This window comes from Ostrinia nubilalis, chromosome 26, assembly GCF_963855985.1.
Source record: "Ostrinia nubilalis chromosome 26, ilOstNubi1.1, whole genome shotgun sequence".
Taxonomy (NCBI): Eukaryota; Metazoa; Arthropoda; class Insecta; order Lepidoptera; family Crambidae; genus Ostrinia; species Ostrinia nubilalis.
Window position 1 is genome coordinate 3,816,299 of NC_087113.1, and position 924,390 is coordinate 4,740,688.

Consider the following 924,390-nt stretch of genomic DNA (forward strand, 5'->3'; position numbering starts at 1 on the left):
AAATCAAAATATTATACGTAGGTACGTACCTAGATAGACTCACATTATTTCTTATGAATATTTCAGGTAAGTAATATCGTCAATTTCACATAATTATTTTATTCTAAATTTATATTATTGTTTTAAAATTTATTAAACCCTCAATCATTGTTAAAATATCCTAACTGGATGCATAAAACTTTGTCCCGAAATAGGGGACATGAGTTCACGAACTTAGAAACAGAGCAAAATTTTGTCACGAAACAGGATCCAAACAAGAGGTCCGCAGAACAATTAATATAAAAAAAAGTTCAAACTATATAACTATAAATTATGTATTAACTTACTGTCAAAAGACCAAAGTTTAGCATACAAAAGCTTTCATACTGATATCATGCTTGGTTATTTTTAAATAAAATGTTAAAGTCGTAAGATCCTTAATATACCGAAGTAGGGGGCACTTACTCATCAATAATCAAATTCAGAACTTGAATATTCAACTGCAATGTCTGCTCATGAACGCTTCAAACTCGGTACTTCTTTCCCAATTCCATAAAATTCAACACTTAGAAAGTGACAAAAAACTTTAAAATAGGTAGTTGAAACAAACCACAGCTAATTTTCATAGTGGACTGTACTATACGATAAACATGTCAGTCAATTTGACAACCTTTGTCGAAAACATTATTCAATGCAAATATTGTCCGAACCTCAGATCATAGAAGGGAATAGATGTGAAACGGGGGCGTGGCGCGTGTCTCCGCGATATGCCCAGAAACGAACATCGGCCGCGTAGCTAGGTTAGTCGCGATTTAGTCGTACTAAGGATATGTTCTCCGATATTTTGGATAATGCGTCGTTACGTGCAATAAAACAAGTGAAACGAAGAAATACAGGAACAATGGAGTCATTTACTACATGTAAGTATTGCAAATCCATTGGTATTTTGCTTATAAATAAAAAAAACTAAACATTTTTACGAACGAATTCAGTGCCGTAACAGTTACTGCGATATCGAAATCAGTGGTGATAAAAATTCTAACACACTTGTACATTGACGATTTAGTTAGCAACCACTTTATGTCATGCTCAACTACTGCGCAATGTATTTAATTTCTTCCGATATCCACTGTCGTGTGAAAATACACAGTACGGCCGCATGTGCCGGTCGTAACATAGTGCCGCACAGTAGTTTGATTTTAAAAAAAGGTGGACATACGATCGAAAGTCATAATTTCACCGAAACAAAAATTGTTTTGGATAGCATTTTGAATGCTGATCAACATTTCGCACCCTTAATAATATAGGGGCACAACTCAAAATTTTTGGTTTTTTACTTTTTGTACTAGAGAGGCACATTTTCGTCAGTTCTACAAGATGGCTTTCACAGAAATCGAAAACAATGATCAGATAAACGATTTCTACATTTTGTGCCCCTTCCATACTTTCGTCTATCTTCCCGCTAGAAGGGCTGAATCAGAGACATGCCGATATTTGTCGAATCCGGCCCCCGCGACTGTGGTCCAATTTGGAGTTGTGCCTTTGTATGACAAACTTTTAAGTAAGTGTTAGTGAGCTAAGACTAATTAATTCCATATATTTCTAATAATATGTTACATTTTCATTTTTATTACATTGATAAAGTCCCGTTAATCATATAAAATTATAAAATATAACTTTAACTTTAGTTAGGCGGACCATGGATGGGTGTTTGTAGTTAAATTTACAACTCTCCTATAAAAGTAATTTGCTTCTTGGTATTAATTTTCATATCTATTGGTTGATTAGGAGCCTATAGAATGTTTTATCGCGATGCTAAGAAATAAAGCGGTGGTTATGAAATACTTCCCGACAAATAAACTAATGATTAATAAAATAAGAGACATACCTACGTACGTGTTAAGGCTATTAACGTTCGCTCGGGGCTCGGGTTGGCTTTTTTCTTTGTTTATTTTATGAATAAACGCACTAGTCAGCCAAAAGGTGAATTACTTTAATATGATAGTGTTATAATTTTTAATTATATTATTTATTAATTTATTACGGTCACATAAATTGATGCTAATTAATCTCTCAGATTCTGAGGACTGAGGATACATCGAATTTATTTTAAAATTATCTTTTCACGTATTAAGTTACTACAATTTTACTGATCAGCTATTAGACCTTGAAATTTTCAGTTTGTCTAAATTTAAGTTCTAAAGTGCTCTTTGTCTTAAAAAATATGAGTTCGTAATGAAATCTTGTGTTAACACCACTAACAGTTTTTATTAATATGTGGCAAATATTGTACACAAAAGCAAAGAAAAAAGATCACGGAGTTTGTGATAACAAACCAAACATACTTTGGGATAAAAATTGTACAAAATAATAAATATTGGGTGTCCAATATCGTCGTAAACCGTGTGTACCTAGACTCTTTGCAATACTGAAGTCAAGCAGGACGTAAAGGGCTTCTATTTGGAGGGCCAAAGATATGTATTGAGCTTTCTAATCACTAAAATGATCAAAAGCAAAATGATGATGAGTACGGAAAAATTAAAAGCAGCTATCTTCGATGGACTGCAAATCCGTGCTCTTATAAAAGACTGTATTTGTAAACCATATAACACAAATTGAATCTGAAGCATGGCTAAGGTGCTTTAGTAGTAAAATATTTTTTGGGGAATGTTAGAACACCAGAATGGATATTCTTGTATTCAAAATTGGTTGCTAAATCCTTCAAAAATTACACACGCCAATTTGAGTATTAAATTGTATTTTTTACAATAGCCATTTGAACTGATTCCCACATAATGTGGGTGATTATAGTAAGGGACAAGGAGAACGGTTCCTTCCACCAGAACAGCAGGATAGTGGAAAAAAGATACCAAGGTACTGGCTGTTGGACTTTAATAAGTGATTATCCTGAACAAATCCATAACAGAAAACCTTACAGAAAAAGTTTTTGTAGGTTTTTTCTTTATTTGATGAAAAGCATATTTTTTATAGGGTAAGAGTCCCTATCTTTCTAAGTAAAAATATTTTGAATGCATAAAATTAGTATTTTCATGTCGGTTTTCTCAGAGAAATAGCTAATAGTCTTTATTTTAATCTAATTCGACATATCTAATAATTTTCTAGTATTCAACACCCTACTCTTATACTGAATTGGCTATAAGCTACTATACCGCACAATAACTGTCCCCAATGTTATTGGGCGTAAATCAATATAAAAATCGAATAATACACTTATTTTTAAATATTAGAGAGCAATATTAGGGAATATGCCATATAAAACAATTCAGCCTAAGGATTAGATGGGCACAAGTACAAGTAATACCCAAAATCACAACAACAGAAATAGTAAAATAAAGGCCTAACTTTGAAATATTTTTTTAAACAATTTTTTTGAATACTCATAATCAATATTTTCAAAAATGTCTTATGTCAAATTATATAACAGATACCAGTGATGAAGTATGCTTAATTTGAAAGTTGTAGCTGATAAAATAAAGATTTTAGAGCCAATTATGTAAAAAACCGCGATCCGCCGATTGGTTTTTTGGCTTTTCCCAAAAAACGGAATTTTGGAGTTGTGCCCATTCATTATTAAGGGTGCGATTTGTCATTATGCATTTTTCGATAAAACGAGCCTTTCATGCTTAAAAAAAATATGACAAGAAAATTTGTATGGAGAAAAATCTTTTTTATTTTTTTTCTGGCTACTGTTGCAAACTGTAGCGGTCAAACCTTATGTAGTCGTAAGTACCTATGGTGCCTAACATTACTACATAAATACTTTTTGCGGGCACGCGCGGCCAAGCGAGTAATGGACATGCAAAATTTTAAATATTTTTATTTATTCATTATTGATTTTAATGCACTTAAAGTAATTATTAATAGATAAATATACTTAGTCTAACTTACTACAGCCCCCTATTACCTCATTTCACGCTAAAACCTTTCAAACTAGAACCTAAGTTTGTAGGTACTAGGTAGTCTAAGTTGTTTTTATTGTCATTATAATATTCACTACTGGTCTACTGGTTATCGTGTAAGATAGATTAGGTAGATATCAACCCTTTACCTAGGTATATATGTTACGGTCAAAGTGATAAATGTGAAAATTATGAATAATCGCCGGTTATTATGAATAATTACCGCATGATTTGGTAAATGTGATTAATATGAGGTCATTTATGTGTGTATAAAACTAAATAGGCGGCTTAGGGGTGGCCCAAGGGCCACCCCCGCCGCACCTTAACCTATTTTTCACTTTAAATCAAAACATTATGTTATAGGCATCATGAAAAAGTAATATTATGCAAAAAACATCTCAAACTTATTATGCCAAATTATATTAATATATGATATCAAAACGTTCAAAAGTTTGGCTGTACAGGAGCATGTACACAAGATGTTGTTCTCTTTTATGAAATTTGTTAGTACTAAGGTTGAATTATTAAATAATCACTGTTAAATGTGATTAATTTATCACTTTTACCGCGACCGTCGGTAATTATTCATAATAACCGGTTATTATTAATAATTTTCAATTTATCACATTAACCGTAACATATATATACCTACTTCTTGGCACTTATAATACCGACATACATGATTAAAAAAAGTCTTCAAGCAAGAACCCTTGACTTCAATGGTTATGAAAGATTTTTTAACTTTCTAGAGTAGTCCTGAATAGATCCTTAAATCATTTTGACTGTCATAATCGATTACAGTAGGTAGCGGGATAGTTTCAATTTTGATAGAACTGTAATTTCCAGTTCTTCTGTTGAATAGTCTTATACTTTCGCAAAAGTATTCTTTTTTTTTTGTAAGTTTCTTTCCCTTCGTCTAAAAAGATAACGTACAAAAGCATGTAATAACACCTTTATAAGTAGCCTCAAACATAAAGCATAAAGCATACCTTTACCCAATCATCGAACTGAGAAAAATCTGAAATCCGACATTAATCACCTTCTTCCATTCATGTCTTCAATTATTATCTTCGTTCGAAAAACAATCAAAAAAAGATATTTTAGGCTTTTAGCCTATTCACTTATCTTGATCAGAGTGTTCAAAATAATCAAAGTCACTCACATACTTACTTTTTCCGAAAGAATCCAATAGGCAGGTTTGCAGTACACCAAAATGTTATCACATTATCTGCACCATGTATCAGCAGTTTTTGTGTACGTTAGCTGGCATATAAAACTATAGGTAGAGGTGTACATAATGGATCTGCAATAATGTGTGGCAATACGGCTCGGAAACATGGCCTCTCAACATAGGCCTTATAAATAAGCTCAAAATTGCACATTGCAATTGCATGGGTTGAAACCCTTACTGAACCCACTACCTACTGTAATCGATTATGACAGTCAAAATGATTTAAGGATCTATTCAGGACTACTCTAGAAAGTTAAAAAATCTTTCATAACCATTGAAGTCAAGGGTTCTTGCTTGAAGACTTTTATTAATCATGTATGTCGGTATTATAAGTGCCAAGAAGTAGGTATATACCTAGGTAAAGGGTTGATATCTACCTAATCTATCTTACACGATAACCAGTAGACCAGTAGTGAATATTATAATGACAATAAAAACAACTTAGACTACCTAGTACCTACAAACTTAGGTTCTAGTTTGAAAGGTTTTAGCGTGAAATGAGGTAATAGGGGGCTGTAGTAAGTTAGACTAAGTATATTTATCTATTAATAATTACTTTAAGTGCATTAAAATCAATAATGAATAAATAAAAATATTTAAAATTTTGCATGTCCATTACTCGCTTGGCCGCGCGTGCCCGCAAAAAGTATTTATGTAGTAATGTTAGGCACCATAGGTACTTACGACTACATAAGGTTTGACCGCTACAGTTTGCAACAGTAGCCAGAAAAAAAATAAAAAAGATTTTTCTCCATACAAATTTTCTTGTCATATTTTTTTTAAGCATGAAAGGCTCGTTTTATCGAAAAATGCATAATGACTAGGGGTTGCAAGTCCCGGTACTAAGGAGTGTTACTGAATTCCCGGTACCAGGTCTAAGCCAGTACCGGGAAAACCGGGAAATTCGGGAATTTCGGTACCCACGTGAATGGTTATTATTTATTAAAACAAATTACCTAATTTGTACGTAATTTTAATAAAAACGTAAATAGGTTAACAAAAATACTAAACTTTTTCTGTTCAGTTCAATTGGTTTGTTACCTTAATAATAAATCAGTCCAAACAGTTACACAACACGACAAAACTAGTTATAAATGCCTATTAAAAATCATAACCGCCATATTCATAAAAAGCAACAATCGTTTAATCAACCTATTTTAGTTAAAATATGTTTTCTCACTTTCTATCAATGTCAAATACTGGCAGCGACAAGAGTTAGAGTAGGCGCACACCGTTGATTTTTAGTTGGCCGATAGTTGTGCCCGATTTTAATTTGTATGAAGAATCGGCCAAATCGAATCGGCGCGGCGTAGTGTGCGCACTCCCATACATGCCCATACTGATCAACTGCCCGACTAAACTATCGGCCGATGAAAAAACAACGGTGTGCGCCTACTCTTAGGGACAAAACATAAATTAACTAAATTAGGTTTATAAAAAAACACGCTGTTGAAAGAAATAATAAGTAGTATCTAAGTACAATCAGATAAAACAATCAGTCTTAAAAGGATAGTAGGTAATGAATTAGGAACATTATTAATATTTTTTCATTTGTTGATAGTGTGTACGTAAAAAGATGATGGCATCTAGTCAAAAAATTGATATTAAAAATAAATTATTGAAGTCCCGAAAGTACCGAAAGTCCCGGGAATTGCATCGTCAGTACCGGAACTAGATAAAGGATTAGATTATCGGGAATTCCCGGGAAAAATGAGTACCGGGATTTCCCGGGAGCAAACCCTAATAATGACAAATGTTGATCAGCATTCAAAATGCTATCCAAAACAATTTTTGTTTCGGTGAAATTATGACTTTCGATCGTATGTCCACCTTTTTTAAAAATCAAACTACTGTGTGCCGTGCTCGTGTTCTAATGCGGTTTCCTATTATCGATAAATAGAAGTAAATTATAATTTTCTATTTTGTAATTTTAAATAAAAAAATGATGTGTTACTTGCGATTATAAGATTTTACAAAAAAAAATAACAGTCGAAGTAATTAGTAACTGTCAACTATGTAATTACTATAAGAGCTAGTTGAAAGCCTAATATAGGCATTATATTTGATAAACATATGCGGTACGCAGATCGCCATAATTAAAAAGTAAATGCGTGATAGTAATTAATAATAACGTATAATAATAAAAAGGTAAAGGTAAATACATAAGCATTTTGTGAAACCAGTTTCGAGCCTTGCCCCTAGCGATTTAAAGTATCGATATCTTGTCGACTCCATTTTATCTTTGTTCTCTCACTAGCGTTTTCCAAGTGTGCGTAACGTCACGCGGCCATTGATTGGCCATAAGGCACGCCTTCTGGCCAATCACAGCACTTTTAAGCCGGTTGCACATGTTGTCGTAGACTCTCAGTCGCTTTGTTTTTACACAGTTGAATGTGTGTGTGGGAGCTGTGGTGGGGGAAATGTGGGGACACTGGTTCTCGTTGTAGTTACGCGCGACTTCATATCTATTCTCTTTCTATGATCTGAGGTCCGAACCCTTAGTATTTCTCTTCGACAAATACTTTAACACATTGTGAACCACTTTTCTTTCACGACTATAAAAAGATTTTAGCAATTTAATTCACAAAATCAATTGCGCACGTTTAAAATAAAGTTTGTTTATACTTTGACAGCAATAGACTGACATGGAAAGCATTGGGGGAGGCCTATGTTCAGCAGTGGACGTCCTATGGCTGAAATGATGATGATGATGATGAATAGACTGACATGCAAGGTGACATGTCAATGAAGTTTTCAGTTACTGTTGCCATTAAAAGAAATTAGTACCATTGTTTTCCGCAACATGGCGAGGTTTTTTATGTTCCTGGTCAGGCTATAATCAGTTTTACGATATCATGTGTAGTTTTTAAAATAATGTGACTTTACGAAATGTATGGAAGCCGGAAACATTGTATTTAAGGATAGATCCAGTTTATTCTGTAACATATTATTAATACCGTTTGATAGAGCTCATGAAGCACTTTCAGGATCAGTAACTAGTTTTTTGATATCTTGTATAGTTTAGAAATAATCGAGTGAGATCACTTAACGTTTCCACCCTGTATGTAAAAGCTTAACTGTAACAAAGGTTTCAAGTGATTTTTCACACCTAGTAACATTCTCAATTAATGAAAGTCTACTCTCCTAACAATGACAAAAGCGAAAGGTGTAAAATAAAACTCTCGATTACTTATACCGAGTGTATTTCAGAATATTGGGTATAAAATACTTAATCAACGTTCGCCGCGCGTGGTACAAGCTTACGTTAGCAAGTTGAAGTACAAACGAAAAACTAGGCGTATGTATAAATCCGTACCATTTATATTACAATCTAAACAGTATAAAAAGCCGTCCGGCACTGTATTTATAGACGAGAACGCTCGCGCGCCTTTAAATTTAGTTTGAGCTTAACTTACTCTTTAGTTATTTATAGGAAAAAAAAATATAGATATAATTAGTATAATTTAAATTATTATAAATCCTTAATAGCTATGTGCCGCCGGTGTGTGGGTCCCGATCTGTACAGGGTCCCGGGCGGCCGTTGACTGAAGCTAAGGAGTGATATATGCCTGCGACCTGGAATTAGCGCACTACTGGCGGTCGGTTGCGCGCAACTTCTCTTCGACGGCCTCCTGGGACGCCTCGGACAGGTCGGTGGCTTGGATGTACTTCTGCACGCCAACCAGCGACTTCTTCAACGCGTCGAATGAGCTGCAACAAATGTTTCGAGGTCATTGCTTTGATATTCAAACCACTTTTTAATCAAAAGGGTGAGACGATTGATAATAAAAACATTTTGGACAAATACTTTTAATTTTTTTTCATAATCGAATAATTACAGTAATTATATTGAGTTGAAATGTCGGATGACGCCACTTTTGAGTAAAACATCTACTCTAGCACTGTTATTATTTAATTATGAAAGAAAATAAAAAATAGGAGTCTAATATTTTGTAATTATTTGTCCGACGGACAAATAATTGAAATTTTTTATTAATTTTTTAGCGTTAAGAGTCGCATCTCAAACTAATTTGAAAATTATAAATAACTTGAAAAAATCGAACTGCCTAAGGCGGGAATTGAACCCACGACCTTCCACGGCCGCGTTCATCGACCGCAGCCAAGTGGCGTTTTGTTTTGTTTTTGTTTTATTTCATTAATAATAATTATTATTTATTACATTTGTCTAATTTAAATTATTATTGTCCTGTCTGTGTCGTTAATTTGGTATTTTATTTTTTAGTGTGAATTTTAATTTATTTTGACATGTTTATTTGAAATTAATTGTATTGTTTTTTGTTTTTTTTTTTGTTGTTAATTTTTATTTTATTGTGAATTTTAATTTTTATATTTTTTTGGACATGTTTATTTAAAATTTTAGTAATTGTATTGTTTATTTTTTTTTAATTTTATTGTAATTGTTATTTTTTATTTTAATGTGAATTTTAATTAATTTGAATTTATTTTATTATATTTTTTTGCCCCTGCGTACAAGGCACCCACTGAAAACCAGTGTCTTGGCTCTTGGCAGTAAAATGTCAACTGTCAAGATAATACTGAGTGGGTGACCTCTTTGGCAACATTTTTGTTTTCTCCGCCTCATTGTTTTTGTGCTTTTTAGTTGTCAAATAAATAATTTTTCTTTCTTTCTTTCCGCTTGCCGGGCGACTATTATTAGGCAGTTCGATTTTCAAGTTATTTATAATTTTCAAATTGAAATTTTGTCATCTAGCCTATTCTCGTAGTTTCTCCGAATCCGAATCGGAGTGGATATCCGTAAAAAAGAATGTAATAGGCATAGTAAAGTGGATTCTTGGATGGCTCAAACTTGGAGTGCAAGTGTGGTCTTGTTCCCCAGTCGATGAAGCACATGATGTCGTGCCCTGCGTGCCCAAACAACTGCGCGCAGGAAGATTTAATGAAGGCTACAAACAACGTCACTCTTGTAGCGGAGTTTTGGGCTGACACTGTATAGGTTTGTTGTGCGACAAGAAGAAGTACAGCGGCTTATCACAATTATGGATGTCTCAACATAATAGGATACTGAACAGCCACACCCAGGATGTTTTCATTATCCCCCACTGGAGGATAACGGGAAAAAAGTAGCAATATCCGCCACTGAGAGTAAAAAAGGACATCATCCACGTTTCATATATTTTTGGTCCAAAATCAAAAGTGCCGGCCAACAAAAAAAAGTGCTGTATTCTGACAGAATACGTCTACCTTAGCATTTGTTACTATGGCACCAAAGCCGTAACTCCACTGTGCGTCGAGTATTTGAGATCTAAAAGTCATCGACTATTCATACATTTTTTGTTCAAAATCAAAAGTGTCGGCCAATAAAAAATAATGTGCTGTATTCTGACAGAATACGTCCGCCTTAGCATTTGTTACTATGGCACCAAAGCTGTAGCACCACTATGCGTCGAGTATTTGAGATCTAAAATTCATCGACGATTCATACATTTTTTGTTCAAAATCAAAAGTGTCGGCCAATAAAAAAAAGTGCTGTCTTCTGACAGAATACGTCCGCCTTAGCATTTGTTACTATGGCACCAAAGCTGTAGCACCACTGTGCGTCGAGTATTTGAGATCTAAAATTCATCGACGATTCATACATTTTTTGTTCAAAATCAAAAATGTCGGCCAATAAAAAAAAAAGTGCTGTATTCTGACAGAATACGTCCGCCTTAGCATTTGTTACTATGACACCAAAGCTGTAGCACCACTGTACGTCGTAGTATTTGAGATCAAAGTCAGTCGTTTCATATATTTTTAGAACTCAAATACTACGATGCACAGTGGTGCTACAGCTTTGGTGCCATAGTAATAAATGCTAAGGCGGACATATTCTGTCAGAATACAGCACTTTTATTTTTTGGCCGGCACTTTTGATTTTGGACCAAAATGGATGATGTCCTTTGCTTTGGCTTTGTGCCTTAGGTTGATATCAAAACAAAACTATTTACTAACAACTACATAATGGTTTCGATTTCGACAAAGGTGCCAATTCGAAGTTAGATGACATGTCAGAGATAACAACTGGGGTATTTTTCAAGCTAACTGTAATAGCACAATGGTGCAGTTGAATATGCTGTTTGATGGACACGCCTCATTGTATGTGATGTAAAGACTAAGATTATGGCAAATCAGAGGTGGAATTGTGTAAAGCAATCGTTATGATTTGACAGTTCATAACGTACGATTATTCTGTCAAACGCTTTGTTTAACTGACTTTATCGTACGTTATGAACTGTCAAATGATTACGATTGCTTTACACAATTCCACCTCTGAATGAAACCAAAATACCCAAAGGATGTAGGAAATATTGAAATAACTACAACATGACGGCATCAATGTAAATGTCATTAACACTAATCTCAATCCATTTGATAAGCATTTCTGTTTACCGAACGATATAGTATCAGTTTAGAGATAAACATAAAATGGCAAGATATTACGTGAAAATATGTTTAGTTATGATGAGTTTTACAAACATTTTAAAGTGACGAGAGCATTATTTACAAACTACATAATTCGTATCGAAATAATGATCGATTCAATCATATTTCTCTTTGAGCAAATCATAAATGATGATAATTCGCGAATGGGTTCTTTCGTTATGCATAATTATTGTTGACTTTATGTTGAAGTAACAAGTTAAAAATGGCGTCCACAGACTGCCAACGCGAATGAAAGATCCGCTAGATGGCGGGACGTGGATGTGGGGTCTGACTGCTGCGTGATTGGTGGATTTTGACATATCTGTCAATGTCATGTCAAAAATAACCAATCATGCAGCATTTGGACCTCGCGTCTACGTATTGCCATCTGGCGGATTTTTCATTCGCGAAAACCCTCATTGAATAAGAATTGTGATCTGTCATGTAGCCTAGGATGCACGCCATATCGTTTTATCGAGGCGTTTTGTCGATTTTTCACGATAAGCCCATAGGTTTGTCATCTAAAATTTAAGTCCCTTTGTTCTTTTTTTTAATTTTCTTTTTGTGTCAAATTAATTAAGTCCCTTTGTTTTTCTTATCTTAAAATCGACTAAGATTATTATATCGCATCGCCCATGCTAGGCCGCGCTGTCGTGGGTTAATAACAGAGTAAATACAAAATATGAGTAGGTCATCTTCATAGGCGCAATTCGACGCAACACCCCGCCACAGAATAAGTAATAGTACAGGTACAGAAGGATTACTCCGCAAGACGATTTAAATAAATGCGAGTCTTGCTACGACGCGATACAGTGGAATTCAGCTCGCACAGCACTACGTACTTACAATTTTATTCACCTACAAGTTTTGTCTCTTTCTATCGCGTGCCTCTGAACTCTTCTTACGCTGTTAGGGTTGCTGTCTAGTGAAAAAATAATTAATCTGCTTATTTGTAATGAGGTACGTATGTAGGTAAGTACGCATTCATTATGGAAAACCTTGGGAGAGGCCTTTGTCCAGCAGTGGACGTCATTTGGCTGAAACGAACGAACGTATTCTGAGCAGTAGTCATGGTAGGTTAAGGTTCCATACTATCCTAAGAATTATTGATTACCTACATGGCCAACATACCTTTCAGCATCTTTGAGAAGCGAAAAAAAAAGATAAATCCGGTAGATTTCTTTCCGAATTTAAACACCCGAACGCTGCACAATATTTTTTTCTCTTTATGTCCATTTTTAAATAATACTTCGATTATAGAATTAGGTATCTACTACAACGCACGCCAGCGTCCTGACGAGCGCGCGCGTGACACTCGACTGATATAATACCCGCCGGCGGGGCGCTTCGCTGTAGGTAATTATCGGATGTACCGCGCGGAGTGAGCCAGGCCTGACCCCGCTAATCCACGCTAAATTTTGTCAGTGTGTGCGTGCGCGCCGCATACGTATTGGCGCACTCGGTGCGTTTCTATGAAGATGACCTACTCATTTGTATTTACTCTGGTTAACAACAAGCAAAAATGACTACATACCTGGAGTACAACATCTTCTTCTTGACCTTAGCGGTGTCTGGGCACCACGACATGAGGAAAAGCTTCTGTTTCTTGCTGGCCTCCGATGTGCCCTGGCATTGGTGCGTGTATTCAAAGTCGAACAGGCCATATCTGGAAGCAATAAAGTTGAAATTGTAGTGACACACAGTGGTCGGCTTTGTATGGGAGAGCGGAAATAATTACATTTTTCAGTGTTGTCATGTTTCTTTTCATAATATTGCTTTAAAATGATAAAAAAATGTTATATAGTGCAATGTCTATGTTTTAATACATAACAGAAATTACTAACAAATAATGTCACTTTTTTATCAGGTCTAAAACTTCTTGGTTTGGAACTAAACATTTTTTGCTGAATTTACTTCTAAATTTATTGATCAATGGATCAGACGAAGCCAGAAGAATGTTCATAATATCCTCATTTGCACCGAGAGTACCTACTCTCTCATCCCCGTCTCGTCATATCCAATCACTTAACCTCATTAGATAAATGAATCGTATGTCAAGGGTAGCAGATATTAGCAGCTAATTTATAATAGGCTAGTTACTAGAAGGACTAAGGAATCTTTTGATACATACATCTCCACTAGGATCGACAAGGCAAAAAAGTTATGGTCCAAGAAAAGCAATAATTTCGAATATAAAAGAGTGTCTTTTATATAGGTCAAGTAGGACATGACGACAGCAGTTATTTGCAAAATATAGTTTAAATGTAAATACATAATGCTTCCTAAAAGACAATTAAAAAGAAATATTGTTGATATCATCAATGTCTTAAGAAATACATTCGTAGACATCCGAGCGTAGAAACTACGCTTAAATAAATATTTCGTGTTTGATCAACTTATGACGCATAATTTTCCTTTAAAATAACGTTTAATTGATATATTTTTTTGTGATTATGATCCCATAACTATTCTACAATAAGGCTACTATGCTAATTTTAATGAATTAGAACCTTCCAATTTTGGACTTTTTTCCGCTTGCCGACTACTGTGTGACACCATCGTTTGTTTTTTGTCATTGCTGCCCGTATTCAAACATTACTATGAGGTGCGCGCGGACGCACAGGGTGACACACGAAACCAAACCAAAATTGCTGCTTCACTTAAGCAAGCATCGTTTGTGAATACGGGCGTTAGTCATGCTTCAGGAATACAGAAATAAGACCCTATCCAATTTAGCAATGGCATATGGAGGATGGCTAGACGGGTTGGGGAAGCCTGATAATTATTATACTTCCCTAGTCGTCTCGTACGACATCTACAGGAAGAATTGGGGGTGATCTTATTTAACTGTGCTGGAATCACGCGGCTGTTACCTCATTTATGGCGCTAAGTTACTCGCACTGATAAGAATAATTATTATGCCAAAAACATTTAAATTTTTCCCCAGGACGAACTTGGCCTACACTGGTTGGGTACATTGGCGGTCAAGCTGTTAGATCCTGGCTAAACAGGACTTGCAGCAATGTGAATGTTTAGTTGGGAATAGTACCTTAAAAATAAATAATCATCGTCATTTCAGCCACAGGTAGGGTTGCCAGGCGTCCGGCTTTAGCCGGACATGTTAGGCTTTTTAGGGACTTGTCCGGCTTTTTATTTGGTTGCCGCGCCAGGCGAAAGTCGAGCCACAGAATCATATAAAGCGCACGCATCAGGATGTTGGTTAGCAACCGATGATGATAGTACTCAGTCATGACCTGACACTAATTACTGAAGCACAAAGTCCGGCTTTTGTGATTTTGGACCTGGCAACCCTAGCCACAGGACGTCTACTCCTGAACATAGGCCTAAATCCAATGATTTCCAGATCGGCCGATTGGTAGCGGCCTGCATACAGCGCCTTCCTGCTACCTTTATGAGGTCGTTCGGGACAAATGCCCTCGCTGGTCGGGTATATTGGCGATCAAACTGTAGATCCTGGCTCTGAAGTGGTAACGGTGTGAAGCCTGAGACGGAGCCGCAGACGAATCTTCAAGTTAGTAACTCTTTGCGGCTCGGTTTCTTTGGACACTGAAGGACACCGTCGGGTTTTAGTGGGTAAAGCCCGGTCTCTGAGCACGTAGAATTTTGTCCAATGACCCCAAGCTACGCATCCATATCGCTCGCGCGGAATATGTTGCTGTTGCGCTCGCACTCACTGCGGGCGCCCGTCGCACAGTCGCGCTCGCGACAGCAATATAATCGCGAGCGATAAGGATGGGTAGCTTGGGGGCATTGGACAAAATTCTACGTGCTCGGCGACCAGACTATAGGCCTATTTAATATGGTGAAGTTACCTGCATTCGCCGGTGCCGCCTTTCTGCAGATCCTCGATGAACTGGTCGTACTCGGCGTTGCGCTCGCCGACGGTCTCAACATCGATCTGCTTCTCGTCTCTGATATAGAACACCACGTAACGGTGTTTCTTGTCCTTTTTGATCTCTTCGTACGTCGTTTTGCAAGCGTCCGAGACTGTTACACCAGACGCCTGGAATGAAGAGAAAGGGGGATTAATATGACAAAGGTGACTGAGTTTCTTCCGCCACTTTTCAGCACCAGGGTCGTTCTTCTTTTTTACATACAATAAGTTGTCCCCATAACACGAATGTATAATTATAAAAACAAAAATATGAGTACCTACTTCAAACTACGAAAATATTCCTGATGTAATAATTACATCATACTATGATAGATTAGGAATTATGTATCATGTCGTAGGTACTTCTCTTAATTATTTAACTTACGAAAAAAGTTACATTGCGTGACGGAGGTGTAAGTGGTACTATTTTTGAAGACCGTGACGGAGGTGTACATTTTGATGGATATTGTTTGCTTATAAATTAATTTGACATCGTAAGATAGACCATCTGAAAAATTATATCTCACTCAAAAATTTAGGCAATATTACATGTCCATTGTAGGTAAAAAAGAAAAACGACCCACCACCACAATATGTTTTCCCGAAGTGGTAGTAGGGCAAGCTATATTTGGGACGTGAGTGCCCTGAAAAGGGCCTATGTACTGAATTAGCAATTTCATTCCATTGATTAACAGTGACTTATATTTTTCCACCTCTTCTTTAGCTGATTATGTTGCCCCGAAATGGTAGGGCCCAAAGACATTGCCATCTCTTAAGTTCGTATTCACAAACGATGCTTGCTTAAGTGATTGGTTCGTGTGTCACCCTGTGAGTCCACGCGCACTGTGAGACCACATAGTAATGTTTGTGAATATAAGTGTTAAACGTAAATGAGCGATGCTTGGATAAAGGAGACGGTAAAAATACGGATCTCCAGTGAAGTCAAGTTAGAATTTTCAGTGAAAGTTAATACAGAGAAAGAAAGGTATTTGATTGAAGAGGATGTGACAGTTTACTCGTAACAAGCAAAGCTACAAGTAAACCTTTTTAACTAAGTATGAAATTCACATAGCAGCTTCACAGAAGTTTTCGTTCTTCATTGCAAAAAATACAAGAGGCTTTGCGTTTTCATAAATCACTGCAGTTTCATAACCATAACAGATAAGAAATAAAAACTTTTATGTGGTGCAATAAACTGCGTTAATGATTGCAAAGTTATAAAAAACTCAACAGCCTCGATATCAAAAAAAGTTATAGCAAATTTTTTGTGCTTATTTATTTATCTAATTACAAAAAAAATAACGCTAGGTTTTAGTTGAGTCAGAGTGGTGCAATAGAATCTTTGACGATGTATTTTACTATGCATTATTTAACAACTGCGGATTCGGTGCAATTAGCACTCATACATACTTGACCTGGAAACGTATCATTACTTTTGTTACCAGGAAAACTCTTTTCAACCGACTTCAAAAAAGGAGGAGGTTCTCAATTCGACCCGTATGTTTTTTTTTTTTCTATGTTTGTTACGCGATAACTCCGCCAATTATGAACCGATTTGAACAAATCTTTTTTCGGCGTATAGGTAATACCTCAAGGGTGGTCCCATTTAAATTTAATAATAGAAAAAAAACCCCGAAGGGTGGAAAATTGGGGATGAACTTTTTTATACGCAATATCTCCGCCGATTATAAATCAATTTGAACGATTATTTTTTTGTTGAATAGGTATTATCAAAAGGGTGGTTTCATGCGAATTTGAAGAAAATATTTCACCCCCAAGGGTGGAAAATTGGGGATGAACTTTTTTATACGCAATATTTTTAATTTTTAGTTTTTTTTGTGTTCACGCATTTGAAGTCGGTTTTATTTTTTTAAAAAGTTAATTATTAAACCTATAGCTCTAGGCCTGCATCTCATCTGACCTAGTGATGATCAGACTTAAAGGTGGAAGAGAGCTTCACCCGTAATCCTAAACCACAGAGAAACTGGCTATCTTCCCTCTTATGTTTTTGATATTAAACGAATCATCATCATTTCAGCCACAGGACGTCCACTGCTGAACATGAGCCTCCCCAATGATTTCCACATCGCCCGGTTGCCATCGGCCTGCATCCAGCGCCTTCTTACCTTTATGAGGTCGTCGGTCCGTGATATACGAATTACGACCCAAATTCTAAAGCGCTAAAGTTGTATGCCGAAAATGAATTCTAAGAATGCGAGTTGAACTTGAAGGTGACCCATAACATTTGCGGCTATTGCTGCAGCTAGATCGATAACGCCTAGTTTCAACGCCCCTTTCAGACAATGGAATTTCAAAAATGGTCTGGTCAAGTGCGAGTCGGATTGACGCACTGGGATTTCTCATTTTACCTGTCACTATTCTGTACCCTAGATATCGTATTTATTTTCCTAGATCATATAAATTTCTCTAAAAAATTAAGTAGAATTCAATACAAACTTGACCAAATAATGATGTTGTAGAATATTAACATTACAATGAGTCGACAAGAACTAGACAAAACGATATACGATATTTGGGAATGCTAAAGTGACTGTGGCTTAAGACTTCCCAGTCAATGGTCTAGGCTTCTACGATTCATAAATACGAAGAAATAAGGAGTCACAATTCTGAAAATATCGTAGAAGAATTTCAATTCCCATAGCCATAGTTAGACAAATCTTACTAGCAATCGTAGCTCACGATGCTAACCTATTTTTTATAACGCCATTTTTTGCATTCGCCAAATATCACGACATCTTCCTACACTCGTCAAATCATTCTCCGCGGGAGGAGTGACCGGTAAAAAACCGGTACGGTAATTAGCTTACACAATCTGTGAAACAAAAATAGCATCCACGTAACTAAGTACCATAAAAGGATTAACTGCGACCGCTTACGAACAAGTGAAAGGGCTTAGACAGTTTTAACCTTTAGCAGACACGACTTGTCCTACAAATGCTCTTATGGAAATGTAATAAATAACAAATTGACAGTTCAGGAATTTCACTAATCTAGTAACTGAAAATCAGATTTAACTTTTAAAAAAGAGAAAGGCACTGTCTTTCACACAGCTGTGGGCAAAATATCTTGAAGTAGGTAGAGGAGAGGAATCAAATCACTGATTATCACATAAAATAGATCGTGTCATCCACGAAGACGCGCCACACCAATATTTTGTTGAGGGAAGCAACAATGTCTTCAATAATGTCTCCTAAATTCGTCGATCGTTCAAGAGTAGAAGAAGCAATCAAGCTATGAACGTCAGTAATGGTACCAAGACCCATTTCATTAAAATGTATTATCTGGAACATTTCTGTGCCAGAGTTAATATTCAAGACATTAATATCGGATTATACGCGACGCTAAACGTTTAGGCAGAATAAATTACGACTGTAAAGCAAAACGAAAGCATGTCATACGTTACGCTCGAATTCTATGACCACCGCGTGTAATTTCGCAGATTTGACGCTAAAATCTGTCACATATTTTATGTTCCCCACAATAGAAACAAGGAAAGGACAAACAAGAAATCAAAGGCTATATTGTAACATCAGCCAGTTACTTTTCTATTTTGTGAGCCAGTCTTTTGGTTCAAGGATAATACAAGTTTTACCTATCTGAGAAGAATGGCATATCCTTACGAAAAGAAATATGCGCTGTTTAGTTACCACGGGTTACTGGGACCGGTATAGATGAATCTAGTATCCGAAAGAAGGATCTCTTTTTCTTTGACGTTTACAGCTGGCGATTAATGTCAAAAATCATATGACCACGTGGAGAAATGGATCAGGAATGCCTCGTAAACTACCCACGGTATCGTCCATCAGCCAAGCTGTAGCCGTGTCGGCGTTGTAGAGAAATAACTCCTAGTCGCCCGTTCTAAAAGCGACGGTGCCGTAACGCGGGCAGCTGACGTTGTATTTCAATTTTGCGCTATTTTAGACGACTCCATGGTCAGCGTAATATTTACGCGATCAGAAATTCAGAAGCCGGTGTTTTTTGAAGTTTCAGAGACTGTGATGCTGCTTATTGGTGTTCTTATGGGGAACCCTATCCACTACCTCACAAACCAAAGGCTTATTTGGATGGGCCAGATGCTTGAAGAGTTAAGAGGATATTACGCAATCATTTTTTTCGAAATTAACCTAATACAATATAGATTTTATCTCCCATCCATATCTATAATTTGTAGAAGAAGCATGCTTGAATAAATCTGTTAGGCCAAAATGATTTCAAGATTTCGTTCTGGCTGGAATGTAAGGCAATTAGACGCACCACGAAGTCTGATACCAGTTACTTTTTATCCACAACGAGGAAGCTCTTGGCCTGTATCTCACCTGATGGTAAGTGATGATCAGACCGAAGGTGGAAGCGAGCTTCACCCGGCATCCTCAACCACGGAGGAACTGGCTTACCTCTAACTGCCGGAACACTGCTGTTGTTGTGACCACAATAGCTACAGTAGGAGAAGAAGACTAATGGTAACTTAACAGATGGACACATTATCGCTTGACCTGTGAGTCACGTTTATCTCTGTCAACCAAGTGGAACCTTGATTCGAGTTTGCAAAAGTGGCAGACATTCGTAAATGTCAAATAATGATTCAACAGAGGTCGCCATTATCAATGTTATCCTGGGTCACGAACGGCGTTGTTTGTGTACACTGATAATTGTTTTGTTTTATCAGGTGGTGTCTGTTTGTACAAATATTTGTATTCGGATATTATTTTGGAGGTTTTAATGTTTTTTTCTTAAAAATAAGACTTTCAAGCTTCCCGTTGATTGACTTGAGCAGGAAAAAGGAGTTTTTAAGGTAATGGGATGGGACGAAACAGCGTTTTCTTAAAACTTCTTGCTAAACGGTTGTAGATTTTATGAACGAGGTGTCAAAGTAGGAAGTCGAAAATCCTGCAACATAGTGACGTTCGAGAGTGAAAGTAAAAGGTGACAGAAAACTTGACAAAACTCCCGTGTGGGAAATAAAAATAGATTAGTATCAGACATTGGCCGCGGGATGGAAATAGCACATGCGTGAACCCAACACACGTGCGCTCATTATACCAACCTTTGGGGGGTTGAACGAGATTTTTATTGTGCTCTTTCTTTTTTATTGAGCTAGGGTCAGCGAAAGGGAGTGTTGATGGTGGGATGCCTATTCCAATTGAGTCCTAAACATCAAGGTACCTAATATGAATGGGGCAGCTGTTTTTTCTGGTAAAGTTGCGTCTTGTTCGAGTCTACAAAGATAGCACGAAATTAATTTTGACACAAACATTTAGTTGATTCGATCTGAAGCAGTTTTAGTCAGTCTTGGAAATATGCTCGACTCATGATGATGATGCATCTAAGCATACATGGATTTGGATGCTTCTCAGCAATACATTTATAAAAATCTAAAATAATCTGACTAACTGAATCGATGTTAATCTTCAAAAGAGGCAATCAATATCTTCAATATACAAAGAAGTGTTTATCACATTAGTTAATGTAACAGGACATAATAGAAGTACCACGGCTTTCCAAGCCTACCTACAGCGAGCCCTCCATTACTCTTACTAAACAATAATCAGTAGTCGAACAACAAATAATGTAGCATTTCCAAAGACGCTAAGAAAGTCGAAAACGCTGAGTCACACTTCCGTCCTTGCCGGAACATTCACCGAATCCATTCATTATGCTCTCTGACGTAATAAAACCTTATTAGAATTAGTAATGTTCTTAGAGCAGACTCGCAAGCCATACAAATCTTCAGTGTGACTCACAATCATATGCCGCCTATTTATAACGAGATTATAATAGAGGTTTTATTTAAATCTCGCTTCTAGATCAACGGTTTTACGGCCGGCGTTTTAGAATAGCTGAAAAATCAGTTTTGTTACAAGAACAAAATGATGGATGAATTACAAGACGTACGTGGGCCACGAAATGCTTTGCCAAAAGTAAGGAAGTGGTCAAAATACGATGCAAAACTGTTGCTAAACCTACTGGCAATTTGTAACAGAACATTAAATAAAAAAAAAACGATTAATTAGCATGTTTGCGGCAACATCAAGAAGTTTTAACACTACATGGAGATGCAAAACAGTTTTTTCTAACACTATCAAAGTGGATTAACATGTTTCTTTCATAAAAAATAAGTTGAAAGTATGCACGAGCTAAAGAATGTGCTAATAAGCAGTAGTTATTGCACATTTATTTATATCTCAGTGGTTAGTGAACCTAGAAAGTAGTGCCAAGAGATAGTGTAGATTAGCGCAAGGTCAGTTTTAATAAACGTGTGTAAGAGGCCTAATGAATGGGCGGCAAAGTTTATAGCGACGATGGTGCCAAACGCTAACGCTGCGACAAATAAAGTGGAAAGCTTTGGTAAAGTGCTCCTCGCTGAGAAACGAAGTCTAGTCCTCCGATTCAGATGATTCTAGTAAGGTGGACTCGGTACGTTTTGACTTTAACCATGTTGTTTCAGCACCACCATATTTTTCCAATGGACGTCGTAAAAGGCGACTATGGATGGAACTATTAAGCGAATAGTTCTCCAATCCATCGGGACACCGAGCGAGGGGAATGAAGATCAAAATGCGCTACGTGCCTCTGGTATATTGGAGTCCGAATAGATAAGAGGGATGAGCAGAGGAGGGCGTCGTCCTGCAGATTATATGACCTTTTCATGTTTATAGGCCACGTCCACGTCCGAAAACTTTGCTGCCAAGCTGGATATAGTGAGCAGATAATGCATTTTTTTTTGCATATTTGCTTTCATCACAACTGCATAAATAAGATGGGATTATATTCAGCTTATTGTGCTGTTGTTTGTCTGTACACGGTTGACTTGGAAGACGAATCAAGAAGGTATCTCGTGGGTAAAGGGATTCTCTGGATAATCCCATATTGATGTCCTCTTGTCTTTGACGATTCTTATGATTCTCGTAGCAAGACAGACAACCATAGAACTCTTGGTTATAGTAAAACTATGCGTTACTAAGTAACAGTATTTTTTAACTGTCTACTAGATGAGTCATATGCATATCTGACTCACGGCAGACGATTTTGACACTTTTTACGACCGTTTCATCTGGGAGCACGGCAGTGCCCCCACCAAGTCGAGCAAAAAAGCGGCACGGCCGTACCATCCTTTTCTCGAAGCAATTCAGGCAATTTTCGACCGCCTGTAACTTCGTTGTGGATAAAACTAGAAGGCTGAATTTTCATTAGCTATGCAGGCATTGTAAAGACACGGTATATTTAAAATTTCATTCAATTTGAACCAGTAGTTTAGGAATTTTAACGGGTCAAAGTTACTTAATTTTGTCACTCACTGACTGACTCACTGACTCACCGATCATCAAAATTCTAAGGCACTTCTAGCAGACCTAGAAGCTTCAAATTTGGAATATAAGTAGTGTTTGGTGTATGAATCAAGGAAAAACTAAAATATTTAGGGGCACGGTAGTGCAACCGCCAAGTCGAGTAAAATTTTTCAATTTCGGTCCAGTTTTCTAGATACATAACTGCTGTCTACAAAATACAAAAAGAAATGAGATCCCATCAAAAACAATACTTGTCAAAAAAACCAAGTCTCGCAACTCAGTTGTTCTACGGTAAAAAGTTGTGAGATCCATGTAATACCAAGTCCAGGCCAGGAAATCTTTAACGTTTTACATAAATATATTGACTTGGCCATCGCATGAAAACACGTGTAAATTAAATTATTTAGTGCGATGGCCAAGTCAATAATTTATGTAAAACGTTAAAGATTTCCTGGCCTGGACTTGGTATTACATGGATCTCACAACTTTTTACCGTAGAACAACTGAGTTGCGAGACTTGGTTTTTTTGACAAGTATTGTTTTTGATGGGTTTTTTTTACTCGTACCTGATATCAGATAGTTCAGTGTCGATCTACGTCATCCATTATGAAGAACTATTGGAAATAATATTAGAATAGTGTAACAGGAAACACATTTTCAGTGCGAGATAAATAAATAAGGACAAATGCCATATTTAGCCATAAACTAACTACCTATTACAAGTTTCTAACAAACTTCACGCCAGGTTACCAATCTTGGTGTTTAATTTCGCCATGTGATATCATTTTTAATGACATCAATTTATGTATTAGCAACCTTGGATTAATGAGTAACAGTCCAACAGTCAATATCTTATTCATTAAATCGTGGTCTCTAATTAATCAAAACACATTGGTATAAACCGGTTTCGTAGTTTCGTCTCATAGTTTGTTCCTGAAATTAAGGTTTTTGAGCAAAATACGGCAAAAAATCACGTTTGTTGTATCTGTATGGGAGTCCCGTTAAAATAGTTATTTTATTCCGATTTTACTATTTGTTGTTATAGATCGGTACGATACGATACGATACGATAGTGCTCACCCAGCCAGGACGAGGCCTGCTCCGGTCAAACCGGCATACCAGGAGGCACGATTTTAAGGAAAGACACGCTCTGGGATGGGAGAGGACGGCCGACTAGCCGCTGCGTCTTTAAACCGCAACCGGTCGACCACAACCAAGTAGATATGCATCCTGAGCCTGGTCTAGGAAAATAGGTAAAGACGGGTTATCGTTGATAGGACTGAGCGTTGATGCGATGAGATGGGCGGTCTGGCCTTTGATGAGATGGCTTTGGTTGTTCTTGGTTCATGTACTGCTGCTAGACTAGCCTCGTTGTTCTCTTGATATCTGCGGTACTACGTTTTTGTCGTCTCTGTATCTTCCAGATTAAATATTTCTTCTACTTCTTTTCTTAATGTCGTTGGAAGGACTAAACGCGTGGTGCGATGAGATGGGCGGTCTGGCCTTTGATAAGATGGCTTTGGTTGTTCTTGGTTCATGTACTGCTGCTAGACTAGCCTCGTTGTTCTCTTGATATCTGCGGTACTACGTTTTTGTCGTCTCTGTATCTTCCAGATTAAATATTTCTTCTACTTCTTTTCTTAATGTCGTTGGAAGGACTAAACGCGTGGTGCGATGAGATGGGCGGTCTAGCCTTTGGTGAGGGAGGTGGCTTGTTTATTCTTGGTTCTCGTACTACTGTTTGACTAGCTTCATTGTTCTCCCAATTGTATCGTCTTATAGGTTTTCTGCCTATATATTCCTCCAAGTCAGGTTTCTTGTATTTATTTTCTTTAGTTTAATCTGGCTTTTAGTGAGATGGCTTGGTTATTCTTAGTTCTTGTACTGCTACAAGACTTGCTTCATTGTTCTTCCGATTTTATGCTTCTTTTCTTCATATCGTTGTTCGGACTGAGCGTTGATGCAATGAGATGGGCGGTCTGGCTTTTGGTGAGGCGGCTTGGTTTTCCTTAGTTCTACTGCTACAAGACTGGCTTCATTTTTTTTTTTCAATTTTATGCTACTTTTCTTGATATAGTTGGTAGGACTGAGCGTTGCTGTGATGAGACGGGCGGTCTGGCCTTTGGTGAGATGCCTTGGTTCTTGTACTGCTGCTAGAATATCTTCATTTTTCTCCTAAGGTCTGTGTTAGGTAGGTACTGAGTTTTTGAAGTCTTCTTCTTTGTTTACATGTTCCGGGTCAGATATTTGTTATGCTTCATTTCTTATTTCTTTGTGTCATGATTGAGTTTGTTCACTCTTTTCTATTTCTTGGATAGTAGATGTTTAAATTTTAGTTCCATTTATCCACAACCTCTTAAAAACTTGACTCTTTTGTTTTTTTTATACTAATTACTACGGTGATAACTGTGGTTTTGGGATTTTGTCTTCTTTGTTGTCTTTTTTCCCTTGGTCAAATATTTCTTAAATCTATTTTTTTTGTCTTGGGCTAAATAAATCTTCTCTCTTCGATTATTTGATTTGTTTGCACTTTTGACTATTCCGTCGATATATATGTGGTTCTGGGTTTTTGTCGTCTTTTTCGCTGTCTTTTGATATTATTTTTCAATATCTAATGTTTCTTGTGCTGCTTTTCTTATTTCTTTTTATTGTGGGTTAATTTAGTCTTCTCTCTTTCGTTTCTTGGATAGTGCTTGATGCGGTAAGCGGACGGCGGGCCACTAGAAACGGCATTTTAGGAGCGCGTTCATATTTTCCTAACATTAAACGATTCGCCTTGGTGTAATCTAGTATGATTTCTTTTTAGTTCAATGATCTTTATGCAGGGTGATTGTTACATTGAGTTTCTTCCTTCCTTTCCATCAGGTTTTTATTTCTTCACTGTTTCGTGGATATTTTTTTTTCCGTGGATATTTTTAATTTCTTTCACTAATTAAGTTATTTTCCGATGTCTTCAAGATATCCATGAATTGTCTTCTTGAGGTAAAATACAGTGCTGTCTCGTTGGATTAGGTTTTTATGCTCTTGGTGAAATAATGTATTCTCATTGAAAAGATCTTATTAGATTAAATTTTTCTGGTTGAAATCCGTTTTCCGACGAGGTTATAGAGCAGAGCTTGTTGAGCTGTATGTGTACACTGTAGGTTCACCTTAAATTGTTTGCAATCTGTAGTTTCTTATTGGAATACGTAGTTTCTGCAATCGATTTGAATATTTTGTGGTTCCTATAGGATTTCTTCATTAAATAGTCAATGGCAAGGTTTTGGTTCCAGTTTTTGAGTTTTCTTGCTATCAAATAAGTTTTTTAGGCGGAGTATCTTTCTTCTGTCTATGATGAAGACCTTTTCCAAAATTCCTTGACCTTCTCTGTGCATTTAAGTCTCTTAAAACTGTACTATGTTCGGTTACTCTTTCAATTTTCCGATTCCGGTAAGCTGATGTTCTGTTGATAGTATTTGTCTACGCATGTGTAAATATGGCAGTAATCCTGATTCTTTTAGGCTCAAGATTTTTTGATGATTTTCCAGGTACCTAGTCTGCTATTTGATTGCTGATTCACTTGTTTCACCGCTAGGTTTATACCTCTCGTTAAAATGTACAAGATCTTGTCTGGTCGCTTTTTGATCAAGTCTGGGATACATAGGTTCGTTGATGTGGTAAGCTCTTTCTCAAAGTAGATATTTTCCATCGCCAGGTAGTTTGAAAGTGTATGCCTTCGTTTTTTAGCTGTAGAAAGGGGCTTATAACTAGAGGGTTAGTGAATTATGACTACGGTGTTATTGTATTTTGCATTGTCAAAGCGTCAAGTCTTTTGTTTTTAACATGCTTTCAACAAAATGTTAGTCGGGCCACCTCTTTTTTGTATGGGTTGTACTTTTGAATGGTTTACGACATGCACATGTGACTATTAGTTGTTTTTGCAAAGCAAAGGATCTCTGTTGTTTCAATTTTTTTTTGTGTATTTTGGCAAATGTGTTTAGTGTCCATCTACTAATGTTAGTGCAATAGTGAAGTTAAATTTTATTGCTTTTGGAAACTTTTTATGGCGACCAGATGTTGACCTTTCTTGGTATTCGCTTTGAAATTTTGTGCAATAGATGTCTTTTATAGAATGTGTTTGGTGAAAGTTTTGTAGGGATCTTTCTTTGTTATCGATTATTATTTATACCTACTATAATGACATGCAGGAAGCAGAATACATGTAGATAATAATATGTAGAGTACAGTAGAATCTGTATGTATCAAAATTATTAATAAAAAAGTAAAGTTTATGGACCAAAAGTTAGAGCTTTTCATTTGACAAACTATACGATCTATGTTACGTATTTTTAAGTGAAAATACTAGATCATAATTATGCGTTCGCTTTGGTGCTTTTTGGCAAGGTAATTGACACAAAATATTTATAAACAAAGAAAGATAAGGAAAGATCTCACCGGGTTTCGTCGGATTAGTTTTCTAGGCTTTTAGCTTAGGCGCTGTGCTGGTCACTGTCACCTCGATGCTTTTTTCTCACCTACAGTTTTTCTCACACAAAAAATTTATCTATAACCACTATTTTTTTGCACATCTGACTTTAATAGTTAATCACGACACTGATTTCGGGTAATTCACTGTTAGAACATTTGGGTTTCACCGTCGCGTCGGCGTCAAACGCCATAGGGCTTTGTAAGTGCCTTTTAGGGTCGGACCGTCTGGAGCGCACGTGTTGCGCACGTCCACTCCCGAAGGCTGTCCAAAACGAACTCCCTACTATTTGTTGTTATAGATCGGCAACAGAAATACATAATCCGTGAAAATTCCAACTGTCTAGTTATAAGTTCATGAAATACAGCTGTGACAGACAGACAGCGAAGTTTTAGCAATATGGCCCGTTTTACCCTTTGGGTACGGAACCCTAAAACGAAATAAGGTATAAACATGTCAATGAACTCGTCTAACAAGATCTCCAAGGGCATAGTTCACTAGTTAAAAGTTAGGATATTCCGACCCGCATCTCGTTACGATGCGATTTTGGCGAGGGATGAGGAGGGTGGGGTGAATGACCCGGCGATGCGTCACGTCACCTCTGTTAGCAGGTATGATGACGGATATAAAGGGCAATGGTTTGGTGATAGTGGGACTTGTTAATGCTGATAACGTCACTGGTGACGCTTTTTCAAGTTGGTTCTCACTTCTCACAGAATATCAGCGTTATGTGGTTATGTCCTGGACTCTACGGTACTTTCATGCTCTACGGTAGACCGTAGAGCATGAAACACGCTGAGTGGGTGATGTTTTTGTTCACAAATTATTCTGTATCCAATTTGGTATCGGCCGATTCCTCGTAGAAGTTAGAAGCCGACCAAACGTCGCACAGTGGTCCCGATTTAATAAAACATGGACATTGATGCTAGAGGCACGAAAATTTTTTTGATGGTTACTGCTATGATAACTAATAAGGCAAAAAAATATTACAATCCTACGACGTCTATTTCGTAGTAAAAAAAAATATATACAAATTTTTTGTATGGAAGAAATTACGTTTCTGTCAATTTTTCGAAATTCTTTAACGATGTCAAGATGCCGATCACACATGTTATAAAACAAGTGATTCTGAGTATTTCATGCGAAGATACTTGTCACTTATCTCTGCGTACTTTTGAGTTATCGAGGGTTGAAAAATCGATTTTTTTATATTAAATATTTCCACGAAAAATTGCCAGAATTACAATATGGTGTATAAGGGACACCTTTGGTGACACATAACAACGACTCGCACTCGCGCGCGCTCGTATGCATCAACTTTTACTAAAATAAAAAAAAAATTAAGGGAAATACTTAATACAACGTTGTATGTATAGGTCCGCTGGCCGTCAAAAAGTAACTTATACGAGAGGTTGCCCAATTTACAATATGTCCATCATTGATAACTCACACAAATATCGTCTCTCTCTGAAGGATAACAATTTTTTTTTGTTTCCAGAAGCTCTTGATAGGATGGAAGCCCATAAATACTCTCTGAAGCGAGAATGAATCTCAAATTGCGATATTGCCATTTTGACAAATTACATGATGTAACTAGCGCTAACGTTTATCTTCAGGTAGAGACAGTTTTAAGTTAAAAGATTGTCTACTATTTCACACTGTTCTTCGTTTTGGAACAGTTCTTTGATTATAGGTAGTCGCTAATTTCGTTTTGTTAGACTCTTTTAGTTTAGCACATAAAGCGTAAACTAATTCCTCCTCAGAATGATCTAAAAGTGTTAGAGAGCGCCTCTTCTTCTGCAGAAGAAGAATTTTGCATAAATCTTCAAAAGGTTTTTTATTTATACTAAAAGTCGATGGTTGCACATCTACTTCCGCAGTCTCATCAACTGGAGCGTCTTCCTCAGTATTAACGTTGTCTATGCGTTGTGTTAACTCGGTAAAAAACATTGTTTAAATCTATATTTTTACAATTCGGCCAGACAATTTCAGAGTCTAGCCAATGCGAATTCTGGTGCAAAAATGTCTTTTGGGCTGTGCTGGAAGCAGACCATATCTTCTTTGATATATTTCTTGTAAAATTACGACTTAATGATTTGATAATTACTCAAATCTTCGGAAGACAATTCAATGCCAATACGTTCGTCATTTTAGTCTGAAATTTCTTACAAAACTTGCGCGCAAAAAGCAAATCTAGTATGAAAATCATCAAACTTCTAATGCTCGTAACTCAGTTCAGACTGAGTTTAGAGGTATGCATGCCATAGTAAGTTTGGTTTATTACACTATTTTGTAATCAAAAAACAAAGTTTGGTCGATGGCCGCGCGAAAAAAAAAAGACGCCACCTTCCATACAAAATCTGGCATTGCCATTTGGCAACCTCTCATATAAGCTACTTTTTGACGGCCAGCGGACCTATACATACAACGTTGTATTAAGTATTTTCCTTATTTTTTTTTATTTTAGTAAAAGTTGATGCATACGAGCGCGCGCGAGTGCGAGTCGTTGTTATGTGTCATCAAAGGTGTCCCTTATACACCATATTGTAATTTTGGCAATTTTTCGTGGAAATATTTAATATAAAAAAATCGATTTTTCAACCCTCGATAACTCAAAAGTACGCAGAGATAAGTGACAAGTATCTTCGCATGAAATACTCAGAATCACTTGTTTTATAACATGTGTGATCGGCATCTTGACATCGTTAAAGAATTTCGAAAAATTGACAGAAACGTAATTTCTTCCATACAAAAAATATGTATATATTTTTTTTTACTACGAAATAGACGTCGTAGGATTGTAATATTTTTTTGCCTTATTAGTTATCATAGCAGTAACCATCAAAAAAAATTTCGTGCTTCTAGCATCAATGTCCATGTTTTATTAAATCGGGACCACCGTGCGTCGCCCGCAAATATCGCAAAGGCCGCTACCAACCGGTCAATATGGGAGGAGGAAATCATTGGGGGAGCCTATGTTCAGCAGTAGACTGAACTGAAATGATGATGATGACTAAGTCTAAAATGATGATAAAATTATCAATAGAACTGTAGTCTGCAGGGTGTCTAAGATCAGTCTTTTGTTGGTGTCAGTAAAACTTGTAGGTAATTAGGATAAAATTGTCCTATTTTGTATGATGAATCAAAGAATCTCCATTTGTGTACAGTCACATGAAAAGCCGATGAAGTTTTGAAAAAACATAACCCTCCTTCTAGCACAGTCGGGTAAATAATGAATTTATTTTCAGGACTTTTCAAATGAGAAGTATGATTTACTTCAGCAGATGACATTCTATTGCAGAATTCGCAGATATCATATCCTATTGGCAAAACCAGTGTGCTTCAAATTCACACCATTGAAGCCATTAGACAGAATAATTAACCAAATCGCAGAAGATGGGTTCACTCAATACACCATAAACACACTAACTATGAATGTATGTCAATACTTTTGAAAGAGCGGTAACCTCCTACTACAGGTATTCTTATACTTAAAAGGATGGTTACCAAAATATTTTGTTAATCAACTTTATTTATAAAATAAAACATTTTCATTTTCATGGGTCACACATTACTTGAACCGTTTTGTCAATTTTTATTTGCTAGAACACCGAAGTTCATCAGAAATAATTTGAGTCCGATGTCAAGTTAAATAATTATTCTAATGGCTAAGTTAGACTGAAAATATTCTAAAACTTCTCTATAAGCTCTTTTTAAACTGAAGTCAATAAATTGTACCGTACCACAGTAAGGAGGTAGATTGAAATTAAAGCAAAATTGAATTTAACTTCTTTGATCTGAAGATTCAAAAATCACTCAAGTGACAAAACTGCTTACATTAAATTTTTCAATCATGTAGGTACCTACCTACTATGTTAACTTGTCATTCCAGTTGGAACAGCTGCTTTATTTGGCTTACAAATACTTAACCCTTGCCTTCATAAAGGATTTTTCATCTTATTCATCCCCAAACTAGTTTACCCTACCACTGGGGACAGTTGGGTACTTATTTAGGGGAGTTTTTATGAAAGTCCCAAAGGTTGACATTGAAATTATCAGATTAAACTAAAATTGTAACCAATTTTGCAAGTTGATTTTAGATTAGCTATTGGGATTGTGATACCTTATCAGGCACATTAGAACCAATTGTAAAACATACAACTGAAATGAATTCATGATTGTTTGAATTCCATTTTATTAATTATGTAGTTAATCAAACTCTGAACATACAAAACAAGTGATAAATTGTTTCATAGTTAGGTTATGAGGATATTGACAGATTCATTACCTGTTTTATGTAGGTACCTATGTGATCATTTCTGAATCCATTTATATGATTCATTGCTAGCCATTAAGGCGTGTGATTCATGCTGAAATGAGTTGCACTTTTCAACCATCAGTAAGTCATATTAACAGCCTCTCCTTAACGACTCGAAAGCAAGGATGTGGTGAGTCAGAATTAACATTTCTGATAAGAAAAATTCATCGGAATCGACGCGTCAAAGTGGTCACTATAATCAAGTGGATAAGAGCTACATTTACCGGATGGTTTATGGCTAAACTATCGCAGGTGTGTATGCTAAACAGATGACCTTGACATTGACGCTGGGAGCAATAGCCGAATTCGTTTCATCAAGCCAGCCTCGGCGAGACGCGGCAAGCCCGCAGCGCCTATTCACCCCAAAATAGACTACGTATGGCAGTGGCAGTCACCGCGCCACAGCTATACCTTATATGGTCAAACACAAATGCGATTGCGCGTCGGTCCTCAGCCTGCAAGTTCGATGGCCTCCGCAACGCTGATAATGGTGACCGACAAAACACGCCAGACCCCCCAAATTGCACCTCGGATGCTGGGGCTCGTCAAAAAAGGCGTTGCACGAAATAACCTTTCGAACTAAGTGAAATTCAACACCACATACTGACCCCGACGAATCTACATTCACTCGGCACGTCATCGCAGACCAACACCTCGGGGTAACGCTGGGAGCACAACACGTGGCATAAAATCACTGGACGGTGACAACTATTTTTACGAAAAGGCGTGCGAACTCAACGGAGGGTTGTGCGAAATATGGCGGCACCGGCCGCTGGACAACCGTTTTTCGTGTAATTTCGTCTTCCAGATACATATTGCACCACTCAAAAAATAGCAATTCACATCGCGTCCATGAAACACTGCAATTTATTTTCTTCACTTACCATTTTTTGATGTTACACACGTAAAAATTCCACCACTAAACTTCACCGACACACGACAACGCCGACCGGAACGACACTGTTCGGAATGTTGGCTACGCGTACTTTGATGGCACCAATCAGCGCATGTGTCAAAAATATGGTAGGGACTCAAAACACTTTCTCACTAAAAATAATTTGCCCAATTTAATGTCGTAATTAAAACCACAACAAAAATAGTCTCAATTATTTAAAACAAAATAATTGTGATAATTAATTTGGGTCAGAATATTGAAAATGAATTCGAAATAAGAAAAGGTGTTGTACTGAACGGATGAGCAGTGTCGACAACGTTATGGAATAAAACACTGCTAGCTTCGTTGCATTACTAGATAATTTCACGGAGGAAAATACTTTTCATTTATATGAGAGCTACTTCGGATTTGTACCGATAAGATAAGAAAATACAATCAACCTTTTCAACGCTGCAGATAAAACTAATTTTAAATGGATGGCACTCGTAAAGTGACTCAGTGTTGCGATGACGGGATGTGTGAGCCAATCAGACCGCACTATTCAATAAATGCCCATATATGGGCTGACGGAAGCAGGCGGAAAAAATGTCAATACTGATTTGAAATTCTGGCGCGTAATTGCGCAAGTTTTACGAAGTTTTTTGCAAATTATTCAATTCCTGAAACTTATCAAGGTTATTTTTTTCCCAAGCAATTTTTGAAAGTTCATTGTGGGCTGAACTGGGCGTGCTTTACAAAGTTTCTAGAGGATTTTTTTATGAAGGGAATATTATTAAAAACACTTCAATTAAAACTTTTATGAAAAAGTTGTGCTTTTTTATAATAAAGACTTAATATTATGATCGTGGAAATACTTTATTTATTTCGTTAGAGAAATTAAAAACTCTAGGCTAGGTTTTATTTATGTTATTATCCTAAGATGGGCAGCCCTGTAACATTTTATTTTAGAACTAGCTTTCCGCCCGCGTGGAATTTCGTTTGTTAAATTTTCCTGAATTTTCTTTGCTATAAACCTCACGGAGCCCGAGACCTTTCCAACGAATGCAAAACCGTGGAAATCGGTTCGTGCGTTCTGGAGTTATAGCGTCAGGGAGGAAAACCCGACTTATTTTTATATAGTAGATTTAAAATTACACCGTCGCATTGTAGTCTAGAATCCCAAAAAGACTAATTATTAATTTTTAAGAAAAGGTGGGACTGAGAGAACTGATTTGGTTTCTAAGGGCAGTGTGAAATAAAGAACAATATTGAATAAAAATCTTTATTAAGCTTATAACAAATAAAATCTAAGCATTCCCAACATACTTATGGTATCTTTTATACATAGTGTACATGTTAGTCATGGTCATTTGTCCTGGGCTTCCAGTTAGGGCTCGCCTCAGGAACGCCATGGCATGCGCCGTGTCCGATGCTTGTATGAGCAGGGAGACCGAGTTTTCTAGATGTTGGCGGACTGTTCTAGAAGGAACGCAGCGTTCTATAGCAGAACACAGGTCGCCGACGGTGTACGCTGCTATTTTGGATACGTGAGTTTTCCTCTTGCAGATCGCTTGGGTCAATCTGTGGAAAAAAAAGAAAATACATAAGTATATTGTAAGTATTTGTATTTATATTAGGTAATTTTAGGGTTTTACATGTCTACCTATTACCTAAGGCTGGTTTTAGTGACACGCGGACTGTCAGTGCGGATCGCTCCACACAGCCGATCAGTATGAACTGCTAGGGATCGAGCGGTTCCTCCGGACCGCATTACTCTAAAACGCTCCCTAAAAGTTCATACAGATTGGCCGTGCGGAGCGGGTTCGCACCGGACGGTCCGCGTGACATTAAAACCAGCCTAAGTATTTTTTTTAGTGGTAAGTATATCACTACTTGAGTGAGTGCACAAAGGACTTACTGACCCCAGGGGTTGCCGTATTTCAATGAGAGCAAAATTTCAGTTTTATTGTGTAGAAGAAGTTTTTCTATTCCCTTTTTCTGCAGGATATCCCAAAAATAGTTATCTTTTCTTTAAAACTTTTTTAAAATAATCATAACTCGAAAACTATCGACTATCGAAAAAATCGCGGTACATACATGATGCATGAGGGTGATTCGGTTAACCCTATCGGCCTAATGATTATCTTTGTCTAGGCTTTGGCTTGACACTATTTTGTGGGATACAGCTCTATTTACATCGTTTCATCCACAAAGACGCGCCCCACCAATTTTTGGTCTCGGTCGCGCGGGGTGCGGGGAGTTTGATCCGAGCAATCCGAGCGTCATTATTGTAGTGTGCGTGTGCACTCATGGGCCGATAACAATCAAACATTCGCGGAAGAATGGTGGAGCGCGTCTTCGTGGATGACACGATCTATACATACTTCTATCCCGATATCGACTTTAGGGGATCTAAAGGGACCTTTGCCCAGCCCAGATAAAGCCTGGTCCGCGAGCACGTAGAATTCTGTCCAATGATCCCAAGCTACCCATCCTTATCGCTCGCGCGTAATTATGTTGCTGTCGCGCTCGCACACTCACTGCGGGCGCCCGTCGCACAGTCGCGACAGCAATATAATTACGCGCGAGCGATAAGGATAGGTAGCTTGGGGTCATTGGACAAAATTCTACGTGCTCACGGACCAGGCTTTAGACTAGGTTATAAAACAAATGTACATACTTCTCAAGCGAGTGCGCGAGCGGTCCAAGCGAAAGCTGCGCCGGCGATTCCGCGGCGCATAGGCGGACGCCCAGCGAACGGTAGCACTGCATGAAGCATGGCCACCTGGGAATTAGAAAAGACATAAATAAGTATCCTTGATTTCACCCTGGACTACTATTGAGTATTTATTTATTTATTACATATAAATTTAACCGTTACATCTTTCATTAAATAGTGTCTTAAATCCTCTTGAGGTTTGTCCAGACACTATTGTTCTCTATACGTATATGTATGTGATCATGCTTCTGCATGAAACTCTCCTGTATGAAACAAACTGAAGAACTGAATGCAACATCAAATTCTCAAATACTTTTAAATAAAAAATAATAAGTAGATTGCTGTACCCAACCGGGTGTGCATAGTTACATAAAGTTACCTAGTTTTAAGTTTCTTAGTGTACAATGTATTTTATTGCAAAAAATAAATAAATAAAAAAGAGTCCACCTGAATATAGTGTAAAGTGGTACATATTTATTGAATCTAAAGGAACTTGAAGTCATCTATCTTTCGTTAACATTACTTAAACAAAAAAAAACGGTTTGACATAGTTTTAATGCCAAAATTGAAACTGAAATAGCAAAATTAATAAAATATAAACAGTGAAATCACCTCGTTTTATTTATCAGAACGAAACTTAGAGGAAAAAGCATTAATATAGAAGAACGGGACTATTCCCACCTCTCGTTCCCACCGCTGCAACTCCTGTGTAGCCAGGATCTACAGCTTGACCGCCAATAAAAACCCAACCAGTGAAGGTCAAGTTTGTCCCGGGGGAAAGTTAAACTGTCATTGGACCCGCAACCAAATTAATCAGAAGAACATAGGAGGAGTTTGAAGTTAAGTTCTTAATTTAGAAGAAGTCTTCATACCTGTCTTCCAACAGCTCTTCTCTCGACACCAGCAATCCGTTCAGCACAGCTATGGACCCCTCGAACAGCCGGTGGAACCCTGCCCAAGGCACGCTCAGGCTTAGCACGTGGTCTACACAGTGCAGCAACTCAAATATGGCGTCGAGGGATTTGTAGTCCAACGACACCTGGAATGAGAAAGATGGAATTAGCATTGAAAATGTTCTTAAACTTAAATGATTCTTATACTTTAACTACTCATTTGGCACTTATTTTTTAGAAAGTATCTAAGAGGTACTGGCATCATAAAATAATAGATAGCTTTTTTTGGAAGGTTTAAAATATATCGTAACGAGGGAAACTCCATAAGAATATGTCTGATCTGAAATCTCGTAATACTGGCAGATTTTTTCCTTCAATCTCACACGATCTTTAATAGTTCATAATAAATAAATTTTTTTTTTATACTTATTGAATTCTAATTGGATTTTAAAGTTGGATAACTTTAACAATCTAGCTAATGAGAAAAATAATCACTATTTCCAATCTAATTAGATTTTAGAGCTATACTCCTTTTTCTATTAGTAACTTCTTATTAATAGTTCTCAGCATTTAGAAATTATTATCAATATTACCTTTTTAGCAGACAACGCAGCCTCAGAAAGAATTTCCAAATAAATATTTATCATTTCACAAATCTTGTCATCTACTTTCACAGTTTTAAGCACAGCATCTTCATTTTGGAATTCCACTGTCATCTTCTTTTTCTTACTTTTGATGACTACCCCACTTTGATCAGCATCGTAATGTTGTTGTATGTAACTTTTCAAATTTCTACTAATTTGGTAGATTGACTTCGATATGGCAACACATTTTGGTCCCACTATGTTCGCTTTTAAGATCTGTACCCACAAATATTTGGATACTTTGTGGGATGTTAAAATGGTTTTGATCTGTTCTTCGTTCTTCAGAAGTTTTGAAGGATTCTGGAAAATGCAATCGTAAGATGTTAAGCGCAATAATATAAATAGCTTTAGGGAGTAAATCTTAGAAATAAATATCGTAACGAGATTCACTTGTCACAAATAAACAAAAAAGAGCAGGCTTACGTAGTAAGCGTTAAATAGTTGGTACGTGCAAAAGTGACCAAAAAGATGACAACACAAGCTTATTCCATTGTACAGTCACGGAATGAAAAGGTTCGTCAGTTTTCAAATTGATTCCTTCAACGAATCGCGAGCACATATTACTTTTTGAAACTATGTTACAGAATAATCTCGAGTTAGAGAAAATAATCTTTAACTGTTCGTCAGTAAAGTTCAAAATTATTCAGATCAAAGTTGTTTGACGATTTATCTTGTCAAGAAGATTATTATGATTGATAAACTAAAACCTTCTTGTTGGTTCAAACTGCCATTATTTTTTCTATTAAATAAAAAAAAACTATTGTCAATTGGTCAATGTCATCATTGCATTGCACATGTGATAGAAAAATAAACAAGCAAAACCTTATTCGTTAGCAAACGTCATATTTATTTAAATGTTAGCAGCACTGTTTCTTGCACTGTTATGTTGGCAGGTTTGACTCTTACAGTACCTAGTGCAAGCGAAATCCGACACTAAGGTGACGAACCTTTTCATTCCGCGACTGTACAAAGACGTGTTGCGAAATTTTTGGTCACTTTGGGTGTTACGAACTATTTGACAGACTGTACTTTGAAGTATGCCATCTAAGGAATATTTACAACCCGATCGAGCTCACTGCGCACCCAGCTGGAATGCGACTCCCTCCCACTGCACACCTCGTCCATGTGACGTCACGGTCGCCAGGTGCGCAGTAACTCAACCGGTTATAATTAAAAAAGAAGAGACTGTCAAAAGCTTTCAAAAATTCATTACTTATATTGTAAATAAACTAAAAGAATTTAACAACCTTTGCATTTATTGTTAACATTATGCTAAAGCCTCGCGCGTAATAGACATGTTGACACCACCAATCAATTGACGTACTTTTTAAAACTGTCAAAACGAAACTCTCCCATAGATTTTGTATGGCACTACAAGCAAGTGACGTCACTATTTTTTCAACTCAAACTACTTTTTTCAATCATAATGCGAACAAAAATCGCAATTTACAGGTAATTTAAAATTAATTAAGTTTTTAAATCAGAATGAAGGGTCTTTTTAAAAATGTTGTAGTTTTGAATTATTGCGGTATGGTGTCAAACTGTCTATTATGTTGCTGTCGCGCTCGCACACTCGCAAAGTTGCGACAGACATAATTACGCGCGAGCGATAAGAATGGGTAGCTTAAGGGTCATTGGACAAAATTCTACGTGCTCACAGACCAGACTATACTAACCTCATACTGTGCCAACTTATTCAAATCGCCCACAAAATTCACTGTAAATACTTCCACGGACACTAACTCACAAATGTATCTCAAATTCACTGATATATCTTCCAAAAATGCAACGTTGACGTGTGTCGACGAATCCTGACTTAGTACCATAGACAACCTAGTTTTTATGCTGTTCCAGATCTGCAGAAACAGTTTGTCTTTGGTCTGGAAGATGTCGTGAGCTTCTAGTTTTTTTATGTAGCGCAAAACGACGTTTAGAAGTTGTATCGAAGATTCAACGTGTTGATGTTTTGAATCAGGATTTTGGAGCGCATTTATCTGTAAATTAAATTATATTTAGATTGGGATTAAACTAATATTATCGTATAGTCTGGTCCGTGAGCACGTAGAATTTTGTCCAATAACCCATAGCTATCCACCCTTATCGCTCGCGCGTAATTATGTTGCTATCGCGCTCGCACACTCACTGCGGGCACCCGTCGCACAGTCGCGACAGCAATATAATTACGCGCGAGCGATAAGGATGGGTAGCTAGGGGTCATTGGACAAAATTCTACGTGCTCATGGACCGGGCTTTAGTAAAATACTTAAATGCATGTCACTTAACATCAGAGGGCTTAGTGTGAGTTTACATCAAACGCGTAAAAAAATACATTTAATGTATGACGGATTGTACAGCGCCCCTAGCGGAAACTTTCAAGAATTACACTTTTCATATATTTTTTTAACGCGCCCACTTTCACTTCACACCGTTTGATGTAAACTCATACTCAGCCCTCTGGTGTGATTGCAGTCAAGTACCTGCTTTAATATTAAATTCTGCATAAAAAAGGAAATAATATAACTTTATACTTACAGCATTTTGCACAAAGAACTCCAATCCTGGCCACAAATAATCCAAATTCTTCATTTCTTCCTTATCTGTTGTCTCACAGTACTTCGATAGTGTGAGCGAGTACGCTGCAATCGCATTCAGTGTCGCTGCAGTGTTCTCAGAAACTACCACGCTCTCATCAATGTTGCCAGTTTTATCCATAGAAATATTACTAATGTCATTAAAATTTATATTTTTAAAACATTCCAGAAGAGATTTGTGGATTTTCTCTTGAAAGTCTGCTAGGATCGTTCTTGGCGCGCTTTGTTTGAAAATTCGTTTTTGTTTGACGAGAGATGGCAATAAAGCACAGCTTATTTGGAACGCGGGATCACTAAAGAATTCTATGCCTTTGTCTGAGGATTTTGATTGTTTCTTCAGAAGTAACTCCACAATTTTTGTTATAATTTCTTTCTCCATACGCACCCTTTTTACAGCAGAATCTACAAGACTTTTTATCACACACATGTTATTCGACACTTTGATTTTCAATGTCAGCAAATCTAACAAAAGTCTGTCTTTGAATGAAAATATGTAGTCGACTGGGAACATTTTGTACAAATCTGGTGAACATTCGCTCAACTCGAATATACTTTGCAATAAATGGTCTATGCTTCGCCTTAGCTTTTTCTGCTTTTTCTGAGCGTTATTTTTTGCTGCCAGCAACATTAATAATGTTACCAATTGGTACGATTCTTCTAAATAGTAGATTTTTAAATGTTTTAAGATCTCTACGCAATTTGGAAGGGTGTTTTCATCATTGCATTCTCCTGATATTGTTAGTTGATTGAAAAACTCCTTCATGTCTCTTTCTTTTGCGAATGAACCCATATCAAAGTCAGTTTTGTTCAGGACTTTGGTTAAATCTTCTGTATTATCAAAACATTTGCACATTTGTTTCACAGTTTCTACAACTAAAGCATTCATTAATGGCCTGCTATTTGAAACGGTTTCATTATTGAATATTTCAAAATCTGAATTTTTCAACGATAACTTCACAACAATTTTGGCTACTTGTTTTGCTTGATTCTTGTCCAAATTGCTAAATAGAACTTTTGAAATGTATTCACTGGTTTCACAATTTGGTAGATTTTTGGAGAGTTGTTTGATTAGGTGGGTTTTGGTCGGTAATATTAATTCTTGGCTGGTCTCAGCATTTCTTTGCACTGTTTGTATGACCATGGTTTTGATGAGAAGTAGTTCTTCCTGAAATAATAAGCAAAGTAATTTTTCTAAAAACATTCAAATACCTTTTATGCTCCAAACTAAGCAAACTCAATCTTTAAACTTAGAAAATACCTATTGTATTATTATTATCAGTTTGACCCTAAGGTTAACTGGAGGAGAATGCCGAATGGCATTAAGTTCGCTTTATGTATTATGATTTATGTGCATATAAGTTTTACATTAATCAATACTTAGCGGAACAAGAAAATAAGCATTAAGTAGATGTGATAAATAAGATTCATTTTTATATGAGTTTGATTTCAAGCTTTTTATTATGTGCTATATTTTTAGGCTGGGTTGCTGCACCATCTTACTTTAACTTTAATAAACGTTAAAAGTCTGTCAAACTCCATACAAAAACAACGGTTATGGTTATATTTAGAGTTAAAGTAAGGTGGTACAACTCAGCCTCAAGGACGAAAGCACACTTATCAACCCGGAAACGGATCGTAACCGTATCCACTCGAGGCGGTCAGTATTCTTTGTATGAAAATCCGTACTGCAACGCACACGTCTTATCCGCACCGTAACGTGAACGCCTCGCCTCGCAGCGAAAGGCGATACTGTGTTGATCCCTTTCCGGATTGATAAGTTTTTTTTTGTCCACAACGAGGAAGCTCTTGGCCTGTATCTCACTGGATGGTAAGTGATGATCAGGCCGAAAGTGGAAGCGAGCTTCACCCGGAATCCTCAACCACGGAGGAACTGACTATCTTACTTAACTGCCTGAACACAACAATGCTGTTAACTTTGTTGTTATGGCGACAGACTTAGGTAAGATGGTGGTAGCTAGCCAGGCGAACATAGAACAAGCCCTACCACCAACCAAACTGAACAGAAAAATCTACCCCCACTGGGAATCGAACCCGAGACCTCTGCGTCTGAAGCAGGTGTTCTTACCACCAAACCACAGAGGCGGTTAAAAATGTGCTATGATCTTTAGTAATGTAATAATTAACTTACCAATAGCAATGTTCCTTCATCATCTACATTCGAAGAAAGAACTGTCCACTGCTCTGCATTTAAACAAGGCAGCATAGCAGATAAGTTAAACACCTCATTTGTGAAGTCTGATAGTTCAGTTTTGACATTGCTATACTTTATGTTGAACAGCTTCAATTGGGAGCAAGATATGCACAGTTTTAGAAATGATTGCGTTAGTTGTGGCTCCTAAAAATAGTATTAAAAGGAAGTTTTAGTGTAAATTGTTATGATGAGATAAACAGATATTTTATTTAGCATCTTTAGATAACTTTCGCATTTATAGTGCCTATTTAACAAATCAATGAATATTTACAGAGATAAAGCGCGCCATAACTCAAAAGTGGAGCCTCGTGACGTCACTGCGTGCAACACCGCGTGACGTCACGCGGAACTTTAACGCAATTCTTTTTGATAATGACGGGAACATTTATTTTTTTAAGAAACTACCCTATTATACTTACATTATTAAATTCAAGAACACATTCTCCAAATCTTTTTAAAATATCAGTTTCGAAATGTTTGAACGCCGCCCAGAAATCTTGCGCGATATTCAGCGGCACAGTGTGGTCCGCCATCTTGTTGTGTCGCAAGAAGCTGCACAAAATGGCCGACATGACTTCCGTGAGCGTTATAGTTGATGGACCTGGAAGCAGTTGGCAAAGTTTAGACATCTAAATCAGTTGAATGTTTTACTTGGATTCTTAGTTTTTAATTTTTAGTTACAGTTGAGTTGAGGCTTGTGCCCCACAGTGGGCATACATAATAGGATTTATCATTACTTATCAGGAGAAGTGTTGGGCAAACGAATTTTTTTACAGCATTTGACAGCGGCGGCGACGTGGAAATAATCTGATTGGTTATTTAAAACACTTTATTTAAAACACCGCTCCGCCTTGGTGGAGCCGAGCCTTAGTCTCCACTCCAGGAGTACAACTCTCTCTGATTTATTACTGCAACTGGCAAATGGAAGATTTGGCCCTTATATTCCACATGCTGGCTAAATGAGTAGTTTTATACTTATTTGGAGTACTTACTGATAGTTTTGTCTTCTAGTGTTGCCAAGCAATGGTCTTCAAAGTCTTTCTGTAGAGATGCTAGCAAATCTTTATTCTGCCTGAACATAAGTTCACAAGTTAACTTTCCATACAGTTCTATGCTTTCCTTGGGAAATACATCAGATCCATTTATAATTTTGTTCTTTGTTTTCTCATTTTCTGTGCCATTTCTTAGTTTCTGGATCAAATCTGTCTGCTCAGTGTTGCTAGCTTCTAAATGACTTTTTACCATTGGTAGAATTTGATTTACAAAAGTAGTGCCTCTGCTCAACTTAAACAATATTTCTAAAAGGCAGTTTAACATCTCTGTGTAAGATTCCAAGTTGCTTGTATTACTTTTTTTAGCTGTCATTATTGGTGGAAGAATTTCCTTCATTTTGGGTTCGATTAACGCTGGGTCCAATTTCAGAGCAGTTTTTATAATTTGGAAGGTAGCTTTGTCCGGTTTTTTGTCCATTTTCAACTGACCTAGCATGACTGCCTCCAGAAAAACAAGAAACGTCTTTTGCGTTTCAACTTTCGGTATTTTCACACCTAATGTGTCAGATAATCTAACGTTTATATCAACTTCATTCCTCAGGACAGTTTCAAGCATATTCAGGAAAATATTTCTTACAGTCTTTTCACTGTTCTCTTCAAACGCAATAGGGGTCATAGTCATAGCAGGAGTCAAATAATTTTGTTCCATCTTCAGAGAATTTGCAACCATAATGTAAAACGCAAAGATGAGCTGTGCTTCTGTGTAGTAACAGCTAACAAATATATCAATAAAATCAGTTAGAAACTTTTGATCATTCCCTTTGGGGAACGAAAAGAATGCATCCATGATTTTTATTACCGATTGTATGTTATCGCCTTTCTCAGCTAAGAGATCACTGATATTGTCTTTACGTACCAGAGTTTGAAGGTAACTTCCAAAGAAAGACTTTTTGTTCATCGGAAACAAAATACTTCCACAAACAGCGATAACTGTACTTCTGTCCGAGTCTAAATAACTAAAAATCGTTTGTAAGTTTTGTTCGTCTAGGAGTTTTAGAATAAATTCAAGTTTCTTTTTCGACTCCTTGTAAAACTTCACAATGTTGTTGAAAACTCTTTGACTCAGTAATAAACTGGATTCAGAATCTTCTACCTTGAAATACTCTAATAGAGTCATGGCAATGCTCAGCCACTCTTCTGTGTGGAAACCAAGCTGGGACGATAACTTTGGGTTCTCCAAAAATGACAGTAGACTTTGCACATCTTCCTTTTGTATGGGATTGCAATTGAAGTATTGCGATACAATCTGGAAAAAATAATAATTTAAAGTTTATGTGAATAAGTGTTAATCACTCTTTTGGAGTCAGCATGGAAATCATCAATCATAAAAAACTCATAACTCATTTATTTTTGCAAATAGGCTTTTTTGAAAGCACTTTTACACGTCCCAATATTAACCCTACCACTGCTTCGGGACAATAAATGGGCCAGTGCTGAGAAGAAGCCATCTCTCCTTCAAATCACTTGGTTGACACTTCATTAAATTATTGTTGTAGTAATATTAAAGTGAAGAAAATCTTCCATATTGTTTTAACATGTAACCTATGTAAAGTGCAGTGAACAAGTGATTATTTTACAGTGGTCCTATATTTAAAGTTTTTAACTGCAAGAATAGACAAATGATTTTCAATGTAAATAAATTATAGGTACCTGTATTATTTTGCTTTTTAGTTCACTGGTGACATCATCAACTACATTTAGCCAGTCTATTACATTTCTTAGGTCTTCTCGGCTGAGTTCATTTTTCTGCATCAACATGTGGAGCCAATCGGCTACAATACGCTCCTTCGGTGCTGACGGGAAGTGATGGGACTTTATCAAGTTTCTAGCGAGACACAGCCGCTTGGGCAGAGGTGTTTCGTGGTCATCCAAGCGACGTTTGAGTTCTGAAAAATTATACACCAAAATTTTTGTCAGTCCAAAAAGACAGAACCATTGACCAGCATGTGATTTTTTAAATTACTTCCAGATTGCCTAGGCTAAGTGAATGAGAAAAGGAAGTTCGTATTCGTCAAATTATTTAGCACAGTATTTCAATATTACTTTATAAATATCTTAGAACTCGGTATTTTCACTTATAGGTTAGGTTACAAGAACATGTGTAATATTGTACTATTTATTGAACGCTCACCATTTAAAGGATTTAAAGACATCTTAAATGTTTTATAAAACTTATTACAAACTAAAACACAAGGAATTAATGGTCAAAATATGAAAAAATCACACAATAATCACATCACATCACATGGTGTTTGTTGTTAATACGCGTTTTGTTTATCTGTCATCAATGACATTTGAATTTCTGCGAGAATTACACAGATTTGGATTTTGCATTTGTTAGACTTAATGTGTATGCTTTTCAATTTAATTTCATAGAAAACTTAATAAATTTATTAAGAGTACATTTATTTACTTTTATTAGTGAAGAAAATAAATTAAATAATTTTCTTCAAATAAGCACAATAAGGAACTAAACGCAATTGACAGCTGTATGTTGCCATATAAATAAATATTTATACACTTGTGTGCAATTTGCATACCTTTTTGGGTGCAACAATTTTGCTTTAATTCGATTTGCATTGTTCATCTGGATCAATAAACAATTTTTCTTTGTTTCTTTCTTTCAAATAATTATTACGAGTGACCCAAAAAGACCTTGTCAAACTTGAGGAGAAGATAGTCAATGTCTTAGAAAAAGTATCGCCGTTTCAGAGATATGGTTTCTTTGAATTTTTTTTAAATCCCCTTTCTGGGCCCTTCTTATGACCTTTTACCTCTAATCTCAGTGTGACGTGCTAGCTTTGGGACACCCTAATGACAAAGCAAGGGAAACAGCGACAAATCGACAAATAGTAGGTAAGTATTTGTCGCTTGTTTCCTTTTTTCATTTTGTCACTCTCACCCACTTCTGGCCAGCGTGGGTAGTGTAGGTTCTTTATGAGACTCAACGATTACTTATGATGATGTTACGTTTTTACAACATGAATTGATTGGGCCGACGGGTTAGGTAACATCTTCTGGAGCACGGAATCTTTAAATTCTTTTTCAGAAAGCAGGTTGATTCAAGCCTGCAATATTTTGTTATTACAACATGATTAAATTATTGTTTTCAAGACAATTATAAATTAAGCAAATTAAGTAGGTAAGCTTATTTCTTTCTATATGTGAACGACGGCATATCAAACGAAACTAAACTCTGTAACATCTTACATAGGAAAATGTAGAGCCCACTTACCTACCTACTTTTGTCGACTGTACCTAGTCCTACTTCAATTTCAATAATCATAACAATGTAATAAGTATTTTACCTACAAATAATTCAATGTTTCTCATAGATTTTGAATTGTATTCCCAAAAAAGCAGCGACAGCGAAATGTAAAACCTGAAATATGTTTGCTTTGATTTCATACAACCTTGCTTAAGCAAACGCAGCGGCCTTCTTTATAGATTCAGGGTCGATTGATGCTCAAGGTTCCTCTGAAACTGAAATTCTGAATTTATAAATTGTAAGATGAATTTCAGAGATAAACATAGTACAAGAAAAAAAGTAGGTACTACCTACTTCAATAAATTAGCTGAGGCGCCAGCCAAAACATGTTTTATCTTATACTCCAATCTGTCGCGCCTATAAAGAACCCGAGCTTACACAAAATAAAAAGCTCTTGCATGTAAATTACACGAGGTTTCAGGGGAAACATTTTAAGCAACCATAAAATAACACATCAATGAATGGGCCCAATATGTTCATTCATAAAAAACATCTGCCATTTTGAGAAGGTTATAAAATGAAATGAAGGCTCATGGCCGCAGCCCGAGCCATGAAATAGGCCAAGGAGAAGGCTGCGCGTGCGCGAAAGAATTGATTTTCCCACACATGACGTCACAAGATGTCCGCGGCGCGGAGACGCTCAGTATCAAATGTAAAATAAGTCAGAACCCCGGCTTACCCTAAAGACTAGTAGTTGAAAAGTTTATGCCAAAACCGGTGACTGATATAAAATAAAAATTCCTATAACATTTATGGTATAAAAGTTTTTGGGTCGTGTTTTTCCATTCAGTGTCGGACGGTAGCTAAGGCGACTGCGATGCTGTATCGTGTAGTTCAAAAGATTTTTCTGACTATGTTCGACACCAGAACGGCGATGTTGCTGAGATTCCTGTGTTTATGTAAGTCATTTTATCTTTCTTATTTTAAATACAACGTAATTTAGAAGATTTTTATGAAATACCTAACACTGGTTGCTTCGATTTGTCATTAACATTAGCAGATGATCCTTTATTCCAAATTAGTATCTGTAAAGTAGATACAAGTAAAGAAAGTCCATTTTGATTCAGTAAAAAGACAAATATAATCAGCTTGCTCATTAGTTTCCCTAATTAAAACTTTCAATAATAGTTTTTCATTTAATTTTTCTTCTTTCGTAAGGAAAATTCATTTGTGTAAGGAAAAATTAATTAAATACATTCAAGTATCAGTGTAAAAGCATAAGGGTGTCATTAGAAACGATTTTAATAGCAATTAATGGAAGGTGTATGTTTAACGTTAATTAAAATTTCATTTGAAGGACCCGAAACAATCTATTAGAGGTATAAAATGTCTGGGATCGGTTTTTATCAAATTACACATTACATTAGCTGTAATGGGTATGTGTGGGGATATCTGGTCAATTTATCGGTTATTTACATAAAATACTGGCTATCTGATGTTTATTGTATACGAATGTAGAGTTATTGCGACGTTAGTGCTATCTTTAATTATAATTAAACGCATCATTCATTTTAATATCATTATGGGATGAGACCTTGAATCAGTTGATACTGCATTGCGTAGGATGAGACATAGATAGTGTTTGGATGTTTTGGTTAAACAATAAATACGTGTAATTTACTTACAAATTAAATAATAAATTAAATAATAATAAATTAAATATTACTTATAAAATAACGTAATCGATCTAACAGCATTGCAAAAATATGTATGCGATTCGTCTCCTTGATTAATGATTTCTATGAGATTGTGAACAATGAATGAAGGAGACAGAAGGCTTTTGTCCCCTAAATAGCGTCGTTTCTTTGCTAGCTAAGGCGAAAATAGACCAATTATACCTATATTTACCCGAATGCGCCAGAAGGAGGGTTATGTTTTTTTTAAACATGACAACAGTTTTAAAGTTGGCAAGTGTCTTTTACAAAAATAGTAACATTTTTGTTTGTTTATCGATTTTTTAAAAATCTTATGGTTAGAGTTTAGAGTTTAGAGTCATTCCACCATTTCATAGATCGTAGTAAAGGGTCGTCCAATCAATGTAGAGTCGCAAGAAAAATAAGAATACCTACACTTCGAAAAACCCTATTTCCTGGCCTATATTTGTGAATAAATAACACCGAGATGAAAGAAGAACGCTTCTATTAATCCGTGAAAGAGGAGCGATTGTGTGTGCAGGGTTGCCAGCTTCTAAATCACCTTTTACAAAATTATTTTCTCAATGGACTGGATGAAGACTAACACCCGTATTCACAAACGATGCTTGCTTAAGTGAAGCAGCAAATCGAACGCACAGTTGAATAGAGCTCTGCGATTGATTCGTGTGTCACCCTGTGCGTCCACGCGCACTTTGAGACCTCATAGTAATGTTTGTGAATACGGGCGTACCTAATACCAAATTGAAAAACGAATAAAAATAATTGCACCACTTTTCATATTGGAAGAAGTTACGTACTTAAACTTTAATTAAACTTCTTATAAAAACGGTAACTGTTATGTTGAGAGAAGTGATTATTATTTAATACTTATACTGTGGTAATTGGTGACTACTCTAAATAAGTATTTATAATTTTGTATCTATTGTAAAGTTATTTTATACCTTAGAAAATTTAATTGACAATATTAAGCTAATGTATGCCCTTCATTATACATATATATTGGTAGCAATGTGTCATTGTAATTTTCAGACAAGGGAGCGACCGTAAGCGACATTTTACTTAAATGAAGTTCACCTACAATAATTTTAATTATAATTACACAAACGTCCGTTTTATTAATTACACAAAATCTTTAAACATAGCGCAAACATAATTAAAGTTATAAAAGAGATAGATATTATGTAATATTAGCAACACTACGAAATATTACAACAGTAAAAAGTTTTCAAAAAGAAACAATGATTTTGAACACAATAACTCAAAACCAGCCAGTTTGTTTTGGCAGCCAAAATTAATGTATTTTGGGGAGACAAAACTTGGCAACCCTAACAGTTCGGGCGGTAGTTGCGGATGCTAGAACGCCCCAGTTACTATGAATAATTGTAGTTGCAAACCTTTCCCCCCTCCCCCTATTTTCATTAAGCTGACCAGAATATAACAGCACTGCAAGCTGTCCGTAAAGATAACTAATACCTATACCTACATAGAGTTTTCTAGAACAGTGTAGGTACTGTACAGTTATTTCATGATTTACCTACCTTATTTTGAGTATAGGCTGACAAAGTGACGGAGTATCTTCTACTAATACCTATCAACAATTCAAATGTCATAATTTCTCGAAACCCTTAATTTTAGTCCTGAAACCCCCAATTACTTTTAAATTATCTGTACAATTTTGATTTAATGGCTTTGAAAGCTAAAAACAACCTATTCAATATAATTCTCAAGTCTATCATACGGAACTATTCTCACCTCTCGTTCCCACTGCTGTAACTCCTGTGTAGCCAGGATCTACAGCTTGATATAGCCAATAAAAACCCAACCATTGAAGGACAAGTTTGTCCCGGGGGAAAGTTAAACTGTCTTTGGACCCGCAACGAAATTAATCATAAGAACATAGGAGGAGTTCGAAGTTAAGGCACAGGTTAAGGTTCGACTTCCCTCCATTGATTGCAAAGCGGATGGCTTTTGAAATATATGTATTTGCTAAAGAGTGGAATTCCCTGCCACAGTGTCTGAAATCATAAATCAAAATAAAGACTTACTTATGTGTTTAAAAATTTAAAATAAAGGTTCAGTTTTTTCATGGAACCCTAAAGGTTAGTATTACCAAAAAACATTTAAAAGTTAACTACGCGAAATGTCACATCAGTAGCGTGCGGCAAGTTTTAATTCGCCGAAGAAAAACAATTTCGGAAGAAGATTAGGTTACTGTAATTGGATCTGTCCACGGAGTCTAACATTTAAAAGACAATTTGATACACCTACGATTACAGTGACGTCGAGGCAATTTAGATAACTTGCTTTAACGGTTAATTATAAGAAAGAATAAAAATAAAGAACGAAAAGTTAACAGTTATATTTTAAAAGATAAATAAACTTTTAGTTGTACACCACACAATATACATATACAAGTAGGAAAGAAATACAAAAGAGACGGTACAATTTAGGCAGTATTATCAGTATAAAGCTATCTCTCCCAGATAACTTACCCAGAGGATAGTTGCTTAAAATTAGTAAAAGGGAAGGCGGCGACCATTTCTACATTGGTATAACCTTTTAAAAAAGTAAAAGTTATTTTAATACGGTGGAACAATTTCCGTATTTTATAACTTTTTGGTCTCGTGCCTCTACATATTTAAAGTAACCGTAACGAAATATTTGAACCCAAAACATGGCAAGATTAGTATTGTATGTTCAGATTGTATCTTGTTCACTAAAACATTTAGAGCTAATAACCTTTTATTGCTTTATTACGCAAACCTTGTCGTAATGGTTATGTAATAATTGTTAGCGTTATTTTTGACTTTACCAGGAAAAATGTTGAGGTTTTTTCGTGAAAATACCCTCGTGACAGGAAGTTTCGTTGTCGATAGTGTTTGCTGGCCGATAAGGCCTGTTGGTGGCGAAGTAAAATGTTTGCTTTTATTTATGAAACCGCTTATTTTTTCATTGTAGAGTTTATTAATAGTCTGCTAAAATTCAGCCTATTTATTACGGACTCGTAGTCTGTAGAAATTATGTCCTTTGATAACGAAGTTTCTCTCGTAATGCAAAAGAACTGAAAATAACTCCACAGACTTTTGTAAGTTATTTTCAGTTTGGTAAGAATTTGGAAGCTAGCGAAAACCTGAGCGTGATATATTGTGTTTTTAAGCTGATTCACCAAATTTCTTTTGTCTGACTGATCACTCTAAACACCATCTTTGTCATTTTCCACAGAAATCCTTCCTTCATTTTGGAGCCAGACCTTTCTTGGGAGCGAAGCTTTTAGTTCAGATCTAAGTTACATTGTCTAGCTCTACAAATACTAAACTAAACCTAAACTTAGTAATGAACAGGAAACTATCCTCCATTTGCTTCTGGTTCCTACTAAATGTTTCAGACCCGATTATCCCGTTTCATTTATTATTTTATTTTATTTATTTCATTATTGAGCAATTACATATTTGATCCAAATAGCGTCCTAAATCCTCTTTAGGTTTGTCTAGACACTATTGTTCTCTATACAAATAAAAACAAACGTTTTAGTAAGTATAAGCATTCACAACACTTTCAGATATACAAAACCCATCAAAAACAATACTTGTCAAAAAAACCAAGTCTCGCAACTCAGTTGTTCTACGGTAAAAAGTTGTGAGATCCATGTAATACCAAGTCCAGGCCAGGAAATCTTTAACGTTTTACATAAATTATTGACTTGGCCATCGCACTAAATAATTTTATTTACACGTGTTTTCATGCGATGACCAAGTCAATATATTTATGTAAAACGTTAAAGATTTCCTGGCCTGGACTTGGTATTACATGGATCTCACAACTTTTTACCGTAGAACAACTGAGTTGCGAGACTTGGTTTTTTTGACAAGTATTGTTTTTGATGGGATCTCATTTCTTTTTGTATTTTGTAGACAGCAGTTATGTATCTAGAAAACTGGACCGAAATTGAAAAATTTTACTCGACTTGGCGGTTGCACTACCGTGCCCCCAAATATCATTTCTTTTTGTATTTTGTATACAGCAGTTATGTATCTAGAAAACTGGACCGAAATTGAAAAATTTTACTCGACTTGGCGGTTGCACTACCGTGCCCCCAAATATTTTAGTTTTTCCTTGATTCATACACCAAACACTACTTATATTCCAAATTTGAAGCTTCTAGGTCTGCTAGAAGTGCCTTAGAGTTTTGATGATCGGTGAGTCAGTGAGTCAGTGAGTCAGTGAGTCAGTGAGTCAGTGAGTCAGTGAGTCAGTGAGTCAGTGAGTCAGTCAGTGAGTGACAAAATTAAGTAACTTTGACCCGTTATAATTCTTAAACTACTGGTTCAAATTGAATGAAATTTTAAATATACCGTGTCTTTACAATGCCTGCATAGCTAATGAAAATTCAGCCTTCTAGTTTTATCCACAACGAAGTTACAGGCGGTCGAAAATGGCCTGAATTGCTTCGAGAAAAGGATGGTACGGCCGTGCCGCTTTTTTGCTCGACTTGGTGGGGGCACTGCCGTGCCCCCAGATATTATTTCAGCGAGTGCGCACTACGATGACGAAAGACTCGACGTTCGATCGCGATCGCAGACCAGTGGGAGTAATATTTTATGCTGTTTTTGTTTGGTGGTATTTCTGTTCTAAGTTCACCTTGCTACTACTACTTCTTCTTCTTCCTCGGTCCCTCACTGATGAGGATCGTGACCACAGATAGTGTTCCTCCACAGACTGCGGTCATAAGCTGTGTGGACCGCACGATGCAAACTTCCGCCCACCGTCTTCCTCACCGCGTCTGACCATCTCGTCGGTGCCCTGCCCCAAGCACGTCTGCCTTCCATTTGTCTATTTGCTACTACTAGTTTAACTCTCTCCGGGAAAGACTTGACTTTCACTGGTTGGGTTATTGGCGGTCAAGCTGTAGATCCTGGCTACTCAGGAGTCGCAGCGGTGGGAATAGTCTCGTGGCTAGCTCATACCAACCACCTCAACCACCATCATACCTAAGTCTGTGGCCATAATAATAATGTTAACAGCATTGTTGTGTTGCAGTTGGAAATGATAACCAGTTCTTCTGTGGTTGAGGATTCTGGGTGAAGCTCGCTTCCACCTTCACCCTGATCACTTTGCATCAGGCAAGAGCTTCCGTTGTGGTAAAAAAATGTACATTTCTATGACTGACTGTAATTATTCAATGATGATGATGATGATGACATCATTCTGACCTGCTTCCATGGCTTGGAAGGTCTCGTGACCTAAATTTTCTCCACAAACATTACAAAAGCCTATTCAGCCTATCCATTTAACGCACATTCTCTGGCTGAATTTCAATCGACCATCCCTTTGTGAGGTATGACGTGGCGAAAACGAAAAAGGGTTTGTTTAAGGTACAATGTGTTATACAGGGTGGAATTTTGTAATGCCACCTGGAGGGAAAGTACCCTTAATACTGTAGATAGAAAATTTTACTCAAAGAAAACATTACTTTATTTTTGAAAAGAAAGACAACTGCATTCAAAGATTTTCGAAATTTTTTCAAAAATTTACCACCATACCATACAATTTTCTGTAAATAATTACAATAATTTAAGATTTCATGCTTTTCCTTTCATTTGATTTATCAAGTTTGTTTGAGAGATTTCATCCTTATACTTAACCCTAACGATCGATGTAATAAAAATACAGAGTGTAATTTTTAACAGATTTTAGTTGGTTCAATTCCCGAGATAGCAAGCAAATTTTTGGAAATCGTTGAATGCAGTTCTATTTCTTTTCAAAAATAAAGGAATGTTTTCTTTGAGTAAAATTTTCTATCTACAGTATTAAGAGTACTTTCCCTTCAGGTGGCATTACAAAATTCCACCCTGTATACATTAGATTCTTCTCTGTAATGTAAAAAATACTGTAGTTTATGAGATGCGTCAAACATGGCTAAAGGCACTCTAAAGGTACGGTAACATGTTTTAAAAGAAAATAATAAGGTTGATTCAAGCTTCTTATAATTATTAAACTGGACAAAAAAGCTTACGGATTGAATAAGTGCAATTATCACCTTAATAGAAATCATCTTGGTAATGTGTCATCATCATTGTGAGAAACGAAACGTTTTCAGCTTCGGTCTTGCCCTCCCCTCTCCCCTCTCGCTCTGCGGTATACGCGTCGTTTGCTTAAAGATAATGTGATTGTTTGTAATGGTGTTAAAGGTAATAAAAAGCCGTACCACTAAATGTGGGTTTTATTGAAATACGTCAATGGCGACGAGGCCCAGAACCAGATCACAAAATCGAGAGAATAAAATCAAAGAAGTTAAAGAATCTTCCAAAATCACGGAGCACAAAATGGCAATCAATCTATCAATCATCATCATTATTTCAGCCACAGGACGTCCATACTGCTGAACTAGGCCTCCCCCAATGATTTCCATATTGCCCGGTTGGTAGCGGCCTGCATCGCCTTCCTGCTACTTTTAATAGGTTGTTGGTCCACCTTCTGGGTGATAATGTGGCTAGTTCCTAAAGACGGTAATGTTGAGATGAAATTCAACCTGAAAAATTTGGGGAGGCCTGATATTAGCGTGTTTGTCCCGTCTTCTTGCCAGAGGGGAGTGTAGTCCAAATCCTTCATTTGCCTCTGGTAAATTAGAGAGGGTCCTGCTCCTGCAGTGGAGACTAACCCCCGTATTCACAAACACTACTAACTATGAGGTCTCACAGTGCGCGTGGACGCACAGGGTGACACACGAACCAATCCAAGAATCGTTTGTGAATACGGGCGTAAATGACCTATTGAGTGTAAAGTACTAAGTAGATCTTACATCGGACACTGAAAGATATGATAATTATAGGTACTCCAACTTAGCAGAAACTACCTACCTACTTTTATAAAATTCCCCGAGTGATTGATGATAGTTCGCCTTTATTGAAAGCTGCACGTAAAGTTGAACTGGAAAGCCTTCTCAAAGTTTATCGCTTATCTCTCGCACCAAAGCTGGGGATTCTAAAACACTGAACATTAGATAGTATTGATATTTGGCAAACTTCATAAAGGTTTTTGATATTGGATATTAAACTTGATACTTTCACACTTTGGTGAGAAAAAAGGTCTTGTTGTTTGACAAACAGAAAGACGCACATAAGTTTGAAATGCTGAATACTTATCTTAATATACTTGTAATCTAATAGAGATTTTGCTATTATGATCATGTATAATGTAGTATGATTTGCTATCTATAGATTGAAAAAAGAAGTGCTCTTTTTTAAATAAATTCCGGATAACGCAGCATGGGACGTCCACCCACAAGGTGAACCGACCTCATAAAGGTAGCAAGAAGGCGCTGGATCCAAGCTGCTGCCAAGCGGGCAATATGGTAATTATTGGAGGAGGCCTATGTTCAGCAGTGGACGTCCTGTGGCTGAAATGATGATGATGATAATACTTAATTATTTTTTTATATATTACCAGAGATATACATTAGAAATGAAGCTAGAAATACAATTAATAACGCCAGACCTACCTACGTTTCCACAATTTGAATATTGTGTGGGTCTACAACGCTCGAGAATAATTTTCCGCGCCATATTTCACGGGCAAATTATAGTTGAATAACCTTTAAGGCTGTTCCGATAAATCTCCTCGCGTGGGAAGCTTGCATGGGGGTAGTGACGTCATCGTTGTAATAAAATGGTCATAAACGAAAAGAGAGAGAGTAATTGTTGATTTGAAAGAAAGAAGGTTTATGCACTAAAATCCTCATAAATACAGATCAGATCTGTGATCTATATCCGGCTCGAAGGATCAACAAACGGTGTAGGTAGTTACATGCCACACCATTTGTTATTTATGTCTGTGGGTTAGTTGGCAGTAAAAATACAATAACTAGGGTTAGGGATCTTCTTACTTGAGCAGGGGCACAGGATAGGTTATGGGAGCATCTCCTAGTTTTAGTGAAGGGCCTAACAACTAAAATATTAATGGGAAAAACCATGCATAGCCTTCGCAAAACCTCCGCTGTATGTACCCTTCCTGCAGAGGGTAAAACTTTGGTAATTTTAAAACACAAACTGTAGCTTTACTTTTTTTTGTACATGGACCTCTATAATTTAATACTCACTTAACATACATTTTAAGGTTCCTAAAATGAATTATAAAAAATGTGATTAAGGTACCTATAGTCAGCGTCAAATTAATATTAGTTGACATTCAAAGTTGCCAAAAGTTGAAAAAGGCAACACAACCTTATTCCAATTTTAACAAAAACGTGTTGTAAATTGACTACTTTGGATGTCACGAACTATGTATTTGATAAACTGTACTATACCTACTACCTACATACAGTTTAACGCTTTCGTAAAGGTCATGGTGTAGAATCCCCAAGTTGCTTATTCCATCCCTCATTTCATAAGCAAATTGCAGTCGTCCCACAAATCCGACTTAGCGTAGGTTTCGCTTGCTACGTCATAAGTGACGTCATCCACCAAAATAGTGGTCTATTATTAGACAGAGGCCACGAGGGGTCGCCAATACCGTCCATTCATAGTCAGGGGATGACACTTCGGGTGGATAATGGATATAGATTAGGGCAGGGATGGCGGACCTTTATGTTAACGTGCTGATTTTCTAAAAAATGTTTGATGGAGTCATAGACGTGCCATCAAACACATCAATGAGGGGTTTCATACAAGCCACCACTGGCGAGTGACACGACCTTATTCTACAGTGACGCTAACTGATGAGGGCAGATACGTCAAAATACGTCCGTCAATAATGGCAAGCGTGACTGACAATAGTGACTGAGTTTCTTGCGCTGCTTCTTCTCAGCACTGGCCCATTTATGGTCCCGAAGCAGTGGTAGGGTTAATACTGGGACGTGTAAAAGTGCTTTTTAAAAGCCTATTTTCAAAAATAAATGAGTTTTATGAGTTTGTTTACTTGGATCGCCATCAGACTTACCTTGCAGTAATTCATTTCGATTGTGGCAATCGATAGAAAATCGGTTCGTCTTTCAGAAGTTGAATGAAACTGTCAGTTACAATGATTGATGGCGATCGCTATGATGTACGAGTATTGTTTTTATGAGTTTTTAAAGAGCGTTGAATTGATACGGAAGTGATCGGATCATTTCCCTGAACTAGTCAAAACTACTTAAAAAAAGGAGGATGGAGGAGGTTCTTCAAATCATCAAATCTTGCAAAATAATTTTGGTAGAGTCACCAGTTCACCACTATAATAATAACTCAATAATAAAATGCCTATAAATGATGAGATTTGAATTGGACCATTTTGGGGATATAAGCTCTTTTCTAGTGCTTAAAATAGGTCTATAGCTTTTGATTACAAATACCATAGAAGCGCAATCAACTGGCATTTAATTATCTTCTATATTCCATTCTAATTCTATAAACCATGGAAATGTAGCTAAAGACGTACCTTATTTTATAAGTCATTCAGTTCATAGTGATTTCACAAGTTTAGAAATAAAAAAATCTGAAGTAAGTCACTAAATATTAAGCTGCTAGCTTTTTAAACTTTTAACTTATATGTATATGTTTACATACACTGTATACACAAGAGAAAATTCTTATCCAAAGCACCTATAACTTTGACGCTTACCGTAACTTTCTTAGCTAATTTAAAGTGGTCTCGGATTTCTGAGTTAATCAAGTGCCGAAGTTGAGCGTGTGAAGCAGTTTGCTGCTTGTTTCGTTAATTTGCGGGAACACTGTGCCAAAGGGGTGGGATATGCTTTAAAATAATGTGTTCTGATTTATGTCTTTTTGGGACCCAAACTTCTTCGTAAAATTTTTAGTTTTTGTCTTATTTATAAATTACCGTGTCTACCTACAGGTCTACTCTCTAAGACTTAGAGGTCTAAGTCAAGATGATTTAATTTCTTTGGATAAAATGACTGTTTCTTACAAAAATGTATAAGTAGTGAGACGCGGACGATCCCAATAACCAATTTTCAAAAAATAACTAAATAAATACCTAGGTAATAAATACATTAACTTAAAATGACTTAAAAACTAAAATTTAAAAATTACTAATGATAAAAACTATTTACAAAATAAAAAATACTTCACCCCCAGCGCCGCAGTCAGGAATGGTGCCCAAAAGGCTGGCAGCATTGCCACGTTGAATGGCCAGGCTAATTTTCTGACCAAAATAGCTGCCAGCCTTTTGATCACCGGTCACCTCGGTGAGCCTCTTTGCCAGTTCCTTATAAAAGGAACGAGCGCTTGGACCCCATGGTCCCATAGTCTCAACCCCAAACGGCACAAATATATAACTCTCATTGAGAGCTGCATATTTGCGCCGCTTGGAGCACTCAGCCGAGGCCGCCGCCGCGCCTGCGGCAAGGGAGGTACCTCCTGTATGAGACGGAGCAAGCGTATCCGCGCATGTTGCGTCCCACACAAGAGGACGTCCCTGCTTCCAGGGAATGAGCGTCATGCCGTCAGGTGTCTTTCCAATTAATCCCTGAAGATTCGAATTCAAGCTGTGAAATTTTATGTATGTAGCTTTGAAGTCTAAAATTTTCAGTTTATTAATTTTGCAATCTGTTGACGTACACGTTTCCATCTCTTTGCGATACGATGTGAGAGTCGCGTTTTGACAGTTTATAAAAAGAACCTAAAATATTTATTGACTAGCGCGTAGTACCGCGTAGCACGCTACAACTCTTTAGTGCTACACGCTACGTTGACTACGCGCTACGGTAAATGTTCGTTCGTTTCAATCACAGATCACAGAAAACTAAAGGGAGATGTGAAAGGGGGCGGGGCCGGTGTCGCAGCAATATGCCCAAAAGCAGACGCGCGCTAACGTCATAATGTAAACAGCTTACATTGCTTGCGTAGTACTAAAGATTATTCCAACGTTGAGTAAATACCGCAGTGGACAATGAGCACATAGGTATTTTGATTTCTTTGTGTGTGTGAATTTCTAATGCGACACTGAGTTTTGAACTCAGCACATTAGTTGGCATCTCTCTATATCTCTATGGTTTCAACCAAACACTACGGATTTCCACGCCAAGTGTAAAAGGATGTAACTGCAAATATTTTTTCACTCGCTGGGTTCTCACAACTACTAAGTCTGTTAGGGCATTTCTACGGGGACGACCGATCGACCTACTGGGGCGAAAAAAGTACCTTTAAAATTGAAGTACGGACTTGAAAAAAATGACACGTATTTATAGGACTCTTGACTTGATGGAGAGCATATTTAGAAGACCGCCAGGTTTTACATCTCGCCTTGAAAAAATCCGAAAGTTCAAAAACGGGCGAAATTTGGCCTAAAATGGAGTGTCCGATTTCCAGAATTTACTCGTTTTTGCTTCATAACTTTTGAAATAATAACTTCCCCATTATGAAACCCACATTCACAGAACAAGGGATAGTTAATAAAGCTATATAAATGAGTTTCTTTAATGCAAGTCCTTGGGTTTTAATACAGTAACACATTTAAATTTTGTCCGACGTGTGTGCCTCAATTCCGTGATTTTTACTTTTGTGCTCCTATATCACTAACAACGCACAATACGAACACCCACGCCTGATTCCCATAAACTAGCAGTTGCACTCGAGTGGTCGAGCAGTATAAAAGAGGGATCAGTCGCTTTGAGGAGCATTTTTCAGAGGTTTGAAATCACTCAGAATTTTTGGTCACTGGTCATTTCTCAAACCGGTGTGCGACATTAATAATGTTCATGAAGTATTTAATGAGATTACTGCTGAATTAATTAAGTATTTAACTGATATCTGCCATTACGTTTGGTAGAAATCGTCGTAATTTATAATATTTTCGAAAAATTTGATGAAATGTGATTTTTCCTCAATTCCATGGATCTCAATTCCGCGGAATATGGGGCATCGAATTGAGAAAACACGTACACCGAATTGATATTAAATGAAAATAGATACTTTTATTGTGCTATAAATTGTTTGTGTAACTTAAAATAATAATGAAATCAATAGAGCATAAATAGAGTGAACTACCAATCATTGGACCGTACCAGTCATTGGACAGAAGACAATAAAACCATTTGTTTGAGGTTTCATTAAAAAAATACACTGCTATTGCTATCTTATTAAAATAATTTTCCGGGTTCTTCCCTCGACCTTCACCAGATCGTCAGTCTACCTAGTTGGGGCCTGCTCACTGGTCCGTGGTTTCCACTCGACAACTTTTCAGTCCCAACAGACATTATCTGTACGAGCTATGTGCCTATATGTGATTTATGTAATTTTACGGGCTATGCCGGTCACTTTGGTTCTCTTGCCGATATTCACATTTCTGATTCTTATTAGGCTCATAGTAAGCGACCAAGTTTCACATCCATACACCATCACTGGCAACACACACTGGTTGAAGACTTTTGTCTTAAGACGCTGAGGTATTTCAGACGTAATAGCGAAGCTTCCCGATCGATGCTTAGCTGTATTGAATTTAGCAATACCTAGACCTCTTTCTCAAAGTTGGACCTAGGTATAAACAATTGTCAACAACTTCGAGTGTAGTCTCCAACCTTCAGAGGAGTGGGTGCAACACGAATATTTGACATGATTTTTGTCTTGTCCATGTTTATTTTGAGAACCACTTGTTGAAAGGCTCTACGGAGGCCATGACTCCGATATCATCCCCGATATCGCGACTCCTTGGTCTTCTTAAAGCCTTTTCGGAAACAAGCTTGTTCGGAATACTGGAAGTCGTCGAGTCTGCGAGCGAGATGATTTGTAAGGACTCTCGAAAACAGCTTGTAAACACGCCTCATAAGTGAGATGACTATAATGCTATCACCACACTTCTGTGCCATGCCGGAGGCGTTTTTTCTACGAGAACGACGGAATTGAACTACTTCTGTAGAGCCTTTAGTACCGCCGAAGCTCAGCTATATTTATTTAAACTTTAGCACACAAAGAGACAATGCTATAATGTCGTAACACCTGGTGCCTTGTTGTATTTCAGCTATTTGAGTGCCATTTTAATCGTGTACAAACTGACGTCCGATATAATATCTTCGGTATAGTGTCAGGTCAATCTAGCTCTTGTGTTTTGCAATATTTGTTTATGTTTAAGGTTAAGAATAAATAAACAAAGAGACCCTGTGTTATGTATTTTTTTTTATTTAAATAAAATTAAAATAATATATGAAAATTAAGAATTTATTGTAGTTCCTTATTAAAAAATTAAACATATTGATTAGGATTTTTGTTTTATTCCATTGGTATTTCAGACACATAAACCTAAAATGAACCATCTAACTAATAGACCAGCAATCAGATATCAAAACGTTTTAAGTATTTATTATATTAATTATTGAAATACATTAGGTATTTCTTCATAATGTGATCAATTCTAAGTTTGCGGAGCGATTTTTATATTTGGAGATTCATTTCTCAATTCCGTGACTCATTTTCTCAATTCGGTGCTCTCTCAATTCGATGCTTAACATTTCTCACAAACCACTTCACAATATTTAGTGACAATGCTAGTTTTACATTCAGAATGGAGTAACATTTATTTTTTTGTATTGAAAGTACTTAAAAAACTAAATATAAATTTTAGCACCGAATTGAGAAAAAATACACCGTACAGTAGAAATGCCCGTTAGCTTTTCATTTGGGCGAAACGTAACTCGGGTGTTTTTATTCAATTCAATTTGCGCCATTTTCCGGCACTGTCGGCGACTTGGACGAAGAGTTAGTTTAACTTTTAATTAGTTGGATGTAGGTCAAGTCGTAGTGAAGGAAGATTGGGCGAAATTGCGAAACAAACATTATTGTGTCTCAAAGAGTTACTAACACATTACACACATAAAAGTCAACACATCTTACTAAAATTTTATTACGAAATCTGTTTTAAATCGCCAAAATGTATGTACGCGAATAACTTCCGAACCACTGCACCCAATTGGATATCCTTTTTTTGTATTTGTTACTGTTAGGATATATTTTTTGGCTGTACGTAATTTGCTGGCTGGAATAGCTAGTAATAAAAGTTTTGCCAGTTGTGTTTTTAAGTCCCTTCTGGCCAGGAAAGCCCCATATACTTAGTGGTGAGTGAGTGAGAGAGAAATGCTTTATTTAGTCGAAAATTATTGAAAAAACAAAAAAGAACTAAAAAGATAAAAACAAGGCAACTTGGTGTTCACAAATGCAGACGTAAAAAAATTTTTTTTTAAGACATTATGGCGTCTAAACTCCGCTATTTTCACGATTAAGATGAATCTAACAACCCCTCTCACGCTAAAATCGGTCAAGCCGTTTAGGCTGTAGGCCGTGCCGAAGAAATATACATACATACACTCGAAAAACATAACCCTCCTTCTGGCGCAGTCGGGTAAAAAGTATTTTCTGTGCACCCAAGAAGAGCGCCCTCGCACCGCCATAGTTTCAGCATTGAAAGTCGAAAAAAATAAGGCTGAGTTGCACCACCTAACTTTAACGGTAACTATGACGGTAACCGGTGCTTTTTATAAATGGAGTTTGACAGATTTTTGACGTTTGTCAACGTTAAAGTATGGTGCAACCCAGCCTAAGAGTTGTGGGTAGATAAAGTTAGTGCGTAGGTCTAGGTCTAGACTATGTAGGCAGTTTGCGTCATAATGTCAGACAATATCAACAATGTAATGCGTCAGAAAACTTTGGAACAATAATGAATAATGTTTTGTAATATCGAAAAATATACTACGTTAAAAAATAGCGAGCGCGCCGTAGCATTAAAGAAAAACTTCTGAAAAACAATAAGCGTGCTGTAATGGGAAAATTGAATATGATTTGATTTGAAGTTGATGAAGTAAGATGTGAATTACGTAATTGCGAAGTGGCTACCTAGACAAAGAGACTTTCGAGACAGTTTTGTTTTCAAAATCGCTTTACGAAGTAACTAAAGAACTACATACAAAAACGTCGCTACGAAACGATTTCAGAATCACAACTGTCACGTTTGTAAGTTTGTCTAGGAGAGCTGAAGTAACAAGTAGTTTATTTATCAAGAACGTAACGTATCTTTATGATTTTTATTTTAAGAATACCTATACTATAGGTGTACCAGAATCTCATGGCAAACAAAAATATTGGAAAAGTGTGTTTTTCATATGGCAATTGTCTATGGTTTAATTGTCACCTGTCAAAGAAAATTATGAAATCTGTCAGTCGCTGCAAAAATTTTGTAATCTCTTCTTGACTATTTGTTATTTTTGTGAAAAAGTAGAAAAAGCTCAAGCAAGTCATATTGTTTTCAATGTGAATTGTAAAATAAGGCATAATTCAAAGTCAATCTTTGATTCTAAACGCGCCGACGAGTTGACAGTGAGTTGGACTGAAATGTTTGATACATTTAGCTTATTACCCAACTGCGTCAGAAGGAGGGTTATGTTTTTTATTCTTACTTAATAGCTGCTTTATCGATGTTTTCAGGTATATCTCACAAATTGGTGCAGAGGAATGGTCAAAATGTTATGACCATGTAAAGAAAATTGAAAAAGATTTCATCAAGCAAGATTGAATACTTAATGGAGAAGTTTCCAATTTTTTTCTTTTAAATAAACTTGAAATAAATATAAGTAAAACTAATAATAATTGTGAAAGAATCATGAAAATATATTTTATATACAAATAAATAAGTTACAGGGCCCTAAAGTTGCGCATAACTATTCACGCCGTTTTGATAGGTGTATTCACGCACGACAGTCATTCGGGGTACAAACAGTAAATCACCCCTGATCCAGTGCTGTTGACAGATCCATATTTTTTAAATCTATTTCTATTTTTTTAAGTCACTCAAGATTCTTTCTTAGTAAAATTTTGTAACCTTTTTTTTAATATACCAGACCTGGCCATTTATACAAAAAGAACGGCACCGCCTGTTCCAATTCCACGCCAAAATAAGTATGTAGGTAATTGAAATCAAATTTCCCAGACATTTCTAGATCGATTTTAAAAAAAAACTTCACCGTCTTTTTAGTTTTGGTATATATTTTAATCCCATTCAGAGAAATATAGTTTTTTTAACATCAGGAAACTTCTCCATTGAAATGTTGGAAGAACAATTTATTTACAACACCTCTTTATCTTGATCATCTATTGAAGAACAAGAAATGCAAGTGGAGTTCTTAGAATCGTTTTCTAGTTCTGAATGAAGTGATAAGTTAAAAGTATGGTGCATAATAAAATTAGTTACTTTAAGTAATATACGATTTATTCATAACAACATTCTTCATACACATACCTACCTAAAATGTATATTCGTACTTCATGTTCATTAATATTAAAGTCATAAAAGTAAAAAAATAAATAGTATCAAGATCGTTTATTCCAATTTCCCCAGTATTGCTCTCAACAAAGTTTATTTTCCCTATTTGCCATGAGATTCTGGTACACCTATAGTTTCCTTCGAGGCAACACAAGGAGTTTATAGCTCTTACGTAATATAAACTATAAATCCTTCTTCTTTTCCTTGGCCTTTTTTCCCCCATTTTATGAAGTTGGCTCTCTTTATTCTGAGGCGCCAGGACAGTCTGTCCTGGGTTCTCGAAATATTTGTCTGGGTAAGCTCAAACCCCCGTCGTATTCACAACCAATGCTTGCTTAAGTGAAGCAGTAACGCTATGCGAAGGCGACCGCACAGCGTTGAATAGAGCTCTGTGATTGGTTCGTGTATGTCACTAAGCCACTCAAGTATTGTCTATGAATAGGTTTTTGGGACCCTGTGCGTCCATGCGCACTGTGAGATCTCATAGTAATGTTTGCGAATACTGGTGTTACGTCCTTGGCCACCGTAAACTATAAAGCCTATAGGCATAAAGCCTTCTTGCCTTCAAACTTCTGAGTGAAGTTACATAAACAGTTCGATGTAGGTAGTTAGACTCCAGTTAGTTGAGGGTAGTTAGGTGTCGTGCTCGTTACGGAGTTAATGCTGACTCGCCGGTTGGTTTCAATTTAGGATAGTCTTATTATAGAACTAATAGATTCTGCTCCAGAAAGCAGTTAAAAGTGCTTGCTGAAATTTATTTTAGGATGCCTTTGCTAAGAAATCAACTGAATTGTGTAGTAGATGATATTTACCAAAAACTCATAAAACTCATTTATTTTTGCAAATAGGCGTTTAAAAAGCACTTTTACCCTACCACTGCTTCGGGACAATAAATGGGCCAGTGCTGAGAAGAAGCAGCGCAAGAAACTCAGTCACTAGTCTGCCTCCTTTTCAAGGGTTTACAGTCTTTACAAGACACAAATCCTCAAAAAATCTGTCCGTTTTAGCTTGGAAATGCTAAGGCTGAGTTGCACCACCTATCTTTGACCGTAACTATAACGATAACTGGTGTTTTTTGTATGGATACATATTTTTGACGTTTGTCAAAGTTAAAGTAAGATGGTGCAACCCAGCCTTAGTTTTCAGTTTACTGTTTTGCCTATTTGGTTCCTTTTACTAAAAAAATCTACGTTAAAATTGTGTTTTGACCTTTTGTAAACTTAAGCCAAAATTATATTTTCTTTTTTTCTTTCTTTCAAAATTTTTCTTAAGTTTCTTTCTTTCTTATTTTGTTTCTAATAAAACTATAAAATGTGTGATAATTGTACACTGGGAAAAGAAAGATGTCGCAGTGAGATACTAATCCCATGCTAATGAGCTTTCTACGTGCCTAAGCTGGGTTTCAGTCTGTCTAGTTAGAACGGGTAATTTTAGGTTGCTATGCTTGGATTATGTCTTTATAACAAATGTAAACGTTCTCAGAGGTGTGTCTACATGTTTATACAAATGTTTTTAATGTTAGTAGTCTTTGGAGACTGACCCGTATTCACAAACGATGCTTGCTTGTGTGAAGAAGCAAATCGAACGCACAGCATTGAATAGAGCGCTGTGATTGGTTCATGTGTCACTCTGTGCGTCCACGCGCACTGTGAGACCTCATAATAATGTTTGTGAATACGGGCGTGAAACTAACTCGTTACAATTAGAACAAAACGCCCGCTCTCCAGCGCGTGTTTTGCTCTACACAATCAACAACATCTCAACATTCAACAAAATTTCCTACAAAAATGTTGACATCATGTTGTTGTTGATTCTGTAGAGCTAAACACGAGCTGGAGTGGCTTTACTCTATAACCATAGAGCCACACAAGTGAGTGATTAAGTTTTTAATATCTGGTTTTCAAATTGACACATAAAATATGAATAATATTGTAACTTAAGTTACACGTTTGTTCAACTTTCAACAGACAAGTCTAGTTGATACGACAAGTTGTTTAAACGTGTAACTTTCAATATTGGGTTTTTGATCTATTGGAAAGAAGACAAGACAAGTAATAAAATCCATTAATTTCACTACATTATGTCAACCCCTTAAAATAATTAACTATTAAAACGATTGAATATTCCAAAACAATCGCACCATTAAATATAAATTACGGTTCTTTCCATAATAACTTCAATGATATGCTTATTTTTAGAATGTATTTGACCTCTACTATTTTTGTAATAACTTGAGTAATATTTCTAAATTTTTGATTGATTCTATTTTGGTTGGTATTGATTATAACTACCCTTTGTTAACCTTAACCACAACGGCTTCCAATAATTTGAGGTCGGGGAATTAGTTAATTATTCTAAGTCAGAAGTTGGTTACTTAGTTGAAGTGGAGAGCGTATTTTGATTTTTTTACAAAAAATATTCTTTTAATTTTTTGTTCCAAGTTATTTTTACTAAAATATTTTTAGCGTCAAAAACTAACAACTTTTTTTTTTTAGTTTATTTTGGAACAACAAACAATCCCAACTAATATTATAAATGCGAAAGTAACTCTGTCTGTCTGTCTGTCTGTTACGCTTTCCCGCTTAAACCTCGCAACCGATTTTGATGAAATTTGGCATAGAGATAGTTTGAGTCCCGGGAAAGAACATAGGATAGTTTTTATCCCGGTTTTTGAAACAGGGACGCGCGCGATAAAGTTTTTCTGTGACAGACAAAATTCCACGCGGGCGAAGCCGCGGGCGGAAAGTTAGTTACACTTATAAATGAAGTATAAAACATGGACATAGAACACATATTAAGGTAAAAGCGTAATCAGCCCCGTTGTCCACAGATAGAGTAACAAAATATGTGGAAAAGATATCGGTATAAACTAAAATTTGTGTACTTAGTGCACAAATTATAATAGCCTAAATGGCGCTCTGGTGTAATATAAATAGTTTCATCAAAATCTGTTCGGCAGCTTTCCATTCTTTTTTCTTTCCATTCGGCAGCTTGACTTATTGCCAATTTGCCACAAAATCAACTAGTCACAAGAAAAATTATGTGTAAGTTCGTCACACGTCATAATAATATACATCGTGACAAATTGACTTGAATGAGAATTTATGTCGAATTTTTATTTTTTTTATCCACAACGAGGAAGCTCTTGGCTTGATTTCACCTGATGGTAAGTGATGATCAGGCCGAAGGTCAAAGCGAGCTTCACCCGGAATCCTCAACCACGGAGGAACTGGCTAGCTTACCTCTAACTAAATTACTTTTAATGTAAATTCGTCACACGTCATATTACATCGTGACAAATTAACGTTCTCATTTATGACGAATTTAGGTACTTTCAATGCATAAAATTTTCAAATGTGTGACAAATAAAGTGTAACTTTGTGGCAAATTGACAATAACCGATGTAACTAAGACAGCTTTCACATTAGGGCGTCAGAAGCGCGACTGTAGCGCGGCAGCGGCGTTTTTATAATGCAAAGGCAAGCATCCGCTGTCATATCACCATCATCGTCACCATTTCACCCATAGGACGTCCACTGCTGAACATAGGCCTCCCCCAATGATTTCCACAATGGCCGGTTGGTGGCGGCCTGCAACCAGCACCTTCCTGCTGCCTTTATGAGATCGTCGGTCCACCTTGTGGGTGGACATCCTGCGCTGCGCTGTCATATACATAGTATGGAATTATCGAGCGCGTTTGTCGCGCTGCTAAAGTCGCCTGAATGTGAAACCCAACTCATCAGTGGGACGAAATTGAAATCCCATTTTAAAGTTCATATCGGGAGGTTATATGCGGAACCCATTCGTGGTTCACTGGAGATAATTGACAGTTTAAATTGGTTTGCAGTCGACTGAGTTATTGAAAAAACTCTACCTTCTGCCCGTGACTTTGCTTGCGTTGATTTAGTTAGGTAAAGTCGTATCGAAGCTTAAGACCTTTTCTGATTTTAGCTATAATATTGTAAAATTTCTTTAAAATTAATTCAGTAGGTATGCGTGATGAAGTTTCTTAGGATATTGTTTATGGATCATTTTAAAAAATGTAGTATTGGAACTTGTAAAAGCGCTATTTAAAAGCTCGTTTGCAGAAAAATAGACGAATTAGTAGGTACTAGGTACTCGTAGATAGTAGGTAGTCTAGGTAGTAGGTAGATTAGTAGGTGCTAGCTAGGTATCGATAGATCATATTGCAATACCATTATAGCTATGTTGTTGTTGTTGTTGTTGTTGTTTCAGCCAAATGACGTCCACTGCTGGACAAAGGCCTCCCCCAAGGTTTTCCACAATGAACATCAATTATTATAGCTATAACAGCTATCAAATGCTGAAGTTATAAATCGCGTGCATTGAAGCTGTTATACCTGCCATGCCAGACGTTATCAAACACCATTGGTGACTGATAAGGCTCGGAATAGACTCCTAAGTCCTAGAATACCTATAGACAACCTGCCGTGTGATCGAAATTGTATAATACCTATGTTCCTGACCTGTGTACGTCGCAATTATTTTGCCCGCGGCTTCGCCTGCGTTAATTCCGGACTGATATTTTATTTCGCACAAAAACCAGGATAGATGCCATCTGTGACATTTGCTGTGTCTGTTTCTAATCTCTCTTTATATACGAGTAAATAAAATATATTTCATAAGGTACAGAGTTACTATCTATCTATATGTATGTATATAAATAAAAATGAATTGATGTTCGTTAGTCTGATTAAAACTCGAGAACGGCTGGGCCGATTGAGCTGATTTTGGTGTTAAAATGTTTGTCGTAGTCCAGGGTAGGTCTAAACGGTGAGCAAATAAGGAAAGATTGCCTTTAAGGCGGAACAGAGTTCGCCGGGTCAGCTAGTTAGTAATAATTATGTAGGAAAGTAGATCTTGAACAATATGAGATGGAATTTTTCTTGTAGGTATCCAATAAAATACTGGAAAAGAGCTGAGTTTGAATGGTGATTGCAAAATAAGGTTAAGCCACCAGCTCATCACACTGTACACTTTTAATGAAAAATAACCCCTATTACAAATGCTTAAGAGTGTATAGCTTAACCTGCTGCAGAATCTACTCCACAATAATCTTGTAAACAGATTAAGGAAAGTCGAGGGACAAAGCAAAGTCAATTCACTTGTAGGTATATAAGGCAGCAAATCCAATAACAGGAATATCATCTGGATCCAGTGCACAGATTGCGCCACAATTTTCCATTCATAACGAACCCAGTGAGGGGACGATGTCGATGGAATAGTATCGATAAAATATGCACGGAATGCATTATTATAAGTCGTCCTATAATTATTTTAAGAATTAATTAAATACTTTTGATTAGTAGTGAAATGTTTACTGGTATTATTATTTACTGATGACTTGAACTTAAAATTTTAGCAGTGAATTTTTACTTCAGTATCTAAACAAAAATCATGAGTATGTAGAACGAAGATCCGATTATTTATAATGAACAAATAAAATTGGAAGCAGTTGGTACCCAATATCAATTAAAGTAATTTAAAATAATAAAAGTGACTCTCTTGTAGCGGAGTTTTGGGCTGACACTATGTAGGTTTGTTGTCGACACGATAAGAAGAAGAAGTGATAATGATACAGAAAACAAATCCCATTGCGCTCTATTCAGAGCTAGCTAGATTGTTAGCTCCGCGCTAAGAATATATTCCTATTGTCTGCTCTCTGACTCTTGAAGTTACAATAGGAATCCATGACCTACATTTCATCGATAAGTCGACGAATACACAGACATCTCTAATCGAATCAGTCCACTTATTGCATACAATAAGACTGTAGAGATAGAAATTTTGAAAGTTGTTGTAAAATTAGGGCATCTATATATTTTATACTCTACATTCGTATACATGATTTGAATCGTATATAATGTGTATAATACGTATATTTGAAGAATATTTAATGCTGTGTTCAGGATTATAGAGTTTATATTGTGTTTTTGTCGGCTTTGTATTGTGAAACTGAAATATATAAAATATATTTAAAGTATATTCAGTGCTCTATAAAGAATTCTAGCGTATATTTGTGTTTATGTTGGTTTTTATATTGTGCAAGTGAAGTCAGTGGTTCTGAATGTAATTCTCTATGTTGTTTGCCGTGGCAGTGGTGGTGATGTGGTCGGTGGACTGCCTGCAGCTCGACAGCATGGCTTCGACCAGGAGGCCCAGGGTCACGAAGTACAGCAAAACTACGCTGGCGCCTGGTGGTTCCACAGTAAGTATAATAGTGCTACCAAAATTAAAGATAGAGAAATATGAAAGATATTAATATCTTTGTTTGTCATCTATCCGTTTTGCACTGGAGAACGTCCATCCTTAACTTATTATAACTTTTTTTTGGTTGGTCATGCTATCTACTTTCAACTGGAGGATGTTTGAAGTTCGAACTCTTCATTCTCTTGTTAATTTCGTTGTGGGTCCAAAGATCGTTTATCTTTCTCCTGGGACCAACTTGGCCTTCGCTAGTTTGGTTTATTGGCGATCCAGATCTGGATCCGTGCATATCCTCCATTTGATTCTGGCAAATTAATTAAAGAGGGTCGTGCTCTTACAGCGGTAACTAAATGACATACTGATGATGATGTTGACGACTATACTGACCTTGAATATATGGTTTTTCCAGGAGCCAGCAACAGAGAGGAGCCTCATGACAGCCACATACCGACTCCAGGACCAAGGGGGGGACACGTGTATCCTGCTCACTGTGGACGCCCTGGTCGACATATCTTATATGACGAAACTCAACGAACGCGCTGTGAGTATAGAAAATTCTTATTTTTCTCAGAAGATATCAGTAATTCTGCTGCAGCTAAAATGCTGTATGTATCTCGTAGATTTTGATTTTTTGTGGACTGTCCACACGAGATAGGACAGGACAGGCTATGGAGCTCGCTAATTCAATCTCTACGGAGAGTCCCGTTTTGATTGCTAAAAGTAACTAGATACAGTGGGACATAGAACCACCTCCTTTTTTGAAGTCGATTAAAAAAAGGATGTCAATTGACTAAAGTAGTCTTCTAGCCTATTTAGGAAGAAAGACTGAAGTATGAACTAAACGGCTCTAGTGTCAGATACTACGAGGCCGAGCTTCTATAGGAATCTGTCACACTCAATTAATGTGCAGGACGACTACTAATCAGCCGAGCGGAACCCTAAAAATATCAAAAGAAACCGCAGCAAATACCTATACGTACCTATAGGTATGTAATAAATCATCGGCGCTCGGCAAGTACATCAAAAGACAGAGACAGCGCGAGCGCGCAAAGGACAGCGATAGCACGCGCGCCCGCGATAACCGCCCTTAGTGCATACGCAATAAGGCTCATATCCGGACGCCTTATAGTTTGTTTACGACTCCCGCGAGTTCGAGTAAGTACTTGCGTATTCCCGAATACGGGCGGACCGCGAATTGTTCTAGAAAATAGGCGGGATTTAGCGATATAAAAACAGGCTGCCGGGCCGAACCAAGTATAGTCTTCTCTAAACAATCGAAGAGAATAGTCTTCTCTAATCAACCGAAGTGAATAGTCTCAAGACATTCTACGAAGAACAGTCTACTCTCGCCGACAGCATAGTGAAGATAGTGAATAGAATAACGACTACAGCATAGCGACTTCGGATACCGTATAGACCGGACTCCTACAGCGTGTGACATCGACCGCACCGTGTTCACCGTATAGAACGTCACATCGCACATAGTATAGAAGCCACGAGGTACGAAGACGTGGCAACGATCCACCACCGATCATAGTATAGTAGTGCAGCGATTGGAGACACCGTCCAGCGGAGCTTCTACAGTCTACAGTCCACCGCTCTCCGTTTCACCGCATCCGTACAGCCCACTCCGCTCATTCACTCCAGTCGTCAGTTATCTGGCCTCCGACAGTTCCGTACAGTTTTCTAGCCGGATAATAAACAGTCCTGCACATTTTTCTGGTCCTTCGAGCCGGATCGTTGTCTACCGATCCCGAAGTTATAGAACCTTCGAGAACACCGAAGCGGCCTTCGTGAAGTGGCATACTACAGCGCCGATAGAAGATGCCTGTGACACGTTCCAAGAAAGGCAAGGCGAAATCATCGCAACCCGCCACACCGCCTATGACGTCATCACCGGAGCCGACAGCGCAAGACATGACGTCATCACAGTTAACCGCACAGGAGGACTTAATTCAACTGGAACCTCCATCCGACGTCACAGTACAGCACTCGACGAGTTCACCGCGAGCACCACTCGCGCATACCGACTGCGCCCGTCGACTAGCCGAGGCGGAGGCTAAGATAGCCCGCCTTGAGTTAGAGCTTGCCATCGCCCGCCGCAAGCTTATAGAGATGGAGTCCGATGATGAGGATGACTCGGCGTCTTTGAAAGGAGATGGCGACTTACAACCGCCATCCCCTGTAACCGTCACCGTAACGCAGCCGACGTCATCGAAGATAGACATTACAGAACTCGCAACAGCAATCGCAACCGCAGCGCGCGCCGGTCAGCAGCTTCAATACACGGGAGAGTTACCGTACTTTAGTGGCGCGCACTATGATTGGCTCGCGTTCAAAGCAGCCTACACCGAAACCGCGAGTTCCTTCAGCGAGTTAGAAAACATCGCACGACTCCGGCGGTCCCTCATAGGAAAAGCCAAGGAAGCCGTGACCTCCTTGCTAATAGTGAACGCGAAGGCGCAAGAAATTATGCGCACATTAGAAATGCGCTTTGGCCGCCCGGACTCCATAGCTCTGTCTGAGATAGAAAATCTGAGGAGACTACAAAGACTCACCGATTCGCCAGAACAGATTTGTGTGTTCGCCAGCAGAATACAAAACAGCGTAGCGACTCTTCGTGCACTTGGGCGGACACACTACTTATACAATCCCGAAATAGTTCACAGTCTCACAGAGAAACTTACACCAGCGCTTCGTTACCGCTGGTATGACTTCGCCTGGGAGCATACCGAGGAGGAACCGGACCTCATCAAGTTCAGCCGCTTCATCGAGCTCGAGGCCGAGAAGTGTGCCAAATTCGCCGCTCCCGAACCGATGTACAGAGAAGACAGTCACCGACACAGCAAACCGCAGAACACCCAGCGTGTATTCCACATAGAAGAGAAGAGAGTACAGCAGAGATCGTCGTGCCCAGTGTGCGACGGCAACCATTCCGTTACCGACTGTGGCAAGCTGAGAAAAGCCATCAGCAGTGAACGCTGGGATATCGCAAGACAGAAACGTCTATGCTACCGTTGTCTTCGTCCCTGGACAAGAGCACACAGATGCCCAGGGATACTGTGCAAAGTAAATAGGTGCAGAAAAACCCACCATAAATTACTGCACCACGAAACAGTTGCGCCTACAGAAAAAGTGAATGCAGTAGTTTCACTTACGCACGTCGATGAAATTGCGGATAAAAATCGATCAGGCGCTAATAGAAATCGAAGCTCATCGCATAACCGGCGGGAGTTGTCGCAAGATAGAAACCGGCGGGAGTCATCGCCGCTTCCATACCAGCGGGAGGCTCCATGGCGTGGAAATACAGAAGAGAAGGAACAGCGCAGAAACTCCGAGCACCGCACATCGTCCGTATCACGCCAAACACCGCGAAGTAAAGACAGACGGCGTTCAACAGCAGACTTCTATAGACAACGCCAAACTACAGTAACAAATTGGAGAACGAAGACTCCAGTACCGGCGGGAGATACAGAACCGCAACACCGTCACCGTGATAGTCACCTCCGCCACCGTTTCACCGAGCAGAAACAGCAGTCGTCCTGCTAGCTGTTTTTCTGCATCGACGAGTCCGTCGCTGCACGGCGGGAGTATGTGCAGGACGACTACTAATCAGCCGAGCGGAACCCTAAAAATATCAAAAGAAACCGCAGCAAATACCTATACGTACCTATAGGTATGTAATAAATCATCGGCGCTCGGCAAGTACATCAAAAGACAGAGACAGCGCGAGCGCGCAAAGGACAGCGATAGCACGCGCGCCCGCGATAACCGCCCTTAGTGCATACGCAATAAGGCTCATATCCGGACGCCTTATAGTTTGTTTACGACTCCCGCGAGTTCGAGTAAGTACTTGCGTATTCCCGAATACGGGCGGACCGCGAATTGTTCTAGAAAATAGGCGGGATTTAGCGATATAAAAACAGGCTGCCGGGCCGAACCAAGTATAGTCTTCTCTAAACAATCGAAGAGAATAGTCTTCTCTAATCAACCGAAGTGAATAGTCTCAAGACATTCTACGAAGAACAGTCTACTCTCGCCGACAGCATAGTGAAGATAGTGAATAGAATAACGACTACAGCATAGCGACTTCGGATACCGTATAGACCGGACTCCTACAGCGTGTGACATCGACCGCACCGTGTTCACCGTATAGAACGTCACATCGCACATAGTATAGAAGCCACGAGGTACGAAGACGTGGCAACGATCCACCACCGATCATAGTATAGTAGTGCAGCGATTGGAGACACCGTCCAGCGGAGCTTCTACAGTCTACAGTCCACCGCTCTCCGTTTCACCGCATCCGTACAGCCCACTCCGCTCATTCACTCCAGTCGTCAGTTATCTGGCCTCCGACAGTTCCGTACAGTTTTCTAGCCGGATAATAAACAGTCCTGCACAATTAGACCGTATGCATTACGTATTCTGTGAGAAAGCTTACTGTCTCCTTAACTTGATAAGCTTCATGGTATGCAAATTTACAAAATTATAACGCAAACATTGTTTTATCAGAAGGGTGTTTAACCTTTGCGTACTTTAATTCAAAAGCCAGAGTGCCGCCATTTCAGTTTTATGCATAATTAATTAATTTTCGTAGCTTTGGAGCGTAAAAGGTAACTCTGGTTTGATAAATACGCGTGGAATGGAAGGGAGTGTGATATTTTGACTGTTTTAAGAAAATAAACAGATTTAAGCTTCAATATTAATTTGGGATTGATTAAAAAATACATTTTGGATTGCCGCACTTGGGAACCAGATTCTCTATAAAGACTGAAATGGATATTCTCACTAAGTTTTATAAGCAGGTAAATCTGCTTCGCGAAGCGATCACAAAATGGAACTCATCATCATCATCAACCCTTTACAGTCCACTGCTGGACTATGAGCCTCCTCCATTTTAGTGAAGGGTTTTCCCATAATCTCCACTAAAATGGAACTAATTGTCACAAATGTAACTCTGTCTAGGGGGGAAAACCAATCTATGATTATACATGCTTAGCGGCATACAAACCGAATCTTCCAAGTACGTAGGACGTAGGTAGTGTTCAAGGCTTATACATCGCTCTGTACTGCCTAGGCTTTAGACTCTAGGGACTCTGGACGATTTTTGTGATGGTTCTTATAACCAACTAAAATTAAAAACCTTAATGTTACAGGACGCTAACACATTCGTGCCGAACAACGCGAACGTGGCCGGCGCGTGCAAGGAGGCTGATGCGGAGACCCTGGTGCTCTCCTTCAAGGAGTTCGCGCTGGAGTGGGCTTTCGCGAAGGTATGTAATACCTTGAAACCTTACCAAAAGGGTTCTCTATGCCGAAACTACACGTCTTAGCAAATGGAAGTTTTGGTCTACACTCGTGAGCTGACCAGGCGGTTTAATTCCTTTTCCATCGATGTCGTAAACGGTGACTAAGGGACAAAATATGCGAACATAGTGTAGGGAGTTTGAGAATCATCCATTTGCCTCTAGTAAATCGCAGAGAGTCGTATTCCTGCATTGCATACAAAATGATCTATGAATTATGTAGTTTGTATGTATATTGCTGTTGTCTTCAGTGCCTGATTTTGTCACCTATAAAATATTAGTTTTTAGCATGTAACCAATTTATAGTTAGAATATTCTTGATGTAACCTTTTTGCTGCTGTAAATAAATTACAAATATTAAGCGACTGCATACCCTAATTCCAGACACCAGGCGGCGAGCGCTGGTACGTGGAAAGCATCAGGCTGACATACAACTCCAGCGCCAGGATCTTAGAGCACGCAGCGAAGCAGGGCAGGAAGGTGACCCTCAGCACCGATGTGAGATCCTTGCTGTTCCCCACTCCGGTCGGCAAGTCCTTCTACTGTCCTGAGGAGACGGTCATAGACCTGATGGAAGGAGATGCAAGGTTAGTTCTTACCAAGCTTTGGACTGCTGAAACTTAGTAACACGTACAAATTCTGGAGGCCACTGGTACTATAACATACTCCCAAAGTCTCAACTTTTTTTTAATGCAGAACTAAGCAGGTATTTCACCGCACCTGATGTTAAGTGAGATGCTGTCTAGGATATAATGATTCATATGACTTCTGGGGTCGTTAGGTTTTTAGTGGGTAGGTCCCTCCATTTTAGCAGGTAGAGCCCTAGATAACGCACTAGCCTGCACCCTTTCTAGGGAGCAATTCATTTTTCTGTCATGAAAAAACTTAATCGTGTAAATCTTCTTCTGTTTTTTGGAAGACACAAAGTTAGTCGTGCAAGCTTTAACATGGTTATGAATATCTGAATATTCTTATAGGTAAATATAATAAATTAATGAATGGATGATAATGAATTAATAAAAAAATTACCTTTTACAGCGCAACCACAGCTCACCGGGCAAAGCTGTACCTCCGCCAGATGAGACTCCAGGCATTTATGTACAAACACGACGGGGAGTTTGGCCCGCCCTGGCACTGTTCGGACTCTGCCCGGGCAAGGTCAGAAACCGCTCCAGTGGCAGTTGGAGCTGCTCTAGCGATCGCAACTGCCGGCACCCTCGTTGGATACGCGATCTGGCGCTATCTCAAGGTAAAGAAGGTTCAATATGATACAATGGAGTGAGCCGGTTAAAACGCGTTCTGAACTTTGCATTTTTATATTTTGTTGTTTTTTTTATTTATCGTAATCCTGTGTTACTTTTTGAATATTTTTTTAAGCTACAAGGTCAAGTTTATTGTCGTATTTTATTGAAATAAAAGTTATTGTGGTTGTTTTAGTTTTTATTTGTAGTTCAGAACGCAATTATTGTTAAAAATCTAGTGAGATCTCAAAATATCAAAGTTTATTGCCAATGTCGATAGGATCATAGTGAGGTAGACCAACTTGTTGTTACAAACCAATGCATAATTAATACAAGTAAGATTCGCGTTAAAATATTGGTTACATAAATGATACAATGTTATATTTATTTTATAACTATGAGAAAAGAGTCATTATTACAATGTTTAGACAAAAGATAAGAGAATTATGAAATGGAATAGAATACTGCAGTTATTATTTATTTCGGGTAAAGTTAGTACGCTCTGCGCGCTTCGGTAGTCAAAGCTGACTTTAGATTAACATACCAGTTTTTCCTTTTATAGGCGAAAGTAAAAAAAATCCTGCGCAGAATGAGAAAAGCGAGGAAAACAGACCTATTAATATTTTAAATGTTAAAACAGAATCACAGGGCAAGCGGTAAGTCGACACTTTAATAAACTATGAATATTCTTACTGCACTTTTCCCAAAATTCCTTACACATTTTTATTTGGAATTATATCCTAACCTACTTTTTTTGATTACATTAAAATAAGCGTACTTTACCCGGTAAAAGCCTTCAATAAATCTGAAATATAAGAAAGTTTATCTAATTATTATAATGTAAGAGAAAATGAATAAGTACATCACTGTTAGAAAGTGCTCTAAAAGAAAAAATGTGCGGGCACGGGGAAACTAATGTGTAATTGTTTAAAATAATGTTGTTGACGTTTGATTACAATGTAAAAAATGTATTTAATCCCATATAACCCCAAGTACCCCATAGGTTAGATATTTTGTATTTTCTCTTGGAATTGTATTAAGAAAATTGGCTTACAGTTACTGAAATAGATGTCATTGGGATAGGTAAAGTTTGTGGTTATGTTTCTATGTAAGTGTAGGGTATTATTGTCGGGTTATGTTGTGCTGAGGTCCCTTTAATAAGTAGCATAATAAATAAGTTTATTAAACAACAATAACACAATATGTTTTGAGTGAAATTACGCATTATAGTCGTCCCCATAGTTGGATCGGTCGTTGATTATTATAAAATAGGTAGAGTTGCAATACTTGTAATGTGTGCAATTTATCATTATTAAGGATTTGTATAAATAAAAATTATTCAAACATTTTTTACAAACAGACAGAAGCATTTTTACATTCGATTTTAAGCAATAGTGATATTAAACTGGCCTCCTAATTTTTAATTACAGAATAGGAATTTTGACACGGAATTAATGTCGAACTCGTCACAGAGAAAATCATGTGGAGATTCGTCACACTTCATATACCTACATCTTAATCGTGACAAAAATATTATGCGTAGGTATTCACGGTTATGACGAATTTACTTTCAATGTATAAAAATTATAATAAAGTGGGACTAATCGACTTTTTGTCTAATTCAAATTGTTCTTATGTTTCCAAATCTACAGATTTTTTATTTATAAAACTTATTAAAGCGACCGAAGCATTTCTATAATTATACATATCAGATGATAATAAATATAATTTATAGATTAATGAATATTATATTATTTGAGATCGTTTGCGGTGTAGCGGACATTATCGGAATACGTGTATAAGCAATAATACGTTCTATCGATGCAGTTGTAAGAGTTATGCCAATGTATATGAAAAGGACTCGGCGAACAAAGCAAGCATTGACCAACATACTTCTACAGTTTCCATACGCACATTTTCCCAATAAGTTTTGAACACTAATTACTTTTACAAAAGGTTTAAAATCGATTGCGGAAATTCGACATTTTGTGGTAGGTTGATGTGCTGTTGCCGTTTGCTTGCTTGTTATCTCTGATGCGACATAGACTATAGTTTTTGGAAACTTTCTACAAATATGGGATAATTAACCCGGAATATTGGGGGAAAATACCAGGAGGTTTAGAAAATACAATACTTTTCACGCATAAAACATGGAGGTATAATATAAAATGTTATTTAAAATTGGTGTAATTATAGCACTTTATCAGTGTGCGTGTGTTATAATAATATTTTATGAAGCGTTTTCAGCATAGTTTAAGTGTCAATTCTTGCTCGGGCGTTTCGAGTCCCTTTTTTATACATATGCGCATGCTAACTTGATGTTGTATAGTGCGCAAAACTTGGTTCAACTAGTGTTGGCGTAGTTTAAGTGTATATGAATATTTTGATACATATAAGAGATGTACTTTCGCATAGCGGTCTACTTTACTGTGTCTTTCTTATTTGCTGGATTCTGTTCTTTTTTAATTATATTTAAGCAATAGAGACCTTTATTGAATGAAATACTGCTACAGCGGTGATGTCAATTAGTGAACAAAAAAATTAGGCCAACTCTATTTTTGTGATATAATTACTTTTTCAAAACAACACGTACGAAATTAATATGTTTCAAAATAGAGCTGGCGTATTTTTATCCATCAGTGTTAAATTACACTGCTTAACTTTGTATTTTAAAATAAACAGAAAAAGTTACCTAAGCCTCAAGAAAAATATATTTTATTATACCTACAACTGACATCGTGAACGCTTGTGAAATTATATATGTTTTATGTACTTATTATAATGGTATATTTAGCATTATAAATGCAAAAAAGAAGTAAAAACTGAAATTCCTTACCTTTTTCGATCTACCTCCTCTGGCTTCCAAAATGTATATGTAGCATATTTTTGTATATTTCTTATGTACGATCGCCCGCAAATTCTTGCCAATAAATGACAACGTTCCTCAATCGTTATTGAATCTTAGTGATATAAAAGTAAAGTATAAAATCCATTGTGGTCTTTGTCATTTTGTGGGCAGTTCTGCTGGCAGTTGTACGTTACTCCAACTCAATAGGTAACGAAAATGTAGCAGATAGAGGAATAAAATACAGGGTGTAAGGTACAGTTTGATAAAAACTTTAATAAAGTGTGGACTTGTATAAGTTTTTGTCAACTTGTCTCTTACGCCTTGTATGATGATAATGTTTTTATTGGAATATATAAATTATCTATTTTAATGACACTAGTACCCAAGTTTTGCTAGTTAAGATGCTGTGTGTTATCGCTTCAAAAAGTCCAGTAGTGGTGGGTTTCTATGAATGAGCTATAAAGAAACATAGTATTTTTCCCATTAAACAAGCAACTACATAATATTATTATATGATTTAAGAAATAGTAAAAGGGGATTGTTGTTAGATAGATGGGCTAATTTATCGCTCTGTTCAAGACAATCTCTCAAATATATTTTTGAGTTTTGTTCAATAAGTTATCGATAAAATCTATCCAGCTCATTCACATTAGCACACCACTACTTGCTCCTTTATTTATGTACTAATACTCATCAATTACTAATTAATGAACATATCGTTTAATTAAGTTATGCGTGAAATGCGTTTTGTGATCATTATTAGTGTAAGTTTGTATCTTATTTAAATGAGGTTAGAGTTGGATTTAGGTTAAGTTAGTATAGAGTCCTTTACTGGCTTTCAGCTGTAAATAGTTAGCTTTGTTTTAGCCCGTTTGTACTTACTTTCTGTGTTTTTTGACGTTTAATGATTAGGAAAAGATTATCATTATCTTCTTTGTAAAACAAAAAAAAGTTGAGAGTACACCCATATCTCTAAGCTTATATTTTTTGTTTTAATATGATATTTAGCAATCAAAACTACTTACTCTCCTTCAAGTGGATTGGTTGCTGGAGTTTTCTTCTTTATTTTGAAAGCCATAATTTATGTCTTTTTATAGTCGGTGAAAAAAAAACAAATGAAAAAAAGACACCCAATAGTATTTTTTTAAATGATGCCTACTAATAATATTGTGTATTTTTTAATCAATTAATTCAGGCAGCAATATTTACGTCAAAAAATACAGAAGACACTAGGGTTTGCTACATTTGTCCGAAATGTTTTCTTATGTAAAAGATAATTTTCCTTTGTATTAATATAGGGTGATCACTTCTAAGGTTTTTGAGAACTTACGCATATCCAGTGGCTGCCAGCGACTTTTCCCGTGTTAATATTCTATTTTTAATCTTTCAAATCCTCTACTTATCAAAGGTTTGAATTAATTGAAAAATATTATTCATATCAAAATAAAATTAAGTGAAACAAGCTTGCTAAAACCGTTCAGCATTAAATGAAATGTCTTTCTGACTTTAAACATTTGTTTTCAAAAATAAATAGTCAGGTATTTTTTTTGTATTTTCCAAAAGCTGGACAAAAAGCAACCCTACGGTTTCTCACTCTGACTCAAGCTTGTTTTATGTATTTTATATTATGTACTTTTCGACATATTTATCATACGATAACATAATGGCACTCTTACTGTAAATAACTAAATGTAAGCCACTTTTCAAATTTTACATATTTTTGCACTATTGTTTCCATTTCCAAATTCTATCTCTAATATAATGATAATATCGTTTTAAAGACTATGATATTTCAGATACTTTTTCTACTAGTTGAGATTATATTCTATTTTCCTATATTTTGTATGAATCTCTTGTAGTTTCTTTCCTGAATAGGTTTTTAGCAATTATGTACTCATACACTTGGTGCATACGTATTAAATAATGTACTAATATTATTATATGCCATACGATTTGTCTTCCAGATTGATCTTAATACAATAGCGTAAAGTATTGTAGCTTATTATTATACATAATTATGGATATAACTAAAGGTGGTGATGTTATGGTGTTTTGTAGGTTAACGTTTAATGTTCAGTCAGGTTTGTTAATATGTCAACTTAAAATATTCACACAATTATTTAAAAATCTATTTGTCTTACTATTGAATCTTGGGTAGAAGCAAGGTAAAAATATCGAAAAATAATTTAGGAGTGTTTCTTAACGAGAATAGAGCTACCTACAGTTAACGTTACGGCTTTGGACTTTTTAAAAGCTTGATGTGATTTTCATTTACAAACTTTATTAAAATAACAAGGAAAAAATAATCATTATGTAATAACATTATTTGATTTCCAATGGAAAAATTTGTGAATTCATTAAGAATGAAATATTATTATGAAATTAAGTTGACGTATCAGTGAATCTGTCATAATTAGTAGATAGTTTCTCTGAAATATGTAATTGATGTTTGTGTATTTAAACTATATTATACAATAACGTCCCAGATATAGCCCTGTTACAAATATTACTTATACAATAACACCAATCGATGGGAAAAACATTATAATGATCACCACCGAGTAGCATAAGAGACATATCTCAGATTATTGTAATTTAGTGCGTTCATTTATTGAATTGTCTTTATGAATAAATGACGTCAAAATCAATATTGAATTTTTATTGCCACCCTGTGTACAGTGTTTTTGTTTTAACATAATTTGTTGTAAGATAGATGTCTATCTATGAAGAAATTCGTCGTAAACAAGTAGGTAAGTAAAACGAGAAAAAAGAATAATAAAAGTGTGACGAATTTACACGTTTTTTTCGTGACGAATCGACTTTGTAGGAAATCGACAATAAACCCTGAGAACTTACCTGAAACCGGCAAATCTATCAACCAAGAGCTTATAAAACACCTATTACATAAAGCAAGGAATTTTCCGCGGCATGCTTACATATCTGAGCTACTAACTACTTATATTTGAAGAAATCCGTAAATAAAAGCAATAAAATATCACAGATTACTTTAAGTTGTTACTAGCAATACTAGCTAGCTTCAACCAAGAGCTATAATATCACCTATTACATAAAACAAGGAAATTTCTGCGGCATAATAATATGCTTACATCTGAGCTAACTACGTCCAATTTGTAACCAGTTAATTAGCTCGTAATTTTGGCGTAGCAATTTATTCATTGCATGGGCAGGGCACATAGTACCAGAACTGACGGCCGATGGGGCAGCAAGGGACGTCCACCCAGGTGAATCGACGACATCATAAAGGTAGCAAGAAGGAGCTGGACGCAGGCCGCTACCAACCGGGCAACATGGAAAGCATCGGGGGAGGCCTACGTTCAGCAGTGGACGTCCTATGGCTGAGATGATGATGATGATTTTATTTATTTTTTAATTTATTTAAAGATCACAGATAACTTTAGTTATTAGCAATACTAGCTCCAACCAAGAGCTATAATAACCCCTATTACATAAAACAAGGAATATTCCGCGGCATATGCTTACATGAGCTAACTACGTCCAATTTGTAACCAGAGCTTCGCTCGTAATTCGGCGCAGCAATTTGAAGGGTTGGCAAATGAATTTAATTGACTCCCCTGGGTGTCCGCTGATATATTGGGATGTTAAATTGTTAGTTTGATGACTGGGTGATTACGCGAAATAATAGATCGTACAGATTGGTGTTTAGAATAAATAAATAAATACCTGAATACATTTGTGACAAACAAATAAATAAATAAAGTTTGTTATCTCATCATGAAGAACGTAGGAGTATGAAGGAGTCGTCGTTTCAGCCAAATGACGTCCACTGCTGGACAAAGGCCTCCCCCAAGGTTTTCCACAATGAACGGTCCTGCGCTGAGTATTTTTTTAAATTTTATTTCTAGCATTCTCTAAATTTCTTAAAAAGTGAAAGTGAATAATCTTTATTGCAAGAATGGGAATACTAATGACGGACTTAATGCCAACTAGTCAGCCATTTTTAGCCAGATAAATAAATTGATATTATTATCTTATTTCATAGTATCACATTTCACAAAACATTAACATTTTTAATTAGGTACGCCCATTGCATAAGTATAATGAGCTTTTTAGGTTTTTAAAACTCAGTTTATTATACCTAACTTTTAAAATATCTATAATCTGTGTTACAAGTTTTAAAAAGAGACAGTCAATAAACATTTATCCCTTTCAATTGTTACAGCAGATCAATCCGGACACCCCAAAAAACATAATAAAGTAATTGTGAATAATTTTCCGCTTAATTTCCAATGACAGCCCTTAGTGAGCAGTAGGTACCTTTGTTTTTGTTAGGGTTGTTGATAAGTGTGTGTTTTATGTTTTTTTTTATTTTATTTTAATTAAAAAAAATATTTTATATTCTAGAAGTTTTAAGGTAGGTAGGTACTCTACATTTAGCCAAACATAACCATTTAAATGTTTTCTTCCCATTAAGAAACCAGGAAAGATTATCATCGTTGCGTATAATTTCTGTTACCCATTTATTAGACTATTATTTGATATTAAATAAAATATACTATAAAGAAAACAAATACATAAATATTAACAAATTAGACAATATTAAAGCTTGTACATATTTTAATTGTTACTTTTTTTTTAATTTAGGTATAGTTTAGTTAAGTAGTATATTAATATTATTATAATGAGATCAATTTGAAATTTCTTGATTATTAAATAGCCAACAATATCAATGCCAACCCTGGAATCCCCAAGCAACCTGACCCTTGGATGCGCCGTGACAAATTACCCGCGCGATAATTGTAGCTCATTGTGCGAGCTCATCCCCGTAGCAGTCCGGCAGGAGTGGCATGTTGTCGTTTAATTTACCTACTTTTGATTTAAATATTGATTTTTTACCATTATAGTTACTGTCATCTCCCTGCTGAAATTAACTAGCGCAGGAGCCCAGTGCTGTGGTTTCGTAATTTTCTGTGTTATGTTTTTTTTTAAACATTTCAATACGTTAATTGCAGCTCATTGTGTCGAGCTCATCCCCGTAGCAGTCAGTCAGACAGGAGCTATGACGTGTTTCATTCAGGCAGAATCCTCCTGTCACATAAAAAAAGGCAGGAGCTATGCCACGTGTTTCGTCGTGACTACATTTGTTTTAATGATTTAAAACACTTTATCACTCTAACATTTTCCAAACCTTGACCAAAATATTACACATCTGTACATTTTTTGCACGACTCTATTTAAAGTAAAACCCTCTTAAAATGAAATGTTTGAAGATTGTCTTCCAGGCTTGTTTTAATTTAGAGTCATCATCATCACCATAATTATCAGGGCAAATGGAGAATTTGGCCTACACTTCCAATGACCAATGCTGGCCAGTTAGGTTGGGGAGGCCTAATGTTCACATAGATGCCTTGTCCCTTTGTCGCCTCTTACACCTCTTTACGACATCCACAGGAAGAGTGTCAGTGGTCCTATTCACTCTGCCGGAACCACATGACTACAGCCATCCATGACTACAGCACGGTTATAAGAGTAACTTTGTATAAATAAGTGCTAGAACACACCTACTAATTGTCGTGTCGTTGCATCCAAGATAGGCCATATTTTCACAAGATATCTTTCTCAAAGGAAGTACATATTATTTAACCACTAACATTCTTTATAATTAAAAGTGTACGTGTAACGTGTAAAAACAGCAGTTAACCTCTAATTAGTGCGGTACGTGGCGTGTGGCGTGGCGACACCTACGACAGATTTATTGCCATAAAAAGTGTCTGACACCGGGATCGCACTTTCGTGCGAGGAAATATTAGTATGGACATAATGTCCCTCGTCAGAATTTAAATATTTAACACTCAATTCAATCAAATTCAATAAAAAAAATTAGGCAGGCATAATAATATGATGATTTTCAATCGTTCGTTTCAGCCGAATGACATCCACTGCTGGACAAATGCCTCAGTTATTTAATTTTTAGCGTTGAGAGTTGCATCTCAAAATAATTTGAAAATTATAAATAACTTAAAAAAATCTAACTGCCTAAGGCGGGAATTCAACGCACGATTCCACGACCCAGAGTCGCCCGTCAAGCGAAAGGTTGTAAGTTCATATTTTCAGGCAGGCAGTTCGATATTGTCAAGTTATTTATAATTAAAAAAAAGCCGTCGGTGTCACAGGTTGCATATGCCTGGAGGATGCGCTAAGATTGGCTTTATTTCTCATAAACTTTAATGGTTTTAGATTATTCTAAACCGTTACCAATAGCCTTTACTGTATTATTGGCTACTACGAAAAATTACTCATTCAACCAACCGTATCCATAATAATCCAACATCTACCCCTGCTTAAAAAAACATAGTCAGATTCCATATTGAGGGGTCGGGTGTCCGTAAAAAATAACCGAAGATGCACACCCCTAGTTTAAACTTTTTACTTTTCATTCACAAAACATGCACCAAGGAATTTGGACATGGCCTGTATTTTTTTTGCCAATTTGTCATTTTCGCAGCAAAAAGTTTTAACGCTTCTGAATTTTTGACATCTCGGAATTGTTATTATAGACTGCAAAAAAAATCTGTCACTTTTAACACTTTTTATTTCTTTTTTTTTTTTTAAACGTGTTGTTTGTATGATTATTTTATAATGAGCAAATTTTTTGCGAGTCTTTTTAGTTTAGGTAGGTGTATGGTAACCCTGTTGAGTTTAAACCAATCAATGGGAATCAAAAATCATTATAATTTTTTTTAAGAGGAAGCTCTTGGTCTGTATTTCACCTGATAGTATTAGTAATTATTCAATTTTAACTAATATTTTGGCACTTTTATACCTACGTAAAAAATATAAATAAAAAAAGGTAGGCCATAAGGGGCACTTTTTCTTATTTTTTATGGCAAGTGCTTTTTTAATTTTAAATATTTTTAAAAGTATTATCGATCAAAAAGCGACATGCGTTTTTAGATTACCTACTAATTTCAGTGAATATGAAGGCAACACAATAAAACTAGCTCACACACGTGAAATTAAATTTCAACTTGTCACCTAATAAAGTGGTCGAATCCATCACTGACAAAACAATACGAGAATAGCAACGTGTCGAATTCGTTTCTGTTTATTGTGACAGACAGACATTCATATTTCACGCGCCGTCTACGGCAAGCGGCGCGGAGAGCCGGTGCCCGTGACTAGTTTTGTTATGATGGATTCGGAGTCTTAAAATAATGAGATGACTCAGTATTGTATCGATTTTACATAAAAAGATTGTGTTCTATTACGAGACCGCGACTGCAGCGCGGCAGCGGCGTTTTTCTAATGTGAAGGCATGCATCCGCTGTCAATAGTATGAAATTTTCGGCAGCGCGTCTGTCGCGATGCTAAATCGCCTAAAGGTTCGGCCAAACCAACGCGATCACACGTGATCAGCCGGCGTGCAGCGATGGCGATCAATGCATTTAAGTCTGGTCGCCATCGCTGCACGCCGGTTGATCGCGTGTGATCGCGAACCTTTAATGTGAAAGCGCTCTGAAGCTTCTTTATTGAACTCTCTCCAGAACAAAGCAGGTATTTGACTGCGATCACACCTGCAGATCATCCTTAACCTGGTTCTGGTTAAATAGAGCCCACATCAATTAGAACTTTATGCTGTGTAGATACGGTTGAAAACCAATGACTTTTTTTTAGGTTATATGAGATGCAGTTTCTAGGATGGTACATCTACCCTGTAAGCCACGATAGCCGAACGGTGAAGGGGTCGGACTGGCCGCCTCGTGATCCGGGGAACGCGGGTTCGGTCCCCGCCGCCGCTCGACTATTGTGGTGAGCTCACTCGTGGCACAAGCATACTCGTATTTAGCTTAGTACGAGGGGCTAACGGGAGTATTAGTAATTTGTGAAAATACAAATTATTAATATTTTTTTTTCGTATTATAAAAAAAAGTGCCTATTCATCGAAGGCCCGAATTCTTGAAGAGGCCCGGTTTATAGTGTTCGGGAAACACAGCAACAGGCAGCGAATTCCAGTCCTTAGCTGTTCGCATTATACACGTACAATCTAATTATGTAAGCATCTTGTTTTTGGGGATGGAATAAACCAATCGACAATCGACAATCATCATCATCATCAAGTTTAGTCTCCACAGCAGGAGCACGCCTTCTGTGCAAATTATTAGGTAATTGCCTCTGGCAAATGAAGAATCTGCCCTACAGTACCGACGCTGTCCAGACGGGTTGAGGATGCCTGAAATTCCTTTAGCTGCCTTTTAAGACATCCACAGGAAAAGTCGGAGTGATCCTATTCGACTCTACAAATGCTACTTTTATCTTCTTCATCATCATCATCATTTCAGCCATAGGACGTCCACTGCTGATCATAGGCCTCCCCCAATGATTTCCATAATGACCGGTTGGAAGCGGCCTGCATCCAGCGCCTTCCTGTTACTTTTATGAGGTTGATTATATCTATACTTATAATAAATCTGTAGAGAGGCCAATTCTGTACATGAAATATATTTTTAAAATAACTATCAGGGGGTGATTAGTGATCGAAACTAATGCCAAAAATGCAATCAGTAAATCTGTCTGTCTGTCGTGTCTGTATGTTCCTTATAGAAACAAAAACTACTTGACGGATTTTAACGAAACTTGGTACAATTATTCTTCATACTCCTGGGCAGGTTATAGTATACTTAGGAATTCCCACGGGAACGGGAATCAGCGGGAAAATCCTTTTGTATGAAAAATCTAAACCGCTTAAGTTAGACGCTTGAAATTTGGCATGCAGGTTCCTTAGTAAACATAAAGCTTAGTTACAACAGGATATTGCAAAATTCCCACGGGAACGGGAGTTAGCGGGATAAAACATTTGTATGAAAAAATCTAAACCGCGTAAGATAGATGAAGGGGGTAAAACGGGATCCACGCGTACGAAGTCGCGGGCGGCCGCTAGTTACTATTAAAAATTTATCTTCGTACTAGCGGCCGCTCGCGACTTCTTACGCGTGGATCCCGTTTTACCCCCTTAGGGGTCGAATTTTGCAAAATCCCGTCTTAGTGACCCGTAGGTGGTCACTAAAAGGAACCTCCATGCGAATCTGAAACTTCGTGATGAGTGAGTCAGTGACCTTTTGCTTTTATTTTAATAGATTTAACTAGATATTAACTGATATTTGTCCCAGTCCAAAGTCTGCCGATTACGTAAGGATGTACAGTAACGCGACACTTCACATAACAAGGCTCGGGTGTCGCCGTAACGAGTCCCGGGTAGGGCGAACCATGCAACAAGACCTATGGCATGCCATTTGTGATATAATTGAGAGTCGTGGCGTTGCTTACATCTGACTTCATTTTTAATGTTTGATTGCAAAAACAAACAAAAAACATCTAATGTCCTACTTACTAAACTTACTCAAATTCAGGCTAACTACTCTATTTGACAATTAATTGATTCTGTCAAATCTTTGTTCAAAAAAGTAGTGAAAAATGAAGAAAAACCTCATTTTTCACTACTTTTAGTGCACTAATTACACCAGTATTTTGCCAACAAAATTTAAAAGCCCCAGGACTGACGAAAACCACGTGATTTCTTAAACTAGTGTGCCGAAACTGTGCTTTATTTAGATGTATCTAATTAAAATGATTCGTATTTAAACTCAAGTGTGTATCTTCTATTAGCTATCTTAGGTAAGAGCACACACTCGATTTGACAACACAATAGATTAATGCACTTTTATCGAATGATCTCCACTCGACTACGTTCAAAAGCCACATTCTACGCTCCATCCCAACTAATATTATAAATGCGAAAGTAACTCTGTCTGTCTGTCTGTCTGTCTGTCTGTTACGCTTTCCCGCTTAAACCTCGCAACCGATTTTGATGAAATTTGGCATAGAGATAGTTTGAGTCCCGGGAAAGAACATAGGATAGTTTTTATCCCGGTTTTTGAAACAGGGACGCGCGCGATAAAGTTTTTCTGTGACAGACAAAATTCCACGCGGGCGAAGCCGCGGGCGGAAAGCTAGTTTCAAATAAAGACATTCTTTTGCTACTACATCACACATTTTTCGATCACTATCGAATTGTATGAATAGCGCAAATGTGCGTTAATCCATCTAAATATTGTAAACAAAATTTTGACAAACCATTTTGCAGTTAAAATCTGTGGAATCATTTCCAAAATAGTTCAAAAGACTGGCTGCCAAACGAGAATACTTGAAAAAGAAAAAAAAAGATCTGCAAACTTAATTTTGTAGCCGCGTAAATTTTAAAATTGGAACGTTCTTTCATTTATCCACTTTAAATTTTATCACACAAGAATAGAGCCCTATTTCGAGTGACGGGTTCCGTTTATTTATTTTTTCTGGGATTACTATAATAGGCAAAGGCGTGACACTGTTAATCCGCAGTTACGAGTATTTGAACAAAGGCCCTCAGTTTGGGGAGAGAAGTGAACAGCCTTTGTAGTTTGACACACAACACGCAATAGTCGGTTTTTGGAATGCACTTGGGCAAATGAGTGCCCTTGAGTTGTAACTTTAATTGAAATTATTTATGAGTACTTCTTATGTGGTTGGGTCAAAAATATCAATAAGGCTACTTGTAGAGTTACTTTTAGAAGTTAAGTTTACTTCGTTAAGATTGCCTCAGCCTGCCTGCTTACTTTATTATTTAGTCAATCATAGACTAAATAATTAAGATATTTTAGAATTGTGAGGTACCAATCAGAGAAGAATTACTAATATTAATAAAACTGTACTTTATGAAGTTAGTTTTTCTGACATGGTGTTAACGAGAAACGAATTTAGCTTTTAGGTTTCATATTTAGATAAATTGGAGTTTTTTTTTAATTAAAGCTTTTTAAAGATCTGAGTAGTAGTAATAGTAGTAGGTCATTGTTATCAGGAGCAATTTATCGCTAATGGTAAATAAATCGCTATTTATTGACTAAATAATTATCTGCAATAGTAGATAGATACCCTGTCTCCAGCTGATATCATTAATAATAGAATAGAAAAAAAGTAGAGTCTATCAATGACGACAATAGTAGGTAGGTACTTAACCTTTCTTCAGCTGATAACAAATATTTTAGCGAAAAGAAAGAAAAAATAAAATGTAATCTATCAACAAATTGCACAACGAGCTGCAACCGCATTCATGTCAACCCAAAAATGGCGTCGTCTCCCGCCCAATTTGTCTCAAACAACAATAAGTTGCGCATTTGCCCCCGCGGGTGTTCAAGCGAGTAAACTATTATGCCCGTTGACGCGTTAGAAGAAAGGATATCAATCGGCATTTATAGGATTTTTGCGGGAGACTGTGGGATGTTCGTATGAATGTTAAATATTAAATTAAAACAATTATACTAGGTACCTACCTACTACCACGAGCTGGAAGACGTAGTGTGGGCAGGCCTCCTAGGTCGACCGACGATTTGGTGAAGGTCGCGGGAGGTGCCTGGATGAAGGCGGCGCAGGACCAGTCATTGTGGAAATCCTTGTGGGAGGCCTTTGTCCAGCAGTGGACGTCATTTGGCTGAAACGACGACTAGGTACTAAACGGGATCCTGCCAAAAACGGGATGTCTCTGTGAATATTTTGCTTTCACCTTAACAAAGGCAATGCTTATTTTGTTTCTTTAATTCCTAAAAAGAAACTACGGCAGTTTAAAGACATCAAATCATCATCATAATTTCAGCCTAAAGCAAAACGTTCACTGCTGAACATGTCTCCCCCAATTATTTCCATATCAATTGCTCGGTTGGTAGTGGCCTGCATCCAGCGCCTTCCTGCTACCTTTATGAGGTCGTCAGTCCTCCTTGTGGGTGGACGTCCCGAATTATTTACTTAGTCGCTTCATTAATATTTGTTTATATCACACAAAACGTTATCTTCTAATCCGATCTATGAGCGAACTGCATCTGGATCTGATATAGGATTATCCTCACTCAGGCGTGCTGATAAGAAATATGTGGGACCGATTTTGATAATGTTGAGCGAATAATCGGAAATGGTTTGTGGAAATGCAAAAAATGCAGATTTGTGTCGAGTTCGCGTGGGAAAGTAGAAGTTAGCTCTGTAACTCAGTCAGTAAGTTTTTATCAACAATTTGACCTTAGTATCTGTAAACTTTGGTCTTTCGTCTATGATATAACTATAATTATTTTAGTTTAAGTTATACCGATTCTGAGTAAATACCATTTTAATTGACCTCTAAAAAGTGGGATAGACGCCTAATGTGGGGGATAGAAGACTCACTGCATGATTGCTTCAAAGGATAGATGCCTGATGCAGGGATAGATGACTCGTTAATACAGTTTTTGAATTCTAAGGATCAAATGCATTTTGAAATCAAACAAGCCAAGTATTATTATTTAAGATGTATGTATTAAAAATGAAATTTAATATTTTTTTATTAAAAATAGTACATAGTACATCCACCCGAAGTCGGGTAAAAAGGTAATTCGATCAGAAGGGCACCCTATTTATTACTTTCCTAAGGTTAGCCGTACTACATTCTTTTTTTCTTCTTACTTGCTACTTGTGACAAAAAGAGCAGGTTAGGATAGATGCCCCTAGGTTCATGGGACATGGCCCTAAGGGCATCTATCCCCAAAAAAAATTTGGCAACTATCCTTTTAGCATAGGATAGGTGCCTTTTTTATAAAAAATATAATAACACTAAAAATCGAATTAAACATAGCTATCCCGTCTAATTTATAAGATAGTCTATCAAATTATATAAAAATCTGCTTCATTTTACAGCTGACAAAAAAATTATCCATTGAAAGATACTTACCAATTTTATTTCGACGCTCGCTAAGGTTTGGCCGCGGAAGATTTTTGCTCTCACTGGCTAAACGAACGCACTCTTTGAGGGTTTGCGAGGCGAAAAATGGTACGGGGAGGTCCCTTTTTATTATACGTACTATAACTTTAGGCTAAATTGCTTGTAACATAGTGTACTTAAAATCGCGGCACCTATCCCACTGGGGCATGTATCCTGGAATTACCCTATTAATAGATTTAATTTAGTAAGTAATTATCTTATTTAATTTGGTAATTATCTTATCTTCATGAAATGGCTCTCAGTTAATTGTGTGTGACTCTACCATAGCAAAAATAAAAATATTTGAATAAAAACAGTAACATACTTCTTTATTTTGCAATATTTATGACGCGAATTTCATAAAAGTTACACAGTGCACATTGTTAAAATATAAAAAAAAATCATCAACAACAATAAATTCTTTGACCGTAGAAAAGATTCAATGCTTTATGCCTTTGCATCATTTCATTCATTAAAACTGGCCAAAAAATACTCTATGGTAATAAAAAATAAACGTAACTTTTTAAGCATCCGCTGACTGTAATACAAAACCGAAGCACACCTGACTAATGGGGCTCTCTGATTGGCCAACAAACTGGTAGGGTGAGCGGGAAGCGCTGTGATTGGTCGGCTGGAGACGGGGGTGGATCTACAACTGGTTTCGAGTTACAAGGCTTAATGGGAGATTCCAGTGATTTTCTCGATGCAAGGATTTGCGATTTGGTTTAATTAAATTGTTTGATCTGAGACAAATTGAGGTGTGAGTCAAATCTGTAGATGGTAACTCTGTTTGTTACCTTTTCAAGCTCAAATCATTTAACCGATTTAGATGAAATTCCGTGCGTAGTTTGAGATCAAGAGGTATAGTATAGTTTTTAAAAAGTTTTTGAAAGTGGACACTCGCGACAATGACTTTATGTGACAAAAAATATGCACACGGGCGAAGCTGCGGGAAAAAGCTTGTAGAACACTTAAGTCTGGAACTTTTCTTACTGTAATTTCTGCTTGAATCAAAGTATAGAAGGTAATAAATGATTCACCTCTTCAGTAAAAAATAAAATGACTATGCTACCTAAAATTACCTACCAGATGAGGTCGTGGAAGCAGGTATGTATTTTGTTTCACGGTTTTTAACGTGAATACAAGACCTGTAGAAAGTAAGCACACTTCTTGCTATTGATAATTGAAAACTAACTCAATATATTAATCGAAACTTAATCTGCAAATCAAGCATACCTACCTAATCAGTAAATCAATATGGCGCCTAACACTAGACCCCCCAGAGTGGTCGGTGTTCCTTTAAAGTCGCATTGTTAATAATGTTTGTGTAAACAAAAATTATATATGGGGCGGTGTCGATGTGTCAAAGAAACCAAGTGCCTTGCATTTGTTTGTTGCAAGTTTCGTGCAAGTTTGCATTATTATATTGAGTTCTGAATTAAAATAAGTGCCATATAACAGTATCAGAGAATCATATTAACTTCTAATATTGGTCTATTAAAAGTTGTTGATAACTAACAACTCATTTAGGCAATATTGCGAGCGATAGCTGCCTTGGCAAAGTAACATTCGTGATAGATTTTAAGAAATTATTGCAAAAAAGAAGTCATGGCGAATAGGAATCTGTTACAAATTTTATTGTAATTAAATAAATAAACACTTTGATTAAAGGGGCAGTTAGTTAGGTAAACAATACACTCACATATACCTACCTACCTGCACTCTACCTGCAAGGTCGTAGTGGACAAATTAAATTAAACTATCCTTTAAATGAGACCCTTATAACATACCTGTAATGAAGCCAACCTATTTTGTTCATGTAATTGCATCATCATCATCATCATCATCTCAGCCATAGGACGTCCACTGCTGAACATAGGCCTCCCCCAATGCTTTCCATGTTGCCCGGTTGGTAGCGGCACGTCCACTGTTGAACATAGGCCTCCCCCAATGCTTTTCATGTTACCCGGTTGGGAGCGGCCTGCGTCCAGCGCTTTCCTGCTACCTTTATGACCCTAATTGCATATAATTTAGATAACCGGTATTATCGAGCTATGACACAAAATTCAGCAGAACCAGCTTGTGTAATAAAATTATAAGTGGCACAGATAGTAGCACCTATCAGAAGTGTTTAGCCTCAATGAGTTCGTTAATCCCTTGTTCTACAAAAACGTGTATGGCACAATCGCATAATAGACAGATGAACGAGCAAAATTTTTGCTTACAGTTCAATTTCTGATAATAGTCAAAACAAGACCTTCCTACACTCGCAAAATGCGCATTCAATGAACTTTATTTAGGTGTTAATTTGTAATATTTGGTATCTTACATAACTTTTGTCAAATATGCAAATTAGTTTGTGTGTTTCAGCCAAATGACGTTCACTGCTGGACAAAGGCCTTCTTCTTCTTCTTATTTGTTACGCTCTTGGCAGAGCGGTCGTGGTCACGTTGAGGCGTTGTTCACATCGGTTGTAGAGGCGGATACAACTCTCCGCACGATCTCCCTCCATCTCTCTCTGTTGGCAGACTGTCTGGTGCAGTCACATACGCCGTCTCCCACTGCTGATTTCACTTGGTCGGTCCAGCGCATTGGTGACCTGCCACGCGATCGGGTTCCTTCGACTTTTCCTTGGACGACGGGACAAAGGCCTCCTTTTTTTGTCCTCGCCTTTTTGACACAAAAATATGCGTGTATAGTTTTAAGTCCCTTTGTTCTATTTTTTATTTTTGTGTCAAATAAAGTTTTTCTTATCTTATCTTATCTTATCAAGGATTTCCACAACGACCGGTCCTGCGCTTCCCGCATCCAGGTGCTTCCCGAAACCTTCACCAGATCGTCGGTTCAACTAGTGGGACGCCTGATTATAATGCCCAAATAAATATGAAAATACAGTTATATTATTCAGGAAGTTACGTTATTGATTCAAATAATCTATTGAAATACTAAATGAAATGTTGATGTTTGTTATGGTTTTTAAAATGGATACCTTATTTATTGCATGTTGATCACAGTAAACTTTACACTATCGTGGGAAATTAACTGACCGGTCATTTGTGTGTTTCGTAATGTCATAAAGGAGATACTTGCAGTGGGCTCTCTAGATATTTTAAGCTATGCCCGCGACTTCGTACGAGTGCGAGTAGGAATGAAAATAGTTTGAATAATTTTTCGCAACATTTTTCATTGATACGCTGTTCCTATTGGCCGTAGCGTGATGGTAGCTCTCGTAAATGGGCTATCCAACGCAAAAATATTTTATCAAATTATTAGACCCGTAGTAAATTATAAGACCAGTAGTCTTCTTCCTGAGATTAGCGTGTTCATCCAAACAAACAAATTACAGTCTTACCGCAATAAAAGCAAGTAGGTACAGGATTTTGTGGTACAGGGGACCTAGAAAAGGTAACATACGTCAAAGATTTCATTTCAAAATCGCTTCATAGAGCGAAGTAACTTTACATACAAAAATATATTTTACACGTCCAGCCAATAAAAAGAATAGCTTATGTTCATCAGGGATACCTAATTATGACTCTAATGCTGAACGAATTTCAAATGAACTTAGAGCATTTTTCCGAGGTGAGTAGTTTTGGAGCCTATTCAAAATCTTTATTCTTTATTTAGTGTAGAAAACCATGACAAATTAGACAACTGAACTAACTAGACTGAGCTCTCTGCATCATTTTCCACTGTGGCAATATCGAATTCGTACAACCCAAGCGTTTTCATGAATGATTAGCACTTATTAGGCAGAATGCAGGAAGCCGGATTACGTTATCAAGGAATACTTACTCGTGTGAAACCGCCTTTTGTTTTGATTACACGATGTAACACCTTTTAAAATTGTATTAAAATTATCAAACAAGATTGCGAGCTAGCATTTAGTATGAGAGCCTGTTTCACAATTTGCTGATTAAGATTTTAGGTCTGTTATGAACTTATCTGTCAGGTAAAGTATAATTTTTGATTTCACAGGTAAAATGCTAGCGGTGACTTTATCTGCCAGATATGTGACTTTTATTTGTCAGAAAGTGTTAATATTGAAAACTTTGTTAGTAACCATTAAAACTGTCACCAAAAGAAGTATTTGTGTAGAGCTAGAGCATAGTTTGATTCTAATGTGACTAGAGCTTTCGAATAATTGGTTTGGAGTCAGGGTCAATATTTTGAAAAACCCGGCCAAGTGCGAGTCGGACTCGAGCACCGAGGGTTTCGTACATACTTGTAGATATTTTTTTCATTAATCATAAATAAAGGTAATAAAAAAATATTTTTAATCTTATACCAATGAAGCCCTTTATACGATACCCCAAGTGACACGGTTAACTCTATTCAAAATTTGGACCATCTTCCTTGCATAAAGACCCACCCTGTTTTTGAGTAAACATAGAAATTTACAACTAACTAATTAATAAATACAACTAGCTTCATACCTAAGTTCATTAGAAATAATGCAAGATTCTAATTGTGAAAGAATTTTTCAACTCCGTCCAGTAGTTTTGGGGCCTATTTTACACAAATATACAATCAACCGTGCGATGTGGAAGTCATTGGGGGAGGCCTATGTTCAGCAGTGGACGTCCTGTGGCTGAAATGATGATGATGATGATGATACAGTCAAATCTTTCCTCTTTAACATTAGTGAAGACAAATAGGATTAGTGTAGTTATAAATACATGAAACAAAGATCAATTTTCCATGCATTTTATGTAACAATAGCTACCTACATGTCAGATATGAGTAAATTTCCCCGGATCGTGTGTCTGACACCACTACTAGGAATCGCGTGGGAACAACAAAGTTCAATGGAAAGGCGCCATTTTGAATTCAGATATACCTGAAGGGGTAATAAAACCCTTAGGTTTTAGACTTAACATTAGATGTTTTCATAGAATTAAAGTAAGACAGCAAATTGCATTAAAAATCGCAAATTAAATCAATGTAATAAATAGCGCTCTGTGATAACGCTACAAATCACCTTCAACTTTGATTTTCTTGAAAACTGATCTTCTGATTTTGCAAAAGCAAATCAATTTTCCATTAACGTAAATAAATATGTAACGTAAGTGCGCCTATTAACGACCCCCCAAAATTTGTATTCTATTACCGCCCTATTTTTCTTTCTTTCATAAAATACATAATAATAGGTTCCAGAAAACACGTTACCTAAAAAATATCTAGATATGTTTCTTGACTATCAAAACGATTAAAGTTTGTGTTCGTAAATAACCAGTAAACGGAGTTATTTGACATTAAATGGGACGCGCCCGCAACAGACGCACTTTTCATACTGACGCGCTCCCAGCTACTTAAGGTGCACCTTGTTATTAATTAGCGATTTTAACACATTTCAAATGAGTATACCAACATGTTTTTGCATAACAATATTAATTCGTACTTTAGTTTCCTTAATAAACCCTCAATATAGCCCTCTCGCTGTATTTTTGTAGCTTAAATACAATTTTAAATAAGGGCGGTAATAGAAACACTTTTCATAATTTGGTTCCTAATAACGACCCATGGCGTTGTTAGAATTTTGATTAAGGTTTTTATTTCAGTATTTATATCTTTAACTACACATTTAACCTCCATTTTGTTGTCTTGATCGATTCATAAGAATATTTCACATAATTAAATCAATTAACGCCATACGTTAATTGTCATAGGTTTGGCATAAAACTGCAATGAATATTAAAGAATATCTCTAATAATGTATGACAATAGATTTTATAAATACCTGTTAAATTCTAATTAGTACCTATTTGATATAAAATAAAACCTAATAAAAATGATACTTCACTGATCACGTCTTCATTAAAGTAGATATTTTAGCTGGTTACTGTTTTTTTTTACGGTCGCTAATAGAATAAAGTAATGTTCATACTTAATTCTATTACCGCCTCATAACTATAACGCCACCTGCGAAGACTTATAAGCCTGTATTTTGTATATAACTAACATTTATGACATGACACCAAACCAATCATGCGTTATCACAACTACTATGTAACTTTTTAAGATATTTTGAATAATAAAAAAATATTTAAAATAATTATACAGACCGTGTCCATTGTCCATAGTTTAAATTAAAATACACAATTACACACAATTAAAATCAAAAACATAAGTCAAAAAGTAACTGAAAATTATAGTCAAATTAAAAATAAAAATAAAATATCAAATGAATATTTAATTTTATTGAAACTCAAATATAGTTTAAATAATGACCCCCACTACTCACTAGAACACCGGGTACCGCGTAATCAAGTATAATAGAGGAATTTATTATTCTATTATTTTTGCTTGATATATTTATTTATTTTCGAGAAGCGTGTCTTTTTTCTTTTAATAATAAAAAAAAAAAATAAAAAAATTACTTGAAAAAAAAAAATTTAACAAACTAAAAGCAAAACAAATTTAACGTCAAAAAATCAAGTGGTTCCCGAGCCTCTGAGCGGGAATCGAACCCGTGCCTCTTGGAATATACCCAATTAAAGAGCAATATTCTTAGCGGTCGGTAATAGAAACAGAAAAAACGTTAATAGAAACACACCTCGTCTATAGGTCGGTAATAGAAACAACTGCTTTTTCAGATTAAATTGCTATTTATTAATTATTGTGTGATTGAATACTAATTTTTACTACTTGAATTCAAAGATTACTTCATCATTGTTATAAATAAATTAAAGTGTCTTTTCTATCACCACGTCTTATATCAAATTTTCTAACGTTTATCCGAAGTGAGCTTAAACTGGCGGTAATAGGCGCATTTACGTTATAACCATGTAAAAAATGAAACGCGAAAGTTTAAAATCTTACATGTAAAAATAACTATTAAAATTATGTATTACTAGCTTTCCGCCCGCGGCTTCGCCCGCGTGGAATTTTGTCTGTCACAGAAAAACTTTATCGCGCGCGTCCCTGTTTCAAAAACCGGGATAAAAACTATCCTATGTTCTTTCCCGGGACTCAAACTATCTCTATGCCAAATTTCATCAAAATCGGTTGCGAGGTTTAAGCGGGAAAGCGTAACAGACAGACAGACAGACAGACAGACAGACAGAGTTACTTTCGCATTTATAATATTAGTTGGGATAGTTGGGATACTCGTAGCGTAGCATTGTTTTTCTGAAAAAATAGAGGTCTAAAGCTTATTAATTGACTCTACATAAAGTACATTAAAAATATAGGCCGACAAGATGGACCGACGACCTGATAAAGGTAGCAGGAAGGCGCTGGATGCAGGCCGCTAGTCGCTACCAACCGTGCGATGTGGAAATCATTGGAGGAGGCCTATGTTCAGCAGTGGACGTCCTTGAAATGATGATGATGGTAATAAATTATTAGATGTTTAAAATTTTGGTATTATTATACTCCCCACAGACATTACCAATATTGTTACAAAATAGGATAGGTAGGTACCGAAATTAAAACAAACTATACTGTGCGAGTAAGAAGCTACTTTCTAGATTAATTTTAGATCCCCAGGAGCTTAAACAATCAGTTATCACCATTAATTTTACGAAAGCTCAGTTTTCAGCAACATTTTTCATACACTCATTTTATGAATGACTTTCTAGACCTCCTTTACTGGGAGGTCCACCAACCGGTTCCAAAAAGGCCGGGTACCTTAAAAAAGACATTAAAAATTAAAAATTCTACTTGCGTAAGCCCCGCCCATCTTGCGTCTCTCTCGTAAGCTGTCCCGCTCGCAGCTTTGTAACGAAACGCCTTGTTATTTGACGCCAAGCCTTGCCGTTGCGAGGGTGTGTGATTTTAATTTTGAATTGACAATTTTTTTCGGTACGGTTGTGAATGTGAGATGTGATTTTGTGATGGTGATTGGATTTTTGGGTGAGTGATTTTTTTTATATTCAGTTATTTTATAATTAATTCAAATATTAACTATACCTACTTAATATATCGGATTTTTTTCAATTAATGATATTTTTTAAAATCATATAGAGCCGCTTTTAGATTTTTACGAGGATAAAAAATCACGTCTAATAATTACGTAGGTATTTAAATGTTTTCCTTTTTAATATGAATGTAACAGTTTTATCTTGGATAATTTCGAAACTTATTTATTTTATAGTCTGTTTTAAAAAAATTAATACATAACAATTATGTGGTTTTCCTAAATTAATTTAGTGTAGGTATATTAAAACTTTCTAGCTCTTGCTAAGCAAGTGTTTAAAATAGATAGGTACTTATTTGAATTCTAATCTATTAGATTTGTAATAAAAAATAGGCTTTCTTGGTAGTTCTGTCGTTTGCTACTTATTAGTTCGATAATTATCATTAAAATACCCGTAATTTGCCGTTCTTAGCAAAATAATAGTTAGGATCTTGGGAAGCTTCTTGCTATTTAAATCCTAACTTTTGAAATTTCAGGCAAATGATAATAACTCTACGATGTACCTAGCTGGTTTATTGTAAGATTTTTAGTAGGCTTTGTTACATAAGTTTAAAGTTTTAAAGCTATCGAATATTATGAAACATTATATCCTTAGTAAGTAATCAAATATAATGGAAGATTCTCTATCCGAGATCTGTGAATACAAAAGAAATTTAACGATTTTTTTTCTGCTTAACCAGAAGTTACCTTCAGGTAACCAGAAGTTACCTTCAGGTAACCAGAAGTTACCTTCTGGTTAAGCAGAGAGAGTTTCTGGTCGATAATGCCTTATGGAAGTAAGTTCGCCTTATGTTCCATTTAATTTGGCATTAACATTAAATAAATAAAAGATAAATCTGTCAGATAAACGGCCATTAAGTTATCAAAGACGTAAGTAAGTACCTTCTGAGCCGCCAATCCGCCTTAGCCGTCTTACATGGCTCAATCGAGCCGACGGCTTATATTGTGTTGTAAAAATAAACAACAATTAAAAGTTAAACTACGTAATATAAGGATCATTCTCTCACAAATTTTTTATCTAATTTACTTCCAGCGAGATCCGAATCCGTAACCTCAGGATATTGAGCATGTGAATTGCGAACCTTATGCCCGTTTTCACCATCAATCCCTAATTTTTAAGTGAGCCCCTTGGTAACACATAACAGGGATTTTGTTTTCATAGGGGTCACTTAAAAATTAGGAATTGATGGGGAAAACGGGCAATAAACTAATAGGTCACTGCTCTCTTTTAATTACCTGGCTATTTCTCAGTATTCAAGAAAGATTTATGAATAATGAAGAAGGTTATTAATAAAACTTATGAAAATATAATCATAACAAAAATAAGGTTTTAGGCCACAAATAGCTCCATGGTGTTGGCGCCGCCGCACGGTGGTCCCGATTTAATAAAACATGGACATTGATGCTAGAAGCACGAAATTTTTTTTGATGGTTACTGCTATGATAACTAATAAGGCAAAAAAATATTACAATCCTACGACGTCTATTTCGTAGTAAAAAAAAATATGTAGATATTTTTTGTATGGAAGAAATTACGTTTCTGTAAATTTTTCGAAATTCTTAAACGATGTCAAAATGCCGATCACACATGTTATAAAACAAGTGATTCTGAGTATTTCATGCGAAGATACTTGTCACTTATCTCTGCGTACTTTTGAGTTATCGAGGGTTGAAAAATCGATTTTTTTATATTAAATATTTCCACGAAAAATTGCCAAAATTACAATATGGTGTATAAGGGACACCTTTGATGACACATAACACGACTCACACTCGCGCGCGCTCGTATGCATCAGCTTTTAATAAAATAAAATAAAAAATTAAGGGAAATACTTAATACAACATTGTATGTATAGGTCCGCTGGCCGTCAAAAAGTAGCTTATACGAGAGGTTGCCCAATTTACAATATGTCCATCATTGATAACTCACACAAATATCATCTCTCTCTGAAGGATAACAAGTTTTTTTTGTTTCCAGAAGCTTTTGATAGGATGGAAGCTCATAAATACTCTCTGAAGTGAGAATGAATCTCAATTTGCGATATTGCCATTTTGACAAATTACATGATGTAACTAGCGCTAACGTTTATCTTCAGGTAGACACAGTTTTAAGTTAAAAGATTGTCTACTATTTCACACTGTTTTTCGTTTTGGAACAGTTCTTTGATTATAGGTAGTCGCTAATTTCGTTTTGTTAGACTCTTTCGGTTTAGCAAATAAAGCGTAAACTAATTCCTCCTCAGAATGATCTAAAAGTGTTAGAGAGCGCCTCTTCTTCTGCAGAAGAAGAATTTTGCATAAATCTTCAAAAGGTTTTTTATTTATAACAGAAGTCGATGGTTGCACATCTACTTCCGCAGTCTCATCAACTGGAGCGTCTTCCTCGGTGTTAACGTTGTCTATGCGTTGTGTTAACTCGGTAAAAGAACATTTTTTAAATCTAATTTTTACATTTCGGCCAGACCATTTCAGACTAAAATGAGGAACGTATTGGCATTGAATTGTCTTCCGAAGATTTGAGTAATTATCAAATCATTAAGTCGTAATTTTACAAGAAATATATCAAAGAAGATATGGTCTGCTTCCAGTAGAGCCCAAAAGACATTTTTGCACCAGAATTCGCATTGGCTAGACTCTGAAATTGTCTGGCCGAATTGTAAAAATATGTTTTTTACCGAGTTAACACAACGCATAGACAACGTTAATACTGAGGAAGACGCTCCAGTTGATGAGACTGCGGAAGTAGATGTGCAACCATCGACTTTTAGTCCCTTGAAGACCTTGCAGAAGAAGAATTTTACATAGACCTTTTGAAGATTTATGCAAAATTCTTCTTCTGCAGAAGAAGAGGCGCTCTCTAACACTTTTAGATCATTCTGAGTAGGAATTAGTTTACGCTTTATGTGCTAAATTGAAAGAGTCTAACAATACGAAATTAGCGACTACCTATAATCAAAGAACTGTTCCAAAACGAAGAACAGTGTGAAATAGTAGACAATCTTTTAACTTAAAACTGTGTCTACCTGAAGATAAACGTTAGCGCTAGTTACATCATGTAATTTGTCAAAATGGCAATATCGCAATTTGAGATTCATTCTCGCTTCAGAGAGTATTTATGGGCTTCCATCCTATCAAGAGCTTCTGGAAACAAAAAAAACTTGTTATCCTTCAGAGAAAGACGATATTTGTGTGAGTTATCAATGATGGACATATTGTAAATTGGGCAACCTCTCGTATAAGCTACTTTTTGACGACCAGCGGACCTATACATACAACTTTGTATTTAGTATTTCCCTTAATTTTTTTTTATTTTAGTAAAAGTTGATGCATACGAGCGCGCGCGAGTTCGAGTCGTTGTTATGTGTCATCAAAAGTGTCCCTTATACACCATATTGTAATTCTGGCAATTTTTCGTGGAAATATTTAATATAAAAAAATCGATTTTTCAACCCTCGATAACTCAAAAGTACGCAGAGATAAGTGACAAGTATCTTCGCATGAAATACTCAGAATCACTTGTTTTATAACATGTGTGATCGGCATCTTGACATCGTTAAAGAATTTCGAAAAATTTACAGAAACGTAATTTCTTCCATACAAAAAATATGTATATATTTTTTTTTACTACGAAATAGACGTCGTAGGATTGTAATATTTTTTTGCCTTATTAGTTATCATAGCAGTAACCATCAAAAAAAATTTCGTGCCTCTAGCATCAATGTCCATGTTTTATTAAATCGGGACCACTGTGCGCCGTTTCTTCTTAGCACTGTCCAATGTCCATAATTATAATTTAGTATCCCAAAGTAGTGGTTGGGACGTGTTAAAGTTCTCTTTAAGCCTACTTACAATGAGAACCTCCTCCTTTTTTGAAGTCGGTTTAAAATAAATAAGTTTTTGGCCTCATTATTGAGCCAGAGACCAATTTGGTGCGTTAATTTTGTTATTTTTAACTAGCCTTGTATTGCTCTTTTTATGGTACCAAATAATCATTATTTGAAAGAAATTACAATGGACATCACACAAATACAGGCAATTACATAGACATGACAGTGGCACATAATAAAGGAAGAAAAAATAACGAGTAAACTGAGCAGTGCCACTCATTCACAAACAAGATGCCCACTGCAACGGGACCCCACTCAGCATATGCCGTGGCCCACGGTAACGAAGGCCACGGCGCTGGTTTTCAGTGTGCCCCATGCCGAGTGAGGGTCACCATATTTCTGTTTTTTCAATAGTTTTTCACTCGAAAAGGATATAAAAATGTAAATTTTCTAGGAAACATGTTTGTTTTCGCAACATGTCCGGCGCGGTGTTATTGTAATGATGTTTGTATTTTTACGGAGCGACGACGGATTTTAAAACGTTATTATCAAACTTTCTGTCGGTTCACCATTTCTGTGACATTCGAGTGCAGGTTACTTAATTATTACCTAATAATTTTCTAGAATCAATTTAATATTGTGTTAGTAGAATAGGTTATAGACAAAATTAAGTAGGTATACAAATAAATAGGTATGTTGCTAAGTGCTAAGCTTGAATAAACATTTCTTTGACGACTTTTCTGGAGAGAAACTGAAAATTTTCTTGGAAATATTTCAAATTCTGAAAAAATCTGAGTCCTTATTTCTTTGGGATTTGGATTTTGAGATGAACTCTTCCACCTTCAGCCTGATCATCATTTTCTATTACCTGAGATGCAGGCCAATTTAAAAATTTACATGAAATCTGAAGCGTATTTTGATGACAATTAACAATAAAATTACACGTCTTCTACAATTTCAAATAAGTTAAAATATAAATAATATAGGTTCTAGGTATGTAAAATAAAACTTTCCAGGTATTTCTATAAAGAAATATACGACATTTGAATCTGATTGCGTGCGCTTTAATATATTTTTTCCGTAACTCGGCATTTTTTTTTATAAATAATAGATTTGACGTAAGTTAATTCGCTTTTGTAAACAATGATTTCGTAATTTGCTATTGACACTAATGCTAGGTCATTAACTCCTTTTCACTCGGTCTAGAATTTTCATGTTGGCGAAAAATATTCAGGTTATTTTTTCTATTACATAATACCTACCTATAGAGTACCATTCAACATAATAATGGTTGTGTATGCTTTGTTTTAGGATACAGCAATTAAATAATCATTTGTGATGAAATCCACCAATATGGATACTTGCTCAGACCGCTTGAGTCCCTCCAGTGACTCTACTAGTGAGTCAGAAACGTCTCTACCCCCGTTCCCGTACGAGAACCAAAACAACTTCTATCAACCAGACGTACAGGAAAAACAGTTCTTTTCTTGCAAACAGAAATCACCGAGAAACGACGAACGAAAAGAACTCTACCTGCAAGAGAACAACAAATTCGAGAACTACCTAACGCCGCAGAGAAACAAAAAGTTTTTGAATTTCGAACTCAAACTGTCACAGAATGACAGTTTCTTCAATCAAATAGAAGACGATCGGAATATGCGGTCGGCTTATTTTAACGACGTTCCAAATTTGAAAAGCTGCGCGAACGAGAATTCAAATTTGACAGACGTTAAAATAATGAATCAGCAGGTGGCGTTCGAAAATGGCGTTGGGAGTGAGAGAGAGAGGGTTCCGCAGACTTTTTTTAATGAGAATGAGAACGCGAACATTCGTAGATGCCTGAATTTTAATTCGGAGCAGGTTCAGTGCGTTTGTGAGGCATTGCAGCAGAAGGGGGATATAGAGAAACTGGCTGCTTTTCTTTGGAGTTTGCCGCAGAGTGAGCTCATGAGAGGGAATGAGACTGTTTTGAGGTAATTTTGCATTGTTAATTGACTTGAAGTATACCCTTTTTATATGCGTGCATAGTAGACAACACATAGATAAGACTCCTAGAATTTTGTTACAATATGGCAGCAGATATTAGAATTTCTGTAGTAACTTAAAATGTTGTCGATATTAACAACTTCAAAACCCAGTTCAAGCCTATTGTCTTAAAAGAGATACATGATTCTATTCTATCTACGCTAGTTTTAAAACTATGCCCATAACTTTTACTTTTGTACTTAGCTGAGGCTTTATTATAGGGTGATTAGCAGTAGCAGTTTTTGCACTATTTGAAATATAGCCCAAGTTTTTTCCGCAAATATATCAGATTTTTACAAGGTTGAACTTTTCAGGGCCCGAGCACTAGTAGCGTACCACCGAGGGGTCTTCCAAGAGCTGTACGCGATTCTGGAAGCACACACGTTTCCTCCAAGGCACCATACGGCGCTGCAGGATCTGTGGTTCAAGGCACACTATGATGAAGCACAGAAGGTCCGGGGAAGGCCCTTGGGTGAGTCAAAATTCTACCACATTTTAGAGCAGTGTTCCGCAAACTTTTTGTGTTCAAGGTACATCTAGAAAAACTAAATTTTAGAAGGTACCTATGAAAAATGAAAAATCAGTTTTTAAGTAATTACTTACCAATACCTACCCTAGGCCTATGTTCAGCAGTCGACGTCCTATGGCTGAAGTGATGATGATATCATTTTTAGTTTCCATTGTGTCCTTGTCATACCTACTAAGTATATAGGAAGAAACATTAGTCTTACAATTAAGAATCACGAAAAGTCCTTTTCTATGTTCTAAGTACTTACTTGTCGTAGAATTTGATAAAATTGGCTAGTTCTAAAAAAAGTAAACAATCTTTTTTTAGGAGCCGTAGACAAGTATAGACTAAGGAAGAAGTATCCGCTCCCCAAGACGATATGGGATGGAGAGGAGACAGTGTACTGCTTCAAGGAGAAGAGCAGGAACGCCCTGAAAGACTGCTACTTTAGGAATAGGTGAGTTGATATTATGTGCTCTTTTAGGCTAAGAACTTATGGCGCGATTTTCACCCGCGCCCGCGGCGTGAGTTTTTATAACCGCGCAATAACCGCTCCCGTGAGTTTTGAAATAAAACCGCAATTCCACAACCGCCGCGGGTGAAAATCGCGCCGTGAGTTCTTAGCGTTAGTCAACTGGCAATACCAGCAGTTGTTTGATCACAATTTCTGTCTTTGTATTCGGTAGGTACCTTAAAATTATGTAGCTTTATGATAAAAAACGAAAATCTGAAAACATGTCCCTTACTAGGTTCTTAAATGGTTCAGCCGAGCGGCACAGACTACATAACAGCCAGCGTCAATTTTAGTTAAATTCTTATTCCTATATTTGGGTCTAGAACCAAAAAAATGTCTTTCCATGGTTTCTTTTCTGTAGTTACTTCGCGCGCCACTCATGTAAAAAAATTAGCTTATTTCAGCAGCCTGAATACGACTGGAGTTTAGTTAAAATTATTTTTAATCCAGTAACAATTTTAAAAGCAGAAATATAATTTCTCCTTCTTTTTATCTACCAGTGAAAACCTGTATATCTATCTATTTAACTAGCTAGTTTAAACTTGAAAAGAAAGAAAGAAAAAGTGTCAGTAGGCATCCCAAGTCCTCCAAAAGCCTTTAGTAGAGTGTCATGCTCCTGCATTGGAGACTTTACCTTCTGATGATGACGATGATCAGCTTTTAATACAAAACAGTTATTCCTTTTAGATACCCCACCCCCGACGAAAAACGGGCTCTAGCCAAGAAGACCGGCCTGACCCTCACTCAGGTGTCCAACTGGTTCAAGAACCGACGGCAGAGGGACCGGACCCCCCAACAACCTAATCGACCGTAAGTAACCACATTTTTTAAAAGTAAAAAGTAAAAAATGTTTTATTTGACAAAAACAGCGACATCACATTTACATAAATTACAAAAAGAAAAACATTGTGCCCTTCTGTCAAATAGGGCCTTCTTAGCATTAATCAGGGCATGCCGTGTGCATGCCTCGACACCGATTTTCAGCGGGTCCCTTAACGTTGCTGCGCCCTACCGCCGAAGGAGAAGCACTCCGTAAAGTGCCTGTACGTCGGCGGGAACACGCAATAAGGGGGCGGCAAAATTATGTATCCATAAAAACAAACACAAAAATCAAATAAGAAGTAATAAAAACAAAACAACAAATCAACAAAACCAATTGGACTGGACTTATGGTCTAGGTCTTATTAACTATAGGTGCGCTTAACTCAGTGCCTGAGCCCCGATTACGGTAACTTTTAACGTCTACAATCCAGACGCGCTTCATCGATTCTGCGATACGATTGGTCAAAACAGCTGACGTACGCTGTTTTGATCATTACGCTGACCAATCGTATCGCAGAATCGATGAAACGCGTCTGGATTGGAAACGTTAAAAATTACCGTAATCGGGGCTCTGAGGTATGGGAGCGGCACTCACAGGAGTGGTGACATTGACATAATATGATGTGACAGAGCATAAATTTGAAAGAGATCCCAATAGAGCAATGCATGACCATTTTCAAGAACTGGCACCGGTAATATGGCGACTTTTTTTTTTTTTTTTTTTTATGTGATAGGAGGCAAACGAGCAAACGGATCACCTGATGGTAAGTGATTACCGTCGCCCATAGACACCCGCAGACCCAGGGGCGTTACAGGTGCGTTGCCGGCCTTTAAGGTAAAGATACGCTCTCCTCTTGAAAGCTTGCAGGTCGTATCCGTCCGGAAACATCGCAGACGACAGTCCATTCCACAGTTTGGTTGTACGGGGCAGAAAGTTTCTAGAGAAACGTACTGTTGTGGATTGCCAACCATCTAAGTGATGGGGGTGGAGTGACTCGGATTCAAGAAGGCCGTAACTACTGAAGAGCAAGTTGCTGATGGATGATTCTGGCTACTAGGTGTAATGTATAGTCTCGTTGACTTTTGATGTTACAAAACACTCTCTCGTGCCGCTTCTAAGTATACCTCAGATACTGAGTTAACCGCTAGACCTATGTAGATTTTAAAGCGGCTTCGCCCGCGTGATTTTCGGTATGTCACAGAAAGATGTTTGCGCGCGTGTCTTCCTTTTAAAAACACGTTTAAAAACTAGCCTATGTTTTCCCTGGGTCTCAAACTACAATTTAAAATTTTACTAAGCCTTTACGTGGACTTCTTGAAAGTATTGAAAGTGATGTTATTTAATTTGTCTACATACACTCATGCACAGTTACGAACATAGTGGTTAAATTATCTAACATTGATTCACTTTGATTTGGATGAACACATTTTTTTTTCGAAAATAAAACAGACTGCTAAACTTGACGCTTCAGTTTCCCCTCAAGAAATGCTTATGTTTTTTCTTCTTTATGGCTCTCGCGAAAATATTTAGTTTCGAACAAGATAAGATAGATGAAAAGAAAGACTTACGTACGACGTTGTTCTTGATGAGCGATGAATACTTTTCCGAAAGACTCGCGCGCCGTTTGGCTGGTCTGAAAAAAATTCTTCGTTATCAAGACTGAAATCAACACCACAAGAAGGTAGGTACTTATGGATACAAACAAAAGTTAACCTTGAGACAGGTCGCCCATAATTTTAAAACAATGCGGCTACAGACACAACTTTTTGATGTTTTGTTTTGAAGTTGAACTGTAAGAATTAATAACGCCGTAGCTGAAATTTACAAGTGGTTTAATAATAAATTGTCAATGAAGAATGTTCACTAATTTTGTATTTTAGCTTTCTGTATTCTCTGTTAAAAATAAAAAATACACGTGAAAGAATTATTTCGATACGTCAATTAGTTTCCAAGATATTGAATTTTAAAAGTGCGGGCGGCGGCCGGCCCGCCATTTTATGCGCGTGACGTCATATTACAGTGACTGGCTCATATTTGTATGGGTGGAATCTTGCAAGCTGAATTAAGACCCACTTCCAGGCAACCGATTAAGCTGAAATTTCGCAAACACATGTGATTTGGATGACCATGCAATATTATGATGACATGGAGCTGATCTGATGATGGAGCTGGAAGGTGGCCATAGGAACTCTATAATAAAACGACTTAAATCCATCGAGTTTGGGTTCGTTCGTTTTGTATTGACGAGTACTTTAATTCTATATAGTAATCAGGGTCTAATGATGGAGCTGGAAGGTAATTCGCAATAAAACGACACAATCGCATCAAGTTTGGGTTTGGTTCAATTTTAATTTCTGTGATGGGTCTGGGTTTTAATATGTATAATAAGTTTGTATTTACAAAAAAAAATGTATTTAAGTATGTTTATATCCGTTTTCTAGTGAGCGGATACTGTGAATGTACGTCACGCGGGGTCACGTGACCGTCGGCGGCACTCAATATTTAAGCGAACTTTGAATGCCTATAAAATCATAACTACTGGGTATTTTTGAATGAAATAAAAACTAATGTATTTGTAAATGTAAAAGCCTAACTGTAACATAGGTTTCAAGTGATTTTGCATACCTAGTAACATTCTCAATTAATAAACTACGCGCTTTTTTGCTCAGAAATTACTTAGGTTACTTAACTACGATTCTCACAAATAAAAATAATTATATTAATTAGTTATTACCTAACTAATAGTGGTTACACGAAAGCTAATAGGCTCTGAAACTTCTGGACAGATTTTAAAAATTCTTTCACCACTAATCCTGCATTATTTCTGGTGAACATAGACGGTACGAAGTTCGCCGGGTCAGCTAGTATAAAACAATGTGAATAGTTTAAGAAATTAGCCAAAATGCCCGCCCATTGAACCATGTGCTACTGTTTTTTGCCAGCTTTTAATAATTGATGAGCATTAATGTCTTTTGGTAACAATAGGCTAAAGACAATAGACGAAGCCGGGGCTCAAACATGTGCGTAACATGCTACCTTGCCAGTAAAGTAGTGATTTATGATGCTTTTAAATTACTTTTGGGTTTATGTCGTTGAAAAATCTAATGGTATTTTTTTTTAATCCTTATTATTCGTCCCATGCAGGATCCGACCTTACTGACACAGCAGTGCACCGCTTTAAACAATAGGTACGCGAGCAACTAATCCATAGGTACAACTATCTTAATACACTACAAATTATGACCAACTTATTCCTGTTGCCTTCTAACTAAGAATTATAGCATGTAGGGTAATTAAAAACATACCTAGGTGTATGTTATTGTGTTAGGGGTAGGTGCACTAACAATAGACGTTGGGCGGTTGGTGTCGTTCGTTCGTTTCAGCCGAAAGACGTCCACTGCTGGACAAAGGCCTCCCCAAGGATTTCCACAAAGACCAGTCCTGCACCGCTCGCATCCAGGCGCCTCCCGCGACCTTCACTAGATCGTCGGTCCACCTAGTGGGAGGCATGCCCACGCTACGTCTTCAGGCTCGTGTGGTGTCGACGGCAATCGAATTAGCGACCCTCCAATCGGCACTCAGACTGACACCGCTGGGATATCGTCACCAGTTGTAAATCAAATCAAATATTTTTAATTAAGAAAATGTGGTTTAAACCTCAGCTCAGGTTTAAACTATAGTTACAGTAGGCAGGCAGTTGTTACAGGTTTTTTTTAACCTTTAACTATGGACGTCGGGTCTCAGAGGCCCACCCCCCTTTCCGATTTCTCGGTTTAAACACCTTCCCGCCACGTGTTGCTCTCGACCATCTCAGTAGCTTCAGTTTTAACTGTGTTTGGACCGAGGAGGCATAAAATAGCGTCTTCCAGCACTTATTACGTGAGTAATAACCATTCAAAATTTTGTCCGGGTCTGGCAGACCCGATGACTATAATTTCCATACAAACATACTTGTATGGATGTGACATGTCAACTATATTTTTTTTATATTATATTATTATAATCTTAAGTAAATTGTTCTAGTTTAAGAATACATAATGGCAGAAAGTATCTGAGTACATCAGCTATATTATTAGGCCAACTATCTGAAGAACATTTCAGGAGTAAGGTATTACTTGTAGACGATTCTGATTTTGAGTTTAGATGTCTTAGAATTCACCATTGCTGCAGATTCCGATTCTGAATGGTGTACATTTTGCATACTAAAGCTCTCAAAGAAAAATAACACATGCCTGTAGAAATAATTTGTCTTTAGTGTTCTAGGCCACTGTGTATAATTTTAGTAACTTTAACCCTTGTCAAAATTTTTATTTTATGTCCTTCAGAAATTTTGTTCATGTTTTTATCTTACATGGTTATTAATTATGATGGAAAAAAATATTACTTTCATTTATTAATGATCGACTGTAATCAAGGAGCTTATATGTGATGGCAAGTCAATTTAGACTGAAAAATGTCTAAATTTTTTAAATTTGCAAAAAAATTATTAAATGATGGTTAAAATTTTATTACATTTACTACTAAATCCTTTATTAATAGTTATTAGATACATATCAACTCTTTAATAAATTCAAATTGATTCAGATATGAAAATAAGAAGAATTTTAGATAGGGGTCTGTGAGACCCGACGTCCATGGGAGTGTGATTATTTTTTCACGTCCATAGTTAAAGGTTAAGATTCGTTGGTCCTTTGTTTGGATTTCGATTTGCATCGCCGAATCTCGCAAAAAACCGGGACTTTTTCTTCGACATTAACTAAATACATTCCGTTACGGCTGTAGCTCGGAACCACAGAACGTGCCAATTTCAAATTTCGAAAACAATGGGTGCCATTTTGAGTCCACTTCGATTTTTAATGCAACGACTTTCGGGTCCAATTTCATGACGGATTTTAGGATTCCTTAATGTCTGGCGCCTTTTAAAATGTTCTAAGCGGAGCTTGTATCAAAGATAGACCACCTCTGTGGTGTAGTGATAAGACCACTTGCTTTAGATCCAGAGATCCCGGGTTCGATCCCCAATCGGGACAAACATTTCTGCGTGTTCATAGGTGGACGTCTATTGCTAAACATAGGCCTCCCCCAAGCTTTCCATGTTGCCCGGTCGGTAGCGGCCTGCGTCCAACGCCTTTCTGCTACCTTTACGATGTCGTCTGCCCATCCCATAAAATCAGGTACTAAAGACGTAATATTTTTTCTTTCTTTACAGAGAAATGCTCGTACCTGCCCAGTATGCAGGCCCTCAAGGAAGCCTGGCCCAAGCATTGATACCAAACGCCTACTACCACCACCAGCTCCAGAATCCAAACCATTACCTGCACGGAAACACCCCTTAAATAAGTGTTGCCATAACATTAATACGTAAATAGTTACAAATTTGTGATTTTATATTTTAAGGTACCTAAATATTTTATTCGAGATTCTTTTTTAAATATGAACATAAAATTTAAGCTCATGGCTTTATTTACCTCATAAAAATAGCCTCTTTTTCAGTATCTGAGCTTAATGTAGGATTTAAAAGTTTTGCCCTTCAGACATTAGATTTTAAAGTATTTTCTATATTTATTTCCCCCAAGATTTTTGTATTGTCGCTATAGATTGCCACACATACTTTAAACATTATATTTTATCATTTTATGACGAAACTTAGATTAATGTGATGATTATCAACATGAATAATTTTATGATTATTTTTCCTCATGATTCCTGTTTATAATTATTGTAATTATAATAAGTAGTAGACAGTAAACTTTTAAGTTACTTATGTCAAGCGTTGTGTTAACTATTGTTCCTATTTGATGGTAGATTCGTTTATAATATTGTTTTAATACAGACTATTATTCTTTGAGTAGGCTAGATGCTTATAACTATTTTAAGGACTACTCAACATTAGTTATGACTCAGTAACTTATGAACCAGAGTTACTATAGTATTTTAAACAGAGACTGTAATAAATAGGCTTTCAAACCGTGTAAATATAAATTAAGGTGCTGTTTCAGTTTAATCATTGTATCTAGTCTACAAATTAAATAAAATTCTTTAAGAATACATCGTAACTTTTATTTTCTTTTAAATAGATAGGATAAATAGTACAAAAAAGTGTTTTTTTCTAAAATGATACCTACTCACAAAACTTGATTCAATATCAAGCATTACGAGTAGGGTCAAGGAGGCAACAGTGACTCGGTCGGCTACAGTGGCTCAGTCATGTTTCGACCTGAAGGCATAGGAATATATATTTGTCTCTTTTACCGATTCAAAGGTCTTGGTACCCGAACACATTTAAACCAGTTTGCTCGCCGGTCAAGTGCCGTGCGGAAGGGTGAGGGAATGTTTTTTGTTTTCGCGCCCACTAAATTACATTCTAAGGTGAGTTTCGATTGTTTTCATATCTTTGTTTGTTGCTATAGGTAATAGCCGTTATATTTATCGGATAGTAGGTCTTGTATCAATTGTCTTTAATCCGAATTTTGACTAATTTGTTTTACATCTTGGTTTTTTTGATCAAATATTTACAAAATGGCGTAGAAGTACACAGTGACTCAATTTTAATACTTTATACGAATTCAATATTTTATAACTTTAAATCGAATTTTGTTTTTTATTTACAGAATGCCACGGAAAAAAATCGACAGAAAAATAGGGAAGAAATAAATAACGAAGAGATTGAGATGACTTAAGATCTTATAGGTAGCAATAAAAGTACTAAGAGTCGTGTTGAATTGTTGATTATAATAAGAATAGCTTGTGCAGTTTTGTTATTATTTCTAATAAAAAACTACGCGGAATGGGCATTTTCTTTTCATATAAATACTGCCGTACCACGTTAATACTGTGTACCACGGTAGTGAGTCAGTGTGTACACCTAGTAGTCCACAGTGGCTCAATTATCATTTTTTTGTTTTAGGTTCCTACTTTGACATAAGTAGTAAATAATGTAGAATCATGAGTGCTCAGTTACAGTTCAATAGTGTATCTAAAATGTGAGCAAATTTTAGGCCAATATTAAAGCGATATCTATTTTTATTAAGCTTCGAAAAAAAAGTGAGTCACTGTTGCCTCCCTGACCCTACTCGCAGATAGCTATCTAGATTGAATGAATTTTAAAATCTAATCATACCCTTCAAACTACATACCTATTTTTGAGTGCACTTAGAAAACAAACAAAATGATTTTTCCTTTTTAAATCAATGTTTAAATAGTGAACTCTAGTTTTAATTTTTTCTTTACATAATACTCTCGTATGCTTATCTCAATTTAGTAAACTAAAAAGACTTGAGATATAGATTTGCCCAAACTTTTAGGCAACAAGGCAATGAAATGCATGGTGGCGTTTATTAGTACAATTTTTGATTTACGCCTGGCAACCCTAATTTTATGTTTGACACAAGTTGACACTGACAGATCGAACAAAAAAAAAATATTGCGTCGTCGTGCTGAACTTCTGTTCTTTGTTTGTTATTTTATTTTTACTGTTATCTACGTGTTAATAATTATAATTAAATAAGTGCTTACACATCAGTATTATATTTCGAGCATTAAACTAGTGGAATATAAAATTAGTGCGAGGGATCGTGGTAAATGACGTAATTACGGAGGGTGTTTCACAATCAACATGACTGATTCGAAATCCTTCATCAGTTTTTCCTGCCAGAGGTGTCTCCAGCCTCTGAAGTTGGACGAGTCCCTCAACAACTTAGGCGAGCACACTATAGCGGACCTGACCCTCCAGATTCGGCGGAATAATGAAGCAGATTTGGATTTGCAGTCGTCGAGTTTGGAGCACTACGTGCCTCCATTCCGAATGTCAGAGTCAGGTAATGGAGCGAACGGGTTTATGGTCATCTCTGACGGATGGGAAACTACATCTTTAGGTCACCAGCTGCATGTTAAAGCCACTCTCTTCGACTTACTGTCAAATAATTCTGATGTCGACCATCCTTTGTGTGATGAGTGCACAGATACGTTATTGGAACTGATGGATAATCAGTTACGGCAGACTGAGGCTGAATGGAAGGACTACAATGACTATTTAAAAAAGCTGGAAGATGATAAGGAGGATTTGAATTTGGAAGGGCTGGAAAAGGAGTTAGATGATTGGAAACAAGAACAAACGAGGTTGCTACAAGAGTTGTCTTCTTTGCAAAAGGAAGAAAGAGCTATGAAGGAGGAGATAGAGGTGCAAGAAAGAGACAAGGAGAGGCTAGAGAAAGAGCAGGATGTATATTGGAGAGAGTACACGCGCCATCGCAAAGATTTGATGACAACCGAGGATCAAATGAAATTCTACGATTGCCAACTTGCATATACACAGTCACAGTTGGAGAAGCTGAAGAAAATGAACGTATTCAAAGCCACTTTCCATATATCAGATTCAGGGCAGTTCGGAATCATAAACAACTTCAGACTGGGCCGATTACCGACCGCTCCAGTTGATTGGTCTGAAATAAACGCTGCGTGGGGTCAAACCGTTCTGCTTCTGTCCTCGTTGGCACGGAAAATTAATTTTGCATTCCAGAGATATCGCTTAGTGCCATACGGCAATCATTCATACATAGAGGTCTTAGAAGACCAGAAAGTCTTACCGTTGTACGGTTCCGGTGGTTTCCGCTTCCTCTGGGACACGAAGTTTGATGCAGCGATGGTAGCATTTTTGGATTGTCTCCAGCAGTTTAAAGAGCAAGTGGAGATGGGAAATACTGGTTTTTGCTTGCCGTACAGGATTGATAAGGGAAAAATTGAGGACACAGCGTCCCCCCCTCATGCATATTCCATTAAAATCCAATTCAATTCCGAAGAACACTGGACTAAAGCCCTGAAGTATATGCTGACTAACCTAAAGTGGGCTCTCACTTGGATCTCATCTCAGTTTACTGAAGATAGAATTATTGATAATAATTAGCCTATTTCCTTCTGTGATATACAAATAGTTCGTTAAACTTGTACCTAATTTGTATTATTAAAGTCTTTGATTATCACTTATCTTTAATTTTAGGTCAAAATATCTTTAATACTTCATAATTGGGTTGTATTACTGTAAAAGAATATTTTTTCTTATCCTGTTTACGTACCTAATCTTCCTTTTAGACTGATGTGTTCATTTTGTGATATTAGGAATGGTTTGCTGTAAGTTGTCCTCTAAATGTAATTCCGAAGTTTTTAATGTATCTTGTGTGAGATTAATTAATAAAGCTATATTTAAAAGTAAGGGCTTTTTTTTTAAACCAAATAGTTTTTTTCAAGTTGATCAATGTTACGTTTACGTTCAGTACGAGTAGCGACATCTGTTATAGCTTGCGCAAAACTACAAGATCTTGCTAATTTTAGCGTTCGTCGCAAAGCGGCATGGCAAAACATTTCTGCACTGCTCACTAGATGGCAGAAATTACAAGATTACTTTCATTGCTTTTTTCCTACCAAATGAAATAAAAATTATTATGCTCACAGCTTTTTTTGAATAAAATTGTTGTAGTGTAGGTATAAAATATATATTATGCAAATAAATGATAAATAAATAAAGATGCACACACGAATGAAATAACTGCAATAATTATTGGTAGTGATCCAATTACCTAAATAAAAACAAACATAAACAAAAGATGTAGGTTAGTCCTTGACATAAAAATTTACTATTTATTTTATTATCAAACCAACTAAATAGCACAATATTTGAAGCTCGTTAAAGTTTTAAAGACGATTATGGACACAATTTTGCATGGTGTCCCTTAGTTTCCCAAGTCCTTGTTAATGCAGCTTCAAAGTTTTGGGAACATTAACTACTAATTAATACTTTAGTTACTTAGTAGTTCGCTACAGAAATTCGGGCCTGTTTAATACTCGTTAGAAAATAATATTTAGGCTAAGTTTTAAAACCACTTAAGTTCTAATTTGAAACTTTACTGTAGAAGAAAACTTGTAGTTAATTTTGCATTAATAATAGTTACGTTTTGTGATTGAAATTAAAACGTGGTGTCAGTCCATGTCATGTTAGTAGGGTAATTGTGCCGGTTTTCCGTCCAGCTCCTGTTTTCGTCCATTTGACCGACTTGCCACAAACAAATACGGAAAATTAGAATACAAACCTAACTTTCCGTGCAAGTTTGGACTTGTTACAATCTATAATATCTAAGTAACAGTTCTGCCTGCATGAAAATGTAATTTGACAAGGTAATAACTCCAAAAAAATCTACGGAAGTTGCTGCTGCACACAGGTGAATGGAAAACGTCGTCAAGTTAGAAAAAAAACGTGCCGGTAGGGAACTTTCATGGTATGTTTAATTACTGTTTAGGCTACTTTACGTAATGTTTTTGGCACGTATGTCTAATTATTAGCATAATAAACACTATTTTAAGGGTTTATTAAAGTTTTTGTACAGAAATCTTAGATAATTAAGTGGACTAATACTAGCATAACAATTTTGCAAGATTTTGGTTTTCGTCCACGTGGACGGAAACCCTGAAACCTAGTTAATATTTTTAATAATCATTTTACTTCAATGGACCTACCAAATACAATGTTTTTTCTTCCAATATGATCTTTATTGCTATTACATTAAACATTTTAGTTTACGACCACTTTTTAACAGTGATAAACCCATAAAAACCGTTAAAAAGATGTGGACGAAAACAAAAAACAGCTTTAAACGTTGTTGTGTTTTCGTCCATGACGTCATGAGCAAGCACTGGGGTGGACGAAAAACAAAATTAGCTATTCCTGTAGATTAGTTTTCGTCCATTTGTCCTTCGACCTATTGAAATATTTTCCTAAATTTAGGTAAGAAACTTATTTAAATCTTTTTGATATCATTTGAAAGCTAACAAAATTACCTTTCAAATGATATACCACAATCCATAGTTACTGTATTGTAGAATTGGTTTTAAGTTAATAATTCAACTGCACCCTTTTTTCTACACAGTGGTCGAAAACTAGCGTACACTAGGACGAAAACTGATTTTTTTGGACGAAAACTAGTGAAATCGCCTCTTTTGCATAAAATATTTTTATTAAAAAAACCCGTGGTATTTACTTATTGTCATATAATATTAACGAAAAGTAGACTATATAAGGACTAAAATGACATATGATACATATGAGTAAGGGTATTTTAAGATATTCATTTCGCATCACAAAGTTGGGAATTCCGATAATTGGACGAAAACTAGCGCACTTACCCTACTTAGTTCACGAGATTTCCCAGGATCTATTCCTGGACCGGGTAGGGTAATTACGCCGGTTTTCCGTCCAGCTCCTGTTTTCGTCCATTTGACCGACTTGCCACAAACAAATGCGGAAAATTACAATACAAACCTAACTTTCCGTGCAAGTTTGGACTTGTTACAATCTATAATATCTAAGTAACAGTTCTGCCTGCATGAAAATGTAATTTGACAAGTAATAACTCCAAAAAAATCTACAGAAGTTGCTGCTGCACACAGGTGAATGGAAAACGTCGTCAAGTTAGAAAAAAAACGTGCCGGTAGGGAACTTTCATGGTTTGTTTAATTACTGTTTTAGCTACTTTACGTAATGTTTTTGGCACGTATGTCTAATTATTGGCATAATGAACACTATTTTAAGGGTTTATTAAAGTTTTTGTATAGAAATCTTAGATAATTAAGTGGACTGATACTAGCATAACAATTTTGCAAGATTTTGGTTTTCGTCCACGTGGACGGAAACCCTGACACCTAGTTAATATTTTTAATAATCATTTTACTTTAATGGACCTACAAAACACAATGTTTTTTCTTCTAATATGATCTTTATTGCTATTACATTAAACATTTTAGTTTACGTCCACTTTTTAACAGTGATAAACCCATAAAAACCGTTAAAAAGATGTGGACGAAAACAAAAAACAGCTTTAAACGTTGTTGTGTTTTCGTCCATGACGTCATGAGCAAGCACTGGGGTGGACGAAAACCAAAATTAGCTATTCCTGTAGATTAGTTTTCGTCCATTTGTCCTTCGACCTATTGAAATATTTTCCTAAATTTAGGTAAGAAACTTATTTAAATCTTTTTGATATCATTTGAAAGCTAACAAAATTACCTTTCAAATGATATACCACAATCCATAGTTACTGTATTGTATAATTGGTTTTAAGTTAATAATTCAACTGCACCCTTTTTTCTACACAGTGGTCGAAAACTAGCGTACACTAGGACGAAAACTGATTTTTTTGGACGAAAACTAGTGAAATCGCCTCTTTTGCATAAAATATTTTTTATAAAAAAACCCGTGGTATTTACTTATTGTCATATAATATTAACGTAAAGTAGACTATATAAGGACTAAAATGACATATGATACATATGAGTAAGGGTATTTGAAGATATTCATTTCGCATCACAAAGTTGGCAACTCCGATAATTGGACGAAAACTAGCGCACTTACCCTACTTACTTACTTATGTTTAGAACTTTTTTAGGCCATCTTATCCAGAACAGAAGGGCCAGGAAGATATCTGTCTGATGTAGACTCTGCCTATCGTTCATTCGTTCGTTCGTTTCAGCCAAATAACGTTCACTGCTGGACAAAAGCCTCCCCCAAGAATTTCCATAACGACCGGTCCAGCGTTACCCGCATCCAGGTTCTTCCCGCAACCTTCACCAGATCGTCAGTCCACCTAGTGGGAGGCTTGCCCACGCTATGTCTTCCGACCCGCGGTCGCCACTCGAGAACTTTTCTGCGCCAACGGCCATCGTCTCTACGAGCTATGTGCCCAGTGCCACTTGATTTTAGCAATTCTGCGAGCTATGTCGGTCACTTTGGTTAATAGTTACTGGTATGCGAACTTATTCACAAACTTTTGATATAACACATCTTTGATACAAAGCTACGAAAGCGAATTTTACAGCAAATTGAAAAAACTGATTTTTCAGGGCTACAAAATAAATTAAAAGCGCCCTAAAAATTTCACACTTCTTTTCCAGTGTTCCTTCCAAACGGCAGTAATTAACTTGTAGAAGAGGTACAACTACAAAGGTTTTTTGTCAAACGATGCGTCACTGTGACGTACGAGTTAAATAAAGCGACTGAAAACCGTGATAACATTTTTGCTGCAATATAGCTCTTATCACAACTGCATAACAATGTAGTGTGTAGAACTTGATGTGCAGTTGTATATCAACCGCCGTTTCGCCTTTGTAGCCTTTCCTGTGCTTTACCTTGCGGCCTTGGCGCGAGTGGTCGGGCATAGTGGTGTAGGTATTGTATCCGATGTGAATATGTCCGATGGGAAGGATGTTATCCGAAAAAAATGCCTGCCAGTACGTACTTGAGCCTTAGAGCTGTTAAATTAAAAAAATAGATTAAGAAATAAATATTGTAATGTCATATTCAATTTGTGATTGCTTACAGATTACCCAAAATCGACGATGATGACTGATCGATCAGACTCTACTGTCGAAAACTTTCTGTCGGACCATAATTGAAACGGGTGAAACTTGTTTTCATAAATCCAAATCTCATAGGTTTTTCTTTCGGATACTTTCGTACCTCTGGGGTTACAACCCCACCCTAATTACAGCAAACACAAAGGCAAAAGCTCGCGTCACGCACAGCTGCCCACCTGAAGTCACAACTGCATCGCTGTTTCAAAACCTTCATAATTTCGTGTTAAAGGTTAAGTCGTATGAATTTCACTTTGTCCTATGTCCTCACTACACTCCACACTAAGACTATTGTCCTCCTAACACAAAGTTAAATCTGCCTTACACAGATGTAGGTAAGTAGGTAGATTTTTCCTTAACTTATCTTTTTAATTTTTGTGATGGATACTTAAGTTAAGACCAATTTAAGAGATTTCTCGTCCACGCTTAGATATTTAAACTTTAGAAAATAATAGAGATAGGTATCAATAGGTATTTCCATCAGATACTATAGTTACCTACTTGGGGTAGGTCTTCGTTCAGCTGTGGACGTCATTTGCCTGAAACCAACGAACTATAGGTATGTACCAAAGCTTACATAAGTAGGCACTAACAATTTTTTTCAGGTTATCCATAAAATATCTATGCTACTTTTCACAATTAGTGTCTTCTAAAGTCTTTGTTATTTAAGCACAAGAATCACTCTACCAAATCAATAAGCTAGTAAAAATAGGCTACATTATAGGACACTGGTCAGCCATAGCCTGATTTCCCCAAGAATTTACGTCTTTGTTTTAAATAGCAATGTTCTTGGCGTTTCGCATGCCGCCGCTTCTATTGGTACAATATTGGCAATAAAAATTCCAGAGAGACACGGCTATAATTCCAGGGATGCCAGTATTCACCTACCTATAGTGTGCTATAGTTGTATGTTGAGACATTCTTTGTGTAGGGCCAGTGGTTCTCAAACTTTGCGGAGACGCCCAATTTTGTGAAACTGTAGGCAGTTTTGCCCCCAAAATGCTATCCAGCTAATGATAGTTGACATTCCATTATTTGTAATATTATGATGATGATATTTTGCTTTCAATATCATCATAATCATAATTTCAGTCACAACAGGACGTCTACTGCTGATTAAAGGCCTCCTCCAATGAATGCCACCCAATAATTAGGTAGGCCTAGCTCCCACTCGGTGGACCGACGATCTGGTGAAGGTCGCCTGGACCGTTCGTGGTTAAATCCTCGGGGAAGACCTTAGCCCAGCTGTGGACGTGTTTTAGATATCAATAGAATTTGAAGACTTCACCTTCATCTATCTACATGAGTGTGTCTTTACTGCCATAAAAATAAATTTATTAACTTAACTAATACTTAATACATTTATTTCGATTGGGGGTAGATTAAAATCTCATTTGAGAACCATTTGCTTAGATAAATAACGGATAGCACCGCGTCATTTTAATGAAGCAGGGAAAAATCCAGCCTCTGGTGTATTTTAAGAGTAAGACTAACATAATTATATTAATATGTACATGACTGTATGTTGCCTTAAATAAATTAAAAAAAAATAAATATGGTTTTATAATTTTAAAGAAAGAAGCTAGATAAATATAAAAAATATAATAAAATATAGCTCTACATTTAACATAACTCGACTTAACGACTCCTTAAAACGTTCAATTTGGTTGACTTTTTTATTTAGGTAGGTCCTACTTTGTTTTCTATTCACTCTATGTTGTCTATCAAATGGAAACTTTCGTCTCTTTAACGTGGAAAAATTGCCCAGTCTCGTATTATAAGCAAAAAAGCGGCACGGCCTTACCATCCTTTTCTCGAAGCAATTCAGGCCATTTTCGACCGCCTGTAACTTCGTTGTGGATAAAACTAGAAGGCTGAATTTTCATTAGCTATGCAGGCATTGTAAAGACACGGTATATTTAAAATTTCATTTAATTTGAACTAGTAGTTTAAGAATTATAACGGGTCAAAGTTACTTAATTTTGTCACTCACTGACTCACTGACTCACTGACTCACTGACTCACTGACTCACTGACTGACTCACCGATCATCAAAATTTTAAGGCACTTCTAGCAGACCTAGAAGCTTCAAATTTGGAATATAAGTAGTGTTTGGTGTATGAATCAAGGAAAAACTAAAATATTTGGGGGCACGGTAGTGCAACCGCCAAGTCGAGTAAAATTTTTCAATTTCGGTCCAGTTTTCTAGATACATAACTGCTGTCTACAAAATACAAAAAGAAATGAGATTTGGGGGCACGGTAGTGCAACCGCCAAGTCGAGTAAAATTTTTCAATTTCGGTCCAGTTTTCTAGATACATAACTGCTGTCTACAAAATACAAAAAGAAATGAGATCCCATCAAAAACAATACTTGTCAAAAAAACCAAGTCTCGCAACTCAGTTGTTCTACGGTAAAAAGTTGTGAGATCCATGTAATACCAAGTCCAGGCCAGGAAATCTTAAACGTTTTACATAAATATATTGACTTGGCCATCGCATGAAAACACGTGTAAATTTAATTATTTAGTGCGATGGCCAAGTCAATAATTTATGTAAAACGTTAAAGATTTCCTGGCCTGGACTTGGTATTACATGGATCTCACAACTTTTTACCGTAGAACAACTGAGTTGCGAGACTTGGTTTTTTTGACAAGTATTGTTTTTGATGGGATAAGTATTACTCGAGATAAAATATGGAGTTACCTATGTGATACATTTTGTTTATAAGTTATTGTTTCTTATTTACTAGTTGTAATAAAAAGTCAAAGAACTATAAGTTTAGAAGTTGTGTGCATACCTATTAACTAGCTAATACTAGAGAGTGTAGAATTATGTAACTAGTTGGTTGTTCACCAATTGATTGATATATTCAAATCAGGTCAGTCAGTCATAGATTCTGTCATCTGACTGGTCATAATATTGAAACCTCTCCTCATACATAGTGATGCTCACTGATGCCCCTTTGCTCGATGGACTGACGACTCCAATATGACTGGCAGTAGGTATTAATCATTCTACTGGATGAAAGTGCTCCTTTGAGAAACGGGACTATTCCCAGCTCTCGTTCCCTCCGCTGCAGCTTCTGTGTAGCCAGGATCTACAGCTTGACCGCCAATAAAAACCAAACCAGTGAAGGTCAAGTTTGTCCCGGGGGAAAGTTAAACTGTCATTGGACCTGCAACGAAATTAATCAAGAACATAACCAGGAGTTCAAAGTTAAAGCTCCTAAGAGCATGAACAAGAGAAATGTATACATTCTGTGGTGGACTCCTTTACATAATTGGATTCTACTTTCCACCCTGAACTGCTGCATGTAGTCCTTTACTCCATCAAGTTATGCATGCAGTCAACTTACCTAGCTCTGAAGATACGACACTTTTAACACGTTTTCGCAAAACTCCTAAGTGCAAGGAAATCCCGCGCGTGATCCCGGCACTATGCACGGGATTAGCACACCTCGCGGAACTTCCCGGGATTACCAGCACAGGGATGGCTTTGTGGTTAGAAGTTCGATTGGAAGGGGTTTCTTGAAGTTTTATAAAACTGGTGTTTTGTTTATTTAATATTGTAAAGAGGAAAGATTTGTTAGTTTGGACGGAATAGGCTCCGAAACTACTGGAAAGATTTGAAAAAAAAAATTCACAATTAGAATCCAAAAAAAATTTTGCTGAAAACCTAGGCTTAAAAAGTTGGTCACAAAAAACTTAAAAACGGGAAATGCCCACAGTCCCTAGCTACGAATAAACAACCAGTTTAAAAACCACCTCTGTGGTCTATTGGTATGACTACTTGCTTAAGAAGTAGAGGTTCCGGGTTGGTTTCTTTTTGTTGCAAAATACTTAGCTCATCTAAATATTTATAACTCAAAGGTGACTGACTGACACATAGTGATCTATCAATGCAAAGCCCAAACCACTGGACGGATCGGGCTGAAAATATTTGGCATGCAAGTAGATGTTATGACGTAGGCATCCGCTAAGAAAGGATTTTACGAAACTCCACCCCTAAGGGGTAAAACGGGATCCACGCGTACGAAGTCGCGGGCGGCCGCTAGTTATTATACCTACAGGGTGTTTGGCGGAAGGTTAGATAGACAAACTTCGTGGGTGTATATAAGGTCATTTTTGGAATACAAGTTCGCCCATTTGACCCTAAGTGAGCTACTTTTTTAAGCATTAAGCAGAGCTTTTGCTTTAACTTGAATTTATGCTTGAGTTTGTATTATGCTTTGGGCATCGTTTCAGGATTTATTATGCATCATTTGAGAATATTTCAGGCTTGTTGAGATATTCCTCTCACTAATAAATTATTTATTCTTAAAACACAGTTTACAGGCGATGATCTCTAGAATGAGCTGCTAAAAAAGATATTAAACAAGTTGTAAAGATGGAGACGGAAAATTCTAAGGTTTTAAGCACGTAGCACACTTATCAACCCGGAAAGGGATCGTAACCGTATCAACTCGAGGCGGTCAGTATTTTTTGTATGAAACTCCATACTGCAACGCACAGAGGTATCCGCACTGTAACGTAAACGCCTCACCTCGCGTTTGACAGCGCGCGAAGGACGATTACAGCTCGCGAAAGGCGATTATTATGGTGTTTGATTCCTTTCCGAGTTGATAAGTCTGCTATATAGGTAGTAAGTAAGTGTGGTTTTGTTCCCCAGTCGACGAAGCAAATGATGTCGACTGTCGTGCCCTGCGTGCCCAAAAAAACTGCACGCAGGAAGATTGAATGAAGGCTACTGACAACGCCATTCTTGTAGCGGAGTTTTGGGCTGACGCTGTGTAGGTTTGTTGTCGACACGACAAGCAAAAGAAATCTGCTATGACCTTTACCCAGTTCTACCTCGTTTCAAAAACATAAACCCACTCTTTCGCGAAACACAAACTAGGTTTTACAGAAGCATAATGTTTACGGCTTTTGTAACGACCCTCCTTTAATGACTACAAAATGGCCGACGGATGTGACGTCACGCAAGTCACTTCAAGCTTTTATTGCTTCGTTTAGGTTGGAGTGAAAAATAAAGATAATAAATTTTTCAAACAAGCGTTTCAGCCAAATGACGTTCAATTCTGGACAAAGGCCTCCTCCCAAGGATTTCCACAAAGACCGGTCATGCGCTGCCTTTATCCAGATACTTCCCGCGATCTTCACCAGATCGTCAGTCCACCTAGAGGGAGGCCTGCCCTCACTAGGTCTTCAGCCCCATGGTCGCTATTCGAGAACTTTTCTTTTAAACAAACTGTAGAAACCTACATTACCGAATGAACTTCATTCTCTTTTATTAAAAAAATAAATGCGCACGGATGTGACGTCACATCGATAGCGCAGGCCTTAGCGGGTGAGACCGGATATTGTTTTTTCAATTGAACATTGGAAATACATATGTGGAACAAATCAATACATTTTCTGTAACATAAATGTATCAGCCCGTCTGGCTGGAGAGTATAGACTAAAATCTTCATTCTTCTTCTTCTTTTGGTGTCGACAACAAACCTATACAGTATCTGCCCAAAACTCCGCCACAAGAGTGGCGTTGTCAGCAGCACTCATCAAATCCTCCAATCAAATCTGCATTTATAATACTTCTGGTCAAGTAACAGATAATTTAATTACTAGCTTCTGCCCGCGACATCGCCCGCGTGAAACTTTGACTGCCACAGAAAAATTAAAAACCGGAATAACAACTATCCTATGTCCTTTCCCGGGGCTCTAAACTATCTCTATAACTTTTATCAAAATCGGTTCAGTGGTTTAAGCGTGAAAGTGTAACAGACATAAATACTAAAATTAGTAGGAATAGGGATTTAACTTAGTAAGAATATCCATCAAGTATTATGCTACACGCCAGCTTTAAATCAATCGCTTTATATTTTACTAGCTTCCGTCCTCGGCTTCGCGCGCGTGGAATTTTGTCTGTCACAAAAACTTTATCGCGCGCGTCCCTCTTTCAAAAACCGGGATAAAAACTATCCTATGTCCTTTCCCGGGACTCTATGTCCCTGCCAAATTTCATTAAAATTGGTTCAGTGGTTTAGGCGTAAAAGAGAGACAGACAGACAGACAGAGTTACTTTCGCATTTATAATATTAGTATAGATTCAAACAATCTTTACAGAGTGTAATATGAAATGAAAATCTTTCATTTCTGTCTACGTTTCCAACGTAGAAACTTATTTCAATGTCAATGTTGAATCTACAATGTTCTCCGAAAGCAATATTTCGCTTAGGGCTATATTTGACCGGGACACCATGGCGGCGCAACCAGTCGCCGCTACCAACAAAATGTATGCAGCTTTGCGCAACCAAACGGACACCAGTGTGCTTACCATGAGTTTGCTCGCTAGCGACTGCGTAAAAAATGACATTAATTGTATGACATATTGTGCAGCGCCCCTAACGGCTATTTTCAAGAAACAAAATCTTCATAGAGATTTTTGAAGTAGGTACTCGCTAGCAAGCACACCTAACGTAAACTCATGGTAAGCACACAGGTGAGTAACTCTCTATAGAGCTGTATACATTTTGTTGGTAGCCGGCGACTGGTTGCGCCGCCATGGTGTCCCGGTGAAATATAGGGCACATTTCGCCGTTTTACATATTTTCCAAATGCCATGGAATACAATAACTCGAGGCACAAAAGAGTGTTGTGACGTCATAGCATAGTGAAAAATGTTTATCGAAAAGTGCTGTTTTGTGAATGATTTTACGTTAAGAAGGCTGAGTTGCACCATCTAAATTTGACCATAACTTTAACGATAACCGGTGTTTTTTGTATGGAGTTTGACAGATTTTGGACGTTTGTCAAAGTTAAAGTAAAATGGTGCCAGTACCCTGCCTAAGTGTTTTAAATAACAAGCCGCTTTCATCTGGTCAGTCTGGAAATCATTGGGAGAGGCTAGTTTGGAGGGCTTAGTGTGAGTTTACATCAAACGACGGCACTAGTGAGCGGGTTAAAAATAAATTTTAGTTCATGGAAGTTTCCGCTAGGGGCGCTGTAGAATCCGTCATACATTTAATGTCACTTTTTACGCAGTTGACATCGAATATAACTCCTGAATTTATAGCCCCCTGCAGTGGACGTCCTAGTAACTGAAATGATGATGATGAACTACTTTATTTCCAAAAGATTACCTAGGTACGTAAGTTGAAAGTATTTTTTTTTAATAAATATCCTTGGACATTTTACACTACGCTTCTAGTCCCAAACTAAGCAAAGCTTGTACTATGGGTACTAGACAACGGATATAAACATACTTAAATACTTTTTTTTTGTATATACATACTTATTATGGATCAATTATAGATCAAGCGAGAAGCTCAAGACCGAACGAGATGGAGGACTGTTGTGGACGCCCTCTGCCCCATCCAGAGGACATAGGACCATAAGTCAAGTAAGTCATACTTATTATACATAGAATACAAACCCAGTCCAATACAAACAAATATGTTTATGCACACAAAATTAAATGTTTGTACTGTGCGGGAATCGAACCCGCTACTCCCGGAATAGTAGTCCGTTTCGAGTTCAATGACTTCATACCTACTTTCTAGTATAAAACACATTCAGTCTAACTTTATGACTTCACATTACATCTTGGAACGCAGGTAATTCTGGAAATATCTGCCTGAATTCTCGACTGGAATACAAAGATTCACTTTATAACCTTTATTATTCTCCTTTTATGGTCTTTTAATGAATACCTACCAAGTGTTCTATAATATTTTAATTGGGTATTGACACCACTGAATAATTTTTTTTAAGTTCCATTTTGTGGGTGTACATCCCTCGCTGCGTTTTTCGGTACATGGCCTCCACTCCAGAACCTTGTTGCCCCATCGGCCGTCAGTTCTGCGTCCTATGTGCCCTGCCCCTGGCCACTTCAGCTTGCTAATCCGCCGGGCTATGTGAGAGACTATTAGGAAGGCGCTGGATGCAGGCCGCTACCAGTCGATTAATATGGAAATCATTGGGGAGGCCTATGTTCAGCAGTGGACAGTCTTACGGCTGAAATTATGATGATGATGATGTTTTAGAGTCAATTGTCCAATTTTGTTTGTTCAAATACTATCTGAATTACTACTTTTTCAGTCACACAATAACTGAAAACGAGAAGTCCGTAACAAATACGTCGTTAATTTAAATTTCACCATACTATTGTCTTCGAAATTGGCATATCTTCGACTCGATAAAACATTAGTTACGATAGTGTGACAAACTCAGTAGTTAGTTATACTTTATTCATTAGTTATGTTTGTGAATTTTGTGATAATTTCAATGACTATAAACCTGACTATAGGCGGTCGATATCCAAAGGTAAAATTGTAATTAATATTTCATAACATCCTGTAATTAGTATATTTTAAAGTCTTGGTTCAGAATTGATGCTGGAATGCAGGAACACTTAAAAACATTGGCCGTTGGGGTAGAAAAGTTCTCGTGTAAAAAGGCAAGGTGGACAGGTTTTTCACTTGGTGAAAGGATCTGGAAAAGGACGCAGGAAACGCCTGGACGCAGGCAGCGGAAACCTTTGGCAAAAACAATGTATGTGAATGTCCAAGGATATTTATTACTAGCGGCCGCCCGCGACTTCGTACGCGTGGATCCCGTTTTACCCCCTTCATCTATCTTACGCGGTTTAGATTTTTTCATACAAATGTTTTTTCCCGCTAACTCCCGTTCCCGTTGGAATTTCGCAATATCCTGTTTAACTAAGCTTTAAGTTTACTAAGGGACCTGCATGCCAAATTTCAAGCGTCTAACTTAAGCGGTTTAGATTTTTCATACAAAAGGATTTTCCCGGTAATTCCTGTTCCTGTGGGAATTTCGGGAATTCCTTTCTTAGTGCACCTCTACGGTACCTAAGCTACGTCCCTTATAAATTTCAAGTGCCTACGTTTAGCCGTTTAGGCTGTGCGTGGGTATGTCAGTGAGTCAGTCATACAAAAGGAATTTCCCGCTAATTCCAGTTCCCGTGGAAATTTTGCAATATCCGGTTGTAACTAAGCTTTAAGTTTACTAAGGTACCTGCATGCCAAATTTTAAGCGTCTAACTTACGCGGTTTAGATTTTTTCATACAAATGTTTTTTCCCGCTAACTCCCGTTCCCGTGAGAATTTTGCAATATCCTGTTGTGATGAATGAATGATGATGAATGAATGAATGTAACTAAGCTTTAAATTTACTAAGGTACCTGCATGCCAAATTTCAAGCGTCTATCTTACGTGGCTTAGATTTTTTCATACAAATGTTTTTTCTCGCTAATTCCCGTTCCCGTAGGAATTTTGCAATATCCTGTTATAACTAAGCTTTAAGTTTACTAAGGTACCTGCTTGCCAAATTTCAAGCGTCTAACTTAAGCGGTTTAGATTTTTCATACAAAAGGATTTTCCCGCTAATGCCCGTTCCCGTGGGAATTCCTAAGTATCCTATAACCTGCCCAGGAGTATGAAGAATAATTGTACCAAGTTTCGTTAACATCCGTCGAGTAGTTTTTGTTTCTATAAGGAACATACAGACAGACAGACAGACAGACAGACAGACAAAAATTTTACTGATTTCATTTTTGGCATCAGTATCGATCACTAATCACCCCCTGATAGTTATTTTGAAAATATATTTCATGTACAGAATTGACCTCTCTACAGATTTATTATAAGTATAGATTATTATTTTGTATCTCTCCTGTGGATAAGCACGGCGCGGAGGGTCCTTTTGGAAGGCGTTCATGGGGATACAGATCCAACACGAAGATGCCCCTCCGAGATACGATAATGTGTTGGGATGTGTTGGGATGTGTACACCTAGCGGATACTAGGTATCTCTGCCTGCACTAACTAATATTATAGATTCAAGAGTCCACTAAAATGATATTATTTATCTCGAGTATCGTCCATGTACGTACAGTCATTTTCCTGGAGTCTTAGGGGCATTGCAGCTACTCTTTATTCAATGGTATTAGCTGACTTTGAGTTATCATTAAACTTTCCAACGGATAAGTTTAAGAGGTATTGTTCTTCATTACTTTTCTGTACAATCCCACCACCGTAGCTCCACCCAATCCCAATGTGTGCTGCAAGCCTATCTTTGCATTGGGGACCTGAAAAAAAGTATAAAAATATGTTAAAAAACCATGGTATTTGTTACATATTTGCACGTTCATCATACGGACAGTAGTTACTAGGGAATTTCAAAATTTTTTGACTCAGGAATATAGCCTATTAGCTTCCCGCCCGCGGCTTCGCCCGCGTTGAATTTTGTGTCACAGAAAAGCTTTATCGCGCGCGTCCCTGTCTCAAAAACCGGGATAAAAACTATCCTATTTCCTTTCCCGGGACTCAAACTATCTCTGTACCAAATTTCATCAAAATTGGTTCAGTATTGGTATAATATTATAGTATAGATACCTGCCGTCGTGCGAGTGTGTAATATTATGTACTTGTGGGACTCAACTAAAAACCATTTTAAATTACAAAAACTTCGTGTCTATAGGTAGGTAACTAACAAAAACCAAAAAACTATTAACGAAACGCAAAAGAAAAATGGAAGGAAATTGATTTCTCATAGTTAACAATTGCGATGTTTGTCTGGGCGAGCAAATATTTCTGCTATTTGCCCTTTTTGCTTTTAGGTTAATGTTTTTTAGTTTTGTGAGTACTTAGATATACTTAGTCATTTATAAAGTTATAGGAAAATAAAAATTATGCGTTGCTTAACTTACATATTTTATGTAAATAATATGCGCACGTAATATCTTTTTTTATTTTTCATACGTATAGGTTTTTTCAGTCCCTATAACAATACGTGTGTTTTTGTCAGCTACGACCTTTTACCTTTTTTTTTATCCACAACGAGGAAGCTCTTGGCCTGTATCTCACCTGATGGTAAGTGATGATCAGGCCGAAGGTGGAAGCGAGCTTCACCCGGAATCCTCAACCACGGAGGAACTGGCTATCTTACCTCTAACTGCCGGAACACAATAATGCTGTTAACATTGTTGTTATGGCGACAGACTTAGGTAAGATGGTGGTAGCTAGCCAGGCGGACTTAGAACAAGCCCTACCACCAACCAAACCGAACAGAAAAATCTGCCCCCACTGGGAATCGAACCCGGGACCTCTGCGTCTGAAGCAGGTGGTCTTACCACTAGACCACAGAGGCGGTTACCTAACGTATTCATGGTGAAACTGCTTCTCTTGCCTCTTTTGAAGCTTAATAAGTCACAATCAAACTAGTAGGGAAGCCTCCTCCCATTCGGTGGACCGACGATCTGGTGAAGGTCGCAGGAAGCGCCTGGATGCGGGCAGCGCAGGACCGGTCCTTGTGGAAATCCATGGGGTGGGGACGGCCTTTGTCCAGCAGTGGACGGCATTAGATTGTAGGAAAGAACAAAGGAAAGTATGTCAATAGATTATTAAAATTACATTCTTTCTATTAAGAAAGAAAGTCTTCGATTTTCCTGGAACAATATTCAAAGAGAACAAAAATATTTCCTGGAATCTTCTTTCATCCAGAAAAAGCGGCGACCTCAGTATATAGCATCGCATAAACAAGAAAAATATGTGCCATGTCGTTAGAAGCGTTTTTCCCTACAAATGAAAAGGACAAATGCGTGTTTTTTCGTCGTAACATGTAAAGGTGCAACTAGACTTGAGCATACAAGCGAACAATATTCGCAAGGCGGTAAGCATTCTAGTTTTATTTGGTTTACGCTGCTTTGCCAGGTTTGATTGAACTAGAATAACTTTAGCCAATGCCCGGTATTGTGTTAAAATTCTGTCACTCTTTTTTATTTGCTACTTTGCTAATTTCCTGAAAGTAGCTATTATCATCATTCATCATCATCTTTATCATAACTTTATATACAAAGTCTAATGATAAATTCGCGCTTGGACAGCCCATAAAAGTAAGCAAAGGTTACTTACCTTATCAGATTTATCAGAAACCTTTTGTGCAGTAACGAATCCATATAAGTGCTCATTACTAGCACGAGAGCATGCCACTATTGAGAAATTGCTACTTAGTGTTAGTAGCCAAATTCAATGCTACTATTGTCGAAACATATTGCTAATTAGCATGCTCATTTCGAGTGGTTTGAGCATGTTGTTTTAAGCATGACATTTTATGAGAATGTGTTGCAACACCTTGTTATTACTTAAACTTTGCATGTTCGCTATCTCTAGTCAGTTGCACCTTTACATATGAGGGAATGTTGCTGGAAGCCACCAAAATAATTAGGTACTTTTCTTGGCTTTTCCTGGATTTGAACATGTTAAGTATAGCCACATGTTATGACCAGTTGTGTTGTCTTAAACATGTTAAGAAATATAAAGGGAAACCACAGATTTCCATAAAAATGGTTTGGAAAAAATCATGATCATAAGATGTAACAAACATAAAAAAATAATTAAGGCGATTTGAAAATGTAATCATGTTGGAGTTTTACCTGATTTTGTTTGACATAAAAATATTTTCTTTTTATTAACGTAACATTTTCGTAACTTTTAACATAACGTTTATGGTATTTTATTATTGTGTTATGAGTTTTCAGTTGCAAGCTGACGTTATGACCTAACTAAGGTAGCATAATGCAATGTTAATAAATAATACCTAAATAAAAATTCTATAATCTTTATTTTAGATAAACAACTTGAAAAAATCGAACTGCCTAAAGCGGGAATCGAACCCACAACCTTTCACTTGCCGGGCTTGATTTCTTCAAGTTTATTTAAAGGACATTGTCAGAAACCGCCTTAGATTCCTGGGCACAGCAGTAAAGTATCAAAATTAATCTCTTACTTTTTGAATACTTAAATATTAATTAGATTGTAACGGACACTTGAGGATTAGAAAATGAAATAATAAAAGTCTTTTATATGTATTCCATAATACTATGACGACATCCGGACATTTTAGGGCGTGGCCTGCTCCATATCCTATGAAGTTCCATAATTTGTGTCGATAAAATCTATGTAAAATCGGCACAAGGCAATGCCGTACTTCATTGTTAGGAATCCATGTAATAGTGATGTTGACTGCGGTCATCATAGACAATAAGATACCGATCTTGTAAATAAAATAAATCGTCCATATTGCTACAGTATGACTAGATTTTAATTAAAAGTTAAAAATATATTGCACGATACTACAAGAAGCTATCTAATGTGTCCAACTGGTCGAAGGTTATGAATAAAATAAAAAGAATTGTGATCATAACACTGATATAGACAATGACAACAATATGGGATCATCTTTAATATATCTGTAACAGTTTCAAAATCCGATGAAAAATCCAATGCCGCTTAAAGTGAGAGAAATGTCTAAAGTTCTAATAGAATTGAAAGTTTTATTCGCTCAAAATGCTTATAACAATAATTGGTAATACATTTCAAATATTAAGTACCTTTATAATGTATCGATAGAACCAAAATGATGTCCTCTCAGCTTGGAAAGGGAAAACCCAGGATTGGGGGAGCGCTCCAGGCAATGTTCAGAACATTTCATAGGTAGTAGTAAATAATATTTATTTTATTATTAAAATTGAATATTTTGATATTGATAAAATTGAATATATCTTTCGATTCAAATACCGAATATTTTTCAATCGATAATAATTATCGAGAATTGTTAATAATATTCAATTAAAAGTAGTTCAATCCCTAGTCATGCATAGACTAAGACGGTAACCATGGAGATAGTTAGTTTGGTAAGTCACGTGTTAAATGTCAAGAGTGGAAAGTAAACATAGGATTCATGTTATTTATTTACGTGCAAAATGTAAGTAATAAATCATAAAAGTGGAACGCCGAGCTATTTCCAAAACCCGTCCAATATTATAATACAATTTGGCTGCGACAACTACAATACAGAACATCTCCCAAATCGATGTGCATAAAATAATATAATACAATACTAGTAAGTAAGAGGTTATGATAACAATATTGCTATCAATAAGTTTATAGAATTGGTCCGCCAGGTATAATTGTTCTTACATAAAGATTTGTGTCATTTAGAACCTAGAAAGTATTTTTTCGGCACTGTTGATCTAACGGCGAACAATGTATGGAGAACGAACATTGTCCTTTAGTTAGAGAAGAAACGCTAAACGCTAAGGTTTAATTCTTCTACAATACTAACCTGTCTTGCTCCAGCATCTCCTCTCAACTGCCACACCAGCTCAGCACATTGGGCCACACCAGACGCTGCAATTGGGTGCCCCTTCCCAATCAGCCCACCGCTGGGATTCACCACCACTTTCCCCCCATAGGTATTATCCCCAGCATCAATAAACTTCCCAGCTTCCCCCTCCTTACACAGCTGAAGACCTTCATAAGTTATCAGCTCGTTTGGAGCAAAGCAATCGTGGAGTTCCACTACATCAATGTCGTTTGGAGATACTCCTGTCTTCTGATACAAGCGTTGAGCAGCTAGACAAGTCATTCCATACCCAGCTACCTTCATCAGGCTGTTATCAGTGAAGACATCAGCCGTATCAGTAGCAAGCTCCATACCAACAATTTCCACTGCTTTATCCAAAAGATTATATTTATTGACAGCGTTTTCTGACATGATTACCACTGCGCCCGCTCCATCACTATTCCTGCAGCATTGCAGTAACGTCACTGGTCCGTGTATTTTCTTGGATTCCAGAATTTCTTGAACAGTATACTCCTTGTCACTGATAGCTCTAGGGTTCCTTGCTGCATGCTTATAGTTTTTCGCTGCGATTTTCGCCAGATGTACTTCAGTAGTGCCGTACTTTTGCATATGCTCGATACCTGCATTTGCGAAGAATTGGACAGGGACCGGAGCATTGGATAGTTCAGTGAGCTCCATCATTTTTTGGGCTTGTAATATTCCTGGCAGACTTCTATCAGTGTATTTAGACTTGAGAGCTCCAGGCGTCATCTTCTCAAATCCTAGCGCCAATGCTACATCTATAATCCCTCCTTGTATTAGTTGGGCAGCTAAGAATATAGCCGTTGCTCCTGTAGCACCATTATTATTTACGTTGTGGATGGGTATGGCTGTCATACCGATTTCGTAGCATATCCTCTGGCCATAACAGGAATCGGCACTGCATGGGCTTGTGGTATACCCAACGAATACTTGCTCTAGGTCTTCGTAAGTGATCCTCGCATCTGCAAGAGCGTCCACAATAGCTTCCTTTGAATACACCAAGCAAGAAGTACTGCTAGGCTTAGTAAATTTACTAACACCAACTCCGACGATGTACACTTTGTTTTTCATGTTCACACGTTTGCTGTCTTGAAGCAACCGATACGAAGTGGCAAATAAGGTGTTTACGATAACAATAATAATAGTAATAGACGACGTATTTTTATTTCGTTCGTGGCTCGATAACAATGTAACAGTAAACATTAATCTTATTAATTATAGTCGTGATTACACTCGTAAGAAATGCTAAAAGTGAAGATATTTGAGTAGCTTATACCAAGAACAAATAAGATATAAAAAACTATGTATTTACTTGCATATTTTTTTCTGGTCAAATTTTTTATCTACAACTTCAAAGTGTTTTTTGTCTACAAAACAATGGCAAAATGGCTGATGAAAGATATTAATAAATATTTATAATTAGCACTAAAATAATGTCAGCTATGTTTTCGTGTGTAAATAATTATGTACTAGGTTAATCTTAACCTTAACCCTAGTTGACGACTCCAAAAATGTTATGCTGAATTAATTGGGTGTTTAACTGATATCTGCCATTACGTTTTATTGAAATTGTTGTAATTTATTATGTTTTCGAATAATTTGATGTCCTGATAAATTAATATAGCCACCACTCGGTGGACCGACGAACTGACGAGGATAGCGGGAAGCACCTAGATGTGGGCAGTTCAGGACCGGTCATTGTGGAAATCCAAAGGGGAGGTTTTTGTCCAGCAGTGGATGTCTTTTGACGAATGACCCATGTTTTTCTTAATAATTTCGTTGCGGGTCCAATGACAGTTTAACTTTCCCCGGGACAAACTTGACCTTCACTGGTTGGGTTTTTATTGGTGGTCAAGCTGTAGATCCTGGATACCCAGGAGTTGCAGCGATGGGAACGAGAGGTGGGAATAGTCCAGTTTTGAAACGAAAGAAAAAGAATGAATATTCTTCTTCCATAAGAGTTTTTTTAAGTTACTTATATTTTGTTACACGTTTATTTGAGATGTGTGACAACGGAGGGTTATATTAAAAATGGCCTTTTTAAGTATGAATATATTTATTAAACGGTCTTGATCAAATACTCTTTGTACAGGAATTTCCGATTATTAAAACGTAGGAAACTTTTTTAACCTAATTTTATATGTTGTTTACAATTGAGTAGCTTATAATTACATTTAAGTTTTGGTTAAATTTAAATCGTATTAAATCCAAGTACCTATTGTTATGTTAGTAGTATAAGGTCGAGTTTTAAGGTAGTAAAAGTAGTTGACACTTTTACAATTTCGATTTTTCCGTAACTTTTCTGGGTTGAATGTTTGAAAATCCTTTCTTGTACATGGTGATGACTACAGCGCCACCTAGACCAAGGTTGTGTTGGAGAGCGATGCGGGCATCTTTCACCTGAAACAAACAATCATCATCATCATCATCATCATCATCATCATCATCATCAGCATCATCAGGTAATTTAGTATCCACTGCAGGAGTACTCTCTTGATTTACCACAGGCTGATCGCCAATGACAGGTCGCGCGACCCATCACAGTCCGCGCGACCTGTCATTGGCCTATGATCGCGCCGTGATCGCACCGGTGATGGCGATCTGCACGCGTTTGTATGGTTGAAGCTTTTGCTTTCAAAACTTATCCTTTGCGCATGTATCCAGTCTGATAGAATTTTTTTTTAGTTCCAGGACTTTAGGGATCAGAGTTTTAACAATATTAGTTTCTAAGTGATTTAGTATCAGGAGCTGAAATTGGAATCTATGTGCTTATTTACGGTGGTAACCAATATTTTAATATTCGAGTGACTGCTATTGTACGCGTCTGCTTCGTGCAAAAAATATTAAAATGTAAACAATTAAAATTGTATAAACTTTAAATAATCTATAGATTTAAGGTTAATTTTGTATTTCTCTTGTAAGTGAATGTAATTCTTTTAGAGAAATAAATGTCTTAAACCATAACCAATACGTACTATCGGCAACAGTGTTAACTGCCCACTGCCGGTCATGTCGTCTCGTTCTATCGCAAAGAATCACCATTTTTGATGAGAGCGAGAGCAAAAACGGAAATGGATAGTTAACATTGTGACCAATGGTACATGTAGAAACTCAGATCATAGAAGGGAATAGATGTGAAACGGGGGCGTGGCGCGTGTCTCCGCGATATGCCCAGAAACGAACATCGGCCGCGTAGCTAGGTTAGTCGCGATTCAGTCGTACTAAGGAAATGTTCTCCGATATTTTGGATAATGCGTCGTTACGTGCAATAAAACAAGTGAAACGAAGAACTACAGGAACAATGGAGTCATTTACTACATGTAAGTATTGCAAATCCATTGGTATTTTGCTTATAAATAAAAAAAACTAAACATTTTTACGAACGAATTCAGTGCCGTAACAGTTGCGATATCGAAATCAGTGGTGATAAAAATTCTAACACACTTGTACATTGACGATTTAGTTAGCAACTACTTTATGTCATGCTCAACTACTGCGCAATGTATTTAATTTCTTCCGATATCCACTGTCGTGTGAAAATACACAGTACGGCCGCATGTGCCGGTCGTAACATAGTGCCGTGCTCGTGTTCTAATGCGGTTTCCTATTATCGATAAATAGAAGTAAATTATAATTTTCTATTTTGTAATTTTAAATAAAAAAATGATGTGTTACTTGCGATTATAAGATTTTACAAAAAAAAATAATAACAGTAGAAGTAATTAGTAACTGTCAACTATGTAATTACTATAAGAGCTAGTTGAAAGCCTAATATAGGCATTATTTTTGATAAACATATGCGGTACGCAGATCGCCATAATTAAAAAGTTAATGCGTGATAGTAGTTAATAATAACGTATAATAATAAAAAGGTTTTCATACATAAGCATTTTGTGAAACCAGTTTCGAGCCTTGCCCCTAGCGATTTAAAGTATCGATATCTTGTCGACTCCATTTTATCTTTGTTCTCTCACTAGCATTTTCTTAGTGTGCGTCACGTAACGCGGCCATTGATTGGCCATAAGGCACGCCTTCTGGCCAATCACAGCACTTTTAAGCCGGTTGCACATGTTGTCGTAGACTCACAGTCGCTTTGTTTTTACACAGTTGAATGTGTGTGTGGGAGCTGTGGTGGGGGAAATGTGGGGATACTGGTTCTCGTTGTAGTTACGCGCGACTTCATATCTATTCTCTTTCTATGATCTGAGTGTAGAAACGTGTTATCTACTTACATTTTTGGCAGACTGACGACTATACAATTATACCACCCGCTGGGTATCAACAAAATAGATAAGTATCCATCACTCACGCTGAAAACCAGCTTCGTGACTTGACGACTTGTGTCATGTCACGATTTTCGCTTAGCGGGGCGCCTTTTCAGCATGGCTCAGTAATTTAACCTCGTAGGTACATGTATGCACATAAATGTAATGCTGAATAAAGGTATTCTATTCTATTCTATTTATCATACAATGATAAAAATAATCAAACAAAATAATGTTGATCATCAAAGTTTTTATCTCTTGCCACCTACCTACTTATAAAGATAACCTATCTCATAAGTTACGTTATAAAAAACTTCATGATATCTAAATATTTTATCAAACAAATAATACGCCATTTAAATGCCTCGAGAAAAGAAGATTGCAGAACCTAAGTAGGTATATTAAAAGAAAGCTTCCTCATTGTGGATAAAATAAAATAGGAATATTGCAAATCAACAACACGAGTAAATACTCATAATTATTATCAGGCCATTTTAGGCCCAATATACACAGTATTCACATTAATTTTATCAGATAAAAATGCTTTACTATACATAGATACCAAATATAATCTTTAAAATAGATATCCTATAATCTATTTAATCTACAGTTGAAGATCCACCAGATTAGGCGGTCATAAAACCTTAACAAGAGTAATAAAATATATAGAAAAAAGCTGACTAACCTGTCGATCACCAGCTTCACCCCGAAGTTGCCAAACCAGCTCCGCACATTGAGCAAGACCGGTAGCCCCCAAAGGATGTCCCTTAGCTATCAGTCCCCCACTGGGATTGACCACCACTTGACCCCCGTACGTGTTGTCACCAGCATCAATGAACTTCCCAGCTTCACCGACCCCACACAGCTGCAAACCCTCGTAAGTGATCATTTCGTTTGCAGCAAAACAGTCATGTAATTCCACCACATCCACCTGCTTCGGAGAAATACCAGTCTTCTCATAAATACGCTTCGCAGCCAAAGCAGTCATGTCTGTCCCCGCAACTTTCATCAGACTCTTTTCAGCGAATAAAGCAGCAGTATCAGTGGCCATTTCTTGACCTATGATTTCCACAGCTTTGTCCTGTAAACCGTACTTGATGACTGCATCTTCAGACATCAGGACAGCTGCTCCGGCACCGTCACTAGTAGGACAGCACTCTAGTTTGGTCAACGGACCGTAAATCCTCCTTGAATTCAGAACCTCTTCAACCGTATACTCCCTCTTACTTTGAGCTCTAGGATTCTTCACTCCATGACGGTGGTTTTTCGCTGCAATCTTAGCCAAATGAACTTCAGTTGTTCCGTACTTCTGCATATGTTCAAGACCGGCGTTACCGAAATACTGCGGAGTTAAAGGTCCGGGTAGGACTTTAGTCATTTCTCCCATCTTTTCGATGTGTTTTCCCAAAGGATTGGTTCTGTCTGTGAACTCACCGTTTCCTAAAGCACCGGGGCGCATTTTTTCGAAGCCGAGGGCTAAGGCGACGTCGATGATGCCTCCTTCTATGAGCTGCTTGGAGAGGAACAAAGCGTTGGATCCGGTGGAGCAGTTGTTGTTGACGTTGTAGATTGGGATCCCGGTCATGCCGATTTGGTATAAGACACGTTGTCCACATGTGGAGTCCCCGAAGACGTATCCACAGACGGCTTGCTGGATATCATCGTATTTGATCTTGGCATCAGCTAGGGCGTCTACAACGGCTATTTTCGCGTAGTCAGGGTAGTCTCCAGCTGTGCCAGGCTTGACGAACTTCGTCATGCCCACTCCGACAACGTAGACTTTTTTCGGCATTTTGACGTGTGTTCCTCTCCGTGCCTTGACGCAAACTGGACGGCGCTCTACAGTGTCAACATTTTAACGCTTGATAACGTTATCTGTGATAAATTAACCGGTTAAAGTACAGTGTCGGTATTTGTTTTTATAAAACATTTAGCGTGAAGAAAGTTTCTTTTGTTATCTATTAGGTATTTTATTGCTAGTACGCGTGTAAATAATCTTATTTGTACGGAATTATTGCATAGATACCTACTCGTATAAGAGGTTTAAGCTCAATTGAATATGAAATTTACAACGAATTCGTTCGAATAAAAATAACAAGCACTCTATGTAAGTTAGGTAGTTTTGTCATCAAAAAATTACAATGGAAATCCTTCACTTTGTAAAAATACAATAGATTTCGTAACGCTGGGTGACACCATCTTTTTTTTCTTTATTTTTTCAATTAGGTACGTACTTCAACCACAGCTTCAACTATAACAAAGTACAAACGTCAAAAATCTGTCCAACTCCATACAAAGAGACCGGTTAAAGTTATAGTTACGGTTAAAGTTAGGGTGATGCCAGTACTTGCAATTGTTATCATGGTTAAATATTACCCAATGTAAATTATGTAATTTAAACATTGTCACCGTGTGGGGTGACGTATTTTATGATAGTATTAGTTTTATCAAAAATGATAACTTTATGTCCTGCTTTTGACTTGCCTCTTGTCACGAGTATCGTTTGTGATTGTAATATCAGATTACAACGGCATTTCGGGTTCGAATCTTGATGGGGACAAATTTTAGAGTTATGAGCATTGAGTTAGCATTATTTATACTTGGAATGTAGAGAATAATAATTTAAGTAACAACGCATACAAATAGTTTTCCTGTAATTTTTTTTAAAGATTATTAGCAATTTATATTGCACAAATTACTAATAGTCCCGTTAGCCCTGTCATGTTAAGCTAAATAGGCTTGTAGACTAAGAGCTAGTGAACGCCAGACCTACGTTATTTTATAAAGTTCTCGCGTTCGCACTTTCAGCCACCCTAAAAGCTGTCTGGTAAGGCGAAGGAACCATCAGAAGTGTCTGGCTGATGAGGAAACTTCATCAAATGATAGTTCAAATATTTTATGTAAATATCAGCTTTTATAGTATGACGTAAGTAGGACTATATTTTCATGAACTTTAAGGTGTCTGGCTAAGGGCTGCCACCATGGTAGGTGTCTGTCAATTAATGACGTCATTTCTAATAACATTTTGAAGGAAATATCAAAAAATCAGCCTTTATACTTTGACGTAATTAAGTTGGTATTTTACACACCTTTAGTACCGTCTGTCTGCCAAAGCCACCATGACCCAAACTTCATGTTTGGCCATGGTTTTTAGCTATGTTGGGAGCATGCGCTGACAAACTTTCAGCCTTTATAAAATAACGTAGGTCTGGCGTTCACTAGCTCTTAATCTATTGTGTTACGAGTGGGCTCACCACAACTATTGTGCGGCGGTGGGATTCGAACCCGCGTTCCTCGGATCTCGAGTCGGTCAGTCCGACCCATTCACCGTTCGGCTATCGTAGTCCAAAAAATATTTACTGTTCATGCATTCAGCGCCTTCATGCTACCTTTATGAGGTCAACCTTGTGGGTGGACGTCCTACGCTGCGTTTTCTGGTACGTGGCTTCCACTCCAGAACCTTGCTGCCCTACCAACCGGTCAGTTCTACACTACCAACTAAGCGATGTGGAAATCATTGGGGGAGGCCTATGTTCAGCAGTGGATGTCCTATGGTCGCAATGATGATGATGATGGTCACATAAATCTTTGTATTGTGCTGGGATCAAACCTGCGACCATTGGTATAGTAGCAGAATCCAATAAACTGCAATCACCTATTGAGTTGTATTTGTTTATTTTCAGGGCATGGGGCCTTTAAATACTTTTGGTGAAGATGACGATGATGATTACCCCACTGGACAGAAACAGTACGGCTTACAGGTAATTAACTATACAAAATTATTAATTGGGACCTGGATGCAGGCAGCGCAGTACCGGTCCTTATGGAAATCCTTGGGGGAGGCCTTTGTCCAGCAGTGGACGTCATTTGGCTGAAACGAATGAACGAATACGCAAAAACAATAAAATATTAATTATTTAATGTAGGTACATACGTCGGTACATCAATCTAAATAATGTGGCATTTTGTGCTATTGTGATAAGATAATTTAGTACCTATCTGATGTACTATCAACTGCACTGACGTCTTTGCCACAAAATATGGAGTTACGTAATGTAATAACAAATAAAAATGGAACGCATGTTTATACCATTAGGTATCCACCTCATTTTACCATGGAAAGCACTGAGAAATAAACAGCTTTATTTTTATACTAGCTTTTGCCCGCGGCTTCACCCGCGTGAAATTTAGTTTGTCACTGATCGTCATAAATTATAGCCTTTATGTTATTCTGGGTTATAAACAATAATACTGTAAAGTTGTATCAAAATCCGTTCAGTAGTTTTTGCGTGAAAGAGTAACAAACATCCACACAAACTTTCGCGTTTATAATATTAGTAGGATATCAATTTAGATAATGTGGCATTTTGTGTTATTGTGATAAGATAATTTAGTATCTGATGTACTGTCAACTGCAATGATGACTATGCTATAAAATATGAAGCTACGTAATGTAATAACAAATAAAAATGGAACGCATGTTTATACCATTAGGTATCCACCTTAGTTTACCATGGAAAGCACTGAGAAATAAACAGCTTTATTCTTATACTAGAGGCCGCCTGCGACTTCCTGTGTGCTGTCCACTGCTGGGCAAAGACCTCCTCAAAGTTTTCCACAATGACCGGTTCTGTCCTGCTCGCATCCATGTCCTTCCCGTGGCCTTTACCAGATCGTCGGTCTACAAAAGGGGAAATATTTTTGTTTATAGTATATGTCCCAGACTTAGTCTTTTATTTGTTTGTTTCTTTCAAGGCACCAAAGTACTACCACCCGGTTTTCAGAGGAGCTGGAGCGCCTTCTGGTGGGGTAAGAGCATGATAGTTAATACTTGTATTATACCTACATTATATATTTTTTTAAACTTTCTGTGGAAATGTCCAAAATTAATGAAAATTTGATGAATTAGGGGATGTCTGCCGATCTGGGAGGAATGCCACCAAGATCTGGACCATATTTCAAGGTAATACTTATAATGATTTGTATAGTAAGTATTGTACAATGTTTTAAAGAAATAAAGTAAAATAATTATTCAGTATCAACATTACATAAATTACAACTACACATGATGTGACATGATATCTCAATAACTACATTATATCTTAGCTTTAGTTTTATAACATAACGTCACAGGTATTTAGATCTAATTTTATTTTGCAAACAAGTGTGTAGGTAGTTCAATGTGCTGTCAACTATACTTGCACCAAGGGTGGTCCCAAAAACTAGTTCACAGACAATTTTGTGGATCGCAAAGAAATGGGTCAGATTTCTAATTTCGAACAAACCATTGTTCTTCCGACTCCAATTTCTGTACTATCTTTTATACACTCACCCAGTTTGCTTAATATTTGGGGTGTTGGAAAATTGCCCTAGTTAATTCTGGTTTTTATTTTTTAGAGGCCTAATGGAGGAGCTATGGTAAGTTTTGCAAATGGATACAATTTATACAGGGTGGAATTTTGTAATGCCAACTGGAGGGAAAGTACTCTTAATACTGCAGATAGATCATTTTACTCAAAGAAAACATTCCTTTATTTTTGAAAAGAAAGAGAACTGCATTCAAAGATTTTCTGAAATTTTTCGAAAATTCACCACCATAGGTACCATACAATTTTCTGTAAATAATTAAAATAATTTAAGATTTCATGGTTTTCCTTTCATTTGATTTATCAAGTTTATTAGAGAGATTTCATCCTTATACTTAACCCTAACGATCGATGCAATAAAAATACAGGGTATAATTTTTAACAAATGGTTCGATTCTCGAGTGTGGCAAGCAAATTTTTAGAAATCTTTGAATGCAGTTCTCTTTCATTTCAAAAATAAAGGAATGTTTTCTTTGAGTAAAATTTTCTATCTACAGTATTAAGAGTACTTTCCCTCCAAGTGGCATTACAAAATTCCATCCTGTGTAACTCTAAGGTTGAGTTGCACCATTTTACTTTAACAAACGTCAAAAATCTGTCAAACTCCATACAAAAAACATCGGTTATCGTTATAGTTACCGTTAAAGTTAAGTGATGCAACTAAGCCTAACCATTTGTTAATATCATAAGGTTTTGGTCAAAACGAAATACAATCATGAAAAAGAATCTCAAAGTCATTTTTGATTGCATTTTTGATTGCTTTTTAGGTTGATTTAGTCTTGAATTTTATGCTAGCCTGTCTCCTCTATGTACAGTTAGCGTCAAATAGATGGTGACATCCAAAGTGACCAAAAAGTTGATAACACAACCTATAGTCCAGTAGAATTAGATTTTAAATCGGAAATAATTCCTACAAAAGATTTTATTGCTTTAATGGCTAAATTGGTTGCCAATTAAGACTCTCCTAGGTTTTCGACTTCGACGGAGTTGTGCTTAAGTGGTGGGGGCCCCCGAAAGGGGCGCTTTTTCGGTTTTCCGTTTATACCGCGTAAAGGAGTTACCCTATCGAAAAGTGGTGTTCCTGACGGTTGAAGGGCATTTAATCCTGCATTAAATAAGACCAAATTCATATGTTTTGGACAAACCGTTCTCGTGCAAATGTTCGGCAAAGTAGAAAATATGTCTATAATTAATGACCCTCTCCACGTCCAATAGCTCGTCACCCGTGGGCTCCCAAGCCTTGTAAAGGGTCGCCTTAACCAGCGTATCCCTGTCAAGGCTCACGAGTTGGATTCGCTTATCCTTGTTCGTCCCAGCCGTTCCTTAACTGCGGTTGCTGCACCTCTCCCTGGCAGTCTCCTGAACGACTCTGTGTTACCTAATGTGGCTGCCCCTCTTCTTTGTACCCTCCTTTACGACTGCATTGCTTAGCCGTATGCCTGGTCCAGGATTAAATGCCCTTCAACCGTCAGGAAGACCACTTTTCGATAGGGTAACTCCTTTACGCAGTGTAACCGGAAAACCGAAAAAGCGCCCCTTTCGGGGGCCCCCACCACTTAAGCACAACTCCGTCGAAGTCGAAAACCTAGGAGAGTCTTTATGGGCAACTAATGAAGCTATTAAAGCACTAAAATCTTGAGTAGGAATTATTTCCGATTTAATTCATTTTTGTGTTTAATTCTACTGGCCTACTAAGACGTGTTGCTAACTTTTTGGCAACTTTGGGTGTCACAAACAATTGGTCAAAATAGCATCTTTTAGACATAAATTACATAATAGCACAGTACATTACCTTGATGTCCCGTCAGACATAATGGCATAAAAAATAGTATCCACATTTTTGGCTTTAATCCCAGCTTCATTAAAAGCGCCTGAAAAAGGCCTGTACACGATTTTTGCGGTGAGCGAAATATAAATTTACCTCAACTGTAATGTAAGTTGAAGTCATTAATTTCCGCCGCCATATTTTATTTTTTAATCCTCGCCCGAAAAGTAATAAACACTGACCTGCCTTTGGCCAGAGCCACGTTTATCAGATTACACAAAGTTGTGTTGCCAGCTTTTTAACGCAGAATTTTTATCAAAATTAAAAAGGCAAGAGTTTTCGTTCCATCGTTTCAACCAAAGGACGCTGGACAAAGGCACTAAATAGATAGGAGCAGAAGACAATCTACATACAAAGTGCGCTCGGGCAACACACACATAGACAATGGTCATGGACACTATCCCCCTTACTAATAAAACTTACACGCTCGTTGAACAGTGTTTTAAAGTGACGTTTAGTATGGAAATGTCATTTTAAAACAGTGTTCAACAACTGTGTAACTTTTTATTAGTAAGGGGGTATATCGCCAATAATCGCAAACCAGTCTAAACCAGTGCGAGCGCCAATGCCGCCCGTTTGAGACGCGTCTGAGTACGTACCTATGCAAAATGAAGTACATCATCATCATTTTTTCATCATTTCAGCCATAGGACGTTCGTCCACTGCTGAACATAGGCCTCCCCCAATCCTTTCCATATTGATCGATTGGTAGCGGCCTGCGTCCAGGGCTTCCCTGCTACCTTTACGATGTCGTCGATCCACCTTGAGGGTGGACGTCACACGCTGCGTTTCCCGGTACCTACGCGGCCTCCATTTCAGAACCTTACTGCCCCAAAAATGAAGTACATTCTTCTGTTACTAATCTATTTGTGACAAATACCTCTTTCAAGGATTTCCACATCGACTAATCCCGTGCTACTCGCATCCAGGCGTTTCCCGCGCCCTTTTCCGTGACCTGATCGTCGGTTCATTTAGCGGGAGGTATGCCTACACTAGTCTTCTGGTCCATGGTCGCCACTTGAGAACTTTTCTATCGCAACGGCCGTAGCTCGTAGTTCTACGAGCTATCTTGCCCAATGTGACTTAAGTTTAGCGATTAAAAATTATTTAGTTACTTTTATTATTATTTTTACTGAATTATAATGTGGGTTTAATTTTATACATAGTTCTATTCGTCCATGCCTCATTTTCATCTTCTAGTTTCGCAATAAAAGAATAACATCTGTATTCACAAACGATGCTTGCCCACCGTTGAATAGAGCTCTGTGATTGGTTTGTGTGTCACCCTGTGCGTTCACGCGCACTGTTAGACCTCATAATAACGTTTGTGAATACGGGCATAAGAACTTAGGTTCACATCATAAAATACGCAAAAGAAGAGAGCGTAATAAGTTGGCAACACTGAAAAAATGTCATCAACGCACACGAATTTTAATTCCAGGGCGGCGGCCCACCACGATTCGATTATGACGTCGTCGGTGAAGTTGTAAGTATTTATATTTATTAATATAATTTCCAATTAATTCACCGACTGCAGAAAACGGGGTGGTGTTTAAGAAAGTATACAATTTTAGCGACCACCACGTATCGGTAAAAAATTGTCTTGATGGGAAAAAAAGTTGTAATGATGTATTTTTTGTTTTTTGTCAATCCTATGTAAAAATCATGTTTATAAATGACCAGTAGTTAATAATTTTGTGTTTTTTGTTGCCTTTATGAATGTTCTGTTTCAGTCAAAAAAGTATAAAGATAAACCATTTACCGAAGGATCTGGTAATACCGATGTAATATGTTGTTCTTATTTTATTTTTACACTATTAAATACCTACATCATCACTACAATGGTATTCTATGGGTTAAGTGATTGACTGATGCTATTGATTTCGAATTAAAAAATAATATGTATTATTTTACAAAACTATAAGTACATAAAAGCGTCTGTAAAACACACAAAACTGATTTATCATAGGAAACAATAATTTGAAACAGTATTAAGAACAGTTGGTGACCTCTTCCAGACAATACAGGGACAGGACAAAAGAGAAAAAAAGAAAAGGCAGAAAATAGGAAGGGAAAGGTGACAAAATTTCATCGTCATCATCATTATTTCAGCCATAGGACGTCCACTCCTCAACATGCATAGGTCTCTCCCAATAATTTTCATATACCGGTTAGTAGCGGTCTGCATCCAGCGCCTCCCTGCTACCTAGCTCAGGCTACAAAATACTATGAACTATAAATGTAAACTCTAGCATAATAAGTTCTGATAATGCTCATATTTTGATGAATAAACATTTTTTTAATTTTTTTATTCCTATTTATTTATGAGGTCGTCGGTCGGTATTTTATTTCTACGTTCTCATGTCCAAGATGGCACGAACGCTTTAACAAGGTTAAAAAAATATTGTCCAGTGTTGGGGACGACTCGCCGAGAAGGAGGAAATCGGCGAAATAGTGGCGCGAACGAATGCGTACACCGTTGCGCGTAAACTGTAAATGTGTATGTTTTGTATGTTAATTATTGAATATTTAAGGTTTTAACATGTATTTGATGGTCTCTGTAATAATATTAAATAGATTAATGTATAATTTATGGAAATAATAACCGTTTATGTAAGTTACGTAAGTAAAGATGGTAAATGATGAATAATTCTTTATAGAAGATGTAATTTATTAAGGACTAAGTTAAATTGTAATATATAAGGAAAGACGAAACCTATGTACTACTTTTTACATGAAAATAATAAAGAGGACACATATTAATTAAGGAAAACAGATAATTAAGAATAAGAAGATAGGGAATCGCTTAGGAGTGAGCGAGATAGGCATGTGAGCGCTCACGGACGCGTCTGTCTGAGAGGGAGGGTTTGAAAGAGAGATAGCCTACATTCTGGCATGGCGATTGGTGTAGATTATGGGCGATTGCCGCGACTAAACCCTCGCTCTCAGACAAGACATAAGAAGCGCGCCTCGAGCCCAAAAGTTGAGTTCGTTCCTGAGTTAGTTCGCAGTTCGTTCCTGAGTTAGTTCGCAGTCAGTTCAGTTCGTGAATCCAGTCAGTCCAGTGCAGAGAAATCGGAATAAGTGCGAGTTGAGCTGAGCTCCTCCTAAACGCGACGCGGTTGCCCTATTCGAACGGGCAAAGTGTAGTGTAGTTCTAGACTTAAGGACAGGACCTACATAGTGTTAAGTGAAGATTTGTGAATTTGTGAAGTGATTAAAGAAGCTATACAGTCCATTGCGTTTTTATTTATCAAGAACTATCGATGAACGGTTGGCGGTTCGAGCTCCGCCGATCAGACCCAGTGCACGCACCGACACACCGAGCGGCTACTTCAGATCCCAACAGTGGGCGGTCGTGCACAGTTTGGTCCTTCGAGCCGGATCTACGGAACCCCTGGATCTACGGCACCCTGGAATACGGAACCCTGGGGTAGGGAACCCCTGGTCTACGGAACCCCGGACTACGGAACCCCTGGTCTACGGAACCCCAACTAAGGAACCCGAGCTACGGAACCCGGACTTTGGAAACCGGAACGTAAGGAAGCGGGTCATAGTTGGAACCCTACGGACGACAAGCACTTAGAACCCGATCATCAACTGGAACTATGGTGGTTACCCGGAGCCAAGACGGCAGGGAACCCGCGGAGGAGCAGCCGAGAACGCGACAAGCCACGCTGAGGCGAACGTTCGCGGAGCCGCCGCAATCACCTTCGACTGGACCACTACGAGAAGAGGGTCAAGAAATGGAACCCCCGAGAGGAGAGGGGCAAGAAAGAGAACCCTCACGAACAGAGGTGCCAAGAACTGTGACCATACGTGCGCCATCAGTGAGGTCAACCTCAAGTGCGACCGCCAGAATAAGAGCAGCGGAGATCGCGGCAGCGGAACGATTGGCTGCGATTAGAAAGAAGGAACTTGAACTCGAAGCGGACCTTATAAAGAAACGTTTGGCCGCCGAGATCGAAGACATTCAAGAAGAAGAGAGAGTTGCGAGCGAAACCGGCGACCACGCACACGAGCGGGTCGAAGGCTGGCTACGCGAGCAGCCGATTGCGACCGCGACAACAACGACGCGTGTTGAGGATACGGGTGCGCCACGGGGGGAGCCCCCCGATGAGGGGCGCTACTCAAGATCGCCGATGCGGACGCCTGCGCGGGAACGTCAAAGAAGCAGCGGGCGCGCTATCGAACAACTAGCAGAAGCCATCAGAGATATGGCATATCGGCCGGGCAGACAGGAATTGCCAATATTCAGCGGAGCAGCAACGGAGTGGCTTCCGTTTAGAGCGGCAATCCGTGATTCCGGGATTTTAACGAAGGGAACACCGGCCGACAATCTAGCAAAACTGCGGTCAAGTTTAAGGGGAGAGGCCAGAGAGGTCGTCGCGGCTCTACTTTACACTGCAGCAGATCCAGTATTGATAGTGAGAACGCTAGACCAGTACTATGGAAGGCCAGAGCACATAATAGATCGTGCGCTGCAAGAGATCAAACATCTGCCGAAACCAGGAGCCGCAGCAATGGATCTCAACAAGTTCGCCATCAGGCTCCAGAATATCGTATCGATTATTCAAAATATCGATAACAGTGGATATTTGATGAACCCTATGTTGGCGAGGGATGTCATTGAGAAGCTCAATCCTCACACACGGACGAGGTGGTGTGACTTCGCAGCGGACAGGAAGCGGCCGGGGGAACCAGACATCGTAGCACTGTCTCGCTTTCTAATGGAAGAGGCGGACAAAGCGATGATGTACTCCTATACGCCGATGGCCTCCAGTTCCGGAACGCAAGCCTCAACTTCGAAGCCGCCAGTGAAGAAAAGTGCGCGAATATATAACGCGAGTGAAACGACCGCACGCAATGACAATAATGGACAAGTTAGTGACAATAAAAGACAAATAAAGTGCGTGTGTTGTGGTGGAGATCACGTAGTGCCAGACTGTGATCGGTTCAAAGACAAAAGTGAATCGGATCGGTGGGAACTGATAAAGAAGTGCCGATTGTGTTTCCTGTGCCTAGTGTCCACTCATAGACGGCAAAACTGCAAAGCCCGTGCTTGTGATTGTTGTGCTAGACCTCATCACCACCTGCTGCACGCGGACCGGAGAACTACGCCTGTGCAGGAGACCGTCGTGACTGCGACCGCAACTACGGATCGGCAGGTACTTTTAAAGATGTGTCCGGTGACCCTGCGAGGCCCTCTAGGAGAGGTAAGGACCTACGCCCTTCTGGACGAAGGCGCTACGCTCTCACTGATAGACGCTGACCTAGCGAAGTCGCTAACCAAGGGCGGGACGCCGAGGCCCATAACCATCAAGGGGGTCAATGCGACAACGAAAGAAGAGGCCAGCCGCGAGGTACAGTTAAACATAAAGGGCCGGTTCGAGAATGAGGAGCACGAGCTGGTGTTGAGAACAATAAAGAACTTCGAGCTAACACCTCAGACAGTACCAGGCCGTGTATCGAACTACCCGCACTTAAAAGACATTGAAGGTCTGACTTATGGAAAGGCGAAGCCACAGGTCCTAATAGGGGCCGATCATTGGGACTTGCTCGTGGCCACCGACGTGAGACGAAGAGCAAAGCACGAGCCAGCGGCAACTAGGACTCCGCTGGGATGGGTGGTCCATGGGATCCTGCCGTTCAGGATGATAAAGAAGAACGGTGGAACGGTGCTCCACATCGTGGACAACCTAGAGAAGATAGTGGCTTGGAATTTTGAAATGGAGGCGCTCGGTGTGGGTGTGAGGAATGCCACCAAGCCCGCCGAGGAGAAGGCCGAATCAACGTTTAGAGAGACAGTGCGCAGAACGCCAGACGGGCGCATCGAGGTAGGGTTAACCTGGAAAGAAGGAAATGTTACCCTACCTCCAAGCTACAAGGAGGCGCTGAAGAGACTCGTGAACCTCGAACGGCGGATGGACCGGAATCCGACATTTAAATCAAGTTACGAGCTGCAAATAAGAAGATTAATAGAGAAAGGATATGTGGAACCCGTGACACGACTAGAAGAAGAAAAGAGGTGGTTCCTTCCGCATTTCGCGACGACAAATTTGAACAAACCAGAGAAGATACGCCTGGTTTTTGACGCTGCAGCTCAAAGCGACGGACGCTGCTTGAACGACTATTTACTGGAGGGGCCTAACCGTCTAAAGGACTTACCCGGCGTCTTGTACCGCTTCCGAGAGGAAGAAGTGGCAGTTTCCGCTGACATCGCAGAAATGTTCTTACAAGTGCAGGTTCGAAAGGAAGACCGGCCTGCGCTGACTTTCCTGTGGCGGGGGGAGGATCGAACGAACCCGCCACAGCGATATCAGTTCAAGAGGTTAATATTTGGCGCAAACTGCTCCCCCTTTTTAGCACACAGTGCGCGAGACTATAACGCCGAATCTTTTAGAAAGGAGCACCCCAGAGCATATCGGGCCATCACCCACTGTCACTACATGGATGACTATATAGATAGTTTTAAAACAGAAGAAGAGGCGAGTGAAGTCGCTGAAGAAGTCAACTCGGTACACGAAAGAGCGGGTTTCAACCTCAGGTGTTGGAGCAGCAATGCCACAGGAGTGCTAAAAACATTGCCGGTCGAAAAGCTAGCTCGAGAAGAGGATGTCATCTTAACAAATAGACCAGAGGCCCCCGACAAAACACTGGGCATGATCTGGCACCCTGCTACAGACCAGATAGGGTTCAACACAAGGATGGCACGGGTGCCAGCCGAGATCAAGGACGGGATGAAGATACCAACCAAGCGACAAACACTAAGTCTGGTAATATCTCTCTATGACCCACTGGGACTAATTAGTCCGCACATACTGACTGGAAGAATTATATTAAAAGATGTGTGGAAGTCAGAAATTGATTGGGACCAAGAACTGGATGCGCCTGAAGCCCAAGAAATAAAGATTTGGCTCGGCAGGCTCGACCAATTGGCGGAGATTAAAATCCAAAGGAAGTACGATAAATTGCGGGAAACGGAAGAGGGCGAACTACATATGTTTTGCGACGCGAGCGAGCAGGGTTATGCAGCAGTGGCATACGCGCGCTTCCCAAAGAAGAACGGAGGCGCCGGGGTGAGCCTGCTCGCCTCCAAGGCGAGAGTGTCGCCAAAGAAGACCCAGACTATCCCAAGGCTGGAGTTGCAGGCAGCAGTGATCGCCACCAGACTCGCGGTCTCCCTGAAGCGGGAACATCGGTTGCGGTTCAGCCGGACCTTTTACTGGACCGACTCCAGCACCGTCCTGCATTGGATAAAGAATGGCGCCAAGCTGGAGCGACAGTACGTGCAAGTAAGGTTGGGAGAGATCCAAGAAGACTCCGAACCCCAAGAATGGCGCTGGGTCCCCACAGAAATGAACGTCGCCGACGAGGCGACCAGGAAGAAACTGGACGGGGAGGTCATAACGACGACTTGGCTCAACGGTCCCGAGTTTTTGAAAGACCCGGAGGCCTCATGGCCTGAACTGGAGGAGCGAGCGGTGCACACGGCGCAAGAGGAGCCACATGACACCCTCATAGACATGAGCAGATTCTCCAGCTATGAGAAACTTGTGAGGACGTTGGCGTATGTATTGCTCTTCATCCAAAGAGTGAAGACGAAGAGCAAAAGAGAACTGGACGTGCAGCACCTGGAAGGCGCGGAGAAGATCCTAACCATCATGGCGCAACAAGAGAGTTTCCCCAAGGAAGTAAAAGAATTGAGGACTGGAAAGCCGATTCCAAAGGAAAGTCGACTGTTCGCGTTGGACCCTGCGATGCACGAGGGCATCATCAGGATGAGGGGTCGCATACAAAGAGCAGCAGTCGACGAGGATGTGAAAAGGCCGATCATCCTAGACAGAAGGCATCAGCTGACGAAGTTGCTGGTGAAACATTACCACGAGCGGGCTCTCCATGCAAACAATGAGAGAGTCGTGAACGAGTTGCGGCAAAAGTACGCAATACTGGGGCTGAGAACGGCGGTTCGCTCAGCGGCACACTCGTGCCAGCTTTGTCGAATAAGGAAGGCGACACCGCAGCAGCCAATAACTGGAGACCTACCTGATTCCCGACTGAAAGACTTTCAGCATGCCTTCACTCACTGCGGAGTGGACTACTTCGGCCCGATGCTAGTGAAGATCGGGCGCCGTCGAGAGAAGAGGTGGGGTGCACTCTTCACGTGCCTCACCACGCGAGCAGTGCACATTGAGTTGGTACCTTCCCTGAGCACCGACTCTGCAATCATGGCGTTGCGCCGGATGGCGGCGCGACGAGGATGGCCGGCAGTGATCTGGTCCGACAATGGGACCAACTTCAAGGGCGCGGACCAGGAACTGCGAGCAGCGTTCAAGGAGTGGCTGCCGGAGCTGAAGGATGCGGCTCTCACACAGAGGGTCCGATGGCAGTTCATCCCACCAGGCGCTCCGCACCAGGGCGGTGCGTGGGAGCGTCTGGTCAGGAGCATCAAGGTGGCATTGGCCGCCACGCTGCGCGAGCGGGTACCGAGCGAAGAGGTACTCGCCACATTGCTGAGTGAGGCTGAGCATTCAGTCAATTCTCGCCCACTCACCCACGTCTCGGTTGATCCGCGAGATCCCGAGGCCCTCACCCCTAACCACTTTCTGTTGAGGACATCATCGGGTCTACCCCTAACGGGCCCGACAAGCGCTGACGAGAAGAGGCTTTGGCGCGCGACGCAAGCGCTTGCCGACGCCTTCTGGAGGAGATGGTTGCGCGAGTACCTCCCTACCCTGGTACCGCGCGGCCAATCGCAGAACCAGCAGCGACAACTAGCCCCTGGCGACCTTGTGGTCGTTGTGGACCACGCCCTACCCCGAAACACGTGGCCGCGAGGCGTCGTGGAGCGAGTTTGGCCGGGGCCTGACGGAGCAGTACGAGTGGCGGAGATCCGGACCAAGGGCGGCGTCTTCCGACGCCCCGTGACTCGGCTCGCCGTGCTGAGGATGGAGTAGGCGGCGCCGGGAGCTTCGCCGGGGGGAGAACTGTTGGGGACGACTCGCCGAGAAGGAGGAAATCGGCGAAATAGTGGCGCGAACGAATGCGTACACCGTTGCGCGTAAACTGTAAATGTGTATGTTTTGTATGTTAATTATTGAATATTTAAAGTTTTAACATGTATTTGATGGTCTCTGTAATAATATTAAATAGATTAATGTATAATTTATGGAAATAATAACCGTTTATGTAAGTTACGTAAGTAAAGATGGTAAATGATGAATAATTCTTTATAGAAGATGTAATTTATTAAGGACTAAGTTAAATTGTAATATATAAGGAAAGACGAAACCTATGTACTACTTTTTACATGAAAATAATAAAGAGGACACATATTAATTAAGGAAAACAGATAATTAAGAATAAGAAGATAGGGAATCGCTTAGGAGTGAGCGAGATAGGCATGTGAGCGCTCACGGACGCGTCTGTCTGAGAGGGAGGGTTTGAAAGAGAGATAGCCTACATTCTGGCATGGCGATTGGTGTAGATTATGGGCGATTGCCGCGACTAAACCCTCGCTCTCAGACAAGACATAAGAAGCGCGCCTCGAGCCCAAAAGTTGAGTTCGTTCCTGAGTTAGTTCGTAGGGATGGGCAAACGGAAAAAAAATATCGATATTTATCGTATCGATATTTTTCAAATATATCGATATGTATCGCCCAAGAAATATCGATATTTCGATGTATCGATATTTTATGCCCAATTTGCAATTATTTATAAACATGGCCAAAATTATCTAAATTTTAAAGAAAACACATGTCGCTGTTTCAACTCAAGTTGTAATATTTCAATTTATTTTTTCGAATGAGCAATTAAACATTGACAAAAAAACATTATTCAAACCAGTATTTGTCTGATATTGACATCAGGAGCACTCTTTGTTTGATGTGTTCTCCTGTAAGTCTGCTCCTATCATTTGGCACAGCCAAATTTATCGCTGAAGCTACCCTTTCAGATGACAAATATATCGATTTTGATATCTGAAAATAAATATCGAAAATTGATATATCGCCGGAAAAAATATCGCTAATTTATATCGATATTTTTCTGAAAAAATATCGATATTTTGATATATCGATATTTTTTACCCAATCCTATTAGTTCGCAGTTCGTTCCTGAGTTAGTTCGCAGTCAGTTCAGTTCGTGAATCCAGTCAGTCCAGTGCAGAGAAATCGGAATAAGTGCGAGTCGAGCTGAGCTCCTCCTAAACGCGACGCGGTTGCCCTATTCGAACGGGCAAAGTGTAGTGTAGTTCTAGACTTAAGGACAGGACCTACATAGTGTTAAGTGAAGATTTGTGAATTTGTGAAGTGATTAAAGAAGCTATACAGTCCATTGCGTTTTTATTTATCAAGAACTATCGATGAACGGTTGGCGGTTCGAGCTCCGCCGATCAGACCCAGTGCACGCACCGACACACCGAGCGGCTACTTCAGATCCCAACAGTGGGCGGTCGTGCACATCCAGCATCCCAACTGTTTATAATTAATCTTCTTGCCATTATTGTAAAATAAACAACATATTATGAGAAAACCTTTTAAGTACTAGAGCAAACTTCTAGTGAAAAAACATCCAAGATTACTGGACCATAGATCTAGGTTTATGTTTAAGTATCTAAATTAGTTAAAAAAAATTAAAGTAGTAAAAGTATGTAAGAATAACTAATAATTAGAAAACCAAACACTTTACTAACATTACTTTTAAGATTATAAATTGTATCCTACTAACCACTATGAACTGTAAAATTGTTTGAAATAAACGTCATTATTATTATTATTAATATATTTTAGCACATATTATGTGCTGAGAAATCCCAGTGGCAACATCCATATTCTGGAATCTCTACAATCTAAAAAATGAGGTTGTATGTTTCATTTTTTATTTACATTTATTTGATACAAAAATGACCAAGTTATCAACTTGATTTGTTTTTCGACCTTTCTTACCATTAATTTCGTCTAAGGCTCGGTTGCACCATCTTACTTTAACTTTGACAAACGTCAAAAATTTGTCAAAGTCCATACAAAAAGCACCGGTTATCGTCATAGTTACGGTCAAAGTTAGGTGGTGCAACTCAGCCTAAGAATTCATCCACTTAGTTGTGAAAAATTACACTTCATTTACCTTTTTTCTTGCGTTTTTTGTTACGACACAAAAGAAAGCCTAAACGAGTAATATTTTTCCTCATATTTGATATTTCTGCACTAGTTTGTGGACATGGCTTTGCCCGCGTGAAGTTTAGTTGGTTAAAAAAAAAATATTTCGTTTTTTCGTTCGTTTCAGCCGAAAGACGTCCACTGCTGGAAAAGGGCCTCCCCCAAGGATTTCCACAAAGACCGGTCCTGCGCCGCTCGCATCCAGGTACCTCCCGCGACCTTCACCAGATCGTCGGTCCACCTAGTGGGAGGCCTGCCCACGCTACGTCTTCCAGCTCGTGGTCGCCACTCAAGAACTTTCCTTCCTTTGTATACCAATTTTGTATACCCATTATAAGATACACTATACAAGAATGCATGGTAAATTCAGTGAACTGCTCCTGAATCGAATGTACCTACTACTGCTATTTCTATTTATTTATATTAACCGGCAGACAGTGGTGACTGAGTTTGTTGCGGCGCTTCTTCTCAGCACTTGCCAAATGTTGGTCTCGAAGCGCTGGTAGGGTAAAAAGATTATGAGACATGTAGAGGCTCCTTAAGAGCAAAATGACGATTTGTAAGAACTATTTATTAGTCTAAACTAATAAAGAAATTTTGACTTTGACTTTGACTTTGACCTGCCCTGAAAATATAATATTTAATCGAATAAAATAACTCATTTTAACTTTAAACTAGGACTCGCGAAATTTTCTCGTATTTTTATTTATTTTTTTAAATTGTATAAAAAACTCGTTCAGCTATATTATTTACACCGGTATTACCATATCCTTCTGTATAAACATAGCAAAATAACATCCCAACTAATATTATAAATGCGAAAGTAACTCTGTCTGTCTGTCTGTCTGTTACGCTTTCCCGCTTAAACCTCGCAACCGATTTTGATGAAAAGACAATGCCGGAAATTAGCGTCTTTTTTTTTCGCGCGGCCATCGACCAAACTTTGTTTTTTGATTACAAAATAGTGTAATAAACCAAACTTACTATGATATGTATACCTCTAAACTCAGTCTGAACTGAGTTACAAGCATTAGAAGTTTGATGATTTTCATACTAAATTTGCTTTTTGCGCGCAAAGTTTTGTAAGAAATTGCAACAAAATAGTGAGATTGTATGTGTAAACAAACAATACCATCCATTAAAGGCTCCAGACATCAATATGGAGCAGAATCAGCGCAATAAAAAAATAGCGCAATATTTTGTTGCAATTTCTTACAAAACTTGCGCACAAAAAGCAAATCTAGTATGAAAATCATCAAACTTCTAATGCTCGTAACTCAGTTCAGACTGAGTTTAGAGGTATACATGCCATATTAAGTTTGGTTTATTACACTATTTTGTAATGAAAAAACAAAGTTTGGTCGACGGCCGCGCGAAAAAAAAAAGACGCCACTTTCCATACTAAATCTGGCATTGCCATTTGGCATAGAGATAGTTTGAGTCCCGGGAAAGAACATAGGATAGTTTTTATCCCGGTTTTTGAAACAGGGACGCGCGCGATAAAGTTTTTCTGTGACAGACAAAATTCCACGCGGGCGAAGCCGCGGGCGGAAAGCTAGTAACTTTATAACTTAAAAAAAAAGTCAATTTCCTAATTAAATAACTTAAATTATATTATTGTTTCAGTCAAAAAACATTGATAAAAATAAACCTTACGGGGCAGCTGTTGATACCGGTGTAAACGAACTATATGACTTTGTAAGTTTATTTATTGTTGTAATTTTTATTTTATTTTAGGCATTACTAAGGCTGTGTTGCACCACCTTACTTTAATCGTAACTACATTCAACATCAAATAAACCGCACCTTCCGCGACGCGAACTTTAAAGATTTTCTTCTGACACAATCATGGTACCCCAACAATATTGGTGTTATTTGAAAGCCCAATAAATATCCTAAAAGAAAAACAGATTTCATTTCTAAATACATCTTAAAAACATATACCATAAATGTGACTTGAAAAAAGACCTCACTTTGGGCTCTTTTTGGTTTGATCCCACGTGTCTAACACCTCTTTAACAGATGGATAGCGATTAATCCCAACTTAACAGTTTTATAGCCATAAAAATTGGCTCAAGCGTAACTACCTATTTTTTGAAGAAGTGACTCAAGATCCTTCTAAAGATACATTTTTGGGGCCTTTTTGGGTTATTGGGTTAACCTTTCCTTTAATGAAATGAAGTTTAGAACTAGGCTTTTAAATGGTGCCAATATTGGTGGGAAGTGGGGATGCATACGTTTGAAAGTGCTTGTCGCGGGAGGTTCGATTTATTTGATGTCGAGTGTATAATCATGACCGGTGTTTTGTGTATGGAGTTTGACAGACGTTTGATATTTGTTCTTGTTAAAGTTAGATAGTGCAACCCAGCCTTAGGGTGGATTTCACCAATCGCATAAACTAGTTTAATTAAACCAAGTTTAAGAGATGTCATTGTGATGACAGTTAAGCATTATTTGTTGTCCCCTATCAGAATAGACAATAGTTTTGTTATTACATATAAGTAACCCTCAACTGAGTCAGTGCTAGTGGGAGCACGGGAGAGTTTTTTCATTGACATATTATGATGACGTGACAGAGTATACAAATCTGAAGTCTCACTGACGTTTGGCTGTCAAAAACACCCTCCCGTGCCGCTCTCATACCTCTGGCACTGAGTCAGCTAAGCTCTAGCTCATTAATTCCCAAACTTATTAGAGACGCGCCCCCTTTCGACCATACAAAAAATTCCGCGCCCCCCCTCCTCCAGTCAAGATTATTTATTAGTCGTATCGAGCAGTCTGGAACGCATTCTCTCAGCGCTGCAGCGGTCGCAGCAGAGTAAATACAAATGGGTAGGTCATCTTCATAGAAACGCCCGAGCGTGGTTTGTATGTGAGCGCGCGCCAATACGTATTGGCGCGCTCACATACAATGCGCTTACATACTCACATGCTGGTCGCAGGTCGCGGGCCATCTGTGTACTTAAGTGCGCAGATGGCCCGCGCCCCCCTTTAAACGTCTTTTCGCCTCCCCTGGGGGGCGCGCCCCCCACTTTGGGAACCAATGCTCTCGAGTCTCGCTAGACCTATAATTTTGTGTAAATAATAAAGAAGCGATAAACCTCATCAGTCTCTACATAAATCCTCTACTAATATAATTTTGTGAATATTTTACGAGGAGAGTTTTTAAAATATAATTGTTTCATTTTTTCCTTTGTAATCAATTTAATTACTTTTTTATTCGAGCCGTAATCAAAAAGTAAACGGATCCCTATCCCGGTAAAATAAGGGCTGCCACAATAGATCAAACCTGGTCGAGTTGGCGCAAATAAAGGCCCAAAAACCAATAATAATAATATCCCGGTAAAAGAAACGGAGCAAAGTAAATTACCAATTTATCGTATTCTTGAACACGTGTGGTTAGATCGTTGTATTGGGGTGATGAGCTAATTGGAACCACGTTTAATTGGCTCCAGGATTACATAATTGGGTGTAACTCCAGTTCCAGGAAAGCATAATATCTGAAGCTCGTGCTACGATTTCCTGCGAAAGCTAAATTCAGTTTACTCATCAATGAGAAAAGTTTACAAGCGTTAACTACTAATAATAGAAAGCCAAATCAATATTGTTCAAATTATCTCTTAGGCTGGGTTCCACCATCTTACTTTAACTTCAATAAAAATTATGTCAAACTCCATACAAAAAACGCTCGTTATGGTCATAGTTCGTTCGTTCGTGTCAGCTGAATGACGGTCCACTGCTGGACAAAGGATTTCCACAAAGACCGGTCCTGCGCTGCTCGTATCCAGGCACCTCCCGCGATCTTCACCAGATCGTCGGTCCACCTAGTGGGAGGCCTGCCCACACTACGTCTTCCAGATCGTTATAATGGTTGTTGGTTGTGTAATTCAGCCTTAATATTCATCTTTGGGTTATTTTTAGTTACGATACGACAAACATGTGTTAGGGAAAAATAAAATAAAAGATACATGACACAAAAGCAACAAAATAGTAGGTACTGAATAGATCTTATTATTTTCCCTCATCCCTTCTTTGCCAAAAATAAGATTTTTCATCTAAAATTAAATGGGTTTTAGGAAGAAAAACTTACACAGTCTGGAAAAGTAAGTGAAATCAAATTTAAATGGTGATCTTGAAAAATGATTTAGCTGAAGTTTAAATTTAAATTACAAGTTTGAAACTAAGCCTGACTTGATTTTAAATAATTTATCTTTAGAGATTATAACAGGCTGGAAGTTTTGATAAAGATTTGGAAGTTTTGCAATTTATCATTTTAGTGGGATGCATTTTTAGAAGAAATGAAGTACAGAAAGGTAAAAAGAAAAGAACTTTTCAATCATTTTCTCATTAATTTGATATTTTTAGAACTAGGTAGTAAACTTTGTTCTAATAGAAAGTTCGAATAGAAAGGCCAATATCAGTCTAAAGTCTAAAGAATCATACACCCGTATTCACAAACATTACTATGAGGTCACGCAGTGCGCGTGGACGCACAGGGTCCCAAAAATCTATTCATAAAAACAACACATTAACCAAACACAGAGCTCTATTCCACGCTGTGCGTTTGACTTCGCATAGCGTTGTTGCTTCACTTAAGCAAGCATCTTTTGTGAATACGGGTGATAAGTATTCATTCATTTCTGAGGTGGAATTGTGTAAAGCAATCGTAATCATTTGACAGTTCATAACGTACGATAAAGTCAGTTAAACAAAGCGTTTGACAGAATAATCGTACGTTATGAACTGTCAAATGATAACGACTGCTTTACACAATTCCACATCTGAACTGGATCGTTCGTTCGTTCGTTCGTTTCAGCCAAATGACGTCCACTGCTGGACATAGGCCTCCCCCAAGGTTTTCCACAATAAATGGTCCTGCGCTGCCCGCATCCAGGTTCTTCCCGTGAACTGAATGTATTTATTTATTTATTAGGTATATAATACAGTTAAAAATCGAGTTTTGTTAGTAATTACACAAATATTGCACAAAGTATAGATATTTTTAAGTTAAACTTTATAGGAAACCGGTGATTACCCTAAGGACGTGAGTAACGGACATAATCTACGTAATTTGTGTTCTTTATGCCGTTTTCTCCATCAATCCCTAATTTTTATGTGACACCATTCCTGTTATGTGTTACTATAGGGGTCACTTAAAAATTAGGGAGTGATGGTGAAAACGGGCATTAGTCCGTTTAATAGATAAATGATATGTTATTTTACAATACAGTGGCAACAAGATGTGCAATACTGGGGTGTAAGTAGGAAAACGTGATTTGGTTTTATATTATCTTTCTTCGTCGTTACGGGTGATTTAAAAAAAAAAATCATAATGTAATTTGAATTTCCTTTCTTTATTAAAGACATTCAAATCAATTTTATGTCGACTGTACAAAGATTAAGTCAGATTTTTTTTTTTTTTTTTTTTTTTTTAATTTATTTAAGGCATCAAACAGTCATGTATAGTTACAAGTTTTACATAAATAATAAGTTTTTACAATAGACCAAACAGTGCCTGTAATTGTACATTATTGTTAAAAAAATAGTTCAACAGACGCGTATCAGTTTGCTAAACAAATAAAAATACAGATAGAAACAAGAGAACAGAAGAATAAAACAACATTAATATAAATGGGGTGAATTTAAGCAGGTACCCACATTTACCAATCAAAAACAAATCCTTAATTATGTATTAAATACAAGTTCAAAATATACAAGTTCAATATATTTCCAAAAAAAAAAAAAGTATTTATGTGCTATCAAAACTTTGCGCTAGAGTAAATTTCAATTTGTGTAGGGATATATTAAGTATATCTATATTGGTGTATTCCTTATTGTAAGTGTTAGTGGAACGAAAAATAAATGAGTTACCTGTATATTTTTTACGATAAAGCGGAGGAACAAAAAGTGGTAGGGAACGTGAGGAGCGCACCGGCAATCGAACACGCGATACGAAGGGTAGTTTACTAAGCAGCAACGAAGAATCGACATAGTTGTTAAGTATTTTGTAAAGCAAGACAATGTCAAACATCTTCCGCCTGTCTCGCAAAGATAGTATATTGTATGCTTTTAATGAAGCTGTATATGAATCATATGAAGTGTGCTGGCGAAAATTAAGAGATTTCACAAATTTTTTTTGGACCCTTTCTATTCTTTTTATGTGAGATTTTGTAAAACTAAAGTATTTTCTAGCAATGGATCAAAAATGCTGTTAGTGAAAAGGTGATATTATAATTTTATCAGATTTTAAACAATTTAAACAAGCAAAACATATAAAATCAGATATTTTAACCCTTTTTAGAAAGATGAAGACCGTAAAAAGGTAAAAAATAACCATTTAAAAGACTCACATTTGAACGGCTAATGCTTAAGGCCGGGTAGCAGAGAAAATGGCGAAAATGAGGTTTTCATTTTTCATTTTTGAGATACTAAACAGTAAAATTAAAGGCTAAGATTTTTATTGGGCATAGTTGAGGATATTTTCTAGGGCTATTAACGGATGGAAACACGATTTGATGAAGTTGACTCGATAGAATAAATTCCCAAAGTTACCTCTATTCGTTTTCTATTTATGGTTTTATTTTTAAAATAAGCGATTTGAGATTCTAAATCTTTTACTAAACTAAAGTTCAGAAATAACTTGAGGGCTTTTAACGGATGAAATTTTTATATTGCGTCTTATTTAGTTACTATGTTAAAAAATGTGGAAAAAATCGTCCATGACGGCTTGGACAATCTCAATCAGTCGCGCGGTGGCGCTTACGGAGGACGGACGCGTGTCAGTTTTTTGGCCGTGACAGTTCGCGATTTGTCAATATTTTTGACAATGATGACTTTGATGAGTCACAGTATGATAATATCAGTGTTACCGGAGAAAGCTTAAATTCAATTCAATTTTGTCTACCTATTGAAATTTAAATCGTTCGCATCCTTTTAAACGAAGACTCTACTCATGATACATAGTACATTCCTCAAATATGAGACAAAACCAATGAGTTAAAATTACATTTTAATAGTAGGTACCTACATACAATCGTCTTACACTCTTTAGAAGAGCACACTGACACAAATAAATAATAAAAAATACTGTCTAAGGTCTGTAGCTAAAGGTCTAAGCTGTAAGATAGAAGAATCTTCTAGCCAAAAAGATGGCAGATGCAGCAGATGTCAACGGATTTAAAACTGGAGTTCATGTGACTCCTTGTAGACTTGAGTCTCTAGAGCGTCCCTTCCTCCACCATGCGTAAGAATTTTCACAAAAATACTGTCTAAGGTCTGTAGCTAAAGGTCTAAGCCGTAAGACAGAAGAATCTTATAGCCAAAAACATGGCAGATGCAGCAGATATCAACGGATTTAAAACTGGAGTTCATGTGTATCCTTGTAGTTTTGAGTCTCTAGAGCAGTGGTTCTTAACCTTTAAGTCATGAGGGACCATTTTACCAAATTTTTGTCTTGTCAGGGACCACCTCATAATCGGTCAAAACCAGTTTGACTGCAAAAATCAGTTAAAAGTGGTTTTGACCAAGGTGTGCAAGTGCACATCGTGGACCACTTGGAATGCAGAACCACTGCTCTAGAGCGTCCCTTCCTCCACCATGCGTAAGACTGTTTCAAAAATACTGTCTAAGGTCTGTAGCTAAAGGTCTAAGCTGCAAGATAGAAGAATCTTCTAGCCAAAAAGATGGCAGATGCAGCAGATGTCAACGGATTTAAAACTTGGAGTTCATGTGACTCCTTTTAGACTTGAGTCTATAGAGCGTCCCTTCCTCCACCATGCGTAAAAGTTTTCCAAAAATACTGTCTGAGGTCTGTAATAAAAGTCTAAACTGCAAGATAGAAGAATCTTTTAGCCAAAAACATGGCAGATGCAGCATATATCAACGGATTTAAGACTGGACTGGCACCACCTTGCAATGTCATCCTCTCATTGTTATCTGTAATGTAAATTATTTTTAAAATGTATTTAAAAAATAAAATGTTCGTTTTATTATTTCAATAATCTGACCTCTCACCTCAACTACACTACACAAACACCTACACTAGATATTATACCGTTCATTTAAGATGGCAAGCTTTTTGCTGCGGTAATGCACTCCAGGTAACCGTGTGTGATGCTTATTGCTCATAGTGATTTTCGATACAGAGCCCCGTACATACGTTATACATAAATTATGGAAAGAAAACACCCAGACCAATACAAACAAATATGTATGCAATTTTAGTATGATATTTTTATTTATTAATAAACAAAAAGACTGAACAAAATTGATGCGTGTACTGATTAATGTAATTAACCACATGCAAAGCTTTGTGAATTGCAACAACTATAATTTATTATCCAAGCTCTAAATAATCGCTACTACGAGTAACTGATCATAAAATGTTTTTCCAATCGCTCAAGCTCCCGAGGATCTACCGATAGGTCGGGTGACGTAATCTTGAAATTCTTTTAGCCGGCGCGGAGCTTCCGGAAGGTCGGGTGACGCCACGCCTCTTTGAACCGTATTTACTTTGGCAGTTATTCTTCTTCTCAGTCGGTACACTCTTGTCAGAGTGGTCGTGGTCATCATTTTGAATCACGATTCAGAGTGATGCTCCTCGTAATACGGCGCCATTCCTCGCGGACTGCAGCTTTCCGGGTACTTTCGCTAACCAAGCACTTAGTTGCGGCCTTGATCTGGTCCGTCCATCTCATTGGTGATCTACCACGTGGTCTGGTGCCCTCAACTTTTCCCTGCACTACGAGACGCTCTAGGCAGTTATATTCTATGTTTATTCGATTCTAAAATATATTCCCAAAAATTTTGAAAGTTGTTTTAATTTGTATCACTTGGATATGATTTGTATTAGAAAGTGCTGTGAGTGTGACGCTTGAACGGAAGGAAGTCAACCTAACCTAACCAACTGCGTATTTCCAAACTGCGTATTTCTATACTGTGTAGCCGCGAGAGCTCTTTGGCGCGCTGTCTTCGGCGAAGTATTGCGCGCGCAGATTTTGACAGCGCGAAATACCTACTTTAGCAGAAATACCAAGCCTTAACTTTTTTTTATAGAAATAGAAAAGGTATTGAGAATAATAAGTATACTTTTTTAGGATTCCGTATCTCAAAAAGAGAAAAAACAAATCTGTTTTATTGTGTTTTCTGTAATTATCAGTTTTGTGTGTTCTTAATTAGAACATTTTTGTATACATTAATAGTCCGTGTAAGTTTAGAATAAATAATCTAAATCATTTAGGTAAACTAACATTTTTATAAGTAAGACACATCTACGCCATGTTCCCAAAATATTAATAGGTAATATTTGTATGATGCACTTAGAAATATTTGGGAAAATGCATTACTTGAGAAAGATTAACTGTGTAATATTAATTAGTAATAGATTGATTTGGGTTTAGATAGAGAATAGTTTACGTCAACGGCGACCAACCGCAGAAGCAGCATCGGCCGGTGTAAGTACATTATACATATTTAATTAATTTTAATAAGTACCTACATAAAACTCATAAAAAACTTATGAGTTGTATGAAACACATTTTAATTTTGCAAGTAGGTTTTTTAAAAGCACTTTTACACGTCTCAGTACTAACCCTACCACTGCTTCAGGACAATAAATAATTGGCTACTGCTGAAAAGAAGCTGCGTAAAAAGAAGAACTCAGTCACTATTGTTAGCCATACAATAAAAATTATCTTTGATTTCTTTTTATTAGTTATCGCGATTAGCTTTGCAGAACAGACTGAAAGTTTTTAGCCCGAATATTGCTCTAAATTGAGATTACTATTCTCTTGTAAAAACTGTAAGAAAATCCGTTCAGGTTTAAAGAAAAATTAAATGTTCTCTGTTACTATTAGCACAATATTAGGCTTTTTTGATTTTGTTTTGATTATACAATTCGCGGCCTACTTTGATTTATTTGTATAAAAGATTATTTAAAGATGAGCGCTTTCAAGAAGGCACAGCCCTCGAATTGTGCCTCAAACTCCATTATGACACCCCAAAAAGTACCAGAATCTACGAAGAAAACTTTATAATATTTTTTTATACATAAAAAAACATATTTCGGTGCTAAGTGTCGTAGCGTTTGATAAATAGAGCATTAAAGGATTCCAAGGCACAAGGTGGAGTGGTCTGTCAAATACTGCCTCCGAAACTTGATAGATTACTGCAATTACCCCCAACATAGCTCCGTATGATGTCGATTTAATATAGGTGTTAAAATTGTGGTTCAGAATTGACATTATTCGTTATAATTTATTAGGTACTAGCTATGTAGATTAAGCTAGCTTGATTAAAATAATAAAGTTTTCTACTGGTGCGAGAATTTTCATATTCCCTTTAGTAGCTTATTTTTGTGTTGAGCTATTCTACATAGTTCAATAAAGTCCTAGGATCACTGCGACCGGTATCGATCTATTGTGATCGCCACTATTTTCCTTACAGTTCGCCTCTGAGTCTTGTATGTTTTCTTACTTTTCAGGTGGCTATAACGTTCGTTTCGTACACACAGACAAAACACTACACAAATAATGGTGATTTCTACAATTTTCGGTACGGAAGTGTCCAGGTGCTTCCCGCGACCTTATTCTGATCGTCGGTGTACTGGAAGACCTGCCCACACTACGTCTTTCGGCCCATGGTCGCACCTCGAGAACTTTTCTGTCCCAACCGCCATCAGTGTGCTTAGTGCGAGTTTGCATTGAAATTCGTCGCTAGCGAGTACGTCAAAAAATCTATGAAGATTTTAGTTCTTGTAAGTATCCGCTAGAGACGCTATACAATGTCTTTTTTTTACTCAGTCGCTAGCGAATACCTTTGATGTAAACTCGCACTAAGCCACGTTCTACGATTTTTAAAGCTGATTTTCTAGAAAAAACAAACACATTTTTTTCAGATGTCGCCATATTGGAGTCCTACTGTAGAGGTCAGTCAGTGCATTTCAGAGTTGTCACTAGTTTTTGTATAATTTAACAAAATGTAGGTAAGTGAAGAGTTTAGTATGTAAGCACACTGTGTTACTTCAATCACTTAATCCATAGATACCCAGTCAGTATACGATGTACCTTTTAAGTTAATTTAAAAGTAATAGACATTTAATAGCACATGAAGTAAATCTTTATGCATTTCTAATACAAGTAATTTTGCAACAAAGACATTTATAGCTTGATTTACAATTGATTTATGTATATTTTACAGGACACTAAGAAAGCAGTAATAACAAGTCCTATTAAGAAGGACGGGATGGTAAGACTTATTATACAGGGTGTCGCTTTAAGATGGATCAAATGAAAAGGATTGATTCTATGCATTAGCTTTACTCAGAGGAAGTTCAAATCTTAAAAAAAAAACATTCCATACAAATTGTCATCAGTATACGGCCATTTTTTTTGAGAATTTTGATATTATTTCTTGTTCTTGCATTTGAGTAGAGCAATCTTTCTTGTTTTAAGTGACACGTCCTGTATAGGGTTACTGTTAAATCCTCCACTTCCATGGAAATAATTCGAACCTCTTAACAGTCTTGAGTTTCTTTCCACAGTGGGTCAAATTACTATAATAATATTGAGTTTAAAATTTCATACAATATTTTAAACTACATCTATTTTGTAGGTTTCGGGAAAAGCACTGTTGAACAGAGCCATCGCTAGAATTAAGGTAAGTGGTTTAAGAATTATAAAACAGTCCATGTAAAGTCCGGTCGCCGAGCACGTAGAATTTCGTCCAATGATCCCAAGCTACTCATCCTTATCGCTCGCGCGTAATTATATTGCTGTCGCGTTGGATGGGTAGCTCGGGGTCATTGGACGAAATTTTTCGTGCTCGGGACCGGACTTTAGTAGGCGACAATAGTTGTATTTTGTTCGATCTCTAAACTTTTCAATAGAATTTTTATTTCTACCTTCTTTCTTGAATAATCTTAGATTTTCACAATTTTCCAGAGCTTGGCCGAGTCTGGGAGTGGCGGCATTCCTCCACAAATGCCAGAGGATGGCAGTTTTCTGGATGACACGGCTATATCAGGACCCCCGGACTTTACGGTACTATCATGAAACAAACACTGTCACTCAAAGGGAAGAAAAAATGTGGCATTGAGTAACAGTGTTACTAATGGGTAATATTTTTACCAATGGGTAACAGTGTTACACAAAATGGTGTGAGTGACTCAACGGGAACAAACGAGTACTATCAGTATTCCATTTAATTTTAGGGTTCCATACAACTTTCAGTTCAACTTGTAAGATAGTTGATGTCTATATCTTGATGATGATAAACTTATCAGTTACTGGTTATTAGATTTTTAGTAAATTTTTATTTTTGATAAACTTTCAATTTCAACTAAGTACCTACTTACCTATAAAGTTACCTTGATTTACATAATACTTTTCTGATTAAAGGGGGGAATGAAAGATCACGAAGATCCATCAGAATATTCAGAAGGGCCAGAAAACCCATATCAGGTGGGTAATTACGTGGTCAGTTAAAGGTAGGTTAACTAAAATTATCAATCAACTAAGTAGGAATAGGCTGGGTTGCACCATCTTACTTTAACTTTGACAAACGTCAAAAATCTTTCAAACTCCATACAAAAACACCGGTTATTGTTATCATCATCAGCATTTCAGCCATCATAGGACGTCCACTGCTGAACATAGGCCTCCCCCACATATTGATCGATTGGTAGCGGCCTGCGTCCAGCGCTTCCCTGCTACCTTTATGATGTCATTGGTCCACCTTGTAAGTGGACGTCGCACGCTGCGTTTTCCGGTACGCGGCCTCCATTCCAGAACCTTGCTGCCACATCGGCCGTCAGTTCTGCGTACTATGTGCCCTGCCCATTGCAACTTCAGCTTGCTAATCCGTCGGGCTATGTAAGCGACTTTAATTTGTTTATGGATTGTTATAGTTACGGTCAAAGTTAGGTGGTGGAACTCAACCTTAGTCTCGATTAAGTTTAAAACTTACTTATCAGTTTAAAAATTTGTTTCCCAGATGGCCGGTATGCAAGGACCGAATGGGCCCGTTCCCGGGAACATGCCTTGGCAAGGAAATAATCAACAGGTTAAATCATCTCGATATTTATTTAAGAAAACATTTACTGCCCAGTCTAGGTCTAAACCAGCGGTTCCCAAACTTGTTTTGTCTACTGCCCACTTTGAGAATAAATTCTTTTTAGCGCCCCCATTTGTAGTCGAGAGTCGAGTGCTCAGTCGGTGTCTAAGAAACCTCCTAGAAAATAACGCCTCCCAAGCCTCTACACAACGTCCCGATTTTTTTTCTGGGTCTCTTACCGCCCCCCTTTAAGCCTGCAGCGCCCACAAGGGGGCGTTATCGCCCACTTTGGGAAAGACTGGTTTAAACAATGTCTAGATTTACATATTAAATACTGGAGATTTTTCAGCCCTAAGACTTTTAAGACTTTAACTATTGTCATATAAGTTTTCAGGGGTTGGGGGTATAATTTTTTATTGGATTGGAATTCGCTGTCTGCTGCTGTCTTTCCCGAACATTTTAATCCGGGCCTTTGTAAGGCGAGAGTGAAAAGGCACTTACAGGGCAGATATGTACCATCCTAGACTGCAATGCATCTCAATTTCCATCAACTGCAATTGCGGTCAAATACTTGCCTTGTTATGCATAAAAAAATAAGTTTCTACTTTTAGGCACTACAAATTGCCCCCGGTTTGAGGCGTCCACCACCAAACACACAATGGCCACGTCAGGTAAAAATGCATTATTGTAATTATTTTTAAAGAATATTAGAAATTTGTAAAAACAAATTACTAGTTATCCCGTTAACCCCTCGTGGTAAGCTAACCGGCGGGGATCGAACCCGCATTTCTCGGATCACGAGTCGGCCAGTCCGACACCTTCACCGTTCGGCTATCGTAGCTTTTTTGATGGCACTGTTCATAATAAATTTAAATTAAATTAGAATTAAACAAATTCCTTTTGTTTTAAGCCAGAACTGCCAGGTTTTGGAGGGGGCAATGTGCCGCAACCAGGAGGTTCAGGAGCGCCTGATAACTCATATCAGGTGAGTTGTTTGTTGGACATAGATATGTTGAAAAACTCATAAAAATCATTTAGGATTTTAAAAAGTCCCAGTATATTAACCCTGCCACTGCTTCGGGACAATAAATGGGCCAGTGCTGAGAAGAAGCAGCGCAAAAAATTCAGTCACTGTTGTCAGCCTTTTATTCAAGGCTTTAAAAAGTCTTTTAAATATAAAAGCCTGATCAATATAAACATTATGATAGAAAAAATAGTTCGATCAAATTAAAGGTCGTCGCACATTTATCAACCCGGAAAGGGATTGTAACCATATCAACTCCAGGCTTCTTTGTATGAAACTCCATACTGCAACGCACACTTATCCACACCGCACAACGAAAGCTGACAGCTCGCGAAAGGATACGTTGTTGATCCCTTTCCGAGTTGATAAGTCTGCTATGAACTTAAATCTGCGTACATTTCTTATACGGAATAAAATTATAATACTTAAGTACCTATTACAAATTTTGCAGCAAGGGCCGGAATTTTCAGGGTCGTCTGGACCGGTATCCGGAAATGCCCCGCCATGGCTTCCTTCACAGGTACTTCACAAGTGCTATTATTACTGCTTTTATTATTAAATTAAATTGAATACTTAAAGACATTTTAGAGCTCTAAAATTCTATTATAGATGAACTACACTGAACTGTCCCACCAAATGCATTGACAAGGGGGCGCCACCATCGTTCAACTATAAGTTTCCAACATGGCAAAAATCGGAACCAGCGATCCGGTATTGACAGTGGCGCCCCCCTGTCAATGTCACGGGTGGGACAATTCGTTGTAGTTCATCTATAATTTTCCCGGGGACAAACTTGACCTTCACTAGTTGGGTTAGTTCGGTCAAGCTGTAGATCCTGGCTACACATTAGTTGCAGTAGTGGGAATAGTCCCGTTATAGATACAGTCACTATTGTACCCACTAAGATAAGAGTATAAGTAAATATTTGCACTAACTTTTTATCTAGTCTAAAGATATAGTGCCTTTTACAGATGTCCAGTATGAGAGGATCAGATTATGGACAATTCGACCAGGACATGCCAACTCTACCAGGGGCTGAATCCGGGTTCGGGAGTATGCCGTCCTTGAAGTACGATTGGCGAGGCAATGCTGTACAGGTTTGTTTGTCCAACGACAGTTTACTTACCCGCAGGACAAACTTGTTCTTCACTGGTTGGGTTTTTATTGGCGGTCAAGCTGTAGATCCTGGCTACACAGGAGTTGCAGCGGTGGGAACGAGAGGTGGGAATAGTCCCGTGTACGTTTTTTTGCAGATTTGTCAAAGTGTTTGTGATTTTCCAGTAAACTTTGCTAAGGATTTATAAGTACAGATAAATTACTATGTTTTTTAAATTGAACGCTTTCTGGTTCATTAGTCGATGCATGGCGCAGCGATGAATTTTTGTGGTTAAAATAATTTATTGCATCCATAATATTTCGATAATTAGTAATAGAAAAGTATACTCTATTGGTTTTTGACATCATCATTAGTCATCAAGTCATTGTTTCCACTGCAGGAGGATGATCATAATTTTAACTGACTTTTTACCAGAGGAAAATGGAGGATTTGTTCTACACTTCCTTCCCACGCTGCTCAGAGGAGTTGGGGAGGCTATTAATTTGTTACTTATTAATTGATTCTTATTTTCTTACAGAATCCCAGCATGCGTGGCCCAGCACCGCCAGGATTTGATGCTGGAAACGGAAATGGATATTACTCTCCTAATTCGCAGAATCCTTCACAGGTTAATTTAACGAAAGATAAAATATTATGTCAATAGCCGGTAAATGTTAGTGATATTGTTTATTAATATTGTAGTTTTCTTGAGCTGTTTATGCCAACTTCAGGCAGGCCGCTACCAACCGGGTAACATGGAAAGCATTGGGGGAGGCCTATGTTCAGCAGTGGACGTCCTACGGCTGAGATGATGATGATGATGATGATGAACGAAATGATGACTTCAGACATCTACTGCTGAACATTATGCTGCATTCCCAATGATTTCCATAGTGCACGTTTGGTAGCGGTCTGCATCCAGCGCCTTCCTGAGGTCGGACCTTTATGAGGTCGTCGGTCAACCTTGCGAGTAAGTAGTCGTCCTATGCTGCCAATACTATTAAGAATTATGTTATGAAGGTAAGTACATGTAGGCCGCTACCAACCGGCAAGTCTGGAACTCATTTGGAAAGGTCTATGTTCAACTGTGAACGTACTGTGGCTGAAATGATGCTGAAGTGAAGTTATTTTATATTTTTACAGATGCCTGGTATGCAAGGATCGCTAGGACCGAATCCATATGGATATGGACCATCTGCTTCTATGGGGGCTATGCCCATGGGTCAAAACTATCCCTCACAGGTTGACCCAAATTATTAAACACTATCAACTTTAAATATACTTTTATTTATTAAACATGATTTTAAATTATATTTTTACTACTACATATTTTAGCTACTGTCAGTAGCGCATTCATTTTAGATTTTGTATATAGTTATTTATTTTGTATATTGGTAAGTGTACCTAAAATGATCGTTAAAACAATTTCTTTTTATAATTTCCTTTTTTGCAGCATTTTAGACAATTAAATAATTTATGGGATTTTTTAACTAGACAGTTGTTTTTATTATTACAGTTACCTAACTTTGGAACCGGTGCCATGGCTTCGGCTCCAGAAGAGGAAAATCACCCTGATGTTATTATTTTATTACAATAAAATAGAAAAAATATGTTATGTTACATGCATCCACAAATAGACATATTTTATGCATTTCTTTTCAGTTTTCTACTATCAATGACGGTAATGTCCGAGATGTGATGGCGTATTTAGAGGTAAGTAGCTAAAATTAGCTTATTTTCAACGAGTCACACCTAAACTAGTAACACTGTTACTCTTTGGGATAAAAATTCCCATTCAGTCACACCGTTACTCAATGGGACATCTCTTTAAAATGTTTTATCATCGGCTGCACTGTTAGTGAGCTACCAAACTGGCGGATTACAAGTGGTTTCTAGCTGGTTTCAAATTAGCTTGTTCCCGAGGAGTCACTAGTTAGTAGTAGAACGAGTCACTAGTACTGATCACACACAATAATTAAGTATTTATTAGGATGTAAGAGATTTAGTTAATTATAAAGAAACAAGGTACAAATTACATTAAAATCTAAATAATTAAGTAATTTAAAGCTTACAGTAACAAAATACAGGTTAACGAGTAAGGGTGTGACCGGATGGGTTTTTTTAGCAACGAGTAACAGTGTTACTCGGTTAGGTGTGACACGTTGGGAACAAGCTCTCTAAAATTATAAACAAGTGGTTTTAATTGGTGGTGGTGCTGGTGGTGCTTCCTAATAAATAGTGTTATGAAAAATAGGCTTTTCGGAAATAAATACCTAGTGACAAAAGTAAATGCTAATTCTAAATTTTTACAGAAAAATATGTTAAGCAGGCAACAAAAGAAATTGAAAATGGAATCAAACTATCATAATACAATTTTCAAGGTAAATACCCATTTTTAATCATCATCATCATGATCACCAAGTCGTTCAGTAGAGCTTAGTCGCCTCTTATCTTTGGGAAAAATGGGTTATTATCTACTCCTACTTTTTAATAACATAACCATTTCCATGCCATTTCGGCCCAAAATGAATGACAAATTTTGGTATATTAATTATGTCATTTTGTAGGTGCCATATACCACAAAAGTTAATGAAACAAAGCAACAACAACAAAAACAACAGCAACAACCTTACGCAATATTGCCTCGTAGCCAAGTTGTAAGTAAAATAAAGCACCTAGTTATACAAATAATGGTTTCTGAGAAAATATTTAATTTACTTAAGATAAGATGAACAAAGACTTGGTTTTCAGAATACCAACGGAGCAAACACAGAAGTAGCAATTTCTAACTGGCCTAAAGCTATAGAATTTCGCGTAAGTAATCAATTTTACTTTAAGATATTATAATTATCCAGCCGCCAAAAGGATCTAGAACATTTATGTGTAACTTAATAACGCTATGAAATGATCTAGTGTCAGTGTCACCCTTTCACGACGAACCATTAAACATTCGTACATTTTACATGGAAACCTCTAGTCCATTGGTTCCCAAACTTATTTGAGACGCGCCCCCTTTCGACCATACAAAAAATCCGCGTATTCCGAGCAGTCTGGAATGCATTCTCTCAGCGGTCGCAGGTTTTTTATACTTAAGGACACAGATGGCCCGCGCTCCCCTTTACAGGTCTTTGCGCCTCCCCTGGGGGGCGCGCCCCCCACTTTGGGAACCAATGCTCTAGTCTATTCTCACCTTAATGATATACTTTATCTTAAGTACACTCAGCGTCAATAGTTCGTGACAATAAAAGTGGCCAAAAAGTAACAAAGACGTGTTGCGAACTTTTTGGCTAATAGTATTTGACGCTGACTGTACTTCATTATGTTTTTTTCTTATAAAGGTACCTCCGCCACCCTCAAATAACTCTAAGAACAACACAAAGAAAGAGAAGGTAATTCATTATAAATTTTTCTAAGACAATAAATTAAAGTCTACTATGCATAAAATTCTCGTGTCACAGTGTTTGCAACAAAACTCCCCGAAACGGCTTGACCGATTCTTATAACGTGTATATTCATTCAGTAGGACATAAACTATCTTTCATACCCCTATATGCAAAACAAAGTTTTCTAGGTCAACTAGTTTACATTAATATTCCAATCAGTCAATACCACGTTTTTCAGTAACTTGTCATGCAATATTTAAAGTGTTAAATATTTATGAACAGTATTCAATTCAACATACAAAAATCAACATGAAGATTGTGAGAAAAATCAACATGCATAAACATCGGACAATGAAAATGACATGTATAAAATATTCGTTGATGAAAAATGAAAAAGAAATGTAACTTTTTTTATGCATAACAAGGCAGGTATTTTACCACAATCGCACCTGGTGTTAAGTGGGATGCAGTCTAGGATGGTACCAGAGTAAATACAAATGAGTAGGTCATGTTCATAGAAACGCACCGAGGCGAGCGCGGTTTGTGTGTGAGCGCGCCAATATACGTAAAATTCGGCGCAACCACGACTGGCTCCCCGCTAATCCCCGCTAAATTTTGTCAGTGTGTGCGTGCGCGCCGCATACGTATATTGGCGCGCTCACATACAAACCGCGCTCGGTGCGTTTCTATGAAGATGACCTACTCATTTGTATTTACTCTGATGGTACATAAAATATCTGCCCTGTAAGTGCCTATTCACTCTCGCCTTGAAAAGGCCCGGATCTTCGGAAAATCCAGTCCCTAGCTATTTATTCATCATTTTAATTTTGGTTTTACAATGAACGTTCGTAGCGCACACCGTTGATTTTTCGTCGGCCGATAGTTTAATCGGGCTGTTGAATAGTATGGGCATGAATGGGAGTGCGCGCACTACGCCGATTCGATTTGGCCGATTCTTCATACAATTTGAAATCGGGCATAACTATCGGCCAACTAAAAATCAACGGTGTGCGCCTACTCTTAGAAAGCAATTGCCTATATTATTTTTCTAGACTAGACTAAAACTTGTTATTACAGATAAAAACTAAGGAAGAAATTCTAAGTGCTCTGCCTAAAGTGGTACGTAATTAAATTGTTATCTTAGGGAATATGAAGTTTTTTAAATGGTTAATTAGTATTATTAGGACTAAATAAATATAGCCTGCAGAATTTTGATCCTGGATAATGTTATTTCAGTGTTGATTAGGTTTTAGATTAAACATAATACCTAATTATTCAATACTAGCGGCCGCCCGCGACTTCGTACGCGTGGATCCCGTTTTACCCCCTTCATCTATTATATCTTACGCGGTTAAGATTTTTTCATACAAATGTTTTTTCCCGCTAACTCCCGTTCCCGTAGGAATTTTGCAATATCCTGTTGTAACTACGCTTTAAGTTTACTATGGTACCTGCATGCCAAATTTCAAGCGTCTAACTTAAGCGGTTTAGATTTTTCATACAAAAGGATTTTCCCGCTATTTCCCGTTCCCGTGGGAATTTTGCAATATCCTGTTGTTACTAAACTTTAAGTTTACTAAGATACCTGCATGTCAAATTTCAAGCGTCTTACTAAAGCGGTTTAGATTTTTCATACAAAAGGATTTTCCCGCTAATTCCCGTTCCCGTGGGAATTCCTAAGTATACTATAACCTGCCCAGGAGTACGAAGAATAATTGTACCAAGTTTAGTTAAAATCCGTCGAGTAGTTTTTGTTTCTATAAGGAACATACAGACGGACAGACAGACAGACAGACAGACAGACAGACAAAAATTTTACTGATTGCATTTTTGGCATCAGTATCGATCACTAATCACCCCCTGATAGTTATTTTGAGAATATATTTCATGTACAGATTGATCTCTAATCTCTATACAGATTTATTATAAGTATAGATTCATTATCCTAGGTAACATAATTAAAGAAAATTTAGATGTTACTTGATCTTCCTGTCTATTATCTGTCGTTATACGTTTTTGTTTTTCAGGATGATTTTCGCTCACCAATTCGATGGGTTAACTTTAACTCGGTAAGTTTATTAATAACAGCGAAACTTTGGTAATTATAATACTTTTCTCTAACAGTTAGTAAATAAGACTGGATGCGGGCGGTGAAGGACCGGCCTTTGTGGAAATCCTTGGGGGAGGCCTTTGTCCAGCAGAGGACGTCATTCGGCTGAAACGAACGAAATAAGACTGCGTAGCCGTGTCGTTCCCGTAGACTAGACTGACCCGACTTTTCTTAAGAGGCGTCTAAGGGATACATACTTGTGAAAATAAGGGCTACTTAACCAATTTTTCTGGCCAGTTTTTGGAGTGTAGGCCAAATGTCTGATTTGCTTCTGTAAATTAGAGAGTCGTGCTCGATAACCTCTAGCTAGAGGTAATAATAAGTTTATATGTTTAAAATATATATTTAAATAAGTGATGCCCGTTTTCACCATCAATCCTTAATTAATTTTTAAGTGACCCCTATGGTAACAAAATTCGAATTTTGTTACCATTCGAATGATGGTGAAAACTTACATTAGACACTTAACTAGAACCTAACAGGAGGGTTGCATATTCATTATTAAATTTTTTTTCATACCTTAGGCTGGGTTGCACCATCATACTTTAACTTTGATAAACGTCAAAAATCTGTCAAACTCCATACAAAAAGCACCGGTTATCGTCATAGTTACGTTCAAAGTTAGGTGGTGCAACTCAGCCTTAGACTTTATTTTCATGTGAATGTAATTTTTGCTAGTTAAAATAAACGACAAGTACGAGTATACGATTAATACCATTAATAGCATTCAACAGCTCTATGAGAAGCGGAGTGGTCCATCAATTCCAAAGCCTGATGAAATATTTACGCAAATTAGTTTTCAATATCCCCGCCAGATGGCGTTGGAATCAAAGTGCAGGAATTTAATAGCTCCTGCATTGTTGGCACGATCAGAGCTGGATTTGTAGTTTAGATCTGATTACTAAAATGCACATAAAATGGAAAGATATTTTTAAGTGAAATAAGTGAAAGAAATACGAAAATAAAAACACATAAAAACATAAGATGCATGAGGAATGAGAAAGTAAAAAGTATTATTTTAAAAATAAGTAAAGAAAATGAAGTCTGTTTTACTTAATTAAATATTTACTTCATCCAGGACATTCATGAAAACATAATGCTATAATTAAATCACAGAAATGAAAATATTAATCCTGCAGTAAATGTTAGAAATTATTTTAATATTTTCTAATTTAATGTTTTTGGTTCTAGCGTGATACACGAGATGGTTTAGCCAGTGTGATGGTAAGGAACTAAATATAATTGATTTAATCTATTCTAGAGATGAAGAAGCCATGTTTTAGTTGGCATTTAAATTTTTTTTTTTCCATGCTGAAGGATCCCAAAACGGGCAAAAATCGTGAGGTGACCATAAATGTGAGCTTCTTTTTATCTAATTTAAATAAATTTACTATCCATCTTTTATGATACGATTGCTCTATCAAACGATAACGTTTTATGAATTTTGGACTACGTAAATATGTTTTTTTCTTTCTTTCTTTCAAACTGCTACAATTTTCTTAAGTTTGACCCCACTGGGAATGGAACCCCGGGTTCTTTGGATTTGAAACTAGACCACAAAGGCGCTTAAATAATTACTATTGTTTCTGTAGGGATCGGTGTATGTCCCTGTGATTGACTACGCCAACAAACAACGCCTTTTAGGTGCAGTATTAACCGTAAGTTTTTGACAAATATCTTCTGTATTTCTTCTTCTTGTATTCTGGAATTTATTAATGGAATAATACTTAAACGTAAGTACCAACTTTCAATGAGCACCCACTGGCATGCATGGACGGACCTTTAAGACAAGTGGCCCATACAAATCTCGAACGCCCCGCTTACTCCCCGCACATGTTTTCTCCTATATTTACGAATGACCCAACAGCCAGTGGGCGTCCATTACCTTTCAGCTGTAAGCAAAAATCGAATGCCCCGCGTACGCCCCATTTGAAAATAACTTAATTGTCTATGGTTTTTACAAGACAAAACCACCACCGACAACGACGCCCATCCCTGCGCGTGAGCAGGCCATCTTGAAGACTCTGAAGTCAAACGTGGACATAGACAAGATAGACCAGCGGGACTGGCTGGCTGTCGAGTCGTCTTTGGGAGGAAGATACGACCCGGATGAGGTGAGCTTTTAATTTATTTATTTTACTAATTTGCCTAAAGCGAGGCCTTTGTCCAGCTGTGGACGTCATTTGGCTGAAACGAAAGGATTTAACTAATGAAAGCTTTATTAGGTTTGCGTTCCCTACGAGTCACCGTTACGTTACAAACGCGTAACACATGTTACTAAAAACTTTCATCGTGTCATTATGATTTGAAGGAAGTTTTTAAAGAAATAAGATTTTACTCGTTAGGACATTTTTCATTATTCATCTTCCCAACGGGTCACACATTTAATAGGTACTTACCTCGCATTCATCTTTTTATTTATTTCAAGTAATTTCAACTATAATGCCACATTAAAAGAATGTAATTCCTTAGAAAAGGCAGTAAATTTTTGGGCTAAGCCGCGAAGATTAGTTTGCGGTGCTTTTTAATACAAAAATGTATTTCTACATTTAACTTTATATTTTACAGTGTGACGGCGAAACTTGTCAATCAAGAGTGAGTTTCAATTTTTAATTATGTTGCGTAGTTCATTATCAAATTATATTTTACCGTCACATCAATAACCTAACCTAACTATCGCCATTACACAACTTTTATAAGTGCAAGTTTTTTGCAAAAAAATCTACAAAAAAGTTAAAATAATTGCAATAATGTTTGTTAACCTTAAAGAAGCCCAAGTCAACAATGAGACGACCCAGGACAGAGTCGACTAGAGACGCATGATACGGAGGGGGCCGACCCCAAATAAATTGGGAATGGGCCAGGCAAAGAAGAAGAAGAGTGTTTGGTTACCTAGATTTTGTTTTCTGTATTTAGTAATCAAAAAGTAATCTATTTATTTACAGTGCCACACCTTAGGGTGCCAGACAAAGGTATGTTTTAATTACAATTTAAAGTAGATTTCAATTTGCATCTACAAAATAATTACGTTACTTCGTTAACTTGTGAGATAATCTGTCGTTAAAAAGTTATGGCTTTCAATTATAATAAAATTTCCATTCCATAACAAACAGGCTTAGAAAGTTGTGCCGATTTTCAGCACTACTTACGTTACTGATAAGCCTTCGTTATCAGAACAATGGTTTCTATTACCTTTTAGAACCATTGTTAAACTTCAACCCACTTAAATTTGAAAACCTAACCTTCTAAGTTTCTGTAACATTGTTTTAAACTTTTGGTGATAAGGGGGTTAGTATTTTAAAGTTGTAATTACGCTATATAATGTAAAAGAAAAGGGTCAAAAGTTCGTGTATTACACACGGGGCTGCTCGCAAGTTCTATTACTTGAACTTGGCTGGACTCGCTGCCGCGTGTCTAGATAATTTCAAATCTTGTTCGTGAAAATCCATCAATCAAGCTAAAGAACAACGATGAAAAAGAAAATAGCGGGACTCATTTTTATCAAAAATAAATACATGTATGAAGGACTCAATTTATCAACATTATTGTGGCTTAGTTTTTTTTACCTTTATCTTTTTGGACGTTGCCTTTGTCAAATGCAGGACCGATTAATGGATTGTCTCATTGAATTAGTACTGATTACTATTTGTCGAACTTCGTCGAACTCGTCCTATGTTCTTCTGATTAATTTCGTTGCGGGTCCAATGACAGTTTAACTTTCCCCCGGGACAAACTTGACCTTCACTGGTTGGCTTTTTTTGGCGGTCAAGCTGTAGATCCTGGCTACACAGAAGTTGCAACGGTGGGAACGAGAGGTGGGAATAGTCCGTTACCTATTGGCTACCAAATCTTCAATTATCAAACCAAATACTCATTTGCCTTTGGTTTAATAGGAGAGAGTCGTCCTGCAGTGGAGGCTAAATAAACTGAAGATTATGATATGATCTATAACGTAATACACGCGAATTTTTTTAAGTTAGTTTTTATTAAAAAAAAATTAGTTAAATATTATTTAATAGTTTAATATTATTCTTAATTAATTTAGCTATAACAGAAATGATTTTGTTTCAGTGTTCAGGCGATTCGTGTGCCTCGGGGGTGAGTTCTATCAAATTATACTTTTAATCAACAAAAACAGAAAGACGACTCAGTGGTAATTATCATTTGTCTTAATCAATTACTTTTATTAATTGTTTTTGTGTGCTAGAAAATTCACAAGTTTTAGATGAAAATTAAATGAAAAGCTTAAAACTTCGTTTCACAAATTATTTTCAGTGTGTGGCAGATTCTTGTACTGCTTACGTAAGTAATTATAAATGATGATTTTGTAACTTCTTCATAATTCAATTGCCCAAGTTTTCTGCTACAAATGGCAGTAAATATACAGGGTGTTAGGTAAATGGGTATATGATCCGACACTAGCCCATGTTAACATATGCATATAAATGGTACGGTGAAGTCAGAAAATTGATATCATCATTTTAATTATTTTAATTTTCATACAAATCTGATTTTATAAATTTTATTTTGTATGAACATTTAAAAAAATAAAATGATGATATCAAATTTCTGACTTCACCATACCATTTATATGCATATGTTAACATGGGCTGGTCTCGGCTCATATACCCATTTACCTAACACCCTGTATATAGGTTAATAAACACATTACTCTCCACTTTGCTGTGTTGTCGGGTAAAATAGAAACGTTTGTGTATTTATAATCTTGTAATATTAATATATAAAATAATTTGTATTTATGATTACAGTGCAAGGGACCGGGTTGCTTCGCTATGGTAAGTGAACAATTTGTTTAAAAATAATTTCAATAGTTTCAATCAAAATAATAACATAGAACATGTCCAATACCTATCTGGTTTTTTGGTCAATCGCATAATAAAATTATTTTAAGTAATATAATATATTTTTACGAATTTAATAGTGTATTGGAAAGGACTGCAACGCTCGGGTATGTTATATGATTATAATTAATGATATAGTTTAGTGAATGAATGTACACTCTACCACAAACTCTACTCTACACAAATATTATAAAGAGGAAAGATTTTTTATTAGAATAGGCTCCTTCCGAAAATATAATTATCTACTCTACTGATTTCAAAAATTCTTTCACTATTAAAATTCTACATTACTGACGAACATACGCGGTACGAAGTTCGCGCGGGTCAGCTAGTGGTAAATAATTTCGACTATTACTACCTGAAGTGACCTAACCCGTAAAAATGTTATATTTCTCAAAACCTTTAGGAAAATCACGTTTCTCTTTACATTTCTTTCTGGCATAGTATAGAAAGGATCCGTAGCTCTAAACGAGAAAATTTAACGTCCTACAGCTTAAGTTTTGACATATTTTTTTTGTACTTGCCTAACCTGCGAATGTCGAGCCTCCCCAACCCATCTAGCCAGGTGTTGGGAGTATAGGAAAAAATCTTCGTTTGCCTTTGGTGAATTAGAGCATAGAAAAACAAAATTAGATGGTCGTGCAGTGGAGACTTAGGCTGGGTTGCACCATCTTACTTTGACTTTAACAAACGTCAAAAATCTGTCAAACTCCATACGGTAAGATTTATCGTGGCGCGCATCCGACTGGCTGATATGCGCACAATTTGTCAATTAGTCGCCTCTTAAGACATCCATGGGAAGAGTGGTCATCCCATTCTACTCTGTGAGAACTACATGTGTATACTGTACCCTATTTACACTGTGCCACTAGTTTATTTTGCAAAGTGGAACGTACATATCACTTGAGAAGATCTCTGAATTTGAATTTTAATGCAATTTTGCAGTGCGACGGGCAATCCTGCGATAGTCGGGTATGTTTTGATTTATTCTATTTTTATTCTTGTTTATTTGAGTGTCTTTTGTAAATAAGTGTGAATATTTGTGTTGTAAATATAACATTTGGAAGATATACAGTGTGTTTGGGATAAGATTAGCGATAATTTAAGGAGATGTTGTGATGTACATTTTATCGACAAAAATGCCCCCATTTGTGGGACCACTCCCCTCCTCTTGGAATGGGGGGGGGGGGCTTAATTTTTTATGTGACTCTACATAAAAATCGTTTGTATTTCTTATGTGCCCGTTTTACAGAAAAATGCATTTGTAAGCCAATACGTGTCATAAAAAAACACAAAAATGAAAAATAATGACCAAAAAACTTAAAAAAAAAATGAATTTAGTTTTTGTCAAAAAATTCAGTTATGACGGGCACGTTTTTGGGGGCTTTTTTGTCGATAAAATTGACATAATAACATCGCCTTAAATTATCGCTAGTCCTATCCCAAACACACTGTATAAAGAAGGTTCTTGTTTCTTAGATAAAAACTGTACCACAAAGTTACTTGTTATAAAACAGTCATCGTTAATTCAACCTATGGCTAAACGAGTCTAGTTTTTTTTCATTTGCGAGTTTAATTATTCATAACCTTACTTTCAAATGTCGGCTTTTACCCGTGGTCCCCCCAACATGTCCCCTCTATAATATTATAAACAAATCTATAATTAATTATAGAAAATAATTATAGGTAGGTACGGCACCATAGATTTATAAGACTTAATTACTACTTACTTAATTACCTTTAATTATTTTCTATAATTAATTATAGATTTTTTATAATATTATAGATACCTAGGTGAAATGCAATGTTTGCCACTTAGTGCGGTGGGACCATGGTTAAAATAAATTACCCTTAGACCCACTGGCAAACACTGTTCAGAACGGTGGGACAACGGGTAAAAGAAATTACCCGTGGACCCACCAGGGGGACATGTTGGGGGGACCACGGGTAAAAGCCGTCAAAATTCCTTGGGGATTTTGACTGTACAAAAAATTGCTAAATAAAGGTAAATTTGAAATTCTTGTTCTTGCAGTGTCGCGGTAAAGAATGTGAAGCAAAAGTAAGTTTAAATCTTAGTTTTAAGCTTAAGTCCTCCCCATGGATATACGTCCCAAATATAGCTTGCCCTACCACCACTTCGGGACATGGGCTGGTGCTGAGAAGAAGTGGCGGAAGAAACTCAGTCATAGATGATGATAATGATGATGATGGAAATAGAGATACCCTTATTTTAAGGGTAATGGAACGTGATAGTTTAAAATCTTAGACGACGATTGATGTTGAAGTTGATGATGATGATGATGATGATTTATCTTTCAGTGCCGCAGGTTCTCTTGTCATCACACTACAAACGGGGAGTTAGGCATCGGAGGCGGTACATGGGAGCAGAACTACCCTCAGTACGACGTAAAGCATCTACCTATGATTGGAGATTAAATGGTTTAATAATAAATAGTATTTTATTAATTCTTTGTTTATTGATATTTATTGCTAAACAAAATTGTGTTTTTAACATTTAACAAGTGTGTCTACATTCTTTGTTGGCTCTTATCGTTTCATTCACGAAGACGCGCCCCACCATTCTTCCGCTAATGTTTGAGTGTTATCGGTACACGCTAAATCATCCATGAGTGCACACGCACACTACAATAATGACGCTCGGATTGCTCGGATTAAACTCTCCGCACCCCGCGCTTCCCTCGACCAAACATTAGTGGGGCGCGTCTTCGTGGATGAAACGATCTATACTGACGAGTAAGGTCATATCGCTTCACTGGTGTCGCTCTTCGAATTAAATTCTTTGTGGGTTCGAGACAAGTCAGTCTTCACTGATCGGTCATTCGAAGTCAATCTGTAGATACAGTAGTTGCAATGGCGGGAAGGTGCTTTTCGTGCAGGTGCTATTTGGGCGGGTGCTCTAAGTGGAATACGACCAAAATCGAAGTTAATAATAATTTACCAAAGATAGACCTACAAACTTTCGTTTAAGCTCCTGAATTAATAATCCCAAATCCAGGGCATTACATCTTAATGTGATTCCGTTTGCCTAAACCTCTTCCCGGCCATATTTTATTCACCACTACTTCACTGTCTTAATATTGATAAGGACTTTTTGAAAGTTTTTCTGAGAGCTTTCGTTAGAAAACCAAAGCTTCTTTGATTTGATCCATTAGCCGTCAGATTATTGGGGTCAAAAGATATACGTCCGTATTCACAAACGATGTTTAAGCGAAGCAGCAAATCTAACGCACAGCGTTGAATAGAGCTCTGTGATTGGTTCGTGTGTGACCCCGTGCGTCCACGCGCACTGTGAGACCCATAGTAAAGTTTGTGAATACGGGCGAAAGCTTCGTTATTCTGTATTTAAACGTAAAAATAATGTGTTCTGGGAATTGTAATCATCTTTAGCAGACTTCAAAAGACTTTTTTGGGAGTAGTAAATTGGGGCAGGCCTTTGTCCAGCTGTGGACGTTATTTGGCTGAAACGAATGAATAAACAATTTCTACTCTTTATGCTTCTTTAAAGGTAAAAAGTAGAGTTGAAATATATCCTAACTAGCTTTCCGCCCGCGGCTTCGCCCGCGTACAACTTTGTCTGTCACAGAAAAACTTTATCGCGCGCGTCCCTGTTTCAAAAACCGGGATAAAAACTATCCTATGTCCTTTCCCGGGACTTAAACTATCTCTATGCCTTTCATCAAAATCGGTTCAGTGGTTTAGGCGTGAAAGAGAGACAGACAGACAAACTTTCGCATTTATAATATTAGTAGACTAGCTGTGCCCGCGACTTCGTCCGCGTGGAATAATGACTTTGGGTAGGCACTTTTAATAATTTAGTCTATAAATAATAAATAAATTTTACAAATAGCTTTTGCCCGCGACTTCGTCCGCGGAGAAGTCGAAAACGTTCTCATACGATTTTTAAATGTTTTTAACGTTATTATCTAAATGTTTGAATACTTATAAAAAATAAAAATCTTAAAGGTTAAATAAACATGAAAATAAAATTTTCTTATATTTTATGAATATGCAGCTCGGCCTTTGATCGGTGGTATTATCTTTTTACAACGAAATCGAAAACTACACCTACCGCAGTATTATTGGTAAACTTTTTTTTTATTTTCCTACGGGTGCTAGAATCACCAAGCTTCTAGCATGCCACTGGCCGTGTGAGAAGGAGCTCTTCCTCAAGACTACTCCCACTACCTCAAGGGCCTCCGCCAAAACTCTCGCGCGAAAATGAGTTTATGTACAGTCACGGAATGAAAAGGTTCGTCAGTTTTCAAATTGATTCCTTCAACGAATCGCGAGCACATATTACCTTTTGAAACTATGTTACAGAATAAGCTCGAGTTAGAGAAAATGATCTTTAACTGTTCGTCAGTAAAGTTCAAAATTATTCAGATCAAAGTTGTTTGACGATTTAACTTGTCAAGAAGATTATTATGATTGATAAACTAAAACCTTCTTGTTGGTTCAACCTGCCATTATCTATTAAATTAAAAAAACTACATTTTGTAACATTCCACTGATGGGATAGAAAAATAAACAAGCAAAACCTTATTCGTTAGCAAACGTCATATTTATTTAAATGTTAGCAGCACTGTTTCTTGCACGGTTATGTTGGCAGGTTTGACTCTTACAGTACCGAGTGCAAGCGAAAACCGACACTAAGGTGACGAACCTTTTCATTCCGCGACTGTACACAGCGCAAGCAGGTGCCCGCGGCATGAATTGACCGTCATGCATTACTATGCATTGTTAGGCGAGCGCACGCAGCGGGCACCCACTCCGAGGTTAAGCCCCTAGAGTATGATAGTCTTTAACATGACATGATTGTAAAAAAAATGCACTAATGAGTAATTAATATCAACTTTGAAGCAAATCACCACTAAAATAACTTTCTACCCCTTTTTAACATAGTTAGGGGGTGCATTTCACTAAAATACGAAATACATCTTCCATTAATTCTGTTATAGAATGCTTATGAATTGAACGAAGGAATCTCGTTATCCCATACAAACTTTGCCCCCCCCTTTTTACCTCCTTAGGGGTAGAATTTTGGAAAATCCTTTCTTATCAGATGCTTACGTCTTACAAAGAACACACCGTCCAAGTTTCAGGTCTCTACGATCAGCGGTTTAGGCTGTGCATTGATCCATCAGTGGCGCGCGCAGTACTTGATCATTATTTTGCTGCGATGATATTTTAAAACTGCGATATCTCCTGAGATATTTATTGAAATCGAATGGTGTAAAGGGCAAGTATGTTTAAAATTAAATACTTGTGATGAATAACTTATTTATTTGGATAAGGATTAATATCATGTTTATGAAAAAACCTCCGCAAATAATGCATTAATATAAAACAGATTTCTTTTTGCATAAAAAGGGTTACTATGAGCCAACCTTAAAAGATAGACATATACTATCGCGGACTTTTTTTTAGAACTTTTAAAGGGGAACAATCCTGTCATACATGATTTTAGCGAAACTTTAACCGTTTACGCAGCGTCAGCTCTCAAAAGGAAAAAAATCACTGATTTGAAACATTATTCATTGGTGCTCCGCTCCTATTGGTCTTAGCGTGATGATATATAGCCTAAAAAGCCTTCAGGAACTAACGGGCTATCCAACACAAAAAGAATTTTTCAAATCGGTCCAGTAGTTCCTGAGATTAGCGCGTTCAACCAAACAAACAAACAAACAAACAAACAAACAAACAAACAAACAAACAAACTCTTCAGCTTTATAATATTAGTATAGATATAGATGCTACAGTTAGCATCAAATAGTTCGTGACACCTGAAGTAGCCAAAAAGTTCGCAACACGTCTTTGTTACAATTAATAAATAGAAGGTTGTTTTGTTAACTTTTTGACCACTTTGGGTGTCACCACAGATCACAGAAACTAAAGAGAGATGTGACAAGGGGTCGGGGCCGGTGTCGCAGCAATATGCCCAAAAACAGAACACATTGCTTGTGACAGCAATGATTATAGCAGCGACGTCATAATGTTAACAGTTTACATTGCTTGCGTAGTACTAAAGATTATTCGAACGATTAGTACTGATACCACAGAATAATAATAAGTACTACGTGCAGAAGTTTTACTTCGCGAAGGTATTTAAAAAATGTATGCTCAATGTCATTAACAATATGGTGTAATTTAGCCTGTCTCAAGAGTCAAGCGCCATTTTGTTGACAAACGTCAGTGATCGGCACTGCGCCGAAGCTATAGGGCTGACTTCGGTAAAATGATGTGACGTGAGGTGCCAAACTGCGGAAAATGGCGGAGGAAATACATGATTTAGCATGAATTATCATGAATAATATTAACTACTTATTTACCTCTCAGTGTCTTGAGGCAACTTAAAAAAGTACATTCTGTGTTTTTATTATTATTTAGGCAGTTAAATACTGCACAGTATTTAGTACACCATTTTCTTTATTTTCTTCCATCATACACAAGAATACGCGTGCGTGAGTCAATGTTCGCTCGTATGTGAGGCTTTGTCGAATAGTATCCTGTAGGTGGGCCATCGTGCGTGTTTTGTTTTCGATGTAAACTCGAGGAGATGAACAGGCCTGCTGATACTTACCGCAGTGGATAATGAGCACATAATATTTTTTGATTACTTTGTGCGTGTGAATTTCTAATGCGACACTGAGTTTCGAACTCAGCGCATTAGTTGGCATCTCTCTATATCTCTATGGGTGTCACGAACTATATGTCGCTGACTGTTAAATAAAATTTTGCACGCCATTTCTAGTTCAATATTCAGTTAAATTCCTCTAGCTTTGTTCTATCCTTGAAACTTATAAAAGGTCGACAATAAAAATAGGTTTGCTGTGAAAACGTAATTTATTTTCGTTTACAAAACGTAATATTAATAGTCCAGCCCAGCCTCCAAATGAAGTGAAAATGAGCTACCAAAGCCAGCCGGGTTGAGTCGCAAAGCGCCATGATTGTGAGACTTTTGGCAGCGAGGACCGGAGCACTGTAAAGTAATTTATTTAAACACCACTAGCCAATAAATAAATTGATAATTTTATTGTCAAAAATGTTAACGTTAAAATATCGGTATCGTTGTAACCAATGAGCTGCTGTCAGTTAAAATAAGTAATGTCAATGTCACTCTAGAAACGTCAGAATAACGGAAAGCGGACTTATGTATTAACCCCCTTACTAATAAAACTTTCACGCTCGATGGAAATGTCATTTTAAAAGTGTTTAACAGCTGTGTAACTATTTATTAGTAAGGGGGTAAGTGTTTTATTTAAGAAAGTATCTACCGGCCTTTAAGTAACGGGACTATTCCCACAAAATAAAATTTGTAAAATCAGATTTTGTATGAAATTTAAAATAATTAAAACGATGATATCAATTTTCTGTCTTCACCATAAGTACCGTTTATACTTATGCATATGTTAACATGGACTCGTGTCGGCTCATAACCCATTTACCTAACACCCTGTATACAAAACAAAATCTTTCTTCTTTATAATATTAGTTTTTTTAATCCAACACAAAATTCAATACAATAAAATGTGGGTAATATATTATTTTTATTATCTTACCCAACCACCCTATATTTGTGGACCTTCGGTTCATTCAAATTTCAGTAAACAAACCCATAAGATTAGCTTGTGAATCGTTTCGATACAGTGAGCCAAATAAATATGTAACGTTCGCGTGTGTGTGCACAATAAACTTGATATCCACTTTGGTATACAAGAGAATACAAGAACATGGCCTCTAAAGGAATAACTTAAGAGGTACTTGAATAAGTAGGTAAGCATGTCTGGCTGGTTATGTGGACACATTTAATCGCTAAACAATTTCCATTATTTTTGGTGTTGACTGTAAATATGTATGAACTTAAGATAAAACATGCGGTCATAGGAGACTGAGGAAAGAAAGAAAGAAGAAATATAACAGAGGTGAGTTGTGACAAAGACAACTTCTCTGAACCTATCATACTTTAAAAAGCAAGCATTTTCGCGAATTCGTTAAAAGAAAAGAAAGGAAATCCCTTCAATCAATTGTACTCACCGTAGCAACGCATTCAGCCCCTGTGCACTGAAAATGTGAAGAAGCAAATGTGAAAGGCAAGTTTTTCATATTATTCAATTGGTAGGGACATTAGTATGGATAACTGTACATAATGAACTAAAAGTGGAGGCATCATTACATAGTGTAATGTAATAAATAAGAGTGATTCTACAACAAAAATGAGCTACAGTGTGATGCTACACCTTCCATAAATAAATAAATTAAATTATGCGAAAGTTTAAAAATAAATACAGGTATTAAACTTACTGATGATATACAATCTTCTCCTGCACACTGTGGTAGATGATTTTCAATTAACATTTTATAATAATAATAATAAGTATTTTAAATTAAAAAGAAATCTAGAAATATTTTGTTCTTACATTAGCCACGCAGGATTTTCCGATACACTGAAAAATATATAAAAATGGTGATTCCAATTGAATGATTGAATATACGAGTACGTGTCAAATAATATACATTCATTATTATTTTATTATTATAATTTATGAAAATTAAAGATAATACTTTCAATAACTTACACTGACTATACACGCTTCTCCTTCACACTATAAATAAATTCCAATATTTTTCTTTTGTAATCAAATATTAAAACCACTAATAGATAGTATAAACACTTCAGCAAAAGATGTGCACGCTCAAGCTTAAAAACTCAATTCGGAAACTGCTCGTATGTTCGTAATTTTTTTTTGCTTTGTGCGGGAATCGAACACATAGTCTATGCCATAGTTTCCCCGTATTCAAATAGTCAGTTAATTAATAGAGATTTAAACAAACCTCAGCGTTGGTTCTGTCGCCTGTCGTCTGCAGTAGGTATGAAAAGAAACAATACAATAAGTATTTACATAAATAAGAAACACATTTGATACGTTTTTAACCTTCCATCTCAATATAGTTAATAATATTGTAGCAATAGTAATAGCACTACTAACACGTATATTAATAAAACACCTACGTGTTATATATTAGAGAGGTGTTAGTACCTACTAGTTATTATAATTGGGGCAGAAAAGTTTTCGAGTGGCGACCACGGGCTGGAAGACGTAGCGTAGGCAGGCCTCCTACTATTTACGATCTGGTAAAGGTCGCGGGAAGAGCTGATCTCAGGCTCTTCCCAGACTCTCTTCTATATTTACCAAGTTACTTATAAAAGAAATAAATAAATAGGTACTAGGATATTATGTAAAAGTTCTTACTTCAGAGGAGCAAGCTCCGGCTGAGCACTGAAAAAAAAGAAAATGACGTCAGGAAGTACTGGTCCGAATTGAAAAAAAAAAAAAAATGTTGGATAGCCCATTTATCGAGGAAGGCTTTAGGCTAGATACGGGCGGAGCACTAAAGAAAAATGTTGCAAAAACGGGGAATATTATTGTATTTTCCTTTTTTGCAACATTTTTACCTACAAAGTGGCGGGCACAGCTAGTAGGTAAATGTATTAAGTAACTAATAAGTTAAATCCGAGTTGCACCACCTAACTTTGACCGTGACTATAACGATAACCGATGCTTTTCGTATGGAGGTTGACAGATTTTTGACGTTTATTAAAGTTAAAGTAAGAGCAACCCAGCCTAAAAGTAAATACGTGTTTTCTTAAACTGAAATTCACCTTAAACTGCTTATTACAGACAATCAATCGTTTTCCAAGATGACAGGTGGGGCGAAAACATTTTAACGGGGCAAAAACATGATCTATTACTAACCACTGACTTGCAGCTTACTCCGTCACACTGGAAAAACAATTTACTTAATCTTAAGTATTAGTTGAGTCATCGTTGCTATACAAAGTTTTAAGCCTTTAAATTAAATTACATTAGAAACTTAGGTAGAGTTTTCTTGTTTGACCTACCTACCTAATTCTTATGAGCTGTCAAAGCTCTTTTTAGTTTTGTATGGCAATAGGTACTTGATAATGACGTCATTATTATACCAACTCATTTTCAGAGCAACAATCGTTGATAGAAAACGAATTATTAAGTTTTCGAAATCTTCTTTTAGTAATATTATATTTTTGGAATTATTTGTAGATAGAAGTTTATGGCTGGGTTGCACCATCTAACTTTTACCGTAACTTTAACGATAACCGATATTTTTTGTATAGAGTTTGACAGATTTTTGACGTTTGTCAAAGTTAAAATAAGTTGGTGCAACCCAACGTTAGTCTTTTTTGATTTTCAATATTCAGATTTCAGACCAATCACAAAATTGAAGAAAAATTTATTTTTAGTGTAGATTCAAACTTAAAAGGTAAAATAATACAAAATGAAACATGTTCCTTTTTGAAGTCGGTTAAAATAGTTACCTTGGATTGGCACACGCCGCCTCGACACTGCAAACGATAAATTGGTTACTTTTGTCCAAATTTGCGGTTTTGTAATAAATTGTCATTAATTCGCTCTTTATGCATGAATAAACTTTAATTAATGGATGTGGCATGTCGATATCGATATTCTGACCTTTATCAAATAGGGCAATAAATGTAACGTTTTAAACTTTCCCGTTCAATTTCAACTAAAATAGAGTCTGTAACTCATAAAAAGAATAGCAATAAAATGTCGCGTTGATACTCGTGTTTCTCTATTTTAGGGCAATAAATGTATTTTTCTCTAGCTAAACTAAATAAGAAGAGCTTGTCACATTCACATCAGTCTATAGGTACCGCGAGATTTGATGCCGCAACGACTACCTACAAATACGCATACCTACTTACTGCAAGTAGGTTTAAAATACAAATTTTTTAATTGAACGTTTTGGGCGTTATGTAAATTGTTTTGAGTTCGTTATAGCTATCGATTTTTGTAGATCACTATCATTATCACATCACTATAGCTTACGTGAGAGAAACACGAGGCCCCGGAGCACTGCAACAAAATAATATGTGTGTTAAATGTATTTTGCGAATTCTTATACATATTTATTATACAGGGCGGGCCAAACTTTTCTGCAAATAGCGTGCAGTGTGCCACAGCGTGCTTTTTGTGTATTATTTTTGTACCCTGTATAGGTCTTTCCTATCAAGGACAGTCCTTGAAGGACTCAACTGCACCGGCAAGATAATTAAAAAAAAAAAAACTTACTGCCGATTGGCAGATCCCTCCTTCGCACTGAAACGAAACCATTCATAATTACTATTGACTACTATTTATAATTAATTACTATTGACTACTATTTATAATTTATTACTATTTACTAGTATTTTCTCTCTTATTTTCTTAGTTACTAAATAAGTATGAGCTTTTCCTTCACCCTGAGGTATTGTTGTATGATTTTTCTGGTTTATGTACTTCTCCTAAATCAGATGGTAAATTAATAACTTACCTTTGAAGTGCAGTTACTGTCAAAACACTGAAAACAATGTGATATTACAGTTCTGAGTTGTTTCGTAATTTACAATTATCAAAATAATTAATGCTTAAAAAGTCTCTAAAGACCGTAAAATAAATAAATAAGTCCTGTAAGTTACGCTCCCAGTGTGTAGTCTTACAGCAACTTGGTCCACTTTTAGCTTGGTCCATGGGCCAAGTCACTGGATTGAATTTTTAAATATCTTTTCTTCCGTCAATCAACAAAAATTTAGTCTAGAATCTTAGAGTGGGTCCAGTTGCCTGAAGAAAATTTATTTAAAAAGTTCAATCCGGCGACTTGGCCCGTGGACCAAGCTGAAGTGGGCCAAGTCGCTGGAAGACTCCCAGTGTGTCTAGCCCCCGATAGGATAGGTTACAAAGAGCTTCTAAAAGCTTTGCAGTTCAAACACAACATTCGGAAAGCTTTCAATATCAACACCGTCCACGATTGATAGAGGGAAACTAACATTTGCTTTTAAATCGGCCAGTTTCATATTAATTTCAGCTAGGCCAGCGTTAAAAGTCCGGGGAAAATAAAACACAAGAAATCTGGGGGCGTAGTGTGAGTTTAAGGCGTTTTACGCCTTCGATATTGACTGCTTTAAAAAAATATGAAATTTTAGTTCTTGAAAGTTTCCGCTAGGGGCGCTGTACAATCCGTCATACATTTAATGTCACTTTTTTACGCAGTCGATATAGAATGCGTTTGATGTATACTCACACTACGCCTCCTGAAGTAGCAGTGTATAGCTTAGTTGACTTATTATGCCCGTTTTTACCATCAATCCCTAATTTTTAAGTGAACCCTACGTAAACAAAATTTCTGTTATGTGTTATGGGTCACTTAAAAATTAGGGATTGATGGTGAAAATGGGTAAAGTCAACTAAGCTATGCACTGCTAGGTCGAATTTCTTAGATGGGGTCAATAAGGGGTGAAAACTGGCTTTAGCATTATATTTTTGGAAGGCTATCTCTTTCCTTATATCACATCTTTCTTACTCCGCTATGAAGAAGTTTATTTTAATTGAAACTTAGAGGAGAAAAGTACTTTTTTTTTCATCACGACAAGCACTGAAGAACCAAAAACGGCAAAAACCTACCCAGTCTATTTCTAATTTTGTTTAGTAATATTGCCAAATTCTATAAACAAAGTCTTTCTGTATAAGTCTTGCCAAGGATCTAACATCCGTAGTCACAAACGATACTTGCTAAAGTGAAGCAACAGATCGAACGCACAGCCTGTGCGTCCACGCGCACTGTGAGACCTCATAGTAATGTTTGTGAATACGGGCGTAAGACGACAAATCAAGTTGCATGGTACTCCAAACACATAACACACATAATTTAAACCTGAACTGCTGTCTATCAGGCTACAGCGGGAAACAAAGGGCACAGCAAATTGTAATCTTGCTTTCAATGTAAATATGTCAACTACATGCGATAGTTCACAGATGTACTTAAACTAGAAGTGTACTCTAGATTACACACATTAATTAACCAAAAAGTCCACTGCTGGACAAAGGGCTCCCCAAGGATTTCTACAACGACCGGTCCTGAGCTGCCTGCATCCAGGCGCTTTCCGTGACCTTCACTAGATCGTCGGTTTACCGGAAGATGTAGGCAAGCCTCTCCTCCCTGATGTAGGCAGGTCCTGTCCTTTATATTCCTTAGTAATATTTCTATAATTTTCAAATCAAACATATTTTATTCAATTTAGACCACAAGTGGCAATTATGAACGTCAAAATATAGTAATTAAAATAAAGGTAGCCCTTTTCTTTTTATATTGTCTGTCTCTTATTATAATAATTGAATTCACAATTGGATTTTATTTACTTAAGAAGAAAGGAAGAAGAAGTGAACTGCTTGAAAAGTATTCTTGAGGAGACCCGCCAAGGATTATTACTGTTACAACCGAGCCTGCGGTGCCCGCAAGAATTTAAAACAAAAAATATTTCTTTTTTTTTCTTTTCTTGTCTTGCCTGGTGTACAATAAAGTGTGTCAGTATCACCCCAGAGAATCGAACTCAGAACTTCGTACAGAGAGTCCGACTCTACCACTGGACCACGCAGGCTTTCATATGACACTTCTAGAAATCTAACAATCATGGGACAGCAACAACTAACAACACAATTCAGTACTGCACCTCCCAATCGAATTAGGGTTGGTGCAAACGTGTTAAAACCGACTATAACTGGATACAACTCGCGTAAACCGGTTATGAAGGTGCGCTCGCGACAAACTCTATTAATGTTTCAGTTAGGCGTTTGATTTTAGATTTTTTGGGCTAGATTTTAGTGAAAAAGTTTGTTCATTCGCGGAAAGCACCAGTACCTGCACGAAAAAGTTTCGTCTTCAAATCGTTTGCGTATTCGATAAAATTCGATACCTACCCAGCCTTAGAATTCAACGATAACATGACGATCTCGATTGTCAAAATTACTTTCGTGCTACTATTTCACAGAGGTGCTGTTTAAGTTTTCATATTAAATCTTTTGATGGCGATTCGAATACGCAAACGATTCGAAGTCGAAAGTTTTATATAGAGGTACATGATGTAGGTAGCGCAGGACTGGTCGTTATGGAAATCTTTGGGGTAGGAATTTGTCCAACAGTGGAGATTTTTAGTGATAAATGTTAAAAACTAAAAAACTACTCACCATTGAGTTGCATTTTCCTCCGTGACACTAAAATATTTAGAAGTTAAGTGAAATTAAAATTAATTTGACGAAAAATAAGAACTTATTTAATAAAGTAAATAACTATGTATTTTTGGAAATGAATTAAAAATTACCGATGATTGTGATAGTTGTCCTCTACTCTGAAAAATGGAAAATTATAGGTAGGTATGTTATTAAATCGACATTACACCCCTGTAATTAAAATATTTTACTTTTAAATAAATAAATAAATACCGCAGATGTGCAATAAGCTCCGTGACACTGTAAAGAAAATAATGTTTTATAAAAGTTGTAATGTTGGCCCTTATTTTAATTTTTAATCTATGATCAAACCGTTCCGAGGTGAGTTTTCCTTGAGTTTGGATTCAATTTTGAGCATGGTTTTGTAATACGGGTCTCATTAATCTCTTAATTTAGGTAGGTACTGGATGTTTAGACAACCTCCTTGCGCCTGAAATTGGCAACATTGGCAAATAGTAGTGAAATAGGAAACATTAGCTTAACTTTACAATAAAAATCATACCTACCTCTGCGAGGCCTTCATATCCAATACACTGAAACAAAAGATTAAATAATAAATAATAGTAATTCTATCTGCATTCATAATTATTATCATTAATTTATATCAATTAATTAATGTTGCTGCGACATGGGTTCGATGGCAACAACGGACCGGAAGACGTAGTGCAAAATTCGGTGCACGGATCGGAAGACTTTAGTGCGGAGGACCGAAAGAAGAGTCTTCTAGCGACTTGACCCACTTGTAGCTTGGTCCACGAGCCAAGTCACAAGGTTTGAATTTTTTAAAATTTTCACTTCCGTCAACTGGGCCCACCTTCAATGTTTTATTAATAAATTAAACACCAAATCAACAAAAGTTTGCTGTAGAATCTTAGAGTGGGCCCAGCTGTCTTGGCCCTTGGACCAAGCTAAAAGTGGGTCAAGTCACTAGAAGACTCCGAAAGATCAGGGTGAAGCACCTAAGCTGCTGGATACGGGCAATGCTGAATCGGTCATTGTGCAAAATCCTATTAATATCTATGACACAATAACTTTTGTACTTACCTTAAAATATTTAAACAGTTGCTTACCTCTGCATTGCAATTAGGAGCACGGCACTGATGAATAATAAATAAAAACATTAATATTTTCTGTTCTACAATTTTTTTTTTTTTAAACCAGGTTACTTGAGTTTATTAGAGAATAAATTTTATAATAATACATTAACTTAAAATGACTTAAAAACTAAAAATTTAAAATTACTAATGATAAAAACTATTTACAAAATAAAAAATACTTCACCCCCGGCGCCGCAGTCAGGAATGGTGCCCAAAAGGCTGGCAGCATTGCCACGTTGAATGGCCAGGCTAATTCTCTGGCCGAAATAGCTGCCAGCCTTTTGATCACCGGTCACCTCGGTGAGCCTCTTTCTAAAATTATTGTCAGTTGCATGGCATATTTTGCCTAATCTTACAAGCAATTCCCAATTCGAAATCACAACTTTTTTAAAAAGACACTTAATTTTTGGTCTTAAACTTAATTTAAAATTACCTGTAGAGTAAGATTTTTGGTTACATTGAAGAAAAAAGTAGTTTAATTGAGTTAACAAAATAGTGACGTCACAGGCTTGTATTGCCATACATTTAAGGGTGTCTCGTTTTGAAAAATTTAAAAAGTTGGTGTCTAATAGTCTTTTTATATGGGAAGAAATTTTTAGCGTTTCGCTCTTTGAATTTTTTATATTATAGGTTCGTCATGTCTGTCTGTCTGTCCGTCTGTCCGTCTGTCCGTCTGTCTGTCTGTCCGTCTGTCCGTCTGTCCGTCTGTCTGTCCGTATTATGGTTTTAAACAACTCAAGATGGATCTAGACTTACTTGATTAGTACATTTCTTTTGATCCGTCTGCTGTCTAGACATCCGCTATAGAAGGAAACATTCTGAACTTAGGATTTGTCTTGCCTACGTTATAATCGTAAAAAATACATTATAGGCCTAGTGCTAAACTCAGTCAGTGCCTGAGGCATGGGAGCGGCACGGGAGGGGTGACATTAAATAAATAAATAAAATAAAATAAAAAAAAAAAAACAAAAAAAAATCTTTGGACAATTTCACACAGCGCCAGCTAGCCCCAAAGTAAGCAACTTAATGCTTGTGTTATGGGTGCTAGCTTAACGGATATACTACTTATACCTTTTTTTTTAAATACATACATATTATACATAGTCACACCCAGACCCGTCACAGAAATTAAAATTCATCATTTCAATTTCTGCCCGGCCGGGAATCGAACCCGGGACCTCTCGGCATAGTAGTCCGTTCTGAACCACTACACCAAACGGCCGACAAAATTGACATATAATGACGTGACAGAGCATATTTGAAGTCTCGCTGACGTTTCATCGTCATCATCATCATCATCATTTCAGCCACAGGACGTCCACTGCTGAACATAGGCCTCCCCCAATGCTTTCCATGTTGATCGATTGGTAGCGGCCTGCGTCCAGCGCTTCCCTGCTACCTTTACGATGTCGTCGGTCCACCTTGTAGGTGACGTTTGACGTCTCAAAAAACCCTCCCGTGCCGCCCTCATACCTCAGGCACTGACTATAGACCAATGAGGGCTATCGTTTTTATACTTAACAGTTGGCACCCCTGGCGATTAACAGGACCTTACTCTACAGTGGCGCCATCTTGATGAGTGCAAATGCGATAGTCCTCCTACCACTTTAGCGCTCACCAGTTGGTGCCACTTCGCTACTAGCAAGTGACAGGACCTTACTCTACAGTGGCGCTAACTGGTGAGCGCTAAAACGATAGCCCTCATTATAACACTATATTATATTTTTTAAATTAAACTTACATTTTTATGGTATGTTCTAAGACGAGACTGTAAAACAAAAAAGAGATACATAAGCGGTTTCTAAAAATGATTTTTCTTCGTTCAACCAAAGGATGTCCACTGCTGGACAAAGGCTTCCCCAAGGATTTTCACAAGGACCGGTCCTGCGCTGCCCGCATCCAGGTGCTTCCCGCGACCCTCACCAGATCGTCTGTCCACCGAGCAAAAGGCTAAATTCTTCTACGTCTTCCGGTCTTTCCGTCTAAATATAAAATAAAAAACTCACGTAAGCAATTTCCAAGAATATAATAAAAATAATGATAGATGCGAATGCCTTCATCGTTGCTATGATCTTCGCGAAATGACTTTCATGTCGAAAAAATCAATTAAAAGCATGAAATCACTTTTCTAGATGTCATTCTTTCACGTTATTTTGTCACGTGATACATTTTTCTGTGATTAACTTATCTGTGAGATAAACTACAACTTATGGATTCACATCTCGGATATAGTCAACGGTGATTAAATCCTTTTAAATTCAAATTCTTTTTTCAGGTCTCAACGGAATTACCAACATGACGAAAGTTCGGGAAGCTTCGCGATATTCTCACGTCCGGATTACTGCAGTGTCTCAAGACAATGATGGTATACAGATCTGAGACGAGGTCGCTTACTATGGGCCTCATAAGAAGGCTCACCCAAAGGGCGATGGAGCTATGCTCGGAATTGAGAATGTTACTAGGTATGCAAAATCACTTGAAACCTATGTTACAGTTAAGCTTTTACATTTACAAATACATTAGTTTTTATTTCATTCAAAAATACCCAGTAGTTATGATTTTATAGGCATTCAAAGTTCGCTTAAATATTGAGTCCCGCCGACGGTCACGTGACCCCGTGTGACGTACATTCACAGCGTCCGCTCACTAGAAAACGGATATAAACATACTTAATTTTTTTTTTTTTGTAAATACAAACTTATTATACATATTAACACCCAGACCCATCACAGAAATTAAAATTGAACCAAACCCAAACTTGATGCGATTGTGTCGTTTTATTGCGAATTACCTTCCAGCTCCATCATTAGACCCCGATTACTATATAGAATTAAAATACTCATCAATACAAAACGAACGAGCCCAAACTCGATGCATTTAAGTCGTTTTATTATAGAGTACCTATGGCCACCTTCCAGCTCCATCATCAGATCAGCTCCATGTCATCATAATATTGCATGGTCATCCAAATCACATGTGTTTGCGAAATTTCAGCTTAATCGGTTGCCTGGAAGTGGGTCTTAATTCAGTTTGCAAGTTTCCACCCATACAAATATGAGCCAGTCGTTGTAATATGACGTCACGCGCATAAAATGGCGGACCGGCCGCCGCCTGCACTTTTAGAATTCAATATCTTGGAAACTAATTGACGTATCGAAATAATTCTTTCACGTGTATTTTTTATTTTTAACAGAGAATACAGAAAGCTAAAAAACAAAATTAGTGAACATTCTTCCTGCGTGATCGAATCAGAAATGAGGAGATCCGTAGGAGAATCAAAGTGATTGACATAGCCCGCAGAATCGCTAAAATCAAGGTGCAGTTGGCGGGGCACATAGCTCGTAGAGCTGATGGCCGCTGGGACAGGAAAGTTCTTGAGTGGCGACCACGAGCCGGAAGACGTAGCGTGGGCAGGGCTCCCATTAGGTGGACCGACGATCTGGTGAAAGACGCGGGAGGTGCTTGGATGTGAGCGGCGCAAGACCTGTCTTTGTGGAAATCCTTGGGGAGGCCTTTGTCCAGTGGACGTCTTTCCGCTGAAACGGACGGACGAACGAACCACATAGATTTCGCCGTATCGCACGATGCGGCGGCGCACCACTCGTGTGTCCGCCACAGATATTTCTTTAAGACGACGTAGCGACACCGCTGCAGCTTCGCACCGCCGCCGCAACCGATTGCCCTTACTTATCTGAAACTTCAGAATACATTGGTGTGCAAGCTATGAAGCCTTGTCTTGTCTAGTTCAAACGACTAACAACCCAATTTGAGCCTTATGCCCTGTATGCAGTATAGTTACGCGGTCTAAATCCTGTAAAAGGCGCCGCATTGTGCGCCAGTTTGACGAGGCGGCGAGCGACGCGCACTTTGAGGCTTTGACGGAAGGTGGAAATAAATAGGGGATTTACACGACACGACGGCAATGCAATGTCATATTTTTGATCTGTGAGCTTTAAGGAATCAACGAATATCCTTTTCAGCTTCATAAGCATGTGAACACGCGTCGAGTGTTGTGTTGACACTCGTCACAGGCTGGGTTGCACCATCTTCCTTTAATTTTATCAAACGTCAAAAATCTGTCAAACTCCATACAAAAAGCACTGGTTAGCACCAGTTATTGTTATAGCTACGGTTAAAACTAGGTGGTGCAACTCAGCGTTAAGAGTGATAATCAAAAGTTCGAATTTGATCGAAAAGTCATCACCGACCGTTCGTTTTATTCGACCCTAAGTTTACATTTCTGAGCGACCGAGTGATCATTCTCATCATAGCAATCCTCTGCTCATATTATATTGGAAATACAATATTCCCGATGGGTCCGAATTTACGTTATTTTACTCTGTCTTCGGCTTGTCGCATCCAATTTCTGATGTCAATTAAGGAAAAATTAGGATGGGGTCTCAATTTTTTTATGCATAACAAGGCAGGTATTTGACCACAATCGCACCTGATGTTAAAAGTGGGATGCAGTCTAGGATGTTACATAAGTATCTGCCCTGTAAGTGCCTATTCACTCTCGCCTTGAAAAGGCCCGGATTTATAGTCCTCGGGAAAGACAGCAGCAGGCAACGAATTCCAGCCCCTAGCTGTTCTGTTAAATCTCTCGTGTTTGGACTATTATTATGCTTTGAGAGTAAATAAAGTGTTTTAATTCAGAGTTCATGCGCACTTGAAGTTTTATGAAAACCATAATAGGCACAATCGCACCGTGTAAATCCCTTCAATGTAACGGTTTAATTTCCTCACAGCCAAACGAGTGGACCGTTTTCGGCCAATTGTCAGCTGGTCGCTCGCTGGATGGAGCTGACGCATTACTGCGAGCAGAGATGAATGGGAGGTGATGTTGAATTATACAGGGTGTCAGAAATACGTAGAAAGATACTTTCACAGCAATCTCCGATCGCTTTCTTCTAATATAAGACAGATCTAACATAGTACGCAGAACTGACGGCTGAAGGGCAGCAAGGTTCTGGAGTGGAGGCCGCGTACCGGAAAACGCAGCGTGGGACGTCCACCCACAAGGTGGACCGACGACATCATAAAGGTACGATACGATATACGATAGCGCTGGACGCAGGCCACTACCAACCGGGCAACATGGAAAGCATTGGGGGAGGCATATGTTCAGCAGTGGACGTCCTATGGCTGAGATGATGATGATGATGATGAACAGATCTAAGGCAGATGAATATAAAACGAACCATTTTGCTTATCCGAAAGGTAGACTAAAGAGTGGCCTCATACGTAGTAATTTTATTTTGGTCTTGTGTTGGTATTATGTAGATAAGGTTTATGGCCAATTGTCAGCTGGTCGCTCGCTGGATGGAGCTGACACATTACTGCGAGAGCAGAGATGAATGGAAGGTGATGTTGTCTTATACAGGGTGTCAAATATATTAAACGGGACTATTCCAACCTCTCGTTCTCCGCTGCAACTCCTGTGTAACCAGGACAGCTTGACCGCCAATAAAACCCAACCTGTGAAGGTCAAGTTTGTCCCGGGGGAAAGTTAAATTGAACCCGCAGCGAAATTAATCTGTAGAGTTTTATTTATTTCTAAGCAGGTGCAGACAGTGGTACAGTCATCATAGCAAGTGGGTTTGTTTTTTTGCCCAAAAATAATGAGACAGGTGCCCAAAGGGTCTTAAAAGAGCAAGGTATGTTGATTTTTTAAGTGCTGTATGATTTATAAATCGTTAGGACATATTTTGCTTAGTCTTACACCCTGTATAGAGGGTTTTGGAATCGCAATCTGCTAGATTTCAGCCAGTCGGGTCTAACTGCTGAAAGAGCTGGAAACTGAAGCATTAATTTCGCTTTTCAAGGGATGAATGGGGTAGTTGGAAATGTATGATATTCTTGCATTATTTGTATTATTAGTGGAATACTCGTATTTACATAGCGTTGAATATTCACATAGCGTTGGCGTGTGTAAGCTATGTAGGTACATGTGTTTGATACTAGAAATGCGACAAAGTTCATAATAAATGAGAAGCTGTGTACAAATTGTAATTTAAGGTGATCATTGGTAGTTCGAACCTAAAATGACCGTATTTACAAACAATTAAATAGGTTTTGTAAGATTATACCGTTTGTGTGAACTAAAAGACACACAGCGCCATCTATTATCTGAATTGGCAAACAATAACTAGACACTTATTTTGTGATGGCAGATAGTTCAAACTTAAATTAACATCACCAGAATGCATTAAGGCTTGACCTGCAAATAAATCAATGGTGTCACTTTTTCTTCAACAAAATACTTGATGACTTTATCTTCTTCAACAAAATATTAAAGGGATGTCGTCTGTAAAAAAAAATGAAATAAAAATACAAAGGTGACTTTTTTTGGGCTAATAGGAATAAATCTATTAAACAAATACTTCGACGAGAAACTACGAGACCCTTCTTTGAATTTGCTTACCTATTTCTTTCAATCCATTTTCCGCCCTGAATATCCTACTAAAACCAGATTTCCGTACCATAATACCTTTAGGCCACAGTGCAAGAGATAAGCAGTAGGTTCAAGAGAATATGGGTCCTTTTAGTGACTTATATGTATAGCTATTTATTAGACTAGAGTTACTAATAAGTACAGTCACATATTTTGAAATATATTAAATTGGTTGAGCCGGGTGAAGCTCGCTTCCACCTTCGGCCTGATCATCACTTACCATCAGCCTAGGTGAGATGCAGCCCAAGAGCTTCCTCGTTGTGGATAAAAAAAATCCAAATAATGAACAGCAGCATATTAATAACTTAACTGTATAAAAAGAAGAAAAAGCAAGAAAAGTAAATGCCTCGTATAGTTACTTTAGATATTTTGGTGATAGAATGCAACATTTTATTTATTAGATCAACATCGAAACCTCAAAAAAAAAAAGACACGTCGTCTATTAATTTCAGTACAAACGCTCATGCTCATGATTACCAAGTCATTAAGTCTTCAATTCGGGGAGATAAACTACTCCAGTTTACCAGAGAATTAAGAGCTCATTCTCATCACACTAAAAGTGCCCCTACTACTAACAAATCAATGGTATTTAGACTCACAGTCCTAGCTCTTGAAGTCTAGCACTTGATAAACTTAGACTTGTTTAACCGCCTTTGTGGTCTAGTGGTAAGACCACCTGCTTCAGACGCAGAGGTCCCGGGTTCGATCCCCAGTGGGGGCAGATTTTTCTGTTCGGTTTGGTTGGTGGTAGGGCTTGTTCTAAGTCCGCCTGGCAAGCTACCACCATCTTACCTAAGTCTGTCGCCATAACAACAATGTTAACAGCATTGTTGTGTTCCGGCAGTTCCTCCGTGGTTGAGGATTCCGGGTGAAGCTCGCTTCCACTTTCAGCCTGATCGTCACTTACCATCAGGTGAGATACAGACCAAGAGCTTCCTCGTTGTGGAAAAAAAAATAAAAGCTTGTACAAACTTATCCTTCTGCCCCAACCACACTTCGACTGTGTACAGGTGGGCAATTCACAATATTTACATAAATCCCGTGCCCAGAGCGGTGTAACCGAATCCAATTTAACTTGAGGATGTCCCTATTGACACGCAAATGCCGTCAAGTCTACCGAGTGATGTCTGGCTTTAGCATGCACGCGAGGATAAATAAATATTTGCATATTAGGATACTAAGAACTAGGACTTTGAACTTTATTATTAGTTAGAATATAACTTTATTATTAAAGGAATATTTACATAGATCCGATACTTACTTTTTAGGGTTCCGTAGCCAAATGGCAAAAAAAGGAAAGTCTGTCCGTCCGTATGTCACAGCCATTTTTTCCGAAACTATAAGAGCTATACTGTTGAAACTTGGTAAGTAGATGTATTCTGTGAACCGCATTAAGATTTTGATGCAAAAATAATATTAATATTGGGGGCTCCCCATTCTTAGAACTGAAACTCAAAAATTTTATTTTCGTCAAACACATACGTGTGGGGTATCTATGGATAGGTATTCAAAAATGATATCGAGGTTTCTAAAATACTTTTTTTCTAAACCGAATAGTTTGCGTGACAGACGCTTCCAAATTGGAAAAAAAGTTCTAAAATAAGAAAATGAAAAATCTAAAAAAAACATATGATGTACATTACTATAAAAACTACCAACGAAAATTGTTTTGAACGAGATCTAGTAAGTAGTTTTTTTTTAATACCTCGTAAATCGTAAACCGCTTATTACCGCGTAATCTTTCATACAAATGACTTAAATTAAAAAAAAATATTTTAATTTCATAATTCAATGGTACTGAACTCTTTGTGCGTGAGTCCGACACGCACTTGGCCGGTTTTTATTTTAACTTACCTCATATCTTACTCACCTAATCTCTAGTGTTCTCGTCACTTTGGCCTATGATTTGCCATTAGAAAAAGAGTGAGAAAAAGGTGACAGAGTTTCTTCCGCCACTTCTTCTCAGCACCAGCCCAATATTTTGTCCCGAATTTGTGGTACGTGTATAAGTGCCCTGGAAAGGGCCTATGTACTGAATAAACATTTCATTTCAAAGGTGTAAAGTTTGCTAGCTTTTAACCTATAGGTAAACAAACCAAGTTTAATGTACTATAAAATAGTTTACCACAATCAAAGTTAGTTAGTACCTAACCTCTAGTTCGCAAGTCACTTTTTTGTGCGAGCAGAAACTAAACTAGTTTTTTCAGTGGATGTATGCGTATGCGTTATACTAATTGTTAAAGTGAACGCAGCCTGTGTCACGTCTGCGGTCCTGGCAATACCTAGTATGAGGATGGACTGATGGATGTTCGTAAAACTTTCACACAAAAGCTCCTGAAAGGATGATACGTCTTTATTCATTCCAGTTTCGTCTGTAAATACATAATTCTATTAACATATAAAATAAATCAAAGTACAGAAAATCAACACGTCTCCCGGTTTATTTTTATACATTTTAGGCAATATTTGGCACCTTTAACCTTTAACAGCCTTCCACAAGTATCATTTTTCAATCGCTCCACCCTGGTTTAGATATCAAACATATAGATTTCAAATAGGAACGAAACATCAAACATCTTGTTAGAAAGGTATAATACGAATACTGAAAATTTCAAAATACTTTGGTTGATTTTAATTATTAAAATTATGCAAGGTCGAACAAAGAAGCTTCTATTTTTTGAAGTCGGTTAAAAAGTTAAGAAAAATCTGTCTATACTTACCTTACTGTAAACTAGCTTTCCGCCCGCGGCTTCGCCCGCGTGGAATTTTGTCTGTCACAGAAAAACTCTATCGCGTGCGTCCCTGTTTCAAAAATCGGGATAAAAACTATCCTATGTTCTTTCCCGGGACTCAAACAACTTATCTCTTTGCCTTTCATCAATCGGTTCAGTGGTTTAGGCGTGAAAGCGTGACAGACAGACAGACAGAGTTACTTTCGCATTTATAATATTACATTATAGTATAGATATTAGTATACATAGTTTCTTACGCTGATTCTTCGCAGCACTACTTAGCTGACCCGGCGAACTTCGTACCGCCTATTTTCATCAGAAGTAATGTAGGATTCTAGTGGTGAAAGAATTTTTCAAATTGGTCCAGTAGTTTTAGAGCCTATTCAATACAAATAAACAATCATTTCCTTAATATGTATAGTAATAAAACAATTAGCTACTTAGGCATGTGTACATAACTTCATGTAGTAAGTACCTATCTGTTTTGTAAATTATAAAGTATTTACCCTCCTTGTATACAGCGAGACATAGAATAGTGTAGTGAATAGCAGTGCTGCTCTAAAACACATCTAAAATGTGCAGTGACTACCCGCCATATTTCCAAAGTGAACAGCGTCTAATCCGTCGTCAGCAACGCGCGTACTTCATTAATTTACGAGTACATCCCTTGCAGTTGCTAGCTTGATTAAACACTCGTTCGTTCTCTTTCACGTTGTACGAATAAAAAGAAGACAGCTAGTTCGTGGATGGAGCTAGATTCGATTACAGAATTCTGTGCTGAAATTTGGGGTAAAGCGAGGTCACCTTTTAGTGCTTGATTACAAAAAGCGCTGGTTTATTACTATAGACTACCCAAGTAGCATCAGATTATCTTCATAAGGCATTGAAGATATCTTGAAGACTAATAGACTAATTCCAGCCGTTGTCTTGGCCAAGACAATAGTCGCACCCAAGAAATCTTGAAGTTATCCCCCAAGACAATGGTAAGCAAAAAAGGGCACAATCCTTTGGAAATCACTGAGACAGAGTTAAGACAACGCTTAAGGCAGACTTAAGGCCGGGTAGCAGAGAAAATGGCGAAAATGAGGTTTTCATTTTTTATTTTTGAGGTACTAAACAGTAAAATTAAAGGCTAAGATTTTTATTGGGCATAGTTGAGGATATTTTCTAGGGCTATTAACGGATGGAAACACGATTTGATGAAGTTGACTCGATAGAATAAATTCCCAAAGTTACCTCTATTCGTTTTCTATTTATGGTTTTATTTTTAAAATAAGCGATTTGAGATTCTAAATCTTTTACTAAACTAAAGTTCAGAAATAACTTGAGGGCTTTTAACGGATGAAATTTTTATATTGCGTCTTATTTAGTTACTATGTTAAAAAATGTGGAAAAAATCGTCCATGACGGCTTGGACAATCTCAATCAGTCGCGCGGTGGCGCTTACGGAGGACGGACGCGTGTCAGTTTTTTGGTCGTGACAGTTCGCGATTTGTCAATATTTTTGACAATGATGACTTTGATGAGTCACAGTATAATAATATCAGTGTTACTGGAGAAAGCTTAAATTCAATTCAATTTTGTCTACCTATTGAAATTTAAATCTTTCGCATCGTTTTAAACGAAGACTCGACTCATGATACATAGTACAGTCACGGAATGAAAAGGTTCGTCAGTTTTCAAATTGATTCCTTCAACGAATCGCGAGCACATATTACCTTTTGAAACTATGTTACAGAACAATCTCGAGTTAGAGAAAATAATCTTTAACTGTTCGTCAGTAAAGTTCAAAATTATTCAGTTGTTTGACGATTTAACTTGTCAAGAAGATTATTATGATTGACAAACTAAAACCTTCTTGTTGGTTCAACCTGCCATTATCTATTTAAAAAAAACTACATTTTGTAACATTGCACTGATGGGATAGAAAATTAAACAAGCAAAACCTTATTCGTTAGCAAACGTCATATTTATTTAAATGTTAGCAGCACTGTTTCTTGCACGGTTATGTTGGCAGGTTTGACTTTTACAGTACCTAGTGCAAGCGAAAACCGACACTAAGGTGACGAACCTTTTCATTCCGCGACTGTACATTCCTCAAATATGAGACAAAACCAATGAGTTAAAATTACATTTTAATAGTACCTACATACAATACTCTTTAGAAGAGCACACTGACACAAATAAATAATAAAAAATACTGTCTAAGGTCTGTAGCTAAAGGTCTAAGCTGTAAGATAGAAGAATCTTCTAGCCAAAAAGATGGCAGATGCAGCAGATCTCAACGGATTTAAAACTGGAGTTCATATGACTCCTTGTAGACTTGAGTCTCTAGAGCGTCCCTTTCTCAACCATGCGTAAGAATTTTCACAAAAATACTGTCTAAGGTCTGTAGCTAAAGGTCTACGCTGCAAGATGGAAGAATCTTCTAACCAAAAAGATGGCAGATGCAGCAGATGTCAACGGATTTAAAACTGGAGTTAATGTGACTCCTTGTAGACGTGAGTGTCTAGAGCGTCCCTTCCTCCACCATGCGTAAGAATTTTCACAAAAATACTGTCTAAGGTCTGTAGCTAAAGGTCTAAGCCGTAAGATAGAAGAATCTTATAGCCAAAAACATGGCAGATGCAGCATATATCAACGGATTTAAAACTGGAGTTCATGTGTATCCTTGTAGTTTTGAGTCTCTAGAGCAGTGGTTCTTAACCTTTAAGTCATGAGGGACCATTTTACCAAATTTCTGTCTTGTCAAGGACCACCTCATAATCGGTCAAAACCAGTTTGACTGCAAAAATCAGTTAATGGTGGTTTTGACCAAGGTGTGCAAGTGCACATCGCGGACCACTTGGAATACCTCCAGGGACCACCAGTGGTCCGCGGACCACCGGTTAAGAACCACTGCTCTAGAGCGTCCCTTCCTCCACCATGCGTAAGAATGTTTCAAAAATACTGTCTAAGGTCTGTAGCTAAAGGTCTAAGCTGCAAGATAGAAGAATCTTGTAGCCAAAAAGATGGCAGATGCAGCAGATGTCAACGGATTTAAAACTTGGAGTTCATGTGACTAGTTCTAGACTTGAGTCTCTAGAGCGTCCCTTCCTCCACCATGCGTAAAAGTTTTCCAAAAATACTGTCTGAGGTCTGTAATAAAAGTCTAAACTGCAAGATAGAAGATTCTTTTAGCCAAAAACATAGCAGATGCAGCATATATCAACGGATTTAAGACTGGACTGGCACCACCTTGCAATGTCATCCTCTCATTATTTAAAATGTATTTAAAAAATAAAATGTTCGTTTTATTATTTCAATAATCTGACCTCTCAACTCAACTACACTACACAAACACCTTTGTTCGCAACTGTACTGACGAAACCTCGATATTATACCGTTCATTTAAGATGGCAAGCTTTTTGCTGCATTAATGCACTCCAGGTAACTGTGTGTGATGCTTATTGCTCATAGTGATTTTCGATACAGAGCCCCGTACATACGTTATACATAAATTATGGAAAGAAAACACCCAGACCAATACAAACAAATATATATGCAATTTTAGTATGATATTTTTATTTATTAATAAACAAAAAGACTGAACAAAATTGATGCGTGTACTGATTAATGTAATTAACCACATGCAAAGCTTTGTGAATTGCAACACCTATATTTATTATCCAAGCTCTAAATAATCGCTACTACGAGTAACTGATCATAAAATGTTTTTCCAATCGCTTAAGCTCCCGATGATCTACCGATAGGTCGGGTGACGTAATCTTGAAATTCTTTTAGCCGGCGCGGAACTTCCGGAAGGTCGGGTGACGCCACGCCTCTTTGAACCGTGTTTACTTTGGCAGTTATATTCTATGTTTATTCGATTCTAAAATATATTCCCAAAAATTTTGAAAGTTGTTTAAATTTGTATCACTTGGATATGATTTGTATTAGAAAGTGCTGTGAGTGTGACGCTTGAACGGAAGGAAGTCAACCTAACCTAACCAACTGCGTATTTCTATACTGTGTAGCTGGAAATTGTGGCAGGAGCTCTTTGGCGCGCTGTCTTTGGCGAAGAATTGCGCGCGCAGATTTTGACAGCGCGAAATACCTACTTTAGCAGAAATACCAAGCCTTAAACCCTAATTAAGAGTGTAGTTTTAAGAATTTCTAAACAATTACTATAATATATCTTGTAGTATGACTGTAGACAAGGAAATAGAGTTGAAGATATCTTGAATACTTATTTAAAACTAATAATTATTTTTAGAGCTAAGGTTTATTTAACTTCATGAAGAACTATGTAAGACACTTTTTATTAAAGAGGAACTTTAATTTAGAAAACATTGTGATCTTTAAACACTAAATCAACTTTAGATAAAGGTTAATGAAAATGGCGATTACATTATTTTAATAACTAATTTATATTATGTCTAGAAAAGACCGTGGATTTCATTTTTGCATAGGAAATATAAAACGCAATGTGGTTTCTCGTGTAAAATCAATGGATAATGTTATAAAACAGGAGGGCCTTGAAAAAAACCTAATAAGATCATTAAAATATTACGAAATTGTATTGTATAAATAAAACTGAGGTTATAAAATAATATTTTATTTTATGCAAACATTCTTAGACATTTATGCAACTAGAAAAAGTGTAACAAAGACGTACTTCAGTTTAAATGTCCTCTTGTTATGATATTATTGGTTAATTTCTGATTTATTTTTTGTTACACATAGCTCATAATGGCGGTAATTCTAATTTGTCTTAATGTAGCAAGAGTATAGAAGATTTTGAATTTGTAAGTTTAGTGAAGAAAGAGTTGAGTCAAGTTATACTTTACATAGTATTAGTTAAGAAACATTAGATTTAACTTACACTTAAAATTCACTTGATGAAGTATTACTTAAGTGCATGTGGTATCAAGTAGATCTTTAGTTTTAATTAGTTAAAACTAAATAGTTTTCATTCTGTCTTAGTCTTGCTAAATTATTGGTGCTGCTATACATTAAAGAACAATTCATTTACTAAGTTATTTATTAATTACAATAATTTTCCCTCGACTTTGTCCGTGTAGAATTCGAAAATGGTTCTAATGGGACTAATTGGTTTTTACGTTTTTAGTTTTATTATGACATATAGGGGAAAGTTCGGTATATTGTACTGGTGGGTAAATTGCACCACCCTCATATTTCGTAAAGTATTCTTTGAACTCTGTAATTGCTACACTCAGCGATAAGCAATTAAATTAATTGAATATCGGCCATATGATTTTTGCCGTGTTAATGAACACATGACGTATTTTATTGTGAAAAGTTTTTATTTAATCGTTTTTATGGTTTTTTTTTTATCCACAACGATGAAGCTCTTGGCCTGTATCTCACCTGATGGTAAGTGACGATCAGGCCGAAGGTGGAAGCGAGCTTCGCCCGGAATCCTCAAACACGGAGGAACTGGCTATCTTACCTCTAACTGCCGGAACACAATAATGATGTTAACATTGTTGTTATGGCGACAGACTTAGGTAAGATGGTTGTAGCTGGCCAGGCGGACTTAGAACAAGCCAAAAGCCAAGCCAAGCAAATCACTCTGCGTCTGAAGCAGGTGGTCTTACCACTAGACCACAGAGGCGGTTAAAGAGGAAAGAGAGGAACTATTAACAATTTGTAATTTTGTTAAATTTAATCACACAGTGCTTCTAATTTATTAAATGAGAAGATTGAGAATCGTAAATTAGTGTGGATTACAATTATTACAAATATTTTTCGGTAGTTATTATGTTAAGATTTTTTAAAAGTACCTACTGTCACCTAGTTAGTTAAATTGTATAATATCATTGTTGCACTCAACTTTACCATACAATTTCGAAAATATTTTAGACAATATTTTAGTAAATCAAATTTTATATTTACTTATAATAGCATAATTTAGTTCGCGGGCGACCACACGCATTTTGTATCAAAAATTAATGCACGCAGGTACCCGCGGCGGGCGCACGCCGCGGGCGTGCATTACGTGATCCTGTTTTATCGAAATCGTCCCGTTAAGTGTATTTTTTCTCAAAATGTACTAATTCTAGTAAAAAGATAATTAACTTAATCTTCAGAAAACTATTTCTAGGACAATGGTCTTTAAAAAGTCCTAAGTAAATCTACGAATACTTTATTTACTTTGCAACACTTAAATAATACTTCATCTATACTATTTAGTATTAAGTGAGCATACAAAAAATCTTAATTTAGTAAAATAAGATTTTTTTTAACTTAAGCTAAGAATAACTTAAGACCAAATTATCTAAAGAATACTTAACTTGGTTTTGGGTATTCTTAATTTGCTTAAGTAGCGCTTGATGAAGAATATAGTCTTAAAGAAAAAAATCTCTACTCTAAGTGTATTTGGTTTTAGCTTAAGTGTAAATTTAGATAGAGTTAAGATAAGTAAGATTTTGCCATTAATACCAATTGCTACTTGGGTAGTGGCCGCCCGCGACTTCGTACGCGTGGATCCCGTTTTACACACTTAAGTAGGGGTTGAATTTTGCAAAATGCCGCCATAGTGAGCACCTACGTTCTAAAAGGAACCCCCATTCAAAATTTGAGCGCATACCTATAGCTGCATCGGGTATCATGCATCGCATCAAATAACTGTAGGAAATTTTATTTTTTCGCATTATTTCCTGAGTCTGAGTGATTCTATTTAACATATTCTTCATTTGAGGAACCTTAATGTAATTTTAGGCTGGGTTGCACCACTTTGCTTCAACTTTGACAAACGTCAAAATCTGTCAAACTCCATGCAAAATACACCGGTTATCGTTATGGTTACGGTCAAAGTTAGGTGGTGCTCAGCCTTAGTAATGTCAACCTACCATTTAGGAATATTCTAGATCCAAAACTAAATAACATTAATGCCGCATGGTTGACCATCATAGTTGGAATCTATACAATTTATTACTACCCACATCTCGCTTTGTATTCAATGGGACGCTCTGTGACTGAATTAATTCAATTATCTATTGCCTTAGGCATGGATAACCCAATTGATGTACAAAGGCACATAAATAAACCTCTATGGTAAAATAAACTTTACGTCCAAAGCATAAAGTAGTTAATTACATAAATGTGACAGATCTAGCCTAGTTAACTTGCTATTGCCATCAGCTCATCATCATCAGGTCAATGAATTTCTTCTGAAGAAGAAAGCTGAAGAGGCAATGGGCAGGGCACATAGTACGCAGAACTGACGGCCGATGGAGCAAGGTTCTGGAGTGGAGGCTGCGTACCGGAAAACGCAGTGTGAGACGTCGACCTACAAGGTGGACCAAAGACATCATAAAGGTAGCAGGAAGGCGCTGGATGCAGGCCGCTACCAATCGATCAACATGGAAATCATTGGGGGAGGCCTATGTTCAGCAGTGGACGTCCTATGGCTGAAATGATGATGATGAAGAAGTATGACTCTCTCTAATTTACCCGAGAATTTGGTATTCACTTCCCACGCTGACCGGTTGGGGAGGCCTGATGTTCGCATGTTTGTCCTAACTTTCCACATGGCAAATTATTATTCTAACTTAGACATAGCAGGTATGTCTCTTCCTTTGCTCAGTCCTCTTTTTAACTTTTTTTGTTACTGCCCTTCGTGGTAAGCTAAGCAATTATTAAGCTTGTGTCACAAGTGGGTTCACCACACTACCAACTATAGTTGGGATGGGATCGAACCCACGTCCCTCGGATCACGAGTAGGCCAGTCTGACACCTTCACCGTTCGGCTATCGTCTCGCTTCAATTCCTAGCTTTATATTCCTAGTTAGGTAGTTCATTCATAATACTATCAATAAGTCTAACCTAAGCGCTATCACTGGAAGTTTAGGCTATCATACAAAGCATTGCATTAGCCGCTCCCGAGGGAATAATGGGAGTCTGGCCCAGGCCTTACACGATCAAATTCTAGTGTGGTCCAATTTATTAACAAGTTGATTTATGATTATAATATAAACATTACATATAAACAAGGAAAGCAAGCAAGGAACTACTGACAGGCCTGGCTCACTCCGCGCGGTACATCCGATAATTACCTACAGCGAAGCGCCCCGCCGGCGGGTATTATATCAGTCGAGTGTCACGCGCGCACCGGTCAGGACGCTGGCGTGCGTTGTAAGTATGATTATAATTCTATGATCGAAGTATTATTTAAAAATGGACATAAAGAGAAAGAAATATTGTGCGGCGTTCGGGTGTTTAAATTCGAAAAGAAATCTACCGGATTTATCTTTTTTTCGCTTCCCAAAGATGCTGAAAGGTATGTTGGCCATGTAGGTAATCAATAATTCTTAGGATAGTATAGGAACCTAACCTACCATGACTACTGCTCAGAATGCGTTCGTTAGTTACAGCCAAAAATGACGTCCACTGCTGGACAAAGCCCTCTCCCAAGGTTTTCCATAATCAATGCGTACTTACCTACATACTCGTACGTACCTCATTACAAATAAGTAGATTAATTATTTTTTTACTAGACACTACTAGACAGCAACCCTAACAGCGTAAGAAGAGTTCAGAGGCACGCGATAGAAAGAGACAAAACTTGTAGGTGAATAAAATTGTAGGTACTTAGTGCTGTGCGAGCTGAATTCCACTGTATCGCGTCGTAGCAAGACTCGCATTTATTTAAATCGTCTTGCGGAGTAATCCTTCTGTACCTGTACTATTACTTATTCTGTGCTACTGATTAGAGCCACATGCTATTTTTAATCGGCAACGGCAATCGCTTTAGCCGCTTTTTAGAAATTTCAGCGATCACTTAAAACACCAAACGCGGTGATTGAGTTGCTTTTCGAAAGAACAGCAGAAGCAGTCGCTAAAACGCATTGTATGCTTTTTGAGAAACAGCCTTCGAAGAAGTAAAGTCGTGGTCGAATAAAAAGAGAAAAGTCCCAGATGGGACAATACAAAACGCATGTAAAATCGTCTTTTAGTTTACTGAGAATAAATTTTATAATAATACTTACATTAACTTAAAATGACTTAAAAACTAAATTCCCTGGAAGCAGGGACGTCCTCTTGTGTGGGACGCAACATGCGCGGATACGCTTGCTCCGTCTCATACAGGAGGTACCTCCCTTGCCGCAGGCGCGGCGGCGGCCTCGGCTGAGTGCTCCAAGCGGCGCAAATATGCAGCTCTCAATGAGAGTTATATATTTGTGCCGTTTGGGGTTGAGACTATGGGACCATGGGGTCCAAGCGCTCGTTCCTTTTATAAGGAACTGGCAAAGAGGCTCACCGAGGTGACCGGTGATCAAAAGGCTGGCAGCTATTTTGGTCAGAGAATTAGCCTGGCCATTCAACGTGGCAATGCTGCCAGCCTTTTGGGCACCATTCCTGACTGCGGCGCTGGGGGTGAAGTATTTTTTATTTTGTAAATAGTCTTTTAGTTAATTTAATAACATTTTGTTGAAAAATAGCAACTATTAACTAATTGCCTCCAAAGCCTCTAAAGCAACATAATTACGCGCGAGCGATAAGGACGGGTAGCTTGGGGTCATTGGTAAAATTCTACGTGCTCGCAGACCAGACTATAGCAATTCTCACTGCAAGCTTGTAACTCGGGCCGCACTTCGTTGAGTGCACCAATAGATTGCAACAGCGTATTGCCATTGTCTACGGATCGTTCAAATTAATAACCGTAATACGCATCCAGTTTTCCCGTGAAATGAGATACGTGAAACGTGATAGCCTTATTCCGAAGTATTAAGGCAGATATTTCCATAGGAGCTACGTCAAAAAGATTTTAAACTTACGTGGAACTGTAAGTGCTTTTTTTTCGAACAGATTTCGGCACGCCGTGCGGATGGTCCGCATGCGAGCAGCCTCTCAGCAGAATATTTGGGCAATAATTAGAAGTAACTCATCAGCCAGACAATTTTGACCGTTCCAACTCCTTGCCAGACAGTTTTTTTACAGGGGGGTACGTGACGCTGCCGTCACGTTCGTATCGTGCTCCGTGTATTTACTCAATTTAAAAATACAAAACATCATTTTTATTCTCCGAAACCCATATTAATTGAATACAGTGAATAACTAAGACACATTAGTGAAAGTATTATCTCCGTGAAAAACTAAGAAATAACTGTGTAAAACTATAATTGTGATCAGACCAAAAGCTGTGAAGTGATAGGTGCAAACATCTGTTTTGTGTTTTGTGTCGGGTACATCGAACTCAACAGCTGACCGGCTCAACGACCTTTCGTGCCACTATTTACATAGATGTCAAATTGGACCGACAGCGTAAGTGACACGGTGGCGCGGTTGGATAGCGGTTGGACTAGCGAACTATAACGCAGGAACTGTGGGTTCAAATCTCAACATCAAAATATTTTTTTTTTTTTTTTTTACTAAATTTTTTTTCTCTCTTGCAAAATGTCGCCCAAGGGAAAGAAGAACATTAAAAACTGCAGTGGCTGTTTAAAGAAAATTGAGGACCGGAGGTTCTTGGTGTGCAGCCTATGCCGGGACTCTTATGACCTGGAATGCGCCGGAGTTTCGGAGCAGCGCTTCTATAATACGCTGACCGGGGACCACCGTGCTAACTGGAGGTGCGTCTCGTGTAAAAGCAAGCAGCCCAAGACCGACAACACTAACACGCCGGTCCGAATTTCGCCTGAGTACGTCACGCAGCGACGCGGCGCCTCTGATCTCAGCCCCATGCAGCTGGACACCACCTTGCCGGAGCAGGGGCTCGACGACCAAAATGACACCGCGCTAAATATGACCGTCGAGGTGTTGGACATCCAGGCGCTCACACTGGAGATCAGGCACTTCAGGGAGGTCTTCACATCCGAGCTTCAAGCGTTGAGGGAGCAGATGGGCGCGCTCAAAGATGAGGTGTCGGCGCTGTCCGGCAGATTAGACCGCTGCGAGAGCCGTACGAGCGCTCTGGACAAGCGGATGGACACCATCGAGGTCTGCCTCACGGGCGTCGGGCACGCGAACGCGGAGCGCCTGGACGAGGTCGAGAAGAGGCTGGAGGCGGTGGGGCGCGTGCAGACGGAGGCGGGCACCGGCGCCGGGTCGGGAGTCGTCGCGGCGCTGGAGCGGACCGTCGCCGAGCTCAAGCTGGAGCTCAACGACCGCGACCAGGACGCGCTCCTCGCGGACCTGGAGATCGGCGGCCTCCCGGACGAGAAGGGCGGGAACGTCTTTCACGACGTCGCCGTGCTCGCCGGCCGCCTCGGGGTGACCCTGGAGGAGCGGGACGTCGTGTTCGCGGAGCGCGTGGGTGCGCCCCCGGCCGAGACCGGCGGGGCCCGCCCGCGCCGCGTGGTGGTGCGCCTGGCGCGCCGCCAGCTGCGCGACGACCTGCTGCGGGCCGCGCGCGTGCGTCGCGACTCTACGGGCGAGGGCGGCGGCCGGGTGTACATCAACGAGCGCCTGACTCGCTCCAATCGGCAGCTGTTCTACCGGGTGCGTGAGGAGTGTCGCAAGCAGCAGTGGAGATACTCTTGGACGAGACGGGGACGTGTGTTCGTTCGTAAGAGTGACGGATCGCAGGTCTTCCATCTTCGATCCTTAGATGATTTCGCCAGAGTGTTTGGACCTCTTGTTTTTTGACTTTTAGATTTCTGGAAGGTGAAATTAGGGCTCATGTATTTTATGCATATTTGTCATGTATTCTATACGATGCACAATGTAATTATTGTATATTATTGCTGTGTAATATCGATTGGTAACTGTAATGATAATCTGTTTAAAATAGCTTATAATAATAATTATTATTGTTATTGTATCTTGGCTGTCGGCACAGTGCAAACTTGTTTATTCAAATTCATTGCCTTGAACACCTTTATAAACTGGCGTCATGTCTCATTAGTAAAATTATATTTAATTAATTCTAAATTCATTCTAATATCATTTGCTTTTACATTTCAATTTGATAAGTGTAAATATCTTACATTTGGTTTCTTGAACCCCGGATCACTTGGAACGCGGCATGAGGAGTTTCTGGCTGCGCTGGAGAGTCATTCTGTCGATATCATGGCCCTGAACGAGACGTGGTTAAGACATGGTGAGGAAGGGCGAGCGCCGCTGCCGGCCGGTTATAGGCTTCGCCATGTACCGCGTCCCGCGGGTGTCCGTGCGCGTGGCGGAGGAGTGGGCTTTTATATCCGCAACGGTATCTATGCCAGGCAAATACAGCTTCCACAGGGATCCACTGTTGAGCAGATGTGGCTGAGCGTCACATTGAACGGGGTCAAGCTGGCCATTGGTACCGCGTATCGTCCACCTTGGTTGTGCGTGGATACCTTTATTGATGCGTTGGCCGAATCTGTGAGTTCACTTGCCACGTTTGAACATGTTATACTTATGGGAGATTTTAACATTAATTTACTTGCTTCTAATGACCCCAGCACCGCGAAATTAACATCTTTCCTTCAATCCTTGAGTCTCGATCAGTACGTTACCCAGCCCACCCACTTCACTAATCACTCTGAAACCTTGCTGGATATAGTTTGTAGCACCACTAGAGTTTTCGAGGTATCTGTTGATTATATACCTGAACTGAGTAGTCACGCTTTTATATCATTCAAGTTGCGTTTAAATAAGCCTAAATCGGCCCCAAAGTGGATTTCTTATAGACCGCTCAAAGACATTGATTTCGTAGAGTTTGACGCTCTTGTCAACACTATCTTATGGGATCGGCTACTGGGTGAAGATGTAAATGAGGCAGTTCCTTCTTTTAATGCATATATATTACACATTTTCAATATTCGCGCCTGTTATCAAATCGTGTATTAAAAATCGTAGTTATCCTTGGATAACCCCGACAATCCGAGAAATGATAAAATTAAGAAATAAAGCCCATGCTAAAAGTCGCAATACTGGGCTCGAGAGTGACATTAAATATTATAAAGAAATGAAATCAGTGGTAAACAAAGCTCTGCATTCTGAAAAGTCCGCATTCTTCAAATTTGCAATTAGCCAAAAATCTAATAATCCAAAGGAATTATGGAAGAACATCAAAACGCATATTGCTGATTTCAATAATAGATCGTTCTCCTTGCCCTCTGGTATCGGTGGTCCAGATGAAATTAATCAGCATTTTCTGAATATTCCTGGCAGCAAAAATGTTCCTCTTTCTGAACTTACCTATTATGAGTTCCATCGTTTCGGACCTGCGTCCTTCAGACTCTCTCCCGTTGACGAATCCTGCGTCTCCAAAATAATTATGAGTATCTCGTCTAATGCGGAAGGTGCAGATGGTATTACACGCGATATGATACTATTGACTTTGCCAAAAACACTTAAAGTTATTACCGCACTTGTCAATAAATCTATTCAATCTTGTGTTTTCCCTGATGTATGGAAAGAGGCCATAGTGAAACCTATACCTAAAAACAACACCCCTAATGAGGTAAAAGACCTCAGACCAATTAGCATTCTTCCTTTCATGTCAAAGATTATAGAAAAAATTGTGTGCCAGCAGCTAACGGAGTATCTTGACAGCAGCAATATTTTGCCTCAAAAGCAGTCTGGGTTTAGAAGCGGCCGTAGCACAGCCACTGCTCTGTTGGATGTTGTCGACGATGTCCTGGCTGCGGAGGATAGAGGTAATGGGTCTATACTTGCCCTTTTAGATTTTTCTCGCGCATTCGACTCAATAGACCATAAACTCCTTGTTTCTAAAATGGCATATTATGGGTTCCACCGAAACACTATTGAATGGTTCTCCAGCTACCTCACTAATCGTTCGCAACGGGTTGAGATCTGCAGCGAAACCGGTATCAGATCGCGGTCCGAGGCTGCCCTACTCACCCGCGGCGTTCCTCAGGGATCTATTTTGGGGCCAATTCTTTTTATATTGTACAGTGCGGATTTGGTGAACTGTATAAGGCATTGTAATTATCATCTTTATGCCGATGATTTACAGATTTACCACTCTTTCCATCCAGATGGGACTCTTAATGCACTAAGCATTATTAATGAGGACTTGACAAGAATCAGCAACTGGGCAAACAATAATTCTTTGCTTCTAAACCCTTGTAAGTCTCAGTTTCTGGTGCTGGGCTCTAAGAACCAAATAAATAAAATTAACACGTTTCCTCTTGAGGTCAGGATTGGAGAAACTGTTATCAAACAAGTAACAGAGGCCCGAAATCTTGGAGTTCTTATGGACAGTCGTCTAAAATTTCACAATCACGTTTTGGTGACAGTCAAAAACTGTTTTTATAGACTTAAAGTTCTGTATAGGATTCGTAATTATTTAGATATCGACATAAGAGTTAAACTTTGTGAAGCATTAATACTTTCCAAATTAAATTACGCGGATACGGTCATGGGCGAGTGAATTTTCGGATATACGAGGAAACTTATTCAGCGCGTCCAGAACTCATGTGCTAGATTCTGTTTTCACGTTCCGCCAAGGGCTCACATCACCCCATTTCTTAACCAAGGAAACCTATTGAACATGACGTCTAGGCGCTCACTTCACTTTGCATGTATGTTATTTGGTATTGTACAAAGGAAATCGCCGCCCTACTTGTATGAAAAGCTTTCATTTTCTCAACGTAGAATCAGACTTGCTTCTCGGATGGTTTGTCCCAGTCACAGCAGTGCGGCATTTCGTGGCAGTTCGTGGCACCTATAAGGTGTTGTCCTAGTATCGGATCTTTTCGTGTTAGATTTAAGGGTTACTTGCTAAATTTACAAAAGGAATCTTAAATTATAAAAAAAAAAAAGAAAAAAGGTATTTAGTTCAGTATATCATATTATCACCATTATTATTTTTTCTGGGACCTACCATTTATTATTATTTTATTCTTACGCATGAATATTTTGATTATTCTTTCGCTTGGTGTGCGGACGAAGGTGCATCGTGTTAAACGCTTTGACATCATAATTACTTTCTTGTGATGGGAGCTGTTTTGCAATCGGAGTGTGTAGCCTGATGTGCTGTCGACTGTACCTACCTAGTCTTTGTTCATTAAGTAACAGTGTTGTATTCTTCGCCTACCAGTAAGGAAATCGGTGTGTTTTTTTAGTGATAACTGTGTTACTTGTACTGCAACCGGAGTAGTATTGCTGTGTTATAGCAGTGCCTCTTGCCCTCCGAGTATCCACGGAAGACCAGCGTCGTGGTGTCCCTTACGACACCTCGACATGATGCTGAGTGGATACCGTTTCGGTGACACGCACATTACCTACTCTCTTTACTTTTGAAATATTTTTGATTTGTGTCGCTGAATAAAATATTTCATTTTCATTTTTCATTTTCATTTTCATTTTTAGCCAACATTCTAACCTATATTGGGAGCATACGCTGAAAAGCTTTCAGCTTTTTTAAAATGACGTAGGTCTGGTTCACTTAGCTCTTAGTCTAAAACTGAAATGTCCTAGACATGACTAAAGACATTAGCAGAAGGGCGCTATAGTCAATACTCGGTTATTAGTTCCGATTTTTGCCACGTTGGCAACCCGTGTTGCAATAAAGGGTGTCTCTGACACCCGATAATAAAACACGGCACCGGAAGTGTCCCAGAATGACATTGACAGGAGAGAGATATTAACCCAGTAATGATAGTAGCCATTACTAGTTTATTACTTCCGATTTTGTCACGTTGGGCAGCACTGCAGGGTCACATAATTAAGTCATTTACAGGAGGGCGCTACTATAAATATGGGTTTATTAGATCCGATTTTTGCCACTTGACGTTTCAGAATCTTTGGACTTTACTATCGCAGCCTGCCTAGGCGCAGACCACCGATTTTTAGTTGGCCGATCATCTCCGTACTGATTAACAGTCCGATCGAACTATCGGCTAACTAAAAGTTGGAAGTCTGGGCCTAGGTTTAATTAAAATACCCTAGAGCAAAAAAATATTTATCTATTTTAATTAAAATAATATTTTTTTATGATTGTAGGTAGATTAACTCCGAGTATTTCTAAAAATTTCACCTCTACTGCCATTACTTCAACTGATATTTTAATGTGAAAAAATATGATTTGTATTTATTCTTTAAGTCCTTAGTAACAACAGTATTTTTCCTTATTTCCTTGTTCCCTTGCCACCAATCAATTGGCATACTTTTATAAGCTGTCAAAACGTGATCCCCGTCGATCCGTCTTGAAATAACATCTTTTAACATTTCAATATTTTTAAGCCAGTAACAAAATAATTAGCTTTTTACTTAATTGAAAACTAATTGGTTTTTTGGAGCAAATGGAGTGTATTTTTTAGAATAGTTGTACCTAAAGGCAGTTAATTTATAGGTTGATGGAGTCAATAACCTTGATTGTGAAACTTTAAAAGCAGCTGTAAGATTGTCGAAAACCAAAAGGTTAATAACTAACTTCTTTTGGTTTCTTAGATCACTAGTACGACAATCAATAATTCAATTTGTTAATTGAAAACTTCGAAAATGTGGCAAAAAACGATTTGAAAAATAATGCAGTTAGAAATACAGAAAATCCTTATTTTTTCATGAATTTTCAGAATATTTTGTACGGTTGGTTGGCGACATTAAAATATCCATAATAAAACCCTGTATTCAATTACAAAATTCATTCTCTATTCTCAAATCAAATTAAATCAAATCAAATGTCTTTATTTGCGTAATTCCAGATAGGTACTTAAGTGGTCTTACATAGATTTGGTAGGTTTCACTGAAATTTGCTCGAACTAGGAAGCGTGCAAATATCAAAAAGAGTTGTGGACTTCATAAAATCAAAAATACCAACATAATCTATATCTAATAATATCTATATACCTACACTCCCCAAAAATTGATCTACATTACCCTGACGAGAGACAAGGTACAGAAAACGCCGTTGAGTTCATCAATTGCGTGCGATGAAATTTTTCCGAGACACGTCACTAGGGGCGGGGCTTCAGTACCGCTCAGTTCTCGACCGACCGTCGCCGCGTGACGACGTCCGGAAAACCGAAGCGCGCCGGAAAATCGGGAAAACGCGTGTGCACAGTGAAGTGTTTACTTTGCCATTTTTTTCCGTAATTCAACACGTTTTGATAATCTGAGTGTGATTGTGGTGGTTGTTTTGTGCTGATATTGCTGGTTAAATACAGGTGAGTTGTTAGGGTGATTTTTTGTGTTTTGTAAGATTTTGTTGATGGTAAGGGAATACGAATTTCTTTATTATCGTCTTTATTACAGTGTCGCTATTAAAATAAATGAGACGGGTACACAAATAAAGATGTTTTTATAAAAGCTTTTGCTAAGCTAAGCAACAAGCAGAATATGTGTAGATTACCCCATACGCTCTACCATCTTTAGCATTATCCTCACGATTCTCACACAAGATACATTTTTCCTTAAGACATCGTACACCTGGAATTTCTTTTCCAGAAAGATGTCATAATAAAGAGAAAAGTTTCGGCGGATTCTTATTTAATTACTTACCTGCTAATAAATTAGGAAGCTTGTTCATTTCGTATTCTTTTCGTTGTGTTTATACGGTTTCTTTTTACGAGTAATTTACAAGAGCAAACGTCTATGAGAGTAAACAAAAGGTCCTCTGGTGCGTTGGTTCTTTAGTTTATTGTGAGAATAATTTGGGTCAATTCGGTTTAATTAATTTTTATGCTCGCTTTGGAAGTTTATTCATAATATTTTTTTACAAAAACGCTACGTGATTTTTTGAGATGAGTTTTATGTATAAACGGCAGGGTAGTGGGTCTTAATTTAACATGTTGACAGCACGTCACTGTGGGTCACGGAAATTGTTTTGGTTTTGTTTCTCGCGTGACTCCAGTGAAAGGGTTAAAAAGTAGAACAACATATTTTTAGGGAAAAACAAATTCCAAATATGAGTAGTAGGGTGGTCCTTATTTTTCGACTTTTGAATTATCCCCGGGGCACTTTCTCATTCGATTATATACCTCTAAATATGAAATTAGCTTTTTTTGTTTTTTTTTTTGTTAAGATTTAGAGGTCGCTACCAGCTGTCAAAATATTTACAAAAAGCTTTGAAGATCTTAAATCATGATTTCATAAATGTTTTATTTAAGTGTTTATATCACATTTTAGGTACAAATGAACATCGCATAGATAGAATAGACAATCACTTCTTGTCCCCTTCTCCCCTCAACCCCTCTTCTGTACCGACCATGGTACCGACGCGTCGAGATACTAACAAGTCAACTCTTATTTAAAAATAATTGATTCAAATATGTACATTGTACATAATATCTTAGTTCATAGCAACAACAATAATTTTGTAACATTTTTATTTGGCTTTGGCTAAAAATAAATGAATCTAACAAATACAGATTTTATGTTTTTACTTAAAATTCAAACCTTGGTAGCGACCCCTAAATGTCTTTTAAAAATTAAAAAAATAATAATGAAATACTTTCATATGGTATATATTCAAATTACGTGGTGCCCCGCAAAATATAAGAAAAAAATTTTTTTTTGTAGGAATAAGGACCACCCTAATGAGTAGGTACCTATTAAAAACAATTTTTAATTTCCCGGAAAAAATAAAAATATCGAAAAATAGAGATCGCTCTTTAAGTGTTTCAAAGTTATTACTAAGAAGGAAAATAAAAAACCGTACATTTCTTAGTTTTATTTCTCGCAATATTTTCTCTTTACTTCAAAACAATCAATTCGAAATTGAATTAAACAACTTCAAATAAAAGAATTTCCATCAGCAATAATACCCGTATGAATGCTTATTTCAAACCGCGTATTTATTTTTCCAATTTGCTCCTGATTAATTTCGCTGCGGGTCCCAAGACGGCGAATTTCCTCCGGGACTTGCAACTTGTTGGGTTTTATTGGCGTCCATGTGAGTCAGGCAGTTGCATTGGTGGAAATGCGAACGGGGAATTGTGGGTAATGAGTTGCTGTGGCTGTGAACGTGTTATTTTGTAAACATTTTATAGTATCCTACTAATATTCAAATGTGAATGTTTGTTATTTTTACACTCAAAATCTACTGATCGGATTTTGATTGAACTTAACGGTAATATTATTTAATAACATACAGCCTATAATTTATAAAGATCTATGACAAACTGAATTACACGCGGGCGAAGCTACGGGCAGAAGTTAGATGTATAAATACTTTCTCAAATAGATTACGGGATGGATAATATATCAGAATTTAAACGTTAAAAACCCAGAAAGAAACAAAGCACCACAGGAATACTTGTACCATAACTACCTGTTACTTATAGTGAACTAAAATACACTCGGCATCAAATAAATCGCACCTCCCGCGACAAGCACTTATCAAACGTATGCATCCCCACTTCCCACCAACATTGGCACCATTTGAAAGCCTAGTTCTAAGCTTCATTTCATTAAAGTTAATTTAATTTATATATTTTCATTTCATAAAAGTTAATTTATATATTTAAGACCATCAGACACTTGGTCGACCAGGAAACCATCAAAATTATATATCTTGCTTTATGCCAATCTTTACTGTCTTACTGCATCCCGGTCTGGGGAGGTGCTGGCAGTACCCTGATGCTGAATTTGGAGCGGGCCCAAAGAGCCATCTTAAAGGTAATGACTCACAACCGCATTAGATATTCTACCAACCTGTTATACTTGGACTGCCAGGTCCTCACAGTTCGGCAACTTTTCATTCTTCGAAGTATTTTGCGAAGACACGCCTCTCTTCCTCTTGATAAGAATGTCCTTAATCACCGACGAGCCTCAACTCACGTGTGTCCCACGATAAAATGCCGTACAGCCTTAGCTAGACGTCAATATGCAGCCCTCTCCTCAATTATATACAACAGGATACATAAGTCTACACATATCTATACTCTCAATAGATTCGAGGTAAAAAAGAAAACTACAGCTTGCCTATTGAAGATGTCATATGCTGATACTGAAAATCTGTTAAAATAGTTGCTTACCCATTAAAGTTTGCTACACACACTCACACAAACACACACACACACACACACACACACACACACACACACACACACACACACACACATGATCATAAAATGTTCTGTAAAATCGCTCCTATTCATATCACCTTAATGTTATTTTAAGTTACCAGCTGAAATTTCCATGTTATAGTCCTAGCATGTAAAACTTAAATATTTCTATGTTAGCTCACAAATGTCGAGGAATCACTGACACTGAAAATACAGTATTTTTTACTAGTTTCGGTGTCAGGGTTCACCCCTTGTTAGATCCAAATGTTTAACTGAATAAATTTATTTATTATTATTATTATTATTATTATAAAGGAAAGGTTTTTACCCCACAAATTAATGTGTCTTTAGAAGCATCCAGAGTCACTTCTTCAAAAAATAGGTAGTTACGCTTGAGCCAACTTTTATGGATATAAAACTGTTAAATTGGGAATAATTGCTATCCATCTGTTAAAAAGGACACGTAAGATCATTATTTGGATTTATAACCACAAAAATTGGTCTACTTGGGCCCATAGGTGAGCCCCAAGTGAGGCATTTTTTCAAGTCACATTTATGGTACCTGTTATTTGATTATAAAAAAATAAATGTGTTTTTCTTTAAGTTTATTTATTGGGCTTTCAAATAACACCAATATTGTTGGGGCACCATGATTGTGTCAGAAGAAAATCTTTAAAGTTCCCGTCGCGGAAGGTGCGATTTGTTTGATGTTGAGTGTATTATAGCTCTTATAAACTCTTATTAGTAGTAGTTACATTTATTATTGTCTTGGTATTAACAACCTAATACCTAGTAGGTACATAATGGATCTTTAACTATGCATATTCTGAACTTTGCTAAGATGCTTTATAGTAACAACTTAGGAAAATTATTTTCGTCTACACCAGTTAAAAGGTTAAGATCTAGCCCTTAGATAACTATCCCTAATTATAGTATTTAACCTTTGACGAACTAAAATAACTCGAACAAAGTCACCAAACAATGCTAGTATCGTTTATTTTCGTGTCCAATTTTGTCCAATTACCGCGCTTTTTATCGTCCTGTGTCCAGTGACCTTCATATTGCCTTTTAACCTTTAATTACGCTAGGAAACCCTTTATAAGCTGGGTCTAATAGACCAAGGGAAAATTGTTTAAAACTGAAAACTTATAGTGATGGATGAAATTAGTATAATTTATTAAGTTTTATTACTGTGGGCTTTAGAAAGGTAGAGTCTGGAATAAGTTAGATAAATTAAATTGTTTTAAGCTTTCATAGTCACTATAAGAGTAGGCGCACACCGTTGATTTTCAGTTGGCCGATAGTTGTGCCCGATTTTAAATTGTATGAAGAATCGGCCAAATCGAATCGGCGTAGTGTGCGCACTCCCATACATGCCCATACTGATCAACTGCCCGACTAAACTATCGGCCGACGAAAAATCAACGGTGTGCGCCTACTCTAAATGGCTATAGACAGATATAAATGGCTTCCCCCAGAGTCTGCTCTATCTGGAAATCTATGGATCTAGTACAGCGGTTCCCAAACTTGTTTTGTCTACTGCCCACTTTGAGAATAAATTCTTTTTAACGCCCCCATTCGTAGTCGAGAGTCGAGCTCAGTTGATGTCTAAGAGTCCTCCTAGTAGATGACGCCTCCCAAGCCTCTACACAACGTCCCGATTTTTTTCTGGCCTCTCTCTTACCGCCCCCCTTTAAGCCTGCAGCGCCCACAAGGGGGCGTTATCGCCCACTTTGGGAAAGACTGATCTAGTACATTACCCACTCAGTGCCTGTGGTACCTTTAGGAGCAGCACGGGACGGGTGATTTTGACATTTATGACGTGAAAGAGCACACAAATCTGAAAACTCGCTGACATTTGACGTTACAAAAAACACTCGTGCCGCTTCCATACCTCAGATAGTGACTGAGAAATCTGCTATATCTATAGATTCCCAGATAGAGCAGATACTGGAGGAAGCCATTTATATCTGTCTAAAAATGAAAAAACTTAAAGTTTAAGGTTTTTCAGAATTCATCCCCTAAAAGGGAAAATATGGTGACAAAGTCTGAAAATCGTCAATTCTTATTACAACGAATTGTGAACCTCCTCTTTTTTTAAGTCGGTTTATATCTGATTGTTAATACGTAACGACAATAAAGCATAGGAACAATTTTATTATCGTAACTCATGATAGTTGTTGCAATTAGATTCAAACAATACAAAGTTTGTTGCGGCGCTTCTTCTCAGCACTTGCCAAATGTTGGTCTCGAAGCGCTGGTAGGGTAAAAAGATTATGAGACATGTAAAGGCTCCTTAAGAGCAAAATATTTGACGATTTGTAAGAACTATTTAATAGTCTATACAAATAAAGAAATGTTGACTTTGACTTTGAATTCACGAAGGCGATTGAGCTTTACATGTGTGGTGGTTCGCTACTGTTCGTTTTTCAATAGTTTTGATAGACATTGGTCTATCGTTATGTGCATATACATGTACTTACACAAGTAAAACTCACTCACCTTCGTGAGTTGCAAGAACTATAAGGCTGGGTTGCACCATCTTACTTTAACTGTGACAAACGTCAAAAATCTGTCAAACTCCATACAAAATACACCGGTTATCGTTATAGTTACGGTCAAAGTTAGGTGGTGCAACTCAGCCTAAATGTATTTATCATAATAAGAGAAAGATAGTCAAATAAACCCGGAAACTTGATTGTTTGAATCTAAAGGTTCAAAGGGCGGCCATATTGGATCGATCGTTACCATTCTAATTTGGATTTACATTTGTAAATCGGAAGGCGCTTCACGTGAACTATCTTGTCCCGGAATATAGCTAAAATTGAACAGTAATAACAACATGATCTAAATTGTATACGAGTATAGATCGTTTAATCGACGAAGACGCGCCTCACCATTCTTTCGCTTCTGTTTGAGTGTTATCGGTACACGCTAAATCATCAATGAGAGCACACGTACACTACAATAATGACGCTCGCTCGGATTGCTCGAATCAAACTACCCGCACCCCGCGCTTCCCTCGATCAAAAATTGGCGGGGCGCGTCTTGCAAGGTAATGTTCTTATTGAAATTATCCTGAAAAGTAGGTAGTATGTTTAAGGAAAACAATTATTTTGAAAATCTAGCTAAGTACATGGTCTGTTTGTTCTATCTTTGCTTTGATCCTTTGAAGTATCAGCACTACAGTCGAGTAATTCAAGTTGCTAATTATCAGATTTAAAGGGCAAGACGGCGCCATAAATTATTTATTATAGCTGTGAACGTTCCAGAATGTTGATGTCGGCCTTTATTGTTAGTTGTGACTTGTGACTAGCTTTTGTCCCCGACTGCGGTCGTGAATTTCGTTTGGTCATCGAAAGATTTTAAGGTGCCCCTCTTCCAAAATTACAGCGTGTCTCTTTTCCAAAATGTATTGTGTGCCGTGTGTAAAATGCAAGGTGGACCGACGACCTGATAAAGGTAGCAGGAAGGCGCTGGATGCAGGCCGCTATCAACCGTGCGATGTGGAAGTCATTGGGGGAGGCCTATGTTCAGCAGTGGACGTCCTGTGGCGGAAATGATGATGATGATGATGATTGTGTGCCAAATAAAGATATCCTTTCTTTCCAACAAAGTTTTGAATAAATCGGTTCAGTGGTTTAAGCGTATCCACGCGTATGAAGTCGCGGGCGGCCGCTAGTCATAATATAATAACATCTTGAGAAAAGGTTCATCTTTTAAACCTTTATTCTCAACCTCACTACCATCAATAATCCTTTTCATCCCGCAAATTATCTATAATTTTCCAGAATTGGGGTTATAATAAAAAAATTAACGGCCCGGTCTTTTTGACCCCACTTCACAATGGGGTTCAAGTGAGGGCTCCATGGGCTGTGAAGAACTGAAATCATCTCTTTTGTAGTTTATAAAACGGATTTTATATGAAGGCTGACCGGGAATTGATGCTCATAAAAGGGGAAGCCATAAATTTGGGGGAATACAAATTGATCTTATGATGCCCCGATTTTGTAGACCGTAAAAAGAGTTTTAATCTTATATAGGGTGAAAAAATCATTGGCATCCTTTTGTTATAAGACTCTACCCATGATGTACATTCCCCAAATATGGGATAGCAAATACAATGAGTTTTTTTTTGTCTTTATTATTACGATTTATTTGTATTAATGTGCTCTTTAAAAAAATCAAATCGATCGTACAGTCAACAACACATCACATTAGACATTTTTGTTCAAAAATAACACCTTTTACATCGAAATAAGATGCCACAGTGTAAAGCTTGATGTGCTGTCATTTGTACTAGGTATTTATTATTGCAATTTTAACTCATTGGATTTGTCTCATATTTGGGTAATGTACTATACCTACTAAAATATCACATTATTTTAAGACACCCCACAGACTACAGATTTTTGTTCGGCTGATAGTTTGGTCGGGAGTACACACTTTTCGATTCCTCATACAAGTTAGAAGACGACCAAACTATCGGCCAACTAAAAATCTGTAGTCTGCTGGCTGAGTCTCTATAAAGATGCCAACGATTTATATTTCACCCTGTATAGATTTTACCCTCGGCTTAGTCAATTTCGGTCAGTCAAGAATGACTTATGGTGGGCGTGTTTCGTTTTCACAAACACTTCTTTATTGTTACCAATATCTATTCTTATTTTGCACAATGCTTGATACTCGTGAAAAATCGTCTACTGCTGGACAAAGACCTCCTCAAAAGATTACTACGACCAGTAGCTTTATAGATCGTTTCACCAACGAAGACGCGCCCCACCATTCTTCCGTTAATGTTTCAGTGTTATCGGTACACGCTAAATCATCCATAAGTGCACACGCACACTACAATAATGACGCTCGGATTGCTCGGATCAAACTCCCCGCACCCTGCGCTTCCCTCGACCAAAAAGTGGTGGGGCGCGTCTTCGTGGATGAAACGATCTATGCAATGAGTTTACATAAACGTCATCGCTAGCGATCTATAAAGATTTTCGTTCTTGAAAGTTATCGCTAGGGGCGCTGTACAATCTGTCGTACATTTTCATTTTCTTACGCAGTCGCCAGCAAGCACACCTAATGTAAACTCATGGTAAGCAGACAGATCGTCGGTGCACCTAGTGAGGGCTCAATATTATACGTCTTCCGTGGTCGGCACTCGAGAATATTCCTACCCCAACGGCCATCAGTTTCTAAAAACAATCTAATAAATAAAAATCTCGCGTCATATAGTGTTTTAAAAAACCTCTCCCAAACGGCTTGACTGTTTCTTATGAAATGTGTGTATATTGAATAGGTCTGAGGTATTCCATAGAACGGGAACTATTTTTCTTTCTGGGTGGAAAGAGTTTTTCACGCGTAGGAAGTCGCAGGCACAGCTGGTAATTTTATAATTACTTACTGCTTACTTAAGTCTCTTACGAATCGTATAAAACATTAAGTCAATAAACTTAATTTACAATCAGATCTCAAAGTTTTAAACCACTCGTCAAATCGTAAGATTTTTCCGATTCAACTTGGATAATTTTAATCTCTAAAAACATCTTGAGGTCTTAAAACTTTCTTGGGTAATCGAATTAGATATTGAGCTGGGATTCTTACATCGCAACTTTGTAATATACTCAATTATGTAATACATAAGTTTGAAACTTCGTAGAAATTGTTTTCTAGGATGTTAAGGTTCGAAAACAAGTAGGAATTTTGTTAGATTACAGTTTTACATGAACTATGCAAAACGGGATGTTCGTGTGAACGTTAAATATATAAAATACTAGCGGCCGCCCGCGACTTCGTACGCGTGGATCCCGTTTTACCCCCATAGGGGTGGAGTTTCGTAAAATCCGTTCTTAGTGAGCACTTACGTTCTAAAAGGAACCCCCATTCAAAATTTGAGACTTCTAGCACTTGTAGTTTCTGAGATTTCGTGATGAGTGAGTCAGTCAATCAGTGACCTTTCGCTTTTATAGATATAGACTACTAAACGGAGGATCCCGCAAAAATAAGTTCCAGCAAAAAACGAGTTGACTCCGCTAACTAGAAATCAAACCAGCTACCCACTTAGTGGTCAGCAAATCAATTAACCAGTGTCCACAATCCACTGGAACATCGGGTTAATCTACTTCCGGTCTGCCTTCCGGTTTAGTTCCAAGCCTTAAAGTGATGATTTGCCTGTAAAATAGTATGAAAATTAGTTTGGTAAGCTTGTTACTATATAAAGATAGCTCTATTTGACACGAAATTAATATACTTGTATGTTTGTATATTAAAGGTAGTATTATTATAGGCCTGTAGCTGTAGATTTATTTTCATAAATTAAACACTTGAAACTTAACACTTAACTTTCACATTATTATTGCCTCATTTTAAAAACATTAATAACTTTTGATCACTAACCTTTTTTTAGTGTGACATTGTGACAGAAGCTCATTGGATTTAACGATACCGTTATTTTAACATTTTCGATTTTTCACAATTAATAGTAGGTAAGTTATTAGGAAGTAGTGGCATTAGGGCTTCGCCGGCGTTAATTTTGTCCGTGTCCCCTAAGCCCTAAAACTACTCAAGTAGCAACAGATTATCTTCATAAGGCATAGAAGATATCTTGAAGACTAGTAGCCTAATTCCAGCCGTTGTCTTGGCCAAGACAATAGTCGCACTCAAGAAATCTTGAAGTTATGCCCCAAGACAATGGTAAGCAAAAAAGGGCACAATCCTTTGGAAATCACTGAGACAGAGTTAAGACAACGCTTAAGGCAGACTTAAACCCTAATTAAGAGTGTAGTTTTAAGAATTTCTAAACAAGTACTATAATATAACTTGTAGTAAGACTGTAGACAAGGAAATAGAGTTGAAGATAAAATATCTTGAATACTTATTTAAGAGTAATAATTATTTTTGCAGCTAAGGTTTATTTAACTTCATGAAGAACTATGTAAGACACTTTTTATTAAAGAGGAACTTTAATTTAGTAAACATTGTGATCTTTAACACTAAAACAACTTTAGATAAAGGTTAATGAAAATGGCGATTAAATTATTTTAATAACTAATTTATATTATGTCTAGAATAGACCGTGAATGTCATTTTTGCATAGGAAATATAAAACGCATTGTGGTTTCTCGTGTAAAATCAATGGATAATGTTATAAAACAGGAGGGCCTTGAAAAAGACCTAATAAGATAAATAAAATATTACGAAAATGTATTGTATAAAGAAAACTTTGAGGTTATAAAATAATATTTTATTTTATGCAAACGTTCTTAGACATTTATGCAACTAGAAAAAGTGTAACAAAGACGTACTTCAATTTAAATGTCCTCTTGATATAATATTATAGGTTAATTTCAGATTTATTTTTTTTACACATAGCTCATAATGGCGGTTATTCTAATTCGTCTTAATGTAGCAAGAGTATAGAAGATTTTGAATTTGTAAGTTTAGTTTAGAAAGAGTTGAATCAAGTTATACTTTACATAGTATTAGTTTAGAAAGGCATGTATTTAAATGATCTTTTTAAATTAGCAAAAACGGCAAATAAAAAAATCTAAATGGTCATCTATTTTAATGATTGATCCTCTTTCTTTGAGACATAAAATAAATGAAATCGATCGATATTTTAACCTCTTTTGAACTACGCAAAAAATTTTTGAGATGTAAAAATTATATCTGATCGTTACTTGTTGGTCCTCAAAAATAAAAGAAATGAGCACCAAATATTCAATATTGTGATACTTTTTTAAATAATTCGATTTGTATAAATTATTTTTTGTCTATATCAAATAATCTTCAAAATAATTATGTTATGGTACTTATTTTTATTAAGTTGTAGTCAAAGAATGTAAACTATTTAAAGGCACTTGATGTTCAAAGATTTATTTTTTATTAAAAAAGCATACTTAACACGTTCACACTGCGTTATCGGGTCGAATTGACCTTAGGTGCTGGATGCGTTGGTGCGGGATGGATAAATATTCGGTCTTTTCAGTAGTATGAAAGATAAATAAATTGTTTTGCAATTGTTTCGTCAAACACAGTAAATATTTTGTAAAAAAAAAACTTATGATACTAGACCCGATGTCGCACTAAAAGTAAACAAATATCGTTTAGTGCTTTTATCGTGTCTTATCGACCCGTTGACAGATGACTTTATGGTCACTGATCACGGTCGATATCGGTATACTAAGAGAAAATCAACCTTGCGATTTGAAAAAAAAATAAAGAGGTAAAAATTATGATGTCGGGTTCAGGGATATCAGAAGTAAGAAATTATCCCACCAAAAACATTCTGTAAAAAACTAGCCAAGTCTCGATGGAGCTGCCTGTTTATCTCTAAAAAGTAATGAAATCTAGACAAAGTCGTGCCAAGTCTATGGTTCCTTACTGCGATTTCTTTATTATTATAGTTAATGTTGTGTGACTTGGCCGTTGAAGGGTGACAAAACCAGATGCTCCATGACACCATTGCACCAATCTGTCGCCAGAACCGCTACCCATTGACGATGGAAAATTGCTACTTGGAAAACGTTGATTCAACAATAACCAGTCAATTGTAGGTTTAATAAAGCTGCGTATTTCAATAATACTTATGTATGATTATCTTAATAAAGATTGTTCAACGGCCAAGTCACACAACATTAACTATAATAATAAAGAAATCGCAGTAAGGAACCATAGACTTGGCACGACTTTGTCTAGATTTCATTACTTTTTAGAGATAAACAGGCAGCTCCATCGAGACTTGGCTAGTTTTTTACAGAATGTTTTTGGTGGGATTTCACTTATTTTTGTAGAAAGTGGCAAAATTATTTAACGTCGTCGTTTTATCGATTTTTTTTACGATATTAAACACAAATAAACTCAACGACCTTTAAAATGGACAACGAATCAGAATTGTTTTAATAACATAACCTTAGCGAACCTTACAATATAATAAACGAAATCAACGAAACGCAAATTACACAACATTCAACTTAATCGACGGGGGGCTCTAGAAAGGAAAAAAATCTGGACACCGCTTGTTAGTGCTAGCGCCATCTAGCGGTGAGTGATACAGGCGAACACCACGGTGCCGGAGTAGTATTGATTATGAATGTGGTGTTACTCCAGATCTTCAATTTTCCTAGTTTTTATAGTTTTCCCTTTATGTGGCCATTAAACCCTAACTCTGTACCAAATTTCAGCTCTCTGAGTTTATGGGAAGTACTAGTTCTATTTTGATGATCATCAGTGAGTGAGTGAGTGAGTGTCGTAAATGCGAAACTTTGCTTTCGCTTAACTTCGGAACTAAATGACCTACAGACTTGAAATTTTGGATTTTAAGTATGTGATTATAGCTTACTAGATGACGAAAATTTCTGCGTTCTGGTCTTATCCAGAGGTTCTCAAATAGGGGCCTGAAAATGCGGCGAAATGGTTCCAGTAAAGGATGGTACGGCAGTGTTTGCTTCGCGCTCGACTTGGCGGGGGCACTGCCGTGCCCCCAGATTTTACATAGCGCCTCTAGTCCCAAACTAAGCAAAGCTTGTAATTTAAACAAACATGGCAATCTACCATTCTGTTTGCTTATTGGCCGCTAAGCCCTTGGCCAACTCAGTAACCAATGACGGACGATTGTCACTCAACCACAAAGTACCGCGTAAATTAAAAGATATTTTTTAATTAAAAATATTAACCAATAACATTTTTAGTTAGATCAAATATATTTTAAAGTTAAGTTATACATAGATCGAAATGTATTTATTAGGTGATCAATATTAAAAGGCAAACTTGATATAAAAATCATCAAATTAACAAAATTAAAGATCAATAACTAAAAAAGAGGATCAAATATTATTTTTGTTTACCAAATATTAAAAGAGTATGTTAAACATAAATATTATGTTACCTTAAATGAATATCATTCATAATTTATCCGTAGATCAACTAATATAGACCCAATAATTAATATAAAGATAAAATATAATAAAATACATCATTTATTTTTAAAAGTGCAAATACAAAAAAGATCAATTAGTTTTTAGAGGATCAAATAATATTGTCCCGTTTAGAAACATTAGATTTAACTTACACTTAAAATTCACTTGATGAAGTATTACTTAAGTGCATATGGTATCAAGTAGATCTTTAGTTTTATTTAGTTAAAACTAGATAGTTTTCATTCTGTCTTAGTCTTGCTAAATTATTGGTGCTGCTATACATTAAAGAACAATTCATTTACTAAATAATTTATTAATTACATGATTTCTCCCTCGGATTGTCCGTGTGGAAGTCGAAAATGGTTCTAATAGGATTTTAATTGGTTTTTACGTTTTTAGTTTTGTTATAACATACACCCGCATATTTCGTAAAGTATTCTTTGAACTCTGTAATTGCAACACTCAGCGATAAGCAATTAAATTTATTGAATATCTATCTAATATATGATTTTTGCCGTATTTATTGTGAAAAGTTTGTATTTAATTGTTTTTATGGAACTTTTAACAATTTGTGATTTTGTTAAATTTAATCACACAGTGTTTCTAATTTATTAAATGAGAAGATTGAGAAGCGTAAATAAGTAACATTTTTCGGTAGTTATTATGTTAAGATTTTTTAAAGGTCACAGGCCTACTGTCACCTTTAGTTAAATTGTATAATATCATGTTGTACCCAACTTTACCATACAATTTCGAAAATATTTTAGACAATACTTAATTAGTAAATCATATTTTAAGTTTACTTATAATAGTATTGGAACTGAAGAGACCCCTGGCGGCGCTGCTGTCGGCGCTGCGCGTCACGACCTGTATATAAAGGCGGGAGCGACCGTCTCTCTGCACTGTGCTTTAGTCGATCCCCCTTCTCTCTCTAACCTAGAAGTCTCACTCTGTCGGCTAGCCATGACTGGACACGAGCCCATCCTCATCGGCTCGGTTTACCTCTCCCCGAACAAGACTCCCTTAAGGAGCGACTTTCAGGCCCTCTTTGCTATGAATAGTGCAGTCATTCTTGGCGGCGACTTTAATAGCAAACACACTCATTGGGGTTGCGTAACATCCACTGCCAATGGCAACATGTTAAGCGAACTCTCTGAGGAACTCATCTTTGACATCTTAGTCCCTATGACGCCCACTCACTATCCTTACAATGTCGAGCATCGGCCCGACATTCTGGACATGGCAATTCTAAAGAATATAGGCCTCCGCCTACACTCTATAGAAACCATGCACGCGCTCACTTCTGACCATCGCCCGGTCGTACTACAACTAGGCTCTCCTGAGTCTACACCCACTATGAAAACAGTTGTGGACTGGGACAAACTCAAGGTAAAACTTGGGAACTGTCAGAGCCCACAACTGTCCTCAATCCCCGACGATATAGTTTCGCCTCACGAAACCATTCACGCGATCGATGCGCTTACTAGTCACATCTCGGTCGCCATCGGCGACTCGTCTAGGCAAGTGCCTGCGATGGCTAACCACCGTCTCAGGTTGCCGGACGATGCGCGAGAACTATTGAGGGCAAAGAACGCAGCCACTCGCGATTATGACGCTTATCCAACCGAGGAAAACAGAGTCCGCCTACGTTCCTTACAGCGCGCTGTCAAGGCTCGTATCGCGGAACTCCGTAACAATCAGTGGGATGATCTACTTAAAGAAATCTCGCCATCTCACCAAGCCTATTGGAAGTTGACGAGAGCCTTTAAGTCCGACACCGTAGCATCCACGCCACCGCTTTTACGTCCCGATCAAACGCTTGCGTTTGACGACGACGCCAAAGCCGAATGTCTAGCCGACAGTCTAGAAGCACAGTGCTCCCCCAGTACCCTCCCAGTAGACTCTGCCCACCTCCGCATGGTGGACAGCGAAGTCGAACGTAGAGCCGCCCTCCCTCCGACCACAACCCTAGACCCGACCAACGTCGACGAGGTGCGAACGATAATCAAAGGTTTCCGTCCCAACAAAGCCCCCGGCCCGGACCGTATCTCTAATAGAGTCTTACGCGCCCTGCCCGCCCCCCTAGTATACCTCTTGGTTGCTATTTTCAACGCGGCCATGTCTCACTGCATCTTTCCCGACGCGTGGAAAGAGGCAGAAGTCATTGGCATCCCGAAGCCCGGTAAGAAACTGGCTGACCCCACAAGCTACAGACCCATCAGTCTCTTAAAGACCATGGGTAAGTTATACGAACGTATAATTGTCTCTCGATTAAGAGATTATGTTTTTTCTAATAATCTCTTAATAAACGAACAGTTTGGCTTCCGCGCCTCACATTCCTGCGTACAACAGGTGCACCGCTTAACGGAGCACATACTTAGCGGCCTCACTGCTAAGCCACCCGTAGGGACAGGAGTGCTATTCTTCGACGTAGCGAAGGCATTCGATAAAGTCTGGCACAATGGCTTGATTTACAAGCTTTACGAACTCGGTGTGCCGGACAGTCTCGTGCACATCTTACGTGACTTTTTATCGAATCGCACCTTTCGTTACCGAGTAGATGGCTCCCTCTCCTCCCCCCGCCCCATAAGAGCCGGAGTCCCCCAGGGCTCCGTGCTCTCGCCCATCCTCTTTTCATTGTACGTCAATGACATCCCCAAATATCCGAATACGGATTTAGCCCTCTTTGCGGACGACACCGCACTCTACAAGTCCGGACGTAATCGGAATTACGTCATCTTGGCGCTCCAACGCGCAGTCACACAATTAGGCGATTGGTTCAGGAAGTGGCGTATCGAGGTAAATCCCGAAAAAAGTGCAGCAGTGTACTTTTCTAGGGCTTTGTCTGCGAAACGTCCTCCGGTTCGCACTCGTCCTAATGTCCCCACCCATCTCACCTTATTTGACCAAACTATTCCTTGGAAAAGTGAGGCCAAGTACTTAGGTGTCACCCTCGACCAGAGATTATCGTTCGCTCCGCACCTCAGACGCGTCTTGAGCCGTGCGAACCACTACATCCACCGACTCTACCACCTAGTTGGAAGGAAAAGTAAATTGTCACTTAGAAATAAGTTGACAATTTACAAAACCTGCATCCGTCCAGTGTTGACTTACGCCAGTCCGGTGTTTGCTCACACTTCCTGCACAGACCTTAAAAAATTCCAGACCCTCCAAAACAAATTCTTACGCCGAGCCGCGGACGCCCCGTGGTTCGTGCGTAATACGAATCTCCATAGAGATTTCGAGATCCCATCGATTGATCACTTTATGAAAGAAGCCTCTCGCCGCTACTTTGATAAAGCGATCAACCACAAGAACCCTCTTATCGTTAGCGCCGCCACGTATACACCCCAGAAAGATGTCGCTGCCCAATACCGACGACCTAGGCATGTCCTAGACGACCCGGACGATCCTATTACCGAATTTCTGAACACAGACATCACTGCCTTAAGCACGCCAACTACTCCACAACACAGTAGCTCGTTACACCGTACTCGCCGGCGAGTACGAGGCCCTGCTTTCCATTTCGGACGGTACAGACATGTACCGGGCCGGTTCTCCCCTATCCGTCCCCCGGACACGGCCTGAGCCGAGGTCCGAGCCTACCGTGGCGCCCTCAGGCCGCGTCCGTAGTCCCCTCGATCGGGCCCACTAGAGTGAGCCCGCCGTAGGCTGGACTTTGGTCCAACACCGCGGTGGGCAACCCTCTAGTTGGGTTCGCCACTGATCGGGCGCCTTATGCGCTCGATACGGCCCGATCGCGAACGTCGGTCTGCGACCGACGCGGACGAGCCTGGGCTTCGCTTCGCGAAGCCCACACTCGGCCTCGTCGGCACGCGCACCGACGATCGCCAAACGGCTAGAGTACCTTCTGTACTCGCCACTCTGCCCGGTGAAGCTGGAAAAGCTCCTCAAGCTACCAGCGCGCGTCCCTTCAAAAAAAAAAAAAAAAAAAAAAAAAAAAAACTCTCGTCCATTTGCCCATCAGCCGCCGGAGAAGAAACATCAAGCCAGAAGCTCTGCCCGATTTACTTCCGATTTATTTTCGATTATTTTTGCAATAATTGTTTTTTTTAGTTTGGTTCGAATAAATTATTTTTTTAAAGTAAAAGTTGCGTTATTTATAAGATCAGAAGTGGGATCGAAGGCTTTCTGCCGCTGGTGCCATATCTGGTGTTATAAACTTTTTCTGCCGCGTAGGGTAGTTTGTTAATTTTACAATCGGGCAGAGTTGCGTTTCATCATGCCGTCGGACAACGGCCGGCGCAGCAAGCAAAAAGGAAAGCGCCGCACGAAGTCACCGTCTCCTACCCGCACTGCGATGGAGGCAATTTTGAAGCGGCTCGAGGCCTTGGAAGAGGGTACTCGTGCCGATGCCGGTCACCAACTTGTCGCTGCGGGCCACGAACAAGCGATTGTTCGGGTGCCCAGCGCGACGCCACAACATCCTGCGTCTTCCGTGACATCAGAACCGTCGCTGGAAGCAACGAACTTGATGCTGCCGGTGGAGCCAGCCTTGGGCGAGCGCGTTCCCGCCGCCGTGCCTGCATCAAAGCCGAGTACTTCGTCGTCGGGCGACGCGAGGGACGCTGCGGAGCGACTACTGGCAGCGCTGACGTCTTTCCCGGTGAGATCAAACCAATATTTTGTCTCTGATTTTGACCCTAGTGTTCATGATGTCGATACGTGGTGCAACGAAGTAGATAAAGCTCGTGTTTTGAATCGTTGGGACGACGCGGAATGTTTAGCTCGCGTTGGTCATTGTTTAAAGGGTGAATCTCGCACCTGGCTCAGCCAGTGGACAAGCACTACGCGTACTTGGTCCAATTTTAAATTAGAATTGAAAGCGTTGTGCCCACGTAATATCGACGTCGCGAACATACTTTATGATGTAATGCGAACAGAGTCTGACAAATTCTCCACGTACGCAGAGTATGCTCGCAGATCGTTGTTACGGTTACGTGTAGTTAAAGGCCTCAGTAGTGAATTGTTAACAGCTATTATAATTCGTGGCATATCAGATCCACAAATACGGGCTCATGCTACAAACGCAAAGTTAACACCTGAAAATATAGTGGAGTTCTTGTCAAACTTTGTTAAGCCAACTGCTTCTCAATATGTTGCGCCTAAGAAAACCTACCCTCACATGCCCAATCGTAATAACAAGTTTTCAACTCAACGATCTTTTGCTCAGAAACGTCAATATCCTGATGCGAAATATAATGTTAAATGTTACGAATGTCAGAATTTTGGTCATAAAAGTATAGATTGCCCAAAGAAATCGAAGTTACATTCGGACAATAATATTTCTACCCCAACTGTGACTTCTTCGCCGCAAGTAGAAAAGTGTAATTTTTGCAAGAAATTAGGTCATACCGAGAGTGTGTGTTTTGCTAAGGAGAGGGCCAACTCTAGAAATAAAAACGGTGTTAATTTCTGTCGCGAAATTGAGGGTGCGTCGAAAAATAGCGATGTTGTTACCGCGGTAATTTCGGGCATACCAGTGGATGTTTTAATAATTGACAGCGGTTCTTGCGTTTCATTACTGTCCTCGGACCTAGTTAAGCATTTTTCGGCCCATTTAAAACCAACTTATCAGTTATTACGAGGCTTGGGAGGCACAGAAATAGCAACAAAAAGTTTTGTCACCTTGCCTATTGAATTGAACGGTATTACGTTAGAGGTTGATTTTTATGTTGTGGACAGTTGTCATTTAAACGTCCCTGTGATTATCGGTACCGATGTGTTGAACAGAAAAGGCGTTGCTTATATTAGGACCGGTGGTTCTCAACGTATTGTTCATAGCGATGTGGTAGATATCATGCAAATAGATACGGGATCTTTTTTTGAAAATATCAATACCCCTGTGACCGGTGAGGATAAACAAAATCTATCCTCTATTCTTGAGAAGTATTCGAACCATTTTTTAAGCGGTACGGCTACTACTACTGTCAAAGATAGTGAGATGAAAATTGACTTAACCACTGATATACCTGTTTATTATCGTCCGTATAAAATGTCACATGATGAGAAGTTACGCGTCCGGTCTATAGTAAACGATTTGCTTGAAAAGGGATTCAAACTCAGCGTACGCCAGTCCCGTCCTCCTCGTAAAAAAGAAGGATGGTTCCGATAGGATGGTAGTTGACTATAGAGCGCTTAACCAAATAACCGTTAAAGTTAGACATCCTCTTCCTTTGATAAACGATCATGTCGATAGGCTAGGTAAGGCTAAAGTATTTAGTGCGCTAGATATGGTAGCCGGGTTCCATCAATTAAAGGTCAGTGAGGAGTCAATTCACAAAACCGCGTTCGTAACGCCCGAAGGGCATTACGAATATTGTAAAATGCCTTACGGACTCGCTAATGCCCCGATTATTTATCAAAAAACCATCTCAAAAACGTTAAAACCCTTCATCGAAGCGGGAAAAGTGCTGGTTTATATAGATGATGTGTTATTGCTGTCTGAAACAGTCGCTGAAAACCTTAATTTACTTGATTCCGTGTTAAAAACCTTAACGGAGGCGGGTTTCTCGATCAATTTAAAGAAATGCACTTTTCTCACTAATGAAGTGGAATATCTTGGTAGGATTATTGGCCAAGGTCAGGTACGACCGAGCGACCATAAAATCGAGGCACTAGCAAAATCACCGCGACCATCGACGGTCAAACAAGTTCGTCAGTTTTTGGGCTTGGCTGGATATTTCCGTCGCTACATACCAGATTACGCGTTTAAAACGGCATGTATAGCCGCCTTAACTAAGAAGGGTGTAAATTTTCATTGGGGTGACGAGCAAGAAAAGGCCCGTCAAGAAATTATAGCCCGACTGACTGACGAGCCTGTATTGGCTATTTTTGACCCTGAGTTGGAAACCGAGTTACACACGGATGCTAGCTCAGTTGGTTACGGTGGTATTCTACTGCAAAAACAAAAAGACGGCCAAAAGAAAGTTATTGCATATTTTAGTAAATTGACGGTAGGCGCGGAATCTAAATATCACAGCTATGAGCTGGAGACCTTGGCTGTTGTCAGGTCACTACAACATTTTCGTCAGTATTTAATTGGAAAAGATTTTAAGATAATAACTGATTGCAATGCATTAAAAATGACACAGCGTAAAAAGGATCTCCAGCCCAGAGTTGCTAGATGGTGGATCTATATGCAGGATTTTAATTTCACCTTAGAGTATCGTAAAGGAGTTTTAATGTCTCACGTAGACTATTTGAGTAGAAACCCGGTTAACGTGATAGATGCAGTCGAGAGGCCACAAAATTGGGCACAGGTAGCTCAGGCAGGTGACGAGGAAACCCTAACGTTGCTTGAAAAATTGAACAATGGCGAGTTAGACAGTTCGCGTTATGTTAAACGTAACGACCTGTTGTATTACAAGTATGAAAAGCTAGGCGAAGATACGCGATATTTGTGCTATGTTCCAAAGGCGTTCCGTTTGAGCTTGTTGCGTGTCTTTCATGACGAACATGAGCACTTAGGGATAGACAAAACTATTGAGTTGATTCTCTGTCACTTTTGGTTCCCGGGTTTGAGACAGTTTGTCACTAAGTATGTGACACATTGCGTTGTCTGCATCTCGCATAAACATGTCCCTCGCGCACCACTACAACCTATCACATCTTGGCGAAAGGCCCCGGCGCCGTTTGACACTATACACGCCGACGTCCTTGGCCCGTTAGCAGAGTGCGAAGGCTACAAGTATGTGCTTCTGATAGTTGATGCATACACGAAGTATTGTCTACTGTACGGTCTATATACACAAGACCGCGCTGAACTTAAACGTGTCATGACTCAGACCATCTCTTTATTCGGTACCCCTAAGCGCTTGGTCTGCGATCGGAGTCGAATGTTTGACAACCGAGAATTTCTTGATTGGATAACCGGATTTGGTGTAGAAGTGCATTTTATCACTCCTGAAATGCACCAGGAAAACGGCCAAGTCGAGAGATATTGTCGTACGGTCTTGAATATGGTTCGGTTAGAAGTTAATTACAATAAAAACGAATGGCCTAAAGTTTTGTGGAAATTACAATTAGTTTTGAATATAACGAAACACAAAACAACGCAATGTTCGGCTCTCAATTTGCTGGTTGGTTCAGATAATACTACTCCGTCTATAAACGCCCTTGTTAGAGACATCACGTGTGAAGGTACCAACCCAAATAGGCAGGCTATGCGAGAGTTACGTCGTCAACGCGCTGACAGGCTTATTAACGAGAATAGAGAGAGGCAGGATGCATACGTAAATAAAAATAGGAGTCAACCTAAGAAGTTCCACATTAATGATCTTGTTTATGTGATAAAGAGTTCGCAAAGTACCGGCAAACTCGATTGTGGCATGCGAGGTCCATATAAAGTCATAGCAGTTTTGCCGAATGATAGATATGAACTTAGACTGTTGACTGGTTCTTATGGGAAGACCAGCCAGGCAGCGGCTGGGTATATGGTTTTATGGCGTGGCGAGTGGACGCCTGACACCTGTGCTGGATTTTTTGAAAGTTAGTACTGATTGTTACAATCATTTTGTGTTTATAGATTGTTTATTCTTGTGTTGAACCCCAGCGTTTGCCAGTAACTTTAGACATGTACCAAACTGTTTGTGTTTATTAAGATGTGATGATCTAATGGAACAGACCCATGTAAGACCTTGTGCACAAGGGGTTGGGGTGACCATGCACTTTGTTGCCATACTCGTCTGTGTGAGAGTATAGAATGAAGGTACTAGGTTGCGTTAGTGGGGGCCCACACTAACTAGAGACCTGTGTAAATCCTTTGTGTTTTGTGTGAAGGTATTGGTGTTGACCTGTTAGAGACCGATGTAATTCCTGTAGCGTGCACATAGTAAAAGGTATTCGGTTGCGCAGGAAGAGACCCGTGTAAATCCTTCAGTGTTCATAGGTATCGGGCTGACCAGTTAGAGACCGGTGTAAACCCTCCTGTATGTACACACGGTTGAGGTATCTGGTTGCGCTGGAATAGGCCTGAGTAAACCCTATGTGTGTGCGATATTATCGAATTTGTTTGGTACATGGTCAGTTTGTTTTACTTTCAGTAACGATTCATCAGACTGTTATGAGCTTTCTGTCCTAAAATTGATGTGGTTGTTTCAGTTTACGATGAGAGTACTGAAGTTGAAGACCTTGCTGATGATGCGGGAGCTGGTCCCTCTTCAGCAAGCTCGTGAGGGCTGCGAGGACGCTGCCCCGTCAGGAGAGGCCGTATTGGAACTGAAGAGACCCCTGGCGGCGCTGCTGTCGGCGCTGCGCGTCACGACCTGTATATAAAGGCGGGAGCGACCGTCTCTCGTCCATTTGCCCATCAGCCGCCGGAGAAGAAACATCAAGCCAGAAGCTCTGCCCGATTTACTTCCGATTTATTTTCGATTATTTTTGCAATAATTGTTTTTTTTAGTTTGGTTCGAATAAATTATTTTTTTAAAGTAAAAGTTGCGTTATTTATAAGAATAGCATAATTTAGTTTGCGGGCGACCGCACGCATTTTGTATCAATAATTAAGGTGCTCGTGCATTACCTTGAATTAATAGGCGTGATCCTGTTTTATCGAAATCGTCCCGTTAAGTGTATTTTTTCTTAAAATGTACTAAATCTAGTAAAAAAGTAACTAACTTAATCTTCAGAAAACTATTTCTAAGACAATGGTCTTTAAAAAGTCCTAAGTAAATCTACGAATACTTTATTTACTTTGCAACACTTAAATAATACTTTATCTATACTATTTAGTATTAAGTGAGCATACAAAAAAACTTAATTAGTAAAATAAGACTTTTTTTAACTTAAGCTTAGAATAACTTAAGACCAAATTATCTAAAGAATACTTAACTTGGTTTTGGGTATTCTTAATTTGCTTAAGTAGCGCTCGATGAAGAATATAAAGTCTTAAAGAAAAAAATCTCTATTCTAAGTTAATTTGGTTTTAGCTTAAGTGTAAATTTAGATAGAGTTAAGACAAATAAGATTTTGCCATTAATACCAATTGCTACTTGGGTAGCATATGTTTTTTCGTGGGTCACAAATTACCTCAATACCCATTTTAAGGTTAAGCCAAACCAACGCGAGCAGCCCGCGTGCGAGATGGCTATGGCAATGACGATCAGTAGAAATCAGTAGGATCGCCATCGCCATCGCGAACGCGGACTGCACGCGTTGTTTGGTCGAACCTTATCGCGTGAGTGTCCTCTTTTGCAAAAGCCGGGTTAATAACTATGCTAGGATTCTCAATGGGTCTCAAACGAACTCTACACAAAATTTTATTAAAATCGGTTCAGAGGTTCAGCCGTGAAAGAGTAACATCCATCCACAAACATTTATAAATACTAGGAAGATTTATAAATACATCATCATCATCATCTCAGCCACAGGACGTCCACTGCTGAACAAAGGCCTCCCCCAATGCTTTCCATGTTGCCCGGTTGGTAGCGGCCTGCGTCCAGCGCCTTCCTGCTACCTTTATGATGTCGTTGGTCCACCTTGTGGGTGGACGTCCTACGCTGCGTTTTCCGGTACAGAATCTTGCTGCCCCATCGGCCATCAGTTCTGCTTACTATGTGCCCTGTCTGCGTACTGTCTCTCTGTCCTACTAGGAAGTAGGATCTTTTATCTTTGATCAATATCTCCACTTTGTAAGTTTATCAATTCCTAAGAAGCACAAATCACTGTGGAATTCAGGGCGATTCTACTTTGTCCTCCCAATTGAGCTGACCTAGACAGAACATTACAATAATAAAGGACTAGGCTAGAGGTCATAGCAGACTTATCAACTCGGAAAGGGATCGACAAGGTATTGCCTTTTGCGAGCTTTCATCACCTTTCGCGCGCTGTGAACCGTGAGTCGAGACGTTTACGTTCGTTCGTTCATCATCATCATCATTTCAGCCATAGGATGTCCACTGCTGAACATAGGCCTCCCCCAATGATTTCCATGTTGATCGATTGGTAGCGACCTGCGTCCAGCGCCTTCCTGCTACTTTTATGATGTCGTCGGTCCACCTTGTTGGTCGTCCCACGTTCCTATCGTTCGTTCGTTTCAGCCCAATGACGTCCACTGCTTGGTAAGGGCCTTCCCCAAGGACATCCAAAACAACTGGTCGCGGTCCGGCGTTGCCCGCATCCAGGTTCTTCCCGCGTTAGAGTAGGCGCACACCGTTGATTTTTAGTTGGCCGATAGTTGTGCCCGATTTTAATTTGTATGAAGAATCGGCCAAATCGAATCGGCGTAGTGTGCGCACTCCCATACATGCCCGTACTGATCAACTGCCCGACTAAACTATCGGCTGACCTAAAATCAACGTGTGTGCCTACTCTTAACGTTTACGTTACGGTACAGATAAGTGTGCGTTGCAGTATGGAGTTTCATACAGAGAAAACTGACCGCCTCGAGTTGATAATTACGATCCCTTTCCGGGTTGATAAGTGTGCTACGTCCTTTATAAAGGACTAGAATAATAAAGGACTAGGGACCACAGACCGGGCCTCTAGAGATATGGCAGGCTGTAAATAAATGAGTAGATGGAATTAAACTTTTATACAGAATGTCCCTAAAAGATTGGGCCGAACTAAAATAGGTTGAGATCTGCCTGATAAGTTAGACTAAGTATTAAAGCCTCTTTTGAGATCATTAATAATTAAAATGATTGAGTATTGCCAAGGGTTTTGTAACAAAATTCATCAAAATGTTATATTAATACCTACAGCAATTCGAGATCCTTCGAGAGTATTAATCTATAGGTAGAAAATGCCAAATAATTGTTTCATCACAATAATCATCTCGAAAGTGAAATAAGTTACGTTTAACAGAGTATTTTTGGTTAATTTCACTTGTTTAAAAAAAAGCTATTTTAATTTTAATGTAGGTACAAATTAATCATGATCATCATTTCAGCCACAGGAAGTCCACTGCTGAACGAAGGCCTTCCCCAATGACTTCCACATCGCACGGTTGGTAGCGGCCTGCATCCAGCGCCTTCCTGCTACATCAGGTCGTCGGTACGCCTTGTAGGAGGGCGTCTTACGCTGCGGTTTCCGGTACAAATAAAACTTGGAAAAAATGTGTGACCTACTTTGTCGTTCAGAATAGGTTCCTAATATGTACTCGTATCCGTATACTTACTTATATCAATAGGTTTTACTTTTCGATTTCAGTGTTATTCGGCAACATTGCCAAACTGTACTTAATAAAATACTAAACTTAACTAACCGTAATCCTCATGGAATAGTTAACTTCCTTTTTACCGTCTATTTCGAGATTATTGATGTTATTCGGGAACCACATAGATTTTTATTCGGCTGTAAAACAGTTTTTTGGCCATCTGCCCACTGCTCGTTGTAGGTACGCGGTAGATATTGCACAACTCCCAGCCTCTGGTGGTAGTTTTTAATTGGGTTGATGGGATAACTACATAAAGCTGGGGTTAAAAGTGAAATTAACCTCTTATGTGCAGAAAAGGGTCAGATTTAATCAATTCGTTATTAAACAACTACACGCAGGAGGATTTAATGAATGCTGCTGACGACGCCACTCTTGTAGCGGAGTTTTGGGCTGACACTGTGTAGGTTTGTTGTCGACACGATAAGAAGAAGAAGATTGCCTTATATTTTTTTTAGCCCATAACTTCGTACGCGCGAAAAACTCTAGTCCAGTCTTTGGTACAAAATAATGAGGTTACCTGGAAAGTTTTCCGGGAGTTTTGTAAATTGGTATTTCTATAGATTCTATAGGCAACGCACCTGTAACGCCCCTGGGTCTGCGGGTGTCTATGGGCGACGGTAATCACTTACCATCAGGTGATCCGTTTGCTCGTAACATTTCGATGCGCTCTTTACGAATTTCCACTTTGCGACTTCGTGTCGTTGCCGCGAGCGCCGCCATATTCGAAAAGTAAAGTACATTAAAGTAATAACTAAATTGAAATAATACTTTTATTACGAACGGGAAAGTCACATGACCTTCAACATCAAAAGGACTTTATCATTATACATATTTCCGACGATTCCAGAATTCGGGTTCAACAGAAGTATTTATTACTATGCCCTAAGTGCCCTAAAAAGCTATTTCCAAAAATATACATGTGGAATCCATTTGTCAATGAAGAATGTGTATTATGTTAAAGGTTATGTGACGTACTTTCGTTATCGTAAAAAGTTATTAATTAACTATCCTACTTTCTGTGTCTAGTTTCTACCCGGTCATTTTGTCCATGACTTATTTAAAAGCAATTTGTTAGAAAGACCTATGTTCTTCTAATTAAATTCGTTGGGGGTCCAATGACAGTTTAACTTTCCCCCGGGACAAACTTGACCTTCACTGGTTGGGTTATTGGCGTTCAAGCTGTAGATCCTGGCTACACAGGAGTTGCAGCGGTGGAACGAGAGGCGGGACTAGTCCCGTGCTGACAGTTTCTTCCGCCACTTCTTCTCAGCACCAGCCCATAATGTTGTCCTGAAATGGTGGTAGGGCAAGCTATATTTGGGAAGTGTATAAGCGCCCTAGAAAGAGCTTAGTTACTGAATAAAAGCTTTGACTTTGACTATTCTCAGATTCATAATTGAGTATCGTTTCATACGATCGTTTAGGCTAGCAGCTTACATAATAGAACAGGTGTTTAATATTTATCTAACCGAAGCCAGAGCTATGATATACGCCTGTATACAAGATCCGAACCAAACTACCTACAAATATTCACAAACGATATGGACTAAGTGATTCTGCTCAGGGCTGTCGCTTTGATATTTTGTGTTTAAGTTAATTTATTTTGTATGATTTTCTTAAAGCTCTTAACAGTAGCAAAAACCAATGGAAATATGAACGGAAGTCCTTCGTATGAAACCTGACAAGAAACTTTAACCTATATCAGTTATACCTATAGGTTTTACAAAAATGCATTCTGTATCAAACACCGGTTTCAGTAGGTATTATGTTTTTTTTTGGTCACAGACACATTATTCAAACATCACCCTCTTGTTACATCACATCATAGGCATTTTAACATAACTGTTGACTGAAATATATTTGAAAGAGTCAAATAATTAGTCCTACTTTAATGATAATGTGGAATGGTTATTTTGCCTTGTTAAATCTGTTATACGGGACTATTCCCACTTCTCGTTCCCACCGCTGCAACTCCTGTGTAGCCAGGATCTACAGCTTGACCGCCAATAAAAACCCAATCAGTGAAGGTCAAGTTTGTCCGTGAAATTTGCTATAGCTATAAAATAGGTGACAAACAGCTATCCCTGAAACTAATTTGGACAGGCCAACCATTAGTTCACCGTAGAATATTAATCTTACGCCGACCTTTGGCTGGTATCAGATGGTAAAACTCCATCGAGTAGATGAAACATTATCGAGCGCTCGAAATTAACGGTTTTTGTCCGTCAAACGTCACGTGATATATTAATGTTAAGGAGCAAAGATGTTCCGATAAGGTTCGGAACTTCCGGTAAGCTCTTTTATTTTGTACTTTCGATCCCGATTTCAGTTAAATTTATACCGGAAGTTATATCGTAGGTCTTACCATAGCAACACAGTGGCGGCGGTAGCCTTTGATCAGCGCAAATAGACTACAGACAGGTGTAGTCTTACCCAGGTATAACCACCTACCTGTATTTTTTTAAGCTGAAGAATAAAATATAAGTGACAATTAAAATGTGTGTAATTCTCTTAAATTTGCTCTTAAAACATTTTTCTTCTGCCTCCGCGTCCGATTTCGGTTCCGACTAACCAAAAATTCCGTTTCCAAATTCGCTTCCGAATTCCGATAAAACCACTTCCGTAACACCCCTGATGAATTCACTGACAACCCTAGCGCCATCTTGACTATTAGCGGAGTGACCCATTTCTGCGCCAATACAGTCGTCACACTGTACCTCAGTCTTTAAGGTGAAGTATTAGGGTCTGATTTTGAGTGTTGGGTTTGGGATGACTGTCAAACCCGAATCGCTCACAAAAGGGTGTGAAGCAGGGCTGACAAATTGACGTATTATTCATGAGGAATGTCATGTGGTTGACAAGTCAAATTATTTTAATTTTATTAGGAAAGAGTTTGAGGTTTGTTCTCTAATTTTGAAGGTCGAAAATTTTGACCCATTTTCAGGGAATTAATTATTCAAATTGAGAAACATAATGGGACTCTTTTTCACCACCGCGAACACTCATTTTTGATAGGTATAAGGTATTCTTAGTATGAAGTAGGCAGTAGGATTATTTGACTACATAACTAGGGGTACATAGTACGCAGAACTGACGGCCGATAGGGCAGCAAGGTACTGGAGTGGAGGCCACGTACCAGAAAGCGCCTCATGAGTAGCAGGAAGGCGCTGGACGCAGGCCGCTACCAACCGGGCGATGTGGAAATCATTGGGGGAGGCCTATGTTCAGCAGTGGACGTCCTGTGGCTGAAATGATGATGATGATTAAGAGGCATACTTAGTATGAGGCATACTAACTACTTAGTATGAGGACGCAGATTGGCCGTAGTAAGGACAATCTGGTCAGGTGGGGATTCTTGGATGGCTTAAACATGGAGTGCAGGTGCGGTTTTGTTCCCCAGTCGATGAAATACCTGATGTCGTGCCCTGAGTGCCCAAGCAACTGCACTCAGGAGGACTTGATGAGTGCTGCTGACAACGCCACTCTTGTGGCGGAGTTTTGGGCTGACACTGTGTAGGTTTGTTGTCGACACGAAAAGAAGAAGAAGTATGAGGTAGGCAGTAGGAATAATCGACTTATTTACCTAGTTGCAATAATTTTGTCAAATGTCAACTTTTCACTCTGTCGAGTATCTCATAAATTTCAAGCCATTTTTTTTTCAGCAAAAACGTTTTCCCTGTAGGCACTGGCTCATTGTATGCAACTCACGCCTCGTAAAACACGAAAGTGCTTATCTACAACTTTTTAAAATAATTACCGTAGATAACCTTCCTTAGGTACCATAATAGAGTGACAAATGGGCCATCTCAAAATATAAAGATCTTTTCATAAACACGGAAATGGAAGAAAAACTCCCAACAATTGTTCTTTAGAAAGAACATTTTCACGCAAACTTTTAATTATGATTAAAATGCGAGCCTCGGGAGTACTTCTTAGCTTTTTAATAAAGTTCAATTATTTTTTTATTAAAGAACAAATGGTTTTAGCGCGTCGAAATTTTGATTCTTTTGTTTTTGACCGACTTCAAAATAGGAAGTTCTCTCCGGTGGCGGTCACTTGGAAGATTTTCCCATCTTCCCCGGTCTTCCAATTGGGAAAATTCCCATTTTTCGCCATAAGGGGGAAGCCTGTCGTGGGAATATGGGAATGCCCCATATTTTATAATCCCTATGGATTATTCGGGCTTACACCTACCTGATATTACCCCATTTCCTCTACATACTTGTTTACTCCCTCGATTGATATGTTTATGTGAAAAAAACGGGATTGACACGTACGCAGTCGCGGGCGGCCGCTAGTCATATATTATAATCTGACGGAATATACAATTTTACGGTGACTTATTGAACTTTCCTATACTTTTAAGACACTGCAAATTGCAATGCACTTTTGATCAACGCGTTCAAAAATAGCTTTCAAGTCGCGCTCATAAAACTTACGATCATAAAGTATCTTGTGGTCCCATAAAGTGCATTTATGGCATTCTTTATGGGAGTGCAGGTAACACTGACCCACTTCTTAGGTGTCAATTTAGCCCGGCGAAGTTTATGCGGTCAATAGGGCGTAATATGGCTGACTTATGGGTTACGTGGACTCTACAAATGCGATTATAGCTCTTATGAATTAAAAACAGTACTTACACTTAAGCTGGGTTGCACCATCTTACTTTAACTTTAACAAACGTCAAAAATCTGTCTAACTCCATACAAATAACAAAAGTTTCTAAAAGCACAACAAAGTTGCTAAAATAAGGATTTTACATTGCTTAAACTGAAATTAATATAGTGTAATAATATGAAAGCCTGTGAGGATGGATGGATGTTCATGTTTGTTTCATGCACCATCTGCCGAACGGATTATGAAGAAACTTAATATTTCAGTATTAACATAAAAGTTTATACATCAGTGTGCCTACCATGAGTTTACGTTAGGTGAGCTCGCTAGCGAATACGTCAAAAATTTCTATGAAGATTTTATTTCTTGAAAGTAGCCGCTAGGGGCGCTGCACAATATGTCATACATTTAAATGTCATTTTTTTACGCAGTCGCTAGCGAGCACACCTAACGTAAACTCATGGTAGGCACACAGAATAACATAATTAGACTTTAGTTTCTAATGATATTGAGTAAATTGGCAAATAACAACAATAAGTGTGAAGCAATTCGGTTTTATAGTGATAAACTATTTTTACGCGGGCAAAACCGCGGGTAAAAACTAGTGAAATAGTTTTCTCGCAAAATCGTCACACATTTATCAAGCTCATGTCATATATCCATGTCATATAACTGTCGAATAGCATCGGTTGGATGACACACGAGGCGTGTCACTCTGACCCGAGTGGTATGCTATACAGGGTGGAGTTTTGTAATGCCACCTGGAGGGAAAGTACTCTTAATACAGTAGATAGAAAATTTTACTCAAAGAGACATTCCTTTATTTTTGAAAAGAAAAAGAACTGCATTCAAAGATTTCAAAAAATTTGCTTGCCACACCCGGGAATCGAACCAACTGAAATCTGTTAAAAATTACACCCTGTATTTTATTGCATCGATCGTTAGGGTTAAGTATAAGGATGAAATCTCTTTTACAAACTTAATAAATTAAATGAAAGGAAAACCATGAAATCTAAAATTATTTTAATTATTTACAGAAAATGTTAAGCTACATAATGTTGGTGAATTTTCGAAAAAAATTCGGAAATCTTTGAATGCAGTTCTTTTTCTTTTCAAAAATGAAGGAATGTTTTCTGTGAGTAAAATTTTCTTTTTACAGTATTAAGGGTACTTCCCTTCAGGTGGCATTACAAAATTCCACCCTGTATATTGATAGATGGAGCTTACTTTTGTACCCGATCCGTCAATGCTTAAAATTCTTACACTCTCATCCCAAACGATACTTGCTTAAGTGAAGCAGCAAATCGAACGCACAGCGTTGAATAGAGCTATGTGGTTGGTTGGTGTGTCACCCTGTGCGTCCACGCGCACTGTGAGACCTCATAGTAATGTTTGTGAATACGGGCGTTAGGGTTTGTTAGCACTCACTTTGGATAACAGGGTTTTCTTCATGTAATATGATGTTTGTAATTCGTTCATTAGTCTGCCCGCATCTAGGTGCTTCCCTCGACCTTTATCAGATCGTCAGTCCACCGAGTTGGAGAACTACCTACCTACACAACGGCTTTTTATTTTATTCTTTAACATAAAACCTCAAAGTTGCAAAAAAATATTTTTCAATTTCTGGAGCCGTACTTATTTTTAATTACACACATTTATAGCTTTTTACATCGATTCAATTGGCAATAAAAAAGGTATTGAGGAAATGAACAAACAAACCCGCGGTGAATTTTTCAAATTACAAATCCATTTAAGCTTTAAACGATCGCTAAATGATTATAAATTACAAAATAATCACCTTTAAGAGCATAAGGGATAATTACGTTATATATTTCGCAAAATTCATTACAATTTCAGTTTTCAGACACAACTGAAGTTGTATTAGGTAGTATTTTCTGTAATGACGGCTAATATGTAGACTTCCAAATGAGTAGAATAGAACCACCCCCATACTTCTTGTGAATGTCGTAAAATACACTTAGGGACAAAATATGTGAACATCAAGCCTTTTTCAACCCGTCTGGCCAGTGGGGAGGGAAGGTCAAATTTAAATAGCTTCTTTACGATATCGAATCAGAAATGAGAAGATCCGTAGATAAACGTATTAAAGTCGCTGACATAGCCCCAAGGATTACAGCAAACTGTAGTGGCGATGAGCAGGGCACGTAGCACGCACAAAAGACCGATGGAGTAGCAGGATTCAGGAATGTCACGTACCGGCAAGCGCAGCTTGGGATGTTCACCCATAGACAACCTCATAAAGGTTGCAGAAAGGAACTGGATGTAGGTAGGTACCAATCGGTCAATCTGGCAAGGACAATATTTAGCAGTAACGCCTATGGCTGAAATGTTTACGATGATGACCCCCTAGGGAACTATACGAGCTCCTAAGTGCCTCATAAGCTCATATCATCGATATTTCTTTTTTGTGTAGAGTGAGCATTCTCCAACCAGCTACACTGTGTACATAATCACCTAAATGTGGTTATGTAACATTTCAGCGCCGGCTTCTACACGATGTCATTTGCATATTAATCGCAACAGTAATTAACGTTTGAATTTGTTTCTCTTTTATATTCGTTGAGCTTTCCCGAAGTCAGTCGTTAGGCGTCGTTCCAAAGTGGAAAAATCGTTCCAAAGTGGTGTGGAAAAGGTGCTTGAAAGGCTTTCTTTTAGGGTTCCTTAAACAGAGTGCCAATAAGACCCTTTAGGTTTGGAACATTATTACAATTTCTTTGTCTTTGCGTCCGTCTATCATAAGCAGACTATCAGTAATTATGTTATCAATCTTATTGTAATTTCTTCCTTCACCAATGACATTCTAAATCTCTCCAATATACGAATTGTCTTGTACTTATTGTCACTATCACTACATACAAAGTCGCTTTCCGCTGTCTGTCCGTATGTATGCTTAGATCTTTAGAACTACGCAACGGATTATGATGCATTTTTTTAAATAGATAGATTGACTCATGAGAAAGGTTTATAGGTATAAAACATGCATATTATAGAAGAGAAAAGCCGGATAATTCCATTGCAACCGTGCGAAGCCAGAGCGGGCTGCTAGTTTATAATAAATAGAAACAAAAACGATTACATTAGATCACCTTTTCCAGAATTTCCCGTAACAAAACACTGCAATTATAAATGTTAACTGTTATAATGAAGGGAACCCTTTTTGTCATTCAAGAATGACTCTAATGACTAGATAGTTTTAAGGGTCTTCCCACAACTCCCGGAAAACTAGGAAATTGTGATGTGAAATCATTAGACGAAAGAAACTGCGGGTTGGCTTTTGTGGCGTGGTGTAAATGATATCATTTTCACTTTAAAAACACTGTGACAGGTATAGTTTTTTATAATGCGAACAGCTAGGGACTGGAATTCGCTGCCTGCTGCTGTATTTCCTGAACACTATAATCCGGGAGTTTTCAAGGCGAGAGTGAATAGGCATTTACAGGGCAGATATGTACCATCCTAGACTGCATCTCACTTAACACCAGGTGCGATTGCGGTCAAATACCTGCCTTGTCTTGCATAAAAAAAAAGTTTAAATTGTGAATTCTCTTCGCTGTTGCGTTGTTTTGTATGTAGTAATGTAGATCGCTTCGCTCCGTGAAGTGATTTAGAAATCACGACACTTGTCACGAATGTTACTGTCTAGGAAGCCTTGATATATGAGATGAATAAGAATTTACACAGATAAAGTTGATTTGAGCGTAAACCACAAGTGCATAGGGGTTCCTTTTAGAATATAGGTGCTTACTAAGACGGGATTTTGCAAAATTTAACCCCTAAGGGGGTAAAATAGGATCCACGCGTACGAAGTCCCGGGCGGCCGCTAATATAATGAAAAATCTAGTTTTTAACATTTTCTTCTCTTCTCGCTTAAAGCTTCTGACTTGAGCCAGCTTGAATGAACCCTCATCCCGGGTCAAACTTCGTCACAGAACTCTGTCCCTGTTTGTTTAATTAAAATAACTCCTTTATGGAAGTTATGCTTTATTAAACAGGGGTTAAATACTTATGGGGATAACGTAAAGATTACGTCAACATTGTAATGCAGTTAACAGTTATAATTTTATTTACATAAAGCGGCCGCCCGCGGCTTCGTACGCGTGGATCCCGTTTTACCCCCTTAGGGGTAGAGTTCCGTAAAATCCTTTCTTAGCGGATGCCTACGTCATAACATCTATCTGCATGCCAAATTTCAGCCCGATCCGTCCAGTGGATAGATCACTATGTCAGTCAGTCACCATTAAGTTATATACAATTTAGAATAGATAACTTTTGCCTGTGTCTTCGTCCGTGTTTTCGGGCTGTATGGATTTTGCGATTTTGCGACTGTATCGATGCAGCATCACGATTTCGCGACTTCATGCGTTCGGAAGCGGTATCGGATCGCGCGTTTTAACGACTCTATTGATGCAGCATCGCATTTCATGCGTTCGGACGCGGTATCAGAATCGTGCGTTTTAGAGACTACTGTCACTAAGTAAAAAGCTTCTGAAAAGCGACTCAATCGCCTCGTTTGGCGTTTGGTGTGCGGTGTGGAACGTGTCGGTGACAAAGGTGACTGAGTTTCTTCCGCCACTTCTTCTCAGCACCAACCCATATGTTGTCCCGAAGTGGTGGTAGGGGAAGTTTTATTTGGGACGTGTATAAGCGCTCTGGAATGGGTCTAAGTACTGAATAAAATCATAGCTCGCAGAATTGCTAAAATCAAGTGGCAGTGGGCGGGTCACATAGCTCGTAGGGACGATGGCCGTTGGGACAGGAAAGTTCTCAAGTGGCGACCACGGGCTGGAAGACGTAGCGTGGGCAGGCCTCCTACTAGGTGGACCGACGATTTGGGGAAGAACCTGGATGCGGGCAGCGCAGGACACCGTTCATTGTGGAAAACTTTGGGGGAGGCCTTTGTCCAGCAGTGGACGTCATTTGGGTGAAACGAACGAACGAATGAACGAACGAACTGAATACAAGCTTTGACTTTGACTTTGCTGCCTAAAAAGCATATGTGCTGTGGCTCTTACACATTGCCCCCCACAGTATCTTTTTGCATCACATCGGACGTTAATATCTGTTCAAAGTCGCGTGTCAAGATAAGCGAGATAACGGTTAGCCGGAATTTTGATAGCAGCTGTACTGTTGTGTACATAAGTGTTGTACCTAATTGATTGTTGAAAAAAAGGTGCTCTTTTTCCCAAAATAACGTTTTTTTTTTCGCTTTTGTTTACATCAGCCTAACCTACATAAACTATTTATTATAATGTTAATTAAGTTATGTTCCCCGATTCAAACGTCAACGTCGAATGAGTTATAAAAACTGTTTGTTAAAACATTTTTAAGTATGAGTAGAATACGGGCCAAATCCTCCATTTACCTTTAGAAAATTAGAGAGGATAATTGGAGAGAGATTCGCGGAGAAGAATAAATGGTCTGACAAAACGATAATAACGTTGTCTCTCAAAGTGGTCCCAATAACATCAAGAAAAGATCTAATCCCATCAAAAACAACCTACTTGTCAAAAAAACCAAGTCTCGCAACTCAGGTTATTGTTCTACGGTAAAAAGTTGTGAGATCCATGTAATACCAAGTCCAGGCCAGGAAATCTTTAACGTTTTACATAAATTATTGACTTGGCCATCGCACTAAATAATTTAATTTACACGTGTTTTCATGCAATGACCAAGTCAATATATTTATGTAAAACGTTAAAGATTTCCTGGCCTGGACTTGGTATTACATGGCTCTCACAACTTTTTACCTGTAGAACAACTGAGTTGCGAGACTTGGTTTTTTTGACAAGTATTGTTTTTGATGGGATCTCATTTCTTTTTGTATTTTGTAGACAGCAGTTATGTATCTAGAAAACTGGACCGAAATTGAAAAATTTTGCTAGACTTGGCGGTTGCACTACCGTGCCCCCAAATATTTTAGTTTTTCCTTGATTCATACACCAAACACTACTTATATTCCAAATTTGAAGCTTCTTGGTCTGCTAGAAGTGCCTTAGAATTTTGATGATCGGTGAGTCAGTCAGTCAGTCAGTCAGTCAGTGAGTGACAAAATTAAGTAACTTTGACCCGTTATAATTCTTAAACTACTGGTTCAAATTGAATGAAATATTAAATATACCGTGTCTTTACAATGCCTGCATAGCTAATGAAAATTAAGCCTTCTAGTTTTATCCACAACGAAGTTACAGGCGGTCGAAAATGGCCTGAATTGCTTCGAAAAAAGGATGGTACGGCCGTGCCGCTTTTTTGCTCGACTTGGTGGGGGCACTGCCGTGCCCCCAGATGAGGGACTATCAGGAAAATCAGTCCTCACTATAGGGTGTGAAAGAATTTAAAAATCAGACAAGGCATGATTATTATAAGTCATGCAATAGAAGTACAAGGCAGTGGATCATTATTATATGATCCAAAGCAAAGTAATTACTTAAGTATTGTGCCAAGTTAATTTCAGAGTGCGCTGACGTTGCCACAAAATTTAGGGAGACCCATGTGCGAGTATTTTAATTGCTTTCTACAATGACAGCTAATTTGGGCACAAAAGTTTGTTTTTACTTGGTTCAGGTTAAAAATAGATTTTAATCTGTATACTGTTTGCCTCACTGGATAAACCTTGGACAGTTAAAGTACAGTGAGGTACAAAAGTGAAATCAAATTTTTACTTCGAAAATTGTTGCTTATTAAACACAAACTTCCTCATTCTTTTTGTTTCATCGTCATCATCATCATTCAGCCAAAGGACGTCTACTGCTGAAAATATTTCTTCCCCAATGATTTTCACATCGTCCGGATAGCGGCCTGCGTCCAGCGCATTCCTGCTACCTTTATGAGGTCGTCGGGTGGACGTCCCACGCTGCGTTTCCCGATACGTTCACATTGTTTATCGTTTACAAAAATAAGAAATGATTTATTACATAAAATAAAATATTCCCAAAATTAATCCTTTTCAAAAAATTCGTAACAGAAACATCGCCCTTATTCTTCTGCCTGAAAGTCCCAGTCATTTATTTTTTGCAAGTTAGGCTTTTACAAAAGACTTGGTAATGATCATCTACCTCTATACCAAATTTCATTGAAATTGGCTCAGTGGTTTAGAAAAGACTAAAGGCAGACAGTTACCACAGTAGATATATGAGCTAAAGCAGTACGGAAACTTAGCCCTTTCGGCGAGTTAAATACCTACACTTCAACTGAGTGTTAGGGTTGGCACTCTTAATCTTTATAAAATTAATAAGGTTCTGACTTACTTATTTGTTAAAACGTTTATTTAGGTTTTTTAATTATCAAATAATTAGGTTCTATAATGATTGAATACATAATCGAATAAATTGATTAAGTACTATTAGAGGCCGGTAGAAGATATTCTATTCTCATAAATAAAATACCGGATACTTACTTTCACATAGCTATTGACTCATTTTAAATACAGTTCATCACTTAGTTAGTACAAAGGCGCGCGGAGCAAATTAGTTTATCAAATAGAACACATTAATTGTTAAAAAGCGTAATTACGTAATTTAAAAAGAACTATTACAAAATCAGATGTAAGCACTTTATTTAAAAAGTAATATTTATTCATTTTTACAATTCAGAGTTATTACGAAGTTTAAAAATTAAAGTTCTGGTTTTGAAGATGCCGAGTTAAAGTAGCCGTATACTACGCAATACACTCGTGGCATGTTTTTTGAAAATACAGCGGACAGTGCATGCAATAAAATTATTATTAGAAACACAACGCGCGCGACACTCGCGACGGATGGACTGCGAGGTTCGCTTAGAGCTCGTGTAAAGCGTGCGTCTGTGTGCGTGAGTCTGATTTCGAGCGTTTGTATGAAGCTTCCGTACTGTTTGATTTATCTACTGTGCAGTTACCTTCACAGTTACAATTTGGATTAACCAATTCTTCGAAGGGCTGCCTTCAAAGTACGTATACATAATTATTTCATTCATAGTTTGACAGTGACGTGTGTTGAATAGTTGATTTCAATTTATATTCAGCCACAGACAATACCTAAACAAAACAATTATCTAATTGAACTACGTTGTGTATGTGATACATACATAGTTACATAAAGTCGTGTGACGTATATTAATTAAATTTCAATGTAGATTAGAAACTCCATAGTTTAATAATACGTAATCTTGTTTACTTATTGAACAACTAGCTTTTGCCCGCGGCTTCTCCCGTGTGAAATTAGTTGTCACAGATCGTTATAACTTATAGCCTATATGTTATTCTGGGTTATAAACAATAATACTCATTAACAAACTCATTAAAACTCATTTATTTCTGTAAATAGGCTTAAAAAAGCACTTTTACACGTCCCAGTATTAACCCTACCACTGCTTCAGGACAATAAATGGGCCAGTGCTGAGAAGAAGCAGCGCAAGAAACTCAGTCACTATTGTCAGCCTCTTTTTCAAAGGTTTACATGCTTTAAAATGTACAAAGTTATAAATGTTTATGCGAGCTAGGCAGTAACGTATCCCAAACATTTTTATCTTTTACTGTAAGGTTTCATGAAAATCCGTTCAGCAGTTTTTGCGTGAAAGAGTAACAAACATCCAGACATCCAGATATCCAAACTTTCCCATTTATTAGGATTTATAATATTAGTAGGATACCAAACTTTATAATATTATACCAAAAGAAAGAATTAGAGTGACAGTTAACCTTTGAACCTAGCAAATAAATTTTTCATCTTTTTCCAAATCTTTTGACCGTTTCCAGGCAGGAAAAATCCAATGAGAACTATCAAAGAAAAAAGGAATCATGTTATCAATTACCTCTAGTTTTTTAATAACAAACAACTTGTAGAAACCTGATTTTGGTAAAAAAGGAAATATTTGAAATGTCAGTAGATATTTCTATTAACCATTTCAGGGCTTGTCGGGTACCATCTTCAGTATTCCGTTTTATTTGAGAAGAGAAACATCAAAGGTACTGTCTATTTCACGAAAAGGTCGTTTTAATCAAAATTTCATTCGCCGTTTTGCGTCCCTAAATACTTACTATGAATATTAGAAACATTCCTAGAGGAATTTTTGAAACTTCAGAAGACTATTGTAAGCTAAATATGTCGTAGTCATGATGATTTTTTTAAAGTTTATAATTGCGTAGTTGAATATTGAAGTAAGACGAAAGTATCTACCATCTCTTTGGTCTAGCGGTAAACCCTTTTGTTTCAAATTCAGAGGTTTTGGACTCGATTCCCAATGAGATCTAAATTTTTAGTTCGGTTTCCTTGTTCTAGGTTTTCTACCACAATTAACCTAAAAGTTTGTGGCCATTTACCTATTATGTTTTATCCGCTATTTTCATATCGGTAAAACGAGAATAAAATTCTTTTCATTTATTTTTGTAACTAAGTATTTTGAGTTGTTCTCCTTTTAGCTCCAAGTGTAATGAAATTAAACTTAATATTTGAACTGAAACTGAAAATATTATCATCAAAACTCTGCAATGTGTAGCCAAGAGCCTAATAGAGTTTATAACTAATTATGTGGGCCATAAGCGCCATGGTGTAGGGTTTTATGGGCCATACGCCATCATGGGGCCAATTAACTCCCTTGAATGTAAACGAACGTGCTAATTTGTGTTTATTTCGACTAAAAATAAAGTTCCTGCTTACTAATTGAGCCTAGTTTTGATAATTTTAAAATTATCACCATTTTTACTACACTTACCATCAGGTGATCCGTCTGTTCGTTTGTCTCCTATCACATAAAAAAAAAAAAAAACTAATATTCGAAACCTTTTAAAGAAGACATTTAGGTGGGAATCGAACGCCCGACCTTTCGCTTGCCAGGTGACTGCTCTCTCTCTTTAAAACCATTTTTCACAATTTCAAGATGTACACTGTACAGTAATGTAGGTATCATCTCATCATCATCACCAGGATGTTTATTCTCTACCATAGGATGATCTTCTCTTATTTACCAGAGACTAATGGAGGGTTTGACCTATATTCCTTACACTTTCAAGAAGAGAGCGTATCTTCACCTTAAAGGCCGGCAACGCACCTGTAACGCCCCTGGGTGGTGATCCGTCTGCTCGTTTGCCTCCTGTCACATAAAAAACGGCCAGACGGGTTGTAGAGACAAATGAGACTTATGTAAAACTTTACTAAGTCTGTAACAGTTAATTTATAAGCACATAACGCTTTTGTGCGCGACTGTACCGCGTTCACAAACATCCATATCTAGATTAATTACACCGTTCGCTGAACTTTGAGGACTAATTTATAGTCTAAAACGTTAGACGTACAGTTGATTACAAAAGTGGCTTGACTAATATCCTTCCATCTGAAAGGATGTAGTAAATAAGGTACAAAATATCTTTCGTATTAATAGGGACTGTAGTAACTGAGGCACAAAATGTTTTTGTTGAATTTTGCAACTCACGAAGGCGAGTGAGCTTTACTTGTGTGCACGACGTACGTGTACAAACATGCACATAACAATAGTGTAATGTCTATCAAAACTTTTGAAAAACTAACAGTAGCGAGCCACCACACATGTAAAGCTCACTCGCCTTCGTGAATTGCAACAACTATAATGCACAAAACATCTTGTAAAAAGTGGGTACAACAAAAAATTTATGAAATTATACAATGATGACTTTTATTTAGTGTTCCCATCTGGAGGCATTCTGCAGAATCAACTACCATTGTATTAAATATACAGAAACTCGTAAGCATTGTCTCCACGATTGTACCGTCGAGCGACTAAGATACTGTTAAAGACTCTATGTCATGTCATTGGAGCAAAAATTACTTTGAACATTTTGGGTAATACAATTTGTAATTAAGGACATTCTTTATTAGAGATGTTATAGTATTTTTATCATCAACACGTCTCTAGAGAGTTTAGGGCCATGAGTGTGTCGTAAATAGTGTCTTCAAAACTTTCGGCCGAAAAAATAATTTCGTTAAAATTTTCGGCTTCGGCCAAAATGGTCCGAAGTTTGGCCGAAACTAAAGTTTCTAACAAGCAAGGCCCATGAGAGGCCCTGGAGAAGAGAGATGTGTTTTGAATAACCAATCAGAGGGCTTAGTGTGAGTTTACATTAAACGTCGTCACGAACGAGCGCGTTAAAAAAATATATGAAGATTTTAGTTTTTGAAAATTTCCGCTAGAAGCGCTGTACAATCCGTCATACATTTAATGTCACTTTATTACGCAGTTGACGTAAACTCACACTACGCCCCCAATCCAGACGCGCTTCATCGGTTCTGCGATACGATTGTTCAAAATAGCTGACGTGGACGTGGCTTGTACGCTGTTTTGACTAATCGTATCGCAGAATCGAAGAAGCGCGTCTGGATCGGAGACGTTAAAATTTCCGTAATCGGGGCTCTGATGTACCAATCAAAGCTGAGCGGAGAGGTGTTGTGGAAATAAAGAAATCTGATAGTTTTTCAAGACACCATCTCCCCTCGTCTCCTATTTCTCTGCTTTGGTGGAAACCGTGCCCTACGAACAAACTGTAATAATCATTTAACTTTAGATGTACAGTCACGGAATGAAAAGGTTCGTCAGTTTTCAAATTGATTCCTTCAACGAATCGCTAGCACATATTACCTTTTGAAACTATGTTACAGAATAATCTCGAGTTAGAGAAAATAATCTTTAACTGTTCGTCAGTAAAGTTCAAAATTATACAGATCAAAGTTGTTTGACGATTTAACTTGTCAAGAAGATTATTATGATTGAACTAAAACCTTGTTGGTTCAACCTGCCATTAACTATTAAATAAAAAAAACTACGTTTGGTAACATTGCACTGATGGAATAGAAAAATAAACAAGCAAAACCTTATTCGTTAGCAAACGTCATATTTATTTAAATGTTAGCAGCAATGTTTCTTGCACGGTTATGTTGGCAGGTTTGACTCTTACAGTGCAAGCGAAAACCGACACTAAGGTGACGAACCTTTTCATTCCGCGACTGTACATAAAAATCTTATTGCAACTAGGGAAGATGTTGTTTGTCTTATTTAGTTACTTGTGACGTCGTCTGAAGGAAGATGCTTTATACCTATTCACCATTAACCTATTCGTAAGTTGTTACAAATGTGATTTTTCTCAAGATTTTGAAGAAGTTTCGGCTTCAGTTTCGGCCGAAGATTTCTTCCAACCGGCTATGATTTTTGGCCGAAAGACATGGGCAGGCACTAGTCGTAAAACGTATACAATAAAGGCGTCTAGCTCTTATGAAAGCCCCTTGGCGTAGTGGTTCCGTGAACGCTAGCTGAGGTTCCGGGATCGAATCCTGTAGGGGGCAAGCATGTTTATTGTTTAGTTATATCCATAGAGATATAGAGAGATGCCAATTAATGCGCTGAGTTCGAAACACAGTGTCGCATTAGAAATTCACACACACAAAGAAATCAAAATATGTGCTCATTATCCACTGCGGTACTCAACTTTCGAATAATCTTTAGTACTACAGTACTTATTATTATTCTGTGGTACTACGCAAGCAATGTAAGCTGTTTACATTATGACGTCGTGCTGTCATGATTGTTTTCAAGAGTAATGTGTTCTGTTTTTGGGCATATTGCTGCGACACCGGCCCCGCCCCCTTGTCATTGTCTTTCTGTGATAATTTATGTTTATCACTCTTTTTTTCTTATCGTCTGCTTCTTTCTTTACGAAAAGCAGCGAACAGGCTTCTCGCTGAGTCCTTAAAAGGAGGAGGTTCTATGTTCGACTGTATGTATTTTTTTCTATATGTATGTTCATCGATTTTCAAAATTATTTTTTTGTTCGATAGAGTACATTTCTGAGGTGGCCCCATTGTCACCAAGTCAGGATGTGATGATAGGATCCTAGCGAAATCGAGGGCAATCCTCAAATTTTTTAGGCACGTAGTACGTTTTTCAAATTTTTTCTAAGTTGTTTAAGCTGTTTTATGGTCTTGATAAGTATAGTCTTGGGTTTATTGATTATTTTATTTTTATCTCATCTGTAAGAGATAATATTTCCTCAATTTTCCGAGGTCCTTCGAACTTTCTAGCCAAAACGTTCAATGTATTTTGTCTGCCGGAAACAGAATGAAACAAAACAGTCTTCCGTTAGCTGAAAATGAAAACAAATATTGTTTTAACCACGATCTTCCTCATGATTTATTGTTGTATTTTTAATGATCGGATCGCATAAAGGACGTAGCACACTTAGGTATAAACTTGGAAAGGGGTCAACACCGTCTCGCATTTCGCGAGCTGTCATCGCTTGTCGCGCGCTGTCAACTGTCAGGCGATTATGTAACGGTGCGGATAAGTGTGCGCTTGCAGTATGGAGTTTCATACAAAGAATACTAACCGCCTCAAGTTGATACGGTTATCCCTTTCTGGGTTGATAAGTGTGCTCCGTACTTTAACCGGCCGGGGTGCTTTATTGAAAATGTGAAGCGGTGTTTACAATTGCCAATTTTGACTCAGTAATAATAAACACAATTTTGACGTAAATTAAAATTGACTTGGAGGTCGTGGATTCTGTTCACTGAAAAACTAAGTTAGAAAAATATTTCTACAGGGATCGGTCTATTTTTTGCTAAATAATGAAAATAAACAGTAAGAGGAAAATAAACAGAATGAGGAGATCTGCAGGAGAACAAGTAACCGACATAGCTCGCAGAATTGCTAAAATCAAGTGGCAGTGGGCGGGGCACATAGCTCGTAGAGACGATGGCCGTTGGGGCAGGGAAGTTTCTAAGTGGCGACCACGGGCTAGAAGACGTAGCGTGGGCAGATCTCCTACTAGGTGGACCGACGATCAGGTAAAGGTCGCGGGAAGAGCATTGATGCGGGTAGCGCAGGACCGTTCATTGTGGAAAACCTTGAGGGAGGCCTTTGTCCAGCAGTAGACGTCATTTGGCTGAAACGAGCGAACGAAAATAAACAACAATTTGGGAAATAAAACAAGATTCATTGTTTTAAAGGCTTATTATTGTAATTTATTTTAAGCAATCAGTGCCGAGAAATCTTACGAAAAAATTTCTTTCAGCATTATAAAGTAAGGAAAAGAAATAAGGTGGAAGATTTTTTTTTCTATAATTTACCAGATAAGATATGAACTAAGGACCAACTGTTTTCTACGTTAATCATGCCACTAAGTCCAGCCGTTTTTCAATATCCTTTTCATATAGTCATATACGGGAATATTCCCACCTCTCATTCCTACCGCTGCAACTCCTGTGTAGCCAGGATCTACAGCTTGACCGCCAATAAAAACCCAACCAGTGAAGGTCAAGTTTCTCCCGGGGAAAGTTAATCTAGTCGTATAGTGTAAACGCCATTTAACAGCCCCAGGTGGTCTAGTATGATGTACAATACAATCCACAGAATCATGTTTTTCCAGTGCAACGTGGGTGTTTTATTATTTTCCTTTCAGCCGTGTAAAGCCTTCTATTATTGTATTGTTCGGAAAAAAATTAAAGCAAAAAGTGTAGCGAATTTTTTATCTGATCACCTTTTTGTGTCAGGAAATACCACTGACTTTTCAGTGGGTTTTAAAGTGGCCAATATTTATATCAGATTGTACAGCGCCCCCATAATTAAAATCTTCATAGATTGTTTGACGAATTCTTTATGGATGATTTATAATGTATGTAGAGTACTTTCCCTCCAGGTGGCATTACAAAATTCCACCCTGTATATTGTTTCATCGACGAAGACGCGCTCCACTATTCTTGCGCTAATGTTTGAGTCATCATCATCATCTTAGCCATAGGACGTCCACTGCGGAACATAGGCCTCCCTTAGGCCTCAGCCTCGAACTTAGCGGGCAGCGGGGCGGGAGCGGCGGCGGCGCGGCAGCGGCAGGATCTTATGCGTGAAATCAAATAGACCGGTTATCGAAAACAGCGGCGCGGCAGCGGCGCCGGAGCGGGCAACGAGCGGGCAGCGGCGAGGGAGCGGGTAACGAGCGGGCAGCGCACTCCTTCTTTTGCCCACAATAAATCGAGCGTTAGGAATAAATTTGAATCGAAATAAAATTGTCGCCGTTGTTCAGACATTTCGTTTGCGAATAAAAACAAATATCTCGACAACACAACCCCGAACACAACACTTCGCCGCTAAAGCACCGCCCGCTTGTTTCGAGAACGGGTCTGCGTTGCCCGCCCCGCTCCCGCGCCGCCGCCGCCGCCGCCCCGCTGCCCGCTAAGTTCGAGGCTGAGGCCTTAATGCTTTCCATGTTACCCGGTTGGTAGCGGCCTGCGTCCAGCGCCTTCCTGCTACCTTTATATTATGATGTCGTCGGTCCACCTTGTGGGTGGACGTCCCACACTGCGTTTTCCGGTACGCGGCCTCCACTCTCAATGTTTGAGTGTTATCTACAATAATTCTTCCGCTAATGTTTGATGTTATCTGCAATAATGACGCTCGGATTGCTCGGATCACCCCGCGCTTCCTTCGACCAAAAATTGGTGGGGCGCGTCTTCGTGGATGAAACGATCTATAAAGCTACTAGCATACCGGCCGCGGCTTCGCCCGCGTGGAATTTTGTCTGTCACAGAAAAACTTTATCGCGCGCGTCCCTGTTTCAAAAACCCGGATAAAAACTATCCTATGTCCTTTCCCGGGACTCAAGCTATCTCTATGCCAAATTTCATCAAAATCGGTCAGTGGTTTAGGCGTGAAAGCGAGACAGACAGACAGAGTTACTTTCGCATTTATAATATTAGTATAGATTAATACTAGAGATGAAACGGATAGTTGTTTGGCCGGATACCGGATACCGGATATCCGGCGAGCTGCTAGGCCGGATAGCCGGATATCCGGCGGCCGGATAGTTGTCCCATTGTCATGTTGCATGTCGTAACGAGTTTAGCGCCGCACAGGTGCTTCAAACGCGATCAGTAGTCCAGTCATTATAGGAAGTTCAGCTCGGAATTCGAGATACCCAGCTGTAAGTCTGTAAATACGTGTATATTGACACCCTAAAAATTGGCTCAAAACCTACATATGGTAGGGTGTAAGCAACTATTAAATTTCAAGGTCATCGGTCACAAAAATCAGTTTTTTGCGCTTTTTTTAGAAATATCTCATTTCCTATGGGTTTTTTGCTATTTGTATTTATTATCAATATTGTAGAATACTACATTCTCTACAAATTTTGTTTAAAAAATGTTTTTATACGGTGAACCGTTTTCGAGATAGAGGGCGGAGAGCGCGCGGTCACTGCATCACTTCAGGTCAACTTAAGCGGTTTAGATTTTTCATACAAAAGGATTTTCCCGCTAATTCCCGTGGGAATTTCGGGAATTCCTTGTTGTAACTAAGCTTTAAGTTTACTAAGGTACCTACATGCCAAATTTCAAGCGTCTAACTTCCGTTAAGCGTTTAGATTTTTCATACAAAAGGATTTTCCCGCTAATTCCTGTTCCCGTGGGAATTCCTAGGTATACTATAACCTGCCCAGGAGTATGAAGAATAATTATACCAAGTTTCATTAAAATCCATCGAGTAGTTTTTGTTTCTATAAGAAACATACAGACGGACAGACAGACAGACAAAAATTTTACTGATTGCATTTTTGGCATCAGTATCGATCACTAATCACCCCCTGATAGTTATTTTGAAAATATATTTCATGTACAGAATTGACCTCTCTACAGATTTATTATAAGTACTAGCGGCCGCCCTCTATCCCGAAAACGGTTCACCGATAAAAAAATTTTTTTGAACAAAATTTGTAGAGAATTTTGTTTTCTACAATATTGATAATAAATACAAATAGCAAAAAACCCATAGGAAATGAGATATTTCCAAAAAAAGCGCAAAAAACCGATTTTTGTGACCTTTGACCTTAAAATTTAATAGTTGCTTACACCCTACCATATGTAGGTTTTGAGACAACTTTTAGGGTGTCAATATACAAGTATTTACAGACTTACAGCTGGGTATCTCGAATTTCGAGATTCTTACCTAATTTAAGCTTAAATGACTGGACTACAGTGGGTCTAGTAGACTAAACAAGTAACACTTTTCGAAAATCGAATCTGTTCGAATAGAATGTCAGATTTTGCCACTCGTCTAAGGGGCAGATCAATTCGGGCGATTTCGGTTGCCATCGTGAGTATGTGATTGAATAGCGAAAATTCAATTAGTTTACTTGCTGCGTAATCTGACTGAACTGCATTATACAGGGTGACTCTGAAATCGTTGACATTCTTTCTAAAATAAGACTACTCATGATTCCCCAAATATGAGTCATATCAAATTAATTAAAATTTCAATATTTGAAATCTTGTACAGACGACAGCACATCAATCTTCATTCTGTGGCATCTTATTTCAATATATTAAGTGTTATTTTGCAACAAAATGTATAGGATGATGTGCTGTTGACTGTACAATAGTTTTAAACTCTTTTTAAGAGCACACTAATACAAATACATAGTTTATTTTATTTATTAGGACAACCAAAAAGACAAACACGCATGTATGCGTATTTGCCATGTATACATGGAATTACTATAACTAGAAGTGCTTAGAACTAAGTAGTTAAAATAATGACAAAAAATCTCATTGGATTTGTCTGATATTTGGGGAATGCACTATGTATTATGAGTAGTCTTGTATTAAAAGGATGCCAACGATTTCAAAGTCACCCTGTTTGTCATCAGACCATCAGTGAAAAAAAGATCGCCTATTTTATTTGGCAATATTTCGACATTAAAATATATTTACTATTTATTTATGTATTCGTCATTAGAGTGGATAGCCCAGAAAGGAAATTAGTTTTTTGTAAGGCCTTAAATATGGCTTTTTTGTAACTTTTTGGACTTTAGATAAAAACCGTCATTATTATAAGCAATTTTATTGATATTTAACTCAAAGATTAATGTGTTTCATTTTATTATAGGAAATTTTCGTAGTTTTTTAATATCCGGTATCCGGCCGGATAGCAAATTTAGGCCGTATATCCGGCCTACCGGATAGTTGCCGGATATCCGTTTCATCTCTAATTAATACGCTGTCGACTGTAGAACTCTACACTATTTTCACATTAATACAAAAAAAGAAACTCAAACAAAAAGCCTAGTATAAAACCTATTTTCTTTTATGACACGATAAGTGTATTCCCGTGCACATTTGCCCTGTCAAATATCTTTTTCCAGGCCATTCGTAGCGACCATTTTAATAATAAATCCGAGAAAAAATTTCACGGGAGCTTTACGAACTTATTTATTATTAAATAAGAAAAGGAAGCATTGTTTTCTAGAACGGAAGATGATTTTTACTTGACCTTCTTTCATTTTTTCTTTTGCAATCCCGTAATAAAATTTTCATAAGTTATTTATACTTTTTAAAGTATGATTCTTAAATAATTGGTTTAACAACTTGGCATAATATTATGCATTAATGGACGTTTCAAAAAAATTTTTCTTGAAAAGATTTTTTTGTTGTTGATTTTATCTCAATTTTTTTCAAGGATATATTTTTGTCTAAGACACTAAGCAGACTTTAGTTGTAGTTGGTCAAACCTTGGTTTAAAATTACTTCACAAAAATATTATTATAATATCTCATACAAAAAACTTGACCTTTGTCCTAATACTCAAAAATTTTTTGTTGGGTTTCTTAGGTTTAAAAAAAATACAGATACCTAAATAGTTCAGTGGTTTATATCTGTGAAAATAATAAAAGCGTATTCTTTTTAAAGCTCTTGTATAGAAATATATTTACATTGCAAGTCACTTTTTTGTAAGCATGAATTTTTTTTTCATTGGAACTATGTCACTTTTTCAGCACCGAACATTTTCAACTGTACCAAAAAGACAGCTGTTCTAAAGTTAATATTGAATTTTACACGGAGCAACTGATTTTCTATTAATCCTCGTAAATCCTAAAAATCCAATATCTCCCGTTGCGTTAATCCTAATATTTAATCTGCAAAAGCGCAAACTCCATTCAGGTGTTAAATTGTATTAAATTGTATTAAATTTACACATTTTCTCAACCTGTGAAAAGATATTGCTTTATACAGCCGGTAAGTAATATTTATTGTCATTATTAAAATCTGTGTAGATATTTTGTCACTGTGATTTTGGTCACTTGTTTCTTTTGGTGATTTTTTGTTGCTGCAATTTTTATAACTGATCTGTGGATGGGCAACTTAATATCTAACCTGAAGTTTTTTTTAGAACTTATTACTCAATTTATGTAACAATTTAAAAAATTAAACCTGAAGTAATTTACATCAATTTGTAACTATGACATTTTCATACTATATTCTCGTAATTCAAACTTCTTGCTACTTTATTACGTTTTATTAAAAGCATTTCCCATTTTTGCTAGCAACCCTGTCATTAATTTGTACTTTATCAACCAAATCTACTTTAAAAACAGCGAAAAAGTGACAAGAAAACGTGAAAAAGTTTCCCGCGTTAAAATGGCGAAATAAGTCATGTATTTTCTTCGCTAACTGCACAGCTCCGATTATGACACCGTCTGAACAACAAGAGTTATGCGAAAAGTTGCGAATAATATATCTGAATTTACAAAGCGACGACACAAGAGACTTTTAAGGGGAGCGGATGATATCGAGTGTTTTTGTAATCGATACTTTTTGTTTTAGAATTACGAAAGAATCGGTTTTTATCCAGGCTTTACATTTACTATAAATATGACCATACAAATACATACACACACTCAAATCTCTACTAAATCTAGAGCGCTACTTTCTAGTACCTATCCCAATTATTAAGTTACTAGCTTTTGCCCGCGGCTTCACCCGCGTGAAATTTAGTTTGACACGGATCGTCATAAATTATAGCCTATTTATGTTATTCCGGGTTATAAACAATAATACTGTAAATTTTCATCAAAATCCGTTCAGTAGTTTTTGCGTGAAAGAGTAACAAACATCTAGACATCCACACAAACTTTCGCATTTATAATATTAGTAGGATTTCTAATTTATATTATTAGTGAATTAGACATTCACCTAAGTTTTAAGCCATTAATGGATTCACTAGTGAACCAACTAAATCTCTTCAAATATCTGACTTATAAATAAATAGGTAGACATTGAAAATTATATTCGAACGATGTAAGAAAACATATCGATAAGTTTCTATCAAAACATCCCTAAACTTTACGCGCCTTTTAACTTTTATTTTTAAAATCTTTCGAGGTCAGCTCTCACCAGCTGGCCAACCTATCAAATAATTATACTTTGCCAAAAAAAAATCAAGCTTTGTACCTTTCAGAATAAGGTTTAAATTGACAAAATAAAGTCATTCTTTTTTGATAAATTTAGCTTTTTTTGTGAAAATTACTTTTTCTTCAACAATTTTGTCGATCAAAAACTCGAGTTTTAACATGATTACCTTTGAATTGGAATATTTTTAACTTTTTTCGTAATTTTCATCCATAAATTCAACCTAGTTTTTGTTCTGTGATTTAATTTTTGTTAAGTCAAACGATTCTGAAATGTCAAGTAGAAAAATAATGGAACTAATAACCCAGTATGAATACTGGCTTACTATCAATAGTACCTAATAACCCGGTATCAATACAGGGTTACTATCAATAGTAGTAGGACTGTCAATGTCATAGCTGGGTTGATTCAGTGTTGGAAGTATAGTCACTTTTTTCTAAAAATATCAACTTTTAATTCAAAACACATTAATTTTTTTCTTGATTCTTTAGTTTTTTTGATATTTGTTTCTGTTTACATTTAAGCTTGCACACAGCTTAGAGGGTTAAAATTGGAATCTCAATAATGCTTCAACCACACCAACGCGTGCAGATTGCCATCGCCGGCGCGATCAAAGGCCAATGACAGGTCGCGTGGACTGTCATGGATCGCGCGACCTGTCATTGGCCTATGATCGCGCCGGCGATGGCGATCTGCACGCGTTGGTGTGGTTGAAGTTTAAAGGGTCTTCTGTTCAAATCCCAGTTGAGTTGAATAGTACTTGAATGTACTTGTCATTACCTCTCGCTCACTCGTCCTAAAATCTGAGGACGTGCGAAAGAGACGGAATGATTATCACATTTTCTAAGATTTCGGTTCTCCAACAACCAATTAGCTTTAATTAATCAAACGAAGTTTTAACCCTCAAGAATTTCCAAGAAATATTCCTTCAGCTTTGAAGTAATTTGGGTTTTTAAATGGAATTCGAGTAAGTTATCAATGTTGGGTTCGCCAAATGTTTTGGGGGCTTTGATCATAGGAAAAAAGTTTGGAACATTCTTCTAAGAAGGGTTTATTTTAATGCAAGTCAAGTTAGTTTAATTTAGCCATGTCAAATGCAAAATTCATTTATACAAAAAAAAAAGACTTATAAAAAAACTTTAAAGTTTTGCTCTTAAGGAGCCTTCACATGTCTCATAATCTTTTTGCCCTACCAGCCCTTCACTGTCTGCCGGCTCGTTCGTTCATTTCAGCCAAATGACGTCCACTGCTGGACAAAGGCCTCTCCCAAGGATATATACCCCATACTATAGAGGTAGACCTACAGATAAAATGTTTCATGCTTTAACTTCTTTGAAAGTATCTTAGAGTAGGCGCACACCGTTGATTTTTAGTTGGCCGATAGTTGTGCCCGATTTTAAATTGTATGAAGAATCGGCCAAATCGAATCGGCGTAGTGTGTGCACTCCCATACATGCCCATGCTGATCAACTGCCCGACTAAACTATCGGCTGACGAAAAATCAACGGTGTGCGCCTACTCTTAAAAGTATTTTTAAAACTGTCAAACAATAGTAAAGTACGTCAACATGTGTGTAATAAATAATAAGAAACATGTCTAGCGAACTTTGAGAGGTCAAAGTAATATTTTCTGCAAGTTTGAAAATAAATCTTAAATAAAATACAATAGCTTTCTAACTTGAAAGTATTTTCACATTATTATTATATCTTTTCACTCATAAGTAAGTTCATTTCATTTTACATTTGAGAACATATTAAAGTTGAGAGCTAATAAATCATTTAATTTAATATACTCGCAAATCATTTAAAAGTTAAGTACCTACGAGTACCTTACTTAGGCTGGGTTTCACCATCTTACTTTAACTTTAACAAACGTCAAAAATCTGTCAAACTCCATACAAAAAGCACCGGTTTTCGTTAAAATTACGGTCAAAGCTAGGTCGTGTAACTCAGCCTTAATGTTTCAAAGGATCAAGAAATACTGAAAATGTTTTGACTACTAAGTAAATGAGTTAAATAAAAACATGGCACTATCTAATCTGTCTTTTGTTATGTTATTAATATTCATAACCAGAATGTATTTTAACTAAGCTCTAAGCTGAAATATTTATCCGAAGCACAGATCACAGAAACTAAAGGGAAATGTGACCCCTTGTCACGGGGCCGGTGTCGCAGCAATATGCCCAAAAACAGAACACATGCTCGTGACAGCAATGATGACAGCAGCGACGTCAGAGATATTCAGAGTTTACATTGCTTGCGTAGTACCAGGCCTGTTCATCTCCGCGAGTTTACATCGAAAACAAAACACGCACGATGGGCAACTACAGGATTACTATTCGACAAGGCCTCACATACGAGCGAACATTGACTCACGCGCGATGATGATATGAAGGAAAAAATAAAGAAAATTGTGTACTAAATACTGTGCAGTATTTAACTGCGTAAATAATAATAAAAACACAGAATGTACTTTTTTAAGTTGCCTGAAGACACTGAGAGGCAAATAAGTGGTTAATATTATTCATGACAATTCATGCTTAATCACGTATTTCCTCCGCCATTTTCTGCAGTTTGGCACCTCACGTCACACATCATTTTACCACAGTCAGCCCTATGGCTTCGGCGCAGTACCGATCACGACGTTTGTCAACAAAATGATGCTTGACTCTTGAGACAAGCTAAATTACACCATATTGTTAATGACATTTAGCATATTTTTTTTAAATACCTTCGCGAAGTAAACCTTCTGTACGTAGTACTTATTATTATTCTGTGGTAGTACTAAAGATTATTCGAACGTTGAGTACTGATACCGCAGTGGATAATGAGCACATATTTTGATTACTTTGCGTGCGTGAATTTCTAATGCGACACCGAGTTTCGAAGTCAGCGCATTAGTTGGCATCTCTCTATATCTCTATGATCCTAAGTAAGTCTGTTTAGTGTAATGTAACAATATCACGCTGCCTTGAAGTTTGTATCCTTCCTATTCTGTAGAATTTAATATAACGTGGTAAACTAAGGAGGTTTAAAATGATTACGCCTCAGTCTGTTTCTAGATTATATGTCTAGCCCTTAACTCAGTAAGTCCAAGGTAAGGAAGCGACACGGTAGGGTGTTTTTGAGACAGCTCGCTTAGTCTACTTTAGCTACTTTCATAGCCTAATGTCATATGGAATCATGCTATGGGGCAAAGCTGCAGATTTTGAAACAATATTTATTTTGCAAAAACGTGCGATAAGATACTTGTATAAAATGAAAGCAAGAGCGTCCCTTAGAGAATTGTTTAAAGAAATTGGCATTGTCACGGCCGCTTCACAATACATCTTAAACTGTATTCTATTTATTCAACAAAATATTAACGAATTCAAAAAGCAAAGTGATATTCACCAAATTAACACTAGAAATAAAAATAAATTGGCTATACCCGCTTTTAGACTTAATAAAGTGTTTGCCACTTTTATGGGACAAGGTATCCATTTTTATAACAAAGTCCCTGATAAATATAAAGAGCTACCGTATAATAAATTTAAAGGTATAGTTAAATAATAAATAAATATAATAAATATCTTTGGACAATTTCACACAGCGCCATCTAGCCCCAAAGTAAGCAATTAATATGCTTGTGTTATGGGTGCTAGTTTTACGGATATACTACTTATATACTTTTTTTTTAAATACATACATATTATACATAGTAACACCCAGACCCGTCACAGAAATTAAAATTCATCATTTCAATTTCTGCCCGGCCGGGAATCGAACCCGGGACCTCTCGGCATAGTAGTCCGTTCTGAACCACTACACCAAACGGCCGACAACGTTAAAGATCACATGCTTAAAAAAGCCTATTATACAACTCGAGATTTTCTTAATGATAAGTCATCCTGGGAGTAGGATTATGGTCCTCTCGACATGCTCGCACTAAAAAGAATTAAAATGAAAAGTAATATTGTATAAACTAATAATAATTTTTCAAATGTTATAGTGTCATGCTTCTCAATCTGGACTGTTACTTAGCTTTATTATTAGTTTTTTTTTAAAGAGATAACTTGGCATTGTCATTCTCACTAAAATGTCTCTGGGGTGGTGGCGTAGTGAGGCGGGTCGTTACATTCCCTCTATTATGGTCGAGTGAAGCGATGGCTGGTTCACTCGTCATGTCTGTGAACAGGCGCTGCTTTCGGGGACTGGTCAATCCAAGTTATAAAATGTATGAAACTTGTGTCTGCTTTCTTCTTCTACTAATAGATAATTTTACTGACTATCGCATGATATAAAATATTTGCCTATTAATGTTAAGCTACCCACGCTTTCACTTGATTTTTAAAGAAGAGGTTAACTAAAAATTAAAAAACTTAAATTGATATAATTTTTCGAGAAATGGGTCAGGCCCCAAATTTGAAGTATTTTCATCGATAAAATTGTCCATAGATTACGCCCTTAAAGTTTGATCATTACATGCCCGGACACACTGTATATGCTTCAGATTTGTCACGTCATAATATGGCTTACTATGGGCCTCATACAAAGGCTCAAGGTCACCCAAAGGGCGTTGGAGCGTGCTATGCTCAGAGTTTCCCTGCGTGATCGAATCAGAAATGAGGAGATCCGTAGGAGAACCAGAGTGACTGACATAGCGAATAGCAGTGGGCGGGGCACATAGCTCGTAGAGCTGACGGCCGCTGGGGCAGGAAAGTTCTTGAGTGGCGACCACGAGCGGAAGACGTAGCGTGGGCAGGCCTCCCACTAGGTGGACCGACGATCTGGTGAAGGTAGCGGGTGCCTGGATGCGAGCGGCGCAGGACCGGTCTTTGTGGAAATCCTTGGGGGAGGCCTTTGTCCAGCAGTGGACGTCTTTCGGCTGAAACGAACGAACGAACGAATATGTCAAATGTTCCCGAGCCTCTCCCATACCTCAGGCACGCACTGAGTTAAGGACTAGACTTGTACATAGATATTAATGGTTTTACATAGTTTCTAACTGTAATTAATCAGGCCTTTGGGAAAGGACGAAAAGTGTCTGGGACTCATCCTATTTAGAGAATCCTATCTAATAAGTTCAAGAAACTTTGTTCTTATACAAGCTTTTGACCGCGGCTTTGCCCGCGTGATTTTTGGCCTTTATCGCAGATCCTTTTAAAAATGAACTTTCCTCATAATATTACTTACCCGTATTCACAAACTATACTTAATTAAGTGAAGCAGCAAATCAGCAAAGCAGTTAAATAGAGCTCTGTGATCGGTTCGTATGTCACCCTGTGCGTCCACACGCACTGTGAGACCTCATAGTAATGTTTGTGAATACGGGCGACAGTCTCTTACTTTTCTATAAAGGATAGTCGATAATTTTATAATGAACTACTAATATTAACATACACATTTCTTTTGAAATAGTTCAATCAATATAAAGACTAAGGCTGAGTTGCACCACCTAACTTTGACCGTAACTATAACGATAACCGGTATATTTTGTATGGAGTTTGACAGATTATCGACGTTTGTTAAAGTCAAAGTGAGATGGTGCAACCCAGCCTTAGTAATGGACAGTCAACACCATTATGCTAGTTTAATAAATGAACATTCGTTCGTTCGTTCGTTTCAGCCAAATGACGTCCACTGCTGGACAAAGGCCTCCTCCAAGGTTTTCCACAATGCACGGTCCTGCCAATGAAAATTATTTTGGTTAAATTCGTTGCGAGTTCCAAGAAAGTGTGCTATCCCCGGGACTACTCAACTTTCAGAGGTTTCATTCACCTGTATAATATACATTGCAGCGGTGAGAGCGAGAGTTGGACAACTTACATAGTTTCTGGAATAACCGCAAAATAGTTTAACCATAGTTCACCTTAACTGGAAGTTAAGAACATTACAATAACAAAAGAAATGTAGTTTGTGAGAATAAAATTATAGGTTTACGTATTCAGTGCTCGAGGTATGAGTACGGCATGGAAGGGTTTTAATCAGGGATGTTATGGATATCCGTAACCGTAACCGAAACTTTCGGATACTTTTTTTATTTCGGATATCCGAAAGTTTCGGTTACGGATATCTGTGCTTTAGGGTGCAATTTGCAATAGTTGTCCAACACGGTTCATTCATGGCCGCACACATAAAAAGTAATAAAAAAATAAAAAGCGTAAAGGTAAATCAGGCTGTTATGCCTTTACATATTATAATGCTATACAAAAAACAATTTAAACTGCCTACATACGAAACTATCCGAATCGGTTACGGTTACGGTTTCGGATATTTTTTTATTTCGGATATCCGAAAGTTTCGGTTACGGTTACGGAAATCTATAACATCCCTGCTTCAGATCTCCTTCAGACTTAATATACGCTCTGTTACGTCATAAATGTCAATGTCACCCCTCCCGTGACTGAGTTAAGTGCTCGACCTATGGTCAACAACAACAATGGTAATGGTAACAAGCATAACTGTGGGCGTCATAGTATTTGGCTTCCCGGTATTTCAAATTATATTCCTCCCGTAATAGATCCGAACCAAATCACAGGGGATGCGAAATGAGTTCCAAGTAAGGCGTCTTGACACAGAAACCCCATTCATACGAATACAGGGTGTTTAACGAAATACCAAACTAGAGTGACTCAAACTTTTGTTTGGTGAAGGTGAAATTTTTTTATGCATAACAAGGCATTTGACCACAATCGCACCTGGTGTTAAGTGAGATGCAGTCTAGGATGGTACATATCTGCCCTGTAAGTGCCTATTCACTCTCGCCTTGAACCAGTTCTATAGGTATATTCGACGGGAATTTTCTAATGTATAATCTTGATAATAAACAACAGAAGTCACAAAAATATAAGTTCCTATATACTTGTCTGAATTTCTATTTACTTTGAATTTGTTCATTTTTAATATCAATAAATACGTAACATTCAATAAAAATTGGCTTTTCCACTCAATAGACAGACAGAAAGAACTATGATAACGTGTGCTAACGAATGCTTATAATAATTTTGAATTGATGTACATTTTTAGTTTTTTTTTGTGGATTCGACGATACGTCAAGCACTAATGGTTTTTAATAATATACTTAGTTGTAATAGGCGCAATCTTACAACAAAGATAGAAACCTCTGTTGTCTGTAAAGTGAAAAGTATTTAAACTAAGTAGGTAATCCATTCTGAATCACACCATAAAAGGTAAAGTATTAGTTTCGCTGAAAAATTGTTTTTGTTGTATTGTGAACACCCTGTATGGATGAATGTCTCGATAATACTCGAGATGTTCTTATACGGTTACGTAAAGCCTTTACAAGCGATTTTTAAGAGACATATTTGATAAGATGTATCGGGTTTACGCGGTATAAATACATAGGTATATACCTTCGACAATAATGAGGGTTTTCGCGTATGAAAAATCCGCCAGATGGCAATACGTAGACGCAAGGTCCAAATGCTGCATGATTGGTTATATTTGACATGACATTGACAGATATGTCAAAATCCACCACTCACGCAGCAGTCAGACCCCACATCCACATCCCGCCATCTAGCGGATCTTTCATACGCGAAAACCCTCATTGCTACCCCACGATACCACAACATAATATTAGATACTATGATACCTATTTAGCTTTAAGACGCACTATAAAAGCACTTGATCTCCTCTGAAACCCTGATAAGATAGATTTTGCACCGCCTACTCAAATTCTCTGTTTTGCCTAAGGTTAGCTAGGAGAGAATGCCACATTGCATTAAGTTCGCCTTTTGTACTTCTTTTTTTGTGTGTACAATAAAGTTTTAAATAAATAATATTATTAAGAATTCACTTTTGACACATTATCAGCCAACCTGTTGGATTTAGCTTGCAAAATGCGAAACAAACGAAGAACGATTAATGTAAAACTAGCTCTTGCCCGCGATTTCACCGGCGTGGATTTCAGTCTTTACCAATTAGTTACCAATAAGTTACTTCCACAGGCTTATTATTATTAGTTACGAATTATTTCTTTTAATTTATAACCCATTTAGGAATCAAACCCAGATCTCTATTAAGAGAGTCCAACTCTCCAACCACAAGACATTTCATTTCACAAACTCGTCTTTACAAAGTCCCCAACAAAACTCGGAAAGCAACATTTCTTTACCACCGGACACCTGTTCACCAGACTTCGAAAACACCATTAACAGGGAAACTTCGAAGTTGCCATCCAAGTCAATAGCGAACTTAGGGCCACAGCAGACGAGCTACTTTCAGATTAATAGTGATTTGTTATTTTACAAGTTACTATTAGTCCCGTTAGCCCCTCATACTAAGCTAAATATGCTTGTGTCATGAGTGAGCTCACCACTCACTTTATTTATTTTATTATTTATTGATGCAGTATCGCATTTCGCGACTTCACACGTTCGGACGCAGTATTGGAATCGCACATTTTAGCGACTCCATCGATGCAGCGTCGCGATTTCGCGACTTCATGCGTTCGGACGCGGTATCGAAATTGCACATTTTAGCAACTCTATCGATGTAGCATCGTGATTTCGCGACGGCATGCGTTCGGACGTAGTATCGGAATTTGCGCGTTTTAGCGACTTGCACCGCAATTTCGCGACTTCAAGCGTTGGACGCGGTATTGGAATCGCACGTTTTAGCGAATGCTGTCTATGCGTCGAGTTTTCAACTCAATCGTTTTGCGTTTTAAATGTGCGGTATGGAATATGTGGTTGCTGCATTCAGCTTCTAAAAAGCAGCTAAATCGCCGATTGCCGATGCTAAAAGCTAAAAGTAGCATGTGTACTGTGGCTCCTAAAGAACAAACTTCCGAATGAATCGTTAGCGATACGACTGGGGGCAATGTTGTTGTTATGGTGGGCAGAAGATACACCGCAATAGCATACAAAGATAGCTGAATAACTGCCATCATGACTTTGTTGATGTTATGGATGATATCAGAATGTGAAATTGACTCGCAAATATCAAATAAGTTTAACAACTAAAGGGCTGTATGTGTTACTTTGGTTCTTTAAATCATTATTGCTTAGCATACATCTCATATTTTGGCTTTTCGCTCAAATAGGTGCAAACAAAGTTAGAATGACTACGTAGTATAAATTGATGATGATTTGATGATGATCATCATCATCATCATTCCAGCCACTACACACACAGTTCACTGCTCTTAGCCTATGTTCATAGGCCTCCCCAAATGAATTCCAATTTAGCCGGCCTTTTTTTCCAATTTAGCTCATCTGTCCACCTTGTGGTGTCTGCTAAATTAGCTAGACCTTATGTCAATCAAAAATTCCGTAACAAACGAAAATTGTGCTCACCAAATTTTGCAATATTTTCCACGATGTTACATACTTTTACCTGTAAAAGGCATTTCAGTACTTTCAAAATGGCAAACGGAGTTCTCCAGAACAATTTCCCCTTCTGACAAGGAATCAGCCCAATATCTGAAGCACGAGTCGAGGGTACTCGACGTTTAAAGCCGGACTGTGATAAATTCGACGTTATTCACTTGAGGCCACAGCCGAGAGAGAACAGACAGGTCATTTTAGAAAAGAAGAAAGAAAGCAAAACGTTTGTTTCACAAAAAATTGTACATTTGAGATTTTAACAGTACATCAGTTTTTTTTAGTAACTCCTTCTGATTTTCGTAAACTTCAGCTACAGTTTTTTCATTAACAAAACTCAAAGAAAATTTACTCGTGAAAGCAATATAAAAATGCCTTACTGTACTATGAATTTATGAACATAGTAGTCCATAGACGTCCATTTTCCATTGTCCATCCATAGTTTTTAGGGAAACGTTTGACTGTTTGATTAATTAGTGATATTAGGTATACCTACTCAAAAAATTGAAGGGATCCGGTTTTGACCTATAGGTCAAAACCGGATCCCTTCAATTTTTTGAGTTCTTTTTTGTTTTTCTAAAAACGTTGTTATTTTTTATACACAGCGCTATAAAAATGTATATGCCTCTCTGTGGCACCGTAGCTATTACACGGGTAGAAATATTTGGATGTGGTGTTTTTTATTTGAAAGAACGTTTTCTAATTTCACATAATCGATGGCCTGTCTGATTAGTCCGGGCATTGTTTGAATGTCGAAACGCTAAAATCTTCGGCATTCGGGCGTCTCCACTCGATGTACAGGTTTCCCCGGTCTTGTCCTCATCAATTTTCAGTATTTTGATGCTCCAAGTACTTATTGGTATTTAATTAACTACGGTGTTTTGTTTATTGGTTATTTTTAGCGGGCTTTTCTGTTACAGTACGGTACATATTTCTTTTTTCGTTGTTTGAGGTACTTATGCTTGCTTATGAGCATAAAATAAGTAATAAGATATACTTAATTGATGATGATCATGATGATAATAATGCTTTATTGAAAGGGTTCATGAATATGTACGACTAATAAGCATAAGTAGTTTATGGAAAAAAGGACCTTCAGTTTGGTTTCCAAACTTTTATAAGAGGTCTAAAATGAACAAAGTAACCACCTCTTAATTTTGTTAGTAAAGATAAGTAACTTATTAAATTAAGTTTTCTTTAAATTTTCAGGTACCAACTGCAGAGCTGAGTTTGTCTGCCAGTTCATAAGGTAAGTCCAATACGAATATTCTTAACAAATTAAGGAAATACGAACCAACAAAAGTTCCGGAAATGGAGGGTAGCCATTCTTTTCCAAATAATCGCACGTGACAATGGTATTGTCACGTGCGATTATTTGGAAAATAAATGGTAAATGGTAGTAAACACGCTGGACATGTCAACACGCTAGCGTGTATGTCACAACAGCTTAATTTGTTCCATAATTAATGACAAATGAGAACTTTTCAACATTAACTTAATGTAGATTTGTGGTCACGCCACGGTTAATTAGAATTAAGGACGTAGCACATTTATCAACCCGGAAAGGGATCGTAAGGCGGTTATCACACTGCGCCGCGCTCCGCCGCGGTACGCGGGACGACAGATTTAATCATTGTATGCAAGTACCTCAGTTTGTATAGAAAACACGCGCGGTACACCACACTGACAACGCGTCTGCGCGCGTGATTTTTTATATGAAATCACGCGGACCGTGGCGGAGCGCGGCGCAGTATGATAATCGCATAACCGTATCAACTCGAGGCGGTCAGTATTCTTTGTATGAAACTCCATACTGCAACGCACACTTATCCGCACCGACGTAACCACCTCGGCGATGACAGCTTGCGAAAGGCGATAGGTGTTGATCCCTTTCCGAGTTGATAAGTCTGCTATGAGCTTTAATTTTTCTCGTAACATTATGTAAGTCACCTGTGCGTGTCCACTATGGTGTTTCATGGCGTTTACATAGTGTCCCTTTCTAACTGGGTTAATGGTGCTACGTTTGTGTAAGGCCAGTCATCCACTAAGGATAGAGGAGAGGAGTGTTATCAGCTACTAGCGGCCGCCCGCGACTTCGTACGCGTGGATCCCGTTTTACCTCCTTAGGGGTTGATTTTTGCAGAGCAACCACGCCCTAAAAGGAACCCCCATGCAAAATTTCAGACTCCTAGTACTTGTAGTTTCTGAGATTTTGTGATGAGTGAGTGAGTCAGTGACTTTTCGCTTTTATAGATAGGTAGTAAGAGTACCTACTCGTAGTATTAAGTAGAGCGGAGAAGAGATGTGCGGTATTACAAATACAAAATATGTCGCACTGAGCGGAGTGAGAACGAGAAATTTCAAAAAGAGATTAAGGCCCAGAACAGACAGTGAAACGCAATTGCAACGAAACTGCAACTTTCTGATCATTCTGATGAATGAAACTGAAACTGAAAGTTTCAAATCATGTGTGGTCGCGTCATGTGTGGTCTCTCAACGGACGCTATGGCAGAAACTTAGATGCAACTCAAAAGTAACTAGCAGTTGCAGTTTCGTTGCAGTTGCGTTTCACCGTCTGTTCTGAGCCTTAGTCTCATCATCTCCGCTCCGCTTTGGTTTAAATAACCTAATCTTCATGTCCTTTAATATCGTCTTTTTAGTGGAAAATGGCCAGAAAGAGAAAAAATCTCCGCATTTTTCCACTCCGCTTTGGTGAAAGCAACCTGCTCACTGCGCCCGCTCCGCACATCTCCCATCGCTGCCGCTTCTGTGGAAGACAGTCCTAACCCTTACGTATACAGGGTGAGTGACTATCGAGCAATCAATAACATTTTAATGGATATTGAAAACGTGAGTAGCAGAAACGGTCTTATTCGTCTTCTTTTAAGCATAACGACATGCGCGATGGAAGGAAAATATTTTCTGGAACTGGTATGTTTGACAGGTCTTTAGTATTATTTGTGAAGGCTTATGAAATAAGGATAATATCTAAAGATAATAGATCGGACTTATGAAATACCTAAGGATAATAATAGAGCAAGAAATGATATTTATTTTTAACACGCTTTTACTAAGTCGACTTGTTAGTCAATAAATTATAAATAGTTGAAATAATTATGAATAAAGCCTGCAATTTTCTTAACAAACATGGAAATAAACGGTGACTATTTTTATGAATATCCAACACGCAAACTTCGAGTCGAAAAAATCCATTAAAGTAATTTTTCTGCAAATATGCTTTTATAAAGCGCTTTCACACGTCATCGTATAACTTTTATCCTACCACTGCTTAGGGACAATAACTGTACCTACTGGTGTACACTATCTTGTAAATACATATAACTCAAAGGTGACCGACTGACTGACATAGTGATCTATCAACGCACAGCCCAAACCACTGGACTGTCGTTTCAGCCGAAAGACGTCCACTGCTGGACAAAGGCCTCCCCCAAGGATTTCCACAAAGACCGGTCCTGCGCCGCTTGCATCCAGGTACTTCCCGCGACCTTCACCAGATCGTCGGTCCACCTAGTGGGAGGCCTGCCCACGCTACGTCTTCCAGCTCGTGGTCGCCACTCAAGAACTTTCCTGCCCCAGCGGCCATCAGCTCTTCGAGCTATGTGCTATATGTCAGTCACTCTGGTTCTCCTACGGATCTCCTCATTTCTGATTCGATCACGCAGGGAAACTCCGAGCATAGCACGCTCCATCGCTCTTTGGGTGACCTTGAGCCTTCTTATGAGGCCCATAGTAAGCGACCACGTCTCAGAGCCGCACACCATCACTGGCAACACACACTGGTCAAATACTTTTGACTTGACTGATCGAGCTGAAATTTTTCATGCAGGTAGATGTTATGACGTAGGCATCCGCTAAGAAAGGATTTTACGAAACTCCACCCCTAAGGGGGTAAAACGGGATCCAGTTCTATTAAAATCAAATTGCCTAAGGTGGGAACACAACCAATAAACTACGGACACATTTATATTTTGTAAAATAACCGCTCACAAATTACTTTAAATAAGTTTCCCAGCTGTATCCAACCCATTCTAAAAACCGATTATTAATTGCTAATCACAGCTCTTTGAAGCCGAAGTATTTAAAACTTTACCCATCGTGTCCTGTGATGCGGTATAGACAAGTTTAATTGAGTTCAGAAAACAGGCAAGGCATCTAAAACATTGTATCTTATATAGTGGTAATAGAAGTCATATTGCTACAAAAATGTAGTGTGATGTGCTGTCAACTGTTAGGGCTCGTACACATAAACATGAGACGACGTCGTATCGTATTACGACGCGGCAATGTTTCACACTGCGACGTCGTATCATGTGAATCTACAACGAGCAAGTGATACAGCATCCACGTCTTAAAATTGCTCTCGTTATTAAAAAATTAAAAGAAGTGGAATAGATCCAGTTTCCTTTTATAATACTAGATTTTGCCCGCGGCTTCACCCGTGTGAAATTTAGTTTGTCACAGATCGTCATAAATTATAGCCTATATACACCACTATTTTTTTATCACCGGAAAATTTTTAACAGGTTATGTAGAAATGTGTGAAAATTATAAAGTAAAAAAAAAAAAAATTGAAATTTTTATAAAGTTAATTTTTTTATTTAATTTTCTTTAGTCCCTATTTTACGCGTCACAGCTGGGCCACTCCGCTGCTCGTTCATTCAGTAGAGTAGTCGTACGCGCTCGCACATTGATCTGTCTGTCTCGCTCACGCCTTGACCACGCTTCCAGTGTTATTATTACTAATGTAGACCATTATAATGCAACATTTCAAGTAATTTTGAGTTCTAATAAGTGTTTCATTACACTTACGTACTTCTTTACGTGGTATTCTGACTGTTAACACTAATTGTAAGTTAATAATACAATGAAATACTTACCTACTGTGAATACGTTACGAATACACACCAATGTGTCGTTACGAGGCTACTACGACTTTAAAAGAAATATGTAATTCAAAGATCTGCCAAAACAGCGGCTTTCAGTGTTATCATCACACAATAATAATAATGTATTACTTAGCTACCTATCTTAGGCTATTTTTATTGCAACATTTCAAGTAGGTAATTAGAATTGTAATTGAACGCAGGGCAAAGGACGAAAACAGTAATTTAGTAATTACGTAATACGTCACGTTGTATTTCTGTGAGTTTTTAACACTAGTTAATAATAATACCTACTGTGTAACTCCAATTTTGAGATCGCGCGTCGTTTGTAGTTCGTGAATTTAAGATCCGCCATAACAGCTGTGTGGTGCGAACAGTTTTAGATGGTGGTTTTAGTAGGCGCTTAGGTAAAATAATAAAAATAATTCAACTTTCCCTTCATACGTACCCGGGCTTAGGATCGGCCTTAGGACCGGCAAAATTCAATGCTTTGATAAGCACCCTGCATCGTGCTGAAGTGTGGCTGTCCCGGTACAGTCGCAAAACTGCACTACACAATTTCTCCGGCCAAGAATAATAATGCACGTATCATTAACACGTATTCACGTGAGGTGAATTGGTAAGACAACGTAATAATTGCACGACACTATTGACTTGATTGATACAATGTTAACAAGACAGTTCACGACCGATCAAGAGCTCGCGCGCGCGCAACTGACCGACCGCGGCCGACGGCCGGGCGAGCGAGAGGGCGGCGCGGGGCCGCGGGCACCCGCCCGATAATGGCCGCACAACAAACGTACACCGCCGCCTTTAGGAAGCGTCGGGCCGGCAACGTCGCATCTCTCTCCATAGTAACGGGCAGCCTTGCGTTGAGCGTAAATAGTGCTAGCGACGCGTGTGTCCAAATATTACCAATTTTGGGATGAAATTTTGAGTAGCTTTATTTAACTTTTTTTTTGCATAAATAGGATCAGTATCAATAACTCATTACCCAGAATTTTTTTTTTTCGGTGATAAAAATGTAGTGGTGTATTATTCTGGGTTGTAAACAATAATGCTGCAAAGTTTCATGAAAATCCGTTCAGTAGTTTTTGCGTGAAAGAGTAACAAACATCCAGAAATCTGGACATCCATACAAACTTTCGCGTTTATATTAGTAGGATAGTAGGGTAGAATGGTTCCTCTTTATTCCTCACTTTAATATTAGCATGAGGAGAACACGTCTAGTGCGGTCAATTTTCGAAATTAACTGCGACCGACTACACGACGAAATCATGACACGTCCCACGATACAACGTCGCATCGTGAAATGATGCCGCGTCGTAGCATGATGCGACGTCGTATCGTGTTTATGTGTACGAGCCCTTAAGCTTCAACCACACGAACGAGTGTCGCCATCGCCGGCGCGATCATAGGCTAATGGCAGGTTCAAAGGCCATTTTATCAGTAAGAAAAGAGGCCTTGGAGTGGGTTGCACCATCTTACTTTAACTTTAACAAACGCCAAGGGTCTGTCAAACTCCATATAGAAGGGACCGGTTGTTGTGGTCGCGATTGGGGTGGGGTGGTGCAATTCAACCAAAGTGTTTTACTTGGCGTGCCGTCGTCTGTACCTATAACGTATAATGTTATTTAGAGGCTATATAATAACAGTATTGTGAGAACTGCTGCCGAGAAAATATTAATGTTTACTGTGTGTATTTATATGGAAAATAAATAAATAAAAAAATAAAGGTCGCGCGACCCATGACAGTCCGCGCGACATGTCATTGGCCTATGATCGCGCCGGCAATGGCGATCTGCACGCGTTGGTGTGGTTGAAGCATTACAAATACAAAACGGCAGGCCAAGCTATTATGCAGTCGTAGTACATGCTATTTTCCAACACGTATAGCTTAATAAGCTATTACTACAATGTCAATAGATGTTAATGCTGAAACTTTTGCGATTGAACCGCAACGTCATGGTAATTAACAACTGCGCTTTGTTGTTGGTTTAGTTTGCCTACACAGGGCAGCTATGAAATGTTCAATGTTGTCGTGCTGAGGATAGCAATTTAAAGTTGCGGCCGATAGTATGTGGATGCAAGTTAATCTATAGTTCTATACTAATATTATAAATGCGAAAGTAATTCTGTCTGTCTGTCTTGCTTTCACGCCTAAACCAATGAAGCGATTTTGATGAACTTTGGTATAGAGATAGTTTGAGTCCCGGGAAAGGACATAGGATAGTTTTTATCCTGGTTTTTGAAATAGGGACGCGCGCGATAAAGTTTTTCTGTGACAGACAAAATTCCATGCGGGCGAAGCCGCGGGCGGAAAGCTAGTATACCTACAAGTGAGTATATACTAGAGCATTTGTTTGTAAAAGAATAACGAGCTGTTGTATGATGTTATGAATTAAACCTTTCATGAACTGAACCATTTCGGCATTCGTCCTACAGTAACAGTTATAAGATTTGAGCAATGAAATCACCCCAAAGAATGTTTTTTTTATCTACAACGAGGAAGCTCTTGGCCTGTATCTCATCTGATGGTAAGTGATAATTAGGCCGAAGGTGGAAGCGAGCTTCACCCGGTATCCTCAACCACGGAGGAACTTACCTCTAACTGTCGGAACACATTGATAAGGCGACAGACTTAGGTAAGATGGTGGTAGCTAGCGAGGCGCACTTAGAACAAAACCTACCACCAACCTCGACAGACTTAGGTAAGATGGTAGTAGCTAGCCAGGCGGAATTAGAACCAGCCCTACCACTAACCGATTACATTACGATTTTATTACGAATTAGAATTTACGTTTAGTCTATTGCACCTATCTTTCAATAATGGTACATCTCATCTTACACAACACGATAGAGCACTGGTAAAAATAAAAATATTTAATTATATATGTTACGGCTAAAGATAGGTATGAACATAAACTTAAGATTAGCCGGCTAAACTTAAGTTTATCTTCGAGAAGCAGCTAAAGTTCGATAACATGTTAGTTTGCGTCGTGATATTCCATCTTTAGCCGGCTAATGTGCACATTAGCCAAAACGAAACGGCTAAAAATGTATTCGATGGGCGCGCCAGGCCGGCGGAGGGCTTGAGGGGGCGGTGGGGAGACAACGAATAGCTCCATATTATTTAACAATTGTAATTAGATATTGTTTTAAGTAATTAACATTGAAGAAGTTTTATTTTGTTTTATTTTGTAATTTTAAATACGTACCTACAGAAGATTCTGTAATGACCAAAATGGTTCCTTATTATTTTATTTTAATGATAGGTACCTAGATATTGTTTCAAGTAATTAATATTTTGTTAAAGTTTTCGTGTCCAAATAGTAAATAATATTACATTGTTTCCTTTTCCATTTCCTTCTACATTTTTAGCCAAGGGCATGCGGTTACACTTAAGTTTAGCCGGCTAAAGATAGAAGAAACTAACATTAACACCTCGTCGAAGATAAACTTAAGTTTAGCCGGCTAATCTTAAGTTTATGTTCGCACCTATCTTTAGCCGTAACATATATACGTGACAGGACTTATTTATGACTGAGATTCATTTGAATTGAGCGTTATTTTGTAAGAAATATTAAATATTTTGTAAGTACCGGAATCCATACGAGACATAAATGACATTAACATATTTAAATTAAAGCTTATGGAATATTTAATTGACAAATGCTATTATTCGATCACTGAGATTTTGACTGAAAAAATATGTTAATGAATTTTATTGGAATCAATATAAATATAATAATTATTATGTAATCAATCGACATTATTTTATGATCAATTGTACTTTGCATGCTAACTGATATTAGCTAAATAGGAATGCACTTTTAATAAAATACCAACACCACTTATGTATTTATCCTATTTTTTTTAGCAAATAAAGAAATTGAATTTAAATTTGAATTTGATCTCAAATACCATTATAACTCTTCAGAACCAAAGCACCATCAAATTACGAAAATTTCGAGTGTTCATCAAACAGCCCCATTATTTTTCCCTTGAAAGGCCCGGTATTAGTACCATTTATTATTAGTACCTTATAAACGCTTGTTAGAGAGAGGACCAAATCTTATTATGAGGGAATCCACTCGAATTTCCGATAATGTTCCTTAAAATGTTAGGAGGGTAGGGTGACCAAGAGGTCGCGTGAAGCCGAACAGTTCAATAAAAAAAAAATCCACAATCGGCTAAAGCTAGTATACTTAGGCTGGGTTGCACCATCTTACTTTAACTTCTACGGTCAAAGTCAGGTGGTGCAACTCACCCTTAATTTAATAGTGCTTTTACTTGTTTTGAGAATCTTTTTTTAATTTTTTTTGTGAATTTGTCTTTTATAGCCAAAGAGTTACTATTATAAAAGACACAGAGTAATTTAATTTTAAAATCCTAGTGTATTTTAACCCTACCACTGCTTTGGGACAAAAAGATAAATGCCCATTTCTCTCAATCAGACAATACCTACTACGTATTACTGTAATCTTTAAATTGTATTTTTGCCATCCCTTTATCTTTACGTAATTCATTGTAGATTATTTAATAAATTGGTTAGATGACAAAAACAAAACTCGGAACCAAAACAGTAAAATGAAAAGTGCTTTTAACTAACCAATTTCCGTGGTTTTTTTTAACATGGCCACCCTAAACGTCGATGTGTTAGGAAATCAGCTGTTGAATTTAAGTATTTTCCTTCGTAGCCATATAACGCTGTCAATCAATGTTGCCGGATTTGCAAACCTATTATGGATAATATGTACAAACAAACACCATGTATCTTATACAGTCGTAATAGGAACTACTTTGCATCAAAACCTGTAGCTTACGCCCGTATTCACAAACATTACTATGAGGTCTCACAGTGCGCGTGGACGCACATGGTGTCACACGAACCAATCACAGAGCTCTATTCAACGCTGTGCATTCGATTTGCTGCCTAACTTAAGCAAGCATCGTTTGTGAATACGGACGTTAATGTGCTGTCAACTGCAGCCTTTTAAAGAATGACACAATCGGGATGTTTCCTGGGTAAAAAAGCATGAGTTTAAATTAGTCCGTCAGTTAGCATATCAAAAACTACTCAACACGTATTTTTCACTTTGAAAACTAATGAAAATGTAAAGATATAAAGCGTGCCAAAGTTCTAAAGAAAAGGCCCGTGACGTCAGTGAGTGCGTAAAAGTGCAGCACTTTGTGACGTCGCGCGGAACTTCAACGCACTATAACTTTGTAATTATTTGTTTGATCGACAATTAAAAATATACGAGTCCAATATTTTTTTATACTAAAATTGACGGACTAAAAAATTTTTTTTAGGAAACTAGCCTATTTGATTATTAGCTTATATTTCCCTTTGAAGATATTGATTGTTATTGATAAAGCTATAGCCATATTTTCTACCCTTTTAGGGTTCCGTAGTCAAAGGATATATAAACTCGAAGCTATTACTAAGATTTCACGGTCTGTCTGTCACTAGACTGTATCTCATGAACCGTGACAGCTAGACAGTTGAAATGTTCACAGATGATGTATTTCTGTTGTCTCTATAACAACAAAATAATAATAATACTCCCAAGCCGCTTTCGGCTACGATAACTACGACAAAATTTCTTTAGTCCGCAATAAGAGGGCTACGCTGGACTGCCCTATCATGAGCCCTCACATGGCTACAGTAGCCAATCTTGTTGGTGAACGAGCGCGAACAATGTCGACACGTTAGGACAAAATACTAAAAACATAACCTTCTTTCTGGCGCAGTCGGGTAAAAACCGAATAAAATGAAGGGGGACTCTATGTTTTTTGATCGATTTTATCTCAGGAACTAGGTACTAGTCCAATTTGAAAAAATATTTTGTGGTGGATAGCCCATTTATCAAGGAAGGCTTTGGGGCTATGTACCATCAATGATAATTTAAATTGATTGAAAAAGAGGCTGGCAAAGATGACTGAGTTTCCCGTTGTGTTGTTGTCCCGTGGTGGTAGGGCAAGCTATATTTGGGACGTATAATAGCGCCCTGAAAAGGGCCTATGTACTGAGTAAACTTATTGATTTGATCTGATATAATCATAAAATAAGCGGAAAGCAGTAAAGAAAATGTAGTGAAAGTTTTCCAACGATTTTCACGCGTACGAAGTCGCGGGCAGCGCTAGTTTATAATTATTAGTAGTAGTATTCCCATTTCAAGGCACTTACGTTGTATTGGTATATTAAGGCTGAGTTGCACCACCTAACTTTGACCGTAACTTTAACGATAACCGGTGCTTTTTGTATGGAGTTTGGCAGATTTTTGACGTTTGTTAAAGTTAAAGTAAGATGGTGCAACCCAGCCTAAGTGAAGTCCGTTTAGTCACACGTCTGCCGACTTAATTAATTAATTATCTAATGGGTCGAAAATAGTGCAACGGTTTTGGCAACGAGCTGCCAAATGTCGATATAAGGTCGGTAGTTCAATATCCGTCTGGCGATGGAGTATTTTAGTGAATCTGTTCAATCAATATATTGTTTATGGTCACTAACATGGCGCTTTCAACAGTGCCGAAATATCGGAAACTCAAAATTAAGGTACATGGTAGCAATTCTGCTCAATCATGTAGATAACAAACTTGAAGAGAGTAAAATTATCTTGATTGCTGCATGTTGGTATACAAAAGATTTATCGTTCGTTCGTTCGTTTCAGCCAAATGACGTACACTGCTGGACAAAGGCCTCCTCCAAGGTTTTCCACAATGCACGGTCCTGCGCTGCCCGCATCCAGGCTCTTCCCGCGACCTTTACCAGATCGTCGGTCCACCTAGTAGGAGGCCTGCCCACGTTCGTAGCAAATAGCTCGCAGAGACGATGGCCGTTGGGGCAGAAAAGTTCTCGAGTGGCGACCACGGGCTGGAAGACGTAGCGTGGGCAGGCCTCCTACAAAAGATTTATAATTACTTACAAATAATTTAAAAGAAATATCTAATCCAACAAAAACGGGATTATTCCCACTCTCATTCCCATCTATGCAACTCTAGGCTCGGCCGCAGCTTGACCGCCAATATTTAAACCCAACCAGTGAAGGCCAAGTTTGTCCCGGGGGAAAAATTAAATGTCATTGAACATATACATACATACATAGTACATACACTCGAAAAACATAACCCTCCTTCTGGCGCAGTCGAGTAAAAATAGGATCTAATTCAACATTTAACTTGCATGTGTTTTAGGCCTAAAATTATTCTTTAAAATTATGGACTAACTGATTCAATCCACCAAATCAAAACAAACTGGATTATTAAAATTTAACATAACAGCTAAATTACCTATACACACCTGTATTTTCACACTCAAAACCACATATCAATAATATCTATATTTTCAACACTATAAGAAATGGTAGTTCAATGAATCGTTCTTCTTTTTGAGTGATCACGAAATATTGTCAACATCGTGAGTCGTCAATATTGAGCCAACCTTGGCCCACCGTCTGGCCACTGTTTTAGACAATTAGCAACTTTCAAAATTGGTAGCATCCTGCGTGAAAAAGAAGTAAGATCAGCGTTAAACAGTTCGTGACACCCAATGTTGCCAAAAAGTTCACAGCACGCCTGTGTTACAATGAGAATAAGGTTGTGTTTCACTTTTTTAGCCATTTTGGGTGTTACGATCTAAATGCGAAAGTAAATCTGTCAGTCTGTTACATTTTCATGCTTAAACAATTTTGAAGTGCTAAGTTCTAAATGACCTTGATAAGTGAAAACAATGTCACAAGCTTTTTCATTCGGTAGGAAACACCAGTGCTACTAGGTTACAAAACAATTTTTGATAAGAATTTTCGTGTAGCTCGAAAATCGCTCGTCATGAATATGATATAATTTACTACTTTTGTATTAATTTCGAATATCTGCATCTACTACACTAATAATTATTATAAAGAGGAAAGATTTAATTGCTTGTTTGTTTGTAACTGAATAGGCTCCGAAACTACTAAACAAATTTGAAAAAATCTTTTACCAAAGCCCTAAGGCGGGTTTTAGAATCGCGCTGACCGCTCGCTGATCGTCGGCGCGCTGACAGTTCTGTTTACAGAGATGATGAAACATTATGAAACATTGTTTATAAACAGTGTTTATCAACAAATGTTGCCTAATGAATACATGGCTTTAGAATCCCACTTTATTTTTGACGAAAATATACATATTTTAGGCGGTATGAAGTTCGCCGGGCCTGGTAGTAGGTATGCTAATCAAAATCAAAATCAAAATCAAAATCAAAATCAAAAATATTTATTCAGTTTAGACCACAAGTGGCACTTATGAACGCTAATTTACCTACCTTTATAAACTATATAGGAAATACAAGTATTTTTTTCAATCTGATTACTTTAATACTGGCGGCATAGGGACTAATCAAAGTCCGTCGACTCTGTCAAACAACACGTCAAGGCTTTGTCTTATGAGAGGGAGGTAATTTCGTACCCTAATAGGCGTCGGGTGAAACGGGTACAGCTGACGGACGGGCATCTGATCCTGCGACTTGATATTTGCCATGTAAATAACTAAAGTCCTTTCCTTTTTAGACTAAATAGGAGCCACCACGAAAACACGGTAATACTATCTATATAAGGAAGAGGCGACCACTAACTATAGACAGAATAGCTTTATATGGTGTGCTGGCGACAGATTTAACAGACTGAGTAATACCAGCGCTTAGGCGGCTGCTGAGCGGCGTCTTTCCGTTCTATACATGGCCAGAACGCACCCATAGGAAACTGCTCGTGTATATTTTGGAGTGCTCCTTTGTAAATCTGTTCCTACAAACTATACACGAATTTTGCGTACTGGCTGTGTATAGTTCGCATTGTGGATGCTTGCGGCTTCGATCCAAACTATACTACACTACTTACACTTGACATAAATAATATTATGAATTTACCTAAAATATGGAATTCTATTTAAAGTGAAATGTATTTCATGTAACACATTATTATTTTACTGAATCAATATGAAACTATTTTTTTAACACTTGTAAGTAGTTTTTAACCAACTTAAAAAAAAGGTTTTCAATTCGATTTTTCTGTATGTACCTACCTACGTTACCGCAGAACTCCGTCAATTATGAACCGACTTTCAAAAATTTTTTTTTGTTCGATAGCATATACTCTTGAGGTGGTCCCATTGTCACCAAGTCAGGGTCTGATAATAGGATCCTAGGGAAATCGAGGGCAACCCTCAAATTTTATAGGCACGTATATCATTTTTCATGTTTTATCTTAAGTCCTGAAAATCATCATCTCATATTGATGAGCTTCACTTATATTTACCACTTTTTATAAAATTAATTATGCAGAAACCACAGCAGAGAAGAACACTTAGATTATTGTCTGTCATTCGTTGCACTGGTCTGGCCTTTCGAAAGAGCGCATGTCACAAATCAATTGAAATCCAACCTTATCAAAAGGCAATATGATTTAAAGCTAAAATCTCGTTTTACTTACATTATTGTACTGCTACTCATCACTAGGTGACACTAAACACATGATTCAGTGTATACAACATCTAATGCAAAGTAATAAGGACCATAGTTGAAAATCACTGGGCAAATTACAAATTCCGAAGTAATAATTCCGCTACTCTACAGTAGATGTCACTAAAAATTTAATAGATTAAATTGATTATCTATTACAAATGGTTTAAGGTTCATAATTCAATGATCTCGGCGATAGAATGAATGTTGGGGTAATACACTTTATAAAAGGAGTATCGATATTTTACAAATACTATTTTGTTTGCTATTTTAGATAAGTATTGAGCTCTGTCTAAAAGAGTTTTCCATTTCCTTTAAAATTATGTTAAATAATAGGCCTGAAATTATTACTGCAATTTAATTGTCTGGATCTACGTATGGTCGAAAAATCGTTTGCAAGTTTTGAAAATTTACATTTATACGTACAAACGAATAGTGAAAGTTAAATAAAAGCTATTAATAAAAAACTTAACATAAAAAAGTTCAACGTAATAGGAAATGATTTGAATATATTTATAAGACACAAAAATTGAACTAGGAAAATTTATCTTTTAAGTCTGTCGTTACATTCTGAATTCTTATTCCTCGCTCATTTTGCTACTGCACCATAATAATTAAAATACATCACTTAATCGATAATTTGACGGGATCTACTTTAGGACATCCCTGGCTGAGTAGCGTAGCGAACGAAGCAGAAGTAAAAAAAATTTACATGCTTATCACATTTTTTAAGATAGTCTATTTCTAGTGAGTTAAGAGAAGATTATTTTTTAAACGTGTGTGTAACACACTATTTGTCGTGCTTCCTTTACTAATTTTAATAAAACAATAAATTTATTATGTTCATTTATTTTTTACATTTATTTTATTTTATTACTACCTACTTATATTTATTTTAAACTTGTATGCACATAAAACAGTGTACATAAGGCGGACTTAATGCCTTTCGGCATTTTTAACTAAAAACCCTCTATCAAAATAACGGCACGTGCCGAAAGATGATTCAGTGTTTAAAGAAGATACGCGGATATTAATTACCATGTAATAGAAAGAGAGGTCAATAAATCAAAATGTCGAATAATACAACTACATACTCACATATTGTAATAGCACACTCATTCCAACATTTTACGTCACGCATGATCAGTCCGTATGCGTACTGGCTATGTATATTACGGAATACGATCATTTACCTACGTCACTACAAACTATACACGGGTTTTTGCGTACTGGCAGTGTATAGTTTGGAGGAGCTTAGTAAAAAAAGTATATTCCAAACTATACTCGATTAGTTTCACACCCTTGCGTTCTGGCTATGTATAGATTGGAAAGACGCTGCTGAGCGAGCGTTTTTTCAAGCCTATCATGTAGGTTTTTTTTTTTTATATCGTGTTGTTTATTATAAATATGAGGCGGGAAGTCCTAATATGGTTAAATTACTATCTCTTTAATACAACATTAGGTGTATCGTGTATCATATTAATTTTATCTGTAATATAATTTCTTTAAATATCCACCACAATTTTATCTGTGGGGACCTATTAGTGGTTATCAAGTGTAATTAATTGTAAAATAATCAATTATGTAAACCCTGGTCTTCCTAATATGAATAAATAAATAAATAAATAAATATTAGTATTACCGTGACGAAAATCTTTCTGATCCCTGTGTAAGCGACAATGGGTTTTTGATTTTTTGTTTTATGACAGTTATGTGTTTAAGGACTGATTTTTCAATCGTCGGATAACTTTTAACTGAAGAATAAATTTGGCATATTGACAGTTTCAGTATGGGAAATATTATGTCAAAATGAAAATCAGCCCTGATCTTCGGCGCGCTGACACAGTTCAATATGTATGTAATTGAAGGGAACGTTTCTGAGTGACGCTGATCGCTCGGCGCCGACGCTTCATACATTTCGACTGTTAGCGCTGACGGTCAGCGTGCGTCAGCGTGACTCTAAAACCAGCCTAAGAGGTTTAAATAGAGTGAAAATTGGTTTTGTACGATAAGTTAATTGTCGCTGACATGCTTCTTATGAGCTCTCAAAGCGCTCTCCCGTTAATATTGTGACGTGATTAGTTTGCCAACTAAATTAACTAAGTTTGTTTATTTCAAAGCTAGCGCTAAATTTTGTCAACATTATTGTTATGGCAACAGACTTAGATAAGATGGCAGCCAGCTGCTGAGAAGAAAAGTTCAAAATGATTCAACTAAGTCTTACCTAAGTGAAAAATATTTCGTGCGTTGAGTGCGCTCAGTTGGTATTAACGCATAAATTAAATTCTCTAGATAATCCTATACACACTATCAAAAGGTAAGTTAATCTACCTTACCTAATACCTTGAGAAAAAAACGAAAGGTAACAAAATCCAAAAGTGTATTTTTACTCAAAGATATCGGCTCAAGCCTGGGTCTAACAAAAACACTCATGCCCAAATCGCCTTACGATCCCGTCTGCCGTATCACTTTCGTCCTATTTGCAGGAAAGGTTTTTCCAAAGAAACCCGCAAATTATTTTGTTAAAATTTGGACTTGAGCCTAATCCCTGGATCCATCACTTTGGAGATTAAAACTTAAGGTTTGTCCTTACCTGGTTTTATTCTAGAGTCCTTCCATGAACTAGTTCTTACGCCCGTATTCACAAACATTACTATGAGGTCTCACAGTGCGTGTGGACGCACAGGGTGACACACGAACCAATCACAGAGAATCCAGTCCATCGAGAAACCAAGAACTTACCTACTTAGGCTTAAGAATAGCGCCCGTATTCACAAACGGTGCTTGCTTAAGTGAACTGGCAAATCGAACGCAGAGCGTTGAATAGAGCTCTGTGATTGGTTCGTATGTCACCCTGTGCACCCTTGCACACTGTGAGACCTCATACCTAGTAATGTTTGTGAATACGGGCGTGAGTTAAAGGTAGGCCTATGTAAGAATCATCTGATGACCAAGGCGTCCTACAATGTTTGTTTTAAAAGGATTAAATTAAGGTTCCTAATTGGATCCCATCATATCAAACCTGTCCAATGTTACGGATTTACAAAATACAAATTCAGCAACAAAACCCCTCTCAAAGGGCATTTCAACAAGCTGTCGTGTATCTTTTTTATTATCTCACATCACGCACTGTTAACGATAACTGGAGCCCATTGTCATCACTTCCTTCATAATGGAAGAGGAGATAGTAGGTCTATAACGTAGGTTAAAACAATTTTAATGTGACAAAATAATGACGTGTAAGATTGAACTCCTCTACAGTCTTTAAACGAGCGCTTCGTCTTACGAGTAAGTGACCCAAAAATCATATTATGTCATCCAGTGTTAACTTACATACGTTTTAACTTGTGTTTAACTTTGTCTACTGTCAGAATGTATGGGAAAAACTAAGCCAGGTCTAGTTAGAAGTGCCTCGCTTTTCATGTACTTATTCGGTTTCCGGGTGTTATAAGTAAATTTATATGTCTTAGAGTCTGAACTCAATGGGAAGTTCCGATTCAGAACTCGTGACATTCATTTTAAATTCACATTCAAAAAATACTATTTATTCAGTAACTCATATGCATCATTTTTTGTGACAATGTTCAAAGTGAACCTACCGTGTTAACCCTTACACTGCACCCAAATCTCTTTCCTCAAATGTATCACAATCAAATGTACCGCGTTGTAAATGTTTATTATAGCAATTTTATTTACGTTAGGGTTAAATCTAGTTCATTGGCGAAAAGCTCAGCTGCTATCACAACATTTTTTGTTGCAATATCAACCGTGTTATTACGTCATAAGGTGCGACGGCGTTTATTTTCATGAGCTGTCTTTCGTACATCAACCGGTAACGGCATCGTAAATTTTACGAACGTTACACCTGTGTTGGGATGTTAAGGCCTATGAAAGGAATACTTATATTTTACTTTCTTTTAATAATTCCATGACTTTTTTTCTACACGACTGATCGAGGCAGATTTTTTTGACTTTTTGACGTTTCAGTTCGAACCTAAGTAATTTTAAGGACATGCTGTTAGCTAGAGAAGAAAAATTCGCATCGTTTGGAAACGTCAAATGGTAAAATACTAAAGTAATAACCCAGTATTGATGGTAGCGCCCTCCTGTAAATGTCATTTATTAGGTCACTTCAGTGTTGTCGAACGTGGCAAAAATCGGAACTAATAACCGAGTATTGATAGAATAGTAGCGCCCTCCTGTCAATGACATACCTATCTGTCGCCTGTACAAATGCTTTTCTAAACAAGTCTCGGTTTAATCGATCGAAAGCCAGTCAAAGTGTATTATACCAAATAATGTAATAGTAAATAGATTAGGTTGAATAGACCTCGTGCTACCATTTAGGGTTAAAGGGCTTGTCAAAACAGGCTGTTGTGTTGATTAATTGAGTTTACTTTATCCATTATCTAGGTACATTTTCCATTTGGCCAACAGCATTTTTTGTAATGTTTTCTTAATTTAATTGCGTGCAGTCATTTCAGGAATTTTACAAATTTTCATTTTTTCACAGCGACGGATTTATTTTAATAAAATAAATACTGAGCCTATGTACGAAAACTTACTCCTATATTTCCATAGTTATTTTCGTTTAAAAATAACCTATGCAATGATCGCTGACGTATCCTGATAAAACTGTCGTCTGTCATTAGCAAATTGACATTTTATACTTAACAAAACAAAAATTAAAAAAAATCCTTTGATTTAAGAACTATACCGTTTCAATTCAAACAGACATTTCAATTTCATTTTTATGTAGTTTAGTAAGTATATTTTTGAAACCGCAAAAGTACTTTCAGCTTCACATCCTTTTCTATCATGGGTCTTCACTTCATCTTATGCCAATATGTGTCTCCACACCTACGACTTATGGCCGTGTTTCGTGTAACAAGTCAACATGTCCCCACCTGTCAATATATGAGCTAGGGTAAAAAGCGTGACCTTGCCCCTCAATCAGCAATATCCAGTGTTGACAGTGAACAAATGGTGGCGGGACCGCGGCACGTTTTGCCTCGGAACGGCCTTTGCAATGACATTAAGGGCTTTTTCCACTAAGCGCAAAATAAAGCCACAGTGGTAAAAAGTAGTGATGCAACGAATACGAATACGAATATTAAATCTGCTATTCGGCGAATACGAATACGAACATAGTCATGAAATACTCATAAATTGAACTCTTTATATTATGGTTAATGTTTTAGTAATTAAAATTTACAAATAGCATTTTTTTTGTTAATGTATCACTTTACCTGGTAACTAATCACTAAACAAAATAATACTTGTACAATCGACCTGTCAAATTCCGGAAGAGAACTTACTAGTTTGTTACACACTGTCCAGAGTTTTCCCGTCATGTCGTTGTGGCTATAGTGTTCGGAGACACACACGTGTGTGACAAAATTTAAAAAAGTAGGTATTCGTATTCGTAATTATTATTTTACCGAATACGAATATTCGGTAAATGTCTACTATTCGGCGAATACGAATATTCGTATTCGTTGCATCACTAGTTAAAAGGTTAACAGCTTTTTTAATAATCCATTTTTTTGGCTTATTGTATCCTGTAGCTTAGGAATTTGTAATGAAATTAAAGGATTTTTACACTTACGGCAAAATAACGTAGCCACAGCGGTTAAAAGGTTAATAGCTTTTTTTGAATATTTTTTTTTGGCATGTACGGTAAAGTAATAAACCTTTTTGATCTACTTTTTTCTTTGGCTTATTGAATCAAGATTTTCAAATTTCAGAATCCAGAATTTCCAAAGATCCATTGTGTAGAAAATTAAATACCTTTCCAGATTGAATCATCTTTATTGTAAGAAAAGAAATTACATATTTCGGAAGACAATTGAGCCAAATTGTCAAACTTAAACTATTAAGACTTTGCCTATAAAATGACGATTTTTTCTTTCACTTTAGAGTTTTTTAGTTCCAGTACGAAGTACTTATTATTATTCTGTGGTTCCAGTACTAATTTTTTTATCCCCATCATCATCTTTCTTTACGTCATTTAGTTCCACCACTGCAGGAAGAGAACCCCTTATAATTTGTTTTGAATTAATTGTAATTAATTTAATATTCACTAACACAGAATACTGTAACGAAAATTGCACTCAATTCATAAAGGTATGCCGTTAGTAGTCGAAATAACGGCATACCTACCTCTTTATAATGATATAAACATCCGATCATTTATATTAAAAATTGAATTTTTGTTTGAATATCAAAATAACACCTGTTATTGGAAAACCCTATATCATAGAAATATCTTACTACTACTGCACTCTATTAATTTTCTTCTTGGAGCTCTCTTGCTTGGAGTTTCCCTACGTGATCGAATCCAAAATGAGGAGATCCGTAGGAGAACCAAAGTGACTGACATAAGTAGCCTGCAGAATCACTAAAATCAAGTTGTAGTAAGCGGGACAGGAAAGTTCTTGAGTGGCGACCACGAGCCGGAAGAGGTAGCGTGGACAGGCCTCCCACCAGGTGGACCAACGATCTGGTGGTGCCTGGATGCGAGCGGCGCAGGACCGGCCTTTGTGGAAATCCTTGGGGGAGGCCTTTGTCCAGCAGTGGACATCTTTCGGCAGAAACGAACGAATTTACTTCATTTAGAGTGTAGGCCAAATCCTACATTATGCCTTTCGTAAATAAGATTCAGTTTTCCTCTTTCTTCTTTCTTCTTATTCGTTACGCTCTTGGCAGAGCGGTCGTGGTTACGTTTTCCTCTTGCGTGGACGCTAAAGACTTCGGCTTCAATGACGAATCTTCCACTTGATTCCACTACAACCAAATCAAATTATATCTCACAACTCAATCGGCGATGTGGACAGAGGCCCTAACTGTATCCAATTATAAAGTAGTCGCTTGTTATAATCAACCGAGGGCCGTCAATATTAGCTTATTGGATGCGGTGGACTAAACAAATAATAACTGAAGTACCAAATAATCTTATATAATATCTACTAGCGACCTGCCCCGGCTTCGCATGGGAGCCAAAAGAACCTACTTAAAAACCTTCCTCTTATGACACTACGAGAGATTTATTATTGATTGAAAGGCTTGCACCAACAAACTTTGGCCGTAACTATTACTATAACAGGGGATTTTTGTATGGAGTTTGACAGATTTTTGACGTTTGTGACAGTCAAAGTAAGATGGTGCAACCCAGCCTTAGGCCCTTTTCACAATATGTCCCGGTTGCCGGCTAACCGGCGCCGGGTACCCGGTGGTGAAGTGTATGGGCATGCCGGATTAATTACGCCGGTACATGTGAAAGCTACGTATCATGCCCATACACTTCACCACCGGGTAGCCGGCGCCGGTTAGGCGGCAACCGGGACATGTGAAAAGGGCCTTACTGGTGTAAAGTAAAATTATTTGTAAAAAAAACCACGTTACATTGCTTTTAGTTCAGAATAGAAAAGGTCAAGAGAAGAGAAAAAAATGACAATCGAAAAAACACAGAAAATAAAAAGAAGTTTCTCGCCAGCCAGGCGAGCGGCCATGGAGTTGGTCGCACATAAGCGACCTTTACAATTTTTCTTAGGCCGTCTAAGCATACTTATTATGGACAGACAGAGAAAAGCGACTTTGTTTTATAAGTGATGATGATTATTTTAATATTATTTTAGCTGAAGAGTGTTTGCTTGAATGCGCTAATCTCAGGAACTACCGGTCCGATTTGAAAAAATATGTTTGTGTTTTATAGCCCATTTATTGAGGAAGGTTACGCTATACCATATCACCCTAATACGGGCCGAGCAGTAAAGAAAAATGTTGTACAAAAGTGCGGGCACAGCTAGAATTGTATATTTCACTTCCCTTCTTCGAATGATCTTGTTGCAGATTAAATTCTTTAAGAGATCGTATGAGTAAAAGGGACCTAGCCATTGTAATCTTAGATTTTAGGCACATATCAGTTGACTTTTCTAGTATAGATCTCGTTTATTCATAGAAATCCTACCTCTATTTCCCAACGTAAAGGAAAATTGACTCCGTCTTTTCTTCAAGTTTCATTATGACAAATTCCACGGTGTTCCCAAGGTTGTCTGAATGCCGTTGATTATTCTCAAACTTCACCAACTTGTAATATATTCCAGAAGTCTCTACATGAGCAAGAAAGTTGATACTTTCGACAAACATATTAATCAAAAGGTGACGGTAGATAATGTTGTACTCCACTTTCGATCAGTAGGTTTTTAGAAGAAACTCTAATTTATAAAATTCTTGTGTCACAGTGTTTGTAACAAAACTCCTCCGAAATATCTTGATTGATGCTTATGAAACGTTGCGTATATATTCAGTAGGTTTGAGAAGAGGTCATAAACTATTTTTTATACTCCTAGGTGATAAGGGTTTTTCACTCGTACCTACGAAGTCGCGGGCAAAGCTAACAGTAAGTATTATAAATATGAAATAAACATTAGGTACAATAAAACAAACCTAGCTTTTGCTCGCAGCTTCACCCACGTGAACATTGGTTTACACAAACATTATTATCATGCGCTTGTCCCTCTTTCAGAAACCATGCTAGCACTAAGGCTGAGTTGCACCACCTAACTTTGACCGTAAATATAACGATAACCGGTGCTTTTTGTATGAAGTTTGACAGATATTAGACGTTTGTCAAAGTTAGAGTAAGATGGTGCAACCCAGCCTAAGTGTCCTAACCTATGTCAATTTCATGGAAATTGCTTCAGTGATTCAACCGTTTAAAATAGCCAGCAAAAATATAAAAAAAATATATCAAAAACCTTTTCACCAATCGTGATCAATTACATCATTCTGTTTTCAATTGCCCAATCATTTTTGACTGTCAGATGCTGAGCAGTGAATGTTCAGCCTTTTCAGTCAGAATTCAGCTGACTACACACTGTACAGCTGTTCAATTAGTGTACGCGCAAACTATTCTTTTGACTCGTTAGTTTTTACGATTGATTCGATGAAAATGTAATTGTTTTGATGGAGTGAAAATATGGAAAAAAGGAGTAGGCTCGTTGATTTATACAAATCAAGGAATAAAAGCTTATCATCATGATCAGGGTGATGGAGACTTCATGACTTGATAATGATAATCAAATGGATGATGTGGAAAGACGACCCTCTCTAATTTAACAGAGGCAAGTGGAGGATTGGGCGTACACTTTGACTTTGGCCAGAATGGAGGATTTGTTCTACCTTCCCACGCTATCCAGACGGGTTGGGGAGATCTGATGGTCGCATTATCCATTATGGCTTCTAATGATATCCACGGTAAGAGTGGGCCTCAGCCCACTGCTGTACATAGGCCTCCCCCACTGATTTTAATATTTTGTGTTTGGTAGCAGCCTGCACCCAACGCCTTGTGGACAGATGATGGATGGACGACTACGTCCACTTTGTGGACAGACGACATCGTAAAGGTGGCAGGCAATCAATAGGCAATCAATTTATTTCTTTGATTATTTCTTTCTTTCTACAATTCAGTACAAAAGCAGTCCTTCCGAGTCTTTCTACTTTATGCGCCAATCAAACATAATATTTTTTGCAAACAAAATGGCCGACGTGTCTAATTAGGCGTCCACACTAATTATGGCTACAATGACGTGAGCAAACATTACTTTCTGAATCATTAGCTTTATACAGCCCGAAGAAACAATGGAAGTAGAAATGGGTAGTAGGTCTACTGAAGATACGGGACTATTCCCACCGATCGTTCCCACCGCTGCAACTCCTGTGTAGCCAGGATCTACAGCTTGACCGCCAATAAAAACCCAACCAATGAAGGCCAAGTTTATCCCGGGAGAAGTTAAATTGTTATTGGACTCACAACGAAATTAATCAGAAGAGTCGTTCTCTGTATATATTTATGGCAAAATACCATGTGCCTTTGTCTGAAAAATCGACAGCATATCAGCAGTAGATTGTAAAATAGCATGTATTTATTACTACATAAAGCTTTATTTATCTTTTTCAGTGCCATGTGAACCTACTGAATACCTATTTCTTATTCGGTGGTAAATTGAGTAGAAACAGCTGATAACGGTAACTTTTTTGGCACCGAACACATACGAGTATACGTTTATGATTGACTGACATAAACATAGTTCACACTCTATCTTGGTTATCAATTTATATGTATTATGACGTGGCATGTCGTGTACACGTACCTATATTTAACCTGGCTGAAATATTTGATACACCGACAGTCATACTGAGCTATCTTTTAAGAATATAAAGGGTTGTACGTAGACATAACCAAAGCCACAACTTCTTAAAAACACTTACCTATTTCATGCATGGAAATTCAATTAATTTTCGTTCACCTGTAAAATCAAAGTTTGAATGACTTTCAAATAAATAGACAATTTATTGGGATGCAAGAGACAAAATAGAAGATGTTTAGTACTATTAAGATAATCCTAGCTTTTTCCGCGGCTTTGCTTGCGTGAAATTCAGTTTGTAACAGAAAGACCAACAATGTAATCGTATGAAGGAGTCTTTATGAATACCTTGAAAAATTACGTACTTATAAGTACTAGCTATCTACCAAACTATCGAGGAAAACTGCATGAAAATCTGTTTAATAATTTTTTGAGTTTATTGCTAACAGAGACAAATACGGCGGTGGATTTTGTTTTACTTTTATCGGCTAATGTTTAATTGGAACTGAAATAAACATCCTCTAAAATAAAGAAACATTAAATTTGCTGGAAAATGGAGTTAAAATGTTTAATACCAAAATCTAGGTGGACAAAGTTTCCCCTAGCAAAGCCCACCCTGAGGTGAAACTTTCGTGAAATAGAGCTTCTGCAAGCCTAGATTATGTCCGAGCTTAATTCTGAAAACACGTCATTTTTAAAACTTAGATTAGTTCCGTATTACGGAAAAATAGTCGGAGAATTATGTGTTGTTTATCCGTTGTGGTCGAGTAATATTATTTAACTAGCGACCCGCCCTGGCTTCGCTCGGGTGCTACTTATATGTATACTTTTTTTTTTTTTTTTTTTTTAAAGATTATTACCAATTTGTATTGCCCAAATTACTAATAGTCCCATTAGCCCCTCGTGGTAAGCTAAATATATAAGCTTGTGTTACGAGTGGGCTCACCACAATAGTCGAGCGTCGGTGGGATTCGAACCCGCGTTCCTCGTATCTCGAGTCGGCCACACCGACCCCTTCACCGTTCGGCTATCGTGGTTATACTTCATTTCACTCTATCTATTGCTGAAAACTGCATTGAAATCTGTTGCGTAAAAAATTAGGCCATAGCAGAATTATTACTAGGGATCAACAACGTGTATTGCCTTGCGCGAGCTGTCATCGTCTTTCGCGTGCTGTCAACTGCGAGGCGAGGCGTTTACGTTACGGTGCAGATAATGTGTGCGTTGCAGTATGGAGTTTTATACAAATAATACTGACCGCCTCGAGTTGATACGGTTACGATCCGTTTCCGGGTTGATAAGTATCCTTTAACTAAGCGATCAGACAGCGGGGGGTGACTTTGTTTTATACTATGTAAAAAAATTCTCTCTCTCTATCTCTGATGGAAAATAATGATCAAGCCCAAGGCAGAATCTTTACCCAGAATAGGGATGATGACTGGGTAATTAAATCGAAATTCTATTTAGTCCGTCGGACAGATAATTAGAAAATATTACTCATAATAATAATAATAATAAGGTTCCTCAGCCTGTGACCCTGACCACCGGTAGCTTGGGCCCTGCTCCGCTACCAGCGGATTAACTATTTTTAAGAATTTTTCTTATAATGTATTTTTAGTTTTTTTTTATAATTTACATTGTAAAAAAAATATTAAAAATAAGAAGGAAATTGAATAAAGAGATAATAATAATAAATACACTTTATTGCACACCAAAGATAAGAACAGTAAGAAAAGGAACACGTAAGGTACAACTAGGCGGTCTTATCGCTATGAAGCTCATATTTTTTATTTTTTTCCATAATCCAATAATTATAGTATTATATTGAGTTGAAATGCCGCGTGACGTCACTTTTGAGTAAAAATTCTACTCAAGTGTGACGTATCGCGCCATTTCAACTCGATATAGCACTGTTATTATTTAATTATGAAAGAAAATAAAAAATATGAGTCTAATATTTTCTAATTATCTGTCTGACGGACAAATAATTGAAATTTTGTCATCTAGCCTATTCACAACCGTACAGAAACTAGATATTTTACTACCATCTGCCGAAACCCATTATGTGATTTAATCTTGTTGACACAACTTGCTTGTACTACTCGTTAGTACCTGATAACAGTACAAACAAGCCTGTGTGCTTACTATGAGTTTACGTTAAATCTACTTGCTAGCGAGTGCATCAAAAAATCTATGAAGATTTGAGTTGCTGAAAGTAGCCGCTAGGGGCACTATACAATGCCATACATTTAGGGTGAGTTGCACCACCTAACTTTGACGGTAACTATGACCATAACCGGTGCTTTTTGTATGGAGTTTGACAGATTTTTGACGTTTGTCAAAGTTAAAGTAAGATGGTGCAAACCAGCCTTATCGTTTTTTTTACGTACTCGCTAGCAAGCACACCTAAAGTAAGCTCATGGTAAGCACACTGTAGACATAATATTTTCATTTAAAGTAAGAAAGAGAAGCAGCTATTTCAGTGTTATTTTCTCACACGAGAAAATTTCACGGAGTTTAAAAATAGTGATGACACGGTAATACGAGTGAGTCGATGTGCCTGGGACACAAGTGGGACATCATAATAGAGCAATTATGTGACCTACTAAGGGCTGTATGTGAACGCATAATAGGATGCATGGCATTCTCCTATACAGGGTGACTTTGTAATTAAAATCCCATTGTTTTAATACGCTCTACAGGGTGGAATTTTGTAATGCCACCTGGAGGGAAAGTACATACTCTTAATTTTGTAGATAGAAAATTATTTTCAAAGAAAACATTCCTTTATTTTTGAAAAGAAATAGAACTGCATTTAAAGAACCAACTAAAATCTGTTAAAAATTACACCCTGTATTTTTATTACATCCATCGTTAGGGTTAAGTATAAAGATGAAATCTCTCTAACAAACTTGATAAATCAAATGAAAGGAAAACTATGAAATCTTAAATTATTTTAATTATGTACAGAAAATTGTATGGTATGGTAGTGAATTTTCGAAAAAATTTTGAAAATCTTTGAATGCAGTTAGTTCTCTTTCTTTTCAAAAATAAAGGAATGTTTTTTTTCAGTAAAATTTTCTATCTACAGTATTAAGAAGACTTTCCCTCCAGGTGGCATTACAAAATTCCACCCTGTATAGAACAATTTAACAAAACAACTTTTTTTTTATTAAATTTAATCGTGGTATTTTTCGCAAAAAATAATAATAATATTGAAAGTCTAATTCGCATCTTATTTTTTAAAGGTTAGGCTTATTTTCGTATTGTCCTGAGTCGAACCCATTGTGACACACATTTTGACCCATTGGTCAACTGGGACTCTACATTTACAGTCAGCGTCAAATAGTTCGTTCGCAACACATCTTTGTTACATTGGAATAAGGTTGTGTTGTCAACTTTTTGACCACTTTGGGTGTCACCAGAGTAAATACAAATGAGTAGGTCATCTTCATAGAAACGCCCGAGTGCGGTTTGTATGTGAGCGCGCCAATACGTATGCGGCGCGCACGCACACAATGACAAAATTTAGCGTGGATTATCGTGTACGTATCGTTACGTGGAGATTATCTACTCATTTGTATTTACTCTGGTGTCGCGAACTATTTGACGCAGACTGTACACATGTTCTTCTGTAACGAGCCAACTTTGTAGCAAATCGTAATTTGCTAAACTTTTAGAAGGCACAAAGTCGTACCAATAATTGGTTAGTGCCCAATCAAGGCTCAACCTTTTTAAAACTTAGTCTTCAATCCAATTTAGTTTTCAATTAACTGCCAAAATTGACTTTAGTTCGACGTCAACAAAAACTTCATTACGTTGGTAAAAAATATACGTCAAACGATTCTGTTGATGTATAAATTCTTTGAGAAGCTCAATTTGATATTTGACGCCATTAACCAATAAATTCAATACACAAAACTTACTCAATTATTTATTTCATGACAAGGCATGACTTAACAAAGCCTAGAAAAACCAATTACTTAGTTAGTTCTCAATTAAGTACTTACCCTATATTTATTTAGTTTTTTTACCTTTGAAATCAATAAGTCTTTGCTTATTAGCTCGCTTTTACCAAACAAATCTTTCCTCTAGTGTATTTATTTATACTTCGAGCTACGCGGATCGCTCGCTTATCAAGTCGGATAGCCTACAGAAGGAAGCCACGTAAAGTAGGTAGTGTAATTATGTATTTTTCTTTGACTAACTTAAGTTAAAGTTCGTTTTTTCGAAGTCAATTTTTTTACTGGTTCGTGATCAGAATAAGTTATTTAATTAACTCCCTAAATATGGCGAAGATTGAAATCAACACCCTGTATGTATTAATTACCTGTGGTGTAGATGTAGAAAAAAAAAACTGCTAAATTATGACGATCTCTTTATTGCTTAGAAGTCCTACTATGTTAATGAGTTAACCACTAAAACGTCCTAAACAGGATTTAGCACTAAAATTAAGTCGGATATAAAAATGTAAAGTGCGATGGTAAAATCCGACAATTCCAGAAACATTATGACAAGGGTGGAATAGTAAACCATACATTTGCAAGTCAAATTGGACGATTCTGCCTGATATCGTTTTTCAGATACGACTTTGTTCTGATACCGCGTTTTTAGGTTTTCACGTTACTACCTTTTCTTTTACATGCTGATTTGGAATGAAAATGAATTTTGATTTTATTTATTTCAGCATTAATATAGAGGACAACTTTTCACATATTATGTAAAAGAATAAGCGTTTGATTTTTGTCTCTTTCTACAAATACATTTATTTTTGTAGTTTTGTAAAGTTTTTGTGGACTCAATAACGTCTTAATTAGTTTTTATTAATATTAATAAAATAAATTCATTTTTGCAGTGTTTTCAGTGAAAAGTTAATAAGCATTGCTCAGCGTTGAATTTAGTCCAAAACAGGTTAGCGTACTATCCTTACATTGTCGACATTCTATCAGCTCACACTAAGCGTTTCGATGATTCTTTTATAATGCGAACAGCTAGGGACTGGTACTCGCTGTCTGCTGCTGTCTTTCCTGAACACTATAATCCAGGCCTTTTCAAGGCTAGAGTGAATAGGCACTTACAGGGCAGATATGTACTTACACCAGGTACGATTGCGGTCAAATACCTGCCTTGTCCTGCATAAAAAATATCGATGTCGATGAAATATAAAACCTTACCTATTTCTTGTAAGTATTGATTTTGTCCCCATTTGACTATAACTCTAATTCTACTGTAATAACATACGAAACCAATCATCTGCATGCATTATTTCGCAGCGCTTGTAAGAGCAAAAATCTTTTTAGGTCTACTATCAAACCAAACACAGCCTTATGTGTTGTAACAATAGATGCTACTTTTCAACAAAATCTCTGATGTTCTGGCGACTATACAATCAATACAACATACATTTTGCAAAATCGCTTTTATTGCAACTGCATAAGACTTGAACTTGATGTGTAGACTGTACAATGTTCAAGAGCCATTTTTCCTCTAATTACCCATTTCAGGGTAAGCTGAGTGGGGACAGGTAGTGTAGTGCGAGTTAGGCAGAAAATGAGGTTATAGGTCAAAATTGGATGCTTAAAAAGATGCTAGTAATGTTTGTACTTTTTATTTATGATAGAACGCGTATTTTGAGATGGAGTAGGGATTGGTTGTTTTTTTTTGTTTATAGGATGTTCCAAAATGACCATCTGACTCCGGTGTCAGTGTGACGTAATAAGTTTGGAACAACCTTTAAACGTGTTTTTTATAGAAACGTTTTCAGGAGACTATGTAAAATATGAGAGCTTGAGTGACTATAGATAGCCGTTGCTACAGTCATTAATTAATTTCATTATTGATTTATTGACTTCAGATATAAATCGTAAATTCTAGTTTTAAGATCATTATGTTTACCCAAAATTGTGCAAATAGATATTTGAATTTGAAAAACAAAGTGGTTAGCTATGAACTTTAAATTACACAAAAAACTGCAATACGACAAAATCGTTTAAGAGATTTCTTCAGTCTGTTTAATTTTAACTGAGATACATCACTCTTTCGTATCAACCCAACCAATAAAACAATTTGAGTAGATTTTCTCAAAACTGTACCTTCTGCCCAACACTTTATTCTTTGCCCCATCAGGTATTTTAAAGCCCACACACGGACAACGTGGCTCGACGTAACCTAATTTCGCTCATCCAAGCTGAAAGAACGCACGTTGTTTTGTAAAGCAATTGTACGTCAAAGCTTCTGTGCTGGATTTTAAAACAGAGGGTGCACTTCTTTGAAATGGGACACTAACATAATGACTGCTAGACTTTTTATTAGGTTAAAAGTGGCCCGCTCTTTTGTCTTACTTATTTATAGTGAAAAGCAGTGTGTATCTTTAAGTAAATGATTTTTTGTTTGTATAATATTTGTGTCATGCTGTTTTATTTACCAAAAGTAAGTAGGTACCACTTAGCAACCCCCATCAACCACTAAAAATAAAAATACTGATGAAAAATGAAAAAGTTGGAGTATCAAAAATATCTAATGGTTCAAAAAATGACGTAATGTTGCGTTTTTACAAAATCTAGTATAAGTTTTGGTATGGTCACTCTGAGCTGACAGCCCTCCCTTCCAAGCCTCCAAAATGGCCAGTTTACGATTTACTAATGGTCTTTTGATTAGGATTTTGTCCAGCAGTGTATGTCATTTGGCTGAAAAAAAAATCAAATGACCGGCAAAAAGTTAGCACATAAACTGTACCGATCACAATACATTTTTAACCGAGCGACAACGATGGATCGATATCTTTAATATTCTATGCAATAGTAGTTAAATTATACCCACAGTTGCAAAGTCCATTCGCAAACAGGTCACAGAATCGATTGTAGCCTACACCGACGTCGATATGCATCTACAAAGGAATCGTTATTGCTCAAAGCGACGGTAGATTCTTTCACCTTTGAAATCTAAAGTGAGACCCACGGATATTTAAATTGCGGACTCAATTTTATTACTCGAGAAAATGTCTTTTGACTACACTCCTGGACACGGGAACTGAGCTGGGGAGAAACTAATTAATTAAATACGATTATTTTGTTGTAACTGTTAGATAAAACTTTAGAAAAACTTATTTACCCAAAACGTCTGTTACATAATTACCTACATATATGTATCAGTAAAGTCAGAAAACGAAACGGTTTTTTTTAGAGTTTGTTTGGTTGAATGCTTTAATAACAGGAACTACAAGTCCGATTTAAAAAAAAAATGTGTTGAGCCTTACCATCGCTACGACCAAATAGGAGCAGAACATCAATGAAAAATGTTGTGAAAACCGGAAAAAATCTTTCAACGATTTTGTACGAAGTCGCATAGCTTAGAACCATATAAATCTCATTCAGCTATGGATATAGACATATTTTAACCTTAACTTGCTTGTAACCGTAATAGTTACGTAAATAACGTCCCAAAATACCTTGAACCTGAATTCTCAACAAATCTAGGGTCTAAGAGACCCGAATTAGATCATAATGGGCCAGCGAAGAGCCTATTGTCTTTATCTAGCTTAACCCGTGCCTTCTCCAAGTTTGTTTAGTTAGGGACCTCACAGACGAGCGACAATACGCGACTGCTTGCGACTTTATTCGGCGACTTGACTTACTTAATGTCCTATGTCCCCTAAATGCTAGGGTGTTCACAACAGTCCTCTATCGCTTCGGTCTTCGGTTCGGTCTTGAGCTTCGCGTTTGATCTCGCTCCAAGTCTTGCCGATCTTCTTCGCTTCGTCTGCTACAGTCGCCGATAATCGCCGATGACAGTTATTTAAATAAGACGACGGTCGCCGACGCATCCCGAATATCGCCGTCACGCCGATTCATCGCGACGGGCAGTCACTAACGTATATTCTGAGTATAAATGTCATTACAGCGAAAGCTGCGATTCGGAGACTGTCGCCGAAAGTCGTTGACCATCGCCTACTTCATCGCAAGCAGTCGCCGACATAAGTCGCTCGTCTGTGAGCTCTCTAAAATTTACTTATCTGATGTCGTAATTTTGTTCGCAATCTGGTATCGTTTGAGATTAGTTGTTCTAGCTAGAGAACTGTGCCTTGTTATTTGGGTATAAAATAAAAGGTAGGCAATGATTGTACCTACTTAGCTATGTCGTTGTAATAGAGTAGTCCTTATTTGTCCTACTATCCTACTTTTGCTTATATTATGTGGTAAACGCGAAAGTTTGTATTTGTTTCAAAAACTATAGAACGGATTTTGATGAAACTTTACAGTAGGTATGTATATTGATTTACCTATAATTGTGTAGCCTTAAAGACGAATCGAGACACAATAAAAATCAATTGTTACCGCGGTCTCATGTGACCATTTAGGGTTCCACGAGTTATGTATCGGAATAAAGATGTCTGTGACAAACTGAAATTCAAGCGGACGAAGCCACGGCCAAAAGCTACTGTTTCATAGGTATACATTTATGTCGTTAGGTAACGCCCGTATTCACAAACATTACTATGAGGTCTCACAGTGCGCGTGGACGCACAGGGTGACACATGAACTAATCATAGAGCTCTATTCAACGCTGTGCGTTCGATTTGCTGCTTCACTTAAACAAGCATCGTTTGTGAATACAGGTGTAAATGTGTTTTCAAGCCACTTGAAATTCTTGTAAATATGCCGTGACCCTGATATTAAGTGACATTTGCTAAATATCGACCAAGGCCGTGCAACGGTGATCCACCGTCGAAATAGGGTAAATGCGCCGGTTACCGTCAACTGCTCTATTTGCGTCCAAACTACGGATCTCTTAAAACAGTGAACGATGACTCTAGCGAATTGAAAGCCTTGTATAAATACTAGCGGCCGCCCGCGACTTCGTACGCGTGGATCCCGTTTTACCCCCTTAGGAGTGGAGATTCGTAAAATCCATTTTTAGTGAGCACTCTACGTTCTAAAAGGAACCCTCATGCAAAATTTGAGACTCTTGCAATTATTATTTGGTGATTAGTGAGTCAGTCAATGAGTAACCTTTCGCTTTTATAGCTATAGATTATGACACATCTGTGACAGATGATGATTTTGCACTGTGTTTAGTGTTTCATCGAATGTACACGATTTGGGCAGTGGACGTGAACAGGTGATATGACCATCATACCTATATTTAACTGTCAAATGCTTATGCAAACATGAGAAGGCGACAATAATATATTATTTAGACGTGTTTGGGTACATACGAATATAAATAAACGAAAACCTTCAGGAGAGTTGTTCTTAATATTTCTTAAAAAAAGACTTGTAACATTTATAATTTGAGTAAGGGTGGATTCGACCAAACAAGAGTAAATATTAATCTCAGAATAAATCGACAGTTTTGACATATTTCCCATACTGAAACAGGCAATGTGCCAGTTAAACCAGGAGTTATTCTCGGATAAAAGTTTGGTTGAATCGAAACCCAATTTGTTTTAATATTATGACCAACCAATAGATTTAACATACTTGCACAGCTACGAGCTACGAGCCGGAAGACGTAGCGTGGGCAGGCCTCCCACTAGGTGGACCGACGATCTGGTGAAGGTCGCGGGAGGTGCCTGGATGCGAGCGGCGCAGGATCGGTCTTCGTGGAAATCCTTGGGGGAGGCCTTTGTCCAGCAGTGGACGACTTTCGGCTGAAACGAACGAACGAACTTGCACAGGCGAACGATATCACTAAGGCTGAGTTGCACCACTTAACTTTTACCGTTACTATAAAGATAACCGGTGTTTTTTGTATGGAGTTTGACAGATTTTTGACGATTGTATTGTTAAAGTAAGAACGACAACAAGCCAGCCTAAGCTAAAAATTGTAATTGTAATTCATAAGTGAGAATTTGCAACGAAATTGTTAGTCTTTCACGTTATATCAAAAAAAAGCTTTAACAAAGAATCAAAAGTAACGTTCGCATTAAAAATGTATGTAAAATCATAAAATGTGACAGCTTTATGAAAATAAAACGTCAAAATATGACAAGTGCTTTAATTAGCGTGTGCTTAAATTGTAGACCCCTCGGTTGGTTATAATTGAGTTATGTTCAGAAAGCTTACAGCAGATACGGGAATATTCTCACATCTCATTTCCACGGCCGCAACTTCTGAGTACCCAGGATCGTTTTTTAAAGAGTAATTTGTGCAATGCAAAGTTAGTCCCGTAAATCCCTCTTACTAAGCTAAAATATGGTTGTGTTACAAGTGGGTTAATCACAATAGTCGAACGGCGGCGGGATTCGAACCCGCATTCTTCCGGATGTCAAGTCTCCTAGTCCGACCCCTTCACGACTATCGTGGCTTACACATAGGATTTCGTTGCGGATCCAATGACAGTTTAACTTTCCCCGGGACAAACTTGACCTTCACTGGTTGAGTTTTTATTGACGGTCAAGCTGTAGATCCTGGCTACACAGAAGTTGCAGCGGTGGGAACGAGAGGTGGGAATAGTCCATAAGCCTTCTGTGTGCTTACCATGAATTTACGTTACGTGTGCTCGCTAGCGAGTACGTCAAAAAAGTCTATGAAGACTTTAGTTCTTGAAAGTAGCCGCTAGGGGCGCTGTACAATCTGTCAGACATTAATGTCATTTTTTTACGCAGTGGCTAGCTAGCACACGTAACGTAAACTCATGGTAAGCACACTGTATCTTATCTCATTATGCCCAAAGTAAATGACAATATAATTTCAAAACGCTTAAATTACTCATAAATCCTTCGGGAAAAAGGCCTGTTGCCGACGCAAAGAAACGACCCACAGATAAAATTATAATAGCTTCAAAAATTTATGATGAACAAAACGAACGAAGTTTAATTAAAATTTTCGGGCTGACTGTACTTACCTGAAGGCTCGAATTCCAAAAGCCTATAAAGTTGTTTAATTACTGTATTTAATTAGTACAATGCAAATAAGATGTTTACGGTTAAATATTTCCTTTAAAAGGCGAGTTTCAATTTAAAATTGTTGGCCAAAATTATTATTTACTGACATTTTTTATGAAAAAATCTGTTACTAGCTTAGATGCTATTCTGACGGGACCACACAAAGAACAATGATACTAACCCTTTTGTTATTTTATTTTTATTTAAATAAAAATCAAATAAATCAAACACTCAATACCTATGTGATGGGGTTCCCTACGATATCCAGAAAGTCAAATCATTGATTTTCATTTCAATTACTTTTGTTTGATCGATGCCTTGTTAGTACTAAGTACTTTATGAAGTTTATTTCGTCGAATGTAACATTTCACTCAAGTAGGTGATCTCCCAATGATTTCCTTAATTACCGGTTGGTAGCGGCCTGCATCCAGCCTCTTCCTGCTACTTTTATGAGTTCGTTGGTCCACCTTTTCGGTGGACGTCCTACGCTGCGCTTTTCAGTACGTGTTCTCCACTCCAGAACCTTGCTGTCCCATCGGCGTACTAAGTGCCCTGCCCATTGCCACTTTATAGGCTTAATCCTTCGTGACATGTCAGCGACTTGTTCGTATATGTTCTTTATATTATACTCTTGTACACGAGAGTACATATTTACATCAAAATACAAAGCGCTCTACCTTGGTTATACAAAAGGAATACATAATAACTTGAGTACTACAGGTAAAGTGCACTGTAACGCAACGTCGTGGATGTCGTGAGTCGTGACATCAGGCCACGATTTTACGCACAATTAAACCAGGCTAGTTGATAGGGCTGCCACGACGGTGAGCGAAAATTTAAGATACATTTTGGTAACATTTTTGCGATTTCACAAATGTACTTCATAGAGCAACTTATGTATTTGAGATAGTGAGATTAGGCTTGTTATTCAAGACTGATTTTATAGCAATTATTCAAAAAACAAAAAGTAAAATGAAATACTAAGCCTTTGCGCTTAGAAAAAGCCAGCATTCTTGATAAAGGAAAAATCGTCCGAAAAAAGTACTATTTTTAGCCTTCTATCGAGGCCTATGTAAGTTCTACCCTATATCTACTAAATAATGAACGAACTTCAATTTCTTTTGTGGATACCAGAATTCATCCAAATTGATTCGACTCTATAAAGTAAATATATTTAGTTATTTTAAAATTACTCTATTATGTGGAATATTGTAGCAAAGTACCCATTTCCCTTATTTAAAATGTGTCTTTATATTTCTCACATAAGTGACGGGTCTCGTTTAAGGCTCTTCTGTGAATTGTTGCTAATTAAGTAAAATATTTAAACGATGTGTCGCGCGTGTTATACACGTTTTTAATATACAGGCTGTGCAAAAAAATCAGAGTCGAATATCGTTGTTTCAGCCAAAGGGCGTCTACTGCTGGACAAAGGCCTCCCCCAAGGATGTTCACAATGACCGGTCCTGCGCTGCCCGCATCCAGGTGTTTCCCGCGACCTTCACTAGATTGTCGGTCGACCGAGTGTAAGACTTACTCTACGTTTTTCGGCCCGTAGTCACCACTCGAAAACTTTTCTGCCCCAGCGGCTATAAGTTGTTCTACGAGCTAGAGTCTAGTAGGATAATACAGCAAAAATAATCCCTACTAATATTTTAAATGCGAAAGTAACTCTGTCAGTCTGTCTGTGTCTATTTCATGCCTAAACCACTGAACCGTTTTTGAAATTTGGCATTGAGATAGTTTGAGTCCCGGGAAAAGACATAGGATAGTTTTTATCCCGCTTTTTGAAAGCAAAATTTGGCGAAGCCGCGGGCGGAAAGATAGTACACAATTAAAGGTGTTTGAAAAAGTATTTTAGTATGTACTAATTAATTAGATAAAAGGAACCTATATCGACGCTCGTATTAAGTTAGTAAGTTAGTCAGAGTAGGAGAATACAGAAAAAATAGGCTAATAATAATATAAAACAATTTTTTTAGTAGGTACATACTAAATTAGAAATGATAAAAGGTACCCATTGAAATCTATAAGGTATACGAGTACCTCTGGTAATTATAAGGATTTATTACACGAGTAGGACTTGACTCTGACCCACCCCCTTTTAACTCGCACTTTATTACACCCTGTATGACTAAAAGTGTGTAGGAAACCCAATATCCAAGACACGTGTATCGTGTAACCTTTAACTTGACTATTTTATATTATTACTAGCTTTTTCCCGTGGTTTCGCCCACGTGAACTTTGGTCTATCATAAAAAGGCTTTATTGTGCACGTGTACTTGTAAAAACCGGGATAAAAACTATGCTGAGTTTCGGGTTTCAAGTTTCAAACAATTCTTTCCAAATTTCATCAATATTGGTTCAGTGGTTTAAGCATGAAAAGGTAACAAACAGATAGAGTTACTTTTGCATTTAAACAGTTAGTAGGTATCTTCTTACCATAGCTCTATTTTTTTTAAGTATTTAAGTTAAAACTACTTTTAAAAACTTAAAAGCACTTCGCATACTTATTAAGTATTATTAATATGCTACGTATGTTTACTTAAAAGTAATATTAAAATAATGTAATAAATAAAATTCAATTATTTTTATTGGTGCTTAATGTTTATCTTGACTTATAGCCACGGGAGAGCAAGGTATACTAATGACATTACTTTTACTAAAAGGATTTTTTAAAATAGGTTCATAAACGAATTTAGGTGATTAAGAACCTCAAGGTGGACCGACGACATCATAAATGTAGCAGGAAGGCGCTGGACGTAGGCCGCTACCAACCTGGCAACATGGAAAGCCTTGGGGGAGGCCTATGTTCAGCAGTGGACGTCCTATGGCTGAGATGATGATGCAACGAATTTAATTACAATTAATTATTTAGGGTTCCGCACCGTCTGTCGGTTAGCTGTACCTTATGAACCATGATAGCTACACTGTTGAAATTTTCAGATATTATGTTATGAGTATTTCTGTTGCCAATTTATAGCTTTATTAAAAATCTAAGCCACGTTTTATTCTTTTTCAGGTTGGTAACCGTTGATACAGCTTGGTCCTCTCCATACCGTAAGTACAAACCTTTAAACAATGAGTAGTTAGACCATTTGAAAAATGCTCATTACTTATAACACTGTTTTAGACAATGTTTTGATAGTCAAAAACTTTTTTGATTGTTTTATTTGTGCTTGGTTTCTAGGTATCCATGGGCTTAAAAAGGTTTACAAACACTGGTAGTAGATTACAATAGGCTAGTTTCTTAAAAACATTTTTAGTCCGTCAATTTTAATATAAAAAATATTGGACACGTATATTTTGAATTGTCATTCTAACAAATAATTACAAAGTTATAGGGCGTTGAAGTTCCGCGCGATGTCACGAAGTGCTGCACTTTTACGCACTGACGTCACGGGCCTTTACCTTAGAACTTTGGCACGCTTTATCTCTTTACATTTTCATTCGTTTTAAAAGTGAAAAATACGTGTCGAGTAGTTTTTGATAAGCTAACTGACGGACTAATTAAAACTAGCTTTTTTACCCAGTAAACATCCCTATTTAGGTTCCGGATTAAAGCCCGGCTGCCATCAAGGCGGAGCGGATCTGAGAAATGTTTTGAACAACCAATCAGATGTCATTTAGATTGAATGAAATCTGAATGGTTATTCAAAAAAATTCTCCGCTTCGCTTTGGTGGAAACCGGGCCTAATTCTATAATTAGTAGGTACTTCTAACACATCGTATAATTGATGGTTCATAATGTAATTTAGGCCCAAATTAAACGTAATATCAATGGAAATGCTAATCAAAGGACAAATTCAAAGCTTAGTCTTATTATCAGATCAGATCATTAATCAGAGGGAGTTTCTGTTGAACCCAATTAAAATTAGGCGTCGTGTCGCTTTGACAGTTGACGGACGATAAATTTTGACATTATGTACTTTATTGCTCTTATCAGCTGAAAAATATCATGGGAAGACTAAATTATGCCCGCTTTGCACGTGAGTAGAACACTGATTTTTTTACTCACCTATACCCAACTTATTTCTTTTTACTCAAACGTCCACCCACAAGGTGGACCGACGACCTCATAAAGGTAGCGGGGAGGCGCTGGATGCTGAATGTGGAAATCATTGGACGTCGTTGGATCAATGGACGTCCTGCGGCTGAAATGATGAATCGTTCGTTTCAGCCAAATGACGTTCAACGCTGGACAAAGGCCTCCTCCAATGCTTTGCATAGCGACCGGTCCTGCGCTGCCCGCATCCAGGTTCTTCCCGCCACCTTCACCAGATCGTCGGTCCACCTAGTAGGAGGCCTGCTACGCTACGTCTTCCGGCCCGTGTTTGCCACTCGAGAACTTTTCTGCCCCAACCGCAAATGATGAATCATTTGACTGTAATTGCTCTTTCCCGGTTTGCCCGTGTGGATTTTATGCGTAGTAGGGTAATTGTGCCGGTTTTCCGTCCAGCTCCTGTTTTCGTCCATTTGACCGACTTGCCACAAACAAATACGGAAAATTAGAATACAAACCTAACTTTCCGTGCAAGTTTGGACTTGTTACAATCTATAATATCTAAGTAACAGTTCTGCCTGCATGAAAATGTAATTTGACAAGTAATAACCCCAAAAAAATCTACGGAATTTGCTGCTGCACACAGGTGAATGGAAAGCGTCGTCAAGTTAGAAAAAAAACGTGCCGGTAGGGAACTTTCATGGTATGTTCAATTACTGTTTTAGCTACTTTACGTAATGTTTTTGGCACGTATGTCTAATTATTAGCATAATAAACAATATTTTAAGGGTTTATTTAAGTTTTTGTAAAGAAATCTTAGATAATTAAGTGGACTAATACTAGCATAACAATTTTGCAAGATTTTGGTTTTCGTCCACGTGGACGGAAACCCTGACACCTAGTTAATATTTTTAATAATTATTTTACTTCAATGGACCTACAAAATACAATGTTTTTTCTTCCAATATGATCTTTATTGCTATTACATTAAAAATTTTAGTTTACGTCCAGTATTTAACAGTAATAAACCCATAAAAACCGTTAAAAAGATGTGGACGAAAACAAAAAACAGCTTTAAACGTAGTTGTGTTTTCGTCCATGACGTCATAAGCAAGCACTGGGGTGGACGAAAACCAAAATTAGCTATTCCTGTAGATTAGTTTTCGTCCATTTGTCCTTCGACCTATTGCAATATTTTCCTAAATTTAGGTAAGAAACTTATTTAAATCTTTTTGATATCATTTGAAAGCTAACAAAATTACCTTTCAAATGATATACCACAATCCATAGTTACTGTATTGTAGAATTGGTTTAAAGTTAATAATTCAACTGCACCTTTTTTTCTACACAGTGGTCGAAAACTAGCGTACACTAGGACGAAAACTGATTTTTTTGGACGAAAACTAGTGAAATCGCCTCTTTTGCATAAAATATTTTTTATAAAAAAACCCGTGGTATTTACTTATTGTCATATAATATTAACGTAAAGTAGACTATATAAGGATTAAAATGACATATGATACATATGAGTAAGGGTATTTTAAGATATTCATTTCGCATCTCAAAGTTGGCAACTCCGATAATTGGACGAAAACTAGCGCACTTACCCTACTTACCCTAATTTTAACTTTTACATTACCCTAATTCACCACTCTGTATTTTATCTCTTGCATCAGCTTTACTAAAAATCCTGATAAACTTGGTCGAGCCGTTTCGGTTTTTCAACAGAACGAACAGATTTTTTTTATTTTACTTAGGTACCTACATATTTAAATCTGACGTAGAGTGTAATTTTATAGCACAAAATCAAATTCACCGTGAAAAAATGGAGCAAACGCAAAAAAAAAATTACTAACTAAACATTGTCCAGTATGTCCAGTCCAGCCTTCCAAGCGGTGGAAAACATAGTGACAGCTTAGGTCATAAAATATGTCAGTAGTTTGGTATTGTCAAAATGTCAATTTTATTGTGACACCCCTAAACGTTGAACACTGCAATTCAAGTGCCCCAGTTTCGTGTGTGGTGACCATAAGTAATATAGCCTTTAGGAAAGGGTCTTTATGTCACATTTGTGTCCGTATTATTTTAATTTGTTTCGTCTTACTACTGAAAGAAAGGTCTACCTTTATATCACTGTTTCAGGGTAGATAGTAAAAATTTCATTTAGTTATTCAGTACTTTTAATATTTTTTATTTTATTAAATTCACCGTGTAATTTATATGACGCATGAAATTTTCTTTTATTCAATGTAATTTTAAAGAATTCACGAACACGTTATTATTTACAAAACAACTTCATTAAACTGCAAAAAATAAATGGAATATTGTTTATTTTACCAAACGCAAATAGAGGTTTGTGTCTACAGTTAAAGAAAAAGAATATCATAGAGCCAAACCAAACGCAAATATTTAGATGTTTCTGTACAGATTAAAAATAGAGAAATGTGTACAGATTCAAAATGACATTTCATTTTCAAACTCTAAAATATTGCTTCATCAAAAACACATTTCCGTACTTTATTATACGTATTTTAAATGTATTCCTTTATTCAATTAAATAATTCTGAAAAGGGAAATACGGGGTGTTATCTAAGCCAATAACGCGTTTAATGTCCAAAGGATAGGGTTGTGAGAATATAAAACATTTTTATCTGGAAACACCCCGGCTATCGCCGGATAACATCAAAGGTAACTGCGCTGGGGTGACCATACTTATTTAAAAATAACTGGACAATTTTTGTTGGATAAATATTAAACGTTTTCATTATTTTTGAGAATTATAATTTACGGAATACGAATTACTATTATGTGTTCCCGTGCTAAGAAATATTTTCATACCTCATTCTTTAAGTTTGATTTAAGATGTACTATCAATACAACAATAATGTAGTCGACGGGGATTAACTAATAAGTAACCTCTCCATCGGTAACAGCACTAACACAGTTATTAGTCTGGTAGGGTAAAAAGATTATGACACATGTAGAGGCTCCTTAAGAGCAAAATATTTGACGATTTGTAAGAACTATTTAATAGTCTATACAAATAAAGAAATTTTGACTTTGACTTTGATTATTCAAGCAATTTATACTTGAATTAAATGAAATTTGTACTTGGCATGTATCACGTTAATCATGCCGTAGGTTCAAGTATCACCTGATACAGTACCTAATAATTGTATTTGTTTGAGCTAGCGCTTTGAATATGCTTTTAGTGTCAAATGTTAATTTCCTTTGTTGTAAACTAGATGGCACTGTTCTTACTTAGCTCACGATATCAAAGTATTTTTTCCGGCTTATAAGTACTTCAATCTGATTTTTTAATAAACTGTCTATGCTCTGGAACTGGCGTTTTGTTCTTTGCCTAACTCGGCATACCCTCGGACAGGGTCCTTACGAGGCGGAGCATTTTTGAAGAAAGCAAACTACGAGGTGTGTCGAAGTTGGTGCATTTGGTTTTGGACAGTGGCGCTGCTGGCTGGATACAGACGAAGACCGATGAAGTTTTAAAAAGAAAAACAGTAGTGACAGTGCTGACATTTGGTGAAGTGACGGAAAACTGGACGAGTCGATACATTGAAATTGAAAAATGGTGTGGAAGTGAAAATGTGGAAAATATTAAAATACAAGTTAAAACTGTAAGTACGTTGGAAGTTTAAGTGTTTAGGACTTAGAATAGTTTCGCAAAAAGTGGAACTACGGGGAACCTATGCCCGATTTTGGAGCGAAATTGTGAGTTCAAACACTTAGAAAAATTTAATCGGCAATTTGGGGACTTGGAAAATTTGCGAAAATGGATGCAGAACTCAGAGTAATGTATGACTTGAAAAGGCAAATAGAAAAAGGAAGAATAAACTTCAAGAAATCACCCAAGGATCGGATTACCGAAACATACGTCACGGCGAGACTGGAGGCTTTGGAGGCGTTGATGAACAAGTTCATGGAACGGCATGAATCGATTATAGCGTCATATGAGAAGACGGACTTGGACGAAAGTACTTATATCGAGGACGATGTGTTTGGAGTCGGCTATGAAATGTACTTAGTATATAAAAGTGAATTAAAAGCTACACTTATGTCATTGAATCCTGTAAGTACCGATTGTTCAGATTCGCCTTATTTTAATTCGAAAATCAGAGATAACAATGTCAATCTGCCTAAAATATGTATTCCGGTTTTTAATGGTAATTATTCTGATTGGTCATCGTTCAAAGATTTATTTACTTCCTTGGTTCACAACAATCCAACTCTTGAGGATGTCCAACGTTTGCATTATTTGAAAACACAATTAACAGGCGAAGCTGAACAATTGATTAAACATATACCTATAACTACTCTAAATTATAAAAAATGCTGGGATTTGTTACAAAAAAGATACGATAACAAAAGGTTTATGTCTAATTGCATCCTTAAACGTTTGTTTAGTCAACGCACTATGAATTGTGAGTCCGCGCAAGCTCTAAAAGAGCTGGTAGATACTACTTCCGATTGTATTCATGAACTGTCAAATGTAGGAATTAATACGGAATCCTGGGACATTATCATTATATACATTGTCAGTTTGAAGTTGGATACTGAAAGTAGGAAACAGTGGGAATTGCACGTAAATAATTGCTGTGAAGAGTTACCATCGTATTTTCTATTCAAAGAGTTTTTGGAAGCCCGGTTTCGTGCATTGGAATTTTTAGAACCTAATCAAATGAAAGGTCTCCCTACCGCCGCTGATAATATTTGTCCACACTGTAATGATAACCACAGGTTATATTTCTGTAGTCAATTTGCCAAAGAGGATGTATCAACTCGTTATGAAATAGTAAAGTCACTGGGTCTTTGTTTTAATTGTCTTGGGAAAGGTCATTCTGGAAAGTCGTGTCAAATTCTCACTAAATGCCGCATTTGTACAGGTAAGCATCACACGCTTCTTCATGGTAGAACAACTTCACTAACGCCAGCAGTAACCACTGAATTGTCTGATGATGAATCAGAAATCGAGCAAAGTCAGCCAGAATCGTCTTGTGAGACGAATGAGACCGCGGATATTTAAGCCATTTTGTGACAGGAAAGGTTTCTAACCAGACCTTATTAGCCACAGCTTTTCTCAAAGCTGAGTCCAAAACTGGCTATCCTCTGATATTGAGAGCGTTGCTTGATCAAGGGTCGCAAGCATCGTTCATATCAGAAGCAGCCGTACAGTTGTTACGGCTAAGGAAAATTGCAGCTAAGAGCAGCATATCTGGATTGGGTGGTGGACAGAGCGGCTTAACCTCGAGGTATGAGGTTATGGTAAATATTCGGTCGCTCAATGACCCCACATTCAAGGTGCAGGTTAGGGCACATGTATTTAACACAGTTACGTCAGTTTTACCGCAAAAAAAAGTTTGTACTACCTAACTGGCACGTATTAGGTAGAATCAATTTGGCTGACCCGCAATTCAATTCGCCAAACAAAATAGATGTTTTGTTAGGTTCCGATGTTTATGGTACTATTCTGAAAGAAGGGTTATTCAAGAGCCCTTCAGGTCTAATTATTGCGCAGAATACGTACCTGGGATGGGTGTTGTCGGGTCAGGTGGGCGGGAATGACGAGGAGCAAAATTGCGATAATGTTATTTTGAATTTACATGTCAAACTGGAAGAAGATGAACTATTGAAAGGGTTTTGAAGCTTGAATCGAAACCCGTCTTAGTAAAGAAGAGAGTAGGCCAGAAGAAGAAATAGTTCCGGTCGTTATACTGTAGAGTTGCATTTTCGTACAAATATGTCACAAGAGTATGATGATAAGCGTTCAAAGACTATTGTCTTGTCTTTAGAAACAGCGGAGCAAAAACCCAGAAAGTAAAAAAGGTTTTTCTGAGGTATTGCAAGAGTTTGTTTCATATGGAAGAAGTCACGGAGGAGACGAATACAGTTCAGAAAGGGGTGCGGTTGCCACATCAAGCGGTTATTCTAATGGACAGAAGAACTACTAAAACAAGAGTAGTTATCAACGCGTTCGATAGAAGTGCAAACGGACTATTCAATGTTACATTGATGGTGGGTTCAACATTGCAACTGGAGTTACGGCATACAACTATGCGATGGCGACTACATCCTCTCTGTCTTACGGTTGACATCTTTAAAATATATAGATAAGTCAAGATTGTAGAAAACGACGTTGACTATCAAAGGATAGTAGTATGGAGAGAAAACGAAGGTGATCAAATTCAAGATTATCGACTGTTAGCTGGAATCTTCGGGACGCCCTGCGATTCATACTTAGCCGCTGTTGACTGTTGCGGATGTTAGTTGTGGTAATCTGCAAGTGGGTAGTTTAAAGTCATTGGCAACTTGTCATAGTACGAGAGGATAATTTAACTCCCGCGAAATGGTTTTACGGGCGGGGGTAAGACTTCATTCATGACAATCTTACGCTAGTTGTAACATCGCGTTATAAAGATTCTAATATTCAGCTTCCAGCTTCAAACCTTTGTTCGCTATCGACTACTGATGTTTCAGAGAATTAAACTTTTGACTTTCTTTGGAATACTATTTATCTATGTTTTGTAAATTTTTATTATTATATTATATTGAGAGCTCAGTGAAAGGTTTGTGACAAAGTAGTTTAAAATTGATTTGTTTCGAACGGTTGATTACTTTTTGGAGCTGTTCGATGTACTTGGGTTTTGGGATCTAGTGTTGTTTATGGTATTTTTAAGCAATGTAGGTCAGAGTTAAAGATTGCTTTGATTGTTATTACTTATTTAGGAAGGACTAATAAGTCCTTGGTGGGCGGTATGTTTGAGCTAGCGCTTTGAATATGCTTTTAGTGTCAAATGTTAATTTCCTTTGTTGTAAACTAGATGGCACTGTTCTTACTTAGCTCACGATATCAAAGTATTTTTTCCGGCTTATAAGTACTTCAATCTGATTTTTTAATAAACTGTCTATGCTCTGGAACTGGCGTTTTGTTCTTTGCCTAACTCGGCATACCCTCGGACAGTATTAAAGTTTCAAACAACAATAGAAATACTCTACTTGTTAAGTGTCTCGCAATATCCTGTGCAATATTCAAGCGTGGTCACCCTACGCAGCAGTTAAAGTGTACGACCGTCGCGATTCGAATCCCGTGTTATTGGGGATTAGCATACGGAATCCAGTAAACGTCCGTTTTATTGCACTCGAGCGTTAAACTGACGTGAGGGTGGCCACACGAGGCGCTGTGAAAATAAATAGTTTCAGGAACGGCAACTGGATTTTGAGAATTCAAATTGCAACTTCTTCTTTTCGTGTCGACAACAAACCTACACAGTGTCAGCCCAAAACTCAGCCACTAGAGTGGCGTTGTCAGCAGCATTCATCAAATCCTCCTGAGTGCAGTTGCTCGGGCATTAAGGACACGACATCAGGTGCTTCATCGACTGGGGAAAAAAACCACACCTGCACTCCATGTTTAAGCCAATTGCAACTTAACCTAAGTCTGTCGCCATAAAACAATGTTAACAGCATTATTGCGTTCTGGCAGTTGGAGGTAAGATAGCCAGTTCCTCTGTGGTTATAGATTCCGGGTGAGGCACGCTTCTACCTTAGGCCTGATCATCACTTTCCATCAGGTGAGATGCATGCCAGAGCTTCCTTGTTGTATGTTCTTGGATACAACAAATTATTGAGGAAGATAATTTGTGAAATAACTTCTCTATCGATTGGTGAAAACCCCATGAAATTCCGTCCAATTGTTGTAGACAGACAGACGCGGCGAAGGACTTTATTTAATTATCAAGTATTGACGATCGATTTCTTATACAAATCATCGTCATCATCAGTTCATTTAGTCTCCACTGCAGGAGCACGACCCTCTCTAATTTAAAGTATTTATGAGGCATATTGTATAAATTATTATGTATTCTTAATATAAATGCATTCATGATTCATAAGCAATTGTTGTGCTCAGTAGTGCTCTCCCTATTTGGGTGTCCACGGAAGACCAGCGTCGTGGCATTATCTACTGAGATGCTACGACACCATGCTGAGTGGATGCTGACCTTTTCAGTATCATTGTAATTACCTTCTCATTAAATAATAATAAGTATTGTAAGTGTATTGTCGATGATACTGAATAAACATTTTTTCTTTCTTTCTTTCTTCTTCTTTCTAATTTACCAAAGGCAGAGGAGGATTTAATGGAGAATTCAGCCTACACTTCCCACGCTCTGGCCAGACGGGTTGAGTAGTCATGTAAATATTAGAGAACAAAGGGCAGAATTCAATAAGAATATGTAAGCCACAATAGAAGCGTATCAGCTAAATATTCCACATTTCGTTATCCAATAAATCTACCGCAGTAATTCTAAATCCTATTCAAGATTTGGCGTTCAAACCGATACAGTATTTACTCGATGGGAACTTGGATTGTGGCTTTAACATGCAAATACTATGTTCATAATCTTATTAAACCCTCTCATGTCATTGTTTAGTGTTGAGTATTGAAATTGTGTTATTCTGTTTTATGAACTTCTAAACTAGAAAGTCCATTTTGGTGTGGTTATTCAAAAAGCAGGATAAAATTACTGCTTAAGATATATTCGTTCGTTCGTTTCAGCCAAATGACGTCCACTGCTGAACAAAGGCCTCCTCCAAGGTTTTCCACAATGCACGGTCCTGCGCTGCCCGCATCCAGGCTCTTCCCGCGACCTTTACCAGATCGTCGGTCCACCTAGTAGGAGGCCAGCCCACGCTACGTAAGATATATACTCATATATTTAAATCCTACTTTTGAAAGGCTGGATGGGATAAAAACTGTCCTCTATTTTTTCCTGAGTACCTGTCTCTACACGTGAAAGAGTCACAATCATGCCTCTACAATCCTCATTCCTCAAAAAATTTTCTAATTTAAAATATTAAGCAGGATTTAGAACAATATAAGCTAGAGGTAATTATTCTACTGGGACAAAATCGTAGGGATCAGTTCTCAGAACCGAATCTTGGACCAACATTGTTTCAGGTTATCGCGGTCAAAGCTTTAACTTATTCCGAAGCTTAATTTCATTAAGTCTGAGATATTCTCAGGTAAAGCTCCGTTTACGTATTCACAGCAGTATCTAATATTATTTGCTTTGTTTATTACTACAAATCTAAACTTCTATACTTAATATTAAAAATGCGAAAGTAACTCTGTCTGTCTGTCTGTCTTGTTTTCACACCTAAACCACTGAAACGATTTTGATGAAATTTGGCATAGAGATAGTTTGAGTCATGAGAAATTTTATTTATGGGCGCGATAAAGTTTTTCTGTGACAGACAAAATTCCACGCAGGCGAAGCCGCGGGCGAAAAGCTAGTAAGTACTATAAAAGGTTACAATCAGACTGTGTTTGCTTATGCAGTAGCGTAAACCATCAAATTTGTAACTATAGTTTTATCGTGAGTACACACTGTGTATTTAAGCTAAGATGTCTACCTACCAGTGTAAAACTTTAGCACACTAAACTTGCTAAAACATCTCAGGCTGACAAATGTGACTGAGTTTCTTCCGCCACTTCTTATCAGCACTATACGTTGTCCCGAAGTGGTGGTAGGGCAAGCTATATTTGGGATGTGTAACTAGTATGTACTGAATAAACTAATTGAATTTGAATCACTAATTAGGTATACATTTTATTTCTAAAATCGCACTTACTTATTCCAATAGGATAAGTGTTAACACGTTGAGTGCGAAACCAGGTCTATAGACCTTGTGTACGTCTCGCTTACCGTGCGGCTAAGAAAATTATAGTCTTCCTTGTCGTGCGAAAGGCATAACTTCAATTGGGTCCGGTGTAGGAAAGTGATGAATATATATCTATGATGTATTCTTAAAATAGAATCCAATGATGTACCTACCTTAATACCAGGTTTTTAGACCTGGTACCGCACTGAAGTAATAAAATGTCTTCACAATGCGAAACCAGGTCGAAGCACCTTGTACCCTGCGCACCTGGTACCGCACCCCACGCTAGCTTCGTGCAGCCAGTGCTGCCTCGCATTCGTAAGAAACGCACATGTCGACATGGCGTCAAGAGAAACAAACAAAATCAAAACTGCAAATTGATTATAATTTAGTTTGCTACACGATTTATTGCTAATTTAAATAATGTTTTTCGTGACAAACATTTGAAGTTGTAACTAAATGTTATTAAATAATATGTTTTCTTTAAATATAGCTTATTTAAGTATTTATGCACGTATGTCTTATTTGTAAAATATTTAGACTAAATTATTAAAACATCTTTGTTTGTTACTTTTTTAAATTTTTATTAAAACTTAATTTAAACTATCGATATTTGTATTTCACATCACTAGAATACCCACCAGACTTCCCTACTTCAGTGCGGCACAAGGTGCATAAGCCTTGTATTTTGAATATAGCTATAATTTTCATACTAAACAAGTTATTCACGAACGCCTTCAGGTGTATGTCAATAAATGCATTATTATTAATATTCAAAGAAAAAAAACACAATATCTATTAACATGAAGCCAAAAATAAAATTAATATATCCTAAATATTACAAGGTCTTTAAGCCTTGTGCCGCCACAATGTAAGTTTTAATACCAGGTTTATTGACCTTGTACCGAAGGAATGGAAAGTATTAGAAAGTTACTGCCGCAGCAAAGGTGTTAAGAAGTCATAGTGTTAAGCTTTCATTGCAGAGCCCTCTCTAATTTACCAGAGGCAAATTGAGAATTTGGCCTTCACTCCCTACGCTGGCCAGACGAGTTGGAGAGGCCTGATGTTCCCACAGGAAGACACTCCCACTCTCCCACGAAAATATAATTTTCTAAATTGACTCGATCAGCATCGAATCTTCACCCATTGAGCATCACCACTACACTATCAGGTCACATTCTAAACCGGTGTAATCTCACGTGTTTTGTAAAGTTTCAAAACATAAGCCAACGTCAGATGAAGTTAAACATTATAGCATCTTATTCAGTGGTATTAAGTCCGATTTTCCAACAAATATGTATAACCTGATGTGCTTTTACAGTACTTTTGCACAAGCAGTTGGATCAGCTTGTTTATTGTGTTTGTTGTTGCTGGCATTCGTAGCACGTACTCCGCTCGTTGCAGCAACGTACGGATCGCTAGGTGTTGTGGTAGAGGAAGAGCCAAGTTGTGCTTACATAATCTATCATATTATTATAAACAGGAAAGATTTGTAACGAATAAACTCAAAAACTACTGGATAGATTTGAAAAATTCTTTCTCCATTAGATTCCTATTCGTTTTTTCTATGGAACATAGGCATTTTTTTTAATTCAATATTATTAAACAGTTTGTTAGCTATCTACTTGTGCGAAGCCAGGACGGATTGCTGGTATTATTATAAAAGTTTTGATTTTCACTGGCTAGTAACTCCTATTGCTCCCCCTGCTGCGTTCTCCCTGCTGCCGGACTTGTGGACTCCTTTCTCCTCTTGCATCTCCGTCAGCAGGGGTACGCCGTGACGACAGAGGGCCCCCGCTGAAAATCAGTTTCAAGACTAGCCCTGGCGGTCTTGATGTACGCTGAGCCTTTTTGTCAGAGGGGCACAAGCAGTTAATTGTCCACTTGTTTATTTCTCTCTGTTTTAATCTATGTCTTACCTGCTTGTATACCTTTCTTGCAAATAAAAAGTTTTCTATTCTATTCTATTCCACTGGGTTAGGCTTAGTTGAACCACCTAACTTTAACAGTAACTGTAACAATAACCGGTGTGTTTTGTATAGATTTGACAGATTTCTGATGTTTGTTTTAAAGTCAAAGTGAGATGGTGCAACCGAGCCTTAGTGGTTTAATTGGATAATATTGTATTACATAGATAAAATCAGACTCCCTGTAGGGAATATGGAAATAAAATCTAGGGTTCAAAAAGAATTGAAGTTATTTCAAGTAGCCCCCGCACTTGGTGCACAGTTTCTCTAGAAGTCTTTCCGCGTCTGTATTGCTCTGCTCTGAAATATTGAAATTAGTTCGGAACTTGGCGCGTTTCTACCGAACCTCTTCACAAATTGTACTGTACATAAACAGAACTGTGCAGTGCCATTCCGTTACGTTTCGAATTAACTTTCGACCGTAAGGCGATTGGATTAGAATAACAATTTCAATGCACTGCTTTAATTTAAGAGATAGTACTGTACATCAAAGCTATAGTAGAGGTAAATGGACAAACGCTGCGGTATTCATAAACATTACTATGAGGTCTCACAGTGCGCGTGGACGCACAGGGTCACACACGAACCAATCACAGAGCTTTATTCAACGATGTGCGTTCGATTTGCTGCTTCACTTAAGCAAGCATCGTTTGTGAATACGGGCGTAAGTCAAATTATTAGGAACTCTTAAGTTTGTAACTATATTCAGTCCAATAGCTTTTTTTATCAATATTTATTATTGTGTTGTGTCTGAAAGGTCAAAACCCTTACCAATAAATTGTTTTTTCAATTGTTTCATTTGCCAATTTTCTCTCGCAATATTTTTCACGTCTCGGTCAAAGACCTCTAAGGTAAGTACTTACTGTTACACAAGGCTTGCTACACTGAGAAATCACTCCATAACTAATATTAGAGCTGAAGCTGAAAAATCCTATTTGAAAAAATGTTTCTGTTGTATAGCCATATCAAGGAAGGCTTTATCGTTTCAGCCGAAAGACGTCCACTGCTGGACAAAGGCCTCCCCCAAGAATTTCCACAAAGATCGGTCCTACGCCGCTCGCATCCAGGCACCTCCCGCGACCTTCAGCAGATCGTCGGTCCACCTAGTGGGAGGCCTGCCCACGCCACGTCTTCCGGCTCGACACTCCAGAACTTTCCTGCCCCAGCTTTTATTCAAACTATTTCCATGAGTATGAAGTCCGGTTACCCCTAGTTGTTGATAAGTTATCAAGTAATCATCAGTCAATTGCGAGCGAGATTATCGATCAAAAATGCACGATTACTTAATGATAAAAACTAAACTATTGTAGGTATTACTTTCAGATTTAACAGTAACAATTGAGGTGTACCTATTCAAAGAATAACATTAAAATTGAAAGAATATTAGAATTTAAGACTGTATTTTATTACTAAACAACTTCTAAATACTATCGTTAAATTAAAACTCGGTGCACTCCACATTAATGTGTATCAAGAAACACGCAAATTACTGGATCTAAATACGATTGTGTTGAATACTAATTACCCAGCTTAAATACAGATTAAAACACTCATACAAATGAATCTCAACTGTAACTCTTATTGGTAAGTTCGCATTTTCTTTGACAAATCTCAATGTGTATACAGGGTGGAGAGAATAAGTAATCTCACTCGATCATTTCTAAATTATACAAGATAACGAAAAACTGGTTACTGATCCTAAAAGTGATTTACAAGCTCTATCAAACTGTATGAATAAAAAGATTATAGGTTTTAGACTTTATTTGCTATGGTATTATCAAGAGATGAGTGAAATGAGGCTGGAAACATTGGATTTACGGATAGTCAGACGTTTGATAGTGATTTACCAGTAACCAGTTTTTAGTTGTCCTATAATAATATAGTTTAGAAATAACTGAGTGAGATCACTTATCGTTTCAACCTTGTATAATATGACCCTAAAGCCAATAGGGATGGAGCAGTACAGAAAAATATTGCAAAAACGGGAAATATTATTCAAATTATTTACACGCTACCCATACGAAGTCGCGGGCACAGCTAGGAAATAATCGAGTGAGATCACTTACCGTTTGCACCCTGTATACTCTGTATATTGCAAGTACAGAACAATAGAATAATACAGTCTGTGAAGTAAAATGAATGTAGCTCAAGGGCATTTGAACCTTGAAACAACAAGCTTGGAATACGAAATCCTTTGATTAATTAACACGAAGAATGTGAAGATATTGTGAATTTTAATTGGATTGATGTATCACAAATACCTCTTAATTAAATAAAATTAACAGTAATGAATAAAAGAGACACGGCTCGTAGAACTGATGTCCGTTTTTCGAGTGGCAATCACGGATCGGAAAACAAGCATTTTACTGTCCCACATACGTATTCCACACATTACAATAAGCTTTTTAATAAGCTCTATAGAACAACTTAACTATACAACTTTATCTTATTTATTTTTTATAGTATTATTCGCAAAAAAATTGAAAATCTAATTCGCTAAGGCATATTTTCGCACACTATTATGTCTATTAAGCTTTGCAGTTACTTGTGTGTACCTATTTTTCTATGAACGAAGTAAATTAGTCATTTGTGCCAATTTCAAAACCGCACGTAGCGGATAAAAATAATTGAATTTTTTTTTTGTTCTTTTTACGTAAATCGATTACCTAAGTAACTGATCCTGAGTCGCTCCTAATTTGGACACTGATTTCAAATACACCCTGTATAAGTAGGTACATCGAAACATCCATTCTGTCACTCATCCTAACATCAAAGAGCTAGAAAACAAGACAAATATGTATATCATAATGCGCAGAAGCGTCTCCAGCCTCCATTACGCCAAAGTTTCCGATCGTAATTTGTTTTGAGCAAGCTCAAACGAGTTAAAATTAAATGTACTCAAAATTGACTTTATGACAGTTTGACTAATTTCCAGACGTTCTTTGCTCAGCATCTTCTTAACAATTTGTTTCGAATTAATACAATATCCGGAGAAAAGTTTGATACAAATACTTTATTAATTTCGTTCGTTACAGCTGCTTTTTAAACATGACAGAACAAGAAAGATGTCACTGATAAATAAAGATGATATTAACGCCCATATTCACAAACGATGCTTGCTTAAGTGAAGCAGAAAATCGAACGCACAGCGTTGGATAGAGCTCCGCGATTGGTTCGTGTGTCACCCTGTGCGTCCACGCGCACTGTGAAACCTCATTAATGTTTGTGAATACGGGCGTGAGTGTATTGGGAGAGATGATTCGGGTAAAAATGTTCTAACAGAGTTTATATACATTTTTTATGTCTTTCAAACTGAAGGTAGCATAAATGCCCGCTAAATTCTACCTACCTCAATATCAAAATAATTTAAATACTAGCTTTCCGCCCGCGGCTTCGCCCGCGTGGAATTTTGTCTGTCACAGAAAAACTTTATCGCGCGCGTTCCTGTTTCAAAAACCGACATAAAAACTATCCTATGTCCTTTCCCGGGATTCAAACTATCTCTATGCCAAATTTCATCAAAATCGGTTCAGTAGTTTAGGCGTGAAAGCAAGACAGACAGAGAGACAGAGTTACTTTCGAATTTATAATATTAGTATAGAAGTATATGTTACGGTCAAAGTGATAAATGTGAAAATTATGAATAATCGCCGGTTATTATGAATAATTACCGCATGATTTGGTTAATGTGATTAATATGAGGTCATTTATGTGTGTATAAAACTAAATAGGCGGCTTAGGGGTGGCCCAAGGGCCACCCCCGCCGCACCTTAACCTATTTTTCACTTTAAATCAAAACATTATGTTATAGGCATCATGGAAAAGTAATATTATGCAAGAAACATTCCAAACTCATTATGCCAAATTATATTAATATATGATATCAAAACGTTCAAAAGTTTGGCTGTGCACGAGCACGTACACAAGATGTTGTTCTCTTTTAAGAAATTTGTTAGTACTAAGGTTGAATTATTAAATAATCACTGTTAAATGTGATTAATTTATCACTTTTACCGCGACTGTCGGTAATTATTCATAATAACCGGTTATTATTAATAATTTTCAATTTATCACATTAACCGTAACATATACATAATTTAGTATTTTAGGCATAAAAACAGACAGAATTAGACTTGCCTCCATATAGTTTTATTAGTTTATTTTCTTCGAATAAACCTTTTACTCGTAATTAGAATTATTTTCTAGCCTCTATAATTTTAGCACTAAATTAAATTCAAGTAGATCTAGGTCCTCATATTTGGTTAATTTACTATAGAACGGAGGTAGCGTGGGCAGTCCTCCTACTAGGTGGACTGACGATCTGGTAAAGGTCGCGGGAAGAGCCTGGATGCGGGCAGCGCAGGACCGTTTATTGTGGAAAACCTTGGGGGAGGCCTTTGTCCAGCAGTAGACGTCATTTGGCTAAAACGAACGAACGAACGATCGAACTCTAGAATATTAATCAAAACCTATGTAGCATAAAGTGAAAATATTTATCCTTATTTATATCTCTCTTATACTCGACGTTCTCTAGCTAAGTAAATAAATGATGATGAAGCATTTATTAAACCACTTTCCCAATTTATTGTTTAAAACTTTCATAGTCATTAACAAAGTAATTATCGAACTCAAGAGTCGAAATTAAGGTACATGGTAACAATTGCGTCCAATAATCACTTTCCCAATACTAACTATACAACTTTTGAGTCTAAATAGGTCCCGTTTCGTTTATTTGGATCAGCCTCCATTTGGGTCCAGCAAAACGGTTACAGTTGTTCTGATACAAACTTTGGGATTGCCAAAGGGTCAAATGCCTACTTATTAGCACCTGGAGTGTTTGTAAATGTACGAAAACTTTGCTTGTTTGCTCTAGAAATGGAATCAAGACCTATGTTGTTATTAGTGTTTGTATGAGACATACAGGATGTCCCAAGTAGTAGTGTTAAGCCAAATCCCAGAGGCAGAGCATCACTAGAGCTACCCGAATCACTCCCATGTATGTTTCGCGATTTTTGATAGTATTCGAGTTATTTTTTAAATTTATACTCTTAGGTACTTTTTTGGTTACTTGACGCGATTTTTTATTATTATTATTAGATGAATAGCCTAGCTGATTCAGAAGTATTTACATCCATAACAATAAAAAAATCCTGAAAGTTGTAAAAAAAAATTACTTGAAAACTATCAAAAGTCGCGGTGATTGGGGTAGCCCTAGTGATGCTCTACCTCTGGGCTTCGGCTTGACACAATTTTTGGGACACCCTGTATAAAGATAACACCTTATTGTGTGCCTACACAAAACAAGAAAAGAAAGATAAACACAAAAGAGCTAGGACGGCACTTTAGGTGTTCTTATCGCTATAAAGAGATCTCTTCCAGACAACCTAGAGGACATATTGGTGATAGTCGTGGGTTTTTGTTGATTTCAATTGCGAAATCAAGCATTGATTTTGCTTGCTTCTTGATCAAATCATATTGTACTTAGTAACTGATCCTACGTATAACGAAGTTATACGTTTTTTTATCGATTATTATCAACAGTTATTTTAGTTTTCATTGCATGGACACGGTTTTCAATTTGCCAGGAGACCAAAGCTAAAATCAGGCCTCCTTAACCCCGTATGGAGTTTGGAGAGCGTGGAGAGTGTAAGATATTTTTTTCATTTAGCTCTAGTTTGGATATTTATCTAGTACACCACACAAGACAAGAAAAAAATTAAATACACAAAAGATGCGGCACAACTTAGGTGGTCTTATAGACAACCTTTATGATCGTAATGATCGAATGATGATGATGATGAATGATGACAAAATATGTTTACTTTAAAACTAAGTTAAGGGCTCTTATTTATGTTTTTAATTGAGTTAGGAAAAACCGGTTCTTTCGCTAATTAATTATTTATCTAGTCTGTGACTGGAATAAACTACTAATTAAACAAAACAATAGAATTCGGATCACGATCTGCAATGCCAAGTTAGTTTCGTGAACTAGGTAGGTGTAATTTATTCAGACCATGGCCCCTGGGCAACCCGAAATCATACCTGAAAAGATAATTAGTAGGGATGTGACACGGTTTTTCGTATAAGTACCTATCCGATAGACGATTTAATATCGTTCTATCCGATACATAAATGTGTGAAAATGCTGGAGTGCTTAATAGGTGAAAAAATATGTAGAGACGATAGCAAATCAAGCTGAATATTGTGGCATCTTATTATTTTGGAACAAAAATGTATAGTCTGACTCTGAAGTGCTATCGACTATAAAACCCTATGGTGCGGAGCCCTTTAAACAAAGGTAAAGGTATACGTGACAGATTCAATTTCGTGTTATTCACAGAATTAAGTAACTAGTTAAAAACAAAAAAAGATCGATATAGAATAAGATCGATAGGGATTATACGGTTCTAAATCTCATGTACGGACTGAAGTCGACTCTCTAATACGATTATGAAATCTTTTTTCGGACTGTTAGCTTGATTTTAGCCTTGATTTCACGATGTCATAAACGAACTGGAAATTTTGCACACAAATTTTAAATTTCTCTGTTCCTCTAATAAAATGCAATCCAGAGTTTTCAGATCAACAGATGATCTCAATGAATTGCATACAAATAATCTCACGATATTTTTATCCCAACCCGCCCATCCCTAGTACCCTAATAATTAGATTCTGGAGCAAACGGTCCATAACCGCGTGTATCGGGGTCGAGTTAACTTTAGACATGATAGAACTAAAGCATTCATATCGTATCGCTACTTTGTAATTTATCGCTTATTACTCGTTAAGGTTATAAATGAAAGTGCACGATATGAGATGATGCATAGGTATCCGAGAAATATGAGTAAATTATCTTCTTTTAGTTTTTATAGATCGTTTCATCCACGAACACGCGCCCCACCAATTTTTGGTCGAGGGAAGCGCGGAGTGCGGAGTTTGATTCGAGCAATCCGAGCGTCATTATTGTAGTGAGTGTGTGCACTCATGGATAATTAAGCGTGTACCGATAACACTCAAACATTAGCGGAAGAATGGTGGGGCGCGTCTTCGTGGATGAAACGATCTATAATTGCCTGTAACTTTCGATTGATACAGTTTTTCCTATCCCGCACTCAAAACACTGTATTCCTTACTAAATAAACAGGGATACCCTGTATTATTGTACACTAACTGACTCGGCGAAATTCGTACCGCCTATATGTTCATCAAAAATAATGTAGATTTCTAATGGTGATAGATTTTCTCAAATTGATCCAGCAGTTTCGGAGCCTTTTCAATTGAAACGACAATCAATCTTTATAATACCTATTAGTGTAGAAGTTATAGGTATTTACTTATTTTAAGCAGATAATTTTGTAGTCAATTTTGATAATAATTATTAACGAGTGCTTGTGGCAAAAGGTGTCTAAATTATAATATTACTAGCTTTCCGCCCGCGGCTTCGCCCGCGTGGAATTTTGTCTGTCACAGAAAAACTTTATCGCGCGCGTCCCTGTTTCAAAAACCGGGATAAAAACTATCCTATGTTCTTTCCCGGGACTAAACTATCTCTATGCCAAATTTCATCAAAATCGGTTGCGAGGTTTAAGCGGGAAAGCGTAACAGACAGACAGACAGACAGAGTTACTTTCGCATTTATAATATTAGTTGGGATTTTATTCATGGAAAATGCCAAGGCAATTTAAAATGTAACATCTAATTTGTGATGCTCACAGCGTAATCCAAAAGTAATCAGCGTCTTACAAGTCTAACTTAAGGCGAATACCTACCAGGGCAAAAGTCCCTCCAGCACGTTTTATTTATTTACTAGCAGCCGCCCGCGACTTCGTACGCGTGGATCCCGTTTTACTCCCGTAGGGGTAGAGTTTCGTAAAATCCTTTCTTAGCGGACGCCTACGTCATAACATCTACCTGCATGCCAAATTTCAGCCCGATCCGTCCAGTGGTTTGGGCTGTGCGTTGATAGATCACTGTGTCAGTCAGTCACCTTTGAGTAATATAATTTAGATATTAGGAAGACCAGGGTTTAAATAATTACTTATTCTGCAATTTTACTTATTTTGGTCTGATTTACACAATAATAATGCTTGTGTGCATGCAAGTGGAGACGACATTTGGATTCAAATGTCTTTTCACCTGTGTAGAATGATAATAATGTCCCATTCATAAATGGCGTTAGATACCTGAAACAGTTGTTGTGGAGTGAAAAAAAATCATCAGTAGTAGGTAAATTCTACTCGTACTTTCTTAAAAACTAATAATAATAAGTACTAAGCATACAAATTTGATTCACTTACTGAGAAACTAGCATTTTAATAATTTTTTACGACATGAGCTTCGCTAAGTGATATTTTTAGATCAATATTTTATAAAAGTCGGTAAGTAGTCTTAAAAAACGGTTTCGGTTGATAAAAATAAAGCCCATCGCATGAGACCGCGGTAACATATCATTTCTAATTTGAAGCCACGATAGCCGAACGGTGAAGGGGTCGGACTGGCCGACTCGTGATCCGAGAACGCGGGTTCGGTCCCCGTCGCCGCTGGACTATTGTGGTGAGCTCACTCGTGACACAAGCATAATTAGCTTAGTACGAGGGGCTAACGGGACTAGTCATTTGTGCAATAACAAAAAATAATGCATAGTAATGCATGACAGTCATGCCACGAGCACCTGCTTGCGTTGTTTAACGCCCCGAGTTTTAGCGGAGGCCCTTGAGGTAGCGGGAGTAGTCTTGAGGAAAAGTAAAAATAAAGAAAACAAGATGCTGTTACACGCGCCTTAATAAAGCTACTAAAACGGTACACCCTTCAGAGATCATTCACGAAGATTGGTAGCAATTCAAAACAAATAAAGGACAGGGCAAACGTCGTGAAACGATAATGAAACGTCATTGACAACCGACTGAACAGTTCAATTTGTAGATAATTTATACCTAAGATTAAGCAGCAATACGATAAGACATAAAGTGGAAAAACATTATGACTTCTTATTTTTGCTTTGTAAAAAATAAGGACTAATATTCAATTTTTTTCCATTCTTTAAAGTCAAGACAACAATTCTTCTGCCATCGTCAAGGTATTTCTAAAGTACTCGTACCTAATATGTATCTACTGAGTAATAATGAAAAATCTTTAGCTTTTATAAATTCTCCAAATTGTACCAAACCAATTATAATTTTTTTTATTAAAAAAATGTATTAACAGTCGCAACTCAAATGAAATTTTAAGAATCTTGAAAAAATCGTATTGCCTAAGGTGAGAATCGAACCCAAATTGAATCGAATTATTTGTTAGCCTTATATCGTTTTTGTGATTGCATTGCATGTAACCGTTTGTTAATTTTTGCAAAAAAAAAAAACAAATAATTTTGTAAAAAGGTACACATACCGCACCTTTAAATTTAAACCGTTACTAAACGAAATTATGAAATTTTGCAGGAGAGCCAAAATAAGAAAAAAGTCAATGTTTTTTTCAATACAGTCAAAGGAAATAGTAATTTAAGGCTTCTTAATGAGTTATATGATAGATATGTGCTAACGCTATGTATTACAAAAATAAAATATTTTATGTATAGTATTATTTATTTTGATTTATATAATTATAGTAACACTTTACCATTTACTATTTTTTCATTTTTAAATAAATTACTATTCAAATTGCAGTCCAAATAATGTTACTATATTGAAAACTCTTTAAATTTCAATGATAATGGTGATATTATTATACATTTAAATTTTATATCATAGAGTAGGTATTTGTGATGATGTTACAATATTAAGAAAATAACAAACATTCGAAATCAACAATATTTTATTACAAATTAAAGATATCCATACAAGCATTTAGCCTAGTTATTTATTAATCAGTCTTAAGACATTTTGTACCTTTAAATCATAGGAAGTATAACTGATAACGAATAAGAAAAAAACACACCTAGCAATTACAAAAAATACATAAAAAATATATTAAACTCAAGTAACAATCTCAGCATTATTTCCCTACCCTCGAAAGGTTGTTCACATACCTACCTTAAATCACTTAATAATAAAAATAATGAACAATATTTTGTGGCCACTGCTCAGAATGGATGTAAGGTTGAGTCTCGTGGTACTAAAGAGCTCCTCCTCATAGACATAACCATTAGCCAACAAGTTCGGCGGAGCAGCAAAGCTCTCCCTGCTGCCTGGATTGACTATAAGAAGGCCTATGATTCGGTGCCTCAATCATGGCGGGAGAGGATCTTAGAGTTGTATAAGGTAGATGCAATGAGATTATTTTTACGCTCATGCTCATGCATAGGGCAGTGGACTACAGTCCTTCGGCAGCCAGGTGGTGGTGAGAGGTCTCCTGATCCATTGAACTTCATAAGGATTGAGCGAGGCATTTCCAGGGTGACAGTTTGAGTCCCTTGTGGTTCTGCCTAGCATTGAATCCTCTTCGCACTCTGTTAAAGGATTCAGGGCTTAGTTATCAGCTACGAAGAGGGGGTGAGGTCATTAGTCACCTGCTCTACATGGATGATCTCAAGTTGTTCGCAACAAAACGACAAGACCTGGTGAATAGGGTGGAGCGTCATTGTATGGTTAAAAAAAAAAGTTACGTAAACGAACTTGAATACCTGCTAAAAGTTGCATGAGAGCAAGATAATAACAAGGATATTTTTATTTTATTTTTAAAATGTATTTTTTAGCCCTCTACCGTCGTTTTAATTTAATTATTTTTTATTGTATGGCAATTTTCTAAAATCTTTGTATTATTAAACAGAACAATGAAAATAGAATTAATTTAAAGGTGTTTTGTAAATAGAAAATAAATTTTATGAATAAAAAAGTTTAATTCGAAAAATCACTATTAGAAATAATTGAAAAAATATATGGAAAAATCACAAATTTTGATTTTTTTTTAAATTTTATTTAGAACATTGCAATTCTATTGGTATTGAAAGATCTCATAATATTGCTCATTCAATTGTTTCTAAATTTATTTTTTGCTTTAGAAACATTCACTATTTTAAAATTAATTCATATCAATGAAAGGTTAAATTCGGATTTTTGAATGCTCTAATACTCCAGGTACTTTGTTGTCTTTTCTTGCTGCCATTATTTGTCTCAAGCTCTCTGATATACATAATTGTTTTTCATAGTACATCAAAGCTAACAAAAGATGCTTAGGGTGTGCAAAAAACGTGACTCTTTGAATAGCTCGTTTAATAATTTTCTTAACATTTGATTCCAAAGACTTTAATAATGTAATCAATTTCAGTCTTGCTTTGCTTGATCTGATCTAAATCTCCTGTTGATATTTTTCTATAACGTTTCTGATCATGGACCTATAAAAAAAGTCGGACGGATTCTCATCAACAAAATACTGTGACATTAGGATACACCAGCTTGCCTGTACGAACAGGCCGGCACGCACACATTCACACCCTGATACACCACTTCGAGTGCAAACTTCACACAGTTGACACATTTAAACAGCGAAAAAACAACACGAATACGACATGTCTTGTGTGATGAAATTGTGTAAAAACCGTTCTGTTCGAACAAACAAAAATTAAGGAATCACATTTCACAGGCAAAATAATAATCCAATCACTTATTTCCCGACATTAAAATATTGAAATCAAACGTCATTCACTCGAAAAAATAATACGTCAAAGACCAGTGTTCTCAGTTATTTACGTGGGAAAATTACCCGAAATATGGGAAATTAAAATAATAATAATTTTAGGACTTTTTAGTTATTTATTACGCATACTATGGAAATAAAATAATTTATCATAATAATTGTGTTTTAATGGGATATATTTTCATAGGCAAATTTGATCCTTCCCAAAAATGTGGAACTGCGAAATTCAAATTTTCTTACATTGATTGCAAGTCAGTGTCAGGTTGTATGTTTAAAAAAATCTATCAGATATAATAATAATAATATTGATGATGCATAAGATTATGATTATAATGTACACAAGATTCGTAATTTGTAACTGCGTGAATCATTTTTGATCAACATTATGTACATAACCTGACACACTGACTTGCAAACAATGTAAGAAAATTTGAACATTGAAAATTTCGCGCCTACCTCAACGCATTCACCTTTCATCCTTTTAACCCGGCGAGGCTGTGGTGGGGTGTGACATACCCCACGCTTTACTTCAACCATCGTTTTGTTTTAAATTTTTGCTGTAACGCATTTGCGCATAGCTGGAGCTAAAGAGCTGCGGGAGGGGATAGTGGCGTGATCGCAGTGTTGCGCTATCCGGCGCTTGAGATATACGTGCGCAAACTCCTGTTGGGTACGTAATACCCCGCCACATAGTTGGTGTGTGGTATTTCGGTAAAATTGAAAATTGTTTTTTTTAGTTTATTAGCTTATTATTTGTTTTTTGTTTTAGTTTTTGAACGAAAATGAGTTTCGAAAGAGATCAAAGGCATCTTGAGTCCATGATAGAGGAGGTTTTTAAAGAATGTTCAGTCGAGTCAAGCTCCGAACTAGGGCATGAATATCGGAATCTCGGAATCTCGTAATATCGGAATCTCGGAGTACGAGATCCGATATTACAATTCCGATATTGAATGACCCAATATCGTAATATCGGAATCAGATAAAGGTTTTAATTTAGATTTTAAACAAAGCGTTTAAACGCGCCACAACCAGCCACAAAGCCCAAAGTACATAATTGGCAAAGACCAATGATTTTCTCATGTCTCTCACCATCACTTTTTGTCCCACTGCAAATATTTATGGTTAATTTAACTTGTTCTAAAACAATTTTAGCACTTGCCGTACTTGGTCTTAGCAATGAAAAACGACATGTCAACTACCTTCCAAACATTAATTGGACTATGGCCCATTAGTTCTGCGTACATGTGCCCTGCCCATTGTCACTTCAGCTTGCTAGTCCGTCAGTCTATGTCAGCGGCTTTAGTTCGTTTACGGAGCTTCTCATTTCTCGTCGATCTCGTAAATAAACACCAAGCACAGCCCTCTTCATAGCATGCTGTGCAACTTTGAGAGGGCACCTTTCCGAGCCGTATATCATGACTGGTAACACACACTGATTGAAGACTTTCGTCTTTAAGCACTGAGGTATTTTGGACGAAAGATGTTGTGTAGTTTCCCGAAAGCGGCCCAGCCGAGTAAGTTTCGACGATTTACCGCTTTCTCGAAATTGCATCTACCTAGCTGAATCGTTTGTCCGAGGTAGCATACCTGTCAACAATCTCGAGAATCGAGCTCCCAACCGAAAATAGGTAGGGTGCAACATGATCACAAGCTTCGTTTTGTCCATCTTCATCCGAAGGCCTGCCTGTTGGGAGACTCGATTAAGGTATTCGAGCATTGTGCCGAGGTGTTCTAGCGATTCCGCCCTTGTATGCAAAATTGACGGCCAATGGGGCAGCAAGGTTCTGGAGTGGAGGCCACGTACCGGAAAGCGCAGCATAGGACTGCCATCCACAAGGTGGACCGACGACCTCATAAAGGTAGCAGGAAGGCGATGGATGCAGGCCGCCACCAACCGGCCATTGTGGAAATTATTGGGGGAGGCCTATGTTCAGCAGTGGACGTCCTATGGCTGAAATGATGATGATGAGGATGGCCCGTGGTTTTGTGAGTTGTACATCGATAATCAAAAAGAAACAAATTACAAGCATACTCAAGTTTTTTACCACTACCTAAAATTTTTGTAACATGTAACTTAAATGACTTTACAAATCGTTCTGCCAGTGTTGGTTGAAGGAGTAAAAGTTTGTTTGATACTTGTTTTACAAAAGCACTTAAATTATTTGCTAGTCCATATTGGCTCATTATCAGTAACCAAATGCAATGGATACCCATAACATACAAAAATGGTTTTAAATACTTCAATTTTATCATTTTAAGCAGTGCTGTTTCGTACGAAATTAAAGATTTTGATGAAAATCATTATTTTACTGTATACAATCGAGAAATGTTACGAATATAACCAAATATTCAATTTATAACACATAAACTCAATTCCGATATTAATATCGGAATTCCGATATTGAGATCTAATATCGGAAACCAATATCGGAATTGAAAACCTTCCGATATTACATGCCCTACTCCGAACCCGAATCTGATCATTGCAGCGAACATAGCCTAGGATCTGAGACAGCACAGGAGATTAGCGATCAAGAACAAGACGTCAGTGAACTTGCACTAGATTTTGATGATTCTGACGAAGATATCCCGCTGTCAGTTTTGAGGAATCGACGTTGTTCTTCTGTTCAAGTTCCTTATTATGAGTCCAAAGATGGTCAGAAATGGCTCAAAAAACCACCGTGGACTAATTTACGTACTCGCAGTGAGAACATAATTTTCGAACGGCCTGGCGTAAAAGGAATTGCAAAGTTAGCTAAAACGGAAGTTGAATGTTGGAATGTAAACATAAAGCGAACAGAGTTTATCCGTAATCTAGTTAGCTCTGGTGTATGAACATTTACGATTACGGAAAGACCAAAAAAATTCCAGTCTATATTCGGAAGAGGATCTGTTCGCAAATTAATGAAGAACCAAGTCGTTCACTCCAAAATACTACTTGGCGATATACGAGATGTGCTGATTGTCCAAGGAAAAAAGATAGAAAGACAAAGCACTCTTGCTCAACATGTGGGAAGGCCATATTATGTACAGTCTGTCTATAAAGTCGTGACATGAATGTTTGAGGAACTAACATTATTCATGTGTCTGGCAACACCAAAGATCACCAAACATATGTACATCAGCTGTCATCGAGAACAAGTTGTGGAACAATTTTCATTTCGTGGTTTTTATTGTTTGACTAATCTCCTGTAAATTATTACTCAGCTACGAAGAAAAGTATAAACAATGAGTAAAGTAAATTGGAGTGCCACGCGGAAAGTGATTTTTAAAGTTTTCCAGCAATGTTCCGCGGAGTACCAAGCTTGTCAAATTTTGTGGGATTTTGATGTTTTTTATGGGCGAACAGCATCTTTGACGGGTACGTAATCGTGTTACTGCTTGTTTATAATCTACCTAAAGTAACATTTACTGCATTTTGCGATTTGGTGACCAAAACAGGCATTGTTTACATAGGACATTTTTAGGTTAAATTTTCATTGTAAGTACGTAATATTGTAGTACGACCATTTCTTTTGATATATTAATTCAGTCAAGTTTTCTACGAATTTTGAATTTGAATTAATTGCTTCATATCTATATTACCCGTTCGCTTTGGCCATTGATAACTGTATGACATCACTTTCACATCAAGTTGTCAGTCTACAAAAATAATAATTTGTTGAAATATTTTGTTATGATTATGATTTAGCTCTTATTATTTAAATGCATGTGAAATGATATCTTGTTGGTAAATCTTTAACAATGAATAATATTAGTTAGGTATTGTAGTTATTCTTTCCATCCCTTTAAACTTTGAACTTTTTTTTTTCAGGAAAATCAGAGAGTACTGTTAAGCGCATAGTCAATGAAGGTTTTCAGAATAATGGAAAATTTAGAACTCCTGGGAAACACAGGCAAGGCCGACCAAAGAAAGAAATGGATAATTTTAATATTTGTGCTCTGCGCCCAAAATATAATTTTTTACACGGTACAAAAAGAGGTAGGTAAATAACATTTTTCATCTTTTGCATGTTTTTTGTTTGATGTGAGCTATATTCATTATTCATACAAGGTAACCTATATAATATTATAGCCTATGTTAAGCAGTTTTTTTTAGATTGTAATGATGAAATAATTTTAATTGCACCCTCCCCCTCCCTCTTATACACCCTTAAACCCCCATCCAAACAAACCAACAATGAAATCTTTCTTCTTAATAATATGAGTATAGATGTATAATATTATAAAATTTTCACTAACAAGAATCTATTTATTTTTCCACCAGGTCACAAAATGTTCGCAATCTCTAAACATCAAAGGCATCACAAAAGACATTTTCAAAGGAAAGCGTTACATCATAGTCCATGCTGGAAGCGAAAAGGGGTTTGTGCCAAACTGCCTCCTCATATTCACTGGCAGAAATAATTTGGAAGACTACCATTCAGAAATGAATGCGCATAACTTCACGAAGTGGATTAAAGAAAAACTAATACCAAATCTTCATGAGCCTTCCATTATATTTATGGACCTGTAATAAGACAATTGGTTATTTGCTTAGGCGATAATAACAGCAGCGAAGATGATGATGTGAATGATGACAGCGCTGCTTATGAAAGTGGCAACGAAACTTTTCTTAACATCGAAAATTTGGAATCCGATGATGAAAGTGATTAATAAATGTCCTTATTAACTATGTATAATGCGTTTTTTATTATGCTGATTCAACAAAAATGCTTGGTAAAACCTCTCATAAGCATAGGTACCTACTGTATAAAAACAAAAACAAAATATCGTCGTCTAAATTGGTTAAGGGCTGATTTTTCAATCGTCGGATAACTTTTAACTGAAGAATAAGATTGGCACATTGACAGTTTCAGTATGGAAAATATGTCAAAATGACAAGTTTATTCATCAGTCAAAAGATATCTAAGGATAGAAAAATCTACCCCTAACTAAATTGCCCTAGTATCAAACTCATTTGGTCAAATTGTATAGGGTTGCTACATGAAGAAAAAAAGCGCCCTCATTTTATGTCACGACTTTATAGACAAACTGTATAGAGCATGCAATATTTTCCTGCAAAAATTGTTGTGATGATGACCCTAGTTCCTAAGCTGTTCCAAAGTATTATGATAGTTTTTTATTTCTAATTCAAAGCCTGATGTTTATTACTTAATTTAGTACTTGTTGTTTAAAGTAAAATTTTGTTTTTGTTTATTTTAGAGGTTTGTCAAGATAATGCCTATTTTTGTTTAAAAAAATCAGTTTCTTTTATTTTTCTAAATAATAATAATAAAAAAATTAAATTATGAAAGATTTTTCATTAAAATCTGTTTATTGTTTATATTAATATCACAAAACATAAGATTAGAACTTAATTTATCGATATTATGATCTTTATGGCCAATTTGAAAAGTGGGTATGTGAAACCCCACCACATACTCATTGTTACATTTTGCCACCACAGCCTCGCCGGGTTAAAATGGCACGAAATAATTCTGTGTACATTTCCAAGTAATATCTGCCGATCTATGTTTTTCTTAAAATAAATGGGTAAAATGTTTTGGCTAACATGGCATCCCTAAATTCACTCACACAATAGACAAACGCCAAAATTTTGCGTCACAGTTTTGTTGTAGCGCGAGTTCCGTCCGCCTTTTTTTATAGGTCCATGTTTCTGATCTAGTGAAAACGCTCTTACTAATAATGTTACTTCTCATCTTTTGGACAATTACAAGTGCTCAAATTACTAGATTTGTAAGAAAACTATATAATAGTTCTTGTATGCATTTTTTCCATTGCTGTAGTTTAGCGTTGAAGTTATCTGATTATTTTAGTTATGGAAAGCGAATGAAATGTGAATACTTATTAGAACAACACTTTAACAATTGTTTTATTCGTTGTATCGTAACAACAGGCTAAGAAGTTTTCCTCTTAGTTTCGACTAAATTTGAGAAATACAACGGGCTGTTTACCTTTTTTTATTTTATTTCCGATTAGCGACCCCGCCCCTGCTTCGCATAGGTACAATGTAATGTATTATACTTAAAAACCTTCCTCTTGAATCACTCTATCTAATTAAAAAAAACAGGTGTCAGTTGTAACACTGATTAAGGTACAAAACAAATAAGGAGATCCTAAAATCTAATAAAAATAAGGTCACTACGAGTGCTTAATTTCGATTTTATTTTGACTTTGGAACAATAAAATTAGACAACGCAATTACGAACTATCTACTTGATTAATATCAGTTAACTAAAGATAAAGACATAAGACAAAGATAGAAAGAAGAAAATAGGTAACTGGACTAATTCTGATGTTAACAGTTCAAGTGGCAAAGTTAAGCGCTGACTGTGAGTTTAGCTTATAATCGGCGCTTTTAATAACGTATTGTTTTAAGTTTATGACAAGCCTATAATGTTATACAATTATTTTTTAAGATGTATATTATATTTAAAGTTACAAAAATATATTATTTATCAAATAAAAACTATTCTAAGGTAATTTATGATTTTTGCAATAAAGTCCTATTTTTTCATTTTTATGAAATATTCAAAAGCCAGTAGAGGGCTAAAAAATGGTCTCAATATTTTTTTATTTATTTTTCTCGTAACCGTGGCAACAATATGCAACTTTTAACAGGTATTCACAAACGCAAATGTAAAAAAAAATTTTTCGCTCCACCCTACTGGTGAAGTTGCTAAAAACCACACAGGTATTTAGCAACGTCATCAGGATGGAGTTTGGTGTAGACAAGTGTGCGGTCTTACATGTAGACCGGGAAAAGTTGTGAATTCTCCGAATTTACAACTTTCTGAGACAATGACACTCAAATCTCTGTCCGAAACTGAGACCTATAAGTATCTTGGTATGTCAGAATCGTTAGGTATATCGGTAGAAGATATAAAAAAATCGGTGAAAGAACGCTTTTGTAGCCGACTGACAAAAGTTCTTAATAGCCTTTTGTCTGGCGGCAACAAAGCAAGAGCTTTCAACGGTTGGGTGATGCCTCTACTAATATACTCCTTCGGCATACCAAGATGGACTCTGACTGAGCTTAACGCCCTGGATAGGAAGGTACGTCAGCAGCTCACACAACATCGCATGTTACATCCGCGCTCATCTGTAATGAGACTGTATATTCCACGGAAGTGGGGAGGTCGAGGCTTTTTAAATGCCAAGAACCTCCACAACCGTGAAGTGTGCAGTCTCAGGGATTATTTCCTTACCAATGAGTGCGGAATGCATCGTGATGTTGCGGCAGTTGACAAAAGCCTCACGCCGCTCTCCTTCGCGAACGAGAACTGGCGCAAGCCGCGGATCGGAATGACGTATCGGATTTGCATCTTGTGTAAAATTATAGTTAAAATTATATTAAGTTCGTCCATAGATGTTTGCTTGGGTTCTTCGAAACATGAGGAATCTTTTTCAGCGTCCACAGCTTCCATAATGCGAGCCAAACGTGGTTTCCGGAAATACGACATCACCTGGAGCAAATAAATGCTTTTAATCTATATTTTATTATAGACTAAAAAAAATGTTTCACTATTGTAACTAGGCATACCTATTATAAAATTTACTCATTGCTTATTGAAAAACTGTAATTAACGAAATAGGCACCCTTTAGTGATAAATATTATTAGATAAGTACCTAAAAAAATAAAGGCAAACTGTGACTATACCAACTGTTACCGTTTACCAAAGAAATTTTATAATGAATTGTGTATTTTTTTTAAACAAAAACTGTGTTTAAACATATATTCACACTTTACTCATTAAAAAAACTAAACAACTTACCTTTTTTGTGACGAACGGCCGTTACTATCCAAATAATCACACTATGAATTTAAACTTTCGTCATCACTCCGCAACAAACACGTTCTTACTTGTATAGACCCGTTATTGTATTTAGCGAGCCGTTCAAAGTTTGGCTTAGTAACGTTATGCTTTAACGCTAGATGGCGTTAGAAGGCAATTTTGAAGAAGTGGTCTATTTTATCTTGTAGTTTACGTGTCCTTTAGTAAGATGGCGTTGATAACTCATTTTTGCGAAAAATTCGTTTAGTAACGGTTTAACTTTAAAGGTGCGAACGTAAAAAAGATCAATGTATAATTCTAGTAGTATTAAAAATTATACGTAGAAGAAAATAGGTTAAAGTAAAGGGTCGACAACTATGTAATACCGCCATTGCACGCGCCTTAATACCACCACCGATGTTACCCCTTAACAGCCATCATTCCGAAGATTGGTAGCAATTCAAAACAAATAAAACAAAATGGCAGACGGAACGATAATGAAACGTCATCGACGATCGAATGAACAAATCCCCAATTTGTAGCATATCGAATAATATCGAATTATATCGAAAAATACGTTGAATATAAGCACAGCGAATCGCAAGATATTATAATTTGACAGAATTGCCAATTGGAATAAGATATCATGGAAATCTACTGGGAGAAAAGTTGGAATATGTGATTTTATATTTTATTTTTTCTATGAATAATTGAGCCGCAATAGGATTCAAAATCAAAATGTATGGCCGCAATAATAAAAATAATTAAGGTACAGTTACATAATGCTCATCACTATAGGTCTGGTGCTTAACTCACTTTACTTTGCGAACAATGTTATTGGTTACATAATTAGTAATATTAATAATATTCATTACTACTGGTATAAGCTATATTATGTAATTGTTTGTTGTTCTGAATAAAAAAAAAAAAAAAACTCAGTCAGTGTCTAAGGTATAAGAACGGCACGGGGAGGGGTGACATCGACATTTATGACGTGAGAGAGCATATAAATCTTTATTTATTTATTTATTTAAGGACAACCAACAAAACATACACCATACATTCACAGTTTCCTTAAAAATAAATTAAGCTAAGGTGTTGCCTTAATTAAAGGTTGCCACGACATGCACAGAATGTTGGATAACAATGAAGTTGCCAAAGTGACAGGATGCAACAACTAAATTAACTAACTGACGGAGTATACAATTCAGAAAGTTTTTTGAATTTACGTAGCGAAGATGACATATCGACGCTGGTGCCGGATGAGCGTGACAGGTTACTAAATTGTGACTGAATCCTGTTGATAGAGGAGAAATGACCTAGGTTCGTCCTAAAACTATTTGCTTTAAATTTGAAGTCTCGCTGACGTTAGACGTCCCAAAAACACCCTCCTGTGCCGCTCCCATACCTCAGGCACTGACTGAGTTAGCGGTAGGCCTATAGAACGAAAGCATGCCACTATTGAGCAATAGGGATGTTTCCTGGGTCAAAAAGCAAGAGTTTTAATTAGTCCGTCAGTTAACTTATCAAAAAATACTCTACACGTATTTTTCACTTTTCAAACTAATGAAAATTTAAAGAGATAAAGCGCGCCAAAGTTCATAAGAAGAGGCCCGTGACGTCAATGCGTGCATAAAAGTGCCGCACGTTGTGACGTCGTGCGGAACTTCAACGCACCATAACTATGTAATTATTTGTTAGATTGACATAAAAATATATGTGTCCAATATTTTTTGATATTAAACATTACGGATTAAAAAAATTTTTTTAGGAAACTAGCCTATTGCAGTAGCAATTGTAGTAGTAGTTGTACTAAGTATAGTAGCATGTGTGGCGAAACTGCTATTAATAAGCATTACACTCATTTCGAGTGGTTCGAGCACGCTTTTTATTAAACTTGCTAATAATCATGGTCACCAGTGAAGGTCAAGTTTGTCCTGGGGGAAAGTTAAGCTGTCATTGGACCCGCAACGAAATTAATCAGAAAAACACGGCTGAACCATTTAAGAACCTAGTAAGGGACATGTTTTCAGATTTTCGTTTTTTATCATAAAGCTACATAATATTAAGGTATCTACCGAATACAAAGACAGAAATTGCGATCAAACAACTAGAAGCCTAAAAGGCAAGGAACTCTAAACCTAGTAACTCACCACAAACCCAATTTGACCATTTTAAAAAACCAGTAAGTAACATAAACCATTTCGAAACCTAGTAAGTGCATGAACATACTAGGTTTTATAATGGTCAATGTGCCTTACCACAGAATAATAATAAGTACTACGTACAGAAGTTTTTCTTCGCGAAGGTATTCAAAAAAATGTATGCTCAATGTCATCAACAATATGGTGTAATTTAGCTTGTCTTAAGAGTCGAGCACCGTTTTGTTGACATACGTCAGTGATCGGTACTGTCTTGATGCCATAGGGCTGACTGCTACAAGAAGCTACTGTGTCGCCATCTAGCGCACCACACTTGCATTCACTGCTCTTCGCGGCAACGCGCAGCTACATGCGGCCGCCAGTTATATAGTGTAAGAGCTAGCACCTAAATATTTTATAACACACATAACTGTGACAATTTATTTCACGTGGGCGAAGCCAAAAAGCTAGTAAGAAATAAAAATTAAACATTTACCTCTGGATTTTTTTATAAAAGTTTAATATGACCGTGTTTTACAATAAAATTCCTATAAAATCACAAAGGTATCATGTTTGCCTCTTTGATTTCCTGGCTGTTTTAGATTTCAAAAACCTAAATATATTAATTTATTAACTTTCTGATAAAAATGTGAATGGCTCTTACGATGTCCCCCCCTTAAATCAAAATGTCTTTATTTGGTCTATATGCCCATCATCACTACGTAATAATTATAAAAAAAGTCGCTTTCCTGTCTGTCTGTCCCTATGTATGCTTAGATCTTTAAAACTATGCAACAGATTTTGATACGGTATTTAGGGTTCCGTAGCCAAATGGCAAAAACGGAACCCTTATAGATTCGTCAATTCGTCATATAGTCTGTCTGAACATAGAACGTTTTTGTGCACTTTTTAAAATGAGTTAACCAAGTATATGGCTATTAGACTTGCACACGTCCGTCCGTTTTTTGTAGGATTAATATAATTAAATTAAGTAACATTTATTTTTTGCATTCGGCTCTTGGTCTAACCCAAACGAAACACGAACAACTAATGAACTAACAATGAACAAAGTTGATAAATTAGTAATATGTAAATAATGAATTTGTTTTACGAGCTGTCCCGGCGTACTTCGTACCGCAAATTAATATAAAGTTGTTTAAGTGATTTATAAAATCGCAATATTAATTTTTGAAAGTAGGGTCATTGTGCTGGTTTTCTATCTAACTTCGGTTTTCGTCCATTTCACTGAGCTGCCATAAACACATGCGTAAAATTTGAATACAAAGTATTGTATTCACAGAAGGCAGTAGCCATCCCGCGCTAGTTTTGTTGCAATCTATAATGCCTAAGCAACAGTTCTACCTAAATGAAAATGTCATTTAAAAAGTAGTGAGTTCCAAAAAATTACGTTACCGGTCACCGGTACATTGCAGAAATCATCGCGCTAGAAAAAAAACGTGCTGACAGGAAAAGTTTTTGGCACGTATGTCTAATTGGTAGCATTATAAACACAATTTTAAGTGTTTATTAAACTTCTTCATACAAAATTAAATCTTAGATGACTAAGGGTCATTTTTTTAAAGCATAGCTCAGGTCATATAGCAGGCAAATCAACTCGGAAAGGGATCAACAACGTATCGCCTTTTGTGGCATGGAGGTAATAGTGGAGAGGAAATATAGATCTATACAAAAATTAATGACAAACAGCTGTTTATCTCTTTCTAACTTACCCCTGGTGATGTATAAAAAAAAGAAATAGATAATGTTTGGTCAGTACTCATTCTGGCAACATTTTCATGTGACGTCACTAACTACCTGACTTGTGCCGAGTAGGTACCTACATACAAGATTTAAGAAAAAAACATATTTATAGGCAATCAGCTGACAACTACACGCACACACACACACAAATACACTGATTGCCTATATTGCGGCCATGTTGTTTTCTTAAATCGTGTATGTATTTATAATGCGTGTAAATGTGTGCGTAATGTACCGAGTACGTTTATTTTAAAGTTACGCCAAGTCCATGAGACATTGATATACGTCAGTGTTTTGCGAGCTGTCATTGCCCTTCGCGCACTGTCATCGGCGAGGCAAGGCGTTTACGTTACGGTGCGGATTGTGTGTGCGTTGCAGTATGGACTTTAGTTGACTGCCTTTATGAGCACTCGAACGACATAAAATAATATGATACATTTATGTAAGGGTATTTGAAGATCACAAAGTTGGCAACTCCGATAGTTGGACGAAAACCAGCGCAAAGACCCTATCCTGTTTGACACCTATAATAATTGACAATAGCTGGCTCGGCGAACTTCGGCAAACTAATGTGTGACGTGAAGTGCCAAATCGCGGAAAATGTCGGAAGAAATACATGAATTTGCATGAATTATCATGAATAACAATAACCACTTATTTACCTCTCAGTGTCTTCAGGCAACTTAAAAAAAGTACATTGTGTGTTTTTATTATTATTTAGGCAGTTAAATACTGCACAGTATTTTTTACACAGTATTTTTTTATTTTTTTGCATAATACAAGAGTACGCGTGCGTGTGTCAATGCTCGCTCGTATCTCGTATGTGACGCCTTGTCGAATCGCCTCCTGTAGGTGGGCTATCGTGCGTATTTTGTTTTCGATGTGAACTCGCGGAGATGAACAGGCCTGGCCTTACTGGGAAATGAAAATACGTGTCCACCCCCCTCCCGACCATCACAAACCTAGCATCACTGGCAACACACACTGATCAAAGACTTTTGTCTTGAGACACTGCGGTATTTCGGACGTGAGAATATCGCGAAGCTTCCCGAACGCTACCCAGCCGAGTTGGATTCGACGATTGACCTCTTTCTCGAAGTTGGACCTACCTAACTGGACTATTTGTGCCAGGTATATACATAATTGTCCACAACTTCGAGTACAGTGTCTCCAACCTTCAGAGGAGTGGGTACAACACGGGCATTTGACATAATTTTTATCTTGTCCATGTTCATTTTAAGACCCACTTGTTGAGAGGCTCTACTAAGGCCATCGAGCATTGTGCTTAGATCCTCCACGGTCTCAGCCATGACTACGATATCGTCCGCGAAACGAAGGTGGGTGATATACTCGCCGTTGATATTTATAAATGCCTTATCCGCTCCAGTCCAGAAGCTTGAAAACATCTTCCAGGGCGGTGGTGAACTAGTTTCGGACGTAGTAGACATGGCTCAAAAGTGAGATGGGTCTATAGTTTTTAACAAGATTTTGTCGTCTTTTTTGAAGAAGAGTACCTATCACCACACTTCTGTGCCATGCCGTAGGCGTTTTTCCCTTGAGTATGACGGAATCGAACAGCCTCTGAAGATCCTTTTACCGGCGTTCCGCCTGCTTTCAGAAGCTCAGCCGTGATTCCATCATCACCCGGTGCCTTGTTGTTTTTCAGCTGTTTGAGAGCCATTCTAATCTTGTACAGACTGACGTCCGGGATATCTTCGATGTAGTGTCGGGTCAATCTAGCTCTTGGCTCTCCGGCTAGATTTGTGACAGGTGTACATACACTTGTAGTTGTCCGTAGAACTTCTCAACCTCTTCCAATAACTCAGGCCCCAACGAGATGTCTCTGCCATCCTCGGTCTTCAGCTTGGTCAGTTGGCTTTGGCCAACAGACAGATCCCTTGCGAATACTTTAGAGCCTTTGGTACGCTCAATCGCCTCTTTAATACGATCTGTATTAAACTGGCGTAGGTCGTGAGTCAAAGACTTGGAGATCTGTCTGTTAAGATGCCGATACTGAGCAACATCTTTAGAGGACTGCAGAACCAAGTTTCGTCTCTCTTCCAGGTTTATTGGTGAGGTCAGAGATCTTTTTGGTTCCTTTTGAACGACGGGTTTTAAAGAAATTAGACCCAGTCGTTTGAACAATTTCCACGAACCTGTCATTGTATTCGTCCACATTTTCACAGTCTCCTAGGCATTCGAAACAATTTTGCAACTCGAGCTGAAAGGTTTCGGGGTTTTGGAGTTGGATGGGCGCTGGGTGGAGCGTAAACTTCATCAGTCGACGCCTCTCCAGCTTGGGTCTGATATTCAATGTGCCTCTTACCATTCGGTGATCACTTCCTGTTTTGACCGACCTATGGTAAGATTGAAATGGACCCTGACCCCAATAACCATTTTAAAACCTAGGAAGTACGCTCATACTAGGTTTGGAGTCTGGTTTTTTCGAAGTAAAAAAAAAAGAAAACCATTTGAGTGTTAGTAAGGGCCATAAAACTTGCTATTCAAAAGTTAATTAATTAATTAATTGTAAAATATATAGTTAAATTATTAAGCTTCAAAATAAACATCAAAAAGTTTTCAAAAGTTTGAGTATACCAGTATGGTAAACGAAAATGTGTTTTTTCGCGCTCCTGTAAAATGTACTCCACTGCTCTTACTAGGTTCTTAAATGGTTCAGCCGAACATGGGTGGAGATCTAAGTTAAGATTCGACTTCTTTCCATAGAAAAGCAGATGACAGGTGAAGATATACACCACGGACAGTAGACATCAAATTATTCTATGAGCATGTGTAATTGCCACGAAAGATGCCACGATAACCGAACGGTGAAGGGGTCGGACTGGCCGACTCGTGATCCGGGGAACGCGGGTTCGGTCCTCGCCGCCGCTCGACTATTGTGGTGAGCTCACTTGCGTAGTAACAAATTACTAAAATCTTTAAAAAAAATTGTACCTTTAGGAAACGATATAGAATAAATTATTCTGCGTCTGTAAATAAATGTATGTACTTGATAAAGCATACCCTGATATTGGCAAATTCCTTCCTTCCTCATACCAATAACTTGGAGTATCCAAATTGATCCGAGCGGAAGTCGATCCGGAACCCTTAGCTTGCTGTAGCATCCGTTCGTACATTGTTACATTGTCATGGTAATAAATATAAAATGGAGTGCCTGTAGATATTTTTAACTTGGTAAATTCCTTTGAAGAACTCTTGTCGTAACAATAAGAGAGAGATAAAATTTTGCCCTCGCTGAAAACCGAACTCGACGCCTCTTCTATCGGTATAGACCGGGACTATTCCCACCTCTCGTTCCCACCACTGCAACTCCTGTGTAGCCAGGATCTACAGCTTGACCGCCACAAAAACCCAACCAATGAAGGTCAAGTTTGTCCCGGGGGAAAGTTAAACTGTCATTGGACCCGCAACGAAATTAATCAGAAGAACATAGGAGGAGTTCGAAATCGGTACAGACCGTATTCACAAACGATGCTTGCTTAAGTGAAGCAGCAAATCGAAGGCACAGCGTTGAATAGAGCTCTGTGATTGGTTCGTGTGTGACCCTGTGCGTCCACGCGCACTGTGAGACCTCATATTATTTCTGAATACGGGCGTGTGTTTTGAAGTGAATATAGAGCACTAGCGGCCGCCCGCGACTTCGTACGCGTGGACCCCTTTTTAGTCCCTTAGGGAATGAATTTTGCAAAATTCTGTTTTAGTGAGCAATGAGCATCTACGTTTTAAAAGGAACCCCCATGCCAAATTTGAGACTCCTAGCACTTGTAGTTTCTATTAACATTGTTATTATGGCGACAGACTTAGGTAAGATGATTTTACTCGTACCTGTGTTGTACCATTCGTAAGAACGTTACATAAAAATGCACCAGTCTATACTCACCTATAACTTCGAGTTCGTGTATAAACGTCGCACTTAAAAATGTTTCTTCAACAAACGAATTAAGGCTCTTTTTCCTTAATGAATGCCTAAATCCGTAATTTCTGTAAATATGACAGTTGCCACCCATCTAGCTCTCCAGAGAATAATACTGACATGTATAAACACCACTTCAAACAGATGTCAGTCATTTTTCAGATTCCGGTCTGAAGTAAATATTTAGACTGCTTGTGGTGTAGACAAAGTAACCGCATAGAATCCTCATAGGTCTTCGTAAAATCAGCGGTAGTCATACATACTCGTAAAATTGCTATTGAATGATAAAAATTTTTGGAATAGTTTTTTTTCTTGCTGTTAGCAATGTTCTAATAGTAAATGTTGTGAGTGAGCAGAGCCTAAGAATTTGGTAATTTTAAGAAAAACCTTATTATTGGGATTTAGAACAACGCCATTTGTTATAGCAATTTACTTTGAAAGCTTATGCTTTATAACTTTTTAATATTTAAATCTGTGATTGACCTAATGTATTTAGGCATACTTTTGTGACTTGTTTTTTTTCTTTTTTTATGAAAAAAGACACATGAAAAAAATAACTTGTACAGTCTCGTTTTGTGATAAAATCGCATTTATTGATACTACTTAAGCTGCAGTTTTAAAAGTGGCCGCGTGGCATGAATAAATGCCATATCTGACGTAGGTAACGTACGGTACATTAACATAACATTAACGAAGTCTACAATTCCAAGTTATCTATGGAACCGGGTAAACACAAAATGCGAGCTCGTTATGAAAATGAAATTGCGTGTGTTCTTGGAGGAGCCTAAAAATGTTCATTAAAACAGTATCTATGCAAGGAATGCCGAAATAAAGGATGAAGCACACTTATCAATTCGTAACCGGTATCAACTCAAGTGCCCGAGTGCCCGAGCAACTGCACGCAGGAGGATTTAATGAATGCTGCTGACAACGCCACTCTTGTAGCGGAGTTTTGGGCTGACACAGTGTAGGTTTGTTGTCGACACTACAAGAATAGAAGAACTCGAGGCGGTCAGTATTATATGTATGAAACTCCGTATTGCAACGCAAACCTATCCTGTCCACACCGTAACGTAAACGCCTCGCCTCGAGGCTAAAGGCGAGTATGCTAAGGTTAATCAGCTTGTTGGCTTGAAAAATCTGGGAAAATTTGTAATAATTCTGCTTTTCATGATCTTTCAAGGAAAAGTATAACGGTTAAGATACATATGTTAGTTTAAGAGTAATAGTCATTTGACTCATGTATTATAACATTTCTTAACCAGAAAAATTCCTTAGAAGAAAATATGAAAAGTAACTTTAGATGAAATAATTGCTTGCTTCTGAAATATATTGTGGTAACGACGGACAACTACGGAACCCTACACTGCGCGTGCCACGACACGCACTTGGCCAATTTTTATATTATACAAGATAGGTACATGGATACAGTCAGCGTCAAATAGTTCGTGTCAGTCAAAGTGGCCAATAAATTGACAACACAACCTTAATAATATTCCAATTGTGACAAAGACGTGTTGCGAACTTTTGGCTACTTTGGGTGACACGAACTATTTGACGATGACTGTACGTGTATACAGGGTGTTAGGTAAATGGGTATATGAGCCGACACTAGCCCATGTTAACATGGTCATATAAATGGTATGGTAAAGTCAGAAATTTGATATCATCATTTTAATTTTTTTAATTTTCATACAAAATTAATTTTATAAAATCCGATTTGTATGAAAAATAAAATAATTAAAATGAAGATATCAATTTTCTGACTTCACCATACCATTTACATGACCATGTTAACATGGGCTAGTGTCGACTCATATACCCTTTTACCTAACACCCTGTATACATTTTTGTAAACTTTCAGAATGCTATTTTCCCACAGTGCTGGAATAGAAATACTCGTTATGTGAACCGACGATCTAGTGAAGGTCGCGGGAAGTACTTTGATGGGGGCAGTGCGGGACTGGTCGCTATGGAAATCCTTGGGGGAGGCCTTTGTCCAGCAGTGGACATCATTTGAGGTCGCTTGTTAAGTTATTTCAGGGTTTTCAGTCAACTTTGTAAAAAAATAGCCACAAACAAAACATCTTACGGCGAAACTCATTTCATTCTCATAACCCTTGTGATAAGAATAAAACAACATCAAAACAAACAAAAGAATGATCAGCAATCCCTCGAGATATACAGAAGATATCTTATCAGACTTCAATGTTTGTTGCGAAATCGCCTTTATTACTTAGTACATAAGAGGCCACTGTGTTAGCTTGAAACGCCGTTTGTACCTTCGGGTTAAACTGACCCCACGAATAATTGACTAGAAATCCTTCGAAGGCTTATATCAGAGGTTCTCAATCTTATTATGTCCCCACTTTGAAAATGAATTATTTTTCAGCTTCCCTCAATATTTAAACCATCATCAATATGAATCGGTGTTGTTTCAATTCAATACTACAATCCGGGCCTTTTCAACGCGAGAGTGAATAGGTCAATCAATCAATCTCAATCTTTAAGCCGTACTTGCGTCTAAAAGCACTTTTATAAGCCTTGACATTATGATAAATTGCAAAAAAGACAATGACCATTTAACTTTTATATTACTTGTATTAATGAAATTAGAATATTATTGTTATTCTTATTAATAAATAAACTGATTAAAGTAAATTATTCATATTCATAATTATTTGTATCTGGGACATGTGGGTAGTTATCCATTATAAAACCGATAACAACACGGCCTACCACGTGGTTCCCTTGGGAACACTTCTCATCCTGTTTAATATGACCAGTGTTTCTCAAAGTGTAATATAACACCCTCTTATTGGCACTGGTAAACTACGTACATAGATCGCAGAATTGCTAAAATCAAGTGGCAGTGGGCGGGGCACAAGCACATAGCTCGTAGAGACGATGGCCGTTGGGGCAGAAAAGTTCTCGAGTGGCGACCACGGGCTGGAAGACGTAGCGTGGGCAGGCCTCCTACTAGGTGGACCGACGATCTGGTGAAGGTCGCAGGAAGAGCCTGGATGCGGGCAGCGCAGGACCGTTCATTGTGGAAAACCTTGGAGGAGGCCTTTGTCCAGCAGTGGACGTCATTCGGCTGAAACGAAACTATGGAACAACGACAATAGCCCAATAGTGTCGGTGTCGGACTGGGTGAATTGAGATTTGAACGCGGGTTCGAACCTCGTCACCGCTCGTTTATTGTGGTGCTGTGGTAAATAGATCAGACCCTGTATATTATTCAAGATCTGAGTATTAGTCAGGACAAATCAAAAGAGCCTAAATTCGACAGAATCTAATCGTTTCTTTACAGAATTCCCATAGCCTTCTTCCAGCTCCATAATCAGATCAGCTCCATGGCATCATTATAATATTGCATTGCCATCTAAATTACATGTGTGTGCAAAATTTCAGTTCAATTGCTTGTTAGGAAGTGGGTCTAAAAGACGTAGCACATTTATCAACCCGGAAAGGGGTCGTAATCGTAACCGTATCAACTCGAGGCGGTCAGTATTCTTTGTACGAAACTCCATACTGCAACGCACACTTATCCGCACCTTGACGTAAAAGCCTCGTCTCCCGGTTGACAGCGCGCGAAAGACTATACAGTGTTGAGGTTGACCCCTTTCCGAGTTGATTACTCTGCTTTGACCTTAATTCAGCTTGCATTTGATCCAAAAATACCCTATGTTTGGATCAAATGCAAGCTGAATTAAGGTCAAACATAGGGTATTTTTGGATCAAACTGACTGACCCTACACAATGAAGTTTAACTGCCCCGATTTGTAGCTTTAATTTCATCTACTCAATATTTTAAAAGTCTGATTTTTTTAATGCAAATTGCAAAACAAGACAAGACAAGAATTTTACCGCAATCGCACCTGATGTTAAGTGAGATGCAGTCTAGGATGGTATAACTGCCCTGTGAGTGCCTATTCACTCTCGCGTTGAAAAGGCCCGGATTGTAGTATTGAATTGAAACAACACCGATTCATATTGATGATGTAAGATTTGTAAGAACTATTTATTAGTCTAAACAAATAAAGAAATTTTGACTTTGACTTTGACTTTGATGGTTTAAATATTGAGGGAAGCTGAAAAATAATTCATTTTCTTTCAAAGTGGGGACATAATAAGATTGAGAACCTCTGATATAAGCCTTCGAAGGATTTCTAGTCAATTATTCGTGGGGTCAGTTTAACCCGAAGGTACAAACGGCGTTTCAAGCTAACACAGTGGCCTCTTATATACTAAGTAATAGAGGCGATTTTGGAACAAACATTGAAGTCTGATAAGATATCTTCTGTATATCTCGAGGGATTCCTGATCATTGTTTTGTTTGTTTTGATGTTGTTTTATTCTTATCACAAGGGTTATGAGAATGAAATGAGTTTCGCTGTAAGATGTTTTGTTTGTGGCTATTTTTTTTACAAAGTTGACTGAAAATCCTGAAATAACTTAACAAGCGACCTCAAATGATGTCCACTGCTGGACAAAGGCCTCCCCCAAGGATTTCCACAGCGACTAGTCCTGCACTGCCCCCATCAAGGTACTTCCCGCGACCTTCACTAGATCGTCGGTTTACATAACGAGTATTTCTATTCCAGCACTATGGGAAAATAGCATTCTGAAAGTTTACAAAAATGTATATATGTTACGGTCAAAGTGATAAATGTGAAAATTATGAATAATCGCCGGTTATTATGAATAATTACCGCATGAGTTGGTAAATGTGATTAATATAAGATCATTTATGTGTGTATAAAACTAAATAGGCGGCTTAGGGGTGGCCCAAGGGCCACCCCCGCCGCACCTTAACCTATTTTTCACTTTAAATCAAAACAATGTGTTATAGGCATTATGGCAAAGTAATGTTATGCAAAAAACATTCCAAACTCATTTTGCCAAATAATATTAATATATGATATCAAAACGTTCAAAATGTGAGGCTGTACATGAGCGCTGTACACGAGCCGGTGTTCTCTTTTATGATATTTGTTAGTATTAAGGTTACATTATGAAATAATCACTGATAAATGTGATTAATTTATCACTTTTACCAAGCCTGTCGGTAATTATTCATAATAACCGGCGATTATTCATAATTTTCAATTTATCACATTAACCGTAACATATACACGTACAGTCATCGTCAAATAGTTCGTGTCACCCAAAGTAGCCAAAAGTTCGCAACACGTCTTTGTTACAATGAGGGCTATCGTTTTAGCGCTCACCAGTTAGCGCCACTGTAGAGTAAGGTCCTGTCACTTGCTAGTAGCGAAGACAGTGGCACCAACTGATGAGCGCGAAAGTGGTAGGAGGACTATCGTATTTGCACTCATCAAGATGGCGCCACTGTAGAGTAAAGTCCTGTCAATCGCCAGGGGTGCCAACTGTTAAGTATAAAAACGATAGCCCTCATTGGAATATTATTAAGGTTGTGTTGTCATTGTCAACTTATTGTCCACTTTGGCTGACACGAACTATTTGATGCTGACTGTATCTATGTACCTATCTTCTATAATATAAAAATTGGCCAAGTGCGTGTCGTGGCACACGCAGTGTAGTTGTCTGTCGTTACCACAATATATTTCAGAAGCAAGCAATTACTTCATCTAAAGTTACTTTTCATATTTTCTTCTAAGGAATTTTTACTGGTATAATACATGAGTCAAATGACTATTACTCTTAAACTAACATATGTATCTTAACCGTTATAGTTTTTCTTGAAAGATCATGAAAAGCAGTATTATTACAAATTTTCCCAGATTTTTCAAGCCAACAGTTTAGTTTTTAGCCCTACCTGTATCTATGACCTATGTACCTGTCTTCTATAATATAAAAATGAATCGCAAATTGTGTTGGTAAGCGCATAACTCAACAACGCTTGGACCAATTTCATTAATGTTTTTTTTAATGTCCATTAAAGTCCAAGGATGGTTTTTACGCCGAGAAAAATGCGAAGCCGCGGGCGGAAAGCTAGTTTAGAATATTTTTAAAACCTATTTCGTTTTGCGTGCCACTGATGTAGAGCGTAGCTAACTGAAATGAACTTTGACAAAAAGTCTGATTCTAGTGCCGATACGGCACGCAAGGTTAATCAGCTTGTAAAATCTTTGTACAAAGGTGGAATGAGCCCATAGTGATGTAGAAATGTCGATAGTTTGAGTTGTCGATGACCTCAAAAAAAAAAAGAAACCAAAGGGACAAAAATGCCATTTAACAGATTAGGCACCTTGTACAGTTGTAATAAGCTCTACTTTCTAAATAAAGGTGTAACCTCTTCCCATTCCCACCTCTCTTTCCCACCGCTGCAATTCCTGAGTAGCCAGGATCTACAGCCTGATCGCCAATATCAAAACCCAACTCGTAAGTTGGTCGAGCAACGAAATTAACCAGAAGAACAAAGGAAGACTTTAAAGTTAAGGATCGACTTTCCTCCAGTGCAAAGATGACAGGTGACAAAACAAAGGTTTAAGTAACCTTTAAGAAAAGATAACTCACCAATTCACCATACAGGGTGTCCCAAAAAGAACGTGCAAAACTTAAGGTGATAGAAGAAAGAGAGAAAGGAGGCTTTCAAGACGAATTAGAAGAAAAATAATAAGAAAACCGCCTCTGTGGTCTAGTGGTAAGACCGTCTGCTTCAGACGCAGAGGTCCTGGGTTCGATTCCCAGTGGGGGCAGATTTTTCTGTTCGGTTTGGTTGGTGGTAGGGCTTGTTTTAAGTCCGCCTGGCTAGCTACCACCATCTTACCTAAGTCTGTCGCCATAAAAACAATGTTAATAGCATTGTTCTGTTCCGACAGTTAGAGGTAAGATAGCCAGTTCCTCCGTGGTTGAGGATTCCGGGTGAAGCTCGCTTTCACCTTCGGCCTGATCATCACTTACCATCAGGTGAGATACAGGCCAAGAACTTCCTCGTTGTGGATAAAAAAAATATCTGCTCATTTGTATACACAGCTACAAGAGATAGGCTAGACTAAAAAACATGAAAAAAATTGTACTCATTTGAAATGTATATCATATCCTCAAGTTTGGAACGCTCTTTTTGGGACAGCCTGTATAAAGGTGTAGTCAGATCTACATTATGGTTCAGCAATAAGCCATAGATTATTGAAAACCCCGAAGTAAAATAATCCCTCCTGACGCCTGAAGCCTTTCAATCTAAACATGATTAAGATATTAGATGACAATACTTATCGGATATTTGGAATTTCGATTTTCTTGTCTTTGTAGATGGCGTGGGTGTTGATTAGATTTCTACTTTGTCCTCGGTTGGGATCAGATGAGATGAGATTTTTTGGTAAAGAAAATTGGTTGACGCGACCTAAAGGATTCTATTTATAGGAGTACCTATAGAATAGGGCATTTACTTGTAGCAGAACAACGAGCCGCGCTCTACATTTTCTAGTGGGTATGACCCTAGTTTCACGTACCAAACGTCGTACATTTTACCTGTCCTGTACCATTTATACATTTGTTTCACTTATACACACATAAAATTATCACTTCACGGGATTTATTGCAACAATATCTATTTTAACGGTAAATAATATTTACCCTCCCGACGTTTGTTTAGTCTGCCCGCGACCATGACTCGTGCAACCGAGCCGAAACGTCGGGAGGGTAAATATTATTTACCGTTAAAATAGATATTGTTGCAATAAATCCCGTGAAGTGATAATTTTATAGTAAAAAATGCAACATAATAGTTTAAAATTTTATACACACATCACATAAGAAGAGAAGATTTTATGTTATTAGATAGGGGATTTCACAATAAAAATTCATACAAAAAGTTTTTCTACAATTTCACTGTCACTCACAGTTACACATTTTGATAGTGGCGCTACCACATATCACAGAAACTAAAGGGAGATGTGAAAAGGGGGCGGGGCCGGTGTCGCAGCAATATGCCCAAAAACAGAACACATTGCTCGCGACAGCAATGATGACAGCAACAACGTTATAATTGTTATGTGTCAACAGTTTACATTGCTTGCGTAGTACTAAAGATTATTCGAACGTTGAGAATTGATACCGCAGTGGATAATCAGCACAGTCAAACTAATAGAATACATTCAATCGCACGTCACTACCTATGTAGTGGTGCTGTATGTACATTACACTGAATACAATGTGTGCATGACACACACTGTTCGTGACGTATTGTTTCTATTTTGATTATTTTGTGTGTGTGAATTTCTGCGACACTGAGTTTTGAACTCAGTGCATTAGTTGGCATCTCTCTAGATTGCACTTATAGAAATTTTACAGGTTCTGCTCTAGTCTACACTCACCTTTAAACTGCCCACACTGACCAGGCGTTCAATATATAAATGTAACCTCATCCAAAACTTCTGTGTCTTCGTTACTGCTAAAGGAACTCGATAGGAACCCATAAGGTACGCACGCCTGCCGAATAGACCTCTTGGGCCTACTTCACGTGGTGTTACTTATCAACCCTTGCCACAGCTAAAAGAAACCAGCCAGTGACCAAATTACAGCCTCCAGTTATATACTATTTTAGTATTAAGTTGTTTTTTTTATGCATAACAAGGCTGGTATTAGAACGCAATCGCACCTGGTGTTAAGTGAGATGCAGTCTAGGATCGTATATGGTATATCTGCCATGTAAGTGCCTATTCACTCTGGCCTTAAAAAAGGCTGTTTTCTAACCAAATCTTCTTTATATAAAACAAAGTATTAGGCTGCGTTTTCACCAGAGATATGCAAGGATGCGTAGCAAGGGATGTGTTTGTAAAGAACCAATAGAAACGCTTCATTTACCTCGCCTTAGTAAGTGGAGGGGAGAGTCGCATTCCATGAACAGTTCGAGAAATCAGTTTCTTTAGATTGTATTAACTGTTTCTTTGTTGGCCGCTCTATTTACTCTGTGCCAGGGTTCCAATGCGTTTGCTTTAGATAAGCTCGCACATTTAAGTATGTGTAATTCGATCGAGGGCGAAATAGGGAACCCTTCCAAGGATTTCGGTTGCTAACATCTCAATAGATAGCTTCTTTCCTTGAGATAAATACAACCAACGTGATGCCTTTTGCGAAGGGTTATTTACTAAATAAGGTTCTGTCCCTCTAGCACGAAAAAGTTTCGACTTCGAATCGTTTGCGTATTCGAATCGTCATCAAAAGATTTAGTACGAAAACTACAACAGCGCCCTTGTGAACGTGTCGTAAAGTGAACTTAATATGAGAAATGGTTGCACGAAACTTATTTTGAGAATCAAAATTGTCACGTTATATATTTAATTCGAAGGTTGAGTATCGAATTTTGTCGAATACGCAAACGATTCGAAGACAAAAGTTGTTCATGCTAGAGGTACTGGCTGAAATGACAAACATATAAATATAAAAAACAACTGAATATAGAACTACCTTTTTGAAGTTTGTTAATTATTAATTATTTATTTATTTGCACAGAAACATGGTACAATATTAGTACCTAGTTTGAAAAATTCGTTGGATATTTTAGTCAGAAACTATGTGATTACAAGCCATAACATAATATACATAAGTATGCCAAGATAGCAAGATCTTAAACATTGCTGTATGCGTTTCATTTTACAAAGAAAACAGCTGATATTGACAGAAGGGGATCATAATAATAGCCCGAGGGTTGTGGCAGGAAAACTCACAAAGCAAAAAACACAATATTTTGGTTATTCAGCATTTTTTTGCTTACTCGACAGTTAGGGGTGATATTGTTGGTGGTTGATAGTTGGTGAAGCAATGTTAAGCAGTTGTTTTCTATACAGGGTGGCAACGATAAGTGATCTCACTCGATTATTTCTAAACTATACAAGATATCGAAAAACTGGTTAATGATTCTGAAAGTGCTTAACGAGCCCTATCAAACTACAGAGGTTACAGAATAAACTGGATCTATCCGAAAATATAATGTTTGCAGCTTTAATACATTTAGTAAAGCCACACAATATTATTAGAAATAAGACAAGATATCTAAAAACAGTAAAAACTGGTTACTGATCCTGAAAGTGCTTCACGAGCTCCATCAAACGGTAATACTAATAAGTTACAGAATAAACTGGATCTATCCAAAAAATATATGTTTTCAGCTTCCATTGATTGGTATTGATAGAGCTTGTGGAGCACTTTCAGGATCAGTATAACCACTTTTTCAATATCTTGTATATTTAAGAAATAATGTAATGAGATCACTTATCGTTTCCACCCTGTATAAAATAGACCAGTAAACTCGCAACTCCACTGCTGGACAAAGGCCCCGCAATCCCAAAAAAAACTTTTTAACCCATAATGCCCAGAACTATGTATTTAAATCTCTGATTTTTATGGAATTCGGCATATTTACAGTTTCTTTTATAGGCATCGCAAGAGAACTTGTACCATTCGCTCATTTTCGTGCCTCTGGGCATATGTGAGTGCATCTCAAAATTTTCACCAGATCGTCGGTCCACCTAGTGTGAGGTCTGTCCACACTACGTTTTCTGGCCAGTGGTTGCCACTCGAGAACTTTTCTTCTTCTCAATAATAGTTATGGCCTCCGTAATACAGATACTTCATCATCATCATCATTTCAGCCATAGGGCGTCCACTGCTGAACATAGACCTCCCCCAATGCTTTCCATGTTGATCGGTTGGTAGCGGCCTGCGTCCAGCGCTTCCCTGCTACCTTTATGATGTCATCGGTCCACTACTACTATGTACTAGAAACTTATGTAACTAATTTTAAATTGGATTAAATACAATTAACTAAATTCAATTTAAACCTGTCTGCGAGGGACAAAGCGACTACGGAATCTGACATAATGAGAAGTGCTTGGGAAAATCCTACACAAAATGAATTGAAACTAAAATATACTAGCACGAAACAAACGGACAAAACAATACCTTCCACTGAGTGTGTGGGCACCTTTTGTTCGACGAATGTTCGTGACAGAAAATCGTGCAATGTAGAACTCGGAATTTACACGCTTGAGTGAGACAATCATTTTGTAAAGGTTTTTAGGTAAAGTCAGCATCAAATAAATGTAATTCGTGACACCAAAAGTGATTAAACAACACAACCTATTCCAATAAAATTGTGACAAAGACGTGTTGCGAACTTTTTGGCTACTTTTGTGTCACGAATTATTTGACGCTGACTGTACCTATAGTTTAGATATAGGCCATAGACTTTTAAATGGATATTTAATACTCAATACTCAATATTTTAATATATAATATGAAAGTATTTTATACGTTAACATATTAAAGTTATCTATGCAACTATTTCTTGTCTACAAAGTGTGTCTTTTTTAAAACTTAACTTGAAAAAAGCAAAGGCAAGCGGAAGGACCACGACCTTCCACGTGAGTTCTATTCCCACTTTAGGTAGTTCGATTTTTTTAAAGATATTTTAAGTTTAGATCGAGTGGCGAGTCTTAAGGCCCGAAAATTTTAATAACTAATTATGCCTTATCTTTGAATTGGCTTGACTGAGTGTAATGGAACTTTATTTGACAGAAGACTGACATTTACACTTTAAATAAAGAATGAGATTTCCGCGAAACATCTTGAACAGAGCGAAATAAGACATTACATTCAGACAATTTAGGGATCCAGTGCTTAGCTCAGTGAGTGCCTGGGGTATGGGAGCAGCACAGGGGTGTGGCATTGTTATATTATGACGTGACAGAGCATAAACATCTGAAGTCTCGCTGACATTTGACGTAACAAAATACAGGGTGGAAAAGATAAGTGATCTGGGTGGAAACGACAAGTGATCTCACTCAATTATTTCGAAACGGTACCAATAATAGTTACATAATAAACTGGAATTTTCCGAAAATTCAATGTTTTCAGCTTCCATACTAAATGTATGCCAACCACACTATAATATTGAAAGAGTAATTAAAAAAAAATATACAAAATAAACTCGTAAATTGAATTTATGGATGGATCCCGTTTATTCTGTAACCTATTATTGATACCGTTGGATAGAGCTCGTGAAGCACTTTTAGGAGCAATAACCAGTTTTACGATATCTTGTGTAGTTTTTTATTATGTGACTTTACCAATTGTATGGAAGCTGGAAACATTGAATTTTTGGATAGATACAGTTAACCCTTAACACCACTCGTGGGGGACCTAGCTCCCCCACCGCCTACTTTTTTGCAAATAAAATAATTATTTAAAATGCGACGCGGTTGCGGTCCGGTGTATTCCCAGTGATGCCCGAGAGCTAGCAGGGGACGGACGTGTGCGCTGTTTACGTTTGTGGTTTATGAGGTACATGCCGTTGCGGGACCTAAGTCCCCCACGAGTGTAGTTATGTAGGTATTTTTCCATATTAGATTTTTTATAAATTAGTATTTTTCATAGGTTTTGCTGCAATATGGCTAAAGATTTGAATCCCCAGCAGATGTGTTGACTTACCTGAAGATCTACCAACAAAAGGACCTAGTCAAAATAAAAAAAAGAAAGAAAGATGTCATGTGCCCTCCCAGAGTTTGCTCCAAATGTATGAAAAATGTCTGTCATATCCACTCTATTGATGTGAAAATATATACCAAATATCAACAATAAGTTTATTTTAGATTATAATCATAATGTTGAGACTAATTATTATGGAGACTGCTAAGACATTTTTAGAATAAGTTAAAAAAATATGGGCCAACTATTCCTATTGTGATTTTTCAAGTTCTTAAACTTATTGAAAAGTTTATGTTTGTTTTTGTTCATAGGTATATTGGTTTATTAGAAAAAAGTTTTTTTTTGTTTTGATATTCTAATTTCCAATATTATTTGGGGTTGTCAAGAAAACACTATAAATGTAACTAGTTTTTTGGTAACTTTTTTGTTTGTAGCTAGAAATAATATTTTTTTATGTTTAAAATACGATTAAACCTGTTTTTTCACTTAAATATATGTTTCTTGTTTATTTTATGAAAAATTATCCTAAGATATTTCATACTAAATTACTTAAATATTGAATACAAATAGTGGGGACTTAGGTCCCCCACGAGTGTAGATGTGTAAGCTGAAAATACCAAGTGGTGTTAAGGGTTAATTCTGAAACCTGTTATTGATACCGTTTGATAAAGCTCATGGAGTACGGATCAGTAACAAGTTTTTCATATCACGTATAGTTTAGAAATAATCGAGTGAGATCACTTATCGGCCTAATTGTCGGCCGTTTGGTGTAGTGGTTCAGAACGGACTACTATGCCGAGAGGTCCCGGGTTCGATTCCCGGCCAGAAATTGAAATGATGAATTTTAATTTCTGTGACGGGTCTGGGTGTGACTATGTATAATATTTATGTATTAAAAAAAAAAGTATATAAGTAGTATATCCGTTAAGCTAGCACCCATAACACAAGCATTAAGTTGCTTACTTTGGGGCTAGCTGGCGCTGTGTGAAATTGTCCAAAGATTTATTATTTATTTATTTACTTATCGTTTCCACCCTGTATACCCTTCCGTGCCGCTGCCATACGTCACGCACTGACTGTCCTATGCGCTAGATCTTTAGCTAGCTAGTCCATCGATATCTACACTATCTCAACCAGTCTGTATCCAGTGGCCTAATTCACGTATTTTGACAGTCAAGATCTCGCTGACGTTCAGAAGTCGTCCCATTGAAAAACAGTTCTAAACCCGTATTCACAAGGGTCATTTTTATAGAACGATTACTCGATAGGATCGCAAGTCGCAACTCAGCGATTTGTTGTCATTGACGTTTAGTTACGTCGACCCATCGAAAAACAGCTCTAAATCCGTATTAAAGGTCATTTCGTTAGTACGATTACTCGATAGGATCGCATTCAGCGATTTGTTGTCGTTGAAGTTTTGTTACGTGAATGAGGCTACAGGTGCTTATACTCCGACTATTAAGTGAACTGTAGTCCTGATTCCTCATAATTCATCATTCGGGAAAACCCCCGAATTCGCCCAATTAGCGCTTTTTGTGAGCTCCCTAATGAACACCTGGGATTGTAAGACAATCTGGACCAGGTAAATTGGAAAAGGTATCGCAATTTCAGTTTTGAAGGTACTACGCTAAGGTATATTTTATCTTACATAGATTACATACCATAGGAATGTTTCCTGGGTAAAAAAGCAAGAGTTTTAATTAGTCCGTCAGTTAGCTTATCAAAAACTACTCGACACTTATTTTTCACTTTTTAAAACTAATGAAAATGTAAAGAGATAAAGCGTGCCAAAGTTCTAAAGAAAAGGCCGGTGACGTCAGTGAGTGCGTAAAAGTGCAGCACTTTGTGACGTCGCGCGGAACTTCAATGCACTATAACTTTATAATTATTTGTTTGATTGACAATTAAAAATATACGTGTCCAATATTTTTTTATATTAAAATTGACGGACTAAAAATTTTTTTTTAGGAAACTAGCCTATTGTATTAGTTAGAGAATAGAAAGATAGACAAACTCTTTGTAATATAAGGTCATAGCAGACATATCAACTCGGAAAGGGATCAACACCGTATCGCGGTATCGCCTTTGCGAGCTGTCATCTCCTTTCGCGCGCTGTCAACCGCGAGGCAAGGCGTTTATAGATGACCCACGCTGAACTGTCCCACCAAACTCAACGACAGAGGGGCGCTACCATCGTTCAACTATATGGTTTCCAACATGGCAAAAATCGGAACCAGCGATCTGGTATAGACGGTGGCGCCCCGCTGTCAATGTCATGGATAGGACAGTTCAGTATTTTGGAACTATAATTACGTTACGATGCGGATAAGTGTGCGTTGAAGTATGGTGTTTCATGCAAAGAATACTGACCGCCTCGAGTTGATACGGTTACGTTACGATCCCTTTCCGGGTTGATAAATGTGTTACGGCCTTTATTCAGCAGTACAACAGACTATACTTTTTATTGCAAAATATCACTTTTTTACAAGTATTTAAGGTGCATTTTGATGTACCGCTGTCTGAAGATACATCACACTATATTTCAGTACTGCTTCAATACTAGCCCACTTATTTTAAATTATAATAACATGAAAAAATCTAACTGCCTAAGGCGGGAATCGAACCCACGACCCTTCGCTTGCCGGGCGACTGCTCTTCCAACTGAGCTACTTAGACACTGGATGAACTTATCGTCCCACTTATTGTCCCGAAGCAAGTAGAGTTCAAACTACACTGGGACATAAAAGCGTTTTACACAAACCTATTTGCATTAAATAAATTACTTTCATGACTTTAACACATCGCTAGAGTAAATTAAACTCGTCTTAAACGACTCTGCAATCTTTAAATCTAAACAAAACTTCGCAAAAGTATGCAAATCAAATTAAACTTCGACTTCACACCATGCCTAAATAAATATTATTTAAACGTGAAACTTCGGATGGAATAGTTCAATAATCTGACAGTTCTAAATTGAATCACACCTCAAGGGTTGTTTGTATGAACCACAGAAAAGGTATGGCAATAGACGCCTCAATTCAGAAATATACAGGGTGTCCCAAAATTAGCGTCACACTGACACCGAGGTAGTTAGGTCTCAGATGCACCGAACAAACTTAACATGTCCATAAAAGTTTCATGGCTTTTGAGCCTGTAGTATAAGTATACCTATAAAAAAAACCTTTTCTTATCGGATACTCCCGTCATAATAATGAACTGCATATCCGTGAAGCCACAGTTTATTTATTTATTTATATAATTCACTGTGGACTTACAGTTTTACCCAAAACGTCCATCAGCCATCAGTCATCAGTTCCGTCAACTTGTTCGCTCAGTAACGCTCAGTCCAGCCAGTATCAGTGATTCAGTACATGGAGTTTCAGTGACAGTCCGTGACTGCCGCTGTCGGACTGACACTGACATCTGTAGATGGGTTCGCAGAGAATGTATGAAAGAATATTTCGCACTGTGCCGGTTCTGTTTAATTTAAATTACCAAATGTCGTCCACTGCTGGACAAAGGCCTCCCCCAAGGTGAAGCTTTTCCACAATGAACGGTCCTGTGCTGCCCGCATCTAGGTTCTTCCCGCGATCTTTGCCAGATCGTCAGTCCACCTAGTAGGAAGCCTGCCCACGCTACGTATTCCAGCCCGTGGTCGTACCAGTATGAGTAAAGTAAATTACAGTATGTGTCTATAGATCAATGCGTCAGTAACGGTTTTATATTTTATATTTAATTTCTAGGCGGTCTTATCAATTTGTGGTGTCTACAAGCCTAAGTGGTCTAAACCATAAGTAAAGGTCCATCAAAGTTTGCCAACGATCGATTAAACTCAAACCGAACTTCGGGAGGTAGTTTGATAACTTGAATATTAAAACGCATTTGATTTGGTGGGTAATGTGTAGTAGTAGTCCCAAAGTATAGTAAACTAAACTAAAGCTTATTGTTTGGAGTTAATTAAACACACATAAGGTGTAGGAGGTAGGAGGGTGTGTTGGGGCTTTAAGGCCATCTTGACTAAAGAGGGTTGACTTGGAACGAAGATATGGGTATTTCTCATCGCCACGGTTCTCATCGTCACCTTCGTGGCAAATTTTATTTCTAACTTATTTCAACTTTTTGTAAACAAAAATTGTAGCGCTTGATGTGAAGAGTGTATTCTCAGTAAATCAGTCAAATAGTGAGTCTCGTTTGGAAGCTTTAACGTTTTGAATTTTTTGATGCCACGAAAGTGATTCTGTACTTCACAGCAATATTTTTTTCAAACTTTACTACCGTAAATGACTCTTAAGTGTTTATAAAACATATATTTTGTCTTATTTTCATAGATAAATAGCAATAACATAATATAAATAGGTACCTACTTAAATACAAGATAAACTTTTACCGATAACGTCACCTACTAAGTTACAAGATTCTACGCAATTGGTTTTAAGGGTGATACTGGTGGCATTCTGAAATGCTAAAGAAGCAAAAAAGGATTATACCTCAATAAAAAGGAACTCTAACTGATTAATTATTCAGTCCTCAACAAAAATATATTTTTTATTGAGGCCACAGGGCCTCGTATTTTTGTTGTACAACTTTTAACTGAAATTTCAGATTAAATTTATCTTACAAACATATACACAGTCACTTAGACAGACATACATACAGTCATAAAGACAGACAGACAACAAAAATACGAGGCCCTTATTTTTTATTGATGTACCTACTGAACTCTACTTACCACGTATAATTTATTAGTTATTAAAATATTTTAAAAACATAAACACCAGTCACTATATTTTAAAATAAACCAAAGCAAGAAATCACTTTCGTGGTCTAAAATCACCTTCGTGTATAAAACACCACGAAGGTGATGCCACGAAGGTGACGAAAATTTTAGTTTTTTATGAATTATCCTTAAATTTGAATTTAACGGTTCAAGTCGAATACTACACAAATAAGCCTAACATGTTAAGTTTTCAATAGCCTAAGTTTCAATTAAATTGTTTAAATTTTAGAGGTAGAAAATATTGTTCAAGCAAGCGACGGTATGTCTATGGAAAATTACAAAAAGTTACGTATTTTTTTCGCGGAGCGACGATCGACTTATCTCACCTCCCCAATGGCCGGAGCACGACAGACGTTAACCGAATAGAACGCTGTGATTGGTTGCTGGTGTTCGGTTTAACGGCAATCTTGTACTATTACTCAAAATTTTAGGTACCTAAAATCGTGTGACCAACGTATTTCGCTCTCTCAATTCGAAATAATTATAAGAAGATATTTTTTTGACTATTGTGTGGAAAGTATATTTAATTACGATGATTTTAGTATATGCTACACACAAATTGAATGAAAATTGTGAATGCAGTAACCAAATGTTTCATTGCAACCGAAGGTGTGACACGATGAGAACGCGAAAAATTACCCCGTTTTGTATCGTTTCATGTGATGTTTTCGTATTATTTTTGCTTCTATTACGATAAAATTTATTTTGTATGTAGCTAAATAGATGTTTTATTATCTGATATCAAAGTTATTGTTCTAACTTATACCGTTTATGAACTATTATTGAGTGACCATCAAATTTGAGTGAAAATGAGAAGTACCCATATACCAAGCTGGTAGGGTAAAAAGATTATGAGACATGTAGTGTGTAGAGGTTCCTTAATAGCAAAATGACGATTTGTAAGAACTATTTATTAGTCTAACAAATAAAGAAATTTTGACTTTGACTTTGACTTTGACTTGAGAGGTAGGAATAATCCTCAGCTCTCATTCATATTGCAAAAACAGAAAATATTATTCAAACTATTTTCAGGCGTGTGAAGTCGCGGGCACAACTAGTTTTACATAAATACGTATCGCAGTCCTGCAGGAAAGTGCATAGAAGAGGTACCCCAACTTGTAGAAATTACTATTTGTAGCAATTACTTCCGATATCAATTCTAATTGTACTGGCTCAGTTTGTCTCGGATAAAATAGCGTCTAACTATACAATATGACTTTAACAAAAATGTCATGTTGGCAGTTATTTTCAAAACTTTATACTGTAATGTTAAAATTTTGAGAAAGACTCGATTTTCTTCATTGACAAAGTCCCTATTTCAAAGTAAACTGATATTACTTGACTCTTCAGCCAAGTATAAAAAGGATTTACTAAATATTATCTAGCCAAAGACCTAAGCTTGTTAGAATTTTCCATATTATTATACCTGAATTACCAAGAAAAACTAAAAAACTCTACCAACAAGTGTAACCAACTCTTTGCTAACGAGTTAAAAGTTAACCTAACCAAAGGACCCTTGAGACACATATTCTCTGTTCGTACAAATCATAAGTACACCGACAGTCCTTTACCAAATTTAATGTACAATGTTGACAGAGGACCGCCCAAAATCCAATTGCTGGCTTGTTTTATGTCTGTTTTAAATACTTAAGGGTCCGACGTATGGAGATACCACGCTGGACTAAGGCTGGGTACCATCTTACTTTGACTTTAACAAACGTCAAAAACCTGTCGAATTTTATACAAAAAACACTGATTTTCGTTACAGTTACGGTTAAAGTTAGATGGTGTAACTCAGCCTAAGTGGCACGACACGTGCGACACAAATTTGAATAACAGGATTTATATCAGGACTATTCTCACCTCTCGTTCCCACTGCTGCAACTCCTATGTAGCCAGGATCTACAGCTTGACCGCCAATAAAAACCCAACCAGTGAAGGTCAAGTTTGTTCCGGGGAAAGTTAAACTGTCATTGGACTTGCAACGAAATTAATCAGAAGATTAGAGGAGTTCGAACAGGATTTACAGTGAGCATTATTTTAATGAATTCCAGTAAGTCTCCCGCTTTGCAGTACCATGTTGCCGTACCGTACAGTACCAATAATGTCCGTGCCAAATAGTGAAAAGGTTTCCATAGGGAGAATTGTAAAATAGTTCAAGAGTGGGACTATAAGAAAGGAATTAAAAGAAAAAAAATGCAGGTGTGTGAATTAATATATTTTTTTACGAACGCTTTTTTTTCTTATTATGAATTACCGTACGTAGGAACCTTAATGTACTTTAAAGGGCAGAAAATGTTTGCGAAGGCCTGTACAGAAACAGGATAATCCATTTTATGCCTTTCTTTATTTCTTCCCTTCGTTTGTTTTGTTTAATTAGGTTCTATTGGTATTCAGTAATTACTTTTGGCAAATAATACATAGATAAGTTCTTGATTTCGTAATTAATTTTAGGAATAAAATAAAAAGACACGGGTCTTTACGCGACGTTTATGAATGAGTTACATTATGTACTTACGGCTTGACGTTTCGGCTGCGATGCTGCAGCCGCGTTTAAAAGTGGTCGCGTTAAGACCCGTGTCTTAAGGGAGAGTCCGCTAATTTGGACCAGTTTTTTTCAATCCCATTTTACACCTAGTTTTCTTTTGTTTTTGCTAATGTCCATGGTATATAATAAAATATACATTATTCAACTTACTATTTCATAAGTATTAATTAACATGATTGTTGTATATTTAGTACAAATCAACAAAGTACGAGTTCAGAGCTTCGGTCCAATTTAGCCAACCGGTTCGATAATTTGTACCACAGGGTTACTAAATTGGATTTCAATAAATTTCAAGCCTATAAAAAAACTATGGCAAAATATTATACGATACATTCTTAACAAATTAGGAAACGAAAAGGAACATTAGTTAATAACATAGACAATCGATATTGTTTTACACGTTATCACGATTTTGAGTACAAGTTTTGTAATTCCAATTATCGTAACGCACACTTGTACCTAATCTACTTTGCCAGTCTTTTGCTTTCATTTATTGTTAGTCAAACATAACTATGCAGTTATAACTTCAAAATATGATTTACAAAAAAAAATTCAAAATTCTTTGGTAAAGTTCCATACAACTTGATGTGGTACAATTTAGCCGACTAGGTGATAGTGATTTTAAAAAATCGGTATAAAATATAGCTTATAAATACCGAAAAATGTTTCAAATAATTGTAATCCACACTAATTTACGCTTCTAAATAATATATTAGAAACACCCTGTGATTAAATTTAACAAAATTACAAACTAAACATGTATTGTCAAAAGTTACTTGAAAACAATGAAAAAATACTTTTCAAAATAAAACACACGTGTTTGTTGTCACGGCAAAAACCACATGGCCGATATTAATTGATTTTAGTTGTGTATCGCTGAGTGTTGCAATTACAGACATTCAATAAATACTTTACGAAATATGAGGGTGGTACAATTTACCCGGCGGTACAATATACCGAACTCTCCCCTACTATTTCAGTTGTTGAAATGGAACGCGAAAGTTTAAAATCTTATAATTTTAGGAATAAAAAGATTCCTAGATAATGTATATTAATCACCTAATCTATCATAGGTATTTTGTTAGTATACTTATTCTAAACAAATATTTGGGTTTCCTTGGGTTTAAAAACGAAACACACTTTCACAAAGTTTTATAATTAGATAATAACAAAAAACTTTTCTTTGACTTTATATTTAATTCTAGTCTAGAAAATGAAATGTTCAAATTCAATGTGAATATACCAAATTTTGGCTTCCATGCCTACAAATTAATTATAAACTTGCGAGCAAACATTGAAAGGTACCAAGTTGTAACTTGGTTGTAACCAAATAACTTTCAGCGTAGGCTTCCGTTTTAATTGGTCATTAGCAAGTTGGACTTGTGAACAAAGCCTCTGTTTGACCATGTAACAGTTGATTAACTTGGCTTGATATGTTGGTAATGAGTTAGGACATGACACGTTTCTGAGAGACTAATGCCTGAATTAGCAAGCTGAAGTGGCAATAGCAGAGTAAATACAAATGAGTAGGTTATCTTCATAGAAACGCACCGAGCGCGGTTTGTATGTGAGCGCGCCAATACGTATACACGCACACACTGACAAAATTTAGCGTGGATTAGCGGGGAGTTGCGCCGAATTTTGTCAGTGTGTGATACGTATTGGCGCGCTCACATACAAACCGCGCTCGGTGCGTTTCTGTGAAGTTGACCTACTCATTTGTACTTAATCTGGCAATAGGCAGGGCAGTGCCAGTATAGGTCGTGTCATCCACGAAAACGCGCCCCACCATTCTTCCGCTAATGTTTGAGGGTTATCGGTACACGCTAAATCATCCATGAGTGCACACGCACACTACAATAATGTCGATCGGATTGCTCGGATCAAACTCCCCACACCCCACGCTTCCCTTGACCAAAAATTGCCCTGCGTTTTCATGGATGACTACAATTTATGGATCTGTGAAGTGGTCGCTTACTATGGGCCTCATAAGAAGGCTCAAAGTAACCCAAAGGGCGATGGAGCGTGCTATGCTCGGAGTTTCCCTGCGTGATCGAATCAGAAATGAGGAGATCCGCAAGAGAACCAAAGTCGGCCACATAGCCCATAGAATTGTAAAATCAAGTGGCAGTGGGTGGGGCATATAGTACGTAGAACTGACGGCCGATGGGGCAGCAAGGTTTTGAAGTGGAGGCCACCATACAGACCTCATAAAGGTAGCAGGAAGGCGCTGGATGCAGGCCGCTAACAATCGGTCAATATGGAAATCATTGGGGAGGCCTATGTTCAGTAGTGGACGTCTTAGAAATTATTGTACGTACTTACATTTTTCTTTCTTTCAATAATGAGAAAATCTATTTCCAAAAGGTCATCTTAAAAAATATAGCCCAAACTTGACCTTCAACGTTTCTCACGGTTATTTAACCCACACTTCCCCGACATTTCACATTCAGTGCGTAGACTGGTTAAATCGATCAAGTGTCAAGGCGTGAGTCCCCACTTTATTATCATAAATTTCCCGTATTTTCCGGGAATTTCCCAACCCCTTATTAAGTTTGCCGTCTCCCCATTTAAATAAGTATTCTTTTGCATTCCCAAAATTCCGGTTTTATTGCAATAAATTATGGATGGCGGGTGTGGGAATATTGGTATTTTTTGGGATGACGGGATCAAAATATTGACATCACGTCCGCCATTTTTGTTGAGTAGCTTCGAGGAATATTTGATAAACGCAATTGATTGTTGAATACGGTGTAATTTTTGTTTCTGGAATATTTTACTATATGATTTTTTTTAAATTGGTTATTTTAAATAATTTAAACCATGTCTTAAATGGGATTCCAACTTACGATCTTCCGCTTTATTAATATGGCTTCTTACCACTGAGCAGATTGTTACAGTAATGTTCATTTGTTACTAAATAGGCCTTGTCCAACAGTGGACTGCTCTATTATGATGATGATTAAAAATTACAAGAAAAATGCAAATGTAAACTCACTACATCTACCCAGTCTTTCTATGATATACCCATACAAAAAGGTTCCAAAATTGTCCATACTTCAGCTTTTGGGTGTAGGGTCTAATTTACAGTTTCTAAGCAGCCTATTTGGACCTTCAGGATTACGATATTTAAGACATTCAACCTCGGACTAGGCAGTAAAGTTGTTCCTATTTTATTTTAGGCATTGGAAGTCTGCTGGTTATTGAAATTACTTTTTATGTACCTACAATATTGGCTGTATTGAAGTTATAGTATTTACTAATAAAGAATATTATTTTTTGTTTCAGGTAAACCAAACTACATTTATAACTTCGCTGCTGCACCATCAAGGTAAAACTATAGTATTTCATAATGTATAAAACTCATTGATTTTCTGCTAATAGGCTTTTAAAAAACGCTTTTACACTAATCAATAGCATAGCATTTCGTTGCGGGTTTAATGACAGCCTAACTTTCCCCCGGGAGAAAGTTGACCTTCACTGGTTTTTACTGGTGGTCAAGCTGTAGATCCTGGCTTCACAGGAGTTGCAGCAGTGAGAACCAGAGCACAAAGAGGTGGGAATATGCCCGTCATCAGTAGCATTCATATAGTATTTATTTAGGTATTCATTTTATTTCAAGACTTTATTGCACACACATAAGAATGTTCCGTACAAAGTGGTGGGAATTATGCCCGTCACCAGTAGCATTCATTAGTATTATTACACAAGCAATAAGTTTTTTTAATTCCAAAGCGTCGGCCGTTTGGTGTAGTGGCTCAGAACGGACTACTATGCCGAGAGGTCCCGTGTTCGATTCCCGGTCGGGCAGAATTTGAAATGATGAATTTTAATTTCTGTGACGGGTCTGGCTGTTTTCTATGTATAATATGTATGTATTTACAAAAAAAAAGTATTTAAGTATGTTTATATCCAAGTACCCATAGTACAAGCTTTGCTTAGTTTGGAACTAGCGGCGCAGTGTGAAATGTCCAATGATATTTATTTATTATTTACTTATAAAAATATTATTTTTTCGCTTTCTCCTGTATTTTAAAGCAAAACCATTTTACTACAGCTGCGGCTAGATAAAACGCGCCGAATGTTGTCCTTGTCTGTGGCAGAACGATAAAACTGAAAACTTATAGTGTCGCTTTTGAGAACCGCTTATAGCTCATAGCACACTTATCAACCCGGAAAGGGATCAACACTAAATCGCCTTTCGCCGCAAACGTAACGACGTTACGGTGCGGATAAGTGTGCGTTGCAGACGGAGTTTCATACAAAGAATACTGACCGCCTCGAGTTGATATGGTTACGATCCATTTCTGGGTAGATAATGAGTGTGCTCCTCTTTAATACTGTCGTTTCATAAAAAAAATCGATTCAATAGTTTTTAAGTGAAATAATGATAAACATCTATCCACCTATCCATTCATACTTACAACTTTCACACATTTATAGTAAGAAGGATAGTAGAATTTTAAAACTCGTAAATCTTTTTTTTTTCGCTTTCTCCTGTATTTTAAAGCAAAACCATTTAACAACAGCTGCGGCTAGATAAAACGCGCCGAATGTTGTCCTTGTCTGTGGCAGAACGATAAAACTGAAAACTTATAGTGAACTTTGATATTGAACTAGTTTAAAACACAGCCTAGTGGTTACTTAATATAAAAGTCATAAAGTTATAAAAAACTAGCGGCTGCCCGCGACTTCGTTACGCGTGGACCCCGTTTTACTCGCTTAGGGGTTGAATTTTGCAAAATCCCGTCTTAGTGAGCACCTTCGTCCTAAAAGGAACCCCCATTCAAAATTTGAGACTCCTAGCACTTGTAGTTTCTGAGATTTCGTGATGAGTGTGTGAGTCAGTCAGTCAGTCAATGTTAAGAACATTGTTTGTAATAGTAAAAATACAGTATATTGAGATAGTTGACAGAATTTGTCTACAATTTGAAATAAATTACCTAAGTCAAAAATCATGTTTGTTCTAAACACATAATATAATATTTTGGAATTTTATTAAGAGAAAACATCCCAATAACGATTATGTTTTTATTTAAGGAAAAACATCAACTAAAATGTGTTTACTACCTACTTTCTTTTGCCATAGAATGTTCCAAAGGATTCTTCGACGTCACAGTGCAGTGCTGAAAGGTGCAGTAGGTTAAATCGAATAAAAATTTAATTAAGATTAGTTAAAATTAAATGTTACCGAAATGGGCGCATAGATAAAGTACAAAATTCTAAATCTATTTATATAAAACGCAAAGGTGACTGACTGACTGACCGCACATCCTAAACTACTGGACGGATCGTTGTGACCTAGGCATCCGCTAAGTAAGGATTTTACGAAATTCCACCGTTAAGGGGGTAAAACGGGATCCACGCGTACGAAGTAGTGGGCGGCCGCAAGTGAAAAATAAAATTGTTTGTTTAAAGTAAATAAATTCGTAAATATTTATAAAAACAGTCAAAGCTCTTTACATGTTTCATGATTTTTACCCTACAAGAGCTTCAAGACAAAAATTTGGGAAATGCTAAGAAGAAGTGCCGAAGCAATCTGACCCTATAAGAAATTAGGTACCTAGAGTCTAGAGTTCAATTTGTGAGATATAAAACTAAAAGCATAGAAGTATTCTAGCAACTTACTAAACATTTTTGCACTGTGGCACTGCCCAAAGCATTTCTTATTTTATACAACACCCCGCGGTGATTCCGCCCGATTGTGTCTGCCGGCCAAGATTTTCCTCTTCACACTACTAAGGCGAGATAAAATTGTATAGAATCGAATAGATAGCACATGAAGCTTTACAGTCTAGGCTCTCATGTAGTTGTAATAAAAGCGACTTTACAACATGTAGTCTGATTAGTTCCGCGGCTTCATCATCACCATCTCAGCCATAGGACGTCCACTGCTGAACATAGGCCTCCCCCAATGCTTTCCATGTTGCCCGGTTGGTAGCGGCCTGCATCCAGCGCCTTCCTGCTACCTTTATGATGTCGTCGGTCTACCTTGTGGGTGAACGTCCCACGCTGCGTTTTCCAGTACGCGGCTCCGACGCGACTTCGTACTCGTGAAAATGATTTGAATATTTTTTTCCCGTTTTCGCCACATTTTTAATTGTAGCATGATAGTACTTAGCCTATTCCTTTCCTCGATAAATAGGCTATCTGCCACAAAAAGTTTTTTTTTCAAATCAGACCTATTCCTGAGATTAGCACGTTCAAGCAAACAAAGAAAAATAATAAAGTTCAGGTGTGCTGTTAAAGTTTTAACTGTACACATAATCACAAGCCTTCAGACTGATTTTTGTTGCAAAATCGGTTACTTTATTAGGTTTTTTTTTGTCCACAACGAAGAACGAAGAAGCTTTTTGCCTGTATCTCACCTGATGGTAAGTGATGATCAGGCCGAAGGTGGAAGCGAGCTTCACCCGGAATCCTCAACCACGGAGGCACTGGCTATCTTACCTCTAACTGCCGGAACAAAAAACTGTTGTTATGGCGACAGGCTTAGGTAAGATGGTGGAAGCTAGCCAGGCGGACTTAAAGACAAGCCCTACCACCAACCAAACCGAACAGAAAAATCTGCCCCCACTGGGAATCGGACCCGGGACCTCAGCGTCCGAAGCAGATGGTCTTACCACTAGACCACAGAGGCGGTTAGGTGCTACATTTTTCCTTGATTGAGTACAACTTCCTTACTTAAAAAGTATCAGAGATTTAAATTCTCCCAATCCATTTCTTTCCTAAAGTTTCTACTTAGGTTTTAAAGAGCACTTAAGTCTGCCGATTTATAGCTTTAAGTACTTTTACTTGACGAAGCCATTGAGAATTGAGAAAAAAATATCCTAACTTTAGTACTTAAACTAGACCTTGTTGATTATTCCTGTAGATATAATAAGTGGTCCATAATAAGGTTATATTTAGTTTTATAATGTTAAGATTTATAATTTTATTCTACACCTTTTTTTTTGTTTTTATTGAACTAACTGTCTGGCTTCGCTCGCGTGAAATTGTGTCTGCCACAGAAAAACTTTAACGTGCGCGTCCCTGTTTTAAAAAACCGGGATAAAAACTATCCTATGTCCTTTCCCGGGACTCAAACTATCTCTATGCCAAATTTCATCAAAATCGGTTCTGTGCTTTAGGCGTGAAAGCAAGACAGACAGACAGAGTTACTTTCGCATTTATAATATTAGTAAGTATTAGTATAGATAGGCTCCGAAACTACTGGACCGACTTGAAAAAATCAATCATCATTAGAATTCTACATTATTTCTAATGCGCATAGGCGGTACTAAGTTCGCATAATACAAAGTTTTAGTGAAACTTTCTCAACAGTCATTTAGCCTTAATGTTACTTAATGATTCTTTACAAAACTAAAGAACGAGTAAAATTCCCAAAGTCGAAAAGGGCAATCCATTTTGATATTGAAACTTCTCTTTGTCTATAACACGCGTAGAGTTCGACAGAGCACAATAACGGATATGAAAGGTGAGTACAGACTAGAGCCACAGAATAATAAGTACTTCGTACAGAAGATTTTCTTCGCGAATGTATTTAAAAAAATGTATGCTCAATGTCGTTAACAATATGGTGTAATTTAGCTTGTCTCAAGAGTCGAGCGCCATTTTGTTGACAAACGTCAGTGATCGGTACTGCGCCGAAGCCATAGGGCTGACTTCGGTAAAATTATGTGTGACGTGAGGTGCCAAACTGCAGACATTAACCACTTAATTACCTCTCAGTGTCTTCAGTCAGATAACTTAAAAAAGTGATTCTGTGTTTTAATTATTATTTAGGCAGTTAAATACTGCGCAGTATTTAGTACACCATTTTCTTTATATTTTTCCATCATACACAAGAATACGCGTGCGTGAGTCAATGCTCGCTCGTATGTGAGGCCTTGTCGAATAGTAATCCTGTAGGGTGCCATCGTGCTTGTTTTGTTTTCGATGTAAACTCGCGGAGATGAACAGGCCTGCTAAAGCATTTACTTGAAACCGAACAACGAACCGCTCTATGAAATGTTAGTCAGTGTCAGCCTTTCACGAAACAAACGCCGTTCAATTGTATTCGTCAGAACATTACATTGCATAAAAATGCTGTAGTCTATACCCACCTTATGGCGTTTCATCATCATTATCTCTATAATGTAAACGTAATTGTAAACCCACTTACAGTTATTGAGACACAGGTCTGCGAGCCTAGTGCAATAACCACTGCTGGTCCTTGTATTGTACCTAGTTTTTCATGAAAATAAATACTTTATTTTAAATAAAAAATAAAATTTATTACCTTAGAACATTCGTACACGTGTGGAATAGCAATAAAGAATTGAATTGAATTATAATCATTTCAGTCGCATGACGTTCACTGCTAAACATAGGCCTCCCCCAATGATTTCCACATTGCCCGGTCACGCTGCGTTCTCCGTTAATTTCCGGTAATGACAATTCATGACAATTTGATACACTAGATATTTCATTTGTCGGCCGTTTGGTGTAGTGGTTCCGAACGGACTACTATGCCGAGAGGTCCCGGGTTCGATTCCCGGCCGGGCAGAAATTGAAATGATGAATTTTAATTTCTGTGATGGGTCTGGGTGTTAACATGTATAATATGTATGTATTTACAAAAAAAAAAGTATTTAAGTAGGTATGTTTATATCCGTTGTCTAGTACCCATAGTACAAGCTTTGCTTAGTTTGGGACTAGAAGCGTAGTGTAAAAATGTCTAGGGATATTTATTTATTTATTCATAGAGCGGCTCGTTGTTCTGTTACAAGTAAATGCTCTAGTGTATAGTCCCCTTTACAAACAGGAAGACTGAGAGGAAAAGCAATTAATTATAAAAGTTATTTATGTTCTTATTTATTACGGAACTTCCATTGATCTATTCGAGAACTTTCGCTTTATGGCGTGTATTCAAATTACATGAAAGATCTTAGATTTGAAGTAACGTTACTTGATAAGAGTGAGACTCCCAGTTCGGAAGGTTATTATTATTATTTGATTCCCAAATGGCACTGGTGTAGGGTAAAATTACTCTGTTTTGTGTATTTGTTCTAACATTCAAAATCAAAACCTTCTGAAACGGCAAGTGGCAAAAATCTGAAATAATAACCCAGTAATGATAGTAGCGCCCTCCTCTAAATAAAACTCATAAAAATCCTTTATTTATGCAAGTTGGCTTTTAAAAAGTACTTTCACACGTCCCAGTATTAACCCTACCACTGCTTAGGGACAATAAATGGGTCAGTACTGAGAAGAAGCAGCGCAAAATGTCACAATTTATGACTGTCCAACGTGGCAAAAATCGGAACTAATAATTCAGTATTGATATCGCGCGCCCTCTTGACAATGTCATAACTGGCGTGAACCGTTCACGCCCGTATTCAAACATTACTATGAGGTCTCACAGTGCGCGTGGACGCACAGGGTGACACACGAACCAATCACAGAGCTCTATTCGACGCTGTGCGTTCGATTTGCTGCTTCACTTAAGCAAGCATCGTTTGTGAATACGGGCGTCAGTGTTGGACAACTATATTCTTCAGTAGTAGCAGGCCTGTTCATCTCCGCGAGTTTACATCGAAAACAAAACACGCACGATGGCCCCCTACAGGATTACTATTCGACAAGGCCTCACATACGAGCGAGCATTGACTCACGCACGCGTATTCTTGTGTATGATGGAAAAAAATAAAGAAAATGGTGTACTAAATACTGTGCAGTATTTAACTGCCTAAATAATAATAAAAACACAGAATGTACTTTTTTAAGTTGCCTGAAGACACTGAGAGGTAAATAAGTAGTTAATAATATTCATGATAATTCATGCTAAATCATGTATGTATTTCCTCCTCCATTTTCTGCAGTTTGGCACCTCACGTCACATCATTTAATTTTTACCGAAGTCAGCCCTATAGCTTTGGCGCAGTACCGATCACTGACGTTTGTCAACAAAATGGTGCTTGACTCTTGAGACAGGCTAAATTACACCATATTGTTAATGACATTGAGCATACATTTTTTTAAATACCTTCGCGAAGTAAAACTTCTGTACGTAGTACCCGGCCTGTTCATCTCCGTGAGTTTACATCGAAAACAAAACACGCACGATGGCCCACCTACAGGATACTATTCGACAAGGCCTCACATACGAGCGAAATTGACTCACGCAAGCGTATTCATGTGTATGATGGAAGAAAATAAAGAAAATGGTGTACTAAATACTGTGCAGTATTTAACTGCCTAAATAATAATAAAAACACAGAATGTACTTTTTTAAGTTGCCTCAAGACACTGAGAGGTAAATAAGTAGTTAATATAATTCATGCTAAATCATGTATTTCCTCCGCCATTTTCCGCAGTTTGGCACCTCACGTCACATCATTTTACCGAAGTCAGCCCTATAGCTTCGGCGCAGTGCCGATCACTGACGTTTGTCAACAAAATGGTGCATGACTCTTGAGACAGGCTAAATTACACCATATTGTTAATGACATTGAGAATACATTTGATTCCGTGGAGGGTAGTTGAACGGGAAGCATGGTTGATCTATTTTAATGGTTTCAATTTATTATTTAATGGACTTTAGTGTACAAATTTGGTGTTATTTTGTGTTCTAAAGTGCAGTGAAGTGATAAATTATAAAAAACATTGAAATACTTCGAATTTGAGCGCGCATCGAGTGTCGAGTGGGTTGTCGTATGAACAACCCGCTTTGGACCCGGTGGCGTCTCGAAACCTGCTTACGGGCATACTTTACTCCACGGAATCCATGAAAAATCAATAGAACTGAAACACCCACGTTCTATTGATAACTTTGTCAATTATTTTTCACTCGACATTGGCAGAAATAAACCTCCCAGAGAGGTTTGGTTGCCATTAAAAAAAAAATAAAAAAATAAAATAAAAAAGAGAATACATTTTTTTAAATACCTTCGCGAAGTAAAACTTCTGTACGTAGTACTTATTATTATTCTGTGGTAGTACTTATTATTTTCTGTGGTAGTAGTAGTAGTAGTTGTAGTTAAAACTCAGACAATTCACAGGTTTCACTCGACTGTGCCCGATAATAAGTTTCCCGTCAAACCCGTAGCTGAAGTCTACAACTTCTCAGTCTGGTTTCAACTTGTCCACAAGTTTGTTCTCGAGTTGATTTTAGGAGAATCAGTTAACCGGAGTTGTGGTATTGTCTCTTTACTTATTCAACGTTAATTTGTCTTGAAATTTAGTAAGGATCTGAGACGAACAGACTACATTCAAACATAGAACCTCATTCTTTTTTGAAGTCGGTTAATAATAATATCCCTACCCTCGGACATTAAAAATATTGACTTGGGGCAATATTTTCGTCCACACGGTCGTCTACCCACAAGGTGGACCAACGACCTGATAAAGGTAGCAGGAAGGCGCTGGATACAGGCCGCTACCAACTGTGCGATGTGGAAGAAATTGGGGGTGGCCTATGTTCAGCAGTGGACGTCCTGTGGCTGAAATGATGATGATTCCCACGTTGCTTTAGTTTTGTTCAACCATATATTAAGTCTGTTATGGCTCAAAAAATGTAACATCAGTGTTGTGACTTCATATATTTCCCCCACACGAAAATGAAGATGAATGTAGAATGTATTTCAGTTGACGTCTCTACATACATATTTTCCATAAAAGTTTACGTAAGTGCCTTTTTCCTGTAGAATCATGCTGCGGTTGCAGGCAGGACAAAGAATTCGTATTGTATGCGCGCAGCCAATCAATGTTCCGCGTGCGTGTAGCCCGCGTATAGTTCTTGCAACTCACAAAGGCGGTGAGTTTTACCACAGGCTTTACTGTGTGTACGTGTAGTACATGCACATATCGATAGTGTAATGACTATCAAAACTTTTGAAAAACGAACAGTAGCAAGCCACAACACATATAAAGCTCACTCGCCTTCGTGAATTGCAACAACTATAATAAGAAAAACATGTATGAAATAATGAAACCCGCATGCGGACGAAATACGCACCCGTGCCGAAATCCGCATCAAGGGAAAAAGGCACTAACTAAGGCTGGGTTGCACCATCTTACTTTGACTTTAACAAACGTCAAAACTCTGTCAACTTACGAAAACGCCGGTTTTCGTCAAAGTTACGGTCAAAGTTAGGTGGTGCAACTCAGCCTTACACTTCATAACAAAATGGCTTGGAACCGAGCGTCACAGGTAAATTTCCCCACGGTAATGGAAAAATCATGGACCCCATAATAGTAATACAATTCTATTATGGCTATTAGAGGAAAAATACCTCCATTTTGAAGCTGAATCGCGCAGTATTATTGGCTCATAACTTTCTGAAAGTAACCCAGTATGGGAAATGAAGATGTGTGACACTATTTTTTATACAATATTGGTGTAATGTGCGCACTTTCTTTCATGTGTTCATACTATAGCTGTTATACTATACTGTTCTAGCGCTTGAGGTTTGGAAGCGGCACGGGATGGTGTTTTTCGTTTCAGCCAAATGACGTCCACTGCTGGACAAAGGCCTCCCTCAAGGTTTTCCACAATACACGGTCCTGCGCTGCCCGTATCCAGGCTCTTCCCGCGACCTTTACCAGATCGTCGGTCCACCTAGTAGGAGGCCTGCCCACGCTACGTCTTCCAGCCCGGAGTTTCCCTGCGTGATCGAATCAGAAATGAGGAGATCCGCAGGAGAACCAAAGTAACCGACATAGCTCGCAGAATTGCTAAAATCAAGTGGCAATGGGCGGGGCACATAGCTCGTAGAGACGATGGCCGTTGGGGCAGGAAAGTTCTCGAGTGGGATGGTGTTTATTTAACGTCAAACTTCAGCGAGACTTCAGAATTTCTTCAGATGTTCTGTCACGTAAATGTCAATGCCACCCCTCCCGTGCCTCCCATACCTCAGGCACTGACTGATATAAGCGCTAGAGCTATAATTAACAGCCCAACTAAACTATCGGCCGACAAAAAGTCTACAGGGAGTAATCTGCAGGGAGTCTAATAAATGCTTAGTTAATAGGGGAGACCGGGGTAAGTAGTAACAAAGGAGAGTTGTGACATTGTCGATTTTTGGAATCCTATTAACTCGGCGAGCACGCAAATGCGCGCATTTGGTAGTTTGAGATTTGAACTAAAAAAACGCCTACTGAGCTCGCTAGTCTGACTGACTAACTGACTGACATAGTGATCTATCAACGCACAGCCCGGACCACTGGATGGATCGGGCTGTTTGACGTGCAGATAGATGTTACGACGTAGGCATCCGCTAAGAAAGGATTTTTCATTGCTACAAACGGGATCCACGCGTATGAAGTCGCGGGCGGCTAACTTAATAAGTTCCAATAACTCGACAATGTCACAACTCTCCTCTGTTACAACTCACCACGATCTCCCCTACAGACTTACTATGGTGGCAGTAAATAAAGTCCCTCCCTTCCCTCCCAAAGCTCCCCTGCAAACTAGAGCGAGAAAATTTTCTTGTATTTAATATAACCGGCTTGCAATCTTGTACCTGGGTTAATCTAGCTGAAGATGTTTTTGCTCTGGAAATCCCTTCAGGCGCCATTTTAAATAATTATGAAGGCTTTGCCATAGAGCAGGGAGATACGACAGTTCTGACTGAGTCCATAATCCTTATAATATTTTTAAATGAAAAATATTGTGTTTTTCACTCTTTCACGCAAAACTGCTGAAGGGATTTTGATGAAACTTTACGTTAATTATAAATGTGAAACTATGTCATAGTTACATAAAACACAGAATCGAATTACATGACATTTGGTAGATAAAAATGTTGAGACCAGGGAAAAGTTTTATCCTGGTTTTCAGAAGGGACATGTACCGTAATACACTCGTATACTTACTTAACATACAAAAATACTGCACAGTCTGTAATTGATCTTGATTTTATCACTTTAATTGAAAAACTTTTAACTGACAAAAAAATGGCAACGCTTTTTTAACTTTATGGAAATGGACTGGCCTTTCTTTATGTGCTGTTGCGACCTAAAGAACCGAATTAACTTGTCCAAGTTACAAGTAGCGGCGATTATTTTATTTTAAACGTTACAAATGGCATGCGTTTTTCTTCCCGGATTTAAACCAGTTTCGTGAGCAAAGATTTTAGCTCTTAAATTCTAATATAATTTGTACTCCCATTTGTGTGCTTTTCAGAAGTATTTGTAGGATTGCTAGCTTCTGCCCGCAGCTTTGCTCGCATGGATTTTAGTTTGACTTAGAAAGTATTTATATCTTTTTTTACGTCAGAAAATGTTTTGCGTATACCCACTGGCCAATGGATCAACGTGGAAAGCATTAGGGGAGGCCTATGTTCAGCAGTGGACGTCCTATGGCTGAAATGATGATGATGATGATGATGACTGGTCAATGGGGAGGACCATGTAGTGTGTTATGTGGACTTTCCCCATCAGAATACCATTATAAGTCGACGGTGTCCACCGGAAACGAAGCCGTGAGCTATTGTTCTGACAGACATTCGTCTACTGCTCTGTCTTAGGCTTGGTTCGCTCTGGAGCTGGTCTTTATACTTCATCATCATCATCTCAGCCATAGGACGTCCACTGCTGAACATAGGCCTCCCCCAATGTTTTCCATGTTACCCGGTTGGTAGCGGCCTGCGTCCAGCGCTTTCCTGCTACCCTTATGATTTCGTCGGTCCACCTTGTCCCACGTCCCACGCTGCGTTTTCCGGTACGCGGCCTCCACTCCAGAACCTTGCTGCCCCATCGGCCGTCAGTTCTGCGTACTATGTGCCCTGCCCATTGCCACTTCAGCTTGCTAATCCGTCGGGCTATGTCAGCGACTTTAGTTCGTTTACGGATCTCCTCATTTCTGATTCCATCTCGTAAAGAAACACCGAGCATAGCCCTCTCCATAGCACTCTGTGCAACTTTGAGCTTATGTATAAGGCCTATAATGAGAGGCCACGTTTCCGAACTGTGTACTTCGCTTATCAGTTTCAAACAATAAGTAGACTTCCACTGTTAGAAAAAACCTATCCCAATTATTTCCACAACGACCGGTCCGGCGCTGCCCGCATTCACGCATTTTCCGCTACCTTCAGCAAATCAACGTTTCGAGTTTCCTAAAAAAATTTTTTTAGTCCGTCATGTTTAATATCAAAAAATATTGGACACATATTATATTTTTATTTGTCAATCTAACAAATAATTACATAGTTATGGTGCGTTGAAGTTCCGCACGACGTCACAACGTGCGGAACTTTTATGCACGCATTGACGTCACGGGCCTCTTCTAATGAACTTTGGCGCGCTTTAACTCTTTAAACTTTCATTAGTTTGAAAAAGTGAAAAATACGTGTAGAGTATTTTTTGATAAGTTAACTGACGGACTAATTAAAACTCTTGCTTTTTGACCCAGGAAACATCCCTATTCTTGGGCGATGTATTGGTCCAGCAGTGGACGTCTTTTAGTTGGAAGAATCTTCAAATCTAGGCTACTACTGTGGATCCTGGCTATAAATACAAGTTCTTTTGATGCAAACGAAAGGTGGGAATAGTCCCGTATCTTCTTCTTTTTTTCGTGTCGACAACAAACCTACACAGTGTCAGCCCAAAACTCCGTCACAAGAGTGGCGTTGTCAGCAGCACTCATCAAATCCTCCTGAGTGCAGTTGCTTGGGCACTCAGGGCACGACATCAGGTGCTTCGTCGACTGGGGAACAAAACCGCACCTGCACTCCATGTTCAAGCCATCCAAGAATCTCCACCTGACCAGATTGACCTTACTACGTCCCGTATAATCTCTTGACAATATGACATAGGCCACAATAAATTATATCAACTGTGAAGTGCTAAAGTAAACTATTCACTTACTGACAGTTACTTCGCTCTCAATTGACAAGTTTCACGAATTACTAATTACAGCATTAATCCTGGAAACATGTAAATGATAGCTATATCACTTCAGCCAACTGGGAATAGTGAACATTTGCCAACTATATGGTTAACTAGCTTTCCGCCCGCGGCTTCGCCCGCGTGGAAATTTGTCTGTCACAGAAAAACTTAATCGCGCGCGCTACTGTTTCAAAAACCGGGATAAATGCTAATCCTATGTCCTTTCCCGGGACTCAAACTATCTCTATGCCCATAATAATTATCGGTTCGGTGGTTAGGCGTGAAAGCAAGACAGACAGAGTTACTTCCGCATTTATAATATTAGTATAGATTACTAGCGGCCCGCCCTGGCTTCGCACACACTGTTGCAATGGAATTTCCCGGCTTTTCTCTTCTATAATATGCATGTTTTATAGCTATAAACATTCCTCTTGAGTCACTCTATCTTTTAAAAAAATGCATCAAAATCCGTTGCGTAGTTAAAGATCTAAGCATACATAGGGACAGACAGAGAAAGCGATTTTGTTTTATACTATGTAGTGATTATTTCTTGGTTATCATAGGGTACATACAATACAAACTACTAATACTAATAGGGATGTTATGGATAATGAAGTTTCGGTTATGGATACGGTTACAAATATTAGAATAATATTATACCGGTTTCGGTTACGGTTACAGTTATGAAATCATTTCGGATTATTCGAAATTTTCGGGTAATTTCGGTTACGGATATTAGAATTTTAAAAATGATAATTTCAAGTAGCAAGATTCTGCGCGATCCATATACCCACTTTATGTTCTATGATGGACCTTTGAGAATGGTAAAACAGGTGTGGATATCAGATTGTGCCAGGGAACGCCAGACAAGCAACAAATATTAAAATTTGACTCCGCCTTTATCCGAAACTATCCGAAACTTTTGAAACGGTTTCGGTTACGGTTACAGTTAGCTGTTAAATACTACTCACGGATCCATTAATATTAATAAGAAGCACTCTACAAATTATACTCATCAAAACACACATTCGCTCTAAATTGCGGAGTTCGTCAAATCCCTAATTACTTTAAAGGATTATCCCCAGAAGACGCACTGTATCAATAACTATGATACCTTATATGGGTATGCTGGTTCCAAAGTTCGGCCTACTGGGGCCTACACGAAGTTTGCCAATTTTGTAGGAAATTGCGGATCGACTGCGATGCCTACTAATGACGGATTAGGGTGAGAACTCGTTGCGCTATTTATGTACTATAGTTGTAATATATTCACATAGGTTTTTATTACAAAAACACCTATAAAGATTCAGTCAAACCAACGCGATCACACGCGATTCTACTGTCTATAAGTCTGTCGCCATAACAATAATGTTAACAGCATTGTTGTGTTCCGGCAGTTAGAGGTAAGATAGCCAGTTCCTCCGTGGTTGAGGATTCCGGGTGAAGCTCACTTCCACCTTTGGCCTGATCATCACTTACTATATCAGGTGAGATACAGGCCAAGAGCTTCCTCGTTGTGGATAAAAAAAAAGTATAAACACATCATACCTAATACTGAACATAAACTATAATTTATAATGATATAAAGTTAAGTTTCCAAGATAACTATCAAGTAAATTGGTCTTTTAACAAACTGAATTTCACAAGCAAAGTCACGGGTTAAACCTTGTTTCAAAATCCCGCCAAAGAAATATGGCGTACATCCCACGAGACGAACTAGGCGGTTTCACAAAATGGCCGCCAGGGCTGGTTTATGATCGCAATTTGTCAAGGACGCTATTGACTGCGGATTTCACGGTTCCGTAGAGGTAGAGTTTCATATTAAGAGCGTTTACGCGAAGCGCGGCGTTTCAAGGGGCATCATTGGAAATGATTCGCGCGCGGCGTTTTTTAATAGTTTCCAAATGTTTATAGCAAAACAATAACAATGAATTATATATCTTTTCAAAGTAAATATTTTTAAAAAGATGTTATTTTATTATATTAAGCTATTTTTATGTTGAATTAAAGAAGAATAATGGTGTAAAAATCACTTTGATTTTTGGGTATTTCACGTTTTTTTAATTTGTGATTTCTTATTGTAAAATGCTTAAATCTAAAAATTTTCTCAGATAACTATTTGCCCAAGGATCTATGCTATAGGATATAAATGTTTGTTAAATCGTTTTAACAGTATTTTTATAAAAATTTCAGCTTGTAAACTGACGCTAAAGTGGAAATTTACAAAACCTGTGTGGACTTATCTTGATAGAATTCTTAAATACTAAACTAATCGCAATATTTTCTCAATTAACTATTTAGACGACGAAATTGCCTAACTATTTATGCCTATAACATATTTGTAATATTACTGGTTAATGATTGTAACGAGTTGAAAAAGTACTGTTTTTGCGCCAATCGGCGTAAACGCTCTTAATAGTTTTGGTTCAGAGACAATGGGTAGTTGACCTATAGCTGTGAAGCGAATTGTCTAACTCCCGTATTCACAAAATAATGATATACTTGCTTAAGTAAAGCAGAAAATCGAATACACAGCGTTGAGTAGAGCTCTGTGATTGGTTCGTGTGTCACCCAGTGCGTCCACGCGCACTGTGAGACCTCATAGTAACGTGAATACGGGCGTAAGTTACAATCATAATTTATTATTAAGCCTAGAAGGATAATCTTCATACAAACGCTTCGTCATAAGTGAGGCCAAAATCAAAACGCTTTAAATATGTTTAAGTTAAGTCGCAAATTACCTCAGTTTTCGTGCGCTTGCTATCTATCTAGGCCATTGGTTCCCAAACTTATTTGAGACGCGCCCCCTTTCAGCCAAACAAAAAATTCCTCAAGATTATAATATATTGGTCGCATCGAGCTGTCTGGAATGCATTCTCTCAGCGGTCGCAGGTTTCTTACAGATGGCCCGCGCCCCCCTTTAAAGGGGCGCCCCCCACAATGGGAACCAATGATCTAGGCTTTATTAATCTTAGGTTACAATAGCATTGCACTAGGGAATAATATCTCTTAACTAACGTGAACTTAGAGATGTTTATTGGATAGAAACAGAATTTGGGAGTAATAACAATGCCTAGACACTGCTAATTTAGTCACTATTTTCTTATCAGATCACTATTTCAATCACTATTTTCTTACCCTAGCTGTTCGCATTATAAAAGAGTCATCGAAACGCTTAATGCGAGCTGGTGGAATGTCAACAAATATAGGATCGTCCGCCTCTATTGACTGTAGGGTGATGTTAGGTATACCTATAGCCTAAAGCCTTTCATGGGTGTATTTGACATTTTTGTTACCAAATCACGATTTATTACAGTGACATAAGGGCCCAATTCGACTTTTCGTAGTGATACTGTCGCGCGTTTCGTAATCGAGCGACAGCATCGCTACTAACGCGCGTTAGTAGCATTTGCAACGCACTACAGCAGCGATGCCAACGCGCTACTAACGCGCTACAGCGGCGCGACTGTATCGATGCAAACGCGCGACCGTGTCGGACGACATCGGGCAGAGTACGGAGGGAGGGTTACTGAATCGCGTTTGCATCGCGACAGAAGCGCGACATTATTGCGTTTGCATCACGACAGAAGCGCGTTTATGACGAGGTCGCGTGGGCGAGAGCACACAGCTAAAGCCCGATCTGTGAGCACGTAGAATTTTGTCCAATGACCCCAAGCTACCCATCCTTATCGCTCGCGCGTAATTATATTGCTGTCGCGCAGTGAGTGTGCGAGCGCGACAGCAACATAATTTTAACGATTGCATTGCGTTGCAACTGTATTGATTCGAACGCGCGACAGAATCGCAATTGCATCGCTACAAAAAGTCACCTTGGGCGAGGGGCCACAGTGTTTAGCTTCATCTGCTGTCGTCTGCAAAGTTGTACATTAAACCCAGAGTGTGGTTTACCAGCACGACTCCAAGACTCGTCGCATGTTGTTTGGAAGGCTTGCGGTCATTAGTTAAACTTGAATTGTAATTAATTAAAGTTACAGTTCGGGTGACAGATAATGAGGGTAGACGCAGTAAGTTTACATCAACAGCTTATCTTGTAAAAGATAATAAGTTAGTCTTGTTGGGTCGTTAAAAATTTCGTTTCGTTTCAGCCAAATTACATCCACTGATGGACATAGGCCTCCCTATGGATTCCTACAAGGAAAGTAATAGCATTAATAAAAGTAATGGGTATCTTGCAGACAAATTATTTGAAAAGGCTTTAGAAATTTATGACCTACAATTTTCACCAAAGTGACGATCAAGCTGAAAGTGGGAGTTAGTTACAACCGCTTTTATCAACAGAGCTATCTTTCCTTCAACAGATGGAATACAGTGTAATTCTGTTAATATTGTTGTTATGACAGATTGTGGTAGTAGTCAGATTGCCTTAGAAGTAGAAAATCAACCTAACACAGAAGAATACTTTTTTTTCCAAGAACTTGTGGATCTGAAGCAGGTGTTCTTACCACTAGATTACCTAACCAGTAAACCACCAATAGACAATCTAAATATACATATACATATAACTCAAAGGTGACTGACTGACTGACTGACATAGTGATCTATCAACGCACAGCCCAAACCACTGGATGGATCAAGCTGAAATTTGGCATGTAGGTAGATGTTATGACGCAGGCATCCGCTAAGAAAGGATTTAACGAAACTCCACCCCTTAGGGGGTAAAACGGGATCCACGCGTACGAAGTCGCGGGCGGCCGCTAGTTAATTATAAAAAATATTCCTCTTTTTAGTCCTAGGTCTTTACTCAGTGGACCTGCTTCTTCGTTCTCTAGTGTGGTGTACAACACCATAGTTTTAAACCAGGATAAGATGAGCTATTACAGAAGTTGGGATCGGGAGATAATCGCACCGTGAACAGTTATGGAACTTGTTCTAGTGTAACTTGTGTTTGAACGTGAGAGATTCCATGCGTAATGGGGCTTGCTTGCAACTAAACTAATGGATGGGAATTTGATGGGGCTTACATGAAACTAGAAGAGATGGGGATTTAGAAGGACGAAATGTTAATGTAAAGAAAAAACCATTACGGTGAAGGTGTAGGAGATAATAAAAATAAACTTTAATGTTGTTTCTATAATTTTACGGGTTTGTGTTATATAGAATGCATAAGTAGTTTAGTTTGTTTCAATGGAAAATGTAGTAATGTTTAAAGTAATTTTAATTTTTACAGAGCTACACGTGTTTATTTTGCCTCTAAGAAAAAGTTCATTATATTACTTAGTTCACACACACACACACACCTTGAGTTAATGCCTTTTTTCAACAGGCAAATCATCTAAATATGTTAGAAGACTCATCATCATTACCATTTTTTTGCCCCATGCCCCCCCCCCCCCCCCCAACGATTTCCAGTTTCATGATTTTATATTTACAGATAATGAAAGTCTTAGAGAGCAACTACTTTTAATGAAACCTAAATAAAAGGACTATAAGTCTAGGCTAATAAAAAAAAAGTAAAGGCTAGCCTTATCCTATACTTATCAAAGAATTTGCTTTGTGGTCCTATATTTGATTTACCTTTTTGAATCTTACCTTGGCGTCGTGCAGAATATCCCCAGAGAATATTTTATCAGGCCCTTTAAATCGTATTCCGATGATTGCCTTAAAAAGGTTCTGTAAAACCATGGTGTTTCCATGGAGAAGGGACGGGGATTATCGTATCCTGCACAAACTTGGATGGTACTGGACCAAACAGTTATAGAGAAGTAACAATACTTTGAAAGTATTGCACGTGTTAAACGTTGTTAGGTTCGATTCTGTAACAAACACCCCGTCGTTTTTTCGTCGGGGGTTAAAAAATCATACTACGACTAGCGGCCGCCCGCGACTTCGTACGCGTGGATCCTTCATCTATCGTACCTACGCAGTTTAGATTTTTTCATACAAATGTTTTTTCCCGCTAACTCCCGTTCCCGTTGTAATTTTGCAATATGCTGTTGTAACTACCTGCATGCCTTTCAAGCGTCTAACTTAAGCGGTTTAGATTTTTCATACAAAAGGATTTTCCCGCTAATTCCCGTTCCCGTGGGAATTTCGGAAATTCCTTTCTTAGTGCACCTCTACGGTACCTAAGCTATGTCTCTTCCAAATTTCAAGTGCCTACGTTTAGCCGTTTAGGCTGTGCGTTGATATGTCAGTCAGTCAGTCAGTCAGTCAGTTTCTCCTTTTATATATTTAGATATATGCTGCCTGATTCTCAGACTATAGAGTACCTATCTAATACCACAAAATAGATAGCAGCAGCTGAAGACACTCTACATCTTTCCATATTGTGTGCCCATGCGGCGGAACAAATCTGATCTATTACAAATCTTTATGACCTGACTTATGTACCGATTTCACAATAACACAATATGAATTTGAATTACGCACACATAGACATCGCTCACGGATACGACATTCGCGAAGTGTCACAAACCAATCTAAACCAGTGCGAGTGCGTATACCGCCCGCTTGAGACATGTCTATGTGTGCGTATGTAAAATGAAGTACATGCAGGTGCTTATCTTCGTTACTATCTATTTACCACATTGCTACAAAAAGACTTACTGTTCACTTTTCCTATGGTATTGGTTTAACCACCTCAGCGGCTCGATTCCCAGGGTATTAATAACCGGTATTTCTTTATTCATAAATATATTCCCGGTAAGAAGCTTTCAAAAGGGAATACCGAAAATAGACCGTTTGATAAAGCCCAATTGTGTTAAGCTTTGCGGATTGGAAAGGCTTTGAAGCGATTCCGATACAAAAAAATGGGTAGGAATTCCCGGTATACGTCATTGTCAATAAAAATGAATGTCATAAAAGTGGTATCTACCTATATTATTTGCATTTATGCCCGTTTTCACCATCAATCCCTAATTGTTAAATGTCCCCTATGAAAACAAATTCCTGTTTTAAGTTACTTTAACATTTTCCTTATCCTAAAACTACTTCGTTAAGAAAATTTGGTCAATTTCGTTGCAAGAAACGCAGTCACTCAAAAATAATTAAGTATTTAATTAATTAAGTGAAAAATCACTGGTTTGTAACTTGGATTTACTTGGATTTATATTTATACTAGCGGCCGCTCGCGACTTCGTACGGAGTATACCTTTTTATCCCGTTACTTATAGGGGTTGAATTTTGCAATATCCCGTCTTAGTGAGCACCTATGTTCTAAAAGGAACCCCCATTCAAAATTTGAGACTCCTAGCACTTGCAGTTTCTGAGATTTCGTGATGAGTGAGTGTGTTGACCTTTCGCTTTTTTAATAAAAGATTAATAACTGTAGACACTGTAGACCTTGACTAGAACATTATTCTCAGATAGGGAAGGAACATTTTTGGCAGTCATAAGTTCCTAGTCCAAAACAGACAAAAAAACCAAAATAAAGCTTCAGTTCTGAACATCGTTTCATAAAACTATCCTTCAAACTCTCACCAAAATGAAAGCTCGTTGCAAAGTTTCGGAGCTTTTTTAATCTAGCTACAGGCTGACATGTGCCATGTATCGATCATTACCGAGATATGGGACCGACGGATTCTTATCAAGAAATCCGATCGATTCGTGCCATCTAACGTGACCATACGTCCCGCTTTGGGCGGGACTGTCCCGCTTTCAGACTGTCTGTCCCGCTGTCCCCCGCAAGACCAAAAACGTCCCGATTTAGCTTTAAGAAGAGATTTTTCTCAAATGAACAAAATGTGGACGAGTGATAAAACCCAGCTAAGTGTAGCAGTAATAAAAGCTATGTTGATTACGAAAATAAATATAAATAAATAATGCAGTGAGTTCCATAGTTATCTAAAAACAAGATATCTACGATATTCTTAAACAAATTTGTTCCGCCGACAAATACAAAAATACGACTTAGAAGTCACCCCACTACTTAACTGTTTTGTGTTTAGTGCTTTGATTTGTATTACTCAATCTTCTATAAACTTGTAAAACTCTCAAAACTTTGTTTTATTTTATAATTCCGCAGGTTCTTTTTTAGAACTATTCCTCAGTTGTCCCGCTCTGGCACAGAAAATAAATGGTCACGTTGCCCATGCCCTAACCAAACTGTGAACCTTGCTATTCTTGTTAAAAAGAAGTTCGAACGAGGATGAAACGAACGATCTATCGTTTCATCCACGAAGACGCGCCCCACCATTCCTCCGCTAATGTTTGAGTGTTATCGGTACACGCTAAATTATCCATGAGTGCACACGCACACTACAATAATGACGCTCGAATTGCTCGGATCTAACTCCCCGCACCCCGCGCTTTCCGCGACCAAAATTTGGTGGGGCGCGTCTTCGTGGATGAAACGATCTATTACCAGTTGTATGACCTAATTGTTATACCTGTAAGGGTTCGTTCCCACAGCAATATGGTTTTGCGGGGTCCAGTTATGCAGGATCCCGCAAATCTGGACTGTCGTGTGATCGTCGATCAAATCTGAAGCACAACTGAAGCACATTTGAAGTCTGGCTGTTTGACGTCCCAAAAACCCTCTCCTCTATTGATCCCATACCTCAGGCACTATCATGAAAGTTGGTTACCTACAGCCACGAGCGATACACATGTGTAAAAATATCTTCAAAGTTTGTTTGTTTGTTACCAACGTTTGGTTTGGCTAAAAACCGCACACATTCTGGCTCTGCCTTTAGCTAAAAATACATCTAGCAGAGGTTTTTTATTGACCATGATTCAATGACATTTATGGGTTTACGTATTTTCAGTAAACAAACAAGAGTTTTGGGATGTTCGTAGAAACGGGTATTTACTTCCACCCACGTGATAGTGATTATCTATGTAGTGAATGAGATTTCAACTAAATGTGGTTTACGGGACTATTCCCACCTCTCGTTCCCACCGCTGCAACTCCTGTGTAGCCAGGATCTACAGTCCTATGTTTTTGGTTAATTTCGTTGCGGGTCCAATGACAGTTTAACTTTCTCCCGGGACCAACTTGACCTTCACTGGTTGGGTTACTGACCGTCAAGCTGTAGATCCTGGCTACACAGGAGTTGCAGCGGTGGGAACGAGAGGTGGGAATAGTCCTGTACAGACGAATATGCTTCTAATTTATTCCACTAGCTTCAGGAACCTAAAATAAATGTACAAAACTGACAATCTGGTATTTTCGGAGTCTCATACAAGGTTATTTGATAACACACATTGTGATGTAATTTATCTTTGCTAATTGTATTGGCACGCAGTATCGTTTGGCGTATCAGTATTATTGATTTAACGATGTGATACCCACTTGACAAATCAAAATTAAGTAAATACATGCATATCTATAATGTTGTACCTTCTCATAGATAGTAAGAGTAAGTATTTGTGTACCTACTTTGTATGAGTCAAGTGTGGGGCAACATTTTTTAGGTTCAACGAAATTGTTTCTTGATTCCTATTATAACAATAGTTGCTAAAATCTAGTCTATAACAACAGACAATATTCTTCTATAGCCGCGATAGGTAATAGAAGCAGGACTGGAAACCAAAGTAAAATAGTTAATAGACAAACGGTCGTAGGGAAATTAGTCTTTATTGGTCCTAAACTATTTTTATACTAGCTAGAATCTAGGGCTATACTTTAAAGCCTTTATGAAGCCTATGGGAGACCTCGTTTCAGTTCTATAGGTCATACTTACTCGTCTTCAGTAGTTGCTGAAATGATGATGATTATGATGATTTAGATCCAATATTCTGAAATCTCCCTGAAAAATTCTTTCTTAGCGGATGCAGGTAGATGTTATGACGTATAACATCTACCTGCATGCTAAATTTCAGCCCGATCCGTCCAGTGGTTTGGGCTGGGCGTTGATAGATCACTGTGTCAGTCAGTCAGTCAGTCAGTCAGTCAGTCAGTCAGTCAGTCAGTCACCTTTGAGTTTGAGTCACATTTAACCAATCACAGGCCTAAACTAAATAGTATTTCGTTTGATACGTTTCAATACCAATCTGGAAAATACCAAACTAATCTAAAGTCAACGACGCTATCGCATATTCACATACATTATCTTTGTCTCCTTTTGTAGAGAAAAAGAAATATTTTTGCTGTAGCAAATGCTTCTTTAATGCTTTTTCCTTTGGGCTTTCCGCAGATGATTGTTGGTTTTCGCAAAAAAGAGAAGATACAATATTATATGTTTTTTTCGTAATGGAATGGGATATTAGATTCCATTTCTGAATGCTTTCATCTTATTTAATAAACTAGCGGCCGCCCGCGACTTCGTACGCGTGGATCTCGTTTTACCCCCCCTTCATCTATCTTACGCGGTTCAGATTTTTTCATACAATTTTTTTTTTCCGCTAACTCCCGTTCCCGTGGGAATTTTGCAATATCCTGTTGTAACTAAGCTTTAAGTTTACTAAGGTACATGCATGCCAAATTTCAAGCGTTTATCTTACGCGGTTTAGATTTTTTCATACAAATGTTTTTTCCCGCTAACTCCCGTTCCCGTGGGAATTTTGCAATATCCTGTTGTAACTAAGCTTTAAGTTTACTAAGGTACCTGCATGCCAAATTTCAAGAGTCTATCTTACGCGGTTTAGATTTTTTCATACAAATGTTTTTTCCCGCTAACTCCCGTTCCCGTGGGAATTTTGCAATATCCTGTTGTAACTAAGCTTTAAGTTTACTAAGATACCTGCATGACAAATTTCAAGAGTCTATCTTACGCGGTTTAGATTTTTACATACAAATGTTTTTTCCCGCTAAGTCCCGTTCCCGTTGGAATTTTGCAATATCCTGTTGTAACTAAGCTTTAAGTTTACTAAGGTACCTGCATGCCAAATTTCAAGCGTCTAACTTAAGCGGTTTAGATTTTTCATGCAAAATGATTTTCCCGCTAATTCCCGTTCGCGTGGGAATTCCTAAGTATCCTATAACCTGCCCAGGAGTATGAAGAATAATTGTACCAAGTTTCGTTAAAATCCGTCTAGTAGTTTTTGTTTCTATAAGGAACATACAGACAGACAGACAGACAGACAGACAGACAGACAGACAGACAGACAGACAAAAATTTTACTGATTGCATTTTTGGCATCAGTATCGATCACTAATCACCCCCTGATAGTTATTTTGAAAATATATTTCATGTACAGAATTGACCTCTCTACAGATTTATTATAAGTATAGATTAGGCTGACCAAGTAATTACGTTACAGACAAAATTGTATAAAAAAGTTAATAAAGTTGGCCCTATGAATCTGTTCTGAAGTATTTTATTCTGTTTGGTAACCACTCAGTTGCTTTATGTAACTATTAGCTTTCCGCCCGCAGCTTCGCCCGCGTGGAATTTTCTTTATTGTCTACGACTAATGATAGAATCTTTACTAAGGGCTAAATCCCACATGAACAAAAGTCCTGAAAATCTTCAAACATAAGCCAAGTGAATTCTTCACAAATTATTCTTCACAAATTAACATTAATAATCAACCCAAAAATTTAGATTAAAAATTTTAAGGTATAATAACCACCTGTACTGTCGTTAGTACAAATTATAAAGCCTTAAGGACAAAGCCACAATAAAATAATAACTTCCCAAGAGCTTCGTGAATTAGACGAAGATATTTTTGGAAGGCTATAATAATATTATTTTGTGCGAGACTACATTAACGAAACACGGTATTTTTATTAAGTTTGACATTGGACCAGATTTTTTCTTAACTAAATATTTTACCGCCTTTTCGAGAGTAAATGAAAGTGAAACTAAAATGCTTTCTCATTTTATATTGGAGCTAGCAGACGCGCGAATTTCGTTTGCATGAATTTGAACATATTAAGTCCGTATTCTAATGTAAAATTCTTCTTTCAATAAAACAATCATGTATGAATCTGTATATAAAAGTGTAGATTGGTATTCTGAAACATCTTTTAGGACTCTTTCTAGTGCACACTAACTGTTGGCAAAGTGTAATTTTTATTCCAAAGCAGTTGTCAAGATGGACCGACGACCTCATAATGATAGCAGGAAGGTGATGGATACAGGCCGCTGCCAACCGGTTATTATGTTCAGCAGTGGACGTCCTATGGCTGAAATGATGATGATGATGATGAGTGGTCATACAATTTATTGTGTGCGGTCCTGCTAACTTAAACTAATTAAACTTAAAAGAACAATTCTTTCACGATAGATTTACCTTCGAACTAATCATCAGATTTTTGTTGATTAAGCATCTCTATCGCATTGGGGTAACCTGTAATGTTAGAGCTAAGATTGTTATTAAATAAATAAATACATAAATTTTCATAATACGAGTCATAACATTTTTCGGTTCCAGAATAAGTGTACACGCAATAAACTCGTTATTTTAAAGCTTTTCTATGTTTTTAATTAATTCATTTGTTTTTCTCCCATCAACCGTTCCATTTTCCTGATATTCCTTTGTTTTTTCGTCCACTTGCCTATGTTCATTTGTTTTTTGTCATTCATTTGTCCCTTGATATCCAATTCACTGGTTATCTCTAAGATTAATTTGTTTTCCCGATTGTTGTTATTTATAGTTCCGCTCTTGATGTACTGTTGTTTTTTGCAGTAAATATGCGACAGAATTCCAAAAGGCTATTGAAGTCGGCTTATGTAAAAATATTGCTTTTATGAATGCCTTTTCTTGACATATTTTGGTCCTAATGGCAGAATAGAGAGCATTAGTGTCTGTAATAGTCGAAGATCAGGCGTCTGTGATGTTAAGTACTTTAAATTTCCACTAAATTAATATTTGATGGCTTTCATCTTTTCAATGGGATTGTCTGATTTTCTTTTTTATCGAGTATTAACGACAAATGTCTTTATACTAGTCTTTATTGCCAGTACTTGCCAATTTGAGAACATTGATCTTATAAAAAAGAGTTATTTAAAATCTTAGCGTGTGAAACAAGTAAATATTTACTAAAGCTAGATTGCACCATCTTAATTTAACAGCAACTTTAACCGGTGTTTTTTTTATGGAATTTGACAGATTGTTGAAGTTTGTTAAAGTCAAATAAGATGGCGCAACTCAGCCTAATAGTCCCGTTAGCCCCTTATCTCATACTAAATATGCTTGCGTCACGATTTGAAGCAAAATATAAGTTTGCATTTAATGATAATGATTTAAATTGTTACAGGTAAGCCTTGGAAATGAGTACTTCATCTCGAGTAAGTACCCTTAAGATGTCAATAAAGTACACAAAGGCTCTTAATTCGTGAGAGTTTATTATGCGAAATTGAAATATAAACTTCGAATTAAGTAGAAAACGTTTTTCATCTAAGGCCCAGAACAGACGGTGAAACGCAACTGCAACGAAACTGCAACTTTCTGATGATTTTGATGAATGAAACTGAAAGTTTCAAACTGGTCACGTCATGTGTGGTCTCTCAACGGACGCTATGGCAGAAACTTAGATGCAACTCAAAAGTAACTAGCAGTTGCAGTTTCGTTGCAGTTGCGTTTCACCGTCTGTTCTGGGCCTAAGATGTTAAATTAGATTCTTTATTCGATTCATGGTTATAAGTACTTAATGACTTTTATTCTATATAGTTTAAAAACCTTTGTAAGTCGTATAAAATCAAAAAACTTGTTAACAACCTTTTTAAATTATGTTTGACTGTTTTTTTCATACAAAGAGAGCTACTTTAAAGCAATATATTATCTCAAAATGACTTCTTCTATAAAGTTCCTAAAACTTCAATTGTACCCTACCAAAAGTGGTACTTATGTATAAGATACATACAGACAGCAAATAAGGCACATAGTGATTCCCGTTTGCACCTTTTTAAGTACACAACTCTAAGAACAGTCCATAGATAAAATACGTTCCTAACATCGATTGCTAGAAAAATAGGTACGATTCTTTGAAAATTATTCTTCAATAACATAATATACAATGGAGAGTCGGTTCTGCACTGTGGTATCTATTCTGTGCTATATTGGTTTTTGCATCGACACTCGTTTGCTGTTCAATCATTCCGGAGACATAAAATTGTTCTACAAAACAGAGCTAACAAAACGTTATTTATAAAGAAACTGGTAAGAGCGAGCTGTTTTTGTGAGACGGTTCTGTACGTTTCAGCTCTGCTAGATATTTAATACATGGTAGGGTTTTCTTCCTTACTGCACACTGGCCTGGAGGCAGGAGTGAGGAGAGTGATAATTACACTGTAGTCTGGTCTCCAAGCACGTAGAATTTTGTCCAATGACCCCAAGCTACCCATCCTTATCGCTCGCGCGTAATTATGTAGCTATAGTATATTTATTTATTCTTCAATGCCATACAAAAGGCAATCTTAATGCCATTGGGCATTCTCTGCCAGTAAACCTTTGGGCTAAACAGTGTAGAGTAGACACAGAAAAGAGTCTTTATGAATAATCTGTTGAAACTTAAATGGATGAAATAAGTTACAGGCATGAGTACCAGAATAAATAAATAAGGGATTGTAGTTTTAATGTACACATACGTAAAATACCAACCCAGCACTGTAGGATATTTTTACCGTTAGAATGTGTTGGCGAAAGCGAAAGGACACTGACTGACTCACTCACTCACCACGAAATCTCAGACACTACAAGTGCTAGGAGTCCCAAATTTTGCATGAGTTCCTTTTAGAACGTAGGTGCTCGCTCACTAAGACGGGTTTTTGTAAAACGGGGTCCACGTGTACGAAGTCGCGGGCGGCTATTAGTAACATTAAATATCAAACGATATTCGACGTCTATTAGCGATGTATTGCTTACATTAACCGTTTACGTAAAAATATTTCCCCAATACCTTTTGTTCCCGAACCCAACACGGGAATAAACAAGCCTTAGTTTACTTTAGAGAAGTTGATTAAATTTTAAATTGAAGTTTATTGTTGAACGAGTAAGTTCCCTGAGTGTTTGCGAACAAATAATAAAAAAACGGTTAAGTGCGAGTTGGATCCGCGCACCTAGGGTTCCGCACAAACTTTTTCGTTCGTTTCAGCCAAATGACAAAGGCCTCCCCCAAGGATTTCCACAATGATCCGCCCTGTACTGCCCGCATCGTCAGTCAACCTAGTGGACTTTTGACAAACTTATTAATGAATGTACGAGTAAATATTATCTCTATACATCGAATTAGAAAGCGATTCGTTTAGTTGGAATAAAACATTACATCGATTTTCCGATTTTTCTCTTTACTTGTGCTGTTAAGGCCGATTCACACAGTCATATCAGTGAAGTCACAGTTCAGGCTCAGTACCGGCACAGTGCGAAATATTCTTTCATATAGTTTCTATGAACGCATCTCCACTTGTCAGTGTCAGTGACAACACAGTGCTCTCAGTGTCAGTGCCGACACCGGCAATCACGGACGTATTCGTTGACGACGATATTTTTGTCGGATCACGGACGCCGCCGCGGCATCAAAAACAAAATAACTTACTTCATGGTTTCTGAACAAGAATATTGAAACAGCTCTCTGACATTATAAAATATTCAAAATATTTTACTGACGCAACACTGTAGCGCTGATACTGAACTGAGCGGATACTGCACTGTGACGGAACTGTGGCTTCACTGATATGACTGTGAATCGAGCTTAAGAGCTTTCTTCTTGCCAAATTTCAATATGACCGTAACTTTGGATTGCGTTAACTAAGATTTTTTTACAACTTCAAAAAACCACAGATATGATCATTCTTTAACAGAAATTAATGGAAGACGTGTTTCGTATTTTATTGAAATGCATTCCCTAACTATGTATGTTAAAAAGGGGTACAAAGTTATTTTAGTGGTGTGATTTGCTTCAAAGTTGATGTCAATTACTCTTTATTTTATGTTTATTTCATTTTGATGCCTCCACGCGTTTTTTGGACGGGTGACAGATGGACAAAAAGTGTTTATTTCCTTTTGAATTACGGAACCCTAAAAATGAGAATGGAGATGTAATAATGTCGTTGTAACCAAGTTTTGAGAACAATGATACTGAAGTACCTAGTCTAATAACAGTTTTATAGTCTTCAGCTGTGTTGCTTTAGTGTTAGGTAAAGTGTTTCTTTATTTGAACTTTTAGTTTTAGCTAAAAATGGTCAAGTGTGAGTCGGAGTAGAGCACTGAGGGTTCTGTATCCTCATTTATCTACATCTTTCAACTCACTCTGGCGTCACTTAAATATCGTAGAAAATATAACCTCTTATAATAATTCCTCTTAGAAAATGATTTTTAAATAAGCAGGTACATTATTTTAGAGCATTAGCGTATCGCATTTATTTAAAGCATACCTAGAGGGGTTAATGGATATGTTAGTTTTTGGGAGACCAAGGTACTTATTTTGAAACGGAGATGAGCTGAAACACAACCGAGATTTCAGAACTTAAAGGTGCCTTCAGTCACAAACGCGAATTGAGGGGTCAGCGAGAAGCAAGTAAATTGTGACGTTGCAGTTTAATAACGGTTTTATGATCTGGAAGGATTTAGGATCTAAGAAACTGGTGGAGTTTCACAATTCAACCTCTGTTTCAAAACACCTCGGTTTCCCTTATACCACAAAAGCACATAACTTTTATAAAAAAAAACTGGACAACAAAGTCACTCTACTTATTATATTCTAAAGTGATCCTGATTCTATCCTAAAAGTCTCTTTTCATTCTGAGGTACCCTAAAAAGATCCTACCCTAAAAGATTCTTTTCTGAGGTACCCTAAAAAGGGTTTTTGATAATAAAAAGCAACTTAAAACCACTGGACTGGACTCCAATCCATCAAACCAATACACACTCCACTATAATATTTTAACAAAATATTCTTTGCAAAGACCCATTGGAACGAAAAGATAATCCCATTTCAACGTACGGGGACGGCCATTATACATAGACCTCTATATTATGTAAAACCTGTAAATAGACCAAAAATTAAGCAGCTCATGTTAAAATGGCGGCTGAAACCAAATAGGTTGTGATCACCGAGTTTGAAACGATTTCAGACAAAATTTGATATTTTTGATCGGTGAGAATGATGATTTTCAATGAGATTATCTGAATGGGTTTTATTTCCGTATCAAAAAAAGGATATTTTTTTATAATCCTGAAGGGATATTTTAAGGAAAAAACTGATTGAAACACTTTGTATGGGACACATGTATTTTTCTTGCTGTAAAAGTCACATATTACTCAAAGTCAAAATTTCTTTATTTGTATAGACTTTTAAAATAGTAGGATAAATCATCAAATATTTTGCTCATAAGGAACCTCTACAAAATACTAAAAGCTGTTCCTGAAAAATTTGACAACCGCTTTAAAAATAGGCCTGTTTCTACGTCTAGCAATACCAGCTAGCAGAACTTCTTCAGGCTTCGTTCGTTCGTTTCTCTAGAAACTTCCTGCCGCGTACAAAAAAACTGTGGAATGGACTGTCGTCTGCGGTGTTTCCGGACGGACACGACCTGGAAGCTTTCAAGAAGAGAGCGTATTCTATACCTTAAAGGCCGGTAACGCACCTGTAACGCCCCTGGGTCTGGTGATCCGTCTGCTCGTTTGCCTCCTGTCACATAGAAAAAGATGATTCTAAAAATAAAATAAAACTTATCTGAAACCATGAAAACCATTACTCTTTTGTCTGCAGTCGGGTGAACGCCCCCGTTTATTTTCGACCCAAAACTTTCTCGACTGGAAAAGCTAAGTTAAGTCTTATGAAACATTATCAATCGCTTTTAACTAATTAGTTAATTACCCTCTCTCATGCTGTGTCACGCGTCCCGAGTTAATTTTAACTGAGGGATTGTTAATTGATCCTTAAACTTTAACGTTTGCGACTTCGATAGCAGGTCAACGTAAACAGGCGAATCATCAACGGATTGTGGACTTAGTTTCTTTATTATTAAGCTTCAAAATAAATTCAGGACAAAACATTTTGGTAGGCTGTTTTGGTAATGATTGTTTAGATTTATAGGAATTATTTAAACAACAAGAATCAGATCAGTTAAAGATTTTTTATTGAATTTGTTTTAACTATTTATATTAGTCTAGCGCTGAATTCAGTCAGTTCCTGAGGTATGGAAGCGGCAAATTCAAATTGTCAAATTATTTCACCTGTCATCTGCTTTGCAATGGAGGGAAGTCGAACCTTAACATCGAACTCCTCCTATGTTCTTCTGATTAATTTCGTTCCGGATCCAATGACAGTTTAACTTTCCCCCGGGACAAACTTGACCTTCACTGGTTGGGTTTTTATTGGTGGTCAAGCTGTAGATCTTGGCTACACAGGAGTTGCAGCGGTGGGAACGAGAGGTGGGAATAGTCCCGTACTACTTAAGGTTCCTCTTTCCACAGTGTGCCACAGAAGATAACAACAAGGTACAATAGTGGTCCTTTACAGTCAGTTTCAAATAGTGACACCGAAAGTGGTCAAAAAGTTGACCACACAACCTTAGTCCAATAACAAAGGCATGTTGCGAACTTTTACCTACTTTGGGTGTCACGAATTATTTGACGCTGACTGTACGTGAAATAAAGAAAGAAAAATTATTTATTTGACAACTAAAAAAAAAGTACAAAGACAATGAAGAGAAAAGAGAAAAAAGAAATGTTGCCAAAGAGGTCACCCACTCAGTATCATCTTGACAGTTGACATTTTACTGCCAAGTGCCAAGACACTGGACGTACCTACGTGCTTTTGAATATTTAGTATAAAATTTACTTAAGGACTAAAATGAGTTTATTGTACTGAATTTGCATACATTTTATTAAACCCATAACTTAGATACACTATCTTTTGCAAACTTACAATTTGTCGTTTAAAAACTTTTCTAAAACTTAACATTTAAACCCACAATTTATAACTGTCTTATAAAGGAAACAGTATAAACTTTTAAAAGTCAAAGTCAAAGTTTTAGATACGGCCAGAGCTTTTGCCTCAAAGAAAAAGCTCTTAGCTCACTCAAGCTTTCATATTAACTGATTGAGAGGGAAAATCCAATCAAAAGACAGAAGATGGACTTTATCGGGTTTAAAGATCAAAGATATGGAAAGATAAAAATATCATTCTTCATTTGAGTTTTAATTGGAAGAAGTTAGGAAGGAATATCTGACACTATAGCAGCTTATTAAGCTTTACACCAACTTGTACCTTTCACAAACATTACTATGAGGTCTCTCAGTGCGCGTGAACGCACAGGGGACACACGAACCAATCACAGAGCTCTATTCAATGCTGTGCGTTCGATTCGCTGCTTCAATTAAGCAAGCATCGTTTGTAAATACGGGCGTAAGTATCAGTGTTTGCTCGCGGCTTCCGTCGCTTTAAACTTTCACCTGCTTATGGGATGACTTTTGGAAAATCAAAGTCAAAGTCAATGACAGTTGCTGCCTCATATACCTTATTTAGATTCAATACAATAATAATACACTTACTTATTTATACCGTAAACGAACTACAGTCGCTGACATAGCCCGACGGATTAGCAAGCTGAAGTAGCAATGGGCAGGGCTAATAGTACGCATAACTGACGGCCGATGGGGCAGCAAGGTTCTGGAGTGGAGGCCGCGTACCGGAAAACGCAGCGTGAGACGTCCACCCACAAGGTGGACCGACGACATCATAAAGGTAGCAGGAAAGCGCTGGACGAGGGCCGCTACCAACCGGGTAATATGGAAAGCATTGGGGGAGGCCTATGTTCAGCAGTGAACGTCCTATGGCTGAGATGATGATGATGATTATTTTATACTTGCGTGATTTCGTACGCGTGGAGTTTCGTAAAACCCGCTTTAGTGAGTACCTACGATCTAAAAAGAACCCCTATGCAAAATTTGAGACTCCTAGCACTTGTAGTTTCTGAGATTTCGTGATGAGTGAGTCAGTCAGTCAGTGACCTTTGGCTTAATAGATGTAAGCGATAAATGAGTTAACCACTCAGCAGGTAAATAGTAATGAAGATCTGAAAATAACATCTTATCTAGAACAATATAAATGTGGAACGTTACAAATGTGTTTATACAGTTCTAAGCTTTTGTACATGAATATTCAAAGGAATTTTGGGGTAGGGTCTTATTAACAGCGATTTTATATCCTTTCCTTGCTTATGATGATATTTGAAACGTGGGAAAATGTAAATTTTTAAAATCCGCACGATATTAAAAACACCGATGAAAGATTCGGACCATGGTCTGAATCAGAAAGAACTTTTTGCAATGGGTCGATTTAAACTATGATAGGTAGTAAAAAAAACAGTTCTCTATATCTATCTATACTAATATTATAAATACGAAAGTAACTCTGTCTGTCTGTCTGTCTGTCTCGCTTTCACGCCTAAACCACTGAACCGATTTTCATGAAATTTGGCATAGAGATAGTTTGAGTCCCGGGAAAGGACATAGAATAGTTTTTATCCCGGTTTATGAAACAGGGACGCGCGCGATAAAGTTTTTCTGTGACAGACAAAATTCCACGCGGGCGAAGCCGCGGGCGGAAAACTAGTAAGTAATAAAGATAAAAAGTAGAGTATATTGTAGGGAAAAAAATATTATCAGAACATACTATTCCTGTATCAGTTTGAATCGACCCATTACAAATAAATTTTCATTTACTAGAGCCCCTTTTACAGAGCCATTCGCATCGCTCCAAGTCCACAGCGCTAAAAGCCCCATTCACTGCTCTTGGGCGTTTCGCACCGCGGTCCGAATTCCTCGTGGAGTGAAACGTAAAGACCCGGAAAATCGCTGCAACTGAGCCCCCACCCTCTGAATAAGCCGGCCTTATCACGCATTCCGCCACTCGAGCTATTCAGGGCGCTTCTCATTAGCGGGATTAGATCCGATGGGTTATGTTGTTACTTAATAATAATTCCGTAAATATGGCCGAGGTGAGGACGGTTTATTACCTGTTATCAGCTTTGGCCACCTAATCACGAACGTAGTTAAAAGAGGTGCGCATTTTCTTACATAACTTTGCAATTCCTATCATTGGAGGTCCGAAAATATTTCTCATACCATTTGATACCATAATGATCATTCTTCATAAAAAAATAAAAACACAGTTAAAAGAACTCCACCTTCTACTCAAATAATAGTAAATAAGTACTAGTATAGATAAGCTGGGGCAGACAGGTTCTGGAGTATTTGTAAGTACTATTGAAATAGTCTTCAAATAAAGAAATTGTGAGTTTGACTTGACTTTGAAAATTGCTAAGCTCAAGTAGCCAGGGCATATAGCTCGTAGAGCTGATGGCCGTTGGGGCAAAAAAATTCTCAAGCGGCGACCACGGGTCGGAAGACGTAGTGTGGGCAGGCCTCCCACTAGGTAGACCGACGATCTGGTGAAGGTCGCGGGAAGTACCTGGAACCTGGTACAGGCAGCGTAGGACCGGTCGTTATAGAAACCGTGGGGGAGGCCTTTACCCAGCAGTGGACGTCATTTGGCTGAAACGAACGAACGAATTTAGCAACAAGTGATGTAGCGCAGTTTAGCATAGCCTATCCAGTTAAATCCTTTCGGAGGCTGTTGTTTGTAGTTGGGGGCGTAGTGTGCATTTAGGTTAAACGCATTTGATATTATTTAACTGCGTTAAAAATATAATGAAGATTTTAGTTCTTGAAATGTTTCCACTAGGGGCGCTGTATAAACCGTCATTCATCTTATGTCACTTTTTTACGCGGTCGATATCGAATGCTTTTGACATAAACACACACTACACTCCCTGAAATAATCGCATAAAATACTCTTTGAACTTACGGTGCAATACCGAGTCTATCGTTTGATCGATATTGATATCAAACACGATAGTTAATAACATGCTCATCGGAAATTTGTACCTCAGTTAAAATTTGATTGTTTATCGCAAAATGGGCGATTAAACCACTAATCCACCTGATCGGTATTTAACATAATAGTTATTTAATCTGTGTTATTACGGGGTTGCCAGGCCAATGTGATAACCATCGCAATGAATTATTTCGTTGTCGTTTCAGCAGCGAATTACTCAATTGAGATTTTATCAAACGAAATTTAATGTTACGGAGGCGATTTCTTTTTGTATTTACAAGAATTACAAGAAATTTATTTCCGCTTGCGTGAAATTAATGAGATTGGCAATAATTTTTGACGTTTACGATGGTATAGCGCCCCTTGCGGTTAGTTTCAAAAACTATAAATTCTTACAGATTAAGGCTGCGTTGCACCATCTTACTTTAACTTGGACAAACGTCAAAAATCTGTCAAACTCCATACAAAAAGCACCGGTTATCGTTATATTTACCGTTAAAGTTAGGTGGTGCAACTCACGATCGTCACGATCCCTTTCCGGGTTGATAAGTGTGCTACGTCCTTTAGTCTCAGTCTTGTAGAGATATCAAGTTTCTTTTAGCTTCCTATGTATTTCTGAGGATATGAGAGCTACAGTTACATACCCTTAGATATCAAGTTACATGCTTTCCAGTTCCGTATCGAATTATTTCTGAGAATATTGGGAGCTTTATAAGAGCTTTTTCAGTATGCGCGCCGTGATAAAATTATATCGATAATTTTAGACACAATTAAGTACGTACAATCGATAAAACCTTGATAGTATAGTTACTTTGCTTAAACGTACATCTTATTGGAATTTACTAAGATTTCTCTACCTAGAAGTAGGTAGAAAGAGAATTAGTAGTGATTGTGAATGCGTGACGCAGGCCGCTACCAATCGATCAACATGGAAAGCATTGGGAGAGGCCTATGTTCAGCAGTGGACGTCCTATGGCTAAAATGATGATGATGATGTGAATGCGTTTCTCCTATAGGGCTAGCGCGCGTGTGGGCGGCACGGAAGGATGTTTTTGTGACGGTCAATCATTAGCGAGACTTAAAATTTTTATGCTCAGTCTCATCATAATAAATAATCAATTTCGCCCTCTTACCTCAGGCACTAACTCCTTTAAGTGCTATACCGATAACATAACGACATTTTCAGGTAAACATAAAAGCCAATTAAAATCCTTACCAAATAGAAATTCCATATTAAAAAGACCACAAAAGATTCGAAATTTCACGACAGTCTAAGACGCCGGCATGCATTTAAACGACCTAATATAACCCAACCTATATAACCTTATACATAACCCTAATATAAATTGCGATACTTTCTGCGTAGAGTATGCAGAGTGAGTAACCAAATAATAATATTTGAATTCGTGCGAGTATTTGCTTGACACCGTTTCAACACAAAATACGTGTAAGTAGTAGGCCCACTTCAATTCAGTAGTTGTCACTGTTAAAGATCGTTTCATCCACGAAGACGCACCCACCATTCTTCCGCTCATGTTTGAGTGTTATAGGTACACGCTAAATCATCCATGAGTGCACACGCACACTACAATAATGACGCTCGGATTGCTCGGATCAAACTCCCCGCACCCCGCGCTTCCTTCGGCCAAAAATTGGTAGGGCGCGTCTTTGTGGATAAAAACGATCTAAATTGGTAATTCTTGTGTACAACTTCTCTGAAAATGTTTCATTTTCACCCTGTAAAGCCTAAATTAATAGACGATTAAACAAATTCTAAGTTGTAAATATTTTCCAAGTTATATTTTAACTAACTGTAAATGCATTATTCTATGCATATCAATATTATTAAACTGAAGATTTTGTTTGTTTTTGTTTCGTTGAATAATTTCAGGAACTACTGGTCTGATTTCAAATAATATTTTTGTTAGACTAGCGGCCGCCCGCGACTTCGTACGCGTGAGTCGCGGTTTACCCCCTTCATCTATCTTACGCGGTTTAGATTTTTTCATACAAATGTTTTTTCCCGCTAACTCCCGTTCCCGTGGGAATTTTGCAATATCCTATTGTAACTAAGCTTTAAGTTTACTAAGGTACCTGCATGTCAAATTTCAAGCGTCTAACTTAAGCGGTTTAGATTTTTCATACAAAAGGATTTTCCCGCTAATTTCCGTTCCCGTAGGAATTCCTAAGTATACTATTATAACCTGCCCAGGAGTATGAAGAATAACTGTACCAAGTTTCGTTAAAATCCGTCTAGTAGTTTTTGTTTCTATAAGGAACATACAGACAGACAGACAAAAATTTTACTGATTGCATTATTGGCATCAGTATCGATCACTAATCACCCCCTGATAATTATTTTGAAAATATATTTCATATACAGAATTGACCTCTCTACAGATTTATTATAAGTATAGATAGCCATATTATATTAGAGAGGAGCGCTCTATAAACTTGATATTACGCTACGAGTTGATGATGAGTACAAAAATCTAATTTACTTGTAAAAGCTTTACTTTCATTTATTTTAGGATGAGCTTACTGAACCTCTATAATTTTGTATTTCGGAAAGAAGCTTCGGTGTGGCACATAGATTCTATCAACTTAACGCGTATTCGTTCATATTTCCTTGTTTATAAAGTGCAAAATTGCGTAAATAGTCAATGTCAGAACCACCAAAAACGCAAATATAGGGAAGCCTCCTGAAATATGATAATATGTTGTTCTTGTGTAAAGTTTGGTTTCCAGGTCTTTAAGTCTTTGTACCTCCTTCTACACGTGTAGCCTGTGGGTTAGATACACTCAAAAAACCTTCAATGCCCTAAGGGTGCAGTACAATAATGCATTCAGGGTGCTGTTGGGACTGCCCCGCTTCTGCAGTGCGTCAGGGATGTTTGCAGAGGCACGGGTCAACTGCTTTTTTACCACAATGCGCAAAAAATGTGCATCCCTGGTGCGCAGGGTCCGGAGTAGTGGCAACAGCATCCTGACCATGATTGCGAGCAGGTTGGATTGTGTGTACGTGAGGCATTGCTGTGACACAGCCTATGGAGTGAAGCGGGGATGACTCATGTATGCATAACCTCACACTTGTGGATTTGGAATTGAAATGAGTATAATTTATTATAATACTTATTTCAATTCTAAATCTAAATCTAAATTCAATTTTACATCTGTTTCAACTCAACTGTTTAAGTATTACAGTACTACAGTACCACAAACCGGAAGATGTAGTGTGAGCTACTCCCGCTAGATGGACCGACGATCTGGTGAAGTCGCGTGAAGTACAGTTAGCGTCACATAGTTCGTGACACCCAAATTGGCCAATAGAAATCAGAGTAAAATAAGACCAGGATTAAGGGAAAAATATCAGACTGTTCAAGTGGGGATTCTTGGATGGCTGGAAAATTAATTATGTACCCAGTGGAAGTTCCCCAGTCGATGAAGCACACGATGTCGTGCCCTGCATGACCAAACAACTGCACGCAGGAACATTTAATGAATGCTTCATGCTACTGACAACGCCACTCTTGTAGCGGAGTTTCTGGGCTCACACTGTAGGTTTGTTGTCGACACGACAAGAAGAAGGGAAAAAATAGGGCATTTCCCAACCCAACTCAATTTATTTAAGTAACTTTTACTTCACAAATAAGTTGAAAATATGTTTTTTCTTAGAAAAATCATTTAATGTAGACTCAACGCGACTCTTGCTGTCAATTTGGATGATGGACGTCGTAGTTCACAGACACAACATCGTGTTATTACAACGCGCGTCGTGACACAAATTGACACGATGACACAATGTTGTGTTGATTGAATTTGCATCTGACATGTTTGGGTGTAGCTATTGAATTACGTTGAATTCTTATTACTGGAAAAGACTTAAGTCTGAGCACAGACTTTTATGATATTATACTCTCGTTCCCACTGCTGCAACTCCTGTGTAGCCAGGATCTACAGCTTGACCGCCAATAAAAACCCAACTAGTGAAAATGAAGTTTGTCCCGGTTAAAAGTTAAACTGTCGTTGAACTCGCAACGAAATTAATCAGAAGAATATAGGAGCTCGAAGTTAAGGTTTAACTTAGCAAAATCTACATTTCCTAAGCTCCACTTCTATATAACAAGTACTTATATCTACTGAAAGCCTTGAAATGTGTGTAACCCGAGATAGAAAACACATCAATTGAAGACTAACATTTGCCCACACGACTTGGGCTCTGATTTGGGTGCCCAAGTGACGAGGGTCCGCGGTGTACTTAGAAACTAGACTTGGTATGTTTGGAGATTAGTTCTTTTATGAATAACAAAATAACAATGACATAACTTTGTGATCAAAACTAGGAGAAATAAGGAAAATATGTACTCAAGTAAAAAACCTAAAACTAACTCCAGAAATAGTGCTTCGGAGTTGGTGCCAAAAATGACGTCCACTGCTGGACAAAGGCCTCCCCCAAGGATTTCCACAATGAACGTTGCCCGCATCCAGGCTCTTCCCGCGACCTTCACCAGATCGTCGGTCCACCTAGTAGGAGGCCTGCCCACAGTGCCCACGCTACGTCTTTTAGCCCGTGGTCGCCACTCGAGAATTTTCTGCCCCAACGGCCATCGTCTCTACGAGCTATGTGCCCCGCCCACTGCCACTACTTGTTTTTAGCAATTCTGCGAGCTGTGTCGGTCACTTTGGATCTTCTGCGGATTTCCTCATTTCTGATTCAATCACGCAGGGAAACTCCAAGCATAGCCCGCTCAATTGCCCTTTGGGTGACCTTGAGCCTTCTTATGAGGCCCATAGTGAGTCCTTGGTTCAGCAAGCAGTTGGGCCCGCGTTGTTTTTTGGAACATTACATTATAGACGACTTCATTCACTCAATTTTAGTTAATCTTCGTAGAAGTAAAGTCCTCGCTCTCTTTCTTACCTTACACTGCAGAAAAGGACGGGTTGAATAGAACGCTGTAAGCACTCTGCACAATTGTGAATGAGGTTACATTTAATTATAGCCTCAAGGAAATTCTTACACGAGTTACAGTCTCCATGTAAAGGAAGGGATAAAGGACTGGGATATTCAAAAACATGTTGACTAGCTTCAGGGCGCGGTTTCGCTTGAGATGTATAAAATTACCTTGATAAAATAAAGGACAATTTATTACATTTGTTGTTAAATAAAAAAATTGCCAAGTGCTCTCTAGTGCTAATAGTTTCCAAGCAAAACCTCGGACAGACAGACAGACAGACATATCGAAACTATAAATGTTCCTTGTCAGGATTACGGAACCCTAAAAATGTAGCAGGAAGGCGCTGGATGCAGGCCGCTACCAACCGACCAGTACTGAAATCGTTGGGGGAGGCATTATGTTCAGCAGAAGACGTCCTATGGCTGAAATGATGATGATGATGATGAATGTACAAATGAACCTTTCAAATGATTAAACACTTTCAAATAAATACACAAACTCACCAAAATTCTCAGTCTCTATCTTTTTTAACATTAAATAATTAGTAATTATAATACACAGTCTGGGGTTTCATAATTGATACTGAATATAATAAATTAAGTAGCTAATTGAAAATAATCGTTTTTCAAAGTACGAGTAGATTCTTATTTCAGCCCTAAAATTAAATTAACAACCACAAAAAAGTCTCAAAATCTTTAAAAGTTCCTAATCGTCTTTTAATTTAACCGGGACAATAAATTACAAAGCAAGAAACACAATTAATATTGTAAAAAAGATTTTGTATAGGACCTAACAATGAAAGTTCAGGAATAAGAGCTTATACAATAAGCCTATTAAATTAAAATACCGCGTAATTGGTCTAAATTATTACGGTCACGTTGAGATATTTTTAATTTTCTTATAGGGTTTCCTTTTATTGTTTAAGTCTTTTCTAAGTATCTTTTTCTCGTTAAAGCCTGTTTAAATTATGTAACGCAAAAGTTTAAAATTAATTTATAACTGTAATTTCTTTTTATTTGAGGATTTACTTTAGTTAATTTACTTTAGAAGTATGTTTTAACCGTTGTCTGGTACCCATAGGACGAGCTTTGCTTAGTTTTGGATTCGATAACTCAGTGTGAAATATCCAATAATATATTTTTACTAGCGGCCGCCGGCGACTTCGTACGCGTGGATCCCGTTTTACCCCCTTAGGGGTGGAGTTTCGTAAAATCCTTTCTTAGCGGATGCCTACGTCATAACATCTACCTGCATGCCAAATTTGAGCCCGATCCGTCCAGTGGTTTGGCTGTGCGTTGATAGATCACTATGTCAGTCAGTCAGTCAGTCAGTCTCCTTTGAGTTATTTGTATAATATATAGATTATAATTATTTATCATCCTACCTAAGTCCACTGGATAAGTCAAGCAAGCTACACATTTTAGCATCTTAAATAGTACGTAAAATAGCAAAAAAGTTTCTATTACAATACATAAATTGTCACTGTGTTTACATAAATATCTAGCTAACGATATTCATATAAATAGCTCATTTTACAACCGCCAAACTAAAGAACTGAAATAATTTAAAGAACTGCACATTGTTTAAAATTTCCACCAAATAAATTTTCCACAATGATACAGGTAACCAGACATTTTCCACAAACAAAACTACGTACATTAATCAAGATTTATGCTCTCAACAAACTTTTATGTCTTTTAAACTGGACTATTTTTAAACAATCCCTAGCAGACTAGAAATAGAATAGTCGTAAATTACAAAAATGGAGTTCTTTTAGTGATGTCGAACTGTCGGTAATGTATAATAATATCGATAGATCATGTTCTATAACACTCATCTGTAGATAAAACAGAAAATAAATGTACATCTCACGGAACTTAGTGAACGCGACACTTATTTTTGTGCATTGTAGACGTAGTTTTGTGCATTGTATATTATTTTGAGAAGACTTGAAAATTATCGATAGTTACATGGCATTTTGCTCGCCCTTCAAATTATAGTCAACACACAACACTTGTATTTGAACAATTATTAGAAAACTGAAAGTAAAAGAAAAACTTGGTACGATCGTAGTTAAAATCCTACTATAGTATTATAAATGCGAATGTTTGTATGGATGTCTGGATGTTTGTTACTCTTTCACGCAAAACTACTGAACGGATTTTGATGAAACTTTACAGTATAATTGTTTATAGCCCAGCATAACATATAGGCTATAATTTATGACGATCTGTGACAAACTAAATTTCATGCGGGTGAAGCCGCGGGCAAAAGCTAGTATGCTATACAGCTGGTAATTAAGTGCATAATGCATCAAATGATTATGCCCAATTTCACTTTACAAATTGCAAAAAATCATCTACCTACGCAATTATCGATATCGCCATCCCACATCACTATTCCCGCTTTTTCGCAGTAACCACACCATTCAGTATTTTGCGGAGTTACTTACCCTATAAATCTCACTTTGGGTATGCTTGCTCGGACTCCGTTCTTTTACATTATTCATTGTGGGCTGTTAACGTACGAATTCACTGATTTTATGGTCCGAAGCGCTGGACGAAGTATGATCTTACGTTAGTTAACCACCAAGTGACTTCTACTTGCATTTTTACACTTAATTTTTGAGAATTTCGAGGTACAAGGGAAAGAAAACTCGTGAAATATAGGGTACGCACTGCCATCACAGTTAAATGCACTCATTGGTGGGTGTCTCCCAAAATTCACCCCCTAGGAAAGAAACGGGGAGGAGCAAAACACGAACGACGCCGCATGTAAAAGCTACTAGTATTGTAAAAAAAAAACAAATACGTAAAGGACGTCCACTGCTGAACAAACCCCCCTCCCCTAATGTTTTCCATATCGCCCGTTTGGTAGCGGCCTGCATCCAGCGCCTTCCTGCTACCTTCGTGAGGTCGTCGGTCCACCTTGTGGGTGGACGTCCCACGCTGCGGTTTCAGGTACGTGGCCTCCACTCCAGAACCTTGCTGCAAAAAAATCAAATATTCAAATATACTTCAAACAATGAAGGTGATTATTCGTATACCTAGTATTATAAAAGCACCTCGTATTAAAGACTGTCATTTCTATGTACACGTGGCTAAAATCTTTTTCAGAAACAAAGCATGTAGTTTTATCAGATTTTTCTTTGTAATGTCACGACATTCCTTTTGTATATTTTCGCTTTTTAAGACCCAACGCCACTGTAAGCGAGGCTAAAGATACTAAAATGATTGTAATAGTTTTTGGTGCCTTTTGATTTTAAATTACAGTCACTATCAGCATTTCAGCCATAGGACGTCCACTGCTAAACATAGGCCTCTCCCAATGACTTCCATAATGACCGGTTGGTCATAATGAGCGGTCTGCATCAGCGCCTTCCTGCTATCTTGATGAGGTCTTCAGTCCACCATAAGGGTGGATGTCCTATACTGCTCACTTCTTCTTAGTCGGGCAATCTTGTCAGAGTGGTCGTGGTTGAGCTGACGAGGCACCGGTTTTTGGCATCAATGAAAAATATTGCAAAGACGGGAAAAAATATTCAAACCATTATCACGCATAGGTTCGCGGCAAAACTAGCTTCCAAATAAAAGACAATAATATCTTCACTTTAAGTGTAGTTCCGGGTTTACATTTCCTCTAGTTTCCACATTTCGAAGATGTTCCTTTGAGGTTGTCAGTTTCGAGACACAGAAAAGGATAAGGTTTCCAGTGAATTCATATTTGGACGTTAAAAGAGGTTATTATTGTGTATACTAGCCTTTTCCCGCTGTTTCACTTGGGCTTTGGAAGGTTTTTTTTATCCACAACGAGGAAGATAAAGGCCTGCATCTCACAAAGTAGCCGCTAGGGGCGCTACACAATATGTCATACAATTAATATCATTTTTTACGCAGTCGCTAGCGAGCACACGTAACGTAAACTCATGTTAAGCACACTGATGGAAAGTGACGATCAGGCCGAAGGTAAAACCTGGAATCCTCAACCAAAGACTGGCAATCATACCTCACAACTGCCGGATCATAACAATACTGTAACGTTATTATGGCGACAGACTTAGACAAGATGGTGGTAGCTAGCCAGGTGGACTACCATCAACCGAACCGAGCAGAAAATGTTGCCCCCATTGGGAATCTATCCCAGAATCTCTGGGTCTGAAGCAGGTGGTCTTACCAGTAGACCACAGAGGGGAAAAAGATCAAAGCCGTATCATGGTTGTGCCGTGGATGTAAACGTGGCCAGCTAAGTCCTCAATTTGCCTTAGTAATTAAGAGAGGGTCATGCTCTTGCTTGGTTTTCATAAATAAAATATAAAGCTAGTGTTTGTATATTACTATGTCTTTAGTAACATATTAGACGCATATTTATTAAAGAAAATATTTTAACTAGAAACTCATTCTGGAATATTCGTTGATGGTATTGCCAGACGTCTAGACGGAATGTTAGTTAATTGAAAGTTTCTTTTTTCCAGATTAAACCATTTTTCTTCTTCGAATACCAAATTAAATTAACGACTGCTTGAGATAGACTTTATGTCAATGGATTTGGTCAATTTTAGGCAACTGTAGAAAAAAAATGGATTTAATAAAGACTGAACTCTCATCATTAATGAATGAATAAATTTTGTTTCTAAAAAAGGCGTTTCAGTGTGCTCACCATAATTTACATTAGTGTGCTTGCTAGCGAGTGCGTCAAAAAAATGTCTGAAAATTTTAGTTCTTGAAAACTATTCAAATTGTCAAACATTTAAATGTCATTTTTTTATGCTTCAACCACACCAACGCGTGCAGATCGCCATCGCCGGCGCGATCACGGCGCGATCACGGCGCGATCACGGCGCGATCATAGGCCAGTGACAGGTCGCGCGGACTGTCATGGGTCGCGTGACCTGTCATTGGCCTTTGATCGCGCCAATGATGGCGATCTGCACGCGTTGGTCTGGTTGAAGCTTTACGTAGTCGCTAGTGAGCACACCTGATGTAAACTCATGGTAAGCACACTGGTCCTATATGTACAGTTCCCAAATATAACTTGCGCTTCCAAAACTATTGATTTTCAATAAGAACACTACAACCTTTCTATCCAAAGTATACGTAGATAATCCTATAGTCAATTTTATTGCATCAGTTCATGCATACCAGTTGTGGCATGACTGACTGATGGTAATTCAGGAAAGATTTACAGCTTCATGATTTTCATGAGTCATAAATCAGCTGTATTTACTGAAGCTCGTTTATCATCAACTAAATCCTAGATAACTTTGGATTTACCCTTCAGTTTCGACTTAGTTCAGTCAAATTTTATTATTCAAAACAAATGAAAGGAAGTCATTAATAACTTATTTTATTCTTAAATAGCTTTTGCCCACAGCTTCGCTCGTTTCCACAGCAATCCAGTGTGTTTCCAACACACATCATGACGTGTTTGAAATTAGAATTAAAGTTTTTTGCGGGATACTGAAAACGGGATGTTCGAGTGAGTTTAATTAAAACACGTATCTAAACTTGATCCTATAAAAACCGGAATGTATCCGTGGAAACAAGCTCTTTGGGCTGTTTACCCCATCAAACCCCAAGCGGTCGCATAAGACCGCGTAACTATTGATTAAGTACCTACCTATTGTGTCTTGATTCAAAGGGCTTCAAGATGTAACCGAAGTATCAAATTCAAATTAGTTTATTCAGTACATAATAATAGGCCCTTTGTAGGGCACTATACACGTCCCAAATATAGCTTGCCCTACCACCACTTCGGGACAACATAAATGGGCTGGTGCTGAAAAGTGGCGGAAGAAACTCAGTCACCTTTGTCTATTTGTCACCGTCGCTCAAGCTGGCGTCTTGCTTTGTGTGAGAGGGATGGCAAGATTCGAAACTTTAGATAACGTTTCGGAGTAAGTAACCCCGCTGATGCAAGGACCAAAGGAACGCATAACCAGCTATGTACATGAAAAACTTCGCTTCTAATCGTGGTACAAAAAAGTAATATCGAAAGTTTGAACAAATTCCAAACGGTCATAGTTCCATAAAAAGGTTCATACACGTCCCTAAGTTTTCCACGATTTCCTAGTTACTTCCGCTTCTTCTGGCAGAATCACTTCGGGCTAGTGTTGTTTATTGATAGACGATAGTAACGGAAAAACTAACAGTATCGATAGTTTTTCCACGAGTCAATGTATCAAGACTAGAAATAAATAAAAAGATTTTGGTTTAATAAATTATTTTTGACAGCTTTTGTTGCAATAATATACTTATCTAAACGTAACTTAAAATATCGATAATATTGCCACTAACCCTAAGCGTAGCCCCTAAGACCGCGGTGAAGCACCTGTAACGCCCCTGTGACTACGGGTGTCTATGGGCGGCGGTAATCACTTACTGCTCGTTTGCCTTCAGTCACATACAAAAAAAAAAGATGACTTGAACCCTTCAAATCTCATGCGATCGCTTGGGGTCCACAGGTTACCGAATAATATTGATCCTAAAGCGCTCACGATACTTAACGGCTAGTGTGAATAAACCATTACGACTAGTGACTTATTGTATGCCAACCAGGGGAAACATAGTGAGACTATCACAACGTAATATCTGTAAACACCTTTGTTTCACAATAAATAATTTTGAATTTAAATTTGATACTGTTCACAGTTTCACACTCATGTCGTTACTGTCGACATGCTCAATACTTCTCGAGGTTAGTTACTATCGATAATTGCGCAACACTATTTCTGGTATTATTAAGTTCGGTGATAAAGATACGGGAATATTGGGATAAGAAACTTGGGATTTATGTAACGTTAAAGGATAGTAATAAAGGGAACTATGGAAGAAAGATGGGATGAACGGAGTCATTTCGGATGACGGAAGCAATTTGAGATAAAAGTGTTTTATCGATAAGGGCACGTGAAACACACGTTTTTTGTTAGGGTCAATGTACACATACTTGACTGTATTTTGAATTATTTTAGTACACAATCTAAATATATACAGGGTGGAATTTTGAAATGCAACCTGGAGGGAGAGTACTCTTAATACTGTAGATAGAAAATTTTACTCAAAGAAAACATTCCTTTATTTTTGAAAAGAAATAGAATTCAAAGATTTCCAAAAATATGCTTGCCACGCCACGCCCGGGAATCGAACCAACTAAAATCTGTTAAAAATTACACCCTGTATTTTTATTGCATCGACCGTTAGGGTTAAGTATAAGGATGAAATCTCTCTAACAAACTTAATAATTTAAATGAAAGGAAAACCATAAAATCGCAAATTATTTTAATTGTTTACAGAAAATTATATGCTATGGTGGTAAATTTTCGAAAAAAAAATCAGAAATCTTTGAATGCAGTTCTTTTTCTTTTCAAAAATAAAGGAATGTTTTCTTTGAGTAAAATTTTCCATCTACAGTATTAAGAGTACTTTCCCTCCAGGTGGCATTACAAAATTCTATCCTGTATAACTCAAAGGTGACTGACTGACTGACATAGTGATCTATCACCGCACAGCCCAAACCACTAGACAGATCGGGCTGAAATTTGGCATGCAGGTAGATGTTATGACGTAAGCATCCGCTAAGAAAGGATTTTAAGAAACTCCACCCCAAAGGGGGTAAAACGGGATCCACGCGTACGAAGTCGCGGGCGGCCGCTAGTTTTAATATAATCTCATAGAGCAAAAGCAATGTATAGTGGCAGTAAGTGGGGCACATAGCTCGTAGAGACGACGGCCGTTGGGGCAGAAAAGTTCTCGAGTGGCGACCACTGGCCGGAAAACGTAGCGTGGGCAGGCCTCCCACTAGGTGGACTGATGATATGGTGAAGGTCGCGGGAAGAACTTGGATGCGGGCAGCCCAGGACCGGTCGTTGTGGAAAATCTTGCGGGAGGCCTTTGTCCAGCAGTGGAGGTCCTGTGGCTGAAATGATGATGATGAAGGGAATCAAATATAAAACGTTTTTATTTATGTGATCATTTTGTCCGGGTTTTTTTTTTCAATAATTCCATTATTATTCTGTTATCCGGGGCGAAGACGAGACAAAAAAATCTGAGATCATTAAAATCGGTCCATCAGTCAAGCAGTTCTTGATTTATAAACGGTATCTATAAACAAGAAAAACAGACAAGACAAAATACAAAGCGAATCAATTATTTGACTTGTCTCCATTTGATTAATGCATAGCTCATTGGATTTCAAATAACAATTTAATCAAAATATTTCCCCTTTCGGAGTTCTAAATATTAATATTCACGGAATGTCTCAACAGAGACTTACAATATTTCTGCGAATATTTTCAAATCAAGAAGCCTTTAGTGTTGTGAAAGCATCGATACAGGATATCGACATTATTGCCATGTGTGATATGAGATATTGTAATAGTATTCGATAGCCCTTTAACTATAATAATAGTATAACGAGGAAAGGTTTGCATTTTTGTATGTTTGTAAGTGTATTGAATAGGCTCCGTAACTATTGAACCGCTTTGAAAACTTCTTTCACACACATTTAACAACCCGGAAAGGGATCGTAACCGTATCAACTCGAAGCGGTCAGTATCTATATTATTTCTTTGTATGAAACTCCATACTTCAACGCACACTAACCGTAACATAACGCCTCGCCTCGTAAGTCGCAATTGACAGCGCACGAAAGGCGATGACAGCTTGCGAAAGGCAAGACGGTGTTGATCCCTTTCAGAGTTGATAGTCTGCTATGAGCTTTATAGAGCTTTTTTTTCTATGAACATTATTTTAATTTATAAATCAAAATACCTATCTGTGTGAAGACGGGGTGGGCCACTATTAATATTACTGTTAATGGCAATACTATCAATTTTTTCTACATCCAATAGATCGATGGTATCGGACGAATGTAACTTATAGATGCTTATCTAATTCAATTACTACTGTCGTCATCAATAGCATTGATCAAAATACTTTATCGATAGTATCGATACTAAGTTAAACAACACTAGGCCGATGGCTCACTCCCCGGGGAACCCAGTTGGTGTCATTTGAATGTAACAGGAGTTGGAAAAAGGATTTTTATGCGTGAAAGGCAATGTTTGGGTAATTGGACGCGTTCAAGTTTGAACACGATGTTTTGGAAACTTTGGAAAGGACTACTTTAGTCTAGGGTATGTCCACATTGACTGAAGACTAGAGGCTTATGTATAAAATTAGAGATATTTTTAACCAAATAGCCCAAGGCCGCTACCAACCGGGCGATATTGAAATCAGGGATGTTATGGATATCCGTAACCGTAACCGAAACTTTCGGATAACCGAAATAAATAATATCCGAAACCGTAACCGTAACCGATTTAAAAGTTTCGGATAGTTTCGTATGTAGGCAGTTTTAATTGTTTTTTGTAAATGTAAAGGCATAACAGCCTGAATTACCTTTATAATGCCATCTAGTATCAATTTTTATTTTTTTATTACTTTATATTTGATGTAAAGTGTGCGGCCATGAATGAACCGTGTTGGAAAACTATTGCAAATTACATTCTAAAACACAGATATCCGTAACAGTAGCCGAAACTTTCGGATATCCAAAATTAAAAAATATCCGTAACCGTAACCGAAACCGGTATAATGTTATTTCTATATCCGTAACCGTATCCATAACTGAAACTACATATCCATAACATCCCTAATTGAAATTTCCCATTTTCCATATTTTGCAAAATTCAAATCCTAAGGGGGTAAAATGGGACCACGCGTACGAAGTCGCGGGCGGCCGCTATTAAGAATAATAAACTTCTAATCATATTAATTTCATACAACAATACTCATCTCTCATCCAAAACCAACAATTAGACGGCTTATTATAATTTACGAAGATTTATTCCTCCCAAATTACAGCAACGGCATAATAATTAATGCGATTAATTAATACCTACTTAACATTAACGCGATATTAATTACCATTTATTGTTTCAGGTTATCTTCGTTTCATCCCATCTTTACGTGAATTGTAAGTATAATACCTATTTATTTTGTTAACCCATAGAGTTTTTATTTTTAGGATCCCTTTCATTAGCATAATATTGTATTTTGCCTATTAATAATACACTTTAGCATAACGAGTTTAGCATAATATTAATTTGCCATAATTAACCAATATTACTCGAATAATACGAGTCAAATTTAGTGTCAAAATAGCTCAAGGTACGGCGGGGATTTTTACCCCCTTAATAATAAAAGTTACACAATAGTTGAACCATTAAAACAGAGTTCAACTAGGGTGTAACTTTTAATGTTTCACAAAATATAGGTAGTAATATAGAGGTGGTAATAAATAATATGTAGGTATCTAGTAAGTAATTTATTATAGATAGATAAATAAATAAATAAATAAATTATAGCTTAATGTGCAAATAGCTAGGAACCATTATTTTGTAGTTTATACTCGTAAACCGATGAAACCGTTACCTATTATAAAATCCTTCATAGTTTTGATTTTATGGTTTTCATAATGTTTAACGGTTTAAAGCATACATTATAAAATGGTGGTAAAATTAGTTAATGTTTACTATAGTTAATTTACCATCACACGCGGTTACCATTAAATACCTATTTTATGCTTACCATGGCGTTCATGGTCCCATAAAAAGCACGTGGCGACCCATAACATCGGATATTTCATGATTCTCCGGTGCTACTTAATTAAAATATCTTTGGTTAGGATAAACAATGTTTTTTACCATCATTCTTGGATTTTATAAGACCTGAGTACATGATCCTGGTGTCAGGTAGGTTCAAGTGAACAAAGCAAGTAATGGATTAAAATTAAAAGCATAAATAAACTGAACAACAAAAAAAGATAATTAAAAATTACAAATAAGACGTTGTTAAGGACTAAGTCAAAACACTAATATTGCTTTGAAGACTAAAATTAAATATAGAGTCCAAAATACCATTTAAACTTCCAAAAATAAAATATAGATCAGATAAAACATGACCAATTTTCTCATAAAAAATATTGAATTTTTAATTAACTGGAAGACAGATTTTTATTCAATGTTCGACCTTCTTTATCTTAATGAAATGATGTTTTTATAACTTACTTACTTAATTAATAAAGACAGACAAAGCATTATTTTAGTAGCTATAAGAAGAGAAAACATCGTGGTATTTCCATAAAATTAACTTATAATCCACCTCCCTTAAAATTATTCTCTCACAATACATCTAGCCATTCTTTACCCTGTCCCAAATTCAGCAATATAGAAATGTAACCTACTTTCCTTGGCAAATACTCTTAGTCCTGTCAAGAGGTCACCCGTCAATCTTACTGGGGCAGGCCGAGACATGTCCTGGCGACAGGATTAGAGAGTTAGTACGCCGGGCATCCCGCGATATCCACCCTTGATTAATACCTAGAGACCGCCCTTTGAGCACTTGTCAGAGTTCGGGTGGACGCGGTATTTTAATTCACAATCTGTGTGGTACAGACAGGGTCTGTATTATGTGGGTTTTGAGACAGTTAATGCGCTAAGTGACTGCTCGCGAGCATAATATTCGTTCGCTGACGTTCGCCGATCAAATTAGATTGGTAATGTTTTCGTTGGTCTATCGTTAAGATTGTCAAGATACAGATATGTTTATATTCATTTATGTTAGATACTTTTTTATTTATTTATTTATTAAGGTAGGTATTTGACCGCAATCGCACCTGGTCGCAATCACACTTATTAGCGATTGCTTTTTGACCGTCAATCTCGCTGGGGCAGGCCGAGACATGTCCTGGCGACAGGATTAGAGAGTTAGTACGCCGGGCATGTCCGCGATATCCACCCTTGATTAATACCTAGAGACCTTCGAACCTTTAAGGGTGGACGTGGTATTTTTATTTTTATTTTCCTCCAGACTGTAATAGAACCCTTATACTCTAGTATAGTCTAAGTAGCTGATGCGCTTAGTGACTGCTCGCGAGCATAATGTTGCTCGCATTCGTTCGCTGACGTTCGCCGATCACTTATTTTGTTTATTCAAATTAGATTGGCAATGTTGTCATTGGTCTATCGTTAAATATGAAAAAAAAACATAACTTATGTTTATATTCATTTATTTTAGATAATAATTGCTTCAAAATCGTCAATCTCGCTGGGGCAGGCCGAGACATGTCCTGGCGACAGGATTAGAGAGTTAGTACGCCGGGCATGCCCGCGATATCCACCCTTGATTAATACCTACAGACTGCTCTTTGAGCACTTGTGAAAGTTCGGGTGGACGCGGTATTTTTATTTAGTTTTCCTTCTATAGTCTGGTCTGTGAGCACGTAGAATTTTGTCCAATGACCCCTTGCTACCCATCCTTATCGCTCGCGCATAATTATATTGATTGTGCGACTGGCACCCGCAGTGAGCGTGCGAGCCCGATAGCAACATTATTACGCGCGAGCGATAAGGATGGGTAGCTAGGGGTCATTGGACAAAATTCTACGTGCTCACGGACCGGGCTTTATACCTACTATAATATAGGGGTTTCTAGGCGCTAATGCGCTAAATGCTCGCGAGCATAATATTGCTCGCATTTGTTCGCTGACGTTCGCCGATCACTCGTTCTGTTTGTAATAGATCCAATATAGATTGGTGATGTATGTACTCGTTGGCTTTTCTTTTAGGACTTTCAAGATACGATTTATGTTTATTTATTTTAAGTTCTTAATAAAACTGTATTTTTTGGTTGGTATTCTGTCTGACCAATACTGCTAAGGCTCATTTACTGTTAAATTTTCTTCAAGACCGTCAATCTCACTAGGGCAGCTTGAGTCATGTCCTGGCAACAAGATTTTTATCGCAAAAAGTAGGTTCCTAATACGGTCTTAAGTAATTAAATTGATCAGCTACATTTAGCCTTTATGGTACGCAACAGTAAAACATGAATTTCCCCAAGTCCACCCACAAGGTGAACCGACGACCTGATAAAGATACCAGGAAGGCGCTGGATGCAGGCCGCTACCAACCGTGCGATGTGGAAGTCATTGGGGGAGGCCTATATTCTGCAGTGGACGTCCTGTGGCTGAAATTAATGATGATAAAATTATCATGATGATGAATTTCCCCAAACTTATTCCAAATACTGCATGATGCGTCAATCCTGCTCCAATTCCTGAGATGTTTTGGCAACAGGATTACATTGTTAGTACGCGAGACATGAACGATTCCTGTTGATTAATACCTAGAGACCGACGTGCACTGCCATTTGTAGTTCCCAAGGGATGAAGAGTGGAGGTGCTAGTTTATTAAGGAAATTAAGGAAAACACCGTGCAATCACGATTGATTGTCTTAAGAAAGTGAAAATGAATTGTTCGTTCGTTTCAGCCAATGACTTCCACTGCTGGATGAAGACATCCCCCAAGGATTTCCACAACCGGTCCTGTGGGCATGGAAAATGAATTGTTTTGGTAATTAGTGCAATTGAAATTCATCAGTTAGGTGCTATCCATTTTGAATGTTGATTTTTTGTTTTATTTTTTTTAATTCTTTTTTTTTTAGTGTTTGTTGCTACTCCTGCGAAGCGGAGGCGGTACGCTAGTGTAGGGTAGACTGGGTACGGTTGTAACAACTCGAATGTTATCGGTAGGTGAGGGGTTCAAGGGGAAAGTGTACGGGCTTGTCGCCCGCATACAATCGTTTCAGCCGAAAGACGTCCACAGCTGGACAAAGGCCTCCCCAAAGGATTTCCACAAAGACCGGTCCTGCGCCGCTCGCATCCAGGCACCTCCCGCGACCTTCACCAGATCGTCGGTCCACCTAGTAGGAGGCTTGCCCACGCTCCGTCTTACGGCTCGTGGTCACCACTCAATAACTTTCCTGCCCCAGCGGCCATCAGCTCTTCGAGGCTCGAGCTATGTGCCCCGCCCACTGCTACTTGATTTTAGCGATTCTGCGGGCTATGTCAGTCACTTTGGTTCTCCTCCGCATACAATCTATCTATCTTCTATATGAATAAAAATGAATTGATCTTCGTTAGTCAGATTAAAACTCGAGAACGGCTGGGCCGATTGAGCTGATTTTGGTTTTAAAATGTTTGTCGCAGTCCAGGGTAGGTCTAAACGGTGAGCAAATACGCGCGCGATATTGTTTTTCTGTGACAGACAAAATTCCACGCGGGCAAAGCCGCGGGCGGAAAGCTAGTATGGCATAAAAATATGTCACGTCCATCTTCTCTTCGTTCCGTGTGCCGCCATCTTGAAGACGGTCGGTTCGTCACCGCATCGAAGCCATCGCCAGTTTATTACCGTGGCGGTTTATTGTGGCCCAATAAATAGCAATAAGGCGTTTAATTAATATGCTATTCCGTGCTTATGACAACGTTAATGGTTATGTTGATAGTGCTGTAATACTTCATTCTTTATAGTTTGTGTAACTGTTTTCTTTATAATGCTCTCATACTATTTATCTAGTTAACGTCGCGGGAAGAGCCTGGATGCGGGCAGCAAAGGACTGTGTATTGTGGAAAACCTTGGAGGAGGCCTTTGTCCAGGTGGACGTCATTTGGCTGAAACGAACGAACGAACGAACTTACAATGTCTCATAATGATAGTAAAGTTATCTGTCAGATTCAAGTTCTAGCCCTTTTTAGGGCATATAATTATAGGTACGTTCCAAATACAGATTGCCGCCGCTTCTTCACGAGTGCTGAGAAGAAATGGCGGAAGAAACGCGGTCACCTTTGTCAGCCTTTTATTTTTATCGGTACGAGTTTACCATTTGGGAAAGAAAAGTTCTCACCTACCAGAAGTCGTAGTGTGGGCAGACCTCCTACTTGATGGTCAGACGATCTGGTAAAGGTCGCAAGAAGCGCCTAGATACTGGCAGCGTAGGACTGACCGTTATGGAAATCGTTGTGGAAATGTCTGCTTGTGACCACGGCTGCAGCATAGCAACCGAAACGTCAAGCCGTGAGAACATAATGTAACTCAATCATAAATGTCGCGTTAAAACCCGTGTCTTTCTATTTTTTAGTATCCATATGAGCGGCCTTTATCCTGCATGGGACGGCTTTTAATTAAAACGAACGAACGAATTTTCTCTTATAATATCTTACAAACAAGAATGGCTCACAAAAATAGGCCCATTCTCGCGTAATACGGCTATTCTCCATCGTCGATTTCCATCATTGTATCTTCGAATTCATCACACCATGCTATTTAACGATTTGTATACAAACCAGGAATATTCACGCGTAAACACACGCCAAAAATAATTCATAGATTTTCCATAGTTGAAGTGTATCTAGTAGGTATACCTACTAAAATAAAGTTTTGTGCTTAGTTTTGTATTTTAATGTCACTTGACTGAAAAAACTGGTTACTTATGTTAATACTAGATAGACAAAATATAATAAATACTACACTAAACAACGCTGGTAGGGCCCAAAAGATAAGAAGACATGTAAAGTGCCCCATAAGGGATACCTTTTCTTTTTTTATTATTTTCTATAATAATATTTTGACGATCATAAGTGCCACTAGTGGTCTAAACTGAATATTTATTTTTGATTTTGATTTTGAACAAAATTATATCACTCACAGTCTCAGTGAATTGGCTAGTACCTAAATATCTGTAAGAGTACAGTAACAAATAAAGACCAATAATGTAATTATTTTATTTTTCCCTGGGATGGGTTGCATAAAATAAAACACATTATTTTTGTAAAATTTTTACCCGTCTTGCTTCTACAGTGGAGTTACATGATCTGATGATCATGATTATGTTATTTTTGTGGTGGGATCGAGCCTACTAACTCTATCTATCTTTAGATGTGGCGTTAGCTAATCATGTTTACATAGAAGGGAATCGTTTTCTTAGAAACTTGGCTTACAAGACCTACGCTTGCGGGCCTTATCTGTACTTACATACTTTACTCGTAAGATATGGTTCATTTGTTTGTTCATTTCAGCCAAATGACGTCCACTGCTGGACAAAGGCCTCCCCCAAGTTTTCCACAATGAACGATCCTGTGCTGCCCGCATCCAGGTTCTTCCCGCGACCTTTACCAGATCGTCGGTCCACCTAGTAGGAGGCCTGCCCACGATACGTCTTCCAGCCATGGCAAGCGTAGGTTTTAAGCGTACTTTTATATACCAACATTGGAGCAATAAAGAATTTGAATTTGAATTTGAATTTAAGCAGTGCAGCAGCAGTAGTTTTTGGGTAAAATTATTAGTCATCTGTAAAATCCATAAAAAACTGTTGAATCCACATTTCAAAAGTACACTGAGCTCGTATTCACAAATGATGCTTGCTTAAGTGAAGCAGTAAATCGAACGCACAGCGTTGAATAAAGCTTTGTGACTGGTTCGTGTCTTATCCTGTGCATCCACGCGCACTGTGTGACCTCATAGTAATGTTTGTGAATACGGGTGATACTCGCTTGAACTATTCGAAGCGCAATGAAAAGCGTTCCACGGAACTAGTACAAGTATCTTCTCCGTACTAGGTGCCAGTAACCGTTGCATTCCAGCGTAATCCGATGGCAGATGATGGATGACACAATATCACGTGACTATGCGCATCTAGCTATGAAAATGAACGAGTATATTCAGGTCTTTACACGTTCAGTATGAATTTATGAAATAGATTGATTGATAGATAAATATTATTTAAACACAAGCTTAAGCCTACGGCTTTATCCGCGAGAGTTTCGGATCAAAATCAAAAATATTTATTTAGTTTAGACCACAAGTGGCACTTATGAACGTCAAAATGTAGTAAAAAATAGAAAAGAAAGGTAGCCCTTATGGGGCACTTTACAGGTCTCCTTATCTTTTGGGCCCTACCAGCGCTTCGAGACAAACATAATTATGGCAAGTGCTGAGAAGAAACGCCGGAACAAACTCAGTCACCGGTTCGTCACAGGAAAAGTACTAAAGCCTGGTCCGTGAGCACGTAGAATCCCGTCCAAACCCCAAGCTACCCATCCCTATCGCTCGCGCGTAATTATGTTGCTGTCGCGACTGTGCGACGGGCGCCCTCAGTGAGTGTGCGAGCGCGACAGCAACATAATTACGCGCGAGCGATAGGGATGGGTAGCTTGGGGTCATTGGACGGGATTCTACGTGCTCACGGACCAGGCTTTAGCGGGTTGGCGATCGACCGCGTGATCTCTGGCCCTGAACTACCAGTCTCTCCATCGAAGTCTCTCCATACAGACGCCATCAAAGGCTACTGAGTCCACCATGGTCCAGTGTACTCGCGACGCCTCTAACCGTCAGAAATGGAAGCACATCGCCAGGAGAGCTACCCTCGGAGATGACATCACCCCACCATGTACCTCGTCAGCGCAACCACGACCACTCTGATAAGAGCGCCCGACTAAGAAGAAGACGAAAAGTACTGCACCCGTTTAAAAACAGGGTTAAAAACTATCCTGTTTTTCTTTGGGCCTAAAAAAATGTCTACACCAAGTTTCATCTGAATCGGTTTATTGGTTTAAGAATGAAAAGGTTACAGACAGACTTACTTTTGCATTTATTACGAGTAGGTTCATTAGTTTGGGTCTAGTGATTAATAATAGTATCAGTTGTTACAGATACTTCGTGGAAATCAAGATAAAAACGAAAATTGATTGTTCGCGTGGAGAAAATTGTTTTTGGTAGTAATTAGGTAGGTATTATGTTTCTGGAAAAGGTTTGCTTGAAAAAGGGTCTTAGTAAATGTATAACTTTTTATGCAACACCTTTTATTCTAATCAAGCAAAGTTTCTTTCACGGACTTTTGTCCTTAATACAACGAAATAAAGTAGCAAGGTAATTGCTTATACTTGGTAAACCGTCATCTACCATACCATACGATAGCCCATATCTAATAATATAAGTACTCACGTAAAACCTTTAAAAAATTTATTAAACCAGCAGAAATTTGACCGTATTTGTAATTTTGCTCATCATAAAATCGTAGGCGTTCAAATTTTTCTTAAGTACTCTGTTACGCTTTCAAGCCTAAAAACCACTCAATCGAGTTTAATGAAATTTGACATAGATGGTTTGAGTCCCAAGAAAAGTCATAAGATAGCAATTATCCCGGTTTTAAAACAGGAACGCGAAAGTTTTTCTGTGACAGACTTTCACGCGGGCGAGGCCGCGGGCAAAAGCTAGTATTCTATATTAAAGTTCCATCTAAAAGCATACATTACTCGTACATACATCTGCTCGTTTGCCTCCTATCACATAAAAAAAAAAAAAAAAAAAAAAAAAAAACATTAGGTACTGATAACAGTCATTAAAGTTTGTAGAACAGACCCGAAGATTTTAAACTTTCAAATCGTTTTCACTGAAAAACCTATTCCCGAACGATGTAAAGTTCTTACTCAACTTGTACACTTTGAACGTTATGGAGAAAGTGCTGACTAGAGCAATCCATCTTAAAAACTCGAGAAACGAGTTTAGTGGGCATCAGAGCGTTATAAAGGTTTCAGTGTGGCTTTAAAACGGTGTTATAATGGCTTGTTAAGTAACTAGAGGCTGCTTAAGAGAGAATTGCAGCGTGGTTATGTTCTCTTTATATCAGGCGTTTAAAAATGTTATTAGTGCTAAAAATGGTTCGTTCTTATACTATAATTGACTGCTGCGGGTTGGAGGATTCTTTTTTTTATTTTCTATTTAAATGAGTTATAAAGCGGTATTATGAATCACTTTACTGACATTATTTGTACTTATTATTAAAGGGTGCAACAAAGTTTTTCACAAAGTAACATTCAATTTCGTGATCACTTCACAAGTCATGAATAATTTTAGGTTAAGAATAACATGCTACGACTTTGTCAGTCCGAATTCTAATGTCATATTGTCTACAGGTACAGAAGACAATTGTAAAAGTCGGTTCCATATTACATTAACTCACTCGAAACAAACGAGAGGTCTTGTGTCGAAAGCATCAGATTCTGCAGTTGACAATGATTAATTGGAAACTACGAGTAGCTTGCTACAAAAAACACCGGATATTAGTCACCTTTTAACTACTTCCCTCTATTACTCAACTTTAACAAATCAAATAATAAACTTGTGTCTCTTAGTAAGTTTTGTTGGAGTATCAGACCATGTATTTCTGTGTGCTCATTAATTTATAGATACCACAAGTTTTCCCTAAATACCGCCTTATTTATGATATTTCGTTCTTCATTCGTTCGTTTCAGCCAAATGATGTCCATTGCTGGAAAAAGGCCTCCCAAGCATTTCCTGCGCTGCCCAGCCATCCAGGCTCTTCCCGCGACCTTCACCAGATCGACGGTCCACCTAGTAGGAGACCTGCCCACGCTACGTCTTCCGGCCCGTAGTCCCCACTCGAGAACTTTTCTGCCCGGCCACGAATATTTCGTTATGATACTGTAACAAAAATTAAACACAACCTCATAAACTCTTAACAGTCTAAAGAGTAAGTAATGCCCGTTTTCACCATCAATCCCTATTTTTTAGGTGACCCCTATAGTAACAAATAACAGGAATTTTGTTGTCATAGGGGTCACTTAAAAATTAGGGATTGATATGAAAACGGGCGTAAGTCAATTAATTTCAACCTTATCAAAGTAACGACAAAGAATAAAAAAACAGAATGTCAATTCGCACAATCTATTATACCTACATCACCCCATAATAAGACGTATCATTGATACCATTATAACGGGTCTTTGTCGCGAAATTCACACATGGATAGTTCCATAAAGGCTCTAAAGGTGGATATACACTAGAGCACTTTCTCGAGCATTTCTATGCAATATGACTGTAGCGGACAGCCGCGTGCGGAAATAAGAAAATATCTTAGGTTTAAAATAAAGATGTATTTCTGGGTTAAATGCCCAGACGGCTATCAAAAAAACATACACTTCCAAACCAAAAACAAAAGGTAAAAAAAGTATAAAAACATAGACAAAAATATCAAAAGAGGTTGGTCCATCTACCGGTTCCCAACCCAACAATGACGTTCTTACGAATGGTACAATACAGGTAAAGTTTCTATAGGATTTTCATGTAATGTAATTTATTAGTTTGTACAAGTAGGTTGTAACAAAACAGCGAGCGTGGTCGACGTTTAATTCGTGAAAGGGTAGTACACTAAAACATATCTTAGTGCGACTCGTTGTTCTATTTCAAGTAAATCTAGTGATCTTTGCCTCCTGTATAAAAAAAAGTAAATCTAGTTCAGCATTCAGCAACCCGATAGACGCGAGCGTATTAATTACGGCGTATGATTTTTTTGTAAATAAGTTATAAATAAATATAAATATAATTATCATTTTACACTGCGCTTTTAGTCCCAAACTAAGCAAAGCTTGTACTATGGGTACTAGACAACGGATATAAACATACTTAAATACTTTTTTTTTGTAAATACATACATATTATACATAGAAAACACCAATTTATAGGTAAGCGCGCGGTATTTATATTGCCACCTTGTGGCCCTTGCCTGTCAAAAGTTTGCTGACCGCTGTTATAGTCTATACTCACCTTAACATTTCGGGTTGCCCCTCACATTGGGTTCTATTGCTGTAAGTTTCGGCTATAGTTTTTCCCCAATATCATTCGGGATGTATAATAATAAAATTGTTGTTTGGATGACTGGGTTTCCATTTTCCGCATATAAACGGTATAATGCAAGATTGAGCGGGAAGAATCTGTTTTGTCTTTTGTCCTTTTCTCTTGTTTTTCCTTTTTTTGTATTTCTGTGTTTTATTTTGACGGCTACATAATATTAGGATTATGAAACTGTTACATAACGTAGGAGAACGAAAGTGACTGATAAAGCCCGCAGAATCGCTAAAATCAAGTGGCAGTGAGCGGGGCACATAGCTCGTAGAGCTGATGACCGCTGGGGCAGGAAAGTTCTTGAGTGGCGACTAAGAGCCGGAAGACGTAGCGTGGGCAGGCCTCCCACTAGGTGGACCGACGATCTGGTGAAGGTCGCGGGAGGTGCCTGGCTTGAATGCAAGCGGCACAGGACCGGTCTTTGTGGAAATTCTTGGGGGAGCCCTTAGTCCAGCAGTGGACGTCTTTCGGCTGAAACGAACATAATGTTAGGGCTCTTTCCCACGGCAATCCAGCAATGCAGGATCCGTTAAACAACCGTTTAACATACAATCTCATTGATTACTTGTATTTGACTGTATTGGAAACATTGCTACAACAATACAGCTCAGAAATGAATTCACGTATCACAAAAACTGTGAAATGATCAATGGGTATTATTCGTATTAAACAAAACATCTCTGAAGATAAATGGTTCGAGAAATAGTCAGACATAAACAAAAGCCAATAATAACACTTAACCAACTTAACTCGATAAACAGAGAGCTTCAAACAACTGACGTAGAATGCGCACTTCAAAAAGTTAGGTCAAAATAATAATCCGACTCAAAATTAGATTTTCGCAAATTAAATGTGCATTTCACAAAACGAGCACATTATAAAATGTGCATTTCACAAAACGAGCACTTTACAAATTGTGCATTTCACAAAACGAGCAATTTACAAAATAAATGTGCATCTCACAAATTGTGCATTTCGAAAACACAGTCAACGCCACAACAAACTACACAAACTTATTTGTTTAAAAATCGCACTTACTAACACAATTTATTTACTTAAAAGATGTCACTGTGTCATTTGATCTGTAGCCATAAGTGCTTACATTATTTACCTCGTTTTCAAACAGGTTTCAACCCTTGTCCATTGAACAGTCTGGCCGAATTGGGCCATCTATTCGGCCACCAATATTCTCGACTCTCTCTCGACCGAAAGCTGTCAGTGTAATAGATCGTAGTAAAGCCTATTTTTCAGTGCCTTTCACGCGGCCAAGAGTGACGGTATCATTTATTTGAAGATCTAGAACATTTTATACTTCAATGCTGACATCTTGGTACTTTACAAGGAGGGACACCAATAAAGGACATTGTCAGAAACCGCCTTAGATTCCTGGGCACAGCAGTAAAGTATCAAAATTAATCTCTTACTTTTTGAATACTTAAATATTAATTAGATTGTAACGGACACTTGAGGATTAAAAAATGAAATAATAAAAGTATTTTATATGTATTCCATAATACTATGACGACATCCGGACATTTTAGGGCGTGGCCTGCTCCATATCCTATGAAGTTCCATAATTTGTGTCGATAAAATCTATGTAAAATCGGCACAAGGCAATGCCGTACTTCATTGTTAGGAATCCATGTAATAGTGATGTTGACTGCGGTCATCATAGACAATAAGATACCGATCTTGTAAATAAAATAAATCGTCCAAATTGCTACAGTATGACTAGATTTTAATTAAAAGTTAAAAATATATTGCACGATACTACAAGAAGCTATCTAATGTGTCCAACTGGTCGAAGGTCATGAATAAAATAAAAAGAATTGTGATCATAACACTGATATAGACAATGACAACAATATGGGATCATCTTTAATATATCTGTTACAGTTTCAAAATTCGATGAAAAATCCAATGCCGCTTAAAGTGAGAGAAATGTCTAAAGTTCTAATAGAATTGAAAGTTTTATTCGCTCAAAATGCTTATAACAATAATCTATAATATAAAAATGAATCGCAAAATGTGTTGGTAAGCGCATAACTCAACAACGCCTGGACCAATTTTACCAATTCTTTTTTTTAAATGTTTGTTGAAGTCCAAGGATGGTTTTTACAGCGAGAAAAGTTTGAATAATTTCCGGGTAAACCCTAAAAAACTCGAAACTTCACCCCTAAGGGTAAAACGGGGTCCACGCGTACGAAGTCGCGGGCGGCCGCTAGTTGGTAATACATTTCAAATATTAAAAGTACCTTTATAATGTATCGATAGAACCAAAATGATATCCTCTCAGCTTGGAAAGGGAAAACCCAGGATTGGGGGAGCGCTCCAGGCAATTTTTAGAACATTTCATAGGTGGTAGTAAATAATATTTATTTTATTATTAAAATTGAATATTTTGATATTGATAAAATTGAATATATCTTTCGATTCAAATACCGAATATTTTTCAATCGATAATAATTATCGAGAATTGTTAATAATATTCAATTAAAAGTTGTTCAATCCCTAGTCATGCATAGACTAAGACGGTAACCATGGAGATAGTTAGTTTGGTAAGTCACGTGTTAAATGTCAAGAGTGGAAAGTAAACATAGGATTCATGTTATTTATTTACGTGCAAAATGTAAGTAAGTAAATCATAAAAGTGGAACGCCGAGCTATTTCCAAAACCCGTCCAATATTATAATACAATTTGGCTGCGACAACTACAATACAGAACATCTCCCAAATCGATGTGCATAAAATAATATAATACAATACTAGTAAGTAAGAGGTTATGATAACAATATTGCTATCAATAAGTTTATAGAATTGGTCCGCCAGGAATAATTGTTCTTACATAAAGATTTGTGTCATTTAGAACCTAGAAAGTATTATTTCGGCACTGTTGATCTAACGGCGAACAATGTATGGAGAACGAACATTGTCCTTTGGTATATCGGAAAAAGTACGATGATTTAAAAAACATTATTATCAACCATATAAGAACGATTCATTCTTCTTCGAACCATCAGATGATACACAAATCCATCAAGTGCTTCATGACTATCTCTGTCTGATCAAATGTTAATCAGATGATGCCGTGGACGTCCATTGCTGAACATTTGCCTCCCCTAATGACTTCCATGATGTCCTATGGCTAAAATGATGATGATGATGATGATGAGGCCGTGGGCAAAAGCTAGTTAATCACAAGGATATGCGCCGCGATAAGCTTTTATCGCGCCATTATCGATTTTTCGTGACGTTTGTCGTCTAAACCATTGATAAAATTTTATCACAACGCGCGTCCTAGCCCGGCATGTCTATTAGTTTCCACTACAGGAGCACAACCCTCTAATTTACCAAAGCAAAGGACCATTTACCTCTGTATATTAGACATCCACAAATTAAAATCTTCAGACCTATAAACTTACCAAGAACCACCTCGATAAAGTGTTCCAAAGTTTCCAAAGATTAACTCCTAGGTGACAGAAGGTCACCCTTTTGACTTCAACTCTCAGGTAGCCCCACTAATCTCTGCCTAACGTGGGTCATTCTAACGAAAGGGCTTGGATTAATAGCGGAAAAGGGCAAGTAATTTGTTAATTGAGAACATGTGGACCTGTCTCGTCTTGCCGAACATGTGACCCGAAATTTGAGGGGTCTTATGTGACAAGGGGGTCATGAGAACGGATTGATGGATTGGAAATGTTGGGATTAATAACTGTTCATAACTATTTCTATGACTTTCTGAAACTCAAGCCCATATTCACAAACGATGCTTGATTAAGTAAAGCAGCAAATCGAACGCACAGCGTTGAATAGAGCTCTGTGATTGGTTCGTGTGTGACCCTGTGCGTCCACGTGCACTCTAAGACCTCATAGTAATGTTTGTGTATACGGGCGTTAGTTGCTTTCCAGTGATTTTGACGTGCCTATTGTGGCAAATATTCCGAGGCTTTTGGGGTTTTTGCGCCTTTTTCTGGCAGATGTTGTTAACATCACAGTGGTCCACGTAGTTTTATATGGCACATAAATTAGTCCGTGACGTGTACCTTAGAAAAATAACATCTTTTCAGTTATCTGTCTACCCCTTTGCAATGTAGGAAAGTAGATATTATTATATTGCAAAGTGGAATATAAATTCTTCTGATTACTTTTTCCTTGCAGGGTCCACCGGTACAACTCAATCTTTTCTGGTCAGGTTTCAAATAAATCCTGGCTATACATGAGTTGCGATGGTGGTTATGAGATGTGGTATGAGTCTACTCAAATAGCATCTTTTCTTAACCCACCACCATGATCTTTTTTTAGTGTAGAGATCTAATCTGAAATCTTTCTGAGGGAAGTTGAGTTCTCAACCACTGCATCATATCGTAATGAGGCCTGAGAACTCTCAAACATTTTCCACTATTACGTAGACGCAAGTTCCTTTACATTTCCAGTTAGTGCATTCATTTGGTTCAAAGAACGCATGTTCATTTGAATCCGTGCGTAAAAATACATTTACGGCGGAGTAAAAAGCTAAAACCGTTTTTATTTATTCCACGAAACAAGGTAACAGCTGGAAATAGACTGGTTTAATTCACTGTCTTATTAGATTCTTTATTTGATTTGTTTGATTATTTCCTTGATTAAACTAAGGTGAAGTACGCAGTCTTGTAAAATTGTAAGCTGTTTATTTATTTATTGAGAACTCATCATACAGCGATACAAAGTGGAATTTCAATAACGTGGTAGGTGTGGCCAATAACAGAATTCCTCGTAACTACAAAATGATAAAATTACAAGCTTAAAATGTATTAAGAATATACAAACTGCGTAAAAAATGGTGTAATTCTCTAATGGCATTAGTTCCAATGGATTAAAAAAAAATACTAATTTGTTATTACACAAATTACTAATAGTCCCGTTAGCCCCGCGTACTAAGCTAAATATTATGCTTGTGTCACGAGTGAGCTCACCACTACACTATAACAATAGTCGAGCGGCGGCGGGGACCACACCCGCGTTCCCTGGATCACGAGCATTGGGGGAGGCCTATGTTCAGCAGTGGACGTCCTATGGCTGAAATGAAACCTACCAATTTATTTTTCTTCTAATGTTCCCTATAGGATTTCTATTAGTTGTACCTACACGTGTTTTAATATGAACGTTGGGCTGTCTCCCCATTTTGACCTTTTGCCACTGACTTATAAAATTAAATAACCCTTTATCTGACAAAGGTACCAAAATGGATTTTCAAAGCTAAATTACATTTACTTATTGTTTACCCAAACAAATGGGGCGACATCCACTCGTATTCAAAGTTCAGGTTCTACGCAAATGTGGGGAAATTTTCCATTAAAATTCACGTTATGACAATATTTGCATTTGGGTAACTCTTACAATACAAGCGAAATAATTTTTTGGAGTATAACTTGACACAAGGTATACGAACTTAGGGCTCATTCCCATTTATGCAGGTACTGTATTTTTTGCAGGACCCCATTTAGTAATACGTGTTTTGATACGCAAGCATCCCGTTTGCAGTGTCCCGCAAAAAGCCGATCTATTCAAATTTCGAACTTGGTCTTGTCATTAAACTGGACCAGTAAAAAATAGGATCCAGTTTAATAGACATGTTTCCACTAGCAACTTGCTAGATTTTTGCAAACACCCGTACCGCAAAAAAAACATACCTGCAAAAAACGGAATACTGCCCTTATGAACAATCAAGTCCAGTTTTGAGGGATACAGTAATTATTCAGGATCCCGCAAACTGGGTAGCTGTGGGTAAGGGCCCTTACGCCCGTATTCACAAACATTACTATGAGGTCTCACAGTGCGCGTCGACACACAGGGTGAACACAAACCAATCACAGAGCTCTATTCAACGCTGTGCGGTCGATTTGCTGCTTCACTTAAGCAAGCATCGTTTGTGAATCCCGTATTTAGATAATTATTTGGGCAAAGAATCAGGCGCCACAAAAATGATATCTTTAAAAACGAGTAAAGTAAGAAAGTTCTTTTATGAACAGCAGTAAAACCTTTCTTTTAGAAAATAGGAATGAAAAAGTAGATAAGTCAAACAAAGGTACGGTTATTTTAATTCAGTAATTACCCTCTGAATTTGTCAGGTGTCGCCTCGCTCAGAAAAATACTTAGGTACCTACTTACTTTCTTGATATTCTCTTCGTTGAAGTTAGTAGTAATTCAGAGCTAATTTCTATTTTTGTTTCATTGGAATACGTAAAAACGACAGCAGAGCAAAGTTATTTGTGGAAAAATGGAGATGCATTTTTCATACTCGTCGTTGTCATCGAACAACGTCTCATGTCTACATCCGCCAACTTCTGTTTTTAGGCATTAAACTACTCTAAAGTAGCTCCTTTATATAAAACTAGCTTTCCGCCCGCGGCTTCGCCCGCGTGGAATTTTGTCTGTCACAGAAAAACTTTATCGCGCGCGTCCCTGTTTCAAAAACCGGGATAAAAACTATCCTATGTTCTTTTCCGGGACTCAAACTATCTCTATGCCAAATTTCATCAAAATCGGTTGCGAGGTTTAAGCGGGAAAGCGTAACAGACAGACAGACAGACAGACAGACAGACAGAGTTACTTTCGCATTTATAATATTAGTTGGGATTATTCTTATTTTTCAAAGTTCACAAACATACCGAAGCTACAGAATCAAACATAGATGGATGTGATTATTCTAACGCAGTAGGTACAGAGACGTGTTTGTGCAAGATAACACTTTATAGATACGTCGTTGTTCGACGACGGCGACGACTATAATGTTGGTAGAATTAAACCTAATTTTAAATGAGAATTCCAACAGAGGCAAAAGTTAGTGTGATGAAAGTTTATACTGATAATCATGGATTTTCTAGGTATAGGTCAAGCGCACTCAGTCATTGCCTGAGGTAAGGAAGCGGCACGGGGGATGGCATTGACATAATATTAAGACGCAACAGAGCACATAAATCTGAAGATTTGAAATCTCGCTAAAGTTTGACGTTAAAAAACCGGCCAAGTGCGAGTCGGACTCGCGCACCGAGGGTTCCGTACCATTGATTTATGAAATTAAAATTATTATTTTTTATTTAAGTTATTAGTATGAAAGATTACGCGGTAATAAGCGGTTTACGATTTACGAGGTATTAAAAAAAAACTACTTACTAGATCTCGTTCAAAACAATTTTCGTTGGTAGTTTTTATAGTAATGTACATCATATGTTTTTTTTAGATTTTTCATTTTCTTATTTTAGAAGTTAGAGGGGGGGGACCAACTTTTTTCCACTTTGGAAGCGTCTGTCACGCAAACTATTCGGTTTAGAAAAAAATGTTTTAGTAACCTCTATATCATTTTTGAAGACCTACCCATAGATACCCCACACGTATGTGTTTGATGAAAAAAATTTTTTTTAGTTTCAGTTCTAAGTATGGGGAGCCCCCAATATTTATTATTATTTTTGCATCAAAATCTTAATGCGGTTCACCGAATACATCTACCTACCAAGTTTCAACAGTATAGCTTTTATAGTTTCGGAAAAAATGGCTGTGACATACGGACGGACAGACGGACGGACAGACAGACAGACATGACGAATCTATAAGGGTTCCTTTTTTTGCCATTTGGCTACGGAACCCTAAAAAGCACCCTCCCGTACTGCTCCCATACCTCAGGCACTGACTAAGTTAAGCCCTAATCCTATAGAAGGTATATTTATGAGTCAGCCAAATTGTAAAATCTGCCGTATTACATACAATAGCTAGTGTGTAGATATAATCTGTATATTTGACATCAACTTATGCATTAACTTTCGACATTGTAGCCGTATTCCCATAGACCCAAATCAAATCAAATAAAAAGTAGGTAATTTTATTCCATTTCGACTAGTATTTTGGAACTTATGACAAACTCCTGACCTACAACTACCAGACTTGCTTCTTATCGCGTCGACAACAAACCTACTCAATGACAGCCCAAAACAGTGATGAATTTGGTTTCAGGAACAGAATTTTTAAATTCTTTCTGCTCTGTGAACCAGCGTTTGATATTTTTTCCAGGAAAGTAATTTCACGTTTCCTGGTATCCTCTCGGTCCTCAGTTTTCATCGCCAAATACAAATACAGGAATCATTCGTTGCTGTTGACAAAAAAACTAAAATACTGCAGATTCTTCATGTTACATAAATTTTTTTTGTTCTTTGTTTACTAATATCAACTCATTTTAAATAAACCGCCCCGTCAAGTCTAAAAACACATTATTGCAACTCAAAATTTTCATTTTCATTTTACAAAATTACAGCAATTCCTATTTAAGACTAATAAATGACCCAACTGGGAATCAAACTCAAGACCCGACTCGTTTCCTACGAGATTAATGTTAACACTAAAATGATTTTAACAAAGTTTCCTCTCTCATTTAGTATGGAGTACCTAACTAAGGGAAGTTTTTAAGTATCTTCTATAAGGATCCTTTTTCATCCCTCGACAAACAATGGGGTCGATTCTTAGGATTTTCAAAGGAATGAAATAAAATGAATTCGTTATAGAAATCCTTGGGGGTGGCCTTTGTCCAGCAGTGGATGTCATTTAATTTTGGCTGAAATGAACGAATGAACGAAATAAAATAGTTTATTCAGTATATAGGCACTCATACACGTCCCAAAACTCCCAAATATAGCTTACCATCACCACTTCGGGACAAAATAGGCTGGTGCTGAGAAGAAGTGGCGAAAGAAACTCAGTCACCTTTGTCAGCCTCTTTTTCAATCGATTAAAGTAATTTACATTCATGTCTAGTGTAAAATAATATTCCCTACAAAATACAGGTTACCATATAGGAAACCTAAAAAGACCTTAAACCGTCAGCCCACCTTAAAAACATGAAAGAAGTCTATTTGTACTTATAATATTTAAATAATTATCCTCCAACTCCTAAGCATTAAGGAGTTGTACCTACTATGACCAGTTCATCATGATGAGATGATTTAGAAACTATACTTATCTATAAAATTAAAAGAATTATCCTCCAACCCCTAAGCATTAAGGAGTTTTACCTTCTATCATCAGCTCATCAATATGAGATGATGATTTCCAGGAGCAAATACTTGAATAACTTAAGAAAAAGTTTGAAAAACGATTTAGGTACCTGGGTCGAATATGGCCAGCCGAAAAATATGGCCACATGCCATTATTTCAAATACGAAATATTATAATAACCTGAACGCGACCATAAATTGTCGCTAGTGTAGCGTGTATCCGAACGGCGTACCTGTCACTCCTCCCGCGCGCTCGCTAGTCGCCCAGTGTTTATTAAATGGAAAAGAGTTTTAAGGTTATAAAAACATCAAGTAAGTATTGTCCTGTATTTTGTTAGTTTGAATTTAAGAATCTTTGTAAATCACATTATGATTTTGTGTGGCGATTGTAATTTGATATTTCTTTGTTTAATTACCAAAGTAATAATGAGTTTTTCATTCCTGATATAAAAACGTAAAAAATGAATGACTGCAAATATGGCCACCATGTGGTAAGCCTAAGTAGTAACCTTTTTTTTTGTTTTAGATCATGGCACGCTATAAATCTAAAGGGATTAGAGGTAATTGGTCAGAAGCATCAATGAAATACCCAAATAATATTGAATAATGATACAATTGAGCTTGTGGATACGACGATATTTTTGGGACTTACACTGGACTCTAAACTTCAGTGGGGACCCCATATAACAGCTCTAGCAAGTAGGCTTAGCTCAGCTGCTTTTGCAATTAAGAAAATAAGATTTCTAACTGATATTCCAACAGCTCGCTTAGTTTACTTTAGTTACTTTCATAGCCTGCTATCATATGGAATCTTGCTATGGGGAAAGGCAGCTGATTTTGAAACTATATTCATCCTACAAAAAAGAGCTATTAGGTCCATTTATAAATTGAAACTAAGAGCATCCCTCAGGGAGAAGTTTAAAGAAATTGGTATTCTCACGGCCGCCTCACAATACATCTTAAATTGTATTATATTTGTTCACCAAAATATAAATAAATACTTGAAAAATAGCGACGTTCACAACTTTAACACGAGAAACAAAAATAAATTAGCTATACCTAATCTTAGACTTCAAAAAGTATATGGTACTTTTATGGGACAGAGTATTCACTGTTATAACAAAGTTCCTGAAGACTATAAAAAACTACCCATTAATAAATTTAAAAGTATAGTTAAAGAACACTTACTAAAAAAAGCTTATTACACTACAAATGATTACCTTAATGATAAATTACCTTGGAAATAAGTCTCTCAGGCTCTCACAATATACCTAATTAATTGTATAGTACATTAGTTGCCATCTCTTTCTATTATATTATGGTGCCTTGCTTTTCTGTCTGGAGTTTTCATACCTTGTCTACTAAATAGTTTTATATCTGGCACTTAGTCAAAAGGGTATCTTGGACTTGTCATGCTCACTAAAATGTCTTTGGGGTAGTGGCCTGTGAGGCGGGTCGCTACATTCCCTACAATATGGTCGAGTGAAGCGATGGCTGGTTCACACGTCATGTCTGTGAACAGGCGCTGCCTTCGGGGACTGGTCAAGACAAGATATACCTACCTTAAATTTTTTAACATAACAATTAACAATCAACTTAGACAGTGGCACGGCACTAAATATAAGTATATACAATTTATTTAAAACTACTACACGGTTTTGTTATGGTGCCTTGCTTTTCTCTCTAGAGTTTTCTTGCCTTGTCTCCTAAATAGTTTTATATCTGGCACTTAGCCAGAAGGATATCTTAGACTTGTCATGCTCACTAAAATGTCTCTGGGGTAGTGGCGTGTGAGGCGGGTCGTTACATTCCCTATAATATGGTCGAGTGAAGCGATGGCTGGTTCACACGTCATGTCTGTGAACAGGCGCTGCCTTCGGGGACTGGTCAAGGAAAGATATACCTGACATAAAATATATGTATCAAAACGCAACAATTAACCTAGAAATTAGCACGGCACTAAAGAAATATATTCAAAACTGCCACGCGGTCTCGTGCTAGATGGGCGTCTTAAAGGCCACCTTCTATCAACGGGAGCGCGTGGTAAGTAACTTGCTTCTGAATGTATGTAACTTCCTACTTTTTTATATTTTTAAACCGGCAGACAGTGGTGACTGAGTTTGTTGCGGCGCTTCTTCTCAGCACTTGCCAAATGTTTGTCTCGAAGCGCTGGTAGGGCAAAAAAAGAATGAGACATGTATAGGCTCCTTAAGAGCATTTGACGATTTGCAAGAACTAATTTAATTAGTCTAAACAAATAAAGATAATTTTGATTTTTTGATTTTTGAAACAAGCATTAACTGCAATCAAAAGCGGTAAGATGAAAATATATACGGCTTCAAAGCACTATAATGTGCCAAGACGTACTTTGAGGCGTTATTTACTAGAGAAAAAGGAGACAAAATCTACATTGGGTCGGAAACCGCTTCTTAACCCTGAACAAGAGAAGATTTTAGCATACTTAGCATTTTAAGTTTAAAATTAAGAAAGACTTGTTGAGTCTCATTGTTGACTTTATCTTTTAATTTAAATTTTTGTAAAGGTACTTAGTTCCTTATTTGTAATGATTATCGCCCAAAGAATATCTTTTAAATAAATCTTCTATTAAAATATAATAACTATTTTTATTTCATTTTATTTAGAAGTTTTTTAAACTAACTAATTCATACAGTAGGTAAATATGGCCAATTTCTATATTTTTAAAAATGTTGCAAATACTTTTTTATCATTTGAAGTCTTTACATTTCTTTGCCTTTTTTGTAAAGATAAATAACCATTCTTTAGAAATGAGTGCTTAAACTTTCTTGTTTTAGCTTTATTATTATTAAAAAAGCATACCAAACCTTAAGGTGGCCATATTTGACCCAGGTACCTTATGTGCCTATAAAATTTGAGGGTTGCCCTCGATTTCCCTAGGATCCCATCATCAGATCCTGACTTGGTGACAATGGAACCACCTTAGAAGTGTACCCTATCGAACAAAAAAAGAATTTTGAAAATCGGTCCACAATTGACGAAGTAATCAGTGAACATACATAGAAAAAAAAATACAGTCGAACATAATATAACCTCCTCCTTTTTTGAAGTCGGTTAATGAAGTCGATATGTCATTGTGAAATTGTGAACTCTGTCAGTTTACAATATAACGCGTAAGATTGTAAACTAACAGTGGGTTAGGTTAGGTTAGATTGTAATTTAACTACGTCACATTATAATCTGACGGAATTCACAATTTTACGGTGACAGATACAACACTAACGTTCGTAGTGTGCATGAATCGAAAATAAAATCAAATAAATAGCAGAATCGGGCCCCATTCTCGAACAGCGACCGGGTTATAAATACGTCTTTTTCATTGCTCCCAGAATGTCAGCGGCAGACGACAGACTTTTTTCAGCTCAAGAATATTGTTCCAGTTTTTATAGTAAACGCTGTTTAAAGAGACGCTTTTTGCGTGCAGTCTTTCAAGACTTTCATGTTTTCAACTGTCATGTCCATACTCTTCAGAGAATAAAAATTAATAGTTAAAAAAAACTAAAAACACGCTTTTAGTTACTCCACTAAAATCATCTAGCACTAAAGCAACAAAGCACTAGTGCTTGAAAAGACAAATCCGTTAAACCCAAACTCGATGCGATTCCGCCGTTTCGTTTAGGAATTCCTATGGTCACCTTACAGTTCCATCATCAGATCAGCTCGATGGTACCATAATACTTATGGTATTGTCATCGAATCTACCTATAATTGCCAAGTTTCATGATGATACAAGAATTAGAAATGTGTGTTATTCAGATTCTTAGATTCCATTACATTGTAACATACACGACGACCTAATAAAAGCGTGTTAAAAACATAACACTTTTCATCATCATCATCATCACTTCAGCCATTAGGGTCCACTGCTGAACATAGGCCTTCCCCAATGCTTTCCATGTTGCTCGGTTGGTAGCGACCTGCGTCCAGCGCCTTCCTGCTACCTTTATGATGTTGTCGGTCCTGGAAGAAATTGCTTCTAGATATAAGACCGTTTCAATCTTTATTTGTTTCATTTGCCAGTTTTGTTTAGTGTGTAATAAAACGCTATAATCTATCTATCTATCAATTTATACACGTAATAAAAATCAACAATGTCAAAATGTAGCCTATTTCACCTTGACGTACTTATACCACTTAAAGCACCCGCCTAAATAGCACCAGCCTAAATAGCACCTGACCTATAATATTTCACCTAGAGCTCCTATCGATATAAAAAATAATATGAATAGCACCTGCCCAAAATATTGTTTGTGCTCAAGTGGAATAGGCCAGGTGCAATAGCACCTGAATGAATCAACCTGAACGCATGAATACATGCAAGTGCTATTTGGGAGGGTGCTCTAAGTGGAATACGTTTCACCTTTACGTAATTCACCTATAATATCTTATTACGTAAGCATCCATGTTACAAAATAATATCGGATATCAAAGTATTAATTCGCATGGAATTGGAACAGGTACCGACCAGGGATGTTATGGATATCAGTAACCGTAACCGATTCAAATGTTTCGGATAGTTTCGGATGTAGGCAGTTTAAATTGTTTTTTGTATAGCATTATATGTAAAGGCATAACAGCCAGATTTACCTTTACAATGCCATCTAGTATCAATTTTTTTTTTTTATTACTTTTTATTCGATGAATAGTGTGCGGCCATGAATGAACCGTGTTATACAACTATTGAAAATTACATTCTAAAGCACAGATATCCGTAACCGTAACCGAAACTTTCGGATATACGAAATAAAAAAATATCCGTAACCGTAACTGAAACCGGTTAATATATTCCTATATCCGTAACCGTATCCATAACCGAAACTACATATCCATAACATCCCTAGTACCGACCCAATACCTAGCACGGGTCACTAGATATCTTCAGTGATAAATGATACTCGTGACAAAACTGAAATATTGGCTTTGATCTGCCCTTTTTGGGATTCTTTACAATACCTTCCCGTAATTGACGAAATGATGCTTTTAATGATAGATTGCCCGGAGTCCTGCAAGCAGGACTTAAAGTACTTCCGGTAGGACGCAAAATTAAAAGATTACAGTTTCGTAATATTAAAGGCCGGTAGATCTATTCTCATAAATAAAACACTGGATACTTAACTTTCACATTATATTGCCTTATTTTAGATACAATTAATCACTTAGTACAAAAGCGCGCGGAGTCGTCTCCGCGCGTCCCTCTATTCTGACGTTTGATCCTAGTGTGACATTGACAATACGTTAATGTCACTATGACAGCAGCTCATTGGCTATAACGATACCGCTATTTTAACGTTTTAGATTTTTCATAATTAACAGTTCGGCCTTCCTGCAATTCCTTCGCCCTCGAAGGTCTTCTCTACCCAAGGCACACTTGACGCCTCGTATTGGGATCCGCTGTGCACCTTGCTAGGTCCACTCTGCCATCTCCACCATTCGCGTACCACACGCGCGCCCTGCTGCTCCACCACGCGCGCACCGGCTCCGCCCGCGCGTTCTTGCTGCACGCGCGGCACCTGCTGGACTCCTGCTGCGCCGACCGCGCCGCGCACCACGCAGCGCTCGCCGCGCTGGCGCCGCTCGTGACGCGCCGACTCGCCCGGCTGCATCGCCTGCCCGCGCACTCGCTGGCCGAGCGCGAGCCGTTGCCGCTGCTGGCGCTGGCCGCGCTGCTGCCCGAAGCACCAGCGCTGACCGCGCTGCTGCTGCCCGAAGCACGCGCGCTGACCGCGCTGCTGCTGCCCGAAGCACGCGCGCGGCCGCGCTGCTGCTGCCCGATGCACGCGCGCTGACCGCGCTGCTGCTGCCCGAAGCACGCGCGCTGACCGCGCTGCTGCCCGAAGCGCGCGCGCAGAACGCGCTGCTGCCCGAAGCGCGCGCGCAGAACGCGCTGCTGCCCGAAGCGTCCGCGCTGAACGCGCTGCTGCGCGAAGCACCAGCGCTGACCGCGCTGCTGCCCGAAGCGCCCGCGCTGACCGCGCTGCTGCCCGAAGCGCGCGCGCGCAGAACGCGCTGCTGCCCGAAGCGCCCGCGCTGAACGCGCTGCTGCCCGAAGCGCGCGCGCAGAACGCGCTGCTGCCCGAAGCGCCCGCGCTGAACGCGCTGCTGCGCGAAGCACCAGCGCTAACCGCGCCAGACATAGTTCATGATGTCACACAGACATCCCACACAGAATGACAATATCCACATAGTTTCATGACAATACCACATGTCAATAGTTCATGATGTCTCCCACACAAGGCATGGCATCTTCACAATTCCTGATGTCACACAGACATCCCACACAGCTTGTCATGACATGTCTCACATAGCTTGTCATAACATGTTACACACAGCTGGTGGCACCCGGTGGACACGCGGCAGGAGCAGCCGCATGCCGACCGCGCCGCGCGCCACGCCGCACTGCACCGAGCTGGCTGTCGCGCCGCTGCGGCCCGCCGCGCTTGAGCCGCCACCGCCGCCCACGCGTGGGCACCTGCAGCTGGCGCCGCTAGGCGCGCTGCACTCCACGCTGACTACTTTCGGCTCTGCTGACACAAGAAATCATCATACAGTACATCTATACACCATCATCATCATCCTTAATGATTTATGGGATTAGTTAGGGTTCTTTGAACATTTTCACTTTAACCCCACACAGCTTAGGCCATTCCACATAGCTTGTCATGTCATGCCACATGTCCTCCTCACACAGATATCAGGACATCTCACGCAGAATGACAATGTCCGCCCAGCTTCATGACAATGTCCACTGGTGTATGATCAACAAGTACATCATATACATTATTATTATTATTTTCAAACCATTCCCATAACCACAACATTATCAAAATATTAAGATGAATAACACAACTACATAAATCATCACTGACAACAAAACAATGCAAGTGAAACATATTGATGCTTAACATTGTATTTGGGTGAACACCAAGTTGCTCCACACACAAATGCAACTTTATCAAAATAAACTTCTTGTTATTATCTTAGGTAACAGCACAATTGCAAATACTTCAATGAAGTTACCATCCTCAAAGCATTCACAAGAAATACCCAAGTACTTTATATAACTTTTTGCTTAAGGCTGCTAGCGGCAGTTGGGTAGTTCTAAAGTCTAGCAGTAGACTGTAGCTAATTAATTATTAAAATCTGTTCACACTCAAGTTAATTGTATGCAATTTCATGCCAATGACAAGAATGAGCACAGTTAAACAACCAAGCCGCAGTGGCACTGCTAGTCTCAGCCCAACCCTTGCAATAAAACATTAATTCAACTCACCAAATATCACAGCTGATTCCTTTTGTATTGCATTTTCACTCACCAAATATCACAGCTGATGCCTTTTGTATTGCATTACCTTCTGTCCAATCCAACTCCAAATTACTTATGTGGAGTACCCTTGCTAAGTGTTCAGCTTCACTCTGGTATTGTGCTTGACTGATTTGCTCACCACAGGGCCAACCCGCAGAAAGTTAAGTCACCACATCTAAAACTCAAGTCAAATCTAAAAATATGCACACTCAGCATTCTACAACCAGTAACCTTTTTATTAATCAGCTAATAAATAACCTCAAGATTAAAATCATTTTCACCATATAAGAATAACCAACAATAATGACTGGTACACAAGAATACCCTTTAAGTTAAATGTACCACATTCTATGTCTTTTTTTTTTTGTAATAATTATTATAATTGGATAAATTTTAATCACCCACACTAAGTTAAAATTTTAGTAATACAACCCAAATGACTACTGGCAGTAGAAATTAATTGATAAGTTGGAGAAATTCAATATTAACATTATCTTTACTCAAATAAAGCATCATGTAACATAATGTGTCTTGCATATACAGTTACCAGGAGTACACAATAATTATGTTTAACAATTGAAGTATCAATCATTATAAGAATACCAAAAATATACCACATATTCAACAGCATAACAGGCTGCTTTACTTAATTTCAATTTACAAATTAAGATAATTAATAGATGTTATCTCATCTTATAGTACTCAAAATCAAGAAAGAAACATCATGATACTAAAACTGATTTACACAACACAGATCTTAGCTTCAATTTACTTTATTAAAACTAATTATTAATTCTTCTCCAAAATAATGCCAAGAGGTTACTCGGGCATGATCACCAAGCTTATTTAATTTATGTGACCATATTCTATCTATTCTTTGTAGATTTTAAATCTCAACAGGTTATTCTTCGCAGAATGTAAACATGAACAAATTAACACCGTTCAATTTAATTTGATTTACTAAAATAGTTTATTAGGCATTGCAATTAAAGTGAGCACATACCATAGCTTTCACACACATTCCTGGCATTATCAGTAAAGACTGATAATACCTATAACATTTGATGCATCATTCACTTACATGCATTATTTTGCTCAAAAAGGAAATGTGTTAATATTGTTGCTGTTGGAATAATCGATAATAATAATAAATCGTACCTGCTCTGGGGCCATCGTTAGTCAAATTGTTCACCACTTACGTGACCACAAGCCAAGTTACGGAGGGAGTATCTTCATAATTTGCGTCCATCATTTCTCGTACTTAAATACTTTTCTGCATCTCACACCTTTGTCAGCGTGGTTTCCATGCCATTCTCTCTTCATCATATTCAATTAGAACCATAGAATCGTGGGCGTTTTGTGATAACATTCGTGACAAATAACACGAAACATTGGTCACCTGGAACACTTTGAAATCACGTTACTATCATAGGTTTCAGATCTCACTTCTGAACTATTAAAGGCCGGTAGATCTATTCTCATAAATAAAACACTGGATACTTAACTTTCACATTATATTGCCTTATTTTAGATACAATTAATCACTTAGTACAAAAGCGCGCGGAGTCGTCTCCGCGCGTCCATCTATTCTGACGTTTGATCACAGATAAAGATAGATGCAGCATGTGAAAAAATTTGTATGAAGCCGAGCGTGCCACTTTTTAAACGTCATTAGTGTCATTTTAGCGAATTTTAGTGATTGCCGCAACGTAAAAATAATCGTATCATCGTACTGCATTCGCAAAGTCATCGAAAGATATCGTGTGACTCGATTCGACAATTAATTAATTCCGATAAAACTGATAATTTCTTAAATACAAAACCAAAAACATCTTTATTTGGGACGTGTAAAAGCGCTTTTTTAAAGCCTATTTGCAAAAATAAATGAATTTTTATGAATTTTACCTTTTTAAATAAATTAATTCTTATAAATCGTCAAATCTCGTTATTTTTTTTACCCTACCAGCATTTCAAGACAAAAATTGGTCAAGTGCATGAATACATGGATCAGTGTGTGTCTTATTGTTATAAAAGTAAGTACGGTTCCTTGTGATCGGTATGAGTGCACCACATACACAGACCATGGTTTTAGCTTTTAGAGTACATCGCAGGATATGTATTAAAAACAATGCTACTTTATACTTCTTCTACTGCTACTTTATTCTAATTAATTATTTGTTACTTGTGCTGTTAATTACAATTCTCAATCCGTAAATAATTTCTTCTTTCTACCGTGTTCGTACTACTGTCCTCGTAAAATCATCGTAACCGATTGTTGTAATCGGATTACATGAACATCACTCGACCATGTATGTCCATTTGGACATATCGGAATGGCACGCTTTGACGATCAACTTGCTGCATCTACTCTAATCCATATCTGTGCGTTTGATCCTAGTGTGACATTGACAATACGTTAATGTCACTATGACAGCAGCTCATTGGCTATAACGATACCGCTATTTTAACGTTTTAGATTTTTCATAATTAACAGTAAGTATACATTGTACAAAGTTCAAATTTACACGAAAAAATAGAGTGTTTCTTTCTCTTTCACCTAATAGTGCCCAAGATCGAAAAACGCGACTAACCATTAGTCGAAGCCCGATGGCGCATGAGTATACACGGGGGCAGCGCGTTCGCGCTCGCGCGACACATTTTGACGCGCCGGGCCTGGAGTCGGCAACATTTTGGCGATAATATTATAATGAATGTGAAGTATTCCAGCCTAATCAAACATTTATAATTTATTTCTTGTTTTTGTTTTTAATTTGTAGTGTATTTGTAAGTGATAGGTGTAATTTCTAATACAAAGTGACGTACCAAAGTAATTAATTTAAAGTTCCTTATTATAGTTCCTATTAGTTAAGTTAAAAGAAGATAAACAAGTTTATAATATATTAAGGAAAGTAAAAGACTGATTTAACGAAATGATTCTACGACATTACTTTTTATTTAATAAACACTAACCAAGTGTTTACTACTTCTGGTGAGGATGAGTTCAAATTTGAAGGTCACCGTACTGCTGGAAGGACCAGCAAGCAAACACGTACAAATTGCGTACTGCGGGCAGGACTTGCAACGATCTTCTGGCAGGACGTTTAGAACAAAAAACCAGTCCTTCCAGAAGAGCTTCCAGCAGGACAAAGCACCGGGCAATCTATCATTAAAATTTGCCTAAATTGGTGTTGTATTTTTTGTAATGCCAATTTTGTTCTTTGTTTATTAAAAATTCCTTTCTATTAATAACTTTGATGAACTGTTAAATATTTATGGAAAGGCATTTTTGTTTTAATATTTGCTCTTTGTTTTTTGTAGCTGACGCGGCGAACTTCGTACCGCCTATATTCAGAAGTAATAAAGAATTCTAATGGTGAAATAATTTTCCAAATCAATATCTTTCCTCTACTTAATATTAGTATAAAAAAGTGCTCGGTTGTAACAACTTAGGCACAACCATAGTGACATAGCCAATATATACTTCTATACTAATATTATAAATGCGAAAGTAACTCTGTCTGTCTGTTTTGCTTTCACGCCTAAACCACTGAACCGATTTTGATGAAATTCGGCATAGAGATAATTTGAGTCCCGGGAAAGGACATAGGGTAGTTTTTAACAGGGACGCGCGCAATATTTTTATCTGTGATAGACAAAATTCCACGCGGGCGAAGCCGCCGGCGGAAAGCTAGTCTAATATTTACATCTCAATATTTTTTCTACTCTTGCCTTCGAACTGTTATACCCGGGTCTTTGTATAGAATAAGGCTGACCCGCCGCTGTCGCGCCGAGTCAGCGTTTCTAAACTATGGGAGCGCCAGAGACCCCACTGTAAAGTTTAGTTCGGTTTGAGAGCTTGCTGCAACGGGTTGTCTTTAAAATTAATGTTTAAAAAGTGAATAAACTTCAAATACTTAACAAACTGTTTTTTAAAACTCCAATCTCGAGACCTCGTACAACATTTGGTGGCAGCTCAAGGGATTTAAAGAAATCCTCGGTAACCGCATCCGAAGTAACAGTGATCAGTGTGTGTGCGCGAAAACTCCGAACTCATTATCTCGCTGTATCTCGCCGTATCTCGCCGTATCTCGCTGTATCTCGTCGCATCACACTGTGCTCTTCTACATCTCGCCGTGTCCCGTTGTTCCCGCTGTGTCCCGCTGTTCCCGCTGTGTCTCAACCCGTTGTACTCACCGAACCTACCATCATCACCGCATCCTGAGAAGAAGTTCCAGTATCCTCACCGTGTCCCGAGCTCCGTATCCTGTAAGAAACATCACCGTGCCGCTCCGTGCATCGCAGCTATCAACACGCCGTGTCACCGTCGTTGCGCAACCGAGTGCGCGATTGCGTCATCTATCCCCGTGTTCCCCGATTCAAAGAACAATGCACCTGATTGTCACACTCATCGCGTGGTAAGTCCTTGGTCATTGCTTTACAAATACAATAAGTAACCAAGCATAAATCTAAGTTCATTTTATTTTTAATTTGTGTTCTATTTTGTGTTTTTGTGTGTACCATAAATCTATTTTTGTAACCATGGCAACCAACGACGAGTTTTCCGACTCCGAATCATTCAACGTCCCGACGGCCTCTGCGTCCAAACCGGTCACCCGCAGTATGGCTTCTGTTCCTAAATCGGAAGACAAAATTGATCTAAACATACTACTCAAATTCATAAAACCATTTAATGGTGACAGAGACAAATTAAATCCTTTTATTTATAATTGCCAAAGCGCATTCAATCTAGCAAATGATACACAAAAACCTATACTATTCAAATACATGCTTAGCCAACTCGAAGGTAGAGCCGAAAGTATATGCAGTATCAAAGAATTTGAGACCTTCGACCAATTCGTAGAATTTTTGAAACAACAGTTTGGCGAGAGAAAGCACTACTCGCACCTGTTGTCCGAACTCCAAGATTCACGACAAAATTTTAGCGAAACAGTAAATCAGTTCGCCTTACGTGTCGAAACCTGCCTAGCCAAACTCCTTACAGAAATAAACATTTCAATTCCAACGAAACGAAAAACGGAACTAGCCGGTCGTGTAGCTGCTCTGGAAGACCTAGCGCTACACACCTTCATGGTTGGTCTACAACCCCGGCTTTCGCAAGTTGTACGTTGCCACAGTCCGGCCTCCTTGAACGCTGCGGTCAACTTAGCCGTGGCCGAAGAGAAAATTCTAGCAGGTTTCAACAAACGATCACCACAGACGCCCAATAACAACGACAAGCGTCCCCAACAACCTCGCCGCGATTTTCGCCCAAACAATGATTCACAACGACCAAATTCTAATCCAATCACTTGTCGTTATTGCAAAAACGTCGGTCATTCAATTGAACAATGCCGGAAGAGGCAGTATAACAATAACAGAGCTCAGTCAAACAACAACAACAACCAACAAAACCGTCAGTTTCCAACAACGAGTTTCCACCCTCATAACGCGTCGCATCGCATTTTCACCGTTGACCCGGAAGGTCATAACGATGTCCAACCCAATGATTATCAAATCGATCAAGGAATCGATGAAACCGACGGTACTTTAAACTATTAAAGGGCTCTCGGTGGTGTCCCGCGAGTCCACAGCCTCGACTTACCTCTTTCAAAATCCAAAAGACACCTACTAAATCCACCGTATCCACTGTATCTGCCAATCCTACTAAATCCACCGTATCCACAGTATCTGCCAAGCCTACTAAATCCACTGTATCCACTGCATCTGCCAATCCTACTAAATCCACTGTATCCACTGCATCTGCCAATCCTACTAAATCCACTGTATCCACTGCATCTGCCAATCCTACTAAATCCACTGTATCCACTGTATCTGCCAAACCTACCAAATCCACTGTATCCACTGCATCCACTGCATCCACTGTATCCACTGCATCCACTGTATCCACTGCATCCACTGTATCCACTGTATCAACAAAACCTACTAAATCCACTGTATCCACTGTATCTGCTAAACCTACCAAATCCACTGTATCCACTGTATCCACTGTATCCACTGTATCCACTGCATCCACTGTATCCACAAAACCTACTAAATCCACTGTATCCACTGTATCTGCTAAGCCTACTAAGTCCACTGTACCCACTGCATCCTCTGTATCAACAAAACCTACCAAATCCACTGTGCCTGCCATACCCACTAAATCAGCGCAACCTACCAAATCCACTGTGCCTGCCAAGTCTACTAAATCCACTGAACTCACTGTATCCTTCACGTCCACTGAATCAACTACATCCAAAACAATTAAGTCCACTGCTCCGAGATCCGTCAATCCTTCTATATCCTATGCATCCGTTGTCTCCGGGTCTCGTCCTCTGCCAAACCTGAAAAAAGAAACAGAAAACATTAAAATATATAAAATAAACAAAAATACAGACAAAAGATACTTACCTTATGTTATACTCAAAACCTCCCTCGCTGACAATCCTCTCACGTTCCTCGTCGACACTGGTTCTGCTGTAAGCCTTGTAAAAAGAAACTCAATACAAACCCTACCGACACTGAATCCTGAAATTATAAGCCTCAAAGGTATCGATGAATCCGAAGAATCCACACTTACACTAGGTCATTTCAATTTGAATCTATTCCCTGTATCAACGAAAACAATCTCATACCAATTCCATGTCGTCGACAAAATCAATCTACCTTATGACGGCATCATAGGCAACGACCTCCTCAATAGTCTCGAATGTAATATCGATTACAATTTAGGCATACTCAAAATCCAATCGTTCATTCTAAAACTAAAATTCTCTGAACCAACGTATACCATTCCACCTCGCACTGAAACCATTATAGAATGCACTGTTTCGAATACAAACCTCAAAGAAGGTCTAATACTAGATCAACATATCTCTGAATCCCTATTAATTGCCAACTGCATAGTCAATGTAAAAAGCAACAAAAGGATTAACATATCCGTTGCCAACACCTCCAATAATCCCATAACTCTGAATCCTAATCTCAAATTAAATATCCAACCTCTTCCTATCTCTGCTGCATATAGCTCAAACCGACAACCTCACCACACCACTCTGTCTCGAACCAACCAAGTACTAAACCTGCTTAGAACCGATCATCTCAACCCCGAAGAATCTGAAGCTCTATATGACGTATGCGCAAAGTATTCCGACATTTTCCATTTACCTAACGACCAACTAAGCTCAACTGATGCTATTGAACATCAAATTCGAACTACTTCCGAACAACCAATCAATGTCAAATCTTACAGATTTCCCGAAGTCCATAAACAAGAAGTTCAAACTCAAATAAATAAAATGCTAGATCAAAACATTATCCAACCATCACTTTCTCCTTGGTCTTCTCCAATCTGGATCGTTCCCAAGAAACTCGACGCATCCGGCCAAAAGAAATGGCGCATCGTAATCGATTACCGTAAATTAAATGATATTACAATCGGCGAAACATATCCCATTCCCAACATCACAGAGATCTTAGACCAATTAGGTAAATCCAAATATTTTTCAACCCTTGACCTTGCGTCAGGGTTCCATCAAATCAAAATGAATTCCGCCGACGCATGCAAAACTGCATTCAGCGTTCCACAAGGACACTTTGAGTTCCGCCGCATGCCTTTTGGGCTAAAAAATGCCCCTTCTACATTCCAACGCCTCATGAACACAGTTCTCACCGGCCTCCAAGGAGAAAGATGTTTTGTCTACCTCGATGACGTAGTTATCTATTCACATGACCTAAATTCACACATTAATAACATCTCAGCAGTATTCCAAAAACTCCGCAATTTTAATCTAAAACTACAGCCCGATAAATGCGAATTCCTACGAAAAGAAGTCGGTTATTTAGGCCATATAATCACTGAAAACGGTTTAAAACCCGATCCTAAAAAAACTAAATCCGTACAAGAATTTCCAGTTCCAAAATGTCCAAAAGACATAAAATCATTCCTAGGTCTCATATCCTATTACAGGAGGTTCATCCCTGATTTTTCTAAGTTATCCAAACCTCTCACAAATCTGTTAAAAAAGGACGTCCCCTTTGACTGGACCAATGAACAACAACTTTCATTTGAAACCTTAAAAGACAAATTAGTCTCGGCTCCTGTCCTAATTTATCCTGACTTCACAAAGCCATTCACACTTACATGTGATGCTTCCAACCATGCGATTTCAGCCATTCTATCTCAAGGTCCCACAGGCAAGGATCACCCCATTGCCTATTCATCACGAACTCTAAACAAAAACGAAGTAAATTATAGTACAACAGAAAAGAATTACTTGCAATAGTATTTGGTTGTAAAAACTTCCGTCCGTACCTATTTGGTAGAAAATTCTTCATCGTCACCGACCATCGTCCATTAAAGTGGCTATTTAATCATTCAGACCCCAGTAGCAAAATGCAACGCTGGCGACTCCAATTAGAAGAATACGAATACGAAATCATATATCAAAAAGGCAAACTAAATTCCGCAGCCGACGCTCTTTCCAGATATCCAGTAAATCCTATACAGCCAGAATCTCAACAACTACCCATAATCCCTGAAGAAGCCCAGAATATTCCACTTCCTACACCCGCAACAAATGCTAATCCTGTTACGCCGAATCTCGATCCTGAAACATCAAACCCAAACGAATTCCTTCCAAGTCCAGACCATGACCTTACAGACCTCGGTCCAATCGATTTCAGTCCTCAAAGTCAAGACTTAAATCTCAACTTCGACGACATTACAATTTCATCTCCTCTGAATCCTGACGAATCACTGAGTCTCCTAAATCCTCTAAATCTTGATAATCCACTGAATCTCCCAAGTCCACCGAATCCTGAAAGTCCACTGAATCTCCAAGAATCACCTCTACTGCAAAATCCTCTGAATCCCCAATCTCCATTTAACTTAGATGACCTGCTTAACTTTGAATCCTCACCGAATCTTCAATCTCCTCCGGTTTCTGAAAATCTACAAAATCCACTCATCACCGAAGATACAACTAACTCTGAACCAGTATCCAACACCGCACCTTCAAAAGAATACTCCAAATTTCTAAAATCTATTTCTAATAAGGAATTCAATTCTAACACTAAAATAATCGAACACAACGAAAACCTACTTAAGTCCCCTTACAAGATTATCATAATTCCTACATCCCTAGATCTTGATGATTCAAATCCCTATATCGAAGAAATCCTTTCAAATTCCGAAAACAAAGACGATATCCTAAATTCTGAAAAAGAACTATTCTCCTACCAAAAACTAGACCACACAAACAAGTCTATATTCCTAATTTTCACTAAAGTACACCATTTCGATGAATCACCGTATCCCGATATATTCAATACCCTTAAACATACAAAAGAAGAAATCCTTAAGAACAAAGAAATAACTGACATCGCTATATCCGATTTCAAAAACCCATTTGATCACCATTCTTATACCAAAATCTACAATATCCTCGCTTACATATTCCATGATACTAATGTCTCAATCCATATTTACCTAAACAGAATAATATTTCCAACCCTAAGTGAAAGATCCAAAATCCTCCGCGAAAATCACGACATTCCCACTGCCGGTCATTTAGGCTCAGTTCGTATGTATAACAGAATTCGAGAACAATTCTATTGGAAAAACATGCGAAGTGATATAGAGGAATACGTAAAAAAGTGCACACTGTGTCAAGAAAATAAAGCTCTAAGACAAATACATAGAGCCCCTATGGAAATAACTACTACATCAACCGCACCATTCCAACGCGTTGCACTAGACATCGTCGGTCCTCTCCCCGAATCAGGCCCTGCTAAACTCAAATACATTCTCACTCTCCAAGACGACCTAACCAAATACTCTGTAGCTTATCCAATACGCAGCACCACAGCTGAAGAAACCAGTGACTGTCTCATCCACTTCATCTCCCTATTCGGAATTCCCAAACAAATCCTAACTGATCAAGGCACTAACTTCACATCCGACCTCTTCAAAACCACATGCCAATTCCTCAAGATCAAACAACTTTGGTCATCCCCGTATCATCCTCAAACACAAGGCGCGCTAGAACGCAGTCATTCCACACTTAAAGAATATCTCAAGTCCTTCGTTAACGCAAATCAAGATAATTGGCCCACTTACGTCTACACTGCCATGCACACGTATAACACAACAGTTCATTCATCCACTAAATTCACTCCTTACGAGTTAGTGTTTGGTCATAAACCATTGATCCCAAATTCAGTCTACGAAAGTGGCCCTGGTACCACTTATTCCGATTACACTAAAATGCTCCAACACAAATTCAAGTATACTCGCGAAAAGGCTCGAGAAAATATCCTTAAATCCAAAGAAACCTCAAAAACCTATTACGATTCCCATTCCAAACCTCCACCGAGCTACAAAGTAGGTGATTACGTATACCTCAAAAACCACCTCAGGCTACGAAAAGCCCTGTCTCCCCTCTGGAAAGGTCCATATAAAATAATAAAAGTCAACAGCAACCACACAGCTACACTGCTAATAAATAGACGCCATGTAACCCACCATTTTGACCAAATCAAACCAGCTAATGTCGCACCGCACCTGTAAAATAAAAATAAATAAATAAAATAATTAATCTAAAAAACTAATTCTAATAAATAAAAACCTAATAAAATAAATACTTACCAACTCTATACTTACTTACTGCATAAAACCATCCAAGCGAACCGATCACGACACTACTCCTTACAAAGTTGCAAGTATAAACAATGCCCTGTTCCAGCCTCTGATAAGCGGCATACAGTTAGAATAAGAATGTAGGCTATTTTTAGAACCAATGGTTCACTCTTAGTTTTAGAATATTTAGTTAAATAAGTTTAGATAGGTAATCTCAAATACGTTTTTACATTTCAGCCTATTAACGCAAGTGAGACCGGACTATGTCCAACCGATCAACGCAAGCCCAGGAATATATTTCGACTACGTAGGTGAACTGAAAATAAATGGTGGATATCTGAATGTTTTAGCCCCTATAGATGTTTCCTACGTAGGCCCACAAATTCAAAATTTAAAAATTATGATAAATAAAGTAAATTCTATATGTAAAGTAAGTAAAATCCATAGCGAACAAGAATGCGAAAACATTTTAGGACCCCTCTATACGAGGTATCAAGATATTACAGAGGAATATGACTCTCTGTCCCATCTTCTCTCACAAAGAAGTAAAAGATCTGCCTGGTTTGGAGGCATTGGCTCAGCCCTTAAACAGTTGTTCGGGACTCTGACTGAAGACGATGCCATTAGATATGATAATGCCCTAAGCACCGTCCAAGAAAATGAAAAGAAATTGGCCTCCTTAATTAAACAGAATATCTTAATAACCACTTCCACCTTAATAGCTCAGAATAAGACCTTAGAGAAAATCAGAATTAACGAAGCCAGTTTCCAAATAGCTATTGACAAGCTCATCGCGAACCTAAATAATCTAACTACCGCATCACAAGAGATAGCCATCTCATCCGAACTCAACACAGCCTTTAACATATTAGATTCCGCGATCCTAACAATGTCCTTCCGGCTGGAAGACATTACAAACTCTATCCTCTTTTGCAGTCAAAACGTTTTACACCCATCAGTTATAACACCGCCAAAATTGTATCACGAGCTTGCCAAGAGCTATAGACATTTTCCCAACAATTTAAGATTACCTGTAACTTTAGATTTAGAATTTATTCACGCCATAATTAGCGCGTCAAAATTGTCTTGTTACTATTTTAGAAGTAAAATAATGTTTATATTACATATAGGTAACCCTGGTGACCCCAGAAACCTATTCTTTATATAACAACGTTCCACTACCGACACCTCATGATGTCGGAACAGTGAAATCATATGCCACTATTATACCTAGCACTAAGTACATAGCAATGACCAAGGATAAATCCCGGTACTGCACCCTGGACAGCTTAACCGACTGCAGAGTGATAAGTTCTGAAACATACATTTGTGATATAATGAACACATACACACCCAGTGCCCGTATAACGTGTGAAAGTGAAGTGTTAACGAAAGTATTAAGCGGACCCCCAATACAGTGTGAAACAAAGGTACTTAATGGAAACATAGATGTTTGGATTCCATTGTTGCGTAATCATTGGATTTATGTTCAATCCAATCCATCAAAATTATTTATAGACTGTATTAACCTAGAAATAACTGTTTTAAACATAGCAGGTACAGGAATACTAAACATACCCAGTAATTGCACAGCATATTGTAAAGATACAAAACTCATTCCTAAATACAACATTTTAAATGTAACTATACATATAGAACAACCCACTTTTAATATTGCCCAGGATGCATGTTGCAACATAAATATAACAGATAAATTGTTAAAATTAAATAACAATAAAATTGAAAATTTTGATTTAGAGTATCTTAGAAATTATAAACAGTATTCAAGCTTTATTGTAAACAAAACAGAAGAAATTATCAATCAACCACATTTTATAAAATATAACACACATTATTCAATATTTACCATAGTCATACTCACCATTGTTATATGTTTTATAGTTTTTAAGATCTTTATTTTTGTAAAAACCCGCCGCAGCATCTTAAACTCATTAAAAACAAGAAAAAACGTAGAATTACAAGAAATTAATGATATTGCTTTAGAAACCCTCACTGAGGTAACACCCAAGGAAGCAACCTCAAAACAGGTTAGCTCTCCCAGATTGAGGGAAATAGTTTAAAATAGATTTTCTTAAACTTCGGGTTCTATTCCCGAAGTTTCTTTTTCCCCGGGGGCTGTTATACCCGGTCTTTGTATAGAATAAGGCTGACCCGCCGCTGTCGCGCCGAGTCAGCGTTTCTAAACTATGGGAGCGCCAGAGACCCCACTGTAAAGTTTAGTTCGGTTTGAGAGCTTGCTGCAACGGGTGTCTTTAAAATTAATGTTTAAAAAGTGAATAAACTTCAAATACTTAACAAACTGTTTTTTAAAACTCCAATCTCGAGACCTCGTACAACAGAACCGTAAAAATCATTTTAATTAAATCAAGTTATCAAGGAACAGGAAAAAACAGCAATTAAAACAAGGAACCGCCAGGCTTAGGGAATTAAAAAAATAATAAGTGTCTATGCCACGTTTCATTACGGTGGCTGGCAGAGAATACCCCCGGCATTAGGGCAGCTTACCGGTTTTTAGGGTTCCGTAGTAAAATAATTTGAAACGGGACTATTCCCACCTCTCGTTCCCACCGCTGCAACTCCTGTGTAGCCAGAATCTACAGCTTAACCGCCAATAAAAACCCAACCAGTGAAGGTCAAGTTTGTCTTGAAAAAGTTAAACTGTCATTGGACCCGCAATGAAATTAATCAGAACATAGGAGGAGTTCGAAAATAATTTGAAAGTGGCATCAATTAATATATAGTAAACAAAAAAATCATTATTTATTCTCAAAGTTCAACGGAACCCTAAGTATAAAGTGACTCGTGCCACTTTTCTCCATTGAATATTTCCGCGAACCTTGAGATGGTGTTCGGTAAATAATTTTTAATTGAAAAGTATCTCTGTAACAACAGAAATATTTTTGCTATAAGACAGAAGATACTAGCTTTTGCCCGCTTCACCCGTGTGAAATTTATTTTGTCACAGATCGTCATAAAATTGATTATAACCCTGAACAACATATAGGCTATGTATATGTTATTCTGGGTCATAAACAATAATACAGTAAAGTTTCATCAAAATCTGTTCAGTAGTTTTTGCGTGAAAGAGTAACAAACATCCAGACATCCAAACTTCCAGACATCATGACATCCAGACAACCAAACCACTCCAAACTTTCGCCTTTATAATGTTAGTAAGATATTCAAGCAACAGTTCAAAATGTAGGCCGAGCCGAGTTGCACCACCTAACTTTGACTATAACTATAAAGATAACCGGTGTGTTTGTGTACAACCAGTAAAAAATATAAAAAAAAATCTCGTATTCTTTTACAATTTTATTTAGTAGGTGGATACTTACTCACTACACCTAGTCACACCTACCTAGTCCTGATTGAGTAAATGATAGTTAGTTTGAGGGCCATTATTTCTGTGTCAACGGAGTTGCAGATTTGATGTTTACTTATTGGAAATAATGTTTTAGTAATTATTTATGTAACTACCTAAATTATTTTTTGTTTGTGGGCTTTGCGCATGCTTCGTCACAAGACAAACATTGTTGTAAATTATTGTAATCTCGTGTAAGTGAACTACCTTGTTCTTATGAGAATAAATCTTCTTTTTTTGTTTCTTTAAAAAGTACCAACCTCAGATCATAGAAGGGAATAGATGTGAAACGGGGGCGTGGCGCGTGTCTCCGCGATATGCCCAGAAACGAACATCGCCCGCGACGCCAGGTTAGTCGCGATTCAGTCGTACTGAGGAAATGTTCTCCGATATTGTTGGATAATGCGTCGTAACGTGCAATAACATAAGTGAAACGAAGAACTACAGGAACAATGAAGTCATTTACCACATGTAAGTATTGCAAATCCATTTGTATTTTGCTTATAAATAAAAAAAACTAAACATTTTTACGAACGAATTCAGTGCCGTGACATTTACTGCGATATCGAAATTAGTGGTGATAAAAATTCAAACACGTTGTACATTGACGATTTAGTTAGCAACCACTTTATGTCATGCGTAACTACTGCGCAATGTATTTTATTTCTTCCGATATCCACTGACGCGTGAAAATACACAGTACGGCCGCATGTGCCGGTCGTAACATAGTGCAGGGCTCGTGTTCTAATACGGTTTCCTATTATCGATAAATAGAAGTAAATTATTATTTTCTATTTTCTAATTTTGAATGAAAAAATCATGAGTTGCTTGCGATTTTTAAGTTTTTACAAAAACAATAACAATAGTAGAAGGGATTAGTAACTGTCAACTATGTAATTACTATAAGAGCTAGTTGAAAGCCTAATATAGACATTATTTTTGATAAACATAGGCGGTACGAATTTCGCCATAATTAAAAAGTTAATGCGCGATAGTAGTTAATAATAATTACAGTGATCCTGTTATTATTATTAAAGTAAATAATAATATATTACCAATATTGTAAATACTGGTAAAAATCGCAAGTACCTACATAACCCATGACTTTTCATACAAACTTTGTCAGTCTATAACTTCTATACTCCATCGATAACGACATTGAGCTTTGGTTGGGGTAAATTAATATAAGGTAACTTCATTTAGTCCCAATAATTGATTCTGAGTTTTTCGTCCATACAAAATGGAACTGACTCATTTATGCAAAAATCGTTAAAGAACATAATAAAATAACGTATAATAATAAAAAGGTTTTCATACAAGCATTTTTTAAACCAATTTCGAGCCTTGCCCCCAGGATTTAAAGTATCGATATCTTATCGACTCCATTTTATCTTTCTTCTCTCTAATTGCTTTTTTCAAAGTGTGCGTCACGTCACGCGGCCATTGATTGGCCATAAGGCACGCCTTCTGGCCAATCACAGCACTTTTAAGCCGGTTGCACATGTTGTCGTAGACTCTCAGTCGCTTTGTTTTTACACAGTGGGAGCTGTGGTGGGGGAAATGTGGGGACACTGGTTGTAGTTACGCGCGACTTCATATCTATTCTCTTTCTATGATCTGAGGTACCAACCCATTCAGCATGTCAGCCTATAGGTCTTGTTGCGAAATTGACCTTATTGCAACTACATAAGTGTTCTCAGAAATATTATGTAATATTCAGTGTTATTAATATCATTCACCATGCCCATAATTTGTCTACACGGATAGTGATGTGGGAATTCATAAAATGTCGATATTTTATGTCGATAGTATTATTAGTCACCCACCTACATAATATTCATCTTTATTTAATTCGTTATTATGTATTTTATAACTGAGATTTTTAATGTAGCATCATGTTAAAATAAGCCTGCCTAAGTATTTAGTTAGAAATTAAGAAACAAAATAAAATAAATAGAAAACACTGGGTCCAATGGGATGTATATTACAATAGAACCCTAGCACAGAGTACATAATAGTACCTACCAACAATCAGCGCATATTATGTTTTAAATAAAAATAAACTTTATATCACAGGTATTTTAATAATATTAGAGTTACTAGAAATATTATGTATGAGATTGGTTACACCTGCAAGTTATTATCCATACTTCTATACTAATATTAAAAAAGCGAAAGTAACTCTGCCTGTCTGTCTGTCTGTCTTGCTTTCACGCCTAAACCACTGAACCGATTTGGATGGTTTTTGAAACAGGGACGCGCACGATAAAGTTTTTCTGTGATAGACAAAATTCCACGCGGGCGAAGCCGCAGGCGGAAAGCTAGTAAATCAATATAATTATGTAATTCGCATTAAAACGCCTAGTCATAAATTGATCATACATCTTTGTATTATGCAACGGATATTAGACCTATTGCACTCCAACCACATCCAAAACCCAATCCAATCTCGAAATTATTTCCTAGAAATTGGCCAGAAGTCAAGCGCAAATATCGATATCGAGCTGTCAAACTGAACAACACTACTCAGGACGGTATGAGGCGATATTAAACGGCAGGATTTACCACATTTTAGGGAATCTGGAAGGATAATTCCTAATTTTTGAGATTCAGGCAGTCAAAAGGTCTTGCGGTGAATATCGGTTACACTATTAAGCTTTTACTAAAACGAAGGTAGCAAAATAATAGTTTAGAGCAAGTTTTGTTGTTAAAGATTTCCCAAAAAGATTTTAGAACACAATCAAAAGATAGCACAATCTTCCAGAAACTTGGCCCAATTTTAGCTTGGTCCACGGGCCAAGTCACCGGTTTGAATTTTTGAATATTTAACTAAACTGGGCCCACCTTATCAACAAAAATCTATTTAGAGGGCCTGGTTGGAGGAAGAAAAGAATGAAGTAAAACTCCTTCTTCGGCTTGTGGTCAAATACCTACCTTATTATGCATATAATTTTTTTGTTCTCGAACTCGAAAATTAATTTGCCCTTGAAACATTTAATACATACTAAGCGTAGCATTGTATTAGGTAGGACTGACATTTTTTTAAGGCGGGTGGGTAGGTGCGAATAAAATTTCATTAATCTAGTCAGTAAACATGGATACAATACAAAAACATCATGTTTTGTAAAGGATATGGGCTATGGGACATATTTAACATTTGGAGGAAGTTATAAAACGTAAAATATTAGTTTTTCTAAAACATAAAAGTAAGTATTTTTAGGAGGCATTCAAATCTAAATATTGTTTAAACCCGCCTTGCTAATCTTTACGTAATATCAAATATTATGTACTTAAAGTACCATAATCCTTGTTGTATTTGATTTCATTTAAAACTATGATTATAACCAAGACACTTAAAAAAATAGTATTTCTTTTTTTTTAGTTTAAAATTGTATAAAACTTTATTCCTTTGCGTTCAAACGTTTTTTTTTAATATCCTGTAATGTTACCTGTCACTCAAGCATTACCCATAAATACGGGTAAAACAAAATACGTTGAGTAAATTTTGGCTTCTCAAAATAAATGTGTAGTTCACCCGCAGAATGAAAATAATATTAACATTATTAATTTGTGGAGCGTAAAGAAAGTCTATTTATCAGGTTTTTAATAACGCGCTGTGGTATGCTGTTTTAGAAGGTACTTAAAACTCAACAAAATAAACAATCATAGTGATTTCATTATTAAAAAAATTAATTAGGTACTAAGAAAGTTTATAAAGGGCTTGTTCGCACGGCAATCCAGTTTTGCCGGATCCAGTCATGCAGGGTCAAAACTGGACTGTCAATTGAACACACGTGTCAAAATTTGACAGATTTAATCTCAGTTGTTTGAAATCCGAACGGATCGGTTTTTTGCAGGACACTGCAAACGGGATGTTTGTGTGAACATTAATATTAAAACACGAATACTTTTAAACGGGATCCTGTAAAAAACGGAACCGTGGGAACAAGCCTTAAAAAAAGCCCTTGTAATACGTTTGCAAAATGCAAATTTTATTCTTTTTGCCCCAAGGATGCGAGTCAATTGAATGTTTTTTTTTTTCGTGGAAATAATCGGTGTTTTAGGGTAAATCGGAACGTCATTTTTCGGGTAATCATTTCTGATGACCTGACTACCCCGCCACACTTTCTCTCACTTTTTCTGCGGCTGCCTGTGAGAACGAAAGTCTCAACGACTTTTTTAAACCTATTGGTTTTTGTGACTTCCAGTTACCGGTAATTTGGTGAAATCATTCATATTTCCAATTATTTCCTTGGTGATAATATTGATTGTTCGTTGTGCTGTGTATTTTGTTGTGTTTTTCTAAATTACTTTTTATTTTCTTACGTTGAAGTTGTTCCTTTCCTGAGGTTTTTTCTCTTTTAATTATTAATTGCCTGCAGTCTCTGTAGTCGTATTTTGTTGTTTTGTGGCACTAAAATGGCCGAAATGTATTATTTTTATTGCATTTTGTTTTTGACTTGGATTTTGTGGGTATTTTTGACCCGGGTACGTCCCCTTTCAGAACTTTCAACTTCTCTGCACACTCTGATTCTTTTATATTCGTAGTCAAGTTTGGCCTAGTTCTTACTTTTCAAGTTTTTAGACAAAATTTCATGTAAAAAATTCAAAACCTGTCATAATGTTTTTTTTTTTCCAAATGTTCAATTGTGGGTATTTTCTATCAATTCTTGATATGTTTGTAGTCGTTGTATACTAGTTTTCAAAAGTACCTGTGTTTTGTAATAAAAGTATCATTCAAAGAAAATATGAAAAATTCAAAAATTTGATTTTAGTAACGGTTTTTGTTTGCCTGTGAAATGTTTGTTGAAGCATACACATCAAAGTTACTGCGTTTCGTTGGTGTCTTATCATTTAGTGATTTCGTTTGAAAATAACAATTAATTCAAAAAAACATTTTAGAAGTGGTGGCAAACGATAAAAATACAAATATGCACTTGATAATTTGGTCTAAACTGAATTTATGATATTTCGTTCAGGTACTTTGTTCATTTTATAAATTGAGTACTTACGTATTTTACTTAAGAATAATTTTATTAATTTGTGATTTTGTTTTGGTAGTTTATTTCTCAATGTTGCATAGTGGCACTTAAAAGTGAAGGATTTAGGTTTTGTTGTTTTTTTTATTTGACGGTAGTTTTTATTGGGTGTCCCGTGACAATGTTTTTGATTTTAAAGTTTTAATCTTTTGGGGGTCCTTCTCATAGTAGATAATCCTGCTTTACGGGATACAGTAAACCTGAATCCCCAAATCTGGACTTTTTAAATAAAGTGTGTGTTTGTCATGTCATGTTTGTCATGTGAAATTCGAATTCAAATTTCGACCGGTTCGGTTTTTACCGGGACACTGCTAACTGAATATTTTTGTGAACGTTAATATTAAAACACGTATACAAACGGGATCCCGCAAAAATAAGCTCCTGCAAAAAACGGGATGTATCCATGGGACATTATTGTTTTATTGTCCTGTCTTTGCTAAGTTTCTAGAATTGAAACTGGTTATTGGATTAACGTTATTGGTCTTATTTATTTGTTTAATCTTTTTAATGCCATAAAAATTGGCACACAAGGCGAACTTAATGCCGTAGGGCATTCTCTATCGGGCCTAATATCTCATTTGGTTTCATTGTCCTATACGAGTAGGTATTTGCTAAGTTTCTAGAATTGAAACTGGTCAATTTAAGGCTTATTGGATAATAATGGTCTTAGTTATTTATTTAATCTTTAATGCCATAAAAATTGGTACATACATAACTAAAAACATACATAAGTTACTACTACATAAGTTTCTAGAATTGAAACTGGTTATTGTATTAACGTTACTGGTCTTATTTATTTTTATTTATTTAATCTTTAATGCCATATAAATTGGTGCATCCATAACTTAATGCCGTGGGGCATATTTTTACCGGTTTTATCTGATTTGATTGATAGGTTGTTCAAAGTGGGGTACTAATAATATAAAACTTTAGTTGTACCTAAGCGGGATTACGCAGAAATAAGATTCTGCAAAAAACAGGATGTCTCTGTGAGAACTTAGCCCTACAGGGTGAAATTATTGTTTGATTGTCCTATCATTGCTAAGTTTCTAGAATTGAAACTGGTTATTGGATTAACGTTATTGGTCTTATTTATTTGTTTAATCTTTTTAATGCCATAAAAATTGGCACACAAGGCGAACTTAATGCCGTAGGGCATTCTCTATCGGGCCTAATATCTCATTTGGTTTCATTGTCCTATACGAGTAGGTATTTGCTAAGTTTCTAGAATTGAAACTGGTCAATTTAAGGCTTATTGGATAATAATGGTCTTAGTTATTTATTTAATCTTTAATGCCATAAAAATTGGTACATACATAACTAAAAACATACATAAGTTACTACTACATAAGTTTCTAGAATTGAAACTGGTTATTGTATTAACGTTACTGGTCTTATTTATTTTTATTTATTTAATCTTTAATGCCATATAAATTGGTGCATCCATAACTTAATGCCGTGGGGCATATTTTTACCGGTTTTATCTGATTTGATTGATAGGTTGTTCAAAGTGGGGTACTAATAATATAAAACTTTAGTTGTACCTAAGCGGGATTACGCAGAAATAAGATTCTGCAAAAAACAGGATGTCTCTGTGAGAACTTAGCCCTACAGGGTGAAATTATTGTTTGATTGTCCTATCATTGCTAAGTTTCTAGAATTGAAACTGGTTATTGGATTAACGTTATTGGTCTTATTTATTTGTTTAATCTTTTTAATGCCATAAAAATTGGCACACAAGGCGAACTTAATGCCGTAGGGCATTCTCTATCGGGCCTAATATCTCATTTGGTTTCATTGTCCTATACGAGTAGGTATTTGCTAAGTTTCTAGAATTGAAACTGGTCAATTTAAGGCTTATTGGATAATAATGGTCTTAGTTATTTATTTAATCTTTAATGCCATAAAAATTGGTACATACATAACTAAAAACATACATAAGTTACTACTACATAAGTTTCTAGAATTGAAACTGGTTATTGTATTAACGTTACTGGTCTTATTTATTTTTATTTATTTAATCTTTAATGCCATATAAATTGGTGCATCCATAACTTAATGCCGTGGGGCATATTTTTACCGGTTTTATCTGATTTGATTGATAGGTTGTTCAAAGTGGGGTACTAATAATATAAAACTTTAGTTGTACCTAAGCGGGATTACGCAGAAATAAGATTCTGCAAAAAACAGGATGTCTCTGTGAGAACTTAGCCCTACAGGGTGAAATTATTTTTTTATTGTCCTATCTTTGCTAAGTTTCTAGAATTGAAACTGGTCATCGGATAAAGTTATTGGTCTTATTTATTTTTATTTATTTAATCTTTAATGCCATAAAAATTGGTACATACATAACTAAAAACATACATAAGTTACTACTACATAATATACTACTACTACATAAGTTTCTAGAATTGAAACTGGTTATTGTATTAACGTTATTGGTCTTAGTTATTTATTTAATCTTTAATGCCATATAAATTGGTGCATACATAACTTAATGCCGTGGGGCATACTCTTACCGGTTCAAAGTGGGGTACTAATAAAAAAAAACTTTAGTTGTACCTAAGCGGGATCCCGCAGAAATAAGATCCTGCAAAAACAGGATGACTCTGTGGGAAGAACTTAGCCCTACAGGGTGAAAATATTTTTTTATTGGCCTATCTTTGCTAAGTTTCTAGAATTGAAACTGGTTATTGGATTAACGTTATTGGTCTTGTTTATTTGTTTAATCTTTAATGCCATAAAAATTGGCACATAAGGCGAACTTAATGCCGTGGCGTAGGGTATTCTTGTATCTTTCCATGGGAAGAACTTAGCCCTACAGGGTGAAATTATTTTTTTATTGTCCTATCTTTGCTAAGTTTCTAGAATTGAAACTGGTCATCGGATAAAGTTATTGGTCTTATTTATTTTTATTTATTTAATCTTTAATGCCATAAAAATTGGTACATACATAACTAAAAACATACATAAGTTACTACTACATAATATACTACCACTACATAAGTTTCTAGAATTGAAACTGGTTATTGTATTAACGTTATTGGTCTTATTTATTTTTATTTATTTAATCTTTAATGCCATAAAAATTGGTACATACATAACTTAATGCCGTAGGACATTCTTGTACCGGATCTATCCCATTTTATTGATAAGTTGTTTAATGTGGGGTACTAATAAAATAATACTTTATTTGTGATTCTGTCGTTAATACAAAAATTTACATGGATAAAATCGACAGCACATCAAGTTCATAGATTTTTGTTCTTTTTTTTTTCTTGATTATTTTTGTTCTTTCTGTTTATTGCCAGGCCTTGTTTTTGATGAACAAATATTAAAACCTATAGACCTGTCCGTTGTCGTCCTTCTCAGTTTAAATCAGAATGCGTCACAGAAATATTAGAATTTTTACTAGGTACTTGTTTTGTGTTAATAATACAAACACAGTTAATATTATGTGCAAACAAAGTAGCAAGTTTTAATTTTATACTTCGAGGCAGTTGTAAAAAACTGTCAATAAGAATTTATTAATAATAAATTTGTTTGTGTTAAAAAACACAAACTTGTCGCTATGACGAACAGTCAAGTTAAATAATAGAGTATTCAGTAAGTGAATACTTTTGTTAGTTTCTGAGGAGCCATTTTTACAGTATGACAGGGCACACATAATTATCTTTTGAATATTAAGGCGGGCCAGCATGGAAAAATTAAAAAATATGTTTCCAACTGATATTCTGGCCGTTTCTTAACATTATAATTAAAATAGATTTACTGTATAATTATTTTTACAGATTTTTATGCCATTTATTGACAAAAAAATGCATCTGGCATACATTATTTGTGATTTTGCAATTTAATTTTTATGCAATATGGGGCCATAACCAAATCCTAGCCAATCTCAGAATAATACTACATTGTTTGATTTGTTTACTTTCAGAAGTTCAGTTTTTGAAGACATTGAATGCCGCAAGCCGCCATTTTGTTGCTAACTAGGCATTGGTATGTTTGGCAGAGATTTAAAAATAATTGAGCTATCTTACCAATTGAAATGCCATTCGTATTTTGTTTATTAAATCATTGTGTGTAAATGTTTTTAAACTTAAGAAAACCTTCTCAAAATCAGAATAAAAGCTGGCATATCTTGAAACTGACTGTTGTCTCTTAAAGAGTTTGAATTGAAAGTCGTTTGAAACATTTGTCGCTGACAGAGGTTGCAAATAAATAAGTAAGATAATGACTATTGTATAAGGTCGAAATTTAAAATATAGATCGCTGGCAGAGGTCTCAAATAAGTAAGTAAGATAATGAAGGTTTCTCATTCAGATGTCTACTCCATTATTGGCAGGTTGGTCGGTCGGTCGGTCAAGATCTCAATTTCGGTCGATTTCAGTTCTTATTGAAACTTCTTCGTCTGGTACTGACATAAAGTAAATCAGATATTTTAATATCAGTTTCTCTGGATTTCTTCATTTGGTTTTGTAGATATTTGATTCATTAAGTTATATTTTTGAAACAAATAACATAATAAGCTTAGTCCATAAGTGCGTCAAATAGATAAATATTAAATTATTTTTATTTGTCTAATATTCATGTAATTAATTCAAATTCGAAATAAAAAAGACTGCTTCAAGGACTCGAACCCTCGACATTTTGTTAGTCGGAAAACTGTTCTGGCCACTGAGCTACAGAATTACTGATAAACTTTTCATTTTTTTTATTACTTTTTAAACTTTTCATTTTGATAATATTATTATCTTGGTTTGGTCGTTCCAACTTTTTACGCACGGGTAGATAAAGATATAATTATTTTTTCAAATTATACATTAAAATGCCCAAGTTCATCAGAAAAAAAATTGTGTCTAATTGCGAAAGAATTTTTCAAATGGATCCAATATTTTTTTGAGTTTATTCGTTACAAAAATACAAATCTTTCCTCTTTATATTTTTTAAAGTTTGTTCTATTGGTATGTACTTTCAATTGGAACTATTGGAGTACTCCAACTGCGAATTAGTAATTTCATTATTAATTTTTTTTTTTTTTCATGCAATATTATTTTAGTTGGTACATAAGGCGAACTTAATGCCATTGGGTATTCCTCATTTCTTAGAGCTAAACCTTGAGTTAATTAATTATTTTGTTGTTACCTATAATGTATTGTTTTAAACTTTAGTAGTTTCCCTATTCCCTATAATTTCGAATCTGACTTATCGCTATCGTCGGAGATAGGGAAATATATAGGAAACTATGTTTTCTTTATATTTTCTACTCTGGAAACTTATAAGTAGATACATATTCGTCTGTCGCTGTTGACGATGCCTTGCTGTTGAGACAACTAGAGAAATAAATAAATTAATTAATCGTTTACTGTTCTAATTGTGGTACATAAAGTTCATAAAGAACATCATATCCATTCGAGCGAGGATGCCTTAAACACATTTGAAGGCGACTCCAAACGGCATGAAGTACTCCGGTCGTCTGATTTAGCCGTTGTCAAAGATAATGTTGAACAAGTCCAACCGTTTCGGCTCTTCCTTTGCTCATAATCGAACGTGCAAAGCGTCAGTTTCTACCACTTTTTGCTCTTGATTTTGCCATTGCCGATCTTACCTTTTCGATCTCAATTAAATACACAGCAATTAAATCTCTGGCATTGCCAAGGTCCAAAGTTTTGCGATGCTCGTCTATGAGCATCTGGCAGAACAACATTTCTGAGCTGTTCTTAGCCACCTTCTCCTTAGCTTGACTTTCCCAGGAAGATAGTTACAAAGGGACACATAATTATTATCCATAGTTCACTTTACCGAAGATCTAAACGACTTCCTCGATAAGATAATTGAGTCTTTCAAATCTTGCACCTCCGTGACTGAATCTGATAGACATGGTGATTCCGCAAATTACCTTTCACACAGCTAGCGCGAAAACGGGATTGACATCCACTAGAGAAGCCTCGAACCGTCTTAGTGTTGCCACGAAGCCAAGTTCCGGTTGACCATCCATGTAAGTCATGCCAAACTGACGTAGTTTGTCATGTAAAAGTATACGCTGACTCTTACATAGCCGTCCTTCGTTGAAGATGATGCTCAGAACATCGCAGCAGTGAGTCACCTTCGTGAAAACATATATTTAAATGATTCATTATGCTCGAAAAGAACATAAACATATCAGTTCGAGCGGGGATGTCCTTACACATTTGTTGGCGACTCCGAACGGCATGAAGTATTCCGGTCGTCTGATTTAGCCGTTGTCAAAGATTATTTTGAACAGGTCCAACTGTTTCGGCTCTTCCTTTGCTCATAATTCGAACGTGCAAAGCGTCAGTTTCTACCACTGTTTGCTCTTGATTTTGCCTTTGCCGATCTTACCTTTTCGATCTCAATTAAATACACATCAATTAAATCTCTGGCATTGCCAAGGTCAAAAATTTGGCGATGCTCGTCTATGAGCGTCTGGTAGAAAAACACTTCTGCCCAGTTCTTAGCCACCTTCTCCTTAGCTTGATCTTTCCCAGGAAGATAGTTGTAAAGGGGCACATATTCTCCATAGTGCACTTCACTGACGAGATACACGTCTTCTTCGATGAGATAAGTAACTGTTTTTTTTTTTTTTTTTTTCAAATCTTGCATCTTCATGACTGAATTTGACGTGTACTGGCGAAGTCTCGGACCGTCTTAGTGTTGACACAAGTCCTAATGCCTCGTCCAATATCTATCTAGCCTTTTTAATATTCTTCTGATTCCCATGTACGTAAGTCATGCCGAACTCGCGTAGCTTGTCGTAGCCAACATCATGAAAGAGTCAACGTAGAAATCTACGTTGACTCTTTCATGATGTTGGCTGTCGTTGGTACTCAAGCCGCGCCTCCAACGCTTCTGAAGCGATTCCAAACGTGTGAGTGCGGATTACATTTTCCCCACTTTTTTAGAATTTCCCATTTGTTTTCAAAAACCCCAATAAACCTTGTTGGTGTTCAAATAAATAAATAAATAAATAAAGTTTTTTGACGGGTTGCCTCGGAAGTTGTGGATTCCCAGGGAGATAATTGTAAATGGGCACAAACTCTCCATATTTCACTTCAATGAGATAATCGAATAGTGAAACCTCGGACCGTCTTAGTGTTGCTACGAAGCCAAGTTCCGGTTGACCATCCATGTAAGTCATGCCAAACTGACGTAGTTTGTCATGTAAAAGTATACGCTGACTCTTCCATAGTCGTCCTTCGTTGAAGGTGATGCTTGAAACATCACAGCAGTGAGTCACCCTCCTGTAGACATACATTTAATTAATGCATTATGCTCAAAAAGAACATAAACATAATCCATTCGAGCGGGGATGTCCTTACACATTTGTTGGCGACTCCGAACGGCATGAAGTATTCCGGTCGTCTGATTTAGCCGTTGTCGAAGATAACTTTGAACAGGTCCAACTGTTTCAGCTCTTCTTTTGCCCATAATCGAACGCGCAAAGCGTCAGTTTCTACCACTATTGGCTCTTGATTTTGTCCTTTGCCGATCTTACCTTTTCGTTCTCAATTGTCCCGTCTGGTATAACTCAAACATTTCTGCGCGGTTCTTAAATTCAAATTCAATTATCCACTTTCTCCTTAGCTTGACTTTCCCAGGAAGATAGTTACAAAGAGACACATAATTATTATACATAGTTCACTTCACCGAAGAGACGCATGGCTTCCTCGATAAGATAATTTATTGAGTCTTTTAAATCTTGTATGTCATCCATGTATGTCATGCCAAACTGACGTAGTTTGTCATGTAAAAGTATACGCTGACTCTTCCATAGTCGTCCTTCGTTGAAGGTGATGCTTAAAACATCGCAGCAGTGAGTCACCCTCCTGTAGACATACATTAAATTAATGCATTATGCTCGAAAAGAACATAAACATATCCATTCGAGCAAAGTTGTCCTAAACACATTTGGCGGCCACTCCGAAAAGTACTCAAGACAGGCCGCACACTCGGAGCAGCTAATGTTTTATTGCCATTCCCATTCCTATTACAACGTAGGTACCTGAAAAGAGTGTCTGATAAATAAACAATGGGTTCCTTAGCATGAAAACGATCATCCACAGCAATAGACATTCTATCGCCTCAGATAATATGTCTTCCAGATTGTTTTTGAGCTGAATGTCTCAGGTTTCAAACATTTCTGCGCGGTTCTTAGCCACCTTCTCCTTAGCTTTCCCAGGAAGATAGTTGTAAAGGGACACATATTCTCTATAGTGCACTTCACCGAAAGACGCATGCCTTCTTCAATGAGATAAGTAATTGTTTCTTCCAAATCTTGTATCTTCATGACTAAATCTGACAGACATGGTGATTCCGCAAATTACCTTTGACACAGCTAGCGCGAAAACGGGATTGCCATCCACTAGAGAAGCCTTGGACCGTCTTAGTGTTGCTACGAAGCCAAGTTCCGGTTGACCATCCATGATTGTAAGTCATGCCAAACTGACGTAGTTTGACATGTAAAATTATACGTTGACTCTTCTATAGCCGTCCTTTGTTGAAGATGATGCTCAGAACATCGCAGCAGTGAGTCACCTTCGTGAAAACATATATTTAAATGATTTATTCTGCTCGAATAGAACATAAACATATCCATTCGAGCGGGGATGTCCTTAAACATTTGTTGGCGACTCCGAAAGGCATGAAGTATTCCGGTCGTCTGATTTAGCCGTTGTCGTAGATAATGTTGAACAGGTCCAACCGTTTCGGCTCTTCCTTTGCTCATAATCGAACGTGCAAAGCGTCAGTTTCTACCACTATTTGCTCTTGATTTTGCCATTGCCGATCTTACCTTTTTGATCTCAATTAAATACCCATCAATTAAATCTCTGGCATTGCCAAGGTCCAAAGTTTGGCGATGCTCGTCTATGAGCGTCTGGTAGAAAAACACTTCTGCCCAGTTCTTAGCCACCTTCTCCTTAGCTTGATCTTTCCCAGGAAGATAGTTGTAAAGGGGCACATATTCTCCATAGTGCCATTCACTGACGAGATACACGCCTGCTTCAATGAGATAAGTTATTGTGTTTTTTTTTTTTTCAAATCTTGCATCTTCATGACTAAATTTGACGTAAGTCATGCCGGCACATAGTACGCAGAACTGACGGCCGATGGGGCAGAAAGGTTCTGGAATGGAGGCCGCGTACCGGAAAACGCAGCGTGGGACGTCCACCTACAAGGTGGACCGACGACATCGTAAAGGTAGCAGGGAAGCGCTGGACGCAGGCCGCTACCAATCGATCAACATGGAAAGCATTGGGGAAGGCCTATGTTCAGCAGTGGACGTCCTGTGGCTGAAATGATGATGAAAAATGATGAAGTCATGCCGAACTCGCGTAGCTTGTCATCCATGTATGTCATGCCAAACTGACGTAGTTTGTCATGTAAAAGTATACGCTGACTCTTCCATAGTCGTCCTTCGTTGAAGGTGATGCTTAAAACATCGCAGCAGTGAGTCACCCTCCTGTAGACATACATTAAATTAATGCATTATGCTCGAAAAGAACATAAACATATCCATTCGAGCAAAGTTGTCCTAAACACATTTGGCGGCCACTCCGAAAAGTACTCAAGACAGGCCGCACACTCGGAGCAGCTAATGTTTTATTGCCATTCCCATTCCTATTACAACGTAGGTACCTGAAAAGAGTGTCTGATAAATAAACAATGGGTTCCTTAGCATGAAAACGATCATCCACAGCAATAGAAATTCTATCGCCTCAGATAATATGTCTTCCAGATTGTTTTTGAGCTGAATGTCTCAGGTTTCAAACATTTCTGCGCGGTTCTTAGCCACCTTCTCCTTAGCTTTCCCAGGAAGATAGTTGTAAAGGGACACATATTCTCTATAGTGCACTTCACCGAAAGACGCATGCCTTCTTCAATGAGATAAGTAATTGTTTCTTCCAAATCTTGTATCTTCATGACTAAATCTGACAGACATGGTGATTCCGCAAATTACCTTTGACACAGCTAGCGCGAAAACGGGATTGACATCCACTAGAGAAGCCTTGGACCGTCTTAGTGTTGCTACGAAGCCAAGTTCCGGTTGACCATCCATGATTGTAAGTCATGCCAAACTGACGTAGTTTGACATGTAAAATTATACGTTGACTCTTCTATAGCCGTCCTTCGTTGAAGATGATGCTCAGAACATCGCAGCAGTGAGTCACCTTCGTGAAAACATATATTTAAATGATTTATTATGCTCGAATAGAACATAAACATATCCATTCGAGCGGGGATGTCCTTAAACATTTGTTGGCGACTCCGAAAGGCATGAAGTATTCCGGTCGTCTGATTTAGCCGTTGTCGTAGATAATGTTGAACAGGTCCAACCGTTTCGGCTCTTCCTTTGCTCATAATCGAACGTGCAAAGCGTCAGTTTCTACCACTATTTGCTCTTGATTTTGCCATTGCCGATCTTACCTTTTCGATCTCAATTAAATACCCATCAATTAAATCTCTGGCATTGCCAAGGTCCAAAGTTTGGCGATGCTCGTCTATGAGCGTCTGGTAGAAAAACACTTCTGCCCAGTTCTTAGCCACCTTCTCCTTAGCTTGATCTTTCCCAGGAAGATAGTTGTAAAGGGGCACATATTCTCCATAGTGCCATTTACTGACGAGATACACGCCTGCTTCAATGAGATAAGTTATTGTTTTTTTTTTTTTTTCAAATCTTGCATCTTCATGACTAAATTTGACGTAAGTCATGCCGAACTCGCGTAGCTTGTCATAGCCAACATCATGAAAGAGTCAACGTAGAAATCTACGTTGACTCTTTCATGATGTTGGCTGTCGTTGGTACTCAAGCCGCGCCTCCAACGCTTCTGAAGCGATTCCAAACGTGTGAGTGCGGATTACATTTTCCCCACTTTTTTAGAATTTCCCATTTGTTTTCAAAAACCCCAATAAACTTTTTTGACGGGTTGCCTCGGAAGTTGTGGATTCCTAGGGAGATAATTGTAAATGGGCACAAACTCTCCATATTTCACTTCAATGAGATAATTGAGTCTTTCAAAATAAATATTGCATTTCCATGATTAAATGTGACAGAAATGATGATTCCACAAATTACATTGACACAGCTAGCGGGAGAACGGGATTGTCATCCACTAGAGAAGCCTCGGACCGTCTTAGTGTTGTCGCGAAGCCAGGTTTTGGTTGCCCATGTAAGTCATGCCAAATTGACGTAGTTTGTCATGTAAAAGTATACGTTGACTCTTCCATAGCCGTCCTTCGTTGAAGATGATGCTCAGAACATCACAGCAGTGAGTCAACCTCTTGAAAACATATATTTAATTCATTCATTAATGCTCGAAAAGAACATAAACATATCCATTCGAGCGGGGATGTCCTATACACATTTGTTGGCGACTCCGAAAGGCATGAAGTATTCCGGTCGTCTGATTTAGCCGTTGTCATATATTATTTTAAACAGGTCCAACTGTTTCAGCTCTTCTTTTGCTCATAAGCGTCAGATTCTACCACTATTGGCTCTTGATGTTGTCTTTGCCGATTGTATCCTTTCGATCTCAATTAAATACACATCAATTAAATCCCTGGCATTGCCGAGGTCCAAAGTTTGGCGATGCTCATCTATGAGCGTCTGGTAGAACAACATTTCTGCCCAGTTCTTAGCCACCTTCTCCTTAGCTTGAGCTTTCCCACTAAGATAGGATAAAGGGGCACATAGTCTCTATAATGCACTTCACCGCAGAGACGCATGCCTTTCAAATCAAATTATTTTTTTAGCGAACATGGATTTACAAACAGTAGGTGTTACAAGTGATGATTAATAATTGAATCTTTCAAATAAAGCATTTCCATGACTGAATCTGACAGACATTGCGCTTGACACTAGCGGAGTCTCGGTCCGTGTTAAGTGTTGCTACAAACCCTGTAACTTTGTCAAAGCTGTTTACGTGACTTTGGCGAAATCATGGTTCTCAAAACCAAGCCGTCGCCAAAATAAAAGAAGAAGAAGAAGTGTTGCTACGAATAGTTCCGGTTGCCCATGTAAGTCATGCCAAACTGACGTAGTTTGTCATGTAAAAGTATACGTTGACTCTTCCATGTCATTTCAATAGCAACAAACATAATTATTAAGGCACTTTAAAAAAAAAACATTTTGACTCTCCTGAAAGTTGTGTTTTGTCTCTTACAGCAATTCATATATTTTCCGGTGACGATAATATCGAATCTGACCTATCACTATCGTCGGAGATAGGGAAACATAAAAAAAAAACGAAATTTGCAAAGTTTGTTTTCATTATTCTGCTCTGGAAAGTTACAAGTAGATACATGTTCATCTGTCGCTGTTGACGATGCCCTGCTGTTGAGACAACTAGAGAACATCATATCCATTCGAGCGAGGATGCCCTTAACACATTTATCGGCGACTCCAAACGGCATGAAGTATTCCGGTAGTCTGATTTAGCCGTTGTCAAAGAAGGATATTTATTTATTTATTTATTTATTATTTTCCTTTGCTCATAATCGAACGTGCAAAGCGTCAGTTTCTACCACTATTTGCTCTTGATTTTGCCTTTGCCGATCTTACCTTTTCGATCTCAATTAAACACACATCAATTAAATCTCTGACATTGCCGAGGTCCAAAGTTTGGCGATGTTCGTCTATGAGCGTCTGGTAGAAAAACACTGCCCAGTTCTTAGCCACCTTCTCTTTAGCTTGAATTTCCCAGGAAGATAGTTACAAAGGGGCACATAATTATTATCCATAGTTCACTTCACCGAAGATTTGAACGACTTCCTCGATAAGATAATTGAGTCTTTCAAATCTTGCACCTCCGTGACTGAATCTGACAGACATGGTGATTCCACAAAATTAAATTTGATACAGCTAGCGTGAAAACGGGATTGACATCCACTAGAGACATGTAAAAGTCGTAGACTCTTCCATAGCCGTCCTTCGTTGAAGATAATTCTCAGAACATCACAGCAGTGAGTCACCCTCGTGGAGACATACATTTCATAAATGCATAAATGCATAATGTTTGAAAAGAACATAAATATATCCATTCGAGCAAAGTTGTCCTAAACACATTTGTCAGCGACTCCGAAAAGCGTGAAGTACTCAAGACAGGGTAACAATCGAAAACAATAATGCTCGAAAAGAACATAAACATATCCATTCGAGAAAAGTTGTCCTAAACACATTTGTCAGCGACTCCGAAAAGTGTGAAGTACTCAAGACAGGCCGCACACTCGGAGCAGCTAATGTTTTATTGCCATTCCCATTCCTATAACAACGTAGGTACCTGAAAAGAGTGTCTGATAAATAAACAATGGGTTCCTTAGCATGAAAACGATCATCCACAGCAATAAAGACATTCTATAGCCTCACTAATTATGTCTTCCAGATTGTTTTTGAGCTGAATGTCTCAGGTCTCAAACATTTCTGCGCGGTTCTTAGCCACCTTCTCCTTAGCTTGAGCTTTCCCATGAAGATAGTTGTAAAGGGACACAATATTCTCTATAGTGCACTTCACCGAAAGACGCATGCCTTCTTCAATGAGATAAGTAATTGTTTCTTTCAAATCTTGCATCTTCATGACTAAATCTGACAGACATGGTGATTCCGCAAATTACCTTTGACACAGCTGGCGCGCAAACGGGATTGACATCCACTAGAGAAGCCTCGGACCGTCTTAAGTGTTGCTACGACTAGTTCCGGTTGCCCATGTAAGTCATGCCAAACTGACGTAGTTTGTCATGTAAAAGTATACGCTGACTCTTCCATAGTCGTCCTTCGTTGAAGGTGATGCTTGAAACATCACAGCAGTGAGTCACCCTCCTGTAGACATACATTTAATTAATGCATTATGCTCGAAAAGAACATAAACATATCCATTCGAGCGGGGATGTCCTTAAACATTTGTTGGCGACTCCGAAAGGCATGAAGTATTCCGGTCGTCTGATTTAGCCGTTGTCGAAGATAATGTTGAACAGGTCCAACCGTTTCGGCTCTTCCTTTGCTCATAATCGAACGTGCAAAGCGTCAGTTTCTACCACTATTTGCTCTTGATTTTGCCTTTGCCGATCTTACCTTTCCGATCTCAATTAAATACACATCAATTAAATCTCTGGCATTGCCGAGGTCCAAAGTTTGGCGATGCTCGTCTATGAGCATCTGGCAGAACAACATTTCTGAGCGGTTCTTAGCCACCTTCTCCTTAGCTTGAATTTCCCAGGAAGATAGTTACAAAGGGGCACATAATTATTATCCATAGTTCACTTCACCGAAGATCTGAACGACTTTAAGTTAATTGAGTCTTTCAAATCTTGCACCTCCGTGACTGAATCTGACAGACATGGTGATTCCACAAAATTAAATTTGATACAGCTAGCGCGAAAACGGGATTGACATCCACTAGAGAAGCCTCAGACCGTCTTAGTGTTGCTACGAAGCCAAGTTCCGGTTGACCATCCATGCAAGTCATGCCAAACTGACATAGTTTGTCATGTAAAAGTATACGCTGACTCTTACATAGCCGTCCTTCGTTAAAGATGATGCTCAGAACATCGCAGCAGTGAGTCACCCTCGTGGAGACATACATTTCATAAATGCATAATGCTCGAAAAGAACATAAACATATCCATTCGAGCAAAGTTGTCCTAAACACATTCGTCAGCGACTCCGAAAAGCGTGAAGTACTCAAGACAGGGTAACAATCGAAAACAATAATGCTCGAAAAGAACATAAACATTATCCATTCGAGCAAAGTTTTCCTAAACACATTCGTCAGCGACTCCGAAAAGCGTGAAGTACTCAAGACAGGGTAACAATCGAAAACAATAATGCTCGAAAAGAACATAAACATATCCATTCGAGCAAAGTTGTCCTAAACACATTTGTCAGCGACTCCGAAAAGTGTGAAGTACTCAAGACAGGCCGCACACTCGGAGCAGCTAATGTTTTATTGCCATTCCCATTCCTATAACAAGGTAGGTACCTGAAAAGAGTGTCTGATAAATAAACAATGGGTTCCTTAGCATGAAAACGATCATCCACAGCAATAGAGTCATTCTATCGCCTCATTTAATATGTCTTCCAGATTGTTTTTGAGCTGAATGTCTCAGGTCTCAAACATTTCTGCGCGGTTCTTAGCCACATTCTCCTTAGCTTGAGCTTTCCCAGGAAGATAGTTGTAAAGGGACACATATTCTCCATAGTGCACTTCACTGACGAGATACACGCCTGCTTCGATGAGATAAGTTTTTTTTTTTTTTTTTTCAAATCTTGCATCTTTATGACTGAATTTGACGTGTACTAGCGAAGTCTCGGACCGTCTTACTGTTGACACAAGTCCTAATACCTCGTCCAATATTTGTCTATCCTTTTGTATACTTTTCTGTTGCCCATGTATGTAAGTCCTGCCGAACTCTCGTAACCTCATCATCATCATCATCATTTCAGCCACAGGACGTCCACTGCTGAACATAGGCCTCCCCCAATGACTTCCACATCGCACGGTTGGTAGCGGCCTGCATCCAGCGCCTTCCCGCTACCTTTATCAGGTCGTCGGTCCACCTTGTGGGTGGACGTCCCACGCTGCGTTTTCCGGTACGTGGCCTCCATTCCAGAACCTTGCTGCCCCATCGGCCGTCAGTTCTGCGTACTATGTGCCCTGCCCACTGCCACTTCAGCTTGCTGATCCGTCGGGCTATGTCAGCGACTTTCGTAGCCTATCGTTTAAAAATCGACGTTGACTCTTCCATAGCCGTCCGTGGCTGTTGATGATGCCTAGAGCGTCACAGCAGTGAGTCATCCACGTGGAGACATACAATTTTGATTAACGCATTATCGAAAGGAAGATGTCTATGCTATGGTCATCCCTAATATCATAAACACATTTATCGGTGACTCCGAAAGACATGAAGTAACTATTCCGGTCGTCTGATTTTGCCGTGGCCGTGGCTCTACCTTCCGATTTAGCCTTCTAGATCTCAATTAAATACACATAAGTTGGAAAATTCATAATAATATACTTCAATATGATCTATGCATTGCCGTAGTTCATAGTTCCACGACCGTCTGGTATGACACCAAATATTTCTGCGCGGTTCTTAGCCAGCTTTTCCTTGGCTTAAGCTTTGAAAATAATTATGAAGGGGCACTTAATTTCTATGCATGTAATCTTTGCTATGCCTTCTTCAACGATATAATTAATTGTGTCTTTCAAATCTTGCATCTCCATGACTGAATTTGACGTGTACTGGCGAAGTCTTACTGTTGACACAAGTCCTAATACTTCGTCTAATATCTATCTAGCCTTTTAATATTTTTCTGTTGCCCATATACGTATTAGTAAGTCATGCCAAACTCGCTTAGCTTGTCGTGTAGAAATCTACGATGACTCTTCCGTGACGATTGGCAGTCGTTGGTACTTAAGCCGCGCCTCCAACGCTTCTCGAGTGATTCCAAACATGTGAATGCAGATTTCATTTCCCCACTTTTTAAGTTTTCCGATTTGTTTCCAAAAACCCTATCAAACTTTTTTGACGGGTTGTCTCGAAAATTGTGGATTCCCAGGGAGATAGTTGTAAAGGGGCACCAATTCTCCATAGTTCACTTCAATGAGTGAATTGAGTCTTTCAAATATTGCATCCATGATTGAATCTGACAGACATGGTGATTCCACAAATTACATTTGATCCACTGGCGAAGCCTAGGACCGTCTTAGTGTTGCTACGAAGCCAAGTTCCGGTTGCCTATGTAAGTCATCCCAAACTGACGTAGTTTGTCATGTAAAAGTATACGCTGACTCTTCCATAGCCGTCCTTCGTTGAAGATGATGCTCAGAACATCGCAGCAGTAAGTCAACCTCTTGAAAACATATATTTGATTCATTCATTATGCTTGAAAAGAACATAAACATATCCATTCGAGCGGGGATGTCCTATACAAAGGACAATGACCAAAAATGTATGGAGTGTGGTCCAAACGTCCACCACTAACGAGACCTATGTAGTAAAATAGTCTACTAAATACTGATTCATTATAACCAAACTGCAATCAAAAGTATGCTGTCAGTAAAAAGTTATGACTGAATGAAAAGTCATGTTTTTTACCTTTTCATCTGAAAAATGTTCTTGATATCATTCTATCCATCGCACATTTTGGATTAATCTATGCATGTTATGTCATGTCGCTTAGTGTGCCGTGTTAGATTCTCGCTAAAAGAAAAAAAAATTGACTCAGAAGAAAGATAACAATATTGGAATTATGGTCGGGTGGTCGCTGCTCCGCCCCTATTGGTTGTAGGGTGATGTTATATAACCTAAAACCATCCTTGATAAATGGGCTATCCATAACAAAAAGAATTTTTCAAATCGGACCAGTAGGTTCTGAGATTAGCGCGTAAACTACTACAATTTTTCATACAGTCATAACTTTTTACTGACAGTCTATTTTTTTTCGTCCCATACGGAAAGTTAATCTCTATTTAATGGACCATAAGCCAATATAGGTGTCATTAGTGGTGGACATTTGGACCACTTTTGGTCATTGTCCTTTGTTGGCGACTCCGAAAGGCATGAAGTATTCCGGTCGTCTGATTTAGCCGTTGTCAAATATTACTTTGAACAGGTCCAACTGTTTCAGCTCTTCTTTTGCTCATAATCGAACTCGCAAAAAGCGTCAGTTTTCTACCACTACGAGTATTTGCTCTTGATTTTGTCCTTACCGGTCTTGCCTTTTCGATCTCAATTAAATACACATTGATTAAATCGTTGGCATTGCCGAGGTTCATAGTTCGACTACCATCTGGTATAACTTATCTGCGCGGTTCCTTCTTAGCCACCTTCTCCTTAGCTTGACTTTCCCACTAAGATAGGATAAAGGGGCACATAAATTATTTATAATGCACTTCACCGAAGAGACGCATGCCTTTCAGATCAAATCATTTTTATTTGCGAACATGGGTTTACAAACAGTAGGTGTTACAAGTGATGATTAATAATTGAGTCTTTTAAATAAAGCATTTCCATGACTGAATCTGACAGACATTGCGCTTGACACTAGCGGACCGTCTTAATGTTGCTACGAAGCCAAGTTCCGGTTGCCCATGTAAAAGTATACGTTGACTCTTCCATAGCCGTCCTTCGTTGAAGATGATGCTCAGAACATCGCAGCAGTGAGTCAGTCACCCTCGTGAAAACATAATATATTTAATTGATTCATTATGCTCGAAAAGAACATAAACATATCCATTCGAGCGAGGATATCCTATACACATTTTGTCGGCGACTCCGAACGGCATGAAGTATTCCGGTCGTCTGATTTAGCCGTTGTCAAAAATGACTTTGAACAAGTCCAACTGTTTCGGCTTTTCCTTTGCTCATAATCGAACGCGCAAAGCGTCAGTTTCTACCACTATTTACTTCTCCATAGTGCACTTCACTGACGAGATACACGCCTGCTTCGATGAGATAAGTTATTGTTTTTTTTTTTTCAAATCTTGCATCTTTATGACTGAATTTGACGTGTACCTACTTTTCTGTTGCCCATGTACGTAAGTCCTGCCTAGCTCGCGTAGCTTTTCTAGGCCGACGTCCTTTCGGTTTTTCTAAACGTAAGCCCGCGGATTTTATACCGGCGACGAATTGTAATTTCTTAATTTGGTTTTCGTTCGTTACGTGAAGTACTACACCTGCATTTGCCGTTTATTTTAAACCTACAATTTGAAACCCGTCGTCCGTAGGATTGATCGCTTTCATCAACGCTTGTTTTGTCGCCGATGACGAGCCGAACTCGGCCGAGCACTCACTAATACGCAAAGACACAGGGAAGGGGCGTGGTGTTTCCATTGCCGCAGCGGCCGGAGCGACTTAGGCATTTTAGCTTAAGGCTTTCTGACTCTCTGACTGTCTCGGTTTGCCGTGACTCGCTGTGTCATATCCATAACTGTCGACCAATTTTTAACGTCAATTCGCGAACCGAGTGAAAATGACGACATTTATTTTTGTGGAAGTGTGCTTGTCGTGTAGAAATCTACGTTGACTCTTCCATGACGATTGGCTGTCGTTAGTACTCAAGCCGCGCCTCCAACGCTTCTCGAGTGATTCCAAACGTGTGAGTGCAGATTTCATTTCCCCCACTTTTTTAGGCTTTCCGATTTGTTTTCAAAAACCTCATCAAACTTTTTTGACGGATTGTCTCGGAAGTTGTGGATTCCTAGGGACTAGGGAGATAGTTGTAAGAGGCACAAATTCTCCATAGTTCACTTCAATGACATAATTGAGTCTTTCAAATATTGCATTTCCATGATTGACTGACAGAAATGGTGATTCCACAAATTATATTTGACACAGCTAGCGCGAGAACGGGATTGTCATCCACTAGAGAAGCCTCCGACCGTCTTAGTGTTGCTACGAAGCCAAGTTCCGGTTGACCATCATGTAAGTCATGCCAAACTGACGTAGTTTGTCATATAAAAGTATACATTGACTTTTCAATAGCCGTTCGTGGCTGCATTCCCGCGACCTTCACCAGATCATCAGTCCACCTAGTGGGAGGCCTGCCCACGCTATGTCACCCACGTGGAGACAAAAATTTTCACGCATGCTCGAAAAGAGCATTTATCTATGCTAATGAAGAAGGAAGGATGTCCTAAATACATTTATCAGCGACTCCGAAAGGCATAAAGTAGCCAAACAGTCATTTAATGCCATTCAAAATCAAAATCAAAAATGTTTATTCAGTTTAGAGCACAAGTGGCACTTATGACTATGAATTGTCACCGATAAATCTGCTCGGGTTGAACTGTTTCCGCTCTTCTCTTGCTCATAATCGAATGCTCAAAGCGTCAGTTTTCACCACTATAAAGCTCTTGATTTTCCCTTTTACTCGTAGATTTCAATTTAATACACATACCTTAATTGTGGTATCTGCAGGAAGATTTTCCATATGTTTTGTCACGTTCCTTTTTAACCTTCGTAGTCACTTCTGGGTCCCTCAGCATTGTTTCCATTCCGGCACAAAAGAGTTCACCCAATTTGTTTGCCTTCCGCTTTAGCCTTCTAGATCTCAATTAAATACACATAAGTTGGGTAATTCCTTTCAACTTCTGGTTGATAGTATGTTAAGTGATCCACATTCGAGCCAAGATGTCTCAAACACATTAATTGGCTGACTCCAAAAGGAATGAAGAACACTTGACAGCTGAGGTCTAAAGTTTTAATGAGTGTCAGGTAGAACTCGAATATTTCTGCGAGGTTCTTAGCCACCTTCTCCTTAGCTTGAGCTTTCCCAGGAATATAATTAATCACAATGTACGGACCTGAAAGGAGTGTCTGATGAATAAACGAATTATTATAATTATTGTTCCGGTCGTCTGATTTTTTCATTTTCATAATGAATTCTGTTGGTGTGGGTCGGTTTAGTTAGACTCTTCCTTTGCTCATAATTGAATGCCCAAAGCGTCATGAAGTAAAGTAATAAAGTCTTTATTGTGTATGACAGGTTGTCCAGGAAGTTGTGGTTTCCCAGAAAGATAGTTGTAAAGGACCACATATTCTACATTGTAAAACCTCGGGCCGTCTTAGTATTGACACAAGTCCTAATACCTCATCCAGTATTCTGCCTTCGATTTTCCCGTTGCCAATGTAAGTCATGCTGAACTCTTGTAGCTTGTCGTGTAAAAATCTATGTTGACTCTTCCATAGCCGTCCGTGGCTGTTGATGATGCCTAGAGCGTCACAGCATTTAATTAACGCATTATGCTAGAAAGGAACATATCCATGCTAGGGTCTTCCACAGCAATGAATATTTCATTATTTCCATTCCCTCAGATAAGGAGTCATCCAAATTTTTTGTGCCGAATACATTTCAGTTTCAACATCATCAAAAATAATTTCTTCTGCATCACGAGTTCACGTTGTATTAAACGAGACTTTCCTTCATCTCAGCGATATTCGATGGCATGTTCCTTTGCGCTTCGTAAGAGCTCCAAGTGGAGCCACTGTCTGGCCAAACGGTTCAGACTTCAATCATCAGAGAGTTTCGGCTTCATCATCAAACTGATGACTCAGGATCTCCCGAGAGCACGGACTTCACGCGGAAAGACTCCGACGATGGCAGAGAGTCACCCTAGTGGACACACATCTTAATGATGCAATCCTCGAAGAAAACTTAACAACCTACCTCATTGTTCGAGTGAGTCAAACACATTCGTCGGCGGATTCCTAAAGGCTTGAAGAAACTCTTGACTGCGCAGGTCCTAAGTTTCGCGATGCTCACCTAGAATTTTGGTCTCCATATATGGAAGATTTTGTATAGCTTCTATATTTGGGAGACGATCCCGGCTGACGACAGTGTCAAGTTGCTTCTGAACCTTGTGGGTTCCTCAGCATGAAAACGATCATCCACAGCAATAAAGACATTCTATTGCGTCGCTAATAATGTCTTCCAGATTGATTTTGAGCTGAATGTTTGTGATGACATCCTTCAGAGAAGACATTCAATTCTTTCAGATAAGATGTCTTCCAAATTGTCTTTGAGCTGAATATCTCAGGTATCAAACATTTCTGCGCGGTTCTTAGCCACCATCTCCTTAGGTTGAGCTGTCCCAGGAAGATAGTTGTAAAGGGTCGCATATTCTCCATAGGGCACTTCACCGAAGAGACGCATGCCTTCTTCGGTGAGATAATTGAGTCTTAAATCTTGCATCTCCTTGATTAAAGACAGACAGTGTTGACAGTTGACACAAGTCCTAATACTCGTGAAGCTATGCCTTGTTTATACTACACTCAACATCAAATAAACCGCACCTTCCGCGACGCGAACTTTAAAGATTTTCTTCTGACACAATCATGGTACCCCAACAATATTGGTGTTATTTGAAAGCCCAATAAATATCCTTAAAGAAAAATACATTTTTTTCATTTCTAAATAAATGATTAACATATACCATAAATGTGACTTGAAAATAGACCTCACTTTGGGCTCACCTCTGGGATCAATTAGACCAATTTTTAGTGTTATAAAACCAAATAAAGATCTCACGTGTCCTCTTTAACAGAGGGATAGCGATTAATCCCAACTTAACAGTTTTATAGTCATAAAAAATGGCTATAGCGTAACTACCTATTTTTTGAAGAAGCGACTCTGGATCCTTGTAAAGACACATTTTTGGGGTAAAAACCTTTCCTTTAATGAAATGAAGTATAGAACTAGGCTTTCAAATGTTACCAATGTTGGTGGGAAGTGGGGATGCATACGTTTGTTAAGTGCTTGTCGCGGGAGGTGCGATTTATTTGATGCCGAGTGTATTTTACTTATTTATTCTTCACAAGTTGTTATTTGAAAGGTTGAAGCTCTGAAAAACATCAATCTTTTAAACTGCGATCTCCAACCCGCCTGCCAAGCGTGGAGATTATGGCAAAACCCTCCACTATAGTGGAGGAGGCTCATAGTCCAGCAGTGGACTGTAAAGGGCTGTTGATGATGATGAAGTAACACAGTAAATTTTCAAATTTATTAATTCTGTCAAACTGTGCAACAGCTTTTTGTAGCTTGTCGTGTAAAAATCTACGTTGAATCTTCTATGTGTTCGTCGATAGATCGATAGATCGAATCAACGGATTATGTTTGAGAGGAACAGTCATATTCATTGATACTTTGTCACATTCATCAGGGGACTCCTAAAGGCATAAAGTATCGAGAGCTTTCTAGTCTTGTCGTTGTCAAATCGGCTTGAGCTGAATTGTTTCGGCTCTTTTCATTGGTTTGGGTAATTGGCGGTAGATTTGAGATCCAGCAGGATTTTTGTAGTTCTTGTATTTGAGTTGATTTTGTAGGGTCTCAACTGATATGTAGCTTTAATTGGTATGAACATTTCTGATGTATTTAAATATTTATTTGTACCTATTAGGCGATTATCACACTGCACCGCGCGTTCCGCCGCGGTCCGCGCGGCGACATAATTATAACGAATCCCGTGCGCAAACGCGTTGTCAGTGTGTTGTGCCGCGCGTGTTCTCTATACAAACTGAGGTACTTGCATAATTATAATGATTAAATAATCTCGTCCCGCGTACTGCGGCGTTGCGCGGTGCAGTGTGATAATCGCCTTATGGCTTTCAAAAGGGTTTCCGTCGATAAAATCATTCCCAAATTCTTGCTTCTGTAACTAAGTTTTTCAGCACTGGCCAAGACCAAGTCCTGAAGCAGTAGGGTCAATTTTTGTAAAAGTATTATTGAAACGAAACTTAAGCTAAATGATTCTACTTGCTTATTAATTTTATGTGATAGTTATTCTGTTGGTTTTGTTATGTGTTCACGTTTAGTGTGCTTTGTGTTTGAATGGTGGTAGGCATAATAGAAAACACTTTATTGAGTATGAAATAATAAATTTATTTTTGACATGTTTTAAATTAGAGACAATTATGGATAGCATCGACTAGATAGTTACAAAGATATAATTTGCCTATTACAATTTTTGGTGCTTGGTGCTTCCATATAAATATTCTAAATGGTACAATTTTTTATAATCATAGGCGTTTTTATTGTCAAGCTCGTTTGGCTTGTCCCGATGCTCGTTGCTTCTTTCCTTTGTTGAATTGTTGACGGGCGTTGAATGCAATGAGACATAGCTTCAGATAAAGCTTCGGATCTGCAACAAACAATGAATCTGTGGTTAAATTGGAGTAATAAATAAATATCTTTGAACAATTTCACAGAGTGCCATCTAGCCCCAAAGTAAGCAATATAATATGGAATGAGTGCTAGTTTAAAGGATATACTACTTGTATTATTATACACAGTGACACCCAGACCCAGTGAGTAGTAACAGAGGAAATTTAAAGAACTTTCAAAACGTTTAAAAACAATAGAAATTTTACTAACCGGTTCTCTTTCGGAGAACGTGCGTCATAGTTTCGCACTTCGATCCGTCGTGGCGGAGTCTCGACGCTTTCGCGGAGACGACGACACACGACTGGTCAGGAGTCGGCAGTCGGAGGCCATCCGACGCCTCAAGCTCCGTCAGCTTCCTCCACTCGTCGCTTCTTGGATGGCGCATCGCGTTTGGCACGGCGTCGCTTGTCGCCTGCTGCCAATGCGCCTTCCAGAAGCGACTCGCAAAGGTACTGCCGGAGCTCTTTGCGGCGAACATAACGGGCCTGAAACAATGAAAAATCATTTGAAGGAAATGGAAAATAACTATTTGAAATAACCATTTCAAGAATCTCTGTCTGGTCTGTCGAGGTCGCTTAAGACCAGGATCATTGTCTCTCGCCCTTTCCCTCAACACTTTTATTTGGGGTTCCTTGTTTGTTGTAGATATTGTAGGTGCTCAGCACACCGCTTCACATACATAATGTTATTAAACGGGACTATTTCCACCTCTCGTTCCCACCGCTGCAACTCCTGTGTAGCCAGGATCTACAGCTTGACCGCCAATAAAAACCCAACCAATGAAGGTCAACGAAATTAATCGTTCGAAGTTAAGGTTCGACTTCCCTCCATTGCAAAGCGGTTGACAGGTGACAAACAAAGATAATGTTATTAAAGTAAATGTAATGTAGCTCACCTCAATCGTCCTGCCGACTCGCGACACGTCGCTCCTATCGGCCTGGTAGCACAATGTTTTCGTGAACGACATAATGTCATATGTCAAGTCCACGGAGACATTGTGCTGCTCGAACGCCAGGCCGATGAACCACATCGAGCAGTAGCTTGGTTTCCCATCTCCCTATAAACAAAAAGAAAACATTTTTCAAATACATTATACAAAAGATACAAAAATGTCGGAAAATCATCAACGAAAAAAAAGACTTACGTTGACGGTTTTGACACCATCTTCGGTCTTGACCTCTGCTGCCACTTCAGAGGCCGAGGAACCTTTAGACAAACAAAATATACGTTAGAAATGATGCTCACTCAGGAATATTGATCCAAACTTTCAATAACATGGTAGGAAATGGAATTTACCTGGTGCCAAAGCCATCGGCTGCCCGTTGTTGGTGTGGAGCGGCACGCTGGGATAGCACACTGGGTGCACGTGTGCTACGGAGATGGGTTGGTTCCGCTCCAAGCTTGCTGCGACAAAAGACATAATCAATTAAAGTTATACTGTTCTTTCAAACCTGAAATAATGGATACATTTTGGTGGAATGCTGGATACTTACAGACAAGGTGGCGTATCTTGCTCTCAGTGAACCCGCACCACTGGAGCTGGTCTTCAGCGCTGTTGGAGGAAGCCAAGAGCACGATGAAGTGCTTATAGCGAGCAAAGAAGTTGGGCGTCTCAAAGAGACGGTCCCAACCACATTTGCCCTCCATTACCTCCTCCGTTATCGCCAGACCTGAGAAAAAAGACAAAATTTTGTTAAAATTCAATATTGCACAAAATGGAGGGTTACACAAACTGATTAACATTCGACGTAGGAACCAAACGCTGCCCAGCTGAGTTGGATTCGATGCGGAAATCATTGGGAGAGACATATGTCTCCCTGATTGCTAAACATAATAATATGTTCAGCAGTGGAAGTCCTGTGGCTGAAATGATGATGATGAGAGAGAGTTATTTATAAAGTTGTAAAGGTTTTGACTCACCATTTCTAAACTCCTCCATGATAATGGTGCGGGTCGACTCGGACACATTATATGTCGAGTTCTGGTGAGGATACGCCGGGGTGATGATCGGCATCAGATGATACCGATCATATAGATTCACCTGTACACAAAGAAACACTTTGGTTAGACAAAAGAAGTCAAAATTTTAGAATAGGGCTATTCCCACTGCTGCATCTCCTGTGTAGCCAGGATGGTAGGGTAAACTATATTTGGGACGTGTATAAGTGCCCTGGAAAGGGCCTTTGTACTGAATTACCTATTTGAATTTGATCTACAGCTTGACTTCCAATAAAAACCCAACCAGTGAGAGTCAAGTTTGTCAAAATTATAGAAAAGAGAAGGTCAAATATTTACTTACCCGTGGGTCCCAAACTTGGAAGCCGAACCCTGCGTTCTCGGGCTTCTTGAGCAGCACAGGCTGCGGCCACTTCCACTGGCTGAACACGAGGAAGAATTTGTTCAGCAGCGTCGCCGGCAGCGCCGTGGGGTACAGCTGGCAGGCGCGAGCCAGCAGCAGCGCCCACGACACGCCGCCCAAGAAGCCCAGGCTGTTTGAGTAGATACCTCGACCTGTGGACACATGCATTGGTCAATAAAAGCCTAGAAGACGTAACTTAATTTTAAATGAATTCAAAAATCGAATTGCCTAAAGTGGGAATCGAACGCACGACTTTTCACTTGCCGAATAACTGTTTTTTCTTAACTATCTGAACTACTAAGACACTGATTAAGGACTACTTTTAAAAAATGCTTAAAAATGTATAACAAGATTTAAAGTTTAAAAATGTCTAAGAACAAGGACTGTAAACTTACGTTTGGCCCAAAGTTTGACAGCTCTCAGGGCCAGCATGAAGTTATCCGCGTTGGGGACCAAGCGGATAATCTCGTCCGTCACTCTGCACCCGTTGAGTGAGCGGACGCACTTCTCGTCGAGGTATCTAAGCAGCTCGTTACTGCTGAGGTCAAGGTTTTCTGCAAACGAAAACGAACGTTAGCATGCTGAGATTAAAGCTTGGAATAGAATAGCTTTCGAAGCTAAGATGTTGACTCACCCGGTATGGCATGAAGAGACAGCCTCGCGAATAGCAAGTCGATTTCGACGCCATCGAACTTCATCTTCATGACCGGAACGAACGCTTCCTCGATCGCTCGCAATTCCTTGACCTAGAAACAAACAAAAATATAAGCAATCTGGAACTTATTAGACTTAAGAACATTATGAAGAAAAGTATTAATTGATATCTTACCTCAGGCTGCTCCTTCAGCAGTTCAAGGAACGATTTAAAGAAATCGGCCCTATCGATGTACCGGGGTACAACACACAGAGCGTCGATATCGGCGCCACTGCAGTGTACCTAATAACAAAAGAAAAACACATTTAGGATATTGTACCAAGGAGATCTGCTATTGGTGAGGTATCTTTAAGTATATCAAGAGGATATTTGATGAGGTATATACTAAGTTGATATAGGAAAGACTACGTACCCCGAGGCGATAGGAGCCGAAGGTGAAGATGTTTCCTCCACCAGTCTCGTCGACATTCGTTGGCACGTTCCTTCGCAGCAGCTCCTCTTGGAGCCACTGCTTCGCCAAACGGTTCAGAGACCCGAGCACCTCCATGCGATGGAACGTCTCTGCTTCGGGCTCGAACACGTTGAATGTCACGAGACATTCCTTCAGCTCGTTGGTCTTCACGAAGTCCACGGGCTTCGGATCTGTATGAAAGAATAAATTGGTTGTTATATAGAAAGAAGTAGAAAGTGAAGAAGGCCACTGGTTTCCAGTGTGCCCCTTGCAGTCAGAATAAATCAGAGTAAACGCTTAGAAATGGTGACAAAGTCATAGGATAGGACGGCAATTGCTTACCATCAGGTGATCCGTCTGCTCGTTTGCCTCCTATCACATAAAAAAAAAAAAAAAAAAAAAAAAAAGGATATTGGAGGATTTTTTGCTTACCGGCTGAAGAAATGGCGGAGGTCATGCCCAGAGCCCTCAGAACCCGTTGGTTCTGAGTCCTTGGGCCCTGGTGGCGGGTGGAGTGCGGACCGGTCCGCTGCCCGTTTGGCCGACCGCTCTTGTCGCTAGCGGACGCCTGCTGGTTGGCCAAACGGTACGCTTTCCAGTTCGACGAGTTCCTGGAACAAAAAAAACAAACCAAATAAACCACCAAATAACTATTAAAATCTTCACAGAAATTAATAATAACACTACAACTGATTTTTCTGTTAAATCACATTTTAATTTTAATAACACTACAAAAGATTTCTCTATTAAAAATACATTAAAAAACACTTTAATAAATATTTAAACAGAGAAATTAAAATACATACATGATGAAAATCACAAAAGCACAATCTCACTACTATAACACTGGACACAATTGGCACGTCTTATCCCTTCGAAGGCAGAATGCAGACTGACGAGAAGGGATGCGCTCCGAGCTTTTATGCGTAAAGTCACGTGGTCCGCCCGCCCGGTAAGAAAGGGTGGGGGAAGGTATGATTCGAGACCTAATATTTTTTACCACGTGAATTATTTAAAAGAAATACTTACATGATTAGAAATGGGTTAGGATTATCAAAACGATATAGAAAACGACTAATAGCACCTTTCGCTTCAAGGATTGAAGGAAGAATGGTGGAAAGGGTTGGTCTAATGTCCTTATAGGTATACCCAACACGGGCATCTGGAGCTAATGAGGGCAATTAATGATGACTTATTATGATATAACCCTTTAATTATAGTCATTAATGATTGGACGAGTATAACATTAAAGCTATGCTTTTACTTATTATTTTTTTACCATTGTAAAATGTTTATTGTAGTAAATGACAGACTAAAACAACACTTCGTAGCGAATAAACACATTCTTACGTTTGCTTTCGGATAGATATTAATATTATCCTGGCATTATTAAAGCTATTAATATTATAATGCTAGGATATCTAGCTTTAATGAGCATATTAAATTATGATGATTATTTTTATAATTCATGGTATAAAATACAGAAACTTTAATAATATACTTACCTATTCAACTTTTTTTGTTGCCGTTTTGTTGTTGTGTCCGTGAGCTTACTTATGGACGAACTTACTTCTTCAACTTCTACAATAAGCCAATACTGTAAATTTAAATTATTTATTAGTAACTAAGTGTTGTTTCATTTTTACTCATCATCATCAAAATCTATAAAACCTTGCTAAAATAGTTAATCTCTTCTTTGGGATCCAGGAGACAATCGCCCAGTTAAATAAATAAATAATTTAGACGCCACTATGTGATTCATATTTATAAGTATGACTTGAAGCCTTTAACGGGCATAACAAGTCCTTCGTTATTTTTTAACTGAAATAAAGTTCGCAATGGTGGTAACTATATTCCCACTGCCGAATAAAGAGTACCGATAAATGGTTAAGGAATTTTAATGAATAAACAGAAAACAAAAGATAACTTGAAACTAAAATAAGAAGTAACTACAAGTATAAAACTATTTATTCAAAAATAAAAGCGTGTCCTTAAATATATTGCATTGTAATTCATAGACTTTTTTTTATTTCGCAAAATATTAAAAAGAATAATTCACATTAAACTACTTCAGAAACAAAATTAAAATTGTCGAATATTTCATTGTTTCTATGTAATGCTTTAAAAACGTAAATTCTTAATAGAAGCCAAGTAGATACTTCTAAAACACTAATGGTGGTCACGTGGTGTTAAAAAGGTCTTGGCTGAGAACAAAATTATCTACAAAAAAAAGATTAGCCCAGTATTGTTGTTACACCATTACCTGGAAATTGTAAAGGTCATTAACGCTAAAAAGGGTTTAAGCGGTCATTTTAAATCACACTTATCTATAAATTGTAAAGGTAATTATTATCACTGATTCAGGTGGTAGTTTACTAATGTTTTGTTTGGGTATTGTAAAATAGTAAAGGATTATCTTAACGTGTTGTTATTTGTTATCTACGAGTATTTTTGTAGATACGGTTGACAATGTCTTCAAGTATTGTACTACCTAAATATTTTTAAGGAAGCTGATTGTGCGGGGTTTCAAAAGTGGAACTTAAGTACATTTGATTTTTTGTGTGATATTTTCATTTTGATGTATTGTTATCTTAACCTACTTATGGCCTAAACTTTCCCTGGAGCTTTTAAGAAAAAAATAAAAGTCATAAAAACTCATTTTATTTTTGCAAGTAGGCTTTTAGAAAGCACTTTTATTCTTTATCAGTTTTAGTATTTTCAGTGCAGAAGGTTTTGACAAACTGAATCTAATTTTAAATGCTTCCTCATCCATATTCTTTGTAATAATTACGACGTACTTGAAATGCTCTAGGTCGCCTTGGTCTGGTCTCTAATATACTAGATTTTCAAGAATTCTTAAGTAGTGATCTCGTTAGTTATCAATTAATAAATTAAACACTGACCGCATGTTTATCTATTCTGAAAACCAGCTAAAATCATGCGATGCCTTTCCACCGAATCCAAAGCAGCCAAATGTTTCAATGCCAAAATGTGATTTATATGTAGGTATGTATAACTGCAGCCTTTGTTTCTTGGAGAAGTACTGCCTTGCTCTCGAGAGGATACCAAGTTTTTGCCAGCAGTTTTCGCTAAGGATTCGATGTACTCGCCAAAGTTCAACTTGCTGGATATTTCAATGCCCAAAAGTTAAAGTTGATCGGTGATTTTACATGCACACCTCGGAATATTGGAGTCATACGAAATGGACTTGTGTTTTGGACACGTTAAATTGGAACAGATTGGCATCGCCCCAATCAGAGACATCCTGAAGAGCCAAATTTAAGCGTTTAATAAGGCACTCACGACAAGACTTGACCTCACGCTTGCTGGCTTTTGCCATGGATAAATATTTGGCTGTCACTGTTGTGTCATCTGCATACCCAAACGTACCAGGTTTGAGCAAATTGTTGATGTGCAGTAGAAATAGTGTTGAAGACAGCACCGATCCCTGAGGGACGCCAGCCTTAATCGGTTGCTGACTTGAAGTGAAGCCATCGAGGACTACTCTTATTGATCGTCCAACAAGAAAATCGGAGATCCATTTGCATAAGCCAACAGGGATTCCAAAAGATGGAACTTTGTCAAACGCCTTTGATACGTCGTCAGGTCGAACATCCATGTTCTGCTCAATAAAAGCAGTTTGGTTAGCCAAATTATTGGCTAAATGTTTAATACAATATGATAGCGAATTTGCTATTAGTCTTTTACAATATATTCAGATAGTATTTATCTGTTGTCAATATAAATTTATTTTTCAAATAATTGTTTATGTCAATTATATGGAATTTGCATTGATTAAATATGTCAATGTATTCAATGTCAAGTTTAATTTATATCTAAAATTATTTTCCTCCTGTGGCAAGCTTCTACTGTAGGGGAATGTGAACAAAATTATTTTATCTACATTAAGTAAGCATAGGCTGTCAAAAATGTATAGTAGGTCTTTTTTTGCCCACATTGCCGGTCGGCCGTTTGGTGTAGTGGTTCAGAACGGACTACTATGCCGAGAGGTCCCGGGTTCGATTCCCGGCCGGGCAGAAATTGAAATGATGAATTTTAATTTCTGTGACGGGTCTGGGTGTAAATATGTATAATATGTATGTATTTAATTAAAAAAAAAAGTATATAAGTAGTATATCCGTTAAGCTAGCACCCATAACACAAGCATTGAGTTGCTTACTTTGGGGCTAGCTGGCGCTGTTAAAAAAAAAAAAAAAAAAAATTGCCCCTATTTCCTATTAAAATGACTAATATGGTATTTATTGGAAAATAAAAATTTGTTATTTTTCGCATAATTTCTAAACAGGAAGCACCCGGTAAACAATGGTTGATTACACTTTGTCCCAAGTTACTATTAATCAATTGGCCCATGTCTTTACCAAACTCATCACTGAACATTACTATGTTGGTTTTTGCAATATTTATTTTTATCATATTCAATTCTACAAGTAGGTACCGTCACACACTACACTTCATATATTATATTGGCGTTAGCATTTATAGGCTAATATTTTATTATTTCTCAAAAAAATTAACAATATTTCATAAATTAGTTACTAACAATAGTTACAATTCCTAATAAAAGCCTATGTCAGCCTTTTTAGTGACTTCTAAAAAACGAATGGTAGTCACGTGGTGTTAAAAAGGTCTTGGCTGAGAACAATCGCTAAAAAGGGTTAAAGTGGTCATTTTAAAATCTGCAAAAAGATTAGCTCAGTAATTGGTCAGGTAATGTCATCTGTATTAGTCACACATTATCTAGATATTGTGCAGGTAATTATCGCTGGTTTAGGTGGTCGTTAACTACTAATCGATTTGTTTGGGTATTGTAAAATAGTAAAGGATTAACTTAACGTGTTGTTATTTGTTATCTATTTTTGTAGATAAGGCTTATTGTTTACAATATTGTATTAGTTTAAAAGGTTTATTGTCTATGCTTAACCACAAAATATAACAGAAGGTAAACTCATGTATGTACCTCGCTTTGCATACCTCTCTCGCTCGCACGCTCGGCCGTCGCGCTAGGGTTGTCTTGTCATGTGTTGCGTTTATTTCGTTATGATAGAAAAATGTTACTCTTAATACTATGCTAGAAAGACAATAACAGATATCCACGTATACTTATTTATATTTAGTACGTTATTATAGTAATAGTTTGCAAACAAATACACGAGAAGGAAGTAGTATTTAGTTGAGTGGTTGACACTATTATCCAACTAATATTATAAATGCGAAAGTTTGGATGTCTGGATGTTTGTTGCTCTTTCACGCAAAAACTACTGAACGGATTTTGATGTTACTTTACAGTATTATTGTTTATAACCCTGAATAACATATAGGCTATAATTTATTACGATCTGTGACAAACTAAATTTCACGCGGGTGAAGCCGCGGGCAAAAGCTAGTTATCCAATAATTCCTAAAACCTCTCTAAAACAATTCGATATTCCTAATAATTGAGTTGGCTTTCAATTTCAATTGAAATTCAAATAAATAACTTACTTACCTTCCCGAATCAACTGGTAATTTAAAAAATGAAAATTCGGTATTTAATGATGAGTTTAAGCAACCAAATACTGAACAATTATAATAAGACTTTTTCTGTTCACTCATTTTCGTCAATTTCGCAAAACAAAATAATATCACAGGCGGTTGACCGGCGCGTGACTCAAGCGAACCACAGCGAACGTGTGGCGAACGTCTGTCGCGCCACGTCGCGCTCGCATTCGTCCAAGACAGTCTTGCTAGAGCGGTGTCTATGTGTGCGTGGCTCGAGCGCGTTTAGTATGGAGTTTGTCTTCTGTTATATTTTGTGGCTTAACTCCCTAAATATTTAAAAGAAAAGCTAATAAATCGGTATGCAGCTTTTCAAAAGCGATTGTTTATAAAAAATAATGACAATATAAAATAGTTAAAAAGTATTTTAAGTAGTTAAAAAGATTAGTACTTATTTGGGATTGGTTATTTTTTTTATGGCCGGTTTTTCAATCATCAAATAACTTTTAACTGAAGAATAAATATGTGATTTTGACATATTTCCCATACTGAGACTGTCAATATGCCAAACTTATTGTTCAGTTAAAAGTTATCCAACGATTGAAAAATCAGGCCTTACTAGGAGATTCTGGAACTGTGTAGAAATGAAAGTTATCTTAGGTTCCGCATTATTACTTTTGGTGAAATAAAATTATTGAATACACATTTCAAATGTAACCAGGCTCAATAAATAAAATATTTAACTATCTACATCTACATATTATTTTCGAATAATATTATGTAGATAGTTCAGATGATTCTGTCAAACTGTGCAAAAGCATTTTGTAGCTTGTCGTTTAAAAATCTACGTTGAGTCTTCTATCTGTCCGTCATTCTTGATAATGCCCTGTAGTTAAGTATACATCGAATCATCATCATCATCATCATCATCGATAGATCGAATCAATGGATTATGCTCGAGAAGAACAGTCATTGATACTTTGTCACATTCATCAGCGGACTCCGAAAGGCATAAAGTATCGCTATCGAGAGCTTCTAGTCTTGCCGTTGTCAAATCGGCTTGAGCTGAACTGTATCAGCTCTTTCCATTGGTTTGGGTAATTGGCGGTACGATTTGAGATCCAGCAGGATTTTTGTAGTTAGGGTCTCAACTGATGTAGCTTTAAATGGTATAAACAATTTCTGGTGTATTCAAATATTTATTAGTACCTATTATGGCTTTCAAAAGGGTTTCTGTCGATAATCATTCCCAAATTCTTGCTTCTGTGACAGCACTGGCCAAGATCAAGTCCTGAAGCAGTAGGGTCAATTTATGTAAAAGTATGATTGAAACGAAATTTGTGCTAAATGATTCTTCTTGCTTAATGAATTTTAAGTGATAGTTATTCTGTTGGTTTTGTGTTTCTGTGTTCATGTTCAGTGTGCTTAGTGTTTGAATGGTGGTAGGCATAATAGAAAACACTTTATTGAGTATGAAATAATACATTTATTTTTGACATGTTTTAAATTACAGACAATAATTATGGATAGCATCGACTAGATAGTTACAAAGATATAATTTGCCTATTACAATTTTTGGTGCTTGGTGCTTCCATATAAATATTCAAAATGGTACAAATTTTTATAATCACAGGCGTTTTTATTGTCAAGCTCGTTTGGCTTGTTCCGATGCTCGTTGCTTCTTTCCTTTCGTTGAATTGTTGACGGGCGTTGAATGCAATGAGACATAGCTTCAGATAAAGCTTCGGATCTGCAACAAACAATGAATCTGTGGTTAAATTGGAGTAATAAATAAATATCTTTGAACAATTTCACAGAGTGCCATCTAGCCCCAAAGTAAGCAATATAATATGGAATGAGTGCTATTTTAAAGGATATACTACTTGTATTATTATACATAGTGACACCCAGACTTGAGTAGTACCAGAGGAAATTTGAAGAACTTTCAAAACGGTAAAAAACAATAGAACTTTTACTAACCGGTTCTCTTTCAGAGAACGTGCGTCATAGTTTCGCACTTCGATCCGTCGTGGCGGAGTCTCGACGCTTTCGCGGAGACGACGACACACGACTGGTCAGGAGTCGGCAGTCGGAGGCCATACGACGCCTCAAGCTCCGTCAGCTTCCTCCACTCGTCGCTTCTTGGATGGCGCATCGCGTGTGGCACGGCGTCGCTTGTCGCCTGCTGCCAATGCGCCTTCCAGAAGCGACTCGCAAAGGTACTGCCGGAGCTCTTTGCGGCGAACATAACGGGCCTGAAACAATGAAAAATCATTTGAAGGAAATGGAAAATAACTATTTGAAATAACCATTTCAAGAATCTCTGTCTGGTCTGTCGAGGTCGCTTAAGACCAGGATCATGTCTCTCGCCCTTTCCCTCAACACTTTTATTTGGGGTTCCTTGTTTGTTGTAGATATTGTAGGTGCTCAGCACACCGCTTCACATACATAATGTTATTAAACGGGACTATTTCCACCTCTCGTTCCTACCGCTGCAACTCCTGTGTAGCCAGGATCTACAGCTTGACCGCGAATAAAAACCCAACCAATGAAGGTCAAGTTTGTCCCGGGGGAAAGTTAAACTGTCATTGGACCCGCAACGAAATTAATCGTTCGAAGTTAAGGTTCGACTTCCCTTCATTGCAAAGCGGTTGACAGGTGACAAACAAAGATAATGTTATTAAAGCAAATGTAATGTAGCTTACCTCAATCGTCCTGCCGACTCGCGACACATTGCTCCTATCGGCCTGGTAGCACAATGTTTTCGTGAACGACATAATGTCATATGTCAAGTCCACGGAGACATTGTGCTGCTCGAACGCCAGGCCGATGAACCACATCGAGCAGTGGCTTGGTTTCTCATCTCCCTATAAACAAAAAAAAAAACATTGTTCATATACATTCTAAAAAAAGATACAATAATCTCGAATTTGAGAAAATGATCATCGAAAAGACTTACGTTGACGGTTTTGACACCATCTTCGGTCTTGACCTCCGCTGTCACTTCAGAGGCCGAGGAACCTATAGACAAACAAAATATACGTTAGAAATTATGCTTACTCAGGAATATTGATCCAAACTTTCAATAACATGGTAGTAGAAATGTAATTTACCTGGTGCCAAAGCCATCGGCTGCCCGTTGTTGGTGTGGAGCGGCACGCTGGGATAGCACACTGGGTGCACGTGTGCTACGGAGATGGGTTGGTTCCGCTCCAAGCTTGCTGCGACAAAAGAAATCATCGAATAAGGTTACAATGTTCTATCAAACCTGAAATAATGGATACATTTGGGTGAAATGCTGGATACTTACAGACAAGGTGGCGTATCTTGCTCTCAGTGAACCCGCACCACTGGAGCTGGTCTTCAGCGCTGTTGGAGGAAGCCAAGAGCACGATGAAGTGCTTATAGCGAGCAAAGAAGTTGGGCGTCTCAAAGAGACGGTCCCAACCACATTTGCCCGCCATTACCTCCTCCGTTATCGCCAGACCTGAGAAAAAGACAAAATATTGTTAAAATTCAATATTGCACAAATTGGAGGGTTACACACACTATTTAACATTCGACGTAGGAACCAAACGCTGCCCAGCCGAGTTGGATTCGATGCGGAAATCATTGGGAGAGACATAGGTCTCCCCGATTGCTGAACATAATAATATATTATGTTCAGCAGTGGAAGTCCTGTGGCTGAAATGATGATGATGAGAGAGAGTTATTTATAAAGTTGTAAAGGTTTTGACTCACCATTTCTAAACTCCTCCATTATGATGGTGCGGGTCGACTCGGACACATTATATGTCGAGTTCTGGTGAGGATACGCCGGGGTGATGATCGGCATCAGATGATACCGATCATATAGATTCACCTGTACACAAAGAAACACTTTGGTTAGACAAAAGAAGTCAAATTTTTAGAATAGGGGTATTCTCATCGCTGCATTTCCTGTGTAGCCAGGATGGTAGGGCAAACTATATTTGGGACGTGTATAAGTGCCCTGGAAAGGGCCTATGTACTGAATAACCTATTTGAATTTAATCTACGGCTTGACTGCCAATAAAAACCCAACCAGTGAGAGTCAAGTTTGTCAAAATTATAGAAGAGAGAAGGTCAAATATTTACTTACCCGTGGGTCCCAAACTTGGAAGCCGAACCCTGCGTTCTCGGGCTTCTTGAGCAGCACAGGCTGCGGCCACTTCCACTGGCTGAACACGAGGAAGAATTTGTTCAGCAGTGTCGCCGGCAGCGCCGTGGGATAAAGCTGGCAAGCGCGAGCCAGCAGCAGCGCCCACGACACGCCGCCCAAGAAGCCCAGGCTGTTGGAGTAGATACCTCGACCTGTGGACACATCCATTGGTCAATAAAAGCCTAGAAGGCGTAACTTAATTTTAAATGAATTAAAAAATGGAATAGCCTTATGTGGGAATCGAACGCACGACTTTTCACCTGCCGAATAACTGTTCTTTCTTAACCATCTAAGCTACTAAGACACTGATTAAAACCGTCCAAGTCTAATACGCTGGCCGCGTCTGTTTCAAACGTTGGGTAGGACTACTATTAAAAAATGCTTAAAAATGTATAAGAAGATTTAAAATGTCTATGAAGAAGGACTGTAAACTTACGTTTGGCCCAAAGTTTGACAGCTCTCAGGGCCAGCATGAAGTTATCCGCATTGGGGACCAAGCGGATAATCTCGTCCGTCACTCTGCACCCGTTGAGTGAGCGGACGCACTTCTCGTCGAGGTATCTAAGCAGCTCGTTACTGCTGAGGTCAAGGTTTTCTGCAAACGAAAACGAACGTTAGCATGCTGAGATTAAAGCTTAGAATAGAATAGCTTTCGAAGCTAAGATGTTGACTCACCCGGTATGGCATGAAGAGACAGCCTCGCGAATAGCAAGTCGATTTCGACGCCATCGAACTTCATCTTCATGACCGGAACGAACGCTTCCTCGATCGCTCGCAATTCCTTGACCTAGAAACAAACAAATATATAAGCAATCTGGAACTTATTAGACTTAAGAACATTATGAAGAAAAGTATTGATTGATATCTTACCTCAGGCTGCTCCTTCAGCAGTTCAAGGAACGATTTAAAGAAATCGGTCCTATCGATGTACCGGGGTACAACACACAGAGCGTCGATATCGGCGCCACTGCAGTGTACCTAATAACAAAAGAAAAACACATTTAGGATATTGTACCAAGGAGACCTGCTATTGGTGAGGTATCTTTAAGGATATCCCCTATTTTTGATGAGGATGAGGACTAAGTTGATATAGGAAAGACTACGTACCCCGAGGCGATAGGAGCCGAAGGTGAAGATGTTTCCTCCACCAGTCTCGGTGACATTCGTTGGCACGTTCCTTCGCAGCAGCTCCTCTTGGAGCCACTGCTTCGCCAGACGGTTCAGAGACCCGAGCACCTCCATGCGATGGAAGGTCTCTGCTTCGGGCTCGAACACGTTGAATGTCACGAGACATTCCTTCAGCTCGTTGGTCTTCACGAAGTCCACGGGCTTCGGATCTGTATGAAAGAATAAATTGGTTGTTATATAGAAAGAAGTAGAAAGTGAAGAAGGCCACTGGTTTCCAGTGTGCCCCTTGCAGTCAGAATAAATCAGAGTAAACGCTTAGAAATGGTGGCAAAGTCATAGGATATTGGAGGATTTCTTGCTTACCGGCTGAAGAAATGGCGGAGGTCATGCCCAGAGCCCTCAGAACCCGTTGGTTCTGAGTCCTTGGGCCCTGGTGGCGGGTGGAGTACGGACCGGTCCGCTGCCCGTTTGGCCGACCGCTCTTGTCGCTAGCGGACGCCTGCTGGTTGGCCAAACGGTACGCTTTCCAGTTAGACGAGTTCCTGGAACAAAAAAACAAACCAAATAAATCATCAAATAACTATTAAAATCTTCACAGAAATTAATAATAACACTACAACTGATTTTTCTGTTAAAAAGACATTAAAAAAACACTTTCATAAATAAAACAGAGAGTATTAAAATACACATACATGATAAAATTCACAAAAGCACAAGCTCACGACTAAAACACTCAACACAATTGGCACGTCTTATCCCTTCGAGGGCAGAATGCAGACTGACGAGAAAGGATGCGCTCCGCGCTTTTATGCGTAAAGTCACGTGGTCCGCCCGCCCGATAAGAAAGGGTGGGGGAAGGTATGATTCGAGACCTAATATTTTATACCACGTGAATTATTTAAAAGAAATACTTACATGATTAGAAATGGGTTAGGGTTATCACAAAGATATAGAAAACGACTGATAGCACCTTTCGCTTCAACGATTGAAGGAAGAATGGTGGAAAGGGTTGGTCTAATGTCCTTATATACCCAAGACGGGCATCTGGAGCTAATGAGGGCAATTAATGATGACTTATTACGATATAACCCTTTAATTACAGTCATTAATGATTGGACGAATATAACATTAAAGCTATGCTTTTTATGATATAACCCTTTAATTACATTCATTAATGATAAGACGAGTATAACATTAAAGCTATGCTTTTACTTAATTTTTTTTACCATTGTAAAATGTTTATTGTAGTAAATGACAGACTAAAACAACAATTCTTAGCGAATAAACTCATCCTTACGTTGCTTTCGGCTAGATATCCTAGCATTATTTATAAAAATATTAACATAACGCCAGGATATCTAGAATTAATGAGCATATTCAATTATGATGATTATTTTTATGATTCATGGTACAAAATACAGAAAAAAAATTAATAATATACTTACCTATTCAACTTTTTTTGTTGCCATTTTGTTGTTGTGTCCGTGAGCTTACTTAAGGACGAACTTACTTCTTCAACTTCTACAATAAGCCAATACTGTAAATTTAAATTATTTATTAGTAAGTAAGTGTTGTTTCATTTTTACTCATCATCATCAAAATCTATAAATACTTTGCTAAAATGGTTTTAATCTCTTCTTTGGGGTCCAGCAGACATTCGCCTAGTTAAATAAATAAATAATTCAGTCGCCACTATGTGAAGAATATTTTAGTATGACTTGAAGCCTTTAATGGGCATTTCTTCATTAGTTTTGGACTGAAATAAAGCTCACAATAGTGGTAACTATATTCCCACTGCCGAATAAAGAGTTAATACCGATAAATGGTTAAGGAATTTTAATGAATAAACAGAAAACAAAAGAAAACTTGAAACTAAAAGAAGAAGAAACTACAAGTATAATACTATTTATTCAAAAATAAAAGCGTGTCCTTGAATATATTGCATTATCATTCATAGACTTTTTTTTATTTCGCAAAATATTAAAAAGAATAATTCACATTAAACTACTTCAGAAACAAAATTAAAATTGTCGAATATTTCCTTGTTTCTATGTTATGCTTTAAAAACGTAAATTCTTAATAGAAGCCTAGTAGATACTTCTAAAACACTAATGGTGGTCACGTGGGGTTAAAAAGGTCTTGGCTGAGAAAAAAATCTACCAAAAAAAGATTAGCCCAGTATTGTTGTTACACATTACCTGGAAATTGCAAAGGTCGTTATCACTAAAAGGGTTTTAAGTGGTCACTTTAAATCGCACATTATCTAGAAATTGTTAAGGTAATTATCACTGATTCAGGTGGTAGTTTACTAATTGTTTTATTTGGGTATTGTAAAATTGAAAAGGATTAACTTAATGTGCCGTTGTTTGTTATCTATTTGTGTAGATACGGTTGACATTGTCTTCAGGTAGTACTACCTAAATATTTGTAAGGAAGCCGATTGTGCGGCTTTTCAAAAGTAGAACTTAAGTACACTTGTTTTTTTGTGTGATCAATGTTTTAATTTTGTTGTATTGTTATCTTAACCCTAGAGTGCTCGCGCTATGAGCATTTTGCCGCCCTAGGCAAAAAAATCGAGTTATTTTCTACACGATGCGTTTGTTAAAGTCAAGGGTTTCAGTAGCTGCCTCCCCATACTTCACCTCCATGTATTAGAAATTAGAAGAAATTTAGTGCGCAGGTGACCGCAATAGAGAACGATTGTTGAACGTATGTCACGTTTTGCGGCAAATTGCTCACTGCGCGACTACCAGCGTTGCCAGTTTTTTTTTTCGCCAAGTCGGGACTTTGGTACTTTTTGAGTGAAAATAGCGGGATTCTTCCGTCAGAAGCGGGACATAGTAAAAAAACGTATAAATTCAAAGGTTTTCATCTTTTTATTTGACTTAAAATTACGTTTACGTGACAATAGATAGCAAAAGTAGCCATAGAAAATGTTATGTTAGAATAAAAAAAGAAAAAAATTAAAAAAGTTTTATTCTTTAGAATAATATTGCGTTTCAAACAATAGTCTGGTGAAGTGAGTGTCTCTCCGAAAAGCGGGACCGAGCCTGTCCCGCGCGGGACATTTAAATTTGATCTAAAAATCGGGACGTCCCGCCAAAATCGGGACGTCTGGCAACGCTGGCGACTACTGACGTAAGTAAAATTTGTGTGTCTGGTTTTTAGTGTAGTTGGAAGATTATTAGTTTTCATTGCGTATAATGTTGTTTTGACATTAATGATGTCATAACATTGATAATTTCTATTAGTGCTTAATTTATTTCATGTCGTTTTCGGTAAAATTCACGTAAAATACAAAAAATGAAAAAACAAGGAACATGTCGGATTTTGAAGAAGCTGGTGCACTAAAATTAGTGGAAAATGTATACTAAAGTTATAAAGAAAGTAATCATAGTCATTACAATACTGATATAGAACAATCAGCGGCAGAATCTGAAGATGATGTGCCAAGGGTGCAATAGTTGTGCAAATTTACTGTGCAACGCACATTAAATGCACATGTGACAAGCCTGTTTTGTTGAAGCACATGTCATATGTAAGGAAAACCTTTAAGTGTGCTAATAAGTTTAATATTTGATGATGTATGTAGGTAAAAACAATAGTGTTTTTAAGATTTCTATAAATATTTCCTATCATTTCCAAAATATTTTTTTTTCTTTAAATTTTAACCACAAATCTTTAATAAACGTTATTTTCTAATAGTGTATGCTTTATTCTATCATTTTTTAACTGATTTTCATATTTTTAACCTGTTATTTGACACACAACCGGACTTTAAGTTTGGGCGGCAAAATGCTCATACGCGAGCACTCACGTTTCACGGAAAGGCGCGACTACTCTAGGGTTAACCTACTTATGGTCTCAACTTTACCTGGAACTTATAAGAAAATAATGAAACTCATTTTGTTTTTGCAAATAGGCTTTTAGAAAGCACTTTTATTCTCTATCAGTTGTAGTATGTTCCGTGCAGAATGTTTTGACAAACTGAATCTAATTTTAAATGTTTCCTCATCTATATTCTTCGGAATAATTACGACGCACTTGAAATACTCTAGGTCGCCTTGGTCTGGTCTCTAATATACTAGATTTTCAAGAATTCTTAAGTAGTGATCTCGTTAGTTATCAATTAATAAATTAAACACTGACCGCATGTTTATCTATTCTGAAAACCAGCGAAAATCATGCGATGCCTTTCCACCGAATCCAAAGCAGCCAAATGTTTCAATGCCAAAATGTGATTTATATGTAGGTATGTATAACTGCAGCCTTTGTTTCTTGGAGAAGTACTGCCTTGCTCTCGAGAGGATACCAAGTTTTTGCTAGCAGTTTTCGCTAAGGATTCGATGTGCTCGCCAAAGTTCAACTTGCTGGATATTTCAATGCCCAAAAGTTGAAGTCGATCGGTGATTTTAACATGCACACCTCGGAATATTGGAGCCATACGAAATGGACTTGTGTTTTGGACACGTCAAATTGGAACAGATTGGCATCGCCCCAATCAGAGACATCCTGAAGAGCCAAATTTAAGCGTTTGATAAGGTACTCACGACAAGACTTGAACTCACGCTTGCTGGCTTTTGCCATGGATAGATATTTGGCTGTCACTGTTGTGTCATCTGCATACCCAAAGGTACCAGGTTTGAGCAGATCGTTGATGTGCAGTAGAAATAGTGTTGAAGACAGCACCGATCCCTAAGGGACGCCAGCTTTAATCGATTGCTGACTTGAAGTGTAGCCATCGAGGACTACTCTTATTGATCGTCCAACAAGAAAATCGAAGATCCATTTGCATAAGCCAACAGGGATTCCAAAAGATGGAACTTTGTCAAACGCCTTTGATACGTCGTCGGGTCGAACATCCATGTTCTGCTCAATAAAAGCATTTTGGTTAGCCAAAATAATGGCTAAATTTGTAATACAATATGATAGCGAATTTGCTATTAGTCTTTAACAATATTTATTCAGATAGTATTTATCTGTTGTCAATATAAATTTATTTTTGAAATAATTGTTTAAGTCAATAATATGGAATTTGCATTGATTATGTCAATGTATTCAATGTCAAGTTTAATTTATATCTAAAATTATTTTCCTCCTGTGGCAAGCTTCTACAAAATTATTTTATCTACATTAAGTAAGCATAGGCTATCAGTAGGTCTTTTTTTGCCCACATTGCCCCTATTTCCTATTAAAATTACTAATGTGGTATTTCTTGAAAATGAATTATTTGTTATTTTTCGCATAATTTCTAAATAGGAAGCAATCGATAAACAATGGTTGATTACACTATGTCCCAAGTAACCATTAATCAATTGGCCCATGTCTGTACCAAACTCGTCACTGAACATTACTATGTTGGTTTTTTCAATATTTATTTTTATTATCATATTCAATTCTACAAATACCGTCACACACTACACTTCATGTATTATATTGGCGTTAGCATTTACTTTGCTAATATTTTATTATTTCTCAAAAACATTTACAAACATAAACATTATAAAATTAAAAAACTAGCCTTAAATTTAGATTTCCTAATAGAAGTCTTTTAGGTATTCAGTCTTTTTAGTGACTTGTAAAAAAACTAATTTTGGTCACGTGGTGTTAAAATGGTCTTGGCTGAAAACAATCGCTAAAAAGGGTTAAAGTGGTCATTTTGAAATCTGTAAAAAGATTAGCTTAGTAATTGGTCAGGTAGTGTTATCAGTATTAGTCACACATTATCTAGATATTGTGCAGGTGATTATCGCTCGCTGGCAGGTGGTCGTTAAGTAAGTTAGGTAATACCTATTTGATTTGTTTGGGTGTTGTAAAATAGTAAAGGATTAACTTAACGTGTTGTTATTTGTTATCTATTTTTGTAGATAAGTCTTATAGTGTTTGCAATATTGTACTAGTTAAAAGATTTATTGTGTCCATGCTTTTAACTCCCTAAATATTTAAAAGAAAAGCTAATAAATCGGTATGCAGCTTTTCAAAAGCGATTGTTTATAAAAAATAATGACAATATAAAATAGTTAAAAAGTATTTTAAGTAGTTAAAATGATTAGTACTTATTTGGGATTGGTTATTATTTTTACTAGGAGATTCTGGAACTGTGTAGAAATTAAAGTTATCTTAGGTTCCGCATTATTACTTTTGGTGAAATAAAATTATTGAATACACATTTCAAATGTAACCAGGCTCAATAAATAAAATATTTAACTATCTACATAATATTATTTTCGAATAATATTATGTAGATAGTTCAGATAATTCTGTCAAACTGTGCAAAAGCATTTTGTAGCTTGTCGTTTAAAAATCTACGTTGAATCTTCTATCTGTCCGTCATTCTTGATAATGCCCTGTAGTTAAGTATACATCGAATCATCATCATCATCATCATCATCGATAGATCGAATCAATGGATTATGCTCGAGAAGAACAGTCATTGATACTTTGTCACATTCATCAGCGGACTCCGAAAGGCATAAAGTATCGCTATCGAGAGCTTCTAGTCTTGCCGTTGTCAAATCGGCTTGAGCTGAACTGTATCAGCTCTTTCCATTGGTTTGGGTAATTGGCGGTACGATTTGAGATCCAGCAGGATTTTTGTAGTTAGGGTCTCAACTGATGTAGCTTTAAATGGTATAAACAATTTCTGGTGTATTCAAATATTTATTAGTACCTATTATGGCTTTCAAAAGGGTTTCTGTCGATAATCATTCCCAAATTCTTGCTTCTGTGACAGCACTGGCCAAGATCAAGTCCTGAAGCAGTAGGGTCAATTTATGTAAAAGTATTATTGAAACGAAATTTGTGCTAAATGATTCTTCTTGCTTAATGAATTTTATGTGATAGTTATTCTGTTGGTTTTGTGTTTCTGTGTTCATGTTCAGTGTGCTTAGTGTTTGAATGGTGGTAGGCATAATAGAAAACACTTTATTGAGTATGAAATAATACATTTATTTTTGACATGTTTTAAATTAGAGACAATAATTATGGATAGCATCGACTAGATAGTTACAAAGATATAATTTGCCTATTACAATTTTTGGTGCTTGGTGCTTCCATATAAATATTCAAAATGGTACAAATTTTTATAATCACAGGCGTTTTTATTGTCAAGCTCGTTTGGCTTGTCCCGATGCTCGTTGCTTCTTTCCTTTCGTTGAATTGTTGACGGGCGTTGAATGCAATGAGACATAGCTTCAGATAAAGCTTCGGATCTGCAACAAACAATGAATCTGTGGTTAAATTGGAGTAATAAATAAATATCTTTGAACAATTTCACAGAGTGCCATCTAGCCCCAAAGTAAGCAATATAATATGGAATGAGTGCTAGTTTAAAGGATATACTACTTGTATTATTATACATAGTGACACCCAGACTTCAGTAGTAACAGAGGAAATTTAAAGAACTTTCAAAACGTTTAAAAATAATAGAACTTTTACTAACCGGTTCTCTTTCGGAGAACGTGCGTCATAGTTTCGCACTCCGATCCGTCGTGGCGGAGTCTCGACGCTTTCGCGGAGACGACGTTACACGACTGGTCAGGAGTCGGCAGTCGGAGGCCATACGACGCCTCAAGCTCCGTCAGCTTCCTCCACTCGTCGCTTCTTGGATGGCGCATCGCGTGTGGCACGGCGTCGCTTATCGCCTGCTGCCAATGCGCCTTCCAGAAGCGACTCGCAAAGGTACTGCCGGAGCTCTTTGCGGCGAACATAACGGGCCTGAAACAATGAAAAATCATTTGAAGGAAATGGAAAATGACTATTTGAAATAACCATTTCAAGAATCTCTGTCTGGTCTGTCGAGGTCGCTTAAGACCAGGATCATGTCTCTCGCCCTTTCCCTCAACACTTTTATTTGGGGTTCCTTGTTTGTTGTAGATATTGTAGGTGCTCAGCACACCGCTTCACATACATAATGTTATTAAACGGGACTATTTCCACCTCTCGTTCCCACCGCTGCAACTCCTGTGTAGCCAGGATCTACAGCTTGACCGCCAATAAAAACCCAACCAATGAAGGTCAAGTTTGTCCCGGGGGAAAGTTAAACTGTCATTAGATCAGCAACGAAATTAATCGTTCGAAGTTAAGGTTCGACTTCCCTCTATTGCAAAGCGGTTGACAGGTGACAAACAAAGATAATGTTATTAAAGTAAATGTAATGTAGCTCACCTCAATCGTCCTGCCGACTCGCGACACGTTGCTCCTATCGGCCTGGTAGCACAATGTTTTCGTGAACGACATAATGTCATATGTCAAGTCCACGGAAACATTGTGCTGCTCGAACGCCAGGCCGATGAACCACATCGAGCAGTGGCTTGGTTTCCCATCTCCCTATAAACAAAAAAAAAACATTTTTCAAATACATTCTAAAAAAAGATATAAAAAATGTCGGAAAACCATCAACGAAAAAAAAGACTTACGTTGACGGTTTTGACACCATCTTCGGTCTTGACCTCCGCTGTCACTTCAGAGGCCGAGGAACCTATAGACAAACAAAATATACGTTAGAAATGCTGCTCACTCCGGAATATTGATCCAAACTTTCAATAACATGGTAGTAGAAATGTAATTTACCTGGTGCCAAAGCCATCGGCTGCCCGTTGTTGGTGTGGAGCGGCACGCTGGGATAGCACACTGGGTGCACGTGTGCTACGGAGATGGGTTGGTTCCGCTCCAAGCTTGCTGTGACAAAAGAAATCGTCGAGTAAGGTTTTAATGTTCTATCAAACCTGAAATAATGGATACATTTGGGTGAAATGCTGGATACTTACAGACAAGGTGGCGTATCTTGCTCTCAGTGTACCCGCACCACTGGAGCTGGTCTTCAGCGCTGTTGGAGGAAGCCAAGAGCACGATGAAGTGCTTATAGCGAGCAAAGAAGTTGGGCGTCTCAAAGAGACGGTCCCAACCACATTTGCCCGCCATTACCTCCTCCGTTATCGCCAGACCTGAGAAAGAAGACAAAACATTGTTAAAATCCAATATTGCTCAAAATGGAGGGTTACACACACTGATTAACATTCGACGTAGGAACCAAACGCTGCCCAGCCGAGTTGGATTCGATGCGGAAATCATTGGGATAATAATATATTATGTTCAGCAGTGGAAGTCCTGTGGCTGAAATGATGATGATGAGAGAGAGTTATTTATAAAGTTGTAAAGGTTTTGACTCACCATTTCTAAACTCCTCCATTATAATGGTGCGGGTCGACTCGGACACATTATATGTCGAGTTCTGATGAGGATACGCCGGGGTGATGATCGGCATCAGATGATACCGATCATATAGATTCACCTGTACACAAAGAAACACTTTGGTTAGACAAAAGAAGTCAAAATTTTAGAATAGGGCAATTCCCACTGCTGCATCTCCTGTGTAGTCAGGATGGTAGGGTAAACTATATTTGGGACGTGTATAAGTGCCCTGGAAAAGGCCTTTGTACTGAATTACCTCTTTGAATTTGATCTACAGCTTGACTTCCAAAAAAAACCCAACCAGTGAGAGTCAAGTTTGTCAAAATTATAGAAAAGAGAAGATCAAATATCTACTTACCCGTGGGTCCCAAACTTGGAAGCCGAACCCTGCGTTCTCGGGCTTCTTGAGCAGCACAGGCTGCGGCCACTTCCACTGGCTGAACACGAGGAAGAATTTGTTCAGCAGCGTCGCCGGCAGCGCCGTGGGGTACAGCTGGCAAGCGCGAGCCAGCAGCAGCGCCCACGACACGCCGCCCAAGAAGCCCAGGCTGTTTGAGTAGATACCTCGACCTGTGGACACATCCATTGGTCAATAAAAGCCTACAAGACGTAACTTAATTTTAAATGAATTCAAAAATCGAATTGCCTAAAGTGGGAATCGAACGCACGACTTTTCACTTGCCGAATAACTGTTCTTTCTTAACTATCTGAACTACTAAGACACTGATTAAGGACTACTTTTAAAAAATGCTTAAAAATGTATAAGAAGATTTAAAATTTGAAAATGTCTTAGAACAAGGACTGTAAACTTACGTTTGGCCCAAAGTTTGACAGCTCTCAGGGCCAGCATGAAGTTATCCGCGTTGGGGACCAAGCGGATAATCTCGTCCGTCACTCTGCACCCGTTGAGTGAGCGGACGCACTTCTCGTCGAGGTATCTAAGCAGCTCGTTACTGCTGAGGTCAAGGTTTTCTGCAAACGAAAACGAACGTTAGTGTGCTGAGATTAAAGCTTAAATTAGTATAGCTTTCGAAGCTAAGATGTTGACTCACCCGGTATGGCATGAAGAGACAGCCTCGCGAATAGCAAGTCGATTTCGACGCCATCGAACTTCATCCTCATGACCGGAACGAACGCTTCCTCGATCGCTCGCAATTCCTTGACCTAGAAACAAACAAAAATATAAGCAATCTGGAACTTATTAGACTTAAGAACATATTATACGAAGAAAAGTATTGATTGATATCTTACCTCAGGCTGCTCCTTCAGCAGTTCAAGGAACGATTTAAAGAAATCGGCCCTATCGATGTACCGGGGTACAACACACAGAGCGTCGATATCGGCGCCACTGCAGTGTACCTAATAACAAAAGAAAAACACATTTAGGATATTGTACCAAGGAGATCTGCTATTGGTGAGGTATCTTTAAGTATATCAAGGGGATATTTGATGAGGTACTAAGTTGATATAAAGTATTATGAATTATATAGGAAAGACTACGTACCCCGAGGCGATAGGAGCCGAAGGTGAAGATGTTTCCTCCACCAGTCTCGTCGACATTCGTTGGCACGTTCCTTCGCAGCAGCTCCTCTTGGAGCCACTGCTTCGCCAAACGGTTCAGAGACCCGAGCACCTCCATGCGATGGAACGTCTCTGCTTCGGGCTCGAACACGTTGAATGTCACGAGACATTCCTTCAGCTCGTTGGTCTTCACGAAGTCCACGGGCTTCGGATCTGTATGAAAGAATAAATTGGTTGATAAATAGAAAGAAGTAGAAAGAATAAAGAATAAAAAAGACAGAATAGCACATAAAACATTACATGGAAAAAAAGTGAACTGAGCAGTGCCACTCTGTCGCAACAGCGATGCCTATCACAATGGGACCCCACTCAGCATATTCCGTGGCCCACCGTGAAGAAGGCCACTGGTTTCCAGTGTGCCCCATGGTGACAAAAAAAATCAGAGTAGCAAAGACATAGGATTGGATATTGGTGGATTTGTTGCTTACCGGCTGAAGAAATGGCGGAGGTCATGCCCAGAGCCCTCAGAACCCGTTGGTTCTGAGTCCTTGGGCCTTGGTGGCGGGTGGAGTACGGACCGGTCCGCTGCCCGTTTGGCCGACCGCTCTTGTCGCTAGCGGACGCCTGCTGGTTGGCCAAACGGTACGCTTTCCAGTTCGACGAGTTCCTGGAACAAAACACAAACCAAATAAATCACCAAATAACTATTGAAATCTCCACAGAAATTAATAATAACACTACAAGAGATTCCTCTATTAAAAAGACATTTCAAAAACACTTTCATAAATATTTAAACAGAGAAATTAAAATACATACATGATAAAAATCACAAAAGCACAAGCTCACGACTAAAACACTCAACACAATTGGCACGTCTTATCCCTTCGAGGGCAGAATGCAGACTGACGAGAAAGGATGCGCTCCGCGCTTTTATGCGTAAAGTCACGTGGTCCGCCCGCCCGATAAGAAAGGGTGGGGGAAGGTATGATTCGAGACCTAATATTTTTTACCACGTGAATTATTTAAAAGAAATACTTACATGATTAAAAATGGGTTAGGGATATCACAAAGATATAGAAAACGACTGATAGCACCTTTCGCTTCAACGATTGAAGGAAGAATGGTGGAAAGGGTTGGTCTAATGTCCTTATATACCCAAGACGGGCATCTGGAGCTAATGAGGGCAATTAATGATGACTTATTACGATATAACCCTTTAATTACAGTCATTAATGATTGGACGAATATAACATTAAAGCTATGCTTTTAATTAATTTTTTTTACCATTGTAAAATGTTTATTGTAGTAAATGACAGACTAAAACAACAATTCTTAGCGAATAAACTCATTCTTACGTTTGCTTTCGGATAGATATTATTATCCTGGCATTATTAAAGCTATTAATATACAGGGTGTCCCAAAAACAATGGATAACCCTGAAACCATCGATAGGCCTCGCCATGGTCTCCCTAACATCCAATTTTGACCCCAGTAAAAATATCACCGTTTTCAAGATTTTTAAGTTTTTGTGCATTTTTAGAAAATTGCCACCTGCGATTACATTTTCTCATGCCATTTCTACAAATGAGGATACTTTTCAATCTAGTTTTTTTCCTTATAACAAGGGATAGTTGGGCTATCAAAAGAAAAGATTAAAGTTCAACAAACTAGTTTAAAATAATGAAAATTTTAAGAAATTGCAGAGAAGAAGGAAAAATTAATTCGTTGTCTTGCACTTTTGATCAGCCATCGTGTAAAAAAAATGTAGGAAGACCATCGTGCCCATTACCTTAAAAACTTCCTTGGTTAATTGAGATTCTAAAAAGGTATCACAAGCCTATGTTTTCTGTATTATTTTTATCTTATGGCTACTTGAATAGCAACTAGTATGAAAACTGCAAAAATGAGTTTTTCTCGTAATAGTTAAACTAGGACTGCATAGTGGCATTAAATACAAATGGATATTTTTTAGCGTAGGAATTTAAAAAAAATAAACATTTTATCATCATCGTCATCATCATTTCAGCCATAGGACGTCCACTGCTGAACATAGGCCTGTACCCCAATGATTTTCATAATGACCGCTTGGTTAGCTGGATGCAGGCCGCTGCATCCAGCACCTTCCTGCTTACCTTTATGAGGTCGTCGGTCCACTTTGTAGGTGGACGTCCTACGATGCGCTTTCCGTTACGTAGCCTCCACTTGAACCCTGTTGCCCCATTGGCCGTCAGTTCTGCGTTTTTGTGATTACTTAATTTTTGTTTTAAACCTTATAAATGTGCCTATAGACAGATACCCGTGATTATACACGGCTCGGAAACGTGGATTTTTTGCACAGCGTAATATGGAAGGGGTTATGCTCGGGTTTCTTTACGAAACCGTATTAGAAATTAAGAGATCCGTAAACGAACTAAAGTCGCTGACATAGCCCGACGGATCAGCAAGCTGAAGTGGCAATGGGCAGGGCACAGTAGTTCGCACTTCGCAGAACTGAGGTAGCAGGGTTCAAGTGGAGGTTACGTACCGGAAAGCGCATCGTAGGACGTCCACCTACAAAGTGGACCGACGACCTTATAAAGGTAAGCAGGAAGGTGCTGGATGCAGGCCGCTACCAAGCGGTCATTATTAAAATCATTGGGGTACAGGCCTATGTTCAGCAGTGGACGTCCTATGGCTGAAATGATGATGATGATGATGATAAAATGTTGCTTTTTTAAAATTCCTACGCTAAAAAATATCCATTTGTATTTAATGCCACTATGCAGTCCTAGTTTAGCTATTACGAGAAAAACTCATTTTTGCAGTTTTCATACTAGTTGCTATTCAAGTAGCCTTAAGATAAAAATAATACCCAATTCATAGGCTTGTGATACTTTTTTAGAATCTTAATTAACCAAGGAAATTTTTAAGGTTATGGGCACGATGGTCTTCCTACATTTTTTTTACACGATGGCTGATCAAAAGTGCAAATCAATGAATTAATTTTTCCTTCTTCTCTGCAATTTCTTAAAATTTTCATACTTTTAAACTAGTTTGTTGAACTTTAATCATTTCTTTTGATAGCCCAACTATCCCTTGTGATAAGGAAAAAAACTAGATTGAAAAGTATCTTCATTTGTAGAAATGGCATGAGAAAAAGTAATCGCAGGTGGCAATTTTCTAAAAATGCACAAAAACTTAAAAATCTTGAAAACGGTGATATTTTTACTGGGGTCAAAATCGGACGTTAGGGACACCATGGCGAGGCCTATCGAGGGTTACAGGGTTATCCATTGTTTTTGGGACACCCTGTATAATGCTAGGATATCTAGCTTTAATGAGCATATTAAATTATGATGATTATTTTTATGATTCATGGTATAAAATAAAGAAACAAATTTAATAATATACTTACCTATTCAACTTTTTTTGTTGCCGTTTTGTTGTTGTTTCCGTGAGCTTACTTATGGACGAACTTACTTCTTCAACTTCTACAATAAGCCAATACTGTAAATGTAAAGTATTTATTAGTAACTAAGTGTTGTTTCATTTTTACTCATCATCGTTAAACCTTTCTAAAATAGTTAATCTCTTCTTTGGGATCCAGCAGACATTCGCCCAGTTAAATAAATAAATAATTTAGAGGTCACTATGTGATTAATATTTATTATAAGTATGACTTGAAGCCTTTAACGGGCATAACAAGTCCTTCGTTATTTTTTAACTGAAATAAAGTTCACAATAGTGGTAACTATATTCCCACTGCCGAATAAAGAGTTTATACCGATAAATGGTTAAGGAATTTTAATGAATAAACAGAAAACAAAAGAAAACTTAAAACTAAAAGAAGAAGAAACTACAAGTATAAAACTATTTATTCAAAAATAAAAGCGTGCCCTTGAATATATTGCATTATCATTCATAGACTTTTTTTTTATTTCGCAAAATATTAAAAAGAATAATTCACATTAAACTACTTCAGAAACAAAATTAAAATTGTCGAATATTTCATTGTTTCTATGTAATACTTTAAAAACGTAAATTCTTAATAGAAGCCTAGTAGATACTTCTAAAACACTAATGGTGGTCACGTGGAGTTAAAAAGGTCTTGGATGAGAACAAGATCTACAAAAAAAAGATTAGCCCAGTATTGTTGTCACACATTACCTGGAAATTGTAAAGGTCATTATCGCTAAAAAGGGTTTAAGCGGTCATTTTAAATCACACTCCAGAAATTGTAAAGGTTTTATCACTGTTTCAAGTGGTATTTTACTATGTTTTGTTTGGGTATTGTAAAATTGTAAAGGATTATCTTAACGTGTTGTTATTTGTTATCTACAACTGTGCGACGGGCGCCGGCAGTGAGTGTGCGAGCGTGACAGCAACATAATTACGCGCGAGCGATAAGGATGGGTAGCTTGGGGTCATTGGACAATATTCTACGTGCTCCCGGACCAGACTATAGATAACGGTTGACAATGTCTTCAAGTATTGTACTACCTAAATATTTTTAAGGAAGCTGATTGTGCGGCGTTTCAAAAGTGGAATTTAAGTACACTTGATTTTTTGTGTGATATTTTAGTTTTGATGTATTGTTATCTTAACCTACTTATGGCCTAAACTTTCCCTGGAGCTTTTAAGAAAAAAATAAAAGCCATAAAACCTCATTTTATTTTTGCAAGTAGGCTTTTAGAAAGCACTTTTATTCTTTATCAGTTGTAGTACTTTCAGTGCAGAAGGTTTTGACAAACTGAATCTAATTTCAAATGCTTCCTCAACCATATTCTTTGTAATAATTACGACGTACTTGAAATGCTCTAGGTCGCCTTGGTCTGGTCTCTAATATACTAGATTTTCAAGAATTCTTAAGTAGTGATCTCGTTAGTTATCAATTAATAAATTAAACACTGACCGCATGTTTATTTATTCTGAAAACCAGCGAAAATCATGCGATGCCTTTCCACCGAATCCAAAGCAGCCAAATGTTTCAATGCCAAAATGTGATTTATGTAGGTATGTATAACTGCAGCCTTTGTTTCTTACAGAAGTACTGCCTTGCTCTCGAGAGGATACCAAGTTTTTGCTAGCAGTTTTCGCTAAGGATTCGATGTACTCGCCAAAGTTCAACTTGCTGGATATTTCAATGCCCAAAAGTTGAAGTCGATCGGTGATTTTAACATGCACATTGCACACCTCGGAATATTGGAGCCATACGAAATGGACTTGTGTTTTGGACACGTTAAATTGGAACAGATTGGCATCGCCCCAATCAGAGACATCCTGAAGAGCCAAATTTAAGCGTTTAATAAGGCACTCACGACAAGACTTGACCTCACGCTTGCTGGCTTTTGCCATGGATAGATATTTGGTTGTGACTGTTGTGTCATCTGTATACCCAAAGGTACCAGGATTGAGCAGATCGTTGATGTGCAGTAGAAATAGTGTTGAAGACAGCACTGATCCCTGAGGGACGCCAGCGTTAATCGGTTGCTGTCTTGAAGTGTAGCTATCGAGGACTACTCTTATTGATCGTCAAACAAGAAAATCGGAGATCCATTTGCATAAGCCAACAGGGATTCCCAAAGATGAAAGCTTGTTTATTAGGCTGCCGTGCCAGACTTTGTCAAACGCCTTTGATACGTCGTCGGGTCGAACATCCATGTTCTGCTCAATAAAAGCAGTTCGGTTAGCCAAATTAATGGCTAAATGTTAAATACAATATGATAGCGAATTTGCTATTAGTCTTTTACAATATTTATTCAGATAATATTTATCTGTTTTTAAATATAAATTTATTTTTCAAATAATTGTTTATGTCAATTATATGGAATTTGCATTGATTATTATGTCAATGTGTTCAATGTCAAGTTTAATTTATATCTTAAGTTATTTTCCTTCTGTGGCAAGCTTCTATTGCAGGGGAATGTGAACAAAATTATCTATCAAAAATGTTTAGTAGATCTTTTTTGCATACCTTGCCCCTATTTCCCATTACTCAAAATGACTAAAGTGGTAGGTACTTATTGGAAAACAATAATTTGTTATTTTTTGCATAAAGCACCCGGTAAATGTTTGATTACACTTTGTCCCAAGTAACTATTAATCAATTGGCCCATATCTTTACCAAACTCATCACTGAACATTACTATGTTGGTTTTTTCAATATTTATTTTTATCATTTTCAATTCTACAAGTACCGGCACACACTACACTTCATGTATTATATTGGCGTTAGCATTTATAGGCTAATATTTATTATTTCTCAAAAAATTTAACAATATTTCATAAACATTATAAAATTTAAAAACTAGCCTTAAAGTTAAAATTCCTTATAGAAGCCTAGTAGGTACCCAGCCTTTTTAGTGACTTCTAAAAAACGAATGGTAGTCACGTGGTGTTAAAAAGGTCTTGGCTGAGAACAATCGCTAAAAAGGGTTAAAGTAGTCATTTTAAAATCTGCAAAAAGATTAGCTCAGTAATTGGTCAGGTAGTGTTATCTGTATTAGTCAAACATTATCTAGATATTGTGCAGGTGATTATCGCTCGCTGGCAGGTGGTCGTTAAGTAAATAAGGTAGGTACTACCTAATTGATTTGTTTGGGTATTGTAAAATAGTAAAGGATTAACTTAACGTGTTGTTATTTGTTATCTATTTTTGTAGATAAGGCTTATTGTTTACAATATTGTATTAGTTTAAAAGGTTTATTGTGTCCATGCTTTTAACTCCCTAAATATTTAAAATAAAAGCTAATAAATCGGTATGCAGCTTTTCAAAATCGATTGTTTATAAAAAAATAATGACAATATAAAATAGTTAAAAAGTATTTTTATTGTTAAAAAGATAAGTACTTATTTGGGATTGGTTATTATTTTTACTAGGAGATTCTGGAACTGTGTAGAAATGAAAGGTATCTTAGGTTCCGCATTATTACTTTTGGTGAAATAAAATTATTGAATACACATTTCAAATGTAACCAGGCTCAATAAATAAAATATTTAATATTCAATAAATAAAATATTATTCGAAAATAATATTATGTAGATAGTTCAGATGATTCTGTCAAACTGTGCAAAAGCATTTTGTAGCTTGTCGTTTAAAAATCTACGTTGAATCTTCTATCTGTCCGTCATTCTTGATAATGCCCTGTAGTTAAGTATACATCGAATCATCATCATCATCATCATCGATAGATCGAATCAATGGATTATGCTCGAGAAGAACAGTCATTGCTACTTTGTCACATTCATCAGCGGACTCCGAAAGGCATAAAGTATCGCTATCGAGAGCTTCTAGTCTTGCCGTTGTCAAATCGGCTTGAGCTGAACTGTATCAGCTCTTTCCATTGGTTTGGGTAATTGGCGGTACGATTTGAGATCCAGCAGGATTTTTGTAGTTAGGGTCTCAACTGATGTAGCTTTAAATGGTATAAACAATTTCTGGTGTATTCAAATATTTATTAGTACCTATTATGGCTTTCAAAAGGGTTTCTGTCGATAATCATTCCCAAATTCTTGCTTCTGTGACAGCACTGGCCAAGATCAAGTCCTGAAGCAGTAGGGTCAATTTATGTAAAAGTATTATTGAAACGAAATTTGTGCTAAATGATTCTTCTTGCTTATTGAATTTTAAGTGATAGTTATTCTGTTGGTTTTGTGTTTCTGTGTTCATGTTCAGTGTGCTTAGTGTTTGAATGGTGGTAGGCATAATAGAAAACACTTTATTGAGTATGAAATTGTAATTTATTTTTGACATGTTTTAAATTAGAGACAATATGGATAGCATCGACTAGATAGTTACAAAGATATAATTTGCCTATTACAATTTTTGGTGCTTGGTGCTTCCATATAAATATTCAAAATGGTACAATTTTTTATAATCACAGGCGTTTTTATTGTCAAGCTCGTTTGGCTTGTCCGGATGCTCGTTGCTTCTTTCCTTTCGTTGAATTGTTGACGGGCGTTGAATGCGATAAGACATAGCTTCAGATAAAGCTTCGGATCTGCAACAAACAATGAATCTGTGGTTAAATTGGAGTAATAAATAAATATCTTTGAACAATTTCACAGAGTGCCATCTAGCCCCAAAGTAAGCAATATAATATGGAATGAGTGCTAGTTTAAAGGATATACTACTTGTATTATTATACATAGTGACACCCAGACTTGAGTAGTAACAGAGGAAATTTAAAGAACTTTCAAAACGTTTAAAAACAATAGAACTTTTACTAACCGGTTCTCTTTCGGAGAACGTGCGTCATAGTTTCGCACTTCGATCCGTCGTGGCGGAGTCTCGACGCTTTCGCGGAGACGACGTTACACGACTGGTCAGGAGTCGGCAGTCGGAGGCCATACGACGCCTCAAGCTCCGTCAGCTTCCTCCACTCGTCGCTTCTTGGATGGCGCATCGCGTGTGGCACGGCGTCGCTTGTCGCCTGCTGCCAATGCGCCTTCCAGAAGCGACTCGCAAAGGTACTGCCGGAGCTCTTTGCGGCGAACATAACGGGCCTGGAACAATGAAAAATCATTTGAAGGAAATGGAAAATGACTATTTGAAATAACCATTTCAAGAATCTCTGTCTGGTATGTCGAGGTCACTTCAGTCCTCCGGTTCTTCTGCCGTTCCAAATAGGTCAGGACCATGTCCCTTGCCCTTCCCCTCAACACTTTTATTTGGGGTTCCTTGTTTGTTGTATTGTTGTGCTCAGGACGCCGCTTCACTTACATAATGTTATCAAATGGGACTATTCCCACCTCTTGTTCCCACCGCTGTAACTCCTGTGTAGCCAGGATCTACAGCTTGATCGCGAATAAAAACCCAACCAATGAAGGTCAAGTTTGTCCCGGGGGAAAGTTAAACTGTCATTAGACCAGCAACGAAATTAATCGTTCGAAGTTAAGGTTCGACTTCCTTCCATTGCAAAGCGGTTGACATGTGACAAACAAAGATAATGTTTTTAAAGTAAATGTAATGTAGCTCACCTCAATCGTCCTGCCGACTCGCGACACGTTGCTCCTATCGGCCTGGTAGCACAATGTTTTCGTGAACGACATAATGTCATATGTCAAGTCCACGGAGACATTGTGCTGCTCGAACGCCAGGCCGATGAACCACATCGAGCAGTGGCTTGGTTTCCCATCTCCCTTTAAACAAAAAAAACTTTGTTAAATGCATTCTAAAAAAAGATACAAAAACGTCGGAAAATCATCAACGAAAAAAAAGACTTACGTTGACGGTTTTGACACCATCTTCGGTCTTGACCTCCGCTGTCACTTCAGAGGCCGAGGAACCTATAGACAAACAAAATATATGTTAGAAATGCTGCTCACTCCGGAATATTGATCCAAACTTTCAATAACATGGTAGGAAATGTAATTTACCTGGTGCCAAAGCCATCGGCTGCCCGTTGTTGGTGTGGAGCGGCACGCTGGGATAGCACACTGGGTGCACGTGTGCTACGGAGATGGGTTGGTTCCGCTCCAAGCTTGCTATGACAAAAGAAATCGTCGAGTAAAGTTACAATGTTCTATCAAACCTGAAATAATGGATACATTTGGGTGAAATGCTGGATACTTACAGACAAGGTGGCGTATCTTGCTCTCAGTGTACCCGCACCACTGGAGCTGGTCTTCAGCGCTGTTGGAGGAAGCCAAGAGCACGATGAAGTGCTTATAGCGAGCAAAGAAGTTGGGCGTCTCAAAGAGACGGTCCCAACCACATTTGCCCGCCATTACCTCCTCCGTTATCGCCAGACCTGAGAAAGAAGACAAAATATTGTTAAAATTCAATATTGCACAAAATGGGAGGTTACACACACTGATTAACATTCGACGTAGGAACCAAACGCTGCCCAGCGGAGTTGGATTCAATGCGGAAACTATTGGGAGGGCCATAGGTCTCCCCGATTGCTGAACATAATAATATGTTCAGCAGTGGAAGTCCTGTGGCTGAAATGATGATGATGAGAGAGAGTTATTTATAAAGTTGTAAAGGTTTTGACTCACCATTTCTAAACTCCTCCATTATAATGGTGCGGGTCGACTCGGACACATTATATGTCGAGTTTTGATGAGGATACGCCGGGGTGATGATCGGCATCAGATGATACCGATCATATAGATTCACCTGTACACAAAGAAACATTTTGGTTAGACAATAGAAGTCAAAATTATAGAATAAGGCTATTCCCACCGCTGCATCTCCTGTGTAGCCAGGATGGTAGGGCAAACTATATTTGGGACGTGTATAAGTGCCCTGGAAAGGGCCTATGTACTAAATAACCTATTTGAATTTGATCTACAGTTTGACTACCAATAAAAACCCAACCAGTGAGAGTCAAGTTTGTCAAAATTATAGAAAAGACAAGGTCAAATATTTACTTACCCGTGGGTCCCAAACTTGGAAGCCGAACCCTGCGTTCTCGGGCTTCTTGAGCAGCACAGGCTGCGGCCACTTCCACTGGCTGAACACGAGGAAGAATTTGTTCAGCAGTGTCGCCGGCAGCGCCGTGGGGTACAGCTGGCAAGCGCGAGCCAGCAGCAGCGCCCACGACACCCCACCCAAGAAGCCCAGGCTGTTGGAGTAGATACCTCGACCTGTGGACACATCAATTGGTCAATAAAAGCCTAGAAGACGTAACTTAATTTTAAATGAATTCAAAAATCGAATTGCCTAAAGTGGGAATCGAAAGCACGACTTTTCACTTGCCGAATAACTGTTCTTTCTTAACCATCTGAGCTACTAAGCTGGCCGCGTCTGTTTCATCAACATTGGGTAGTACTACTTTTAAAACATGCTTAATGTATAAAAAGATAAAAAATTTGAAAAGGTCTAAGAAGAAGGATTGTAAACTTACGTTTGGCCCAAAGTTTGACAGCTCTCAGGGCCAGCATGAAGTTATCCGCGTTGGGAACCAAGCGGATAATCTCGTCCGTCACTCTGCACCCGTTGAGTGAGCGGACGCACTTCTCGTCGAGGTATCTAAGCAGCTCGTTACTGCTGAGGTCAAGGTTCTCTGCAAACGAAAACGAACGTTAGCGTACTGAGATCAAAGCTTGGAATAGATTAGCTTTCGAAGCTAAGATGTTGACTCACCCGGTATGGCATGAAGAGACAGCCTCGCGAATAGCAAGTCGATTTCGACGCCATCGAACTTCATCTTCATGACCGGAACGAACGCTTCCTCGATCGCTCGCAATTCCTTGACCTAGAAATAAACAAAAATATAAGCCATATGGAACTTATTAGACTTGAGAACATACTATATGAAGAAAAGTATTTATTGATATCTTACCTCAGGCTGCTCCTTCAGCAGTTCAAGGAACGATTTAAAGAAATCGGCCCTATCGATGTACCGGGGTACAACACACAGAGCGTCGATATCGGCGCCACTGCAGTGTACCTAATAACAAAAGAAAAACACATTTAGGATATTGTACCAAGGAGATCTGCTATTGGTGAGGTATCTTTAAGTATATCCCCTATATTTGATGAGGATGAGGACTAAGTTGATATAGGAAAGACTACGTACCCCGAGGCGATAGGAGCCGAAGGTGAAGATGTTTCCTCCACCAGTCTCGTCGACATTCGTTGGCACGTTCCTTCGCAGCAGCTCCTCTTGGAGCCACTGCTTCGCCAAACGGTTCAGAGACCCGAGCACCTCCATGCGATGGAACGTCTCTGCTTCGGGCTCGAACACGTTGAATGTCACGAGACATTCCTTCAGCTCGTTGGTCCTCACGAAGTCCACGGGCTTCGGATCTGTATGAAAGAATAAATTGGTTGATAAATAGAAAAAAGTAGAAAGAAGAAAGAATAAAAAAGACAGAATAGCACATAAAACATTACATGGAAAAAAAGTGAACTGAGCAGTGCCACTCTGTGGCAAAGTCATAGGATATTGGAGGATTTGTTGCTTACCGGCTGAAGAAATGGCGGAGGTCATGCCCAGAGCCCTCAGAACCCGTTGGTTCTGAGTCCTTGGGCCTTGGTGGCGGGTGGAGTGCGGACCGGTCCGCTGCCCGTTTGGCCGACCGCTCTTGTCGCTAGCGGACGCCTGCTGATTGGCCAAACGGTACGCTTTCCAGTTCGACGAGTTCCTGGAACAAAAAAACAAACCAAATAAATCACCAAATAACTATTAAAATCTTCACAGAAATTAATAATAACACTACAACTGATTTTTCTGTTAAATCACATTTTAATTTTAGTAACACTACAAGAGATTTCTCTATTAAAAAGACATTTCAAAAACACTTTCATAAATATTTAAACAGAGAGTATTAAAATACATACATGATAAAATTCACAAAAGCACAAGCTACTACAACACTTGACACAATTGGCACGTCTTATCCCTTCGAGGGCAGAATGCAAACTGACGAGAAGGGATGCGCTCCGCGCTTTTATGCGTAAAGTCACGTGGTCCGCCCGCCCGGTAAGAAAGGGTGGGGGAAGGTATGATTCGAGACCTAATATTTTTTACCACGTGAATTATTTAAAAGAAATACTTACATGATTAGAAATGGGTTAGGGTTATCACAAAGATATAGAAAACGACTGATAGCACCTTTCGCTTCAAGGGTTGAAGGAAGAATGATGAAAAGGGTTGGTCTAATGTGCTTATATACCCAACACGGGCATCTGGAGCTAATGAGGGCAATTAATGATGACTTATTACGATATATAACCCTTTAATTACAGTCATTAATGATTGGACGAATATAACATTAAAGCTATGCTTTTTATGATATAACCCTTTAATTACAGTCATTAATGATTGGACGAGTATATCATTAAAGCTATGCTTTTACTTAATTTTTTTTTACCATTGTAAAATGTTTATTGTAGTAAATGACAGACTAAAACAACAATTCTTAGCGAATAAACTCATTCTTACATTGCTTTCGGCTAGATATCCTAGCATTATTTATAAAAATATTAATATATCTAGCATTAATGAGCATATTCAATTATGATGATTATTTTTATGATTCATGGTATAAAATACAGAAACAAATTTAATAATTTATACTTACCTATTCAACTTTTTTTGTTGCCATTTTGTTGTTGTGTCCGTGAGCTTACTTAAGGACGAACTTACTTCTTCAACTTCTACAATAAGCCAATACTGTAAATTTAAATTATTTATTAGTAAGTAAGTGTTGTTTCATTTTTACTCATCATCATCAAAATCTATAAATACTTTGCTAAAATGGTTTTAATCTCTTCTTTGGGGTCCAGCAGACATTCGCCTAGTTAAATAAATAAATAATTTAGTCGCCACTATGTGAAGAATATTTTAGTATGACTTGAAGCCTTTAATGGGCATTTCTTCATTAGTTTTGGACTGAAATAAAGCTCACAATAGTGGTAACTGTATTCCCACTGCCGAATAAAGAGTTTATACCGATAAATGGTTAAGGAATTTTAATGAATAAACAGAAAACAAAAGAAAACTTGAAACTAAAAGAAGAAGAAACTACAAGTATAAAACTATTTATTCAAAAATAAAAGCGTGTCCTTGAATATATTGCATTATCATTCATAGACTTTTTTTTTTATTTCGCAAAATATTAAAAAGAATAATTCACATTAAACTACTTCAGAAATATATAAAATTAAAATTGTCGAATATTTCCTTGTTTCTAAGTAATGGTTTAAAAACCTAAATTCTTAATAGAAGCCTAGAAGATACTTCTAAAACACTAATGGTGGTCACGTGGGGTTAAAAAGGTCTTGGCTGAGAACAAATATTTACAAAAAAAGATTAGCCTAGTATTGTTGTTACGCATCACCTGGAAATTGTAATGGTCATTATCGCTAAAAAGGGTTTAAGCGGTCATTTTAAATCACACTTATCTAGAAATTGTAAAGGTAATTATCGCCAATTCAGGTGGTAGTTTACTAATTGTTTTGTTTGGGTATTGTAAAATAGTAAAGGATTATCTTAACGTGTTGTTATTTGTTATCTACGACTGTGCGACGGGCGCCGGCAGTGAGTGTGCGAGCGTGACAGCAACATAATTACGCGCGAGCGATAAGGATGGGTAGCTTGGGGTCATTGGACAAAATTCTACGTGCTCCCAAACCAGACTATAGATAACGGTTGACAATGTCTTCAAGTATTGTACTACCTAAATATTTTTAAGGAAGCTGATTGTGCGGCGTTTCAAAAGTGGAACTTAAGTACACTTGATTTTTTGTGTGATATTTTAGTTTTGATGTATTGTTATCTTAACCTAGTTATGGCCTAAACTTTCCATGGAGCTTTTAAAAAAAAAAAAGTCATAAAAACTCATTTTATTTTTGCAAGTAGGCTTTTAGAAAGCACTTTTATTCTTTATCAGTTTTAGTATTTTCAGTGCAGAAGGTTTTGACAAACTGAATCTAATTTTAAATGCTTCCTCATCTATATTCTTCGTAATAATTACGACGCACTTGAAATACTCTAGGTCGCCTTGGTCTGGTCTCTAATATACTAGATTTTCAAGAATTCTTAAGTAGTGATCTCGTTAGTTATCAAGTAATAAATTAAACACTGACCGCATGTTTATCTATTCTGAAAACCAGCGAAAATCATGCGATGCCTTTCCACCGAATCCAAAGCAGCCAAATGTTTCAATGCCAAAATGTGATTTATATGTAGGTATGTATAACTGCAGCCTTTGTTTCTTGGAGAAGTACTGCCTTGCTCTCGAGAGGATACCAAGTTTTTGCCAGCAGTTTTCGCTAAGGATTCGATGTACTCGCCAAAGTTCAACTTGCTGGATATTTCAATGCCCAAAAGTTGAAGTCGATCGGTGATTTTAACATGCACACCTCGGAATATTGGAGCCATACGAAATGGACTTGTGTTTTGGACACGTCAAATTGGAACAGATTGGCATCGCCCCAATCAGAGACATCCTGAAGAGCCAAATTTAAGCGTTTAATAAGGCACTCACGACAAGACCTCACGCTTGCTGGCTTTTGCCATGGATAGATATTTGGCTGTCACTGTTGTGTCATCTGCATACCCAAAGGTACTGGGTTTGAGCACATCGTTGATGTGCAATAGAAATAGTGTTGCAGACAGCACCGATCCCTGAGGGACGCCAGCGTTAATCGGTTGCTGACTTGAAGTGAAGCCATCGAGGACTACTCTTATTGATCGTCCAACAAGAAAATGGGAGATCCATTTGCATAAGGCAACAGGGATTCGAAAAGATGGAACTTTGTCAAACGCCTTTGATACGTCGTCAGGTCGAACATCCATGTTCTGCTCAATAAAAGCAGTTTGGTTAGCATAGCGAATTTGCTACTAGTCTTTTACAATATTTATTCAGATAGTAGTTATCTGTTGTCAATATACATTTATTTTTCAAATAATTGTTTATGTCAATTATATGGAATTTGCATTGATTATATTATGTCAATGTATTCAATGTCAATTAAACTTAATTTATATCTAAAATTATTTTCCTGAAATTGAAGGAGAATATGAACAAAATTATTTTATCTACATTAAGTAAGCATAGGCTATCAAAAATGTTTAGTAGGTCTTTTTTTGCCCAGATTGCCCCTATTTCCTATTAAAATGACTAATAATAATATGGTATTTATTGGAAAACAATAATTTGTTATTTTTCGCTTAATTTCTAAATAGAAAGAAGCACCCGGTAAACAATGGTTGATTACACTTTGTCCCAAGTAACTATTAATCAATTGGCCCATGTCTGTACCAAACTCATCACTGAACATTACTATGTTGGTTTTTTCAATATTTATTTTTATCATATCCAATTCTACAAATACCGTCACACACTACACTTCATGTATTGTATTGGCGTTAGCATTTATAGGCTAATATTTTATTATTTCTCAAAAAAATTAACAATATTTCATAAATATTATAAAATTAAAAAGCTAATAGAAGCCTAGAGGTATCTAGCCTTTTTAGTGACTTAAAAAAACTAATGGTGGTCGCGTGGTGTTAAAAAGGTCTTGGTTGAGAACAATCGCTAAAAAGGGTTAAAGTGATCATTTTAAAATCTGCAAAAAGATTAGCTCAGTAGTTGGTCAGGTAGTGTTATCTGTATTAGTCACACATTATCTAGATATTGTGCAGGTAATTATCGCTCGCTGGCAGGTGGTCGTTAAGTAAGTTAGGTACTACATTATTGATTTGTTTGGGTATTGTAAAATAGTAAAGGATTAACTTAACGTGTTGTTATTTGTTATCTATTTCTGTAGATAAGGCTAATTGTTTACAATAATGTATTAGTTTAAAAGGTTTATTGTCTATATTTTTTACTTCCCTAAATATTTAAAAGAAAAGCTAATAAATCGGTAAGCAGCTTTTCAATTTTGTTGTTCGTTATTTTTACTAGGAGATTCTGGAACTGTGTAGAAATGAAAGTTATCTTAGGTTCCGCATTATTACTTTTGGTGAAATAAAATTATTGAACATACATTTCAAATGTGCCCGGACTCAAAAAATAAAATATTTAACTATCTACATAATATTATTTTCGAATAAAAGGCCAAAAATTAATATTAAGTACTACTACTTCTGAAAAAAATATTAAATAAACAAAGAAGTAGGTAGGTTTTATAACTTTATTATTGTAAAGTTTTTACAATAAAAGATGTCACCTTCATATTTATATACTATTTCAATCCAAAACGATTCCAACTATCATAACAACAATGGTCCTTCAAAAACAAACCTGAAAAAATTCCCTTTGGACTCGAAAAGATTTCTGTATTTAATCAAGATGGAGTGAAATGGGTTGAGATATTTGAATATGAAAGTTATCTGGCCAGTGATTGATTTCATTCCGTTATTGAATTGATGGGAAATATCTGAATTCTTTCAGATAAAAATGAGATATTAGAAGTTATTTTGCCCATTTTGGGGCTTCGTACTCGAAGGGTGCTAAAGGTTATCAGTTCGCTTGGGCTTCATTCGAAGCTGATTTTGTGCTTAAAGCAACTTTTTTGTATCTCAAAAGAAAAGAAATTACCTACATACCACATAATTGATAAAAACTTCTATATGTATAATTTTAGTTTTAACATGTCATTGTTACATACGTGAGCTATTCGAAACAGATATTTTAAATTGTTTCATAAACTTATTAAGCAGGTGTTATTAAGTTAATGATAAAAAAAATTAGACGCAACATAAACTCTTAGTCACTCAGAGCTTTCAAAGCAGCAGTTTTATCGACAGTTAAAGAATTGCCTGTCCAAAAGGTGTTTTGACCAATGCATCTTCATTGCAAGGTCCCACGGGCTCGTGAAGTCCCAGAGACTATTCCCTCTCAGAATTTAAGAACACAACGAACACACAGTAGACGACTAGACAATGACATAATTTTACTAGCTTTCCGCATGCAGCTTCGCCCGCATGGAATTTTGTCTGTCACAGAAAAATTTAACGTGCGCGTCCTTGTTTCAAAAACCGGGATAAAAACTATCCTATGTTCTTTCCCGGGACTGAAACTATCTCTAAGCCAAATTTCATCAAAATCACTTCAGTGGCTTACGCGTGAAAGCAAGACAGACAGACAGAGTTACTTTCGCATTTATAATATCAGTATAGATTCGTTCTACAATTATTTTGTATCTGTAATACAAGGCCTACTTCCCTTTACCACAGTCATTTCCAAAATAAATTCAAATTGCCAATTGCTTTACCCAATGCATTGAAGCAACATCAACCAGTCGGTAAGTAAAATATTGTTTGTGTTCAGGCATTCGAGAAACGAGATGGGAAATAAATTCCCACTTGGATGTTCGCGGTGCGGGAACAAAATTCCCACTTCGATGTTCGCGGTGCTTTCAAAAAGGCGTTCGATCGACACGTTCGAAAAGCTTTAAGTTTAAAAGGCATACGAATATGGTTCCCACTATATTTTTAACCTTATTCCAATATGTTAAGTCCGAATTACGAAAAATTTTTGTCTGTTAAATTGTTAAAAGGCAGCGCTCTTTTTGAAATGATTTTTCGAGTAATAACGAGGTTGAATTATTTTATATTGAGTTTTAATGACCTTTGAGATAAAATGCGATATATTTGAAGCTGTATTGAGCTTTAATAATAATATTACTGCTGTATGCATCTGTAGTGGACAAAATTAAAAACTGGACATATATTTTGACTACATTGTGCATCCAAAACTGTTATAGCAAATAGCAATATAGGTTATTTTACATGAAATCAAATACTTATTTTCATAGTTTATCTAAAATTCTCAACAATTAATGTTCAATGAAATACCTATTTCAAATTTTATTCTTGTCGTGTCGACAAAAACATACATTGTCAGCCCAATACTCCGCTACAAGAGTGGCGTTGTCAGTTGTCAGTAGGTATTTTTAAATATTTTTTTTTTGGAAATGTATTCAAAAAATACTCGTAGTATTAGTTTTTCTTGTTAGCAAACTAAAAGTTTAATTACATCTACCCACAATAGTAAAGAAAAACCTGTAAAAACTAAGCTAATTAGTAGTTACGTCGTTTTCAAAAGGAACTAGGTACTTAGCTTGAGTTTAACTTCTTTTATGATGGTAAAAGGATTAAAAGTTTAGAAATACTTACAAATTAGTTTAAAAAATGTTTTCTAAACGTTACTTACCTTGAATTTTAAAGATCATTGTTAAGCAGAGGTTACCTAATTATTGGTCTATTATTATTTTGTTGTATAGATTGTGAGAAAGTAAAATTAATTATGAAAATAACGATAACATTGTCTACAGTGTTATCGTTGTTACTAACTTAATATTAAAATAGAAGTATTTATACACCGTATGGCAATTTTGTAATATACTTCAATCAACTTGATAAAAATCCTATGATAACGTTTTCGACTTCTACGCGGACGAAGTCGCGCGGGCAAACCTATTTGTAAAATAATTAGACTAAATTACACAAAAATAATATACTTACTTCATAAAAAAATATTGAAACCGACAAAATATTAAATCGACAGTGAACCAAATAATATAAAAAGTAAAAAATATTTTTCTATCCCACTTATATTTTATTCTATAAGATAGTTATCCTTGGATTCCTTGATATCAATTTCACTCAACTATTTTGTTAGGAAAATTGGTATTCTCTATTATGGTGGATAATAATATATTCCTACTTAAGCTTTATTATTATTAGTGTAATTGAATACAAATAATTCTACTAACCTTTTGTGATGAAGCTTCGATATTTCAAAACAGTTGCACACACCATCATGATCACAGACGAACTATCTTTAAAATCTTTGAACTGAATTAATATTGTTAGTGCGGGTTGGTGGTTTTTGATATAAAATTATATCTACCTTCCTTTTCGACTTTTATTTCTTTCGACTCTGGTACCATTGTTCACTAACTCACTTGTTACTCGAAGTTTTTTCGATACACACTCACTGAATCATCACGTATGGGCAAAGTTTACCTTTTGTATTTTGTACGAGTAACATAATTCAATACCTAGTGTATTTCAGACGCTTAATAATTGAAAATAATCTTAAAAGGTACTTCAATCCAACTATGGACTTTTTCACGCAAAAACTACTGAACGGATATTAAAAAAAATTACAGTTTCTTTAATAGTGTATAAAGGTTAATTTATAATGATATTTCTATGACAAACTTAATTTCACGCGGCTGGAGCCGCAGGCAAAACCTAGTATTTTTATGTTTTTTTAATTCCATTCCAATCGTAAAGGTAGCAGGGAAGCGCTGGACGCAGGCCGCTACCAATCGATCAACATGGAAAGCATTGGGGGAGGCCTATGTTCAGCAGTGGACGTCCTGTGGCTGAAATGATGATGATGATGATGATGAATTCCATTCCAATAGCCTCTCGGACCTTTACTCCTTAGGTATGTTAATGTTGAATTAATCGGAGTTACTCTTATAAATATTTGCTTGTATTATGTAAGTAAACAAGGAGCAAAAAAATACGTCTCAACCTGTTACCAGCGGCCCGTAGATCCATAAAATGTCTATTTTATTTTTCCTCAGATGTGTTTGACATCCTCCAACATACTGGCTATATTTTTTGATAAAATACGAGTCCTCCTACATATTCTGTAAATATACATATTACTTACATAAACAGTTCTGTTAGTAGGTACATTATAGCTATGCCGGCCACTACCAATCGGTCATTATGGAAATCATTGGGGGAGGCCTATGTTCAGCAGTGGACGTCTTATAGCTGAAATGGTGATGAACCATCCTAGACTGCATCCCAATTAACATCAGGTGCGATTGTAGTCAAATACCTGCCTTGTTATGCATAAAAAAAGATGATTGCTATTTTTATAAGACCATTGGTCCAGTCTATAATAATTATTCTACCTTACTAATCAAATGAAAACGATATCTTCTAAAATTGAAACTTACATAATTGGCAAACCATTGTACAGTCCATTGAAACTTTGTTGATGTTGTTTTGAATGAAGTTTACCCAATCTCCTCGGATCATGGTTTTGACATCTCCTAAGTTTTGGAATCGAATCATTATGTTTGTCAGAAACAATGATTTGACTATACAGTCAGATTATAATCTTAATAAATATTAAATAAAATATCATTTTAATCGACTCGATCAGGAACTTTTACTAATAAGTACCTATATTATTTAGAATGTGTCTGGGCCTCTGATACGAGTTTTTAGCTTTACTTTATAATACTATAAGTCAGAACAATGTTATAATGTAAAGATATTTAAGGATTGTGTTGTGATGATGTAAAGAAATCAAACACATTGCTTCAGTGTTTGTTTTTTATTTCTTTTTCTTGTTTTTTTATTTTTATTGCATTTTCTTCCGTCAGTTACGGCGCCGGCACACGTCACTGTCCTTGCAAGCGCCAACGCCTGCTGCGTCGCCGTAAGATAGTGGCGAAACCGGTCCACCCCTATCTGGATCCCTCCAAACCTGTATAAAAACACTTTTTATCATTTTATTCCAAATCAAGTTCTGAACTTCAAAAAATCGAACTGCCTCAGACGGGAATCGTACCCACGACCTTTTGTTTGCCGGGCGACTGCTCTTCCATCCGAGCTAGGTACTCAGACACTGGATGAACCGGTCGAATTTTTTAAGCTGTTGCGGCCAGCGTTGTTTCATCAATGTTGGGTAGTACAACCCTTAAACATCCAACAGAACTTACTACATTATATGGTGGGCTTGGGTGTCGCCGGTGGGGACACGTGCAACGGCGGGGACGGTTGAGGGGAGGTCACGTCAATCGACGAGGTCAGGTCCATGGGTGCTTGAGCCGGCGTATTGCCGGCGGGGTCCCGTGCTCGTACATGATCGTGGGTGCTGGAACGCACACACGGCGCGGAAGCGACACCTTGGGAACATGCAGCACCGTACCGGCTTGCCGGCCGCGGTGTATACTGTAGACAAGCAAACATTTTAATACACTTCTTGATGATCTGAAGAAATCAAATACATTGCTTCAGTGTTTGTTTTTTATTTACTTTTCTTATTTTTTATTACTTTTGGTACATTTCTTTTCTTCGGCCACGGCGCCGGCGCACGTCACTATCCTTTTGCAAGCGCCAACGCCTGCTGCGTCGCCGTAAGATAGTGGCGAAACCGGTCCGCCCCTATCTGGATCCCTCCAAACCTGTATAAAAACACTTTTTAGCATTTTATTTCAAATCAAGTTCTGAACTTCAAAAAATCGAACTGCCTCAGACGGGAATCGAACCCACGACCTTTTGTTTGCCGGGCGACTGCTCTTCCATCCGAGCTAGGTACTTAGACACTTGATGAACCGGTCGAAATTTTCAAGCTGTTGCGGCCAGCGTTGTTTCATCAATGTTGGGTAGTACAACCCTTAAACATCCAACAGAACTTACTACATTATATGGTGGGCTTAGGTGTCGCCGGTGCACGTGCAACGGCGGGGACGGTTGAGGCTAGGCCACGTCCATGAGCGAGGCCACGTCAATCGACGAGGTCACGTCCATGGGCGAAGGCGCTTGAGCCGGCGGGGCCGATTGTGCCGGTAGGGTCTTGTGCTCGTACATACAGCCGCGGCGTTCGCACGCGGCCTGGTCCATGCAGGGCGGGTACTGAAACGCACACACGGCGCGGAAGCAACATCTCGGGAACATGCGGCACCGCACCGGCTTGCCGGCCGCGGTGGATACTGTAGACAACCAAACATTATATTACACTTCTGTTTTAAAAGTATGAAAGAAACAATAACAAAGGAAAATTTTAAAAATAATGCTATGAAAACTTGAGAGTTCATGAAAATAACAAAATATTGAGGTATATGTAAAGAAGGAACAGAAATAGCTTTGAAAAATTAGCTTACCCTTCGGGATTACACTCGATGGTTTTTCCCAGTCTGCCAATGTTTGGTCTTTTTTATTCCGTGGCGTAACTGGAAACTATCTGAAAACAATAATTTTAGAGAATTAATAAAAAATACGATATTTATGAGAAAAATAAAATTACCTTTATTTAAGAACAACAAAAAGTTAATCAGGGAGTCGAACCACTACTATGTGTCTTGTAAGTAAAACACTTGACATAAGTTTCATAAAAACAATTTTACAAGATAGCGATTCAAACCATTAAGTAAATCACTAAAAATTATTATAAGACTAGCAAATAAACTATTCACTTCTCAAGTTAATATTTTTACTAGCAAATGAATTCTATAAATAAATAAAAATAAAAATAATGCAATATAAACTCACATTTGTATACATTTGATTTCTGCATCGTAGCTGTCTTCTTCAACGTTTGTTATTTAGTATCACTATTGAGTCTGACGAAACAATATGAACTGAATTTTTACCCCATCCCGTTTGTGATCCCGTGTACTATGCGCTAATAGGGGTACCTGGATTAGTGACGAGTGCGTTAATGAAAGTGCGACAGAGAGAGAGAAATAGTGCTTAGAGTAGGAAACGCTAAGAAAGATAAAGAGCTAACTTAACGCGACGTTTACATTATGTACTCACGGCTTGACGTTTCGGCTGCGATGCTGCAGCCGTGGTCACAGACTGGCGGTTCGCGGCGTCGTCCGTTCGGGCGGGCTTGAAGATTTTCAACTACTACCCTCATATTGTCATTTGTTACACTACCACTAGTGATGTTACCACGACACACAACACTCACAGTATCCGTATTCGTACTTGACGGCAAAATTCGCGGTTTGCATTTATTAATCACCGGATTCCACACTGGTAACAATTTAAATCCGTCCTCCCGATTGAAATTTTTATTTTTCTTAATTTCAATCGCTTCTCGAACTATCCTAGTGTGATAATGCCAATCAGTGGAGAGGATTTTTGGACTGTGAAACTCCATCCAGTGATTAACTCCTGTTTCCAGCAGGTGTTCGTTCAGCCACGGCGGATTTGCTCGTCTGTCTATTTTTAACAGCTGCGATGTGTTCTTTGACACGTTCGGCAATGGTGCGCTTCGTCTGTCCAATATACGAACTACCACAGCTGCAATCGATTGTATGTACTCCCGGAGTCTGGAAAGGTAACATCTTTCGGCGATCGTAGTTGTTTTGCTATTTGGCATAACGGAGAATATTATACAGTCTTGATGGAGAACTTTCTTAGTACTGTTCCAATTTTATCTATTACACCTTTGATGTTGCCTGACGACTCGCCTCTGAACATTTTGCCCCCCTCCTTTCGCCTTTTCCACCTCTGAGACACCGTGTATCCGTTACGTTTAAGTACCTCCTGAACATGAGCAAGTTCAGACTGTAGATGTTCAGGGTCACATGAGTTATGAGCTCTGTTAGTCAATGACGTCATAACGGATTGGAACTGTCGAGGATGATGATGAGATAAGGCGTGTAAGTACCTATCTGTGTGTGTGGGTTTTCGATAGACTGAGTGGGATATTGTACCGTCATCTTTTACCCCAAACTGCACGTCCAGTAGGCCTAAGATGCGCGCTGTGATAACTTTTATCGACGTCAAAATGTATGGGCAAAATCGATTTCGATCGAATTTCTTGTAGTCCGCTACTGGCGCCGTGAGACGCCTTGGGAAAAATCGTCATATCAACAGTTTAGTTATTTCAAAACCAAAATACAGCTGGTATATCAGACGCCTATTTCTTCAGTTCAGAAGTCAGAATAAAGAAGAAAAATAAGGGAGTCCGGTAATTTGGACCAGTTTTTTTCAATCCCATTTTACACATAGTTTTCTTTTGTTTTTGCTAATGTTCATGGTATATACTAAAAGATTAATTATTTAACTTACTATTTCATAGGTATTAATCAACATGATTATTGTATATTTAGCACAAATCAACAAAATGCGAGTTCAGAGCATCGGTACAATTTAGCCAACCGGTTCGATAATTTGTACCACAGGGTTACTAAATTGGATTTCATTAAATTTCAAGCCTATTAAAAAACTATGGCAAAATATTATACGATACATTCTTCACAAATTAGGTAACGAAAAGGAACAGTAGTTAATAACATAGATAATCGATATTGTTTTACACGTTATCACGATTTTGAGTAAAAGTTTTGTAATTCCAATTATCGTAACGCACACTTGTACCTAATCTATTTTTCCAGTCTTTTGCTTTCATTTATTGTTAGTCAAACATAACTACGCTATTATAACTTCAAAATATGATTTACTAAAAAAAAATTCAAAATCCTTTGGTAAAGTTCCATACAACTTGATGTGGTACAATTTAGCCGACTAGGTGATAATGCTTTTAAAAAATCGGTAAAAAATCTAGCTTATAAATACCGAAAAAGGTTTCAAATAATTGTAATCCACACTAATTTACGCTTCTAAATAATATATTAGAAACACCCTGTGATTAAATTTAACAAAATTACAAACTAAACATGCATTGTCAAAAGTTACTTGAAAACAATGAAAAAATACTTTACAAAATAAAACACACGTGTTAGTTGTCACGGCAAAAATCATATGGCCGATATTAATTGAATTTAGTTGTGTATCGCTGAGTGTTGCAATTACAGACATTCAATAAATACTTTACGAAATATGAGGGTGGTACAATTTACCCGGCGGTACAATATACCGAACTCTCCCCTATATCTGCTGTATGTAATAAAACATAAATTCAATTTCTTCTTCTTCTTCAAGTTCCTAACATAAATTAACTTGAACCCTCACTCATAAAACTTGGAACAATAAACTCGAGTCGTCAATGGTAGCAGAAATATTTGCTCTCATGATATTATTTGCTACCATTTTACAAATTGTTTGCGCACTTCAATCTCGTCAGAGCAATGAGCAAGTGTTCCCAGAAAAGCAATATTTTAGGAAGAAATATACTTAACGTAATAACCCAACGGTCGGAAAATGGTTTTTGGATTGTAGGAAAACGAACACCTACGTGGTTTTTGCTGGCAAGATGTTCACGTTTTGTACAGTCATTGTTCTGTTTCCATTCACGGTTCGTCGACAGCAAGAACTTGCGGTTTATTTCTTCCTTACCCACAAATAATAATAGGTATTGTGCTACTTTAATTAGATTCTTTTATGAAAAAGTCCAACGCTCCACGTAGGTATTCAATGCTACATTATTGATGATAAATTAAATAAGTTTTTTTTTATTAAGTATCTATTTAAGAAGTCTGTTGTGGATATCATCGTGGTAGGTATATAAATAAGACAGCTTATTTCCTTATTGACCTTCAAGAATAATATAATAAACCAAAAACATAAACCTCCTTCTGGCGCAGTTGGGTGAAGGGACCTAAACGAAGTCTTAAAAGTCTTACAAAGTATTTATTGAATTCCAAAAGACTTTAAAGTCTTGTAAAGTATATCGAATTCCTGAACTCGGCATCAGAGGACTAACGAAGTAACGATCCTTAGGCGAATGACGTCAAAACAATACGCAATGGATTCCACCAATCAACCAACTTTGGAACTGGAGTCGGTCAGAGGGTTTTGATAATGATCAATTAACCACAAACAAAAAAGAGTCAGTAGACTTAATTAAGTTCTTATTACAAAACATAATCGATACAATCTAAATCTTTAGATTAATAACGTATAGATGAATAAATAGTCTTCTCATACAAGAGCTCGTCTGAAGTGACGGAAAAATAAAATATGACATTACTTGACAGTGTTTGAATAGAAAAACTTTATTGACGCAGTTAGTTAGGTACAATAACAACATGACAAGAACAAAATCAATTACTGAGCCACTGCGCCAGTTGGCTCACGCTCAGCATTAATTTTTTCTTAGAATCAAAATGTATGAAAAAACTTAAGTCACTGTCCCATTTTGAAGTGCCTTACATAATGAGTTTCTAGGGGTTATAGTGTCTTAGACCCGTATTCACAAACATTACTATGAGGTCTCACAGTGCGCGTAGACGCACAGGGTCACACACGAACCAATCACAGAGTTCTATTCAACGCTATGTGTTCAATTTGCTGCTTTACTTAAGCAAGCATCGTTTGTGAATACGGGTGTTAGTCATGATATCTGTCCTACGATTGAAATAAATATTGATATTCAACCCAATGGACAGACTGAAAGATGTAGCCTCTCACTCGATGGACCGACAATCTAGTGAAGGTCATAAAAAGCGTTTTGAATTAGATTTAATTTTATATTATTTTTCTTTATTCAGAAAACCACAGCTCTTTAAAATGGACTTTAATTATTTATAATGTACTGGTTGTTATGGAAATCCCTGGGAAAGTCCTTTGTCCAGCAGTGGACGTCTTTTGGTTGAAATGAAGATAAATCACTGTCATTATTGTCGTTGCGACACATATTGAGACAGATACAAGCAGACCTACTGTTATTATACCTACTTTGTGACTGTGCCTTCCAATTTCATTCTAAAACAGAAGATCACAACTTCTACCTGAGTAAGAAACTCAGGTAGAAGTTGTGGGAACTTAAGACTCCAGGAAAATGTTTGTGGTAACTCCATTATTGAATTCAAAGAAGGATTACCTATTTGCATACCAATAAACCTCGACATTCCAAAATTGTATCTGTTCTTAGACTATTTTAATTAAAGCTATTATAAAATCGCCACTGTAAAATATGTTATTAATAATAGGGCAATAATAACAGAAAAACGTCTTACTATCGTGAGGTATAATGTTATTATGATTTTGAACGATTATAATATTATTATGATTTTGAAATTATTAACTTAGTGCTTAAAATAAAGAAGCAAGTATTGGAGAAAGACGAATCCTACCAACTCTTCTTTTATTTTAAAAATAACACAAAAGCAACTAAATTTATTATTTCAAAGTCAATTTGTCACTTAAATATCTCAAAGGAAAAATCATAAAGGGTTTTTTGTTTCAAAAAACTGAAAATTCTTAGAGACAGAGGGAATCCTTTTCAACGCCCTTCGACGTTAAGCTCAAAATCCTTTTTTTTCAATAGTAAATTTCGGCAAAAGCACTAAGGCTGGGTGACACCATCTTACTTTAACAAACGTCAAAACTCCATACAAAAGCACTGGTTATATTATTTTACAGAAAATTTTATGGTATGGTGGTGGAAAAATTTTCGTAATATTGAATGCAGTTCTCTTTCTTATCAAAAATAAAGGAATCTATTCTTTGAGTAAAATCAATTTATCCACAGTTAAAGAGTATATTTACCCTCCAGATGGCATTACAAAATTCCACCCTCTATATTCAGAACCTTCGTTGAATGCTTTCAGGATGTGTGTAAAAAGGTCCACTTGTGTTTGTTATTTATCACACCACAATAGCCGTAATGCCAACTCATTTGCAGGTAAACAATAAGACCCTAAATTATTTAGGCACATTATTAAGTCCGTTGGAACCCTTTTGGGTTGTGGGCATGCATTTAGGTCTGGTTCGTTCAGGGAAATCACAAAAGAAAACGTATACAGTGTGTTTGGGATAGGGCTAGCGTTAATTTAAGATTTGATTTTACTATGTCAATTTTATCGACAAAAATGCCCCCCTCCTCTTGGAATGGGGGGGCTTAATTTTTTATGTGACTTCATAAAATTCTTCATTCTGTGAATCTACATCGACATAAAGTTGTTATATTCTACAGTATTGTACAATTAGGTTCTTTTCAACTTAATACTTTTGTTCAGTCTTAACACCGTTTTTTACAAGAGGCAGCATGTAAAAAATATGCTTAATATCACAGATAAGAAGCCTAAAATTACTTAAATGGCTAGTTCTATTTCTTAGTAGTGCCAGAACAAGTTGGCATATTTTCCAGTCGTATGCTTTGCAAAATGAAATATTCGAGATCGCATACTTTAGACTGAACAGTTTTCAATTTAATGATTGATAGGACAATCACAATAAGGGTCTGATTTCACGATAAATGTAGGTATGCTCATTATAAATACAGATCAAATTTATCCCGCTTATAATATTAATAATATTAGTTTCTCAGTTTTTCTTCTGAAATGATGTCCATGTCAATTTTGATGCCAATATTATGATACTCATATTGTTCTACGTTAAACTATTGATCCCCCAACATGGTGATGCCGATCAAAGGTATACCATCTGTTATGGCTTCGTCAGTTGATTGTAGACCTCCTTGTGTGATGAACAGTTTTACTTTTGGATGACCTGGAAGAAAACGCAGTTAAATTATCTGATGATATTAATACAGTTTTCTGGGTTTTATAGTTAACTTAAAAATATGAGTAAGGTTAATGTTAAATACGTGCGTAAGCCCTAACAATGGACAGAAGTAGGCTTCGAGTATCAGCAAATCGAATTTCTGCGACATTATCAGTCAGAAGTTTTTGAATTCGTCGAGTTGCAGCTGTTTAACTTAATGTTAACTTGACTTTTATCTTTCATAACAGTTTTGATAGCGTTCCTCAGTTTTTCTTCAGAAATGATGTCCATGTCAATTTTAATGCCCATATTATGATACTCATATTGTTCTACGTTAAACCTTTGATCTCCCAACATCCCAGGGATGCCGATCAAAGGTACACCAGCTGTTATGGCTTCGTCAGCTGATTGTAGACCTCCTTGTGTGATGAGCAGTTTTACTTTTGGATGACCTGGAAGAAAACGCAGTTGAATAACTGATGATATTAATACAGTTTTCTGGGTTTTTTAGTTAACTTATAAATATAAGTAAGGTTAAGGAGTGCAAACCTGAATTTTCAATGTTGATCTTTCAAGTGTCATAATATCTTAGAAGTAAAAGCCGATCAACTTCTGATTCAGACAATGTCAGACGCTATTGACTCATAAAATCTGATATAAAATATATAATATGTTACAATGCACAAAAACATATTATACAATAAACAGTGCAAATGCCAGCTAATCCTAATGTATTACAATTGAAAGTATAATGTACCTATTACTAATAATATTATTATGACAAATAGAATGAGTCGTAACTATTAATACGGACGTAAAAGGTCCGACTGTGGAAACCATTTTGAAATTCTTTTATTGGAAGTTCTTCCCGGCAACTCATCTTGATTCCACTTCCATAACACATCGTAAGGTAACTTAGAAACTGCATCAATCATTGATTGAATTTTTCTGGAGGTAACGAAGCTTGTTCTTCGTTGTTTCCAAATCTGATGTTACATATGACACCATTTTCAGATGCGTCTAAATAATTTTTGAGATCCTGAAAATATTGTTTATACAGTTTAGTATTGTTTAATTCTGATACTTTCATTTTGATGATCTCATTCTAATATTTAGACTATGTGAAACTCACTTACCTGAGGTAATTCCTTTTCTGGTTTCTGATAAAGATCACGTTTGGTGGAACCGAACGATTCCTTTCCCATATCGGATGGATGTTAATTAATAACAATAAATCAACAATGTTTTTAGGTCTTCAATCGATGGGACACTCACCAAACACTCTTTTAAGCATTAATTTATTGGTTAGTTCATATAATTTTGCTAGATTTCTTTTTGTTATGTAAGCAATGTAAATATTTGATAAGTAGGTACCTACCTTCTCCCAAAATGTCAGGTTATTAACTCCCTGAATCTCACCCGTTGGATAGAGGATAGGATGGATTACTGCACCAAAAGTTTTCAAATTATCATCTGTCGATCCAAATGATCTGACCTGTATCACTTGTGCTTTAAATACGTGCGTAAGCCCTAACAATGGCCAGAAGTAGGCTTCGAGTATCAGCAAATCGAATTTCTGCGACATTATCAGTCAGAAGTTTTTAATTTCATCTAGTTGCATCTGTTTAACTTAATGTTAACTTACCTTTTATCTTTCATAACAGTTTCGATACCGTTCCTCTGTTTTTCTTCTGAAATGATGTCCATGTCAATTTTGATGCCAATATTATGTTACTCATATTGTTCTACGTTAAACCATTGATCCCCCAACATGGGGATACCGATCAAAGGTTGAACACCAGCTGTTATGGCTTCGTCAGCTGATTGTAGACCTCCTTGTGTGATGAACAGTTTTACTTTTGGATGACCTGGAAGAAAACGCAGTTGAATTGACTGATGATATTAATACAGTTTTCTGGGTTTTATAGTTAACTTATAAATATGAGTAAGGTTAAGGAGTGTAAACCTGAATTTTCAATTTTGATCTTTCAAGTGTCATAATATCTTAGAAGTAAAAGCAGATCAACTTCTGATTCAGACAATGTCAGACGCTTGTGACTCATAAAATTTGATATAAAATCTATATGTTCTTCTTCTTATTCGTTACGCTCTTGGCAGAGCGGTCGTGGTCACGTTGAGGCGTTGTTCACATCGGCATGTTCATGTTACAATGCACAAAAACATATTATACAATAAACAGTGCAAATGTCAGCTAATCCTAATGTATTACAATTGAAAGTATTTATAATATTCTCGTACCTATTACTAATATTATGGCAAATAGAATGAGTCTTATTATTAATACGGGCGTAAAAGGTCCGACTGTGGAAACAATTTAAAATTCTTACATTGGAAGTTCTTCCCGGCAACTTATCTTGATTCCACTTCCACATGATAGCACATCGTAAGGTAACTTAGAAACTGCATCAATCATTCATTGAATTTTTCTGGAGGTAACGAAGCTGGTTCTACGTTGGTTTCAAAGCTGATGTATATGACACCATTTTCAGATGCGTCTAAATAATTTTTGAGATCCTGAAAATATTGTTCAAATTCTGATAATTTAATTTTGATGATCTCACCCTAATTTTTAGACTTAAGTGAAACTCAATTACCTAAGGTAATTCCTTTTCTGGTTTCTGGTGAACACCTCCCATAAAAATCACGTTTGGCGGAATCGGACGATTCCTTTCCCATATCGGATGGATATTAATTCATAACAATAAATCAACAATGTTTTAGGTCTTCAATCGATGGGACACTCTCACCAAACACTCTTTTATGCATTAATTTATATAAAAAAGACTCATAAAAACTCATAAAACTCATTTATTTTTAACCGACTTCAACAAAAGGAGGAGGTTCTCAATTCGGTTGGTATTTTTGCAAATAGGCTTTTAAAAAGCACTTTTACACGTCCCAGTATTAACCTTCAACTGGTGACGTGAATATGGGTCACAGTATTGGTGAGGTGACGTCATTTTGACGTAATACTAAAAAGCCGAAATTCAGGAGACCTACAGCATAAGCAATGTAATAAATTACATTATTTATAAGAATATGAGTTTGTTTTCATAAATAAAACACACTGGTCGCAATAAATATTGAAAATTTTAATTAAATAACGCTTAGAAACATGGCAGTCATTTTTGGTCTGTTTTTGTAGACATGAGATCAATCATAATAGAATTAAAAAAAAACAAAGGAATTTAACAAAAATTACTTTCTTCTTAAAATACAATAAGTAAAAAATAAGAATCAATCATTTTTAGTATTTTGTCCCATAGAAAAAATAAATAAGATTAATTATGGTAACAAACAACACAATTTTTTTCTAGGCAATCAAAACATGCGGGTTTCTTGCACTTTTTGCAGAGATATGATGTTCTTTTCATCTTCTTAGCTGGACATATAGTGCTGGATCTTGATTTTCTGTGTCGCATAGTTCTCTCGCAGTATTGTGATCCGATTCTAAGCAGTGAGTGTCGTGTAAAAATCGATCTTCCGTATCGCTGATGTCACTCACATTTTTTTCTAATAACCCCGATCGTTTGAAATCCTCGTCATTTGGATTCATTTTCAACCACAAAATGAAACAAATCATGAAATAAATCACTGACACTAATGGTGACGTGACGTCAAATTGACGTTTGGTACCCTCTATCTCACTAATTAAGCGCGTGCAACATCCGATTTCAGTCACGGCAGACGCCAAACTAAGAAATAATCAGCTACTGAGGGGTGCGGGGGCGGGGAACAAGCCGTTTGAATAATATGTAACGTTTTCTCCTGTGCGACGTCAATTTGACGTCACGTCACCAATTGAAGGTTAACCCTACCACTGCTTCGGGACAAAAAATGGGCCAGTGCTATTATTGGTATACCATATAATTTTGCTAGATTTCATTCTGTTATATAAGCATTGTAAATATTTGATAAGTACCTTCTCCCAAAATGTCAGGTTATTAACTCTCTGAATCCCGTTGGATAGAGAAAAGAATGGATTACTGCACCAAAAGCTTTTAAATTATCATCAGTCAATCCAAATGAACTGACTTGTATCACTGGTGCTTTAAATACGTGCGTAAGCCCGAAAAATAGCCAGAAGTAAGCTTCGAGTATCAGCAAATCGAATTTCTGCGACTGCGACCGTCAGAAGTTTTTTAATTTCGTCCAGTTGCGTCTGTTTTTCGAATTGCACCATCAAGAACGTAAGGATTAACCTCGATTATATCCTTTTTATTGCCTGTTGTAACGTTTGATGAAGTAAATATTGACCAAGAATCATAAGAAACGTCATGAGCATCAATTTCGAGCAAAATCTTTGGTGACCCGCCATCTTTGAAAATTGGGTCCGTTGTCAAAACAACTAGTCGTGAGTTCGGTTGACTAACTCCAATGTCAGCGTTCGAAATACCACTTGGTGACTTATTGATGGCGTAGTGTAGTAACTTTGACAAACGTCAAAAATCTGTCAAACTTCATACAAAAAGCGCTGGTTAAATTTGTTATTGTTACGGTTAAAATAAGGTGGTGCAACTCAGCCTTAAAGATTTACGACGTAATTGTCACGAACAAAGTGTTCACGTGAGCATGCTAAAACTAAAAACGCTCATAAAATAAAAACTACTCAACCAAATCAAATCAAATTTTTATGGGACCAAGTAGCAACTATTCTGCATCGATGATAAAGAAATCTCGGCGTAATCGGTGTACATCTCAGATCATAGAAGGGAATAGATGTGAAACGGGGGCGTGGCGCGTGTCTCCGCGATATGCCCAGAAACGAACATCGGCCGCGTAGCTAGGTTAGTCGCGATTCAGTCTTACTAAGGAAATGTTCTCCGATATTTTGGATAATGCATCGTTACGTGCAATAAAACAAGTGAAACGAAGAACTACAGGAACAATGGAGTCATTTACTACATGTAAGTATTGCAAAGCCATTGGTATTTTGCTTATAAATAAAAAAAAACTAAACATTTTTACGAACGAATTCAGTGCCGTAACAGTTACTGCGATATCGAAATCAGTGGTGATAAAAATTCTAACACACTTGTACATTGACGATTTAGTTAGCAACCACTTTATGTCATGCTCAACTACTGCGCAATGTATTTAATTTCTTCCGATATCCACTGTCGTGTGAAAATACACAGTACGGCCGCATGTGCCGGTCGTAACATAGTGCCGTGCTCGTGTTCTAATGCAATTTCCTATTATCGATAAATAGAAGTAAATTATAATTTTCTATTTTGTAATAAAATTTTAAATAAAAAAATGATGTGTTACTTGCGATTATAAGATTTTACAAAAAAAAAAATAACAGTAGAAGTAATTAGTAGGTAACTGTCAACTATGTAATTACTATAAGAGCTAGTTGAAAGCCTAATATAGGCATCATTTTTGATAAACATATGCGGTACGCAGATCGCCATAATTAAAAAGTAAATGCGTGATAGTAGTTAATAATAACGTATAATAATAAAAAGGTTTTCATACATAAGCATTTTGTGAAACCAGTTTCGAGCCTTGCCCCTAGCGATTTAAAGTATCGATATCTTGTCGACTCCATTTTATCTTTGTTCTCTCACTAGCGTTTTCAAAGTGTGCGTCACGTCACGCGGCCATTGATTGGCCATAAGGCACGCCTTCTGGCCAATCACAGCACTTTTAAGCCGGTTGCACATGTTGTCGTAGACTCTCAGTCGCTTTGTTTTTACACAGTTGAATGTGTGTGTGGGAGCTGTGGTGGGGGAAATGTGGGGACACTGGTTCTCGTTGTAGTTACGCGCGACTTCATATCTATTCTCTTTCTATGATCTGAGGTGTACATATGTTACGGTCAAAGTGATAAATGTGAAAATTATGAATAATCGCCGGTTATTATGAATAATTACCGTATGATTTGGTAAATGTGATTAATATGAGGTCATTTATGTGTGTATAAAACTAAATAGGCGGCTTAGGGGTGGCCCAAGGGCCACCCCCGCCGCACCTTAACCTATTTTTCACTTTAAATCAAAACATTATGTTATAGGCATCATGGAAAAGTAATATTATGCAAGAAACATTCCAAACTCATTATGCCAAATTATATTAATATATGATATCAAAACGTTCAAAAGTTTGGCTGTACACGAACATGTACACAAGATGTTGTTCTCTTTTATGAAATTTGTTAGTACTAAGGTTGAATTATTAAATAATCACTGTTAAATGTGATTAATTTATCACTTTCACCGCTACTGTCGGGGATTATTCATAATAACCGGTTATTATTAATAATTTTCAATTTATCACATTAACCGTAACACATACATAGAAAAAAAAACCTCATCCTTTTGTTGAAGTCGGTTAAAAAGTACTTGCTTTGAATCCCTTATTTCCTTAATGGCTTGACCAGGGTATGGTGCAGGGAATGGGCACGGGACAGAGCTGTCCAGACGGAATATTTATTTCTACTTCTGACTTCTAAAGAAACTTCTGTTGGGTCTTTACACTGACATTAATATTCTGTTACTCCTTTTTTCAGTAATGACATTCTAAATCTTAGTCTTGTCGCGCTATGACAAGACAACTTTTGTCCCGGCGTTTCTTCTTAGCAATTTTCTCATAATATGTTTGTCTCGAAACTAGGGATGTTATGGATATCCGTAACCGTAACCGAAACAGTACATGTATAACCGTACCTATGCTATTTTAATTTTACATTTAACATTCTAATATCCGTAACCGAAAATATCCGAAACTTTAAGATACTCCGAAATGATTTCATATCCGTCACCGTAACCGAAACCGGTATAGTATTATTGTTATATCCGTAACCATATCCATAACCGAAACTTCATATTCTTAACATCCCTGCTCGAAACGCCAAAAGATAAGAAAATAAAAAAGCTTTTTAATAAAATTTATTTTGACATTAAAGCCCCAAAATATTGGTTAAACCTGAATAAATATTTTTCATTTCAAATATTGCAATTTATTTTATCCCTTTGCGCTTTAGTCGCTGCAACCCTTCTTTTTTAATTAAACTTTTGATGTTGGCAACCCTGCTCGAGTTACCATTTTACGCTTTATGGAATAAATTAACCGGCCGGCCCTGGGGTTTTTAATTTCATTTATTTAGTGTTTGTTTGCTTATAACTGAAGTTATTTTTGTATATGTCAGTATAACATAGTAATATTGATATCTAGACCGAATCTACGAGTATAACTTCTATTAGGCTACAAAAATAACCATACGCTTGGAAAAAAGTTTGGTAGGTACCTAGGGTAGACCGGGGACAATAGTACCATTTTTTGGAAATTGTTCAATATTGAGAAATCTAATGAAATGTAACTTATTCTGTTAGGATGCTGTAAAAACTAGACTCTTAAGCTACAAATTTAAGCATGCAGAGTTGAATTATTATTTCGAATACTTAATGAAAAACGAATTTGAACTGTACGATGTCTCATGTTACAATTGACCCCTACAACGGGTCAATTGTACCAATAATATATGAGGCAATAAAAGTAGTTATGTTTATCTAATCATCACCTTTATTGGTATTCTGTTCTCTTAATCTCCTACAATCATCAGTCTTTATTAATTGAGATCGAAAATATTTAGGAACAAGTATGAAAAATCAACACTTAAGTTTAAAAACAACACAATAACTTTTCTTCCATAAAAACGAATAAACTAACTGTTTCTACATAATATGCCATCTATTTGGCTCGGATATTGCTTCTGAAACAACAATAAGCATAATAACAATGATAGAAATATCAAAACTGAAAAATCTATTTTTGTATGAGGGTACAATTGACCCCTGGTACAATTGACCCTGATTATTTATACCTACTACTGCGTCGACCTTTTAAGATTTTTTCATAAGCCTGTTCATAAAGGAATAGATCCGTTGATCCGCGATCCGTACTTTTGACTCTACGCCGAGGCATCTAAAACAAAATGTTCAAATACTTAGTTACTTACTGAATTAAGCTAAAATGTACATATTCAGAAGGGTTTTAGAAACCTATATTAAAACATTTTAAGTAGGCATTTAGGTACTTATATCACCTTTTTATCTACTTATTTAATAAAACACATTAAGTATGTATCTAATTAATGCTTAATGCATGCAACTATGAATGAGCCTAGACTATATTTTCAGTAGGTAGGTATGCCTGAATTTGTAAAAATATAATTGTAAAAATGTAAAATAACCACGTGAATGTTTTATAATAACTTATCTTATTATAAGTATAGGTACTTTAAAACCAATTTAAAATATTATTTAGTAAGTATAAAACAAGGTTCCAGGGGTTAATTGTACCACGGGGTTGATTGTACCGCTACAATTGACCCCATGGAGACTGGTACAATTGTTCCAAGTAGGTAGTCAAGAGAACTTCACCTAAAATTCAGTCATTTTCACAGTGAATGCCAATAATTCGCTGTCAATACAAAGTTTAGAGCCTGGATAAACTATTGACAACAATACTTTGGTAACAAATAGCATATTAGGCAACTTATGGGCTCATATATTTGACATAAAAACTTACTGCGGCTGGGCAAAAAACAAAAATCTTTCCTGTACACCTTCGTTTCTCAGCACAAGCGCCGCCGACTGGTGAGCGGATGGAAACACAAAAAGCGCATATTCTGACGCTATGCACACAATCTAACGTCGCTTGTATGAAGAAATATCGCCGATGGTACTATTGACCCGTGGTACTATTGTACCCGGTCTCCCCTACTGCGTAGTACTAAAATAGATTTTGTGCCTGTGGCGCTTTCATTGTCTCGTCTTGATGGAGTCACTACCGTGCCCCCAGAACCGAGTTTTTTAAAGGTATTTTACTATTTTATCCTGAGATACATACTTATACAGGTTAGATACCTACATAGTTTTTTTAATTTCGATACCGTCTTTCAACAATTTATGAATTTTAAACTGTAAAATCATTTTTGCATACCCTATATCATTCGCGTAATAGATGAAAATATCTCTAAATGGACGTAATATCGTAAATCCTGAACGTTCCACGATATCTACAAAGTGTCAGAAATATAGTGGTCTCAGAACTATCGTAAAATATCCAATTTTATGCTCACTTCTTGAGAAAAGTGTAAAATGTGAGAACTGGGGCGAATGTCGGTCACGAAAATGTGTAAAACTTTATACAGGGTGACGTGAAAATTGAAAATTTCATTTGTGGTAAAAATATCAAGTTCCATAGTCCATCCATAAAGTTCCAACGGTGGGAAGTAAAAGTGATACCCTAAGTAAGAGAAGATAAGAAGGAAAGTTTACATTCCCACTATCTTATTAAGGGTAATAATAAACACAGCTAACCATTGACTGTGAATAAAAATCTCGTTTTTCAACAAGAATGCGAATGTGGGTCGAATTTGCAAGTATATTGGATTGCGTGCGATGCGTCCCAGACATTGACTGACGTTCCAATCTGCACCCCATCATCCTTTATTATTAAAGTTAAAAAACTTCGTGGATATTCTTTTTTTACTTGCAGTAAAGGTGTTTAAAGACTAGCTGTGCCCCCGAATTCGTACGCGACGCGTGAAAATTCTTTGAATATTTTTTCCCGTTTTTTTATTATTTTTATTAATCATTAAATGGACTGTGTCGCGGACCGGTCTTGACGCACGGGAGGAGACGTGCGGGAGGAATCCCACCACCACGAGCAGCGCGCCGTCCGCCGAGCGCGCCACACACTCGCTTGGGCCCCCAGCCGTACATAGCACTTACTACTCATTCGGACCTCCAACTCGCGATCGCCATTTTATATCACCACGTCGTTTAGTTTAGTACTTAAACCTAATTGTAAACGGCTATTAAACCAGCCCTATCGAAATACAGTCCACTCTTTCATTTAAGTTCCCAGTAGGACCCTTTTCAGACTGTCCAACTCACGTTTAACCAAACAAACTTTTCAGCAGCTCATATTAAACACAATTAGGAATTATGCATGTTATATTTACGAATGTGCTAAATTTAAATACATAAAACCTTCGGCAGGCAACACTTTTTTTGTATACGTAAAAGGCAACAGGGGTGACCAGTCACCCCAAAAATTCAATTTGAAATAAATAGCTTTGTGATGAAAAATCAAACTAATTAATGATAAGATCTATTACTTTGTTTCATATAAAACTAAAAATGCTTTCATTCAACAGTTTATATATTTTTAATAAATATTTTTTTAACATTAAGCACAGTTACAGCAAATATCTTTGCGATGTTGAGGGCATGAGGGTAGTTGACATTTTATATGAGATGTTTTAACTTTTTTGTCCAGTTTTCTTTGACACAGCACCAGGCCTGGCTCACTCCGCGCGGTACATCCGATAATAGGCTAGTTGCCTAAAAAAATTTTTTTAGTCCGTAATGTTTAATATCAAAAAATATTGGACACGTATAATTTTATTTGTCAATCTAACAAAATATAAATACATAGTTATGGTGCGTTGAAGTTGCGCACGACGTCACAACGTGCGGCATTTTTAAGCAAGCGTTGACGTCACGCACGGGCCTCTTCTTATGAACTTTGGGGCGCTTTATCTCTTTAAATTTTCATTAGTTTGAAAAAGTGAAAAATACGAGTAGAGTATTTTTTGATAAGTTAACTGACGGACTAATTAAAACTCTTGCTTTTTGACCCAGGCAACATCCCCATTACCTACAGCGAAGCGCCCCGCCGGCGGGTATTATATCAGTCGAGTGTCACCCGCGCGCCCGTCGTCAGGACGCTGGCGTGCGTTGTAGTACCTAATTCTATGATCGAAGTATAAAGAGAAATAAATATTGTGCGGCATTCGGGTGTTTAAATTCGAAAAGAAATCCACCGGATTTATCTTTTTTTTCGCTTCCCAAAGATGCTGAAAGGTATGTTGGCCATGTAGGTAATCAATAATTCTTAGGATAGTATAGGAACCTAACCTACCATGACTACTGCTCAGAATGCGTTCGTTCGTTTCAGCCAAATGACGTCCACTGCTGGATTTATTTAAATCGTCTTGCGGAGTAATCCTTCTGTACCTGTACTATTACTTATTCTGTGACAGCACTCACCTTGCCTGCTTCTGTAACTTTGCTAAAGGTGAACCCTCAGGAGGTCCCTAGTTCATATTTAGAATGTCATGTGTAATTGCTCTATAATTATCGTATCTCTCGCAACAGTTACTATATTCGTCGTGATGTTTGACTCCAAGGTGATGGAACCAAGAAGACCAAACATGTCCGTTCTTACATAGTAGCACGTTATGTCCGAATTGTGCTAGTAGAACGTCATCGTCGTAACAATTTTTTGCTATTGGAAATAAAGTCTTCCTCCTCCGACTGAACTGAGATATTGTCTTCAATTTTGGAAATCTTATTATCATCTGAGCAGCGTTTATCTTAGAAATTGACATCAGCAAGTGTATAAATGTATTTTTCGATTTAACCATCCGAAAACAAAGCCATTTTTACTCCAAAACAAATCATTTACTTTAGCAACACGAAAAAATAAAGTATACGTAAAAGGCAACAGGGGTGATGAGTCACCCCAGCAGTGTCAAAATATCAAAAACAGAAATCTAACGCTATATGTTAACGAATGCGACTAATAGCTTTCCCTCCAATTAGAGAATAGACCAAACCACAGAAAGACACAACATCAGCAACTAAACGTATCAAGACTTTTTTGAACTAGTGGGGTGACCAGTCACCCCTGTTGCCTTCCGAATGTTAAGTATTTAGATTTTTTTGTGCGTTTGTAACCTCACCACTCCGTCATCTGTTACCATCGTAAAGAGGAAACACAATTATTATTATTTATTATTGCTCAGCTTATTATTAAGACCCTGAATAATAGATATTGTTTAATTCAGAAATTAATACCTGAAGATTATCAAAGTCAAAGTCAAAGTCAAAATTTCTTTATTTGTTTGGACTAATAAATAGTTCTTACAAATCGTCATTTTGCTCTTAAGGAGCCTCTACATGTCTCATAATCTTTTTACCCTACCAGCGCTTCGAGACCAACATTTGGCAAGTGCTGAGAAGAAGCGCCGCAACAAACAGCCTCCCCAGTTGAGACAGGATTATGTTTCGCAGTACGGACGACAACACAATAAGCTTGAGGGCTTATTGTCATGGAGACATCCCGTTTTTTGCAGGATCCTGTTTAGTAGTATACGTGTTTTAATATAACCACAATAATAATAAGTACACACATTATGTTGTTTGCAATGCCGAAAAACCGATCCGTCTGAATTTTTAATTTTTGAACATACTGTGCATACGGGATTTTCTTCTAAACGTTAATATTAAAACACGTATACCTACTTAAACGTCATCCTGCAAAAAACGGGACATCTCCGTGGGAACAAGCCCTTAATTTAAAAAGGCGTTTTTATAATAAGAGAAAGAAAGAAAGAAAAAATGTTTATTCAGTCTCATACATACGCCCGTATTCACAAACATTACTATGACATACGAACCAATCACAGAGCTTTATTCAACGCTGTGCGTTCGACTTGCTGCTTCACTTAAGCAAACATCGTTTGTGAATACGGGCGATAATTTACACAACAACAGCCTGTAGTCTATGGTGGTATTACAATGACAGGCCTTAATTTAATCTAATTAAGCGAGATTATCAAGCAAGCGCACTAATCCTTTATTAAGCTAGTAACCTAAATCGATTTGGGCGCTAATTCAAAGTCGAAGGTCAAACATGGCTGTATTCTGTAGTAGCTTTTTACCGCGGCTTCGTCCGCGTGAATTAAGATTCAGCCAAATCAACGCGCTGAAATTTTTCGAGATGAAACGCGATTACAAATAGCGCAATCGGGGCGCAGGCTGCGTGCGCGATGGCGATCAATGCGTTTAGGTCGAGTCGAATAGCTATTTATTTCTTCGGTTAGTACCTACATGACAGAATTTTTTTATCTTGTCCTTAATTTTATTTTCTTTCTTAACAGGTCGCCCTTTTCACTTCAAGCAACATTCAGCTGGTTTAAAGAATAAGGCAAGTCATTAAAATTTATATTAGTTAGGTTATTATTTATTTATACTGATCATTTAAGAACCTACCTACATTTATTAAACATTGCAAATTAGCGCTTATTCTCCACGAAATAAGAGCGATCTCAAGGACAAGTCACAGCTGTTGTGTGTACAAGTTATCCTTCAAGTTTCAATTCGCAACTAATATGAAGTTGCGCCATCAAACTAGAACAACATCTTGAGCTTGACTCATTATTAGTTCATAAATCGTGTCATAGACAACTTAGGTCAATTTTTCATGTCGTGTGTCGAATCACGAAAAGGCGTAACTGATTTTTATCAAAATTACAGGAGCGACGTTTAAAGATAATTTTTGAAGTACCTATGGAAAAATGCATTTCGGGCCCTTTTTACCTGTCAAAACTGGTTTCCTGAAAAATAATTCAGACGATCTTATGTGAGGTTATAAAATGCATGTTTTTAATAACATGGTGTGTTTAACTCAATATCGCCATTTTGTTAGATACCTACGCTTTTTCGTGATTCGCCCCACGATATGAAGAAATTTCCCCGTTAAGGCATTTAAATTTTTTAAGTTTGTACCTACCAAGTATGTTTGGTATACATAATATACAAAATACTTACAGTGGAATACATAGAATCTCCCCCTTTTTTGAAGTCAGTGTAAAAACGATAAGTTCGCGCCTAAAAATAACGAAATCTTTTATGCGATACAAATATGCCGCCTCCATGGTCCAGTGGTTAAAACAAAATGTTACTTGAAAGATGCAAAAGAACCTTATACCTACTATGTATTACGTTCGTTAAATTACTGAAAATAAATCAGATCAAATGAAGTCATCAGTTTGAATAATAAAGCCAGTTGCTGCTATAAATGAAATAGTCAAAATTGTTTTATTTTCCTTAGTTTTTCCTTTTAATTTTTTAAATAAGTCAAATCAAATCAAAAATATTTTATTCAATTTAGATCACTAGTGGCACTTATGAACGTCAAAATACAGTAAATAAAAAAGGTAGACACTTTACATGTCTCCTTATCTTTTGGGCCCTACCAATTAAAAAAAAATATCTAAGAAACACAGAACTTAAAACTTTCCTTACGCAAGTTGGGCCTAATATTCACAATACCAAACAGAAAATGGCCTCTCACCGCTAAATCACGTCACCATTCGTCACGTGAAGTGTTTCGACAAATCTCACCGGCTGACTCATTACTTCTAGTGTAGCCGTGATTTTTTCTGTTTTCTGGGTTAGGTGTTTTTTATTTAACTAACGATTGTGGCATGGCTGGGTAGTTTATGTTTCACGAAAGAAAGAAGAACAAAATTATATTCTTCTGTTTAAATGCAAACTCATCCTATTGTGACTGCATGAGATGATACAGTGAACAGCTTGATGTGCTGTCATAATAACAAATAATATCGGCTATCGTTTTAGCCACAGATCACAGAAACTAAAGGGAGATATTGTGCCAAGGGGGCGGGTCCGGTGTCGCATCAATATGCCCAAAAACAGAACACATTGCTGCAGACGTCTAATTTAAACAGTTTACATTGCTTGCGTAGTCCTAAAGATTATTCGAACGTTGAGTACTGATACCGCAGTGGATAATGAGCACATATTTTGATTACTTTGTTTAAGTCAATTTCTAATGCGACACTGAGTTTCGAACTCAGCGCATTACCTAGTTGGCATCTCTCTATATCTCTATGGTTTTAGCTCACCAGTTGGCGCTACTGATGTAGAATATTAAGGAACTGTCACTTGCTAGTGGAGAAAACAGTGGCGCCAACTGTGAGCGCTGAAGTGGTAAGATGACTACTATCCGTTCGCTTTAAGTTTGCCGCTGGCGATGTGACGAACAAACTATATTTAAATATTTTTTTTTTTAATTTTATTGATATAATAAATTGTGTATTTGCGTAAAATAAGACACATAAATTGCTTTCAATCACTAACTAATTGCGTTTAATCGAGGTTGGGGAAGGGGACGCGCATTCCACGGACAGGCAAACTTAGCGCGAAAGGATAGTATTGTATGGTATTGCATTTGAACTCACCAACATGGCATCACTGTAAAGTAGGGCCATGTTAATCGCCAGTGGTGCCGTATACTTATACTTTTACCTAAACTGTTAAGTATAAAAAATAATAGCCCTAATTGAATCAAAATAGCAGCATTGTGTCAACCTATCCCTATATTGTAAGGCTGTTTTTGGTTTAAAAACAGAACTTCAATTTCAAATGAGGTGGCTGTTCTTTATTACCTGTGGACAAATTTTAGACACAGATTCACGTGCTAATATTTACACGATGGCTTAACTAACTTACTATAAACTAATGTTATCATATTAAATCGAGTGGGTTACGATATTACGCAAAGGCGGAACTTGGGAAGGGAATTCTTCCCAAAGGAACAGATTTCTCTGAATTGGGCTTAATTAATTTTCGAAACGCTCAATAAATATTCAATTTGGGGTCGTAGTTCGCAAAATGAGGTTCGTCAAACAAATATTTGATATTGAAGCCTTGTTTCTCCGCATGCTGAAGGTTAAGACTTATCTGCCTTATAAGGCGGAGCGGAGCAGAGACATGTTTTGAACAACCAATCAGATGTCATTCAAATTGAATGAAATTGACAGAATGAAATCTGTTTGGTTATTTCTCCGCTTCAAAACATTTCTCCGCTCTGCTCCGCCTTGGTGGTACCGGGACTAAATTACTACTCGTGGATGGTTTCAAACTAGTTCGTTCGTTCGTTTCAGCCGAAAGACGTCCACTGCTGGACAAAGGCCTCCCCCAAGGATTTTCACAAAGACCGGTCCTGCGCCGCTCGCATCCAGGCGCCTCCCGCGACCTTCAAACTAGTAACGGAGGGATATACGCCCGTATTCACAAACATTACTATGAGGTCTTACAGTGCGCGTGGACGCACAGGGTCACACACGAACCAATCACAGAGCTCTTGCAACGTTGTGCGTTCGATTTGCTGCCTTTTTGTATAACGCCTTTGCGTCCTTTCTTTCCTTCAAAAAGGAAAAATTCAAACCAAAAACAACTGTTCTAAATTTGTATTCCGTTGCCAAAAAAAAGATTGAGAACCTAAGCGGTGACATTCCAATCTTGTTCGAATTATACACTTAGCGGGGGAAATTGCAGGCGGCATTCGTTTTGGCGCCAAAATGAGCCATCATGGCGGCGGCGCGAAAGAAACGGATTAACCTAAACGACTGCTACAGGGCTTTGTGCGACAGAGCGTTTAAATGGAAAGTTTAGTGTTTCACAGTTTAGTTGCATGGAAGTCATTATTTGAGTTTAAATTCTTTTTTTGTATTCGATTCTTTCCATTCTTGGAAAGGCAAAGGCATTATGCCATACTGCCAAGTATTCAGATTTTCTTTTCTTGACCCATAACCTGTTTTTTATATGATTAACGAATGACGATAGATTGAAAATAGGTAAAACAGCAAAAAAAAGTATTTTTGAAGAAACTAAGTAGGTACCCTATGTCTAATTAAAATCAGCGAAACATTGTAAAATCTTTTTACTGCTGTTTAGTAAGTAATGAACAATTTTATTTTTACAAAGACTTACAAAGGGACGCAAGCAAAGGTAAATAAGTACTTACTTATCTAATTTTGTTGAAGCAACATTCATTATTTTTCTTTGGTTAATCCTCTTAACACGAGTTTATTATGAAAATTTAATTACGGGGTGGAAATAAGATTTATCTTCTAAATAAGGTTTTGGTATTCACTTTGATAAAATTAAATGTCAGAGTATCCGAGTGAAAACTGGGCTAAAATTAGAACATACCTCTAGGGATATTTTGAAAATGTTGCCAAATGGCAATGCCAGATTTTGTATGGAAGGTGGCGTCTTTTTTTTTCGCGCGGCCATCGACCAAACTTTGTTTTTTGATTACAAAATAGTGGAATAAACCAAACTTACTATGGCATGTATACCTCTAAACTCAGTCTGAACTGAGTTACGAGCATTAGAAGTTTAATGATTTTCATACTAGATTTGCTTTTTGCCCGCAAGTTTTGTAAGAAATTGTAACAAAATATTGCGCTATTTTTTTATTGCGCTGATTCTGCTGCACACTGATGTCTGGATCCTTTAATGGATGGTATTGTTTGTTTACACATACAATGTCATTATTTTGTTGCAATTTCTTACAAAACTTGCGCGCAAACAGCAAATCTAGTATGAAAATCATCAAACTTCTGATGCTCGTAACTCATTTCAGACTGAGTTTAGAGGTATACATGTCATAGTAAGTTTGGTTTATTACACTATTTTGTAATCAAAAACCAAGGTTTGGTCGATGGCCGCGCGAAAAAAAAAAGACGCCAATTTCCGGCATTGTCTTTTCAATGCTAGCTTTCATTGCAAAGGACAGTGCCAATCCATATATGGAAGTTGGACCAAGTGCTGCCCAGAATGAAACCATAGTGCATTTTGTTCCTCAGGCCAATACTAATGTGTAAACCGAAGCGCACTGAAATCTATCTCTGGAGTTAAGAGAAAAAAAGAGTTTTGTGTTGAATTATTTACATACAAAATATCATCGATGTATACGTACTACGCATAAGATTTCGCGATTTTGGCATTAAATAACACTTGCTATGTTGAACTTAACCATACTGCATCCGTACACCCTACTTTAGTACGACTTCGAAATTCTTTATAAGCGATCAAGCGCTGTTGCAGTAGTTTGGTTAGTTGACAGAAATTAATTATTTCCAAAATGGAGCAAGAAGTTTTAGCTTACAATAACTTCAATAATAATCGATTAAAATACACCAATAAATTGATTGTTTGCAAGGATAGAGACCTAAAACTTCTTGCTTCATTTTGGAAATAATTGATTTCTATCAACTTACCAAACAATTAAAACAGCGCTAGATCGTTTATAAAAAATGTCTAAATCGCACTAAAGTAACGTGTACGGATGCAGTATGGTTAAGTTCAACATAGCGAGTGTTATTTAATGCCACAATCGCGAAATCTTATGCGTAGTAGGTACGTATACATCGATGATATTTTGTATGTAAATAATTCAAAACAAAACTCTTTTTTTCTCTTAACTCCATGGATAGATTTCAGTGCGCTTCGGTTTACACATTAGTATAGGCCTGAGGAACAAAATGCACTATGGGTTGATTCTGGGCAACACTTGGTCCAGACCCTGGCACTATCCTTTCAATTTGAAACTTTTAACAAACAGAGAAAAATTTGATAACTATTTAGGCTTCACATTCACTTTAACAAAACCTATAACTTTAGCCGGTGTTTTTTATGGAGTTTATTTATACCTGTTTGTACAGATACTTTTGTCATTTCTTACAGTTAAATTAAGATGGATGCAACCTAGTTACTACCTAGCCTTACTATTAATTTATTTATTTATTTTAAGGACAGCCAACAAAGCATACTCCTTATCTAATATAATAACCTTATACATCAAACATTCTGTGGTGTTGCCTTACTTAAAGGCTGCCACGACATGCAAATAAGTGTATCACTAATAGAAGGCAAAAATATTGTTTTCTCTTGTAGGTACATAAATCATGTTTAGAGTCTACAGTTCGTTTCGGATACATAGTCCAATCTTTAGACTATTTATCCGAAACGAACAAGTCATGCAATACAGCTTTTACGAGGTGAATATGATATTATGTCGATGCTCCCAGAAGATGACCGTGACAGGCGGCTAAACTGCGATTGGATTCTATTGATTGTTGAAAAATGGCCCAAGATAATCCTAAACTCTTTTGCTCGGAAAACCATATACCTAGACGGTCTATTGCATTGAAAATAATATCAGTATTGTTAAAACAACTTTTATGACCTAAAAAACTAGCTTTTGATTTAACCATTTGGGAACTGTTTTAAAATATCTGTACATTTAAAAAAATATTAATTGAGCTTTCATGCCTACACGCCACTAAACCAATTTTATGAATTTTGGTACAGAAATAGATGGAATTCAGGAAAAGCTTTTGAAGAAAAAATAAATTTTAACACGGGTAAAATACACAAAAATGTTTGACATAACTTGACAGTGGGTATTATCAGATAGAAAACACCCAAATCAATACGCACATATTTAATTATGTTCGAATTAAGACACGAATGGTTGCTTTTACGGGGATCGAACCCGCGATTTATTGTATCCAATATGCAAACGAGCCGGGATAAGGTGCGCGCTATGATAAAATCTTTTCGATGATTTTAAACGACAAATGTATGTGCTTATCGAAATGAAATCCCTCGACGAAAGTTTATCAGGGCACGCGCCAACCTAGGCCCAATAAGGTCAGGCGAACGAATTTGTGTGACATTTGACCCAAAACTCAGTAAATAACGTTACCTAAAAACGTTATTTTTCTCATTACAGACCACAATTAATTTATTGCACAGCATAAATCTCTATTAAACTGCTTTTGTGTAATACCCAATGAAAAATGGCCGTTCCAAAGCGCATTATTAAGTAAAAAGAGTGAAAAAGTGTCTGGAATTCATTAAAATGAATAATAGATCTGGAATTTAAATGAGTGATTTAACTAGATTAGGTAAAATGGGAGGTATGACATATTGAAAGTACTTGGACAAAAATGGGTTTTATTTATTGAAAAATGTTGATTTAAAAGTGCATAATATTTCACAGAAAATGTATTTAGGTATAACATCCATTTTGTAAAGTTAATAAATAAAATATATGAAAGTAAATGACCAAATTGACTAAAGTATCCTACACTGCTTTTTATTAGTGGCCCGCGTTAAGAAACTTAATTAAAATTAAGTTAGGACGTGAGAAAAGATCCAACGTACTGTAAATTTTTAATTAAACCTAACCTAGGTCGTAATTAGAGCCAAAAATAAGAGTTGATTGTCAGTAACATAACCTACCACTTTATTATTAAAACAGTAAGAGTATTTCAAAAGCCAACATACTTTATTTATGTAATATAATTTATTTTCGAGTAGCACGCCTTAAAAAAGATCAAAATCAATTATTAAAGGAGCAGGGACTTTTTGATCGAAAAAATACGATGTTATCTGTGGTAAAATTAAGCTCGACCAATCACACCATGACAGCTGTAATTTTTCCCGCCAATTCCAGAACAATGGCGACGGGCTAATTTACATGAAATGATTTAATACTCATTTAAAAAGTGACAGTCATTTTATTAAAAAAAAGAGATACGTAGAAAATATGAGAGTTGGTCGCGGTCTGTAATGAAGTAGTTGAGATCTGACACCGTAATTTTTTAAAAATTTTCAAAGATACAACTTCTTAAATATTATTTCATGCTGTGGCAGCCTTTAATTAAGAGAATATTATTTTAGTCCCTCCCTAGTAGTCTGTACCTATTTAACGTGTTTGTGTAGCTCGATGTACAGAAAGATGATTAATGAAATCAAAATAATTTTCATCTTACTAATATTATAAATGCGAAAGTATGGATGACTGGATGTCATAATGTATGTTTACTTGTTACTTTTTCACGCAAAAACTACTGAACGAATTTTGTTGAAACTTTACAGTATTATTGTTTATAACCCAGATTAATTTAGATATGCCTATGTGTACTAAATTTCACGCGGGTGAAGCCGCGGGCAAAAGCTAGTTTAAAATAGCTTTTAAAACTAATCAAACTAATCATAAATTATTCTAAGTACTGTAAAATGGTTTCTAAATCGCTAAAACTTAAATCCGCGTGGAATCCGGTCGGATCCCGTGAAATCCGGTCGCTTGCAGCCTTAACCGGCTAGAGCCAGATTTATGCGGGTAGTGTACAGTCAGCATAGCAAGCATTAGTGCATAACGAAATATTTTCAAGCAAAATTTTATTTTAAATAGGCCTTTTTTGCAGCTTAGCCCGCGCCGCGTGATATTCATATCGTTATAACTGTTATGTACTATGGCACAATAATATTATTATGTTATTCCAAAGTATAAACCATTACGATAGTACGATACCATTAAGTTTCATCAAAATCCGTTCAGCAGTTTTTCGCGTAACAAAGTAAGAAACAAGAAACATGCATCCATCCATCCTCACAAACATTCACATTTAAAATACCTATTACATAGTAAGCAGTCTGCTGAAACCCTTCAGTAAAAGTACTTTTTAAAAGCCTACTTGCAAAAAAAAGAGTTTTTATGAGTAATAAATAATACCCAGAATGGATCTCTTGAAAGCACCAAATCTTCCCGGGAACAAACATGAGAATACTTTTATTATTTTCATGCTGACTGTACTTTGAGCGAGTTGTTAAATAACACGCCCAGTTGGGTTTTAAAAGGTGTATTTATTATTCGATTCTATTACGGCTTATTTTCTTCTAACTATTTATTTGCTAAACGTCTTTTGCAGTTGCAATTTTAAAGGGACAAATAATGTTAGAATAGTTACCCCATTAAGGGTTGAATTTTGCAAAATCCCGTCTTAGTGAGCACCTACGTTATAAAAGGAACCCCCAAGCAAAATTTGAGACTCCTAGCACTTTTTTTACCCACAACGAGGAAGCTCTTGGCCTGTATCCCACCTGATGGTAAGTGGCGATCAGGCCGAAGGTGGAAGCGAGCTTCACCCGGAATCCTCAACCACGGAGGAACTGGCTATCTTACCTCTAACTGTCGGAACACAACAATGCTGTTAACATTGCTGTTATGGCGACAGACTTAGGTAAGATGGTGGTAGCTAGCCAGGCGGATTTAGAACAAGCCCTATAACCAACCAAACCGAACAGAAAAATCTGCCCCATTTGGGAATCGAACCCGGGACCTCGCGTTCAGACGTTAATACAGAGGTTAACTTGCAGTTTCTGAGATTTCGTGATGAGTGAGTCAGTCAGTGACCTTTCGCTTCTAATAAAAAAAGTGGCTCGAAACTCTTGACTCCAGTATCCAGCCGGGAAGCAAACAAGTCAGAACATAGTTCAACATTGTTCGCTAATACCAAAGTTACTATCCAGTTATTAACTCTATTATTGTTAGCGTTAGTCGATAAGTTTTGTTTGCACGGTAAACAATATCTTTGTTTATTCTTCGGATAAGTTACAAGTTAGTTAGTTCTTCAGTTATTAAGACAGTTTTAATTATTTTTTGACGTAAAGAATCAGATATCCAAAAGGTATCAGATATCCAAAAATGGTTAATTGACGTTTTTATTGTAATTCTTGAAAAGCGCAAAAAAGTAGTATATTTGAATTTAGTTTCTAAAATTAGTAGGTAGAAACATTAATCCGTTAATGCTACGATAGTCGATATCGCGTACAGGAAAACGCAGCGTGGGACGTCCACCCATAAGGTGGACCGACGACATCATAAAGGTAGCAGGAAGGTGCTGGACGCAGGCCGCTACCAACCGAGCAACATGGAAAGCATTGGGGGAGGCCTATGATGATGATGTGATATTTTAGTTAGTGTGTCATACCTGTGTCGAATCCAGGACCAAGGCCTGGCCTTGACCTTGTGGTTGCTTAATTTAGAACTCTTGTCTCTTAAAAATAAAGAGCAAAAAGAATTATTCAGCACAAAAGATTGCCCTATTATAAAATCCTTCATCGAATTTACTAGAACAAGTATTTTTTGTTTCCATTAGCAACAAGAATTCAATTAGTACTCCAGTAAGTCCAATTCTTTCAGGAAAAAACCAATTCATTCTATTTTAAAACAATTAAACAGGGATGTTATGGATATCCGTATCCGTAACCGGAACTATCGGATATCCGAAATAAAAAAATATCCGTAAGTGTAACCAAAACCGATTCAAAAGTTTCGGATAAAAGCGGAGTCTAAATCTTCATAATTTTAAATACATATTTGTTACTTGTCTGGCATCTCTATTATCATTCTGATATACTCGCCTGTTTTACCAGTATGTTAGTCGCGCAGCATCTTGCTATTTGAATTTTACCTTTTTAAAATTCTAATATCCGTAACAGAAATTATCCGAAATGATTTACTATCCGTAATCGTAACCGAAACCGGTATTATAATATCCGTAACCGTATCCGTAACCGAAACTTCATATCCATAACATCCCTGCAATAAAAAACCAGCTTGTCACAATTCCATTCCATTAGCGGAAAACTAAAAGAAAATTCTCGAACATTGCGATGTTAAAAGAACCGATAAATTGTAACAATCCCCGAAATGTAGTTGGATTTTTAATAAAATATGAAGGGAATATGAAATACGAAAACTGTAGTTCATTGAACGAATTACTTCACCGACATTACGAGAGATTAATTATTGAAAGGCTTTACAATCAATTAAAACATGACATCATTAGTTCAAGAGAAGAAAAGTCAAGAGAAGAGAAAAAAAGTGACAGTCGTAAATACACAAAAATAAAAAAGAAGTTTCTCGCCGGCCAGGCGAGCGGCCAAGGAGTTTGGTCGTAGGTATACGACCTTTACTCGTACAATAACAATTTCTCCTAGGCCATCATCATGACAGACCTGTACATTCTACTCCCAGCCTTATTGGCATAAATCGCAGATAATATAATCGCACATTTTAAAAAAACTGTTTATTTTTTTACCGGAATCCTAAGTACCTAATTAATTAGGTAAGTAGGTAAGTATCGTATTTAAAAATATTCATATTCTTAGAAATAACTGGTTCCATTCATAAAATGTAATTAATTACCCCTTTATTACAAACACTAGCTTTTGCCCTCGCCCGCGTGAAATTTAGCTTGTCACAGATCGTTATAAATTATGTATAACCTAAATGTTAACTCTGACTGCTGTATAAGCAATAATACTGTAAAGTTTCATCAAAATCCGTTCAGTAGTTTTTGCGTGAAAGATTAAAATCCATCTATCCACACAACACATTTATTTGTAGGTTATAGGACGTAGCACACTTATCAACCTGGAGGGTCAGTATTCTTTGTATGAAACTCCATACTGCAACACACATTTGTCTTATCCGCACCGTAAGGCCTCAGCCTCGAATTTAGCGGGCAGCTCCGCGGGATCGGGAGTCTGAACAACGGCGACAATTTTATTTCGATTCAAATTTATTCCTAACACTCGATTTATTGTAGGCAAAAGAAGGAGTGCGCTGCCCGCTCGTTGCCCGCTTTCGCGCCGCTGTTTTCGAGAACCGGTCTATTTGATTTTACGCATAAGATCCTGCCGCTCCCGCGCCGCTACCGCCGCCGCCCCGCTGCCCGCTAAATTCGAGGCTGAGGCCTAACGTAGACGCCTCGCCTCGCGGTTGACAGCGCACGAAAGGCGATGACAGCTCGCGAAAGGCGATACGGAGTTGATCCCTTTCCGAGTTGATAAGTCTGCTATGACCTTTAACATCTTCCTTGGACCTTAGTCCGGTCGTAACTTTTTTAATAACGTTGCAGCCGGGTTATGAATGATAGAGTGACGTCATGGAGAAGTTTTATAAGACTCTCGATAACGTCATAATACAGCCATGCTTTGAATTGTTCATCAGTGTTTCTTACTTTATTACTTTTCTTAATTTTGGGGAAAGTAGGCCAATTTAATGTAAAAAGTTGCTCTTCATCATAAAACTATAATATAAAATGAATCGCAAAATGTGTTGGTAAACGCATAACTCACCAACGCTTGGACCAATTTGACCAATTCTTTTTTTAAATGTTCATCGAAGTCCAAGGATGGTTTTTACGGCGAGAAAATTTCGAATAGTTTCCGGGAAAACCCTAAGAAAACTCGAAAGTTCACCCCTAAGGATAAAACGGGGTCCACGCGTACGAAGTCGCGGGCAGCCGCTAAGTAGTCCTATCCTACTAATTGGATGTCTGGATGTTTGTTACTCTTTCACGCAAAAACTACAGAACGGATTTTGTTAAAACTTTACAGTATTATTGTTTATAACCCAGATTAACATAATAATATAGGCTATAATTTATGACGATATGTTTCAAATTAAATTTCAATAAATAAAAGATGTGGGTAAAAAGCGCCATCTATCGTCATTGATTAAAATCTACAGCCAAAATAATAATAAATAATAATAATAAATTTCCTTGGACATTTTACACTACGCTTCTAGTCCCAAACTAAGCAAAGCTTGTACTATGGGTACTAGACAACGGATATAAACATACTTAAATACTTTTTTTTTTTGTAAATACATACATATTATACATAGAAAAAATTTTGACGTTCGTAAATATTCATGCGGGGGAAGCCGATATTTTTATTAAAGGATCAGTAACTTCATCATTTCATCCATCGCTGAACATAGGCATCAGTTGGCTTTATGACGTCGTCGGTCCACCTAATGGGAGGCCTGCCAATAAATAGTGCCCATATTAAGTACCAATAGCTTAGAGGATTAATTGTATTCATATTAATCCCTGATAAACACACAGGCATTGTTGCCGTTGTTATTTCACTATCTAATCGAAACTTTGAAAGAAAACCAAGAGAATAGGCGATCAATCTTTGGAAAACCGATCGTCCCTACTCAATGGGAATTAAGCTACCTAATAAATAAATTATCTCTATACACTCTATCTATACTACAATTTATTGACTCTCTCACATTATACCTAATGGCCTTGTAAGTTTATTTTTTCCTTTTCTTTTCACATTTACGATTCTAACAAAATAATAATGATGTAACTTTTTAAAATCTATACTAATATTTATAATATATAAAATATAATATAAAATATGCTAAAGTAACTCTGTCTATCTGTCTGTCTGTCTAGCTTTCACGCCTAAGCCACTGAACTGATTTTGATGAAATTTGGCATAGAGATAGTTTGAGTCCCGGGAAAGGACATAGGATAGTTTTTATCCGGGTTTTTGAAACAGGGACGCGCGCGATAAAGTTTTTCTGTGACAGACAAAATTCCACGCAGGCAAAGCCGCGGGCGGAAAGCTAGAAGGTATAAAAGTACTTAAAGATTTTCCAAAAAATCGGAGATGATTATCTATGGATGGATTAAATAGATTCATAATGTACTTTTTGGAAATAACAAGAATTTGGAAGGAGTACAAACAATGACATAACAAACTTTTTTGTAACCCCGTTGGCGTTGCAGGGTTAATTTTATACTCAAGTTTTTCCAAGAAAGTTTAGTGAAAATTATTTAACCCACCTGGCACCACAGAATGCCTGTTCATCACTTCTAAAACAGATACTATATAAAACATATTATGGTAAAAGCATAGATATTATGCTAGACGCGTTGTAGCTTGCTAAAGGGCATGAAATATGCATCGCCACCTTTGAAGGCTGTGTTCCAGTACAAACTATGATATGCCTAGCTATTATAACGTTAAAAGAACATAGTGATTAGAAAAACCTGTGCATCCGCATGGCCGATGGGGCAGCAAAGTTCTGGGTAGGACTTCTACCCACAAGGTGAACTGACGACTTCATAAAGGTAGCAGGAAGGCGATGGATGCAGGCCGCTACTAACCGGTCATTATGGAAATCATTGGGTGAGGCATGTTCAGCAGTGGACGTCCTATGACTGAAATGATCATGATGATGATCCGTCTGGATTTAGTATATGAGCTCATTGGATATAGGTAGATAGAGTTTTAAAGTTTTCTTTAATTTATTCGAATTTTGTGGACTTTTTATTAAGCACCTTTCTTCTTATTGAGTTCGCCAATACCAAGAGTTGCCAGGATTGGGACATGGAAATCATAAACATAAAAACTTTCTTCAATTTTATTTAAATTAGCTGTTTTCTCATTTTTCCATTGTAATAAGTTTCAATGACATGAAAAATCATATTACCTACTTTATGACGTCTAGATTCATCCAAGTATAGCTCCAATCTCGCTTTTACTGGTAGACTGGCTCTAGCGAACTCTAGCTAAGTGGTATGTGTCAACATTGTTGGAAATTTTCATGAGTTCCTAACCCAATGGACTTGCCGGTTCCGAGGGCCGTAGATAAAAATAATAAGTTACACGCGTCTTGTTTTTTTAAACAAACAATTTTAGTGGTCCTTTTTGCATTTTATAGAATACAATCGCCTATTTGTAATGATCTAAGAAGATTTCTTCTTCTATTCGTTTCGCTCTTGGCAGAGCGGCCGTGGTCACGTTGAGGCGTTCACATCGGTTGTAGAGGCGGACAGCTCTCCGCACGATCTCCCGCCATCTCTCTCTGTTGGCAGACTGCCTGGTACAGTCACATACGCGATTTCCCACTGCCGATTTTATTTGGTCGGTTGGGAAAAAGATTTAGGGAGGAGAAAAACGGAAGAAAACTTCTCAAAAAGAGCGTACCTGATTAAAAAAAATCGTAGTCTTTTTTACGTTTGGAGAATGTCGACGTCACATTAGGTGACTGGAAGGGAATGGCATAAAGTTTCCCGTTAGTACTTTGATAGTGTGTGTAAATTTTAAATACGTCCTTTTCCTTATCAAATGCTTTAGAAACCACACACAAGCTACCGAATTATAGGTTATCAAAATGAATTTTTCAAGTGCTTTCTTCAAGAGATCGTAGATGCGTAAGGAAGCACGTTCCGAATTTTAAGTGCCTGTACATTATACCAAGTATCTACTCTTCAGAATCATAATTTAAGTCATGATAATAGATTTTCATTAGTTTGAAAAAGTGAAAAATTCGTATCGAGTACCTATTTTTTCACAAGTTAACCGACGGACTAATTCAAACTCTTGCTTTTTTACCCAGGAAACATCCCTATTAATGAAAATATTTTTAACTAGTGCCCGCTCGCGACTTCGTACGCGTGGATCCCGTTTTACCCCCTTCTGTCTATCTATCTTACGCGGTTTTTGTTTCTATAAGGAACATACAGACGGACAGACAGACAGACAAAAAATTTACTGATTGCATTTTTGGCATCAGTATCGATCACTAATCAATCACCCTCTGATAGTTATTTTGAAAATATATTTCATGAACAGAATTGACCTCTCTACAGATTTATTATAAGTAGGTATATAGATAAAGTAAAGCAACCAGACGAAAACATTTGCTTATTTATCAGACAAATGAAATTTTATTCATCTATTCAGAAAGACATTTCTTTCTAAGCAGCCTTTCATACATTATACAGGAATTTGAATCACAAATCCTGGTTTTGGGAGAATACACGTAAACACCGTCGGGACAAAAGATAATATTTGAAGACGGTACGTACTTATTGTGCCTTTGAATATGTATGGGATTTGTATGAAATTCAAATATATCCTTATACGTCCTTATTCCCTTTTGCAGTATTTAATCAAAAAATAAAATCAATTTTGAAGCAGCAACAGATATAGTCTGGTCTGTGAGCACGTAGAATTTTGTCCAATGAGCAATATAATTACGCTCGAGCGATAAGGATGGGTAGCTTGGGGTCATTGGACAAAATTCTACGTGCTCACAGACCGGGCTTTAGTTGATGCAAATCACGAAGGCGAGTGAGCTTTACATGTGTGGTGGCTCGCTACTGTTCGTTTTTCAAAAGTTTTGACAGACATTAGACTATCGTTATGTGCTCGTACACGTACACACACAAATAAAGCTCACTCGCCTTCGTGAGTTGCAAGAACTACAAACGGTGAAGAAGTCCGACTGGCTGACTCGTGATCCAAGGAACGCGGGTTCGAACCCCGCCACTGAACTATTGTGGTTAACCCACTCGTAACACAAGCATATTATTTTAGCTTTGTACGAAGGGTTACCGATACTTATAAAAAGAATAATTATTGAAGGTCAAGTTTGTCCCGGGGTAAAGTTAAACTGTCATTCAACCCGCAATGAATTTTAAAAAATCAACTTAGTTATTCACAAATCTTCATACTTCAGAGGGCATAGCGGAGTTTACATCAAACGCGCTCAGTAGTGAGCGCGTCAAAAAATGACACGGATTGTACAACGCCCCTAGCGGGAAACGTTCATAAACTAAAATTTTCAGTGAGCGCGTTTGATGTCAACTCACACTAAGCCCACAGATTGACTAATATACACTCAACATCAAATAAACCGCACCTTCCGCGACGCGACCTTTAAACATTTTCTTCTGACACAATCATGGTGCCCCAACAATATTGGTGTTATTTGAAAGCCCAATAAATATCCTTAAAGAAAAACACATTTAATTTCTAAATAAATGATTATCATATACCATAAATTTGTCTTGAATCAAGACCTCACTTTGGGCTCACCTCTGGGATCATATAGACCAAACTTTATGGTTATAAAACCAAATAATGATCACACGTGTCCTCTTTAACAGATGGATAGCGATTAATCCCAACTAAACAGTTTTATAGCCATAAAAGTTGGCTCAAGCGTAACTACCTATTTTTTCAAGAAGTGACTCTGGATCCTTCTAAAGACACATTTTTGGGGTAAAAACCTTTCCTTTAATGAAATGAAGTTTAGAACTAGGCTTTTAAATGGTGCCAATATTGGTAGGAAGTGGGGATGCATACGTTTGATAAGTGCTTGTCGCGGGAGGTGCGATTAATTTGATGTTGAGTGTAGTTTTGAACGTAAGAATCTACTTTTAAAAGGAAAAACCGCAGGCAAATGCTAGTAATATTAAACCTATCAGTGCATCCAGTCGATTGCTTGTCTAGACAAGTTTATAGCCTAGCTCTAGAACATAAAACGAAGAATTTGACTTATATGTCCAGCCCTTAACTCAGTCAGTGTCTGAATGTGGATAAATGTTACTTTATACATTTTTCTAGAAAAAAGTCCCCATACTACAAGTCGTTTACCATCAATAGCAAAGTTATTAAAGAAGTTGAAGTTATTCGAGACCTCGGAGTTCATATAGACAATAGGCTCCGTTTCCATATCCACGTTGATAAGATAGTTAAAAAAAAGTTTTAAACTCTTAGGCCTTATATTGCGAAATTGTAAGGACTTCAAAAAAATTGGCAGTAAAATAAAAATATATAATTCATTAGTGCGTTCTGGTTTAGAGTATTGCAGTGTAATATGGACCCCTTATTATGAGGTGCATAAGCGTCGCTTAGAGGCTATTCAAAAAACATTCCTCTGGCACCTATCTTGTCAATGTGGATTGGCAAAGCGCCTTCCTACATATGAGTCCAGACTGAAATACTTTAATTTAAATAGTTTAGACAATCGCAGAATAATTTATGACCACCTTTTTTTGTACAAAATTATTAATGGGCAAATCGACTGCCGGGATCTACTGTCTCAGGTTAATTTTAGCACTCCATACAAACTGGCTAGACCGTCTAGGTATATGGCTTTCCGAGCAAAAGAGTTTAGGACTAACTTGGGCCATTTTTCAACAATCAATAGAATCCAATCGCAGTTTAGCCGCCTGTCACGGTCATCTTCTGGGAGCATCGACATAATAAGGTACTTGATACAAATAAGGCCTACGTTCTAATAAGGCCTATACATCAGAAAACACAGATAAATAAATCCTACCGGGATAATACTTCAAGGACACGTACTCATATGCCCTATAACCCAGTAGAGAGCAAAAGCGTCCCGATCCACGATCCCAGCACCAATTGGCACGCGTTCTTCTAAGGTGGTGGGTGATTTCGTGCTGCCTTATAAAAATCCGGCGATTTCAACTTAAATTTTTGGTAAAATTATGCTGTTTTAGATTAAGCTTTTCTTAGTAATCGTTTCTAAATATTTCTTACTAGCTAATAATTACCTTAATTTGTACTACTGGCTATAGATGCATTATTTGTAAATTTTTAAAGACAACAAGAGCGAGATATCTAATAAGGCCTTGGCCTTATTTCAGCATAGTAGGCCATATTAGATACTTATGTCAACACCTGATTACGGACAAATTCATTAAACTAAATGAGTCAAAGAGTAACAAAATATTTATTTAATAAGAATGTTACTAACAACACAGAAAAGAAAAAGAAACCAGTGTCAAAAAACATAACAAAACCTGTAAAAAAACAAACAAAATACAAAACCAATAAAAAATAAGAAAAAAAAAGCCGTATGTATAAATCTAAAGGAAAGGAGAATAAAAGTTGGTATTATCATGCCTGTCTCGAAGACAAAGTAGCAGATACGCGACCATGAAGGACTGCTTTAGGTGGTATCACAAAGATTGTGTAGGAGTTCGTAAAGATGATTCAGAAGCCTTTTTATGCCCTGGTTCTAACAAAAAATTAGATCTCATTTTGTTTACAAAAATTCAAGACTAAATGATGTTCCTAAACTGATTTATTTGAAAGGTTTTATGTGTAGGCCTTATTCGAACACGGTGTTTTAATAAGCCCTATGCAAAAAAATAATATTGTTTGTTTTTGATATTTTTTTTAATAATAGGTATGTAAGGAATCATTACTTTGTTACTATGAATATTTAATTTTATCTATAATTTATGTATAATTCTTAATAAGTGGAATTTAAGTTTATCTAGAGATGTACAGTATATTGCTGTTTACTTGGTATGTAAAATTTTGATAACGCAAACAAATCGACGTGTTTAATGTTATGAGACCGCATTTTGTTTAATACAATCACAATTTTAAGGTCTAGAGGCATTTAAATCATATAGGCCTTATTCCGTGTAGGTGATTTAATAAAGCCAAAATCAGTGGTTTCGTAATTTGCTTATTTTGAATAGATTTAGTTAAAAATTGTGTTATTTTTTGTAATATTGCTAAAATTAAAGGATGGAAGAAGTTAATTAACCTTGATTTTGTTGATTGGCGTTAATATTTATTGAAATACCTATAAGCATTTAAAGTTAGGTAGGCCTTATTTGTATCAAGTACCTTATCATATTCACCTCTATACCGTAAATTTAAAGCTGTATTGCATGACTTGTTCGTTTCGGATAAATAGTCTAAAGATTAGTCTATGAATCCGAACTGTAGACTCTAAACATGGTTTATGTAAAAGAGAAAAAAAAATTTTTTTGCCTTCTATTAGTAGTGCACTTATTTGCATGTCGTGACAGCCTTTAAGTAAGGCAACACCACAGAATGTTTGATGTATTAAGGTTATATTAGATAAGGTGTATGCTTTGTTGGCTGTCCTTAAAATAAATAAAATAAATAAATAATGGGCAGTTAAGGCTAAAAAATTATTACAAAGTTGTAAATTAAACATAGATAAAAGTTTTTTTTTGTGCAAAATTTTGTACGCGGTGTCTTAGGCTAAGAACTCATGGCGCGATTTTCACCCGCGCCCGCGACGGTTATGGGCCCGCAGCTTCTGTAGAATGCAGATACTTACGAGTATGTAAAAACTAATTTATTTGACTATGAAATTTTTGCATGTCTTGTAGACGAAACATGTTGAACTTGATTGTTTTTATCTGACATCTGTATTGTACCATGTTCCTGTGCAAATAAATGAATTTGAATTTGAATTTAATGCCAGAACTCACGGCGCAGTTTTCGCCCGCAGCGGGCGCGGTTGTAATCGGGTCCCGCTCGGTGGTTTTCGCCCGTGGGAAAATCGCCCGATCGGCGGGCGACCATTTTGTACCAGTGACTTAGCATGCGGTGCGATTTAAAAACGCGCCGTGAGTTCTTAGAATAACCGTGCAAATAACCGCTCCCGTGAGTTTTGAAATAAAACCGCCGCAGGCGCGGGTGAAAATCGCGCCGTGTGAGTTCTTAGAAGTTAGGCGCTAGACAAACGCAGAAATGTGAATATTTTTATAATATTAAAATAGTTATTGCCATTTGAATGGCAATTTTATATTTATGACACAGAAATATAACCGTAGATGCGACTTTTATTAGTATAATGTGGGAATAAAATTTATTTCTTTATTATGTCCTAAGAGTTATTGTTTCGGGTAAGGATATCGAAACGATATCTTTGGGAACATTTTCATTTGATTACAATAATAACGTTATTTTTCATTCATCAATAAAATCAAAAGAAAACTTATTTTAACATTATTACGTATATTGTAGAATAGAATGAGAAGACGTAATATGGTCCAGCCCACTCAGTGTACAGCAGCGGTTCCCAAACTTATTTTGTCTACTGCCCACTTTGAGAATAAATTCTTTTTAGCGCCCCCATTTGTAGTCGAGTGGCGAGTTCTCAGTCGGGGTCTAAGAGTCCTCCTAGTAAATTACGCCTCCCAAGCCTCTACACAACGTCTCGATTTTTTTTTCTGGGTCTCTTACCGCCCCCCATTAAGCCTGCAGCGCCCACAAGGGGGCGTTATCGCCCACTTTGGGAAAGACTGGTGTACAGTCACCGTCTACATCATGTCTACTATCATTTACTAAAAGCTAAAAAATAATTCAATAGGTGCTAGGTACCAACCAATCATCACGCCACTCTACTCGTTAATCTAGGGCATTGATTAGACAAAAAAATAAAATAGCAAACAAATAAATAAATAACTAAGCAAAACCGTTTAATAAAACAAATATTATAGCAAGCGTTATAACTTAACACAACGTATAAAACCACGGTCAAATACCAGCAAATAAATAAGACGATATCGCCCACAATCAGAGTAGACCAATAACAGAGGAACATTATCAACACCTGTCTTCTGGGATACGTAATTCCCGTGGAATGCGTCTATTGGCCTTTTTAGGGACGCTCGGAGTCGATGTTTTATCGATAGACTAAAAATTTGCTACTTTTATTTAAATATCTGAATACTACAAACAGTTTCGGTTTCGATTCGATTGAATTTTCCGGGCTGTTTTTCCTTGAGTTTACATCCTACCTGAAGTAAAACTGCTCTATAGAGGTTCATAATTCCTAGATAAACTTTTAAATAGTTGTGTGGCATGGAACACTATCTAAAAAATAGGGTTGCTGGTGTTATCAGTTGAAACTACAAGCTGTGGAATATATAACAGATAAGTTACAAATAAACTATCAGGAACTTTGCCTGCAAGCGATGAAAAATTGTCTTAGGATTTTCGAGTTCTTTAACATAATTGTGTCATCACTACAATTTTAATACAAAAGAAACTCTCAATTAATTTTAATACAGACGTAAAGATGAGAGATTAATAAAATTATATTTTTGTACTTTAAAAACTCGATGTGCAAACTATCGACAAAATTGAAACATAGATATTAAGCAACACTATCGACCCCTCTCCATTTTGCCACGAAAATCTCAACTTAGGTCGTGGTATCAAGTTAGCATAGTTGAAGTTAGTCATTTGGTTTGAGTTACGACGTGTCTAACGATATTGAATTAGTTCCGAGGATGGGCATGCGGCGCATACAGGCACTTGTCTGTATAGACTTTAGCAGTTGAAAAATCATAATAATCCACGATAATTAATTAAAATCTAAATCCGTTCTGTAACATTTCAAACCCTATGGCGGGAGAAGAAGAAAACTAACACTAAAATATTATTTACTAGCTTTTGCCCGTGGCTTCACCCGCGTGAAATTTGGTTTGGCACAGATCGTCATAAATTATAGCCATATTATTCTGGGTTATAAACAATAAGTTTCATCAAAATCCGTTCAGTAGTTTTTGCGTGAAAGAGTGTTAACATCCAGACATCCACACAAACTTTCGCATTTATAATATTAGTAGGATAGAGCTTCTGTGCTTCGCTATTTCTGAGATTAGCGCGTTCAACAAAACAAAACAAACAACTATTCAGCTTTATAATTGTAGAAGTACAGATATTGATGTAGTTCATCTAAATTATACATCAAACTAGCTCATCTGCGGTTTGGTAATAAAATCGAGTGTTGCCAGCTAACGGATTAGCAAACAAACTAAAATATTAGTCTGAAATGCGGTTTACAATTCCTACTAATAATAATGCTATAAAGGGTATAATTACATAGGCAAACATTTTGAATAAAATGTACAATGTTATATTAATTACAAATTCTATTATAATAAACTTTAGATTGTATGGATTTTGATAAACCGTTAGTGTTTTAACTTAGGTATACTAATAAAAAAATACACAAAAGTACTTAGCGTTGTGTAATTTACACAATAATATACAAAAGCTTTTATAAAGAATATAAGACACTGAGTTTAATTACAATCTAAGCATATGAATTCCCGAGAAAATTTCTTAAATAACATAAGTAAATAAGTTTAACTTAAAATGCAGTTATGTAAATAACATTTTGTACAGTCGACATCATCATCTTTTTATTTCAAAACTAGCTTTTGCCCGCGGCTTCACCCGCGTGAAATTTAGTTTGTCACATACCGTCATAAATTATAGGTTATTCAGGGTTATAAACAATAATGCTGTAAAGTTTCATCAAAATCCGATCAGTGGTTTTTGCGTGAAAGAGTAACAAACATCCAGACATCAAAACTTTCGCATTTATAATATTAGTAGGATAGCCCTAATTACAATAAATACTTAATATGCCATGTTCTTTGTCTTATTGTGCTGTCGTCTATTGGGTTTTTCTCTAATCAATCTATGGTCCAGATTACTAATTTTTCCTTTCCTATCCAATCTAATTCATTGATCTACCCTCAGTTCCTTAATCCCATTTCTGTCAGCTACTCGTATCTAAAAGCTGGATAAATCTGTCCGATCCTGTCCGGCACGTTTTAGGGCATACATTCAATATCCCGCACTGTCCGGACGTGTCGAACATATCCCAAGGAGCGGGTTAGGGTTGCCACTACGGGATAGTATTTTTTTTTGCTTGAACGTGCTTATTTTCTAAGCGAGTATGAACTTTTCGTATTAAATTCATCTTTGAGTAAAAAATGAGTACACGCTCAAGCTGACTGAATTCAAAAACTGTACCATTGATTTGTCTACAACTTAATAAAGAAGCGTCATCATCACATCATCGTCATCTCAGCCATATGACGTCCACTGCTGAACATAGGCCTCCCCCAATGATTTCCATTTTGCCCGGTTGGAACGGGATGCGTCCAGCGCCTTCTTGCAACTTTTACGATGTCGTCGGTCCACCTTGTGGGTGAAGAAGCGTGATCTTTAAAAACATCAACATTAATAACTTGTAAATAATTGTTTTTTTTTCAGACATATTAATTATACTTGATGTTTTTATTTCGTTCGTTTCAACTGACGAACATCTATTGCTGGTCCTCCCCAAGGATTTCCACAAAGACCAGTCCTGCGCTGGCCGCATCCAGGCGCTTCCCGTGACCTACACAAATCATCGGTCCACCAAGTCGGGAACCTGATTCGCGTCCATTTTTTATTCATCACATAGAATTAAATACTGAATAAAGTACATTTAAAGCAAAATGATTTTAAAAATTCACCTCTCCACTTTAAAGAACAATCCTTCGTTCCAAGAAATGTTGAAAATACGTAACTACGCAAATAGAAATGCGAAACATTTTCTCAGTGAATTCTTGGTACACTACAGACGGTTAGGGGCGACCGAGGCAGGTTGAACAGAGGAGAGTTGTGACATTGTCGATTTTTGGAAACCTACTAACTGTCAGCGAGCTCGCAACAGCGCGCATTTGATAGATCGAGACTTGAAATACAAAAGGCCACTGTTACGAGCTCATCATCATTATCATCATTTCAGCCAGAGGACATCCAGTGCTCTGAACATAGGCCTCTCCCAATGACTTCTACATCGCACGGTTGGTAGCAACCTACATCCAGCGCCTTCCTGCTACGCTTGTAGGTGGTTATATGTGGCTATGTCTGCGACTTTATCTCCTCATTTTTGATTCGATCTTGTAAAGAAACACCGAGCATAGTTACGTCACGAGCTCGCTAGTAGTTAATAAGTTCCAAAAAGTCAACAATGTCACAACTCACCTCGGTCTCCCCTACTGCTTTGAAACAATACTGAAATGATAGAAGTTCGAGTGAACACAGACAAAACAATGTAACAGACGTTATGGTTCTTATCTTCGTCTTTCTTTGTTAAAAGCTTGTTTCCAAAGTAATTACTGATATTGAACTGCCAGCGTACAATAAGGTGTTATTTGTTAAAATGTCAGTCTGTTCGTGAAATGTCGTGGGTTGTAGAAAAGTGTAAAAAGATGTATAAAATATACATCCTTTGGGCTTTATTAGGTTCTTTCGTTCGTTCGCTTCAGCCGAATGACGTCCACTGCTGGACAAAGGCCTCCTCCAAGGATTTCCACAAAGACCGGTCCTGAGCCGCTTGCATCCAGGCACCTCCCGTGACCTTCACCAGATCGTCGTTCCACCTAGTGGGAGGCCCATTCTTATGAGGCCCATAGTAAGCGACCACGTAGGATTATGTACCTTTTCCTTAATTTGATGTCACTGATAACAGAAAATTTAGCATGATTGTGGTTCCTTCACCTTCGATTTATTGTGCCTAAAACCACTAAAACCCTTGTGTTACATGTGCGATAGTATTCTCTTTGATTTAATAAATCATTATAATATATAAAAGAAAGTCGTGTTAGTTACTCCACTTAACTCAAGAACGGCTGAACCGATTTAGCTGAAAATTGTCAGGGAGGTAGTTTAGAGCCAGGAGAAGGACATAGAATACTTTTTATCCCGTTCGAAATAAAAAAAAAGTCTACTTATTTATTGCCATTAAGGCGGAACAAAGTTCGCCGGGTCAGCTAGTAGGTAATATAACAAATGCTTTGGTAAACCAAACATGTACAAGTGTACTACATGAATAAAACAAAAGCCTAATTGCTTCAGAGAAAATCGGATCGGACGGATCATTTATTATTAGAACGTTTGTACCAACATAATAGCAATAAAGAACATTTAAATTTATCGTATTTTGATTTCTTTTAACCTCTTTACATAGCCTCTCAACCCAGCAAACGAAATAAAGTCTAGAATTTTTATTTTGAAGCAACCCTGTATCACGACGTGGTCTAGCAAGAATTCCGTTAGTAATATTCACATGTGAGGGAAGGGCAAACATAAAAGTATTTTTAAGGCATGAAGGAAAATATCTTGCCTTTAGAAGTTTAGATATACGTCTGGAAATGATTTATAGTGCCTTCGGGATTTCTTGATAGATTTACCGCTTTTTTATCTGTTAAATTCCGTTTAATACGTACAGGGACTATGGGATTTTGATGACATTATGTTTTTACAGATAATAAACTTTTGGAGATTTTTTTCTTTTGTTCCCAACGAGTCTCACCGCAACCTTTAACTCTGTATAGATCGTTTCATCCACGAAGACGCGCCCCACCAATTTTTGTTCAGGGGAAGCGCGGAGTGCGGGGTGTTTGATATGAGCAATCCAAGCCTCATTATTGTAGTTTGGGTGTACCGATAACACTCAAACATTAGCGGAAGAATGGTGGGGCGCGTCTTCGTGGATGAAACGATCTATACTCGTTGGAAAAAGAATTACACCCGTATTCACAAACGATACTTACCTATGCAAAGCAGCAACGCTATGCGAAATGAGACATTTCTCAATGCGTTCCATATGACAAGCCTTTCATTTCATAAACAATACTTAAACTATCCTTGACTATGCAAAATAAGAGTGTTGAATAGAGCTCTGTGATTGGTTCGCTTATGTTACGCACTTCACTCCGCTAACTGACATTCCTGTCATTCAAACGGTGCAACGGTTTTATGTGATAATATTTTGTGGATTTGTGAATTTAATAAATATGAATTAAACTACAACTATCAGGTTAGTATGAATGAAATATGAATACTTCGATTTCATTGGTTATTTTCAATCAATAATAAAAATAAAAATAGTGAAAATCATTATTTTTCAGATCAAAAAAGCTGCCGTTTTCTTCTTCCGAAAGAGAGCTGATTGTAGCTATACATAATAAGAGAACGACCTATTATTGAAGACAAGCATATTATTATCCTCTCTAAAATATCGAATTGAAGAAGCAGGCCTGGGAAAATCTAACAGTGGCTTACAATCCTCAACCATATTTTATGTTTCACAAAGGCTCACACATCAACTGAAAAGCTGCTGGAATAATTTAAAGACCCAAAGAAAAAATAACTTTCTCAGATATTATCAATCAAACGTTCTCAACACCCACTAGTAAGTAATGTTTATAAAATATAATAGGTAGATTTATGACGAATAACTAAGCAGAGTATACTCATATTACTCATAGAAGTTAAATTCATAATTTGCTTTTCAGGTAGCAAGAAATTAAAATTAGTAGTAGCAAGAATTAAGATTAAGACAGAAACTAGAATCAAACGCACCACTTTGAATATTAACAACAAGACCAGGCTTTGCACGAGTTGGGACTACAAAGAGAAAAAAAAATGATAGCAAGAGGAAATAATTTGTTAGACAGTTAGAATATGAAAAAAAGATTCATGATTTACAAATATACATAAAATTAAATTAGCCATTGAAGATTGATGAAAATAAAACTTCATAAAAATTTTTGTTTTATTTGCCACTAGCAACTGATACATATTTTATGTAGGTATATGTATAGGTGGCACTGGAAGGCCTCTCGCAGTTAATTTCCTCAGGTCTTCTTTTATCAGTGGTAAAAGTATGAAAAGTACCCCATCTTTGGAAAACCTAAACTAAATTCGTCTGAATTGTAATAATCAAAGGGATTTTGGGAATCCCTTATCACTTTTCTGGTACTTATTCTACTTTTCTCATTGATAAAATTATCAAATTACTCTTCACTACTGCAATCCATTGTAAAATGATATAAATCGAATACAACCATAAATAAAGCAAACAAACCTCAAAAACGAGAATAACCTAAAAATTTTGACGTAAATAAGACACTATGCGTTGCGTAATACAGCTCCCTGTCTACCTTAGCTTTGCGTTCATTCTAAGGGACGCATAGTGCTTGTCACCACTGAAGTATCGTCTATGAATAGGTTTTTGGGTCCCTGTGCGTCCACGCGCACTATGAGGCCTCAAAGTAATGTTTGTGAATACGGGTGTTAGTCACACCGTTACTCGTCGGCGACACTGTAACCTGTATTTTCTAAGTTATAACAGTGTTTCTCGTTTCGGTATGACTCGTTAGGAGTAAGTGATAAATTTTTAGCTCCAACCAAGCCTCCCTATTTTTTCGGTGATAAAAATGCATTGAGTTGTATACCCACCACTGTGGTCAGGCGGCGGGTTATGTGGGGCTCTCCCCTCCAGAAGGGAGGGGTCTACCCACTAAAAATCAACCATCTCCGTCTCGCTGAGTATAGGTGGGAGCCGGTAGGGAGGCCTTTCCCGACATGTTCCAACTATGCGCAGACCGTCTACTATGCGTGCAGACTCCATCTTCGACCACGCCATCTTTTATTTTTACAGTGACAGTTTGTTGCACTGCCACTGTCCACTCGGAACCAAGCCTCCCTACTCCTAGCTCCAACTAATCGTTCATCTGCCTCTGGTAAATTAAAGCCTGGTCCGTGAGCACGTAGAATCCCGTCCAAGGGCAGCTTGGGGTCATTGGACGGGATTCTACGTGCTCACGGACCAGGCTTTAGAAAAGGTCATGTTCCTGACGATAATATTATTATGTTCTACTGCTGGACAAAGGCCTCAAACCAAGTGTGGGATGACTCTAGCTTTATTCCACGTGGAATGACATTTTTTATTTAAATAGGATAAAACGACTGATATTATTACTAACTGTTGTTTTTTCACGAATCTGTTTGTTTTTCTTTTCCACGAATAACATTAATGTCATAATTCTTATAGGTACGAGTATATGCAACTGAAAATGCACACGTTTTCTGTGAATTCACCGGCTTTTAGTTAGTCTGAATTCACTGTAAATTGCCTTTCACACCCTGTATTAGCATGCAGTCGCACGAATACCATTCACGTTTCAGCTTTATGAAGGCATATCATAAACCGTTCCGCGTGATATACTAATGCTTTCGTGTTTGTTGGGAATTCTATAGAATTCTCAAACAAACAAACAAGTTTATACCAAAACATTTTGAAGTGAAGTTTCAACTTCAAGTATTCCGTTTTCCAGTAACTTGAGCGTGCTGGTATTGTCTCTTTCACACTCGTGAAAATAGAAATAGTGATGTTGCTTTAGTGAAAACTTATCGGTAATTTTTTGTTCGCGATAACGAAAAAAAACAAAAAGAAAATAGTATGATACTTATGACGTTGTACTATTAATAACGAAGTGAATTTTCGCGTAGGTACTCACTAAGCATAAACGTTTAAAATCAGTTTTCAAATTCAATTTTCTTGAAGGATCGGTTTTGCGGGACATTACAAACGAGATGTTCGTATACACTACTAAACGGGATCCTGCAAAAAACGGGATGTCCCCGTGGGAACAGTCCCTTAAGATGTCTTGCCATCTTTTCCTGTTGGTGGTAAAACTTGGTGCCCTCGTGTAGTTTTTTTACATATTATTAATAAAACTATCGACATTTCCATCGACTTTTAACATCACTACCGTGAAACAAAACGTTCGTGCCAGTTTTCACAAGCCATTGTGTACGTATCTTTATTCTGTTTGCGTTGTGGAGTGATCTTCAGTTGGACAGTGTACAACGAATAATGCTCGTAGTTTTCAACTGTACAATAGATCGAGTCTCATAGAAATTATAGTAATATTTTCAGTAAAGTTGAATAACTAGCGCTTGGATGAATCGGAATTGAAGCAGTATTTCTCTGAATTCTACACATTCAAGTCAGAACAGTTCAAAGCTTTAAATAAAAATGTCTGAAAGTTTTATCCTAGGGTCTGCGAATAATTTAAAAATAAAGCTTGTGGCTATTATAATAATAAAAAATAGCGAGTAGGTACCTACGTCGGATCAGTATTTCATAACTGACAAATAAGTATATTTCACTTCGTCCGTTCGTTCGTTTCAGCCGAATGACGTCCACAATATTTCACTTATTTGGGTTAAAATTGTGTCATGTGCCAGACACTATAGTATAGTTCCAAAATACTGAACTGTCCTATCCATGACATTGACAGCGGGGCGCCACCGTCAATACCGTCGATTTTTGCCATGTTGGAAACCATATAGTTGAACCATGGTAGCGCCACGAAACGATGTCATTGAGTTTGGTGGGACAGTTCAGCTTGGGTCATCTATAAAGTGGTATCATGTTTGTATGTCAGAATGACGGCACTTCCAGTTTAACACTGTCAAACATACTGTACTCGTAACAGGTGCTATTTTACAAAAAATGCTATAGCCTGATTTGATATAAAATAGACTTGACCAGATGTAAGAAATCCAATACATTTGTAAATAAAATGTTTTGAAAAGTGAAAATAAACATGAACCAATAACACTCGCTCGATTTAATTTTTACTACCATGTCGAATTGTACAGTCAGCGTCAAATAGTTCGTGACACCCAAAGTAGCCAATAAGTTCACAACACGTCTTTGTTACAATGAGGGCTATCGTTTTTATACTTAACAGTTGGCACCCCTGGCGATTGACAGGACCTTACTCTACAGTGGCGCCATCTTGATGAGTGCAAATGCGATAGTCCTCCTACCACTTTAGCGCTCACCAGTTGGTGCCACTGTCTTCGCTACTAGCAAATGACAGGACCTTACTCTACAGTGGCGCTAACTGGTGAGCGCTAAAACGATAGCCCTCATTGGAATAAGGTTGTGGTGTCAACTTTTTGGCCAATTTTGGTGTCACGCACATTTTGACGCTGACTGTATCTGAATCATTAACAGCACAATGAACGTAATTACCGTGTGATTAAACATATTAATAACTTTGAACAGCCAATGAAAGTATAAACGTGAAAATAATGTGCTTGAAAACAAACAGATTGGCGACAATAGCTGTAATTGATGCTTTAATTGGGAATCCAATATTGCTGAATTCAATTTTAAATTCACAAATTCTACTTAATATTATAAATGCGAAAGTTTGGATGTCATGATGTTTGTTACTCTATCACGTAAAAACTAATGAACGGATTTTGATAAAACTTTACAGTATTATTGTTTATAACCCAGAATAACATATAGGCTATAATTTATGACGATCTGTGTCCACGAATGGACACTTTTTTATAAATATGTATACTTTTTTACGCTTTGTTTTTTTATTGTCTATTAACTTTCGATGTTCGCTTTTTTATTATTAATGTCACTTGAGGAAAAATAGACGGTATACGTTTCTGAAACTGGATTTTATTGATACGACAGAATTAGAATAGTTAGTACGATTAACATCTTCGAGCCGGATCACTAGCTTATTTTTCAGCAGTTCTCAGTATATTGGTAAAAAGCGGTTGGTAAAAATTGAATGATGGTTAAATACACGTTCGCAAAAGGAACCAATTCAGGCAAGTAGCGAGGTCGTTCCGATGCCTCCTACACCGGCCACCCAAACGGATCCTTCGGAAACACAGGTAACAACCAGTCCGATTATCGATACCACCCGCCCGTCTTCCTCATCCGCACGTACCTAGCCGCCGTTCCTCCGCTACGATTGTTGCGAGGAAACTCGCAGCGGAGGCGCGCCACCTTCGCCGAATTGGAGCAGCAGAATTGGAGCGTAAAGTGGCGGAGGCCGAATATCAAGCGGAGCTGGCTTCCATTGAAGCATTGAGTGAGGCAGTCTCGGAGTCCACTAACTCACGAGTGGCCGAATGGCTGCAGGACTCCGAGAGGGAATCGCACCACGGTGCGGAGGTAGGGCATATTAATTCTCCAAAAGTGTGTCAACAGGCTGAAAATGAGCACTGCGTTGACGCCGTCATCCCTCTAGTGCCGGCATCGGGCCCTTCGAATCCGCCTCGGCGCGATCAACACCGAGGCAATGGGGTCAATGCCATCGATAAGCACTACGATGGAGAGGGTGGCACGATTGGCGTTGCGCAGCTTGTTGAAGCTTTACACACCTTTGCCGAGAGGCAACAACCATCGTTTAGCAAGAATGTAACACCGTTGCCGACATACGATGGGAAATCTCCGTTAGACTGGCTCATGTTTAAACGTGCATTTGTTGACTCATCTAATACATTTTCAGATACGGAAAACCTCGCCCGGCTAAGCCAGGCTCTGAAAGGAGCCGCACGAGAGGCGGTAGGCACGTTGTTGGTGATGGCGCACCGAGCGGAAGACGTAATTGACGCATTGGAACGTCGTTTCGGGAGGCCTGAATTAATCGTTTTGCAAGAGGTCAATTCTATCAAAGCCTTGCCTAAACTGGGCCCGGAAGTGCGGGATCTGACAATCTTTGCCACTCGTGTGCGTAACTGTGTCGAAATTGCGAAATTATTGGAACACCACGATTATTTACGCTCCCCTGAGCTCTTCGGGGGACTGTTAAATAAGTTGACTCCACTGCTACGCGCACGATGGCTGGATTTCGCTGCCGCTAACGAGAGTTTAGGCCAAGGTAAGGTAGAGATGTTGTCGCGCTTCCTATCTCGTGAGGTGGATTTAGTGGTAAAGTTTGGAGCGGTGGCCGATGCCACGACACAGGGCCCAATTCACCACCGGACACATACCATCTCCGAGTCAACTTCAGGTACGACTTTCAAAGCACCTGCAATGCATCCAATAAATGTTCCGAATAGGGCATGGAATACCGGAATAAGTTTTATACCGGTATTGATACCGGTATTGAAATTTCAATTACCGGTATACCGAAATTTCGGTATTTTTTCGGTATTTCTTGAGATACTGCTATTTACTGTTTAAATGTTTCCAAGAACGATTAGTAAGTCTCGTTTGCGAAAAGTTATTAATAGGCCAGTAGAATAAGACGTGAAAATTAATCAAATCGGAAATAATTCCTAAAGGTTTTGTTTTAATAGCTTCATTTGTTGCTCATTAAGACTATCCTAAGTTTTCGACTTCGACGGAGGTGTGGTGGGGCCCCCGAAAGGAGCATTTTTCCGGTTTTATGGTTATACCGTATAAATAAAGGACTTGGCAGTATAGAAAATTGATCTTCATGGCAGGTGAAGGGCATTTAATCCTGCATTGAATAAGACGAAATTCATATATTTTAGACAAATCGTTTTCGTGCTTATCTTCGACAAAGTAAAAAATATGCGTATAATTAATGACCCTCTCTAAGTTCAATGGCTCGTCACTCGCTGGCTCCCAAGCCTTGAAAAGGGCCACCTTAACCAGCGTATTCCTGTCAAGCCTCGCGAGTTGGATTCGCCTATCCTTATTTATCCCAGCCGTTCCTTTACTACGGTTGCTGCGCCTCTTCCTTGCTCTCTCTTGAACGACTTTCGTGTTATCTACTGTGGCTGCCCCTCTTCCTTGCACCCTCCTGTACGACTGCGTTGCCTATTCTTATGCCTGGTCCAAGGTTCGACTCCAATAATCAACAACAACAGTTTCATATTAAAACGCTGAAGAGTTTGTTTGTTTGAATTCACTAATCTCAGGAACTACTACCTAGTTTGATTTAAATAATTATTTTTGTGTGGGATAGCTCGTAAATTGAGGAAGGCTATAGGATATTATACTATCACGCTACGTCTAATAGGGGCGAAGCAGTAAAGAAAAATGTTGCAAGCACGGGAAATAGTATTCAAACTATTTTCACGCGTACAAAGTTGATTTCGTGGCGTCGAACCTTGGACCAGGTATACGGCTAGGCAACGCAGTCGTGCAGTAGGGTGCAAGGAAGAGGAGCAGCCATAGTAGATAACACAGAGTCGTTCAAGAGAGTGCTGGGAAGAGTTTCAGCAACCGTAGTTAAGGATCGGCTGGGAACAAGGATAGGCAAATCCAACTCGTGTGGCTTGACAGGGATACGCTGGTTAAGACGGCCCTTTTCAAGATTTGGGAGCCGTGTGGTGACGAGCCATTGGACGTAGAGAGGGTCATTAATTAATACGTATATTTTCGTGCTTATTAAGATGCTCGTGCTCGCTTCAATGATATCAGCAGAACTGAATTGACTCAATCGATTATTGGAATCGATATGATGATTCGAATCATTATCATCTGAATCAATATTAAAAATAAGTATAAAAATAAAAAGAGATGGTGTAAAACCTATCAATGACTTTCCATTAGTTAAAAACTGCCGATATTGCAAAATTAGATCACTTTTTTCGAAAAACCGAAATACCGGTATTTTCCCCTTAAATACCGGTATCAAAATACCGAAAATTTTGACCGGTATACCGGTATTTCGGTATACCGGTATACCGGTATCCATGCCCTAGTTCCGAATCATCCAACATCAAAAATTTGTTCATTTTGTAAACAAACGCACGATCTGTCAAATTGCAAAGACTTCATGTCATTGACAGTCGATGACAGATGGCATTTTATTAAAAGGAATAAAATCTGTCACCGCTGTCTAAAAAGAGGTTTCCACATTTTTAAAACGTGCAATAGGAACAAATTAAATTGTCAGGCAAACGGTTGCGATGCAAAACATCACATGTTATTACACGATCCAAATTTTAAACCTAATCACATTTCGGCCGCTCATAATATTATCGAACAATCATCTCCTTCAACGTCATCTAACTCAAAACCTGATACGGTAGCTATCAACGCAACCGATACGCTAGTTAACAATCCTGCATTACGTCCCTTATTAAAGGTAGTGGCTGTTACCGTGTCTGGGCCTGCTGGTAGTGTCGATACGTATGCACTACTAGACGACGGGTCTACAGCCACGCTGATCGACTCCGACATCGCCTCTCGAATAGGCGCTGAAGGTCCTCAGGGACAAATTCATTTAGATTGTGTAGGTGGTTTAACAAAAGATAGCGCCGTGCAGTATGTGGATTTTGAAATAAAAGGTCGTTGTTCCGATACGAGTTACCCTATTCAAGGGGCGAGGTCGATAAAGGACTTAGGGCTGCGCAGCCAGTCTGCGCCACGAGAAAGCCTCCAATCATTTCCGTATTTAGCTGATATAGTATACGAATTATGCTACGATGAAGCGAGGCCCATGCTGATTATAGGTGTCGATAACTGGCCTCTCACAGTCGCTTCCGAGACCAGAAGTGGATCGAAATCTCAGCCGGTTGCCATTCGTACTCAACTGGGATGGGTTTTGTTTGGGTTTTCGAGTAGCAAAACGCAAGCGGTTACCTCGTCCATTCCTGTGTTTCATATTATGGTATCACGCGACGATCCGAGGCGTGAATCGGAAGCTCTCATCGAAGAACAAAATAACCCCGACGCTTTAAAGCTAGTACATAAAGAGTTGTCCGACCTCTCAGTTGCCGATCACTCTAATGTTGATTTAGGTCGTTCGCTGTCACCCACTTCATTCATTCGTACGCTGGGATTATTGTGGGAGTCGGTTAATGACGTACTAGGGTTTAATTCTGTTAGCAAACAACCCCATCATTTCACCAGGAGGGAAGACATGCGCATCTATGAACCATTTAGATCTTTTGGCTCCCATACTAGTGAGAGGTCGGATACCTTTTCAGAATTTGTGGCTAACAATGCACAGGTATCTCCGCTTAAGCCCGCTTCAATTCTCCGATTGGAATTGCAGGGAGCTTTGATAGCTTCTCGTCGGGCCACGGCTATTGGAGACGTACATCGAATTAAACCGCGTCGGCGTTTTTTCTGGACTGACTCTCTCACTGAAACATGCGGCATTGAGTCACGATGTCCAGACCTTTTAGTAACTCCAATCAGTGAGTGGCCTGCGGGAAAAGGCTTCAAGTCACCCATTTCATATGACATCGTACCACCCGAACGTATGACATCGTACCATCCGAACATATTTCAGATTCCATCAACGTTGTCCATTCATTAAATCAGCGGCCCTTACCAGTAGTAGCTAACGTCACTCATTTTAGCTCTTGGTTTATACAGGTAAGGGCAACTGCTTGGATCCATTTATTTTTCACACTCATATTCAAACACCGGTACTTTTTTCGAAATTTTTGGGTTGGGGATATTTCTTTAACGTAAAACTTAGAGTTTCGGTCTTCGACCCCTTCCGCCACCGCTTCTTGCCCATTGCCGCTGAAATCTGAGGACGTCGTGCAGAACGGCACCTTGCTCCTGGAGTCATCTGAACGTTTTTCAAGAGGAAATGCTTTGTTTGATGCGCCACCAGCCTAGGCAAGAAAGAGCTACTGCTACTTTCGCCTGCTCATTTTTCATTGTCATGAAAAATTCGCCCATTGCGACACGGAGAGCGTCATCAATGAACTGCGGCAGAAGTTTGGATTCTCGGCATACGAATCGAAACGCGGTGCGGTGTGTCGTACATTGAAGCCAGATTTGTAAGCTGCTTTGGAGATCAACGCTCTGTCCTTCAATGGGAGATCTTCCGGAGGAAAGATTGGCTCACCATCAGCGCCTCTTCACCAGCATCGATTATTTTGGACCTACTGAAGTAGCAATCGGTCGCAGGAAAGAGAAACGTTGGCACTGGGGCACTGTTCACGTGCAGAGAGCCATCCACCTTGAGATCGTTGCAAGCCTCCCTGCGGATGCGGCTATTATGTGTTTCCAGAGGTTCATCGCACACCGAGCACCATCCTCTCCGATAATGGCACGTCATTTGTTGGAGCAAATCGGCAACTTCGGGTCCTCTACGATATTGCGGTTTCGAACTACGCTGCGACCAATAAAATCGTCTGGCGCTTCATACTCCCTTCGGCTCCATTTATGGGCGGCACCTGGGATCAACTCGTGCGAAGAGTCAAGACTGATATGATGGGCAGGAGCTGTTGGCGGAAGGTGCTCCGACTGGGTGGTAGATACGAAAAATCGTTTTCCTTTAAAAAAGGGGAGGATGTCCACGAATGGACACTTTTTTATAAATATGTATACTTTTTTACGCTTTGTTTTTTTATTGTCTATTAACTTTCGATGTTCGCTTTTTTATTATTAATGTCACTTGAGGAAAAATAGACGGTATACGTTTCTGAAACTGGATTTTATTGATACGACAGAATTAGAATAGTTAGTACGATTAACAATCTGTGACAAGCTAAATTTCACGCGGGTGAAGCCGCGGGCAAAAGCTAGTTTTAAATATCTACTTGAATGTATATCACGAGGGTTGGTAATTCTTTGAAGTTTACAAAAAGCTGAACAGAGAGAGCCCTTTTGTTAGTTTTAAACTGAATTTTTAAACAAAGTAAAGCAAGCGTACCAGAAAACGCAGTATGGGACGTCCACCCACAAGGTGGACCAACGACATCGTAAGGGTAGCAAGAAGGCGCTGGACGCAGGCCGCTACCAACCGGGCTACATGGAAGTCATTGGGGGAGGCCTATGTTCAGCAGTGGACGTCCTATGGCTCAGATGATGATGATGATGATGATGATGATGATGATCAAAGCAAACTAAGGAAAACATGCACTAAATGTTTTTAATGCTGTTTCTTAATGGACTTTCTAAGAACTTGAAAAATAACTAATTGCCTAAGGTGGGAATCGAACCCACGACCCTTCACTTGCCGGACATTGCTACTTGGACACAATTCTAATAGACGGTTGTTAATGCAAAAAAAATATGCTTCAATGGGCTACATACTGTGATCTCTCAAAAGCTTTTGACTGCGTAGAACATCAAACGCTAATTCGCAAACTGCACTTTTATGGGGTGAAGGACTCGGCTTTGGATTTAATACAATCCTATTTAAACTTTAGAGTTCAAAAAGTTGACATAAATGGTGTTTTGTCTTCTGGGTCACCTGTGAAAATGGGAGTTCCGCAGGGGTCAATTCTGGGTCCATTCTTGTTTCTTATATACATTAATGATCTACCATATTTTGTTAAGGACTCTTGCGAAATCGTGTTATTTGCTGATGACACATCTTTGATTTTTAATATTGATAGAAGTAAAAATAACTTTGACGATGTAAATAATGCACTAACAAGAGTTTTAAGTTGGTTCACTACAAATAATTTACAACTTAATGCAAAGAAAACAAAATGTATAAAATTCTCTTTGCCTAACGTAAAAACAGTTAGTACCCAAATAGAACTTAATAATAATGCCATCGATCTGGTAGACTCTACTGTTTTTCTGGGAATTACCCTGGATTCCAAACTCCAGTGGGGCCCCCATATAGAAATTCTGGCGGGAAAGCTCAGCTCAGCGGCTTTTGCAATAAAAAGGATACGGTCATTAACCGATGTTTCAACAGCTCGCTTAGTTTACTTTAGCTACTTTCATAGCTTAATGTCATATGGAATCATGCTATGGGGAAAAGCTGCAGATTTTGAAACAATATTTATTTTGCAAAAACGTGCGATAAGATACTTGTATAAAATGAAAGCAAGAGCGTCCCTTAGAGAATTGTTTAAAGAAATTGGCATTCTCACGGCCGCTTCACAATACATCTTAAACTGTATTCTATTTATTCAACAAAATATTAATGAATTCAAAAAGAAAAGTGATATTCACCAAATTAACACTAGAAATAAAAATAAATTGGCTATACCCGCTTTTAGACTTAATAAAGTGTTTGCCACTTTTATGGGACAAGGTATCCATTTTTATAACAAAGTCCCTGATAAATATAAAGAGCTACCGTATAATAAATTTAAAGGTATAGTTAAAGATCACATGCTTAAAAAAGCCTATTATACAACTCGAGATTTTCTTAATGATAAGTCATCCTGGGAGTAGGATTATGGTCCTCTCATGCTCGCACTAAAAATAATTAAAATGGAAAGTAATGTATAAACTAATAATAATAATTTCTCAAATGTTATAGTGTCATGCTTCTCAATCTGGACTGTTACTTAGCTTTATTATTAATTATTTTTTTAAAGAGATAACTTGGAATTGTCATTCTCACTAAAATGTCTCTGGGGTGGTGGCGTAGTGAGGCGGGTCGTTACATTCCCTCTAATATGGTCGAGTGAAGCGATGGCTGGTTCACTCGTCATGTCTGTGAACAGGCGCTGCTTTCGGGGACTGGTCAATCCAAGTTATTCAAATTTATGTATGCGAGTCATTTCTACTAGTATCTTAATATGTAAGTCTAGATATTAGCACGTCACTACCTTGTTTAATATACCACGCAATCTTGTATACCCATTCTTATAAGATAACACCATACAAGAATGCATGGTAAATTCAGTGAACTGCTCCTGAATCGAATGTACCTACTACTACTATTTATATTTATTTATATTAACCGGCAGACAGTGGTGACTGAGTTTGTTGCGGCGCTTCTTCTCAGCACTTGCCAAATGTTGGTCTCGAAGCGCTGGTAGGGTAAAAAGATTATGAGACATGTAGAGGCTCCTTAAGAGCAAAATGACGATTTGTAAGAACTATTTATTAGTCTAAACAAATAAAGAAATTTTGACTTTGACTTTACACAAATCAAAATAAATCATTCGTTTTACAACAAAAAACATAATAATGTAAACAAAGAGAAAATTCCCATTATATTTCGGATTCATAATCCGGGCCACCACAAATCAAATTCACAAAAAAATATAAATCAAATCAAAACAAAAAATGTTATAAAACAAACATTCGTGACTAGTGATGAAATAATTCTGCGAAATTAGATTCGAAGGAAAAAACCGGTTTCATAAAACAAATATAAATTGATTTGCAAATACCACTAAAGTGTTATTAAATCCACAAATACACGCCCACAATAAATATACATGAAAAACAGTTTTTATATAGTGCCTTCTCGTAGTCGATAAAACTATCGATAAACTTTAAATAAGAAGAAGGATAGATATGTAGGTATGTCCTATAAAAGCAACGATTCATTATTTACAAATATTATCTATACTTATAATAAATCTGTAGAGAGGTCAATTCTGTACATGAAATATATTTTCAAAATAACTATCAGGGGGTGATTAGTGATCGATACTGATGCCAAAAATGCAATCAGTTAAATTTTTGTCTGTCTGTCTGTCTGTCTGTCTGTCTGTATGTTCCTTATAGAAACAAAAACTACTTGACGGATTTTAACGAAACTTGGTACAATTATTCTTCATACTCCTGGGCAGGTTATAGGATACTTAGGAATTCCCACGGGAACGGGCATTAGCGGGAAAATCCTTTTGTATGAAAAATCTAAACCGCTTAAGTTAGACGCTTGAAATTTGGCAAGCAGGTACCTTAGTAAACTTAAAGCTTAGTTATAACAGGATATGGCAAAATTCCTACGGGAACGGGAATTAGCGAGAAAAAACATTTGTATGAAAAAATCTAAGCCACGTAAGATAGACGCTTAAAATTTGGCATGCAGGTACCTTAGTAAATTTAAAGCTTAGTTACAACAGGATATTGCAAAATTCTCACGGGAACGGGAGTTAGCGGGAAAAAACATTTGTATGAAAAAATCTAAACCGCGTAAGTTAGACGCTTAAAATTTGGCATGCAGGTACCTTAGTAAACTTAAAGCTTAGTTACAACAGGATATTGTTAAATTCCAACGGGAACGGGAGTTAGCGGGAAAAAACATTTGTATGAAAAAATCTAAACCGCGTAAGATAGATGAAGGGGGTAAAACGGGATCCACGCGTACGAAGTCGCGGGCGGCCGCTAGTTTAATAATAAGGAAGAGGCTCTTAGCCTGCATTTAAGACGAAAAATGACGATCAAGCCGAAGGTGGAAAGAAAGTTTCATCTGGAAACCTCAATCACAAAGAAACTGGCTATTTTACCTTTAACTGCCAAAAGGTGTACTCCTAACGAAAACTTAAATCTATCGACAAATATTATGCCAGCACTATTTAGTAAAGTTTAAATAGCAATTAATCATCGATATCCTCTTACATTGTTTACACATACTTTCAGCACTAACAGCGATCTAACGTAAGCGTCTTGGCTTTATCTTTAATAGATAGGTAGTTACGAAGCCAAGTTTTCTTAGGATTAGGTACTCGAGGTTTATTTGAACTGCTATTATGCGACTTTTACTGTTCTAATAACAAATAATGCAAGCATTAGGCCTTCCCAAACTATCTAGATAACATTGAGAGTGTAGGTCAAATCCTCCATTTGCCTCTGGTGAATTGAGTCCTACTATGGAGACTAAGCTCGTAAGCATAGCTCGTAGAGACGATGGCCGTTGGGGCAGAAAAGTTCTCGAGTGGCGACCACGGGCTGGAAGACGTAGCGTGGGCAGGCCTCCTACTAGGTGGACCGACAATCTGGTAAAGGTCGCGGGAAGAGCCTGGATGCGGGCAGCGCAGGACCGTGCATTGTGGAAAACCTTGGAGGAGGCCTTTGTCCAGCAGTGGACGTTATTTGGCTGAAACGAACGAACGAACGAACGAACAATGGAGACTAGGGCCATGTTCACACGCGCGATAACCGGTTTCTGGGTGGATCCCACTGGCGAGGACTAAGGTGGTAACCGTGCAGTTACGGTTTGGTGCAAATGTACGAGAACTGGCCAACAACCGCGCGATTATCGCTGTGTCTGAACCAGGCCTTAGTATTCATAATCTAAAGTGGAGCTATTTTAAATGTCTTATGAATAAGATATTCGTCATGGCATGAAATTTTATGCCTATTGTAAATAAATAATACTTAATGTACCTCCATATCACAAAGTCCAATTTATCTGAAGATTCCATCGAAGTTTATTCCCCCGTCTCTCAAGTCCGAAGTTGCGAACAAAACTCATCGGGCCGTCCGTCAGTTTTTAACGCAACCTTTTTGCTGCTTTGATGACGAAGTTTACAGTGCCACAGTATAAATAAACGTAGTAGGTCAGCTCTTAATCGCGTCAATATAATCCGGCTCGAAGGACCATTAATATTTTGTTTTGACTTTGATGATGATGTGTGTAAAGATTCTTGATGGTTTTTTTATTTTCAACGAGAAAGCTCTTGGCCTGCATCTCACTTGATGGATAAGGATGATGGGACCGATGGTAGAAGTGAGCTTCACCCGGAATCCTCAACCACAGAGGACAGACATTGAAAAAGAAGTATCGAATGACCACAAAATTTTACATTGCGCCACTATACTTTCTACCAATGGATTAGTATAGAATGTATTGTGCCTAATTCTCAGTCACCTTCATCGATAGAATTTTGCGAGGATTTAAACAATGGGAACATTCTGTATTTTCCTATTTCCAGTGTAAGTTCGAAGGAAAGTTTTCAAATCGACCGTTTTTGGTACTGTTCGGTTATTCAAATGTATTGTACCTTTCTAGAAAACGTAGAAAGATACTTTGTTGCTTTTGAGAAGTGGAATTTTATTAGGTGCGAACTTAAAACTACTTGTACTAGAGTTTGGAAACAAGTTTTTACTTTTCTTCGTTTCAAGTTCAATTTATTTAAAAAGTCACTACTGTTATTTTTGACACTCTGTTTACATTTTTTAATTAGATAGATAGATACTCTATGTATAGTTTTTAAGTAAAAACATTTTTTTGTATACTCCACAACCCACAACATAGACGGTCTCTAGGTTTGTCGTATTTAAACAAAAATTTGAGAAAATGGCACTCTCCGACAGTTAAATTATACTAAGAATAAAAGTAGTTGGTGCTATCAACTCCCCTATTAACTTCCTTGCCCGTTGTAAAACGTAAAAAACACTTATAATTGTAAATCCAAAAACAATACATCAGCATAAAACTTTATTCACAGTTTACGCCGACTCCAAAATGTTTATTCCCCGGAAAAAATACCCAGCACATAAATAATTCCACCATATTTCCGTAAAACAAGGAAACCGAACTGGCAACACTGCAATATTCATAAAATCTAACGCTCCCAGATACATCCCGATATGGTTTTGCTGGCAACACTAAATTTTTATGAGTGGAGTCTGGCCGTTTTACGACGGTAGGGGAGTTTTATTTGTTTTTTTGCACAATTAGATCTTGTAGAATGATTGAAGTATTCAAATCGGAGAAATGAAAGTATAAACCTTGGGGCATTGAACTAGCTGTAATATTTAATGGGCTGTCTCGTCTCTGTAGTCTTTAGAAATAGAAAAACTTTATGGACACAGTAAGTAAATATAAACAACAAGAACAAAAATAATTACTGAGCCTGCTCCAATAGGCTGAAGGTATTTACTGGGCAAAAATCTAATCGCGGGTGACCTATATAGCCCATATCTTAATATGAAAGGTTAAGGATTATTTTCACGCACCATTTTAACTTATTAAGTTTTGAAGTTACTTGTGTGTACGTATGTTTCTATGAACGAAGTAAATTAGCCACGTATATTTTGAAACCACGTGCAGCTGATAAAAATAATTAAATATGAAAAAAAATTCTTTCTTCACGTGAATCCATTAATTCGATTCCGAGTCTCTCCTGAAAATTTGGACACTGATTGTAAAATCACCCTGTACTCCTCACCCTTAACATTGATACATAATTCCCATTAAATTCAATCAAAATAGTGTAATCGTGTAATTGCAAAATGAATAGTGATGTCGTGGCAGCAGTCCAAAACCACAAACCACATTCGAATATTCCAACAAAACTCCAACGATCTATAACTGTTACGGCAATAACCGTTACGATAATCGAGTAACACGTAATAAACAGTTTTCTGTTAGTTTAGCGAACGTTGATAGGAGTAGTTGGGCTTCATACAATTTGTCGTTGACGTCACACTGTTCACGCCTCGTGCGCGTGGAAAGTTCGCAGAAAAAGTAGGTCTGATGGAAAAAATATGGGTTTGTTCCATTAAAACACCAAAGCCCGTTTTCACCATCAATCCCTATTTTTTAACACCAGAGTATACGCGCGGCCTGCTATGGTAGACCAGGGTAACATTTTACGCTATAACTTTTTATAAACTTGCGCCAAAGATCTGGCAGTCCAGGAAAGCCTCGTTTACTAAATTTGTCAATAAGCAAAGTAAAGCTTGGGTCGCTAGCGTCTACGCACTTTTCAAAAATTTGGCCGTCAAAACTGCGAGTCCACTCAAAAGCCCGAAATCACTCAACAAAAAAATTATAGAAGACGCAAAAAATTTATTTACAGCAGTAGAAAGTCTTGATTATAGATAAAAATCAAATCATATTTTTTCAGTGTTTTTTTTTATAACATGGATCTCTGTTATGGCTAAAATTTTTGCTCGTTAATATATTAACTGCACTCATAGAATACTTTTATGCTGACGGTGACGAGTGCTCGTATATTTTATTAATATCAATTTGTCGCGCTGGAAATTAACGATTTGCCCTTTTCTATATTGCTTAGATATTATGAAACATATTGGAAGACATTTCCGAGGCGTTCTGAGGCATTTGAGGAAATTTGTAGTGATTCCAGTTCTAGGACCATATTTGTCTTAGAATCGAAGATAGGTGGTTCTCATGGAGACCACCTCAGTGGTTTAGTGATAAGACCCGACTCAGATCCAGAGGTTCGATTCCCTGTGAGATCAACATTTTCCTTGCCATAGCAACAATGTTTGTAGCATTGTTGATTTCGGAATTTGAGAAGATAGTCAGTCCACTTTGTAGGTAGGGGAGGCCTGATGCTCGCATATTTCTCCTTCTGTCACCTCTTATGACATCCACGAGAAGAGTGGGGGTGTCTCTATTCTCCACTGCCAGAATCATACGGTGATAGTCATAATATTATTAAGGTAGGTATACTTAGTTCTTGCAAATCACGAAGGCGAGTGAGCTTTACTTGTGTGTGTAGGTACGTCTACTGTACAATGTACATGCACATAACGATAGTGTAATGTCTATCAAAACTTTTGAAAAACGAACAGTAGCGAGCCACCACACATGTAAAGCTCACTCGCCTTCGTGAATTGCAACAATACAGGGTGTCCCAAAAACTAGTGACAAGCGAAGCCCAGAGGTAGAGCATCACTAGGGCTGCTCAAAAACTATCAAAAATCGCGGAACATACATGGGGGTGATTTGGATAGCCCTAGTGATGCTCTACCGGGCTTCGGCTTGACACTACTTTTTGGGACACCCTGTGTATAACATGGATTATTTTTCACTACCAAACTGCACCCGTATGAAGTCGTGGCAATTAAAAAGACTAAAAATCAAGTACACAGGGAACGTTTCTAACATCCTGTTGAGTTTATTTCTGTAAAAAAATGCATTACGTTGCGGGTAGAAATAAAATTTGGTTCCAAAATAAAACTCAACCGGATTAAAAATTTGGAACGAGATTTACCCTCGTGAAAGGTGTGTTGAGTTGGGAACCCGCCAAAGGTATTGGATTTTTTTTCTTTTAACTTGTTAGCTGGACAGGTAGAGACTGTGTTTTAATGTACTTAAGTTAGTTTAAAACATGTCTGTAATTACATTTTCTTGCAAAGGTGCGTTAAAAAATTGAAGGGTATAACGTTCAATTCAGTGTTTTTAGGTACTTAATGGGGACAGAGTGCACTAGGATATAATTATTATGACTAATTATTGTTGGCGGGATTGTTACCACGTACCTTTAGGTACATGATAGACAATCCCGACAATAATAATTACTCTGTGATGGCGCGAGAGAGCTGATCTCCCCTGCCTTTTTGTCCCTATGTCTGAGAGTCCTCCACCTGGACATGAGCTCCCCTGGCTTACCTGAAAGTCTTTAAATAGACTTCGGACGCAGGTCGGCCGTAGTAAGGACAACTGTTCAAGTGGGGATTCTTGGATGGCTCAAACTTGGAGTACAGGTGCGGTTTTATTCCCCAGTCGATGAAGCACATGATGTCGTGCCCTGAGTGCCCGAGCAACTGCACGCATGAGGATTTAATTAATGCTGCTGATAACGCCACTCTTGTAGCGGAGTTTTGGGCTGACGCTGTGCAGGTTTGCTGTCGACACGATAAGAAGAAGAAGTGACCATAAAAGCTTAAAAAATATTAGGAAAAGCAATGTTCCGTATCTATTGATACCGGATATTATCTTTCCATTTTCCTCATGAAATTTTTCATACACAAAATGGAACCCTTTTGCGGATCTATTTAGGTATTCTCGCTACAAATCACTTCTATTATGTCAGGGGTACCATAATTTATGTTTGGGCTTTTAGATTATTATTTTACGAGACAAGGGGTTGGTTTTGTTTGCCTCGGAGGCTTTCTGAGTGAAATAGAATAGGGCTTGTCAGGTTACCCTTAGGGCTCTTTCCCATGGAGAAATCCCGTTTTTTGCAGAATCCCCTTTAGTGGAGATTTAATACTAAACATTCATACGAACATCCCGTTTGCAGTGTCCCGCAAACACCCGATCCGTTCGAATTTGGAATTCAGTTTGGTCATTAAATGGACCAGTAAGTACGGTACATTACATTGTTTATACTACATTACACACGAAGGCGAGTGAGCTATACTTGTGTGTGTACGTGTACATGCACATAACGATTGTAATGTCTATCAAAACTTTTGGAAAACGAACAGTAGCGAGCCACCACACATGTAAAGCTCACTCGCCTTAGTGAATTGTAACAACTATAATACACATTTATTTTTTGCATTTAGTGAAAGATACAGCTACTTCAATTTAATAGATAGTGATCATTGTAAGTTCAATTTCCCTAACCCTCGTTCCCTTCTATTAAACGTCCATACATCTTCCGAAATAACATTTTTGTAAGAAAAAGCTCTACCTTTTCTCGGAAGCTCCAAGGTAACATAACGACTTAAAAATTGACGACACAAGATAAATTTGCCACCCTCGTGTGTTATGTAAATTTATTCCATGTAAATGCAGCGAAGCTTGCTTCAGTTTTCTCTGTAGAAAATGGATACAAGCTAAACAAGCTGTGATAAATTATATTTGTATCGATTCTTCGATATAACCGCTTTGGTAAGACGTTTGAATACCTCTATCGTTATTCCTATTTGTTTAAACCGGCAGTGGTGTTAACGTCCGTATTCACAAACATACTATGAGGTCTCACAGTGCGCGTGTCCACGCGGACGCACAGGGTGACACACGAACCAATCACAGAGCTCTATTCAACGCTGTGCGTTCCATTTGCATCAAGCATTGTTTGTGAATACGAGTGTGAGTTTGTTGCGGCGCTTCTTCTCAGCACTTACCAAAATATGTTGGTTGGTTACGAAGCGCTCGTAGGGCAAAAAGAGTATGAGAGATAATAAAGGCTTCAAAAGAGCAAAAGTAAGTGTTTTTTCTTAGTCATCTCTTTATTTGTTTTTTCCTTGAAATATTTGACGATTTGTAAACACTATTTAATATGTAGTCCATACGAATAAAGAAATTGACTTTGAGTGGAGACCGCGACTCAAGCGTGGTACGTTCTAAACCAAACTGGGTACAAATACTTACACAAAATATTTAACCCACCTGGGAATTAAATATAGAACCTCCGATTCATCAGATTATTACTTTACTATCAGTTACAACTGGACTGAAGAGGCGTAAATAACTAAATACCTTTTAAGTAGGTACCTAGTAGGGGAGACTGGGTACGGTTGAAACAATTTTGCTTTTATTGTCTATAATTTTGTTGTTTAATAACCAAGTGACGATTACGATACGTGAAATTAAAATTTGAAGTTTTAGCTATGATATGGCTGTATCATTATAGTTCCTGGGTTACTATTTTTAGAAATATACGTAATTTAAAAAAAAAGAAATTTTGTTTCAACCGTCCCCATGCCAGGGGCGGTTGAAACAGCGATTGGGGTCTGTTGAAATACATACAAATAATACAATAATTACTAATAAAACGTGTTTTATTTATCATTAATACTACGAATATTAAAATTATGGTACCACATGACAACATTAATCAGTCTAAGTATTTAATATTTCTAAAACATTAATTAGCCTTTGATAAGTAGTAAACATTTAAAAAAATAACAGAAATATGATAAAATAAATGATATTTCCAAATCTAATAAACATGAATAATAAAATAATATTAAAATTCTGAATGAAGTTAATGAAAATCTTTTTTTTTTCAAACCATACTTTTCCGCCGCTTTCCGCAGTGAATCTCCAGCTTTTACCTCCTCTTATGCTTTATCAAGTCAATTTCCTCCCTGGAAATCTTCCTTACCCATACTCTCGGCATCTACAAAAAATAAACATTAATACATTTTCTGTTTTAACCGTACCCAAAAAAACTGTTTCAACCGTCCCCAACCCCACTTTTGGTAAAATATACTTTATAGTTTCGACACTAATAATCACACATTAAAAATAGTTACTGTCCCTTATTCTACAAGCTTCATTATAATCGCAAACGCACACTCGATACATTCACATAAAAAGAACAGGTAGTATAAGCGTTAATGTCTGAAGAAAAATACTTACTTTGGGTAGTAAAAAACAAAATGGTGTTTTATACACAACGTCAACGCGTTAGGAAGTTATTAATCACTAAATTCGTGTTCGGACCTGTCTTCCGCTTCTTTTTCCCCTAGGACCCCTCACTCCCCGCGGAACCGTTTACGAGATATTTGCTCTGTTTCAACCGTCCTTTGTTTCAACCGTACCCAGTCTCCCCTACATAGAATCTAAGAAATCATCTTATGACAGAAAAAAAAAATTATGTTGGTAATCATTTTCGACTCAAAGAAGTTTAATTACGGATATTTTTCAGCTACTTTTTAATAAAGATCGGGACTCGAGTAACTCTCTTCCTGCCATTTTGTCCATAAAAAGAAAAAGAAGACTCAAATTCCAATTTGTCTCGATGTAATCGGAACAATCGAGCATCTTGAAATCGATTCCTTTGTGACAAAATACCTATTATTTGTCAATCTAATGACTGAATCGATTCGACCCGATGCTCGAGACGAGTGCTGACTTGCAATCGAGTCTTTGTTGCTTCATTAGGTAGTAATTGAGTTATTCTTAACGTTTGTAGAATACGAACGAGTGGGGAGACGAAATCGATTGATTTTTCAAATTTTAATATGACGTTATCAGTCTTAGAAAAACAGAAAAGATATTTAAAGGCCTTTTTTATCCGACTTCAATAAAATGAGGAGGTTCTCACTCAATTGAGAACCAACCGAATTCGGTTGTTTTTTTTTCATTATTGATACGGTTTGCATTGAGCCAGTGTTAAGTGAAATGTTGTTTCACGTAAATCAAAATGTTCTTTCTACCACCAGAGTTTTCACACTAAAAATACCATAGTACTAGTCTACACAAATTGGACACCGGATATTTATAAACGTCAAATCTAATCTCCTGTGAATAGGTAGTTTTAAATAAGGAAGCGGCTAACAAACTTGTGTCTAAGGGCTCGCGCAAACCTGACGAGGTAGGCGAAGAGACCAATATTATAAATGCGAAAGTAACTCTGTCTGTCTGTCTTGCTTTGACGCCTAAACCACTAAACTGATTTTGATGAAATTTGGCATAGATATAGTTTGAGTCTCGGGAAAGGACATAGGATAGTTTTTATCCCGGTTTTAGAAACAGGGACGCGCGCGATAAAGTTTTTCCGTGACAGACAAAATTCCACGCGGGCGAAGCCGCGTGCGGAAGGCTAGTAAGGAAATAATTGAAACAAAACCGTTTAGAGCCATTTCCTACGGCAGTCCGTTAATACAGATTCAAAGATTATTTATTCACAGAGATAATTTGGTACAATAAATGTGGTCTTAAGTAAACAAGATCATACAAAATTGGACTGTCGTATGAACACAAGTGTGAAAAATTTGACATCTCCTTTCCGACCGAAGCTGAGCGAAAAGGAGATTTTTTTTAAATGCAAAACAAGGCAGGTATTTGACCACAATCTTTTATTTAATCTCTTAGGAAAACTTAAAGCTAATGTTACATTAAGATGTGGTTGGTTATTCAGAACACATCTCCTCTCCTCTCCACTTAGATAGAAACCGGGCCTCATTGACACTAGGAATATAATGTTTTGCGACCAGACTATAACCCGGTCAAGTTAATTGCGCACCTGACAGCCGTGACGTCACATCCAGGCTCTGGTATGGAGGGGGCGAGCTCGCGGAGGTGTGCGGATAAGTGGGAGGGAGGTCGCATTCCGCAAAAAAAAACTAAATGTTTAAAATTCACTATGCCTAATGTCAAACAAGTTAACACAAATATTACAGTAAATAATGAACGTATTGAACTGATAAACTCTACTGTTTTTCTAGGTATTACTCTAGACTGTAAATTACAATGGGGCCCCCAAATTGCTGCCTTGGCGGGAAGACTTAGTTCAGCTGCCTTTGCGGTGAGAAAGATCAGAAACTTGACTGATGTTGAAACAGCAAGGCTTGTATATTTTAGTTATTTTCATAGTATTATGTCTTATGGTCTTTTACTGTGGGGCTCAGCAGCAGACATAGAATCAATTTTCCAGCGAGATGCGCAGCTAGCTCGATCAAGTTGTCGCTTCCATTACCAGGTGTGCGCTGGCCCTTAGTTCTTTGCCGCTATCCGCTTTGCGGGCATTAACCTTATTAGGGCTGTCTTTGAGGTATTTTCTCTATCAATTTATGTAGAGTTAGAGCCCACACGTGTTTCGGGTAACTTAGTTAATAACACGATATACAGGGCCAGTTTTAGCGGTTCTTGATAAAGTTTCAGGTATACATAACGGTATCTTTAAAATAAAGTTTGCAAAAATTACTATTTCCTTTAAATATAGACTAGACTTGGCTTGAATTTAAACTCACGATAATTTTGTGTTATTTTAAACTAAGGCTGAGTTGCACCACCTACCTTTGACCGTAACTATGACGATAACCGGTGTTTTTGTATGGAGTTTGACAGATTTTTGACGTTTGTCAAAGTCAAAGTAAGATGGTGCAACCCAGCCTTAGTAAATTTTGGTACATTACAAATAAACACTTGAGTAATACCATTTATTTATGGTATAAGTTTTGCATAGTAATGCGGAAGAATAGCACAGCCTGCTAACTGCCACTTTTACATCTAATGTAGTAGACATTTTGCTAAAAAAATGTAACGTCTGAGGTGCTGTCAACAGTACAGAACTCGTGATAATAAATGTTATAAACAACACCAATTAATCTAGCCCACACATTACATACTTACAAATTTGAAGTTTGAGTTTTGCGCTAGTCTTAGTTAGCCATTCAATGTTGCCAGTAACGAGGGTAGTTGAACGCTATTAATTACTACATGGGCCCGATTCTGTACCTACTGTAAAGCTGGACATTCACGGCCAGTGAAACTGATCAGTTGAACTAACGTACATCCAAAAACTGACCGAGTGTGTGAACTCTTAGGTTGAAATTCATATACAAAATATACATGTACGTACATGGTGAGTTTTTTGGTAGTATGTCAGTTCAATTGAACAGTTTAACTGTCCATGAATGTCTAGCTTATGAACTTTTTTTTTATACAAGGAATTGACCGCACCTAACTTTGACCGTAACTATAACGATAACCGGTGCTTTTTGTATGGAGTTTAACAGATTTTTGACGTTTGTTAAAGTTAAAATATGATGGTGCAACCCAGCCTTAGTTTGTCACTATAAAAAAAATCATATCATTTTGTCAAGCTATCATTTTCAAACTGACAGTATAATAATATTTATCCCCTTAACCTATTTTTTGCGATAGACGCTAGTTTTGCCCGTATTATAACGGAAAAACCGGAAAAGCTACGAATAAATAAAAGTAAATGATACATCTATTGGCACGATGGATTTATTTATTTACTGGGCATCTCAGAATCGGGTCCGTGTCCCCACAATAGCCTTCGTTTAGCACATTCATTGTGCTATTAGTTGAACCCTCTTCAACCGGAGCGGGCAAAATTAACACTAGGAAGTGTACCGTTTCGGCCATCACATCAATCATGTGGTTCGTGCGAGGTGGCCATTTTGAAAAATACTTGACATAGGTGTTGGGAGCCAATAGGTGGACAGACCTTTTTTTTAGTTTTTTATACCTTTTGATATCTTTTGTTTATTAGTTTTTTTTTTGTTTAAATATGTCAAGTTATATAAACCCCCTTACTAATAACACTTAAGTATACGCAAGTTGAACAGTTGTTCAACGCTTAACTGTTTATACTTAACTTTTATTAGTAAGGGTAAGGGGGTTTATATAACTTGACACTGGCTAAGTGCAAACCGTAAACAACTATTCAACGCTTGAGTAACTTTTTATTAGTAAAGGGAATATTATCAAGAATGTTGTACATAGTTGATTCAATTGATGAATAAATGATATGATAATGACAGATGAGACCTTACTCTTGGAAACTCTACTTCTTGAGAGAACTTTAAAAGTGATGTTGTTTTAATCAGTTTTTATTCTATTTTTTTATATCTGTTGTCTGTTTTTATGTCAGTGCATTATTGCGATTTAATTCTTGATCTTGGCCATAAATAAAATAAGAAGAAGAAAAAGAAATCATTTAATTTTGAGCGAGTTTAATTTCCGCGCTCGCCCCCTGACCAGCTGTCCATAACAATAGGTATGGGGGGTTTTAGATAAGTTTGTTGTGTTACCATTGTGGTTGTGGGTCGTGGGTTTGATTCCTTGATAGGGCACAGGATAGGGACAATGAAGTGTCCGGCATACTGATTCAAGGTTCTGTGCAATTTGATAATGTCTTAAGTCCCGTTAGTTTAAATACTTTACTAAGTAAAATGTCTTCTGCCAACCTACTTAGTAGCTTTCTTCTTTTATACCTTAAGAAAGCCTGCTGATTACGCAGCTCACTTGTATTTAAAAGATACAGTAATACCCCGCTTTACGCGAAAGATACGTTCCGGAAAAAATCGCGTTAACTGAAATTCGCGTATATAGAGATTTATGAGTAAACATAGTCAAAATTTAATACAAAACATAAATTAATCAATAAATGTTAAACAAGAGTCATTACACGACTGCCAGTCAAGCTAAACACGACGAAACAAACGAAAAGAATGAGGGAATCTCCGTAGAACAGAGTCGTAGGACGGAGAAGATCCAATTCTTCAATCAGAATGTTCAGAGGAAGCGAGGATTCAGGACCGGACCGAGGACCAAAGAGAAGTTAATGACTCTACATTATGTTTATACACATTCTTTCGCGTAATGTGAGACATTTAAAACTATTAAATAATATTACGCGAAATTTGAAATTCGCGTTATAGTGAAACCGCGCATAACGGTGTCGCATAAAGCGGGGTATTACTGTACATAATAAAAACAAATAGTAAAATAAAACATTCTTTAACATAAAATTGCACGTCTTTTTTGCAGTCAAGTATGATATCACGGCATATTAACTATGTCATGCTTACTTATTATTAACTAATAACTAGCTTTCCGCCCGCGGCTTCGCCCGCGTAGAATTTTGTCTGTCACAGAAAAACTTTATAGCGCGCGTCCCTGTTTCAAAAACCGGGATAAAAACTATCCTATGTCCTTTCCCGGAACTCAAACTATCTCTATGCCATCAAAATCGGTTTAGTGGTTTAGGCGAGAAAGCAATACAGACAGACAGACAGATAGACATAGTTACTTTCGCATTTATAATATTAAAATAGTATACCTATAGTGTAGAATAGGTTAGCATGCTTAAAGCAAGCGTGCTCGAACAACTCAAAAATGAGCTTATTATTGTTAGCAATTGTTAAAAGATGGTATGCTTTCATGCTAGTAATGCTAGCTAGAGCGAGCATGTGTACTATAAATTTTGCACACAAACTCATAGGAACGGAAATTACATAGACTGAAGTCAATAAAATCTACTCTCCTGAGTCCACAGAACCTCGGATTATACAAATACTTAATTCATTTCTGTTAGCTCGTTCACTTAACTCTTCAGCTCAGAATAATTCCGAGAATTCTAAAGGAATCTTCAAAATAAGCATTAAGTAAATGTTATCAGGAAAATGTAGCTTTACAAGCAAATAACATTTTGAAAGTTGCTTTGTCTGTCTGTTGTCGTGATTAATTACTTAAGAAATTCCGCTAAATCAATACTGATGAATATGAAGTTCGTAAGGCATCTTGAAGTGTGTGAAATATGGAATGAAAGTTGTTAAAACGCATTAGTCAAATGAGGAAGGGTACATAATGTAAAAACCCATTTGTCAAATGAGGGACAAGACACAAGACAACCCGTAGTAAAACATGTGTCCTAAAATATGTAGAGTATTGAGGAGTACCTTCATACATCTCTTAACATCATCGTACCTACTTGTATATCAGAGAAAAAAATTCAAATGATTAGATTTCATTACACATAGGCCGGAAGACGTAGTGTGGGCAGCCATTCGCATCCACGCGAAAAGAGGTTCTATTCTCATCATCATCATCATCATCATTTTGACGTCCACTGCTGAACATAGGCCTCCCCCAATAATCTCTACAAAGGTCGCTTTTGGTGACCTCCGTGCTCCCTTTATGAGGTCGTCTGTCCACCTTGTAGGTGGACGTCCTGCGCTGCGCTTTCTGGTACATGGCCTCCACTCCAGAACCTTGCTGCCCCATCGGCCGTCAGTTCTGCGTACTATGTGCCCTGCCCATTGCCACTTTAGCTTGCTAATCCGTCGGGCTATGTCAGCGACTTTAGTTCGTTTAGAACATTGGTTCCCAAAGTGGGAAAGACCTTTAAAGGGGGGCGCGGGCCATCTGTGTACCTAAGTATAAAAACCTGCGACCGCTGAGAGAATGTATTCCAGACTGCTCGATACGATCAATAGGTAAATAATCTTGACTGGAGTAGAAGAGGCTCGGAATTTTTTGTATGGTTGAAAAGGGGCGCGTTTCAAATAATTTTGGGAACCAATGGTTTAGAAGAAGAGAGGTCCTATTCTACTCTGCATCAAACCTACAATTTGTAATTGGTTGTTAAGGCCGGGTAGCAGTGAAAATGGCGAAAATGAGGTTTTCATTTTTCATTTTTGAGGTACTAAACAGTAAAATTAAAGGCTAAGATTTTATTTGGGCATAGTTGAGGATATTTTCTAGGGCTATTAACGGATGGAAACACGATTTGATGAAGTTGACTCGATAGAATAAATTCCCAAAGTTACCTCTATTCGTTTTCTATTTATGGTTTTATTATTTAAATAAGCGATTTGAGATTCTGAATCTTTTACTAAACTAAAGTTCAGAAATAACTTGAGGGCTTTTAACGGATGAAATTTTTATATTGGCTCTTATTTAGTTACTATGTTAAAAAATGTGGAAAAAATCGCCCATGACGGCTTGGACATCTCAATCAGTCGCGCGGTGGCGCTTACGGAGGACGGACGCGTGTCAGTTTTTTGGTCGTGACAGTTCGCGATTTGTCAATATTTTTGACAATGATGACTTTGATGAGTCACAGTATAATAACATCAGTGTTACTGGAGAAAGCAAAAATTTTTGATAATTAAGAATTATGAATTTTGTCTACCTATTGAAATTTAAATCGTTGGCATCCTTTTAAACTAAGACCCTACTCATGATACATAGTACATTCCTCAAATATGAGACAAAACCAATGAGTTAAAATTACATTTTTATAGTACCTACATATAATCGTCTTACACTCTTTAGAAGAGCACAATGACACAAATAAATAATAAAAATTAGGTCAAATATAGGGGCAGCTGCACGTCACTGAAAGACGATTCTGTACTCGGCATCTGGGCTGGAGAACATGAATCCTTGCTTACAGATGCAGATGTAAATAGAGTTATAACTGGACAAATTTTACATGAAATGTTTAACAGAAATCAGTTAAAAGACACATACATGGAATACCAATAAGGTTGCGAAGGGAAAGCTACCTATTATAAACTAGCGGCAGCCCGCGACTTCGTTTTACCCCCGTTAGATATGATGTTTTACTTCGTTGTTGATAGATGGCGTTTCACGGCTTCCCCCGAATGAATATTTAAAACGTCATACCGTAGTTTGTCCAGTGCTGTAGATTTTAACCAATGACGATAGATGGCGCTTTTTAGACACGTCTTATTTATTTATTGAAATTTATTTGCCACATATCGCCATAATGTTAATCTGGGTTATAAACAATAATACTGTGAAATCCGTTCAGTAGTTTTTGCGTGAAAGAGTAACAAACATCCAGACATCATGACTTCTAGACACCCAAACTTTCGCCTTTATAATATTAGTAGGATATTTCACAATCCAAACTAATATTTACTATTTAGCATTTGTTGTTGTTGTTGTTTCAGCCAAATGACGTCCACTGCTGGACAAAGGCCTCCCCCAAGGTTTTCCACAATGAACGGTCCTGCGCTGCCCGCATCCAGGCTCTTCCCGCGACCTTTACCAGATCGTCGGTCCACCTAGTAGGAGGCCTGCCCACGCTACGTCTTCCAGCCCGTGGTCGCCACTCGAGAACTTTCCTGCCCCAACGGCCATCGTCTCTACGAGCTATGTGCCCCGCCCACTGCCACTTGATTTTAGCAATTCTGCGAGCTATGTCGGTTACTTTGGTTCTCCTACGGATCTCCTCATTTCTGATTCGATCACGCAGGGAAACTCCGAGCATAGCCCGCTCCATCGCCCTTTGGGTGACCTTGAGCCTTCTTATGAGGCCCATAGTAAGCGACCACGTTTCGGATCCATATATCAACACTGGCAACACACACTGCTCGAACACTTTTGTCTTGAGACACTGCGGTATTTCGGACATGAGTATATGGCGAAGCTTCCCGAACGCTGCCCATCCGAGTTGGATTCGACGATTGACCTCTTTCTCGAAGTTGGACCTACCTAACTGGACTGTTTGTCCCAGGTATACATAATTGTCAACAACTTCGAGTGTAGAGTCTCCAACCTTCAGAGGAGTGGGTGCAACACGGACATTAGACATGATTTTTGTCTTGTCCATGTTCATTCTGAGGCCCACTTGTTGAGACGCTCTACTGAGGCCATCGAGCATTGTACCTAGATCCTCCAAGGTCTCAGCCATGACTACGATATCGTCCGAGAATCGAAGGTGGGTGATGTACTCGCCGTTATAGACCCATCTCACTTCTGAGCCATGTCTACAAACTGTTTTCAAGAGTCATTACGAATCGTCTCGCTCGCAGGCTCGACGACTTCCAGCCTCCCGAACAAGCCGGTTTCCGAAAAGGCTTTAGTACCATAGACCACATACATACGCTAAGGCAGATTATACAGAAGACCGAGGAGTATAATCAACCACTTTGCCTGGCGTTTGTGGATTATGAGAAAGCCTTCGATTCGGTCGAGACCTGGGCAGTGCTACAGTCTCTCCAAAGGTGCCAAATTGACTATCGATATATCGAAGTGTTGAGGGGTTTGTACAAAAACGCCACAATGTCGGTCCGCCTCCAGGATCGGGACTCGAAACCTATCCAGTTGCAGCGAGGGGTAAGACAGGGAGACGTCATATCTCCAAAACTGTTTACCACCGCCCTGGAAGATGTCTTCAAGCTTCTGGACTGGAACGGATTTGGCATTTAGCATTTACTTACAGTAAATATTAGTTTGGATTGTGAAATATTTAAAATAAAAAAAAGAATAAAACAAAATAGGGTTTCAAATTACCTATCTATATCTAATATTATAAGGAGGTAAAGTTTGTGTGTTTGTATATTTGTTAAATTGTAAGGGGTAATCTCGGGATCTACTGAACCGATTTTAAAAAAATCTTTCACCAATAGAAAGCCACATTATATCTGAGTGTAATAGATTATATAAAAACCGAAAAATTCCACGCGGGCGAAGCAGCGGGCGGAAACCTAGTTTATTTATAATTATGTAAGAGCATAATTATTAAAGTCGAAGTCAAACATTATTTATTTGTGTGGACCTATATTAACGAGAGATTACAAGGCGTCAAATATTTCAAGAAAAAAATTAAAAACTATATTATAATGCTAAATTTTGCTCTCATGGAGCCTTTACCTACTCTGACAAATTAAGACTTAGAGAAGAAACTAATAATAAAACCATTTAACTGTCCTGCAATGAAAAGCTTGATCGGGTACAACACCTCAAGTTATTTCAGAACTTGATTTCATTAAAAGACTCCGAATATCAAATCACTTAGGTATCTAAAGTCAAACGATTCTGAAATGTCAAGTGGCATAAAGTTGGGACTAATGAATAACCCATTAAGATAGTAGCGCCCTCCTGTCAATGACATACCTGGAACGATAGAGTATTGGACAACTAATGAAAATGCTTTGTCCTAAATGACTGACGGATATCGTAGAGACCTGAAAGTTGGAAGGTGTGTTCTTTGTATGACGTAGGCATCTCATAAGAAAAGATTTTCCGAAATGGGGTCATGAAATGAAGGGGGTGAAAAAAGGGGGCAAAGTTTGTATGGGACAAAGTGATTCCTTGGTTCATTCTATGTACTTGAAATTTAGCTTAACAATCCCTTAATATAATTCATGAAAGACGTGTGGAACGGGTAGAAAGTAATTTTGGCAGTCATTTTCTTCGAAGTTGATATCAATACTACTTAGTGCCTTTGATTTAATTACTTTTTATTTTTACAAGTGTTTGAAAACTCCATGTCAGATTGTGTTCAATGTCAAGTGAAATCTCAAATTGAAATGTCTCAATCTCAATGAGGAGACTCTGTATTTATTCCTAGAATTCCCCTAACACCGTCAAATTGCCCTTTCGAATTCAAGACAGTGCAGTTTCCCATCAGTCTGCTTCGTAATGACTATAAACAAAGCTCAAAGTCAAACTCTAGGGACCTCTGCTTAAACTCCCATGAGTGCACAGAGGTAAGCAGGTAACCGCGTGTGATGCTCATAGTAATTTTCGATACAGAACCCCGTACATACGTCATACATATTATAGAAAGAAAACACCCAGACCAATACAAACAAATATGTTTCTGCAATTTTAGTATGATATTTTTATTTATTAATAAACAAAGAGACTGAACAAAATTAATGCGTGTACTGATTAATGTTATTAACCACATGCAAAGCTTCGTGAATTGCAACAACTATAATTTATTATCCAAGCTCTAAATAATCGCTACTAAGAGTAACTTATCATAAAATGTTTTTCCAGTCGCTCAAGCTTCCAAGGGCCTACCGATAGGTCGGGTGACGTAATCTTGAAATTCTTTAAGCCGGCGCAGAACTTCCAGAAGGTCAGGCGACGCCACGGCCACTTTGAACCGTGTTTACTTCTGCAGTTATATTTCATATTTATTCGATTCTAGAATATATTCCCAAAAAGTCTGTAAGGTGTTTTAATTTGTATCACTTGGATATGATTTGTATTAGAAAGTGTTGTGAGTGTGACGCTTGAAGGGAAGGAAGTCGACCTAACCTAACCAACTGCGTATTTCTATACTATGTAGCTGGAAATTGTGGCGGGAGCTCTTTGGCGCGCTGTCTTCGGCGAAGAATTGCGCGCGCAGATTTTGACAGCGCGAAATACCTACTTTAGCAGAAATACCAAGCCTTAATGTAATTCCAGAGACGTCTATAAAAGATCTTAACCTCACAACAATTTAACGGTTCATAATCGTAATTAGTGATGCCGTTTCCCTAATCCCTAAGAATTAGGGTATTCCCTAAAGTCGTTTCAAGAAATTATTGCGCAATTACGACATTTAATAGGCCGTGCTGACCATCCGAAAGCAGTTATCGGTTTATAAGGCAGGCTAAATTATTTTTATTTCCTTTGAAAATTACATAACAATTCGTTTTGGGTTTGCATTGTTTGATCCTCGGCTTAGTCTAGGAAGCTTAGAGAGTTAAAGCATTCGCGTTCCATCTTAAATATACAACTCAAAAGTGACTGACTGACTGACTGACATAGTGATCTATCAACGCACAGCCCAAACCACTGGACGGATCGGGCTGAAATTTGACGTGCAGGTAGATGTTATGACGTAGGCATCCGCTAAGAAAGGATTTTACGAAACTTCACCCCTAAGGGGGTATAACGGGATCCACACGTACGAAGTCGCGGGCGGCCGCTAGTTTCAATATAATAGAGAAGGACTGGTCTCAATGTGAGTACGAGAAGGTCCATACAAGGATGTTCACCTGTTATAAGTCACCCTGTATAGTATACAGGGTGTTAGGTAAATGGGTATATGAGCCGACACTATGCCCATGTTAACATGGGCATATAAATGGTATGGTGTAGTCAGAAAATTGATATCTTCATTTTAATTATTTTAATTTTCATACAAATCGGATTTTATAAAATTTATTTTGTATGAAAATTAAAAATAAAATAAAATGATGATATCAAATGGAGTGGAAACGATAAGTGATCACATTCGACTATTTGTAAACTATACAAGAGTACATAAATTTAGTTCTTAAGTCAATTTATGTAACACGACATAATATTTTGTTTGTAATCCCTGATAATAAAAAAGATAAGCTACAAAATGAGAAATGATAAAATCTCTTAACCCTATTAACGAAAAGGGTTACAAATAGATTTAAGAATGAACTTTCACAAAAAGTGACTTACAAAAAGCCTAGCTTTAAAATAAAGCCCTAAAAATTGAGCCAGAATGAAAATTACAAAGCAATTTTAGCAAAAAATACAAGTGAACCCGAATAAAAACAGCTAGGTCGAATAATAAATCCATTAACACTTTTACGAAGTCTTTCCCCGTCGCCAAGATAATAGATTAAGAGTTGCCTTTGAAATTCTAATGAATGTCCATCGATTTCAGGGCTGGCACCAATCACATTCGCTAAAATTACTAGATGAAGTCATAAAGTTAATTTATTCTACAAATTGACTTTTAAAACTGCTTTTACACGTCCTAGTATTACTTTAACCATACCATAGATAAATAAGGAAGGATTCTTCTACAATAAATGGGCCAGTGCTGAGAAGAAGCAGCGCAAGAAAAGGTTTTGGATTCGTCATTCACCATCCTTATTCATCAATGTTAAAATAATTATAATAAAGCAGCAGCTCTTTTAACTGAGTATCATGTATTCATATACAGAAAAAGCCTTACAAAGCAATATTCTACATATAATATGTTACAGAGGCAGCTTCAATTTAAAATAAAAGTTGATAAAAAATCTCTCGCGAACCAACCCTATTCCACACGCAAAGTTATTATAGAGAAACTTTGTTAATGGAACTCTATCGATGGACTTAATTAAGATTTTTAATTAGCACCTGATATAGACTGAAAATAACAGTTTTAAACCTAATAGGTAATGTGTTATATAGATTGTAATTTAAACTATATTATTAAGAGAAAATATATTTGATACTTTGTTTGTATTGAATTCCGAAACTATTGGAACGATATGTAAAATTCTTTCACCATTAGAATCTTACATTATTTCTGATAAACATAGGCGGTACGAAGTTCGCCGGAGCAGTTAAGTAGGTATAGTTCATCTTGACGGTCTCATGTTTCATCGGGATAAAACCTACGGCTCCCAGTTCGAGTCCCATTAGAGGCAAAAACATTGATTGCAGGAATGAATGACAATATTAAGGACTATATCGCAACTATCCATCATGCATCCATCTGACTGATATTTTAAGATCTGCTTACTTTATAGCGTCACATTTAAAATTATTGTTTTAATTGAAAATTTTTACTTAATTTTAAAGCGTTTATTGTAAAAATATTAAGGCCTAGGTAATATTATCCAACGTTAGACACTAATTTTGTTACATACAAAAAAGCAAAATGTCGATACTGAAAAACCGGTCTTCGCCATCACTAACAAAAACCCTTAGGGCTGACTTTGACAAAATCCATTGCAATACCTTCCAAAGGGGACGGAAAATTTAATGAAAATTCCATAATTAGATTGTGCTATTATTAGATGTAAAATTAATTTTAGATTGTTGGACGAATTTAACAAGAAAGTCGATTATTATTCTGAAAGGGTGTAATGAATTAATGGTACTGCATCTATACTAATATTATAAATGCGAAAGTAACTTTGTCTGTCTGTCTGTCTCTCTTTCACGCCTAAACCACTGAACAGATTTTGATGAAATTTGGCATAGAGATAGTTTGAGTCCCGGGAAAGGACATAGGATAGTTTTTATCCCGGGTTTTCAATCAGGGACGCGCGCGATAGTGTTTTTCTGTGACAGACAAAATTCCGGGCGGAAAGCTAGTTTGTTATAATTAAATGACTTTACTCTTTGAACAATTAATGAAACATTTTGTAATAAGAAACAAATTAAAGTTTTAAATTACAAGTTCTATAAAAAAAATCACTGAAATGAATGGGAAAGGAAGAAAAGAAAAAATGAAAAATTGTTTCTTTAGTATCATCGACAATACACAAAGGTATGATCATTTGTAGGGAACCCATCACTTTTCTAAAGGGGATGGAAAATTAATCTTATGTAATGCTTTTTAGTAAACAATGAAGAAAGTGACAGTAGTTTCAAATAATGACTGGCAACTAGTGGTGACTGAGTTCGTTCCGGCGTTTCTTCTCAGCATTTGCCATAATGTTTGTCTCGAAGGGACCCAAAAGATAAGGAGACATATAAAGTGCCCCTTAAGGGCTACCCCTTTTTATTTTTGACGTTCATAAGTGCCAAAATACTGGTTTTAATTGAATAACATATTTTTGAGAATTTCCAATTGTATTTTTTTGATAGTGAACTTCGATTAATAAAACAAAGTTTATGCGAGCAAAACAGCACACAGAAGCTAGTTTATTTTAATACCTAATTGATTTTCATTATTAATCTTTTATGCTATACAAAAGCAGCGAGCCTTTTAACGTGCAAATGGTGTTAAAACACAATGACTCAATAAGTAAAATGTCTTTAGTGGCAATTGTGTTCAGTCATTGAGTAAATGGAACCTTTGATAAATGAGATTAGGAAACAGCGAATATATTAAGGCTTTTTCTAAACTATAAAGATACTTTAGTACCTATATCACATACAGGGTGGAAACGATAAGTGATCTCACTCGATTATTTCTAAACTATAAAAGATATCGAAAAACTCGTTACTGTTCCTGAAAGTGCTTCACAAGCTCTTTCAAACGGTACTAATAATAGGTTACAGGATAAACTGGAACTATCCCAAAATTCAATGTTTCCAGCTCCCATACTAAATGTATGCCGACGAAATGTGAACGATGTGATAGTACGAAATGGTTTATACATTTAAGACTATAGACGGAAACATTGAATTTTCGGATAGTTCCAGTTTATTCTGAAACCTATTATTAGCACCGTTTGAAAGAGCTCGTGAAGCACTTTCAGGATCAGTAACCAGTTTTTCGATATCTTGTATAGTTTAGAAATAATCGGGTGAGATCACTTATCGTTTCCACCCTGTATAGTAAATAATACAAACTACACCTGACCGCAAAGAAAAAGGGTTAGAAAATGTTCAACATCTTCAAAAGTACCTACCTGGTCTAGTTTTACGAATCAAAACATAATTATTATTTTTTAAATTGACCAAGTGCGTGTCATGACATGACACGAAATTACAGCTCTCTAGTGCCAATAGTTTCCAAGCAAAAGCTAGGACAGACAGACAGACAGACATAATATCGAAACTATAAGGGTTCCTTCCTTGTCAGGACTACGGAACCCAAAAAAGCTTTAATTAAATTACCTACTTAGTTTTTATTTCAAAGAGCCAGCTCAAGTACTTTTGAAGGTCTTGAAGATTTTCTAACCGGCCCTTTTTTGCTATCTTTGACGATAAATCTAATTAGTTTATGTAACTGCCAATTTTTATTGTTGTCTGACAAATTGTATGCTCTTTGAGCGGAACATAGTGACACCTACTGTAATATGTCACCGTTTCACCTATGATTCACAATAAAGATTTTTGTATTTATACTTATTTGTAAAACAGTAAATTGGCAGATCAATATTTGAACTAATCACAAACTTGAATCTATTTCTAACTATACATAATTAATACTTGTATGTCATTTTCATTAAGGCTAAGTAATAGAGCGCGTACATCAACTTCAAATGTACCCCCACAAGAATTAATAATACCCGTATATGGCCCTGTAACTCCAACTTTGCTTCATAGGGGAGACCGAGGTTAGTTGTAACAGAGGAGAGTTGTGACATTGTTGATTATTGGAAACCTATTTTCTATCAGCGAGCTCGCAACAGCGCGCATTTGGTAGCTCGAGACTTGAGCTAATATACGCGCACTTCTTCTTATCGTGTCGTCAACAAACCTACACAGTGTCAGCCCAAAACTCCGCTACAAGGGTGGCGTTGTCATCAGCATTCATTAAAAATGCTCGGGCACTCAGGGCACAACATCATGTGCTTCATCGACTGGGGAACAAAACCGCACCTGCACTCCATGTTTGAAACATCCATGAATACTCACTACGTTACGACCTCACTAGTAGTTAATAAACTTCCAAAAATCGACAAGGACACAACTCTCCTCTGTTACAACTCACCCCTGTCTCCCCTACATCCTCAGATTGGATGCCATTTTAATTGAGATAATGTCTCCCATACAAAGACGATGGGGGCTCTGCTATAGAGTGTACTAGCTATGCCCGCGACTTCGTACGCGTTAAAATAATCCCTACTAATATTATAAATACGAAAGTAACTCTGTCTGTCTGTCTGTGTCGCTTTCACGCCTAAACCACTGCACCGATTTTGATGAAATTTGGCATAGAGATAGTGTGGACTGTGTGACTTTCAATGACACTAAACTACTTATAAGAATTGTTTGCAAGATATTGCTGGACTTATCTATCCGCTAATGCATCATAATATTGTATGCAATTATCTGCAAACTGAATAGTCATATAGCCGTATTTCACAAACGATGCTTGATTAAGAAGCAGCAAATCGAACGCACAGCGTTGAATAGAGCTCTGTGATTGGTTTGTGTGTCACCCTGTGCGTCCACGCACACTGTGAGACCTCATAGTAATGTTTGTGAATATGGGCGATAGTCACATCCTACACTTGGTTTCTTTTCTTGACAGGAAAGTGAAGCATCATGTGTAACTGCTAAACTTCATAAAATTATCTCAAGAAGTATCCACCAAATGACACTTTAAAACTCCAGGAAAAGGGTATATTATCTTTTATCCTTTTTTTTTTGCCTCCTATCACATAAAAAAAAATCATTTGTACATCATCAACACTCTCAGCCGTAATGGAAAAAACTCTGCTTAATTTTTTGCACACTTAACTTTTTCTCTAAAAAAATCTCACCACGATGACTTTCAAACTGGCAACACACCCTTGGGGTAATTAGCGTATTTTTACGAGTAGGTGAACTCTCCAGGGTGCGTGTTAATTATTTTACCCGACACCAGGGGATGTGAGCGATCCAGTGATGGATGGCGGAGATATTTCAAAGGTAATTTTAGATTTTGAGGTATCAAGGATGATATTGTGGTCAGGTATTGGACACCGCTATGGGTTGATAAACAATGTTTAACTTAAAAAAAACTTTAAACTTTACTAAAAAAAAGTTGGACCCGCGATGAACACTGGTTTAAAATAATATGTTACATTTCCATACTAAATGGTTAAAACTAGTGATTACCGCGAGTTTACCTTTTTGTAAGAGGGTATGATTTTAATGGATCTTTTTAAGTCAACAGTAGGACCTTTTTTTTCAAGTCACCTAACCAAAATGTCAATTTGTATTTGAGTGATTTTTTACCTTGCTATATTTTTAAAAATTCCAGTGTCTATTCGCGCGGACTGAATAAATATATTTTCAGCCTTTGACGCCCAAAAATCCGAAAAAACGTAGCAAATAAAAACTTTTTTAATTCTTTTTCGTCGAAAACTAGAGGTGACGTCAGCCAACACCATATAAACTCGGTCCGATGTTGGTGTTAGCATTTGACACTCACGAACTTTTTCATCGTTTTTCAGATGAAAGTTTTTTTGCCGAACCTTTTTTAATGTGGCCATTGAAAATTTGTTTGCAGAAAAAAGGAAAGTAGGTAATGGTTTTAAAGGTTAATGTTTCATAGTTCTCAAGATAAAAGTTCCAGTTTTTCTTAAGAACATAATTGCGTAATATTTTTTTTCACAAGTTTTTATTTATTTTTGATTAAAAGTAATTTACCAGTAATTTTTTAATAGTGACAGGGCTCAGTACACTTTTAGTTCTTTCTTCTCTTCTTTATGTTTTTATGCTATACAGGGTGTCCCGTAATGTAACGTCAAGCCGGAACTGGGTGTTGAGGCAAGTTGTGCTGGTTATCAGAAAAATATAAAAAAAAATCTATGTGGCATATTTTAAAAAAAATAGGCATTTAAAAAAAATAAAAAAATTCTACTCCAGGTGACGGTCCCTTTATTCGTGTTGCCACAAATCTTCACTTTTTCCAAATTTTTTTTTTGTTATGTAACCCTGAATAATGCTTCTCTAAATTGTTATCAAAATTACAAAACCAGCTGCTCCAACTTGGATGAAAAAAATACATTATTCCCAAAAAAAATATCAAAATAAAAATTTTGCCTAGTTTAAACTGACTGTACTGAAAAAAAATTGTACTACGCGAGTGTGGCAAGTGACGTCATAATTTGGCGCATTTAGTAAGGATTCCAAAATGGTATAACACTTTGTAAAATCTTGCTGTAATTGTCGACAATTTTTGTTTATTGGAAATAATCCCGTTTTTAACTTTATCTACCTTGGTTAAAAATATTATTCTAATGTGCCCAAAATTCAAGTTTCTGGCTTAAGTGAGGTGGAGAAGCCATTTTAAAAGGTATGAGCGGGACGGAGAGGGCCATCTTACCAAGCAGGGATGTTATGGATATCCGTAACCGTAACCGAAACTATCGGATATCCGAAATAAAAAAATTTCCATAACCGTAACCGAAACTGATTAAAAAGTTACGGATAGTTTCGGATAAAGGCCAAACTGCAAAACTCTATGAAATCTGCAGTATACACGCCGCAGCTGCAATGCCGCGCTGCCGATTTCATAGTTTTGTAGTTTGCGGTTGCAGTTTGCGGTCTGCGGCCCATCTTGGAATTGTACCTTAAATCATAATATTTGTTACCAAATTGTCTGGCATTCGCTGGCATCTTCTAATATTTCAGCCTGTTTTACCTTTATCATACATAGGTGTCGTCTTAGTTGGTACATAAAGTAGCTATGTGGGTCACGCTCACGCAGCATCTTGCTATTTGTATTATACCTACATTTTTGAAATTCTAATAATTTCGTAACCGAAATTATCCGAGACTTTCGGATAATCTGAAATGATTTCATATCCGTGACCGTAACCGAAACCGGTATAATATTATTCTAATATCCGTAACCGTATCCATAACCGAAACTTCATATCCTTATTATCCCTGTTACCAAGTACAAGTGCAGGCAGAGCAGGTAGTAAAGGCGCGCGCGCACGGGTGACTTTTGTCACAGTATGTCAACTACTAATTACTGTCATGGTGACAAAAGTTTCTGTGACTGGCTGTACGGTAGTCAGTCACAGAAACTTGAATTTTGGGCACATTAGAGTAATAATTTTTAACCAAGGTAGATAAAGTTAAAAACGGGACTATTTCCAAAAAAACAAAAATTGTCGACAATTATAGCAAACATTTACCAAGTGTTATACCATTTTGGAATCCTTACTAAATGCGCCAAATTATGACGTCACTTGCCACACTCGCGTAGTACATTTTTTTTTCAGTACAGTCAGTTTAAACTAGGCCAAATTTTTATTTTGAATTTTTTTTTGGGAATAATGTATTTTTTTCATCCAAGCTGGAGCAGCTGGTTTTGTAATTTTGATAACAATTTAGAGAAGCATTATTCAGGGTTACATAACAAAAAAAAAAATTGGAAAAAGTGAAGATTTGTGGCAACACGAGCAAAAGGACCGTCACAAGGAGTAGAATTTTTTGATTTTTTTTAAATGCCTATTATTTTTAAAATATGCCACATAGATTTTTTTTTATATTTTTCTGATAACCAGCACAACTTGCCTCAACACCCAGTTTCGGCTTGACGTTACATTACGGGACACCCTGTATACTCGTACTATTTACTTTTTTATGTTTATCTTTTTGTTTTTATGATGACCATTGTAATAAATGTTTATTCTATTCTACTGCTAGTAAATCTATAGTTGGATAATAATATGCAGAATGTACAATTTCATACTCCCTGATGCTTTTTACAATACATGTGCAGTATTCGTAGTTTTATGCTCCCTGGTGCATTTTTTACACCCTGTGTAACATAAAAGACATGTTATCCCAAAGCTATCCATCGTTAGTCCCCGTGTAGGTTACCCACCCATTAGTTTAACGACCGCCATCTGGCGGCCTTAAACCTAGCTTATGGCGTAGGTAAAGTTGGTTACGATATTATACGTTACAGTTTTATAGCAAATACTCGTCTATTTTAATTTGACGGCATTGGAGTAAGTTTAATAATCTGCAGGAAAAATGTTGATAGTTTTTAAATGACTCTTTCGAATGAGTTTACAATTTCTCATTTGATACACTTACGGGCTAGGTAACATGAAATTACTGATCACTTTATGTAGTAATTATTTCTATTTACAAATGAATCGATCATCAAGTCATTTAACCTCCACTTCAGGTGCTTGACCCTCGCTAATTTATCAGAAACAAATGTAGAATTTTGCGTTCTACTCCCCACGCTGGCCAGACGGGGTTTTGGCGTTCTGATGATCATTTGTACAACATCCACGTAAAGTTAGGGTAGCCTTCTGCCAGAGTCACACAGTAAAACAGAGTAAGTACCTACTGTAGCAAATTACAAAATCACAATTGCCTATTTAATAATGCCATTAATTTATACAAAAACTAGGTTCTGAGCCATTTTGTTAGTCGGTCTCTTGGAGCATACATTCGACATCAGTAAAACTTTATTTGCTCTATCGAAATTACGGTCATTACAACGCAGACCGTAGCCAAGTTTTTGCGGAGTCCTTCTCAGAAATCGCCTTTGAGCCGAAATTACGTACTATTTAATTAAATTTCAGTGCTCTTATGTCTGTAATTAAACTCGTCTGTGGTCTGAAATTGAGATGCCGGCATATAATTGGACCCTCTGGTTATATGTTGAAGGATTCCGTAGTTTAATTCGTGCTTGAACCGAAAAAAATACTATTTTTTATTGCTAGATGCAGGCCGCTACCAACCGGGCGATGTGGAAATCATTGGGGGAGGCCTATGTTCAGCAGTGGACGTCCTGTGGCTGAAATGATGTTGATGATGATTATTTACATAGTTTGCAGTTTGCACACAGCTATAAAAAATAACAACAGCTAATAATAGGAGCTAAGCTAAACTAAGCATAGCACTTAGATTGCAACTAGCATTAAAATTAAATCTAATACATCATCATCATTTCAGCCTCAACAGGACGTCCACTGCTAACATAGGCCTCCACCAATGACTTCCACAGTCGCACCTTTATCAAGTCGTCGGTCCACCTTGTGGGAGGACGTCTCACGCTGCGTTTTCCGGTACATGGCCTAAACTCCAGAACCTTGCTGCCCCATCGGCCGTCAGTTCTGCGTACTAATTATGTGCCCTGCCCATTGCCGCTTCAGCTAGCTAATCCGTCAGTTCTGCGTACAATGTGCCCTGCCCATTGCCACTTCAGCTTGCCAATCCATCGGGCTATGTCAGCGACTCGAGTTTGTTTACGGATCTCCTCATTTCTGAAGCTCGTAAAGTAACACCAAGCATAGTCCTTTCCATAACAGCCTAATACAACTTATGGTCAACAAGGCACTTTAGGTAAAGATACTAAAAAATAAAAATTGGCCAAGTGCCTGTTGTGCCACGCGCAGTGAAGGGTTCCGTAGTTGTCCGTCGTTATTAGATATAAAATTTTATAATACATGAGTTAAACTACTATTTCTCTTAAACTAACTGATCTATCTTAACCGTTATAGTTTTCCTTGGAAGTGCAGAAAAAGCACCATTATTATGAAAGAAACTCCTAAGTCATTTTAAAAGAGTTATCCAACAATATCCCACACGATGGGGTAGAAGAAGAAAAAAAAATTCATCCTCACTTTACTTCACTATGGATGAAAGTCTGAAATAAATTATTTATTATTATGTTTGTACGCTTTGGAGCTCACGGGTCAAAAGTGGCCCGGCCATAATTATTATTATTATTATTGTTACGTTTTCTTTATTTTTACTCGAAGTCCCTATGGTCTTCGGTTTTAACCATAGTTTATTATTATTATTATTTACATGTAGGGGAGCTACACAAAAAAAATGTTTTTTCAAAATTTTATTCTACCGTTTTGTCGGCGTGATTAATACCTCCACAAAATTACAGCTCTCTAGTGCCAATACTAGGGCACTATTTAAGTTGTGAGCCTCGACAACATAACGTGTTGTTAGACGACATCTGATACTTTTAATGAAAAGTTTGACATTTTTGACTACAACCTCATTCAAAACTTTTTATCATTTGAGCACGTTTTGTATTATTAACATTGAATTGAAAATTATCTTGACTACAAAAACATGGAATTGACTTGCGGAAATTTTTGCGCAAAGATTTATTATGACTTTCGACGTGGTTAATCAATACAAAACTGAAGCGATCAGCTAAATTTCACTTTTGGTGATTAAGATCTGTCCTTTACCATTGTAAAACGCTAGTTTAAGAAGTATAATATTGTATGCCATTGGCTCACCAGTGAACTTTGCGAAAGTCGTCCAAAATTACTAATAGTGGCTGAAAACATTGATGTTGTCAGAAAAATGGAAGAGAAACCTCGTCATGTGATATATCGTAGGATTGATATAATCCTAAGCATTAATTCCACTAGCAGTAATAAAATATTGTATGACCATATTATGGTTAATACGTTTTTTTCTTTACGGATGTCACAAAATTTTTTAAACGCTCTACAGGACGCTTGTGTCGTTTAGTCCTTGGAACTGTTTGATAAATATGTTTAAAAAGCTTTAAAAGCCGTTTTTAAAATTGTGACAGTTGACGAATTAAGGATCTATGCATAATGATCCTGAAAATAAACAGCTATCGACTATGGAGATGTTTTAAGATGAACCAATTCCAACAAAAGTCCCATGCGCTCGGAACACTTTGAAACTTACGGTCGCCTATTTTTCCCAAATATCCGATTATATGACAGAAACGTCACTAGAGAAATTTAGAATGGTTAATTCTTAATAGTAAACAGCCACTTTTTTTCCAAAAGTCTTCAGTTTAATAAGGGAAACTGACCAGCATAGTCGAATCGCCATTCGTGACGAAAATGTGAGCTTTTACACGTCTCGTCAAACAACTGACTATTTGAACACTCAAAATATGAAATTAACAGGTCCAACGCTACAAAATTCTTGCTTGGAATCTAAACACTTCTTTTGGTACCCATATATTAAAATTAAATGCGTGAACAGCGATTTATGTAGCCAGAAGCAACTGTCGGTGCGGTCAAAAACCATGCTTTGGAGGTGCCTCAAGCTGAGTGGAAAAAATGTTATGAAAAGTGTTTCGGACACATTAAAAAGTACATAAATCATGAAAAACAATACCAATAAACGCAATCAATACCATTTTAATAATAAACTACTTTGTTTTCATAGTTAGGCTCACAACTTAAATAGTGTCCCACGGTAAAACCTCGGACGGACAGACAGACAGACGGATATAGCGAAGCTATAAGGGTTCCTTGTCAGGACTACGGAACCCTAAAAAAGAAAAAGATACTAAAAAAAATTAAAAAATATTCGTTCCACGCACGCGATGCCCTTAAATTTTTGGTCCACTCATGTGTGCCCTTTATCGACGGGTACAATACAAACACGGTCGCTGCGTTGTTTGATTAACTTTTGAAAGCTCTTTTTAGAGCTTTTGTAACAAACCAATACCCAACTTTTTATTTGGTTGTATTGCTGCTGTAAGAATTTGTATACAATAGGTGAAATAAAATGTAACTTGGTAATAAAAATGCTTTCTTTGTTGTTTTGAAATCCTTGTACTAGATACAAAAGATCGTTGATTTTTTAATTTATAGCCAAAATAAAGGATTTTTTTATAATTTAAGCAAAAATCTTGGTAAATTGGAAAAAATTGTATGTTAATAGATTCCAGATTTGACTGTAGTTACCAACTTTAAAAAAAATACGTAACGCCACTTTCAGCCTAGTATTATTGCGCCGCAAATGTCGCTCTTGTTTCGAGGGGAATAAAGGTCATAGCAGACTTATCAACTCGGAAAGGGATCAACACCGTATCGCCTTTCGCGAGCTGTCATCGCTTTTCGCGCGCTGTTAACCGCGAGGCGAGGCGTTTACTTTATGGTGCGGAAAAGTTTGCGTTTTATACAAAGACTACTAACCGCCTCGAGTTGATACGGTTACGATCCCTTTCCGGATTGATAAGTGTGCTACGTCCTTAAACGAGATCTAAACATCTCATATTTTATGGTATTTGTACATTCACATTCTTTAGATTGCCTGCTACGAACCTCAGTAGCAAATACCCTACTACGGTATTATCGTAGCTACGGTGCACTCGTAGTAAGTAGCAAGCTAAGCTACGGTGCATTCGTAGTAAGGAACGCTACTACGGCGTTCTCGCTACAGTGTATTTGTAGCGTAGAATGCTAAATGTTACCGTAGCTAGTAAAACACTAAGGCTAAGACCATTTTACTTTAACTTTAACAAACGTCAAAAGTCTGTCAAACTCCATACAAAAGACTCCGGTTAAAGCTATAATTACGGTTAAAGTTAGGTGGTGCAACTCAGCCTAAGAGTTCCCCATAATTTTTGACATAAAATAATGCATAATCAACATAGAATGTTTATAATTTTTCAATCTTATGATAAACCAATATAATCATGTATTAATTTATGTCTTTCTTTGTCCACAGATCACCCAATAATGTGACATCCAATCATGCGCACAGCGCCTTAAAATCCAAGATGGCGGACAAGGACTGGGTGGAGTATTTCGGAGACTTTAGCAATAAAACCAAGCCTAAATACGAAGAATATGTCCCGACAGAAAAGAATTATAGTTATTTTGATAACCAGACAGATGAATATTCGAATTTTACTTCAGATGACTTCTGTGGTTCAAATCACTCCCATGTGTACCTAAATGTCACCTGTGAATTCCCTATCAGCTATGCCGAGCCTATGTATGGGTAAGTGGATCATTTATTCTTACATTTAAGTTCATAGCAGACTTATACAACGCAATATGTATTTTGCTATGAATAAATATTTTGAATTTGAATTTGAATTATCAACTCGGAAAGGGATCAACACCGTATCGCCTTTTGCGAGCTGTCAAACGCGAGGCGAGGCGTTTACGTTACGGTGCGGGTAATTATGCGTTGCAGTATGGAGTTTCATACAAAGAATACTGACCGCCTCGAGTTGATACGGTTACGATCCCTTTTTGGGTTGATAAATGTGCGATGACCTTTAACCCATAAAAACACGATAGGCCACCGGTGAAGGTCTAATACCTTGCCAACTAGAAATCCGAGGTGAACGCATTTTCGACCATTCTCCCTTACTGTTAGTTCTTATGTTCTATTGTTAGCGGTGTAGGTACCACACGGGACTATTTTCACGTCTCGTTCCCACCGCTGCAACTCCTGTGTAGCCAGGATCTACAGCTTGACCGCCAATAAAAACCCAACCAGTGAAGGTCAAGTTTGTCCCGGGGGAAAGTTAACTGTCATTGATTGGACCCGCAAAGAAATTAATCAAAAGAACATAAGAGGAGTTCGAGGTTAAGGACTGATGATTGGCATCACAATATGATTATTCAGTAGTCTTATTAATTCAAATACTTTATCATCACTTTCGAATGAAAAAGTCAGACTCTATTTTAAATGCTTTATTTATTACTACTAAAAGTGCTTTTTAAAAGCCTACTTACAAAAATAAATTAGTTTTATGAGTTTTTTATCAGCTGACCAGGCTAACTTCGTATCGTACCCCCTATGTTCATAAAGAACAATGTATTGTAATGGAAAAAGAATTTTTGAAATCAGTCCACTGGTTTCTGACAGTCAATTCTTTCCTTTTGTAATATTTGTATAGATATTTATTGTAGCTACAATTTTGATTACCTTCCTTTGTCCCAATAAAAGGTATGGGACAGGCTGGGACAGGTGATATATAATCTGTGGATATGCCTACAGATAAAATAAATCCCAGCGACCATAGTAGCCATTTTTCCTGCTGAAGTGGCTATTCATCAAAAGTTGATTAATGTTTTTGCAAATATTTGTATTACTTATTATTTTTATTTTTGGCGAAATACCTTGCGTAGTTTTATTCCGAGGTAGCAGGTACGGACATTTTAGCACCTTATGTAATTGAAATAGGTGTGTTTTTGCCACTAAAACACACGTCATACGAGTTCACACGAAAGTCCAGTTTTACGGGATACTGTATTTATTATTGGAACTGGAGTGGGACGTCCTCCCACAATGTGGACCGACGACCTGATAAAGGTAGCAGGAAGGCGCTGGATTCAGGCCGCTGGAAGTCATTGGGGGAGGCCTATGTTCAGCAGTGGACGTCCTATGGCTGAAATGATGATGATGATGATGAACAGGCCCTTCTGTCGTCTGTACATGTGTCTCAAAGCGCTAGTAAAGCCAGAAATAAATAGAATAAATTACATTCAATGTTGATAAAGTTCAAAAAAGGCTTTACCTTACTACCAAAGTAAAATATCTGTAACGAGCTCGTTTTATTAATAACCATTAGAAAGTTTCTGTTTGTGTGTCCCACACGGGTATCCAAGTATACTTTTATATTTATTGAGGAAAAATAGACCAACTAAAAGCATCGCAACTAGAAATCGCTTTAATCCAGAGTTCAATATAGCCGTTTGAATTCGCGGTAGACTGGTTCTGACAAGTAGACACGTAGCAACTTTGTCCAGGGTTCTATGCTCGTAGGGTTCACTTTGTTACAAACTATATTGCAGTACTCAGAGGTAGATAGGTACAGTCAGCGTCAAATAGTTCGTGACACCTAAAGTAGCCAGAAAGTTCGCAACACGTCTTTGTTACAATGAGGGCTATCGTTTTAGCGCTCACCAGTTAGCGCCACTGTAGAGTAAGGTCCTGTCACTTGCTAGTAGCGAAGACAGTGGCACCAACTGGTGAGCGCGAAAGTGGTAGGAGGACTTTCGTATTTGCAGACATCAAGATGGCGCCACTGTAGAGTAAGGTCCTGTCAATCGCCAGGGGTGCCAACTGTTAAGTCTAAAAACGATAGCCCTCATTGGAATAAAGTTGTGTTGTCAACTTTTTGGCCACTTTGGGTGTCACGAACTATTTGACGCTGAGTGTACGAGTTACATTCAAACAAGCTTAGAAAATTTACTTGATGTTAATTTATCACGCATTAGTATACAAATAGATCTATTAACTCTAACAAAAATTCGAACTACTTTCGAGTGGCACGACGACTTTTGAGTCGTCGTTCTGAAAAAAAGTATGTTACGAATAACTGAATTTTATTAATATTTGTTTCACAGTCGACAGCACTTAATGCTGTACGTTTTTTGCACAAAAAAAGCACCTGTTACAATTAACTTAAGTTACTTGCAGTCTGACATAGTTTAACGACCTGATTGCTTACAAAAATAATGATAATCATACCTTTAGAGTGCATGTAAAGTCTTCGGTCGGTACGAGACATCTAAGGCAGAGTTGCACCATCTTATTTTGACTTTAGCAAACGTTAAAAATTTGTCAAACTCCATAAAAAAAGCACCGGTTATTGTTAAAGTTACGGTCAAAGTATGTTGGTGCAACTCAGCCTAAGGCTCTAAGGTTGGACACTAGAATTGTTGTTAACTCAGTTGTTGAAACCCCTACAATACCTATAAAGAATTCTCGAGAAATGTAACAATGGGTAATCACCCTTAGAGATCCAAACGAGAAAAATATAGCCCTTCAAAACGATGACAAAAACCAACGCGCAACGGCAGCATTGAGAAATAATATTTTTCACAAAAAACTTTATCCAATTTGAAAACGGGCGGTTTTTCATCTCATTATAAAAATGACAACTGAGGGTCCTAATGATGGAACTGGGGTCTGATTTCGACGTTTGTAATGAATGTCGATATTTTGTGTATTTTAATGGTTTAGCGTTTGCTGGAAAATGGCTGCGAGAGATCGAGGGTAATATAATTACGTAGATTGAAAGAATAGGATTACTTTCCTAAGCTTACCTTCTGTAAAAAAATAATAATGTACAGTAGAATCCGATTATCCGGATAAATTAAAACCAGGGGTATTCCGGATAATCAAATATCCGGATAATCGCGGTCAGTGTCCTTGACTCTGCTTCACGGCGAGAAAGAAAGAAAGAAAAATAGTTTATTTGGTTCAAAGAAACGTTTTACACAATTTAAATTACATACATAATTTATTGAACCAAAATGGCTCCTACTCAGCTTGTATCATGTTCCATTCAGAACATGAATGCTGGTATTCTGTAGGAACCATCTTGAAAATAGCGTCACCAGGGACGCAATAAACATTGGCATTTCACATAATAATATAAACATTATATTATTATAAACCTTTACATTTATGTATTATGACGTATCCTTGTTCAAAAATTCAGTCTAGTTCATTTTCTAGACTAAGTTTGAATTAAATAGTCCTCCCTCAAAACACGCCATTTTACCCTGTCTTCGGGTTGCCGAAAAAAACAGGGTAAAGTGACGTGTATTAGGCCTTATATTTCGCATCTGTTTAAGTAAAAAAAACCAACCGAACTGAGAACCTGCTAATAAATCTGATAATAGTGCAAATCGTGGGTTCGAGTCCCGCCTTAGGCAGTTTCGATTTTTCAAGTTGTTTATTTAAAATTTATTTAAAAATTGAGAACCTGCTGTTTTTAAGTCAGATAATTATAATAGATGATGTGAATATTTAACCTTTTTGTTACAGATACATCGCACCCTTCCTCCTAGCAACCACCATAGTGGCCAACACTCTGATAGTGGTGGTTCTCTCCCGTCGCCACATGCGGACTCCCACCAACATAGTCCTGATGTCCATGGCGTTGTGCGACATGTTCACCATGCTGTTCCCGGCGCCATGGCTGTTCTATATGTACACCTTCGGGAACCATTATAAGCCGTTGAGCCCTGTTCGAGCCTGCCAAGCTTGGAATTATATGAATGAGGTAAGTTTTTCTTAATTATTTATTTATTTATGAATAGAACGGTAGTACCAATTACACAATTCAAATAAGACACTCACTGCGGCCGCGGGTTGCACAGTCGCGTCAGCAATATAATTACGCGCGAGTGATAAGGATGGGTAGCTTGAGGTCATTGGACGAAATTCCATCGGCTCGGCGACCGGACTTTAATTTTTTATTATGATTCTTTATTTGCTAACTTTTACCATTATCAGTTGGGCTAGGATGCGCGCCATGATAAAATCATATCAATGATTTCAGACGATAAATCGATAAAATAGCTTATGGAGGCGCGCACATGCACAATATCTGCAGGGAGAACACGCTTTGACAGCTCATAAAAATACCCAATTCATATTCATCGTTCCTAAAGACATCTGCTGAGGCCGCAATATGTGGGCAACTTCTTGGCCAAGCGCCAGGCCACTAAGAATTTTTGATTCGACCAATACTTAGCGATTCTCAATTATTGTTTCTAACCAGACTCTTTTCCACTTGGATATTCAGATCGTATTCAAATTATTATTATAGAAAAACCACGAGATATTTATTTCAAAGATACAACTTTTCGCACCCACAACATGTAGGTAAAGTACTGCTAAACGTTGGAATCCAATAAGTTATGGATAATATTCAACGATAAGTAGATTGATTTTGAATAGAACAACCGTACCTACGTCGGGACGCGTTGGACTAAAACATACACATTTACCTTACTTTGCATTGCACTTGTTAGAATATATATATCTACATACCTGATTTATATTAATATTCCATGGTAAATATGTATAATTGGTACACTATTTAACTTGTTAAACACTACACACACAAAACATTGCACAGCCGCCATATTAAGTGACATTAAAATTTAGATTTATACAATTCGTAACAAGAATTTATTGTAAGGTTTCTGGTTTCTTAATAATTCAGAATTTAATTTAGATCTCGGATTCTAAATATGAAAAATATTAAAATCCTGTTTAATATATATTGTAAAATGAGAAACTCCAACTTCCGCTTCCGAATAAAAATAGTTATAAAATCCTGTGCTCTGATTGGTCGACTGTTCTGATTGGTCGTTTTAAGCCGACCAATCGGAGTTGAGTAAAAAGAGGGAGAATGTGGGTATAAATAGATGGAATTTCTCATTGAGAGGCAGTCTGGACGGATCTTTGAGGTGATGCTGACCAAAGTTAAGTATACATTGTTATTTGGTACTATTATTATGCTTGTTGTGTAATTGTATTGTATTATTGTGATATTGTATTATAACACCTGGCTATGTGGCTGCGCCAGGCCTATATATTGACACCTGGCCAATTGATGGTGACATGCCACGGGGTCGGGTCGGTATTTTGTATAACCAGTATTTATAATCAAACACACAGAACACAAGTTCTAAGTTAGGTTACGTTAAGACTTAGGTTTAGGTTAGGTTAGGTTTAGGTTTAGGTTAGGTTACGACTTAGGTTTTGTACCATAACATAACCGGCAACTATAAGCATTGTCCTTCTTTATACTGGTCATCAAACTACCGACCCGACCCCGTGGCATGTCACCATCAATTGGCCAGGTGTCAATATATAGGCCTGGCGCAGCCACATAGCCAGGTGTTATAATACAATATCACAATAATACAATACAATTACACAACAAGCATAATAATAGTACCAAATAACAATGTATACTTAACTTTGGTCAGCATCACCTCAAAGATCCGTCCAGACTGCCTCTCAATGAGAAATTCCATCTATTTATACCCACATTCTCCCTCTTTTTACTCAACTCCGATTGGTCGGCTTAAAACGACCAATCAGAACAGTCGACCAATCAGAGCACAGGATTTTATAACTATTTTTATTCGGAAGCGGAAGTTGGAGTTTCTCATTTTACAATATATCATAAACAGGATTTTAATACTTTTCATATTTAGAATCCGAGATCTAAATTAAATTCTGAATTATTAAGAAACCAGAAACCTTACAATAAATTCTTGTTACGAATTGTATAAATCTAAAGGACAATGGGCAAAATGGTACCCGGCTCCAATAGATATGTGTCTAGTATCGTTTGAAAGGTCTTACCAAGATGAACAACTTTTACTATGACCACCAGCCTCAGATCTGGTTGTGTACGAAGATATACATACTTTTTTGCAGAATGGTACCCGGCTCCAATAGTTATGTTTGTAGTGTCATTTGAAAGGTCTTACCAAGACGAACAACATTTACTATGGCCACTAGCCTCAGATCTGGTTGAGTTCGAAGATAAAGAAACTTTTTGTGTAACCTAAGTATCATACAGTATGAAGGGGGACGCGCTCGGGGCAGGGCACCGACGAGATGGTCGGACGCGGTGAGGAAGACGGTGGGCGGGAGTTTGCATCGTGCGGTCTACACAGCTTATGACCGCAGTCTGTGGAGGAACACTATCTGTGGTCGCGATCCTCATCAGTGAGGGACCGAGGAAGAAGAAGAAGTATCATACGTGTCCATCGTATGGTACTTAGGTTATGCGAGGCAGGAAGGGTTTACTGCTCCAGCATCCTTCCTTAACTCTATTATTATTGATGGGGATAATTGTGAAATAAATATTTTTATTTAAAGAAGTACTACCCCCTTGTTAATAAAAAGTTACACCTAGGAAGAACCTTGGATTAAAATGTCATTTCCATACCAAGTGTCAATTTAAGCCAGAGTTCAACTAGGGTGTAACTTTTATTAATAAAGGGGTTGGAGTTTTATTACTTTCTAAGGGTTTTATTATGGGTTGTTAAAGCGAATAAACTCACAAGACCCAATAAGTCCACCCACAAGATGGACCGACGACCTCATAAAGGTAGCGGGAATGCGCTGGATGCAGGGCGCCACCAACCGGCCATTGTGGAAATCATTGGGGGAGGCCTATGTTCAACTGGACGTCCTATGGCTAAAATGATCATGATGATGATGATGAAAGCGAATAAAGGGCTAATAGCTTGGATAGTTCATCGTAGGTATAATCCTTTCCTTTTCAATGCTTCTTTCAGTTATATTAATAGATTGTAGTCATAATACATACTCGTATGTACATGGATGATTGTGTTAAACTTTCATTATAATACTTAGTGGAATTACTGCTTTCAAAACGTGAATTAGAACTGGCCCCATAGCAGACATTTTCCTACATCTAAAGGCCTTTTAAAATATATATTGGTTATGGCTATTGGAGCGGGTACCACTTTCCATACATTTGTGCCCATCATCCTTTTAATGTCACTTAATATGGCGGCTGTGCAATGTTTTGTGTGTGTAGTGTTTAACAAGTTAAATAGTGTACCAATTATACATATTTACCATGGAATATTAATATAAATCAGGTATGTAGATATATATATTCTAACACACTCATTATAGTCACAAAATTAGTTTAGAAACCGATACTTAGGCTATGTTATTTAAGAAGAAGGAAATTGTTTCGTGTATTTCGCACACAAAAACAAAGAATAAAGTGTGCCAAAAAGGTCCCGCATTAGCCGTGACAATGTACCTATGCCACGGCGCTGATTTTCAGACCTTTGGATTTACCTTCGTCATTCTTAGAATCCTCTTATTTTAGCGGAATACTTCAAATTCTATATTATTGGGCCCTTTTTGGGCACTTACACGTCCCAAATGTGACTTGCCCTACCACCATTTTGGGAGAACATATCGGCTGGTGTTGAAAAGAAGTGGCGGAAGAAATTCAGTTTCTTGCACTGAAAAAAATGGTTTGGTTACAATACAAACGCCCGTATTCAGAAACATTACAATGAGGTCTCACAGTGCGCGTGGACGCACAGGGTGACACGCGAATAAATTACAGAGCTCTATTCAACGCTGTGCGTTTGATTTGCTGCTTCACATAAGCAAGCATCGTTTGTGAATGTAATACGGGTGTTAAATTTATTAATGTCGGCTGAAACTTTATATATGGACCAGAACACCTGTGTCCATACCCGATCTCTCCTGCCAACTTTTGACACCTTGCAGCAGTTCTTAGAGATCATTCGGCCAGACTTTGCCATTACCCAATTGCTAACCAACCATGGTTACCACAAGGCATACCTAAACCGTTTCTATATCGTCGCAGATGACCGCTGTCCCTGCGACGACCAAACCCCGCAAACCTGGGAACACCTACTTACTCAGTGCCCTAGATTTACCACACAAAGATTCGCACACGAAACCACGTCCCGCTTGTTAAGAATAAACCCCTATAATCTCGAAGAAATTACCAGTAAAGAAGACACAACAAAAAGCTTTAAAGTCTACGTATCATACATTGTTAGCAGTCTAAAAGATTTTAACAAAACTTAAACAATCATACAGTTATAATATCAATCACTGCCTTGCAATTGGAGTACTCCACTAGCTCCAATTGCAAGTGCATTCCAATAGCACTTACTTACAAAAAAAAAACATAATAAGCTTACAGAAATCCCAAAGCGCTTACATGTTTAGTCAAGTCATCATAAAACTGTTTCTAAATGTACGTAAAAGTATCTTTACTATAAGTACCTACAAACTCTAGGTTAACTTTAATTATAGTGGTTTAACATTCTGAAAATCCAAATATACGAGTAGTTTATGTCGTCTAACTTTGCTAAACGGCATGTTTACGACGCTAAAGTACAATGCTTGGCAAACACTACAAATCCCATGGGTTCGCTGCCAAGATTTAGTTCAAAGTGACGATGATATCAAGTTTATGCGAATAATTGTTTATGATTAGATTGTATCAGAATCTATGGTAGGATAATCGAAAGTTGTGTCATCTAAACGATTGTATTTATTTATGTTTTTCTTTTTAGCGCTATGTAATAGTACCTATGGCCGGGAGGTGAAACAGTTGCGATTTTTTTTTTACTAAAAATTTACGTTCATACACCTGACAGTTTTTTTATCAAAGTATTTCAAGTTTAGTGACAGTTTTTAATATTCGCCGCCATTGTTTATTTTTGCTGCACGCTCCAACTTCTCATTTTCTAAAATATTTATAGTTTTCATAGGTGCTCTAACTGAAACAAAATTTATTTTTTAAGCTTTTACCTGCAAAATCTTCAATAAAAGCTAAATAAAAGCCATTTATTATTTACGAAACTCCACCCCTAAGGGGGTAAAATGGGGTCAGCTGCTAGTATTCATATTATATTTATTTGCGCACTAAACTTACACTTTTTTTGTAACTAAATACAGTGCTTAAAACTTAGTAACCTAGTTGAGGTATTGCAAATTTTAGTAGGGTTACTATTATATTTTTTTAAATAGGTAGGTATAATGTATAATGTTATTTTTAATTATTCATTACAAACTATTCGGGAGTTCGTAGTAACTGTAACGCCCTTGTACCAATTAATCTGCGCCATGTACCTGTCAGTCATTTATAATGGTGCGATTAACAATCAATCATGGAAACATGGATGTGAAAATGTTAAATTGAAAACCTTTTCATAAAGTAAAACGTTATTAAGATACTTATAGTATGTTGAATATTATAAATAACGACACCTGATTTGGTGATCTATAAAATTTTGTTTTTTTTTATATTTACCGACGTAGGTACCTAAGACTCTTGGACGAATAAACTAAGACTTTAAACTTTGTAGAGTTAATGGAGAAGTTTCGTGATGTTGAAAACATTAGATTTCACTGAATGGGATTAATATATAGAACAAAACTAAAAAGCCGGTGAAGTTTTTTTAAAATACATCAAGAAATGGCTGAGAAATTAGTTATTTGAATTACCTCCATCCATATTTTTGCGTGGAACTTAAAACATAGAAACAACATACCGTGACGTCAGGCCGCCTGTTCAAGTTTCAAACACAATGCTTACCACCTCTAACGCATTGTCGAGAATGACACTTTAAAGAACGACTTGGTCTTTGATATATCAAAAAAAGGTTAAATACAATTTTACTAAGAAAGAATCTTGAGTGACCCTGGCTGAAAAATAAAAACTACTAGACTTTTTAAAAAATTGGATCTGTCAACAGCACTGGACCAGGGGTGATTACCTGTTTGTACTCCGAATGACTGTATGTCGTAACTACACCGATCAAAATTGCGCGAATGTTTGTTATGTGTAACTTTAGAGTCCTGTAACTTTTGTATTTGTAGAGATATTTTCATGATTCTTTCACAATTATTATTAGTTTTACTTATAAGTATTTTCAAGTTTTATTAAAAGAAAAAAATTGGAAACTTGTCCATTCTATTATACTCATTCATAAAAACCTTGTACCTATTTAGAAAATGGCAGATAGCTGTAATGAAATCGTTTTACAAATCAGGGCACAATGTAAAAACAAATGACAACCACACAAAACAAAACACACTCGCTGAGAGTTCCATTTTCAAAAACCGCAATAAAATTGTTTTATTTTTCACTGCTTTTTTCTGCCTCTGTGAATACCGGGTACACAGGTGTTGCAGTGAAAAAATACAGATGAAAATAGTAACTTTGATTTTGTTAGCTCAATCTGCTGACTTGATTCTCACACAGTCAAAAATAACAAATGAAACGTGGCACGTTCCACGCACCAAATAAGGTATGATATTGCCGTCTAGAGAGCTAGGTCAGTGGTTCCCAAACAGTAGGCAAATTATCTGCAGAAACCGTAAATACAAATAATATAGGGCAATATTGCCGTCTAGAGCTAGGCCAGTGGTTCTAAAACAGTGGGAAAATCATCTTCATCAGTAGTCTGCAGGAGGAAAACTGAACAAACTATTATTTTGGTCCAAAAGTATTTGGTCTATCAATGTCAATAAAATATTTGGTCCTGAACCAATTCTTTATTTTAAATATAGTCGCTTAATTTACATAAATTGAAGGTATTAAAAATTCGAAAAAATTGGGTGAGGTGAGCTAGAAGGAGAGTGCTGATTTTTTTATTATTTTTTTACGAATAAAGGTTTCTTATTTTAATTTTTCCATAAGTACGTCTAAGCCTAGACTGTAAACTGTTTTATGTAATACCTATTACAAATAAATAAATAATCAAATCCTAGTGTAAAATATAACGATTCTTGGAGCTATGCCAACGGTTTCTAAAGAGTGGGCGGGCAACACTACTAGTGGTCCTCAGGAGCCATAAAACAGTTCACATTTGAATTTAGAATTCGCTGAGAGGCATGTGACTGGCCAGAACGAGATCTGCTGCCAACATAAAAATAAAAATGATCCTTCAAAAAGGTTTGGGAACCACTGACCTATGCGAATGTTTATGTTCCAACGTCCAATGAGGCTTTGTCTTTCTTTTTGGGAAGGATCCCAAACATTTTGTTTAGTAAGGGATCCGAGTTACGATGGATAGACTTTAAAGAATAACCCTAGCCTGGTTCTTCAAAAATTGTGCCAAAAAATAGTGATGTAACCTCCGTTTTGAATGTAATCGATATTTTTATACATCAGTGGACTTTTTAATGATCGATGACGATGAAAACTACAAAACAAGTCCAAAGAAGGAAAATTTAATGGTTTAAAGACAAAAAATATTTGATAAGATACTCAAGTGTTTCCGCGACAGTGAACGGCTATAGCAATCATAACAATAAAACGTGTACTGTGTCTGGGTTACCATAGCAGAAAATGACAATCATTTAATTTACTGATGCCCGTTTTATAATGGTAACACAACAGAAATTTTTTTTTCAAAGGGGTCACTTTAAAATTAGGGATTGATGTTGAAAACAGGCTTGAAATTGCTAACCTTGAAGTCTTATCTAGTCTCAAACCTTCACTCAATAACTGAATCTACAAAAAACTATCGTGAGCCTATCCATATGCGTCAGCCACTATCATCAATCGTTCGATTCAACCATGCTAGCACAAAAACAGACTGTGCCTGACTGCATCTCTCGAAACATCTCGAAATAAGGATGGAAGTATCGATAAGTAGGTCAGACTCGACAAAAGATCGACAATCAATCTTCCAAAAATTGTCTAGGTTGTGCTTTTCCAAGAATTTAGATATCCTTGAACTGAATATAGTATTTATTTTGAGGGGTTTATTAGAAGCCATCGAGGAGTTAACCTTCCGGCTCCATCATCAGTTACAATCCACAACTGGACGTATAAAATACTGATAGAAAAACTAAAAGGCACTATATCTCTCGTTTTTCAGCCGCTCAAAGATTGATCAAATTAAAATAAATATTTCTACAATCAAATTCCTTTGTTTGGAAATGTTTTAATCGACTTTAAATAAATATTGTTGTTTGAGTTGAGTTTATGAGTTGGCGTCATAGCTAATTTTTGCTATGGATGGGTGAAGATTTAAAAAACGCATTTTTTTAATAGTTTTAGGGTTGTTGCAGCTACAAATTGACGTGGATTATTCAACTATCAACAGATAGTTTTAAGAATTCAAAAACATCGATAACATAAATAAGGCTCATCAACCGATCGACATGGCATCACTAGAGCCAAAACTGTGTGAGCCATACTGTGTCTGACTGAGGACTCTCCAGCGACCCCAGAATAAAGACTTGGTTTGATGGAGTGATCTGGAAGTGGAGGGCCTCCGCCACTTAGCGATAAATGAGCCACGTCTAAGAGATATGCTACAGTCTAGCGAGGACAGCCAGACTCATTCTTAGAAAGATTTCCCTTTCATTGGGTTTTTATTGGAGATCAGTAGATCTTGGCTACACAGGAGTTGCAACGGTGGGAACGAGAGGTGGGAATAGTCCCGTTTTCAGTCATTTGTGTCTTCGATGTCCTGCTAAATTCTTCTGTTCTGTTCTCACCCAAAAAATAAGAGACTAAACAAGTGCTCTGAGACCACTCAACCTTTATTAGCTAGGTTTCCTTGCCACAAACTGAAGATACATAAGCTACTGTGGTAGGAACGGGAGTTGGGTTGAGTCCCGTCGAAAGACTCCTCAAGAAAAGGTATAAAATAACACCATTTTGGGCAATTACTGTTATGTTTCAACTGTATTTCCTTGGAATATACGGAGATTAAAGTATTGAACTGAAAAACATAAACGTAACTTAAAAACTATTTAATCGCGTAGGTAGGTACAGGCCATCAAACTGTAAAACAAACTTCAGTAGATAACACAGTATTCAGCTTGATGTGATGTCGTTTTTACAAAACCTAAGTCTTCGCATAGTATCCTAACCTAAACCCCACAACCAGTTAAGATAGCGTGGAAATTCTTATTGTCAGAGGTCAAGAGTCACTTTGGGTCACCTTTTTTTTACGGGGAAAAAATGCGTTGAATCGCATACCTACCCTGTAGGGACAGTTTAGGTTATGTGGGGCTCACCAAGTCAAAGGACGAGGCACTAAAAAAACCCCTGTGCTCCGTCACTCGCCATAAGTGGGAGGAGACTGTGGGTTTCCGGACAAAGCCTACTCTACCACAGCCCCTCCCGGACTGGATCACCTGTGCCATCTTAGTTAGTCAAGATTTCAACGATCTGGCTGTTCTGTTTGGCCCACGTTACATCACACATCAGGCGATGTGTGATATGGATTAGATTCAGGTGTGGGCTCCGCATCCGACATTCCTCGAATACACGTGAGATCCAACCCATTCTGTTTCGAGGGAAATGTCAAGGGGTCATGAAAGATAAAATAGGTTAACACAAGATAATGTGGCCGTTCCATTTGTAACTTTAACGGACTTGACTTAAGACTGTTGTTCGTTGAATGATTTTGATTGTGATAGACATTCCAAGTGTGAAAGGTTGGATTTAATTGGAAATGGAAAATTGAGTCGTAGTTAGTGTTATTCATAACTAGCTGTGCCCGCGACTTGCGCGTGATAATACTTTGAATAATATTTCCCGTTTTTGCAACATTTTTCTTTACTGCTCCACCCCTATTGGCTGTAGGGTGATGTTATATAGCCTAAAGCCTTCCTTGATAAATAGGTTATACAACACAAAAATATTTTTTCAAATCGGAGCAGTAGTTCCTGAGATTATCGCGTTCAGGCAAACAGCCTTTGCCAACGTGAATTTTAGTACCTCACAGGAAGGATTTAAATTAGGCACCTTCGTATATTCATTCAAAAACACCTATTTTCACCTCATTCAGGAGTGATTTTTGGGACAAAAAGAACCATTCTTGTTCCCAGGGTCTCTAACTACCTCGTTACTAACAAAAATCCTATTGAAATTGGTTGTGGTTTGACCGTGAAAGAGCAAACAAATATCCATTTATCCACACTCACAAACTTACAAATTAATTTACTCGTATAATAATATTAAGAGTGTAGGTTTAATACGTCTAGCGCTTAACTCAGGTATGGGAGCGACACGGGAGGATGTAGGTATTTGTAACGTCAAACGTCAGTGAGACTTCAGATTCATATAGATGACCCACGCTGAACTGTCCCACCAAACTCAATGGCAGGGGGGCGCTACCATCGTTCAACTATATGGTTTCCAATATGGCAAAAATCGGAACCAGCGATCCGGTATTGACGGTGGCGCCCCACTGTCAATGTCATGCATAGGACAGTTCAGTATTTTGGAACTATATTATTATGGTCTGTTACGTCATTTAAAATAATTAAGTCAATGTCGCCCCTCCCGTGCCGCTTCCATATCTCAGGCACTGTCTAATTTAAGCGCTAGACTGTATGGATATTATATTCAACACAACATAATTTTTCATTTGATACCATGTATGTGCTACCAAATTGTTTTATATGCAACAAGGTAGGTATTTGACCACAATCGCACCTGATGTTAAGTGGGCTGCAGTCTAGGATGGTACGTATCTGCCCGGTAAGTGCCTATTCACTCTCGTCTTAAAAAATATTCATTTTCAGTCACTTGTATGTGTTTAATAGTACAGAAAGGCATAAAACGGTAGCATTATTGTAACTTCAAAGACTATTCCAATATTCAAACTAAGTTACATAAGTTACCTAAAAGTTGCGTAAGGCCATATATTTGCCCACGGGCTCGCTATTGTGCAACTTCGGCTTATTAGTGTTGCCAGTATTGTTGCTCCTTTGGTTTATTAGTGGTGTTGCCAGTATTGTTGCAAAGCCTTTGTTGCTCTGATGATAGCCCCAATCTTTTATACGGGTTAAGGACGGCTGCAAACGAGCTACTTTTTGTCAAAGGACGGAAATACAGCGACTTTTTTTGGCAATGCTCCGCTCTGTGATAAGTATTTTGAATGGTTGCAATGAATGGCCAAAACAATGGTACTTTTTGGCGTAGTAAAAGAGAAATGGAGTATTTCGAAATAAGTACGAACTTTTGTTCAGATTTTAGTCAGTGTTTATTCCTTTAGTATTGCAGAGAAAGTGTTTTGAAATAAATTGATTGTGATCATTCAATTCTACTTCTAGTTTAGCTCTAACCTCTATAACACACTCACTGGTAGCATCTTTGAATCCTATTGGGGATACAAATTAAGCATTATAATCTTACTAATTTAGGTAAAAATCGAACTTATGGCATATACAATTCTCTTACACTCAACATTTAGTCCAAACAGAAATTAAAATTAGCCACAGCTATGGCGTGTCATGTGACTTTCATACACATATGAAAGTCAAATGACACGCCATACCTCAACTCACGCCACGCCAAACGTCAAGCCACGCCATACGCCACGCTCACCTCGTGTGCCCCGTGCCTACTTTAATCTGCCTCCAGCAAAATGCTGCACGGATTGATTACTCCAAAAAGTCCCGTGGGTAGCTTTAGAAGCGGACTATACTTGTAAAAAGCATTGAAGACACCTAAAAGCAGTTAAAAGAGAAACTTATGACATCTGCCATTCTCCTTCAGTCAACATTTTGACCAAACAGGAATTAGATTAAGTAGGTATTACATGAGTGTTATGTCAATTTTCATAATATGTAATATCCAATGCTGCCGAATTCCACGTGCCACGTGGCACGTATTTTGCCACGCCATACACCACGCTCACCTCGTGTGCCCCATGCCTACTTTAATCTGCCTCCAGCACAATGCTGCACGGATTGATTACTCCATAAAGTCCCGCGGGCAGCTTTTCACGGCTACCATTGTCCCTAACTATCTAGGTACCCACAGCACCTCGAGCTACCCACTAAGGCACCTTAACTACTTGTATTAAGAGCGGTTTTCCAACGAAAATTTAGTCTCACGGGCTTTGCGAGTTAATTTTGCAGTTCTTTAGAACACTTTGTTTATTACTATTGCGGTGTTGGCTTGGATTGGATTAGATTAAATAAATAAAGCTGTAGTAAATTAAAAAGTATGCAAATAAGCTGTTCTTAAGGGTTTGTTTGTATTTATTTATTTATTTACAAACTCCAAACAAGAGAGTGTGAACCGTATGTTTGCCTACCTACTTAAAATTTAACTTGAAAATTTCGAAACTACTTATTGTCTCTATGACGCAGTGGTAGACGAACACTTAGGCGCAAGTCAATTGAAAGATCGTGGGTTCATATCCAAATTCAGGCAGTCGGTTTTTAAATGAGAGTTGTTGCAATATTGGATTAAATTAATTTCATACAAGAACAATAGGCGTAATGACAGTTTTTTATTTTAGCCTTTCTAAGATAGACCTTTTTTTACTTGAAACATTGATGTTTACTTCAGTAGCATAAAAACTTCTCAAGGTTCTCTTTGGAAATCTTTAATACTTTCCCAAACCTCATAAAAATTTGATTTCTTGCCTTAAGTAAAAGTTAAAGTAAGATGGTGCAACCCAACCTTAATCAGTCAAAACCACTTTTGACTGGAAAAATCAGGCAAAAGTGGTTTTAAGTGGGTTTGAGTTAAAACAGTTTTATGTACCTAGACTAGACAGATAAATCAAGAAGTAGGTACTATAAAATCACTAATTCTGCCAAATTTTAAACTCCATTGATTGGCTAAACAAACAAATACAATGGAAGTAGATCAGAGTTTATTTCATCTAAACTTTGGCAAAGTTTTAATTGTTATATTGACTGTAGAAGGTTTGCTACAGTATCTATACATTATTAATCTACGCTGAAAGGTACTGTCGGGGAGAAATGTTGCTTTCACTTCTTGATGAAAAATCAATAATGTTTTATAAAAGATGGATCAGATTTCGACATTCTATCTCTATATATAAGGATGGATTCGACCAAACAAGAGTAAATATTAATTTCAGAATAAATCGTCAGTTTTGTCAATTTCCCACTAGCTATTGCCCGCGGCTTCACACGTGTGAAATTTAGTTTGTCACAGATCGTCATAAATAAATAGCCTATATGTTATTCTGGGTTATAAACAATAATACTGTAAAGTTTCATCAAAATCCGTTCAGTACTTTTTGCGTGAAAGAGTAACAAACATCCAGACATCCATACAAACTTTGGCATTTATAATATTAGTAAGACTAGTAAGATACTGAAACTGTCAATGTGCCAGTTATACCAGGAGTTATTCTCGGATTAAAGTTTGGTCGAATCGGGCCTACGTAAAGGTGCTGCAACCCAATCTTTGGCATCATCGGTCTCAGTTTCAGCTGAAACTTCAACTTATTATTTACAATATTATTACTGAAATGAAGCATTTTTTCCAGATATTGTGGTCTTTGTCCAGAAGTGGACGTCATTTGGCTGAAACGACTACTGCGTACTTATGTGCTCAATAAAATAAATCTTGAGTATTTAAAGAAAAAAAGCTACTTTACTCTTTGATCAGTATCAAGAAAGCTTTAAGTTTTTCGATTTTTTCCTTAGGTACGAGAGATTTTCAATCATAAAAAAAATTCCCACGATAGAAAAATCTATTCTTATATGTGAAATTACGAATTCGTAAATTCGTACCAATTCCTCATGGGACTTAGATCGAATGAACAAAGTCAGAATCAAAATCTATCCTCATAACTTTTTCAAGCAGAAAAAGAACTACCAACTTTTGCTCTTAACTGTACATCGAAAGTGAATCAGCGAAGGTCGATGGATCTATCAAAGTAATCTTTATCTATACAGGGTGTACAAAATTGCAATAATTATTTTTGGTGTCTTCAGTGTGAAATCAAACAAACATTTGCGTGGATAAAGATCGCATGAGTTGTGCAAGTCGATTCTTTGCTTGTTATAAAGACACATCATGAAATATTAATAATTAATTTCTTAAACCCTGGTGATAAATATATTACGCTAGAAGAATTGCCAAGGAAACGAAACTTTCTAGCCAACCGAAATGTATATTAACAATTAAAAAAGATGAGGCGACAAAATAGCCCAACGATATCGGTGGCGGAATGGCCAACTCAAGATCCCAAGAACACTGCCACTGGTTCGAACCCCGCCGCCGCCGCTGGACTATTTTGATGAATCTACTACTAACATAATCACATTTAGCTTAGCTAAGCAATTAATAATTTGTGCAATACAATATAGATAAATCGCACCCTTAATAATGAATGGGCACAACTCCAAAATTCAGTTTTTTGGGAAAAGCCAAAAAACCAATCGGCGGATCGCGGTTTTTTACATAATTGGCTCTAAAATCTTTATTTTATCAGCTACAACTTTCAAATTAAGCATACTTCATCACTGGTATCTGTTATATAATTTGACATAAGACATTTTTGAAAATATTGATTATGAGTATTTAAAAAAATTGATTAAAAAAATATTTCAAAGTTAGGCCTTTATTTTACTATTTCTGTTGTTGTGATTTTGGGTATTACTTGTACTTGTGCCCATCTAATCCTTAGGCTGAATAGTTTTATATGGCATATTCCCTAATATTGCTCTCTAATATTTAAAAATAAGTGTATTATTCGATTTTTATATTGATTTACGCCCAATAACATTGGGGACAGTTATTGTGCGGTATAGTAGCTTATAGCCAATTCAGTATAAGAGTAGGGTGCTGAATACTAGAAAATTATTAGATATGTCGAATTAGATTAAAATAAAGACTTCAAGGCAATTTCTCTGAGAAAACCGACATGAAAATACTAATTTTATGCATTCAAAATATTTTTACTTAGATAGATAGGGACCCTATAAAAATATGCTTTTCATCAAATAAAGAAAAACCTACAAAAACTTTTTCTGTAAGGTTTTCTGTTATGGATTTGTTCAGGATAATCACTTATTAAAGTCCAACAGCCAGTACCTTGGTATCCACTATCCTGCTGTCCTAGTGGAAGGAACCGTTCTCCTTGTCCCTTACTATAATCACCCACATTATGTGGGAATCAGTTCAAATGGGTATTGTAAAAAATTCAATTTAATACTCAAATTGGCGTGTGTAATTTTTGAAGGATTTTAGCAACCAATTTTGAACACAAGAATATCCATTCTGGTGTTCTAACATTCCCCAAAAAATATTTTACTACTAAAGCACCTTAGCCATGCTTCAGATTCAATTTGTGTTATATGGTTTACAAATACAGTCTTTTATAAGAGCACGGATTTGCAGTCCATCGAAGATAGCTGCTTTTAATTTTTCCGTACTCATCATCATTTTGCTTTTGATCATTTTAGTGATTAGAAAGCTCAATACATATCTTTGGCCCTCCAAATAGAAGCCCTTTACGTCCTGCTTGACTTCAGTATTGCAAAGAGTACTAGGTACACAAGGTTTACGACGATATTGGACACCCAATATTTATTATTTTTTACAATTTTTATCCCAAAGTATACTTGGTTTGTTATTACAAACTCCGTGATCTTTTTTCTTTGCTTTTGTGTACAATATTTGCCACATATTAATAAAAACTGTTAGTGGTGTTAACACAAGATTTCATTTCGAACTCATATTTTTTAAGACAAAAAGCACTTTAGAACTTAAATTTAGACAAACTGAAAATTTCAAGGTCTAATAGCTGATCAGTAAAATTGTAGTAACTTAATAACGTGAAAAGATAATTTTAAAATAAATTCGATGTATCCTCAGTCCTCAGAATCTGAGTGATTAATTAGCATCAATTTATGTGACCGTAATAAATTAATGAATAATATAATTAAAAATTATAACACTATCATATTAAAGTAATTCACCTTTTGGCTGACTAGTGCGTTTATTCATAAAATAAACAAAGAAAAAAGCCAACCCGAGCCCCGAGCGAACGTTAATAGCCTTAACACGTAGGTATGTCTCTTATTTTATTAATCATTAGTTTATTTGTCGGGAAGTATTTCATAACCACCGCTTTATTTCTTAGCATCGCGATAAAACATTCTATAGGCTCCTAATCAACCAATAGGTATGAAAATTAATACCAAGAAGCAAATTACTTTTATAGGAGAGTTGTAAATTTAACTACAAACACCCATCCATGGTCCGCCTAACTAAAGTTACAGTTATATTTTATAATTTTCTATGATTAACGGGACTTTATCAATGTAATAAAAATGAAAATGTATCATATTATTAGAAATATATGGAATTAATTAGACTTAGCTCACTAACACTTACTTAAAAGTTTGTCACACAAAGGCACAACTCCAAATTGGACCACAGTCGCGGGGGCCGGATTCGACAAATATCGGCATGTCTCTGATTCAGTCCTTCTAGCGGGAAGATAGACGAAAGTATGGAAGGGGCACAAAATGTAGAACTCTTTTATCTGATCATTGTTTTCGATTTCTGTGAAAGCCATCTTGTAGAACTGACGAAAATGTGCCTCTCTAGTACAAAAAGTAAAAAACCAAAAATTTTGAGTTGTGCCCCTATATTATTAAGGGTGCGAAATATTCTCCTTTAAAACAAAACAAAAACGAAATGGTGAAAAAGCCAACACCCTGTATACACAAGTTCTTCAGTTTGACCCAGACCCTTGGGATCTTCATACTTCGGCTTAGTCTGTTCAAAATATCTTAGGGGATCCCATAAATCATAATGTAAAAGTTTGACGTGCCCCCATTCTTCCCGCTTTATTTCGGGCTATTTAATAATAAGGTTAAGGGGCTCTTAGCATAGTACAAGTGAAGAGTAAAATATGTTTTATACTACATCTGCTTATCGCAAAGGTCTCTCCTTCCTACGGCGACATCCCGTTTTTTGCTGGACCTGCTTTTGCAGGATCCCGTTCCCCCAATCCCGTTTAGTATACGTGTTTCAATATTAACTTTCACACGAACACCCCGTTTGCAGTGTCCCGCCAAAAACCGATCCGTTAGAATTTGGAATTCGTAGGTATATTTCAAACATACAACAATGTTTACAAAACAGTTCAGTTTTACGGGATTCTGGAAAATTGGACACACGCGTATTGAGCAGTAGTTTAAAATGCCATTACCAAACTAAGGCTGGATTGCACCATCTTACTTTGACTTTAACAAATGTCAAAAATCTGTCAAACTCCATACAAAATACACCGGTTATCATTATATTTTCCGTTTAAGGTAGTTGGTGCAACTCAGTCTAAACGTTATACTAAACGACAGTAATGTCTAAAAGTTGATTTACCCAATCAATATTACCAGTCGATTACCCAGAAATCTACGATGAGTTACATGAATATATTTATAAACACGACCCCCCAATTTATCATCCATAATAATTAATATTCAACTAGAGCTAATAATAACTAGTTAATTCCTTCTTACCAAAACGTATTACTAACTTGAAAGTTAATTCAAGTTTACGACAAGCTGTAGAGAAGATTCTAAGTTCCAGAAGTTTGTAACACCTCAGTTTCCGGTTAGAAATTGTGGAATTTCATCATAAGCGCAATTTCTGGGAACTAAGTTGACGGCTACTTGGATTGGTGGTGTGAGCCGGACTATAAACGCAGTTGGTACTTAGTTATGATCCCAAAGGATGAGCGATTTTGACAATATCTGGAATTCGCTGCCTGCTGCTGTCTTTCCTGAACACGGGGCTTTTCAAGGCGATAGTGAAAAGGCACTTACAGGGCAGATAATAATATCTGTATATGTTTGATCTTAGACTGCATCTCACTTAACACCATGTGCGAATGCGGTCAAATTCCTGCCTTGTTATGCATAAAAAAAATCTGAAAATTTTCGGTAAAAATGTATCATTTTCAGAAGGCCCATTGATTGGTCCCCAAAAGGTATTAAAGCTGCGGTTGGGCTTAGATTGTAGCAATTTTAATGGACTTTCTAATGAATCACTGTCCAAAAATGCATAGTTTGCGGGAATTAGAGCAAAAAGTGACAAAATGCTCAAATGGCAGTAGCACATTGGTTGCAAACTTGGGAGTAAACTTCTCTCAAGGAACCTAAGAAAAGAACAAAATATAAAAAATAATAAATATTAGTATACGTGCGCGTTTGCGATGTCTGTCGTTAATATGTCGATATAGACTGGACTATTATTTATGACTAGCTTTTGCCCGCGGCTTCACCCGCGTGAAATTTAGTGTCACAGATCTGCATAAATTATAGCCTATAATATGTTAATCTGGGTTACAAACAATAATACTGTAAAATTTCAACAAAATCCGTTGAGTAGTTTTTGCGTGAAAGAGTAACAAACATCCAGACATCCAGACATCCTGACATCCAAACTTTCGCATTTATAATATTAGTAGGATAGTTGGATTATTTTCTTGGAATAACTCTTTTACCCCTGAGTCATAAAATAAAACACTAACCTAGAAATATCTTACGCTTCCACGTCTGTCGGTATTGAGACATCCGCATAGTCGAAGAATTGAGGTGTAGTTTTATTTTATTTTAAGACCGCAGTAAGACGTGTCCCTGATTATACTTGGGTATATACTTCAGATATATACTTCGGTTATATTTCGGGAATTTTACGACGCTGTCATTTCACTTGCTACGTTTTACGTTTTGTGGATAGGATAGGACCTTGATCAGGGTAAAATAACGGTCAAGTGCGAGTTGGGTCGCCAACGTAGGTTCCGTACTATAAGACATGATGATGAACCCTGAAACAGTATGTTTTAGTTCCTTGTAACTTGTATCCTTTCCTTGTCCTCTACAGCTTAGGCTACTTTTATAAATCGGAAAGAAAAAAATACAAATAAACTTCTAAACTCCTTAGATTTTAAGTTTTTTCAATGTTTATCATAATTATCATTATACACACTCTGTGAACATTTTGAGCATCTACGAGTTCTTATAAAAAACATTTTTAAAGCATTTTTACTTTTTTGTGTTATAATGGTAACATACAGTCTGCTAAAAATTACAAAATACAGACCATGAAGGCCTTTCAATGGAGTCTCGTGCGTACAGAACCCTAAAAATTCTGAGGTGCTCTGCCCTTTCTGTTATGAGTTTAACAATTTTCACGGAGGCTCTAGACAGGTTTTCCCGTGGATTATATAAAATCTTCGATTAAAACATAATTCGATCTCCAAACTGACAGTTATTGAATGACATAATCGAAGGCCTTGTCGCGATCATGCTCTAACAAACGAACACTGTTCGCGCTCACATACAAACCGCGCTCGGTGCGTTTCTATGAAGATGACCTACTCATTTGTATTTACTCTACTGTTAATTTTCATTTACTTATTTTAAGAGACTTATGATAACACTAGCGGCCGCGACTTCGTACGCGTGGATCCCGTTTTACCCCCTTAGGGGTGGAGTTTCGTAAAATCCTTTCTTAGCGGATGCCTACGTCATCATAACATCTACTTGCATGTCAAATTTCAGCCCGATCCGTCCAGTGGTTTGGGCTGTGCGTTGATAGATCACTATGTCAGTCAGTCAGTCAGTCACCTTTGAGTTATATATTTAGTAAGTAATTATTTCTATTTCGCTTTTTGTGAAGCAAAAGGCATTCTTAAAAAGGAAAATCGTATTTCACGGTTGACCATTCAACTCAACCCTCCAACGCGACATGGTTCCTGCAAACCCACGTTATTCGATTGTGACTGGTTGAAGTTAACCCTTAAGTGACTAATCTTTTTAGCGGTGGTCCTTTGAAGCGAAAATATTCGCGGTTATTGATAGTAGAGACGGTGGATGTCGATAGAAATAATATTTAACGTTTTGTTACCTTATACATATTAACTCAACACTTAAATTAAGCAGGCCTCCTACTAGGTGGACCGACGATCTGGTAAAGGTCGCGGGAAGAGCCTGGATGCGGGCAGCGCAGGACCGTGCATTGTGGAAAACCTTGGAGGAGGCCTTTGTCCAGCAGTGGACGTCATTTGGCTGAAACGAACGAACTTAATTAGAAATAACTTTACACTTATATTTTAAAGAATACTGCTTATTTTGTCATTTCTCGTTTTTATAAGTTGAAGTAATGTTGTACAGACGACAACACATCAAGACAAACACCTTATTAACTACAAGAAAAATTTACACTAACACTCGTAGACGGGGCTATTCCCACCATTCCCAAGATCTACGTCTACTAACACTTGTATCTACATTCAGTCAAACTACGAGTAATTACCTAATAATCCTTACTAAAGTTGTTTTTAACCAATAAACAAGTTATTTGAATCAAGTAAGAAGTGTCAAAAGTAAAAATAGTTGGCCAAGTTGCCCGGATCATTAGTCGGCTCGACTATTGTGGTGAGCTCACACAAGAATATTTAGCTTAGTACGAGGGGCTAACGGGACTATTAGTAATTTGTGTATTAACAAATTACTAATAATAATCTTTAAACTAAATGCAATACGTAACGATTTAAGAGTAAGGTAGTTAAATAAACATCGATAAAATATCGACATAAACGTGGCCATCTCTAGAAAAACTCCACGTGGTTAGTTTGCTCTATTTCTTTTTCTTTTGAAGCCATTTGACCGATACGTTGAAAAACATGGAAAGCTCGATTACAGAAGAAAATGGCCATTGAAAGTTCTGCCAGTTTGCAACATTGGGAGCTTTAAGCTCAATCGCTAACGTTTGAACTTTAGGGTAAAGGAAACCCGAAATGGAGGATGAGGAAATTGTGTAATCTGCAGGTAACGTTTTCTAGATAAAAGCCTACCTTTGAGAGTAAGAATAAGAAAAACTTTGTTTGACGCAAAAAATACAAAGGATTATGGTCTTTATAAACAACAATAGGTAACATGCTCGTGCTAAAAATACGCCTGCTTAGTATAAATCGAGACCCAAACGTGTTTCGACAATGTTTTTCAGCGGATGCCCATTGGCAACTTGTAGGTATAGTTCCATTACATTTTATTACCTGATAGCAATTGATGATCCTCAACTGTTTAACTTAAACTTACATAGTTCAATTTCATTTTTAACCACAACGGGGAAGCTTTTATTTATTTATTTATTTTAATTACACAGGTTTATACCTTATTACGTAATTTACGTATTTTAGCATGCATCTCACCCAATGACAAATGACGATTGATCAGGCTGAAGATGGAAGCTACACTCGAAATCTTGAAGATTTCGAGTAGTTTTAGTAATACCACCCCGGCTTCGCACGGTTGAAATGGAATTTCCCGGCTTTTCTCTTCTATTATATGCATATTAGGTATAAACCTATAAACCTTCCTCTTGAGTCACAAAAAAATATATCCTTGGACATTTTACACTGCGCCTGTAGTAGGTACGAAACTAAGCAAAGCTTGTACTATGGGTACTAGACAACGGATATACATACTTATATACTTTTTTACTTGATGCTGACTGTTTGTCCCCAGGTGATCCCAGCCATGTTCCACACGGCGAGCATATGGCTGACCCTCGCGCTAGCAGTGCAGAGGTACATCTACGTGTGTCACGCGCCCGTAGCTAGGACGTGGTAAGTTTATTATACAGTTTACACAATCCTGTACGGCTAGCACGAAAAACTTTCGAGTTCGAATCGTTTGCGTATTGGAATCGCCATCAAAACATTTAGTACGAAAACTACAACAGCGCCCTTGTGAACCGTGTCTTAAGTGAACTTAGTATGAGAAATGGTTGCACGAAACTTTGAGAATCAAAATTGTCATGTTATCGTTTAATTCGTAGGTCGAGTATCGAATTTTGTCGAATACGCAAACCGATAATGCTAGAGGTATTTTGTTCGAAACCCAATTAATTTTAGAAGCTTTAGTCACTAGCCCAATCGTGTCGATGTCGGATTAACCAAATCGAGATGTGTGCTTACTATGAGTTTACGTTGTGTGCTCTCCAAAAAAAGCTTCAGTAGTTTTTGCGTGAAAGAGTAACAAACATCCAGACATCCAAACATCCAGACATCCAAACTTTCGCATTTATAATATTAGTAGGAGTAGGATAACAAAACTATGGTCACAACAAGTCTGGTGGCAGACTTCACGAGACTATATTGGCGTCATATGACCCAAGCTCACTGTAGCTAAACAATAGAAGTTACTAGAAGTTAAGAATTTTAGTCAGGCACAGTCTGACACAATATTCTGCTTGCTTAGAACCAAATAGAGAACAATTATCACAAAGTGATTTAATATACATGTCCCATTTAGGAATCGAACCCTCTCAGCCTCAGCCTTTACCAATCCCATTAGTAGTTTCCCAAAATCCCCAGCATCAGTTCACCAGTGATACTGCGTAATTTCTTCACTAAGCAAAGTTAAAGGCGCTCCTACATTGGGTATACTCGCTGTAATGATAACAATCCAATATGGTGACGAGCACTCGCATGTACAACTACAGGGTGTTAGGTAAATGGGTATATGAGCCGACACTAGCCCATGTTAACATGGTCATATAAATGGTATGGTGAAGTCAGAAATTTGATATCATCATTTTATTTTTTTTAATTTTCATACAAAATAAATTTTATAAAATCCGATTTGTATGAAAATTAAAATAATTAAAATGAAGATATCAATTTTCTGACTTCACCATACCATTTATATGACCATGTTAACATGGGCTAGTGTCGGCTCATATACCCATTTACCTAACACCCTGTATATGTACTTGTACTTACAAATCAATACAAGACTAACGCCCGTATTCACAAACGATGCTTGCTTAAGTGAAGCAGCTCTGTAATTGGTTCGTGTGTCACCCTGTGCGTCCTCATGGATTACCATGAGGTCTCACAGTGCGTGTGGACGCACAGGGTGACGCTTGTGAATACTATCCACGGGACTATTCCCACCTCTCGTTGCCACCCCTGCAACTCATGTGTGTGTAGGATCTACAGCTTGACCGCCATTAAAAGCCAACCAGTGAAGGTCAAGTTCGTCCCAAGGGAATGTTAAAAAACTGCCATTGGGCCCGCATCAGAAGAACATAGGAGGAATGGTCGATACTCGATACTCCTACTTACAGTAAGTATTTCTCAAATACTGTGTTAGCTGTACATCATCATAAAAATTAAATATCATCATTTAGGCCTGATGATCGCGAATTATAGAAGTGGTCCTATTCTCTACCATAACCAAACGCTCTGTACTGTTCATCATCTCTGCCATAGGACATCCACTGCTGAACATAGGCCTCCCTCAATGCTTTCCATGCTGCCCGGTTGGTAGCGGCCTGCGTCCAGTGCCTTCCTGCTACCTTTATGATGTCGTCGGTCCACCTTGTGGGTGGACGTCCTACGCTGCGTTTTCCGGTACGCGGCCTCCATTACAGAACCTTGCTGCCCCATCGGCCGTCAGTTCTGCGTACTATGTGCCCTGCCCATTGCAACTTTAGCTTGTTAATCCGTCGGGCTGTGTCAGCGACTTTAGTTCGTTTACGGATCTCCTCATTTCTGATTCGATCTCGTAAAGAAACTGTTACTGAACTGTACTGTTAATTACAGGATTTACAGGCCAATAATCGCAGTGAGTGGCCACCTTAACATGTAAAGAGCTCCCTCGGGTCGATTTGTCTCTTTTAGAGCGAGCGCGAATTCGATAACAGAATTAATGAAAACGATTAGTTCATTGCTTCAGATTCCATTTGTTTTGGGCCTGCCATTAGTCCTAGTTAGGGGGACAGGGTGCCAATTAGTAGGGCGAAGTTGAATGAACTACCAATTAAGATGACCTACCGAATGACGTTTTCGATGCTGACTCAAAATTGTCATTTAGTTTGATGGTGACTCGATGGAACGTCAATTTATTCGTCTCGGAAAAGTTTTATGTAAGTAACAATTAATATAACTATCACGAAGTCAAGTAAAGTACGAGAATATTAATTTAAACGCTGAGAAAAACAGCGTGCAGGGTTTTGATGCTGTTTCTTTGCAATTTTACTTAGATAACATGAATTTGTCAATATACTGTGTACCTACATGGTTGTTACAAAACATAATTGAGTTAAATTCTATGGTCCAGTATAGAAATAAAATACGATTATATTGAATGTCAGTGATTTAGTTGGCACCCTCATTTAACCTCTTTAGACAGTCTGAACACGCATTTTACTTAGTTTCACACTTCGGAGTGCACGTTCGCGCTTATGTACGGTCAATTTCCCATAGTGTACCTGCGCCATTAAACTTTATAAATTCTTTTTTTTCTACAAAATGAACTTTTGAAGTTTCTGTATCCAATATTTTGGCGTTCTTTTGCTTTTTTAATTAAAAAATTAAACACTCATGTTTGATTCATCAAATGAGCATACGTGTATGTGTACACAAAATACACCACGTCCCCTGTACTAAAGGTTACTACTTCCCTGTAACTAATTAAACTATATTAATTAGAGCTTCTATAGCCGACCCAAAACAATTGCTCGTCCAATTTAATTGTAAGGTTTATAGCACACTATCCATTATGTTTAAGGGAGCCATTTCGCTGTGGTTTTGGATGAACAATGATGCTTTCAAAACAAAACATGTATTTAATGCCTAAGTTTGTGAGAATGGATGTTTGTTACTCTTTCACGCAAAAACTACTGAACGTATTTTGGTGAAACTTTACAGTATAGTTGGTTAAATATCAGAATAACAATAAGCTATAATTTATAACAATATAAAGTTACTAGGCTAAATTTATTACAACGATAGTGTTAAGGAAGTCAGTCTTTCTGTGATAAACTTAACTAACGCCGGCAAAAACTAGTATTAATATTTAGAGGAGACAGAGGAGAATCGTAACTGAGGAGAGTTGTTCTTCTCGTAACAAAGCACGATTTATAGTTCAAGTCTCCAGCTAACAAATGCGCACTCTTTCGAGCTCGTTGTTATTTAGATAGGTTTACAAAAATCCGTGCCGTGTGGGGACGGCCGTAAAGAATACAATTCTCCACCGCCAACAGGAGGCGTGTCGTAAGAGGCGACAAAATCCTGTAGCACGAGATGGGCAGCAGCGTCTGCGTGCGAAACTTACAAAAATCTGCGCTCGCCAACCCGCCTGCCAAGCGTGGCGAGTATCGGCAAATCCCCTTAATGCAAAACATAACAGCGACCAGGCCCCCAGTCTCCGGTGGCCCCGCTGTTCCTGGCTACGGTAGCGGTCAGGGTAGCAGCGGGGCGGGGGGTGCTAAGAATCTCCGGAGGCGGACTGGCTACCCACACCAACGACGACTGGCCCTGGTAACCCATAATATACGCACGCTGAGGACTGACGAAAGGATCACAGAGTTGGAAGACGAACTGAGTAGGTTGCGATGGAGTATAATGGGACTATCGGAAGTCCGACGAGAGGGCGAGGACACGATCACCCTCAAATCCGGCAACCTACTCTACTACCGGGAGGGCGAACAACTGTCCCAAGGTGGTGTCGGGTTTCTCGTCCACAAGTCCCTCATTAACAACATCATCACCATCGGAAGTGTGTCGAGCAGGGTTGCTTACCTGATACTCAGAGTATCCAAAAGATACTTGCTGAAGGTAATTCAGGTATACGCACCGACCTCTACACACCCAGATGAGGAAGTAGAGGCTATGTATGAGGACATAAGTAGGGCCATACATACTACTAAAACCTACTTCAATGTTGTTATGGGGGACTTCAACGCGAAGCTGGGCATGCGAGGTGATGATGAGCTGAGAGTGGGGCAATTTGGATGTGGGCAAAGGAACCCCAGGGGGCAGAGGCTGGCCGAATTTCTGGAGAAGGAAGACCTCTTTGCGATGAACTCCTTCTTCCAGAAGCCGCCTCATAGGAAGTGGACATGGATGAGTCCCGATGGTTCTACGAAAAATGAGATTGACTTCATCATGACCACAAAGCGACGAATATTTAGTGATGTCTCCGTGATCAACAGGGTGAAAACCGGTAGTGATCACCGAATGGTCAGAGGCATACTAAATATTAACGTCAAGCTAGAAAGGTCCCGTCTGATGAAGTCTACGCTCCGACCCTACAATTCCCATATCCACTGCCCCGTGAGCTTTCAGCTCGAGTTGTCAAATCGCTTTGCATGCCTGGAAAACTGCGAGTCAGTGGATGAGATCAATAACGGGTTCGTAGAAACTGTCCAGGCGGCTGGGTTTAAATTCTTTAGACCTCGTCGTAAAGACAAGCCGCAAAAGCTCACCGACCACACCCTCAACCTCATGGCAGAACGACGTGCAATGACGCTGCAGTCCTCCGTTGACGCTACGGCATACAGGCAGCTCAATAGACAGATAAGGAAGTCCTTGCGACATGATATTCGCAACTTTAATACAAACAGTATTAAAGAGGCGATAGAGCGGAACCAAGGCTCCAAAGTGTTCGCAAGAGACAACTCTATTGGGCAAAGCCAGCTGACGAAGCTAACGACGGCAGACGGTAGTGTAACGTCAACAAAAGCCGAGGTTCTAGGTGAGATCGAGAGGTTTTATGGACAGCTATATACCTCGGTCACCAAACCCGTTGATAGCTCAACTTCAGATCCAAGAGCTAAGCTAACTCGACACTATACCGAAGATATCCCGGACATCAGCCTATACGAGATTAGGATGGCTCTCAAACAGCTAAAGAACAACAAGGCACCGGGTGATGACGGAATAACATCGGAGCTTCTGAATGCGGGTGGAACACCGATACTGAAAGTCCTTCAGAGACTCTTTAACTCCGTCCTACTCCAGGGAACTACGCCAGAGGCATGGAACAGAAGCGTGGTGGTGCTCTTCTTCAAGAAAGGTGATAAGACCTTGCTGAAGAATTACAGACCCATCTCGCTTCTGAGTCATGTCTACAAACTGTTTTCGAGAGTCATCACGAACCGTCTCGCGCGTAGGTTCGATGACTTCCAGCCTCCCGAACAAGCCGGATTCCGAAAAGGTTATAGTACCATAGACCACATCCATACGCTGCGGCAGGTTATACTGAGGAGTATAACTTGCCACTATGCTTGGCGTTCGTGGACTATGAGAAGGCCTTCGATTCGATTGAGACTTGGGCAGTGTTACAATCTCTCCAGCGGTGCCGTATTGACTATCGGTATATCGAGGTGCTGAAGTGCTTGTACAAAAACGCCACCATGTCGGTCCGAGTACAGGAGCAGAGCACGGGGGCGATTCCACTGCAGCGAGGCGTTAGGCAGGGAGATGTTATATCTCCGAAACTGTTCACCGCTGCATTGGAAGACGCTTTCAAACTCCTGGAATGGAAAGGATTCGGCATAAACATTAATGGCGAGTACATCACTCACCTTCGGTTTGCCGACGATATTGTAGTCATGGCAGAATCGTTGGAAGATCTTGGCGCAATGCTCGAAGACCTTAATCGAGTTTCCCAACAGGTAGGCCTGAGGATGAACATGGACAAAACGAAGCTTATGTCGAATGTCCATGTTACGCCCTACCCAGTTTCAGTTGGGAGCTCAATTCTCGAGATTGTCGACAAGTATGTCTACCTCGGACAAACGATCCAGCTAGGTAGGTCCAATTTCGAGAAGGAGGTCAATCGTCGAATCCAACTCGGCTGGGCAGCGTTCGGGAAACTACGCAACATCTTTTCGTCCAAAATACCTCAATGCCTGAAGACTAGAGTGTATAACCAATGTGTGTTACCAGTGATAACTTATGGCTCGGAAACGTGGCCTCTCACTATAGGCCTTATACAGAAGCTCAAAGTTGCACAGCGTGCTATGGAGAGGGCTATGCTTGGTGTTTCTTTGCGAGATCGAATCAGAAATGAGGAGATCCGTAAACGAACCAAAGTCGCTGACATAGCCCGACGGATTAGCAAGCTGAAGTGGCAATGGGCAGGGCACATAGTACGCAGAACTGACGGCCGATGGGGCAGAAAGGTTCTGGAATGGAGGCCGCGTACCGGAAAACGCAGCGTGGGACGTCCACCTACAAGGTGGACCGACGACATCGTAAAGGTAGCAGGGAAGCGCTGGACGCAGACCGCTGCCAATCGATCAACATGGAAAGCATTGGGGGAGGCCTATGTTCAGCAGTGGACGTCCTATGGCTGAAATGATTACAAAAATCGACAATGTCAACACTTCTCTGTTACAACTCTCCTCGGTCTCCCCTATGTTACAAATTCTGTCGAATATGGACAGGGATATAACATTTATAAATATTAACGGGTATAGATGGTCCGCTTGAGTGTTATCGGTACACGCTAAATTATCCATGAGTGCAAACTACAATAGTGACGCTTGGGTTGCTCGGATCAAACTCCCCGCATACCGCGCTTCTCTCGACCAAAAATTGGTGGGGCACGTCTTCGTGGATGGAACGATCTACAAATTGTTATACTGTAGTTTTAACGCTAAAATACCCCCATAGACAACAAAATTAAGGCCATTATTTTTTATGGTGCAGTCAGACCGGAGCGAGCACTATAAAAGTAGTTTTACAGCTTCCCGACCGAGAGCTGTATTTTATGTGGCCCCGTAATAACGGATGAGTGCGTATGGGAAAATAACGTCATGGCTAATGTATAGTGCGCTCTCCGTAAATCATACGTTTATTGATATATACTGGAAAAATCTAAACGTTAAATTAACCGTATCGTTATAGCCAATGAGCTGTCAGAGTGACATTGACGTAAGTAATGTCAATGTCACGCTAGAAACGTCAAATTAAAGGGACGCGGGCGGACGTCTCCGCGAGCTTTTATACTAATTGATTAATTGTATTTAAAATGAGGCAATATAAAAAATAGATCTACCGGCCTCTATAACAATATTTTAAAAAATCCTAAAGGTTATAAAACGTTTGTTTTGTCACCTGTCACCCGCTTTGCAATGGAGGGAAGTCGAACCATAATTTCGAACTCCTCCTATGTTCTTCTGATTAATTTCGTTGCGCGTCCAATGACAGTTTATTTAACTTTCCCCCGGGACAAACTTGACCTTCACTGGTTGGGTTATTGGCGGTCAAGCTGTAGATACTGACTGGCTACACAGGAGTTGCAGCGGTGGGATCGAGGTGGAAATAGTGAATAGTCCCGTATCTATAATTAAATACGATAATACATACAGTTAAAAGAAGCATAGAAAGCTTAAAACGTTAAATTCGGATTAAAGTTAGTCCTACTAATATTATAAATGCGAAAGTTTGGATGTCTGGATGTTACTCTTTCACGCAAAAACTACTGAACGGATTTTTTTGAAACTTTACAGTATTATTGTTTGTAACCCAGATTAACATATAGGCTTTAATTTATGCCGATTTGAGACACTAAATTTCACGCGGGTGAAGCCGCGGGCAAAAGCTATTAAATCATAAAGGGCCTGTCTTAATTACCACTTGCTGATATTATAGACCCTGAGAACCTATAAGGAAACAAATATTGGAACACTTCATCGAATATTAGCTACTCTTTATTAATTGTGAAATAATCAAACCAATCTGTTCAATTTCACATAATTACACGAGACTAGCTTGGGGCGTATGGTGGAGCGTAAAACGGGGCGTAAAGCGGGGCGTATGATGCTTAAAATTACAAGATGAAATGACGAAAACGGGCGACCCTTTAATTTCATCATCATCATTTCAGCCACAGGACGTCCACTGCTCAGCATTGACCTTCCCCAATGATTTCCACATAGCGACGGTAGAGGCCTGCATCCAGCGCCTTCCTACTACCTTTATAAAGTCGTCGGTCTACCTTGCGGGTGGACGGCCCACGCTGCATTCCACCCTCTAATTTAACAATAGTAAATAGAGGCCGTGCTCCTACAGTGGAGACCGATGACCTGACAATAATAATGATGATGATGACATGCGTAAATTAACGCCCCGCTTCACGCCCCGCGTGTGCATATCCGTAGCCTAAAATAAATCGTGCCCAAATTCTTCGGGCTTATGTTTATCTACCGCTAATTAGGCGAAGGCAATTAATTAATGATACAGCGTACAGTGTAAAAGCATCAGCATGTTCAGTTTATTCAACCGACGATGAGTGACCATGGTGACCATATTTAGTAGGATTTTATCACAAGGATCTCCGTTCTATGGAAGGCACATTAGACACGATTGTTGTAGGCTTGCTACGTATTCCATTGGTTCATAGAGTGGGGGGCGCAATTGCGCAAAGACCTTTAAAGGGGAGCGCGGGCCATCTGTGTACTTAAGTACAAAAAACCTGCGACCGCTGAGAGAATGCATTCCAGACTGCTCGATACGACCAATAAATAATCTTGACTGGAGGAGGCGCGGCCGCGGAATTTTTTGTATGGTCGAAAGGAGGCGCGTCTCTAATAAGTTTGGGAACCAACGGTTTAGTCGGAGGCCTAAAACGATCTGGTATCATCTGACTGCACCAAACATACGAACACGATAAACAGCGGAAAATCAAGATACACTGTGACATTTTATCATCATCATCTTCATTTCAGCCATAGGACGTCCACTGCTGAACATAGGCCTCCCCCAATACTTCCCATGTTGATCGATTGGTAGCGGCCTGCGTCCAGCGCTTCCCTGCTACCTTTACGATGTCGTCAGTCCACCTTGTAGGTGGACGTCCCACGCTGCGTTTTCCGGTACGCGGCCTCCATTCCAGAACCTTTCTGCCCCATCGGCCGTCAGTTCTGCGTACTATGTGCCCTTTCATTAGATTATACTTATTAATAAATAGTTTCCACCATCGAGGAGTCTTACTTGCATATTTGAAATAGGTGCAGGATGTAGATTAAGTAGTGAATTAATTCATAGTTCATAATTCCAAAGAGTTCGAATTTCCTCCTGAAACAATTATTATTGTGAAAACACAAATTAAACTTAGTAATAAAGACTTCTTTCTACAAGCAGTTTTTCTGTTCTTCGTCTAATTTGTGGTCCAAAGAGTCTTCGGTTACAAGATATAATTAGAAGTGGTAATAAATTATCGGAACGTACAAAATTCTCTTGTTAAATTACAGATTTTAGACCGAAGATTTCGTGGATTTCAATTTATGATAGAATTATGAATTAAAGGTACGTGTTCAGAAATCGATTACGACATCACTAGCGAGCTCGCACATCACTACGCACGAAACTGACAGATAACGGTTGCGATCGCGCCCGGCGCCTACCCCACTTGACTACCATTCCTCTAACCGCGAACATCAAATATTTGTATACGTTATTTCATGTTATAAACGCTGAGTATCGAAGAAAACGAGTTTCAATCACAAATACATCACATCCATCTACATGGTACTTCTACGCCGGATGCAAAGCAAGGAATCGTCGTGATCAACTGCATAAATCGGACACGCGAAACCAGCAGAGAAGGCAGCATTGAATACACGGTCAGGTCAATCATCCTTTCATTTTCCTATCATTATTCATAATCCGCAGTGTTTTGTGCTAATAGTGGTAATATCAGTGCGTATTACAAGTTACTAAACCGGTGAAAGTGACGTTGAAACGGTCAAGGTCACGTAAGTATTGCCGTGCATTTTATTCACGTAAAATCAGTGTTATCTTGTTCTCTTGTGTTCCACAAACGCCAAAATGACTAAAAAGAAGCATTCTCTCACTCATTTTGAAAGTTTAGATGATAATTTAGTAAGAGATTTGACTAGAAAAAGAGGCGTTATTCGCGGTAAACTAACGTTATTTTTAAAATTTGTCGATTCCTTAGAAAATATCACAATTACTGAGGCAATTCGAACAGAATTACAAACGCGCTTAGAAAGGGCGGAATCGTTTCTATCTAGTTTTTCAGAAATACAAGATGAAATAGACGTTAACGTACCTGAAATTCAAATTGAAAAAGAATTAAAAGAGAGAGAAACCTTCGAGAATCAGTTTTATGCTTGTGTAGCTAAGTCTAAATGCATAATTAACGAAAATTCAGTGGAAACACAAAATAATAAATCATTTTCTAAAGGTTCCTGTGCAATTAAACTACCCACGATTTCACTACCCTCGTTTGATGGTTCATACGACCAGTGGTTGGAATATCGTGATACATATCTGTCTCTGATACATAACTCTAAAGAAATAGATAATGTTCAAAAATTTCATTATTTGCGTTCTTCTCTCACGGGTAATGCATTGATGGTTATTAAATCATTGGAGTTTTCATCTGAAAATTATGTCATAGCATGGGATCTATTGGAAAATAGATATAACAATAATCGTTTACTTGTCCAAAATCATGTCAAGGCGTTGTTTAATATTGCATCACTAAATAAGGAATCATCAGTGCAGATTCGTAAGCTGATTGATAACATTTTGAAAAATATGCGTGCCCTTAAGACCTTAGGTGAGCCAACTGAGTCTTGGGATACTTTAATTATTTATTTAATCACTTCTAAATTAGACTCATGCACTGAGCGTGAATGGGAATACTACAAAAGTACTCTCACACAAACACAGTCTGGCACACGTTTAAAATTAAATGATATTTTAGATTTTCTTAAAAATAGGGCGGATGTCTTAGAAACGATTAATTTATGTCACAGTAAAGGTAGCACGACGTCTGATAACAACATTAAAAACCGGTTGAATACTCAAAATAAATCACATAGTTTTGTAACAACACAAAATAAACAATCAAACACATTAAACAAAAATAATTCAAAGCGTTCACGTAATTGCAGTATGTGTAACGATACTCATCCACTATACGCATGCAATTCATTTTTGAATTTGTCAGTTAAAGATAAAATTAGTTTTTTAAAAGAGAAAAAGCTATGCTTTAATTGTTTACGCGCCGGCCATATTTTATCTGAATGTTGGTTCGGCCCGTGTAAATTATGTAATCAAAAACACAACAGCTTAATTCATAGTGATGACGCTTCAACATCATCAGCTATGGTGCAAGTTTCAGAGTCACAGAATGCAGTCGGTTCGCATTCTAGTAACACAAACTTATTGCATTCAGCAGCACACGCATCAAATACGCATAAAATTAATACTTCTCATTCATTATTAGAGAATGTATTGTTATCCACAGCTTTGGTTGAAATAGCAGATGCAAATAATACCTATCACACTACTCGCGCTTTATTAGATAATGGTAGTCAGCACTGCTTCATTAGTCAATCATTATGTCAAAAATTAAACGTTCCATTAATACAGTCCACTGTTCAGGTCACTGGTGTTGGTAACTCAGTGACTCATTCATCAAAATCGTGTGACATAAATCTAAAATCAAAATACACAGATTATAGTACTCGCTTAAAATGTTTAGTTTTGTCTCAAATCACGGCCCAATTACCTGCACTAAATAGTAAATTGCAAATTAGTGTTCCAAAAAATATACAGTTAGCCGATCCGTATTTTCAATCTCAAACTGAAATTGAGTTGTTAATAGGTGCAGATAAATTTTGGGACTTATTAAACGATGGCTTAATTCGCTTAAATAGTGGCCCATATTTGCAAAATACTAAATTGGGATGGATAATATCTGGTCCAATAAAAAATAAAACATTTACTCGCATAAATAGGGTTCAGTGTAATTATTCACAATCATTAGATACTCAACTTAGAAAATTTTGGGAGTTGGAAGAAATCACTTCATGCAATAAACTCACAAAAGACGAATTAATATGCGAAAAATTATTCAATGAAACGACGTATCGAGACGATGCGGGCAGATTTTTTGTGCGCATTCCATTGGCTAAGGCCAGCGACACACTAGGAGATTCATACGCACTCGCACAAAATAGATTTTTCGCTCTTGAACGTAAACTAGATCGTAGTTCACCTGAATATAAAAAACTATATTGTGATTTCATGAATGAATATATACAATTGGGACATATGACTCGCATTAATAATTATACATTTCCAAATTATTTTTTGCCTCATCATGGTGTGTTGCGCGAACACAGCACCACCACAAAACTACGAGTTGTATTTGATGCAAGTGCGAAAACTACATCAGGTCAGTCGCTTAACGACATACAATTAATAGGTCCTTGTTTGCAAAATGACGTTTTCTCTATATTACTGCGTTTTCGTCAGTTTAATTATGTAGCATGCGCTGACATTGAGAAAATGTACAGGCAAATCAATATTCAGTCAGACCAAAGAAATCTTCAATTAATTATTTGGCGTGAAAATAAATCAGATGAACTCGGTGTATACCAGCTTAATACCGTTACATACGGCACGGCGTCTGCGCCGTACCTTAGCATTCGATGCATCAAACAGCTGGCGTTAGAATGCGAGGATGACGTAATTAAACGCATTATTGACGAGGATTTTTTCGTTGATGATTTGGTAACAGGTCACGATAATAAAGACACTTTAATGGACATTTGTAGTAAAGTTTCAGACATTTTAAAGTCGGCATGTTTTCCCTTACGTAAATGGATGTTTAATCTAGAACCTTCCCATAGTAAAATTACAAAAGAATTATCAATAGATAAAAATTGTTCAACAAAAACGCTTGGGTTGGGTTGGTCTCATTCTGAAGATTTATTACACTTTACTACAAAAATTGATCCTAACTTTACTAATGTTACCAAGCGCATAATTTTATCTGTTATCTCACAAATCTATGATCCGTTGGGTTTATTATCGCCAGTAATTATAATAGCAAAAATATTATTGCAAAGGCTATGGCTTTGCAAGCTGGGCTGGGACGACTCCGTGCCTAATGATATTTGTAATGAGTGGCATAATTTTATTAACACATTTCAGTGCTTACAAAACATACGCATACCACGTCACGTGAGGGAACCCCATTCTAAATACACGGATTTGCACATATTTACAGACGCATCACAGGACGCGTATGGGGCCTGCGCGTACGTGAGTACTTACAGCGATGATTCACCAGTGCTAGTCAGGTTACTTTGTGCGAAAAGCAAAGTCGCTCCTATTAAGCCAGTCACTATGCCACGGCTTGAACTTTGCGGTGCCTTAGTCGGGGCTAAATTATTTAAGAAAATTAGTGAGTCATGGAGAATAAGTTTTAATAATGTTTATTTTTGGTCAGATTCAATGATTGTCGTCAGCTGGGTCAAAATGTCACCAAATCTATTGAAACCTTTTGTTCAAAACCGAGTGGTACAAATAAATGATTTGACCGGTGAGTTGCCGTGGCGACATGTCGCGGGCAAAGATAACCCGGCCGATCTGTTGTCACGTGGACTACCACTCGATGCATTACAACAATCGGATATTTGGTGGCACGGGCCAGAGTTTTTGCGTGAAATTAAAAATGAATCTAGTCAAAATGATGTTCAAGTTCTTGATATGTGTGAAATACCGGAGTTAAAATCAAATAATTGCACAATATCATGTTTAGCTAAATTAAATAATGCATTTCCTTTTGAACGTTTCTCTAATTGGAATCGAATGAGACGCACAATGTGTTATGTGTTGCGATTTATTAATAATTTGCGCATAAAAAACAAATCGCAGCGCAGCAGCGGCCCATTCTCATCGAAAGAGCTTACTGAGTCGGTAAATGTTTTAGCAAAATTTGCACAACAAGAATCACATCCAGATGTTTACCACGCTTTAGTAAATAACTTACCTATAAAATCTAGACATATTTCCGGTCTGGACGTTTTTTTGGACAATTCGGGTCTTATTAGAGTGGGAGGAAGATTGCAAAATTCTGAACATTATTCTTATAATAAAAAACACCCTATACTGTTAAGCTCAAAGCATATTTTCTCTCAACTTTTGTTTCGATTTGAACACATTCACTTACTTCATGCTGGACCTCAGCTGCTTCTTGCCACTATTAGAGACAGTTGGTGGGTACTCAGAGGGCGAGATTTGGCGAAGCAAACTGTACATAAGTGCATTTCGTGTACACGTCAAAGAGGAAAGACATTAAATATAAAAATGGGTAACTTACCATCTGAACGACTAGAGCCAGGGTATCCATTTCAGCGTTGCGGGGTTGATTACGCAGGACCTGTGTTCATTTTAAATCGAAGGGGAAGGGGGGCAAAATTGAGCAAATGTTATATATGCCTATTTGTTTGTTTTACTACTCGTGCAGTGCATTTAGAGTTAGTAACGAGTCTCAGTTCTGAAGCATATTTATTAGCTTTAAGAAGGTTTTTGTCTCGTCGCGGAAAGTCAGCGGAAATATTTTCCGACAACGGAAAAACCTTTGTAGGCGCATTAAAAGAATTATCTCAGTCATTTATTAATAATCAAACAGATATCATAAACTATACGGCCAATGAGAATATCAAATTTAGCTTCATTCCACCGTATTCGCCCCATTTTGGTGGTTTGTGGGAGGCAGGGGTCAAGTCGACCAAACACCATTTGCGTCGGTTAGGGAACGCGAACCTCACTTATGAGGAATATTCAACATTATTAGCACAAATCGAAGCAATCCTTAATTCCAGACCCATGTATCCCATGTCGACCGATCCCAACGACCTACTTCCACTCACTCCAGCCCATTTCCTGGTTGGCCGACCGCTTGTTGCGCCTGGCTACAAAGACATCACGACTGCATCGACGCCTCACTTGAACCGGTACGAGCGCGTCGAACAAATGCGGCAGAACTTCTGGAAGCGCTGGACGAAGGAGTACATCGGGGAACTGCAGACCAGAACCAAATGGCAGATTAACCAGGACAACTTGACGCCTAACACTCTGGTGCTCATAAAAGAGGACAACTTGCCACCACTAAAATGGCGACTAGGAAGAATAACACAAACCTTCCCGGGAGAAGATGGACTAGCTCGAGTGGCAGACGTGAAAACTGAAAGCGGAATCATAAGAAGAAGCTACCAGAGATTATGCCCATTAATGCCAGAAGAATAACCGTTGGAGGCAGCTGCTCCAAGGCGGGGGGCATGTTCAGAAATCGATTACGACATCACTAGCGAGCTCGCACATCACTACGCACGAAACTGACAGATAACGGTTGCGATCGCGCCCGGCGCCTACCCCACTTGACTACCATTCCTCTAACCGCGAACATCAAATATTTGTATACGTTATTTCATGTTATAAACGCTGAGTATCGAAGAAAACGAGTTTCAATCACAAATACATCACATCCATCTACAGTACGTAATATTTAATTTTAGATAATACAGTTAGTTTCCGAGCCATAAGTTATCACTGGTAACACACATTGGTTGTAGACTTTTGTCTTCAGGTACTAAGGTATTTTGGACGAAAAGATGTTGCGTAGTTTCCCGAACGCTGCCCAGCCGAGTTGGATTCGACGCTTTTTGCGCTAAATTGCGCTGGACGCAGGCCGCTACCAATCGATCAACATGGAAAGCATTGGGCGAGGCCTATGTTCAGCAGTGGACGTCCTATGGCTGAAATGATGATGATGATGAATACAGTTAGTATATTTTCCTTAACGGAACCGCCACGCACCAAAAAGCGCAGCGTAGGACGTCCAGTACAAGGTGTATCGATGACCTCATAAAGGTAGCAGGAAGGCGCTGGATGCAGGCCGCTACCAACCGGTCATTATGGAAATTACTGGGGGAGGCCTATGTTCAGCGGTGGACGTCCTATGGCTGAAATGATGATAATAATGATGTTTCGCCTTACGAGATCTATATACCACAGTACTATAGCAAAATCTATCTCTAAATATACAATGTGTCCGGGCATGTAGTGATCAAACTTTAAGGGCAAAATCTAGGGACAATTTTATCGATAAGGACATTGTCAGAAACCGCCTAAAAAACCGCCCAAAAACATTAACCCATCATAATTATTTTCTATTTTTTTTAATACATTATGCACCCATTCATTCTAATGGACACTTAAGAATTGAAAAATTAAATAAATAAGTCTTTTAACGTTTATTCTATAATACTATTACAACTTCCGGACGTTTTGGTGCGTGGCATGGTCTAAAACCTATCAAGTTCCATTATTTTTGCCGATAAAATCTGTACGAGGCATTACCGTACTTTATTGCTGGGAGTCCATGTATAGTGATGTTCCTGCGGCCATCATAGACAATAAAATATCGATTTTGAAAATAAAATAAATCGATTAGAAGACTAGATTTGCGTTAAAAGCTAAAAAGATATTGACACCTTTACAAGAAGCTATCTAAAGTGTCCAACTGGTCGAAAGTCGTAAATAAAATGAAAATAATTAGGACCATAAACTGATATTCATGGTATCATAACTGTAAAAGTGTCAGAATCCGATGTTGAATCCAATGCCAGTTGAAGTGAGAGAAACATATATCAACCTAGTATAGTTGCCAGTCTCTTATAATCTATGCCAATGAGGGTTTTCGCGATTGAAAAATCCGCGAGATGGCAATACGTATACGCGAGGTCCAAATGCTGCATGATTGGTGGATTTTGACATATCTGTCAATGTCATGTCAAAAATAACCAATCATGCAGCATTTGGACCTCACGTCTACGTATTGCCATCTCGCGGATTTTTCAATCGCGAAAACCCTCATTCATAGCGCATGTATAATAATAGACCAAATGAACTTTTATAGATTGTGAAAGAGAAGATAAAGATTTTATTATTTTATTAAAATTGCCACGAGGTAGTTTTTCAGTAGAAACCAGGATTGGATAATCGCTACAGGCAAGTATCAGAACATTTTATAAATATTTTTAATCGATTATATCCTTGTGAATCGTTTTAATAAATTGTCATTTTACTTTTTCAATTAAAACTTTTTCAATCCCTAGTCTTGTCAAACTGTCATAATGTCAACAAATTATAAATGTCACGTCAGTTGACTCAATTTCAGTCTTCTGTGCGTTTATTGTATTTTTATTTCAATGAAATAGTGCTAAAGGGTTAGTACTAAAAGTGAAAGCCTTTTTTCAGAAAGAAAACCAATGTGGTGCCCTTATTATTCATACTGTTTGAAAGTTACAAGTCAGTGATACAGAGTTGCCGCCATTATAACTCCGTAGTGATACCATACCAAAGAAGAAGTTTTCCTAAACACTTGTGTTATTTTTATATGTGATCAAATAAAAAGGATTAATTTTACTGCTCAAATGGAATAACTTATCCCAAGAGACCGAATATAAAAAAAAACCTCTCCATAGAAATTATCACCATCACGAGAATGTGAATTTTTTTGAGAATTTGATATTGGTCCTGTAAGAAAAGTTGTTGTATTTCAGTAGTAGAATCAACCCTTCTTGTTTCATCAGCAAGAGTAACTATAAAAACGCCCTGTAGGTAGGTATTATTAAGCTGAAGAGTTTGTTTAGTGTCAAAGACTGTCACACAGTGTAACTTAAATTGGCATATTATGATAATGAACATAAAAACTTAAATAAATATTTATGTTAATATTTTTTCTATTTATTTATTATCCCAAAGCTTCACAGTGACAGCTGAAACAGCAATACTGTTGTAAAACTAAACTTAGAACAAACTGTTACAAATATTTTACAAATTAAAATAAAACCGCATGTTGCTTTACTTTCTCGTATAGGTAATAAATGTAATTAATGGCTAGATTATTAATGTTACTTTGTTACCCTCAATAGTGAGGAGACCTTATAAAATGGTAACCCTGATTTTCATTGTCATTCAAGTGCTCTTTCTTCGCATAGGCTTCTGTGATTTGGCCAAGGGCAACACACATTGCGATAACATTATGCGACATTGATTTGACAGCAGCGGAGTGAAGTCTTGCGACTATGCAAAATGATACCCTGTAATCGTAGCGCATATAGACATAGACGGGGCGGGGCACATAGCTCGTAGAGCTGATGGCCGCTGGGGCAGGAAAGTTCTTGAGTGGCGACCACGAGCCGAAAGACGTAGCGTGGGCAGGCCTCCCACTAGGAGGACCGACGATCTGGTCAAGGTCGCGGGAGGTGCCTGTATTCGAGCGGTGCAGGATCGGTCTTCGTGGAAATCCTTGGGGGAGGCCTTTGTCCAGCAGTGGACGTCTTTTCGGCTGAAACGAACGAACGAACGATACGTATTACCGCTATTTACCAGACATTACTATTTATTGCATACTCGCCGGATTACACGTAGGAGCACGCGCGTTACAGCTTCGGCCTTGCATTATTATAAGATCTTGTTCCGCCCTTTTTCGAACTTCCTCCGTGAGGATATCCCCGCCGAATTCTATGATGAACCTATCAAAAGTCATATTCTGCAATGTCAACCCACCACAAGGTGGACCGACGACCTGATAAAGGTAGCGGGAAGGCGCTGGATGCAGGCCGCTACCAACCGTGCGATGTGGAAGTCATTGGGGGAGGCCTATGTTCAGTAGTGGACGTCCTGTGGCTGAAATGATGATGATGATGATGAAATGAATGAAAATGACAAATCTTCGAACGTGTATAATACCGTGCCAAAGTAATCATATAATTTTGGCACCTTAATAACTATTGCCGTTTTTGATCATGCAGCGCTACTTGCGGATATTATTGGAAAGAAAACTGTGTGGGCTCTAGATCTGAAGCCGCTTTAACGAACACGAAGTGCTCATACAATGCGGCGTATTTTCTTCCAGTCTTTAGTCAGGAATTTAGTCGAATTAAAACCCCGGTTGAACGTGATATAGCCGCACTAGAATACGATGTTTTTTTGCATAATCGCAAGACTTCGTTCCGGTGTCGACCGAATGTTATCATGATGTATGTGGCCCAGGGGTTACTGTAGCCGCTAAGGTTTGAAACTTTTTGCTTAAAATATTGTAGTCTTTGGCATAGACTACGACGGTAGTCATGGAGATAGGAGTTTGTTATCTCGTGTCAGATGTAAATGGTGAAAAGAAAACTCATGATTCGTGTTATTTTTATGCAATATGTAGGTTTTTTATAAAAGTGGAACCCCGAGTGATCTCCAAAACCCATTCTATTATTATATACGATTCGGCTTCGATATCTATAATACAATAGGAGTTTATTTCATGTGTCAGATGACAAGGGTGGAAACAACCTACGATTCATGTTGTTTATTTACGTGCAATATGTGGGCATATTATAAAAGTGGAATGCCGAGTTGTATTTCTAAAACTTGTTCTATTATTTTATACTATTTGGCTGCGACTCGGCGTGACGACAATATAAAACATTTTTCGCGAATCGGCGTTCATACATTCACACAATACATTAGACGCCATGTTGTCATAAACGACATATTATAAAATCGCTGTGATTTAATATTCTTAATCATTAATTTTATGGCAAGTGTCCATCAGGAATCATTGTTCTTACACACAGAATCGTATTATTTCGCTTTCGGGTAGTAATATGTCAAAATTGTTGGTTCTTAGGCGAACAATGTATGGAGAACGAACATTGTCCTTTGGGGCTTGACCCATTTATCGCAAAATTACAAGGATTTAAGTCCGGACACACTGTATAAAAGGAGAAACTGACTGACTGACATATCAACGCACAGCCTAAACGGCTAAACGTAGGCTCTTGAAATTTGAAAGGGACGTACCTTAGGTACTGTAGAGGCGCACTAAGAAAGGAATTCCCGAAATTGCCACGAGAACGGGAATTAGCGGGAAAATCCTTTTGTATGAAAAAACTAAACCGCGTAAGTTAGACGCTTGAAATTTGGCATGCAGCAGGTACCTTAGTAAACTTAAAGCTTAGTTACAACAGGATTGCAAAATTCCCACGGGAACGGGAGTTAGCGGAAAAAAACATTTGTATGAAAAAATCTTAACCGCGTAAGATAGATGAAGGGGGTAAAACGGGATCTACGCGTACGAAGTCGCGGGCGGCCGCTAGTTTAAAACTATAAATTAGTGTTTAGGTTATTATCTCTACTTTTGATCTTCAGTACTTATAGGTAATTGAAAGAGCAATCCCATTTAATATGAAAATGCCAAAACACGATATTATTGGGTACATAGCATTCACTGTGGCAGAAATATATGAAAGGGCTCATAATATGAACCACATATTTTTCCACACAACTGCGTCGAATGATTTCTATAGCTTCTACGAAAAATATTACAATTATTGAGAATTTCCCAATAAAATCTCGTCGAGTTTGATAGCCATTCGAAAAATTATATGTCTTCTATGAAATTGTCAAGGAAAATTGATTGGGCTCCGTTTCCAGTTTCCTTATTTGGTATGTAAACTCTTTGTGTACGATTTAACGACAAACTCTTTGTTTGTCAAACTCTCTGTTTTATTTGTTTGGTAAGTTGACATACTCGTAAATTCAATATTTCCAAAATGAAGCAAGAAGTTTCAGTTCTCTAACCTTGTAAAAAATCAATTTATTGGTGTACCTATTACAATCGATTAATGAAGTTATTGTAAGCTAAAACTTCTTGCTCGATTTTGGAAATAATTAATTTCTGTCAACTAACCAAACTACTGCAACAGCGCTTGATCGCTTATAAAGTATGTCGAAGTCGTACTAAAGTAAGGTTTACGGATGCAGTATGGTTAAGTTCAACATAGCGAGTGTTATTTAATGCCACAATCGCGAAATCTTATGCGTAGTACGTATACATCGATGATATTTGTATGTAAATAATTCAAAACAAAACTCTTTTTTTCTCTTAACTCCAGGGATAGATTTCAGTGCGCTTCGGTTTACAAATTAGTATTGGCCTGAGGAACAAAATGTACTATGGTTTCATTCTAGGCAGCACTTGGTCCAACTTCCATACATGGATTGGCACTGTCCTTTATCATTGACTCTATTAGTTTACCTTGTTTTCTATCTACTCTACCATGACACTCCATTTAACAACAATTTTCTATACCGTCGAAAAATGCCCAGTCCCTTGAGTCGTTATATAAAGTTTACAATATAGGTAGTTAGTAGTTGTATTTGTGTAGTAGAATCAACCCTGTGTTTACCCTTATGTTTGATCAAGTATAAAATTCACCCTGTACCGAACATAAGTATAATATAATACCTATGTACGAGAATATTAAAATTACAATATTTTGTATTCAAATCACACTTTTCATTTTTTAACCGACTCCACAAAAGGAGAGTCCATTTGACCAGTATATTTGTCCACAATTATCTCGCGTTTGGCTGTACCGATTTTGATGCAGTTTTCAGAAAAGTATTTGTTACATATAACGTCTGACTCCGTCTCATAAATTGACTGATTTTGATGTGGTTTATTTACCACACCTGACAGCTTTTGATCAACTTTTAATGTTCTAACATTCTACCAGCCAGTCCTAAACGTTTTTTATTATGGCCATAAAAAGTATTCACTTCAAAAAACATTTTGCCGATGTATCTCCGAAAGCAGGAATCGTTTACGAGCCCAATAAAAATTTGGCCAAATAAAATATTATCGTTATGGTGTGTTTACCGATTTTACGACGTGACGAGACATAGTTGGTGACTCATGATGACTGTGTCATAGCTTTATATGTAGGGGAGATCGAGGAGAGTTGTAACACAGGGGAGTTGTGACATTGTTGATTTTTGGAAACGTATTCGGCCGTTTGGTGTAGTGTTCGTAACGCACTTCTATGCCGAGAGATCGCGGGTTCGATTCCCGCACAGTACAAACATTTGTGTGGATGAACACATATTTTGTTTGTATAGGCAGGGTGTTTTCTATCTATGTATAATATTTATGTATGTACCTATTTAAAAAAAAAGTATTCAAGTATGTTTTATCCGTTGTCTTTGTCTAGTACCCATAGTACAAGCTTTGCTTAGTTTGGGTCTAGAGGCACAGTATCAAATGTTCAAGGATATTTATTAATTTCAGCGAGCTCGCAACAGCGCGTATTTGTTAGCTCGAGACTTTAACTAAAAAACGCGCACTTTTCGATCTCGCTAGAAGTTAATAAGTTCCAAAAAATCAACAATATCACTACTCTCCTCTGTTAAGGAAATGGTATGGAAAGGCAGCCAAATCAAAGCTTGCTCTTTATCCATTTCAACTAGAGCTGAAGGCATAAATAAAATGAACAAAATTAGGTAGTTCCCAGTTCCTACACTATTTAAGCGTCCACCCACAAGGACGTGGACTGACGACATCATAAAGGTAGCAGGAAAGCGCTGGACGCAGGCCGCTACCAACCGGGCAACATGGAAAACATTGGGGGAGGCCTATGTTCAACAGTGGACGTCCTATGGCTGAGATGATGATGATGATGATGATGACACCATTTAAAGCTGGGTTGCACCATCTTTCTTTAACTTTAACAAACGTCAAACGTCTGTCAAACTCCATACAAAAAAACATGTTACGGGTAAAGTAAGGTGGTACCTACAACTCAGCCTTAATAACTGGTAAGCCTTCCTTTAAAGTTGATATTGATAAAATTCCTACCACAAAACCTACAAGTTTCAGGCAAAGACCACACCGTGAGCAAGACTAAGTTTGCACCTCGCGCGTGTCAATCTACCCTCAACCTCGCAAACTACTTACTGCTTAATTCAACTACCTTCAACTAAGTTAGCATCGCTAGGTGTGGCTTACGCTTAATACTTTATAATAGGATGTTCCCTGGGTAAAAAAGCAAGAGTTTGAATTAGTCCGTCGGTTAACTTATCAAAAAATACTCGACACGTATTTTTCACTTTTTCAAAGTAATGAAAATTGAAAGAGATAAAGCGCGCCAAAGTTCGTAAGAAAAGGCCCGTGACGTCAAGGCGTGCGTAAAAATGTAGCACTTACTGACGTCATGCGGAAGTTTAACGCATCAGAACTTCGTAATTACTTGTTTGATTGACAAATAAAAATATACGTGTCCCATATTTTTTGATAATGTAATTGACTAAAAGTGAGTTTTAGGAAACTAGCCTATTACTTCATACTTCTATTTTCTATGATGAGCCGCCATCTTGAAATAGCAAAATTTTACTGGAACGCTAAAAATACGAAACACTCAGTTACTCTTTAAACAATCATAAAACGTGCCCTCGAAATGAAGTTTATTAATTTTAGATTTTTACGATTTTATAAAACGTTTATAGCTCATCTGTGGGTATAAATGGGGCACAAAACACGGTTATGAAAATAATTTGAAATGTACCGGGTTCTTAATACTACCTACTTGAAATAGCAGCAAATGCTTCTTCTTATTTGATACTAGCGGCCGCCCGCGACTTCGTTTTTATAGCTTGACATTAAATCAATTTTTGGAGTTCCAAAGGTTTTTGATAGTCAGTTTGACTACAAAGTTTAAAAAAACCGGCGAAGTAGAAATTAATTAAATATTTTAACAGAACATTAAGTTACTTGTTTTTGCTAGTGTAGACCCCGAAATTGACTTGGCTGACATTTTAAAAACCTTTTTAAAATTAGGTTATTTTAATAAGCCTATAAAGGGTTGATTTAAATTATATGCCAGTAGCAATAGTGATAGCCTTTTGTAAATTATGTTAGTTTAAAGTAATTTATTGTTGTTACAGTTAATTTTAAAAGGCACGAGAAAGATACTGAAACATTAGAAAAACATTATAAAGGTACAATAAGTTAGTACCTACTAACGTATAGTCCTTTCGTAGTATTCTTCCGAAAACCAAATTAAAAACATTATTATTTTGTTTTCCCTGGGTCTCAAACTACATCTCTACAATTTCATCTAAATCCGTTTAAAATATTCGCGTGAAAGAATAAGAAACACACCTTAGCAGGATTATAATATTAGTAGGATAGGTATACGTATAAAAGATATAAGGTTACGACAGGTAAGTTAAGAAATCGGGTTGCATAATATGACAAGAATAAGTTTAGAAAAGTTTCAAAAGCTCTTCCCCATTTTCGTCCGTTTACTTAAATTCAAAGGCTGTTTATGTAATAACAAGGGAAAAGGCGGGAAGTTGAAAAAACTCACATCATTAAAAGTTATAAAACAGTTCGGAATACACAATAATGTAAACACTTACCTTTCCGAGTTTCCCGTTCTTTATTAATGTGTGTTGTTTTATTTGTGTACAACTTTTGGCTGTGACTCCGATCGAGTAATTGGTGTTACTTAAATTATTTATTTGAACACGTGTAAAATATTGATCTCGAAATTCGTAAAGCTGAGTCTTCTACGACTTGGCCCACTTTTAGCTTGGTCCACGGGCCAAGTCGCTGGATTGAATTCTTTCAGCAACTGGGCATTATATGTGGCTTATTTGGAAGAATTAGCGCACCTCAATCTTTATCCGCTTTTTTTTCCAAAGGCTTCCAATAACTATTGTATTTAAAGAGTAGAATAAGACCATACCTGCTTTTCCCGTTGTAAGAAGCGACTAAGTGAAAAATATGCTGACATCAGGCCTCCCAAACTCATCTGGCCAGTGTGGGGAGTGGAGGCCAAATCCTCCATTTGCCTCTGGTAAATCAGAGAGGGTCGTGCTCCTGCAGTGGAGACAGAATGACCTGATGATGATGTTAACTTAATATTCTGCCACAGCCACGAATCCAGGACTTCGTTTTCTTCTTTTATTTTTGGCTTTGGGAACCACTATTTCGCGTGAGCGAATCCAGGACATCTCAGCCAAATCAAGCCTTTGAAAGATTTTATTGATTTATTCTCCAAGACACGACTGACAGTGTATCTCTAGGACATCATAAGTCTTTGAGGGACAGTTTGTTCTCCAAAACACGACTGATATAGATCCGAGCAATCCGAGCGTCATTATTGTAGTTTGTGTGTGTGATAACAGCGTTGCAATTGGATAATTATCCAGGAGTGCACACGCACACTACAATAATGACGCTCGGATTGCTCGGATCAAACTCCCCGCACCCCGCGCTTCCCTCGACCAAAAAGTGGTGGGGCGCGTCTTCGTGGATGAAATTATCTATAGTCTATCTTCTCGTTGGTTCCAGGTGCACCATGCCCCGAGTGATCAAGTGCCTCATCTACATCGGAGTGGCGGCGTTCCTGCACCAGCTGCCTCGGTTCGTGGACCGGCAGTACGTCCCTCACGTCACAGTGTGGCGTGGGCAGTTCGAGGAGGTCTGCAGAGTAAGTAGCTATCTTGAATAGATCTCCAGCTCATTCACATACCAACCTTAAAAAGTGAAGAGAAACCATCAAAGCATGAAGTCTTGAGCAGCCCAAAATCCAACACCAGAAATGTCACCACAATCAGAAGGTACACTCTTGCTGCCCTAGAATCTGCTTATCTTTCCGTTGCAAGAATGGTGCTGATCTGGTTGCAGTAGTGTCTTCTATCCATGTATGGTCTTGCAGCAGTCTTAAGGGAATCTTGTTCTGACAAGAGGACATCCAACTGTATATGACTAGGTAGTAGTATAGTACTTAGGTCTGAGCCCTCGTATCATGCATCTATATCGGAGTGGTGGTCCTGCACCAGCTGCCTCGGTTCGTTGACCGGCAGTACGTTCCTCACGTCACGAGGAGGTCTGCAGAGTAAGTTACCTTTGATACCTTTAGAAAGTTTAGAGTCTAGACATGATCCTAGTCTTTAAGTCTAGGTAAAAGAAAAAGTGGCAGCGCCAGTTCAGTTCAACAGTTCGAGTAAGTCTGCAGATTAAGTAACTGCCTTTAAGACCAAAGAGATTTGAATACACCAGCCTTCAAAAGTGTAGAGAAATCGTCAAAGCAGAAATTCCTCAAAATCCAACACTGTAACTAAGCCCACATCCAGAAGGCACACCCTCGCTGCGTTAGAATCTGTTTCTCCATCCGTTTCAAGAATGGCAGAACCATTCTTGAGTTAAGTAGCTGCCTTTGATTCTTTAGGGTTCTTTTCCAGGACAAAAGTGGCTAGGTAGGAAACGTTTAAAATCCTATAATATGTAGTTGTCAAAATCGAACAGTGAAACTTCTCTTGTTCGCACAAAATCCAGCACCAGAACTATCCCCATAGCCAGAAGAAACTTGATTAGACCTGTCCTAAACAAATCTCTCTTCTGTCTCCGCGTCTCCGGTTCTAATAAAACCAAATTAAAAACTCCGGTTCCTGTTTCGGTTCCGATATAAAAACTTCTGTGACATTCGTAATAGAAAATTATTTACAGTGTACTTTATTCTAGTTTTGGAAATAAAGCACATTCGTATGCTTTATTACACACGGCGAATGATATACATTCGCCGTGTTACACAAAAAACACAAACCAAAATCCTTTTTTGCCTTGCGAAGACAACTCGACTTCACAATGCAAAACACGTTCGCCAGGCCAGACAAGCGAAAAAAAGAAACATTTCAACTCCCTAGTTTTATCTGGGGGCACGGCAGTGCCCCCACCAAGTCGAGCAAAAAAGCGGCACGGCCGTACCATCCTTTTCTCGAAGCAATTCAGGCCATTTTCGACCGCCTGTAACTTCGTTGTGGATAAAACTAGAAGGCTGAATTTTCATTAGCTATGCAGGCATTGTAAAGACACGGTATATTTAAAATTTCATTCAATTTGAACCAGTAGTTTAAGAATTATAACGGGTCAAAGTTACTTAATTTTGTCACTCACTGACTGACTCACTGACTCACCGATCATCAAAACTCTAAGGCACTTCTAGCAGACCTAGAAGCTTCAAATTTGGAATATAAGTAGTGTTTGGTGTATGAATCAAGGAAAAACTAAAATATTTGGGGGCACGGTAGTGCAACCGCCAAGTCGAGTAAAATTTTTCAATTTCGGTCCAGTTTTCTAGATACATAACTGCTGTCTACAAAATACAAAAAGAAATGATATTTGGGGGCACGGTAGTGCAACCGCCAAGTCGAGTAAAATTTTTCAATTTCGGTCCAGTTTTCTAGATACATAACTGCTGTCTACAAAATACAAAAAGAAATGAGATCCCATCAAAAACAATACTTGTCAAAAAAACCAAGTCTCGCAACTCAGTTGTTCTACGGTAAAAAGTTGTGAGATCCATGTAATAACAACTTTTTACCGTAGAACAACTGAGTTGCGAGACTTGGTTTTTTTGACAAGTATTGTTTTTGATGGGATTTTAAAAGTTCTTAACCGTGAACATGAGACTAGGGCACTGTTGGAACAAAGTAACCGTGCTAGTTCCGTAGATCGGTGTTCAGGGACTTTGAGGAATGGGACTTAGCAAGTTCTTACTGCCTGAGCACAGTTTCAGCGATATAACTTACTGCTATTCCCGTTAGTTGTAAACCACTATTTACTTGAGTATCGTAGCCATAGGGATTGACTGTATCATCTAAGGAACTTCTCATTACCCTATAAGAAAAACCGGTGTGTACTTACCAGTAGATATGTATTACGTTACGTACAAATAACAATGTTGATCTCGAAGCGCTGGTAGGGCTAAAAGTACCAGCTTGAGAATGTATTTTTTTTTCTTGAAATATTTTGACTATTTAATAGTAAGCACTATTTAAAAGTCCATACGAATATTCTGACAAATTAGGGGAGAGTCGTGCTCCTACACTGAAAACGAGATTGAAAGAAAGAAAGAAAGAAAGAAAAAATGTTTATTCAGTATCATCGACAATACACTTACAATACTTAACATTATTTAATGAGAAGGTAATTACAATGATACTGAAAAGGGTGATGATGATTAATGATGATGAATTCACAAATTACCAAGGCCCAGTTTCTTGATCCGTAGTTAAAATAACAAAATGACAATTAGATCAGCCAAAAGCTTTTTTAAAACGTAAAACGATGGTTAGCTCTTAGTACAAACTTAATCATGTTAACAATTTGACAATAGGGATGTTTCCTAAGTCAAAAAGCAAGACTTTTAATTAGTCCGTCAGTTAACTTATCAAAAAATACTCTACACGTATTTTTCACTTTTTCAAAGTAATGAAAATTTAAAGAGATAAAGCGCGCCAAAGTTCATAAGAAGAGCCCGTGACGTCAATGAGTGCATAAAAGTGCCGCACTTTGTGACATCGCGCAGAACTTCAACGCACCATAACCAAAAATATAGGTGTCCAATATTTTTTGATATTAAACATGACGGACTAAAAAAAATTTTTTAGGAAACTAGCCTATTGTACGAGTATACTTACTGCTATAACACCTAATCTTTTCAGAAATATGTGTCTAATTTGATTTAATTACTTAACCTCCGTCATCTACGAAACTACATAGCGCCATTACAGTTAATGTTCTATTATGAAAGCCAAGTCATATCTCATCATCAGCCGTCGGCTCGACACTGACTAAACCAATTACTATGAGTAATGTCTGATAAATTACTTATTGCGTGTGTATTATACGAGTATTCGTCTAGGCCAGGGTCTCTCAAACTTTCGGCTCCACGAACCCCTGTTAAAAGTTTCGAGGTGACAGCGAACCCCAGCCTCTTATCTACACATAGCACAGCTATCGAAAAATAAATTGCCAAAAAAATCTTTTTATTTTTAATATGAAGAAAAAAGCTCTGTTTTTTGTCAATTTTAGGAGTCATTTTGGACAATTTAAGTCTGGCACCATTACGTAATTTTTTTTGCGAAGGTAGGGGGCTACCGTGGAATGGCGAACCCATGGGGGTTCGCGTACCCCACTTTAAGAAACCCTGGTCTAGGCTATGGAGTCAAATGCTATTAGGTTACTCATAAAATTGCCCAATTTTTCTTATCTAGATCCGTAAGTGGTAATAAATAAATGCGAAAGTAACTCTGTCTATCTGTCTACCTTTCTAACTTTTGACGCTTATACCACTTAATTTAACACCTATCTATAACATCGGTCGATTCTAAAATCGAAGTATTTAATTTTAGAAGGAAAGAAAGAAAAATTTTTCATGATGAACATCACTTAGAGAAGGTATACGGAAAAAAAGACAGAAATAGCACATAAATATTACAAGGAAATAAAAAGTGAACAGCAGTGCTATCCTGTCGCAACAGCGATGCCCATCGCAATGGGACCCCACTCAGCATATGCCAGGCCCCGACGCTGGTTTTCAGTGTGCCCAAAATTCTAAAAGGTTCATAATTAAACACAAGTAAATAAAACAAACATAAATTCGTCAAATTACTACCCAAAGACAAACTAGTTAGGTATCAAATAAAAATAAGTCAAAGACTGCAAGGATATAATGTTATACCGTAGCACAGCCGTTCCCGAATGGTGGTCCGCGGAACCCTGGGGTTCCGTGGAAAGGCCGCAAGGGTTCCGTAAAAAATATTATCCCACGTTTCGTGACCGACGTTGTTCGCTCGCACCGACTTGTTTACGCACAAGGGAGGGGCAGGGCGTGCGGGCGGAGTAGTACGGGGGTTCCGCTAGGAAAAGTATAATCAATTAGGGTTCCTTGGCAAAGAAAAATTGGGAAACCCTGCCGTAGCAACACAATACTTTCGTTGATGCCCCGAAGAAAATAAAAAGAAACGAATTCCCGAGACTGGGTGTAATATGACAAATATTTAGATCTGAGACAAAAAAATCAACCACAATACACCTGCTCGAGACTCCAGTCGACATTGGTTATGAATAAATGAATGATATGGTGGATGGAATTACATTACCCTGTCTCATGTTGTGAAAGAAAAAGGAAATTATATTATCTATAAAGGATTACAATAGTCATTGTTATTTAATCTATTAGATCCTCCGTGGTTGAGGATTCTGGGTGAAGCTCGCTTCCGCCTTCGGCCTGATCATCACTTACCATCAGGTGAGATACAGGCCAAGAGCTACATCGTTGTGGATAAAAAAAACTAATGTTACTCGTTTAAAGAGGAAAGATTTGATTTTTTTGTATGTTTGTAACGAATAAACTCAAAAACTACTAGACCGATTTGAAAAATTCTTTCACCATTAGAATTCTAATTAGTTTTTGATGAACATATGCACATTTATTTTTACAGTGTCTTCTACCTGTACGAAGCCAGGGCGGACCGCTAGTAAGGAATTATTTATGATTCTAGTTCCCATCGCTGCAACTCCTGTGTGGCCAGGATCAATCAGTCAGCTTACTGCCAATGTAGACTGAATAGAATAAAAGCCAAGTTTTTCTTTGATTTTTTCTAGTACTAGAGTTTTATTAAGCTAAGAAACTTACGTAAATCCTGTAAATGAAATGAAAAATAAGTTCGTTTTGACAGTTTTTGTTTTAGGCTAAATAATAAATACGTCAATAAGACACTTTAGTTTTCCAAGCAAAGTTATCAGGCAAAATAAGCCTTTTGAGGATTAACTACAAATAAACATAAATCGGAGTCGGAAAATAAAGGACATTAAACATAATGTTAATAATGAAAAGTACTACAATTAATAAATGTTTACTTTGACTAAAAGGTAAAGCTTCATAATTAAGAAGTCCCTTAAACTCCATTGTACTCGTAATTTGCAAAACCTTTATAGGTATTTTGTTATTAATATATTTTCAGGTTAAATAAAGTTATTGATATAAAAACCTTTGATCTCATCATTAAAATACTTCTATAAATAATTATTGCGGTTACGAGTATATCGAACCAATATCAAATAGAAAGTTGATCCAAATGCTATTTAATTATAGAGGGTGTTAGGTAAATGGGTATATGAGCCGACACTAGCCCATGTTAACATGGTCATATAAATGGTATGGTGAAGTCAGAAAATTGATATCTTCATTTATTTTTCATACAAATCGGATTTTATAAAATTTATTTTATATGAAAATTTAAAAAAATAAAATGATGATATCAAATTTCTGACTTCACCATACCATTTATATGCCCATGTTAACATGGGCTAGTGTCGGCTCATATACCCATTTACCTAACACCCTGTATGACCTTCTGGGTCAGAACCATCGCTACATGCCTCAAATCCGTGACACGTGTAAGAGGTTCCATATTTAGAAATAGCCGATACACGAATATACAGACTAGAGATGTTACGGATCATCGATTCCGATTCCGGAATTTCCGGAACTTCTGATTGGATTTTTTACTTCCGGTTCCGATTTCAATGCTTAGCGATGCGGTGGCGTACAGACTTTCCACCAAGTGCAGTAAGCAACCCACTTTTTTAATGGTTCTGGCCTAATCTAGGACTTGATGAGAATGGCGATGAAATAGATTTGGACGGATATAAAACTGCAAAGCTTTTGTTCATTAAAAGCACACCTTATCACGACGTCTCTTTGCATAATCTTTTCTTAAAGGTTTTTCCTTTGTTTGTCACCTGTCATCCGCTTTGCAATGGAGGGAAGTCGAACCTTAATTTCGAACTCCTCCTATGTTCTTCTGATTAATTTCGTTGCGGGTCCAATGACAGTTTAACTTTCCCCCGGGACAAACTTGACCTTCATTGGTTGGGTTTTTATGGCGGTCAAGCTGTAGATCCTGGCTACACAGGAGTTGCAGTGGTGGGAACGAGATGTGGGAATAGTCCCGTTTATCGCGTCTCTGCTCACTGGTTGACAGCCTAAATAAGTTCAAACCCGTCGATTTAGACTAGTTCATATAAAACACTACTCACTTTTTGTAAACTGGCAGGGTAAGAGAGAAAAAGTGTTCGAACACTTTTTTGCCAGTCCTTCGGTTACTTAAAACGAGTCACGCGACCAAAATACATTTAGTGAGAACAAGGCTTCAATACGACTCCAACTAAATTAACTAAGACATCCCTATTTCCTGATACTATAATAACAATCCCGTCAGATCCGCTTGGTAATCTGACTAAAGATAATTGTAATTGTTCTGATTGTGATTGTAATTGCAATCTGCAGACAGGTCAAGCCTGAACGGCTTACACATAAAGGTTCAGCCAAACCAACGCGATCACACGCGATCAGCCGGCGTGCAGCGATGGCGATCAATGCATTTAAATCTGATGGCCTTCGCTGCACGCCGGCTGATCGCGTTGGTTTGGCTGAACCCTTAATCTGATGGCCATCGCTGCACGCCAGCCGGCTGATCGCGTGTGATCGCGATGGTTTGGCTGAACCTTAATGGATGCTGAACCGCTTCGGACGCATAATGGATGTGTTTGGCCACCAGACACTTAGCTGTGATTTAGTGCTTGGAATTGGACAGTAATCATATTTTATGGCATAGAGCAAAGACTAAACTGTATGCTGTAGTGAAGTGAGGTTATAAAAAGTAATTTTGGCTAATAAATGTATCTAGGTCTAAAAAAGTAATTAGATGAGACAGAATTTTTCATTCAAAATACATTACCTACTAGCTTTTGCCCGTGGCTTCGCCGCCAGATTTTGGAATTGAAATTCGTGTGAGCTGTGGGTAGCTGTCAGCTATCAGTCTATTGCTGTATATGAAAGGAAAACACACTCCGCACATTACCGCTCCGCACAGCTCCGCTCCGCGACGCGACACTTCTTCTCTCTTCTTCGCGCGATACATTTCCACTGAAGCGGAGCGGATAGTAGATGTGGAAATTATGAAATCTGATTGGTTATTCAAAACACTCATCTACTCCGCTCCACCTTAGTGAATACTGGGCCTAAGACAGATAGACAGAGTTACTTTCGCATTTGTACATATTAGTATAGATACTTAGGTATGGATATGCATATCTAGGGTTGCCAGGTGTCCGGCTTCATCCGGACATGTTTGGTTTTTTACGCCCCAGGCGAAAGTCGAACTACGGAACAATGAAGAAAATGTCCAGCCAAATGAAGCACAGAGTCCGGCTTTTGTGTTTGTCAACCCTATGCATACCTATCTATGCATATCCAAGTATTAATAAGTATTTGTGAGCCATTTACACATGTTATGGTGCCGCGTTAGTTATATTATATTCTGCTTAATATCTATAAGCAGAAAGTATAACGGCTACAGCATAAAATGTCATAAAGTTTCTTTTTATATGCCTTCATCAGAATATAACTAACATGGCACCATAACACGTGTAAATGGCCTCTAACACTATCGCAAATTGACTGGCAAACTTATCTAGTACATCTAAGTTGTCAATCCATCAGAGTGTACACTTAATTTAATTACCAGAAGTACAGTCAGCTTCAAAACCTGATTATCAAGGACAAAATAAACAAATTAAAGCTTCAAAAGACTATAAAACTTGAAAAAAAAAGATACTGTAACGGGACTCTTCCCACCTCTCGTTCCCACCACTGCAACTCCTGTGTAGCCAGGATCTACAGGTTGACCGCCAATAAAAACCAAACCAGTGGAGGTCAAGTTTGGCCCGGGGAAAGTTAAACTGTCATTGGACCCGCAATGAAATCAGAAGATAAAGAAACTGCAAAATCAAATGAAAACCCATAAATGTAGACTCTACTTTCCCAGTTTGTACTTAAAGAAGTACATACTAGCTTTTGTCCGTAACTTTGCCTTATAAATCGGTCTGCTTCATAAAGTTTTGTGTTTACGCGTTTCCCGATCAAAAACGGTCTATTTGTTCCGCAAAGCATAAAAACTAGTTTTTCACGTCGCTAACATAAGAATTTATAGAGGTAGAATTTAGTGTGGGAAACACAAACTTTCATTCTACTTCATTTCATTTCCTTATGATTTTTATGACACAATTACCCTGGCGATCTTTTAGATCGCGTCTATTCTCTATACTTATCTACTTTATGCCAAAATTCATCGAAATTGGCACAGTTTAGAGTTTGTAACAAACTGACTTTCATATTCACAATATGAACATGGATGACCAAATTGTGCAATTAATGCCCGTTTTCACCATCAGTCCCTAATTTTTAAGTGACCCCTATTAAACAAAATGCTTGTTAAATGTTACCATAGGGGTCACTTAAAAATTAAGGATTGATGGTGAAAACGGGCATAGGACTACTTAAAAATACGTCGCCATTCTCTATGTAGAGACTTGTACATTATAGCCTGACCAGGAACATAAAAACCCTGGCATAGAGGCGCGTCAATTGCATTTGATAGTGCAACACTGAGTACAGTCGTACTGTGTTAAATTAATAGGCTAACTTTATGTAGGTACATCAGGATTCAGGATTACGGGCTAATTTGATATTTTCATAAATTAACGAAAAAATATTATTATAAGTAACCTGGTTTAAATAAATTAAATGAAACCATCAATCGACCTAGTAGGATTTATTTTATTATTCATCAATAATCAAATTCAGAACTTGAATATTCAACTGCAATGTCTGCTCATGAACGCTTCAAACTCGGTACTTCTTTCCCAATTCCATAAAATTCAACACTTAGAAAGTGACAAAAAACTTTAAAATAGGTAGTTGAAACAAACCACAGCTAATTTTCATAGTGGACTGTACTATACGATAAACATGTCAGTCAATTTGACAACCTTTGTCGGAAACATTATTCAATGAAAATATTGTCCGAACCCTCAGTATTTCTCTTCGACAAATACTTTAACACATTATGAACCACTTTTCTTTCACGACTATAAAAATATTTTAGCAATTTAATTCACAAAATCAATTGCGCACATTTAAAATAAAGTTTGTTTACACTTTGACAGCAATAGACTGACATGCAAGGTGACATGTCAATGAAGTTTTCAGTTACTGTTGCCATTAAAAGAAATTAGTACCATTAGTTTTCCGCAACATGGCGAGGGTTTTTATGTTCCTGGTCGGGCTATATATAATTTAACATACAACAGCTCAAAAACCAACTACTAGTTGCAAAATACATGTTTAATATACTCTAGTTTATTTATTATGTCCCTTAACTTTGTTCAGTTAGTGCCAGGAGACAAGTTATGTACCAAACAAATACAATTTAGCAAATAGAGGTTGAAAACAATTTTAATTTAGCCACGAACAGAGGGCAATCTGTGGGGAGTACTAAAATAAACTAAGTAAAACTAAAATTTTAGCGACAGAAAACGTACTTTAGCGAAATTTAATTTTAATATGATATACGTTTTTGCCTTCGCAACGTTGTTTGGGTTTGTTACTTTTGTTTTGTTCTCCGTAATTAATTTAAATAAATTAGTTCTTAGACAGAAAATAAAAGAACTTTTGGCAGGTTTTTTATTACGGAGGCTCAAATTTGACAGCTTATCGGCCATCTTGGTAAAGCAAATCATCATCGTCAGGCCATTTAGTCTCCACTGCAGGAGCACGACCCTCTCCAATTTACCATAGACAAATCGAGGCCATACCTACATCCACGTTGAAAAGTTGGAGTGGTCCAATACTACTCTGCTCATAATATACAGGGTGTTAGATAAATGGGTACTAAAGCCTGGTCCGTGAGCACGTAGAATTTTGTCCAATGACCCCAAGCTACCCATCCTTATCGCTCGCGCGTAATTATATTGCTGTCGCGACTGTGCGACTGGCGCCCGCAGTGAGTGTGTGGGACAAAATTCTACGTGCTCACGGACCAGGCTTTACATGTTACACTAACCCATGACATATGCATATAAATGGTATGGTGAAGTCAGAAAATTGATATCATCATTTTAATTATTTTAATTTTCATACAAATCTGATTTTATAAATTTTATTTTGTATGAACAATTAAAAATTAAAATGATGATATCAAATTTTTGACTCCACCATACCATTTATATGTGTTACGGCTAAAGACAGGTGTGAACATAAACTTAAGATTAGCCGGCTAAACTTAAGTTTATCTTCGACGAGGTGTTAATGTTAGTTTCTTCTATCTTTAGCCGGCTAAACTTAAGTGTAACCGCAGGCCCTTGGCCAAAAATGTAGAAGGAAATGGAAAAGGAAACAATGTAATAATGTTTACTATTTTGACACGAAACTTTATTAAAAAATAATCACTTTCATTACACATACTTTTATGTACCTATGTAGGTATTCAAAATTACTATTATAACAATAACAAAATATTAATTACTTAAAACAATATCTACCTAATCATTAAAATAAAATAAAAAGAAACCATTTGGTCATTACAGAATCTTCTAATAAAACAAAATAATACTGCGCGCGCGTTGTCTCCCCGCCGCCCCCTCAAGCCCTCCGCCGGCCTGGCGCGCCCATCGAATACATTTTTAGCCGTTTCGTTTTGGCTAATGTGCACATTAGCCGGCTAAAGATGGAATATTACGACGCAAACTAACATGTTATCGAACTTTAGCTGCTTCTCGAAGATAAACTTAAGTTTAGCCGGCTAATCTTAAGTTTATGTTCACAACTATCTTTAGCCGTAACATATGCATATTTTAACATGGGCTAGTGTCGGCTCATATACCCATTTACCTAACACACCCTGTAGAAATATACTCATCATAACTATTCAAATAATATTTCAGTTTCCCAAAGTACATTTTAACCGATTGCATTTCAGAAATTCCAGTTGGCACCGAACCATCCATTTGCCCGAATTTACGAATGGTAGCCAGAGATAACATCCATAAATTTGCTAGTACCAATACAGACCGAAGCATTTTGGACAGCTTGCAGCGATCTACATAGTTCGTACAAATTGAGATTTACGCGAACTTAATAAGCAAGCAATTTGTAAAGCTGATTAATATATGGAATACTAGCTTTCCGCCCGCGGCTTCGCCCGCGTAGAATTTTGTCTGTCACAGAAAACCTTTATAGTGCGCGTCCCTGTTTCAAAAACCGGGATAAAAACTATCCTATGTCCTTTCCCTGGACTCAAACTATCTCCATGCCAAATTTTGTCAAAATCGGTTTAGTGGTTTAGGCGTCAAAGCAAGACAGACAGAGTTACTTTCGCATTTATAATATTAGTATAGATATTATAGATATAGAAGTATAGATAGGGCTGTAATAGGACCGTTGCGGACGAATGTCCAATTTTACGACAACAGCTCGCAGCTCCGTTTCAATGGCTTCGGAGGACACCGTCAAGTTTTAGTGGGTAGGTTCCGCCCTTCTGGTGGAGAGAGTCCCACATAACCATCGGCCAAAGGGTACGCGCAAAGCAGTACCCAACGGAAAAAGGGGCATAACTATGCCTTGAAAGCGGGTACAATACCTTAAGACATTGACAGGTGACAGGTGGGGAATCAACCATTTATCAAGTAGGGGATTTGTAACCCATCATAAATACTTTTCGCAGGAAGTTTGTTTAAGTATGTCTTCTACTAATTTCTATATTATAACATCGGGTCTACTAAAGCCCTTTCAAACTGAAACATAATTTAGAGATAGAATAATTGTTATTGTTGGAATCGAGTCAATTAGTCAATTTTAGCTTATTTATTTTAGGTACAGATTACCGAATAAATAAAATACAACATCAAGCTAAAATAATATCTTTTAGAGATGTTATTCTTTAACAAAAATTTAAAATGTTTAATTTAATGTACTACAAACAGACAGTACAATCGCAGTAAAAATATTTACTTATAGTCTTAAAGAATTTTCTTTTTACTCTAACGTTCGTTGCAAAGACGGTTAATAATTGTTTATTGATATGTATTCTAAATAGCGTTTCTCCTATTCCAGGTGGAACTGGCTCCATGGGTGCAGAACCTCTCCATCGACGCGTACTTCATATCCTACTACGTCTTCCGAGTCTTCTTCGTCCACCTCATTCCCTGCACCTCCCTGGTGGTCCTCAACGTCCTCCTCTTCAAGGCCATGAGGACCGCCCAGATCAACAGGCAGAAACTCTTCAAGGAAAACCGCAAATCCGAATGCAAGAAGCTCAGAGACTCCAACTGCACCACTCTGATGCTCATCGTGGTCGTCACAGTGTTCCTAATGGTCGAAATACCTGTTGCCGTAGTCACTATTCTGCACATAATTTCCAGCAGCATAGTCGAGATTCTAGATTACAACATCGCTAACATCCTAGTTCTTGTCACTAACTTTTTCATTATCGTCTCTTATCCCATCAACTTTGCGATCTACTGCGGCATGTCCAGGCAATTCAGGGAAACTTTCAAGGAGTTGTTCATCAGAGGTGCTGTCACCAGCAGAAAGAACGGTGGCTCCAGTAGGTACTCCTTAGTCAACGGTCCTAGGACCTGCACGAACGAAACTGTGCTTTAGACGTCTAATGCTGTAAATATTCTTATGATAGCGTAAGTTTTTTGGATGTTTATTGTCTATTTTATAAATGTAGACATATCATGTAACCGTTCTTTTCGATGTTTTAGACGCTTCGGTAATTTTTTAGATTGTATAAGTATTAGTGCAATATACTTTTGCTGTTGTATAAATATACATAGTTTACTGTTTCTGATACTTTTCTTTGGCTGTGCGGTTACCTGATCAGTAGTTCTTTAAAGTCAAAAATATAGGGTGAAAATGTTCACGAGCGAATTGTTTCTAAAATATTGTTTAAATTATGTATATGTGTATTTAATAGGTGTTTCGTATCAAGATATAATGCTTAGTTGTAGGATTCACTCTAGCGTTGAATATTTTTACCCTATATTATACTCGATTAGCTGATCACACGGCCTTTGAATGGCGAGCCCCCATTGGGAAAGGTATCTGTAAACATATACATAAATTGTAAATATATATTATATGAAAATGTCATATAAATAAATCATTTATCTCAATTGTTTTAAAATGTGCTTAGATACCAATACGTATAATGACTTTTTATGTAAATAAAATAATTATAAACGTAGTGTAATATAGTATGTTTAGATGGATGTATAAAAGTAGATATATTTATATAAAAACGAGAAAGGTACTAATAAAGTATGATGTTTTGTTGTAATAAATTAGTATTTATAATTGTTTGTAATGCTTTTCTTTGGAACAATGTAGGATCAAATCTAAAATAGTCATTAATACAGTTTTATAATGTCAATCAACGGACCATGGCGAAATGAATCAAATTAACATATTAGACATAAATTAATAAAAAATAAATAAAATAAATATGTTTTGGGTTTTATTTTAACCACCCTGTATTTTGAAACTGTCACAACGGCCAATGTGCAGAAGAGCCTAACCACTTCTAAAGCTGACAGAAAAAGTTCTCAAAGTTAAAACTACTTTACAACAAGTAGATAAAGGTTTAGCCAAATCAACGCGATCTGCCGGCGTGCAGCGATGGCGATCAATGCATTTAAGTCTGGTCGCCATCGCTGCACGCTGGCTCATCGCGTGTGATCGCGTTGATTTGGCCGAACCTTAAGTCATATTATAGGTCTTGCGCTTAATTGAGTCAGTTATGGGAGAGGCACGGAATGAGGGCTATCGTTTTAGCGCTCACCAGTTAGCGCCACTGTAGAGTAAGGTCCTGTCACTTGCTAGTCGCGAAGACAGTGGCGCCAACTTGTGAGCTCTAAAGTGGTAGGAGGACTATCGCATTTGCACTCATCAAGATGGCGTCACTGTAGAGTAACGTCCTGTCAATCGCCAGGGGTGCCGACAAATCCATAGCACATCTGAAATCTCGCTGACGTTATACGTCAACATAAACACCCTGGTTCTGGAATGGAGGCCGCGTACCGGAAAACGCAGCGTGGGACGTCCACCTACAAGGTGGACTGACGACATCGTAAAGGTAGCAGCAGGGAAGCGCTGGATGCAGGCTGCTACCAATCGATCAACGTGGAAAGCATTAGGGGAGGCCTATGTTCAGCAGTGGACGTCCTATGGCTGAAATGATGATGATGATGATGATGATGATAAACACCCTCCCGTGCCGCTCCCATACCTCAGGCACTGACTGAGTTATGCTAAACCTATAACTAAGAAGTGGATTTTCCAATATTCTACTAATATCACACTGATGATTAATATGACAATATAATATTCAGGGACAATGTTGCTAAATACCAATTAATTGAATGTCAAAAGCTTAAAATGTGATGTGTTCGTAATTGCTATTAAGATCTACCCACGAGGAACTCGTTACTGAGTAAGTAACGAAAGCCTGACTTTGTATACAGAGTGTGGTTTTGTAAAACAACGCCAATCTCAGGCATGGTAGTATAAACGACACTGATGAATTGATATTTTAAGTTTTCATGGAAAAATCCATGAAATCAGGAAAATGGTATTATTACGCGGGCGAGCTATCGGACAGTCCCACCGCTCTCCCGGGGCGGCGACCGCATGTGCTCGGTGGTGTAGCGGGGTACGCGGGGGTGGTGCGGTAACAAGCGCCGTCTCAAAAATTTTAGGAGACGTTTGAACAAGGTTTTTTACTATTAAAGTAATAGTTACAATTATATTTATATTTTTCTTCTGATTACTTTCATACGCGGGGGGTGGTGCGGTAACAAGCGCCGTCTCGAAAATTGTAGGAGACCTTTGAACAAAGTTTTTTACTATTAAAGTAATAGTTACAATTATATTTATATTTTTCTACTGATTACTTTCATGTGTACTACCACCCCTGAGATGGGCGTTGTTTTACAAAACCACACCCTGTATAGATTTTCTATTACAGATGGAAATTCGCCCCAGAATATTTTACTAGAAGCTAATTAATAAATACTAAGACCCACAGCACACATGCTACTTTGTGATTTATGCCCGTATTCACAAACGATGCTTGCTTAAGTGAAGCAGCAAATCGAAGGCACAGCATTGAATAGATCTGTGATTGCTTCGTGTGTCACCCTGTGCGTCCACGCGCACTGTGAGACCTCATAGTAAAGTTTGTGAATACGGGCACTAGAAGCTGAATGCAGCGACCACAAATTCCACATCACACACTTAAAAACGCCAAACGCGGCGGTTGAGTCGTCTTTGGAAAGCTCGCTGTAACAATAGTCGCCAAAACGTGCGATTGCAATACCGCGTTCGAACGCATGATGTCGCGAAATCGCGAGGTTGCATCGATAGAGTCGCTAGAAACGCGCGATTCCGATACCACGTTCGAAATGGAACGCATGAAATGGAAATCATCTGCATCGGAAAATCGCACATAGCCTAAAAGCAGCATGTCTACTGTGGCCCTAGGAAACAGTTCTTATTCCCTACATAGCCTTGTCGATGTTACACTATACTACTATACCATCACAGATCGCAGAAACTAAAGGGAGATGTGACAAGGGGGCGGGGCCGGTGTCGCAGCAATATGCCCAAGAACAGAACACATTGCTCGAGACAGCAATGATGACAGCTGCGACGTCATATTGTAAACAGCTTACATTGCTTGCGTATAGTTCCAAAATACTGAACTGTCCTGTGCATGACATTGTCAATACCGGATCGCTGGTTCCGATTTTTGCCATGTTGGAAACCATATAGTTGAACGATGGTAGCGCCCCCCTGTCATTGAGTTTGGTGGGACAGTTCAGCGTGGGTCATCTATAAAGATTTTATTCGAACGTTGAGTACTGATACCGCAGTGGATAGTGAGCACATATTTTGATTTTGAGTATCGAACTCAGCGCATTAGTTGGCATCTCTCTATATCTCTATGTATACCACAGTACAGTCTTGGTAAATTAGAAGGGCAATATAGTTCAGCGTCAAAATACGATCCTAATGAATCAATTAGGGCGCTTATTGCATGTCAATGTAATTAACGTCATGTAGGGATTCGCTCAACTCTTAATAATATTCTGTTAATGAAAATAGACTGTATTCCCAAGGTGATACGAACTAGTAATATTGTTTTGTGGGTCGTCCAAGTAGGTATATACCTACTTTATGCAGTGAACGAGAAAACATTTTTTTGGCTGATGTTTATTTTGCTAATCAACCGAGATTTTCTCCGCCAGAGGACGCGGGTTCGATTCCCGCACAATACAAACATTCTACTGCATGAATTTGTATGTCTGAAAATAATAAAAAATAATAATCATAAAATCATTTTCTTCATTTAATATTGAGGTAAAACACATAATTTTAAAGATAATTAGTAAAAAGTATGTCGGAAACGGAAGTCAAAATACGGTCTTTTAACAAGATGCACGCCGGCGCCACCTAGTGGGGAGTTTAGAGAGGCGATCAGTTGGTGTCGAGCCGTCGAGCTGGGAGGACGTCTTGTGAAATCTCGCGCGTTGCTATCTCTGTTTAAAAGTGGTTAAAAAAGGTGAATGTGTAAAGAAATAATAGAATAAATTGAACTTAAAATGTTTCGTTCTGAGTGAAATATGAGTGGTCTGAGTGAGTTCGTGCTACTCAGAATGACAATGTCTGCGGATTGAGCTGGAACTCCCGTCTTCAGTAAGTATTTTTATATTTTATAAGCATGTTTATATCTTCTGTCTGGCACCCCTGGAAAGGTACCAACACCGTATCGCCTTTCATGGGCTTTGGTTTTCAAAGGAAGAATAGGAGGCCTGCCCAAACTACATCTTCCGAGCCGTGGTCGCCACTTTAACTTTTCTTCTCCAACGGCCATCAGCTCTACGAGCTATGTTTCCTGTCCACTGCCACTTGAGTTTCCCAATTCTGTGGCTACATCGATCACATTGGTTTTCCTGCGGATCTCCTCATTTCTGAGAAACTCCAACAATAGCACACTGCATCGCCCTTTATTTACTTATTTTATTTAAAGAATTTAGCACACACATAAGAATGATCCGTACAAAAAGGCGAGCTTAATGCCATATGGCATTCTCTCCCAGCTGACCTTGAGCAAAAGAGAGAATTTGAGTAAGCGGTGCTAAAAAGCTACATAACTTTGTTACAAAGCTTTGGGTGACCTTGAGTCTTATTTTATTAATAACTGATATAAAACAACTTGCAAAACTCATAAGCACACTCCCCTATTGGGCGCACTAAACCCGTTCTAACTAAAGTGCTTATACCCATCTTTCTTCCAGAGATTAGTGACCGAAGTTCCTAGAAGAAACTAATAATAAAGTTGGGGATTGGAACTTCTAAACAACAGTTCAAGGATTATTGTTGAAGGATATAAGCACGATATAAGTTAAGAGCCATTTCACAAAAATATTCCGCGCGAATTTAGGTAAAAGCTGTCAACGCAACGTCAAAAGAGTAAAAAGAACGCTGAAATGGACAAAAAAATCTTGAGCCGTGACCGTATTAAGACTTGATTTAAGTTATTAATTTTAAGGTAGAATGAGGTATTCAAACTTGATAAATTAATTTAAATTTTTAATAGAGTTTAATAAGTCTTTTATATTTCGATTCATAATGAAACACGAATAGGTATAATATGTAAAATATATATTAAGTACAAAATAAAGACAGTCACATAGTGAAAAAAAAATCTGCCCATTTACAGCTCAATCATCGGGCCCTGGATACGAAATATTCGTCAAGGCGAATCACACAAGCCCAAACTCCATAGGGTTCTATTGTTTTGTTACGGAGGTGGCCATTGCATCTCCTCCAGTACCTCTAGTAGGAAAAACTTTCGAGTTCGTTTCGTTGCGTATTCAAAGTGTCATCGAAAAATTTTGTATGAAAAATTAAACAGCGCCCCCTAGGGCGGCTATAATATAGGGGGCGCTGTTTAATTTTTCATACAAAATTTTTCGATGACACTTTGAATACGCAACGAAACGAACTCGAAAGTTTTTCCTAGTACAGATCCATTATCAGACAGAGCTAAGAAATAAATAAATAAATATTATTATAAGTAAACAAATAACTAAAATAATTCATCTTACTATCTTACTTCTTACTAGTCTTACTAATATTATAAATACGAAAGTTTGTGTGGATGTCTGGATGTTTGTTACACTTTCACGCAAAAACTACTGAATAGATTTTGATGAAACTTTACAGTACAGTACAGCAGTACTAGGCATTCTGTGTTCAACTATCACTCGGGTCGGAAGTTCCTATCGCAAGACCTTTGGTTCACTCTACGACTCCTAGTGCTGTGTGTAATTATTTTCGTGAATACACTGAATTTATTAATTTCTACGAGTGGATTTCATTTTGCCTGAGACCTACGCCATGAACCCTGAACCAGAAGACCCTGTCGCCAGCGACAGCGACGCTCATCCATCCCTGGCGTCGACCAGAATAACAATGTTAGGCTATAATTTATGACGATCTGTGACAAACTAAATTTCAAGCGGGTGAAGCCGCGGGCAATACTACATATTTCATACTAGCTTTTTGCCCGCGACTTCTTCTGCGATGAAGTGGAAAATGGTTCTAATAGAATTAAAATATTCTAAGAAAATTAATTTTGTTAAAATAAATTATTATATTTTTTGATATAAAATCTACAAATTATTATGTTTAAATATTTGAATACTTACAAAATTATGAGATCTTTCTAAAACAAAATTAAAACACTACACCTACCGCAGATTTCTTTGTAAACAATGTTTTTTTGTTTTTCCTTCAGGTGCTAAAATCACCAGGCTATTGTGTGCGCATACTCTGAAGTATGCCACATACAACTGGTCGTCGGATAAGCATAGATTTCCATTTAGTCTACTCCCGCTACCATATGGAACTCCGCTAAAACTCGTGAGGGCGCCAACACTTGCTTTTTATCGAAAATTAGTATGAGCAGCTGCGCACGCGGTTGCCCGTTGCAGGCTCTATGCAACCACACTATTTTAAACCGTGGTCCCTAAGCATGAGATGGGAAACTGTACTCTCTTGAATTCTCTTGAATTTGATGGTGTTAGGGGAATCCTAGGAATGAACACAGACTTTCCAATGGAATCTCCTCATCAATATTGCGAAATTGCGAGTTGCAATGCAATGTTACGTTTTCACTTGTTATTTTATTGTAATCTGACCTTGATTTTTCAAACACGTGTCAAAAAAAAATCAAAAGTACTAAGGAATATTTCATTGATATCAACTTAGAAACAAGCACAGATCACAGAAACTAAAGGGAAATGTGACAAGGGATAAATTGGATTGGAACATATTGCTTGTGAAAGCAATGATGACAGTAGCGACGTCATTATGTAAACAGTTTATATTGCTTGCATAGTACTAAAGATTATTCGAACGTTGAATACTGATACCGCAGTGGATAATGAGCACATAATTTGATTTCTTTGTGTGTGTGAATTTCTAATACGACACTGAGTTTCGAACTCAGCGCATTACTTAGCATATCTCTATATTTCTATGGAACCAAGTTATCTCCAAAAGGTATCCTTCCGTTTGGCCAAATTACTTTTCGCCAAATTTCACTTCGCAAACAACTTATCGCCAAAGTTTCATTTCCCAAATGAACTTTTAGCAACTGCTCTTTTCGCAACTAATTCATTTGGTCAAATTATCATTTGGCCAAATTTTACTTGGCAAATGTTTATATAGCAAATGTTTTATTTTGCCAAATATTATATTCCAAATAATTTGTTTCGTCAAATTGACACTTCACATACTTACCCACCGTTACCCACAAATCAAAGCATAGGCACATCATGGTTTTCACAAGAATTTTATGTAAAACAAAGAGATTGCAGAAAACAGTATGGTTGCAGAAAGTAGGTATTGCAGAAAATAGTAGGTTAGGTTAGGTTAGAACAGTGACCATTAACGCGCGAAGGCGAGCGAAGCGTGCCGCGGCAGCGGCCGCCGAGCGCTAGAATCACCTTTTTATTGTTGATTAATCATTTGGAAATTTCGATAAAAAGAATGAAATATGAAAATTAGTATAGAAAAAAATTAATATTAACTACCCACGATACAAAATAATAACCACAAGCTTATTTGTATTCCATTCTATGCATCAATCAAATTATTTTGTAAATTGTTTATCGTGAAAAAATTTTGCCAAATGAAACATTTGCCAAAACATACTTTGCCAAACAATAATTTGGTAAACAATAATATGCCAAAAACGATATTTGCGAATTAAACATTTGCAATAAGTTGTTTTGCCAAATGAAAATTTGCTAAATGAAAATTTGCGAAACGTTGTTTGCGTTGTGATAATTTGGGAAACGTTTTTTGGCCAAACATTAGTAATCCTCTCCAAAATAATAACATTCCACACCTTTTTAACATAGTCAGGTAATAATTTTAATAAAATACAAAGCACGTCATCTATCAATAAGATATATGTATATTTTAGAATTATGCATAAAATATAAACACTAGAAGTTTAGTTAAATCGTAGAATTTCTGAAAAACAAGTACTAAAATCGTACTGAAAAAAAAGTATTAATATGTTATCTAATTTATTTATTAAACGTCGAATTTTATCAAAGATTTTGTACTATAATATAGTTTTTGAAAATATTTTATAGCCTACATAGAAAAAAAATTAGGATTCTAAATCGTGAAAGAATTTTTTTTCGGAGCTATTGCCTCCAAACAAACAAACAAACAATCAAATCTTTCCTCTTTTATTACTATAGATTTAACAACAAAGCTTCCCTCTCGAAACAAAACGCTTCTTTTTTTTCTTAACGAAACAAAACTCAAAGCGGATAAATAAATAAACAAATCTTTGAACAATTTCACAGCGCCATCTAGTCCAAAAGTAGGCAACCAATATGCTTGTGTTAAGGGTGCTAGCATAATGGATGGATATATTTTTTTATAATTTATTTATTAAATTAAATACATGGTACCTACATATTATACATAGTTACACCCAGATCCGTCAAAGAATTTAAAATTCATCATTTCAATTTCTGCTCGGCCGGCCGACTCGAAACAGCCTCTCGGCATAGTATCAAATGTATTTGGTCGCCGTACAAATCACCGCTTTACGACACGAACGCACGTAAACGTCACGGCGGGAAAAATGACACAGGTCCTGCCTTGACGGGCGCTCGCGCCATACTAATCGATGTCGGCTTGCGCATTGTAATTTATACTGATATTCACATCAATATTTTGACAAAGTGGTTACTAATATTTAAACAATAACTGTAGAAATCAATTCTACAATGAATATTATTTATTTTGGGATACTTTTATTGCAGTTATTGCTGTGTTATTAAACCAAAAACCACGATCAAAATGTGACGTTAATCTTCAAATTTGCCAAATTATTTTTAGATTTTACTCAATAATGGTAATGAAATTCAAGAATCTATTTCATTAATGGACTACAAGAATATATGTCCGATGATTACTATATATTTTTAAGCTTATTATATGAGCATAAATAATAGATACAGGACTTTGAAAATGAGTCTGCGGCAATTTTTCCGTAAAATGGTTGTGGGAGATGGGGCACTGTGAATTAAGCAAAAGAATTTTAGTAAATGTTTCATTAATGGTCAACACCAAGGATTGACCTATCTTTCGCAGTTATTAAATAATCTCTGGGTGTTGCTTAAGATAGTAATTCATGCTTCCAAAATCTTAGAATTTCGCACGAAAATGTAAAATGGCTCTTAATAAGAAGCGTAATCTCTCCGCTATGACTTTCGGATAAGTTTTTGATTCTAAGGTCACGGTTAAGCACAACCTCCTCCTTTTTTGAAGTCGGTTAATTATACATTATACCTACATAAGTTCTACGAACTAAAGTCGCTGACATAGCCCGACGGATTAGCAAGCTGAAGTGGCAATGGGCAGGGCACATAGTAGGTACGCAGAACTGACGGCCGATGGGGCAGCAAGGTTCTGGAGTTGAGGCCGCGTACTGGAAAACGCAGCGTGAGACGTCCACCTACAAGGTGGACCGACGGCATCATAAAGGTAACAGGAAGGCAAGGTAAGACGCAGGGCGCTACCAATCGATCAACGTGGAAATCATTGGGGGAGGCCTATGTTCAGCAGTGGACGTCCTATGGCTGAAATGATGATGATGATGATGAAGTATGACAAAGGTGTGAGTTTCTTCCGCCACTTCTTCTCATCACCAGCCCATATTATGTTGTCCCGAAGTGGTGGTAAACCTGGTAAAGCAAGCTACATTTAAGACGTGTATAAGTGCCCTGGATAGGGCTTAAATTTTTGATTCGATTGATTAAAACAAATAAAATTCTTAGTAGTATATTTGTTAAAACCGTTATAAAGATATGGAATTGAAGTTCTTTTACTTTACGAGTTATAACATCATTTTGTATTAATATTAATAGGTACCTAGGACTTACTTTATTCCGTTACCTAGTATTAATCTGTATTCCGAACAGCTTATAAGTAATAATATCTACATAGTAATATTCTTAGAAATATTAACTTTCATGTAGTCGGGCTTTTTACTGAATAAATTAGTTCTTCGGACTCAAATAATTTTTTTGATAAACTATCAGTTTTCGTTATACAGGCTGAAATTGAAATCATTTAGCATACTTTTAAAATAAGACTTCGTGACAGTACATTCCTCAAAATATGTAACAAATCATAGGTAGACTGTAGAGTCTTATTTTAAACAGATGCCAATCATTTCATTTTCACTCTGTATTTATCAAGATTTACTCCTTCAATTTGTTTATTTTCTTGAATTACCTATAATCTTCTTACTAAAATCACACTAAATTTAAATACAAATATTGGCAATTGTGAACAAATACAAGCAAATAAACTAAAACATTTCGGTACAGAAACTCATAATCGTTTAAACCAGTTTGGATTTATAGTCGGCGGCAACTTATATTAATTACTTTGCTATCGCATTCATCAAAACTGATTGGAGTTGTCAAATGTTTACTATTATTGTTCCTGGTTGAATTAAATAGTGGTAGCAAATTCAAAAACTCGAATGGTAGAGAAATATGGGTACATTTATTGGAATTTGTACGATAGAGTATTTATTCGATGTAGGTAGGTATACCACAGTGGATATTTTTTTTTTTTAAAGATTATTAGTAATTTGTTATTACACAAATTACTAATGCTCCCGTTAGCCCCTCGTACTAAGCTAAATATGCTTGTGTCACGAGTGAGCTCACCACAATAATCGAGCGGCGGCGGGGACCGAACCCGCGTTCCCCGGATCACGAGTCGGCCAGTCCGACCCCTTCACCTATCGTGGCTACCCAACCAATGCAGGTCAAGTTTGTCCCGGGGGGGGAAAGTTAAACTGACATTGGACCCGCAACGAAATTAATCAGAAGAACATAGGAGGAGTTCGAAATTAAGGTTCGACTTCTCTCCATTGCAAAACCGATGAAGTAACCCAAATCAATGATTATTAAGTATAAAAGAATGAGAAGGGTGTGCTAAAAAATGCTAAATAACTATGTTATCATTTAACCTACTAACCTTAATTTTATTGAAACCAAACTTGTAGTACGTATGTACGTGTTTAGGCTAAGTTTTTAATACAGTAATGAATTTATTCTTATTAGTAAATTCTTAACTACATAACCTTTATTTACACGAGCGTTGCCGCGAGCAAAGCATAGTATGTATAAATAACATTTTGCGGCCAGCTACGAGTATTACATAATTTAATAACTCCTCGTTAAATGAAATTGCCATTTAATTTGAAATACATTTTCATTACACTTTAATCAATTAGTTCACCTATCGGTGTGCCTTTAATGAAGTTTTTGAAAACTCTACGTTAATACGTAGTTAATATATTCTCTATTGAGTTAATAAAAAATCATGCATAAATATCATAAAAATTCTGTAGCTATAGTGTGACTAAGGGCTTATTCCCACGGCAATCCAGTTTTTCAGGATACAGTAATACAGGGTCCCGCAATGTGTTTGAAATTCGAATTACAAATTAGAACGGATTGATTTTTTGCGGGACACTGCAAACGGGATTAGCACACTGCTAGCTATCCATTTCCGTTTTTGCTCTCGCTCTCATCAAATGGCGATTCTTTGCGATAGAACGAGACGACATGACAGGCAATGGATAGTTAACACTGTTGCCGATGGTACGTGTGGATGTTAATATTATAACACGTATGTAATACCACAGAATAATAATAAGTAACTACTAAACGGGATCCTGCAAAAACGGGATATCTCCGAGGGAACAAGCCCTCAGACCTCTTTCAATTGGACATTAAAAATAAAATTTCTCAGATCATCACCAGACGAAAAAATATAAGTTCATTATTAACTTTAATATTATTAACTAAGATTATTAATAAACTTTTTGGAGGCCTTTAATAAACTTATTTGCCGAGTTGTGAAACTTTTTTAATTGGCTAGTCAGTTGTAAACAGCTCCTGTCTTATCCAGCTATGATAAAAAAATAAAAGTTCAGATAAAGGTCAAAAAACTTCCAGAATTCGCTCTAGGTTACGAGCCAATCAATGAGTGCTAAAAGACTAAGAGCTAGCCTACGTCAATTTATAAAAGCTGAAAGTTTGTCAGCGTATGCTCCCAATATAGGTCAGGATGATGGTGCATCATGAAGTTTGGGTCATCGTGACTTTGGCAGCTACCCCCAAAAGATAGTCTGGCAAGGAGTTGGAACTATCAAACCTGTCTGGCTGATGTGGAAACAACTACTAATCATTGCCCAAATACTATACATAAAAATCGGCTTGAGAGTAGTAATCAGAGACAGTGACGTTGTTCGTGACAACGACCAGTATTATTCACGTAACAAAACTTCAACGACAACAAATCGCTGAGTTGCGATCACTATCGAGTAATCGTTCTATCGAAATGACCCTTGTGAATACGGATTTAGAACTGTTTTTCAATGGGACGACTTCTGAACGTCGTCCAGCGAGATTTTGACTGTCAAAAACGTGAATTAGGCCACTGTTCGCTTCGGTTTACGACATCCTACCTCAGAAAGAGTGCGAGTGGAAATATTTTACTCAGCCTGAACCACAGAGCTTGAAGTTATTCAATTTCAAGTAACTAGTAAAGCCTGATATTTACGATAGTTTTAAATTTCGGAATAACTCTCCTGTGTTGCCCTACATTTTCTCTTGTTCCCATGGACCCTGACCCCTGTACAGCAAGGCTTTAATCTGCCATTTTGCGGTCGCTGGTCGCCGTCTGACATCAAGGCTACTCCCACTAATAATGTGCCAGTACTGCCAGTATTTACGAGTGCGACCCAGATTACGCAGACAGTATAATGCCTATACGGGCTTTTCTAATAACCCCTTACCAGAGTAAATACAAATGAGTAGGTTATCTTCATAGAAACGCACCGAGCGCGGTTTGTATGTGAGCGCGCCAATACGTATGCGGCACACACTGACAGAATTCGGCGCAACCAAGACTGGCTCCCCGCTAATCCACGCTAAATTTTGTCAGTGTGTGCATGCGCGCCGCATACGTATTGGCGCTCTCACATACAAACCGCGCCCAGTGCGTTTCTATGAAGATAACCTACTCATTTGTATTTACTCTGCCCTTACATTCGCTGTTCTAAATCTTAGGATTGGGATTAAATCTGACAGATTAATCATTGAAAATACCGGCGAAACTTAACTAACTAGGTACCTAGCTGGCGCTCTTTTAAAGTGCAGAAAATAACCATCTCGAAAAAAGGGAAATGGTACCTTTCATATGGTACGATGATACCTATCTGACGCCCGTATTCACAAACGATGCTTTTCAAGTGAAGCAGCAAATCAAACGCACAGCATTGAATAGAGCTCTGTGATTGGTTAGTGTGTCACCCTGAGCGTCCACGCGCACTTTGAGACCTCATAGTAATGTTTGTGAATACGGACGTGATTAGGGGCATAGGAGAGCCTCCGCCAGGACAAGATCTACCTTTAATATTTTGAGTAAAATGTACAGTTTTTTTAGTTATTTCTTGTAGATAAAGTTATGCTTCAACCACACCAACGCGTGCAGATCGCCATCGCCAGCGCGATCATAGGTAAATGACAGGTCGCGCGGACTGTCATGGGTCGCGCGACCTGTCATTGGCCATTGATCGCGCCGGCGATGGCGATCGGTACGCGTTGGTGTGGTTGAAGATTTAAGTGTAGAATTAGAAGCTTAGCTCTACGTGAGATCTAATATTTTTTTCACAATGCCAACCATTATTGTCTCGTCTTGCCGACATTTTACATGAAAATGTTTTTAATAAAGTCTAATACATGCCTATGTGCTACCTAAAGCTCGCACACTCACTGCGGGCGCCCGTCGCACAGTCGCAACAGCAATGCAAACGCGCGAGCGATAGGGATGGGTAGCTTGGGGTCATTGGACGGGATTCTACGTGCTCACGGACAAGAGCCCCGATTACGGTAACTTTTAACGTCTACAATCCAGACACGCTTCTCGATTCTGCGATACGATTGGTCAAAACAGCTGACGTACGCTGTTGAACGACCAATCGTATCGCAGAATCGAGAAGCGTGTCTGGATTGTAGACGTTAAAAGTTACCGTAATCGGGGCTCAGGCTTTAGATAGATACGTGCGTCGTAGACATCAAATTTTTTCCCTCAAAAATAGGTAAACAGTTTTTTAGGAACGTAAGGCTGAGTTTCACCACCAAACTTTAATGGTAACTATAACGATAACCGGTGGTTTTTGCATGGATTTTGACAGATTTTTGACGTTTGTCAAAGTTAAAGTAAGATGGTGCAACTCAGCCTAAGGCTTTTAAAACCGTGTCAACCTTATAAAATGGGCAAACAAAAATTACACTGATCAGACGGAATCCGTTTATCTAACGAACGCCTTTGACAATCTTCATTATCCCAAAAATTGCTGCGTAAACATTTTTTAGATTTTTAAGCCTGTCTTCTGAAAAGATGCCATTTTGGGCAATTTTTTTAGACACCTACCTTCTGTTAATAATTTGATGTGAAACATAGACCCGAAACAGAGTAAATTCTATGCCCGAGACCTAAAACTAACCTTCTGTCACGTTCTTTTCAACCGACTTAAAAAAAGGAGGAGGTTCTCAATTCGACCCGTATGTTTATGTTTGTTACGCGATAACTCCGCCAATTATGAACCGATTTGAACAAATCTTTTTTCGGCGTATAGGTAATACCTCAAGGGTGGTCCCATTTAAATTTAATAATAAAAAAAACAACCCCCAAGGGTGGAAAATTGAGGATGAACTTTTTTATACGCAATATCTCCGCCGATTATAAACCAATTTGAACGATTATATTTTTGTTGAATAGGTATTATCAAAAGGGTGGTTTCATGCGAATTTGAAGAAAATATTTCACCCCCAAGGGTGGAAAATTGGGGATGAACTTTTTTATACGCAATATCTCCGCCGATTATGAACCAATTTTTTTTGGTCTCAGTGTACTGCCTACCTTCAGTGGTAACATCAAGGTAATAATTAGTTAACTAAAAAGCAAGAAATAAGTAAAATTTTATAAAAAAAAATAAAACCGACTCCAAAAAACCTACACTAAAACGTAGAAAAATAATTACTAATTACCTACTTATTTATTAGGACGAATTATTAATATTTATGTAGGTATACCATGATTGATACTTTTGGAGTCGGTGCAGGCAAACTTTACATCCCAACTATCCCAACTATAATATAATAATAATAATATAATAATAATATTATAAATGCGAAAGTAACTCTGTCTGTCTGTCTGTCTGTTACGCTTTCCCGCTTAAACCTCGCAACCGATTTTGATGAAATTTGGCATAGAGATAGTTTGAGTCCCGGGAAAGAACATAGGATAGTTTTTATCCCGGTTTTTGAAACAGGGACGCGCGCGATAAAGTTTTTCTGTGACAGACAAAATTCCACGCGGGCGAAGCCGCGGGCGGAAAGCTAGTGTTTCATAATCTTGGCACCGACTCCAGAAGTATCAATCATGGTATACCTACATAAATATTAATAATTCGTCCTAATAAATAAGTAGGTAATTAGTAATTATTTTTCTACGTTTTAGTGTAGGTTTTTTGAAGTCGGTTTTATTTTTTTTTATATTTTTTTTTAATTAAAGCCAATCCCAGGCATACCTGAAATCTCGAGGGGCATCGAAATCTGACACGAAAGTTTGGATATTTGTCTCGTATTAAAATTTGGGGAATTTAACACGCTCACTGCGTAACCATTTTTCGTAGACTTTCAGCCAGTGCGTATGAGGTCTTTTCGAGTCAATATTGAACTTCTTTACAGTGCGTATGAGACCTTTTCTGCCTCACAAAATATTGTTTCTAAAAATACTTTAAATATAGCTCAGGAAAGACAATATTGGCTTGAAACTTTTCTATTATAAACTTAAATAGATGTTTAACCTTAAACTAGCTTCGCCCGCAGTTATGACATTTTGGTATTGAATAAATTAAAAAAATATATATGACATCTTTTCTGCCTCATTTCGCACTGAAAGAAAGTCCAATTTGTGTCTCGACTAGGGATGGGAATAAAACAAAATTTCAGTTACCATAAAATTATAATATTTGTTTTTAATTAAAGTGTTTTTCATTAAAACAGGGCAAACAGTAGGATTTGTCACACAGAACACAAAAAGTTTCAATTTTTTTAGTTTTTTTTTGCAGCCTGAGTGCTATTTAGTGTTAGTCTTAATCTGTCGTAGCAACCTACGCAGCGCTTTCGTTGACCACCTTTTTTAAGCGAATGTTCAGCACATCATTGTCGGCCGTTTGGTGTAGTGGTTCGAAACGGACTACTATTCCGGAGGTTGCGAGTTCGATTCCCGCACAGTATTTGTGTGCATGAACATATTTGTTTGTATTGGACTGGGTGTTTTCTATGTATAATAATATGTATGTATTTAAAAAAAAAGTATTTAAGTATGTTTATATCCGTTGTCTAGTACCTATAGTACAAGCTTTGCTTAGTTTGGGACTAGAAGCGCAGTGTAAAATGTCCAAAAATATTTATTATTATTTCTTTATTCATTTTTCTTTCTTATTTTTAATTTTTTTCTTTTTACAATGTAATTATCAAAAAATAAAAATACATTATAATTATTATTATTATCTGCCACTAGGAATACCTGAAATAAATACGTGCGTTAAGTGTATACAAATGCCATTTTAAGTTAAAAAGTCAGTGTTAATATTGTGTCACCGGCTAACAGCGTGCGTCCGTATCGAAACTTATCACATCACTACTCAAAATGCGCGGCGCCCGCGCCTCACTCTGTGCGGTTATGAGGCCTGCAATTTTTGAGGCAGTTCAGACCTCACGGCGCACTGAACGTGATTATTTTCTATCCAGTGCGTATGGGACCTAATCGACCTCATACAATATTTTCTACGTCATTATGCTAGGCTTCGTAAGAGAAGCAATTTGATATATTTGTCTCTGTTGTACTCATAGAAATGTTAAAATAGTCGCCCCCCGCACAGAGTGAGAGAACGCGATTATGACTGCCGCACCTGCGATAAGTTCTGCATGTGGCTTTTTAGACCTCATAACGCAGTGAGCGTGTTAAAGGATGCCACCGATTTAAATTTCACCCAGTAGTTGCCAATATTTCGCGACTAGCCTTCCTCCAATTAAACCAAGAACACGCCCTCCCGATTGGTCCATAAAGAACACCACCATTTATGGCGCTAATGGAATGGACATTAAGTATTGCCACCGCTCCCTGATTCGTGCGACGTAATTTAGCCTGGGTTGTTAAGTAAGTGAAGTGTTGATTAGGCTACTTTCAGCAATGGATTAGGAACGGATAATCAAGATAAAGGAGACTTACTACGCGACAATTTAGTCGCGAATACTTTTTGTGGTGGGTTATATCTATAAGTAGCTAAATTCCAAACCCCGGGACAAACTTGACCTTCACTGGTTGGGTTTTTATTGGCGGTCAAGCTGTAGATCCTGGCTACACAGGAGTTGCAGCGGTAGGAATGTTAGGGTCTGACTAGACTTTAGATATAAATTAAAGGCGGACTGTATTTCATAGGTGTAATGATTATAAATATATCGCTAGTTCGCGCCTACGTGGGAGGGCCGCGTCTGACACCGGTGACGGTCGTGAGGCTGAGTGGGCGTCGGGCACGTACGGAGTGTGCCGGCGCCTCGCGCGGAGACGATGATGGCCGATCGATGTCGAAGAAGCCTGAGGACCCGAGAAGCGCCAACAAGGAACGAGAGGTGGAAATAGTCCCGTACCTAAATTCCAAGCTTTTGCCCGCAGCTTCGCCCGTGTGAAATAGGACTATCACAACAAGTCCTTATCGCACGCGTTTCCTTTCGAAAATCGGGATGAAACTAACCTGTCTTTTTCCTTACCTAAAATCCTTTCTAACCTCCCTAACCTTCCCGGAAATCCATTCAGTAGTTTTTGAGTTTATCGCGAACAGACGGACGTGTAATTTGCTGAATTTGCCGCGGAATTTGTTGTATTTAGATAGTGAAGAATATAATTATCCCCTTGTGCTGTCATCATCATCATCATCATAAGGTAACAAAGGTGGTCCACAGCTAGACGGACGACGGAATCTCACAAAGCAACGAAGCTTTTTCCAGCTCTCAGTTAGCTTCTTGAAGTCGTCGGTCCATCGAGCATATGGGTTTTACTCTTCTGTTTTCTCCATTGAAACCTGCTGTCCATAGATTACCTACTAAAACGAGGGAATTTAGAAGAAGTTATATTTCGAACTCCTCCTTGTTCTTTTAATTTAGTTGGGTATCCACTTAGATTAATAAAACCTAGATAGATAGTCAGTGCACGAAAAGTGAGGCAGTTTTTAGGGAGCCGGCACGGCTTACCCGTAAACGTCACATGAACTGTCAAAGTGAAAAATTGGTAAACACGTCCGACGAATTTTAATTAATTAAAACGGTTTGTGCTGTGAAAGGGTGTCTTAAATACATCAGAAAAACGAAAGAAAGTGACCAGTGTTACATTTCATAAGTAAGTACTACAATTAGACGCGTATTTTGCTTGAATTTGGCTTTCAAAAATTAAATACGGGAATGATACCAGTAACAAGAAAATTTATTTCCCAATTGTTCGCCGTACAAATACACTTCCTTTTTTATGAAATCGAGACTTTTAAGTCGATTTATCTTATTGTTATTAGGTAGGTACTTTGAATTCAATACTTAAGTAAGTACATGATGGGTTTAGTTTTTGTTAATTATAAAATAATTAAAAACGTATTAAAAATTTCCCTACTTTCGGGAAAATCGCCTTCACTGTCTACACTCCCCAACAAAATTGACACTAATGACATAAGATTTTTGCCTCACTCTTGACGAAGCGTTTGTATGAAGACTATCCATCTAGGTTTTATTAATCTAAGGGTATCCAAGACAGTTTAGCTTTAACTTTAAGAACAAGAACTTTTGCACGTCGCATGCGACAGAATATGCTGGAATTAACTAAATTAACACCAATCTGTAACCATGTTCTTGCAAATAAATGATTTTATTATTATTATTATTATTCCCCGGGACAAACTTAACCTTCACTGGTTGTTAGGTATCCTCCGGGACTAGGAACTCAACCTTTACTGGTCGGGTTGGGTATCATTGGATGCTAAGCTGCAGATCCTGGCTACACATTGTTCTAGCGGTAGGAACGAGAGGTGGGATTAGTCCCGTTATATTAAGAGACATTTAGGCTGAGTTTCACCACCTAACTTTGACCGTAACTATAACGATCCGGCGTTTTTTGTATGGAGTTTGACAGATTGTTGACGTTTATTAAAGTTAAAGTAATATGGTACCTACAACCCAGCCTTAATCTGAAATAGTTAACTTGTAGTTGGTTCTAATGTATTGATCAGTTCACATGTCATACATTGTATGCAACGCACTTGTGTGATGTTTGTCAACTGATGAGATCACCGGGCGCGGTCGCAGTCGGTTTACAACCGCAATAACGTTAACCAGCGAGTTTATTGGACGATCAATCCCCCGTCAGAACTACGTAAACTCGGCGTCAAATACATCGCACCTCCCGCGAATATTATTACTTTTAATATATTCTTCTGACACAATCATGGTGCGCCACCAATATTAGTGTTATTTGAAAGCCCAATAAATAAACTTAAAAATAAAACACATTTATTTTTTTTATAAACAATTAACAGGTACTAAAATGTGACTTGAAAAAAGCCTCTCTTGTGGCTTACCTCTGAGCCGAACTAGGCCAATTTTTGTGGTTAGGGGAAAGTAGTACGAGTTGATCCCCTGGGGTAAGATGATCTTTCGCGATTGTGCTGAAACCACTAACGTCATTTAGTTTCTTTCACTGGTAAAACATAGCTCTGGACACATCCCCGCCTCAGTCAAATCGTAATGGTGGCGTGAGCGATACATCGAATTTGACGAGAAAAAAGAAAAATTGTGTACTTCTGATCTAAAATAGGCATGACTTTGAGCTTATGTTACTTTTATTCAAACAATGTTAAATGTAATTACTGTTGTCGTTAGGCTTTCTATTATGTTTAATTTTAATATTTTGGCCATAAAAACGTAGCCGCGTACATGTAGATTATTTTAGCAAATATTTAACAAAAAGTGGGACTTGGGTCAAGATGATCCCTTCCTATATGTACGAGATGATCCCTGGGAATTAAAACAAAAAAGTCAATGGAGTAGGTAAAGGGAAGTGAAATAAAAGAAAGAGAACTTCATATAACTCACCTGAGTCTGAAGGAGATGATACTGAGTGGCTGTACTGAACAGAAAAGTTTTCAAGCGATACCAAGGGTGAAGGATGGATAAAATGTTATGCATGTGGAAAATGGGGCCATAAAGCATGTGCTGGGGTAGAGGGTGATGAAGCAGGTGAATTTATTTGTGATATATTCAACACAGCTCCAGCCAAAAAGCGTTTCAATTATTTAAAAACGCTTTTTAGCAGGTACTAAGAAAGAATCAGTTATTTTCGTTATTTAATTCGTAAATGTTTTTCTTTTCTAACTTTTTAACGATTTGTTCGCATAATTAGGTACTCCGAAAGGAATATAACCAGAAAAGAATAGATCATAAAACAGAATCAAAGGGATCATCTTACCCCTACCTGGGGGATCATCTTACCCACAGGGGTGTACAAGATGATCACTTTGTAAGGTTTTGCAAAAAATGAAATATTTTAATGAAACCTCAATTAATTTCTGGTTTTGAGTATAAGGAAAGTTGGATAGATAAATATACTAGTAGTAATCGTCTTTATTTTTGGTTTACCTTGAAAAATATGTATTTTACAGCGATTCCCGCTTAAGGGGATCATCTCGTACTACTTTCCCCTATATAGCCTGACCAGGAACATAAAAACCCTGGCACAGAGGCGCGTCAATTGCATTTGATAGTGCAACACTGAGTACAGTCGTACCTGTGTTAAATTAATAGGCTAACTTTATGTATCAGGATTCAGGATTACGGGCTAATTTGATATTTTCATAAATTAACGAAAAAATATTATTGTAGGTAACCTGATTTAAATAAATTAAATGAAACCATCAATCGAGCTAGTAGAATTTATTTTATTATTCATCAATAATCAAATTCAGAACTTGAATATTCAACTGCAATGTCTGCTCATGAACGCTTCAAACTCGGTACTTCTTTCCCAATCCCATAAAATTCAACACTTAGAAAGTGACAAAAAATTTTAAAATAGGTAGTTGAAACAAACCACAGCTAATTTTCATAGTGGACTGTACTATACGATAAACATGTCAGTCAATTTGACAACCTTTGTCGGAACATTATTCAATGAAAATATTGTCCGAACCCTTAGTATTTCTTTTCGACAAATACTTTAACACATTGTGAACCACTTTTCTTTCACGACTATAAAAATATTTTAGCAATTTAATTCATAAAACCAATTGCGCACATTTAAAATAAAGTTTGTTTACACTTTGACAGCAATAGACTGACATGCAAGGTGACATGTCAATGAAGTTTTCAGTTACTGTTGCCATTAAAAGAAATTAGTACCATTAGTTTTCCGCAACATGGCGAGGGTTTTTATGTTCCTGGTCAGGCTATAAAACCAAATAATGATCTCACGTGTCCTTTTAAATTCAAATTTAACAGTTTTACCTATAACCATAAAAGTTGGCTCAAGCGTAACTACCTGTCGCTTTAAGAAGAGACACTGGAATCTGGATCCTTCAAAAGACACATTTTTTTTGGGGTTACATCCTTTACTAAGTATAATGAAATTAAGTTTAGAACTAGGCTTTCAAATGGTACCAATATTAGTGGGAAGTGGGGATGCATACCTACCTATGTTTAAAAAAGTGCTTGTCGCGGGAAGTGCGATTTATTTGACGCCGAGTGTACAATCGTAACTTTATTTCAGGTCAGTGGTGTCAAGTTGTCTTTTACATTTGTAGCCATTGTTGATTGGTAGTTGACACCATTTCACATCATAACAGAATTAAACCGATGTTACAAAAAAATACCCCATAATAATAAAAAGATAAAGGTGGACCAACGACCTCATAAAGGATGCCGGCCGCTACCAACCGGCCATTATGGAAATCATATGTTCAGCAGTGGACATCCTATGGCTGAAATGATGATGATGAATAAAAAGATAGGTACCCAAACCACACTAATATAAATAAAATTACTTTTCTTCTTCTTTCCTTTTAATGCGTTTACGATCGCAGGACGCATCCCGCAGCCCCGCACCTGTCAGTTTGCGTTCTTAGGTCGTACCCGCGCTGTCAGGTCGTATCATTACATGTATAGAGATCGACTACGTTGTTCATACATAATGCTTACTGCGTTCACTTTGAGCGCTTTTACATTTAGGCGATTTAGCAGCGCGACAAACGCGCGACTGACGTGCTGCCGAAAATTTCATAGGTACTTAGGTGCCAGCGGATGCATGCCTTCACATTATAAAAACGCCGCTGCCGCGCTGTTGTCGCGCTACTAACGCCCTAATGTGAAAGTGCTCTTTGACCCGACTGCTAACCGCAGAAGACTAACCGGCCACTGCAAACTAAACAAACATAAATCAAACATGAACATGACCGAGGAAACTCTGTGCAGATTCTGCCATACAGAAGAAGAAACGGCCATGCATGTTCTTTGCTCATGCTTCCCGCTTATGAGCAAAAGAAGTATCCATCTCGGGCGACACATCATGCACCCGGATGAGATAGCAGATATCACGCTCCAAAGAATCTGGAAATTTATAGACTCAACGGGACTAAGCAGTGAACTCTAAAGACAAGGGCTGCCACAATAGATCAAACCTGGTCGAGTTGGCGCAAGTAAAGGCCCAAAAACCAATAATGATAATAATAACCGCAGAAGACATTTTTTTATGCATAACAAGGCAGTTCTTTGACCACAATCGCACCTGATGTGTTGCAAATCCTTAAACCCTCGTGTACTTGTATTAGTACTTATTTACAACCTAAGTAATTACAAAAAACGTTAGACTTTACCCTCTTTTCCCCGGACAATCGGCAACTGTTTGATAATCCATTGTTTTTTGTTTTATCATTAAGTCTAAACCTTTATTTGTTGTCCGTCCGGTCCCTGGGGATACCCAACCTTCGTCGGCGGTTTTAATTAGTGGTTTAAGTACGTGGGCTGTAGGCATACTTAACTATCTATCGAGACTAGGGTTGCCAGGAGTGTCCGGCATGTTTGGGTTTTTTTAGGGACTTGTCCGGCCAAATATTGTCTTGTCCGGCCAGTCCGGCTTTTTATGAGGCTGCCGCGCCAGTCGAAACTCGAGCCACAGAATAATGTTCAATCAAAGGTAGTACCCACTCATGAGCTATAAAATATGACGTTAATTGCACCGTGACATGGCATGGTAGGTTAGCCATTAAAAAGGTATTATGTCTGGCTTTTAGGGTAAAACGTCCAGCAATGAATTACAGAGTCCGGCTTTTGTGTTTTTGGACCTGGCAACCCTAATCGAGACTAAGGCCCGGTTTCCACCTAAGTGGAAAGGAGAGTTTGAATAACCAATCAGATTTCGTTACTTCCACATCACCTCTCCGCTCAGCTTTGGTTCGGAAATCAAATTGGTTTCAAATCAAATCAAATTTATTGGTTATGCAAACACATCTTCCTCTTCTTCGTTTTTTTGGAATCCGGGCCTAACTGATATCCTACATACAGTGTGAGTCACGTTAAAGTGTACATATGAAAATAGATGAAACTAGACCTATTTTTATCGACAAAAAAGAGGTCAAAATTTTTTTGAAATCTTTTTTTAATTTTCTATAGAATTTTTTTTCTTCCAATTACTTATTGTAAAGAAAACGTAATAACTTTTAAACTAAGCGGTATATCCTGATAAAATAAAACAGTAATAATGCTAAATAACAGGCGATACTAAAAAAATACATAAAATACACAAAAAATGCCAACAAATAATAAAAAATGATATTTTTTGAAAAAAATCTGCTTTTAATTTCGTGTTTTTTTGGTTATTTGATAAATTTCTCCAAAAAAGGCCCCCATAACAGGTGGTTTTTATTATTTTGTATTATTCTCTATCGTATTACCTTTGTAAAACCAAACATCGCATGTCTCTATCCCTATCACAACATTTGCTATGATCGTTTGAACTAAGCCTCTCCGGGCGCGCCATTCAACGCTTCGTTAACAACGAAACTGAAAATGGCTCTAGATTTGTAATTTTGATAAAGATAAGTTAGATTTCAAATAAACACAAAAGATTTCGAAAAATAAGCATTTTAGTTAAAATTAAAATTGTCTCTACCTGTAGCGGAGAATAATGTTGTGGCAGGCCTTTGTTCAAACGATCATTGCAAACGTTGTGATAGGGATAGAGACATGCGATTTTTGGTTTTACGAAGGTAATACGATAGAGAATAATACAAAGTAATAAAAACTACCGGTTATAGGGGCATTTTTTGGAGAAATTTATCAAATAACCAAAAAAACACGAATTTAAAAGCAGATTTTTTTCAAAAAGTATCATTTTTTATTATTTGTTGGCCTTTTTTGTGTATTTTATGTATTTTTTTAGTATCGCCTGTTATTTAGCATTATTACTGTTTTTATTTTATCAGGATATACCGCTTAGTTTAAAAGTTATTACGTTTTCTTTACAATAAGTAATTGGAAGAATAAAAATTCTATAAAAAAATAAAATAAAATCTCAAAAAAATTTTGACCTCTTTTTTGTCGATAAAAATAGGTCTAGTTTCATCTATTTTCATATGTACACTTTAACGTGACTCACACTGTATACATGCGGCCTTACCACTAGTTTTTCCGAGAAGAACTAAACATCCATGTGGGGATGGGCTCACAAACTTTCGCGTTTATATTAACCTAACTAGCTTTTGCCCATGGCTTTGTCTGCTTGAATTTCAATCTGTTACGAGGGTAAAAACTATGTTATTAACTGTCTAAGATGACTGGACTTGAAAATATTTTTACGAGTCTGCCTTGGATAATTAAGCTAAGAAAATAAATAAAATACTTGGTTTATTTAAGTAGTTTAACATTTTGTTTTACATAGGTACGTAACTTAATTAAATATTAGCAAATACAATAAACTTCTTGAAATCTAGGTATATTTACAAAAGCGAAAGGTCACTGATTGGCTGACTGACTGACTCTTTAAAATAAAACAAAATTAAATCCCTAAGGGGGTAAAACGGGATCCACGCGTACGCGTACGAAGTCACGGGCGGCCGCTAGTGGTAATATAAATGTAAATTATTTTTGAGGATATCTACCACGTTTAATTATTTCACACTAGTAGGTATTTCATTTCAGCTTCATTTCCCTTTATTTTCGCGGAAATCATAGCTGGAAACTTCTCTTCAATGAGACGAAAAGTAATGTATAGCGACACATTCTAAATAATCCCTTTGCTTGAATATGCAAGCCATTCAACTAATGGAAATGGAAACTGAATAGAATATGAGATGGAAATTAAAACTAAAATGGACATTCACAAATAGTTTATAGCTTTGTCTATAAAAACATCAAAAATTTTGTAAAATTGGGGAATTGATTTGCTCTTTCGTTATTCAAATTAACTAGGTATTTTTCTTGTTCTCTGAGAGTGCATAAAGTCAGATAAAATAGTATAACGTAATTAATTGTTATCGTAACTCTTGCCATTTCGTTACGGGTCCAATGACAGTAACAGAATTTATAGAATGCATCAATAAATAAAATTGCGCCAAAAAAACATATTTATAAAAGTGTGACTCGTGCCGTTTTCGAAATGACGGGTTCAACTTTCCCCCGGGACAAACTTGACCTTTTTGAGATTGGGAAATCCTACAGTTACCAAGTGATGCCTCAGTTACTTCGTTTCCATAGTATTCCAATATCAACGGATTCCTCGAAATCACGTCAAGCTTGTCATCCATCGTTTCAGCTGTTAAAGTTCCAAAATACTGAACTGTCCTATCAATGACATTGACAGTGGGGCGCCACCATCAATACCGGATCGTTGGTTCCGATTTTTGCCATGTTGGAAACCATATAGTTGAACGATGGTAGCGCCTCCTTGTCATTGAGTTTGGTGGGACAGTTCAGCGTGGGTCATCTATAATTCTGTGGTTTCAGTCAAATGACGTCCACTACTGGACAAAGGCCGCCCCTAAGGATTTCCAGACAGCTGGTTGGTAGCGGCCTGCATCCAGCGCCTTCCTCCTACTACCTTTATGAGGTCGTCTGTCCACCTTGTGGGGTGGACATGCACAATTTAATGAAGAAATAGTAATTTTATAAAATCAAGAAGATACGACAGTAACTATGAATAATACGTAACTTATGATAATAAAAAGAAACACAAGATAAACAATCTTTTTGAATACCAAAACATGGGATGGGATGGAATGGGCGTCCGATTTAACACCCTCGTCAAAATATAATACTCGGTGGGAGTGTCCATAGCACTCGTTTGTAATAATATCCCACTACATCCTTGTGTGTGACTTGTTTTCCATTTTAATATCTAAAATACAGACAAAAAGGTTATGAGTAGGTTCTAAAGAGCTGTGCGGAATGTTAATTAAAAAATATTTAGGCACAATTCATACCCTAAAAGGGGGAAATGGGGTGACAAATTCAGAAAACGAGACTATTCCCACCTCTCGTTCCCACCGCTGCAACTCCTGTGTAGCCAGGATCTACAGCTTGACCGCCAATAAGCATCCAACAAGGTCAAGTTGCTATAAACAGTTCTCCAGCTTTAAGATGTCACTTTAGAACTTGCCTTGAAAACCTTTACTTGCCTCAAAGAAGTTTCTTAACATTACTGCTGTCGCAACTAATAACCTCTATTAACTTAACAAATGAGAATTAACATTTAATTGCTTCTGTACAGTAGCTGTACCACTAGCACGAAAACTTTCGACTTCGAATCGCTTGCGTTTCAATGGCCATCAAAAGACTTAAATAACGCCCCCCTGTGAATGTGACGTGAAGTGAACTTAGTTCAAGAAATGGTAGCACGAAATTTTAAGAATCGAGATCGTCACGTCACGTTCTCGTTGAATTCGAAGACTGGGTATTAAATTTTGTCGAATACGCAAACGATTCGAAGACGAAAGTTTTTCGTGCAAGAGGTACTGTTTTGCCGACTCCTGTAATATTATTTTCCTCTATTATAAGAAACTGTTATTGCTGGTTTAAGAGAAAAGTTTGTGTTGCAATTAAGTAGAAGTGACGTAAGTTTGATAGTTTTCAACCGACTACAGAAACAAGTGCCTTCCTTCTTAGATTAAATGGACCCAGGACACCAAAGTAGAGTCGCAGTTTTTGAATCTGCTTGATTTATGTTATTGTTTTCCCGCGGTTTCTTCCGCGTGAATTTCAGTTTGTCAAAAATAGTTTTTATACGAACAAAAATTGACACTTTATTTTTTGCAAACGGATCCCTAAATCGTAAAACAGTCTTAGAAACCCCTAAATCATTTTAAAAGACCTATCTAACGATACCCCACACGATGGAGTAGAAGATAAAAAAAAATCCCCATTTTGTTTACACGTAGCGTAGGGGAGCTACACTAAAAATTTTTTTTTTCTATTTATCTCCACAAAATTACAACTCTTGTGCCAATAGTTTCCAAGCAAAACCTCGAACAGACAGACACACATAACGAAACTATAAGGGTTCCGTAGTCCTGACAGGGTCTTGTCAGGACTACGGAACCCTAAAAACCGTCAAAGAAACAAATCACGCAGACTCATTAGGCCATTGTCTGTTACGAACATTTGAAGACACCTGCAAGTTCGAGCTAACACGAAAAGGCTTTCAAGCGTCCGCCCACGGTTCGCGCCTAGGGTTGCCAAGTGTCCGGATTTTACCGGACATGTTCGTCTTTTCACAGAGATGTCCGGACAAAATTTTCTCGTCCAGTCTGTCCGTTGTTGGCCTTTTTATGTGACTGCCGCACCAGTATAAAACTACGACTTTTATAACAAAGTAATGTTTTACTCTAAAAGCCGGACATACCTTTTTCATAGCTAATGATGGCTTTTTAAAGGCCCGGTATATTCTAAAAGCAGTAAAATATTACATAATTTAAAAAATCGCGCCGTGGTGGCTTTAGTTGTGGGCTCGACTTTCGACTTCCGACCGGACAAGAGAATATTTGGCCGCCGGACACGTCCGTAAAAAGCCAAACATGTGCGGCTAAAGCCGGACACCTAGCAACCCTGTTCGCGTGGCCATAATGAGTACCTACCAATTTGAGATTCTCGCCTGATTGGTGAAGAACAGAGAAAATTGTGTTTTGCTCTCTGTAAAGTCTGTAAAAGACGGTTAAAACATTTTCTTGGTGGGTATAATGATCATAACTTGTTTCTCTTATTTAAGATAGGTCCTTTGGGGCATTGGAATAATGGATTTAATTGCAGACAATTTTGAAATATCTTTTTCAAATAAGCACTCATCTGTTTCTGTTAATAAGTAGTCATTTAAATACACGTAGAATATAAAAAATCATACAAGGTAATTTTGAATTTAGTTAGAGACCTATTCAATAAACCAAAGCACAAAAACTAAGTGACTAAAAGTGGCGAAAAAATACCTATTTAAAAGCTCTACCTAAAGCCATTTGAAAGGCAGAAAGTGCCTGTCTTGTAGTGTGAATAATAGATATCTACCTACCCATTTGTATGATTTGAATAAAAATCGTTAAAAATATTTGCCAGGTCCATGGCTTTGCGTGGCATACTGGCAACTATTAAATGCTCAAAAAATATTGCAATACCTAATAGAATTTTTAATAAAAAGATAATAATCCCAAAAATTCTCCTACCACCTCATTGCTTGCTTTCGTCCAGGCGAAAAACTTAAGAGGCGAAAGTATAGTAGGTAACGCCCTCTGTCGTAGTTATAAAAGTGCACTATCTTTATAAACGCATCATGAAACTAACTGGAGCTTTTGCATAAAGCACCAACTACGAAATACCTATCAAAGCCAAAAGATGGATGTTTATGTGACTTTTTAAGAAACAGATTAAAATCACTAAATAATTTAATTTACACGTGTTTTCATGCGATGGCCAAGTCAATATATTTATGTAAAACGTTAAAGATTTCCTGGCCTGGACTTGGTATTACATGGATCTCACAACTTTTTACCGTAGAACAACTGAGTTGCGAGACTTGGTTTTTTTGACAAGTATTGTTTTTGATGGGATACATTTATTTCCAGTGAATCTATTTCAGCTTGGTAATTTGGTATATGATAAAAGAAGAAGCTAGGTAGGTATACGGTTTAATGAGGGTTTTCGCGAATGAAAAATCCGCCAGATGGCAATACGTAGACGCGAGGTCCAAATTTGACACGACATTGACAGATATGTCAAAATCCACCAATCACGCAGCAGTCAGACCCCACATCCACGTCCCGCCATCTAGCGGATCTTTCATTCGCGAAAACCCTAATTTGAAAAACTTCATGCTATTTTCTTCAACTATGTTTAAAAAGGTGATTTAATTAGAACTCTTAATTTAGTGCAGGGGTCTCCAAACTACGGCCCGCGGGCCATATCCGGCCCGACACTGCCATCAATCCGGCCCGCGACAGCTTAAGACTAAGCCTATGATTGCATAGATGGGCAGAAAAATTAAAATTGTTACGGCCCTTGCAACATACCGAAAAAAATATTATGGCCCCAAGGCTTCAAAATGCAATATTGCATAAAAGCATAATTATTTAATCTGATTTTTCTGTGATACCTACATAAAAAGCATTAAAATAATACTCAGTGTATTTGAGACTGAACCTGGAGGAACAAGTATTGTTATAAAAATAAAACTATCAAATAGAACTAAAAAAACTTTATTATTGCTACGTAAGGGTGTCTTCTGATCGAATATATTCTCCGATATCCGCCTGGTGGAAGGCTATCGTTGCTAGTGGGTCAGCGTGCCGGCACTCTGTCGTTGAACGAGCTGCAACTCCAAAGCCAATGGGGACGTCTGACATCGTGAAAATAACTACACCCTGGTGTTTCGGGGTGTTTTCTGTTATTCTGCCGAGACCTGTAACAGATATAGTAGACACTGTGAAGACTCGATAAAACAAAAAAGTATAAATTACAAAGTAACACTGAAAAGATGATAATTTTTTAGAAACTGGCCAAGGATTAATTTTATAGCAAATTACTATTTTTATATGTATTCATAAGCTAAATTAAAATTACAAAAATATGACTGTTTCTTCGACTGGTGTCAGACTATACAGGGTGGAAACGTTAAGTGATCTCACTCAATTATTTCTAAACTATACAAGATATTGAAAAACTGGTAACTGATCCTGAAAGTGCTTCATGAGCTCTTTCAAACCTATTATTAATACCGTTTGATAGAGCTCATGAAGCACTTTTAGGATCAGTAACTAGTTTATTGATATCTTGTATAGTTTAGAAATAATCGAGTGAGATCACTTATCGTTTCCACCCTGTATTGCTAATTGCTATACTTTTTGAGATAGAATAGCTTATCAAAGGGCATTATTAACAGTCTGTACACTGACATTCAATTTCATTGGATTTTATAATTGACTTGCTAAGTACTAGGTATCTATGTACATAAGCTTATGCCCGTTTTCACCATCAATCCGTAATTTTTAGTGAAATTCCTGTTGTGTTACCATAGAGGTCACTTAAAATTGAGGGATAAGACTTTACCAAACCAAAGTTTATTGCAAATGTTACATTTAGAGACACTGATTAACTTACCACTCTTGATAACATGGTGACCATACAAAAACTGCTGTTCCATTGACGGCTTCACCCAAATCTTGTAATGAGCGTACGGAGCAATGTATGTCAGCGCTGTTATGTGCAACCTGAACTTGTTTGTTTTGGTAAACTTGCCAAAACACGTCCCCGCCGATATTAAGTGATCCGGTTTCACGGTTTGGGCCAACTGTAAAAGTCGCTCTGAAATATAATAAACTCGGTCTTTCTTCTCTCTAAAGCAGTAAGTACCGTCCGGTCTGTCTATTAGCAGCTTCACATTCATTCCAATGCTGTAATTTAGAGAGAAAATCACCATTAAAACGGCACCAAAGAGGCTGAAACTTATTGATAAAAAAAACACTATGATAGTATGAAACAGTGTAAGGAAATTAATGAATACGTACTATTTAGTAAGTTTCTCGAATAATATCCGAGTTCTATCCTCTGAAAGGACTTTCATTTTGATTTAAATAATTATTTTGGTAATAACAACACGTGCAAACCACCGCGGAACGTGAAAGTGACAGTATTGACATTGACGTACGTGACGTACGAATTGACAATAGTAGGGATGTGTGTGAGTCATGTGATATCTAATAGCAGCTCCGTAGCTTGGCGTATTTTTCTGTAATATTGTTTTACATTTCATTCAAATAAAAAAAATAATGACTTGTGGACGTGTGATATAAATATGTAAATTTTATCATTCAACATTATCATATTATTTCAAGCGGGTGTCTATGGGCGACGGTAATCACTTACCTACCATCAGGTGATTCGTCTGCTCGTTTGCCTCCTGTCACATAAAAAAACAATATAAAGTATTGTTTCTTTTTTAAGTTATACTAAAAAATATAATTTAAACTAAAGTATTACTCTATAGCATTTAATTTTAAGAAAACATTTTTCAGACTCATCTTGATTGTGATCTTACATAAAAGTAATACTATCTAGTACGTCTTATTATGTTATGTGATACTACCAACCATAGAGTAATGCTACCAACTGCTACTAGAGTGAAATAATGACAGTCACTACTACATAGTATTTAAAATATCGGTTAGCAGCCCTACCTTACGATTGGTTTTCGTTCAGAAATAGTAGACTACCGTGATTTCATAAAAAAAAAAGAAACTGTTTATTTACGAACTATTTGAAATAGCTTCAGGATTAATATTACTAGGTATTTACTACAATGAATAATTTAATATTTTGTTGTATTTTTTTAACCACAATATAACAAGTCAAGGAGAACAACACTTCAAATAAATGTTACAATCTGCTTCATTCACTCACTCACTTACCCATTCACTCATCACAGTCAAGTCAAGGGGGATAGAGCGAGACAGTGGTAAGTTTTCCTTTTTCTTTCTTGTTTTTCCCCAAAACAGGAAACAGTGGATTGTTTTATAACTTTATAAATAAACATGATATTAATTTAAGATCTACTTAAGGATTAAAATCACACGGATATGCATTTTTTTATTAATAATCACCAACTGATAAAATAAAAACATCTGTTTGTTTCGACCTTGTTTTGGTTAAAATTGCGTTTACCGACTGTTTCTCACGTGACGTAAACAGAAAACGCCTAATCGGAAGCTTTGTAGGTACTTTAGTTAGAACATTGCGTGCTAATTCAGCTGTTTTTGGATGTAGTACCTATGTATGTGTCATAATTTAGTGTCTAAACTTTAGGGTGTTGTAGGTATAGTACCTATAGACGTTCCTACCGAACTACCTGCCTACCGGTCTAACAGGTCCCTATGACAAATAATTCGCTGCATTTAGGGAGCTCCATTAGCTCCATACTCGAATCAAACTGGTAAAAATTGTAGGTACAATTAGTGGAACACAAAGTTGATAATTTATATTAGTTTGAAAGTCTATAAACTTAGTATACCTACTTGTTTATTACTTCATTATCGAGGACTAAACAGGACTGATATCTATTAGTTTATATTTACTAATAATGATACAGAAATATTTGCTTTGATTAGTCACTATAAACAGTTAGGTAAAGTACTAATACTTAAGTACGCTATGCACGTTTACTACCAGAGCTGCGAGTACCTATACATACTTAAGAAGGATACTAATTAGATGCATTACAAGTGCAATACTAAAAATCAATCTTTTAGATATTATTGTAGGTACCCTTATTGTACCTAAGTATCTCTGTGTTCCGGAAGTCACTCCTCTTGATCCGGGAGTTCTGTTCTGGAAGTTGCGGATTCGATTCCCAGGCCGGGTTGCAAATAAAAAGTATTTGTTCCCAGTTTGCTCAGAAGTCAGAACATTGAAGATTTGAATGACTTTATTTGTCCAAAATTACATTATTATGATTTTGTGCTTCGGAGAGCAGTACATTAGGGCAGATTAAGCCACGTCTGAGATTGATATCTACAGATATCTACACTAATATTAAGAGGAAAGATTTGTACCTATTTTTGTATGTTTGTAATGAACAGGCTCAAAAAGTACTGGGCCGATTTAAAAAATTCTTTCACCATTCGAAAGCTACATTATCCACGAGTAACATAGGCTAAATTTTATTTTGGAAAAACATAGGGTTCAGGGGTCCACGCGCGCGAAGCCGCGGGCGGAAAGCTAGTGCCTGACACCAGAGATCATCCCTACCATCCCATCATCGTCCCAAGAAGCAAACCTATGTAACTACAGTCAACGTCAATCAGTTCGTGAAACCCCAAGTGGCCAAAAATATGACAACAAAAAACAAAGACGTGTTGCGAACTTTAAGTTTGAGTGTCACGAACAATAACGTGTTTGACGCTGACTGTACTAAGTAAATTGTCCTCTAACTCAAACAACCGTAAAACCGACGATAAATTGCTTTGTCCTAAATTAAAAACGCACTGTTTATGTACGGACGGCACATCAAGCTAACACTATCATCTTATATCGTTGTAATAAGTGCGATTCTGCAACAAAAATGTATAACCTGATATGCTGTTGACTGTAATTAGTAATTACTTTTGCCTTACCATGGAGGTCACCCATCGCCACTCTTCAGGGAGCGGCCACGTCCTTCCAACCTAGCCCGAATTTGAATTGACACTCCCAAAATGATAAAATTACCTTTCCGCGAAAAAATATTATTAAATTAAAGTTTACAGACCTACCTTAGGTCAACACAGCACGCTCGGGAACTGATAAAAAATTAAAAATATTGAATGGGCTTAAAATTACATTTTTATTAGTTTAGTATTAGATGACCTAGGTAGGTACGGGACTATTCCCACCTCTCGTTCCCACCGCTGCAACTCCTGTATAGACAGGATTCACAGCTTGACCGCCAATAAAACCCAACCAGTGAAGATCAAGTTTGTCCCTATAAGGGTAGACCTATAGGACGTAGTATGTAGTATCCTTTTGGAAGTTTTCTTGACTGATAGAGATCTCTTTTTAACGTTAAGTTCCCAGTTCTGATTTACAGTCGTCAGTCCCTTTAGTCCCCCTTTTCACTGGGAAGGGGAACTTGACGACTTTTACTTGTTAGTTTTGTGGATCATCAAATTCTGCAGTTCAAACAACTTTACGAGTTATTGACCCTTCTGAGTCACGAATTTATACACCTACGATTTCGGCAAACATTGGCATCTTATGTATGTGTAATAGGTCTGATTTTGCTACAAAAATGTAAAGGCTAATGTGCTATCACTTCAAGGAGGATCGAGTAAAGTTCGAGTGGATTATTTTTGAATCTATAGCATTCCAATTTGCATACGTAATCACCCCCGAAATCGTATGAGGATTCGCATACGTTTTGCACGAGTATTTTCTTAATTTTTATCAATTTCGAGTAGGTAGGTACTTACCTACTTGTTTAGATATTTAAAAGAAGTTTGAGTAATGTTACTACCAAACTCTACACTCTTGAACCGAATCCCAGCTTTCAATTAGAACGGCAAACTATAGTTAGCTGTGTCTGTCTATCACCAAACCACCATTCACGTTATCGGTAAATATCCAGCTAATGTTTTCTACAGAGAGCTCTTATTACCAAGAACAAAGGTTCTAAAATACATCACCTAAACTTACGAACTGATAAACTACAAGGTCGTACAACACTTTGACCGTAATGAATGACTCACTAAAATCAACAAGAAAATCAACTTAGGCATTAAAATTGCATGCACTAGCCAAGACTATAAAAAGTACGCTAACATTTTCCCCGAATATTATTATTTTCCTGTTCATTTTCCAGTTCATTCACTCATCCATAAACAAAGGACGCAAAATTGGCGCGCGATTTGATATTAGAATTCGGAGAGTGCGCAAAGGAATCGCGACTGAATCAGCATTTCACTTTATAAACCACATCTTTGTTTCAGATAAATAAACAGACAGTGTTCGGCGTCTGGAGCGTACAGTCGTTTATTTCGGGACGCGTAGTGTTGTGCAGATAATATAAAAGACGATAAAATAAAGTGCGAAAATGATGATAAATTATTATCCGAAGAATTTTCGCGCCAACGGCTGGGGCTGGCATAGGTCGGCGAACGCTGCGACTGCGGTCAGCGGGTTTTTGAACCGCGAACGCGGTGAAGGAACTGGTAGTGGTGGTAGTAAGGAACCGTTGATTGGGAATGGACTGTACCCTTCGCTGCCTAGTGAGGATGATACCCCGTTTAACGCTGGAGGATGCAAGTTGTACCCTGCCCTGCCGAAGGAAGAGTACGAGAGCGGCGCGGTCGAGGAAGTGGTTGAGGAGGCGTGTGCATCCGTGAACGTCAATTTGGAGGTGAGTTCTCTTTATTTTTTTAACTTTTTTAAAGTGAATCAAGTTGAAAATTTTATTAAGAATGTCATTCACATCTCATTCTCCTAAACGAGTGTAGATTGTAAGAATATTTTTTGCATTTTGAATATTAATATTTTCTAAATTGCCCTCATTAGCAACAATCTGATGGAAATTGGACTCAGGTGACAATTTTTTTCGCTCTTTTGATTATTTTTTTCTTACACTGGAGACTTTTTAAAAAGAAACTGGGAAAAGGTATTTCAAGGGTTGTGTTGTTTGTCTAGAGCTATGCACTTACACCTCGTGTTATTAAATTTACTCTGTGTAAATAACAGTCTGTATAAATATTTCCAAAGTGCACACAGTGGATGTTTTCTTCTACATTATAAATATTTTCTGACTTGTAATTCGACAAATATAATTCGTACATCTTCAAAATCTGCAAACTTGTATTCGAAACAAAATATTTTTCTAAAACGCAAGAATCTAATAAAGCCACACCTCTAAGTTACAAGTACCTATTTTGTACCATCTTATCACATTATCTTGATTTTTTTGCACAGAATTGCAGTTTTATCTACCTTTATTATTTTGGAAATTACCGTTATTATTGTTATTATTAGTAGGGGAGCCCATGCGGAAAATTCGGGAGTTACTAAAGCGCGGCAATGATGATGATGATAATTAAAATAAATAAATAAAATATGCTCGTTTTGTTCAATAAAAATCCACAGACCACAAGGTCGGAAGCTGAAGCTAAGTTCTTTCTCTTATCATGCCATTGTCAATGTTATCAACCGGTTTCCCGAAATGCAATCAAGGTCTCTTCGCCATTCAGATAGGTTGATACCGTCATCGCTCACTGCAGTGTAGACAAAAGCGGTGGACTTGATTTCGTCGACGTATTAAATTTTGTCCTCTTTACTCTCTCCTCTAACTTGTTTAGGAGCCAGCACAAACAAGAATACAAAAATTGGAGTGCCATAAAGCCACTTAATGTTTATTTATTTTTTCTTTTCGAAACAAATCAGCTCTGTTTATGGATCATCAAAATGTTTCTTAAAAATTTATTTTAGTTCAAATTACCTTTAAACAAAGTCTTTCTTATTAATTCACCTCTTAATCGAGTTCACCGTGTATCCCCTACATTGTGTTGGTCGTGCAAAATCAGTAATTTTATAGTTTGGCAACTGCAAAGAACTGTTAAAACTTTAGTGCGCTGTTAAACTAAGTTTTATTGAAGCTATCTGTCGACATTTTGTTTACTATGATGAATACCTACTTATTTAAAACACAAAGGATGCTAAAGTTACTTTTTATTCCCTGAAACCATCTAAGGGTAGTTAGTCAAATAAGTTTTATTAGTCCACGAAATAAAGCCAGATGCTGGTTACTCGGAAACCATACAGATATTAATCATGAAAGAATTTTACACAATAAAGTAGGTAATGACAATGTTGATACAACAGTATTATGTTATCTGTGATAAATACAACAATCGGCAACTGTTGTATGAAAAGAGTAAACATTACCTATTTTTTTTAATAATTACCTATATGAACGAGGATAAGCACGATCTCAGGAATACACAATTAAGAAAAATTAGGCTGGGTTGCACCATCTTACTTTAGCTTTAACAAACGTCAAGAATGTATCAAACTCCATACAGAAAGCACCGGTTATCGTTATACTTTCGGTTAAAGTTAGATGGTGCAATTCAGCCTTAGTCATTATCATCCGATTCTAATCTATATATATAAAAGAAAGTCGTGTTAGTTACTCCACTTATAACTCAAGAACGGCTGAACCGATTTAGCTGAAAATTGTCAGGGAGGTAGTTTAGAGCCAGGAGAAGGACATAGGATACTTTTTATCCCGTTCGAAATTAAAAAAAAAGTCTGCTTATTTATTGCCATTAAGGCGGAACAAAGTTCGCCGGGTCAGCTAGTTGTTTATAATCAAGCATCATACTGTAAAACGTTATTCACTACGTTTCCTTGTGACTAACGCGAACGCGTAAGTATTTGACCCACCATTATGTTGTGAATCAGGTATGACGTATTGGTCTTAATTTGGTCACATGGGTATTATCATCAAAACTGGTTTGCCGACTTCTTAGGTTTTGATGCGATCTTGATAAGGTGTTTATGACTATCGTTTGGTTTTTTGGACTGAGCAACCGGAATCCTACGATTTGATCATTTAATATTTTTTCTATCAACGTACTAATTTGCCTTTAAACCAATGATTTTGGGTAATGTCTATAGGTAGATAAGTAGCTTGTGGTTATCACCAACTGCAGAGAGTTTCGAACCCGCAATCGCAGAAGTCCGGTACGAGAACTACCACGATCCGAGACCTTAAGATTCGCAAAAAAAATATGGCCCCATTCATCCTAACGTTTAATTTTCCACATAAGTATTTCAGAACATCTTTACAGTCTTATTGGAACGAATACGTGCCAAGTATATTGGTATGGACATGACCATGACCCAACAAGCCAGGCCAGTAACAAAGGCCGGTAATGTCGGTTTTGTGACACGATATAAGATGAATGAAGAGAAATGCTCATGCGATATAGGTACAGAGAGCACATAGTGTGTCTGTACTTTCTACCTACCTACAATTTTGTAGTAAAATAAAATAGCACCTATCACAATGATGTGCCATTGCTAAAGGTGAAGTAAAACACTACATGAATATGAGAACGTTAGTATCAAAATTTCCAGTTTTTGCAAACAGGTAAAAGTATTGTTTGGCGCCTCTCCGTGGTCGGAAGTGACACACCGGGTGTTATAAATAGTACACTAACCAGTAACCAGACAACAGATGTTTCAGTCTGTCGTATGAATTCGTACGAATTTTAATGAGCCAGTCTCATCCTTTTATCCCAAAAAGTATTAAATTATTGGAAACAGCAATACGATGAAAATTCTGTAAAAAAAAAATGACTCGACACTTCTGGAAGTCGTTCACTTCTCAGTTCGGTCTGGAGTAACAAGATTCGGAAAAACAAATGATTTGTTCAATTCAAATATAATGAGCGTATTAGCGTAGTGTAAGTATGTATGTAGGTAAGTAGTTGTAGTCTATAAGATGTGGGTGGATAAATTCAGATCAACAAAAATTCATCAAAATCGATATTATTTATTAGCAATTTTCATCTGAAAATAACTCTTAATTAGAATTACTTTTGTGAAAATCACAAGCTCTATTTCATTAATAATAAACCTAGGAAGGGACTGACAGACCAAGGACTTATTTCCATCAGGGATTTCCGAGATCACCTAAACGCCTACAATAAGGAAATCTCTTGTATTTCCTTCTATTTTGCAGAACTTTGGCATTCTGTTTAAGTATCTATCTAAATCAGAGCATGGGCATGGCGCCAACTCTCAACGCTTCGAAGATGATGGGTTGCACTTTCGATCTTGAACTGCATTTGTGCAGTCAGCCTAAATTCAGGGCCATATTTAAGTCTTGACTCAGATTACCATCAGGAAGAACTCTACTAGGCCTTGGACCCGCTAGACCCTTTCCGCATGAGGAAGCTTATTTTATTCTGTGCCCATAAAAACGATGCTATGACATGAAATTAATTCTGCCTCTTGTTCCATCACTAAAAATCCTTTAAAGCCAAGGTCGACTGCTTGGCTGCCTCTGAGACTACTTACCCAGTGAAAATTGAGTAGTTAGCCACCTCTAAGGCTCAACCAGTAAAAGTTGAGTAGTTCCAGAGATAGTTTACAGCCTTGGAACCCTCAACTCTACCTACATTGAATCATAATAGACGTACCTACCTAATTAGTCTAACTGGTCTAATTTTCTGCCTTCTGATTGGGTAATTATGCGTACAGTGTAGACTCATAATTTGATGATAATAATTTGTCCAAAAAGACATGAAAGTACTTATTGGGACTCTACGAACAAGACATTCCTGATAGAAATAAATGGCAACTCATGGTTGAGAAAGCTGACTTTGTGTAACGGGATAAGGCAAAGGCAGAATAAGAAGATATTATCAATAGATAGACGATAGGTATGATAAATTGGCATCTACATAAAAAGCTGACTTTCAATAATAGATGTTCAATATTTTCATAATCCGCAAGATTTCACATTTAAAGATATTTAAGACCCATTGTAAACCAAAATTAATGTTACCACTGAATGTATTTTTAAACGTGAAAATGTGAACTCATTTGCCCTGACATCGTTTATAAATACCGCGGGCAGTCCCTTCGTGTGGTATGTTATATGGTTTACTATTCAATATAGAGATGATCCCCTAGCGACAACAGATGAGGTAATTCGTCATATTTGCTTTAGGTAGGTAGAACTATTATCTACTGAAAGCATGTTAATTAACATTCCAGAATTTCATTAATTAGCTTAGTAAGTAAAGTAAACTTACCTAGGAGGCTAGGACCCTAGGTAAATCTTTGAAACTAAATAATATGGACATGCAAAAATAATAATTCCATTTTTAGACTCTGGGTCCCGGTCTAAAGGGTTGTTCCTGGATTCTATGACTATCAGGTAACCAGGTGCAGGACTTAGGAGGCTATTCACCTTTTAAAAGTATTTAATGCCCTTTTGGTTCTTCAGACAGGCCAAATAGACGTATTTAAATTGGTAGTAAGTAGGTATTTAGGTTTAGAATTTTGGCGCCCTTGCTCTAGCTCTAGCAAATTAATGATTTGACGCAGATATATTTTTTCCAGTCGCCTGGAGACGCATGATACGGCGGGCGAACCCCAAATAAAATGGGAATGGGCCAGGCAAAGTAGAAAGCGCCGAGATATTTTTTGTCCTCTCTCAGACACTGTGTGATTGATGACTGTAGTCTAGTCTATCAAAATTAGGTTTCAGTCATGAGTTTATTAAAATGTTACATTACTTTATAACCTTGCGGAAACATAATGTAGGTAAGTAGTAAGTAATGATTAACATTTTATTTTTGTCTTATTTTCGGCATTTCCTTAAAAGGAGCCTTGTCCGACATTCGACCGAGTTTAATTGCCATACGTAATGGCGGGGCCTTCAAATTGAGTAATACCTATCTATAATTGTACTTATCTGATTTTTTTTAAAGGATGACTGGATTGTGTATTATAAGATTACTCTAAAGAACAATCATTTTCCTTCAATACGCCTTTGTTTGGCCGTTAATATTCTGGAACCTGCCAAAAAGTCATAAAAGCTTAGATTACTTAATAAATCCGTTATCAAACTAGGTATCTATACGAAAATTTGTAAAAAAATATATTTTATTGTGCTTCTTCGAAAGTTTGTACCGCCAAGAACTCAAAAACAAACCTAAATAGTGCGGAGGGCCCACAATACACAATACTTGTAGGTACTTTAGCTCGCCTCTATTTCCTCTACTCAACGGCCAGCTTACAATGGGAAAATGACCCAATTTTCCGGAATTCCGGTTACCTACCTACAGGTACGCCATCATTCCATGAGTCAACTGAGTGCTTTAATGCAAGGTCACCCGCGGAATTATCATAGGTGTTGCAAGAAACGTAAAACAAAATCGTTCAATAAAAGGAAATAAATAAATTATTAATATTTTACTCGCAATAACTACATTTACAGTGTTCACTGGATATGTTTTAATAACGGAAGTATAAAAACTTAATGAAACTGCTTTTAGTTGCTTACGTCATTCGATTCCTCTGGCAATAATCTGTGCGCAACGCGACCGAATAAAGTAGGCCACGTTAGCCGGCCAATCAATGCATAGCGAAGAGCATTCTTGAATTAATCGTGTAGGTAGCTGTCAAATTCAGAGATTTTACGGTACGAGTGCTGTCTTAAAAAATATTTAATTTTCAATTAATTACTGCACAAATCTTGCTTAAATTATGCATAGGTGTTGGTGTTATCATTGTGGTGCTGTTTAATAAAAGTGTAAACCCATTAAATGTGATAGAACGTTAAAAATGTGGGTGGAGTGGTCGGCTGTCGGGTTCTAACTTCTAAACTATGACCTCACGTATTTTGGACAAATTACTACGCTGTAAGATTATCTGATGGATCAAGACCACCACGTAGTATGAAATCGTTCAATTACATTTCTCATATTCCAACTATTTTAATAAGTTTTCACATTCTGCTCTACTGACCTATATTTTCACATTTGAATATTTTTGAAGTGTTTTTTACAAAAATTCGATCAATATAAATAATATTTGTAAACAATTCTTATCGAAAAAGCTCTATTGATAAGGTTGCCTTGACTGCAAGATAAAATTTGAATGTTGTTTAGATAAAATACTCAACGATAAACATTCATGAATTATATTTTAGGTTAAAATATGTAAGGAATGAGCTTAGTTATTATACAGTAATGAAGATTGTTTCATGTTATGTGAAAAAACAAAGTTAATAGCTTAAGAAAACCTTATAAAATTACTATCAAATCATTTTCATCAATAACTTTTGTTATAAACTCAAAGAAGTTTTACAAAAACAATGTAAGAATACAAAATATTGTTGATCATTCTACAGAAATGCTGCAAAGAGGTTTAATTAGCACTCTACAGTGGTGATGTCACTTTATAATAGCGTAACCTGACAACGACCTCCATTCAGCCTCCACAATTCCACGTTAGTTTTATTATTACAATAGGATGAATGACTGTGTTTCTTGTGCCTTTATTTTAAAAAGTTAAAAAACATTAGAAAATGTTTTTGTTAAAATATCTAATAAAAATTAAATGTTTCTAAACTAAACAGCACCATAACTGGTAACACCAATATTGCGAATGCATTTTCATAAAAAAACTTTTGACAGCAAACTCAAAATGTCCTAGCGAAGAGTGAGATAGTAAACAATAGTGAGTAGTGTGAGTGGGACAGCGCCATGGCGCAAAATGGCGGCGGCGATTTTGGCGCGCTTTTGCAAGGCGCCGGCAGACAGCTCTTGAACCAAGGAGGGCAGGCTTTAATCCAGTATGGTGCTCAGGCAATCGGGAATATCATCAATGAGGTCTTCCAAAAGAAAGAAGTTGAGCAGAAAAGATTTTTGCCGAGCATCAAAAATTATAAAGTGGTGAGTTATTGATTTATTAGAGCTATGTGTTGTTTTTTTCCTTACAGAAATATGCAGTGGGAAAATTAGGTAACTAAATAGGTATCCAATCAGAAAAAATTTAAATATTATTTTGAACATTTTGGTTTAACGCTGATTGTCCAACTTAATTAATTATACTGCCTTTATCAATCAACTAATCAAAATTATTTTGATCAATTTTTAATAGCTACGTATACAAAACCTAAATTAGTTGTGATAAATGTGTACCACAGCAGATTATTTTTATCACAAATTATTTTATTGTTAAAATTATTTTATAATCAATTAAAATTTTACATAAAAGTTTAAAATTGATACATCTCTAACAGATTAAATTCCATTACAAATTAAATTAGCTTTAAAAATGTTTAATCTTATTTCCAAGACTTCTGCGTCTACTGGGTTTTAACTAGCCTATTATTAGTGTGGGTAGATGTACAAACCATAATAAATCATCACCTCGCCCACACAGGTTAATGGCTTAGCATTCGCCTTATCATCAGAGGTAATTCGAATGTGGTCATACAAATTGTTTCCCACACAAAATCAAACAATCAACCATGAGAAGGACCAAGGCAAGGTTTATCTTTAAATTTATTTCCCAAACTTGGCTTATAAGATAGGAAAAAAAATTGTTCATAAAATTGTTTCATCACAATAATTTATGAAATTATGATGTTCTTCCTTATTTCATAATCACCAGTCTGAGTATAGAAGTCCACTGCTGGACATAAAACTCCACCAAAGAAGGCCGCCGAGTACCTTTCGTTTATTTGTACATCGCCTTCCCAAAATCCTGTCTTGGTCATTGGTCTCCTATATTTTTTTCTTTTGGATTTCCGCATCGTAGTGGCGCTTCTCTCTGAGAAGTTCTTCATCTAAAAAAACACATTTAGTTCATAGGCGTGCTAAGGACTAAAAAAGTCGAATAGTAAACCCACAACTTGACATACATTGTATAATAATATCACACAACTATGCAATTGCAATGTATAACATTTCCTCCTGATAAAGCCAACACACACATAATGCAAATAATGTCATAGCAGTCATCATACACATACAATCGTTTATCGTATCCACCAACCTTTGTTTGCTGTGTGTAATAGACCTAATATTAGCATAATAACATAGCTTATGCTATGGGCAATACTTTTAGCAATACGTCATTATTTATTACGTCGTCGAGTAAATGGTAATTATTAATCATGGCTATAAAAATACGGAACTGCTAGTTCTTTTAGCACAGTTTTTTTCATAATGTCATAAAACTTCCAAAGATTAATCATATCCACCATCAGAATGGAGAAAAAGAATCAATTGACCATTGATTGGATGCATTTAATGGAAGGAAATACCTAGTTCGCAAACCGTAAATCTAATTGGTATTGTCCCAAAAGACCGTAACGATCTGGGCAGTACAATAGACAATGGTTTTCTGATTAGCTCACATCAAGGTCATGTACTCGTTAATTACAGAACTGATAAATTAGACTCTTTAGATTTAGGGAAACGAGCTAAATGAAACATAAAGTTTTTCGCACTTTAACTTTCAGGTATTTTCTGAATATCAAAAAACGAGTTTACTGCATCAAAAAACTTCTCTGAACGTCTTAAAAGATATGGGAAAGTGGTAATATGTTCGTTCCTTCGTTTTAATCAAAGGACATCCACTGCTGTACAAAGGATTTCCACAGTGATACCTTCTAAATAAAATAATCTATAAGCATCGCCATTGCAGTCTTTTTATCTATTTATCAATCGTGCCGAGTTAAAACGTTCCGCCCGGCTACAGATGATATTAAACCGCACGGCCTTGCTCCATTCCGGAGCAATTGAACAATTGAGACATGGGAACTGGTGGATCAACGTATGTCATGCAGGATAGACTTAGTGCACGTTGGCTGCAAGTGTAAGATTAGAAGTCGGGTCAAATTCATGAAGGTCTAAAGATAGATGAAGTAGTTATAGCCTAGACTTTAGACAGTACACATGTCTATGATTATGGTTGCCAGATGAGCGAAAAAATGGTAGGGATTTGGCGGGATTCTCCAAAATTTTTGTATGTCCTCCCGACTCCCGTCAAAGTAAAAAGGTCTGCCGAAAAACAACTCCATTTTAGTAATTTCCGTTCCATGGCTTCGGACTATACACCTTAGGTTTTAATGAGGCTACTAGGACATTGACTGCTAATCGTTTGGCTCCTTGCCTGATCAACTTCAAGAACCGTGAAGGGTGTATTGTATTTGCGTGGGTCCTCAGATGAGTCAGCTTCATGGTAATCATTAGCGAAAGTTTTACCAAGTACCTATTTCGTCAGTCGGAGTATAAATAGATTGAAAATATCTCAAGGATCTTGAGGTCACCTTTCCTCATTGTTTACAGAACGTCCAAAAAAAAAGTTGATGATACATAATCTGAAATCACAATAGTCGTGGTTTTAAAATTGAAAGAAAATTGCGCAAGATACAATAAACTGTCTGTCATCGAAATTCATAAAGGTGATTGAACTGACAAAGCTTCAGCATTTTATCATGCCATTCGTCATCATTATCATAGCAAAAATAGTTGCGTATTGACCGACTGCCAACGCGTCAGATCCGTCAAGATGCGGTATTGTAAAAGATATGTATAACACAAATGAGTGACAGCAGAAAACAGAAGCTCAACAATAAACAAACACAATACAGACAATTAATATGAACGCGAATTTAATGCAGTTCAAATGTTTCTCTCAATACGTTTTTTGGAGTTTTACGTCTTTTAGAACTTCTGATTCTGAAAATCATTTTGTTTCTACAATATTGCCGAATGTATTCGTGAAGAACAGCCCTCAAAACATTTGTATGTATGGCAGCGATACTAAACTGGTTGAAAAAATGTTGTTTTGACTCGAGGAAACCAGAATAACTATTGCTTCGTTTTTTACATAAACGGTATTAATATATTCATGCAATTTTGGTTTTTCTGTCTGCATTAGAGACTCGTGCACTATTCATCAGAGACGTGATATAATATTGATAATTCTTTGGCGATTGAATAAATTAAGTTCCGTTTCAACAGCAGAAAACGAAATATGCTTCAATACTTTGATCTTGTTCATAAAATACTCCGTCAATAAACATTTCGAAACTTACTCGTACCGTTGCGTAGTAGCTACGAGAGATATTTATACATCCCACCGCATGTTTGTGATACAGCGATCTACTACGCGAAACGATTTCTTATATCGACTCGTATCTGTCTCTATCACGCCATGGGGATAGAAAGAGAAAAATATAGCCGAGTTGTATTGAAATCGATTTGCGGAATAGGGTCGTCTTCACCATTTAATTACCCTAGCTAGAATACAGATGGTAATGTAGGCGTGGGCGGTCATAGATACGGATTCTTGGGTGCAAATGTTTTGCTGAAAATTTCTACTTTTGCAATTCCTACTAGTACCATACAGAAATTCTTATTTAGTACCTTTAGGAAAGTAATAAATATGTTCTTCCTATTTATCTCCTGTATAATCATATCATAATTAGTTTGCAGTATTACTGCATACTATGACGTATCATTTCTCATAATTCTCCTTATTTTTCGGACTAATTCCTAATAACTAGTGGAGCACACAAAGCTACTTTCTTCACAGAATATTTTAATAAGAATAATAGTCCTGAACTCTCAGAAACACGTAAAACAACCAAAACAGCTGTAAATCACGAGAACAAAGGAATCCCCGTAGTTCCGACTACTTCCCTTTATTGAATAATGTTGTAAAAACACCGTCCTCCGTCCCTCCAGTCTAGACACCAGACGCCAGACGACCTCTCGCAGACTGTGACCCTGGATCGATGGTATGAGTGGTCTATCAAAAACGCTTTCAGACAAAGAGGGAGGGAAAACCTTTATGACAAAGGGGGATTACGATTAAAAAAGTTCAGTAATTGGAAGTTGTTTTCCAATTTCCACGAATATTACGAAGTAACGAATTTTTAGAATATTTAAATTAAATTACCCTATGACTCAACCAATAGTGTTGTTCTTTATATGTAAGGGTTCCCTTCCCGATTGGGGCAATGCCGGCACCGAGACCGACTACCTAGACAAGGTCTTTCTAGTACAAAGGAGATAAATAATAAAACATTTTGAACGTTACGTACTACTGACGGATTGTATTTCAAGATAGGATTAAAAATAATTTATTTGGTGGTCCATACCTAAGTGTTAATAACATTAAAGAAAGTATGATTATGTGCGTATAATTATTATTAATTATTCAACTTACTTTCCTTATTTACTAATCGATTGCGGAAAACATTTTCTTATTTATAGTAACCACAGGCTTAGTGATTATTATACTTTATACTTACATGGAATTTCCTCTACAGTTTACAATTACATTAAAATAATATAACACTTTTCAATCGGTAACAAGCAAATTATTTTATTTATTAAACCTAGACTTGTCAAAGGCTTACGAGTACGACAAAACAACTCAACTGCAACATAGGTAGAAAAACTATAAAAGCCCAATTAGTTAAAAGGGCTCTTTGGAAATTACGATGCCTGGTAATTATTTTTACGACACCATTGGCCCACCATAACTTGGCAAGTGAGAATTGTTGCACACCACGCCTGGACAGTGGTGTACCCCAAGGCGGTCTCATGGGACCCATATTTGATCAGGGTTATTAATGAAGATAGCTATTTTTACATAAGGATTGCTAGTAGTGTGAACGGTTATTTAAGCGATAGTTACAAATTGAAATATTATTCGATTATAAATAGTATAAAATCTCTTATGTTTTTAAATTGAAGTGCAATAAGCCTATTGTAAAATAATCAATTATTAGTAGTGACGATTTGATATAAAATTGATAGGCAATTGACCTGTCTTCAAAGTCGTGTTAAAGGCAGTGATACAGTCACACAATTAAGGCAGTCTAAACATTTTCATTGTGTCATTGAGATATACTACTTCTCAATTGTTACTATTTTGGTGTGACAATTCTTTGTTTATTTAGACAATTGAGTTTTAACGAACTTATCTTAATGTCGATGAGGCACATCGATCATTTTAATTGTTAGATAAACGCTATATTAATTTTCCATTTTATTTTTCAAAACGTAAAGTCTATATTCTAAAATGTAACATACACATCTTGAATCTGAATTATTCAATATCCAAATCATACTTTCGAAACTATGCATGCACTATGTTTATTACTGTATAGTTAAAAATAAGTTATTAAAAACTATAGCTAGAACAACACCACAAGCCTTATCGTATTCTCTATGGACTTCCTCCACATACATGTATATACGCATTGACCACTCATATAATAGGACTGATAGCAGCCAGTCCTTACTTCAGTCAATAATTTCAGTTTTGGACGTATGGACAGTTGACATCGTGCTAATCAACTGTCCAGTTAAATAGTCCAGTGTTTATAGTTAAGTTAAAAGTGAAATGTGTTCATTAGTGAATTTAAAATCCAACTTTGAACGTCAAAAATATAATAAAAACTATAATTTATGAGGGATTTGTATGAAAAATGATTAGTTTTGTCTGAATTTTAAATACTGTTATTATCTTTAAAAACCATTGGAAAAAAAGAGTGAAATAGTTTAATTCCATACAAAGCGTGGTCGATAAAATATACGTTAATTGTGCTTATAGGTAATATACAATCACGTTTTCTAAAAGCAGCCTGTAAAATCGATTAAATTAACTTTGTTTCAAGGTCTCTTTGCCCACATCGAAGTGACATAGAAAGTTTTCGTTTAATGGGTAATATGTCGCTCTAACAATATAAAATACATTGTAAAATGTATATTTAAACAATTTATTACATTTCCGTGTTAACCTTTATGTAAACTCGATAGTTTTTCCTCAATACTTAACGCTTTGTGTAACAAATAGACCAAAATTCAACAATGTTATTACATTTAAATGCATCCTTGGACTGGATTTTAAAGTAACTCATTATCCAAAGATTTAATTGCACTTAAAAACAACAGCATTGAAAAAACTCATCAGTACAAAGTAGTGTGTAAAGATCGTCACGATGCCTAAAGAAGTCAAAGAAGAAACGGTCCTGAAATTAAGAAAAGAAGATGTCGGTCGTCTGAACACCTTTTATGCAACTGCAAACGTATCAAACGCTGTTGAAAAATGGAAACGCAAATCTGTGTCTATAATCTCACCCAAATCCGGACGAATAATAAGACAGAAATCAAACCAGATAAGTGTAGAAAAGAAAAAACCGGAGCACAAAGATGCTGGATTCTTTTCAAGACTCTTCGATGATTTCAAGAAAGCGAAGGTATCGGATTTTGAATACCAGCAGCCAAAAGTGCGGGAGAACAGTTCTTACAAGCCTTTCTGGGCTACGAAAGTAGTCAGTCCAAAAGAGAAAACAGTTAAGGCTATTGAAGAAGCTGAAATCAAAACTATAAGTCATGCTGTTGTGAATAAAGCTATAGTCTTCGAAAAAGAATCTCAGTCCCATTACTCACCTAAAGTGACGTTGAGTAAAAAGTTTCTAGTCAACAAATCTCCAAAAGAACAAGTGCCAAAACTATCGCGAGTGCATCTACACAACGAGTACAAGTTGAGGATGCCGCCATATTATAACGGGAGCAAAATGTACATGCCGACAGGCGAACAGCTGTTTTGGGTTTGTCATTTTGATTTAATTGCCTGGCTAGACCAGTTTTTGGGTATATCTAAGTCATCAGGCTCAATTTAAACAATATTCAGTTTACTTTTATCTTAAACAAACGTTATCTGTCTGGGTTGTCTGGAAGAGGTGGCTAAGACCGCCTAAGGGCTAGTTCCCAGGATAATCTAATTTTGTGGGATCCAGTAATGCAGGATCCCGCAAAACAGGACTGTCGTGTGAACATGCATATGTGAGTTTGAAATTCGAATTATAAATTCGAACGGATCGACATGCACCAAACTGTGCTGTTATTTATCTCAGTTTTCCATTTTCGAAGATTTTGTCTTGTTGGACAGTAACAAATGTAAATACATGAGGCTAAAAGTAAATGTACATCTTTACTTAATATTATAAAGCTGAAGAGTTTGTTTGTTTGTTTCCTTGAACGCGCTAATCTCAGGAACTACTGGTCCGATTTGAAAAATTCTTTCAGCTCATTTATCGAGGAAGGCTTTAGGCTATATTACCATCACGCTACGAGTAATAGGAGCAGAGCAACAATAAAACATGTTGTGAAAATGGGTTTTCACGCGTACGAAGTCGCAGGACTCGCAGGCACAGCTAGTAATTGATAAATAATTTAATTGCTATAATTATTATGTTTAATCCTGGAAAAGGATGCGACCTGATAAATAATAAAATCGCTCGTTTATATCAGAAGGTCACCCCACAATAATTGTCCTTGTTGTAAAATAATTATTACATTATTATTGTGTTTGTACAACCCACTTCAAAAAGGAGGTTCTCTATTTAGTTTTCCTACCTATGGTGTTTTTACTACCTCAGAAATCCGTAGTTTGAAAAGCGTTTTATTTTTAGGGTTTCGTAGTACCCTTATTTATAATAGATTTGAAGAAGGCTTTGGTAGCACCAACGACCAACTGGCAACTAATATCGCATATAATTTGCAATCGCCAGAGACCCTAAACAAAATAACATTCATGGCAATTTTCATTCTTCATCAAACCGCTTCACAGAGCGAAGTAACTAATACATAGAAGAAAACGCCGAATCTAAGTAATTACTGAATTACAGAGTTGAACGGATAACACCACTGTAAAGTCCTGTCACTCACCAGTGGTGCCAAATGTTGCACCAAAACTGTACCCTTTTAAACCCGAAACCGTCTTTGTATCCACACGGGACTATCCCACCTCTCGTTCCCACCGTTGCAGCTTCTGTGTAGCCAGGATCTACAGCTTGACCGCCAATAAAACGCAACCAGTGAAGGTCAAGTTTGTCCCGGGGGAAAGTTTTAAACTGTAATTGGACCCGCAACGTCTTTGTATCGAGACTTGTAAGCAGTCTCCCAATTTCGATACACCTCAGAAAATGTATATTTATTTCATGGTCTTAAAACCTTTCCATATTATTTCAGCTAGGCGAGACCCGTCCATCGTCCTTCGGTCCGGCTACATACCAGGACTTCAAGGACATCCGCTCCCGATGCCTAGCTGAAGGCAGGCTGTTCGAAGACCCCGAGTTCCCTGCCATAGACCGCAGTCTCTACTACAAGGAGAGGCTGGATAGACCCATCACTTGGCTGAGACCTGGGGTAAGTGTGTTTTTAGCATAGAGATATAGAGATGCATAGAAATTCACACACACAAAGTAATCAAAATATGTGCTCATTATCCACTGCAGTATCAGCACTCAAAGTTCGAATAATCTTTAGTACTACGCAAGCAATGTAAACTGTTTACATTATGACGTCGCTGCCGTCATCATTGCTGTCACGAGCAATGTGTTCTGTTTTTGGGCATATTGCTGCGACACCAGCCCCGCCCCCTTGTCACATCTCCCTTTAGTTTCTGTGATCTGTGGTTTTTAGTGACCACTACTGAAATTCAAGTGAGGATATTTTTTAGAAAATTTGAATTTATGAGGAAGTCGATTAAAGACTTGAAGTAGATTCAGGTTAGGATCAAAGATTTCATAATGCCAACAGAAACTGGCGATATTCAAACAAATAAAGTAAGCAGCATTGACACTGAGACAGTTCAATTACGGATCGTTCTTAATTGACTTGACACCACTAATAATAAATTCCAAGACACAACTTCTCAAAAAGTACATAATAATTTTGTCTTGAAAACCCAATTAGTTTCCAATAAAATGGGTTTTTTTTTTTAGTGAAATCAATAAACAATAAGTCAACTACACTGTCTTGGTGAAAAAATGGCGTCATACTTCATACAAAATCTATGGGAGCGTCGAGTTTTGACATCATAAACATTGTCAATCGTATGACGGTGACAGACAACTAGCGCATGGGGCGTCGTGGCCTTCGTCACCGTGGGCCACGGCATATGCTGAGTGGGGTCCCGTTGCAGTGGGCATCGCTGTTGCGACAGGGTGACAATGCTCATTTCACTTTCTCTTCCATTATTATGTTTTATGTGTTACCTCTGTCTTTGTGTGATGTCCATAAAAATCAAAGTTTCTTGAGAAAGAAAGATCTCTTCAACATCAATTCAATAGACAGCTATAGAATTGATGTTGAAGACGGACACTGCTGAGGCAGTTCAATCTCGATTTTTATCGCACTTCATCACACAATGGCGCAAACTAAATGTAATGTCATCCTTGCAGGAAATAGCCGACAACCCTCAGTTATTCGTGGAGGGTTACAGCCGCTTCGATGTGCAACAGGGAGAGCTTGGCGACTGCTGGCTGCTGGCCGCCGTCGCCAACCTTACGCTGCACAGAAAGTGAGTTCTTCCCAGACTACTACAGACATAGGCGTCTCTCTCTCTCTCGTCATCTTAGAGCGGGAGATCCTACCAAAAACTGCTCCCCTACAGCCGCTTCGATGTGCAACAGGGAGAGCTTGGCGACTGCTGGCTACTGGCCGCCGTCGCCAACCTCACGCTGCACAGAAAGTGAGTTCTTCCCAGACTACTACAGACATAGGCGTCTCTCTCTCTCTCGTCATCTTAGAGCGGGAGATCCTACCAAAAACTGCTCCCCTACAGCCGCTTCGATGTGCAACAGGGAGAGCTTGGCGACTGCTGGCTACTGGCCGCCGTCGCCAACCTTACACTGCACAGAAAGTGAGTTATAACCCCCTTCTATTGGACTACTACAGACATGGGTGTACCAAGGATGGGCAAGTGTCCAAACGCTGGAGACCCTGCCAAAAAATCTGATTTTGCCCTCTCCTGGTCAGACTGCCCCCCTCCCCCTCAGGTTTAGAAGCAGAAGCTGGGTACGCCAATCACTATAGAGGTCGAAGGTTTGATCCCCAACAAATATTTGTGTGCATGAACGAACATTTTGGTTTGTACTGGTCTCGTGTATTATTGTGGAGGGCTACAGCTTTCGATGTGCAACAGAGGCAGCTTGGAGACTGCTTGCCATTGTCGCCAATATCACGCTGCACAGACAGTGAGTTACTCCCTTTTATCGGACTACTGTATAGAGACATGGCTGTACTGAAGGTGACAGGTGGAAACGGTACGACCTTATATTTTGTCTAAGTGCAGGAAACTCTGTCTAAAAGCATCTGATAGTTTTTAATTATAAATTTTAAATATTTCCAGATTGTTCTTCCAAGTGGTGCCGGACGACCAAAGCTTCGATGAAGAATATGCCGGCGTTTTTCATTTCCGGTAAGAAGAAAATATTCTCCTATTCCGTTCTATTAAGTAAGCTGTTTTTACGCTTAAATCACTGAACCAATTTAGACGAAATTTGGGGTAGAAAAAGTTTGGAAACCCATTTAAACATGGGATACTTTTATCCTGGTACTGGCCTGGTACAGGCGTAAGTCGGTAATAAAGTATTTCAATCATGACCTATTTTCTCGTGAAGATGTAAGCACAATAATAATAAGTACTACGTACAGAAGATTTTCTTCGCGAAGGTATTTAAAAAAATGTATGCTCAATGTCGTTAACAATATGGTGTAATTTAGCTTGTCTCAAGAGTCGAGCACCATTTTGTTGACAAACGTCAGTGATCGGTACTGCGCCGAAGCCATAGGGCTGACTTCGATAAAATGATGTGTGACGTGAGTTGCCAAACTGCGGAAAATGGCGGAGGAAATACATGAATAAGCATGAATTATGTTTTGTGTTTCTATTATTATTCAGGTAGTTAAAATACTGCACAGTATTAATTACACCACCGTTTTTAGATATAGTTTATTATCTTTACAATGCAATGGGTGAAGAATACACGTGCGTGCGTCAATACTCGCTCGTGATTGTCCTGTCGATTAGGTATCTCAGGAGGGGTAGTCGCGCGTGTTTTGTTTTCGATGCAAAATCGCGGAGATGAACAGGCCTGGCGTAAGCAAAAGCTAACAGGACTATTCCCACCTCTCGTTCCCACCACTGCAACTCCTGTGTAGCCAGGATCTACAGCTTGACCGCCAATAAAAACCCAACCAGTGAAGGTCAAGTTTGTCCCGGGGGAAAGTTAAACTGTCATTGGACCCGCAACGAAATTAATCAAAAGAACATAGGAGTTCGAAGTGAAGGTTCGACTTCCCTCCGTTAAAAAGCTAGTTTATACATAATCAGTTGACATCAGAATAATTCTTTCTTTCCAGTTTCTGGCAGTATGGCCGCTGGGTGGACGTGGTGATCGACGACCGCCTGCCCACTTACAGAGGCAAACTGGTGTTCCTGCACTCCTCGGAAACCAATGAGTTCTGGAGCGCTCTGCTGGAGAAGGCTTATGCCAAGTAAGTTTTTATATAAAGCCTGGTCCGTGAGCACGTAGAATCCCGTCCAATGACCCCAAGCTACCCATCCTTATCGCTCGCGCGTAATTATATTGCTGTCGCGACTGTGCGACGCGCGCCCGCAGTGAGTGTGCGAGCGCGACAGCAACATAATTACGCGCGAGCGATAAGGATGGGTAGCTTGGGGTCATTGGACGGGATTCTACGTGCTCACGGACCAGGCTTTAGTTGTTTCATCATCATCATCATCATCTCAGCCATAGGACGTCCACTGCTGAACATAGGCCTCCCCCAATGCTTTCCATGTTGCCCGGTTGGTAGCGGCCTGCGTCCAGCGCCTATAAGTAAGTTTACCACTATCAAACTTAAAATTAACATTGATTTTCGACCTTATGATAATTTGAACTTTAATCATTTACAGTTCAACCTTTATAGATCTCAAATATTGCCACCATAATTGGAACCTTAATTATTGACTTATTGTAACTTCAAAAAACATTGAAAATATTTAACATTATTGTGCCCTATGAAGTGTTAACGACTTTGTAAGAGAAAGGTCATGGTAGACATTAGTTCTCTAGTGAATAGTTAATATCATTAAGGAGTGAGTGCTGACTTCTAAAAAAACACATTCGAAATTAATTGTGTTGATGACACATTAACGGGACAGGGACATCATACTTAATCCTCATTACCATTTAAATTATATGGAAGAGAGCTCATAAAAGGTACCTACATCAATTGATTGATGTTACCTTTAGTAATTTTTTTTTGTGTTACCATATGTCGTTTCTTTTTTACCCCACATTTGGCAACCCTTAAAGGTGTTCTTCTTCTTAGTCGTGGTTGCGCTGACGAGGTACACGGTGGGGTGTTAGACGTCATCTCTGAGGGTAGCTCTCTTGGCGATGTGCTTCCATTTCTGACGGTTAAAGATGTTACCATACCAAAAATTACCCTTAATTTCTCCTTCTCCAGGCTCCACGGGTCCTACGAGGCCCTCAAAGGCGGGTCCACATGTGAAGCGATGGAAGACTTCACCGGCGGCGTCACTGAAATGTACGACATGCAGGAGTTACCGCCCAACTTCTACACCATACTGCTCAAGGCGTATGAGAGGAACTCGCTCATGGGGTGCAGTATCGAGGTCAGTCAACAAGACAGAAAGTAACGCCCGGATTCACAAACATTACTATGAGGTCTCACAGTGCGCGTGAACGCACAGGCTGACACGAACCAATTCAACGCTGTGCGTTCGATTTGTTGCTTCACTTAAGCAGGCATGATTTGTGATACGGGCGTAACACTGTTACTCGTTGGGAAAAAAAAATCCATGAAGTCGCACTGTTACTCGTTAAGACATTTGATGCAGGCCCTTCTTTCCCACTAGGCACTTTAGACACGTGCCTAGGACCCCACGACCAAGGGGCTCAAAAGACCTTTTTTCCAGATGATAACGACCCCCCTTGATCCTTAAGAGGGCTCCTAGTAGGTCAAAGACGGCCCTGATTTGATGTATGACAGCAACGAACAGATCACGTCTCGACTCCTCTCCGCTTTGGTGGAAACCGGGTCCTACTCATTAGTCACTAGCCTGCATTATTGTCCCGCAATGGTAGGGTTAATATAATAATAATAAGGACTTCACCGGCGGCGTCACCGAAATGTACGACATGCAGGAGTTACCGCCCAACTTCTACACCATACTGCTCAAGGCGTATGAGAGGAACTCGCTCATGGGATGCAGTATCGAGGTAAGACAACAAGACAGATGTTTGCGAGGTGTTTCTATATGCCTAGCTCGCACTTATTACGTGTCATGTAAGCTATAAATTACTGTATTGAATTGAAAAAGAGGCTGACAAAGGTGACTGAGTTTCTTCCGCCACTTCTTCTCAGCACCAGCCCATGTTGTCCCGAAGTGGTGGTAGGGCAAGCTATATTTGGGACGTGTATAAGTGCCCTGGAAAGGACCTATGTACAGAATAAACTATTTCATTAATTCATATAAAGGCGTTTATTGTGGGATTTAAGGATACCACAATAAATTAACTTGATGTATTAACGAATGTACCTTAATTGTATTTGTTTTTTCTCTTCTTTGCATTAAGTTAAAGCACATATAACACTGTTTGTTTGCTTGGTTAGCTTGTACCAAAATAAGTTTGTAATATTACTATGAGGATAATAGTGCTGGTTGCGTAATAGTATAAGTTTATTTAATGTTCAGCAGTTGTATTTGCAATATTGCGCAATTGTTTGTTATCCCAAATAAAATAAAATAAAATAAAATTAGCTAAGGTTGAATTGCTTCCTTCCGAACGGGTGCTGCGCAAGGTCCAGTTATCAACCATCTCGGTTTTCTACATATACTTAGAGCTGAGAACTTTGATACCGCGATGCAGGTTTGTAGGCGCCATGTGCCATAGTAAGGTAGGTGTCAGCGCGATCTTTTGGGTGTTGACTAGTGGCGTGTCGATAGATGTCGCCACAGTGTTATATCATAAAGACTTCACCGGCGGCGTCACCGAAATGTAGGACATACAGGAGTTACCGCCCAACTTCTACACCATACTGCTCAAGGCGTATGAGAGGAACTCGCTCATGGGGTGCAGTATCGAGGTCAGTCGAGACATTTACTCATAAGTCACATCATCGTCATTTCAGCCACAGGACGTCCACTGCTGAACATAGGCCTCCCCCAATGCTTTCCATGGTTGGAGCGTCCTGCGTCCAGCGCCTTCCTGCTCTACCTTTATTATGTTGTCGGTCCACCTTGTGGGTGTTCTACGCCGCGTTTTCCGGTACGCGGCCTCCACTCCAGAACCTTGCTGCCCCATCGGCCGTCAGTTCTGCGTACTATGTGCCCTGCCCATTGCCACTTCAGCTTGCTAATCCGTCGGGCTATGTCAGCGACTTTAGTTCGTTTACGGATCTCCTCATTTCTGATTCGATCTCGTAAAGAAACACCGAGCATAGCCCTCTCCATAGCACGCTGTGCAACTTGCTTCCTTGCTTGGATTATTAAATGTGTTAAAGCCTGGTCCGTGAACACGTAGAATTTTGTCCAATGACCCCAAGCTACCCATCCTTATCGTTCGCGCGTAATTATATTGCTGTCGCGACTGTGCGACGGGCGGCCGCAGTGAGTGTGTGAGCGCGACAGCAACATAATTACGCGCGAACGATAAGGATGGGTAGCTTGGGGTCATTGGACAAAATTCTACATGCTCACAGGCCGGGCTTTAGTTAGCATATTGATGTATGACAGCTACAAACACCTCACACCTTGTCTCCTCTCCGCTCGTCTTCTCTTCGCTTTAGTGGAAACCCGGCCTTACTCATAGTTACTAAAGTCCGGTCGCCGAGTAGATAGAATTTCGTCCAATGACCCCAAGTTACCCATCCTTATCGCTGGCGCGTAGTTATATTGCTCGGGGACCGGACTTTAGCCCACGTTATTGTCCCGCAGCAGTGGTAGGGTTAATATAATAATAATAAGGACTTCACCGGCGGCGTCACCGAAATTTATGACAAGCTGGAGTTACCGCCTAACTTCTACACCATACTGCTCAAGGCGTATGAGAGGAACTCGCTCATGGGGTGCAGTATCGAGGTCAGTCGAGACATTTACTCATAAGTCACATCATCATTTCAGCCACAGGACGTCCACTGCTGAACATAGGCCTCCCCCAATGATTTCCATGTTGCCCGGTTGGAGCGTCCTGCGTCCGAACCTTGCTGCCCCATCGGCCGTCAGTTCTGCGTACTATGTGCCCTGCCCATTGCCACTTCAGCTTGCTAATCCGTCGGGCTATGTCAGCGACTTTGGTTCGTTTACGGATCTCCTCATTTCTGATTCGATCTCGTAAAGAAACACCGAGCATAGCCCTCTCCATAGCACGCTGTGCAACTTTGAGCTTCCTTGCTTGGATTATTAAATGTGTTAAAGCCTGGTCCGTGAACACGTAGAATTTTGTCCAATGACCCCAAGCTACCCATCCTTATCGTTCGCGCGTAATTATATTGCTGTCGCGACTGTGCGACGGGCGGCCGCAGTGAGTGTGTGAGCGCGACAGCAACATAATTACGCGCGAGCGATAAGGATGGATAGCTTGGGGTCATTAGACAAAATTCTACGTGCTCACAGGCCGGGCTTTAGTTAGCATATTGATGTATGACAGCTACAAACACCTCACATCTTGTCTCCACTCCGCTCGTCTTCTCTTCGCTTTAGTGGAAACCCGGCCTTACTCATAGTTACTAAAGTCCGGTCGCCGAGTAGATAGAATTTCGTCCAATGACCCCAAGCTATCCATCCTTATCGCTCGCGCGTAGTTATATTGCTCGGGGGCAGGACTTTAGCCCACGTTATTGTCCCGCAGCAGTGGTAGGGTTAATATAATAATAATAAGGACTTCAATGCAGTCACTGTGTGTATCTATAAAAACTTCAAGTGACTCGTCTATCAGGTGACGATCCACGCTTGGAACCCTATGATGGAACCAAATATTCTGAATATGAGACGTTTGTCGTTTCAAAGAACGTATATCATCATCATCATTTCAGCCATAGGACGTCCACTGCTGAACATAGGCCTCCCCTAATGCTTTAACGTATATGATGTTAGTTATTTATTTAGTGGTGCGAGGTTAATGGTGTTTTACAAATAATTTTATTTATTTATTTGACGACATCGTGAAGGTAGCAGGGAAGCGCTGGATGCAGGCCGCTACCAATCGATCAATGTGGAAAGCATTAGGGGAGGCCTATGTTCAGCAGTGGACGTCCTATGGCTGACATGATGATGATGATGATGATGATTTATTTTGAACCTTACTCACGAAGTGTTCATGATACTCCTATTTATGGGTTACCTGATAAAATATGTGAACATCAAGCCTCCCCAACTCGTCTGACCAGTATTGGCTAAATTCTCCACTTGACTCTGGTAAATTAAACGGGCTGTGTTATGCAGTTAATGCAGTGGAAACTAAATGATCTGATAATGACGATAATGAATTTTTAAGTGTTTTACACAAAAATTTCGGAATTGTATGTGTAAAAATTCATATTGTATGTTTGTCCACAGCCTGACCCCAACGTGCTCGAAGCAGAAACCCCGGTGGGCCTGATCCGAGGCCACGCTTACTCCATCACGCGCGTCAAGTACGTGGACATCGAGACGCCCGGCCGCGCCGGCAAGATCCCGCTGCTCCGCCTGCGCAACCCGTGGGGCAACGAGGCCGAGTGGAACGGGCCCTGGAGCGACAAGTGAGTGCCGTGTCTTAGGCGAGGGACGGGACGCTACAGGACGCGACGCGACGCTACGGGACGCGACATGAAGCGACGAGGCCGAGTGGAACGGGCCCTGGAGCGACAAGTGAGTGCCGTGTCTTAGGTGAGGGACGGGACGCTACAGGACGCGACGCGACGCTACGGGACGCGACATGAAGCGACGAGGCCGAGTGGAACGGGCCCTGGAGCGACAAGTGAGTGCCGTGTCTTAGGCGAGGGACGGGACGCTACAGGACGCGACGCGACGCTACGGGACGCGACATGAAGCGACGAGGCCGAGTGGAACGGGCCCTGGAGCGACAAGTGAGTGCCGTGTCTTAGGCGAGGGACGGGACGCTACAGGACGCGACGCGACGCTACGGGACGCGACATGAAGCGACGAGGCCGAGTGGAACGGGCCCTGGAGCGACAAGTGAGTGCCGTGTCTTAGGCGAGGGACGGGACGCTACAGGACGCGACGCGACGCTACGGGACGCGACATGAAGCGACGAGGCCGAGTGGAACGGGCCCTGGAGCGACAAGTGAGTGCCGTGTCTTAGGCGAGGGACGGGACGCTACAGGACGCGACGCGACGCTACGGGACGCGACATGAAGCGACGAGGCCGAGTGGAACGGGCCCTGGAGCGACAAGTGAGTGCCGTGTCTTAGGCGAGGGACGGGACGCTACAGGACGCGACGCGACGCTACGGGACGCGACATGAAGCGACGAGGCCGAGTGGAACGGGCCCTGGAGCGACAAGTGAGTGCCGTGTCTTAGGCGAGGGACGGGACGCTACAGGACGCGACGCGACGCTACGGGACGCGACATGAAGCGACGAGGCCGAGTGGAACGGGCCCTGGAGCGACAAGTGAGTGCCGTGTCTTAGGCGAGGGACGGGACGCTACAGGACGCGACGCGACGCTACGAGACGGGACATGACGCTACGGGATGCGACAACGCTACAGGACGCGACATGACGCTACGGGATGCGACAACGCTACAGGACGCTACGGGACGCGACATGACGCTACGGGACGCGACATTACGCTACGGGATGCGACAACGCTACAGGACGCGACATGACGCTACAGGACGCGACATGACGCTACGGGATGCGACATGACGCTACGGGACGCGACATGACGCTACGGGATGCGACATGACGCTACAGGACGCGACATGACGCTACAGGACGCGACATGACGCTACGGGATGCGACATGACGCTACGGGACGCGACATGACGCTACGGGATGCGACATGACGCTACGGGACGCGACATGACGCTACGGGATGCGACATGACGCTACGGGACGCGACATGACGCTACGGGATGCGACATAACGCTACGAGACGGGACGCGGCATGACGCGACGCTACAGGACGCGACATGACGCTACAGGACGCGACATGACGCTACGGGATGCGACATGACGCTACGGGACGCGACATGACGCTACGGGACGCGACATGACGCAACGGGACGCGGCATGACGCTACGGGATGCGACATGACGCTACGAGACGGGACGCGACATGACGCGACGCTACAGGACGCGACATGACGCGACGCTACAGGACGCGACATGACGCTACGGGATGCTTTACAACGCTGCAAGACGCGACATGAAGCGACGAGGCCGAGTGGAACGGGCCCTGGAGCGACAAGTGAGTGCCGTGTCTTAGGTGAGGGACGGGACGCTACAGGACGCGACGCGACGCTACGGGACGCGACATGAAGCGACGAGGCCGAGTGGAACGGGCCCTGGAGCGACAAGTGAGTGCCGTGTCTTAGGCGAGGGACGGGACGCTACAGGACGCGACGGGACGCGACATGACGCTACAGGACGCGACATGACGCTACGGGACGCGACATGACGCTACGGGACGCGACATGACGCTACGGGACGCGACATGACGCTACGGGACGCGACATGACGCGACGCTACAGGACGCGACATGACGCTACGGGACGCGACATAACGCTACGGGACGCGACATGACGCGACGCTACAGAACGCGACATGACGCGACGCTACAGGACGCGACATGACGCGACATGACGCGACGCGACATGACGCTACGGGACGCGACATGACGCTACGGGACGCGACATGACGCTACGGGACGCGACATGACGCTACGGGACGCGACATGACGCTACGGGACGCGACATGACGCTACGGGATGCGACATAACGCTACGAGACGGGACGCGACATGACGCGACGCTACAGGACGCGACATGACGCTACGGGACGCGACATGACGCGACGCTACAGGACGCGACATGACGCTACGGCATGCTTTATAACGCTACAAGACGCGACATGAAGCGACGAGGCCGAGTGGAACGGGCCCTGGAGCGACAAGTGAGTGCCGTGTAGTGTCTTAGCGAGCGACGGGACGCGACGCGACGCTACAAGACGCGACATGAAGCGACGAGGCCGAGTGGAACGGGCCCTGGAGCGACAAGTGAGTGCCGTGTAGTGTCTTAGCGAGCGACGGGACGCGACGCGACGCTACAAGACGCGACATGAAGCGACGAGGCCGAGTGGAACGGGCCCTGGAGCGACAAGTGAGATCCTTATAAGGCGATATTGACCCCAACAGACTCGAACCCATGAATCCCGTAATAGTCCAGTCATTTGGTACAAAATAATGGCTTTACCTGGAAAGTTTTCCGGGAGTAATGAAAATTGGTATTTCTATAGATTTCGATGTGCTCTTTACGAATGCCGTATCGGTTGCTTAACTTCAAGGTGAGGTGGAAATAAGATTTTGGATCAAAACGCATAATAGAAGTATACTTTGCAGCACTCCTACGCCTAAACTATTGATTTCACAAAAAGGTTATGTAGACATAAAAAAATAGGATTTTTTCTCTAGTTTCAGTTTCTGAGCATGTTTTGTCATAAAATTAGTCCGAAAGGAAACATTCAAGAAAAACTGCAACCATACGAGGACGCAAAGTTGAAATTCGTAAATACCAATTTTCATCACTCCCGGAATACATTCCAGGTAAAACTACCAAATGACTGGACTATAAAGTTTGTGCGAATATGAAGGTTTCCCTTTCACAAAAGAGAGGTGACGATACCCAAATGTCAGTATAGGCCTGGCGACTCGAAGGTAGTTCAAACCCCATTGATCGTCCGCTAGACTGTTGTAGTGAACCCACTGCTGCACTTAAATGAGTCCCATAAATGAGGAAATGTGAACTTGGAAAAACAAAGCCGTTTGTGCTATGAACTCAATGAGGATTTGACGGGATTTAATTTGTATTTTAATGTCATACGTCATATTGTTTTTTTTTTTTTTTTTTTATTACCTACATTACATTTACATTATATTACATTTTTATTACCTATAAATGGCTAAGCAGATACATAATTTAAGGTCCCATTATTTGTATTGTATTGCTGTTGGTTTTCCGAATAAAAAAAATAAATAAAAAAAAAAAAAAAATTATTGCATACTAGCTTTCCGCCCGCGGCTTCGCCCGCGTGGAATTTTGTCTGTCACAGAAAAACAATATCGCGCGCGTATTTGCTCACCGTTTAGACCTACCCTGGACTACGACAAACATTTTAAAACCAAAATCAGCTCAATCTGCCCAGCCGTTCTCGAGTTTTAATCAGACTAACGAACATCAATTCATTTTTATTTATATAGATTACAACTACATAGATTCCTCAGTATTTACCATCAATTTCAGGTCTCCCGAATGGCGATTCATCCCCGAATCTGAGAAAGAGGAGCTGGGTCTAAACTTCGATGATGACGGCGAGTTCTGGATGTCGTTCAAAGACTTTGCCCAACACTTCGACAGGTGAGCAGTAACCTCCTTTGTTAAGTCGGTTAATACTCGTATAGTTGTTAGTGTAAGAAGCCAGTTATAGATCGTTTCATCCACGAAACGATCTGAAGGAAGTGCGGGGAGTTTGATCCGAGCAATCCGAGCGTCATTATTGTAGTGTCGTCATTTAGCGTGTACCCATAGCACTCAAACATTAGCGGAAGAATGATGGGGCGTGTCTTCGTGGATGAAACGACCTACAACGTGCTCTTTTTGATTTCCTGGAACTCTAGGATATTAATAAGACCACTTCAAAGAATGGAATGGCATTACATTTTTTGTTAAATTCAACAATTTTTTTAGACTTATTTTTTCATACGAAATTATTAAAAAACTTAATTTTTCACTGAAATAATTCATAATTTACATACACTTATCAATAAAAAGTCTGCACAAAAAGACTAGGTGACAATTTTGAAAAAAAAAAACTAGATTGATGATACTATAGTTTAAATCAACTAGGTATCTTCTAAATCCACAATATCTTCAAAAATATGCTTTTAGAAACACATATTCCTAAGACTTTAACTAATTTAAAGCCTGACCAGGAACATAAAAACCCTGGCATTGAGGCGCGTCAATTGCATTTGATAGTGCAACACTGAGTACAGTCGTACCTGTGTTAAATTAATAGGCTAACTTTATAGTATCAGGATTCAGGATTACGGGCTAATTTGATATTTTCATAAATTAACGAAAAATATTATTATAGGTAACCTGGTTTAAATAAATTAAATGAAACCATCAATCGAGCTAGTAGGATTTATTTTATTATTCATCAATAATCAAATTCAGAACTTGAATATTCAATTGCAATGTCTGCTCATGAACTCATAAATTTCCATAAAATTCCATAAATTTTCCATAAAATTCAATACTTAGAAACTGACAAAATTTTTTAAAATAGGTAGTTGAAACAAACCACAGCAAATTTTCATAGTGGACTGTACTATCCGATAAACATGTCAGTCAATTTGACAACCTTTGTCGGAAACATTATTCAATGAAAATATTGTCCGAACTCTTAGTATTTCTCTTCGACAAATACTTTAACACATTGCGAACCACTTTTCTTTCACGACTATAAAAAGATTTTAGCAATATTTCACAAAATCAATTGCGCACATTTAAAATAAAGTTTGTTTACACTTTGACAGCAATAGACTGACATGCAAGGTGACATGTCAATGAAGTTTTCAGTTACTGTTGCCATTAAAAGAAATTAGTACCATTAGTTTTCCGCAACATGGCGAGGGTTTTTATGTTCCTGGTCGGGCTATATAGAATATACCCCTAAAATTTCCGGAAAACAAAAGGAGCACGTTGTATAGTAATAACAATTCTTGAAAAAAAAATAGGATCAAATCCTATTGATTTCATAATTATACTTTCTGTATAATCTGGGGGCACGGCAGTGCCCCCACCAAGTCGAGCAAAAAAGCGGCACGGCCGTACCATCCTTTTCTCGAAGCAATTCAGGCCATTTTCGACCGCCTGTAACTTCGTTGTGGATAAAACTAGAAGGCTGAATTTTCATTAGCTATGCAGGCATTGTAAAGACACGGTATATTTAAAATTTCATTCAATTTGAACCAGTAGTTTAAGAATTATAACGGGTCAAAGTTACTTAATTTTGTCACTCACTGACTGACACACTGACTCACTGACTCACCGATCATCAAAATTCTAAGGCACTTCTTGCAGACCTAGAAGCTTCAAATTTGGAATATAAGTAGTGTTTGGTGTATGAATCAAGGAAAAACTAAAATATTTGGGGGCACGGTAGTGCAACCGCCAAGTCGAGTAAAATTTTTCAATTTCGGTCCAGTTTTCTAGATACATAACTGCTGTCTACAAAATACAAAAAGAAATGAGATTTGGGGGCACGGTAGTGCAACCGCCAAGTCGAGTAAAATTTTTCAATTTCGGTCCAGTTTTCTAGATACATAACTGCTGTCTACAAAATACAAAAAGAAATGAGATCCCATCAAAAACAATACTTGTCAAAAAAACCAAGTCTCGCAACTCAGTTGTTCTACGGTAAAAAGTTGTGAGATCCATGTAATACCAAGTCCAGGCCAGGAAATCTTTAACGTTTTACATAAATATATTGACTTGGCCATCGCATGAAAACACGTGTAAATTAAATTATTTAGTGCGATGGCCAAGTCAATAATTTATGTAAAACGTTAAAGATTTCGTGGCCTGGACTTGGTATTACATGGATCTCACAACTTTTTACCGTAGAACAACTGAGTTGCGAGACTTGGTTTTTTTGACAAGTATTGTTTTTGATGGGATTATACTTTCTGTATCATACTAGACAAATCCTCCTAAACCCACCTGGCCAGCGTAAGGAGTGTGGGCCAAAACCTTCATTTGCCTCAATTAGGAGAGCCGATTAAACTTCCCGACTCCCGTTGATCTAGAATCCTGACACTTAAGAAGCAAAATACTGGCAATTAAAGGCAGAAATTGGAAAATAGCAACTCCTACTATCAATAATTATAAGGCTACTTAAATTTTGTTTGATACAGTCTTATCTTTTCAGAGTGGAGATCTGTAACTTGAACCCGGATTCCTTGGACCCCGAAGAATGTCCTGAAGGCTGCACTAAGAAGTGGGAGATGTCTGTGTTTGAAGGGGAGTGGGTCAGAGGTTAGTAATAATTCTATCATTTCAACTTTGAACCCTCATTTCATGCCCTCAGGGTCGATTTTCAATCGGCAAATATCTTTTAACTGAATAAATTGTCATTTTGATAATTCTATACTGAAACTGTCAATGTGCCAAACTTATTCTTCAGTTATCCAACGATTGAAAAATCTGCCCTTAAAGGATTAATTTTTGGATCATACTTTAGCAGATTCCTACGTCATAATAACTATGTATTGCCTTTTAGTGGTTTGGGGCTGTGTATTGATAGATCAGTCAGTCAGTAACTAAATATACTTATGCTGATTTGTTTTAATTTGTCATTTGGTGTCAAATATGTGTCTATAAAAAGCATGTTTATATCCATTGTTTGGTACTCATAGCTTTACTTAGTTTAAGACTGGATGGTGCAGTGTATAATGTCCATAAGTTGATTATTATTAAATAAACGTTTTTCTTTTGAACTTGTATCGCAGGAGTGACGGCGGGTGGTTGCAGAAATTATCTGGAAAGCTTCTGGCGTAATCCACAGTACACCATCACTCTACGTGACGTGGATGAGGGAGACGACGAGAACAAATGCACGGTGAGATAAACACGCTCTAAAATACAGGTTAGAGATGACCTACACTGAACTGTCCCACCAAACTCATTGACAGGGGAGCGCCACCATCTTTCAACTATATTATAGTTTCCAACATGGCAAAAATTGGAACCAGCGATCCGGTATTGACGTTTGCGCCCCCTTGTTAAAGTCACGGTCACAGGTGGGACAGTTCAATGTATTGGATCTGTAACTGAGTAGGTTTCCTGCAGGAGGTGTTTGTAACGTCAAACTCTAAACTTCTCATGCTCTTCAGACGTTTATAAAGTTCGACAACACTGAAGTGTCCCATAAATGACATTGACAGAAGGGCGCTACTATCAGTACTCATGTCATTAGTTCCGATTTTTTTAACGTTGGACAACATTAAAGTGTCTTAAATGATTAGGACAGGAGGGCACTATTATTAATACTGGGTTATGTGTTATCCATCTCGCGCACTTGAAGTCCCTCAAACAAAAGAAATATTTTATGTTACAGCCAAAATCACTAAAGTACTTTTGACAGAAAATAGCAAAAGTCAGATTGGTCAAGAAATACATCTTAAGCATTTTAGATTTTTTACTTTTAATGAAACTTTTTATCAGCTTATTTGTGCTTATGTACTGTTTTTTCAATGCCGTTATTTCTTTTTAATAACTAAATTAAACGTATATTATTTCGTCTTCCAGATTATCGTAGCCCTCATGCAGAAGAACCGTCGTTCCCAAAGGCACCAAGGCCTGGAGTGCCTCACCATTGGCTTCGCCGTATACCGTCTGCCCGACTATGGACATGTGCCCAAACCTTTGGACGTTAATTTCTTCAAGTATAACGCTTCTATTGGGCGTTCGCAAGCTTTTATCAACTTGAGAGAGGTGTCTGCTCGGTAAGTGTGCTATAACAATCGATTGTAGACCAAATCGATACTTGTAGTATCGATTCTGCATCGTATTTATATACTAAGTGTCGATAAAGAAGCTCTTCTAAGGTCATGTGCCCAAACCTTTGGACGTTAATTTCTTCAAGTATAACGCGTCTATCGGATGCTCTCAGGCCTTCATCAACCTGAGAGAGGTGTCTGCTCGGTAAGTGTGTTATGGCGGATTTACACTACGCAGAAATTAGCCGATTCAAGTCAAAAAAACAGTGGAGTGGGATGAAATTCATTCAGTTTTCATCCCCACCCCACTGTTTTTGTGACTTGGCTTGGCTAATTTCCGCGCAGTGTAAAAGCGCCTTTATAGCAATCGATTTGAATAGAATATCGATGTATTAAGTATCGATAGAACAGCTCTTCCAACTACGGTGATGTGCCCAAACCTTTGGACGTCAACTTCTTCAAGTATAACGCGTCTATTGGACGCTCTCAAGCCTTCATAAACTTGAGAGAGGTCTCTGCTCGGTAAGTAATTCGATTATATACAGTATCGATATTTGTAGAATCGATAAATTGTCTGTTCTGACTATGGACTTGTGCCTAAACATTCGGACGTTAACTTCTTCAAGTATAACGCTTCTATTGGGCGTTCGCAAGATTTTATCAACCTGAGAGAGGTCTCTGTTCGGTAAGTTTGTTATAGCAATCGATTTTATAGAGTATCGATTTGTATATAATCTACAAAACAACCCTTCCTATGGACTATGTTTCCAAAACTCTAAAAAATTTATTTGGAAGTCTAAATTGCAAATCCTCCTCCTTGGTCCAATGACTACCGATCGACGGTTGCTAGTAATTTAAAACTTTCATTCATAAGCAGAAAAAGGGTTTATATTTTCCTCATAAATCAAAAATTATTATCTATATTATACTTGTTTGCCTCATACAGTAGAGTAGTTATACAATTATAAGTTTTATTTCCATTGTCCTTAGGTTCAAATTCGAGCCGGGCTCATACGTCATAGTGCCTTCCACCTTCGAGCCCAACGAAGAAGGAGAATTCTTACTACGTGTGTTCTCTGAAAAGGACAACAATATGGCGTAAGTTTTTATTACATTTTTTACTAGAGTTTTTACGTTTAATCACAAAACACACAAACTAGCTTTTGCCCGCGGCTTCACCCGCATGAAATTTAGTTTATAAATTATAGCCTATATGTTATTCTGGGTTATAAACAATAATACTGTAAAGTTTCATCAAAATCCGTTCAGTAGTTTTTGCGTGAAAGAGTAACAAACATCCAGACATCCAACATTTCGCATTTATAATATTAAGTAGGATAGAAAACTTTATCGTACCTCAAATAAAACAAGAAAAAATAAGAAACAAAAGAGGGAGAAGAGAGTTACATGTATCATATTTTTTCAGTTATTCAAGTTAATGTACTTTTTTTTTTCAGTGAAAATGATGAAGATATCGGCATGGGTGATGTTGATGATAGGGTAAGTTACAAAATTCCATGACATACCTAATTATGTAATTATTTTATTTATTACACATCTTTATTTGTCACTAGCTTTCCGCCCGCGGCTTCGCCCGGGTGGAATTTTGTTTGTCACAGAAAAACTTTATATCGCGCGTCCCAGTTTCAAAAACCGGGATAAAAACTATCCTATGTCCTTTCCCGGGACTCAAACTATCTCTATGCCAAATTTTATCAAAATCGGTTCAGTGGTTTAGGCGTGAAAGAGAGACAGACAGAGATACTTTCACATTTATAATATTAGTATAGATGACAGAGTGACATTGCAAGGTGTTGCCAATTTATTAAAAGCGACCCAGAAGCAGTAACATAATCGATTTACATGAAGAACATTTTTTTATCATAATAAATTATTTCTAAAATAGCATGGTATGGTCTGGTCTTTGTCCTATGGATTTGGCATTTTTAGTTTGGGATTAGTTGGCAAGCATATTATTTAAAATAAAATAAACTTTTGTTAAGGCTGACGCACAACTAAAGTTCGGTCGCCGAGCAGATAGAATTTCGTCCAATGACCCCAAGCTACCCATCCTTATCGCTCGCACGCAATTATATTGCTGTCGCGACTGTGCGACGGGCGCCCGCAGTGAGTGTGCGAGCGCGACAGCTAGCTAGAACAAAATTGTCTGTGAACCTTTGCTGGCAATAAATGACGATTTACTTACTTTTTTCATTACTTCAGGTGAAAGAAGTAACCCCCAACCCTGAGCCAGCAGACCCTGTTAGAGACTTCTTCAACCGCCTGGCCGGCACTGACGGCGAGGTGGACTGGCAGGAGCTCAAGGAGATCCTGGATTATGCCATGAGAGAAGGTACGTCATACTTGCTTACTTAACGTTAGCAGTTATAAGTTTTGTATATGACGCTTCCCAGTCAGTCAAACTGTAACACTGTGACTCGTTGGGAAAAAATCCCATCAAGTCACTTACTCGTTAGGAGTCTGTTTACTTACCTACCCCACCGCGGCACCGGTTGTTAGTAGTTATAGGTTTTGTATATGACGCTTCCCAATCAGTCACACTGTAACGTGTAACAGTGTTATTCGTTGGGAAAAAATCCCATCAAGTCACACTGTTACTCGTTAGGAGTCTGTTTACTTACCTACCCCACCGGATGTTAGTAGTTATAGGTTTTGTATATGACGCTTCCCAATCAGTCACACGGTAACCTGTAACACTGACTCGTTGGGAAAAAAATCCCATCAAGTCACACTGTTACTCGTTAGAAGTCTGTTACTTAATTCTTCCACACTATAAACAGCATTTTCTGATAATATTTTAGATTTTTAACTTTCTTGTATATTGTTTCTTTCTCATGAAATCTCTATCTTGACATTAAACGTACTTAAAATTAAAAGACACAGGTCTTTACACGACATTTATGAATGAGTTACATTATGTACTCACGACACGTCAAGCCGTCTCTTTTAGTTGAAATGGAACGCGAAAGTTTAAAATCTTAAACGTACCTACTTAATGTGTAAATCGTTGAAAAAATAAGTAGACAGATGTCTTAACGCGTAATCATGTGGCGTGACGGGATTTTTTTCCCAAAGAGTCACAGTGTTACACGTTGCAGTGTTACTGGTTGGGAACTAGCGATCTAATTGGTTGTATTGTAACACTGATAATGCAGTAAGGATTCGTTTATTTGATACTGATTGATTACCAATCGATTCCTATTTTTCATTTTTATTTTTTGTACAGGCAGAACGCTTATAAATATTTTCACAGCTATGATTCCTTAATATTTAATAGGGTGTTTTTTTATTTTACCTATGTGTATGGTTTAAAGTAACTTAAAAACCTCACAATAAGACAGGTGTGGATGTTGTTCACTCACAAATATTGTGTTTAATCCACGCATAACACGATAATATGCAAATAACAATGAATACTTATTTCAAATCTTACACAAAATATTTTTAATAAGTTAAAAGTTGTATTTTTAATCTGATAGCAAAATATAGTTTAAAAGTTGTATTTTTAATCTGATAGCAAATTATTCTTAATTATTGTCTTACTATCTTAATTTTGACACATGAATCTCAAAACGGCAAGTAAAGTAGAATGGCTTACAAAAATCTAGAACCAATTATTATTTCGTGTTTTCTATTATTTAAATTAATTATTTTTGATGGCTTTTTTTATTTTCTTACACATATTAAACGCAGTTTTTAGTAATGCAAAGTTAAAAAAAACAATTATCAGTACTTATAAGAAAGTTATTTAAGTAAGAATAATACGACTAATAGTTTTATTTAATGCCCATTTTTGAGCTTTCGATGTGGAATGCTTATGTGCCGAGTTAAAGCTGCTTTTTTGTCTTTACGTTCGCTATCCGTGTGAAGATATATTATATGTAAGTATTAATATAATATGTTGGTGTAATTAGATAATTCCTAATATTATTAACTTACCAAATTAAAAAGGAGTCAATGCTGTACCGATGAAAAGTATGGAGCGTTATCTCTTTCACCTTATTACCATTAGCAATAATTTTGCGCTAAGAAGGAAATATTACTTAACATAACGCATTTCTAGCATATCAAACTATACATATACGCCCGTATTCACAAGCGATGCTTGCTTAAGTGAAGCAGCAAATCAAACGCACAGCGTTGAATAGAGCTATGTGATTGGTTCGTGTGTGCGTCCACGCGCACTGTGAGACATCATAGTAAGGTTTGTGGATACGGGCGATAGTCATATACTGAAGTACAGTCAGCGTCAAATAGTCCGGTGACACTTAAAGTACAGTGGGCTGAATGTGAGTTTACATCAAACGCGCTCGCTAGTCAGCATATTTTCATATTAGTTTTTGAACGTTTCCCGCTAGAGGCGCTGTATAATTAACGTTCAAAAACCAAAATTTTCATACATTTTTTATGTAAACTCACACTCAGCCCACAGTTCGTGACATTGGGTATCAAAAAGTCGGCAACACTACCTTATTCCAAATGTAACAAAGACGTGTTGCCAATTTATTGGTTACTTTGGGTGTCACGAATTATTTGACGCTGCCTGTACCACCTTATGTAGCTGTGATGATACGATTTTGCAGCTAAAAATTTGACTATACTGTCAAACAGGCTTATTGATGTCAAATATGCTGAAAACGCGTTCTGTTTAAAACAATGACTCAATGGTTAAATTTTGCTAAAATCTGATAATTTTATTTAGTCTCGTTATATTTTTAGTCAGCCTCTTAAATAAGTTTTATTACAGCCTTATTTTTTAGTCAAATAAATCATGTTGAATGAATGTTATTAATTTTGAAAGAACAGTTATGTTATAAATATCATTTCTGTGCGTTTTAATTTGCAATTTTGCTATTTACGTAGTTAGATTTGTAGTTTTGCATAAATGCAATTTATTTCAACGATGTTGTTATTACATGCATTACAACTTGCCTAATTAATCTAAAGTTCTGATCAAAATATCTAAAATAAACATTACATTAGCTACACTTATAATTAAAGCGAATCAGACTATACATTACATATAGTTCGTTTTATCCACGAAGACGCGCCCTACCACTTTTTGGTCGAGGGAAACGCGGGGTGCGGGGAGTTTGATCCGAGCAATCGGAGCGTCATTATTGTAGTGTGCATGTGCACTCATGGATGATTTAGCGTGTACCGATAACACTCAAACATTAGCGGAAGAATGGTGGGGCGCGTCTTCGTGGATGAAACGATCTATACAGTACCTTAATGTTTGCCATTGTCCTAAAAGATTACATAAAATAAATGCTATACCTACCTACCGTCTGTTCGCCGAGATTGATAAATACTATGAAATGTCTTGCAATAGCGACTGTCGCTTAATTATCGCATTCTGTATGGCGGGCGTCGTTTGTCACAACGCGCACTGAGTACCATGGTACGAGCCACGCAGCTGTCGTCAAGCGCCCCGGCCGGCGGCGGCCACAGCGTGACCACTTTTAGTAGACTTCTACTTTTTTGGTAGATTTGAGGCAAAGAGAACGATGATTTAGTAGTGCGAAATCGTTTAGTAGATTTTGGTAGATAATTGGTATTTTTAGAACATTCTTATAAATGGTAGTCCAAAATTAAATTGTAACCGAGCCGAGAATCCAGGCCAAAAAAAAAGGTCAGGCCAAATAATCTAGATACCAACTTTTTCATTATATCGACAAAAATAATTAGCGGGCCGCAATTTATAATGAGTTTAGAACCTCTGATATTTAATTTTTTTTATCAACTCTCGGCGAACAGACTTTAGCCATTAAAAAGTCGTAATAGGCCAGCTGTACTGGTGCTAGGTTACAAACTAACGTAGCAATATCGTCTAGAGCTGGCCATGCGTCACGGGGGCGCATACGACGGTGGGGGCCCCAGGGGCTACGTGGGGGGGCCCCAGTCCCCCCCTACGGAACAGAGCTGCCTAGAACAACTGCTGTGCGCTCTCTGCGCACCCATCTGCAAGGAAATCGGCGTGGATCTACAGCAAGTCACGCAGCAGCAGGGCGAGCAAGTGCACCTCACTCAACCGCAGCCCCAAGGTATAGGTTCATTCGTTCAGTCGCTCGTTCATTCAATCGATCGTTCAACGGACATAGACAAGGTTTTCTATTGCGCCGAAAATCGAATCCGTTCGCGGAGCAAAGCAACGCCATACACGCTGTATAATTTCCTAATAAAAATATTAAAATAAAACCGCCATATCGATGGCTTTTCGAAATTACAAGAGTCAAATTTGCCATCTGTCTAAGGGCTCATACTAGTTGCACAAAAACTTTTTGTATAGCCTGACCAGGAACATAAAAACCCTGGCATAGAGGCGCGTCAATTGCATTTGATAGTGCAACACTGAGTACAGTCGTACCTGTGTTAAATCAATAGGCTAAAACTTTATGTATCAGGATTTAGGATTACGGGCTAATTTGATATTTTCATAAATTAACAAAAAAAATTTATTATAGGTAACCTGGTTTAAATAAATTAAATGAAACCATCAATCGAGCTAGTAGGATTTATTTTATTATTCATCAATAATCAAATTCAGAACTTGAATATTCAACTGCAATGTCTGCTCATGAACGCTTGAAACTCGGTACTTCTTTCCCAATTCCATAAAATTCAACACTTAGAAAGTGACAAAAAAAATTAAAATAGGTAGTTGAAACAAACCACAGCTAATTTTCATAGTGGACTGTACTATACGATAAACATGTCAATCAATTTGACAACCTTTGTCGGAAACATTATTCAATGAAAATATTGTCCGAACCCTTAGTATTTCTCTTCGACAAATACTTTAACACATTGTGAACCACTTTTCTTTCACGACTATAAAAAGATTTTAGCAATTTAATTCACAAAATTAATTGCGCACATTTAAAATAAAGTTTGTTTACACTTTGACAGCAATGGACTGACATGCAAGGTGACATGTCAATGAAGTTTTCAGTTACTGTTGCCATTAAAAGAAATTAGTACCATTAGTTTTCCGCAACATGGCGAGGGTTTTTATGTTCCTGGTCAGGCTATATATCTCTTAAACGGTTGACTGCGACCATCTTTGCAACTGTCAAATTGTGAACCAAGTAAATAACTACTTGCTAGTCTTTTAAATTCACCACGATTCTTCGCTCACTTAATGTCCGGTTGAACTAAGACATTTCCCATGTCCGTTTCTTATAAATATCTGATAAAAATTCTATTTTTATCTAATATTCATTTGTTTTCAATTTTTTTAACTTCATAATTAATTGATTTACTAATTGTGTATTCAGTTTTGTATTTTTCAGAATTTCCCGGAACGTCGGATGCATGCGACTATCTTCTTTTTATTTTTAACTTGTTTTTATTGAAATGGAGGCGAATAAAATTTAAAATGTCTGTTTTTGATTATTATTTTCTTTATTTTTTAGTTTTAAGTTTTTTTCGTGTTTTATTTTTATTCCAGGTGGTCTCCGATTATACTTTTGTTTTATTTCTGTATGTATTTATGTAAAATTATGCTTTTATCTATGTTTTTGTTTATTTATTGTACAAAATGTACATAAAAGCATTGTTTTACAAAACTTTTATTAGCTGTAACGTTGCTACTAACACCGTATGTTGATATTATCAATTTAATTGGAAATATCAACATAACAGCTTCTCTGTACGCATGTATGTAAATATGGCACGTCTATGAAGGCACTCAAAAATGGGCATTTTAAAAGAAATAAACTTTTTAGTCTTAATTAAATCACCTCCATTTCCATAAATATTTTTAAGTGTAATTAAATGACATAGATTTTTTTTTCGATTACATGACTATGTTATTTAATTGTGTATATTAAAGATGCGACTCGGAACTTAATTAGTATATTAAGTACCTAAATTAAGATTTCATGAATGAAATTAACATAAACTTCTAACATATTGAAAAAAAAATTCGTCTGTAAAATTATGAAAATAAAAACCATTTTTGACATTGTATGAAATGGCGTCTAAATAACGAATCAACATACATAAACAGGTTTAGTACAATAATGAATAAAATGCTCGTGCTCAATTGCACCTGACCATTTCTTGCTTTGCAATCCTCCGCGAACTACTAGGATCGCGAACGTAATTTGATAAATCTGAGAAATAAATTATGATGTCCCCTTACAACACAGAATTCGATCAATTTTCAAAAATGTTATGCTAAACAAATTAAAAATATCCCAGTTAATCCCTCCAAACCAGCTACTCAAGTAATGCACCCTAGACTGCATCTCACTTAGCATTATGTGCGATTGCGGTCATTGTTTTGTTCGGCATTAAAAAAAAGTTGTATTCATGTTTATGTTCTTTTCATCATACGTCTTAAAACAAAAAACGCAAATTAATTTCCAAGTCGCGTCTCCCATTCCCCATCTCCACCACCCCCTCTAACCGTTACCAACTGTTTCAGAACTCAAAGGGCAAGGTTTCTCCAAGGATGTGTGCCGTAGCATGATCGCGATGTTAGACAAAGACGGCTCTGGCGGCCTTGGATTTGAGGAGTTCAAGGCTCTGTGGATCGATCTGCGCAATTGGCGGGTGAGTTTACATCATTGTTGACGTTAGAACACCTCTAAATATTTGAACTTGTTGACCCCTGTTACAGGGGCAGGGACAGGGGCCCTGTATTTGAGTTTGAAAAAAGAAATGTACATATTTGAAAAAGCACGTCTACGGCATTTGAATGAAATTAAATATTATTTAGTGTATTTTCCTTGTATTACATTTTTTAAACATTTTTTTATTAAATCGACTTATTATTGAAAAATGATCTCAAAAGATAGGTCAAAATGTGTGTTAATAAATTGTATAGCTCCGATTGTCCTTAATAAGGATAGGTACATAATATGTAGCTCATGCTTAGATATTTCTCCAAGGATTCATCCAGGCACAGTAAAAATATCAGTAGGGGCGTATGATAATGTGACTTTGTATGATAGACTAAAATTCGGGCAAGCAAGAGCCAGTGATTTCATAAGAGACATTTCATTTTATACAAATATAACATGTAATGTAACATATCTTCCCTTATTTTGTGGTGCGTGGTCATGAGCTGTGTTCCAGCTGCATATTTTGTGTTCTATGATGATGATCATGGTTGCAGGCTGTATTCCGGCTCTACGACACAGAAGGCCGCGGCGCGATCCCGGCTCACCATCTACGTGACGCACTCCATTCGGCCGGATATACTGTCAACGCGCATATACTCAACGTTCTAGCTCACAGGTACGTATTCTTCATCCCCTTATAGCAGTCTTTCCCAAAGTGGGCGATAACGCCCCCTTGTGGGCGCTGCAGGCTTAAAGGGGGGCGGTAAGAGACCCAGAAAAAAAATCGGGACGTTGTGTAGAGGCTTTGGAGGCGTCATCTACTAGGAGGACTCTTAGACACCGACTGAGCTCGACTCTTGACTACAAAAATGGGGGGCGCTAAAAAATAATGTATTCTCAAATTGGGCAGTAGACTAAATAAGTTTGGGAACCGCTGCCTTATAGTCATGGGCTTACCCAGGGAGCGGGATACAGGAAGGGAGCTGTAGTTCCAACTCTTCTTATTATTCTTCTGGTTAATAACACAACCTGCGTGATGCTCTGGAATCAGCCGGGTAATGTCAACATTCTAGGTCTCAGGTTAACCCTTTGATGCCTTTTAATGACGGTGGGAATTTAGTTCCCAACAGATTTTAAATGTTATTGCCTTGATTATAGGAAAAATATTAATATAGACCCATCTCCAAATTGTCTGAGTAACGTGAAGAGTGTATTCCAAATCCTCCATTAACCTATATATGATAAAAGAGTCATTTTTCTGCAGTGAAATAGTGACACAATCGGCTTTTAATGCCATATAAAATCTATGGAATATTTGACTGCCCATTGGAAGCCGGTAGTCGGTACACAAATAGTAACCAAATGTCTGATCTGAGGTGGAATTGTGTAAAGCAATCGTTATCGTTTGACAGTTCATAGCGTACGATTATTCTGTCAAACGCTTTGTTTAACTGACTTTACCGTACGTTATGAACTGTCAAATGATTACGATTGCTTTACACAATTCCACCTCTGAACTTATATTGACCTTAATGATACCAGCCAGTGTCAAATCTTACGTAACTTTTATTATTATTAATTTAAACTTTATGTCCGCACAGATACGGTTCATCAGACGGGTACATACAGTTCGACGACTTCATAATGTGCGCCGTGCGACTCAAGACCATGATCGGTAAGTTTTGCGCTAATATTGTTAAATCATTTTAACTTTTACTGTAGTTATGATAGGGACTTATTTTCAATACCTACTACAGTCCGTTAATCAACAAATAGTCCACAAACCATTATTAAAAGTAATATAATTTATTCAAGTTTTCTACGCTAGGCTAGGCTATAGACAATCTTTTAAAGTAGGGTAGACTTAATTTTTTTTTTTTTTTATTGCAATTAGTTGTTTTTTTTAAGTAAGCAGGCAGGGGCGTATCTACCGTCGTATCAATGATACGGGGCCCCAGTGCCGGATTTTTTTGATTAGATTTTGATGCAATAAACATACATGACTATGACTATGTCATTTTTTTTACGAAAAGCGCACCTTGATCTATGATCTTTTTAGATCGAGCCCCTGACAAATTTTGATACAGGGCCTGTCTAAGGCAAACTACAGTACCCGGCAATAAATATTGCACATCGACCTTTGGAAAGAGAATCGGTTAATTTCGGCTCGTAGAGCGTTATCTCTGTCGCACACTACCTATACGATTGACAAAACGTCATTGACAAAACATTATTCAATGAAAATATTGTCCGAACTCTTAGTATTTCTCTTCGACAAATACTTTAACACATTGTAAACCACTTTTCTTTCACGACTATTAAAAGTTTTTAGCAATTTTATTCACAAAATCAATTGCACACATTTAAAATAAAGTTTGTTTACACTTTGACAAAACGTCATTGTCAGTTATTGTTCAAGTGCGACAGTGATAAGTCTCTACGAAACCGAAATTAGCCGATTGTCTCTTTCTAAAGGTCGATGTGCAATATTTATCGCCGGGTATTGTACGCCACTGAAAGTAGGCATTTTGTTTTTCTTTTTTTATGTTGTAGGTACTTACTTATTTTGATTACTAAAGTGTGCATAATCCCAATGTAACGACGAAATAGACTAGTAGGTACTTTATTTTTCTTACTTACTGTAGGTATTATCTTTGACTACCCTACAATTTACTGTGTACAATAATAACATTGTAACAGTTCGAAACAGCGAAACAGTAGGTACTTTACAATGTATTTTTTTACTCTGGTAGATAGGTACTTACTATCTTTAACTATCCTACAATTTACTGTGTGCAATAATCAAAACAGCGAACAACGAACCGCTGGAGAATCTCGAGCGTGACATGCAGTGGAACGCGTGAGGCGCCGGCGCAGGTTACAAGCGCAAAGTACGCACATCTCACGACCACCCACTAGGGGGAAAGGGGGAGATTGCAGATTTTTCTAACCGCTAGATATCTTTTATGTGTTTGGACTGATTATTCAATCGTAGGATAACTTTTGACTGAAGAATATTTAGATGAAGTTGCATCACCGTAACTCTAATGAGTGTTTTTGTATGGAGTTTGATAGACTTTGACGTTTTTATAGATAAAGTAAGACGGTGCATTTGGTAGAGAAGAACTACACTGAACTGTCCTTTATTTGACACTGACAGGTGGGCCACCGTCAAAAGCGGATCGCTAGTTCCGACTTTTGCCACGGTGGAAACCATGTAGTTGAACGTAGACGGTGGCGCCCTTCTGTCAATGTCGTCGGTGGGACATTTCAGTGTAGTTCATCTTTATATTGACAATTTCTTTATAGAATGTGACATTTTTCTTATGGGTTTATATTCTTTCTTCTGCTAATGCAGGAGTCAAGCACGACAAGCAGTATTAAGTCTTCGTGGTTAAAAGAACTTTAGCTTTTAGAAGCTAAGACAAAGTTTTCATTCGATTCGATTTGATTTTTATTCTTCAGTCACAATGTCAGACGATTGAAAAATTTGACCTATGTTATTGACAATTTTATTGGATCTTGGCGGATTACTGTTCAAGTTCGTCGTTTTTGATTATGCTAATCAATATTCGCTGCATTTTATGTATTACAAAGGTGGTATAATTGAGATAATTTTGTACCACTGGGCAGGACAATGCCAAAACTCAATTTCAAACAAAAGGAAGTTCTTATAATATAGATATCCCACAAAAGTAAATAAAAAAATATGGGGTCTAATCTTAACTCGGTTAATAATATTTCACCAAGATCCAGTCCTTATTAAATTTAACTTAAAATTTAAACAAAATGGCATCTCCTCTTTTACCTCTTGACTAATATTATTTGCGACAGTATAAGACTCAACAAATTAAATTTCTCAACTAAATAAAACATTGAAAAGTTTCTTATATGTGCAACTGTTCGCAAATAATAAATGAACACATTTGGGCTTGTTCCAGGTTCACTAATATACTTTCTGCAACATCTTCTGTTCCTTTAATGTTCAGCAAAAGTGGTATATAATGCTAGTACATAAAGTAAACTTTGGTTTGGTCAAATAATGAATAATGAGTCGCAAAAAATGCATTGAGACATTTTATATTTAGATTTCGCGTGAAATAACCTTTCATAGCCAAACCAAAGCCTTTTATCCTATTTTTTATACTATAATTTAATTCATCAAATAAATAACTATTTCACATTTATAAACTAGCGCCATAAACCACTGACACCGCACAACGCTTACTAAATGTCACCACCGCGCCAATTTAAACCTTTTTCTAAATAAACATTCAAAATTACAGATACGTTCAAAGGAAGATCCTCGGGAGGCGAATACGCTACGTTCTCCCTCGAAGAATGGCTGAATCGCACAGTCTACTCGTAAGAATTTGTCCACAACGCCTTATACTGGCCTAATTCATTAATATTCGATGTTAAAGTACCATCTTGGTCTACGCGGTTGTTCAAAACTTATGAATTTTAAACCTACACACATATTGGACCTAATTGTTAAATACTATATAAGAAACATTATAAAACTTTACTCATGAGACTTAAATTAGTAATTAATCGCGTATATTGAGATAGGCCGATGCAATTATATGTACCTTGTAAGAAATTATTCATTCTAAGTCACAAATTAACTTATTTCATGTCATTATTATAATTTGTATCAAATACGGGTATACATAGTGTTTTATAAATTTTTGCATTTATAACATGAGCTTCGAATGCATTGTTGTTCTTCTTGACATCTTTTACCTGTCCTTTGATCTTCAACTTAAAAATATGTTCTTCAGTTCATGTTAAAATTGCTATTGTATTTCTAAAACACGGTTTTTTCATTCTAACGAAAACAAATGCCTCGTCCATTATAAGATGTACAAACAATATATTTTAATATAAGAGATATAGAATCAGTATTTTTTTATCCACCGAATTCTCATTCCATATGAAATGGTTTTGTTGTTCGATTTGTTCAGTGTTGTTGGTCAAATGGTTCGCCCAACATCCTTGTTTAGTTCTGTGCGATTTACCAACGCTATATGCTTCCGTATATGTTATTTTTATATAATTATTACCTTCAAAGATATAAATATGTATCCAAACTCTATTGCATTGTCTATGCATTTGGTAATTTTATTCAATATTATAATGACAATTATTGCTATTTATTGTTTCAATCGAGATCTGAAATAAAATTGTTTTCATTTATTTATATAAAAATATGTTTTAATTTATTCCCGAAACAGTCCCTCAAGCTACTCTCTGCAGCATAGGTAGTTGTAATAAGTGATGTGTGACTACTCCCAACTCTCGTTCCCACCGCTGCAACTCCTGTGTAGCCAGGATCTACAGCTTGACCGCCAATAAAACCCAACCAGTGAAGGTCAAGTTTGTTTAATTTAATAATGTCACAGAAAGTTCATTTTGGCAATTTCTTTATGGTACAGTCGCGGAATGAAAAGGTTCGTCACCTTAGTGTCGGTTTTCGCTTGCACTAGGTACTGTAAGAGTCAAACCTGCCAACATAACAGTATAGTTCCAAAATATAGTTCCAAAATACTGAACTGTCCTATGCATGACATTGACAGTGGGGCGCCACCGTCAATACCGGAACGCTGGTTCCGGTTTTTGTGCCATGTTGGAAACCATATAGTTGAACGATGGTAGCGCCCCCCTGTCATTGAGTTTGGTGGGACAGTTCAGCGTTGGTCATCTATACTGAACTGTCCTATGCATGACATTGACAGTGGGGCGCCACCGTCAATACCGGATCGCTGGTTCCGATTTTTGCCATGTTGGAAACCATATAGTTGAACGATGGTAGCGCCCCCCTGTCATTGAGTTTGGTGGGACAGTTCAGCTTGGGTCATCTATACAAGAAAGTGCTGCTAACATTTAAATAAATATGACGTTTGCTAACGAATAAGGTTTTGCTTGTTTATTTTTCTATGTGCAATGCAATGATGACATTGACCAATTGACAATAGTTTTTTTATTTAATTAGAAACAATGATATTATATAAAAACAAAAGCAGATATGTTATAAGCGCTCGCGCTGTGAATACTCAAATACGTCCCAATTGGGACGTCTTGTGTTTAGTCTTCATGTGGCCTGCGTCGTGCGCAATCGCGTGCGTACCACACAGTAAGGTCCTGTGTTCTTACCAAAATAAATAAAAAATGCCATCGTGTGTGTTTCGAAAGTGTACCAATTATGACTCTAAAGTAAACAAAATACAAGGGATCTCTTACCACATGTGATTATGCAAAATTATTTAGTATTTATATTTTCAATTATTTATGCAAACAATCAAGACGCCATGCGCCATGTTCAAGTTAAGAAAGAGAAAGCGATCTTGTTTTGACGTTAGAGCGATAAGGATGCGTGCGCTGCGGACATAGATTAGTTAGTGCAGAATCGTTAAAACTATAGCTATCTCTTTCATTTGCGTGCTATTTCGTATCTTTTGTTTCACTTATCAGTTACATTTGTCAATGTGTGCAATTTGGAATAGCTCGGCACGGATTTAAATCGTAATTTCTATGAACGTAACATATCTATAGTTCTATAATATCATTGATTAGAAATAATAATGGCAGGTTGAACCAACAAGAAGGTTTTAGTTTATCAATCATAATATTCTTCTTGACAAGATAAATCGTCAAACAACTTTGATCTGAATAATTTTGAACTTTACTGACGAACAGTTAAAGATTATTTTCTCTAACTCGAGATTATTCTGTAACATAGTTTCAAAAGGTAATTCGCGATTCGTTGAAGGAATCAATTTGAAAACTGACGAACCTTTTCATTCCGTGACTGTACATAGAATACTGAAAATTTCACTGTATCATATTTTGTTCTCTAACTTCAATCTACACAAAGAAAAACCACTTTTACAATAGTTTTTTTATAAACTTTATTGTCACTTAACCTAACATTACAAGCAGTCCGTAGGTACACCTAACTACGTACGGGTGGAAACGTTAAGTGATCTCACTCGATTATTTCTAAACTATACAAGATATTGAAAAACTGGTTACTGATTCTGAAAGTGCTTCATGAGCTCTTTCAAACGGTACCAATAATAGGTTACAGATAAATTGGATCTATCTGAAAATTCAATGTTTCCAGCTTCCATACTAAATGTATGCCAGACACACAATATTAGAAGTGTTTTTTTTTATTTAATAATAAAGTCTTAAAATAAACTCGTAAATTGTATTCTTATTTAAAATTATTCATGGAAAGCATTGGTTTTAGGCTTTACTTGCTATAATATTGTCAAGAGATGAGTGTCATCACTGTGGTAGTACTAAATGTATGGAAGAAGTAAACATTGAATTTTTGGGTAGATCCAGGCTATTCTGTAACCTATTATTGATACCATTAGATAGAGTTTGTGAAGCACTTTTAGAATCAGTAATCAGTTTTACGATATCATGTGTAGTTTTTTAAATAATGTGACTTTACCAAATGTATGGAAGCTGGAAACATTGAATTTTCGGATAGATCCAGTTTACTCTGTAACCTATTATTAATACCGTTTGATAGAGCTCATGAAGCACTTTCAGGATCAGTAACTAGTTTATTGATATCTTGTATAGTTTAGAAATAATCGAGTGAGATCACTTATCGTTTCCACCCTGTATAGTCTGGTCTGCGAGTACGTAGAATTTTGTCCAAGGACCCCAAGCTACCCATCCTTATCGCTCGTGCGTAATTATGTTGCGGTCGCGCTCGCACACTCACTGCTGCCGCCCGTCGCACAGTCGCGACACCAATATAATTACGCGCGAGCGATAAGGATGGGTAGCTTGGGGCAGAGTAAATACAAATGAGTAGGTCATCTTCATAGACACGCACCGAGCGCGGTTTGTATGTGAGCGCGCCAATACGTATGCGGCGCGCACGCACACACTGATAAAATTTAGCGTGGATTAGCGGGGTGGTTGCGCCGCATACGCATTGGCGCGCTCACATACAAACCGCGCTCGGCGCGTTTCTATGAAGATGACCTACTCATTTGTATTTACTCTGCTTGGGGTCATTGGACAAAATTCTACGTGCTCACAGACCGGGCTTTACACAATCTCATCACTTCACTCGTCCCAGCTGCCCCCGTTCTCGAAGCCGATCTCCTCCTCCATGTCGGCGAGCGCCATGGGGTCCAAGTTGCTGGCCGGGTTGAAGGCCGTGGCCATGCTCAGCTTCAGCTCCGGCTTCACCTTGTAGTTCACGCCCATGGAGAACCGGACTATCACTGATAGACTATCCATCTACTAACACTGATAGACTGTCAACTATTGCAATCCTCACTATCAGTCCTTCTAGCCAAATAGTGTGGTACTCAAAGATTTCAAGCAGAGAATCTCCTATCCTATCTAATTATTAGACCCACTTAAGCAATCCGCCGCATGTAGCCAATATCTAAGGTACATAAGTGTTTTCTTCTACCTATAGTGACAGTAAAAAGTAAGCTATGCAGCCAGACAGCCATGACAAATAAAAGAGCAAATTCAGGCAGTTCACTATATCTTCGATCCTTCTAAGTTAACCTACACAAAGAAAAACCACTTAGTTTTTTTTATAAAATTTATTGTCACTTAACCTAACATTACAAGCAGTCCGTAGGTACACCTAACTATGGTCTGCGAGCACGTAGAATTTTGTCCAAGGACCCCAAGCTACCCATCCTTATCGCTCGTGCGTAATTATGTTGCGGTCGCGCTCGCACACTCACTGCTGCCGCCCGTCGCACAGTCGCGACAGCAATATAATTACGCGCGAGCGATAAGGATGGGTAGCTTGGGGTCATTGGACAAAATTCTGCGTGCTCGCAGACCGGGCTTTACACAATCTCATCACTTCACTCGTCCCAGCTGCCCCCGTTCTCGAAGCCGATCTCCTCCTCCATGTCGGCGAGCGCCATGGGGTCCAAGTTGCTGGCCGGGTTGAAGGCCGTGGCCATGCTCAGCTTCAGCTCCGGCTTCACCTTGTAGTTCATGCCCATGGAGAACCGGACGATCAGCTTCGCGCCGTCTGGAAAGACAGTTCTTGATTTAGGAAATCTTGAATGCTATGCAGCAGCAATTTTACAATGTTTTGTAGACAGAAACAGAAACATACAATTAACAAAAAAGTTACATTAATCATAAATATTTCAGACACCATTACACATTTATCTTTCACAAAAAGAACATGAAATCAGCAGCTCAGTACGAAAATTCTATAAATAGAGAATATCAAACATAGAATAATACATAATCGGATAGACACTAAAACATGAAACAGGCTCAATATGTACATACAATAACAATCAGTAACTCAAACAAACGCACATAGTATCTAAAGAAGAGTAGACGACGGCACTTCAAGCTATTTCATACAGTTGCAATAAGCTATTTTTTGCAATAAAAATTTAGTCTTGAGGTACTGTCGACTGTACATAATTACAAAAACCAGAACAGTCATTTCTAAGCACGTAGTTTAAAACATTTATTACAATATTATTCAATGGGTGAACTCAAAAGTACCTCCATTATTTGTGTTAAAGTTAGATGGATCCTAAATCACATAATAATTTACACAGCAGTTTTTAAAAATGTGTTTCAATCGACTGTTGGCGAGTAGAAATCTACGTTGAATTATACAACGCCAATCATTTACCTTTAGCATGGCACCTCGCAACGGTAATGTAGGTACTATGCTAAAGATAGGCGGCTGACAGTTGTCGGACGTCGTCTAAGCACTTGCCAGCTTAATTTTGAAGTAGTGAATAAGTCATGAAGGTCGATGAAGAAGAAATGTTCTCAGGATGATATGGTTATGTACAAACTATTACAAACTAAACATTTTGGCAATTTAGTGGAATTATTGGTTTATAATACGTTGAGTCGTTGACTATACAACGCCAATCATTTACCTTTAGCATGGCACCTCGCAACGGCAATGTAGGTACTATGCTAAAGATAGGCGGCTGACAGTTGTCGGAAGAATCTAGCTTCATAAGCACTTGCCAGCTTAGATTTGAAGAAGTCTTGAAGATCGATGAAGAAACGTTTTCAGGCTGAAATGGTTATAGATCGTTTCATCAACGAAGACGCGCCCCACCAATTTTTGGTCGAGGGAAGCGCGGGGTGCGGGGTGTTTGATCCGAGCAATCCGAGCGTTATTATTGTGTGTGCGTGTGCACTCATGGATAATTTAACGTGTTCCGATAACACTCAAACATTAGTGGAAGAATAGTGGGGCGCGTCTTCGTGGATGAAGCGATCTATAACACCTCTGATGAATGCTAAATAGAAGGCGGTGGACAGACGGCGCGTGGAGATATCACGTTGAGCTTACAACGTCAAGCATTTACCTTTAGCATGGCACCTCGCAACGGCAATGTAGGTACTATGCTAAAGATAGGCGGCTGACAGTTGTCGGATCCAGTTTCTTGAGCTTCGTCTTGAATGTTGATGAAGAAATGTTCTCAGGCTGAAATGATTATGTACAAACTACGGCAATACAAAGGTAGTTTCCTAAAATATAATTTTTAGTCCCTCAATTACATTATCAAAAATATGGGACACGTTTATTTTTTCTTGTCAATCATACAAGCAATTACAAAGTTATTTTGCGTTGAACTTCCGTGTGACGTCAGTAAGTGCTATGCTTTTAAGCACGCTTTGACGTCACGGGCCTCTTTTTTCAATTTTCATTAGTTTGAGAAAGTTTATTATGCGTCGAATATTTTTTGATAAGTTAACCGACGGACTAATTCAAACTCTTGCTTTTTTTCCCAGGAAACATCCCTATTATTGGAAGATATCACGTTGAACTTACAACGCCAATCATTTACCTTTAACATGGCACCTCGCAACGGTAATGTAGGTACTATGCTAAAGATAGGCGGCTGACAGTTGTCGCACGTCGTATCATAAGCACTTGCTAGCTTGTACTTGGAAGAAGTTCAGTCTTGAAGGTCGGTGAAATGTTCTCAGGCTAAAAGGGTTGTGTACTAACTATGGTAGTAAACTAAATATTTTGGTCAATTTATTGGTGTCAAATACCAAATTCATCATCATAAAGTAATTTAGTCGTTGCAGGAGCGCGAACCTCTATAATTTATCAGAAGCAAATGGAAGATTAAGTCCTTCCGCATGGAAGATTTCCTTAAGTTAGGCAGACTTTTTCCTCTGGTGATTTGGAGAGGGTCGTCCTACAGCAGTGGCGAGACAGAATGACCTGATGATGGCATCGAGTACCTACCCTATTAGGCAAAGTGCGCACGGGTGACTTTTATCTTTCTCTTTTACACTTTTATAAAGCGAGAAAGAGAGAACGTAGTATTTATTCATATCTATGGAGAGACAATGTCACGGTGGCAAAAGTCGGCGCGCGTGTCATATTCGACCATAAGGGGTCACAGCGTTAGCCTTCATTTTGAATTGAAAGGGGCCAATTTTTTTTCTTTTAAGCTTCAACCACACCAACGCGTGCAGATCGCCATCGCCGGCGCGATCGAAGGCCAATGACAGTGACTGAACTGTCATAGGTCGCGCGACCTATCATTGGCCTTTCTGCAAGGTATACTATACAGGGTGGAATTTTGTAATGCCACCTGGAGGGAAAGTACTCTTAATACTGTAGCTAGAAAATTTTACTGAAAGAAAACATTCCTTTATTTATTAAAAGAAAGAGAACTGCATTCAAAAATTTTCGAAAATTTTTCGAAAATTCACTACCATACCATACATTTTTCTGTACATAATTAAAATAATTTATGATTTCATGGTTTTCCTTTCATTTGATTTATTAAGTTTGTTAGAGAGATTTCATCCTTAAACTTAACCCTAACGATCGATGTAATAAAAATACAGGGTGTAATTTTTAACAGATTTTAGTTGGTTCGATTCCCGGGTGTGGCAAACAAATTTTTGGAGATCTTTGAATGCAGTTCTATTTCTTTTCAAAAATAAAGGAATGTTTTCTTTGAGAAAAAAATTCTATCTACAATATTAAGAGTACTTTCCCTCCAGGTGCCATTACAAAATTCCACCCTGTATAAGTTCGCTTAGATTGCAGCTACAAAATTATTTATTTTTATAACAACCACTGTGTAAAAGCTGCGCACGTGACATTGGCGGAATAGTGTGCCCTCAGTGGCGAAAAAACGCAAGTTCATCGCCATAAACCAAAGAAGAAGAAGAAATCGCAAAATAAATATATTTGATTTGATTTGAAGAAGAAGGCCTTTCTGCACGCATTGGTGTGGTTGAAGCATTACAAGAACAAAGAACTCACCAACTTCCTTGCCGTTTAGCGCGATAGTCTGATGGTAGGTAGCGCTGGGCACATTAAACCGCACCATGTTGAAGGTGAATGACGAGCGACTGATGTGAGTGGCTCGCAGCTTGCGCAGGATCGGGTCCACCGAGTGGTGGTTTGGCAGGAACGGCTCGCCGTATATCTGGGATAAATGAAATGAGCCGCGTGTGAAAAATACACTCGGCATCAAATAAATCGCACCTCCCGCAACAAGCACTTTTCAAAAGTATGCATCCTCACTTCCCACCAACATTGGTACCATTTGAAAGCCTAGTTCTAAGTTTAATTTCATTAAAGGAAAGGTTTTTACCCCAAAAATGTGTCTTTAGAAGGATCCAGAGTCACTTCTTCAAAAAATAGGTAGTTACGCTTGAGCCAACTTTTATGGCTATAAAATTGTTAAGTTGGGATTAATCGCTATCCATCTGTTAAAGAGGACACGTGAGGTCATTATTTGGTTTTATAACCATAAAAATTGGTCTAATTGTTCCCACAGGTGAGCCCAAAGTGAGGTAATTTTTCAAGTCACATTTATGGTAGGTATATGTTAATCATTTATTAAGAAATTAAATGTGTTTTTCTTTAAGGATATTTATTGGGCTTTCAAATATAGCCCGACCAGGAACATAAAAACCCTCGCCAAATTCAAATTCAAATTCAAATTGTTTATTTGCCTACTAAGTGTACATTAAAGGTCTTATCATTAATACATGAGTGCTTATTACTTAGTTACCTAGTTAAGGCATTGCAAATTTGATGGGAGGGCTACATTATTTATTTTTATAAATAAGTAAGTAGGTAAGTATGAGTGTTACATTAATATTAAATAAAATATTCTATTGAATATAATATATTTTGTTATATATAATATATTTGCTAAATACTCAGAGCGCCATAATGAGGTATTTTAATAAAAAATTAAAAAGTATAAAAAGTTAGTTTGTTGTATTATTTATATGTTGTTTTATAGGGTTTGTTATTTAAATATTCGTCTAGTTTGTAGTAGCAGTTATTTATTAAGAATTGTTTTAGCTTGTTGTTAAAAATTGTGTACTTTTGTTCGTTTTTTATTTCCAGTGGTAATTTATTGTATAGCTTGATGGCCATATAGTATGGGCTGCTATTCAGCATTTTAATTCTCGAGTATGGTAGGCATAGTTTTTCTTTATGACGAGTGTTTACGTTATGGGTGTCTTGCATTTTTTGGAATGAATTTATGTTTTTATAAACAAATGAACATAAATCGTGTATGTATATTGATGTTAGAGTCATTAATTTGTACTTTTTGAAATATGGTTTACAGCTTTGTGTATTATCTATTTGGGCTATAATTCTTACACATTTTTTCTGTAGTAGAAACAAGTCATTGGCATTTACGCTGTTGCCCCATAGCATTATGCCATATTTCAGCCAGGAATATGCGTACGCGTAGTATGTCGTTAATGCTGTTTCTGTATTGGTGCTGTGTTTGATTTCGAAAAGGGCGTATGTGAACTTTGATAATTTAGTTTTTATTTGATCGATATGTGTTTTCCGTTTTTTCCGGTTCCGGTATTGTGGACGTAAACACGTATACGAATCAGCTCCGACGAAATAAATCATAAGTGCTAATAAAACTAGTGAAATTACCATCAAACTGCGAAATCATCTGAAGAAACCCACTATAACTCAAATTACGAAGAAATCTCAACAGAAAATAGTGCATAAAGTGAAATCAAGATCATTTCTTTTAAAGTTAACCTACAATAAAAGTGCGCCCACCTGTCATAAAAACAATAGTGCCAATCTAATAACATTGATTGAATGAATGAAGGAACTTGTATTTTGACAGTTCTTGTCCTAGTGTTGCCAGTAAAAATATTATAAATTCTACTAAAATATGGATCAAAATATTATGGAGTTGCTGCTAACTAAACTAGACGAGAAGCTGAAACAACAAACTTTGACAATAACAACAAATGTCACCAATAACGTCATGCAAGCTCTAGATGAAAAAATGAAAATAGTCTTGGAAGAAAACAAAACCTTAAAAACAAAAATAACAAACCTTGAACAGAAAATAGAATCTATGGAAAAGGAAAAGAGAAAGAACAACCTAGTATTTTTCGGTTTAGAAGAGAAACAGAAAACAGAATGTGAATTAGTAGATTATTTGAAAGAAATAATAGTAGATATGGGCATTTACCTGGACAGTCAAGAGATAGCCAAAATTTATAGAATCGGGCAGCGCTCAGATAAAAATCGACCGGTAGTGGTCTCCTTCACAACAACATGGAAGAAACATCTTATTCAGAAGAACAAATCCAACCTGCCACAAGGCATCTATCTTAAAGAAGACTTTCCAAAAGAAGTTTTAGAAACCCGCAGAAAACTACAACCAATGCTGGAAGAAGAAAGAAAGAAGGGAAATTTAGCTTATCTGAAATACGATAAGTTAATAGTAAAAAACCCAAAAGATGCTAACCGAGAGAAAAGGAAAAGAGAAAAGGTAGAATCGCCAGAAACAATTTCAACATGCACCAGGAAGAAACAAATTACCGACAAACGTATTGATGAGCCATCTACAAGCAATACACAAGGAGTAGTAAAACCAAGCATATTCAATTATGTGGCACGAGGTAGAGCATCATCGGTGTCTGAGCCAAAAACTTCAAAAAACTAAAAACTTCTTCCCTCAACTGGAACCCGGACAAGACAAACCAAACAACACAACAAACTAAAATAAAAACCATCAACAACACCCCAACCCCTCTCCCAAGACGGCTGGTCACCGCGGGAGATGTAGACTACCACCCTCCAACGATTTCAAAGGCCTCATCACACAAACAGAACAAAACACATAACGCTACAAGGAACAACAACAATGTCACACATATCTGTACGCTAAATACAAGAACTCTGAGGACAGAGGAGAACCTACAAGAGCTGGAATTGGCCCTTAATTACCTAAAATGGGACATAGTAGGTATCAGCGAAATGAGAAGAGAAGGAGAAGGCATAGAAGAGAGAAATAAAGAATACATACTATACTATAAAGGTGAAACGGCAGGCCTATATGGAACTGGATTTCTAGTGAAAAGGAGACTTCTAGCGGAGATCGAAGAGTTCATAGGGATTTCAGAAAGAATATCAATGCTAAATGTAAGACTACCCACTGGAAACAAAAAGGAACCATGGTCAATCATCCAGGCATACGCACCAACAGAACCAGTAAAGAACGAGGACATGCACAAGATTGAATCATTCTACAGTAATCTACAATCCACCATAACGCAGGCACATTCCAATCTTATAGTTATGGGTGACTTTAATGGAAAAGTAGGTACATCCAAAACAGGAGAAGAGAAGATCATTGGAAGATTTGGTCATGGACATAGAAGTAAAAATGGTCAATCACTGGTAAACTTTGCGACTGAAAATAAACTGTCCGTTATGAACAGTTTTTTCAAAAAAAGAAATTCAAGGAAATGGACCTGGATCTCACCTTGTGGAAGATACACGAATGAAATAGACTATATAATGACAAATAAAAAAGATAGGATCAAGGATGTTACTGTAATAAATAACCTGAACTTCAATACAGACCATAGAATGGTTCGTGCAATATTGGAAGGAAACCCAGTAAAGAAAACAAGAAAAACCTATAGTAAGAGACCTGAATCATACATCACCAATAAAAATCTGGAAACCTTCACGATAAATTTCAAAAACGCACTGGAAAACGAGATGGATAAATCCAACAGTAAGAATATAGAAGAAATCTACAATAAATTCATAACTACCTTAAAAAACGAGATCGACAGAACCAAATCAATGCCAAAAGAAAAAAGGATATCTACACACACCCAAGATTTACTCCAACAACGGAAAGAACTACTGAAGGATAAAAAATCTAATACAAAACAAATCACGGAAATAAGCAAGAAAATCAATGAAAATATAAAGAAGGATAACAAAGTAAGAAGAAACGATGTCATCAAATATCATATTGAAAAAACAGGAGGAATAAAGAAGGCTTATAAGAAGCTGTCAGACAAAACAGAATGGATGCCAAATCTAAAGAACAAACAGGGAATATGCACAGGGAACAGGAAGGCAATTCTCGACATTGCAACAGAGTTCTACAAAACACTTTACACAGGCATGGACTGCAACAACGAATACCAACCAAAAAACTTAAATTGTAACAACTTTAACGATGAAGCGATACCACCTATCCTCTTATCGGAAACAGAAAAAGCAATTCTAACCCAAAAAGATGGAAAATCTCCTGGACCTGATAATATCACAAACGAGATTCTGAAAGCTACTATCACCGAAACAGCTCCAGTCCTGACAAAGTTATTTAATGAAATAATAGTTAGCGAGACCATACCTACAAACTGGACAAAGTCAACGATTATACTTCTATATAAAAAAGGGAATAGGGGGGATGTAGGGAATTACAGACCCATAAGCTTAATGTCCAATATATACAAAGTCTTCTCAAAAATAATATTAGCCAGAATATCGAACACTCTTGATGAAAACCAACCTAAAGAGCAGGCAGGATTCCGAAGAGATTTCTCAACAGTAGATCACATACATGTAGTAAAACAAGTCTTACAGAAACTTCAAGAATATAATAAATCATACTATATCGGATTCATTGACTACAGCAAGGCATTCGATTCTATAGAACACAAAGCAATATGGTCAGCACTGGAGACACAAGGTGTTCACAAAAAATACATAAAATTAATACAAGAAGTATACTCAAAAAGTACAGCAGAAATACAGCTCGAAAACACTGGACCAGAGTTCCCTATAACTCGAGGTGTCAGACAAGGAGATCCGATCTCGCCTAAACTCTTTTCTGCTGTACTTGAAATGATCATCAGAGAACTTGACTGGGAGAAAAGCGGAATTAACATAAACGGAGAATTACTATCACACCTACGTTTCGCAGACGATATTGTGGTGTTCTCAGATTGCCCACAACAATTGGAAAAGATGCTACAAGAATTATGTGATGTAAGTGCCAAAGTGGGTCTTCTTATGAACACCTCAAAGACAAGAGTGATGACTAACTCAACTAAAGTAAAAATACACGTAAACAAAGTAGAAATTGAGTATGAAGATGAATACATCTATTTGGGACATCTAATTTCCAACAAAGAATGCATGGGCAAAGAAATAGATAGACGAATAACAAACACATGGAAGAGATACTGGTCACTAGCAGAGGTAATGAAAAACGGGAACCTAAAGATGTTCCACAAAAGGAAAATATTTGATGCCTGTATACTACCCTGCCTCACATATGCTTGCCAAACCTGGTCACTAACTAAGCAACAACTTAAAAAGTTAAAAGTATGCCAAAATAGTATGGAGAGAAGTGTATTGGGAGTGAAACTTAAACACAAGATAAACCTAAACACAATAAAATCAAAAACCAAATTCAGAAGTGTTGTTGCAACAATTAGAAAGTTAAAATGGAAGTGGACGGGACACCTAATGAGGGAAAAGAAAGAGAAATGGACAAGAGCCGTAACGGAATGGTATCCCCGTGAAGGAAAAAGAAGCAGAGGCAGACAAGCGAAAAGATGGGAGGACGATATCCGCGAATTAGCAGGGCCATTATGGCCACAAATGGCTAGAAACAGAGAAGCATGGAGATCATTGGAGGAGGCCTATGTCCAAGGACAAACTGGAGATGAGTGCAACTAAATTGTAAAATGAAATGTTAATGTTGTAAAAATACCTTGTAATCCAGTAATAAAGGCTTATATTATTATTATTATTATTATGTGTTTTCCAATTGATGTTTGTATCTATGTGTAGTCCTAGCAATTTAAAAGTATCTACTGTTTCTAATTGTGTTTTGTCCAGTATTATATTTATGTTTAGGGGAGCTATTGTATATGGTCGGAATTGCATTATTTTTGTTTTATTAAGATTTATTTCTAGGTTGTGTAGTTTAAGCCAATGTGTAATATTTGATAATGTATAATTGATAAGGGTGTTAGGATTTGAGTTTTTTTCGCACTTGATTAAAATAGACACGTCGTCTGCAAAAAGTATGGGAAATGATATTTCTCTATTTAAGATTTTCGGAAGATCGTTAATATAAATTAAAAAGAGTACACAACCTAGTACACTTCCCTGGGGGATGAAACAGGTCATGTCTCTTTCTTCTGATGTGATTATTTCTATTTTGTTCGTTGAAGTGTTGTGGTATTCTATTTGGACTATTTGTTTTCTGTTTGTTAGGTATGATTTGAACCAGTTGTATGCAGTACCTCGTATACCTGAGCCATATAATTTGGACAAAAGGATGCTATGTGACACTTTATCATATGCCTTTGTCATATCTATTAATATGCTTAAGGCATATTTTTTATCATTTATGTGTTGAAGAGCGGCTTGGATGTATTTATACACTGCCAAGGTGGTTGACCTAGATTTCCGGAACCCATTCTGACAATCATCTAAGATATTAAATTTTTCTAAAAACGTGTATAACCTATTGCACATGGCTTTTTCAATTACTTTAGAAAATGATGGTAAGATTGCTATTGGTCTATAATGTTTGGGATTGCTCTTATCGCCTTTTTTATGAACTGGTTTAACTAGCGACATCTTTAGTAGGTTTGGAAATTCACCATCGCGGAAACTCTGATTAATTATAGAGGTGAGAGGTTGAGATAGTTCTTCTGCACAATGCTTTAGTAGTTTTGGTGGAATACCATCTACACCATAGCTATGTTTGGTTTTTAAATTATTTATAATTTTCATTATTTCTTCGTTTGTAACGGGGTTTAGGTATAGTGAATTTACTGGGGGGTCAATTACAGGTTGTCCTATATTGATATTTTTGTTATTGTTTTGGCCGACAGTAACAAAGTAGTTGTTGAAGGTTTCTGTTATCTCTTTTGGACAGTCTATGATTTTATTATTGATTACTAGTTGCATGTTTTTATATTTTTTCTGTTTATTTTTTCCCGTTTTGCTATTTATTATATTCCACATAGTTTTTATTTTGTTATCGGAGTTTTTCATTTGTTTAATATACATTAACTTCTTTGAAGTTTTGACACAACGTTTTAATGTTTTCGTATATGATTTGTAATAATGTTTAATGATTTCACTATTTGTTTCCTTTGCAAGTTTACCTAACGCTCTTTTATGAATGCATGATTTTTTTATTCCTGTTGTTACTAATTTCTTTTAATGGCAACAGTAACTGAAAACTTCATTGACATGTCACCTTGCATGTCAGTCTATTGCTGTCAAAGTGTAAACAAACTTTATTTTAAATGTGCGCAATTGATTTAGTTAATTAAATTACTAAAATATTTTTATAGTCGTGAAAGAAAAGTGGTTCACAATGTGTTAAAGTATTTGTCGAAGAGAAATACTCAGGGTTCGGACAATATTTTCATTGAATAATGTTTCCGACAAAGGTTGTCAAATTGACTGACATGTTTATCGCATAGTACAGTCCACTATGAAAATTAGCTGTGGGTTGTTTCAACTACCTATTTTTAAAAAAATTGTCACTTTCTAAGTGTTGAATTTTATGGAATTGGGAAAGAAGTACCGAGTTTGAAGCGTTCATGAGCAAACATTGCAGTTGAATATTCAAGTTCTGAATTTGATTTTGATGAATAATAAAATAAATCCTACTAGCTCGATTGATGGTTTCATTTCATTTATTTAAACCAGGTTACCTATAATAATATTTTTTCGTTAATTTATGAAAATATCAAATTAGCCCGTAATCCTGAATCCTGATACATAAAGTTAGCCTATTAATTTAACACAGGTACGACTGTACTCAGTGTTGCACTATCAAATGCAATTGACGCGCCTCTATGCCAGGGTTTTTATGTTCCTGGTCAGGCTATAACACCAATATTGTTGGAGCACCACGATTGTGTCAGAAGAAAATCTTTAAAGTTCGCGTCGCGGAAGGTGCGATTTATTTGACGTTGAGTATATTATTGGCAGGTAAAGCCTGGTCTGTGAGCACGTAGAATTTTGTCCAATGACCCCCAGCTACCCATCCTTATCGCTCGCGCGTAATTATATTGCTGTCGCGACTGTGCGACTGGCACCCGCAGTGAGCGAGCGCAATAGCAACATAATTACACGCGAGCGATTAAGATGGGTAGCTAGGGGTCATTGGACAAAATTCTACGTGCTCACGGACCAGACTATAGTTGCTAATTATTGCTCATAAGATGGGCCCCCTTAATTGATATTTATTGTCCGTGGTGCATAATCTTTTCTTAAAGGTTTTAAACCTTTATTTGTCACCTGTCATCCGCTTTGCAATGGAGGCAAGTCAAACCTTAATTTCGAACTCCTCCTATGTTCTTCTGATTAATTTCGTTGCGGGTCCAATGACAGTTTAACTTTCCCCCGGGACAAACTTGACCTTCATTAGTCGGGTTTTTGTGGCGGTCAAGCTGTAGATCCTGGCTACACAGGAGTTGCAGTGGTGGGAACGAGAGGTGGGAATAGTCCCGTTAAAGTCGCGTGCTATTTCGAACTTTACCATAACTGAATAAAGTTCAAAATTGCGCAATGTTTGACTTGCAATGACAATTTAGGCTGGGCCGCATCATCTTACTTTAACAATAACAAATATTTACTTCCTTACTAATAAAAGCTATGCACCCGTTAAACATTTGTTTAAAGTGACGTTTAGTATAAAAAAGTAATACATATAAACATCTTTACAACACTTGTGTAACTTTTTATTAGTAAGGAGGCTAAAGTCTGTCAAACTCCATACAAAAACACCAGTTAAAGTTATATTTACGGTTAAACACACTTACCCTCATTCTGAAGACGCTGTTGTTGTGATCAGGGGTCATTTGTTCTGTGGCCACATCACGCACGATCTGTAAAGAAAAGAAAAGAAATGCAGGAGTAAGGATATTTTTACAAAAAAATAGATTTTTTTTATGCACAACAAGGCAGGTATTTGACCGCAATCGCACCTGATGTTAAGTGAGATGCAGTCTAGGATGGTACATATCTGCCCTGTAAGTGCCTATTCACTCTCGCCTTGAAAAGGCCCGGATTATAGTCTTCGGGAAAGACAGCAGCAGCCAGCGAATTCCAGTCCCTAGCTGTTCGCATTATAAAAGAGTCATCGAAACGCTTAGTGCGAGCTGGTTAAATGTCAACAATATTGGGATGGTACGCTAACCTGCGTCTGGTTCCCCGATGATGGAAGGAAGGATTGTGTAAAGGATTTCAATTGGAAGTAAATTGTGGAATTTGGTTAAAATAATTTTATTATTATAAAGATAATAAGATCTGCGTTTCTGGCGATAAAACTTAATTGACTACGAGTAGTACGTCAACCGCCTTAAAAGTCCACAAAACCACATTTTTGATTCAAAAAAAAAGATTAAAAAGATCATTTATTCACCGAGACAAGGTAATACAATAAGGTAGATGTTACAATAGTTATACAGCTCAATTGATTTGATTTGATTTGATTTAATTTGTTCAGCTCACCGTGGGTAGGTAAGGCACGAGTTTCTTGAGCTCGGCGCGCACGCGGCGGCGCGCGACGTCCTCGGGCCGGTCGGAACTACCCACGTTCACGTCTAAGCCATCGATGTGCTCCAAGATCTGCGGACAAGCAAAATTAAGTTTAAAGGTCGTAAGTTTTAAGCCGTGTGGTGACGGCAGAGTAGAATACATTTGTCACAACCCCTATTCTTCCCACGGGTGTCGTAAGAGGCGACTTAGGGACTACACATCAAACAGAGAACGGGCAGCAGCGCTCTCTGAAAAACATCAATCTTTTAAACTGCGATCTCCAATCCGCCTGCCAAGCGTGGGGATTATGGCAAAACCCTCCACTATAGTGGAGGAGGCTCATAGTCCGGCAGTGGGCTGTAAAGGGCTGTTGATGATGATGATGAAAGGCCGACAACATCATACCATAATATTATTAGTAATAACAAAGCCGGTAGTACGTCACAACAATAGTGGGGAAAAAAATATAAAAGGCCTATTCGCACGCATAAACGCAATCACAGGTTAGTCGTCGGAGCGCAGCCGTGACGACAATGTCACCTCCTGTGGATGCCGCGTGGAGCGACGAAAAGCTAAGTAATTTTATCTATTTTAATATCTAACACCAGATGGGGCAACAAGGTTCTAGAGTGGAGGTCACGTACCGAAAAGCGCAGCGTGTGACGTCCACCCACAAAGTGGACCTCATAAGGGTAGCAGGAAGGCGCTGGCAGGCCGCTACCAACTGGGTGATTTGGAAAGCATTGGAGGAGGCCTATGTTCAGCAGTGGACGTCCTATGGCTGAGATGATGATGATGATGACTAGATTTCGCGATCCGAACACGCGCTCTGTTCAACTGAACTGCAATCCGCGCAGTTAGTGCGACTTTAATATCAGTCCTGGATTTGTCAATCGGCCGTATAAACCTAGATTTCAGAGGACGCTTACTCGATTTCAGAAGATAAAAGCAAAATGAGATCCAACACCCCCACCACCCCAGAAACTTAAACCTAATATGTAAAGATATTTAGATCTTTACATTTCCTTACCTTCTTAGATATTCTGTCTGCATATTTAACACTCCAATTCTGGAGCTGCGAGTAGGGGATGGTGTCCAAGGCTGAAACAAGATAGATAATGCTAAGGTCTGGTGGCGGAACACGTAGAATTTTGTCCAATGACCCCAAGCTACGTGCTCAGGGACCGGACTATAGAAGCTTAGCTTTAGCGGACTAGAATATTATGTAGACTGAAACCAGTGTGACTCGTTAGGTAAAACACCCTGCTAAAGAACATTAAATTAAAGACAAACCATCTGATTATGACTAATTTGATTGGATAAACAATAATACTGTAAAGTTTCGTCAAAACCGTTCAGTAGTTTTTGCGTGAGAATAATAAAATTGCGCGAGGATAAAATGGTGGTAGGGTATGCTATATTTGAGACGTGTATAGGTGCCCTGAAAGGGCTATTTATAATATCCTACTTCCTACTAATATTACAAATGCGAAAGTTTCGATGTCTGGATGTTTGTTACTCTTTCACACAAAAACTACTGAACGGATTTTGATGAAACTTTACAGTATTATTGTTTATAACCTAGAATAACATATAGGCATAATTTAGGACGATCTGTGACAAACTAAATTTCACGCGGGTGAAGCCGCGGGCAACAGCTTTAAAAAATAAATAAAAAATGCTAAAGCGCCATTTGGTTATTCCTTTCCACAAACGAACTACATTTGAAGTGTAAATTCAAGGATTTTGGATTACGGTTTGGATTAATAAGGGTTTTGAAAGATCCGCTAGATGGCGGGACGTGGATGTGGGGTCTGACTTCTGCGTGATTGGTGGATTTTGACATATCTGTCAATGTCATGTCAAAAATAACCAATCATGCAGCATTTGGACCTCGCGTCTACGTATTGCCATCTGGCGGATTTTTCATACGCGAAAACCCTCATTGACTTTATCTGCGACTCACCGTGCGCCTTGTTGTTGTAGGCGGATAGCTCCTGCTCGGACCTGTGTCTTGACTGATGCGACCTGTGTCTTGACTGACGGTACCTGTGTCTTGACTGACGGGACCTGTGTCTTGACTGATGCGACCTGTGTCTTGACTGACGGGACCTGTGTCTTGACTGACGGGACCTGTGTCTTGACTGACGGGACCTGTGTCTTGACTGACGGGACCTGTGTCTTGACTGACGGGACCTGTGTCTTGACTGACGGGACCTGTGTCTTGACTGACGGGACCTGTGTCTTGACTGACGGGACCTGTGTCTGGACTGACGGGACCTGTGTCTTGACTGACGGGACCTGTGTCTTGACTGACGGGACCTGTGTCTTGACTGACGGGACCTGTGTCTTGACTGACGGGACCTGTGTCTTGACTGACGGGACCTGTGTCTTGACTGACGGGACCTGTGTCTTGACTGACGGGACCTGTGTCTTGACTGACGGGACCTGTGTCTGCGACTCACCGTGCGCCTTGTTGTTGTAGGCGGATAGCTCCTGCTCGGACACCTGGGTCCTGGCGCTGCCGGCCGCGTCCTCGAGGCGGTGCAGCGCCATCAGGATCATCTGGAAGTCGCCGAAGTGCGGGTGCGCCTTCTGATGGGACCTGTGTCTTGACTGACGGGACCTGTGTCTGGACTGACGGGACCTGTGTCTTGACTGACGGGACCTGTGTCTTGACTGACGGGACCTGTGTCTTGACTGACGGGACCTGTGTCTTGACTGACGGGACCTGTGTCTTGACTGACGGGACCTGTGTCTTGACTGACGGGACCTGTGTCTTGACTGACGGGACCTGTGTCTTGACTGACGGGACCTGTGTCTTGACTGACGGGACCTGTGTCTTGACTGACGGGACCTGTGTCTTGACTGACGGGACCTGTGTCTTGACTGACGGGACCTGTGTCTTGACTGACGGGACCTGTGTCTTGACTGACGGGACCTGTGTCTTGACTGACGGGACCTGTGTCTGCGACTCACCGTGCGCCTTGTTGTTGTAGGCGGATAGCTCCTGCTCGGACACCTGGGTCCTGGCGCTGCCGGCCGCGTCCTCGAGGCGGTGCAGCGCCATCAGGATCATCTGGAAGTCGCCGAAGTGCGGGTGCGCCTTCTGATGGGACCTGTGTCTTGACTGACGGGACCTGTGTCTTGACTGACGGGACCTGTGTCTTGACTGACGGGACCTGTGTCTTGACTGACGGGACCTGTGTCTTGACTGACGGGACCTGTGTCTTGACTGACGGGACCTGTGTCTTGACTGACGGGACCTGTGTCTTGACTGACGGGACCTGTGTCTGGACTGACGGGACCTGTGTCTTGACTGACGGGACCTGTGTCTTGACTGACGGGACCTGTGTCTTGACTGACGGGACCTGTGTCTTGACTGACGGGACCTGTGTCTTGACTGACGGGACCTGTGTCTGCGACTCACCGTGCGCCTTGTTGTTGTAGGCGGATAGCTCCTGCTCGGACACCTGGGTCCTGGCGCTGCCGGCCGCGTCCTCGAGGCGGTGCAGCGCCATCAGGATCATCTGGAAGTCGCCGAAGTGCGGGTGCGCCTTCTGATGGGACCTGTGTCTTGACTGACGGGACCTGTGTCTTGACTGACGGGACCTGTGTCTTGACTGACGGGACCTGTGTCTGGACTGACGGGACCTGTGTCTTGACTGACGGGACCTGTGTCTGCGACTCACCGTGCGCCTTGTTGTTGTAGGCGGATAGCTCCTGCTCGGACACCTGGGTCCTGGCGCTGCCGGCCGCGTCCTCGAGGCGGTGCAGCGCCATCAGGATCATCTGGAAGTCGCCGAAGTGCGGGTGCGCCTTCTGATGGGACCTGTGTCTTGACTGACGGGACCTGTGTCTTGACTGACGGGACCTGTGTCTTGACTGACGGGACCTGTGTCTTGACTGACGGGACCTGTGTCTTGACTGACGGGACCTGTGTCTGCGACTCACCGTGCGCCTTGTTGTTGTAGGCGGATAGCTCCTGCTCGGACACCTGGGTCCTGGCGCTGCCGGCCGCGTCCTCGAGGCGGTGCAGCGCCATCAGGATCATCTGGAAGTCGCCGAAGTGCGGGTGCGCCTTCTGATGGGACCTGTGTCTTGACTGACGGGACCTGTGTCTTGACTGACGGGACCTGTGTCTTGACTGACGGGACCTGTGTCTTGACTGACGGGACCTGTGTCTTGACTGACGGGACCTGTGTCTTGACTGACGGGACCTGTGTCTTGACTGACGGGACCTGTGTCTGCGACTCACCGTGCGCCTTGTTGTTGTAGGCGGATAGCTCCTGCTCGGACACCTGGGTCCTGGCGCTGCCGGCCGCGTCCTCGAGGCGGTGCAGCGCCATCAGGATCATCTGGAAGTCGCCGAAGTGCGGGTGCGCCTTCTGATGGGACCTGTGTCTTGACTGACGGGACCTGTGTCTTGACTGACGGGACCTGTGTCTTGACTGACGGGACCTGTGTCTGCGACTCACCGTGCGCCTTGTTGTTGTAGGCGGATAGCTCCTGCTCGGACACCTGGGTCCTGGCGCTGCCGGCCGCGTCCTCGAGGCGGTGCAGCGCCATCAGGATCATCTGGAAGTCGCCGAAGTGCGGGTGCGCCTTCTGATGGGACCTGTGTCTTGACTGACGGGACCTGTGTCTTGACTGACGGGACCTGTGTCTTGACTGACGGGACCTGTGTCTTGACTGACGGGACCTGTGTCTTGACTGACGGGACCTGTGTCTTGACTGACGGGACCTGTGTCTTGACTGACGGGACCTGTGTCTTGACTGACGGGACCTGTGTCTTGACTGACGGGACCTGTGTCTTGACTGACGGGACCTGTGTCTTGACTGACGGGACCTGTGTCTGGACTGACGGGACCTGTGTCTTGACTGACGGGACCTGTGTCTTGACTGACGGGACCTGTGTCTTGACTGACGGGACCTGTGTCTTGACTGACGGGACCTGTGTCTTGACTGACGGGACCTGTGTCTGGACTGACGGGACCTGTGTCTTGACTGACGGGACCTGTGTCTTGACTGACGGGACCTGTGTCTGCGACTCACCGTGCGCCTTGTTGTTGTAGGCGGATAGCTCCTGCTCGGACACCTGGGTCCTGGCGCTGCCGGCCGCGTCCTCGAGGCGGTGCAGCGCCATCAGGATCATCTGGAAGTCGCCGAAGTGCGGGTGCGCCTTCTGATGGGACCTGTGTCTTGACTGACGGGACCTGTGTCTTGACTGACGGGACCTGTGTCTTGACTGACGGGACCTGTGTCTGCGACTCACCGTGCGCCTTGTTGTTGTAGGCGGATAGCTCCTGCTCGGACACCTGGGTCCTGGCGCTGCCGGCCGCGTCCTCGAGGCGGTGCAGCGCCATCAGGATCATCTGGAAGTCGCCGAAGTGCGGGTGCGCCTTCCTGACGATACAACGGGACCATCATCAAGGGGCGTAGTATGAGTTTAAATCAAACGTCGTCACTAGTGAACGCGTAAAAAATTACATTAAATGTATACTCGTAATCTTCTTCTTTTCGTGTCGACAACAAACCTACACAGTGTCAGCCCAAAACTCCGCCACAAGAGTGGCGTTGTCAGTAGCACTCATCAAATCCTCCTGAGTGCAGTTGCTTGGGCACTCAGGGCATGACATCAGGTGCCTCATCGACTGGGGAACAAAACCGCACCTGCACTCCATGTTCAAGCCATCCAAGAATCCCCACCTGGCCAGATTGTCCTTACTACGGCCAACCTGCGTCCGAAGTCTATTTAAAGACTTCCAGGTAAGCCAGGGGAGCTCATGTCCAGGTGGAGGACTCTCAGACATAGGGACAAAAGGGCAGGGGAGATCAATGTATAATGGTATTGTATTGTACAGCGCCCCTAGCGGAAACTTTCAAGAACTAATCTTTTTATAATTTTGTTAACGTCCTCACTAGTTTGATGTAAACTCACACTAAGCCCTCAGGTCATTTACGCCCGATTCCCATATTCAATCCTTGTCCAAATCCGGATTACAAAGTACTGTCAAATTGAATTCAGTTTTAAATTTCCAAAATTTTCGATGCATTTACACTTTAATATTGTTTAAATAGTGTTATAAACAATATAAAAATGTAAAAACATCAAAAACCGCAGTTATTTTGGCCAAAAACATATTAAAATTTGACAGTTGACAATCCAAATCCGTATAATTTGGATTAGGATTGAATATAGAAATCCAGCATTAGTCTCCACTGCCAGAGCATGATCCTCTAATTTACTGGAGGCAATATGAAGGACACGGCAGGTCATGCAGATGCGATATTAAATCCTTAGTGCTTGGCCAGGCTATTCGCACGGACGCGAGCGCGGTGCGTTGTACCAAAGCGGGCCCTTGGTGCGTTGTACCAAAGGGCCCTCGCCCACGGCGACTTTTGTCGCGTTTACGAAACGCACGACAGCATCGCTACTAAGGCCTCAGCCTCGAGTTTAGCGGGCAGCGGGGCGGGAGCGGCGGCGGCGCGGGAGCGGCAGGATCTTATGCGTAAAATCAAATAGACCGGTTCTCGAAAAAAGCGGCGCGGCAGCGGGCAGCGGCGCTTGAGCGGGCAACGAGCGGGCAGCGGCGCTTGAGCGGGCAACGAACGGGCAGCGCACTCCTTCTTTTGCCCACAATAAATCGAGCGTTAGGAATAAATTTGAATCGAAATAAAATTGTCGCCGTTGTTCAAACATTTCGTTTGCGAATAAAAACAAATATCTCGACAACACAGCCCCGAACACAACACTTCGCCGCTAAAGCGCCGCGCGAGCTGCCCGCTTGTTTCGAGAACGGGTCTGCGTTGCCCGCCCGCTCCCGCGCCGCTGCCCGCTAAACTCGAGGCTGAGGCCTAACGCACGTTAGTCGCATTTGCAGCGCACTACAGAAGTGATGCCAACACTACAAAAAGTCGCCGTGGGCGAGGGCCAAAACGTATGAAAAGCGCGCGGTCGTCACGCCACTATGAATAAGATTTCTTATGCCAAGCACTTAAACATAGCAAGTCCAAGTTTTTTATGGATTTTAGACATAAAGACAATTAGGTTAAAAATATGGTGGGGAAATATATTCCCACTAACTTATTAAGGATTTAAGAGTAGAGTAAGACGCTTATGCGACAGACTGACGACCCTAACTTGGATGAAAAAATATAAGGTATATATACGGAATAGTAGGTATTTGCGGCGTTTCTTGGGGGTTTAAGTCCAGCAGTGGACAACTTTCTCTTTAAACATCTGTTCAAGAATTATTTGACGGGTTAAAAAAATTATTTTCTTACCTATACAAGCTGCTGAGCTTGAAGCAGTTTTCATAGCTGGATGGATTTGTATCAATGATATGTTTCAACCTGTTGAATATTGTCTGTGAACAAAACAACCAGTTAAATATTCTGTGAAAAAAAAAATTCTCTTCAAAAATGTATTCATATTTATGACATTTCGATATCTGCCTACATTAATTCCAAGACACAAGAAGATTTTATACATTTTTACACTCACACTATCTTACAATAGTGTAACTATTTAACAACGATTTTGTGTTGTCATATCAACTGCAGAAACACAAATGGATAGTTGATCATCGTTGCAACCAATCATTTGAATCAATTTAGCCGTGCTGAGAAACTAATATAACTCAATTGGAAACGGAAGTAGGGTAGCGCAGGAAAGTTAATGCCTACTTGTCTCCCACTAGCTCTAGCTAGTGAATGTAGGGCAATAATAAAAAAGTATAGTTGACTTGAGAACCTCCTCATTTTTTGATGTTGGTTAAAAATATCAAACAGTTTTGAACCTTTTAACGGTAATAACATAATTGTAATTTTAATTGTTTTTGGACCTTGAGACAAGCGAACAAGGTTCAAAATATGGTGGGAACTATATTCCCACTGCCTTTTAAAGGCTTCAATTAAGAAACCTCATCCTCGCACCCCTCCCTCCCTATCATAACATGTCAAGGGCCAGCCCCCTATGAAAAATTACCCTTAATTCGCCAATGGGCTAGGATGCGCGCCGTGATAGTCTTATCGATGATTTTAGAAGACAAATGTGCGGGCTTACCGCGTAAAATCGATAAAATGACGCCACTAGGCTTAATTGCTTACCTCTGCTAAGTCATCTAGCAGCCGATGCGATGTCTTCTGGCTGAGTTCATTCAAGCCGGTATACTTGGTAACAAGCTCTGTGAGGATTTCCGAATGAACTGTCGCCAGAATCTGCAAAAGGACCAGAATCATTATTATTACTGAAGATAATAAATGAATTAGCCTGTAATGGACACATAGAACAGTTGGCTAAAATAAAAAGCTAAAAAGGTTCCGTTTTTACAATAAAAAGAAAAAAAACTGCTTAAAAACTGTTTTTTTTTTTTTTTTTTCAGTTTAACAGGTTTTCAGTCAGTTGCAGCTGGAGTGTGGACTTCTTCGTTTTCAATATAATGAGTGAAGATCTCTCACGTCAATCTTAACTCTGCTCAGTCATTTATTTACTGCTCTGGTCCCAATTCAGAAATAGAAGAATGGTGTATGGTGTCAGTATTTTCTTTATTGCAATTGGCTGCTACACATTCTATGATTACTAACACCCATTAACCTCTTGTGGTAAGCTTTACACACTCATGAAAGGCTGGGTAGTTTATACATATATTTATTAACTTTTGAATGCAAGTGAGCTGTTAGCTGTTCTCACCTGCTCTGGACTGAAATCCTTTAGAGGCACTCTTGCCTTCTTCTTCTTGTCCTTCCTTTTCGTCATTGCACACAACGGCAACTGTAACGATAAAATAATTTTAAATGACATGGTTTTTAACACATTAAACAAGACAAAGCAAGAAACTGCCAATTTTTGTTAAATATAAAGACAATTAACACTGTTACCAAACTATGTATGTAGATATGATTTAACATATCATTGACTACAAAGTGAAAAAATTAAAAAGTTTAAAATCTCTTTGTAATGTGTGCCAATACACTTCTAGTATTGATCATGAATCTTTACCATCCCAAATTATTAAAAACAACACTTACATCCGGTACACTATTTGGTATAACCGCAACAAGCTTGCACTTATGAAGGTTCAGCCGATTGATGCTCTCCACGACTCGGAGCGGGTCCAATTTCTCAGATACTCGGATGAATGCGGTCTTAACGCCCCCCTTCCCGTGTTGAAAGTTCAGCGCCTCGAAGTGGCCCTTGACTACCTTCGAGACAGTGCCCACCAAGCGATCCAGTTTCCACTAAAAGTAATGAAGTAACCGTGAATTGAGATACAAATTAAATAAACTGTTACCACGGTCTCATGTAACTAATTAGGGTTTCACACAGGCGCGGATCCAGCCCTCAAAAAAGGTTGTGGGCACAGCCACCAAAAATTAGCAGTGAGAGTTGGATCACTACATGCCCAGACATACATAAATGCCTATCGATCTTATCAATAGATCATAATTAAAACAAGCAAATTAGGGTTGTGGGCATGCCCACAGTGCCCACAACGGTGGATCCGCGCCTGGTTCCACAAGTTATTTTATGGTAAATGATACCAATGAATATATTACTCTAAGTTCATCTTGTTTTTTGATGCTAACAATTCCAAGCCTAAGTAGAACAAACAGTCTGTTATTATTGCAAAAAGAATTAGATGAAATAATTATTTTTTATTAAAAACCCAGAGGAATAATCAATCAATGTATTTCAAAGCAAAAGATCTTTAAATCAAGCATTTCCATTAGACACTGCTGTCTTCATTATACAATATGAATTGATATTTAAACAAATTCTGGATTTCCAGGGTAGATTCAATGCACAGGCAGAATTATAGATACATACCTAATTTCTAGCACTGATCAACAGCACTCTGTCTAAATATGTACTATTGTACTCTTTTAGACTCAGGTAATGGAGATAATGGATTCAGAAAGTATTGATTTTAGGCAAAAACAGTTATGGAATGTTAATGGACGATTTGAGGGTACAGTCAGGCAAAAAGGCGATTCGACCGTCAGCAAAAGACCGAAATACAGTAGAATCTCGATTATCCGGACCTCGATTATCCGGATATCCGATTATCCGGACTCATTCTTCACGGTTTCTAATTACCGATTCAGGGTCTGGACCCATAAAAACCGAAGGCGCCGCCACCGTAACATGGTACGGACGTCTTCTTAGTTCATTGTTAAAAGAAATGGATGACCAATGGTCTAAAATTTAGATTTTTAGACTCTAAAATGATGTATTGAAAACCCTTTCTATTGTAAAAAGTTGATTATTGTTTGATTTTACTTAGAAATCGATTATCCGGATTTTCGATTATCCGGAACACCCCTGGTTTTAATTGATCCGGATAATCGGGATTCTACTGTAGGTACCTACCTAATGCCTGCCACTGAAATTCACCGAAATAATGGACAGGATGACTGCCATGATGTTGCCATGGCCAACCATGTAGGTACAAGGAATCGTGGAAAGCCGGTGAAGTTCGTAAAATCAATATGAAACTATCGATCGAAAGGAAAAGTAGGTACCTACCTACCTAGTGTACCTACAATAAAGGTATAAGATGCTGGCACTCTATTACTGGCACGTATAGTATTAAACAGTAGTTATGGACTAACAGAAACGAGGACTAAGTTATTTATTTCACAGCACACTTTGTTTGTAGCTTAGCAATAACAATGAAAAAGGAAATAAATAATAAATTGATGTTGAAACTTACATACGCAGGTACTCCATGGATGGCTACGACAGACATGACATTCAATATTTCTAGAAGGGGGTACTTCTAATATAATTAATTTATGTATGTTTCTAGCAAGAAGCGTGGGAAAAATTATAAAAAAAAACTGAAAAAACGCAGCCGAAACTGACTGAGCCCCACACACGCACAAAGGGAGGATGACATTTTTTTTTTTTGCCCACACCACGTTTTTGGCCTGGAAGTTTCTCCATTGGCCAATTATTTTTTTTCAGTATTGTGTTTTACGGCTCTGGGTGCAAGCCCTTTTGAAGAATACTGACACAGGGTTGCCGACAGTGATCAAAATATCCCCAAACCACATAACGCATTGTCAAAATTTTAATGCAGTTTAGGTATCTTTCTTTTCGAAAATAAAAAAATATTTTCTTTGAGAAAATTTTTCTAACTACAGTGTAAGAGTACTTTCCCTTCAGGTTACATTACAAAATCACACCCTGTATAGTTAAATAAAACAATAAAAAATACTTTATAATTTTTGTATTTAATATCACATAATCAAAGCTTACAATAATTGAAAACATAATGAAAAAGAATTACAATGTCAATGTTTTGTAAATACTATTATTTTCTTACACTAGGTAATAAAAGCACCAATACCTACCAAATAGGGTATTATATTTTTCTTAAATTAAATAAATATCTATAATATTAATAAAGGCACATTAGACATAATTAAGAACTAAGTTTCTGTCGCATTTAAAATATAACAGATTACAAAAGTAATGATGAATAGAAATAACACAAAATATTAGGGTAAAAATATAAAAAGATGCATAATTTAAATGGGAATAATCAATCAGTCAATAAAAAATCAGTCAATACTTGCGTATGAGAGGTTCAATCTCTGATAATTTTCTACATGAATCATCAGCCCAAGGGATAAAGGCATCCTTACAGGCGATCACACATTCCAAAAGCATACAGCAATCACCTTCTGCTCTATGATGAGAATGTTGTTCCTTATTCAACAGTCTTTGGTAAAGAGAACTCAATGAGTAATTATATGTTTTACCATTATTAGTCTTACTAAAAACTTTATCTATGACTTTACTCCTGTTTGGCTTTTTCACTCCATATTGAGTCTTTTTCTTAACTTCAGTTATATCTTCACACGAAATATCAGATAAGCTGTCACATATTTCATCAATATCTTTCCATTCTTCAGTACTTACATTCAGTTGGGGCCATTCATCTTCATCATCTGTTAACAAATCTAAACCTAGCTGAATTGGCGGAGGTTTAGGCACTTGTGCTTTAGTCACATTCTCCATTGCCAGAATCTTCCGAAAGCCTGTCAAGGAGTCTACACACAATAAATCCTCTGGCAAAAACATATTTGCATCACAGAATTCAGTCAGAAGTATTTTAAAATCAAAACGATTCCCATTGTGTGCAACCAGACATACAGGTTTTGTAAGTTGCTTCAAGAATGTGACTATTGTACCAGTTTTCTGTTTAAATACTGGAGCATGCTGGAGTAAATCATTGGACAGGCCATTCAATTTTACTGCTTCAACATGAATGGGACGCTCAGGATTGAAAACTAAGGTAAGCTTACTGACCGGCGGCAAAGTACCATGTGGTGTAACAATAATATCTTTCCGTGAGGCTACAACGAAACTTAGTTCAGTTATTTTCGTTTGATTCTTCTCTTGATAAGGTAGCCCTGTCGTTTCTATATCGAAGAACACGTAACTCTCAATCTTAGCCATTGCTGAGCCTGCACAGGAAATATTAGTCATTGATATAATTAACTACATTCATTATTAAAATTAGTAATAATGACTTAGATAGACGTTCTAGCTAAAAAAAGCCCACAGACCGGCCGGCACAGTACTTACTTTACGTCTGTAATAATTTTCACTGAGTTCTCGAGTACGACTTCACAATATTTATCTTTTATTAAGCTTTGGGCATATTCTAATCTGATTATCTTATTACGTAGGTATGTCCAATTCTTTAAAAATCCTCAAAATCTTTGAATTTAACAAAATTAACATCTGTGATTAACATTCCCTTGACATTTTGCTTTTGTGTGACGTGACACTGACAGTGACAGTATTGAGAGTGACAAATCATTTTTTTAAGGATTTATATACGGCACTGATTATACCCTTTTAAGCCAAACCAGGCTTTTTAATCTGTATAAAAAGGGCTGTCTTGTGGTATAGCCTGACCAGGAACATAAAAACCCTCGCCATGTTGCGGAAAATTAATGGTACTAATTTCTTTTAATGGCAACAGTAACTGAAAACTTCATTGAAATGTCACCTTGCATGTCAGTCTATTGCTGTCAAAGTGTAAACAAACTTTATTATAAATGTGTGCAATTGATTTTCTGAATTAAATTGCTAAAAACTTTTTATATTCGTGAAAGAAAAGTGGTTCACAATGTGTTAAAGTATTTGTCGAAGAGAAATACTAAGGGTTCGGACAATATTTTCATTGAATAATGTTTCCGACAAAGGTTGTCAAATTGACTGACATGTTTATCGCATAGTACAGTCAACTATGAAAATTAGCTGTGGTTTGTTTCAACTACATAATTTAAAGTTTTTTGTCACTTTGTAAGTGTTGAGTTTTATGGAATTGGGAAAGAAGTACCGAGTTTGAAGCGTTCATGAGCAGACATTGTAGTTGAATATTCAAGTTCAGAATTTGATTATTGATGAATAATAATAAAATCCTACTTGCTCGATTGATGGTTTCATTTAATTTATTTAAACCAGTTTACCTATAATATAATATTTTTTTGTTAATTTATGAAAATATTAAATTAGCCTATAATCCTGAATCCTGATACATAAAGTTAGCCTATTAATTTAATACAGGTACGACTGTACCCAGTGTTGCCCTATCAAATGCAATTGACGCGCCTCTATGCCAGGGTTTTTATGTTCCTGGTCAGGCTATATTACGACATTGCCATCAGTGAAAGTGTATTTTTATGGATTTTAACACATATTTGGATGTAGCCACCTTAGATGGTCCATTCTCCTGATTTCTATTTCCGTTTTAGTATACTTTCCCAATGATTTGATGCTACTGGATGCATAAACCGTGTGTGTCATGCCCAAAAAAAGTTAGTTTATTGATTTTTCGCTGGAGAGAAGACTAAAATTATCTAGTAGATTTTTTAAAGTTATTGCTTAATTCGAGTTAACACTAACGATGGTACCGGGGCATGTAAGTTTCACTATGCTAATAACTGTTGTCTCTTATCTCTTTCTATTCCTTCTTTCTCTTTTCAAAAAAAATCTAAGGTTGTCTGTAAAAAAATACGCGATTCTCAAAGATCTTTGTATTTTTTAACCATAATGATCAGATCAAACATCAACTTTCTCTTTCAAAATATTACTATAAGTTTTAAGCACATTATTTTATTATTTTATCGATCCAAATTAATTTCAATAAGGAAATAAATGTTGGTACGGTAATTGACGACATTTTTATCGATATCGACAATAAAATATGAGTTTGTCGTCTTTGCCGCGCAGCACAGATTAGAGAGGTCTACTGTGGGTCTTAAAACCAACTAAAATGTTGTTGATTATCGGGACTATTCTCACCTCGTTCCCATCGCAACTCCTGTGTAGTCCAATATCTACAGCTTGACCGCAAATAAAAACCCGACCAGTGAAGGTCAAGTTAGTCCTGGGGGAAAGTTAAACTTTCATTGGACCCGCGACGAAGACGAATTTAATCCGAAGAACATAGGAGGAGTTCAAAGTTAAGGTTCCTTCTAAGGATTGTTTTGCTGCCTACATTTTTTAAGACGTGAAAGAGTCCTAGTATAGCCTGACCAGGAACATAAAAACCCTCGCCATGTTGCGGAAAACTAATGGTACTAATTTCTTTTAATGGCAACAGTAACTGAAAACTTCATTGACATGTCACCTTGCATGTCAGTCTATTGCTGTCAAAGTGTAAACAAACTTTATTTTAAATGTGCGCAATTGATTTTGTGAATTAAATTGCTAAAATCTTTTTATAGTCGTGAAAGAAAATTTGTCGAAGAAAAATACTAAGGGTTCGGACAATATTTTCATTGAATACTCAATTGAATAATGTTTCCGACAAAGGTTGTCAAATTGACTGACATGTTTATCGTATAGTACAGTCCACTATGAAAATGAGCTGTGGTTATTTCAACTACCTATTTTAAAGTTTTTTGTCACTTCGTAAGTGTTGAATTTTATGGAATTGGGAAAGAAGTACCGAGTTTGAAGCGTTCATGAGCAGACATTGCAGTTGAATATTCAAGTTCTGAATTTGATTATTGATGAATAATAAAATAAGTCCTACTAGCTAGATTGAGGGTTTCATTTAATTTATTTAAACCAGGTTACCTATAATAATATTTTTTCGTTAATTTATGAAAATATTAAATTAGCCCGTAATCCTGAATCCCGATACATAAAGTTAGCCTATTAATTTAACACAGGTACGACTGTACTCAGTGTTGCACTATCAAATGCAATTGACGCGCCTCTATGCCAGGGTTTTTATGTTCCTGGTCAGGCTATAAACTACCTATACATTACTAGGCTACCGTTACCATCTTAAAAGTTCATACGTTAATCTTTCCTGATTATTAGGTGTTTCGCACGGATTCAACACGGACCATTTGCGGTTAATGCGCAAATGTCCATTTCATAAAAGTGTTTATAATATGCGTGGAATAGGTACGCCTACGCACCTGGGACAGTAAATTGTCTTGTATGAAAAGACACGGAAGTCACGCATGCGGGGCAATCCGCGTCCGTGATTACCTAAATCCGCAAGAAATTAAAAACAAAACACCCATCTCAAGTTCACGATTTAGCGCATGCGTCCAACCAATTACTTAAATTGGTGCGGTGCGAACCCCGACAGACGATTGTATTGATCGACGAAGGTAAATGAAACCTATGCACATGCACATCGAACTGCCTCAATCTATACGAGTATTACCTTTTGGTCAATTAACTTTTAATGACCTAGCCTCGGGATTGCTCGGGACACTAACTTAGGTTTCCGATAGGTTTTTATTATTAGCCATCAAGATAGTCAAAGACCAAAGCTATGATTAAGCGTAATAAGCCAGCCTTTCTCAAAGTTAGTGACGATAACGCGCGCGCCCCCTTGTGGGCAGTTGTGGGTGCTGGGTGCCTTAAGGGGCGTTATACAACTACCCCTTATTATCAATTTAGTTCATAATTCCTTTCAGTTTCAAATGAGATATTAATTTTTTACTCAAAGAACAGTAAAATAAAAATAGTAAAATTGGGCTACAACTCCTAGAGGGTTGAGATATCGTGTCAGTTCCCTATCAGATTGTAGAGGGTGTGTAACTGTTTTTGCCAACGTCTATTGAATCGTAGACTTTACTTTTTTTAAGTGGAGGCTGCTGGCTGCAGTACTCGAATGTTGGTGCCCTTGACGAATCAAAAGCCAATAAAGCGAGGCACCCATTAAAACCTCCACGTGTTCCCTTAGGCCATTAATTGGTGGGAGCGTTATTAGCTTTATAAAACCCATTGTTTTAATTTCAGCTTGCCATGAGCGAATTGGTGCAGGAATTAAATAATATTTTCGCTGATGACAACATCGGCAAATTTCACATCCGGGATCTTCCCTCAAAACGCAGGTTTGGTAGAAGAGTAGTGGCGCTTGACTTTACAAAACTTTCCAAAGCTGTGGACGCCATGAGAAAATTGGACAGACTTGTATTTAAGGATGGCGCTATACTCCAAGCTAGAATTACACCTATATTAAAAAATAATAAAAACATAAAAGAAAGTGATCAAGAGGAACTTGCTAGATACGCAAATATTGTGAGAGAACTAATTAGAAACGAAACAATGAATGCACCAGCTAAAATTAAAAATGAATCAACTTCAAATGAATCTACTAAAAATAAACCGACTGGAAACGACGAAGAGCTTAAAGATTTGGATGTAAGTTCCACATTTTAAGCTTTTTTTAAAAATTAACTACTACCTACTTATTTTTCATTCGTATTTTTACCCGACTACGGCAAAGCAAAAGGAGGGTTATTCCATTGCAATGAAATAAAATGTCTTAAATTTTTTCAGGCAAAAATAGATTTTTATAAAAAACAAACACTCTTGTATAAAGCTAAAAGAAAGTATCTACAAGAACAAGCGAAATATAATAAGGAATTTAAAAATACGAAGGTATGATTTTTATTATTAGCTAAATATTATTATGCCCATCTGTCTATAGGTAGGTAAGTACTTAATTTATGCAAAAAATTTTGGATACCTATCAGAATTTATCCTAGAGTAATAACTAATGAATATTTTTTAATTTGAAACAGGTACAGCCATCTACATCTGGGAAGTCCAATAATTCATCTGACAAAGGTACTACTAGAGCTACTCAACGAAAGCGTATCAGAAAAATATCCTCGTCACCATCCTCTTCCTCATCCGCGTCATCGTCATCATCATCATCACCATCACCCGATTCTGACAGGATCGCCAAGAACTCCTCAAGGTCAGGGGACCAACCTAAAAGCAGGAGTCAAATTACCGCAAAAGATCATTCTGCGCAAAACAGATCAAGACGCAGGTCTAAGACTCCTGAAACTCGTGGCAGGCCTTGTAACCGAAGTCCATCAGGGTCAGGAAGACCTTCGAAAGGAAGAATATCGGGATCTCGAAACCGTACCAAATGCCGTGAAATGAAGTCAACAACAATGCATAAATCAATTTCACCGGATTCTCGGACTAAGCGTCGCAAAGTACGCTCAAGATCAGATCAGAGTAGCTCAGCCTCATCCTCACGGGTACCAAAACCGCGGCGCAGAAGTCGCACAATCTCACCGTTTAATAGAAGGTTGACCAAACTGGATAATCCCAGATCAAGATCTTATATCTATTTCTATAACCATCAGTCACCACCTTGTGTTGAAAGAGCACCACCTCTTCAAGAAAATTCACACTCTACGCATCAAAGAAGCACCACAATGCCACGTTCTCGGATGGAATGGAGTCTCGACCTAAATATATTGCGCGCCCTATCGAAGAAAGACCAAGCGATTTTGGCGGTGCTGATCCAAATGAAGTCACTATTGGAAACAGGAAGAAATTCCATATCAAATAAAGATAAATATACCTTATTGTATCTTGCAAGGGAAGTTGTTTATACTAGATTCCAGAAATTGTATGAGAGTGGTATGACTGTCGTTGACCGTCTCAGGCGTTATCGGGAATTATACACAGAGGATGAAGATGCTTCGTTGCTTCACAGCTTAGCTGCTAGATGCATGACAATGTGTCTTCTTAGCCACGGGACATACTCTCTAATCTGTGGTCTTAACAAGGGTCCAAGAACTGCAGGTTAGTTCACCAAGAGCAACGACAAAGGGTGTCTTTTTCGATTTTTTTCTTTTTGATCTGGAAATATAGCAATATTTTATAAATCCAGTACCTAGTAATTTACATTATAATACCGGCAATAGAAGTATTTTATATGCTTTCTCGTTACAGCTACGTTGCATTTACGTAATCTCTGACGATGAAGGGCTCTCTGATGCGGATACAGCTGTGGTAAGTATAGTATAATAACTGCAATTTTGACCTCAAAGAGACCAAACTATTTATTATTATTCATAACTAATTTTTTTGTTATAGCCCAGTCCGAATACTTGTCAGGTGGAAGACAATGAAAACCTTGAACCAGAACCTCAAACAAGTGAGGTAATAAAAGCCGAAAACGAAAATTTATCAGAAACTGAGAAGAACATTAACAATTTTTTGAAGGCTACTGTTCAAAATGATGGTGTTAAGGAAACAGGTAATCAACAATGTAACAATCCTTCATTTGATACGAATCTCGTTCAGGCAATCACGCAAGATATTATAGCAGTAACGGATGATATTTTCAAACGATTAAATGATAGAATACAACATAAAAGTCATAAAACCTTAAAGAAAACCATTACAAAGAAACAAAAAGAAAAAACTACTTTTAGAACTCATAGTAGTTCCAAACGAATTGCCGCCTCGAATCCAAAAGTATATGAATGGAAAAAACGTAAAGAAATCACTAATAAGGTTCAAACAAAAGAGGTAGAAAACAGAAAGACTCAAATTCCTAGTTCTGCGAAAAAAGTACCGGCGAAGAACCCTAGATTTATATTGCCCATCCTAATAGTAATGAAAAGGTACAAAAACTTAATAAAACGGGAATACAGTGAAGTTCAATATATTTCACATGTCACCCGGTTGGTCCTGGCAAAGCGGTTCCAAGAACTGTTGAAAGACAAAAGTTACTACCTTAAAGGTAGCCAAATAGCAAAAATCTATGCGAAACGTTACGCCAACGAAAACTACAAAATCTTTTTAGATGAGATTGCTAGGGACATTAATGATGGGAAATATTTGCACGAAATATCCACCCATGGTAAGTCATCGCTTGCGAACTTAAGTCATATCGGAGATATTCCTAGTTTTGTGGTAGGTTGACCAGCCGGGGACTGTAACGTACTAATTAAACCTCATTAATCGAAAAAGTAACTTTTAGCCAAACTTCGCAAAAGAAAATTCGCGAGTTTTTTAACACCATCAACTTTTTTTTCCAGTCGTGCTCAAAGCCATCCGAGAATCAAAACAAGCCGACCAGAATCAAGAAAACCAAAATGAATCAGTCGATAAAACACCACTAGAATTCCAGGAACCAAATGACCAAGAGCCAGTCACACAAAAAACAATAAAACAAGAAATATCAGTCGATGAAGCACCAATTAATCCAGAATTACAGAAACCAAACGACGAAGATCCAGTCATACAAAAAGCAATCAAACAAAAAATATAATTATCCGACTAAGAACCGAAGATTGATTGGCTAAATTGGCTTATGGAAACGGAAATTAGGTTTTACCACAAGTTGCCAAACTTTACCAGACTTTGGATTTAGCTAAGGCATTATTCCTAAAAAAAATAAGGTCATCTAAAAAAATATTGAACAAAATATATTAATGCATAATTATTATCGATGTTTGAAGAATGCACGATTGTAACGTAACTATTCATGAAGCGAATCCCAGCCCGGTAGACGTTAAGAAATAAGTAACTACTTATGTTTTCTAAATTTTTTGTTCTATTTTTTGCCTTTGGGCTGTGCTTGGAGACTTTCTGATTCATATTAAATTAAATATGAATTGTCTGATTCATTTTTATGAATCAGAGTAGTAGGAGGATAATACTCGTTTGTTGTAGGTACCTATTATAAAATCTAGATCTTTTAATTACAATTTGCCCGGAATTCAATTTGTATTTTGTAATAAAATATCAGGGTAAAATGTGGGGTAAACGTGTCAGTGGACAAACATTTATTTCTTTTTCGTTTAATAAAAAACATTTTTAAAATTACGAATTACCTACCTACTAATAACTTTTCTATAAGTAGTACTACTATTGGAATTTAAAAAATTAACATTTTCACAATTTTCAGGGTCGTCCAAAATTTTTTTTTTAATTATCTAACATCTCACTAATAAAATATGCGAATAAAATGTACGGAATCTAGCACCCGAGTATACATACTCACACTTGAAATATTTACTAACTATTTTAAGTACCTATAAAATTATAATATTAAGTTTTCAATTTATATATCAACGATCTGCTCAAACCCGGCACCTTTGGGTACGCAGATGACACGACAGTGACAGCCAATTATATATCAAACGCAAAAGCCAACAGGCGTGAGGTCGAGTCTTGTCGTGAGTCCTTAATTGAACGCTTAAATTTGGCCCTTCAGGATGTCTCTGATTGGGGCGATGCCAACCTGGTCCAATTTAACGCGTCAAAAACACAGGCGTGTCTGTTCTCCGCAAAACGAAGTCCATTTCTTATGGCTCCAACATTCCGAGGTGTGCCTGTCAAAATCACCGAGCGACTGCAACTCTTGGGCATTGAAATGTCCAGCAAGCTGAACTTTGGCGAGTACATCGAATCCATAGCGAAAACTGCTGCCAAAAAACTTGGTATCCTCTCGAGGGCAAGGCAGTACTTCTCCAAGAAGCAAAGGCTGCAGCTTTATAAAGCACAGATCCGACCTTGCATGGAATACTGCTGCCACCTCTGGGACGGCTCTGCCAAGAAACATTTGGCTACTTTGGATTCGGTGGAAAGGCGTGCCAGAAGACTTATCGACAGCCCTACCCTTGTTGAAGCGGCGCTCCAGGAACTTGACCATCGCCGTAAGGTAGCATCCCTATCGGTTTTCTACAGGCTACACTTCGGAGAATGTGCGAAAGAATTACACGAATTAATTCCACCAGCCCCCTTCCATCATCGGGGAACCAGACGCAGGTTAGCGTACCATCCCTATATTGTTGACATTCCACCAGCTCGCACTAAGCGTTTCGATGACTCTTTTATAATGCGAACAGCTAGGGACTGGAATTCGTTGCCTGCTGCTGTCTTTCCCGAAAACTATAATCCGGGCCTCTTCAAGGCGAGAGTGAATAAGCACTTACAGGGCAGATATGTACCATCCTAGACTGCATCCCACTTAACATCAGGTGCGATTGTGGTCAAATACTTGCCTTGTTATGCATAAAAAAAAAAAAAAAAAAAAAAAAAAAAAAAATGTAAACGCTTTGTAGTAGATTTGATGTGTAGAATAATGCTGATTTTTTACTTTTAAAGTAAATTTTAGTCTCAAACTGACTCTTATTCGTGCGGTCGACACGGCTCAAAAATATTGTGATTATTGGCGCATAATGCCTAATATCGGAAATAAAGTCTTAGGGCCTCTTTCACAATCTCCGAGTAAAGTAAATATTATTTACTTCCTACCCTACAAAGTGATAAGTATTTTATCGTCAACGTCTTCCCAGTGTCTTGTTTCGTTGTTACTCGTGCTGTTTTAATCTTTGCTCGTGACTTTAAGCAACGTGTAGCCTAGGTACTTGTACTTGTTTGACAATTTACTCAGAGATGGTGAACGAGGCCCATAATGTAACATCATCCTAGAAATTCTGATAAAAATTATATTAATAAGTAAATGTGATAAATGTAAGTAGGTAGTATTCTAGTAGTGGCAATGTCTAGAATAATATTTTATGATTCTGTACCCTATCCACGTAAAAGTACCACTATTTGCCACACACCAACACTTGATCAACATTTAAATACTAACGGAAATTAAGAATACGGCAACCATAGATGGTAGAGACGTGTCAATCAAAGTTGGCTGCTATCTATTGCATTAGCAATTTGGCACATAGTGGACATATAGATGACCCACGCTGAACTGTCCCGCCAAACTCAATGACAGGGGGGCGCTACCATCGTTCAACTTTATGGTTTCCAACATGGCAAAAATCGGAACCAGCGATTCGGTATTGACGGTGGCGCCCCGCTGTCAATGTCATCGATAGGACAGTTCAGTATTTTGGAACTATACAATGGGACATTTGAAAAAAAAAACTGTCTGTATGGTATAGATGACCCACGCTGAACTGTCCCACCAAACTCAATGACAGGGGGGCGCTACCATCGTTCAACTATATGGTTTCCAATAGAGATGGGTTATACTAGGTAAATTTGATACTAGGTGCACCTATTCCAAGTATTTATTAATACGTGATCCAAATACCTGTTCCACTTAGTACGTAGTAATTTACCATACTTGACGGGACTAGTGCGGACTAATCCACGTATTATGACTTTAAAATACAATTTTCTTTGAAAAGATCCACTCGTAGTATTAATAATGCAATTTGAAATTGAATAATAATGTTTTTGCTGGTTGTTGATTGATTGATATCCTCCCTTCATAAGTTCATACTTCAACAGGCTTAGGACTGTCAACTTAAAAGTTGGCGTATTTAAAAGATATCAATTTCATAAAAATATTTACATAATTTTTTCTATTTTTTATTTATGCAATTATCACGGACGCGTGACAACAAACCAAAACAAACCTGTCGGAAGAATAAAAACTGGTTTTTTACCGGCTAGTCAACAAGGAGTGAGCTGGATGAGAGAGAACAAAAATTAAAATATTCAAAACCTTACCTGTGTACAAATAGAGTTTAAATTACGTAATACATCAAACACCTATTCCTATCTCACACCTGCCTGCGCTCAAATTTGTTTGTCAGACAGAGACGGAGTGAATCTCTACGTTCGCACATAAGCTTAGCGAGAAATACGCGGTGCGCGTAATACACGACTACGGATTATGCAATAATAACCTCTATTACTTTGATGGTAGGGTCGGAAATCGTGTAATTTAAAAAATACTTAGCGAGAAATACGCGGTGTGCGTAATACACGACTACGGATTATGCAATAATAACCTCTATTACTTTGATGGTAGGGTCGGAAATCGTGTAATTTAAAAAATACTAGGTGGATCAAGTATTTTAAAAATTGGAATAGGTGCCACTTAGTACTGTAAAATACCTAGTGTGTGGATCTGTTCTAGTAAATACGTCTCATCTCTAGTTTCCAACATGGTAAAAATCTGAACCAGCGATCCGGTATTGACGGTGTCGCCCCACTGTCAATGTCATCGACAGGACAGTCCAGTATTTTGGAACTATAATGCTTTCACATTGTTAAATTTTTTTTAATAAAAAAAAGTCCTAAAACGTGATAATGAATGTAGTTTTTCTATGCATAGGTAACAAAAAAAGATGCTTAAATGGTCAACTAGTGGTACTTTCACCCTAATACTAGTAATCTTTTAGAAATAAGCTATGTGTCTATTATTCGGGTTGGTTTTATTGCAACCACCATGACTATTTTGTGATGACTATCTGAGTATCATACATAGGTACCTAAGTACCTTAATACCCATCACTTCCGGTCTAAGGTACTTACTACTAACTTCTTGCTCTCTGTGGTAGGTACCAGTACGTTATGGCCTCATGTTTTTTTATTTGCTTTGCTTTGTATTGTTTTTATATTTTATACTTATTCTTTATATTCTTAGGTAGGTACCTACTTTATCTAAAACAACAACTCAAACAAAGTTAAAGTTAATCGTTGGTAGCCGGCCTTAAGTGGCGCTATAAATACAGGGTGAGCTGGTTTGTGGCTGCGCTGTCAAGTTTTTTTCTCTTTATAACTCTATCTATAATTAAGTTCTAATAAATTATTTTAAAAAAATACATACCTAATTTTACGTAGGTACCTACCTCCTACCTACCTAGGTACTCAGTACTCACTCAATGTTGTTTTCGAAAAGTATTTTTCAAGTTTTTCTTGCATTTTTTTAAATTAGACAGATTTTTATGTACCTACTTATAAGCATATTTACCTAGATATACTTACTTATTCTGTGGATATACCTACTTTTTACATTGTATTGTTTTAATAATAAATGTATTGAACAAGTTTTATGTTTATTACCCTCTTTTCTGCTAAGAGTAGGCGCACACCGCGGCACCGTTGATTTTTAGTTGGCCGATAGTTGTGCCCGATTTTAAATTGTATGAAGAATCGGCCAAATCGAATCGGCGTAGTGTGCGCACTCCCATACTGATCAACTGCCCGACTAAACTATTGGCCGACGAAAAATCAATGGTGTGCGCCTACTCTAAATGAAAAGCGATGGTCTAGCTAGTGTAAGCTTAGGATGTAAGTTAATTAATTTATATCTAACTTAATTAATAAACTTAATCATTCATTAAAGTTTTGGGTCATTTAAACTTGGCTTAATACTTTTTCCGAAAGAATCAAATCGGAATTTCTTGGGGGGAATGTGAAGCGTCATGTTAGCAGTTTTATTTTCTAAAATTCGCGTTTATACGACTATTAATGTGTAACAATAGTGGATTATTGACCATTAAGTGTTCGTGAACGTGCATGAGTGTGGGCAAATGAAACAAAACAGTGCAGCATGATTCTTCGGATTCTCTCAAGTAGTCAATTTACGAAGTCTCAGTAAAGCACCACAACTTTACTGAGACTCAAAGGGTGCGAGGGGTATCATCTATCTATCACCTTTCATTACCTATCATTTATTTAACCCAAGTCCCATCCCACTTGGTCCCATTTTGTAACTCGTCTCACTCGATAGTTGAAAATGGCACAAATTAAGTCGGCCTCAACGTGTATTATTGCCAACATAAAAAAAAAGAAGAAATAAAATGTCAATTTATGCTCTTTGATGTCAATATTATTGTCAATGGTCGTGTCATTTTGACATTTTGCATTAGCGTAAAAAAACTTGCGCGGTTGTTTGTTGGGTAGTTTCGTGATAAAAATAATTATTATTTAATTCCCAAAATTTTTGATTGCGTATAGCCTTTACTAATTAAAATGCCTTTTGTGTTCGTCACAGGATTTCCTAGGGAGGTAAATTAAAATACAGAATTTTGATTTAAGTTTGAATCATGTACGCTGCAGTGATTTTTACCCATAGGTTTACCTACCATAATCTAAGAGTTTACTACCTATTGTTATATTTTTGCATCAAATTTCATTCGATTAAATTGATACATTGAAATTTAATTTATTCGGAATACCAACAGTAACAAAATGTAACTAAATTTTTTCCCATAAAAGCATCTTCTGAACTATTGATAATGCTTTATCACATCCACAGACAAAACTAGTTCCAAACTTCAGAAAATACTTCCGATCAGCACGCCTACCGCGTTACTGGATAACCAAAGTGATTGACAATCCGACCAAGCAAGCAGCTCTGATTGATTTCCAATCTTTCGGGGACGCTCTTAAGGCCGAGCAATATATCAACTCTGTGCCTTTCGTAAAAAGTACTACCTGCTATAACTTAACGGCTAGAATAACTAATTCTGAAGATGATACGTTCAGCTCGAGTAATCAATACGATGGACAATATGAGTACAGAAGAAGCCGTTCACGCGAACACAGCCTTGAAAGCTATGGTTATAGCCGTTCAAGTGATCGGGACAGGTCACGAAGTCCGTTTGAAGATCCGTCAAAACTTGACGTGAGAATTTTTTATATTTTTGTGTGTGCAGAGTTATCTTTTTTTTACTACAGTTGTTAAAGAATTTCCTAATCAATAAAATAATAATTTATTTTATTTAAATCATATTTTCAGTTGGAACTGGAACTTATAAGGAAGAAGAGACTTTTGATTGAAGAAGAAAGAAGATTGTTGTTGGAAAAACAGAAGTTGCAGATGATGAAGGTTTGTTGAAATAGAACCAGTTAAATAAGTATGGTAATGGTTTAGTTTTATGAGTAGTTAATCCTTTCATAAATAGCATGAATTTTTATTTTGTTAAAAGACTAGACTGTACACAAGGGTTCAGCAATATTCAACATTCTTAACAAAGAACAATTTGAGAATCAAATTGTGTAGGAAATGTTTCTACCACATATCTTATCCACATTGCATATAATTTTATCCAATGTTCAGTGTTGTCAAAATACAAATTACGTAGGTAGTTGATACCAAAAACTGATTTGAATACCTGTAATGAGCTTTCAAAAAGGGAATCTTCCATTTCATGACTTATTTTGTTTTCTATATTCGGGGTCCTGTAGTCTGGAATCTGGATACTTAAATGTCCTGATGATGATGACAGTTATTTATAAACTACACATTTTCGGTGAAACAAACTATTACGTAACATTCTATTATGAAATTGTGCCTTTGAAGTTAGTTAGGGCGGTTTCAGACTAGCCTTTTATACGTGCACGTATAAGTTCGTATTTGGAAGCGCATGTAAATAGACGCGTATGGTTGTCACGCGCAAAACTCGCGTTGACGTGCTTGTAAGCTCGTATAAATAAGCGCGAGCCGCGGTAGACACCACTACTGGTTCGAGCGAACACGCCCGAACGAAAATATGCCCATGCGTGATACGCGAGTCCCGATGTTTTAAGCGTTTATAAGCGCGTACGACCGTATACGCAGCGCAGAAAAAAACGCTAGTCTGAAACCGCCCTTAGCAAATGGTGTCAACTACTCAATTGCCTATTTTCAGACAACAGGAATGAAATGGCCATGTTTGGTCGTGAGCGAATGTTGCCTCGGGACCTTTATTTTATTTTGGTGAATTTCGCAGGAGTATGGGGCTAATGCTTGCGAAGAGTTGGATGTGAAACCAAAAATAGAATTTGGAGCTGGAAAATCGACATTGTTCAATTCCCACATAGAGATGGAGAGAGACCAGAGGAATCGGGACATGTTGCTCCGCCCGCAGTGGACTGGGAAGCCCGAGCCGAGGAGCCGGGCGCCCCGGTTCTCCGCGGAGCAGAGACCACTGGACCACATCCCTCAGTTCATTCTCCCAGTCAAAATAATCTTGAAATCGATGAAAACTGCCATCAAAAATGAAGCTCCAGATCTGCACGAGAGAAATATCCTGACTAAAATGATCGGCGGCAACTTACGCCGAAGATTTGCGATCGTTCTTGAAAACAGGCCGTATACACCGTCAGACAAGATAGTGCAGTTGTACAGGCAGCAGTACCCTATGTCTACAGACAGGGAGTTGATAAAGAAAACGTATCAGGACGTAAAGGCGTGCCACTGGCCAAAAAGGCAAAAGTCTCAGAAGACTCTTGATAAAATCGCTAGAAGGAAATTCGAGAAAATGCAAGCAAAGCAAATTGTCGACGGTGTCGATTCCGATACGCCAGGTATAAGATAAACACTTTATCTTCACACTAATCCGTTAGCGCGTTCGCGCCGAGGATTAGTTTGTGGTAATAAGTTTAAAAATATATTTCATGATGGCAAACGAGTTGAACTCGAAATGCTATCCAATTGGATATAAAAAAAACAACCGACTTTTGACCGAACATTCGCCTCTAAACTGTGAGCATTCATTTGATCATAGTAAAAATTGGGGTCAACTTAAAATAATTAAAAAGTCAAAAGATTACATTTAGAAGATTACTAACAAGATCTGCTGTTGGGAACAATGAACTACTTCAAAGACCAATCTCAGATTTCGTATGCTGCAACAGCATACTAGATCTAGCAGCAAAAAGGTCTTAAAATGAAGTTAAAAAATCTTTGTGGCCAATATTATCTTCATAAGCAGTTTTTTTATGTTCACCGATTTCTGTCAATTATAGTGGATTGATAAAAAAAAAATATTCGATAATATTTTTTGATAGACCATCACACCTAAAAGTAAAAAACGTGCACCTTTTTAAATATTTCTCTGTATAGGTACATCAACCGATGCAGCAGCTGTCGACGTGAAACCTGACCCAGACTTGGTAGTGAAAGAAGAGAAACCTATTGAGGACCCCGTACTCCGCCTTGATGGGTGGGGCGGTGTAAATGATGACTTTGACAAGAATGGAACAGAGTGGATCAATGATGGTGAAGGAAGCTTGGTGAGTTAAAAGAACGGTTTATTACTTTAATGCTGTGTAGATCCAAAAAAGAAAGAAATTTCAAACTTGCTAGTTATTTCAAGGTGGGATTGAAATAAAAAATATTACACTAAAATGGAATGAAGAACTCTATTTCTGAGTATATGCCCGAGTTGTGCCATCTTACGGCCGGTTCATACATGTCTCCGTTTTACTGTTCTGTTTTATCGTGTACGTTTTTTTTTCGTCGATGTGTTTTATTGATTTGTTTCGTCGTCGATTATGTGTCATGTGTGAAGTCGCTCATACAAACTAAATACGCCATCGACGAAAAAAAACGTACACGATAAAACGGAACAGTAAAACGGAGACATGTGTGAACCGGCCGTATGTATTACTGTATACAGAATACTGTGTCATGTGTGAAGTCGCTCATACAACTACATACGCCATCGACGAAAAAATACGTACACGATAAAACGGAACAGTAAAACGGAGACATTACTTTGACAGTAAGGCCTAGAACGCACTATGCGGTTAGCCGGAATGCGACGTGTCGCTGCGGTAGGCCGCACATCGAGAAATTGATTTACTTCTCTTGTTTCAGGAATGATCGCTAAGCAGAACTTTAAGAATAAGTGCATCAAATATTTTAAGTGATTGTGTAATGTGCTAATGTGAATTGATTGAACTATACAGGAATATAGATTATTAAAAAACTTTGTTTCTTAAATTATTTATTTCCGTTATTTTCTACACATTGATGGTAAAACAAAGGAGATTTATAGTATACTAAACACTTATTTATTACTAATCATAATAAAACAGACACGATCCTGCGTGACTGTATACATAGTCTCTTATTAATCAACAGTTATGAAGGCGAAACCAGCGAAACGATGTCGCTAGACAAATCAATAACTTAATATTTTGTGATTTACCCAAACATTACCCACATTAATAATTCCAGGGAAATCGGTAGAACACATTCTGACCCACAATATAATTCCGGGGATCACACATAGCATATCCTTCAATGAGTTATCCTTAAGTTAGTCGCCCTTAACATGAAGCTAGTTACAGATGGGACACCAAAACGCCGCACTTTTATCAAAAAGTCTAGCTACCTAGTTCTCTAAGAATTCCAGAAATAATCTCAATTTACAAGAATCGTTCCATTCCGATTTTTCATCTTACTTACGTTGCTTCTCGTTTTGCTTAGAAAATAAAGCACTATTTCGTCCACTATTACATAAATTCGAATGCAAAGATGTAATCAAGATTCCAGTGAGACTGGAGTTGAGAGAGACTCAAAATTCTTCATCTGATAGGGCTGTTTTATGTACTGTTGACAGCGCATAATTTTTTTTTCTTGCCTAGTCGCCCTATTGTAACTTTATAAGATTCCACCAGTCTAACCTCAATAATCCTCAAAGTCCTCATCATTCAACTCCATATCGTCAATGCCTGCGTTCTGTGATGCATCATTTGTATCGTTTTCACTATCTTGTACTAACTGTCCCGGTTCTTCGGTCTCTTCCGGATCTTGGGACTGTTCCGGATCTTGGGACTGTCCCGGATCTTCGGTCTCTCCCGGGTCATCTAACTGTTCCGGATCTTCGGACTGTCCCGGATCTTCGGTCTCTCCCGGGTCATCTAACTGTTCCGGATCTTCGGACTGTCCCGGATCTTCGGTCTCTCCCGGGTCATCGAACTGTTCCGGATCTTCGATCTCTCCCGGATTTTCGGCCTCTCCCGGATCTTCAAACTGTCCCGTGCCTTCAAATCGTCCAATAGGGTTCAGAGCGTCGTTCGTGAAATCGTCTTCCTCTGGGATATCTGGCGTTGGTTCTGATGACCCTTCTAACCCTAGGAGACGTCTCTCACGCAGTTCCTTGCGCTCCTTGAAAGATAATTTAGGGCCGGCTAGTTGGAATGGCTTGATTACCAGCGCGGTCTCGGCATCTGCAATAAGGTGGTAACGTAAGGACGATAGAATAACAAAGTACTGTGGTACCTCATGAAGTTGTAATAGGCGCCCACCCTCGGCTGAAATGATAAGAACCCCCTTCTTTCTATGAAAAAAAAAAAGATTCACAAAGCGCAATTTGCCAGCAGAAGATGCCAGCGATTAACTTGACGGGGCTATTCCCACCTCTCGTTCCCACCGCTGCAACTCCTGTGTAGCCAGGATCTACAGCTTGATCGCCAATAACAACCCAACCAGTGAAGGTCAAGTTCGTTCTGGGGGAAAGTTAAACTGTCATTGGACCCGCAACGAAATACGAAGAACATAGGAGGAGTTCGAAGTTAAGACTCGACTTCCCATGTCCGATTAACGTGACGTGATTTAATGGCATTCTGTCTCTTTAGGACAAACGTAAATTAGAATCATCATCATCATCATCATCTCAGCCATAGGACGTCCACTGCTGAACATAGGCCTCCCCCAATGCTTTCCATGCTGCCCTGTTGGTAGCGGCCTGCGTCCTTGAAAGATAATTAAATTAGAATGGAAGTTTGTATTACTTACTCATAGGCACAGTGCCCATGCCACAAAGCCGGTCGAAGGCAGCAAAGTCCCGACAGGTGGCGACGTAAATAGGCGCCCTCTTGACAGACTTCTTGCAGCTGACGGCGCCATTCTTCCGCATGAATTCCTCCACCTCTAGCTTTTTCGGCGGCTTCCCGTTTATGTACACTCGAACGACGAGGTTCGTGTTGATGCATAGAAGACGTTTCGTAACGTTCAGTTTTAACACCTGCGGAATACGGTCCAATTTCAGTCTGTTGGTAAGTATAACACAGATAGAACTTGCTTCTTTAACACCTGCTGAATACAGTCGAATATCACGAGTTTGTTGGTAAGTAAACTACCCTTAAAACGGGCATTGCAGGCAACTTTTAACCACATTACTTTGAACGTTATTTCAATGACTTAAAGGTGTAAAACATACTGGATTTTACTTGCTAGCTAGGTCTGATTTTTAAAAGACAAAGACAATTTGCAAGAATTCTAGAATAAGCTTCATCTATGTCCAGCAGTGGACGAAGAATCATCGTCTAATGGTAAATTGGCAACCACTGCCACACTGAATACAATAATATTTCTTGTAGATCTTCGTTGCCTTAGATTGCAACTAAGTACTTCGGTATGTATAAACGTACCTTTCGCGTAATATCCACTCCGATGGTACTGAAGCGATCGCAGAGGGCTTGCTCCTTTTCATTGTCTGCCGTTTTCACTATAGACTTGTACTGAAAAATAATATCACTAAATATAACTCAAAGGTGACTGACTGACATAGTGATCTATCAACGCACAGCCCAAACCACTGGACGTATCGAGCTGAAAATTGGCATGCGGGTAGATGTTATGACGTAGGCATTCGCTAAGAAAGGATTTTACGAAACTCCGCCCCTATGGTGGTAAAATGGGATCCACGCGTACGAAGTCGCGGGCGGCCGCTAGTTATCACTAAATTAGTACCAGAATTAACAGTTAAATTTACATCATCATATGGGTAAACAAGAGCTAATGGGCAAAAAATAATGAGACATGTACAAATAATGACTCCTTAAGAGAATTTGACTACTTACTTTTAGCAACTAATTTAATTAGTCTGAACAACTAGATATTTTAGATTTTGTTTATATTAAATTTGCCAGTTGAACCCTCTAAGTCTAAAGTGAACTCCTCATCTAGGGACAAGCTAATATATTCCTTAATCCAGTCATGGCTGCATTTTACATTACATCTTGCTGCTTTAACAGTATAAAAATGTAAATAACTTACTATATCCACGAGGGCCTGTAGTTCTTCGTCCAGCACCCGCTGCATCGGCTGTGGCAGCGAATAAATATCCTCCTTCCCATGCTCTAGTTTCTTTAGCTTCTTTTGTTCTGAAAATGCAGTTAATTGCACATTTCTTCAATATGGACACCAGAAAGCAATACATAGTTGTGTGTGCTCATGCATATGTCAAAGTTATTATCTTTTTGAATTTGAAGCCTTTTATTATATCTTGACTCTTTAGTTTTCTGTGTATAGTGGGAGGAATATGTTATAAATAAAATATTATTGTGTCTACTCGTTACAGCATTTGTGTATATTGAATTTTTAGGTATTTCATAATTTGTACATTTTTACAAACCAATTTTATATTTTGACTTACTCACCTTTGTATATTTGTTTGTCTGAAAGAAAAAACAAAATAAAATTAGAAAATCTTGTTAGCTAAAACACAGAAAAACTAAAGTTGAAATCATTAACATTAATAAGGGTGAATTTGCAACAAAAAATAGTCCGAAATGTCGTCTGCACATAAACCTTTCACAAATTGAAAAGCTTTCTCAGTTGAGTTTTAACCTTAATCTATACTTATAATAAATCTGTAGAGAGGTCAATTCTGTACATGAAATATATTTTCAAAATAACTATCAGGGGGTGATTAGTGATCGATACTGATGCCAAAAATGCAATCAGTAAAATTTTTGTCTGTCTGTCTGTCTGTCTGTCTGTCTGTATGTTCCTTATAGAAACAAAAACTACTTGACGGATTTTAACGAAACTTGGTACAATTATTCTTCGTACTCCTGGGCAGGTTATAGGATACTTAGGAATTCCCACGGGCACGGGAATTAGCGGGAAAAAACATTTGTATGAAAAATCTAAACCGCTTAAGTTAGACGCTTGAAATTTGGCATGCGGGTACCTTAGTAAACTCAAAGCTTAGTTACAACAGGATGTTGCAAAATTCCCACGGGAACGGGAGTTAGCGGGAAAAAACATTTGTATGAAAAAATCTAAACCGCGTAAGATAGATGAAGGGGGTAAAACGGGATCCACGCGTACGAAGTCGCGGGCGGCCGCTAGTAGTAAGAATATAAGTTTAAAAACTCAGAAGCAAACAAGCAAGTATTCACATACCTCCTTGAGGATATTTGGGCAGCTTTTCCGAAGGATTCGGCGGCTTCAAGTTTGTCAGGACCGGCAAGTTCATGAGCGGCTGGAATGTTCCCGGTTGAGTTATGCTCATAGCTGATTGATTTTTGTTTGCCGCCGGTTTTTTGTTAGCCTTCGGTTGATTTTTGTTAGCCGCCGGTTGATTTTTGCTCGCCGGTTGATTGTTCCCTTGCCCTTTCGGTGGACTGATATTCAATTTTGCAACGTCAACGTTTTCTCCTGCAATATAATTAAAACATACATAGAAGAAAAGTCTCACATATTTGAATTTTGACAGTTTTTTGTTTATGTTAACGTCTTCTGCAATCTTGATGACTGCCTGTGAATTGAAGACGTCTAGTACCAGAATCAAGATAATAGAATCAAGTGGAACTCGATGTACTTGTTACAATTCTATTGGCACTTGATAAAATGGTTACCCATCAGAAAAAATCGCTATTAAACTCGTATTCCGTTGAAAAGAGCGATCTTTGCGGGCTTAACACCATACTAGTACTGTGATACGCTGCATAGATCTAACTAACAAACTAAACTTATCTATTGGACAATCGCTGAACGCTTTGTGGTCTTACCACCATAGGTTTTCAGCTAGGATACACGATTCTCGGAAAGATATGCAGTGACAGTGAGTAACTACTCCGTGACGCTGTTAACGTAGTTTCGGATCTAGCTGTCACCATCGCTCATGCTGACATCTAGCTTTCGAGTGAGAGGGATGGCAACATTCGAAACTTCGGATAACTTTTTTCGGAGTAGCCCCACAGGTGTCCTCCAAGGGCCCCTATATGTTAAGCCTATTTCAGAGTGGAGGGAGACATGCTAGTTGAGACTAGCGTGGGCGCGTGTAAATCAAAAAGTGCTCCCGCCTCTTCGTGAGACGGGCGCGGGTGGCTCGATCCACTCGTATCGTTCACAGTGATATAGTGACTGCGCGTGTGGTTCTTAACCATTTCGACTCACTCGCCGAAGCGTGGCACTGTGAAGTGTGAACACGTAGACGCCAAGACCCAAAATCCTAGTGCAGTTTGACTGACGCCTTACAAGGGAAATTAATGTCGAGGCTGATACACTACCCCAGCACAGCGGCCAAAGTCCCGTCACGAAATGTGTGTGTTGGGTCCCGCCGTATAGGGCGGCTGCAGAGGAGCACCCCAGGTTTTAATAGGCCGATCTCCATATAACCTAGGTATGGACTGGCCATTTCCCTGGGGTAAAAATAAGGCACATCCAGACACAACAATATTTGTTCTGTGTGGTTTAAGTGCACAAACCGCGGAAGAGAGCCCCTCATAGACCCAGCCAGGAGATAATCGTAACGCGTCAGTCAGACTGACCGAAAATAAATGTGTCTATGCTTCGGATGGCACGTTAGCTTCAGCATGATTGAGTCACAATGCGGCATCATTTGTCCACATAACAGAAGAAGATTTAATTTTAATGTTTTAACGGTTCGAGCATTAAATCTTCTAGTTGCTAGTTTTTAAAATAACCCTGTATTCGTTCGTTCGTTTCAGCCACCACCCAAGGACTTCCACGACGACCGGTCCAGCCGCGTCAAGTGGCAGTGGGCATGGCACATAGCTCGTAGAGCTGATGGCCGTTGGGGCAGAAAAGTTCCCGAGTGGCGACCATGGGCCGGAAGACGTAGTGTCGTCAGGCCCCACACTAAGTAGACAGGCGATCTGGTGAAGGTCGCGGAAGGTGCCTGGATATGGCCAGCAAAAGACCAGTCGTCGTGGAACCCTGCATATAAAGATAAATTTACCTGTTGCCTCTATTTTCGCCCTCGCATCAGCTGGTATCTGCTCCACTACAGCTTTGCAATAATCGCGATCCGTATACGACGGAAACGTCATTCGGTATGTTTTGATCATTTGATCCAGTGGCATCCCAATATTCGCGTCTAAAAGTACTTCCAAGCGGGATCGCACCGATTTCCTCAGATTCTTCAAATAAAACTCCTTTGATATAATATTTATGTGCTCTTTCGCTATTTCATTTGCGATTTGACCAGCGGCTCTGTATCTCAGGATCGAGTCGTCCTTCAGTGTGGGCATCACACCCTTCTTCTTGCCCTTATTCTTCTTTGACTTTGCAGGTTTTTGCTTTGGGTAATTGGTGACATTACTTGGTTTGTGTGCATTCTTATTAGGTTCCCAACTTCTTTGTGGTGGATTTCCCAGTAAGGACTGCCTTTGCTCAACAGGCCCACCACTATTCGTTTGACCCTTGCCCATGTTTGGATTTGTCCATTTAAAGTGTGATGGTTGTGATTGTATTTCTTCCCTAGAAGTAGCTGCGTCTTGCCGGCCCCAAGAAGTTTGCATCGGATTTTTCCAAACACCTTTGGATTGGTTTTGTTTCGATTCCATATGTTTGCGATAGTTAGATTTTTCATCATTAGAATTTGTCTGATTTTTGTTCCAATTTTGAGACCTGTCTCCACTGGAGTCTTGATTAAACTGTTGTCCACTGTTCCACCGATTCTGAGCCGGAGTACTCAAGAGTGGTGGTTTGTTTAAAGTTACAGGGTCGTTGTTAAAGGAGGTTTGTTTCTGACTCCTATCATAGTTTTGAGAAGTGTAAGTCTCTGCGCGATCGGGTGTATATCTCTGAGAGTCGCGGTTGGATTGCGAACGGAAGTCACCTTCATCATACCTTCCCCGTTTAGGGCTGCCCCTGGATCTGTCACGATTATCACGCGGGGATCTGCTGCGGCGCCTCGAGGTGTTGTTGTCTCGGAATTGCTGGCTGCTGTCAGATTTATAGCTGGATTGATTCCTATTCTCTTGGGAAGTACCCTGTTGAGCGCGGCGGTTACGAGACCACTTGTCGTCAGTGTAGTTTTGGTAGCCAGACCCAGACCCTGTCTGAGCTTGTTCGCCAGACATTGGGGTGTACTGGGTAGCTGATAATGGAAGCTGTTGCGTTTGCCCAGCGTAGTCCATATAGGAGTTCTGTGGAAGATGTCGTACAACATGATAAAATTATACAAACTTACCAGTATCCAAAAGACGATCTCATTAGCGGCCGTCTTAATGTGCAACTTGCTCCAGAGTTTGACGTTGATAGCAAGCGTCAAAACACGTTTGGCTTTGCAAGTCACCATGTCACATGATTCCCAAAGGATTAGATGAATAAAATATATGCCATTTTGGAATGAAACGGTATATGCCTTTAGGAATCCAGACCCAATGTTTATTGAATTAAATAAGGCACTGACCTGGTCCTACAGAAAGTGGTCTAAAATCGAGAGCTCAAGTCAAACGCGCAACCGCATAATTCCGATCAAAGATCACACAGAAATGTGTGCATTTACTTAGGGTACTTTCAGAACATGCCATCGTTGGGCGCTAAGCCAACTGTGCAGAGCACTTAAGGAGGGAGCAATGTGGGAGTTTGCATCTTTGCATATCGCAAAATGCGCCCAGATAATCAATCTCTACTTTAAATTTCGCGCCAAACCCTGTGTATGGCCCAGTTTGCACCAAGGCAGAGTGCCTCGCGAACTCCTGTCTTTCCCCGCTGTCTTCTACTCCTACGTCGCACACCCGAAGGCGTCAGACGATTTGTAGACAGAATGCAAAAAACTGACACCTGACGCACAGCTCACATCTCTCCTGTCGTTTCGTCTCCTATCCGCTCGTCTCGTCTCCTCTCCGCTTTGGTGGAAACCGGGCCTATGCCTAAAGTGACTCAAGGAAAAAAGGAATGTACTCCGAAAGTAAATGCAATCTCTGACTTCGCGATCACATTATGTAGCTGCGCACAATGTCTGTGTTGGTTAGACAGACCCGCCATACATGGACAGTTCGTGATGAACATACACGTAACGCTCTTGCAGTCATAGATCAGCTTAAAGCTGCCATTGATCAACAGTTGGTATTAACTGCTCAACAAGACACAAGCGCGTGCGACGTGGAATGAAGAGCGCAGGCGAAGGTAACTGCGCGAGAGCAGTAGACAGTTCGAGCAGTCTGTGTATGCCTGGCAACTGCTTGACAGCACGATGAAATTTCAGTGCTGCCAACCGCGCAAAGCAGTCACAACTGTATTGTGTACGAATAATACAGTAGTTTGCTATGCAGTCGCAGCTTGAAGCCGTCGATACTACCTGCTTCAAGCTGTCCGTATATTACAATAAACACGGCAACACGGACCGCCGATCTCTGTCCTCTAGACCCCTCGCTGTGAACCAGGTGCCTAAAGATCTTGTCCATTGGAAAGTTAGGCATGCAATGTAACATAAATTGATGCACCTTGGTGTGTACAAATTCACAGTGATTGTTTTTGCGACAATGAGATTTCACTTTTAATTACTTATAGCTATAATATTATGTATTGGCATTGGCTGAGTCCAGCAGTTGTTTTCATTCGTCCCTTACGAAGTGAATGTGGCTTATGCCTGTGTGGAATGGTATAGAACCAGTGTGGAATATTATTACTGAGGAAATTACAATGATCTTTAACTGCTGACAAGCAGTTGGCTGTACACTTTTAGCAGCACCAGTATTCCAGTCATGTGAAATCCATGTCATTTCATGGCCAGGACTATTGCCCTACTGTCACACATGCTAGATATCTGAGGTTTTGTGAAAGCTACCAGTCTAAATAGACTGTTTAGCCAGATTTACTACAAGAATAAAAAAGGCTTTCAAAATGACTTTTAATATCCAACTTTGTTCCCTGGAGCCTTACTGGCTGGTGTGGCATTATGAAGTCTAGATCTGACTGGCTGGTGTAGCATTATGAAGTCTTCATAGTGCTGACACTCAATATACATATAGTGCATCAGCAATGTACCTGGCAGTCAGGAATATACTGAGCAGGTGTCCCTTGCACTTTTTATTTGTTAAATTGGCAAATAAAGTTGTCACTTACTTACACAATGTGTTACATTTTGAACAGATAGAACTGGCTGCCACAGAATACCAGCGTTATGGTCAAGGTCCTAACCTAGAGCATAGCACATGCTGAGTGGCTGCCATTTTGGTTCAAAATTAAATAAGTTATGTACACTGATCTCTGTTGTATTCTTACCCCCATAATAATAAAAAGTTACACAGTTGTTGAACACTGTTTTAAAATGACATTTCCATACTAAATGTCACTTTAAAACACAATGTTCAATCAACGAGCGTGTAAGTTAAATATTAGTAAGTAAGGATTTTCGACTAAATATTTTTTTTTTCTTTCTTTCTAAATCCATGGAAGTAAAATCAAAAGCAAAACTGACCTGTCCTGGTGGCACGAACATCATGCCTCCCATCCCGCCCATGAAAGGCATCATTGGCATCGTCATGGGGTCCGGCTGCCCTGGGAACCCTGGCATCTGATTCATGTACATTTGTTGACCGCTATAAGGCTGGGGACCGTTCCCTGGGGCTGTATAACTGGATGACTGATTAGTACCTCTTTGAGAGCCAGTGTAACTGCTCTCGTCTTGCGTTTGACGATACGGTTGTTGGGATTGCTGAAACGAGAATGAGAAAATATTGTAGCCTGTGTACTGTTATGGACTTTAGGGCCAAATATGATGGTTTTTTTTTACTATATTTTCATGAACTTGGTCCTACATTGTATTAAATTGCCATTAAAGTTTAAAGCCTTAATGTCATTGTGTTCTAGGAGTACTCACATGTTACTTTCATTAGTAATTAACTCATATTACAAAGTTCTCACATAGGTACATTATCTTATGTCTATTATTATTTTGGGCATATTAAAATCATCAAACTAAGCATTTACTAGACACCTTACATTTTTCTGTCGCACGTCTTCCACATACAACTGCTTTCCCTCCACGTACAGGCCGTTGATCTGTCGGACCAGCATTGCAGCGTCTTCTTCTGCGGCCAAACCAACGGTCACCTGCTTGGTCCCTCGACCCTCGTTGATCAAATTATCCAATATTATGTCTTTGAACCCGCATTTCGAGACGATAAGAGATTTTACGTCCCCATACCGCATCTAAAACATTATGCAGGGATAACGATGAATTTCATGTACAAAACGGGCAATAAATATCAGAAAAATAATGCTACATACACGGGGCGGCAGGTTGTGTATAGTGAGCAACATAATAAGTATTATTGAGTGGTATTTCTTCTTCCTAAAAATTGCTCGATCGGCGTTTTTTACAAAATTTTACAACATTTCGCACGAAAATAGGGGTAGATCCGCCGATTTGATTCCGCGAGATTTATTTTACGTTTTTTGAAAAACTTTACAGGAATGCGTGCAAACTAGCTTAAACTGAAAGGTTAAGCAATGAGCTTTTTAGATCAGTGTGAGGCCCTTAGATTCAATCGTTATTTTAGAAGTAACAAGCGTCCAAATATTTTTTCACAAAATGGTAATGACGTTTTCCCAATGGTAATGATTTTATTAAAATGGTAATGATCTTATGTTAATGGTGATGACGAAATATAATTTTATAGTAATACATTAAATTAAAATAACTTGAAAACTAAAATTTAGATATAATTGTTCAGCTAAACACCAATTTTATCTATGTTATTTTCCTAGCTAAGCACGTACCTATTAAAGAATGGGTTGGAAATAAAAGTAAAGGTATTCAATAATTTAATGAATTTATTGAATTTGGAACAATACGGACATTAGTTAAAATTTTTTTACGTTCCTAATATTATTCAGAATCAGAAAAAATATATATTTACACCAATGAGGATTTTGATTGAAAAATATGCCAAGCTACTCTTACTTAGACTTACACAATAGTCAACATACAAGAAATGAATAAAAAAACGTCTTTTCGTAAACTAATAAAAAACCTTCTCATTTAAAAACAAAGCTTAAAGAACAATGGGACAAAACGTCCCCAGAACTGTAGCACTTTAATACCTACCTTATATGATAGACCATGCTAATACCCGACCGATCTCTCTAGCTACAATCACGGCAAAGGTCCTTGACAGTGTGCTTGACTCTCTACTAGATAAATATTTAAAATCACATGATGCTCAATTCGGGTTTAAGCCTGGACTGTCGACCGAGAGCGCCATCCTTAGTCTTAAGCACACTGTCAGGTACTACACGGATCAGGGGACTCTCATTTACGCATGCTTCCTCGACCTCTCCAAGGCGTTCGATCTTGTGTCTTATGACATCCTTTGGGATAAGATGAGGAGGCAGGGCATCCCGTCAGAAGTATCACAAATATTCCATTATTGGTATGCTAACCAGATTAACAGCGTAAGATGTGCTAACGTTTTTTCTGAGGAGTATGGGTTGCAGTGCGGGGTGAGACAGGGTGGGCTGACGTCTCCCAGGCTTTTCAACCTATACGTAAATGACCTCATTGTTGCCCTTAGCAGTATGCGTATCGGATGCTGGGTAGATGGTGTTTGTATCAACAACATAAGCTACGCTGATGAAATGGTACTGCTGGCGCCAACAATGGGGGCTCTCAGAAAGATGGTGGGTGTGTGTGAAGTGTATGCTAAATGCCATGGCTTATTGTATATTGTGAAGAAGAGCGAATACATGGTATTTAAGGCCGCCAGTAAATGTCCAAACGTGGTACCTGACCTCTTGCTTAATGGGGTAAAGTTAAACAGAGCCACTAAATTTAAATATCTCGGACACTACGTTACTGATGACCTTAAAGATCATGTTGATATCGAGAGGGAACGAAGGGCGCTGGCAGTAAGGTGTAATATGTTGGCTCGCAGGTTTGCCCGATGTAATGACCATGTCAAGATCACTCTGTTTAAAGCATACTGTCAGAGTCTATACACGGGAAACCTGTGGACCACGTACTCGCAGAAATCGCTTAGCGTCCTTCGGGTCCAATATAACAACGGTTTCAGGATGCTGTTGGGCTTGCCTCGCTTCAAATGTTTGCTCAGTCGCACACTGACGGCTTCTTTGCTGTCCTATGCAAGAAGACTGCCTCGTTGCTCAGTAGGATACGGGCGAGCCCCAACAGTATCCTGAAGACCGTGGCGGAGAGGTACGACTCTCCTATTATCCGACATTTCCTTCGGCTACTTCTTACCGAACGGGTTGGATAATTAGTGGTATGTTATAATAAGTAAATTACTAACATAGTTGTATAAGGCACCCATTTACTAACCATGTGGATCATTGTTATCTTTAAATGAATAAATTGAATGGAATACTATAATTTTATTATAATTATGACAGCTCAAGTGTGACATGTCTCAGAAAAGTTATATCAAAAATAAAAATTCATAAGCAACCCTGAAAAAATACATACAAAATCACTTTTGACCAACTTCAAAGGGCACGACAGCTTGACCCAGGGACAATTCGACCCCTGCTACAACTCAAACCCTGCGACAACTTGATTTTTTTCAAAACTCAACACTTTTAACTTACTTCAAATGGTTTCACGACTGCTGGACAGTGGCGGCGTAGCATGGGTTGGCACCCGGGGCATAGCACAGCACAGCACCCCCCGTCATAAGTCCTTAATGTAAGTAAGTTGGGTATACATATAGCGGGGAGGTAAGACACCCCAAAATGGTCCTCCCTTACGCCGCTGGTGGCTGGACCCTACGACTGCTTAACCCTACGACCACTCGAACCCTCCGACAACTTACACTTGTGACCCTGTGACAAGTCGAACACTGCGACACGTCAACCCCTGCGACTACTCTGAGCATTTATTGTAGATACAGTTCAGGCATTGATTGATGGAGCTAAATGGTTTACAATAAGTATCATAGTTGAATATTTTGGACTTGTCGTAGGGGTCGAGTTGTCCGGGTCAAGTTTTTGTAGGGTCGACCTTCGTTTAAAGTAGGTAAAAAATTAATTTAATCGAGTTATCACAGGGGTCGAGTTGTCACAGAGGTCCAGTTGACCCCGATGACAACTTTGATACTTATTGTAAACCATTTAGCTCCATCAATCAATGCCTGAACAGAATCTACAATAAATGCTCAGAGTAGTCGCAGGGGTTGACGTGTCGCAGTGTTCGACTTGTCACAGGGTCACAAGTATAAGTTGTTGGAGGGTTCGAGTGGTCGTAGGGTTAAGCAGTCGTAGGGTCCAGCCACCAGCGGCGTAAGGGAGGACCATTTTGGGGTGTCTTACCTCCCCGCTATATGTATACCCAACTTACTTACATTAAGGACTTATGACGGGGGGTGCTGTGCTGTGCTATGCCCCGGGTGCCAACCCATGCTACGCCGCCACTGTCCAGCAGTCGTGAAACCATTTGAAGTAAGTCAAAAGTGTTGAGTGTTGAAAAAAATCAAGTTGTCGCAGGGTTTGAGTTGTCGCAGGGGTCGAGTTGTCACAGGAGTCGAATTGTCCCGGGGTTAAGCTGTCGTGATACCCATTGAAGTTGGTCAAAAGTTATTTTGTATGTATTTTTTCAGGGTTGCTTATGGATTTTTATTTTAGATATAACTTTTTTCTGAGACACGCATGTCACACTTGAGCTGTCATATAATAAAATTATAGTATTATAAGGTAGGTATTAAAGTGCTACAGTTCTGGGGACGTTTTGTTACATTGTTCTTTTAGGAAACCATTCATAGTCATCATTACCATATACAAAGTGTCATCACCATAAGCCTAAATGATATGGTAATGATGTTAATGGTAATGACGAAAACGATTTTAAAATTATATAAAAATAATTGTCACCACTATTGGGACACCTCAATATCGCCATTTTTTTATTGTAATCACATGCTACAAAGTGCTAATTATTAGAAAAATATCGATATATTAAACTTACTAAATCGCACAAAATGGGAATGACGCGAGCCGATGACAAACTGCGAGTGTCTCTCGTTTTCGGAGTTTAAAAAGTCTCGGAGCTGCGTAAATTTTACGTGCATTCTGTTCTGTTACGAGCAACGAATTGAAGAGTGGGACGCGCGGACACTAGCGGGGATAAGTCGCGTCGCAGCCGCATTAAAGAACCTTTGATGCTGCCGCGATGGCTATGACGATTTCTCGTGACAATATTTCAATTCATGATTCCATTTTATTGGCTAATACGATTTCAATATAATTTTGTTATTTTGTCACGGTAAATATGTACATTTTAAATTTATAATCAAAATCTGGTCTGTGTATAGGTAAAGTAAAAAAAATTAAAAGACAACGGCAAAGGTCAGTACTTTTACTGTGATGGTAATGACGTTTAGTGCGTGTTTTCTTGATTATCGAAATAACTTGAAGTATTTAATCAATATGGATCATGGCGCCTTATGTGGAAACTTGTATGAATCGTTATTCAGAAGTTTAATTTACCAGAACTACAACAGTTTTTTTTTTATCGATCGGAACATAAGTTTTTTACTGTTTCGCGGATTTACCCATAGACAATCGATCAAAGTGACATCAATGACACACGTCTGATAGATCACAGACTAAATACTTCTGCAAGGGCTACTGGCTATTTTTTTTAAAGTTAGTTGACATTCATTTTTAGTTAGACACTATTGTTTGATGCCTTGACTCTTTTCAAATGGGCTAGTGAAATAAAAAAAGTAAACTAATTTTATCCATAGAGAAAAGTAATACATAGGAAATAGAGAACCCTCTCTGTCAAATTTTTGAACCTACTAATTGACAGCCTGGTGTTAAATTCCCTGTACTTAACCTACGTACGTAACGCTCACATACATACATAGTACACGCACACATACATACATAAAGTCCACGCACACATACACACAGTTCACGCACACATAGGCCCTCATAACCTTCAAAGAATTATTGTTTTTATGATGTACAATGTAGAATTTTTTCAAATCCATTATTTTGAAAATATTTATCTTTATGGTGTACGTATTGTATTATTTTCAAAACAATGGATTTGGAAAAATTCTACATTGCACATGGAAATGCAAATAAGTAAACAAAAACTTTTGAATTTAATAATTTTACTTTATTTATGAACACACATAATATTATACACCAAAAGCGTCTTTTCGCAAAGTTTTCAACAACACTAAAAAGCATTTGCACATTGAGAAAACTCAGATCACTTGTGAACATAACAGAAAGTTTCTTCGCGATTCACGAAGGAACGAACAAAACTCCGATGAACCAGAACAGCAGCAGGTACGAAGGAATGAACTTGAATTTGACTCGACGACTCTTCAATACTTTAATAGGGCCACAGAACACTTAAATGATGGCTAAGAAAACAAGAATGCATTTAACATAACAAAAACAACACCGGCCATTTTGGAGGAAAAACAAAGTTGCCATATGTTAAATAGTAATTTCTACTACTCTATTATGTAAATTGTAACAAAAAATGTCACCGTTCAGTTTTAAATTAAAACAAATTAATTTCATTTAAAAAAAGTTTTCAAATTGTAATTAACAATATTCTCAAATATATTTTAATTAAGAAAAAAATGAAAATATGAAGGAAACAGGAGCAGCGACATCTAGAGCGTTTTAGGGTAGTTAAAAAGTATTTGAATTTATTCACCGATGTCGCTGTTTGGAAGCAAGTTTCACTTCGATGACCGTTGTATGGAAGTTTCCGCACCCTGATTTTATCTGTGGTTTAGTTCAAAATGCCTGAATGTGATTGTGATTTACGATGGGGATTTTTTAATTAAATTTAATACATAAATTAGTGTTAATTCATAAATCTTTTAGCTAGTAGTAGTATTTAAAATCATCTTAGCAAGATGATGTTAACAATTCACGGACTGCCGTTAGGCGTAAGTATAAATAAATGGTCTACTTTCTTTTGTGGTTATTACTGTCAATAATCCTAATAAAATTTTGTATTTCGTAATTTCAGTGCAAATATCATGACCTGAAATCGTTGATTAAACAAGAATGTAACTTGAGTGACTTCATTCTTGATAATTTGGTCGGGGATGGCGACGCTAGCAAGAAGGTTCGCATCGGAGTGGCTGACGAGTCGGAGGGCTCGTACCTGATCAAGTGTTTGGACGGCTATCGCATGGGCGGCAACGTCTTGAGAGTTGTGCCTGTTGCTAAGCCTGTAAGTTTGTTTTTGTAACTATTAGATACATTTTAAAGCTGATAAATGACCCTGTCCCACTGCATACCGCCACTGCTTGAACAGAGTCAATTGTCTAAAGATACCACCTATGTTAAATTGATAATCTGCCTCATAGAACATTAACATTATTGTTTTTGAAAAAAAAATCTTAAATTGCAATTACACATCATGTTGTTTTCAGCTGATGAGCCAAGCTCCGAATAATTTTGACCAGCGCGGTGGCTATCCCCCTCGCAATGACATGCCCAATCAACATAACAACTATGGGAACCAGTCCATGGCTCCCATGGGTGGTCGGCCTTCGCCATGGGCCCAGAACACCAACCAGTGGTCATCGAACCAGCCGACAGGCTCCCAAAGGCCTACACACAACTTTGGGTATCAACAGCAGACAAATCAACCTTTTCAACAACAGGTGAGCTAAGAAAGCATAACTATTGGAACTTTTCTTCTGTATTTAGGAGATTCTTGTTTTGTTTGCTTGTATACTAAGTTAGCAAATCAAAGTAGCATTGAAAAAAGCAGAAGACATGTTAATTCTTGCTGATATTTTGCGACAATAGAACCTGCAAATCCTGCAATCTATGTATGCTAGCAGTTCTCACCCAATCACTGCACCAAAATGTAAAATTAAAAAGTTATTGCATTTTATTTCACAAATACACATTAGTAACAACAAATTGTGTTGTTTCAGCAACAACCGTCACCGCAGCTGAGAGGTGACCCCAAACCGTTTCCACAGAGAGACATGAGGAACAGGATGCCTCAGGATCAGTCGGGATATGGGTTCAATCAGAAAAACAGTGCACCAGAACCTAATGTAAGTTCCATATTAATTAAGTTATTTATTTTACAATTAGTAAAGAATTTAAAATTGATAACATTCAAAATCGATTAATTGATTGTTGATGTTTTGTTAATATGGTAAATGGTTTGATAGTAAAGTGTCAACAGTTTCTATATTTCAACATAATGATGTGTGCTATGATGAATAAAAATTAACACTGTGACTGCACAAGCGCTCAGATTTGGTCACTGATTGACTGACTTACCCATCACAAAATCTCAGAAACTACAAGTGTTAGGAGTCTCAAATTTTGCATGTGAGTTCCTTGTAGAACGTAGATGCTCACTAAGACGAGATTTTGCAAAATTAAACTCCTGAAGAGGTAAAACGGGATCCACGCGTACGAAGTCGTTGGTGACTGCTAGTACTCAATATGTCTAATGTGTAGTCAACTGTATCAATAAGTATTCACATAAAAGTTTCTAGGTGACTGACATAAAATTATTTATTACCTCTCCATTTTATTCTTAATACGACGTGCGTAAGTAAATACAATAAAAATCGACTATTGACGTTAAATGAACCGTCTGAAAATCGTTTTATTGTTACTTCGTGCAGAGACATTGAAATAACCTTTCTATAAACCGTACAACTAATATAAATGTGTGTATCTTTCTCCATTAGCGTCGCATGCTGCGGAACGTAGACTTAGTACCGAGTGGAGGCCGAGGAGATCCTCCGAGACCAGTGCAGCACCCACTGCTGCCATCGCAGAACCAAGCATCCGATCGTTTCCACGGTGACAAACCGGTGAGTGTCATCTCATCAACACTATTTAGCATTTTCCGTTAGATTTAAATAGTTCCCAGTTATAGCAAATTCTAAAAGAGAAAAATAACAGTTACTTTGATTAGAGTGAACATTTTTCTTATGGCTTACTTAATTTAAGCAGTTTTTGAACCAGCTCTTCTTCGTCGTTAAACTTTGAACCAGCAAGATACAAAAATAACTTGTTTTTCTATTAGGTTAACATTGTAATTACTGTCTTTTCGTCAACTCGTCTTATTAACACAACATAATCTAAATTGCTTTGTCCTCCTACCGCTTCAGCACTCACGAGTTGGCGCCACTGTCTTACGCCCGTATTCACAAACATTACTATGAGGTTTCAAAGTGCGCGTGGACGCACAGGGTGACACATGAACTAATCACAGAGCTCTGTTTATCGCTGTGCGTTAGATTTGCTGCTTCACTTATGCAAGCATCGTTTTTGAATACGTGCGTTAGCCACTAGCGAGCGACTGAACCTTATTCGCCAGTGGCGCGGACTAGCGAGCACAAATAAGCCCTACGCGTGATTGCATTTATTATGTTGAAGGAAATTTGTTCGCAGTTACCAATTAATAAGGACTATTTTCACGGGCCAAATCAGTTCGGAAACTCGCAACAGGGAGGTCCACCAAGTCACTTCCAATCTTCGAACCAGAACACACCGTCTTGGGGACAACAGGTAAGGTTTTACAAAACTGGTTTTAGGAATTTTTTAGTTTTGAATTTTAGGAATCGGTATTGTTACCCCGAAATATGCAAATACTGATTTTCACATACCTGAATTATTATTTTTACACATAAATGACACACTCTTTCAATAAATTGAAATGAATCGTAGCAAGTGATACACAATAAAATCGGACATTACAACAAAAAGTGAAACTAATTTCCAAATCCAATGTTTTTCTAGGAGTCTCACATTTTGCATGGGGATTCCTTTTAGAACTTAGGTGCTCAATAAGACGGGATTTTGCAAAATTCAACTCCGAAGGGGCGGGGTCCACGCGTACAAAGTCGCGGGTGGCCGCTAGTATATTATATTTGCTTTCGTATGAGTTTAATATTTGGACAGCGTGAGATTTATGTATTTAATTCAAATACCATGCTAAAACACAATGGGCGTGCAACACTTTTTGTCTTCACTTTTGATTTATTACCGGCTTTTATTGTCCTTTTGTTATTTTGTATTCGATTCAAAATTATTTAATATATTCAACATTTGGCTTCGACATTGAAGTGTTCCACACGTGTTTTTGCGGTATTATATTAAATCTATACTTATATATATAGTTTTTTGTTTGCTTGAACGCGCTAATCTCAGGAACTACTGGTCCGATTTGAAAAAATATTTTTGTGTTGGATAGCTCATTTATCGAGGAAGGCTAGGCTATAATTATAACATCAAGGTACAGTCAATAGGGGCGGAGCAGTAAAGAAAAAATTTGCAAAAATGGGAAATGTTATTCAAACTATTTTCACGCGTAGGAAGTCGCAGGCACAGCTAGTATCGTTATATTTTCGCTAACGTAAACAAAAACGCAAAAATAAGTTGCTGCGCAATGTAAGTGAAAATATACCACATGTGTTAATTGGGTTTATATTTACAAACTACCAAATTCTACCAGGTGTTTATAATTACGTGTCCGCCACTGTATATTGATCAATATTGATTTGCTGTGGGTGCCATGTTGGATAACCTTTTATTTTGGCAGTAATTTTACCTTTACACAGAAAACACTTCATTTTTTTTATTAAAAAAAGGTTATTTATTCACCGAGACAAGGTAATACAACAAGGTAGATGTTAAAATAACAGCGCAGCTTATCTCACCAGCAAAACTAGTGTTTATAATAATAATAATAATAATTTTTTTATTTCAGAAAAAAATATTTTCCATAGTGGGTTAGTAGTTACAGATACAGTTATTTAATTTGTGAATTTTGTTTGGATTTTTTCGTATTACAGATGCCTCCACAAAAGCAGCCTTCTTTCGGCAACAAGCTCCCGTTCGAAGAAGAGCGCAAGTACCCTCCATCCAACAAACGGCCTGATGCTGAAAAACCGGATACAAACATAAGGAATACCAGTGCTTACAAATCCTTCTTGAATGCAACCTCTGGGAGACCAGTTTCACCTCACGGTAGACGCGTTTCACCATCAGGGAGGCGTGTTTCGCCCTCAGGACGGCGGATTTCGCCCTCAGGACGGCGGATTTCGCCCTCAGGACGTCGAATTTCGCCACACGCGGGACGAGTTTTACCAGATGGCAGAAGAATTTCGCCACACCCAAGACCTGGTTCTCCAGGCAGGATGCCTGATAGAAGGTTGTCTCCTGGGAGAAGAGTGTCGCCATCAGGCCGAAGAATGTCGCCTGGAAGAAGAATTTCACCCGGTAAGCAGTTCCACATGTTTTTCTATTCTATTACATTGAAGCTAGCTAAATGGCTACATTGTATCGCTAAAAAAGTACAAAAGGGCCCAAAAAAATAAACTTGTTTTCCATTTTAAATCTACACCATTTTGTTTACTTGTATTAAATGTTTGTTTTATTTCAATGAAGTTCAAGCATCACTACGATCAGTCTCAATTAATTTTGAATTTGACTATCAATCTTTATCGATATTATTTTTAATGGAAAAATTATGTTGCTTATGCTAATTAATTTTCTCATATACATTTTTAGTATAAACATAGCCAAATTAATCAAAATTCATGTAAAAACGTAAACTCATTCCTCTTGATGAAGCAGGTATGTGATGTAAACAAGCCTGCGCCGTATTGCGCTAAGGGAGAAGCCACACGGTGCGGTGTCACTGCGGCGTCCTGCATATAAAAATCAATGATATGCCAGACGGTGCGTTCCGGCGCCGCACCGCAGGCACACCGCACTTCGATTGAGCGAGACGGTGCCGTTGCGGCGCCGCATACCACCATATTGTGAACAGTGATGCGGCAAAATGTTTGCGGTGCGGCGCCGCACCGCATCGTGTGGCTTCTCCCTAAAGCCTTGATCACACGTACCGAGCAAACGGGCGAGACTGCTCTCGGCCGAGTACTCGGTGTGTATGAACATTACGCCGAGTGCTCGGCAGAGCGCTCGAGTACGTGACTCGCTCACCCAAGACCCAACTGTCTCGACCGAGTAAACATTTTACTGTCTCGCCCGTTTACTCGGTACGTGTGATCAAGGCTTTCGTCAGGAACGTTTTCTGGAGGAGGCCATACCACGGCCATACTCCGATTCAAATCAAATAAACATATTTATGAAATGACCAGTATTTTGGCACATTTGAAGATCACAATTAATTATTCTATTATCACAGTATAAATAAAGTCCGTATTCCCCCAGCCCGCCGGCTCCCCGGCCGGGCTTCGCCCCAGGGTGGTCGTAAGATGTCTCCGCACAAGCGCTTCTCGCCGAGCCGTCGGTTGGAGTCGCCACCACGCCGCGACGGCGGTAGGCGCGAGTCGCCCGCTAGGCATGGCCCGAGGTAAATACCGACAAGACTGAAACATTATTTATTTTAAAACATTTTCAGCAATTTTCTATTTAAAAAATCTCACAAAAATCATCTTACGAGATGAGAACAACAAGAAAAATAAATGCTATGGGCGCGTGTCACGTGATGTCACGCAGTCACACTCAGCTATTTCCATACAAAGTTTAAATGCTTGTATCGTTTTTGTTTCCAGTCCAATTTTGACACTTATTTCACTAAATTTTAAGTTTTAAATATAGCGTTTATTTACGAATAACTAACAGCCCGCCCCGGCTTTGCACGGGTAGTTATAGGTATTTAACAAAGAAATTGAAATCCATGAACAGTTTGTATGGGAAATGTAATTTCTTTTATTTAATTTTCCAATGTTTTTAATAGCTCAGTATTCTGCTATTCGGGACCGAGACACAACAAATCAAAACCATGAAAGTTGGTCAAATCGTTCTCGAGTTTTATGTGTTGGAACAAACCTGACTTTTTTATTTAGGTATTATGAAGATTTATGAACTCTTAAAACCTAATGGATATTCCTTATGGCTATAATATAATGTTTTCCCCCAGATTTTCCCCCAACCGCCGTCCCGGCGACAAAATGGACAAGTTTCCCGACTCCCGCGCGGCCAAGCAAGTCCGTCCCGCCTACGAGCCGGAGGTAAGTGCCGTGCGAGTGTGCGCCCTACCGCTTCGATAATAAAGCTTAGTTTTCATTACACTAAAATTGAGTTAACGAGTGACGTGTGAACAGTGACGTTGAAAGATATACAAAGGAAGAATTTTATTGATGTTGTTTGATTAATTTATGGACTGTTATGTATAAAATGGATGGAGATAAATAAATAACGCAGTGTGGATAAATATTACAATTTAAATATTAAATAAGATGTAAAAGTAAATTGATATGTCCATAAAATTACAAAGATAATTAAGTTAACTTTTCTTGAAAGAACCATTCTTAATCTGTGTACAGAAGGAGTTTTGAATATAAATATGATGTATCAATGTCAATCAACGTGTATTGAGAAATTACTACGTCATCGGTATAGATTAAGAAATTAAAAGGGTTACTGAATCAACTCTAATGGAATCCTCAGTAGTTATCACACACAAAGGACAAAAATAAATGAAGAACTTTTTGAAGACAAACTTTTCTGTATCCATGAACAGACCAGCTTCATGACATCAGAATATGACATTTTCAGTTACACAACCATGCAAAACAGCTTAAATTACATAAAGTGAGAAACTTATAAGCTATGATAAACTCAGCTAAGGTTGTAAGACGTCATTTAGCTCGATGGACGGACGACTTCTTGAAGACTGTTAGCACTGGCTGGATAAAGCAGAAATGTGCTCTTTGCCGCTCTTTTTTATGCAGACAAGGCAGGTATTTAACCACAATCACACCTGATGTTAAGTGAGATGCAGTCTAGGACTGTACGTACCTGCCCATTAATTTTATCCTTAGGAAAGTTTGCGTCCGGCACTTCAACAATTGAATGATATGATGATGAGACACACCTAGATGTAGCTAAAACAGCTTGGAAATCAGATTATTCTCGGATAATAATGAAAAAGGAAAGAAAACACTACAAATAATGAATAAGGAAAACACTAGAAGTCACAAGGAAACAATATTTACTAAATTAACATAGTTCTTCTTTTCAAGAATGCTATGTATTTGAAAAAATGAACTGTGTTTCCCCTTATCCCATTTTCAGTTTGACCGAAATACTGCATGCAGATTGTGAATGGATAAAAAGTGAAAGCAAGAAGTTTGGTTAGTTTATTGTTCACTTGCTTACCAAGGCATGATCTTCATGAATATCGTTTTGTCTGGACAACTAACAAGAAATGGAATTCCCTGCCTATTGTTTTCGCAGTTACAACTTTTTGAACAAGAGAGAAAAAGCGCTTGCCATTGAGTATAGACTATTTTATATGTAGGGTTGCCAGATTCCTGAAATCTGCTTGTGTTTTTACATTAAACAAGGTATTCTATTTAAGATTTTACCGGGACTTCGGAAAAATATGACGTAATTTCTTTTCACAAGGCCATTGTTGTATAGGCATGAACTTGTCTCTCGTCTGGCAACCCTACTATGATGAATTGCAAGGAAAAGTATATAAAGACAGGGTTATAAAAATAGAAAGTGTATTGTAAAGAATTTGCAAATCGGTGGCATTTCTGTTTATCATTAAACATATTTATTCTGTGTCCTTGCATCGAAAACTTCCGATTGAGAGGTGTTCTAAAATCTTGGATGCACTAATACAATCTTGATAAAAATAATCCTAAGATATCCCTAAAAAAACCATATAGACTGGTCATTTGAAAGATGTGTTCCAAATATTAGCTGTTGTCAAAGAGTAATGTAAAAGTGCTCAGCTATCAACAACTATTGAATTGAACACAATAAATGAAAAATACGCATGAAAGCTGTTACTTCATTAATTTGTTTCTGACTTACCACCGATACATGATTTTAGTGTGTGTGAGATGAATCCGGGAACCAGAAGTGATTTAAATTGTGTATGAGATGAACCAGAAGTTTAAAAACTTGTATTCTTTATCTTTAGCCTGTCCTTTGAGCAGACTGCTGGCTAAACTGACTACAGCTCCCAATTCTCATGGCGACACGAGAGAATCGACCATTCCACACAACAATATAACGCAGTTTATGTCAACTAACGGGGAACCTTTTTAACTAATCCTTTTTAATGGTTTCATAGTAGGCGAAAATAATGTCAATACTTTGAAGGATGGAAGAAATCATAAAGCAACAGATATAAATGACTCTGACTTTCTACAGCGCGAATTATTCTTATTAATGGCCTTCAATGGTGCGTATAAGAAGCACACTGGTTTCGCAAACTTCAAGAGACACGCACAGAAGGGTATAACTTAAATTCTTGATTTATACTTACATCGCTATTATAAATTATGGACTTCACGAGAACTGGGGGCAACCAAAAGCAAATCTATTGTATATCTAATGGAAGATCCCAAGAGTTGCCTTTTTAAATTACCAGAAATTACTAGAAGGTGCTTGTTGGTGCAACATTGATGCAATTCACAATTGTTTTGAAGTTCGAATCGGTGAGGAAATCTCAGAATGTTGAAGAAGTCAACAAAAATAGAGAATATGAAAAACTATACGTTTACGTAAACATGCGTGATTTTTTAAATTATAGCAATACCTTCCTGACACAAAAAAATGAATTTACATAGCTGGTGAGATATTGAGAAGACATGACATTAAAAATCTTGAAGTTTAAGGAAATTCCACGAGGATACTATACGAGGATATTGTTATTTATTATAGTTTATATAGATGTCGCTGAATGTATATCTTAAACTGTTCGATCCCCGACCACAATTCACCCCGAATGACGATCACACCCGGTACTTAACATTGTCACAGATCTTTTACCGTATTTTATATTTTCGTGTTTGCAAAATTCATTTCATTTTCAGGCTTCCAATCAAGCTATGTACTCGGGCGGTTACCGTCCCAATATCCATGAGAACGTACAGTACCCCGTCGCCGGGGCCCGCCAGGCGGACCAGCGGGGCTCGTGGCAGCAGGACAGGGACAAGGCCATGTTCGCGTCTCATATGAAGAAGCAGGACGAGGAGAGGAGGGAAGGGAGGCCGATAGTCCCGCCCAGGGGACCAGAAGCGGTCGTCGAACCCAAGCGAGCGTCGCCTCTCCGCAAGTCGCGGTCTCCTCGCAGGGACGCGCGGGACCGCTCCCCGTTAAGAGACCGCTACCGGCGCCACTCGCCCTCCCCGCGCTCCCCTCGTTCCCCGCGCCGCTCGTGGGCGCTGGAGAAGCGCCGCAGCCCCGAAATCGCCGACGCTCCCCCGCCGCCCGTCTGGCCCGGACAGAACCCGGACGAACCTTTCCCCCGCCCCAGCTTCCCCGAGAAGGACGACCCGAAGAAACACCCGACCTGGGACCGCCGCCCGTTCGACGAACCGGACGAAGCGCTGAGACGGGACCGCGACCGGCGCCCGGCCCCGGAGGCGCGGCCGTTCACCGAGCCGGCCCCGGCGATCCGGATCCGGACCGATCTGGTGTCGAGGGAGCCGATGCCCGCGGCCCGCGTCGAACCGCGCTTCAAGCCCGTAGGGGAGAGATACTCGCCCAAGTTACCGGAGCCGAGATTCGAGCCGCGCGAGGAGTACAAGCCGGACTACCGGCGCCCGGACAACGGGCCGGAGAGGAAGAATTATCCCGCGAGGGAGGAGTTCCGCGACTTTCCGAGGGGGGACGACCGCGACAACCGGCGACGCGACGATTTTCCTAGACGCGAGGAGTTTCCCCGCCGTGACGATAGAAAGGAGCCTTTCCCGCGCCGCGATGAGCGCCCCGACCAGAGAAGGGACCACGACATGTTCCAAAAGGAGTTCGAGGACATCTACAAGAGAGCCAAGGAGTTCAAACAAAAAGTGGAGGAGATGCGGCGTCCCGATCACAACCGGGACGACTTCAGGGAGGACCGCCATCGGGACTTGGAAAGAGCTGACGATCGCCGCAAAATGCTCGAAGACCACCGCCGGGAGATGCGCGACGAGGCGCGTCAAGACTACCGCCACCCCGACTTAGATCGCCACAGACCAGAAGACCGCCATAGACTAGACGACCGCCCGAGGTCGCGGCAATCGGACGAGTTCGCCAGACATCGTGACGTCGACTGGAAGGACGATAAACCTAAGCCGGTCAAGCCGATGTCTGCGGAATCACTAGCGAAACGCGAGAAAGCCGCCGAAGAAATCGCCTCGAAAATCCTCGAGAGACACGGCAACTTTGGAATGAGTCCGGAAGTCCGCAATCGCATCATGGTCGAACTGAAGAACGTAGTCACCGGCATGATCAACCACATGTTCGGATACAAAGACGTGTCCTTCATAGAGACTGTTATAAAGTTCAACGCGAAGCACAACGATCGGGATGAGTACAAGATATTCCAGAACGTTATGGGCAATTTCCCAAACCTGCCCAAGACAACCAAAAGACACGCGGAAGGTAAGTGTACATCAAAGTTTATGGTGGTTTAGGAACGTGCGTAGATTATGGTTAAGTCCGGTGGTTACGGTTTCAGGTCTTTAAAATAAATAGCTGTACGTATTTTCATAAAAGTAGCTATTAAACTATTTTACTAATTGGGAAATAACCGTAAACGTTATAACGATTTAAAAACTTAAGTATTTTGTGTTTTAAAGTAGTAGTGCTAAAAAATACTCCGCCTAAACATACTTATATCATGTTTTAATACAGCTTCAAGTAGCGGGACCTGACCTCCCTTAAAGAAGGGTGTGGGCCTAGATAGGTCCTCTAACAATGTGATTGTCCATTTAAATTAATGTGGGGAAAAAACAAAGGAAAACATGGGAGTCGAAAATGATAACATTAGGTGGTTAGAATCTAGAAGAAATTTATTTATTACCCTGGTCATTATATTGCTGGCATATGAAAAAATTCGATAATTAGATAAATCTTTTTACTGTCTCGTGGTTAAAACTAAGACAAAGTGTAATTAATAAAATAAACCTACCTATTTATAGTTTGCTAAATGTTGTAAACTAGATGTGTAAAATATCATTGATTTTTCAGATGACTCTGAAATTCCCGCGAAGACATCTAGACGTTCGCCTGAAAACTTGAAACAAGGTATAAAATTATACACTTATTTTAGTCCTAATTTTTTTAGCAATAAGAAAATCTATAATGGAATGTACCCATTTCCACTTTTCCAGATGTTTCTTCGACGATAATACCCGAGCAGCAAAGTAAGTATATTTTTCTAAGAAAACCTTTCATACCACACAGAACTAGGTAAATCTATGGACTTTTTAACCCTTCCAGATTGGGACTTCAATGTCGCCAACCAGCAGAGTTTGATATCCAACATGATGATGCAACAAATGCTCATGAATCAAGCGCCGATGATGGTTCCCAACCCGTTCGGTGTAGAGATGGCCCCGGTTCCAACGTTCATTCCGCCCCAGCCCGTCGTCGACGATTCGATAGAGGACGGCTACAACTTGTATCTATGCAAAGAGGATTTCAAACCTTTCACAGACATCCAGGCCGACTTTCTCAAAAACTATCTAGTCCAACAGTTGGTCGCCGTGTCCGAGAACTACCAGGGCTGGGCGCCCGACATCACGCTCAAGGGTTTACAGAGCCAGTTCAGGTACCAGGTGCACACCAGGGACGCCGTCTCAAAGGAGTGGCTGCTGACCCTCGACTTCAGCGAGTTTAAGCTCTTCGACGTTCTAGTGTACACCAAAGAGGAGCTCTGGTACGAGCGCGCCGCCATCTGGCTGCCCGGCCATTCCAGGTGCCGGAACATCGAGCCGTTAAAAAAGCTGGAACTGCAAAACAAAAAGCTGGAGGGCGCGGACATAGGTAAGTGGAAGATGGTGAAGAAAATAGTCAACATCAAGGGGACCAGGGTCTACGTAGACATGCCTCCGTCGTCCGCGCGAGTGCTCGAGAAACACAAGATGCTTCTCAGCTACGAGCTTCAGAAGGTGAGCGTGTACCTCAGGGCGGTCGCCGTGGACAAGGACGCCTTCGACTCCGGCCTGAGGGAGCCCTCGGTGACCGACAAGTCGGAGATCGTGGCGGCCGCGCAGAACTCCTCCATGCCCTCCCTGGGAAGCGACCCCAGCATCGTCAAGGTAACGCTGAAAGGTTCCAAATCGTTGAGCATCGTTCAAGCGCGGAAAATCAAAGAGAGCATCATTTACAATCTGTTCAAGTACCACCAGAGCGGGGGCGGTTTGAGTCGAACTGATTTCGTTAAGTACGGGTTCTGTACGCCGAACTGTTTCGGGGTGGTGCCGGAGAACGAGGAGTCCAAGCGTTGGTTGATGGGGCTGGACATGGGGCGCCTGAACAAGCAGCCCGTGGTAGTAGTTGGCGCCGACGAAGCGAGGATTCGGTTTTTTAAGATGACGATAAACGTGCCGAACGAGCACAACATAAACGCGCCGCGGATCTGCGAGCGATTGCGGCAGAGCAATCAAGGGGTTAAGGGGTTGAACTTCCATCTGTGGAAGCCCGCGTCGTCGATATCGTTCGACAAGCACAAGGCGCTGCTAGACGTAGAGATAGACGCAGAGTCCGTGGAAACTCTTCTCGGCATGAAGTTCCGGTTGGACTATGTCGACGACCGCCAGGTCATGCTTGTGGCGTACTTTAAGTCGGAGTATAGCAGCGGCAGGCTGCGGGAAATACTCGACAAGTACAAAGCGGAACAGACCGACAGCTACGATGTGGCCAATATGGACATATCTCAGTCGGAGTCCGATGACGACATTATTTATATGGGTGAGCTCTGACGTAGGACGTTTCGGGATTTTAACCAATTTATCCTCTAATTTCATTATGATTGCGCTTCTAACTTAAACCATATTATGTAATGTGATTGAGGATGACTTTAGTTGTTACATTAAATTAAGATTAATACTTTATTACTTACTTATAATAATGTTTAGTGATATTAAAAGGTTTCAAATGTATAAGTTTTTCTATTATTTACATAAGATTTAGTAAATAATGTTCGACCTAATAAGGTGAGGATCAATGAAGTATGCTTTTATTGTTTGCTTAGATACATTTCATGGCTGTATGTGACATTTATAAAACTTGCAATGTGAGGTTTACAGCTCAGGAGTCGTGTTGATAATGAACACAGTTCCTGCAAAACTTCCAATAAATCAGAAGAGAATGGAATTGAAGGAATCGTTGAATTTTGTGGTCGACGTTAAGAACTGGTGACTCTCTTCTTTCGGAATCTGGAGGGAGGACCAGGATGGTATGGTCAGGTAAGCACACGGATTCCGCACTTATTGATTACATTACAGGGGTGGCTTTCAGGTAAAGAATATTTTGGGAAACGTCGATGGTCCGTATATCAATTTTATTCTCCGGGAGAAGGTGAGCAAGGTGAACGTGGAATTTAATTCATTTTAGGGCGACGAGCTCTACAAACATTCTTCAAAATAAGTGATTACTTCACTGTTGCAGTCTTTAGTTGTGGATTAATATTTGTCATCATGTGAGTGCGTGTTATCAATACATGTGCCTATATAATTTTATGGACATGCGGCTAGCAGTATACCTTCTAGCCTAGGTGATGTTATAGAATTCAGCGAATGCAATGCGTTCTTCGTTTGGGAAGTTATTTATAACACAAGCTTATTTTCAGACTTGTTTTCGAAAGTGCTCTTTCCATATTTTCAAATTGGGATATGGTTTCTGCATCTACAGGACTTGGTATATTCTTTGGTACACTCTTCATCATAATTACATCTAATTAAATTCCACGTAACTACGACAAAATTCATTAGCTTTTATACTGACATCAAAGCAACATTTTTTGTTTAGCTTTTGATTCTATCAGTCGTCCTAAACAGCAGATCTTTCAACAGGTATATTTGGAAAGCAGTCTGGAAAAGTGAAAACCTTTACAATATGTGCAGTCGTAAGTTGAAATCCCAAAATATGCCAGATGTCCGGAATCACCACAGGATTTATTCCAGCAGTGACGGAGGACACGCATTCAGTAAACTGGATGGATATGTTATGTCATGATTAATTAGTTATGCCATGATTTTCATATTATTGTCGTTTTATTCCATAGCATTTGCAGCGTTGACGAAAGTTAGGCCTATCTAGGAATCCTCATCATACAGCTATTTGCAATTAGACGTAGGCCTTCCCAAAGGAGCGCTATTATGTCTCCTGTTTCTTTCCTCGTAAAACCTCTTCAAGTCTAGAGTTCCTAAACTTACATTGTTTTTTATTTTGGTCACATTCGTGCTCAATGAAAAAGTCCTCACTCATTCCAGGAGTTGGGTTGGTTAATTCTGAAGAGTCAACTTTGTTTTTTCTTTTTAATGGGGGATAATCTCCAATTCATGATTTTATTATACTTACTTATAAGAAAATAAAGAAATTTTGATTTTTGAATTTTTTATTCTTTTTGTTACTGTGTGATATTTGAATATGATTTTATAATCTTGGACGTCTTTCTTTGACCAAATTTCAGCGACTGCAGCAGTAATAAATAGTTAAGGAAAGTTTGTTTATATCATCGACATTATGTAAACATTTACAATCATCTTTTCAACTAGGCTTATGAGTACAAAAGTCATAGTTTACTTGCTCTCCTAAGTGCTAATTATCTAGGACAATTTATTTTGTTTGAATGTTTGTGTTTTGTTGACAGATACATGATATATGAAAGTGTAAGGTATATTATAGTATGTATAATTAATGAAATTATATCTAGATTTACATTTCAAACTATCATTTATAGTCTCGTAAGTTCTCAATATTATGTAGTAAATGAGAGTGTTGTTTCTTATTAGCCTAAACAATTCTAATTTCCATTATCTAATAACATCGACACAAAAAATCGCTTCCGCGATGTTAGAACTTACGCGACATAATAATGCTCCCTTACTGAAACTAGCAGTAACCAAATAAAATTGTCTGCATCAGGATCAAGGCCAAGGAAATCCAGCTACGAGAGAGAGAAACCTCTTCAAAGGGAGATGACCGAAGCCGAGAGGAGTATCAGGATGAAGCCCGTGCCCAGGACCTCTGTCGCTAGAAACGACTTGAAACCTAGAGGTAATTTTGTTATATACTTTTTAATACGTTCTGATGTCACACATCTAATGAAATACAGGTTTTAAAAAAAAAGTACGAAACCAGTCCAAGTACAAACATACATAAAGCTCGAACTAATATTTGATTTAATTTTGCTGTTTACTGCCATCTCATTCGTCTTAAATAAAACTTTCTTCATAAGCTCTGCCTATAGACGTTCTTTATTCTTAATAAGTTTTAGGGCCCTATCTCACTAGAACCCCGTGATAGCTACACAGTTCGCGCCACCAGAAAATGTATACAGTTATGGAGTGTATCTCACCTAATATCAGCTTGGTTGCGCAACCAATTTGTTACCAGCAACTCGACTAAAAAAATAGCTATTAGGTAGCTCGTTAGGGCCATAAAGTTTCTCAAAAAATTCGTTGTACCGACGCCGCTATGGTGTGCGCCTAATGAGACAGATAAGAGCTCTTATTCATGCATGAATACGTTTTTATTTTCCCCCAGCACCGCCGATCAAGAAACCTCTAACCAGCTCGCAATCAGCGGCCGCATTAGCGCCGCACGCGGTCGTCAACGCGGAAGGACTGTACGAGATCGGGCCGCGCTCCTACCGCGCGCTCAAGGCCGAGCTGGAGCACCTCATGTTCACGGTAACATCACCATCATCATCATCATCATCATCATCACCACCCGCTCTAGCCAGCCAACTCGGAAGGACTGTATGAGATCGGGCCGCGCTCCTACCGCGCGCTCAAGGCCGAGCTGGAGCACCTCATGTTCACGGTAACATCACCATCATCATCATCATCATCATCATCATCATCACCCGCTCTAGCCAGCCAACGCGGAGGGACTGTACGAGATCGGGCCGCGCTCCTACCGCGCGCTCAAGGCCGAGCTGGAGCACCTCATGTTCACGGTAACATCACCAGCACATCACCATCATCATCATCATCATCACCCGCTCTAGCCAGCCAACTCGGAGGGACTGTACGAGATCGGGCCGCGCTCCTACCGCGCGCTCAAGGCCGAGCTGGAGCACCTCATGTTCACGGTAACATCACCATCATCATCATCATCATCATCATCATCATCATCATCATCACCCGCTCTCGCCAGCCAACGCGGAAGGACTGTACGAGATCGGGCCGCGCTCCTACCGCGCGCTCAAGGCCGAGCTGGAGCACCTCATGTTCACGGTAACATCACCATCATCATCATCATCATCATCATCATCATCATCACCCGCTCTAGCCAGCCAACTCGGAAGGACTGTACGAGATCGGGCCGCGCTCCTACCGCGCGCTCAAGGCCGAGCTGGAGCACCTCATGTTCACGGTAACATCACCATCATCATCATCATCATCATCATCATCACCCGCTCTCGCCAGCCAACGCGGAGGGACTGTACGAGATCGGGCCGCGCTCCTACCGCGCGCTCAAGGCCGAGCTGGCGCACCTCATGTTCACGGTAACATCACCAGCACATCATCATCATCATCATCACCGAGCTCTAGCCAGCTAATAGCTACGTAAACCTCTCATAGAACTGCACTGCAAAGGAGCGGCGGTACGCATGAATCAAATGGGACAACAGAATACACACTAGTTCATTTGGAAAACTATCACGTCTCACGATCGAAAATGCTTCCGAAATATTACGATTTTTACTCGGTGGACGGACGACCGGGTAATGGTCCCGAAAAGCACCTAAATGCGGGGAGCGTAGAACCGGTCGTAGTTGAAATATTTTGAGAGGCCTTTTATTTGTATTACACAAATTACTAAAAGTTCCGTTAGCTCCTCGTGGTAAACCCGCGTTCCTTGAATGTCGTCGAGTCAGCCAGTCCGACACATCGGCTATCGTGACATGCCTTTGTCCAACTCCTTTGACTGAAATTGTGAATTTAAAAAGTAATGGGTAATATACTTATCAATAACGTTTTTTTATTATTTAGATGAATCAAGTGTTGCCAGAGAGTGCGGACACAGCCGACGAAGCCGAAAAAGAAGTAGTGGAGCGGTGGAAGAACGACGCCGGTGATGAGCTCAAAAAAGTAAGTCGTGGTGAACATAGACTTGAAGAAATATTTCTAGTAAAGTAATAAATGTTTTATAACAACGCGTATACTATAAAATAACTATATTAAGTAGTTATTATAAACATCTAAGATTAAATTCTCATACTTTTCACATTAATTAATATCTTTCTCCCACGCTATCGTCTTTATCAGAATTAAATTAAGTATAGTCTTATATTGCTGTCGCGACTGTGCGACGGGCGCCCGCAGTGAGTGTGCGAGCGCAAAAGCAACATAATTACGCGCGAGCGATAAGGATGGGTAGCTTGGGGTCATTAGACAAAATCCTACGTGCAGAGAGACCGGGCTTTATAATACAATTTTATATAACTTTCAGGTAATCGGTTTGAACGTGACAAAGAGACTGGTAAACGTCTTCAATCCTCTCAATGTCAAGGTAAATAATCTACATAAAAATATCTGCAATTACATAGACCTATCCTATTTTTGCGACTTGAAAATGGGAATTGTATACCCAATGGCCCTTGGAGACCACCATAGACCTCTCCTTTCCTACACGTACCTCATCATCATCATCATCATCAACAGTCCACTGCTGGACTATGAGCCTCCTCCACCATAGTGGAGGGTTATGCCATAATCCCCACGCTTGGCAGGCGGGTTGGAGATCGCAGTTTCAAAGATTGATGTTTTTTAGAGAGCGCTGCTGCCCGTTCTCAGTTTGATGTGTAGTCTCTAAATCGCCTCTTACGACACCCGCGGGACGTACCTAATTTACTTCAATTTTTTTATGATGCATACTGTTTCTCCAGGTGCATTTCACGACGAAGCCGGACAGAAAGTACTTAAGCAGTTTCCTGAAGCGATATAACTTCGTGGCGTTCAAACGGTTGGCGGGGGTCGTTAACACGTTCGCCGCGCAGGTCAAGGGCATTGCTGATTTTGACGCGCTATGCACTGCCAAGAGTATTCATTGCGGTAAGTCATAGTAAAGTCGGTATCAAATAGTAACTATATAAGAATAATCTAATTAATAAATATTCTAATTGTAACTAAGAGTTGCAAACTTATTGGCTACTATGGGTGTCACCAGGCCTGTTCATCTCCGCGAGTTTACATCGAAAACAAAACACGCACGATGGTCACCTACAGGATACTATTCGACAAGGCCTCACATACGAGCGAACATTGACTCACGCACGCGTATTCTTGTGTATGATAGAAGAAAATAAAGAAAATGGTGTACTTAAATACTGTGCAGTATTTAACTGCCTAAATAATAATAAAAACACAGAATGTACTTTTTTAAGTTGCCTCAAGACACCAAATAAGTAGTTAATATTATTCATGATAATTCATGCTAAATAATGTATTTCCTCCGCCATTTTCCGCAGTTTGGCACCTCACGTCACATCATTTTACCGAAGTCAGCCCTATAGCTTCGGCGCAGTGCCGATTACTGACGGTTGTCAACAAAATGGTGCTTGACTCTTGAGACAGGCTAAATTACACCATATTGTTAATAACATTGAGCATACATTTTTTTAAATACCTTCGCGAAGTAAAACTTCTGTACGTAGTACTTATTATTATTCTGTGGTGTCACGAACTACACGAACTATTTGACGCTAACTGTAGAATAGTACATCAGACTATACATTGTTATTTCTAAATCATCCCTATTAAAACGAAATAAGATGCCACAGTGTGTACCTTGATGTACTATCGCCCGTACATTTAAGTAGGGCTTAGGAAATACTGGTCGACAATGCACGAACTATACCGCTTGTGTCGACTAGTTGTAATAAGATTACCTGTCTCAGACGCAGAAGTCCCGGGTTCGATTCACAGCGGGGGCAAAATTTTCTGCTAGGTTTGACTGGTGGCCGTATTCCAAGTACACGTTCCTCATTTAATTTTACTTTGCCGTATGTTAATGCTATAACTAAATTATTCAATTATTGTTTTGTTCCTCAGGCGCTGCCAAAATCACGATCACTCCGTTCTACAGATTCTCGCAATGTCCCAAAAAAATCAAAACCATATACAATCCAGAGAACAAGAGGGCTACGACTTTGAGAAGCAAAGATTCGTCGGATAATACCAAAGATGATGCAACAAATTCGCCTAAAGATAATGTCACAAAAGAAAAACTTACAGCGCAACCAGCTGTCAACAAATCGGCTGCAACAATACCTCCGAAAGTTGAAGTTAAAACTGAAGCCAAAACAACCGCAGCAACTAGCGCTCAACCGACGAAACCCAAAGTTGAAAATCTTAAACCGAAAGTGCAGACATCTGCTCCAAATGTAGACACTAAGCCTAAAGTTGAACCTGCCAAGCCTAAATTAGAAACGCCTGCATCTAAACCCGCAACTCCTCAAACCAAAGTTACAACTACACCTAAAACGGAAACTAAAGTTGCAACTCCACAAACTAAAGTAACAACTGCAGTTAAAACAGAAACTAAGGCTGAAACACCTAAAACTGAAACTCCAAAGCCTAATCCCGTTACCAAAGCACAAACTACTCCAGTAACTGAAGCCACTAAACTAGCAGCAGCGCCTAAAGTTGCAACAACACCTAAACCGACGGCTAAAGTTGCAACACCGGCGACTAAAGTTACAATACCGGCGGCTAAAGTTACAACACCGGCGGCTAAAGTTACAACACCGGCGGCCAAAGTTACAACACCGGCGGCTAAAGATGCACCGGCGGCTAAAGTTACAACACCGGCGACTAAAGTTACAACACCGGCGGCTAAAGTTGCAACACCGGCGGCTAAAGTTACAACACCGGCGGCTAAAGTTGCAACACCGGCGGCTAAAGTTGCCACACCGGCGGCTAAAGTTGCAACACCGGCGGCTAAAGTTGCTGCACCGGTAGCTAAAGTTGAAGCGCCTAAAGCAAAAATTGAAACTCCGACGCCTAAAGTTGAAACGCCATCACCTAAAGTTGCACCAGATAAGCCCACAGTTGCACAAGCCAAAACTCCAGTTGCAAATAAAGCTCAGACTAGTAATAAGGATGAAGTTCCCAAGACTAATGCTACAGTTGCTGCCAAAACTCAGAACACAGTGAAAGCTACAGCACAAACTAAGAATACAACTAACGTTAAAACCTTATCTAAACCCGTTGCGAAAGCAGCAACTCCATCGAATACTAAAGTAACCAAAAAAGTGGTCACACCTAAAAGACCACCCGCTAAAAGAATGACTTTCCCTAACAAAAAGGCTACCAAAAAAGCAATTGAAAAAGATGACTTTGAAGAATTAGATGACCACGACATTCTAGCTCTTATATCTGAAGGCATTGTCCTGGACGAATGCAGCGGATCTGACGTAGATTAGAAATAAGTTACAGATACACTGCTGTATCGAAATATTTAGTTATTATTTAAAGTCCTAAATGTAAGGTATCACAAATGTAATTTGTAATGATTATTCTAAGTTAAATAATAAATGATTGACTCAGTGTTGAGTATTTATTTTGAGTTCATTGCAATACATTAAATTTTAATCTAAATAGAGTGTTGAGTGGTGTTTTTTTAGTATTGTGCCGTTTCAAACATTCATTTCGGTGGCTCCGCAGTTTCCACGATTTCATCCTCTACCTGAAAATATAAAATACTTTAAATTAGACAAATGTAGCTAAAATATCAGACCTTATTTAGGTACTGAAAGTTAGTTTGCTTAAATTCTTATCAATTAACAACCTACGATAATAATAACTTATTTATCTATCAACTACTGTTACGTTAACAAGGAAAGGGAAAGGAACACAGTGGATGTGGAGTTATTATACAGGGTGTCCCAGAATGGGTGAATCAAACTGATAGGGGAGGTAGCTCTACTAATGTACTATCCCAAAAAAATATGAAAAAAAAATTTTTGAGGTCCGTTTTTTTTTTAAATAAAGTGCTCTAAACTCGAAATCTAGTCATTATTTTCAAAAGTTTGTTTACAGATAAACGAAGCGATCAATATTAGTAAGAAAAAAGTACAAATAAACACCAAACGCAGCAATTATAGCCAGATACTTAGGCAAAGCTGATTTATTTTCACTTTTTCATATATTTTTTTTTCGTTTCCTTATGCGCTTTATTTTATTTTTTTTCATATTTTTTTGGGATAGTATTAGTAGAGCTACCTCCCCTATCAGTTGAATTCACCCATTCTGGGATACCCTGTATAAAGCCGCACTTGTCAGTTTTGCATTCTCAAAAGGTCGGAGGCACGGCGTTTCTTAGGCGCGGCAGCTTCTATTCTCTTTCTTTCCGCTTCTAAGAAATCGGCGAGGTCATACACATCTCTTGGAGCAACCTGTAGGATAGGAAAGAAGGGTTTGGGAAAATTGTATGAGCAGATGGTACAGGAAAGGCAGGATTGAGGGTAGGTCAGTTCTGATGTCACAAATCTAAATGGTGATTCATGTATAGTCATAGAGAAATTTGTATAGTTGATAGAAGTCTAGAATCCTATAATATTTAGAATCGAATCTCTGTGTAATCGATAAAACGTTCAATCTGTGTGACTCTTTTTAATCTGTTTCTGTGCATAGCACTCTGACTCTTTTTAGTCTGTGGTAATTTCCTGTCGCCTGTCACTTGAATGAATCGCCGACCTTCGTAAAATTCGTGAAAACTGCTTGTAAATTTTATTAAAAAAACATTATTCTTTTGGAAATAGTCATAGTTTCCAGCTCGGCTTCTTGTCTTTTCGAGTTACCTTTGAATTTGTGAAAATGAGACGTAATAATGCTCCCCGAGGAGGACATGGTGGGCCACTGATGACCGAGCACCTTCAACTTCAAGTAAGAGGAATTTTATTGATTCTTTTCATGGAAAACCTTGTAACTGTAAATGATTTACTTCAATATGAATACAGTTAAATATTATATATACATAGTTCTAAAATCGTGAACAAGGGAAGTGTGCATTGTAAGCGAAAATACCACGTCTGATGACATCCGAAAAACCCGTTAGGTCAATGTAATTTATTTGCTGTAGTGTAGAAAATGTGAAACATTACAGAATGTCTGTGTATAGTAATAATACTTATTCCAAAACACCATGCCTCAGGGCTCAGACTCAGGACAAGGGTCTGAATCCAAAAAATTATCGCCATTTCAATAATCTGTAGCTCAAAATCATACACTCAAGAGTAAAAATCGATGTTGAGCACAAAAGTCTTCTCAAATTCGTCAAATTATTTTGTAGAAAATTGTTAACCTTCAAAACATTGTGTGGTATGATCATTGGAGGTTTCCTGCCTGTACAACTAGAGTATATTTATTAGGATTTGGACTTGGAGCTGGAGTTGCTGAAGCGAAAGCGCGAGATGATTGAGCAGCAGCAGCAAATGCTCACCAAGAAAAAGGCATTCAACCGGCCGGTAAGTTTGTATGGTTACCTTCACTACTAGTATAAAACAAAGTCGCTCTCCGCTGTCTGTCCCTATGTATGCATAGATCTTTAAAACTGCACAACGGATTTTGATGCGGTTTATTTTAATAGCTAGAGTGATTCAAGAGGAAGGTTTTTAAATATAATACATTGTACCTGTGCGAAGCAGGGGAGGGTCGCTAGTAACTTATAATAACAAAAAGGAAGATACATGAAACATGTGCTTACGTTGCTATGTGTGTGGTTAAAAAATTAAATGAAATAGTTTTAACTGAATCATTTTGGAAGAATGCGTTTTTCCTAGTTAAAACTAATTTTCACTCATTTTAACTTAGAGACAGACACTTATGACAAAACTTAGGTTCCTTGTCAGGACTATGGAACTCTAAAAGTGAAATTCCTGTATACTTCGTAACCTGTACTATATTTTTTGTGTAATTATATGGTTTCAAAATTTTCATCTTAATATATTTTTATTATGTAAGTATGCTTTTTTCAATACCAATACATGAGCATGAGGCATTCTACTGTGCTAAGATTCAAAAGTAGCAATTTTTTTTCTTAAGTGTTCCTACTGTGATATTCTGTTCTGACTAAAACAAGTATAGGGTGTTCTAGAGAACCTCCACCTTGTTTATGAAATTGCAGAATACTTATACCAATAAAGGTAAAAAAATTCATGCATTTTTGAGAACAGAATATCTTAGTAACACAACAAGGCAATTTGAAATGTGAGTCTGCCGACGCATCTACATAGTTGCATCAATATTGATTTCCATTTAAAATTGCCATGTCTGTTAACAACGTTACTTAACTTTGTTATGTATTATTACTTTTCAGAGTCCGTTCGAATTTGGCAATCAGCCTCATCAGTTGTTCCAAGGGCAACACCAACCGTTTAACAGCGACTCGGGTTTCTCTCCCTATTACAATGAGCCTGGGCAGTTCGGTATCGGCGGCGGCTCCTCCGGTCTGCTGGGCAAGCGGCCGCCCGTGTGGGCATCCCAATCCAACGTGACCGCCAAACGTTTCTCTGGACCCCAGGGCGGGTCCAAGAAAAAGTTTGGCGGGAACAACTCGGGGTCGTTCTCCCATTTCAACCAGCAGCCCTCGCGGCAGCCGTGGGACACCAAGCCCAAAAACTTCGGGGCTTCGAAGCCCAATTTCCCCAGTCAGAGATTCAACAACTCCCCCAAGGGCGGGAAACCGCCGCAGCGAGATTTTAGACCGACCAAGGTCACCAAGCCGAAACCGGCGCAGGGCAAAGCCGCCGTTCCGACTCCGGCTGTCAAGATGGCCGCGAAGGATGAGAGTTTGTCGGGCTCTGAGTTGGTCCTGCGCGCCGACGTGGTGCCGTCGCAGCAGATGGCGGGCCGCCTGGAGCTGGCGCTGGGGCAGATCGTGAAAGAGATCAAGACGAAGTACGGCGCCGCCGAGCACGTGACCTTCCAGTCGCAGGTGCTGGCGCGCAAGATGAAGCAGGCCATCCGCGAGCGCCTGCGCTCCGTCATGCTGGGCAAGGCCGTGGGCAAAGTGGACTCCATCGTGGGCCATTACCGCCGCGCCTTCCCGCCCGGCACCGACGTTGAGATCATCCAGATCGCGCTGGACGAACAGAACAATGTTCCGCCGAAGAAACTGGCCATAGAACTAGACAGCGCAGGTAGTTATGCCGACACTACGTGGGGTTGCCAGTCGGAGTAGAGCCGGGCGTGGTTTGGCCTTTTGAACTGTCCGAACTGGACGGTGACCGGCCTTGCTTATCAAATATCATAATGAGTCTAGAGATCTTACGGATCTTTTCAGCCTAATGTTCGGTTAAACTGGCCGACCAATCCGGCTTCCCGATTTTTAAGATCTGGCAACCCTGACATCGCACCTTCCAATTTCGAGCGTTCCTTCGAAAGCGATACATTTAGTGTTCAATCTTTTGAAGGAGTGCTGTTCTTGATGAAGGTACGGTTTCTTAGAGCATTATTTCATCGATGTTTTAAATAACATTGTTGTTATTTAAAGTTGTTAGGTTAAAGTATGTGGTTTCTTGCCTCAGTGCACAAGAAACTTTCATCTTTTCGTCCCCACTGTGGCAACAATATGACACCTATACTGGATTGAAATAACAGAACCTTGAAGTTTTTTTAGAAAGTTAATTTTTCGAATCCTTACATGAATTCATTCATCCTTAATATTTACAGGGAGTGCATTTATGTACATGAAGACTAACATGAACAAACTAATTGCAGTTACCCTCGATGAGGTCTTCAGCAAGGTAATAGGATTGATTTTATTTCTTCCTTTTTTTTTTAAATTGTATTATGTATGCTAAAATTAAATACTATATTGCAGCTTCAAGGATTATACGAAGAGCTGGATGCAGAAGAAACTAAAGAGATTTGCAATCAAATTATCAAAGAAGCCGCAGACCTCACTAAAGATGTCTCAGCTACTGAAAAGGACAAAAAAGATTCCACTGAAGGGTCTGAAAATGCGGATAAAGGTGACGATGACAATAAGGGCGAAAATGGCGAGGCTGTTGAAAATACGGTTGAAAAAGATAAGGAAGAATCGGCAAATACTACTGATGATGCTCAAACAACTGTCGATAGTACACCAGCGGCTGTTAAAACTGAAGAAACGCCTGCCGAAAGTGACAAACCTGCAGAGAACAGTGACAAGCCTGCCGAAGATAAGGATAAGAAAACAGAAGCTACCGGGCAACGAAAACCCGACTGGAAGAAAATTGATGATCTCATCGGGGTATTGCTTAAACACAAATTGACTATGATTCTGCCGAAATATAAACCAGTAAGTATTGCACTTATTTCATTCTACTTTACGTTTTAGGCTACTTTCCTAAAAAAAACTTAGCCCGTCAATTATATTATTTATCAAACAAGTAATTACGAGGTTAAAGTTCCGAGTGAAGTCACTAAATGCTACACTTTTAAGCACTGCTTGACGTCACGGGCCTCTTCGTATAAACTTTGGCGTTTTTTTGATAAGTTGACTGAATGAAGGTATAATGCCTCAATATTTATATTGAATTGAAACTAAGTATAGTATTAAGCTTTGTTCTGCATGCAGCTGAAACTCATTATTTACAGTGACTCCTCTTTTCTTACAGCTAATGTTGAAGTTATTGAATGCCAACTCCTTATACCGAGTCACTAAAACGGCAATATTTGAGAAGACTCAAGAGCGTTTGAATATTGAGAACAGGGTTGAGCAAGCGTCCAGTTTGAACTCCACCATCGACTTGAGCGCGACCGAGAAGGAAACTGACGTTTCCGATTACTCAAAAAAGTTGGGGTCTAAATTCGCTTACTTGGTTAAGGTGAGTTTAAATTTTCGATATACATAAAAGGTAAACTTTGTGCGGGATCTGCTCTATGGACTGATATCTGATGAAAAAGGCAGCGGCCAGACGGACGGAATCGGCCGATACCAAATCGGTGTAATGTGCGCACATTCATACATCTACATAATGATCAACAGCCCGACTCCTGACCCAACTATCGGCCAACTAAAAGTTGGTGGTCTGCGCCTAGGCTTACTCAACTGCTTCGACTAAAGTCTGAACCTTAACTTTGTTGAACTCGTAAGTTTTATTGATTAATTTCGTTGCGGGTCCGATAAAGGTTTATCTTTCCCTTGGGAAAAACTTGGGCTTCTATGGTTGGGTTTTTATTCGCACCGCAAACATTTTGCCGCATCACTGTACATATTTGGTATGCGGCGCCGCAATACGGATCCGTCTCGCTCAATCGAAGTGCGGTGTGCCTGCGGTGCGGCGCCGGAACGCACCGTGTGGCTTCTCCCTAACCTTTGGTCAAATCTTTTACTTCTCTCTGGTAAATTAGAGACTACTGCCCGTTTTCACCATCAGTCCCTAATTTTATGTGACCCCTATGAAAACAAAATTCCTGTTAAGTGATACCTAACCTAACCTAACACCTAATTTTGACCATAACTATAACGATAACCAGTGTTTTTTGTATGGAGTTTGACAGATTTTTTACATTTGTCAAAGTTAAAGTAAGATGGTGCAACCCAGCCTTAATGACCTGATGATGTTTCAGATAACTGGCCAGCCGACGCTGCCTACCCGCAAGATGATGCGCAGTTTCCTGGACGAGTTCAATCCGAGCTCCGTGAAGAAGCACAGGAAGATAGATCTGTTGTTTGTCGCTTTCGACAACAAGGAGGGTTTCGACAAGATCGTTGCTGTCAAGGAAACCGTTGTTGGTAAGTGCACAAGATATTACTAAAGCCCGGTCTCTGAGCACGTAGAATTTTGTCCAATGACCCCAAGCTACCCATCCTTATCGCTTGCGCGTAATTATGTTGCTGTTGCGCTCGCACACTCACTGCGGGCGCCCGTCGCACAGTCGCGACAGCAATATAATTACGCGCGAGCGATAAGGAAGGGTAGCTTGGGGTCAATGGACAAAATTCTACGTGCTCCGTAACAGTTCATAACGTACGATTATTCTGTCAAACGCTTTGTTTAACTGACTTTATCTTACGTTATGAACTGTCAAATGATAACGATTGCTTTACACAATTCCACCTCAGACTATAGACCATTTTTTATTAGTACCTACATTAACTTTAGTGGGGGAAATAAAGCACAAATCGCAAAAAAATGCCTACCATATAAACTTCAATGTAAAATTCAAGTCTCGCTGACGTTTAACGTCTTAAAGATACCGGCCCACGCCGCGCCCATACCTCAGGCACTGAGTTAAAGGGTTAACTGGTATAGAGAAAAATATTTTTCATTAGTTTTGAACCTTATGTTTTCTCAATAAGGTTCAAAATATGTTGGCAACAATTCTGCCACTACCAGGTAAAGGTTTAAGCGCTTGACTTATAGTTGACAATGTAGTCCGGTGCGCGAATCACGAATCCAGACGGATGGTACCATCAATCGTATATTTTTGGATAACAATGTATGTAATCACTAATCATCTATCAATTCCTTCCAGGAAACTCCAAGCTAATCATCACAGCCAATGAAAGAAACAACAAAAACGAGTCATTGAATAGCTCGGAGTCAGAAAAGGTCATCAGTTCAGACCTGGATGAGCAGATTACCGACTTGCTATCGTCTATCAGGAAAGAAGAGGAGGGCATTGACTCCAATGACCCGGGAACAGAATCGGCGGTAGAACCTCAAAGTGAGGCGTTGGATGAAGGCGAGAGTGAAGCGGCCGTCAATGGGACGGACGCTAACGGCGATGAAAATGAGAAAACGGAAGACGCAGAAATGGCAGAGGGGGAAGAAGTGGCAGAAGACGATGAAGTGGAAGAAGTTACAGAAGACGCAGAAGTGGCAGAAGTCATAGACGATGAAGACGCAGAAGTGGTAGAAGTGAAACCCGATGAAACAGAGCAAGTCGAGAAAGAAGAAGCCAAAGATAAAGTGGAGGCGTTGAAGGCAGAAGCCAAGGAGACTGGCAGGGCCACGCCCACGCGAGCCTCGTCTCGCCTCGCCAACTCCACGCCCAGCTCGATAAGGACTAGGCGTGCCAGCAAACTTGCACCAAACTAAACAACTGCCAAGAAATTAACTTTTAAAATAGATATTGTAACCAGGGGTCGGCAACATGCGGCTCAAGCGATACTTTCAATGTAAAGTTACGTTTTCCGTTCTATTCGTATTTACAAAACCCATAAAGTTCAATAATCCTCAGAGATGACACCATGAAAACCGGTTACCACCAACTCGAACATAGAAGTCGTCAAATGTAAGAACAAATTTTGATTATTGTCACTCACTTTTGACTCTTCCATCTCAAGTAGTTGCCGATCCCTGCGTATCACTATCAAGTATAAAATACATTCTCATAAATGAAATTAGTATTAAATGTTAGTGATTTTATTATCTACTTGAATAAAACATGGGTTTATTTTCAATTTGATTATAAGTTTTGACTTAAGATTAGCTCAGCTATTGTGATTTTATGATCCATAAAGTTAAAATTTTAATAATAATTGTTTTTTTTCGTTCTACACAAATGTAGTACCTACTAGTATAATAGTAGTAAGTTTTAGTATTATTTCAGGATTATGTAATAAATTAATGATTGATAAGTTGACAAAATGGAATACATTAAAGTTAACTTTACATGAACTTGTCTTTTTATCTACTACAAAAATTATTCCCACTACTTTTTATCAAACGAACTCAATAGTTTTGTAATCTTTAATTCTTACATTTCATTCTCCTTCTAGTGCAGTTGGATAATGATAAAACTGGCTTATTTTCGTTTATTTGATATATCAGTCAATAATTCAGTCAGTAAACTTTAAAATGTGCATGTGGATTGAGTGATCCTTGCTTCAATCTTAACAAAAATCGAGGAAGTTTTACTTAAAATATGTTAAAACATTGCGATGAAGTTTAAAAATTTGTTAAACCTAAGATAAAAATGTTATGGCCAATAAATAGGAGCACTCATACCGCACGCTTTAAGAAAACGTCAACATGTTTATTTCAGAAAATAAAGCCTTTCCACTTCTTTTTATAGTATAGAAAAATTGTTAAGAATATGTTAAAACTATTAACAAATTCAGAAATTCCTTGCACGTCCCGTTCCAAAGTTATGACGATTATTTAGGATCACTCACACCGCACACGGGCCGTACGAGTGCTCTTCAAAATAATGACTTTTTATTAATAAATACGTTTTATTTCTGTTGGGAAATGTGTGCAAACTGACGAGCGAATTTGTTAAAGAATAAGTGTGACAAAACTTAAAAGCTGAAGGAAGAAATTAACCTTTATTCTTTCCTCCAATATGCCGTGTGAGTGATCCTTACTTTTACCTCTATCTGCTCATATGTAGTTCGTAGGCAGACTGAGATAGTATCTAAAATTGTTAATTGTTTTTAACAATTATTTGGCATATATTTTGCTTTTATTAAGGTCATAATTTAAGAAATATCAGGCTTAGATGATTCCTAAAGGAAAATGTTGATTAGGGTACGTACGATTTTTTATTTTGAGAGACTGTTTCGATTCATCAGAAGTTTTCCTAAGGACGTTTTATCAAAAATAATCCTAAAGGAATTATTTGAAAAAATCTGCTACTAGCAGCATTTTTTCAATTTGGTGGCGCCCGCGGAGACAATAGGAGGTCGCAAAGTTGAAATTCGTAAAGAGCACATCGAAATCTATACATTTCTAGATGCCTGCCGTGTGTAACCTGTACTTATAAACCTACATCCTTAATTTTATATGCAGCCTTTCTACATTGTTTATCATGCCATATAGCATGACATAAAGAAAATTACATCAAAAACATAAAAAGTCATGAAAGTCTAACATGAAATTTGTTTTATTCATTTACATGTGAGATTTAATAATATTATTTTATCGTATTTTATAGTCCAACCATCGACGACGAATCGGAACAGTCTCACAAAATAAAAAATCATATGTACCCTAATCAACATTTTCCTTTAGGAATCATCTAAGCCTGATATTTCTTAAATTATGACCTTAATAAAAGCAAAATATATGCCAAATAATTGTTAAAAACAATTAACAATTTTAGATACTATCTCAGTCTGCCTACGAACTACATATGAGCAGATAGAGGTAAAAGTAAGGATCACTCACACGGCATATTGGAGGAAAGAATAAAGGTTAATTTCTTCCTTCAGCTTTTAAGTTTTGTCACACTTATTCTTTAACAAATTCGCTCGTCAGTTTGCACACATTTCCCAACAGAAATAAAACGTATTTATTAATAAAAAGTCATTATTTTGAAGAGCACTCGTACGGCCCGTGTGCGGTGTGAGTGATCCTAAATAATCGTCATAACTTTGGAACGGGACGTGCCAGGAATTTCTGAATTTGTTAATAGTTTTAACATATTCTTAACAATTTTTCTATACTATAAAAAGAAGTGGAAAGGCTTTATTTTCTGAAATAAACATGTTGACGTTTTCTTAAAGCGTGCGGTATGAGTGCTCCTATTTATTGGCCATAACATTTTTATCTTAAGTTTAACAAATTTTTAAACTTCATCGCAATGTTTTAACATATTTTAAGTAAAACTTCCTCGATTTTTGTAAAGATTGAAGCAAGGATCACTCAATCCACATGCACATAACTTTAAATACTATCGCAAACGTAATCTACAAGTGACTTAAATAAGACAATATTGTAATTTATTGAAAATACGCACCATGAGCTGATTGATATAGTACTCGTAGGTGATGGTGTTAGTCACGGGATCCAGGGCGGTCTGCATCATCTCATCGTATTCTTCCTGCAATAAATTACTTATTAGGAGAACAGCGGCGAGGCAGGCAAACAAGTAGTCGACAGCACGGTATATTGTTGTTGTTGTTCACCTGGGTGAACAAAATAGATTTTAGGTGATATAAGTCCACTTGATCGCCGCAACAAACTCAGTCACCACTGTGACTGAGTTTGTTGCGGCGCTTCTTCTCAGCACTTGCCAAATGTTTGTCTCGAAGCGCTGGTAGGGCAAAAAAAGAATGAGACATGTATAGGTTCCTTAAGAGCATTTGACGATTTGTAAGTACTAATTTCATCATTAGTCTATACAAATAAAGATAATATTGATTTTTTATTATGATCAATGAAAAAAGTAGCATCTGTTCAGCTGGGTGAATTAATTTCCTAGGTGACACCCAGGTGAACAAAGTGGAATAAACCGACAGTACTTAAGGCTATACATCTTTTGATGCAAAATAACTTACTTATTAGGTACAACTGCTAAGATACTACAAGGTCTATGGTAACGTGCCGTAGCCTTTTTCTGCCTACCTGCGTAAATGGTTCGCCTTCTTCAAGCATAAGCTGCGCGAACCTCTCTTTAGTGAGATACCCGCGCTCCTCCTTGTCAAAGTAACGGAAAGCCGCCAAAAGCATCTCCGCACTGGCTGGGTAGAATCTAAAACCAAAAATGTTGAGCTAAAAAAATTCATGCTATTTCTAGTACCTCCTAATATGATTGTTCATAAATTAGATAGGTAAAATTTAAGTTATTACAGTGAGGCGCCAAGACAGGCAGAATTAAATGTGGAACCCATGAAGTAGCTAATGCAGGTGTGCCAAAAGACGGACTTATTTTCGAAATCGAACGTGGGACTCACAAAGTAGGTATTTAACCACCGCGCCCATCGGACCATCCACGTGACCGGAAGTGACAGCACGTGGGAATCCCCGCCCAAAACCAGAAATGGAATTTAGTTTATGTAAAAAGATTTTTTTATGTGGTACAGAAGGTAGCATTTTTAATTTACAAACCTGTGTTCTAACATAACTTTACACATGTACGGCAGGAAGTTACTTAGCGGAACGTTGCCCGTCGCTTCTTTATTCTCGGTTGCTAATATCACCTCTTGTATTTCCGCTTCAGTTGGACAACACCCTGAAAAACATTACTGTGCGGGTAAAAAGCACATAAAACGTAGGTAGGTTTAGCATTGTTACTTGTGGTAGTGGTTAGTACTTAGTGCCTACGATACGATTGCGACCAGTGTGCAGTGGGACGTGAAGGAAGAAATCACTTTAATCTAGATGCTTCACCTATAAGAATAGAGGTACTCTATCAATTACCTAAAGACCGCAGAATGGTACCAATTTCTCTAACGTCAACCACTTGTTTCCCAGAGTGGTCAAACACTTCGAAAGCCTCCATAATTTTCTTCTCCAAATCATTATTAGGTTGAACTACAAAATTATTTAATGGTGAGTTATTATTATGATAAAAAGTTAGGTAAGTAATATTACTTAAAGATTTTAACTCGTACTTTTAGGTTCTTCCTTACGAGCCATTTTCGTCAGTAATAATTGAGTGGGATTTGAGTATTTAATTTACAAAAAGGATAAAAATAAGTTCTAGTCTAAACATAACGTTGGAAAGTCAAAATTAATCAAAATAATAGCCATAGCAACAGTCAGAAATATTTAAGTTTGGTAACTATAGGCATTGATATTTCATTCCCAGTTTTCAGACCGTTCCAAAAGGGTTTTAGGGATAATCAGACATGAGTCTGAATAGGACTAAATTAATCATCCTCAAAAATCATAAAAGTTAATTGTTCGAGAGTGGCTATTTCAAAATAAGTTATCAACCAAATCCTACTTTTGAAATTATGTACACGACACGATATAGCGCTGTAGATACTTTTATGGCGCAAGTACACTATGCGGAAAATCGGCCAAACGTAATGGTGTGAACATCATCTCGGTTATTTTCTCCTCCCTCCTCGCGTGAGTCGCCCATACTTCGGTGTGCGGGCTAGAACTTCGAATCGAAATTGATTGACCAAGTTAATTCGGAATTTTAGCGAGGGTGCTGTCCGTATACATCGTTCTCAAGACATATCTCAAAATGCTTAGTTCTATTTTTAGCCACGTTCATTCTTAAATTTGGAGTTTGTCTATGGTCCCGCAACCGACTGTCGGCCATCTTTGCATTGGGCAGCCGCCATATTGGTTTGATTTGGCGCTTTCTCAGGTCGAGCTAGACGCATATTTTTCGTATTTCGCGAGTTATGGTTGATTTCACGTAATAGAGTTAATTATTTGTTCAAACAATAGAGATTAGTGTAGTGGGTCGTAACCGATCAACAACATGGATCCTGCTAAAATGAAAGTAGTGGACCTCAGGTCGGAGCTTGGCGCTCTCGGGTTGGATACGAAGGGTAACAAGCCGGCTTTGGTCGAAAGATTGAAGAAAGCACTTGAAGCAAAGAGTGGAAAAGGTATTTAGTATGATAAACATTAGGTAATAGTTACTATCATTTCATACAAATGTTGTATCCCAGGACAAACACAAAATTCTATACAAATACACGTGGTATTTCCACTAACGATGTTATCATTAGCAATTTTGGCTGTGATGTCATATAATAATATGCCAACGGTAAAGTGCTATAAAAACTTTCCATGGTTGGTGTTCCGTTTAGCATCATAACAAACAAACGTTATCATCAGTAGGATGGATTTAATGAGAATTTAATTGAACAAGCAAGCACCATGAAGTCCACTAAAATTAAATTAAGTACCTACTTATTGACAGACTGTAGGTAATGGTAATAATTATGCAACTATGAATTTACTCAGATTTATACTTGTCTGATTGCTCGGTCAGCTCTTCAGTAGGTATGTGAAATTTATAATTTATTGATTTACCTTCTTATTGTCACATTACCATCAACCAAACACTGTGTTTAAACAATAAATAGTATTTTGTTTTTGGGAAGTTAATGTAAAAATCAAAGAATGATATCTCAAAGTTTTTATGCTACAAAGTAAATTCTTTCACCATTGTTTCTATTATTTGAAAGCTCAAATCTTTCAAACACCAAAATAAATAAAAAATTTACATCATACAGGGTGTTTGGTAGAAGGTTAGACAAACTTCGTGGTGTACAAGTAAGGTCATTTTGAGTTTTTGATGTTTGATTTGGTCTAATAATTAGACCAAAAACATATTCGAGATTAATACTAAATAATAAATTCGGTAGAAAACACGCGAGAAAAAAAATTGAAGCACTTTTCAGGTCAAATTTTGGAAAAAAATAAAAACAAAAATACCAATAAAAAAAAGTAGCTGACTTGGGGTTTAATGGGTGAATTTGTATTCTCAAAGTGATCATAACCTATAGGTACACCCAAGAAGTTTGTCTAACTTTCCACCAAACACCCTGTATATTCAGTCCTGCAGTTGCTTTCCTTATAAATATTTAAATTGTATTGTAATATCTTTGTGTGGGAATCTGGAATACTTTTACCTTAGCAGGTCCAAATGATAATTTTGATCCTTATGATATCGTATTAGACTAAGAAAATGTGAAAAAAAAAATACACCCAACTGAAAGACACCTTTAATATTTACAGCTATCCCAGATACATCGATTCTGGATACATCTACTGAGGATGCAGACGAACCAGCCACTCCACGCAGGCCCGGGCCTGCTTCCCGGACCACGCGGAGAGCCTCTTCATCCCGAGTGGCACCAGCCACTCCAATCAAGGTACGTGTTTAGATTTCATGTACTAACAGAGATCCCGAGATTTCAACGCTGGACACAAGGTGATGTTTTCAAAAGGTACTTGGTTGTGTTTTTCGAAAGATTCAATTATCACCTGAGTACCACAGTCTAGTCACCAGATTGTGATATTCTTTTTTTTTTTCATCAAAATTATTTTTTGCATGCAAATACATTTCATGTTCTTTTATACCAGCATCTTTTTTTTAAATTATATTTTAGTTCATTGCTTTGTTTATTTTTTGTTTTTGATAATTTTTCGAAAGATCTCATTTATTATTTATCCTAACCCTTTCCCGTTACCTTTTCAACATAATATCATGACTTTGCTCACTAGTTGGCGTTGCAAGGCCGTTCGTTATCGTATTTTCCGTGTTTAAAATAAAGCATATCATCCCACAACCCATCCATCTCATTATTTTTTTTTATCCTTATCCCGTTTTGATAAATACAAATGATTTACCATTCCATTCGTAATCATCTCCATCACAAAAATACAAAATGAATCTTTCGAAAGATAGTTGTATCCATCTTGGCATCATTAGGAGACGCCTGAAAATGTTGACGAGCCGGATGCAGTCCTGCCTAGGGATGTTCCGATACCACCTAAGTATCGATACCTACTCATTTCGATAATACTCAAATCTTTTTTCGATACTACTTAAATAAGTACTCCTAAAGTATCGATAGTTACTGATATCGATACTTTTTGGAACTTTTATTTTGTTTTGTTACTTGTAAACAATCACTTAACACTTTCACAATGGCGGAATGGCGAGATGATTTGCGGGCGGGTGCGGGTGTCTCCTTCTCTCGCTTTCGGCTCGGGCTCGGCTGAAGTCGGACGAATTCGGCTGGCCCAGCGCGAGACAACGCGTCACTCACGCCGCCACGCGACGAATACCGGTAACTCGGTAACCGATTGAAGCTGATTAGTTCACTGTTTTTGCTCTCTCAGTTCTGTATGACGCGTTCTCGGTTTTTTTATTGTTTTCGGTTGTTTTGCTGATTCGATTCGATACCAAGTATTTTTGTTTCGATACCGATTATGTATCGCAAAATTGATTCGATACAATAAATACTTGGTATCGAATCAAAAGTATCGAGTACCTACTCGTATTTACTAGTATCGGAATATCCCTAGTCCTGCCTGCAGCTAGGATGACTAGAAGAAGGTCCTCGTTGACTCGGCTGGCTGCGGCCACACCGACCAAAGTAAGTATATCTATTATTTTCAAAGTTAATTACAAAGCAGTGTGATTTATTAAAATTGCCCAAGAACTAAGAATTTTAACGTCCAATCAAACGTGAAGTTCATTTTTTTTTCTACTAGACTCTATTTTTTATTTAATCGGTACAAATAAAACTAAGAAAACAGTGTTGTATATAAAAAAAAGGTTTCATTCAATATCAATAACAAAAACGATCATCCATTAGTCATACTGCCAATGCTCAAGCAGTGTCCTAAGTCAGCGTCGAGCGTAACGCGTCGCGTCACTCGTCGCTGACTTACGACACCACGACCTGCAGTCAACTTACGGCTGTTTCCTATTGTAGCAACAAAAAGAGACTCCGGAACCTATAGCCGAAGAGCCGAAGGCCGAGGAGGCGCGAAAGCCCTCTCCCGAACCCGCCCCTCCCACCCCTGCTCCAGCAAAAGAGGTAAGTTTACAAGAATGTGGAAAAGGTAAAGTCCGGTTTGTGAGCACGTAGAATTTTGCCCAATGACCCCAAGCTACCCATCCTTATCGCTCGCGCGTAATTACATTGCTGTCGCGACTGTGCGACGGGCGCCCGCTGTGAGTGTGCGAGCGCGACAGCAACATAATTACGCGCGAGTGATAAGGATGGGTAGCTTGGGACATTGGACAAAACTCTACATGCTCGCAGACCAGACTATAGACTATTTCATGCTTTTTCAGCCGAATTTACGGGTCTACTCTGCAATGCCTTGTCCATTCATCTCTCACATGCCTAAAAGATGAATGAGAACAATGGAAAAACGAAAATATACAGGGTGTAAGAAATAGAAAGGCAGTAACAGTTCATTCGAGTGATGCTTTCTTTTACACGCATCATGCCTTTAACGCTTCCCAGTCATTAACGATTCAGTCTTAAAAGGAATTTATTTTAAGTTATTAGTCTTTCTTTACACTATAATAAAGCTCATTAACGCTCACTAAGCGCTTATTTTAACAACTCATGCTCATCATTCCTCATTTAAACTGCCTCTTACACCCTATATGAAATGCGTCGCAGAGCGTGCCCTGTTAGAATCAAACACCAAATACAACCTTGTCATTGCAGCAAGAGCCGCCGGAGCCTGAACCGGAGCCGGAGCCCGAGAGAGCGGCGCCGCAGCCGGTGCCGGCGCCGCCGCCGGTGCCGGTGCCTGTGCCGCCGCCGTCCGTGCCCGCGCCGGTGCCCGTGCCGCCCGTTAGCGAGGCACCCGCGGCGGCTGACGCCTACTCGATCTATGACGATAGGTACGATTATAAGAAGAAATACTAAGAAAAAGGCTACAAGTGATGCTAAGTTCGACTAAAAACCAGGGTTCGAAAATATCCGATATTTATTATAAATATCAAAATATCGGATATTTATGATATATATCCGATATATATCAACTTTGATATACAGGGTGTTTGGCGCATCGTGTGCCAAAATGATTTGGCGGATAGAATGGGTCATTTCCTATATTTTCAGCCCCCATAACACGTTCCATGCCAGGCGGCTACTTTTATATTAATTTTTTTAGTAATTTCACCAAAATACCCAAATCGCATCATTTAATTTCGATTTAAAAAAAAACTACTAGGCGCAGCCCTAAAGTAAATATTTTGTTTTGACGTGCATTAATGTAGGGTTGCATCAAATCTAAATTTACTGGAAAATATCATCTACTTATTTTTTAATTCAGCTTTGAAGTTTTCCGAAAAGTTAAAAATGGACTGAACATTTAAGTTTACATAGGTATAAATTTTTTTTTAAAAGAGATAGCGATCTTCGAATTTTATCAAAACTTCTCTAGTCTATCCTCATTCAAACGGTATACTAATCTTGTTTAAATAATAACAACAACTTCACAAATTCCTTAAATTAGTGCATTGACTCTACTCGGACTGATTTGCGAAATTTGTGTTTATAGCCCCTTTTTGTGTGAATAGCACGTTGAACACCTAACAGGTAAAAATTATTTATCTTATGCAATGTAAAAACCTTTTCCCAATCGTTTTTCAATGTGGATTTCTTGAAATTAAAGACGAAATTAATTATTTTGATCGTTTATTAATTATCACAAATTTTGTTCAAAATGGCCTCGACAACGTATACACTCACGACATCTTCTTCTAATTTCGACTGTTGTTGTATGCAGCCACATTTCTCTTTTTATTACTACAAAGGCGTTTTCTACTCGTGGATTGGAAGACATGGCCCTATACAGTGGCCTGCACGTTCCCCAGACCTAACTCCGTTCGATTTTTACGTCTGGGGACAAGCTAAAGAACTGGTGTACGTAACGCATTCAAACAATAGAAAAACTACAACGAATAGAAAACGCCTTTGTAGTAGTAAAAAGAGAAATGTGGCTGCATACGACAACAGTCGAAATTAGAAGATGTCTTGAGTGTATACGTTGCCGAGGCGGACATTTTGAACAAAATTTGTAATAATTAATAAACGATCAAAATAATTAATTTCGTCTTTAATTTCAAGAAATCCACATTGAAAAACGATTGGGAAAAGGTTTTTACATTGCATAAGATAAATAATTTTTACCTGTTAGGTGTTCAACGTGCTATTCACACAAAAAGGGGCTATAAACACAAATTTCGCAAATCAGTCCGAGTAGAGTCAATGCACTAATTTAAGGAATTTGTGAAGTTGTTGTTATTATTTAAACAAGATTAGTATACCGTTTGAATGAGGATAGACTAGAGAAGTTTTGATAAAATCCGAAGATCGCTATCTCTTTTAAAAAAAAAATTATACCTATATAAACTTAAATGTTCAGTCCATTTTTAACTTTTCGGAAAACTCCAAAGCTGAATTAAAAAAAAAGTAGATGATATTTGCCAGTAAATTTAGATTTGATGCAACCCTACATTAATGCACGTCAAAACAAAATATTTACTTTAGAGCTGCGCCTAGTAGTTTTTTTTAAAATCGAAATTAAATGATGCGATTTGGGTATTTTGGTGAAATTACTAAAAACATTAATTTAAAAGTAGCCGCCTGGCATCCTGGCATGGAACGTGTTATGGGGGCTGAAAATATAGGAAATGACCCATTCTATCCGCCAAATCATTTTGGCACACGATGCGCCAAACACCCTGTATATCAAATTTGTATGAAAGCTATACTATTATTTTATTGTATTATTTATGAATACCATTGCATACGTGTCACATAAACATATTTTTAATGTTTTTAAAACTTAAAATCAGACAAATAAAGCAAAAACATAAAATCTTCTTGTGAATACGGCAAAATCAACTAAAAAACAAAAATCTTATGTGAAAAAGTACAAATACAGTTACAAATTTTAAAAATTGATATATATCATCAAAACCGGCTGGATATATATCGGATATATATCGGATATATATCAAGATATATATCCCTTGATATATATCCTCGAACCCTGCTAAAAACTAAAAACAAGCATGTATTGTATTAGGTATAATAGATCGTTCCATCCATGAAGACACGCCCCACCATTCTTCCGCTAATGTTTGAGTGCTATCGGCGGTACACGCTTAATTTATCCATGAGTGCACATGCACACTAAAATTATAATGACGCTCGGATTTCTCGGTTAAAACTTCCCACGCCTCGCGTTTCCTTCGACCAAAAATTGGTGGGGCGCGTCTTAAGAAAAAGCCTACGTTAAAAGCGACTAAAAAACAAGCATGTATTAGTAATTAACTTTTGGTTGGTGCTTCATCCAAGGATAACTGTTGCTTATTATTTAGTTGCAATAAGTAATTTTGATATAAAAAGTATAGTCTGAGGTAATATCATTAGTATTACAAAATGTAGTACCAATAATTCCAGAAATAATCCACAATATGTGTGATAGTTCTATACTTCTCTATTCTTCTTCTATTGATACAATAGTGTTTGGTTATTCTGGCAAATATTGCTATACCATTGATGATATTGAATATAATAGTGGTTCAAACAGAAAAGTTAATGATGCCAGTACGATATTTCAAATGCCTACAAAATAACATTAATGATTTCACAATAAAGTATTATTACTTATGCAATAAAAACGCCCGTTTCTGTGATAGTAGATCGCATAATTACACCATGATGTGTTTGGTTATGGGCCATAATCATGCATTGATAATGGTTGTCCTTCAAACATGAAACTGATCGGTTGCTTCATAGTATTGTTTACGGAAAACACAAAGGGGGCACATTTTATACTGCAGGTAGTTGTAGGGATATAGATTATAGTTATTTTTTATTTTAATGTAATATTTTGTTTCTTTTCAGGAGCTCATCTCCAGTCAATTTCAAACAAGGTGAGTTTCCATATACCTCTGAAAACACAGCATAATGAAATAAGTTTGCATAATCTTCTAATAAGATGTTGTTAGCAAAGATATTTGAGGTTGCTTACTATTGTTTTATTTATTACAGAACCTATGGAAGTTCAAAAGACAGAAAACATACAACCAAAGGAGGAGTCAGAGGAAAAAATGAATGTTGACGAAGTTTCAGAAGTTAAGAAAGAAGATAATAAAGAGGATGTTAAAAAAGAAGTTAAAGAAGAACCTAATGTGAATAATGAGGATGCTAAAAACAAGGCGCTGAAGGATGAGGTAATTATTAAACTTATTAATATTGTTTTACTGGAGAGATAAAATACTTCCGTAGTTCCGTCGTCTACGGTCTATGTCATTGCGTAGGTTTTTACGATTTGGTGATAGCAAGGTTGAAGTTATAATTGTCACGAATATTGCCGTGCTGCATAGGTACTTCTTTTTCAACTACGATATAAGATGTTGTACTATGCTGAATTAAGTCGTTCCTCAAGGGTTTTCTTAACACAATCTAGCACGATCCAAATTCTAGCACACTCGAGGCTTATCTTATTTAGGGCCGCGCATGGGCGCAGTGCACGTCGACCCATTGGGATCTTTTGTGCTTCCCTATACCTTTATCCCCCCTCATCCGCAAAGATCCTATCCATATAGTGGATCAAGTGCTTGGGTGAGAAGGACCTATATTCTTCTGGTGTCGGATAAGCCGACCCCAGAAGACCCATTCTAGTACACTCGAGGCTTGTAAATTGATCCACACTACACGTTCGCTGACGCACTTTCACACGTAACGAATGTTCGCCGCAGGCTCGCGAGCTGTCCGAAGCGGAGGAGTGGCGGCAACTCAACGAGCGGCTACGGGAACGGGAACAGGAGCGCCGCGAGCGCGAACAACGCCAGGCCGAGGAGGAGAAGCGACGCGAGCAGGAGCTCAGCCAGGTAAATCATTATCATTTCAGCCACAGGCACAGGCAAAGGCGTAGCTACCAAGGCGGGGCAGTGCCCCAGGACCCTCAAGCTTAGGCCGTCGAGTTCTTACCAGAAAATCTCAATCGAACTGAACTTTTGAAACTTTTTCCCATTTTCGAAATAGGTATAATAGAGAGAAAGGAATTCGAAATTTGACGGATAGTGATATGTGCGATTTATAATTGAGGCCGTCAGCGCAAAAGTGGCCTAACCCACATTTTTCATATTCGTACTTATCTATTGCAATTTATTCAAAACCTAATAAATTTTGATGCCCAAGTGGCCTATCCCTAATTTCACCCTTAGTTAAGAGGTGGGGCGTTGTAAACATTGTTTTTGCCTACGAAGCAGTATAAAAGTGGCCTAACCAAGTTTAGGCTCCATACTAATATGTTAAGCTTAGGCCACTTTTGCGCTGACGGCCTCAATTATGAAGAGCATCAGGAGTAAGTAAGCTAGTGTCAATAAACTTGATAAAACCTAACCAGTTTAGATAGCACTGGGGCCCCATTTTTTATTTGCCCCAGGGCCCTTGGTACGCTGCCTAGTGGCTGCCACTGGCCACAGGACGTGACAGAACTGCTGAACATAATATGCCTCCCCAATGATTTTCTCCTGCGCCTTCCTGCTACCTTTATGAGGTTGTCAGTCCACTTTGTGGGTTGACGTTCCATGCTGCGTTTTCCAGTAAGGTAAGTGCCCCAATGAAAAACACTTTTATAAACTCCCGTATCATGAAATACCGGTATTTTAAAACAAATGGGAACACTAAATCATGAACTTTAGACATTTTACTGTCAAAATCGAGTTTTACATTTGAGTGTCGCCCATTTGCAAAACGGTGATTGCACTTCAAGCACACGCGGCGTTTTTTCGAAGATTTCTTATAACATTTCTTTAGACAGGTGAGTTGTTATTAATGTACTAAGATTTGGTAATACGAGTGTATTATTTATTTATCGTTATTACATTTTCTTAGGGCCGATTTTTCAATCGTCAGTTAACTTTTATCTGAAGAATAAACTTGTTATGTTGACACAATTCCCATACTGAAACTGTCAATGACGTGCCAAACTTATTCCTCAGTTAAAAGTTATCCATCGATTGAAACACCAGCCCTTAGCGAATAGAAACTAAATTTTAAATAAACAACTTGAAAAAATCGAACTGCCTAAGGCGGGACTCGAACCCGCCATAGGCAGTTTGATTTTTTCAAGTTGTTTATTTAAAATTTTGTTATTTATTTTCAATGTAAGATAAGTTTATTGTCAAGCTATTTATAACATAAATTGCTATATAAAGCTTTTGCGTTTGAAACACTATTTTACCCTACTTTTTTACTCTGTTCTTTTTTTTTTGTAACAGTTATGGCTCCTGAGAGAAAATAATCCCTGCGTCGGTTTGGACTGGCTATGGAGTACATGGAGGCCATGCAGAAAAGTACGGAATCTGATTCTGATTACCAACTTATACCCCTTATTAATAAAAGTTACACCCTAGTTGAACTCTGGTTTAAATTGTCACTTAGTATAGAAAAATCATTTTAATCCAGAGTTCATCCTAGGTGTAACTTTTTATTAATAAGGGGGATAGGTTTTATTAAAAACATTTATTAATATGTGAATTTTATTTTTCTTGGTCACTTAGTTCTTTATTGCATGAACCTGATTTCACTGCATCTTCCATCACACATTTAGAAGGCCCGAGCACCAGACTATCTACAGTAAGGCCCTGAATCATCATTGGACCCACTGACCAAGACTGGGCGTTCATAACTGGAAAAAAACGTCCTAGTTTTTGAGACAGATTCCTAATTTTACTATGAAAGATAAATGCTGTTTAATACCACCGGTATATCGAACATGACTGGTGCGCTTACCTTACGTGGCCTACACTACAGAATCTTGCTGCCCCATCGCCCGTCAGTTCTGCGTACTATGTGCCTGATACATAGAAGGAGAAAATATTTATACCCATAGGCAAACACCAACACGTCTTACGCGGTTTCCTAAGGAAGCGACGAGCGCGGCGTTACGCGACACGGCAAGTGCATCGTACACGTCATACCCACCCCGCTGTTAAGTCCTTTTCCATAAAACGCGCCATGCCAGCGCTGCGTGGATCCAGCGTTCAACAACCGTTCAGTATTGACATCGCGGTGAAAATAATTATTAAAAATAGCAATTCAGCCAAAGCCAAGTACTAAAAATAATTCGCTAAATAACTCGGCGAATCGTTGCTAACAACTGTTGTCATCCACAGGACCCGGTGCGCCTGCAGCGCCACAAGCGAAAGCAGGAGAAGAAGAACCGCTGGAGCAACTTCTACAAGTCCGTCGAGGTCATCAACGAGGTCTTGACGCCGCCTGTCGAGGTATACATACAGGGTGGAAACGATAAGTGATCTCACTCGATTATTTCTAAACAATACAAGATATCGAAAAACTGGTTACTGTTCCAGAAAGTGCTTCATGAGCTCTTTCAAACGATACCAATAAGTTACATAATAAACTGGATGTATCCGAAAATTCTATGTTTCCAGTTGTATATGACTCAGGAAAATATGTTCATTTGTTTTCAACAGTTCAAATTGATGTGGGATCTATTTAAACACTGTCTGGTTAAGAGTTAACTTAAAACCTTATCCTGTTATGGGTCAAAGACAATAGTGTAGTGTCAACAATTTTTCCGTTCAATTCAATTGATCCGGCTCGAAGGACCACTTTGGTGATTTACCAAGTTTCGTGTGTTTTATTGAACTTGCGTTAACGGCTCGAATATTTTATCGAATACCTTTAATAATTTACATTAATGTATTTTTTACAGACTGATGTTATAAAACCGAAGAAGGAAACTTCTACCGAAGTTAGGATTCCTGAACCGGAGTTGGACGACGATAAAATCACTTTATCTTGGTGTAAGTATTAAAAAAATACAAAATGTACTACGTAATAAATAGTATTCCTGCATTTGCTGTGTAAATTCCTACCCTATAAAGTTGTTTTGTCTTTGAAGCTGTTTTGCAAATCATCTAAAGTAAAAAAATTCTTTTATAAGCATAATATTAACTTATTAATTTTGCTGTAGTTACTTTTTGCGACATACGCTGCAGAATATAGATAGCGATCGGCGCTTTAGCCGCTTTTTAGAAGCTGAATGCAGCGACCGCACATTCCACACCGCACACTTAAAAAAAACGCGAGTCCCTTTTTGGAAGCTCGTCATAGCGTCTGAAAGTTTCACTCCGCCCGCACACATTGTAGCTTTTACGCAACCATTGCTGCTGTATCCTACAATAGTGTGCGTCAATCGCAACCCGAATTTGGCATTGTATGCCTTTAAGAGCAACTGCACCCCTTAACTTCGCTGTGTATATACTTACTGTGGCTTAGTCATCAAAATGACAACCGGGACGCAAAATGTCCACAAATAAATAATCGAAATATCCGAAATAGACAATATTATAGATGACCCACGCTGAACTGTCCCACCAAACTCAATGACAGGGGGGCGCTACCATCGTTCAACTATATGGTTTCCAACATGGCAAAAATCTGAACCAGCGATCCGGTATTGACGGTGGCGCCCCACTGTCAATGTCATCGACAGGACAGTCCAGTATTTTGGAACTATATGAGAAGTTGTCTTTTAGCGAAGTTGACATTTTAAGAAGTTGTAATGAGGGTTTTCGCGTATGAAAGATCCGCTAGATGGCGGGACGTTGATGTGGGGTCTGACTGCTGCGTGATTCGGTGGATTTTGACATATCTGTCAATGTCATGTCAAAAATAACCAATCGTGCAGCATTTGGACCTCGCGTCTACGTATTGCCATCTGGCGGATTTTTCAAACGCGAAAACCCTCATTTCGAGAAGTGGACATTTTGCATCCCGGTTATCATTTTGATGACTAAGCCCTTCTTCTTCTTTTTTGATGATGTTGGCAATACACGTCGAGGTCGACTTGATTTGTGCCATTTTCAAGTATATAAGTGATACGATTTAGAAAGATCAAGTAATGATATAATGAAGGATGATAGATGATACCCCTTCCCACCCTTTGAGTCTCAGTAAAGTGGTGGTGCTTTACTGAGACCTCCTATGGACAACTTGAGAGAACCAGAAGAATCACGATGCACTGTTTGCTTCACTTGCCCACACTCATGCACGTTCACGAACACTCAATGGTTAATAATCCACCATTATTACACATTAATAGTCGCCCAAACACGAATTTGAGGAAATAAAACAAAACCGCTAACATGACGCTTCAGATTCCCGCCAAGAAGTCGACTAAGCCCTTACTATGTCCATAAATACTTACTATGAGTACTCCACAGACGACAGCGACCTGAACCAGTATTTGGAGCTGCCGGGCCTAAACGCGGTGACGCCGCTGAGCGAAGGAGCCTTCGCCCACGCTTGGGCCGGCGCGCGCGCGTCTCACGGCGTCAGCACGGGACGCGTCTACTACGAGGTATGCTTATTTATTGGGCTATCAACATGAGGTACAGTAATAAACACAATAAAAAATGTTTTATGCTCAGGGTTCGAAAGGATAATTATCACGATAATTATCTTGATAATAACATATGGATAATTATCACTTGATAATAACAAAAAAATGCGCTCGTAAAAGTGAACTGTATTCGAAGTTTTCAAACTCGTGTGGACTGTGGTGGACGTTATTTAACATATATAGTTCTAAAACCTATTTATTTAGCTCCATAACAATCACTCGTTAAGTAGCGTCAAAATATTTATCTATTTTCCACAACGCTTTATGCGACTAGCGATGGATAACTTGACAACAATTAGTAACCAAAAACAAAGCAACATTCTCAATGTAACATCAGAATTTCTTATGAAACAATATGACAAATGTATCTTACACTGTTGATAATTATCACGAAGCGTAATTATCTTGATAATTTCGAACCCTGTTAATGCTAAAGATCTCAAGCTAACTGCTCCCATACAAACAATAATGATAACACAGGATGATAATTTGCTTGTAACATGCTATTTTATGCAATTGGGTAATTGAGAAAATTGCTAGACTTCTTTAAAAAAATCTCTTTAATCTAGCCCTGACAATCGTTAGTCAAAGTTGGCAGAAGGGAGGTCATAACTCAGAATATGATATACAAAACGTGCGGACTTGGTGAATTTTGTTTGACAACTCATAAAAATAATTTAAATTGACTGTGGTCTAAGTACCTAGTGTTAGGAATTAAAAAGCAGTCGAGTCACACGCCACTGATGATAGCGCTAGATATGATTTGTTTAAAAATTCACAAAAATGTTACTGAATTCCTGTATTGCATAACAATGCCTATGATTCACTTTTGAATTTTGGGCTGAAAGTGCAGGTAAATCAATATTTCGTATTTACTCTCATACGCCTATATGGTTTGTGAGATCGCAAGCGGAATAACACAGCATCTCTACTAACTTAATGAATATTATAACCATTTTTTCTAAAATATATTTAGCCCCCCTTAACCTATCAATTTTTTTTCACTGTAAACAATACATAAAATCCTATTTTATTTGCTATTATTATTGACTTTTTTGAGTTTTGACACCTCTAAATATGTTATTTGACTTGGTTGAGCTGCTTTTTGAGTTAAAGTAAAGTAAAAGTAAAAAATGTTTTATTTGACAAAAAGAGCGACATCACATTTACATAAATTACAAAAAGAAGAAACATTGTGCCCTGCTGTCAAATAGGGGCCCGCTCAGCATTAATCGGGGCATGCTGTGGGCATGCCTCGACACCGATTTTCTGCGGGTCCCTTGACGTTGCTGCGCCCTACCGTTAAGATTTAAGTAAACAGTCAAATAAATAGAATGAAAACGATTGTTACAGGTGCGTGTCGGTGATAAACTGCCAACAATAGCGGAGCCGGACAAAGACGCGCCCGGCTCGGGGCTCCGAGTGGGCTGGTCCACTGAAGACTCCTCGTTGCATCTTGGTAAGTCGACAATACACACTGTGGGGCTACTCCGAAAAACGTTATCCGAAATTTCGAATGTTGCCGTCCCTCTCACGCAAAGCGAGATGCCAGCATGAGCGACGGTGACAGACGGACCGTAAACAGCGTTTTGTAGTAGCCGTGCTGTTTATCTTGCTGCTCTTTGTTGGTGGAAATTATTGACTCTTTGTTGGTGGAAACAGATGTCTGTTTCCACCAACAAAGAGTCGAGCGAAATGAAAACGAGGTCAAAAAGAGTAAAAATGAGCTCACTCATCAAACCAATACTCCCGAATTCTTTCTTGGTGAATAATGGCAATCCTGTGGACATCACAGTTCTACTCCGATCATTTCACTTACATAATCAATATTACGTGAAATAAAATATTCCTGTGCTGATATCATAGCGCACGATTCACTGTTGAGTTGTGAGCCAAAAGTGCAGGTAGATCAATATTTCGTATTTACTCTCATACATCCTGTGGTTTGTGAGATCGCAAGCGGAATTACACGTTTAAAATTAGAATTATTTATTTGCTTCCTCCAATGAGAGCAAAGAAGTCTATGGTTTCAGCGCTCACCAGTTGGCGCCACTGTAGAGTAAGGTCACTGTCACTTGTTAGTGGCGAAGACAGTGGCGCCCACTGGTGAGCCCTGAAGCGGTAGGAGGACTCGCATCCTCTGGAGTTGCCTCGTTTTTGGAGCCCGCAGGGAGAATCCCACATAACCCACTAGCTGCCCCTGTGGCTGGTGGGTATACAAATCAATGTATTTTCCTGACGATAAAAAAAAGCAGCCGGCGGACTTTATTTAGGAGTAAGATGTAAGTGTAATGAGGGCTATTGTTTTTATACTTAACAGTTGGCACCCCTGGCGATTGACAGGACCTTACTCTACAGTGACGCCATCTTGATGAGTGCAAATGCGATAGTCCTCCTACCACTTTAGCGCTCACAAGTTGGCGCCACTGTCTTCGCTACTAGCAAGTGACAGGACCTTACTCTACAGTGGCGCTAACTGGTGAGCGCTAAAACGATAGCCCTCATTGTGTATCGTTTGCAGGCGCGGACGCTCAGAGCTGGGCGCTAGAAAGCAGCGGACGGCGCGTGTGCGGCGGCACCTTCGAGCCCTACGGCGCCGAGCTGGCTGAGAAAGACGTCGTCGGCGCTTACCTTGTAAGTTTACAACATAATATGTATCTGTAGGGCGAAGAGAAGGTATTTTATCCATAACGAGAAAGCTCTTGGCCTGTATCTCAGTTGTAAGTAGCGCGCGACGCGACCAGCTTTTACCATTTTATCGATTTTACGCGAAGCACTTACATTTGTCGTCTAAATTTATCGATAAGATTTTATAACGGCTGATGGAACGTGATATTAATGAGACGAAGGTGGAAGTTTTGACTCTGTGGTTTTATGGTGACGACCCCCTTTTATAGACCCAGAGGCCCCGGGTTCGATTCTATACCGTTTGGTTGTATAATGCGCTACACCTATGTTATTGAATTCCTGTATTGTATTACAAAGCCCGTGATTCACTGTTGAATTGTAAGCCGAAAATGCAGGTAGATAATTATTTCGTATTTACTCTTATACATCTGTACGGTTTGTGAGATCGCAAGCGAAATAACACTACAATGAAGACACTATTATTAACTAGTATTCGACTTTTATATGGCCAGAAAACATTGGCATTCATGGTTGAGTATCCCAAAGTAATCCCAAAACTTAATGCGCATTTTCTTTTTAGAAACAAAATCCCAGTTTTAGTGTCATTTTGAGGTTCTATGTTGTATCAGTGTTGGTAAGGCGAGCTGTGTCATCATCTCAGCCATTTCAGCCATATGACGTCCACTGCTGAACATGGGCCTCCCCCAATGATTTCCACAATGGCCGGTTGGTGGCGGCCTGCGTTCAGCGTCTTCCTGCTACCTTTACTATGTCGTCGGTCCAATTTGTGGGTGGCCGTCCCGCGCTGCGTTTTCTGTTACGCGGCCTCCACTCCAGAACCTTGCTGCCCCATCGGCCGAGCATCATCATTATCAACAGCCCTTTATAGTCCACTGCTGGACTAAGAGCCTCCTCCACTATAGTGGAGGGTTATGCCATAATCCCCACGCTTGGCAGGCGGGTTGGAGATCGCAGTTTAAAAGATTGATGTTTTTCAGAGAGCGCTGCTGCCCGTTCTCTGTTTGATGGGTAGTCTCTAAGTCGCCTCTTACGACACCCGCGAGAAGAGTAAGGGTTGTTGACAAATGTATTCTACTCTGCCGTCACCACACGGCCGTCATCTAATTCTAAATATCTATATTTCTTTCCCCACCAGGATCTGGAGTCGTCCCCATGCAAGATTTCCTTCGCCATCAACGGTGTGGACCAGGGTGTCGCTTACGAGTTTGAGAAGGAGGCGCTGGGAGACAAGCCTCTGTTCCCGCACGTGCTAACAAAGAACATCAGCTATAAGGTCAACTTCGGATATGACAAGTGAGTTGGATCAGTAAATAAGTCTAGGCGCAGACCACCTATTTTTATTTGGCCGATAGTTGGGTCGGGCTGTTAATCGGTATTGAGATGTATGAAAGTGTGCACACGCGACTAAAAGTCGGTGGTCTGCGTCTATGCTTAATGTGATGTCATAAATAATATTGATGTCACAGTAAAGTCTGTCTATCTGTCTTAGAGACTGAATTTAATCTTACGCTGAACTAAGCAATAATCTGAATTATCAAACAAGAGAAATGAAATTCATTACAACTATATTATTTGTTAATGAAAGTTCTTAATCTGAGGACGCGTTCGCAATAAACTAAAAAACAAAAGTTATGAAACTAGTGCCCGTTTTCGCCATTAATCCCTAATTTTTAAGTGACCCCTATAGTAACAAATAACACGAATTTATTTACATAGGGGTCACTTAAAAATTAGGGATTGATGGTGAACACGGGCATAAGTCTTACTCTTATCTTAATGTGTGTTCTAAGTCCATGTTTTATACTAACTAGCTGACCCGGCAAACTCTGTTCCGCCTTAAAGGCAATAAATTAGCAAATCTTTCCTTATTTGCCCACCGTTTACACCTACCCTGGATTACGACAAACATTTTAACGCCAAAATCAGCTCAATCGGCCCAGCCGTTCTCGAGTTTTAATCAGACTAACGAACATCAATTCATTTTTATTTATATAGATTTATAAGTGTAATTGTTTGTTGTTCAAAAAAACAAAAAACAAAAAAGCAGTCGCGACTATGAAGTTAGTCATAAATCATAATATAATATTTATTTTATTTCAGATACAACATGCTAACTAAGACTAAGACAGTCCGTAAAAGGCTGGAGATTCCTGTAGAAGAGGTCATAGAGCAGAAGAAAGCCATAGAGGCGGAATTGCAGAAGCAGAAAGAGGAAGCCGAGAGGAGAGAGAAGGAACGACTCGAGAGGGAGAAGAAGGAGCGAGAGGAGAGGCAGAGGAAGAGGAAAGAGGTAAATATATCTAACATACCTTATATAGCCTGACCAGGAACATAAAAACCCTGGCATAGAGGCAGAGCCGCAGAAGCAGAAAGAGGAAGCCGAGAGGAGAGAGAAGGAACGACTCGAGAGGGAGAAGAAGGAGCGAGAGGAGAGGAGAGGAAGAGGAAAGAGGTAAATATATCTAACATACCTTATATAGCCTGACCAGGAACATAAAAACCCTGGCATAGAGGCAGAGCCGCAGAAAGAAAGAGGAAGCCGAGAGGAGAGAGAAGGAACGACTCGAGAGGGAGAAGAAGGAGCGAGAGGAGAGGCAGAGGAAGAGGAAAGAGGTAAATATATCTAACATACCTTATATAGCCTGACCAGGAACATAAAAACCCTGGCATAGAGGCAGAGCCGCAGAAGCAGAAAGAGGAAGCAGAGAGGAGAGAGAAGGAACAACTCGAGAGGGAGAAGAGGGAGCGAGAGGAGAGGCAGAGGAAGAGGAAAGAGGTAAATAATTTACTTTTAGATTAATTATTAGTCGTCATCATAAACCTTACCACAAACCTCAATCTATACTAGTATTATAAATGCGAAAGTAACTCTGTCTGTCTGTCTCACTTTCACGCCTAAACCACTGGACCGATTTTGATGAAATTTGGTATACAAGGTTATTTTTTCTATATACGAAAGCCGAAACACGTGTCACGTATTTTAATCTTTAGAATTAGTATAAAAAAATAATTAAAATGATACCTTAAAAACTCACGAAGTTCCAAGTTTTATTTGTTGTCCCATTATCCGCACGCGAGTGTAGACATCGTACAGCGCGCGGCACTTTCGTTGTTGACAACGCAATGTTTGTTAAGCTTTGACAACATTTTCCATACGCGCAGAACATTTTAGTAAGGTGTCCGTAAATTATATTATGGATTTGTAAATATTATTTAGTCAAAATGTAACATGATATAAAAAATATTGCGATGGATTCTATTACTGATTCTGAACAAATAGTTTTAAGGTTTCGTATATACTAAAAATAATCTTGTAGCGATAGTTTGAGTCCCGGGAAAGGACATAGGATAGTTTTTATCCCGGTTTTTGAAACAGGGACGCGCGCGATAAAGTTTTTCTGTGACAGACAAAATTCCACGCGGGCGAAGCCGCGGGCGGAAAGCTAGTTTATTGTGAACCTTATTGTTTGTTAACATAAAGACAAAGACTTCAAAATTCAAGGCAGAAATTCCACAATTTATAATGGCCTGATAAATAACTAAAGCCCAAAGTTATTATGTCACGAGACTATTAGCATAATTTAATTTTTGTGTCCACAGGAGAGAGAAAGGCAAGACCGCGAAAGGAAAGACAGGGATAACAAGGAGAAGCGAGATAGAGGGGAGGAAGTAACTGAAGACGATAAGGACAAACCGGCGGACACCAATGAGCCGGCAGAGCCCAGCGAGCAACCTATGGAAGGCGTTGAAGACGAACAACCCAAGGTAATGTTTTGAGGTTTTACAGAGTGAAAGTTCAAAGCAGGCAGAAAACGCAGGAACGTTCGAAGCAGGAAAGTTCTCGAGTGGCGACCACGGGCTGGAAGACGTAGCATGGGCAGGCCTCCTACTAGGTGGACCGACGATCTGGTAAAGGTCGCGGGAAGAGCCTGGATGCGGGCAGCGCAGGACCGTTCATTGTGGAAAACCTTGGGGGAGGCCTTTGTCCAGCAGTGGACGTCATTTGGCTGAAACGAACGAACGAACGGAGTGAAATAGTATAAGATTTTAAACTTTCGCGTTCCATTTCAATTAAAATAGTAAGATACGGGTCTTAACGCGACGTTTATTAATGAGTTAAGACCCGTGTCTTACTATTTCAGAGTGAAATCGTGTTTTTCAGGTACTTTTCACGGTAGGTGTTAGGGTCCTAACGAATATTAGTAAAGCCCGGTCCGTGAGCACGTAGAATTTTGTCCAATGACCCTTAGCTACCCATCCTTATCGCTCGCGCGTAATTATATTGCTGTCGCGACTGTGCGACTGGCACCTGGAGTGAGTGTGCGAGCGCGATAGCAACATAATTACGCGCGAGCGATAAGGATGGGTAGCTTGGGGTCATTGGACAAAATTCTACGTGCTCACGGACCAGACTATAGAAGAAATAGAAATGGTGGACTGTATTACAATAAGTGCTGTATTTCTCGCCTCCTATTTTACAAATTATCAACAGGGTATTGGGTAACAGCTGTCAATGCTAAGAAAAATAATGAAACACGTCACCTTTGAGATAAAAATAAACTACAACGAACTGTCCCACCCAAGACATTAACAGGGGGGCGCCACCGTCAATACCGGATCGCTGATTCCGATTTTTGCCGTGTTAGAAAGAGTTAAACGATGGTAACGCCCCCGTATTAATGAATTTGGTAGGGCAGTTCAGTGTAGGTCATCTATTTATAGCAAACGTGTCCACGCCGAAAACAGCCGAATTTTTTAGGCAGTTGCCATAGCGATCGTCATTTTGCTTATTAGCGCTTAAAATTTCTATTTTCCGCCAAACGCCCATTGTCTGTTTGTCTGTGGAAAAGATTTATTACATTTTTAACAATCAGCACAAAACCGAGCTATCGTGTGCTTTTTTTATCCACAATAAGGAACTTAGCCTGTATCTCACCTGATGGTAAGTGATGATCAGGCCGAAGCACAGTGTTTTATTATGCCTTAGAAGCGGACATCCATGTTTTAATAATTCAATCGTTAGATATTACTATTATAGCCTGACCAGGAACATAAAAACCCTCGCCATGTTGCGGAAAACTAATGGTACTAATTTCTTTTAATGGCAACAGTAACTGAAAACTTCATTGACATGTCACCTTGCATGTCAGTCTATTGTTGTCAAAGTGTAAACAAACTTTATTTTAAATGTTTGCAATTGATTTTGTGAATTAAATTGCTAAAATATTTTTATAGTCGTGAAAGAAAAGTTGTTCACGATGTGTTAATGTATTTGTCGAAGAGAAATACCTACTAAGGGTTCGGACAATATTTTCATTGAATAATGTTTCCGACAAAGGTTGTCAAATTGACTGACATGTTTATCGTATAGTACAGTCCACTATGAAAATTAGCTGTAGTCTGTTTCAACTACCTATTTTAAAGTTTTTTGTCACTTTCTAAGTTTTGAATTTTATGGAATTGGGAAAGAAGTACCGAGTTTGAAGCGTTCATGAGCAGACATTGCAGTTGAATATTCAAGTTCTGAATTTGATTATTGATGAATAATAAAATAAATCCTACTAGCTCGATTGATGGTTTCATTTAATTTATTTAAACCAGGTTACCTTTAATAATATTTTTCGTTAATTTATGAAAATATCAAATTAGCCCGTAATCCTGAATCCTGATACATAAATTTAGCCTATTAATTTAACACATGTACGACTGTACTCAGTGTTGCACTATCAAATGCAATTGAAGCGCCTCTATTCCAGGGTTTTTATGTTCCTGGTCAGGCTATATGTATAAAATTGATGAAGGAACTAGTAGTTGTATTTGCTTAGTTTCGAAGAAATATTAGATTTTGTGGTTTTATAAAAAAAAAGTTTTAGAAGCATATTTTCTAAAAAAAATTACATGAAGTCAAAATTTTGTAATAACGAGCTTCACCCGGAATCCTCAACCATGGAGGAACCGGCTATCTTACCTCTAACTGCCGGAACACAACAATGCTGTTAACATTGTGTTTTGTCAACTATCGAACAATCTTTCAGTCTCATTCACTTCACAGGTTCCATTCCATAATGCGTAGATTTCACTTTCTCATGGTTTATTATTGACACAGGAGAACGGCGAGGGCGTCAAGCCAGAAACAAAGGCCGAGCCCGCGGCGCCCGAGGCCGCCAAAGACGAGCCCATGGACGCGGCGCCGGCCGACCTCACCGCGCAGATAGACAGCCTGGACAAGGAGCTCAGCGAAGAGCTCAAGAAGGAGCTCACTGGTCAGTATACTACCATCGGCAACAGTGTTAACTTTTCATTGTCTGTCATGTCGTCTCGTTCTATTGCAAAGAATCACCATTTGATGAGTGAGAGCGAGAGCAAAAACGGAAATGGATAGTTAACAGTCTGGCCGTGTGTACCTACGATAAAGGCTAATTTACACGTGTTATGTAGTTGAGTAGGTAACTAAATTGTTACTTAATTTTGAGTCTATGTCAAAACGTATTTAAGTTTGAAGCTCTTGTTAACTATGAAACTGCTTGTCAAAGTATCAAGTGACAAGCCCAGCCCACCAACTTACCCGGAAAATGTAGTACATAGTTAAATACTTAATACTTGTAAATCAGCCTTAAAACTCGCCCGGATGTCCACTATGGTCTTCCGACGCGTGCCTGAGCGTGGCAGGCACACGCCGCGTGCGCCCGTCCATAAATGCACGCCCGTGCCGTGCGCTAATGCTCATTTGGCTGGAGCTATAGCTAGGTCTACTGCACCGAACAATTTGGATCATACGGCTAAGTGCTACGCGCGTTCAGAGTGCGGTGGCTCGTCCTCTAATATTAATCCACCAGTCCACTCCAAAATTCACAGAAAAACGGTCGGAAAACTTGTTCTTAGTGAGAATCAGCTAATTATCGCAACAAAAATTTACCGAAAGTTCGAGAACAACCTTGGTAATGAAATGCGCTATAGTTTTCTGAATGTTATATCATTTGTATTTATGTAGTCTTTAATTTTTTCAGATGAAGAAATAAAGGAAGTGACCGAAGAGCAAATCCTCAAAGGGCAGGTCCTATTAGACAAAAGGATCAAGTTCGTCATTCGGTAAGTCTTAAACTGTTTTTAATTTTTTTATCATGTAGGTTTAGTAAGTCTCGTATGTATAAATTCAATTGATAAATAAGAGATAACAGATGTTTCTCCTGATGCCGCATTTACACATTCGTGGTTCCCATTCACATGAAGACTTGCTGAACATTTGTATACGAGTGTGTAGCGTTCTATACTGTTCACACATTTGCACAGCGCAAGAGGCGAATAGCGAGCGCACTGACTTTATATGCATGCTTTATTAGCTTCGCGACTTACAAAAATGTGTGTAAATGCGGTATAAAATTGTGTTGCAAATAATGAATGAAAGAAAAAGCGGCGAGCAAAAGGTTGTGGGTTCGATTCCCGACTTAGACAGTTCGGTTTTTTTCAAGTTATTTATAATTTAGAAAAGTCCAAAATTGTCAAAAATACATATCAGATCTTTCTGTAGATACCAAAACATGTATTGGTGTCTACTAGCCATTCTTCTTCTTGCTTTTGTCGTGTCGACAACAAACCTATACACTCCGCTGTAAGAGTGGCGTTAAATCTTCCTGCGTGCAGTTGTTTGGGCACGACATCATGTGCTTCGTTGACTGGGGAACACAAACACAATGAGGGCTATCGTTTTTATACTTAACAGTTGGCACCCCTGGCGATTGACAGGACCTTACTCTACAGTGGCGCCATCTTGATGAGTGCAAATACGATAGTCCTCCTACCACTTTAGCGCTCACCAGTTGGTGCCACTGTCTTCGCTACTAGCAAGTGACAGGACCTTACTCTACAGTGGCGCTAACTGGTGAGCGCTAAAACGATAGCCCTCTACTCGCATGTTTACTAGCCAATAAAATGAGCCTTTTGTTCACAGCCACACTGTTGAAGAGGAGTTGGACGGTCCAGTGGTGGAGCCGACGGAGGGTTTCGTGTTCGTCGCACACGCCGCGCTGCTGCCCGGCCCGCGCCGCCCAGCCACGCTCGCCGACTGCGAGGTAAGTGTTTACACATTAGCATCATCTCAGCCATAGGACGTCCACTGCTGAACATAGGCCTCCCCCAATGCTTTCCACGTTGCCCGGTGGGCAGCGGCCTGCGTCCAGCGCCTTCCTGCTACCTTTATGATGTCGTCGGTCCACCTTGCGGGTGGACGTCCCACACTGCGTTTTCCGGTACGCGGCCTCCATTCCAGAATCTTGCTGCCCCATCGGCCATCAGTTCTGCGTACTATATGCCCTGCCCATTGCCACTTCAGCTTGCTAATCCGTAGGGCTATGTCAGCGACTTTAGTTCGTTTACGGATCTCCTTATTTCTGATCTCGTAAAGAAACCGAGCATAGCCCTCTCCATAGCACGCTGTGCAATTTTGAGCTTCTGTATAAGGCCTACAGTGAGAGGCCACGTTTCCGAACCATAAGAGTCATCTCATCACTGGCAACACAGTGTTTACACACCTCAACTATACTATGCTTCGGCGCTTCGACGAAGTCTTCGAGAAAATTAACCGAATATCGAAGAGAATATCTACACACTCTTGCATTATGACGAATTGAGCCAACATTCTTTCAAGTAGTAGTTGCCTAATTACAATAAGTACAGTCACTTAATAAACATTTAAATTCCTATTGCCGCAGATATACTTCACGAAATTGATCGAACAGAAATGCGCATGGAAGTATGGCGTCGCACCACAAAACGAACTGAATTGCGTGTTTACACTATCTGATTGGAATTTGCCCATAGTATAACTGCGCTATAAAGAAGAATTTCTTGACGTGAACTGAAGTTCCAAGTAGTGTAGTTAGGCGTTTTGTGTTCACAATTTGGACCACTTCAAGCCCAAAACCGATAACTTTCGGAAGTCGGGCGAGGCACGGCGAATCGAACTGAAGTGTGTTTACACGCACTGGCCACATGCCGCATTTTTACTCACGCAATATTGAGCTACTAGAGGTTTACACATTCTGTCCACATTTCGTTTCGCCTATGAAAAAAGTGATCATTTCGCGAATAGTGTAAAGCATAACATATTCTCTCTCGCTTGCAAATAGTGTAAGGGCCCTTCATGGCGACAGCATCGCTACTAACGCGCGTTAGTCGCATTTGCAACGCGCTACAGAAGTGCATCGCTACAAAAAATTGCCGTGGGCGAGGGCCCTTACGTTGGCATATCATTTATCACTTGCCTTCACCAGGTGATCCTGATGGTGGGAATGCCGGGCGCGGGCAAGACGTACTGGGTGACCGCACACGCGGCCGCCAACCCGCAGAAACGGTACAACGTGCTGTCCACCGGCGCCTTGTTCGAACGCATGCAGGTACGTACACGAACACCACAAACTACACGTGTACACGTTGTTGTAATGTTGGTACTTCGATCGTGTTTTGATGAATCGCAGAAGGAAAAAGTAATCTCTACTATTGTTTCACAAACTTGACTTTCACTGGTTGGGTTTTCATTGCCGGTGAAGCTGTAGATCCTGGCTACACAGGAGTTGCAGCGGTGGGAACGAGAGGTGGGAATAGTCTCGTACAATTGTTTCAATCTTATTTGAACGACAAGTCTTTTTGAGCTGATGTCCGCATCGGTCAGCAGATTCGGCGAACGCTAGTTCGATCTCTATTAGATGCTGCACTAATATGATGAATACTCCTAACACATGCCAGTGAGAAGGAGTTAAAAATACCTTTTGTCATCTGTCTCCCGCTTTACCATGCCCATAGAGAGAAGTCGATACTATAAATCTACTGCTTGCAATTCATTGGACGCCAAACTGTAGATTCCGATTGTATAAAAGTTGCAATGATAGTTTCCCACCAATGTTATACATTTTAGCTTTTTAACGATACATTTTGACACGATTGAAATACTCAATAATACGACAAAGAACACCATTACACATATCAACATGAACAATATTTCATTTTATGTTACGTTTTTTCAGTTCATTATTTAGTTTGTAATTTAATAAATTACAATTCAACTTTGAAATGATGCAATGTTAACAAAGGGAACTAAAATAGGTGAATATGAACTCTTTCTTAGATTTGTCGAGATTTCGACCAATAATAGTGACAATTATTATGTCTCTACGTCTGCCAGCTTTGTATATTTGTCTACACTGTTATATTTCTACTTATATACCACGTATTAGTATGTACTATCTGTATACTTCTACATAAACTAGGGGTTGGTAAGCTAAATGCAAGTGTGGAACTCAAGAAAATGCCAAATCTACGTCTATGGATTTTGTACTGGATGATTTATGGAAGGAAATACAGGAACAAGTATATAAACCCATGGAATTAAAGTTGGATAAAGGTCACACCATGAACTACTACGAAACAAGCACCATCATAAGGAGTCCTTATCGTCGAGTGAGTATTATAAGTTAGATTTTATACTTATTTATAAGTTAGATTTTAAGTTGAACACATTGCACTGAACTGACTGATAAAAACGTGTATAGATTTCCGTATTAAATTATTATGTATCCACAACAGCCATAAAATCTTCAAGGGTATGTCATCTCACTTCATCGCACATACATAATTACGTCACGTCTTCAAATTATGTATTTATATCTTCTACAAAGAGCTCACAATATTTCCAAATGGAGCTGCGGACTGAAATTGAGTAATGTTAATTGAAAAGTTCATGTACGCCTAAATGCATGGAGCGAATACTAATGTTATTTTATTGAAATACAGCTATGTGGTAAGTAAACAATGATATGAGAACGATGCTTGCCTGGAGATGAAAGTTATCTTATAAGTCAGATTCCTAACGTCGCATCATTTCAAAGTCAATAATTTTTGTATTTTTTGTTTACATACACACAACTACAAAACACCACACTACACACAAAAACTAATAGAACTTTTCTTTCAGCATTGAGGTTTGACTGCAAATAACAAATGAAACGAAACACGCTCCAACTGTAAAACTGAATACTAATTCGTCTGTATTTTCAACAGGATGCAAATATGAGCTACAATTGTTAAAAAAACCATTCTAAAAAATAAAGAAAAGCACACAAGTGTGACCTGTAGCGGTCGTTGTAATTATTGTGATACCAGTGGCCGCAGTGAAGAGGAGCACCCGGCCTCGGCCTCATCGACCCTGGTATCGAGTTTGTTGTAGGCTAAGTAACGCGCCTGCCGCGAGCTGTCACTGTATGAGTGTTGTGTGTAGGTGGACTGTAAACCCTTCCGCGCAAGCTACGAAGGCCGCTGGGACGCGATGGTCTCCAAGTGCGCTAAATGCGTGCTAAAGTTGTTGGAAATCGCCAAGGGACGCAGGAGAAATTATATCCTCGATCAGGTGAGAGAACACACGAAACGCCACATGAAATCACATACCTTTTTTCGGCAGACACTTACTCAGGAACAATCGAGATTCGCATTTCAGCGATTAAATGACGCACATTGATATGACGTAACGTTTGAGCTTGCGAACACTACAGCCTCGTATGCGCGGCCGCCACCAGGTACGTCGTGCAGTGCGAGCTGTAAGGCTCCGAATAAAGCCTGCGGGATCTCTATTGAGCTTGTTCTAGGTGGAAGCCAGAGCGAGCGAGGCCACTGTATAACGAGAAAATGTTTTGCTTCACATCTCATTCGGGTCGTCGAATCGCGGTTTCGATATCGCGGGGGTAAATCAGACGAACGTATACCCGTCGGCGCAGCGTCGGAAGCTTCGGGAGTTCGATGGCCGACGGCGCGTGGCCGTGGTGGTGGTGCCGGACGAAGCCTCGCACGCCGCCCGCCGCGCGCGCAAAGACCAGGCCGACGGCAAGGAGGTGCCCGACGGCGCCGTCTTGGACATGAAAGGTTCGTACGCCGCCCGACACTCGTCCACCGCCCAGGCTCAACCACACCCCGTTAAGACGCTCTCTCACCTTTATCCTTTTGTGCAGCGAACTTCGCGCTGCCGGAGGTCTCGTCGTGGCTAGACGAGGTCATCTACCCCGAGCTGGGTCCTGAAGAGGCCAAGACGGTGGTGGAGGCTCTCCACAAGGAGGCCCGAGCGGCGGGAGTGCACCGCGAGCGCGAGAAGCGTGACCGCAGCCCGGGCCGCGACCAGCCGCCCAACAAGCGCTCGCGCGACGATAGAAGACACCGCGATGATAGGAGGCCGCCGAGAGACCACTCCTCCAGGGATAGAGGTAAGAGTTATTGTATTTAATTGACACTAAACTTTTATTTTTTTGTGCTGTTCTTCTCCTCGTTGATATTACAGAGACAGTTTCTGACCGAGTTGTTTTTATTTTATACATCATAAATGTGCCAGTATGCACAATGCACATAATATAACCAATCATTTATCATTCTTTGCATATCCTGATCACGTTCGCAATGTCAGCATCTTATTATATTATTTTTTTATTTTATTCAAATCTAACAATATTCTATACATATAACAAAATGTGGGGTAGATCTACATTATTTCAGCCACTACGTATTAATACGTCCACTGCTGAACGAAGGCCTTCGGAAGGCAGTAAGAGAAAGCCGCCTTCCCTGATGATTTCTACAATGAACGGTCTCCCGTTGCCCTACATATTATATTCTTCATCTAACTTCTGAATCAGTTGTGGCTTCTTTTTGTAGAGATTTTGAGTTTGTTTATCAAATATGGCGGCGCTTGTAAAAATGAACATTGCAGGTGTTAAATCGCTCCCAGCAGTCAGGGGATTCGTCTTTTCGACTCGAAAGTCCTGAGTTCGATCCTCAGGAGATCTGTTACAAAATCGAAGTAAACTCATGATCGCTTCTATGGTCTAGTGCTAAGACCACCTGCTTCAGACGCAGAGGTCCCGGGTTTGATTCCCAGTGGGGGCAGATTTTTCTGTTCGGTTTGGTCGGTGGTAGGGCTTGTTCTAAGTCTGCCTGGCTAGCTACCACCATCTTACCTAGGTCTGTCGCCATAACAACAATGTTAACAGCATTGTTATGTTCCGGCAGTTAGAGGTAAGATAGCCAATTCCTCCGTTGAGGATTCCGGGTAAAGCTCGATTCCACCTTCAGCCTGATCGTCCCTTACCATCAGGTGAGATACAGGCCAAGAGTTTCCTCGTTGTGGATAAAAAAAAACTTCGATATAATAGCATTACTCGCAGAGAGACGCGGACGAAGTCATGATTTCCAATTGACTTCGATGTACTTTATGTAGTTGTAAGACTCAACTTCCTGTATCTATGTTTGATGGATCGAAGGCAATAAATAAATAAAAAAATCAACAGAAGATCGCTGGGGTGGTGGTGGCGGCGGCGGTCGCTGGGGCCCGGCAGGCGGCGGCGGTCGCGGCGGGCGCTGGGGCTCGCGCGACCGCAGCGGCCCGCCCGCGCCCGCGCCCGCGCGCTTCGACCGCGGCTGGGGCGCGCCGGCCCGCGGCAACGACTTCGCACGCGACCGCGACGACTTCCGCGGCGGGAGAGGAGGACCAGGCGGCCCTGGAGGACGCGGGGGCCCGGGCAACCGCGGTGGCCCCCGCGGCGATCGGGGCCCCGGCGGCCCCCCCGGCGGCGACCGCTTCGGCCGCCCCGACAGGAACCAGGGACGACCGGGCGGACCCGGCATGGATAAGAGACCGAATGCGCCAGGTTAGTTTCTGCAAACTAAATTCGCTGCGACTGAATGAAGTGAATGAAGCGTACGCGAACTTCATCTAATAAATCGTTAGCATATCTAGATAAGCCACGATATGATCTCATTAGAGTATCTCATTGGTTTTAGAAGAAATGTTTGTCATCTATAGTTCGGTCGCCGAGCACGTAGAATTTCGTCCAATGAACCCAAATTATCCTTATCGCTCGCGCGTAATTATATTGCTGTCGCGACTGTGCGACGGACAGCAGCAGTGAGTGTGCGAGCGCGACAACAATATAATTACGGTTGGGGTCATTGGACGAAATTCTACGTGCTCGGCGACCGGACTTTAAAACCGATACCACAATATTGTATCGTTGCGCCCATCCTTATCTAGCTGATGATATTGCAGAGTATTACCTGTATCAATAATAAAAAATAAATTTACTTGTGTCAGGAGGTGGTGGCGGCGGTTGGCAACGCGGAAACCAAGGCCCCGGCCGCGGCCCGCCGCGCCCCAATCAACAGATGGCGCTGCGCCCCAACCAGCCCAACCAAAAGGTAAATACGCTATACATATAAATAAAAAAATATCATTGGACATTAAGAATAGGCGCACACCGTTGATTTTTCGTCGGCCGATAGTTTAGTCGGGCAGTTGATCAGTATGGGCATGTATGGGAGTGCGCACACTGCGCCGATTCGATTTGGCCGATTCTTCATACAAATTAAAATCGGGCACAAATATCGGCCAACTAAAAATCAACGGTGTGCGCCTACTCTAAACACTACGCTTCTAGTCCCAAACTAAGCAAAGCTTGTAATATGGGTACTAGACAACGGATATAAACATACTTAAATACTTCTTTTTTGTAAATACATGCATATTATACATAGAAAACACCCAGGCCAATACAAACAAATGTTTGTACTGTACGGGAATCGAACCCGCAACCTCTGGAATAGTAGTCCGTTTCGAACCACTACACCAAACGGCCGACAAATCATCATCACGGCCGAATATATCAAAGATTTTTGTGCAATGAGGTGTATATTTTTTTTAACCAGAACAGATCAGATAATACTTTATTATTGTCTCGTTTTAACATGCTTTACAAACATAGAAATATGAAAAAATATACTAAAAACATAAGAGGAAGAGGCTCAGCATAAGCGAGGTCAGGTATACCCTACCCCGCGCTGATTTTCAGCCTCTTTCCTCCTTTTCCCTTAGTTGGAGGGTGGGAAACAACCAGTAAAAAGGGAACAGGGAAAGTCCTCACCACGTCTAAAGCCCGGTCCGTGAGCACGTAGAATTTTGTCCAATGACCCCTAGCTACCCATCCTTATCGCTCGCGCATAATTATATTGCTGTCGCGACTGTGCGACTGGCACCCGCAGTGAGTGTACGAGCGCGATAGCAACATAATTACGCGCGAGCGATAAGGATGGGTAGCTTTGGGGTCATTGGACAAAATCCTACGCGCTCACGGACCAGACTTTAATCTGATGGAATTTGATGATCAGGCTCAAGGTGGAAGCGAGCTTCACTCGGATATCTCAACTACAAAGGAACAGGCTATCTTATACCTCCCAACTGTTGAAACAACAATGCTGTTAACCTTACAGTTATGATCACACCATTTTAGTCCATTATTTGCGCATCAAAACAAATCACTTCTAAACGCTTTCACTGTATTTACAAGTGGCTATTTACATACTTGCAATACCATTCAAAAAAACCCTGTCAAATACAAATGCACAATGTTTTAACGTTACATTGAGGATTCCGTGGAGGGTAGTTGAACGGGAAGCATGGTCGATCTGTTTTAATGGTTTCAATTTATTATTTAATGGACTTTAGTGTACAAATTTGGTGTTATTTTGTGTTCTAAAGTGCAGTGAACTGATAAATTATAAAAAACATTGAAATACTTCGAATTTGAGCGCGCATCGAGTGTCGAGTGGGTTGTCGTATGAACAACCCGCTTTGGACCCGGTGGCGTCTTGAAACCTGCTTACGGGCATACTTAACTCCACGGAATCCATGAAAAATCAATAGAACTGAAACACCCACGTTCTATTGATAACTATGTCAATTTTCACTCGACATTGGCAGAAATAAACCACACAGAAAGGTTTGGTTGCCATTAAAAAAAAAAAACCTTACATTGATGGTAATTTGTAATATTCGTAGGATGGGCAGGGTCAAGGCCAGAACCCCAACCAGCAGAATCCACAGTGGAACCAGTGGCAGAACCAGTGGGGCAACTGGAACAATTGGAACCAGAACCAAGGTACGAGTTTTGACAGTCAATGTGGTCTATTAGAAAGATTTTGTCCGCGAATTTGTCCATTTGGTTCTGTTGCCTTAAAACGTGAAAACTTTAGGCAGGTACAGTCAGCATCAAATAGTTCGTGACACCCAAAGTAGCAAAAATGTTCGCAACACGTCTTTGTTACAATTGGAATCGCAGAATTGCTAAAATCAAGTGGCAGTGGGCGGGGCACATAGCTCGTAGAGACGATGGCCGTTGGGGCAGGAAAGTTCTCGAGTGGCGACCACGGGCTGGAAGACGTAGCGTGGGCAGGCCTCCTACTAGGTGGACCGACGATCTGGTAAAGGTCGCGGGAAGAGTCAAAGCGACATAAGAAAAAATCACTTATGTCGCTTTTAGTAATGGTTGGATGATCATTTCGCCGATATTTTAATCAACGTACTTTAACTGTGACGACTTTTAGGGGAATCATCATAAATGCTTGCGAGGAGTGATATCACCACAAAACAGTCCAACGGTCGACTAGGCTTCCCCGATTTTTAATTGCCGACACCGTTGGACTATTATCTTTATTTTAACTGTTAATCTCTCGTGGTGAGCTAAATATGCTTGTTAACACAAGTATATCTAGCTCGTACGTAACCGTACGAGTGGGTTCACCAAAATAGACCTGTGGCGGCCCTCGGCCCCGCGTTCTGCGGATCTCGATTCGGCCTCGTTGACACTATTGGGTTATTGTCGCTTCAACAATGACTGTATTTTCCAGCTGGCGCATGGAATTGGGGCAACTGGGGCGGTTGGAACCAGAACGCAAACGCGGCCAACAACACAGGAGGCGCTGCCGGCGCCGGCGCCAAGCAGGCGCAGTGGGCCGGCTACACGCCGCAGCAGTGGTACCAGTGGCAGCAGTGGCAGCAGCAGCAGGGCTGGCAGGGGGTCAGTGTCACGTGTACATAGTGTATACAACGCGGCGCCAAGCAGGCGCAGTGGGCCGGCTACACGCCGCAGCAGTGGTACCAGTGGCAGCAGTGGCAGCAGCAGCAGGGCTGGCAGGGGGTCAGTGTCACGTGTACATAGTGTATACAACGCGGCGCCAAGCAGGCGCAGTGGGCCGGCTACACGCCGCAGCAGTGGTACCAGTGGCAGCAGTGGCAGCAGCAGCAGGGCTGGCAGGGGGTCAGTGTCACGTGTACATAGTGTATACAACGCGGCGCCAAGCAGGCGCAGTGGGCCGGCTACACGCCGCAGCAGTGGTACCAGTGGCAGCAGTGGCAGCAGCAGCAGGGCTGGCAGGGGGTCAGTGTCACGTGTACATAGTGTATACAACGCGGCGCCAAGCAGGCGCAGTGGGCCGGCTACACGCCGCAGCAGTGGTACCAGTGGCAGCAGTGGCAGCAGCAGCAGGGCTGGCAGGGGGTCAGTGTCACGTGTACATAGTGTATACAACGCGGCGCCAAGCAGGCGCAGTGGGCCGGCTACACGCCGCAGCAGTGGTACCAGTGGCAGCAGTGGCAGCAGCAGCAGGGCTGGCAGGGGGTCAGTGTCACGTGTACATAGTGTATACAACGCGGCGCCAAGCAGGCGCAGTGGGCCGGCTACACGCCGCAGCAGTGGTACCAGTGGCAGCAGTGGCAGCAGCAGCAGGGCTGGCAGGGGGTCAGTGTCACGTGTACATAGTGTATACAACGCGGCGCCAAGCAGGCGCAGTGGGCCGGCTACACGCCGCAGCAGTGGTACCAGTGGCAGCAGTGGCAGCAGCAGCAGGGCTGGCAGGGGGTCAGTGTCACGTGTACATAGTGTATACAACGCGGCGCCAAGCAGGCGCAGTGGGCCGGCTACACGCCGCAGCAGTGGTACCAGTGGCAGCAGTGGCAGCAGCAGCAGGGCTGGCAGGGGGTCAGTGTCACGTGTACATAGTGTATACAACGCGGCGCCAAGCAGGCGCAGTGGGCCGGCTACACGCCGCAGCAGTGGTACCAGTGGCAGCAGTGGCAGCAGCAGCAGGGCTGGCAGGGGGTCAGTGGCACGTGTACATAGTGTATACAACGCGGCGCCAAGCAGGCGCAGTGGGCCGGCTACACGCCGCAGCAGTGGTACCAGTGGCAGCAGTGGCAGCAGCAGCAGGGCTGGCAGGGGGTCAGTGGCACGTGTACATAGTGTATACAACGCGGCGCCAAGCAGGCGCAGTGGGCCGGCTACACGCCGCAGCAGTGGTACCAGTGGCAGCAGTGGCAGCAGCAGCAGGGCTGGCAGGGGGTCAGTGTCACGTGTACATAGTGTATACAACGCGGCGCCAAGCAGGCGCAGTGGGCCGGCTACACGCCGCAGCAGTGGTACCAGTGGCAGCAGTGGCAGCAGCAGCAGGGCTGGCAGGGGGTCAGTGTCACGTGTACATAGTGTATACAACGCGGCGCCAAGCAGGCGCAGTGGGCCGGCTACACGCCGCAGCAGTGGTACCAGTGGCAGCAGTGGCAGCAGCAGCAGGGCTGGCAGGGGGTCAGTGTCACGTGTACATAGTGTATACAACGCGGCGCCAAGCAGGCGCAGTGGGCCGGCTACACGCCGCAGCAGTGGTACCAGTGGCAGCAGTGGCAGCAGCAGCAGGGCTGGCAGGGGGTCAGTGGCACGTGTACTAGATGTAGTACAAGAGTACTAAGTGTAGAACATGAGTGCTATATGTGGGTCATGAGTCCTATATGTAGTACATGAGTAGAAAAGTAGTACTAAATGTAGAATATGAGTACTATACGTAGAACATGAGTACTATATGTAGGACATGAGTACTACTATCGAGATAGACTTGGCCTTCACTGGCCAGCAAAGAATGAATTGGTACAGGCAAACAACTTATGCATAAATACAGAGCATTATAGAATAACCCCCACTCTGCGTGAATGTTATAAAGGCTACTAAACGAAAAATATGATAACGTCAGGGACATTACAGGTGTTAGCCATTTCCTCCATTTTCCTCTGGTACTAGAGGTAGAGACGATGGCCGTTGGGGCGGAAAAGTTCTCGAGTGGCGACCACGACGGAAGACGTAGTGTGGGCAAGCCTCCTACTAGGTGGACCGACGATCTGGTGAAGGTCCGAGTGGTGCAGGACCGGTCTTTGTGGAAATCCTTGGGGGAGGCCTTTGTCCAGCAGCAGACGTCTTTCGGCTGAAACGAACCAACAGGTCTTGCTGAGTGAAGACTAAATTACCTGTAGCCTTATTCACGTAACAAAACTTCAACGACAACAAAACAATGAGTTGCGATCCTATCGAGTAATCGTTCTATCAAAATGACCCTTGTGAATACGGATTTAGAACTGTTTTTCAATGGGACGACTTCTGAACGTCAGCGAGATCTTGACTCAAAATACGTGAATTAGGCCACTGTCGATGATGTTTTTTTATTTTATTTGTGTTGAGCGGCTATTCTAGTTCAATAAAGTCCTAGTATCACTGCGACCGTTATCGATCTATTGTGATCGCCGCTATTATCCTTACAGTTCGCCTCAGTCCTGATGAGTCGACGATGATGCAGAACTACTATTGTGCTGTTTGTTTCAGTACCAGCAGCAGCAACAAGGCAACCAGCCCACCACCGCCAACGCCGCCGAGCAGGCGTGGGCGCAGTACTATCAGGTATGGTTGAACTCTATTCTTTTGTAATAAGGTTCAAGTATAGAGAATAGAAGAATAGAATAGACCATTGATCACAGCAAGCACACATTATAAACTAACAACAAAACGAATATATAAAATAGTGCGCCACTGCCTCAATAGGCTCCCATTTGAAGGGGTGAGTGGACAAAGGTGTTATCTGATAAAACTGAAAAATCGACTTTTTTGCATGAACATTAGGATTTTTAAGTGATGATAAAATCGACTAATGAGCTCAAAACACGCAATTTTGTTACGTGTCAAACCTTAACAAAGGTGTTATCTGACAAGCATTCATACATTTCAGGATTCAAATGTGGTATGAGCAGATTAACATTTTCAAACACTCATAACTCATTTTGTTAGTTAAGACCTTTGTCCACTCACCCCTTCATTTATCATGACATGCTCGTAAGGGCGTGTCAAGAAACTGGTCTTCCGCGAGAGCCCTTGTTGTGTATAAAAGACATTGATACTTTCTCAATAAAACGACGACCCCAAGAAAAAAGCGGTACATTGTGCCTTGTAGCATTCCTTGCAGTGGGCTGCCTTTGACTGACATTATTGAGCTATTCATTTTACACAGTCGATAGCAGTGCCTTGGGCGGGCCCTATATCAAAATTTGTTGGGAGCCCCACCAAAAAAGGTCATTTAGGTCATGGGGCCCTTTTCGTCTGAAAAAGATCATTGCAAAATTATAGAACTTCCCTAGGCCTACACTGTCTATTCGAAAAAGTCTGGCACTGGGGGGGCTGTATTCCCGGGGGCCGTATCATTGATACGACGGTAACTACGCCCCTGGTCGATAGAACAAAATGCAAAATAGCACCTTCATATCATTTAAAAATAATATTATTAAATCTACGAAGTGTTAGCTAATAGGAAAATCATTAAATATTTACTGTTTTTCTTTTCAGAATTACGGCGGCGGCAATGCAAACGCGGCTAACTCATCTTCTGATAAAAAGTGACGGTTGCGTAAACACAAAAACGTTTAATCGAATACGAGGACTATTTTATAACTGCCCGCGATATCATGAACATTTGGACTGCAAAACGTGAAATATAAAACCGTTATTTGATTGATACAGTAAGACCGTTTCCAAAAAGCTGGCTACATAACTTGTCTTGATATAATCAATATTATGACATTCGGGGAGTAAATCTCTCATACAAACTAGAAATAATAAATAAGATACAGTATTTAGAGAGAGAAATGTTTATCACCCCAAGTATTAGTGGTAAATAGAATACCTATGTTACTTTGCCGCCAGCTCTTTTGAAACACTTATCTAAATCAAACCATTAGATCTAAGTTTTAACCACAAGCAACGACGTATAGGTTGCTTGATCGTCAAGATCATAAATTCTAAACTAAAGTTAGGTTGCGGTGATAGTTGTATTTGTAAGATTTTTAACATTTTCTCATAGAATTTTTGGTTGTTACTGCAATATAAATATCTATTTCTAAAATAGATTCCAAAGAAACGATGGGTTTACCATTTGTTAAGATCTATATACTAGTATATCTTCATACTAGTGAGATTAATCGAATGTGTGACATTAAATTCCAAAAGATGGAATATAAGACAAATTCCATGTTATTTGCTCACGAGTGTGAGTTTTTGTTATACAAAGTCCTTACAGACATAACTTTTTTGGGCGACCGTGTGTGCATTTTCTGTACTACATACGAATGATTTTGACAAAAAAACGAGAATTGTTTTAATTTTACATACATTTTTTGTTGCTTTGTGTGTAGTATATTACAGGGAATTGACAAGTTAGCACGCGTGTGCTGCTTTTGTGTGATCACCGAGTTATGCCTGTATGCGTAGGGTAAGGCCACGTAAGGCGGAGGATGCAAGCCGCGCGGCACTCGCCGAGTGCACACAAGTCCTGGGGCAAAGCTCCTTACACACTATCGATAGGGTATTTCCTCCTGTATAAATAATAATGAAATGTCCTTTATGTTTAGAGTAAGGTATAGCATTTCTTGCAAGTTCCTTATATTTTCGTATAAAATATCCAACGTAATTGCCTGTGTGTACGTAGCTTTGCCTCTATTGGGCGTTTGTAATAGATGACAGTGGGGGGAGTGTAATTGTACAAACGAACTCGTGTAGTCTTAAGAACCGTGGGTCTATTAGTGTACGTCACTGATGCTAATGATTTAATTATAATAAATATCATGTAAGAACGAAACTCTTTTATTTACCCCTCCAAAATACTTTGGGTTTAAAATGAAACAATCTGTTGCAAATTTTTACACAGTTTTATTCGTTCATAAATTCTGCCAATATTTTCTTTTTTGACAATATTGTGAAAAACTTTAAATGACACTATTCAATGAGCGGAATATTTTCTTCCGACTTCGAAAGATCACTCCGAATCATCAAATAGAATACACATTACCCCAGTTGTATATAACAATGTTTATATTATTTATATCTAGGTTTACTTCGTTTCAACGTCCTCAGAAAGATGAATCATAATAAAAATAGTTTTTTCATTCATACACAATGACTACCAACAAACCAAAATTTTAATTGCTACAAAATTAAAATACACATACAAAAATTTGCTAAATCAGTATCATCAAAAGTGCTCTAAAATATTAAAATTCCCACTACAGTAGCATGGTACCTACCTGCAAATAATAGCATTGTTTGCTATTAGTACACCGACAATATCAAATGAAAAATAATTGAACTAGTTCTAAATTACATTAAAATACAACAAAATGTAAGTAAACTGTACGCACTATACCTACTCTCGCTTACAGAGACCGCATCGCAAAGTAAATGCAACTACTAGTAGGGAATTTAGTGCAATGATTTGTATGGAGACCCCTCCACTTTGGTATAGAAGGCTCATTTTTGCAACAGTGGTTCTTTGGGTACTCCTGAGTGGATTTCCGTCGGTAGACATCGGGAGCCCCCCCTGTGGTAGCAGGGGGAGGGGGGGCAAGTTTCCTTCCGCCGCGCTTCACTTTAAGGCCCATATCTTCAAAACTATGGGTATTAGGGCAAGTGTGGTATCATTTTCAGATAATTAAAAGATGGCGAATTCATTTCTAGAACAAACTTTTTGCCCTTTCATACAAAAAAATAGAAATATTGAGCAAAATTCACAAAAACCAAAAAGTATTTTTTTAAATAAACGTCGTTTACTTTTAAACCACTGGAGATAATCTAATAAAAAAAATATGATTTGAAAGCTACATTTATCAGGATTATAAAAATATAGCATTGTATGGTACTTTTTTCGCAAAAAGTAGGTGAAAAAATTTTTTTCTTCAGGACACATCGGGCGAATTTTATTGCGCATCGGAAAAAAATATTTATTTTATCCATGAATTCATGCTATTTGGTTCATAAGCAAGCAAGGATTATTATTTTAGAACTAGCTGACCCGGCGAACTTCGTACCGCCTTAGCGTAGAGATTTTCTTTATATTTTTTTCCGTAAAAACCTTGTAGAGTATTAGAAAACTACAAAAAAAAAATCAGCCAAATCGGTCAACCCGTTTTCATGTTATGTCGTGACAACGGAAAACGGGTTTCATTTTTATATATACTCGTATAGATAGATGTATTTAGAGTTGCTGGCACATCAATCTACCATGATTTGTATTTTTTCGTCAATTGATTTTGATCTCTATGTGTGAGACATAAGGTTGAAAATAGCTTAAATACATTTTAATATTGAAAATATCATAAGAAGAAAGCACTAAATAAAGAACTTTAATTTGTCTAAACGTCTTAATGATTATTATTATTTTAATTAACACTTTTATTTCTACATACTATTGTACCAGTGATTTAACAGAAAGGTAAGTGTGAGGAAAATGAGGTTTCACAATCATAGTACGGGAGATATTTTTAGCACAAAGGTTACGGCTGTGACCGTTTTAGTTGTTTTTTTCAGACAGCACCAGCTTCTGCACTACTTCTTGCACTTAGACCTCACCATTTCCAGGCAAGCCTCGGCAGCTACGGGCAAACCGGTCCATGTAGGCTCCATGTTGCTATCGACTCTGGTCCACTCCCAACCAGTCGGATAAAGGGAAGACTGAGTCGGTTGCTTGCACCTGATCCTATACGCGAATCCCTTGATATACTGCCAGTAGCCAATGCTGATACAAAGCTGCTGCTGCTGTCTGGGTTATCTTATGTAGGTAGGGCCTAAGCTAAGCTAGGTCTAAGCGTAGACCACAGCGACCCATTAGGATCTTTATGCTCCCTTTTTTTATTCCCTATCATCCAAAAAAAATCCTATCCATTAGGTGAATTAAGCGTCTGAGTGAAAGTCTAAGTCTTCTGATGCCGGATATGCTGACCCAAGCAGACCCATCCTTACAGTATTGATTCATGGACCCCATATGTATTCCACATGCTCGAGAGCTGTCTTCCGTTGTTAGGCCCATTTTGTGGGACATGTGGTTCGTTCCATAATGCCCAGTTTGCGTACCAGTAATTGCTTGGGCTTGCCTTTTATTTCCGCTTAATGAGTTTTTTCCATGACCCTGTGTTTCCCTTTAGGAATGGTTTGGAGAGGCTTATCTTATATCGTTGGAGCTTTCCCATTCAGCACTGTGCTTCTTGGATATGGCCATATTATGGCCATGAGGTATGCTGTTAGATAAAGGTAAGTATCACTTCTGACCCAATAGGTATCGCCTATGACCCTAGTTTCGCTAGACTGTCGGCTCTCCCATTGCATTTGATTCGTTATGTCCAGGTATCCCACATCAGGAACACTTTTTCATGCCTTCCGAGTTTGTTCATCTTTAAGATTGCATCTAGAATAATTCTAGACTCAACCTTCACTGAGGCGATGGCTTTTTGTTTGAGTGCTGCCTGGCTGTGGATCAGGATGTAAATATTGCGTTTTTTACACCCTTGTTCTTTAGTGCACACACAATTATAGCGTAAACCTCCTTAAGCGGCGTTCACTATGTTCGAAGTGTTTACAGTAGACGCCCGTTCCCGTTCCCAAGGCCATCTTTGCAGTGGCGGCGTAAGTCATAAGGCACCCCCTGGTAACCCCCACGATTTTGGGGTTACCTACCGATTCCAAGATTGAAAGACAATGACATAGACCGCAGACTTGCTATGCAGATGCGCCAGTGAGTACTAATCTGTGCGACATGTGTCACCCCCTGGTCACCCCCTGATGCTTGGCACCCGGGGCGGACCGCCCCCACCGCTGTCTGAAAAAAACAACTAAAACGGTCACAGCCGTAGCCTTTGTGCTAAAAATATCTCCCGTACTATGATTGTGAAACCTCATTTTCCTCACACTTACCTTTCCGTTAAATCACTGGTACAATAGTATGTAGAAATTAACTATAAAAAAAAATTAAATTAATTAAAATTATAATAATCAATCATTAAGGCGTTTAGACAAATTAAAGTTCTTTATTTAGTGCTTTCTTCTTATGATATTTTCAAAATTAAAATGTATTTAAGCTATTTTCAACCTTATGTCTCACACATAGAGATCAAAATCAATTGATGAAAAAATACAAATCATGGTATATTGATGTGCCAGCAACTCTAAATAAATTCTAAAATAATAATCCTTGCTTGCTTATGAACCAAATAGCATGAATTCATGGATAAAATAAATATTTTTTTCCGATGCGCAATAAAATTTGCCCCCTGTGTCCTGAAGAAAAAATTTTTTTCACCTACTTTTTGCGAAAAAAGTACCATACAATGTTATATTTTTATAAACCTGATAAATGTAGCTTTCAGGTCATATTTTTTTTATTAGATTATCTCCAGTGGTTTAAAAGTAAACGACGTTTATTTAAAAAATACTTTTTGGTTTTTGTGAATTTTGCTCAATATTTCTATTTTTTTGTATGAAAGGGCAAAAAGTTTGTTCTAGAAATGAATTCACCATCCTTTAATTATCTGAAAATGATACCACACTTGCCCTAATACACATAGTTTTGAAGATATGGGCCTTAAAGTGAAGCGCGGCGGAAGGAAACTTGCCCCCCCTCCCCCTGCTACCACAGGGGGGGCTCCCGATGTCTACCGACGGAAATCCACTCAGGAGTACCCAAAGAACCACTGTTGCAAAAATGAGCCTTCTATACCAAAGTGGAGGGGTTCTTGCACTAAATTCCCTACTATACATAAATACTTAACATTAAAGCAGGTAAGTAATGCAAACAAAAAAGCTAATTAGTTTCATAAAATTATTACATTAAATGTAATCAATCAATCAAAATAGTACTTTTTGATTTGCAGTAGCAATAGAATACTAATCTCTTCTGATATTTGTACATTATGCAAAACAGTTGGTAAGTATGGGCCTTATAATATAAGAACAAAGTAATATAACCGACTTGAGCAGATATTGAGGGTAGGTACACAACCAGTGTTGGCACTAATCAATTAATTTTTTAATCAATTAATTAATTTGATTAATTTTAATCATGATTAAATTAATCCTGATTAAAATAATCATGATTAAAAAAGTAATCATAATCATTATTAATTTGTTAATCATTAATCAATAATCATTAATTTGATTAACTTGATTAACTTCTTAAATGTTCTATCGAAAACAATCTTAAAACATTGAATTCTAATATTAGATGTTTGGTTTTAGGCTACAATTCTATGACAGGTCATACCTAGATAAATTTAAGGTAACCTAGACTGCCCCCCGCCCCCTTCCCTCGCTGAAACTTCCGGTGCAGTCTTCCGACCTCCCGTAGGAGGATATCAGTCCACTTCCCCTACCGTTCCAGCACTTACTTGCAACCCCACACTCCCACCACCTGCCCCCCACCCCTAGCCTCCCCTGAAACTTCTGGTACGAAGTCTCCTGCACCTCCCCAACACGCAAAACCTCCTAGTTTAGCAACCCCACCCTTCTATTGAATTGCCCACGCGTGGGCTTCTCCCCGAAACTTCTGGTACGAAGTCTCCTGCACCTCCCCAACACGCAAAACTTCCTAGCTTAGCAACCCCACCCTTCTATTGAATTGCCCACGCGTGGGCCTCCCCCCGAAACTTCTGTTACGAACTCTCCTGCACCTCCCCAACACGCAAAACCTCCTAGTTTAGCAACCCCACCCTTCTATTGAATTGCCCACGCGTGGGCCTCCCCCCGAAACTTCTGTTACGAACTCTCCTGCACCTCCCCAACACGCAAAACCTCCTAGTTTAGCAACCCCACCCTTCTATTGAATTGCCCACGCGTGGGCTTCTCCCCGAAACTTCTGGTACGAAGTCTCCTGAACCTCCCCAACACGCAAAACCTCCTAGTTTAGCAACCCCACCCTTCTATTGAATTGCCCACGCGTGGGCTTCTCCCCGAAACTTCTGGTACGAAGTCTCCTGCACCTCCCCAAGACGCAAAACTTCCTAGCTTAGCAACCCCACCCTTCTATTGAATTGCCCACGCGTGGCCCTCCCCCCGAAACTTCTGATACGAACTCTCCTGCACCTCCCCAACACGCAAAACCTCCTAGTTTAGCAACCCCACCCTTCTATTGAATTGCCCACGCGTGGGCTTCTCCCCGAAACTTCTGGTACGAAGTCTCCTGCACCTCCCCAACACACAAAACGTCCTAGTTTAGCAACCCCACCTTTCCGTTGAATTGCCCACGCTTGCGCCTACCTTGGGAGGGGGGGGGGACTTCTACCCTATCGTCAGCCAGCCCGCTTAACTTCTATCCTGACC

The 924,390-nt window shown here is 38.2% G+C and overlaps 25 protein-coding genes, 2 non-coding genes and 3 pseudogenes across 32 annotated transcripts; 14 read left to right on the forward strand and 16 right to left on the reverse strand.

The window, feature by feature from the left end:
* Window positions 1-8,316: 8,316 nt before the first annotated feature.
* Window positions 8,317-32,903, reverse strand: LOC135084483 (cofilin/actin-depolymerizing factor homolog). The gene is made up of 4 exons (XM_063979269.1): window positions 32,444-32,903; window positions 15,408-15,598; window positions 13,109-13,240; window positions 8,317-8,841 (listed from the first exon to the last, which is right to left on the reverse strand). Exons 1-4 carry the CDS (start codon window positions 32,444-32,446, stop codon window positions 8,721-8,723), a joined length of 447 nt encoding a protein of 148 aa, XP_063835339.1. The 5' UTR covers window positions 32,447-32,903; the 3' UTR covers window positions 8,317-8,720.
* A 798-nt stretch (window positions 32,904-33,701) lies between these two features.
* LOC135084406 (uncharacterized) lies at window positions 33,702-44,697 on the reverse strand. The gene is made up of 11 exons (XM_063979181.1): window positions 44,676-44,697; window positions 44,195-44,430; window positions 42,485-43,790; window positions 41,912-42,093; window positions 41,430-41,636; window positions 39,222-40,445; window positions 38,366-38,683; window positions 36,639-36,989; window positions 36,025-36,191; window positions 35,114-35,218; window positions 33,702-34,014 (listed from the first exon to the last, which is right to left on the reverse strand). The coding sequence occupies exons 1-11, from the start codon at window positions 44,695-44,697 to the stop codon at window positions 33,741-33,743; spliced, it is 4,392 nt and encodes a 1,463-aa protein (XP_063835251.1). The 3' UTR covers window positions 33,702-33,740.
* Window positions 44,698-46,447: 1,750 nt separating this feature from the next.
* On the forward strand, window positions 46,448-81,980 carry LOC135084473 (uncharacterized). The gene is made up of 6 exons (XM_063979257.1): window positions 46,448-46,711; window positions 69,826-69,935; window positions 70,344-70,475; window positions 75,094-75,210; window positions 75,628-75,830; window positions 76,282-81,980. The coding sequence occupies exons 1-6, from the start codon at window positions 46,630-46,632 to the stop codon at window positions 76,523-76,525; spliced, it is 888 nt and encodes a 295-aa protein (XP_063835327.1). The 5' UTR covers window positions 46,448-46,629; the 3' UTR covers window positions 76,526-81,980.
* A 17,889-nt stretch (window positions 81,981-99,869) lies between these two features.
* Window positions 99,870-113,725, forward strand: LOC135084541 (homeobox protein SIX3-like). Its single transcript, XM_063979308.1, has 6 exons — window positions 99,870-99,982; window positions 105,185-105,846; window positions 106,213-106,370; window positions 106,734-106,863; window positions 107,608-107,730; window positions 112,953-113,725. The coding sequence occupies exons 2-6, from the start codon at window positions 105,212-105,214 to the stop codon at window positions 113,077-113,079; spliced, it is 1,173 nt and encodes a 390-aa protein (XP_063835378.1). The 5' UTR covers window positions 99,870-99,982; window positions 105,185-105,211; the 3' UTR covers window positions 113,080-113,725.
* Window positions 113,726-115,146: 1,421 nt separating this feature from the next.
* Window positions 115,147-116,951, forward strand: LOC135084598 (beclin-1-like protein). Its single transcript, XM_063979371.1, has one exon. It carries the CDS (start codon window positions 115,359-115,361, stop codon window positions 116,643-116,645), a length of 1,287 nt encoding a protein of 428 aa, XP_063835441.1. The 5' UTR covers window positions 115,147-115,358; the 3' UTR covers window positions 116,646-116,951.
* Window positions 116,952-130,744: 13,793 nt separating this feature from the next.
* On the reverse strand, window positions 130,745-136,451 carry LOC135084529 (sterol carrier protein 2-like). Its single transcript, XM_063979297.1, has 2 exons — window positions 135,282-136,451; window positions 130,745-131,244 (listed from the first exon to the last, which is right to left on the reverse strand). Exons 1-2 carry the CDS (start codon window positions 136,392-136,394, stop codon window positions 131,146-131,148), a joined length of 1,212 nt encoding a protein of 403 aa, XP_063835367.1. The 5' UTR covers window positions 136,395-136,451; the 3' UTR covers window positions 130,745-131,145.
* Window positions 136,452-137,360: 909 nt separating this feature from the next.
* Window positions 137,361-141,425, reverse strand: LOC135084654 (sterol carrier protein 2-like). The gene is made up of 2 exons (XM_063979429.1): window positions 140,274-141,425; window positions 137,361-137,723 (listed from the first exon to the last, which is right to left on the reverse strand). The coding sequence occupies exons 1-2, from the start codon at window positions 141,378-141,380 to the stop codon at window positions 137,598-137,600; spliced, it is 1,233 nt and encodes a 410-aa protein (XP_063835499.1). The 5' UTR covers window positions 141,381-141,425; the 3' UTR covers window positions 137,361-137,597.
* An 8,962-nt stretch (window positions 141,426-150,387) lies between these two features.
* Window positions 150,388-155,736, forward strand: LOC135084407 (uncharacterized). Its single transcript, XM_063979182.1, has one exon. It carries the CDS (start codon window positions 150,388-150,390, stop codon window positions 155,734-155,736), a length of 5,349 nt encoding a protein of 1,782 aa, XP_063835252.1.
* Window positions 155,737-224,754: 69,018 nt separating this feature from the next.
* LOC135084469 (sex peptide receptor) lies at window positions 224,755-707,222 on the forward strand. Of its 3 annotated transcripts, XM_063979248.1 has the most exons (9): window positions 224,755-224,926; window positions 285,203-285,242; window positions 434,514-434,547; window positions 570,737-570,783; window positions 642,239-642,514; window positions 646,307-646,544; window positions 668,114-668,214; window positions 693,410-693,548; window positions 705,861-707,222. In XM_063979248.1, the coding sequence occupies exons 5-9, from the start codon at window positions 642,291-642,293 to the stop codon at window positions 706,407-706,409; spliced, it is 1,251 nt and encodes a 416-aa protein (XP_063835318.1). In that variant the 5' UTR covers window positions 224,755-224,926; window positions 285,203-285,242; window positions 434,514-434,547; window positions 570,737-570,783; window positions 642,239-642,290; the 3' UTR covers window positions 706,410-707,222. The 3 variants fall into 3 exon arrangements, with proteins under 3 accessions (XP_063835318.1, XP_063835321.1, XP_063835319.1); XM_063979251.1 differs by lacking the exons at window positions 224,755-224,926; window positions 285,203-285,242 and adding an exon at window positions 411,050-411,065; XM_063979249.1 differs by lacking the exons at window positions 224,755-224,926; window positions 285,203-285,242 and adding an exon at window positions 416,139-416,151.
* Trnal-cag (transfer RNA leucine (anticodon CAG)) lies at window positions 368,935-369,006 on the forward strand. The gene has a single exon. It is a non-coding gene; the product is annotated as a tRNA-Leu (tRNA).
* On the reverse strand, window positions 377,338-377,410 carry Trnaa-ggc (transfer RNA alanine (anticodon GGC)). Its single transcript has one exon. It is a non-coding gene; the product is annotated as a tRNA-Ala (tRNA).
* Window positions 486,091-487,160, reverse strand: LOC135084364 (cytochrome P450 18a1-like; annotated as a pseudogene).
* On the reverse strand, window positions 493,063-494,715 carry LOC135084367 (cytochrome P450 18a1-like; annotated as a pseudogene).
* On the reverse strand, window positions 504,546-511,291 carry LOC135084368 (poly(A) polymerase type 3-like). Its single transcript, XM_063979143.1, has 13 exons — window positions 511,053-511,291; window positions 508,105-508,283; window positions 507,634-507,863; window positions 507,396-507,503; window positions 507,201-507,312; window positions 506,962-507,120; window positions 506,507-506,718; window positions 506,128-506,248; window positions 505,701-505,877; window positions 505,504-505,611; window positions 505,352-505,413; window positions 505,103-505,264; window positions 504,546-504,692 (listed from the first exon to the last, which is right to left on the reverse strand). Exons 1-13 carry the CDS (start codon window positions 511,289-511,291, stop codon window positions 504,546-504,548), a joined length of 2,016 nt encoding a protein of 671 aa, XP_063835213.1.
* LOC135084369 (poly(A) polymerase type 3-like) lies at window positions 515,277-522,630 on the reverse strand. The gene is made up of 13 exons (XM_063979144.1): window positions 522,626-522,630; window positions 518,840-519,018; window positions 518,456-518,685; window positions 518,219-518,326; window positions 518,024-518,135; window positions 517,785-517,943; window positions 517,289-517,500; window positions 516,910-517,030; window positions 516,479-516,655; window positions 516,282-516,389; window positions 516,128-516,189; window positions 515,874-516,035; window positions 515,277-515,423 (listed from the first exon to the last, which is right to left on the reverse strand). Exons 1-13 carry the CDS (start codon window positions 522,628-522,630, stop codon window positions 515,277-515,279), a joined length of 1,782 nt encoding a protein of 593 aa, XP_063835214.1.
* Window positions 525,913-534,085, reverse strand: LOC135084370 (poly(A) polymerase type 3-like). Its single transcript, XM_063979146.1, has 13 exons — window positions 534,081-534,085; window positions 529,678-529,856; window positions 529,173-529,402; window positions 528,920-529,027; window positions 528,721-528,832; window positions 528,482-528,640; window positions 528,027-528,238; window positions 527,648-527,768; window positions 527,245-527,421; window positions 527,048-527,155; window positions 526,894-526,955; window positions 526,665-526,804; window positions 525,913-526,192 (listed from the first exon to the last, which is right to left on the reverse strand). The coding sequence occupies exons 1-13, from the start codon at window positions 534,083-534,085 to the stop codon at window positions 525,913-525,915; spliced, it is 1,893 nt and encodes a 630-aa protein (XP_063835216.1).
* On the reverse strand, window positions 537,527-543,715 carry LOC135084371 (poly(A) polymerase type 3-like). The gene is made up of 13 exons (XM_063979147.1): window positions 543,711-543,715; window positions 541,086-541,264; window positions 540,697-540,926; window positions 540,460-540,567; window positions 540,261-540,372; window positions 540,022-540,180; window positions 539,550-539,761; window positions 539,171-539,291; window positions 538,744-538,920; window positions 538,547-538,654; window positions 538,395-538,456; window positions 538,148-538,309; window positions 537,527-537,673 (listed from the first exon to the last, which is right to left on the reverse strand). The coding sequence occupies exons 1-13, from the start codon at window positions 543,713-543,715 to the stop codon at window positions 537,527-537,529; spliced, it is 1,782 nt and encodes a 593-aa protein (XP_063835217.1).
* On the reverse strand, window positions 557,651-560,541 carry LOC135084372 (UDP-glycosyltransferase UGT5-like; annotated as a pseudogene).
* A 29,031-nt stretch (window positions 707,223-736,253) lies between the features above and the next one.
* Window positions 736,254-737,709, reverse strand: LOC135084442 (60S ribosome subunit biogenesis protein NIP7 homolog). The gene is made up of 3 exons (XM_063979224.1): window positions 737,578-737,709; window positions 737,171-737,463; window positions 736,254-736,472 (listed from the first exon to the last, which is right to left on the reverse strand). Exons 1-3 carry the CDS (start codon window positions 737,631-737,633, stop codon window positions 736,279-736,281), a joined length of 543 nt encoding a protein of 180 aa, XP_063835294.1. The 5' UTR covers window positions 737,634-737,709; the 3' UTR covers window positions 736,254-736,278.
* A 9,946-nt stretch (window positions 737,710-747,655) lies between these two features.
* On the forward strand, window positions 747,656-787,485 carry LOC135084485 (calpain-B-like). The gene is made up of 19 exons (XM_063979272.1): window positions 747,656-747,746; window positions 748,744-749,001; window positions 757,114-757,290; window positions 758,328-758,446; window positions 759,278-759,346; window positions 760,291-760,425; window positions 761,404-761,572; window positions 765,518-765,699; window positions 769,419-769,532; window positions 772,111-772,217; window positions 772,691-772,800; window positions 773,490-773,686; window positions 774,671-774,778; window positions 775,138-775,180; window positions 775,904-776,033; window positions 782,136-782,263; window positions 782,829-782,950; window positions 783,876-783,949; window positions 786,561-787,485. The coding sequence occupies exons 2-19, from the start codon at window positions 748,813-748,815 to the stop codon at window positions 786,641-786,643; spliced, it is 2,256 nt and encodes a 751-aa protein (XP_063835342.1). The 5' UTR covers window positions 747,656-747,746; window positions 748,744-748,812; the 3' UTR covers window positions 786,644-787,485.
* Window positions 787,486-809,163: 21,678 nt separating this feature from the next.
* Window positions 809,164-815,029, reverse strand: LOC135084474 (uncharacterized). The gene is made up of 6 exons (XM_063979258.1): window positions 814,846-815,029; window positions 813,161-813,370; window positions 812,823-812,903; window positions 812,240-812,350; window positions 811,415-811,497; window positions 809,164-809,533 (listed from the first exon to the last, which is right to left on the reverse strand). Exons 1-6 carry the CDS (start codon window positions 814,879-814,881, stop codon window positions 809,179-809,181), a joined length of 876 nt encoding a protein of 291 aa, XP_063835328.1. The 5' UTR covers window positions 814,882-815,029; the 3' UTR covers window positions 809,164-809,178.
* A 5,332-nt stretch (window positions 815,030-820,361) lies between these two features.
* On the forward strand, window positions 820,362-823,736 carry LOC135084548 (uncharacterized). The gene is made up of 6 exons (XM_063979313.1): window positions 820,362-820,826; window positions 820,965-821,066; window positions 821,210-822,233; window positions 822,384-822,443; window positions 822,528-822,690; window positions 823,478-823,736. Exons 1-4 carry the CDS (start codon window positions 820,428-820,430, stop codon window positions 822,407-822,409), a joined length of 1,551 nt encoding a protein of 516 aa, XP_063835383.1. The 5' UTR covers window positions 820,362-820,427; the 3' UTR covers window positions 822,410-822,443; window positions 822,528-822,690; window positions 823,478-823,736.
* Window positions 823,737-829,062: 5,326 nt separating this feature from the next.
* Window positions 829,063-832,917, forward strand: LOC135084546 (uncharacterized). The gene is made up of 6 exons (XM_063979312.1): window positions 829,063-829,214; window positions 829,465-829,833; window positions 829,948-830,037; window positions 830,921-831,497; window positions 832,036-832,205; window positions 832,792-832,917. Exons 1-6 carry the CDS (start codon window positions 829,179-829,181, stop codon window positions 832,795-832,797), a joined length of 1,248 nt encoding a protein of 415 aa, XP_063835382.1. The 5' UTR covers window positions 829,063-829,178; the 3' UTR covers window positions 832,798-832,917.
* LOC135084545 (uncharacterized) lies at window positions 832,905-845,562 on the reverse strand. Its single transcript, XM_063979311.1, has 10 exons — window positions 843,199-845,562; window positions 842,911-843,120; window positions 842,387-842,623; window positions 838,916-840,107; window positions 837,115-837,369; window positions 836,364-836,381; window positions 835,981-836,087; window positions 835,353-835,442; window positions 834,718-834,946; window positions 832,905-834,149 (listed from the first exon to the last, which is right to left on the reverse strand). Exons 1-10 carry the CDS (start codon window positions 843,229-843,231, stop codon window positions 833,605-833,607), a joined length of 2,916 nt encoding a protein of 971 aa, XP_063835381.1. The 5' UTR covers window positions 843,232-845,562; the 3' UTR covers window positions 832,905-833,604.
* Window positions 845,563-848,693: 3,131 nt separating this feature from the next.
* Window positions 848,694-861,685, forward strand: LOC135084531 (uncharacterized). Its single transcript, XM_063979298.1, has 13 exons — window positions 848,694-848,840; window positions 848,924-849,130; window positions 849,333-849,566; window positions 849,846-849,971; window positions 850,623-850,748; window positions 851,332-851,448; window positions 852,735-853,161; window positions 854,119-854,260; window positions 854,831-854,921; window positions 857,745-859,299; window positions 859,888-859,944; window positions 860,031-860,063; window positions 860,140-861,685. The coding sequence occupies exons 1-13, from the start codon at window positions 848,808-848,810 to the stop codon at window positions 861,621-861,623; spliced, it is 4,632 nt and encodes a 1,543-aa protein (XP_063835368.1). The 5' UTR covers window positions 848,694-848,807; the 3' UTR covers window positions 861,624-861,685.
* Window positions 861,686-861,781: 96 nt separating this feature from the next.
* Window positions 861,782-865,239, forward strand: LOC135084533 (uncharacterized). The gene is made up of 3 exons (XM_063979303.1): window positions 861,782-862,109; window positions 863,791-863,922; window positions 864,412-865,239. The coding sequence occupies exons 1-3, from the start codon at window positions 862,097-862,099 to the stop codon at window positions 864,630-864,632; spliced, it is 366 nt and encodes a 121-aa protein (XP_063835373.1). The 5' UTR covers window positions 861,782-862,096; the 3' UTR covers window positions 864,633-865,239.
* LOC135084421 (mucin-2-like) lies at window positions 864,682-869,423 on the forward strand. Its single transcript, XM_063979207.1, has 8 exons — window positions 864,682-864,690; window positions 864,743-864,826; window positions 864,878-865,106; window positions 865,299-865,378; window positions 865,866-865,964; window positions 866,326-866,385; window positions 866,762-866,927; window positions 867,927-869,423. The coding sequence occupies exons 1-8, from the start codon at window positions 864,682-864,684 to the stop codon at window positions 869,297-869,299; spliced, it is 2,100 nt and encodes a 699-aa protein (XP_063835277.1). The 3' UTR covers window positions 869,300-869,423.
* LOC135084532 (dynein regulatory complex protein 8) lies at window positions 869,420-881,335 on the reverse strand. 4 transcript variants are annotated; one of them, XR_010259878.1, is made up of 7 exons: window positions 881,149-881,334; window positions 880,955-881,068; window positions 880,643-880,766; window positions 880,160-880,286; window positions 879,552-879,635; window positions 870,099-870,271; window positions 869,420-869,562 (listed from the first exon to the last, which is right to left on the reverse strand). XR_010259878.1 is itself a non-coding variant. In XM_063979300.1 (7 exons), the coding sequence occupies exons 1-6, from the start codon at window positions 881,171-881,173 to the stop codon at window positions 870,155-870,157; spliced, it is 591 nt and encodes a 196-aa protein (XP_063835370.1). In that variant the 5' UTR covers window positions 881,174-881,334; the 3' UTR covers window positions 869,420-869,562; window positions 870,135-870,154. The 4 variants fall into 4 exon arrangements, 3 of the variants coding, with proteins under 3 accessions (XP_063835370.1, XP_063835369.1, XP_063835372.1); XM_063979300.1 differs by having other exon boundaries at window positions 870,135-870,271; XM_063979299.1 differs by having other exon boundaries at window positions 870,152-870,271; window positions 881,149-881,333.
* On the forward strand, window positions 870,542-877,489 carry LOC135084602 (uncharacterized). The gene is made up of 8 exons (XM_063979373.1): window positions 870,542-870,761; window positions 871,247-871,342; window positions 872,194-873,016; window positions 873,549-873,622; window positions 873,700-874,158; window positions 874,478-874,687; window positions 875,433-875,598; window positions 876,342-877,489. Exons 1-8 carry the CDS (start codon window positions 870,693-870,695, stop codon window positions 876,905-876,907), a joined length of 2,463 nt encoding a protein of 820 aa, XP_063835443.1. The 5' UTR covers window positions 870,542-870,692; the 3' UTR covers window positions 876,908-877,489.
* A 464-nt stretch (window positions 881,336-881,799) lies between the features above and the next one.
* On the forward strand, window positions 881,800-914,069 carry LOC135084424 (heterogeneous nuclear ribonucleoprotein U-like protein 2). The gene is made up of 29 exons (XM_063979210.1): window positions 881,800-882,105; window positions 883,244-883,380; window positions 884,953-885,057; window positions 885,703-885,881; window positions 888,901-888,929; window positions 889,048-889,229; window positions 889,758-889,889; window positions 892,182-892,292; window positions 892,745-892,835; window positions 894,258-894,394; window positions 895,790-895,895; window positions 896,958-897,070; window positions 898,221-898,378; window positions 899,186-899,375; window positions 899,461-899,537; window positions 899,575-899,590; window positions 899,727-899,861; window positions 900,686-900,850; window positions 903,192-903,348; window positions 904,093-904,174; window positions 905,034-905,154; window positions 906,355-906,477; window positions 908,355-908,483; window positions 908,824-908,992; window positions 909,079-909,327; window positions 910,405-910,764; window positions 911,208-911,311; window positions 912,948-913,047; window positions 913,796-914,069. Exons 1-29 carry the CDS (start codon window positions 881,976-881,978, stop codon window positions 913,984-913,986), a joined length of 3,978 nt encoding a protein of 1,325 aa, XP_063835280.1. The 5' UTR covers window positions 881,800-881,975; the 3' UTR covers window positions 913,987-914,069.
* Window positions 914,070-924,390: the final 10,321 nt, after the last annotated feature.

Coding starts and splice junctions, on each gene's coding strand:
- LOC135084533 (XM_063979303.1), top strand. Junction 863,923..864,411: donor AAACGACTTGAAACCTAGAG/GTAATTTTGTTA, acceptor ATTTTCCCCCAG/CACCGCCGATCAAGAAACCT.
- LOC135084546 (XM_063979312.1), top strand. CDS start 829,179: ATGCCTTTTGTGTTCGTCACAGGATTTCCTAGGGAG. Junction 829,834..829,947: donor AAGATCCGTCAAAACTTGAC/GTGAGAATTTTT, acceptor TCATATTTTCAG/TTGGAACTGGAACTTATAAG. Junction 831,498..832,035: donor TGTCGATTCCGATACGCCAG/GTATAAGATAAA, acceptor TTCTCTGTATAG/GTACATCAACCGATGCAGCA.
- LOC135084370 (XM_063979146.1), bottom strand. Junction 528,641..528,720: donor GTCTCTTCATGCCATACCGG/GTGAGTCAACAT, acceptor TTTCGTTTGCAG/AAAACCTTGACCTCAGCAGT. Junction 527,422..527,647: donor AATGGAGGAGTTTAGAAATG/GTGAGTCAAAAC, acceptor CTTCTTTCTCAG/GTCTGGCGATAACGGAGGAG.
- LOC135084654 (XM_063979429.1), bottom strand. CDS start 141,380: ATGCCGAAAAAAGTCTACGTTGTCGGAGTGGGCATGACGAAGTTCGTC. Junction 137,724..140,273: donor GTGAAGCTGGTGATCGACAG/GTTAGTCAGCTT, acceptor TGTTTGTTTCAG/GTGAAAGATGCCCGCATCGC.
- LOC135084545 (XM_063979311.1), bottom strand. CDS start 843,231: ATGTTGCTCACTATACACAACCTGCCGCCCCGT. Junction 843,121..843,198: donor TACACAACCTGCCGCCCCGT/GTATGTAGCATT, acceptor ATAATGTTTTAG/ATGCGGTATGGGGACGTAAA. Junction 835,443..835,980: donor TACAGGCCCTCGTGGATATA/GTAAGTTATTTA, acceptor ATTATTTTTCAG/TACAAGTCTATAGTGAAAAC.
- LOC135084473 (XM_063979257.1), top strand. CDS start 46,630: ATGCTGTATCGTGTAGTTCAAAAGATTTTTCTGACTATGTTCGACACC. Junction 46,712..69,825: donor GCTGAGATTCCTGTGTTTAT/GTAAGTCATTTT, acceptor TTGCCGTGGCAG/TGGTGGTGATGTGGTCGGTG. Junction 75,211..75,627: donor TGGAGTGGGCTTTCGCGAAG/GTATGTAATACC, acceptor CCCTAATTCCAG/ACACCAGGCGGCGAGCGCTG.
- LOC135084485 (XM_063979272.1), top strand. CDS start 748,813: ATGGCGCAAAATGGCGGCGGCGATTTTGGCGCGCTTTTGCAAGGCGCC. Junction 760,426..761,403: donor CTGGAGAAGGCTTATGCCAA/GTAAGTTTTTAT, acceptor CTCCTTCTCCAG/GCTCCACGGGTCCTACGAGG. Junction 765,700..769,418: donor AACGGGCCCTGGAGCGACAA/GTGAGTGCCGTG, acceptor CATCAATTTCAG/GTCTCCCGAATGGCGATTCA.
- LOC135084602 (XM_063979373.1), top strand. CDS start 870,693: ATGAGACGTAATAATGCTCCCCGAGGAGGACATGGTGGGCCACTGATG. Junction 874,159..874,477: donor TTCTGCCGAAATATAAACCA/GTAAGTATTGCA, acceptor CTTTTCTTACAG/CTAATGTTGAAGTTATTGAA. Junction 874,688..875,432: donor AATTCGCTTACTTGGTTAAG/GTGAGTTTAAAT, acceptor ATGATGTTTCAG/ATAACTGGCCAGCCGACGCT.
- LOC135084532 (XM_063979300.1), bottom strand. CDS start 881,173: ATGGCTCGTAAGGAAGAACCTAAAA. Junction 881,069..881,148: donor TCGTAAGGAAGAACCTAAAA/GTACGAGTTAAA, acceptor ATAATTTTGTAG/TTCAACCTAATAATGATTTG. Junction 880,767..880,954: donor TACCATTCTGCGGTCTTTAG/GTAATTGATAGA, acceptor AATGTTTTTCAG/GGTGTTGTCCAACTGAAGCG.
- LOC135084421 (XM_063979207.1), top strand. Junction 864,827..864,877: donor TGGAGCACCTCATGTTCACG/GTAACATCACCA, acceptor CACCCGCTCTAG/CCAGCCAACTCGGAGGGACT. Junction 865,965..866,325: donor CCGGTGATGAGCTCAAAAAA/GTAAGTCGTGGT, acceptor TATAACTTTCAG/GTAATCGGTTTGAACGTGAC.
- LOC135084483 (XM_063979269.1), bottom strand. Junction 13,241..15,407: donor GGCGGCACCGGCGAATGCAG/GTAACTTCACCA, acceptor TATTGCTTCCAG/ATATGGCCTGTTCGACTTTG. Junction 8,842..13,108: donor AAGAAGATGTTGTACTCCAG/GTATGTAGTCAT, acceptor CATTTGTTGCAG/CTCATTCGACGCGTTGAAGA.
- LOC135084371 (XM_063979147.1), bottom strand. Junction 540,373..540,459: donor TGCTGAAGGAGCAGCCTGAG/GTAAGATATCAA, acceptor GTTTATTTCTAG/GTCAAGGAATTGCGAGCGAT. Junction 538,310..538,394: donor ATGGTGTCAAAACCGTCAAC/GTAAGTCTTTTT, acceptor TTTTGTTTAAAG/GGAGATGGGAAACCAAGCCA.
- LOC135084474 (XM_063979258.1), bottom strand. CDS start 814,881: ATGTCTGTCGTAGCCATCCATGGAGTACCTGCGTAT. Junction 812,351..812,822: donor AGGATTTCAGTCCAGAGCAG/GTGAGAACAGCT, acceptor GTCCTTTTGCAG/ATTCTGGCGACAGTTCATTC. Junction 809,534..811,414: donor AAGCTCAGCAGCTTGTATAG/GTAAGAAAATAA, acceptor TTGTATCGTCAG/GAAGGCGCACCCGCACTTCG.
- LOC135084407 (XM_063979182.1), top strand. CDS start 150,388: ATGGTGGTTACCCGGAGCCAAGACGGCAGGGAACCCGCGGAGGAGCAG.
- LOC135084368 (XM_063979143.1), bottom strand. CDS start 511,291: ATGGATGTTCGACCTGACGACGTATCAAAGGCGTTTGACAAAGTTCCA. Junction 507,313..507,395: donor TGCTGAAGGAGCAGCCTGAG/GTAAGATATCAA, acceptor GTTTGTTTCTAG/GTCAAGGAATTGCGAGCGAT. Junction 505,414..505,503: donor GCCGATGGCTTTGGCACCAG/GTAAATTCCATT, acceptor GTTTGTCTAAAG/GTTCCTCGGCCTCTGAAGTG.
- LOC135084531 (XM_063979298.1), top strand. CDS start 848,808: ATGATGTTAACAATTCACGGACTGCCGTTAGGC. Junction 850,749..851,331: donor GTTTCCACGGTGACAAACCG/GTGAGTGTCATC, acceptor ATTTGTTCGCAG/TTACCAATTAATAAGGACTA. Junction 854,922..857,744: donor GTCCCGCCTACGAGCCGGAG/GTAAGTGCCGTG, acceptor TTTCATTTTCAG/GCTTCCAATCAAGCTATGTA.
- LOC135084442 (XM_063979224.1), bottom strand. CDS start 737,633: ATGAAAGTCCTTTCAGAGGATAGAACTCGGATATTATTCGAGAAACTT. Junction 737,464..737,577: donor TTCGAGAAACTTACTAAATA/GTACGTATTCAT, acceptor TCTAAATTACAG/CATTGGAATGAATGTGAAGC. Junction 736,473..737,170: donor TCACCATGTTATCAAGAGTG/GTAAGTTAATCA, acceptor TATCTGTTACAG/GTCTCGGCAGAATAACAGAA.
- LOC135084541 (XM_063979308.1), top strand. CDS start 105,212: ATGAAATCCACCAATATGGATACTTGCTCAGACCGCTTGAGTCCCTCC. Junction 105,847..106,212: donor GGGAATGAGACTGTTTTGAG/GTAATTTTGCAT, acceptor TGAACTTTTCAG/GGCCCGAGCACTAGTAGCGT. Junction 107,731..112,952: donor CCCCAACAACCTAATCGACC/GTAAGTAACCAC, acceptor CTTTCTTTACAG/AGAAATGCTCGTACCTGCCC.
- LOC135084469 (XM_063979248.1), top strand. CDS start 642,291: ATGGCGGACAAGGACTGGGTGGAGTATTTCGGAGACTTTAGCAATAAA. Junction 668,215..693,409: donor GCGCCCGTAGCTAGGACGTG/GTAAGTTTATTA, acceptor CGTTGGTTCCAG/GTGCACCATGCCCCGAGTGA. Junction 693,549..705,860: donor AGTTCGAGGAGGTCTGCAGA/GTAAGTAGCTAT, acceptor CTCCTATTCCAG/GTGGAACTGGCTCCATGGGT.
- LOC135084529 (XM_063979297.1), bottom strand. CDS start 136,394: ATGAAAAACAAAGTGTACATCGTCGGAGTTGGTGTTAGTAAATTTACT. Junction 131,245..135,281: donor GAGATGCTGGAGCAAGACAG/GTTAGTATTGTA, acceptor ACTTTTTTTCAG/GTCCCCAATGCAAAGATAGG.
- LOC135084598 (XM_063979371.1), top strand. CDS start 115,359: ATGACTGATTCGAAATCCTTCATCAGTTTTTCCTGCCAGAGGTGTCTC.
- LOC135084548 (XM_063979313.1), top strand. CDS start 820,428: ATGAGCGAATTGGTGCAGGAATTAAATAATATTTTCGCTGATGACAAC. Junction 821,067..821,209: donor AGGAATTTAAAAATACGAAG/GTATGATTTTTA, acceptor AATTTGAAACAG/GTACAGCCATCTACATCTGG. Junction 822,234..822,383: donor CAAGGGTCCAAGAACTGCAG/GTTAGTTCACCA, acceptor TTCTCGTTACAG/CTACGTTGCATTTACGTAAT.
- LOC135084406 (XM_063979181.1), bottom strand. CDS start 44,697: ATGTCTTTAAATCCTTTAAATG. Junction 40,446..41,429: donor ATGAAGGAACATTGCTATTG/GTAAGTTAATTA, acceptor TTATTATTTCAG/GAAGAACTACTTCTCATCAA. Junction 34,015..35,113: donor CTCGCGCACTCGCTTGAGAA/GTATGTACATTT, acceptor TTTTTTCCACAG/ATTGACCCAAGCGATCTGCA.
- LOC135084369 (XM_063979144.1), bottom strand. Junction 518,686..518,839: donor CTCCGCCATTTCTTCAGCCG/GTAAGCAAGAAA, acceptor TCTTTCATACAG/ATCCGAAGCCCGTGGACTTC. Junction 516,036..516,127: donor ATGGTGTCAAAACCGTCAAC/GTAAGTCTTTTC, acceptor TTTTGTTTATAG/GGAGATGAGAAACCAAGCCA.
- LOC135084424 (XM_063979210.1), top strand. CDS start 881,976: ATGGATCCTGCTAAAATGAAAGTAGTGGACCTCAGGTCGGAGCTTGGC. Junction 894,395..895,789: donor CGGGACGCGTCTACTACGAG/GTATGCTTATTT, acceptor CGATTGTTACAG/GTGCGTGTCGGTGATAAACT. Junction 904,175..905,033: donor AGGATCAAGTTCGTCATTCG/GTAAGTCTTAAA, acceptor TTTTGTTCACAG/CCACACTGTTGAAGAGGAGT.